Source organism: Carettochelys insculpta, chromosome 12, assembly GCF_033958435.1.
Source record: "Carettochelys insculpta isolate YL-2023 chromosome 12, ASM3395843v1, whole genome shotgun sequence".
Lineage (NCBI taxonomy): Eukaryota > Metazoa > Chordata > Testudines > Carettochelyidae > Carettochelys > Carettochelys insculpta.
The window spans coordinates 10,242,883-11,396,315 of record NC_134148.1 but is presented as its reverse complement, the minus strand read 5'-3'; the positions used below and the strand labels follow the sequence as shown (position 1 = coordinate 11,396,315).

General features: G+C 47.0%; 9 protein-coding genes, 2 long non-coding RNA genes and 1 pseudogene across 48 annotated transcripts in view; 7 read left to right on the top strand and 5 right to left on the bottom strand.

The window, feature by feature from the left end:
- VPS13C (vacuolar protein sorting 13 homolog C) overlaps nucleotides 1–8,059 on the bottom strand; it is a 262,583-nt gene extending 254,524 nt beyond the window's left edge. For all 3 annotated transcript variants that reach the window (XM_075007275.1, XM_075007277.1, XM_075007276.1), the window contains exons 1-4: nucleotides 7,894–8,059; nucleotides 2,950–2,993; nucleotides 2,215–2,257; nucleotides 1,270–1,365 (exon numbers count right to left, since the gene is read on the bottom strand). In XM_075007275.1, the coding sequence (XP_074863376.1) occupies nucleotides 1,270–1,365; nucleotides 2,215–2,257; nucleotides 2,950–2,993; nucleotides 7,894–7,993 (283 nt within the window). In that variant the 5' untranslated portion in view covers nucleotides 7,994–8,059. The remainder of the gene's footprint in view (nucleotides 1–1,269; nucleotides 1,366–2,214; nucleotides 2,258–2,949; nucleotides 2,994–7,893) is intronic.
- A 102-nt stretch (nucleotides 8,060–8,161) lies between these two features.
- Nucleotides 8,162–44,193, top strand: LOC142019729 (uncharacterized). 2 transcript variants are annotated; one of them, XR_012647170.1, is made up of 3 exons: nucleotides 8,162–8,419; nucleotides 42,237–42,304; nucleotides 43,354–44,193. It is a non-coding gene; the product is annotated as an uncharacterized LOC142019729 (long non-coding RNA). The 2 variants fall into 2 exon arrangements; XR_012647171.1 differs by having other exon boundaries at nucleotides 42,237–42,352.
- Nucleotides 25,377–27,357, bottom strand: LOC142019845 (insulin receptor substrate 2-B-like; annotated as a pseudogene).
- A 64,809-nt stretch (nucleotides 44,194–109,002) lies between the features above and the next one.
- LOC142019742 (C2 calcium-dependent domain-containing protein 4C-like) lies at nucleotides 109,003–110,722 on the bottom strand. The gene is made up of 2 exons (XM_075006977.1): nucleotides 110,639–110,722; nucleotides 109,003–110,342 (listed from the first exon to the last, which is right to left on the bottom strand). Exon 2 carries the CDS (start codon nucleotides 110,286–110,288, stop codon nucleotides 109,011–109,013), a length of 1,278 nt encoding a protein of 425 aa, XP_074863078.1. The 5' UTR covers nucleotides 110,289–110,342; nucleotides 110,639–110,722; the 3' UTR covers nucleotides 109,003–109,010.
- Nucleotides 110,723–207,283: 96,561 nt separating this feature from the next.
- Nucleotides 207,284–702,823, top strand: TLN2 (talin 2). Of its 6 annotated transcripts, XM_075006261.1 has the most exons (60): nucleotides 207,296–207,393; nucleotides 295,935–296,033; nucleotides 330,129–330,206; nucleotides 339,255–339,361; nucleotides 447,114–447,284; nucleotides 454,570–454,667; nucleotides 455,775–455,904; nucleotides 459,215–459,367; nucleotides 460,776–460,918; nucleotides 468,906–469,033; nucleotides 475,655–475,718; nucleotides 479,360–479,464; nucleotides 486,255–486,410; nucleotides 487,970–488,071; nucleotides 489,114–489,190; nucleotides 497,066–497,246; nucleotides 503,601–503,714; nucleotides 504,617–504,725; nucleotides 505,672–505,880; nucleotides 507,720–507,818; nucleotides 510,645–510,812; nucleotides 512,627–512,921; nucleotides 520,747–520,913; nucleotides 521,662–521,790; nucleotides 527,333–527,446; nucleotides 529,860–529,973; nucleotides 531,804–531,938; nucleotides 532,569–532,697; nucleotides 534,239–534,341; nucleotides 537,362–537,570; nucleotides 538,691–538,810; nucleotides 542,914–543,111; nucleotides 545,452–545,591; nucleotides 558,412–558,505; nucleotides 565,819–565,908; nucleotides 566,950–567,072; nucleotides 568,485–568,628; nucleotides 568,835–568,996; nucleotides 571,263–571,403; nucleotides 578,407–578,588; nucleotides 579,822–579,954; nucleotides 581,541–581,642; nucleotides 593,240–593,410; nucleotides 599,601–599,747; nucleotides 602,636–602,737; nucleotides 605,246–605,365; nucleotides 608,786–608,932; nucleotides 610,502–610,668; nucleotides 626,207–626,390; nucleotides 638,333–638,458; nucleotides 654,908–655,024; nucleotides 657,396–657,581; nucleotides 664,517–664,624; nucleotides 671,357–671,462; nucleotides 675,488–675,612; nucleotides 687,173–687,298; nucleotides 692,112–692,174; nucleotides 692,256–692,438; nucleotides 695,459–695,584; nucleotides 696,647–699,632. In XM_075006261.1, exons 5-60 carry the CDS (start codon nucleotides 447,149–447,151, stop codon nucleotides 696,773–696,775), a joined length of 7,629 nt encoding a protein of 2,542 aa, XP_074862362.1. In that variant the 5' UTR covers nucleotides 207,296–207,393; nucleotides 295,935–296,033; nucleotides 330,129–330,206; nucleotides 339,255–339,361; nucleotides 447,114–447,148; the 3' UTR covers nucleotides 696,776–699,632. The 6 variants fall into 6 exon arrangements, 5 of the variants coding, with proteins under 5 accessions (XP_074862364.1, XP_074862362.1, XP_074862363.1 ...); XR_012647070.1 differs by lacking the exons at nucleotides 330,129–330,206; nucleotides 339,255–339,361 and adding an exon at nucleotides 700,001–702,823 and having other exon boundaries at nucleotides 696,647–699,584; XM_075006262.1 differs by lacking the exon at nucleotides 339,255–339,361.
- Nucleotides 702,824–717,210: 14,387 nt separating this feature from the next.
- On the top strand, nucleotides 717,211–735,138 carry LOC142019435 (uncharacterized). Its single transcript, XR_012647077.1, has 3 exons — nucleotides 717,211–717,271; nucleotides 733,598–733,664; nucleotides 734,911–735,138. It is a non-coding gene; the product is annotated as an uncharacterized LOC142019435 (long non-coding RNA).
- Nucleotides 735,139–853,648: 118,510 nt separating this feature from the next.
- On the bottom strand, nucleotides 853,649–856,131 carry LOC142019792 (uncharacterized). Its single transcript, XM_075007066.1, has 2 exons — nucleotides 855,151–856,131; nucleotides 853,649–854,395 (listed from the first exon to the last, which is right to left on the bottom strand). Exons 1-2 carry the CDS (start codon nucleotides 855,626–855,628, stop codon nucleotides 853,824–853,826), a joined length of 1,050 nt encoding a protein of 349 aa, XP_074863167.1. The 5' UTR covers nucleotides 855,629–856,131; the 3' UTR covers nucleotides 853,649–853,823.
- Nucleotides 856,132–866,568: 10,437 nt separating this feature from the next.
- Nucleotides 866,569–890,361, top strand: TPM1 (tropomyosin 1). 27 transcript variants are annotated; one of them, XM_075006353.1, is made up of 10 exons: nucleotides 866,578–866,833; nucleotides 867,305–867,430; nucleotides 867,609–867,734; nucleotides 876,101–876,234; nucleotides 877,891–878,008; nucleotides 878,704–878,774; nucleotides 879,045–879,120; nucleotides 880,152–880,214; nucleotides 880,836–880,905; nucleotides 882,524–882,606. In XM_075006353.1, exons 1-10 carry the CDS (start codon nucleotides 866,720–866,722, stop codon nucleotides 882,604–882,606), a joined length of 981 nt encoding a protein of 326 aa, XP_074862454.1. In that variant the 5' UTR covers nucleotides 866,578–866,719. The 27 variants fall into 27 exon arrangements, with proteins under 27 accessions (XP_074862457.1, XP_074862445.1, XP_074862436.1 ...); XM_075006352.1 differs by lacking the exons at nucleotides 879,045–879,120; nucleotides 882,524–882,606 and adding exons at nucleotides 879,586–879,661; nucleotides 889,787–890,361 and having other exon boundaries at nucleotides 866,585–866,833; XM_075006354.1 differs by lacking the exon at nucleotides 879,045–879,120 and adding an exon at nucleotides 879,586–879,661 and having other exon boundaries at nucleotides 866,586–866,833.
- A 40,298-nt stretch (nucleotides 890,362–930,659) lies between these two features.
- On the top strand, nucleotides 930,660–942,080 carry LACTB (lactamase beta). The gene is made up of 6 exons (XM_075006844.1): nucleotides 930,660–930,943; nucleotides 931,475–931,541; nucleotides 932,356–932,546; nucleotides 932,902–933,259; nucleotides 935,784–935,949; nucleotides 941,055–942,080. Exons 1-6 carry the CDS (start codon nucleotides 930,668–930,670, stop codon nucleotides 941,584–941,586), a joined length of 1,590 nt encoding a protein of 529 aa, XP_074862945.1. The 5' UTR covers nucleotides 930,660–930,667; the 3' UTR covers nucleotides 941,587–942,080.
- Nucleotides 942,081–952,695: 10,615 nt separating this feature from the next.
- RPS27L (ribosomal protein S27 like) lies at nucleotides 952,696–962,845 on the bottom strand. The gene is made up of 4 exons (XM_075007280.1): nucleotides 962,702–962,845; nucleotides 961,081–961,189; nucleotides 956,075–956,185; nucleotides 952,696–953,808 (listed from the first exon to the last, which is right to left on the bottom strand). The coding sequence occupies exons 1-4, from the start codon at nucleotides 962,705–962,707 to the stop codon at nucleotides 953,780–953,782; spliced, it is 255 nt and encodes an 84-aa protein (XP_074863381.1). The 5' UTR covers nucleotides 962,708–962,845; the 3' UTR covers nucleotides 952,696–953,779.
- Nucleotides 962,846–977,773: 14,928 nt separating this feature from the next.
- Nucleotides 977,774–1,027,575, top strand: RAB8B (RAB8B, member RAS oncogene family). Its single transcript, XM_075007279.1, has 8 exons — nucleotides 977,774–978,131; nucleotides 1,012,097–1,012,157; nucleotides 1,014,133–1,014,193; nucleotides 1,016,303–1,016,380; nucleotides 1,017,814–1,017,903; nucleotides 1,018,856–1,018,921; nucleotides 1,021,961–1,022,011; nucleotides 1,023,528–1,027,575. The coding sequence occupies exons 1-8, from the start codon at nucleotides 977,921–977,923 to the stop codon at nucleotides 1,023,618–1,023,620; spliced, it is 711 nt and encodes a 236-aa protein (XP_074863380.1). The 5' UTR covers nucleotides 977,774–977,920; the 3' UTR covers nucleotides 1,023,621–1,027,575.
- Nucleotides 1,027,576–1,045,055: 17,480 nt separating this feature from the next.
- On the top strand, nucleotides 1,045,056–1,152,859 carry USP3 (ubiquitin specific peptidase 3). Of its 4 annotated transcripts, none has more exons than XM_075007022.1 (16): nucleotides 1,045,056–1,045,212; nucleotides 1,073,554–1,073,614; nucleotides 1,074,253–1,074,297; nucleotides 1,075,936–1,076,067; nucleotides 1,115,632–1,115,715; nucleotides 1,117,643–1,117,724; nucleotides 1,122,943–1,123,025; nucleotides 1,132,655–1,132,768; nucleotides 1,133,837–1,133,950; nucleotides 1,138,787–1,138,933; nucleotides 1,148,185–1,148,291; nucleotides 1,148,458–1,148,538; nucleotides 1,149,973–1,150,091; nucleotides 1,150,213–1,150,326; nucleotides 1,150,440–1,150,507; nucleotides 1,152,471–1,152,859. In XM_075007022.1, exons 1-16 carry the CDS (start codon nucleotides 1,045,122–1,045,124, stop codon nucleotides 1,152,634–1,152,636), a joined length of 1,608 nt encoding a protein of 535 aa, XP_074863123.1. In that variant the 5' UTR covers nucleotides 1,045,056–1,045,121; the 3' UTR covers nucleotides 1,152,637–1,152,859. The 4 variants fall into 4 exon arrangements, with proteins under 4 accessions (XP_074863123.1, XP_074863124.1, XP_074863126.1 ...); XM_075007024.1 differs by lacking the exon at nucleotides 1,045,056–1,045,212 and adding an exon at nucleotides 1,059,134–1,059,198; XM_075007023.1 differs by lacking the exon at nucleotides 1,074,253–1,074,297.
- Nucleotides 1,152,860–1,153,433: the final 574 nt, after the last annotated feature.

Here is a 1,153,433-nt window from a genome sequence, read left to right as displayed (position 1 = left end):
TGTGGCCAAGTTTCTAGTGGTCTCAAACTTTGTCTTCAGCCACCAGTCCTGGCTCTCAGTGTTTTATGCTGTTATTTAACTCTAATTTATCCCTAACTGTCTTCTAAAAATCTCAGTAAGCAGAGGAACTGTTGGTAATGTTGCTAGACAATATTGACCTCCCATGGTCTGGTAAATTCTCTTGTCTGGCACAGGTCAGGTCCCAAGGGTGCTGGATTAGAGAGGTTCAATATGTACCACTTTTCTACCTGACATGGAAAATTAAACCGATGGCAAGGCTCTCTCCTATCAAATAAGGACATCTTTACCCGAAGCACTAGAATGGGGTAGCTGCCCCTCTTTATTGTTTCTAGTGTAGATGTAACTTAAATCCACAGCCTGATTAACCAGCCAATCCTGGAATGGAAAAAAAAAACTATCATAGACAGGATCCCATTCTGCGGGGGGAAAAATATCACAGACAAGGTAAACAAAAAAGGATTAGTTTTTGGTTCAATTTTTGAACTTATGCATATAACAGTATCCAGGTGCCTACACAGCAAAGATATTACAGAATAATGGCCGCTCCTTGGGGCCGGGCAGCAGCATTTCAGCTGCCTCCTGATACTAACAGGGTCCTGTGGAATCGGCATTTCTCCTCATGGTGGCTCTGCAAAGAGCCAAACCACGGGAGGGGGTGGGGTAGGTAGGAACTGAGGAACCCCGCGCCAGCTGGGATTCAGGCAGCCTTGCAGCTTGGGCCCCAGCTGGCACAGGGTCATCAATTTTCCCTCCTCTCATTCCCCGCATGGTGACTCTACAAAGAGCCACAGTAAGGGAACAGTGACAAAATTTCATGGCACACCTGGATAGGTCTCACAACACACCATTGTATCATGGTCTACACTGGTCTACACAGCAAAACCTCTATTTTGAAATAATTTCAAAATAGCAGATGGCCTATTTCGAGTTCTGTAAACCTCATTCTGTGAGGAATAGCACCTAATCCAAAATAGATATTTCAGAATAGGGGCTGTATAGACAGACAATAGGGGACCTCCAGCCCCACCCAGGGTGCCCTGCTGGCCAGTAAGTGTGGGTGCTCTATTTTAAAATAGCTGTGCACTATTTCAATATGCAATTTGTGGGTAGATGTGCTATTTCAAAATAAGCTATTCCAGAAAAATCTCTTCTGAAATAACGCTGCTACATAGATATAGTTTCAGACAGGAGTAGTTCTCTCACACCGTGAATTATTCTATGCCATTACGATTTGATGGCATTACTTACTTGTTCCAGGAACAATGAGCAGATATAAGCCTTCTAGAGTTGCAACCACAGCCTCGCCATACAGGTTTTTCCAAGGAATCTTCAGAGTAAGCTTATCTAAACAGATCAAAGCACAATCATGTTCAGTTTCTTAACCTGCATAGCAAAAAAATAAGTAAGCCTAGAACTTATTTTAGTTTGCACTAAATTTCAAATACTGAAAAATGTTGCTGATACCATAAGTAAATCAGGCATCTAGCAGATGAGCACTTTTGGTTACCTCAATGGCACATGAACGTTTCTAGGTTTGACAACTTCTCAGAAGTAAAACCCTTCACTTTTCCAAAGCCTCAAACGCCTCAAGCTGTGTAAGCAGTGGCTGCTACTTCAAAAAATATATTAAGGGGATGGGTGGGATATTTACTCAAATGGGCAATACTGTAGCACCTAAAACAATCTTTAAAAACTATTCAGGTGATAAAAACGTATGAAAAAAATAAATTTAACATTAAAGACCTCTGTTCAGGTTCAGACATTTCCACATCAGAGGGTGGAAACGTTACCAAGGCATTTATTTCAACAGAGTTAATACAGTGGTGATCACTGCCAGGAACAATATAACACACGTGAAAATAAAAGATGTTCAAATTTGGCTTATGCACACCAATGCTCAGGCTTCAGTCAACATATCTACTGGTAAGACCCATACTGAAAGGATTTTTCATTAACGACATGCACAGGTGTATTAGAACAAGATCTTACTGCCATTCAGGTAACATTTTAACACTTGACATGGAATCCATATTAAGGCATCTACCCAGCAAGTCAGTCATGGAAATGAAGCACTGAAAGATCAGTTTAAGGAAACTTGAAAGCAAGGAAGTTCATCGTTAAGACTTACACTAAACTTTCTCTTCAGAATGAAAACAGGTTATACAAGCTTGTGCAGTAGAAGTATTTACTTACCTATTTGCCCAACCTTTACTCTAAAAGGCACATCCAGTTCACTCTGTAGGGAGAAAAGTAATAGCATACCCATTATATGTCAGAGCTATCATCTACTTTTGAAATCAACTCATCCTGCTGTAGAAATTACTGTATCCTAGCAATCTTGTACCTGATTCTCAAGTAATTATTTTGATTTGGCAAGAAAATATTGCATTATGCAAAAGCATTCCTTGCAGTTAGGCAGACTGTATTAACAGCAACATCAAAGGCTATGTCTAAGTTGATTCTAAGGGAGTTAAGTTGATTTTATAATGTACCTGTCTTCACTACCCATATCATTAGGTTGATTTTAAGGGGATCTAAGGGTAACTTTTCTACTCCAGCTGTCTCATGAGTAGTAACACCGAATTCAAATTTACAAGGCCAACTTAATGCTAGTGTAAACACAACATTGTATAATTTGATTTTATTGGCCTTCAGAAGTATCCCACAATGCCCCCATTGTGTCCATTCTGTCCATTGCTTTCACCTCCACTGCTCTCCAGGAGAGCAGGAAGCAGAATTCAGCTCTGGCTGTCCAGCTGCGCCCTCCCTGCACGCCACATGGCTGCTGGGCTCTCTGGCTGCCCCCTGCCCCGCTCTCTACCCCATGGGGCTGCCAGGTCAAAATGAAAGTTTGATACCATATGATTTGGTCACTGCAACCCATGAAATAGCAACCTAAAAAGCAAATGGTTATGTTTAGATGCTTACCAGTGCATTCTCTTTTATCTGCAAGTTATCTAGTGCCACATTACCTACAAAACAGAAGATTAAAATTACTAATACTCCTGTAAATAATTAGGGTTACAGCATTATTTACCAAATAGGAAGCGGCATTTTTTTCTGAGAAGTTAAAAACCAGGCATAACAGACTGCCGACAAAGGGGAGGTTTCACCAGCAAAATCATGTTTACAAAGCTTTTTTTCTGCCAGCAGCAGCATCTGCAGTAAGTGAATATGTAAATGAGTGGCCATTTGCATTTTCAAGACCACCAATTTGCATACTGCTGCCAGTGGTTTGGGTCAGTGTAACCATAGCCACAGTCTCATAAAAATTAATTAATGACTCTAGTCAAGTGTTTCTTAAATTATGTTTTGCAGAATACTGGTGTACCATGAAAAACTTGCTAGTGTGCTGCAAGCATCTAACATTTTTTGATACCATACACTGATGGTAGTCATAATCTGTTATTAAAACTACATGCAATGTTACTTCTTCATTGCTATGATACCTGATTAAATTACCTCTTTTTTTTTTGTTTGTTTGTTTGTTTCTGTTTAGGGATTTGGGTCTATTTTTTAGAACACTTTCATAGGTGTTCTGCATAAAAAATATTGTTTGGCATTTCGAGGTCTCAAAAAGTTTAAGAAACATTGCTCTAGTCTGTCCAGCCTAACCAATCTGGCTTCTTCAAATTTCTGGGTTTTCAGTTTCTGTTTAGCAGCCTACTAATGTCACATGTGCAAACAAAGACACAGGCAAGGAAGAATTATTCTCAACTTAGGTGGTGCTGGAGCTTGGCCAAGCAAAGCAGAGTAGTTAGTTAAAACACTGTTTTAAAGACAAAGACAATACGTAGGAAAAGATGGAGGCATCATTAAAAGGAACAGTGGAGTGGACTGGGAAGATATGATTCAGTACACAGAGAGCTTCCAATATTCCCCTCCACAGTTCTGCCACAGAATAACTGTCATGATTTCTGCGCATAACAGACACTCCTCCTATCTGGGAATATTTTGAAATTATACAATCCCTGGATAAAAAAGGAAAGGTAAGTAGCGTAAGGAGGCGATGCGGGGCCTAGTTTCAAGACACAAAAGAAACATCATAAGGAAAGCTAGAGTAAACCTATAGAGTTATGCAGGGGTTGAGTTCTCAAATACATAACTCAAATTTTTGTGCAGTCAAGGGGGAGAGACAGGAACCAGACTGCTGCTAGCTTTGGGCTGGGAGCCAAGAGCCAGGCTGCTCCCTTCTTCCCATCTCCCCACCAATTGTGGAACCCAGGAAACTGACCAGCCATGTGCAGCCCATGGCTGGTCAGTTTCCCTGTTCCCACCAGCGCAGGGCAGCTGGGAGCCAGGCTACCACTTGGTTGGGTTGTGGGGGGAAGCCAAAAAACTGACCAGCCATGAACTGGTCAGTTTCCAGGGTCCCACAAGTGGCAGAGAGACAGGAACCAAGGTGCAGTCTTGTTCCCAGCTCCCCACTGCTTACAAGACCCAGGAAACTGACCAGCACATGGCTGGTCGGTTTTCAAGGTTCCCCCAAGCAGCAGGAGCTGGGAACCACGAAGTATCTCATCCAAAGTACGTAACACTGGATTAAAGAGGAATGTAGACGATGTGCTCGGTATATCTAAATCAACTATCCATAGCCTGAAACTAAATTCAGAGAAATTGCCGAGACTGTCGAAATTTGGAAGGAACTTCAAGAAACATTTACTGAAGAAATACCCCACTAGGAAGTTCAACTGCCCACAAAATAAAGAAGTGAATGGATCAAACACTAAACTCACCTCATTTTCTTGCATATATTCTTAACCCCAGACATAAAAGTAGATGCCTAACTTTTGAAGATGACAGTGTTGCCAGAGGTAATAAATTTAACAGCTGGAGTGAACTCATTTAATCAGTATGCTTACTGATGAAGTTGCGAACAAAGTCATTCCCCTGAATTGGTGGGAATCGTTAACCAGGATACATTGAATCAGAGTTCCTTGAGATGCTAAACCAAAATTTCAAAGCAGAAGCTTCCTCTGAACGCACAGAGGTAATATTGTCATTGTTTGTTATTATGCATTCAAAGCTAAGAAATTGACATGGGGTTGAAAAAGCAAAAGATATTGTTTCACCTATGAATAAAAACAATAATATAAGTGGCGAAGATAAGAGAACTGCAGAAGTTTTAAGGACACTGAATTTAGTGTTTTGATGACTTGCCTCTTAGTTAATACAATTTGAAAATTAAAAAATTGAGGAAAACCATTGGTTGGCTCAGGAGGCTGCTGTAATTGCAAAAGGGAAGCATTTATGTAACACTTAATTTAATAGAAGTGCTATTGTGTTTGTATGTGAGATTTAGTTCTTGCTATTTCTAATGCACTGCTGCTGCATCTGCAACTTGACATAGATAATGACTCCCTCCCTCAGGACCTGACCAGTGCAGAATGAACCTCCTTCAGGACCTGACCAGCACACAACCAGAAAATTTGTTGGACCAGGCAAGGCCAGTGCCAACCCTCTAGTTCTCCCATCGCCATCTTCCCTAGACCAACAACACTTCTTGCCCAAATCCACCACTTTTTCTCCATTGAGTCCTCCCATCCCAGAGCACCCGTGTAATTGCCGACAATGCCAGACCAGAAAGTTCGCACTACAAAAGGTTCAACCTGTAATTCCTAAATTAAAGGAAAAAAAAAGTTATCCAAACAAACTACACAAAGTATACCCTCCTAGATGCTGTAAATGCTGTACTAAGTTGTAAGTTGACATGTTTTAGTAATCAGATTTGTACCACTATTTACGAAGTGAGTGACTAAGTATCAGTCAGAAACTTCATGTACCTCAATTATTTTCTCTTGGTGATTTAAACTGTGATTTGAATTGATGATTTTAATCACTTTGATTTAACTGACCTTGCTTTAAATCAATCCACCTTGATTTTAACACCACAGAACAATCCAATGTGAAGATGAAAGTCTCGCAAGTTACTCTGAATACCCTAATAACTTTTGAGAAACTGGCAGTTTAAGACATTCTGCAATCTTTTGGAGCTATATATTGTGCCTCACTTGTATGTATATTTTTCCTGCTTTAACCCCTCAATAACTCTCATTCCCTTTTTTTAACTAATAAACTTTCAGTTAATTTACAGTGAACCCTCAAAATACACAGCCTCAAGTTGCACATAACTCACTTTAACACAAGTTAAGCACAACTTGAAGCTGCTCTGCAGCTGTCAGCCTGCCTACCCCTATGGCAGCTCAGCAAGTGAAGAGCCCCTTGTCCCTGTCTTCCCCAGCCACACAGCTGAGGGAAGGCAGGGAGAAGTAGGCAGGTGCGCTGGTCAGTTTCCTTGCTCCAAGGAATGGAGGGGAGCTGGGAACCAGGCTGCCCCTGGTTCCCAGCTGCCCTGAGATGGTGGGAACTGGGATGAGCCATGAGCTAGTCAGTTTCCCAAGACCCACAAGCAGTGCAGAGCTGGCAACCAAGCTGCCACTTAGTTCCCATCTCCCCACTGCTTGCAGGATGCAGGAAACTGACCAGCACATGATTGGTCAGTTTCTCAAGTCCCACAACTGCAGGAAGACAGGAATCAGGCTGCCCCCTGATTCCCAGCTCCCCTACACGCTGGGAGCCAGGAAACTGACCTGCCCTGGTGGGCTGGTCATTTTCCCAGTGCCAGCAAGCCCAGGGGAGCTGGGAACCCAGGCTGCAGCCTGGTTCCTGTCTTCCCACCCCCCACCCCACTTACACGAAAATTTGAGTTAGGCGGGGCTTGCAGGAAAGGAATGCAACCCCTGCATAATTCAAGGATTTACTGTACTATCATATTGGCTATACTGCACTGAGAAAGATCTAGGATGCAAATCAGCCTGGGTAAGGGGCTGGTCTCTTGGTACTGGGGGTATGTGGAATATTTTATAATTTTTGTTGTGATGTGGACAATAACATGGACTGGAATATCTAAGGGAATGGTCTATAACGCCATTACACAACTACTGCAATGTTTTAGTTTGGTGAAATCTACTTGGGGAGCATGCTACCTATCTGGCTTGTCTGCCATGAAGTAAAGCACTCACTGTCATGAGCCAGGGCCACTCCAGACACTGTGGCAAGTTATTTCAGACATTATTATAGTTATGTTTTAAAATGTTGAAATCTTATACAACCAAATTCATATCAATCGTACTACTTCCCAAATACACCAGCAGCTACCCAGCAGCTTAGACCTCCCCCATGCACCGGCCCCATTGCAACACATGCATAATGCAACTCACTTTTTTCTGCCAGCACTAAATAGTTCTGCTAATGTTCCCCAAAGTAGGGGATTTAAAGAAGTACTGGTTTTGCCTGATGACCTGCAGCTTTAGAAATGATCTCTGTCCTTCTCAGCTGGCTTCCTGCTGCAGCCCAGCCCCTCAAAGCAAACAGCTCACTACTAAAACCACCACCTCGGCCAGGATTGGCTTTGGGGGTTTGGGCTTCTTAGGAGGCAGCCTGCGGGCTCGGACTGCTCCGTATCTCTCACTTACAGCCTCCATGTCCTCGAGCAGTGAACTCCTCCCTGCAACCCGTACCCAGCCCACACCCAGGAGGCGGGATAGTCCGAAACCAGGCACCTCAAACTCACCCGCCTCTATCGCCCCTCGCTCCACCGGCAAAACCGAGCCCAGGGGGCCAAGCTGCCCCCCAGGCGCTCGGGGCTGCCAGGGGGCGCCGGCTGCACCCACCCCCGCCCCGGTGACAGGCTGAGCCCCGACTCCGGCGCTGTCCACCGCCGGAGAAGGCAGCCCGGCCATAGGCCCAGCTCGTGCCGAGACAGCGCTGAGAGCGGCGGGGACCCGGACGGCGGCGGGACGCGTTCAACGGCCAGAGCCGAGGGGCAGCTAACGGCAGGTCATTCCCGCCGGGGGGGGCTCCCGCGCTTACCCCCCCAGATGCCCAGCTTGAGCTGGGACTTGTTGAGGTTTTCCACGTAGTCGCCGAGGAAGCGGTTGAGCAGGTCCGCCACCACCGACTCCAGCACCATGGCGGCGCGCGCGGAAGCCCCGCCGAGCTTAGCCGAGCTGAGCGGCACGCGACACAGCCACCTCCAGGCGCGCCCCCGACAGCGCCCCGCTGTCATGTGACTGGCGGCGGAGGGGGCGGGCCCTCGCCACGGCCCGCGCGCGACTGCGCCGTGGGATCGGCTGTCAGCCCCCGGCCGCCCTGTCACTCAGGAGCGGGAAGCCTCGCGCGAGCGCAGCCCGCAGCCCGTGCGCGCCTCTCCTGCCAGGTCCCCCGCACGGCACTGCCCCTACCCGCCCCCTCGCCCGGGCTGAGGGCACAGGCCCCGCACCCTGGCCAGCTCGAACGGGGCCCTTGTGCCCCGCGATCGTCCCAGCGCAGCCTCGGCAGAGCGCAGGGCCGGGAGTCCCCCGGCGGGGAAATGTGCCGCCCCTCGCTCCCCGGACAGGTAGGTGGGGGGGAGCGGGAAAGACCCCGGGCGGGCGGGGTTCAGAGCGCCGGGCCCCTCATCCTGAGCTCGGGGTGGGACAGCATCATCCCCCCTCCAGCGGGACAAGCCTGTGTAACCCCCGTGCCGGGGGTGTGGTTCGCTGGCCCCTGTAGTGACACCGGCACCACGTGCACAGACTTGGCACTAGTGCCTTGCACAGCGAAGGAAGGAGTCTGCTTCCCAGCCTTAGGTGAGCGCCGCTGTCCCCTCGCTCCCGTGGCAGAGGCTCCTGCGCAAAGTTGCAGAGGTCCCAGCCCACCTGTGCTCAGGCAACTGCCCTGTGGTTAGTTCCAGCAGTTCAGGCCTCCGTGTAGTGGCAGTGCTTGTTAAACCAAAGGCATGAGACTCACTAGACAAAGTCCCTTCTGCAAAGTTCAAGGATGGTCACCTTATTCACTGTCCCCTCTAATGCCTACTATGGGGCAGCCAGCCAGTTAGGGACTGAGAGCCATAGATCGAGTGCAAAGAGCCACGTATTATATATTTATTTGTATCTGTCTGTCTCTATAGAGAGCTATAGATCTATATAGATAGATGCAAATAAGTATATCATATATGCTTCAGTGCCTTCCTCCACTGCAAAGGCAGGAGCTGCCACCATGCACTTCTCCCACCAGGCGTTGGGGCATGTGCACAGAGTGGCAGACGGCACTCCTGACACAAGGCTCTTGAGCAGGAGCCACATTTAATTGCTCAAAGAGCTGCATGTGGCTTGAGAGCCGTGGGTTGGCCAGCCCTGGCCTACTAGTCTAGCAGAGTGGGGTGCACAGTTCAAGAACTTAAAGGAGAAAAGTATGAATGGGACAAAACGTATTTCAGCCCAGGTCTGCACTAGACCTTAAAGTTGATCATACATATGCAATTCCAGCGATGGCAATTGCGTAACTGGAATTGACGTATCTACAATTGACTGACCTGACTGTCCTCACTGAGGGGTTCAGCGAGAGAATCTCTCCTGTCAACCTCCCTCACTCCTCACAAGAATGAGGAGTACAGGGTCAACTGTCAAACTTTGAGAGTTTGATTTCACGCATCCCCATTAGGCATGTGAAATCAGACCCCAGAAGATTGACTGTGATTGGGTCCATCTCCCAACTCATGTAGCGGTACCCTCCGGCAGCATTTTGTTTATGGTTCCAGATCACACTTTGACATCACACCTGTGGCTCTGCATGGTTGATGCCTAGGGCAAAATTTTTAATCATGGGCCCAGATTAGGCACCAAACAAGCAGAATTCCTGAAACTGGACTAATGGTTGCCATATATATGGTCCATCTACAAGCACTGAAAATTTCTTATACCCTTATAGCAGGGGTGAGGATCCCCCAGACCATTGTCTGAATTCAGACCCTGGGGCTCAGGGGTCCCCTCCATAGAATCTGGCAGGCCTGATCAGGCAAGTGATGGTCCAGATCCAGACCTCAAGTTCTGCTGGACATCAGTGTCCATAGGCTGCGGGACAGGATGTGGCTCTGGGTTCCACTGCTGGTCACTGCTGTTCTCCAAGCCAAGGGCAGCCTGCCTAAGGCTACCTATCGCTGCTCTGACTGGCCAGAATTCTGGCCAATCAGAGCAACAGAGGGCAGTGCCTAGGAGCAGCGGGGAGGAGACACAGACCCATGTGCATCCAGGGAGAGCTGCAAAGGTAAGTGTGTGATGGGATTCAGGGGTCCCCCTGCACTGCACCCTGTCGCTGGCAGGAGTGACTCTCACTCAGCAGGTACAACAGGACGTTTATTAGGCAACAGATGCCCAGTTTCTCACAGAAGCGACAGTACAGCAGTCAGAGACAGTCCTTCCAACCCGTTCTGGGGAGAAGACCCCGAGGGGTGCCCCTCTGGGGTGTAGCTTTCCCCCTCCTCAGGCTGGCTGCCTTCCAGCTCTCTCTTCCCCTAGCCTCTAACTGCCGTTCCCCGATTCAAAAACCAGCTCAGCTCCTCCCTCCTCTTTGTTCAGGGCAGAGGTGTTACCTGCCAGTTATAGCCCCAGGGTCATCCTTAGCCACTGGGAGATGCTCTGCTTGCCTCTCACATCCAGCCTGACTCACACATGCACTCCCCACACTCCATCGCATCTCTCCCCCCTTCCAGACCGAACTGAGCGGGGTCACTTAGCCAGTGACCTAGGGAAGTTCGGGGCCCTCCCTGCCTGACAGGGCATCGGCTATGGTGTTGTTGTTCCCCTTCACATGGACCACCTCCATGTCGTAGTCCTGCAGGAGCAGACTCCACCGCAGGAGCTTGGCTTTGGCCCCTTTCATGTGATGCAGCCAGGTCAGGGGTGAGTGATCAGTGTACACGGTGAAACGCCGTCCAAACAGGTACGGCTGCAGCTTCCCCAGCGCCCACACCATGGCCAGACATTCCTTCTCTATGGCTGCGTAGTTCTGCTCCCGGGGCAGCAGCTTCTTACTCAGGTACACGATGGGGTGTTTCTCCCCTTTGTCATTCACCTGCATTAGCACAGCCCCCAGCCCCACGTCTGAGGCATTGGTGAACACCAGGAAGGGTTTGTTGAAGTCTGGATTTGCCAGCACTGGTGCCCTGACCAGCGCCTCCTTCAGCGCGCAGAGGGCCTCTTGGCACTGCTCGGTCCAGACCACCTTGTCAGGCTTTCCCTTTTTACACAGCTCCGTGAGTGGGGCTGCGATGGAGCTAAAGTGGGGCACAAACCTCCGGTAGTACCCCGCCATCCCAATGAAGGCCTGGACCTGCTTCTTAGTCTGGCGTGTTGGCCAATCTCTGACAGCCTCCACTTTAGCTGGCTCTGGCTTTAAGCAGCCGCTGCCCACCTTGTGGCCCAGGTAGGTCACCTCAGCCATTCCCACCTTGCACTTCCCTGCCTTGATAGTCAGCCCAGCCTTCTGGAGTCGGTCCAGCACCTGCTTGACCTGGGACACATGGTCCTCCCACATCTGGCTGAAGATGCAAATGTCGTCCATGTAAGCCAGGGCAAAGCTCTCCATCCCTTTCAGTAGCTGGTCCACCAGACGCTGGAAGGTAGCAGGTACCCCCTTGAGGCCAAAGGGCAGGACCAGAAACTCATAGAGCCCCACAGGGGTGATGAAAGCCGACTTGAGCCTGGCATCTTGGTCTAATGGCACTTGCCAGTACCCCTTGGTGAGGTCTATGGTGGTGAGGTAACGGGCTCCCCCCAGCTTGTCTAAAAGGTCATCAGGCCTGGGCATGGGGTAGGCGTCCAATACAGTGATGGCGTTAAGCTTGCGATAGTCCACACAAAACCAAACAGACCCATCTTTTTTAGGGACTAACACCACAGGACAGGCCCAGGGGCTGGAGGAGGGTTGGATCACCCCCAGAGCCAGCATGTCTTTAACCTCCCGCTCTATGTCCTGAGCCGTCCTCCCTGTGGCTCTGAATGGCACACACTTGATAGGGGCGTGGGTGCCTGTCTCTATTCGGTGGATAGCTAGGTCACTGCGTCCGTGTCTGCCCGAGAACAGCTGTTGGTGTGAATGCAGCACCTCCTTGATCTCCGTCTGCTGGGCAGAGGTCAGCTGGTCTGAGAGGGGAATAGACTCCAGCAAGGAGCCGGCTCCAGTCCCTGTGAGCAAATCCACCAAGGGATCATCCCCCTGCCCCTCCCAGTGTCTGCACACGGCCAGCACCAAGTTCTCTCTGTCCCAGTAAGGTTTCATCATGTTCACATGATAGACCCGGTGGCTGTGGGCCCGGTTTGACAGTTCCACCACATAATTCACGTCATTTAGCTGTTTGACAACCTTGAAGGGCCCATCCCAGGCCGCTTGCAGCTTGTTCTGCCGCACAGGTACAAGGACCATCACTTGGTCCCCGGTGGCGTAGGCTCGGGCCCTGACGTTACGGTCATACCAGACCTTTTGCTTCCTTTGGGCCATGGAGAGGTTCTCCCTGGCCAGGCCCATGAGCTCGGTGAGTTTTTCCCGGAAGGTCAGTACATACTGTACCACTGACTCCCCTTCAGGAGAGGCCGTCCCCTCCCACTCTTCTCTGAGCAAGTCCAAGGGTCCCCGTACCCTCCTTCCGTACAGCAGCTCAAACGGGGAGAACCCCATGGATTCCTGGGGCACCTCCCCTGTATGCAAACAGCAGGTGGGGTAAGTACTTGTCCCAGTCATGGGGGTATTGATTCATGAAGGTTCTCAGCATCTGCTTCAGAGTCCCATTGAACCTCTCCACCAGCCCATTGGTCTGCGGGTGGTAGGCTGTGGCCCAGGTGTGCCGGACGCCACACTTGTCCCACAAGCTTTGCAGCAGGGCCGACATGAAGTTGGACCCCTGATCTGTGAGGACCTCCTTGGGGAACCCCACTCTGCTGAAAATGGACAGCAGTGCATCCGCCACGGTGTCAGCATCGACAGAGGTCAAGGCCACTGCTTCTGGGTATCGCGTGGCAAAATCTACCACCACCAAAATATATTTCTTCCCCGAACGCGTTGCCTTGCTGAAGGGTCCCACTATGTCCATAGCCACTTTCTGGAAAGGCTCCTCTATGATGGGCAGTGGCCTCAGGGCAGCTTTCCCCTTGTCTTGGGTCTTCCCCACCCTCTGGCAGGGATCGCAGGACAGGCAATATAGACGGACAGCTGCAAAGATCCCTGGCCAAAAAAAGTTCTGTAACAACCTTCTCCTGGTGCGGTGGATCCCCTGGTGTCCTGCAAGTGGGATATCATGGGCTAGGTACAGCAACCTGCACCGGTACTTTTGGGGAACCACCAGTTGCCTCTGTACCTTCTGTGGCTCCGCTTTGCATCTGGGAGCCCATTCCCGGTACAGGAATCCCTTTTCCCACAGGAATCTCTCCCTGCAGCCCTCCCCCAGCTGTGGAGCTGGGCTGAGACTGGCCAGTTCCCTCAGCTTCTGCAAGGAGGGGTCTCTCTGCTGCTCTGCCTGGAACTCTTCGGCTGGGGCAGGGGCGGATGCTACTTCCCCATCCCTGCCTGGCTCCAGCACCCCTGGCCTGTGAGATCTGGTTTCTGGGGGCCCCCTTTCTCTCAGGGTTGGCCCCTGTGGCTCCGGTGACTTTGGCTGGGCCTATACCCCTGAATCTGGGGAACGCACCTCTCGTTTTCTTTGGCTATGTGTCAGGACCAGGGCACAAGGGCGTTCACCTGGCCAGTGCTCCAGGTCACCCCCCATCAGTACATCTGCCAGCAAATGGCTGTGCACGCCCACCTCCTTGGGGCCTTCCTTGTTCCCCCATTTCAGGTGCACCCTCGCCATGGGCACCTTGAAAGGGGTCCCATCAATTCCTGTTATCGTCAGGTGGGAATTGGGTATCATGCGGCCCGGTGCTACCACCCCGGGTCGGGCCAGCATTATGTCAGCGCCTGTGTCCCAGAACCCTGTGACTTTTTTCCCGTCTACCTCGAGGTGTTTGAGACACTTGCTCTGCAGAGGCAGTGCCGCCCCCACTCTGTAAACTGACCTCTGAGCATTTGGTCCACCTGAGGAGCTGGTCTGTGGGGCGGACTCGGCCCAATCCGAGTGCCCACTGTCAGCACCACCCGCCTTGGCCGCCAGCCCCTCTGGTGTCTGGGACTCCACCCAGTTGACTCCATGACCCCCCGGCCTGCTCAACCTGTCTGGGAGCTTGGGGCACTGGGCTGCTCTATGCCCCTTTCGCCCACAGCGATAACAGCCTGGGTCTTGTTGTGTCCCTCGGGCCGGCTGCTCTGTCCAGGCTCTGCTTGGCTCTCTGCGGGGTGGGTGGCTGGCCTCTCTTTCCTGGGCTCGCCCAAGAGGTGGTCCCCTCTGTCATACGGTCAGGAACTGGTCTCTCTGAGATTCTCGGTCTCTCCGGGACTCCCTCTCCCTCCGGGACTCCGTCTCTTTGTGGGGCTCACCTTCAAACCTGGCCCGGCTGTTTGTGAAGTCATCTACCAGTTTCCCTGCATTGTGTGAATCCCCTGGCCTCCGGTCCACGAGCCACACCCTCAGGTCAGGTGAGCACATCTCGTAGAATCGCTCCAGGACTGCCAGCTCGATCAGATCCTCTATGGACTGGACTCCCATCCCGAACACCCATTTCTGGTAGTATTGCCTCAGGCAAGAGGTTGTATCTACATAGGTTTCCTCTGGCCTCTTCTGTGCCTCCTGGAACAACTTCTTGTACATCTCCGGAGTCAGCCTGAACTTATGCAGCAGGGTCTGTTTGAACCGTTCATAGTCCCCCGGCTGCAGCCCCTCCAGCTGGCTGAGAACCGCTGCAGCCTTCTGGCCCAGCAAGGGGGTGAGGTGCCGGAGCCACTCAGCTGGGGGAACCTCGTGCAACTCACAGGCTCGCTCAAAGGCAGTAAGGAACTCGTCCATGTCCCCTGGGTCCTGACACTGGGCCAGCACGCGCGTCTCCAAGTGACTGGCCACCCCGAGCCGTCTGGCCCTCTTACCGCAGCTGGGGCCTCTTGGCGTCTTGCCTCTGCCATGGCCCGCTCATGCTCCCGCTCTCACTCTCTCTCCTCCCGCTCTCGCTCTCTCTCCTCCCGCTGTCTCTCTTGTAGCTGGCGCTCGTGCTCACGCTCTCTTTCCCGTTCCTGGCGCTCATGCTCACGCTCTCTTTCCCGTTCCTGGTGCTCATGTTCCCTCTGCCGTTCCTGGGCTTCCAGTTCCTTTAATCTCACCTCAAGCTCCAGCCGTTGCAGCTCTGCGGCGGGGGACTCTGCCCGCAATGGACTACCACTAGCTGAGCGTGACCTGGCGGGCACCGTGTCTGTCTGACGGCGTCGAGCCCCCGCTCCTGTCACGGAATCTGAAACGCTTCCCGAGGCTGACCGGCCACTTTCTGCCGGGACAGGCTTTGCCCCCCCGGATCGGTCATTCTCTTCCAGCTGGGCAATCAGCTGGGCCTTGGTCGCCTTCCCCATGGTCAGGCCCCTCTCTCTGCACAGCCCCGCTAGCTCTGCCTTCAGGAGTCAGGTATAATCCATCTCCCCGCTGTCTCCCGGGGTATGCACTCACCAGCAGCAGCTGCAGGAATTGCTCTGTTCCCCCTCCGGCTCTTGTGAGGCTCCTTCCTTCTCTTGCGCTCAGTCAGCCACTGCTGGCAGCTCATCCATGGGTGCAGTGTATCCCACTGCTGACACCAGTGTGATGGGGTTCAGGGGTCCCCCTGCACTGCACCCCGTCGCTGGCAGGAGTGGCTCTCACTCAGCAGGTACAACAGGAGGTTTATTAGGCAACAGATGCCCAGTTTCTCACAGAAGTGACAGTACAGCAGTCAGAGACAGTCCTTCCAACCCGTCCTGGGGAGAAGACCCCGAGGGGTGCCCCTCTGGGGTGTAGCTTTCCCCCTCCTCAGGCTGGCTGCCTTCTAGCTCTCCCTTTTCCTAGCCTCTAACTGCCGCCCCCCGATTCAAACCCAGCTCAGCTCCTCCCTCCTCTTTGTTCAGGGCAGAGGTGTTACCTGCCAGTTGTAGCCCCAGGGTCATCCTTAGCCACTGGGAGATGCTCTGCTTGCCTCTCACATCCAGCCTGACTCACATATGCACTCCCCCCACTCCATCACAAAGTGTATCCCCATAACCCAGACCCTCTGCCCCCAGACAGCTCCCTGCACCTCTTCCCATCCAGATCCCCACTCCCACCCCCTTCCTGCACCCTTCTTCCCAGACCCCGTACCCCAAGCCCTCCATTCCCTCCTGCCCAAACTCCCCTCCTGCTCAGACTCCCAACCTGCACCATGCTTTTGCCCCATCCCTCCTAGTCCCCTCATCCCCACCCTGACTTCTTCCTTCCAGATCCAACACCCCAAACCCTCCCATTCCCTTCCTCTCACCTAGACCCACACGCCCAGCCTGTTCCTGCACCTCCTCTGTCCCAGACTCACACCCCTCTCCTACACCCCACAACCACAGCCCAGTCCTGCATCCCACTCCCACCCACATTACCCACCCTTAGCCCACTCCTGCACCCTCCTTCCTCCCCAGACCCTCCCTGTTCCCAGCCTGCTCCTGCACCCTCCTTCTCTCCCACCCAGCAACCATAGCTCTGGCTCCCATACAGTTGAGGACCACATCAGTGAAGTGGGATTTTTTTTTTGGTCTTCTGATGTCTGTGGCCTCCAACTCATTTGTCTATATCGGGGTAAAGAAAGCTGGGGGGCGGGGGCAGGCCCCTTCAGGAGGGTGTGAAATTTCATAAGGAGGGTACAGCATGATCAGTTGCTGGGTCTCAGGCTCTTCCATCTTATTTAAAATGTTGAAATACGTTACTGCTAGTATGTCTGTGTATTCACATTTATATATACTGAGTAATAAAGTTTTTACATTCTACAATTGTCTTTTCTTACAAGTGTTGAAAGGGTTGTTTTTTACATGTGAACATAACCAAAATTTCCTTTGATTTGGATGACATTAGACAGGTTGTGGGGGCCCTAATTGCAGGGACAAAAAGTGGGGCCTGTTGTGAAAAGTTTGCTCACTCCTGCTCTACATGTCACTGGTCCTCAACCCAAAAAAAGATTCCCCGTCCCTGCCGTATACAGCAGCTTTTGTGGAAAATGAGAATTCATCTTCCATCAGGAATTCTACACACATTTCAACTGGGACACAGAACAGCAGATTGTTATGACTGCAGGTGGCGCAACTACTCCTTGTTCATATAGTCCTATATGGTCAGGCCTGAGCTGCACTTCAGGTACTCTAAACCAACCACTCTGTCATCCCTTAACTGTCATTTATATTACATTAACTCTCTTTGTGTCTTCAAACATACTAAAGGGAACCAGCCCTGCTCCAAGGCACCGACAGCTTTAAAAATAAGGAAAAAGATGAAGGATGGGAGAAAGATGCATTGTAACCAAGCTGAAAACTGGTCAGGTCCTATTACGGACATTTGATTTTTTTTAAAAATATACATATCTCAGTGATCCCTATATTTATCATTATTGGTCAGCTTAAGGTACATATGAACAATTTGGAAGTGAGGAAGAACCACAAATGAATGTGGGCCTTACAAAACCTCTTAGGGTCAGGGCTTTTTGTGGATAATTCGCTAGATTTAAAAAAAAAACTGAAAAAACATATTCCATCACATGGAGTTTTATTGACAGACACCATGTAATTCACCAACATGGCTCAAGAGTTAACTCTTGAGCTATAGAGTAGCTAACAGCTGTAGTAGGCCATCATTCTCTATGTTGGGATGGACAATAAGCAGCCCAGATGCAGTGCACCTGGGTTATCCCTTAGTAGGCTGCCAGGCAATTAATTTATCTGCCCAAATATGGATACGGCATCTCTCAGCTCCCCTTGGCTGCAATTTGCTGTTCTTGACCAATGGGAGCTGCAGAAAGCAGTAGCCTGGCCCACACCACTTACTGCCTGCCCGTGCTCTCCATGAACTAGCACTCCAGAACACAACTCCACTGAGTTCACAGATAGCAGAGCAATGTGAGACACTGGAATAGTGGGGTTCAGTTCCAGGCTCTGGAGAAGAACATGCTGTAGGTCAGGAGGCACAGATTCTTCTGCCTGTTCCCCATCTACGTGACCCCTTTTGCCCACTCCCTTTGAACTTGTCCCAGTTGTCCCCTCACACTATGAGCTTCTTAGGACTTATCCAACCCAGTTTTAATTTCCCCTAAATGCTTCTCCCCATTCTTCCTTTTACATGCATTTCATTATTACTCTGTTTGGCTACGTCTACACGTGAAGCCTACATCGAAGTAGCTTATTTCGATGTAGCAACATCGAAATAGGCTATTTCGATGAATAGCGTCTACACGTCCTCCAGGGCCGGCAACGTCGATGTTCAACGTCGACGTTGCGCAGCACCACATCGAAATAGGCACAGCGAGGGAACGTCTACACGCCAAAGTAGCACACATCGAAATAGGGATGCCAGGCACAGCTGCAGACAGGGTCACAGGGCGGACTAGCGCTTCCGGGGCAACAGCTAGCCGCTCCCTTAAAGGGCCCCTCCCAGACACACTCAGCCTGCACAGCACGCGGTCTGAGGAGCCATAGGCACACAGACCCCGGGCGCCACAGTCATGGACCCCCAGCAGCAGCAGCAGCAGCAGCAGCAGCCAGACGTCCACCCAGCCCTCCCGGCAGGAGCAGGGCTTGCCCTGATCCATGCCATGCAGAAGGCAGCTGAGCACCTCCTTGCTACACTGGAGGAGGAGCTGCACCCAGGGCAGCAGGGCTCAACCCCCAACCCTGCAGCACCCCGCCCCCACCCCCGCCTCACACACCGGTGGCTGTGGAGCTACCCCACCAGCACCGACTGGTGGGAGCGGCTGGTGCTTGAGGAGTGGGACGACGACCGCTGGCTCAGGAACTTCAGGATGAGCCGGCAGACATTTATGGAGCTGTGCCAGTGGCTCACCCCCGCACTCAGGCACCAGGACAGCGCCGTGCGGCGTGCCCTCCCTGTGGAGAAACGGGTCGGCATCGCTGTCTGGAAGCTGGCCACTCCAGACAGCTACCGATCCGTGGGACAGCAGTTTGGTGTTGGCAAGGCCACCGTCGGGGCTGTCCTCATGGAGGTAAGAGAACCCATGGGGGGAGGGCAGGGCAGGGGAGGGGGGCCCGGGCAGAGGAGGGGAGGGGAGGGGAGAGCAGAGGAGGGGAGGGGAAGGGAGGGGAGGGCAGGGCAGGGCCACGCACACCTTGCTCACCCCTCATTGGTGCTGTCCCATGTGCTTTCCCTGCAGGTTGTGCGTGCCATCAATGCCATGCTCCTGCACAGGCTCGTGAGGCTGGGGGACCCAGATGCCACCATCGCGGCCTTTGCCCCCCTGGGCTTCCCCAGTTGCTTCGGGGCTCTGGATGGGACTCACATCCCCATCTGCGCCCCGCATCACAGTGGAGGATGCTACATCAATCACAAGGGCTACCATTCTGTGGTCCTCCAGGCCTTGGTGGACAGCCGGGGCTGTTTCCAGGACATTTATGTGGGCTGGCCTGGCAGCACCCACGACACCCGGGTTTTCCGGAACTCGGGCCTGTGCCGCCGGCTGGAGGTGGGGACCTACATCCCCCAGCGGGAGATCCCTCTGGGGGACACCACCATGCCCCTCTGCGTCATCGCAGATGCGGCATACCCCCTCCGGCCCTGGCTCATGCACCCGTACACGGGCCATCTCTCCGCTAGCCAGGAGCGCTTCAACCAGCGCCTGAACCACGCGCGCCAGGTGGTGGAGCGCTCATTTGGCCGCCTGAAAGGACGCTGGAGATGTCTCCTAACCCGCCTGGATGCGGGCCCCAACAACATCCCCCTGATTGTGGGTGCCTGCTGAGCCCTGCACAATTTGGTGGAGAGCAAGGGGGAGGCCTTTTTCCAGGGCTGGGCTGTGGAGGCCAGCAGGGCCGACGTGCAGCCACCTGCTGCCCCCAGTCGGCAGGTGGACCCCAAAGGGACCCGGGTCTCGGAGGTCCTGCGGGCCCACTTCGATGATGAGGCCGCGGGGTGAACTCTGCCAGGCCCCCCACTGCCCACCCCTTCCTCCACCACACTCCCTGCCCCAACGCCCACACCATGGAGCACCCAACCACACCCCCCTCCCACTTTTCCTGGACAAATGACAGCACGCACCTGTGGCTGAACTTAAACTGCTTTTTCTTTTAGAACTTTTTTTTTTTAACTGTAAATAAAACAAGAACAAACTATATACAACATGTGGAACCAAACTAATATGTACAAATAAAACAATAGTAACAAAAAGGTTTGTTCACTAACAAAAAGAAAACCAGGGATGATAAAGGGGAGAACTATTTACATGGGGGGGACGGGGCAAATGGGGGGCACAAATTAATAAGTCCCAACTATATACAAGGGGGGGGGCCACATCCCGGGCCCCTCGCCCCTAAAGTCCAGCACTGGGCGTGGGCGGCCGGGAGCCCCGCCGCGGCCGCAGCCCTGTCTGGGGCTGGCTAGGGGTGGGGCGGACCAGAAGATATGCCCGGCGAGTCTCAGCTGGCTCCAGGGGTCCCTCGGCGCTCCGGCCCTCGGCAATGGGTGGCGGGGCAACGGCGGACGGGACGGCGACGTGCGGAGCAGCTGGTGGTGCGGCGGGTGGAGCAGGCAGGGCGGGCGCTGCGGCGGCCGGCGCAGCATGCGGGGCCAGGTAGTCCACCAGGCAGTTGAAAGTCTCCATGTAGGCCCCCCATGCCTCTTGGCGCCAGGCCAGCGCCCGCTCCTGCAGGTGCAGGTGGCATTGCTCCACCCGCAGGTGCTGCTCCGTGACTTCCAGCTGCCGACGGTGGATGGCCAGCAGCTGGGGGTCCGTCGCCGTCGGCTGGTGGTGGCGCGGGGTCCGCCGTCTAGCCCGCCGTGGGGCCGGTCGGTCCTCGGCCGAGGGGCTTGCCTGGAGCGATGGCCCCGGAGGGGTCTCCGGGACCACTGATGCCTCGCCGGCGCTCTCTTCCGGTCCTTCCGATGGTGCAGGTGCGGGACACAGGAGAGGAGGGGGGGAAGAAGAATGGAGATAGACGTTAGTGTGGGCCCCAAGCCGTGGCCTTTGTCCCCCCAGCCTTGTGCTGCAGGTTCCCCATCCCCGTCCCCGGGAGATGCTGCTGTGATGGATGGGGTTCAGGGGTCCCCCTGCACTGCACCCCGTCCCCTGGTGGGAGCAACTCTCACTTCACTCCGCAGGGTCTGACAGGAGAGGTTTCTTAGGCCACAGATGCCCAGTTTCTCCCAGGAGTGACAGCACCAGCTGTCAGCAGAGACAGTCCTTCCAACCCGTCCTGGGGAGAAGACCCCAAGGGGTGCCCCTCTGGGATGCAGATTTCCCCCTCCTCAGGCTGGCTGCCTTCCAGCTCTCCCTTGCCCTAGCCTCTACCTGTGGCCCCCGCCCTCCCCCCCCCCCCCGCATTTCAAAGCCAGCTCGGCTCCTTCCTCCTCTTTGTTCAGGGCAGAGGTGTCACATGCCAGCTGTAGCCCCACGATCATCCTTTGCCCCTGGGAGCTATTCGGCTCTTGTTGCTCATATCTAGCCTGAGTCTCCCTTTTACACTCCCCACACTCCATCACATGCTGCTGCTGCTGCTGTTGCTGCTGCTGCTGCTGTGGGGTGTCCCACCCCCTCCTCCCAGGGGCCCCTCGAGGTTCCACTCCCCCCTGCCCCAGGGATGGGGCATGGCACTGTCGTGCGGGGGGGGCAGGGGCTGATGCACTGCTGTGAGGGACATGGCCCTGCTGTTCTTGGGGCCATGGTCATGTGAGCATGTGGGGGGCCCTGGACACATATCTATTACCCCTGCCCCTCGAGCCCAGGGGTGTACACCAGAGGGGGTACATACCTGTTGGTCCACTCCCACGGTCCGGAGATCCCCGGGGGGCGGAGGCCCGGCTGCTGCTCCAGGATGGCAGGAGGAGGATCTGCAGCCCGGATTCTGCGGAGGAGGAGCCCCCCCCCCCCCCCCCTCTTCCTCCTCCTCCTCCTGCCGCGATGGCCCGGAGAGGGCCCCCGGGGTGCGGGGCTTACCTCCGGGTCAGACCTCGGCTGAAGGGCCTGCTGGGGCTCGTCGGCCGAAGTATCAAGGGTGGCCGGAGGGGAGGAGGTGTGCCGGGGGCCCAGGATGTCCCTGAGCTCCCTGTGAAAGGGGCAAGTGACGGGGGCGGCCCCAGATCGGCCGGCCGCATCCCAGGCCCGGGAGTAACCCTGCCGCAGCTCCTTCACCTTACTCCTGACGTGATCAGGAGTGCGGGCAGGGTGACCCCGGGCAGCCAGGCCGTCGGCCAGCCGAGCGAACGCATCCGCGTTCCGCCTCTTGCTCCCCATTACCTGGAGCACCTCCTCCTCGCTCCAGAGCCCCAGCAGGTCCCGCAGCTCGGCCTCCATCCAGGAGGGGCCCCGCTGCCACTTGCCGGCCTGGCTGCCCACCTGGCTGGGCTGGCTGCCCTGGCTCTCCTTGGGGGGGGTCTGCTGGGGGGGCTGCCGGGCGGTCATTGAGGGTCCTGTGGCTGCTGAGGGACGTGCAGGCTGGCAGCGTGTCTGGGCTGCTGCCTGCACGTTCCCTCAGCTTTCTGCACAGGAAGCGAGGTGGAGGGGACCTTTAAGGGGCCGCTCCACGCGGCCACCATTGAGCTGAGGGGCTGCAGAGAGCATCTCTCAACCCCTCAGCTGATGGCCGCCATGGAGGACCCCGCAATTTCGACGTTGCGGGACGCGCAACGACTACACGGTCCCTACTTCGACGTTGAACGTCGAAGTAGGGCGCTATTCCTATCCCCTCATGGGGTTAGCGACTTCGACGTCTCGCCGCCTAACATCGAAGTTAACTTCGAAATAGCGCCCGACGCATGTAGCCGTGATGGGCGCTATTTCGAAGTTAGTGCCGCTACTTCGAAGTAGCGTGCACGTGTAGACACAGCTTTTCTCTCCTTCCCAATCTTACTGTCTAGCCAGTCTCCATTGACCCTCTTCTGCACTCCACTTCTGTTCCTTCTCATACTAGTGCTCAGGAAACCCTATTCCATGCCATTCAGCTGCTTGCCTAATCTGAGTAGTTCGTCCCAACTCCACCTCTCTTTATTCAGGCAGTCCCTTTTTTTCCATCAACCCCACTATCAGCAAAAGACTGCCTCTTGTCCCCTCTTCTTCAGCTGAGGCAGCTTCCTCCGCCACACCATCTGGATGCCCATGGAGGAGAAGGAATACAAAGCATTGAAGAAACAGTCCAGCAGTTGTTGTTATCTTTGTGTAGCTTATAACCAGAAGCAGCAATTTTAAATAAAGTCCTAGTGAATGACTGCAACCCTGGGTTGGTGTGTGCTCAGTGCAGACTAACTGTTCTGAAAATTTTAGCTGGCAATCACTACCCAGACTGTTCAAACAGATCATTAGAAGGTCTACTCCATAGCTTAACCTGATCTTCATAGGAAGTACCAAACGTGAATCCATGAAACCAAGGCAGTCCCCAACCCAAACTTCAACTCTAGCTACATCTACGCTTCTGGGAAGATCAATGCTGCTGCGGTCAATCTTCCAGGGTTCAATTTAGTGCGCCTGGGAGGGATGCACTAAGTTGAACTTACAGAGCACCCACATCATCACCAGTACTCCCTGTTAGGAGTAAAAGAAATCAACAGGAGTGTTCACCCTCATTGACCTCCTGCATTGGAGACCGAGCAGAAGCCCAAATTAAGGTACATTGTCCCCAGTTGCATAATTAATGTAGCTGAAAATTCATATCTTAATTCGACCCTCCAGTTGAGTATAAACCTTTCTTTGTTCCAAATCCTAAAGAAGCTGGAGCTTCCAAAAAATAAATGTACCAAACATTTACAACCAATTCATTAACAGCTATATTCCTGAAAACTACTGAACTATATTGGGTTGTTTATTTTTACTGAAACTCAGAAACATTTCATTCTAAGGCAGACACACCAAAGTAGTATTTTGAGCCTGAACAATTTAGATATGGCAAAATTACAAGCAATTTTAAAACTGTCTTTGTGTTGGACAGACTTAAGTTTCAGCGCCTGCCCCAACTGTAGAATATACATAAAAGCAATATGAAAACATAAATGGAAGGGCAGCTACTGTCTACTTGTACGGATTAACTGTCTCAGAAGTTGGGTATCTCAGCAGGAGAAAGAGAAAGCAATACTCTCGTCAAGAAGTGAATACCCCTTGCTCTAATAAGTGGGGAGTTCTGTGGGCCCATGGTATCTGGGCACCAGAAATATTCCTGGCCAGGGGCTCCACCAAAGTTTCAGGGTTAGATTTCTCCCAGAGCCCCACCTGCTACCCACCTATACGCCTAATCCTGAAGCAGCAGAGGTGTCTTTCCCAGTTATATGTGGCCACAGACACCATCCTACACTTCCAGGCACGTGGCTCACATCCAGTGTTAGGGAAATAGAATCTATTCTGGATTTAAGGTTAAAGTGAGCTTTTCTTTATTAAGTCATTACGTTACCTCTCAAGTTTCCTAAAATATTATCTGTACTTCAAAAGTTTTAGCCACAGCGCTGCTACAGCAGGGAGGAAAACAGCCCCAAAAGGGAGAGACGGGTCAACTTCCTTGCAAATGAGAGGTGGATTGCTGCTGGCCCAGCAGATGAGGACCAGGTGGCTCCAGTCAGAGGGCTGTTGAAGCTCTATGATGGACCTTTTAAAAGCTGCCTGGGATAGAGGCTGGTTTTGAGAGTGGGGGATGGTATTGGTACCAGTTGTTTTTAAGCCGGAGGAGGGAGCAGCTGCACTGTGGCTCCAGAAAATAGCTGCTTGCCTGATGAAGGAACAAGGCTGCTGGACCCAAAGACTGGTGGGAGAAAGAGGGCCCCTTGCCCCAATACACTTATAGCTTGGGGTGGGGGTCAGAGAAATGTATAGTTTTTTAGGTCCTAGGCTATGTTTACACTAGCCTCCCCCTTTCAAAATGGGGATGCTAATGAGACACTTCGGGATATGCAGCGCCTCATTAGCATAATGGTGTCCACGGCATTTCAAAAGTGCAGCTTTGGATCGCATGCAGCTCATCCACACAAGGTCATAGAATCAATCATAGAATCATAGAACAATAGAGCTGGAAGAGACCTAAAAAGCCATCAAGTCCAGCCCCCTGCGCTAGGCAGGACCAAACCCATCAGATCAGATCAGCCAGGGCTTTGTCAAGGCAAGACTTAAACACCTCCAGGGATGGAGATTCCTCTACTTATCTGGGTAGATCATTCCAGTGCTTTACCACCCTCCTAGTGAAAAAGTTTTTCCTAATGTTCAACTTGAGACCATTGTTCTGCATTCTGCCATCCATGACCACTGTGAACAGCCTCTTTCCAGCCTCTTTGCAACCTCCCTTCAGTAAGTTGAAGGCTGTTATCAAGTCCCCCCCTCAGTGTTCTCTTCTGCAGACTAAACAGTCCCAGTTTCCTCAACCTTTCTTCGTAGGCCATATGCTCCAGCCCCCTAATTATTTTGGTCGCCCTCCGCTGGATCCTCTCCAGTGTATCCACATCCTTGCTACAATTGGGGGCCCAGAACTGGACACAGTGCTCCAGATGCAGCCTCACCAAAGCCAAAAAAAAATAACACCTGTTCATTACTCCCTTTTGAAGTAAATCCAGCTACTGGATTTTGTACAGGTGAAAAACTAGCCCAAGGAAACATCATCCTATATCCTCTGGCGTCTACCTGAGATGACGACCAAGAATTAGTATCTGTTTTGGGACAGACACATTTTTTGGAGTCATTGGCAAATAATCACTGTTGCTAGTGAGTGAAGATGCAACTCCTGGCATCATTGGCATGTATCCATCATCCCTGGCTTTACTTCTGCTTTGGTTACATACAGAATCAAAAGTAGCATCTCTACACTCAGGCTCATGGTTCTCTTTTAATTTTGGAGAGTCAGAACAAGTTAACTCTCTGTGCCTTCCTGCAGAATCTTCATCTAAAGAAGCAGTGGGGTTTGTGTAGTTTTCTGCTGCACTGTTACAGAAGTTGGTTTAGTCAGATAATAAGTTCTTTTTCTGAAGCACTTTTCTGCTTCCATATGATCATCCCTTGAGCTATCATCTGCTTGCTGTTTATTCATGGACATGTATACACTTAAGCAATTCTCTTCTCTGACAGGTGGTGTGTTTCCCAAGGAATCTGAAGTACTACTTCTGACACAAAAGTACCTGAAATCACCAGGGCTAGAGCCATATTCATCAGATGAAATAAAGCCCCCATCGCTTGGAAATCCACAGACAGGTGAACTAGAAGGCCTGGTTAATGTGTCTGAGGCAGATCCATGGCTGCTACTAGAAGAAACACTAATGGGGCTGGTGGTGGAGGGGAAATGAGACACAGGGAGGTAGGCAAACCTGGTATGATAAGAAGAGGTGAAAGCTGCTCTGACATACCTTCCACTCCCTTCTTGCCGCCCCAAGTTCATCCTTGCTGTGTTCGAATGGATCAGACTCCCCATCTCTGATCTGAAAGGGCTGGTCATTGTGCCTTCCCCTTCAGTAGATGTTCTGAAGCGATAAGAACTGCTACTCTTGGTGGTGGGCAGAGTCTTCCCAGTAACACACTCAGTTCTGGAACTTTGCAAACCAGTCTGGCTAGGAGGCAGGTTGCCCAGATGTCATCTAGTAGCGATAAAGGAGATAGGATTAGTACCACTGCCACCACCAGATGACTGGCTCTTACTGCGAGGTCTGAATTCTATAAAGACCTTGAGAGCTTTCATGATCTCTAGAAAAGTGTCATGTATATTCTGGGCAACTACTGAATCATCCACTTGCATCTACAGTTCACCAGGCCCAATCGAAGCAGATCTGCCCGCCTCAACAAAAAAGGACCCCACACACTTGGAAATCCCCTTATTCCTATTTGTTGATAGGAATAAGGGGATTTTGAAGCGTGGGGGGTCCTTTCAAAAAGGACCTTCTGTAGACAAGCTGTGTGTGATCAAAAGCAGCACTTTTGAAGGGCCGCAGACATCCTTATGCTAATGAGGCACTGCATATTCATTGTAGTGCCTCATTAGCATATCCTGAAGTATGTCATTAGCATCCCCCTTTCAGAAGGCGGGGGCTAGTGTAGACATAGCCTAAGCTACAGCAGTAGTTGAAGGTTAATTAAAACTAGTTGTTTGGGGATATTCTCCATTTGCCTCTCCTTCTACTACACATCAGTCAGTTTTTTTAAAAAAACATGTAGTTATTTGAGTGTGGGGGACTGATCAGGTTGTGTAAGATTCACAGCAGCATGAATCTGGGAACATGTGAGTGGAAATGAAATGCTTATCAGCTACTCCCACACATGCTTGATATAATGGCTTAGACTTTCAACAGAACTCCTAACTGCAAAGCCTCCTCACTCAGACCCATGAGTAGTTATGTGGTGCAAATCTTGCCATAGTTCCTTGTGTCCTTATTTGGATATAGGAACAGAACACAGTCATTTATAAAAAGATTTTTCAGATAGTGATTTCTTACGCTGAAGGTATCATTTTGTCCTGTTTGAGCAAAATACAAAATGTTTTTCCATTGTTACAGTTCTTTCATTGAGTACTGCAACAGAAAGTAGAAAGTAATATTCCTTGGAAAGCATGTTTTTGTGCTTAATAAACTGGATTATTTAAATTCATATTAATTTAATTGATACAAAAGATAAAAAGGCAGAGTGAGTTATACATGACAAGCAGCGAACGTTTATAAAGAATGAACAAAAACAAAAGAACAAATTAGTCTACAGTATATTTAATCTATTACTGAATCAAAATTAGGGCCCTACCTCATTTGCAATATTGCAGATATCACAATATTAGACTTCCACCATAATTTTGACCATGGGAACACTGGTCAACCCACCCAGCCCCAGCTGACTCACCTTGGGAACTCCGGCTTTCAGACCCAGGCTGCCAACAACAGAAAAATCACAGAAAAGTAATAGTGGACCATATTTTGCATGATTCTGGGATGCATTAATAGGTGTATTTTGAAAAAGACATGAGAACTCATTCTTCCGCTCTACTCTGCACTGGTTAGGCCCCAGTTGGAGTGTTGTGTCCCAGTTCTGGGTACTGCATTTCAAGAAAGATGTGGAGAAATTTTGAAAGGGTCCAGAAAAGAGCAACAAGAATGATCAAAGGTCTAGAGAACATGACATGAATAAAGGCTGAAAGAATTGGGCTTGTTTAGTTTGGAAAAAAGATTAAGGGGGGGGGGACATGATAGCGGTTTTCAGGTATCTAAAAGGGTGTCATAAGGAGGAGGGAGAAAACTTGTTCTTGACCTCTGAGGATAGAACAAGAAGCAATGGGCTTAAACTGCAGCAAGGGAGCTTTAGGTTGGACATTAGGAAAAAGTTCCTAGTTGTCAGGGTGGTCAAACAGTGGAATAAATTGCCTAGGGAGGTTGTGGACTCTCCATCTCTGAAGATATTTAAGAACAGGTTAGATAGATGTCTATCAGGGGTGGTCTAGACAGTACTTGGTCCTGCCATGAGGGCCGGGGGCTGGACACAATAACCTCTCAAGGTCCCTTCCAGTCCTAGCATTCTATGATTCTGTGATTTGTTAACTAATAAGGTGGGGGATTTTCACAAACAATAAGCTCCATTATTACATTTTTTATGATTTCCCATGGTTTGTCTGTAACTCAGTCACAATTCTTTTTACAATTGTCCCATGATTTGAGTTAAGTATTTATCATAATGTTGGGGTTTTCATATATCGAGAAGCTATGAAGCAGCTCTTAAAGACACTGCATCAGAAGTGTACAGTGGACAGACATTATACTGTCAGTAGTTTGCAGAGTTACTGTTCCTGTGTTGCACAGATAAAGATGAATATGAGGAGATGCATTGAGGAGCAAGACTTGATGTCTCACGTCATTTGAAGATGATACATGTGTATCATCCCCCACCAAGTGCAAAAAGTTCCATCCGTGCTGCCCTACCAGGAGATTGCCATTAGCCCAGATGTTTATATTGGGAAACAAGCTGCCACATGTAATTTATAGCACAGAGAAAGGGGAAAACATCTTGCCTCTTTCTGTCATCCTCATAAGTCCTGTACAGGACTAGTCAACATTTGGTCTTTTAGATTCACTAGTTAATTTATAAATACTTAATGACAATCATATGTTATCTTGACCTATATAAATTCCTTTTACATCCACAAGACTGAGGAGATACTAACCTCTACCATATGACAGGAGTAAATAAATAAATAAATGGTCTTACCCAGGGGTGCACAATGTGGGGGGTGGGCCCCCTCAGGAGAAATTTTGTAAAATGAGGGGCACAGCACAATCAGCTGCTGGATCTTAGGCTCATCCTGAGAGGGTAGAAATATGGTGCTGTTTTTACGTATGTGTTTTCACATTTATATACCAATTAATAAAGTTTGTACATTCTCCATATTTTCATACGTGTTGAAAGGGTTTTTTTTTTCAGATGAACATAACCAAAATTTCCATCCGTTTGAATTACATTAGACAAGTTGGAGCTAATTGTTGGGACAAAAAGTGGGGCCCGATGTAAAAAGTTTGTTCAGCCCATTATAACCTACCTGTTCTGTACCAGGCCTCCTCTTGTATGTTTGTGCAGCTTCCAGATGTGGACCAAATCAAAATGCACAAATAGCCATGGGAGCAGGTGACCTGTCAGGAGGTGACCCTACCACTTTCAGATTTTTTCTACAGGTCAGTAGAACTGTAGGGAAATTAGAAGGTAAAATACTGCTACATGAGATAGATAGATCCACAGGTGCTGAGATTGATAGTGCACTCCAGCACGTCAAGTTGTGCATGGCCCCTGGTCAGTTCCTTCAGCACTTGTACCAAGAAGTTATCTCCAACATTCTCCAAAAACTTCCTGGATTGTCTGTACGTTGCTGTATTGGTCTCCCAACAAATGCCTCGATGATTAAAGTCTCCCATGAGAACCAGGGCCTGTGATTTGGAAGCTTCTCTTAGCTTTCTGAAGAAGTCCTCATCTATCTCATCTCCCTGATCTGGCGGTCTGTAGCAGACACCAACTACAACATCACCTCTGTTACCTCCGCCTGTAAGCTTAACCCAAAGACACTCAACTGGTTTTTCTCCCTCCTTATATTGGAGCTCTGAACTATCGTACTGCTCCCCTACATAGAGCGCAACTCCTCCTCTGTGTCTCCTGTCTGTCCTTCCTAGGCAGTTTATACCCTTCCATTACTGTGCTCCAGTTATGTGAATTATCCCACCAAGTCTCCATTATTCCAACCACCTCATACTTCTTTGGCTGTGCCAGGGCCTCTAATTCTTCCTGTTTGTTCCCCAGCCTTTTTGCATTTTTGTATAAGCACCATAAAAAAGTGACTGATTGGCCCACTTTCTCCTCTTCTCCCAGGAAACCTAATTTATTGTTCCCTACTTTTTCCCCCACTTATGTCAGGGCTTGTGTCACGGTCCCCCATGAACCTAGTTTAAAGCCCTTCTCATTAGGTTTGCAAGCCTGCCTGCAAAGATGCTCTTTCCTCTCTTCATTAGGTGGATCCTATCTCTTCTCAGCAATCCTCGTTCACAAAAGAGAATCCCATGGTCAGAGAAATCAGATCTTCTCTGCGACACCACCTATGCAACCACACATTTACCTCTGTAATTCAGCTATCCCTACCTGGACCCCTTCCTTTGACAGGGAGGATGGACGAGAACACCACTTGTGCTCCATATTCTTTCATCTTTCTTCCTAGGATTACGTAATCCACTGTGATCTCATCAAGATCATTCTTGGTTGTATCATTAGTTCCTACATGGAGAAGTAGGAAGGGGTAATAATCTACAGGTTTGATGATTTTTTGGCCAAGACTCAGTAACATCCCAGATTCTAGCTCCTGGCAAGCAGCAAACTTGCCTGGATTCTAGGTCCGGACAGGAGATGGATGACTCTGTCCCAGTCCCCGGTCACCACCACCCATCTTCTTCTCTTAGGGATGGTGGTCATGGAACCGATATCCCTAAGACTGCTCATCCTATGCCCTAGAAACCATGGGGTCTCTTGCTGATCCATTCCCTCTGAGGTACCAGCCCCAGCTATCTCCACCGTATCACCTGTGTAGAGAGGCTGAAAGTGGTTACTTAACTCCTCTGGAGTTGGAGAGACCTGAATTGGTTTTCTCCTCCTGGAGGTAACATGTTTCCAGGTCTCCTCCTTGTTTAGAACAGCCTGCTGTTCCTGCAGTATTATATGGTGCCTTCTATCCAGAAAGTCTTTGCCTTCTCTAATGGACCTGCGGGTTGATATTTGGGCCTCAAATCCTCTAACCTTCTCTTCCAAAATGGTTACCAGCTTGCACTTGGTACATACAAAATTCTTCCTGTTGTCTGGGAGGAAGACAAACATGGCACATGCCATGCAGGTCACAACAGCAGACTTCTCAGTAGCTATATCACTGTGTATTTTCTCCCTTTTCAGAGAGTTCCCTTAGATGTTTCTAGTGCTGCCTTGATGGGCACTCGAGAAACAAACCTATAAGAAGGGGAAAACAGACATGGGGTTCCCCCTTAAGGTGAATTCCCAGGCAAACTCCCTGTTCGTTGCTCACAGGGTTCACTGTAGCTGCCTTCTTATAAAGCTGTGGCTGCTTAGGCCCAGCTCAAAGCCTTGCTTTCAATCTAATCAGCCCTTGAAGACGCACCTGCAACAAAGCACTCCCAATTCACCCCTTGCAAACTTGCCAAACTGCCAGACATGCTTTCCAACTACCCCTCTCTGCAAAACAAAACAAAACAAGACCTCAGACAACCCACCAGCTCACAACGCAGCCCCCCAAATGCCAGACTTACCTGAGCTCCTCTTGGAGGCTTTCCCAGGCAAACTCCCTGTTAGGTGCTCCTGTTCACTGTTCATAGTGCTGGTTGGTGCTGCCTTCTTATAAGGCTGTGTCTGCTTAGGCCCTGAAAGAAGACCAGCTGCAATTTGCACAGCTGGCTGGGGTTCTGAGTGGGAGGCTGAGGGGACTCATGGAACTGGGGCCCCAAAACCAGGGCTGAAGGAGTTGCAGTGAGGGGGTGTGGGACATACCCTCTTGCAAGGTTTGCTCCAGGAAGACAAGCAAAAGACATGGCAATGCATCTGCACATACTGGTGTATGTGCAGAGGGGTGTGGATAGTGGAGAGACCCATTCGGTGGCTGAGTGCTTGGGGAGTCACCCATCTCCCCATTGTGGTCCAGGAAATCTCTGACCCAAGTGGTTGCTACCAGGACTAGTACTTGGCGCAACAAGGGAGACTGCCACTTGCACATGGAAGAATGGATTGTGTAGCAGGGGCCCCTTGAGGAAGTCTGCCCCTCAGTGGCCACAATGGGCCTGATCACTGAGAAGAGATTCCCAGTCCGGAGGAGATCCTGGTAGAACTCCATCAGCTCTGCTAGGTCTTGCAGAAGGCCTCTCAGGTGGAGAACAAAGAGCTGCCAGTTGTACCAGAGCCCTCGGAGGTGGCTGAGGAAGGTGTGTACAAACATGCTCCTCGCCAGACTACCTGCATTATAAAGGAGTCTCTGCAGGGCCTGAAGGCGGAAGGTGTGGACATGGCTGGAGATGCAGACAATGCGCTGACCCCCCTCCTCCAGGGGAAGACTCAAGACACCTGCAGAGACCCAGTGCAGTCCTGGCCAGAAGAACTCCAGCACCATTTTCTGTAGCCTGGACAGGGACTCTGGGGCTGGCTTCAGGGTGTTGAGCTGGTGCCACAGCATGGAGAGGACCAGCTGGCTGAGCACCAGTGCCCTCCCCTGCAGAGAGAGGCTGTGGAAGAGCAGGACAGACTTGCTAAGGCACCAGAGGAAATATACTGGAAGGGATTATTTGGGGAAGTGGCCCAGGGAAGAAGATGTCAGACTGGAAGTAGGGGAAATCTTGTCTGTTGCTGCCGCTGTAGGGTTCCTGGGCCAGAACCTCAGAGTAAAGAAGGGGCCTGGGATTCCCCACATCACTGCAAAGGAGGGAACCAGGACTACAGAGGTGTTTGTACCCCTAATTGTGGACCAGCCTGTGAGGAGGAGGGCTCAGCAGGTTTTGGCCCTTGCTTTCCCAAGGGAAAGAGGCTGGATGGAGGGTCACAGCAAGCCTCTGAGGCAAACACTGTGCCACAAGTGCAGGACCCTCAAGGCATGGTCAGAGCTTTACCACACAGGCTTGAATTAAATTATCCTAATTTTTACCCTTATTGTTAGATGGTGAGTAGATTAGACCATTAACACAATTAGCCATTCCAGTAATTAACAAATTACAAGTCGCAGGGGGATAGCCATGTTAGTCTATATCTGCAAAAACGAGTCCTGTGGCACCTTAAAGACTAAGACTTATTAGAGCATAAGCATTTGACATAAATCAGACATGAAGAAAGGTATGCTCACAAACCACTCGGAAAACACTTTAACCTCCCTGGACACTCAGTAAAGTATTTAACAGTAGCCATCCTACCAGCAAAAGCTTCAAACCCAAACTACAAAGAGAAACAGCAGAGCTGCCCTCCATTTGCAAATGTAATGCAAATACATCTGAATGAATAAAGATTGAAAATGTTTATCTCACTACAAAGGCAATTTCCCTTCTGTTAATATTCATACCTCCCCATCAGCTACTGAAAGTAATCCCCAGCCACCCTGACTGAATTGTCTCATTAATACTTGTACTATACTTGATAAGTATCTCCCTTCTCTTGATACACTCGTACATATATCTCAGCCTCTGTATTTCCACTCCAGTGCACCTGGTGAGGTGGGTTTCATCCACAAGAGCTTATGCCCCAATAAATTTCTTAGTCTTTAATGTGCCCTAGGATGTCTCATTATTTTAAGTAATGAGAGTTAATCTTTCTGGCCCAGACCAGATTTAATCCAAGTATTTCTTCATTTTTCCCATGAGCACCATAATCCTAATCCTTCCTCAATGCTAATCCTTCCTCAAATTGAGATCGCGAGCATCTGTGGTGCACATCTGATTTAAACTTCTGACTTTTTCACATAATCTGGTGTTCCTCCTTTTCTGCTAGTGACTGCTGTGTAGCCTCAGCTGAGCTCTCCCTCAGTATCTACCATACTTAACAGTCTCTTTCTATAGCTTTAACGGAGTACTTGCCTTTTCTTCCCTTTCACAGGCTTTTTGCTCACTCAGAATAGTTCTGCACTAATTCACTTCCAAAGCAATCTGACCAACTAGAAAGAACAGAGTTGTCTATCCTGTCATCCTCTGATCAGTTCCAAAATGCAGTATCCTCAGCCACCTGCTGGAAACAATGGTCCTTTCAGGCTGTGTCTACACTACAAAAATAACTTCAAAGTTGCTTACTGTGCTAGTCTACACACACACACCCTACTGCAAAGTTAAACTTCCTGGGAATGGAGTAAGGACTTTGAAGTTGGACTTCCTTCTTCGAAGTTAACCTCAAAGTAAGGGAAAATGTGTGTAGACTCTTTGCTGGCTACTTTGATGTAATGCCTAACTTTGAAGTTAACTTCAAAGTTAGTTCCTAGTGTAGATGCACCCTCAGTGTTGTACAAGAGTATGCAGTGAAAGTGATTTTACTTAGGAGTTGTTATGAGTTACCCTTTTTTCTTCCTCTTGCCTTTTCTAGCTACAGATAACTAACAGATTCCCATCCTATAATTAAAAGGAAAATTGCCACTCTTGTATGTATTGATAGTTTTATGCTTATTCTCTCTACCATGATAGACCCGTGGGGAGAGTGAAACATCAAATCCATGCTCTGTCAAGGAGATCTGAGAGCAGACTTAGTTTTGTTCTGGAATTTCTTCATTCTCTTACATTCAGCCTTGGAGATATACAAAATTATAATAAAAAACGGTGGTTCTCAGCCTTATCATACCCTCCTGCTCACAGCTTTCTCCACTGAGCATTTCAAACCTTCCAGCTAGGCAGAGCATTAATATCTTATCCTTAAACCCCAAAAACGTGTGGATAAACAATGTGTGCTTCTGAGTTATGAAGACAATACAGTTATGTTCTGCCTAGCTAGAATGTTCAAAGTACATGGTAGTGAGAGATATGAGTGGGTGGAATTAGACATTGTGCCAGTGAGGCAGCAGGAAGTGGTTAGCCTAAGGCATGAGCCAAAGGAGTACTTTTCTTCCGCCCAGATTTGCTATCTTTGTTCATCAGTAGTTTGGGCTATGTTATGGCCCAAACTGATTACTGAATACAGTTTAAGTGTATGTGTTATGTAACTCTGCTTCTGTGACATACTAATTACATACCACAAAGTATTAGCTCTCAGACAGCAAACTGCTAGCACTTTTTGCAAATAAGCCAATGCACTCACAAAGAATGAAAACTGCTGAATTCCTTCCAAAAGTCAATCCCTAAATGCATATGGTATATGTGAATCCATACAGATGAACAGGGAAGTGTCTCATTAGCATCCCCCTTTCAAAAGGCGGGGGCTAGTGTAGACATAGCTAATGTGTAAAGTTGAAAGCCCTGCTGTCTTAAAGAATAAGTGGAATTCTAAGTTTGTTTGGACCCTGCCACATCCTGAAACACCACCTTAAAAAACCTATGCAGTGGTAATGTGTGTGTCAAGTAATTTTAATATACAGCCCTTCCAAGAGCAACAGTATCAATGTACCCTCAACTTGAAGTAAGTTTATAAAATGAAAAGAAGCTTCAATATCTTCTGTAAACAAAGCCTTTCAATACCTTGAATGTGTGTTTGGAAAAAGATACCTGTAAATATCTTAGTCGTTGCTACAATCCTGCACTATATTACAGGAATTTAATAGCCTTCATGTTAAAAAGAATCCCAAACAAAGCTAAGTTATGGATTTAAAGATCTCACCACTTTCATTTTGATCACTTTTTAAGTCAATATTTGGAATAAGCCTGCAACCAAACCAAGTAATGTGAATTTACCATCATGGAGTCTTACGTGGAAAATCCCTCACTCGCTTGTTGAACAAAAGTCCTGGTATTTTGAGGTTGTAATCTACAAAATCCCAGGAAATTCCTTCCTGATCTCAATGAGAAGGATCTCACAGTAGCAGCCTATTGGTTTTATTTATTTTTCCAACTCACAATCAGCCAAAATTGTTTCCATTCATGTAGTAATAGGTCTCCAACTTGTCCTTCAAAGTTTATCCAGTTTCAAAGTCTATCATATTTTAGTTTCCACAAGGGACAAATAACATTATCAATGAACAGCCATGGTTACACTATCCCCTGAATTTCGGAAGGGGCATGATAATGAGCCACTTCAGCAGGTGCTAATGAGGTGCTGTCATATATATGCAGTGCCTCATTAGCATAATAGCAGCCATGTGTGTTTCAAAAGTGCCACTTTCAAAATGCATACCACCTGTGTAGATAGGGGCCTTTCGAAAGGACCCTTTCCGCGACTTTGAAAGCCCCTTTTTCCCAAAAACCAAAGAAGAGGTTTTGGGAAGAAGGGGCTTTCAAAGTCCGGGGGGGGGGTCCTTTTGAAAGTCCCCTATCTACACAGGTGGCGTGCATTTTGAAAGTGGCACTTTCAAAACCTGCACAGCTGCTATTATGCTAATGAGATGCTGCATATTCATGGCAGTGTCTCATTAGCTTCTGTCGAAGTGTCTCATTACCATGCCCCTTCCGAAAGGCCAGGGCTAGTGTAGCCATGGCTAGTGGGAGGAAGATTAACTTGTGAATGTGAGCAACAGCTATCTCACAGTAACATATTAAAACACAAAAACTAGACCTCAAACATCACCTTTGCTGCAGCTGAGTCATTCAGTGCTGAACTGAAACACCTGTGTTCAAATAATGTACTTTCATGTCTACTGAGAGCCATCACTAGGAACGAGTACATCAGGTGAAAAACTCCCCATGACAACTTTCAGTCTCTAGGTCTGATCCTTCCCCACCTCTGTTACTTAGACATCTTCCTGCTACTGAAAGGATTGGGACCCCTACAACAAGGGTGGGGAATCCTTTTTGGGTCTGGGGCCACTGACCCATAGACAAATCAGTTGGGGGCCACAGGAGCAACAGGACAAAAAAAAAAGATACTTCATTGGTGTGGTTCTCTACTGGGGGGTAAGGGTGGGAGGGAGGGTGTAGGAACAGGATGGGAATTGGGGGGTGTGGGCAGGTGGGAGGGAGGGTTCAGGAACAGGATGGGAATTGGGGGGTGTGGGCAGGCGGGAGGGAGGGTTCAGGAACAGGATGGGAATTGGGGGAGCAGGAGGGAGGGTGCAGGAACAGGATGGGAATTGGGAGGGTGTGGGCAGGCAGGAGGGAGGGTTCAGGAACAGGATGGGAATTGGGGGGTGCAGGTGGGAGGGAGGGAGGATGCAGGCGGGAGGGAGGGGGGTTGCAGAAACAGGATGGGAATTGGGGGGTGCAGGCAGACGGGAGGGTGCAGGCGTGGGCTTGGGGTGGGTGATCTTAGCCAGAGTTGGGTGCAGGAGTGGGCTGGGGGTGGAGCTCTGAGTTCTCCCACCATTGCCAGTAAATGCAGGTGTGACGGGGTGGTGGAACCCAGATGCCGGTGCCGCCCTGCTAGTCCCCCAGTCCTCCTCAGTTGGGGGAAGAGGCAGGGTGGGGTGGAGCGATGGTGGGGAGAGGTAGGACTGGCAGAGGGGGTTGTGCTGGCCCTTCCACAGGATGGTTGAAGGGTCATATGGCTGGTGACCCACCAGCATTCCCCTTGACCAGTCACCTCTGGATGCATCTGATGAAATGAGATGCAGCTACCAAAAGCTTCTGCCTGAGTAACATTTTTAGTCTTTCAGGTGTCACTGGACTCATTGTTTTTGCTGAAACAGACAAACACGGCCAACTCTGAGACCTTTTATACTAAAAAGTCCTCCAATGAAATTGAGTAAAGGAGCCAATGGAACTGCACCCATTTCCCTTGTCGGAGAATTTGGCCCAGGAACTGCATCTGAGCATCAACCTCTGCTCACTTTACATTTAGTTAAGTCCATAGTAAACTGCCTGAGGCAATAGAGCTAGTCAGCTTTTATACCGGTTACATTTGTGCATTTCCATCATAACGCAGAAGGCTTTTCACACACACATGCTTGTAGCTTCTTCCCTTTGAATCGCTTTATGCCAAAGAAAAGCAAGTACAATAGTCTGGGGGCCCAAATGCAAAATTCTGCCTATATTGGTCACGTGCCCTTGGCAGAAAGCGTCTAACATTTTTATGGAGGCAAATTACACTTGGGAAGATGCAGGTTAAGGGGGCAGTAGCATTATGCAGTGTAATCTGGAGAATTCTGGATGCTTTTGTAAATCATATCCAGTTGCCTTCTTGAATTTCTTGAAGAAATCAGAAGTCTTTTAATACGTATAATTAAGTCACCTGATGGGTAGCTGTTCGTCTGTAGATTCACAAATAGCAAGCATCTGCGTAACACCTTCAAGACTAACACATTTATTAGCTCTCATGGGTGAGTGATTGCTTCTTACTTAGGACAGAGTCTGCTTGAGCATATATACCTCTTGTACACCACCCTCAGTCAATTGCTTTTACCCAGAGAGTCAAACACTGAACAGATGGGCATGTTTACTAATCATCTGAATTGTATGCAGAAGCACCACTTGCCACATTTCTGGGAACTAGCGTAGCCAGAGAAGGATAAAAGCTTAATACAATGAATAACCACATCAGCCAGCTCAGTCATAACTGACTTGGTCAGATGATCAGTGCAAAAACAGCCTTTCTTCACATAAACTTCACTCTTTGCTAATATCGGTAGTAATACACAAGGTCCAAGTTAAAATACAGAGATTAAATATAGCTCAAAATAAAATATATAGTTAAAATATAAAATATGGTTTAAACTTTTATTTTTTCCCTTTTTAACATAGGGAACATGTTATCTCAGTGGGGTAGCCAAGCTAGTCTGTAGCTTCACCAAAAATAAATAAATAAATAAATAAGCAGTCCTGTAGCACATTAAAGACTTACAATGTTATTCATTGGGTAATGCACTTTCTTACCCACAAAAGCGCATTACCTAATGAATAAAATTGTTCGTCTTTGCGATGCTACAGGACTGCCTTATTTTTAAATATTACCTCAGTGAATGGCTGCATTTAAGGGGGCCCTCAACCCTAGAGCACTCCAGGGGCTGCCTGCTGCACTTATATCTCTACCACAGGTTTCCCCTAGTGGGTTTTCAGTGAGCCCAGTGAAGCTTGTGTGTACTGAACTGCACCCTTTAAGAGGGCTAGATATTTAACCACAGGCAGAACATTACAGGCAGCCATCTACTGTGCAACATTCGACTTAAGACAAACAGCTCTTGCTTTTCTGAACTGACGGCAATTGGTTTGACTTTATGATACTCCGTCTCCCAGTGGGACGTATTGCAGTTCTGAGTTACAATATTTTGACTTATGATGCAGCATTCAGGAACCAATTGTGTTTTAAGTCTGAGTGCTGCCTGTAAACAAATAGATTTCCACCCCACCTCCTAGTAAGACAGGAAAGGATCTGAGTTAACATTAGTCTATCAATCCAACTTATGTCCCATTCCTTACTGGAGAGGCTCTCTTAACAGGCATCCCTTCCTTAAGAAATGCCTCTTGTCCTCATTTGGGAATGGCTTTCTCCACTTGAATCAAGGTCTCTAGAGAGTTCAAAGCATAACCCCTGTTCTCTAGAGTAGCTAGGGAGTAACTTCCTAGCCAATTAGCCTTCTTTCCCCCATGTGCCCTCCCTCAGCTTACATAACCTTTTATAAAGCCCTGGTGTTCCTTAACTAGTTAACTAGTGCCAAACTATTTTGTGAGGCATGTCAAAAATCAAAGCCTACCAACGGCTGCACAAATGAAAACTGATAGTTTTCAGGGCCGCCAAGGAAAATGTACTTCCATCAGAAAGTTGCAATTATTTATTATTATAGATTATGTTTTAGGTATATTTTATAAATTTTCAGATCTTGTTTGACTATAATACAATCATTTGAATTGAGACTGTAATACTTAAAGTGAATTTTATTGTTTTATAATTTTATTCATAGTTTGTAAAATTTGATGTGTAAAATTATTTGTTCATATATAATTTTAAATATAAATTTATTGATTTATAATTAATATAATACAGTCTGTGATTTTTATTTGGGAAAGTTCCCCTTGCTGGGTCCCTGAGGCCGGAGCTGACAGAGTGGCTCCACATTCCAGCCAGCTCCCACCCCAGGGCTGCAGAGGTTCCCCTAGCTGGGATCCCCAGGCTGTAGCTGCCAATGGAGGTATATGTAGTTGTGGACTGCAGAAAAATTCGATTGGGCTGCATGTTTGACATGCTTGAATTAGATCATCATTTATCCCCAGAGGAGACCGCAGAGATCCATTCTCTTTAATGCAGCATGTTACCGTACACTGAGACTTTCCAGGGGCTAACTATTCTGTTGCACTGCTATCTTTACTGCATTTCAGTGGCTGGCAAAATACTTACTTGTATGCTGTAGAATCACAGGATTAAGAAACAAATGTCTACCACACCCTTCATTTGAGATGGAAATACGCATTCCAGATCTAGAGACAAAAATAAGCAAGTGCAGTATTGTGTTAAATGTAATACACAAAGAAACAAAGGGAATGTTTCAAACATTTGACAAGATAAGCAAACTGTTTCTCTGCTTGTTTCATTTAAATTAAGATGGTTAAAGGCAGAGCTTTTCTTCTGCACAGGAAAGTTCCAAAGCTGTATTACATCACTGTTCAGTTGTAAACGTTTGAAAGAACAACTATAACGTTTTGTTCAGAGTTAGGAACATTTCAGAGTAACAGACATCTCAGGATGTTGTTTGTAGCTGAGGTTCTTAATGAAAAGAAGGCTAGTTTTTTTTATTAACAAATAGTAGTAGTGTTTATTTTGACTCTTGCATTTATATTTACAACTAGCAAATTTAACCAGCATGGCTCAGGTATTTAAATGAACTCGGGTTTCTTTTTTGACTCCCATTTGGAAAATAAAAGGAAAAAGTATGTGGTTTGTGCAAATGATTGTGGTTTTGGCAAGTGAATTTAAAAAGAAGATTGTATTAATGGGGGTCTGAGAGTGGCTCAGAGATGAGACAGATGGCTTGCTGTGTGCTGGTGCTGGGGGTAGTGGTTGTGGTGCTGATGTGAGGGCAGCGGTTTGGGCGGTGGGGGCTCAGGACACGCAAGTGTGGGTGCTGGAGCAAGCGCAGGGTGGCCAGGGCGCTGAGTTTGGTCTGAGTGAGGAGGGTCTGGCAGGGGTGTAGATGTCACACCAGGGGTTTGGTGTGCAGACGGCTGAGGAAAGGGGTAGACTGTGCTAGAGTGAGGGCAGGGGCTGGGGGCCTGAGGGTTCGGTGGAGGCAGGGGAGGCTTAGAAGAGGAGTGGGGTGTGGACAGACTGTGGCCAGAGGATGGGGGTGGGGTGAGGCTTAGTGGAAGCAGTGGGTTAGTGTAGTGAGGGTTGAGCGGTTGGGGTAGTGGGTGCAGATGTCACAGGAGGAGTGTTGGTGGGGGCACATTGCTGGGGTGGAAGGTAGTGGAGTGAGGGCGGTGGGGGACAAGGGCCGAGGATTCCGTGTGGGGGGTGCAGGCAGAGGTTGGGGGAGCGCAGAGAGGGTGCTTTTGGCAGAGGGTTGGGAGGGTCTCAGGGTCTTGCTGGAGACAGACACAGTAGCCATGTTGAGCTGGTCCATTGGGGGTCAGGTGTACTGCTTGGCCCTGGCATCTCCTGCGGGGGTCCAGGTCACAGTTCATGGCCCTGGCATCTCTGGGGTGGGCAGGGGGAGAGGGCTGAGCCAGACCAGCTTCTGCAGCCCCAGCCTCTGCAGAAGACTGAGCTCCTTGCTGAGTGGGGCGGGGGCATCTCCTGCCCCCACCTGAACCGAGTGAGGGCGTGCCAGGCTGGCGCCAAGGTGCTTTTTTCCTGACCCCGACAACAGTGGCTGAGGGGCCGGAGCCACAAGGATAGCGGTGCAGGGATCCAAGGCTGGGCCAGTGGCTATTTTTCCCAGCCCGGGCACAGCAGCAGCCGGGGCAGCTCTGGGGCTGCAGCTCTTTTCTGTGGCCTCAGCACAATGGCAGCTGGGGGGCTGGGGCTGTGCTTTATTGTGGTGGCCCTGACAGTGGCGGGGGCAAGGTCAGGGCCACAGCTCTGGCTCTCTTCCCTGGCCCCTGGGGGTTATGGGCCTGGGACCATGGCAGATCTCTCTGGCCCAAGTCTGAGCTTGAGGGGGCAGGGCCAGGGCTCCAGTGTCTCCAAGGGAGGCCTAATTGGGAGGTGTTGTGGAGGGCAGCACAGTTATCCCTTGTGCAGCACTGGGGCTGTGTGCTGGGAAGTGGGGTGTAGTGGGGCACTTACCTATCCCAGAAGGGCACAGAGCCCTGTCTCCATGTGGCCATTGTTTTCCTTCTGCAGCTGTCCTCGGTGGTCACTCCGCGCTATGGCTGTTCCCTGAGCTTGCCGTCCCCAGCAGCGAGTCTGAAGTACGTTGTCCCTCCCTCTCCATGTTCTGAGAAATCTTGGGATTTCAGGTATTTCCCACTTTCCAGGCACAACCAACCCCTGGCTGTTTTAAGCTACGGTAGGAAGAAGCTGCCTACCAAATTCTGTGGTTGTTGCTCTTATGGCTTAAGAAAGGTTCTTGAACAAATGTAGCACCAAAAGAAAGACACTTTCTTCCTCTCTCTAGTGCTTTTTTCGTGCCAGTACTTGCTGGTACTGAGCACTGGCACCTCAGCAACCCCAGCCACAGGACTGGCTGTGGATGGAGGGCAGGGAGCCGGCTGCTGAGTAACGACTCCTCTTTTTTTGTTGAAGAAGAAGAAGAAGAAGAAGAAGAAGAAAGCACTGCATATGCATGGAGAGAGATTTAGATAATTAAATGTGGCAGCAAGATATTCAGAGATGAAGATTTATGCAGCAACACAGTGTTCCTTTACAGCTTGGCTTTATTTAAAAGACAGAATAGGTGTCATGTATACAGCGTTAGCAAGACTTCATTGTAATACATTCAATCTGAACACTTACAAACAGTAACAGAGAGGAAGCCGTGGAGTCTATACACTATCAAAACAAAAAGCAGTCAAGTAGCACTTTAAAGACTAGCAAAATAGTTTATTAGGTGAGCTTTCGTGGGACAGACCCACTTCTTCAGACCATTTTTTTCAGCAATACATTTGTCCTATAGGCATTCTCTTACACAATGCTTGGCATTTGGACAATTGATCTGTAGTTTATACAGCCAGTCTTACAGGAGATACCACATCAGCTGACGGCCTTTTTGATTAGACTGGCTAAAAACCTGCTCTGCTGCTAGGAAAGAATAGAAACAGCTTCTGCCATCAGGAAGCATACCAAAGAAGTAATCCATGAACTGCATAAGTGAGTAGAAATGTGATGTAATTTATGTAAGAAAGGTAATTTGATTACGTGCTTCTTCACCGGAGACTGATCAGGGGTCCTCAGGAGGGGGGCTTTGAGGGGGGCCTGGGTGAGGGGGGCCCTCACAGGCACCCGTGTTCCCTCCGCACAGGGGATGCGTGCACTCAATGCCCTGCTGCTGAAGAGGGTCGTCTGAGTTGGGGACCTGGACGCGGTCATCGAGGGATTCGCCGCCATGGGATTCCCCAACTGCTTCGGAGCCCTTGATGGGACCCACATCCCCATCCATGTCCCAGATCACAGTGGTGGCCGCTATGTCAACAGGAAGGGCTACCACTCTGTGGTCCTGCAGGCCATGGTCGACAGCCATGGCCGCTTCCAAGACAGCTACGTGGGCTGGCCCGGCTCTACCCACGATGCCTGCGTTTTCCAGAATTCGGGCCTATGCTGCCGACTGCAAGCGGGGACCTACATCCCGCAGAGGGAGATCCCTCTGGGGGATACCACCACCATATCCCTCTGCCTTGTGGTGGATGCGGCATACCCCCTCCAGCCCTGGCTTATGCGGCCCTATACAGGCCACCTCTCCAACAGCCAGGAGCGCTACAACGCCCGCCTCAACCATGCCCGACAAGTGGTCGAGCGAGCCTTCGGGCGCCTGAAAGGCCACTGGCGTTGCCTCCTGGCACGCCTAGATCTCGGCCTCCCAAACATCCCCCAGGTTGTGGGGGCCTGCTGCACACTCCACAACCTGATGGAAAGCAAGGGGGAGGCCTTCGTGCAGGGCTGGGCACAGGAGGCTGCAACAGCCTATCCCCAGCCAGCCGCCGTCCCAAGCCGCCAGGCCCACCAGGATGGGGTCTGGGTTCAGGAGGCCCTAAGTGAGTACTTTCACCAGGGGGCCCAGTGAGCAACCCCCCCAGCCATCCCTGCACCCCGCCCCAGCACCCACACCTCACCTCACCAAAAGCACACGGGACACAGGTTTTGGGAAAAATAAAACTGTCATTATTTACAAGAAAAACAAAAATGTCACCTCTTTTTGGCAAATAAATAATAATATTAGCAAAAAGAACAGATTAATGAAAATAATAACTATGTAAAAGTGGGGACATCTCTACAAACTATAACGGGGGGTCAACTATAAATAACTATATGCAAGGGTGGGGACAACTATTTACAGGGGGGAGATGTGGGCAGGCCACCCATCGACCCATCATTGTGGGGCGGGGGTGGAAGGGCGCGACCCCCGTCGCATCCGGCTGGCCAGTCCCCCTCTCAGCTGGGGTCGATGGCGAGGCTGGCTGGGGGCTGGGAGCATGGGGAGGTATGGCCGAGGTGGGTCCATGGTCCCGGGTGACGCCTGCTCTGAGGAGCTGGTGGGTGGGGCAGCAGGTGGGATGACAGCGGGTGGGACGACAGCAGGCGGGACGACAGCAGGCGGGACGACAGTGGGCGGGGCGGTGGGGAGCACAGGACGGAGGACATCAGGGGGAGGCAGACGGGCCACCAGCTCCTCGAGGATATCAGCCACCCGGTTAAAGGTAGCCATGAATTCGCGCCAGGCCTCCCGGCGCCAGGCGACCTCCCGCTCCTTGAATTGGAGCCTCCACTCCATGAGGTCCGCCTGGCACCGGAGGGCAGCAGCCACCTCCGGGTCGTAGGTGGTGGTGCTGCGTCGGTGTTGTCCCCGGGAGTGGACCCGGACTGGGGCAGGCGGTGTCCCCGACAGCTGGTGCTCCGGTGGTCTGGGAGGGTTGTCGGGGACGACGGATGGTGCGGCTGCAGAAATAGGGGGAAAGGGGGAAGGGAGGCCGTGAGTACCCAGCCTTGACCCGTGGCCCACCCCCCATCCCCCCAAGGGCCTGTGTCCCCGCCCCATCCATCCCCCATTGGTGCGTGCAGTGATCCTGTGGGTGGCCCCCTCCAGTGGTCCTCCCCTCTCCCCTCCCACTGGGGGTCGGGCACGGCACTGTCCATGGGTGGAGGTGCTGCTGGGCACTGGTGGCTGTGGCACCGTCCCTGTGCTGTGGATTGCCCGGGCCATGTCAGGCTGGGATGTTGTGGGGATGTGGGGGGCCCCTGGTCAAGTGGTACCCCCGCCCCATGCTCAGGGGGTCTGTGCCCTGTGGGGTAGGTACCTGATGGTGCACTGCCAGGCTCCAGAGATGCCCATGAGGCAGACACCCGGCTGGAGCTGCGGGACAGCACATCCAGCACCAGCTCCCCCTCCTCACTGGACCACTCCGTGGCTGGGGTGGAGGGTCCCAGCTGTAGGCGTGGGGGGGCAGAGCTTGCCTCCGGTCCTGACCCTAGCTCCGAGGCTGGCTGGGGCTCGTCGGCCATGGTGTCAAGAGTGGCTCGGGGGAGGCGGTGCCCCGGGGGCCCAGGATAGCCCTGAGCTCCCAGTAATAGGGGCAAGCAGCGGGGGCAGCCCCAGACCGGCTGGCTGAGTCCCAGGCCCAGGCGTAACCCTGCCGCAACTCCTTCACCTTACTCCTGACATGGTCAGAAGTGTGGGCAGGTGACCCCGGGCAGCCAGGCCCTCGGCTAGCCAGGTGAACGCCTCCGCATTCTGCCGCTTGCTCCCCATGACATGCAGCACCTCCTCCTCCCCCCAGAGCCCCAGCAGGTCTCGGAGCTCAGTGTCTGTCCAGGAAGGACCCAGCTTCCTACCCTGCCGGCTGGAGGCCTGGGAGCCCTGGGATGGCCCGGAGGGGGAGCTCTGGGGGCGCTCGTGAGGCTGGCTGGCTGTCATGATGTCCCTCTGGCAGTGCAGGGACACCACGTGGCCGGGCTGCTGCATGCACGCTGCCAGCTTCCTGCTACGGGGTTTCTGGGTCCCTGCGGCTTTAAGAGCCGCTGAGTGCAGAGACCACAGAGCCCTGCAGGGGCTAGACAGAGCGTCTCAACCCCTCAGCTGATTGCCACCATGGAGGACTCCGCTAGTTTGAAGTAGCGGGACGCAAATCGCCTACACACACCCTACTTCGATGTTCAATGTCGAAGTAGGGCGCTATTCCCATCTTCTGATGGGAATAGCGATTTCGACGTCTCACCGCTTAACGTCGATCTCAACGTCGAAATAGCACCCGGCGCGTGTAGACGCAACGGGTGCTATTTCAACATTGTGCTGGCTACTTCGAAGTAGCCGGCTAGTGTAGACATAGCCTAAGGCTTTTAATTGGTTTAGAAAGTGGGTTAGACTGGGTTAAAGACCTATTGATTCAACACATGCAAATTGATTCTGCTGTCAAGGCTTCTACAGCAACTTTATGCAACTTAAACCTGATTCCCTCTCTGGTGGAGGATAGCTGTAGTACCAGGCTCACAAAGGGGACAGTCCTTCCCCTCGCTTGCCATGAGATCAACAACATCATCCCCAACAAACAACCAGAAGCTCTTGAGACTGTCTGAAAATGAAATTGCTGCACAGGAGCTAAACCCATGTTCAGCAGTTAAAAGTTTAACCTACCAGCATTTGTTCCCTGTGTTATTCATCTTGTTAGGTCCTAGCAATCTTATTTGCTTGGTTTATCTACAATTTTCCTTTACTTATCTGTGGGGCTGTGAAACCCCTGCCCTATTTATGGTACAGAAGAAAGGAAATAGCAATGACATTTAATGTCAGACAGCTGCAGACTTTTTGCCCAAACCAACATTAATGAACTATTATATCAGGTGGCAGTGCACTAGTCTCACCTTTGCATAGTCATGGGCAAATAGCAATAAGCTTTGATAGGAAGTCTGAAAAAAAAATCTTAGGGAATGTTAGGGAACCGGCAGATTTGCATCATTTAATCTCTGTAGCAAGGCTTAGGGTTTGGGAAATCATTGCTGTCCTAATTTGTTCAGTCTTCCCTCTGTGTTAATGATCAATGACCAACTGGATATATTAAGTTTGCTTTTGATTAATTCTTCAATGTGTTTGCAAATCCCAACACAACTAACCTGTACTTAAAATCCATTACATTACTTTTGATTTTAATAGTTTTAACTTGGTTACCTGGCACATTCATATAGGCTCAAATCCTGCTTCCATGGATATCAATGATATTTTTGGACTGTCAGATTTATGTTTTACTTATATATTTGGCTCACTACATATACAAAATGGTTGATGCCTTGTTTGGATCACTGCTTTCCCTACTCCCAACCTTCTCTTAAATGATTTACTAGCATTCCAAGAAAATAGCACTTTTATTTGCAGCACATTAGTATATAACCTTCATTTAGCAGCTGAACTCCCCCATCAGTTAGCACACTACAAAGTGCACTTTGCCAAGTTTGGTAATACGAATAGTAAATACATGGCATTAAATGTAGGGAAGAGCTCAAACTTTCCTTTTGATAATATCAGCTCAAAGCTTGCTAGCCTTTTTGTCAATGGATTCAAAATTATCTGTTGACGTGGTTTGTCCCTGGATCTTCCGTAAGTGCATTGTCTGAGGGTTTTTTTGTTTTTGTTTTGTTTTGCTACAAGTAAGGAAACACCGTTGGAAGTTTCAATTGCTTTTGTAGAAAGGGTTGACGCTTTTTTTTTTAGGCTGGCAGGTCTGGAACTCAGAAAACTTTCTTTGACAAACTTCTACTGGCTTACCTGCATGCACAGAAGGGTGTTTTGTCTTCAAAGGTGGATACAAATGCACCCACTTCAGACTCATTTGATAGTTTCTCCACAAAAACCCACAAAACTGACCATGGGAGTGCTTCTTATTGATTGCAGTGTCACCACTACTGCTGCTTCCAGCTCCTTGTTTTAAAATGAGATCCATTTTTAGATTGCAACCACACACACAGAGGGACAATTTCAATCTCATTAACATGCTTGTACACATAAGTCAATTTCACAAGACATTGCCCTTCCCTTTTCATAATGATCAGGAATACATCAGCCAATTGATTTCTCATCATGTAAATTCGCAGTCATGCTGAAAAACAATCAGACAACATGCAGAGCACCAAGATGGTTTCCCATGTTTACCATTTTCATACATTTTAGCAATAGCTGTGAGGTTTCAGTATAACAAACTACACATGAAATTATGCTGTATTTCAGTAGTGTTGAAATCAGGGTGGAGGCCCTCGTAAGGTGATAAGTTAAACACATAAGAGGACTGACTGCCCCCGAGCACTGATTTATAACTTGATCGAATCTGGGGAGGATTTCCATAGAGATGACTATGAGCACACCCCTGCCACAATAACAATCCAATGCCAAATTTCAGGTCCTGGATCCACAGCGTGGGAGTGTTCAATTTTTTAGAGGAAAGGTCATGCTCTTGTTTTTAATATGTCCAAACCAATACATTTCCTCCACCCTTGTCATCAGTAACAGGAGTATGTTTTCCAAAAGAAATTCACCCTGCAGCAGACATGGAATAAACCATAAAAATAAGCAGCTTTGTCGTGTTATTTTGAGCAGTCTAATTGCAGCTGTTTAGGGCATTCACATAGGCCACGTCTACACCACAGCTCCCTTTTGAAAGGACAGCTTTCGAAACAGAACGTCGAAAGCCGTTCTTTCGAAAGGGAGCGAATGCGCAGACAAACAGAGACCAAAGGTGTGATCTGCTCTTTCGAAAGTCCCGGAGTGCAAGTTCGAAAATGAGCATCCACGCTATGCAGGGCGCTCTTTCGAAAGTACAGGCGCAGGAAGTCCTGCGGGCAGGGTCGCATGGCGGATGAGCCCTTCCGGGACCACAGCCTGCCATCCCCTTAAAGGTCCCCCCATCCCATACATCAGCCTGCACACGTTGAGGGCCAGCCACCTGTCCCCAGACTTGCACACCAAGGAGATCAAAACAAAAAAGCAGTCAAGTAGCACTTTAAAGACTAACAAAATAATTTATTAGGTGACCTTTTGTGGGACAGACCCACTTCTTCAGACCAGAGCCAGGCCAGAACAGACTCAATATTTAAGGCACAGAGAACCAAAAATGGGGAGACCAGAGGAGGCACCCCAGGCCACCATGGAACCTGAGCAGCCCCCCCGTCCCCATCAAGGCTGTGGCCAGCGCACTGGCCATGGTCCTGGCTGCCACGCAGCAGTGGCTACAGGCAGCCAGCCTACTAGCCACCCTCCTGGAAGTCATCCTGAGGGCACGATGTCCCCAGCTAGTCCCCCGGAGCATCCACTGCCTGTGGAGCTTCCCCACAAGCAGCAACTGGTGGGACCGGCTGGTGCTGGAGGACTGGGGCGACGATCGGTGGCTACAGAACTTCCAGATGACCAAGGGGACATTCCTAGAGCTGTGCCACTGGCTCGCCCCAGCCCTCCAGCACCAGGATACCCGCATGAGGCCAGCGCTCCCACTCCAGAAAAGGGTGGCCATCACCCTCTGGAAACTGGCCTCTCCGGACAGTCACCAATCTGTCAGCCATCAGTTCAGGGTGTGCAGGGCCACCGTTGGGGCCGTCCTCAATTAGGTAAGCTGTGCGCATGTGGGGACCAGGGGAGGGGGGGCACGCTGGCATGGGGCACCATCGAGGACCACAGGGTAGCCCTCACTGGGGACAGGACAGTGACAGGGACGGGGCCCCAGAGAGGCCTGCCCTGCAAGGGACAGGGATGGTCAGGCACACTACACCCCACCCCATGCTCACGAGTGCATCCTCCTCCCACTCCCTGCCGATCTTCCAGGCCATCAACAGGGTCCTCCTTCAGCAGCTGGTCCATGTCAGGGACCTGGATGATGCCATCCGGGGCTTCAAGGAGTTGGGCTTCCCAAACTGGTTCGGGGCACTGGACAGCACGCACATCGCTATCTGAGCACCAGAGCTCAGTGGCAGGGCTTTCATAAACCGTAAGGGCTACTACTCTGTGGTCCTGCAGGCACTCGTCGACACCAATGGTCAGTTCCAGGACATCTGCGTGGGCTGGTCCAGCCATGCCCATGATGACAGGGTGTTCCGGAACTCAGGGCTGGGCCACCGCATGGCCGAAGGGACCTTCATCCCCCAGCAGGAGCTCCCCATTGGGGACACCACAATGCCCCCCTGCATCGTGGCGGAAGCAGCTTACCTACTGCAGGCCTGGCTCATGAGGCCATACATGGGATACACACAGCCCAGCCAGGCTGTTTTTAATGAGAGGCTGAACTGGGCATTTGGCTACTTGAAAGGGCACTTCAGATGCCGCCTCACGAGGCTGGAGGTGGGTCTCCCCAGTGTTCCAGCAGTGTTTGGGGCCTGCTGTGTCCTGCACAACCTCACGGAGGCAAAGCATGAGCCATTCGTGAATGAGTGGGCCATTGAGGCAGGGCACGGGTATGAGCAGCCCCCTGCCGCCCCATGCTGCCAGGCTCAGCGGGCTGGGGTACGGGTACAGGAGGCCCTGCACCAGGCCTTTGAGCGGGGACCACAGTAACCACCCCACCCCCATGAACATGCACCCCACCCCTATGCACATACACACCCCCACACATGCACAGGGGACCCAGATGGAACCACAAAAATAAACACTTACCTGCTACTACTGCTTTGCCACCTATGTACAGGGAGGGGTATCACAGAAAAGTGAGCTGGGGGGAACTATATACAGGGGTGTTGCAGCCCCAGGTGGTCACGCTCTGGACCCTGGGAGGGCCAAAGGTAAGGACAGAAGGCCCTATTCATTTACGGGGATTAAGGGTCAGGATCCCCCATCGCCCACATCCGCCCCTTCTGCCCCAGGTCCAGGTGGTCTGTTGCAGCTGTGCTGGGGCAGGTGGCACAGGGAGGTAGGGTAGCTGCTGGGTTGGGGCCCCTGTGGGCTCCCTGGGGTTGGCATGGGGGAGTGAGGGGCAGGAGGAATGGCCTAACCCTGGCCAGCCCTGGCCATCAACATATGGGCCAGTTGCCTCAGGGCAGCCGGGAACAGGTGGGTTGGGACAAGGGCAGAGAGGTTGGGCTCGTGGATGGGGGGAGGTTCGCTGCAGGGGGTGGGGTGGGAGGGAGACCGGGGGGGTAGGGGATGTTGGGGGTGGGGAGGCTGACCAGGGGCTAGGGAGGTTGTTGAGGTCAGGGGTGGGGAGGCTGACCAGGGGATCAGAGAGGTGGGGGGGGGCAGCTGGGTGACAAGGGGATGAGGGATGGTGGGGTGGGTGCGGGAGTGGCTTGCAATGGGGCGGCAGCTGGGTCTATGTGGCCCACCACGGCCCAGGTGAGGGAGTACATGTTCGCCACAACCCAGTCCCAGGCCTGCCGCTCCAGGGCAAGCCACTTCTGCAGCACGCCAGTAAGGTGCTGCAGAGCTGCGGTATGGGCAGTGTCCCCCGCCTCCTCGTTGCTGCGCTGGTGGCGCCGGCGGGTGGCCCGGCAGTGACCACGCACGGTCCCTGCTCGGGATGCGGGCCGCTCCCCCTCGCCCTCCATGGTGGGGCTGGTCCGGCCACTGGCTGCAGGAGCTGTGGAGACAGAAGGGGAGGGGGAATGGGCCATTAGTCCCAGGTGCAGGTCCCCGTGTTCTGCCCAGCCCCCTCCCCCCCCAGGTACATGTCCCTGGGTGCCCCACAGGGGTACCAGGAATGGGGCCCCCCATGCTGTTCCCCGCTCCCTCCAAGTCTGGGCAGCCCCTGGTGCTGTCCCATTTATGTGGTGCTGAGTGCCGTGCATCATCCCCCTGAGAGCCCGGGGAGCATAGCTGTCCAGGGTCCACATGCACCTGGACTGGTGTCCGTGTGGGATGCTTGCGGTCACCCTGGGTGGGACCTGACACTCTCTCCCTGGGCACTAGGGAGGCTGGTGTGCACGCCACCTACCTATGGGCCCCTCTGGGAAGGCAGGCAAGGCACAGTCGGACGGGGCCCAGCTGGACGGCCCAGCTGGGAGGTCAATGACGAGGGCCCCCTCGCTTGAGCCTTCGTCATCGCTGATGGGGTCGAGTTGCAGTGTTGTCCGTGGTCACCTGGTGCTGGCTGGCGGTCCTAGGTGCTCCTCACCCTCAGTCACCATCTCTGGCTCGGTGTCACCCACGGACGTGTCGAGGAAGATGGTCAGGGGGTCCGGCCTCTTTCAGCCCCAGGAGGCGGTGGAGCTCCTTATAATAGGGGCAGCTTGTGGGGGCTGCCTCCAACCACCTGGCTGCGTCCTGGGCCCTGCAATACCCCTTCCACAGTTCTTTGCCCTTTGACCAGACCTGGTCCGGTGTGTGGGTGGGGTGGTCACAGCCAAGCAGCCCCTTTGCCAGCCACTGGAAGGTGACCGCATTGCGGCGACGGACCCCTGTTTGTTGGAGGACCTCCTCATCCTCCCAGAGGGAGAGGAGGTCCTGGATCGCAGCCTCTGTCCAGGAGGGGGCTCGACACTCCGGGGCCTGGCCCGCCTCCTGGGACAAGTCCCTGCTGTCTTTGGAGGTCCCCTGGGGTGGGCGGGGGTCCGGGTGGCTGGCCATGGGTCCAGGTGGTGTGGGGGACTGGCTGGCCATTGCAGTGGCTGGCTAGCTGGAGAACAGTGTGGCCTCACTGCTGGCTGCACGCTCTCAGCTTCCTGCCTGAGGGTTTCTGGAAGCCTGTGTCCTCTTAAGTGCAGCCAGATGCTAGAACCATAGAGCTCCGTCTGTGCTGTGAGCGGCGCCACCGCCTGCCAGCTGATCACCACCATGGAGAGCTGTGTCTACACGTGCATGCTACTTCGAAGTAGCGGCACTAACTTCGAAATAGCGCCCGTCGTGGCTACACGCGTCGGGCGCCATTTCGAAGTTAACTTCGACGTTAGGCGGCGAGACGTCGAAGTCGCTAACCTCATGAGGGGATAAGAATAGCGCCCTACTTCGACGTTCAACGTCGAAGTAGGGACCGTGTAGACGATCCGCGTCCCACAACGTCGAAATTGTGGGGTCCTCCATGGCAGCCATCAGCTGGGGGGTCGAGAGACGCTGTCTCTCCAGCCCGTGCGGGGCTCTATGGTCACCGTGTGCAGCAGCCCTTAGCCCAGGGCTTCTGGCTGCTGCTGCTGCAGCGGAGGATTCATACTGCATGCACAGGGTCTGCAACTCGTTGTCGGCTCTGTGGATCTTGTGGTGTTTAGTGCAAGTGTGTCTGGAAGGGGCCCTTTAAGGGAGCAGCTGGCTGTTGAGTCCGCCGTGTGACCCTGTCTGCAGCTGTGCCTGGCACCCTTATTTCGATGTGTACTACTGTGGCGTGTAGACGTTCCCTCGCAGTGTCTATTTCGATGTGGTGCTGTGCAATGTCGATGTTGAACATCGACGTTGCCAGCCCTGGAGGACATGTAGACGTTATTCATCGAAATAGCCTATTTCGATGTCGCCACATCGAAATAGGCTACTTTGACGTAGGCTTCACGTGTAGACGTAGCCGAGGACTCCCTCTTTCGAATGAGCGGGCTGCGGAGCGTCTACACTTGCTCTCTTTTGAAATTATCTTTTGAAGGATGGTGATCTTCCCATCCTGGGAACGGAGGACCGACTTCAAAAGAACACGGGAGTTACTTTCGAAGGAGCACGGTGTGTGTATGTTCCTAAAGAGCTCGGTCTTCCAATCCTAATTTCGAATGTAGCTGCTAGTGTAGACACAGCCATAGAGAAAAGACACTTGTAAGCTTTACAAATATTTAATCCACTGTACATGCACCTTTTAGACTAATAGATATAGTGGAGCATAAGCTTTCGTGGGCTTTGCTCCTGTGAGTGGCGGGAGCTGGGAAATTGACTGGAGCTGCTGCACCTGGATCCCAGCTCCCCACCAGTTGTGGGAGCCGGGAAATTGATCAGTGCTGCTGCACCTGCCTCCCTGCTGCGCCTGGAGCCCAGCTCTGGCGGCCCAGGTGTAGCAGCGCTGGTCAGTTTCCCAGCTTCTCCAAGCTGCGGAGACCCAGGAACCAGGCAGTAGGGTGAGTGCTTCTGGTGGCAGGGGTGCAGCACAGCCCGGGAGGAGGGTGCAGAATGCAGGGCTGAGGGGACTGTGGGATAGGTTCCCACAATGCACTGCTTCAACAGACAATGTTTGACCATTCAGTGTGGTAGCATTAAGTCAACATTGTGTAGACTTTAGCTACGTCTACACGTGAAGCCTACATCAAAGTAGCTTATTTCGATGTAGCGACATCGAAATAGGCTATTTCGATGAATAACGTCTACACGTCCTCCAGGGCTGGCAACGTCGACGTTGCGCAGCACCACATCGAAATAGGCGCTGCGAGGGAACGTCTACACGCCAAAGTAGCACACATCGAAATAAGGGTGCCAGGAACAGCTGCAGACAGGGTCACAGGGCGGACTCAACAGCAAGCCGCTCCCTTAAAGGGCCCCTCCCTGACACAGTTGCACTAAACAACACAAGATCCACAGAGCTGACAACTGGTTGCACACCCTGTGCATGCAGCATGGATCCCCAGCTGCCGCAGCAGCAGCCAGAAGCCCTGGGCTAAGGGCTGCTGCACACGGTGACCATAGAGCCCCGCAGGGGCTGGAGAGAGAGCATCTCTCAACCCCTCAGCTGATGGCCACCATGGCGGACCCCGCTATTTTGATATTGCAGGACGCGGATTGTCTGCACGTGCCCTACTTCGACGTTCAACTTCGAAGTAGGGCGCTATTCCCATCCCCTCGGCCATGTCTACACGTGCACGCTACTTCGAAGTAGTGGCGCCAACTTTGAAATAGCGCCCGTTACGGCTACACGTGTTGGGCGCTATTTCGAAGTTGAAATCGACATTAGGTGGCGAGACGTCGAAGTCGCTAACCCCATGAGGGGATGGGAATAGCGCCCTACTTCGACGTTCAACGTCGAAGTAGGGAATGTGTAGTCGTTGCACGTCCTGCAACTTCGAAATAGCGGGGTCCTCCATGGCGGCCATCAGCTGAGGGGTTGAGAGACGCTCTCTCTCCAGCCCTTGCGGGGCTCTATGGTCACCGTGTGCAGCAGCCCGTAGCCCAGGGCTTCTGGCTGCTGCTGCTGCAGCTGGGGATTCATGCTGCATGCACAGGGTGTGCAACCAGTTGTTGGCTCTGTGGATCTTGTGTTGTTTAGTGCAACTGTGTCTGGGAGGGGCCCTTTAAGGGAGCGGCTTGCTGTTGAGTCCGCCCTGTGACCCTGTCTGCAGCTGTTCCTGGCACCCTTATTTCGATGTGTGCTACTTTGGCGTGTAGACGTTCCCTCGCTGCGCCTATTTCGATGTGGTGCTGCCCAACGTCGAAGTTGAACGTCGAAGTTGCCAGCCCTGGAGGACGTGTAGACGTTATTCATTGAAATAGACTATTTCGATGTCGCTCCATCTAAATAAGCTATTTCGATGTAGCGTGCACGTGTAGACATAGCCCTCATGGGGTTAGCAGCTTTGACATCTCGCCGCCTAACGTCGATGCTAACATCGAAATAGCGCCCAACACGTGTAGCTGTGATGGCCGCTATTTCGAAGTTAGTGCCGCTACTTCGAAGTAGCGTGCACGTGTAGATACGGCTTTTGTGAGGAAGCGAGGATACTCAAAACTGAATTTATAAAACCCAGCACTATAAAATTGAATTTATCTGGTAGTGTTGATGTAGCCTGAGTTATGAATGCCAAAGGCCAAAAGACTCTATATACACCGTATTATTCCAGAGCTAGTTTGCCAAGGGATTTCCCCAAAATGCTGTTTTGCAGGTGTCACTTCTATCAGTCACTAGGCAGAACATGTAATTAGATGTTTTGCAGCTCATGTATCAGGTTTCTCGCCTTGTTTATGTTTTGTATGTTGCCATTTGGGTGTTTGTACCATTGTCACTCAAATGGGAAGCTCTGATATAAACGCCCTCACATGATCTTTTAATTCTGATCCTGGATCACAAACAGAAGGAGCCTGCTTTTGCTTTTGTTTCTGATGCAGAACAACAGCTTCATATAATAATGGCTGGAAACCTTCCAAGAACTGTTCTGCTTCCTGCCACGTTGTACATAAGTCCTACCTAGCCATTCAATCAGCTTTGTGCCATAGAAAACTGATTCCCCACCCAAGCAGCTATAAATGGGAAGTGTCTTTTTGCTTTGTGAGTTTTCTCCCTACATTTTGACAAACTAGGTAGGGAGCAACCAAAAAGCTGCAATCACAAACATAAGATTCTTGGGAAGAATACTTAGATATTCTAGGGTCCCCTCTTCCACTTCCCCCCAATAAACACAGAAGGTCAAAGACAGACAGACAGGTTTTCACCAGCATGTGTGTTGTGGACTCCCGGATTGTTGAGAGACACCCTGTTTTAGAGGGTGATTTAAAAAATTGCCTTTTTCTGTTCATGTTGCCTATGAGCTATGAACACCTTCCAAGTGTAAATTGTATAAAAGTTAAAAAAAATTAAAACAACACTGGTAACTATTAGTCTCAGCAGCTGTATACCAAAATGATTTAAAGTTGCCTGGGAAATAAAAGTTAAATTGTTGGAATGGCAAGCAAAGGCTAAATTGGTTAGTTTCCAGGTCTTTGGTGTTTAAAACAAGTGAACTAGGCTAGCTGTAGGGTGAAGTATTCAGTGGCCACTTCCTAACCCTACAGAGGCACCAGCAAAGAGGAAGAGACAGCCATAGAGTGCACAGAATGTGCTACTTTTCTGTTACCAGGGCAGACCATGTTATCACCAGTTGCCCTCTCTGTGCCATGGAAACAAGCTCACACAAAGAGAGGGAGTGCAAGGGTCCACCCATTCACTGTGCTTATTTATAGAAATTAGCTCACATAAATTAGCACCTGTCCTCTCCTTTCACCAATAAGCCAGTACAAATGGGTGACGCCTAGTAAATCATAGTAAAAACACAAATTAATGCAATGCCAGATACCTTATCTAGCCTCTTCAGTTACACGGTGGTTTATCTCAGCTGACATTTCAATAAGGTCACAGTGGCAGTTTTGGATATGAAAATTCATAAGCTGAGGGTGCAAAATACCACCTTTGATGTCAGTAGAATATCCATCATTGTCTACTTCATTGAGGTTTAACAATTGTAGAAATTGTACTAAATAGGCAGCATGAGCCATCTGTTTAAACGTGTGCTTTGAAAGGAATTGCCACATATGATAAACATGTAATGACTCAGAGATGGGTTTATGTGAAATGAGAGCTCTGCAATTCCCTCCCACAAACACATTGAATTAGAGATTGCAGTCTGGTCTACGCTATAGAAGTAGATCAGTGTAACTCATTGTATTGACCTACGTGTGCCTACATTCAAATTTGTCTCTGGTCAAAGTACTTGCCCTGTTACAGTGACATAGCAAAACCACCTCTCCGTGTGGTATGGAGCTCAATGCAGTGTGAGTGAATACTTGGTGTGACCTGGGCTGACCATAATAACCAAATGCTCAGGTGGTGATTTCCGCACTGCTACAGGCACAGCATTAAAACCCTGCTGATGATACATGATGGGGAGCGTTCTATAACATTTTTACAGAATACTTTAGTTTTGTCCTTCAAAATCCTAAGAAATTACGTACAAAAGCTGTGCTAAAAGTCATGCACTCAACATTTAGGAAACACCAGACTTGCTGAAACCACCTTTATTTCACTCCTTCTGAAACGTATTTCCAGCTTCATATACTTCTTTCTCCCGCCCTCCTCAATCTCCAGGTGGAATGCACAAGTGCACCAAAATTAGGTTGCATGGCGAACAGTAAATCTGACATTTCCTACTTTTTTAGTGCTTGAGCATGTTCATTACCTTACTAAAAATTATTTCCTGTCTAATTTCTATATATTACCAAGTTAACCTAATAGTTACAACGTCTGGACACCTACTATTTATTCAGCACAAGGAACATAAATTCCTCTTAGGATGGCAATGTATCCAATGGTGCTTGCTTATAGCTCTGCTATTTGTTTACAACTCTCATGCACCAAGCAGATTTCTGTGCTGTTTGTCAGGCTCCACTAATCAGGATGACATAAACTGGTGCTTGTAAACAATCCAGGAATTGTGGAAAACACCATATGCTTCATTAAATCATGTTTACCAACTCAGGAAGTAAGTCACATTTCATCACCCTGCAGTTTAGGTTGGGGGTGATGAGCTCATCTCTTTATTAGAGCAGACCTACCACTCTCTTGGATTTGTGTGCAGTAGTTGTAGCATGGAAGGACTCCAGCTCATTTCCTAAACCTTATTAGTAAGCTGCTTTGTTCCAACATTGTACCACATTGCGAATGGAAACTAAAGACAAGGGGCCCCATGTTATTTTAACAACACAGCTACTCTGAAGGAGAATCGTGAGCTGTATCAGCGAAAGCTTCACATCTTGTGGGTGGGAGAGGGGTTAGTGCAAGTACTGTGAGTCTAATGGGTCGGTGCTGCTCTCAGAGGGGATCAGCATCTGGGATGCAGTTCCAACATAAAGAGGGTGGTGCCAACTGCACTTCAGAGTGTGCGTCTTCAGACGGATTCCCAGGATTGGCGCAGGAACTGGACTCTGCCTAGTTTCCAGGGTCTGAACATACCCCTCTTCCAGAACTCTACTCCAAAAGATGTGACACTTTGGTTTACAGTTTAACTCTCTCAGGGGCATACAGCAGGTTGTGAAAGCAGTCCACACACACACACCCCCTCGAACAGTTTAGCATCTTTATGTTTTTTTATATTTTACCATGCAAAGCACAACTCAGTAAAGATGACACTAAATAATAGAAGATCATGAACATAATGTCCCTCACTTCACAGTTCACCATTTTTAAGAGCCTAGGGGAACCATCTGCTCCAGGATGGCAGACAGGCAAGGTAGCCCTTCTCGTGAAGACAATTTTGTTCTAACTGGTCTCCATCCATCTTTATGGACTGGAGAAAATGGTCCTGGACCAGACCAGACCCTTTCAAATTGTTCTGCCCTTCTGTGTCACATGGCACCTTCCCAACTTCCTTACATGCGTACAAACCTCAGCCAGGTGGTTCTGAAGCCAAGAGGACCTCTCGTTAAACCAGTTCTTCCAGGCAGGGATTAGTTTTTTGTCTAGGCCAACTAGATTTCCAGAGATTGGACACTGAAGAGTCATTGTAACAGGATTCCAGTCACCTCTCTTAAGTGCCTCTTGAGCAAGTGCATATACCTCCTCTTTCTCTTTGTTTATAGAAGCTCTTTGTTTACGGTAGGTCTTCAGTAACTCAGCCCTCCCAGCAAGTCACCCACAAGCTGCGTACAAAATAAAGCAAACTCTTTCCAGGGTACAGGCCCAACAAGAGCTTCTCTCAGTGCCCTCTAAAATGTCTTTCAGTTTGTTCCTGGTCTGAAACAGAGCAGTGCCCCAGGGCTCCTTACCAGGAGGCAAAGTCTTCACCCTCTCAGGACCTTTCTAACTCCAGCTCTTCAGCTTGGTTACTGTAGTCCAATTCTTGCCTCTGGAAAACCTCCATATCCAGGCCTCTTCCCCACTAGCTAATGGGAGGTTGTGGGGACCTGGTTCCACCCTCTATGCCAGGTCCCAGTCCAGGGACCGAGTAGATAGCGACTGTCTCCTGTACCCTGCCATTTTGCTGGGGTCCTGCACCCTCATGACTCTGTTGTGTTTGCCCTGAGTTCTCCACACTGAGCTGTCTCCAGCACTGCTACTCTTCCAGTATTCATCCCTGAGTTCTACACAGCAAGTAAATTGCTGCTCTGTTCCACAGCTCCTTTTATATGGCTTTCTTGGCCCTTGATTGGCTGCTTCCCCTGCATCTACCCTAACCTGCCTGGGGGACTTTTCTGCTGCCTTTTTTGGGAGATAAGATGTGGGTTGTGAGAGGACCACAAGGCCTCCAGCAGGGGCCTCAGGGTCTAGTCCACCCCATCACAGTCACCTGCCCTCTATTGTTATTCTTTTACCATCAGCCTTTGGAATTTTCAACCCAACTTAGAGGCAAAAGGCAGGACATTCTGATCTGAGTTTGCAACTGGACTCAGACAGTTCATAACATCTCATGTGTTGGACAGATATATTCCCAATTCATCATGCCAAGTGATAGTTCAGTGGTTTCATGTGTTTTTAGACACTCTTAAGATACGCCTACACGTGAAGCCTACCTCGAAGTAGACTATTTCGATGTGGCGACATCGAAATAGGCTATTTCGATGAATAACGTCTACAAGTCCTCCAGGGCTGGCAACGTCGACATTCAACATCGACGTTGCGCAGCACCACATCGAAATAGGCGCTGTGAGGGAACGTCTACATGCCAAAGTAGCACACATCGAAATAAGGGTCCCAGGAACAGCTGCAGACAGGGTCACAGGGCGGACTCAACAGCAAGCCGCTCCCTTAAAGGCCCCTCCCAGACACAGTTGCACTAAACAACACAAGATCCACAGAGCCAACAACTGGTTGCAGACCCTGTGCATGCAGCATGGATCCCCAGCTGCAGCAGCAGCAGCCAGAAGCCCTGGGCTAAGGGCTGCTGCACACGGTGACCATAGAGCCCCGCAGGGGCTGGAGAGAGAGCGTCTCTCAACCCCTCAGCTGATGGCCGCCATGGAGGACCCCGCTATTTCGAAGTTGCAGGACGTGCAACGACTACACGTTCCCTACTTCGACGTTGAACGTCGAAGTAGGGCGCTATTCCCATCCCCTCATGGGGTTAGCGGCTTCGACGTCTCGCCGCCTAACGTCGATGTTAACATCGAAATAGCGCCCAACACGTGTAGCCATGACGGGCGCTATTTCAAAGTTAGTGCCGCTACTTCGATGTAGCATGCACGTGTAGACACGGCTTTAGTGTTAACACTGATGAGTCCTGGCTCTTCTGTTAAGAGATCACTTGTCACTATCAGGAAAGACTTTTTTCTAACAAGACACCAACTGACGTATAACCTTTTTTTCCAACCATTTTATCTCCCCTATTCCCTCTGAAATACCATCCTATCCCTAAGTAAAAATCTCCTGTTAATGGCCATCATTTTTGTTTTTATTTGTATAGTTTCACAGGCTACTACTTCTTGGCCTGGAGCCTAGAGCACTTATATTACTAAGACTTATGTTCTGAGACTTATGTTCTCTTCTGAGCCTTCAAGTTCTTCATCCCCGACAACTTTTCCTTTTCACTATTATTGCAGATGTCTCCTCTTTAGGCTGACTCTCTCCACCTCCATTAACTCACCTGGGAGTATTGACTTAAGTGAAAACGTATCTTACAATGGTGGTTCCTTGAGTCTAGTTGTGTGGCTGTTCTAGGTCTGTGTAACTCACTGGCTCAATTTTCAATGATGTGTTTCACAATTTTTCTTCTGTAGTCTCAGTGCAAGGCAACAGTCTCTTCCCTGTCTTTTTGTGGGCTACAGGGCAACACAGTTGTACAAAACAGCATGTTGTTTTAGACCCAGGTTTCTCAGACCCACCCACGTATACATATTTTTGATTTTCTTAATTTCCTTGTGAACAGCTAACATTTTGGCTGTGCAGTGCCTCATTAGCGTAACGGCAGCTGAGTATGCTTCAGAACTGCCAGTTTTGAAATGCACGCCACTTGTGTAGCCGGGGGGCCTTTCAAAACGGTCTCCTGATTCAAAAGCCCCTTCTTCCCAGCTGGTTTTGGGAATAAGGGGCTTTCAAAAATCAGAGGTCCATTTTGAAAGGACCCCTGACTACACAGGTGGCTACGTTTTGGAACCGGCTGTTTCGAAGCATGTGCAGCCACTATTATGCTAATTAGGCACTGCATATTCGTGGCAGCACCTTATTAGCATATTCTGAAGTGCCACATTACCATAGCCCCTCCAGAAGGAGGGGCTAGTGGGGCCACAGACTTTGGGATTTGCAGTGGAATAACTGAAGTGAGGACCTGAGTCTGGCCAAAAGTTAAAGAAAAGCAAACCTTTCCCTCTCTCGTACAGGGATTAATTACTGCCATTTCCAAAGAAACTGTGGCTATTTGAAAAGTTCTACCTCCAGATCCAGGAGGAACTCTTGACCAAAAGGAGACGTTTTACAAAAGCTGTTTTTCCAAACATTGCTTCAGATTATAGATGCATAAATAGAACCATCAGCACAAAGATTACCTTACCGTCCTAATGCAGAACAAATCAAGAAGGTAAACAAGTGGAAATGAAAACAAGGACATGCAGTACAATCATATGTTTTCACTGCTATTCCGGTCAGCTTAAAAAGAAAAAAGATTTCCTGTTATGCACACATCAGCATTTTATATCCTGTTCTGTTATGACACCCTTTCTGTCCAGTTTAGACAGGAATGGTTATTAAGCACAGAAGGAACATGAATTATTTCTGCCTTAATAGAGAAATATTTTTTGTCAGTTTTACTGTAGATTGTGGGAGCACGAGCACCTGGTGGCCGGGCCTCACTCGCAAGGCAGAATGACATAAGAACAACATAAGAACATAAGAACATAAGAATGGCCATACTGGGTCAGACCAAAGGTCCATCGAGCCCAGCATCCCATCTGCCGACGGTGGCCAATGCCAGGTGCCCCAGAGAAGGAGAACAGAAGACAATGATCAAGTGATTTATCTCCTGCCATCCATCTCCTGCCCTTGTTATGAAGGCTAGGGCACCTTACTTTATCCCTGGCTAATAGCCATTTATGGACCTAACCTGCAAAAATTTATCAAGCTCTTTTTTAAACCCTAATAGAGTCCTGGCCTTCACAGCCTCCTCGGGCAAGGAGTTCCACAGGTTGACTGTGCGCTGTGTGAAGAAAAATTTCCTTTTATTAGTTTTGAACCTACTACCCATCAATTTCATTTGGTGTCCCCTAGTTCTTGTATTATGGGAAAAGGTAAATAATTTTTCTATATTCACTTTCTCCACACCATTCATGATTTTATATACCTCTATCATATCGCCCCTCAATCGCCTTTTTTCCAAACTGAAAAGTCCCAGTCTCTCTAGCCTCTCCCCATATGGGACCCTTTCCAAGCCCCTAATCATCTTAGTCGCCCTTTTCTGAACCTTTTCTAATGCCAATATATCTTTTTTGAGGTGAGGAGACCACATCTGCACGCAGTACTCGAGATGTGGGCGTACCATAGTTTTATATAGGGGAAGTATGATCTCTTTTGTCTTATTATCGATCCCTTTTTTAATAATTCCTAACATCCTATTTGCCTTACTAACTGCTGCTGCACACTGCATGGATGTCTTCAGAGAACTATCCACTATAACTCCAAGATCCCTTTCCTGATCTGTCGTAGCTAAATTTGACCCCATCATGTAGTACGTGTAATTTGGGTTATTTTTTCCAACATGCATTACCTTACACTTACCCACATTAAATTACCCACATTAAATGACCATACACTCCATCTTGGAACGCTATCATACAACGGCGGGAAGGTCTGAAGTCAGGCCAGGAGAAAGAAATCAGAAAGTTGACAAGTAGTTGGAGAGTCCCCAAAGAGAACATCCTGACAAGCAGATAGTAAGCCCCCAAAGAGAACAGCTGGGGCTAGTAGCTGGAAGCCCCCCAAAGAGAACATCTTGGTTGTACAACATCAGAGGGTCCCAGGGGAGGTTCAGAAAAAGACCAAGGACAGAGGAAATCTTGTAACATGTTCTGACAGGCCGGGAGAATAGAAAGCCCAAATTAGGTAACAAACGCTTTAATTGGCCAGGTATCGAACCCCCAAGTAAGAAACAGTATGAAAGGTGATTTAACAGGAATAAGGGGGTGGGCTCCTGGACACAAGGCGGAGGCTAGCAACTTCCAGTCCAGACAGCAGACCCCGGCCTGATCACCCGGACATCACCACCACGAAAGGTCCCAACCAAGCCGTATCTCTGACTTGAAGGGCTGCTGTAACGTAGTTATTGGTGAGATGTGGGAGCATTGGATGTTATTGGTAAGTCACATGTAATTATATATAGTTATATGTAACCTAGTATTTAGCTTATGCCAAATAAATAACTATCTATCTATCTATATATATATATATATAACAAGTGTTAAGTAATTGTAGTTACGAATAAATGAATAAATCACTATTGGTAAATACCACTAGCTGGTCTAGCTGGGTCTGTATAGAGAATTATTGGGACTTAGAACAGCCACAGGGCATTGTGGTGTTCACAATCGGAGTGTTATTGTTCCTGGTACTCATAATACTGTGGAAACCTAGGTTTTAAAGTGAATACACTGAATCACATATTGCTGCTACACTATATCAGGCTGCTATAAAGGTGGGGTGGTTGGTCGTGGGCCACCCGACTCCCCCCGCTGTATCACACCCCACGTGCACCCACGGGACCCGGAGTAGGTCGGCACATCGTCATAGATTTTCTACAGATCTTTGAGCCCTCTAGGCTAAGGCAGCCAGGGCTATTACTGTTCATCTAAACCTGGTGAATGAAGCTAAATCACACATGGTGCACAACTTGTTAAACATTATGTCAAGAAATTATGTGAACAGCTTATTTTTAAGTTTCTTTTGTCTCTGAAATATTTGCTTGTTTTACCTTAAACTGGAGAGATTTGTGTATCCAAAGAAGCTATTAATTCTGCTCTGAAACTTCTACATTAAGCTGGGTTAAGTCGGTTCCTTTGCTAAAAAAAAAAAAAGAAGTGGTTATTTTACTTATAACCCATTTTTTTCAAAGTAAACAAATATAAACGTAAAACTGTGAATGATGACAAAAGACAAATGTTCCATTTCTTGGATGCGTTAGTACAATCTATTGTCTGACATATACCCGGTGAAGGTCATTTTACCACAAAGCAAGATTTTCCTACTCACACTGAGACTTGTATTTTTGTTAAATATTAGACCAAGTGTTCTACTATAATTTGTATAGTTATGTCACTTACTATTACTAGAAGTGTTGACCAATATTATATAGATCCTTCTACAACAGCAAAAAGCTGTTAACAGACAGCTGTGTGAATCCTAGGAGAGCGACTGCAAGCACATATAGAAAGTGCAGTTTAGAGAAAAATCACATTACATCATTTGTATGTAAAATTATTTTGTCTTCCTGCAAATTTTACTCCTGTGATATTGTTCCTCGCTCTCTCAGCACAAGTCTCAGTGACCAATGCAAAAAAGTAAAGGACAAAATAGACATCCCTGCCTACTTTGTCTGCATAATTCAAACAGAGGAAACTGAACTCCATGAACTCACACGGCTGCATTTTGACTGATGCAAAGAACAGTTAGCCAGTTAAGGAACTTGGGGAATGTGACAGGGACTATCAGGCCTTCTCTGTCCCTGCTGGAGGTGTCAGCACCCTGACACCATCTACTCAAGGACAGACCATTCAGTCCAGGCTATCGGCAGGACTCTTGTTTGTCAGATATCTAGAATGGTCAGAAGAAGACGCTCACCAATCAAAGGTCAACCAGTCTGGTGCCTCCTCCTCCTCAATGTCCAAGTCAGGACTTGACTACAAGCATTGCAAGTAAGCTCTCACTGGGGTGCTTTGTTTGCTTAAAGGGGAAAACAACCCAGTTCTCAGTTTAGTTATCCCTGGTTAGCTGCTTAAAGGCTGATATTGACAGATCAGCCTGCTCTGAGTTAGCAGCCACATCTTGTGTCCTAAGGCAGCACTATGCTTAGCCACGATGAGAGTGCTGTCACCCAACCTGTGGCACTGCCACTGGGCAGGACTCAAAATGGAAAGCTCCACACTCGTCTAGCAAAAACTTTCTCGGCACCGAACAGAACAAATGGACAAGACTTTTTAAATCTGGTATTAGGGATGACTTTTGTCTGTCCTTAATTAATCCAGTTTGATCCAGATTTGTTTAAATTGAGAATATCGACGCCAATCGGCTCGCTAATATTTGTGCTAAAATATATTTGTCAGAATTCAACAATCATACGGGCCTAGACCTTCCCCTATGGAGCTCTTCTTTTCCACTGTCCCATGGTATTAGTTATTTCAAGTTAGACCTTATGTTTCACAGCTTTCTAGAGTTGTTTTATACAGAAAGCTAATTTAATAGAAGCAACAGTATCTAGTCAATTTGGAACAACAATGACTAGTTTATATAATTATTTTCCAAAAACTTTCCTAACAAACAAATGTCCATATATGACATGTGACCTAGATAGACCTCAGAGGAATGGTATTTGATCAGAAAAAGAGGACCCATGGCCTTGGTCTGTAGCATAGTAAAAGATTTTTCCTCTGAGATACTATTTCAATTGTACCTGACACCTGGCAGTTAAAAAATATAGAGAGACTGAATGGGGATAAACGTTAGAAAAACATGACCAAGACTATGATAGTTGCACCTTATAGACATGTCAAGTCAGTTAAGAGCACTGGGATGCAATTTGTCATCAAGTATCACAAGTTATTGGTTATTACTGAATTATCCTTCGGTAATCCACCTGGAGCTTCCTACCTGACACAGTTGCCCACAAGGAAACAAAAATTAAACTCTTGTCTACTTGGCTACTGATAACATGACTGAAAAAAGGTACAGCTCAACTCTAGAGGAATGGAGCTAAAATATGGGAAGTGGCTTTTAATTGGTGGCTTAACTTTTCCTTATGTACCCGCAAAGCAGAAAGAGAACAGAAAGATACTTAGAAGTATGGCTACCATTTATTCAATATTAAAAGTACCATCCCCTGAAAAAAAATACACCTATCCATTTTTTTCAATTTTATCTTCAGTAGACATGGTTTTTCAAATATGTGTAATAAAATCACTGGAAACAACATGTGGGTAGCATAAAGATACTCATACGGTAACATGGTAATATCCTGTTAAATAGATCTAATTACTACATAATGTTTCTCTAAAGTTCACATTTGTAAGGATTGGAGTGGGTTGTCTTTCATATGTTAAGGACTGATAAACTGTTAAAATTTACTTCCTAAATAAAGATTTTAAAAAAAGAAAAAGAAAATGCAGCTTCAAGAACAGATGGTGAAGTCAGCTGCAGGTAGACTCAGACTGAATCTTTCTCTAGTGTGTGATGTGATTGTCAAAATGGTAGTTTCTCTTTCAGGTATTACCTGTTCTGCAGCATGAATTTAAAGAGTTAGACTTTGTCTCCGGTGACTGAAAGGCCATTACCAAGCATTTAGCTTGGCTGGGTTTCAAAATTGCATACCTTTTCTCCTAAGTTTTCAAAGCAGTGCATAGGGATTGGCCCCTGCAATTGCCATTGATGCCAGCAGAAAATTCAAACTAAACTAAATGATGGTAGAAAATGTAGGCTTATGTGTGGCATGGGTTGCCATGGCATAAAATGCCTAGAAGTGAGGTGCACATCCTTAAAAAGTGTAAAGTGTCTAAGAAGTCATGTAAGTCTGACTAAGCTGTTTCCTAAGTTGGCCAAACACCCCATTTACTTTAATCACCAGACTCTCCAAAATGAATTCCTTGCATGACCAAGACCCATGTCAAACAGATAGTATTTTTAATGATAATTTCAGGTTGTAGAAAAAAAATCCCAAAATACTTGGAAGCAGGTAAATAAGAACTTAGAGGGAAGGACCTGTGTTTCATTTTATACCTTCATATTGTCTTCAGCACAGTCAATAACTCATTCCAACACGATAAAGCTTTCACTTCCATCACAGACTGAAATCCAGAAACCATGCTTGCACAGTCACTCATGCGACACCTCATCAGTGACTTTATACTTATTTATCATTTGAATTAAAAGATAATCCCACCTCACTTACACATTCCATGAACTTGACAAATTACCTTAACACAGCTGAGGATACATTATTTACTGCAGTGTCATCTCAGTTTCCCATAGAGCAAAACGTGCAAGACAACATTGTCCAAGTAATCATTTAAAATAAACATGTCCTGATAATTAAATTCTCTCTCGCTCATACCCTTTCCTTTACAAGGTGATCAGCTCTTATTTTACATAGCACTGTGTGATATACACCTCTGAAAGCATTTTGTCTATGTTTGAAATTTGATCAAAACACTTTTCATCAACAAATGAAAGAGATTTTAGCTGTGATGAGGTTTTCTTGCAACCTTTGCTATGACCCTTTCCCTTCTGTTTCCATGATCCACAATCCATCCAATAACTAATTATAGAAACCTTTGTTCACCTTTCAAAGCCTTCTCCTAGGTAAGAATTACGCAGTATCCAAGAAAATAAAAACAGAAGTTAGAGTTAACTGGCACTTTATTTTATGGACCCATATTGCCTATCATCTTATTGATTTAAATATAAATAAGGACTAGTCTGGATACCAGGAATCTAAGCTTATTTTGCAGTGTTTAAATGCTTTGAATAAAATTTTCAACACACCTATTATTAGAGGGAAGAGACTCCTAGGGAGCTCTGTAGAGATTTGTCTCCACTGCCACGTGCTGCAGGACATGGAATGTACAAACACTAATTACTCTATAGCTACATCTACCCTAGAGCGCTAATTTGAAAGAGTGTCTTTCAAAAGAGAGTGATTGAAAGACACTCTTTCAACGCAACACGTAATGTCTACACATGGGCCGGGGCTGGCACCATCAACAAGTGACATCGAAGGCGCCCCATGGCACATTGAAAGGGGCCACCCAGGATGTTGAAGGAGAGCGTCTATACTTACCAGTGGCCTCTTTCGAAAGAAAGGGCCAGGAAAGGCTACAGACGGGGTCGCAGGGCGGACAAGCCCTTCCATGGCTGCAGCAAGCCACTCCTTTACAGGGCCCCTCCCAAACACACTTGGCCTGCACAGGACCAGGCCTGTGGACTTGCCATAAGCCCCGCAGACACAGTGCCCACAGGAATGGACACAGACCAGCAGCAGCTCAACACCCTGCCGGCTGCCAGTGACGGAGCAGGCACCCTGCTAGCCACAGCCCCAGTAGCTGCCCAGCAGCTCCTGGCAGGGGAGGCCCCCCCCGGGGCAGAAGGGGATGCCCCAGACCATCGAGCCCTCCTCTCCCCCCGCCCCCATGTGTGCTCCACTGGCTCTGCAGCCACTGCCACCCCACCAGCTCTGAGTGGTGGGAGCAACTGGTCATGAGGTAGTGGGACAGCAACTGGTGGTTCCAGAACTTCCGCAGGAGCCGGCAGACCTTCCTGGAGCTGTGCCAGTGGCTGAGCCTTGCCCTGAGACACCAGGATACCCGGCTGCAGTGCACCCTCACTGTGGAGAACAGGGTCGCCGTAGCTGTCTGGAAGCTGGCCACTCCAGACAGCTACTGCTCTGTGGGACACCAACTCAGTTTGGGCAAGGCCACAGTTGGGGCTGTCGTGATGGAAGTAAGGAGGCCCAGGCACAGACACTCTGGGAGTTGGGGGCCTGGGGAGGGGCAGGGGGGCGTGTACACCCCACACACGCACACAGATGCCTACGTCATCTCCTTGCAGGTGGTCCACGCACTAAATGCCATGCTTCTCCAGAAGGTTGTCCGCACTTGGGACCTGGATGCAGACATCATAGCATTTGGTGCACACGGGTTCCCAAATTGCTTCAGGGCCCTTGACAAGACCTACATACCTATCTACACCCCGGAGCACAGCAAAAGAGAATTCATAAACTGGAACAGCTACCATTCCATGGTCCTGCAGGACATGTATGTGGGCTGGCCTGGCTGTACCCACAATGCACAGGTCTTCCAGAGCTCACGCCAGTGCCACCACCTGGAGGCTGGGACCTACATCCCTCAGAGGGAGCCACCACTGGGGCACACCACTGTGCCCCTCTGCCTGGTGGCCAACACGGCATACCTGCTCCAGCCCTGGCTCATGCAGCCCTATATGGGCCACCTCAGCCCCCAGCCAGGAGTGCTTCAATGGCCAGCTCAGCCACGCCCACCAGGTGGTCGAGCACACCTTTGGCCACTTGAAGGGGCAGTGGTGCTGCCTCCTCGCCCACCTGGATGTCAGCGTCCTCAATGTCCCCCAGATGGTGGGCACCTGCTGCAGTCTACACAATATTGTAGTGAGCAAGGGGAGGCCTTCGTGCAGGGGTGGGTGGTCGAGACTGGCACGGTCTACCCCCAGCCAGCTGCTGCCCCTAGCCTCCAGGCTCACAATGGGCGGGGGATCCATGTCCAGGAGGCCCTGTACTGGTACTTTGACCAGCGGCCCCAGTTAGCACCCCCCCCTGTGGGCCTTCCACACACTCTCCCTCCCCCACCAAGCACACAGCACACAGTGGTTTGAGAAAAATAAAACTGTGTATTAAAACTACAAAAACTATGTGTAATACTTATTTTTTTCTGAAGAACAGTGGGGCTAACTATTTACCGGAGCAGGGGGAGGCTAACAATATATGGTGGGGGAGCTATATTGGCCAGGCAGTGGGCCATCACTCCGGGGCACGGGTGGAGGGCCATGACACCCACTGGCTCCTGGTCTCATGCACCCCCACGTCCAGAGTCCCTGGAGAGTCTGGGGGAGGGCAGGGATGTAAGGCCAAGGATCAGCCTCAAGCCAGCAGTCTGGGCCAGCAAGGACCTCTCCTGGGGGACTTGCAGGTGGGGCCACGGCAGGAGGGGCAGCAGAGGGGACAGCAGGCATGGTAGAGCCCCTGGTATGAGGCCACCATGTTCTTAAAGGTGGCCATGAAGTTCCCCCAGGCTGCCCAGCACCAGCCAGCCTCTCCATCCTCAAAACAGAGCTGGCTCTCAGCCAGCTCCACCTGGCGCTGGATGGAGGTGGCAAGGTGGGGGGTCCTCAGCCACCTGACTCAGACTCTGGCACGGCCGAGCCTATCCAGGTGCTGGAGGGGCTCTGGATAGTCACTATCGCTTGGCTCCAGGGGGGAGCTGTCTGGGACGATGGATGTGGTGAGACTCTCCCATCCCTTGGATGGTGCGGCTGCAGAAATGGGGGGAAGAGACAAAAAGGCCATGAGTACTGACCCTGCCCTGTGGCCCACACTCCCCATCCCTCTGTGGGTGCTGGTCCCCATCCCCCGTCCCCCATCTGTGGGTGTGGTGGCCCTGTTGGCGGCGCCTTTTGTGTGGTCTGTCCCCCCGACTCCTGCCCCAGGGACAGGACACGGCACTGGCTGCGGGAGCAGGTGCTGATGGCCACATGGGCACTGGTGGCCATGCACTGGTAGCACAGAGGGTATGGCTGGGCTCTGGCAGGCCAGGGTCTGCTGGGGGTGTGGGAAGCCTCTGTTCACGTATGGAGCCCTTGCCCCATGATCCGGGGTGTGTGCCTTGTTGGGTATGTACCTGAAGGTCCACCGCTGAGGTCAGAGGATGGCCATCTGGCCAATGCCCAGCTGGAGGTGCAGGAAGGGTGGTCCATCACCGGTTCCCCCTCCTCTCTGGACCACTCTGCTGCCTCGGTGCCCGTCTCCGTCTCCGTCCCCGGTGGTGCAGGATTGGCCGACAGTCCTGGCTCCTGCTCCTCAGCTGGCTGGGGCTCCTCAGCTGTTGTGTTGAGGACAGCTTGTGGGTAGTCGGTGTCCTGGGGCCCCAGGATGGCTCTCAGGTCCCGATAATAGGGGCAAGCAGTGGGGGCGGCCCCTGACCAGCTGGCCAAGTCCCAAGCCTGGGCATAACCCTGTGACAACTCCTTGACCTTACTCCTGATATGGTCAGGAGCGCGGGCAGGGTGACTCTGGGTGGTCAGGCCCTCCCCCAGCTGGGCACAGGCAGCCTTGTTCCAGCGCTTGATCCCCATGACGTGGAGAACCTCCTCCTTGTTCCAGAGCCCCAGCAGATCCTGGAGCTCGGCCTTGTGCCTGGTGGGGTCATACTTCTTCCCCACCTAGCCAGACCCTTGAGAGCCCTGGGGTCAGTCGGAGGGGGTCCCTGGGAATGCTGCCATGCCTGGCTGCTCTCTGTCTCCAGTGGGGGGGTTGCTGGGGGTCACTCTGAGGCATGATGGCTGCTGCCTGCACAATCTCAGCTTCCTGCCACGGGGTTTTCGGGTCTGTGTGGCTTTAAGAACTGCTGTGTGCACAGACCATAGAGCCCCGAAGGGGTTTGGCAGTACGTCGCCTCATCCCAGCTGATTGCCACCATGGTGGACCCCGCTCTTTCGAAGTAGCGGGATGTGGAGTGTCTACACACGTCCTTTATTGAAGTTATACATCCAAGTAGTGGCCTCTTCCTATTTTCTGGTTGGAATAGCGGGTTCAACCTCTAATGTTGATTTTGGCTTCGAAGTAGCGTGTGGCATGTGTAGAGGTGACAGGCTACTTCGAGATGGTGCCTGGCTAGTGTAGATGCAGCTTATATGTTTCAGAATCATCATAACTCACTGGCATTCCACGTCACATACTCTAAAATGGCATCATAGCATCCGTCCAGGAAGTAAAGTGTCTGCAAACACACCACTAGGCGTATTTCAATGCCCACCAGCCCCTTGAAATTATCAGGGACAAGAAGTCCTGTGGCACCTTATAGACTAGGATGCATCTGACAAAGTGGGTCTTTGCCCATGGAAGCTTATGCTCCAAAAGAGCTGTTGGTCTATAAGGTGCCACAGGACTTCTTGTTGTTCTTGAAGATACAGACTAACGTAGCTACCTCTCTGATACTTGAAATTGCCGTGTTACACTTCACTCTAATCATTCGCCAACATTAGTATTTTAGTACAAAACTCAACAGTGAGACCCTGCTGCTGATCTAAAAGAGAAAAGCAAACTGCCTCCTTTTTAAACTCCACACAGGGGCTCAGAGCTGCTGCACAGAGCACCCCCTCTGTTCACCAGTGCCAGCACAGAGCTGCCCCAGCAGACCTGCTGTGGCAGCGGCAGCTCCGTGTCAGGAGGCCATGTCTACACTTGGCCAAAATTTTGAAATGGCCATACTAAGAAGTGCTGAAACCTCATTAGCGTGCTGCCAGCCGCAGCACTTCGCAAGTGCTGCTTTTCACTCGCACAGCTCTTCTACACGGGGGTCCTTTTTGAAAGGACCCTGCAAACGTCAAAATTCTCTTATTCCTATCAGCTGAGCAGCTGGAGTCACAGGGTGACAAGTATCAGAGAGGTAGCCGTGTTAGTCTGTATCTTCAAGAACAACAAGAAGTATCTTGGAAAATCATGGGAGACGGAAGAGATTCCAGAAGACTGGAAAAGGGCAAATATAGTGCCCATTTATAAAAAGGGGAACAAGAATAACCCGGGAAACTACAGGCCAGTCAGCTTAACTTCTGTGCCAGGAAAGATAATGGAGCAGGTCATTAAAGAAATCATCTGCAAGCATTTGGAAGGTGGTAAGGTGATAGGGAACAGCCAGCACGGTTTTGTTAAAAACAGATCATGTCAAACCAATCTAATAGCTTTCTTTGATAGAATAACGAGCCTTGGGGATAAGGGAGAAGCAGAGGATGTGATATACTTAGACTTCAGTAAAGCATTTGACACGGTCTCACATAATATACTTATCAATAAACTATGCAAATACAACTTAGATGGGGCTACTATAAGGTGGGTGAACAACTGGCTGGATAACCGTACCCAGAGAGTAGTTATTAATGGCTTTCAATCCTGCTGGAAAAGTATAACTAGTGGGGTTCCACAGGGGTCTGTTTTAGGACCGGTTCTGTTCAATATCTTCATTAACGATTTAGACATTGACATACAAAGTACACTTATTAAGTTTGCAGATGATACCAAGCTGGGAGGGGTTGCAACTTCTTTGGAGGATAGGGTCATAATTCAAAAGGATCTGGATAAACTGGAGAAATGGGCTGAGGTAAACAGGATGAAGTTTAACAAGGACAAATGCAAAGTGCTCCACTTAGGAAGGAACAATCAGTGTCACACATACAGAATGGGAAAGGACTGCCTAGGAATGAGTACAGCAGAAAGGGATCTAGGGGTTATAGTGGACCACAAGTTAAATATGAGTCAACAGTGTGATGCTGTTGCAAAAAAAAAGCAAACATGATTCTAGGATGCATTAACAGGTGTGTTGTGAACAAAACACAAGAAGTCATTCTCCCGCTCTACTCTGCTCATGGGAATAAGGGGACTTCGAAGTAGGCAGGGTCCTTTCGAAAAGGAGCCGCGTCGGGACGAGCCGCGCGGCGGCAAGGAGCGTCAATTTCGAAGCGCTGCTGCCGCCCGCATGCTAATGAAGCACTGAATATGCATTTCTGCGCTTCATTAGTAAACTTCGAAATGGCCATTTGCATGGCCATTTCGAAGTTTGGGGCACGTGTAGACGTAGCCAAGTGGTCACATAAAAACAAAAAGCTAATCCAGAAACTAACCCATTTGCAGGACTAAAGAGATACACACTTATCACCAAGAAACTGAAGCTCCGGAACAAGGACGTCAGATTCAAGGCTAGGTTATGTCAGCCACAACTCTTTTTTGCAAAATATACTGCACTTGAATTTCAGCCCTCAATACACGTCATTTATGCTGCTCCATAATGTCAGGGGAATGCGAAGATGTCTTGACAAAGTTCCCTTAACTGAAGAAATACTTGACTTGGGGGACAGGGGTAAACTTAGTGTAGCAAATTGAACTCACAATTAAAATTGCATAATGAGAATCGTCAGGAAGAGGGTAGTGCCAAGCATCTGCAGTTAGGTGTTTAGTGATATCCCTAAAGACTTTTGTTTTGATTAGACACTGTCATTAAAAATACTGTCATTAACTGCAAAAAGATACTTCTGCTGCTCCCCTCAAAAAAGGTTGCACTGGATACTGCAACTTGAGCTTCAGCAGTCCCTTGGGAGGCAACATTTCTGTATGAAAGCTGTAAAGCAATTTAGTTTTTAAACCCAAGTAACTTTTAATATCAAATTTTGCACCTGCTTTCACCCTGCCCGATCTACTGGAAGTAAGGGCTCAAGACACCCTCGAGTTATTTTCAATTCTACTTCAACCGTTATTGAGGTTATTTTAAAAGAAGTAGTTTAAGGTATTCCTTAATCCACTGCAGGCAAGACTGCCCATTGACGCAAATAAGCATTCACTGCTGGCTACATCTACACTAGAAGCAGTTGTCTACAGAAGTTATTGTCAGAAGAGACGATCTGACAAAACTTCTGTTGACATATCACATCTACACATAAAAGCAGATCGATCTTTTGATCTGCTCTGTCAACACAAGGGCCCCCTAGAGCGTCTCCATGGCTTTTTTGTTGATAGTTTGTCAACAAAACACATTTTGTGAGTAGGTGCTCTGCGAGTTTTGTCAACAAAACTTTCCAGTGTAGACTTAGCCACTGAGTTTGTCAAATTACACCTTGAAGGAGAACAATTGTCACTGTCTGACATATTCCTGAATAATGTAACATTCGGTGTCCCACTTCATGCCTTCCATGGTTCAGCACCCTGGCTAGCCATCCTGTAAATCTAAGCTGGGAAAGCTCTTAACAAGAGCGACTCAGTTCTCCCTGTTTTCTGCTCACAGCTCTGCTGAACAGATTCTTTAAATGTGATCGTACAAATTTATGAGCTTGCTTTGTGAACATATTGCAGCCTATAGATTGTCCACAAACTGTCAGCATTGAGTTTTCCTTCTGGGACCATCCTCACAAACAGGGAGGAACTAGTAGGGAGAGTAGATGTGGGTGGCAACCTGGGTATCAGTGATCATGAGATGGTCAAATTCAGGATCCTGACCAAAGGAAAAAGGGAGAGCAGCATTGCCAAGCCAGCCATTCGCCTACTTCCCTTGCCAAAGGGCATTCGTGTAAGGGGAGTAACCTGGAGCAGGCAAACTTTTGCCAGTGTTCTGAGGATTTAGAATTACATATTGTGGCAAAGTCCCTTGTCAGCCCCTGTGAGTCCCTGTGCTTCCTGGCAGTTTCCTCTGTTGTGCCTCAGAGACTCACGGAGACCCCTTGCCTGCCCAGGCCTTTCCAGAGTCCGGAGTCTCCACTTGGCAAACCATCCTCATCATAGGCAAGTTCCAACTGGGGAGGACACGGCCAGTCCCCTTGCAGGCCCACACCTGTTCCAATGTAGTAACCCTCTGGGGAAGGGTGGGGGGAGTCCAGACCTGCCCTCTACCCTGGACTCGGGCCCAGGGTCCCTACAAGGTCAGGTGGCTGCTGGCAGGGCCTTCTTCCCTGCCCCAATGTAGCAACCTACCCTGGGCCACTTCACCCACCACTTCCCTGTGTTACCTCTTGCTCTTGCGTGCGCCTTCCAAAACCTTCCCCCTGCAACCAGCTAGGGGGAACCTTTTATAGGGAGGGCAGGGCCTCAGCTATCCAATGACTGCTGACTGTGGCTACTAGTTAATGAGGCCCCCAGCTGTCTGCCTTAATTGGGAAACAGGAAAGCATTCCCCTACCAGCCTGTATACCTGCCTTCTTGTAGGATTCTGTAGCCCCCAGGCAGCGGTCTGTCACAATATTCACTTTTGAAGGGCTGTGGGATGGTCATTAGTGCCTGGGAACGTGTACAGTACAGCCTGGTAGGAGATCAGATTGTACCAGAAACTTGTGCATATGCACAAATGATGATTTCCTGTAGCTCAGATCTTGGCTAAATTGATACAGATTTTCATGGGGCAGCAAAAGGCACCACTCTGACCTCAGGTCTATTGCTCTATTGAAATTCAACTTCCTGCTACAATCTTGTTCCCACTTCACGCATCCAAGAAAAGGTGGCTGCAATTTATCTCTGAAGTAAGTGGGGAAGTGAGACACTGTGAAGAAACACAAAAAGAAAGGTGAAGCAGAGGAGGACCCCTGACCTGTACTGTGAAAGTAGGGCAGTTGGGTGGTGATCTTAGGTGTCTGTAGATGCATGCAAGATGTTTGGGAAACAAGCAGGAAGATTTGGAAGTCCTGGCACAGTCAAGGAACTATGATGTGATTGGAATAATGGAGACTTGGTGGAATGTCTCACATGAATGAAACACTGTCATGGAAGGGTATCAACTATTCTGGAAGGACAGGCATGGGAGGAAAGGTAGTGGAATTGCACTGTATGTGTAAGAGAGCTGTATGATTGCTCAGCGCTCCATTGTGAAACAGGGGAAAAGCATGTTGCGAGTCTCTGGGATTAGAGGCAAGAGCAACAAGGTGATGTTGTGGTGGGGGTCTGCCTATAGACCACCAGATGAGGTTGACAAGGTAGATGAAGCTTTCTCAAGACAATTAACAGAAACTTCCAGATCACAGGCCTTGGTTCTCATAGGGATCTTCAATCATTCTGACATCTGCTGGCAGACCAATACAGCAGTCCACAGACAATCCAGAAAGTTTTTGAAGAATGTTGTGGACAACTTCCTGGTGCAAGAGCCAAAGGAACCAACCAGGGGCCAGAGGAGCTCAACCTGCTACTCACAAACAGGGAAGAATTAGTAGGGGAAGTAGATGTGGGTGGTGTCTTGGGCAGCAGTGATCATGAGATGGTCGAGTTCAGAATCCTGACCAAAGGAAGAAAGGACACTGGACTTCAATAAAGCAGACTTTGACTCCATCAGGGAATTGATGTTCAGTGTCCCCTGGAACACTAACATGAGGAGAAAGGAGTCCAGGAGAGCTGGAAGCATTTTAAAGAAACCTTTCTAAATGCACAGGAACAAGCCCTCTTGATGTGTAGTAAAATAAGCAACTATGGCAGGTGACCAGCCTGGCTCGACAGAGAAATCTTTGAGATTACATGCAAAAAGGAAGCTTACAAGAAGTGGAAACATGGACAGATGATGAGGGAAGAGGATAAATATATTCCTCAAGCATGCAGGGGTGTAATCAGTAAGCAACTGCAGTTGCAGCTAGCAAGGGATGTAAAAGGGAACAAGAAAAGTTTCTACAGGCATATTAGAAATAAGAATATGGTCAGGGAAGGTGTGGAGCCTTTGCTAAATGAGGGAGGTAATCTAGTGAAAGATGATGTCAAAAAAATGAAATACACAATGCTTTTTTTGTCTCTGTCTTCACAGACAAGGTCAGATCCCAGAGTGCTGCACAAGGCAGCAGCCTGTGGGAAGGAAGATGGCAGCCCTCAGTGTGGAAAGAACAGGTTAAGGCCCATTTAGAAAAGCCAAACTTACACAAATCCATGGGGCCAGACCTAATGCATCCAGGTTGCTGAGGGAGTTGGCTGATGTGATTACAGAGCCATTGGCCATTATCTCTGAAAATTCATGTTGACCAGGAAAAGTCCCAGATGCCTGGAAAAAAGCAGAAGGTAGTGCCCATCTTTAAAAAGGGAAGAAGGGGAACCCAGAGAACAACAGATCAGGCAACCTCACCTCAGTCTATTGAAAATTCATGGAAGGGATCCCCAAGGAATCCATTTTAAAGCACTTTGAGGAGAGGCATGTAACCAGGAGCAGTCAGCACGGATTCCCCAAGGGCAAGTCATGCCTGACCAGTCTGATCAGCTTCTGTGATGCAGTAACTGGCTCTGAGGGCTGTCCATGGATGGGCTATACTTTAGCAAAGCTTTTGATATAGTCTCTCACAATATTCTTGCCTGCAAGTGAAGGAAGTGTGGATTGGATAAATGGATGGATAGAAAGCTGCCTATATGGTTGGGCCCGACAGGTTCAGTGCTTTGATGTCTGATTGGCAGTAGGTTTCAAGTGGAGTGCCTCAATGATCAGTTCTGTGGCTGGTATTGTTCCCCATCTTTATTAATGAGGGAGCTGAGGGAATGGATTGCACCTCCTGCAAATATGAAGATGACACTAAGCTGGAGGGTTGGGCCAAAAGAAATCTGGTGAGCTTCAACAAGGACAAGAGCAGAGTCCTGCACTTAGAACAGAGGAATCCCAAGCACTGCACAGGCTGGGAACTGACTGGCTATGCAACAGTTCTATAGAAAAGGAACTGGAGATTAAAGTGGATGAGAGGCTGGATATAAGCCAACATTGTGCCCTTGTAGTCAAGTAGGTTAATGGCATTTTGGGGTATATTAGCAGTAGCATCGCCAACAGATCTAAGTGATTATTCCCCTTTATTCAGCACTGATGAAGCTGCATCTGGCAGTCTGTGTCCAGTCTGTGTCCAGTTCTGGGCCTCCCATTACAGAAAGGATGTGGACACACTGGAGAGACTCCAGCGAGGGCAATAAAAATGATTAGGAGGCTGGAGCATGTAACATGAGGTGAGGCTGAGGGATGTGGCTTATTTAGTCTACGGAAGAGAAGAGAGATAGGGGATTTGATAGCAGCCTTCAGCTACCTGAAGGGTACATCCAAAGACACTGGAGAAAGGTTGTTCTCAGAGGTGACAGATGGCAGATCAAGGAGCAACAGTATCAGGCTGGGTTGGGGTAGGTCTAGGTTGGTTATTAGGAAAACCTATTTCACTAGGAGAGTGCTGAAGCTCTGGAATGGGTTACGTAGGGAGGTGTATGGCAAGGTCAGGCCAGAGGGCCCTTTCAGAGTGGGAGAAAGGCAGGCCTGAGAATATTTTTTAGAAGACAGTTGTGTCAGATAGGCATTTTAATTAGTTTTGCATTATTTTCTCCTGTGCTCTGAGTACGATAGTTCTTTTCTAAAATACTCAGTATATCAATTCATCTCTGCACAAACCACTTTCAGTTCAACCACACCAAATTTTTACTAATAATTTCGCTGTATGAGAGTCAGTTCAGTGTATTACTTATGAATTTAGTTTAATAGCTGCATCATCTCTAGACCATTCCACACAGATGTACTTTTTCTGTAGTGTAATAATGACACATACTTGCAGTGGTATTCTTTCTATTCTTAATCAAAATAAGCAATCACATTGCAGCCCTACTGTGCATGCCATGTTTTTAATATTCAGTTTCAGTTGTTAAAAAATGAGAACACATTTACAGGGGAAGCCATTATTAAATAGTTTTCCCAGCTTAAACAAGACTAGGAGAATATAGACTGAGGTTTAGGTGAGGAAATGCATATTTTTATTAACTGCCTCATGTTTCCACTTACCTTTTCCCTCTCAAGTTTGTGCTACAGTAAACTCTTTCATGTCCGGCATCCTATCATCTGGAACTCTCAAATAACCAGCATTTAACCATAAGTAACTTTTAGTTACACTTTCCCTAAGTACAGTATGGTGAAGGTAAATACAAACAAATACAGGAAATACAGCATAAGTTTACAATGTACAATGTACTGTTGTTGGTAATGAAGTATTTTGCATACATTTGTGTTTGTTTCTTAATATCTAATTTTTTTTTCTTTAGTGATATGTATTGCTAGGTACACCTCTCTATTATTCGGAACATTTGAATATCTGGCAACCTCCCGGTACCAGGGCTGCTGGATATGAAAGAGTTTACTGTAATAGCAATATACCGTGTGCTTGAATACACAGTTAAATTTCTGCTTAACACTTATGACCTTGTTCACCTCAGACTGCAATTACATTTAAACACGATCAGCATCAGACTCCAACTATCTCTGTAGCAATCTGCAGAAAGCCAAGATCGTTATACCATAACTACATCAGACTTCCCTGAAGTATTGTGGACAAAGTGTTGTTTGAGCAAAACACACCCCACCGAGTCCTCTACTGTGTTTGGAAGGCAAAAATTGAGCACAAGGAAACAAGATAAGTAGATGAAAATTAATATTAATATTTTCCTTTACATACTACAGTTTAACCTGCTAATAGCATTCGGCTCAACTTCTGATATCAAGGGCAAAAAGCCACCTGAAGCAATGTGTTGAGTAGTAGTCAGTCTTAAAATAATATTTGTTCATAATATGAACATTGAGTGGAAATATAAATAACTTAATCAGATTTACCTCAGTACTGAACGCTCTTAATTCTCCATGATTAATTTTCTCCTTTCTTAGGTTTGACCTTCTTTGGACTACATTCCTTACAATTGTTTCTGTGAGAGGGTTTTTTTGGGACAAAAATATCTAGAACGTGTCTTAATGTTTCTGAGCACTGGCTTCATTTTATGGACAATTTTTCATGCAAGGAGGGCGATGTCTACACTAGAGCAATCTGTCAACAGAAGTTACTGTTAGAAGTTACTGTAGGAAGAGATCGTCCGAAAAAACTTCTGTCTACAGGTTGTGGCCAGGCAGCAAAGCAGATTGTTCTGCTGAGCCACTCTTTCGACAGAGAGCGGCCAGACTGCCCAGCTGCTCTCTCAACAGAATGGCCCCACAGAACAGGGTTGCATGGCCAGCAATCCGTTCCAGGAGCCCTGGTGAGGTGCACCCTTAAAGTCCCCCTTCTCCTCCCAACGCACATTTCCTGCCCATGCTGAGGCTTGCCTACCTCATCGAGGGACAGCACAGCTGCTACATCAGGGCTTCAATGCTTGCTGAGAGAGACACAGTGCTTTCCACATAGCCCTGGTGCCAGACCAGCCCCTGGGCTTGAACTGGCTTCACTCACAGATACTTCAGCTTCTGCTGCAGCTCATCATAGCGGTCCTCCTTCTCTGGGAGGGTGACCCTGGCACCACCTTTGAGGAGCGAGCTGTTGCTGCAGCACTGGCCTGCCTGCGCTCGCCCCACCCCCCCACGTGATCAGGTGGGTCTGGACACACAGCTCCAGTTCTGACTGGTGGGACTGGCTCATCGTGGGGCAGTGGGATGACCAGCTCTGGCTCCAGAACTACTGTATGCAGGCCACATTTTTGGAGCTCTGCGCCTGGCTCAACCCTGCCCTTTACAGTCAAGACACCCAGCTGTGGCCTGCAAACCCTGTGGAGAAGCGGGTCACCATTGCCCTGACAGCTACCACTCCATTGGGACCCAGTTCAGCATGGGAAAGTCCACGGCTGGGGCCATCCTCATGCAGGTAAAGCACTCTCAGGCCACAGACCCTTCACAGACAGAGGGAGTGTCCTGCCCAAGGGAGACTCTTGGGCAGCAGGGTTGGGGGGTGCGAGGGGTGGTGGGGAGAAGCCCTGTCCCCAGGGGACCATGCCATCCCACCCTCACACAGCCCTGCTGCTGGGGGGGCAGTGTCTCAGGAGAGGCACCTGGAGAGTTCGGGGGGAGAAGGATGGGAGGAGGCAGGAGAGGCCACCATGGCACAGGGTCTCTCTCTGTCTCCTTCAGTCCCTGATGAGTGTGTTTGGTCTCCTCCCTCTGCAGATCACAGAATCATAGGGCTGGAAGGGACCTCAGGAGGTCATCTAGTCCAGCCCCCTGCTTCAAGCAGGATCAACCCCTACTAAGTCATCCCAGCCAGGACCTTGTCCAGCCAGGACTTAAAAACCTCAAGGGATGGAGAATCCACCACCTCTCTAGGCAATGCATTCCAATGCTTCACCACCCACCCGGTGAAGTCGTTTTTCCTAATATCTAACCTACACCTCTCCCTCTTCAACTTCTGACCATTTACTCCTTGTTCTGCCATCTGATACCACTGAGAACAATTTCTCACCCTCCTTTTTAGAGCTCCCCTTCAGGAAGTTGAAGGCTGCTATTAAATCACCTCTAAGTCTTCTCTCCTGTAAACTTCTGTAGATCATGACAGCCATCAACACCACCCTTCTGGAGAGGGTTGTCTGTCTCACATAGACACGGTCATGGTTGGATTCTTCACCCTGAGGTTCCCCAGTTGCTTCAAGGCAATCGACATGATCCACATGCACATCCATGCCCCAGACCACAAAGCAGCCAGGTTCATCAACAGAAAGGGGTATTTCTCCATTGTGCTGCAGTACCTCGTTGACAACCATGGATAGCTCCTTAACATGTACTTCGCATGGCTAGGCCGGGCACACAACGCCTGTGTGTTCCACAACTCCAGGCGGTGCTGGAGGATGGAGGGTGGCACCTACATCCCCTGCAGGAGCCGGCGGTCAGGGACATGAACATGCCACTGTACGTGGTGGGGTACGTGGCATACCCCTCATGCCCTGGCTCATGAAGCCCTACACTAGGCAGCTGGAGCTGAGCCAGGAACTGTTTAATGCCTGGCTCAACTGGGCCTGGATACAAGCTCAGTGTGCCTTCAGCTGCCTGAAGGCACGATTCACATGCCTCCTCACCCAGCTGGACAGGGGGAAGCAGAACATCCCCAAAGTTGTGGCAGCATGTTGAGCGCTCCACAACCTTGTGGAGGGGAAGAGGGAGGCATTCGTCTCTGGGCTGGGGGCAGATACCAGCTGTGGGTATGAACAGCCAGGTGCATCTCTGGTACTCCAACTCCATAGGGATAGGCTCTGGATCTGGGAAGCCCTAAGGGAGACCTTCTCCCATGGCCCCCAATGACCACCCCCAGGTACCCCCAGCAAAGGCCTCAGGCCTGCAGCCCTATCCTGTCCTCAGCATAAGTCCTCCCTTCACTCCTGCTCCCCTCTCCAAACCCTTCCCAATAAAGAGGGACATGAGGATGGTGAACCAAGAACTTTTTTACTTAAACATAGAAACGTGTCAAATAAATGTTGTCATCAAAAACTGTGTACAGTGTGCAAAAAAAAAAACTATATACAGTCAGGGGAGGCTTGGGAGAGGGTTGGGGGCATCAGAATTGGAAGGGGGGCTTAGGACGGGGTGGAAGACCTGTCGGGGAGTGGGTCCCTGAGCGGCATCAGCCTGCGGATCCCCTCCTGCTGCAGGTTCAGGGTCCCCATTGGGGCTGGGCTGGGGCTGGGAGAATGGGGAGGTGTGGAGGAAGTGGGGCTAGAGGGGTGTCAGGATCAGTGGGGAGAGCAGGGCAGCCTGGGGAGCAGGGGGAGCAGCCATGACCATCACCCACCACAGCAGGTGCTGGGGGGTCAGGACAGCGGGAACAGAGGCAGGGGGAGCAGTGGCAGCAGTGGGAGTGGTGGGAAGGAAGTGGCGGGGGCAGCAGCTGTGGGTGGCTGGGCAAACAGGTCCCGCTGGACACCAGTGGCAGCGTCAAAGCAGGACTTCAGTTGGTCCCACATCTGCCACTTCTAGTCCCAGTGATGTCCCCTCCAGCAGTGGGCCCACCCTCTCTCTGGTGGGGTTCCGGCTTGCCCTGCTGCTGTCTAGGGCTGCTGCTTCCCACTGCTGGGGTGGGCCTGGCTGGCCCTGGCAGGTAGGTGGTGCTGGCTTGGCCCTTGCTCGGAGTGGGCCCAGCTGTAAAAGACAACAAGGAGGAGGGATGGTGAGTCATTCATGCAACACAGCCCCTGAGGTGCTGTCCCTGACTATAAGCAGCCAACACCACACTGGGCCATGGGATGAGGATGCCCTGGGAGCACTGGCTTGTATGGCCATACAGCATGGGGACTGCGCGGTGCCTCCGGGACCAGGCTGACTCTTGCATCCCCCTTCCTGCTCGATAGGTTAGCGGCCAGGGCGGGAGTGTCCAGCCACAAGAGAGGTCCACGCATGGGTGGCGGGTGAGACAGGTGCAGTCTGGCCCTCCCCGGGACCCCTACACACCTGTGGCTCACAGTGGTGTCTGCAGGAGCAGGTGCTGACTGTGACCTGTGGCTGTGCCTGTGGGTGTGTCACTGTGTGGCTGGTCTGCTTCCAGCCATGGCAGGGGGCTGGTGGGCCCCTGCCCCACTCCCAGGACCTGTGGCTCATCCAGCCTCCTGTGCCTAGGGGCTGCCTGCTGCGTCCCGGTGGGACACGCTGCCTTGCACATGGACCCACATGTTGGGACCAGAGCTCAAGGTCCCGCCCAAGCTGGCCTGGTGAGGCTCAATGCACACCCCATCTGTGCCTCCACACACATATACTTCCTGGGTGCTGTCGCACGGGGTACTTACCAGAGGGAAGCTCAAGGGGGTCCAGGGATGCCCTGAAGATGGTCTGGCTGGAGTGGCCTGAGTCCAGGGCGATGACCAGGGTGCTCTTGCTGGCCTGGCCTAATACGTGCACTGTCTTCAAGTTCACTTTACACAAAATACCTTTCTAGGTTATGCCCCATCATTTCTGAGGTGACACAGTACATAGCTCATATTCCCTAAGCCCTTCACAACACTATGGCTACCAATATTCAGGATAATATGAATGACACTAAAATAAACTAATAACCTTCCTGGCTGTCGTACATTAGCACCAAGATAACTCTCCTCCCTTATCACAAAGCAGTGCCTGGCTCCTGGTCCGCACCACAGCACTCCTTTCTGTGACCTCATGACAGCGAGCAGAAACAAAGAATTAAATCTGTGGATCTGCATTGTTTCCTGCTGTACAGTTTATATACAACACACTCATGTGTGTCCTACAGATTTTTCCATTCCCTGATCTCGTCTGTGTAATTTGCCTTTTATTTACACTATTTTATTTAATGACTCCCTTTGTGTTACATGTGAAACATCAGCTGACAGACAAATGCTACACTTCCCCTTAACACAACATGGGCATTGATCCAACTGGCAAGAAAATAGGTGTCCAGAGGGCACTCAGCCTTTGAGCTCATTCTCAGTACTTGTCTGATTTGACACATAGCCAGGGATAAGCCCTGAGTGGGTGCCCTTGGGACACTGTTTTCCCCCCAGCATGCCCTGGGCCTGTTTTGGTGAGACAGCTGATGTAAGTGATTGTCTGAGCCCTTCCCCTATACTAGCCTTCAAGAGGCTGGGAAGAAAAGGGCCATCATCTCTGGCCACTCATCTGAATGCACGATATCTGGATGTTGGGCTGAGCCAGGGCTAAGGGCTGGGGCTGTAACTCCTGTAGTGATGCATGGACCTGGGCGGCAGCAGGTGGGACCTGGCAAGTGTTGGTGGTTGCCTACAAAGCCACAGAGGAAGCAGCTCTTCAGTTAGCGGCAAGCACTTGATGATCTGTGGCACAAGACCTGCTGCTAGGGCAAGGGAGGGGGGCAGAACTTTTCCTCCCATGCATTCTAGGCTGGCTCAAGGTCATAGAAGTAGATGTTGGACACAAAGCACTTCTGGACCTAATTGTGTCTACCTTGTGGACCCATCCACATGCTCCTTTACCCCAAGCATCTCTCATTCCCTTCAGCTGGGCGGAGGCTTCTGCTGCCGAAGTGGGCATTTGTCCTCTGTGTGCATCTCTCGGAGAAGCAGCCCTGCCAGCCCCGCAGACAGTGTTGGGCCAAGGTGACGAGTAGGTACCATAGGAAGAGGCATCCATTATCCAAGAGTGACACAGAATCAGAATATTTAGCTAGCTGCTACAGTGGGCAGGTGGATAGGAACCCAAAGATGGTTTGACTACAGTGACAGCACAGATACCTAGTGATAACCGAGCCTGCTGCTGTAGCCCCAATCCCTGGATCAGGGTCTAGCAGAATGGTTCCCAAAAGATTGAGAATGATAGCCATGAAATGGATGGTGGTGTGGCAGGGAGACATCTGTATGTTGGGTTCTCTCATCCTGTTTGTCTCCATTTTTTTACAAATCACCAGACAGAAGTCTGCAGAGGAGATGGTTCATTGTTCTGGAAGAAATACAGAGTAAGGCTAAGAAGCTGGATACATCCCTAGGAGCCCACGATCTCTAATCACTGGCAACTGGAGCAATGGTTTTTCTCATAAGCATCTGGGAGTTGCCTTGAATGTTGTATCCCCATTCGTGCACAGCAGCCACACTGGAATGGGGACAGGATTTTGCTTCAACTGAGAATGACAGTTTAGGGCTGTTTAAAAACTGATGAAAACCAATTTGGGATTGGATCTATAGGTACAACACATCCTCGTACACCAGCTCTTCAAACTAGCACACAGAGACACTAGGAAAAGCTAATGTTCTTCTCTGCATGCAAGAAGGGCAGCTGTTCACTCAAATATAAACAAATGCATGCAAACTTTCAGGGGCAAAACCAGACCCAATGGCAGTTATTTCTAAGGCACTAGAGAAAACTGCCCTGTAGCTGAGCTAGAAGGGCTGACTACTTTGTTACTGATTCACCTTACACATCTGAAAGCACACATCAGTAGCATTTCTCATTCCCCAGCAGCATAAAAGCAGGTGTTTGTGGGTAGTAAGCTTACACTGCTCGCTTGTTGAGAGCAAACATCAACTTGGCCCAAGGGTTTTGGAGGCAGCACATGCCACAAATTTCCAGAGCTGCTGTTACTGCATTGCCAGTGAACGCTCTGGGCACGGCACCAAAAGGGACACAGGCTGATGCCATCTCTCCACTTCAAGAAGAGCTTGGTGAACCTGAACTCCCTGGTTTATTTCAGCGGACACTCTTCCTTGGACAGTGTTACATCCGTCATTGGGAGTATAAGAAAACACATACCAACCAAATGTAATATATCTGCATTTGGATTCATTCTCCTTTAGCTGGCTGAGTTCAGCCCACAAGGTTGGGAAAGGTCTTGATCAGGTCTGTGAGGTATTGGCATCAGCCTTTGATTGCTAGCATAATGTCACTTTGGGTTTTGAGTGGCACGGAATGAAATGAACAGCACCTGAAGCTTTTCTAGTTTTACAGTTTGCAAAAAGTGAAGATATTTCATTGAGTTTTTACCTCTCTCAACCAATTCTGTTCACAAGGATTAATTTCTTTCCAGGCCGTGAGTGGGGATGGGCGCATGTCCATGCCTTAAGAACCTGGTGGGAGTTTATAAAAGTGATGGATGTTTTGCCAGCTCTGGAGATGGCCTAAGGCCCCCCTACCATGTGATCCCTGGCAACAGAGTGAATACACAGGAGTGCTTTCGTCTTTGGACAAGCTCATGTAATTTTTTGAACTTGAACATAAGAACGGCCATACTGGGTCAGACCAAAGGTCCATCCAGTCCAGTATCCTGTTTGCCGACAGTAGCCAATGCCTGGTGCCCCAGAGGAGGTGAACCGAAGACAATGATCAAGCGATTTGTCTCCTGCCATCCATCTCCCTCCTTCGACAAAAGGCACCATACCTTACCCCTTGCTAACAGCCATCTATGGACCTGACGTCCAAATATTTATCGAGCTCTTTTTTAAACTCTGTTAGAGCCCTGGCCTTCACAGAGTCCTCTGGTGAGGAGTTCCACAGGTTGACTGTGCGCTGTGTGAAGAAAAACTTTCTTTTATTAGTTTTGAACCTGCTACCCATTAATTTAATTTGGTGTCCTCTAGTTCTTATATTATGGGAACAAGTAAATAACTTTTCTGTATTCACTTTCTCCACACCATTCATGATTTTATATACCTCTATCATATCACCCCTCAGTCTCTTCTTTTCTAGACTGAAAAGTCCCAGCCTCTCTAGCCTCTCCTCATATGGGACCCGTTCCAAACCCTTAATCATTTTAGTTCCCCTTTTCTGAACCTTTTCTAATGCCAATATATCTTTTTTGAGGTGAGGAGACCACATCTGCACACAGTACTCAAGATGTGGGTGTACCATAGTTTTATAAAGGGGAAGTAAGATATTCTTTGTCTTATTTTCTATCCCTTTTTTAATTATTCCTAACATCCTATTTGCTTTACTGACTGCCGCTGCACACTGAGTGGATGTTTTCAGAGAACTATCTACTATAATTCCAAGATCCCTATCCTGATCTGCTGTAGCTAAATTTGCCTCCATCATATTATATGTATAATTAGAGTTATTTTTCCCAATGTGCATTACCTTACATTTACTCACATTAAATTTCATTTGCCATTTTGCTGCCCAATCACTCAGTTTGCTGAGATCTTTCTGAAGTTCTTCACAGTCTGCTTTGGTTTTGACTATCCTGAACAGTTTGGTGTCATCTGCAAACTTTGCCACCTCACTGCTTACCCCTTTCTCTAGATCATTGACAAATAAGTTGAACAAGATTGGTCCCAGGACTGACCCCTGGGGAACGCCCCTAGTTACCCCCTTCCATTGTGAAAATTTACCATTTATTCCTACCCTTTGTTTCCTGTCTTTTAACCAGCTCCCAATCCATGAAAGGATCTTTCCTCCTATCCCATGACCACCTAATTTACACAAGAGCCTTTGGTGAGGGACCGTGTCAAAGGCTTTCTGGAAATCTAAGTACGCTATGTCTACTGGATCCCCCCTGTCTGCATGCCTGTCAAACCCTTCAAAGAACTCTAATAGATTAGTAAGACACGACTTCCCTTTACAGAAACCACGTTGACTTTTGCTCAACAAATCATGTACCTCTATGTGTCTGACAATTTTATTCTTTACTATTGTTTCTACTAATTTGCCTGGTACTGACATTAGATTTACCGGTCTATAATTGCTAGGGTCTCCTTTAGAGCCCTTTTTAAATATTGGTGTTATATTAGCTGTCTTCCAATCATTGGGTACTGAAGCTGATTTAAAGGATAGGTTCCAAACCACCTTTAATAGTTCCGCAATTTCACATTTGAGTTCTTTCAGAACCCTTGGGTGAATACCATCCAGTCCCGGAGACTTGTGACTGTTTAGCCTATCAATTAGTTCCAAAACCTCCTCTAATGATACTTCAGTCTGGGACAGTTCCTCAGATTTGTCACCCACAGAATCACAGAATCATAGGGCTGGAAGGGACTTCAGGAGATCATCTAGTCCAGCCCCCTGCTTCAAGCAGGATCAATCCCAACTAAGTCATCCCAGCCAGGACCTTGTCAAGCCAGGACTTAAAAACCTCAAGGGATGGGGAATCCACCACCTCTCTAGGCAACACATTCCAATGCCTCACCACCCACCTGGTGAAGAAGTTTTCCCAAATATCTAACCTACACCTCTCCCTCTTCAACTTCTGACCATTACTCCTTGTTCTGCCATCTGACACCACTGAGAACAGTTTCTCACCCTCCTCTTTAGAGCTCCCCTTCAGGAAGTTGAAGCTGCTATTAAATCACCCCTAAGTCTTCTCTTCTGTAAACTAAACAAGCCCAAATCCCTCAGCCCATCCTCATAGGTCTTGTGCTCTAGACCCTTAATCATTTTTGTTGCCCTTTGCTGAACCTGCTCTAGCAAATCCACATCTTTTTATACTGGGGGGCCCAAAACCGGACACAATATTCCAGATGTGGCCTCACCAGTGCCAAATAAAGAGGAATAACTACTTCTCTAGATCTGCTGAAATGCTCCTCCTAATGCACCCCAGTATGCCGTTAGCTTTCTTGGTTAGAAGGGTACAGTGTTTATTCATATCCAGCCTTTCATCCACCATAACCCCTAGGTCCCTTTCCATCGTACTGCTGCTGAGCCAGTTGGTTCCCAACCTGTAACAATATTTGGGATTCTTCCGCCCCAGGTGCAGGACTGTATACTTCTCCTTATTGAACCGCATCAGATTTCTTTTGGCCAAGCCCTCCAATTTATCCAGGTCCCTCTGGATTCTCTCTCTACCCTCCAAAGTATTTACCTCTCCCCCTAGTTTTGTGTCATCTGCAAACTTGCTGAGGGTGCAACCCAGTCCCTCATCCAGGTCATTAATAAAGATGTTGAATAACACCAGCCCCAGAACTGAGCCTTGCGGCACTCCGCTTGAAACAGACCGCCACCCAGATATTGAGCCATTGACCACTACGCGTTGGGCCCGACCATCAAGCCAGCTTTCAATCCATCTTATAGTGCAAGGATCCAATCCATATTTCCTTAACTTATGGACAAGAATGTTGTGCGAGACCATACCAAAAGCCTTGCTGAAGTCAAGGTATATCACATCCACTGACTTCCTCATGTCCACAGATCTTGTTACCTCTTCATAGAAGCTGATCAGATTGGTGAGGCAGGACCTGCCCCTGGTGAATCCATGTTGGCTACTTTTGATCACTTTCCCCTCTTCCAAGTGCTTCAAAATTGATTCCTTGAGGATTCCCTCCATTATTTTCCCAGGGATTGAGGTAAGGCTGATGGGTCTATAGTTCCCTCGATTGTCCTTCTTTCCTTTTTTAAAGATGGGCACTACGTTTGCCTTCTTCCAGTCATCCAGTATCTCCCCCGATCTCCAAGAGCCTTCAAGGATAATGGCTAAAGGCTCAGCAATGACCTCTGCCAATTCCCTCAGTACCCTGAGGTGCATTAAATCCAGACCCATGGACTTGTGCACATCTAGTTTTTCTAGATAGCTCCGAACTTGTTCCTTCCCCACAGATGGCTGCCCTCCACCTTCCCATACTGCATCATCTAGGACCATCATTGGGAAGTTGACCTTGTCTGTGAAGACTGAGGCAAAAAAAGCATTGAGTCCTTCAGCTTTTCCTGCATCATCTGTCACTAGGTTACCTCCCTCATCCAGTAACGGGCCCACACCTTCTCTGATAACCCGTTTATTGTTCACATGCCTGTAGAAACCCTTCTTGTTACTCTTCACATCCCTTGCCACCTGCACTTCCAATTGTGCTTTCACTTTCCTGATTACTGCCCGGCATTCTCCAGCTGTATGTTTATACTCCTCCTTAGTTAACTGTCCTTGTTTTCATTTCTTGTATTCATCCTTTTTGAATTTAAGCTGACTAAGGATTTCCCTGTTAAGCCAAGCTGGTTGCCTACCATGTCTGCATTTCTTACTACGTAGCGGGATTGTTTGTTCCTGTGCCTTCAGTAAGACTTCTTTAAAATACTTCCAGTTCTCTTCAACTCTTTTCCCCTTCATCTTCGTTTCCCAAGGGATCCTGCTCATCCGGTCTCTCAGGGAGTCAAAGTCTGCTCTTCTGAAATCAAGGGTCTGTATGTTACTGCTCACCCTTCTTCCTTTCGTCTGGATCCTGAAATCTACGATCTCATGGTCGCTGCAGCCCAGGTCCCCCCAACTTCTATTTCTTCTACTAGTTCTTCCTTGTTTGGCTATGTCTACACGAGCCCCAAACTTCGAAATGGCCACGCAAATGACCATTTCGAAGTTTACTAATGAAGCGCTGAAATGCATATTCAGTGCTTCATTAGCATGCGGGCGGCCGCGCCACATCGAAATTGACGTGCCTCGCCGCCGCGCGGCTTGTCCCGACAGGTCTCCTTTTCGAAAGGACCCCGCCTACTTCGAAGTCCCCTTATTCCCATCTGCTCATGGGAATAAGGGGACTTCAAAGTAGGCGGGGTCCTTTCGAAAAGGAGCCCCGTCGGGATGAGCCGCGTGGCAGCGAGGCACCTCAATTTCGAAGTGCGCGGTCGCCCGCATGCTAATGAAGCGCTGAATATGCATTTCAGCGCTTCATTAGTAAACTTCAAAATGGCCATTTGCGTGGCCATTTCGAAGTTTGGGGCTAGTGTAGACACGGCCTTTGTGAGCAACAGGTGAAGTTGCGCATGGCCCCTGGTCGGTTCCATCAGCACTTGTCCCAAGAAGTTATCCCCAGTAGTCTCCAAAACCTTCCTGGATTGTCTGTGTGCTGATGTATTGGTCTCCCAACAAATGTCTGGATGATTAAAGTCTCCCATGAGAACCAGGGCCTGTGATTTGGAAGCTTCACTAAGGCGCCTGAAGAAAGCCTCATCTATCTCCTCTCCCTGATATGGTGGTCTATAGCAAACACCAACTACAACATCTCCTCTGTTACTTCTGCCTCTAAGCTTAACCCAAAGACACTCAACTGGATTTTCTCCTTCCTCATACTGGAGCTCTGAGAAATCTTACTGCTCCCTCACATAGAGCGCAACTCCTCCTCCTTTTCTCACCTCTCTGTCCTTCCTAAACAATTTATAACCTTCCATGACCGTGCTCCAGTTATGTGAATCGTCCCACCAAGTCTCTGTTATTCCAAGCACCTCATACTTGTGTGACTGTGCCAAGGCCTCTAATTATTCCTGTTTGTTCCCCAGGCTTCTGACATTAGCATACAAGCATCTTAGAGAAGGGGCCGATTGGCTCACTTTCTCCTCTTCACCCAGGAAACCCACTTGATTGTTCCCTCCTCTTTCCCCACTTACTTCAGGGCTTGTGTCACCTTCCCCCGACAAACCTAGTTTAAAGCCCTCCTCACTAGGTTTGCAAGCCTGCCCGCAAAGATGCTCTTTCCTCTTTTAGTGAGGTGGATCCCGTCTCTTGTCAGCAATTCCTGCTCACGAACCAGAATCTCATGGTCAAAGAAACCAAATCCTTCCCTGCTACACCACCTACACAACTATGCATTTACCTCTGTGATTCGACGATCCCTCCGCGGACCCCTTCCTTCCACAGGGATGATAGACGAGAAGACCACCTGTGCTCCGTATTCCTTGTTCTTTCTCCTGAGGGTCACGTAGTCTGCCATGATCTCATCAAAGTTGTTCTTGGCTGTATCATTGGTTACTACATGAAGTAGGAGGAAGGGGTAATAGTCTACTGGTTGAAGAATTTTTGGCAGAGAATATGTAATATCCCAAATTCTAGCTCCAGGCAAGCAGCAAACTTGCTGGGATTCTAGGTCCGGGTGGCAGATGGACACTTCCGTCCCTCTTAGGAGGGAGTCCCCGACCACCACCACTCATCTTTTTCTCTTAGGGGTGGTGGTCATAGAACTCCCATCCCTAGGACTGTGCATCCCATGCCTTCTAAACTGTGGGGACTCTTTCAGATACCTCCCAGGGATTGTATCAGCTCCAATTATCTCTGCCATATCACCTGTGGAGAGAGGCTGAAAGCGGTTACTTAACTCCACTGGAGTTGGAGAGACTGGAACTGGTTTTCTCCTCCTGGAGGTAACATGCTTCCAGTTCTCCTCCTTGTTTTGGGTAGCCTGCTGTTCCTGCAGTATCATCTGTTGCCTTCTATCCAGAAAGTCTTCATCCTCTCTGATGGACCTTAGGGTTGATATTTATGCCTTGAGTCCTTTAACCTTCTCTTCTAAAAGGACATAAAAGACATCTCAGATTTGGGAATCTCTTTAACATCCTCAGCCGTGAAGACTGAAGCAAAGAAATCATTTAGTTTTTCGGCAATAGCATTATCTTCCTTGATTGCTCCTTTTATGTCTCTATCATCCAGGGGCCCCACTGCTTTTTTAGCAGGCTTCCTGCTTCTAATATACTTAAAAAACATTTTACCATTGTTTTTTGAATTTATGGCTAACTGTTCCTCAAAATCTTTTTTGGTTTTTCTTATTACATTTTTCATTTAATTTGGCAGTGTTTATGTTCCTTTCTATTTTGATCACTAGGATTTGACTTCCACTTTTTAAAGGATGCTTTTTTATCTCTCACTGCCTCTTCTACATGGTTGTTAAGCCATGGTGGCTCTTTTTTAGGTCTCTTACTGTGTTTTTTAATTTGGGGTATACATTTAAGTTGGGCCTCTAATATGGTATCTTTGAAAAGTTTCCCCGCAGCTTGCAGGGATTTTACTCTAGTTACTCTACCTTTTAATTTCTGCTTAACTAACCTCCTCATTTTTGTGTAATTCCCCTTTTTGAAATTAAATACCAGAGTGTTGGACTGTTGCGGTGTTCTTCCCAACACAGGAATATTAAATGTTATTAATATTGACACCAGACAAGTGACCTAACTCAATTCCGTCCATGAAGCTGCCAGAGCACGTCAGTGTTGCCTTTTGCAGCTGAAGATGTTCCTGTTCTGTGTCTATGTCCTCAGTCTCTTATGACTCGATGCAGTGCCTTTCACCAGCACTTTTTGCGATGCTTGCGATTGTTTACAATTCTTACCCTCTGGTCACCTGGCTACTCCTCTGCCCTTCCCAATAAGCTTTGAGAAGAGCTGGAAGCTGAGACTATCAAAGTCACTGCATAGTCAAATGCCAACAGGGGAACATTTACAAACCTAAAATACACACCAGACCAGCACCGTCTGGAAACCCAAGAGAAAAGTGGTGAACCGTGCATCTGTTTGCCACCAAGGTGACCAGCAATGAGGGGTTCTGTGTACAGACTGCACCAGGGAGAGAGGAACTACCCCAGCCCTCTCTGACCACAATAGCAGCAGGATCATTGGAGAGTCCCAGGAAGAGGTCACCAGCTGGGAGTTGGAAGACATGTGAACACAGTTGTGTGCCTGTGGGTATGTATGTGTATGCACACACAGGTCAGATATTCAAAATAAATTTGGAACTTTATGTTGCAAGCTCCACGGAACCTGTGACTGCCTTCTCCTGAGCTTGTGCTATGTAAGCCACGTATCCTCTGGGACTGGTGTGCTGTCCCATCTAGTGGCACTGAGACCACTTACAGAGAGAAGATGAATCTGCTCTACAGCATTATCCAATAGCCAACTGGTGCTTAGCATGTGCAATAGCAGCTTATGCACTCAGCTGCAGACATCTCAGGTTTGATTCCCCTTCTCGGGGTCCAAAGCTGCTTGCCCACTACAAACAATAAACTTGAAATACCCAGAATGCCAAGCACATCATAATGAGACAGCTATATGTTTTTATGCCACCATGTCATGGTCCCTGAGACAAGGCCTATCAAAGTCACTTGGCAGTAGAAAGTTCAGGGATCACCCTTCTCTCCCCCCACCCCTCAGTTTTGGCAAAGGCACTAGTAAATTGCAGGTTATTTGTAAGTTTTTTAAGGGTTCAGGTGAGGGTTTTCAGTAACTTAAAAAGCAGCTAGGAACAGAACTGCAGCAGTATATTGAGTTAAATGTATATGTTAGAAACTGAAGGTATGCTGATCTGTGGGTGCAACATTAAGCAAGGCAAAGGACAGCATTACATTGTTTTATACCCATGTGACAATCCAGATCTTGGGGGAGGAATTCAGGAACTGGCAGATGTAGTTATGGTAGAACAGCCAGGCCAGTGTCCACAACGCTATCACCTTATGCACCTGGTGAGGCTCTTTGTCCCACATTCTCTGTCCCAGATTATTCGTTAGGGACGCAGGCATGTACCTGGTACTGGCATTGATAATTCCTTCTGTTGATGACTAATCAATGTCATCTCCTGATTTTGACAATGACCCTTCATTTTTCAAATGCTTTTATGCTCAAATCATTATCACCAAAGTTACAGTTTCCTGTAACTTTCTCTCCATTCAAGAATACTTTTACATTTGAAAATATGATCTCTTTGGGCATTTCAACAATATACGCACACAAAGTCCATTTATTTGCTTAACATACATTCGCAGTTTAAGTCAGAAATGTCCACCTCGGAATGTTTCCTAAAAGCAGGATAAGAGTAAATTGTCTTGGTTATTTCATTTACATAAACAAGACAGTTTTTTTGGTTAATCATACTGTATCGTACTGTACGAGTTTCAACATATAGTAACTTTATTAGGAATGTTATTATCAAATTAAAATCTCCTTTACCTATGTAATTACAAGGTAAGATAGAATGATTAATTCAAGCCTCTTAATCACTAATACAACTCATGACTGGTTAAAACAGTCACTACTTGTTGCTAGAATGGAAAGTTTTCTGAATTGACATTACTAAAGAAATCAGAGATTTTCAACCTCTCTATATTTATTCTTTGTGAAAGGGATTAAAAACAACCAAGGAAATTCAAGGAGCAGGACTGAGCTCCATTCTAAACTGCATATTTTCATCTTTTGCTCTTCATGTTACAAGATCAGTACATTATGAGTGTACTATGAGGCCATTGTAATTGTACATTATATTAACATTTGCACCAACACACTGGTTTCAGTGCATTTTTCTCATCTGTCATGCTAAATGCACAACAAATGTTGCAGACCGTGAGCTGAAGTGTCAGTCCAATTCAAGTAAGACACGTGACAACAAAAATCCACGGCACTTAAAAAACCTAACAACCCTAGAGATCTAAGCTTGTGTAACATCAAGCACTTCAGACACCCATCATATTAATCGAAAAGGAACAGTGACTCTTACTTTCTTTCATTTTGCTACTTCAGTGTGCATCAGTCATGTACACTAATGAAAAAATCCCAAAACATTCTTAGCCAACATGCTCTCTTCTTGTGCGTGAATACTTTCTCCTTTTGCACTGAAGGTTATTACCATTTATAAGAAAAGCATCATTCAGAAGCTGAGAAATGAGCTGGAACATCTTGTTCACTACTTGTCTCTCTGGCACACATGCTGCTCAGCATGGCCAAGTTTCCATAGCTTCAAGTGGAAGAGTGAGATTTGAAGTGTTACAAAATTTATGCTCATGATAACAAAGGATTCGTATCACTAGCCACAACCATCTGTAGTAGAGGCATGTGTTATCCTCCACCAGGCTCGGCCATCCGGATTCGTTCCTCACCTGCCCGTCATCCATTCTTCATCTCTTGGCCTCTAGGTGGTAGTTGTCATAGTTCAGGACAACCGTACATGTATGGTCTCTTGGAACTGTGAGCAGCCCAAATATTTTTGTGATCTTAGATGTCAGCAACAATGTATCACTAAGGCTTTGTCTATGCTGGCAACTGAGAAACAAAGCTTTTGTCTTCTACAGGTAGTTCACCCCGCCCCCCTCCCACCGCATGGTCCAACATGGACACCCTTTCTAGACTCCTCAGCTGTCACCTTTCCTGTGCAGAGCTGTGCATCTCTTGCCCTCCTGGCCAGGGTTTTTCCAGGTTGTACAGGCCCATGCCTATACTGTGAATTTCCCTCAAAAGTGTGGCTGGATGCCTGACAAGCCGTGCTTTTGCTTTACCCTCAGAAACAGTAAGCATGATGACTACAGTTAGCAGGGTTGACTGTCACCACAGGCACTGGGGCAAGGTGAGAGGAGGGTCTGTCTGCACAGAAGGGGTTGGCCCGAGAGTAGAAGGAGCAAGGCCTAGAGCAGTCAGTCCTCATGCCCCCCGGAACACAGTGCTAGGTCTCCGCCCATTACAGCCACGCAGTGTGGAGCTGCCGTGGCAGTTCAAAGGGACCCGGAGCTCTGACCACCACTGTTGCTGAAGTAGCAGTAGCGGCAGCCGGAGCTCCAGGCCCCTTTGAAACACCAGGTCCCTATGTTCCCCTTCTCCCACCCATTGGCCAGCCCGACCCCAGTTACATAACCCCACACCAGTCTGCTGACGGGACACAGAGAAGTAAATGCCCCAGAGCCCATGGAATTAACGTAGTAGCAGTGGGGGTACCCAGAGCCCCAAGCCCTTTAACACACCACAGCCGTGTCTACACATGCACGTTACTTCGAAGTAGTGGCGCCAACTTCGAAATAGCGCCTGTCACAGCTACACGTGTTGCGCGCTATTTCGAAGTTAACATCGACGTTAGGCGGTGACACATCGAAGTCGCTAACCCCATGAGGGGATGGGAATAGCGCCCTACTTCGATGTTCAACGTCGAAGTAGGGAACATGTAGTTATTGCGCGTCCCGCAACATCGAAATTGTGGGGTCCTCCATGGCGGCCATCAGCTGAGGGGTTGAGAGACGCTCTTTCCAGCCCCTCCGGGGATCTATGGTCACCGTGTGCAGCAGTTCTTAGCCCAGGGCTTCTGGCTGCTGCTGCTGCAGCTGGGGATCCATGCTGCATGCACAGGGTCTGCAACCAGTTGTCGGATCTGTGGATCTTGTGCTGTTTAGTGCAAGTGTGTCTGGGAGGGGCCCTTTAAGGGAGCAGCTTGCTGTTGCCCAGGAAGTGCTAGCCCGCCCTGTGACCCTGTCTGCAGCTGTTCCTGGCACCTTATTTCGATGTGTGCTACTTTGGTGTGTAGACGTTCCCTCGCAGCGCCTATTTCGATGTGGTGCTGCGCAACATCGACGTTGAATGTCGACGTTGCCAGCCCTGGAGGACGTGTAGATGTTATTCATTGAAATAGCCTACTTCGATGTCGCTACATCGAAATAAGCTATTTCGATGTAGCGTGCACATGTAGACGTAGCCCACCAGAGCAGCACTGCAGGGCTCTATGCAGCTCCTAGGGCTGTCTGGGAGGCAGGGTCAGGCAGCACTGGGTGGAGTGTCATAGTCTGGCCAACACTGAAAGACGGATGTCCTCATTCCCACCCCTTCTGCCCTTGGTCCCACCCATCCTGGAAGCGTGGAGCTTCGTTCCCCCCACACCTTGTCTAAGGGCCCAGTGTGGCTGTCGGCTCCCGTGATCACGCATGTAGTAAAAATGATACAAGAGCCTACACCAATACTGGTAAGTGTGGGGGTTCTGTCCAGTGAAGAGACCTTCAAACCCTGCTCAGAAGTTTTCCTGTGCCTGCAAATCCATAATCTCCTTTTGCTCAGGACAAGCACCACTGAATCAGTGAACAACAAGAAGTCTTGTGGCGTCTTATAGACTAACAGATATTTTGGAGCATAAGCTTTCGTGGGCAAAGACCCGCTTATGCTCCAAAATATCTGTTAGTCTATAAGATGCCACAAGACTTCTTGTCGTTCTCAAAGCTGCAGACTAACATGGCTACCTCTCTGATACTGAATCAGTGAGTTACTCTCTTAAGCCAATTGGGTCCTTTCATCCTGGGAATAGGTAATCCACAGACAAAGACCCCCTGCCCTGGGCAGAACTTCCAGCAAGTATTTCCTAGGAAACCTACTTACACTAATAATTCATTCTTGTCTTAGCCCATCGTTTCAAAAAGCCTTTGAAACTCATAATCCCTCCCAAGGTTTGCATTAATTATGTCTTCTAGCCATATTACTTACTGTCTCACAATGAAACAAACATTTGTGTTTTAATACAATGAGCTCCAAGCACAATTGCACCTAATTCAGGAAGGTTTGACTTAACTCAGTAGGGTTTGTCCAGCACAGCATTGCCGTATCTGTCACACTGATATTCCAATAACTTACTCTTGTGCCCCAATTCCCCAATTTATAAGGACTCGTTAAGGTATGTGTTCAGTCTTTATGTAGGAAAGGCTTCTTACTCACTGGTTATTACAGCTGTACTTTAATTCCAACAATCATAAACATAGGGTTTATCCTGGGGTCTTTCTTTCTGCCCCACTTCCTCCACTAATTTAATACAATTCTATGGTGTCCTTGAAGCCTTCTTTCACCACCTCCGTCTAAAAGAATTCTTCCAACACACCTACGAACAACAGTCTGACTCTCTCAACCCCTGCTACCAACACCAAAAGAAGAAGAACTCTATTCGGATGCCCCCTGACGGTCTCAGTGAAAGCCTGGATTTCTAAGTACAATGCTTCTGCAACTGTGCTCAGACTGACATTATCCTCAAACAATACCAAATAAGACACAATCTCAACTATGCTGAACGCTATGCTGTCCAGAGTCTCAAAATAACCCAGACATTATAATCAAAACAGCTGACAAAGGGGGTGCTGTTGTCATCATGAGTAGGTCAGACTATGAACAGGCGGCAGCCAGATAACTCTCCAACACCACATTTTACAGACCTCTCTCCTCTGATCCAACTTTGGAATTTCAAAAGAAATTACAACTACTACTTAAGGAACTCCTTGCTGCTACTCAGGACCCTATACCATCTGAGTCCCAACCTGGATTATTCTGTTTACTTCCCAAAATCCACAAACCTGAAAACTCCGGATGCCCTATCACTTCGCGTATTGGCACCCTAACCACCTGACTATCCGGTTATGTGGACTCCCTCCTCAAACCCTATGCCTCAAACACTCCCAGCGATCTCTGAGATACCACTGACTTCCTGAGGAAATTACAAAACATTGGAAAACTTCCTGACAACACCATCCTTGCCACCATGGATGTAGAAGCTCTGTACACTAGTATGCCACATGAAGACCGATAACAAGCGATCAGGAATACCATCCCTGATGTCACCACAGCCAAGCTGGTAACCTCTATATCTTTGTTCTCACCCACAATTATTTCTGATTTGGGGACAATTTATACCTCCAGATTAGTGGAACTGCTATAGGCACCCGCATGGCCCCACAATATGCTAATATATTTATGGCTGACCTCGAATAATGATTCCTCAGCTCTCTTGCCTTATTGCCCCTCCTTTACTTACAATACATTGATGACATCTTTATGATTTGGATCCATGGTATAGAGACTCTAGAAGAATTCCACAGAGACTTTAACAATCTGCACCCCATCATCAACTTATGCCTCAACTACTCCACACGAGAGATACATTTCCTGGACACTACAGTACAAATCAAGGATGGCCTGATCAGTAGTATACCCTACCAGAAACCCACTGATCATTATACTTACCCACATGCTTCTAGCTTCCATCTTGCACACACAACTAGATCCATTGTTTACAGTCAAGCCCTTAGGTACAATCACATTTGCTCTGATCCTACTGACAGAGACCGAAAACTACAAGATCTCTACCAAATATTCATTAACCTGAATTACCCACCAGGAAAATAAAAAAACAAAACAACAGGGCCAGACAAATACCCAGAGACCAGCTACTCCAAGACAGGTCCAAAAGAGCCAAGAACAGAACACCACTGGTCATTACCTACAGCCCCCAACTCAAACCACTGCAACGCATTATTAAAGACCTACAACCTATCCTTAATCAGGATGCCACACTCCAGAAGGCCCTAGGTGACAGGCCTGTTCTCTCCTCCAGACAACCTCCCAACCTTATGAGGATCCTCACCAACATTCACAGTCTATGCAGCAGGAATAACAATCCTGGAACTTTTCCTTGCAACAGCTTCCTTGCCAACTTTGTCCACATATCTATTCTGGAGATACCATCACTGTATCTAACCAGGTTATTCACAGAATCATGGGCACATTCTCATGTTCCTCAACTAACATCATATATGCCATCATATGTCAACAATGCCTACATGCTTTGTATATTGGACAGACATCAAAATCCCTTTGACAAAGAATTAATGGGCATAAAACAGACATAGAAACACCCCTGATTCACAAACCTATCAGCCAGCACTTTCATGGAGTGGGCCATTCTGTTAAGTGGGCCTGAAAGTCTGTGTTTTAGTTGAAAGGAGTTTTCAGAGCTGCTTGGTAAGAGAGGATGCTAAACTCTCTTTTATATTCAAATTCGACACATTAAAACATGGTTTGAACTGGAATAACAACTTTCTAGCTCATTATAGGGGCTCTTTTACATACTTTGCCTTATCTAATTCTTGACTTCCCACCCCCCGCACTTCTGCCCCTCTGCTCTCTGATTTGCTTACCACGATAAGAATTTTTCTGATTTGTCAACCTTGATTACAATTTTTGGTTCTCTGTGCCTTAAATATTGAGTCTGTTCTGGTGTGGCTATGATCTGAAGAAGTGGGTCTGTCCCATGAAAGCTCATCACCTAATAAATTATTTTGTTAGTCTTTAAAGTGCTACTGGACTGCTTTTTAGTTTTCATAGTATACAGACTAGCATGGCTCTCTCTCTCTGTTACTATTAAACATAAATCAGGAACCACTTACTTTTATGTGGACCAAAATTTTTCATCTGATCAGTTTGGATATCCTTTAGGGCTACTGCTCTCCCTGTTTCCATGGCTTTGATGATGGCATCTGATTCCTCCATGAAGAAGGGCACTGTAAGATCTAACTTGTTGGATGCATCCAGAGCTATTTTCCAAAATAATGATGAGTTGGCAGTGGTCCCCTTAACCTTTCCACTGAGTAGCTCTTGGTGGCAAATGACGCCAAGGATGACAACGGAAGAATGGCCCCCCACAATAGCACCTGCACCTATTCAGCATCACCAAAAACAACCAGCCAAGCAATCCTGGCTTAGGGTAATTTAGGCTGACAATCTGTGTGTAGGCCAAGGTCCAGGGTGCTTCAGCAACGGCAGTGGGAACTGCAAGTGGCAGACCACCCACAGCTATGCATTGGGAGAACTTCCTGATTCACCCCCACCATACACACATACTCCATACCAGCAGGAACTCTTACCATGGACTGGGATGCTCTTGGACCACAATGCTGTTCTATGCAGGAAGCAGTGTGGGGTTATAAAAATACAATCAGATTTCTCATCAATAGCTTCAAATCTTCATTGCTCCAAAGACCCAGTCAATGTTTGCACTGAGAGGTACCACTTCCTCCTTATATCCCCTGGGCATGACTGCCTCTGTGCCTTGTTATGGCCAGTTTTGCCAGTGACCCAGTATGTGATGTAGGTAAGGGGCTTTGTGGACTCATACCTGGTCACTTCCTGTAATGCCAGACCTCTGCCTTGACTTTGCTACAGCTATTGCACCTTACTGTTGGTTCCCATCCTCTTCAGCTGGATATATGAACCAGAGAGATTTACACTGTGGGACCCCGTACCAATTCTAGCAGAGTAAAAGGATGATACTTTTGGTTACCAGGGATTTACTTCTGTGTCCAAGATTTCCCTGCGTTGTGCACAGACGAAACCCAGTTCTGCACAAGCTCCTACCAACCACACAACATCCCCATTGAGGTCATGGAAGGAATATAGGTGTTCTCTTCTGCTTCATGCACTCCAAGACAGTGCTACAGACAAGTTTAAGATACATCACCCCCTCAGCAATTTGAGTCCTACACTGATTCTAAGCCAGGCCTGTAATATGAGGGCCCTGTAGAAAGTATACAACAACCTGTGCCTCCTCCTGAGGGGCTGTGGTGCTAGGCTCAGAAATGCAGCCAGCACGTCCAGCGCAGCTACTGTCCCACACCCACAATCACATCTGTATTTTATAGCATCTTGCCAGTGCCCACTTGACCTTAAAAGGCTCTTAGCTTGAACAGCATATAGATTTCCTTTTCATAATCTCACTAACATGAGCAGAACATTTAGCTGGGCTTATTAGCCTTTATATAAATTTTTTCAGCACCAATTTCAAATCAAATGGTTATTAATATACTGAAAAGTTTGCACAGTTTAATCCTGCAGATGTGTCTTGTGTATAATGGCTTTGTTCATAATGCAGGATAGTAGGAAGTAAATAGTAGCTAATTGTGAAGCTTATTTCATGAGTGTAAGTCACTGTTATTTGTTGTAATCACATCCTGCTGCAATAAACCAACCAGAACATGTGACTCATGGCTCTAGCTATTATTTGGCTTTACACAGATGCCAGTCTTTGTTGTTTAGTCAGCTGTTATAGTTACAACAGTTTTGGCCTGATCACCAGGAAAGCTGAGCAATTATAAATCCTACTGCAATCTGTGGACACTGGGGGGAGACTCAGCATCATTGAAGATCAGGGTCTCAGCACATGCCTACTTCTACATGGTATACATTGTTCTTCTGTGTGGCTCAGTATAAAATTAGCATCAGAAAAGGCAAGTAGACAAGCATTTTTCTCTTTGCATCCTGTTTTCTGTGCCTCTAGCAAGGTTTTGCTAATTCAGATATTACTATCCCAGCTATGGCCAATGTTGTCTTTTACATAGGAATCTGCCTTTAACTACTTGTCCTTTTCCAAGTTGTTTAGGAAGGGTAGCAAAAGTTCAACCCTACAGCAAGTAACAGCAAGAACAAGACAAGAGTTTTCTAACTCTCAGCACTAGAACATTTACTTGTTCTACAAGAAACAGGAAAAGCCAAGAAAAGAGGGAATAAAAAATCAAGCTCTACCAAACGTGGACCATCCCATCACAATGTGCCTTTTAAGACTGAGTAATTAAAAGTCAAATGCCTTTGAATCATTTAATGAGAAAAAGTGATGCACTGAACTGAGTTTAAGATTGTCTTCAGCTCCATCAACATTACTGATGCAACCATTAGGTTCCACTAACCAATCTCAGCTATGTTAGATTTTCTTCACCTGTGAAAGTCAACTTTGCATCATCAGTGAAGTGCTTCCTACTCAGCATGGCCAGAGTATCCTTATCAAAATGTACATTACACTTGAAAATGTAATGCATTGATAGTCTCAGTGGTGCTTTCTGTCACACCCATTTTCATTGCTCCCTTAGGAAATTGAGCCAAAGTCTACAATGTGCCTTTCAACATTGAGGAAATCCATAGTAGAGCCAGGAGTAGAACAGCTGTGTTCCTGGCCTCTGGTTTCTCACTCTTACCACCCACATTCAGAGACTGTAACCTGAAAGAAATGCAGCAGGATCTCACGTCCTCCCTGAGGCTGAAAAGCTTTGTTCTAACATCACAGCCTGGCTGCAAAGGAGCTGGGTAAGCAGGCTGACAGGAACACAGGCAGGGTTTAAACATCAACAAAATCCAAGTCCCTGTGGACTGTTTAAGTTTCCACAAACTCCCATGAAAAAGTGTTTCATCAGAATTTTTTTTTCTGATCAGCTCCAGCAACCAGCACTGATCTACTGCAAAAAAAATTATGACAGCCCACTGTGTGTGCATTGGTACATGCAATGGAGCCAAAGTAGACTTTAAATAACAGACAGGAGGAATGTTTGCACCTGATTCCCATATGAAACCAATCATTGCGCCATATTCACAATTAGAAGCTATAAGCACACTGACCAACTGGTTGTGTCACCCCTCCTTCCTACCTCCAACCCCCCTTTGCCATCTCTATTTCTAGGCAGTCTATTCTAGCATGACAATTTGCACTCCTGTCTCTCCAGTGTTCCCGTTGCCACCTCACACGAGTCCTGGTGTCCACGTCCCACTCTGCTTTGTCTCCCACCCTCATTGTCTCTCCTTTGTTCATCCTCCTCCACTATTGCTTCTGCGTCCTTCTGTTGTTACTCTCCACTCAGTTCCAGCCTGCTTTAGTCCATTCCCTCTTTCTTTCTTCAACCCTCTCTGTCTTGCCCTGCTCACTGTTTCTGCTCAGACTAAAGTCCATCTTGGAAGAACATGCATAGCCCTCTCCCTAGAGCCCCTCTAGAAACTCAAGTTTATTTTGCCGAAAGGCCAGAGGCTCAGGCTGTTACCTCTGGATAGGTACCTAGTATACTACCACCAAATTTGTTTGTCCTACCCTCCCAGGAAGCTGTTGGTCTCCAGCTGAGCTGACAGCATCTGTTTGCCCTGGAACAGGTGCTCTCTTTTCCTAGTGGAAGTTTCGTATGTGCTTCTCCAATCAGTTTAGCTGTTTCTTTGTCTCACCGGAACCTCTGCTCACTTCTAGGGGCATCTCCTCCAGGCTGTTCTGGGATTAGTTCTTTCACCCAGACTTCTCTGCTTGCAGTTCCTCAGCCCCCTTGTCTCACTCTTGCTCTCTGGTCCCTCGCCTGCACTTCAGGGGCTGCAGCATCTAACTTTCTTGGCTTAGCCCTCTCGGCAAGTCGCAGGAGTCCTCCCCTGCCAGTGAAAGCTCGTGACATAATAAATTATTCTGTTAGTCTTTAAAATGCTACATGACTGCTTGTTTGATTTGATAGCTTACAGACTAACGTGGTGATCTCTCTGCTGCTATTCCGGTGTACTGTTACAGTCTTCCAGGCCATCCCAGTTCTTAACTGCTGAGCCCCTCCCTCTGTGGCTAGAGCAAATGAACTCAGACAGTCTTCAAGTTCACTACCAGCATGCCTCTCCTTCAGTGACTGGTAGACTCAGCCCCTGGCCCACACCCCTGCTCCCACACACTCACACTGGGTTTCAGTCCAATACCCTGTACCCAGAAGTACAACCACAAACCTTCCTGCTACTCCTTTGGACTGGGTGGGTGGGATAGGCAAGGGGGTAATTATTCTCCTGTGGCCTAGGCAAACCCCCTTCTTCTGGGTCTGCTAGAGAAACCCCTCCTTTGGAGTCCAAACCCCTTTCTCTCCCTGTCTAGAGAAAAGGGGCTGCAGCCTGCTTTCTATTACCAGCTCGCTGGCTTTATAGAAACTCCACCTGTCCTCTACCCCGGGAGCTTCCCCCGTTCAGACAGGGCTTTCCTCTCTGCCTGAACATCCCCACAGCTTGCAGGCAACTTGGCCCATCTGAGCTATGTTAACCTCTCCTCAGGGTGAGCACTGGAGTCTTAAGCCATCACCAGCAGTCACATGCAACCTTTACATTCCCATACATTCCTAACTCACAACTAATCCCCTAAATTAAATTATCAGAGAGGAAGCCATCTTAGTCTGTATCTTCAAAAACAACAAGAAGTCCTCTGGCATCTTACAGACTAACAGATATTTTGGAGCATAAGCTTTTGTGAGCAAAAATCCACTTTGTCAGATGCAACGTTTTGTTTTAAATTAAAGAAGTTTCACAGACGGAGCCTGAAGAGGGTGCTTGTGAGCTTTTCTTGAGGAAAATTCCTTTTGGTGAATAAGTTCAGTTACAGGTGGTGAGGAGAGATGACTACTCTGTAAGCAAAATTGATCAGTCAGGCAACAACTGCAACGTTTTATTTCTGTTTTCTCCTCACACATCCCTTCTAGTGTTTTTCTTTCTAGTTATGCAAAAGCTTCTTTGCCTCAGCGCCAGTCTGGTAAGCACTAATTTGTTTGTTTAACTCTCTGCTCAGGCACAAAGCAATCACAATTACGTTTAATCTGCTTCTGTGCATGAACTCAGCATTTTCTCCCATGACGGCTTTTTTCCCAACCATTGTCTTATCACCAGGGCCAAGTATTTTATAGCACAGTGATATCCAGGCCAACTGCAGATTTTTGGTTACACCAGTCCATTTTGGCTTTCATCAGTAGCCCAAGCAAGGGAGAAAGGTTCAGTTAAATCCATTTGCAAGACATTTTTGCAGTCTAACATGGTCTTTGGAAGAAAGACCAGGCCTTCTTGAGCCTCCCTCCTGCACAGGGCTGCAACTTGCAATCCCTTTTCAAAGGGGGGAATGTTGCTAAAGTCAAATTTGGGGAAGAGTTGCTTCTGTTAGAAGTTGGATACCTTTTAAAGAGATTTAGGCAATAATACACAGCACAAAAAGCACCTTGCATCTGCAACCCTCATTCTATTGCCTTCACAGCACATACAAAAATGGCCTGGTTTGTCAGTCCCTGCTTGAGAGTTGATTGTTTCCCACCCCTTGGTATTAAAAGGATGAAATCTTATCTACATCCCAGGCTGGACAGCTGACTGAGCCAAGGTCAGCTCACAAGGCAGCAGCAGATGTGGGGGTCTAATGCCTTGTTCCTGGATTCATGCCTATGCTCTGCTCACAAAGCTGCATTTTCAGATAAATCAATTGTACTAGCTGATCCCTGCCATCTGCTCTGAGCTCAGTTCATGAGCAGAGGGAGGCCTGTGTGGTAGCAACTGGCCAGGAGATGTATTTAGAGATTCTGGGCCTCCTGCTGTCAGTTTAAACTCCTGTGTGGGAGGCCTGTAGTAGGCCATTTCACAGCCGGGGAACTGAAATGGATGCACTGGCTTGCTCAAGGTCACCCAAATCTACAGCAGAACCAGGATGCAGCCCACATTGTGATCTCACCCACACTACTGACCCCAAGCTCATTCTTTTCATTCTTTCTTGCCCCTTTGTCACCACTAACAAAGGCTGCAGGAAGGGGTGGGCAGAAGGCAGATTGCAATAGTCACCTTTCTCCCTTCCAGTGCTCCTTGTAAGCAGTGTGTTCTGATGGCCCCCCAGGAGACTGATATGCTGCCCAGCTGATCGGCAGAGCACACACTGTGCATTTACGAGGGGTGCACACCTTCACACACATTGGTGCACAGAATTTATCCATACATGGAGGGAAAAGTTAGCAGGAACATTGCTGTCCAGCAGCATTAACTATCAGCCTCCAGGGTTAGCTCCTCACACAATCAATACCAAATCAATACTGCTGCTTGCAGCATCTCCTTTGGTGCTGTGCAGCCCCCCGGGAACAGCAGTTTCAAGCCTAGCTCTTGCAGGGAGTGCATTTGGAAGAGCAATATGCCATCCCAGAGTGAGCCACAAAGCCCCCTTCTCAGGGCCTTGGGTTGGACCTGGAGCCTTTCCCCAAAGAGCTTCTCCCTTCCCCTCTGCATACAGGCTGAAGGTGTGATACCCCTTAGCCCTGTCTACTCCAAAAGCAACTAAACTCATTACCCTGATAAAATGAGTAAGCAGGAATTCTCTAAGAGTATCTTGAGAAATTGCTAGCCTCGCTTTATCCTCCTGTATCCCTCCCATTCCTGAGTAAGGAGGGATCCAGACCCGTAACAGAGTGCAATTGTTTTCAAAAAACCATGCGTGGTGCCAAGGGCCCCTAGGACAAGCTAACTGGCAGTGTTTTCTCTCTGTAGATTAGAACAGTGTAAGTGTTATTAGCTTTCAAAAGCAGAGCTCCCTTTTCACTAACATTTACTGTAGCATTTGTCAGCCCCCATCAGGATCAGGAAACTGATGTGCCCGGCCTGTTCTGCCCAACCTCAATTTTATATTAAAACACCCACATGACACCCACCCACAAGCCTCATCTTCTTTAGAAAGGAAGCCTCAACACAAGGGTTCTTTCATCCCTGCCCCATGGACAATCCCCATAAGCCAGCAGGCAATTACCCTGGAGTATTTTTCCTGTTTTCAAGAACTACTACTGGACAAGATTAATTTTTTACCCTACAATTAGTCAACTGTGAATGAACCTTCTCAGCAGTAAAAGAGCAGGTAACAGACAAAAACCAACTGAAGTCTTTTGAAAAGGGCATTTGTTAAAATAAGATTTATTTAAAAAATACTTAAAAGATACAAAAAAAAATAAATATCTGCTTGCTAGCCTGGCATTTTAAATGGATAAAATATTTGCTAAACTCAGTTCACTTTCCCCTAACACATAGTCTCTTTTCAAGTTACACCCTTTATTGGTAGCTTTCATCCTCACTGAAAAGCTGTAAAGATCATCCTCTGTAATGCCATCGAAGAAGAAATCCTCATTAAAGATGGGGTTTCTGCTCCTTTTTATAACAGTGCTTCTCTGCTTCTGGATTTTCCCTGGCACAAGGGAGAAGGTGATGCAGCAGTTTATACTTTTAGGCTCCACAGAGGCATCATATAAACCCTCTGCACTAATGAGACGGAGTCTCAGCCGCCTGTTATCTGAACAATACTCAGCCGACAGTCTCAGCAACCCGCCTCTATCCAGGAGCGCGGTGCTCTCCCCAACAAGCCTCTCCCGTCCACAAGTCAGGTCCAGGGGGAAGATAGTGGAATGCGACAGGGTATAACTCCGGGGGCGGAAGGACTCAACCGGCCCCAGTGAAGACCTCCGGGTGGCACTGGGGCTGTTATCATTGGAGCTGCTCTCATCTGTGGATAAGGAGTTGTTCCTTGCCATGCTGGATTTGTTCCTTGCTCTCAGGGCCCTGCCAAGCAGACCCTCTTGGCTCCGAGCTTTGAGCAACAGGCAGGATTGGGGAGGAGACCGACTCAGAAGAGGGGAGCTGAAAGGAGATGAGTCAGTGGAAGAGGTAGTGTCACTGTCCCCAGTGCCTTGCCGGGGTTTAGGGGGCATGGTGGCAGGCCCCAAGCTAATGGTAATGGGGCTGGAAGCTGCCAGTCTACCAGCGTAGGTGTTGGCTCTGGATCTAGGCAGCATCAAGCCGGACAGAGAGCTGCTACAGGGGTCTGCGTGGAAGATGGACTCCTTCCTCCTGGTGTGGGGACTCTCCAGCAAGGTACAGAAGCCGTAGGAGGTCTGTGCTTTGGGGAAGTGGGGCAGGGACAGCGCAGCCTGTGACTGTGGGTCTGAGTTGGAGCAGTCCTCCTCCAGGGCTGGGATCTCCTCAGCACTTTCTATCTGGATGAGATGCGGCAAGAGAGGGCTGGGGCTGCAGTTGGCCAGGCCAGAAGGCAGCGGACTGTGCTCTGTCAGGCAAGGGTCATGCAAGGAGGAAATGGTCAGTCTGGGTGGGATGTAGAATTCTGGGATCCTGTCTGGGGTTAGCACATTGGGAAAAGCAGCAGCACCTCCCCGGGCTCTCTCTGACACAGGCTGACCAGGCTGCAGCCCCAGGAAGGAGGGGCTGTTTCCAGGAGACGTTTTCATCTTCTCCAGGAACCACATCCCTGCAGGTGATTAGAGCAAGGGGAGGGTCCCTGCCACAGAGCTCAGATTCACCTGCGAACAAAAAGCAGAAGCACATGAACATCTCCTAACCAGCAGCAGTAAAACCAGCCCCGCCGCGCCTCTCTACTCCGCTATGCCCCTAACACGCTCACAATGAGAGCCTGTAACAGCCACCCAGCTCCCCCAACGCCTCTGGAAAAGGAGGAGGCCAGGACGTTATTAGCGAGATTAAAACCGAGCCAGGAAGGTGGCCACTTAAGAATGAGCGTGTTTAACCCAGACTCAGACCCCCGCGCTGCAGAGGCAGCTGCCCCCGCGGCATTTCTAGGACGCAGGCTCAGCCCTACCTCGCGCAGCTAAGACGCGGCTTGTTTCAAAGGAGCCGCCAGGAGCGCACTGAGCGAGCACCAGCTCAGCACCGCCACTACCGCTGCGCGCTCCTATCGCTACCCGCCCCCCCGGGCGCTGCTTTTATAAGCCAGCCGGGCAGCCGCCCGCCCAATCACACAACGGCGAGGCGGGGAGAAGAGCCGCAACCGGCTCCGCCCTTGGTTGGTGTCCACGCGCCTCACCCGGGCCCAGCAAGGCGCGTGCTCCGCGGCTCACGAGTGCCACCCGCTGCGCTTGGGGCGGGTGGAGAACGCGGCCGCCCCAGTCCTAGGCTCGCTACAAATTCATTCTAATGCGCCGTGAGAGGGCGAGCGGGTGGGTGCGTGCGGCAGGGGGCGCATCCGCTCCCGCTTGCAGAGCCACGGCGTGGGAGCGCCCATGCAGCTGCGCGCAGAGTCTGGCTGAACCCCGCACCGCCCCCTACTGCGGCTGGACCGTGGGGGATGCCGGGGTCCCACTGCACGGCGCCCGGTGGGGATACCCGGCCCTGAAAGGGGGCAGGGGCTGGACCGATGACCGGGGAGAGACCCTATGACCTGCCCTTCTAGGCTCCTTTTACAGCAGTGTGATCCTCCACCAGTGCCTCCTAGCACTGGCTGCTGGCACCCTCCTGTCTCCATCAGAACCTCTAATCCATAGCCAAAAACTAGTGTCACCCCAATGCTCCACACCTCCCACTTCCATTGCCCTTTTTCTCCTTCCTCCACCAGCAGACTCCAGCCTTGGGGTTCCCTGGCCACAGTAGGCAGACGCAGGGGCCCACCACCACCCACCAGGGCTGGCAAATTACAGAGAAAATTCAGTTTCCACCATTTTTGAGCTTTAAAACTCAAGTGCTCTAAAAGCTGAATGTTACTTGGATTGCTTGGAAATCTGCCTCCTGTGAATGCAGAGTAGCACTAGTGTTCCAAATTTGAGGTCATTTGACCAATAGCCCTGTGGGCTGCTCCCCAAACCTGTTTCCTCCTGTTGAACAGAGAGTGGAGATATAGTTGAATCACACACAGGTTTCATTGAGATAGATGGTGTAAACTCATCCCACTGTCAGTTAACATAACTAAAGGTAAGTCAATCACAACCCTGTTCAACAAAAGGAGTTTTGCAACAAACTATAGGGTGCTACAATTTTTAAATCCTGGGTGCTGGCAATCTGATTCTCCATCCCTGTGGGGATTTTTTCTATCTGTGTGTGGAATATTGTTTTTCTGTGCACTGAGGCATGTGGGAATGTTCACCACCAACAGAAACAAAACCTGGCTGTGGATGCTCTGTTAATCGGGTGGGTGGCATTTGAATCACTTCTGAACAGCTGTAAAGCGCACAGCTTACAGGGAATGCTCCCTACTGCCAACTAGGTCTCAAGACAGGCTGGCTGGACTTGCCCTTCTATCCGTTGAGAAGGAAGTAGCATCAAATCTGGATTCCCATGATGTGATAGCAGAGGAAGTCCAGGAGGATGGATTTCAGAATGTAACTAGTATGAACCTGATCTTGATCAGTGAGTTTTTTTAATTATGTGAACTTAAATGATAAAAAAGAGCTGCAATACAATATTGTAATTATGCAGCTGGGCATTGTCAATATTTAATCTGCAGCCAGCAGGTGTCCTGGAAGTTCACTGTAACCGAATTTCATCTGTATAAAAAATAGTGTTAAAGGGGGACCCCCGATACAGGTGATTTGCCTCATGCCCCATACCCCTTTAGGGATGGTCCTGCCAGCGGTTATAGGGGTACAAGGCAATAACTGATCTTCAATATTGTTTTATCCTCTGACAGATCAAGTTCCTGTTCACTTGGACCTAGTTCTATAAAGTATTTCAGCTCAAAACTTTCCTTGAAATAAGAGGATCTGGGCCCTAATAGCTATAACAAAGCAGCACACGGTTAGAGAAACAAGTCAGATCAGTGCCCAAGGGGGAAAAAGTGTTTTCATTCTAATGAGAAGTTTGGCTCCATATGTCCCAAAACACACAAATACTGAGCAGGAGTCCCCTTCACTTGTGCTTGCATTTACATTAGTTTTCCTTTGTTTTCTTACAATGAGTAACCTAGGAATTATCATGAAGACAGTAAGAAGAAAAGAAGGCCTGAGACTTTCAGGTGTCTGTGATTGAAAGTGGGGAGAGCTCATGCAAGCATTCACAGAAAGAATTTGATTAAAGCGTATCCTTGACAACTCTTGGCTTGCAGACATTCAAATTGAAAGGAAAGAAAAGGGAGCTCTGCAAATTAGCTCATAAATCCAGAGGATAAAGTTTGATGCCTTTTTCTTGACACAAAGGAAAGATTGTCTTTTTTATAGTCAACAAAGGGAAAAAAATCTTGTGATTTAATGTTCACTCGTTTCTTCCTGGCCAAAATTAAAAATGGGTGGGAGGGGAAGTCCACAGACACTGCTTGGTGTTAATTAACTGTTGAGAAGTAATTTAAGACAAGTTATTTCAGAGTGGCCGTGTCACAAGAATGAGATTTTGCCAGCTTTTAGTTGTGATGCCCCTGTGGAAACAGACATCAGATAACAAAACTTGTCAAAAGGTTTTGGAAATTAGCTCTTTTCTTTAAGAAATCTCACCTGCTTGAAGCTGAGCTGCCATTTGAGAAAACTAAAGTCAAAGAGAGACCCTTAGGAAAAGGGTGGGTTTTCTACTTGTACAGAGTCACAACCAACACAAGTGGGGCAGATTTGCTCAAAGTCTGTAAACCACTTGGGGAATCCATAGTTGCTTAGGATACGGTGCTGGATTATGCACAAATGTTTGTTTTCTTTAGATAGCACAGGGGAAGGATTTAGTGAAGATTGTACAGCTGAGAGGTTAAATTACTGTCACAAACCAAGCACAGAGGAGGAAAAATGACCCAACAGCTGGTCTTCCATTACTATTAGAATAAAGCTATCTTTGATTTTGTTTTGTCACGTCTGGTGTTTTTCTTCAAGGGGTGGGGACTTTTATCTGTTGATTCTAGATGTTCTCCATGGTGGTTTTGTGTGTGGGACTGACAGCCCTTTGCCAGGGAATCTTTAGAAGTCATGGACAGATACACTTACAAAATGAATATTATCCCCTCAACAGAGAGAGACATTTTCACTGTAAGAGCAGCAGATTCAGTATTACGTGCTGGGGTTATAACTGGACATCCCCCACCCCCCTCAGTTATCTTCAGGGGACCCCAAATTATTGCCAGATAGGCCCAAATGTGTACAAATTTATCCAGTGTTAAGAAACAGCAATAAAGATCAAATACTGACCTCAATGCCAAAGATTACTTTTTTTAAACTTTTAAGATTTTTTCAGGGGTCTGCCTAGGCCCGGGACTGCTGGAAGGCTGTTCCTTTTTTTAAATTGCACTTAAGTATCTGCTCATCTGCCATGGAAATAAGCACTCAATGTACGATCAGTGATTTACCTCACTGTGTTCAAAACAGTTTCTATTTTCCTTGATTAATCATAGAGCAGAGTTAAAAGGCAGTGCCAGGGTGGCCTCCTGCAGCTACAAAATATTCCTATATTAAACTGTTTTTAAAGCAGGAGGATGCTTAATTTGTGACAGTGATCTGTCACGAGGGCTTTGTTTCTCTTATACCAAGTAACTGCTGGATGGTGCCTTTCATCTGATGGATGCTGATAAAATACAATGACTACAGGCAATGCGCCATTCTCTGCTAGCTGCTGTCCTAATGACTTAGGAAACAAAATGTAGAAGTTCTGTAGTGAAAACCAAAATCTGTGCTAGCTTGACTGCTCATGTCCTATTTTGGAGCTTGTTATTTTGAAAAACATAAAAATATATCACTGCTGTCTTGGTGTGCAGTGTACGCTCTCTTTTACACAAGCTTGCCATTAACCTCTAAACCACTAACCCCTTTTGCACAAGACCATGACTGCAGCACTATGAATTTCAGTGATTCAGTAGCTGATCATTAAGGCAATGGTTTTGATATGAGTATTTGTATTCAAAGTCACAGAAAGGATGTGGGCAATAAACTATAAATCAGAGACTTATAGAAGCCAGAGCCTCAGTGCCCTGAGGCTGAATCCAGACCTCCACCACCAGCTGGGCTGATGCCTGAGGCTGAATTATTGGACTCTTCAGGGAGCTGTGGAGGTCTTGTAAAATAATGGAGTCCATGACCACACTCTGCAGTTCATTTCACCTCTGCTTGGGGGTGGGATATCTCTGGTTCGATCATTGGCCTTGTAGACTCAAGGTTTATGAGTCTGGTCCTTGAGGGGCCCTTCCAGGGGCCTGGGACAAATCAAGTTTAAAATATATATATCTCTGTCAGGAGTGGTGATAGTTCCTGCTGTGAGTGCAGAGGAGTGGACTTGATGACCTCTCAAGGTCTCTTCCAGCTCTATGACGTGTATGATTGAGGTCCTATGTTAAAGAGACGGGTAGTTGAATGCTGACAGTGTTAATCTTTGGTGTCACTGTGAGGTCATCTAAGACTTAACAACTTATTTCAACTTCTGAAGGAAAGACCTGTGGGCACGGGGGGAACAGAAGGCCCAGGAAACTCCATCAGGTTGAACTTGCAATTTCTCCTAATGGCCCAACCCAAGGGCCAAACTATAAAAGGAACAAGAGGTGCAAACTTCCAAAGCTGGGAAATCCTAGAATCAAAGGTGCACTCTGCTCCCAGCCCCAAAGAGCTGTAAGCCTCCACAGGGAGGTTTTGTCCACCTATGGTGACATATAAGCCTCTCCTCTTGGTAGCTGGTTTAGCCACTGGCTGCCTTCCCCTGTATCAGTGCAGGGCGAACTGCTGTGAGGATATACAGTAGTGAGCGCAGAACACAGCTTGTTCCCCCTCCCACAAACCAGCAAGGGCTTGTGTGGCGGTGGGTGTCATTGCTTCTCACATCCACGCTCTAGTTGGCTCTTCCAGGTTTGCCTTACTGCAGGGAGAGTATCAGGCCCTACATGATGGTACTTTATGTTGGCTAATCTGGTCACCACTCTCTGGGAGTCCAAGTCATGATAGATGGCTCTTACTTAGAGGTAGCCTGTCCCCTTGTACCACTGTCTGCCAATGCTGGTGCTGCCCCCATTGCTAAAGCATTCTGTGACTAGCTGATGGAAGGTACAGGGCAGGCCTGAAGAGGGAGGAGGTGTGCTGGGGTGACAGAAGGAGTGGCCAGGATTATGTTGTGTCCCAGCCAGCCTTTGTTGCTGCAAGACTCATAGAATGTGTGGCACTGGTTGTGTATGAGTTAGAACAGCTCTCAGGCTGCTCTAATCTACTCTCAGTGCTGATTCATTGATGATCAGCCCCAGCACAGGGAAAGCAGGAGCCTCCCCTCTCTGTCCCGGTGCCACTCTGCACTGGCTGATGGATAAATTTGCCTGCAGGGTTACAATAGCTGAAGCTCTCCACAGACTGTTACTGTTCCCTCTGCACAGCGTGCTCTCTCTTCCCCACACGTGTGGCCTGACGACAAGGGGGAGTGGGAATTGCCTTGGGCCTGGCGATTCAAAGGAGCCCCGGGCCCTTGAAATCACTGCTGGAGTGCCAGCTTCGGGCTCTGGACAGCGCTGAGGGCTAGCTGCCCTCAGACCCTGTCCTTCCAACCAAGGCCCTACCCCTTCCAGGGTCACAGAACCAGGCCCCCTACACATGTCCTCCAGGGGCCTGGAGAAACTGTTAGCCCCCCTGCATGCACACACCTTCTCCACAGTCCCACTTTTCTTTGGGAAAACCTCCCTTCAGTGCTTGTGCTCCTGGTAATCAACCCCCATGCACATTCTGTAATGCATTGTCTAGGCACCATTCTTAGTCGCCTTTAAAACTGCCATTTTTACAATAGTTAATTCCAGTCTGTCAGTGTAGGTAAACAAAATGCAGTTTTAGGTTCTTACTCCACAAAACAGAGACAGCTGGGGCTCTGCCCTCTGTAAGCCCCACTGATGGCAAAGGCTTTGTGTATCTGTTTGCATGATCCAGTGCTTAACATGCAAATCCCATGCTTTCCTACACCAAGCAATCAGAATATTTAGATTTGACTTTTCATGCATGATACCAATGCTGTATTCATTGTGTTTTTGTCCTACAGCTGGGACTACATTTTGTCCTCCTTATGTCACATTGAAAGTACCTACCTGAATCTTATTTGCAGCTTCTTATGGAAATTTCTTTGTAGAGGAGGCCTAAAGTTATCAAAATCCATTGCCATAAATTGACAAAGGGCACCACCTACTGGCAGCTATTAGAAGATTGTCACAAAACGTGCAACAGTTCCATGTTGTTCTCCCTCTGTATTTTTTACAACTACTTTTAGAAAAAAATGACTTTCCTCCCAAATATTTAAGAATTTCAACTTATTTCAGTTAAATAGTAAACAAAATAATTTTAAAGCATACTGGTATTATTACCATGTGGATAGTAGAACATATAGGCATTGTCTTAATGTTTTAAAAAAGAAGTAAATATATTTTCCTAAAAACTATCCAGTTGATTTGTGTATTTTTTTGGGTCCAGTGGGACTTTTAGATATGAAAATTTTCCATTCTTATGTAACTGATTTTTTTAATCTTTTATGGTTTGACTTTTGCTATGTTTCCTGCAAAATGTACCTTGAACTCCTCTATCACAAAAGTTGTATGTCTTTACCTGTGCCAGTAAAGTTAAAGTGGTACCAACAGTGTAGAGCCTAACCTCAGGAATGGTATAGCCAGATATAGTCTGGAAACCCAGGATCTAGACAGAGTGGGGTTCTAGGGTGCTACCCCTAAGGCAGAGCAGAGCAGGCGATAATTCAGGAACCCCAGTCCTCAAGCAGAGCAGGGTTCCAGGGCTCTAGTCCTCTGGCAGGGGCAAGTATCCAACACAGTCTAGGGGGCTCAGGCAGACAGTCGACTCCCACAGGCCTGCTTGCTAAAGGTGGCGTGGCTGTCATTCCAGCAGTGGGGCAGCAGAAAGGTAGGGTGGATGCAGGCTCACCCAACTCCACTGCGTCTGACCTGCTGCTGGATAGGTCAGGAAGACTGCTCCAGCAGCTCAGTTGCAATGCCACTAAAATCTGACCCAGCAGCCTCTTCATGCAGCCAAATTTCAGAGAGTGACATTGCGACCTGGCATGGGGGGGTTTACAACGACACTGAAATTTGGCCCAGCTGCTCCTTCATCCAGATGGAGGGATTGGTGAACCCAACCATGTTGCATCCTGGTGCATGCGGAGTTGATTCCTGTATGGTGGAGTGCAGGGGAATCCACAAAAAATTCAGCTCCTGGAAGCCCCCATTCACACGCTGAGTAGGTATAGCGAAGATTTCCCACCAAGGGAGACCTGATTCCCTGCAGAAGGAAACGAGGATGCACCAGAGCAGAAGGAGTCCTGCTGGGGAGGAGTGGACCTGAATTTGCCCTCACCACAGTCTCCTGCAGGAGCACCCTGCTCACTACATCTTTTCTGCCCCCTCTGCCACTCTTTTCAGGTCCTCACAACACAGAAACCAACTGCCTTCCAGCGGGCCCCTCTGAGAAGCCGTTAAGGAGGCATCGGTAGGCTAGAGCAAAAGTCAGTGGGAAAATATTCGCTGGCTTCAGTGGCCTGGATTTTTTTGGGATAAGTCAACTACATCTTGTTCAAATGTTATCTTTATATCTTTAACAATTACATTTACATAGTCCAGGCAGCAACTCTGCAATTTTTATTTTAAACTTTCAAATAAATCTGAATATTTTTGTAAATGCTCTACAGATCTTAGAACCCTAGATTCTTGCTGCTTCAGATGGTGTTCTGTGACCTCTGCCAAAGGGTCTTGGATGTTACTCATGGAGAAGCCAGTCTGTACTTGAAGTCTGGCATTTGGAACAAAAGTTTTGTCTCAGGTATAGACATCTTCAAAATTTGGCTCTGACCCAAAGCAAAAAGATCACTTTTTCCTCAACAAGGAGCTTTTCCATACTGTCTGGGTCTACCAGCTCAGACGTTTCCAACAGGAACCTGTCAAAGGGGCTGATCCAAAGTCCATGAAAGCCAATGTAAAGCCTCAATGTAAAGCCTCCCCTTTTCTTCCCTACGCACTGGGTCAAGCCTGTAAAGTGCACAGCTAGTTTGGAAGTACGTGGCAAGCAGCTATGTGCTGCTAGCCATTTTTAAGAGGAACCCATTTGGGACAAGAACTGTTCTTTAATGAGTTTTTCTCACCTCCCAACCACCACAGCACCACCTTTAGATTATTAAGAGTATTAAGATCTTTTATGCTTCATTCTGCTCTCCCTATGAGCTGCAGCATTATGGCCAGATTCCAATTTATGCTACAGCCACGTTACATTTGTTTAGTTATGTAAAGGAGCTTTTAAGACGTGAAAACACATGCAAAGCGGAAGGCAGTGTAGCATGTCTGTGATATCTGTAAATATCAGGCTTTTATTATAGCTTCTATGTTTAGCTAAACATCAGCCATCATAAACATCTTTCCAAAAATAAACTTGGCTTTTTTTTTCTTTTTAAGCTTAAGTAGCAAGTGAGGAATCATCACCAAAGTCCCACTTCCAAAATACATCTGTGTTCACTTAAACAGCTGTCAGCTAATGAGAGAAATTCCTAATTAAGATAACTCTTGCTTTCCTGGGCATTTAGACCAGGGGTCAGCAACCCCCAGCACAGGTGCCAAGAGTGGCATGCGAGCCCATTTTCATGGGCACATGAGGTGGGAGCTCAGCCCCACCCTTTTCCCCCATGCAGCCGGGAGCTTGCTCAAAGCTATGCTGCCAAATGCTACCAATCACCACCTAAAGGGTAAAGCTCTGCATTTTTATTTATTTATTAATGAAGCTGTTGTAAGTAGGACTTGTAGGCTGTGTCTAGACTCGTTCCAAACTCTGAAGGGGGCACGGGAATGAGGGAGTTGGGCGATTACTAATGAAGTGCTGTGGTGCATATACATTAGTCAAAACCTTCCCCGTGGCAACTTCAAAGTGTGAAACTTCCAAGTGCTGGCTTGCGTGTAGCCGCAGGTCACCTGTGGGTGCTTTGAAGTGCCCCTGCTACATCGAAGTCCCTTTACTCCTCAAAATTTTGGTGATGTAGCATGGGCACTTTGAAGTACCCATGGCTGATCCACGGCTACACGCAAGCCGGCACTTGGAAGTTTCACACTTCGAAGTTGCCATGGGGGGAGATTTTGACTAATGAAGTGCTGCATATTCACCACAGCACTTCATTAGTAATCTCCCGATACCTGAATTAACAAGCCCCCTTCCAAGTTCAGGGCTAGTCTAGACAACAGCCTTAGTGACTTTTAAAAGTATCATTGGCACTCTGCCTGGGAAAGGCTGCTGCCCCCTGATTTAAGCTATATAATTGTCACCAATAGCACATGCAAGAAACCTTAATACTGACAAATGAAAAGCATAAATAGCCAAACCCCAAGTTCTACATATTTCAGTTGCTGACTTATATGATTCTAGGGCTATGTCTACACGTGCGTGCTACATCGAAATAGCTTATTTCGATGTAGCGACATCGAAATAAGCTATTTCAATGAATAGCATCTACACGTCCTCCAGGGCTTTCAACGTCGACGTTGGGCAGCACCACATCGAAATAGGCGCTGCGAGGGAACGTCTACACGCCAAAGTAGCACACATCGAAATAAGGGTGCCAGGAACAGCTGCAGACAGGGTCACAGGGCGGACTCAACAGCAAGCCGCTCCCTTAAAGGGCCCCTCCCAGACACACTTGCACTAAACAGCACAAGATCCACAGAGCCAACAACTAGCTGTAGACCCTGTGCATGGAGCATGGATTCCCAGCTGCAGCAGCAGCAGCCAGAAGCCCTGGGCTAAGGGCTGGTGCACATGGTACCATAGAGCCCTGCAGGGGCTGGAGAGAGAGCGTCTCTCAACCCCTCAGCTGATGGCCACCATGGAGGACCCCGCTATTTCGATGTTGCGGGACGCAGATCGTCTACACGTTCCCTACTTCGACGTTCAACGTCGAAGTAGGGCGCTATTCCCATCCCCTCATGGGGTTAGCGACTTCGACGTCTCGCTGCCTAACGTCGAAGTTAACTCGAAATAGCGCCCAACACGTGTAGCCATGACGGGCGCTATTTCGAAGTTGGTGCCGCTACTTCCAAGTAGAGTGCTCGTGCAGACGTGGCTTAGATGTTTGTCAGAAATGCTTTTTACATGGGAAACAAAGAATGGCCTCAGTGTTAAAGTCCCTGCTATGTGTCTGACCTTAAGAATGGGCTTATCTCGGAAATACAACCTATAATGATTGACACAGAGGCTGATAGAGAGACAGTCCTGTTAGTCTGCATTCTATCAAAACCAAAAAGCAGTCATGTAGCACTTTAAAGACTAACAAATCATTTGTTAGGTGATGAGCTTTCATGGGACAGACCCACTTCTTCAGATTACATCCTTACCAGAACAGACTCAATATATAAAGCACAGAGGTCCAAAAATTGTTATCAAGGTTGACAGATCAGAAGAATTGTTATCAAGGTTGGCAAATCAGAAGATCAGAGAGATGGAGGGGGGTCGGGTTTGGAGGGGAAGTTCAGAGTGAGGTCAAACATCAAATAGCATGTAAAAGAGTCCTTTTAATGGGTCAGGTAATTGCTGTCCCTGTTCAAACCACATGTTAATGTGTTGAATTTGAATATGAATGTTAAGTCAGAGCATTCTCTCTGCAGACAGTTGTAAAAGTCTTTTTTCTGTAGAATACAAACTCTCAGGTCTTTAACAGAATGGCCCATGCCAAAAAAGTGCTGGCTGATGGGTTTGTGTATTTGTAGAGCTTTGATGTCTGCTCTATGTCCATTAATTTTTAGTTGAACAGTGTTTGCAGTTTGTCCTGTGTACATGGTGTGTTGGCATTGTTGGCACATGATGGCATCTATGACATTAGTTGAGGGGCAGGAGAATGTGTCTGTGATTCTGTAAATAGCGTGGTTAGGTCCAGCGATGGTATCTCCAGAATAGGTATGTGGACAAAGTTGGCAACGGGGCTTGTTTCAAGGAAAAGTTCCAGGGTTAGTATTAATGTGGTATAGTCTGTGGTTGCTAGTGAGACTCTTCGTAAGGATGGGAGGTTGTCATTAGGAAAGAACAGGCCTGTCACTTAGGGCCTTCTGAAGTGTGGCATCCTGATTTAGGGTAGGTTGTAGGTCTTTAATGATGCATTGCAGTGCTTTGAGTTGGGGGCTGTAGGTAATGACCAGTGGTGTTCTGTTATTGGCTTTTTGGGCCTGTCTTGGAGTAGTTGGTTTCTGGGTATTTGTGTGGCTCTGTTGAGTCATTTTGTAACTTCTCCCGGTGGGTAATTTAGGTTTATGAATGTTTGGTAGAGATCTCAAAGTTTTTGGTCTCTGTCAGTAGGAACAGAGCAGATGTGATAGTATCTCAGGGCTTGACTGCAAGCGATAGATCATGTTGTGTGTGCAGGATGGATGCTAGAAGCATTTAGGTAAGTGTAGCAGTCAGTGGGTTTCCGGTAGAGAGTTGTAGTGATATGCCCATCAGTGATTTGTGCTGTAGTGTCCAGGAAACGTATCGCTTGTGTGGAGTGGTCAAGGCGTAAGATGATGGTAGGGTGCAGATTGTTAAAGTCTCTGTAGAATTCTTCTTGAGTCTCTTTACCGTGGGTCCAAATGATAAAAATGTCATCGATGTATCATAAGTAAAGGAGGGTAATAGGGGACAAGAGCTAAGGAATCGTTGTTCCAGGTCAGCCATAAATTTATTAGGATATTGTGGGGCCATGCGGGTGCCCGTAACAGTGCCACTAATCTGGAGGTATAAATTGTCCCCAAATCAGAAATAATTGTGGGTGAGAACAAAGTTACAAAAGTCAGACACCAGATTAGCTGTGGTAATGTCAGGGATGATATTCCTGATCACTTGAAGACCATCTTCATGTGGAATATTAGTGCAGAGAGCCTCTACATCCATGGTGGCAAGGATGGTGTTGTCAGGAAGTTTTCCAATGTTTTGTAATTTCCTCAGGAAGTCAGTGGTATCTCAAAGATAGCCTGGAGTGTTGGTGGCATAGGGTTTGAGGAGGGAGTCTACATAGCTGGACAGTCCAGTAATAAGGGTGTCCATACCCGAAAAGATAGGGTGTCCAGGGCTTCCAGGTTTGTGGATTTTGGAAAGTAAATAGAATAATCCAGGTCTGGGCTCAGATGGTGAGTTTGGGTAAATAAGGTCCCACGTAGAAGCAGGAAGTTCCATAAGTAGATGATGTAGTTTCTTTGGGAATTCCAAAGTGTGATCAGAGGAGAGAGGTCTGTAAAATGTGGTGTTGGAGAGTTGTCTGGCTGCCTCCTCTTCATAGTCTGATTTATTCATGATGACAACAGCACCCCCTTTGTCAGCTGCTTTGATTATAATGTCCTAGTTATTTCTGAGACTCTGGACAGCATAGCTGAGATTGCGTCTCATTTGGTGTTGTTTGAGTGTAATGTCAGTCTGCACATGTTTGCAGAAAAATTGAATGTAGAAATCCAGACTTTCACTATGGCCATCAGGGGGAGTCCACATAGAGTTCTTCTTCTTTTGGTGTTGGTAGGAGAGGTCGAGCAAGTCAGACTGATGTTCATAGTGTGTGTTGGAAGAATTCCTTTGGACAGAGATGGTGAAAGAAGGCTTCACGGTCACCACAGAATTGTACTAAGTTCATGGAGGAGGTGGGAGGAAGAAAGACCTCCGGCATAAGACTCTTTTGCTGGGCTGAATTTGTAGCTGGAAAGGTTAACCATATTGTTCATTGAGCTGTGGTGGTTGTAGATGTAGTATCCTGAGGTATGAAGTAATTTAGATAGTTTTTGTGCTTTCGTTTTTGTAAGGAGTGGAAGTATGTTTTATAGATTTTTGTTAAGTACAGGTAAAGTCTCATTCTGTGGGATCTTGTGTGGATGCCTGACACTGTTATCAGTCGCTAAAGAGGAAGCCAGAGGTTATCCCTGGTCACTCTGTCTGTTCTGAGACCAGCATGGTGAAGGCAAGGAACTGTGCGGCCTGATGCTAGGCCAGCTGGCGGGGAGAGAGACACCGGTCCTCACCCAGAAAGGCAAGGGCTGGGGAGCTGGGAGCTGAAAGAGCACTTGCTGAAACACAGAAAGGAAATACACATTGGGTTGCCCAACTGTGACTTGGCTAATGTTGCATTTGCGCCCTTATCAACTAGTCACACTTTTCCCCGAGTCTCTCCTATCTCCGTGGATTTTATTGAGGCAGGCCTGCCAACGGGGAAGGGGCGTGGGTGAGGGGCAAAGGGCGCAGTTGCCCTGGGGCCTGGCAATTCAAAGGCGCCTGGTGGTGGCTGGAACCCCAGGCCAATTAAATTGCTTCCAGAGCACTGTGCTGTGCATCCAGGCAGTCTTAGGGGCTCAGGGCTCAGGTACTCTGGACCTTAAGGGCTGGCTGCCCTCAGCCCCGCCCCTTCTGCCCTTGGCCCCTCCCCTTCCAGGAAGATGGAGCTGCCTCCTTACCCACACACATTGCACAGGGGCCTGCGTAGGCTGTCAGCTCCCCTGACTACATTGCACTACAAAGATCACCATGGACCTTAATAGAAAAACTTCTGCACATCTCATAGAGGTCATATCAAAATTCAAGTCTGTCAATAGCCTTGTCTGGAAGACTCATCACACTAGGGAGAAAAAGGAGCCCTGTGAAGAACACTTTAACAGCTGCCAGAATCGTGGAAGCACATCACCAAAGAGATCATAAACCATCTGCACCTCTCACAGATACAGAGTAACTTTGGTTTTTAATTCAGCTAATCATCTGAATAGCTAGCGGCTGTAATCAGAGCAGAAAAGCAGATCAGTACAGCTGGGCCCAATGCTATTGCAGTACCCGACTGCCAAGTTGTCATGCACTTTGCATCACTGTTGTCATTGCACTGAGGCGTTAGAAGTGTTTCAAACTGACATGATATTTCACAAACCACTTTCTCATCTGCAGACTCAGTCAGACAAGCCCATATCAGGTCATCCTCAGGTTAGTTTTTCAATCAATAGGACTAGAAATTCAGTATCTTTTAAATGAAAGTTTTACATCTCACAGATTGCATGTCAAATTCCTTTCTGGATTATAGCCCTGAAATATCCAGCATGTGTTTCCATGGGTCCTGCCCTTCCCCTAGATTATGTCTTTGTTATTGTGGCATGACAAAAATCTTCTTTGGGCAGGCTAGGGTAAAAATAAAATTAAAAGAAAATCTGCACATATTTCGTATGCATACTAGCCCAGGCCTTCAGAGTGTTTCCACATGGTAATTCGGCCTCACAGCCTTCGTAGCATCCCAGTGGGGAATGTAACATATGCTGGTTTTATGCTGCAACCATACTACAATTTTTGTGTTGACAATTGCCAAGTCAATTTATACACAGGTCAATTAATAGGTTGTTGCTGTCCATTGCTTTAAATTCTTTATGCTAAATTTCTTTCTGTTCACCAGATTCAGAACACAAACTATCTTAACTGCTCCTCCAGTGATGCAGCCTTTAAAATGTGTGAAGCAGGTTTTTCAGGGAAAACAAATAAGGCAGCAGTGCTTGTCTTGTGCAAACTGGACAAAGGAAAGGGGCTAGCTAATGGTGGTCTGACAACAACCAAAACTGCCTAAGAAATTGACTACTCCGCTTTGGCCAGTTTTGAGGGCCTTGCCTGGCTCCTACTGGGTAACCAAGGCAGTTGGTGGGCACAGCCCACCCTTAACTAAAAGCTCTCCCTTAAGGGGGGGATCCATTAAAATAACATGTGCCCAAGTAATTATGGGTGGAAAAATGAGAAAAGAACAGGAACAGGTGTGGAGGTCAAAAGGAGGGAACCAGAGGGGGAGACTGAGCAGAGAGGCCTTGCCTGGCTGGAAGGTAGACACAATGTGTATATCCACTGCGATAGACCACAGCCAGCAGACTACAGTAATCTGGGGAAGGGCAGGTATGCTGGCAGTAGGGTTTCTTCCTTTGTGGTTCCCAGTGACTGAGGCTCAGCAGGAATCATCCTGCAGCAGCAGGCTAATCCAAAACACTTGCTGCAAATTGAGCTCCTGCAGCCAGTTAGGGCCTGATGAGCCCTTTTAAAAGCTTCCCCTCAGGTGAGCAGGGGTACGGAGAAAGGGGAGGAACCAAGAGGAAGGAAATGAGCCTGAAGGAGAGCTTGTGGGAGGAAAGGTTTGCTGTAGCTACATGGAGAAGGTACTGTGGAAGTGGCCCAGGGAGAAAGCTGCTGCCAAGGGAGACAGCCCCTCCAGCAGCAGCTACAGAGGGTCCTTGGGTCAGAACCTGGACAGAATGGGTGGGGACCTGGTCCTTTCCCCCCCCCCCCCCCCCCCCCCCCGCCGTCACTGACTGCCCCACACACTCCAGGGAGTGGGCAGCTCCAAAGACAGGAGGAGTTTGGACATAAAAGAGGGGTATCCCCCACTATTGACTTTGCCAGTGAGAATGGCTCAATAAAGCGTGACCTGGGCCTCTGGGAATATAGGAGGCAGGGGACAAGACACACTGAGCCTCTAAGGCAGCTCTATAACTGTCACGAGGCACAGGACCCCAAGGGGAACTGCTTGGGACATTGTCACACATTGTTGATATGGGCACTGGAGTGCAGGTGCCGAAGAGGAAAGTTCATAGTATACACAATTCATGGCATGAAAGGTACCTACCTGGTCTGGCTGATACATCAGTTAAGGAATGCTATTGTTAGCCCTTTGATAAAAGGGCTTCCAAACCTCCAAGAGATGGGGAACAAGACAGATATTTTTTCAATGCTTCACAAACAACAGAAGAACCACCAGTATCAGCTGCAGTACATTGGCAACAGGTGTGAGTACTAACTTTCCCTAAATGGAGCTTTGAGCTTGCAAGCAATCAAAATACACAAAACAGATACTGGGACCTTAGAAAGCATGTTCCATATTTGCCAGATTTTGTCTTGGAAATGGAACAAAACTCCAATCAGTGCTAATATTTGAAAAAAAAAATCCCCAAAATATATTTCTAGCTAGATTTAGGGGACTAGTATATCACAAGGGTGAGGGGTGTCTATCGTATTAAACTCTGACTGCAGAAGGGCTGGAATATAAATTGGGGGGTGTTTGTATAAACATTCCATGACAGTGTGGAAATGTTGCATGCACATTTCACAGGCAAAGGCCAAACCCCTGGCAACTGCTTCATATGTTTCCCATGGACTTTCGTCACTGTTACAGCCATTGTACATCCACTGGAAAAAGAATCCAGTCAGAGCCATGTGGACCGAATGAAAGCGCTCTGGGTAATGAAACTAGACTCTGCTCCCTTTGAAGTGAATAACACAAAACTTCATTGACTTAAGAGGGAGAAATGTTGTGCCCCCCACCCCATTCCAGGAAACAGTAGCTTGAATCCCAGCACTATTGACTCTGTCCTTTATATAAGCTGGATGCCAGGAAGTTTTCTCTGTAGTCTAGGGGAAGGGCATTGCACTGCATTCTTTATAAGAGTAGGAATTTTCTTCCTCTGACTTTACAAATATGGCCACACTCAGGGTTACTGAAGTCTGGGTTGTGGGTTGTTAACCTTCATTCCCAAGATGGCAGGTCAGCTCTGAAAGGTTAATAACGAGAGCCTGCTTATTTGTTTACCCATACCTGTTTGTTATATTGATGCACTAAATAGTAAAACTAATATTACATTAAACAAGTACGATAATAATTAAAGTAGGGATCAACTTATAGGGAAGTCACTTGGCTTGTTAACTCTTTGGCAATGGAATGTAGGAGGCTGTGTGGGAAGCAGTCAATAGGAGAAAGCTGGTGAGGAGCAGCCAATCAGGGCCCAGTAAACTCAGATGAAAAGGGCTGCAGAGCTGGATGCTGACAGTCACTACCTGGGGTTCAAGGAGGGAGACTTGGATTCCTTGCAGGACAGAAGCTAGCACCATGGACAGAGCAGTTGCTGTCAAGATCCAGGGAAATGAGAGTGAGTTTTTGGCTTGCTGCTACACCGGATGTGCTGAGGCCTTGCAGTAAGCTTGAAGAAATGATGGAGTTGCGGGTAGTGTCCCAGAGGCACATTCTGAGACATTGGAGGGGATGCAGCATGTGCCTGCTATCTACAGGATTCCTGAGCCAGGTCCTTGCACCAGCAGGTGGTCCTGACCGCACCCACTTGCTGCTTGGGAAGTGCTTGGACGCTTGGAATACTGTACTATACTCCTAAATGAGGGGAACATAAATAGTAACCTAGCTGAAGGGCCATGCCATGAAGAGAACACTGCAGTCCCTGGAGTTGACATGGGTCAGAGAGCAGATGTAAGAGCAGGTGAGGCACCATTGTGGGAAGCTAGACCAACCTGTGGAGCTAACTGCCAAGGGGGCCAGGAGGAAGTACCAGCTTGGTGACTGGAGCTTCATTGGGGTTAATGATGTCCAACCCTTTTTGAAAGTATTTGTGTGAGTGTTTCACTTTTTGTTGCCCAGTTATGGGCCTAACTTTGGAGGTGAAGAGCAGTACTTGCTCCCATAACTTCACTTGGTGCTGTAGGTATAAAACACCAAGGAAAGGCAGACCCAGACTGTCTTGAGTTAGGGCCCCAAAGCCCAATGGGCATTTCTGAAAATTTAGGCCTTTATGATTTGTTCAAGATCACTTAGGAAGTTAAGGGGGAAAAAAAGGAATGTTGGCTCCTACTTCTGTTTTCTAACTACTACGATACACTCCATATCCAAGAAAAAGAAAAAAAACACCCACTACTGCAAAAGTGTTTTGAACAAAATGTGCCTGGAATATTACTGCTAATGTTCAAGCCTTGTTTTCTCTCCCCATGCTTCCTTCACAAACAGCAAAATTTCAGGCGGTGAGTCAGCTGAGAGATTCAAGTCCTGGGTAATGAAATTTAAAAGTAAATTATTTTAAAGTCTTAATAAGAAAGTAAATGATCCAACCTCTAATTAGGAAACTGGCATTTGCTGGGCTATACTACTGTGGGGATTACTACAGCAGTTCCCTTCCAGCAGAAGCTTCCAGTCATATTTGGTTGGCTCCCTCCCTGTGCCATGTCCTGGTATCTCTTCTGTGTCTTGCGTTTTTTCCTTCCCTCTCTGTATTTACTCCTTTCTGCTTCTATTGATTTGCATTGGAATGTCTGGCTCCTACTCTCCCAATTGTTTTCCTTACTGAAGCCTTCCTGCACTGGAGACTACTTGCTGCTCAGAGTGAAGGGCTTTCAGTGGAGGCTCTGTGGAGCCAAGCAAACATCGGACACCTCCCCAACAGTAGGGTGGTAAGGTGAGTTTCAAGAAGATGGCCACTGCGTCACCCAACAAGCATCCTATGCGGTGGGGAGTCACAGTGAATCCACTATCAAACTGGTTTTTCCTTTCCCCAGCCCCAGTGCTCCTCTTTCTGTCCTGCATCTCTGGGGCAATTTCCATTCTGCACAGGGCCATCCCAAGGGTTTATAGCACCCTAAGTGAACTATGATTTTTGTGCCCTGCCCCGCATTCAAAATACAAAGAATGAGGAGATGAGACTGCAATGTTACCTTTATTTTTTGGCATTCAAAATGAACAATGTAAAAATAAAATAAAAAAATTTATTTTTTCTACTTTTCATTTATCCTAACACAGTTATAATGTAGAGGGTAAACCACTCAATAGATGGCACTTTCAAGTTTAAAGTGTTTTGAATTGTACACAGTATTTCTGGTCAGTACTATAAATAGTTGCATTTCAAGTTGAAACTGTCTTCCTTCCAAAGGAACTGATTTTTGAAGACCTATTGACCAGAATTTCTATTATTATCTAAGAGTATTGCAAGTAGAACAGAAAGGAAGGTGTCTTTTAAGTGGTATTTGTTAACGTTGGTAGTTAGGTGTTCGAAAATCAGGGCTGTGTGATTACTCTAATGATTCTAATCTACAATAAATACACAATCTTAATCTTACAAGTACTTGTGATTCCCCTTTGACAATCATGTTTCAAAACCTCTTATCTAATTCTTCAGGTCCAACACAATAGAAATTCTTTGTGGCCAGGGCTCCGTAAGGTGGCACAACAGCTGTTGTGGGTCACTGATGGGCCTTCATTGAGTGGTGAGCAGCGCTGACTCAATTGTTTGACTGGGCTACCGAGAATGACTGAACTGCCACACCCTGTTCTCCCCACCCAGCCGTCCCCCTGGGCAGCAAACCCAGGCAGCGCTGTTTTGAAGCTGGGCCATGACGCATTTTGACTGCATTTACATACACAGCCTTACTCCACAATGTGAAACAAATAATATGACTCAACCTCTGTTAAGGCAATGACGCACTGTTCTATATGCACAATGTTTGATACTTCCATTTGTGAGAGAGAACTTTCATATATGTTTTCCATTAAAAAAAATTCACTTCCATCTAATTTGGTGCCATTTAAAGCCCGGTGCCCTGGGCAACTGCCAAGTTCACCTGCTTGCACCTCAGGGGCTTGGCCCTCCCGAACCAGAAGCACTGCTTTACAAGTGATGTCTGAAGGGTCTAGAACAGGAGTTTTACCAAACCGTTTAGTGGATCTCTAAGCTTTCCCTTCAGCAGAGGTATAAGGAGCACTTCAGCGTTGTGTGAAGTGACACGAGTCGCCCTCCGCCTCGGTGGGTCCTGGGCTTTCAGGCACATAGCTCACCTCAGAGGCTCATAGCAGCCCTCAATTTAGATATTTTCTTTATGGCACCAGTTTGCCATTTGTTAGGCCACCTTCATCACTGGCCTGCATGAGGAGAGGGGAGGAGGCCAAACTCCCAGTGCTCTGCAGACCCTTCAAGTGGTTCAGGGCAGGGCAAACTCCTGCACCAAATGTAGTGCTTCTCTGCGGGATAGGGAGTCAGTGACTGAGGGAATCCAGGCCCACCCTCTAATCCAGATTCCAGCCAAACGACTCTGTCAGAGCAGCAGCCTGCAATGATGCTAGTATCAGCTCTGTGACAGCTACAATTCCCTGGGCTCCTCTCCCAATGCCCTCCCCAGCACCCTCCTCTTCAGCCTGGTACCTGGTCATGTTTATGTCTCCCAGACCTTCCTCATAACTCTCTCCCCAGCTCCTCCCGTTCGGTGAGCTAACAGAAGAGCCGCGTCTACACTAGCACGCTACTTGGAAAGAACAGGCACCACGTCGAAGCAGTGCGTGGCGCGTCTACACACGCCGTGCGCTGCTTCGAAGATGAAATCAACGTTAGGCGCTGCAGACGTCAAAACCACTATCCCAAGCAGAAAACGGGAAAAGGGCGCTACTTCGACATCTACCTTCAAAAAAACGATGTGCGTAGACGCTCTGCCCCCTGCTACTTCCGAAGAGCAGGGTCTGCCATGGCAGCAATCAGCTGGGACGTGGAGACGTGCTGCACAGCCCCTGTGGGGCTCTATGGTCTCTGCACGCAGCAGCTCTTAAAGCCTCACAGACCTGGAAACCCCGTGGCAGAAAGCTAAGAGCGTGCAGGCAGCAACTGCTACATGTGCTGCCCTTGCACACCTCAGGGCGATGCCCATATGTCCACAAAAAGCAATGGCAACCAGCCAACACCTGGGCAGTCCCAGGGCTCCCCTCCTGGAGTGAACCTGAGCTCCAGGACCTGCTGGGGCTCCGGCACGTGGAGGAGGTGCTCCGGGTCATGGGGAGCAAGCGGCAGAACACAGCCACCCTGCCCGCATTCCTGACCAGGTCAGGATTAAGGTCAAGGAGCTGTGGCAGGGTTATGCCTGGGCTCGGGACTTGGCCAGCCAGTCAGGGGCCACCCTCCACCATTTTCCCTATTACCGGGAGCTCAGAGACATCCTGGACCCCCAGACACCTCCTCCCCACCACGCATCCTTGACACTGCGACCGAGGAGCCCCAGCCAGTTGAGGAACAGGAGCCAGTACCAGCGGCCAGTCCCTCACCACCTGGGCCAGAGCTGGAGCCAGGCACCAAGTTAGCATACTGGTCCAGCAAGGAGGGGACCTGGTCATCAACCTCCCCTCCCACACCTCCAGATGGGCATCGGCTGGATGGGCTTCCCCCGACCACTGTGGTGGATCCTCAGGTACATTCTCTACCCCCAGGTCATGGGGCAGGGGCATAATACATGACCAGAGACCCCCACACTCCTGGCAGACCTCAGGCCCAGCCAGACCGCAGCCCCAGCACAGCAGCACAAACGCCATCATCTGTCAGCACCCGCTCCTGCAGACAGTGCTGCACCCCACCCCCGGGGAGGATGGATGTGGGGGTAGACTACACAAAGGGGCCACCCACAGGGCCGTCGTACCCACGGATGGGGGACAGGGACCCAGCACCCACGGGGAGATGGGGGATGTGGGCCACAGGGCAGAGGTTGGTACTCACAGCATTTTCTCTCTTCTCCCCTGTTTCCGCAGCAGCACCATCCGAGGGCCAGGAGAGTCTCGTCCCATCTGTGATCCTGGACAGCCCCCCAGAGGCGAGGGACAGTGACCACCTGGAGACACCACCAGCACCTGGATGGGCCCTGTCCCAGCGGAGCCTGAGGCAGCCGACTGAGGACTTCCATATCGCTGCCTCCATCTGGCACCAGGTGAAACTGGCAGAGTGGCACCTCTGTTTCAAGGAGGGGGAGGATGCCTGTCGCTGGGCAGCTCAGGGGGAATTTATGGCCATCTTTAAAAATATGGTGGGCTCCTACTGGGACATCCCAGCCTGGCTGCTCCGCCTGCCACCCCCACTGCTGTCCCCTCTGCTGTCACTCCCACCATGGCCCCACCTGCCAGCCCCTGGCAGAGGAGCCCAATGGGCCAGGCCGCCAGCCCAAGGCCAATCCCTGGCTTTACCTCCTCTTACTCCCCGCCCCCACCCAGCCTCAGCAGGGACCCCAGACAAGGCAGGGGCAGGGACCCAGAGCTGGTGGGGATTGTGGCCCTCCACCCCCACCTTGGAGTGATGGCCCATGGCCCAGGCCACCTCGGTGCCCCTCCCTCTGTATATAGCTATCCCCATCTCCTATGTATAGTTATCCCCCCATACATAATTGTTCCCACTGTCCTGTAGAAAAAATAAGTATTAGCCATAGTTTGTGTAGTTTCTAATACATGGCTTTATTTTTTCCAAACCACTTTGTGCCCTGTGCTTAGTGGTGGGGGAGTGTGCTGGAGGTGGGGCTGTGTGCGAGAGGCCTGCCAGGGGTGGCTGGGGCCATGCTCCCTGGGGTCTCCTGATCAAAGTACCGGCACAGGGGCTCCTGGACGTGGATCCCATCCGGTGGGCCTGGAGGTTAGGGGCAGCAGCTGGGTCGGGGTAGCCCATGCTGGCCTCAACCATTGACACCTGCATGAAGGCCTCCCCCTTACTATCCACAATGTTATGTAGAATGCAGCAGGTGCCCACCACCTGGGGGACATTGAGGACGCCGACATCCAGGCAGGTGAGGAGGCAGCTCCACCTCTCCTTCAAGTGGCTGAAGGTGTGCGCAACTACCTGGTGGGCATGGCTGAGTTGGCCATTGAAGTGCTCCTGGCTGGGGGTGGGGTGGCCTGTATAGGGCCGCATGAGCCACGGCTGGAACAGCTATGCCATGTTGGCCACCAGGCAGAGTGGCAGAGTGTGTCCTCCAATGAGATCTTCCTCTGGGGAATGTAGGTCCCCAGCTCCAGCCGGTAGCTCAGGCCCAAGTTGCAGAAGACCCATGTGCCATGTATGTCCTTGAACCAGCCCTGGCTGTACACTATGGCCTGCAGCACCACAGAATGGTAGCCCTTCCAGTTAATGAATTGCCCTCCGCTCTGCTCTGGGGCGCAGATAGGTATGTGGGTCCCATTGAGGGCCCCGAAGCAGTTTGGGAAACCCAGTGCACCAAAACCCACGATGGCCACATCCAGGTCCCTGATGCGGATGACCCTCTGGAGGAAAATGGCGTTTGGTGTACGGACAGTGGGAAGGGAACATAGGCATCTGTGAGGATGTGTGGGGTGTGCCCGCTCCCCCCAGGGTCCCCATCCCCCAGTGGGTGCATGCCTGTGCCACCTTATTTCCATCATGATGGCCCCAACTGTGGCCTTGTCCCCACTGAATTGGCGTCCCATGGAGCGGTAGCTGTCTGGAGTGGCCAGCTTCCAGACAGCTATCACGACCCTCTTCTCCACGGGGAGGGTGCGCCGCATCCATGTGTCCTGGTGTCTCAGGGTGGGGGACAGCCACTGGCACAGCTCCAAGAAGGTCTGCTGCCACATCCAGAAATTCCAGAGCCACCGGTAGTCATCCCACTCCCCCATGAGCAGTTGCTCCCATCACTTGGAGCTGGTGTGGTGGCTCCAGAGCTGGCGGAGCACACGGCGTGGGGGGAGTTCCAGGAGGGCCCAATGGTCTGGGGTGTCCCCTTCTGCCCCTGGGAGGCCTCTGCTGCCAGGAGCTGCTGTGTGGCCACCGGTACTGCATCTAGCAGGGTGCCCACTCCATTGGTGGCAGCCAGCAGGGTGTCAAGCTGCTGCTGCTCCATCGCTGTTCCTGTGGGCACTGTGTCTGCAGGGCTTGTGGCAACTCCACAGGCCTCGTGCTGTGCAGGCCAAGGGTGCTGAAGGGGCCTTTTAAAGGAGCAGCTTACAGCAGCTCCGGAAGGGCTTGGCTGCCCTGAAACCCTGTCTGCAGCCTTTCCTGGCCTCTTCTTTTGAAAGGAGCCTCTGGTAAGTGTAGACGCTCTCTTTCCATGTCCGGGTTGGTCCCTTTCAACGTGCCACGTGGCCCTTTCGATGGTGCTCATCGATGGTCCCAACCCCAGCCCATGTGTAGATGCTACGCATCATAAGAGTGTCTTTCAATCTCATTCTTTTGAAGTAGCATTTTAGTGTAGATGTAGCTAAGGGGAGCCCTTTTTAACCAGTCTCAACTGGTTTGATTAGTCTGTCTCTCTTTGTTCTGGAAACTTCCTAATTGACACCTGCTGTCTTAATTGGCCTGATTGCCCTAATTAATTCTAGAAACTTCCTGTGGGCTGGGGATTAGCCCTTGTTTGTTCACCCTGAGAAGAGGGATCTATTTAATGTAGGTCTAAAATACTTCCTTTCTAACACTCTCCAGTAGCATTCTGGGCTGACCTTTTCACAGAGGAGATGAATTTCCCCTACAGCTGGGTTGTCTGGCAGCAAAAATCAATGAGGCTGCATTAATCAGAAATATGCTTTGTGAATTACATGAGTATGTCTATATTTACTGCTGGATTGGTGCTGTGGAGATAGATCTTCTGGGGTTTGATTTAGCATGTCTGATAGTGACATGCCCACACTCCTTCAGAAACCATCCCATTGGTGGATGGACATCTACAAATTCTGTAAGGGTATTTTCCTGACTGTAACAAAGGTTTCCTGCCTTGCACAACCAATAACTTCAATTTTGGTTGCATCTTCCTCTGCTCGCAGGGTGTGTGAGCTATAGTCCTATCTAGTCTGGTCTCATTGCGCTGTCTCCCTTCATTCAAGTAGCCAAATGCCTCTAATCTAGGAATTTTCTGCTTAGAGTCCTCTCCACCTGACTGGCATGTCTTGTGTAGGAAATCAGGCATAGAGAGCTGAAATTGCTGCCATCCATCCCCTGGCTCAGCATAGCTGCTATGCTCTTGCTTACAGCAATATGTGCCATCGTTAATGAAATTGAAAGCTATATCTTGTGCTTTCCTCTAGCTTGGGTGGAAAAAACAGGGCATCATAACTTTGTCTACAAAGACTTGTTCATTTCAGCTTCAGCATCTAGGGAGTGAAGCACACAGCACATGCACATTTTATGCAAAGATTGCGGTCTCATTGGCATCGATGAAAGCATTTCTCAGCCTGAGTCTGCAGCTTTGTTTAGAAGTGCATTTCATGCTAACTTGTGTGTTGCACTAGAAGGAAGCCTCACGCATAAAGGGTCTGCTGACATACATAGAGTAAATCAGATGTATGTACTCATTCAGACAACTTATCACCTATGCTCTATTTGCCTCTGGGGTCAGCAACCTTTCTGAGGTGGAGTGCCAAAATTTTTAACCTCTATGTTGGATCTGAGTGCTGGTGATACTTTTTAAAGTCACTAATAGTCCTACTTACAACAGCTTCATTAATAATGAGAGATGCAGAGCTTTACGGTTTAGGTGGTGGGTGGTTGACAGCATGAGCTGGTGTTCTGCTAACCCACGGGCAGCATGGCGTTGAGCAAGCTCCCAGTGGGGTCGGGGCTGAGCTCCAGCCTCAGGTGCCCATGAAAATCAGCTCATGTGCCAGTCTTCGCACCCATGCCAGGGATTGCTGCACCTGTCCCCTGCCCTCTATATGCCCATTAGTCTATGTGCAAATGTCTTCTCATGGTACACTGTACTATAAACAACATATTTGAGGGAACAAAGTAAACCCTGCAGCCTGAAAATAAGTTTTCACAAAGCCAAAGGCCAAAGGCTAGAGATCTTATTTTTCAGTAAGAGTTTTTAAAAGGAGATCTGAAGGAAACCATTTCACAATGAACAAGCCTAACCTAAACACGGAAGCACCCTGCTTGCACATGACAGCCTGGAAGTGAAAAGGGTTGAAACCTGCTTGGAGAACCCATTGGACCACTAGCTAAAGACAAAAGTAATTACAGGTTCCACCTCTCTGGTCTGGCGTGGTTGGGATTAACCAGTCCTGGGCAAGAAAGTTTGCTGGGCCAGGGAAGGTTCCCGGCCATGATCCCGCAAGCTGCCCCCCACCTGCCCCACTGGGGTGCTCCTTTCCCTCCTGCTGTTGCCCAGGGCCCAGCCTGTGGCTGCTGCCAGACTACAGCCCAAGCCCAGGGGCTGCTGGGGCAGCTGTCTCCAGCCCACACTGGGGATGCAGCTCCAGCCCAGTGCTGCTGCACCCAGCCATGCAGGGCTGTTGGAGGAAGCTGGACACAGCCCTGTGGGGCTGCAGGGGAAAGCCCGATCTGGCCACAGTGGCAGGGGCTGCCCTGCAGGGCTGCCGGCAGATGCACCCCCATTCCTATGAGCCTGCCCGCCAAGGGGATTGCTGGCAGACACAGGCTCCACTGCAACCCCCACCAGGGCTGCCAGAGGATGTGGGTGGCACCCTTCTGCTCAGCTCTCTGGCCCAGTGACACCCCCCATTCTGCCAGGTGAGGAATGTTGCCAGACCAGAGAGTGTCAGATTTAGGAGGTCCAATCTGTATTGCAGCAACTTGACTATTTGGAAGTCCTTTAAGGGTCTGTGCAGGGCCACCTATGGGGGCAGCACAGGCGGCATTTTCCACACAGCCCAGCAATTTAAAAGGGCCCAGGGCTCTGGGTCACTACAGCAGGGGGGGACAAAGCTCTGGGCCCTTTCAGTCACCTCCAGAGCTGGTGCTGTGCGGTCCAGGGGTGCTGAGGGCTTGCCAGGGAAATGGATTGCAGAACAGGTTGCACTGAGAGCTGGCTGCTGCTAGCCTCACCCCTTCCATCTGAGCCTTTCCCACTTCTGGGGGGCTAGAGCTGAGGCATCCCCTCACACATTGCCCAGGGCCTGGTGATTTATACCAATGTTTTTAATTCTGTCCAGTTTAAAAGGGTGTGACAGAAGATCTGGCTGGTTTCCAGCAAGCAGGGAATTGAATTACTTTATTTATTAATTTAACCTTAGACAGCTAGAATGAACTGGAATTAACCTAAACAAATATTACACATTCTTCTGTGCTCATTATGGCTCACTTTGCAATAACTCGCTACATACACACACACCTGTGTCTCTGACATATGATTTCCATAGCCAGGATTCCCTAGAAAAAAGTGGAGGAATGGGTCTCTTACCCCCTCCTCCTGATTGGTTTCCAGCAAGTAGGAAATTAATACATTTGCTAATTAGTTAATTTAGAACCATGTAACTGGTCACCCTTGGGAGAATACCCTCTTGATATTATATTTTCTTCTTCATTTAGAACACCATGCTGAAACTAACTAGTCTAATAACATCCACGGCCACATCAAGTGTGGCAACAATAGCTATCTTACTAAGAAGCTTTTTCCCACAAGACGTGCAATGATGGAATGAACATGTGCAGCACTAGAAAACTGACACTAGGGGATCCTTGATTCCCACAGAGAAAAGCTGGTTGGATTATTCATGGCAAAACTTCTAGCCAGCAAATTATGGCCTCTCCCATCTACTAAATTAACTGTGAATAATTGTTTGATCAGCTTTCCCAGAGAGAGAGAGAGAGAGCAGATCCCAAACAGCCTTAAACTAAAAATAGAGAGAAGGTTAGCTCTCTGAGAACATGTGCTTCAGCTGTGTTAGCATTTCTAGTTCCTGCTGCATAATGTTCTACTCGTACAGGGCGTATGGAGCATAAAAACCCACCTGCTCGTACAAATTCACAAGTCTCTTTAGAATGAAAGGAGCATCAAGCCAAGGATATGTGCCAAGGGACAGTTGACCTTGTTATAAAAAAAAATCTTAAGTCAGAGCTTCACATTTTAACTCTTCACTGGCATGTCTGCTTACACATAAAATCTAAATTTATTAACTATGTCACCAGGTAAAGAGAGGAAGAGATCACTGTAACTGGGGATGGAAGAATGTCAGTAAGTTCATAGGTTCATTTCTAATCATCATCACTGTCACCTGGAGGGCTTTTCTAATGCACACACCTCCAGAGGGTTCTGATGGTCCAGTGATCTGCCTTTTGCAGCTGGGAGTGCAGAGGTAGAATCCTAGGACTGGAAGGGACCACAGGAGGTCATCGAGTCTAGCCTCTTGCCCAAACCAGGATCAATCCTAATTAAATCGCCCCAGCCAGGACTTAAAAGCCTCTAGGGATGGAGATTCCACCAACTCTCTAGGTAACTCATTCCAATGCTTCACCACCCTCTTGGTGAAATGGTTTTTCCTAATATCCAACCTGTTCCTTCTCCTCTGTAACTTGAGACCATTGCTCCTTGTTCTGCTATCCCTCACTATTGAGAATAGCCTCTCTGCAGAGCCCCACCTCTAGAAGTTGAAGGCTGCTATCAAATTGCCCTCACTCTTCTGTGCTGCAGATTAAATAAGGCCAAATCCCCCAACCTCTCCTCATAGGTTATGTGATCCAGCCCCTAATAACTTTGTTGCCCAGCTGGACCCTCTCCAAAGCAGCCACATACTTCCTATATCGGCGGGTGGGCAGACGTGGACTTAATACTCCATATGTAGTTTCACCAGTACTAAATAGAATAATAACTTCTCTAGATCTGCTGGAAATGCTTCTCCTAATGTACTCCAATATGACATTAGCCTTCTTGACTACTTGGGCACACTGTTGACTCATATCCAGCCTCTCATCTACTGTAATCCCCAGATCTTTTTCTGCCGCACTGCTATTTAGCCAGTTGGTCCTCAGCCTGTAACAATGCTTGGGATTCTTCTGTCCCAAGTGCAGGACTCTGCACTGTCCTTATTGAACCTCATCAGGTTCCTTTTGGCTCAGTGCTTCAATTTATCTAGATTGCTCTGGACCCTATCCCTACCCTCCAATGTACGTACCTGTCCCACTAGCTTAGTGTCATCTGCAAATTTGCTGAGGGTACAATCCATCCCCTCATCCAGGTCATTAATAAAGATGTTGAACAATACCAGCCTTAGAAGAGATCCTTGGGACGCTCCACTTGAAACCAGCTACCAACCAGACATGGAGCCAGTGATCACTATGCATTGAGCCCAACTATCTAACCAGCTTTCTGTCCACCTTACAGTCCATGTATCTAATCCATGTATCTAATCCATGTATCTAATCCATGCCTCCTTAACTTGTGGGCAAGAATATTGTGGGACACTGTACCAAAAGCTTTTCTGAAGTCGAGGTATATCACATCCATTGACTTCCCCGTGTCCACAGAGACAGTTATCTCATCACAGAAGTTAAGCAGATTGGTCAGGCATGATTAACCATTGGTGAATCCATGTTGACTATTCCTGATCATCTTCCCCTCTTCCAAGTGCTTCAAGATAGATTCCTTGAGGATCCCTTCCATGATTTTTCCAGGGACTGAGGTAAGGCTGACCGATCCATAGTTCCCCGGATTGTTCTTTCCCTTTGCTTAAAGATGAGCACTATATTTGAGCTTTTCCACTCATCCAGGATCTTTCCTGATCTCCATTGCTATGTCTACACTAGCCCCTTCCTTTCAGAAGGGGCATGGCAATGAGCAAGTTTGGACGATGCTAATGAGGTGCTTCCATGATTATTCAGTGCCTCATTAGCATAATGGCAGCTGGTCGTGATTCAAAAGTGCCACTTTTGAATGGTGTACCACCCATCCAGAAGGAGGCCTTTTGTAAGGACCCCACGGACTTCAAAAGCCCCTTCTTCCTAAAACCAAAGAGGAAGAAGGGGCTTTCAAAGGTGCAGGGGGCCTTACAAAAGGCCCCCTGTCTACATGAGCAGCGCACCATTCGAAAGAGGCACTTTCAAATCACGAGTGGCTGCCATTATGTTAATGAAGCACTACATATTTATGGCAGCACCTCATTAGCATCCCTCCAACTCACTCCATTACCATGCCCCTTCTGAAAGGAGGGAGCTAGTTTAGACACTGCCCATGAGTTTTCACAGATAACAAAGTTTCCAAGCTATGCTAACCACTCCTCTCTCTTCCCTGGCCACATGCCCAACATGTTTCTGCCTTGCAGGCTAGGAAATGGGGTGCCAAAGACCTGTTCCTCCACTTTTATCTGAGGAATCCTGGCTGTGGAAGTTGCATATCAGGGGCACAGGTGTGTGCATATGCAGAGATTTATTATCAAGTGAGCCATAATGGGCACATAAGAATCTGTAACATTTGTAAGTTGGTAAGACTAATTAAGTTATTGTTGTGCATTTCAAAAGGCTTCTGTGTGACACAGTGTTAATAAATCCTTTCGCATCGGTGGGTGTTTGTCAGTAGCCAGCTCAGACAAGGTAAAGATGTGGAAAAGAGACTCAGTACTGCTCTGGGCTATTGATGTTGTTTTGCTTGTCAAATAAAAAATGTTACAAGCTGCAACAGACTCGCTTCACTTCAGAATTGGGTATTTGGGCCTGATTTTTTTTGCACTAGCACCCGTTTTATCGGGTATTGGCACCTTTACCACCAGACTATCCGGTTATATGGACTCCCTCCTCAAACCCTATGCCACCAACACTCCCAGCTATCTCCAAGATACCACTGACTTCCCGAGGAAATTACAAAACATCAGAAAAGTTCCTGACAACACCATCCTTGCCACCATGGATATAGAGGCTCTGTACACTAATATTCCACACGAAGACCGATTACAAGCGATCAGGAATATCATCCATGATGGCACCACAGCCAGTCTGGTGTCTGACCTCTGTAACTTTATTCTCACCCACAGTTATTTCTGATTTGAGGACAATTTATACCTCCAGATTAGTGGCACTGCTTTGGGCACCCGCATGGCCCCACAATATGCTAATATATTTATGGCTGACCTGGAATAACAATTCCTCAGCTCTCGTCCCCTATTACCCCTCCTTTACTTACGATACTTGGATGACATCTTTGTGAATTGAACCCATGGTATAGAGACTCTAGAGGAATTCCACAGAGACTTTAACAATCTGCACCCCACCATCAACTTATGCCTCAACTACCCCACACAAGACATACATTTCCTGGACACTACAGTACAAATCAAGGATGGCCTGATCAGTACCACAACCTACCGGAAACCCACTGATCACTATACTTACCTACACTCTTCTAGCTTCCATCCTGCACACACAACTAGATCCATTGTTTACAGTCAAGCCCTTAGGTACAATTGCATTTGCTCTGATCCTACTGACAGAGACTGAAAACTACAAGGTCTCTACCAAATATTCATAAACCTGAATTACCGACCAGGAGAAATAAAAAAACAAATCGACAGGGCCAGACGAATACCCAGAGACCAGCTACTCCAAGATAGGCCCAAAAAAGCCAAGAACAGAACACCACTGGTCATTACCTACAGCCCCTAACTCAAACCACTGCAACGCATTATTAAAGACCTACTACCAATCCTTCAGGATGCCACACTCCAGAAGGCCCTAAGCAACAGGCCTGTTCTCTCCCACAGACAACCTCCCAACCTTATGAGGATTCTCACCAACAACCACAGTCTATGCCGCAGGAATACCAGTCCTGGAACTTTTCCTTGCAACAACTTCCTTGCCAGCTTTGTCCACATATCTATTCTGGAGATACCATCACTGGATCTGACCAGGTTATTCACAGAATCACAGGCACATTCTCATGTTCCTCAGCTAACATCATATATGCAATCATGTGCCAACAATGCCCACATGCTTTGAATATTGGACAGACTTCAAACTCTCTTAGACAAAGAATTAATGGGCATAAAACAGACATAAAAACGCTCCTGATCCACAAACCTGTCAGCCAGCACTTTAACGGAGTGGGCCATTCCGTTAATGACCTGAAAGTCTGTGTTTTAATGAAAAGGAACTTTCACAGCCATTTGGAAAGAGAGGCTGCTGAACTCTCTTTTAAATTAAAATTTGACACATTAACACATGGTTTGAACGGGGATGGCAATTTTCTAGCTCATTATACGGCTCTTTTACATACTTTGTTTTATCTAATTATTGACTTTCCCTCATCCTTCTGTCCCTCTGCTCTCTGATTTGCTTACCTTGGCAATAATTTTTCTGATCTGTCAACCTTGATTGCTATTTTTGGTTCTCTGTGCCTTAAATATTGAGTCTGTTCTGGTATGGCTATGATATAAAGAAATGGGTCTGTCCCATGAAGCTTAATAAATTGTTTTGTTAGTCTTTAAAGTGCTACTGGACTGCTTTTTTGTTTTGATGGTATATAGACTAGCAGGGCTATCTCTCTGTTACAGTTTCATACCAGGATAACAACTGACATTAACTCTAATGTGAGAGGAGAGTCTGTCCTGGCTTTCAGAACGTAACAGCTGGGAGAGTTTCACCTAGACCTGCACAACATAAATAAAAAAGTAATTAATTGCCAAGCTATGCCTTTTATATTGGTAAATGCTTGTTTGGTGGGTTTTTTCATGTAAAGAGCACAGCACAACTATGGAAATGGCCTGAAAATCTTGATGGGGAGGAAATGTAATCAGGAAAGTTACATCTTGAAGTAGAATACATTTCAGAGTGATATCACTAATCAGCAGTGTGTAATTAAGGTAACAGATGTTGCTTTTAATAAGCTGGAACAGTTTATTTCAAAACATTTTTAAAGAAAGCAACCATTTGTGTCTTAGGAAAACGTTATGCTGCCACGAGTTTTTTGTAGTCATTCTGATCCCAGTTGACCTCTCCCATGGGAAAATCTGTAGGAGTGGTATAGGAGAAGAGATCTTTTCAGACTTTCTCCGGAGCACGGGTGGGAATTTACAGCTCGCTAGCTACTCCACATAACTCCCCTTGCGAATACTCTTACTGTGCACTAAAAGTGCCTTGGTGTGCTTCAGCTTTACGCATTGTAAAGTATCCTCAGCTAAGCCACCTAAATGCATATCGACCTTGGCATCAAAGGCAGGAGTGTGCTTATGAAACAGGCTGATGATACAAGGTTGAGAGGCATTGATAATACAAAGGAACGCTGAAATATTATAGGGGCATGAAGACTGGAGTTACAAAATGGTGATGAAGTTTAATAGTAGAAGGTGCAAGGTCATGAACTGTAGACCTACAATAAACTCTTTCGTATCTGGCAGCCCCGGGACTTGGAGGTTGCTGGATATTCTAGTATTCTGGATAATAAAGAAGTATACCACGCAATGCATAACACTAAAGAAAAACAAGATTAAATGTTAAGAAACAAACAAAAATGTATGCAGAGAACTTTATCTGACAGTAGTACTGTACACTGTAAACTTATATTGTATTTGCTAAAACAACAAGAAGTCCTGTGGCATCTTATAGACTAAGGGTGCATCTACACTTGCCCTCTATTTCGAAATTAATTTTGAAAGTGGGCCCAATTTCGAAAGAGGCTGCGGAATGTCTACACACCCAACAGCCTCTTTCGAAATTGTTTTGGCGAAAACGGGCCCAAATGTTGAAACCGCTTTTCCCATCCAGGATCGGGAAGAGCAGCCCCTTTAAAAATAAAATTTCAAAATAGTGCATGTGTAGATGTCCAGGCCCACAATTTTGAAATTGCGGGTCTGCCATGGCTGTGGCTCCAGGGAGCGGGGGAGCTGCACCAGCAAGCCCCGGTGGGGCTCTAAGGTCCTTGGGCCAGCCCCTTAAAGCCGCACGCCTCCGGAAACCCCATGCAGGAAGCTGAGAGCATGCACAGGGATAGAGAAGCATGAGCTCTGCCTGTCACGCTCCAGCAGCCAGAAGACAGACACACCACCCAGCCCATCAGCAGGATGACGAGCCCTCGGCACGCCGGGGCACCCCAGGAGGCCCCCTCTTCCCCGCCCGAGGGGTCACCCAGGGAGAGCCAGGGACAGAAAAGGAGGGGCCCCTCCTGGACAGAGGCCGAGGTAAAAGACCTCCTCGGCATCTGGGTGAAGGCGGAGGTGCTGCTGCACAGCACAGGATGGCCCCACAACGCAGATGCCTTCGAGCAGCTGTCCCTGGGGCCGCGGAAGCAGGGACACCCCCAGCGCACTGCCGCTCAGGTGTGATCGAAGGTGAAGGAGCTGAGGCAGGCCTATAGCTGGGACAAGGATGCCCGCAGCTGACTGGAGGTTGGGGCTGGCCCGAGGTGCCCACACTACCGGGCACTGCAACAGCTCCTCAGCTCGAAGGACGTCCCAGAGCCGTCGGTGGTGGTGGACACATGGGGGCCTGACACCGAGCGGGAGCTGGACCCGCAGGAGCAGTGGGGATCCTCCAGCCAGACCACACCTGTGGGGCTGGGGAGCAACTTGGAGGAGGGGGGCCCACTTGTGATCAAGGTCAGCTCCAGCACCTCCAGCCAGGCCCCCTCGAGGCCGGTGTCCCCAGACCTGTTCTCCAGAGTCCCAGGTAGGTGAGAGGTGCATCGGGTGGCCTGGGTGGGGGAGCCTATCCCACAGTCCCCTGCCCTGTCCCGGACCCAGGCACGGCACCATCCAGCACCCACACCTGTGGACAGCACCCTGGCCCTGCTAACTGGGGAGGGATGCAGGGGCCAGGCCACAGCCAGCAATCACCCCACAGACGAGGTCCCAGCAGGCACATGGGAGCCCCAAGGCGGGGTCAGCAGGGGAGGCACCACCCCAGAGGATGGCAGGGGGTGGCACAGGTGGAGCCCCCGGGCCCAAGCGACAGCACTGACGGGTGGCCTCTCTCCCTTTGTGTCTCCACAGCATCATCCTCAGAGGGCCGGACCACACCAGCGTCACCATTCAACGGAGCCGGCAAGCCCTCCTCCCCATTGCCCAGGCTGCCACCTGGCCAGCCCCAGAGGGTCCGACGGCAACACTCTATGACCCACAGGAGGTGGCGGAGGCCCACACTGCAGCCATTTGGGAGCAGACCACCATGGTCTGGGTGTGGCTGCAGATGGAGTGGGAGGACAGGGCCTGGTGGAAGGAGGTGTGGGCTGAGACGGGTGCAGCCCTCCGACAGCTGGCCCCCAGCCAGCCCCCCCACCACCCCCGCTGCCCCTGAACCCACTCCTGCTGCCCCTGCACACACTGCCCTCATCCCACCCACCCTCACCCCGTCTGCCCATCTTGCCCTGGGCCACTGCCTGATTGCCAGTGCAAGCCAGGAGGGGGATCTCCTCCCCAGCGCCCCCAGTCCCCCACCCTCCCACCTCACCCAGCCCACCCCATTCCTTAGCCCCGGGCCAATCCTACCTCCCCATCCTTCCAGCCCCCTCCCAGCCCCGACAGAGCCCCTGCACCCAGGGCGGCAGGGGCACCTGTACCCACCGGGGATCTTGCCCCCCTCACCCCAGTGGGGGACTAGCCTGCCTCTGCCTGTGTCTCCAGCCATGAGGGCATGCCCCTGCCCCATTGTATATAGTTCTTCTCCCCGTTCCGCCCATATTTAGCTCCCATAGGAAGACCCCACACCATTTTTCAACAGCAGCTTATTTACATGTATATAGTTGGTCCCCAGTTAATAAACCCTTTTCGTGCACCCCAGTGTCCCTGTGGGGGCGGGGGGCGGGACCGTGCTGCAGGGTGGGTGTGAGCCATGTGCCAAGTGGAGGTCAGCAAGGCTCCCACTCGAAAACCTTCCAGAGGGCTTCCTGGACCCTAACCCCTTCTCAATGTGCCTGGGGTCACAGGGCCATGGGCAGCTGCTCATAGCTGGGGCCACGGTCCACAGCCCACCTGGGCAGGTAGTACTTCTGCTTGCCCTCCACCATATTGTGCAGAGCACAACAGGCTGCAACCACCCCAGGGATGTTGGGCAGGCTGACGTCCAGCTGTGCGTTCAGGCATCGGAAACGCCCCTTGAGGCATCCAAAGGCCCGCTCTACAGTGTTGCAGGCGTGGTTCAGGCGGTTGTTAAAAATGTCCTGGCTGGTGGTGGTGTGCCCAGCGTAGGGGCGCATCAGCCACGGCTGCAATGGGTACGCCCCATCGACCACTACACGTGGTGGCACCGTTGTGTCCCCCATGGGGAGCTCCAGGGCAGGGATGTAGGTGCTCTCCTCCATGTGCCACCCCAGCCAGGAGTTGCATAGTACCCAGGCATCATGGACTCGACTGGACCAGCCCATGCAAATGTCACAAAACCGGCCCTGGGCAACAACGAGCACTTGGAGCACCACCGAGTGGTGCTCCTTGCAGTTTATATAGTGTCCCGTGCTGTGGTCTGGGGCACGGATAGCTGTGTGCTGCCATCAAGTGTGCCAAAGCAGTTCGGGAAATCGAGGGCTGCGAATCCCGCTATGGCGTTGTCCAGGTTGCTGAGGTGGATGACCCTCCACAGAATGAGGCGGTTGATGGCCTGGGCCACCTGTAGAGGGGGGCACTAACATGTGGCCTGAGCATTGGGGGGGGCCTCCCCAGCCTCTGCTCCTGCAGGCCCCCCCACCCAGAGGCCCCGCTGTCCCTTCCCCTGCAGGTCCCCAACCCAGGGGCCCCCCTGCCCCTTCCTGGGGTGGGTGTGGGGCCCTTGTCTGACTTACCTCCAGGAGGACAGCTCCCACGGTGGCCTTGCCCACCCCAAATTGGTGCCCCACTGGAAGGTGGCTGTCCAGGGTGTTGAGCTTACAGAGGGCAATCTCCACACACTTCTTGGCTGGGAGTGCGGGGCACATGTGGCTGTCCATGTGCTGCAGGGCAGGTGTGAGCCACTGACACAGCTCCAGGAATATCTGCTTCATCATCCTGAAGTTCGCAAGCCACCTTTCATCGTCCCACTGGCCCAGTACCAGCCTCTCCTACCAGTTCCCACTTCTGGGGTGGCTCCAGAGGTGCTGTGGGGGATGGAGAATGGGGAGCAGTGGTTGCCCCATTGCCAGGGCCTGCAGGACCCCTGTGAAGGGGGAAGTTGGGCTCCAGGGCATCCACCACGCCCAGGATGTCAATCACCACCTGGATTCTGGTGAGGGTGGCAGCGTTGGCCTCCGGCAGCTGCTGTTGCTCCAGTCTCCTCCCATTCTTGGTGCAGGGACCACACAGTGCTGTGTACTGCTCTGTGGTGCTCTGTGTGTGCAGGGTGGGGGTGTTTGGGAGGGGGCCTTTAAGGGGGCTGCTGGCTGTGTGACCCAGAAGGGCTTGTTGGCCATGTGACCCTGTGCGTGGTGCTTCCCGGATGCTTATTTCAAAAAAGACCGCGTTCCTGTGTGGACGCTCCCTTTCAAAAAATGGAGGGTGTTCTTTCGAAATAGCGGATCAGTACAGAGATCCGTTTTCTGTGTGTAGCTGTGCTATTTCGAAATCCCTTATTTTGATTTTGTTTTTCAATGTTCTCCCTTTAGAAATTTCTTTGTAGTGTAGACACACCCTAACAGAAGCGCCTGATGAAGTGCGTCTTTGCCCATGAAAGCTTATGCTCCAAAATATCTGTTAGTCTATAAGGTGCCACAGGACTTCTTGTTGTTTTTGAAGACACAGACTAACATGGCTACCGCTCTGATAATTGTATTTGCTGTATTTGGTTGGATGTACTTTCACTATATTGTACTTATGGAAAACGTAACTAAAATTTACTTGTGATTAAAATGCTGGTTATTGGAGAGTTCCGGATGATAGAATGCCAGGTAGGAAAGAGTTTACTGTACAAGAAATTTCTGCTGTCAGCTGAGTGTTCAATAGTTGGAAACTGTCAGAGGAGAGGGTCCAGCGGAGGGCAACAGAAATTATTAGGGGGCTGGATCACATGACCTAGGAGGACCAATGAGTGTTGGTCAATCTGTATAACTATAAGTCACCAATGTTATATGGCTGTGAAAAAGGCAAATGTGATCCTACGATGTAGCCAGTGATGCATTTCCAACAGTGACAGAAAAGTGTTAACAACACTGTAAAAGACTTTGGTAATTGTGGTCGGGCGTCTCTACTGGAACGGTGCTCAGACAGCGAAGCTGCTCCCTTTGATGTTAATCACTTTGGTTGCATGTGTGTGCTCTCTTTGGACAGCAGTGCAGACTCCATGGTTATCCAACACTGCAGACCTTGGAGAGCCCCCAAGAACCACAAATCAAGCGAGGTACGAGGCACTGGAGCCAGGTTTATTGTCGTTGATGTATGGTCTCCAACACCCGCATGAGTCTCCAATATGACACAACAGTTTTCATTGGTACATGAATACACCGCGACAATGGATGTGTGTGGGGTCCCAGGGAGGGCCAGGCTGCACCTGGCTCACCCACCAGCCAAGCAGGGACCTCTCTGGGGCCAGACACTCCCATTTCTTGGCTGCTAGCTCATCGAGTGGTGGGTGGGGGCCCGCAGCAGTCAGACCAGTCCTTGAGGCACCATGGAGTCTCCATGCAGCAGGGCCCGCTGTGCAGGCCACACATTCCTGTGGTCTCAGGACATCTCCATCCTATGGCCAAGGAGGTGTAGGTTGCTGCTTACAATGGGGACAGGACCTCAGGGGCTGTGTTGTGGGAATGGCTCACCCTCTGTCCTCCTTGTAGCTGGACCCACGCTGACCATGGGCCAAGCCACCCCCACCTTCCTGCCAGGGCTATCCAGCCCCACCCTGGCACTGGAGCAAGGCACCACTAAAGCAATGCCAGGGCAAGCTGGAACCCCCTACCAAAAGGGCGGGCCTGTGGCCAGAGGGGCCGTTGCTGTGCAGACATCCAAAGAGCCTCTGTTGACAGAGCAGCTCACTTTTTTGATCTGCTTTGCTGTCTGGCTGCAATCTGTCACCACGTTTTGTTGCTTGTGATGGCCACCAAGCCCCACCCCCACAATGAGGGCCCTGTTGGGTTTTTGGAGTGATGGTCCAATAATCCCATGTGTCAGGGCTTTAGCCAGTCACCTGAAGGGGATAGGAATGGATTGTGTCCCCCACCCATCAAGGGTATTGTGTTTTGTGTCTCTTTTGCCTATGTCTACACTAGCCCCAAACTGCGAAATGGCCATGCAAATGGCCATTTCGAAGTTTACTAATGAAGCGCTGAAATACATATTCAGCACCTCATTAGCATGCGGGCGGCTGCAGCACTTCAAAATTGACATGGCTCGCTGCCGCGCGGCTCGTCCAGATAGGGCTCCTATTCGAAAGGACCCCGCCTACTTCGAAGTCCCCTTATTCCTGTGGCGGGGGTTGGACACCTATTCCTATGGGGAATAAGGGGACTTCAAAGTAGGCAGGGTCCTTTCGAAAAGGAGCCCTGTCTGGACGAGCCGCGCGGCAGCGAGCCGTGTCAATTTCGAAGTGCTGTGGCCGCCCGCATGCTAATGAGGCGCTGAATATGTATTACTGCACTTCATTAGTAAACTTCGAAATGGCCATTTGCATGGCCATTTCGCGGTTTGGGGCTCGTGTAGACACAGCCTTTGTGAGGTATCAGAGATAGATATGGGACGTGGTGGGCATGGGTTCTGAGCTGGCCGTGTGCATTCTCTCTCCCAGGTGCATGCCTGCCTGGGTCTTGCTCACATGCCAAGGATCTAACTGATCACAGTCAGCAGGGTAGATAAAGCATTTTGTCCACGTAAGATTGGCAGAGATTTGGTGTTCATGGGGATCATCTTCTTCTGCAGTGTGTGGAATTGTTTCCCTTGCCAGGATTATGTGGGTCTATCCCATTTAATCATATAAATCTGGGTGGCAACTTGGGCAGCAGTGATCATGCAATTGTCACGGTCAGGTCCTGACCAAAGGAAGAAGGGAAAACAGCAAAATATGGACCTTGGATTTCAGAAAAGCAGATGTTGACTCCCTCAGGGAACTGATGGACAGGATCCCCTATGATGCTAACATGCGGGGAAAGGAGTCCAGAAGAGCTGGCTGTTTTGAGGAAGCCTTATTGAAGGTGCGGGAGCCATTCCAACATGCAGTAAGAACAACAAATATAGCCGCGTCTACACTAGCCGGTTGTTTCGAAGTAGCCGTGCCAACTTCAAAATAGCGCTCGCCGCGTCTACACGCACCGAGCGCTACTTCGAAGTTGAAATCGACATAAGGCGGTGAGACGTCGAAGTCGCTATCTTCATGAGGAGATGAGAATAGCGCCCTACTTCGACGTTCAACATCGAAGTAGGGCACGTGTAGACAATCCACGTCCCGCAACATCGAAATAGCGGGGTTTTCCATGGTGGCCATCAGCTGAGGGGTTGAGAGACGCTCTCTCCAGCCCCTGAGCTCTATGGTCGCCGCGTGCAGCAGCTCCTTAAAGCTCCTCGCCCCCTTATTTCCTGTGCAGGAAGCTGAGAGCTCGTGCAGGCAGCAGCGCTGCCACGTGCCCAGCCTGCACGTCCCTCCGCAGCCCCAAGCCAGCACCCTGCACCCCATGGCAGCCAGCCAGCCCCCCAAGCGCCCACAGGGCACCCTCCCCAAGGGGACCCAGGGCTCCCAGCCTGCAAGCCAGCAGGGGAAGAGGCAGTGGGGCCCCTCCAGGATGGAGGCCGAGATCCAGGACCTACTGGGGCTCTGGGGTGAGGAGGAGGTGCTCCAGGTAATGGGGAGCAAGAGGCAGAAAGCGGATGCGTTCACTCAGCTGGCTGAGGGCCTGGCTGCCCGGGGTCACCCTGTCTGCACTCCTGACCACGTCAGGAGTAAGGTAAAGGAGCTGTGGCAGGGTTACACCTGGGCCCGGGACATGGCCAGCCGATCTGGGGCCACCCCCGCCGCTTGCCCCTTTTACAGGGAGCTCAGGGAAATCCTGGGCCCCCGGTACACCTCCTCCCCCCCGGCCACCCTTGACACATCAGCCAATGTGCTCCAGGAGGCCCAGAGACAGAGTCCGCCCCAGAGGCCAGCCCTGCACCCCAGGGTTCCCCCCAGAAGCCCACCCCTGGGACACCGGAGGAGGAGGAGGGGGCCTTCAGCAACGGGGGGCTCAAGATCGCCCTCCCCTCCCACAGCTCCAGCAGGGCGTCCGCCCGATGGCTGTCCCCCGACCGTAGGAGCAGAGCATCAGGTATGTATCCCCCGGTGCACACCCCGAGGGTTAAGGGGCGGGGACAAGAGACATGACCAGGGCCCTCCACACACCCAGATGACCATGGCCCCAAGGACAGCAGTGGCATGTCCCTCAGAAGAGTCCATCAGCCCCTTCCCCCCCCAGCAGGACAGCGCCATGCCCCATCCCTGGGGATGGGGGGAGCAGAACCTAGGGTCCCTCGGCGGTGGGGGGCGGGGGTTGGACACCTATCATCATCAGCAGCAGCAGCAGCAGCATCTCCGGGGGATGGGGATGGGGAACCAGCAGCAGAGGGGTGGGAGGACAAGGGCCATGGGTCAGGGCCCAGACTAACAGCTGTCTTCACTCTTCTTCCCCCCTCTGTTCTGCAGCTGCACCATCAGAGGGCCCGGAGAGCACTGGCACGTTGTCTGTCATCCCGGAGAGCCCACCGGGGCCATCCCACAAGGCCAGCCCCTCGGCGGAGCACGGACCAGCCCCAGGACGAGCCCGACAGCAGCGGAGCCATCTGCGGGCGTCCACGGACCCCCAGCTGCTCGCCACCCTCCAGCGTCAGCTGCAGGTGTCCGAGCGGCGCCTGCAGGTGGAGGAGCGGCGGCTCCATCTCCAGGAGCGAGTGCTGGCCTGGCGCCAGGAGGCTTGGGGGGGGCCTTCATGCGCACGTTTGATACCATCGCGTGGCACATGGCCCCCCACCGCCACTCTGCCTGCCGCTCCGCCTGCCGTCCCTCCACCATCAGCCGCCCTGGGGCCTGCCACCGAGGGGGCACATGGGCCTCCAGACACCGCCTGGACCTATCTGCTGGTTCTCCCGGCCCCCACTCAGCCTCAACCGAGCCTCCGGCCGAGATGTGGGTCACGCCCCCCCCCAACATCAGGTGCAGGACAATAGGGGTGCGTGGCCGAGGACGTTGCCCCCCAACTCCCGCTCCTTTGGACTCATTCCCCCCATGTTTGTGTAAATAGTTTTTGTTCTACCCCTGTTTTGTACCTGCCCCCCCATGTATATAGTTCCCCCCTTCTTCTTCCGTTTTCATATTAATAATACAAGGTTGCAGGGTTTTGTTTAAAAAAAATTCAATTTTTTTATTGCATAGAAGTGTTGTGGGGGGGTGCTCTCGGGTTCTCTGTGGTGTGGGCGTGGGGGCAGGGAGTGTTGTGGAGGATGCAGGGGGGGTGCAGTGGGTGGCTCACGCGCAGCTGGCCCTGCCAGTGGTCACCCCGCAGCCTGGTCAAAATGGGCCCACAGGGCCTCCCGGACCCAGATCCCCTCAGGGTCGACCTGGCGACTGGGGGCAGCGGGTGGCTGGATGTCGGCCCTGCCAGCCTCCCAGCCCAGCCCTGGAAGAAGGCCTCTCCCTTGCTCTCCACCAGGCTGTTGAGTGCGCTGCATGCGCCCACAACCTGGGGAATGTTGGGGAGGCCTGCATCCAGGCGGGTGAGGAGACACCTCCAGCGCCCTTTGAGGTGGCCGAAAGTGCACTCGACCACCTGGCGCGCATGGTTCAACCGCGTGTTGAACCGCTCCTGGCTGGCTGTGACATGACCCGTGTAAGGATGCATGAGCCAGGGCCGGAGGCGGTACGCCGCGTCTGCGACGACGCAGAGGGGCATGGTGGTGTCCGCCACAGGGATCTCCCGCTGGGAGATGTAGGTCCCTGCCCCCAGCCAGTGGCACAGGCCCGAATTTCTGAATACCCGGACGTCGTGGGTGCTGCCAGGCCAGCCAACATAAATGTCCAAGAGGCGGCTCCGGCTGTCCACCAAGGCCTGGAGGACCACGGAATAGTATCCCTTCCTAGTGAGGAAGCGTCCTCCGCTATGTTCTGGGGAACGGATGGGGATATGGGTCCCATCCAGAGCCCCAAAGCAATTTGGGAAGCCCAGGGTGGCAAACCCCGCGATGGCAGCATCCGGGTCCCCAAGCTGCACGAACCTGTGGAGGAGCAGGGCATTGATTGCGCAGACGACCTGCAGGGAAAGGACATGAAAGAGCACCAGTGAGGGGTGTGCAGGGTGTGTCTGGCCCTCCCCCTCGGGCTCCCCCTCTCCCCCCCCCAGGGCTCCCCCCAGGCTCCCCCCAGGGCTCCCCTCCTCAGGCTTCCCCCCCCCCGGGCTCTCTCCCCCCTCCTCCTGGGTCCTCTTATCTCCATGAGGACATCCCTGACGGTGGCCTTGCCCATGCCGAACTGCTGCCCTACGGATCGGTAGCTGTCTGGAGTGGCCAGCTTCCAGACAGCGATGCCGACCCGTTTCTCCACGGTGAGGGCATGTCGCATGGGGGGCCCTGGTGCCGTAAGGCAGGGGTGAGCCACTGGCAGAGCTCCAGGAACATCTTCCGGCTCATTCAGAAGTTCCGGAGCCAGCAGTCATTGTCCCACTCGCCGAGCACCAGCCGCTTCCACCAGTCCGTGTTTGTGGGGTATGTCCACAGCCGGCAGCGTGTGTGGCGGGGGGGGCACTGGGAGGGCAGCAAGGTCTGGGGCTGCTTCCTCATCCCCCGAGGACAGCTCATCTTCCTGAAATAAAAGATGGTCAGCTGCCTCCTGCATGGCACTGAGCAGGGCAACCACTGCTCCTCCAGTGACGGGTGTGTGGGCCTTTGGCTGCTGCTGCTGCTGCTGGGGGTCCATGCCGCTTACACGGGGTGTGCGTGCCTGTGGCTCCTCAGACCGCATGCTGTGCAGGCTGAGTGTGTCTGGGAGGGGCCCTTTAAGGGAGCGGCTAGCTGTTGCCCCGGAAGTGCTAGTCCGCCCTGTGACCCTATCTGCAGCTGTTCCTGGCACCCTTATTTCGATTTGGGCCACTTTGGTGTGTCGATGCTCCCCTGCAGCGCCTACTTCAATGTAGTGCTGTCCAACATCAACGTTGAATGTCGACGGCACCAGCCCTGGAGGATGTGTAGACGCTATTCATCGAAATAGCTTATTTCGATTTCGCTACATCGAAATAAGCTAGTTTGATGTAGCATCCCAGTATAGACGTAGCTTATGACAGGCCACCAGCCTGACTTAAAAGGGAAATCACAGGAGAGTTTAAACATAAAAAGGAACCTCACAGGAAGTGGACACTTGGACAGCTAATGACAGAAGAGTAGCAATGTATTGCTTGAATGTGCCGGGGGCGTAATCAGGAAGGCCAAAGCACAACTGGAATTGCAGCTAGCAAGAGAAGTGAAAGGTAACAAGAAACGTGGCTGCAGGCATGTTAGCAATAAGAAGTGGGTAAGGAAGATGTGGGTCACTTACTGAATGGGACATGAAAAAGCTGGTGTACACAATGCCTTTTTTGCCTCTGTCATCACAGAAAAGGTCAGCTCCCTTAATGGGCAACACATTATGGAAAAGAGGCAGGCAGCCATCAGTGGAGAAAGAACAGATTAAGAACTGTTTAGAAAAGCTGAACATACATGGGGCTGAATTAATGCATTCAAGGGTGTTGAGGGATTTTGGAGTGATTACAGAACCATTGGCCATTATTTTTTGAACATGTGGCGATCATGGGAGGTCCCAGATAACTGGAGAAAAGCAAACTTAGTGATCGTCTTTTAAAAAGAGAAGAAGAGGAATACAGGGAATTACAGAACAGTCAGCTTCCCTTCAGTCCCTATAAAAATCATGGAGGGGATACACAAGGAATCCATTTCTGAGCATTTACAAGAGGGTAAAGTGATCAGGAATAGTCCACATGGATTCACCAAGAGCAAGTCGTGCATAACCAACCTGACTACCTTCAACAATAGTATAAATGTCTCTGTGGCTATGGGAAGGGCGGTGGACATGATATATCTTAACTTTAACAAAGCTTCTGATATGGTCTCTCACAGTATTCTTGCCTGCAAATTACAGAAGTACAGATTGCATGAATGGACTATTAGGTGGCTAGAAAGCTGGCTAGATTGTCAAGCTCAAGACACAGTGGTCAGTGGCTCAGTATCAAGCAGCGTGCCCAAGGGTTGGGGCTGGTTTTGTTCAACATCTTTATTAATGACCTGGATGAGGAGGCAGATTGCACTAATTTGGGGAGAGAGGTAGATAAACTGGAAGGTAAGGATAGGGTCTAGAGTGACCTCAACAAATTGGAGGATTGGGCCACAAGAAGCCTGATGAGGTTCAACAAGGACAAGTGCAGAGTCCTGCGCTTTGGCTGTGTCTACACTGTGCCCTAGTGCCAACAGTTTGATACAAATAAGCAGTCTTGAAAATGCAAGATGCTGGCTCATTTGCATGTTCACATGGCTAATGTGCATATTCATGAAGCCAACTTGTATATTTGCAGCAGAAATCAAGCTGTGTAGACATGGTTCTGCCAACAAAACCTCCCTTTGTCAGCAGCCCCTTATGCCTGATTTTTTTCCAGGCATAATGGGTGCAAAGGCGATGTGGATCATCTGTTCTCCTTGCAACTCCACTGATTCCAATGTGTTTGCAATGACTGTAACTAGAGGCAAATTTTAGCCCTGTCTGTGGCCTTGAACTTCAGATCTGGCCAAGCTTCACTTGATGCAGTATCCAGCCTGGGGCATCATAGGTTAGTGACTATATGCCAGGACTTTGGGTTCAGCCCCTCTCCCTCCTACTATTTCTTTTCCTCCCCAGCACTGCACAAGTCAGACCCACAACGGCACTCTTATTGCCCCTTGGTGGTCCCCATCTGCCATCATGCCCAACTGGCAGGTGTAATCCCATATGGAAGCAACACAAAGCCAGCAAGATAGAGGACTGCATAAAGCTGTTATCTGAGAATGAGGGGTGGAGATGAACACAAAGCAGTTATGATCCTTTTGTGCACTAGCTGGAGAAATCTCCTTCCACCAAGTAAATACTCCCCTTTGTACAGTGCAGCTCATGCTTTTTTTCAAGGAAAAGTATTTTGAAAGTCCTTATTGGGAAGAAACTTGCCATTCTAAATCATTTAAGCATTTGACCCGCAGGTGTACATTAAATATGCTCAAAATATTGTAACTTAGGTGATTAAAAGACTGGAAAGCAATCAAGCCGTAACTGCTTCTATCAGCAAGCAGCTGCCAAAAATGCCAAGTTATTTAATCAACTTTAAGAATGTTCACAATTTTTCAGTAAGTTTTTGACATATAGTTAAGGGCCTCTTCAACCAAGCTCTTGCTTTCCAAGAGACTGCATTTGATCAAGATCAAAAGCCGGAATTCAAGTTGGTTTTTTTTATTTTAATGTGACCAATTAAAGTTGGTAAAGTTCAACATTTCATGTGCCTTTCCTCTCTGTCTGTATGGTTCTGCTGAGCATGTGCTTTTATGCCAAGATGCTTTTAAAAGAGCAATGATTGGAGGGTACAGAGGAGGTTCTGTGAAAACTTCAGTGCTAACTGCAGCAAAACAGTGGCCTGGGTGCTTCAGGGCTTTTCACATATATGTAACTTGGCAGAAGTTCCATTGAGCTCAGCTGAACTACACATGTGACTAGGCATTGCAATCTGAGTCCAGGGTTAGTGGAACTCAAGCTAGGACTTACGTATCTCTCCTTATTTGTACTCCTGGTTGGGAATTGTTGAACCCTGCCTCCCAAGCTGGGGTTCCCGTCTCTGTGTTTCACTATGAGGACCAGCGTCCAATCCCACATATTTAGGCCTTATTAGCACCCAGTGTGGGCATAATTTGACTATCCAAACTTGACAATCTAGATAACTAAGAAAGTCAGCCTTGGGAGTGTCAGACATGTTGGGTGGACTCTCACAACACAAGTCCAATCAGGCTGCATCTACGCTGCAAAGCAAGAGGGCTTGAACCATTCTCCCTGGCTTGACTCAGATTCATGCCCTCCACCTCTCTGGGATCTTGGAACCCTCAGGCTAACACCTGGGTTTGTGCCATTTGTGTATAGACAGAGGGCAGGTTAGGTTTGAGCCTGAATTTGAATCCTGGGCTTGCCTTGCAGTGTAGACATACCCACAGTGTTTCAAATTCAGGGCTAAGTTGTATATCTGTCATGGAGAAAGACAATTCAATAATGAAACAGATTTCATCTGTCAAAGGCCTGATTCAAAATCCCACTTCATGCAATGTGAAGTTTCCTATTGAGTATGCTGGGATTTTGATCAGGCCTGACATCCTGGGATGGGACAAACTGAGGCAAGCTGTTTGTCATGGGAAACAAATGGAGAGCAAAAGGGTTGTCATAGAAACAAACAAACAAATCAACTAATTAACTAACTAATCCTTCGTTAAAAAAGAAAAGCCAGAGCACACAACACTGTATTATTCTTTCTTCCATGAGTAAAGAGGTTGCCACTAATGGTCTATAAGCATAAACTTTAGCAGAATGACAATAAAAAAACCCAAATATATGAATGTATATTCAATAGGCTTGCTCAGCAGTGAGCAGGAAGGGTGTGAGAATAGCCATGACTTCTCATTAAAAATTCTTAAAAGTTAGGGAAACAAACACTATGCTAAACATGTAGCCTTCCCATGAATACCACCGACAAAGATCTTCAACATTATGCTAAGTAAGAATAACAATGGGAAATGTACATTCTGACTTATACCACACACAACTACCCACGGGGAGCAGAGCAAATTGGCTCACATGACCATAATTTGTTCACTTTGGCACTTCTTAAAAGCTGTTATGAGGAGTTTTAAGTAATTGGACATAGCTATGAACAACATCACTTACCAGCTAGGAATTGCAGTGCATGTTTTCCTTAAGCTGGTGTCATGCTTGAATCTACTTTTCCCTCACAGCATGGAACACTGAAATGTGGAACACCTGGTACTGAATGCTGAGAATTTTCTCTGTGCCAAAGGGTAAAGCCAAAACAGGCTGCACTTTGCTTACTGCACGTTTCCCTTATGGCCACTCACAATCCAAAAGCGTGGTAGAACTAAACATTTCAGCTGGCTGAAGCTGCCCTCTGGCCTTGGACACATGTGGAGTTAAAGCAATATAACTTCCCTCAGTGAGGGACCGAACTGGCCAAGGAAGTATGCCTGTTCTTGTTCCCTTCACTTGCTTTTGAGGTGCTCATGCTATGGTAAATATTTTGGGGTTATGTGTTTTCATTTTCCCCCTCTGAATTAAAAAAGGTAATAGAATTCCTGGAGCTGGAAGGTGATACTCACAGTCCAATCACTGCAGAGAGTCAGTTGGAGATAATGTGCTGGTCAGGGATGATTGGTGACATTGGGGTACCATTTTCCCCAATATGGACCATCATGGCAGAGCATCCTTCTTCTTACTACCAGCTACTTTTCCCTTCAGAGATAGGTGGGTTTGGAAGAAGTCAATTGTTAAAAACAAACATCAGTATTTTTGAGAATTTTACTCTTTCTTTATTTACATTGAAATAAACATTCAGTTGCATGGACTTAAGACTAGAGGCAATAATTATTAAATGACCATAGATGCTGAGATTCAAGAAGTTAAAGCTGTATTGTAATGAGGTGTATGGCCTTCCCTTGCCCCAGAACCAGAGGTAACCTCCCAGAGGCCTTGGTGGGTGGAGCCAAAGAACCGTTCCCCATTCCTTCCCCCACGCCCCGATATAGACATCCTTGTCAGGAAGTGCCAGAGGTGAGACACGGAGCTCATTAAAAGGCAAGCCTCTAAGCCAAACAGATGGCTTTGGCGAGGCTCCTGAGAGCAGGAGCTGAATAGCTCATGCCAGATGGACCAACCAACTGGCCAGACTGGTTGGCCATCCAGCCGCCCCATCCTGACCCTGCATAACTATTGAAACACCAGCACATTCCAAAATATGCAACGTAAACAATTTAAATCAAATTCCAGGTCCTCAAGCACTTTTCTCCTTACTTTGTCTGTAAAGTTCTGTTATTGATGGACATAGTATTTGTTGATGTGTGTGTGGTATAATCACTGTATGCTGACATTCAGAGATAAAAATATCACCCTTCCAAGCCTGGAAACAGGGAAAAATGAATGGGTAGCTCAACAAGCTCCTTGCTTTCCATTCGCACCCTTACCCCAACCAACCAACAGAAACAAAGGAAGGTTCTTCTCTCTCCAGTCCTTATGACCCCTGACTGACTATATGTTCAGACACAAAGTCAGCCTGGGACCATACCCACCTCATGCAAGGACAGTGGAAACATACTGTGGTCAATCAGTTGAAACCCTGCTTGCAGGGTTATGGGATCTGTTCTGGCAAAGAGCTGAGGAGTTGTTTCCAGGCAACCTGATTAAACTCTTTTTCCTGCAGGCTGGAAAATGGGCAGGAGAGAGAGAGAATTTTGGTTTTGTTTGTTTTAATACTTGAGACATACTGCATGCTCTGGTAATAAGACCAGTAAGTACCTACATAGTCAAATTGAACAGAAAGGAACATATTTGGATGAGTGCACAACCCTGGAAGGCTGGGACAGATCAAAGGGCAAACCCCAACCCCAACAAGAGGTTCACTGGTACTGGCTAGACCAGGAAAGCAGAGATTTCAATTCTCGTATTTCTCATTTTACTCTTGAGGGAAGGAGAGGATTACCACTTCCATTTGCCATAGAGAGAAACCACATGTCAGGCTTCAAGGGCAGCTATTATTTTTCATTACTTGCATCATATGCACTTTTTTAGAACAGTGCAATCAAGATCAGGAGTCATTGACTTGTTTCTACTGCTTTTAATTGAAAAGAATTCATCAGTGCAGAAGGTTGCACCAATGGCATAAACACTAATAAGCTTAACTCTCCAACAGCTGAAACTTATGATGGTTCTAATAGCAGCTTATGCAGTAATAATATCATCACTTATCCATGTGACCTACTAAAAGTTAAACATAGTTAGTTGGAGATATATGACATGGCAATTTCTTGCAATGTCCTTGAAGAACTTTATTGGATTAAGTTGAATTAGAGGTTTTTAAGTCCCATCTTGATGAAGTCCTGGCTGGGATGATATAGTTGGGGTTGATCTTGCTTTAAGCAGGGTGCTGGACTCAATGATCTCCTAAGGTCTCTTTCAGCCCTAGGAATCGATGAATTACCTTGGAGACTATTGTAATAAATGGGAGGGATTTCTATTACTACGGGACAAGAGGATTGTATATAAATTCTTTAGGGGAAGATGTGATGTGAACCCTGGGAAGTGTTATGAATGCCAAAGGACTGTGCTGAACAATGTGCCAGACAAGAATGGGATTTTGGGACAAATAATGTCAAGTCGTTTGCTTGGGGAATCTGTTGGGGGAGGTGAATGCAAATTTTATACTTCCAGTTATGCAAAACTACCCAGCCTTGTTAAGCTACACCCTGAGGAGAGGTCAGCTCTCTGCTGATGATTTGTTCTTGGACTCTCAGGACACAAGGGCGAAGCTAAGTAAAAGAGAGACTAATCCTGTTCATGAGGGTGCTAGCTGTACACAAAGATGGTCATGAACTGGTTATCACAAAGGGGAAAAAAGATCCTGTCAGGTTTCAGGAACTGACTTCTGCAAGAGTCCTAAGCATGTGGGGTGGGGAGGTCATTTCTGGTAAGCTTCTTAGCATGTGTGTAGATTCATTTATTGTGTTTGATACAATTTCTCTTTAATGAAGAACCATGCGAATAAATATGCTTGCCTATAAAAACTGATTAACTCCTAACTTCTTCCAATTACATTGTTCACAGCTTTTGAAGAGAAAGCAGATCCCAGGAATTAGTCTTTTTTTGCTGTGTGACTTGCTGAGAATACCTGCATGGTCAGAGAATTGTATAGCCCGGAAATATCCTGGTCAGGTGATAAAAACAGCTGTCTGTCTAAAAAGGTGATGGCTGAGGAGGTGGGACCCTTAGCGTAGGTGCCTTTGCTAGTCTGTGCTGGGAAAATACAGGTACAGTGGCCCTGCATCTGTTTTAAGAAAGTATAAAAGCTAAATTCACTGTTTTCACTGTCAGCATCAACTTGCCACTTAACTAAAATGTCTCAAGCTCTTGGAGGATGAATCACAAATAATATAACAAAATAGTCTCAGACTTTTTTCTGAGATAATTGCCTCGTTTCTTTGTTGAGGGATCACCTATCAGATGCAGACTGAAACCACTAATGGCTGTCAGGTCTACCCTATTATGGTTTGAACTAGGGCTGTCAATTAATCACAGTTAATGCAACCTGTTAAAAAAATGAATCATGCCATTTTGATCACAGTGTTATAAAATATATCAAATGAAATGTATTCAATATTTTGGATGCTTTCTATCTTTTCAAATTGCTCTCAATTACAACTCACAATACAAAGTATACAGTTCTCACTTTGTATTTTTTATTAATTTTACAATGCAAATATTGGTAATAAAAATTAGTTGTATTTTTCAATTCACCTAATACAAGCAGAAGTGCAATCTCCTTATTGTGAAAGTGCAATTTACAAATGTAGATATTTTTGTTACATAACTGCATGCAGAACCTAAACAGTTTAAAACTTTAGGGCCTACAAGTCCATTCAGTCCTACTCCTTGTTCAGCCAGTCTCTAAGTCAAATACATTTATTTACATTTATGGGAGATGCTGCTGCTTGCTTCTTATTTATAAAGTCACCTGAAAGTGAGAATAGTGTTCACATGGCTCTTTGGTAGCCAGCATTACAAAGTATTTACTGCCAGATATGCTCATGTCCCTTCATGCTTCAGCCACCATTGCAGAGGACACATTTCAACATTGAAGACACTTGTTTAAAAAAATGTGTTAATTTAATTTTTGTCTGACATCACTGGGGAGAATAGAAAGGCTCCTGTTCTGTTTTACCCTCATTCTGTGATACATTTCATGTTACGGCAGTCGTGGATGATGACCCAGCGTATGTTCATTTTAAGAATATTTTCACTGCAGATTTGACAACACACAAAGAAGGTATCCTTGAGAGCTGTCTAAAGACAGTTACAGCACTAAACCCAGGGTTAACAAAATCTTTCCAAAATCTTAGAGTGGAGAATTGTGGAGCGTGCTTTCAGCAGTCTTAAAAGAGCAACACTCTGATGCAGAAACTGTAGAACCCAAACCTTCAGAAAAGAAAATCAGCCTCCTGCTGGGGGTATCTGTCTCAGATGGTAAAAGTGAACATGCATCAGTCTGTGATCACCATGGACACATGTCCTGTGGAATGGTGGTTGAAGTGTGAAGAGACAGATGTTTACTTAGTGCATCTGTTTCATAAATATCTGGCCATCCCAGCTACAATAGTGCCATGTGAACTCCTATTCTCACTTTCCAGTGATATTGTAAACCAGAAGAAGACACCATTATGTCCTGCAAACTGTAACCAAAATTGTCTGTCTGACCAATTGGCTGAACAAGAAGTAGGAATGAGTGGGCTTGTAGACTATGAAGTTTTACATTATTTTATTTTTGAATGCAGTTTTTGTACATAATTCTACTTTTGTAGGTTCAACTTCCCTGATAAAGAGATTGTGTTATAATACTTATGATGGATTTGCAAAATACAGTTCCTTTTGTTTTTTAATATTTTTAAATGTTTCTCAAATATTTTAACTACCAAGTGTGCACTGTGGATTTTGTATTCTGCATTGTAACCAAAATCAATGTATTTGAAAATCTAGAAAACATCCAAAAATATTTAAACAAATGGTATTCTACTATTGTTTTGCAGTGCAATTGTGATTAGTCTTTTTAATTGGTTGACAGTCCTAATTCAAACCCTCTGACTTGTCACAAACTTAACAATAGGCTGAGGTTCTTGTTTGCACTGGGAACATGATTCAAATCCTCATCTATTTTCCCAGGCAAGCCCTGGAATCAGTGGTCGGACTCCATGCTGCCGTACATGGGCTTTGAATTTACCCTCTAAAGAAGACTTATAGATCTATTTTCCATCTCCTGGATGTTTGATTAGCACATTAAAATAGCCAAAACTTAACTCCTTGGGCCAAATCCATTGAAATCAATGGAGGGATACAGTTATAAAACTGGTGCAACAAATAATTTAAAACATAAATTTTAATCCTCAAAATAAAGTTTAACTGGGATTTGAATGGTGTAGAAATCTTGCACTGACTATCGAAACAGAGGTGAATTCATTCCAGTATTAATATTGTGGGGTAGAAGGAAAAGGGATGAAATCAGGATAGGTTGTGCTGTCAGAAGGAACGCTACCTTATGAGTAAAAATATTTCTGAGAACTGTCTTTAAAGTTCTGCCTCGTAAAACTGTGAAAGAATGGTTTTATAAATCAATTTAAATGAACAGAGTCATATCCTCCAGACATATAAATGTTAGTTTGGGTCATTGAAATGATAAGACACAATTTAAAAAAAAAATTAACTGAGAACTGGTATCAATGAGTGTTTGGAAATAAGGTGAAAGACTGACTTGATTAGCAGAAGACATGCAAACAAATTGTCACAAACCCCCTTCCCCTCACCCACAGTATCATTTAAGCATAAATTGATGGCTTATTTCGTTAAAATGCATTACCATCAGACCCCTGAGGTTGTGAGCAAACTTTGAGGGTACGTCTCCTCTACAATAGAACACCTCTGGCTGGCCAATGTCAGCTGAGTGGGGGCTTTGGGCTGTGGTGCTACAAAATACCCCAGAGTCCCAGGCTCCAGTTTTGGCATCAACATCTACATTGCAAGTGGACAGCCTTGCAGCCTTAGTCCCAGTCAGCTGACCTGGGCCAGGAGCAGGTGTTTCATTGCAGTGTAGACAGACTTCAATAACTGGTTTTCCTCTTACTCATGTTAGTTTTGTCCATGTATAACTCCATTTACTTCTGGAATGACTTCTGATTTTCCCCAGTGCAAGTGAGGGGAAGAACGGGCCCTTAGCATATGTGACATTCTCATCCTGAGGAAAGTTCACAAGCATGTATCAAGTGTAGAGAAACTTCTATTCATTTTAGCCCTTTACTTGTCATTGGTGTGTTAGAATTTAAAGCTCCATGCAGGTGATGTGTTGTGAATGCTCCTTTCAGCCTCGCTGTCAAATGGGTTTTATCAGCCAGATCATCTCCTTGCTGGTCCCCAGATGTGACTTGTGTAAAATACCACAAACCTGAAATTTTACATATCTCGGCTATGATGCTTATTTGGAAAGTGAGTGATGCTGATGCAATCAAAGTGCACTGGAAAGGATCAGGGCAAAGTTAAAGGAGCGTGGGGCTCCAAGCCTTGAGAACACTTAGGAGCACTAAAATACAGGACAGTGTCTGATATTTGACTGGCCACTGCTTCATAAAGACTGAGGGAGCCTGAGACCCCTACTGTAAGCCCCTCGCCCTCTCTCCCACCCCCACCCCGCTCCTGAAGAATGGCCAAAGGTTCAGAGTTCCATCAAAACATCAGAAAAAACCTTCTGTAGTTTCCTCCTCCCCTCCACTCCAAATTGGCAAAGACCGAGACCAACAGCTGTTCCATAGCAAACAAGAAATAAAGAACATGCAGCAGGTGCTATCATGTGTGTAGCTTTCCAGCCCAACAATCTGATCTCCAGTTACAGAAGGGTGGAGAATGGGACTGTGAATCAGTCAGGGGAGTGGGAATGTGAAAGCAGCCGGGCTGGCCCAGAAATTAGCCATTTTAGCCTCCGTCGATATTACCGTAGAAAATTGACTGCACAGGGTCAGTCTTCTGGGGTGCTGTTTCACTTCTGGGGTGCTGTTTCACACATGTGCGAAATGGTGCTTCCTGGGGTCAGAGGTGATCCTGTAATTCATCGCAAGTCACAAGGATTAAGAAAGGTCAAGGGGAGGAACGCTCCCATCGACCTTCTGCTGTGAAGACAGGGATGAAAGTCAATGGCTGAAAAGTCAATTTCTGGTATGCAATGGGTGTACCTAAATTGTGTATCAGCCATCAACCTGCCACGTGAGTATAGACGCACCCTCAGAGAGGTGGCTGATTTTTCTTCTAACTTGTGTCATTAGGACAGACTGTTCTTTCCCTCTGTCCTCCTCTTCTCTCTTCTGAGCGATTCCACTGTCTCCAAAATGGACAGTAGGCTAGCTAGCTGCCATGTCTGATGCTGCAATGACTGTGTCAGACAGGGTCAGTTATACTGTGCCCTTACTGATCCGACCAATGAACAAGCTGCACTAGTGGCAAGTGGCTTTTTTAGGAACTGAGCCTCCTCTGAGGCCATGTCTGTACTAGGAAATAAAGTCAAATTTGTTAAAGTCAGCTTTTTACCACTATATTTTATACACTTGATGGTGAGTGTCCATGCTTGGTCAGAAAGTTGACATAGTGTGTCCCCACTACCTTCGCTAAGTTTGACAGCATCTATGGTGCATTGAGGGTACCTATCCCACAGTTCCTCCAGTCCCACTACTTGAGTGCTTTGCCCTCACTCCTTACCCCACCTTCTGAAAACAAACTGCCACAGGTATTTTCACGCCACTTCGCCACAGTCTGGCACATGCTGTTACAAGGACCTGAAGGAGCTTAAAGCTGTTGCACTGTGTGTTATGGTCACCTCAAGAAGTGTCGTGCAGTATCTTAAGAGCATAAGCAACCAGGAGAAGACCCTGATTTGGAGGACAATGAAGTGCTGGAGAGGAGGAATGCAGAGATGATGGCTGCATTGGATGCATTGTACACAGGACCCTAGGTGGAACACTCAGTGCAGCTCTGAGGGGTGGGAGGCATTGGGCACAGCGCTGTCCGGGCAGCACTGAGATCAGGGTGCGTGGGGTACAGCACTGTCTGGGCAGCGCTATGGCCTGTCTATTCACGCCGAGTTTACATGGCTACCTAGGTGCCTAAAGATGCAGATTGGTGCACAGCAAGACCCACAAACATCTAAGTAAGTTGAGCACCTAACCCTCCTGACTTAAGTATAGTAGTGAATCTCACTAAGTACCTGTGTGTATCTTTAGGCACCTAAATAAGTTTATAAAGCTGGCCCCTTATTCCTATACCACCTAATCTAGCTCCCACTAAAATCAATAACAAATTTTCCATTGGATCCATTGATATGTCAGTCTCAATGAGTTGCATAGTTCCCACAGAACTTTAACTCTATGTCCCTTCCCCCAGCTCCACAACAATGCTGCATTTCAAACCCACATAATATTTCTCTGTGCAATTGTTAATACTGCTACTGAGTTACCATCAGTTATTTCAAGATTTAAACAAAACGAGGTGCATAGTTTGGAAAACATAGGCGTGTATTACTACGTATTATGTACATTATGTATAGTATTACTATGCGTACTAATTTTATCTAAATCTGGTTATAGGTATGTATTTAATAACAAGCAAAGGAGCAGCATAGTTGAAAACCTGGGGAGGAGACTTTGTTGTCAAAGAAGGCTTGTTTAGAAAGTGTGATTTAAAGTTTAAAAATCACAGCAAAATTGGAAGACTGTATTTCCATATTGGGCCTTACTGTACATAATCAATGCAGAATTTTCTATCATACTATCAGTTTTATTCATTGAGCAATAGTTTATGATAGAAAGACCACACTGAGCAGTGCCAAGAACCACCAGGGGCCCGGGGGCAAGGTGAGGGGGGGCCTGGATTCATGCCCCCAGAAGCAGCAGGGCAAAGGCTGGAGGCGGCGGGACCTAGGGCAGGCAGCCCTTAGTGCAGCCCAGACTGTGGTGCTTCGCATTCCCCCCACCTCTAAGCCATGCAGAACAGCGTTGCTGTGGCACTTCAAAGGGGCCCAGAGCTCAAACCATGCTGCATCCAAAGTAGCGGTGGCAGCAGCCAGAATTGCAGATCTCTTTGAACCACTGGACCCCGGATCATCTGCCCCCTCAGCGCCCCCATCAGTGGGCCTTACCACATTAATGTGTGAGCACAGTGGGCAGCTTTTCCTGATTTTTAAGTGGTAAATTTCTCAATCTTTGCTTTGTATTTGCAGTAGTTTTTAAGTAAAATATATGTGGTTACCAAATTATTTTACATAAATAAACCAAATTGTATAAAATACAGACTTTTTTTTAAAAATTGTCTCTCTTTAATGTAAAAATTGTCTTTTTAATGTAAAATGCATCCTCTTACAGGGTTAAATGATGTCATCATGCCAATGTTAGGAAAGCAACTGAAAAGTTACACCAAGTCACCAAAGGAGAAAAGCTACGTCTTGAAAACAGGTGGCAACCTGGTGAGCTGGAAGAATGCAGGAAGGCAGTTGCAGATGTCAGCAGCTGCAGAGGAGAAGGCACTCGTATCAGCTGTGGTGAGACTGTGTAAAGGGGCCTAAGAAAGGCCAACTCTGGATGAGCTATAACGAAAAGCTATGAATAATCCCATTAATCAAGTATTGCTTTCATTTTTCCACAGTTTAGTCCAGACTGAGTTGCTACAACGCATCCAATTGTTTCTGAGCCAAATCCTGTTGCTGGGCTTTAAATGTTAGACTCTTCCCTTGGCCATAGAAGCATCATCTTTCTTTTAGGCTGCCAAATCAGCAACAGATCTGAATTTCTGCCCAGGAATCCAGACCGAAGATTCTTTCCAGTGTCTAAGTCTCAATAAACCGTAACACATCAATACTATTTGCAGTTTTAGATGCAATCACCTCTGAGACAAATATTGATGGATATTAGTTCTTCTTCACTATTTCATTTAATGCAAGCCATTAAATATCCCTTTATGAAAGCATTTTTTTGTGGCTAGCTGTAACTAATCCATGCAATTAAAGGTATAGTCACTTGAGCTATATTTGTCACTAGTAAACATACAATTTTACAAAGAGGAAAGCATTAACTAGATTTCTCCCTCAAGTTCCTTTATATCAGCTCCTTCAGATCCTTGTCCCATTTGTTATGTATGCCACCTGACTTCCTTCACACACTCAGCTCAAGCACTGTACACATCAGCAAAACTTTGCTTACATTCAGATCTACCATGAACAGCTCTTCCAAAGCTGACAAGTGAGGTTCAAATTTGGATTGGAGTGATTCTGGCATAATTAAAAAAATTAGGTTTGGCAAGACTCAGGTTTAAGGTTGTCTCTTGCCTAAGACCCCAATTCAGACAAGCCCTTTGGGCTAAGTTTTTAAGGGTATTTCAGTGGTAATGAGCCAGGCCATGGTGACTGATGGAGGCAAAGACAGAACCCATGCTGAAAGCTAACCAACAGTCAGAAGTCACAGCAAAAGTTAAATCAGAGCCTGAGGCAAAAGCCATGCCAACGTTTGACCCCCAGCTGAAAGTCTGAGCAAGGCTCAAAGCCAGAGTCAGTAATAGGAGTCAAGGCAGGGAATCAGGAGCCAAGAATAGGGTGTGTTGACAGGAACTCAGAGCAGGCACCAGGCAGAGGGTTCTCAGGGGTCTGGTCAGCAGCAGACCCAAGCTACAGCCACACAGTCAAGTTATTTCATGATAACAGCTGTTGTTTCAAAATAACATTGGTGTCATTGACACTGCACACACACTACTTCAAAATAAATTCGAAATAGTGGGGGCATTATTTCAAAAGTAGTGAACCTCATTGTAGCTGCAAACTCCGCCATGAAGCCTCTATGAGCTCCATGCTAGTCCCAAGCCTGGATGAAGGAGGCGGGTTGGTCAGATGTGTGTCGATGCACTGACTGTCAAACAACAATATGAATGAAATCTGATGCCAGTAAAACTAAATGATAAAAGATGCCAGCTCAGACGTCGCACAGATAAACAATGTCCGTGATACCAATCAAGCTATAGGGGTTGGCTGGATAAGATAAAATTGGAGATACACAACTCCTAGAACTGGAAGGGACCTCAGGAGGTCATCTAGTCCAGTCCCCTTACCCCTTGGCAGGACCAAGCACCATCCCTGCCATCTGTTTGCCCCAATCCCTGAATGGCCTCCTCAAGGATTGAACTCACAACCCTGGGTTTAGCAGGCCAATGCCTGGCTGCCAAAAGAAAATTACAACTAATACATCCAATGGAACATGAAACATCCAAAAACTGTGGGTAACTGGAAAATCAGAGCTGCTTCAGAAGAAGATGGAGAGATACCAATGCGATATACTTGGACTAGCAGACATGCGTCGGATGGCATCAGGAGAGATATGCAGTTGCAAAGTCATTTGGTCAGGAAACAAAACAAAGCATGAAGCAGGAGTTAGAATCTTTCTTAGCAAAACAGCTAGAAGAGCATTATTAGGATACAAACCGATGAGTGCAAGAATGATGGTAGTGAGATTCGAACCAAAACCGTTCAACATCTCTGTCATTCAGGTGTATGCCCCCATGTCAGAGAGTACAGAGGAAGAGAATGGGCTTTTCTATAAAGACTTGACAAAGACATTGGGGGAGATACCGAAGAAAGATGTGTTGATCGTTGGAGATTGGAATGCGAAGGTTGGAACAGATAATGAAAGTTGGGAGAGAGTCATGGGAAGGTTTGGATATGGAGAAAGAGATGAATGAGGTGAGAAACTACTAGAGTTTGCTACAGAGCATGAGATGGTGATCTGCAACATGAGAGTCCAACAAAAAGACTGTAGGAAGTGGACATGGTGATCGAATGACAGGAAGTCCAAGAACATGATAGATATGATTTTGGTAAGAAGAAGATGGTAACATCAGTACAGCAGTGCCGAACTTTCCAAGGAGCAGATATAGACTCATACCACAGGCTAGTGATCACAAACATCAAGATAAAATTCAAAAGAAAATGTAAGACACAGTTTAAGAAAAGAAGAGATGCGGCAAGGCTACGTGAGCAAGAAACAGGGAATGCATAAAGAGCAGCGCTCAGAGTGAAGATAAAGAATATTGCCACAGAGAAAGACCTTGATAAGAGAGTTGCAGGGATAGCCATCACTATAAAAGAGGCAACTGAGCAGACTGTTCCAGAAGAACAAAAGATCAATAAGAAGTGGATTACCCAGGAGACACTGAAGTTGGTTCAAGAGAAGAGAGCGTTGAAGATCAGAAGAGATGTTTCTGTGATGACAGAACAGCAATATAGGGTGAAATGCAATGAGGTAAGGAAAGCAGCCAGAAAGGATAAGAAGAAGTGGTTAGAGGGGCAATGTGAAGATATAGGGAGGTATTACGGTGAATGTAAGACCAGGGAGGTGTATAAGACAATTGGGAATAATAATAGGAAATGGCAACTGAAGCAGATGGAGATCAAAGATGAGAACGAAGAAGTGCTCATGAACAGGGAGAAGATTGTGCAACGATGGACAAGATATTGCATCGACCTATACAAAGCACAGGTGGACCTGAGTGTTTCAGAGAGAATGATTGAAGAACTGAAAGAGATATCTCCACCGAGCATCGAGATCAAGACCGATATTTCGAAGGAGGAAGTAGAAAAAGAAGTGAAACTACTGAAGAACAAGAGCCCTGGAAATGATAAGATCATGGGAGAGATGATCAAATAAGGTGGAGAAAGCATCATTCAGGAAATACACCAACTATTTAATATAGCATGGAAAGAAGGGAAGGCGCCTAACGAATGGACAAGAGCTGTGCTAGTGACACTACCCAAGAAAGGAAGTACATTGGAGTGCAAGAACTACAGAACGATTGCCCTAACGAGTCATCTAGGCAAGGTGCTGATGATGATAATGCCTGAGAGACTAAGACTGCAGATAGAAGAACATGTAGCAGATGAGCAAGCGGGAATCAGAAAAGATAGAAGTACCATACAGCAGATATTGGTGCTAAAACTGATAGTGGAAAAAGCTCAATGAAAGAAGAACACCTACACTTGCTTCGTCGATTTTCAAAAGGCATTTGACAGTATAGATCAGAAAGTGACGGGTGATGTTGGAGTCATATGGAGTGCATAGCAGACTGATAAAGCTGTTGAAGGATATCAATGATAATGCAGAGGCAGCAGTGAGAACATGCGGGGAGTTGGGAAGTTGGTTTAAAACAAGTAGAGGTACGAGATAAGGAGATCCAGTATCGCCAAGTATCTTCATCGCTCATCTGGAGAGAGCGATGGACAAGATCAAGGAAGAGGCAGAAGGGATATCTGTGCATGGGAAAAGAATTCACAACTTGAGATTCGCGGATGATATAGTTATCATTGAGGAATATGAGGAGAAGCTAGCAAAAATGGTGCAGGTGTTAAATGAAGAAGGGAAGCAGTATGGACTGATTATGAACATCAATAAAACAAAAACAATGGTATTTGGAGATAAGGAAATAGGAAGGAAGATCAATGTTGATGGTATTGAACTAGAAAATGTAGAGAAATCCACATATCTGGGGAGCAATGTAATGTATGATTCTAACTGGAGCTACGCATCTCCTAGAGCTGGAAGGGACCTAAGTAGGTCATCTTGTCCAGTCCCCTGCCCTTTTGGCAGGGCCAAGCACCACCCCGGGATCTATTTCCCCCAATCCCTAAATGGCCTCCACAAGGATTGAACTCACAACCCTAGATTTAGTGGATCAATGCTCAAACCACTGAGCTACCCCTCCCCTCATCAGGGAAAGATGGAAGGAAACAGTGAGAGAGGCATCAGACACCAATGGGCACTGAGCCCACAGTTATTGATGATGATGATTATAGCCACATCTACACTAGCCTGCTACTCTGAAGTAACAGACACAACTTCTAAGTAGCCCACATTGCATCTACACACGCCACTTGCGGCTTTGAAGTTGAAATCAATGGCAGGTGCAGAAATATCAAAAGTGATATCCCAATGAGAAAATGGGAATAGTGTGCTACTTCAGTGTCTTTGTGTGATGTGTGTAGACGCTCTGTGTCCCCCTACTTTGAAACAACAGGGTCTACCCTGGCAGCAATCAGCTGGGATGTGGATACCTGCTGTCCAGCCCCTGCAGGGCTCTATGGTCTGTGCACACAGTGGCTCTTGAAGCCCCCTGGACCTGGAAACCCCATTGCAGTAAGCTGAGAGCAAGCAGGCAGCAGCCATTGCACATTCTGTCCCTCCATGCCCCATTCAGATCCCCAGCAGCCGACAGCCAGGGATGGCGACCAACCAACCACCCGAGCACCCCCCAGAGCTCCCCCTCCAAGCCATTGCAGGGCTCTCAAGCCTCCACCCAGTGGGGCAGGAAGTGCAGCCCCTCCTGGACCAAGGCTGAGCTCCAGGACCTGCTTGGGCTCTGGAACGAGGAGGAGGTGCTCTGGGTCATGGGGAGCAAGCAGTGGAGTGCAGCCACCTTTCACTGGCTGGCCAAGGGCCTGACCACCTGGGGTCACCCTGCCTGCACTCCTGACCACATTCGCAGCAAGGTCAAGGAGCTGTGGCAGGATTATGACTGGGCCTGGGACTCAGCCAGCAGGTTGGGGGCCACCCCCACTGCTTGCCCCTATTACAGGGAGCTCAGGGCCATCCTGGACCCCCAGGACATCTCCTTTCCCCCGGCCATCCTTGACACTGCATCTGAGGAGCCCCAGCAGGTTGCGGAGCAGGAGCCAGTTCCGAAGGCCGGCCCTGCCTCACCAGGGCTGCAGCCAGAGCTGGGAACCAAGGCAGAGTGGTCCAGCGAGGAGGGGAAGCTGGTAGTGGTCCTCCCCTCCCACCCCTCCAGTCGGGCATCTGCCAGACAAGCATCCCCTGACCTCGGCAGTGGACCCTCAGGTACGTACCCCACAGGGCACACACCCCCAGGACATGGGTGGAGGCACCATACACGACCCGGGGCTCCCCACACCCCAGCAGACCCAGCCCCAGCCGGACCATGGCCCTGGCATGGCAGCATGGATGCCCATGCCTATCAGCACCTGCTTCTGCAGACAGCCCTGCATCCTGCCCACGGGGGTGGGGGAGGCAGATGGCACAAAGGGGCCTCCCACAGAGCCACCGCACCCACGGATGGGGGACGAGGACCCAGTGCCCACGGGGGAATGGGGAATGGACCACAGGGCAGGAGTCAGTACTCATGGCTTTCTCCTCTCTTCCCCCCGCCGTATCTGCAGCCACACCATCCGGGGGCCAGGAGAGTCTCGCTGCATCGGTCATCCCGGACAGCTCCCCGAAGGCAAGGGAGAGCGACCACACAGAAGCACCACCAGCACCAGGACGGGCCCACTCTTGCCGCAGCCAGAGGCAGCCAGCTGGAGAGCCACTCATGGCCACCGCCCTCCAGCTCCAGGTCAAGCTGGCAGAGCGGCGGGGGGATCGTGTCCCCTCTACTCCCACCCCGGAGTGATGGGCCAATGGCTGGACCATCCGAGTGCCCCCCTCCTGAAAATACTTGACCTCCCTTATGTACATAGTTTTCTGCACTGTCTGTTACAAGTGTGTTTTATTCTAAGGTGCACATGTTCACTATAGATATAGTGGCAGACTGCTGCCTGGGGGCTACAGAATCCTGCAAGAAGGCAGGTATACCAGCTGGTCCTATTGGGAGCAAAGGAGTGGGCGGGCACAAGCTGCCCATGACTAAAAGGCACCTCTCAAAATGAGGGGGGGGTCCACTAAAAAGACATGGCCCCAAATGAATTCAGGGAATAACTGACAAGAAAAACAGGCACAGCAATGGGGGTCAAGGGTTCAAAACAAGGGAGCCAGAGGGGGACACCAATCAGAGAACCCTGGACAGCGCCCACTGCTCCCCGAAGGCTTCGAGGGAGCCAGTGGACGCCGCCCAGAGGAACTCTGCCCAGACCCGGACGTCCCAACACGCGGTAGAATTCCACGGTCAGCCTGTCCATGCCTGGGGATTTGTTGGTGGGCATGAGACGGAGGGCTTCTGAGAACTCGGCTAGAGTGGGAGGTAGCTCCAGCCGGTCCTGGTCACCTGAGCTGACTGAAGGGAGTTGGTCCCAGAGCACTCTGCAGGCATCAGCGTCGGTCAGATCCGGGGAGAAAAGGGTGGCGTAGAAGGTGCAGGCCCTCTCGCGTATCTCCGCCGTATCTGTAAGAGGGGTGCCACCCTCCACAAGCAGGCAGAGGATATGTTTTTGGCCCCCCCTATTTTTCTCCAGGGTGCAGAAGAAGCGGGAGCCGCAATCCATCTCCCGAAGGAGCTGGATGTGCGACTTCACAAAGCACCGCCCCCCTCATGCCTGAAGGTCGTTGAGGGCCTGGAGCTTGTCCTGCTTCTCCCAGTATGTGCCACAGAGGAATGGGTCCCTGGGGCTGGCGGCCAGGTGCCTCTCCAGCTCAAGAACCTCCCACTCCAGCTGCCCTATCAACATATCCCGCCGCCGGCTGGCCCCCCGGTTATAGTCACGGCAGAAGAGCAGCGTGCGCACTTTTCCCAGATCCCACCACCGCCGCGCCGAGGGAAAGGCATGCCATTGTCCACGCCAGGCCACCCAGAACTCCTGGAAGGATGCTACGAAGCCCACGTCCTCCAGCAGGCTAATTTTGAAATGCCAATAGGCTGACCCCCACTTCCCTAGCGAGAGGGAAGTCTTCAAGTACACCAAATGGTGTGCCGAGAAAGGGGCCGGCTGCATGCTGGAGGAGTGGGCTTGCAAGAGATGTTGGCGGGCGATATAAATGCAGTCCAACTGGGAATATATGAACGTTTGGCCCACCACCCAGACATAGGTGAAGACGGTGTCCTCGTCCGGGTGGTGGCTGCGCCAGACAGCAAAGACGAATTACTTATCAAAGAATGTTAGGCTTGAGAATGTGGCTGGGGATGCAGAAGCAATGAAGAGGAAGTGCTCGGCTGGGGGTGGAGGATAGGCAGCATCAGCCGCAAGAATTCCATCACCACAGATAGTCTCCAAACGCAAATGAAGGAATGAACAACTCCGATGCTCTGAACATCTTCTAAAAAATAAAGTGTGGTACCTATTCCCACCTAGGCTACTCTGATCCACATGCCCTGCGTGTGTTCAGAGGAGCACCTAAGCTGCTTGGCAATGGTAAAGAAGGAATCATGACACCTGATGCAATTTTTGAGACATTATCCATTAATATGCTGTGTCTGTTTTACTTTACTCCCATAGGATTTTTATGAAAACAGGCCGATCTTAGCCTGTATTAATCCTGTGTTCTTCGCCAGTTCGAGGAGGATTGAACTAGGCTAGCTGACTTCAGACATCATTGTAGGAATTAGACAGGGTGGATCACAGGTCTATCCCAGTGGTTCCCAAACTTTTTGGCACCATGCCCAACTTTTGATTTTTGAGAGACCCTCACATGCCCCCTACCTCTTCTTTACCATGATCCAATCCCTGTTTTAACAAAAAATTCAACTCATAGTTTAAAATAAACACAAAAACGTGATATAAAAATGTTATTTAAAAATAAGCATAAATAGTTTTTCTTCACCCAAAAATTTAATAAAAATGTAATTTGAACATCAGAAACAGTAGAAACAAAATGAATTGAAAGTGAAGGATGACGCTACGTTTTCGTCACAAGCTGGGAAATCCTAGGTTTGAAACGGGAAAGTGCACAACACAAGTCGTTTTTGACATCCAGTCAATTTCTTTCTTTAGTTTTTAATGTGACTAAACTTATGTAACCCTTCTGTTAACGCCAGATGCCTGCCAGAAGGGCCAGGTTCAACTCTTGTGGGGTTTTCCTGTCAAGGATACAACCAACCGGCTCGAGCCCCCACCCAGTGGCCTGGGACAATTTCACCCCCGTGCTGGGTGCCTGTAAGGCGGTTCTCCCCCCACCTCGCAAGCACAGAGTCTGAGATAGAAATGGCTTGTTTAATGACCGTAACCTACCCCAAGGTTACAGCGACAGATGCAGTATATCTCAGCACAGAAGAGACAAAACCCCTTTTACCCAGATACCATCCCCATATGCAGTAGAACCCAGTCTCTTGCTGGGGCTCTTGGCCCTTTTCCACACACACACAGTTACAGGGTGTACCCTCTGCGGTGCAGTCCCAAACTCAAAGCCCACAGATACATCACCAGGGCAATACTAGCTGTCCACTTGTCTGTAGCCTCCCCTTGCTGTCACCAGCCGTCTGCCAGTCGCCATCATCCGCCGCCGCTCCTACCGGCCGCCCGCCATCGTCTGCCGCTGCTCCTACCAGCCGCCCGCCACCGCTCCTACCAGCCGCCCAGCAGACACTGCCGCTCCTACCAGCCACCCGCTGGTCCTGCTGTTGTCCGCTGGTCCTAACCCCACTGCTTGGGACTGCCCTAAGGCAGAACCCCATGATTTCAGCTCTGTGTGGCCTCAGCTGCCACTCTGTGATTTCAACTCTGGGTCTCTCTCATATGGGGTTTCGCAAACACCCTAGTATCCAGCTCTATCTTTCAACAGCTGGGGAGGATTAGTCACGCCAGGCTTATAGCTATATAGCCAAGGCATATGCAGGGCCAAAGCACTCAGCAAGCTGGCTCAACCAGTACCCCTCCTCTTCTCTCTCACAATGCTTTAAACCAGGGAGCCCTGTGTAATCAATGTCTTACACAGCTAAGGCGACTGCCCTGTCCCCCACAACAACCCAGAGCATTGGTGAGATCTCACAACTCCCGCATTAAGTGTCAGCTTAAATTGTGATTTTACAACTACATGTTTACAACAGACCAAATCTCATGGCTTACTTGCTACCCATTAGGCTTTGCCTGAAAAGGTATCACACATGCACACCTTTTGCATTCTCATGCATATGACCTCTGGGAGACTCATTCCTCCCAGCCTTCAGCAGCACTGCATTCCTTCTGCCACATTACCTACATCCTCCCCCCAGCTGAGAATTTGACGTCCCGGCAAAACACTGTTTCGATTATAACATCCACATGAATTCCCCTCTAATGGCCTGAGAAAGCTCACTATGGCTTCTACAAGTCTGTGTGCCAGATGTATTACATCCTCCCCAACTACTCCAGGTGCCTCATAAGTTAGTCTGTTTATGGGCTTTATGGCTCTATCTCACCTATTGAGGATGGGGATAACAGGGGCAGGGTCCTCCTCTGGCAGCAGGGGCAAGGGGCATCCACCTGGGGACTCCCCCTCCACCCGCGTTGGTCCTTGTGTCTCTCGCTCACAGACTGGGATATCCTGGACAAAAACGTCTCCATCAGCTAATGGGGGTGTATCTGCACATGCCTGGTTCTCCTCCAAACTGTCGGCAGTTGGGGCAGGTTCATCATCCCAGACTAGTCTTGTTGTGGAAGGAGGGTCCCCAGGCCGGGGCCTAAACACTTCTGCTCTGGGATTCAGTGCCAAAGGTGTTGCCCTTTCCCCAGGTTCCTGCAATAGACTCTGGGATCTGGTTCCCACTCTAGGGTGTTCCATGGGAATTTCATCCTCTTCAGAATCACTCTCGAAGGTGCTGTATAAGGGAAGATCATCTCCACTGCACCCACTGCCTGTGTTGGGTAATGGATGTGACCTTGCACCTGGTCGTATGTCATAGTCCATCTCTGCAGATGCACCAACCAACTCTCCCACAGGCAGTAGGAGATTCCTATGTACGGTCTTCATTGGCCCTGATCCGCTCTCAGGTTTAATCTTGTAAACAGGTAGGTCCTTAAGTCTTTCCACCACCAGGTAGGGTGTTGCCTTCCATCTATTGGCAATCTTGTGTTTACCAGCAACCCCTAGATTCTGCAGGAGAACTTGGTCCCCAGGTTGGAGCTCCTGAGGGCGCACTCTTGCATCATACCGGTGTTTGTTACGATCTGTGTTCCTGCGGGCAGCTGCCATAGCCAAACGGTAGGCATCCCGCAGCTTTTCCTTTAGTCGGGAAACATACTGCAAATGTGTCTCATAGCCTTCCCCATCCCCTGACACCCCGAAACATAAGTCTATTGGTAGTCTGGGCTCTCGTCCAAACATTAGCAAATACGGGGTGGTTTCCATAGCATCATTCTTTGTGGCATTGTAGGCATGCACCAAAAAAGCAACATGTTGACTCCAGGCCGCTTTCTGCTCCGGGCACAATGTCCCCAGCATATCCAATAAGGTTCGGTTAAACCGTTCTGGCTGAGGGTCCCCTTGCGGGTGGTAAGGGGTTGTCCTGGACTTCTTTATTCCTGCCACTCTTAGCACCTCCTTTAAGAGTTGACTTTCAAAGTCTCGCCCTTGGTCAGAGTGTATCCGAGTTGGGAGTCCAAACACTGAGAAGTACTTTTCCCACAATACCCGTGCCACAGTGGTGGCTCTCTGGTCCCGTGTGGGGTAGGCCTGAGCGTATCGGGTAAAGTGATCAGTTACCACTAAGATGTTTCCAATATTCTTCCTATCCAGTTCCAGAGACAAGAAGTCAATGCATACCAGTTCCAAGGGTTTGCTGGTCGTGATGCTCTTCAGATAGGCTGCTCTAGTGGGCAGAGTTTTGCGTTGAACGCATTGAGCACACGTCTCACATTTCCTGCGTACATCCTCAGCCATCCGGGGCCAATAGAACCTATTACGGAGAAGCTCAAGTGTTCTTTCCATACCCAAATGTCCGAAATCATCATGCAGAGCCCTCATGGCCAGAACCCTGTACTCGGTCGGTAGTACCAGTTGTGTTCGTCGATTTTGCAATGGATCTACGGTGACCCGGTGCAGCACGCCTTGTATCAGTCTCAGTTTGTTCCACTCCCTTAGTAGTATTTTACTTCCCAGAGTGGAGGGAACAATGGTTTGAGGGTCTTGCCCCTCTCTTTTTGCGAGTAGGGTGTCACGGATGTCGGCATCTTGCAACTGGGCTTTTTGCCAGTCCGCTGCATTGAGCCTAGGCAATGGCAATTGATCCAACGCAATATAGTTCACAGAGGCTGACGGCACATTCTCGGGTGGTAAACCTAGAGTTTCAGCAATGCAACTCTCAGGGGCCTGGGACTTGTGATAACTTCCATTGCAAATGGCTCTTACTCCATCTAGAGGAATCTCAGCAATCTCTGGTGGCTGTGGGCGTCGTGACAATGCATCGGCGTCAATGTTGCTTCGGCCTGATCGGTACTGTAGGCTGAACTCGTAGCTGGCCAAAGCAGACACCCATCTCTGCCCAGTGGCATCCAGCTTAGCACTTGTCAATACATATGTCAATGGATTGTTGTCTGTCCATACTTGGAACTTAGCACCATATAGGTAGTCACGAAACTTCTCAGTGATGGCCCACTTCAAGGCCAAGAACTCCAGCTTGTGGATCGGGTAACGGGTCTCACTGTCAGACAATCCTCGGCTAGCGAAGGCCACAGGCCTATGTTTGTCGTCCATGTCTTGGTATAACACTGCCCCTAACCCTTCCAAACTGGCATCCGTATGCAAGATAAAGGGTTTGTTTGGGTCAGCAAACACAAGGACTGGAGTATGAGTTAGGCAGTTAATGATCTCTCGGAAAGCTTTCTCACACCTCTCATCCCATTGTGATCCAAAAGGCTCTAGAGGGCCACGGCACTTCTGCCCTGGCAGTCTTGAGGGCCCCCCCTTACCCTTGGTCTTAGCCTTGCTCTTGTTGAGCAGGTATCCACGAGTGAGATCATTCAAAGGCTTGATAATGGACGCACAATGTTCCACAAATCTACGGTAATATCCACTAAATCCAAGAAAGGTTTTAAGCTCTTGGTAATTGTTGGGACGTGACCATGTGACCAGTGCCTCTATTTTGTCTGGATCAGTACTCACACCTTCCTGGGACACAATGTGACCCACATACTTCACCGATGTTCTACAAAACTGGCATTTGTCAATAGAAAGTTTCAACCCATAGGCCTCCAACCGGTCAAGGACCTTAAGAAGTCTTTCTTCATGCTCCTCCAATGTTCTTCAGAATACGATCAGGTCATCCAAGTAAACCAAGACTTGCAGTAGGTTCATGTCTCCTACAACTTTCTCCATAAGACGCTGGAATGTGGCTGGTGCCCCGGAAATCCCTTGCAGCATGCATTCGAACTGGTAGAACCCTAATGGGCAGATGAAGGCTGTCTTCTCTTTATCTTCTGCCCCCAAAGGAATCTGATAGTATCCACTTCGAAGGTCTAAAACTGAGAACCACTGGCTTCCTAGCAGGCAGTCTAAGGCATCTTGGATCCGAGGCATAGTGTACTGGTCAGTCACCGTATGGCTGTTTAGGGTGCTGTAATCAATACACATCCGGATTTTTCCATTCTTTTTACGGACCACAACAATGGGTGAAGCATATGGGCTGCGGGACTCTGTAATGATGCCATTCTCTGCCAGCTTTTGAAGATGCTGTCGCACATCTTCCATCTCAGAAAGGGCGATCTTCCTAGATCTCTCCCGGAAGGGTCGAGAATCATGCAGCCTGATGTTATGTTCAACCCCTTTTGCACATCCCACATCCCACTCGTGCAGTGAGAATACCTTTGTTCTCTTGCAAAGCTTTTCCCTTAACCACGTCTTCCATTCCTCAGACAGTGGTGAATCTCCAAAGTCGAATTTTTCTGGATCTATCGTTGGGGCCGGAGTACCACACTGGGGCTTTACCACTGCATCGGGCTCAAAAAGGTCTGCTATCTTTTGCCCTCGCTTTACAACAATATCACAACTCGTCTCATTAGCAATTAGTATAGTCACCTCTTCCTGGGCTTCAGCGGGTAAGGCTATAACTCCACTGGGAACCAGCACTCCTTCAGGAAGGCCTCCTTCAGCTGGTTGCTCTACCATAGCTAGAGTCCCTCCGCTGCTCTTTAGCCAGGTACTCCTAGTGAGCACCTCTTGCTCTGTCCTTGCAGGCACTACTATGGGAGTTGTGCCCACATACCTCAGGGTACCCATTGGTAGTTCAGGCAACTCCTGTTTAGAATCCTCAACATTTTTGTAGGCTTCAGCACAAAGTGCATGAATCATCAGGGTGCTCAGGTATTGGTCCCTGGCCTGTCGTCTGCAATATTCTGCCAGTATTTTAAAGAGACTGGAGTTGGTCCCTATGAGCACCGACACGTCAGAGATCCCCTTGGGGTCAGGGCATATTAAGGCAACTGTGTCCACCTCCTCTCTTACCCCCGCCACATCTTCTGGGAACTCTAGGTGCACGATGATATACCCCGCATAGGGGTATTCATTCAGGCTGAGTCCACACAGGCCAAGACCTGTCAATGGCTGGATAGGCAGGTGCCCAAGCCTTTGTTGATAGAATGACTGGAATATGATCGTCACTTGAGACCCTGTATCAAGGACGGCTGTACATTCCACCCCTTCTATTTTCACATTGACTTCTGCTCTAGGTCCTATTAGTCCTCGTGGGAAAGCCGTGGGTCTGTCTCTTCTAGGGGAGCCCTCGCTTCCCGAGGGTGTGGGCGGCTCCTTTCCCAGACCCTGTAGCCGTTTCCCGACTTTTCCCAGGTGGCCCTCAGCTTTTGGTACACCAGTGTTGGATTTTCCTTATTTCGACCTCGTGCTGCAGTGTGTCCTTCCTGACCACATTTGTAGCAGAAGAAGGATCCTATACTTGGCCGGCCTGCAGAAGTAGCTGTCCTGAGCCCAGTCTTATGGACTGCTGCTGCTAGCTGTTCACCACTCCCTGGTGCCCGGGCTGAACCTACAGCACCCCTCAGTTCGTCCACCTGCACCATCAGGTCTTGCACTCTTTGGGCAAGCTCCTCTCCACCGTTCACCATCAATGTTTTGGGGAGTTGCGAGGGGGCCGTGCTGCCATGTTTGGATGGTTGAGTGCCCCCGCTCTCACTGGTGGCCTGCCTTTCTTCCTCTTCTCGGATCTCTTTAATCAATCGCGAATAGCTGGGTGGGGCCGCCAGTCGTTCCCTTAACCAAAGGTAGAATAGGATTGGGTGCTGGTATTGCGTTCCCCTCACAATTTGGGACACTCGAGTTCGATCCATTTGCTCCGCTGTGATGGCTCCATGCAAGACAACTCTCTGCAGTAGTTTCTACAACCTCTGAACATAGGTTGATAACTTTTCGCCTCTCTGTTGTCTGGTGCTCAAGAATTTGCAATAAACTTCCTCCGAATCTTCAGTCCTCCCAAAGGCATGATTGAGAGCTTCTAAGCAGTCATTTGCACTAGCCTCCGGATTACCCAGCTTCAACGTGCGAATGACATCCAGCGCGGGACCCCGGAGACTCTCTATCAGTCGCCTTCTCTTCTCAGCTTCAGGTACTGCCCACTCTCGGAGCATTTCAGTGGTATGTTCTAACCAGGGTTCAAATGCTTCTTCCCCAGGTATTGGGACCGCACCACCCGAAAATAAGCATAACTTACGGTATGAACTAGATTCATGATGAGGTTGCAGGACCTTCTCCAATGCTTGTCCCAAAGCTTTGGCCCATACATCCATAGAAGGGCCAGGGGCCGATGGTTCAGCACTCAGTAGACTTGACACGTCAGCCATAGTCTTTCCTTCCTGTGCCAAAAAGGCTGTCATCTTCTCCTCAAATACAGCATGCGAAGTGGGGCCTGTTGCAAAGGCCTTGGCGATCACAACTTTCAAAGTGCCAGTGGGAATCTTTATCTCACTTGGGATCTGCAAAGAGTCCACAGCTACTGGCAATTCACATAGCACCACAAATGCTTTGTCGTCTACTTGAGGTCTACGCCCCCATATGCGACACCTCGTTAGAGAATCAATGGCTTTTGTTAGAAGGGCCTCAATCGGGCCATCTTCCATACCCTCAGGTATCCCTAAAACTAATAGACAATTTCTTGGGTCAACACCCAACTCCTCACACCACTCTTCTAGCATACGGCCAGCCATGGTATAAACTCTAACTTATCCCACAACAACAACTGCTTCTTACAATGTTATATATATATGTGTGTGCTTGCGAGGGGTACTACCCAGCAAAAGAGATCCCGGATGAGCCCCCACTTATGTAACCCTTCTGTTAACGCCAGATGCCTGCCAGAAGGGCCGGGTTCAACTCTTGTGGGGTTTTCCTATCAAGGATACAACCAACCGGCTCGAGCCCCCACTCAGTGGCCTGGGACAATTTCACCCCCGTGCTGGGTGCCTGTAAGGCGGTTTTCCCCCCACCTCGCAAGCACAGAGTCTGAGATAGAAATGGCTTGTTTAATGACCGTAACCTACCCCAAGGTTACAGCGACAGATGCAGTATATCTCAGCACAGAAGAGACAAAGCCCCTTTTACCCAGATACCATCCCCATATGCAGTAGAACCCAGTCTCTTGCTGGGGCTCTTGGCCCTTTTCCACACACACACAGTTACAGGGTGTACCTTCTGCGGTGCAGTCCCAAACTCAAAGCCCACAGATACATCACCAGGGCAATACTAGCTGTCCACTTGTCTGTAGCCTCCCCTTGCTGTCACCAGCCATCTGCCAGTTGCCATCATCCCCACCGCCACTCCTACTGGCCGCCCAGCAGACGCTGCCACTCCTACCAGCCACCCGCTGGTCCTAACCCCACTGCTTGGGACTGCCCTAAGGCAGAACCCCATGATTTTAGCTCTGTGTGGCCTCATCTGCCACTCTGTGATTTCAGCTCTGGGTATCTCTCATATGGGGTTTCGCAAACACCCTAGTATCCAGCTCTATCTTTCAACAGCTGGGGAGGACTAGTCACACCAGGCTTATAGCTACATGGCCAAGGCATAGACAGGGCCAAAGCACTCAGCCAGCTAGCTCAACCAGTACCCCTCCTCTTCTCTCTCACAATGCTTTAAACCAGGGAGCCCTGTGTAATCAATGTCTTACACAGCTAAGGCGACTGCCCTGTCCCCCACAACAACCCAGAGCATTGGTGAGATCTCACAACTCCCGCATTAAGTGTCAGCTTAAATTGTGATTTTACAACTACATGTTTACAATAGACCAAATCTCATGGCTTACTTGCTATCCATTAGGCTTTGCCTGAAAAGGTATCACACATGCACACCTTTTGCATTCTTATGCAGATGACCTCTGGGAGACTCATTCCTCCCAGCCTTCAGCAGCACTGCATTCCTTCTGCCACATTCCCTACATCTATAAAGCTTTTTTCACAGAGGTACATTGACAAAAATGGAAGAATAATACATAATGCATCTTCACCTTTCAAGTACATTGGGAAATCTTTTATTCAAAATTCCTCCAAGCTTGAGTTTTTGGAACTGTCTTTTGCACTTGAATCAGATTTTATTTCGAGTGCTTGTTCTTGCAATATTTCTGGCAGTGTATCGACATCAATGTTGAGTGGATTGCTTACTAATTTATGAATGGGATTGCCAGAAAAGTTGTCTGGAAAATAGTGGATAGCAGACTCAATGGAGCCGTGCTGCCCCTCCACTGAGCCACGCGCCAACCGCCAAAGCCTTAGTGCCCTTCCCAGTCCTGAGGCCCCTTACCTGATGCCGGACCTTGACTCCTGCTGGGCTGACATCAGCCCAGCCATAGGCTGCACAGGCTGGTTCCAGCCCCATGCTGGATGTGGCTCTGGCCCCATGGGTGCCAGCTCTGCCCCACACAGGCTGCCGGCATAGCCCCAGAGCTGCAGGCGCAGCCCAGGCCCTGCAGAGACCAGCTGCACCTCTGGCTGGGGTGCTGGACACTGTGCTGGCCCCATCCCATCTCAGAGGCCGACTATGGACTGATCAGGCTAATGGCACAGGTACAGGTGCCTGGTACAGTCCCACCTGGCCAGCTGCCTGGGCCCCATGCCCCCCCAAGCCCCTCCCCCCCCAAAGCCAGGCACCACCAGCCCACCGCTCTTACCCCATCCCCCTTCCCCTCCCTTTCCCCTGAGCCAGGATCCCCCAGCCCCACATCTACCCCCATCCTCCTGCTCCCTGCCCCCGCCCATCCACACTCCTTTGCAGAAGGCAGCTAGCTCCACGTGGCCCTTGGCCAGCTGCCTGCTTTTTATAGCAGTTGCACCAGGTTGCCTACATAAAATGGCAGGGGATGACAGCTGGAAGCAAAGGCCACCTCTTTCTTGGGCTGGTGGAATGACGGGGGGGGGGGGTTGCCTCGCACCCTCCCAGAATTTCTTCACACACCCCCAGGGAGGCACACCCGACAGTTTAGGAAACCATGGTTTAGTCTCTGAAAGTAGCCTGTGATACCCAACTGCTTGGCTTTATTTGCCATGTCAACCCCTCTTTCTGCTCTTCTGGAGTGAGGTTCTAATTCTTCCTTGAGCACTGGAGCTCCAACTGGGAGTAGCTCTGGCATTATATGCATAAAGGGAGGCTCTTTGGGCATGTTTCCCCATTAAAAGCCATACTTTTCCCTCTCTGAATGCAAGAAGGATCATGTTTGTGTAGCAGAAAATCGAATTAGGGCCAAAGTCTTCATACTGTTTGCTCTTTGTGCAGTCTTATCAAAGCATGGCTGTGTCTACATGTGCCCCAAACTTCGAAATGGCCATGCAAATGGCCATTTCGAAGTTTACTAATGAAGCGCTGAAATGCATATTCAGCGCTTCATTAGCATGCGGGCGGCAGCCGCGCTTCGAAATTGACGCTCCTTGCCGCCGCACAGTGCGTCCAGACGGGGCTCCTTTTCGAAAGCACGCCACCTACTTCGAAGTCCCCTTATTCCCGTGAGCTCATGGGAATAAGGGGACTTCGAAGTAGGCAGGGCCCTTTCGAAAAGGAGCCCCGTCTGGACGCGCCGCGCGGCGGCAATGCGTGTCAATTTCGAAGCGTCGCTGCCGCCCGCATGCTAATGAAGCGCTGAATATGCATTTCAGCGCTTCATTAGTAAACTTCGAAATGGCCATTTGCATGGCCATTTCGAAGTTTGGGGCACGTGTAGACGTAGCCCATCGCTGCTGGGTTTCTGCCCCCAGCACAGCCTCCTGACTGTGTGTCCATACTGCAGCACTACAAAGAACAATACACAGAGAAAATCTCACCTGTCACTCTTAATCTGTCACACCCGTTTTTTCACTATGATACAGACTGCTCATTCTGGTAGTAATAGAAGTTCCTAATTACGAAGGTAAAATTATTTTCAGTCCCACTTATCATAATGGGATTACATCTTGTCGGGGAGATAACAGAAATTATTCCAAAAGGGATTGTGGTCGCATCAACCCTTACCACTCAGCTTGCATAGGAGTTTCAGGCTCTGATTAGAAAAATGTCTTTTAAAGGACCTAAATCCTTTACTAGTCAACCAAAATTGCCTAAGGGGTCATCTTACCTTTCCTCCCTTCCCTCTCTTCATGTATATTATCAGCATTTCACTGTTTAAAACCAAACTTGGACCAGTGGTAATCATTCCCTGACCTCACCACTTTGCCTTCCCCAGCTCAGAAGTTTGCAGTCATGAGTGCTGAAAAACAGAGTTCCAGAGTATTGAGTGATTTGTGTCTATGTAGGAGCAGCCGATCTTATCAACTTCTCTTAGCACCATAGTTATATTACAGCCTAAATGTAGCCTTGTAGAGGAATTGTATTTTCCCTTATATGATAGTTGCTCCATCTGCAAAAAGTCATCAACCAGATTTAAATGATGGTGCAGAAATAAACCAGTAGCCAGGATGGGCAGAGATGGTGTCCCTAGCTTCTGTCTGCCAAATGTTTGGAAGAAAGAACAGGGAATGGATCACTTGCTGATTGCCAGTGCTCCCTCTGTTTTTTTCCCACCCATGTAAAAACTGCATGTTCCTATATGAAGTGTACTACCAGCAGAAAAAAAATAGTTTTAATGTATATATTTTAAATTACCTTATGGATAATTACTCCAGCCAGGACAGGCTAAGCATTTGACAATGGAGAACTCAAAGAATTAAATTTAAGTGCAAGAGACAAAAACACTAAAATAATGAACTTTGAAAGAATAAAAGTACAGGAAATACACGTGTGTTTCAGGAAGTACCAAATAGTAACAACATCAGTAACACAACGGTGTATGAATTTGGGAGGTGAGTGTGAAAGAATTTGTGTGTGTGATGGGCTACGTCTACACGTGAAGCCAACATCAAAATAGCTTATTTCGATGTAGCAACATCGAAATAGGCTATTTCGATGAATAACGTCTACACGTCCTCCAGGGCTGGCAACGTCGACGTTCAACTTCGACGTTGCGCGGCACCACATCGAAATAGGCGCTGCGAGGGTACGTCTACACGCCAAAGTAGCACACATCGAAATAAGGGTGCCAGGCACAGCTGCAGACAGGGTCACAGGGCGGACTCAACAGCAAGCTGCTCCCTTAAAGGGCCCCTCCCAGACACAGTTGCACTAAACAACACAAGATACACAGAGCCGACAACTGGTTGCAGACCCTGTGCCTGCAGCATGGATCCCCAGCTGCCGCAGCAGCAGCCAGAAGCCCTGGGCTAAGGGCTGCTGCCCACAGTGACCATAGAGCCCCGCAGGGGCTGGAGAGAGAGCATCTCTCAACCCCCCAGATGATGGCCGCCATGGAGGACCCAGCAATTTCGATGTTGCAGGACGCAGATCGTCTACACGGTCCCTACTTCGACGTTGAACGTCGAAGTAGGGCGCTATTCCGATCCCCTCATGAGGTTAGCGACTTCGATGTCTCTCTGCCTAACGTCGAAGTTAACTTCGAAATAGCGCCCGACGCGTGTAGCCGCGATGGGCGCTATTTCGAAGTTAGTGCCGCTACTTCGAAGTAGCGTGCACGTGTAGACACAGCTTTTATGACCCAGAATCAGAATGTGTGTGACACACTGAAATTGTGTGTGAGTGGATGAGTGATACAGTGTGTGTGATCCAGAGACAGAACATGTGTGTGTATATGTGTGACAGAGATGATGGGTAGGTGGGTGACACAGTGTGTGTGACACAGAGACAGTATGTATGTGACATCATGTGTGTTCCTCAGAGGCAAGCACTGCTGGATTCTGCTAGTTAAGTTTCCGAGAAACTTCACGCACCATCTCTTTAAGACACTGAAAGCTCTCCTGCTCAGTTCCTGAGTCCTGTTGTCTACACCTCCCTTGCTTTGTGGAGACAGGGTACATGGGCAGGGGGCAGGGAGGGAGGCAGAGGGAGACTGTGTGCGTGTGTAAGAGACAGACAGGCTATATGAGCTGACTGCTGGGGAAATCTCAGAAATCGTGCACTTTCCTGTCAAGTTACTGGACATATGATGACATTATAGTAACATAAATCTGGTAATATTTAATGCATTTTGTCATATTTGTGTTCACTTAAAACTATTTAAAAATTAAACTGAAGGCCAGAATTTCTCTTATTTTCAAATATTATTGCAATGAGAATGGAAAACAATGTATATGTTCAGAGATATTGGTTAACATTAGCAGTCAGGTGTTCAAAAATCAGGACTTTACTGTTATTTTAACAGAACTAATCTACAATAAACACACAATCTGATGAGTACTTGTGAGTCTCCTTTTACAAGCATATTAAAGCCTTTTACCAAACTTTTCAAGTCCAACACAATACAAATTCTTCATGGGTACAGTGGCTTTGGGATCACAGCTCATAAGATGGCAGAACAGGTCTTGCAGGTTGCTGACCAGGTTTCATTAACTGGTGAGCAGCACTGACTCAGCTGTACCACTGGCCAACACTGGGCTACTGAGAATGACTGAACTGCCAGAGCCCACACCCCCGCCAGCACCAAACCCAGTGGCACTGTTTTGAAGTTATACCGTGACACATTTTAACTGTATTTACTGACACAGCTGTGCACCACGATGTGAAATAAATAAGGTAACTCAACATCTGACAGGGCAACAGTGCCCTGTTTTACAAGTACAATATTTGATATTTTCATTTCTACGTGTGGTCGGACTGGTGCTGAGTTGGGGTACAGGAGCAGGGGAACACCCTAACATCACCGCTCCCCTACTCTCCCTCTCACCACTCTGCACAAATAGCAGGTGGAGCCCTGGAGCACCATGAAGGGAGGGGGACCTGTGTGTGCTCTGCTAATCAGCTGGGCAGCCTGTGGCTCCCTCCTGCATGGCTGCGCAAGCACACAGCTTACATGGAACACAGAAGATTAGCTGTTTTGGTCATTTCCTCTGGGGCGCTTGGCAGTGGCCACTATCAGAGGACAGGGCACTGGGCTAGCTAGGTCTCTGTTCTAACCCAGTATGTTCTTGTGTTCTTAATTTATATTCTAGGTGTAAAACCAATGAAATAAATAGGCACAAGTATCTCTGGAAGGCAGAAAATCAGGCCCATGTGAACCAATGCCTAATTGTAAGGGAAATGGTGATTTCAAAGGGTATAAGAACAGGATTTTAGGTCAGATTTGGGAACTAGATTCAGAAATATGTAAGGTCAGGATACCAAGGGTCACTTTGAGACACAATATACTTAATACAGGTTGAATCTCTCTTGTCCGGCACCCTGGGGTCCTGACCAGCGCTGGATGGGAGAATTTGCCAGACCACGGTAGGTCAATGTTGTCTAGCACATTACCAATACTCTCACTGCTCACTGGGTCTCAAAGACATTTAGAATTAAATTGCAGCTAAATAACAACACAAAATACTGAGAGCCAGGATTGGTGACTGTAAACAAACTTTATGGGACCATGGGAAATTTGGCCACACCCATTATAAGTGGTCACCTAGCTAACTAAAATCTTGCTGGATTATGGATGTTGCCAGACAAAAGACTTCCAGATTAGAGAAATTTGACCTGTAGTAGTCGTAGTAGTTAGAGCCACATGTTGATTTCACAATTGCTCATTCCAGCTCCCCTCATATGCAGCGTTAGCAACGCCCGAAACATTTTAATATCTTAAAAGCACAGTTTCTCAAGACATGACCTTGTCCCTCAGAGGGTGACTTCTTTTGTTTAAGCCTCTGATTATGAAAAATAAGGTTAATGAAAATATCTAAATTAAAGTCTTGGATTCATATAGTCATAATATCCAATATGGGTTGTGGTTTCCAGGTAATACCTTAAAAGTAATGTTAGGAGCTGATCTGCAAAGCATTTTAAAGTTTTTGAAACACGTGACAGGACTCACAGAACACAAATCCACATCACCTCCTGCAGGTAACTAAGTGGTGACTCACAACATGAACCATGAGTTATATGAATCTTTTGATTTAATATCTTATTGATTTTCAAAGACAGGATGTACACAAAAGCTACTGCATTAAACATTGCACTTTTGAACTAGGCATGCAGGCTTCTAAGTCTCTTAAGCAATTTGGAAAATTGTATCCAAGAAACAATATCAAGCCTCACATATGCATGATGAATTCCATACCATGCTATAGCAGCAGTTTTGACTTGACACTCCTTTAAGGATGCTGATAAAGTACGGGAGAAATATCATGCTTGTTAGCAAATAAAATTAGTGTTTTCCTTGCCCTTAGCTCTCCACGTTAGCACACAGGAGCTTTGTTATCCCTATAAAGAAAAATGTTTGCTTTTTTTAATTAAAACAAATCAATGTTATGGGAAAATCTTCTCTTTAAAAATGTAAGGCATTGTTAGCACATTGTTTTTAAACCAACAATTCTAATAATAAGCTCTACATTATGCATAATTGTGTTTCTTTCTGTGTGACAGTCTCCTTCAGTACTTGGCCACATCTGTTTTACTGTTCAGATTTATAGATTGTTATGGTTTATAACAGAACACTTGTTTTATGCTCTGAACAATGAAATACAGATTAGGGCATATGTAAATGAATCAAACAAATGCATTGTTTGAGTCTGTGTGGTACCAAAGGAATGAACTGCAGTTGACACAAGAATATTTCCTGCTGGAGGTCTGCCAAAGAAAAATTGGCTGCACTAGTAATGCTGATTACTGTGAGTCGCGTCTTATTTGAAAGTTTAATACAGCACCAACATCTGTAAACTGCACGATAAGCTGGATACGTTCTTTCAGAATAAACATTTATTTGCATGCTTTTTCAGTCAGCGGAAACAGGCAACCCTCTTTTATGCAGCCAGAATAATGTGCAATGGCTTCAGTGCCACTGAAACCCTAAGGTGCATATGTTAGCCCTCTGCAGAGGTAAATTTCACCCTCACTGTGACACTGGTATACACTCAACATAGACAGGTTTAAAATCAGCAGTACCACCATTTTAAAGGTATGTTCATTAACTGCCAGTATCTGAGGTCTCCTATGCACAGAGAGCTTTTTTGGATAACAGCATTATACCTCTGGGGAGCAGGGTAGGTCAGGGTGCTAGTGATGGTGGGATATGAAGACTTTTGTTGCTAGGTCACACCTTGAATCCTGTCCAGGCTGGCAGTTACCAAAGATTATCACTCCCTGCAACCTTGCGTCTATGCACAGAGAAGACTCTCTGCTTCCAAATTTCCCTTGTGGAAGGAGGCTGGGGTTTCACACTGGGCTCAGAGGTGGTACAGATGGTCCTAGACTCCAGGAATCTCCTGGGATATACAAGATATGGGATCAGCCCCATGACTTCTTCCATGGAGTGTGAGCCTGTCCGTTCATTGGAAAGATTGGGAAGGAATTCCCAGACGAGATCCTCACCAAGATTCCCTCCACCTGTCCATAACTGCCTTCCTATGGCCGGGCACTGGCCTCTGTGAAAGAAGTGGATGGTCTCAGCCCAGCACTGTAGCAGATTGCACATAACAATAATCAGAATTGTAAATAACAGGGGAGCCAAATAATCACTGGGCAGGGACCTGGGCTACCCTGCTTCCATGAAGGGTCAGTCCCTGCAGGGTTTGACAGCAACTGGTTCAGTGGAGGGTGGGAGTCACACATAGCCTCTGCCTGTGTTACATAACAGAAGACTTGAGTTTTTGGGGCTCTCAGGCTGCCACCTTCCGTACTACAATTCCTTGACCTGCTGGGTTATTAGCTGGTGGCTCTTGTATGGAGCTGTGAGCATGAGCATAAGGCTGATGTGGTTTGTGGATATCTTTGACTCCAGCTCCTTCTGTGGCAAGAGGGGGACCCTGACACAAGTCTCTCCCTGGTGCACTAGGCTGCAACCTCTTTTCTAGCTCTTTCTACAGCCTGGGTCCTGGCTGCACTCTTCCTTGTATCTGTTCCTTTATGCACTACTTGGCCACCACCTTCCTCGTGGCAATGGCCATGATGGCCATTAATTAGTCCAGGAGGAGGAAGCTCAATGTGGGTGGGGTTCTCTGCAGTTGTGGGGCCTACTTTTTGTCCCTGCTTATTTCACATACCTTGGCAGAGTTCCTCTGGGCAGAACCTACCAACTCCATCACAACAATGGGGACTGTCCAGGGATTTCTGCTCTGCTTCCCCACTTGTATCTGCCTTTTGAACTGATGACCTGCAATCCCCTTTCTTTGTTGTCATTTATTGCTCCTTGTGATTAGCTGTTTCCTGAAGCTGTGGCTTCTCCTCCCTTTGAGTGGGCAGACCTGCTCCCCAGCAGCTCTAGGATTTCAAATCAGCTGCACATTCCATTTTACGTAAATCAGCCAAACAACACATCACAGGGCTTTGGCTCTCACAATGTGCCCTATGGATAAGTTCCTTTTCCATACACTCCTCGGGAAGAAGCATCCCAATGTGCGGGCAGAGTTTGCGGAAGCAGAGTCTGGGTCAATGTGCAGCTCAGTGTCTGTAACGTCTCCTTCCAATGACAAAAAATGACAACTCCAATTTGAAATCCTAGGCTTACAAGAAAAATAACACAAAACAGGCTGCCCCCTTGAAAGGAGACATCACAGAGTCAGGAAGCAGCCTTGATATTTTGTGTGAGCAGGCAAGGAGGTACCAACTATGTATCCATGCAGCTGGGAGCAAGACTTCCAGCCCAGATGGAGAGACTCGCATGACTGCCGCTCAAGCTAGCGTGCTAAAGTTTACCATGTAGACATTATGGCTCAGGTGTTCAAAGTAAGACAGACAGATTTTTTTTTCCATATCTATTTGCCCTAGACCCCTAAATGGCCTCCTCAAGGACAGAGCTCATAACTGTGGTTTTAATAGGCCAATGCTCAAACCACCAAGCTATCCCTCCCACCAAGTAGGCTTGAAAGCCTAAGCCACAATGTCCATATTGCAGTTTTTAGCGAGCGAGCATGAAACACACTAGTACAAATCTGTCTACTCATGTTGGATAGTCTGAGCCCCATGCTGCAAACCATGTGCTCCCAGCACTAATACTTCCCCTCCTCGGCATCAAATTATTCTATTCTCTTTGGATTGTTCCCTTTCAGGGAGCCCCAGTATAGATACTGTCTCCATGGTCACCAAGCACCCATCACACTTAGTGACTTAACCTTAACTGATTTGCATCTGTTTCTCCATCTCTACAATAATATTATATGACCTCCATGGAGCGCTGTGAGAATTAAATTGTAAGCTACTGCAACCAATACACAATAATATTCAAAATCAGTAAATACATTTAAATCACTTTGAAGATAAAAGACACTCTTCAGAGGTATTAAGTTCTGTGAATGGAGGGATAATTTTCATCACTGCACAATGCTCCAGAAAAACAGAGGCATTTTGTTTTGGGGATTTTTATCGGAAAACACTCTCACCATCAGTATTCCCCATCAGCCAAGCTCTTGGACGGCCGCCCCAGAGAGATTCAGGTGCCACCCAGTTGACTGACAGAATGCCCACAGCCAGCTACGTGTGTTCCTATTGGTGGTATCTATCTGAACATGCTTTGTTTCACCTAACATTTATTCTGCACAAGGATGGAAAATATTGGGGGGAACACTGCTGTCCAGGATTATCTTCTTCTGATTCTTCTCTTATTGAAAAAGAGCATTTGTCTGGCATTGATAAAACCAATGGGCAAGAAGTGAAGAAAGTTACCCCCCATTGCTAGTGCGGGGCCAAGGAACTATCTGAGAGATACAAGCTATGGATGCTCAGTTTCGTGCCATAAACACAGCGACAGTGTAGAAGAAATTGTCAGTTATTTAAAGGCACAAAGGAGTCATAAGTAAGATACAGCATGGTTTCCCAAACTGGTGGGTGTGAAGAAATTCCGGGGGGTGGGGCGTGAGGTGACCCAGCCACCCCATCATTTCCCCCAACCAAAGAAAGAGCCGGCTTTTGCTTCTAGCTCTCAGTCCCTGTCATTTTACATGGGCAGCCCAGTACAGCTGCTATAAAAAGCAGGCAGCTGGCAAAGAGCCACATGGAGCTAGCTGCCTTCTGCAAAGGAGTGTGGATTCGCGGGGCAGGGAGGAGGAGGAGGAGGGTGCGATTAGAGGTGGACTAGGGGACCCTGGCTCAGGGGAAAGGGAGCGGGAGGGGGATAGGGTAAGAGCAGGGGGCTGGTGGTGCCTGGCTTTGGGGGAGGGGAAGGGCTCAGGCGGGCAGCTCACAGTGCTTGGGCAGCTGGCCCTAGCAACACAGGACTCAAATGGCTGGCCCTGGCTTGGGTGGTTAGGGGGTCTGTTGGGCAGATGGCTGGCTCCAGCAGTGTGGGGCTCGGGCAGCTGACCTGCAGCTCGGGTGGGTGGTTAGGGTGGCTGGTAAGCAGGTGCGTGGCCCGGGCAGCTGGTGGGCAGGCAGGTGGCTCTGGCAGTGCAGGGCACCAGCAGGTGGGCGGCTGGCACGGGCAGCTCTGCCGGCTAGCGCAGGGATCAGGCAACTGGCCAGGTGGGACTGCACCAGGCACCTGCAAGGTGGGGGTCTGTGCCATTAGCCTGGTCAGTCCGTAGTCAGCCTCTGAGATGGGATGGGGCCAGCACAGTGTCCAGCACCCCAGCCAGAGGTGCAGCTGGTCTCTGCAGGGCCTGGGCTGCGCCTGCAGCTCTGGGGCTATGCCGGCAGCCTGTGTGGGGCAGAGCTGGCACCCATGGGGCCAGGGCCACATCCAGCATGGGGCTGGAACCAGCCTTTGCAGCCTGTGGCTGGGCTGATGTCAGCCCAGCAGGAGTCAAGGTCCGGCATCAGGTAAGGGGCCTCAGGACTGGGAAGGGCACTAAGGCTTTGGCGGTTGGCGCGTGGCTCAGGGGAGGGGCAGCACGGCTCCATTGGGTCTGCTATCCACTATTTTCCAGACAACTTTTCTGGCAATCCCATTCATAAATTAGTAAGCAATCCACTCAACATTGATGTCGATACACTGCCAGAAATATTGCAAGAACAAGCACTCGAAATAAAATCTGATTCAAGTGCAAAAGACAGTTTCAAAAACTCAAGCTTGGAGGAATTTTGGATAAAAGATTTCCCAATGTACTTGAAAGGTGAAGAAGCATTATGTATTATTCTTCCATTTTTGTCAATGTACCTCTGTGAAAAAAGCTTTATAAGTTCAGTCACATTAAAAACTAAACAAAGAAATTGCTGGATGTCAAAAATGAGTTGTATTGTGCACTTTCCCGTTTCAAACCTAGGATTTCCCAACTTGTGACAAAAACATAGCGTCATCCTTCACTTTCAATTCATTTTGTTTCAGCTGTTTCTGATGTTCAATTACATTTTTATTAAACTTTGGGCCAAGAAAATCTATTTGTGCTTATTTTTAATTTTAAATAACACTTTTATATCATGTTTTTTGTTTATTTAAATTACGAATTGAATTTTTTGTTTAAAGGGGGATTGGATGAGGGTAAAGAAGAGGTGGGGGGCATGCGAGGGTTTCTCAAAAATCAAAAGAGGGGAATGATGCTGAAAAGTTTGGGAACCACTGGACTAAACCATCATGGACAGCAGACTGTACCAAACTATGTTAATGTTCCAAGGTACTCAGAACCCCTAATTAAATACAAAATTATGAACTAGAATAGCATTTTGCAATTACTCTGGATGGTGACTTTTTTAATGACGTTACTTCACCATTTGTTCATTGCCCAACAATTGCTAATTCAGAATCTGATAGCACATCTGGTTGTTTTAAACTATTTAGCAAATCATTTGCTTAACTGTACTTACAAAGAGAGCGGGTATGTATGCTAGCGGAAGGTAGTCTAGTGGCTGCAGCACAAGATGATGTGCTAGATACTCTGGGCTATACTCTTAGCTCTGCCACTGATTCCCTATTTACTCTCTGCAAGTCGCAAAACCTCTCTAAGTCTGACACATAAATGATCATGTTTTTACCACTAGGGCTCCTGGATTTGACTTTTCAAATTCTTACTGCATATAAAAACAATCTGTCACATTTTAGCCAAAACATGTTCCTCCACTAGCATTTAGTAAGTCCATTCACTTTGCTGGAGTCTTTGTTTCCTGGGCTTTCTTATCCAAAACCTTTGATGGATCTTAGTAACTGTCATTGCATTCCTGCTGTAATGTATAAGATGGTAGAAGATTATTATTTTCTCGGTTGTCAGTTTTCTAAAGCTGTCCAGTCATAATGGAATATCTATATGCACATATTTTCATGATCTCATTTGCATGCCTGGATTAGATTTATGCCACATTTTAATAGCCCCCTTCTGGCACACCAATTTTTCTTGATTTAAAGTGCATTTGCCCTGACAGATTAGAAAACTGTTTATAGCATGTACCTGATCCGACATCTGACACTGTAAGCAAAAATGCCAGGAAGGTTTAGCTGGAAGTGCTCTCCCTTGAAGAAGAAAAACCCCTTATATAGTTTAGCTGTCAAAATATCCAGCCCTCAAAAGCTTATGCTCAGATAAATTTGTTAGCCTTTAAGGTGCCACAGAACTCTTCATTGTTTTTACTGAAACAGGCTAACACAGTTACCTCTCTAAAAATGATGTGGGCATCTCCTAGGGTTTACTGAATAGATGGAGTGGATGCCATTTGCTGCAACTCTGTCTCCTGACATCCGCCTCTCAAGCTTGAAAAAGGGGAGTCCCCATCTTTACTAACCCACCTGGTAAGAAACTTGAAGTCTGCTCTCCCATTCCTGATGTTCATATGTCAGTGCCACTCGATTTCATGGAAGCATATGTGTTGTATTTCTTGATCTGACAAATTACATTTGCTTTTAAACCTCTGAAAGTCTGGTAATGAGGTAGATGCAGAGAGATGAGGTGAAACAGCTGAGATGGAGGGAAAGTAAAATCAGATGTCACACCGATAGCTTCGATTTTTAAACGTTGTCTGCATAGGAAAAAAAAAGCCCAGAAATATTTCCTTATTTCAAGGAGTCATAATTTCTCCCCCTCCTTCATAAATGAACAGTAAATGTGTTAGCACAGCTGCCACAGCTGGTAATTGTGGCTAGAGTCTGATTTGATGTGAGAGATTATTCTGTCATGCAGGTCATCAGACAAACCTCAAACAGCATTTATTACTCACTAAACCAGTTTAATGATACTTCAAGAGACAAATGACTAAACAGGAAAGAGATGAGAGGCCAAAGCTGGCTACACAAGGGAACTGAAGGGAATACTGGATAATTTCAGAACTGTGATGTAGGCACCTTTCTGGTTCACCTCAGTCATTCTGAGTTTCTTTCATCAGAAATACTTCCATCTGCAATTGTTAATAAAGTGAACTAATATAGACTCATCACTAGACAGAATGTTCCAGCTTTTGTAGACCTAAAACAAAGTTAGTCATTAAAATGGAAAAGAGCTCCAATTATCGTTATCTCTGTGGGATTAGGAGATTAATCTCAGGACAAGATAGAATCAGAACTGTGAAAAAGAAGAGTAGGACTTGCTTATTTCTGCAGGCTTTGAGACTTATCCAAAACCCAAAAGTATCTCAACTTTTCACAGACATCGTCTAGGAAATCTCATCCCCAACTGAAAGAATAGTAACAGAGAGACAGCTGTGCTGTCTATAAACTATCAAAACAAAAAAGCAGTCCAGTAGTACTTTAAGACTAACAACATAGTTTATTAGGTGATGAGCTTCTGTGGGACAGACCCACTTCTTCAGACCATAGCCATACCAGAACAGACTCAATATTTAAGGCACAGAGAACCAAAAAGGAGTAATCAAGGTTGACAAATCAGAAAAATATTATCAAGGTGAGCAAATCAGAGAGCAGAGGGGCAGAAGGGGGCAGGGGAGGCAAGAATTAGATAAAGCAAAGTATGCAAAAGAGCCCCTATAATGAGCTAGAAGAAAATTCCCATCGCAGTTCAAACTACACGTTAATGTGTCAAATTTGAATATAAAAGAGAGAACTCTTTTTGGACTTCTGTACTTTATATACTGAGTCTATTCTGGTAAGGCTATCATATGAAGAAGTGGGTCTGTCCCACGAAAGCTCATCATCTAATGAATTATTTTGTTAGTCTTTAAAGTGCTACATGACTGCTTTTCCATCTGAAGTGTTGAGGTTTTTGCCACATCATTTGTGTGTCCTTGAGGTGTGTGTAAAAGTTGGAAGGCAAGCTCTTTGAGGCTGTTTTCTCTTTACCTGTAAAGCCCCGAGCATGCATAAATAAACATACTGAAAAATAAATAATTCCTATTTCTGCAAGCCTCAGACTCACCATTATGCTATTAACAGCTGATGCTCTAGACCCAAATTATCAGCTTTCATGCCACTTTAGAGGTTATGTTCCACCTTGGAGGTGGCTGGGGAAAATTGATTTTATCAACTTTTCATAGTCCTGTTTTGGTAGCAGGCATTTTTGGGGCCTGACATAATTTGAAGTATTCCCAGTATCCTGAAATTATATTCAGCTGTTTAGGATCCCAACTGGCCTTTCTGGTAGTAGATAATAGATGAAAAGCAGTCAATCTGCAGCCACGTCTTGATTTATCCCTTTCTGTCTCCCACCGTATCTCCTGTCTTTGGAGCTGTGAAACGATGTAAACAATGCCTCAGAACTCCATAATTTTATTTAGGTGTAAGTAGCTTTGAACTTGTAACACAGCATCTGAAAGCACTTCTTTCTAGTCTATACTAACTCTGGTACCTTTTCACTGAAGTCAGCTGCCTTCAGGCCTTTATACTTTACACAGCCCCTCTAAGGCATGGTCTATACTGAAATTTTAAATCGAACTTAGCTGAGTTAGTTCGATTTTCTAAGCAATCAGTCCACACAACAGGGTCTGGTCTGCTGACTTTAATGGCTCCTAAAGGTGGTTTTGGTATTGCTGCTTTTCATGAGGAGTAATACCAAATTAGACCTGGCATGGTTGATGGTAGGGTAGTACAGATAGAGTGTTGTAAAATTCAAGGTTCTTGGCCTCCTCAATCAATGTGACCACTCTGGCCAGCACTTCCAGCTCTGCTGCTCTCCAGAGCTACGTCTACACGTGTATGCTACATCAAAATAGCTTATTTCGATGTAGCGACATTGAAATAAGCTATTTCGATGAATAACGTCTACAGGTCCTCCAGGGTTGGTGCCGTCGACGTCGAACGTCGACGTTGGGCAGCACCACATTGAAGTAGGTGCTGCAGCGGAGCGTCTACACGCCAAAGCGGCAGACATCGAAATAAGGGTGCCAGGCACAGCTGCAGACAGGGTCACAGGGTGGACTAGTACTTCCGGGGCAACAGCTAGCCGCTCCCTTAAAGGGCCCCTCCCAGACACACTCAGCCTGCACAGCACACGGTTTGCAGAGCCATAGGCACGCACACCTCGGCAAAGCAGTTATGGACCCCCAGCAGCAGCAGCAGTAGCAGCAGCAGCAGCCAGAGGTCCACCCAGCCGCCCCTGCAGGAGCAGTGCTCGTCCTGCTCAATGCCATGCAGGAGGCCGCTCATCACCTTTTAGTCACAGAAAAGGAGCTGCCCCAGGGGAGGAGGAAGCAACCCCAGACCCTGCTGTCCTCCACCCCGCCCCCCGCCGCACACGCCGTCGGCTGTGGAGCTGCCCCACGAGCACCGACTGCTGGGAGCGGCTGGTGCTCAGAGAGTGGAACGACGACCGCTGGCTCCAGAACTTTCGTATGAGCTGGCAGACATTCCTGGAGCTCTGCCAGTGGCTCACCCCCACACTGAGGCACCAGGACACCGCCATGCAGCATGCTCTCAGCGTGGAGAAACGAGTCGGCATCGCTGTCTGGAAGCTGGCCACTCCAGACAGCTACCGATCCGTGGGGCAGCAGTTTGGTGTTGGCAAGGCCACTGTCGGGGCTGTCCTCATGGAGGTAAGAGGACCCACGGGGAGGGGGAGGCAGCCCTGGGGGTGGAGGGGAGCGCTGGGAGGGGAGGGGAGGGGAGCCCTGGAAGGAGAGGGGAGCCCTGGGGGTGGAGGACTAGACACACCCTGCACACCCCGCACTGGTGCTCTCCCATGTCCTTCCCCTGCAGGTCGTCCGCGCCATCAACGCCCTGCTCCTCCACAGGCTCGTGCAGCTTGGGGACCCGGATGCTGCCATCGCGGGGTTTGCCGCCCTGGGCTTCCCAAATTGCTTCGGGGCTCTGGATGGGACCCATATCCCCATCCGAGCTCTGGAGCACTGCGGAGGATGCTTCCTGAACAGGAAGGGGTACCATTTGGTGGTCCTCCAGGCCTTGGTGGACAGCCGGGGCCGCTTCCTGGACATTTATGTTGGGTGGCCTGGCAGCACCCACGACGTCCTGGTGTTCAGGAATTCGGGCCTGTGCCGCCTGCTGGAGGCGGGGACCTACATCCCCCAGTGGGAGATCCCTGTGGGGGACACCACGATGCCCCTCTGCATCATTGCAGATGCGGTGTACCCCCTCCGGCCCTGGCTCATGCACCCTTACATGGGCCATCTCACAGCCAGCCAGGAGCGCTTCAACACGCGCCTGAACCATGCACGCCAGGTGGTTGAGCGCACATTTGGCCGCTTCAAAGGGCGCTGGAGGTGTCTCCTCACCTGCCTTTATGCGGGCCACACCAACATCCCCCAGATTGTGGGCGCGTGCAGTGCACTCCACAACCTGGTCGAGAGCAAGGGGGAGGAATTCTTTCAGGGCTGGGCTGTGGAGGCTGGCAGGGCTGACGTGCTGCCACCCGCTGCCCCCAGTCGCAAGGTGGACCCCGAGGGGACCCTGGTCCGGAAGGCCCTGCGGGCCCATTTCAACCAGGCTGCGGGGAGAATGCAGGCAGGCCCCCCACTGCACCCCCCCATCCTCCACAACACTCCCTGCCCCTACACGCACACCACGGAGCACCCAAAAGCACCCCCCCCGCTTTTCTTGCAGATAAAAATAGACCTGTTGTTCGTGAAACCACAAAACGGTGAATTCTCTTATTATATTATTACTACAAATATATTATATATTCTATGATAAACAAACAGTGGAACACAAGGAAGGGGATAACTATTTACATGGGGGGCAGGTATCATAAAATAACAGGGGTCTAATACAAACTATATACAACATAATGGGGATATGTACAAAGGGGGAGGGGGGGCCACGTCCTGGGCCCCGCACCCTCTAATGTCCAGCGCTGGGGGTTGGCGGATGTGACCCTCGCCTCGGCCTCAGCCCTGGCCGAGGCTGGCTGGGGGCTGGGCGAACCGGCAGATACGGCCGGCGGGTGTCAGCAGGCCCCAGGTCCCCCTCGGCGGAAGGCCCCTCGGTGGCGGACGGCGGTGGGATGGCGGGTGGAGCAGCGGGTGGAGCATGCAGGGCGGGCAGAGCAGCAGCTGCCACCACAAAGGGAATGTTGTTTTTGCTGAGGTCTAACAACATCAGTGGACTTCTGAACCTGGCCTTAAATGGCCAAATAGACATTCTGTTACCAATCTGCACTTGTTCAACCAGTACAAAAAAAAGCAGTCCTGTAACACTTTAGAGACTAACAACACAATTTATTAGGTGATGCGCTTTCATGGAACAGACACACTTCTTCCGATCTGGAAAATCCTGATGAATGATTAACTGATAACTGAGACAAAGAGAATCTAACAGAAAGATAGGAAAAAATGAAATAAAAGATGACAAATCAGCAAAATAGGACAGAAGGAATTGGGGGTTGGAGGGGAAGGGGAAGAAAATCAGTTTCTCCAAGTGTCTCTTGAGTGGGCTGCCTGGGATAGTTGAACTGCTCCTGTGTGTGGCTTTATGAGTCAAGGAAGCAAGAGGTAAGCTGGATCTCCCAGGATTACTATTGGCGTCTTCAAGGGTAATTTTCTCATCTGGAAAGAAAGCTCCATTCTGCAGCTTTCTGAACAGACCAGAGTTCCTAAAGATGCATTGCACCTTTCCCGACCACACCACCTTGATGTCAATGAAATGGACTCTGTGATCCACCAATGCCAGCAACACCATCTAGCAGTATCTCTTGGGCTACATCTACACGAGCCCCAAACTTCAAAATGGCCACACAAATGGCCATTTCAAAGTTTACTAATGAAGCGCTGAAATGCATATTCAGCGTTTCATTAGCATGCGGGCAGCCGCGGCGCTTCGAAATTGACGCGTCTCACCGCCGCGCGTCTCACCTCCGCGCGTCTCGTCCAGACGGGGCTCCTTTTTGAAAGGAGCTGATGGGAATAAGGGGACTTCAAAGTAGACGGGGTCCTTTCGAAAAGGAGCCCTGCATGGGCGAGATGCGCGGCAGTGAGCTGCGTCAATTTTGAAGTGCCACGGCCGCCCGCATGCTAATGAAACGTTGAATATGCATTTCAGCGCTTCATTAGTAAACTTCGAAATGGCCATTTGCATGGCCATTTTGAAGTTTGGGGCTCGTGTAGACACGGCCTTGCTGTTTATGTACTCTGTGGCAAGATCATCTGGTTCCAAGATAAGGACGTGTGTTCCATCTATTGCCCCACCACAGTTAGGGAACCCCATAACGACAAAACAGTCCCATATGTCCTGCACATTTCCCAGAATCTCAGTTTTTTGTAGCAGAAAGGTATTGATTGTCTTGGCTACATGTATCACTGCAACGCCACTGTAGATTTGCTCACTCTGAACGGATTGCCCACTAACTGGTAGTTGTCTGGCTTCGCAACCTTCCTCAGTACTTTTACCACTCACCTCTGAACTTTCAGAGCAGGTCCACATTCTGGCATTGCTGTGCTTCAGGGCAGGGAAAAGCAATTCGCAAATTTCCTTGGAAGTGGACTTACACGTGTGGAAGTTTTGTAGCCACTACTGGTCACCCATACTCACAGAACAATGAGATGCCACCAGTCTGAGCTGGTTTCATGACACCAGAACTGGTGTTCCACTGTGTACACAGCACTGAGTGCAGTCAGCATATCCATGTTCCGCACTGCCAGTGTTTCACATATGTGTGTGTCCATGTTGTAATATATAGGAGGTTTTTGGGAACTGCTAAGTGATCCAAACCTGGGCAAATTGTTTACACTTACAGCCCACACTGGGATTCCTTCATCTATGAGGAAAACCAAGCCACAAAAAGCACATTTGCTGCCTTCGTGGCTAGCAAGGGGTACACAAGCAAATCCCACGGACTCTCCAGCAGCTTTATGCCCAAACCAGTACCCCGCCTAACTCAGGTGGAGGGTTATGAAAACCTATTTCACCAAATCCACACTGATTCTTCCAGCTCCTAAAGGGTCCAGCCACTTTCCCAGGTCAATATATACTTACATCTTCTCCAAAATAGCAAACTGTGCCCATCCTTTAAAATCTAAAGGTTTATTAATAAAGCAAAAAAGGATAGGGTGAGAGAGCAAAATTGTTAAAGCGGGTAAATTACATATATCAAAGTGTTTGATGCAGTCTTGAGCTGATGGTAAAGGCTGCTATCCTGAAAGTTTCTGAAAATATATACTCTGAGGGATGGATCCCCAGTCCATACAGGTTTAGTTCATAGCAGAGACATTCTTGCAAACTGCTCCCAAGATGGAGGTTGGAACTGTGCTCTGAGGACTCAGGACAAGATGGCCACTGTCAGAGTCCTCTTTATAGATTTGCCACGTGGAGGGATAATTTCTGCTCCTAGGCACATACTCAGTCGTGAACCACCAATCAGGTTACCTGTTGGGGCTCTCTGCCACAGGCTGCATGGTTAGACAGCACGTTCCAACCACATTCTGGGAATGTGGATTAGGATTCACTCTGCTTTGCCTGGCTGTGAATTCTTCACATTAGATTGCCCCAACTCTCACTGTGTTCTTTCAGAACTAATTTCCCTCACTACAAATACAGACCCAATATCTATAACTTTACATACAAAAGTGGTACAGACATGCTAGCAACAGAAATAGATTCAGTGAATCACCACACCAGCTTTCATCAGATACCTCACTTGGCCCAAGATTTGGTGTAAACTTAATACGGTAGTTACAGAAATGGTTTTCATATTTAATTTAAAAATCCAGTAACATGACACTTCTCCTCCTCAAAGTCTTCATCACACTGACAGCTGCTCCCTCGGCTCTGCACTTTCCGCAGCATAATGCATGAAGTGCTCATAATATTTGTTACAACAATTTGAAGCTGGATCGGATCCATGCTAGCCTTGCAATGGTGTCTGCATGGATATGAAGCTAGGAAAGGATGTGTGGTGGGATGTACCAGCCCCACACTGGCACTGGAAGGGCTAGCCCCACATTATTGGCTAAGCCACGCCCCTCAGGTTCTGCTGGGCATGCTCCACTTGGAAGGCAGCTATAGGAGGCAGTAACTCAGTTGTTAGTAAAAATGGCTGGAGGGGGGACCCCCGGGGGGAGAAGGGAGAAAACATTGGACATCCAGGCCTGTGACAGGGTGCAAAAACACTGTTTTCCATTTCTTTCCAGTGGGAGGGGGAGGAGAGAAGTGCACTATGGGAGGCTGACAAACATACCCAGAACCACCTGTGGCACTGTTTTGTCCTGGTCGATGCTGGGAGCTTAACCCTGAATGCAAAGAGGTAGTAGGAACTATAGGACAGGTACCCACAGTGCATGCTGACAAAGTTGAAGCTGCCCACCTCAGTGGGGAGACACTCCATTCACATCAGGTGCCAATGGGGACTTGCACTCTCATCTTTATAAAACTGGGTGATAAAAAGTGACCTTAATAAATTTGACCTAATCTTCTAGTGTAGACATAAGCCTGGAGGTGACTCTCAGGGTAACACAGGTGAATCATTTTCTCTAGCTCTGCCTTTCCTGGAAGAACAGTGTACTTCCCTCCTTTCGGATGAACTGTATCTTCTCCTGGTCAATTACAGTAGTGGGGTCTTTCTGTTCTAATAGTGACAGCCCTGATCCCGCCAGCAAAAAAAAAACTATTTTCATATAATTAATATCTAGAGCATGAAATGTAAAACTCACCAAATACCTTTTCTGATTTGCTCTAAAGTAAAAGTGCCATGGTAAGCAAATATACATCCAAACAAAGTAGTCTAATGCAGTAAAGCAAATTAAGCAGACATTCTAGGGTGATCTGAAAGATGTTTTTGTCCCTGCTGGAAGTGGTCTGAGTAGCTCACAGTTGTTAATACTGAGGTGCCTTTAATCATGCAATTCACATAAGGTAATTACTACTGGGTATAGCAACTATGGGACCATCTTCAACAAGCTCACCAGCGAATGAACTGCTGTTGAAATCCTGAAGAGGTTTCAGGACTTGCTGTGTTACAGTCCAAATGTATGTTGACCCAGTGGTTTAAGGTCTCCTTGATTGCTGAAAATTATTGTTGACTGGGACAATGGCTGAATGATGGTACAACTGAGAAACACTGTCTCCAGTTTAAACAAACAGTACTGAGGAATGCCTGATCATTTAGGCCATTATAATTTTTGTATGGGCAAAATGATTTTGATGATGGATATGATTATTTTTACTAAAAGAATTAGTGGTCTAACGTATACAATGAATGTAGTTATACCAAGGGGTCCGACCAGTACATCTTGTTCCCCTCCCTGTGTAAGTCTAATTATGTTGATCAAATGTGCCTTTATATCGGTACAACTCTGTGCTAATGGGGCTATACCAGTAGAGTTAATGCAGTTCAAGCCCTTAGTTTCCATTATTTCAACAGCCATTCCTAGCTAATGCTACTTTTGAAATATTAATATGACCAAATATAAAAGGCTGCTTTGCCTTGAATGACTAGATATTTTTAGTCAGATTGAAATAATCCACTGCACAGAATTTGTTGGCCCAGAAGTTCCTGTCTAAGATGATAATGAGTAAAGAGGAGGTGGCACCTTCTCACAGTATAGGTGTGGGAGTGCCCGAGTTAGTTTTTTACAAGTTTGACGAACAAAATGTATATTTCGCCAATGTAGGGTGCAGGTCTATAAGGCTCTGTATTGGAAAGGATCTGATGTTGTGGGTCTCCCTGCAAAACTCAAGTGTAGATTCACTTGCTCTTCAGCTCTCTGGGTTGGTGACAAAATAAAATATAGTTACCTGTATGCTGGGGGAGGGAAGGAAACTTAAAGGGCCATATTAATTTAATTTAGGTCTGCAAAAATATTGCCTCAATTTTTTGAGAATTCCTTCAATCTCCACTTTGGGTATCCTACTGACTTGCTGCTGTAGCTTAAGTACAGGTTGAATCTCTCAAATTCGGAAGTCTCTCATCTGGCAACAGCCGTAATCCAGCATGCAGCCACATTTCTCGTGGCCCCGTAAAATCTGTTTCCAGCTACCGGTTCTGCTCTCAGTGTTTTGTGATGTTATTTAGCTGTAATTTACCCCTAAACGGCTTCTAAGAGACAAACAAGCAAAGGAAGCATTGGTAATGCTGCTAGACAATATTGACCTCCCATGGTCTGGCAAATTCTCCTGTCCGGCACTGGTCAGGTCCTGAGGGTGCCAGATTAGAGAGGTTCAACCTGTATGGAACACAGTCTCTGCCCTTTCACCTTACTTCCAAAAAGCGTGTAGTGTGAGAAAAGGGAGTTAAACTCAACTAAGAGTCTGCACTCAGCACCTGGGTTTCGCTAGTTTTGTGGTATGGATGAGTGTAAAAATGAGGGCAAGCACCCAGCCATTGTGGAGGGCACATTTCTTACTCAAATTGTCATGTGAGGATAGCTCAGTCGTTTCAGCGCTGGCCTTATAAACTCAGGGTTGTGAATTCAGTCCGTGAAGGGGCCTTTCAGGGGCGTGTGGTAGGTTAGAGATGGTGCTAAATCTTGCTGTGAGTGCAGGGGACTGGACTAGGTGACCGCTCAAGGTCAAAAAATTAGGGGGAGACATAACTAAATGGTTGGAGCAGTGGCCTTGTAAACCCAGAGTTGTGAGCTCAATCCTTGAGAGGGTCTGGGGAAAATAGTTTAAAAAAAATCTGTCAGGGATGATGGTTGTCCTGCTGTGAGTGCAGGGGACTGGACCTGATGACCTCTCAAGGGTCTCTTCCGGCTCTGTGAAATAGGTATGCCAGTGCATTTTCTCTAACAGTAAAGGAACCAACAAGACACACCAATTTCCCCACGTTATTCCCCCCAGGGAAGTCAGGCCCCGCTCTTACTTTTCTCCTGAAAACCATCTCAGGGGCACAGGGCCCCTTGCTGGGCTGCCAGCCACCTGCTCTGCTCGAGGACAGCCTGTCGGTGGCGGGAGAGGGTCGCACTGCAGCGGGCAGGAGAGACCCGCTCCCGACCACCAGCCAGGGCTCTGCCTTTGTGCAGCGGGGTCCCCCGCCCTGGTGAGACCGCTGAGCGCAGCGGCGCACGGGGGGGGCGCCGCCCCCAGCCCCTCACTCGCAGCTCACGTGGGCGGCAGGGAACATGCGGCCCAAATCCACTGTCCAGGCTCCGGGCGTGGGGGCGGGTGGGGATCCCCGCCGCGGTCGGGGAGGGGGCCGAGGAGGACGGGGCTGCACGCCGGGCTGGAGGAAGGCAGACCCGTCCCCGAGTGATGACGCGTTTCCTGCTCTCCCTGGGCAGGGGGCTGCGAGCCCGGAGCCAGCCGCAGCGCAGGAGGCTGAGGCGCAGCGCGGCGCGGGAAGGAGGCGAGCTGCGAGGGGTGAGGCGCGTTGCAATGCGCCAGTAACGCCTGTCCCGGTAGGAGCCCCCGGGGCGCCTGTCCCCTCTGTTTCGCTGCACAGTGCATGGCGCGTCTCGGCTTCTAGACTGGGCTCGGGAGCGCGGGCAGTGCAGCGAGCCGCGCGGAGCCCGGCCATGGCCAGGCAGGGCTGGAGCTGCAGGGGAGTGAGCCGCCACCTGTCGTGTGCACGGAGCTGCTGCACGGCACGCAGCGACGCCGGGAGAGGGCGAGTGTTCCTCAGCCCAGCCGGGGAATCCTGGCTCGGCTCCGGCCCCGAGCCGGTGGCCGGGGATGGGGTGTTGCAGAGGGCAGAGGAGCTGCTTGGCGTGTCCCCGCCCGCTGCCAGCGGCTGGAAATGGAGCGTGCTCATAACGCTTGTTGCTAGCGCGCTTCAATCCCTGCCCCGCTCCCGGGGGCGACCCGAGCGGCTGTAACTCAGAGCAGTGCGATGCCGGCGCCAGGCTCTGCCTCTGCCCGCTGGCATTTCCCCACCACACCCCCTGCCCTGGAGCAGCCGCCGCACGCGAGAGCAGCGGTGCGGAGCAGCCCGGCAGGGGACGGGGAGATGCGCATTTCCCTCTTGCAGGAGCCGGAGCCAGCTGGGCGCTGGGGAGCCCTCGGGGGCCTGGCTCTGCACCGGGAGGGTGTGGGAGACGGTGGAAAAGGAGCCATATTTCTGTGATCGGGAACGTCTTCGCCCAGCCCACGTTGCATGCAGCGAGCAGCAGCAAAGGGGGGGGGGGGTGTCACCGCCATTCCTCGCCCCCGGTACGTGGGTGCGGAAGAGCCAGCCTGGGGTGCAGGGCGGAGGCGGGAGCGGCCTGATGTGCGGAGCGGGAGATGCGCGCAGCGCGGTGCCCTGGCAGCGGGCGCCGACCTTTCAAGGACGAGCGTCTTTCCCCTTGGCTTCCCCCGCTGGCCGCGGGGCTGCCATGGAGGGTGGGGCGGGGACGCGGGCTCGCCCCGGGCGAGGGGTGGATCCGCTCGGGCGGGGGCAGCCGGGCAGGGCAGGGCGCGGCGCAGGGAGGCGGCCGGGGGATGGGCTGGCAGCGTGTGAAAAGGCTAATTGGCGGCTGGGGGCCTGGGGGCGGTTGTGCCCCGGGGACGAGCATCTGTGGGAGGGCGGGCTGCGGAGCGTGGTCTCCCAGCGCCAGGCGAGCGCAGCGCTTGTCCTCGAGTTGCGGCGCCGGCGGGGGGCCGGGCTTCCCTCGGGAGTGCGCGCGTGTGCTGGCTGCACCGTCGGGCCTTGCTGATGTTGTTGCAAGATGCTCCCAGTACATCCTAACCCCAAACTGCCAGTTGGCTCAAAGGGGTAGTTATAGCAACGGGTGACTGTTTTCAACCTCATCTCATTTTGCAGGGGTGGACTTTTTGGTTTGCTCTTCACTGAGGCTAGTTGGTAGGCCAGGCTCAGTCACTTGCTTATAGTCTTTTTCACTTAGGCTGTGTCTGTCCTCACCTGGCTGTTACTCAATTTTAGCTATGCCAGTTGCATACGTAAAATCGACTTTTTAGCCCTCGACTTTGGAGGCTGTCTTCAAGGCAAGAGGTTGATGGGAGTGCGCCTCCTGTTGATCTTCTTTAATCCACACAGCTCCGGAGGAATTCTGGGGTCAGTGTTGACCCCAGAACATGTGAGAGATGAGGTGCTGGAAGATTGAACCTGAGCACTCGATCTTCCAGGGTAAGTGCAGATGTAAGCTCAGTCTTTCCCATCAAATGAATGCTGCAATGTCTGGTTTTAAATAACAAGCGAATGGTCATTGATTTAAGAACAATCCAACAAATTAAACAATTGCTCGCTTCCTTTCCAAGTTGTGTAAAAATGTACTTTGTCAAACTTACTCTGGGTGCCAAGTTTCATCCATGTTACTTTCATGCCAGAGACTGTACTTGAAGTTGAAAGAATGCTTCTAACAAACATTAGTTCATGCGGTGTAGCATTTCTGCAGGAGCAGGGAAGGAAAACCTGCAGGGAAAGTGTGGTAGTGATAGAACTCTTTCTCAGACTGGGGGCAGAACCCCTCGGATTGTGATTGTTTATAGATGTGTTATGAAGAACCATTACATCTCCTATATGCGCATTACATCTCCTATATTTGGTCTTATTTGTATGGCATTTGACTGCATGCCGATATTGATGCAAACTGACAGCATTACTCATAATGTACAAATCTAGCACATGGAAAATTTCCATATGTTGATTCCATTTGAAATAACAAATAACTGCTGGTTTGTTAGCATAAATGAGTCTAACTTTTAGCTGCACCAAATTCAAGCTAAGTGTAGACTCAAGTTAGTTTGTTTAAAAAAATTAATAACAGAGAGGTAGCCATGTTAGTCTGAATTCTAACGAAACAAAACAGCAATTATGTAGCACTTTAAAGACTAACGCAATGATTTATTAGGTGATGAGCTTTCATGGGACAGACCCACTTCATCCGTTCTACTTATCTTCATTAGATGTGATGAAGTGGGTCAGTCCCATGAAAGCTCATCACCTAATAAATCATTTTGTTAGTCTTTAAAGTGCTACATGACTGCTTTTTAAAAAAGAAATTATATTAACTATATACAAATCTCTGAATAAATATCACTGCTCCTGTGATCTGTATTCTGTGAACTCAGTGCTATATTTTTGACTTTTTACTCACTGATTGGAGCAGAGCTTTAGGGTTGTGTTGGGTTCCCTTGTTTCTTATGCATCTGCAGTAGAATTGTGGATTTGTCAGGTTATAATATGTTTCAGTTCTGGCTCCAGATTGAATGCTGTTTGATTTCTATTCCCTCAGCTGAGTTTACAGGCGTGGCTGAGATAGACAAGCTCCATTTACAAGTTTTGTGTTTCACTTCTTGGTGACTTTACAGTATTAACTGTAGTGTGTAAGTTTGTATATTGCTGAATAGCTGACCTGCATGCTATTAATATAACATCATCTGTTACATGATATCATGTAACGGAATGTGGTACACTCTAACTTGAATCAATTTGAAATGTTGCCTAACACCACATTAGTGACTAAAGACTTTTTTCCAGCCGTGGTAAACTAGTGGGGATCGCAAGATAATGGAGGTGGGGGTAGAAATGAATTTACCTTCTGGAGTGATCCATGTAAGCTGCCAAGGATTAAGGAGTTCAACTTTGAGCTCATTTGTTATGCAGTTTGAGTTCTTTTATCACTTGCCAGCTAATCAAACTGCTGGATTCCACTTAAATTGGAAAATTCACCTGCAGTTAAAATACAGCTGTGATAGCACATTGCTCCGTTATATGCTGTACAAGTCTCAGGGTTTTTATAGCTTGAAAGATATCTCTAGCTGTGTTGAAATCATGTAATGTACCTTGAACAGCAGAAGCTTTATGGTGACTTAAAAATCTCCGCTTTTGAAAACTCTTTCCTCCCTTTTTAGACACCAGCTCTGTAGGGGTCCTAATACATTGAAGCACGGGTTTTTGTGGCTTTCAAAACTTCATTTATATAATGTCTGGTGTTTTATTCTGACAGCCAGGAATGGGCAGGTTCTAAAGCTGCCAGTGGTGATTTAGAACTAGTCATTAGAGCTAGCCAGCAGTGCAGGTATCCAACTTCATTCATTTCCATGGCTTTTTTGCGGCTGGTGCATTATTCCAACCTATATTGTCAGCATTATATGACTTAATGCAGCATCTAAGGCTTACCTATTAGTTATAGGTCGCTCTTAGAAGTTTCAATTAAACATCCAGGGTTTTTGGCATTTTGGATTTGCAAAACTGACTTAGGTATCTGGCTAGAAAGGGTTTTTGGCTTTCAGGTGCTGCTGCAGCTCTACTTAATTATAATTAGGAAATGTAGAGAGAAGAGAGCTTGTGTATAAAACATTATACCTAAGTTCAGAACATCAAAGGCTTGCCTCAGATTAATTGTCAGAGATTTGGGTTTTATATTTATTAGTGAGGCCTTCCTTACTATTTCCACACAATTGGATGCTGATAAAGTAGAACATAGCAAACGATTGATGAGTGGTTACAAAAGATATGGGAATTTAAATATCTGTAATGCTTCATGCATATTACGGTGTTTGAACTGGTTTTATTGTGGTGATTTGCTGCGGTAATACAAAGAGTTACATCTGGTAGGTGCAGGAAAGGGGACAATAGCAACAGATAGTTCCATTTACCCAGAATTACAAGTGTTTGTTATTGGCTTTTGAAGATTTATCTCTCTCTGCTTGTTTCTCCTGTCTGGCTTGTCAACATGGAAGAGGGAAGAAAAACTGGAGCCAAGACAGAGGAAAGAGGGAGGCAAACCCTGGGGAGTCTGTATCAGAGGGTAGCCGTGTTAGTCTGTATCTGCAAAAACAACGAAATGTCCTGTGGCACCTTAGACAAAGGCCCATTTCGTCTCCACTACATGCATCCGATGAAGTGGGTCTTTGCCCATGAAAGCTTATGCTCCAAAACATCTGCTAGTTTACAATGTGCCACAGGACTTCTCGTTTTTTCCTGGGGTGTCTTAGCCTATGTAAATCTTTAGGTTAAACTGTTAAGTGTACGTGTTGTATTTTAAATTCCTTTTCTCTCATGTTTTTCCCACTGCTGAGATGAGTTAAAATTATGCCGTAATCCCTCGATTTGTGCGGAGGTTGCGTTCTGGGCAACCTCTGCATAAATTGAATTCCGCGTTATTTGGGGCGGGTTTGGGGGAGCGGGCAGCTGGGGGAAGTGGAACTTCTCCCAGTTTGGGGGCACACAGCCGCTTACCCAGCAGTTTCTGAGAAACCATGCTGCAAGCAGCTGTGCCCCCACCGGGCTCCCCAGCTGACAGCTGCTTGCAGTGCTGGTTCTCCCACCCATGCGGCAAACCTCTGTCTGCGTGCTGAGCTCCTCAGCTGGGAGAACCGGCACTGCAAGCTGCTATCTGTCAGTTTGACTCACGACTACTGCCCCTGGCTGGAAACTGCTCCTGTCAGGGGTGGCAGCCATGAGTCAGGCTGCTGTCTCTGACAGGAGCGGGTTTTCCCATGACTCCTGACTGCTGTTCTTGAGAGGAGTGGCTCCCCCTCAGCTCCTGTCAGGGATGGCAGCCTGAGTGATGGCTGCCGCCCCGATGAGTGGCATAAACCCGAGACACATGCAATGTGATTGTGCTTATCTCAAGGGTTTACTGTATATTTAATTTTTTAAAAAAAGGGAATCTGGCCACTGAGCAAACCACTAGTGCAGCTCCTGAGGGGAAGACTTGCAGGTGACTGAACCTAGTCAGATCTGCTGGGTCAGCATGAGTCATTCATATGTTGTGGACCCAGACTAAACGTGGGGACTTGTGAGACTTCACCTGAGGACAGGTGAAGGAAGCAAGCCTGTCATATGAGAGGCTGCACTCAGACACCAGAAGAGAAGATTGGGTGCAGCTAGCTCTGAACAGTGATAGTGGTAACCCACAGTACTGGACACTGAATTGCGACTATTGAATTTTTGGATTTCAGAGTATTCAGTAAGGCTGTGCCAACACTGGGAATCTTGCTTCATGGTGGTGCCAGGAAACCATTTCCTTGGGTTTGGTGTTCACATGCTTGTCTTAGAATTTATCTCAGATTAATCTGAGTCTCAAGGGGAAGCTGGTAAATTCTTGTTGTTTTCCAGCCAGAGCCTATATTGGGTTTCTGTCTCCAGAGATCCACCCCCTCAGTTCTCAAAGTTTTACAGAGCATCCTAATAAACGTGGCTGAATTTGCTACTTGATGGTTAATGTACAATAGAGTCCTGTTTTAGAATACCTTTGCAATGTTGTGGTTCTATTTACTCACTTGTCTGTCCTTTTATTTGGCAACAGCCCTTTTTCTGCCAAGCTGAGGCCACTTTGACTGTTGGTAGTTTAATTTCAAGTACCAATCTCATACAGAAAGATAATGTGTTTGAATACTTGGGCACTGAGAAAGAAAGATTTGCTCTTTCTTTCAGAATGGTACCTTGTCACCTGGGGGGAAGAGGAGGAAGAAAGATGTTCATATGCTCCTAAATCATAGTGGAGAACAACTAGAGAAATGAATGATGACTGGTACTACCATGATCAATGCAAGCTAACTTATTTGTCTCAGTTGTGCGTTAGTTCCAACTGTCTGTGATTAGTTATCTGGACTGGAGTAATGGGATTAGCACCTGACATGGTAGAATTGTCTCTCACTGCAAACAGAGGCGTAACTGAGATGTGTAGTTGAAAATGGACTATATCACACCTTTATATAAAATGTGTTTTTCCCCTCTCCCTTGGCACTTAATTTGGCTTGATTATATTTCTTGTGCACATCTAACATAAAGGTTGTTAGAGAAGCCTGCTGTTTTTCAAACAGTGGGCTTTTCTGGACTCAAAGGCATTTCACTATTTTGGAATTTAACTATTTTGCGGTATTCATGAGTGTTGTGTCAGCATGGCTGTGTCTGCACTAGCCCAAAACTTCGAAATGGCCATGCAAATGGCCATTTCGAAGTTTACTAATGAAGCGCTGAAATACATATTCAGCGCCTCATTAGAATGCCAGCAGCCGCAGCACTTCGAAATTGACGCGACTTGCAGCCGCGCAGCTTGTCCAGATGGGGTTCCTTTTCGAAAGGACCCCGGCTACTTCGAAGTCCCCTTATTTCTATCCTTTCGAAAAGGAGCCCCATCTGGACGAGCTGCGGGGCTGTGAGCTGGGTCAATTTCGAAGTGCTGCAGCTGCCAGCATTCTAATGAGGCGCTGAATATGTATTTCAGCGCTTCATTAGTAAACTTCGAAATGGCCATTTGCGTGGCCATTTCGAAGTTTGGGACTAGTGTAGACACAGTCCATAAAATGAGTTTGAAAACTCCTTTGAAACTGAACCCTTTTTGCATCTATCTGTATGGATGAGAACTTCAACTAGTCTTAAGATTATTGGTAGCAGCACTGGCTACTTGCAGTTGTGTTCTAACTGCCACTGACTGACCTAATAAATAGGCAGCTGAGCTATAGGAATAGTTGGCCTGGCATGGTAGCAGTAGAAGTGGGAAATGAGTCTGTGTCAGAACTGGGGTGAGGAAAAAGAGCCATAGATCCAAGTGCAAGGAGAGTGCACTAGAAGAGTGCTTTTCTGTCAAACCAGGAAGCAGAAGAAATAACGGCAGTGTCAGTCACAGATGGGAAAGTGTGGCACTCATGTAATTGTTGGAATAAAAGACCTTCCAGTCAGCCAGGATTGTGTGAGATACACTTTGCAATCCAAGAGCTGCCTTGATTTTGTCCAGGGCCGAGAAGGATCTCCAATAAGGGAGACTCTAACTACCCAAGGAAAGGATCACATGAGGCAGCCTCTAGTGCCAAATAGGGGCAGTATTTCATATTCTGGTAAGGGGGTGGGGCTGACCTTTGCATGTTGCGATGGGGAAGGGGCAGAGTGAGGGTGTGGTAGGGGGGGCAAAGTGAGGACAGGCTTCAGCAATGTTACTTGAGCATGCTCAGTACTAGCCAAGTGGCAAATTCCAGGGTGGAGGAATCACCAGTCTTCCCTCCCCCCCATATGCATGTAACTTCTTTCCAGGAGCTATAAAGATGCTTGAAAACTAATATTTTGGCAGATAATTTAGCAATAAACTTACAGGAACACTGTATCTGTCTTGACTCTTATATGAAAGAAAGAAAATATTAGATCCATTCAGCTCTAATACTAACATACTCTGTTACCCTGTGTAAGTCACTTAAGGGACACACTGTTAGCCTTAAAAATGTGAATATGTAGTATTTTTTACTTCCTGTGCACAGAGAGAGAGTGTGTGTGTCAGGACCCTGCACCTGGAGTATTGTGTTCAATTCTGGGCTCCCTGTTACAGAAAGGATGCGGATGCACTGGAGAGAGTCTAGTGGAGGGTGACAGAAATGATTAGGGGCCTAGAACACAGATTTGTGAGGAGAGGCTGAGGGATTTGGGATTATACAGAAGCGAAGAGTGAGGGGGCATTTGATAGCAGCCTTCAGCTGCTTGAAGGGGGATTCCAAAGAGGATGGAGAGAGGCTGTTCTCAGTTGACAGGTGACAACAAGAAGCAATGGTCTCTCGCTGCAGCGGGGGAGGTCTAGGTTGCTATTTCACCAGCAGAGTGGTGAAGCTTTGGAATGGGTTACCTAGGGAGCTGGTAGAATCTCCTAGATTCCTAAAATCTCCATACGGTTTTAATGTCCTGGCTTGACAAAGCCCTGGTTGAGATGATTTAGTTGAAATTGGTCCTCCTTTCAGCAGGCATTTGGATCGTGACTTCCTGGGGCTTTTTCTAACTCTGTGGTTCTATGGCTAGGTATACAGTAGCTGTGGAAGAGTGAACTCTTTGTTTCAGTCTTCCAGGGCACCGTTTCGTGCATGCGGAAAATGGCACGTTCTGGGACCAGTGTTGAACCTGGAACTCCTTGACAGCTGCAAAGATTTAGGAATGTCATCAAAAGGAGCGCTCCCCTCGACATTCTCCGGTGAAGATGGGGACGAATGTCGACGGCTGCAAAATTGATTTTAGATATGCAGTTTGTGTGCCTGGAAATGTGTAACAGCCATCAACATTCCCGGTAAATGGAGATGTAGCCTATGACCCCTGGCCATTTGCAGGGGCCATAGCAGGAATGAACAGAAGTAAGCATCCAGTGATCATCCCGTCTCACCAGTTCCCAGCTTCTGGCAAACAGAGGATAGGAACACTATCCTTTCCCATCCTGGCTAGGAGCCATTAATGGACCTATCCATCCTGAGCTTATTCTTGTTGGAACCCTGTTGTAGTTGGGGCCTGTCTGCCCAAGCAAAAAGTTCTGCAGATTGACTACAAATAAATAATTTTTCTTTTGTCTGTGCTAATCTGTTGCCTATACATTTCATTGAGTGACCTTCTTGTATTATATTAGCAAAAGAGAAAATAACATTTGCTTAGTCAACTTTTCCACACCGTTCATGATTTTGCAGACCTCTACCATATCCTCCCACCTTTTAGTTTTTCCTTTTCTAAGCTGAAATGTGCCATTCTATTTAATTTCTCCTTATATGAAAGGTGTTCCTTACCCTTAATTAATGTTTCTCGCCCTTCCTTGTACCTTTTCCAATATAGCCTTCTTTAAATGGGGGGACCAGATCTGCATGCAGTATTAAAGATGCAGGCAAGCCATGACTTTATCTCGAGGCAATACAGTATTTTGTGTCTTATTATCTGTTCTTTTCCTAATGATTCCCAATATTCTGTTAGCATTTTAGAGTAAGCAGATGTTTTCAGGGAACGACCCATAATCATTCCAAGATCCTTCTTGAGCTGTAACAGCTAATTTAGACCCCATCATTTTGTATGTACAGTTGGGATTATATTTTTCCACATGCATTAGTCTGCATTTATTAAAACCCAATTCCATCTGCCATTATGTTGCCCAATCACCTAGTTTTGTGAGAACCCTTTGTAACTCTTTGCAGTCAGCTTTGGACTTAAAATATAACAGCGCTGGTCCTGATACCTACTCCTGGAATACACTATTTATTTCTACCCTTTGTCTCCTGTCTTTTAAGTAGCATTCATAGGAAAGTGAAAGAAAGGAGGTTGGGTATACAGAGATGGAAGACAAGACCATGTCCAAAAATAGCTGTAACAGTCACTTTTTTCCTTGTTTCAAACATATAGCACTTGGTTTAAATATAAAATTCAGGTGCCATCTGTTTGCCTTTGCTATCCAAAAAATTGTGCAGGCAAATGTGACTATTTCATGAAAGAGAACCTAGAGGGGGTTAAAATTGCAGACTTGTATATTAACATATAGTTTAGCACAGTATGAAATGACCTTATCTTCCTTTGTCATTGACTCCTGCATGTATTCCTTTAGCCAGACTTAAACAGGCAGGTCCATTACCATCTTCTGCAGTTGAAGGGAAGATAGACTAAGGAAGTAAGCATACCGATGCCGAAAGAACTACAAGTCATTGTCATCAAGCAAGTCTACTGAGGACTGGTTGCACTAGTTGGAGTGTCTACATTTAATGGTGTCACACTAGGTGCCATCCATTCCCAGATGTGGCGAAGTCCTTGGTGTGACCTCCCAGGAGGTCAGGTTGGGTCATACCAGGCATAGCTTCGCTTGTTGATGACAAGCTTCCTGCCTAGCCCCAGCCATGAGATACTGCTCCCGGGCCTGGGGTTTCTCACCAGTCCCAGCTGCAGCTTCCTGCCTGGCCTTGCAGATGAGCTACTGCACCCAAGCCGGGGACTTTCCATGGAGTTGCTGCCGCAGCTTTCCCATGCAGGTTTCTTGCCCGGCCAGCCCTGGTTACGGCTTCTGGCCCAGGATGAGGGTCTCTTGCTGCAGTTCCCTGATGGAGGCTGCTGGCTCCCCTCCTTCCTTGCCACCAGACCAGCAGTGGCTGTCCTGGGTACCTGCTACTGGTCTGACTGGCCCCTCCTCCTCCCAGCCCCAGGATTCTATGGTCCTGCAAAATCTGTGGTCTTACTGGATGAGAGTGCCAGATTTGGGAGTTTCAGCCTGTAGTGATACTGAAAGAACTTAGCGGCTGGATGATCAAGTCAACAACCTATGAATGGCTTTGTTTTTCCTGTAAGCCCAACTGCCGTTGGTCATACAAAGACAGGACCAGGCCATCTGATGCTGGAACCCATTTTAGATCTGGTACTTTTCCATGTGAGAAAAAACAGAACTGAACACAAAGAATTCCCACCTTGGGCAGAAGGAACATGGAGGGTGGGTGGGTGGGTGGAGGAATCAAACAACAGGGGAGTCACAAGATGCCAGGAGACCCTCACACTTACCACCGAAGTTGCTTGCTGGAGAGAGCTAAGACCGAACGGGGGAAGGATCAGGCCCAAGGTCAGAGGCTGCCTGTCTGAGAGGGATGATTACAGCTACCGTGACAGTAAAAATGTGCATGTAACAAGTTCCTTAATATAATAGGATTACTGGCCTGTTTTTTGTTTTGTTTTGTTTTAGTAACTTACTTTGTCTATTCTCACTTGCAATTGCTTAATTCTTATTTCTTATACTTTATTATCAAGCCCCGTGCAAATAATTATCTGGCAGGTGGTGGGAGCAACCAGTATGCACATCTCTCTTTCACTGGTGAAGATGGTGAACTTCAGGGCTTTCTCTGTCTAGAACTTCAATACAGGATAAGACAGATTTTTTTCTGGGGTTTTGGTCCTCTTTGCGGTGGTGTTCCTGGAGGCTGCCAGTGGCCTTACGGCTGAGCCCTCCCAGAGTTGAGGTGGTTCAGCAGCTAAGCTGGGGTGATGTTACTCCAACTCTGGGCCTTGGTTGGTGGGGAGACCAGAGCTTCTGGATTAGCAAGACAGGGTCATGGGGCACCCCAGAGGGCAGGTTGGCGGGCTCAGTGGCATGATCAACGCACGAGCTGACAATCCCAAAGGGATCACTGTGATCAAACTTGCCAACTTGTTCTAGGTAAATAAATTGATTATTAGAAATTCAACTCTTGGGCTGGTGAGTGAAATAGGGACACAGTAGCTGAAAATGTGATTGACCTATCTCAGGTCTTCTGTACAGTGGTACAGTAGTTTAATTGGAAGTAAACATGAAGGTTGGCTGTGAAATGGAAAATGGTGGAGTGGATCCCTGAAATATTGGAATATAAGGTTCTTGTTTGCTATAGCTGAGTTCAAGATTCTAGCTCTTAACATAAAATCACTAAAATCTAAAGAAATTTTAAGTGAGCTGTGGACTTGTCAGGTAACTAATGTTTAACTTAAATGTAAGCTCACCATAAGATTTTCAAATAAAGGTCAGAATCTCTCATCAAGGCTGTACATATGTCTGATTTCTTAAGACTTACCTAGAAGTCCTTAATCATTACGCCTTCAGGCAAAGTCACAACTATAATGATTTGTTTTGTAGTCCTAGTGTTTGCACCTTACCTGCCGCTCCTGTGTTTTGGGACATGGCATTTAATAACATAACACTTGTACATCCTGACAGAGTGCTGATTTTAGTGAGCTTGTCTGACAAAGTGTGGACCCAGGTCATGGATATTGCAGCTCTAAAGGTTTCTTAAATGATTTAAGATTGTAGACATTAAAAGTTCACAGAAGACACTCCCCCTCCCCCAGAAAGAAAAACAAACTGCCCACACAAGCCATTTATGCTGCCACTCTTTCAGGGGAAGGGGTTGGGGGAAATTTAAGCATGTGTTTTGTTGTTCAAGTGGCAATGTAGACAAAGCCTTGATTTGTAAGGCAGCCACAACAGTGCAGCCCTGGTTCTGACTGAGGCCTCAAGCTACCGTCTTACAACAGATACGTTTCTTGGACTGGTAAGTGTAGTACAGAACTTGCTACACAGGTGCCATGGGATACTTGTTTTGTTTTGCTACTGGCCTGGTGACAGTCAGCCATTCTTTCCTGTGCTGCTCAACTTTCTCTAGCTCCTGTTCATGAGCAGTAAACCTTGAGCCTGCTAGCAGGAGCATGGAGGACTGCAGACGTCCCATGGACTGGAAGCAGGGTGGGAAGTTGCTCAGAGCAATCAGGGCTGGGTAAAATACAGCCTACCAGACCATCAGATCTGGCCCACAGATGCAGTACAATGCTCAGAAAAGCAGCCATGGACCCCTGTTCATCTTTGAGCAGTTGGGAGTCCTGGAACCCCCCCACTTATGCATCTGATGAAGTGGGTTTTTGCCCATGAAAGCTTATGCTCCAAAATATCTCTTAGTCTGTAAGGTGCCACAAGACTACTTCTTGTACTCGAGGCTACAGACTAGCACGGCTATCTTTCTGATATTTGCCCTATTAGAGTATCTGCCAGATGCAAAAAGACCTATTCTTAAATCTGTGGTCAAGGAAGGCTATACCACTGTTAGGACAGCAGTTCAACTCGCCCTAGACGTAGCCGATACAGCAGCAAGAGACATGGCCACAGCAGTTGTCATGTGTTGTGCATCTTACTTGCAAGCCACGGTGATACCTAAAGAGTTGCAGGCAAAAGACCTGCCTTTTGATAAAAATAAACTATTTGCTGAGAACACAGATGCCATCCCCCATTCCAGTAAGGACTCCTGTACAATGCTGCATACGCTGGGGATGTAAACCCCTCTTTATCGGAGGCTATGCTATCACCCATACCTGAGGTGTTATGAATCTGGCTTCTACAAATCTCAACCCTTTCAGCTACCCAGGCCTTACAGTCAACCTTGTTCCCAGCAGAGGCCCCAAAGGTGCAGAAACCAAGGCGGATGCAGCCAAGCCTCTCAGTCAGCCAGACAGCAGGTTTGACTCATGGGTTGAGAGCAGCAGTCTTGCCACTGTCACCTCAGACTCCCAGAGTATTCCATCACAGGCTGAGGCCCTTTTCACACCAATGGGCATCCATCACCACCAACACATGGGTACTTGAAATTGTCTGTCTGCTCAGGCTATGCCATCCTATTCGTCTCCATTCCGCCTCCCACATCACCCATTCCGTCCCTCTTGAGGGACCCCTCTCACGAGAGCATGCTACGCAAGGAAGTGGATCATCTTCTTTCTGTGGGAGCCCTGGCACGAGTTCCCCACAACCTCAGAGGCAAAGGGTTTTATTCCTGCTACTTGTTCATGCAAAAGAAAAGTGGTAGCTGGAGGCCAACAATGGGCGTACGCCTGCTGAACTGGTGTGTGCGCAAGCAGCGCTTCAGGATGGTGACACTGGCCTCAGTCATTCCAGTTATAGATCTAAATGATTGGTTTGCTGCTCGTGACCTCCAAGATGCCTATTTTCACCTCACAATTCATCCCGTGCACAGAGGGCTCTGGAATTTACAGTGAGTAAGGGTAATTTTTAGTACAGGGTCCTTCCCTTCAGACTTTCCACGGCCCCCAAGGTGTTCTTCAAAACCCTGGCAATGGTAGCTGCTTACTTGCGTTGCTAAGCGGTCGTGATATTTCCCTACCTTAACCACTGCCTCATAAAGGGCCCTTCTCCCACAGAGACCATGTATATGGTGCGTGCCACACAGTTGGCTTTTCACTCTCTAGGCCTCCCTATCAGTGAGGAAAAAGTCAACCCTCCACCCTACGCAGAATCTAGAATCCATTGGGGCTTGACTCAGTGCCCGTATGACAAGAGCATATTTGCTTCTCCACGGGTTCCAGACCATCCAGGACCTTGTTGAGATCCTCACAAACAGCCCCACTGTACAAGTGGTTATATATCTGAGACTCATGGGACACATGGCAGCAATGTTGTTTGTGGTACAGCACACCAGACTCCATTTTCGCGAGCTACAACACTTGTTGGCTACAGTATACAACACCGCCCACCGAAGCCTTCACCGCATGGTGATCTCTCCGCATCATGTCCTCAAATGCCTATTTTGGTGGTAGAGCGAGGAGAACCTTCGTCTCGTTTCACCCCAAACAACCATCTCGGCTTATTACCATAGACGCCTCCCTTCTAGGGTGGGGAACCCATATAGGCACCTTTGCCATTCAAAGGCGATGGTCCCCACAAGAATGCCTACTGCACATCAGCCTTCTAGAGGTCAGAGCTGTTCACCAGGCCTGTCAGCACTTCTGACGATACATTCGGGGTGCAACAGTAAAAATATTAACAGACAATGTGGCGACAGTGTACTACATAAACTGACAAGGAGGGGCCCGCTCACATTTCCTCTGTGTGGAGGCAATCTGACTGTGGAAATGGTGCATTTGCAACAATGTCATAGTTGTGGTATCTTATTTACCTGGACTCAACAATGTCACTGTAGGCTCCCTGAGCAGACGCTTTCCACCAGACCACGAGTGGGAACTCCACAGTGGGGTAGTCTGCTCCCTGTTCCAATGCTGGGGCACTCCCCTCATCAATCTCTTTGCCACCTGTCACCACAGGAAATGTCACCTTTATTGCACCAGAGCTGAAGTGGGACAGGGATCATTAGGCGATGCATTGTTGAGGTCATGGAAGGGACCTCTCTTGTACACCTTTCCTCACAGGTATTCCAACAGGCCAGAACGGATGGGGCTGCGCTGATTCTGGTGGCCTCAGTGTGGGCACAGCAGTGCTAGTTCCTGCTGCTACAGAGGATGTCGCCTAACTCCTCCCCCTCCTACCTGACCTAGTGATGCAGGAACAAGGATCCCTATAGCATCTTCAGATATGGAGATTACGCCTCAGGACCTTGTTCCTAACTGGTTCAATGAGTCTGAGCTCCTCTGTTCCACACCAGTCAGGAATGTTTTAGAACACAACCGGAAGCAAACTACTAGAGCTAGTTATCTCTCTAAGTGGCACAGATTCGCTGTCTGGTGTTCACTACAGCAAGCGGATCCAGTGTTATCCCCTCTTAATGCCATTTTGGACTACATTCTGCACCTCAGAGACTTGGGGTTGGCACTAACCCCCTTAAGAGTCCATCTTGCAACAATTGCAGCATGTAGGGGTCACATTGAGGGGTTCTCGGTGTTTTCTCACTCAATTACTAAGAAATTCTTTAAAGGACTCTCAAATCTGTATCCCCCATGTAGACCAACTCCCTCTCCATTGAATCTTGATCTAGTTCTATGAGCATTGATGAGACTGCCATTTGAACCCCTGACAACTACTTACCATGCAGGTAGCCTTTCTTCTCGCCATTGCATGTGTCCGTAGAGTTGGTGAAATATCGGCTCTCATGGTGGGACCTCCATACACCATCTTCACTAAAGGATGGAGTAATATTTAGACACCATCCGGCATTCGTTCCCAAAGTCTTCTCTGGCTTTTACATCAGTGAACCTGTAATCTTACCTGCATTTTATCCTAAACAGCACTCGTCACCACGGGAAGCAGCTCTACGCACTTGAGATGTCCACAGAGCGCTTGCCTTTTATATAGACAGGACCAAAGCATTCCGTAAAACAGAACGCTTGTTAGTATCATTGGCTGAGTGCTCCAAAGGCGAGCGTCTTTCATCTCGATGGATAGCTCATGTCATTGCTGCCTGCATTGCTCCATGCTATTCTTCCAGCCAGATGCCTCTCCCTATGCCACCATTAACGCATTCCACAAGAGCAGTGGCAACTATGACATCCTTCCTCTTGACCTCCCTTAGAGATATTTGCAGAGTGGCTACCTGCTCATCCCACGATACCTTCAGGAAACACTACACTGTCCGAGACAGAAGGCCTGTGGATACTTTGATAGCCACAGTGGTCCTCTCTGCTCCATTTACACGGTGACTCACTTTGTTTTCCTATTCCTTCCTCCATTTATTGGGGAACTGCTACACCATCACCTACAGTGGAGCACCCACGGGATATCACTCGAAGAAAGCGAAGTTACTCACCTCGGTGCAGTAACTATTATTCTTCAAGATATGTGTCCCTTGGGTGCTCCACGACCCACCCTCCTTCGGAGTCTGCCTTGTTTGTTTGTTCTTTCTCACCGTTTCTGGAGTGGTTTTGAGGAACGGGCTCGAGCCAGTCTGCACACGTGATTCAAAGAGCATGAACAGAGAGACACCATGGTGGTGCATGCACAGACCGGCTAGATACAGCTATGAAGAGTCACTGATCTGCGGCGCTGGGATGAGCCCAGCACCTACAGTGGAGCACCCATTGGGCACACATCTTGAAGAACAATAGTGACTGCACTGAGGTGAGTAACTTTGCTTAACAAATCATGCCAGAACAATCTGATAGCTTTCTTTGGTAGGCTAACAAGTCTTGTGGGTAAGAGAGAAGAGGTGGATGTGGCATACCTAGACTTTAGGTAAGGTATTTGATATGGTCGTACATGATCTTATCAATAAACCAGCTAAATACACTTTAGATGGGGCTACTATAAGAAGGGTGCATAACTGTCTGGATAACTGTTCTCATAGAGTCATTATTAATGGTTTGCAGTCATGCTGGAAGGGCATAACAAGCGGGGCTCCACAGGGGTCTGTTTTGGGACCAGTTCTATTCAATATCTTCATCAACAATTTAGATATTGGCATGGAGAATACATTTATTAACTTTTCAGATGATACCAAGCTGGGAGGGGTTGCAACTGCTGTGGTGGATAGGGTCATAATTCAAAATGATCTGGAGAGGTAAATAGGATGAAGTTTAATAGGGACAAATGCAAAGTACTCCACTTAGGAAGGCATAATCAGCTTCATACATATAGAATGGGAAGCAACTGTCTAGGAAGGAGTGCTGTAGAAAGGGATGTGAGTGGACGACAAGGTAACTAGGAGTCAACAGTGTGACACTGTTGCAAAAACGTGAACATGATTCTGGGATCCAATAACAGGACTGTGGTGAGTAAGACATGAGGAGTCATTCTTCTGCTCTACACAGTGCTGATTAGGCATCAGTTAGAGTATTATGTCCAGTTCTGGGCACCACGTTTCAAGAAAGATGGAGAAATTGAAGAAGGTCCAGAGAAGAGCAACAAGTATGATTAAAGGTCTTGAGAACATGAGCTATGAGGGAAGACTGCAAGAACTAGTCTTGCTTACTTTAGAAAAGAGAAGACTGAGAGGGGACACGATAGCGGTTTTCAAGTACCTGCAAGAGGGTTACAAGGAGGAGGACGAAAAATTGTTCTCCTTGGCCTCTGAGGATGGGACAAGGATCAATGGTCTTAAACTGCAGCAAGGAAAGTTTAGGTTGGGCATTAGGAAAAGCTTTTCAACTGTCAGGGTGGTTAAACACTGGAATAAATTGCCTAGGGAGGTTGTGAAGATATTTTAGAGGAGGTTAGAATGACATCTCTCAGGGATGGTTTAGGTGATGCTTGTTCCTGCCATGAGGGCAAGGGACTAGACTCGATAACCTCTCAAGGTCCCTCCCAGTTCTGGTGTTCTGTGATTCAATGATAACTGCCCCCTGGCCCAGCTCACAGCCCAACCCCCTGTACCCCAATCCTCTGCCCCAGGTCACAACTGCCTCCTGCCCTAGGTCACAGCGCAAACCCCTGCACCCCAATCCCTTGCCCCATGTCTCAACTGCCTCCTTCACCCAAACTACCTCCCAGACTCCACACTCTCCTGCACGCCAGTCCCTTACCCCAAGCTCCCTTCTGCAGCCATTGTCCATCCCAGACCCTGAACCTCCTCCATGAATATTGTGAGAGAGTGGGAAACTTGACCACTTTCCAGATTCTTGGAGTGGCCCCCATCAAAAATTATGCCCACCCCAGAGTTAGAATGTATTTCCCCAGACTGAAGAGGATGACAGGTGACAACACCTCAGACAGTGGTGCCTTTTTTCTTTAACTATAGCAAAGTCTTTACAGCTTTGTAAAAGTGAAGATCTGTAAGATTACTAACTCAGAGCTTGAACGCGCATTTTCAAATTCCTGCTTTGCCTTACTTCCTGTGTGACCCTGGGTGCATCACTGACATGATATTTTTCTTAGTTCTGTATCATTGAAGTGGGAATAATAGTAATTCCCTCCCCCTCAGTGGTGTAGTAAGGGTAAATATATCAAAGATTGAGCTGCTCAAATACACAGTAATGGCCAGATAAGCAGCATAAATAGAAGTTGAATATTACTACAAATTCAGGAAAAAGTAAAGCTAATTAGAAAGTAGAATCATGGTGCAATTATTAATAGAATTGGCTTCCACCCACCCCTTTTTATTTTTAGCTTTGGTGTCAAATATCAATTAAGTGGACTCCAAACTTAAATTAAGGGTCCTTTCAACTGCAATCTTGCCACTGTTCTAGACCCTACCAGTGTTAGCAAACTTAGTGAGGTATCATTTGGAGATTTACCAAAAACATAATTTATTCAGTTTATGGAGTGATGCTGAGGTACCATAATTTCCTGCTGTGTTAGTGGAGCTTCTGTTGGTTTTCCCATAGCTGTTTTGAAGCCATCAGTAGTTAACAGTTGTTGGGTTGTTTTTTTTTTGGCAAATGTAAGTAATTGTCTCTAAATTCAAACTTGACCCAGCAGAACTCATTTCCTTAAGTATTGGAGAGGGAAGGTGGGTGAGGTAATTGTTTGTTGGACCAACACCTTTTGAGCTGCACACAGGTCTTCATGAGCTTGTCTCTCTCACTAACAGTAGTTGGTCCAATAGAAGATATTAACTCACCCACCATGCCTCTCTAGTGTCCTTGGTCTGACAGTGACTACCTCGCTGCATATTTTAAGGCCAAATCTGCGAACATTGAGATTATTTACTTTGTATGTTGTTGTGCTTCCAGTCAACTAGTGGAGTTCTGTATCCCATGTCTTTTGGCTGAATATTTTGGTCTACAGTGGTATAGACATGTCAGGTTTCCACTAGATAGTGACATAGCTCGTACAGCTTCAACTGGTGCTTGATGATAGGAGGGTAATATTTTCTTCCACATTACTAACACTTCCACAGCTTACTGGGTGTGTAGAAGACATGTAGGAGTAAATTACAGCAAATAAACAGCACAGAACACTCAGAGCCAGGGATGGTGGCTATAAACAAACTTTATGGGACCATGGGAAACTTGGCCACACACATCATGCCAGATTATGGATGTTACCTGATGAGAGTGTTTTGTATTAGAGAGATTCACCCTGTACAGTTGATGGCTGCCTAGGAATTAATAGCATGGGGACTATTCTTTGCTGTCATTGTTAACAATTAGTCCTTGCAGGTGCTTCGTGGCAAGTTTGTACTGGAGGTCCTCAATAAAGGAGGAGATTTCTGAGTGTTAGTGTTACTAAGGGATGTCAGATGAAAGCAGTCTCACAAGTGTTAAATGAGGGTAATACTTTAAAAATGCTGACATGGACAACTGATCTGGATAAAAAACTAAACAGGTTAACACAGGTTACGGTTAGTCATGGCTATCAAATAAATTAAGATGGCTGTTTGGAGCAGCACTTTGAAGGGGAAACAATGCGCACCTCCAGGAGTGTGTCTGTCTTTCACTTACACCATTGTATTGAAATCCAGTTATTGCTCGAAACTCCAGCCACAACTGCTGACGTTAAAGAATCTGCTTCCATTAACATGACCATACTGATTGAGTTAATGAGAAACTGGTTCTTTTCTAGATTAATCATGTTAAGAGATATCAGGCTGGCTGTAGGTGGCAAATAAGTTATATTTCATGAAACTAACTATAACTAGCTTTTTGCTCCGCAAAAGCAACAAGGAGTGCAGCGTCCCCTTAAAGACTAACAATCTTATTATGGCATAAGCTTTTGCGAGTTGGAGTTCATTTCATCAGATGCATGAAGTGAAAGGAAAAGAAACACACAGGGATACAGAGAGGAGTGTTACATCAGAGGTAATTCAGCCAAGGTGGGCGTGGATAAGAAGGTGAGAATACAGAAAGTGGAAAATTACCTATTGTAATGGAGCCATTGCCAGTTCCTATTCACACCCATTCTAATAGTGCCAAATTTGCATATGAATTCCAGCTCAGCAGTTTCATGTTGCCCTTAAATACTTATCTAGTTATTGAGTTAGTAGACTGTGACCATAGCTGCCTGCTGCACTGAATAGTAATTTAAGGTGCATAAACCTGATGATCGGATTAATTTGATATTGTATGTTGGGGAAAATTTGGTGTTAAATTCCTTACCATTGTCAGCTGTTCAGCTGGATGCTACATTGAGGCGATGCCGTCTTTCCTTTGCACCCTGGGGGTGGAAGTAAAAAATAATAAACCAATTAAAACAAATGCCTCTTTGAAGGTTAAGGAATCTACTTCTAATGTGGAAAGCAAGTACCTGATGTGTATCAGATGCTATTTCTGCTGTAGTGTTCAGAATGGGGATTTATGATATGTAAAGTGCAGTATTAGAGCTTATTGTATTGTGCACGAAATAGCATTGAGTGTCTGTGCCAAACTGTCAGCTTGTGGGTTTTTCAGGCCTCTGTTCTTGACTTATTTTATAGAAACTCTTGTTATAATCAGACTGTGTCAGGTTACGGGTGAGTGATTGAATGAATGTAGAGAGTTTTAATGTCTGGGAGAAATTAAAATAATTGTGTCACAGTGCCCATCAGGTGTTGTAAGCAGAAGTTTCTTGGCTATGTGAATTGCTTGGATTAGGAGAAATCTCTTTTGCTTCCTTTGCTCCCACTTCATATTTGTAATCGGAAGTACTCCAAGTGGAAATAAAATAAGGCTCTCTCCAAAATTAACTGCCGCTAGCAGCAGGTTTGACCTTTCTTGCAACTCTAACCAGGTTAGTCACAGAATCATGGGCACATTATCATGTTCCTCAATTAATATCATATATGCCACCATGTGCCAACAATGCCCAGATGCTTTGTATATTGGACAGACTTCAAAGTCTCTTAGACAAAGAGTTAATGGGCATGAAACAGACATAAAAACACTCCTGATCCACAAACCGGTCAGCCGACATTTTGATGGAGTGGACCATTCTGTTAATGACTTAAGAGTTTGTGTGTTACTGAAGAGGAATTTTCACACTACTTTGGAAAGAGAGGCTGCTGAACTCTTTTATATTCAAATTGGACACATTAACACGTGGTTTGAACTGGGATGCGAATTTTCTGGGTCATTATAGGGGCTCTTTTGCAATCTTGGCTTAATCTAATTCTTGACTCTCTCCCCCTCCCCATGCCCCTCTACTCTCTCTGGTTTGCTCACCTTGGTAATTTTTTTTCTGATTTGTCAACCTTGATTACTATTTTTGGTTCTCTATGCCTTAAATATTGAGTCTATTCTGGTATGGCTATGGTCTGAAGAAGTGGGTCTTTCTCATGAAAGCTCACCTAATAAATTATTTTGTTTGTCTTTAAAGTGCTACTTTACTGCTTTTTTGTCTTGCAAGTCTGTGTGAGCAGCGTGTGAATGTTGACATTTCTTCATTGACTTCTTAGTTAGGGGCCACAGAAGTAAATGGGGTAGGTGCTATCTTGGGAGCTATTGGTTGAGAGTTCTTGGCCCTGCCACAGTGTCTTAGTCACAGTTATTTAATGTTTTTTGCTCACTTTCATCACAGCCACTCAAGATTCATTTAAATGAAGGTGGAGACTTTGCAATGCTGCTTAGAGAACGGTTGGTGCCTCCCAAATGAAAGATGCCAACTAGAGCTATTTGGGTGCTCATGATTGAAGAAAAATATGGCAGACTTGCTAGAGATCTCAGCATGTTTTGAAGAATCAAGTTTTAAGCATATTGCTTTCAAAAACTGCATCCTTATTTTATTTGGTCTGGTCCTGCCTTAACTGTGAATCTAATTTTAAGTTAATTTTACCAAGAAAACTTACACCCACTGTAGCAAGGTGTAAAGAGAGCAGACTAAAATACCACAATAACTAGCATGCTTTAGGATCCATTAGCGGTTAAGCAAATATCTAACTATAGCTTGCAAGGTCTGTTTTCAGAGCTGTTAGATCTCCCAATTAAATAAACACAAATAATCTCAAATAAGCAGGGGCTGAATTCAAAGACCTTAAAGCAGAAGAGGAATCAGTTTATTAAAAAAGCAAATTAAAAAAAGTGCCCCTTGATTTTGACTGGTTACTAAGGTCAGATACATCTGTAATGGTGTGTAGAAGGAACTGGCTGGTTGTTACCATTTTCTGGAAATTGTTTGGAATCTTGCTACACAATTTATTAATTAATTTAACACCAGTACTCAGGGGAACTAAACCTCACAGATTTTGAAGGCTATCCATAAATCTAACTTTAAGATCTGTTTGGCTCTCTCTGAGAGTTGATAATAAATAGAAGTGCTGGTGAATAGCATGAGCAGGGGTGTGTCTGCATGGATATTGTTTATTGTGAGTTCAAGACAAGAGTCATTATTTCCATTAAACTGACCCAGGTATTTGACCCAAGTATTTCCCATTAATCATACTGCAAAGGAGGAATTTGAGCACAAGTTCACGCATAAATTCCTGCAGGCTGTTAATTTTGTCACTTGCTTTTTTTGGTGTATTATTGGCATCCTTTCTCCATTGCTACCAGGAAAACATATGCAGACTTGAAAGTTGAATGCCACATTCTCCTGCTGTTTGATATGGCTTTCTCTTAACATAGATGTAGCCAGGCTGTGGAATTCTCCACTTAAGAAAGTCTACATGTGAAAGTTGAGTATTTTTATGCACAAGATTGAGGTAGCTGTGGTAAGGTCTCCAACTGAATGCTTCAAACTATGAGATAGGTGGATTTTTTTTTTCCTGCCATACTGTAGCTACAGTTGGCTGGATGCATGATTAGGTTCTTATCATCCTCTGAAGCTGGGGACACAGATTAGCGTTGTAAAAAGCATGGCAGGGCTGGAGGGTGGATTTTAAAAAAGAAAAACAACCTCTTAGTTAAGAAACGAATTACTTGAGCTCCAGCATCAAGGCTGGATTTGAGCCCCTCTATTTGCAGGCATGTTGGGGATTGTGGTTTGAGCATGACGCTTTATTCAGTTTATACCCCCGCAAAGTAACAAACTGTATAAGTGAAAGTAAGACTTAAAGAAAACAGTACATCCAAATTGCTGCCTGATTTCGTCTACGTGACTGAGATTTACAGAGCAGTTTCTACATATTATTGTAAGTTGTGGAAGAGAATTTGCTCTGAATTTGCAAGTGCTTGGTCTCGATCAAAAAGCCAATATATTTAAATCTGTGCTCAAATGCAACTTTCCAAAGAGGAGTGCTCACTGGGAATGTGGAGGTGGCAATCCTAAAATATTATTCCTGAATCTCATACAGTAATAATTATAAGGCAAATGTAGTTAGGAAATGGCATTCTAATTTGAATAGAAATGTTAATTCTTGTACTCCACAAATATATCCAGCCATGGCAATCTGTACATGACTTCCTTGAACTGCCTTAAAAACACTCATCACACAGAATGCTGCTGTGGCACGTAGCACTCTTTGGTCTTCTGAGGTATTCCTGTTTGCATATAGGAAAACTTCCAGTGCTTTTGTACAAGTCATTGACTCCTGAAGTTTTACTGACAGAACATGTTTGTGCATCATGTCCATATGCTGTAGAAGTGACTGCCAAAAAGTTGGACCAGAGTAATAAGCTGGAGAGAATTTATGCTTGAAGTTTTGTTTTTGTATGTTTTATGGACACATGAGTAGTGTGATAAATGCAGGCTGGTGTCTGAAATGGGAATCTTGCTAGGCAGTTTGATCCTTTGTGAGTGAGCTGACACACATGTTCGGCCCCCAAAGGTTATGATCGTCTACCATTGGGACAGTTAAACCATAGTCCCAGTTTTGAGACTTCGGGGCATGTTATCCCAACACAACTGAATTTAGGAAAGATGAATATTTTTTGGCCTCTTTCCTTAGCCCCACTGACACTAATTATGGCTTCTTCTTTAGTAGATGATATAAATGACCCTGCTTAATATGGCTGTGTAGTTCCCTGTACTTCACCCCAAAGACTTCATATGAAAAAGATGTGTCATTTTGAAGCACCTGTACTCCAGCTTATTGAGAGGAAAGATGGTTCAGGGAAGGTTTTGCATCTGGCTTGCTTTCCATTGATAGCCGATTTAGGATTTTCTGTGTGCCAAACTTAATTACCACAAAAATCAGATTGTTGAGGATGCTTAAGGATGCAGTTCTAAAGCTTTGTCTACACTTAAAAGTTTTGGCAGCCAAACATATTGGAACCTAACAGTTGACATAATAAAAACCACAAAACAAAAAGCAGTCATGTAGCACTTTAAAGACTAACAAAATAATGTATTAGGTGATGAGCTTTTGTGGGGCACACCCACTTCTTCAGATCTTCAGCAGTGGCATCACCTAATAAATTACTTTGTTAATCTTTAAAATGCTGCATGACTGCTTTTTGGTTTTGTTTTGTGATTTTTATTATGTCAGCTTTTAGGTGTTAATATGTTTTGTTGCCAAAACTTTTACATGTAGACAAAGCTTTAGAACCACATCTAACCGTCTGATTTTTATGTGGTAATTAAGTTTGGCACACAGATCTGAAGAAGTGGGTCTGTCCCACGAAAGCTCATCACTGAATTCATTATTTTGTTAGTCTTTAAAGTGCTACATGACCGCTTTTTTGTTTTGTGAAGATACAGACTACCTCTCTGTGACTATAATAAATATCAGAATGATTGTTCACATGTGCTCCCTCTGTCATCAGATCACATCTACGCTATGACCATTGACAGAGCAGTACACTGTGGGTATGTATCCCACAGTGCACTGGACACTTTTTCTCCTAGGTGTTGTGGGAAGGCAGAGGGGATGCGCCACACGGCTCTTGATGATGATGTGAACCTAAAGCATACGTTCTGATTTTAGAAATATTAGCTGTGTTTTGAAACTAATCCTGCAGCTGCGAAGGCACGTATCCCTAAAGGGGTATTTTTCTTGTCTTTTCCTCAGCCTAAGTTAAAACATGTTAATTTGCTGTTGAGAAGTAATAGTACCACTTGTGCTGGGTGCTTACAGAAAGACTCGAAACTTTCCAGAAAAAACTCTGAGTGGAAGAATTATGTATATTGTGTTTTGTACTGCACGTTTTGGTAAACATGATGTTAGAGTATGTCTCCATTTTATTCTTCAGAAAGAACCAGGATAATGCATTGTGTCTGTAAAACACTCTGCTGATTATTATGGACGTGAATAATTCATGCACCATCCAGTAGTGCAACAAATTGATTTACAGTCTCTTGAGCACAGGAGGATCTGCAAACCAGCTCCCTAATGTTGTTAGCTACATTACTGGCTGCCATTCACCTTTTTTTTTTCTTCTAAAAAAGTAGCGTACCAGTAATACAGAACGAGAAGCGTTTAAAAGAGCAAATGCAGTATAAGAACATAAGAACATAAGAATGGCCATACTGGGTCAGACCAAAGGTCCATCAAGCCCAGCATCCCATCTGCCGACGGTGGCCAATGCCAGGTGCCCCAGAGAAGGAGAACAGAAGACAAGTGATTTATCTCCTGCCATCCATCTCCTGCCCTTGTTCTGAAGGCTAGGGCACCATACTTTATCCCTGGCTAATAGCCATTTATGGACCTGACCTGCAAAAATTTATCAAGCTCTTTTTTAAACCCTAATAGAGTCCTGGCCTTCACAGCCTCCTCGGGCAAGGAGTTCCACAGGTTGACTGTGCGCTATGTGAAGAAAAATTTCCTTTTATTAGTTTTGAACCTACTACCCATCAATTTCATTTGGTGTCCCCTAGTTCTTGTATTATGGGAAAAGGTAAATAATTTTTCTGTATTCACTTTCTCCACACCATTCATGATTTTATATACCTCTATCATATCGCCCCTCGATCGCCTTTTTTCCAAACTGAAAAGTCCCAGTCTCTCTAGCCTCTCCCCATATGGGACCCTTTCCAAGCCCCTAATCATCTTAGTCGCCCTTTTCTGAACCTTTTCTAATGCCAATATATCTTTTTTGAGGTGAGGAGACCACATCTGCACGCAGTACTCGAGATGTGGGCGTACCATAGTTTTATATAGGGGAAGTATGATATCTTTTGTCTTATTATCGATCCCTTTTTTAATAATTCCTAACATCCTATTTGCCTTACTAACTGCCGCTGCACACTGCGTGGATGTCTTCAGAGAACTATCCACTATAACTCCAAGATCCCTTTCCTGATCTGTCGTAGCTAAATTTGACCCCATCATGTAGTACGTGTAATTTGGGTTATTTTTTCCAACATGCATTACCTTACACTTACCCACATTAAATTTCATTTGCCATTTTGCTGCCCAATCACTCAGTTTGCTGAGATCTTTTTGTAGTTCTTCACAATCCCTTTTGCTTTTGACTGTCCTGAACAACTTGGTGTCATCTGCAAACTAAAACATTTGAACAATGAATCTCCAGTAAGTTTAGTTTCCTTGCGGTATGCCTGACCGGTAGTATTGTAGCGTTCTCCCCTCCCCCCCACCCCCCCAAGCTAAAGAGCTCCTGACTTAAACCTTCAATCTTAAATCAGTGAGATCTTTTAGGTTGAACATTGCCGGACAGCATGGGAGGTAGTGCGTGCGTGTGTGTAGAGTTCTGCTCAGCAATCGTATTTGTGAACTATCAGGTCAAAAAGCTCTGCAAGTTTTTTCAACTTGTGTGCACTGTTATTTTGCACTGGTCACTCAGCATGTTGAGGATCACCTGTGTGCTGAGAATTCATTCCACTTTAATTACAGGCATTTGAGGGCCTGTCTCCACTACAGATGGAATCAGTGCTGCAAGCACCTAGTTAAGACCCACTAAATTGACTGCCAGTGGTAAGGATGTTGACTGTGGTACTCCCAACAGAACAAGATGAATAAAGGAAGTCAGTGGGAGAACCTCTTCCTTTGACCCAGTGAAGTGTGGAATCGGGGGTAATCAGATTTAAGCTACGTTGATTTGAGTTATGCTACTAATTTAACTTAGATCAACTTGAATGCCTAATGTAGACCTGCTCTTGAGGCTGTTTTAGAATCATAGATGATTAGGGCTGGAAGAGACCTCATCTAGTCCAACACCCTGCTCAGAGCAAGACAAGCAGGGAAAACTCCAACTAAATCATTTCAGTCAGGAGTTTGTCAGTTCTGGCCTTAAAAACCTTGAAGGATGGAGATTCCAATACTTCCCTGGGTAACCCATTCCAGTGCTTCACACCCCTCGGAGAGAAATTTTTTTTTTCCAATGTCCAACTTAGATCCTGCGCCACTGCAACTTGAGGAACATTGCGTCTTGTCCTGTCATCTGCCATCACTGAGAATCCATCTACTTTGGAGCCTCCCTTCAGGTAATTGAAGGCTGCTATGAATCGCTCCCCCTGCCTCTCTACTTCTGAAGGCTAAATAAGCCCAGTTCCCTCAGCCTCTGATCATAAGTCACGTACCCCAGCCTGTGTAAGTTTAGTTTCCTTGCAGTATGCCTGACCAATAGTGTTGTAGCTTTTTTTTCCCCAAGCCAAAAGCTTCATATTTAAACATTCAATCCTAAATCACTGAAGCTACGTCTACACTGGGATGCTACATCGAAATAGCTTATTTTGACGTAGCAAAATTGAAATAAGCTACTTGGATGCATAGCTTCCACACATCCTCTGGGGCTGGTGCTGTTGATGTTCAGTGTTGATGTAGGAAAGCGCTACCTCGAAATGGGCCCCTCAGAGGCGTGTCTACACATATATATTTATTTCATCTGTGTAGCCATCTGTCTCTGTATAGATATATATTGTGTATCTATACAGATAGATAGATACATGTAAGTATCTAATATGTGGCTCTGCACTCTATCCACAGCTGTTTGGGCTCTTAGTTTCTCACTGGCTGGCCATCCCTGTCCTGAAGAATACATTTTTCTGGGCTACCGGAGATACTTACGTGGTCTTGAAAGTACAGTGGGAACCTCACCAATAGGAATTTCCCTAGTGCAGCAACTCGTCTGGTTCAGCATTGTCAGTGACTCAGTGGGTGCTCTAGGGCTGGAGCACCCACTGTGGAAAAACTGGCAGGCTGAGTTCAGCAGTGTTGTGGGACCAGAGAAGAGCAGAGTCGGATGGGATGGTGGAGCAGAGGCCTGATGGATGGGTGCTAATGACACCACAGAGCCCTGGGCACTGGCAGCAAGTGGCTGGTGGCTGGGAACAGAGGCCTGGTGTCCCAGGGACCTGCAGCAAAGTGGAGCCCTGGGGGTTGGCAGTGGAGACCCTGCACCTTTAGGGGTTGGCTGGTGCCCAGGGCCAGCATCCATGAGTGGAGAGGCTGGCATTGACCTCCACGGTCTGGCAAATGCCCTGGTGTGGACCAGTCAGGTCTCAAGGATTCCAGATCAGGGAGCTACAATGATTGCAGCATCAGCTGGATGTGGGGGTGGGGGATCTATGGTTACTGTAGCAGTTGAGGCTGGATTGCAGACTTCTTGTCTTCACTTTCAAGGCGCTCCACAATTTAGCCCTGTCTCACTGTCATGAGGTCAAGCTTTGCATTCCTGATGGTGATAACCTCTACTGGTTGGCTTCTCCCATAAGTAGCTTGCTAGTTGCTTCAGACAGTGTCCTTCACTCGTGGGAAGGACAACATCCAGTCAGAATTCATGCAGTCAGTGCCCTTATCCTCTGCCTTTGTACAGAACTCCTCTCTGGCATAATACCTACAGAAAAACGTTGCATAGGCAGGCAGGTGTGATTGCTTCTTTTGATTAACACTTGTTACTTTGCCTTTTTGGACTGTAACAACTTTGAGGCAGGGACTAAAGTATATGTGAACAGTTTCTAATATAGTGCAGCCCGAGACTGACAGAGGCCACGTCTACACTTGCACGCTACATCGAAATAGCTTATTTTGATATAGCGACATCGAAATAGTCTATTTCGATGAATAACGTCTACACGTCCTCCAGGGCTGGCAACGTCGACGTTCAACTTTGACGTTGGGCAGCACCACATCTAAATAGGCGCTGCAAGGGAACATCTACACGCCAAAGTAGCACACATCGAAATAAGGGTGCCAGGAACAGCTGCAGACAGGGTCACAGGGCGGACTCAACAGCAAGCCGCTCCCTTAAAGGGCCCCTCCCTGACACAGTTGCACTATACAACACAAGATCCACAGAGCCGACAACTGGTTGCAGACCCTGTGCCTGCAGCATGGATCCCCAGCTGCAGCAGCAGCAGCCAGAAGCCCTGGGCTAAGGGCTGCTGCCCACGGTGACCATAGAGCCCCGCAGGGGCTGGAGAGAGAGCGTCTCTCAACCCCTCAGCTGATGGCCGCCATGGCGGACCCCGCTCTTTCGATGTTGCGGGACACGGGTCGTCTACACGTCCCCTACTTCGACGTTGAACGTCGAAGTAGGGCGCTATTCCCATCCCCTCATGGGGTTAGTGGCTTCGACGTCTCGCCGCCTAACGTCGATTTCAACTTCGAAATAGCGCTCGCCACGTGTAGCCGTGACGGGCGCTATTTCGAAGTTGGTGCCGCTACTTTGAAGTAGCGTGCACGTGTAGACACGGCTAGAGGCTGCTATGATATATATACTCAAATGGTAAAAGGATAAGCATCTTAACTTCGTATCTTTCTGCACTGAATAATAAGCAGATAGTTACAATGACTATCAGGTGACTTCACATTCACTTGGTTAGGGGTTGTGTTCTAACTTAAAGTGAAGAGCCCATGAATTTGCAGTGAAATGCTAACTGTCCTGGTGTGATTTTCCTGGTCACTTTTCCAAGCAAGTATCTTTCAGGGGCTGTAGCTGGAGAGCTTCACTCCAGCCTCTGCTGTGTGGGTAAACAGTGAGAGAAGCTAGATATGTGAGGAGAAAATGTCAAGTCATGAATTGCAGTAGACTGAATGTTCCATATCCCAGGTTCTTGTACTTTACTGCAGATGTGTTAATCACTTGTGCCTCACAGAAACAGCTGTGTGACCAGTAGTGATACTCCTAGTGAAGGGCGAACATGAGCATGCAATGTTGATTCAAAGAGGAGGAGGTATGTGCCCACTTGGTGGTTGATGGAAGAACTGTGCACTACTATACTTGTTCTGCATGGGCCTGAACAGAGCTCTGAATAGCACATGCAAAGCATCATGTTTAGGAAATACATTTGTAGACACTAGTATAATCTATGAGACATAGTTCCATTAAATCCTTTGACTGATTTGCCATCCTGATATCTTCAGCTGGCCCACTCCTTTGGGAGGGATCTATTAATAAGGAGTGTTTCTATTGTCTGTGGTTGCCATACAGATAAGCACTTAACCAGGTCTGATGTATCTTTGAACGAGTATCTCTAGACCCAGATGTGATTGCAGTCAGCTCTGTGACTTCACCCGTCATTCACCAGTTGAACTGTACATCAGAGAGCTGAACCTGTGCTGGTGGAGAGCTGGTGAGTATTCACACTAGAAGAGTGGGGCAGGGATAGTATTGTCAGAAGCACAAACTAACCCTTGGTCTACTGTTAGGGCAACTGAACTGGTGCTAGCAGTGAAAGACTGGGCTTGTGGGGGAAGCCTAGTCCACAGTTTGGACCTTTGATCTCATCATAGTTTTGACCACAGCTATCTAGTGCCATCTCCTACGAAAGGGATTTTACCAGAGGTAGCTCTGTATATCCTGCCCTGCACACTCTATTGTTCAGCAAGTCCTACCTCATTGGAACAGCTGGCTGCTCATTCTTTAGACATGTGCTGTCTCCGGTAGTACTTTTCTTTCTGCCTCTGTTATGCGTTGACCTAATTCTTTCATATCATGACCAATGTTCACTCTTACTTTTTCCACCCATATACGGAATAAATTTTATGTGCACTGGGGCATGTGCAGATGTACATCACCAGTAGAAACAAATGGTGTCTGTGGGTGCTCTGCTAATCAGCTGGGCATCATTTGATTGTCTCCTGGAAGGCCATCCGAGCACTCAGCTTACAGGGCTTACTGTGCATAACTCCTATTGGTTTCCCTGACCTCCGTTGTGGCTGCTTTCTCCCACACTGCTCTCCACACCTTGTCTCCTTACCAGGTGGACTGCCCCCTTGAATCTTGAGTCTGTTTGCTGTCACCACTGACGTGGACTTGGAATCCTACAGCAGAATCTTTGCTTAAAGTAGCACCATAAATGCACCTGGTGTTCAAGTCACAGTACGTTAAGTTAGTCCAAAAGAGTCAGTTTCGTGTAAGTCTTTGGTTCCATGGATGTAGGGGATATGCAGAGGATTATACCAGCCATCCTGACGACAGCCTCTGAGTCTGAGAGTTCAGAGAGAGAAAGAGAGGAACCCTGGGGAAGGAGTCAGGTGGATTATTTGTAAAATTAACCGAATTCTTGCACAAGGGTTGACTAGATCATTTACTTGTCCAAAGTCTTAGTATCAATTCACAGCCTTTAAGTTTAGTGTAAAAAAATCCGTAGCTATTCTGCAAAGCTCAACCAGGAGGGAGATGTAGGGGCCCGGGAGCACAGCTTTATTGCCCTACCAGCATAGCGTGTCTTTCCCCTCCCTCTTACAATTAATTTGAACCCCCTCTCCCAGTTCCTTTTTACTTTGCAATCTCCTCCCCGAAACTCCCCTACAATTATAAGACACTTACTTTCAGAATTAAACAGCTGAAATCATGACATTCATTTTTAAATCCTGTGATTGAAATTTACCAAAATGGACTGTGACTTTGGTAAGCTCCTGCTAATGAGTAAGTGGACAGCAGCTTGGTCATCAACTCACTTGATACCCTTCCTGACCTGTTTTGGCTTTCCCACGTTTACACTAGCTTTTGCCTCCCCCTTAGAAGGGCTCCCAGCCAAAGCCCTCTCCCCAGTTCTCTGCCCCTACCCCAAGCCTCCTCCTGGACCCTGAACTGCTTTATCCTGGGCTCCACTTCAGAGCCTGTGCTTTCTGGTGGAGCCCACGTACCTCTTGCACTCCAACCATCTGCCTCTTCCCACATCGCAGCCCCTTGGTCCCACCACACAGGGTGTGTCTACACTACAGCTCTGTTTCGAAAGAATGTCTTTCAGAAGAGAACATCGAAAGATGCTCTTTCAAAATGGAGCATCCACACACACCAGTGGAGCCCAAAGGTTTGGTCCGTCCTGTCGAAACGCCCCCAGTGCAATTTCAAAAGAGAGCATCCACGCACACCAGAGCGCTCTTTCGAAAGAGCAGGGGCAGGAAGCGCCATGGGCAGGGTCATATAGTGGATGAGCCCTTCTAGGGCTGCCGCCTGCCGTCCCCTTAAAGGGCACCCACCCACAGGCCTGTCCCGAGGCAGAGAGAGACAGAGAAAGAGAGCACAGAGCAGGCATCCCAGGCCCCCATGGACCCAGAGCAGCAGTGCCTCACCATTGAGGCCATGGCCAGTGCACTGGCTGCGGTCCTGGCCGCTGTGCTCCAGTGGCTCTGGGTGGCCACTCTGCTAGCCTCCCTCCTTGAGGCCGTCCTCAGGGTGCAATGTCCCCTGCCACTGCCCCAGGTCACCCACTGCTTGTGGAGCTTCCCCACAAGCAGCGACTGGTGGGACCAGCTGGTGCTGGAGGACTGGGACGATGACCAGTGGCTATAGAACTTATAGATGACCAAGAGGACATTCCTGCCACTGTGCTACTGGCTCGCCCCAGTTCTCCAGCACCGGGACACCTGCATGAGGCCAGTGCTCCCCCTACAGAAAAGGGTGGCCATCACCCTTTGGAAGCTGGCCACCCTAGACAGGTACTGATCTGTTGGCCACCAGTTCGGGGTGGGCAATGCCACCATCGGGGCCATCCTCATTGAAGTAAGCCTTGGCCAGGGTCACATCCACACTACATGCAGGGGGCGCCCCAGCAAGGGGCTCTATTGGGGAGTGGTGGGGCATCCCTCACCGGGGACGGGTGGGGAGTGGTCGGGGGTGGGTGTGCAGGTTGCAGCCCAGGCCACACTCATGAGCGTGCTCCTTCACTGCCCCGCAGGTTGTCTGTGCCATCAACAAGGTGCTTCTGCGGCAGCTGATCCGCATCGGGGACCTGGGTGGACGCCATGCGGGGCTTCCAGGAGCTGGGCTTCCCCAACTGCTTTGGGGCCCTGGACAGGACCCACATCACCGTCAGGACCCTGGGGCACAGTTGCAGGGCCATTGTGAATCAGAAGGGCTACCACTCTGTGGTCCTGCAGGCACTCATTGATGCCAACAGCTGGTTCCAGGGCATCTGCATGGGCTGGTCTGGCCACGCCCACAATGCCAGGGTTTTTAGGAACGCCGGACTGGGACGCAGCATGGAGGAGGGGACCTTCTTCCCCCAGCAGGAACTGCCCGTCGGGGACACAACAATGCCTCTGTGTATTGTGGCGGATGCAGCCTGCCCCCTGCAGTCATTGCTCAGAGGCCATACAAGAGACACATGCAGCTGAGCCAGGACCATTTTAACCAGCAGCTGAACCGGGCCCACAGTACCATGGAGCGGGTGTTTGGCCGCCTCAAGGACCACTTCAGGTGCCTCCACACGAGGCTGGAGGTGGGCCTGACCAATGTCCCAGCAGTGGTCGGGGCCTGCTGCACCCTGCATAATGTCGTGGAGGCCAAGAACGAGCCCTACATGCAGGGGTGGGCTGCCCAGCCAGGGCACGGGTGCGAGCAGCTCCGTGCTGCCTGGCCCAGCAGGATGGAGTGTGGCTCCGGGAGGCCCTGTGCCAGGCCTTTGAGTGGGATGTATAGTGAGCCCTTCACCCTGCACACACCCCACCACACTGCACACTCCCCCCACCACCACACATGCACAGGGGACTTGGGGTAGAACACAAAAATAAATATTTAATATAAATAACAAAGTTGAGTCTTTTTTAGACAGCTATGTACAGGGGGGTGGAACGGGTCATGGGGGCAGGTGGTAACTATTTACAGGGGTGGAGCAGCCCCGGGCGGGCTCCCAGGAAGGGGGGCAGCATTAGTCCCCTTGGGGTTGACAGGCCTGTCTCCCCTCCTCCCCGTGCCCGGGGGCCCCGTCAGGGCTGGGGCCGGTGCCATGGGCAGGTAGGGGTGCACCTGGGCCGATGCTTCTGTGGGCTGTGCAGGGTTAGCGTGGAGAGCAGGAGCTGCGGCCTCCCTCTGGCTGGCCCTCGCCAGCAGCATGTGGGCCAGCTGGACGAGGTCAGCCAGGGACAGGGGGGTTGTGACCAGGGCAGTGAGGTCAGGCATTGGTGGGGTGGGAGGCGGTTCACTCCTGGTGGTGGAGTCGGAGGGCAGAACGGGGAGTGGTGGGAGGTTGGAAGTGGGGAGGCTGAGTGTGGGGCGGGTGGGTAATGGGCGGACGGGGGATGGTGGGGTGGGGGGGTGGCTGTGGGAGTGGGCAGTGATGGCGCGGCGGTTGGGGCTGGGCGGCCGGCCACGGCCTGGGTCAGGGTGTCGAGGTTGGCCGCTACCCGGTCCCAGGTCTGCCGCTCCATCTCCAGCCACTCCCACAGCACGCTGGAAAGGTCCTGCAGTGCTGCGGTGTGGGCAGCCTCCGCCATGTCCTCCTCCCCACCCAGGTGGCACCGGCGGACAGCCCAGCAGTGGGCCTGTGCAGGGACGGCGCAGGGTCCGGGTTGCTCTTCCTCGCCCTCGGTGGTGGTGCTGGTCCAGCCGCTGGCTACAGGAGCTGTGGAGACAAAATGGGAGAGTGGGGGGCCATAAGTCCCAAGGACTAAACCTTGTGCCTCCACCGCCTGGTGTCCTGTGATGCCCATGTCCTGAAGTTCCTTGTGTGGGTGCCAAGGGCACGAGCTGCCCCACGCTGCCCCCCGGCCCCTCCACAGCCAGTCGGTCTGTGGTGCTGAGCGTTGCTTGTTGGCCCCCGGTCCGGGCCTGGGGAACGCAGCTGTCTGGCGTCCACAGGCCCCAGGGTGGCAGGCATGTGGGGGGCCTGTGACAATCCTGGGGGAGACGGGATGCCTCCTCCCCAGTCCCGGGGTGGCTGGTGTGCAGGCCACCTACCTGTGGGTCCCTACAGGAAGTTGGGCTAGGTATGTGTGGATGGGGCCCAGCTGGGATGTCAATGACAAGGGCCCCCTTGCTTGAGCCCTCGTCATCGCTGGTGGTGTCCAGCCTCCGTGGGCGCCTGGTGCTGGGCGCAGGTCTGGGATGGTCCTCTCCTCCTGTTCCCGTCTTGGGCTCCTGCTCTGACACCAGGACCGTCGTATCCAGTAGCACAGCTGGGGGTCCTGCCTCGTTAGGCCCAAGGAGGCGGTCCAGGTCTTTATAGTAGGGGCAGCTGGTGGGCGCTGCCCCTGGGCCCTGCAGTATCCCTGACGCAGCTCCTTCACCTTAGACCTCACCTGGTCTGGGGTCCGGGTGGGGTGACCCTGGCCGGTGAGGCGCTGGAACGCCACCGCATTCCTGCGCCAGACCCCCATCTGCTGCAGGACCTCCTCATCTGCCCAGAAGGCAAGGAGGTCTTGCACCTCAGCATCGGTCCAGGAGGGGGCTTGGCACTTGGGGGGCTGGCTCCCCTCCTGGGAGGGCTCCCCAGTTTCTTTGAGGGGTCTGGCTGGAGCATTGTCGCAGGGAGCTGGCTGTGAAGCAGCGTGGGCTCCCTGCTGCCTGCACTCTCTCAACTTCCTACCTGGGGGTTTCTGGGAGCCTGCATCCTGAAACGCGGCCGGATGCTGGTGCCATAGAGCGCTGCTTGTGCTGGGAGTGGTGCCACCGCCTGCTAGCTGATGGCGGCCCTGGAGGACTGCCTCTTTCGAAAGAGCGGGCTGTAGAGCGTCTAAGCTTGCTCTCTTTTGAAATTATCTTTCAGAGGAGGGCGCTCTTCCCATCGCAGGGAAGGAGGACCAAGCACGAAAGAATGGGGGAGTTCTTTAGAGGTTAATTTCGAAAGAGTGCCATGTGTGTAGACGCTCCGTGGGATCTTTCAAATGTACTTGCTAGTGTAGACACACCCATGTTCATGTGCAGAAGGAGTCAGTATGTGATACATCATCTCCATATCAGTGCACATAACAAGTCATTGTACACCTGGACATAAAAATTAGAGCAAATGCTGCGTGGCACTCTGCCATGGACGTTTGTTTATCTCTCAGGAAGACCTGCTTGGCTCTGAGTTGGAGATGTGATCATATTTGAGTGCTTAATCTTTGCACCTCACAAAGTAACATGTTTCTTATCAAAACAAAAAGCAGTCAAGTAGCACTTCAAAGACTAACAAAATAATTTATTAGGTGATGAGCTTTCGTGGGACAGACCCACTTCTTCAGAGCATAGCCATACCAGAACAGACTCAATATTACTGTTTAACATGTTTCTTGTATTAGTTGCACATGCAATTTTCTGGCAGGCAGAGGAAGGTGAACATTCTACTTGAAAGTACTTGAACTGGCGCAGAGATATAAATGCACTGCAATCAGCCCGTGAACAACTGTTGAGCACTGGGGCAAGGTTAGGCAAACTAATCCCAACTGAGATGTGCCACTGGTATGAAGTTTGATGATATTCTTAGCACTTTGAGGTGCTATCTGTGGTCTGACAGTAGCTCACTTGAAAAGCTCCTTGTAAAAGCTCAGCTCACACTGAAAGAGAGTGTAATACATGATGATCTTGTGTTTGGCTTGAACAAGTATATGTGGGATTGGCTTACCCTGCTTAAAATTTGTAATGAGAACTTAGTTAACAAAGCCTCTATTTGTTTCAAATGAATGCCAGCTAAATAGAGTAGGCTGTAATCATTGGGTGCGTGGCCTTTGTTGGAACAAATGCTTAAAAGGAAAATGGAGTGAGGACAAAGACCCCTGTCATTCCAGTGCAGTGGAACTTGGAAAAATCCCTGCCTGGTTAAGTAGTGGGCTGGTCTGTGTCCCTGCTTGTGCTTTAACCTGTGCCATATAGCAGCAATGTGCATGCTGCAAATGTGTGCTGACTAAGAATTGCAAAGTGACTAACTCCTGCATTAGTGAAAATGCTGCTTGTGTGTTGTCAGAGAACTTGCAGAGGCAATTTGAAAGCTCCGTAAGCTTTGTTTTTTTTTGTTTGTTTGTTTTTTTTTTGAAGGAAACAGTTTATAACAAAACCTGACCCCGTCACAATGGCTAATATCAGACAGTTTTCAGTAAATGACAAACCCCTGCTTACATTAAACCTTCAGAGGTTGCTATGTAAAGGCAGTTTGTTTCTCCGAACATGGGCTTTATAAATTGCAGTTGAAACTCTCTCATCTGGTACCCTTGGGACCTGACTGGTGCTGGAAGAGAGAATTTGCTGGACAAAAGGAGGTCAATATTTTGTAGCACATTACCAATGCTTCCACTGCTTACTGGGCTCTTCAAAGAGGTAAATTAAAGCTAAGTAACATCGCAGAACACCGAGAGCCAGCACTCCTGGCTGCAAACAAACTTTGTGGGACTATGGGAAACTTGACCAGACCCATGATAAGTGGTCGTCTGGCTAACTAAAATCATGCTGGATTACCCAGTGTGCTGGATTAGAGAGTTCCAGATTAGAGAGGTTCAACCTGTACCACAAAGGAAAATATTTTCTCTGATCTGCTGTTTGTAGCCGAGGAATAAGCACCATTTCCCAGAACTGTTAACGGTCCTGTAGCATTAGGGTTCAGTCAGGAACGTTGATTTCCACTTTATTAATTAAGAAGCCACCTCTGATACCACTCATGCCTGGTTGCAGATACATGGGGCTTACTCAGGGGAAAGGGTGAAACCAAGGAGACTAATTTTTTTGAAGGTTAAGGGAATATTGGAGGCAACCCAAACATGGGGTGACCAACTGTCTCATATTTGGTGGTACAGTCCCATATTTAAGACACCGAAAAGGAGTCCCTACTTATTTTTTTAAAAGGGACGAATTGTGCCATATTTAGGCCGTCGGGGGGTGGGCAGGGGGGCTTGGGGGGGCGGGAGCATCCATGGCTGCGGCTTCCCTGGGGCTCTTGCCTGGGAGCACCCCCCCAACCCACACAGCTCCCTGTCCTGTATTTGGGACAGGGAGGTATGGTCACCGTACCCAAACACTATAACGTCTTACTCTTTTGGAAATGCCATCTCCCATCCCAGAACTCCCTGTCTGCACTATCCTTAACTTGAAATATGCATGTCAGAGTTTTAAACGATGAGGTTATGTCTGCACAGCAGCGTTAGTTCGAAATAAGCTATTCTGGAAGAGATTTTCTGGAATAGCTTATTTTGAAATTGCACCTGTACACACACAATATGTATCGGAATAGTGCATCCACACTGATTGGATGCTGAATTGCATTTAGGGTAGGGCTGGAGGCCACCTCGTTTGCAATAGCACCTATTCCCTGTCTCTGTACCCCCTCTTTTGAAATATCTGTTTCAGAATAGGCACTGTTCCTCACAGAATGAGGTTTACAGAACTCAAAGTAAGCCATCCGCTGTATTAAAATCATTTTGAAATAGCTGTTTTGCTGTGTAGACGATAGTGACTGTTGTTCTGAAATAACTTGGCTGTGTAGACACACCCTCCCTGTTCTGCTCTTGAATTCCCTGCTGACTCTCCCTCACTATTGTGGGATTGTATAGATTTTTGCATAGTTCACAATTGGTTCCTGTTGATATTTAGGCTTGTGAAGTTTTCTCATGTATGAGAGAATGAGGGGTGGCATGGGAGAGGCGGCCTTTTAGAGTGCAGTGGGAAAAAGCAGGAGTACTGTCCAACTTTGACCTAGTTGGTGGTATGTTTTGAACCGTGAGTGGAACTGACAGCAATCCACTTAAAGCCATGTGTTAATGTTCCTGGAGTTTTTGTAGTTGGTTATTTCCTGCTAGTAATAGCATAAAAAAATGACAAAATTAACAGTCCCGAGTCTTGTGGATACCTTCACCCTTAAACTTGAAAATCTTTATACCCCAGAACTAGCACTAGAGGAAATTCCTTTCTTCCATTTCTGAACATTTGCTTCACCTTCTAAATAACAAAACAAGTACATAACTCTGAGGGTTGAAACAATAGGTGCATTTGCTCGACTGGTGCATGTATGATGAAATGTAAAACATTCCTCTACTTTTTATGGTAAACAAGCTACTGTTTTGATGGCTGATGCCACATTGGTCAGTGTTGACCTAAACGAAGCCTTAGAATGGAATTAGTTTCTGATGGACAGGGATTTCTTTGATTGTGCTCACGTGATTCAGAGCTACTTGCTTTTCTTTGATGGCACTCAGCTGCATTGTGCAGGAAATGATTAAGCAGTGTGCTTGTGCAGTTTGATGACATGAATTTGATGCTATTGCCAGTTTTTCATCTTTTCTCAAGTGAGGTATTTTTGACACTACTTTAAAATCTGATTATGCATGTGGATTTTGGAGCATTCAAATACCTTCTCCTAAACCAGGAGCTTTGCTCCTTGAGCAGAACTTCCTGTGAACTTCCTGTGAGTCCTTGCTGCAGGATGCCAGAAAACAACTAGTGTGCACAAAACAGATTTTCGGAAAGCCGACAGACTTCCAATGCATTGGAGTTGCTGTGGGTCAATGGCCACCATGTCATTTTGACAAGATTAAAGCTGCATGAAAAATCTGTTGAGCAGCAGAGTTGCTGTCCTGCTGCAGATGCACAAATAATGTTGTAAATCAACCTTGTATGCTAAGAAATGTACTAACTCTCTGGGGAAGCAGAGGCAGGAGATGAGTGGAGATCCACCCTGAGTGGGTGGCAAGTGTTTGGGAAGACTTAGACTCATAGTAGGAAGCCCTGGTGTGAGTAAAAAACAAAACAGATGAAGCATTTAAGTTGTTGATCCATGTTTTAAAGGGGCGAGGAACTATATGTCAAAATCTGCTGTCCCAAACAATGTAACTGTGGACTATTAACCTGTCCTGGATCTCCAGGACTCTTGGGTGTATTTAGAATAACGAGAGTAAGTGTTGTAGAGGACTTAGAAACTTTGGAGCACGTAGAAAGTTAAAAAAAAAAAAACTGTTAAAAGGTAAGTTAGGTTGAGAGAGAGGGGAAAACCCCCTGCCCATTTCAAGTACATCAGCTTGGATGTCACAGAGACCTGAGGAAGAGTTCTCTGTAGTTTGAGTGTTGTCTCTTGCTCTCTGACAGATGATAGGGCACTAAAAGATACCACCTCACCCCCTTTTTTCCCCTCTGCTATCCTGGAACAGACATGGCTGCAACAATACTGCATAAGCCAGGGATCAGCAACCTTTCCGAGGCAGAGTGCCAAAATCTAACCTTTTGACCTGTATGTGCAATCCGATTGCCAGTGATACTTTTTAAAGTCACTAATAGCCCCACTCACAACAGCATAATTAATAAATAAAGTCAGATGCAGAGCTTTACTGTTCAGGCGGTGGTTGGTTGGTAGCATTAGCTGGTCTCTTGTTGACCCGCAGGTGGCACAGCTTTGAGCAAGCTCCCAACTGCATGGGGGAAGAGGAATAGAGCTGAGCTTGTGCCTCGTATCCTGATGGAAATCGGTTCATGTGCCCCTGGTTGCTAACCCCGGCATAAGCCTTAATAGGTGTCTTCTATTTAATGGACTTGCTAGTTAGCATAATGCATCTTTGTCACGAGTTGTAAATCAACTTTGTATGCTAAGAAGCTTGCTATCCCTTTAGGGAAGCAGAGGCAAGGCATGATTTAAGCCAAGCTGATATACTAGATTAAATTGTCCTCTAGACAGGCAAATAATTTAGGGATTTAACTATTGAGTGGAAGTAACTAGTACAGAAGACACCTGCACAGGGATTCCAATTTTTTTGAGAACTGGCACTGATGTGGACATTGACCCTGGTACCCCCGCAACCCCCAGAGGATGGTATGCCCTTGTGTTTTAGTGACGTGTCCCCAACACTGTGTGCCTTTCTGGGTGTGCTGACTGCTCCCTGAATCGGAGGATTGCTGTGTGTGCTCAATTTAACCCCTTCCGAGCAAGGCAAATTTCTGTAGCCAACAGCCACCGCCAGGGAAGGCCTTGGCTTTTCTCCTCCCTCCCGGTGGGACAGGAGGTGCAGAGCAGGTGTGTTTTGTGAAATCGGTCTACGTGCTAAAAGTTCCCCTCTTCTGTGGCCAATGTGCAGTGTGTCCAGTTGGACGAAACGCTGACCTGTTGCTCCAGAACGTGATGGGGGCTGAGTGCTACAGAGGCACAGGTGCCAGTGTGCTGCTATAGTGCTAATGCGCTGACGCTCCCTGGCCAACAGGAGAGGCCGGGGATGTTGGCGGTGGAGTTCCACCTGCCTGCAGGTCAGTAGCTGCATCGACAGACGTGTTCTTCTCACTCGTTAAGCCAACCTCCTTTTGTCATGTAGACCGGGCTTGGGGTTCCGTTCGGTACCACAGGGCTTGTAGTAGTGAGGATACTTTCTGGCATATGCACTGCACTGTTCAGCCGTTTGTGTCAATCAGGGCCATGCTGAGGAGGATGTGGGGCCTGGGCAACCTCCAACACCTGTGCTGCTGGCCCTGCCCCTCCCCAGCTTTGACCCCGCCCTGACCCTTCCCTGGCCAGGCTGGGGAGTGGAGGAGCAGGGTTCAACAGGCCAGGACCGTGCCGCGGAGCAGAGCAGAGCAGGCTGCCGCTTGATTTGCAGGGGGAATGTGTGGAAGGGGGAAGGGGTGAGGGGAGCTGACCACTTCTTGCTGCAGCAGCCTGTGCCCGGCCCCAGGTAGTCCTCCTCCGCACCCCCAGCTGTAGGGCAGCTGGGGTGGCTGTCACAGGGCCTAGGAGAGCCATCCCACCTCCTCCCATGGACAGGAGGGCTCTGATGTCAGTAGAAACTCGGCAGTTGACTGTCACACAGCTTCAGTGAGCTCTTTTGTGCGTCATCTTACTTCTGTCAGATCCATCATCGAGATGTTCCGGATCTGCCAGAAAGGCTGGAAAAACAAAGGAGGTTGAATGAGAACTGGTCTAAATTTTGTGATGGTCTCCTCTCTTCCTGTTAGTTTTCTCTGTTTACTTTTTCCACCCTTAGTCAGGTGCATGTTCTTTGTTTTTCCCCTCACCTTTGGAAGGAAGGAGCTTCCAGCTTTTACACCTGCAAGGCAAATCAGCCTTCTCTACTCTCCTTCTTTGGTTGCTTCCCTCCCACTGTTTCCAACAATTTTTCCCCATGCTTCTTGAGCATGTTCAATAAAGTTACATTCTGGGTGGAGGGCACTTGCTGTGACAGTACACTCATCCCTCCCTAAATGAGCACTTTACTTACAAGTACTCGCTTAAACGAGGGACACATTTACTTACCTCAGTTCACTCTACAAGTGAGCTCCCCCGCTAGTACGAGATTAATCCCCTCCTCACATCCCGAACCCGCGGCAGCCTGACCCCCCACTGGCCCCGCAGCCCCTACCCATGGCAGCCTGGCCTCCCCGCTCCTGCTGGCCCCGCAGCAGCTTGACCCCTGCCACTGGCCCCGAGGCCCCAACCTGCAGCAGCCTTAACCCCCATGCTGGCCCTGCAGATTGGCCCCATGGCAGTCTGACTCCCTCCCCCCCCGGCCCTGTGGCAGCTTGCCACCGCAGACCGGGCCTGCGGCAGCCTGACCCCCATGCTGGCCCCATGGCCCCAAGCCACGGCAGCCTTAAACCCCCCACTGGCCCAGCAGACTAGCCCCATGGCAGCCTGACCCCAACCTCCTCTCCCTGCCAGCCTGGTAGACCTAACCTGCTGCAGCCTGACCCCCGCCATCCCCTGCCAGACCACACACCCAGCTTTCAGCGACCTGAACCTCCCACCCACCCCACGGACCCAACCAGCTACCAGGTTTTAACCCTTCCTCCCACTCATGGCCCCAAACTGCCCACAGCTTTTAACCTTTTCTGATCCCCAAACCCCAGGTTCACTTACTTTTCAAAAGCAACACCATCTGCTGCAACTCCATCCCCAAGTTAGGAGCGCTCGGGACCAATCAGAGACTTTACCTGTATTTGAATGAGAATTTAGTGTCCCTATTGCAAGTTTTCGCCTACGAGCAGGAAGTTGGGAACCAATTGTGCTAGTATAGCAAAGGAAGAGTGTTCTAGTTTGAAGGCACATCATTAATGGAGACTGTGAGCTCCAAAACCTGGTTGTTTTGACCACGTTGAGTAGTTTCCCTGTTTGCAAAACTGAAAAGTGTACCCTGAAGTACCGTCACTGGTAGCTTGCAGAAATGCCAAGGGATTGTTTTAATTTCATTTTGGATGACTTATGCAGATGCACAAGTTAGTGCTGAGTTGTAAAACTTATCAGAACTTTCAGCCTCTGATCTGGGGCAGGGGTGCAAGTGAGGATTTCGTACCCATTAAATAGTCTTGTATCTTTGCCTTTCGGCAAGTCAACAGATGTTACACTCAGTATCACCAACTGATATCGCTGCGTATTTTTGCGGTTGGCAACATACTTCAGAATTTCAGCATGACTGGTAAATTATTAATGCAATTCAAGTTCCAAACAATTAGCACTTATTACTGAGACTAGAAATTGTTTGAAGTTTGTTACGTGGAGTTCATTCATGGGGATGGTTTTTGGCCTAATTTAATGTTCATGTAGAATGTTTTCCTAAGAGCTGGTTTGGTGTTCAGCAACCTGATTAGCTGTAATTGGTGTGCAGCATGCTTCAGTACATGGGGGCTTGCAAAGATTGATTTTTGTTTGGTTTAAATTACTTGGAAAAAGGCAGTGTACTAATTAACTTTTCTCAGTTTGGCTTCACTAAGCGTTGTTTTTGCATTTTGGCTTCCCGATCCTGGATATGAGTTCGTGGACTGGCTTGATTTTACATTATCCCTTTTTTATGTTACAGTGCAGACTTTTAGCTTAGCACCAAAAAGAAATCATGAGACATTGGTCATAGTAAGGATCACTTTGTATTTTGTCACACCTGGTCCATCTACAATAGAAGAGGAAAGGCTGTATTCAGATCCTCTTAAAGTAGCTCAAGTAATGGCAGAACAATGTGAGTGTCCCTTCTTGAAGTAACTGTTAATGGCCCCCCATCTGTTGACTTGTTGCTTGTCAAAAGCAGCTCACTTGTGTGCTGACATGTCACTTGGGGATGTAAAATGCAACATCGTCTATCTGAGATGTGCATCCACATGAGCTTGTGGTAGGGGCATAAGCTAGTGGTCTCCAATCTTAAATGCAAAAGAGCAATCGTGTGCTTTAAAGTGCAGTCCAGGATCTAACTCCTCCTGCAGCAGTTAGCATTGCCACGCCTCTTCCTCCTCCTGCAATCTTAGGTGGGCTCAATCTTGCTCTCACTTCACTGATGGCCCATGAAGAGCAGATCTCTCCCAGCTCCTTTTGGTATGGAGCAACCTGTGTCTGTAGCTCTAGGATCTCAGCCTGGTTACAGTCAGCAGAAGTAGCCTTTCCTTCTAGTTCATCCCAGTCCTTTACAGTAGAGATCTGCTGTGTGGCTGAGAGTGCTGCTGCCATGATTGTAGCTTCCATTGTGCCTGAGGATAGCCACTTCTTTGTTCGGCCACTATCTGTTCCTTTGTGGGGAGGGCTTTTTGGATGCTGAGCACCCCACATGAACCGCTGATATCCATCCAAGCCTCGCAGTATGCTCCTTCTGTGCTCACCAGCTTAGTATGTGTTCTTCTTCGAGTGTCCCCATGGGTGCTCCACGTTAGGTGTCGGGCTCGCCCCGGCGCCGCAGGTTGGATCTTCCAAGCAGTTTCTGCCGGACCGCGCATACGCTGGTGCGCGCCGCTCCCTTGCGCGCTCCTGGCCACGTGCGTGATCGGTCCCCGCCAGTTCCTCTTTAACCGCCATCGGCTGCAGACGGAATCCACTCAGGCTACGGCCAGAGTTAGCGTATTTAATGTTCTTAATTGTTTTAAAGTTTCTTCAGTCTTAGATTAAGTTAGTCGGTTGTTGTTTTCAACAAAAAAAACAAAAAACAAAACAAAGAAAAGGAAGGAATTCAAAGCTTCCAATCCTAGTAAAAAGCGGAGCACCGGAGGCCAGGAGCCTAGGGCCATTAGCCCTCCTGCCGCGGCAGGCTTTATCCAAGAGGGGAACAAGCACAGAGAAGGTGCTAAGTACCCTATTAACAACTCAAAGACTCACCACAATGTCCTCTTCAGGATTCAAAAAGTGTGAGTCGTGCCGCGAGGCGATGCCAGCGTCTGATGGGCACAGTCAGTGTATAAGGTGATTGGGGGAATCCCATGTCACTCAGAAATGTTCCTTCTGCGCCAAGTTAACAGCCAGAGCAAGGAAGGACAGGGAAATGCGACTGAAAATGCTGCTGTTCTACAAGGCCCTCCAGCCAGATGTGCCGGAGCGGCCGCAGCAGGAGGGACCCTCCGGGGCCCATAAAAGGAAAGCCGCGTCCCTAACCCCATCAGTGCAAAAACGGAGGAAAATCTCCCCAACCCGATCCCTGCCAGCAGCAACAGCAAGTGGGACGGGTGGAGCGCACAGCCCCTAGCCGCAGCTACAGCTGATCGGCGGCGGTGCGAAGACGCACGTGGCGGAGGTTCAGCCTCCGATGATCAAACAGCTGCCCCGCACCGCGGACAGGGCGGTGGCCAAGCAAGCGCCAGAACCGGCGGCACCGCAAACAGCGGCACCGACCCCCGGGGAACCTGCGGCGCAGAGCGCGCAGGCACGCAGCCTGCAGGCACCGGGGGAGACCGCCTGCGTGGCACCGCTAAGGAGCGTGCCGAGTGCGGTGCAGACTACGGGGCCGAGATCCCCGACGCGTCAGGGGGCGGAGCCACCCCCACAGGGGAGGGGAAAGGCAGCATAGAACACACGGCACCGCAGTCCCTCTCCAGACAGGGCTGCAGGGCTGCTTTCTCTGAGCCCTCCGCTCATGCTGCGGACTCCAACGAGAAGGCAGGGGTCACCCCTAGCCTATCCGGAGCCCCCATCTCCATTTCTACTGCCAGCCTCCCCATGGCTTGGACCACCTTCGCCCTTCTTGGGCTTCGAGCCACTTGAGTACTATCACAAATCGGTCTCTCCAGCGTCCCATGTCTCCAGAAGATCTCGCTCCCTGAAACGTAGGGGGTATGCACCAAGGGAGTGGTCCGGGTCACCATCCCAGGAGCAGTGCCCGTGTTGCCATGGTCGCCCCTATCATGCGGGGCATAGACACCATAGGCATACTACCAGGGACAGATCCCCACAGACGGATCCGTATCCCCGAGGGCAATCGCGAACGGGGACAGAGACTCAGATATCTCAGGGGGAGTTGGTTCTGGAACCCTGGGATTTTCCCTCGCAAGCTTCTAGCGAGCGGATGTACCACCGTCAACAGGACCCAGAGGGGTCCAGAGAGGCGTACCCTAGCGGTTCCTCGTTGTCCTCCCTGGATGAGGCTACGGCCCCGGGGGACGTCCATCCTCCGGATGATCTCAAACAGTTCCAAGAGCTGTTTAAAAGGGTGGCCTTCACGCAAGGCATTCAGACAGCAGAGGTGCAAGAGAAGCACCATAAGCTCCTTAAAAATCTGAGACCTCCGGCCTCCTCTAAAATAGCCATACTGCTTGACGAAGCAATCTTGGATTCCGCCACCACGATATGGCAGACCCCTGCGACTATTCCGCCTGTCCACAAGAGAGCGGACAAGAAATACTTCGTGCCGGCGAAGGGCATGGAGTTCCTATTCAGCCACCTGCAGCCAAATTCTCTGGTGGTAGAATCGCCTCAACAGAGATCAAAGACGTCTCAGCTCAAAACAGGGGGAACAGACAAAGATGCCAAGAAACTAGAGCTGTTAGGCAGAAAGGTCTACTCCTCCTCCACCCTACTGTTGAGAATGGTGAATTACGCAGCGCATCTAGCGAACCACAATTTCGACAACTACTCTAGGTTAACCTCCCTCATGGACTCGCTTCCAGAGGACAAGAAGCCGGTGCTCAAGGCCATCGTGCAAGAAGGCTACGCAGCCTCGAGGACGGGAGTTCAGATCGCCCTGGATGTTGCGGACACAGCAGCATGCTCAACAGCTACGGCAGTGGTAATGCGAAGGGAGTCCTGGCTCCAAACATCGGGGGGACCTTAGGGATCTACACCCCTCCATACAGAAAGAAAAAGTACTACCCTCAGCAAAGACGGTACCAGTATCAGCCACAGCGTCCCCAGTACCACAGGGGTTACGAGCAAGGGCGACATCAACAGCATCAACAATATAGAACTCCCAGGCGACGTTCCCAACAGAGCCGTGCGTCCTTGGGGCAGGGCCAAAGGCCACAAGTTTGACACACAGATCCAGGGCTGCGCCATCACTACCATCGCACAATGTCATCCGAAGCTGTTATTTTACCATCGCCTCCGACCATTCTACGACCAGTGTCAAAGGATCACCACAGACAAATGGGTGCTGGAGATCATAGCCACGGGGTACGCCATCCCCTTCCAGTCGCTCCCACCGCCACGACCTCCACCCAGGCCCCACCTGCAGGATGCCTCCCACGAAGCGAGACTCAAGCAGGAGGTAGACCATTTTATGGTCATAGGGGCAGTGGAAAGAGTGCCGGAGCAACTACAAGGGAAAGGGTTCTACTCCAGATACTTCCTCACGGAGAAAAAGACAGGAGGCTGGAGGCCCATCTTAGATCTTCGAGGCCTCAACCGGTACCTGCGCAAGCAACGCTTTCGGATGATCACGATCGCCTCCATCCTTATGGCACTGGACGATGGAGATTGGTTCGCAGCCCTCGACTTACAAGACGCGTATTTTCACATAACTATCAATCCGGCTCACCGGCGATTCCTCTGGTTCATGGTAGGCAGAGAACATTTTCAATACAAGGTCCAACTGTTCGGCCTCTCCTCGGCCCCCAGAGTCTTCACCAAGACCTTGGCAGTGGTGTCAGCCTACCTGCACAGACAGGGTGTATTTATATTCCCGTATCTGGACGACTGCCTACTCAAAGGGGCCTCGAAGGAGGAGGTACTACGCATGATACGCGTTACAGCAGGCACGTTCTCTTCGCTCGGCCTGGTTATCAATCTGGCAAAATCAAAGATAGACCCCACACAGGACATAGAGTTCATAGGGGCACGCATAAATTCTATTACAGCGAGAGTGTATCTACCAGAGACGTGCTTTCGGGCCATTGGCTCCCTCGTGCAAGTCATCACCTTCAGCCCTACGGTGCCTGTTCTGACGTGCTTACAGCTGCTGGGCCACATGGCAGCAGCGACGTTCGTAGTACAGAACGCCAGGTTACACATGCGCAGCATGCAGCACTGGCTGGCGAGCGTATACAAACCGGCAGCACACACCGTTCACAGGGTGGTGTCGCCCATGACAGAGGTGCGCAAATCCCTGCAATGGTGGGTAAACCCCAAGAACATGCTAACAGGAATACCATTCCACCAACCACAAGTATCGTTTTTAATTACTACAGATGCCTCCCACATAGGGTGGGGAGCACACATGGGCGAAGAGGTGACGCAAGGACTATGGTCCTCCACGGAACAGTCACTGCACATAAATATACTGGAGCTCAGAGCAGTGTTCAACGCCTGCAGACACTTTCGAGACCATATACAAGGCTAAGTAGTCGGGATCAGTATAGACAATACCTTCACCATGTTTTATATAAATCGGCAAGGAGGAGCTCGGTCCCATGCCTTATGTGCGGAAGCAGTCTGGTTGTGGAACTGGTGCATCGCCAACAATATAACCTTGAAAGCCTCGTACTTACCAGGCGCTCACAATGTGAAGGCAGACCAGCTGAGCAGGCGTTTTGCACTCACGCACGAGTGGCAGATCCATCCCGATCTGCTACGACCGATTTTTCACGCATGGGGCTTTCCCCAGATAGACCTGTTTGCCACTCAACACAAGAAGAAGTGCCCACAATACTGCTGCAGGGCAGGACTGGGACGGGGGTCTCTGGGGGACGCATTCGCAGTCTCCTGGAGGGGCCCCCTGCTTTACGCTTTTCCTCCCACAGTGCTGATCCACAAAGTCTTGCAGAAAGCCAGGAGAGAAGGAGCCCGAATGATCCTAATAGTCCCAACGTGGGATCGACAGCCATGGTTCCCCCTACTCCTGCGCATGTCGGACCATCCACCGATGCCCCTCCCGGTGGCGCCGGATCTGCTCACGCAAGCCCAGGGGTGCATAGTGCATCCGCACCCCCAAGGCCTGCAACTACAAGCGTGGTTAATCCATGGCTCAGCTCCCTAGAGAGCACATGTACGGAGGAAGTGCTACAAGTCCTAGAAAGTAGCAGGAGGACTTCCACCAGGAAGACCTACAAGCAGAAATGGACTCGCTACACAGCGTGGTGTTCTACCAAACAGCTAGCCCCCCTTTCGGTGCCTATACCTGTAATATTAGAGTATTTACTGGACCTCAAGAGAGGAGGACTCTCACTATCCTCGTTAAAGGTCCACCTTGCCGCCATTTCGGCGTTCAGACACGAAGAGGAAGGGCACACGGTGTTCGCCCATCCCATGGTTACCAGTTCCTCAAAGGGTTGGTAAACCTATACCCCACTCGGAAACTGCTTCCACCTTCGTGGAACTTGGACCTGGTGCTTGGTGCGCTAACGGGACCACCGTTCGAGCCTTTAGCCACGGTTTCCCTCCGTCTCCTTACGATAAAGACGACCTTCCTTCTCGCAATCACGTCAGCTCGCAGGGTGAGCGAGCTTGCGGCAGTTATGGCAACGCCACCCTGCACAGTATTTTCCAAGGAGGTGGTAACCATACGGCTGCATCCAGCCTTTGTTCCTAAAGTTTCTTCTGAGTTTCATATTAACGAACCTATTGTTTTACCCTCCGTTTTATCCAAAGCCTCATAACTCTAACAAAGAGGCGCGCCTACACCTCCTGGACGTGAGGAGGGCGCTAGCCTTCTATATAGACAGGACCAAGTCCTTTCGGAAAACGGATAGACTCCTAGGTGCTCTCGCTCCCAAATCAAAAGGAGAAGGTCTCTCTTCACAGAGAATCTCGAAGCACATCGTATCCTGCATAAAAATGTGCGACGAACTCAAAAAGACTTCTTTACTGGCCATGCCCAGGGCTCACTCCACTAGGGTGGTGGCGGCATCAACAGCCTTTTTCAAGGGCGTTGCGCTAAAAGACATTTGCAGAGCGGCGACCTGGTCATCCTATGACACCTTCGCCAAGCACTACGCCCTTCACAGGGTATTCCAAGAGGATACCCAGCTTTCGACAGCGGTCCTCTCGGGGACAAGCTGCACATGATCCGATTACCCACCTCCTATTTTGGGTTACTTCTGGGTAGTCACCTAACGTGGAGCACCCCCGGGGACACTCGAAGAAGAAAGAGAAATTACTCACCGTAGTAATGGTGGTTCTTTGAGATGTGTCCCCGTGGGTGCTCCACCACCCGCCCATCCTCCCCGCTTTGGATCTCTGTTTAGTGTTTTGCAGGAGCATCTGAGTCGGTTGGTCAAGGAACTGGTGGGGACCGGATCGCGCATGTGGCCAGGACTGCGCAAGGGAGCGGTGCGCACCGGCGGATGCACGGTCTGGCAGAAACTGCTTCGAAGATCCGACCTGCGGCGCCGGGGCGAGCCCGACACCTAATGTGGAGCACCCACGGGGACACATCTCGAAGAACCACCGTTACTTTGGTGAGTAACTTCTCTTTTCTTTACCTGCTTCAGTGCATTGGTCCTGCACAACTACAGAGGTGGGAGCTACTTCTCAGGTCTTAGCCTCTAACTCTACAGTGTCCAACTGTAGTGGCAACTGCTATAGAGAACTAGCTGTGTTATTCTGAAACTATATTTATTGTTCAAGTCAACTAGCACAAATGTGGCTAGTGGCTACTGTGTTGGACACCATAGCTCTAACTGTTTCTCAGCGTGGTAAGTTATCCTTCTGAGGTCTGCTAGGCTTCTTCCAGATGCAGCTTCTGTTGCTGGTGTTTCTTTAGCATTCGGCTGAAGGAGATGGTTTCTATTTCTAGTTCCTGTACCCCAATTTCTGTGTGTTTCCAGCGGTCTTTGTAGTAGGCAGAGCATTCCCTTTCTAGTACAAGCAGGTGTTTCAACTCCTTCCGTCTGTCTTTTAGGCTGGAGGCTTTTTCCTCCAGGTCTCACTTCAGCTCACCTCCTTCACAGGGTGTCTGCCCAATGTCTCTTGTTGTTCTGTGTTGACCTTCTCTAATCTTGAACTCTCTTGTCTGGTAAATCCATAATCTGGCATGACTTTTAGTTAGCTGGATGACCGCTTATGGGTGCGGCCAAGTTTTCTGTGGTCCAATAACAATTGTTTCCAGCCACCAGTCCTGGCTCTCCATTTTCTATGCCAGTGTTTACCTGTAATTTACCTGATAATGTTCTCTAAGAGCCCAGTTGGTAATGCCACTAGACAATATTGACCTCCCGTGGTGCAGCAAATTCTCTTGTATGACACTGGTCAGGTCCCAAAGGTGCTGGATTAGAGAGGTTCAGTCTGTAGGTGGATGCATTTTGTTTTCCATGGCTAACAGTTTACTTTTGTCTGGTGCCAGCTTTGCCTTCTCAGGATCTGCTGTCTCTTGCTTGGTTTATCTTGCCTTTTCAGCCAGTTCTTTCAGTACTTGCAAATGTGTGTTCTCTTTCCTGGATTTGTCTCACAAGCCCTCATTCTGTTATTTGCTCATGCTAGAGAGCACTTCTCTCAGGCTACAGGTTATAAGAGTACCTGGTGTCCCACCAATAGTCCTGGCCATCAGTTGTTCTCTGTGCTCCCAAGCCCTTTGAATCAGGTTTCTCTGTTTCTAGCACCTCACATCTTGGAACCCTTGCTGTTCCTCACAGCCTCTCACTGGGCTCTCCTCCACCAGAGTCATTTCAGGCCAGTGGTCCTGCAACACCTGAGGTACATGTGTTATCTGTTCTCTCAGGATGGAGGCAGGAGGTTGATTTTTGCCTTTTAATAAGAGGATTGTTTAAGCCCCATGACTGCTTTCTCACTTCTATTGCATGGGTCTCAGTCCTGCTTTCTTATCTAGCCCAGGTTTGCCAATAGCTTGGAGTCCTGGGACTATAATAGTACCCATACCACATTCCTGAATTAGTTCTTCTTGGGACAATACCATCTTATGTGGTACATTTCCCTGAAATGGAAACCAGTTGTCCCCTTCCAGGCAGCAAACTGAATCTGAACACTTCTCTGCATTCTCTGCAGCCAGCACCTTAGCTGTTCATGGCCAGGTGTCTTTGTCAGCCTGACTTTAACTGGTTTTAGTGATGTGGCCTTACAGCCATAACATGTATCAGAGTAAACCTGCCTGGCCTGCTCTGCTTGTCCACAGTACTTGTCCCCGTCATAAGGTCTTCCAACTCTTTCCTTTGTGGCACCTCGGTGGATGCTGTTGTGACTTCCAAGCTTGCTGCCAACCCGGAGAGGCCTGTTGCAGCTGGCGTAGCACACTCCTACCAGCTCTTCCATGGTCCTTTGTTTGCAGTGGCAGGTCCGTAACCCACTTTAGGTACAACTGTAACGGGTTTCACTCTCTCCCTTGGTCAGTTTCTCTCCTCTCTTCCCATAGTGGTGAGCTGGGGGAGATAGGACCTGGGCACACCCTCTACTCCAGATTCCAGCCCAGTGACCTTGTAGATAGCAGCTGTCTGCAACATCTCTTCAAATAACGGTGTTTAAAAATATCTAGGTGGGCACTGCGGCAAAAGTAGAGGGTTGGGATGATGGGAGCCTGAGTGCAGGTCTTCAGTCTGAGTCTCTTATTGGTCAGTAGTGTGGATGCTGTTGCTTTTAGTGCATTAAGCCATTAGAATATAGAACTGCCCTTACTGTATCAGACTGAAAGGTCCATTTAGCCCAGTATCCTGTCTTCATAGCCAGTGTTTTGTGCCTTAGAGGGAATGAACAGAACAGGTAATTATCAAGTGTCACCCATTTCTGACTTCTGGCAAACAGAGTTTAGGGATACCCGCCCCCCCCGGCAGTCCTGGCTGATAGCCATCGGTAGATCTATCCTCCAAGAATTGATCTTTTTTTTTGGAGTCTTTTATAGTTTTGGCCTTCACAACACCCTAGTGTTCGCTCCCAGCTGCAGAGTAGACATTCCTTTAGAGGCCTGGTCTTGTGGCTTCAAAGTGGAGACTTTCAGCAGCCTTTTTACTCCTGGAGTCCCAGGGAAAAGGTCCTTCATCTCTCATCTCAACTCCATGAAAGAGACCACAGATGGAGGGTGTAAGGGCCAGACCAGGCATGGAGTTAAAAAGAGGTAAAGAAGAGAAGACTTAAGCCATTTCAGCCCAAAAGGACATGTGGAGCATTTACTGCTTTGTTAGGGGAGACTTTGGAGCATGTTGACTGTTTGAGCGGCAGGCATGTCATCTTGCTGCTCCCTGAGAACTAGGTCTAGGACCAGAGAGGTTCAGTCCCCCAGATGTTGAATGGGAGTGTATGGTGGTGCTAAGCTTCATCAATCTATGGAAATGCGAATCCATCTGTTAATATTGCATGCTCTTCGGGATGAGGGCCCATTCTTAGTTTTGTAGAGGGCCTTGCATGGTGGGTTTCTAGGTGCTATAATAACACAAATAACAAATGACATTCTGTTCCCCTTCACATCTCCCAAAGGCTTGTTTGATGTAACTGCCACATCTCCGCAGGGAAAGGCGTGATGCTGCTGTGTCGGACTGATCACCGGAGACCTCCAGATGAATGACAATTCAGAAGGAAAAAGTAGATCAAAGATGAATAATTTGTTTGGAGAGAGAGTACTTGGTTTGAAGGAATGAATATTTAGTACCTCCAGTTTCCTGGCCTAGGATAATGTGCATATATTCGAGTAAACACTGAGGATTTCATTAACTTGTTGAGTGGCTTAAAGCTCCGAAAATGAGCCACTGAAATACTAGTACAGGTTGTACCTCCCTTGTCTGGCACCTTTGGGGTCTGAGTGGTACCAGATGAGGGGATTTGCCAGACAATGGGAGGTAAGGCTCCCCAGGCTGCCTGGTGGGGGAGGCACTCCTGCAGGGCCCCCACATGGGGCTGCCAGGGTCCCCCGCCCTGTCTGGGGTCCCGCCTGCCATGGGGCTGCCAGGGCTCTGTGCCCTAATTGGCTCCCTGCCGCAGGGTGTGGGGCTCCCCTGGGCTGGGTCCCTGTGGCTGCAGGGCTGCCAGTGGGGCTGCATACCCCAGCCAGTTCCTGGCCCTGGGGCTGCCAGGAAGGCTGCTCACTGAGGGGTCCTGGCATGTTCCTGACTGGGATCGGGCTCCCTGCAGGTGGGGCTACCTAAACTCAGCTGGGTTCCCTGTAGTGGGGCTCCCAGCCTGAGGGCTGCCCTGGATCTCCCCAGAGCAGGTTGCCAGCAGGGCTCTGCTCTGGCCCTGCACAGATGGAGCTCTCTGGTCCAGGTGCTCTCTGGTCCAACAACATCTGTGGTCCTGCCAGAGGAGGGATGTTGCTGGCCAAGAGAGTTTGAGCCTATAAAATTGTTATTGTTTGTTCAAGTTGTTGGCTGAGCTGTAGATTCTGGATCAGGTGGAACAGGGATGATCTAGTCCTTCAGAAGCAGTACATACATGCTTAACAATGGAAATGTAAAGATCTTGGTGGTTTCCGTGGTAGCAGGAAGAGATGACTGTGTAATGCTGAGGCAAAGCAAGGATGATAAAAGAAAACGAGCAATAAATGCCCTGATTTGTCATAAACCTCCCTATTATATGTTCCAGACCAAAGCATCTTAGTGTGACCCAGGGGCATGTCCTGTCCCATATATTCCATGATTGTCAACCTTTCTAACTCCATGGCTCCATTGGTGGACAGCCATACTGTCATCTTCTACAATGAGTTCTGGAACCTCACGAGGACGCCAGCTTGAGGCTGAATGTCTAATCAGTTATGTTTAGTCACTTGGCCTTTATCCCTGTGTAGACGTACCTCCTGTGTTTTTCATCTGTCATGAGTCATGACCAGCCCTTGATATATATGGAAAAAACAATCTGACATGCTCATTGCCAAATAATCTCTGCAACAGAAAACCTAGGCTGTTGCTCTAGTGCACTTGACTATGTTGTGCTCAAAGACATGCTGATTCCGATGAACAAAGCGGCCATGTGAAACACTTCAGGGAGTTTCTTGCAAGAGATTGCTGAATGATAGTGCCCTCACTAAGGGATCTTTAATGGTATCTTTAGAACTTAAACTTTAAATACAATTAATCTGAGTCAACAGGGACCTTTGGCTGATGTAACTCTTAATTTGGTCACCAAAAAGAAATGTAGTAGGAGACCGAAATATTCTCTCATCTGTTAATCTTAACAAATTCTGAAATGTGCCCAACTTAAGTTTTACTGTTCCATTTGAACAGGCTCTCTTAAGACAATTTCCATGTGTATATAATCACAATTTGGCTTGACGGTTTCAAGCAATAACTCATCCATGTTCTTTTCTTGGGCATTTTTTTCTCACTCTAACAATAAAACTTTATTTTTCAAAAGTTGTCTGGGGGAATTGATTGCTAGCTGCTATTTTTGGTTTTTAAATGTTTGGGAATAGGACATCCACACCCCCAAAACATAATTCAAAATCTCAGCCTAGAGGGAGGGCAAAGTGTAAACTGGATTTGATATTGGACTTCTTAGGAAAGTGCTAATTCTTCATCGAGTGTCCCCGTGGGTGCTCCACAATAGGTGTCGGGCTCGCCCGGCGCCGCAGATCGGAAATCTTCCAGCAGTTTCTCCTGGATCGCGCATGCGCTGACGCGCGCCGCTCCCTTACACATCCCCGGCCACGTGCGCGATCCGGTCCCCGCCAGTTCCTTCTTAACCGCCATCAGCTGCAGACGGAATCCGTTCAGGCTACGGCCAGAGTCAGATTAGACAGTGTTTCTACATGTAAATTGTTGTTTATTTTTTTTTCAAAAAAAGAGAGGACAAAGAGAATATCAAAAAAAAAAAAAAAAAAGAGAGAGAGAGAGAGGAGCAGAGAAGAGAGTGGACGTGAAGGCCAGTAGGCCGCCCGCTGCCCTGCAGGCCGGTGTCCGCGATTCGGGTAAACAGGCACGGATTAAGTGCTAAGTACCCTATTAACAGTAAAAGACTCACCGCGATGGCCTCTTCAGGTTTTAAAAAGTGAGTCCTGCCGTGAAGCTATGCCGGCCTCCGATGGGCATAGTGAATGCATCCACTGCCTGGGGGAATCACACATTACCCAGAAGTGTTCCCACTGTGCTAAGCTCATAGCCAGGGCCAGGAAAGACAGAGAAATGCATCTTAAAATGCTCTTGTTTGATAAGGCCCTCCAATCAGAAGGGCCCTCTGGGTTCCACAAGAGGAAGGCAGCTTCTCTCACCCCCTTGGTGTAAAAACAGAGGAAGTTCTCCCCAGCTCAATCCCTGCCGGCGGTTTCAGGGAGCTGGATGGGCGGAGCACACAGCCACCAGCCGCATACTCAGGCAAGTGGCAGCGCATGTGGCAGAGGCTGAGCCTCCGATTACAAAACAGCTGGCACACACGGTGCCTAGAGCGTCAGCCAGGCAAGCGCTGGAACCGGCGGCACCGCCACAGGTGGCACGGACCCCCGCGGCACCAACGGTGCAGGGTCAACAGGCACGGAGCCTGCAAGCACCGGAGGACGTTGTCCGCGCGGCACCGCAGCTGAGCGGGCCGAGCGCGGCGCCAACAGTGGGGCCGAGATCCCCAGCGCGGGAGGGGGCGGTGCCAGCCCCGCAGGGGAGGGGAAAGGCAAAAGCAAAAGCCTGGCACCGCAGCCCTTCTCCGGACAGGGCTGCGCTGCTGCTAACAACAAGCCCTCCCCCTGTGCTACACACGCTGCCCGGAAGGCCTGGGTCTCCACCGGACTATCCAGAACCACCTCCTCCGTTCCTCCAACCAATGTCAGCATGGCTTGGGCCACCTTCACCCTTTCTGGGATTGGATCCACTGGAGTACTATCACAAACCAGTGTCACCACTATCTGTGTCATCACAGAGGTCTCGCTCTCCCAGACATCGGGGGTACACACCCCGAGAGTGGTCCAGGTCTCTGTCCCTGGACCCGTGCCCGTGTCCGTGCTGCCATGGTCGTTCTTATCATGCTGGACACAGACACCCCAGGCCTACGCCAAGGGGCAGGTCTCCCCCGGCCATCCAATACCCCCGTAGACACTCCTGTTCGGGGATGGAAACACAGTTATCTCAAGGGGAGTTAATTTTAGAACCCCGAGATTTTCCTTCACAATTCTCCAGCGAGCAGGTGTACCATCAGCCGCAGGAACCTGAGAGTTCAAGGGAGGTTTACCGTAGTGGTTCCTCCTCATCCTCCCCAGATGAGGCCATGGCCCCCGGGGATGTCGCTCCCCCGGATGACCTTAAACAGTTTCAGGAGCTGTTTAAAAGGGTGGCTTTCACGCAAGGCATTCAAACGGCAGAGGTGCAGGAGAAACATCACAAACTCCTGAAAAATTTGAGACCCCCGGCTTCATCCAAAATTATTATCCCGCTGGATGAAGCCATTATGGAGTCAGCCACTACCATATGGCAGACTCTGGCCTCCGTTCCGCCTATGAAGAAGAGAGCAGATAAGAAGTACTTCGTCCCCGCAAAGGGCATGGAATTCCTCTTCAGTCACCGACAACCAAACTCATTGGTGGTTGCATTGTCCCAGCAGAGGTCAAAGACTTCTCAGTACAAATGGGGGGGATCGGACAAAGATTCCAAGAAGCTAGAGCTGTTTGGCAGGAAGGTATATTCCTCTTCCACCCTGCTATTGAGAATGGCAAATTATGCGGCACACTTAGCGAACCATAACTTTGATAATTACTCCAGGCTTACTTCTCTCATGGATTCACATCCAGAAGATAAGAAGCCAGTGTTAAAGGCAATTGTGCAAGAGGGCTACGCAGCTTCGAGGACGGGAGTCCAGATCGCCTTGGATGTGGCAGATACGGCGGCACACTCAACGGCTACAGCAGTGGTCATGCGTAGAGAATCCTGGCTCCAGATGTCGGGCATCCCGAGGGATCTACAGGCGAAGATCGTGGATCTTCCCTTTGACACGCAAAAGTTGTTTGCAGACTCAACCGACTCGGTCCTCCACTCCAGTAAGGACTCGAGAGCTACACTTAGAACCCTGGGTATTTATACCCCTCCATATAGGAAGAAAAAATATTACCCTTAGCAAAGACGCTACCCGTACCAACCACAGCGTGCGCAGTATCAACGGGGCTACGACCAAGGGCACATCAACAGCAGCAACAGTACAGAACTCCCAGGCGACGTTCCCAACAAAGCTGTACACCCTCGGGACAGGCCCAAAGGCAACAAGTTTGACAGGCATGTTGAGGGCTGCACTATCACTACCATCATGCAATGCCACTCTCATCTCATGTTCCATCATTGCCTCAGACCGTTTCACTCCCAATGGCAAAAGATCACTGCAGAGAAATGGGTGCTGGAGATCATAGCCACGGGTTACGCGATCCCCTTCCAGTCGCTCCCACCGATGAAGCTTCCCTCCAGGCCCCACCTCCGGGACGCTACCCACGAGGCGAGGCTCAAACAAGAGGTGGACCACCTTATGTTCATAGGGGCAGTGGAAAGAGTGCCGGAACAATTCCAGGGGAAAGGTTTTTATTCACACTACTTCCTCACAAAGAAGAAAACAGGAGGCTGGAGGCCCATCTTAGATCTTCGGGGCCTCAACTGCTACTTGCACAAGCAACGTTTTCGGATGATTACAGTCGCCTCCATACTCATGGCACTGGATGATGGAGATTGGTTTGCAGCCCTCGACTTACAAGATGCTTACTTTCGTATAACGATCTACCTGGCACACAGGCGCTTCCTCCGCTTCATGGTCAGCAAGGAACACTTCCAGTACAGGGTTCTTCTGTTCGGCCTCTCCTCGGCCCCCAGAGTCTTTCCCAAAACCTTGGCAGTGGTGTCAGCCTACCTGCACAGACAGGGGGTATTTATATTTCCATAGCTGGACGACTGCCTATTGAAAGGGGCCTCGAAGGCAGAGGTCCTACGCATGATACGTGTCACAGCGGACACGTTTTCTTCTCTGGGCCTAGTCATCAACCTCGCGAAGTCAAAAACCGACCCCACACAGGACATAGAGTTCATAGGGGCATGCATAAACTCTATCACAGCAAGGGTGTACCTACCCGACGCCCGCTTCCGCGCCATCAGTTCGCTGGTGCAAGTCATTACATACAGCCCCACGGTGCCGGTCTTAACGTGCTTACAGCTGCTGGGCCACATGGCGGCAGCAACATTTGTGGTACAGAATGTCGGATTGCACATGTGAAGCCTGCAGCATTGGCTGGCGAGCGTCTACAAACCGGCATCCCACACTGTTCACAGGGTGGTGTCGCCCACGACAGAGGTGCGCAGATCCCTGGAGTGGTGGGTAAACCCCAAGAACTTGCTAGCAGGGGTGCCCTTTCACCAACCACAAATTTCTATTTTTCTTACTACCGACGCCTCCCACATAGGATGGGGAGTGCACATCGGTGACAAGGTGACGCAAAGGCTATGGTCCCCTGCGGAACAGTCACTGCACATAAACATACTGGAGCTCAGAGCAGTGTTCAATGCCTGCAAGCATTTTTGAGACCACATTTATGGCAAAGTAGATGGGATCAATACCGACAATACCTCCACTATGTTTTACATAAATCGACAAGGAGGAGCCCGATCCTGTGCCCTATGTGCAGAAGCAGTCCGACTGTGGAACTGGTGCATCGCCAACAACATAATATTGAAAGCCTCGTACTTACCGGGTGCTCACAACGTGAAAGCAGATCAGCTGAGCAGGCGCTTCGCACTCTTGCACGAATGACAGATCCACTCTGATCTGCTGCGACCGATCTTTCACACATGGGGGTTTTCCCAGATCGATCTGTTTGCCACCCAGCACAACAAGAAGTGTCCCCAGTACTGCTCCAGGGCAGGAGTGGGGTGGGAGTCCCTGAGGGACGCATTTATGATTCCATGGAAGGGCCCCCTACTTTACGCGTTCCCCTCCACAGCGCTTATCCACAAGGTCTTGCAGAAAGCCAGAAGGGAGAGACCTCGCATGATACTCATAGTCCCAACGTGGGATCGGCAGCAATGGTTTCCCTTGCTTCTGTGCATGTCGGACCGCCCACCGCTCCCTCTACTGGTGCCGCTGGACCTACTCACGCAGGACCAGGGGTCCATAGTGCACCTGAACCCTCAGAGTCTGCGCCTGCAAGCATGGCTAATCCATGGCTCAGCTCCTTAGAAAGCACATGTACGGAGGGAGTACAGCAAGCCCTGGAAAGTAGCCGAAGGACCTCCACCAGGAAGACTTACAAGCAGAAATGGACTCGATTCACAGCCTGGTGTTCCGCCAAGCAGTTAGCTCCCCTTGACGTTCCTATACCTATAATACTTGAATACTTATTGGACCTCAAGAGGGGCGGGCTTTCCTTATCCTCTCTAAAAGTCCAGCTCGCCGCTATATCAGCCTTTCGGCATACAGAGGAGGGGCCCACGGTATTTGCCCATCCTATCGTTACCCGGTTCTTGAAGGGGTTGGTAAACCTGTACCCCCCTCGGAAACCGCTTCCACCATCGTGGAAGTTGGACTTGGTGCTCAGCACGCTCACGGGTCCACCTTTTGAACCCGTAGCCACAGTTCCACTACATCTCCTTACGATAAAAACAACCTTCCTTCTTGCAATTACGTCAGCTTGCATCAGTTATGGCAATGCCGCCCTGCACAGTATTCTCAAAAGAGGCGGTAACCTTACGGCTGCACCCAGCCTTTGTTCCAAAAGTTTCTTCAGAGTTCCATCTTAACGAACCAATAGTTTTACCCTCGTTTTACCCGAAGCCTCACAGCTCCAGTAAAGAGGCACGGCTGCACCTCCTGGACGTGAGGAGGGCGTTGGCCTTCTACATAGACAGAACTAAATCCTTCCGGAAAACGGACAGGCTTCTAGTGTCTCTCGCTCCCCGGTCAAAAGGGGAAGACCTCTTTTCACAGAAAATTTCAAAGCATATTGTGTCCTGTATAAAAATGTGCTACGAGCTTCGAAAGACTCCTTTGCTGGCCCCGCCTAGGGCTCACTCCACCAGGGCGGTGGCGGCGTCAACAGCCTTCTTCAGGGGCATCGCGTTGAAAGACATCTGTAGAGTGGCGACCTGGTCATCCTTTGACACCTTCACCAAGCATTATGCCCTACATCGGGTATTCCAAGAGGATACCCGTCTGTCGACAGCAGTCCTTTCGGGGACAAGCTGCACATAAACTGATTACCCACCTCCTTTCTTGGGTTACTGCTGGGTAGTCACCTATTGTGGAGCACCCACGGGGATCACTCGATGAAGAAAGAGAAGTTACTCACCGTAGTAACGATGGTTCTTTGAGATGTGTCCCCGTGGGTGCTCCACCACCCGCCCATCCTCCCCGCTTTGGATTTCTGTCTCGTGTTTTTCAGGAGCATCCGAGGCGGTTGGTCAAGGAACTGGCAGGGACCGGATCGCACACGTGGCCGGGGACGCGCAAGGGAGCGGCGCATTCCAGCGCATGCGCGATCCAGGAGAAACTGCTGGAAGATTTCCGATCTGCGGCGCCGGGCGAGCCCGACACCTATTGTGGAGCACCCACGGGGACACATCTTGAAGAATCATCGTTACTACGGTGAGTAAATTCTCTTTCTTTGACACAAAAAGATCAGTTGTCCACTTCCAAACTTTCCCCTATGCATTTTGGATCCAGTAGTAAGCTTTTTAGATCTATGTACAATTTCATAATCAAGGACCCTGGCGTAATCAACTTCCTTGTTTGGATAACAGTGAAGAAAATAGCCCAAGAAGCTGGTGAGTTGATGAATGCTGCTAATGGGCACCAGTTTACCATTAGAGCTGAATAGTAGTAATTGCTGTACAGATTATAAACAGTGAATCCTCTTGAGTGCATGATCTCAGTCATGTTTGGTAGTGGGACTCCACCTTCTAACCAATCCACCAGTAGGGAAAACAGACAGCTCACTTGCATTTGACAGGGTAACTGGCAAAGTGTTGACAAAACAGTGCAGTGATGTTTCCTCAGAATGCCACTTCTAAGGCAACGTTTCATTTTGTTTCCAGTTGTAGTTCAGTTAGTTGTGCTGTAGTGATCTCCCTGTGATGCTGATTAATGGAAGCGAAACACTGTTTCCGAAGTCTCCAAGTCTGAAAATGATGGTGGTGCAGCAAGCTTCAAAGTTGGTATTAGTCTTTGCAACTTTAGAAGTCTCCCCCCCACCCCCCGGTGAGCTCTTTAGGAGGTGGAAGGACCCTGTCTGCTTTTTGTTTGCATGGGGGCAGCACAAAGAGACCTTTTTTCTCTCATTCTATCCAAAGTAGATTCTTTTCTGGTAGAAGTGCTGAGCATGTGAACTTTCAGTAGAAAACAACATGAATTTATCTGTATTCGAGGTCAGATGCAGCAGTCATTTACACATGCAGTCATGTGATTTATGCAACACTAGTGGATAAAACAGTTGGGCAAAATCAGCCCAGGGGACTGGATATGGCCCACCCTGCTGATTAGCAGAGCGTGCATGCTTACAGCCGCAAACATGTTTTCACCTGCTCCTCCTCCCACCTTGTTCTGTCGGCAGCTGAGTTGCTCCTAGGAGTCTCCTGCTACCTGTGCAGCAGGGAAGGGGATGGAGGGCAGAGGGTAGTGCCTAAGTCAGGGTGCTTCCCTGCCTCTGTACCGCATCTCTGCAGAGCAGGGATTGGCAAGAGGGAGACACACAGCGGAGCTGCTCCAGTCTGAAGCATTCACTAAGCTTGGGGGACAAGTAGATACGTTGGTGGGTAGGGATAGCGTCCAGAGTGACCTAGATAAATTGGAGGATTGGGCCAAAAGAAACCTGATGAGGTTCAACAAGTACAAGTGCAGAGTCCTGCACTTGGGACGGAAGAATCCGAAGCACTGTTTACAGACTGGAGTCTGACTAAGTAGCAGTACAGCAGAAAAGGACCTGCGGATTACAGTGGGTGAGTGGCTGGATGAGAGTCAACAGTGTGTGCCCTTGTAGGCAAGAAGGCTAATGTCATATTGGGGTGCATTAGAAGGCACATTTCCAGTAGATCTGGAGAAGTGATTGTTTCCCTTTATTAGCACTAGTGAGGTCACATCTGGAGTATTTTGTCCAGTTCTGGGCCCCCCAGTATACATAGGATGTGGATGCAATGGAGGAGGGTCCCATGGAGGGCAGCTAAAAAGATTAAGGGGCTGGAGCACGAGGAGTGGCTGAGGAATTTGGGCTTATTAAGTTTGCGGAGGAGAAGAGTGAGGGGGTGATTTGATAGCAACCTTCAGCTTCCTGATGGGGGGGTTCTCAAGCAAATGGGGGAGAGGCTGGTCTCAGTAGTGGTGGATTTCAGAATGAGGAGCAATGATCTCAAGTTATATAACAGAAGGTGTAGGTTGGATATTAGGAAAAACTGTTTCACAAGGCAGGTGGTGAAGCACTGGAATGTGATACATAGAGAGGACCATCCCTAGAGGTTTCCAAGTCCCAGCTTGATAAAGTTCTGGCTGGGATGATTGAGTTAGGGTTGGTCGTGCTTTGGGCAGGGGGATGGACTCGATGACCTCCTGAGATCTCTTCCAGGATTCTCGGATTCTGTGGATGGTAAGTGACTCACTCTGGAGTGCAGCGCATGGGAGCGGGGTGACGACAGAGCAGAACATACTTCCCAAAAAGAGAGATGGTAGCTTCTCTCAAAAACTTACCCAGCAGCAACCAGCTCATATCCTCTGTGTCACTGTCACACACGCTGCATCACCCACTCAGTCTGTTCCACAAAGCCTGTCTCTTGCACAGTGTTTCTCTTACACAGTCACAGACTTTCTTTGCTCTCTCTGTAGCCCCCATCCCCAGTTCTTCCTAAGGCCCTGCCCTTCAGGGAAGCCCAGAGCCAGCCTATGACCAGTACCGAAGTTCATGGAATGGCCTCTGTGTGGACATTATTGCCCACTCCTGATCTAAAGGATGCTTCTTTCCATGCTTGAAATCACCCTGTCCTTCATGGCGCAGGTGGTGGCAAGTTTTTGTAGGTCTGAAAGTGTGTGTAACAAGCTCACTTTGCTGCTCTTCCCAGTGCATAGTCCCTTGTTAAATCCAACTTAAAATGTTCACCTGCCTTGATTCTCGAATGCTAGTTAGAAAGACAGGCTAAATATAGAACAGCTGCAGCAACACATTTGAGCGTGAATTAATTATGTGCATGAATGACTGTGTAGGCAGCTGTGACAAAGGGAGGACAAAGCTCGGAATGCGAGAGTGGGTGGGTTTTTCTTTTTTGGGGAGGGGGAGGGACACACACAGATGTGTGCAACTGCAATATTGGTGTATAGGTTCATGTCCACACCAGTAAAGCATTATGGCAGGAAAATCTGGCAGGCAGGAGATGGAAATACTACAGGTAACATTTATGTTTTTCTTTGCCTAGTTATTGCAATATTATTTTGTTACACATCTAACGTCACAGAAAACTGGATGATAGTGCAACCTGAAAATAATTATATAATGAATCCATCACTCTGGGCATCTCTTATAAGCATAATCGCAGCCCAAGCTCATGCTTACACTTTGCAGTAACACAACTCCAGAGATTTTTCTGATATTACCTGATACATTTGCAGATTATGGCTGTGACCCAAGACTCAGTGTTGTAGACTCAACTGAATAGGCATGATCCCATAAGTCAGTAACTCATGACATTAAACAGCGTACCTGGTAGTGTCTACAGTAAGCGTCCTTAGTTTTGTCCCAAATGTGCTGCTTTATTTAGTGTTTCCAAAAAGCAGTGGACTGAGATTTCAGTAGTTACCACCACAAGTTTTGTGGGATGGGCTACATTGGGTAAAGGGTCCAAGACTTCTATTTTGATTGTGGATACATGTCACTTGTCATGCCACTGTCATCTGGTTGCCAAGGAAGAAGGATAAAAGTGGCTGGTGCAGGAAGTGGAGGAGCTGGGGTAGTTGAATCATAACAAAAAATGTAAACCTAAGCTACTTGAACCAGGCGTTCTCTTATTGCATCAGGCAAAGAAAACATTTTAGTACAGTTAATTCCCGGAGCTGTCTGGAAGTGTGCACTATTTGGAAAAGAATTTTCATATTGAAATGAAAGGCAGTTCCTTACATTGCATTCCCTCTACATTGGGAATTTCCAGTTCATGTTGAAGGAGTCAGTGTTGCTTTATCTGTCTGGCCCTCAAGTAAAAAGAGAATCATTGTAAAAGCCTGTAAATAAAACCAGTGTTAAATCAACCTCTTGCTGCCATTGGCTAGTGTTAGTTGTTATATTACATAATAGATGGAGGTTTCTGATATGCCATAACAGAAGTAATCTGTCTTTGTGGAAGCTGTCTTCTCTTTCCAAGTGGCCAGGAAATGCTTTCAGTATTTGTTTGGAGGAAGCTTCTAACAGCTTTGAGTAGGCTCAGCTGTTGCCATAGCTGACTCTTACAGCAGAAGAGCAGCACTTTCTGTACTGATCAAAGCTGATTTTGGCTCATAAGAGCAATCCCATGACAAAATAAGCCATTAACTTTCTGCATATATGGATTCAAGAAGAAAGTCTGACTTTGCTTAATATTTTGTAAACTTGCTACGTGTGCTGATTTCTCTCATTGCTTAGTTTTATCAAAACGTGTCTTACTTAGCTGAAAGTGAGAGTAAGGAACGCTTCTGTGCCCTGATATCCCTTTCTCCCAGTGCTAATCCAAGGTTCTAGGCATTGGCCAACCTGTAACCAACTGTGCTAAACTCACCAAGGGCTTTAGCATTGTCCTATTGAACTTGTAACAGAGAGGTAGCCGTGTTAGTCTGGAGCTTCAAGAACAACAAGAAGTCCTGTGGCACCTTATAGACTGACAGATATTTTGGAGCATAAGCTTTCGTGGGCAAAGACCCACTTCATCAGATGCAACGGGGTGTGGTTTCAGAGAGGTATTTGAAGAATGGGGTCCCAGTAAAAGGGAGGGCCAGAGCTGACAAGGTCTATTCAGCAAGGTGGAAATGGCCCATTATCAATAGTAGGTATCTCTTGATATGATATGTATATGATACGTACATATATGATACGTACTGTTGATAATGGGCCATTTCCACCTTGCTGAATAGACCTTGTCAGCTCTGGCCCTCCCTTTTACTGGGACCCCATTCTTTAAATACCCCTCTGAAACCACCCTGATGAAGCGGGTGCCACAAGACTTCTTGCTATTGAACTTGGTAGGAGTTGCCCTCCTTAAATTAGAAGTGCCTTTCACCCTTAGGATGTGGACACTTGAATGGATCATAGAGTGTTTTTCAATGATGGTACACTTGAGCTGGAATTATATTCCAAAGAGAATCAAACTAATGTTACAGATAAATATTAGTTAGCGTTCTTGGCGTTTAACCTGTTATGTGTTCTAAAAATGAAATTCTGCTTTTCCTGGCACTCTTAATCTTTTGTGTCACTGCCCTGCAGTGAAGCCCTGAGCAGAGACAGTTCCCAGGCACAGCACAGCACAAATCGAGAACAGCTGGTTGCACATCAAATATGTTCCTGTTCAGATAGGAAATTCTGACTGGTCAGATTTCTGTGGCTGTGGTCCTTCATGTCAACCTAATAATAGTACTGGTGATTGAATCCTACCGGGAATCATCTGCAATTGTGACAGTCAGCCCCACTTACTATACTTTATTCAAAGATTCATTACTTGCCTAATTATACACTTGTACATATAAAATTCAGAGTGGGAGGGGCAGACCCCACACTAGTACCATTTCAATGAAGGCTTCAATTATCTGTAAGCTATAAATAAACTTATTCTTGAGGCACATTTTAGAATACTTCACCAATTGTAATTACATACTGGTCTCACCTCTAGAATTGTAATAGGAAACACTATGGTGATTTTTAATCATTTAAAAAAAACTTGGTTTCTGGCCTTAACTAATCTACAGAACTAACTATGTCCATCCACTAAACATGGGGTTTAACTTTTTAAAAATCTATCAAGGCTAGCACTATCCTTTGCTAACAAGGTGGTAACATATGTTTATCCCTTTCACTCAGGCGAGAGTGAATCTTTCATTTAATAAACAGTATCTGTTCTTGGGTATGTGAGGTCCTGGACTGTTTGACTTTTATCAGAAGGTGTTACACTCATCCCTTGTTAAACGAGTACTTTACTTACGAGTACTCGCTAAAACGAGGGACACGTACCTACCTTAGTTCACTAGACGAGTGAACTCCTCGTACTAACATGAGCCTTCCCCTTCCCCGTGGATTCAACCTGCTGTAATCTGACCCCCTTGCCAGCCTTGCAGCCCCAACCTGCCACAGCCTGACTCCCTCCCCCGCCAGCCCCACAGCCCCAGCCTGCTGCAGCCTGACTCTCCCCACCCCCCACCAGCCCTGTGGCCCTGAACTGCAGCAACCTGACCCCGCAGCCCCAAACCATGGCAGCCAGACCCCCCTGCCGGCCCCGCAGCCGGATCCCCTGCTGGCTCTGTGACCACGGCAGCCTGATGCCTCGTGGCCCCAAACGGCGGCAGCCTGACCCCTGCCCCCTGCTGGCCCTGTGGCCCCAAACCGCGGTAGCTTGACCCCCCTGCTGGCTCTGTGGTCCCAAACGGCGGCAGCCTGACCCCCCCACTGGCCCCGCACACTTAAACTGCTTCAGCCTTAACACCCCTGAAAGCTGGGTGATGTGAAAGGGTAGCCATTACAAGTTTCCCAGTTCCTTCCGTTGCTTACTGACATGAGGAAGTAAATTCTGGGTGGATCCCTGTATGGGCTCTGTGGCATAAGGCAATTTTCTTTATAACCTGGGTGATTTTGTCCGATTTGTTGACTATCAGTTGACTCAACCCTAGTGGGATAATCCTTCCAAGACCAAGGTTTTCCATTTGTGACTAGTGATGGAGGGTCTCAGTTTTTGGGTTCCCTGGAAGAGAATCTCTAAAGAGATCTGACTTGTGAAAGTGTTGGTCGCCTGCACGCAGAAAATCAGGCTCTTGTGAAGTGTCAGGTATCTAAAGGAGCTGGTATTCAGCTGGCTCCCTGCCCCCCCACGTCCAGCCAGTCCTATGGGTGGGTCCGCTGGGGTGCTGCTATTCAATACTGGCACAAAAAAAGCACTGGTCATTAGTCACTTGAGGACAGTCTTGATCTTCTATGTGAACAGTCTCTACTGTGGAAGATGTAATTTGGTTTCTAGAGTTTAGCCCTGGAAATATTCATCCTGCTTTGCAGTCCAGTTGGTCCATGACAGATGCTGACAGTAACTTCTGAAAGTGTTCAAGCACGTGGGCTGGTTGAAAAAGTGTGACTCAGCTTGCTTCACTGGCTTCACCACTTAAATAGCAAGTCAAGTGCATAAGTGCAAGTAACAACTTACACTCGGCCTAATTTCAATGTTCGGCTTGCCGAGATTCTATTAAATCCTGAAAACATCATACAACATCTGTCGGGGTGGTAAAATAGTTTTTATAGTGGAGATGGAGAGAACTTTTGAATCAACCTGTAAACCCTTTATATTTGGGGGAGGGATAGCTCAGTGGTTTGAGCATTGGACTGCTAAACCCAGGGTTGCGAGCTCAATCCTTGAGGAGGCCATTTAGGGATTGGGGCAAATACATGTCAGAGATGGTGCTTGGTCCCACCAAGTGGGCAGGGGACTGGACTGGATGATCTCCTGAGGTCCCTTCCAGTTCTGGGAGATGTGCATCTCCAAAAGTAATGGAACCCTCTGAAGCCAGGGAGTGTGTGAAAATCCCTTGCTCCAACACATGTGCTATCTGTTACTTGCTGGGGTAACCTTTCACCTGTGAAATACTTGTTTGAGAGCAACACTGTCTTGCAGTTCAGAGTTACACTTATTGTTACTAAACGTGCGTTCTTTCCCCTGGTTTGTGCTTAGCTCCTCTGTAATGTCAGCACTCGCTCCATAAAGTATTTCATGGTTATCTTGTTTCTTCTTTAGGTACTGCCCCGATGGGAGTTCCACTCTAGGAGTACATGTGTGCCTGTGCTGCTGACTGGAGAACTGTTAGGCCCACACATGTGTTCTCTACTTTGCTGAGCCCCAAGGCCAGGTGGCACATGCAGGCTAACCCCTCTCAGTTCCTTCTCAACCTCTACTGGCTGGAAACGGAGCCATGAGCTGTCTCTTAATGAATATTATCCCAACCTTACTTTTGTAATGGACAGTGTAGTTTTTAGTATAAGTTATTGTAGTGTCTCTTATTTTCTCAAAAAAAAAAAAAAGTGTTTTCTTCTTGCCCTTTTTTGTTGGGCATCATTCCTCCCACCAGAACGTACCCAATTCTCTGGGTTTCAAGAAGTGCCTCTTGTGGAACCATGTTATCCCTATTGCAGACATGCACTTGCAGTGCAATTGTTGCCTTGGGGAAGGACATGACCCTCAAAACTGTTCTCCCTGTTGGTGGTTTAGACCTCAGTCTCAGAAGAACAGAGAGCTGAGGCAGAAGATTACATTCATAGAAGTTGCTTTCAGACCCTCTCGACCTGAGCCAGGAGTTATTGGGCAGACATCGGTCCTCCCAATGTCTCTCAACATCTGAGGGCTACGGGGTGAAGAAATCAGCTGTTCGTCTCTCTCAGGTGATTCCTGGCACACTTGATCTCCTCAGTGCCTTTGGCATTGAGACAGACCAAGCCCAGCACCCACAGCTCAAGAAAATCTACCGTGGCAGGTACTGTAAATATGCCTGAAGACCCAATGGCAAGGGCTTAACAGCACCAAGGGAGGAGGCTATGAGCAAGCACTCAAAGGTGCTACTGGTTGAGTTGTCCCATCTGTACCATTGCCCATTTGGCAACTGACCATCTGGTGCAGGCAAGGTGTCTCCTCCCCAGCACTGTCAGTGGCCTCAGGCTAGTCAACACCACTGAAATTCTGGCAGTTGTGGAACCTTCATTTAACCGACATGTCAGAATCTCATCTCAGTACTGGGCCTCCTGACAAAGATTTGGTGTAGGAATTATTCCCTCACTCTCTAGTAGATGCGGATAGTGAACCAGAGGAGTACTAGTCCCAGGCTCTCACCATTGCCTAATAACAAGAGAGTCCCCAGGTGTTTCCTTTTGTGGCTCCACTGCTGTCATTCTGATATGGTCAACTGTTGGTGTCCCAACAGGCTCTATGCCACTGCCACCTCAGTGGCCGTGGTGTTGGGCTGCTTACCACGTTTTCATTTCAGATTGCCAGTTATCAAGCCCTCGTGGTGAAATGAGACTGTGCAACTAGTCAAATCTAAATGATTTAATGAACAGCTGCCTGAATTGCATCATGACCCATTTAAGGCCCTCATGCAGAAGAGTCAGCTGGTAATGAAGATGACATTACTATCTGCCCTTGATACAACTGATATTGCGTTGAGGTTCATCTCCACAGTGGCAGTAATGTGTCATGCCTCTTACCTCCATCTCTTGGCCTTCTTGAAAGACGTACAATCAATGGTCAAAGTCATTCTTTAAGGCCTCAGTGGAAAAACGAATGATGCATCTCTTCCTGATGTATCCGAAGGATTCTTGAGCCATTGTTTAGGCATGTCAGGCCAGAAAAAAAAATTAGTCTGCAGCTCCAGCATGAGTCATGCACCTCCCAATACTCGTGTGAACACTACTGTGAGCCACAGAGGAAGAAGACAGAATTTTCAAGATGTAAAGCTCCGAGCCTGCAGTCTCTGTCCCCCAGCCATCCACATACAAACACCAATTCTGCTGTAGTGCTTGAGGTGGCCGTAGACCACTCTCCTCAACTGCTGTTGCTACACCCGACCACCAGTTGGTCACTGGCTGGCAACATTCTGCAGCACCTGGAAATGCGTAATGTCAGACTGATGGGTCTTAGAGATCATTTGCAGTGGGTACTCTTACCTGTTCCACCTCTATGTCCCCTCCCCAATACCTTCCCTGTCCCTCTTTAGAGACTGGTTTCACAAGACTTTTCTATGTCGATAAGTAGATCATCTCTTCAGGATGTGCATTTTCATTTCTCGATCCTACCAACTCACAGGTGCTCCCCTTCCAGATATCATCAGCTCTGTGAGTATTTTCCAAAAGGGTCTCAGTGGTGGCTACCCACTCATGCTCCTAAGGGATTATGATTTACCTTTATCTGGGTGATTGCCTCCTCAGAACCTGGTCTTTTCGAGATGCTCACTGAGTCCCCCAGTCTGTAGTGGACATGTTTACAGATCTGGGTCTAAAAGTCAGTTCTCACTCCAGTATAATGCCTGTAGCTCACAGGCACCAACCTAGATCGCTATCCCGGCTACACTCACTGTCCAAAACAGTTCACAGCTATCAGCCAGACGCTACCTATACTCTTGGGTCATATGGCAGTGGGCACACAGGTAACACCACACACCAGATTTCACAGACGTGGTTCAGCTTGATTTACAGATGAAGTGGACAGACTAGACAAATCCCTGTCACCATCCAAAAGAGTCAGTCTACCTAGACTGATGGAGAGAGACAACCAACATTAGCAGAGAGATCTTGCTCTCAAAACTCCCCTGTCTTTTCCATCCATGTGGGTATATTTTACATGTATGTGCAGAATGATTTTGTATTCACTGAGGCACGTGAAAATATGCACCACCAACAGAAAAAAAAATCTAGCTGTGTGCACTCTGCTAATCAGCTGGCCAGCATTTGAATCTCCCCTGAGCGGCTGTACAAGGAAACACATTACAGGGAGCACTGAAGCCAAAATATGGTATTGCTTGCAGATATTATAGTATGGATGTATTACAGCTAATGACTACTGAGCAAAAAGTAAATGCTGTCATTTGTTAGCTAGCTAGAATAGTATGCTAATTGGGTTTTTGGACACAGTTACTTTTGTGAGACCAGTTAAGAACAATACTTTTAGTGTCTTGGAATGGAAAAGATAATGGGACATTGTTAATGTTACTTGCTATAGTAGGTGGGTCCCTTCTGTTGGCATATTGTAGATTGCCAGTGATAAAATTTATGGCCTTGTGTGTAAAGAGAGAGGCTACTTCTGCTGGCATGAGAAATTGAGATGGTGTGGCAGGAAGGAAGAATATACAGCACAAACTGCAAGTTTGCTTTACGCAGAAAACATTTGTGTCCAAGAATACAGATTACCTTAATCATGAATGCTGGAAAGGGTGCAGATAATGAGCAAGCTAACATCTGATATTGTAGGAATGGACGGGAACTTGAGCTCAAGCAGATCCTTTTAAGGCAGCTCATTGTGTATTGCCTTGGCTTAGAAGTACAGACATTTGTTCAGTGTCTTGATAAATCACGTTTATCATGCTGATGATGGGTTACTTTTATTTTGTTTTCTGTCTCAAGCCTTCAGTCTTTTTTGTGGTCTTAAATGTAAAAGTATGGTACAAGTGAGCACCTTGGGGTGGGGGGAAGTGGGGAGGAGGAGAAGGATCTACCCTGAGCTGTGGGACTTTTTCAGCTCCCCCCTTCCCTCCTATGAGAATGGGATCTTCCAGCTATACCTGCTTTCCTGCAGCAGCCATGACTGACTGCTCTTTCCCAAGAGGGGGCACTGGGAGTTCCTGCCAAGCAGGGATGAAATTTACAAGAGGGCTGATGCTTGTGTCATCATGAGATGATGACTCTAGTCCTGGGCAAAATTTCGAGACCCACAGTAAAACTGCAGATTGGCAACACTGAAATCCCCTCTACCTGGGCTGGATGTGGAGCCTAAACTTATAGAGGCTTAAAACTGAAGGTTAAACTATTAATGCCGTTCATTGTTCTAAAGCAGTGGAAAACAAATGACCATAACAAACATAAATCGCTATCTTAGTTGTGTAAACTGCTTCGATGTTGGATTAGCTGCACAGTATTAGGCCAAGTTATTTTACTGTGTCAGAGGGCAAGCATTCATAGCGGGAATGAGTGCACATCGCAAACAGCAGCCTGACTGCATAGATTACAGTGCTAAAAAAATGAACAAGAATGGCGGCTGCTATAGTTTCACAACAAATAAATGACTTCACTTCGGAGGGTGTGGTTTTTTTGGTTTTTTTTTTTTTGGTTTAAATTTTATAAAACAATCTCTGGAAGCGTAAAACAGAATATTGTACCACGGTTTTTTTTAAGCTACTGAGAGGAAAAGAAATCAACTACCAGTAAACAGAAGAAGGAAAACTATGGAGCAGTTCAAACTGGATTAGAAATTGGAATACTAGTTTGGTTTTGTTGCTTCAGTGAGGCATTTCAACTTAGTCTATTGACTTGTGGGAATCTTGTTTTGAAGACTATCTCTTTGTCCATTCTTTGTGTGAATTTACTGCCCTGTATCCTCACTACACTGTTTGTTGTAAAGTCTTTCTGCTAACCAGCATTGTTCTTTTTGGTTTCCTCTCTCCTGCCCCACCGTCTCCTCCAGTTTTAAGCTCATATTTGTACCAGCACCAAGTATCTCATTCAGTGGCAACTGGTGAGAGAACACTGGGGCGAGCCCACTGGACACCCCACCCCACACCTGCATCTCCTCTGCTCCAGAGCCCTCCCTGCCACTGCTCTGCTCTCACCTCTCTCTTCCTTTGGAAGCATGGCTCCATCTCCAGTGAGTGTGGGGGTGGTCCCTTCCCATCCATAGAGCAGTGCAGCCCAAGAGCAATGCAAGCTGCTTTCCAGCTGTGCTGCTCTGGGGGAGGGGCAGGACGACCTTCATACTCACCAGAAGCAGTGCAATGCTGAGCAGTGAGTGTGTGGGTGCTGGGGGTAGTGTGACCCCTTGTGTACCTCCACACATCTCCCCTGCCCACAGAGGTGTCCCTTTCTGTGCTTCCTTCAGTAACTATCTTCCTTTGACACAGCAAGCAATGCTAAGTTGTCTTAATGTCATGACTCCCAGAAATATCACACAATGCATTTCAGGTTCCATTTTCAGTGCTAGAACTGGTATTTAATAATTTGAGGCCATGAAATTTGATAATATGGGGATCACAGAAGTGTGGATGAATAATAGTTATGACTGGAACACAGGTAATGAAGCGTACATGCTGGCTACGTCTACACTAGCCCCAAACTTTGAAATGGCCACGCAAATGGCCATTTCAAAGTTTACTAATGAAGCGCTGAAATGCATATTCAGTGCTTCATTAGCATGCGGGCGGCTGCGGCACTTCGAAATTGGCACACCTTGTTGCCACGCGGCTCATCCCGACGGGGCTCCTTTTTGAAAGGACCCCGCCTACTTTGAAGTCCACTTATTCCCATGAGCTGATGGGAATAAGGGGACTTCGAAGTAGGCGGGGTCCTTTCGAAAAGGAGCCCCATTGGGATGAGACGCGCATCAGTGAGGCGCGTCAATTTCGAAGTGCCGCGGCCGCCCGCATGCTAATGAAGCACTGAATATGCATTTCAGCGCTTCATTAGTAAACTTCGAAATGGCCATTTGCGTGGCTATTTCGAAGTTTGGGGCTAGTGTAGACATGGCCTCTGTGTAGGAAAGACACAAGCCAAAATAAAGGTGGTGGAATAGTATTGTGTGTTGCCGATGAGGAAGAATGTAAAAAGTTAGAAGTGAAGGAATGAATAAAATAGAATCTGTTGAGGGCAGAATCATGTAAGGGAACAAAGCTAACAGGGTCCACTCTAGTAGTGCTTGAGGTCTGCTACTGACTCTCAGGGTTGAATTTGGATATGGATACACACCTCTTGAATATATTTAATTAAATAAACACTACAGGGAATTGTATTATTGTAGCAGATTTTAATATCCCGAATATAGTTGAAAGGACAAGTGGCACTAGTAGTATTCCTGGAGAAGACAGATGTTCGATTTTTTTCACCAAATACTCACCAAACAAAAGTTTCAGTTTTAATGTTGGTAAGTATAGAGGATTTCATAGACAAGATGGTTATAGAGGTACTAGTTATGAGTGATTGTAAACTAATTCATTTGAAACTAAATGAAAGCATACACAAAAATAAGTTGACAACTAGGATCCTTGATAGCAAAGACGAACTTAAAAAATAAGTATCAGAGAGGTCCACTTCGTGGACGCTACTGTGCAAATAAGTGATGGTCACCCTAAACTGAAAACCCACAGACTGCTATGCTTATCTCCATGCCTCCAGCTTCCATCCAGGGCACACTACATGATCCATTGTATACAGCCAGGTACTAAGGTACAACTGCATTTGCTCCAATCCATCAGACAGAGACAAACGTCTAGCTTTTACCAGGCTTTCCTGAAACTAGAGTACCCACCCAAGGAAGTGAAGAGACAGATTGATAGAGCCAGACATGTACCCAGAAGCCACCTGCTACAAGACAGGCCTCACAAGGAAAACAGGATAACACCACTGACCATCACATACAGCCCCCAGCTAAACCCTCTCCAATGCATCATCAGTGATCTGCAACCCATCCTGGACAATGACACTTCACTCCCACAGACCTTGGGAGGCAGGCCTGTCCTTGCCTATAGACAGCCTGCCACCCTTAAAAAAATTCTCACCAGCAACTATAAACCACAACACAGTAACTCTAAACCTGGAACCAATCCCTTGCAACAAACCTTGCTGCTCACATATCTACACCAGCAATATCATCACAGGACCTAACATCATAGGGGCTTTTTCACATGCACATCTACTAGTATAATATATGCCATCATGTGCCAGCAGTGCCCCACGCAATTTACATTGGCCAGACTGGACAGTCTCTCTGTAAAAGAATAAATGGACGCAAATAAAACATCAGGAATGGTAACATACAAAAAAGTGTAGGAGAACACTTCATTCTTTTTCGAGTGATTGCTCATGTGCATGCCAATTTGGGTGTGTGCTGGGTGCATGCCCAGTTACCAGCAGCTTTTTGCCCTAGCTGGTAGCCTTAGGGTCGGTGCAGCGCCCCCTGGAGTGGCACCCATATGGCTGCCCATATATGCACCCCCCCGCCCTGCTCCCTGCTCAGTTCCTTCTCGCTGCACTGTTGGTTGCTGGAGCGCCCTCATTGTTGAGCATTCGCTGGTAGTCTTTATTGTTTTAAATAGTTATCTTTCATAGGTAAATAGCTCTTCTTAGCACCTAGTGAGCTGAGGTGGGTCTTTAACCCTCCTCGGCGCCAGGGGATGCCTGGCTTCCCAGGGTTTGTCCTGTTCAAAATATGGCAAATGAATGCCCAAAAGTGACCCGCATGGGGCTTGCCTGAGTTACCTCGGTGAGGCTCACCTCTGGGAGCACTGCTCTGTTTGCAATGTCTTCAAGCCTAGGACTTTTAAAGATAGAGCTCAGTGGCTGAAGGTTCTACCAGTGGAATCAGCCTTGCGCCTGAACATTTCCCCAGTGGGAACTCAGAGCGTTGCGTCATTGGTGCAGAGCGCTCTGGCACCATTGGTGCCATCGGAAAGTTCCTGGCGCTGAGAGCAGGCCTCGGCACCACAAGAGTCAGTCCCCAGTGCCTCACAAGAAGAGAAGACGGGACCGGGGTCAATCCCAAGAGAGGAGGCGGCAAAAGCAAGCTTCGGGGGAGTCCGCCAGATCTCACCGTGACTGGGGTCATGAAGTGCAGGCGTCAACTCCAGCACGAGGCGGGAGCCCGTGCTCTCCCAGACTGCCCTCAATGCCGGAGGCCTTTAGCGCTGTGCAAGGCCTCCTGCAAATTACAATGCCGCTGCAGACGCTGCACCGGGAGCCTTCGTTGCCCCAGTTTCAGGCACCTGAACAGGCTCTAGGAAACCCAGCACAGTTCCTGATGCTGGTGAGACCCCCGCAAGCGGTTGCCTCCCTCAGAGCCGTGCAGACGGTGCAGAGTGCGCAAGAATCAGTGGGTGATACGGGACCTTTGGCACGGCCATGGTCATTGGTGTCAGAGTCCACGTCGGAGTCGGACTCGTTTTACTCCAGCTCAACTTGGAGTGGAAGTACGAGGTCATCTCGACACAGTGGGCATCGACACCGCTTCCGATGCCCCTCAGAGGGGGAGTGGCAAAGGCTCCCCCCGCAAGGTGCCACACAATGGCCCTTCTGGACTCCCTGGGTGATCCATGAGGACAGGGGTGGATATAGGACTCATGACTAGGGTGCCTGGTGCTCCTCAGGTGCCGAGATCAGCACTGACCACTGCTTTGGGAGCCTCACCGAGAGAGCAGGCAGAGTCGTCAGCACCAATGATGGCGCTGGCACCAGTGCAGTCAGTGACAACCCAAGCATGGGCACCAGCCCTCCAGGCACTGGGGACCAGTGGGTGCCAGCACTGACAGAACCAGTGCCATCCCAGGTGCAGAGTGGCCCTGTCTTCATGGCACTGTACCAGAGACCACTAGGGAGCCCTTCACCCCAGGCACTGAGCACAGCACCGCAGACCACAGTGCCAGGGACTCGAATGGAAATGCCAGAACCCCCTGCACCAGTGGGGTTGGAGAGCATGATGCCCTCGTCCTTGTCCTCCCCAGATGAGGTGGTGGTTGGATCCTCTGCACCCCCAGTACTGGAGGATGGAGGAGCGTACCAGCAGTTGTTGAGGAGGGTGGCCCAGAGTCCGGGGGTGCAGGCGGAAGAGGTCAGGCATGAAATAGACCCTGTTACAAACATTGTCTCAACGTCTGGACTGACTAGTGTGGCACTGCCCATTATAAAGACAATTGCCAACACAGCAAAGACAGTGTGGTAGACCCCAGCCTCAGCCTTGCCCACAGCTAGGAAAAATGAGCACTGGTACTTTGTCCCAGCTCAGGGAAATGAACATCTGTTCACCCATCCTCCCCCTGACTCCCTAGTCATGGATGCTGTGAACAACAGAGAGAGGCAGGGGGTCCAGGGGCCCTCCCCCAAAAACAAAGAGGCCAAAGAATTAGACCTGTACGGTAGGAAACTGTATTCTGCAGGTGGCCTCCAGGTGAGAATTGCTAACCAGCATCCAATACGGCCAGCTCCATGGACCATGTCACTGAACTGCTCCTGCCAGAGACTAAGTCGGAATTTGCGGCCCTGGTGGAGGAGTAGAGACTCACCTCTAGAGCAGCACTACAGGCCGCCCTAGATGCAGCTGATACAGCCGCCAGGATTGTGGCCTCGGGTATAGCCGTGAGAAAGGGGGCATGGCTTCAGGTCGTGGGACTCTCACGGGAGGTGCAGCAGTCATTCAGGACCTCCCCTTTGAGGGCCCCTCCCTATTTTTGGAAAAAATTGACAAGAGGCTTCATAGTATGAAGGACTCACGGACCTCCCTACGCTCACTGGGTCTATATACACCAGCAACCCAGGGACGACACTTTAACCTGAGGCCCCAGTTCAGACAGTTCCCACAACAACAACAGGATGGGAACAGGAGAAGGGGCCACCATAATAGGAGACGTCAGGGCCCCCAGACACAGGACCAGAGCCACCAGAAAACCCCACCAGGGTCTAAACACCAGTTTTGATGGGGCGGTTGGGAGTGACACGCCAGCCACTCCCACAGTTCCAGCTCAGTATTTATTTTCATCCCACCATTCCCTATTCTACCATGCATGGTGCAGCATAACATCAGACCAGTGGGTCCTGTGCACAGTGGAAAAGGGATATGCTATCCAATTTTCTTCCCACACCCCTTTGCTCTCTCTCTTCAGGAATCCCTCACAAGACGGTTCTCAGGCAGGAGGTAGGGGCCCTCCTACAAAAAGGGGCTATAGAGGAAGTTCCCCAGGAATTCCAGGGGCAGGGATTCTATTCACGTTATTTCCTAATCCCAAAAGTGAAAGGGGGCTACGGCCAATCTTGGACCTGCGAAACCTGAACAAATTTGTGAAAAAGATCAAGTTTCATATGATATCCCTGGGCATAATTATCCCAATGCTGGAATGAGGGGACTGGTTTGCCACTCTCGACTTACAAGACACGTATTTCCATATAACAATCTATCCACCTCACAGGGGGTTACTCCGGTTTGTGCTAGGGAAGGACCGTTACCAGTTCACAGTCCTTCCATTCGGCCTCTCCTCAGCCCCAAGAGTCTTTACCAAATGTATGTCAGTAGTGGCAGCCTTCTTATGCAGGGAGTGCACCTGTTCCCCTACCTAGATGACTGGCTGATCAGAGGTCGGTCAGAAAGACAGGTAGTGAGAAACGTACAGCTGATACAAGAAACGTTCGACGAATTAGGCCTCCTAGTGAACGAGGCAAAGTCCGTGCTAGCCCCAACTCAGGTCTTGGAGTTTGTGGATGCCCGACTAGATGAAGAGCAAGCCAGGACCTTTCTTCCCCAGAGCAGGGTCCAAGCCATGGCGTCTTGCATCCAAGGCCTGATCAGGTTCCCAACCATAACGGCCAGGGGATGCCTCATACAGTTGGGCCACATGGCTGCATGCACGTTCGTAGTCCGGCATGCCAGGTTATGAATGCGCCCCTTCCAGCTGTGGCTCGCCTCAGTATACAGACCTGTCAGGGACAATATAGTCAAGTTAGTGACAGTCCCCCCAAGAGCGTTAACAAAATTACACCGGTGGCTAGAAGCCAGGTCGGTCTGCCTGGGAGTGCCCTTCAGTCCCCCGCAACCCTCCCTCTCCCTGGTCAGACGCCTCGGACCTGAGCTGGGGGGCACACCTGGGGGACCAACAGACTCAGGCTGTGTGGAGCAAGACCGACGCTCAGCTCCGCATAAACGTGCAGGAGCTCAGAGGGGTTCGGCTGGCGTGTGAAGTGTTTCAGAGCGAACTGAAGGGGCAGTGTGTTACAGTCAGCACAGAAAACACCATGGCACTGTCCTATATAAACAAACGGGGGTGCACGCTCGTCGCCCCTGTGTCTTGAGCCCCTTGTGCTCTGGGACTTCTGCATCCAGTGCCAGTCTCTTGATGGCGTTTTACCTGCCTGGGGCTCACAATTCCCTAGCAGACCATCTCAGCAGGTCCTTCATGGACCACGAGCGGTCACTACACATGGAAGTATTGAGCTCAATTTTCCAGAGGTGGGGACGTCCCCAGGTAGACCTCTTTGCCACTCATCTCAATGTGAAGTGCAGGACGTTCTGCTGTTACCAGAACTGAAGTCTGGGCTCTTGGGCAGACGCCTTCAGCATTTGTTTGTCGGGTCCATTGCTGTACGCCTTCCCACCGATACCGCTCATCCACCGAACACTGTTGAAAATTCAGTTGGACCGAGCATCAGTTAGCCTGGTGGCCCCAGCCTGGGCTTGACAGCGCTGGTACTCGACCCTCTTGGAGATGTCCACTTGCACCCCGGAGGTGCTTCCGCTGTGCCCAGACCTGCTGACACAGGAGGAGGGGAAACTGCGGCACCCCAGTCTCCAGGCGCTGCATCTCACAGCGTGGAGGCTCCATGGCTGAGACTGGTCGAGCTGGCCTGCTCCGAACCTGTCAGGCAAGTATTGCTGAACAGCAGGAGACCCTCCACGAGGGTAACATATGTGGCCAAATGGAAAAGGTTTACTATATGGGCCACTCAAAAGGGGTTGACCCCGGGAGAGACCCCAATACCATGTATCCTAGACTATTTGCTGGCCCTAAGCCAGACAGGGCTGTTGCTGTCCTCCCTGAAAGTGCACTTGGCAGCCATTTCGGTGTTTCACCCAGGGGCCGGGAGATCATCAGTCTTCTGAGACCCAGTGGTAAAAAGGTTCATGAAGGGAATGGAAAGAGTCAAACCACAGGTTCGGGCCCCCCTGTCAACATAGTACCTTAAATTGCTTTTGTCTAAGCTTATGGCTCCCCCATTTGAACCTCTCGCCTCCTGTTCTATGTTGTTCCTAGAAGGTGGCATTCCTGGTGGCCATTACCTCAGCCAGAAGGGTGTCAGAGCTCAGGGCCCTGACAGTAGACCCACTTTATACGGTGTTCCACAAAGACAAGGTCAGGCTGAGACCCCACCCAGTGTTTCTGCCTAAGGTGGTCTCCCCCTTCCACATTAACCAAGACATCACTTTACCAATGTTTTATCCAAAGCCCCATGCCTCCCCTAGGGAGCAGAGCTTGCACACTTTGGATGTCCGGAAGGCACTGGCCTTCTATATGGACAGGACCAAACCCTTCTGGAAGTCGTAGCAGTTGTTTGTTGCAGCGGCAGACAGGATGAAGGGGCACCCAGTCTCCTGTCAGCAGATCTACTCCTGGATAGTGGCCTGTATCAGAGAGTGCTATGAGCTGGTGGGGATTCCCCCTCCCCCAATCAGGGCTCAGTCCACTAGGGCACAAGCGTCCTCTGCAGCGTTCTTGGCCAAGGTCCCTATCCAGGACATCTGCAGGGTGGCCACTTGGTCTTCCATTCACACATTGCAGTGCGTTGTACAGTTATGCAGCACGCAGGGGAAGACTCCTTTCGGGGCTCCGACCCTGCCTCCTAGACATTGGCTTGCATTCACCCAAATTGGAATGCACATGAGCAATCACTAAAAGAAGAAAAGACAGTTACCTGTTCCATAACTGGTGTTCTTCGAGATGTGTTGCTCTCCAAAACCCTCCCGCCTTCCCCTCTGTCAGAGTAGGTGGCAAGAAGGAACTGAGTGGGGGACGGTTCAGGCAGTGCATATTTGAGTGACCATATGAGCGCCACTCCAGGGGTGCCGCACCGACCCTAGGGCTACCAGCTAAGGCAAAAAGCTTCTGGCAACTGGGCATGCACCCGGCGCACACCCCAATTGGAATGGACACGAGCAACACATCTCGAAGAACATCAGTTATGGAACAGGTAACTGTCTTGTTTCCCTGGACACTCAGTAACGGATTTAAAAGTAGCAGTCCTACAACAAAAAAAAGTCACAAATAAAATGGAGAGAGAAATCTCCAAGCTGCAATTCATTTGCAAATTTGACTCCATCAACCAAGGATTACACAGAGACTGGGAGTGGTTGGCCCATTACAAAAGCAGTTTCTCTGCTCTTAATGTTCACACCTATGCATTACTATCTAACAATAGGCCACATCCCCCCCACCCGACGAACTGACTTGTTTTCTCCTCTCTTGATGTTCACTTCTGCATATTAACTACCAATAATAGGCCATTTTCACTCTGACTGAAGAGACCTTGTCAGCTCTGGGCCTCCCCTTTACTGAGACCCACTCCCCTTTAAATCCTTCTCTGACTGCCCCCCACTTATGCATCTGATGAAGTGGGTCTTTGCCCACGAAAGCTTAGGCTCCAAAATATCTGTTAGTTTATAAGGTGGCACAGGTCTCCTTGTTGTTTTTTAAAAAATAAGGCAATCGCTTCAGAAAGTGGACTGGACTCAAGGACTCAAGGATCTGAATGTGGTGGCTTGGAATTAGGTTCTGAAATTTTGACTTAAAGTATCTTAGAACACTGGAACTGAAAGGGGCCTCAAGAGGTCATTGAGTGCAGTTCCCTGCCCTCTTGGCAGGATCGAGTACCTTCTAGAACATCCCCACTAGGTGTCTGTCTCACCTGCTCTTAAATATCTCCAGCGATGGAGATTCCACAGTGTCCCTATGTAACTTATTCCAGTGTTTAACCATGCGGACAGTTAGGAAGCTTTTCTTAATGTCTAATCTAAACCTCTCTTGCTGCAGTTTAAACCCATTGCTCCTTGTCCTATCTCAGAGGCCAAGGAGAACAATTTTTCTCCCTCCTTCTTGTAACCCTCTTGTAGGTATTTGAAAACCCCTAACATGTCCCCTCAGAATCTTCTCTTTTCTAAATTATCAAGCCCAGTTCTTTCAGTTTTCCCTCATAGCTCATGTTCTCTAGACCTTAAATCATTCTTGTTGCTCTTCTCTGGATCTTCTCCAATTTCTCGACATCTTTCTAGGAGTGTGGTGCCCAGAACTGGACACAGTACTCCAATTGAGGCCTAATGATTGCTGAGTAGAGCAGAAGACTGACTTCTCATGTCTTGCTCACAGCACTCCTGTTAATACATCCCAGAGTCATGTTTGCTTTTTTGGCGACGGTTCCTCGGTACTCCTTCCTAGACAGTGGCTTCCCATTGAAGCTGATTGTTTCTTCCTAAGTGGAGTACTTTGCATTTGTCCTTACTAAACTTCATCTGTCTACCTCAGAGCATTTCTCAAGTTTGTCCAGATCATTCCAAATTGAGTCTATCCTTCAAAGCAGTTGTAACCCCTCGCAGCTTGATATCCATCTGCAAACTTAATAAGCATACTCTCTGTGCCAATATCTAAATCGTTTGATGAAGATATTGAACAGAACCAGTCTTAAAACAGATCCCTGCAGAACCGCACTTGTTATGCCCTTCCAGCGTGACTGTGAACCATTAATAAGTACTCTCTGAGAACAGTTATCCAGACAGTTATGCACCCAATTTACAGTGGCCCCATCTATGTTGTGTTTGCTTAGTTTATTGATAAGAAGATTGTGTGAGACCATGTCAAATGCCTTACTAAAGTCTAGGTATACCACATCCACCACCTTTCCCTTATCCACAAGACTTGTTATCCTGTTAAAAAGAGCTATCAGAGTGGTCTGGCATGATTTGTTCTTTAAAATCCATGCTGGCTGTTACCTATCACCTTATTTTCATCTAGGTGTTTGCAGATGAATTCCTTAATTATTTGCTTCAGTATCTTTCCTGGCACAGAAGTTAAACTGATGCGTGTGTAGTTTCCTGGGTTGGTTTTTTTTCTCCCCTTTTTAGAGATGGGCAATATGTTAGCCCTTTTCTAGCTTTCTGAAATCTCTGTTGACTTCCAGGACTTTTGAAAGATGATAGCTAAAGGCTCAGAAACCTCCTCTATCAGCTCTTAGAATATTCTAAGATGCATTTCATCAGGCCCTAGTGACTTGAAGACATCTAGTTTTTCTAAGTAGTTTTTATGTATTTTATCCTCTACCCCCTTCTCACTAGCATGCACTATGTTAGGCATTTCTGCATCCGCCTTCTTGGTGAAGACCAAACAAGAAGTCATGAAGCACCTCTGCCATTTCCAAGTTTCCTGATGTTGTTTCTCCCTCCTCACTGAGTAGGGGGCCTACCCTGTTCTTGGTCTTCCTCTTGCTTCTAATGTATTTGTAGAATTACTTCTTGTTACCCTTTATGTCTCTAGCTAATTTGAGCTTGTTCTGCTCCTGGGCCTTTCTAATCTTGCCCCGGCGTGCACACATTGTTTGCTTATATACATCTTTTGTAATTTCTCCTACTTGCCACTTTTTGTACAACTCCTTTTTAATTTTGAGATCATGCGAGCTCTCCTGGCTAAGCCAAGGTGGTCTTTTATCATACTTTTTAGCTTTCCTATGCAGCGGAATAGTTTGCTTTTGGGCCCTTAATAATGTTCCCTTGAAAAACTGCCAACTCTCCTGACTTGTTTTTTCTCTTAATCTTGCTTCCCTTGGGACCTTACCTACCAGCTCTCTGAGTTTGCCAGAATTTGCTTTCGTGAAATCTATTGTCTCTATTTTGCTGTTCTCCCTTTCAGTATTGCTTGGAATCATGAACTCTATGATATCATGGTCACTTTCTCCCAAGCTACCTTCCACTTTCAAATTCTCAACAAGTTCCTCCCTATTTGTGGAAGTCAAATCTAGAACTGCTTCCCCCCCAACTAGCTTTTTCCACTTTCTGAAAAAAAATTGTCATCCATGCAGTCCAAAATCTTTGTGGATATTACGTGCCTCACTGTGTTAGTTTCCCGACAGATGTCTGGATAGTTGAAGCCCCCATCACCACCAACTCCTGTTTTTTTGGATAATTTTGTTAATTGTTTAGAGAAAATCTCATCCACCTCTTCTGCCTGGCTAGGTGGTCTGTAGTAGACCCTATCACGACATCACCCTTGGCGTTTTTTTACCCCTTTCAACTTAACCCAGAGACTCTCAACATGTCTGTCTCCTGCATCCATCTCCACTTCAGTCCAGGTTTGCACATTTTTGATGTAAAAGACATCACATCCTCCCTGTTTACTGTGCCTATCCTTCCTGCATAAGTTGTGCCTTTCTATACCAATATTCCAATCATGTGTATTATCTCACCAAGTTTCTGTGATACCAGTTATATCATAGTTGTGTTCATTTATTCTGATATTAAGTTCTTCTTGCTTATTACCCATGGTCCTTGCATTTGTATATAGGCATCTAAGATATTGATTGGCTTTTGTACTTCCCTCCTCCCCCCAGTTCTGCCTAGTCCCTCTTTTTCCTCCGCTATTATAGCCCATGATTCTTCCCATTTCCAACCCAACTCCCAGGTCTTCAGGTTTTTTACTTACCTGTGGGCTTTGGTCACTTGTGCTCTATCGAAACTAGTTTAAAGCCCTCCTCACTGAGCTAGCCAGTGTTGATCCAAATACATCCTTCCCATTCCTTGAAAGGTAAATTCCATCCCCACTTAGCAGTCCTTCATGGAATAGCATCCCGTGACTGGAAGCCAAAGTGCTTCTCGTTGACACCATCCTCACAGTCAGGCATTCACCTCCAGGATGCTCCTGTCTCTGCCTGGGCCCCAGCCTGGACAGGAAGGATTGATGAGAACACCGCCTGCACTCTCAACTCTTTCACCTGTACTCCCAGAGCCCTGTAGTCATGCTTGACCTGCTCAAGGTTACACCTTGCAGTATCATTTGTGCCCACATGAATGAGTTGCATGGGGTAGTAATCAGTAGGCCGGATTATCCTCGTCAGTGCCTCTGTAACTTTTTAGATACACGCTCCTGGCAGGCAGCACAACTCCCAGGATGATATGTCAGGGCGACAGATGGGTGCCTCCGTCCCCCTCAGAGGAGAGTCTCCTACCACCACTATCCTGCTTTTCTTTCCTATAGTGGTGGCAGGAGACCTTCCACCCTTGGGGGTACAAGGCTTCTCTGATTCACCTGTAGCGGTTGATTCCTTATCTCCTGTATGACTCATATCCAGAACGGCACAACGGTTTCCTGGCACCGGAGTGGGAGGGTTGGAAGCAGGCGTAGAGAACTGCCTGCTGCTGGATGTGACCAGCGGCCCCCCCCCCCCCCCCCCCCCCCCCGAGACGTCAGCACTCCTTTGTGCTGGGACAGCTAACCTAACCTCAGCTGTCTCCACATGAATACTGTCCAGGAATTGCTCGTGGAGTCTAATACTCCTCAGCTACGTCATCTTGTAGCTCCACCGCCTGCTTTCTGAGAGCTTTTATCAGAAGACACTTTTCACATTTATTAAGATGTTCCACGTTGGATGGTGTCCCCAGCCTGGACTTCAGTAGGCGGGAATTTCCGGTGCAAAACCACAGCAGGGTCTGGGTAGAGACATCCCTGGTCAGGAGGTCTGACTACAGGCGCAGGTGGCAGAGACAGAAGCAGTGCTGGCACATGTGTTGTGGTTCTTTCTAACCATAGTGGAACCCCTCTGTCAAACTCTCTTTTAAAACTGACCTGTCTGCAGCCCCCTGCCCGCTTTGCTCCCCTGATTGCTCTGACTCTGGCTTTTAAAACCTGCAAACCTCAGTCAGGCCTCCCCCTCATTAGTCACACAGGGGAAGCCTGACCCTGAGGCTGATCAGAAAGACTCCAACCCTCACAGGCACACGATCCCAACTGCCACAGTAACTGAAACTGAAATCACTTGCACTCAGAAATCAAAATGCAAATAGTCAGGGAAACTCGATGTGGTAGTTTGGAATATAGTTTTTTCTGTAAAAGTTCTAGACAATCACCTGTATCAGATATCTAAATTTTAAGAAAGGGGAAATAATATGTAGGGAAGGCTTGCAGACCAAACTGGAAGAGCATGCATCTCAAACATGCTAGTAAGAGAAAGCTGAAAGTCTACAAGGAGTGGAGGATGTGAGGGATCAGCAAGGAGAGCTATCTCTTGGGGGTCAGGAAGTTCAGGGATGAAAAGAGAACTGCCAAAAGCCAAGCTGAGTGGGACCATGCAAAGGAGATTAAAATGCATAATAAAAGTCTCTGTAGCCACCTGAGAAAAGGAAAACAAGGTGGGACCTGTAAGCACTGAGAGAGGGGTGGAGATTAAAGATAGTCTAGGCATGGCCAAATACCTAAATGAATATTTTGCCTCAGTTTTTAATGAGTAATAAGGCACTTAGGAGCAGTGACAAATAGAATGAGAATATGAAAGTAGAAATTGCTACATCTGAGGTACAAGTCAAATGCAGACAAGTGTGCTAATAAAATTTGCAGATGGTACCAAGTTGGGTGGTGTTGCTGGAATATCATATACAAAGATTTGACCTTGAAAACTGGAGTAATACAAATGGGATGAAATTTGATAGTGCAAGGTCATGCATGGAGAGAATAACAACAAGAATTTTTGATAGATGCTGGGGATGTATCACATAGAAGCAACAGAGGAGAAAAAGGCCTTGGGGTCTTGGTCAGTCACAGGATATCTATTAGCTGCCAATGTGATGTGGTCATGTAAAAGGAAAATGAAATTTGAGGATGAGATCTTTCCAGTAGAGACAGGGAACTGTTAGTTCAATTGTACAAGACACTGGTGAAACCTCGTCTGGAATACTGTGCAATTCTGTTCTCTCATGTTTGCTTATACTCGATGGCCTCAAATTTCAGCTGAGCTGTATATGGGAATGAAACAATATTTAAACATAGGTTCTTTTTTTTGTCTTGCTCAAATACTGTAGTTTTTGAACTTCTTGCAGACTTTGCTAGTCAGAGTTCAGTCACTTAGAACTCTGCACTTCTAAGTGGCTGCAAAATGACCAACCGTACTGAATGCTTAGGGCATGTCTACACTTACTGAACGATTGACTTGTTCAGGGTCAATCTTCCAGGGTTCGATTTAGCATTCCTTGTGGGGACACACTAAATCGAACCATCAAGGCTCTACTGTTGTCCCTGGTACTCCTCATTCTCATGAGGAGTAAGGGATATCTACGGGAGACTTTCTCCTGTTGAACCCACACTGTGTGGACGATCAGAAAATTGATCTTTGATATGTTGACTCTCTAGCTACATTGTTGTCATAGATGGAATTGTGTATCTTAAATTGACTTTTTGCTAAGTATAGACCTGGCCTTAGATGACCACATAAGTACTGGTAGAAAATTGTAATGTTTTGGTAAACTGAAATAGTGATACTGCTACCATAATTATTGGTGATTGTTGATCAGTAGTAATCTTTCCCCGTTTACCTGCATGCGACTATACCCAGGAGCAATGAACTGTCAGTTTTAGCTTTGCAATTCTTAGAGATTCTTAGATTGCAGTGTTTTGCATTGCAGTAACATAGTAGTAACTTAATACTACAAAGTACACCGTGTTGGCTTGTTTCCAGCTTAACTCTGCCATAAGTCATTTATGGGATGGACACTTGTGTGTCAAATTTCATACTGTCTTTCTTTGTGTAACTTAGTGTTGCTTTTGTTCAGAAGAATGGTGTTAGGAAGTGCGGTTGTTTCTTTTACAGCTACTAAACTGTGTACTGAGAGGGAATTCTTACAGTGTTTTTATTTCAGCAGTGCCCTGCTGTGGGTTAACGTCCAGATCTTGTTTGCCGTTGGATTGGATTGCTGGTCTGTCCCACCCTGTTAAATTCCCAGATCAGTTTGAAGGAATTTGTAAGTACAATAATATGTCTTCTGAAGTGCATGCATAATTATCTTCAAATTTGGTTGTATTGGTCTTGAAAGCCAACGAACTTGCTAGTTAGATGTCATGATGTGCTTTTAGTAAGTGGTATAAGAGCAAGTGATACAACACAAGCCACAGGTTAAAGACTGAAGCTGCTTCTACACATGCCATCTCCCACCGGAGGTGGCATGGTAATGAGGCAGTTTGAAGCAGGCTAATGAGGCGCTAACGTGCATATTCAGGGCTCCGTTAACATAATGGCAGTCATGTGAATTTCAAAGTGCAGACTTCAAATTGCAGATTGACAGTGTAGATAGGGGTAGCTTTGAAATAAGTGCCCCACTTTGACATTCCTTTACTCTGATCTAGTTCTGTGGGAGTAAGGGAATGTTGAAGCAGGGCACGTATTTCAAAGCTGCCCTCATCTGCACTGTCAGTCTGCAATTCAAAGTCTGCACTTTGAAATTTGTGTGGCTGCCATTATGCTAATAGACCCTGAATATGCACATTAGCACCTCATTAGCCTGCTTCAAATTGCCTGGTTACCATGCCACCTCTGATGGGAGATGGCATGTGTAGTAACAGCCATCCAACGGTGGTGTACTTGAGCTTTAAGTATCAGAGGGGTAGCCAAGTTAGTCTAGATCTTTAGAAAAACAATAAGTCTTTTGGCACCTTATAGATTAACACGTATTTTGGAGCATAAGCCTTCATGGGCAAAGAGTGCTGATAACATAAGTTGCATTAACTCTTCAGATTGCATTTTATATCTTCATCACTTAAAGAAAGTGAACAGTTGAAAATAGCTCACTAAGGCAGTAGAAAACTCCACCATTTAGCATTTAAAAGCTATTTTTTTGTATTGTTGTCGTCTTTTGCTAAATGACCTTTCAGTCAGTTCATTTTTGACACAGAACTTCCTAACCCACAAAAATGTGTGGTAGAAGGAGAATACAGGTATGATGATACATAAATTAATTTTAGAATACCTTACGTGATGCAATTGAGTTTGATAATACAGAGTTTGTTACTTGATATCTGTATCACAGACTGGAAGTGTTCCTTAATAAATGTTTATGGTATTGGTGCTTTTAAAACAAAATAGGTAGCTTTGCTGTCAAAAAGTATAAAACAAAATGTTCTTTGTCAATGCTGAATGGTTTGAGTTTCTTAAGTGCTTTACATTTCTATTGCAGCTAATTGACTTTGCAGTGTTCAAAATTGCTTGAAAGATGGTGGCTTTTCTGGGTTTGTGTAGTATGTTTTCCCCTGACTTGATTCCTGGAAATTCCATGTGTGTGGACTAATTGCAACGTTGATTAGTACATCAGAACATGACAGCACTCTAATGTTGTTATGATTTTAAGTACAATCTCTTATTGCATCTGAAAAACTATTGCTGGGCAGATAGTGCAAGCATGTCTATTTGGGGACTGTGGATGGGTAGTGTAAAAGTCTGTGGGTTTTATAAACTGAGTCAGTCATAGCTTTATATTCCTAACATGCTGGGGTTGGGGCAGGTGTCTGCATGATAAAGTCATGGACTATCTTAGGCCAGATCTACACTAAGCCAAAAAGTTGATCGAAGATGTACAATTGCGCCTATGACAGTTGCATAGCTGGAACTGACATATCCTCGATGGATTTTTCTGGGCATCCGCACAGTGGGAGGTTAACAGGAGAAACTCTTCTGTCAGCCTTCCTTACTGCTTTCAAGAATGAGGAGTACCAGGGCTGACTGTAGAGCCCTAATGCTCCAATTTAGCACATCCCCACTAGGTGCACTAAATAGAACCTAGGTTGACCCTGAAAGGAGTCAGTGTTCTAGTAAGTGTAGACATAGCCTTAGCTGCTCATTCTGCTACTAACTGCACATCAGTTCCATGGACAAGTACAGCTTCACTCCCTGTGCTCTCTCAGTAAGTCCCCCACAATTAGCTCTTTCTAGGTGTCTGTATGTGGCCTCCGTTACCCATCTCCGCTCCACTTTCTTTCATGGAGACTGTTGAATGTGAGGACCTCAGTTTTAGAGAACCGCTGATGAGATAGTCCTGCTGCTCTAAAAGCATATCTAGTCTGCAGTATATTGATTGAAAAACAGGTTGAATTTTTCTCTGTTGCCTATTTGTGCTGAAAAATTGAATGTGACACCAGTAGTTCATAATAAGATCCCACATCACACTTCTTTTAAGGGAATCCCTTCTTGCTAATCTGTCTGCAGCTTGGGTGGTTTTTGTTCTGCCTTGGTAAACAATTTTATGTAACAGGCTGCGCTGCACCTGGGTTACTTAAATCAAATTACAATGCAGGCATTTGGCGAACAGTTGTTCTTCCTCGAGTGTCCCCGTGGGTGCTCCACGATAGGTGTCGGGCTTGCCCCGGCGCTGCAGCTCTGATCTTTCCAGCGGTTTCTGCCGGACCACGCATGCACCAGCGTGTGCCGCTCCCCTGCGCGTTCCCGGCCACGTGCACGATCCGGTCCCCACCAGTTCCTCCTTAACCGCCATCGGCTGCAGACGGAATCTGCTCAGGCTGCGGCCAGAGTCAGCGTATTTAGAGTTTTTCAGAGTTTTAGAGTTTTTCTTTCAGAGTTCTTAGTTAAATTGTTTGTTTCTTTATTGCAAAAAAAAATATATATATATATGAAGTAGAAAGTCTTAGTAACGAGAGGAAGAGCGGAGGCACCCCAGGGACATGAAGGCCAGTAGGCCTCCTGCTGCAGCAGGCTGGAGTCCGTGAGAGGGGAACAGGCACAGAGAAGGTGCTAAGTACCCTATTAACAGCTCAAAGACTCACCGCAATGTCCTCTTCAGGATTCAAGAAGTGTGAGTCATGCCGTGAAGCTATGCCAGCCTCTGATGGGCACAGTCAATGTATCAGATGCCTGGGGGAATCACACGTCACCCAGAAATGCTCCTTCTGTGCAAAGCTCACGGCCAGAGCCAGAAAGGTTAGAGAAATGCGGCTGAAAATGCTGCTGTTTGATAAGGCCCTCCAGCCAGACGTGCCGGAGAGGCCTCAACCGGAGGGACCCACAGGGCTCCATAAAAGGAAGGCGATGTCCCTCACCCCCTCAGTGCAGAAGCGGAGGAAGCTCTCTCCAGCCTGATCCCTGCCGGCGGTCACAGTGAGCGGGACGAGCGTAGCTCACAAACGAGCGGCAGCGCAGCAGCTCACGTGGCAGAGGCTGAGCCTCCGATTACTAAACAGCTGGCCTGCACATTCAGAGCGGCGGCCAGGCAAGCGCCGGAACCGGCGGCACTGCCGCAAGCAGCACAGACCCCCGCGGCACCAATGGTGCAGGGCCAACAGGCATGTAGCCTGCAGGCACTGGAGGAGACCACCCGCGCGGCACCGCAGATGAGCGTGCCGAGCGCGGTGCTGACAGCGGGGCCGAGATCCCTGGCACGGGGAGGGGTGGAGCCAACCCCGCAGGGGAGGGGAAAGGCAGCAGCGAAAACCCAGCACCGCAGCCCTTCTCTGGACAGGGCTGCAGGGCTGCTCTCAACAAGTCCTCCCCTTATGCTGCGTACACCAACCAGGGGACATGGGTCTCCCCCAGCCTACCCAGAGCCTCCTTCCACGTTCCTCCAACCAGCCTCACCATGGCTCAGGCCACCCTCGCCTTTTCTGGGATTTGACCCTCTGGAGTACTACCACAAACCAGTTTCACCATTGTCTCAATCATCCAGACAATCTCGCTCCCCCAGACATCGGGGGTATGCACCTCGAGAGTGGTCCAGGTCTCCATCCCAGGAACCATGCCCGTGCTGCCACGGTCGTCCTTATCACCCTGGGCATAGACACCAAAGGCATACACCCAGGGGCAGGTCCGCCTCGACCGCCCAGTACCCCCGTGGGCACTCACGGACGGGGATGGAAACACAGCTGTCTCAAGGGGAGCTGATTTTGGAACCCCGAGATTTTCCCTCTTAAGCCTCCAGTGAGAGGGTGTACCACTGGCAGCAGGACCCTGAGAGTTCAAGGGAGGTCTACCCTAGTGGTTCCTCCTTGTCCTCCCCCGACGAGGCTATGGCCCCTGGGGATGTTGCCCCCCCGGATGACCTCAAACAGTTCCAGGAGCTATTTAAAAGGGTGGCTTTCACACAAGGCATCCAAACAGCAGAGGTGCAGGAGAAGCACCACAAGCTCCTCAAAAACCTCAGGCCTCCGGCCTCGTCCAAAATCGCTATCCCGCTCGACGAAGCAATCATGGAGTCTGCTACTACCATATGGCAGACCCCGGCTTCTGCTCCACCTATAAACAAGAGGGCGGATAAGAAATACTTCGTCCTGGCGAAGGGCATGGAGTTTCTGTTTAGTCACCCACAACCAAATTCTCTGGTGGTAGACTCGTCTCAGCAGAGATCGAAGACTTCCCAGTGCAAAGCGGGGGGAACGAATAGAGATGCCAAGAAGCTAGAGCTATTTGGCAGAAAGGTATACTCCTCCTCCACCCTGCTGCTGAGAATGGCTAATTATGCAGCACATCTAGCGAACCACAATTTCGACAATTACTCCAGGCTTACTTCTCTCGTGGATTCGCTTCCAGAAGGTAAGAAGCTGGTGCTGAAGGCCATTGTGCAAGAGGGCTATGCAGCTTCAAGGACGGGAGTCCAGATCGCCCTGGATGTAGCGGACACGGCGGCACGCTCAACGGCTATGGCAGTGGTCATGCACAGGGAATCCTGGCTCCAGACATTGGGTATCCCGAGGGATCTGCAGGCAAAAATTGTCGATCTCCCTTTCGACACGCAAAAGTTGTTTGCAGAGTCAACTGATTCGGTCCTTCATTCCGGTAAAGACTCAAGAGCAACACTCAGAACACTGGGTATTTATACCCCTCCATACAGAAAGAAAAAGTATTACCCTCAACAACGGCGATACCCGTACCAACCTCAGTGTGCTCAGTATCAACGGGGCTACGACCTAGGGCGGCATCAACAGCAACAAGAGTATAGAACTCCCAGGCGACGCTCCCAACAAGGCCATGCATCCTCAGGGCAGGCCCAAAGACAACAAGTGTGACGGACAGGTCGAGGGCTGCACTATTACTACCATCGCGCAATGTCATCCACAATTAATGTTCCATCATCGCCTCCAACCGTTCCACTCACAATGGCAAAAGATCACCACAGACAAGTGGGTACTAGAGATCATAGCCACGGGTTATGTGATCTCCTTTCAGTCGCTCCCACCGCCAAGACCTCCGCCCAGGCCTCATCTCAGGGATGCCTCCCACGAGGCGAAACTCAAGCACAAGGTGGACCACCTGATGCTTATAGGGGCGGTCAAAAGAGTGCCGGAATGACTTCAGGGGAAAGGGTTTTATTCACGATACTTCGTCACAGAGAAGAAAACAGGAGGCTGGAGGCCCATCTTAGATCTTCGAGGCCTCAACTGGTACTTGCGCAAACAACGCTTTCGGATGATCACAGTCACCTCTATAGTCACGGCACTGGACGATGGAGATTGGTTTGCAGCCCTCGACTTACAAGATGCATACTTTCATATAACGATTCACCCGGCTCACAGACGTTTTCTCCGGTTTGTGGTTGGCAAAGAACATTTCCAATACAAGGTTCTGCTGTTCGGCCTCTCCTCGGCCCCCAGAGTCTTTACCAAGACCCTGGCAGTGGTGTCAGCCTAGCTGCACAGACAGGGGGTATTTATATTCCCGTATCTGGACGACTGCCTACTGAAAGGGGCTTCGAAGGCAGAGGTACTACGCATGATACACGTAACAGCAAACACGTTTTCTTCGCTGGGCCTGATCATCAACCTTGAGAAGTCAAAGATCGACCCCACACAGGACATAGAGTTCATAGGGGCACGCATAAATTCTATCACAGCAAGGGTTTAGCTACCCGATGCTCGCTTTCGCACCATCAGTTCCCTGGTACAAGTCATTACATACAGCCCCACAGTGCCGGTTTTAACGTGCCTGCAGCTGCTCGGCCACATGGCAGCGGCAACGTTCGTGGTACAGAACGCCGGATTGCATATGCGCAACCTACAACATTGGCTGGTGAGCGTTTACAAGGTGGCATCCCATACCGTCCGCAGGGTGGTGTCGCCCACGACAGAGGTGCGCAGATCCCTGCAATGGTGGGTAAACCCCAAGAACATGCTAACAGGCGTACCCTTTCACCAACCACAAATCTCTCTTTTTCTCACCACCGACGCCTCCCACATAGGGTGGGGAGCACATATTGGCGAAAAGGTGACGCAAGGACTGTGGTCCCCTACGGAACAGTCACTGCATATAAATATATTGGAGCTCAGAGCGGTGTTCAACGCCTGCAAACACTTTCAAGACCACATACAAGGCGAGGTAGTCGGGATCAATACAGACAATATCTCCACCATGTTTTATATAAATCGACAAGGCGGAGCTCGATCCCATGCCTTATGTGCGGAAGCAGTCCGGCTGTGGAACTGGTGCATCGCCAACAATATAACGTTGAAAGCCTCGTACTTACCAGGCGCTCACAACGTGAAGGCAGACCAGCTGAGCAGGCACTTCGCACTCACATGAGTGGCAGATCAGCTCCGATCTGCTACGACCGATTTTTTATGCATGGGGGTTTCCCCAGATAGACCTGTTGCCACTCAGCACAACAAGAAGTGCCCCCAATACTGCTCCAGGGTAGGACTGGGGTGGGGGTCCCTGGGGGACGCGTTCGCGATTTCGTGGAAGGTCCCACTGCTTTATGCGTTCCCCCCCACAGTTCTCATTCACAAGGTCCTGCGGAAAGCCAGGAGGCAGAGAGCCCGCATGATCCTAGTGGTCCCCACATGGGATCGACAGCAATGGTTCCCCTTGTTTCTCCGCATGTCGGATCGTCCACTGCTTCCCCTTCCGGTAGCGCCGGACCTGCTCATGCAGGCCCAGGGGTCCATAGTGCATCCACACCCCCGAGGCCTGCGCCTACAAGCATGGTGAATCCATGGCTCAGCTCCCTAGAAAGTACATGTACAGAGGGAGTACAACAAGTCCTGGAAAGTAGCTGAAGGACCTCCACCAGGAAGACCTACAAACAGAAATGGACTCGATTCACTGCATGGTGTTCCACCAAGCAGTTAGCTCCCCTTGAAGTGCCTATACCTGTCATACTAGAATACTTACTGGACCTCAGGAGAGGTGGGTTCTCCCTCTCATCGTTGAAGGTCCATCTCGCCGCGATATCAGCTTTTCGGCATGAAGAGGAAGGGCCCACGGTGTTTGCCCATCCTATTGTTACCATGTTCCTGAAGGGGCTGGTAAACCTGTACCCCCCTCGTAAACCGCTTCCACCATCGTGGAGCTTGGACCTGGTGCTCAGCGCGCTAACGGGACCACCCTTTGAACCCTTAGCCACGGTTTCCCTCCGTCTCCCTACGATAAAGACAACCTTCCTTCTTGCAATCACGTCAGCTCGCAGGGTGAGTGAGCTCGCAGCAGTTATGGCAAAGCCGCCCTGCATGGTATTCTCAAAGGAGGCGGTAACCTTATGGCTGCACCCAGCCTTTGTTCCAAAAGTTTCTTCAGAGTTCCATCTTAACGAACCTATAGTTTTACCCTCGTTTTACCCGAAGCCTCATAGCTCCAACAAGGAGGCATGCCTGCACCTCCTGGATGTGAGGAGGGCGTTGGCCTTCTACATAGACAGAACTAAGTCCTTCCGGAAAACGGACAGACTCTTAGTCTCTCTCGCTCCCAGATCAAAAGGAGAGGGTCTCTCTTCACAGAGAATCTCGAAGCACATTGTGTCCTGCATAAAGATGTGCTACGAACTTCGAAAGACTCCTTTACTGGCCCCACCTAGGGCTCATTCCACCCGGGTGGTGGCAGCATCAACAGCCTTTTTCAAGGGCATCGCGCTAAAAGACATTTGCAGAGCGGTGACCTGGTCATCCTATGACACCTTTGCCAAGCATTATGCCCTACACCGGGTATTCCAAGAGGATACCCACCTCTCAACAGCGGTCCTTTCGGGGGCAAGCTGCACATAACCCGATTACCCACCTCCTTTCTTGGGTTACTGCTGGGTAGTCACCTATCGTGGAGCACCCACGGGGACACTCGATGAAGAAAGAGAAGTTACTCACCGTAGTAACGATGGTTCTTCGAGATGTGTCCCCGTGGGTGCTCCACCACCCGCCCATCCTCCCCACTTCAGATCTCTGTTTGGTGTTTTTCAGGAGCATCTGAGGCGGTTGGTCAAGGAGCTGGCTGGGACTGGATCGCGCACGTGGCCGGGAGCGCGCAGGGGAGCGGCGTGCACTGGCGCATGTGCAGTCCGGCAGAAACTGCTGGAAAGATCCGATCTGCTGCGCCGGGGCGAGCCCGACACATATCGTGGAGCACCCACGGGGACACATCTCGAAGAACCATCATTACTACGGTGAGTAACTTCTCTTTCTGGGATGCATCTAAGATTTACCCTGCAATCTGTGTTGTGTTGCTGTTGATGATTTGGAGAGAATAGGCATGCTACAGCGGGAGGGAATTGTCTGGGAGAAATGAAAGCAGGCACAGAAAAATGGAGTGGCGGTGAAACCCGTGTTTCAAATACTCGAAAAAAAAAACGTAGAATTGTCTCTCGTAAGAGAAGTTAATCAGATGGTGGTTGTGATGTATGTGATACCTGGACCTTATCTGGTTGAGGTATTTTACAGGGAAATTAGTAAAGAATAGCTAGGTTGTGACTTTAAGGTGGAATAGCTGTTTTGTACAAGCTCTCTGGACACTCTTACTCTGCAGAAAGGCAGTGTTTGTGCTGTTCATTTGTGCCTAAATTGCATAAAGCCACTTGGACTGCAGAATAAGTGTGTTCACATTGACACACATGCAGAAGAACAATTCAGTAATTGCTGTTTCATTCTCACTATACTGGGATTTTTCTTCATGTTGGCAAGTCCTGATGCCTACTATTTAGGTTTTCAAAGACATGACATCTGTAGCATCTGGGCGCCATTGAAACTACTCAGCAGGCAAAGTTCATATTGAAATCCTAAATCCAACAAAGGCATACAAATGTCTCTTATTTAATCTTTTTTACCAGCACATCTATTGCTGTGGTAAAGGCAAATATTATGTCAAAGACATGATGTCGAAAGGATGGCTCGGGGGATCAGGACCTGGGATATCTGATTCTATTGCTGGCACTATTCATGTCACCTTGGGAAGGTCCTCAGTGTTTCAGTGCTGGTTTGCCTTACTTGAAAATGGGATTACTTTCCTACTTCACTGGATTTGGATTTTTTTATTCTTTAATGTCAGCTTCTCAGATAATGCATTCAGTGCCAGAAATGTCCATAAGTAATTTTTTTTACTGATTTGTCTAAGACTCTCTGTGGAGAGAAGAATTACCAGGAACTCCAGAAAATCAACATTGATTCACTTTTTAACTCTTCTGCAGCACCTATTGCCGTGGCTTTCCTATATCATTTCAGAATTTGGTGCTTGAAGACTGTGGTGATGTGAAGCACGAACTCTGAAAAACATGTCTGGGGAAAAATTTCCTTAAGACTATTTTCCTTGAGTCAGGATTCCGTGTTCTTTGCCACACTAGTATTTTATTTTCCCACCTATGACAGTTTATATTTATTGATGTCTGCCAGTGCCACAGAAAGAAATTAACACATTTCAGGCTGCCTTTTCCCCTCCTCAAGTATTTTCCAGTTTTGTGTTGAGAAGGAAGCAGGTTCTACTGTTGTCCTCTAATGGCACATGAAAACCAAATATTTGTTTGACTGCTTAATTTTTTTAGTTAAACAGTTCACTTTAATACCCTGAGTCTTGTGAATACAATACGTAGTTGTCATGTTAATCCTCTGTGTCTATTGAGGATGGGAAGACACCTGTTGTAACTAATAGGGTTTCCTCTGGGATCTGTAGAATCTGCAACTGTATGCCTGGTGACCATTATGTTGTCTCCAGTTGTTCTGCTTTTTTGTATGAATAGGAGGCAACTTACTTATCCTGAACCCTCAGATAAGTTTAAACCATAAGTGAAAGGCCTTATTCTTGAAACCCATGAGATGTAAAGGAACTGTGGAAATTTCCCAATGTGAAAAGACAGCCAGAGTGCTTCAGGAACATGAAAAATCAGACTGGTTTTGAACTTGCCCAACCTAGAAGTTGACTGTTTTCCTTTCTGGCATATACAAAGATTAAAAAAAACAAAAACAAAAAACAGATGACTGTAAGAGCTACATAAATAACATCTATTTGGATTTAAGAATTGCTCAACCTTTTCCTCAAGTTTGCTCTTAATATAATCAACAGGCATTGAAGAGGATAGTATAACAAGGTTAGTTTTCAAAAAAAAAAAAAAACCACCAACAAATTAACCAAACCCCACACCTATATGTAATGGATTGCCAAAGGAGACTTACCTGGAATATGTCAATGAAATTGGCCACAGACTAACATTTAATGTCCTGCTCCAGTAGAGCGGTCCTGTTACTTGGCTTTTTGACTTGCGGGGTCAGACTCTGGACCAACTTTGTGATTGTATCTAAGTTTTTTGTTGAAGCTTTGGATATATCGCTAATTCTTCTTTGAGTAGTGTCCCTGAGGGCTCTCCACTCTAGGTGTCAGTGTGTCCTCGTGCTGGCACTCGGAGTCTTCTATAGCTGGGGTTTCCCACACCACACATACTGAGTAGCGCTTCCTCATGGTATCTGGTGCATGCATGGCACGAGCCCCTCCTGTTCCTTCTCTGCCGTCATTTGCTGTAGACGGAACTTCTATCTCTCTGAAAGACAAAAAGAGTTGAGTTAGTTTGTTTAGCATTTTTTATACCCTTCTCCACAGCACAGCACAGCCATGGAGGCTCACCACCAAGAACGCACATGGCCCTCGCACTGCCCAGCTTACCACACTGTGTCCCCAGCGCTGTCCATGTCCCTGTGTTCACGTAGACATTTGGGATTTTCACATTGCTTGGAGGCGAAACTGCCCACCCCGGGAAGGGGGCGGTTCCAACCACAGGATTTTCTTTTCATCACAGCACACCAGCCCCATGCACTCCAACTGGGAAGACGTGGTAGGCTGTGGGTAAGCCATGATAGCCACTTACCCACAGCCTACCATGGCTTACCCACAGACACCCCCCACTGTAGTTTGCACACCACTAGCCATGCCCTCAGGAGCCAGCTCCTCAGTGGTCACCCTGGCAGGCACAGTCAATTGTTCCCATGCCCCACCAGCACTGTACACGGTATCCTGAGACTGCCCCCTGTTACTGCAGCCCACCACGTCGGTCACATATGCACCATCACAGCATTCTGGGTCTGAGGATTCCCTTTCAGAGGGTGAGGATAGATTCCCGTTGCACCACTCCTCGTCTTCACCTGATGACACAGTGCTTTGGGTGTCACCTCCTCCTGCGGATGACTCAAGGGCTTTTCAGGAGTTGTTTAGGCAGGTGGCTGAAGCCCAGGAAAAGGATCTGCACGAGGTGCTATTTAAATAATTTGGATTTCTCCACACCTTGAAAGCCTCCCTCTTTCTCCAGGATAGCGATGCCCATGGACGAGGCCATTATGGACCCTTCCAACATAATCTGGCAGATGCCAGAATCCATTCCTCTCACTAAGAGGAGGGCTGACAAATAGTACTTTGTGGCCTCTAAGGATGTGGAGTTTCTCTTTACTCATCTGCAGCTGAATTCCTTAGTGATGGACCCCCTCCACGATAAAATCAAATCCTTTCTTTCCACTTCCCAGGACAAAACAAGTAAAAAGTGGGACATCGTGGGGCACACAGTTTATTCTTCCAGCACATTACTCCTGTGGGCATTGAACTATGTGGCCATTCTGGCCGACTATGACCACCTGAACTACTCCAAGTAGCAGGAGTTGGTTCCTGCCTTATCTGAGCAGCAACGCCCAACTCTCATGAATGTGATTCATGAAGGGCAGTCCGGTCTGCATTGGACATGGTGGACATGGCAGGTAGGGTCATAGTCTCCGCTGTGGTCATGAAGTGCACATCGTGGCTTTAGCCTTTGGGGATCCCAAAGGACTTGCAGAAGGAAGTGGAGGACCTTTATGTTTAACAAACAGCATCTGGTCATGGCAGTGGACAGAAGTGATAGGCTCTCAGCTCTTGACCTTCAAGATGCCTATTTCCACATCACAGTCGACCCAGCGCAGAGGCGTTGCCTTCATTTGAGCTCTCCACTGCGTTCAGGGTATTCTCCAAGACTCTGGTAGTCATGGCCAGCCATCTGCATTGTCATGGAGTCATTGTCATAAGAAAAACTACTTCACCAGGAGGAGTGGTGAAGCATTGGAATGCATTGCCTAAAGAGGTGGTGGATTCTCCATCCCTCAAGATTTTTAAGTCCCAGCTTGACGAGGTCTTGGCTGGGATGACTTAGTGGGGTTGATCCTGCTTGAAGCAGGGGGCTGGACTAGATGACCTCCTGAGGTCCCTTCCAGCCCTAAGATTGTGTGATCATCTTCCTCTGTCTGGATGATTGTCTCATAAAAGGGCTGTCATTCCTGGAGGCCCTTCACATTTTGAGGGTCACCATGGACTTCCTGCTAAACTTCAGCTTCCACATAAACTATGAGAAATCCACACTTCAACCCACGCAGTCCCTAGAGTTCATCAGGGCTCACATAAACACTACCTCTGCCAGGTCCACTTGGGCTCCAGTGATTCTAGGCCCTGTGCCATCTCATCCTGGTGGTGGGACTGTCTCCCACAATCATGGTGTGTGTTTGTCTCAAGCTCCTGGATCACATGGCCACTACCATGTTACGTGGTCAAGCTGGCCAGAGTTCACATGCGTCGCATTCAGTCATGGCTGGCCATGTGCTATGCTCTGGCCAGGGACCCGTTGCCCAGACCCTTGGCCATACCGACATGCATTCTCATCTCCCTCCAGCGGTGGAGATGTTGGGACAGTGTTCTCACTGGGGTGCTGTTCCATCAGCCACCCCCATCTGTTACCTTTACTACAGATGCTGCTTTTATGGGATGGGGGCCCATTTGGATTCTTGTATGGTCCAGGGCAAATAGCCCTTCACAAAGCAAGTGCGCCACATAAACCTCTTGGAGCGCAAAGTGGTCCGCTACGCCTGCCAGCATTTCCAATGGCATCTTGCGTTCAGGTCGGTCAACATCCTCGCGGACAGCTCCACCTGCATGTATTATATCAACCATCATGGCTGGATTCGGTCCCTGTCCCTATGTGCAGAGGCCAGAAAGCTGTGGACTTGGTGCCTTCAGCAGCACATGACTCCAGCGGTCACAAACTCTCTGGGGTACTGACTAAGACAGCAGACACACTTACCCACTTGTTCAGCAATCACCATGAGTGGGAAATTGACATGGTGTCTCTCAGTCATGTGTTCCAGCTTTGGGGCCAACTCTGCAAAGACCTGTTTGTGAGCGGAGTCAACAAAAAGTGTCACCAGTATTGCTCCAGAGCGGATCCGGGGAGACACTCCCTTAGGGACGTCTTCTCCATGAAATGGGACGCACCCCTCCTCTTGCGTTTCCTTCCTTTCCCTTGATTCACAAGCTTCTGGTCAAGGTCAGACTGGATCAGGCTCACATCATCCTGATAACCCTGGTGTGGCTGAGACAAACCTGGTGTCCTTACCTGTACCGGCTGTCAGTAATGACTCTGTATCCCTTTCCTCCTTTCCACAACTTTTTGTCTCAGGACTTCAGCTGCACTCTCCATCCTGATCTACTCTAGCTGTGCTTCCATGTATGTCTCCTTCATGGTTTCAGAATGCTGAAATCTCATGGTCTGAAGGGTAAAGAAGATTCTTGTTATCAGCAGATGGGAGTCCACCCACAAATCCTATCTCTATAAATGGGTCCAGTTCTCTCAGTGTTTGGATGCAAATCACTCCATTGCCGCCTCACACCATGCCCCTTTCTGTCCTTCTTGACTACCTGCTGCACCTGCGTGAGTCAGGCCTCGCCTTCAGTACATCCAGGTGCATGCTGCGGCACTGGCGGTGTTCCACCAAGTGGAAGATGGGATTTCCTTCCTTGCCCATTCCATCACAAAGACAGATCTGCAAAACACTTTTCTGTATTCGAAATGAGATTGATCCAATTAAGTAAATCTGTCCCACAAAGGCTCATCACCGAATAAATCATTTTGCTAGTCTTTAAAGTACTACATTTCTGCTGTTTTGTTTGTTTTGTTGGAGTACAGACTAACACGCTTCCTCTCTGTTACTTTTCTGCAAATAAGTCCTCTGGTCCCTATCTGGGACCTTAACCATGTACTCAACTCTCTCATAAAACTTCCCTTGAACCCCTGGTGATATGATGCTGTCTCCATCTGTTATTGAAGGTCTTGTTTTTAGTTGCCATCATGTCAGCCAGGAGGGTTTGTGAGCTTGCCACTCTTATAGCCAGACCTCCTTATATTGTGTTTACCAAGGATATAGTCACTCTCTGCCCCCATCCTAAGTTTCTTCCTAAGGTTCCCTCTCCATTTCACATCCACGAACCTACCACTTACCTGCATTCTTCCCAAAGCTGCACTCCAACTGTGCGCATGTGGCATGGCACACTCTGGACGTTTGTCAGGCATTGGCTTCTACATCGATCTCACAAGTCCTTGGCACAAGTCTCCTAGGCTCTTCCTGTCCTTCGCAGAGCGCTACAAGGGTCTTCCTGTGTTGTCTCAATGGCTGTCCAAGTGGCTTTGTTATGCACTTCACTGAAGGGAGCTTCTGGGTGCTGTCACCGCCCATTCTACCAGGACTCTGTCTTCCTCTACCACCCTTTTTCAAGAATGTACCCCTTACAGACGTTTGCAAGGCAGCAACATGGTCTTCCAGCCTCACATTTGCACAGCACTATGCTTTCTCCTCTTCCATTGCTTCCTCTATTCAACTGGGACAAGCAGTTCTGTCAACTGTAATTGTTACTGGCCTCCAAACCCACCTCCCAAGTGCAAATACTACTTTTAGTTACCCAGAAAGGAGCACGCAGAGGGACACCACTTGAAGAAAAAGAGGAAGTTACTCACCTTGTGCAGTAACGATGTGTGCCCCCCGGGTGCTCCACTTCCCTCCCTCCTTCCCCTGCTCTGGAGCATCCTGCTCTGTTTGCTAGGGTAGAGAAGGAATGGAGGGGTCTGTGCTGCATGTGTGCCAGATAGCACAAATAGGTGCTGCAGTGCATGGGTCTCATGGAAAACCACAGCTAGAAAAGAATCTCCGAGCATGACAAAGTGATGTTGGTTTCTGTCTAAATGGAGATCTAGGATTTTGGGGTTGTCCATTTGTGTACATCTAAGAAGTAGTGGCCAAGGAAGAGAACCTAAAACTTCTGTCATAGCTGCATGGTTCTGAATAGAGTACCTACTGCTACTTGTCACTACTTTCTCTCTGCTGCTTTTTATTTTTTTTCATCTGGCACATGGTGTTATCAAAAACTTTCCCATATACAGGACTTGGTTTATGACTGAGATGTTAGGCTTTTTCTTAACCCTTTCCTTTGATAGTGTAAGGAAACAGGGATTGGAACTGAGTTTTGGCCTGGATAATTTGTTTTGTTTTTGGTCAAATGCTAAGTGAAGTGTAGGATTAACCAGGAATACTACAGGAGCTTGGATTTTAGGTGAAACAAACACTCATCCTGAGCTTGATCTTCCTCTGAGTCTGTTGTGTCACATATTAGAAAAGAAGTTTAACTGTAAGGATAGCTATGTTATAAGGATAGCTATGTATTGTAATTAGTTTACAAGGAGGGTTGCGGAATTTCTGTAACTGGAGGTTTTTAAGAACAGATTGAACAAACACCCTTCTGGGATGGTCTAGGTTGGGAGACGGACTAGATGGCTTCTCAAAATCCTTTCTAGGTGGACTTTTTTTATGTTTGTTCTGTTACAGTGCAAACACATAGGCTTCTTGAGCTCCTCAAAGATTACTGGAAGTGGTCTTGGCCATGTTTGGATATCATTGATCCAAATTACATAACCGTTGAAATTGAAGCCCAGTCAGGAGCTTGACTCCTTCTTGATCTGAAATACTCTTCATACCTTAATCAAGCAAATAGACCCCAAGCAATGAAGAAAAATGTGTATCAAAGTAGAGCAGGGGTCTGTCAAAATATCTTCCTTCCAGCTATGTCACTGGAAGAGGATGCAGGCACTTTAGGTGGTTGTCTTTTGCATGGAGAAAATTGGTGACAAAAAATAGTGCATATAACGGTTGTGCAAGTCTTTGAAGTGTCTCAGGTAGGCAGTTAAATCCTGACCTGCATCTAATCCTTACTTCTTGCCTGACTGTCTGGTACCTGCTTAGTTACATTAGATAGCTACTAAACTCTGGACTGCAAAGGGAAGCATAACTGAAACTTGATGGATTTCATCTTAATCAGGCTTCTGTCTTTTTGGCTAGCTTACCCAAATAATATCTCTTACTTCAGGGTCATGTAGCTCAAAACTGAGCTATAGTTCTTCTTTGAGGGCAGGCAAAGGCAGTCTGAAAGGCTGCTTAAAAATTTATGTATATAAATCGAAGACTGGTCTTTTGGAGTAAATATATCCATTATTGTAATGTACATGATCTCATCTGCTGCACATATTTCGAAAACCTGAACAGAGACAGCTATTGATGACAGTTTTTAGTTTATACATTATCTTCTACCCTGTGGCTCATTGTCCTTCCATTGCATTGCCAGGCCATGGCTGATATATATGTTCTAGGGTGACATAGCCTCCATTTTTTTCACCTTTATTTTTCAAAGGTGTCCTTCACTTGAGCAGAAAGACAAAAAAGTTTCTGTTCCAGCTGTGAAACATTAGAGAGCTCTTTCCAGGCTAAGTGCTGAAACGCTTGTTCAGATCTCACTTCAACAAAACTTGCATTGATGTGATTGGAGCTTGCTTGAACAAGGGGAGTGAAGGCACACATCAAGAATTGGCCTAATTCATTATTGCAACAAATTGATGCTCAGTTAAGTGATACTTTGTCATTTGAATGAGAAGAGAAGAGGTTGAAGCAACACAATCTTCTTGCTTTCTGAACAACTTCACCTCTTTTGGTAGTAGTCCATTAACTTAGCTGTTATGTCTTATGCCTATGCATCATTTTCATCTCAGTATGCTCAACTCATCCATCTCCTGTATACTGTCAAATCTCACTTCCTCTAACAGTCTGGCTTCTTGACACTCTGCTCAAAGATTTGAGGAACAATTTCCATGATATTTAGTTTGCCTCTTGCTCTTAGTGCTCCGTGCTTCCTGTTTTAAACCCAAATTACTTGTTTTCTTATATTCTTCATTCTGTATTCTTGCAAGCTTCTTTCCTGACATTGTGTTTTCTGATGGCAGTGTTGGGTCTGAGATTGTTCCTTGTTGGTGGCATTCATTGAACATGTTGATATTCTTACTGTGCATGTGTATCCACTGGGTACACCTCCAACTAGAATTGTCAGTACTGCTAACTTGGTATTACTTTGTGTACTTAAAGAAGGGAATGCTTCTCCCCTCCACACTAAAATAAACTCAGTTCAACACAGAGCTTGATTTTCAAAGCTCTGGGCCAGAAGTCTGTTCAGTATAGTGGGTTGTCTTCATGGAAGGCAGCTGTTGGAGTCAAATATAAAAAAATGGAGTTGTACGTATCTCAGAACTGGAACAGACATTGAGAGGTCATTGAGTCTAGTCCCCTGCCCTTGTGGCAGCACCAAGCCCCATCCATAACAGCTGTTTTTTCTAAATCTATTTGCTCCAGACCCTTAAATGGCCCCCTCAAGGGCTGAGCTTACATCCCTGGGTTTACAAGGCCAGTGCTCCAGCTGCTGAGCTATTCCTCCCCCCATAGACAGTAGCCATAGGCAGTAACTTAAGTAGTGTTGTGGCTATTGGCTGTTAAACTGCCCACAAGCAGTCAGGATGGTGCTCCCATGCTCTGGATTGCTGGAAACTGAACACTGTCTTCTCTCTGTCAGGCTGCTATGTATGAGCTCCACTATGGCTTCTCATACTTAATGTTCTTTTATGGCCACCTGAAGGACTGACAAGGAAAAGGACTTGGGGATTACAGTGGATTAGAGGCTGGATATGAGTCAAGAAGGCTAATGGCATATCGGGGTGCATTAGGAGGAGCATTTCCAGCAGATCTAGAGAAGTTATTATTCCCCTCTGTTCGGCACTAATGAGGCCACATCTGGAGTATTGCATCTAGTTCTGGGCTCCCAATATAGAAAGGATGTGGATGCATTGAAGCGGGTCCAGTGGAAGCCAACAAAAATGATTAGGGGGCTGCAGCACATAACCTATGAGGAGACACTGAGGGATTTGGACTTATTTAATTTGCAGAAGAAAAGACTGGTGGGCAATTTGATAGCAGCCTTCAACTTCCTGAAAGGGGAGCTCTAAAGAGGATGGAGAGAGGCTGTTTTCAGTAATGATGGATGGCAGAACAAGGAGCAATGGTCTCAAGTTACAGGGCAGGAGGTGTAGGCTGAATATTTGGGAAACATATTTCACTAGGAGGGTGGTGAAGCACTGGAATGTGGTACCTGGAGAGGTGGACTGTCCATCCCCAGAGTTTTTTAAGTCCCAGCTAGACAAAGTACTTGCTCAGATAATTTAGATAGGGTTGATCCTGAAGAGGGCTGGACTTGCTGACCTGAGATCCTTCCAGACCTAGGATTCCATGATTTTATGTTTCTATTTAGAAAGGCTTTAATTGATGGAGAGACCATCACTTATGGCATCCCTTGCTCACAGTCATGTATGACAAAGGTTTTCTAGAGTTGTCAGTAATTCTTTTGCTGCCCTGTGGAGGATGCATCGGGGGGCTAATTTTCAGAGAATTAGTTCACAGAATCACAGAATCGTAGGGCTGGAAGGGACCTCAGGAGGTCATCTAGTCCAGCCCCCTGCTTCAAGCGGGATCAACCCCTACTAAGTCATCCCATCCAGGACCTTGTCCAGCCGGGACTTAAAAAACTCAAGATATGGAGAAACCACCACCTCTCTAGGCAATGCATTCCAATGCTTCACCACCCACCTGGTGAAGAAGTTTTTCCCAATATCTAACCTACACCTTTCGATCCTCAACTTCTGACCATTACTCCTTGTTCTGCCGTCAGACACCACTGAGAACAATTTCTCACCCTCCTCTTTAGAGCTCCCCTTCAGGAAGTTGAAGGCTGCTATTAAATCACCTCTAAGTCTTCTCTCCTGTAAACTAAACAAGCCCAAATCCCTCAGCCTATCCTCATAGGTCTTGTGCTCTAGACCCTTAATCATTTTTGTTGCCCTTCGCTGAACCTGTTCTAGCAAATCCACATCCTTTTTATACTGGGGGCCCCAAAACTGGACACACTATTCCAGATGTGGTCTCACCAGTGCTGAATAAAGAGGAATAACTACTTCCCTAGATCTGCTTGAAATGCTCCTCCTAATGCTCCCCAGTATGCCGTTAGCTTTCTTGGCTACAAGGGCACACTGTTTACTCATATCCAACCTTTCATCCACCATAACCCCTAGGTCCCTTTCCATCGTACTGCTGCTGAGCCAGTCGGTCCCCAGCCTGTAACAATGTTTGGGACTCTTCTGCCCCAGGTGCAGGACTCTACACGTCTCCTTATTGAACCGCATCAGATTTCTTTTGGCCCAGTCCTCCAATTTATCCAGGTCCCTCTGGATTCTCTCTCTCCCCTCCAATGTATCTACCTCTCCCCCTAGTTTTGTGTCGTCCGCAAACTTGCTGAGGGTGCAACCCAGTCCCTCATCCAGGTCATTAATAAAGATGTTGAATAACACCGGCCCCAGAACCAAGCCTTGCGGCACTCTGCTTGAAACAGACGGCCACCCAGATATTGAGCCATTGACCACTACCTGTTGGGCCCGACCATCAAGCCAGCTTTCTATCCATCTTATAGTCCAAGGATCCAATCCATATTTCCTTAACTTATGGACAAGAATGTTGTGCGAGACCGTATCAAAAGCCTTGCTGAAGTCAAGGTATATCACATCCACTGACTCATGTCCACAGAGCTTGTTACGTCGTCATAGAAGCTGATCAGATTGGTGAGGCAGGACTTGCCCCTGGTGAATTCATGTTGGCTACTTTTGATCACTTTCCCCTCTTCCAAGTGCTTCAGAATGGATTCCGTGAGGATTCCCACCATTATTTTCCCAGGGTTTGAGGTAAGGCTGACGGGTCTATAGTTCCCTGGATTGTCCTTCTTTCCTTTTTTAAAGATGGGCACTATGTTTGCCTTCTTCCAGTCATCCGGTATCTCCCCCGATTTCCCGGAGTCTTCAAGGACAATGGCCAAAGGTTCAGCAATGACCTCTGCCAATTCCCTCAGTACCCTGGGGTGCATTAAATCCAGACCCATGGACTTGTGCACATCTAATTTTTCTAGATAGCTCAGAACTTGTTCCTTCCCCACAGATGGCTGCCCTCCACCTTCCCATACTGCATCATCTAGGCCCATCACTGCGAAGATGACTTTGTCTGTGAAGACTGAGGCAAAAAAAGCATTGAGTCCTTCAGCTTTTCCTGCATCATCTGTCACTAGGTTACCTCCCTCATCCAGTAATGGCCCAGCACCTTCTCTGATAACCTGTTTATTGTTCACATGCCTGTAGAAACCCTTCTTGTTACTCTTCACATCCCTTGCCACCTGCACTTCCAATTGTGCTTTCACTTGCCTGATTACTGCCCGGCATTCTCCAGCCATATGTTTATACTCCTCCTTAGTCAACTGTCCACATTTCTATTTCTTGTATGCATCCTTTTTGAATTTTAGCTGACTAAGGATTTCCCTGTTAAGCCAAGCTGGTTGCCTACCATGTTTGCATGTCTTACTACGCAGCGGGATTGTTTGTTCCTGTGCCTTCAGTAAGACTTCTTTAAAATACTTCCAGTTCTCCTCAACTCTTTTCCCCTTCATCTTCGTTTCCCAAGGGATCCTGTTCATCCGATCTCTCAGGGAGTCAAAGTCTGCTCTTCTGAAATCAAGGGTCTGTAAGTTACTGCTCACTCTTCTTCCTTTCGTCCAGATCCTGAAATCTGCGATCTCATGGTCGCTGCAGCCCAGGTTCCCCCCAACTTCTATTTCTTCTACTAGTTCTTCCCTCTTTGTGAGCAACAGGTCAAGTTGCTCACGGTCCCCAGTTGGTTCCTTCAGCACTTGTACCAAGAAGGTATCCCCAATAGTTTCCGAAAACTTCCTGGATTGTCTCTGTGGTGATGTACTGGTCTCCCAACAAATGTGTGGATGATTAATGTCTCCCATGAGAACCAGGGCCTGTGATTTGGAAGCTTCACTTAGCTGCCTGAAGAAAGCCTCATCTATCTCCTCTCCCTGATCTGGTGGCCTATAACAGACACCAACTACAATATCACCTCTGTTACTTCCGCCTCTAAGCTTAACCCAAAGACACTCAACTGGATTTTCTGCGTCCTCATACTGGAGCTCTGAGCAATCATACTGCTCCCTCACATAGAGTGCAACTCCTCCTCCTTTTCTCCCCTGTCTGTCCTTCCTCAACAATTTATAACTGTCCATGACCGTGCTCCAGTTATGCAAATCCTCCCACCAAGTCTCCGTTATTCCAACCACCTCATACTTGTGTGACTGTGCCAGGACCTCTAATTCTTCCTGTTGTTCCCCAGGCTTCTGGCATTAGTGTATAAGCATCTTAGAGAAGGGGCCGATTGGCCCACTTTTTCCTCTTCACCCAGGAAACACACTTGATTGTTCCCTCCTCCTTCCCCACTTACCTCCGGGCTTGTGTCACCTTCCCCCGAGAAACCTATTTTAAAGCCCTCCTCACTAGGTTTGCAAGCCTGCCCACAAAGATGCTCTTTCCTCTTTTAGTGAGGTGGATCCCATCTCTTCTCAGCAATCCCTGTTCACGAAACAGAATCCCGTGGTCAAAGAAACCAAATCCTTCCCTCCTACACCATCTACACAACCACGCATTTACCTCTGTGATTTGACGATCCCTCTGTGGACCCCTTCCTTCCATAAGGAGGATAGACGAGAAGACCACCTGTGCTCCGTATTCCTTGATCTTTCTCCCGAGGGTTACGTAGTCTGCTGTGATCTCATCAAAGTTGTTCTTGGCTGTATCATTGGTTCCTACATGAAGTAGGAGGAAGGGGTAATAGTCTACCGGTTGAAGAATTTTTGGCGGCGACTCTGTAATATCCCGAATTCTAGCTCCAGGCAAGCAGCAAACTTGCCGGGATTCTAGGTCCGGGCAGCAGATGAATGCCTCCGTCCCTCTGAGGAGGGAGTCCCTGACCACCACCACTTGTCTTTTTCTCTTATGGGTGGTGGTCATAGAACTCCCACCCCTAGGACTGCGCATCCCATGCCTTCTAAACTGTGGGAGCTCTTTCAGATACAATCCCTGGGAGGTATCAACCCCAATTCTCTCTGCTGTATCTCCTGTGGAGAGAGGCTCAAAGCGGTTACTTAACTCCACTGGAATTGGAGAGACTGGAACTGGTTTTCTCCTCCTGGAGGTAACATGCTTCCAGTTCTCCTCCTTGTTTTGGGTAGCCTGCTGTTCCTGCAGTATCATCTGTTGCCTTCTATCCAGAAAGTCTTCACCCTCTCTGATGGACCTGAGGGTTGATATTTGTGCCTCAAGTCCTTTAACCTTCTCTTCTAAAATGGCTACCAGCTTACACTTGGTACAGAGAAAATCCTCCTTTCTATTGTTCGGGAGAAAGACAAACATGGCACGTGACATGCAGGCCACAACAACAGACCTCTCAACAGCCATATCCCTCTCCATTTTTTCCTTTTTCAGACATCCCTTATTTGTTTCTAGTGCCGCCTTGAAGGGCACAAGAGAAACACCGTATAAGAAGGGTGAAAACAGGTATGGGGCTCCTCCCAAAGGTGAACTCCCATGCAAACTCCCTGTTAGCTGCTCCTGTTCGCTGCTCACAGGGTTTGCTGGGGCTGCCTTCTTATAGAGCTGCCAGCTGGTTAGGCCCGGCTCAGAGCCTTTGCCTCCAATCTAATCAGCCCTTGAAGGCCCACCTGGAAGGAAGCTCTCCCAATTCACACAAACTGCCAAACATGCTTTCCACCTGCCCCTCTCTGCAAAACAGATGCTCAGGCACACAGGCAGCTGTGCAAACTGCCCCTCACTGCAAAATGAAACAAATGCACAGACACCACAGGCAGAAATTCAACCCACCGGCTCACAGCGCAGCTCCCCAAATGCCACACTCACCTGAGCTCCTCTAGGATGCTTTCCCAGGCAAACTCCCTGTTAGCTGCTCCTGTTCTCATACAGCAGACCATGTCAGGTGTTTCAGGTGAGGCCCCCCAAATCATTACTCAGTTCTGATAGTGTTGCTAGTGCATTCTGTATTGACTTTCTGTCAATTAATGGTCCACGCCTTAAATGAAAATGGATTAGGTTCTCCTTCTTGAGATTGTGGCAAAATTTCATCTACCTCAGGGGTCTCCCAGACTGTGTGGTTTGACCCCCTGTGGTGCACAGAGGAACATTTAGGGATGGGTGACACGTCCCAGATCAGCCTCCCCATGGGAGGGCAAATGAGGAGCCCCACTTGGCCCTCAGCCCCAATACCAGCTGTAACCTCAGCCTGGGGTCCTGGGTTCCTGGCTATAGCTCCATTCCACCCCCAGCTCCAGTCATGGATCTAGATTCACTTCTGGCCACTGTGCCAGGATGGTGGTGTGTGTGCGAACAGGTTCCATTATATTAAGGGGGAAACACAACAGGAAAAGTTTGAGGACCACAGATCTAACTGGTCCAGTTCTGAAAAGGCTGTCCCCTCACAGAGCAGAGCATGGGATCCTGACCCTTTTGTGGATATAATCTTTTGATATTAATGAACATTTACATGTAGACCTTTTGCTATTAGAGGAGACCCTATGAGATACTGGAACACTCTCAAACCAGTGACCAAGTTATACAGTGAATATGGGTTAATTTAGTCCATGTGACCTTTACTTAAGCCCTCACATGTTCAATATAACAGCTTTCATTAACACATGCATAGGCTTTCAGACATAAATAGTAGTGCAACTTGAGAAGAACGATGTAGTACAGCTGATAAATCATTCCCTCTAGCACAGCAGATAAGTCAGCATTGAGAATCTAACTTTGCAAAGCAAATAAAAAGTCGTTGAGATGGGGTGTTATTTCTACAAATACACGAGGAAAACATGGTTTCTTTTCTGGCAGTGACACTTCTTTTATTAGCATTACTGACTGAGTCACTATTCAATTTACTGTGGTCAGATTACAAGTGAATAGTCTCTAGTACACAAAAGGATCAGGGTGGAATGATTTTTTTAAATCACCAAAAATTGATCAAATCAAGATATGAAAAAATGCCAAGACCAACTGTGCTTAGAATGCACTTAATTTTGGAGTAAACCCCATTGAACTCACTGACACGTCTGTTTTTTGAGAAAGAAGCAAAGAATGGGGTTCCCTTGGAAAAGTCGAGTTATGCTGAAGTAAAACTGGGAATAGACTTATGGCATCAGCATTATTTTCTGTGGCCTTGATGTTCCAAAATAAGAGGCATGTATCATGTAACATAAAACAAGAAAATGACACTCAGTAGCAACTGGCAATTCTAGATTTCTCTTACTGCAGCTTTCTGTATTTTTTACTTGAGGTATAGATTTTTAAATCTAGTTAACTAATTAAAGAAGCCATAAGGTTTAGCAAAGCTAAACTCTTTTGTACGAACCTCTAACGTAACAAACAGCTTGGGAATTGACTTGTGAAATCACATGTATTGGGAAAGGTATAGAGAGAATCTGGAAGAATGGTGCATTGCCAAGTTAATCATTTTAAGTTAATATTCAGTTGATCCACTCCACCATATCCACATCTTCATCCACACCATTTTCTCCTAATAAGCAGTGTTCCATATGTTTCATTCTTACAGCTAGCTCCTGTGTCATCATCTGGCACTGCTTACACTTGACATGTTTTCCTTTTTCACCCAGGAAAGGAATTTCTTCAAAACATTCCCGGAAGCTATGATAGTTTTTCTGGGGGAAAAGTGTAGGGGAATATTGGAAGCTGCTTGTATGCTGAACGTCTTCCTCCTTTCTTTCCAGTCCACTCCATTGTTGCTTTCTGTGCTTCCTCTGTCCTTCCCTATATATTGTCTATCTTTATTTAAGACAGTGTCTTAACTAACTGCTCCACTATTCTTGGCCCAGGTCCACCACCACATAAGTACAGAACAACACCAATTCTATCCATCCTGTCACTACTTTATTTTATTTTGCACGTTACTTTAATCTGCTGAAAAACAGCAATTGAAAGCCCAGAACTTTCAAGAAGCCAGAGCTGGTGGTTAGGTTGGAGAGATTAGAGCCGTGGTGTTCAACATGCTAGCAACTGTGGCTATGTGGATGGTTGTATGTGGCTAATTGGCCTTAGCAATAAAAACTCAAAAATAATTACATTCAACATTTTTTTAAATCAAAAAACAAAAATTTTCAGAGATTTAAAAAAAAAAAAATTCAGATCTTTCTGCACTCTGACACCACTTTCTGTTAATTTGACCCGTCTTTCTGGAAGGAGAGTTCATGAAATAGCTTAAATATGCTGCTTAGACCGAAAATCATCATGTGTCATAAGCTGCGATTTACAATTTTGAGTCTTATTCCTGTTTTTGAAAATTACATTTTCAGAATAATGTAGCTACTTTGATATAGCTTCAGAACTGGTTGGACACCATGGGATTAGAGCCATTAATTCATTTTTTTTTGAGACTGTAAGTTTATGTACTGCATGTTTGTGATGAGATTTAATTGCAATGCTTATTTTTTAAATGAGAAATGTAGTATTTGATGACGTTAAAAATCTGATTTTTTTTTTAAATCATCTATTTTTGTCCACCCTGAAAAGGACTAGCATTAGGTTGAAGGTGAAATGAGACAGTACAGAGGAAGTGGTGTATCTCAGCCTGGGGAAGGTTTCAAACAGTGTTTTCAAAAATGTGCCAAGCTGAACTGTGTTATCTCAGAGAGGTTTGAAATATTTTTAAAGTGATGCTTCCAGATGTATAGAATGGATTTGCCAGTCATATACATGCCTGTGAAGGTTGTCTGGAGCTGTAGTAGTGGAATAACAATAACATGGTCCATGTGACCTACTGTACAATTGCTGCAATAAATGTTAAATGCTAATTAAGCACTTGAGTTCCTGCTAACTGCTTTGTGCATAAGAATGTACCAAGTAAACTAAACAATGTTTTAAGAAAGTTGGCCTTGTTCTGATTGCATTTCATGAGGTTTTAAGGAAAACTGCCATAAAGAGGCTTTTTGAGTTGTAGAGTCGAAAGGTAGTTCTTCTTCGAGTGTCCCCGTGGGTGCTCCACATTAGGTGTCGGGCTCACCCGGCGCCGCAGATCGGATCTTCCAAGCAGTTTCTGCCGGACCACGCATGCGCCGGTGCGCGCCGCTCCCTTGCGCACTCCTGGCCACGTGCGCGATCCGGTCCCCGCCAGTTCCTCTTAACCGCTGTCGACTGCAGACGGAATCCGACTAGGCTACGGCCAAGTTAGCGTATTCAATGGTTTTAACTGTTTTTTCTTTAAAGTTTTCAAGTTCTTAGGCTACTGTTAAGTTAGCCAGTTGTTATTTTCAAAAAAAAAAAAAAAAGAAACAACAAGCGGGACGGCATTCAGTCCAGTTCTAGTAACAAGCAGAGCACCGGAGGCCAGGAGCCTAGGGCCATTAGCCCTCCTGCCGTGGCAGGCCATCGGAGAGGGGGAAAAACAGCACAGAGAAGGTGCTAAGTACCCATTAACAACTGAAAGACTCACCAACAATGTCCTCTTCAGGATTCAAGAAATGTGAGTCCTGCCGAGAGGCAATGCCAGCGTCTGATGGGCACAGTCTCTGCATAAGGTGCCTGGGGGAGTCCCATGTCACGCAGAAATGCTCCTTCTGTGCAAAATTAACAGCCAGAGCAAGGAAGGACAGGGAGATGCGGCTTAAAATGCTGCTATTCGACAAGGCCCTCCAGCCAGACGTGCCGGAGCGGCCGCAGCAGGAGGGACCCTCCGGGGCCCATAAAAGGAAAGCCGCCTCCCTCACCCCATCAGCGCAAAAATTGAGGAAAGCCTCCCCAGCCCGATCCCTGCCGGCAGCAACAGCGAGCGGGACGGGAGGAGCGCGCAGACCCCAGCCGCAGCAACAGCTGATCGGTGGTGGCACGGAGAGCCATGTGGAGGCGGCTCAGCCTCCGATAATCAAACAGGCACCCCACACTGCAGGCAGGGCGGCGGCTAAACAAGCGCCGGTACCGGCGGCACCGACCCCCGGGGAAACGGCGGTGCAGAGCGCGCAGGCACGCAGCCTGCAGGCACCAGAGGACACCGCCCATGCGGCACCGCCCATGAGCGTGCCGAGCACGGCGCGGACGGGGCCGAGATCCCCTACACGTCAGGGGGCGGAGTTACCTCCTCAAGGGAGGGGGAAGGCTGCACACAAAACGAGGCACCGCAGTCCCTCTCCAGACAGGGCTGCAGAGTTGCTTTCTCTCAGCCCTCCGCTTATGCTGCAGACTCCAACCAGAAGGCAGGGGTCCCCCCTAGCCTACCCGGAGCCCCCGTCTCCATTTTTACAACCAGCCTTGCCCCGGCTGGGACCACCTTCACCCTTCCTGGGGTTTGAGCCGCTGGAATACTATCACAAATCGCTCTCTCCAGTGTCCCAGATCTCTCGACGATCTCGCTCCCCCAGACGCAGAGGGTATGCACCAAGGGAGTGGTCTAGGTCACCTTCCCAAGAACAGTGCCCATGCTGCCATGGTCGCCCCTATCACGCGGGGCATAGACACCACCGGCAGTCTACCAGGGAAAGATCCCCACAGACGGTCCCGTATCCCCGAGGGCAATCGCGAACGGGGACAGAGACTCAAGTATCTCAGAGAACTGGTTATGGAACCCCGAGATTTTCCCTTGAAAGCTTCCAGCGAGCGGATGTACCATCACCAACAGGAACCGGAAGGGTCCAGAGAGGCGTACCCTAGTGGTTTCTCGCTCTCCTCCCTGGACGAGGCTACGGCCCCAGGGGACGTCCATCCTCCGGACGATCTCAAACAGTTTCAAGAGCTGTTTAAAAGGGTGGCCTTCACGCAAGGCATCCAGACAGCAGAGGTGCAAGAGAAACACCATAAGCTCCTCAAAAATCTGAGACCTCCGGCCTCCTCCAAAATAGCAATACTGCTTGATGAAGCAATCTTGGAGTCCGCCACTATGATATGGCAGACCCCTGCGACTATTCTGCCTGTCCACAAGAGAGCGGATAAGAAATACTTTGTGCCGGCGAAGGGCATGGAGTTCCTGTTCAGCCACCCACAACCAAATTCCTTGGTGGTGGAGTCGTCGCAACAAAGATCAAAGATATCTCAATTCAAGACAGGGGGAACAGACAAAGATGCCCAGAAGCTAGAGCTGTTCGGCAGAAAGGTCTACTCCTCCTCCACTCTACTGTTGCGAACGGCAAATTACGCAGCGCATTTAGCGAACCATAATTTTGACAACTACACTAGGTTAACCTCCCTCATGGACTCGCTTCCAGAGGACAAGAAACCGGTGCTCAAGGCCATCGTGCAAGAAGGCTACGCGGCCTCAAGGACGGGAGTTCAGATCGCCCTGGATGTTGCGGACACAGCAGCACGCTCCACAGCTACGGCAGTGGTGATGTGAAGGGAGTCCTGGCTCCAGACTTCGGGTATACCGAGGGATCTGTAGGCAAAGATAGTCGATCTTCCCTTCGACTCGCAGAAGCTGTTTGCTGAATCAACTGACTCGGTCCTTCATTCCAGTAAAGATTCAAGAGCCACACTTAGGACCCTGGGGATTTACACCCCTCCATACAGAAAGAAAAAGTACTACCCTCAACAAAGACGGTACCAGTACCAGCAACAGCGTGCCCAGTACCACAGGGGTTACGAGCAAGGGCGACATCAACAGCACCAGCAGTAAAGAACTCCCAGGCGACGTTCCCAACAGAGCTGTGCGTCCTCGGGACAGGGCCAAAGGCCACAAGTTTGACACACAGATCCAGGGCTGCGCCATCACTACCGTCGTACAAGGTCATCCGAAGCGACTATTTCACCATCGCGTCCGACCATTCTACGACCAGTGTCAAAGGATCACCACAGACAAATGGGTGCTGGAGATCATAGCCACGGGGTACGCCATCCCCTTCCAGTCGCTCCCACCGCCACGACCTCCACCCAGGCCCCACCTCCAGCAGGCCTCCCACGTAGCGAGGCTCAAGCAGGAGGTAGACCATCTCATGCTCATAGGGGCAGTGTAAAAAGTACCGGAGCAACTGCAAGGAAAAGGGTTCTACTCGAGGTACTTCCTCACGGAGAAAAAGACTGGAGGCTGGAGGCCCATCTTAGATCTTCGAGGCCTCAACCGTTACCTGCGCAAGCAGCGCTTTCGGATGATCACAATCGCCTCCATCCTTACGGCACCGGACGATGGAGATTGGTTTGCAGCCCTCGACTTACAAGACGCTTATTTTCACATAGCTATCCATCCGGCTCACCGGCGATTCCTCCGGTTCATGGTAGGCAAAGAACATTTTCAATACAAGGTCCTACCGTTTGGCCTCTCCTCGGCCCCCAGAGTCTTCACCAAGACCTTGGCAGTGGTGTCAGCCTACCTGCACAGACAGGGTGTATTTATATTCCCGTATGTGGACGACTGCCTACTCAAAGGGGCCTCGAAGGAGGAGGTACTACGCATGATACGCGTCACAGCAGGCACCTTCTCTTCGCTCGGCCTGGTTATCAATCTGACAAAATCAAAGATAGACCCCACACAGGACATAGAGTTCATAGGGGCACGCATAAATTCTATTACAGCGAGAGTGTATCTACCAGAGACTTGCTTTCGGGCCATCGGCTCCCTCGTGCAGGTCATCACCTTCAGCCCTACGGTGCCGGTCCTTACGTGCTTACAGCTGCTGGGCCACATGGCAGCGGCGATGTTCGTAGTACAGAACGCCAGGTTACACATGCGCAGCATGCAGCACTGGCTGGCGAGCGTATACAAACCGGCAGCACACACCGTTCACAGGGTGGTGTTGCCCACAGCAGAGGTGCACAAATCCCTGCAATGGTGGGTAAACCCCAAAAACTTGCTAACAAGGGTACCCTTCCACCAACCGCAAATATCGTTTTTTCTTACTACAGATGCCTCCCTCATAGGGTGGGGAGCACACGTGGGCGAAGAGGTGACTCAAGGGCTGTGGTCCTCCACGGAGCAGTCACTGCACATAAATATACTGGAGCTCAGAGCAGTGTTCAATGCCTGCAGACACTGTCGAGACCATATACAAGGCAAAGTTGTCGGGATCAGTACAGACAATACCTCCACCATGTTTTATATAAATCGGCAAGGAGGAGCTCGGTCCCGTGCCATATGTGCAGAAGCAGTCCGGTTATGGAACTGGTGCATCGCCAACAATATAATTTTGAAAGCCTCGTACTTACCAGGCGCTCACAATGTGAAGGCAGACCAGCTGAGCAGGCGTTTTGCACTCACGCACGAGTGGCAGATCCGTCCCGATCTGCTACGACCGATTTTTCACGCATGGGGTTTTCCCCAGATAGACCTGTTTGCCACTCAACACAACAAGAAGTGCCCACGATTCTGCTCCAGGGCAGGACTGGGACGGGGGGTCCCTGGGGGACGCATTCGCGATCTCCTGGAGGGGCCCCCTGCTCTACGCTTTTCCTCCCACAGTGCTGATCCACAAAGTCTTGCAGAAAGCCAGGATGGAAGGGGCCCAAATGATTCTGATAGTCCCAACATGGGATCGACAGCAATGGTTCCCCCTACTCCTGCACATGTCGGACCGTCCACCGATGCCCGTTCCGGTGGCGCCGGATCTGCTCACGCAAGCCCAGGGGTGCATAGTGCATCCGCACCCCCAAGGCCTGCAACTACAAGCATGGTTAATCCATGGCTCAGCTCCCTAGAGAGCACATGTACGGAGGAAGTGCAGCAAGTCCTAGAAAGTAGCAGGAGGACTTCCACCAGGAAGACCTACAAGCAGAAATGGACTCGCTTCACGGCATGGTGTTCTACCAAACAGCTAGCCCCCCTTTCGGTGCCTATACCTGTGATATTAGAATATTTACTGGACCTCAAGAGAGGAGGACTCTCACTATGCTCGTTAAAGGTGCACCTTGCCGCCATTTCGGCGTTCAGACACGAAGAGGAAGGGCACACGGTGTTCGCCCATCCCATGGTTACCAGGTTCCTCAAAGGGTTGGTAAACCTATACCCCCCTTGGAAACCGCTTCCACCTTCTTGGAACTTGGACCTGGTGCTTAATGTGCTAACGGGACCACCGTTCGAGCCTTTGGCCACGGTTTCCCTCCGCCTCCTTACAATAAAGACGACCTTTCTTCTCGCAATCACGTCAGCTCGCAGGGTGAGGGAGCTTGCGGCAGTTATGGCAACGCCACCCTGCACTGTTTTTTCCAAGGAGGCGGTAACCATACGGCTGCATCCAGCCTTTGTTCCTAAAGTTTCTTCTGAGTTTCACATTAACGAACGTATTGTTTTACCCTCGTTTTATCCAAAGCCTCATAACTTTAACAAAGAGGCGCGCCTACACCTCCTGGACATGAGGAGGGCGCTAGCCTTCTATATAGACAGGACCAAGTCCTTCCGGAAAACGGATAGACTCCTAGTCTCTCTCACTCCCAAATCGAAAGGAGAAGGTCTCTCTTCGCAGAGAATCTCAAAGCACATCGTATCCTGCATAAAAATGTGCTACGAACTCAAAAAGAACTCCTTTTACTGGCCACGCCCAGGGCTCATTCCACTAGGGCGGTGGCGGCATCAACAGCCTTTTTCAAGGGCGTTGCGCTAAAAGACATTTGCAGAGCGGCGACCTGGTCATCCTATGACACCTTCTCCAAACATTACGCCCTTCACAGGGTATTCCAAGAGGATACCCTTCTCTCGACAGCGGTCCTCTCGGGGACAAGCTGCACATAATCCGATTACCCACTTCCTATCTTGGGTTACTGCTGGGTAGTCACCTAATGTGGAGCACCCACGGGGACACTCGAAGAAGAAAGAAAGGTTACTCACCATAGTAACGGTGGTTCTTCGAGATGTGTCCCCGTGGGTGCTCCACTACCCGCCCATCCTCCCCGCTTCGGATCTCTGTTTAGTGTTTTGTAGGAGCATCCGAGGCAGTTGGTCAAGGAACTGGCGGGGACCGGATCGTGCACGTGGCCAGGAGCGCGCAAGGGAGCAGCGCGTACCGGCACATGCGCGGTGTGGCAGAATCTGCTTGGAAGATCCGATCTGCGGCGCCAGGCGAGCCCAACAGCTAATGTGGAGCACCTACGGGGACACATCTCGAAGAACCGCCGTTAGTACGGTGAGTAACCTTTCTATTTGCTCTTCTGTGTGAATGGTGTCAGAGTAAAGGTGAAATTCATTGTACTTTTCAATGTCCAGAATTGTATTTTTAGCAGTGTCTAATATCGGGTAGGTTTGTATTGTATTGAATAAACTGGTTGTTGTGGACATGCATACTGTACATTTCACTGAGATGCAGTGTCGTATATCTTCTATGTCAGTTGCAGAATTGCAAACTGGTGGATTTTGCATACAGACACAGAGGTAGTATGCCACTAACATAAATGTACATGCCAATAACCTTTTAGATGGCTGGACTAGCAATTTGCAGTTTATTGCATTTGTACGCTCAGTTGCATAAATGCCTCCTTGTCCACAGTGCTGACCTGAATTTCAGCCCTTATTTTACAAAATTGTCGCAAAGTTGATGTTGATTATTTTAGTTAGCGTTCAGTGTGAGGCTGCGTATGGAGGATTACATAAGATCTTTGAAGTAGTGCACAGATGGAAATTACTTATGCTTATGCAAGCTCTCTTCTGATTCCATGTAAGAAAGCTTATAGTAAAACCACTTTTAGTTGGTGTGAAGTGATGTCTGATGGCTGTCAATGATATAGACTGACTGAGTAATTATAGTTGAGTCGTTATGCAATTTGATTAGCCAGATCCTCTCTTTCCACCAATTTAGTTTATATGGGAATTTTGGCACCTATCAGGGAAATGGTCCATGATAAAGTGGGGGAAATAAAGAGCCTTTCTGCTGTCTTATATCAATGCTGTCTTGCTTCTTCAGGGTTTTGTTAACAAGTTACTGCTGGTGGCAATCCAAGCCAGGGTCTGGAAATACGTCACCTTTTGTGTCAATATCTCCACCTACTGTTGAACCAAAGGGCAGGAAGAGTTATGATCCATACAGTGTAATCTTTGCCAGCTGTCACATTGAGGCCTTTTCAGAACCTGGAGGCCGTGTCTACACTAGCCCCAAACTTCGAAATGGCCACCACACGGCTCATCCAGATGGGGCTCCTTTTTGAAAGGACCCCACCTACTTCGAAGTATAAGGGGACTTTGAAGTAGGCGGGGTCCTTTTGAAAAGGAGCCCCGTCTGGACAAGGCGCGCAGCGGCGAGCCGCGTCAATCTCGAAGTGCCGCAGCCGCCCGCATGCTAATGAGGCGCTGAATATGTATTTCTGTGCTTCATTAGTAAACTTCAAAATGACCATTTGCATGGCCATTTCAAAGTTTTGGGCTAGTGTAGACATAGCCCTTGTGTGGTGCCATCTTCCAGGAGTGGGTGTTACCATTTTTGTCTCAGTCTGGTCCATATATAAAAGATTTTCTCAGTGGTCTCCTTCTATTTAAACAGTTCCTGTGCAACTAACTTTATGTAGCTACGTACCAGAGGTTATTCCTCCTGCTCCCTGGTAGCCACTGAAGCTACACTTCTGTGATATTAATGCTACACATGAATAAAGCACAAGAGTGTGTAAGAGGTTGGGGGGAGGAGTTGGGGAACCTTCCACAAGATGGCAAGACTGAGCAATGTTTGCGTTTGTATGCCAGTTATTTTAACCATCACCCGCCCAAAGCAACCCTCAAATAAATCCCAGACACCTTTTGTGTATTCAAGTCTTGTCTAAATACTGAGGGATATCATGCTGCTTAAACTAGCACCTAAATAACAAGTGCCTTGTTTTTGCTAGGTTCTGAGTGTTGGAACCATTACTTAACCTGAGCCAGCAGCAGTATCACACCTGTTAAGTCATAGACAAGACAAAGCTGTAAGTAGACTAGTGCCGCTTTGTGGATGTTCTTCATCTGATTGGGGTGTCCATGCGAGGGGGCGGTTAAATCAATGGAGAATAAAGCCGAAGTAAAGATTGGGCCGTAAAGTTGCATTGGTAATGGCAGTGTATTTTGATCTGACTCGAATTCTCTCTGCTGTGCTTTCATTCAGTCAAACTCTGCTTACCTTTTAAAATCTGCCTGCCTTTGCTGTACTCCATGGTGTCTCCTCTTCTTCTTTCTCAGTAGGTTTTGGGTTGCTTTTGTGTGTAAGTTAGAGAGAGAAAAATCTGTGATGAAGGTGTTTTTCTATCCACAGCCAAGTTCCCAGCCAAACATCTGATAACTGGACTGTTTGTTCATTTGGATTCAATCTACTTCATGTCATAGTCACGGGCTTCTTAGCTGCCATGGTTACTTAGGCAGTGGAGATAGTCACGGGGTATGGTCTAACTCCCAATTTGTGTGTCAGTGAATGCAAAATAATTGGACTTGCTTCAAGGGTGACTGGATCAGATCTTAGTTATCCTGACTCAGACTCTTCTGCTCTTCTCGCTAGACAGCTTACCAAGTCGTAGGTTTCCTGTCTGGTCATTTGCTCCATCCCAGCCTTCTTGTAGGTTAAAGCCAGAAGATAGCACTGTAATGATTTATTTTGACTTCCCGCTTGACACAATAAATAAATTTTATTTTGCAATTTGTTCATTACATAGTTTGAATCATAAGATATGTAAAGCAATGGTACCTCACTTTGATTAAATCACAAACCTTGATCAAGTAGAAAGGATTTATTTAAATCCTTCTGTTCAAATACCAAGTTAAAAGCTAACAGAATAATGGTGCAGTATAGCAATATTAAAAATACTTCAATGTAAGTCACAGGCAATGTAATAAAGGTTGTATAAGAATGACATGACCTCAGGTATGTTATACATACCCTGAAACACTCCAAAAAAAGCTCTGACTTGGAGTTCTCGAGTAACCTCATAAAGTGGTTAAACACTGCCTTCATGCTCCATGACTATCAAATTACTGTGTTCCTAGAGCTGGAAGTGTACACAGAAAGCAAGTAGACAGCATGGAAGATGGAGGAATGATATGTATCCTTTGCAGAGCTGATGAAAAAAGGCTTGTCACCCACAGAAACCTTTGGTGTTTTCAGCCCCAAACTTCCTATTGGAAGTATTGAAACCATTTAGAAAAAGCTGCTGTGATACTTCATGTAAGACGGACTACCAAAGGGAGGCTGCCAGGCCACTCTCCAATACCACATTCTACAAGCCTCTGTCCCAGGATCCCACTGAGGAATACACAAAGAAACGACAGCATCTGCTCAAGACCGTCCCTATAAAACCATAGGAACAAATCTACACAGACACACCCCTTGAACCCAAACCAGTTTTATTCTAACTGCTATCTAAGATCCATAAGCCTGCGAATCCTGGACACCCCATCATTTCAGGCATTGGCACCCTCACCAAAAGATTGTCTGGATATGTGGACTCTCTACATAGACCCTGTGCTACCAGCACTCCCAACTTTCTTCGAGATACCACCGACTTCCTCAGGAAACTTAAATCCATTGGTGACCTCCCTGAAAACACCATCCTGCTCACCATGGATGTAGAGGCCCTTTACGCCAAGATCCCACATGAAGATGGACTCCAAACTGTTAGGAACATTATCCCTGATGAGGCCAAGGCACAAATGGTGGCGGAGCTTTGTGACTTTGTCCTCATCCACAACTATTTCAGATTTGAGGACAATTTATACCTTCAAATCAGTGGCACTGCTATGGGCACCCTTATGGCCCCACAGTATGCCAACATTTTTATGGCTGTCCTGGAATGATGCTTTCTCTGTTCTCGTCCACTAGCGCCCCTCCTCTACCTGCACTACCTTGATGACATCTTCATCATCTGGACCCATGGAAAGGATGCCCCTGAATTGTTCCACCGTGATTTCAACAGTTTCCACCCCACCATCAATCTTAGCCTGGACCAGTCCAAGCAAGAGATCCACTTCGTGGACATTACTATGTAGATAAGCGATGGTCACATAAACACCACCCTATACTGAAAACCCACAGACTGCTATGCTTATCTACACACCTCCAGCTTCCATCCAGGTCACACTGCATGATCCATTGTATACAGCCGGGCACTAAGGTACATCAGACAGAGACAAACATCTACAAGACCTTTACTGAGATTTCCTCAAACTACAATATCCACCTAAGGAAGTGAGGAAACAGATTGATAAGCCATATGAGTACCCAGAAGCCACCTGCTACAGGCCTTGCAAGGAAAACAAGAGAACACCACTCTCCATCACATACAGCCCCCAGCTAAAGCCTCTCCAATACGTCATCAGTGATCTGCAAATCCTGGACAATGACACTTCACTCTCACGGACCTTGGGAGGGAGGCCTGTCCTCGCCTACAGACAGCCTGCCAACCTTAAATTTTCACCAGCCACTATAGATCACAACACAGTAACTCTAAACCTGGAACCAATCCCGGCAACAAACCTCGCTGCCAACTCTGCTCACATATCTACACCAGTGACATCATCACAGGACTTAACATCAGCCATACTATTAGGGGCTTCTTTACCTGCACATCTACTAATTTAATATGTGCCATCATGCCAGCAATGCCCCATTGCAATTTATATTGGCCAAACTGGACAGTCTCTGTGTAACACAATAAATCAGACATCAGGAATGGTAATGTACAAAAACCTGTGGGAGGACACTTCAGTCTCCCTGGACACTCAATAACAGATTTAAAAGTAGCAGTCCTAAAACAAAGAAATTTCAAAAATCAGATGAAGAGAGAAGTCTCTGAGTTGCAATTTATTTGCAAATTTGATTCTATCAACTGAGGATTAAACACAGACTGGGACTGGCTGGCCCCTTACAAGAGCAGCTTCTCTGCCCTGAGTGTTAACATCTCCACATTAGCATCTGACAATGGGCCACATCCCCGCTGTCTGATCTGACTTGTTTTTTCCTCTTTTGATGCATACTACTGATAATTTCCACCTTGACTGAATAGACCGTGTGAGCTCTGGCCCTCCCTTTTACTGGGACTCCACTGTTTAAATACCCCTCTGACCCCCATGCCCCCAGTCATGCATCTGATGAAGCAGGTCTTTGGCCACGAAAACTTATGCTCCAAAATATCTGTTAGTCTATGAGGTGCCACAGGACTTCTTGTTGTTCTCGAAGCTGCAGACTAACACGGCTACCTCTCTGATTCATGTAAGTTGTAGTTTGCATACCTTAAGTTACCAGTCTTTTCTATAGCCCTGGCGGCTGAGCTGGATAATAAATGCCTATGAAACATTCCAATAGGCATTTCTGTAACCAAGGGTTATGTCTGCCTTGCAGGATAAACCCAGGTCCATGTAGCTCATGTTTGTAGACCTGGTCTCTCCAGACACAGGCTCAAGCATCTGCACCATGTTGCTATGCAAATCTTTTACCCTCTCCGAAGCATTCATATGTGCTCAATAGACATGAGCCACATATTCTGGCTTCTGAGGGTGTATTCCAGGTTCTTAACACTTTCACTAGGTGTTGGAGGTGTTGGGCCCAACGGGTAGTGATCAGTGGCTCAATATCTGGACGGTGGTCAGTTTCAAGCGGAGTGCCACAAGGCTTGGTTCTGGGGCTGGTGTTATTCAACATCTAAATTAATGACCTGGATGAGGGACTGGATTGCACCCTCAGTAAGTTTGCAGATGACACAAACCTAGGGAGAGAGGCAGATACATTGGAGGGTAGAGAGAGAATCCGGAGTGACCTGGATAAATTGGAGGACAGGGCCAAAAGAAACCTGATACGGTTCAATAAGGAGAAGTGTAGAGTCCTGCACCTCAGGCAGAAGAATTTCAAGCATTGTTATAGGCTGGAGACCAACTGGCTCAGCAGCCGTACGATGGAAAGGGACCTAGAGGTTATGGTGGATGAAAGGCTGGATATGAGTAAAGAGTATGCCCTTGTAGCCAAGAAGGCTAACAGCATACTAGGATGCATTAGGAGGAGCATTTCGAGCACATCTAGAAAAGTAGTTATTCCCTTCTATTCAGCACTGGTGAGGCCACATCTGGAATATTGTGTCCAGTTTTGGGCCCCCCAGTATAAAAAGGATGTGGATTTGCCTGAGCAGGTTCAGTGGAGGGCAACAAACATGATTAAGGAGCTGGAGCACAGGACCTATGAGGATAGGCTGAGGGATTTGGGCTTGTTTAGTTTACAGAAGAGAAGACTTAGAGGTGATTTAATAGCAGCCTTCAACTTCCCAAATGGGAGCTCTAAAGAGGAGGGTGAGAGACTGTTCTCAGTGGTGTCGGATCGCAGAACAAGGAATAATGGTCAGAAGTTGAAGAGGGAGAGGTGTAGGTTAGATATTAGGAAAAACTACTTCACCAGGAAGGTGGTGAAGCATTGGAATGTGTTGCCTCGAGAGGTGATAGATTCTCTTCCCTTGAGGTTTTTAAGTCCCGGCTGGACAAGGTCCTGGCTGGGATGACTTAGTGGGGGTTAATCCTGCTTGAAGCAGGGGGCTGAACTAGATGACCTCCTGAGGTTCCATCCAGCCCTATGATTCTGTGGAGTACTCTGGGGTTTAGTTCTTGTGTGCTGTGGGACAACTTGACCGTCCCTCCCATGGAACTTGGCCAAAAATGCCAAACAGCATAAATCTAGCATTGATAAATATCATATTGAAGACAACTCTCACAGGTGTACAGAACAGGTAGCCACAAGTTACAAGAAATACAAAGGTAAATAACAGGAAACAGATGCTCTGTTACATTAAATGATACTAAATAACATATTTGAATAGTTAACCAAATACAGTCACTAAATTTTAGAATTTTTTGTTTTAATAAAACTAATTCTGCTTGCAAACTTAAATTACTTGCTGAAGTCCATACTATTTCTAAGCAGTTACTTCAATGACAGGAATTCTGAACGAGCAGTCAAACTGCAGTATTTTGAGAACATCAGCAAGATTTTAGCTTGTGTGGGAAGCTTTTATTTGTGGAATTTGTACAAAGCCTTTTAAAGCTTGGTGTTCACTATAAGAGGATACATCTTGTTGTCCTACACAGTCTTGTGCTTGGCACAAGAAGTACTGGAAACGCTTTAATTCTTGAATTAGTTTCCAGAGAAGTCTGAATTCCATCTGCACATGTGGGCCAAATTCAAGCTCCATGAAAGTACATGCAACTCAAACCAAAGCTGGAATTGGCTCAGTTTATCTAGTTGGAATCATAGAATCCTGGGGTGGAAGTGACTTCAGGCAGTCACCGAATCCAGCCCCCTGCCCAGAGTAGGCTCAATCCCAACTAAATCATCCCAGCCAAGAGTTTGTCAAGCTGGCACTTAGAAACCTCTAGGGATGGAGATTCCACCATCTCTCTAGGTAACACATTCCAGTGCGTCACCACTCTCCTGGTGAAATAGTTTTTCCTAATGCCTAACCTACGCCTGCCCCTCTGGAACTTGAAACCATTGCTTTTTGTTCTGCCACCCATCACACTGAGAACAGCCTCTCTCCATCCTTTTTTGGACACCCCAACAGGAAGCTGAAGGCTGCTATCAAATCGCTCCTCACTCTTCTCATCTACAAACTAAATAAGTCCAAATCCCTCAGCCTCTCCTCCTAGGTCATGTGCTCTAGCCCCCTATCATTTTTGTTGCCCTCTGCTGGACCAGTTTCAGTGCATCCACATCCTTTCTGTACTGGGGGCCATGAATTGGACCCCAAATGTGACCTCACTAATGCTGAATAGAGGGGAAAAATAACTTCTCCAGATCTGTTGGAAATGTTCCTCCTGATGCACCCCGATATGCTGTTAGCTTTCTTAGTTACAAGGACACACTGTTGACTCATATCCATCTTCTCATCCACTGTAATCCCCAGGTCCTTTTCTGCTGCACTGCTACTTAACCAGTCAGTCACCAACTGTAACAATGCTTGGGATTCTTCTCTCATTGTTGAATCTCAGCAGATTAATTTTGCCCCACTCCTTCAGTTTATGTAGGTCACTTGGGATCCTATCCCTACCTTCCAACATATCTACCTGTCCCCCTAGGTTAGTGTCATTTGCAAATTTGCTGCGGGTGCAATCCATTCCCACATCCAGATCATTAATAAAGACATTGAACAATCCTGGCTCTAGAACTGATCCTTGGGGCACTCCATTTGAAACCAACCACCAAACAGATATTGAGCCATTGACCACTACCTGTTGGGCCTGAGCATCTATCCAGCTTTCTATCCATCTTCTAGGCCAAAGATCCAATCCATATTTCCCTAATATCACATCCATCGACTTGCCCATGTCCACAGAGCTTTTTACCTCATCATAGAAGCTAATCAGATTGGTCAGTCATGACTTGCCCTTGTTAAATCCATGTTGACTACTCTTGATCACTTTCCCCTATCCCAAGTGCTTCAAAATGGATTCCTTGAGGATCCCCTCCATGATTTTTCTGGGTACTGAACTAAGGCTGACCAGTCTATAGTTCCCTGGATTGTCCTCCTTCCCCCTTTTAAAGATGGGCACTATATTAGCCTTTTTCCAGTCATCCGGGATTTCTCCTCATCTCCAAGAGTTTTCTAAGATAATGGCCAAAGCCTCTGCAGTGACATTTGCCAACTCCCTCAGTACCCTTGGATGCATTAAATCTGGATCTATGGGTTTGTGTATGTCTAGCTTTTCTAAATAGCTCTTTACTTTTCTTTCCCCACCGAGGGCTGCCCACCTCCTTCCCAACTGCATTGCCTTGTGCAGTTGTCCGGGAGCGGACCATGTCCGTGAAGACAGAGGCAAACAAAGCATTGAGTACTTCAGCTTTTCCTACATCATTGGTCACTAAGTTACCTCCTTCATTCACTCACAGCCCCACACCCTTGGTAATCACCCTTATTTTTAACATGCCTGTAGAAATGCTTCTTGCTACCCTTCCCTTTCTTTGCTAGCTGCAGTTCCAGTTGTTGTTTCACCTTCCTGATTACTCCCCAGCATTCTCCAGCAATATATTTATACTCCTCCTTAGTCATCTGTCCAAGTTTCCACTTCTTATATGCATCCCTTTTCAGTTTAAGCTCATCAAGGATTTCCTTGGTAAGCCAAGCTGGTTGCCTACCATATTTGCTTTTCTTACTGCACATTGGGATGGTTTGTTCCTGTGCCTTTAATAAGGCTTTAAAATACTGCCAGTTCTCCTGAACTCCTTTCCCCTTCATATTAGCTTCCCAGGGGAACCTGCCCATCAGTTCTCTCAGGGGCTTGAAGTCTGCTATTCTGAAATCAAGGGTCTGTATTTTACGGCTCACCTTTCTTCCTTTCATCAGTATCCTGAAATCCATCTCATGATCACTACAGCCCAGGTTGTCATCCAGTTCTGTTTCTCCCACTAGTTCTTCCCTGTTTGTGAGCAGCAGGTCAAGCTGTGCATGGCCCCTGGTCTGTTCCTTCAGCACTTGTAGCAGGAAGTTATTGTCTGTGCACTGCTGTATTAGTCTCCTAACAAATGTCAGGCTCATTAAAGTCTCTCATGAGAACCAGGGTCTGTGATTTGGAAGCTTCTCTTAGCTGTCTTAAGAAATCCTCATCTGCCTGATCTGGCGGTCTGTAGCAGACACCAACCACAACATCGCCTCTCTTGCTTCTACCTCTAAGCTTAATCGAAAGACTCTCAACTGTCTTTTCTGCCTCCATATACATGGATTCACCAGGGGCAAATCCTGCCTCACCAATGTGATTAGCTTCTATGACGAGGTAACAAGCTCTGTGGACATGGGGAAGTCAGTGGATGTGATATACCTTGACTTCAGCAAGGCTTTTGATACGGTCTCGCACAACATTATTGTCCATAAGTTCAGGAAATATGGATTGGATCCTTGGACTATAAGATGGATAGAAAGCTGGCTTGATGGTCGGTCCCAACGGGTAGTGGTCAGTGGCTCAATATCTGGATGGTGGTCTGTTTCAAGCAGAATGCCACAAGGCTGTTCTGGGGCTGGTGTTATTCAACATCTTTATTAATGACCTGGATGAGGGACTGGATTGTACCCTCAGCAAGTTTGCGGATGACACAAACTAGGGGGAGAGGTAGATTCGTTGGAGTGTAGAGAGAGAATCCAGAGGGACCTGGATAGATGGGAGGACTGGGCCAAAAGAAATCTGATGCGGTTCCAGGAGAAGTGTAGAGTCCTGCACCTAGGGCAGGAGCATCCCAAGCATTGTTACAGGCTGGGGACTGACTGGCTAAGCAGCAGTACGATGGAAAGGGACCTAGAGGTTATGGTGGATGAAAGGTTGGATATGAGCAAACAGTGTGCCAGTGTAGCCAAGAAGGCTAACGGCATACTAGGATGCATTAGGAGGAGCATTTCGAGCAGATCTAGAAAAGTAGTTATTCCCTTCTATTTGGCACTGGTGAGGCCACATCTGGAATACTGTGTCCGGTTTTGGGCCCCCCAGTATAAAAAGGATGTGGATTTGCCTGAGCAGGTTCAGTGGAGAGCAACAAACATGATTAAGGAGCTGGAGCACAAGATCTATGAGGATAGGCTGAGGGATTTGGGCTTGTTTAGTTTACAGAAGAGAAGACTTAGAGGTGATTTAATAGTAGCCTTCAACTTCCTGAAGGGGAGCCCTAAAAAGGAGGGTGAGAAACTGTTCTCAGTGGTGTCAGATGACAGAACAAGGAGTAATGGTCAGAAGTTGAAGAGGGAGAGGTGTAGATTAGATATGAGGAAAAACTCCTTCACCAGGCGGGTGGTGAAGCATTGGAATGCGTTGCCTAGAGAGGTGGTGGTTTCTCCATCCCTTGAGGTTTTTAAGTCCCGGCTGGACAAGGTCCTGGCTGGGATGACTTTGTGCGGGGTTGATCCTGCTTGCAGCAGGGGGCTGGACTAGATGACCTCCAGAGGTCCCTTCCAGCCCTGTGATTCTGTGAGTTCTGAGCAATCACGCTGCTCCCCTCCATACGGCACAATTCCTCCTTTTTTTCCCCCCAGCCTGTCCTTCCTGAACTGTTTATACCCTTCCATGACCGTGTTCCAGTTATGCGAAACATCCCACCAAGTCTCCGTTACTCCAATCACCTCATACTACTTTGACTGTGGTAAGGCCTCTAATTCTTTTTTTCCCCCAGGCTTCTTGAATTTGTGTACAAACACCTTAGACAATTAGCTGATTGGCCTACATTCTCTTTTCAAAATGTGATCCATGTTTAAATCTGTTCTGACCTAGTTTATCAATTGTCTTGACACACTATTTTTGTCAGCAAATTAAAAGTATGCTTTGGATGAATTGATTGGAAGGTGGATAGAGAGCTGGCTAGGTCATTGGGCTTGATTTCTGGTTGTCAGTTTGTATCAAGTGAAGTGCCCCCAAGAGTCAGTCCTGGGGATGTTTTTTTTTTAAATATCTTCATTAATGATCTGTATGATGGGATGGGCTACACTCGGAGCAAGTTTGCAGATGCTAAGCTGCAGGGTGACGTAGATATTCTGCAGAGTAGGAGGAGGATCCAGAATGACCTAGACATATTGAAGGATTGTCCCAAAAGAAATATGATGAGGTTCAACAAGGACAAGTGCAAAGTCCTGTATTTAAAGTCCCATGCACTGCTACAGGCTGGGGACCGACTGGCTAAGTACCAGTTCACCAGAAAAGGTGCTGGAGATTACAGCGGATGAGAAACTGGATATGAGTTAACAGTGTGCCCTGGTAGCCATATCATATGAGTAGGAGTTAATGGAGATTAAGACCTTTCGTGAAACCTTTTTGTTTAGAGTTTAAGAGAAGTCTCTGAAAGCAACTAAAATATTCTCATTCACTCTAATACTACACAAGTCAGTGGTGTTTTACTCATTTCTTCTCAATCTTCCTACCTTCGTTTTGTGTGGCTTCTTTGATGCTCTTGTTACTCTCCCCACCCTTTTCTCATCCTCCAAAAATCCCACTTCTCACCTGCCAGCTGAATGAAGTTTTTATAACGGCCCAAACTAACATTATGCATCTCCTGTCTGTATAGAGCAAGAGCAAAGTGTTGTATACACTCGATACATGCTAGTTTTGCTTTGTAGACCAGAAAAAATTAGAAGTCATCACCACATAAAACATAAAGCCCTATCACAACAAAGAAAGTTGCGCCATATAATGTCAGCAACAGTTTGTTATTTAAAAGCCCTAAAGACTGTGGATCGGGATGTGAGTGACGGAGATGATAAAAGACAAACGGTATTAGCAAAAGGTGATGGAACTGGTTATGTTTAGTTTGGGGAAAAAAGGATATTAAAAGGGAACGTGATAGTGGTCTTAATTCTTAAAGTGCTGCCTGTAGAGGGGCATGTTTCACTGCCCTGGCACCTTGTGCTGGTCACTTGGGAATTAGCTCTTCAGCATGTGGAGAACCCTCTTCTGTCTGGTGGCTCATGGGCTCTTCTCCGAAATCTGTCTTGAGTTTATTCACATTGTAAAACATAATGCCATATAGAACACAACAATTACTTTTGTGCCTAATGTTACCTGTCTGTTCTCCATCAACCTATATTGGGATCCATGTCCCTCCCAGACCATGTTGTCCTTCCTGCAGGGTACTGCCCTGCCTCCATGCCCCCACTCTCTGGGGTTCTTCCCCCTCAGGGAACCTCAAATCCTTGTACCTGCCATGTTTCAGTGGCCCACTGCTAGTCATCATCTGTACCCTTATCTCAGGGACAGACTGCAGTCTGAAATGACCATTCATCATTGACAATGGGTTTTGGACCTGCTGCCTTCTGCAGCCAGAGTACCCTCAGGCCTTTTTTCAGACCCTGCTGTCTGGGAGCTTGGCTGTCCAGAGCTCTCCCAGCCCTACTCTGTGTTAGGAAACCCTTGTAGCTTCGCTAGCAGTTAGGTCACTCCTGCTCCACAGCTAGGGCAGCAAGAGTCTTCTCCTTTCCTACAGCCCTTGTTTACACAGTCCAGTGGGGCTCTAACTGGCAGCTAATTGCTGCCTCAGCCCTCTCCCGGGACTGGATTTTAATCCCTTCCCTGCAGGAATGGGGTAGTTTCCCCACTACACTGCTGTAAGAAAGGAGAAGAATTCTTGTCTCTTGCCCCAGAGGGCAGGACAAGAGGCAATACGGTCAACCTACAATGCTTTGATTAAATTTTAGAAAAAAACTTCCTAACTGTAAGAATGGTAGGGTAATGGAACCAACTGCCTAGGGAAGTTATGGAAGTCTCTTTACTAGACATTTTTAAAGAAGAGCCTGGATAGCCATTGATTTGGGGTGTTATAGAAATTACAACTCCTGCATCTCGACCTTTGTGGTCTCATCTAACTATAGTTCTAAGACTCTATGATGATAGAGATGCAAGGCTTGAAGGGATTTCAAGAGGTCATCTAGTCCATCTCCCCATGCTGAGAGAGGAGCCAGTACCCACCCTTCTATAACAGGTGCACTGTCTAACCTGTTCTTAAAAGCTTAAAATGACGGGGAACTCCAAAACCTTCCTTGAAAGCCTGTTCCAGAGCTTAACTATCCTTATAGTTGAAAGTTTCCTGCCCCTGCCCCCGCTCCCCCAGATATCTGACATAAATCTTCCTTGCTGCAGATTACATCAGTTACATCGTAAGTTACTGTCCTTGGACATGGAGAATCAGATCGATCACCATTCTCTTTAGAACAGCTCTTAACATACACTCATCCCTTGTTAAATGAGTACTTCACTTACGAGTACTTGCTTAAATGAGGGACACATTTTCTTACCTTAGTTCACTCTACGAGTGAACTCTCCCCGCTAATATGAGGCTAATCCCCTCCCCCCTGGTTCCAACCTGCCCTAGTCTGCCCCCCCTCGCCGGCCCCGCAGCCCCTACCCATGGCAGCCAGAACCCCTATCTCTGCTGGTCCCGTGGCAGCCTGAGCCCCCCACCAGCCCCGCAGCGCCTACCCACAGCAGCCTGATCCCCTCCCCAGCTGCCAGCCCTGCAGACCAGCCCTGTGGCAGTCTGACCCCTGTGCCAGCCCCATGGCCCCAACACACAGCAACCTTAATTCCCCACCCCACCCGCCTGCCAGCCCTGCAGACTGGCCCCGCAGCAGCCTGACCCCCGCCAACCTGGTAGACCTAACCCACTGCAGCCTGACCCCTGCCTCCCCTCCCCCCCCAACCCAGTAGACCCAACCCACTGCAGCCTGACCCCCACTCCAACCACACACCTAACCATCAGGAGCCTGACCCCCCCACCTACCCCAAGACCCATCCGGTCACCAGGTTTTACCCCTCCCTCCCACTCATGGCCCTAAACTGCCCCCAGCCTTTAAACTCCCTACCCCCCACAAAACCCAAGGTTCACTTACCTTCCAAAAGCAGTGCCGCCACCTGCCACTCCTTCTCTGAGCTCTAGGAACCAATCAGAGACATTTACATGTATTCTAATGAGAATTTAATGTCCCTCTTATGAGTTTTCGCCTGCAAGCACAAAGCTGGGAACCAATTGTGCTTGTCAAGTGAGAGATGAGTGTATTTGAAGACAGCTGTCAGAGCTCTTCTTCGAGACTCCCAGTTCTTTAACCTTTCTTCCTAGGTTGTATCTTCTAACCTGTTGATCATTTTTGGGCTCTTCTCTCTCGAGTTTACGCTTATTGTAAAACATAACACCCCAAACTGGACACAGTGCTGCAGCTGACATTTCACCAGTACCATGCTGAGCAGAACAACTACTCCTGTGTCTAATATGCAACATGCCTTTTAATATAATGCTGAATTTGTCTTTTTTGCTATTCCGTCACATTGCTGGCTTGCATTCAGTTGTGTGATCCCCTTGAACATCTAGAATTCTAAATTATGTTAAAATAGAGACCACAACAACAACATGGTACAGATGAGCTTGTTAAGAAGGCTGAGTTGTGCTGGCTCAGTTTAAGTTGAAACTTGTCCTAGTTTAAAGCTAACAGGACTTGTTCTTGGCTTTATGCCATAAGAATGGAGGTTGTTCTAATGTCAGTCAGAATGAAGAGGTAAAAAGTAAATAACTAGATTTTACTCTTAGTGCCAAAGACCTGGATTTCTGTATGAGGATCTGTTAGCCGATGGCCGGGGTGAGGTACCACGTGTGCCCTTATTTCATCCGAGTCTTTAACTGCTAGGACAGACAGTCCCTTCGCAGCGGGCAGCCAGGGGTGGCTGACAGATGCCCCAAGGTTTTACCACCCCAGTCTTTAACTGCTAGGACAAAGTCCCTTCGCAGCGGGCAGCCAGGGAGGCTGACGAGTGCCCCAAAGGTTGTGCTGAGAGCCTCCTTCACCCGAGTCTTTGACTACTAGGACAGAGAAGTCCCTTCGCAGAGGGCAGCCACGGAAGCTGATGGGTGCCCCAAGAGTCTGCCCTGTGGAGGCAGCACGACTCAGCGCTCAGCTCTCAGTACCCCTCACCAATGACCATGCTAAAGCAGCCAAAAACCATCTGGGTTCTTTTTATTTGTGTTCAGTTTGCACAGTAACAGGAAGAGTCAGGTTAAAACTTAAACAGTTACTATTTATTTGATAAGAAGAACTTAACTTTATGGTTACAAAGCTTATATGTTATGTTCTTAGATTACAAATAGCTAGCATATAACAGAAAAGTACTTTTAATTCATAGATCTATTATTAAATGTGCGCAAAAGCAAAACAAAGACACATAGGAGGTCTTATTCTCACCCCTGCGTTACCCAACGTGGCGTGGCCAGCAACTCTCACTCAATCCCTTGAGAAGATGCAGTATGAGGAGGGCGTCCCCTGGGACCTCAGGAGGCAAAGACCTTCCTGACCGGCAGGTAGAGGTAATTGGAGCTCAATTACAGGGGGCTGCCGGACCCTACTTTATACCCATTGGGTCATGTATACTCTTCCTTATCTTTAAAGATGCCAATTGTGTTAGATTGCCTCCTGACACTAGTTCTCACAGGGAGTTTCAAAGGCTTAATTCACACCTGCGAGGTGGAGATAATTCAGGCATTCTTTTCTTATGGGTGGGAGATTCCTCTCCTGGGATGACGTGTAGGTGTATCAACCACCGGTACTAGCCAAGGGCAGCCTGAGGCCCTGGTCGTCCGCGAGCCCGTTTGTCTTTTGTTGTCTGGTTTCGGTCTGTTCAGGGTCATGATGCTGTGCTCTGAGGCATCAAAGACTGTGCTTGAGATTAGTACATCTGTGCTCTCAGGCATTACCAGACTGGGCTTTCTTTGGCCCTTTGTGCTTTAAAGCACCAAAAGAGGCAAGATGGAGTAGAACAGGGGGATTCTGTCTGGCTACAGGATCCCTTTCTGTGAAAAGCATCAGGACTTAAAGCTGAAACTCAAGAGTGGCTTGGCACGTGGCAATAAACTGAAAATAAGTGATGCAAGGCAGGTGGTATGTCCTGTAGTTATGTGTAAAACAATTTTAAAAGTCTGTGTTACAGCTGAAATGGACTTCTTAGGAGTTCCTGTTGATGATTCTGTAGGATTTAGTTGGCACATGGGGATTAGGGTGAGAAAATACGTTATGAAAAAAACATAGTGGATATGTATGTGTAATAGCAATTGGGAAAACAAAATTCCCCTGCTTATGTCACTTCAGACCACTTCAGAGGCCTGACTGAGTAATCAAAAGGATAATTATTTTTATATGATCTGGAAAGCATTTTCTGTTGTATGATAATTATACTCACATCCAAGACGTTGTCATAGCTGTTATGTAGCCATTTATACTCTGGAGAGGATAAAATTTGACGTTTTTCCAAACTTCATTAGGTTCAAGGAGGAGTGTAATTATCCTTGCTGTTTCTGGGATTCTGTAAACCTTTGTCATAATTACCCAGTTAAATTGTTTCAGATCAGATGTAATTTCTCATTTAACAATATGCTTGAAAGAGTTTGTTTTAAAGATGTTACCCAGTTATTGCAGGATGGCAGTTCAGAACATTCAGTTATTACCTCAGGGCTGAACAGGATTAAATACCTTGGATGATGGGGCTGTTTTTTGCCTGGGTCAAATGCAGGCCTTTGACAGAACCCTTAATATCTCTGCCGTTGTTTGCTTTGGGTCAGTTGTGAGCACTCTGTCATGCAGTCCAATGTTTTAAGTCTGAGAAACTAAAGAAGGGGATATTTTTTCTCCCTACCAAATGTTAGGAGCAAGCCATTGCTCACAAGTGTGAAATGCTGCTAAATACTTGCTATTAGCGAAACTCAAAACATAAGGTACCTGGTGTCCACATTTGCTAGACCAGAAATAAATGCTGAGTCTTTTTATGTGATTAATATCTCAACGTAGTATCCAGTTTGTTTTCTTTTACAAAACAAATACAGTACATTTCTGGACAGAGGGAGACAGTATTTTCTGTGTCTGAGGAATCAAGCGTCCAGGAGGATTCTCTGACTGCTAGCACATCACACACTGCAATGAGTGTCACAGTTCTGTTTGCATGTCCTTGTAGCCTCTCTGAGTAGGGTTTCCCTTCCCCCATCCCCCCAAATATGCTGTCTCGCCCATGGTAGGGTTACCATATTTGTTATAGTGTATATAGGACATTAATACAACACAAGTTGGTACATGCTGATACAGATACACTCCTTCTCAGGGGTGTCCCCTTATTTTAAAAGGTCAAACATGGTAACCCTAACCCACACTTATCTCTGGGTGGAATCTCTCCATGCTTCCACTGTTAGAGCATACACAACCCATGAGTGTCCACCACATAGGCCGTGTCTACATGAGCCCCAAACTTCGAAATGGCCACGCGAATGGCCATTTCGAAGTTTACTAATGAAGCGCTGAAATGCATATTCAGCGCTTCATTAGCATGCGGGCAGCAGCGGCACTTTGAAATTGACACGCCTCGCCGCCGCGCGTGTCGTCCCGACGGGGCTCCTTTTCGAAAGGACCCCGCCTACTTTGAAGTCCCCTTATTCCCATCAGCTCATGGGAATAAGGGGACTTCGAAGTAGGCGGGGTCCTTTCGAAAAGGAGCCCCGTGGGGATGAGACGCATGGCGGCGAGGCGCGTCAATTTCGAAGTGCCGCAGCTGCCCGCATGCTAATGAAGCGCTGAATATGCATTTCAGCGCTTCATTAGTAAACTTCGAAATGGCCATTCACGTGGCCATTTCGAAGTTTGGGGCTCATGTAGACGTAGCCATAATGGCACATAGGTCTGTCTGTGTTTGGACACCTGCTTGATCCTCCCTTGGGAACCTCTGACCAGTGATATTCACCAATAGCTTTCTTAAAACCCAAATATTTCCAGTTAACATTTATAATGGAGCATTAGAGAAAATTGAGAACAGCCTATCAATATTTAGCCTCCTCAACAATGTACCCATATTTCATTTCCTCTAAGTTAATGGCAGAATGTATGTTAGATCCATAGGCTTTCCTCTTAGATTGCAAGAAAGGAACTGAGACAGCTCACATTTTCTTGAAAACCAAAAGTCACTGTAGTCTTATATGACATCTCCCCTATTCTTTTAGCTCACTTGCCGTGGCCTGTCTCATATGTGAGCCTGCCAAGTGGAACAAGTGACCTTGCAAAAGAGATCCATCACTATGTCGCTTGATGTTTTGTTTGTTTGTTTTAGGGACTATGTGTTATGATTCCTAGTGCCGCAGGATGGTTTCTCTTGACAACCGCTGCTGGATTCTCGGGTTATCAGAGGATGACAGATTGATTCTTTGAGTGATTGGACCTATGAGGTCCTAATGGACATAAATTACTGGCTGGTTGTCACTGTCTCCTTGTGGGTGGGTGGTTATCTCTTGAGGAACGGTGAGACATGTCAGTCTAGCACAGTCTTACTATTCAAGTGCATAAGTAGCATTTTGGATACAGATCAAAATATGGTACTAATAGAGATACCAGTTTTTATTGTCACAATGGATATTCAGATTTGTCCTTTTCTCTTCTATTGGTCTGTCTCCTTCCCTGAAGCAGGCACCCTGTATCACAACAGCGTGGCCTGCCTTTCTCCCTTCTCTCCTCGTCTTCCCCCACACAGCCAGCAGGAGAGTCCATGGAACAAGGTTGGGGGAGTGGCAGCTGAAAACATGCTGCTGGCTGTAAATATGCATGCTCTGTTAATCAGACAGGTGGGCAGGTTTCAGACCCTGGGGCTGATTTTATCCACCCCTGGTTTAAGGTGATACTAGCTGGTTAACTATTAACATCCCTAATTGTGTTCTGTGTCTCTTGTGGGACTGTATTAGATCAAGATAAGAAGCTAGTGATACAGAGTAGAATCTTTGGTGGCCTAACCTGGCTTTATTAAAAATAAGTGGTCTTCAATTTCTAGCCTTACATTATAGTTCAAGCATTATACACTATTGTATAAGCACCTCAAAGGGGGGAGGGTCATTATTTCCTGTAAAACGTATTAAAGGACCTTAGAAGTACCAATGTGCGTTTGTAGCACTGTGTTCTTAAAGATGCCCCTAGGTGGGATGCTAACTAGTTTGCTGTTACTGTCAACATTGGGAGTTATTGTGCTTGTTTCTGTATGTACACTGTTAGTTCCGCAAGCATTCCTCATTTACAAAATGTCAGTTTGAAGCCAGTACTCAGTTCATTGGCATTCTGTATTCCCTCCATCATGCTCAAATGCTTTGATGCATTCTGTAAAACAAGTGCAACTTCAGCGGCTCTGTGCATGATGAGAATCAAGACAGCTTCTTAAATGAGGTTTTTGATGTTTTGATAAACTTTAAATGGCCCTTTATTCCTTTTGATTAGGCTTGGTCTGCACTAGGTAGGTAAGTTGATTGCATATGTGCAGGTTTAGCTTCGGCAGTTGTATAACTAGTATCAACTTATCTGTATTCAACTTAGCTGGCTGGCCATCTTCACATTTCATCTTACTCCTGGGGTTAACAAGGAGCAGAGGGGTCAACCCCAGATAGTTCAATTTTGCGTATCTTTACTAGGTGTGCAAAAATGAACTCCAGAAGATCAACCCTGACCAGGTCTATCTTCCATGTAGTCTAGATATAACCTTAGTTTATCGTACTATAAGCAGTGCACTGTTCTATTACTTCCTGGAAATCCCAAACTTCCACAAAGTTGTTGTTAAAATAATCTTATTGTAATATCTGTATGTCAGCTGGCTCTTTTCTTCCCTCATAGGTTAGATCCTGTGGACAATGTATGTGTGAGGTAAAGGAGCTAATATCATAAGAATTTAGTTCCTTCTCTTTCTACTACACAAGACCAAGAGAAAATGTAATGCAGTTTGACTTGGAGCTGGTGAATTGTTTGCTATTAGAAATTAATTCAGGTATAGTTTCAGGAATATGAAATGCAGTTTTATGTACATAAGCAGCGAGTTACTTTCTGCGCACTAAAACATTTGGAGTTTGTTACATAACATAGGTAGGAGGCGTAGAGAATTGGCTTAATTTGTTGCTGCTGAATGCAGAGTTGCTATACAGTCTTCCCCTGCCTTACGAGGGTAATTCATTCCTGAAAAACCTCTCTTAGGGTGAATTCTCATAAGTCAAAAATGTAATTACCACTAATTCCAATCTGAAAAAATGTTACACATTCCTGAGCCCCAAAATTTACAACCATTTATGCTAAAACAACACCAAATCCCATTAAAATGAACACAATTACTTCAATAGTTAACATTAGTTATCATAACACAACCTAACAAGGCATTTTCCCTTCATTAATTACTCTACAATATGGCTGTTTACCTTCTTTCAGGGGGCTGTTCCAGGTGCAGAGACAGGGCTGCGAGGGGAACGGAAATTGAAGAGTGGCTGGGAGGACGCCACAAAGCTGGGAAGCTGCCCACAGCTGCAGAAGGGGGGCCAGCGCAAGGGGGCGGGCAGGGCAGAGTAGGGCACGGGGAGGCAGCCCGGCCTGAGTGCAGCTTAGGTTAAGCGGGGAGGGGGCAGTGCCAGGAGCTGGTCGTGCGGGGAGCTGGGCAGGCACAGGGGGCCCTCGGCTGGTAAGGGGCGATGCCTCACTCGTACAGGGCTCCGCGGCGGCGAGGCCCCACCAGCGGAGGCTGAGGTGGCAGTGGCAGGCAAGCCAGGCGCTAAATGGGATGGAACGCCACAAGCGGCGCCCAAGGCACAGCTGCACAGGGCAACGGCAGCCCCCTAGCCGCCTGGGGGGGCGAGTGTCAGCGGCGGGGCTGGGATGGGCTGTGCGCCCAGCATCCATGTCTCGCAGAGCGGCGTGATCTACTGCCGGGACTCAGATGAATCTACCTCCCTGCACCGCGCCGCCGCCCCCCTGCATGGCCTCTTCGTCAAGACCGACGCGGCGACTCCATCCACTCAGTGCTCGCCTACCAGAGCTGCCAGCCTCCACCCAGCCCCAGGCAGCTCCGAGGCGGAGACCCAGACCAGCCACAGCAGTGTCAAGGTAAGGGCGGGGGTGGGCCAAGATGCCTGAGGCAGTGGCTCCACAGATGGGCACTGTCTCCTCCTTTCCCAGCTCTGGAAGTGGGCGCCCGCTGTGGCTGGCTGGGGGCTCTGGGAAACCACCGCTGGGCGCTGCAGAGAGATGTTCCGAGCGGGCAGCCATTGCCTGGAGCCGCGGCCTTTCTCCTGCTGCAGGGCAGCCGTGTGCCGCTGAGGCATGCTAAATCCAGATCAGTCCTTGTAAATGCAAAGAAAAGCCTCATAAGCTGAAGTAGGGGTATTAAATGAAACTCCTTGTAAAGTCGAATTCTCATAACCCGAGCGGGTGTATCTCGGGGTATGACTGTACTGAAAACCATTGGGAATAATTTTTTTGTCCTTGCACTTTTCCTTTTATAAGAAATCCTATGTCTGCAAAGACAGTGTACCCTGTGACAAGTGGAAGAGAATCAGAGTTCTCTTCTGTAACTGAGAGCTGGGACCTCAGCCATCTTAGGAAGAAAAATCTAAAGGTCTTGGGGCAGAGCACACAAATAGAGGAGTAATACATTGAGTTAGTTAGGAGCTGCGGTGCAGTTAGCAGACTGATACGGTTGCTGAAGGATATCGACAGCAATGCAGAGGCAGCAGTGAGAACATGCAGAGACTTGGGAAGTTGGTTTAGAATGTGTAGAGGTATGAAACAAGGAGATCCGATATCACTGAGTATCTTCATCATGCACCTAGAGAGAGTAACAGACAAGATCAAGGAAGAAGGAGAAGGGATATGGGTGCACAGGATGAGCACTAACAACTTGAGGTCCACAGATGATATAATTATCATGGAGGACGATGAAGAGAAGTTAGCAAGAATGGTGCTAAATGAGGCAGGGAAGCAGTAAGGACTGATTATGGGCATCGAGAAAATGAAAACAATGGTATTTGGAGATAAGGAAATAGGAAGGAAGATCAGAATAGATGGGATCGAACTAGGGAACACAGAGAAGTTCATGTATCTGGGGAGCAACATGACATATGATTGAGGCTCTAAGAAGAAAATAGCGAAAGCAAGAGCAAGTTTGAAGGCAATGGATAAGATCTGAAAAAGGAAAGCAATTAGCTTAGGAATGAATCTGAGCGTCTTGGAAACGTGTATTCAGCAGCATGTTGTATGGATTTGCGACATGGGTGATACTAAAAGATTTGAAGAGAAGGACATTTGCATTCGAGAGGAGCTGTTCTAGAAAGATCCTGAGAATAGGATTGATGCAGAAGGTCACCAATGAGGGGATTATATAGGAGGATACACCCAAAAGAGAACCTATTGCAGAAGGTTATACTATGGAAATTACAGCTATTCAGACATATCTGCAGAATGAATGAGGAACGAAGAGTCAAGACCCTGGTATTCGGCATGATGGACAGTTCGAATAGGGGAGGCAGACCCCACAGAGAACGAGTTGGTGATACAGTAGATTAGTGCAGAGCTAGTCTATAGAAACTAAGCCACTCCACACTGTACAGGGAAAGATGGAAGGAAATAGTGAGGGAGGCATCAGACACCAACGGGTGCTGAGCCCATGATTGAAGATGATGATGATGTGCAGGAAGTGGTAAGAATAACAGTGAGACAAACCCATGGGCAACAGTGTTTGAAGGGATAACTCTTTCTAGCAACTCTTAGGCATATCTGTATTTTATAGGATTGTAGAACTGAAAGAGATTTCAAGATTCCATCTAGTCAAGTCCCCTGCACTCATGGAAGTACTAAGTATTATTATGGCCAACCCTGACAAGTGTTTGCATAACCCACACACCTATACGTGGTTAACTGTCTCATGTTGTGGTACCTAGACCACTTCACAGAGAAAGAATAAGTGTCCTCTACAGCGTTGGTTCAGGGCCAGCTGACCTTTAGCTCAGGCTGTAGAGGCTCCTGCACTAACTCCAGAGGTCCCAGGTTTGAGTCTGCCTGTGGGCAGATAAATTTGTCTAACCCAATGTTAAAAACCTCTAATGATTGAGGCTCCATTATCTCACTGGGACGTTTATTCCACTGCTTAGCACACTGACGGTTCAGAAGTTTTTCCTAATGTTAAACCTCAGAGGTTAAGGAGAACAGTTCTCCTTCTTCCTCATTACAACATTTTCCTTACTGGTTTAACTTGAATGTTTCCCGAATGGACGTACACACAAACCCTGCATGGGCAGTGATTACTAGGGAAAGCTTTGCAGTTTACAGTGAAATTTAGGGTGGACTATGGGTGTAGGAACCAAGTAATTTTGACCCTATGGTCCAGGTAGTGTCCTTATTATACATGTGTTTCTGCCATTTGTCGGTCAGTTGTGAAATGTAACTTGGCATATTTGAGAGATGTTTGACCTTGTTAAAGCTGCAAATGTGACTTGGTTCTGTGTGTGCTGCTGAGTTAATTTAAAATGAAGGCAGAGGCAAGTGGCCTCATTATTTTTCAGAGAGATATGTTTCGTCCTACCATATCTGATACCCTGTGAACATATTGCAGAAATTAAATTTTTATCTAAGTGGCTAATTCCATTCATGTCTGACAGTGTAAGTCAGCTACAGAAGAATTATCTTTCTATTCAGGTATTTCTTTCATAGGCTTTGTCCATACTTAAAAGTTTGAAGTGTGAGTAAACCATCTCCAGGAGGGAAGTAGTTAAAGACACCGGGAGAATGGCTGGGAGCTGTTTATACTGGCCTTTTATAGTGCTGTAATTTGCTGCACTCAGAGGGGTGTTCTTTCACACCTCTGAGCAACAAATTTACAGTGCAGTAAAGTGGCAGTGTAAACAAGCCCTTAGCGGCTTTGTTGGCTACATCTGGTCTACCATTAGCTGGGCCTTAATTTAATTGTCTGAGTGTGGGGTGAGAATGAGAAACACATGCCTGGTATGTGACCATCTAGTCTTCTGATGTTGCAATCTCAGCAATTGTCTGCCATAAGCAAGCAATTTCAGCTCAAGGCAACAATTCAGCCATGTTCGTGCTCTTTCCTGACAGATAGATTTGAAGGAATACATCCATGAAAAATTGGTTACTAAAGGTTTCCTGAACCACTGTGTCAGCATGCTCCGTGCTGATAACGAGCTTTCAGGGTATGTCTGTAAATCTCCCATGTGAAATGATGTCCTGGCAGCCCAACCACTTCGACTATCTGAATTTAGAACCTTAACTCACCCCTTGCCCCCTGTTGTTCTGTGCTGCCTTCACTGACTGCATCAAATAATATCTAGCAATGTTAGGGGGAATATAGCTTGTGAAACAGTTCTGAGACCACGGCCTCTTCAGAAAGTTGTCTGGTAACGACAGGTGGTATATGATACTGGGGTACTCTGGAAAGCTTCTGTTTGGTTAGAATGAGAACTGCATTGAATGGTTTATGTATTATATATGGTCGTAGCTCTTCCTGCATCTGTAAATGCTGCATCTAAAAACAAAAATTTGCAAAATCAGACACCTTCGGTAAAAAGCCATGGTGTGGTGTTGGTGTAATCCAAGTACAAGCACATTGCCCTGTGTTTTAGTTTAACTAACTAGAATAAAAATGAAACATAGACAAAAAGCAATTCTATTGAGTAGGCAGGAAAAAGGCATTGGAGATGCCTAATTTCTGTTCTCTATATGGAAAAAGTAGTCACTGTCTGCTGTAGCACAGTTCTGTCTAATTAAGGCTTCCATGTTACCCGCTGTACCTTATTTAAATAACAGCATAAGCAAAACTTGACCCTGTGCCTAATTGAATAACTGCCACACTAATTACATTTTTTCTCATGTGTCAGGGTTGCTGACCCTGAAAAAATGTGTTTCCAAACAATAGAGGGAGCAGAGGAAGTGGATCTAAGTAGTTACTAAATATGTGCAGTATTTCCTTTCACCAGGAAACAGATGACATAATAAATGGGTTTAAAAATACTTCAGTTGGAGGAACAAATCATATAAACTTTTGATGTGTTGTACTTCCTCATCCGTCTTCCCTGAGAAACACAACACTGAAATTTCAGTTGAGTTGAAGCTTCCTGCTTCCCTCCAAATGCAAATTCAGGTTATTTACAGTATTAAATGTATTCCATCTGAAGTTCTGCATAGTAGTAGTAGTAGTAGAAGTTCTGCATACCTGTGTGTAACTGATGATGTTTCAGGTGTAATATTTAGCCTTAGCTAGTAATGATGGGGGGAGAGGAAATGGGAAGGATAATACTTAACCATTTCTACTCTTTTGCAAACTCTGCCTTCCTAGAGATAGTATGGTGGTATTTGCTACTTGGTGGTTCAGTCCAGATTAAAAATGACTATCTTTGCTGCCTAATTTTGCCTTCATTTGAAGTCCTATAGCAACATCTAACGAGTCACTAACCCATGATTCTGTATGAAAGAGATGTATTTTTTCAGTTCATCACAGTTAACTTTTGCAGAATCAAAATCAAGTGTGTTAGGCCGTGCAAAGAAGTAATATAATTCTAAAGCAAGGCATATAGATATTTCCATAGAAGTGATCACAGTCAGTTCTACTCTTCTCATAATGGTGCTTCCTTTGCTTGTAAGTTGTATTTCTTACTTCGTTCTTTACCTCCTTTCTTCATTATCCTGGAATATAAGATCTTTGGCACAAGGATGGCTTTGCTTGTATCTGCATGGTGACATTCAACATTGAGTGGTATGGGGGAAAAAGCAAGTTCCCATAGTAAGTATAACAGGAAAAAATAATATTTACCTATATCTCAGTTTTTGATATGTGATGTAGTCAGATGGCATTTTGTAAATATTGTAATTTCTGTTGAGTTTTTCCTCCTGAGGGATGTAAATATCAGTTTTAAAAGCTGTCAATTTAAACAATCAAAATTATATCCTTTAACCATTAACCAAGACTCTTCTGGCTGTCACAGCTGGGTCCCTCTCTTGGAATGGCATGGCGTGGTCAGTGCTGGGGTTGTGCTGGGGCTCCAGGGTTCACAGGCCATATGTCCCACTGGCCAGCCACCAGGGTTAACAGTAGGGCTGTGTCTACACTAGCCCAAAACTTCTAAATGGCCATGCAAATGGCCATTTCGAAGTTTACTAATGAAGTGCTAAAATACATATTCAGCACCTCATTAGAATGCCGGCAGCCATGGCACTTCAAAATTGATGCAGCTTGTCCCAACGGGGCTCCTTTTTGAAAGGACCCCGGCAACTTTGAAATCCCCTTATTCTTAACAGCAGATAGAAATAAGGGGATTTCAAAGTTGCCAGGCTCCTTTCGAAAAGGAGCCCCATCTGGATGAGCCACGTGGCGGTGAGCCGTGGCAATTTCGAAGTGCCGCAGTTGCTGGCATTCTAATGAGGCTCTGAATATGTATTTCAACACTTCATTAGTAAACTTCGAAATGGCCATTTGCATGGCCATTTCGAAGTTTTGGGCTAGCGTAGACGTAGCCTTAAGGTCCAGTTAATAGCAAGCCCGATTCTTACCAGTTAACTCGCTAACTGTTTAACCTTCTACATAGTCAGTCTTCATCCCATAATCCATGGAACTTTTCCATAAATTATAATAGGCTGTAGAAAGCCAACTTTCATGCGTGTCATAATTTATAGCGAGCTCCATTGAAAAAGGAGCCATGTGACCTGTACCTCTTCATCTGAATTAGATTTAGAAGGAATGTTCAGAAGAATAGACTCTATTTTAATGGGCTGCTTGCAACACAACAGATTTGAATCTCCACTGATGTTTCCTTGAAATCCTCCTGCAGAGATTGAGATCAGTTGAAGGAGTTCAGCAGAGGGAAGGATGTGCCTTTTGAGTACATTCTTGTTAAAAGTCTAATGAAATGGATCCCAAAAAGAGCATGAACAGATTCAATTTAGAGTTGAGTAACTCTGATGAACACTGGAGTATCACCTGAGGTCTTTTGTTAGAAGAAATGAATCTGTTTAACTTTATGGCTCCTGTGAAAATTCCACCCTTACTTTTCTCTGTCTGTGTGTGCTGAAGGTTATGTGGCACCTGCTAGCTTGAGGATTAAGGTTACTAGTCAGGGAAAATAGACCTGTTGCTTCTGCACATCTCCTGGCAGTTTAGTGAACAAAGCTGTCATGCACTGGTTTTGTGACTTTGTTGGCTTATGTTGAATTTGTGTAACTGAAAGCTAGCTGAACTGAAATAACTTCTGGGTGTATATGACAAATGCCTTTGATATTGATGGTTGCTGAAGACTTACGAACTGTTGAATTGGTAGAACACCACAAATACTAATTCAGTGTTAGATGAATTTAATAAACTATTTAACAAATACTATTCCGCAAACACTACTTACTGTACCTCTTGGTTTTGTTCCTCTCACCCTCTTCCTGTCTTCCTCCTCCTGCTTCCTCCTTCTGTTTCCTTCTCCTCCTCCTCCCGCTTCTGCCTCAGACTGCAGCTTCTTGATTACACATGACTTCTAACTAGTCCCATCAAGTGTTTCCAGTCTACCGTGCACACCTGCAAAACCACGGATTTTACCACAGACACAAAAGCCAAAAATTTTAACCTGCTAGTTGCATGTTTATTCTTTCCTCTCCTTATCCTTCTGCCTGCTCTAACACATGAAGTTTGGCTTCTGTAATTGCTTTAACCTTCCTTTTTTAAATTATTTATTGAGTGCCTGGCTCTGGAACAGAATGAAACCATTTGTTGCCTGCTGGGTTTGCTTTTATCTGCTGAAACAGTGAACACTGACAAGAGTGGTCACCTTTCACTCTGCTTCAGCTTGTGGACGTTCTGAGCAGGCAGCAGTACTGGACCTTTCTTCACATGTAAAAAGGCACCGTAGCTAGATTCAGCAACAAAAGCCACAAACTGTTGCACATTTCACAGTAAGTTGAAATTATAAAAGTTCTGAACCCACCTGAAATAGCTTTGGTTTTGCACATGAGCCCCTTGCCTCTCTTTGCCTCTCATTAAGCTACACTGAAGTCATATTACGTTTGTTCTTCAGTTTAATCACTCAGACCAAGTCTGTACACAAGGAGGGTGGGTATGTCAGATGTATTAGCATAACATAGAACCTGTGAAAGAGACACTAATGCTTTGTCTACACTACCTCCCTACCTCAAAGGGAGGATGGTAAGTGGGGTGTTGGGAGATTATTAATGAAGTTCTGCCCTGCATATGCAGCACTTCATTAAGCTAATTCTCCCCTGCAGCAACTCCGAAGTTCCTTTATTTCTCAAAATGTGGCATGCTAAAAATGTGCTTATCATAAGTATCGTTTTCCCCAGTCATGACAGGACAGGAATGTTTGGCTATATGTTCTTGGCCTAAATGGTTGTAGTCAGCAAAGCCAGAGGTCATCTCTACAGTGGAAGACACACACTTGTGAAAGACCTTGCATTGTCATTCCTTCATGAAAGTAGTATATTTCAGTCCAAAATGTAAGTCTGAACTAACTTCAACCACTTGGTCAGAAGTCCCTTTGGAATTTTCACTTCTCTGGGGTCTGGGCTGGTGGAGAGCTGACTTCTGGGAACATTTCCATTTCCTGTGGTGTTTCAGCTAAGGTTGGCTTATTGTGGGTAATGTTCCAGTTGGTTTTAATGCTGTTCTGGTTCATTTTGGGGATAGTGCACAAATATTGGCTATTATCGGAGGGGTAGCCATGTTAGTCTGGATCTGTAACAGCAACGAAGAGTCCTGTGGCACCTTATAGACTAACAGAAAAGTTTTGAGCATGAGCTTTCGTGAGCACAGACTCACTTCATCAGATGCTGGTCTTGGAAATCTGCAGGGCCAGGTATAAATAAGCCAGAGCAAGGGTGGGGATAACAAGGTTAGCCCAGTCAGCAAGGGTGAGGCTTACTACCAGCAGTTGATCTGGAGGTGTGAACACCAAGGGAGGGGAAGCTGCTTCTGTATTTAGCCAGCCATTCTCAGTCTTTGTTTAAGCCAGAGCTGAGGGCATAGGAATTTGCAGATGAATCGTAGCTCAGAAATTTCTCTTTGGAGTCTGGTCCTGAAATTTCTTTGCTGTAGGATAGCTACTTTTAAGTCTGCTACTGTGTGGCCTGGGAGATTGAAGTGCTCTCCTACGGGTTTTTGTATATTGCCATTTCTGATATCTGATTTGTGTGCATTTATTCATTTACGTAGAGGCTGTCCAGTTTGTCCGATGTATATAGCAGAGGGGCATTGCTGGCACATGATGGCATAAATTATATTGGTAGATGTGCAGCTGAATGAACCCACGATGGTGTGGCTGATCTGGTTAGGTCCTGTAATGGTGTTGCTGGTGTAGACATGTGGGCAGAGCTGGCAACGAGGTTTGTTGGATGGATGGGTCCCTGAATTAGAGTGACTGTGGTCCGGTGTATAGTTGCTGGTTAGGATTTGCTTCAGGTTGGCAGGTTGTCTGTGGGGAAGGACTGGTCTGCCTCCCAAGGCCTGTGAAAGTGGGGGATCATTGTCCAGGATGGGTTGTAAATCCCTGATGATGCGCTGTAGAGGTTTTAGCTGAGGACTGTAGGTGATGGCTAGTGGTGTTCTGTTGGTTTTTCTCTTGGGCTTGTCCTGTAGTAAGAGGCTTCGTGGCACGCGTCTGGCTCTGTTGATCTGTTTTTTCACTTCCTCAGGTGGGTATTGCAGTTTCAAGAATGCTTGGTAGAGATCCTGTAGGTGTTTGTCTCTGTCGGAGGGGTTGGAGCAAATGCGGTTATATCTTAGTGCTTGGCTGTAGACAATGGATCGTGTGGTGTGTCTGGGATGGAAGCTGGAGGCATGAAGGTAGGCGTCGCGGTCAGTGGGTTTACAGTACAGGGTGGTATTGATATGGCCATCGTGTATTAGCACTGTGGTGTCCAGGAAGTGGATCTCCTGTGTGGACTGTTCCAGGCTGAGGTTGATGTTGGGGTGAACGTTGTTGAAGTCCCGGTGGAATTCCTCCAGTCTCCTTCCCATGGGTCCAGATGATGAAGATATCATCAATGTAGCGTAAGTAGAGACAGGGTGTTAGTGGACGAGAGCTAAGGAAGCGCTGTTCCAGGTCAGCCATGAAAATATTGGCATATTGAGGGGCCATGCGGGTACCCATAGCTGTGATGCTGATTTGAAGGTATATGTCGTCGCCAAATCTGAAATAGTTGTGTGTGAGGATAAAGTTACAGAGCTCAGCCATCAGACGTGCTGTAGCATCATCAGGGATATTGTTCCGGACAGCATTTATTCCATCTTTGTGTGGGCTGTTGGTATAGAGAGCCTCTACATCCATAGTGGCTAGGATAGTGTTTTCTGGTAGGTCATCAAAGTCTTGCAGTTTTCTCAGGAAGTCAGTGGTGTCTCAGAGATAGCTGGGAGTGCTGGTGGCATAGGGTCTGAGGACAGAGTCCACATAACCAGACAGTCGTTCAGTGAGAGTGCCAATGCCTGAGATGATGGGGCGTCCAGGATTTCCAGGTTTGTGGATCTTGGGTAGTAGGTCGAATAGCCCCTGATGGGGCTCTAGAGGTGTGTTGGTATAAATCTGTTCTTGTGCTTGTGTAGGGAGTGTCCTGAGCAGATGGTGTGGTTTCTTAGTGTATTCCTCAGTGGGATCTGAGGAAAGTAGCCTGTAAAATTTGGTATTGGAGAGTTGTCTGGAAGCCTCCTTCTGGTAGTCAGACCTGTTCATGATGACAGTAGCTCCTCCTTTATCTGCCTCTTTGATTATAATGTCAGGGTTGTTTCTGAGGCTGTGGATGGCATTGCGTTCCACACGACTGAGGTTGTGAGGCAAACGATGCTGTCTCTCCACAATTTCTGCCTGTGCACGTCGGCGAAAGCATTCTATGTATAGGTCCAGACTGTTATTTCTACCCTCAGGAGGAGTCCACATGGAGTTATTCTTCTTGTGCTGCTGGGAGGGTGTCTGTGTAACAGTGTGCTGGTCAGTGTTGTGTTGAAAGTATTCTTTGAGTCTGAGACGGCGAAAGTAGGCTTCCAGATCACCACAGAACTGTATTACGTTTGTGTGGGTGGTGGGGTAAAAAGATATAAAAAAAAATTGGCTATGTGATACGGAGGCAGAGAGTGGTGATGGAAGGATGAGCCTCCTTATGATCATGAAATGACTGGTGAATGTGATGAAACATTGGTTTGTACTTGTTATATTTTTACTGAATAGAATTGAATGAGGTGATGACTCAGAGTGCAAGTCTGCTGCGAGCACCTGTGTAGGCAGATAACATGCAGTTTAAATAGATTGGTAGAACTTGGATTCCAGCTGGGACCTGGTGTACACCGCACTGTTGGTGTAGCTATTCAACAAAACTTCGCAATGTAGACGGAATCTAGACTGAATGCCTAGAATGAGCTCTCCAGCGTGCATGTTAACACTCATCTCTTAGATAGCATATGACTCATTTGAACACACACAGCAAGGTTCTGCTGCTTTGGGAGTTCTTCAGTGCTCAAGGCATCAGTTCACCAGTGCAAACATGGACAGCGTTACTTGGCCAGTTAATCTTGGCCATCTCCTATTGGGACTGTCCTGTCTAACCCAGTACTGCTTCATAACCAATTGTCAGTTTTCATAGGTACATCCATTCTCTGTCGTCCTTTGTCTGTACAAACAGTCTTCATTCAGCCTTATGACAATGTAATCACTCCTTAATTTTGGCTTTTCCATTTCCGTGTTCTCTGGTCCAGCTCAACGTCCCTAAATAGATTTGTAGACCCAGCACCCAGTCAAATTAGTTGGATTTTTGTAGGCTTTTATGTTTGAAGGAGAGCTGTAAGACCAGTAACATTAAGAAGCTTCTGTGGGCACTAACTGGTGGGACAAGACTTTGTTTGGATTTTGCACTTTGCTCGGGAGTAGTTGTTACAGTGTGCCTTCTGCTGATCTTTAATGCAAACTCCTCTTTTTATTAATGCTGATAATAGGGACTTGTTTCTTGAATTGGTAAGTGGAACGGCAAAGATCTTCATTTATTACCTACTTGGTAAAACTGATTTGTAAGTATTTTCTCAGTATATTCTTCTTGTGTCTGGGAGAGGAGTGTCAGTTTTGCCCCTATACACTAAGTAGCTCTAGTGAAACTGTTCACTGGCAGTATCAGATTGTGAGCTGATGCCCAGGTGCCAGCTAAAGGTCTGGTGGGGCAAAGGCGGGGGTGATGCCACACCAGCAGCTACGCTAAGCAGCCAGGGCAGGCTGGGTTCTTTGGTTTGTGTTTAGTTCGGGTACAGCAGCAAGAGGAAAATTACGCTTAGAGAGGCTTTAACAGTTACTTTTTATTTATACAAAGATGGAAACAATTTAACTAAGACAAGTGATCAAAGTACCACAATTGTGAATTTTTGTTTATAACTTTACTAACAGTTAATAGGAAACCTCTGGCAGCGATTTTACAGCAGAAGCGGCTGCCGCGTGTAAAAGGGGGTTTTAAACTGACCGCTTAATTTATGAATGAAACCAAGATGGCCGCCGAGTGAGTGACAGGATAATGATTTTTCTCGTAGTTACTAACGTTTACAGAAGGTCATTGCTGACCGCAGCTCGCCAGTTAAGGTGAGGTGAGGTGAGGACCCCCTGGGGTTTGATAGGCAAGATAATGATTTTCCACAGTTCTAGGTAAAAGACAGTGGAGGATCGCGGTGTTCTAATAGATCAAAGGGGTAAACGGGTTTTAAAGATAAGGTAAGGGGCTTCCCGCGGTTTGAGTGACAGGCTAATGGTTTTTAGCAGTTTGTAGCCCAAAACAGTTAGTACCTGTGGTTTTTAAAGGGGAAACAACACAATTTAACTTAAGAAAAGTTTTAGACAAGCTAGCTAGCTTAAACTAGTACAACTAATGTGTACACAAGAAAGGCAAGTTGCAGGTGTGATTTTCACCCCTGCCTCTGAGACCAGGTGGAACCAGAGTCTTTCCCTCAATTCCTGTAGGAAAGAAGTGTAATACAGGGGTAATTCTTACCCCTGCCTCCTAGATCCAGTGAGACCCAGAATCTTTCTCTCAATCCCTCGGGAAGAAGTAGATACGAACCAGGCGTCCCCAGTCTCGGGAGTTAATTCCAGACCTGGCCAGCAGGTGTAGGTGATTGAAACTCAAAGGGAGGGGGTGGGCTGCCAACCCCTCTTTTACCCCTTTTGTCACGTGGGCTTCTTCCTGGTCTCAAGTGGCCAATCGGGAGGAATGTGTTTTGAACCCCAGGTTTCCCAGGGAAGGTGCAAGGCTCAATTTGCACCTGTAAATTGTGGACAATTGGGCACCTTTGGAGGTGATGGGCGGAGATTCCCCATTCTTCCTGGGGAAGTGATCAGGCGTGTCAATTACCGAGATCAGCCAGAAGGGCGGCCATTAGCTAGCCCATTTACTGTCTGTTTTTTGTGTATAGTAGAGAGGCTGGGCGAGACAGCGCACCTGCGTTCCCAGGACATCAGAGGCTACCTGTCTCCCTTGCTTGTTTCTCTCTCTGTCTCTCCCAGTGGGGGGACTGGGGGGAGAAGAAGAAAAGGCCAAATGGGGGGTTCATGTCTGGCTACACAGATGCAAGCTGTGGGTCAAATTTAGTGTCATCTGCAGATTCACAGAATCATAGGGCTGGAAGGGACCTCAGGAGGTCATCTAGTCCAGCCCCCTGCTTCAAGCAGGATCAAGCCCCACAAAGTCATCCCAGCCAGGACCTTGTCCAGGCAGGACTTAAAAACCTCAAGGGATGGAGAATCCACCACCTCTCTAGGTAACGCATTCCAATGCTTCTCCACCCGCCTGGTGACGTAGTTTTTCCTAATATCTAACCTACACCTCTCCCTCTTCAACTTCAGACCATTACTCCTTGTTCTGCCATCTGACACCACTGAGAACAGTTTCTCACCCTCCTTCAAAACGGATTCCTTAAGGATTCCCTCCATTATTTTCCCAGGGATTGAGGTAAGTCTGACGGGTCTATAGTTCCCTGGATTGTCCTTCTTTCCTTTTTTAAAGATGGGCACTACGTTTGCCTTCTTCCAGTCATCCGGTATCTCCCCTGATCTCCAAGAGTCTTCGAGGATAATGGCCAAAGGTTCAGCAATGACCTCTGCCAATTCCCTCAGTACCCTGGGGTGCATTAGATCCAGACCCATGGACTTGTGCACATCTGGTTTTTCTAGATAGCTCAGAACTTGTTCCTTCCCCACAAATGGCTGCCCTCCACCTTCCCATACTGCATCATCTCGGACCGTCATGGGGAAGTTGACTTTGTCTGTGAAGACTGAGGCAAAAAAAGCATTGAGTACTTCAGCTTTTCCTGCATCATCTGTCACTAGGTTACCTCCCTCATCCAGTAATGGCCCCACACCTTCTCTGATAACCCGTTTATTGTTCACATGCCTGTAGAAACCCTTCTTGTTACTCTTCACATCCCTTGCCAGCTGCAGTTCCAATTGTGCTTTCGCTTTCCTGATTACTGCCCAGCATTCTCTAGCTGTATGCTTATACTCCTCCTTAGTCAACTGTCCACGTTTCTATTTCTTGTATGCATCCTTTTTGAATTTAAGCTGACTAAGGATTTCCCTGTTAAGCCAAGCTGGTTGCCTACCATGTTTGCATTTCTTACTACGCAGCGGGATTGTTTGTTCCTGTGCCTTCAGTAAGACTTCTTTAAAATACTTCCAGCTCTCTTCAACTCTTTTCCCCTTCATCTTCGTTTCCCAAGGGATCCTGCTCATCCGGTCTCTCAGGGAGTCAAAGTCTGCTCTTCTGAAATCAAGGGTCTGTATGTTATTGCTCACTCTTCTTCCTTTTGTCCGGATCCTGAAATCTACGATCTCATGGTCACTGCAGCCCAGGTTCCCCCCCAACTTCTATTTCTTCTACTAGTTCTTCCCTGTTTGTAAGCAGCAGGTCAAGTTGCACACAGCTCCTGGTCGGTCCCTTCAGCACTTGTACCAAGAAATTATCCCCAACATTCTCCAGAAACTTCCTGGATTGTCTCTGTGGTGATGTATTGGTCTCCGAACAAATGTGTGGATGATTAAAGTCTCCCATGAGAACCAGGACCTGTGATTTGAAAGCTTCACTTAGCTGCCTGAAGAAAGCCTCATCTATCTCCTCTCCCTGATCTGGCGGTCTGTAACAGACACCAACTACAACATCACCTCTGTTAATTCCGCCTCTAAGCTTAACCCAAAGACACTCAACTGGATTTTCTGCGTCCTCATACTGGAGCTCTGAGCAATCATACTGCTCCCTCATATAGAGCACAACTCCTCCTTCTTTTCTCACCTGTCTGTCCTTCCTAAACAGTTTATAACCTTCCATGACCGTGCTCCAGTTATGGGAATCGTCCCACCAAGTCTCCGTTATTCCAACTACCTCATACTGCTTTGACTGTGCCAGGGCCTGTAATTCTTCCTGTTTGCTCCCCAGGCTTCTGGCATTAGTGTACAAGCATCTTAGAGAAGGGGCTGATTGGCCCACTTCCTCCTCTTCACCCAGGAAACCCACTTGATTGTTCCCTCCTCCTTCCCCACTTACCTCCGGGCTTGTGTCACCTTCCCCCAACAAACCTATTTTAAAGCCCTCCTCACTAGGTTTGCAAGCCTGCCCGCAAAGATGTTCTTTCCTCTTTTAGTGAGGTAGATCCCATCTCTTCTCTTCTCTGTAGATCAAGAGCTAGCTGAGAGGATGGAAAGTCAATAGAAATACATTATCATTTTTGCAGGGTCTTGAATTCCCAAAGTTTCTAGAATTTTCACAAGTCAAGCAAATTACCATATACAACCGCTGCATTGCTTACTACTGACATGTTGTACTCTGTGGTGTGAAATATACTGACTGTATCAGGGATATAGCCATTCTATGACTTTCTACAAAAGGCAATGAACAAAACACCTAAGAGCAGTGTAATGCAACTTCATCTCTTCTACTTCGTAGTGTCACGACAGTGCTGCCGACAGTCACTGAGAGTGATTGAGATCCCAGAGTAGATGTGCACATCTTTCAAGGGAAAGACCCAGACCCAATCTGAGCCTTTTCTTCAGCTTCCTGGGGGATATCTAGATATATAAAGAGGAGAGTTGTCAATGTCCTTCCTCAGAATGGAGCAGTAGCTGGGACTGGCATGGAGGAGGAAGTTGCAACTACGGCTGACTTCAAATATTGATCCTTTATAAGGCAGAAGCTAGGGCAAGATATGGACCACTGGCTGGATCCAGTCCCCCAAGCCTTTTAAATTCAGCCTGCAGCCCTCCCCCACAGCACAGAATAGCAGCACTCAAAGTCGCTGCTCCTTGTGGTTCTCTGCTCTGTGAGCGGAAGAGCTTCACGTTCTACCCCCCTCCATCAAAATCTCTCATCTCCTTTTGGGAGGTGGAGAATAGGGGATGAGAATTTGTGGGGGGGCGGGGCAGTGCAGCACAATGTCTCAGATCCCGTTGACTGATTTCTGGCCAATAGGAGCTGAGATTTTTTGGGGGGTGGGGCACTGCAGCACAGTGTCTCAGATCTCTTTGGTTGGTTTCTGGGCAAGAGGCGCTGCTGGGGGTTGGGACAGTGCATGAATCTTCTCTGCACAGTGCAGAGAGCCACATGGAACATCCAGCTTCTTTGAGCGATATGGTGCTGCTGGCAGGCAGGGAAGTCTGCTAGAGAGTGCTGCTGGCTGAGAACTACTTAGGTAAGCATCTCCTGGCCAGAGCCTGCCTCTGGCACTCCAGTTCCTCCTGCACCTCAACTCCCTCCCACATTCTTTCCCAAGGCCAGAATCCTTTCCTGCACCCATATCCTCTCACAGACTCTGTAATCCTCCCACTCTCTCCTGCACCTGAGTCCTGTACCTCCAGCTCCCTTCTGCACCACCCCAGACTCCCACCCCACCCACAAAAAGTCTGGTCCTTAACCACCTGCCAAAATCTTGGAGAGTTCCCTGCCGCATCAAAAATCATTGTCCACTCCTGGGCTAGGAGGAAGTGAGGCTGAATGAGCCACTTGTAGAGGGAGCACAAGAGTGCCTGAAAGAGTGGGAGCTTGCATTTGTGAGAGTGTGGGGCTGGAAAACAGATTCAGCCCTGCTTGTGGGAGACAGGCCATTGGGACCCAAGTTCTAACAGCCTCCATAGACGAAGGAATTCCTTGAAACCCATGTGCTCCCTTATCTTCCTGAGTAAAGAAAGGTGGCATATAAGGACATAAGACTGAGGCTTTCTATTGAGGGTGACAAGGGCCATCTAATCTGTATGGGGACAGGCTCTGAGTTATCCCCAAAACCACAGCCACATCAGGAAGTTCAGACAGGTACAAGAGGGCACTTTTTGTTGAGTCCTTCCACTGGAGATAATGCTCCAGGTCAGTTATCTTGAGCTACATTGAAGAGCGTAAGCAGAATTTTAGTTTTCGTTGGTTTTGTATCTTTTTCTGTTGAATAAAGCTATTCCAGACGCTGCTCTCTCCTGGGATGTGCGAGTGCTTTTCAGTATACAGCTGAATGCTGAACATGATCACATTTGTTCTTGGGGGGCACGAAGTGAAGCAATTACAATGACAGTGAAGTGTCTGAGCCTGAAAGATTAATGACCACAGGAAGACATAATGGAAGTAAAACACATCCTAATTGAAAAGGTTTGACATGGAAGTCATGTGGTTACAGTAACATAGTCATAAATGCAGCAGTTTCTCCTCTGATAAGTTGTTTTAAAATGTTGTTTGAGAAGAGTCACTCAGAGGAGGCAAATTCTCTGCCCCCTGCCCCTCTGCCCTTGCACACCACCCCACCCCAAAAAAACCCACCAACTTCTGTAGGAAGTTGGGAAGCCATGTTAATCATTAATTTAATCTTCACTTGTATATCCTTTTTGGAAGTGAAGATCTCAGAGTACAAGAAACTGCCACGTGTTAGATGTTTGTACAATATAAAATCTATACATCTTCATTTCTTCCTTTCTATACATCTATATAAAGCTTTTATATAAAGAGACATAAAGCTTTTACTAACTATCACCATTGGGGCAGCAGGTCCATAAATATAATTTGGCAAGACAAGGAAGACACAAAGACTTAATTTTCAGTTGAAAATGAATTTATAATTTAGCCTACTGATAATGCAGTAACTAGTATTTCAATTTACTAACTTGTTGTTTTATTAGAGCTTCTTATTAATTTAGCATCTAGTACAAGCTGAACCTCTGTAATTCAGCACCCTTGGGATCTGACTGGTTGCTGGACAAAAGAATTTGCTGGACCACAGGAGGTCAATATTTTCTAGCACATTACCAACACTTCCACTGCTTATTGGGCTCTTAAGAGACATTTAGGGGAAAATTGCTGCTAAATAACAGCACAGAACGCTTGAAGCCAGGACTGGGAGCTGCAAACAAACTTTATGGGATCATGGGAAACTTGGCCACACCCATGATAAGTGGTCATCCAGCTGTCTAAAATCGCACTGGATTATGGGTGTTGCTGGATGAGAGAGTTCCAGTTTAGAGAGTTCTACAGACTGAGCTTTCCAGTTTTTCCCTGTGTATTGTGCTTAATACACATTAAGAAAATTTTCTCTGCCGAGAGCATCTAGGCCCGACAGTGAGTTAAAGCCTCAGTAAAGCCTGTCTTCATGTCCCAGCGAACGTTATTTTGTGAAAGTCTTTGCAGCCTTCATCGTGCAAATGGTTGAGATTGTTTAAGATACAGTAATTTTTGCAGGCAAAGCTGCAGCTTGCTATCTATTTAAAACCTGTTTTGGCAGCCTCTGTTGCTGAGTGCTTCATGCTCCATGTGTGGTCTGCTAGGAGATAATTTTTATTTGTACTACCTAAGGGCCAATTGCATAAACATTTTGTATATAGCTTTGACAAATTACAGTAGATGTCATACTTTTTTGGAATACTTTGTTAAGCCATTGAATCAGGAGACTAAACCAGTTTGTTAATTTGTTTTCTCAAAGGAGTAGTTTCTTTGAATAACTGTGTGGAGATAGAGAACTGTACTGGTGGCTGATACATCAATTATGGGATTCCTGATTGAATACTTGAACATTAATGGAGCTTATAAACAACTTATAGAAACTCGCAAAGTGAATGAACTACAACATCCAGAGCTCATGAAACATTCAACTTCCTGCACTTTTCATGTTCACTGCTGTGTTTTGTAGCTTCAATACTGTGTTTTTCCATTTAAATTATGCTTTTTCTGAAATTTGAGCAGACTCTGTAGCATATGAGATCAAATTGTACATGTCTGTATATTATCCATAAATTGTACATGTCTGTATTAACATGTGAATGTTTGACATTAAAGATGTATTGTTGTGGAGTGTTAACATTGATTTTTCTGGATTTGAACAGTTCAGATATAGAACTCGAATGAGGAAGATCCATGGTTGTAAATTATTTATTTTACATGTCCTCTAGATAACCAATGGTGATGTGAGTCCCATTATGCCAGACAACGTGCAAATGTATAGTGTAGTAGAAATGGCCAATACCCTTAAATCTGTCCAGGTCGGGGAGAAATCCGAAATGCAGAAAGCTAAAGGACTTTGCACCTGGCCATGTGGCAGCTTAATGGCCTATGTTGTTTTTCAGTTTTGGATTAATGTGAAATGTTGAGGTGGAACAGTTACGTTTACTGCAGTACGTAAACAGAAGAACAAAATAGTTTTGTAACAGTACATCGTTTTTGGAAAGTTAGAAATGTTGATCACCATCGCATGTGCTGCGAAAGACAAAGGAATGCAGGAAAGGCTTAGAAGGAGCTGCAAGTGGAGTTGCATAGCACTGTTAGTTGCTGGATTAAAAGGACTGTTAAAATTGCTGGTTAAATTATAGCCGTATAACCTTGGTAGTTATCTGAAATAGATTTAGCCTTCAGAGCTAATCATAATGTTTTCAGAAATGAGACTTGTAAACATAAGCTTAATTTGTGGCAAACTGAACATACGCCCCCCTGCTTCCCAGACAACCAAAAAGGCCTTGACCTTAAGACAATTCAGCTGTGCTGTTGCTGGCCTATTTCACAGCGTGTTCTAAGCATTGTTGTCCTGGTTCTCTCTCGCCCATCCTTTCCTCAGGAGAGATGAGTTCCACTAAGTGACTTGAGTCAGACCGTTAGCTCTTCAGGCTACGAACTGTGGCTGTCAAGTGGTACCTACTGCAATGGCACCCAAATTGGTATTCGGGCCTGTCGCTGCCACTGTGTTATAGGAATAAAAATCTCCCTATTTATATATATATATATATATATATATATATATATATATATATATATATATATATATATATATTTTCCTGTGAGGTGACAGAATATCATCAGCACATCAGCCTGCTGCCCAGGGGGCAGAGGCAGGGAGAGGGGCTAGGGTGGGGATGGGGAGGCCCCAGGAAGGCTAGGGCGGCCCAGTCGCCCCCCGCCCCGAAAGGCAAGGGTGTGTTGTGTGTCTTCCAAATGCCCCCAGGAGGCTGAGGCTGTCTGCTTGGCTTCCCAGCCTTTCCAGGGCCTCCCCGCTCTCCTCCACAGCCTCTCTCCTTGCTGCCACCCCCTCCACTCTGCTCCCTCTCCCCGCCTCCAACCCTTGCCCTTCCCCACTTCCTGCCCCTCCCCCCGTGTTCTAACCATGTTTGTTAGATTTCCTTTAACTTACCATTTTAAAGGTCTAGACCATGTGCCAGATGTTTAAAGATAACTCTTCAACATTCAGAACTAGGAACAGATACTTCAATGCAACCAGATGACGTGGAATCAGGTTTGCCAATGCGTTAGTGAAGAGTGAGACAAGAGCTTGGGCAGAGTTTCTTGTGAGTCTGTGCCAATATGGTCTGGGTTCAAACCAAGCTGTTATTTAACCCACACAGAGTCAAGTGAACTGATCAGTGCTATGAGTTTTTATGTTTTTAGTACATCATGGCTTATGAGTTTGTTTCTTAACATCTTACTGGTCAATATATTTAATATGTTAAATACACAACTTGTTAGACCTCCAAATTATCAAACCATATAAACCACTGTCCACAAGGGAGGACTTCCTGAATCAAATATTTCTGTTGAAACTTCAACCAAAAGGCAACCTTTTTCCAAGTAGGACAGAAGGCTTTGCATGTGATTGGTTTGCTTGAAGCACTGTTGTACTTGGCCCCCAGATACCTCTGTAGTAGAGCCCAGCTTTCGAAGAACATGTTTGAAAAGCTGGTAGACCTCCACTTGGGCATGCCCAAAAGAAAATGGTACATTTCTTCCATACTAGTGAAAATGGACTGTGGCTCTGTAAGGGACAAACTGAGCAGGCATATTTTAAGTACAGGCAATTTGAGACTGCAGTTTGTACCTCCCTTGTCTGGCACTCTCAAGACACGAGTGGTTCCAAACGATGAAATTCGCCAGATGAAGGGAGGTTGAGCTTCCTGCTGGCCATCTCCCCTCCTGCTCCCTTTCTGACTGTGACAGGTTCCCTGTCCCCAGGCTGCCTGGAGGGGAAGCTCCACCCCTACAAGAGTCTGCTGGCCTCCCCCACCCTGGCCCGGGTCCTCACAACTGCAAGGCTGCTGACTGGGCTCCATGCCTGTGGGCGCCCGGGTGCTATGGCCGTACACCTCTGGGCGACGCAGGCCCCTACTGCTTGCCCTGGTCTAGCCGTCCCAGGGCTTTTTCCCCTTTAAGAGTAGGCGATCGGCCAGCCCGCAGCTGGAGGGCCCCTCCTTAAAGGCTGGGGCAGGGCTGCAGCCAGTCAAACACTCTGGGGTCGGCCTTTAGCTCCGGGCGGGACCGCAGTTGCAGCCTCTGTCCTGGGAAGCCCAGCCCTTAGTTCAGACCGGGGCAACAGCACAAGGTTTGGGGAACAAGCCCAGCCCTCAGTTCAGGGCGGGGCATCAGCACAAAGGTTGAGGAACAAGCTCAGCCCTCTGTTCAGGGCGGGGCAGCAGCACAAGGGTTGAGGAACAAGCCCAGCAAGGGCTTACCCCGTTGGGTAAGGGCGGGGCAACAGCACTAGGTTTGGAGGAACAAGCCTAGCTCTCAGTTCAGGGTGGGGCAGCAGCACAAGGGTTGAGGAACAAGCCCAGCAAGGGCTTACCCCGTTGGGTAAGGGCGGGGCAACAGCACTAGGTTTGGAGGAACAAGCCTAGCTCTCAGTTCAGGGCGGGGCAGCAGCACAAGGGTTGAGGAACAAGCTCAGCCCTCTGTTCAGGGCGGGGCAGCAGCACAAGGGTTGAGGAACAGGCCCAGCAAGGGCTTACCCCGTCAGGGAGGAGGTAGGGGGTCACAGGCCCTCCCACACCACTGCGACCCGGCCCGGGGCCCTGTGGGTCGCTTACACACAACCACGGTGGTGGGGATCCAGGCCGTAACACACCGCCATGGGTTCTGGTGCAGTGTTCCCCAGACCACTTCCTACCTCCACCTCCATCGGGGGAAGGTCCCAGTCCATCTGGTGAAGGGGTCCCGCGGGGTCGACCCCCTCCAAATTGTCTACCTTTGGGGGCTCCGGCCAGTTGGTCATCTCCAAATCGTTGGGGTAGTCTGGCGGCGGTAGCATGGTGGGTCTGAGGCGATCCTGGGCCTGGGGGCTGCAGGGGTCCACTGGAACCCTGGGGAAGGCAGTTCCTGGGGCCTCGTGGTTGCTAGCCCCTGCCTGTCTGGCTGGCCTGGGGTTTCCTCCGAGGAGGGGGTCCTCCACTGGTGTGAGGGTCCTGGCAGATCTGGGAAGTCTGGGTAGGTCCCCTGGGGCATCCGGATCTGTAGCTGTCCTGGCTGGTCTGGGCCACTGGGGGCTTGCTTCTCCCGGGTGGCAGTGGGCTCTCTGCCCCTGGCGTCTGGGAGCCCGCGAAAGCGCTACCTCCCTGCCTGGAGGCCCAGGCTTTAATGGGTCCCAAGCTCTGCCCTTGGCCCTTCTGGCTCTAGGCCCCGCCCTTTGAGGGGCGGGCCACTGGTGTTCTGGCTCCGGGCCCGCCCACCAGGGCCTCTGCGCAGCCTCCTCTGCCTCTGAGTCAGCGGGAGGCCACAGTGGCTCACTACAATGCCCCACCCAGGGTCCTTGCTCTGATGGGGTTCCCAACCAGGGCTGTGATCCTCACAGTGGGGCTTCTCAGCCGCCGCTGGGCTCACCATAGTAGGGCATTTTGACCTGGCTCCCTGCCCTGGTACTGCCTCTGAAGCTCCCCAAAGCAGGCTGCCAGTAGGGCTCTCTGCTCCTAGGAGGGTTCCACTCTGTCCCCACACAGCTGGAGCTCTCTGGTCCAGGTGCCCTCTGCTATACCAACAAGAGTGATACTGCCATGTGAAGGATGTTGCTGGACGAGAGTGTACCAAATGAGAGGGTTTCAACCTGCAGTTAAATCTGTGAGTAATTGTCTTCAAAAACAAACTGTGAATTAAAATATACAGGGAAAACATAAGAATATAAGAACGGGCCAGACTGGATCAGATCCATGGTCCATCTAGCTCAGGATGCTGTCTTTTGACAACAGTCAATGTCAGATTGCCCAGCAGGAGTGAACACTATTTCTGTCTTTCCTAAGTATTTGTAGTCTTAACCTCCATGAATCTATCTAGTTCTTTTTTGGACCCTGATAAAGTCCTGGTCTTCACAACATCCTCTGGCAAGGAGTTCTACAGGCTGACCGTGTTCTGTGTGAAGAAAAATTTTGTTTTAAGCCTGCTACCTATTAAATTAATTTTTGTGAACCCTAGTTCTTATGTTATGGTAACAAGTAAACAACTTTCCCTTATTTACTTTCTCTATGCCTGTCATGATTTCATAGATTTCTCTCATATCCGTCTTAAGACTTTTCTTTTCCAAGCTGTAAAGTTCCAGTCTTTTTAATTTCTGTTCATATGGCACCTGTTCCAAACCTCTAATCATTTTATTGCCCTTTTCTGAACCTTTTCTAATGCCCATTATCTTTTATGAAATGAGGCAACCACAACTGTACACGGTATTCAAGTTGTGGGTGGACCATGGATTTGTATGGAGGCAATAAGATATTCTGTCAAGACACCATTGTGAACAGGTTTGGATGTTGAATGGATCAGGTTACTCATTCTGGATGGGATGCCATGGTGTTGCGATTGTTTGACAAAACATTTCTATCAATACTGTCAAAGGGTTTTTCAAAGTCTATGAAGGTTATGTACGGTGGGGGAGTTCCACTCAAGTGACTGTTCTACGATCACTCTGAGAGTTCCTATTTGGTTGCTCTCAGGAGTGTGACAAGGTGCCTATTGTCACCTTTCATATTCTTGATCATAAGGGACAGGATAGGACAACTGATAGCCATGAGCAAAGTATTTGGTGGACACTGTTTAAACAACTAAAGGACATTGATGTTGCCCTCCTTTCACACCAACATGAAACCATGCAGGAAAGGGTCACAGCACTGGACAAACCTGTCTCAATGACTGGACTGAGCTTTAAGAAGGGAAAGACTAAGATGATGAGGATCAACCAGTCCAACAACACTTCCATCACACCTGGAAGATGTGAAGCAGTTCTCCTACTTGAGGAGTATTATGGGTAGAGATGGAGGAGCCGGTAAGAATATCAAAGTCAGGGTAGGGAAAGCAATGGCTGCATTCAAGACTCTCCGTCCCATGTGGAGTTGACAGGTAATAGCTCCAAAGACAAAACTGAAGATCTTCAACACAGATGTGAAGAGTGCGCTCTTGTATGGATGGGAGACCTGGTGTACTAAAAAGTCTTCAGATCATTAGCTACCGACATTCATAAACAGATGCCTGCGGTACATCCTTCACATCAAATGGCAAGACTTTGGAACAGAGCAGGACAAGAGCCATTTGACTTTCAAATCAAGAAAAGAAAGTGGGGATGGCTAGGCCACACTCTCAGAAAACCATCATCCAGCATAGTACGTCAAGCTCTCACTTGGCACCTGCAAGGAAAATGCAAAAGAGGAAGACCTCGGACAAAGTGGAGAAGATCTACTGAGACTGAAGGACAAAAAGTGGGGCACTCCTGGAGCCAGCTAAAAGTTTTGTTCCAAGACAGAGTGAAGTGGGGGAGACTTGTAGATGGCCTATTCTCCTCTTGGAGTACAAGGGTTTAAGTAAGTAAGTAATAAGCTATTCTTATGTTATTCTCCAGCCCTTTTTTAATGATTCCTAACATTCTGTTTGCTTATTTGACTGCTGTGGCATAGATGATTTCAGGGAGCTATCCACAATGACTCCAAGATCTCTCTAGAGTGGTTATGGCTAAATTTGACCCCATCATTTTGTATAAGTAGTTGGGATTATTTTTTCAATGAGCATTACTTTGCATGTATCAACATTAAAATTCATTTGCCATTTTGTTGCCCAGTCACTTAGTTTTGTAAGACTGTCTCTGCTTTGTCTCTGCATTACCTGTTACGAGTTTAGACTTCATTATTCTTCCCTCACCTGTTCTGTTCATGCCACAGCTCCACACATCAAGTCTCTGAGTACTTTCTACTGGCCTTGTCAGGGCTTTGGCAGAGTTTCACTTGACACTCCGATTGCGAAGCCAAACCCAAACCAACCTCTGGGTCTGGTTTTCAGGTTTCCTGCCTGGGTATTCCTGCCTGTTGAGAACCCTTGTGACTGTTGAATTTCGGAAATGTCGCACCTGCCTGGAGCCCAGCTTCCAGGGCTCCTACCTGGAGCCCAGGGGAAGCGGCAGCTGCTGGCACACTCTACCCCCAGAGCCCCAGGGAAGAGGTGGTTAACAAATGTTAAGACCTTACTGTAATCTCTTCTTCTCTATATGATAGTGAGTCTAAAGTAATAATGATTTAGTGTCAACAGTGCTTCATTAGACATGAGTCTGTGTCTGAGTGCAGTCTGATAGCTAAACATATTACTGTGGTCTGTTTTTCTGTTTCTGGAGATTCAAATTTAATTCTAAGAACTATCTTTAAAAATTGTGTTCATATTGATTATGGAATCTTACCAACTTTAGATCGGTGAAAATATCTTTAAATGTGACCCACAATGTTTCCAGTAATCTTAAAAGGTCGCTTGGCTTTCCCTCTTTTCTATTAGACATCCTAAGGAGGAGCTCTAGTTTTCTAAACTTAAAGTACACAAACACTCATAGAACATACTTGTGCAGAGTAAGCTGAAAAATAATGGAAAGAAGCTTATACCACCACCGTAACCATTTTTACTGCTTGGAATTTGTGGAGGCTGGCAAAATGGAAAAACAGCTCTAGTTTGTATTAACTTGAATTAAAATAATATTCTGCATAGGGCAACACACCCAGGATTTTACTAACTTTTGTTCACATGAAAATTCCCAGTACTGTTGTTCAGTATTTTTTTAACTCCTTTGTACAAATAAACCAGGTGAACATGTGTAACTAAAATTTTGCCTTGTTATGGTGTAATGGTAAGCTGCTACGTGGGTTAATTTAAGATTGTTCAGGGCAAATGTGAATGTGAACTGTTGGACATTATCATGGAAACAAGTTGAATGTGACAAACTGCCAAGAAGAGCTTGAATCAAGTGATGCCAGTTAGAGATTTAGAGTTAACTTTCACATCTTGAAATATCATCTTAGCTAAATAACAAACTGCTCTCTTCTCAGTGTGTAGATCAATGAGACAGTCTTCCTAATGGTTGAGAATAAATATTCTTGTGAAGGAATACTGACATTCACTATGTAGTCAATATAAATCATGTTCATTACACATTTCAGGGCAAACTACAAGCAGTAGGTATCCAGAAACACAGCCTGTCCAGATGTACTCTCTCTGCTAGAGGTAGAAGTGTGCATTCCTGCATCCAGTGCAACTAAAGGTTGAACACCTCTAGTCCATCACCTTCAGGATCTAACCAGCAGCAAACCAGAGACTTTGCCAAACCACAGGTGGTTAGTGTTGTCTAGCAGCATCACCAACACCTCCACTGTTTATTGGGCTCTTAGAAGAGAGTTGGGGTAAATTACAGCTAAATAAGAACACAGAACTCTGAGAGCCAGGACTGGTGGCAATAAACAAACTTCACGGGACCACAGGAAACTTGGCCTTGCCTAAGATAAGAGGACACATGACTAACTCAAGTAATATTGAACCAGATCATGCATGTTACAGGAGCAGAGTGTGCTGGACTAGAGAGGTTCCACCTGTACCTTTTATTCATAGTCAGGAGATGTTAGCGTGAAAGCTTTTCTTTACTTGAAGAAATAGCTCACTCAGTGGTAGCATAAAATGTAATAAACTCAAACTGAAGAAGCTCCTCAAAATTTCATCTTGCCTTTCAGTGCTAAACTGCAAAATTAGAAGGGACCTAAGAGTCTAAATCTGTTCCCTAAGTACGTCATACTGGCCAGTGAATTGATCCATCCAATAACAGGTGTTCCCCAGAAATCTACAGGCCCAGAAATAGAGTTCTGTTGTGCACAAAAAGTAGGTAAAGCTGTTCAGAATCCAAGGGTTTGACATAACGATGAATCCAAATTGACAATGCAGGGATTGACCGCTTTCAGTGCAGCAATGTCTGAGACTGGACTAGTTCATTAACGCTGATTCACGTGCCTCTTACTTGTGAAAGAGAAGCCATGCTCTGATAGCTTAGCTGTTTTGCTTTGAGTTGGACAGCTGCTGAGTTTGTGTACCATATTATGCATGCACAGCATGGGAACCATAATAGGGCTTCACCTTTTGGTTTACCAAAAGCTTAACGGAAAGTGTTTCAGTGCTGCTGTCCTTCCATTAATCCATGTTCTCTTAACAGCTTACCACTTAGAGCTTCTTAGCATCTTGGACACTTACTTTTTCATTTTAATACAAAATAAGCCTATAATGCTCATTGTAACGCTCTACAGAATAATGATATTAATGTACCAGTTTTTCTGACAACTTAAGTCTAGTAAATGCTCTTTCTAGTTGCTAAACACATGCCTCTTGGAGGATATTCTTTTCTTAATTGGTTTACGTGAACATTGTGGATGAAACACCTCTGGCAAGTGTTCAAATGTATAACTTTCCAAATGACTACATATTCTTAACAGACAAAACTCATAGAATAATAGAATCATAGGAAGAGACCTAAAAAAGCCATAGAGTCCAGCCCCCTGCTCTAAGCAGGACCAAACCCATCAGCTCAGCCTGGCCCACTACTTCCCTGGGTAGAACATTCCAATGCTTCACCACACTCCTGGTGAAAAAGTTTTTCCTAATGTTCAACCTGGACCTTCCCAACCGCAACTTGAGACCATTGTTCCATGTTCTGCCATCCATGACCACTGTGAACAGCCTCTCTCTAGCCTATTTGCGACCTCTCTTCAGTAAGTTGAAGGCTGTTATCGAGTCCCCCCCTCAGACTTCTCTTCTGCAGACTAAACAGTCCCAGTTTCCTCAACCTTTCTTCATAGGTCATATGCTCCAGCCCCCTAATTATTTTGGTTGCCCTCCGCTGGATCCTGTCCAGTGTATCCACATCCTTCCTATATTTGGGGGCCCAGAACTGGACACAGTACTCCAGACGTCGCCTCATCAAAGCTGATTAAAGAGGAACAATCACTTCTCTGGATCTACTGGCAACGCTCCTCTTGATGCAACCTAATATGCCCTTAGCTTTCTTGGCTACAATGGCACACTGTTGACTCATGTCCAGCTTCTCGTCCACTACAACTCCCAGATCCTTTTCTGCAGAACTACTACCGAGCCAGTCAGACCCCAGCCTGTAACAATGCTTGGGATTCTTCTGGCCCAAGTGCAGGACTCTGCACTTGTCCTTATTGAACCTCATCAGATTTCTTGCAGCCCAGTCTTCTAATTTGTCTAAGTCAGTCTGGACCCTGTCCCTACCCTCCAGCGTATCTACCTTTCCCACTAGCTTAGTGTCATCTGCAAACTTGCTGAGTGTGCAATCCAACCCCTCATCCAGGTCATTGATAAATATGTTGAACAGAACAGGACCCAGAACCGAACGTTGGGGCACTCCACTAGAAACTGACCGACATTGAGCTGTTGATCACTACCCGCTGGGCCCGACCTTCTAGCCAGCTTTCTATCCATCTTACCGTCCATTTATCCAATCCACATTCCTTTAACTTGCTGACAAGAAGACTGTGGAGGCCGTATCAAAAGCTTTGCTAAAGTCCAGATAAATCACATCCATTAATTTTCCCCTATCCACAGAGCTGGTTATCTCATCGTAGAAACTAATCAGATTGGTCAGGCATGACTTGCCCTTCATGAATCCACGCTGATTATTCCTGATCACTCTCCCCTCCTCCCAGTGCCTCAAAATGACTTCCTTGAGGAGCCCCTCCATGATTTTTCCAGGGACTGATGTAAGACTGACTGGCTGATAGTTTCCTGGATCATCTTTCTTCCCTTTTTTAAAGATGGGCACTACATTTGCCTTTTTCTAATCATTCGGGATCTCTCCTGATCTCCATGACTTTTCAGAGATAATGGCCAAGGACTCGTCAACAACATATGCCAACTCCCTCAGAACCCTCGGATGAATTAGGTCCAGGCCCATGGATTTATGTACGTTTAGCTTTTTTTGATAGCTCCTAACCCCACCAAAGGCTGTTCACCTTCATCCCACAATGCATCACTTATCGCATTAGTCTGGGAGCTGTCCTTGTGCGTGAAAACAGAGGCAAACAAAGCATTAAGTACTTCAGCTTTCCCTACATCATCTGTCACTGGGTTACCTCCCTCATCCAGTAGGGGCCCCACACCTTCTCTGATCGCCATATACCAGAATAGTGCATGGGTTGGCATGAGTTTTGAAGTATTCAGTACTTTTTTCTTTCCCCTCAGCAGTTTTTATCCAGGCAGAGGTAAGTGGCAGTGGTTAAAGCATTTACTTTTAAGAATGTAAAAATTGCTTGTCTTTATCTTGGAGACATGACAACTGACACTCAAATGCTAAACTCAGTTGCAAAAGAAATTTGCTCTCTTGATCCTCCTCTGTACATTTCAACACCTTCCTGCCACTAGAATAATGGAAAGAAATAAACTTGCCGTGTAACTCCCTCAGCACTTTCTAAAGCCACAAATTCACATGTGTATTTATGAAGCATACTGGATTTAAAACAACGGTACTCTTCCCAAACCTATTCAAATGCAGTTCTGTATAGGTCTAAGTGAACTACGAGTATGAAACCGCTTATTCAGTTAATCTATTCCTGATTCTCTTAGAATTGTCTGCAATCACTTTGATATTTAATAACCTGTTTTCTAGAAATCTTGCAGTAATTCATGAAGACGTTTTATCTTCTGAGTTTCACATAAGCATGCGACTGACCTTGCTCTGTATATTTGTGTAATTATTACTCATTGACCTTTACATGTTTGTCTGCTCCCAACTGGATATTTACCAAATCTGAAAACAATTTTGAAGTTGAATGCTTCAGGCAGCAGGAATGCTCTGAAAATACATTTTTATCAGTGAGTCTGTGATGCTGTTATCTTAGTGAACCACCCTACAAATGACTTTCCTAACCTAAATTTGTCCTCTGCCTTTTGAATCCTGAGAAAAATCCAAGTGTGTTAGCGTATACCAGATGTTGGTCTGGTGAGAGCTTAATTCCTATCTGGAGTTTAGACTACCATGCTGTTAGTCAAACAGTGTGGATTGTTTTGATCATGTTAAATTTTGTTTGTTGCAGACTAAGGAAAGGTGTGGGATATGTCAACCACGATTGATTGCATGGTATTGTTGCAGTTATAGTTGTATAGGGTGCCTGAGTCTGAAGGAGAAATCCATTCAAGTTAGTAAAGTTGTCTTTGACTATAGAAATTTAATTTTCCTTTGGCCCAACAGAGGTCAGGTACTGCCCATTAGGGCACATAGAGATGAACCTGTTTTCTGGCTTTCCCTGAGGGAACTGATTGAACAGGGTATGGGAGCAAGAGACAGTGTTATTTGTGGTAGATTGGGATGCTCTTTTTTGGATACTAACACACATGGTTTTTAAAGGATCTAAATAACTACATTGCTGAGGGCCAGCTTCCTTGTTCCAGTTACACACCATTGGGGGGGGGTGTTCGGGGCAGGGAGGAGAAACTCAGCAGTGAATGGTAATGAGAAGACAGACGCTCCTGTATTTAATTTATTGGCTACACCCACACAAAAGATCTGCATTAGTCAGAACCTTACAGAGAAAGAAGGGAGTTCTCTGTAGTATATGTCCTATAAATATGTTGCCCATCTGGGTAGCTGTTTGATCTTAGCTGCCTGAAAGACAGGAGTTTAAATCAAAGGAGTTTGAAAAGGAGGAAACTCACAGGAAATGGAAAATAGCAAAGATAAGGCTGTTTTGAAGTACCTGTGCGGGGGACAGGTCAACTGGGGAATACCCCTGTCTAGGTCCAGCAAGACTAGTATAACTTACTCTTCCCAAGGCTGGGACTGGGATCAGCGTGGATTGTACATCTCCTATATATTAGGAAGGGGAAGGAGGGTTTGAGTGTGTGGGCAGAGGCTGTGGAGCGTTTCAGTGAAAGCTGGCTGACTGAGGCAGGGCACCTGCTCCAGTAGGACAGGCAGCTTCCTCCCACCAGAGCACGGGACTGAGGAGAATTTACAGAAGCTGTCAAGAAGAATTTGAGGGGCAAGACAGACCCCCATGCACAGGTTATTCTCTGCATGCTTCGTAGTTTGAAGGATTGAATAACTGAAGCTGTGTTGTGAAGATTCTGTTTCTGTCTCTGCAGCTTACACTGTCACAGGCTTCTGAGGGGACCCTGGTGCAAATGTCAAAATCAGGGTGGTACTGTGTCAGTAACATGGCTGGACACCTAGACTGGGGTAGTACGTGGAACATGCAGTTAGCCAGAGTGAGGTGCAGGAAGACAGGCCTGTCACTTAACAAATGTGTGTGAAAGGGGCTGAAGAGGTCTGTTATGCCATTGGTCCTGTAACAGTGACAATACTTTGTGTGACGTGCAAGCCTATGGCTGTAAGTGCAGGGAGCTATCTTTTGAGTCATGTTGGAAATCCGACTTTGCTCACAGTTTTTGAGATTAATGACCAAGACAGCAATAGTTAATGCAATGCTTAGTGAAAACTCTCAAGGTATGTGTAGGGCTGTTCAGCTCTTGAGGTACATTGTGAATACCTCCATGTGTTTGTTTCCCTTAATATTGTTTTGGAAGTATTCCAGCATGGCACAAGCAGGTGTTTTAAAATGAAAAACTGAACCAGTTTATTCTCTGAAGACATTGCTGAAACTGAGTGGTCTGCATGGAGTCTAAGGCTGGATTACACATCTCTTAAGCATATTTGGAACACGTTATCAGTTAGCTGATTAGCCCCATACCATATTATGTCGTAGAGAGTTGATATACTTGATTAACCTTAACACAAGTCCAACTCATTGCATGAGATTATTCAAATTTTATGGTACTGTTGAGTTGCAAGGTATTTGGCTTGAGAAAGTGAGATCAGAGCATTGCGGCACAAGTGTCCTGCTCAGTGTTCGGGCGTTTTGCTTTCAGTACAGCAGAACTGCAGCTATTGAAAGGAAAGTTGCTCTGCCCTTCCACTCCCAGGAAAAGTATGTTCAACATTTTATTTGTATTCTTTTAAGCTGCTTCCAGTTTGTCCCGTTGGAAATTTTAGTAGTTTCCAAACAAGAATAGGTGGAGATTGTTTATGCATATGGTACTCTGCTGTGGAAACTGCATTGTTTCACTGCAGTTTAACATAAGTACTATTTCACTCCAGTAGCATCTGGCTTTGTTGTACCCTACATTGTATCCTTTTAGTGAAAATTCCATGTTTATACATTTGTTTTTAAAAACCTGTGTCCATGCTTAAATCTAGAGCCACACCACATGCTTTAAATGAAGAATGATTGATGATAAGGCTGTAGTTAACCCCTTGCGTTAGAGATGGCAAGTCCGACATAGTGAACAATGGTTAATATGTGTCCCTCTCTGGATTCTTTCTATCACAGTTTTTGGAGTGTGTGCACCATTCACATAGTGACACAGCAGTAGACAGATTTGATGGTTGATGCTTCCTCCTGCCTGGCTTCTCAGAAGGGCACTAAAGCATGACTACATTCCACTTCATATCAGTCCTTTGAATCAGTCGGGGGGCAGGATCCGCAAGGGGGAAGGAATTCAAATCAAAGGAAGACCATTCATTGTGATGCCTGGCTGACGGACCACTCAGGACAGCAACCACAGTTAAAGGAAAGCTGTTTGAAACTCTAGTCGATCTTCATTTTTCTTTTCTTTTCTTTTCTTTTTAATTAATTGAAGTCTACATAAAACACAACTCTACTTTTCTTCTGGACGAAACTAGAGCCAACTTCCAGTATCTCTAGATATTCTATCTGCTGTTTGGAGTTTAAGATGAGAGAGTCCTGATGGGAGTTAAAGAAAGCCAATCTCTGCTTTGTTCAGAAACTTGATTCTAGTAGTCAGGTAGTCCAAGAGCTGGGGAATATTTATGTTCTAAGATTCCCCCATAAAACTTTTTCTAGGATAAATTATGAAAAGGAAAAAAAGACATGACAGACAATGTCAGAGCAAATTCAGTACTTGACTAGTGATCTTAAGCTCAGGATATCTCATGAACTGACTAGGGAGAGCTGGTTAAGGATAGTGTATGTATCGAATCACACAAATTCCCTTGAAATATAGTTGAATGAGGGGTTCTAGTATCGTAGTTGATTCTATACTATGAAATACACACCACTTACTCCTGTCTCTGGAGTGCATTTGTGGAAATTTCAGACTCAGCCTATGGACACGTGCTGTCTTGGAGAATATTTTTCTCTTTTTCTAGTGGGATTCATGTCAGAGTGTTTTAAAAATACATTAATTTATTCCAGTCATTGCGTTATTTCATTCCCTTGGGACTGCATCTCTGGGAAGGCTTATGTGCTCCAGTGACCAGGACTCTGTGCCCATAGGAGTTTTAACTCCTGGTAGGGCCCTCCAGGTGAAAGAGTAGGTACCAGATAGAAAGCAGTCCACTGGCTCCCCAGGGTTGGGCTTGAGCGATATGAGGACAATCTATTGATTTCAGAAACTGTAAACTACTGAAACACAACCAGGTAGACATTCCACCAGAAGGGTTATAGAGTCTTGTTTGTGCCTAAGTTGTGTCTTAAGAGATGGGAAGAACTCACATTTGAAGCAAAGGTCTAAATCAAAGCTACAAAACTATGTCTAATTGCCGGTTGATATGGAGAAACCAGGTCAGTTGAACACACTTTGTGTTTGGCCTTATCTTGTGGCTGACAACATTGTTCTTAAGCAAGAAAACAGACATGAAGCCACTTGTTCCTGCCAGGGCAGGGTAGGCAGTAACTTCTGATGGGGGCCCACTCTTAAGAATTTGGTAAGTGGTCAAGGGCTGCACTCTTCTATGATATTAAAGGTGGAGGTACAGAGTCTGGGATGGACATTGGCTGCAGAAGGGAGCTTGGGGTAAGGGATTCTGGTGCCGGGGGTTGTGGGATCTGGAGTGGGATATGGGTGCAGGAGTGTATTCTGACATGCAGGAGAGGTGTAGGAGGGCATGCAGGGTCTGGAAGGGGGTTGTGACCTAAGGTGTGGGTTTGGGGGACCTTCAAGATATAAATAAATAGTGATTTCTAGTATATTTCGTTGTAGTTGTACAGAATTTCAGCTACATTATGGCTTAAATTGGTGTTTGTGGGCTAGCTTGGGAATCCAACTACCATTTATAATATTGTTTCTATGCATTCTGAGTTCCAAACAATTGACTTACAAACAAACATTTGAACAACCTGTTCTAAAGTGGGGACTTCCTGTAGTGCTTCCCTTTTCCATCCATCCCCCACAAAATCATTGTAATTGACATGTAGATTCAGGCATAAATGAGGTTAGACTCTCCTAATTTAGTAAGTGTTCTATTAAACAAGAGTAGGACAGTACACATTTTGATATGACTGCCTGATGTTCTGTGCTTGGTGGTGGTACAGCACCTTAGTGGAACACACACAGAGGATTTAAAACTTCATCGTAATGGCTTTTGGCAGTGAACTGTTGCACAAATGAAAACCTAATACACATCTGTTTTTATACCCTTAGGATTTAAGTCTGTCAAAGATACTGGCAAGGTTTGTGATGACTGTGAGATGTGAACAATTACATTCTCTGCAAAACGCCATAGAAGGACATGTCTTGCAGGTCGCTGATGGGGGCTAAAGGGTAAGGACAATTGTCCCTGGGCCCAATATTTCAGAGGGGCCTAGAGCTCAGGCTGCCACCACTGCTACTTTGGCAGCGGCAGTGGGTGGAGCTCTGAGCCCCCTATGAAACTCAGTGGCACCACTGCTCTGGCTGCCTGTGACTTTCGGGGAGTGGGGTTGGGGGGCAGCACTGTTGTATAGGTGGGGCTGAGGGCTGACTGCCCTCGGTCCTGTCCCTTCCACTCTTAGTCCTGCTCTTTCCAGGCCTGGAGCCAGGCCCCGCCCTCCCCATCTTTTCCTGGGGAGCCACAGCAGCTGTCAGTGTGCCTGTTTTCTTTTCTCACCCAGGGTATGTCCACACTTGGGAATAAAGTCGAATTTATTAAAGTTGACTTTCTGACAGTAGATTTTTAAAGTCCAAGTTGAGTGTCCAAAATTGCTCACAAAGTCCACTTCATGTGTCTTCATCAGATTGCCTCCGTGTGACTGTGGCAGCAATGCATTGTGGGCTTCTATCCCACAGTTCCTGCAGTTGCATTTTGGGATTCTGTGCCAGTGTCTTGTGGGAAAAAGTCAATGCAAGCGGTTCTGGGTTTCTGATGTCATCATCCCAGACTGCATGTCCCTCACTTCCTGCTGAAAAGAAGTGGACAAGGGAATTGTCACACCACTTTTATATTGACTGCCATTTGCCATTACAAAGGGTAACCTGGATCCAGAGACGCTGCAATGTTTGGTGCATTGTTTTGTGATGACTTCCCACGCTACGATGCAGTATATTCTGAACTTAATGCCCATGGAGAATGAGTGGTTTGATGCGAGGGACACTAACAGATGTCAAGATCTGGAGAGAAGGAATACGGAGTTGTTGGCAGCATTGGAGTCATTGTACACTCTAGAGAGCAGGTTCTGGACCCATGAAACCAGCTTGGACTGGTGGGACCGCATGGTGTTGTAGGCATGGGATGATCAGCGGTGGCTGCAAAATGTCTGCATGCATAAGGCCACTTCCATGGAACTTTGAAGTGCTGTCTCCTGCCCTGCAGTGCAGCGATACCAGTATGAGACCTGCTTTGGGAGTTGAGAAGCATGTGGCAATTGCTCTGTTGAAGTTGGCAATGTCAGTTGGCTACTGGTTAGTGGGAAATCAATTTGTGTGGGGAAATCTGCAGTGAGGTTTGTTGTCATCCAGGTGGCCAAGGCGATGACTAACCTTCCCTTGTGAAAAGACAGTTACTCTGGGGAATGTACAGGACATAGTGGATTGATTTGCTGCTGTGGGGTTCCCTAACTGCGATGGAGCCATAGATGGAATGCACATTCACATCCCAGCAACAGATCACGAGGCGTCAGAGTTCATTAACCGCAAGCCATACTGCTCTTCGGTGTTGCAGGCATTGATGGATTACAAAGGTCATTTCACCAACATCAATGTAGGGTGATCAGAAAGGATGCATGACGTGTGAATCTTTAGGAATTCTGGTCTGTTTAGAAGGCTTCAGGTGGTACTGTCTTTCCAGACCAGAAAATGAACATAGAGGATGTGGAAATGCCCATCATGATTATTTGATGCCTTGAAAACCAACTGTATGAAAGAGCGTACAGAGTCCTGAATCTCCTGCCATAAACTAGCTACCCCCCCAACACACCCATGTTGTTTCCTTGCCCTTTTTGAAACAACCTTAAACCATCTGACAACCCTCACCACCACACCCAACCCCAAAGCATGTACCCTAAGGCATGTTAACTAATAAACGAAACTTTCTTTTTCCAACCTACAATGTATAGGGAAAACAAAAGGATAATAAACTCGGTTGCTGGAATGTTAGCCTTCTGCTGCATGGTGATTCTCTGGGAGTAGAATGTGGGATCTCTGTGACCTTTCCCCTCTCATTCTGATGCCCCAATAAGGTGGGTGGGCAGAATATGTGGAGGAAGGAGTTATGAAGGGTAGAGGGGAGCTCATGTATTGGACAAGGGATGCAGAGCCCCAACGAGGGGAGGGGACTGATTGTGTGGAGAGAAGTCTGACGTGGGGGGGAACCTGGAGTGACTGGGAGTTACAGAGCCCTGACCAGAGGAGGGGAATGAATATAAAAACGGTGGCATGTAATGGGACATGTAGTGCACAGGTGGTGTAATGTTCATGGAGGCTGATTTTTGAAACATTGCTTCCATGATCTCTATCTGCCTGGTAATTATGAACAAAACTGAAGAATGCATTTTAGTCTGATTGTCCACCATGGTTCTCCTCCAGTCACTCAAGCTCCTCTTTCTTTTCCTGATGCTTTAAAATAATCTGCCATCAGTTCCTGACCACTCTTGTTCCTCCTCCATACTTGAGGTGACCTCAGGTCAGGGGAAGTGGGGCTGCTAGTCCTCTGACTCCTGTTTCCAAGGTCTTTTCCTGCTTGAAAAAGAACATGTGGAAATATTAAGGTGACATTTTTATCTTTACTTGGAACAATGAGCCTACTGACCAAATGCATATCTGTCTCTACGGAAGAGCATATTACCATGGCAAGGTCACTCTGTGGACTCTTAAGGCTGACGGATGCATGAATCCAAGCAGAGCGATGCAAGCTTTTCTGCAGCTGACATTTACCTTGAAAACACTAGTAAGCTGTCTTTGGTTGACGGGGAAAAAAATAACGTGGAAGTGCCTCTTCCGCCATTTGGCTGGAGCATGGCATGGAGTGGTGGGGGTTGTGCCATGTGGTTGGTGGATTGGACTCTGGCTCATGGGGCAAGAGAGGCTGCTGCATGGGCTTCTCAGAGTAGTGTCTTTATTTAACTCCTGGCACAGCCTGACTTAAAATCATCATTAAAAGTCCCTGCAGGCACACATGTGAAACAGAGCAGGGTCTGATCACCTGCTGGCCACAGGGGTGCTGCAGCATGTCCAACTCATGGCTAGTAGGTGTTCGGCAGAGGTGAGTTCCTGATATCTGCTCAACATGCTGATTGGAAAGGAAAGGAATTCAGAATTCCTAGACTGGTGACCCCTGCTTCCTTTCACCTACTTCCTGCTCACATGGAGTGCAGAGGAGGTGAGGCGATGGCCAGACAGGACACATTGAGGGGTATTGTGGGACATTTTCGGAGGCTAATAAAATCTATTTTAATAGCACTGCCATCTGCACTTGCACAGGTCGACACTGAAAAATCAATTTGTAGGAGTTACTCCCAGTGAATTCGGCAGTATGAAAGTCAACCTTAAGAGTCATTTAAAAATAACCTGTTGAGCACTGTGGTGAACACTGTTGGTTTATAAAATTGATCTAAGACCCTTAAATTAGATTTTATTTCCTAGTGTAGACCTGGCTACAGACGTGCATGCTGAAGTCCTGGAGTGTTCACTCTGGTCGCAAGCTAACGTCAGTGTCAGGAGAGCTGCATCATTGCATACCACTGACTCCCAGCTGTGCCAGATTATCACAGGGATTTCTCAAACAGGGAGTCAAGACCCCTCAGGGGGTTGTGAGATTACCCTGTAGGGGGGTTGTGAGCCATCAGCCTCCACCCCCAAGCCCCATTTCTCCAGTGCAGAGAGCTGCTGGTTGAGTATGTTTGCTCAGAGAGTCTAAGGAAAAGAGAAGCAGTTTGAGTTCTTTGCTCTGCTCCTGAATGTGAGCAAAGTGGAGCTCTGCTCATGCGTCTTACGCTCCCCTGGGCCTGACAGCCACTTCCTCCAGCATTCCAAGAGCAGCACACAAGCTGCTGGGGACCCTGCTGCTACTGCTGCTGCTGCCTGCTCTGAATTCCCCCACTCACAGTCAGTTATGGAGCCTCCTCTCCTCCTGGGCTCTTCAGGAGGCCAACTGAGGAGCCAACCGTTGCTTTTGTTTGTACGATGTCTCGTCAGGAACTAATACAACTGTTGAGTGGCTGCAGAGCCTTGTGTACGTAGCCCTTCTGCTTAAAAAAAAAAGAAAGAAAGAAAGAAAGAAAGAAAAGAAACAATTGTGGAGTTCTGATATCTTATTAAATTTCACAAAGCTCCAGGAGAGTGGGGAAATACTGTTCTCATCTTGCAGTGGGGAAAGCTGGAGCACAGATTGAGCAACATAGGTAAGACTACCCAGCAAACTGGTGACACATCCAGGAGTAAAGTTTTGGAGTGTATGAATTGCAGTCTGTGTTTTCTGGACCATCCTCTTTTTCACAGTATCATACGAACAGGAAAAATATCCATCATCTCAAGGGAAATAGTTTGGCAGAAATATCTTCAAGTATCCAAAACACATTCTAAGTGAGAGACTCTTTCCATGTAATCCCAGTAAACCTGCAGTCCTAATTTCCTTAAGCCTATTGCAGATAGCCACTTTGCCTTTGAGAAATGTGATGTGAAATTTCAGGGAAATGGCTTTGTGACCACAGATAGGGTAGGTCATGTCTGGACTCTGCAAGGGTATTGATCTTGGCATGTCAAAGACAGTCTGCAATGTGCTTAACTTTTCACTGCAGTGGATGTTTTTCTCTTTTTGTAGGATTAGCATAACAATACTCTGATGAGAAATTTTGCATGATCAGATATTGGAGTGATCAACCTACTGTTTAGCTAAAAATAAGAGTTGGTGTAAAAGCCAGACAGAAGGTGCTGTTACATGTTGTAGGTGAATCTGGGTTTATTCTTGTTGCTTCCAACAAAAGGAAAGGAAGGTTCAATCAGGTTCTCATCATAGACCTGTCAAGGATTCAGGGAAGATAATTTGCTGAGCAAGCTTTTGGCAGTTCAGTTCCCTCCTCTGGCTGCATTTCAGGAAATGAGGTCAAAAGGATGCACAAACAATGATTATACATTTTTAAACTCTGGTTAGCTCTATGACTTTGAGAAGAAGTGAAAAATAAATGATACCAATAGTGGCAAGAAATCGTGTTGAAAAATGAACATACAGAGTCCTTTCCATTGCTGAGTCAGATGACTGTTAAAATGTAACATTGGTGAAAGCAAAAACCAAACCCAAAAGCCTGCCGCAAAATGTGTTCAGTGTGTACTATACCTCAGTTTCCTAGAATGTAAATGTTCTATGGTAACTAATCCAAGTTCAGGTAAATCTGAGTTTTGGTAGCATATAGCTGCTGAAGATACAGACATAAACAAAAACCTCTCTTCTCCAGTGCTCTTTACTAATTTCATCATAATTAGCATGTGCACCAAATCAGAGAATCATAGAATCCTAGGGCTGGAAGGGAACTTAGGAGGTCTTCTAGTCCAGCCCTTTGCCTAAAGCAGGATCAACACTAACTAAATCACCCCAGCCAGGACTTTGTCAGGCCAGGACTTAAAAACCTGTACGGATGGAGTTTCTACCACCTGTCTAGGTGACGCATTCCAGTGCTGCACCACCCTCCTGGTGAAATAGTTTTTCTTAATGTCCAGCCTACACCTCTCCCTCTGCAACTTCAGACCATTGCTCCTTGTTCTGCCATCTGTCGCCACTGAGAACAGTCTCTCTCCATCCTTTTAGAGCTCCCCTTCAGGAAGTGGAAGGCTGCTATCAAATCACCCCTCAGTCTTCTCTTGTGCAAACTAAATAAGCCCAAGTCCCTCAGCCTCTCTTCATAGATCAAGTGCTCCAGCCCCCCTCCACTGAACCCACTCCAATGCATCCACATTCTTTCTCTACTTGGGGGCCCAGAACTGGGCACAATACTCCAAATGAGGCGTCACCAGTGCCGAATAGAGGGGAATAATAACTTCTCTAGATCTGCTTCTCATAATGCACCCCACTATACCATTGGCCTTCTTGGCTACAAGGGCACACTGTTGACTCATCCAGCTTCTGATCCACTGTAATCCCCAGGTCCTTTTCTGCTGCACTGCTGCGTAGCCAGTCGGGTCCCAGTCTGTAACAATGCTGGAAATTCTTCTGTCCCAAATGCAGAACTCTGCCTTGTCCTTTGGATTTCTTTTGTCCCAATCCTTCAATTTATGTAGGCCACTCTGGACTCTGTCTGTACTCTCCAATGTATCTACCTGTCCCCTGAGCTTAGTGCCATCCACAAATTTGCTGAGGGTGCAATCCATCCCCTCGTCCCAGTCATTAATAAAGATGTTGAACAATACGTCCTCGTGCATACATGAAAGGGGCAGTGAGCATTCCCATATGTCTGGTTAAAGCTTGAGTGGATGCTGGGTTTGTCAGACAAAGTTTGTCAAGAGCTTGTTACTGAACATTATGCCACTATGGTCTTCTCTGTCACATCAGGATGTTAAGAGTGTCACCGTTGTCTGCCTTTGCTTGAGTGTCACAGAAAGGTTTCCAAACTACTAGGTCAGAAACAGCATCTTGCACTGGACTAGGAAAATGTTTGGTGGATGTGGCTGTCAGATGTCATATACTATTTGAAAGAAGCACTGCTGAGTTCATTCTGCCCCCTTGTACTGTAGCTGATGTTGCAGTGGTCTCCAGATACAATCACTCTTCATGCTATTACTTGTCTATATAGATGTGGCAAAAAAACCAAAACAATGCACTTACAATATCTGAATCCACAGATTAAGCTGAAAACAATCATTGCTTCATACTCTAAGATGTTGGCAATCCAACATGGCCCCGAGACTGTTCTCCTTACTTACAAATAACTTAAAATGAAGGTATCAGTGAACACGAAATAAAATATTGGTGTAATGAGATGCAAGGGACCATAATAGTGTAACTGGACACGAGTATTTAAACTCCACTGACAGCTTTTAGAAATTTTAAAATTTGTACAAATGGTAATGTGTAACGTTCTCTCAAATAGCTGATCAGCTCTATAAAAAAATGGAGGACTAACATTGGAATACAGTTTTATGCAATTGTGAGCTAACACCTTTACTCTTGACTTGAACTTTTACAGTAACTTCCAATAACTTTTACAAATGTAACTGTAAAAAGCTCTTGAAAGCAGGGAATGTGTTCTAGCACAATGGTGCACTGTACTGACTGCAGCTTTTGGGTGCTATTGTGATAAGAATACATGTTCATCATAACTCGTATGCAGTTCCTTCATTCCCACAAAATTCTATGTACATAAGGGAAAACGGTAGGCATACAAAATTCTGTGCATTTAAAGATGACTTTATTTTACTCAGTGTTAACTAGAAAAATACGGAATTTAAGCAGTCTGTAAGGCAGTGGTGGCTGCTTTATAATAATTCTGTGTAGCTGACTATTTCAGTTACTTCTCCGTAGGCCTGATCTACACTTGAAAGTCATACCGGTCTATCTAGTTAGGAATGAGATTTTTTTACAGATACAATCCTTAATGCAATTGGGCTGCCATTACACTGTTGTAGTTTATTTCCCTTCCCACACGGGAGGAGTAGCATTGCTACAAATCACTTTCTTACCAACGTATAGTAACACAATCCTTGTAAAGTAATGCAGTTTACTGGTATGGCAAAAAGGTACAACTTTCTAGTGCGAATGAGGCCCTAACCTTCATTTTCTTTTTAAGAAAGAAATGGGGACTAGATTGAAGCTTCGATGGTCAAAAGGAGGAAATGAGCAGCAGAATTAACTTATATATATTTCAGGTGCTATAAATTGTCGGCTTGGGTTGAATACTACAGAAAAGGGTCAAGACGTATACATTTTAAATATACACATTGAATGTCTGCTGTAATACACTTTAAGCTTGCTTCTTCTCATCCTTTCATGTGGCTATGTGCTTGGAGAGATTGCCACAGCCAAGTGATACTTTATGGTGGTGTTCAAAGAAAAAGTTCTGCTTTTTTCATGGTTCTTCAAAGAAAAAATGGTTATTTATACTCATAACTGACTCGTTTTTAAGATCAATGACTTGTTTTTGTTATGTGCAGGTGAGAATGAAGCCTGTACACTAAGCTTGTTTTTGTTAAAATTAGAAGCAGAGGTTATTCAGTTCATTCAGTCTTTTAAAAAAGAAACCTGTAATTAGCATACATTTTAAGGCTTTGTCTTATTTGTTTGAAACCAGACTATTAATCCATTGTATTCAGGTAGTGAGCTGCCCTTGAGTTATGTCTTGTTGAACACCATCTTCTGAATGTCAGTCTGTATGCGTGATGTAGACATACAATCTAAAGAGAATGAAATGAAATGTATTATATCTGGGCACATCTATTCTTACTGGGATTACAAATTCCTGGCATGTGGAGAAAAAGGAAACTCATACTTGCCTGAGTTATTTCCTTTGCAATGTGCTGCAAGTAGGCACTTCAAGACTAGAAGTGAATGGGTTGTGAAGAAGAAAGTTACTTTTTTATTTCTTGATATTACAGATTATTAGAAGTGTTCCTTTTGGTTGAGAAAACACTTCCAACCAACCTTGGTTTTTTATTTAAATGAACTTAAATTTTGAGTTAAGGTTTCTCTTTACTGTTACTTTCTTGGAAATTTGAATTGCTAATGGTCGTACAACCTCAGTGGGACCTCAATGATGTAAAAGTTACTTCTAAAGAACCTTTTAAATTCTTCTTCTGCCCCTGTGCTTTAATCACCATTGTATTTCAGAAAAATGTGTGAACTGCTCAGAGTTCTGGGTATGCTTATAAAAGAGAAATCAAGCTGACGAGTAAGTGCAGTGCATGAGCACTGAGGGCTTCAAATAAACATTGAGTGAATAGAAGTCATTGAAATCTAATTAGTTAAGAGTGCAAGTTACTCACTATTTTTAAGTATCTCCAGGACGAGCATCCAAGTATAAAAATCCAGCACATGGATTCTCTAAGCAGTGAGATGAAGGATGAGATTTTTACTTGTCAGGGGACCAGATAAGTCAGAAGATGACTGGGTGGAATGCTGATTAGGAGATTTTGGAAGAAAAGAGACCAAAGGAACAGGGAAGAGCAGACAAACTTCATGTGGTGGAAAGGCTGTTAAAATGCAGAGTTTTGAGGCCTTCTGTACGTTACTGACTGTTTCACTTAGTCCTGCTTAGAACAATCTTGTTTGTTTTATTGTTTTCATGGCAGCTACATGTGTAAAATGACAGGTTTCTACTCTTCAGGGAAGCAAATGCCTGCAGGTGCACTTGTCACTTCCTTGGCTTGGTAATTCTCTGAAGTGATCGGGCAATTTGGCAGTTGAAGTGGGGCAGTTGGGCATGTGGATATCCTGCTTTGGATTCACCTTTTATGTGCTAATCACATATGCGTAGTGTTCTTATGTACTGAGGAATAAAACAAGAATTTTGGTCACTAAATAAAGAAAAAGAGCTACTACACGAGCGTACCATATCCTTCCTTGGCACCCTTCAGTTGTTTACTTTCTCACAGGTGATACTTAAACTCTAGATCAGGGATGGGGAACCTGTGGCCTTGAGCCTTGTGGGCTGGCTCAAGGCAAGCCACAGGCCGGATTCGAACCACAGGCTCTGTCTGGCAGTGGGGGAAGAAGTGGCTGTGCACCCAGCCGTTTTGTGTGCTCCCCACTGTGAGAAAGGCAGTGCAGGGGAGCTCTGTTCTTGTGCTTGCTTGCAGGCGCCATCCCTGTTGCTCCCACTGACAGTCAATGTAAGCGCGGTGTTGTGCAGACCCACTTGTGTCCCCGGTAGGTGTGCCAAGTAGACGCCTCAGTCCTTGCACCCTAGTTCCCAGCCCACTCTTGCACCCTACCTCCTGTTCAGACCCTGCACGACCAGCCCCAGCCTGCTCCTTCACCCCTCTCCCCACCAGCCCCCTCTCACAAACTGAATCCCTCATTTTTGGCCCCACCCCAAAGCCTGGGGCATGCACACAGCTTCCCCCCTCCCCTCCATGGGGCTGTGTGTGCCAACCTCATGGTAGACTGTAAAAAAGCAGGGCAACAGCCCCCAGTTCTCTGCATGATCTACAATTAGGGCTCAGCAACACATGAGTAACTACCAAAGCACTGTAACAGGCTTACTGTGGAATCAGGGGCATTCCCCTTGGGCATCCAGTCTATCCTGCCTCCCCAGCAAGATGGACTTAGTTATAGCTGGTTTCCTTTCAGCAAAAATCCCAATAACATTCAGCTTTCTAGCAACCCCAAAGGGCCAGTCACTTAGATCTGAGTACCATTTACCAGTGCTGAACCCTAGGAAATCCTATGATAAATTAGCTAAGGTGGGAGTCACTTGCAAGGTTAAAACAGGAAGCAAACAGGGGCACAAATGAGTTCCAGTCCTAGATTTGCAAAGGTGACCCTTGCTTATTTAATAAGCCTCTCTTATAGGGCGGAGCCTTGTTCCTGTTTAGGAATTTTTGCTCCATAGAGTCCAAACTGCAGAAAGAGACCCAGTTTCTCCTTGTCAGGAATTTGTCTCTCCTTCACCCCAGAATCCAAACTGATGGAATCATAAAATCCTAGGGCTGGAAGGGACCTTAGGAGGTCATCAAGTCCCACCCCCTGCCTGAAGCAGGATCAACCCTATCTAAATCATCCCAGCCATGACTATGACAAGCCAGGACTTAAAAAAAACACAATAGATGGAGGTTCCACCGCCTCTGTAGGTAACGCATTCTAGTGCTTCATCACCCTCCTGGTGAAATAATTTTTCCTAATATCCAACCTACTCCTCTTTCACAGTAACTTGAGACCATTGCTCCTTGTTCTGCCATCCGTCACCACTGAGAACAGCCTCTCTCCATTCTCTTTAGAGTTCCCCTTCAGGAAGTTGAATGCTGCTATTAAATTGCCCCTCACTCTTCTCTTCTGCAAACTAAATAATCCCAGATCCCTCAGCCTCTCCCTCATAGGTCACGTGCTCCAGCCCCCAATCATTTTCATTGCCCTCCGCTGAACCCGCTCCAGCACATTCCACATCCTTTCTCTGCTGGGGGGCCCAGAACTGAATGCAGTACTCCAGATGAGGCCTCACAAGTGTTGAATAGAGGGAAATAATAACTTCTCTAGACCCACTGGAAATGCTTCTCCTAATGCACTCCAATATGCCTTTAGCCTTCTTGGCTATAAGGGCACACTTGACTCATATCCACCATAATCCCCAAGTCCTTTTCTGCTGCATTGCTTAGCCAGTTGGCACCCAGCCTGTAACACTGCTTGAGATTCTTCCGTCCCAAGTGCAGAACTCTGCACTTATCCTTGTTGAACCTCATCAGATTTCTTTTGTCCCAATCCTCCAATTTATCTAAGTCACTCTGGACCTTTTCCCTACCTCCTACATATCTACCTCTCCCACTAGATTCGTGTAATCTGCTGATGGTGCAATCCAGTCCCTTACCCAGGTCGTTAATAAAGATGAACAATACCGGCCCTAGAACCAATCCTTGGGGCACCCCACTGGAAACTGACCACCAACCAGACATTGAGCCATTGATCACTACCCATGGGGCCGGACCATCTAGCCAGCTTTCTATCCATCTTACAGTCCATGTATCTAATCTGTGCTTCCTTAACTTATGGGCAAGAACATTGTGGAAGACTGTATCAAAAGTTTTGTTAAAGTCAATGTATATCACATCCACTGACCTTCCTATGTCCAGTTACCTCATCATAGAAGCTAATCAGATTGATCAGGCACAGCTTGCCCTTGGCGAATCCATGTTGACTATTTCTGATCACTTTCCCCTCTTCCGAGTTCTCCAAAATGCATTCCTTGAGAATGAGCAGGCCTCCCCTTCCTGCTACACAGTATCACTCCATTTTAATTAATGCCACGTTTCCCGTTTGGCAAGTTACACGATTACCAAAGTTTATACTGCAAGCACTCAATTTAACTTTATACCATGGGACACAGATATTATAAGTTGGATTAACACATGCAGTATCTGACAAGCTTTCCATGATGTCTGAACACATTCTGGTAACACGTCTATCTGTTAGAACTATGCATACCCAAAGAAGAGCCAAGCTGGTTTCCAAATCCAGGTTGAACCTCGCTAATCCAGCACCCTCAGGACCTGACTAGTGCCACGTGAGAGAATTTGCTGGGCCACAGGAGGTTAATAGTGTCTAGCAGCATGACCTGCACTTTCACTGCTGACTGGGCTCTTAGAAGACATTTAGGGGCAAAATACAGCAAAATAACAGCACAGAACCCTGAGAGCCAGGACTTGTGGCTGTAGACAAACTTTGTGGGACCAGGGAAAGCTTGGCCACAACCATAATAAGTGGACATGCATCTAATTAAAATGTTGCCAGATCACAGATGTTGCCAGATGAGAGAATCCCAGACTAGAGAGTTTTCACCTGTTTATATTTCTCAGTGTTCAGAGAAGCACTTGGCCTTGTGGTGAGCTGGCACCTGTTCTATCAGCATCAAAGGAGTGTCTTCCTTTAAGAAAAGTAAAACAAAGCATGTTCTGAAGGCCTCTGCAGCTGAGGATTCAAAATTACGCTGGGAAAACCAGAATGGGAAATTCTGAACTTGATAAATGTTAATATTGTGAATGCACTGAGCTCCTGGAGCTGTTTGTTTTGCTTTATATTTGATTCTATATATTCCTGACTCTTTTTTATTTACACTGTTTTTTGCTTTCTGTGATGCATGTTGCATAATAGACTAGGCTGACATGATTTGCAGAACAAGAATGCAAATTACTTGTTATATCAAGAATAGGGGTAGTGAAGTGCCAGTGCTTATTACCCAAAGCAGGAAAGGTACCCTGAAGTAGAACTACAGATGAAGCACTCAACCATTAAGACTCAGGTCTCTCATGAGTGTAGGAGAGGCTGTGTTGAAACGTGTGCATGTCTGTATGTTGTTTGTAATGAATATTTCAAATGGCTTCTGAAAAAAAAAGGTGGAAGTGATGAGTATGTGACTTAGATGAACATAAAGCTGATACTGACTGATCTAGAGCATGCTTATTGTCTGTGTTGAGGCCACTAAAAATATCCTTATTCTTAAATATTCTTGAGTAGTTGGGGACCATTTTCTGGTTCCATTATTCTGCTGATCCTCTAACTTACACGTATCAGATAACATGGATGAAAAATCAAGACCTCTTTTCATTTTAAACATTGGTTAAATCAACTCCTCAATGTAGATGTAGGAAATCTGACTATACAACTGGCTGAGCTGGGTTGGTAACTAGTGAGGCAATCGGAAGAGGTGCTATTGCAGGAGTATTCTTGGCTTAACCAAGAGTGACTCCCCCAGGAAATATTTACAGTTTGTTCTTGTTTGTGTGATTTATAAGTGAATCACTCAAAGTACAAGCAGATTTCTCTTCTCTGACAGTAATAGCTAGTGCTGCTGGCTGTATGTAAAGTTACTGGAGCATTTTTTACTTCCTGTTTCACTCTTCCAGTTTATCAAAAATGCCTCCAAGAGAACAGGGAAATGGTTGCAGGTGAAGCTGTGGCCCTCTATTCTGAGCTTGGTTTTCACTGTTCACACATTACATTCTATGAAGCAGGGGTTCTCAATTTTTCTCTTTCTGAGGCTCCCCCAAAATGTGATTAATATCTCTAGGCCCAGCGGGAGCCTAGATGCTCACTTTTATTTATTTTTAAATTAGATCTATGCAATAGTGAAGCATCTGGGTAAATAATATTACAGCAATAAGGCTTCAGTCATCTCACTCACAAGTCATCCATCTTAACTGTCAGCAGAGAACTGGAGTAAGTTTAATTTTTTTTATTGTTTTTTTCCCTGTGGGTGGAAGCAGAAAGCATAGATACCACATTAGGAAGGAAGCCAACTTACATCACTTACTGGAGTGATGCTGCATATTATATGAATAAAATGATGACTTCAGGAAGGAACTTGGTTCACTGCCTGTTCCCTGAATCAAGTTTAAGAGTAATGGTTGGTCAGGAGTATGAAATAAAATAAGTTTTCTGAATAGGGAATTATTTTTGCTTCCGATAAATGGATTCTGCTAAACCAAAAGACTAAATAGAATGAGAGAATGAACCTGGATGGGTCTGTGGGTGCAATGGGATAGCAGTATGTGTTAGTGATAGCTTACAAATCACCCTTGGTTCCTGCTAGGCTGTGTGGCTTCCCACTAAGCCCCTTGCAGGGGCTCAGGTTTGCAGCATGGAGAAATGCCTCTCCCAAAGCTCTGAACCTGCTGCAGCCCTTGGGAAGATATTGGTCCAATATGGCCCCAGCACAGAGCCAGCACTGCCAGGGGACTGGGGCCCCTCTTGCCGGTCCTAGCATGGAGCTGTGGCAGCAAGGGGAAGAGGCACCCCTCCCACCAGCCCCTAGCATGGAGCTGCGACAGGCAGGGGAGCAGAGCCTCTCTGCTGACTAGGAAAGCTCCATGCTGGGCCAGTGAGGAAGCAGCCAGAACAGCAGGTCTGGCTTCTAGGCAGGAGAGCTGTGGCTTTGTGTACCATGGAGCATCATGACTCTCCCCACAAGGAGCTGAGCCTGCTGGCTGCTTCCAGGGCAGAGTATGGTGCCTCAGGACAGGCAGCCTGCCTTAGCACTGCTGACAAGGAGCAAAAGCCTTTAAAATGCAGTCAAATCTTATGATTTGGGGGCACATCTGAGCCATTTCACCTGTCATTTCTGAGGTGTGTTTGATCACTTAGGGTGCATCTACACTTGCATTCCTCTTTAGAAAGAGATATGCAAATGAGGTAACTCAAAATGCAAATAATGTATGAATTTGCATATTTTGTGCCTCATTTGCACATTCTAATATCAAAAGAGCTTCTTTTGAAGAAGAAAGCCAGTGTAGACGGTGCTCTTTCGAAAGTAAATCCAGCTTCAAAAGAATCCTTCTTCCCTTTATTTAATGGGACCCTTTGGATGTGTCCACATGGGCACAAATCTTCGAAATGGCCATGCTAATAGCCTTTTTGAAGATTACTAATGAGGCACTGAATTGAATATTAGCATTAGGATGCTTCTGGCCAACTTTCGAATGCACATGGCTCAGTGTGGCTACACGGGGATTCAGCTGAACAGAATAAGGGGATTTCAAAAGGTGCGGGGTCCTTTCGGAAAGGACCCCCATGTAGCCGTGCTGAGCTGCATCCGTTTGAAAGTGGCGTGTTCGAAGCACCACAGCCAGAAGCATCCTAATGCTGATGAGGCGCTGAATATTCAATTCAGCACCTCATTAGTAATCTGTGAAATGGCTATTAGCGTGGCCATTTTGAAGATCTGTGCCCGTGTAGACACACCCTTCTTCTTCGAGTGTCCCTGTGGGTGCTCCACATTAGGTGTCGGGCTCGCCCGGCGCCGCAGATCAGATCTTCCAAGCAGTTTCTGCCGGACCGCGCATGCGCCGGTGCGCGCCGCTCCCTTTTGCGCTCCTGGCCACGTGCGCGATCCGGTCCCTGCCAGTTCCTCTTAACCGCCGTTGGCTGCAGACGGAATCCGACTAGGCTACGGCCAAGTTAGCGTATTCAATGGTTTTAACTGTTTTCTTTAAAGTTTTCAAGTTCTTAGTCTATTGTTAAGTTAGCCAGTTGTTATTTAAAAAAAAAAAAACAAAAACAAGAAACAACAAGCGGGACGGCATTCAGTCCAGTTCTAGTAACAAGCGGAGCACCGGAGGCCAGGAGCCTAGGGCCATTAGCCCTCCTGCCGCGGCAGGCTATCGGAGAGGGGGAAAAGAGCACAGAGAAGGTGCTAAGTACCCCATTAACAACTAAAAGACTCACCAACAATGTCCTCTTCAGGATTCAAGAAATGTGAGTCCTGCCGAGAGGCAATGCCAGCGTCTGATGGGCACAGTCACTGCATAAGGTGCCTTGGGGAGTCCCATGTCACGCAGAAATGCTCCTTCTGTGCAAAATTAACAGCCAGAGCAAGGAAGGACAGGAAGACGCGGCTTAAAATGCTGCTATTCGACAAGGCCCTCCAGCCAGACGTGCCGGAGCGGCCGCAGCAGGAGGGACCCTCCGGGGCCCATAAAAGGAAAGCCGCCTCCCTCACCCCATCAGCGCAAAAACGGAGGAAAGTCTCCCCAACCCGATCCCTGCCGGCAGCAACAGCGAGCGGGACGGGAGGAGCGCACAGCCCCCAGCCGCAGCAACAGCTGATCGGCGGCGGCATGGAGAGCCACGTAGAGGCGGCTCAGCCTCCGATAATCAAACAGCCACCCTGCACCGCAGGCAGGGCGGCGGCTAAACAAGTGCCGCTACCGGCGGCACCGCAGGCAGCGGCACCGACCCCCGGGGAACCGGCGGTGCAGAGCGCGCAGGCACGCAGCCCGCAGGCACCGGAGGACACCGCCCGTGCGGCACCGCCCATGAGCGTGCTGAGCGCAGTGCGGACGGGGCCGAGATCCCCTGCACATCAGGGGGCGGAGCCACCCCCTCAAGGGAGGGGGAAGGCTGCACACAAAACGAGGCACCGCAGCCCCTCTCCAGACAGGGCTGCAGAGTTGCTTTCTCTCAGCCCTCCGCTCATGCTGCAGACTCCAACGAGAAGGCAGGGGTCCCCCCTAGCGTACCCGGAGCCCCCGTCTCCATTTTTACAACCAGCCTCGCCCTGGCTGGGACCACCTTCACCCTTCTTGGGGTTTGAGCTGCTGGAGTACTATCACAAATCGCTCTCTCCAGTGTCCCAGGTCTCCCGACGATCTCGCTCCCCCAGACGCAGAGGGTATGCACCAAGGGAGTGGTCCAGGTCACCTTCCCAAGAACTGCCCATGCTGCCATGGTCGCCCCTATCACGTGAGGCATAGACACCACCGGCAGTCTACCAGGGAAAGATCCCCACAGACGGTCCCGTATCCCCGAGGGCAATCGCGAACGGGGACAGAGACTCAAGTATCTCAGGGGGAACTGGTTATGGAACCCCGAGATTTTCCCTTGCAAGTTTCCAGCGAGCGGATGTACCATCACCAACAGGAACCGGAAGGGTCCAGAGAGGCGTATCCTAGTGGTTCCTCGCTCTCCTCCCCGGATGAGGCTACGGCCCTGGGGGACGTCCATCCTCTGGATGATCTCAAACAGTTTCAAGAGCTGTTTAAAAGGGTGGCCTTCACGCAAGGCATCCAGACAGCAGAGGTGCAAGAGAAACACCATAAGCTCCTCAAAAATCTGAGACCTCCAGCCTCCTCCAAAATAGCAATACCGCTTGATGAAGCAATCTTGGAGTCCGCCACTATGATATGGCAGACCCCCGCGACTATTCCGCCTGTCCACAAGAGAGCGGATAAGAAATACTTCGTGCCGGCGAAGGGCATGGAGTTCCTGTTCAGCCACCCACAACCAAATTCCTTGGTGGTGGAGTCGTCGCAACAAAGATCAAAGACATCTCAATTCAAGACAGGGGGAACAGACAAAGGTGCCAAGAAGCTAGAGCTGTTCGGCAGAAAGGTCTACTCCTCCTCCACTCTACTGTTGCAAATGGCGAATTACGCAGTGCATCTAGTGAACCATAATTTTGACAACTACACTAGGTTAACCTCCCTCATGGACTCGCTTCCAGAGGACAAGAAACCGGTGCTCAAGGCCATCGTGCAAGAAGGCTACGCGGCCTCGAGGACGGGAGTTCAGATCGCCGTGGATGTTGCGAACACAGGAGCACGCTCCACAGCTACGGCAGTGGTGATGCGAAGGGAGTCCTGGCTCCAGACTTCGGGTATACCGAGGGATCTGCAGGCAAAGATCGTTGATCTTCCCTTCGACTCACAGAAGCTGTTTGCTGAATCAACTGACTCGGTCCTTCATTCCAGTAAAGATTCAAGAGCCACACGTAGGACCCTGGGGATTTATACCCCTCCATACAGAAAGAAAAAGTGCTACCCTCAACAAAGACGGTACCAGTACCAGCAACAGCGTGCCCAGTACCACAGGGGTTACGAGCAAGGGCGACATCAACAGCACCAGCAGTACAGAACTCCCAGGCGACTTTCCCAACAGAGCCGTGCATCCTCAGGACAGGGCCAAAGGCCACAAGTTTGACACACAGATCCAGGGCTGCGCCATCACTACCATTGCACAAGGTCATCCGAAGCGGTTATTCCACCATCGCCTCCGACCATTCTACGACCAGTGTCAAAGGATCACCACAGACAAATGGGTGCTGGAGATCATAGCCACGGGGTACACCATCCTCTTCCAGTCGCTCCCACTGCCACAACCTCCACCCAGGCCCCACCTCCAGGAGGCCTCCCACGTAGCGAGGCTCAAGCAGGAGGTAGACCATCTCATGCTCGTAGGGGCAGTGGAAAGAGTGCCGGAGCAACTGCAAGGGAAAGGGTTCTACTCGAGGTACTTCCTCATGGAGAAAAAGACAGGAGGCTGGAGGCCCATCTTAGATCTTCAAGGCCTCAACCGGTACCTGCGCAAGCCGGATGATAACAATCGCCTCCATCCTTATGGCACTAGACGATGGAGATTGGTTCGCAGCCCTCGACTTACAGGACGCATATTTTGACATAACTATCCATCCGGCTCACCGACGATTCCTCCGGTTCATGGTAGGCAAAGAACATTTTTAATACAAGGTCCTACCGTTTGGCCTCTCCTCGGCCCCCAGGGTCTTCACCAAGACCTTGGCAGTGGTGTCAGCCTACCTGCACAGACAGGGGGTATTTATATTCCCGTATCTGGACGACTGCCTTCTCAAAGGGGCCTCGAAGGAGGAGGTACTACGCATGGTACGCGTCACAGCAGGCACGTTCTCTTCGCTCGGCCTGGTTATCAGTCTGGCAAAATCAAAGATAAACCCCACACAGGACATAGAGTTCATAGGGGCACGCATAAATTCTATTACAGCGAGAGTGTGTCTACCAGAGACACGCTTTCGGGCCATCGGCTCCCTCGTGCAGGTCATCACCTTCAGCCCTACAGTGCCGGTTCTGACGTGCTTACAGCTGCTGGGCCATATGGCAGCAGCGACGTTCGTAGTACAGAACGCCAGGTTACACATGCGCAGCATGCAGCACTGGCTGGCGAGCGTATACAAACCGGCAGCACACACCGTTCACAGGGTGGTGTCGCCCACAACAGAGTTGCGCAAATCCCTGCAATGGTGGGTAAACCCGAAGAACTTGCTAACAGGCGTACCCTTCCACCAACCACAAATATCATTTTTTCTTACTACAGATGCCTCCCTCATAGGGTGGGGAGCACACATGGGCGAAGAGGTGACGCAAGGACTGTGGTCCTCCACGGAGCAGTCACTGCACATAAATATACTGGAGCTCAGAGCAGTGTTCAACGCCTGCAGACACTTTCGAGACCATATACAAGGCAAACTAGTCGGGATCAGTACAGACAATACCTCCACCATGTTTGATATAAATCGGCAAGGAGGAGCGCGGTCCCGTGCCTTATGTGCGGAAGCAGTCCGGTTGTGGAACTGGTGCATCGCCAACAATATAACCTTGAAAGCCTCGTACCTACCAGGCACTCACAATGTGAAGGCAGACCAGCTGAGCAGGCGTTTTGCACTCACGCACGAGTGGCAGATCCGTCCCGATCTGCTACGACCGATTTTTCACGCATGGGGTTTTCCCCAGATAGACCTGTTTGCTACTCAACACAACAAGAAGTGCCCACGATTCTGCTCCAGGGCAGGACTGGGACGGGGGTCCCTGGGGGACGCATTCGCGATCTCCTGGAGGGGCCCCCTGCTTTACGCTTTTCCTCCCACAGTGCTTATCCACAAAGTCTTGCAGAAAGCCAGGAGGGAAGGAGCCCGAATGATCCTGATAGTCCCAACGTGGGATCGACAGCAATGGTTCCCCCTACTCCTGCGCATGTCGGACCGGCCACCGATGCCCCTTCCGGTGGCGCCGGATCTGCTCACGCAAGCCCAGGGGTCCATAGTGCATCCGCACCCCCAAGGCCCGCGACTACAAGCGTGGTTAATCCATGGCTCAGCTCCCTAGAGAGCACACGTACGGAGGAAGTGCTACAAGTCCTAGAAAGTAGCAGGAGGACTTCCACCAGGAAGACCTACAAGCAGAAATGGACTCGCTTCACGGCATGGTGTTCTACCAAACAGCTAGCCCCCCTTTCGGTGCCTATACCTGTGATATTAGAGTATTTACTGGACCTCAAGAGAGGAGGACTCTCACTATCCTCGTTAAAGGTCCACCTTGCTGCCATTTCGGCGTTCAGACACGAAGAGGAAGGGCACACGGTGTTCGCCCATCCCATGGTTACCAGGTTCCTCAAAGGGTTGGTAAACCTATACCCCACTCGGAAACCGCTTCCACCTTCGTGGAACTTGGACCTGGTGCTTAATGCGCTAACGGGACCACCCTTCGAGCCTTTGGCCACGGTTTCCCTCCACCTCCTTACGATAAAGACGACCTTTCTTCTCGCAATCACGTCAGCTCGCAGGGTGAGCGAGCTTGCGGCAGTTATGGCAACGCCACCCTGCACTGTTTTTTCCAAGGAGGCGGTAACCATACGGCTGCATCCAGCCTTTGTTCCTAAAGTTTCTTCTGAGTTTCACATTAACGAACCTATTGTTTTACCCTGGTTTTATCCAAAGCCTCATAACTCTAACAAAGAGGCGCGCCTACACCTCCTGGACATGAGGAGGGCGCTAGCCTTCTATATAGACAGGACCAAGTCCTTCCGGAAAACGGATAGACTCCTAGTCTCTCTCGCTCCCAAATCAAAAGGAGAAGGTCTCTCTTCGCAGAGAATCTCAAAGCACATCATATCCTGCATAAAAATGTGCTACGAACTCAGAGACTCCTTTACTGGCCACTCCCAGGGCTCACTCCACTAGGTCGGTGGCGGCATCAACAGCCTTTTTCAAGGGCGTTGCGCTGAAAGACATTTGCAGAGCGGCGACCTGGTCATCCTATGACACCTTCGCCAAACATTACGCCCTTCACAGGGTATTCCAAGAGTATACCTGTTTCTCGACAGCGGTCCTCTCGGGGACAAGCTGCACATAATCCGATTACCCACCTCCTATCTTGGGTTACTGCTGGGTAGTCACCTAATGTGGAGCACCCACGGGGACACTCGAAGAAGAAAGAAAGGTTACTCACCGTAGTAACGGTGGTTCTTCGAGATGTGTCCCCGTGGGTGCTCCACTACCCGCCCATCCTCCCCACTTCGGATCTCTGTTTAGTGTTTTGCAGGAGCATCCGAGGTGGTTGGTCAAGGAAATGGCGGGGACCGGATCGCGCACGTGGCCGGGAGCGCGCAAGGGAGCGGCGCGCTCCGGCGCATGCGCGGTCCGGCAGAAACGGCTTGGAAGATCCGATCTCCGGCACCGGGCGAGCCCGACACCTAATGTGGAGCACCCACGGGGACACATCTCGAAGAACCACCGTTACTACGGTGAGTAAACTTTCTTTAGTGTCCTCTCACAATATTCACAGTATTCTGTGGCAACAGTTTTATTCAAGAATCTCTACCTGTGTTGTTAAGCATGATGACATTACACATAGTTTCACTGCATTTACTTCAAAAGCAAATACTGTGCCCCAGAATGAAGTCCTTTTCCAGCTGCCACTATTATACTCAGGTGGAGTTTTGCACCAGGAAGGAGATCAGAACTGGCACTTCTGTTTCACAGAATAATGATATTTCTCCCTTTATTTTTTGTTTTTACATCTCCCCACTCAATAGTGGCAAAAGTTAAATTTTATTATTGACTTGTAATGTCTTTGCACAACTAAGTTCTTTTCCCTCGTGACTAATGGGTTAAAGACTCTGTTGATGTATGGGTCTGACGTACTACTGTATATTGCAAGTGTTGAGCTTGTATTGTGGTCAGTTCAAAATGGATAGCTTCACCTTGCCTGTTTATTTGCTGTTTCCTGAAATTAAGCCCTCGGATTAAAGACAATTATAAAAATGTGCTGACCTGTACTATTGTTTTTAAACTCATCCTATTATTTGTTTTTACAGAAGACTGGAGGGCAAAACTGGGAAGTAGGAAGGTGTCTGTTAAACAGTTTCTTTTGGAAATGCTAAATCAGCTTTGGAAGAATCTCTTTGGTGAGAGACTAATGAATTGGTTCTCTTAAGTTAGTTGGGTCGGAAATATGCCCTGCTTCTCTTCAGGTTTAGACACAAGACACATCAGCCTGTTGGGGCAGTTTGACATGCCTGCTGTTCAGCAGAAATAAATCAGCAGACAAAAGAATATTTTCCAGATCATTTGAGAGGCAACTGTAAAATCTCATCTATATTCCTGACTTGTAACAGCAGCACAGCTAAACTTCCATGAGACTTCTGCATCCAAAAGTTGTACTTTTCTAACAAGTTACCAATTTTAAGATTTTTCAGATGCAACAAAATGCAGACAGATGGTTGTGAGAATATTTGGCATTATTAATTTGTTAATATGATACTGCCTATACATCCTCAAGGGAGATACTAAGGTCTGACCGTGCAAAGCACTTTACAAATACCCGCTGATTATCAGCTCTGTAGGTAGTAGAGCTGGCTAAACAAGAAGGTCAGACAGAGGATGGGAGGGGGGAAAGAGTCTGAGAGATGAAGTGTCTTATGGATGATCACCTATCAGATCTATGGCATGACCCATGTGTCTCAAGTCTCATTCTGGTACCCTATTCTGGATATCTGCTTGGGATGGATTTTTAGGTCTGTGGAGTCAACCTGACAGTTGTGTGCGCTAGGGATGTTAACCTTTAGCCTCACCCTAAACAGATGGGGCGTGCTGGTTATGGTTAGTCTTTGGGCAGTGGGTTGCATCAGTCCAGCAGGACGTCCTGTGGGTGCTGGATGCTCCAGTGCACCTGGAGCAGCCCTTATCTGCAGTGGGCACGGCACTCTTGCAGGGGCGTTTCAGCTCAGGTGTAGCAGCCCCCATCCACGGCGGCCTTTTGCGCATTGCAGGTAGGGGCACTCCAGCTGAGCCATAGCAGCCCTGCTTCGCTAATGTTTAACCGGTTAACTAATTAAGCTGGATTTTACATCCCTAGGGTGCACCTGCATGCTTGGACTGCTCCTGCAAGCTGCTGTCTCTACTAGCCACGGCCCCCTGCTGTGCAGCACAAGGGTCTGTGACTCCTCCACACATTCACTTTGCAGCACACACAGCACAGCATGGTGACAGTATCAGAGAGGTCATGAGCCTGCTTCCTTCTTGGGCCATCTAGTCTCTACTGATCTAGGGAGTAAGAGATTTGACCTGCGAATGACACCTCTCATATGGCGTCAGTGAGAAAGGGCCCAGTTAGCCTGCTGGTTTTTTTTATAAGCCTCAAATAATCCAGACTTGGTACAAATAACAAAGATTCTTTTAAAAATACTTTAAAATTTGTATGAATTGGTACACAAGCCAGTAGTATGAGGGTAAATCCCATGTGGTTCCATATGTGTAATACGCAGGGCTCGTCAGGTTGAGTTGTGTAGGTTGTATGATTCTACACTCTCTGTTGGACACAGTGTGCTCAGAGTATTAAGTCCACTGGTGCAGCCTCCAGCCTTGGTTAACATCTCACTGCTGATAGTTGCTGCGGCTGCAGTGAGTTGGGGTCTTGATATAAGGCCCTGAGAGTGACACATCACATCGCATGTGGGGAAACAGGATGATGAGAAATTTCTGCCAGCAGTGGATGCTTTCTCATTTGTAACAGCTAGTTTCCTTGTTCTTTCTGTGCTGGCTGCTATTTTAATTTCTAATCACATTTTTTGTGTTTTGGGTCAAGTACATATCCTGCATCATTAAGGTGCGATGTGAAATCATTTTGAAACCCTGAGGGCATCTAGTTGGCATTTTAATGAGAAAAATGAATGGGTAGCATATGGCGGTGAGTAGCTAGACTAAAGAGGGATAAAAAGTTATTAGAAAACATAATTTGAAGGAGGTTTATTTGGCCTTGAGCAATTGCCCGGCTGTTATGGGAAGGCAAATCTTTGGGAAACGATGATCATTTGTACAAGCAAATAAAGTAAAACGGCTTAAGAGAAAAATGCATTTTTTGTGTGATAGAATGTTTTTATAGGAAATTGTAAATGTCATTGCAGATTGTTGTGGACAACAGGGATGCAAAAGCCTTTAAAAAGTGGGTCTAATGATCTCATATTTATGTATAAGAATTCTAGTGTGAGTTTGTCGTGTAATGTCAAAATGAACACAGTACAATATTCATATGCCTAGGACTGGATTTAGTGCAATATTTAATAAGAAGTTATAAATATACTCTGAAAATCTAAACAGTTCATGGCACTCCTTTTACTAACTGCATTAGTAAAAGGCAGAGGGAGATTTTTGTTAATAACTCTGACTGTAATTCATCTTTGTTTAGTAAACATGGGTAAGCTTGAGATTTTGTCCCTGTTATTTTTGGTAGAAGTCATGGAAAGGTTATGGGCAATAGACAAAAAATTATGGAAGCTTGAGACCTGTTTGTGACTTTTCTAAAATAAGTCGGGGGGAAGGGGGCATGTCAGAGGCAATTGGAAGCAATGGACTAACTTCTGAAGGGACTGAAGCCCGAGCTAGAGGGTTGAGGGAGCTGACGGCCTGATTCCTGCCGCCAAATGAGCTGACAGCTCCAGCCCACACTGCCTCTGACTAGAGATCCAGAAAGAGCTGCAGCCACATTGGTGGCAAAGCCCCCTTGGGAACAGATGTGAAGACAGGTCACTTTGTCATAGTCATTGGCACTTGCTGATCCCCCTGCTGTCCTATCTTTGGTTCAGATGTGGAAGGTCACTCTCCTGGCTGAGCAGGCTGTCCTGAAGTGCTGGAGGCCCTGTCCTTGGCACAGTACCCAGCACCCAAACACCTCATAAACCAGACAAGACAGTTCCAAACCTAAGGAGCTCATCTTTTATAAAGGTAGGGAGCTATACCTATCTCACAGAGCTGGGAGGGGCCTTCAGAGATCATTGGGTTGAGCCCCTGCCCTACATAGCAGGACTTATCACCAATCTCTGGCAGATTTTTTTTTAAGTTCTATTTTTCCCATGTCCCCCTCAAGGGCTGATCTCATAACCTTGGATTTAGCAGGCTAATGCTCAAACCACTGAGCTATATCTTCCCTTGTAACTTTCTGGTAGTTGATCCTAAGATTCCTAATCCATTCCCTGCACTACTTAACAGTCCAGTAAATCCCCAACACTTCCACTTTCTTCACTGTTAGCTGGTATGCCTGGTCATTCCTGGAACGCTTGCTAAAGTTGAATTGTTGGATCGTTTCACACCAGAGATTGACTAAAACCAGCTGTGCTCCTCTGACCAACTCACAGAGAACTTGGCCAAGGATGACTTCATATTGATGGTCATTAAAAAGTCAGGAGAAGGTTCAGTCTACTTGCAGTTCAGTGATCAAGACAGAATGGAATGGTTAAGTGCCAAGCAGCTGCACTTGATCGGGGTAGGAGGTTACTGCCATTTCCTGGAAATCAGTTGGCCAGCTTGCGGTAGGTGGCAAGGCAAAGGATGCTATCCCATGAGAAATAGCATTGTTAGACTTGCAGGGCCCACAATAGACAGAGGTATTCTAGAGATGTATCGGGGCTTGTGCTTGTTTCTGAGCCTAGGTTTACATTACAGGACTTTCTGCCACTGTGTAGGTCACAGAATCATAGAAGATTGGGGTTGGAAGAGATCTCAGGTCGTCACCTAATTCAGCTTCCTTCTTCAAAGCAGGACCAACCCCAACTGAATCACCCCAGGTAGGTTTTGTCAAGGTTCATCTTACGAACATCTAAGGACAGAGATTCCACCACCACCTTCGGCAACTCATCCCAATGCTTCTTCACTCTCCGAGTGAAATGGTTTTCCTAACATCTAATTTAGACTTTTCCTGCTGCAACTTGAGATCACTGATTTTTGTTCCATCCTCAGCAATAGCTGAGAATAGTCTAGTTCCATCCACTCTGGAACTCCCCTTAAAGTAGTTGAAGGCTGCTATCAAAATCCCTCTTCACTCTTTCCTTCTACAAACTAAATAAGCCCAATTCCCATAGCTGCTTCTCATAACTCATGTGCTCCAGCCCCCTAATCATTTTTGTTGTCCTCTGCTGCACTCTTTCCAGTTGTCCTCATCTTTTCTGTAGTGGGGGGGCCTCAAAACTGGACTCAGCACTCCAGATGTGGCTTCACCAGTACTGAATAGAGGGGAATACTCCTGCTAATGCAGCCTAGTTTGCTGTTAGCTTTCTTGGTAACAAGAACACACTGTTGACTCATATCCAGCTTCTTGTCTTCTGTAAACTTCAAGTCCTTTTCTTCAGAGAACTGCCAATTAGCTGGTCGGTCCCCATCATGTAGCAATACATGGGATTCTTCTGTCTTAAGTGTAAGACCCTACCTTCCAACATATCTACACCTTGATTAGTATCATCAAGAAATTTGCTGAGGGTGCAATCCATCCCCTCATCCAGTTCATTAATAAAGATGTTGAACAATACCAGCCCTAGAACTGATCTTTGGGGCACGCTACTGGAGACGAACCGTCAACCAGACATGGAGTCATTGATCACTACTCATTGGGCCTGACAATCTAGCCAGCTTTCTGTCCACCTTACAGTCCATTTATCCAGTTCATACTACTACTTGCAGTGCTTTCTCATGTCCATTCCACATAGATGGTGCATGCAGCATGCATACGTCTTCAGAAATTGTTCCCATAGCAGTACCCATCAGCTCATCAGATTGGCCAGGCAAATTTTTGGGAAGAAGGGGCCTCCGGAAAGAGGACTTCCTTCCGGAAGCCCCCCCGGGGTTGCGCTTCTACACGGTGTTTTGGAGTCCGGAAGAACGGTCTTCTGGACTCCGAATCACATGACGTTATGCTAATGAGGCACGGGGAATTTGCATCCGTGCCTCATTAGCATCTTTCGCTCTGTGTATTAGCATGCACTTCCGAAGGAAGTGGCCTGTGTAGAAATGGCCACTGAGAGCTCAGGCACCTTCAAATGCTTTCCGGACCCAGTTGCTGATCCAGGAGATCTTCAGGGTGCCAATCTGGTCATCAGGTCCGTGCACACATTCCTTACTCATTATGCCGTTGGCCAAGAGGACAGGGGCAGTGCAGCAGTTGGCAGCACAATCGTCCGATCAGTGATTGCTTAACTCTGACCCTACATTTGGGGGAAGAGCTTGGGAGTCCCCAGATTATGGGGTTGCACAGACAACCTCATGAGGACTAAGGGAAAAAAATTCTGACATATGTGCACCTGGAGCATGCACCTGCCTGATTGGAATGGATGTGACCAACACATCTCAAAGAACAACAGTTTTATGTGAAGGTGAGTAACCATCTTTTCCAAATTCTAATTCGCACTGGTGCACTGGATGTTGTGCGAATATAAATAAACATAGACTTGCTCCTATGCTTCTAGTATGAAATGTGCCACTAGCTTCAGTTCCAAAAATACGTGTGCTGTATATTTGTGGTGAGAGGTCATAATTCCTATATTTCAGCTAGATTCAAATTGTTTGGTGATTTAAAGTGCACACTGAGATGCTAAACCAGAATCTTTGGAGAAGTATATCAGGCTCCTGTAGGTTCAGATACTATCTTTATTATCATCCTTTTCATTTTGTGTTTAATGGACTGAAACACTGAGATTTTGTGGGCAAGCCAGTAGTTTTATTGCAGTATCCCCATGACATAAAGTGAGTCATTTAATCACTCAGGTTAAATGGTACCTTTGTACAATCCTCACACTCCCTCACCAGCCTAAAAATTAAGCCAGTTTTCATCAAATTGTGATTAAAAATAGTTCCATTGTGGTGCTATTCAGTCAGTTTAGCGAGGAAGGTGTGAATAGTTCTAGAAATTGACTTTAAATGGTATAGAAGAATATAGACTTCATGAGACGTGCAGGCTGGTACTTCCACTTTGGAAAGACTCCATGAACTCAACTATAATGGTAATTGCTGAGTACTTTCAAGTTACTGACACAGATTTAGCTATCTGATGTGCATTAGAAATGAATGGGAGGTATTTGGCTAAATTGCATATACTGCTTAGAAAAGTTCAACTGTAAGACTGGAAGTGACATAATCTGGAGTTTAGTCCCCAAGACTATTTGCTTGATTTTTCTAAAACTTGCAAGGTATACAATAATCACAATTTAAATTTTTTGTAATTTCCCATGTGGGAGTTCAGTAAGGTCTCAGAGTATGCAAACCCAGACAACGGGCACCCGCTCGTACGCAGCTGACTCTTGATTCCTATAGTAAACCCTGGAAATGCGCAATTTCCAGTTCTGCTGAACTCACTCACCCCTGCCTCTGGCTCAACCCTTGTCCCCTGGCTCTGTACAGCCCTGGCTCATCTCCCCACCTCCTCCAGCTCTACTCACCACCCACACACAGCTCCTGCTCACCCCCACCCCCATCTCTGGCTCTAGCTCAGCACCCCTCAGGCACAACTCCGGCTCAACCTCCTCAGCCCCAGTTCAACCCCCTGCTGACTCAGCACCCATGCGGCTCCAGTTCACCCCCCACCCTCACCCCAGTTCAACCCCTCGTGCACAGCCCTGGCTCAAGCCCCACCCTCTCGCAACTGCAGTTCAAACCACCCATGTCCCGGCTCACCACCTGAGCAGGGTTCCGGCTCACCACCCCTGTGCGTAGCTCTGGCTCAGCTCCACCCCTCTCCCTCCTGCAGCCCTAACCCGCCCCAGGCTTAGCCCCTCCTCCACCTCCCACGGCCCCACTGCCAGGTTTCACCCTCCCCAACTGCCCCTACCACTACCCCAGGACTTAACCTTTCTGCTGCTTCCCTGGCTGCAGAACGTGTGTTCCAACCGGGGAAAAAGCCAGACCCCCACTTTACGTGAAATCCGTGTTATGCAAGGGTGTGTGGAACGGAACCCTCATGTAACTCGAGGGTCTACTGTATTGGTACAGGGAATCTCTCTAATAATATCTTTGTAATGCTGAGCATTGGGAAGGACTTTAAATGACCTTTCTAAAAACCTGAGCTGTATGTGTAAACATTTAGCAAAATTTGATGGATTTCTTCTCTAATCCCAAAGCAGGTTTACCCGGTAGATGATGCATGATTGGAACCCCATACTGCCATAATTTGGAACAGGTCATTTCAGATCAGCAGGCTGCTCTTTTTAAAAAGATTTGAGTGTTGTCTCACTGATCACCTGATTGGCAAGGTTGTCTTAATCAAGAAGTTGATTCTGATTATTTTTCATAACTTACTGCTTCACTGAGTGGCAGTTTTCATTGGGATGTCTACTGGAAAAACCAGAAACCTTTCCGACCCAATGTTCACCATGAACACTACAACGAATATTGGTTATACTGAAGTGGGTGGACATTGAATACTGTTGGGGCCAGGCCCTGTCAGTAATATGTCATAGCTGCATAACGTGGCTGAGGCACTGCACCTCAAGTATCACCTGTAGTTACAGAGAAACTCCAGTATGGACCAGAACTAGCAAGCACCTAGAGACTTCATTATTCATTGTTGCCACTAGGTGTTGTCTGCTGGGTTTTGCAACACAGGGAATACAGGTTTGGTTGGGCTGTTGTAATCCTTTAGCCCCCACCCTTTGTTCTGAGTTTCAGCTATTGGTTGTGTGGAAAAGAAAGAGGAATTCTGTTATGAACTCCCAAGAGATCCTTTCACAAAACTGGGGTGTTAAAAATATAATGGAAAACATCCAAAAATTGTTCTTGTCCTTCTGAATACTCCAGTTTTGCAGTGCAAGCTCTGGCTTCGTGACACTTACAGAAGCCTTTCTGTTTGGTTTATTATTCATGATGGGAAAATGTGCTCTTAAAACCTCAGTTTTAGTACATTTTACAAGGAACAGAGAGTTTGAGTTGTTTATGTACTTTAGTGAGCTGTGACAGAAGTCTCCTGAGGGTTCTGTGGGAAAAATGAATTCTTCATCGAGTGTCCCTGTGGGTGCTCCACAATAGGTGTCGGGCTCGCCTGGTGCCGCAGATAGGAAATCTTCCAGCAGTTTCTCCTGGATAGCGCATGTGCCGGCGCGCGCCGCTCCCCTGCGCGCCCCCGGCCACGTGCGCGATCCGGTCCCCGCCAGTTCCTTCTCAACCGCCATCGGCTGCAGACGGAATCCACTCAGGCTATGGCCAGAGTCAGATTAGATAGTGTTTCTACATGTAAATTGTTGTTTTTTTCTGGTAAAAAAAAAAAAAAAAAAAGAGGACAAAGAGAATATCAAAATATATATATATATAAAAATATATAATAAGAGAGAGAGGAGCAGAGAAGAAGAGTGGACGTAAGGCCAGTAGGCTGCCCGCTGCCCTGCAGGCCGGTGTCCGTAATTCGGGTAAACAGGCACAGATTAAGTGCTAAGTACCCTATTAATAGTAAAAGACTCACCGCGATGGCCTCTTCAGGTTTTAAAAAGTGTGAGTCTTGCCGTGAAGCTATGCTGGCCTCCGATGGGCACAGTGAATGTATCCGCTGCCTGGGGGAATCACACGTTACCCAGAAGTGTTCCCCCTGTGCTAAGCTCACAGCCAGGGCCAGGAAAGACAGAGAAATGCATCTTAAAGTGCTCTTGTTTGACAAGGCCCTCCAGCTGGACTTGCTGGAGAGGCCTCAACCAGAAGGGCCCTCCGGGTTCCACAAGAGGAAGGCAGCTTCTTTGACCCCCTCGGTGCAGAAATGGAGGAAGCTCTCCCCAGCTCGATCCCTGCCGGCGGTTTCAGCGAGCGGGACGGGCAGAGCACACAGCCCCCAGCCGCATACTCAGGCAAGCGGCAGCGCATGTGGCAGAGGCTAAGCCTCCGGTTACAAAACAGCCAGCACGCGCGGCACCTAGAGCGTCGTCCAGGCAAGCACCGGAACCGGCGGCACCAACACAGGCAGCACCGACCCCCACGGCACCAACGGTGTAGGGCCAACAGGCACGGAGCCTGCAGGCACCGGTGGATGTTACCTGCGCGGCACCGCAGCTGAGCAGGACGACCGTGGCGCCAACAGCGGGGACGAGATCCCCGGCGCGGGAGGGGGCGGTGCCAGCCCCGCAGGGGAAGGGAAAGGCAAGAACAAAAACTCGGCACCGCAGCCCTTCTCCGGACAGGGCTGCGCTGCTACTGACAACAAGCCCTCCCCCTGTGCTACACACGCCACCCAGAAGGCCTGGGTCTCCACCGGCCTATCCAGAACCTCCTTCTTTGTTCCTCCAACCAATGTCACCATGGCTTGGGCCACCTTCACCCTTCTGGGATTGGATCCCCTGGAGTACTACCACAAACCAGTTTCACCGCTATCTGTGTCATCGCGAAGGTCTCGCTCTCCCAGACATCGGGGGTACACACCCCGACAGTGGTCCAGGTCTCCATCCCCGGACCCTTGCCCATGCTGCCATGGTCGTTCTTATCATGCTGGACACAGACACCCCAGGCCTACGCCCAGGGGCAGGTCCCCCTCGGCCGTCCAATACCCCTGTGGACACTTTCGATCGGGGATGGAAAACAGTTATCTCAAGGGGAGTTAATTTTAGAACCCTGAGACTTTCCTTCGCAATCCTCCAGTGAGCAGGTGTATCATCGGCCACAGGAACCTGAGAGTTCGAGGGAGGTTTACCGTAGTGGTTCCTCCTCATCCTCCCCAGATGAGGCCATGGCCCCCGGGGATGTCGCTCCCCCGGATGACCTCAAACAGTTCCAGGAGCTGTTTAAAAGGGTGGCTTTCACGCAAGGCATTCAAACAGCAGAAGTGCAGGAGAAACATCACAAACTCCTGAAAAATTTGAGACCCCCGGCTTCATCCAAAATTGCTATTCCGCTGGACGAAGCCATTATGGAGTCAGCCACTACCATATGGCAGACTCCGGCCTCCGCTCCGCCTATGAACAAGAGAGCGGATAAGAAGTACTTCGTCCCGGCAAAGGGCATGGAGTTCTTCTTCAGTCACCCACAACCAAATTCTTTGGTGGTCGAGTCGTCCCAGCAGAGGTCAAAGACTTCTCAGTACAAATCGGGGGGATCAGACAAAGATGCCAAGAAGCTAGAGCTGTTTGGCAGGAAGGTATATTCCTCTTCCACCCTGCTACTGAGAATGGCAAATTATGCGGCACACCTAGCGAACCATAATTTTGATAATTACTCCAGGCTTACTTCTCTCATGGATTCCCTTCCGGAAGATAAGAAGCCAGTGTTAAAGGCAATTGTGCAAGAGGGCTACACAGCTTCGAGAATGGGAGTCCAGATCGCCCTGGATGTGGCAGATACGGCGGCAGTCTCAACGGCTACAGCAGTGGTCATGCATAGAGAATCTTGGCTCCAGACATCGGGTATCCCGAGGGACCTACAGGCGAAGATCGTGGATCTTCCCTTTGACACGCAAAAGTTGTTTGCAGCTTCAACCAACTCGGTCCTCCACTCTAGTAAGGACTCGAGAGCTACACTCAGAACCCTGGGTATTTATACTCCTCCATACAGGAAGAAAAAATATTATCCTCAGCAAAGACGCTACCCGTACCAACCACAGCGTGCTCAGTATCAACGGGGCTATGACCAAGGGCGACATCAACAACAGCAACAGTACAGAACTCCCAGACGACGTTCTCAACAAAGCCGTACACCCTCGGGACAGGCCCAAAGGCAACAGGTTTGACAGGCATGTCGAGGGCTGCACTATCACTACTATCGTGCAGTGCCACTCTTATCTCATGTTCCATCATCACCTCAGACCGTTTCACTCCCAATGGCAAAAGATCACTGCAGACAAATGGGTGCTGGAGATCATAGCCACGGGTTACGCGATCCCCTTCCAGTCGCTCCCACCGACGAAGCCTCCTTCCAGGCCTCACCTCCGGGACGCTACCCATGAGGCGAGGCTCAAGCAGGAGGTGGACCACCTTATGTTCATAGGGGCGGTGGAAAGAGTGCCGGAACAGTTCCAGGGGAAAGGTTTTTATTAACGCTACTTCCTCACAGAGAAGAAAACAGGAGGCTGGAGGCCCATCTTAGATCTTCGGGGCCTCAACCGCTACTTACACAAGCAATGTTTTCGGATGATTACAGTCGCCTCCATACTCACGGCACTGGACGATGGAGATTGGTTTGCAGCACTCGACTTACAAGATGCTTACTTTCGTATAACGATCCACCCAGCATACAGGTGCTTCATCCTCTTCATGGTCGGCAAGGAACACTTCCAGGCCAGGGTTCTTCCATTCAGCCTCTCCTCAGCTTCCAGAGTCTTTACCAAAACCCTGGCAGTGGTGTCACCCTACCTGCACAGACAGGGGGTGTTTATATTCCCATACCTGGACGACTGCCTACTGAAAGGGGCCTCGAAGGCAGAGCTCCTATGCATGATCCGCATCACAGCGGACACGTTTTCTTTACTGGGCCTAGTCATCAACCTCGCGAAGTCAAAGACCGACCCCACACAAAACATAGAGTTCATAGGGGCACGCATAAACTCTGTCACAGCAAGGGTGTACCTACCTGACGCCTGCTTCCGCGCCATCAGTTCGGTGGTGCAAGTCATCACATACAGCCCCACGGTGCCGGTCTTAACGTGCTTACATCTGCTGGGCCACATGGCGGCAGTGACGTTTGTGGTACAAAATGCCAGATTGCACATGCGAAGCCTGCAGCATTGGCTGGCGAGCATCTACAAACCAGCATCCCACACCGTCCACAGGGTGGTGTCGCCCACGACAGAGGTGTGCAGATCCCTGGCGTGGTGGGTAAACCCCAAGAACCTGCTAGCAGGGGTGCCTTTTCACCAACCACAAATTTCTATTTTTCTTACTACCGATGCCTCCCACGTAGAATGGGGAGCGCATATCGGCGATGAGGTGACGCAAGGACTATGGTCCCCTGCGGAACAGACACTGCACATAAACATATTGGAGCTCAGAGCAGTGTTCAATGCCTGCAAACATTTTCGAGACCATATATATGGCAAAGTAGTCGGAATCAATACAGACAGTACCTCCACTATGTTTTACATAAATCGACAAGGAGGAGCACGATCCCGTGCCCTATGTGTGGAAGCAGTCCGACTATGGAACTGGTGCATCGCCAACAACATAACGTTGAAAGCCTCGTACTTGCTAGGCGCTCACAACATGAAAGCAGATCAGCTGAGCAGGCACTTCTCACTCACGCACAAGTGGCAGATCCTCTCCGATCTGCTACGACCGATCTTTCATACATGGGGGTTTCCCCAGATCGATCTGTTTGCCACCCAGCACAACAAGAAGTGTCCCCAGTACTGCTCCAGGGCAGGAGTGGGGCGGGGGTCCCTGGGGGACACATTCATGATTTCAAGGAAGGGCCCCCTACTTTACGCATTCCCCCCCACAGCACTTATCCAGAAGGTCTTGCAGAAAGCCAGAAGGGAGAGAGTTCGCATGATCCTAGTAGTCCCAACGTGGGATCAGCAGCAATGGTTTCCCTTGCTTCTGCGCATGTCGGACCACCCACCGCTCCGTCTACCGGTGGCTCCGGACCTACTCACGCAGGCTCAGGGGTCCATAGTGCACCCGCACCCTCAGGGCCTGCGCCTACAAGCATGGCTAATCCATGGCTCAGCTCCTTAGAAAGCACATGTACGGAGGGAGTACAACAAGTCCTGGACAGTAGCCAAAGGACCTCCACCAGGAGGACTTACAAGCAGAAATGGACTCGATTCACAGCCTGGTGTTCCGCCAAGCAGTTAGCTCCTCTTGACGTTCCTATACCGGTAATACTAGAATACTTATTGGACCTCAAGAGGGGTAGGCTTTCCTTATCCTCGCTAAAAGTCCACCTCGCCGCTATATCAGCCTTTCGGCATACAGAGGAAGGGCCCACGGTATTCGCCCATCCTATAGTTACCAGGTTCTTGAAGGGGTTGGTAAACCTGTACCCCCCTCGGAAACCGCTTCCACCATCGTGGAATTTGGACTTGGTGCTCAGCACGCTAATGGGTCCACCTTTTGAACCATTAGCCACAGTTCCCCTACGTGTCCTTACGATAAAAACAACCTTCCTCCTTGCAATTACGTCAGCTCGCAGGGTCAGTGAGCTCGCAGCAGTTATGGCAACGCCGCCCTGTACAGTATTCTCAAAGGAGGCGGTAACTTTACGGCTGCACCCAGCCTTTGTTCCAAAAGTTTCTTCAGAGTTCCATCTTAATGAACCCATAGTTTTATCCTCGTTTTACCCGAAGCCTCACAGCTCCAGCAAAGAGGCACGCCTGCACCTCCTGGACGTGAGGAGGGCGTTGGCCTTCTACACAGACAGAACTAAGTCCTTCCGGAAAATGGACAGGCTTCTAGTGTCTCTTGCTCCCAGGTCAAAAGGGGAAGGCCTCTCTTCACAGAGGATTTCAAAGCACATTGTGTCCTGTTTAAAAATGTGCTACGAGCTTCAAAAGATTCCTTTGCTGGCCCCGCCTAGGGCTCACTCCACCAGGGCGGTGGCGGCGTCAACAGCCTTCTTCAAGGGCATCGCGTTGAAAGACATCTGTAGAGCAGTGACCTGGTCATCCTATGACACCTTCGCCAAGCATTATGCCCTACATCGGGTATTCCAAGAGGATACCCGTCTGTCGACAGCAGTCCTTTCGGGGGCAAGCTGCACATAAACCTATTACCCACCTCCTTTCTTGGGTTACTGCTGGGTAGTCACCTATTGTGGAGCACCCACGGGGACACTCGATGAAGAAAGAGAAGTTACTCACCGTAGTAACGATGGTTCTTCAAGATGTGTCCCCGTGGGTGCTCCACCACCCGCCCATCCTCCCCACTTCGGATCTCTGTCTAGTGTTTTTCAGGAGCATTCGAGGCGGTTGGTCAAGGTACTGGCGGGGATCGGATCGCGCACGTGGCCGGGGGGGCACAGGGGACTGGCGTGCGCTGGCGCATGTGCGATCCAGGAGAAACTGCTGGAAGATTTCCAATCTGCGGCGCCGGGCGAGCCCGACACCTATTGTGGAACACCCACGGGGACACATCTCGAAGAACCACCGTTACTACGGTGAGTAACTTCTCTTTTTTAGGCCTGGTGAGCTTTTAAGCATTATTTTGGCATGTCACTGTAGCATGTAGTAAATGACACTGCCAAGCAGCATAAAGACAGTTGCAGTAACTGCAACTAAAATGTAGGTGGAAATGTAAAAACACATTAATTAGACATGCCAGTTGCATTTACTTGGATTGCCTCAAAAGTTGCAGATACCTAGCTTGTAGCAACTTTGTGATTGCCTGGGTTTGTATCTATTCCCCATTGTCATTTGTCATTTTTGATTAGTCACCCACTAGTCCAAGGGTGAGCAAACTTTTTACATCAGCCCCCACGTTTCTTCACTGCAATTTGCACCCTGTCCACCCAAACCTGTCTAATGTAATTGAAACTGACAGGAGTTTTGGTTATATTCATATTAAAAAAAATAAAAAACTTTTGGCACATGTAAGAAAATAATTACATAGAATGTAAAAACTTTACTAATTGATATGTAATGTGAATACACAGACATAAAAGCAGCACATACTTCAACATTTTTAATGGTATGGATGAGCCTGACACCCAGCAGCTGATCCTGCTGCATCCCTCTTATGAAATGTCATGCTCCCCCGAGGGCGCCTGCCCTCAACTTTGCGCACCTTTGGATTTGTGACAGTCATCCACTGACCTTTCTGCATCTTGTGCAGCTGAATCTCTGCCAAATGAGAGAAGTTAGTAGTTAAGACTTAATTTCACAACAAGAAATTTAATTCTAGAATTATTGGACAGAGTTATTCCTCTTTGGGTCTATATTGAAGCCTCTGCCAGCTCCCTTCATCAGTCTTGAAATCCGTGGACGTTCTAAAGATGTAACTAAAAGGGTTAAGGAGCGGGATTTTAGTTGCATGGATGCTGAATTTTGAGTGCCTATTTTTTGGCTTTTGAGGCCATTGTCACCTTGGTTTCATTACTGAAAAGAGCAGTATGGAACTATTGCTGGTTTCAACTTCAAAAAATGAAGTAATAGACTGGATTCTATCTGGTATCCAGAACTTCAACACCATGGCCTGCTGCATAAAAAATTAGTCAAAGACCAGTTTACAAAGGCTTTTTTTAAAGGGAGAAAGAAAAGGACATGTTGCATGTCCTAAAGCATGTTCTAAAGCATTGTATTTTAAGTTCCAGGACTACGTAGTGTAAACCCAGGACATATCCGAGCCTTTAATTCAGAGTAGGAATTTTCAAGGGGGGAAGTTGACAGAGCATTAGCTGGGGACTTGGGAGACCTGAGTTCACGTTCTTGCTCCACTACAGGTTTCCTGTATAACTCTGTGAGCTTCTGTTCCCTATCAAATAGTTTATTTCTGATTGCTGGAGGGCTTGGGGAGAGAACAGATATGAGGCAGAATTGATTGGTCTGGGGCTGGAGGTGACATTTATATGTGATGTTCGTTTCATTTGTTTTGGAAATGATAGACCACTACCCTCACTTTTTAAAACTACTTGTAGCACTTCATTTATTCTATACTAGTTTGTGAACCAGACAGGATATCAGTCTGTTACTGAAAAGTCAGATCCAGCTGGGTCAAAGATGGCTATGCTTGTCTGTCTTGGTGTCCTAAGACAATTGCAAATATTATTATAGCAATGGACCATACAGTAGTGAATTATTGCAGTCCAATAAATGTAATTTTTTCAGTCTAGGAGTGCTGCCAGATTTTGATGGACAGCTCAGTAGGGTTACTAGATGAGGGATGTAAATATGAATCATAAAGTTTTGGTTAGGTCATTCAAAACATAATGTTTTCAAGACTACTACTACTGGAAGTGCCTCCTTGGATAAACTATTTCCAATGCAGTTAGGTGTGGTGTTTCTCTAAATGCTCCTGGTCATGACTCATATTTGAGGCCTAGTCAGTGCATTCTGCGGATGTGGAATAACTAAATGGCATTGTGGTGAGTCAGCATGATTGCAGTTTTCCTCTAAACTGTTTTTCAAGTGACCAACGCATGCTAGATTTTAATGGTGCAGGAACAGTACATGTCTGTCACTTCACCAAAATTATGTCCCAGCTAGTCTGAAAAAATAAGCTTAGGTGTATGGAGCATTTAAGGTGATAAGCATAGTTTGTACCCCACTTAAAATTCCATGTTTGGGAGCTCATAAGAATCCAAAAATAAAGTCTCGTATTTACAATAAATTCCATTAAAGGAGCGTGGCATATATGACCATCAGTTTAATGTTGACTAAACTGGTAGTCTTTTCTGCCTCACCTTGATCTCAGCATTTTATGTAGGTTTTCAGGTTTTTTTTAAATCCCTCTCTCCTTTGCCTTCTCCACGCCCCCACCCTGCCCCACTATGTATGTTTCCCAGCAAAGGAATTTTGTTTATACTGCAGGCTTTACATATAAAATATTCAAAAGGTGTTAAACAGCAGTTACGCTAGACATGAAGCAGTTCTCCAAGAAGGGCCGTACTCTTGGAGTTTAATGTATCTTCACAACACACACTCAAATCATATATCATTTGAAAGATTATTTTATGTGTATTTAGATGAAGTGTGATGTGGAACTGTGAAAAGGTGCTTAAAGCTGTAGGCAAGGAGAAACAATAACGGTAAAAGTGGGTGTCACTTTTTGCCCAGTTCCAGGAACACTGTAATATGACTATGATTGGAGTTTTTAATGTGTATGTTGATTTCAACGCTTTAATATGGTGTTTATTGGCCTAAGCTACCAAATGGCAGTATGTGATGGATTTTTGTGGGCTTTTCAGGAGAAAATTTTTTTGGATTTTTTGGTTTGTTTTTGGAAATAAGGAAGTTGTTTAGTATGTGTCATAAATGATGAATGTCAGCATTTTGCAATATATAAACATGAAATATATATACTTTTTCTCTGTCAAAATATCTCACAAGTGATTATAATACTTTTAATGTATCATTTCAGTTGACATTCACTGACTAGCTTAGTCTTTCTCATTGAAGCTTCTGCACTGGTAGCCTGTGGGTTGTATTGCATAGTAGGGTACAAATATACATTAATTCCAAATGTAATGGCTTCTCCATTTATAAGCTTTTGTACATATATTTTAGCATCTAATCTGCTTCTTAGAAAGTTTTAATTTGTAATTGCCTATGCCTGCTGTACTAGCCTGGGCAGTATTCTAGAAATTAGCTTTCTAATTCAGTGACAAGTCAGTATTAGCATTAGAGATGACAGCACTGCTTCATATTATGAATATGCAAAAGTTATGAGAGGGGGAAAAGTGCCCTAACAAAAAGTAGTGATGACAAAGTCTACAAACAAGTCCTCGCCTCTGCACTGAAAAGGAATGAGGACTATATTACAACTGTTCCCAGCTACCTTATCAACAATATAACAAACCTGTTTTACTCTGACTCATACCCAGAGGTGCTCATCAACAGATGGACTGGAGTGCAGGTAAAATCAGATGTATAAGAGTCTGTACTGGAAACAGCTGGTATTGGCAAAGAACAAATGGAGATACTTCTGAGAGATACACTTAATCCCATGGGATACATAGTTTCTTCAGGCCAGTCAACACATTTGCTGATGTGGCCAACAAAAGCAACTTAGTCTGGCAAAGGAGTGACAGTCACATCAACAATCAGTCTAGAAATTATTTTCCACATTGTCCTGCTCTGACCAAGATGCAGAGATGATGTTTCAGTGACAATTATCTTTCATTGGACCAGTGCTGATGTCCCTCTTCCATGTTGTTGGAACAATGAGAAGAACAGATGCTGCTGAGTCAAACTCAAGGAATCCACGGGCTAAGAGCCTGCAACAACAGAACAACCCAGTGTATATCAGATATGTAATGGCTGACATTCAGATGATGGTTAGAGAAAAATTCTTCACAATACATGAAATTGGCTGCTGAGTACTCGAGGCAGGTCCTGAAAGGATTTGACAAAGACAGTTATGTGATGGGAGTTTGACAGGTACAACAACCATAAAACTCTGTGAAAACTGCAGAAAGTGACAGACAGTTCTAAGTTTGGATGTAGGAAATATAAGTTGATTGCTAGATGCCCTGTATCTCTGTGGAAGAAGTTTCTAAACTCCATATCCTACAAGGGGCCCTTCAAAACTATATGAAAATGCACGTAACAATGTAGTATTACACCCAACACAAATTTTTCTTGTTACTGGAGGGTTTTCCAATGGTGAAGGTACTGAAGGCCACCACCAGTAAAGATGCTATCACAGGTCTGTCCCTCTCATGAATCGGTAAGTGGTCATTTTTCAAAATCAAGAGCGGTAAGAGCTGTACTGGGACCAGTGCTGTCCAAGACATTCATAAAGGAGCTGGGAAGAAGGGAGTAAACACAGAGGTGGCAAAATTTGCAGGTGATATAAAATTGCTCAAGATAGTTAAGCTCAAAGCAGATGGTGAAGAGTTACAAAGGTATCTCAGAAAATTGGGTGATGGGTAATATAATAGCAGATGGAATGGAATGTGGATACATGCACATTAGAAAACATCTCAACTTTGTATACAAAATTAGGAGATCTACATTTTCTTTTACTACTCAAGAAAGATCTTAGAGTCATGGTCAATAATCCTCTGAAAATATCCACTCAGTGTGTAGCAGCAGTTGAAAAATCTAACAGTGGCAATCACAAGGAAAGTGATAAATGGTAAAAGAGAAGATGATGTAATGTTAGTATGTAAGTCTACACTGTGCTCACATGTTATATTGTATACAGTACTGGTTGCCCCATCTCCAAAACTTGAATGTCTTACTCAATGGTTCCACCTTCTGTTCACTCCCACTGAAGTGTCTGGTATTGCCCACTGTAGGAAGATGGGAGACTGGGCTTAAATGGACCTTTGACTTAACCCAATCTGACTGTCCTTATGTTCTTAATATCATCACGCTTCAAAACAATTGGAATATGATCAGCTAGGGTCACTCAGTGCATTCCAAGTATTCTTAAATGTTTTTCTTTCCATTTGAAATGATACATACATACCCATTGTATTCTGAAGTACTACTTCCCTCTCCATGCTCAGAGGTTATCTTAGCCTTGAAATGTACTGAGGCTATATGTCTACACTAGAAGCTTCTGTCTACAGAAGTTACTGTTGGAAGAGATCCAACAAAACTTCTGTCAACAGATCCTGTCTGCACATAAAAGCTGATTAATCTTTTGGCCGGTTCTGTCGACAAAACGGCCCCCCCGAAGCTTTTAGACAGTTTTTGCATTGACAGTTTCTGTTGACAAAATGCATTTGTGCGTAGACACTCCGCGAGTTTTGTCCACAAAACCCCAGTTTTAGATGCAAAACTCTCTAGCATAGACACGCCCTGTCAGTACAATTATGTTATATGGCACAAGTGCTTAGATTACTTAAAGTACAAATTTCTGGCATTTGACTAAGATTTGCGTTTAACTTTTTTTGAAAATGTTAATCTTAATATGCACTGATAGCACCAACAGGTGTTCTTCATTACTTTTCTAGAGCATGTTTAATTGAGTAACAATAATACGTATGTGTGGTGTTCATATACATCAATGGTGAGATTGCACTAATGAATACCTTGTCTGGGCTTCCTATAGGTAAACCTAACTGAGGTAATTCATTTAAATAGTGATAGGAGGGAAAATTGAAAGTCGTTAGTATTGTAGTATTTGAACAAATAAAAAATTGATCTAATAAACCAGCGTTACCCCAGTTCAGTTAGTCCCTTACTGCCAGTAGAAAGACTACACCAGAGAGGAAACTGCAGTGTACTTATACAATGAACTAGAGTATTTTTGTTCAGCTTGTCTAGGAAGATCACAAATGGCAGATTAAAGCAAAGGGTTTTCTGGCTCAGAACTGAGGTCATCCAGGTCCATCTATGCTGCACAACACCTTGTAAAATATGACTGATTATTTTATGCAAATTAAACAACACAGCTTTAGCCTTTACAGGTCAAAATACTGAGACCGAGTCCCTGATGAGCAAGTAGAACTTAATGCAGGTTGAACCTCTCTAGTCTAGCACCCTTGGGACCTGACCAGTGCCAGACAAGAGAATTTGCTGAACCACAGGAGGACAATACTATCTAGCAACAGTATCAACACTTCCACTGCTTACTGAGCTCTTAGAAGGCATCTAGGGGTAAATGTATAGCTAGAACACTGAGAGCCAGGACTGGTGGCTCTAAACAAACTTTATGCGACTGCGGGTAAACTTGACCACAACCATGATAACTGTTCCTTATGTGGTGTGATGGAGACCCTGGTACATATCTAGCCTGAGTGCACCAGGCTACAGACCCTCTTCCGGCTCCTCTGAAAACTCCTGTTGAAGCATGGCTGCACTTCTCCCCCACGCCTACTTGATCTTGCACGCCCCAGCTATGGTCCCAAAATGGTCACCTCATCAGCCTCCTCTTGGCTATGGCCATGCTAGCCATTTATAAGACCAGGGAGAGGAGGTTGGCGGAGGGGGCAGATGGAAACTGTGCGGGCCTATTTTCTCTCCTCTATCCAGTCATGCATCAGGGCAGAGTTCCTCTGGGTGGCATCCACTAGCTCCTCCAAGGCCTGCTCAATGTCCCCTTCCGATGCCCTCATTTTATCCCTTTGACCTCCATGCCTGTCCTTGTTTTTCTTTTCAGTTGTCCCCCATAATTATTTGTGTTTCTGAGCTCAGTGAAACCCTCTCCCTCCCCATACAGGACTCTTATAGCTGTAAGCAAACTAGCCCAATTCTCAGCTCCCAGTAGGACCAAATTATAGTAGCCAGCTGCCTTGGGTCTGTCACAGTGAATAACAGTGTTTATAGCCTTTTCATGCAGATCTGTGCAGGGAATCTTGTTCTGACTACAAATAATTGGCTATGCAGCAACCCTGGCTGGTACAAGCACTAATAAGGTCTTGCAGAAATTCACACGTCATTGGGCCTTGAACTATTTCCTGTATTCTTTATCATCCACATTTCTCCATTCCTGTTTTCATCCAATATCTGGCTTATCTTTGTGCAAACATCCACATCTTTGTTTGCCAGGAAGCTCTTCTCACACACTGTTTAAAACTATATTCAAGTGGTGGGTGTTTGGCTAGTAAGTTTCTCCTTTTTGAAGATTAGATTCAGGCACAACTAATTCAGGTCTCCATGCATCTCTTTTTCTTTCTTTCTCTGGCATTACGGCATTGCTACCATCTTCCTTGCTACAGAAATTAATGACCCATGGTGAAGAGAATCCATGTAGAATTCGGCAGAGATTTGAACAACCTGTACCCCACCCCACCATCAATCTCAGCCTTGACCATTGCACATGAGAGATCCATTTCCTGGACACCACAGTACAAATCACTGACGGCCAAATCAATACCACTCTCTACCAGAAACCCACTGACCGCTAAACTTACTTACGTGACTCCAGCTTCCAGCCAGTGCACACCACACTGTTTATAGTCAAGCCCCTAGATACAGTTGCATCTGCCCCGATCCTACTGACAGAGACCAGTAACTTCAAGATCTCTACCAAGCATTCATAAAACTTAATTACCCACTGGGAGAAGCGGGGGAGGGGAAAGCAGGCTGACAGGACCAGACGAATACCCAGAAACCAGCTACTTCAAGATAGGCCCAAGAAGTTCAATAAGAGAGCACCACTTGTCATTCCCGATAACCCCCAGCTCAAACTATGCCTCAGCAATGGCCTACAACCTATCCTGGAACATGATACTATGCTCCAAGAGGCCCTGGGTGAGCGGCCTGTTCTCTCCTACAGACAACCTCCTAACCTCAAGAAAATTCTCACTAGCAAGCACAGGCCATACCACAGTAATACTAATTCTGGATCTTTCCCTGCAACAAACCACATTGCCAGCTTTGTCCACGTATTTATTCTGGAGACACAATCACTGGACCTAACCACGTTAATTCCAGGATGAGAGGCTCACACTCTTGTAACTCAGCCAATGTTATATGTGTACATCACATGCCAGCCATGCCGCTCTGCTATGTGTGTTGTACAGACTGGACAATCATTTTGCCAAAGAATGAATGGGCACAGAGCAGACATTAGGAATCTGACTACACATAAACCTGTCCATGAGCATTTCAATGGAGTGGTCCATTCTGTTAAAGACCTGAGAATATGCATCTTGCAACAAAGACTTTAACAGCAGATTACAAATGAAAGTATGACCTGCAATTTATCCTCATATTCAATACATTAGCACTTGGCCTTAAGAGCGGTATCAATTACCTTGCACATTGCAAAGCCAGCTTCCCCCTCTTTGATATTAGTAGTGATCTCTGTCAGGACGCTTAAGTGAGTAATTCTCTCCCCTCCTCCCCAACCTTTACCTTCCTCACCACGTCCTATGTATCTGATTTGTCAGTTTTCATTTCAGTTTTTGTGTTTGTATCTCTGTGTTATAAAACAATCATGCCATTTCCAGTACAGTGCTATCTCCAGGTCTGAAGAAGTGGGTCTGCCCCGTGAAAGCTCATCACCTAATGAATCATTTTGCTAGTCTTTAAAGTGCCACAGGACTGCTTCTTTGTTTTGTTAGGATACAAACTAACACAGCTACCTCTCTGATCTTCATTCAGTTACTCTTACAAGGCTCAGTCAGTTCTGTGAGTAGATATATGTGGTGGTTCTTTGAGTGGTCCCCATGGGTGCTCCACAATAGGTGTTGGGCTCGCCCGGCGCCGCAGATCGGAAATCTTCCAGCAGTTTCTCCTGGATCGCGCGTGTGCCGGCGCGCGCCGCCCCCCTGCGTGCTCCCGGCTGTGTGCGCGATCTGGTCCCCGCCAGTTCCTTCTCAACTGCCATCGGCTGCAGACGGAATCTACTCAGGCTAAGGCCAGAGTCAGATTAAATAGTGTTTTTTTTCTACGTGTCATTTGTTGTTTTTGTTTATCAAAAAAAAAAGAGAGAAAGCAAAGACAAAGAGAATATCAGCAAAAAAAAAAAAGAAAAAGAAAAAGAGAGGAGCGGAGAAGAGAAGAGCGGACTTGAAGGCCATTTAGGCCTCCCGCTGCCCCACAGGCCGGTGATCACTATTTGGGGTGGAAAGGCATGGATTAAGTGCTAAGTACCTATTAACAGTAAAGGACTCACCGCAATGGCCTCTTCAGGTTTTAAAAAGCGTGAGTCATGCCGTGAAGCTATGCCGGCCTCCGTGGGGTATAGCGAATGCATCCGATGCCTGGGGGAATCACAGGCTACCCAGAAGTGTTCTCACTGTGCTAAGCTCACAGCCAGGGCCAGGAAGGACAGAGTGATGAGGCGTAAAATGCTCTTGTTGATAAGGCTCTCCAGCCGGACTTGCCGGAGAAGCCTCACCCAGAAGGGCCCTCTGGGTTGCAAAAGACGAGGGCAGCTTTCTCTGACCACCTCGGTGCAGAAACAGAGGAAACTCTCCCTGGCTCGATCCTTGCCGGCGTTTGCAGCGAGCGGGACGAGCGGAGCACACAGCCCCCAGCCGCATACTCAGGCAAGCGGCAGCGCGGCAGCGCACGTGGCAGAGGCTGAGCCTCCGGTTATGCAACAGCCGGCACGCACGGCACCTAGGGCGTCAGCGAGGCAAGTGCCGGACCCGGTGGCACCGCCACAGGCGGCACCGGCCCGCGCGGCACCAGCGGTGCAGGGGCACCAGGCACGGACCCTGCAGGCACCGGAGGAGGATACCCGCGCAGCACCGCAGCTGACGGTGCCAAGCGCAGCGCTGACAGCGGGGCCTAGATCCCTGGCACGGAAGGGGGCGGTGCCGGCCCTGCAGGGGAGGGGCAAGGCAAAATCAAAAGCCCGGCACCACAGTCCATCTCTGGACAGGGCTGCGCTGCTGTTAGCACCAAGCCCTCCCCCTGTGATACACAAGCCGCACCGAAGGCCTGTGTCTCCACCGGCCCATCCGGAACCACCTTCTCCGTTCCTCCAACCAATGTCACCATGGCTTGGACCGCCTTCACCATTTCTGGGACTGGATCCCCTGGAGTACTATCACAAGCCAGTTTCACCTCTATCTGTGTCGTCGCGGAGGTCTCGCTCTCCTAGACATCAGGGGTACACACCCCGTGAGTGGTCTAGGTCTCCATCCCCGGACCCTTGTCCATGCTGCCATGGTCGTCCTTATCAGGCTGGACACAGACACCACAGGCCTACACCCAGGGGCAGGTCCCCCCCGACCGCTCAATACCCCCGTGGGCACGCCCGATCGGGGACGGAAACACAGTTGTTTCAAGGGGAGTTAATTTTAGAACGCCGAGACTTTCCTTCACAATCCTCCAGCGAGCAAGTGTATCATCGACCGCAGGAGCCTGAGAGTTCAAGGGAGGTTTACCCCGGATGACCTTAAACAGTTTCAGGAGCTGTTTAAACGGGTGGCTTTCATGCAAGACATTCAAACGGCAGAGGTGCAGGAGAAACATCACAAACTCCTGGAAAATTTGAGACCCCCGGTTTCATCCAAAATTGCTATTCCGCTGGACGAAGCCATTCTGGAATCAGCCATTACTATATGGCAGACTCCGGCCTCCGTTCCGCCTATGAACAAGAGAGTGGATAAGAAGTACTTCGTCCCGGGAAAGGGCATGGAGTTCCTCTTCAGTCACCCACAACCAAATTCTTTGGTGGTCGAGTCGTCCCAGCAGAGGTCAAAGGCTTCTCAGTACAAATCGGGGGGATTGGACAAAGATGCTAAGAAGCTAGAGCTGTTTGGCAGGAAGGTATACTCCTCTTCTACCCTGCTATTGAGAGTGGCAAATTATGGGCACACCTAGCAAACCATAATTCTGATAATTACTCCAGGCTTACTCCCCTCATGGATTCACTTCTGGAAGACAAAAAGCTGGTGTTAAAGGTGATTATTGAAGAGGGCTACGCAGCATCGCGGACGGGAGTCCAGATTGCCCTGGACGTGGCAGACGTGGTGGCACGTTCAACGGCTACAGCAGTGGTCATGAGTAGAGAATCCTGGCCCCAGACGTCGGGTATCCTGAGGGACCTACAGGTGAAGATCGTGGACCTTCCCTTTGATACATAAAAGCTGTTTGCAGACTCAACCACTCAGTCCCTCACTCCAGTAAGGACTCGAGTGCTACACTTAGCACCTTGGGCATTTATACTCCCCCATACAGGAGGGAAAAATTTTATCCTCAGCAAAGACGCTACGCTTACAACCACAGCATGCTCAATATCAACGGGGCTACGGCCAAGGGCATTATCAAAGCAGCAACAGTACAGAACTCCTCGGCGACGTTCTCAACCAAGCTGTACGCCCTCGGGTCAGGCCCAAAGGCAACAAGTTTGACGAGTATGTCAGGGGCTGCACTATCAATACCCTCGCTCAATGCCACTCTCATCTCATGTTCCATCATCGCCTCAAACTGTTCCATTCCCAATGGCAAAAGATCACCACAGACAAATGGGTACTGGAGATCAGAGCCACGAGTTACGCGATCCCCTTCCAGTCGCTTCCACCGACGAAGCTTCCCACCAGGCCTCACCTCAGGGACGCTGCCACGAGGCAAGGCTCAAGCAGAAGGTGACTCACCTTATGTTCATAGGGGAGGTGGAAAGAGTGCCAGAATAATTCCAGGGGAAGGTTTTATTTACGCTACTTCCTACCAGAGAAGAAAACAGGACACTGGAGGCCCATCTTAGATCTTCGGGGCCTCAACTGTTACTTGCGCAAGCAACGTTTTCGGATGATCACAGTTGCCTTGATACTCACGGCACTGGGCGATGGAGACTGGGTTGCAGCACTCGGCTTACAAGATGCTTACTTTCATATAACGATCCACCCGGCACACAGGCGCTTCCTCCGCTTCACAGTCAGCCAGGAGCGCTTCCAGCACAGGGTTCTTCCATTCGGCCTCTCCTCAGCCCCCAGAGTCTTTACCAAAACCCTGGCAGTGGTGTCAGCCTACCTGCACAGACAGGGGGTGTTTATTTTTCCCATATCTGGGCGACTGCCTGCTAAAAGGAGCCTCGAAGGCAGAGGTCTCACACGTGATACGTGTCACAGCGGACACGTTTTTCTTCGCTGGGCCTAGTCATCAACCTCGCAAAGTCAAAGTCTGAACCCACAGAACATATAGAGTTCATAGGGGCACGCATAAACTCTATCACAGCAAGGGTGTACCTACCCGATGCCCGCTTCCGCACCATCAGTTCGGTGGTGCAAGTCATCACATACAGCCCCATGGTGCCAGTCTTAACGTGCTTACAGCTGCTGGGCCACATGGCGGCAGCGATGTTTGTGGTACAGAATGCCAGGTTGCACATGTGAAGCCTGCAGCATTGGCTGGCGAGCATTTACAAACCGGCATCCCACACTGTCCACAGGGTGGTGTCACCCACAACAGAGGTGCACAGATCCCTGGTGTGGTGGGAAAACCCCGAGAATCTGCTAGTGGGGGTGCCTTTTCAGCAACCACAAATTTCTTTTTTTTCTTACTACCGACACCTCCCACATAAGATGGGGAGCGCACATTGGCGACAAGGTAACTCAAGGGCTATGGTCCCCTGCGGAACAGACACTGCACATAACCATGCTGGAGCTCAGAGCAGTGTTCAACGCCTGCAGACATTTTCGAGATTACCTACATGGCAAAGTAGTTGGGATTCAATACCGATAATACCTCCACTATGTTTTACATCAATCGACAAGGAGGAGCACGATCCCGTGCCTTATGTGCAGAAGCAGTCCAATTGTAGAATTGGTGCATCGCCAACAACATAATGTTGAAAGCCTCGTACTTGCAGGGCGCTCCCACTGTGAAAGCAGATCAGCTGAGCAGGCGCTTCGCAATCATGCACGAATGGCAGATCCGCTCCAATCTGCTACGGCGCATTTTTCGTACATGGGGGTTTCGCCAGATCGATCTGTTTGCCACAAGGTCTTGCGCAAAGCCAGAAGGGAGAGAGCTCACATGATACTCATAGTCCCGCTTGGGATCGGCAGCAATGGCTTCCATTGCTTTTGCACATGTCGGACCGCCCACCGCTCCCTCTACCGGTGGCGCTGGACTTACTCACGAAGGCTCAGGGGTCCTTAGTGCACCCACACCCTCAGGGTCTGCACCTACAAGCATGGCTAATCCATGGCTCAGCTCTTTAAAGAGCACGTGTACGGAGGGAGTACAACAAGTCCTGGAATGTAGCCGAAGGACCTCCACCAGGAGGACTTACAAGCAGAAATGGACTTGATTCACAGCCTGGTGTTCCGCCAAGCAGTTAGCTCCCCTTGACGTTGCTATACCTGTAATACTAGAATACTTATTGGACCTCAAGAGAGGCAGGCTTTCTCTATGCTCGCTAAAGGTCCACCTCACCGCTATATCAGCCTTTTGGCATACAGAGGAAGGGCCCACAGTATTCGCCCATCCTATCGTTACCAGGTTCTTGAAGGGGCTGGTAAACCTGTACCCCCCTCGGAAACCGCATCCACCATTCTGGAATTTGGAGTTGGTGCTCAGCACGTTATTGGGTCCACCTTTTGAACCATTAGCCACAGTTCTCATACATCTCCTTACGATAAAAAAAAACAAAAAAAACAACCTTCCTCCTTGCAACTACGTCAGCCCGCAGGGTGAGTGAGCTCGCGGCAGTGATGGCAACGCCACCCTGCACAGTATTCTCAAAGGAGGCGGTAACCTTAAGGCTGCACCCAGCCTTTGTTCCAAAAGTCTCTTTGGAGTCCAATCTTAACGAGCCAATAGTTTTACCCTCGTTTTACCCGAAGCCTCACAGCTCCAGCAAGGAGGCACGCCTTCATCTCCTGGATGTGAGGAGGGCGTTGGCCTTCTACATAGACAGAACTAAGTCCTTCCGGAAAATGGGCAGGCTCCTAGTCTCTCTCTCTCCCAGGTCAAAAGGAGAAGGTCTCTCTTCACAGAGAATCTCTAAGCACACTGTGTCCTGTATAAAAATGTGTTACGAGCTTCAAAATGCTCCTTTGCTGGCCCCACCCAGGGCTCACTCCACCAGGGCGGTGGCGGCGTCAGTAGCCTTCTTCAAGGGAATCGTGTTAAAAGACATCTGTACAGCAGCGACCTGGTCATCTAATGACACCTTCGCCGAGCATTATGCCCTGCCTTGGGTATTCCAAGAGGATACCCGTCTGTTGACAGCAGTCCTCTCGGGGGCAAGCTGCACATAAACCGATTACCCACCTCCTTACTTGGGTTACTGCTGGGTAGTCACCTATTGTGGAGCACCGATGGGGGCCACTCGATGAAGAAAGAGAAGTTACTCACCGTAGTAACGATGGTTCTTCAAGATGTGTCCCCGTGGGTGCTCCACCACCTGCCCATCCTCCCCACTTCGGATCTCTGTCTAGTGTTTTTCAGGAGCATCCGAGGTGGTTGGTCAGGGAACTGGCGGGGACCAGATCGCGCACGCGGCCGGGGGCGTGCGGGGGGGCGGCGCGCGCCGGCTCATGCGCATTCCAGGAGAAACTGCTGGAAGATTAACGATCTGTGGTGCCGGGCGAGCCCGACACCTATTGTGGAGCACCCATGGGGACACATCTCGAAGAACCATCATTACTACAGGTGAGTAACTTCTCTTTCTCTGGAATCTGAACATGATTTAGTCAAAGATAATCACTGCATTGTACAATGAAGCTGTGCTGTGGAGTTGCAACCACAATGCAACTGCTAAATAGCCTGATTCGTGGCATGTTCCACCTGCCATTATGCATCAGCTGTAAGGCTTTACTGTACTGGGGATGGCATGAATCACTTGAGGGGAGGATCGTCCCAAAGTCAAAGTTCCTCCCAATTGCTTGATCCTAATTATTTCCAAGTCCCTTTATTAGGTAGGTGCTAGTTATTGTTGAAGAAGAAAAGGGTTTGAAGTTCTGCAAATCAGTACTTGCTTATCACTGTCATAGTCCAAAGACTCTGGGACTGCTGACCATTGCAGTCATAGGGGAAGAAGTGCAGGAGCATATGAGGCATTGGTCAGCTGTGGAACTGTGTAGGATTGTAGAAGGTTCTGAAGCTTGTTCACCTCTACATGCGTTTTGGATTGAGACCAAGAAGGAAAGCAGTTTTAACCAGATCTTCCATAGGAATAGAGGACAGGCTTTCAATGACATCGTATTTCTTCCCTTTCCTCTGGGGATGCTTCTCAAGGCAAATTCTTGAATATGTTTGTTCAGTATTTGATTTATGGGTCTGTGGCTCGCCTTCTGTAGTTACTGTTACACTCTCTCTGTCTTGCTGTGTATCACAGAAGTAGATCAATAAGAAAGAGTTAAAAGCCTCTACATTTGAGGGAAAATGAAGTAACATGATCTCTGTTAATATTTATTTATCACAAGAAAACTTTTTGCATTTGACATTCAGATGAGTTCACTGAAATACTCACTTTAAAGTGGTGAAAAGAAATGGTCTGTGTAAATCTTTTTCACAAGGAAGTGCAGTACAATTTTCTGACAAAAAGAAACGTTCAAAGTGCTTCATGTCTTTCTTTGACTATACTTCTTATTCTAACCACCAGCCCATCATAATGTAGCGGTAACGGAGTTATGGCCGTTGGTAATGAAGAAAGAAGGCTGTCATGAGGGTGATTTTAAAAGTTGTTTTGTAATGTAAGCGGATGATTGTTTCTTCCCCTGACCCTTCCAAGGCTGGAAAAATCAACATGGGGGAGCTAATTAGGATTCAGATGTTGCCCTGTAGAAAACATTGTGTTGTGTTTTTGTGATCCATAGTTGTCTGTTGCTCCCAATTGGGGAAGAATATGTGTGTTGAACTAAAAAGCATCTGCATTTTCTACTTGTCTCAGTAGCTGTCTTCTATTCACCTAACCTCAGATTAAACAAATGCATCCCATGGGTGTAATGAGACTATTACGGGGAAATTGTAGGGTTGTTGTTTTTTTTTTTTAAATACTTGGTCCTTACCTCAGTGTAGAAAGTTATTTTGTGAAGAGGAAAATACCAGTTCCAAGAAATGACTTCTTCATGAACGTACGTGCAGTATACTATAAAATCATAACAATAAAAATATTCCAGAGTTTACACAGGAGAGAAATAGAGGGGTTAACTTATTCATAAAGGTGTTGAAAACAAATGGCTGAGACTTCTCTTGTGTAAATTGTGGTCCGTTTCCGTTCAATGGTGTTCTGAAATAAGTCTTTCACAAAAGTGAAGCTAATAAATGGGGATAGAACTACGTAAATGTTTAGTTATTGCATTCAAAAGCTATCTACACAATGTATTACTAGTATAAATACAGCTGTACCTCTCTCGTTACTAAGGTTAATTAAAAATGTTGAGGTGAAGACTTGAAAAAAAATTTTTTTAAAGCACTGTAGAGTGTTAGGCCTTGAAAAGTTCTCCTCCAGTTTTTCTTTGATTGTTTATTAAAATAAGACAATGGAATTTCATGCTTTATCTCAAGCCTTACTTTCTAGGAACCATAAGCAGATGTTTGATGTCCTATTACTACTTGAGGTTTTTCTTAGAGTTACAGACTGGAAGAGCTGTATTAGACTCAAAAACTTGTGTCCCATGTTCTCTTGACTATCTGGGATTAAACAAAATTTAGTCGTTGTCTCTCTAACCCTGGACATCTTGGCACACACTCCACATGCAGATCCCATGTTTTACACCCTTCTTGGCAACAGAAATCCCCCTGTTGCCAAGGCCCTGAAACTAGCACATGCCTCCCCAGAAGCTGCTCTTTGTTCTTTGAGTCCCACCAAAGCTGTGGACCATCTAGTTTACAGTTTCGTCCTTTGGCGACTACGAGAGTGTGAACAGGTACCACTCAGATTTTGCAGACAGTGTCGTAATACACGCACACTTCTGAAAGAAACTATAAGAGACTTAAAGATCCATGGGGGAAAAAGAAACTGCACACACAAACTCTCCTTCCAGTTTCTTAACCATGCTGAAAGCACTTGGGTTGGGGTAATTCTCTCAGCAGCTCAAGACACCTTTCTGCCTGTTCAAGTCTGACCTCCTTGTTCTGGTTGATGAGAGGAAGATACTAAGAGCAGACCTTGGCATTTTTACCTTTCCATTCCTTTCTTCCATGTAACCTTCGTAGTCAGACTTACAGCTCCCCTCAGGTGATCAGGGTCCAGTCAACTGTTGCTTGTGGGCTGCCCATCTTAAGTCCAGCCTGGAAAAAAACAGTGACTTGCAGCTTGGCTGCTGTCTTCAGTGTGTCCATTGCAATGCCAAGGCAAGTCATTCAGTGTTAATGAAGCTTGTTCCTTTGTATTGTTCCCCGCACTCAACAGTTCTAGAAACAAAAAGCAGTCCTGTAGCACCTCAAAGATTAACAATATTATTTACTGGGTGATGACCTTTCGTTGGATAGACCTTCTTCCTCAGTTCTGGAGAATACTTAAGGTGCTTAAGGAACTCATTGACTTCGGAATGTGGCTGTTCCTTTGGGACTGGAAGAACCTGTATGGATTTGGTGAGATTGATTTTTGTAACCTCTCATTTGTGTAAGGAGGGATACTGGTTGTGGCACAAGGGAAGGTGGAGTGTCTGAGGGAATTGCTTGTGTGACTTCTTGCTGGGCAGAGGGGCAACAGAGTGCTAATGAAGTGCTGCAATGAATATGCAGCGCCTCATTAGCATAGTGGTGGCTGTGGCTCTTCAAAAGTGCCCCTTTCAGTCGTGTGCAGCTCATCTACGTGGGGTCCTTTCAAAAAGGACCCCACAGATTTTGAAATCCCCTTATTCCTATAACCACATATTGTAGCACCTCATTAGCATATCCTGAAGTGTCTCATTAGCATCCCCCTTTCAAAAGGGGGATTCTAGGGTAGACACAGCCAATATGTCCTTATTTTTCTTCTTCCTGAATTCATTCTCACACTTAAAAAATTACAATAGATTATCTATGTAATTTCAATTCACTGACTGAAGAATAGCTATTTCAGCATGGTTAGAGGGAGACTGTAACTCTCACTGAAATAATCGTAGTGTGACTGAGTGGCACTAGCTGCATCTGGAATTCAGTGATTTGTATACAATACAAAAATAAAGGGTCATATTATTTTGGTCACCTGTAAGTTGAAAGCTGTAACATTTAGAGACGAGACGATAGCGTATGAGCGTCTCCAGTGTTTTATGTTTTTAATCTGTGTTTGAAAGTAATTTCTACTGTATATTTTTAACATAAAATGACATTTTAAAAAGAGCCTTAAACCAAGGAAATAAAATTACACTAAATCTGGTCAGGAACAGATGTTTGTCTCAGATTCTGAGCAAGGGATTCTACAATTTTCAACTCGACTGGTCCAGTGAAGGAGACTCTTGGGTATAGAGCATACGAATTCTCAGTCGGCGCACACCAGCTGTATGACGTAATGACTTGACAGAGTATAATACTTAAGTAGCACTCTTTCTATTCATGATTAAGAGAGTAAGTCTGCAGTGTGGTCGGAAAGTGTGAATTCAGGCTTGAGTAACACCCCTGTACTAGCTCTGATTGAATTACTTAGGCCAGGTCTACACTAAAGAGGAAAGTCGAATGATAATACTCAACTCCAGCTATGTTAATTACATAGCTGGAGTTGACATACCTTAATTTGAGGTTCCACTCCATCTCTACTGTGGGAGATCAACAGGAATGAATGCTTCCATTAGCTTCCATTATTTCTAAGCAGGAGCCCTTCTTTGAAAGAGCAGTCCACATGTCGATCCCTGGCCTGTTCTTTCATAAGAGCCATGGCTGTGTGGATGCTCTCTTCTGAAAAAAGTTCTTTCGGAAGAGATCTTCCAGAAGGGCTTCTTTGAAAAGATCTCTGTAGTGTTAGACATAGCCAAAGTGAACAATGAATGATATTGTGTTGAATTTCTATGTGCTGTTAATAAGAATAACTATGCATTCTCAATCATAAAACAGTGTGTTACCAGAGACTCCGCATCATGCAGCACCATGGGGTGTCTATGTGAAGATTACACAGAAGCGGTAGTGAGTTGTGCTTTCTCATAGAAGGTCCTTTTGAAAATTGGCATAAGCCTCAAACATGAACAGTTGTGAGATAGTGAAAAGCAAAGAGTATTTTTTTAATTAAATCCCTGAGCTAGAACTTCTATTGTATTGCTCAACCCAGCTGTTGGTTACCATCTGTGTTACAGACAAGGAAAGCATTTCTGGTATTTCCTTTTACCCATTGACTATGCTGAGTGATACTTCTTGTGAAATTTAGTGAAGCTAAGTGTTTGTTTTACTCTGCAACAGCAACATTAAAGCAGGTTAAATAACACTTTGGATAATAACTTTCTCTGTCAAGCCTACTGGACTCTAGTGACTAACATGAAAACGAAACTAAAAGTCCACTGCTACAGGCTTTCCATTTAAAGCGAATGTGGAAATTTCCCATTGTTTCATGAAATAAAGTTGTTACATATCACAGTAGTAAAAAGAATTGTGTAAAGGCTCTGCACTACATTTTGGCAAACAATTCAAACTTTATGGCTATGTCTACACTAGCACCCCCCTTTCGAAAGGGAGATTCTTAATGAGACACTTCAGAATATGCTAATGAGGCCCTGCAATGAATATACAGCACCTCATTAGCATAATGGCAGCTGCGGCACTTTGAAAGTGCCGATTTCGATTGTGTGCAGCTCAACGACATGGGGTCTTTTTCTAAAAGACCCTGCACACATAGAAATCCCCTTATTCCTGTAACCAAATAGGAAGAAGGGGATTTCAAAATGTGCGGGGTCCTTTCGTGATCGAGCCATGCGCGATCGGAAGCAGCACTTTCGAAGTGCCACGGCCACCATTATGCTAATGAGTCACTGCATATTCATTGCAGCGCCTCATAAGCATATCCCAACTTGTCGCATTAGCATCCCCGTTTCAAAAGAAGGGCTCTAGTGTAGATAAGCCTATGTGTTTCTTACATCTCCGTATAGTCTCTTTAGCTGTGTCGACACGTGAGCACCATTTCACAAAGGGGAAAATCGAAGTTCAACGGTCGAAATAGGAGCCATTGAAATAGAGCACCCGCCGCCATTTTTCAGATTGGCACTTCGATTCGCTCTTTCAAAGTGCCGTCAAGGTCTTTCAAAAGAGAGTGTCCACACATCTCCAAGCCCTCTTTCGAAAGAAGGGAGGCAGGAAGCGCCACGGACAGGGTCCCATGGCCGACAAGCCCTTCCGGGGCCACAGCCAGCCGCCTCCTTTAAAGGACCCCTCCCTCCACACGAACCGAGTGCTGCCCAGCCTTTCCCAGCGCGGCAGAGCCCACTCGTGCCCATCACGGAGGCCCAGTGACAGCTCCTGCAGGAGGACGCCCTGCTGGCACTGCTTTGCACCATAGCCGCAGCTGTACCTGACCTCTTCGGGTGGCTAGGCAGTCCCCCGGGGACCATGGGGCTCCCTCCCCCGGGGCACCTCCGGGCGCCCCCCTCCGGGTGCCCCGACTCCTCTGGACCCACTCCAGCAGCAGCGACTGGTGGGAGCGCGTGGTGCTGGGGGAGTGGGGTGAGGAAAGGTGGCTGCGGAACTCCCGCATGTCGAGGCAGAACTTCGACGAGATCTGCCACTGGCTCGCCCCCGCACTCTGGCTCCACGACACCTGTGTGCGGCCAGTCCTCAGCCTGGAGAAACGGGTCGTGATCACCATATGGAAGCTGGACAGCCAGGGCTCCTATCGCTGCGTGGGACAGCGGTTCAGAGTGGGCAAGGCCACCGTTGGGGCTGTGCTTATGGAGGTAAGGTGGGGCCGGGTGTGTGTGGGGGATGGGTCAAGGGGAACCCTCCACTGCCAGGAGCCGGATGGGGCAGGGGCCGGACGGGAGAGGGCAGGGGCTGCGTGGGCCAGGGGCCAGATGGGAGGGGGGCAGAATGGGCCCGAGATGGGGGGAGACGGCTGCCACATCTGCACTACAACATGTGTCCCCCATTCCCCTCTGTTGGTCATCAGGGCCATCAATGCGATGCTGCTCCAGAGGGTCGTCTGCCTGGGGGATGTGAACGACACCATCGCCGGCTTCCAGGACCTGGGCTTCCCGAACTGCATCGGTGCTTTGGATGGCGCACACATCCCCATCCGCGCCCCGCCACACAGTGCCGGCCAGTACATCAACCGGAAGGGCTACCATTCGGTGGTGCTCCAGGCCCTGGAGGACGTGAGGGGCCGGTTCACCGACCTTTACGTGGGCTGGGCCGACCGCACCCGTGATGCCCAGGTGTTCCAGAACTCTGGCGTCTGCATGGTGACAGATGTGCCGTACCCCCTGAGCCGTGGCTCATGAGGCCCTACACAGGACACCTCGAGCCCACCCAGGAGGCGTTCAATGAGTGCCTCAACCATGCCCGCAACGTGGTGGAGCGGGCCTTCAGGCGCCTTCAGGGGCGTTGGAGGTGGCTCCTCCCATGGCTGAAGGTTGGAGTCATCAATGTGCCCCAGGTGGTGGGCGCCTGTTGCGTCCTCCACAACATCGTGGAGGGAAAGGGGGACGCCTATGTCCCCGGGAGGGGTCCTCCGGCTGGCTCTGTCTGTGAGCAGCCAGGCGCTGCTCCCATCCACCAGGCCCACTGGGACAGCCACCGCATCCAGGAGGCCCTCAGGCAGGCCTTTCCTGATGGCCACCTCTGACCCGCACGCATGCCCACATCCCACACACATACATCACCCACCGTCCCCGCCACCCCCACCAGCACCACACCCACACATCCACCACCCACCGTCCCCCGAGGAGCACAGCAAAGAGTGGTGAATAATAAAGAAACGTTTAGATAACTGAGTGTTGGTAACTATGCACAGGGGGAGCGTAACTTGGAGGGGGGAACCTAACTTGTTGGAGGGGGGCGAGGTGCTCATTCTGGGGCAGGGGTGGTGGGCCGCGAGACCCGTCGGCCCCTGGAGCCCCTGCCCCCCAAAGTGCGGGGTCCCCAGCAGGGAGGAGAGGGTGCAGGTATCACTGGCAAATATTGCCGGCAAGTGGGCCTGTTGAGGGTGGAGGAGGTGGGCTCAGTGGGGGCAGAGAAGGTGGGCTCTGTAGTGGGGGCAGAGGGGGCAGGACCAACAGGGGGAGCTGCTGGGGGGGGCAGGAGGGTGAGCAGTCTATCCCAGGCCATCCTCCGCCACTCCATGTCAGCCCAGGCGAGCTGGAAGTGCTCCTCAACCACCTCGGCCTAGCGCTGGCTGGCTGGGTCCTCCTCTGGCCATGGCCCCGACGGCATGCTGCCTGGGGTGGTGTCCAGACACCTCCAATGGCTGCAGGCAGGCTCTTGGGGGCGAGGGACGGTGCGGGGCTCTCCTGGCCCATGGATGATGTTGCTGTGTGGATAGGAGAAGAGCATGTCAGTAGTGTGCCCCGGACGGAGGGGACCCGGCTATGGCCTAGCTGCCTGAGCCCACCCCATGGGGCCCCCGCCCCCCTCAAAGAGACACTGCCCCCCCCCAGGGAGCACCAGCCCACCCCCCACAGACCGCGCCTCCCAGCCTGGGTGTGCATCCAGGGGTCTCTCCTGCAGGTGGCCCTTCCTGGCCTGCGGTGTGCGGGCCCCAGGCGCTGTCTAGCACAGACCAGCCACCACCCCTGTGCGGCTTACAGCGCTGTCCACTGAGGGCAGGTGCTGGGAGTCGCTGGTGCGCCACCGTGGGGTGCCGCATCCCATGTGGGGGCTGGCCTGTGTGCAGCCTGGGACCACCGGTTCCATGTGTGGGCAACTAGCCATTGCATCGCCCCCACCCTGTGGAGTAGGTGTGCCCCTCCTCCACGTACCAGAGGATCCCTTGACGATGTCCGGGGATGTCCGGCCCTCGGTCGCCCAGCTGGAGGAGCGGGAGGGGATCACGATGGTCAGCTCCCCCTCCTTGCTCGACCAGTCCGTGGTCCCCCCACCCTCCTGGGTCCCTGATCCGGTGTGCTCCTGCTCTTCCTCTGGCTGCAGCTCCTCCCCAGAGGTGTTCAGGAACAGAGCTCCCTGTAGAAGGGGCACATCGCTGGAGCCGCCCCGGAGCGTCCGGCCTGGTCCCTGGCACGGGCATAGCTCTGGTGTAGCGCCTTAAATTTGGAGCATACTTGCTCCGCAGTATGCTCCAGGTGGCCCTGGTGTGGAGGCCCTGTGCCAGGCAGCCAAAGGCTTGACCCCCATGTGGCGCAGCTCCCGCTCCATCCAGGAGCCCTGGGGGGGGGGGGGGCTCGGAGGGGGCCGTGGGGCTTGCGGGGGGGCTGGCTGCTGGCCATGCGGCTGCTGGAGCACGTATGCAGGCTGCTCCTAGCACACCTTCAGCTTCCTGCCACGGGTTTCCTGCGTGCGTGCGGCTTTAAGGCAGCCGAACACAGGCGCCATAGAGCCCCCCTGCTGCTGGCTGGAGCAGCCCCACGCTCCAGTTGATCGGCGCCATGGCGGACCTGTACTTCGACAGAGCAGACTATGGAGCATCTACACGTGTACTCTGTTGATTTAGTATATCGAAAGGGCGCGATCTTCCTGATACGGGATCGGGGTTCGGATTTCGAAGTGTGCGTCCCGTTCTTTCGATTTTTTTTCAAAAGTCGGGTTTACACGTGTGGACGCTCCTCCCGCTCTTTCGAAAAAGGGCCACTTATTTCAAAGTTTTTTGCACGTGTAGACGCAGCTTTTGACTTTAAGTTCCGTCGACAGAAGTGCTGCGTAAGACACTTCTGCGGACAGAGGGCTTCCAGTTGCCGGGCAGCCCTGTTTGAGAGCTGCTATTCCGCTTTCTGTCACCAGAGGGCAGTGTAGTCTGGAAGTTCTCTGTTGACAGAGCAAGTTGTGTGTAGCAGCAATTTGTCGACAGAGGTTCCGTCTAGATTTCTCTGTTGACAGCTTTTAGTGTAGACATAACCGATGAGTCTATGCGAATCTTTGGGGAGAAATTTTTCAGAATAGTACAAACCAAAAGGTACCCCTCATTCCTAATTTGTAGGAATTTGCTTTCAGCCTTGATTTGTAGTCGTTTTCCATTATAAATTGTACATATTATTGTTGTATTAGTAATAGAGAGAAAGCCGTGCTAGTCTGTATACTATCAAAACAAGAAACCAGAAAAATAGCACTTTAAAGACTAACAAAATAGTTTATTAGGTGAGCTTTCGTGGGACAGACCCACTTCTTCAGACCATAGCCAGACCAGAACAGACTCAATATTTAAGGCACAGAGAGCCAAAATTAGTAATCAAAGTTGACAAATCAGAAAAAAAAATTATCAAAGTGAGCAAATCAGAGAGCGGAGGGGTGAGGGGGGAAGGTCAAGAATTAATTAAGAATGAATTCTTGACCCCCCTCCTCCGCCCCTCTGCTCTCTGATTTGCTCACCTTGATTTTTTTTTTTCTGATTTGTCAACCTTGATTACTTTTTTGGTTCTCTGTGCCTTAATTATTGAGTCTGTTCTGATACGGCTATGGTCTGAAGAAGTGGGCCTGTCTCACGAAAACTCACCATCTAATAAATCATTTTGTTAGTCTTTAAAGCGCTATTTGACTGCTTTTTTGTTTTGCTAGTGTGGAAAGGTTATTTTTTAAAAAAAAAATCCAACAGTTTAGTTCCTTTATTTACCTGGACCCTTACTTTAGGACTGAGCCTTTATTTTTCTGGAACTAGATGCAAGGACACAGATATATGAACTAAGTGACTTACAACAATGAGCCTTAATAGTGGGACCCAATTGTGTTAGCTTTCATGATGTGATATCTGTAGGGTAAGAAATTTGCTGAAGATGCACACTCATTTGAACTTTCAGTGTTTCTGTACCAGCAAACCATTTTGTGAGTCATCGTTCTTTTTAAGTGGATAATTCAGGTGCCTTAATGAAAATTGGAGAGGTAGATTTGTTTGAATACACTATAATGTCCCTGTGCACATTGTAATTCTTGTTTTTAACTCTAGATTTAGAAAAAAAGATTGTCAATTCATATGCATCTTTCAATGTAGAACAGGGAACATGAAGGGTTTGTCTGCACATGAATTCTAGATGGCTATTAGATGAGGTTGTTACATAAATTCATACTTGTGTTTTTGGAGCGACAGCTTCCCTTTGTCGTTGCAACAGAGTACCTGCCTGCTCTTCATTAATGGAAAACATTAGATGCTAGGAAAAATCATTATTTTTAATAGACAAGTCATTAATCAATTCAGGTCATAAAATGGCAGACATTAGAAACCTGCTAGTCTCAGATTTGATGTGAAGGGAAGAGGGAGGAAAGAAGCATTTCCTATTGTCATTTTAAGTCACTTATTCTTTTTAATAGGAAAAGAAGAAAATAGAAAGTGAGAGCTCAGAGGGTGTCGTTATAATGGCCCCGTTACAGCACATTGTGCACAAGTAGAGCAGAAATAGAAGTAACTGTGATTCATCCTGCCACATGTGTGAGTGACAGTTGTGTTTCATGCAGTGTTGTAGTCACATCTGTCCAAATATCTTTTATTGCAAGCTTCTTGGAGTTCTTCCCTGGATCTTGGAAAGGTACTCAGAGTCCCAGCTAAATTCAGATTGAACAGGTAGCTTAACATAAGTAGTTACTGCTTATTGTAACGGAGACTGTTCAAAGTGGAATGGCCTACTAACCACTCCTTTAATCATGGGCCAAAAAAAAAGGGCCTTAGTGGATTGCAGATTGTTGTAATAAACTGTATATTCCATGTCTGTATTAATCTCAAGATATTTAGTGTTCAGGATGGGCTCCCCATTGCGTGTAGGTAGTGGTTGCTTGATAATATCCTGTGTAGGTTCCAGAGTAGAGTGCTGGGTGACAACCAGGATTGTGCAGTCTGAGTGGCTGGAGGTGAGGAACTTGGGTGTTCCCAGTATATGGGCTGAAGTAAATTTTACCTGCTTACCTAACTACCGGCTCTTTCAGGTGGCATGACATCATCATCCAGAGGATTTGACTAGGTCAGGTAAGGCTAGTAAACTCTCCTGGGAGTTTGGAAGGGCCCCTTTAGCTGGAAGTGTGACTCTGACATCCTGGAGAGTGTCAGATTTACACACAATTTGGGCCTACGTTGCAAATGAAAAAGTTTCTTTTTATGTGCCACTTGTCAAGCAGATGTTCCAAAGTGACACTTGGAGCAAATGTACTTAGAAATTCATCCGTGTCTGTTACCATGAAACTGAGTTTAAAGCTGTAGGCCCTGTCGCTAAAGTACTTCAGGAGATGTGTTATGAAATACTGAATTTCAAGGGATTGACTGTTAGATGGAAATCACAAACAAAAGCAAGGAAACAAAAAAGTGGATTTAATGCATTGTCAGTTGTAGTTTAAATGTACAGTTTCACAGTGGAATGAAGGCTGTGTCTACACTTGCTTTCCTCTTTTGAAAGAGATATGCAAATGAGGGAAATTGAACATGCAAATGTGGTACAGATTTACATATCTGGTGCCTTATTTGCATATTTTCTTTCGAAAGAGGAACAGAAGTGTAGACGCTGCTCTTTTGAAAGTAAACCCCCTCTTCGAAAGAACCCTTCTTCCCCTTTTTATGGGAAGTAGGGTTTTTTCGAAGAGAGGGTTTACTTTCGAAAGAGCAGCGTCTACACTGCTTTTCTTCTTTTGAAAGAATATGCAAATGAGGCACCAGATATGTAAATCTGCACCTCATTTGTATTTTCAATGTCCCTTATTTGCATGCCTCTTTCGAAAGAAGGATGCAAGTGTAAACACAGCCAAGATGTTTCAACCCTTCAGGGTAACAGGAACTGAGCCAGACAGTCCTTTTGTAAGGTTTGGCCCATCTAAATGCTGGCAAATGGAGTTAGTTGACAAAACTAGGGATTTATGGTGTTAGCCCCATGACCAGCCACAGTAGGAAGCCCTGTTACTGACTTAATCAGTGGCTGAAGGAGTACATGTTACAGTTCTCCAGAGAATCCAGGCAGTCCTCTGGGAAAGGGGACCTGCAGAAGCTGTCTTGGCCTAAAGATTGTAGAGTTCTAGGTGGAGGACTATACAGACATGGGAGCCAGTTACAAATGGAGCCCAGGGAAAATGGCTGTAAGGTTTTGCATGTTCACCTTTATAAACCAGACCTAGAAGGCAAGCGGTACTGTGAAAACTTCATACGTGCAATTTGAAAATAGAGGAATTCAGAATGTACATAAGGTGAAAAATGCTAACAGTGAGAATAACCAACCACTTGAAGAATTAAGCAAGGGGTTGTGGTGGATTCTCCAACCCTGAAAATATTAAAATCAAGAGGGATGCTTTTATAGAAGACACTTCTTGTAGTTCAACCCCAGCCATTGGACTTGAGGCATGAATTAATTACAGGAAGCCCTGTGGCCAGTGTTGTACAGAAAATTAAATTAGATGACTACAGTGGTCTCTTCTGGCCTTAAAATCTAGTGTGAAGGAGTGTGTGTGTGTGAAAATAATAAAGAATCTTACTTTGGATTCCTAGGTGACTTTGTGAGGTGGAAATGTTTGTTCTGATTTAAGTCTACATTGTTCCTTAAAGTAGGACTTGTAATACAAATTTATACAATTGAAATGTTCAGAACTAATAAAACAATTCAGTAAAAATCATGAAAGCAATCTTCAGTCAGTAGTGAAGGATGCGCTATTGAATGGATGCCTAAGGAAGAGGTATTGTCAGCTGATGCAGTATTTGACATGCCTCAGACAACACATTAGATCGGTAAAACTAGGTACATACTTGTCTTAAAGTAACTTTAAAACATGTCAATCAAATATCTCTTCTGAATAGCTCCTAGCTGTGAGAGTACCCAGAGAATTGATATGAGTTTTTCATTTGTAGACCGTTCATTTCAATATTCTTTGTAATTAAATGATGTAAGTCTGAATACATTAATTACAAAATGCATAGGGCTTATTCTAGAACTTCTTTTCCAGATATTTTAGAGGGCTCCTGCAAGTGATCTGGAACCATGGTGGCCCTGTCCTTGAAGATCTGCGTCCGCCAGTGCAACGTGGTGAAGACAATGCAATTTGAACCATCAACTGCGGTGTATGACGCATGTAGAGTTATTCGTGAGCGAGTGCCTGAGGCTCAAACAGGGCAAGGTTGGTCTGTAAATCTGTGTCCCTCAAATGCAATGTTTGTGTAAAGAAAAAAAAAAGTTGCACTTCTGTAATTTGTTCTGTTTTGAAGCATTTTCCATTCTCTGTGCACCTTCCTGATCACACTTAATGTTATTTTTTGGACAGCAGTCATTTTAAATATCCCATTTTTTTCAGGGTCTAATATGCACTAAAACTGCAGCTATAAATCTGTAACTGGTTACAACTAGAGTGGGTCAAGTGTCTCATTTACTTTTTTTTAATGACAAATGGCTTTGAACAAGCAATTTCTTGTGAAACTTTCAGATTTTTATAAAAATGAACCTTTTGTTTTGGCTTCCGACAAGCAGAAGACACTGCATTTCCTGACAAGCTCTCTCACTTGCAGAGTGTACCCCAGAGGTAGCTTTCCCTGTCATGTTTTCACAGCCACATTTTGCAGGTTGATAATAGGGCAATCTGGGGAAATATGGGCAGCTACTACCCAGTACTGCACATGCACTGTCAGTGCCTGTAGCAGGAAATAGGAATGCAGTATGCTCATAGCTGAGGAGGATACTGGGCCAAACAGACCACATAAGCATGGGTAAAGAGGGCTTTGTGCACAGCAAATAAAAGCACTGAAATGGTTAAAAAAAGACAAATATCTGCCAGCCTACACCTGTAACAGGCTGCTAATGTTGGCTCCCAATGTTATTAAGCTTAAACATGCCACATGCAGATACCAGTTGTGTTGAGTGCCACAACCTGGTTACAAATGCTGTTGATAACTGTGGTGTGGTCAGGAATGGACCCTGCCCAGCTATGTTTTTGGGTGTTGTATCTGTAGTGCTGTTGTAGCTGTTGTAATGACCTGCAGACCAAAGGGAGACCTGTATGACATTTAGCTTAACATAATCAAGACTTTGATAATTTGGTATAAAATGGCAGTAATTATGTAGGTTGTAATTAACTAATCATTTGACTTTGAGTCACAAGGTGAATATTAAATAAAACTAACAATAGGGCTATGTGTTGGGAAAAGGTGAAGCAAGGTAGCTCGGACATAAACTGTTGTAATTTTAGGGAAAGTTTAAGAATGGCACTGTGAAGTGATTTAAAAATTAATCATGGTTAATTACATTATCACCACTTGTTTTAAATATTTTTGATGTTTTCTGCATTTTCAAATACACTGCTTTCAGTTACAACACAGAATAGAAAGTGTTCAATGATGACTTTATTCTTATAAATATTTGCACAGTAAGGAACAAAAATTGTATTCTGCAATTAATTTTGTACACGTACTGCAGTGCAGTCTTTTTATCATGAAAGTTAAGTGTACAAATGTAGAATTATGTACAAAAACATGCATTCAAACATAAAACAATGTAAAACATTAGTGCTTACAAATCTACTCAATCATACTTCTTCAGTCAATTACTCAAACAAGTTTGTCTGCAATTTTCAGGAGATAATGGTGCCTGCTTCTTATCTGTGGTGTCACCTGAAAGTGAAAACAGGCATTCACATGACACTGAAACTGGCATTGCAAGATGTGCTAAAGATTCATATACCCCTCATGCTTCAGCCACCATTCCAGGGGGCACGCATCCATGCTGATAATGAGTTCTGTGTTATGATGATCCCAAAACATTGCAAAATAACGAACATTCATCTCCATCATCTGAGTCAGATGCTACCAGCAGATATTTGATTTTCTTTTTAGTTGTTTGTGTTCTATAGTTTCCACATCCAAGTGTTGTTCTTTTAAGACTTGTGAAACCATGCTCCGCGCTCTTGCTTCTCAGATTTTAGATTGCATTTCAGATTCTTCAACCTGGATCGAGTGCTGTAACTTTCTTTATAAGTGTCACATTGGTAGTTTCTTGGTTTTTGTGAAATCTACTGTGAAAACTTTCTTAAGATGAACATGTGCTATATTATCATCCAAACCTGCTATCTCGGCAGTCAAGAACTATGTGGCAGAATATGGGTAAAAGAGAGCAGGAGACATACAGTTCTCTCTCAAGGAGTTCAGGGGTAAATTTAAAGAAGGCATTTTTTTTAAAAAAGCATCAGCAGCATATCCTACAGAAAGGTGGCTGAAACATGAAGGGACAATGTTTAGCATATCTGGCAATAAATATCTTGCAGTGCTAGCTATAAAGGTGTCATGTGAACACCTCACTTCCTCATGACATTGTAAATAGGAAACAGGCAGCAGTATTTCCTGTCAATTTTGTAAACAAACGTGTTTGTTTTAGCAATTGGCAGATCAAGAAGTAGGACTGAGTAAACTTGTTGGGTCTAAAATATTGTATTTGTAAATGATGCTTTGATGGCTACACATGTTAATGCTTATTTTTGTAATAAAAAAGAATATAAAGTGAGAACTGTACACTTATATTCTTTGTTGTAATTGAAATCAATATTGAAAATTTAGAAAAATGCCCACAAATATTTCATAAATTTCAGTTGCTAGTCTATTATTTGATAGTACTGTTTGTCGTGATTAATTTTTTGAGTTAATTTCTTGAGTTAACTGAGATTTATCAACAGCCCTATTTAAAAAGATAATAAATTTGATCAAAGCTTACATTAAATTTACCACAGAGGTACCATGACGACAAATTGATGTAAATGCTAATGAGTTTCATATTAACTTGTTGAAGATAGGGACCTCACAAGAGTATAGAGGTGTAAAAGTATAAGGGAAGAAGGCTGAACCCATCTTTAATGTATATGAGCTAAGATCTTATCTGAAGGAGAGGGGATACGTTGGGTACCCATATGGACCAGTTCTGGGATTCCTTGCTATGCAGATAATGTGAGTATGCAAGTGCTGGCACTTTTGTATTGCTACTTTCCCTTTCGCTATAGTACTAATTGCTAATACAGGTTATAATGTAAGTAGTCAGAGGATAGTTTTTCATTTGCTCTTCAAGGTGTTCATTCTGTTGACAGTTTTTCTCCTGTGCCTGATTCAGAGGTAGAATCCTTTCAGGCTGCTGTATAGTACATTCATCCATCCTTATGAATCAGGCTACACAACATATTTTTGGAACCAATTCAGGTTTTTCACAACGCTCTGGCTTTGTGATGTTTATACTGTGCCTCAAGAATGTAAGCTCTCACAACCAGGAATGGGGTTCTAGCTTGTAACTCGGCCGCTAGTGTGATGAAATACAAATGATTAAAAAAAGCCAAAAAAACCCCGAACCCTTTGATGGCATATAGCTAATTTACTTCACAGCTTTTATTTTCTGTTTTAAATTTTGAAGCAGTTGTTACCAAAAGGCTGTTGTTTCTCTAGGGGTAGCCAAATTATCATAATTTAATTATCAGTTTTCAGTACAGAAGTATTTCTCTCTTGCAGAAGAGTGTGTGAGCATGTCAGGGCCTTAGTTTGTGGACATAAGAAAAGGCATTTTATTGGTCTAATCTTGCTAGATACTGAATGTACTTAACTTACTTTGAATTTAATAGATTTAGGGCTGCATATCTTTTTAAGGTCAGGTGCAAGAGGAAGAGAACTCATCTAATTACAATTTTTTCTTGTGTAAAGAGTTTTTTAAAATATTCAACTTCATTAAAATAAGAACGTGAATATCACTGCTAAGTAGAAATACAATTACTGAGCTAATGTATCATATCTCTTTTTCCAGTTAAGCTAGATGACAAGTTTCTCATTGTTCATTTTAAAATCCAGATCTTAGGACAGCTGTACACCTTTAGTGTGCCTGAGCTGAGTGAGCTACTACGCTGCCCACTATACTAGCCTCTAGCATGCAAGTCACCACCAGACAAATTCCAGAATACTATGCCCAGCTACTCTGGAATTACATATTGGGCAACACATGCATATCACTAGTTCTTGCATTACACCCCAGAAATGTACTACCCTGTATGGCTCAGTTATTGAGCAACAAGTGCATAAAGTCCATCATATCAACCAAGAAAAAGATAATGCCATAGCCTTTGTTACCTGAGCAGACTCCCCAAGCCCTTCAGCCAAACACTCACTGGATTAGCTAAAACATGAAAATTAGTTTATTAACTTCAGAAAGAGAGATTTTAAGTGATTATAAGTGGTGCAGACCTAGAAGATCAGAATTGAGTACAAAAATAAAAAGTAAAAACCCTAAGCTGTTTGCTAGACTTCACCAGGACTAAACTGGAAGGAAATGGGTTTTCTGACCCCTCGGAGTGTTGGAGGCACTCCACAGTTCTTAGCACACAAGCTGGGATCACTCCCCAGCCTGGGACTAATTCTACCCGGATCCAAGTACTTCAAGCAATCTTGATTCAGTAGAGAAGCTGATCTTTCTTAATTGGAAAAGCCCTTGCTGTTTAATGGGGTCAGGCAACCCCATTGTGAGAGCCATGCAGATCTGTGGGTGTCTGCTTTATATCTGTTGTGGCAAGGTCAGTCCCACTCCTGGGCTCTGGCCTCTTGCCGGAAGGGGGCACCTCAATGCCTGGGGTGAGGGGAGTCTAAACACTCCCTGTGGGAACTCTTCACCTCTCCCTGTGGTCTCTGGCAAAGCTGGTACTTTCCCTGTCTCCTAATGCTCTTTCTTGTTCTCACCTCCTCATCCCCCCTCTAGGTTCCTCTTATGCTCTCCTCCCCTTCTCCCAGCAAGGAAGGCCTTTTAAACAGTCCTGTGGCAGCCTCGAGTGAGCTCAGCTGGCCCTAAGTGATAGCAGATCCTCCTCAACTGTTCCCCTAGATCAGTCTCTCCTCACTGCCCCGCAATATCCCTCTGTTTATTAGCCAGGTGTTGCCTCTCTCGCCTTTTGGCCTTACTTCTTACACTGCAGATATACTCAGCCACCTGATTTTTGTGCATTGGAGCAGATGTACGTTTTGTGCCTAGAGCTCTGCATGCAGGTATCCCTGGATCATTTTGCAGACTGCAGATTTGATGTGGATACAGATTTTTGCATCTTCAGAGGGCCGGTGTGCTCCACCCTCAGTCATGCGTATGAATTGCAAATTCTTGCTTGAACCCCCTGTGTATGTGCAGCATGAAGTGTTGCCCCATGTGAAGGCCCTACATTCTGGCTGGGGTCCCGGCTATGGCCTGGCTCTCCGGTGGGGAGCACTGCGCTCTGGTGGTGGCCCCGTGCTCTGACAGGGGCCCAGATGTGGTGGGGACCCCTTGCTCTTTCCCCGTAGCTCAGCAGGGCCTCCCTGGCAGGGGCTCTGACCCCACTTCCATTCTCTGGTGGGGACCTTGGCCCTGCCCCACGCTGCATAAGGGAGAAAGGTCAGAGCTAAGCTCCTGCCATGTACCACTCTGAACTGGCTTGCATGCCAAGAGTGCATGCACCCCCCGGGTTGCCAAACCGTGATGTAGACCGTTGTGACAAATGAGTCTGGAATATTACATAAGCACTCCAAGTGACTGACTAGTTGACTTGTCACTGTCAAACCAGCCCCAGAATGCAACAAGTACAATATGCTGATTTTTTTTTCCTGCAAGATAAATACATACTGTGCAAAGGTCATTGCTTGTTCACGATTGAATAGAGAGGAATGACGTTTGGAGCTCTGTTAGGTGCACAATTTCTGGAGTGGTTTGATGTAATTGACTGTGTGCTGAACTTGTTTCCTAATCATCTCTCTGTGTGTGGGTTTCCTTTCCAGTGTTTAGTTTTCTAATGAATTCATGGAAAAAATTTCCTGGTGTGTTTTTACTTCCAGGGCTTGGGGAAATATTTCTGCATAAAATTCAGTATTTTTAGTTTAGATTCCTCTTGTGAGAAATTGTTTATTTGCATTATATAAGAATTGTAGTTATATTAAAATTGTGTATTTGTGACTCTTGAGTTACGCAGCAGCTACTAAAAACACAGGTGCAAGCAGAATGTTTTTTGAAAGCTGTCTCAGAGCAGTTTATATAAAATATCGCAATGTTTAGGTGTTTAACCGCTTTGCTGAACAGGAAGAGAAACCTCTTTAGGATTTCTTGGGAAAAGCTGTAGTCTTTACTTTTTTTACATTTCAAATGGCTTGTAATCGGTAAGGATCTGACTGTACAATATTGCTGGCAGCCTGAGTCCTGCCACTGACTTGAGTGGATGTGGGGGTCATGTCGTGGAAGTTCAAAAAACTACTTCCTTTAATTAAAGAGATTCTGAAGTGTTTAGTCCCCATATACCCACAGCCACTGCTGTTAGGGGTACAAAACGAAGAAAAACTTCACATAGTTGAAGTTGTCAGGAAAGTGGTGATAAGTGAATTACAGCCTTTGCATGGATTCATAGATTATTCCCTGGAACACTTTTTCTTCAAGTAAACTGCATATTTTAAAGCTGAAATCTCAGGTAACATGGTATGAGCTGACCAAGTATGAGCTCTGTTAGTTTTAAATCTGAATTCTTCTGCATTTTTGATGATTCACTGTGCTTGAATAAGGTGTTCTTATAGTTATAATGGTGTATTACAAATTCAGGATGAGGTTTGCTTGATGAACTATGTCCTTCCATCTAGAGCAGTGCTCTACAACCGGTATGCCACAAAGCTGTGCTTAATGTGCTGTCAAATTTTGAGAAAAAAATATTTAAAATTAATTGACTAAATCAGGGGTGGTCAACCTACAGATCTCGAGCTGCGAGCAGCTCTTTGAGCCATTAAATGCGGCTCCTCCTCAGAGCCGCACACTAGGAGTGCTGTCACCTGCTTTGTGCATGCACCCTAGCATAAGGTAGGGGGAGGGATAGCTCAGTGGTTTGAGCATTGCCCTCATAAACCCACAGTTGTGAGCTCAGTCCTTGAGAAGGCCATTTAGGGATCTGGGGCAAAAAAACCTGTCAGGGATGGTGACTGGTTCTGTCAAGAGGGCACAAGACTGGAGTCAATGACATCACAAGGTACCTTCCAGGTTTGTGAGATAAGTGCATGTTGATGGCAGCAGCTCTGGTGAATCTCCAGCATCAAGTTTGAGTGGGATATGGGGGATGCCTGGTTCTGGGGGAGGGCTTTCAGTTGGGAGTACCTGGCAGTAGGGGAGGGGGATGTGCATATATTGGGTGTGCCACAAAAGTACAAGCAAATGCTGAAGTGTGCCACTAGGTGATAAAGGCTGGTGAGCACTAGTCTTGGGTAAAGCCTATCTCTAAAATCCTGCCTTCTTCAGTCAAACCTCAATTCTTTTTAACTAGAGTAGCTGTACTTCTATTGAATTCCCATTACAACCAGAAGGTAAACTGACAAAGGCTTAAATTTGAGTTCTGGTCATCATATTGTTGTTCCTGGTTTGTTTTCCCGTGGTAATAGTGCCTTTCCTGTTTTGTTCCTCAGCCTCTGACTATGGACTGTTCTTGTCAGATGAAGATCCGCGGAAAGGTATTTGGTTGGAAGCTGGAAGGACACTGGATTATTACATGCTGAGAAGTGGGGTATGAAAAATTCTCTCATCTTTTCACCAGCAAATTTTGAGACAGTCATGTTGTACAAAAAGCATTTTGAGGCAAGGACAGGACACTTTACCCTGTGAGCATCCTGGCAACTGCTGTGGCACAGAGTACCCAGCTAAAAGAATGAAGAATACTCACTAATGTGCTGAGTGTCAAATATTGGTCATTTTAGCATCCAAGCAGGTACACTGGTACGGTACCAAGGTGTGGTTTACCCGTCTCATTTCAAAGAAGGGATTATATTTCTCTGTTGTTTGAGAGTGACAGTCAGAACCAAATTAATATTTTTAATAGGATTTGAACGCTGAGGGTTGAGATTCTGTGCTGGGCCTTTGAGAGTTTGAGAACTGGATGAGAGAGGGCTAAGGTGGCTTTAAGAGACCCCCATCTAACTTGGACAGAACTTGGGGTCTAAGTAATAGCTGGTCGGAACTTCTGTGGTTCCCCAGCCTTGCCTCTGACCCCTCCTTTCCTAATCCTAGTTCCTCACCAACATGACTTCTATGCCAGGGCTTTTGAAGAGTCCTCAGCACCATTATGGCTGGTCTTCCATGTTAACAGAGGAAGCCACCTGAGAGCAGCTAAGGCTTTTAGAGCCCCATCATGCCGTGAAGACTGCAGCATCTAATCAAGCGGGTCTTTGCCCACGAAAGCTTATGCTCCAAAATATCTGTTAGTCTATAAGGTGCCACAAGACTTCTTGTTGTTCTCAAAGCTACAGACTAACACGGCTGCTTCTGTGATACTTGCAGCATAATTGTTCATTGTGTTACTGTGCCCTAGGCAATTTTCAGAGGTGAGTTAGCTAATCAGGTGATTGAAGGCCTGTGGAATAAGGCTGAGTGGAGACACTAACACAGCTTTTAAACTGAAGCAATGGTTGGCCATCTCTACTAGAGCCAACCTCCACCTGTCCCCGGTGCGGGCAGCAAACTTTAAAAGTTATTTAAATAGTTCTTCAAAATTATATATTTGTGTTTTGTCCAATTAAAACCTACATCTGCTCCAGATTTCAGCTATTTCAATGGATTACTAGTTTGGAATGATTCTGAAGATGTGTAGTAAGGCTCTGTGTGGTTTATTTCCTAGGATGTTTTGGAGTACAAAAAGAAACAGAGACCTCAGAAAATACGGATGCTGGATGGGGCAGTGAAAACAGTAATGGTAGATGATTCTAAAACTGTTGGTGAATTGCTGGTTACCATTTGCAGCAGGATAGGTGAGATTTCTTGGTGTGAATCTCTGAGAATATTACCTTTTTCTCCCTATGTTTTGTATCTGGGGTTTTAGGAGTCTGTGTGTCATGTACTATAGTTATCAACATCAGCTTTGTTGTGCCTTTCTGAAAATAGGCAGTGTACAGTATAAGTTAAGCTTAATTAAAATACTTGCAATGGCTTTTTCCCAATTCTGAAAAGTAGAACTTTACTTCTCCTTGCCTTCGTCTGTGAGCCAAGAGAGAGTCACACCTTAAAAATTTTTACTACCAGATGGCACTCACCAGTCAGAGGTACATATGTTATCTGACACTTAGGCCATGTCTGCACTTAGTAAAAATGTCGAAATGGCCATGCTAATGGCCAAATCAAAGAATACTAATGAGGAACAAGGGGATTTTGATGTTGGTGGGGTCCTTTCAAAAAGGACCCCCATGTAGATGAGCCGTGTGGGAGCAAACTATGGCACTTTTGAAGTGCTGTGGCTGGCGGCATGCTAATGAGGTGCTGAATATGCATTTCAGTGCCTCATTAGCATTCTTCGATGTGGCCATTAGTATGGCCATTTTGAAGTTTTTAATACGTGTAGATGTAGCCTTAATGTTCTAAATATTGCAGTATTTATTTCTTCCACACACAGTTTACTTCAGTGATATGGTGAAGTAACACCAGCTTCATGCCTTATTCTTCCATCTGGCTGAGAAGCTAAGACTCCTGTTTCATACCAGGAGCGGGGAGCCCCCAGCCTGGCTCAGGATTCCGGCTTGCCTGGAATCCAGACTCTGAGGCTTGGGGCTCCCCATCCCAGAATCTGGCCTGCGGCAGGGTGGGGGATGGGGAGCCCCAAGTCTTGCGGGCCAGGTAAGAGAAGCTGGTTCTGAATCTGGCTCACAGGTTTGGGTGGGAGTTTGGGGATCGGGGGGAGGGATGCAAGAAGCAGCTCCAGGCTCTGCATGCTACCGCTGCCACTCCCCCTTCCCCAGCATGAGGAACAGCAAGAGCTGCTGGCAGAGAGGCTTCCCACTGCTCTGATAGGCCAGAATTCCTGCCAATCAGAGCATCAGGGAGAGTTTCTCTCCATCCTCTTTAGAGCTCCCCTTCAGAAAGTTGAAGGCTGCTATTAAATCAACCCTCAGTCTTCTCTTCTGCAAACTCAGTAGGCTCTGATCCCTCAGCCTCTCCTCATAGGTCATGTGCTCCAGTCCCTTAATCATTTTTGTTGCCCTCCGCTGAACCTGCTCCAGCACATCCACATCCTTTCTATACTGGGGGGCCCAAAACTGGATGCAGTACTTCAGATGTGGCCTCACCAGTGCAGAATAGAGGGGAACAACAATTTCTTTAGATCTGCTTGAAATGCTCCTCCTAATGCACCCCAATATGCTGTTGGCCTTCTTGGCTTCAAGGGCACACTCTTTACTCGTACCCGGCCTTTCATCCACAATAATCCCTAGGTCCCTTTCTGCTGTACTGCTGCTTAGCCAGTCTGTCCCCAGCCTATAACAATGCTTGGGATTCTTTTGTTCCAAGTGCAGGATTCTACACTTCTCCTTGTTGAACCGCATCAGACTTTTTTAGGCCCAATCCTCCAACTTATCCAGGTCACTCTGGATCCTATCTCTACCCTCCAATGTGTCTACCTCTCCCCCTAGCTTGGTGTCATCTGTCAACTTGCTGAGGATGCAGTCCAGTCCCTCATCCAGGTCATTAATAATGATGTTGAACAACACCTGCCCCAGAACCTACCGCCAACCAGATATTGAGCCATTGACCAGTACCTGTTTGGCCCAACCATCAAGCCAGCTTTCTATCCATCTTACATTCCATGGATCCAATCCATACTTCCTTAACTTATGGGCAAGAATGTTGTGAGAGACTGTATCAAAAGCTTTGCTGGAGTCAAGGTATATCACACCCACTGACTTCCCCATGTCCACAGAGCCTGTTACCTCATCATAGAAGCTAATCAGATCGGTCAGGCATGACTTGCCCCTGGAGAATCCATGTTGACTACTTTTGATCACTTTCCCGTCTTCCAAGTGCTCCAAAATGGATTCCTTGGGGATCCCTTCCATTATTTTCCCAGGTACTGAGGTAAGACTGACTGGTCTATAGTCCCTTGGTTTGTTTTTCTTTCCATTTTTAAAGATGGGCACTACATTGACCTTTTTCCAGTCATCCGGACTCTCTCCTGATCTCCAAGAGTCTTCAAAGATAATGGCTAAAGGCTTGGCAATGACGTCTCCCATTTCCCTCAGTACCCTTGGGTGCATGAAACCCAGACCCATATATTTGTGTACATCCAGTTTTTCTAAGTAGCCCCTAACTCGTTCCTTCCCCCGTGAGGGCTGCCCTCCACCTTTCCATATTGTATTGTCTAGCACCATAGTGTGGGAGCTGTCCTTGTCCATGAAGACTGAGGCAAAAAAAACCATTGAGTACTTCAGCTTTTCTTACATCATCTTTCACTAAGTAACATCCAGTAACTGTCCAACACCTTTCCTGATAACCCTCTTATTGTTAACATGTCTGTGGAAACCCTTCTTGTTACCCTTCGCATCCCTTGCCAGCTGCTGTCCTGATTGCTGCCTGACATTTTCTAGCCATATATTTATACTCCTCCTGTTATAGTCATCTGTACATGTTTCCACTTCTTATACGCATCCTTTTTGAGTTTAAGCTGACCGAGAATTTCCCTGTTGAGCCAAGCTGGTTGCCTACCATATTTGTGTTTCTTATTATGCAGCGGGCTGGTTGTTCCTGTGCCTTCAGCAAGACTCCTTTAAAATACTGCCAGTTCTCCTGAACCCTTTGCCCCTTCATCTTCGTTTCCCAGGGGATCCTGCCTATCACTTCTCTCAGGGAGTTGAAGTCTGCCCTTTTGAAATCAAGGGTCTGTTTTGGAACTTTATTCTGCTCAAAATCCACTAGCGCTTGACCTTGCTACCTTTCTCAGGAGATTTAAAATTTGTAAGAAAGCAACTTCCTTGAGAATGGTGCAAGGTAAATACTGCGTGCACGCACACATGCTAGGTACAGTTTTTTAAGGATAATTTTCTGAGCCTGAGAGAGGGATGTTAAGCCTTCGGTGTCACTTTTTGTTGGAAAGGTCGACTAGGAACCATACTTGATGCAGTCATGTAAGGATACATTTTAGCACTTGATCTGGAATATGTTTAGATTTTAAATTCAAATATATTGTGTTTTAATCAATGTTTAGCTTAAACCCTTCCTGCTGGTGGCCTAGTATATGTAACATTTGCATGTTTTGGCTGCCAGAGTTGTATGCTTACCCTCTGTTCTCACTTATAGGAATAACTAATTATGAAGAATATTCCCTAATCCAAGAGAGCATTGAAGAGAAAAAGGAGGAGGGCTCAGGTACACTTAAGAAAGACAGAACATTATTACGAGATGAAAGAAAAATGGAGAAGTTGAAGGCCAAGCTTCATACAGATGATGATTGTGAGTACTGTCCCACAAGAAGGGTTGTTTAACCAATCAGGTGTGTTCCTGGAGAGTCATCTGATGTGGGGACCAAGAAGAATGCAGAAATTCATGATTGGGTTGGGACATTTCTTATCAAATAATCTGCTGCACTTACCTTCCATTCTGAAATCCAGAAAAGTGTTACACAACATGCTGGGGTGTATGTGGTTGTGGTATCATGTTGCTGCAGTGTATTTTTAAATCCACTTGAAAAGCTTTTAGCCACAAGAGAGCAGTTGTCATATATGTTGAAAACTAGTTCTGGATCCAGTCTTATTGATCTCCATGTCATTGGTGGAAGGATGTCAGTCGCACAGTGATCTCGCTACATTCTACAGAGGAGGGTTATTTGTTCAACTATTGATTTTTTTCTCATTCTTCTCATTCATTGCCTTTGTTCCGACAGTCAATATAACCTGTTTTGCATTTGTCTTTATGTAAAATATAAAGGGTACATTCCAAGAAACCAAAGCACTGCTTGCCTTGTTACATGTGTTTGAAGAGTCATCAGCACAGAGTGGTCAAAATCCAGCAAAACAACTCAGTTTTTAAGTGGCAAGCTACCTCATTCCATCTTGCATAACCTTACCTTAAGTTTCTTGTGATTGGCATGAATTTTTATCCCTGTTATTATCACAGGCCAGTGTTTTAAAACAACATGAAATTAGGAATAGGAAACTAAAGAGAGAAAATGTACTTTTATTCCCATTGTTGATTCAGTTTCACCCCACTGCTTGGAAGATATGTAAAACTAACATGTAAGTTACAACTGTATTTGCATTTATGCTTTTAATAATTTTCATAGTTTGTGCTACAACAAATTCTTACTAAATTCTAACTGAAATTCACCGTATTTGTTTCCTAATATTTTGGACTTCAGTATCAATTCCAACCTTCATAACATTGGCTGTGAAGTGGAGCAGATTCCTGCATATGATGGCCTCTTATTTCATAATGTACCTGCTTATCTTGCAAGTACATGTCCAAAAGCTCACCATATCCTGTCACTTCAGCACTGTGGACATATCCTCGAGCTAACTTGCAGTTCTGTAACATTCATCACTGTGGTTTCAAGTGCAAATATTGTCTCAGACAAGCAAGAAAAAACCCACTAAACAAAAAGTCAGAAGTCAGAACATTTAAACGTTCATTTTTTAAAAAATCTTGCCTTCTGGTTTTTGAATCTGTAGATAATCTATTTTCAAGCTTCTTGCTGGAACAATGTGAGCTAGAAACTCTGAAATAAAAGCAGTGATTCTCATGTTAGCATTAGTCCGTGTGTTGGGATTTTAAGAAAAACACTAAATACCTCATCTCTCTCTCACGCAAATGCCATTAAGGTTGGCAACACTTAGTAAGGTGTTTTATTATGTTTCTGTTCCAGTAAACTGGCTAGATCACAGTCGAACATTCAGAGAACAAGGAGTTGATGAAAATGAAACACTACTATTGAGGCGGAAATTCTTTTATTCAGACCAGAATGTAGATTCAAGAGATCCAGTTCAGCTGAACTTGCTTTATGTTCAGGTATAGTACGTTCAGCAGAGAAACCTCTTCTGTCTGACTGAGGTGTTCTATGTTGTATTGTTACAGTTAGTGCTACTGTGTTCAGCTGCCATGTGCTCTTATTTCGTTTCCATCCCAGTCCTGTACTTGAACTGGAACTTAGGGAAGTTCTACAACTCCTTCATATATATCATTTCTGGAGGTGGGAGCAGGTCCTGAAATCTGGTTTGCAGGATCAAATTTTGCTCTGAAAGATCTGTCGCAGCCCTGTACACAACCATGTGAATAGGTGGGTTGCAGCATTTGAAGATTCTGGGTTTGTCTGTGTAACTGGGGGAAGACTGCCTCAGGCAAGAAATTAGTGATGGATAATCTGGAAAAGATGCTCTTTGACTTTTCTAGAGGGGTTGAGGTGTATACAGCTGGAAAAACTATTTACTGCTAAAGTGAGCAAACTGGATGTATACACCCGTTGTGTAAGGATGGCATTTGGAGTTACTTTATGTCTTGGTGTGCATTTTTATGATAAAACCATGCTTCCCACTTTGTAGAGCCTTGTTTATAATGATCACATGACTATATTGAGATGGGCAATGCAATTACTTGAGCCATGTCTACACTAGAGTTTTGTCAACAAAAGTGGCGTTTTGTCAACAAAAGCCCAGGGAGTGTCCACATTACCAAGGTGTTCTGTTGACAGTCAATTGACAGAATGTGACACTTTTGTTGACAGCATTCTGACATTCCCCCATAAGGCAGAACACCTCTCTCCCCAGGTTTCTGTCAGCAGCAAGCCAGTCTGGATGTTCCAGGGGGCCTTCTGTTGACAGAAAAGGCCTCCAGGGTGCCATGCAGCTGCCCCAGGGACACCCTATCCACAGCAATCAGTACTCTATGGTCCCTGCCTCAGGCCATTCTTAAAGCTGCGAGGAGCCCCAGAAACCCCGTGGCAGGAAGCTGAGAGTGTGGAAGCACTAGAGCACACAGGCTGCTTGTCCCCACGCCCTCACAGCTACTCCTTCCTTCTGATTCCTGAAAGATGGCAGAGAGCCAGCCAACTTGGAATCCCCGCTCCCCCCCACCAGGGAGCTGTCTAGGGAGCAGCTGGAGGGCTTTCAGGAGCAACTCTGGGGCATGAAACATCGGGCTCCCTCCTGGACCAGGCGTGAGGTCCTGGGCTTATTGAGCATGTCGGCCAAGGAAGAGACCCTCCTCCACCCCTTAGCAAAGAGATGGAATGCCCCCACATACACCCGGCTGGTCACCACCCTACCAGCATGAGGCCACCCCACTCCCACCATGGAGCAGGTGCAGGCGAAGGCTAAAGAACTTTGCCAGGGAAACACCTGGGTATGCGATGCCAGGCAGAGATGTGGGGCTGGACCTGCCACCTGCCCCTACTACAGGGAGCTGCATGAGCTCTTGGGCAGGGATGACACTTCCCCACTGACCTCCCCCATCAACACAGTGGAGAAGGGGCCCCCCTCCTCCTGCACAGCTGGAGCCCGAGGAGGAGAACCAGCTGCACCCTGGGAGCCAACACCCTGCCAGAACTCCAGGTGGACACAGAGTCCGAGGCCAGCAGCAGCACCCTAGTCATTGCCCTGGACTCAGGTCCCTCCAGCCAGGCCACCACTCGGGCACCCCCCAGAGCTGTTTAAGGGTCACTTTGGTAAGTATCCTGTATGTCACATCCTCCTGGGCATGGGAAGCGGGTGCAGACGGGACGTGCTGTGAGCATCGCCAGGCCGGCTTGGATGGAACCTTACACTGTGGTCCTGGCATGTGGAACCATGTGCAAGGCAGTGTGTCCCACCTGGACCCAGCAGGCAGCCCCTGGGCATGGGCGTCAGCCTGCCGCCAGCCTCATGGGAGCCTGGACAAGCCCCAGGCCCCGGAGGAGAGTGGGTTCTGCCAGCCCCTGCCATGGCTGGAGATGGGCTAGCCACATAGGCACCAGCCTGACCCCAGACACACAGAGGAGTGTGGCATGCCCACAGGCAAGAGTCAGCATCTGCTCCTGTGCACAGCACTGTGAGCCTTGTGTGTGGGGTTCGCTGGGTAGGGCCAGGCTGCTCCCAGCTCACCTGCCACCCATGCGGCAACCTCTCTGTGGCTAGACATCCCCCCTTGGCCACTAGTCCTTCGACTGGGGAGGGGGTCACAACAATCAGCCTGGTCCCTGAGGTGACAGGTTTTTTGCAAGCATCCTAAATGTGCTCCTTAAACATGTAACAAAAATCACCCCATAGGAATGAATTATGTGGCATGGGGGTAAACTGATAGGTCAGTCCTCCAGAATCTGGTTCAGGTGCGTGATTATTGAAAGTTTGCAATCAAATGGTTGTTTGGGCTGAGAGAGAAGAGTTCTTCAAGGTATGTTTCCAATCTGTACTCCACTTAGGGACAGGCATGCCCTTCATGCCCCTGAAGTTGAAGAATTTTGAAAGCTCTCCTTCAGGTTTTTTGTTATCTAAATATTGAATGCTGTCTTAGTGCTTTCTGTAAGTAGTTTTTTCAACAGTTAGTGGTGGTAATAGCTGTTATAGCTTTTAGTACAAGCTCCTGCTATCTCCATACTCTAGTAGAGGTTTCAGATGACTCCATGAACTCCAGGTTTCAAGACTTGTGTGTCCTGCCTCCATTCAGGAACAACCACATGCGATGCTTGTGCTGTTTTGGTAAGATGCATGTCATGGCTAGGTGTAATATCTGCTGCTCTTTCCCTAGCTGTACCCATGAAGCGTGGGGATTTTGGCTTAGAAAACATCTCACAGAGAAGAACATGAGGTTGCAGTTGGACCCAGGCCAGGGGCACCCATTGTACATCGGCCAAAATCTATATGGAATAAACCTCCCACCTGGGGTTTCATCAGGAAGGCAGAGAACACTCATACAAACATAAGAGTAGGTCTCCTCTTAAGTTGTCTATGAAGTTGTTCATCTTGAGAAGTTGAGCAGACCTACTCTGTTAACCTCTAGAGACTTAGACATGGGAAATCCAAGGGGTCTAACACCCATAGGCTATGTCTACACGTGCCCCAAACTTCGAAATGGCCACGCAAATGGCCATTTCGAAGTTTACTAATGAAGCGCAGAAATGCATATTCAGTGCTTCATTAGCATGCGGGCGGCAGCGGCACTTCGAAATTGACGCGCCTCGCCGCCGCGCGTCTCATCCAGACGGAGCTCCTTTTCGAAAGGACCCCGGCTACTTCGAAGTCCCCTTATTCCCATGAGCAGACACAGCCATAAAGGAAGGGCTTTGTTGGTATCAGAACCTGTTCCACTGACACCCATGCCATCAGCTCTATCTAAGTCTCTGGGTCAGTTGGTTCTGGTGTGATCAGAGCTGCTTTCATTGGTAGTAGCAACACAGTCTCCATCTTCTGACCAGTTCAGTAAAAGTGGTGTGGATCCTTCAGGCTCCAAAGTCAGAGACTTGCACTGCACCTGAGAATGGCTTCATTTCCCGTGTCATCAGGAACTTCGCTAATGAGGGAGCTAGGGACTCTACCAGGTTACCTGAGACCACTGGTTTTCAGCCTGTGGTCCATGAAGGCAAACTATGTTGAAGGTATCTGGGAAAAGGACTGGATTTTACAGTTACTGTTCTTGTGCCTTTTGCAACCATTACATTTACACACACCACCAGAAAGCAAAATGCAGGTGGCCATCATCCATGACTGTTCTTACAAGTGCAATCAGTATTTTCCATGTTAATTAGGCAAGTAAGTTTCCTTTCTTCCTCAAGTGATTGCTCAAGTCCATTCCATAGTAGGTGAGTGTGCTCGCCACATGTACCGGTCGGAAGCTTTTCCTCTGGCAGCATCTGTAGGAGAATGGCTCTGGAGTGGCACCACCATCGCACAATGTAAGGGACACTTGCAACACCTTCTCACCTCCAGTTGTGGTATCTTAGAACTGCTGGCTTTGACTTGTAGTTAGCTCTCCTCTGCTTAGAAGCTCTTTAGGTAGGTTTTGCAGTTGATAACTTACTTGCTGTCCCAGATAGGATGTTTGCCTGGGGATGGAGCATGCCTCAAATCCAAGGCACGCTCTGCCTGTGAGTGACTCTCACAAGAGTTGGCTAAGGTGTCTCGGTGAGGAACACATTAGTGACGTGCAGAATTTGCAGATCATTCAAGCCCTCTGTTAAGAAAGAAAAGGGGCATTTGCTTGTGGGCACTTCTAATGGAGTTGGCACTGTACCCAGCAGGGGAGCAAACGGCAGCCTGGACCTCGGGTACTGTGTCTCCAATGCAGAAGGTTCCCTTAGTGCCTTCCTCCATTTACCTCCATTCAACACTGCTCAGTACAGAAGTTGCTTCAGCCAATGGCCACTCCTCTCTGCTCCAAAAGGACAAGGAGGGACAGGGCTGGGGAGCCTACAGCTGTATTGAGCAGCTCATTGCCTCTGCCAGGAAGGTGAACTTTGACTCAAACAGAGTGACCCAGCCCACAGAGTCAGCAGTGGGCAGCAGTGATGGCCTCCAGGAGCCCTGCAGTTGGCACAGGACATTTTGGGCATGCCCATGCCCCCGGCACTGATGCCTTAGTCTTAAGGCAAGCCCACATTGGTCCCCCTCAGGGCATTTCCCCTAAGGCACCATCTGTCTCAGAGAGTGTTGGAATGCCAGTGCTCCTGTGTGAAGCTGGCATGTCTCGGGGGCTAGGAGACAGGCACTGCAGACTCCCCTTCGGTCTCCTGATAAGGGACGCACCAAGGTTCAGGGCCACCCTCAGTGATGCAGCATCACAGAACTACTGAGGCATATGCCTCCCAGCATGGAACCGTCAAGAGAAGTCAGAATTCCTGAGGGCTTGGCTCCATTCCTGGAGCTGCTCCGTGGAGCACTGGTCATCTTCTTACCAGCACCTGCCCCGGCTGGCAGTCTTCACAGTCTCGAGGCTCCTTGGACCACTGGTGTTGCTCTAGTTCTCAGTCCCATTTCCAATCACTGCACCAAAGTATGATGGGAGGTGTAGACTGATACAGAACCACCTTTCCCAATCCAGTACCAGCTGCCTGCCATAGTGGTTCTTAACAGTAAGGGAGACGTATGTTAGCCTGGAGCGTACCAGTCTGAGAGAAGCAGATGTGAGCCTTCTTGTTCCTGGTCACTGGGCAGTGCACTCCTGCCATCAGAGGTTGGCACAAAGCAAAGGTCCCTGTCACCTCAACAGGTACAGACCCTGTCGATGCCGCCCCAGCCCTTAGCACTGCAAAAGACAATACGGCTGCAATGACACTGGCCAATGCCCTGATTCCCAGAAGACACTGGGGAATTTACAGAGGAGCCCCAGATTCCCAAGTCAGTTTCAGGGGCTTCAGGGAAACGGTCAGCCTCTGTATCTCAACCACCTAGATCAACATAAGCCAATGGGGAGAAAATCCCCACACCCAAGAGCCCCTAACAGATCCCTCGAAGGTATCCCATGGGCAGGGATTGGTAACCCAACACCAGCCTCCTCTTCATCCTCACCAGATGAGGCCATCACATGCTCCCTCTCCAAGTACCAGAGGAGCTTCTTAGGCAGGCAGCCTCAAACCTGGGGCTGTAGGCGGAGCAGTTGGAGGAGCCAGCAGACTCCCTCTTTGATGCACAAGAAGGCTCAGAGAAAATAGTCTGTGCCAGCAAAGGGGCACAAATAATTCTGTTTTTACCTGGTCCCCAAATCCCTTGTAGTAGGGTCCATTGACCACAAGGAGAGGCAAGGGTAACTGTGAGCAATGCCATAAAATTCACTTGAAATGGCTGGATTTATTTGGTTGTGAGGTTTATTCTTTAGCTTGCCTTCATCTCCAGGCCCTCCTTGGCCATTAGGAACTTAACGTGTGGCTTGCTTCCTGAATCCTCAAGGATGGAGTTCAGAGCGCTCCTCAAGGAAGGGATGACAGCAACCAGAGCAGCCCACTAGGCAGCTGCAGATGCAACTTATGCTATGGCATGCATAATGACATCAACCATGTGTGTTTCAGTTGCTGCAGCACTTACCGTTTGTTGGGTGTGCCCTGTTTTCAGAGAGAGACACAAAATTACACAAGCTTAACTTTAAGGACCCTAGGGCTGTATGTGCCTGGCCCACAAATGGTTCTGTCCCCAACCCTCTTCAAGCTGGCGCTTGAGCCAGCCTGCACCCTTGAGGGGCCAAAAAGTCCTTTTGAAGGTGCTCTTGAGGGTAACATACTATACTTTCCCATGGATCCTGTCCTCCGCACTCCCATTTGGCAGCCATTTCTCCCTCTTTCTCCCAACTGGACCACCATAACATTGAGTACTGTGTCCTGACTACGGTATCCCAGCGTTATTACCTCACATTCCCCGCCCAGCCCTCTTTGCCTCCAGGCAGAACAAGAAATGCCAGCACTTCTGCTCCTGATGGGGCCTGGGCAGGAGCTCCCTCTTGGATGACTTCCATCTGTCATGGTCAGAGGGCCTGCTGTATGCATTCCCTTCAATCCTTCTCATCAGCAAGGTCCTCATTCAGATCGAATAGGACAAGACCCCTGCCATCCTGATTGGCTTAGCCTGGCCTAACCAGCATTAATTTTGGATGTTGCTGGACCTGGCAGTTTATGTCCCCTTGCCCTTCATCCATCCTTCCAGACCATAGAACCAGGATCAGCGCCTTCATCCCAAACATGCATCTCTGTATCTCACAGCATGGATGCATGAGGCTGAACTTACCTGTTCGGAGGAAGTCCAGCAAATCCTGCTTAGAAGTAGGAAGCCTTCCAGGAGGCTGAACTATGAAATGAAGTGAACAAGATTCTCCCGCTGGGCAGTGGACTGGGGTATCTCTCTGGAACACGGTCAGGTGCAGTCAGTTCTCAACTACCTGCTACAACTCCAATGCCAAGAACTGATGCACTTCTCCACAAAGGGGCATCCTGTGGCCATCTTGGCTTAGCATGAACTGGTCCATGGGCAGACAGTGTTTCAGCACAGCATGACAATGCAGTTTCTCTGGAATCTGGAATGCCTGTCCATGGGTCTTAACTTCCTCCTCTCCCAACTCATGGGGCCTCCATTCAACCTACATAGAGCCTGCTACCTCTCCCCTTTGTCTTAAAGGTGGCATTTCTGGTCACAGTGAAATCAGCAAGATGGTGTTCAGAAATCTGAGTTTTAACTTTGGAATCCCGGTATGCTGTTTTCTTCAAAGACAAGGTCTGTCTACAGTCCCACCTGGCCATCCCCCGAAGATGGTCTCCTCCTTCCACATGAACCAGGACATCATCTTATCTGTGTTCTACCCAAAACTGCAGAAGACAGAGGATGAGGGTGGCTGCATGTGATAGATGTTAGGAGAGGATGTTAGGTCTTTACCTGGAATGCACTAAGCCATTCCACTGCTGTGGTTGAGAGGTGATTCATGGTCCACTACACCCTCATGCAGATGGCTAGAGATGACATCAAGTTTGGCAGAGCCATGCCGCAGTCTGCGAGACCACGAACTCCTGCCCACTTCTGTGGGTACTACTTGCAGTCACACAGTGAGGTGTGAATATGAGCAATCACTTAAAGAAAGGACAATTATCCTTTTTTCTTCAAAATGTGTTGCTCATGTCCATTCCAGGACCCACCCTCCTTCCCTACTGTCAGAGTTTCTGGCAAGGAGGAGTTGAGAGAGGGGCAGGGAGTGTGCAGCTCCCCTTATACTGTGCCATGGTAATGCCTTTCTAGGGGTTGCCAGATTCCCTCCCCTACAGCTACTGCTAGAGGAAAACAACTTCTAACACCGGTGCACGTGGCAAGCACACATGCCTAATGTGGAATGGATGTAAGCAACACGTTCTGAAGGTGAGTGTGCCTGAGTGAGACTGCAGATTTACACCAGAGGAGGAATGTTGTTTGTTGTGTTAGTTGTAAACAAATAATAAATGCATTTTGATGGGAAAACTTGCTGCTTAATCCTTGGCTTGTGTTCTGGCTATTCAGGAATTTCAGAGCGACTGTGACAGCTTCTGATGGGCTTGACGTGCCTGTGCTTACCTTTACAGGCTCGAGATGACATTCTAAATGGCTCCCATCCGGTCTCCTTCGAGAAAGCTTGTGAGTTTGGAGGCTTTCAAGCACAAATCCAGTTTGGACCACATGTAGAGCACAAACACAAACCCGGATTTTTAGAGTAAGCCACTTTTGCTGTTTTATAGTATTGAGTGTCATTTTATCCATGCAATGATGCATAGATCAGTGGATCTTTTTCTGTTCTCTTAGACTGGTCCTTGCGGATCAGTCAGTGCTGTGGTGGTTTGGGGCCCCAGGGATGCCCAGTAAGGTGCTGATAGATTACTGAGTCAGCCTTTTCAACCAGCGTGGGCCCCATCTATCTTGCAGAGCCAGACACTAAAGTCTCCTTCAGCAAATCTTACTACCCCCAGCTGCAGAAGTATATGCATAGAGCACCTGACTCTGCAGCATCCATGAGTCAGTTAACAGTGTGGAGCATCTCCAGAAGGACCAAGCCCATTCACAGTTAATTATCCTAGCTGATGGACCGTCCACTCTGGCTTTTCCATTGTAGTGCCTGAAAGGTCAGCAGTGGGAAAGCAACAATTATGAAATACAAATACACAGGTAGCTTCAGGTACAAAAATATTACCTACATACAAATGGGGTAATCAGATTCCATAAATCATAACCTTTCCAATGAAACCTTACATGAGGCATCTAGCATAAAGTGTATCTGTTATGTCATAAGCATATTTTCACGCAGCACGTGGCATGCCATGTCTTACGTCATTGCCGTAGTGAATTTTATACAGTTGAACCGCTCTAGTCCAGCACGCTCTTACCCAGCAACAGCTGTAATCTGACATGTTTTCGTTTGCTGGATGACCACTTACCGTGGGTGTAGCCATATTTCCTGTGGTCTCATAACATTTGTTTCCAGCCACCAGGCCTGGCGGTCAGTTTTCTGTGCTGTTATTTAGCTGGAATTTATCCTTAATGTCTTCCAAGAGCTCAGAAAGCAGTGGACGCATTGGTAGTGCTGCTAGATAATATTGACCTCCTGTGGTCTGGCAAATTCCGTCATTCAGCACCGGTCAGGTGCAGAGGGTGCCAGGCTAGAGAAATTTAACCTGTACACAATTCAAGATTTTCAAAGGAATCTGTTTAAAAAGGTGATGTGCTTTGGAGCTTGTTATGCTTCAGCTGTGATGGTCTCTGGAACTCTGAATTACTATAATAGTTCCCTAAAGCAGCTGTTACATTATGCTCAGTTATAAAGACAAATCACAGAAGCAAGCAAACATTTTTCAGTTCCAATTATTTGGAATAAGCAAACTTCATTTGTACCATCTATTTAGTCTCACTAATAACTGGTCAGTGACTCTTTGCTTAGAGACCTACTGATATCTCAGAAAACATGACATATAATACACTAAGGGCTTGTCTACACTACCACCTTCCTTCGAAGGAAGGATGGTAATTAGGGTGTTAGGGGTTTACTAATGAAGTGCTGCTGTGCATAGGCAGTACTTCATTAAGCAAATTTCCCCCTGCGGCAACTTCAAAACTTCAAAGTACCAGCACACGTCTAGCTGTGGTGTACCTGGCATAAGTGAAAGTTATGAGACTTGGATCTACTGCTTATCATAGTTGCTCCTTTTTAAAAAGCATCATTCCCCTTGCCCCCACCTCCCTTTTTAATAAGTTAGTTTTCCTCTCAGAGTGAGGTTTCCCACCTTAGAGTTCATTTTGCCTCTGTCCAACCACTGTGCAATGTCAACAGAGTTCAACTGGTGGTAACACTTCCAGGTTTAGTCTTCCCGGTCCTGCGTCAGCAGAGGAGACTGGAAATGATGACTACTCAAGGTCTCTTCCAGCCCCAAGTTTCTAGGATTGTGTGATTTTGCCTTTGGCAAATAATAGATAAATAACTGAATTCATATCTTAGGTGAGAGAGGAGAGCTTTCCTCTAGCAGAGTACAACTCAGCTTAAAAAATAGACTATTGTCTCTATAAAAATGATTTGATTTTAATTGGCCATAATTCAGTCAGAAAAGTGAAGCATTTTGTATGACACTGATACAACACATATATATTCATAGTGCAGGTGCATGCCATTCTTTTTGTAAAATTCAATTCATGTTCTTAAGTCAACTTTTCCAAGTATTCTTATATTTTCCTTTTAAATCAATTATATATTTTAGAGAGTTTGTTTGATCAACAACTCCTCTTAAACAGTAAGCGCTAGGACCACCAAATCCAGTGTATAGCTTCCTCTTACCATATCGTAAAACGAGGTAAGGGTTTGGTTGTGTCAGGGAAATGGGTTGTGCCCAGGATGAGATTGCTTCTCATAAAAATCAAACAGAGAAGAGACAGAATAACCAAATTGGGTAATGGCCTCAAAATTGACATAACTGAGAGAAAGCTGAAAGACTGAAACAAGATGAGACAGAAAAATAGAATGACTTTGGGATAGGAGTGCATCTCATTAAACCTTACAGAAAAGAGATAAAAAGGAGAAATTTGGAGTCGTGCAGTGTTTTGGCACAGCAAAATGAATGCTTAACATGTTCAAACTAGAAGACAATGCTATTGAAAACAAATTAAGTGTAGCCCTTTTTTTGTTGAAACATCATGAATAATAAGCATTTAGGGATGTTGGAAAAATACACTTGGTGGAATTCCCATTGAAAAAATGACTAAAAAAATTAAACGGACATATTTTAGGACATATTTTTAAAGAAATCTGAAATAAAAATTAACTTCATAGAAATAACACTGTTTTAGAAAAGTTGAATCATTTAAATAAAGCATGTCGATTTTCATTTTATTTAAAAAAAAATCTTACCTGAGTTAAGGACCAGAGCAAAGCCAGATAATCTGCTGTATATTTTAGAGAGCTGGTGTGTGTCTGTCTGTCAGTAAGTCTGTTTGTTCAAAAATTCTTCCTAAACAATAGGAGCTAGGACCACCAAGTTTGGTATGCAGCTTCCTCCTACCATAACTTAAGCCAAGGAAAGGGTTTGGTTGTGCCAGGACAATGGGATGCATGTGGAATACAACTGTTTCTCAACAAACAGAAAGGTGTAGGGCTCTGATAGCAGGGACAGTTATATTCCAGAGTGACCACAGGGGGGCAGAAAGCATGGTCCCCACTGCCCCAGACAGCTCCAGAAAGCCACTGGCCAGCCGCGGGGAGCCTCCACATACCTTCCAACCCCCTGCCCTGCCTCCTGCACTCCCACACCCTGCCTGGACTCTTCCACCCCTGCCCTGATGTTTGCACTCCTCACCCCCAAAGCCTCCACAAGGACTCAAGCAACACTGGGTAAATTGTCTAGTACAGTGTTTCCCAGCCTTTTCACTAGTGTAGATCCTCGGTCACTCCCAACTATTTGCGTCCCCCTCCATCAAAGCCAGTTCTGTTGTCTATGATCATTTTTGTTTTTTCACAGCCATCCTGCAATACCCTTGCTGACCCTCAGGGGTCTGTGGGCCACAGGTTTGGCACCACTGATCTAGTATGTTGATGTGTTGATTTAATGAAAGTGTGAAGGAGTTTGTCATGTAAGTGGAACATTACAACTCAGTTGAAACAGGGTTGAATAGTGTTCCATTAACTAACCGCTGTGACCTCATCACACTTCCAACTCTCATGAGAGATACCGCGTGCTTATATAAAAATAATTCAAAGCTAATAGGGTTGATTTGTTTTTGAAAATTTCCCATAACAGATTGATTTCATTTAACGTATCTATGGTATGTTTACAGGGAGAGGACCTTCCTTTTATCGTTTTTTGTCATTGACAAATGGCTTTTGGCAAAAAAGATGATTGCCTGCATCTTGTTAACACTTAGACACTTGTTGCTGGAATTTCCTCATAGCACATGCCCAAAAAAAAAATCCATTAGTATTAACTATGAGTGCTCATGGTTGATCAAATCTTAGAGAGCTGGATGAAGAAATATTTAAGCTTCATATGGCATCTGTGCAGGCAGGCTCTGTTTTTAAATCTGAGATATAGCTATTAAAAAGATTTTTAAAGAAGCTCTTTTTCGTTGGTATGAAGGTAAGAGGAGAGTATTAAGTAGCTAAACTGCCCACCTAGATTTTTGATCTTCGTGCAAAACTAGTAACCAATCACATAGCTCCCTTATTCCAAGCTATTTTGTAACAAGCAATGGCTCCCCCTTTGTGGTGTCTTTTCTTACTGAACATTAGGAAAACATTCCTGATATCAGACAGTGGCCGCGTGTATTTAATATCTTAAGAAAGCAAAAGAGCAGATGTGTATTGGATAAAATTACTTTAACACTATTCCATTCTGTTGGACTGAATTAATAGTTCAATAGATGAGCAAATGAAGAGGTTTCAGTGTATGATGGGTATGATATATAGGTGGTTGTGTTAGGAACTGCTAAGTAAGATTCAATTATAGTGCCACAACATAGAGGAACCATATGTATCCTCTTCAGAAATCAGATAACAGTAATTTTAAACAGTGGCTATGGCTATACTGCAGTATAAACTCAGCATTAATAGAACTCAAGTCCATAGACCCTGAGTTTGTTAATTTAAAACTTGAGCATCTATGCTCATTTGTAACTTCACGTTAAAAATTGTTGACCCCTGGGTCCCAGCTTGCAGCTCCAGTGTCTACACTGTATTATGCTGTTTGAATCCCACCAATATGCCAGTTTTCATAAAATAAGTCAGTTCTAGTGCTTGATTTGTGGTGCATTGTAGGCAAATGGGACTCTACCAAAATTGACTATCCAGAGGACAGAGAAAGTCAGCCCAGAGCATTGTGGGGTACATTTGACAGACTCCCAGAGGATGAGTAGAATAGGGCTGTGTCATGAATGAATACCTGTAAAGTGTTAAACCCAGAGAGAATTGGTTTTCTGTCAGTAAGCAGCCAGGTGAGCCAATGGGAAAAGAGAGGGATCTTTGGAATTGAAACAGTCACCTGCTGAGGAAATCTTTCTTTCGTATGGCCAGAGCAGAAAGACAGAGATGTGTACTCCTGAGCAGCCTTAATGATTCCTGTAAATATTCAGGCCACAACACAAGTGGGGCATACAGATATCTAAGTAACAAGAAAATGTTCAGTTAGAAGTGATCAGGTATTTTTTATTCTGGGTTTGGTGCAGGACTTCTCAGGCTGGTTGATGTACCCTCCCTGTACACCATTACTTCTAATCTGAATCCCAGGATAGTGATTTTTTGTGTGCTTTAAATTTTCTTAGTTGTTTTGTAACACCTAGCAACCGAGTATGCTTTATCACTTTCTTGGTATACTTTATCTTTTGTTAATAATTTTTTAAAGGCAATGATGTGATTCCCATGTCCTGAAGTAGTGTCTGTGTATATCCAGGCCTAAGACTGAAAGGTCAGCTATCAGACTGCAGATTAATTTCTTCCTCTTTATTTCCAAGCTCTCTCCTAAGGGAGGGTTAAGATTTTGGGATTACCCCACAGGGAGACATCCCAAGTGTGTCCTCCTGGGTTTGAAAGAGGACTTTTCTTCCTTGGGTGGTGGCAGCTGCCTCCCAGGAGCAGGGAATCTGTGACTTTGGAAAGCTCTTAAGCAGAAACCTATAGAGGCAAGGTATTTTTCAGGTCTCTTGCAGGCTCCCACCTTGTGCACTCAGAGTGGGGATCAGCCATGACAGGCTGTGTCTGCATGGCAGAGCAATGTGGCTAGAACTCTGGGTCCCAGCTTGACTCAGGCTCAGACCTTTTATCTCCTTTGAGTCCTGGTGTTCTGGATCTGAGCCCTAGTTGGCACAATTTGTGTGTAGATGGAAGGTGGGCTTAGGCTGCAGTGTTGACATAGCAAGTATTTAAAAAGTCCTTCATTCCATTCAGGAATCTGTACAGTGCACTATAAATGCAAAGATCTGCAAGACTATCATCCCAAAGACTAACTTCAGTAATTGATGGCAAATAATAGTAATTGCCTGGTGCTTAGGGGATGACTTGCCACTTCACTTTCTTGTGAGTAACTGAGCCTTGGCATGCGAATGGAAGGAAGAGTGTGTAAAGAGGAAGAAAATACCTCTGAAGAATCCTGTTCAGTGGCTGCTCTTCCACTGCCATCTGCCCAAGTGGGCTAAGGTTTTTGTGAATTGGGAGCCTTTTAAAGCTATTTATTGTGCCAAATTCCACTTTGGGGTCTGAACACAGTTAGTTCCCTTCATATTTTGAGACCTGTAAGTGCCACAGAAATTCAAACTGGCTACTTGTTATTATTTCATTTGCGGACACTGCTGATAGTAATTATCCACTTAACTGTGCTTGTGGATAAACTAATATTACTCCAATTCTTCAGGAAAAATGGGTAAAAATAGGTAGCAGCATATGCAATCAATAAACTGTAGTGCTACTAGAAAGCAGAGGCAGTGCCTGAACTGCTGATGTGTAGTTGACTTGTGCTTTGATTTCTTTCCCTGGTGTAAAATAAATCAGTGTTTAACAGCTGTATAAGAACTCGGCTGAGCAATACTTCAAAGTGTTAAAATATATCAGAAGGTTTAGTGAAGGAAAGAATCTACTTATTTACTTCATTGTCCAGAAAAGTATGAAGTATCATCACATAAGGATGTATCTGAAATGGCTGTTTTTAATGCTAATTTATCTCCTTAATCTCACCTCTGCTATTTAATCAGGCACAGTTTTCTTTCGTCATATGGTATTTTATAGCTATTTTAGGAGCCAGGAGGGCTTATTGTTGGCAAAGGGATATGGGAAGCAAAGCCATTGTTTAACTCTAGTATTACTTTTTTCCAGTCTGAAAGAATTTCTGCCTAAAGAATATATCAAACAAAGAGGAGCTGAAAAGAAAATATTTCAGGTAATTATGAAACTGGAAAGCTTAATTGTTTCTTTTCTTTTGTACATATGGTAAGAGTTTACGTTCCCAGCTCTGTAGTCTGTGCATGTCCCCTGCTTACATAATGAATACTCACTACCTTAAGTATAAAGATGCTGACAACCATTCTTTTCCTCGGTTGGCAGATTTATTATCCTTTGTTGATGAAGGTCATTCACTTTTCATTGCATGTTTAAAAGTTTCTTAGACCTTTTTCCAAATTACATTGAACCATGAAGATGTGTATTGGCACTGAAATAGAAACACACTTAGGGAGGTCAGTTTAATTTTATACATACAGCTTTTCATGTCTTCCTAGCTCAAGTGTGAGCTTCAAGCATTGTGTATGACAGAGCTCTGCTGGGAAATGCTTGAATTCAGCAAGGTGGCTGGAAAGGACCAAACTGTAAAATTCTGAAATGATCAAATACCCAACGTGCTGATACTGCTGGAAATGTTCTATAAGATCTTGTACTGATGTGTCAGTGATGATTAATATATAACCTGGTGACAAGTATATGAGCAATTTTATCTAGGTTGGGAAATTTTGAAGGTAGCAGATGAAATACAGTTACTCACATCCTGAAGGAAAATGGCAGTGACGTAAGTTCTCAGTGTGGGACCTCATTTTAATTGTGCACTGCTCGAATTTTTGGAGAGTTATCATCTTTATCCCTTGCACTCCCAGTCAAGAAATTCTTTAATTCATGATTTTTTTATAGGTGGAACTACTAGTGCCACCTACAGTTAGGGTTGCCTGACTCTTTTCCAAGTTAATATGAGCCACAGACTCACTTTTTTTTGTAATATAGCAGCAAAAATGGTTCATTCATTTCTGAGGATGAGATTTAGGGAGATAGTGTTTTGTCCAAGTTTGAAAGGATTGCTACAACAGAATGTTGAGACACTCTAGCACAGGGTGGGAAATAAAGGCCACTCCATGAATTTGGGTAAGTGGTCACAGGCTGCATTTTTCTATTATGGAAGTGTTGTGGGGCTGGGATAGAGTTGATGTGCAGGAGGGAGTCCAGGCAGGGCACTGAGGTACAGGGCATTGGAGGGAGTTTGGGTGTAGGAGGAGGTTTTGACCAGGGGCAGGGATGTCGGAGGGGTGCAGGAAGGGGTGCCTGATGCAGGCTGTGGCTGAGAGACATTTACCAGCATAGGTGTCTCCCTGCTGGCAGTGAGTTGGGGCGTTTAGGCAGGCAGGCTGTCTGCATGCCATTGTGGCCTACGCAACTCAAAGCTGCCAGTTGCTGCTGGCGAGCCTACCTCTGCATGCCCGTTAGGGGTAGGTGCAGTGGGTCTTTGCGCTGGTAAGCACTGCCCTCCCTGCTCCCACTGGCTGGTTTCTGGGACCTCCTTGCCCCCCCGCCCCGGAGCCACTTCCAGAGGGATTTGTCAGTCACTTTTGGGAGCTGCCCAAGGTAAGTGTAGCCTTGCACCTCTCATCACCACCTGTGCTCTATTCCAGAGTCCACACTCCACAATCAAACTCCCTCCCAGAGCCTGCACCCCAGACTCCCTCCTGCACCCAAACAAGAACCCAAACCTAAACTCCTTCCTACAGCTGGAACCACTTCCTGCACCCCAACCCTCTGCCCCAGCCAAGAGCCCACACCACCACACCCTTTCCTGCACCCAAACTTCATCTCAGAGCCATACCCCTTCCTGCACCCAAATGCCCTCCAAGAGCTCACACCCAACCGCTGTCATGGCTTGGTGAAAGTGAGTGAGGGAGAGGGAGCAATGGAGGTAGGAATGGGTAGGAGTGAGCTGGGCAGAGCCTCAGAGAAGGGGAGGTTCAGGTGTGTGGCCTCGGGGAGAGGGCTGGTCTGGGTTCCCATGACATTTTTAAATGAAAATGGAGTTCTTCAGGCTACTGGAGTTCACAGCCTGCTAATCAGACCATCCAGTGGCTTGGCAGGACTGTCTGTAGTTGCTCCTCCCAGCTACCCTGAGCCCTTGTGGTGCCAGTCACCAGATCAGAGAACAGGAAGACAAATTCCCTATGTATGTGACTCTTCTGCCAACTGGCACCCAGTCAGAATAGAGGAGGAGGAAGAAGAGGAGACACAGTCACAGAAATGCAGGAGAAACCAGAAGATGCAGGCAGGCATGAAGGGAATATATTAAGAAAGGGCAGCAGCTGGAAGCAAGGGGTGGATTGTATGACAGTTTGGGGAGATACCAAGAGACTAGGACTGATTGACCAAAAGGACTGGAACAAGAAGTGAAAGTAATAGTTGGTAGTAATAGATCCAGTAAGCCTTCCTTCACGATCAGCTAGCTTGGTTAAAAAAAGAACTCAATACCCAGATGAACGTGTTATTGGAATGAACTAATTTGACTTCTGTATGGAACTCTGTATTGGAACTCCTTGAACATATCAACAATGTGCTGTATAAAGAGGAACCAGCAAACATTATTTTGGACTTTGAAAATACCATTGGGAAGGTCTCTAATAGGAAGCTATTTGGGAAATTAAATAGTCATGAGTTAAGCGGTAAAGGACTCTTACAAGCAAGAAACTGTCCAAGAAAGAAAACCGAAATCAATGCTTAATTTTCAACAAGCTGAAGGCTGAAGAGCCTTTAGATGAAGGGGTATCCATGGTAATTAAAACTTAGCTTTGTCAAATCCAATACAATCTATTTTGGAGCCAAAATTGAAGTATCAGGAATTGATAAGCTTCAGAGAGGTAGCCATGTTAGTCTATTTCAGCAAAAACAACAAGGAGTCATGTGGCACCTTAAAGACTCACAAGTTTTTATTAGTATTTGAATATTTCTAAATACATGGTGACCACTAGGAGCCAGATGTCTGTGCCATTGTAGGCAGGTTAAAAAAAATCCCTTTCCAAAGTGCAAAGGCTAATTATAAAAAGTTAAAATATGGAAAAAGAGGATGGATAATAACATTATTTATTTATAAATCAGGGTATGGCCTCACATAGAAAGTTATTTGCATCTCTGATGGCGGAGTTTGAAAAGGATACAGCAGAGAGGGTTTCAGAAGCCAGTGTCAAAATGATTAGAGACGTGGAAAAACCCTGAGGAGAAAGAAGAATGATTGGGTTTTGTTTACCTTAGAAAGGAGTGGGGAAAAGATGAATGGGTAGTATAGTGAAGGTAGATCATTGAAAATGACAGATGTCAAGCTTAAAACTAATACAAGGAAGTGCTGTGGGTCCACAGCTATTATATGGCATTGGATTCCACAGGCTTCCATGGGCTAAGTGTGGCAAGATTTTTAAAAGATCAGTCATTTGTGTGGATGCTGAGTCTAGCCAGAGTGGCTTTGTTTGTAAATTCTGAAAATAAAAATTTGAAGAGAAATTAAACATCCATGATTTGAGGAATAATCATAACAGCTGATGATTAGATAGAAATTTCCCCTCTGGGCCACTTGTTCCATAATTCTTTGTGTCAGAAAATTTTAATGTGTAACCTTGCTAACATTTCTGCCCAGCAATATTTTGATTGAATTAGTTTCATGACTAAAAAGCAGCTGCAATCACTTAAAAGCTGGCTCGCATCACTTCCGGTTCCGTCCATAATTTCCAGGGGGCATTATTTCTGTTCAGTCCAGTTTATACAAAGTAAAATGAGCTCTTGTTCTAGGAACATAAAAATTGTGGAGAGATGACTGAAATTGAAGCTAAAGTGAAGTATGTGAAGCTAGCGCGCTCCCTCAGGACATACGGAGTGTCTTTTTTTCTTGTTAAGGTAAGTTTGGGTTATGCTGGCAACGGATGTGCTTGATATTCTGCACTACCCCAGAGCACTATCTTAAAGCAACGTTTGAGTTCCAGGGCTTTAATTTCCAAGGCTTAAGGCTGGAGGACCGCCCTTCCACTAAAAACATAGGTCACTGAATAGTATTATGGTAATACACCAATCAGATCAGGTGGAGCTAGATTCAGTTGGCAGTGTCAAATGCAGTCACGCTCAGCCTTTGGTTTTTTAATTGACCTTCCACAATATTTTCCCATTAAACACTTAGGCTACGTCTACACGTGAACGCTACATCGAAATAGCTTATTTCGATGTAGTGACATCGAAATAGATGAGTAACATCTACACGTCCTCCAGGGCTGGCAACGTCGATGTTCAACTTCGACGTTGCGCAGCACCACATTGAAATAGGCTCTGCGAGGGAACGTCTACACGCCAAAGTAGCACACATCGAAATAAGGGTGCCAGGCACAACTGCAGACAGAGTCACAGGGCGGACTCAACAGCAAGCCGCTCCCTTAAAGGGCCCCTCCCAGACACAGTTGCACTAAACAACACAAGATACACAGAGCCGACAACTGGTTGCAGACCCTGTGCCTGCAGCATGGATCCCCAGCTGCCGCAGCAGCAGCCAGAAGCCCTGGGCTAAGGGCTGCTGCCCACGGTGACCATAGAGCCCCGCAGGGGCTGGAGAGAGAGCGTCTCTCAACCCCTCAGCTGATGGCCACCATGGCAGACACCGCTATTTCGAAGTTGCGGGACGCGCAATGACTACACGGTCCCTACTTCGACGTTGAACGTCGAAGTAGGGCGCTATTCCCATTCCCTCATGGGGTTAGCGACTTCGACGTCTCGCCGCCTAACGTCGAAGTTAACTTCAAAATAGCGCCCGAAGCGTGTAGCCGTGACGGGCGCTATTTCGAAGTTAGTGCCGCTACTTCGAAGTAGCGTGCACGTGTAGACACGGCTTTAGGCTGCTTCTACACTCACCCCTTCCTGCCGGAGGTGACACAGTAATGAGGCAATTCGAAGCAGGCTAATGAGGTGCTAACATGCATATTCAGCATCTCATTAGCATAATGGTGGCTGTGCGAATTTCAAAGTACAGACTTCGAATTGCAGATTGACAGTGTAGATGCAGGAAACTTCAAAATAAACACCTCACTTCGACATTCCCTTACACCCACCTAGTTTGTAAGAGAAGGTCAAAGTGGGGTGCTTATTTCAAAGCTGCCCCCGTGTACTCTGTCAATCTGCAATTAGAAGTCTGCACTTTGAAATTCACGTGGCATCCATTATGCGAATGAGACACTGGATATGCATGTTAGTGCCTCATTAGCCTGCTTCGAATTGCTTCATTACCATGCCACCTCCGATAGGTGAGGGCAAGTGTAGAAACAGTCTTAGTAAAACACCACAAGTTTGCTTTCCCTAGCTTGGGGGCGAGAGAGGTTTGCGAAAATGACTGCATTGAAATCTCTCTATTAGTATATTGAAATCTGTGCATTTTGCAAGAACCACATTCTCAGTTGTGCAGGTATTTTTCTGTTATACTTCACACAGCTTGCATTTTCTGCGTTTAAAAACTACAGTAATTTTATAATTGGGAGATGACTAAATCATGACTTGGCAGATACAGAATTTTTTTGATGATGCTAAACAAGACTGAATCGTTGCTTGATCCATGTTCTCTCAATGAGGTCGTCCAGGTAAGAGAGAACTGCAGTCTAAAGTATCCACCTTTGGTTCCCAAAATTAGGATCTTAAATCCATCAAGTGACATGTGTTTTTGAAGTGCTGAGCACCCACAAACTCCACTGAAGTTTATGAAACATTGAAGTGCTCTTCAGAAAGTGCAAGGGATATCATCTTTCTAAAAGCTTGACATCATTAACTGGCTTTTGCTTTTTTCAGTAGAAGCAACACTGTCCTCTTAGGTACCTTTTTATGGAGACCTAGAAAAGCAGAATCTCAGCTCTGTTGAGGCCATTGTTTTCAGACATCATAGGACAGTATTAATTTTATCCACTGGAGAAAATACATAGTGTGCATTTGGCATCTTCCCAGAGATGTCTGTTACATGTTTATTTGATTTTGCTCTTTGTATGTATTTATTCCATTTTCCTAAATTTGATTTCCTTTCTTGAAAGGCCTAAATACCTCATTATTCTTCAGTGCATTGAATTCTTTTCCAAGTGAGTTAAGTGGCTTCCAGTATAGTGATTTATGAATGAAGAACTAAATGATTCATCCGGACCCAAAGTAATGAAACTTAATTTGTGCATAAATTACACAAGCAAAAATGCTGGAATTATGTAGAAAGCACAATAAGCAAGAGATGGTATCACAAACGTTTCATTATCTTATCTATGAAGTTCTATATTAGAAGCAATCACAAAAATATTCTGTGCAATTTTCAGTAACTAAAATATGAAAACTGTACACGCATGCACTAGCAATCAAGCTGAGAACTCAGAGCCATCTTTCAGCAATGACTGAGTGGATTGTTGGGCTGAAGATAGAAATACTTAACCTTGCATTTTCCTGAGTGCATTAGTTTGACACCATGATTTTTGTTATAGCGTAAAGCAAATACAATAAACCCTCGATTTTACAGCCCCTGATGTAACGGACTTCAACAACAGCGACCATCCCCCCATTGTTCCAGAACTTGGTTGGGGTCCATAAATTCCTAAATCCTACCTGGCTCCACCAAAAACAGCGGGGAGGAGACTTACCAGTGCCGCAGAGTGCACCTTCATGGGAGGAGTATTCAGCAGCTCCTGCAGGCCACAAGGTGGCATCTCCATCGGCATTCAGTGAGGCAGCTGCAGCCACGCATGATGGTGGGGTCCCAGATGCGTGGTGGGATCTGAGCCAGGATGGGGTCCAGGGATTCCTCCAGCAGTGTCTTTGGAAAGTGACAGGGGTTTTTTGTTTTTGTTTTTTTTATTTTTTGGGGTTTTGGGGGAGGGTGGTTTTGTTGTGGGGGTGACTGGGGCTGGGAGAGCCAGGGGGGCAGTAAACCCTTGCATTTCATGGACTTGCAGAAATAATAGACATCCCTTCCCCTCGTTAGTCTGTTAAATGTAGGGTTCACTGTAATAACTGAATCATGCTACACATATGACATAGAACTTCAGTCTGAAGGAAATGTGTGAGAGGAAGGTGGAATAATTTGAAATCCAGATCTGATGTGTAATAAAGGACCTAGTGGGTAAGTAGGAGTTGGTTCTCTGCAGCCACACCATAAAATAAATTCTGAGGGAAGAACAACATTATGACTCATTTGCATTTTTGTTGCACTGTAAATTGGTGTCTGGTCCTTGCTCAATGTACTGGAAGTGCTAGAGAGACAACGTGCTCAGCCCTTGAGAGTCAGCACCTGTCACCCTAGAGAACACCCCCTTAGACTGATGATTATGTGGCCAAAGTTGTTTAAATGGTTCGTAAAACAAGTGTTTAAAACTATGATGTGTAATAAAAGTGGACGATTTTATCTCTGTTAATCCTCAGAATCCTGTCTCTGTTTTGCTCCCTTCATAAAAGGAGAGCTGTTGCCAATGTAATTTTTAAATTGGAAAACTAGTGTACAAATATGTAAGCTAGTTTACAAAAATATTGCCACCAGGGTAGTAGAAAATAACTTTTAAAGAACTTGGACTGCAAAATACCATTTTTACCTGAAGGAAAGTTTCTTCACCACCACAAGCAGTTACATATGCTGAATTGTACTGTGAAGTCAACTGCCATTTAATGTCTTCAGTCTGTTTCAGGTTAGGGATGAAGACAGGTTCTCAAGAGCTAAGTAAAGCTCTGAACATGATTGGTATTTTGCTGTGACATCTGTTGGTTGACATCTCTTTCCAGGTTATGCCAAGCGTGGTATCTGCATCCAGGAAGCAAAGTAGGATTGATGTGGACCATGTTTTGCCTCTCTCTTCACAGACAAGTTTGGCTTCCAGAGTGTTGCATTAGGCAGTGCAGTACGGGAAGGAGGTGGGCAGCCTTCAGTTGAGAAAGAACAGGCTAAGAATTATTTTAAAAAGCTGGACATAGACAAATTCATGGTGCCGGATCTTATGCATCCGAGGTTGCTTAGGGAGTTGGCTGATATGATTGCAAAACCATTGGCCATTATCTTTGAAAATGTGGGGCAGTCAGGGGAGGTCCCAGGTGACTGGAAGAAAAGCAAATGTACCGTCCATCTTTAAAAAAGGGAAGAAGGAAAACTGGGGGACTACAGATTTGTCAGCCTCAGCTCAGTCCCCAGAAAAATCATGGAGGGGATCCTCAAGGAATCCATTATGAAGCACTTGGAAGAGAGGAAAGTGATCAGGAATACTCCACATGGATTCACCAAGGGCAAGTCATGCTTCACCAACCTGACTTCCTTCTGTGATGCACTGGATAAATGAACTGTAAGACGGATAGAAGGCTGGCTACATCGTCAGGTTCAAAGGATATAGATCAACAGTTCTATGTCTGGTTGGCCACCAGTATCAATTGAAGTACCCCAGGGATCAGTTCAGGGCTCGTTTTATTCAACATCTTTATGAATGACCTGGATGATGGAATGGATTGTACCCTTATGAAATTTGCGGATCACACTAAACTAGGGGGAGAGGTTGAAATGCTGCGCAGTAGGGCTAGGGTACAGGGAGGCCTGGACAAATTAGAGGGTTGGGCAAAAAGAAATATGATGGATTCAACAAGGACAAGTGCAGAGTCATGCACTTAGGAGAGAGGAATCCCAAGGAACACTACAGGCTGGGAACTGACTGGCTAAATGGCAATTCTACAGAAAAGGACCTGGGGATTACAGTAGCTGGGAAGCTGGATGTGAGTCAACACTGTGCCCTTGTAGCCAATAGCTAATAGCATCCTGGGGTACATTAGTAGGAGCATTGCCAGCAGATCTAGAGAAGTGATTATTCCCCTTTATTCGGCATTGGTGAGGCCACATCTGGAGTGTTGCTTCCAGTTTGGGGCCCCCATTACAGAACGGATGTGGACACACTGGCAACAGTGCAGCGGAGAGTGACAAAAATGATTCGGGAACTGGAGCACATGATTTATGATGCGAGGCTGAGAGGTTTGGGCTTATATAGTTTGCTGAAGAGAAGAGCGAGCAGGGGTGGGGGGATATTTGATAGAAGCCTTCAACTACCTGAGGTGGGGGGGGGGGGCATTGGGCTCCAAGATAATGGAGAGACTCTGTTCTCAATGGTGACACATAAGAGAGCGAGGAGCAGTGGTCTCAAGTTGCAGTGTGGGAGGTCTAGGTTGGACATTACCAAAAACTCTTTCACTAGGAGGGTGATGAAGCACTGAAATGGGTCACCGAGGTAGGTGGCAGAAGCTCCTTCCCTAGAGGTCTCTAAGTTCCGGCCTGACAAAGCCCTAGTTGGGATGATTTAATTGGGAGTGGTTATGCTTCTAACCCTATGATTTTATGAAGGAAGAAGTTTTAATGAAAAATTAAGCAATAGCTGTAGGGCATGAAGCTCCATTGTTCTGTGACTTGAACAGTAACTTCAGTAAGTACACATGGCCATAGGTTGCTACCAGACCACATTGGCAGTGATAGTCACATCACACTCATGTAATTTCCCTTTCAGCTTGTATAAGAAAATAAGTCTGTAAAATGTAAAACTTTGTGTGAATGCACAAGCTGTGGGGCATTGGAGAATGAAGCCAAAGTCTAAAACATCATTTCTCAAACTTGGGTCTGCAAGGGATCTCCCAGGGCTCTATGGGCCCCACTTAACCAGCTCCTCTCTCTCAGAGGTAAGGCAGGCTTCCTACTTGCCTTAGTTCTATGCATCTGCTGAAAGCAGCCACTCAGGTGCATATGGGCGGTCAGGAGGGCACCTCGTGTTGTCCCTGCCCAAGTGCTTGCTCCATAGCTCCCATTGGTCAGAAGCTGCACCCAGTGGGATCTGTTGAACCTTATGGGCCTAGGGGCATCTCAGACCCCTCTCACCCCCACTTCCCTATCCCAACCCAGAGTCTCCTCCTGCACCCAAACCCTCTGGAGTCATGTCATTCACCCTCCCAACCACCTCCCCAAGCCTCCAGCTCCCTTCTGCACCTTAATCCCCTCATCCCTGGCCCCATCCCAGTACACACACACAGAGCCAGAACCTTACCCCTGCACCTCAACCCCCTGACCCAGCCTGCTGAAAGTGAGTAAAGGTGCAGGAGAGCAAGCAGCAGAGGCGGGGATGGAATGAGCAGGGAGTGGGGCCTTGGAGAAGGGGCAGGGGTTCCCCCAAAATTTTAAATCAGAATGGAGGTTCTTGGGTTGCTAATGGTTGGGGCTGGTCTAAAAGTCACTGGTGGTGTGTATCCTACCACTTAATTCTGGTGTGTGTTCAGAGTTGTCTCTAAGAAGATAACTGGTCTGAGTACCTCTTAGAATTTAATTAGCCATGTTTTAGGTAAGATGAAAAAAAGCAGTGAACTCTTGAGGCTCAGAATAAAACAAAGATTTTAGAAAGGAATGAAAATTCACTTCAAGCAGTGTGTCAGTATTAAATTAATCAGAGCTCTTGTCATGTCCAGAAAAAATGAATTTGGGCATGTGATTTTTTCTATGCAGTGTATCTAGTTCTTCCTTTTTCCAAGCATATCCAGTTACGGTCATTTCCATTCTTCTTCCTCCTCTTCCCTCTGACACGTGCCAGTTGTAAATGAAAAATATCACTTGATACTTCTCGAGTAACGAGCTGTCCTGTGGCACTTGAGAGGCTAACAAGCCTTGTTCCTTCTGTTACAGGAAAAAATGAAGGGCAAAAACAAGCTAGTTCCTCGTTTGCTGGGTATCACCAAAGACTCAGTGATGCGTGTGGATGAGAAGACCAAGGAGGTATTGCAGGAATGGCCACTGACAACTGTGAAGCGCTGGGCTGCCTCTCCAAAAAGCTTCACTCTGGTACTCTTTCTGTATGTTGTTACAGAGCAGGAGGGTTCTGTCTGTCCTGGGGAAAGGAGCATGGACTTATGCACTACATGGGTGGGCCCTATAGGTTTTATTTTTGTTTAGTCCTGAAGAAACAAATGGGTCAGCGCTCTTAAGCCAGCACACTGTCTCATACACAGCATAGTCCTCCCTGATTATCCAGTCAAGGTGTGAGCAAAATTTCTACAGTGGGCCCCACTTTGCATCCCTGCGTTAGCAGGGTCCCCCCAATCTGTCTAGTGTGACCCACACCTATGGACATTTTGGTTATGTTCATAAGAAAATTTCCCTTTCAGCTTGTATAAGAAAATAAGTCTGTAAAATGTAAAACTTTGTGTGAATGCATGCACATAGGAACAGTAACGTGTTTCAACATTTTTGGTGAGATGGATGAGCCTTAGAGCCAACAGCCTATCGTGCTGTGCCCCTCTTCGGAAATTTCACACCCTCCTCCCCCCCCATGCCCTAGGGGGCCTGTCCCCCACTGTGCTCACCCCGATGTGGAGCCATCTATCTGCCTGACATCTGCTAGTTTTGATTGTGACCAATCAGAGTGTTCAGAGTGCAGTATAAAAGTGACAGGCTGTGACAATAAATAAGGCTAAAGAAAATGCTTTACAGCAAGAAACTTAAAGAGCTCAATTTGTTTAACATGTTTAAAAACAACGATTGTGACTGATAATAGCGTGTAAGTACCATCATGGAGAGAAGCAGGACCACCAATTCCAAGAGGGGCAGGGGGTGCAGAGAGGGCAGCTTCCAAGCAATTCAGAAGGGCCCAGGGCTGCTAGCTTGCCACTGCTATTACTAAGGCAGCAGCAGCAGCCAGAGACCTGAGCCCTTTCAAGCCCTGTCAGAGCTCCACATGGCGTACTTCAGAGCCCCAAGCACCCCCAGCCATGTCCCTTCTACTTGAGGCCCCGCCCCTTCCAGGAGCATGGAGCACCCTACCCCCATGGAGAGAATGTGGGAGAGGCTCTTCAGTCTAGCAGAGGAGCTCTCAACCTTTTTCTTTTGGAGGTCTCCCCCCCCACAGCCTGCCTGTGTCACAGCAATTGGTTTTCTACATACAACAGCCAGGGCTGGTGTTAGGGGGTAGCGAGCAGGGCGTTTGCCTCGCACCCCATGCTCCAGCAGGCTGTACGAAGCTACTTTGCTCAGACTTTGGCTTCCTCCCCAGGCGATAGGGCTCTGGCCCCAAAAGTCATCCCCATGTGATAGCTCTGTATCAGTTAATGGTCCATTTTGGCCTTAATAAATGTAGGAACTCTGGCTAATAGAGCGTTTTTCTTTTGTGGAATCTTAGAATGCTCAGTCTGCCATTAGCGCCATTAGCTATAAAAAGACATGAAAGATAAATTGGGTTTTGGCTTTGGTGTAGACCCTGATCCTTACATGGGAAATATGAGCTTTCTAGATTAAAAGTAAAAGAAATTTTAAAAAATCATTTCCCTCTTTTAATTCAGATGTTACTGATTTATTTAGATTCATTCTCAAGGGTAAACTGCGTGTTGTACCTTTCTTCCACTCAGGATTTTGGTGAATATCAAGAAAGTTATTACTCAGTCCAAACCACTGAAGGAGAACAGATCTCTCAGCTAATTGCAGGTTACATTGATATCATCTTGAAGAAGGTAAAACTTTAGGATGTCAACAAAAGTGCAGTCAAACTAGGTTTTTTTTTCAGCAGCCCTTTTTGCAGCCCAAAAATATAAATACATATAAAAAATGAAAAAAGAATAAATTTTCATTGTTTATTATTTATCCACAATAATAATACTATATAGCAATAATTTGTATATTTTCTAAGGACCAGTATTTTTTTTCCAAGGACTGGTGCTGGGCTGTGGACCACTCTTTGTGAAATGCTGGCTTGGAAGACTCAGCTCAGCATGCTTGGGCTTTTAAGTGAATACTCTTCTGGAAAGCAGATACATTCAGTGGGCTATTATTAAGACCATAATGTCCCAATACTTTCTCTTTATCTGTATAGAATAAACCATCAAGTGAGTGAGTGAGGAGTTACTTAGGAAGCAAACATTCAGCTGCCACTAAAGACTAGATAATAATTTTTCTGAGTCTGTTGAATAAACTGCACCAAAAATCAAAATTGTTCCTTTCAAAATTTAAGAGTAAATGGTCATATTGTTTGAAGACTTAAATAGAGAACTGAATCAGACTAGTTAGAAACATTTTGTAGGGATTTTATGGCAGGATATATTGCTTTCCACATCCACTATTCAAAATATGCATTAAATCACAAGTGAAAACTATCTGTAATAGTTAACAGTTAGCATTTGACAAGAAATGCCACATGATTACAAGTTGTGTTGTAAACACTTTGTGTGGGAAACCTGTGGCATGTTAAATACTACCCTGTCCCTGCTGTTGACAGTTTTTACTTGGAGTAGACCGCACTACAGCATAATTCATTATAAATCTCTGTTCACGCTGGAGAAGTGACAGATGGCTGCACAGTTCAGAAGCCATGATGTGGCACTATATCCTATGCACTGCTCACATTGGAGAGTACCAAAAATCACAGAGTAGCACTAGAAAGCATGCAGAGGACATGGCACAATTTGTGTCACATAATGACAAAATAAAGGTAGATGAGTTCACAAAATAAAATGAAATAAAAGTGCCCCAATCATTCATTTTCTTTTTCTTTTTCAGAAACAAAGTAAGGATAGGTTTGGGCTTGAAGGGGATGAGGAGTCAACAATGTTGGAAGAATCTGTGTCACCTAAGAAGTGAGTTTGTGCGATGGGAAAAATAGCACTTTCCATAAAAGTGAAACATTTAGTAAGCAGTGGGTAGTTTTCTTTGATCTGAAATGTAGTTTAATATATTTCAATCTGTTGGAGAATTACTTAACTGTGGGGTCATTTAACAGAGAACAGCTCTGTCTCCACACGCTTTTGCAGTCAGGCTTTGCTGTGAAATCTGTTGCTTTGCCTAAGGCTCTTGTGTGGTATAAAGTATACACAGTTGTGATCAGTTGAGCCACAAGTTATGGAACTGAGACTAACTCAGTAGCAACCTGAATGCGGAGTTGTAAAAATTGAAATAGTGGAAGCTTATGTCTTCTGTTTGTAGCTAAATTGAAGGTTTTAACTGACTGGGGGGAAGGTTCCTGTGTGGAGTGTTATTTTGTAACTGTCACTAGCAGAGTTTTGTTTAATATCGGAAGAAAATCCGTCAATAATCTTTTAGATGCTGCTACAGACAAGGGAGAGTTTGCCTGGCAGTGCAGCACAAATTGAGGGGAGCTGGCATTTTACCAGTGGGAGGGTAGATTGTACAGTGTTACTAAAAGGAGTCAAGTGTGGGAACCTGGAGCTGGCAGTGCACTTGAAAAGGAATATTCATTGACCGTTTACAGTGGTGCTACGTCTGTACTAGCATTGAAAATCAAAATTATTGGCATCGTCCACACACATAATGCGGTCTTTTGAAATTAAATTGCAAAGAACACAACCCGAATTTCAGTGTCAGTTCTCTGTTCCTGTAATGGGAAGAATGCCCTTTTTCTAAATCTTAGAATCATAGAATCATAGAAGAGTAGGACTGGAAGGGACCTCAAGAGGCCATCAAGTCCAGCCCCCTGCCCTCATGGCAGGACTAAGCACTTTCTAGACCATCCCTGAAAGCCATCTATCTAACCTCTTCTTAAATATCTCCAGTGATGGAGATTCTACCACCTCCCTTGGCAATTCGTTCCAGTGTTTGATCACTCTGACAGTTAGGAACTTTTTCCTAATGTCCAACCTGAACCTCCCCTACTGCAATTTAAGTCCATTGCCTCTTGTTCTATCCCCAGAGGCAAGGAAGAACAAGTTCCCTCCCTCTGCCTTACGACACCCTTTTAGATACCTGAAAACTGCTATCGTGTCCCCCCTCAATCTTCTCTTTTCCAAACTAAACAAGCCCAGTTCTTTCAGCCTTTCTTCATAGGCATGTTCTCTAGACCTTTGATCATTCTCGTTGCTCTCCTCTGGACCCTCTCCAATTTGTCCACATCCTTCCTGAACTGCAGTGCCCAGAACTGGACACAATACTCCCTCTGAGGCCTAACCAGCACAGAGTAGAGCTGGAGAATGACTTCTCGTGTCTTGTTCACAACACACCTGTTAGTGCATCCTAAAATCATGTTTGCTTTTTTTGCAACAGCATCACACTGTTGACTCATATTTAGCTTGTGATCTACTATAACCCCTAGATCCCTTTCTGCTGTACTCATTCCTAGGCAGTCCTTTCCCATTCTGTATGTGTGACACTGATTGTTCCTTCCTAAGTGGAGCACTTTGCATTTGTCCTTATTAAACTTCATCCTGTTTACCTCGGCCCATTTCTCCAGTTTATCCAGATCCTTTTGAATTATGACCCTATCCTCCAAAGAAGTTGCAACCTGTCCCAACTTGGTATCATCTGCAAACTTAATAAGTGTACTTTCTATGTCAATATCTAAATCGTTAATGAAGATATTGAACAGAACCGGTCCTAAAACAGACCCCTGCGGAACCCCACTAGTTATACTTTTCCAGCAGGATTGAGAACCATTAATAACTACTCTCTGGGTACGGTTATTCTGCCAGTTGTTCACCCACCTTATAGTAGCCCCATCTAAGTTGTATTTGCGTAGTTTATTGATAAGTATATTATGAGAGACCGTGTCAGATGCTTTACTGAAGTCTAAGTATATCACATCCACCGCTTCTCCCTTATCCACAAGGCTCGTTATTCTATCAAAGAAAGCTATTAGATTGGTTTGACATGATCTGTTTTTCACAAAACCATGCTGGCTGTTCCCTATCACCTTACCACCTTCCAAATGCTTGCAGATGATTTCTTTAATGACCTGCTCCATTATCTTTCCTGGCACAGAAGTTAAGCTGACTGGCCTGTAGTTTCCCGGGTTATTCTTGTTCCCCTTTTTATAAATGGGTACTATATTTGCCCTTTTCCAGTCCAATACTTTTTTGAAAGAGAATGTGTGTGGACATTCCATGTTCTGTTCTTTCGAAAGAGGAGTCTTCCATGGTAGCGGCCGTGGAGGATTGCAGAGACAACCTGCCCTGCTGCTGCGGCGCTCCATGGTGTTTGCTTCTGGCTGTGCACCACACTCGCAGGAATCCCTTTGCAGAAGGCTGAGAAGTTGCTTGCAGCAGCTTAAGCATGAGCTATGGCCGCACACCCGACACACACTGTACATTTAAAAAAACACAAAAAAACCCACAAAGGCCAGCAGCCAGCCTTCATATATACCCCAGGGCCCCCCCACCCCCCGACCCATCTGAAGGCTCCCAGAACTCTGGCCAGCCCCTGAAGAACATGGCACCCTCATGGATGGAGGCTGAGCTACGGAACCTGCTCGGGCTCTGGATGGGAGCAGGAGATACTAAAAAAATGGGGGGCAAGCATTGGATGCGGTTGCATTTGCCCACCTGTCTAAACAACTGGCCACCAAAGACCACCCTGCTCGCACCCCTGACCAGGTGCGAAGCAAAGGTGAAGAACTACGGCAGGGGTATGCCAAGGCCAGGGATGCTGCCAGCCAATTGGGTGCAGGTCATGTCACCTGTCCCCATTATAGGGAGCTACACTGCCTCCTGGGGCCCAGGGAAAGCTCCCCATCAGAAGCCCTCCTAGATATGGCATCCGAAGAGCCGCATCCTTGCGAAGAGGAGGAGTCTGGAGCACACAGCCACCCAATGGACACTGGGCCACTAACAGCCACCAAGATCTCCAGTGACAAGGGGGACCTTGTTATAGACATCCCATCATGCTCTTCCAGCTGGGCAACAGCCAGCCATGCATCAGTGGACCTGCAGAGGGTCCCTCTCGTAAGTACCTGATAGGGCACCCACCCAAGTGCTTTGGGCAGTGGCACCCCAGCTGCCAGCAGGTCACCCCCACCCACGCACCATCATATTCCCCATTCCCCCTTCCCAGTTTAGTTGACCCCACCCCACACCCAATGTTCCCTCTTCCATCCCTCTGGTTAAGGTCCCTGTTACCCATCCGTCATTGCTACACCTGTGCTGGACACAACAGGTCCCCTTGGACAGCACCACAAGCTGCACATGTGGGGAGTTGGGTGTGGTGCTGAACCATGAAAGTTTGGCTGGGAGCCCCTGCGGAACATTTCATGCACCTTTGTTGCTGGGGAGCGTGGCTGGTGTCCGCAGGAGTGGGGGTTCCTACAGCCGCCAACCATGGACTGACTGTCTTCCTATCCATCCTTGCAGATGTGCTGGAGGAGGGCAGGGAGACCCCCACCACCGTGGTGCTCCATGGTCAGGAAGAGGAGGTGGGGGGAACCGTCACCACCTCTTGCTCCCAGAAGAGAATCTTGTGGCCAGAGGGCAAGACGATGGGCAGATGCCACAGAGGCACCCCGCCAGCTGGTGGACATTACCCAGCAGTGCCTCCAACTGTACCATGGCCAGTACACCTGGCAGAGGGAGGCATGGGCAGAGCTGGTGAGGCACCTCAGAGATGTCACTGAGGTCCTGAGGGAGCATACTGGGCTCCTCAGACAAATCCTGCCCTCATCACCTGCCACACCTGCCCCCACCTAGGGACCCCACACTGCTCATCCACCTGAGCAGGCACCCTCTTCTCCCTCCCATCCTTCTGTGACCCTCTTGCACAGCCTGATGCCACCAGACCCCCTCCCCAGCCCTACCATCCTGTGCATCCCATCCCTTCAGAGCTCCACTGTGGACACTGTACCAGAGGTTGGAGGGTTACATGGGGTCAACATGGCTGATGGCCATCCATCCCCACCCCGGAGTAGCATGCCCCTCCCCCCCAGGGTAAGGTCTGCATTACGCACCCATCATATTCCCCATTCACCCTTCCCAGTTTCGTTGACCCCACTCCACACCCAATGTTCCCTCTTCTGTCCCCCCGGTTAAGATCTCTGTTACCCACCCATCATATTCCCCCATTCCTTGCTCCCAGTTAAGTTACCCCGAACCCCCCACAAAATGTTCCCTCTTTCACCCTCCTGGTCAAGGTCCCAAATTCCCCACTCCCCATCCCAGTTGATGTTTCCCCCTCAACACTACCATTGAAGTTGCTCCCCTACCCCTTGCCCCAAGTTTCAGTTCCCCACTTGCCAGTATGGCTTTATTTCCCTCCTCCTCCACCTTTCCACCAACCCCACCTACTCAGGTCAACCTTGTGTATAGCTATTCCCCTGTTGTTTTTAAAAAAAAACAGTTTGTACATGTGTAAATCAAACATTTTTTATTGAGACATGAACCATTATTTTTCAAACAACACATTGTCCCTTATTGTTGTTGGGGGGGCAGTGTGGGGGTGGATGTGGGTGTGTGGTGCAGTCATTGTGGGAGGATGGAGAGTGTTGCATGCGTGGGGAGGCCTGAGTGTGTTGGCCGTAGGCAAGGGTCACTGAGGATCACGGGCATAGATCTCCCGAAGAGCAGCGCAATTGCGGACACCCTCAGGTTGAGCCTTTTGTCTTGGGGCAGGGACTGACTGTTCGAGGCTGGGAGCACACTCTGCCCCCCTCCCAGGGAGGGGGCACCTCACCCTTGCCCTCCACAATGTTGTGAAGGACACAACAGGCACTTGCCACCTGGGGGACATTCTTTTGCCCCACCTCCAGGCACATTAGGAGGCACCACCATCAGCCCTTCAGGTACTCAAAGGCGCGCTCCACCACATTTCAGGCCCGGTTGAGGCGAGTGTTAAATGCTTCCTGGGAGGGGTTGGTGTGGCTGTTGTGGAGCCACATCAGCCACAGCAGCGGAGGGTAGGTAGTATCCACCACCATACAGAGGGGCATGCTCACATCCCTGACCATGATATCCCTACGTGGGACAAATGTCCCAGCCTCCATGAGGCTGCAGAACCCAGAACTACAGAACACACAGGCGTCATGTGTCTGTCCTGCCCAGCCCACATAAATGTCCATGAAAAGTCCCTTGCTGTCCACCAATGCCTGGAGCGCTACCAGGTGGTAGCCTTTTCTATTGATGTACGTTCCTGCATTGTTTTCCGGGGTGCAGATGAGGATGTGTGTTCCAGCCAAGGCATCAAAACAGTTTGGAAAGCCAAACACTGCAAATCCCACAATGGCTGCATGCATATCTCCCACTCTGATGACCCTGCAAAACAGCATCACATTGATGGCGTGCACAACCTCCGTGGGAGGAAAGGGGCACGGTGTGATGAGGGCTCAGGAGGCATTCACTGTCCCCCTCCTACATGTCCCTGGCCCGCTGCCCCCTTCTGCCAAGCTTCACCTTTTCCTGGGTTACGACTCCACACTTCCAGTGGTGACTGCATGAGCAGAGCATGACTAACCTCCACGACGACAGCCCTGATGGTGGCCTTGCCCACTCCAGACTGGTGACCCCTGGACTGGTATCTGTCCAGGGTAACCAGCTTCCAGATGGTGATTACTACCCATTGCTCAAGTGGGAGGGCGGGCCTTATGTGGGTGTCCTTGTGAGCCACACCAGGGGCGAGCCAGTGGCAGAGCTCCTGGAAAGTCTGCTTGTTTATTCGAAAATTCTGCAGCCAGCGAGTATCATCCCAGTCCCCCAGCACCAGCCGCTCCCACCAGTAGCTGCTGCTTTGGTGGCTGCACAGTCACCAGGGCGCTCAGGGGGAATGCCAGCGTCATTCTGGGTTGAGCAGCTCCAGGCCCACAGCATTGGGGGTTGACCACAGAAGGAGTTGGAGGGTAGCAGTGACCAGCATGGACAGATGGCCAAGCAAGTCATGCAGGATGTCCAGCTCCAACATAAGGAACTGCTGCTGAGGATCCATCAGGGACAGGCTGCCAAGCACTGTGAGGTCCATGCAGAGGTTCTGCTGGGCTTGTTAAACTTGTGAGCCAGGGCAACTGCAGGGCATGGGAACTTGGGAGGGACCCTTTAAGGGAGCAGTTGGCTGCCAGCCCTGGAACGGCTTGTGAGCCGTGCGACCCGGTCTGTGCTGGTTCCCACACAGCTCTTTTGAAAGAGCACATGCGCATGTGTGGACGTTCCCTTTCAAAACAGCTGACCCGTCTTTCAAAAAAAATTGTTGTATATGAACAATTCCTTTCCAAAGACTGCCTTTCAAGAGGGATCGAATGGAAAAAATTGATTTTTAGATTCCTGAAGGAGACGTCTAGTGTAGGTGTAGCTTTGGACAAAAGAAAGTGTTTCAGTGCAGTGTGAACTCTAAGGAGACCTAATTCAAGCCTCTTCTCAGAACTCGGACTAAAAGGAGGCTAATGTCTCTATAGTGTGTGATGGTCTGACTGTGATTTATGTGACACAAACAGGTTATAGGAAATGGTTAGGACTTTTATGTGGCCTTCCATACATTTTTAGCTTTCGTTCAGCAAGCATGTTTTCATAGGCTTCCTTTTCATGCTTCCTGTTCCAACTGGCTGCCAGAAGGTATCCTGTTAGTGTAAATACTGTTTTGAGAAGCTTGAAACTTATAATAAAAGGATATATGTGGACAATGTTCATCTGTAATTGAAATTGCAATAATTTTTTCTGTATATATTGCTGCTGTTTAAATAAAAAATTAAGCCATTGCCTCCAACTGTTGGCACTTCAATTATATTTGATATGCATTCTATATCTTGCAAAATGATCGTGTCCATAACTAATGGTAACTTATTGTGGTCTTGCCTTATCCCATTATTTTGATACCTTGTCAAATTACTCTGAAGGGCGAAATGAAAGCGTATGGTTTGAAAGAAGAGCGTAGAATTTTTATCTCAGTTCTAAGGAGTACTCAGAAATATTCTCTCTAAACATTCCACTGCATTCTAGCTGATAGTCTACTGAGGCATAGTTGAAACAAAACTCTGAGATCCTACTTACAGTGGCACTGCCCCCTAGTCTTCCCTATTGATTTTTGTGAGACAAGGTGAGTTCATAACAATGAATACAGCAAGGTCACACATCCCATTCTTCCTTCACCACATGCTGCTCGCATAGTACCCTCTTGCTCATATTCTTCCATGAGTCACTGTCCAGGTCATTTTGTTCAGCAAATGTCTGCGGATTTTAAATCTGTATCACCTCCTTGCTCCTCTCCTGTATTATACCTTCAGATCCCTCTCTGAGTTTTGTTGTCTCCAGCTGTTATTTCTAAACATTGAACTCACCTACCGTGAGTTTCATCAGGCATAAATAGTTTCCACTGGATACCTTTCAAAGGTGATGTGCAGCAACATCTTCTGCATCCAGTCCTCTTCCTTCTCACTCTCTGCCTCTGCTCGCTTCTAGTGCTGCCTCAGTGGCCACCTTTGTCTTCTCTTCCGAGCCTCTATTCCTAGGGTGGGGAAAAAGAAAGTGGGGACACCCCCGTAAATCCTTCCCGTACAATCTGTTGTTAGCTGCCAGCTGGTCACTACTCCGACTAGCTTTTTAACCTAAGACAAAGCTCTGTTCCCTGGTTGGGGATATCAGCAAACACTGAATAAAGCCACAGACTTGAAACTAATCACTCCAGTAGTGATTCTACACTCAGTTTGGAACGGAACCCAAAATCACCACTCTTCTCTCAGCCCAAACTCCCACCATTCTGCCATTACCTCCCAGCTCTTTGCTGCCGTGTTCTAATAATGTTCATTCCTCTTTCAGATCTACCATCTTGCAGCAGCAGTTCAACCGCACAGGGAAGGTAGAACATGGCTCGGTGGCATTGCCTGCTGTGATGCGTTCAGGCTCTAGTGGCCCAGAGACTTTCAATATTGGCAGTATGCCTTCCCCCCAGCAACAAGTCATGACTGGACAAATGCACAGAGGCCACATGCCTCCCCTGGTGAGCATTGTGTTTATTTTATAATGTCTTTGGGAACCGTACATGTAGCCTGCGTTGTGACTGGTATAAATATGCTTGCATACTCTGGTATTAGGTAAGGGCTGAGGGCTGACTGTACTGTTTGGCAGACTCTCCTGTTCAACACAGAGAGTCTTTGAAACACGGAGTATCAGTCGTACTCCACTTGTTTTACTCACCCTCTTTGCCTTGAAACTTTTCTTTGAGTGCACGTTGGGCCTGTGTGATAATGGACTTCCCTAACCTGGCAACACCCCTGGTCTGGCATTGTTGGCAACCCCATGAGTGCTCCAGAGCTGGAGCTCTCTCAGGGAAAAAGCAGTGCTTTGTGACCAGGAGTGTTACCAGACCAGGGAAGAATGGGAATCCAGTGGCCAGAGCAGGGGACCTCTGGAGGTCAGAGGAGCAGATATGGGTCAGCATTGACCTCCCCTGGTCTGGCCGATTCTCTGCTTGTCCCAAGGGTGTTGGGACTAGCGAGTTTCAACTTATAGTTAGAAAACTGTTTGACATGGGCAGAGAAAAAGGGTAGGAAAGCTAAGTATTGCTAACAGGGCAAGCAGTATTTAATGAAAATAACATATTGCTTTATATTATTCTTAAAAAATCAGTTCTCTGGGCCTCACTATCTACTTTGGATAGTCTGATGAAGTCTGTTGCAAGCTCTGAGTAAATACTTTTTTAGTGTGCTGATACTGGACTTGAGTATTAAGTTCACTTTATTAAACAGTCATTTTAATATCATTTGAATTTATCTGTGCGTCTGTAGCTGTAAATGTTCTTCTTTGAGTGCTTGCTTATATGCATTCAAGTTAGATGTGTTCCGTGTGCATGACTGTTGGAAAGTTTCACCCGAGCTGCTACCCATCAGGTCAGCTGTGGAGCCCCTGAGTATTTTGTTAGTCTTTAAAGGCTACATGACTGCTTTTTTGTTTAGTTAGTGGTAGGCGGTCAGCAGGTGGGGAAGAGTCTCTCTTCTCTTCCTGTGTCCTCTCCCAAAATTTGGGGCTTGAAGAAGTCCTAATTCTGCTTGAAGTCCATGCCGACAAGTGACCCCCATGACTCCTATCTTCTTTGTTTGGGGAAAGCTCATCAGGGGAGGACTCATAAGGGGCTTGACTTTTGGCTCTGTCAGCTCCTCAAGGAGCTGGCACTTCAGTTTCCTCAGCAAACCTCCACACCGCGCTCTTTGTTACACAGCACACCACCTTCCACTCTGGGCCCGGCAACAAAGAGCAACTCGTCCCAGCACTGGCATTCCCCGAAGCCTCCAGCGTGGCACCACTCCCACTCTTTGGCACATGCCTCCAAGATGCCCACATCGCTGACGTTGGCTCTGTCAAACTCGATGTCTTTGGAGGAGGTGGCATTCAGTGCCTGTAGAGCCCATGACTCTGATGCCTCGACATTGTGCACGCTGAGCCCAGTTCTCCTTGATTCACCCAGAGGAGGAGCAGTGCTGGTTGGCCCGTCGGTGGTGCCTGATACATACTGGGCTGAATGGGGACTTACGGAAATGATTCAGTCCCCAGGACAAACCGAGGCCTCTGCCCTTTGGTGTATCTTCAGGGGCAAGCCTGCACTTATTGGGGTGCCTGTGCTGGTGGAGTCCTGACACCATCCTGAGTCCCAGCTTCGCTGTCTGTGGCACCGTCCATCTGACTCATGGCCCCGGTCGCACAGCAGCAGCAGTCTCCGTCCCGCTCCACTCACAGCCACTCCTATTTGAGGGTCTCTTTGTCCAGCATCTCTGATTCTGGTGCTTCAACACACTCTGACCGCTGCAGTGATACTTGCCAGAGTGTTTCCCAGGCTCTGTGTCCATCTCACTGCTATTCCAGTTTGAGCTCTTCCACCTGCTGTCTGGGTGCCAGGGAGCAACTGCCTCAGCCTCGTTCAGTGGCAGGCATGGGCACACCTCGTCACCATTCCCACTCTCTGAGCAGAACCTGCGCTTCACACTGGTTCAGCTCGACGCGCTGATTTCCCTGCAGGTTCAGTTCCCAGCGCCCATATTCCGTGGTGCACCAGACCTCATCTTGACTTTGATTATGCTCAGTGCATCAGTCCCGCTCTCAGCAGTGATCCGCACTGGCACGCTGGTCCCTGTGCCAGCACGGGTCCAGTCTCGATGTTGCTTCCCATCTTGGCACCCGTCTCACTCTTCATACTGGTCTCATTCTCCTCGTTGGTTTTGTTTGCCTCGTCTGTCCCACCCAGCACTATCGGTGCTGCTCGCCTCTCCTGACTGTGGCCCTCATGCTCAGCCTCACCTGTCTCCCTTCACAAAGAGGCAGTCCTATCAGATTTCTCCACCCCAATGGACCTCTTCCAGATCCTCTCTGGACAAGGCAGTGGAATCTACGTTCATTTCAGGTCCTCCACATATGCACTTTTGGGGCTCCGGGACCTCCTCTCATCAGGCAGCTGCCAGCCTCAACCTTTCGGTGGAAGAGGTCAATAAGTTGGATGAGCCCCACAGTAGACATCCTCACCTCAGAGGATCGTTCATATGTGGCCCTTCTGTTGAACAAGAATATTTTGTCCTCTGCCACCACCATCTGGCAAACTCCAGCTTCCATCTCTCCCACTGAACAGAGGGTGGAGTGCAAATATTTTGTGCTAGTCAAGAGGTTTGAGTACTTGTACACTCCCTTCCCCCAGCCCCCCACCTCCTTACTCTTTGGTGGTGAATGCAGTTAATGAAAAGGAGTGTCAAGGTCAGCAGGCTCCAGCCCTGAAATCCAAGGATGCTCTAAGCACCTGAATCTATTCAGGAAAAGGGTGTACACCACGGGATGGACCTGTTGCGCAGGGTAGCTAACCAGCTAATCATGAGCTGTTACAACTATGATTCTTGGGCCTTGCTCCTTAAATGTAAGCACTTGCTGCCTAAGGACTTTCAGGAAGGTTGATATGCCATCCTGCAAGAAGGTAAAATGGTGTCCTGTACCTCAGGGGATGCCATGGCCAAGGCTATTGTTTCAGGCATTGCCAGGCATTGTGTGGCCTTGTTACAGCCATCTGATCTCCCGCTGAAGGTTCAACAAACTATCCAAGACCTCCCTTTCAACAGAGCAGGGCTGTTTGCAGAACAAACCAGCTCTCACCTGCATAGCCTCAAGGACTCCAGGAATGCCATGAAGTCCTTGAGTATGCACACTCCGGCTGCAGTGAGCGAAACTTGTTTAAGCCACAACCCCAACTGAGGCATCTTCAACCTCATGGGTGCTCAGATTTCTATCACTGCGAGCCCTGCTACCCCCGCCATAATTCCTCCCGTCCGTAGTCTGGAGCCAACCAGAGGCATTCCAAGCCCTCCTCTAGAACTAAGGTCTCATTTTGTTGGTGTGCTCAAGGTTGGAGTACAGGTACCACCAGATCCTTCCGTTACTCAACAAGCTCTGCCCATTTCTTCTGGCCTGGTCGGCCATTATATCAGACTGATGGGTTCTCAGGATGGTTGCACTGGGCTACACCATTCGTTTATGTTCTCCTCCTCCTTCCCACCCTCCTGCTCATCCCTCTCAGGGACCCGTCTCAGGAGCAGCTCCTCCAGGAAGTACAATTGTGCTTTGCCCTGAGGGTGGTAGAAGAGGTCCCTCTTCAGTACAAGGTATGAGGGTTCTATTCCCATTATTTCCTTGGTCCACAGGCAAAGTGGTGCCTGTGGCCTACCCAGAACCTCAGGGAACTCAACAAGTTTATTGTTTCCTAGAAGTTTTGTAGGGTTTCCCTAGGCACCATTATTCCCTCCTTGGATCTGGAGGACTGGTATGCTGCTCTTGACTTAAAGGACGCAAATTTCCATATTGCCATCCAGCTTTCATATCAACACTACCTCCATTTTACTCTGGGCCACCAGCACCTTCAGTTTACAGCCCTTCCCGTTGGGCTCTCCCCGACCCGCAGAGTGTTCACCAAATTTATGGCACTGGTGGCGGCCGTTCGTTGCTGCCATGGCATTCAGTTTTACCCATACCTGGACGACTGGCTCCTCTGGGGCCGTTGGTTCCACCAGGTGGAGGCCCAAGTGGCTTTCACCAGAGAAACTCTGGGCAAGCTGGGCCTCTTGCTCAATCTGACAAAGTCCTTGTTGATTCCAACTCAGCGTGTATAGTCCGTGGGGCAGCTCTCAATGTCACCAAGGTGAGGGCATTTCTTCTTGATCATAACTTCCAGGCACTCATGCAGCTTCCATGCTCTCTGTCCGAGTTTCTAGTGACCCTGGTCAGGATGTGCCTCTGCCTGCTGGGCCATATGACAGCATGCACATATGTGGCCCCTTTGCCAGGCTGTGCCTTCACCCTCTGCATGCAAGGTTGGCATCGGTATATCACCCCAGCCTCTCTGCTGGTGGCTACATCCCCACATTGTGCTGGTAACAGATGCATCCCCTTTGAAATGAGGGGCCCATCTGGGTAAACTCACCACTCAGGCAATGTGGTTAGCAGAGTTCTCTCTCCATGTCAACATGCATGAGCTTTGGGCCATTTGCCTCACTTGTCTAGCCTTCCTACCTCATATCCCTGGCCCCCGTGTAGCGGTCCTGACAGACAAGACCACAGCCATGTATCAACTGTCAGGGGGATATGAGCTCTTCCCCACTCTGTTTGGAGGCTCTGTGCCAATGGGAACTGTGCATAACCCACTCTGTCCACCTGGAGGCATCTTATCTCCCCGGGGGCCCTGAACCACTGACATATTGGCCATGTCTACACGAGCCAAAAACTTCAAAATGGCCATGCAAATGGCCATTTCGAAGTTTACTAATGAAGCGCTGAAAAACTTAGCATGTGGGCGGCCACAGCACTTCGAAATTGACGCAGCTCTCCGCCACACGGCTCGTCCAGACGGGACTCCTTTTCGAAAGGACCCCGGCTACTTCCAAGTCCCCTTATTCCCATCTGCTCATAGGAATAAGGGAACTTAGAAGTAGGCAGGGTCCTTTTGAAAAGGAGCCCCGTCTGGACGAGCCGCGTGGCGGCGAGCTGCGTCAATTTCGAAGTGCCGCAGCCGCCCGCGTGCTAATGAGGCACTGAATATGTATTTCAGTGCTTCATTAGTAAACTTCGAAATGGCCATTTGCATGGCCATTTCGAAGTTTGTGGCTAGTGTAGACGTAGCCATTGAGTGTGAAAGTCCAGGTTTTTATAATGCTCGTGACTGAGTATAACAAATTATTTTAAAGAGCTTTGGGGACTGAGTCAGCAAAATGTCTGAATATGTTGCCGTGTTTGATTGTAGAAATCTGAAATCATGATACTCTCCTGTTTCACAAGTCCTGGAGGAACTATGAAGATAAATTCAGACTCAAACTAAAACAGTAGCAGTGGAAATCAATGAGGATGCCTCCATGATTAAACAAAAAACTATCCTCTCTGTTTGAAAGTAGAGAAGTCCCTGAGTTGCTTTGTTGAAATGCAGCTTGGCAGCTGAATACTTTTTGTAGTAGTGTTTTGTGTAATGTGGTAAGATGCACTGTTGACAGGTCAGTATTGTTAGTGAAAACTTTTTCTTTCAGGTGTGAAGTTTCTAGGATTTTGTAGCTTGCGTGACACTAGTACAGTTTGACAGTCACTCGTGTTCTCAATTAATAACAAAGAGTTACTGTACTGTACCTCCTTTGTAAAGAAACTCGTCCGGCTTTTGTCTTCTGTGCTGGAGTGCATCAAGTTTCCCAAAGCTGTATAAGTTTGAAATAGGGCAGTCAGGCACCTGAGGAGGCTGCCTGGATTTGGTTGTCACTAACTTTCTTATCTTCCAGGTCTGAGCCCAAAGACATGCATCTGGGAGCCTTGTGCTTCTAGAAGGGTCCATTAATGCTGTGAGTTTCTCAGCTGTTGTGAGTTAGCCATGAAGGACTCATGAAATTGTATGTATTAAGTGAAGAAAGGACTCAAAACAGTGAGGAGATAGGGAGCTAGTTGGTAAATGCTGATTTGGGCCTGGCAATTGGACCTGTTGACATTGACAATGCCATTGGGAATTGGTTGCTTGTTGAGTCATTCAGGCCCTTTTTCCCCCAAGGGCAGAATAAATTCTAGTGACTGTAATCTTTACTGATCTACTGGCAGCACTAGTGTCATACCTAGAAGCCAATCTGCCCATGCTGGCTTTCCCGCAAGCTTGTACCATTCATACTTTCATGAGCAGCCTTTCTGTGTGAACCAAGAGGAGCCTGTAGCTAGAAACAGAACTAAAATAAAATTCACCTTTTACACAAGTCTAATAATTAAAGCTCATTTACTTGGTATATAGAAGAAAACATTTCAGATCCACCTAAACCATCACTTGCAGCTTGGCAGACACTAATTTTCCTTGTCTGCTTCACAGACCTCAGCACAACAGGCCTTGATGGGGACTATTAATACTAGCATGCATGCTGTTCATCAGGCACAGTCTGACCTCAATGAAGTTGATAACCTACCACCTCTAGGACAAGATATGGTGAGTTGATTTCGTGTGATTCTTTTATTGACTCAACTAAATGGTTGAGTTATTTATTTTAGAACTTCATAATTGTCCCTGGATATAGATAGATATCTCAACAGCTTTATAAATATGATGAAAATCCTTGTTTACTTTAAAGTATCAGTGTAAGAATAGCTTGTTCTATTTGACTCATATTAACCTTCTGAGGCTATACACTGTGCACCTAACAGTTTTTTCATGTATACCCTAGTAATCACATTTACTTCAATGGATCTACATGTGTGTGACTGGGGGAAAACTTGAGTCGGTAAATCAGGGGGAAACTGCCACTTGGATTGTTGTAAGGGAAAAATAGGAGGAGTGGCCATAAGGGAAAACCAAGATGCTGAAGACGGCACAGCATGAGCAGAGATAGAGTTCACCTGCAGTCCTCTAGGGTCATGAGCTATCAGATACATCTTCAGGTTCTTCACCTAGTTTTGGCTCTAAAAACGTGTCTCTTGACATATCAGCAAACCAGACACACCTGTCTCTTTAATTAATCTTACGTAGCTTCTTAGCTTGAATTGTTAATGAACCATGGAACATGTCAGCACTGGAACAGCTGCTTGGATCCAGTGTAGGCGTGGAGTGGAAGCAATAAGATTGATGATCCACCATTAAAAGCCAGATGACGTTCAGTGGTACTCCGTTGTGCACAATTTTGACGCTATATTTAAGGTACTCACCCAGAAATCAGAGCTGGTAACCTGTGTTCCAGCATTTCCTCAAAGGAGAAACCCTTTTTTCAAGTTTAGCTGTTCCCATCTGTTAATCAAGGGCCTGTAAAGAACTTTACCTGCATTATCGTATTTGAGTCTGTTTCACTGGCAGCATGGCACTCCAGTCCTTAATATTGAATTATTGTTCCTTTTCAGGCATCTAAAGTATGGGTTCAGAACAAAGTTGATGAATCAAAACATGAAATTCACTCTCAGGTTGATGCTATCACTGCAGGAACTGCCTCTGTTGTTAACCTCACAGCAGGTAAATTACAGCAATGAGACTTTGTCAGGCTACCGTTGTTCGTATGTCAACCTCTTGTCAATAACATGGTGGCTGCACGGAAGATGTTCAGAAGTATATTTTATTCCAAATACACAAATGGCCTTTAGGAATGAAGCAGAACTTATTATCTTTACCAATGTTGGCACTGAATCTCATGCATCCATGATGAAGATAACACCTAATATTTTACTCACCTTAGGTAATAGAGTAAAGTTTTATAAAGCTGTTTGGAACTATCATTTATTGGCCACTCATAGAACTCTTAATTTTATGGACAAATGACTTGCTCTGGCCTCTCTAATCATGTGCCCTACACAGTTTTTTCAGGGAATTGGGCTCTGAACTGCAGGCTAGGTATAAGATGTGTAAAAACAACTAGTGCCCAATACTGCATTTTCTTTGGGTCCTTCTAGTAGTGAATGATGTGGGAGAGGTAATTGAAACTATGGTCACATTGCTTACCTATAGGGTAGTGAAGAGAAAAAAGTCCCTTTACAACATGCCTTAGCAGAGCTGGAAAAGTAGACAACAAGTTACTTGAATAAAAGTGTTCCTGCTTTCTCTTCTGGTTACTTGAGCACATTAAAGATGTGGCATGGCTGTGTGTGCACATGCCCACGTGTGTACTTTTTACTCAAGTCATTTTCCAGAGGGACACCAGAGCCTTATAGTGAAGTACACACCCCTCCACCCACCCAGCAGCGGTACTTTTACTCAAGTAACTGTTTGGGTACTTTTTCCACCTCTGTGTCTCACCTACGGACAAAAAAACATGATAGTAGGGGGTTACATTTCCAAGTGACGCCTGAATTATCTAGCCAAGTCTGCTTCATCCCACTTCAAATTGACTCCTAATTGTCTCACCAGAAATCAGCCTGTGCCGTGCTACTTGCTTCTGCTTTTTTGATTTCCTTCACTCATACAGGCGACCCAGTTGACACTGATTACACGGCTGTGGGATGTGCAATTACCACTATCTCTTCTAACCTGACGGAGATGTCCAGGGGTGTGAAACTGCTTGCTGCCCTAATGGACGATGAGGTTGGAAGCGGGGAGGACCTCCTGAAAGCTGCTCGGACTCTGGCAGGTGCTGTCTCAGACCTGCTGAAAGCTGTGCAGCCCACCTCGGGAGAGGTGAGAATATGAGAACCAGCAGTGAGCTTCCATAGGCTATCTTGAGATGAAATGTGTTACCCTTGAGTCAGGTGTTGGGACATTCAGCATTTATCTTATTGACCAGAATGGCACTTTAGAGGCAATGTGTCTTCCCCATCCTCTCCTTTCCCTGTTGACAGTAGAGTCCCCAAGAGACTCTCCAAGCAGTTCTACGGACTCCTTTTTCCAAGTCCTCCACATACCTCTGACTTCAGGCTTTAAGTGGTCCTCCTGGTTCACATTCATCCATGTGTTTCCTCTATCAAATACCACTTGCTCTGTATTGTGTGTACATTTCTGTATCCATTCATGCCCTTACACTGAAAGTGGCCCAGGGTCAGTGTGTGGTGCTGTATGCATTATCTGTGGTCAAGTGACACACACATTTATCATGCTGTTTATAAAAAGGTTTTTTTTAACAACTTATTTGCATAGCCTTCAGTTGGGCTACTGGCTAGTAGTGAAAAATCAAAGTGCTGGCTTTCATTGTGCATTGCATGACAGTGACAACTGGCAACAGCCCCATGAAGATGCTGGCCAGTCCTGAAGGTCATGTGTGAGTGGTTGGGGGGGTAATTCTGCAATGTGAACTCCAGGGTCAGAGATGAGGAAACGGATTCAGTCCTAAAAGTCTTGGCCTGTGTCGTCTTCATTTGACTGCTGTCACTTCCTATTCCTTCCTCATTTGTGGGTGGGTTTTTCTTTGCGGGGGGGAGGGGAGGACGTGGTTTTGATATTTTACCTTTTTAAACTGAGGCAATCTGAATATACACCAGGATCCAGTCCCAGTGTTTTCCTCTATAGCTATATACAAAAATTTCCTCCCAGATAACAGAATTACATCATCACACAACTGCGTCTGCCACCAGGAAAGGCTTTTGGGAAGTTGCTGTGGGTGGCTCCAGTAGGGTGGTGAGAGAGGCAGGGAAGAGCTGGCCCATCTCTGGCCATGGGTGAGGGGAGGAGCTAGGAGCAGCTGCTGCCTCCAGACCATTGCTGGGAGGGAGGGTGCCTTTTGGAGTGGAGCTCCGGATGCCTCTACTGACTCCCCACACCCCTGGGTTGGGCAGCAGGAAACGGATCCACTGTTAGTCAAGGCAGCTGTAGCTTGCTCTGAGCAGAACCTTTTCTTCCCAGGCAGGGAGACAGATGGCCTGCGCAAAACTAAGCTCCAGCTGCCTCTATTCCGGGGAGCCACATCCTGCTGTCCAGCCCAGAGGTGGAGGGAATCAGCAGCATCAGCCAGAGCTCAGCTCTCATAAACATTTTCCCTCCCTGCCATGGGCTGGCAGTGTGGCTCCCCAACTCCCTGGGAAGAGTGGAGCGGTTGATGTAACAAGCAGGGGGGAGCAACCTCCCTAGTTATTCAAAATATTTTAAAAGGTGCTACACTTCTTTCACTCATCTCAAATGCCACAAAAACTCACAAGTTATGAAAGTCAGTGAGGGTGGTATTTTGGTATCTGCTGCCAATTTGCCATGGATCTTTGCAGTTTTAATGCAACCCCCCGAAATCTGTGACCACTTCCGAGCAGATTGCAATAAAAGCTATCTAACACATACCTTCAGCTGCTCTGTCGTGTATTAAAGCTGGTCAGATTTCTTCTCACAGTCCATGAAATATTAATACATGTGTCATTAGGATGCTGCAGGTTAAATTAAGTAGGGATAAGGAAAAGTAAGAATATTCCAAGAGTGTCGTGAGTAGAAATTTCTGTGGCGTTACCCTGTAAACAGTAATGTGGCTAACAAAGGTGTCTTCAGAGAATTACCAAGTGAAAGAGAAATGCATTTGCTTTTCATTGACTTGTTTTGTAGCCTCGCCAAACAGTTTTAACTGCAGCTGGAAGCATCGGCCAAGCCAGTGGGGAGCTCCTGAGACAGATAGGAGAGAATGAAACTGATGAAAGATTTCAGGTAAGGTAGATTACTAATTAGCAAAGCATGTTTCCTATGTGGATTAATATCTCGGTCATCTGTTAGTAGTTTAGAACCACAGTTAAATGATTGATAAGGAATATGCTTTGAATGTTTTTCTTGGTGTCAAGAACAGGTTTGCCTTACTACAAAAGGTAAGTAATTTTCAGCAGCAGATGTTGCTGTCTGAGACATATCGCAACAGAACTTAACAGCCAGTTTGATCACTTATTCGAACTGTAAAGCTGTCTGTGTTTCAGTAAAGCATTAATAGTCCAGTAGCCATCACAGCTCTGTGCATCTCTACTTGTTTTATGGAAGAGTGTAGACTGGGGGCAGGGAACATTCTTGGGTTTCGGGGGGCCACTGACCCACAGAAAAACCATTCAGGAGCTACACAAGTGAGAAGCGTAATGGGGGGGGGACGCCCACCTCTCTGGTGTGGCACAAAAGACACTCCACTCACACATCAGCCCCAGAGCCAAGGGGGACCACAGCTATTACACTTTATGGGCACCTGCCTAGGCTCTTGGGTGGAGCCAAAAATGTGGAGTTTAGCATTGGAGGGGGCTGCCAGGAAGCAGGCTTAGGGAGTAGGGTGTGGACAGGAGGAGACTGAACCAGTGGGCTGGATTTGGGGGGTGTGGGCGGGAGGGAGGGTGCAGGAGTGGGCTGGAGATGGGGGGTGTGGGGTGCAGGAGTGGGTTGGGGAGGGGGGGTGTGGGGTGCAGGGGTGGGCTGGAGATGGTGAGTGGAAGGGGATGCAAGAGGGCACTGATGTTTGAGGCAGAAAGGACGTGCAGGAGCGGTGTGGAGATTGGGGGTCTGGAAGGGTGCTGGTGTGCAGGAGCAGGCGGGGGTGGGGGATCTGGGTAGGAGTGGGGTGTAAGAAGTAACTGGGGCTGGGGTTTTGGGTGAGATGCGGGGTGGGAGTGGGGATCTAGGTGGCAGGTACAGAAGCAGTCTGGGGGTGTGAGTCTGGGCAACGGGAGGGCTGCTTACCTGTTATAGCTCCCCTGCCAGTCTCAGGTACTGCTCCCCTCTGTTCCGGTGGGCCTCAGTTCAGGCCAGTCAGAGCAGCGGGGAAAAGCCCCTCCATACAGTGTTTCTCGACACTGCTGTCCCCCCAGCCAAGGGAGGGAGAGGTGGCGTGCGATGCTGCTTCCTGCCCTGCCAGCAGAGCCCGAGAGCTAGATCTGGCCCTGGCTGCCTGACTCACGCCCATGAGGCTCAGGGCTCTCTCTACACATGCTATCCCCAGTGGGACAGATGCTGGGGCGGGGACAATGAGCCTCGAGGGCCAGATCCAGGCAGGCTGCGGGCCAGATCTGGACTGCAGGCCGGGAGGTCCCCACCCTTTGCGTAGATGTTTCAGTCAGTATCTGGGGGCGTTTGCCTGTTCTTGCAGACCATGTATAAGAGGGATTTTTTTTTACCATAACTTGCCAAATTTGTGAGATTTAAATGATTCTATGCTGCTCCACAGCAGAAATCCAGTACACAAAATACATACCATCTCCTCTTCTGTGCCGTTCAGACCATTTTAGTGCTACTTCCTTATGCAGTACTGGAAGACGTAACTGGTGTTGCTCAGGTCCTTCAGGGCAGGGGGCGGGCCGATGGTGTGGTGGGCGCACGTGTCTGGGTAGGGGCTTGGCGAAGTGGGAGGCTCAAGGCAGGAGGCTGGGGATGTGCAGGAGTCAGGGTTGAGGAGGATGGGGAGCTTAGGAGAGGATGAAGAGGCTCTGCATAGGAGGTGAGGTGGTTGCTGGCTATTGCGCATGACCCAGCCAGGGACGGAGGTCATGAGCCCTGCCCTCTGGCTTGTCTCTGGGGCCAGCCAGGGAGGGGAATGGAACATACCCTGTCCTCCAGGTTCTTCCCAGGGGCCATCCAGTTAGGGGGAGCCATTCACCCTGGCCCACACATGACATCCTCTGGCAATCCCCAGGGTAAGGGGAGTGGGGGCTGTCCTGCTGGCATTCTCCAGGCCTCGTGCAGGGGCTTGAGCAAGGGTCAGCAACCTTTCCGAGGTAGAGTGCCAGAATTTGACCTTTTGACAATTATGTACGGTCCAAGTGCTGGTGATACTTTTTAAAGTCACTAATAGTCCTACTTACAACAGGTTCATTAATAAATTAAGATGCAGAACTTTACCGTTTAGGTGGTGGTTGGTAGCATTATCTGGTCTTTTGTTAATCTGCAGGCAGCATGGCTTTGAGCAAGCTCCTGGCTGCATGGGGGAGGAATGGTGGGACTGAGCTCCTGCCTAGTGTACTGATGAAAATCTCCTCTTGTGCCGCTCTTGGCACCTGTGCCGGAGGTTGCTGACTGAGTGGAGGCTGGCCAGGGTGGCAGGGGCCACCAGATAAGTGTCCAACAACAACCAGAAGCCCACTCTCAGCTAGTCACTCCATTCCCAGTGCAGCCTCACCCCCCGCGGTCATTTAATAGAATGAGTGTACCCACTACGAGACCCCTTCCTTGCCAGTTTATTAAAAAGAATCAAATTGCCAGCACTTCACATTGTCGTGGCACAACTGAACCCTCGCTTTCCGTCAAGTTATGATAAGCGGAAGCTGCACACCAGATTTGTTGATCCCAGGAGCAGTACTTGAACAAACAGACTCCTGGGACCGAGTGTAACAGAGACCATTTCTGGATAATGCATAGCAGTGTTCCACTGCGAATCTACCATCACTTCCCCTTTGTAGATGCGCTGAGGTTTCTGAGAATCAGAAGATGATAGTTTAATTTCAATAATTGAAATAACTGACATTGAGTATTTCCAACTGCTCGGGTCACAGTTTGTCCTTTGTTTTCCAGGATGTACTGATGAGTCTTGCCAAAGCTGTTGCAAATGCTGCTGCCATGTTGGTGCTGAAGGCTAAGAATGTGGCTCAAGTGGCGGAGGACACCGTTCTGCAGAACAGGGTTATTGCTGCTGCGACACAGTGTGCGCTGTCCACCTCTCAGCTTGTGGCGTGTGCCAAGGTAAGGCTAATGAGGTTCATGAGACAGACAGTAAGTTGTTTCAGTGTGCTCACTCAGTTGTTGCTTAGAGCCCTCCCGGGGTGTGTTGCTGATCTGGTCTAATCAGTTATCTTTGTATATCCTGGACTTAGATCTCCTGCTAAAGGAGAAAATTATGCAAAGATATTTAAGGTCCTGTCTCCAAAATACCTTATGGAAAGTGCATTGTTTCTCCATTGTCCTCTCTGCCAGGTGTCAATCGCTGCTGATGTGAGCATGATTGTGACTATTTAAAGAAGCATGTCCTTCCTTCTTTCATTTACTTACCCTTCAGCCCCTGACTAGATGATTTCCTTAGTGTATTCTTATTAAACAACACTAATTAGAGTATTTGTGGTTTAGTTTCTTGTTAGACTACACTGAAATCAAGGACAGCCTTTAGAATATGAAGTGCCACCATACTATCCTAGCAGAAGGTCCATAGGTAATTGATATGTCCTGATGTATAGCTAATATTGATAAAATGCTGAAAATAGTACTCTTAGAAACACAACTTGCGGAGGAGTTATGTGACATGTTTAACAAAACCTGTAACCAGCACACGTTGAATTATTTTCATCATCAAATAGAAACAAAATAGAAATATGCAGTTCTGTTAGCCCTGGGGAAATGTTACTGTTTTCTTTCTAAAACTTAATAGCTTTAGCATGTGAAAATAGGGACTATTTGTGATCTGGAGGTTCAGCTTCCTGGGATTAATTGCTGTTGAAAAATGATCAACACAGGGGATTATAATAAAATTATTAGCCAATTTGTGGTATTCAGTTTTCAGTATTTTTTACTTCATTGCTCTGTCTGCCAGGCTTTGTATGATGAGTATGTGAGATCATTAACTGGACGTGATGTTCTGACTGCTTTTAAATTTCCACAGGCTGGCACATGGCAGTCACTGACAGTTTTTTTTTGTGGAAAAAACACCCATCCAACATCTTTCCTTTGCCTGTAGCTTAGTTGACATATCTGAATGATACAGATTGATACACATCCATGAGTTGCTCAGCTTGTGAGTTTGTACTGTCAGATGCACAATTTTCTTATCTGTTTTTCCAGGAGTTATTTTTGGCTTTGGCAAAGTATGGGCTGTTTGTGGAAAGCTTTACCAACACCAACTTTAATTAAACTTCAGAAAAGGTTCCTTTTCTTATGATACGCGTTTTTTCAAATGAAGTTCTAAGATAACAGAGTAGTTTGAAATGACTTCAGCTATCTAGCCAGATACTTCAGATACTATTTAGCCTACACTTCAGATCCAACTTCATGTACTTCTCCATTTGTTCAGTAATCCAAAAAATGTTTTAACTTCAGACGGCAAGGGCATTTTTAACCCTTAGCTAGCCTCCAGTGGTTATCATTTACCAGCTGTTACCATGCTGTGGTATGATGTCCATTACTAATCTTTTTTCTTACAGGAGTAGGTAATTATAGTGCCTTACACTGTGATGTTGTAACTGTTAGTAGGTGAATAACTTAAATTTGGGTGACATTCACTATGTGTCCAGATTCCTGAATACTGAATGTTAATATGCTACAGTTGGGTTTTACTGATCATAAACAGAAATCTTGTCGGTGAAAAGGGTTAAACTTGATTCAATATTGTAAGCTCATTGGGACCCAGATGCATAGAAGCTTGAGTGCTCTTTCCCTTTGAGAGATAAGGACAACAAAGCAGCTGTTTTCTGAATACTGAGGAGATGACCGCATCACCTGTTAGCCCTGGGCTGGGAGCTTCTGGCCTATTAAATCTTTCCTAAACACCATATTCTCTCTCAATGCAGGTTGTGAGTCCCACCATCAGCTCTCCCGTATGCCAGGAACAGCTGATTGAGGCTGGGAAATTGGTGGATCGTTCGGTAGAGAACTGTGTCAGAGCCTGTCAGGCTGCCACAGATGACTCAGAGCTGCTGAAGCAGGTCAGCGCAGCAGCTAGTATAGTCAGCCAGACCCTGAACGACCTCCTGCAGCATGTCCGTCAGTTTGCCAGCCGGGGAGAGCCCATCGGACGCTATGACCAGGCAACAGATACAATTATGTGTGTCACTGAAAGTATCTTCAGTTCAATGGGGGATGCTGGTGAGCTGCTTTAGCTTCGTAGTTTCTTTAATACTACTTTCCTCTCGCTCAAAGTCCTGCCAGCATATACCCATTTTAGGTAATGGAATTCAGAAATCCTTAACCTCTGTGATGCCCATAGGCTTATGTTCTCATGAGCCGTCATTCTAACCACAGCATTAAAGCTCCCATACCTTTGTGTTGGGAGGGTCTTCTCAGTTATATCATGGATGCATATGGAGCTCTGCTAACACAGCACGTATTGTCCTTGGAAAATCGAAAGAAGCAGTATATATGATGGGCCAGGGTAATGTCTTGCTCACTGTGTTGCACTGCTTCACATTGTGAGTGTATCTCTAAATGGGAGGAGGACCCATTACTATGCTTAGTGACTTTACTCTTTATCAGTAATTAGCTTCCTAAAGTTTTATTTACCTGACTACACTTAGCAAGAATTTTGTTTCTGTTACATGCTTGGCTTTTACACTGTAGCTTTTGAACCTTTAAGATGTTTGTTTAAAGGACATGGCCCTTGGAACCAAAGCAACTAAAGGGCTAATCTTTGATGAGCTTGATCTGCAACTCATTTTTAGAAAAGTGAAATAGAATAATTTGAACTCAGCTAGTTTAACTGTTGAGTATTATGAATTGTTAGGCTATGATTAGAAGGGCACCATGTACTTGAAATCTCGTCAGTTAAACTGTTTGAAGTAGTTTCAGTTATTTAAAAAAGTGCTCTGGCATTCCCATCCAATGTGTGTGGGTTCATAGTGACATTATCCTTTTTTACATATTTCACTCTTTGTACTATAGATCCACCAAAACACAGGAAATGGGTTCTAACAGGTTAACCTGGGAATGAGTCATACTCAGATGTTTTACTTCTGCAGAGTGGAAGTTCCCCATTATAGTCGTCTTTGGTATTATGAGTAAATATAGAAGATGAAAATTTTCAGGTGGTTGAGCTTTAAATTGACTCTTCTCAATTTTGCTGTTTGATGTAGGACATAAGGATGACAGGAGATAGGTTTGGCAAATTCTTTGAGGTAATTTTAACACAAAGATGATGCTTTTGGAGAGAAATTGTTGCAGAGTAAGATCTTGCCAAGCAAGTATATAGCAAATTAAAAATATTGTTAATTAAACTATCCCTCACCGTCAAAATAGAAACTGGAATACAGTATTCTAAACCTTTTATGCAATGACTTCAAGAGAGCACGACACAACGTTACAGTCTAACTACTGTGCTTTCCTGCATGTGTATCTGTTGTGTGAACTGTCTGTGCGCCATAGAGAAATCACTGATTACAAGGATTACAGATACCATGGATAAGGTTACCCTGGATAATGTTTATGTACAATTCACAGTCATACAAGCATGTGGTGTTTGTCATATTCCAGGGCACAGTCCATATCAGTGAGTGGCTATGTCATCGCCTGCCCTGCAACCTTGAGTGCATCAGGCTGCTTTACTGTTATTGCTCCAAGCCTGGGCTGTTAACAAACTGTACATGGGTCATTCTGATTGTCTGTGGATAATCTCAGCCCTGGTTCAACATTTCTGATCCCAACAGCCTGTCAGCAGCACTGCAATCACAACCTGGTTTCCACCAGACTTCGTTACTAGTTGTAGGGTGACCTCATACACTCCTGGTTCTGAGTTTTCCACAGTATTTATATTCTGCACTGTCCAGGCCTCTCCTTGGCACTTCAGATATCATAGGTTTGTTGCCCTGGAAAGGGTCAACACGGAGCAGTTTGCTACTTGTGCCGAGTTACCCAAGAAGTTCAGTTTCAACACAACAGTGGACTGATTTAAAAAATCTAAAGTAAGTTTGTTTTACTATTGAGAGATTTTAAGTGGTAATAAGTATAAGGGATTAAAGTCATAAATGGGTACAAAAGAAATAAATATAAACCACGTTTTAGTAACTAAAACTTAATAAGTTAGACTTGGTTAGAGAAAATCCTTACAACAGTTCCCAGCAACATTACTGACCAAATTCTTGCATGAGAATATCTTTGATAATCAAAGGACTGGTTCCTTTGTCATTTTAGGTAAAAAAAAAAAAAAGAAAAAGAAAAAGACAGAGACACTGAGAGAAAGAAAGATAACCCAGGGTGTATGTGTCCCCCACCCTCACTTTTATGGTCCAGTCACCTTTGAAACTCATTTTTTGTGAAGAGAAAAGCATTCTTATGCTGAAAAAAGTTTTTCATTGTTTGCTAAAATGCAGACTGATCTCTTCCTGCCCCTCCCTTTCATTGCCAAAGAGCAACCAGTGATGACCTCTGGCTAGAGGCATAGGCATGTCCTTGATTTACGGTTTCTTGCTGTCTCAGTGACCCAGTTTGTGCACGCACATTCTCTGCTCTCTTCTGTTTATATTATATATTATATATGTGTGCATGGTGGGTGGGGTAAATGCACGTTTCTGTAAGTATCTGCAGTGCTTAGGATAGAGCTGTTTAACAATTTCTGCATAGCTAGGGCTATGTGGATTTGAATATATGCTAATTACTTTGTATATAATAATAATATACAGACATTTCCCCATGGCCATTTCTACACAGGCAAGATCTTCCGGAAGAACGGTGCCTTCTTCCGGAAGATCTGAGGAGCATCTACGCATGCAAGGCGCTCTTTCGGATTTCTTCCGGAAGAAGGTGCCCTCTCTTCCAGATTCTGTACTCCACTTCAGAATCAGGAAGAGGGCCTTCTTCCAGAAGAATCTTCCGGAAGAAGACATGTGTAGACGTTCCCGGACTGCTTCTTCCAAAAGAAGCAGTCCTCCATGCCAGCAGCCTGCTGGAGAGCAGGGCCGCTCTAGACACCCCCAGTGGGCCTCTATGGTCTCCAGGTCCTTGCAGCGTTTAAAGCTGCAAGGACCCAGATACCCCATGGCAGGAAGCTGACAGCGTGAGACAGGCAGCACGTGTAGGGCTGCCTGCCACAGTCCCCCGAGGCCCCTCAGTGCCCAGTGAGTCCCAAACCGCAGGGATGGCCATCAGGCCAGCACCCCACACTGCCCAGGGGAGTCCCAGGAAACTGGACAAGGGCAGCCAAGACCCCGACCGGGCTCCAAAACGGAGGGCCCCCTCCTGTATTTAGCCAGAGCTCCAGGACCTCCTGGGGCTCTGGCACGATGAGGAGGTCCTCTGGGTCACCAGAAGGCACCACAGGAATGCCCCAGTGTTTGCCCACCTTGCCCAGGGCCTGTCTGCCCATGGCCACCCCTCCCAGACACCGGAGCAAGTCAGGTGCAAGGTGAAGGAGCTGCAGCAGGGGTACATGCAGACCCGGGATAGTGCTCACAGATCCAGCTGTGCCCCTGCCAGCTGTCCCTTCTACCAGGAGTTCTGGGACCTCCTGGCTTTGGATGACGCCTCTCCACCCCACACCACCATGGAGACAACCACACCCGAGCCCCCGTCAGACCAGAGGAGGAGGACGAGGGACATATACAAGGCCACCTCGGGTAACTGCACACAGTGGAAAAGCACAGTGTGGGGAGCGGGGACACCTGGGCCCAGGCCCTAAAGCCCATCCCCCTTCAGGGCCCAAGGCGCACCCATGCCTGCGGGCAGCACCCAGCTCCCTCTCCCATGGAGTGCCCCCCGAGCATGCTGAGCCCCCTGGAAAGCAGAGCTGCATCCGGAACCCACCATGGCCAAGACCACCCCAGCCCGCAAACCCGTTGCCAGGGTGGACCACCATGGATAGCACCCCGGCCCCGGCATCATGCCCCAGTGGCTGCCGCCATGAGTGCACGCAAGCCCGCGTGGTGGCCTCCCTTGGCACCTGCCCATCCCATGGGTCCGTGGACGGAGTAACTAGCCAGGGAGACTGTGGCCATGCCACTCAGGTCCCAGATGTGGCACTGACTCCCTCCTCTACCCCCACCCTCTCTCTCTTAACAGTGGTACCATCTGAGGGCCGGGGCAGCCGCACGAGGAGCCCAGGGCCTGCCAGCTCCATCCAGGCTGGAGGACCCAGCAGCCCACCAACTGGGCCTGCACTGGCCCCTGCTGCGTGGCGGCCACAGGTGCACCAGACCCGACACAGCCACTGTGAGGAGGAGGTCGCAGCCTACACAGCGGCCCTCCGCCACCAGGACACCCTCGCGGAAAGGCGGCTGGCCCTCGACGAGGCCGAGCTACAGTGGAAGCAGGACACGTGGGGGGAGGTGGTGGGGATGCTCCACACTGTGTGTGAGGCCCCAGCAGGCCAGCCCCCAGACCCCCCACAGCTGCTTCCCCCACAATCCCCCCCCCGAGGCCCAGCCTGAAGCCCCCTCCCAAGGACCCCCTGCTGTCCCCTCCACAGTCCCCCGTGATGCCTCTGCTACTGCTCCCCCGCTGGCTCCCCTGCTGCTGCCGTTCCCCCAGGCTATGACCCTGAGGCCATGGCTTCCCTAGTGTCCGGGGGCCTGCCCAATGCTGCACTGAGGGACCTCACAGCATGGCTTGTGGCCATGGTGGGCCCCATAGAGGGTCACCCAAGCCATGACCCGCCCCACCTCTGGCCCCTCCACTGAGGCCATGCAAGGTGCTGACCGGCCCTACCTGCTGGTACTTCCAGCCCGATCAGTACCCCCAGAGGAGACTGCACACCTGGGGTGGGAGGGGCACCCGTGGGCGCCAGGGCTCACGGCCTTCCTCCCCATCCCTTAATTAGGGCCCGACACCATTCCTGCCCCAGTCCCCCTCCAAGTTTAAGTGTCCCTGCCCCCTTACCCCCATGTGTATAGTTCACTCCCTATCAGGTTTTGGTCGTTATTTTTATTATTGACCATTTACTATTTACATTGCTCATGGTTGTTAAAGTTTGAGGGTTAAATACATGTTAGCATTCTGCACCCCACATGTCCCTGATTACTGTGGGGGAGGGTGGGGGTGTGTGTGCATGGAGGTGTGTGTGCAGGGGGCCTGCGGGGAGGGGTGGGGGGTTTAGTAGTCCCCTCAGCTGAATGGCTCCTGAAGCACCTTCCAGATCCAGAGCCCGTCACGGTCAAGCCGCCTGTCAGGGGCCACAGCAGGCTGCTGGTAGCGGGTGGCCAGCTCTGCCATCCAGGCCTGGGGCAGGGTCCCCTCACGTGCCTCGATGAGGTTGTGGAGCATGCAGCAGGTGGCCACGACCTGCAGGACATTCTCCACCCCCACATCAAGTCATGTGAGGAGACACCTGAACCACACCTTTAGACAGCCGAAAGCACACTCGACGGGATACCGGGCCCTTGTGAGCCAGGCATTAAACAGCTCCTGGGAGGGTGTGAGGTGTCCCATGTATGGGCGCATCAACCAGGGCTGGAGTGGGTAGGCCGGGTCACCCACGAGGCAGAGAGGCATCATGACGTCCCCAATGGTGCGCTCCTGCTGGGGCACGAATGTCCCAGCCTCCTTCCTGCAGAACAGGGCGGAATTCTGCAGGATCCGCGTGTCATGTTCCCACTGGTGTGGGCAAGCCTGCTCTCCTGCCGCTTCTGGGGGTCCATGCCTGCTGGTCGGCAGGCACTGGACAGAGACCTGTGTCTGGCTTGCTGTGCACAGACCTGGCTGGCCTCGGCAGTGTTTGCAGGGAGGGGCTGTTTGTGTGGGGCCCTTTAAGGGGCCGCGTGGGCAGCGGCCCTGGAAGGGCTCCCTGGCTGTGTGACCCCATCCACGTTGTTCCTGTCCTGTTCTTCCGGAAGAGTGCCAGTGCATGTGTAGATGCACTCTTCCGGAAGAAGGGGTGGCTCTTTTGGGGTCCTGTTTGATGTGTAGATGCACTCTTCCGGAAGAGGATCTTCTTCCAGAAAAAGTGCCATGTGTAGAAATAGCCCATGATATTAGTGGCCCATGAGATAATTCACAAGGTATATTTTAGCCAGAGATTATTACAGTAGTGTGCAGAGTATGAATACAGGATTGTACTGTCAGAGTGTTGTGCTGGGTTTCTAGTTTTGGACATTCAGATTCAAACAGCTTGTAGTTGTAGTCTGTGAATACTTCAATACTGGCCGGGCAGGTTCCCTGGTCCTAAACGTGTGATTTGATAACTGTGATGATACTTCAGAGATTTAAAAATGGATGAAGTTTCATCAGACAAAAATTCAGTCCGTTCATAAATGACTAGAGCCCATGGTAAGAGGAACCATTGTGATTATCTGGTCTGATTTCCTGAATATAGAAGTTCCCCATCATTGTTCCTAGAGCTGTATCTTTTAGGAAAATATCCAACCTTTACGTATGATGGAGACTCTACCACCAGCCTTGAGAAACTGTTCCATTTGTTAAGCCATCCCACCGTTAAATATTTATACTTTATTTCTATTCTGAATTTGTCTGTCTTCAACTTGCAAATTTTGGATTGTGTTTTATCTTTCTGCTTTGGGTTGAAGACACATTACTAAATATTTTGTTCCCTGTGTAGATACTTAGAGATTATAATGAAGTTACCCTTTAGCCTTCTCTTCACTAAGCTAAATTGATTGGGTTCGTTGAGCCTGTCACTTTAATGTGAGCCTTCTCCCATCTAACAACATCCTTTTTGAATTTTGAGCACTGAAGCTAGACCTGGTACTCCAGCAGCAGTTGCTCTGTTGCCAAATATAAAGGTAAAAATAATCTCTCTGATACGACCCAAGATTCCTCTGTTTATGCATCCCAGAATCAGTTTACCTATTTTGGCCACAATGTTGCACTCACGTGAGCTGATTATCCATCACAAACCACAACCACAAGTCAGTGGTTCCCAGGATAGAGCCCCCTATCTTGTCAGAATAGCCTTAGTTTCTGAATGTGCACATTGCCATATAACCATATTAAAATGCACATTGTTCATGTTTAGTTTACCAAGGAATCCAGATCATTCTAAATCTGTGTACTGTCCTTGTCATTATTGACCACTTGTTCTTTTATTCCTAGTTCTTTGGGACTTTTTTAAGTACAAAAATTATACTTCAAAAGGTAGCTGTGAAAGTTGTTACCTTTATTCCTATATTGTTCTTTACTGGAGGAGTGTGCTAAGAAAGCACCTCTTCATAAACACTGCTGTTAATTTCCTACTTTGAATTTTTGTGTGTGTTAAATCTACTTTGGAACATACACCGTTGAGACTTCTTAAACTCAACACTAGACCTTTGCACTAAGCACCTGCAGCCATCTTGGTTAACCTCTGGGAAGAGAGCCAAACAGTTAATCCAGAAGCTGTAAAGAATCCACTTTGCTTATGAGTTGGGTGTATTATCAGTTGTATTTTGTTCTAAAAACCATCTACATCCACTTCATAATCAGTTGACCTCTGTGCTGTTATGTTAACATCACTTTTAAGTTCTGCCTATTTGCAATTTAAAACCCTAATACTTTAACTAATGAAATGGTGCTGAGTCACTTTTACCAGAAGTGTTAAATGGTTCTGTACACTTCAGTGGAATAGGCGTTTTGAAATGCATTTGAGGAAGAAGCAGGAAGGAGTGAATCTGTGGTTTCTCACTTCAAGAAAACAGAGGATTGTTGTGAAAGAATGAAATACTCACCCTACTGCAGTTAATGGCAAAATTTTCTGTTGACTTCCTAAGGGCCAAGACCTCATATATTAGAGTATAATCAGTGTTAAACATTGTGCTATGCATGTTCCATCCGCCTATGTTTCTTGTTGGTCACATGATATCAGTTTCCCATTATCGGTGTATTGTCAACCTGCAAAACTTTGTGTTAAAAGCTTTTGAACAATGACTTATCTACATGTATTTTTAATTTAGAAGAGGATTTAAGAAAATCTAATTTTATATAGATAAGTGATTTTTGACATTGACATTTTAGGTAAGGTTTGAATTTCTTCACCTTTAACTTGTTAATATTGTAGGTGAAATGGTGCGGCAGGCCAGGGTACTTGCTCAAGCTACCTCAGATCTTGTCAATGCTATGAGGTCAGATGCTGAGGCAGAAATTGACATGGACAACTCGAAAAAGCTTCTAGCTGCAGCTAAACTTTTGGCAGATTCTACAGCCCGCATGGTTGAAGCGGCAAAGGTACCTACCAGGAAATGGTGGCAGGAAGAAAGGGAACTGAATATTAACTTCAATTTCTCATAAGTTTGCACAAACATGAGACATTATATACACTGAATTGTAAATATAAATTGCTATAAAACAGAAACTGTTGGTTAGCCTATGAATGTTTGGTAGTATCTGACAACTTCCTTTGAGAACTTTCACTAAAACCGTGATAGAAATATGCATTTTAGTTGATTCATTCTTTTGGATTCCAAAACCCTTTCCATATTCTTTTGATGATTTTATCGACCTGATAGATGTGCATTTCCTTGAGTTACTAATACTTTTTCATGCCTTAAAAGGGGAAAATCTTAACAAGTCAAATTTGAGCCCTAATTCAAAATTCTGATTATCAGATTATAACTACCAAAAGTCTTGTTATATTGTGAATTAAAAAGTGTTAATGTTCCTACTATATATCAAGTTTTAGCATGTAGTCGCCAAGTTGAAATAAATATTGCACTGAAGAACAATATTTTACATAGACACTGTATGGGGAATACCATGTGTTCTAATATGCTGGACTGTGTACTGAAAGTCTGGGTGTCTTCTTCACAAATTTCTATCTGAAATCATGATGATAGTTGAAACTTGGTTCTCTAATTCGTCGTAGAGGGACGTTAATCCATAGAAGACACAGGCTGACCAGTATCCTTGTGTAATTTAATAGGTAGATATGGACATTTTTTTGAAGATTTGTATTTTACTCGGAATTCTTGTGCAGGGGGCTGCCGCAAACCCTGACAATGAAGACCAACAGCAGAGACTGAGAGAAGCAGCAGAGGGACTGCGCGTTGCCACAAACGCAGCTGCTCAGAATGCTATCAAGAAGAAAATTGTCAACAGATTAGAGGTTTGAAACCAAACTCTCTTGGTTCTATTATTTTACACTTCTGTAACATTCATGCCTGTATCAGTAGGTGCGTTCTAACAATTATAAATGCAGACTTCAGACAAAAGATACCAAGTTCACCACAAGAAATAGACCTATGCACAGCTCAGATTTGTCATTTGAAAGTTGATTTCCAGACTGACTGGTGTGAATTAAGTAGATTGCATATTAAATATTTCATTAGCTTTTGATAATTTAGTTGTCAATAAGAAGCAGGCTGGAGGGATCTTTATCATAATGAGACTGCTATATTCATTTAGACATTTCATTCAGAGTGACTTTGGTGGTGTGTGCTTCAGAATGACTATGGTAGAATGCTCCCTGTTTCATTTCCTTTTAAATATTCTTCTGTACGCCTGTAATTTATGTTTTTTACCAAATACTATTTCAGAATTTTAGCCAATGTCTGCAATAGCACTTCATTTAAACTGCTCCCAAAACATGTAACTGCACCGCTGCTGAAGCCTAAAACCACCCAAAGGAGCAGAAATGAGATTGGAAGCAATACATAACAGCCCATAATTCAGCAGCACAAAAAAGGCAATTTGTTGTCCAGTGGAAATGAAATTCAGCCTATATTAGTCTTCTAGATTTTCATAATCAAAAATTAAATATACAAAAGATCCGGAAAAAACCTCTGATGTACTGGTTCTCAACTGTAATTTTACAGTGGTCTGAAAACAATTTTAGTAAATTAGCATGAGAACAACGAGAAGATTCACATGGATAATCTTCATCTGGATGTGTACTATGTTAAAACTACCGTGCCTGTGTAAAGCGAGAGAAACTTGCGAGAGAGACCAGAAACAGGATTTCTGAGTACTTCAGATCTGGTTCTTCCTCGCTCTTTTCAGACCGAAATGGACTCATCACTTCAAGTCTTCCAGTTACAATCATTTAGGCTGCATCTACACGACAGCAATCTATCAACAGAAATTACTCTCCAAAGATATCTTCCAGCAAAACCTCTGCCAACAGATTGCACCCAGACACGAAACCTGTGGCCTGAGTCCTGCCTGCGGGCATGCCCACATGCCAGGAGCTGCGCTCCTTGGTGTGTTGGGGGGTCAAGCCAACGTCGTTGTGGCTGGCCTGCTTCCAGCTGTGGCATGAGCTGGCAGGCCACCCCTCTCTGAGTCATAGAATCCTCGGGCTGGAAGGGACCTCTGGAGGTCGTTGAGTCTAGCCCCCTGCCTAAAGCTAGATCTTCCATAACTAAATCATCTCAGACATGTCTTTGTCAAGCCAGGACTTGAAAACCTCTAGGGATGGAGATTCCACCAACTCTCTAGGTAACACATTCCAATGCTTCACCACTCTCCTGGTGAAATAGATTTTCCTAATATCCAACCTACACCTCTCCACTGCAACTTGAGACCATTGCTCCTTGTTCTGCCATCTGTCACTACTGAGAGCAAGTATCAGAGAGGTGGCCATGTTAGTCTGTAGCTTTGAGAACAACAAGAAGTCTTGTGGCACCTTATAGACTAACAGATATTTTGGAGCATAAGCTTTCGTGGGCAAAGACGCACTTCATCAGATGCATGAGCGGGGGGCGGGGTGCTTTCAGTGGGGTATTTAAAGAGTGGGGTCCCAGTAAGAGGGAGGGCCAGAGCTGACAAGGTCTATTCAGCAAGGTGGAAATGGCCCAGTATCAACACCACTTATCAAAAGAGGAAAAAACAAGTCAGATCAGGCAGGGGGATGTGAGCCTTTGTCAGAGTCTAATGAGGAGATATTAGCACCCAGAGCAGAGAAGCTGTCTTTGTAAGCTGCAAGCCACTTCCAGTCTCTGTGTAATCCGTGGTTAATGGAGTCAAATTTGCAAATAAATTGCAGCTCCAAGATTTCTCTCTCCATTTGATTTTTGAAATTTTTTTGTTTCAGAACTGACACCCTTAAATCTGCCACTGAGTGTCCAGGGAGATTGAAGTGTTCCCCCACAAGCTTCTGTACATTACCGTTCCGGGTAACTGAGAACAGACTTTCTCCATCCTCTTTAGAGCCCCCCTTCACAAAGTGGAAGGCTGCTTTCAAATTGCCCCTCACTCTTCTCTTCTGCAAACTAAATAAACCTAGATCCCTCAGCCTCTCCTCATAGATCGTGTGCTCCAGCCCCTTAATTATTTTCATTGTCCTCTACTGGACCTGCTCCAATGCATCCATATCCTTTCTTTACTGGGGGGCCAGAACTGGACACAATACTCCAAATGTGGCCTCACCAGTGCTGAACAAAAGGGAATAATAACTTCTCTGGGTCTGTTGGAAGTGCTCCTCCTAATGCACCCCAATATACCATTAGCTTCCTGGCTACAAGGGCACAGTGTTGACTCATAGCCAGCCTCTCATCCACTGTGTAATCCCCAGGTCCTTTTCTGCTGTACTACCAATTAACCAGTTGGTCCTCAGCCTGTAACAACATTTGGGATTCTTCTGTCCCAAGTGCAGGACTCTGCATTTGTCCTTGTTGAACATTGTCAGATTACTTTTGGCCCAATTCTCCAATTTATCTAGGTCACTTCGGACCCTATCCCTGCTCTCTGATGTGTCTTCGGCCATCTTAGTGTCATCTGCAAATTTGCTGAGGATGCAGTCCGTCTCCTTATCCAGGTTATTAATAAAGATGTTGGACACTACTGGCCCCAGAACTGATCTATGGGGCACTCCACTTGAAACCAACTGCCAACCAGACATTGAGCCATTGATCTCTATCCATTGGGCCCAACCATCTGGGCAGCTTTCTGTCCACCTAAGAGACCATTTATCCAATCCATACTTCCTTAACTTGTGGGCAAGAATAATGGCGAAAACTGTATCAAAAGCTTTGTTAAAGTCAAGGTATATAGCATCCATTGACTTCGCAGTGTCCACAGAGCCAGTTACCTCCTCACAGAAGTTAATCAGGTTGGTCAGGTACAACTTGCCCTTGGTGAATCTGTGTTGACTACTCTTGATCACTTTCCCCTCTTCCAAATGCTTCAAAATGGATTCCTTAAGGATCCCCTCCATGATTTATCTGGGAAATGAGGTAAGGCTGACTGGTCTATAGTTCCCTGGGTTGTCTTTCTTTCCTTTTTTAAAGGTGGGACCTATATTTGCCTTTTTCCAGTCATCCGGGACCTCTCCCAATCTCTGTGAGTTTTTAAAGATAATGGGCAAATGACATCTGCCCATTTCCTCATTAAATGCGGACCCATGGATCTGTGTATGTCTAGCTTTTCCAAATATCACTTAATCTGTTCTTTCACCACTGAGGGCTGCCCACCTCCTGCCCATACTGCATTGCCTGAGAGCTGATCTTGTCCATGAAGACAGAGGCAAAAAAAGCATTGAGTGCTTAAGCTTTTCCCACATCTTCTGGGCCCAGGGCTCATCTGGCTTCCTATGAAGCTGGCTGCAGGCTGGCGCCCATGCCTGGAGCATGGCTGCTGGGTCTGGGTGGAACACGCTGCCTTGTACATGGTTCCACGTGGCAGGCCCGCAGAGCAAAGTCCTGTCTGAGCTGGCCTGGTGAGGCTTGCCACACGTCCCATCTACATCTGCCCCACATACCCTGCTACTTACCGCAGGGTCCTACGAACAGGTCCAGGGATGCCCTGGAGGTGGCTTGGCTGGAGAGGTCCAAGTCCAGGGCAATGGCCAGGGTGCTGCCACTGGTCTTGGACCCTGTGTCCAGCTCCATTGGGGTCAATATTGGGTCGTGGGATTCTCGAGGTCCTCCTTGTGAGCCTCCAGCTGCGTGAGGGGTGTGGTGTGTCTCCTCAGCCATGTCCACAATGGCAATCGGGGGAAGGTGTTGTTGCACCCCAGGAGCCAGTGCAGCTCTGTGTGGTGTGGACAGGTGGCCAGTCCTGCCCCTGACTTGTGCCCTATGTCGCAGACCCAAGTCTGCTTCATGGTGCGGGTGGGGTGGCCCCATATGCCACCAGGGCGGTGGCCAGTCGGGCATACACAGGGGCATTCCTCCTCTTGACCAAGGGGTCCAGGAGGGTGTGTTTCTCCCCTCACATGGCAGGGGGCCCTATACCTCAGTCCAGGTCCATGAGGAGCCCAGTGTTTTGTGCCCCGGCGGGCTACTGAGACATCTCCAGCTGCTCACTAGAGGGCCCCTGGGGGTCATGTGCTGGCTAACTCACTGCCATGTCTCTCGAATCAGCTGGACTGAGTAGTTCTGAGATGTGGAGCAGACAGTATACTGCTGGGCTGCTTCCCTGCTCTCAACTTCCTGCCACTGGGTTTCCAGGGCTCCCTGCCACTTTAAGAATGACCAAAGGCAGGGATTACAGAGCTGTGATTGCTGTGGACAGGGCGTCCCCCACAAGGCAGCTGGTTAGTGTCATGGAGGACTTTTCTATCAACAGAAGGCCCTCCGGGATGTCCACACTGGCTTTCTGTCAAAAGAGGTATTCTGCCTCCTGGGGGGATGGCAGAACACTGTCTAGGGAAGTGCCGCATTCTGTCAATTTACTGTCCACAGAACACCTTTGTAATGTGGATGCTCTGAGTTTTGTTGACAAAACACTCATTTTGTTTACAAAACTCTATATGTAAACATAGCCTTAGCGCCTTATCTTTTGGCCTTGAGTAGTCCCTACTGTAAGGAATGCTTTTTAAGACACATCCATGATTCTGCTCTCTGAACTTAAATGCAGCAGTGGGGACTGTTGTTTACTCACGTCTCTTTTTATTGGTCCTTTATTTCCATAAAGATAAACCCCTCCGAGTGGTTTCACTCCATAGACACAATCTCTTGCTTGATGGTGAAATTCATTTTTGCGAAATGGCAATAGCATTTAGCGGAGTTTGAGCAGTCAGGATGTCAGTAGAACACATCACTTTAGCATACATCTAAACTTGACAGCTAGTTTGTAAACTTGTCTGCATTGTTTTTAAACTTGTTGACATGTTCTTCTTTGGAATATAAGGCCAGATTATATTACTAGCTTCCTGGATACGTATTGCATGTTGCAGTTCCATGATAGTTTCATTAAAACCCCATGCAGACGTCTTTCTGCACCTAACAAACAAACTCTTACTACTTTAATCTGTGTTTTAATTGGAGTGGATGAGGGAAGAGGCTCCTTTGCAAGAATGCCTGAATCCACACAAACAACTCTCTTTTATTCTGGATGTTTTAGATTACTACAGGTCTTCACATCACATTCAGCAGCCTGTCATTAAGCCATAGGCTATTTCAACGATAGCTCTTCAGTATGTCTAATACATTTTGTGGTGAAAGATTAACAGTCTGGAAAAGGAGGCTCTTGGAACATTTATAGTACAGGTGTTTTTCCCTTTGTTACAAATTGAAAGATTCATAATAATGATCATTTCATTTTTATCTGGAGTGGGAAGTGACAGAGTTCTTTAAGTAAGTGACAGCTAATGACTTAGTAGGTTCCAGTCACTAAATGCAATAATACCTATTATGTCTGTTGTATTCTCTCAGTTACTCAACTGTATACCAGTTAAACTCTTTAACTATTTTCCCTCACCTCTAAAGATTGCAGCTAAACAGGCCGCAGCAGCTGCCACTCAGACAATCGCAGCCTCTCAGAACGCAGCCGTTTCCAACAAGAACACAGTAGCTCATCAGCAACTTGTCCAGAGCTGCAAGGTAATATTTCCCAATAGAGGAAGCAGTCACTTGGCAGGTGGTCCGTGGTATGTGCCCCTTTTAATGGAAACTAAAAATAAGCTCCCTTGATTTAATCATTTTGTGCCTGTGGATAGAAATTCTGAAGTTGCTTCTGTCAGCCTGACTCCAGAGCATTTGATTCTTGTTCCACTGTTGTACCAAATATAACACTGCATATACGGCTTGTATTGTTTCCAGCGTTGTCTGTTAAAGTCAAGGCAAGGCAGACGTTTTTTGGAACGTGAGCAAGCAGCAGTGTGCCTGGTCCAATACAGATGCTTTTTATAAATATTTAGGAAGTATCAGTTGCAGATTATGAGCAGATGTAAACAGTGTTGAAAGTATCTTCAGACTTCTTTTGGGGGGATATGCTGCAGGTAAAGCAGCAGCCACTTACATGCAAATCTGTGCAGAGCACATCGGTCACAGAGACGTTAGATTTGGTTATAAACTAAATTACAGTACAAGCTCCATTATCTGGCAGCCAACCTGCTCTGCTGGCCCCAGTCAGGAAGCTGGCCCTGTGGCAGCGGGCCTACAGCATACTAGTTAACTGAGCGTGCCGGTTATCCAGGTGCCGGATAACCAAGCTTCAACTGTACTTAGGAGTTGCCTTGCAATTAGTGCACTTTGTGGGGACCACCTGATGGTGAATCGCCTTCATAGCTTTTCCAGAGCTATCTGAAAGCTATTGCCATACTATAAAGCAAGGCTAGTGGCTTGTGGTGTAATGAGATTAAATCCTTACATTGTATATCAAGACAACATGGATAGCAGCTTGATTCTGTTAGCCAGGTTAACTGGATCAACCTACTGGCAGTCTGCCCTTAAATTCCCTTTCCTAACCAAATTATAACAAGACCATAGTGTTAGCTTCTGGGACGCCAGATTCACTGAGAAGTGCGCTGCTGAAAGCACAGAGCTCTGATATGCCAAGAGTAAGCACATGAAGGTGCTGTCACATATTCCTAATTGTAAGCCAGAGCACAGAGTAACTCATTTGACAAGAGATTGTTCTTTTGCGTTTTAGCTGCAGCTGGCAGACTAATTAGTGCTTGTGACTAATATTGCTTCAAGGCCTCTGGAGAAATAAGAAATCAAATGGCTTGCAAAAGAGCATGTTCTTCTACTGAGAGAAACTATGCAGAAGTCAGGAGCACAGCCACTATAACAGATATAAGTTTTCATGTCAAAGAACCCAGAAGAATACATTAACATTTATTATTTGGCTATTAAATATATTATCTTCCAAATTAGATTTTGAAAAATTGGTAGATAAAAACAACAGCTTAAACATGTCTCAAAGAGCAGGGCATATGAAGGAGTTGTCTGGTAGGCAGCTGATGCTGTTTTCAATAGAAATGCAAAAGGCTATTTGTCCTATGTGTTTGGCTGCTGTTTATTCAAGTTTAGCTTTGACATCAGTTTGTTAAACAGGTTGAACCTCTCTAGTCTGGCACCCTTGCGACCTAACTGTTGCCAAACAAGAGAATTTGCCAAACCATAGGAGATCAGTACTATCTATCTAGCAGCATTACCAAGACTTCTATTGCTTACTGGGCTCTCAGAAGACCTTTAGAGGTAAATTAGATCTAAATAACAGAACACAGCACTGAGAGCCAGGATTGGTGGCTGTAAACAAACGTTATGGGACCATGAGAAACTTGGACGCACCCATGATAAGTGATCATCCAGCTAACTATAATCAGTCTGGATTGCAGATATTGCTGGATGAGGAGTGCTGGACTAGATAGGTTCAACCTGTACAGCAGATGAAGTACTCTTCTGAAGTTTTCACCTTAAGTAGAGTACTTAACTTTTAGAAAAACATTTCTGGAGACTGTATTGGAGATAGATCATGTGAACATGAGTTGATATTTGACTAGAAGTGAGATTACATTTTTAACACTATACATTTTCATGGTATTATAATAACACCATAAACATCTGTTATAGGAAGTCAGATAAAAGCAAGCTGAGTACCAAATGTGAAAGTTGCAGTTTTCCTGAAGCAAGACAGATGCTTGAAACATCTACACGTTGAAGCAATTTGAAGTGTAAAACAGTAATTTTAAAATCCAAAACGGAAAATTCCTGAGTCAGTGAAAATATCTCATCATTTTTTAATTACAGAAAAGTCTTATTAACATTGCTTTATATACTTATAGAACTCTATAGGCATACTCAAGATCTCCAGATACTGTAGAAGCTCTCTTAAAGAGTTAATCTCAGATTTCCTAAGGTCTATGGAACACTAAATATTTTCTACGGATTCATATTTTATCATCTCTATGAAATGCTATAGGTCTCTTCCCTAGGATGGGAGGCTTCGTTTAGTACTGAACGAGGTTTTAAATTTAACAATTAAAACTTTCTCCTTTATTGCTGACAGAATGTTGCTGACCACATTCCTCAGCTGGTGCAGGGTGTGAGGGGAAGCCAGGCTCAGGCGGAAGACCTCAGTGCTCAGCTTGCTCTGATAAATTCGAGCCAGAACTTTCTTCAGGTAAACTAACTCAAAAAAATGCAGGATATTTTTTTTTCCCCCTCAAGGATTCCCTGTGGGCCTTGAATTGTCTTTGCTTTGTGTGCGAATTGCATGTTACGTTGGAGGGACTAATTGAGAGCTCTGTGTTTAGTCACTGATTACGCACCTTTAGTAAGGAAAACGTAGTTTATTACTGAGCAGTAATTGATGCTAAAAGTGCCCTGCCTTTGAGCCACAGGTAGCTCAGGGTACTGTCTAGTTAACTATCTCTGAAAATGGGATACACTGTGCACTGAGTCTGGCTACGACAAAGGAGGCTGAATGGTTTTTTATACATTCTGCTGGAGCTGGAAGAACCACCACTGTACAATTCTTTAGTTTAGGTACAGTTTGTCTCTCACAGAACTACCTCGAGCTGTGATCTGACTTGCATAAAAGCAAAAATCACAGGCGTCTCTCTCTCTCTTTTGAGAGACACACATTTTATTTTCCCTTCCCAAGATATTCCAAAGCACAAAGGAAAAGACACAACAAACCCCAAAATCACATGGCAAATGCTCCCAGCATTCAGCTCCATTCAGCTTCTGGCTCCACTCAGCCTCAGAATCTCTGATTGTCCCCAGACTTTAATCAACCTCACCTGACCTACCAGGATTCAATTAGGGCAGTTATCCCCTTTTTGCGCTGCCTAATGTGTCACCAAGATACTCCATACAGCACTGGAGCATCCTGTCAGAATGACTCACCCATATGGTCCCACTGAAGTAACTAACTAAGACCTTATCTTTTAAGTGCTTGGGGTCATGTAGAAATGATTTAGTGTTGCCAGGTAAGCAAGATATGTTATCCCCAGATCCTGTCCTGGTTTATGATTTTGGCTGATATTTTTTCCATTCACTAATATTTAGAAAAAATTAAATATTCAGAAATGTTGAAAGAAGTGACAAATGAATCCTGTATTCTTGTCTGGGTGAATACATGCACAAAATGGTAAACTGTTGTGTTTAAATATTTAAATTCCCTGTTAATTATTTATTTGTATTACAGTAGCCACTTAGTGTCTCCAGTCAAGCACTGGTACCCATTGAGTTAGGCCAAGGATGGACAACCAGAAGTACTGGTTGGATCGCATGAGTGGCCCTCCTTCACCTCAGTGGTCCGCAACAGCCTGCAGCCCACTGGAATTCCAATTGCAGCCAATCTCCTCCTCCCCTGCACTCCCAGCGCTTTCAGTGCATGCAGATTATCTGAGTCGCGCTCTCTTCCTGCGGCTCACTCTCCCTCCCTACCAATCATGATTTGTGGAGTTCCAGCTCTAGGGGGAGGAGGAAGAGTGGGGACAAAGTACAAATCAGGTGATTTATGATGCTCCGAAAGTGCTAGGAGGAAGAGGGAAGGCTTAGGAAGTGTGAAGTTCTTGTATTCTGGTGCATGATGGGTGCTAGAGGGAAAGGAGGCAGCCAGGAATCTATAGACAGCAGGTGGAGTTCCAGTGGGCCACGTGGAGGCCACAGGTTGCCACCACTGAGTGAGGAACTGTATAAATGAATAGAGCAAAGATAGTGTCTGCTGCAAAGATCGCACTGCTCAAGAGTATGACAAGGCATGTGTGAGTGCACAAATGGGGTTTGCGTAGGGATAGAACTGGGGTAAAACTGGATGCCTTTGCAATAGTCTTGGTAGTCAGGTGGCTGCAAGCCTAAACAGTGGCATTGCCATTGTTTGCCAAAACTTAGTGACCTAATTGTTCTGGCAGTTCTACACATGGTTGGATGTTTGAAGTATTTATACCAGGTTGTACGTGTGAGCTGATGAATCACAATGCCTTCTTCTCTACTCTTTAAATAGCCTGGAAGTAAGATGGTGGCGTCAGCAAAAGCTGCGGTACCTACTGTGAGTGATCAAGCTGCAGCAATGCAGCTAAGCCAGTGTGCCAAGAACCTTGCAACAAGCTTAGCTGAGCTAAGAACTGCCTCCCAAAAGGTGGGTACATATCCTTTTTGAGCAGTTAGACGTTAATTGTGGCTTGCAGTACCTGATTTTGCAAAAACCTGTGCACTGTAGGAAATCACCTTTAAAAGTCTGGGTTCATTGCTGTTGTTTTAGCTCTATTGATTGTGAGTTAATCACATAAAATTAAGTTGAGTGATGCTGAGTGTTGAGTACCCTTTGTGGCTCTGTACAATGAATTCCTCTGTTGGCAAGCTGAGTATGTTGTTCAGAAGTTTTATATCCAAAATATCAGAGGGATAGCTGTGTTAGTCTGTATCCACAAAAATGAGAAGTCCTGTGACACCTTAGTGACTAACAGATATTTTAGAGCAAAAGCTTTCATGGGCAAAGACCCGCTTTGTCAGATGCAATGTAGAACAAAGTGGATCTTTGCCCACGGAAGCTTATGCTCCAAAATACCTATTAGCCTATAAGGTGCCACAGCACTTCTCATTCTATCCAAGATGTGCAACAGGCCGAGATGACCTTTGCTGTCTGCATAATTGTTTTAAGGAATAGATAATTATCCAAGATATGATCACAGATGAATTTTCTCATTTTTGGTAGTAGTACAGTTGCTTAACAATACTAGCAGTTTCTGTTTGTCTGTTTTCTGGGTAGGCTCATGAAGCTTGTGGACCTATGGAAATTGACTCTGCTTTGAACACAGTCCAAACACTCAGAAATGAACTGCAAGATGCAAAGATGGCCGCTCTAGATGGACAGTTAAAACCACTCCCAGGCGAAACCGTAAGTGGTAGGCAGAAGAGGCTGAGAATGGTCATCATTTAGGAATTCCGTCCCATAACTTCAGGGAGCTGTTGTTAAAATTCAGAGTATTGGGGTCTCCTTGGTAAGAGGAGTCACATGGTTTGGCTGGTGCTCATTCTAGTAGCATTTTACACAGATACTCCCAAAATCCATGCCCAACACCAATATAGGTGCTGGAACTAGGCATGCTGAAGAGCTGGCATCTGCGTGGGATTGAAGTTTTCTTCATCATATACAGGGTTTACAGTTGGTTAAATGGTTCTCAGCACTTCCTCTGTACAAATTGTTCCACCACCCCTGATGTCAGGAAACATCTTTATGGCAAAGAAGTCATCCTCAGTCCAAAATAAGTTTTGGAGGCAGGTCCTTCTTCCCTGAAGAACGAAGTTAAAAATCTTCTAAGGTTTCTGTAATAAAGATTTTTAAGGTCATTTTTTCCTTTGTTTAACCAGTACATCGTAATGAAAAATACACGAGAGCTTATTGCATGACATTTTTTTAAAAAGAACCCTTTGTGTCTTAAGCTGCGTCTACACGTGCACGCTACTTCGAAGTAGCGGCACCAACTTCGAAATAGCGCCCGTCGCGTCTACACGTGTCGGGCGCTATTTCGAAGTTAACTTCGATGTTAGGCGGCGAGACGTCGAAGTCGCTAACCTCATGAGGAGATAGGAATAGCGCCCTACTTCGACGTTCAACGTCGAAGTAGGGACCGTGTAGACGATCCGCGTCCCTCAACGTCGAAATTGCTGGGTCCTCCATGGCGGCCATCAGCTGGGGGGTTGAGAGATGCTCTCTCTCCAGCCCCTGCGGGGCTCTATGGTCACCGTGGGCAGCAGCCCTTAGCCCAGGGCTTCTGGCTGCTTCTGCGGCAGCTGGGGATCTATGCTGCAGGCACAGGGTCTGCAACCAGTTGTCGGCTCTGTGGATCTTGTGTCGTTTAGTGCAACTGTGTCTGGGAGGGGCCCTTTAAGGGAGCGGCTTGCTGTTGAGTCCGCCCTGTGACCCTGTCTGCAGCTGTGCCTGGCATCCCTATTTCGATGTGTGCTACTTTGACGTGTAGACGTTCCCTCGCAGCGCCTATTTCGATGTTGGGCTGAGGAACGTCGAAGTTGAACATTGACGTTGCCGGCCCTGGAGGACGTGTAGACGTTATTCATCGAAATAGACTATTTCGATGTTGGCTGCACGTGTAGATGTAGCCTTAGAGAGCAAAATATGTTTTTAAAAAACAGATGTCATTGTATCTATTGCTAATTAACAGAACTGAATTTTAAAGCCTTAATTTCCTTCTCATTATGCATGCTATTTGCTACCTTCATTTCATTCAATGAATAGGAGGAAAATACATTAGACGGGGTATGAAATTCACTAATGCAGGGCTGCAAAGTGTGGGTTTCAGTCGCTGAGAAGGATGTTAGTTTGGCGGCAGGGAGAGAGTAGGAAATCTTTCTATGGTTTTTGGAAAGAAAATTTATTTTAATTCAGTTTAAACAAAGATTATTATACTGTTTTCACAGCTGGAAAAATGTGCACAGGACCTCGGAAGTACCTCCAAAGCTGTTGGTTCCTCAATGGCACAGCTGTTGACTTGTGCTGCTCAAGGCAATGAACACTACACAGGTATTGTAATCAACAATCACTAATGAAAATGAGACATCATGTAAAAGGAGGTTTCTGTGTGCAGAGTCTGCTATCTGTGTATATTCACCATAGGTTGGGGCTTCTGTTAATTAAAAAAATAGTTATCTATATATAAAAATAATAAAAATATTTAAAAAATGTGGTTTAGAGGCTAGTCTTGGGAGAACCCAGTTAAGCTGAAAAAGCTGCTGCGTGCGTATGGCTGGAAGTACAGTATATTCTGTGGTCTGTTAAAACAGTGTATCTTTTGGTGTATAATATCAGGGGTCAGCAGCATTTCTGAGGCAAGGTGCTGATATTTGATCTTTTGACCTCTGTGTATGATCTAAGTGCCGGTGATGGTTTTTAAAGTCACTATTAGTCCTGCTTAAAACAGCTTCATTACTGAATAAATTAAGATGTAGAGCTGTACCATTTAGGTGGTGGTTGGTGGCTGGTCTTTTATTAATCCACAGGCATCCTGGCTTTGAGCAAGCTTCCGGCTGCATGGGGGAGGTGGGGCAGGGCTGAGCTCCCGCTTCACTTGCTGATAAAAATCAGCTCACATGCCACTCTGGTACCCATGCCTGGGGTTGCTGACCCCTGCTGCGTATTATGTAGTTAGCATCTCTTACTCATGCATCAGATGTGCATAGTATGGGCTAAAGCCAGTGGAGAACTGATGCACAGTATTTCCATACGTGGCTTTCTGCAGTTATTCCAGCTCATGTTTTCTGTGCGTCATTTTAGGGACTGAATAAGTCTGTTTCTGAAAAGAATACGTTTCAGTTTTGGAAAACAGTGGAGATATTCAAATGGATGTGAAGTATTAATCCTAAAAATTCTCTAAGTAGGTATTGAGAGTGCTGCAGGGGAGCATTTTTAAATATTACTGATAAGAAGCGTTATGGCAATTAATGTTTCATTTGATATAATTGGATTAAGTAAATTTCAGTTGCTTTTATTTGAACCAGATGTAATTGGAGTAAGATGACAAAAATTTCTATTACATATTATTCTATTATATAGTCCTACAGTAGTCAGTGTTGGATATCCAGTATAAATTCAGAAGTTTTGATATTTGAAGATGGAATCTAGTAGCTCTTTTAAAAATCAAGCAATAAGATAGCTGGTAGGTTACAAAATTCTATCAAGTAATGCATTCCTCTTCAGTATCTGTCTCCATATCTGTATACAGACATTAGTAGTGTGAGGATCCTTTTGTGCTTTAACAAATGCCGAAGTTATTTGGTGATGGCATGTGGGTGTTTTGCTGTTTCCTGCATAGCACTTAAGTACTATTAATTTTATACTCCATTGATGGCAGAGTCACGGCAGTTCATATTTGTCCTTAAGTTCATTTGCATGTTTCCCTTGTTTTGTTTGACTGAAACACTGCTCTCAACTGAAGACTGAACAATCAGCCTTTTTTTATATATATAAACTATTGCTCCGTGATATGGCAAGATGATCAATCTCTTTTCTTTATCATTCCATGTGGTTGTTACGTTAAACATTTCAGGTCCCGTGATGTTTAAAGGGCAGGTTAGGTGATAGCTCAAGAAGCTAAATACTGAGACATTATTAAAGCTCATTCTCACTTTCAGTGGGTCTGAGAGGCTCAGGCTCCAGACCCCATAGACCTATGTTCTGTAACAGTGCCTGACATGAGGAATTCAAAGGTTAAATCAACACATAATTATACAAAGGGAAATGATGCTGTGAAAAGGTGAAGTAACTCACACAAGGTCATAGCACGGGTGGGTGGGTAATCTGAGAATAAACTCGAGGGTTCCTGACTTCCAATCCAGTGCTCCTTGAACATAGTGAAGGAAAAATTATATCAGAACTTGAAGCTTTTAGTGTAAACAAGAGGATGTTTTAATGGGGCAAATTAAGGCTGTTTTTCTGAGTAATAAGTATGTAATTAGAGCAGGGGAAAAACTGTATTGCAGGTCGCTTCAGAGAAGGGATAGAAGCTAGAAACATCAGTAAACTCTACCACTTTATAGAATTAACCCTGCAGTTCTAGTACTGGGAATGTTAATGTTCATAAGCTTTTAATTGGCAGACATGTTAATTTATATTCATTAAGTTGTGACACTACATCCCAGTTGTATAACTGTCTAAATATTTATAGACTGGAAAGCAAGTGATGTAATAAAACAGACTTGTGCAGTCAATGGGAACTTTCTTTTTTTTTTTTTTGTAGAAGAGTAGTAGTTAACCTGTGTGCTGTAACTGAAAAAGACCACCGACATAAATAGAGCACGTTGCAGTGCCCCTCACTGTTGTGTAGACAATGATTTTACCTCTGTTACTCTGAGGGCAAATACAGACCATTTATCAACTCAGAGTACTGGATAGCATTTCCATAGGGGCTGAATTAAACACAAGATGCCTACATTCTCCACCCCTTCCAGGGTCTCAAGTCTTGGCAATATGGCTGTGAGAGTCTTGCTCAGAAAGGCTACACAAACCACTTTTCATTCATCTGCTGTATGACAGTCTACGTGATGAAACTAAGTTATGCTACTGCACTGCTATCGGTTATGAGGTTTCTGTGCTTGCACTGCAGCTCGTGCCCCCTCTAGCTTTGGTCAGAAGCCCCAAGTCCCATTTTCCACAGTGACTTGGAATCTTAGGACCCTCAGTCTCCTTGAAAGTCAATAGGATTTAGATTCCTAAATCATTTAGTCTTTTTAAAACTCATTACCACTGGTAGCTCAGACTTACACTTTTTCCTGACTAAATTGGAAGCAACTTGAAACTGTTCCTTTTTTTCTTCTTCACCTTCTATAAAAAAGCTCTGCCTAGAAATGGGCTCTTGTGGGTATGATATTGATTTTATGTCTTTGGTCTGGGCATTTCTCAAATGTGTTCACATCTGAAACACTAATTTTAAAATGTTTGCAGTGTTCTGTAGCAAGAGGGGTCGTTACCTTGAAATTCTGCTGTCATAAAACACTACCAATTGTACCTTAAAGGATCCTAACAGAGTATCTGAAATCTGAATTCAGGGGTTGCTGCCAGGGAGACAGCTCATGCCCTGAAGACTTTGGCTCAGGCTGCACGAGGTGTTTCAGCATCCACTACTGACCCAATGGCAGCACATGCAATGTTAGATTCTGCAAGGGAAGTCATGGAAGGCTCTGCTATTCTTATTCAGGAAGCAAAACAGGCTCTGGTTGCACCTGGGGATGCAGAAAGTCAGCAGAGATTAGCTCAGGTAAGTTGCAACATGGCCTAATGCATTTGCTGAACAAAAAATGCAGAGTGACTTCAGAATGTTGAGCTCAGGGCACTAATAATGCAGCCAGTGCTGGCATGTGATATCCTAGAAGCCTTTGGGAGATTTGCTGATAATGTAATTCTGTTTACAAACACTTTTTTTAAGAGATGCAATGATGTGCCTGCTGTACCTTACAGCATGTGAATAAGGACTTGAACCCATGTCTTACTTGGGCAGCATACTCTCTGAAAGGGATTAAACTTGAGGTTAATGAAAGAAGGGTCCTGACTTAGTGTTGGAGACGTATTGTGTAATACCTTTGTTTTTCTAAACAAGTGATGATTCTGTGTCACTGGATGTCCTCATGGTGGTGTTAGAATGACAGGCTTTTCCCTTTGGTTGAGGTCGTTTGAATCTGTTTTGCTTTTTAAAACACAATTACAGAAGCATGTTTTAAGTGCTAGTGCCTTCAGGCCCAGGCTACAAAGAAGATATTGGGACTCTGGAAAATAGCTGAAACTAAGTCCTTCCTCCCGTCTGAAAAATATTACACAGGAGGGAGGGGAAAGGGAAGATAGAGAGTGATCCTTCTCCATTCTCACCCCACTGCAGCACCTCGCCTCCTGCCCTCTGGCGCTGGCACCAGGCAGTGTTATGACCTGCTTCACAACATCCCTCAGTTTTAGCCCAGCAGCCCCTTCATTGTGGTGGTGGAGGGCAGCCAGGTCAAATTTCAGAGACTGTTTTGGAACTCGGCCCTCACAAGGGGCCTCAGTGTCTCCCAGGCCAAACCTGAGTGGCGCTGCAACCCCCACACCAGGCCACACCGTCAGCTGGTTTGGGACAGTCTCAAACAGGCCCATTTGTTCCTCTTTCTGCAGGCCGCCTGTCTTGCAGTTTGTGTGTAAAAGAATCTTTAAAGTTTATAGATAGAGAAACTGAGGAAGAGAGATTAAGTGACTAGCCTCAGAGTAGGAATCATTGTTAAATGAGGATTAGGATTTAGCCATTCCAAATCGCACTGCCATTTAGCTGGATTTTATTACTGAACAGGATTTTAAGCCTCTTTGGGATTTCTTGTTGGCTTTGTTTGTTTTACCTGTATGTCTATTTCCAGGTGGCCAAAGCAGTGTCTCACTCATTAAATAACTGCGTTAATTGTCTGCCGGGACAAAAGGATGTTGATGTAGCCTTGAAGAGCATTGGAGAATCCAGCAAGAAACTGCTTATTGATTCGGTGAGAAATCTTTGATGTTAAATGGTATTTCAGAAGTAAAAGTCATATCTGGCATCTGCACATTTTAAATTCTTTACATTCTTGAATTGCCAATATAATAGATACAAATCTCACAGGGGTATCTGTATTCACCTGTAACTTCAAAAACAGCAAACAGCCCTGTTGTACCTTAGAGACTGACAAATTTATTGGGTCATGAGCTTTTGTGGTAAAAAGTGTGTTTTTTCCCATGAAGGCTCATGAAATAATAAATGTGTTAGTCTCTAAGGTGCCACGTGTTGCCCTCAAGGAACTGCAATGGGAATATTAGTTTGGGAAGGCTCGGCAATCCGACTTAAAGATTAAAGGTTCACACCTTTCCATTGGTCAACTTTTAGCCCAGGGTGAGGTTCGCTCTGGGCTCAAGATGGTTTTTGGGGTCCCCAGGAATTACACAGGCAACACCATTTAGCAGCACTTAAGATTTGTTTATTTTTATTGGCAAGATGGTATTAAAACAGTGAACAACAGATGTAATGGATACAAACTGAGTGATGTTAAGTCCAGCCAATATCTGATTACTTAACTATGCTAACAGAGCTTGCTCAACTAACTGCACTTACAATTTATACTTATGCTATGAGAGAAAATTACAATACTCACTACCTCCTCAGAGTTGTCCCGCTCTATCCCAGAGTCAGTGAGGGAGATGTCATACTAGTAAGTAGAGTATAGCGTTAAGACCTTATGGATTTAAAAAGACTGGTATCAAGAATAGATACAGAGATAAGAAAATGGTGCTCCATCTAGTGTTAAGTGTTAAGCATACCCTTGGAATTAGGCACCCACTTTTGCCACACACAGCAAGGTGTAGTATATACTATTATGCCTCTTTGTGCTTAAATGCTGATGCTAAATTAAGCTTGCAGCTCTTCACAATTTTCTGAAATTCCCAAAAGTGATTGGTGACATTAAATTGGGGTTTCCCCTCTGACTGTCCCCCTGTGTGTCAGTCCTTAGGGGTAAATTCCAGAGAAGATCAAGAAAGCACCTTTGTCTGACCTTTAATTGAATCTGTTGGCCAATAGGGCAAGGGCCTGATGTGGCTATCACACCTTTCTGACCATAGATATGTGGAAAAGTTTAAACAGCAATTAAAGTGGAAAATTGACACAAACAGCTAAAAATTCAGCAGTGCATTCTAATTTAATTTAACCTTAGCTTTTGCTATAAATGGAGGAAAAGAAAAACTCCCCTGCAAAAATCCCCCTTGCAGATTTTTCCTGCACACTGAAGTGGACAGAAATATAGGCCCCCCTTCACCTAAATTAACTAAACTCTAATGGTTGTTCAAGCTATATAGGATTAATAGGTCTAAGTGTAAGACTTAATTAAACTAATATGCTCCTGTAAGATGGCAAAAGCTGCATACTGGACGATTTATTGTTTCTAGATTGCGAGTAAGTCTTATTTAGTAGCCATTTTTATCGGTTGGTTTTGGGTAAGTCTCCATGGTTCTGACTTGTAAAGATAGTTAATCCTGCCTAGATCACTATTTGCTTCTTCGTTAGGAGTCTCAGCAGAGAAACTAATGTTTAAAAGGCTATGGACACTTGGATCCTGTTGGGTCGGTGGAAAGACCATGATTCCTACTGTCTCAGAATATTCTCTTCTGATGCTCTGTGTCAAAATGTCACTATTTTTCTGTTATATAACTTCTAAAAATCTGTGGTGAACAGATTCCATTCCATTTTCCCTCTCTGAGTGTCACTAATAGGTGGCAAAAGTTGTAACTTGCATGAGGCATATAGCTGTTGTGTAAATTGGGCAAGTTTATTCTTTTACTACTAGCTCCATAGGTGAATTGAGTACAATCAGTCACGTACTTCCATGAAGTCAGTTTTGGCCTCAGACACAATTAGGAGCCATTTAATACTCACACAGTTACTAATATGCACTGCTGTAGGCATTTTGGTCCCAGGATATTAGGAAGTTGATGTGAGGGGAGATAATATATTTTGGTAAACAGGCTCAGGACACTATCCCTGCTATCCCAGCTGAAAGCCATTGATGGACCTATCCTCCATGAATATATGTAGTTCTTTTTTGAACCCTGTTAGAATCTTAGCCTTCACAACATACTCTGGCAAGGAATTCAACAGGCTGACTGTGTGTTGTGTGACAAAATACTTCTTTTTGTTTGTTTTAAACATGCTGGCTCTTGATTTTATTTGGTGACCCCTAGTTCTTGTGTTAGCAGGATTTAATAACACTTTATTTACTGCATACGTCAGTCATGATTTTATAGACCTCTGACATCTTCCCCTTAAGATGTCTCTTTTCAAAGCTGAAAAGTCCCAGTGTTATTTGTTTCTCCTGATACAGAAGCAGTTCCATGCCCCTGATCATTTTGTTGCCCTTTTTGAACCTTTCCCAGTTCCAGTACATCTTTTTTTAGGTGGAGTAACCACATCTACATGCAGTATTGCAGATGTGGGTGAGCCACGGATTTATATATAGAGGTAATATGATATTTTCTGTTTTATTATCTATCCCTTAATGATTTCCAACATCCCATTTGTTTGGTTTTTGAGTGCTGCTGCACATTTGAGTAGATGCTTTGGGAGAACTATCTAAACTGACTCCAAGATCTCTTTCTTCAGTGATAACTAATTTAGACCCCATCATTTCATATGTATAGTTGGGATTATGTTCTCCACTGTGCATTATTTTGCATTTATCAAAACTGAATTTCAGCTGCTATTTTGTTGAAAGCTTTTTGCAGACTGCTTGGACTTAACTATCTTGAGTAGTTCTGTATCATCTGCAAATTTTGCCTCCTCACTGTTCACCGCTTTTTCCAAATAATGTATGTGTTGAATTGGATTGGTCCCAGTACAGAGTCCTGGGGGAAACCATACCTCTCTCCATTCTGAAAACTGGCTATTTATTCCTCCTCATTGTTTCCTGCTTTTAAACAGTCACCAATCCATGAGAGGATCTTCCCTCTTATCCCATGACAGCTTAATTTGCTTCAGAGCCTTTGGTGAGGGACCTTGTCAAAGGCTTTCTGGAAATTTAAGTACACTATATTCACTGGGTCCCCCTTGTTCACATGCTCCATCTCAGAATTCTAAGGCAATTGATGAGGCATAAAGTATGTTGACTCTTGCCCAGCAAATTGCATTAATCTGTGTGACTGACAGTTTTGTTCTTTACTACAGTATCAGCCAGTTTGCGCACAACCAAAGTCAGGGTTAGCAATCTGTAATTGCCAGGATCACCTCTGAATCCCTTTTTAAAAATTGGCATCACATTAGCTATCTTCCAGTTATTTGGTATGGGTGCTGATTTAAATGATATGTTACAAACTAATAGTTGTAATAGTTCTGCATTTTCACATTTGAGTTCCTTCAGAACTCTTGAGTAAATGCCATCTGGTCCTGGTGACTTGTTAATGTTTAGTTATCAATTCATTCCAAAACTTCTTCCAGCGATCCCTCAGTCTGGGACAATTCCTAAAATGTGTCACTTAAAACAAATCAGAGTATTTCTAGGTGGCCTCTGGGATGGGGATCGGTGGCTTGTCTTTAACCCAGCAATATCTAAAGCAGAAATGGATTTGATCCCCAAAATTCAGAAATGGTTTTATATATCAAACAATCACAGTGTTTTAGAGGCTGGTGAGATCTGGGAGTAATACTTACTGAAGCTCTGTTCCCTGCTGTGACTGAGCCTGAAGATAGCTGCTATTGTGCCCAGCTAAAGGACTGTCCACTTTGAGCTCAGCCGGTAGAGTCCTGCACTTTGGGCCAAAATGTTTTGAGTTTCCTACCTGCAGTCAGCCCATCCAGGATGTTGTTGCGGAGGATTATACTTCAGGCCTATCTGTGAACTAAAAGTCATTTGCATTCATAAATGAAGTCCAAACAATACAGGTACTGGACTGTTCCTATGATCACAGTGGTGCCTGTAGGCCATGGAATCAGTGCAGATTATTTTCAGGTCCAAAGATCTTGCCTTCATTCCCTTAATGTTTTGGATTGTGCTGAACTGTGTAATTAAGGGTTAATTTAATGCCTGGTCTCTGTGGTCGCTAAGATGTAACTCTTCTTCTCTTGAAGCTGCCTCCAAGTTCTAAATCTTTCCAAGAAGCCCAAAGTGAACTGAACCAAGCTGCAGCTGATCTGAACCAGTCAGCAGGGGAAGTGGTTCATGCAACTCGAGGACAAAGTGGAGAGTTGGCAGTAGCCTCTGGAAAGTTCAGTGATGACTTTGATGAGTTCCTTGATGCTGGTATTGAAATGGCTGGTCAAGCACAGGTGAGTTTTGATGACCGTATTTAGTGGCTGTATGATTGCAATGGGTGTGCAGAGATGTTAAACCTGCGCAGAGGTGCTGAATTTAATGGAAGAGTCAGACCTGCCTTTCAGAAGTGGCGAGCACAGGGTGGGGTTTACATCTTGTGCAAAATATATGGGTGTATTTTTTCCTGGATGTGTGTTTGAAGGTACAATTGAATACTCATCCATGAAGTGATAGTTGATTTGTGAGCCGTATTGCTGAAGGTAGAGTAATCCATTGGTCAGAAGCTTCCTGTTCTGGTGCAACTACCAGGCAGTGTAATTGGAGTTCAAAGTTAGTTAAACTTAAGCCATGCTAGAACTTAAGTACCCGATACCCCGAAGAATCAGAGTAAGAAGGGGACACAGCACATTTGAACTCAGCACTTCCTATTCAGTATGACACCAGAGCGTACACTTCACATGCCAACCATGGACCTGCTGAAGACTAGAGTCAGCCTGTAGAAAAGGCTGTATCGTAGCATTGTGTAGTTTTGCAAAGTGGACGCTCGGGAACTGGGTGGGTGTAGAAACAGAGGAATTTGTTCGACACAATTTGTCTTCAGAGTGATCCATTATGAGTCAGCTTGTTCTGCAGCTAACTGGTTGAATTGAAAGCTCAAGGGCTACAAATTAGCACTCCTCAGTATCACTAAATGTATTAAAACAACACTTTGGATTTTGTTGAACAGATCCTAATGTTCCTTAAACCTTATGCCTTTTAGGTAGAGCTGAGGTAATGTAGCAAAAAGCAATCCTGTATATGCTTGCAAACAGTCCATCAGTTGGTGCTGTGCTGGTCAGCTCCTAATCACTTACAACACTAGAGTGGGTGGCCTTTCGTCACAAGGCTGTTCACTGAAGTTAAAAAGGGTAAAGTTTCATGCAAATGCCTGTTCACAAGACATTTTCTGTCAGCAATGATTTTGTGGCACTTTTGAAACATTTGTCTCGATCACAAAACAAATGAAAACAATCAGTTATGCATGGATAATGTGTGAACAAAAACACTGTTTTTTGTCTCTAAATGGTCACACAATCAAAGCAGACACAGTATCATATGGCTTGGGTCATCTGTCATGTGGGGCAAATATAGTAAATACGTAAAGGAATTTGTGTATATAGATTCAAGCCCTCTTCATGTCAAATAAGTAAAATACAATCTGCTTGCAAATGTTTCTACAACAGAAGGGATCATTTTATTGCATAAATTGTTGATGAGAAATCAACCTGTGGCTGCTTGTCACATACTATAATCATGCCATACTATTTTCTACCTTCATATAAATAAAATTATTTCTTAGTCATTCGCTGAAACTAAGGTTATATAATGACAAATTCAAATGATTTATCACATAAAGCTATGTGGTGAAACTAGTACTACTTCCTATAGAGTAGCACCACGAATAAATGTTTGTGAAGATCTCTTTGGAGAATTTCTGTTTGCTTAAGTCATTAATCCCATAAAGATGTAAAAGTGCTTGGAAGTGACTCAGAAGGTTCTAGAGGATAGTTGATATCCTTGAGCAAACAGTGGAGGGGAGGTTGTGCCAGGCAGAAACATATAAGAGACTTGACAACAAAAGCATTGTTCAGAAAGTGGTTAAATTTCCCCCCACTTCTCAGTGAATGCTCTTACTGTTAGAAATTAAGCGCCTAGTATATTGGTTTCTTTTTCTGCTGTGTGAAAGGAACTAGAGGCACCTATCTGGGCAAGCAGAGGTGATGCTCAATGGCCCTATTTGGAATGTCATCACATGCATGTCACTAGTTTTAGCTGGATAACCAATTGAAATCCAGAATGGAGTGCTTGAAGTTTTAGCTGTCTCTCTAGGGCTATTTATACGCTAGCCCCAAACTTCGAAATGGCCATGTAAATGGCCATTTCGAAGTTTACTAATGAAATGCTGAAATACATATTCAGCGCCTCATTAGCATGCGGGCAGCTGCGGCACTTCGAAATTGACACGGCTCGCCGCCACGCAGCTCGCCCTGACGGGGCTCCTTTTCGAAAGGACCCCGCCTACTTCGAAGTCCCCTTATTCCTATGAGTAGATGGGAATAAGGGGACTTCGAAGTAGGAGGGGTCCTTTCGAAAAGGAGCCCCGTCAGGACGAGCTGCGTGGCGGCGAGCCACGTCAATTTCAAAGTGCCGCGGCCGCCCGCATGCTAATGAAGTGCTGAATATGTATTTCAGCTCTTCATTAGTAAACTTCGAAATGGCCATTTGCATGTCCATTTCGAAGTTTGGGGCTAGTGTAGACACTGCCTAGCTGGTACAAACAGAGTACCTAATGTTACACTTCTGTGGTTTTCCAGACTAAAGAGGACCAGATTCAAGTAATAGGGAACCTCAAGAACATCTCTATGGCCTCCAGCAAGCTGCTGTTGGCTGCCAAGTCTCTCTCAGTGGATCCTGGAGCTCCTAATGCCAAGAACCTCCTAGCTGCAGCTGCAAGGTATAAGCATCTCACCTGCTTTAATTTTCCTACGGCTGTGTTTCTTAGCTGTTTTCCTTTGTAATATGTATTATTTCTTAGCTTATTCTTTTGGTACTACTGCTCAGCCCTATAGGAAGTTCCATGCCGCAGCTTATTAAGTGAAACTGAAATCAGAAGAAGCTTGCTTGCACTGGCTTCGTGTACTGGCTTGGCTCTGTTGAAGTGAGGGCCTCATTGACTTACAACAGATGGACATCTGGTTAGGTTTTTATAAGAAAACTATTTCTTATATATGTTCTTTGTACATCCTGTCTACCTCCTTCCCAGATCTCACATGTGCATATGCTGGGTGGTTGCTATATGCCTACTACCACCAAGGTTTTTAAACACAACTCTTATTAAGTAATGTACTTGAATATGCTGTGGTTATAAACAGCTCAGTGGTGCGAAGATGGGGTGAGTTAGGTTTGTTTGTTTGTTTGTTTGTGTGTTAGGCACTCCGTTTTTATGTATGGTGTTTCCACCTCATTTGTGCGTTTTCACCTCACTTTCTAAATGTCAGCTCCCAACTTCTCCATCCAAGGAGAAGAAATGCATAGACATTTTGTATGCTTGCTGTCAGAGCTGTCCAAATATCTGCCCAGCAGTCTGATGAAATTCCACTGCCAGGTGCTCTCACCATGTTATCTTCTTTTCCCAGTCACTTTTATCAAATAAAGTCAACACAGTACAATTAGATCATTATGCAGGAGTTTGTTTCCCCAAAGTTTAGCTTCTGTTTGTTAGAGGTTAGAAATGGATGTCAGGAGAGGGATCACCTTCATGATTACATGTTCTGTTCACTCTCTCTGGGGCATCAGGCATCGGCCTCTATCAGAAGACAGGATACTGGGCTAGATGGACCTTTGGTCTGACCCAGTGTGGCTGTTCTTATGTGAAAGTTAGGTTGCACAGGAACCCTGTAAAATTCATTACATAAGTGAAGAATGTAATAGACTCTGCATTGTCTATTCAGAAGGAAATCTGTGCCCTCTCCTGACCCTTCATATTTTCATTATTGAACACAAGTAATAGCTGTACAACTGGCTGTCTTGAGTCATTTGAAAAATTTACAGACCTGGATAGATTGTTTGTTTATATTTTGGATTGCTGAATGTGGAGGTAGAGAAATTAAACTTCAGTAAACTCTCAAGTTACACAAGGGTTGCGTTCCTGCAACCCCTGTGTAACTCAAATTTTCGCAAAAGTGGAGGGGAGCCGGGAGGCTGACCAGCCCATTGAGGCTGGTCAGTTTCCTGGCTCCCAGGATGGCAGGGAGCTGGGAATCAGGGAATCATGGGTTAGTCAATTTCCCAGATCCCACAAGCAAGAGCTGGGAACCAGGCAGCATCCTGACTCCCCTCCCCTCCCCTTGCACAGCCCGGAAACTGACCAAGGAAGTAGCCTTGGTCAGTTTCCTGGCACCAGCCAGTGGAAGGGAACCAGGAACCAGAGGCAGCCTGGCTCCCAGCTCCCCTCCACTCTTTGGGTCCAGGAAACTGGCCAGGGCTACTGCCCTGGTTGCTTTCCTGGCTCTGCAAGCAAAGGGGAGCTTGGGGCCAGGCTGCCATCTGGTTCCCAGCTCCCTGCCGCTCCGGGGACCAGGAAACCGCTCATGTCAGGGGCAGCAGTCATGTTAACCCAAGACCTAGAATCACAGGACTGGAAGGGACCTCAGGACCTGGTTGCATGTATCTCAAGGATTTACTGTAGTCTTCAAAGGGGGAATATTAAGGGATTAATAAGAAACTGACATTTTGAAATCTACACGTATTAAATAAAAGTGATTTCTAAGGTGAAGTTTGGGCTCCTTTGTGAGAATAATGTTCCACTCCCACCAGTAAAGAATGTATGGGGAAGCAAATGTAAAAGGGCCCCTAGACAACTAGAGATCTTACCCAAGAGCTATTTTTGTGAGTCGTCAAATGAAAATTGCTCAGCCTCAGGGTTAATGTGATGTATTAGCTGGTGCTCTCATCACAGTGTGCAAGTTTTATAGGCTGCCACTTCTGCCTTGCAGCCTGTGTGTAAGAAGAAGGGGATGAGTATGATCAGAAAATAATGGGACCTCATCTGGTATGCTAACATTCCTAATTTATGCTGCTCTTTGCTCACCAGGGTGATGCTACTCATGGTGCAATGCCACTCATTAGTTCTCAGCTTGTGATCTTTATGCTGTTGATAGCCTAGGTAAACCTGGCTTTTAAGGTGGCCTGGGATCACCTCCTTGGATCAGAATTGTTATGTTGCTTTAAAACCATTAGTTTTCCTATCATTATCCATTTAACCAATTGCTACAGTTTCCACAGGGCTGTTATACCATATTGGCTAAGGCTATGGTATTGTACATATCTTGCTGAGTATGACATTGTCCACAGTATTATACTGAGTTATTGCTACTTCTCCCTGAGTACTGAATATAAGAAATCCTCATTAAAGAAAAATGTGTCCACATATGTCACTTGTGGGCTACGTCTACACGTGAAGCCAACATCGAAATAGCTTATTTCGATGTAGCAACATCGAAATAGGCTATTTCGATGAATAACTTCTACACGTCCTCCAGGGCTGGCAACGTCGATGTTCAACTTCGATGTTGCACGGCACCACATCGAAATAGGCGCTGCGAGGGTACGTCTACACGCCAAAGTAGCACACATCGAAATAAGGGTTCCAGGCACAGCTGCAGACAGGGTCACAGGGCGGACTCAACAGCAAGCCACTCCCTTAAAGGGCCCCTCCCAGACACAGTTGCACTAAACAACACAAGATCCACAGAGCCGACAACTGGTTGCAGACCTTGTGCCTGCAGCATGGATCCCCAGCTGCTGCAGCAGCAGCCAGAAGCCCTGGGCTAAGGGCTGCTGCCCACGGTGACCATAGAGCCCCGCAGGGGCTGGAGAGAGAGCATCTCTCAACCCCCCAGCTGATGGCCGCCATGGAGGACCCGGCAATTTCGACGTTGCGGGATGCGGATCGTCTACACGGTCCCTACTTCGACGTTGAACGTCGAAGTAGGGCGCTATTGCGATCCCCTCATGAGGTTAGCGACTTCGACGTCTCGCCACCTAACGTCGAAGTTAACTTCGAAATAGCGTCCGATGCGTGTAGCCGCGACGGGCGCTATTTCGAAGTTAGTGCCGCTACTTCGAAGTAGCGTGCACGTGTAGACACAGCTGTGTTGTAATACATCATCAAATGGCAGCCCTTTTATTTTTTCACATAGCGTTTAGAATTACCAGTATTGTAGGACTCTTTATAGCTGTTCTGCAAAACAAAGGGATGCCCCTCTGAGTGGAGTGGAGTATGTTGTGAAATCTGTAAAAGGGCTGATCACACCTTCCCGAGTTTTTATAAATAAGCCTCAAAAACAAAACTGGAAAAATGTAAATTACACATGAGACTTGTCCTTGGGATAGCTCTAAAACATACAGTTCTCTATCTTACGGTTATACTATCATCTCTCTGGCTGGTATTCATAAAGCCATTAATCTATTGTCTCCACTACAGTATTGTACACACTGGCTGCGTCTACACGTGCACGCTACTTCGAAGTAGCGGCAGTAACTTCGAAATAGCACCCGTCACGTCTACACGTGTTGGGCGCTATTTCGAAGTTGAAATCGACGTTAGGCGGCGAGACGTCGAAGTCGCTAACCCCATGAGCGGATGGGAATAGCGCCCTACTTCGACGTTCAACATCGAAGTAGGGACGTGTAGACGATCCGCGTCCCGCAACATCGAAATAGCGGGGTCCTCCATGGCGGCCATCAGCTGGGGGGTTGAGAGATACTCTCTCTCCAGCCCTTGCGGGGCTCTGTGGTCACCGTGGGCAGCAGCCCTTAGCCCAGGGCTTCTGGCTGCTGCTGCTGCAGCTGGGGGTCCGTGCTGCATATACAGGGTCTGCAACTAGTTGTTGGCTCTGTGTATCTTGCACTGTTTAATGAAAGTGTGTCTGGGAGGGGCCCTTTAAGGGAGCGGCTTGCTGTTGAGTCCGCCCCGTGACCCTGTCTGCAGCTGTGCCTGGCTCCCTTATTTCGATGTGTGCTACTTTGCGGTGTAGACGTTCCCTCGCTGTGCCTATTTCGATGTTGGGCTGAGCAACGTCGAAGTTGAACATCGACGTTGCCAGCCCTGGAGGACGTGTAGACGTTATTCATCGAAATAGCCTATTTCGATGTCGCAACATCGAAATAAGCTATTTCGAAGTTGGGTGCACGTGTAGACGTAGCCACTGTGACAGACCCAGGCTGGTGAAGTATAGTAGACTAGTATGGGGCACGTACACTGGCCTCTGGTTAGGCAAGTTTCCTCTCACAATCCAGAGTAAGGCTACACCAATCTGATGTGGTCTCCTGACTTCAATTAATCGACAGTTGGGGTTTGTAGGCTAATGTGGACACCTGACTCCAATTAAGGCCCTACCCATACTGTTTAAATAGCCATTCTCAGAGAGAGAAGCCAGAGGAGAGGAAGCATTGCTGAAGGGCTGGGTAGTAAAACACCAACTAGCCACTGGGAAAGGATCACTGAGGTAAGGGTGAAGGAGGTATGGGTGAGGTGGGAGAGAGAGAGAAGCCAAAAGGCAGTGGCTCAGAGAAGTGTAGCAGCTACTGTAGTGAAGAGAAAGCTGCCAAAAGCTGCTGCCAGCAGGGCCCTGGTGTAGAGGATGGGTTTGGGGTCCTCCAACCCTCCATGATCAACTACAGTGAAATAGAGAGGCTCCTGTTAAGACAGGGGGCTAAACTATTCTTAGGAAGCCTTAAGGGGCAACCGAGACTGGAAGTTCTCCCACCAACCCCTTCCTAGCCTCTCATGGAACTGCCTCGGTAAGCTGTGACCCTTGCCTCTAGACAGAAAAGGGCTGGGTTGAGGATCACTTTGAGCTTCTGAGGCAAACATCATCCTCCAGGATGCACAGGACCCACTGAAGCAAGGTCAGAGCTTAGTCACTATATGTTTTAGAGAGTTTGTCTATTTGATCAAGAACTCCACCTAAACTGTAAGAGCAAGGGCCACCAAATTCAATATGTAGCTTCCTCTTATAAGTTAGAGCCAGGAAAACGGGATGTCCGGGGATGGGGTTGCTTCTCATAAACAGAACAAAAAGAGACGGAATCACCAAATCATATACAGTCCTCATAATTGACATAACTGAGCAAATGTTGAAAAAGACTGAACCAAGATGAGCCAGAAAAATAGGATTAACCTGGAATAGGATTGCTTCCCAATAAACCTTACAGAAAAAAGATAAAATGGAGAAATGTGCTCTGTTTTGGTACAGTTAAATCAGTGCTTAAGGTTTCCAAAGTAGAAGAAAATGTTATTGGAAACAAAATAGCCCTTTTTAGTTAAAGCATAGCAAATGATAAGAGTTTATAGGGTTAAAGAAAAAATACACTTGATGAAATTCCTATTTTAAACAAAACAGAAATTTTAATAATTCCTTTTATAAAAAATCTAAAATAAACACTTACTTCATAAAAGAACACTATTTTTGGAAAATGAAATGTGTCTGAGTGCAGGAAGAAAACAATAGAGATGTGTATACTCATGTCTCAAAAACAAAAATGGTGTTAAAATAATATTTTAGTTGAAGAAAATCTTGGAACAAAACATGGCATTTGCTGCAATCATATTTTCCATTCTAGTGTGTCTTAGACCCTCCTGCACTTCCCCACCCTCCCAGCACCTTTGTATCTGCAGACTCTTTTCACCTGAACTTTCATATTCCTCAGAAGATGAAAGCTGAGTGCACGTGGCAGTGCTTGCCAATAGGATGTTGAATAGGTTGGTATGATTTAAAATACTTCTGATTGCAGATGGGAAGTCTGCATGATCAGGTGATGTTAGTGGCATTCTTTACGTTAAATAAGAAAGATTTTAAATTTTTTTCACAACACACATTTTCACTAGGATCTATAAAGCTTTGAGTTTGTTCAATAAACAACAAAATACAGCTTCCCCTAAAGTACGCTCTGTCTAAATCAAGGCTTGTGCAATATTTAAAATTGTTGACAAAATTTAGTTCCATCCACATGTGGTTATGCAAAGTGGTAATCATGCCAGAGGCTTCCCTAGGGGGTTCCTGAGGATCTGTTTTTGGAGGGGAAGGAGGCTGGGTGATGGTGACGGTTGCTTTAATAATTTTTTTGTACCCTGAAGCTGAAGCGCAATAGCCAGGCTTACTAGGAGGTAAGTTTTAGGTGCTGTTGTTTTCTGATGTTTCCAAAAATAACGGTTCTTCTTCGAGTGTCCCCGTGGGTGCTCCACCATAGGTGACGGCTTGGCCGGCGCCGCAGATCGGATCTTCCAAGCAGTTTCTGCCGGACCGCGCATGCGCCGGTACGCGCCGCTCCCTGGCGCGCTCCTGGCCATGTGCGCGATCCGGTCCCCGCCAGTTCCTCTCAACCGCCGTCGGCTGCAGACGGAATCCGACTAGGCTAAAGCCACATAGCGTATTCAACGACTTTATTTGTTTTTCTCTTTAAAGTTTTTCAGTTCTTAGGATACCATAAGTAACCGGTTGTTATTTTGCAAAAAAAAAAAAAAAACAACAAACAACAAACAAGCTAAGGAGGGACAGCTCAAGCCAGTCCCAGTAACCAGCGCCGGAGGCCGGGAGCTAGGGCCATCAGCCCTCCTGCGGAGGCAGGCCATCGGACGGGGAAACAGCACAAAGAAGTGCTAAGTACCCACAAGCAAACTCAAAGACTCACCAACAATGTCCGCCTCAGGCTTTAAAAAATGTGAGTCCTGCCGAGAGGCGATGCCAGTGTCCGATGGGCACAGTCTATGCATAAGGTGCCTGGGGGAGTCCCATGTGGCACAAAAATGCGCCTTCTGTGCAAAGTTAACGACCAGAGCACGGAGAGACAGGGAGATGAGAATTAAACTGCTGCTTCTTGACAAGGCCCTCCAGCCAGACGTGCCGGAGCGGCCGCAGCAGGAGGGACCCTCCGGGGCCCTTAGAAGGAAAGCTGCCTCCCTCACTCCATCTGCGCAAAAACGGAGGAAAGTTTCTCCAACCCGATCCCTGCCGGCAGTAACAGTGAGCGGGACGGGAGGAGCGAGCAGCCCCCAGCCGCAGCAACAGCTGATCGGCGGCGGCACGGAGAGCCACGTGGAAGCGGCTCAGCCTCCGATCATCAGCCAGCCGCCCCGCACCGCAGGCAGGGCGGCGGCTAAGCAAGCGCCGGTACCAGCGGCACCGCAGACAGCGGCACCGATCCCCGGGGAACCGGCGGTGCAGGGCGCGCAGGCACGTAGCCTGCAGGCGCACAAGGACTCCGCACGTGTGGCACCGCCCTCGAGCGTGCCTAGCACGGTGCCGACGGGACCGGGATCCCCCGCCCATCAGGGGGCGGAGTTACCTCCTCAAGGGAGGGGGAAGGCTGCACACAAGAGGAGGCATTGCAGCCCCTCTCCAGACAGGGCTGTGGAGCTCTTCTCTCACAGCCCTCCGCTCATGTTGCAGACTCCAACCAGAAGGCAGGGGCCCCCCCTAGCCTACCCGGAGCCCCCTTCTCCTTTCCTGCAATCAGCCTCCCCATGGCTGGCACCCCCCTCGCCCTTCCTGGGATTTGAATCGCTGGACTATTATGCAAAATCGCTCTCTCCAGTGTCTCGACAATCCCCCTCTCCCAGACACACAGGGTACGTGCAAAGGGAATGGTCAAGGTCACCTTCCCAGGAACAGTGCCTATACTACCATGGTCGTCCCTTCCACGCGGGGCATGGACACCATCGGCAATCTACCAGGGGGAGATCCCCACATATTACCTCGTACCCCCGAGGGCAATCGCGATCGGGGACGGAGACTCAAGCATCCCAGGGGGGGCTGGCCGTGGACCCACGAGATTTTCCCTCGCAAACCTCCAGCGAGAGGGCGCACCATCACCATCAAGAACCGGAAGGGTCCAAAGAAATGTACCCCAGCGGTTCCTCGTTTTCCTCCCCGGATGAGGCCACGGCTTTAGGGGACGTCCATCCCAAGGACGATCTCAAACAGTTTCAGGAGCTGTTTAAGAGGGTAGCTTTCACGCAAGGCATCCAGACAGCACAAGTGCAAGAGAAACATCATAAGCTCCTTAAAAATTTGAGCTCCCCGGCCTCCTCCAGAGTAGCAATCCCGCTTGATGAAGCGATCTTGGAGTCCGCCACTACCATATGGCAGACCCCGGCAACTATTCCGCCTGTCCAAAAGAGAGCGGATAAGAAATACTTCGTGCCGGCGAAGGGCATGGAGTTCTTGTTTAGCCACCCCCAGCCAAACTCCTTGGTGGTGGAGTCCTCGCAGCAAAGATTAAAAACATCTCAATTTAAAACAGGGGGAATGGACAGAGATGCCAAGAAGCTAGAGCTGTTCGGCAGAAAGGTCTACTCCTCCTCCACTTTAACCTTGCGAATGGCAAATTATGCAGCGCACTTGGCGAACCATAATTTCGACAACTATGCCAGATTAACTTCCCTCATGGACTTGCTTCCAGAGGACAAAAAGCCGGTCCTCAAGGCCATAGTGCAAGAGGGCTACGCGGCTGCGAGGATGGAAGTTCAGATTGCTTTGGACGTTGCGGACACGGCAGCACGTTCCACAGCAACTGCAGTGGTGATGCGACGGGAGTCCTGGCTCCAGACCTCGGGCATACCGAGAGATCTGCAGGCGAAGATAATCGACCTTCCCTTCGACTTGCAGAAGCTGTTTGCTGAATCAACTGACTCGGTCCTTCATTCCAGTAAAGACTCAAGAGCCACACTCAGGACCCTGGGGATTTACACCCCTCCATACTCAAAGAAAAGGTACTACCCACAGCAAAGGCGGTACCAATACCAGCAACAGCGCCCCCAGTATCACAGGGGTTACGAGCAAGGGCGGCATCAGCAGCACCAGCAGTACAAAACCCCCAGGCGACGCTCACAACAGGGCCGTACGTCCTCGGGGCGGGGCCAAAGGCCACAAGTTTGACATACAAATCCAGGGCTGCGCCATCACCACCATTGCACAAGATCATCCGAAACGACTTTTTCACCATCGCCTCCGACCATTCTACGACCAGTGGCAAAGGATCACCACAGACAAATGGGTGCTGGAGATCATAGCCACGGGGTACGCCATCCCCTTCCAGTCGCTCCCGCCGCCGCGACCCCCGCCCAAGCCCCACCCCCAGGAGGCCTCCCATGTAGCCAGGCTCAGGCAGGAGGTGGCCCACCTAGAGTTCATAGGGGCGGTGGAAAAGGTGCCGGAGCAACTGCAAGGGAAAGGGTTCTACTCTCGGTATTTCCTGACGGAGAAAAAAACAGGAGGCTGGAGGCCCATCTTAGACCTTCGTGGCCTCAACAGGTATCTGCGCAAGCAACGTTTTCGGATGATCACTATTGCCTCCATCCTTACAGCACTGGACGATGGAGACTGGTTCGCAGCCCTCGATCTACAAGACGCGTACTTCCACATAACCATTCATCCGGCTCACCGACGTTTTCTCCGGTTCATGGTGGGCAACGAACACTTCCAATACAAGGTCCTGCCGTTTGGCCTTTCCTCGGCCCCCAGAGTCTTCACCAAGACCTTGGCAGTGGTGTCAGCCTACCTGCACAGACAGGGGGTGTTTATTTTCCCGTATCTGGACGACTGCCTGCTCAAAGGGACCTCGAAAAGGGAGGTTCTCCGCATGATACGCGTCACAGCAAACACGTTCTCCGCACTTGGCCTGGTTATCAATATGGCAAAATCAAAGATAGACCCCTCACAGGACATAGAGTTCATAGGGGCTCGCATAAACTCGGTCTCGGCGAGAGTATACCTTCCAGAGGCTCGCTTTCGAGCCATCGGTTCCCTCGTGCAGGTCATCACCTTCAGCCCTACGGTGCCGGTCTTGACGTGCTTGCAGCTGCTGGGCCACATGGCAGCGGCTACGTTTGTGGTACAGAACGCCAGGTTGCACATGCGCGGCATGCAACATTGGCTGGCAAGTGTATACAAGCCGGCAGTACACACCGTTCACAGGGTGGTGTCGCCCCCACCTGGGGTGCGCGAATCCCTGCAATGGTGGGTAAACCCCGGGAACTTGCTAACAGGGGTACCCTTCCATCAGCCGCAAATATCGGTTTTCCTCACTACGGATGCCTCCCTCATAGGGTGGGGAGTGCACATGGGCGAAGAGGTGGCTCAAGGACTGTGGTCACCCACGGAACAGTCTCTGCATATCAATGTTTTAGAGCTCAGAGCAGTGTTCAACGCCTGCAAACACTTTCGAGACCGTATACAAGGCAAAGTCGTCGGGATCAGTACAGACAATACCTCCACCATGTTTTACATAAACAGGCAAGGAGGAGCTCGATCCCGTACCTTATGCGCGGAAGCAATCCGCCTATGGAACTGGTGCATCGCCCACGATATAATCCTGAGAGCCTCCTACTTGCCGGGCACGCACAACGTGAAGGCAGACCAGTTGAGCAGACGTTTTGCGCTCACCCACGAGTGGCAGATCCGTCCCGATCTACTACGGCCTATTTTCCACGCATGGGGGTTTCCCCAAATAGATCTGTTTGCCACTCAGCACAACAAACAGTGCCCACGATTCTCCTCCAGAGCAGGGCTGGGCCGGGGGTCCCTGGGGGACGCGTTCGCGATCCCGTGGGGAGGCCCCCTGCTTTACGCGTTTCCCCCCGCAGTGCTGATCCACAAGGTTCTGCAAAAAGCCAGGAGAGACAAGGCTCGGATGATCCTGATAGTCCCAACATGGGATCGCCAACCATGGTTCCCCCTACTCCTGCGCCTGTCGGACCGCCCACCGATGCCTCTTCCGGTGGCGCCGGACCTGCTCACGCAAGCCCAGGGGTCCATAGTGCATCCGCACCCCCAAAGCCTGCGACTGCAAGCGTGGCTAATCCATGGCTCAGCTCCCTAGAGAGCACATGCACAGTGGAAGTACAGCAAGTCCTAGAAAGTAGCAGGAGGACTTCCACTAGGAAAACCTACAAGCAAAAATGGACTCGCTTCATGGCTTGGTGTTCTACCAAGCAGCTGGCCCCCCTTTCGGTGCCTATACCTACAATTCTAGAGTATTTACTGGACCTCAAGAGAGCAGGACTCTCGCTATCCTCGTTAAAGGTCCACCTGGCCGCCATCTCGGCGTTCAGACATGAGGAGGGAGGGCACACGGTGTTCGCCCACCCTATGGTTACCAGGTTCCTCAAAGGGTTGGTAAACCTATACCCCCCTCGGAAACCGATTCCACCTTCGTGGAGCTTGGACCTGGTGCTTACCACACTCATGGGACCACCGTTCGAGCCCTTGGCCACGGTTCCCCTTCGCCTCCTTACAGTAAAGACGACCTTTCTTCTTGCAATTACGTCAGCCCGTCGGGTGAGCGAGCTTGCGGCAGTCATGGCAACGCCACCCTGCACTGTCTTTTCCAAGGAGGCGGTAACCATACGGCTGCATCCAGCCTTTGTTCCCAAAGTTTCTTCCGAGTTTCACATCAATGAACCTATTGTTCTACCCTCGTTCTATCCAAAGCCTCATAACTCCAGCGAAGAGGCGCGCCTACACCTCCTGGATGTGAGGAGGGCGCTAGCCTTCTACGTAGACAGGACCAAGTCCTTCCGAAAATCGGATAGACTCCTGGTCTCCCTCGCTCCCAAATCTAAAGGAGAAGGTCTCTCATCGCAGAGAATCTCAAAGCACATTGTATCCTGCATAAAAATGTGCTACGAACTCAGAAAGACTCCTTTGTCGGCCACTCCCAGGGCTCATTCCACCAGGGCGGTGGCAGCATCAACAGCCTTTTTCAAGGGCGTTGCATTGAAAGACATTTGCAGAGCGGCGACCTGGTCATCCTACGACACGTTCGCCAAACATTACGCCCTTCACAGGGTATTCCAAGAGGATACCCGTCTCTCTGCAGCGGTCCTCTCGGGGACCAGCTGCACATAATCCGATTACCCACCACCTATCTGGGTTACTGCTGGGTAGTCACCTATGGTGGAGCACCCACGGGGACACTCGAAGAAGAAAGAGAAGTTACTCACCGTAGTAACGGTGGTTCTTCGAGATGTGTCCCCGTGGGTGCTCCACTTCCCGCCCATCCTCCCCGCTTCGGATCTCTGTTAGTGTTTTGCAGGGGCAACCGAGGCGGTTGGTCGAGGAACTGGCGGGGACCGGATCGCGCACATGGCCAGGAGCGCGCCAGGGAGCGGCGCGTACCGGCGCATGCGCGGTCCGGCAGAAACTGCTTGGAAGATCCGATCTGCGGCGCCGGCCAAGCCGTCACCTATGGTGGAGCACCCACGGGGACACATCTCGAAGAACCACCGTTACTACGGTGAGTAACTTCTCTTTATGTGGCCAGGTATAATTTTGAAATCACACAATAACATGGGATCCAAAATAAAATAATCTGTCAAATAATTTACAATACATCAAATTCTCTTTGTGTACCAAAATTGTGCAAACATCCTAGAAACTTGCTACCATGGCAGGAAGATCCTCCTTTAGCTTGTACATGAAGTTACAAATGGTTTGGATAGCAGGGCTGGTTATCTTTGAAGTGAGGATTCCTGCTGATTAGTTGTTTCACTTGGAACCTCTTTCACCATGTGTTTCGCAGGAGGGGTTAGTATTGAGTTCTCCCCACCAAATGTTCACTCCCGGTGCAAGCACCATCAGTCCAAGATGTTTGGGAGGAAGTTCGAAATGCTTTTGCTAGTGTAGAGGTAAATAAAATAAAATCAGGAATAAAGAAAGTTGGTCAGTTATCAACATGTCTTTTTTGTTTTTGTTTTGTTTCCCCCTCCTCAGAGCTGTGACAGAGAGTATTAATCAGCTCATCACTCTGTGCACCCAGCAGGCACCTGGGCAAAAGGAATGTGACAATGCACTCAGAGAATTGGAGGTATTCTCAATCTTGTGATTTCATGGGGTGAACCTGCCTGTGGCAAACTGACGGTCAGGCTTTACATTTTTTTTCACTGTCTGGGCAGCTGCTGTGTCATTGTCTTTCCACTTAGTATCTGTGGCAGGCTTTTTTTCCCCCTTTAGTTGTATATGAGGTACACAAAGGGCTTTGTAGTGGAGACAAACTTCAAGCAACTTCTGCTGATTTGGCTAAAGGTGTGTTATATTTTACCCTATGTGATAGAGCTGCTGTATATGGGACTGTAAAGATGCTATTCTCCACTAAATTAATTATTTGAAGCGTGAGCACACAAGAGTAACTTTTAGAGGACACAGAGAGGAAGGTTTACACTATGAAATATCTTACACCATTAAGATGGCTGCACATGCGCTGAAGGGAACCATGACATCTTTCTGCTGTGGCACTGTGTAATTGGAAATCCAGGCACCGTTAAATCAGAGGATCTGAAAGTCACAGCTTTCTAAGGAAAGTTGTTGTAGAACAGTGGTTCCCAAATTTTTCAGCATCACGCCCCCCTTTTGATTTTTGAGAAACCCTCATGCCCCCCCACCTCTTCTTTATCAGCCTCCAACCCCCCTTTAACAAAAAATTCAAGTCATAATTTGAAAGAAAGCACAAAAGCTTGATATAAAAATGTTATTAAAAATAAGCACAAATAATTTTTCTTGGCACCTTGTGGTTGCCTGGTGCAGCCCCAGCTGGCCAGCTGCCTGAGCCCCAGGCCAGCCTCCAGAGCTGACCACAACAGCTGCCTGTTTGCCTGAGACCTGCACTGCCAGAGCCGCACACCTGAGCCCCACGCCACTGGGGCCAGCTGTCCACCTGTCCACCATACGCCCGAGCCCTGCGCTGCTGGGACCAGTCGCCTGCCCACCAGCCACCCACCCCAGCTGCGGGCCATCCACCCGAACCACCTGCTCAAGCCCCACAGTGCCTCGGCCATCCACCCCGCCACCATCCTGAGCCAGCCAAACCCCAGTGTGGCTTGTGTTCTTTAGGTGGCAGTGTGCAAGTGGTGGGGGCAGTGTGCGGGTGGCTCACCAGGGATGGCCAGGGCAGGGCTCACTCTGCCCCCTGATCAAAGAAGACCCCCAGGGCCTCCCTGACCCATATCTCCTCATCATGGGCCTGGCGACTGGGGGCAGCAGCTGGGGATAGACCGTGTCAACCTCGGGTGCCCACCCCTGCACAAAGGCCTCCCCCTTGCTGTCCACCAGGTTGTGGAGCATGCAGCATGTGCCCACAACCTGAGGGAGGTTAGGGAGGCCCATGTCCAGGCAGGCTAGGAGGCAGCGCCAGTGGCCTTTGAGGCGGCTAAATGCCCTCTCTACCACCTGTCGGGTGTGGTTCAGGTGACTATTGAACCTCTCCTGGCTGGCATTGAGGTGGCTGGTGTAGGGGTGCATAAACCAGGGCTGCAGTGGGTAGGTCTCATCAACCACGAGGCAGGGACACCATAGTGTCTCCCTCTGGGGGATGTAGATCCCCACCTACAGCCGCCGGCACAGGCCTGAATTGCGAAAGACACAGGCGTCATGGGTGCAGCTAGGCCAGCCCACACAGATGTGCTGAAAGTGTCCCCAGTTGTCCACCATGGCCTGCAGGACCACCGAATGGTAGCCCTTCCTGTTTCTATATCATCCCCCGCTCTGGTCCAGGGCATGGATGGGAATGTGGGTCCCATCCAGGGCCCCAAAGTAGTTGGGGAACCCCATGGCTGCAAACCCCTGTGATGGCTGCATCCAGCTCCCCAATCCTCACGAGCTGGTGCAGGAACAGCGCATTGAGCGCCTGGACCCCCTGGAGGCAGGGAGCAGCCACCTGTGAGGGTGTGCTGTGTGAGCCCCCCCGGCACCCCACCTTCCCTTGGGGGTGGGGTTCTGCGATAAGATGTGGTTTAGGCAGGGTCTTAGATTTCTTATATTAGGTTGTGTTGGAGTGTTGTCAGTTGGCCTTAATGTAGTCATCACAGTCCAATAAAAGATACTACTTCGTTCTCCTGGGATTGCTAATTAATATCCTAGGACAGATAATGCTGCTACTTTACTACAGTGGCCCTACACAGACACACAGTGCTTTAATAGTGATCCAGAGCAAAATACAAAAGGAGCATGGGAGGTGGTAAATGTGTTCTCCTGGTGCTTTCAGTCGTCCCTCAGCATGATATTGACCCATCTTGTGTAGAGCTGATGTGATTAGCAGTGTGATGTGGCCTTTTGGGTGTGTTTGTAATGCTGAATAGCACCTTACCACTTGGTGGGATGATTCGTGTAACTGGAGCACGGTCATGGAAGGGTATAAACTGTTTAGGAAGGACAGGCAGGGGAGAGAAGGAGGAGTTGTGCTATATGTGAGGGAGCAGTAAGATTGCTCAGAGCTCCAGTATAAAGAGGGAGAAAAGCCAGTTGAGTGTCTTTGGGTTAAGCTTAGAGGTGGAAGTAACAGAGGTGATGTTGTAGTTGGTGTCTGCTATAGACCACTAGATCAGGTAGATGAGGATTTGTTCAGACAACTAAGAGAAGCTTTCAGATCACAGGCCCTGGTTCTCCTGGGAGACTTTAATCATCCAGATATTTGTTGGGAGACCAAAACAGCAGCACACAGAAAATCCTGCAACTTTTTGGAGAATGTTGGGAAATGAAGATTAAGGGGAAGAGAGTTAAAGAAGTCTTTCTGAAGGCACAGGAACAAACCATGCCTCTGTATAGTAAGAAATGCAGATATGGTAGGCAACCAGCTTGGCTTAACAAGGAAATCCTTAGTTAGCTTAAACTCAGAAAGAATGGGTATAAGGAGTGGAAAAGTGGACAGTTGACAAAGAGGAGTATAAATATATGGTTGGAGAATGCCAGGCAGTAATCAGGAAGGTGAAAGCACAATTGGAACTGCAGCTTTCGAGGGTTGTGATGGGTAACAAGATGGGTTTCTACAGGCATGTTAACAATAAGAGGGTTATCAGGGAAAGTGTGGGGCCGTTACTGGATGAGAGAGGTAACCTAATAACAGATGATGTAAGAAAAGCTGAAGTACTCAATGCTTTTTTGCCTCAGTCTTCACGGACAAGGACAGCTCCCACACTGCGGTGTTAGACGATGCAGTTTGAAGACTCTTGGGAGATTGGGAGAAATCCTAGATGATTGGGGATAGACAACTGTAGTGTCCATCTTTTAAAAAAAAAAGGAAAGCAGGACAATCCAGGGAACTATAGATCAGTCAGCCTTACCTCAGTACCTGGGAAAATAATGGAAGGGATCCTCAAGGAATCCATTCTGGAGCACTTGGAAGAGGGAAGAGTGATCAAAAGTAGTCAACATGGATTCACCAAGGGCAAGTTGTGCCTGACCAGTCCGAATGGCTTCTATGAAGAGGTAACAGGCTCTGTGGACATGGGGAAGTCTGTGGATGTGATATACCTTAACTTGAGCAAAGCTTTTGATACAGTTTCTCACAGCATTCTTACCTATAAGTTAAGGAAGTATGGATTGGAGACGTGGAGTGTAAGATGGATAGAAAGCTGGCTTGATGGCTGGGCCCATTGGGTCGTGGTCAATGGCTCAATATTTGGATGGCAGCTGGTTTCAAGTGGAGTGTGCCAAGGCTCAGTTCTGGGGCCGGGGTTGTTCAACATCTTTATTAATGATCTGGATGAGGGACTGGATTGTGCCCTCAGCAAGGTTGCAGATGACACCAAGCTAGTGAGAGGGGTAGATAGGATCCAGAATGACCTGGATAAATTGGAGGATTTGGCCAAAAGAAATCTGATGTAGTTCAACAAAGAGAAGTGTAGAGTCCTGCACTTGGGACAAAAGAATCCCAGACATTGTTATAGGCTGGGGACTGACTGGCTAAGCAGCAGTACAGCAGAAAGGGACCTAGGGATTATAGTGGATGAAAGGCTGGATAGGAGTAAACAGTGTGCCCTTGGAACCAAGAATGCTAACAGCTTATTAGGGTGCATTAGGAAGAGCATTTCAAGCAGATCTAGAGAAGTTTTTGGTCCCCTCTATTTGGCACTGGTGAGGCCACATCTGAAGTATTGGATACGTCTACACATGCCCCAAACTTCGAAATGGCCACACAAATGGCCATTTCGAAGTTTACTAATGAAGCGCTGAAATGCATATTCAGTGCTTCATTAGCATACAGGCGGCCGCGGCACTTCGAAATTGACGCGCCTCACCGCCGCGTGTCTCGTCCTGACGGGGCTCCTTTTCGAAAGGACCCCGCCTACTTCAAAGTCCCCTTATTCCCATGGGATATAGAGGCTTCATTCCCATGGCTTCATTAGAGGCCGCCCGCATGCTAATGAAGTGCTGAATATGCATTTCAGCGCTTCATTAGTAAACTTCGAAATGGCCATTTGCGTGGCCATTTCGAAGTTTGGGGCTCATGTAGACACGGCCATTGTGTCCAGTTTTGGGCCCCCCAGTGTAGAAGGGATGTCAATGTGCTGGAGCAAGTTCAGCGGAGGGCAACAAAAATGATTAAGGGGCTGGAGCACATGACCTCTGAGGAGAGACTGAGGGATTTGGGCTTGTTTAGTTTGCAGAAGAGAAGATTGAGGGGTCATTTAGTAGCAGCCTGCAGCTTCCTGAAGGGGAGCTGTAAAAGGGATGAAGAGAAATTGTTCTCAGCGGTGACAGATGTCAGAACAAGGGGTAATGGTCTGAAGTTACAGAAGGAGAGGAGAAGGTTGGATATTAGAAAAAACTACTTCACCCGGAGGGTGGTGAAGCATTGGAATGCGTTGCCAAGAGAAGTGGTAGAATCTCCACCCTTATGGGTTTTAAAGTCCTGGCTTGACAAAGTCCTGGCTGAGATGACTTAGTTGGGGTTGATCCTGCTGTAAGCAGGGGGCTGGACTCGATGGCCTCCTGGGGTGCCTTCCAGCCCTCTGATTCTATGAATGCAAATATGGCAAATTGGAAATGCAAATGAAGCACCAATTTACATATCTCATGCTTCCTTTGCATAATCACATTTTCAAAAAGGTTCAGGAAAAAGGATGCTTTCGAAAATGGTGTTTTATTTCAAAAGAACCCCATCTACACTTCTGTTTTTCTTTTGAAAGGCTCTTTTGAAAATTTGATTGTGCAAAGAAAGCATGAAATATGTGAATGGATGCTCCATTTGCATTTCTGATTTACCTCATTTGCATTCCCTTTTCGAAAGTGGACTGTAGTGTAGACGCAGCCTGAGTGAACAAATGAGGTCTCAGAAATGCTGTCACTCTGGTTGATGTGACCTGCAAATTCTGATTAGAAACCCAGTGCACAAATAGCAAATGTTAACAAATCTTTGGATGAATGCTTGATCTGGCTACCCTTACCCTTTCCCATTACTGTTAGTTGCTCATTTCTGTGAGATGTGATCATATCAATATAAAAGTCAAACTAGAAATGAGATGGACTGTGCCTGGTTTCTTCCATGGAAAATGGAACCAAATTGAGAAGATCAGGTAACTTGGACCTGTAAAGAGCTGGAGCCTGCTGGGAGAGAATCATTAAGTAAAGAAAGTACTGAGGCCTGTGAGCCTGGCAGGACAGCTATAAGGAAGGGGAAGCTCTGTGGATTCAGAAACTAGTAGCAATTGAAATGATTGATTTTGTCATGAGGAAGGCTGGGTAGGAGATTGATGGTGCTTTGAACTTTGTTAATAAACCAGACTCTTGAGAAGGAGTGTGAATTTAGATTATCTTGGCTAGATGGGGAGCTGAGGCACCAGCTAGGTCTGAAGCCGGAACTGGGTAAACCTACAAGAAGCTTATAGAGGTGCCTGCCCACCAGGGGGAAAGTCAGAATCATGAGTTGTTGCCCATTTCACTTTTCTTATGGTTAAACTCTAAATGCCTTTCCCCATTCTTTGTCTGTTCCCTCACCTCATTCACCAGTTTCTCCTACTAGCTGCCTCTGGCTGGGCTCCCTAAAATAATGGGAAAAATGTAGCTTTTGTAGTGTTTCATTGGTGACTTAGGCTAGTGTCCACATACTCTGCGGCCTGCCCTGTGGATCAGGCAAAGTGAAGATGCACAGATTTTATGCTTCTCCGGGAGCCTAGTGACCTTATTTAACTCGCCCTAGACAGCTGGATGTGGCAAGTCACTCCCAGCACTTCAGCATAAAAACTGTTTGGCAGGGGAGGGGACGGTTAGCATCAGCAGTTTTGCCTTTTACCTGTCAATCTACTGTTTACTTGCTCTTCCTGTCATTATTCAGGTAGTTGTCCCACTGCCTCTGGAGCAGTACAACCATGGAGAGAACATGGTTTGCACTGCTACTCAGTAAATTGCACTGTGGGGGTAGAGCAGGGTGTTGAAGTACTGTAGGGAATAGAGAAAGAGGGGCAGGACGCAACAGCTGGACTGCTGGCAAAAGAAATTTCTTGTGAACGTTGTCCTTTTCATAGAGACAGATAACTGGCAGTAAGTGCTAAAAGGAGATGATCTTGATCATAACTTTTAGTTTGTTACAAAACAACAAACTAAGCATGGCTCAACATCAAAAAATTGTTTTAGAGTTAAAAGTTCAGCCCTGATAAAAATCTAACATTTAAATTCTTACCCAGATTTACTTTGATTAAAAAGAAAAAAACAAACTGAAAATCTTTCAGTGGTAGCCCCTTACTCACTTCCTGTGTGTTCTGATTTCGCTCCTGTTGGAAAGACTATAAGAACAGTTCATTGGGCTGTTATTCAGTTTCCATTTTACGCTGTAAACATGAAAATCATCTTTTATAAAAACAGATTTCAATCAAAAGAAGAGATATGGATTCCTCCTTACAATATATGAAGTAGTTTCCTCCTTGGATAACTTTGAAGGTCCATGTTCACCCTAAGCAAAGGGTAACTCTTACATAATTGTACTTGCATCATGAGTATTTTCAAATAGCATTTGGCAGAGGTAATGGTGCTGGGTGGTTCTGTTGGCAGGGGAAAAATGACAAGCAGATGGTGCACTTACATTTAGACTTGTGACTGCGTGTGTGGCCATGTAATAGGTAACAAGAGATGGCAGCTTCTTGAATCAATTTTTTGTAATCCTAGGAAGGATCTGAATTGCAGAGAGGGTTTGTCAGTTGGTGATACTGTGACACAGAGAAAAGTTTACAATAAGTCATCTACTAAAATGTCTATGTACTGCAGTGTCTGGAAATCATGTTCTTTGCCTTGTGATAAAGGAACTGATAGGTAGATATGTCCAGTGGTTAAATTGTTGTAGTGGTTCATTTGTCTGGCTCAGATCCATGCTACAGCTACTGTAGTAATTGAAGCTTCTCTCCTTTCTTTCAGACAGTTAAGGGAATGCTGGATAACCCCAATGAACCTGTGAGCGACCTCTCATACTTTGATTGTATTGAGGGTGTTATGGAAAACTCCAAGGTAATTCTGTTGCACTACTTCCATTTGTGCGTGTGTTAGACAAATCGACAGAGGTTTCTGCATGCTAATAAAAGACATTGGAAAGAGACTGTCTGCTTCTGGGGAAAAAAATCTTATGTTTTAACCTTATTAAATTCTATTTAAAACTCCATTTGAGACTCTTGTGAGCAATCATTATTCTGTTCTTTGGATTTTTTGTTCATCTGAAGATCTATTGTGCTGAGAGCATTTAGTGTCATGTGGTTGTCTTGTGATATTGTCTGAGACCTAACTAGCCTTACAATCCAAATGCTTCAGCATACCAGCATGTATTGTGAAATCTGGATTATTTGTAGCCATTTAGAGTCCTGTGTGTACATTACAAAAAATCATAATGAGGTGAACCACCTTTTTTAGCTCATTTACATGCATACATCCCCAAGAAAGAGAAAACAGGCTTGTGTTAATTGACTGGCTTTGCCTGTTAGAATAAACCATTGTTTAAACTGTGGTTTGAACTGAAATTAATTTTTACCATGTCTACTATATAGGGATCAAAAATTCTGTAAGTGTTAGAAAATACAACACTGCATTACTGCAAAACTATTTTACTGTGCAAATCTTATCATACTCTGAAATCTTCCACTGAAAATTTTAGAGTATCTTCATTTTGACCTTTTCAGCATGTGATTCATTGGAATCGTCCCAAAGTCTTCACACACTGTAAGAAAAGGACAATGCCTAATGCACTGGAACATGGAATTAGTTTGCTTTGCTGATGTATGAAAGAAATTGCAAGCTACAAACAAACCCAGTAAAACAGGCTTCAGGGAGGCAAATGCTAAGATTTAACAGGCATTCCCAAGAGTGGGACATTTCCTGTACCCCAAGCTGCAAGTACCTTTTCAACAACATTTTGGCTAGTGTTCAGGGGCAGATAAGGAGGTTGTTCTGAGTTGTTGCCTTTGTTTCTTTTTGCAGTCCAGGAAACTTGAAAAACAATGCCGGGTAGAATAAAGTAGTATATTGTGGTAGTAATGTACCCTGTTTTCAATTGTGAAGGTGCTTGGAGAATCAATGGCAGGCATTTCCCAGAATGCAAAGACAGGGGATCTTCTGGTCTTTGGAGAATGTGTTGGAGTTGCTTCCAAAGCTCTTTGTGGTCTCACAGAGGCTGCAGCTCAGGTAACCACTTGTTCATGAAGCCTGTAAAAAATATCAATCTGTATCTTGTGAGAGAGAATTTTGGACTTTTATTCTTGTTGGCCAAAGAATCAAAGTATTTTGCAATTTTAAAAGGTTTTCATCTTGGAATAGTGGGGCAGACATTAACTAATCAGGCATCACCCACACTTCTGAGATGAGGGGAGCGATAGTATGTCTGTTTTGTATGGAGGGATAATGAGACAGGCAGGTTAAATGAGTTTCCCAAGCTTATAAAGGAAATGAGCATCAGAAATGAATTTGTGTTTGTACCTTCCAGTTCTATGCATAGTCCCCAAGATCTCACCCCTCAGAACTGACTGAGGGAGGGAAGCACAGGCAAACTCGCGTTACTTTGAAGCTAGGTAATTTCAGCTTTGTGCCTTAAGTTAAACACACACACACCAAAAAAAGCATTCTAGGGTCAATTCTAATAATCAGCCAATGTCTTCAAACTATACAGACTCTCATTCACCTGTAGCAAAGGAAAAGAGATTCCAGTAAATGTAAGTTTTTTTAGACCTATTACAGCTGTCTGGATATTTTCTCAGTATCTAAGAGTCTTGAACTGTTGCAACATTCAGAGGTGGTGTTAATAGTGTTGGATCCGTCTGCCAAAGTTGCGTACTTGGAGCCAACCTGCTTCCCAAGTTATTCAGCTGCTCCCCCTTGCAACCCAAAGCTATATTGCCTCCTCAGTGGAGGAGTCAAGTGTGAGGGACCATGATCCCAAGCAGCTGCAAACTGCTCTGCCTATCTCCCCTTCCCAAAGAAAACCCCCAATTAATTGGTGACTCTGAGCTTTCTGTCCCCCACACTTAGCCCTGGTTGCCTTGTCAGGCACAGCCTGTGACTGTTTTGCTCTCTGTAAGGGAAATCTGAAAGAAACCTTCAAGTGCAGCTTTGCACATGTAAATAAATCCTGATCTCTGTGGTGAGAAAGGGACAATCATTGTTTAAATAAAAGCTGAGCTTAGCACTAACCAGTATGTGTTTTTTACCGTGGCCAGCTGGACTCCTCAAAATCTGTCTGCTCTGGGTGGGTGGGTAAAAGTTACCTTGAACAGTCAGCATCAGTTCTGACCTTGCTGCCCAAGAAGTAAATCAGCTCTGCTTGGATGCTTGTTAGATAATGGAACGTCTTCACCCTTTGGATTTTGCTGAACAGTTTTGTTTAGGCTAATGAGATTTCACAAATTATACTACAGAGACACTGGCTTTTACATCCTCTCACGAGCTTATTGCTAGGGATGTATTAATAGCAGCATTGCTGTATGACTCCTAACTGCAGCCTGGCCACTCTGATCAATAAATATTTGGCTGGCTCATTAAAAATCTGGAATAGGGTTAGCACAGTCTTTGAATTTGCTTTTTATTTCTTGTTCCCTTTCTAGGCTGCTTACTTGGTTGGCATCTCAGATCCTAACAGTCAGGCTGGTCACCAGGGGCTTGTCGATCCCATCCAATTTGCCAGGGCCAATCAGGCAATCCAGATGGCATGTCAGAATCTGGTGGATCCAGCAAGTAGCCCATCACAGGTGACTTTCCAGAACATTGTAATGAGACCCTTTCTGGGTATTATTGGAACCCTCTATTTGCTTTGTATTGACAGTTAGTGAAGGAACATACTCAGTTTTGGGACGTAGAAAGGGTGTGAACCACGGTTTCTTCACAATTAGAGTGCTGTTATTACTTTGTTCCTTTGCCTGGTTCTACACGTCTTCTGTGCCATCTGTCATTTCAGGTTTTATCGGCTGCCACAATAGTGGCCAAGCATACTTCTGCTTTGTGTAACGCTTGTCGGATCGCTTCATCGAAGACAGCAAACCCCGTTGCCAAGAGACATTTTGTGCAATCTGCTAAGGAGGTAGCAAACAGCACCGCCAACCTGGTGAAAACTATCAAGGTGCATGTTCTCTTTCATTGTGCTTTTATTTCTCTCCTGCTCTTCTGAAACAGAAGATCTTTTTAACAGTATCTTCTCTCTCTTAGCTGCATATTTTTTTTAAATATTGTCATTCATTAGGAATCATTGTCGTGGACCAGAACTCCTTTATGCAAGGCGCTGCATAGACACACCTTGTGTAAAATGGAAAGCTGTAACATTTTCATTGCGCTGGAAAAGTTCAAGTGGTACAAGCCTCCTTAGTGTGGGTACAGTTCTAAAAAGTGTGTATTAATAATCAAGAATTGCTCAGAAGTTGATACCATACGGCTGTTCTGCTATACTGCTGCTACACACACACCAACTACATTAAAACGATTGCAGTTGCAAAGTCAAGCACTCCAGATGCACCATGTGCAACCTTAGTTTGACCCATTGTGTACATACATTGTGATACAGGCTTTAATTGCGTGATCACATACCATTTTTCCCACAGGACTCCTGCCTCACTGAGTACATAGAATGGATGGTGCCCACTTAATGAGCAGCTGTTGAGTATTGTTTTATCCTCCCCATTCAGTGTGGCCCATTCCTTATTTACCTTACTCAAACGTTGCTTTGAAGACAGAATTATTAATGTGTTCAGGATCTTTTCTGCAGTGCTCATCACTCTAATATCTGAGTATGCCACACTCAGACAGCATTCATTTACCTTCACAAAAATCAGTGAATGAAGCAGGGGTCCTACAGACAACAACTTCCTTTGGTACCCAACACTAGTAGATCTTCAGAGCACGTCCATCCTGTTTACAGGCAGGAAATTAGAAAAAGTTGAATGTGGTTGTGGGACTGTATAAGCGCATGGGAAAGGAATTAAGGTTGCACATGCAACATTAATTCTTGCATCTCTTAACTTTCAGCTGCTTGACTTCATAACTTTAACAAAATGCTCCTTTAACATAGTTTTGTACGTATAATTCTCAGGTTTTGGGGTGTTTTTAATGAAAGAAGAGGTTGGGCCTGCTATGAGGGTGGAAAGTTTCATACTAAACAGTTGAAGTTTGGCAAAGTTATAAGCAACTAAAATCAGGGTCTTAAAGTGGGAAGTATTGGGCAACCTTAATAAGGAGAGATTAAATTAATAGATTTAAAGCTGGAAAGGACCATTACGATCATTTCATCTGACTTCCTGTACTGCGTAGGCCGTAGAAGTTCCCAAAATAATTCCAAGATCATATCAGTTATGCTTATTACAAGCTGTGTGTACACTTAAACTTATATATATGTATCAGTAATACTTTATATCCTGACTGGCATAGTTACACTGGTACAATTTTCAAGGATATTCCAGGCCTAAATGTTCTTGGTGTATGAAGGCAGGTGTCTGGACTCGATGACCTCTCAGGATCCCTTCCAGTCCTAGCGTTCTGTGATTCTGTATGACACAGGAAACCTCTGCAACTCTAGCTATTAGTTGCCTGGATTCCAGGGTTTGGGGTTGTGAAAACCTCTTAGGGGTGCCACATGGCTCAGAAATAACAAATGAGAGAGATGAGTTTGTTTCAGAGTTGAAATATACAAGCTAAAAATAATGCTTAACTTTTGTCAACAATCTGTTTTCTAAATACCTCCCCAAGTTTTGATAGGAAGCAGTTTCTCTTCTCGTGAGAACGAATGAAGCCTGTGAGAAACTTGGGAATTGTGAATTTGAATTTCTCAGTGAGCCATTAGTGCTGCCAAAATTCTTGTAAAACAACTGTATTCAGAGGGCTAGATGCTATTATGATTTTACACTGAAGCTGCTTTCATACTGAGCTATTTCCTGCGAGATTATGAAAGCGATGAGTTCACTTACATGAAAATGAGTAACAGCTATGAAGATGAATATCTGGTTTAGAGGTTTTATTCTACAAGATCAACTTGTTAGCAACTTCCACCTCTGTGGACTTGAGACATTATAGCATGATTTATTGGAAGTCATCAGAGTGCAATTATTTTAAGCTTTTTTGTCCCTGTTGCTCACAGCAACACAGCTGCTTTGGGCTTCAGGTCAATAATCATACGAATAAGTGAAGAAACCTACTATGTTAAATGTTATTTCTTTTTTCTAAAGTGTTAAATGTAACTTTAGCCTTGTGTGTGGAGGAGCTTTCAAATCTATTTGTGAATCTCAAATGTTGTAAATGTTTTGAAACTTACAGTGAGTAACTGAAGAGTGTGTGGCCCATATGAGCCTTTACAGAGGGGTTCTTGCATGCCAGAGACTAATTACCTTATTCTTTGCCAGGCCCTGGATGGTGATTTCTCTGAAGATAACCGCAACAAGTGTAGAATTGCAACTGCACCTTTGATTGAAGCTGTGGAAAATCTGACAGCATTTGCTTCCAATCCAGAGTTTGTCAGCATACCGGCCCAGATCAGCATGGAGGTAGGAAAAGAGTTGTATTGGCATCATGGAGTAAGCATAAGATGTGTTCTTCTGCCTCAAGATAGCTTTATTATCAAAGGTAAAATGTAGAGTTAAACTTTTGTAACCAAAACAACCTTTGAAGAATTTCATCCTTGGGTTCCAAGTGGTCATGAAGAACTTATTTCAGAATCAGGTCCTGTGATCCCAAATCAGGAACAAAATTTGCATAGGTTCAAAGTAATAAGTAATTTCACTTTCCGTCAAAGGAGTTCTGTTTTTCTTACTTGCCCAATCCTGTATTCAAGATTATGTCTTTTGCCTTGAGAATAGGCTCCAGCACAAATGCATGAAACACAGTTTTTCATACATTCCCTGTACAGCTGATACCCAGCAACAAGAGTGCTCTTTCCTGTTTTGAATCTCTTCCCTAGCCTAAGGGCTGATCTAATCTGCCAGGCCACATTCCTTGAGTTCCTTCCTATGGACCTCTTGGAGGCCATACACTCTTTCAGTTAACCACTGACCTAGACAGGTGATTCTGCAATGGTGCCCTTTTATTTCTTTTTTCTAGCTCATAACTTTGTATTCATAACTTGCACGTTCTGTCAGGTAGTTCTCGCCATCTGGTGATGTCATATATCTGCTGTGTTTCAAAGGCCTCATTAAACTTTGAAGTAGGGCAGTACTCCATTCCTGGGAATGGAGTGAGGACTTTGAAGGAAGAGAAAATGTGTGTAGACTCTCTGCTGGCTACTTCAAAGTAGTGCCTAACTTCGAAGTTAGTTCCTAGTGTAGACACAGCCAAGATGAGTTGTCAAGTTACAAGGGTGACTTACAAATGTTCTGCCTCTTCTTTGAGTGGTCCCCGTGGGTGCTCCACAATAGGTGTCGGGCTCGCCCGGCGCCACAGATCGGAAATCTTCCAGCAGTTTCTCCTGGATCGCGCATTCGCCGGCGTGCGCCTGCCGCCCTGCACGCCCCCAGCCGTGTGCGCAATCCGGTCCCCGCCAGTTCCTTCTCAACCGCCATTGGCTGCAGATGGAATCCACTCAGGCTAAGGCCAGAGTCAGATTACTTAGTGGTTTTTTTCCACGTGTAATTTGTTGTTTCGGTTATTAAACAAAAAAAAAAAAAGAGGGAGAAAGCAAAGACAAAGAGAATATCAGCAAAAAAAAAAAAAAAAAAAAAGAGAGAGAGAAAAGAGAGGAGCGGAGAAGAGAAGAACGGACGTGAAGGCCATTTAGGCCGCCCGCTGCCCCGCAGGCCGGTGATCACTATTTGGGGTGGAAAGGCACTGATTAAGTGCTAAGTACCCTATTAACAATAAAGGACTCACCGCAATGGCCTCTTCAGGTTTTAAAAAGTGTGAGTCATGCCGCGAAGCTATGCCGGCCTCCGTGGGGCATAGCAAAGGCATCCGACACGTGGGGGAATTACAGCTTACCCAGATGCGTTCTCACTGTGCTAAGCTCACAGCCAGGGCCAGGAAGGACAGAGCAATGAGGCGTAAAATGCTCTTGTTGATAAGGCTCTCCAGCTGGACTTGCTGGAGAAGCCTCACCCAGAAGGGCCCTCTGGGTTGCATAAGAGGAGGGCAGCTTTTCTCTCTGACCCCCTCAGCACAGAAACAGAGGAAACTCTCCCTGGCTCGATCCTTGCCGTGCGTTTGCAGCGAGCAGGACAAGCGGAGCACACAGCCCCCAGCCGCATACTCAGGCAAGCGGCAGCGCACGTGGCACAGGCTGAGCCTCCGATTATTCAACAGCCGGCACGCGCGGCGCCTAGAGCGTGAGCCAGGCAAGTGCCGGAACCGGCGGCACCGCCACAGGCGGCACAGACCCCTGCGGCACCAGCGGTGCAGGGCTGCCAGCCACGGAGCCTGCAGGCACCAGAGGGGGATACCCACGCGGCACCGCAGCTGACGGTGCCGAGCGCGGCACTGACAGCGGGGCCGAGATCTCCGGCACGGAAGGGGGTGGTGCCGGCCCCGCAGTGGAGGGGCAAGGCAACACCAAAAACCCAGCACCGCAGTCCATCTCTGGACAGGGCTGCGCTGCTGTTAGCACCAAGCCCTTCCCGTGTGATACACACGCCGCACCGAAGGCCTGTGTCTCCACTGGCCCATCCAGAAAAAAGAAACAAAAAAAAAAAAACCAACCTCCTTCTCCGTTCCTCCAACCAATGTCACCATGGCTTGGGCCACCGTCACCATTTCTGGGATTGGATCCCCTGGCGTACTATCACAAGCCAGTTTCACCTCTATCTGTGTCGTTGCGGAGGTCTCGCTCTCCCAGACATCGGGGGTACACACCCTGCGAGTGGTCTAGGTCTCCATCCCCAGACCCTTGCCCGTGCTGCCATGGTCGTCCTTATCAGGCTGGACACAGACAAACCACAGGCCTACACCCAGGGGCAGGTCCCCCCCCAAGCCGCTCAGTACCCCCGTGGGCACTCCCGATCGGGGACAGAAACACAGTTGTCTAAAGGGGAGTTAATTTTAGAACCCCGAGACTTTCCTTCACGATCCTCCGGCGAGCAAGTGTATCATCGACCGCAGGAACCCGAGGGTTTGAGGGAGGTTTACCTTAGTGGTTCCTCCTCATCCTCCCCAGATGAGGCCATGGCCCCCGGGCACATCTCTCCCCCGGATGACTTTAAACAGTTTCAGGAGCCATTTAGAAGGGTGGCTTTCACGCAAGACATTCAAACGGCAGAGGTGCAGGAGAATCATCACAAACTCCTGAAAAATTTGAGACCCCCGGCTTCATCCAAAACTGCTATTCCGCTGGATGAAGCCATTCTGGAGTCAGCCACTGCTATATGGCAGACTCCGGCCTCTGTTCCGCCTACGAACAAGAGAGCGGATAAGAAATACTTCGTCCCCGCAAAGGGCATGGAGTTCCTCTTCAGTCACCCACAACCAAATTCTTTGGTGGTCGAGTCGTCCCAGCAGAGGTCAAAGGCTTCTCAGTACAAATCGGGGGATCGGACAAAGATGCTAAGAAGCTAGAGCAGTTTGGCAGGAAGGTATATTCCTCTCCTATCCTGCTATTGAGAATGGCAAATTATGGGCACACCTAGCAAACCATAATTTTGATAATTACTCCGGGCTTACTCCCCTCATGGATTCACTTCCGGAAGATGAAAAGCCGGTGTTCAAGGCAATGGTTCAAGAGGGCTACGCAGCATCACGGACGGGAGTCCAGATTGCCCTGGACGTGGCGGACACGGCGGCACGTTCAACGGCTACAGTAGTGGTCATGCGTAGAGAATCCTGGCCCCAGACGTTGGGTATCTCGAGGGACCTACAGGCGAAGATCGTGGACCTTCCCTTTGATACACAAAAGCTGTTTGCGGACTCAACCGACTCGGTCCCTCACCCCAGTAAGGACTCGAGAGCTACACTTAGAACCTTGGGCATTTATACTCCCCCATACAGGAGGGAAAACTTTTACCCTCAGCAAAGACGCTACGCTTACAACCACAGCGTGCTCAATATCAGTGGGGCTACGGCCAAGGGCGCTATCAATAGCGGCAACAGTACAGAACTCCTAGGCGACGTTCTCAACAAAGCCGTACGCCCTTGGGTCAGGCCCAAAGGCAACAAGTTTGATGGGTGGGTCGGGGGCTGCACTATCAATACCCTCGCTCATCTCATGTTCCATCATCGCCTCAGACCGTTCCACTCCCAGTGGCAAAAGATCACCACAGACATATGGGTGCTGGAGATCATAGCCATGGGTTACACGATCCCCTCCTAGTCGCTTCCACCGACGAAGCCTCCCACCAGGCCTCACCTCAGGGATGCTGTCACGAGGCAAGGCTCAAGCAGAAGGTGACTCACCTTATGTTCATAAGGACGGTGGAAAGAGTGCCGGAATAATTCCAGGGGAAGGTTTTATTCACACTACTTCCTACCAGAGAAGAAAACAGAACACTGGAGGCCATCTTAGATCTTCGGGGCCTCAACAGTTACTTGCGTAAGCAACGTTTTCAGATTATCACAGTTGCCTTGATACTCACAGCACTGGACAATGAAGACTGGGTTGCAGCACTCGATTTACGAGATGCTTACTTTCATATAACAATCCAGCCGGCATACAGATGCTTCCTCCGCTTCACGGTTGGCCAGGAGTGCTTCCAGCACAGGGTTCTTCCGTTTGGCCTCTCCTCGGCCCCCAGAGTCTTTACCAAAACCCTGGCAGTGGTATCAGCCTACCTGCACAGACAAGGGGTGTTTATTTTTCCCATATCTGGGCGACTGCCTGCTAAAAGGGACCTCGAAGGCAGAGGTCTCACGCATGATACGTGTCACAGCGGACACGTTTCTTTGCTGGGCCTAGTCATCAACCTCGCAAAGTCAAAGTCCGAACCCACACAACATATAGAGTTCATAGGGGCATGCATAAACTCTATCACAGCAAGGGTGTACCTACCCGACGCCCGCTTCTGTGCAATCAGTTCGCTGGTGCAAGTCATTACATACAGCCCCACGGTGCCAGTCTTAACGTGCCTACAGCTGCTGGGCCATACGGCAGCAGCAACGTTTGTGGTACAGAATGCCAGGTTGCACATGTCAAGCCTGTAGCATTGGCTGGTGAGCATTTACAAACCGGCATCCCACACTGTCCACAGGGTGGTGTCGCCCACAACAGAGGTGCGCAGATCCCTGGCGTGGTGGGAAAACCCCAAGAATCTGCTAGTAGGGGTGCCTTTTCACCAACCACAAATTCCTATTTTTTTTTCTTACTACCGACACCTCCCACGTAAGATGGGGAGCGCACATCGGCGACAAGGTAACGCAAGGGCTATGGTCCCCTGCGGAACAGACACTGCACATAACCAGGCCGGAGCTCAGAGCAGTGTTCAACACCTGCAAACATTTTCAAGATTACCTACGTGGCAAAGTAGTCGGGATTCAGTACCGACAATACCTCCACTATGTTTTACATCAATCGACAAGGAGGAGCACGATCCCGTGCCCTATGTGCGGAAGCAGTCCAATTGTAGAATTGGTGCATCGCCAACAACATAACGTTGAAAGCCTCGTACTTGCCGGGCGCTCACACCGTGAAAGCAGATCAGCTGAGCAGGTGCTTTACAATCATACACGAATGGCAGATCCGCTCCGATCTGCTACGGCACATTTTTCGTACATGGGGGTTTCGCCAGATCGATCTGTTTGCCACAAGGTCTTGCACAAAGCCAGAAGGGAGAGAGCTCGCATGATACTCATAGTCCCGCTTGGGATCGGCAGCAATGGCTTCCCTTGCTTTTGCACATGTCGGACCACCCACCACTCCCTCTACCAGTGGCACCGGACTTACTCACGCAGGCTCAGGGGTCCTTAGTGCACCCGCACCCTCAGGGTCTGTACCTACAAGCATGGCTAATCCATGGCTCAGCTCTTTAAAGAACACGTGTATGGAGGGGGTACAACAAGTCCTGGAATGTAGCCGAAGGACCTCCACCAGGAGGACTGACAAGCAGAAATGGACTTGATTCACAGCCTGGTGTTCCGCCAAGCAGTTAGCTCCCCTTGACGTTCCTATACCTGTAATACTAGAATACTTATTGGACCTCAAGAGAGGCGGGTTTTCTCTATCCTCGCTAAAGGTCCACCTCGCCGCTATATCAGCCTTTCGGCATACAGAGGAAGGGCCCACGGTATTCGCCTATCCTATTGTTACCAGGTTCTAGAAGGGGCTGGTAAACCTGTACCCCCCTCGGAAACCGCTTCCACCATCATGGAATTTGGACTTGGTGCTCAGCACGCTATCGGGTCCACCTTTTGAACCATTAGCCACAGTTCCCATACGTCTCCTTATGATAAAAAAATAAATAAATAAACAACCTCCCTCCTTGCTACTACGTCAGCCCGCAGGGTGAGTGAGCTCGCGGCAGTGATGGCAATGCCGCACTGCACAGTATTCTCAAAGGAGGCGGTAACCTTTAGGCTGCACCCAGCCTTTGTTACAAAAGTCTCTTCGGAATCCAATCTTAACGAGCCAATAGTTTTACCCTCGTTTTACCCGAAGCCTCACAGCTCCGGCACGGAGGCACGCCTGCATCTCCTGGATGTGAGGAGGGCGTTGGCCTTCTACATAGACAGAACTAAGTCCTTCCGGAAAACGGACAGGCTCCTAGGTTCTCTCTCTCCCAGTCAAAAGGAGAAGGTCTCTCTTCACAGAGAATCTCTAAGCACATTGTGTCCTGTATAAAAATGTGTTATGAGCTTCAAACTGCTCCTTTGCTGGCCCCGCCCAGGGCTCACTCCACCAGGGCGGTGGCGGCATCAACAGCCTTCTTCAAGGGCATTGCGTTAAAAGACATCTGTAGAGTGGCGACCTGGTCTTCCTACGACACCTTCGCCGAGCATTATGCCCTACATCGGGTATTCGGAGAGGATACCCGTCTGTCGACAGCAGTCCTCTCAGGGGCAAGCTGCACATCAACCGATTACCCACCTCCTTACTTGGGTTACTGCTGGGTAGTCACCTATTGTGGAGCACCCACGGGGACCACTCGAAGAAGAAAGAGAAGTTACTCACCTGTAGTAACGATGGTTCTTCGACATGTGTCCCCGTGGGTGCTCCGCCACCTGCCCATCCTCCCCGCTTCGGATCTCTGTCTAGTGTTTTTCAGGAGCATCCGAGGCAGTTGGTCAAGGAACTGGCGGGGACCGGATCATGCGCATGGCTGGGGGCGCGCAGGGGGGCAGCGCACGCCAGTGCATGCGCGATCCAGGAGAAACTGCTGGAAGATTTCTGATCTGCGGCGCCGGGCGAGCCCGACACCTATTGTGGAGCACCCACGGGGACACATCTCGAAGAACCATCATTACTACAGGTGAGTAACTTCTCTTTTTCCTGCCAGTGCGAGAGAAATGAATTGCTCAGTGTTACATTCTGTCCTCCCTCAATACATGTTTTTGTTAGCATAGAAGTGAGTCTAAGCATTCAGCACTCATTTTGAAGAAGTCTAATTCTGTGCATGTGTCTTGCTGTTCTTTTGATCACAGGGATCACGAGCACAGGAGCCAATTCTGATTTCTGCCAAGACGATGCTGGAAAGCTCAGCTTTACTGATCAAAACTGCTCGTTCACTAGCCATTAATCCCAAAGACCCACCTACCTGGTCTGTTCTCGCCGGACATTCGCATACCGTTTCAGATTCAATTAAGAGTCTGATCACATCCATTAGGTGTGTTATCTGTTAACTTTTTTGGTCTTGCACTCTCATGACAATGCCACAGCATCTTATCTGGTAATGTGGAATGATGTGGCAGTACTGCATGGCCCATGCTGCCATTGTTATGTCACTGAGGAAAGCCATGCAAAGGGACTTGCACACCATCGGCTTGCGATACAGCAAATGTTTCCTCTCCTGAACAGTAAGTCATGGCAAACTGAAGGAACTGCAGGAGCTGTTGTAAAAGTTATTTTTCTCTACCGCATGCCATTGTTTTATTCATTTATAGAAGCTTGAAAGTGAAGTTTAATTCCTTAGCACCTTGTGTCTTTGTCTGTTTGACAAGGTCTCTCTGTTTATACTTTGTACCTGGGTGTCACTGATGACCGCGTAGCTCTGGAAAGTGGAGGTTTTGCCAAATACATCCTTTTATTGATGCAAATAGAACAGAAAATGGTGTAGGTCCAACGTGAATTGGAATGTGTGTAAAACATACTGAGCAATATTCAGAATGTGGAAAACATTTCTTGCGTGCTGACAGTTGTAAGGCTGGTTAAATTATACCCACCAGTTCTCTCTTTGGGCAGGAGTCTTGGGCTTCTCCTCTTTTCATTGGAATGTGTCTCCTTTTCTAGGTGGCCCGGGTAGCCCCAGACTCCCAGCCCCTGGGGTTCTCTGGTCCAGCAGCATCTGGCAGGACCAATGATGTCGCCAGATTCAGAGAGGTTCACATGTACCATATCTGGCATTCTGGTTCAGCAAAAGCATATGCTTTGCTATATCAGGACCAAAACAACTTCAAGGACTGTTCTCTGCTACTGTTTTGTGTTTGTTTTTGTTTTCTGGTGGCGGGGCACCCAGGCCTTAATTTTAGAAGAATCACAAAATTTTTTGTATGCAAATTTAAACACACAAGAAAAGAGGAATTATGTTATGCATCCTTACTCTCATAGGAACAGGGTACTGAGTACACTGTACATTGGTGTCTGTGTATTTGCATTCAGACTCCCTGCTGCTCCCAGCCTGGACCAGGCCCTCTGCTGCCAGGCTGCCACTCCATCTCCGCTCCTGGCCACTGGCACAGCTTTGCCTCAGGCCCTACTCCTAGCTGCCTGCCCCTCTGCCACTGGACTCCCAGCTTCTGGGGCTCTCTGGTCCAGCAACATCTGGCAGGACCAATGATGTTGCCAGATTCAGAGAGGTTCAAGTGTACCATATCTTTTTTTGTTTGTTTGTGTGTTTCAGGGACAAAGCCCCGGGCCAGAGGGAATGTGATTCCTCCATTGATGGAATCAATAGATGTATTAGAGACATTGAACAGGCTTCCCTTGCAGCAGTCAGTCAGAACCTAGCCACAAGGGATGACATCTCAGTTGAGGTAAGGCAGACTGCACCATAAGTGAGTGAAATTGTGCTCTCCTTTTTCATCTCAAAAGGAAAACATTGGACCCAGGGATTGTGTGGAGGCAACCCAGACTACCCTCAGAGGAGAAATCTTCCCATTACAAGGTTTTTATAGCAAATCTATAGATCAGTCCAGAAATCAATCTGAGTTGTTTTAATGGTGGTCTTCCTGGGACTGCATGGTAGAGAAGACATTGAGGCAAAATAAAATTTGAGATGACATTAATATTTGCATATTGGGGAATGAAGCTCACTTAAATTCTGTATATTATTGTAAGCTGGGCGGGAGTAGGGATGGGGGAGCAAGGGAACCAGAAATGCAGATGAAATGAGTGATTAATTAAGGGTGGATGACTAGGAGCTCCTCAAACTAGCTTGAGGGACAGTGTTTTAGTGCATGTGCCTTTTTTCCGTAATACAAAGGTATCATATATTGATGGGTTGCTAAAATTCAGTAAATTGAAAAGTAGACAGCACAGTCCCAAGCTAAACATTCTACACTGCAAGTGTTCGATATACTTGTGAGAGAAAAGCTAACTACTACTCGTAGTATGAAGTGAACCCTTTGAATGATAAACTTCATATTTTAAGTAAAGTTCTTCATTAATACGAAAGGATGTCATTCTTCTACCCACAAAAACTTTACGTTTGCTTCCAGTTGTCTTGAAATTGGTATGAAATTCTTCTCTCTGAAATTTGTGCATGCAAGTAAGTGATTGTTTACTTTCAAGCTAGGCAACAATGCTAAAAGTATGATCGTTCTGAACTGAAAGTTCATAAAATTACCACAAACTTTTTTTAACTTAATTCCTCTTTCCTCTTGTTAAAAATATGCACCCTCATTTGCACCTTGATAATAGAGTCAGAAGTTTAAATAAGCACTACTTAAGCTATCAAAGCCTTATTTAAAGCAATATGTAAATAAAGCAAGTCATAAGGATGCTATTTCATCTCTTGTTTTTGCAGCATAAGCTAAATCCTGGTTAACTGCCTTTGAACTAAATGGAAATAGTTCTAATGTAGGTCTTTGCTACTGTATTTTGAAAACCAGCCCTACTTGGAGATGACATATTTTTCCATTCCCTTTCATATCAATGTATGGCATCCACAATTAAAGCTTTCCTCTTTGTGCAGCACTGTTGCTGTGACAGAGCTGATTCGTGTTTAGATCAGCAGTCCTGGTGATTTTTCTGAGCCGTCTCATGTCATTAAATCAGAGGCAACAATAGCATCACTTGTTATGTTACCACTGCAGCTTGAAGTGAATGCAGGAACAGGCACTGTAAGCCAGAGCTGGAAGGAGCTTTTTTCTCTCCTTGCCTCATGATTATGTGCAGCAAACAGCCTCTGTCAGGCACCCTTCAAGAGGAGGGAGTATAAACGTGCAGAAATGGACAAGCCTATCAATAAAACTTACTAGTTTGCATCTGTTCTTTGCATCATTGAATGTGGTTTGACAGAGTTCTTTGCAGTTCAGCTGGCATAAAGGTATCTTGTAAAATGGCATGGCTTAGGGAATGAATAGCTATGAAAAGAACTGACAAGGTCTCTTTTTGATAGGCTTTGCAGGAGCAGTTAACATCAGTTGTTCAGGAAATTGGGCACCTTATTGATCCCATAGCGACAGCAGCTCGAGGAGAGGCAGCTCAGCTGGGACACAAGGTATGTACTTAGTCCTGTTTTTATTGTAATTTCTGAAGTTCAGAATGTTTAGACTGTATGGACTTGTGTGTGTCAGTAATGAGACAGTGGTAGGTATTAGTTTTGCAACTTCATTCACATTATATTTAAAAAAAGACAAATAATGGGATTGAGGAAACATCTTGGATTCCTGAAGGCAAAAAATTTATATCAGAGGCAAAAATTTCTTGAGCTTGTTTGTCTAATTGTTATATAGTATTTTGTGCAAAAATACTCACTGTCCTCTGGATGCTTTGATATAGGACAATAATAGCTTCAGTTTCTGGCTACTCAAGGTTTAATCTGAGGTCTGAGCTTTGGAGTTGATTCTGAATTTTTGGGGCTTTCTTTAAAAAGTTGTAAGTGCTACTGTAACTATTTCATAAAGAAAAAACCTTTGAATTCTTTCCAATTTACATTTTAATGATGCTTTATTTTTCTTCAACCATCTGCTTCTTCATATCTCTAACGTTGTGGGCATTGAGTGCTTTTCCTGTTCTACAGGTGTGTTAGGACTTATTAAAATATCTGATTGTTGTGCTGAAGAACTCTGGTGCTGGAGGGTGGTGAGGAGCTGGGGGTCAGCAGTCACTCGTGGCTGGCTCCGGCGGTGGCGGGCTCGTCCCGGGGCCGGTCCCTGCTCTGCCACTGGGCTCCCCCATGCGATGGCCCCAGTGGGCTGTCCAGCACAACAGACGCAGCACCCGTGCTGTCGAGGCCTTCAGGTGGTGTGGCTGCGGAATAGAGGGGGGAAGAGCGGAGAAAGCCATTAGTCTGGGCCCTGACCCGTGGCCCACGTGCCCCCACCTCTCCGCTGCTGGTCCCCCGTCCCCTGTCCCCCAGAGATGATGATGATGGGTGTGGTATCCCCACTGGGGGTGACCCCCCTTCTGGGGTTCTGCTTCCCCTTATCCCCAGGGATGGGGCATGGTGCTGTCCCGGGGGGCAGGTGCTGACGGGCTCTGAGGGATGTGTCACTGCTGTCCTCGGGGCTGCAATCTGGCTGGGCCATGGGGGGCCGTGGTTAGCTGGGTGTGTGGAGGGCACTGGTCGTGTCCCTTGCAACCGCCCCTTAACCCGGGGATGTGCACTTGGGGTACCTACCTGATGGTCCACTCCCACAGCTGCGGGAGACCCATCGGGCGGAAGGCCTGCTGGAGCTGCGGGAGGGGAGGCCGATGAGGAGCCCCCCATCACTGGAGCCCTCCTCCTCCTCCTCTGCTGTCCCAGGGGTGGGCTCCTCTTAGGGCGCCAGGGTGCAGGGCTGGCCTCCGGGCCAGACTCCAGCTCCAGAGCCTGCTGGGGCTCGTCGGCCGAAGTGTCAAGGGTGGCCGGGGGGAGGTGGTGTGCCAGGGGCCCAGGATCTCCCTGAGCTCCCTGTAAAAGGGACAAGTGGCAGGGGTGGCCCCAGGCCAGCTGCCTGTGTCCCGGGCCCAGGCGTAACCCTGCTGCAGCTCCTTGACCTTACTCCTGACATGGTCAGGAGTGTGGACAGGGTGACCCGGGGCAGCCAGGCCCTCGGCCAGCCGGGCAAATGCATGTGCGTTCCACTGCTTTCTCCCCGTTACCTGGAGCACCTCGTCCTCACCCCAAAGCCCCAGCAGGTCCCGGATCTCAGCATCCGACCAGGAGGGTCCCCGCTGCCTCTTCCCCCCGTCTGGATGGCTGGGAGCCCTGGGTCCCCTTGGGGGCGGTGCCCTGTGGGTGCTTGGGGGGCTGACTGCCTGCCGTAGGCGCTGGGTCATGGATCGGGTCATCTGGAGGGCCTGCTGGCAGCAGCACAGACTTCAGCAGCACAGACTTCAGCCACGAGTGACTGCTGACCTCTAACTCCTCTCAGCTTCCTGCCACAGGAAATAAAGCGGCGGGGAGCTTTAAGGGCCTGCTGCATGTGGCAACCATAGAGCTCAGGGGCTCGACAGAGCGTCTCTCAACCCCTCAGCTGATGGCCACCATGGAGACCCCGCTATGTCGACATTGCGGGACGCAGATCGTCTACGCTTGCCCTACTTTGACATTGGCCATCGAAGTAGGGCGCTATTCCCATCTTCTGATGGGGTTAGCAATTTCAACGTCTCGCCGCCTTACGTCGATTTCAATTTTAAAATAGCACTCGGCACATGTAGACGCACCAGGTGCAATTTCGAAGTTGGCCCGGCTATTTTATAATAAGCGGCTAGTGTAGACGCGGCTCTTAAGTGTAAAAGAAGCATGGCTCAGGCCAGCAGTCCCAGTGAAGATTTGTCTTCAAAACTGAACCATTAGCACAATTGGAGTATGAGCATCTCCATTTTCCTATTACAATACAAAATACACAAAACATTTATCCTTCTTGGGACATAAAAAAGCCCCACCATTACCATGTAATAAAGTTATATGTACTGGATTTTATCTACTTCTCAGAAATTATTTATTATCATATACTAAAATATATGAAATACTTTTGTGAACAATACGTTATCTTTTTGTGTCAATAAACTTAACATGTGAAAGACAGGAGCAAAGAATTATTTCTTTTATTATTTTCTACGTTAGTTGTTTTTTTAAACTTAAGTTATATCAACTTGGTTTCTGTTTAGTTTTGGATAATCATTAACTAAAGGTTTAATTCCTGTGCATTTGATAGTGCTTTGGTTTCTGACAACTTTTGATTTTGTGCTGTCTTTGGTTCTACGCATCTCAAACAGCTAATCACTGATGCTCAGATATCAGTGACTCAGGAGTGAAATTAGCAGTCAACAGTATCCAAAAGAGCCACAGTAGAGAGAATATTGTTTCATTTGCTAAAGTTTATATACAGTTTTTATATAGATACATAAAACAATCTGATCAGGAAGCACTTAAGTTTTTAGATGCTGATTCATGGAATGCTCACAGCAAAGTGACTGACTGACCAAGTATTATTTTATCAACTACAATTGGTTAATAAGACAGTAAAAGCTTCCTGATTGGTTGTTAATTACAGCATTTTGATATCATGTGCTCCAGAGACCCATGAAAGACACATTAGAGAGCCTCAGTCTGAGTATCGCTACTCTAAATGGAAAACATGAGTGATTATTAAATAGCCCTCTCCATCTTTTTGCCTTGTATGGTGATTCTTTATAGATCAAATAAGCCAACTGTTGTGTATGTGGGAATGTCCACTATCTTAAATTAATTTAGCAATATGGTTTCTGCCGCCTCGTTTGGCAGATATTGCCACCATGCAGTAGACTGGACATTAGGAAGTCTCTGGATGTTCAGCCTAACTTTCCTCAATTGCATCCTGGTTCTTGTTTATGTTTTTGTAAACAAAAATAAGGAAGAGGAAATGGTTGGAGGTTTTCAGGCTTCAAATATTTGTTGACCATTGTCTATTTAGTCAATGTTTTGCTGAATTACATATAAACATCTTTTTAGTTATATTGTTTTATGTACTACTGATTTTTTCTTCCTATGCCTGTCATTGCAGAAACGTATTTGTTTTTATAGCTATTCTGAGAATCGCTTTCACTTTAACCTCTTTCCATTTCTCCTCTACCCAGAACTGTGTGATATAGTCTAGATGCAGTTTCAGCAATGCACAATAGGTTACTATGTGTGTGTTTTATGATGTGTTATCTCAAATTAAGCAGTGTAATATGGTACTGGATTCTCCATCCTGGGCAATTTTTAAATCAAGATTGGGTATTTTGCTAAAGGATATATTCTCAACTGGAATTAATTTGTAGAAGTCCTCTAGGACTACACTAACAAGATCTTTTGGACCAGCTGGGGCTCTTCTGAAAGATCCCATGGAGTGTCTACACACAAAATGCGTCCTTTAGAAAGGAATTTGAAAGAATGCGGCATTTCTTTTGGAGGCCCTCTTCCTTTCGTAGATGAGGGAGAGCACCTTTTCCCAAAAGATTCTTTCCAAAAAAGCAAGTGTAGATGCTCCAGAGGCCCTTCTTTCAAAAGAGTAGTCCTCCTGGTGCTAGATTTTTCAGCCCCTGGCCTGTTCTTTCTAAAGAGCACAAGCTGCGTGGGTGCTCTCTTTTGAAAGAGTAGGTCACTTTCTTGGTCTGCTTTTTTGTGTGTGGACGTGATCTTTCGAAAGAAAATTTTTCAGGAGATATCTTCCAGAAGAACTTACTTTGAAGGATCACTGTAATATAGATGTGGCCTCTGTTATGGAGGAGGTCAAACTTCAAATGATCACAGTGACGCCTTCTGGCCTCAGAACATTTGAACCTTATAGGAGGTTTAAAGCCTGCTCCTTCTTGATTACATCTAGAGAGGAACCAAGATGCTTATTTTTATAGGGATGCTTAAAGGTTTGAATTGGTTATTCCTTTCACATAACAAGCTTCTCAGTGTGACCATCGTATAAATTAAAAGCACATTTTTATATATTTAATGCACTTATAAATACTGGAGACAAAGTAGGGCTTGGGGGTGGATCTGAATGCCTTTGACCACCCCACATAATAACCTCGTGACACGCACACACCCCATTTGAGAACTCCTAGATGATGATGTAGATTTTACATAATCAAATCTCATTTGCTGTGGTGATATGTGTCAGACAATAGTTGAAAGTCTTCAGCAGCACAACGCTGAATTAGTTGAGTAACATGGGGAAATGATGAAACTATACAAGGTTCTGAAGAACCTCTCAGTATGGGAAAAAAGTCAAATCATAGTTAGATGGCTCAATGTAAATCACCTGTGGAACTGGATCTTGAGATACTGCAATGAAATATATGCAAAGTATCGATTCCATTTAACCTTTATTGGACAGCTTCTGTCTTTTTGTTAGTTGAAAAACTGTTTCATCTTGAAAGTAAAAGAGTGTGATCAGCCAATTTGCTCCCTTATGGACCTGCTTATTCAAGGTAGAATAACAGACTATATCCTGAAGTAACATTAGGCCTTCAGGAAAGTATATCATCTTAAAAGATGTTTCGAAGTCCTAAGATTTAAGTGAAGCTTTCAGATAAATTTGTTTCTTTTTCGAGTGGTCCCCGTGGGTGCTCCACCGTAGGTGTCAGCCTCGCCCCGGCGCTGCAGATCAGAAACTTCTAGCAGTGTCCGTCAGGTCGCGCATGCGCCGATGCGCACCGCTCCCCCACGCGCTCTCAGCCACGTGCACGATGCAGTCTCCGCCAGTTCCTTCTCAACCGCCAGCGGCTGCAGACGGAATTTGCTCTGGCTCCAACGCCTGAGACAAAAAAAAAAAAAAAGAGAGAGAAACTGTGGTTATTGTTGTTGATAGTTGTTAGTAGTTAGTTGTGTTCTCACTGTTCAAACCGTTGTGCTAAAAAAAAAAAAAAAAAGAGAGAAAAGAAGAAGGGAGGAACGAAGGGGAGAAGAGTGGACGCAGGCGGCTGCCTTTGGAGGTCCGCTACCCCTGGAGGCCGTGAACGTTATTTGGTTAAAGACTTCATTAGCCAGTAAGTACTCTATTAACATTTAAAGACTTACAAGCCGTGGCAGAGATGTCTTTGCAGGGCTTTAAGAGGTGTGCGTCATGCCACAAGACCATGCCTGCCTCAGACGGGCATAGCGAGTGCATTCATTGTCTTGGAGAGGCTCACGTTACTCAGAAGTGCTCTCATTGCGCTAGGCTTGCAGCCAGGGCCAGGAAAGACAGGGAAATGAGGCTAAAAATGATCCTGTTTGATAAGACCCTCCAGCCTGGACCATCGGAGAAGCCCCAGAAAGAGGGGCCCTCGGGAGTTCACAAGAGGAAGGCAGCCTCCCTAACCTCCTCGGTGCAAAATTAAAAGAAGCTCTCGCCAGCTCGATCCTTGCCAGTAACACCAGCGAGCAGGATGAGCGAAACACAGGGCCCTGACCCCCTGGCTGCTCATAGCAGGGATACAGCAGCGCATAGGAGCACGCATGGGCCTCCGAGTAATCAGCAGTCGGCACCGAGGGCGCTGCAGGCGCCAACACGGCAAGCGCTGGAGCTGGCGGCGCAGACTCTCTCGGCACCGCCCCTTGCGGCACCGACGGCGCTGGAGGAGGGGCACCCGGAACGGGGCCAAAAGGTGCCGGAGGAAGCTATGCGCGCGGCACCGCATGCAGCGGCACCAAGCGTGGCACCGACAGCGGTGCCAAGGTCCCCGGCACTGGAGGGAGCGGCGCCTGCTCCGCAGGGGCAGGGGAAGGCAAAGACAAAAACCCAGCACCGCAGCCCGGCTCCGGACGTCATTGCACTGCCGTTATCGCCCAGACCCTCCCCCCCAAGATACACACGCCGCGCCGGGCAGCCACTCCAGCAGCCTGTTTCAGACCTCCCTCCTTGTTCCTTCAGGCACCATCACCATGGCTCAGACAACCTTCACCATTTTCCAGTGTGGGCCCCTACGAATACTGTCACAGATCATCTCCGCCGTTTTCAATGTCGTCACGGAGATCACGCTCTTCCAGACACCATATGTACATATCCCAATCGTGGTCCAGATCTCCATCTCCGGGCCCTTGCCCGTGTTGCCATGGCCGCCCTTATCATACTGAACACCAACACTGGGGGTCCAGATCCAGGGACAGATCCCCACCCACACCCCGCCGACACCCCCTCATACAGTCCCGCTCCGTGGGAGGAACACAGCTTCCGCAGACAGACACTGGTCCAGAGTCCCGGGACCTTCCTTCACAACCCACAAAAGAGTGGGTATACCAACAAACTCAAGGGTAAGAAGAATTAGAGGACGTATACCGCAGCAGCACCTCTTCGTCCTCTCCGGATGAGGCGGGTGTCCCTGGGGACATCTCTCCCTTGGACGACCTTAACAATTCCAGGAGCTGTTCAAGAGAGTAGCATTCACACAGGACATTTGAATAGCGGCGGTGCAGGAGAAACATGATAAACTCCTGAAAAATCTGAGACTCCCGGCTTCATCCAAAATAGCCATTCCGCTAGACGAAGCCATTATGGAATCAGCCACCAATATATGGCAGATCCCAGCCTCCATCCCACCTGTGAATAAAAGGGCGGATAAGAAATACTTTGTTCCAGCCAAAGGAATGGAATTCCTGTTTAGTCACCCACAACCAAATTCTTTGGTGGTCAAATCATCACAACATAAGTCTAAGACACCCCAATATAAATCAAGAGGGTTGGACAAGGACGCGAGGAAATTAGATCTGTTTGGCAAAAAGGTCTACTCCTCCTCTACCTTATTACTAAGAATGGCGAAGTATGCGGCACACCTGTCAAACCACAATTTTGACAATTACTCCAGACTGACCCCTCTTATGGACTTCCTCCCAGAGGATGAGAAACCAGTGCTAAAGGCGATTGTTCAAGAGGGCTATACAGCCTCGCAAACAGGAGTTCAAATCGTCCTGGACATGGCGGACACAGCGGCACGCTCAGCGGCCACAGCAGTTGTAATGCACAGGGAATCCTGGCTCCTGATGTCCGGCATTCCCAGAGATCTACAAACAAAAATCGTGCACCTTCCATTTGATAAGCAAAAACTATTTGCAGAATCAACCGATTAGGTCCTACACTCCAGCAAGGACTCAAGGGCCACACTTAGGACCTTGGGTATATATACTGCCCCACACAGGAGGAAAAAGTTCTACCCCCCGCAAAGGCGTTACGCCTATCCATCGCAGCGTGCACAATATCAACGAAGCTACGACCATGGGCGCCACCAACAGCAGCAGCAGTACAAGGCCGCCAGACGACGTCCCCAGCAAAGTCGTGCAACCTCGGGGCAAGCCCCAAGACAGCAAGTTTGACGGGTATGTCAAGGACTGCAATATCAAGACCATCTCCCAATGCCACTCAACACATGTTCCGTCATCGCCTCAAACCATTTTATTCCCAATGGCAAAACATCACGACAGACAAATGGGTACTGGAAATCATAGCCACGGGTTACATGATCCCCTTCCAATCACTCCCGCCACCGAAACCTCCCACCCAGTCCTCTCTCACGAACCTTTCCCACGAGACCAGGCTGAAACAGGAGGTAAATCATCTCATGTTCATAGGGGCGGTAGAGAGAGTACCGGAACAATTCCAAGGGAAAGGGTTCTACTCGCGATACTTCCTAACAGAGAAGAAAACAGGAGGCTGGAGGCCAATTTTGGACTTACGGGCCCTCAACCGGTATTTGCGCAAACAGCGCTTCAGGATGACTACAATTGCCTCCATAGTTACGGCACTGGACAATGGAGATTGGTTTGCAGCCCTCAACTTACAGGACGCCTATTTTCATATAACGATCCACCCAGCACACAGACGTTTCCGTCGCTTCAGGGTAGGCGAAGAGCATTTTCAATACAGAGTTCTTCCGTTCGGTCTCTCTTCAGCTCCCAGAGTTTTTACCACAGGCAGGGTGTGTTCATTTTTCCATATCTGGACGACTGCCTACTGAAAGGGGTCTCGAAAGCAGAGGTCCTACACATGATACATGTCACTGCGAGCACATTCACCTCGTTGGGCCTGGTTATCAGCCTCACAAAGTCAAAGACCGAGCCCACGCAAGATATAGAATTCATAGGGGCACGCATAGACTCTATTACAGCAAGAGTATACCTACCCGATGCCCGTTTCCGCACCATCCAATCCCTGGTACAAGTTATGACGTACAGCCCCATGTTGCCAATCCTAACATGTCTGCAACTGTTGGGGCACATGGTGGCAGCCACGTTCGTGGTACAGAATGCCAGGCTACACATGCGAAGCCTGCAGCACTGGTTGGCAAGCGTTTACAGACCACTAGTCCATACCACCCACAGGGTAGTATCGCCCACGACAGAGGTGCGAAAATCGCTGGCATGGTGGGCAGATCCCAAGAACATGCTAGTAGGGGTGCCCTTCCACCAGCCACAAATCGCGATTTTTCTTACAACAGATGCCTCCCACATAGGATGGGAAGCACACATTGGCAGCAAAGTAACCCAAGGGCTATGGTCTCCCGTGGAACAGACACTGCACATAAACGTACTAGAGCTCAGAGCGGTGTTCAACGTGTGCAGATGCTTTCAGAAGTACCTGCATGGCAAAGTCGTCAGGATCAATACTGACAACACCTCCACCATGTTTTACATCAATCGACAAGGAGGGGCCCGATCCCGAGCGCTATGTGCAGAAGCAGTCCGGTTGTGGAACTGGTGCATTGCCAACAAGATAACGATAAAAGCCTCATACTTACCCGGTGTCCACAATGTGAAGGCGGACCAGCTAAGCAGGCGCTTTGTGTTCACGCACGAGTGGCAGATCTGCTCCGACCTGTTCCGACACATATTCCACAAATGGGGGTTTCCCCAAGTCGATTTGTTTGCCACCCAACACAACAAGAAATGCCCTCAGTAGTGCTCCAGAGCAGGCATAGGACGGGGGTCCTTGGGAGACGCCTTCATGATCTCATGGAAGGGCCCTCTACTCTATGCGTTCCCTCCCGTGACACTCATCCACAAGGTTCTAGAGAAAGCCAGAAGGGAGAGAGCACGCATGATACTCATAGTCCCAACCTGGGACTGACAACAATGGTTTCCCCTGCTTCTGCACATGTCATGCCACCCACCACTCCCCCTGCCGATAGTGCCGGACCTACTTACGCAGGCTCAAGGGTCCATAGTGCACCCATATCCTCAGGGGCTCCGCCTACAGGCCTGGCTAATCCGTGGCTAAGCACCTTAGAGAGCACATGTTCAGAGGGAGTGAAACAAGTCTTGGAGTGCAGTAGAAGGACCTCCACCAGAAAGACTTATGAGCAGAAGTGGGCGCGATTTACCTTCTGGTGCTCTTCCAAGCAGCTAGCTCCTCTGGACGTCCCTATAACTGTAATTCTAGACTACCTGCTGGAACTGAAACGAGACGGACTCTCCTTATCCTCGCTAAAGGTCCATCTCACAGATATATCAGCATTTTGACACAAAGAGGAAGGGCCTACCGTATTCGCCCATCCTGTTGTCACGAGGTTCCTTAAAGGGGCTGGTAAATTTGTACCCCCCACAGAAACCGCTACCACCGTCAAGGAGTTTGGACTTGGTACTCCACATGCTGTCGGGACTGCCCTTCGAACCCTTGGCTGTAGTACCCCTCCGACTGCTTACCATGAAAACGACCTTCCTCCTTGCAATTATGTCAGCCCGCAGGGTGAGCGAACTCACAGCAGTAATGGCAACGCCGCCCTGCACAGTATTCTCAAAGGAAGCAGTGACCTTACAATTACATCCAGCCTTCGTTCCAAAAGTTTCCTCGGAGTTCCACATTAACGAACCAATAGTATTACCCTCATTTTATGCGAAGTCTCACAGCTCCAGCAAGGAGGCGCGGCTGCACCTGCTAGACGTGAGGAGGGCGTTGGCCTTTTACATAGACAGAACTAAGTCCTTCCGGAAAACGGACAGACTCCTGGTGTCTATCGCACCCAGGTCGAAAGGGGAAGGCCTATCTTCCCAGAGGATTTCGAATCACATTGTATCCTGCATAAGACTGTGTTACGAGCTCCATAAGACCGCTCTGCTAGCTCCGCCCAAGGCTCACTCCACCAGAGCGATGGCAGCATTGACGGCCTTCTTCAAAGGAATCCCGTTGAAAGACATTTGCAGAGCGGCAACTTGGTCCTCTTACGACACCTTCGCCAAGCATTATGCCATGCACGGGGTGTTCGAGGAGGATACACGTCTGTTAACAGCAGTCCTCTCAAGGGCAAGCTGCACATGACTCAATTACCCACCTCCTTACTTGGGGTCACTGCTGGGTAGTCACCTACGGTGGAGCACCCACGGGGACCACTCGAAGAAGAAAGAGAAGTTACTCACTTGTGTAGTAACGATGGTTCTTCGAGATGTGTCCCCATGGTTGCTTCACTACCCACCCGTCCTCCCCACTTTGGATCTCTGTCCATTGTTTTTCAGGAGCATCCGGGGTGGTTGGTCAAGGAACTGGCGGGGATCGGATCGTACACGTAGGCGAGAGCGCGCGGGGGAGCGGCACGCATCGGTGCATGCGCGACCCGACGGACACTGCTAGAAGTTTCCGATCTGCGGCGCTGGGGCGAGCCCGACAGCTACGGTGGAGCACCCACGGGGGCACATCTCGAAGAACCATTGTTACTACACAAGTGAGTAACTTCTCTTTGTTCCTTCATAGAGCCAGTAACTGTCTGAAAAGCTCAAAAGACAGACTAACTGAGATCAGATAAATCTCTTCTAACATTCCAGGTGCAATGCTAGTCTAATCTGTTTTCTGTTGTCTGCAACAAGTGAGAAATTGCAGCATTTAATTACAGCTCCTTCCCTGTATGGTGAAGGAGACGGTCTTCATTTATGCCCTTAAGTACTGTCTGACTTCCATGTCCATTTTGAAAACAGTTGGATCTGCTGTCAGAGTCTCACATGCAAAGTTGAGAATGTTTGAGAGATGAGCATTGCTGCATTGCAGCATTCACATCTAAAGAAGAGATGGAATAGCTTATGACATTAGATTGAACTATATTTCATGCAATTCTGAAGCATTGTAAAGGTGTGCTATTCAAATTATGCTCAAAGAACAGCTTAAGATTGCCTTGATTTTACTTAGAGAAGTGTGTTCTCTCCTCTCAGAAACTGGATCACAAACTTTTTCATCATCTTTTTTGTCTTAGGTTACACAACTGGCGAGTTACTTTGAACCCCTGATTTTAGCTGCAGTTGGTGTGGCATCCAAAATGCTAGATCATCAGCAACAGATGACTGTCCTGGACCAGACAAAGACGCTAGCCGAATCTGCCCTCCAGATGCTGTATGCAGCCAAAGAAGGAGGAGGAAACCCGAAGGTATAGTACATGTGTATAATGAAGTGGGAAAGGGCATTAGAATAGTTCTCTGTAAAGAATCGTGTAGTGTTACTGTGGAATCTAGAAATTATCAATGGGCAATAGGTGTGTATGTTAATTATCAGCTCTTTTATTTCCGCATAGATACGCCCATCTGCAAATTTGTTGTTTCTGAAGAATTTGAGTGTGTTCTTTTCCTTTCCATTATGAAAAATAGCAGCAGGCTAAGATTACTGGGGGCAAACTATATTCTGACTTTTGTGTGAAGTATTGTGAATAACATTGTAAGTGTACACTAAGTATTCATCTTTGATGTGTACTAGCCTTGATTTAACTTTCATTAGTTTATTTCATTATAGTCATAATTATCACTGTACAAGACAGGCAAACAGAATTTTGTTGTGGGTTTCCAAGTACTTGACAGTTTTTCAAGGCTTTTGTAATACAATAGTATATTAAGATCTCCAGAAAAGTTTAGAGCTAATAAATATTTCACACATTAGACGTTAGCTGAACTGATCAAAAACCTAAAGGGTTTGGGGGGGGGGTTTTGTTTTTGTTTTTTTTTTTTTGCCTCATGAATATTTTTGGTGGAAGAAAGGAAACCAAATGATTATAAATGGCTCTCCAAGTATCTGGAAAAAACTATAAGTACTTTAAGAATCAGGGAATGAAGACTATGTAGTAATAGAACCCATTATAAAGTCCACTTCTTTTAGAGGTGATCAGAATATAACAATGCTAGCTCAACATATGAACTGCAAAAGGCCTCCAGTTTTCCAGTGCTGGATAACTAACAGTACAGCTTGTCACTACTGAGTTACAACAGATGACACAAAGAGGATGGACATCGCTGTGTTCTCTCTCTGTCTCATGCACGCACTCTCATTTGCTTGAAATATAATTTTTAAATAAGATCCCTGAACAAATCAGTCCGTGCATGGTGTGTGAAGGTGCTGCTGTAGTTAATAAGGAGAAAAAGGGATGGCTTGCCAATACAAGCACCAGGTTTGGAACATTTAAGTGTGTCTTCCTATCCAACAGGCTCAGTTCAGCCCATCCTGTCAAATAGTCAATAAAATACTCTTTTCTGTAGTTTGCACTTGGAGGGGAGGGGTAGCATGGGGTATCTGTATGCTTGAAACCTTAATGAAATACCTGAATACTAATTGCAAGAGCCTGTCCTTGCACAGTTTAATCCTAACACTTTTGTCCTGGCTACACTCACTCCATGTCCATGAAATCTGACTTGTTCATAGTCCTTCGAAGAAAGTGCAATGCCCTATGGCTATGTCTAGACTGCAGGCATCTGTTTACAGAAGTTTTCTCTACAGAGCACTCATCCAGACTGCAAACACAGTGATAAACTGCTTGGGGAAATGGGAATACGGTCCTGAAGCATTTTAAAGACAAACAAAATAATTTATTAGGTGATGAGCTTTTGTGGGGCAGACCCATGAAAGCTCATCACCTAATACATTATTTCATGGGTCTGTCCCACAAAAACGCATCACCTAATAATTTTTTTTATGTCTTTAAAGTGCTACATGACTGCTGCTTTGTTTTGTTAGAATACAGACTAACACAGCTACCTCTCTGTTACTATTTTAATTCTTTGTGTAAAAGATTAATATGTTTCTACCTGGATTTTCAGCTTTCAGTGATTATATGGTTCAATTCAATAGCAAATGGGCTTATTGATATAGAACCTGATAGTATGAGATGAGGGTTTTTGATTACTGAACTCTGACTTAATTACCTATGTCAAGAAAAATGGCTATAGAAGAATCTTTCAAGAGTCTTAATTCCTACCTAGCGTTTTACTGATTGCACATGTATGGGAAACTTTCCAAATCCAGTCTGTGCAAAATGTTCTTCCTTTCTGCTTATACTTCAGTGTAGCTTCCAGTCACGTGACTTAAACAGGCTATACTGAAATACAAGATTTCCTTCTGCCTTCGTGGCAGTGCAGTTTTCAATGTCCTAGTTTCTGTTTAAAATGATCCCTGCTGGGCCTTCTCCGTCGTTTTCATCAAGTACATAATCAGGAAAGGTAAAAGAAGCTTTAACCATGTAGCTGCCATTTACGACAATGCCTTTCTGAACTGTATTAAAACTGGAATGATCTTTAGCTTCATTTCCACTACATCTGCAAAACAGCAATCACAGACCAGCAGCTACACGGGCTGAACATCAACATCGCTGCTCTCCGGGAAACCAGGCTGGCAGATGCTGGGTCAGTGAGAGAAACCAACTACACTTTCGTCTGGAAGTGCTTGAGTTAAGAGGAACACCGCCTCTACGGGGTGGATGTGCTGTTTGGAACAATCTGCTGAAATCTGTCAGTATGCCCACAGCTGAATCAGAATGTGTTATATCCTTGAAGCTCTGCACCAAGTCAGGATATGACAACATCACCAGTGCTTATGCACCCACATTGGCGTCATGCACCAAAGGCAAGGACCACTTTTATTATACTCTTCAGAAGGTTATCAACTCTTTTCCAACTGATGAACAACTATACATCCTTGGTGACTTCAGTGCAAGAGTTGGATGCCGCCATCAGTCCTAGCCCGTCTGCCTCAGTCATCACGGTATTGGGAAAATGAATGAAAATGGTCAAAGGCTTCTTGAATTCAGCTCTCAGAATCAACTCTGCATCACTTAAACTTTCTTTAACTTGAAAGAGTGTCACAAGGTTTCATGGTGCCACCCCAGACCCATTCACTGGCATCAACTTCACCTGTACTGGTACTCAGGAAACATCTCAACACTGTCAAATTTACATGCATGTACCACAGCGCAGATTGTGACATTGATCGCTCCTTGATCATCAGCAGAGTGAAAATCATCCCAAAGAAACTCCACATGACAAAGAAATGCAGAAAGCCAAAGATCAATACCCTCGATAGCAGAGATGCACTGAAATGCTCTGTCTTTTCAGATGATGTCACTTGCAAAATGGAACACAAACCTGACCAACAAACTGCTGATGAAACATGGTCCATCCTGAGAGAGCAGTATATGAATGTGCCAAATCTGCCTTTGGAACATGTAAATCTTCTAATGAAGACTGGATCGATGAAAATGCTGACATTCTTAGGCCTCCTCTTGAAGGAAAACACAAGGCACATCTGTATAACATAAATAACCCATCTCAAAGCACAAAAAATCAACTTCGAGATGCAAGATCTGTTCTTCAGAGGGAATCCAGACACTGTGCGAACAAGTATTGGGCCGATCTATGTTCTTATATTCAAAAGGCGTCTGATTTGGGCGACCTGAAAACTACATATGATGGGTTGAAGAAAGCACTTGAACCAAACATACCAAAGTCACCCGACTGAAACATTTAAATGGACAGGTGATCACAGACAAGAAGCTGCACATGTCCAGATGGGCGGAACACTACTCAAGTCTTTATTTCCATGAGCGTACAATACAACCTGAACTTGACAACCTCATCCTAACTCTTCCAGAAATGTCTTAGCTAGATGCAGACCCTACGGAGGAGGAACTTTCTCAAGCTCTTGATGCTCTTTCCAATGGAAAAGTGCCAGGAAACGACAGAATCCCAGCTGAAGTCCTAAAAGCAAACAACGCTGTGCTCTTCCCTTTCCTCTACAATTTACTCCTGCAATGCTGGAGAGCAGGAGATATCCCACGTGAGATGAAAGATGCAAACATCATCACTCTGTGAAAGTAAAGACGACAAGGGTGACTGCAACAACTACAGGGGCATCTTTTAACTGAGCATCACAGGAAAAACATTTGCCTGTGTCATTCACAAATGCCTGCAAAAGCTCGCAGATCAAGTCTATCCAGAAACGCAGTGTGGCGTCGGGGCTGGCAGGTCAACAATGGACATGATTTTCTCTCTTCAACAACTACAGGGAAAATGCAGAAAACAAGGAAAGCCGTTATTCAGAGCATTCATGTTTGACACAGTTAGTAGGTCAGGACTATACAGAGTATTAACCAAGATTGGCTGCCCGCCGATCCTACTCAAGCTCATAACATCCTTTCACGAACGTACGAAAGCAGTGGAACCATCAGTGAAGTCCATGAACAGCGGAGTGTGTTCTTCCCTAACCTGCTTCAACATGTTCTTCTGAGTTCTACTAAATTGTGCATTTCAAAACTCACACAGTGATGTATTTCTCCACACAAGATTAGATGGCTCTGTCTACCACCTGGAAAGACTTGGGCCAAAACTAAGGTCAAGAAAGTCCTCATTAGAGAACTCCTCTTCGCAGATGATGCAGCTCTCGTCTCTCATAATGAAGACACACTACAATCATTGATGGATTCTCTGTCCAGAGCCTGCAAGTTGTTTTCCCTTGACATAAGCATGAAGAAAACTGCTGTAGTCACTCAAGGTACACCGCAGTGACCCAGTGTCATTCTGGGTAACAGCCCATTAGATGTGGTTCAACAATTCTGTTACCTTGGATCTACTGTCACAACAAACCTATCCACGGACAAAGAACCGAATCTCAGATTCAAGAAGGCAGCTAGTGTTTTTGGCAGACTTACAAAATGAGCATGAAACAATCCTAAACTGACAGTGAAAACAAATATACTAATATACCAGGCATGTGTATTGAGTATCCTGCTATATAGATCTGAGATATGGACCACTGTGGAGTTACAAACATCTGATTATGAACATTCACATACACAAACAAAAGTTCACTTGCAGCCTCAGACAGGGGCATTCTTCAGATTTACAGATTACAATTTTAGGATTACAGAACCACTTGAATGGCTCTTTGAGAGGTTCAGTGTTCTGCTAATAGCTCTGGCAGGCTTTTTCACTTAAGTTCACAAGATCATTCTGGAGAAAGCAGAGCCACAGAACAGGGATAAGTATCAGACTAACCCATGTTAGTCTATATCCACAAAAACAGTGAGAAATCCTGTGGCACCTTATAGGCTAACAGATTTTTTTGGAGGAAAAAAAACAACAAAGCAGCAGAAATGGAGCACTTTAAAGACCAACAAAATGATTTATTCGGTGATGAGCTTTCATGGGACAGACCCACTTCATCAAATCAATCAAATCTGAAGACGTGGGTCTGTCCCACGAAAGCTCATCACCGAATAAATCATTTTGTTAGTTTTTAAAGTGCTGTATTTCTGCTGCTTTGTTTTGTTGGAGTACAGATCAATTCAGTTACCTCTCTGTTACTAGATTTTTTTGGAGCATAAGCTTATGCTGTTAGTCTATAAGGTGCCTCAGAACAGGGATAGGAAGAGTTGAGTGGACATTAAGACCCAGTGGTATCTCAGATTTTCAGCTGCCCTCCATGGCTGCACACAGGTAAGGACAGCCCTGGCCTCAGGGGAGAAGGCAAGAGCCACAGGTCATGGGAAGCAGTTCAGTTGCTGGCTGGAGGACTCCAGGGGAGCAGGGGGTGGTTGTGCAGCCAGCAACTGCAGAGCAACAGCACTGCAAAGGGAAAACTATTTCTTTGCTCCAGCCGCCAACTCCACAGCTGCTGTCTGCTCCCCTAAAGTCCTCCGGCCCACACTCACACGGCTCACTGCCTCCCGGTGAGTGGGGGTCAGGTGCAGCCTTCACGGAGGGCTGGTGGGGGATGGGGCTGGCCGCAGGTGCTGGCACAGAGCCCCTGGGGATGAGAGGCAGGTGGTGTCCAGGGGTTGCCCAGAAATCCCCTTCAGAATATCCACTTACCTCCTCAACCTCTAAACCTGCCTTTGCTCAAACACCAGCCTTTAATGTTAAATAAGAAACTATTGTTAGTATCTGTCATTACAGATGTACAGTGTTTCAGCTACATTATGGATTAAATAGTCTTTTGTGAACTAGCCTAGGAACCAAACTACCGTTTATAACATTGTTTCTGTGGGGAAATGCATGCTGAGTTCCAGCCACCAGAGTTACAAACAAACCTTTGGAATGCATTCTGTTTGCAAGCTGGGGACTTCCTATACTCTGAATTTAGGGTCTGTTGAGTGGGTGAGGCACACTCTTGTTTAAAGAGGCTGTCTCATCATATGAGTGTATGTATAATAAATCAGTCACTTTCTTGTTTATCTTGAAATGACATTTTCAGATGCATGGTTAAAACCACCACTAGGTGCTGCCAAAATAAGCATTATTTGCAGACCAAATGACTCCTCCAGCACAGATGAGTTCTCTCTTCCCCTTCTCTCTCATGTCCAGGCATCTCACACTCATGATGCAATCACCGAGGCTGCTCAGCTGATGAAGGAGGCAGTGGATGATATAATGGTTACCTTGAATGAAGCTGCCAGCGAAGTGGGCATGGTTGGAGGGATGGTAGACTCAATAGCTGAGGCCATGAGCAAGGTGAGCACTGGGTACTAGGAACCCCAAACACCATGGAAGAAGGTAGTGGTTATTCCAGATGATACTGGCACCAAGAGTTTAACCCTTAATATGTCTTCCATGATACAAGTTGCACCACTGAAAACTGGCACTCTCTTGTCTGGCAGGACCACAGATGCCCCTGGACCAGACAACCCGGGCACCTAAGGGCAGCAGCCTTGGCAGCCCAGCTGGGAGCAGTGCAGAGGCTGGATCAGAGTCCCCAGCAGCAGGCTGAGGCCACAGTTCCCTGACAACCTTGCAGTGGCTGGGGCTCAGGTTCCCTGGCTGCGCACTGGTGGCCAAGGGCCAGGGCTGGGAACAGAATTCCCTGGCTGCCCCATGGCAGCGCAGGACCGTGGCCTTGGCCTGGATTCACCAGCTGCCCCACAGTAGTGCAGAGCCAGGACTGGGGTTCCCTGGCTTCCTGTGGCAGCGCAGGGCTGGAACCTGGATTCTGCAGCAGCGCAGGGCTGGGAATGGGGTTCCCCAGCTTCCCAACAGCAGTGCAGGGCTGGGACCTGGGTTCTGTGGCAGCACTGGGCTGGGACCCAGGGCACCCTAGCTTTCCTGCAGCAGCGCAGGTACTGCGGCTTCCCCGTGGCAGCACGGGGCCTGGAGTGGTGTCCCCCATCTCCCCTGCAGCAATGCAGGGCTGGGAGCAGGGTTCCCCAGCTTCACCGCAGCAGCATGGAGTGGGTTTGCCAGGACCAGGGTTTCCCAAATTTCTCTGGTAGCACAGGACTGGGGTCTGCCAGCAGCCCCACGGCAGCCCCCAGGAGCACGGGGTGCCTAGCAGCAGAAGCCATTGTCTGGCAGCCCTGCACAGACCCTGGGCAAGCAGCCCCCAACAGGTGGGGTGTGCATCAGGCAGCGCGGGGACTGGTCCAACAAATTCTCTTGTTCTGGACCTGTCAGGATGCCCATGCCAGACCAGGGAGGTGCAACCTGTACAAATGAAGTACTTCAGAGAGCTGTATGGTAAATGTTCCTTAACTGCGCGGAGCTGGCTCAGGTCAGCTCTTTGTGCTGATGAAACCTGTAACATTGAGATTGCCCTTAAAGGCCTGAAGAATTAAAATGTTTATAAACTCTTTCGCTCCCAGCATCAGTCAGAGGTGAGTTGGGAATGATTTTTAAACACGGCGCTTCCTTTTCCTTGGTTACTTTAACAAACATCTGAAAGCAGCAATTCAGACCTGAGGTGTATTGATTAAATACATTAAAGAGCAAAAATATGAAAACAAGCTTTTATACTCAAGCTGTGGTTGAGTGATTATACAAAACAAACTTGATCAGACCCTATCAAAGCCTCTCTTCTTTTGGAGTCAAAATATAGTGTCTCTTTCTTTGATGAAAAGGGAAAGGTTAATTTTACTCTCAGTCCTGGTCTGAAGGGCTTTCCCTTATTCTGTTCTTAGCAAGCAGACAGACACAAGGTGAAGGTGTAAGAGGATAGAGAAGACGGGTGAAACAGGGTTTGGTTGCTTTTTGTGGAACACTGAACCGCTGATTAATTACAAGTTGATGTTTAGCCAGCAAGTTAACCATGACATCTGCTGTTTAGATCCTGCTTAGTAAGAACTGGTCAGAGCTGTCATTTGGTTGCATCCTTTCTCTTTAGACGAGACAGGATGATTCTGAGTAACTTATGATTAATTAAATTAATAATTAATTTAAAATAATTGGCAATATGATTAACTTCAGGTTTTGAGGCAAAGCCAGGAGCGTGAGACAGGGTAGGATGGAGTGTTCCCACTAATCTTTTCCATCCATATGCCAATTTTTTCCAGCCACATGTGAAATAAATTTTTGTATGTGCAGAGGCATATGCAAATGTGCACCACCAGCAAAAACAAAACCTGGCTGTAGGCACTCTGCTAATCAGCGAGGCAGTGTGTGAATCTCTCCTGAGCAGCCGTGTAAGAGAGAAACCAAGCAGTGTGGTAGAAAAGGACCCAAGGGAAGGGAATACAGTACAAGTTTCAAGGTGGCTTTGGTTACATATCCATATGTAGAGGATTTTGCCAATTTTAACACTAAATAATAGGAAGTTGAAAGCTGCTTTGTGTCAACCAAGGATGTGGGGCTTTCTAGGAAGTGAATCAGAAGGATGGGTTAGCCAGTGTCTTCCCTTAAAGTGAGTGCTTCGAAACTATAGTCCTTCTTTTCTTGTGTAGGGAACTACCCTTTGTGGTCAAAATGCATGCTGGCATCTTACGAATACTGGACATTTTCTGTCATTGTGTTTTCTAAAACAAGTTAATCTGGTTTTATTCTGGGGGCTGGGGAGAGATGAGATTAATTTAAAGAACATAGTGGTGGAAGCTGTGTCTGAAGAGTAGTCTTGACCTAAGATAATCAGCAAGTGTCTCTGAGAAAAAACATAACTAGCTAGCTGGGAGTGTGCTAATGTCAGAAGGAAAAGGGCAAGTTTAACACATTAAGCAAGTGTGTTTTTACTAAACAGAAAAGCGTATTCTTACTTATTCTGGGTTTCATGTTTAAGTTTTGCTTAGAGTTATGGCTGAGTGGCATACAGGAATTTCATATGGGCTGTTCAGATGAAAGATCTGTCTTGTGAGCCTTGTACATTCATTTGTAGATCTAATGAGCAGTAGATCAGGGAAATGGGAAAAAATGGAGTAAACTCATGAAAGAAAGTCAGGACTTACTGAATATGTGTGCCCTAAACTGCATGTTCCGTGCAAATTACATGAAACTAGTGTGTAAGTTACGAAGGTTTGTTGTATATTTTAATTCATTTTGTACTTAACTGTGTTGTACAATTGTGGAATTAGACTGAAGAGTTTAGTAATATGTGCCCTGCACACCTTTCACTGCTTTAATGCTTTCCCCTCTTCCCCCAGCTGGATGAGGGCACACCTCCAGAGCCAAAGGGATCATTTGTTGATTATCAAACTACGGTAGTGAAATATTCCAAAGCTATTGCTGTAACAGCACAAGAAATGGTAAGAAAAACTAGTAAATGTTCTATAAAATAACTGGCTGACAACTGCCAAGTATGTGTGAGAAATTCAAAATGCACTGTACAGTTTTAATCTGAACTAGTTCCAGTTGGTGCCTCTTCTTTCTGACAGTGACCTCCAGCTGATCTGTTTTGTGGGTAGGCAAACTAAGGGTGCTGACACAGTTTTCTGGTCTTCTTCATTGGAATGGCTAGTCAGTTTATTGGATCTTTCTTGGCCTAAGCCAAAGGACATGGCTTTAAAAAGAACAGGAGGGTCTCAACCTTCTCGAGGGTTTGGTGTTGCAAACCCTTGCAAATGTTGAATTTTGCGAATATGGGGAAGCGGCAGCCACCAGTGCTTCTTGCCTGGAGCCCCAGGGAAGCGGTAGCCACCAGCACTTCCTGTCCCAGGTCGCCGGGAAGCGGCAGCTGCCAGTGCTCCTGCTGGGGCCCTGGGGAAGCAGCAGCTGCCAGTGCTCCCTGCCCTGGAGCCCCAGGAAGAGGCAGCTACCAGCACGCCTGGCCCCAGAGCCCTGGGCTCACGAATAATTGAATTTGCAAACCTGAAGTTCGCGACTGTGGCAACCTAACTGTATATGCAGCTCTCTGTAGTTTGCTGCCCAAAAGATCAAGGCATTAAAACAGGAGGGACTACCTTAGGAGGCCTGTGCTAGCGCTTGACAGTAACCAAAAGATATACAACTGTGATGGAGGGTGATGGGAATGGGGTGGAAGTAAGGCATTCATGAACAGATGAAATGGAGCTCAGGATTGTTACCCTGATTACTGGGGAGAGAAAGAGCAGCTGTGGTACAGAGCTCCATCCATCAACTCATTAATGATCTGGAGGCACCTTTCTGTATTATGGGTCTAATTCATTCAGACAGTTGTAGACGTTGATATGATGTATACCTCCCATAAAGTCTGTTATCTGAGCCTATGTTGACGGAATAATTTGACTGACTCAGAACATTTTGTATTTGAGAACTTCTGTCCAAGAGTGTCTGAATTAAGACTAGCCAATTCATTTCATTAATTTGATTGTGAAGCAATCTGTTAACGCTCCACAGCTGGTTTGTCTGCCAGTTGTACCACTGAAAAGTTGGGTAGGTATATTTCCCCTCTTGTAATGGGAGAAGCCGTCAAATTTGGCAGTCTGTGCTAACAGTGGTTCTTTGGCATGAGATATGTATATTAATGAAATGGTGATGTCAAGTACTTCTCAGGAGACTTACTTTTTATGGTAAACAAATGAAGATATGTGTTGAAACACCTTTACTCAACTCTTCACATCATTGGAATATTGAGATATTATACATTTCTAACTGAGCTACATTAGCCCTTTGGAGTGTGATATTTATTTATTCTTTAACTTTATCCCTTAATTGAGCTCAGACATTGCAATATAGTTGTTACATTCATGAAATGAGCAACAGTCAAATTCTTGTTTGCTGACCCAGAATTCCTTGTGATGTGATTGAGCTGGACATAAGATGACAGAGCTAATCAGGTTCTTTTGGCTAATCAGGACTTTCTTGGTTCTAATGTTTCATGACAATGGTTTAATATTATAAACTGTATTGATCCATTAGCAATGAATACTGTCTTTTTAAAAATAAAGATAATATTATTGCATTCGCCCCCTCGCCCAAAAAAACCACACAATGTTTTTGTGCAAAAAAATTTTTTTTGCAAAAAAAAAAACCCCAAAAGGCAATCACTGCAGATAGTGACTTGTCATTTCAACAGACGGTAGTTAGCTCTTTTTCGTACACTGGAAATTTGTTGAAGGCCAGTTTATGCTTTTATCTGAAGGTGGGAATTCATTCCTTTCATTAGTGTATACTGATGTGTATATAATATAGCATTAGTATACGTGGAACAATGTCGCCTTCAAGAATTGGCCGATACACCAAGGAAAGTTTCACTTTTTATACTCCCAAATCAGAAAATGTTCATTTTGCACATTTCCATCCATTTCTTCCTTGCTCCATAAGAGGTTTGCACATTCTGTTACTGTTTGGATCCACCTAAGCTCTTCCCCCTCCCCATCAGGGCCACCAACCGGCAGTGGAGTTCTGGAAGAGAATGGGTTGCCCAACCCATCAGTACCCAATGGGGGAGCTGCTCTTGGGTTGTATGCAGCACTCTTTCCCCTCCCTAATAATCTGTAAATTCACCTACTGTGTAAACACCTATTCTCTAAATACCTACAGTACTGAGTACTCCTGCAATAGCTTACTATACTGAGGAGTGAATTTTCATTTCTAACTGCTCCTCAGTTACTCTGTGTTCTGTGGGTGCCTAGTTACTGTCATTCTAATAAAGCATGTTTGCTTGAATTTTGGCTCATAGAATTCTAGCTGGAAACTGAATTGCTAAGGCAGCAGCAGGTACCCTACCACTACCTGGGCTGCAAATACATACTTGTGTGCTCCTAAGCAGTGTGGTGTATTAACAAGATGTTTTTATGCCTGCCACTGTTTTATTGCTTGTTTTCTTTTTTCAGATGACTAAATCGGTTACTAACCCGGAGGAGTTGGGAGGACTTGCATCACAAATGACCAATGACTATGGGCATTTGGCTCTCCAGGGCCGAATGGCAGCAGCTACAGCTGAACCAGAGGAGGTCTGCAGTTTTTAGACCTCTAAGCTCTGAATGCATAGTGGTGTCAATTTTAAGCATTCTCTTGCAGTTTCATAAAGGGGACAAAATTGGGTAAGGTCACCAAAGAAAGTAGAAGACAGTAGTTGCCCCATTGCTATAATACGGCTAGTTATCCTTAAGTCTGATTCTTCTTTTATGCAAACAGAAAGTAGGTTTACAACTATCTGATAATAATGGGATTTTCTCTGAAATGTTTCTGAGATCATTTAAAACGAATGCAGAAAATAAGCTCCCAGACAAAGTCTGTTTATTCTACTCCAGTCTTCTCAACCATCTATTTGTGCAACATTTGGGAAGACACAGTTTGTGTCCTATTGGCACTGGAAACACTGGGTAGTAAGACAGATGGGGTGGAAATTTCAGAAGGATTCCATATGGGCCTAACATAGTATTATGGGCCCCAGTCTGTGCTTTGGATCAGTACCCAAAGGCACAGTTTCAGATCTTGTGATCTCTGCTCAAAACCTCTCTCTCCTCCACCATATTTCAAGTTTAGGCCTGTCTATCTTAGAGCACTACTGGTACCCTGTTAAAAGGGTTGATTCAAGCATACAGCACATACTACTAGATAAAAGTTTAATGCTATACTTTTTTCTTAAGGGAAGAGTAAACTAATGGAAAATGTTTACAGTCTGTCATGTTGGCATAAAATCCAGAACATTGCCGTCTTCATTTTCATCACAGTTGCATCATAAGTCAATCACTACTTGCCTTACTGTCTCTGTATCTTAGGTAGGCAAGCTGATCCAGCTGTTTTGCGCTGCTTTCCCCACTGTGACATGTGACCACCTATGGCAAACAACTATAGTTAGATATTTATTTACAGTATAGACACAGCCTTGCACAACACAATGTCGGAATATATGCATATGGCTGTAATATGCATTGTGTTCCAATATTGCTCATGCAAAGTGTGTATGAATAAGAGCTGCAGAATACAGCAAAATATTTTCCATTAATATTTTAAGTTTTAATCAAGTTCATTTCTACTGTTCTTTTCACTTTTTACTTCACTTTCTGTGAAAAATCTGGGGCGCTAGTTTTCTGTTATGAATGTTCCAAATTAGCAAATATTAGAAAGTAAGATTTTGATTTCTAACAGTGCCAGTGTTCATATCACAAGCCATATTATAGGAGTTACTAACTGAGTCAGAGGACAGAAACATCCAATTAAGCATTAACAACAGCTCAAGTTTGATTATCAAATATTTGAAACAAACTGCTTACAGCGCACCACAGACTAGAACTATTCTCCAGACTAACTTGGAAAGCATCCACCTGCTTGCACACACCCTGGAAAAAGAAAATTGGAGACGTTTCTTTAGTTATTCATATCAGATCATTTTCCCTGGTACCGTGAGTGACATGGACATACTTTTTGTCCTCACCTCAAACTTATATACCTTACTGTATAGAGGGGAAATGGAAGAGAGAAGAGGAGGAAAGAAATGGTCATGGTCTTCTTTCTCCATCAGGTGTTTGCAGCTCAGGCCCTGATTAAAAATCTTGAAATGGTTGGAAATGGTTGAAAATGACTGCTCTTTTCCCTATTGGTTGCTAGGCTGTTGGGCTATAGTTAAACTAGCCAGTTTTGTCAACCAAACTGGTGGAAAGTCCATACCCAAAATGCGTTTTGTCAACAAACCTCAGCACTTTTGCCGGCTGTGTTGTGCCTCTCAGCCACAAGGCATAACACTGCTGTCAAGGGATTCTATCAACAAAAAAGCTGTGGGGACAGTTGGGGTGGCGGGGAGGGCCTTTTCTCAACAGACGGGGCGTCCAGAATAATGGGCAGTTCTGTCTGCTGTGCTTCCAGGTGCCTATTTTACTGAGAGAGCAGCCAGGCAGTCCGGCTGCTCTGTCGACAGAGCAGAGCGCTCTTCCAGTTGGCTTTTGTGTGTGGTTGCAGTCTGTTGACAGAAGTTTTGTTGGTAAATCTCTTCTGACAGTGACTTCTGCTGACAGATTGCTGTAGTGTAACCATAACGTTGATGTCTTAGCTCCACTGGTCACTTACAGTGTCTGATTATCCAGACAAATGATGGTAAGACAGCTTTTGACTTACTTATTACACCTCCCTGCTGACAGTTCACTAGAGGTTTGTTTGTTTGTTTTTAAATATTCTTCGTGCTAAATAGCTAAATCAAAAGCAATGGCTTATATTATTCCTGGTTATAGTTAGACATAATGAGCATTCATTTGTGAAAGTAGTGCACATTAACTTCAGCTTTATGTAGAAATAATTTTATTATTAGAAACTAATAGCTTCAATTCCCACTTGCGTATTAACCAAAACACGCACAAAACAATACCTAAATGTACATAGCAGCACTAAAACTAGTGTTGGTTCTTGCTTCTGAGATCATACCACCAAACTTCATTTCAAGATTAATAGTAAATCTGAAACAGTGATGTATTTAGAGGTGTGTGTGTGTGTGTGTACGTTTGGCTATTTTATAGGGATGTGCCAGCTAGGGACTTGTGCTAGATTCATCTATGAATAAAATTGAGATATTCACAACTAAGGTTGCATATTCCTAAATCTAAAAATTGCCTACACTGCCGCTTTACTTCTCTGTAACTCTCTCGCGAGGGGTGTGCTGTGTTAAAGCAGTGCTGTGGCAGTGCTGTAAACTCAGCAGTGTAGACAAAGCCCCTACCACGCTTGTCATTTGCCACATGTGGCGAACTGGACACCACAGTGTTGCAAAATGTGGCTCCTGAGAGCCACACACGGTGCACGCTCCGCACACTCTGTGCACACACCCCACCACTTGGTGGGACAAGCGTGTGGAGGCAGCGCTGGGGGCTCCTCCTGCAGCTCTGGCCCAGAGCCATGGGGCTCCTGCAGGTGAGTCACCAGCAGTTGCGTGGGGAGGGGCTTATTTATTTTGAGTGGTGAAGAGGGGCAGCTGTGGCCATCCTTTAATTTTTGTTGGACACGACTACCCTAGTTTGATCCAAGTGGATGAAGAACCTGTACAATTTGAGGTCAGCTCACCCTGAGAACAAGCAGATTGTTTCTGCTTTATGTGAAACACTGCAACACAAAGACATACGTATTTTTGTGAAATTTGACTTTGTTAAATGCTCCGTACTAATCACATAAGTTGTGTCCAGATTGTGATCCCCTAACTCACTTCAACTAGTATTCCCCTTCATGAATAGTCCCACTGAAGCCCAGGGGACTACCTGTGGATAAGGATGCTACTTAGCATGAATAAGGGATGCCAGACTCTGGACCTTATTTCTGATCTTTTGCAGCAATTGTATTGGTGGGCAAGTATTTGCAACAAAAATTGTTCAAGTTTTACAATGGTTCAATGCATAAAAGGCCTCAACTCTCTAAGCACCGTCTTTGTCTCCTGTCTCCCTATATAGATAGGGTTCCAGATCAAGACTCGGGTACAAGATCTTGGTCATGGATGTATCTTTCTAGTACAGAAAGCAGGAGCTCTGCAGATTTGCCCAACAGACAGCTACACCAAGAGAGAGTTGATAGAATGTGCCCGTGCCGTCACTGAAAAGGTAATATGCCCCTTGTTGTCTCATGGCCTCGGAAGGGGTCATTGTGCTCATCTCATCCGACCTCTTCCATACCGCAAGTCGTAGAACTTCCCCAAATAATTCCTAGAACAGCGTTTTTAGGAGAACATCCAGTTTTAGCAGCTGTCAATAATTGTGATGTCTCTTTGACTGTTGGTCAAATTGTTCCAGTGATTAATTACACCCTTGGCTAATGTGTGCCTGATTACTAGTCTGAGTTTATCTAGCTTTGGTGTCCAGCCGTTGGGTTGTGTTATACTTTTCTTTGATAGATGTCGGGGGAGGTTTCTCAGATTCCATCATTTTGAGGCACATACACTGTGAAGCGTGCATAGCTTGCCGTGGGTGGCTCTTTTAAATAAAGACTTGTAAACTTGTGTCCTGTGCGTTGAAGAGCCAGTGACACATCCTATGAGATGGAGTTTGCCCTACAGTCCTTGGCCTAGGTCCATACCCTTCCCTACCATTCCCTTGGTATTAGTGTGTGTAGCTTCATCTGGCTGTTTCTTTCCTTCCCAGCAGTAGCTTCATTTCAGTGGTCATGAGGTGTATATTCCACATAAGCGATGTGGGGTTAAAAGGAGCTATTTCAGCACTTACATATGTGCTCCTGGGACCCCCAGCTCCTGTTGTCTGCCATGTTACCAGACCAGAATAACTAACTGAAGATACAAGCTACAGTTCTGTAAATACACACTGTAGTTGGATATGAAAAGGTATTTTGATGTCGTTCTGTCCTGCGAGATGGTGGTTATAGTACTGCTATTAAATGAATACTCCCAAGGGAAGATGGATTAACTACTACACCTCTTAGCTCCTTGGTGTAGTCTCACAACCTGGATGTATGCACTGTGCCAGCATTTTGGGTTGGGATCTTTGTTCTGAATCAAGGATTGGGGGATCATTATGTCACTGAAGCGTTAGAGTGGGAAGAGCATGTAGAGTGCACCAGCAGTGATTTGTCTTTTAAACAGGATACATAGCAAAGTTGAGTTGCCAAAAGCTTCAGTCATCCTTGTGATCATGTTTCTGGACAGCACTGCAGATTGCTGGAAAGTAATTGTGACACTGAAATAAATGCAGCAAGCTCCTTTATTGAGTGTGCAGAGGACTGCAGGAAAATTGGATTTTTTACTTATTGTAGCTAGAGGAAGCTTTTCTTTTCATTTAGATATTAAGGAAAATGAGTGCTTACACTATTGATTACAGAATGTTATTAGTTAGATGCAGAGCAGATGTAGTTAAGGCCTTCATGATCTCCTCATTAATGTAGTGTGTGGCCTGCCTGATCAGCAGACAGCATTTCCTACTGTGAAAGACAAATGCCAGTAGCAGGCTTCCTTCAATGGAAAAAAACTAATCAAACCTGCTAATGTGCAGATAGAGCAGGCAGGGGAATGGGAAGGGAGAGATTTATCATAGATTGTGAAATCAGCTCACAAATGAACTGCACTTTTTGATGCTACGTCACAGGAGTTACTTTAACTCAAAAATTAGTACATTATGCTTTGTTTTCATGTGGCCCTCTTTTTTTTGTTTTGCTGTTTCTAGGTTTCCTTAGTTCTGTCTGCCCTTCAAGCAGGAAACAAAGGTACTCAGGCTTGTATCACTGCAGCTAGTGCTGTGTCAGGAATAATTGCAGATCTGGACACGACTATCATGTTTGCTACAGCTGGAACCCTTAATGCTGAGAACAATGAATCATTTGCAGATCACAGGTCAGTGATATTGAAAGAAAGCGCGTGGAGGGGGTTGGCTGCAACAAGGGGGTGATAGATGAATGTCCTGCTTAGGGCAAATGGCAGGGAGTAGAGATGCAGTTTTCTTGCCTTTTCAAATCTCCTAATAATGATGCTAGATGAACATTCAAATATGAGAGAAATAGGACAAGGTTGGAATCAATGATTCCAAAGCTAGATAGAGTTGCCTCTGTTGTAAAAGCAAATTCAATTTTTCCCATTTATGTGGGAGACAAAATTTTAAATAAATGTTTGATAATTTGTCAACTATTTCAAAGGAAAACCTTAAAGATCACTTTTATGCACATTTTTTAAATAATATATTTCTATATTTCATTCTTACTGGATACAGTGCGTTGTGATCCAGGCATGAAAAATTAACTGTCCATAAATTCAAAGAGATTTTTTTCCAATATTTATGGAAATCTTATTTTTGATCATATGACTTTTGGTTTATGAGTTACCAAAGTTAGGCTTCATTTGTTTCATCAAATAATAAGTTTGTTAAACATGTTGTGTCAAGTGTGAAAACAAGTTCTTCTTCGAGTGGTCCCTGTGGGTGCTCCACAATAGGTGTTGGGCTCGCCCGGCGCCGCAGATCAGAAATCTTCCAGCAGTTTCTCCTGGATCGCGCATGCGCCGGCGCGCGCCACTCCCCCGCGCACCCCCGGCCACGTGTGTGATCCGGTCCCCGCCAATTCCCTCTCAACCGCCATAGGCTGCAGACGGAATCCGCTCAGGCTAAGGCCAGAGTCAGATTAGATAGTGTTTTCTGCGTGTAATTTGTTGTTTTTGGTTACTAAAAAAAGAAAAAAAGAGAGGAGCGGAGAAGAGAAGAGCGGATGTGAAGGCCATTTAGGCCGCCTGCTGCCCCGCAGGCCGGTGATCACTATTTGGGGAGGAAAGGCACGGATTAAGTGCTAAGTACCCTATTAACAATAAAGGACTCACCGCAATGGCCTCTTCAGGTTTTAAAAAGTGTGAGTCCTGCCGCGAAGCTATGCCGGCCTCCGTGGGGCATAGCAAATGCATCCGCTGCCTGGGGGAATCACACGTTACCCAGAAGTGTTCTCACTGTGCTAAGCTCACAGCCAGGGCCAGGAAGGACAGAGAGATGAGGCTTAAAATGCTCTTGTTGTTAAGGCTCTCCAGCCTGACGTGCCGGAGAAGTCTCACCCAGAAGAGCCCTCTGGGTTGCATAAGAGGAAGGCAGCTTCTCTGACCCCCTCGGTGCAGAAACGGAGGAGACTCTCCCCGGCTCGATCCTTGCCGGCGGGTTCAGCGAGCAGGACGAGCGGCGCATACAGCCCCCAGCCGCATACTCAGGCAAGCGGCAGCGCACGTGGCAGAGGCTGAGCCTCCAGTTATACAACAGCCGGCACACGCGGCGCCCAGAGCGTCAGCGAGGCAAGCGCCGGATCTGGCGGCACCGCCGCAGGCGGCACCAGCCCCCACAGCACCAACGGTGCAGAGGCACCAGGCACGGAGCCTGCAGGTGCTGGAGGAAGCTACCCGCACAGCACTGCAGCTGATTGTGCTGAGCAAGGCGCCGACAGCAGAGCCGAGATCCCCAGCACGGGAGGGGGCGGTGCCAGCCCCGCAGGGGAGGGGCAAGGCGAAATCAAGAACCCGGCACCGCAGCCCATCTCCGGACAGGGCTGCGCTGCTGTTAGCACCAAGCCCTCCCCCTGTGATACACATGCCGCACCGAAGGCCTGTGTCTCCACCAGCTTATCCAGAACCTCCTTCTCCATTCCTCCAACCAATGTCACCATGGCTTGGGCCACCTTCACCATTTCTGGGAGAGGATCCCCTGGAGTACTATCATGATCGGGGATGGAAACACAGCTGTCTCAAGGGGAGTTAGTTTTAGAACCCCGAGACTTTCCTTCACAATCCTCCGGCAAGCAAGTGTATCATCGACCGCAGGAGCCTGAGGGTTCGAGGGAGGTTTACCCCAGTGGTTCCTCGTCATCCTCCCCAGATGAGGCCATGGCCCCCGGGGATGTCTCCCCCCCCGGATGACCTTAAACAATTTCAGGAGCTGTTTAAAAGGGTGGCTTTCATGCAAGACATTCAAACGGCAGAGGTGCAGGAGAATCATCACAAACTCCTGAAAAATTTGAGACCCCCGGTTTCATCCAAAATTGCTATTCCGCTGGATGAAGCCATTATGGAGTCAGCCACTACCATATGGCAGACTCCGGCCTCTATCCCGCCTACGAACAAGAGAGCGGATAAGAAGTACTTCGTCCCGGCAAAGAGCATGGAGTTCCTCTTTAGTCACCCACAACCAAATTCTTTGGTGGTCCAATCGTCCCAGCAGAGGTCGAAGGCTTCTCAGTACAAATCGGGGGGATCGGACAAAGATGCTAAGAAGCTAGAGCTGTTTGGCAGGAAGGTATATTCCTCTTCTACCCTGCTATTGAGAATGGCAAATTATGCGGCACACCTAGCAAACCATAATTTTGATAATTACTCCAGACTTACTCCCCTCATGGATTCACTTCCGGAAGACAAAAAGCTGGTGTTAAAGGCGATTGTTCAAGAGGGCTACGCAGCATCGCGGACGGGAGCCCAGATTGCCCTGGACATGGCAGACACGGCGGCACATTCAACGGCTACAGCAGTGGTCATGCGTAGAGAATCCTGGCTCCAGACGTCTGGTATCCCTAGGGCTACAGGCAAAGATCGTGGATCTTCCCTTTGATACACAAAGCTGTTTGCAGACTCAACCGACTCGGTCCTCCACTCCAGTAAGGACTCGAGAGCTACACTTAAAACCTTGGGCATTTATACTCCCGCATACAGAAAAAAAAAAATTTTATCCTCAGCAAAGACTCTACGCTCACCAACCACACCGTGCTCGATATCAACGGGGCTACGACCAAGGGCGCCAGGGTGCTGGAGATCATAGCCATGGGTTACATGATCTCCTTCCAGTCGCTCCCACCGACAAAGCCTCCCGCCAGGCCTCACCTCAGGGACGCTGCCCACAAGGCAAGGCTCAAGCAGGAGGTGGACAACCTGCTACTTCCTAACAGAGAAGAAAACAGGAGGCTGGAGGCCCATCTTAGATTTTCGGGGCCTCAACCGTTACTTGCGCAAGCAACGTTTTCGGATGATCACAGTTGCCTCGATACTCACGGCACTGGACAATGGAGACTGGTTTGCAGCCCTCGACTTACAAGATGCTTACTTTCATATAACAATCCACCCAGCACACAGACGCTTCCTCCGCTTCACGGTCAGCCAGGAGCACTTCCAGTACAGGGTTCTTCCATTCGGCCTCTCCTCAGCCCCCAGAGTCTTTACCAAAACCCTGGCAGTGGTGTCAGCCTACCTGCACAGACAGGGGGTGTTTATTTTCCCATATCTGGATGACTGCCTGCTGAAAGGGGCCTCGAAGGCAGAGGTCTTATGCATGTTATGCGTCACAGCGGACACGTTTTCTTCGCTGGGCCTAGTTATCAACCTCGCAAAGTCAAAGACCGAACCCATACGAGATATAGAGTTCGTAGGGGCACGCATAAACTCTATCACAGCAAGGGTGTACCTACCCGACGCCCACTTCCGCACCATCAGTTCGCTGGTGCAAGTCATCACATACAGCCCCATGGTGCCGGTCTTAACATGCTTACAGCTGCTGGGCCACATGGCGGCAGCAACGTTTGTGATACAGAATGCCAGGTTACACATGCAAAGCCTGCAGCATTGGCTGGCAAGCATTTACAAACCGGCATCCCACACTGTCCACAGGGTGGTGTCGCCCACGACAGAGGTGCGCAGATCCCTGGTGTGGTGGGAAAGCCCCAAGAATCTGCTAGTGGGGGTGCCCTTTCACCAACCACGAATTTCTATTTTTCTTACTACCAACGCCTCCCATGTAGGATGGGGAGCACACATCGGCGACAAGGTGATGCAACGGCTATGGTCCCCTGCAGAACAGACACTGCACATAAACATACTGGAGCTCAGAGCAGTGTTCAACGCCTGCAAACATTTTCGAGATTACCAACGTGGCAAAGTAGTCCGGATCAATACCGCCAATACCTCCACTATGTTTTACATCAATCAACAAGGAGGAGCACGATCCCGTGCCCTATATGCGGAAGCAGTCCGATTGTGGAACTGGTGCATCGCCAACAACATAACGTTGAAAGCCTTGTATTTGCCGGGCACTCACAACGTGAAAGCAGATCAGCTGAGCAGGCGCTTCGCACTCACGCACGAATGGCAGATCCACTCCGATCTGCTGTGGCGCATTTTTTGTACTTGGGGGTTTCCCCAGATCGATCTGTTTGCCACCCAGCACAACAAGAGGTGTCCCCCGTACTGCTCCAGGGCAGGAGTGGGGCGGGGGTTCCTGGGGGACGCATTCATGATTTCATGGAGGGGCCCCCTACTTTACGCGTTTCCCCCCACAGCGCTTATCCACAAGGTTCTGCAGAAAGTCAGAAGGGAGAGAGCTCGCATGATACTCATAGTTCCAACTTGGGATCGGCAGCAATAGTATCCCTTGCTTCTGCGCATGTCGGACCGCCCACCGCTTCCTCTACCATTGGCACCGGACTTACTCACGCAGGCTCAGGGGTCCATAGTGCACCCGCACCCTCAGAGTTTGCGTCTACAAGCATGGCTAATCCATGGCTCAGCTCCTTAGAGAGCACATGTACGGAGGGAGTACAACAAGTCCTGGAACGTAGCCGAAGGACCTCCACCAGGAGGACTTACAAGCAGAAATGGACTCGATTTACAGCCTGGTGTTCCACCAAGCAGTTAGCTCCCCTTGACATTCCTATACCTGTAATACTAGAATACTTATTGGACCTCAAAAGAGGCGGGCTTTCTCTATCCTCGCTAAAGGTCCACCTTGCCGCTATATCAGCCTTTTGGCATACAGATGAAGGGCGCACTGTATTCACCCATCCTATCGTTACAAGGTTCTTGAAGGGGCTGGTAAACCTGTACCCTCCTTGAAAACCGCTTCCACCATCGTGGAATTTGGACTTGGTGCTCAGAACGCTATCGGGTCCACCTTTCGAACCATTAGCCACAGTTCCCCTACGTCTCTTTATGATGAAAACAACCTTCCTCCTTGCAATTACGTCAGCCCGCAGGGTGAGTGAGCTCACAGCAGTGATGCCAACGCCGCCCTGCACAGTATTCTCAAAGGAGGCGGTAACCTTAAGGCTGCACCCAGCCTTTGTTCCAAAAGTTTCTTCGCAGTTCCATCTTAACGAACCAATAGTTTTACCCTCGTTTTACCCGAAGCCTCACAGCTGCAGCAAGGAGGCACGCCTGCATCTCCTGGATGTGAGGAGGGCATTGCCTTCAACATAGACAGAACTAAGTCCTTCCAGAAAACGGACAGGCTTCTAGTCTCTCTCGCTCCCAGGTCAAAGGAGAAGGTCTCTCTTCACAGAGAATCTCAAAGCACATTGTGTCCTGTATAAAAATGTGCTACGAGCTTCGAAAGACTCCTTTGCTGGCCCCACCCAGGGCTCACTCCACCAGGGCGGTGGCAGCATCAACAGCCTTCTTCAAGGGCATCGCGTTAAAAGACTTCTGTAGAGCGGCGACCTGGTCGTCCTACAACACCTTCACCAAGCATTATGCCCTACATCAGGTATTCGAAGAGGATACCCATCTGTCGACAGCAGTTGTCTCGGGGGCAAGCTGCACATAAACCAATTACCCACCTCCTTACTTGGGTTACTGCTGGGTAGTCACCTATTGTGGAGCACCCACGGGGACCACTCGAAGAAGAAAGAGAAGTTACTCACCTGTAGTAAAGATGGTTCTTCGAGATGTGTCCCCGTGGGTGCTCCGCCACCCGCCCATCCTCCCCACTTCAGATCTCTGTCTAGTGTTTTTCAGGAGGATTCGAGGCGGTTGGTCAAGGAACTAGCGGGGACCGGATCGCGCACGTGGCCAGGGGTGTGTGTGGGAGCCGCGCGCGCCAGCGCATGCGCGATCCAGGAGAAACTGCTGGAAGATTTCCGGTCTGCAGCACCGGGCAAGCCCGACATGTATTGTGGAGCACCCACAGGGACACATCTCGAAGAACCATCGTTACTACAGGTGAGTAACTTCTCTTTCTGCTTCAAAAAGTTGAAAGACAAAACAGGGTGAGCAGTAATGATTAGCGGTAACTTCTTTTCATGTTCCTTATTTTGTTACAAACCTAGCATTTCTTTCAAGGGGCATCTTAGAAGTTAGGTATCTCCTTTCAGACTATTTGCCCACTCCTAATATTGAAGATTATTAATGGGAGAGATGCTGGAGTGTTAGTCCTGCTCTCCTTGCTGAGATGAGGACATAGGTTTCCTTCTGATAGCATATGAAAAGGAATGAAAGATTTGCAGCATCTGGGTCATTATTCCTCTTGTATTAAAATATGGTGGGCAACCAGCTTGGCTTAACAGGGAAATCCTTGGTCAGCTTAAACTCAAAAAGAATGCGTATAAGAAGTGAAAACTTGGACAGTTGACTAAGGAGGAGTATAAATATACAGCTGGAAAATGTCAGGCAGTAATCAGGACAGCAAAGGCACAATTGGAACTACAGCTGGCAAGGGATGCAAAGGGTAACAAGAAGGGATTCTACAGGCATGTTAACAATAAGATGGTTATCAGAGAAGGTGTGGGGCTGTTATTAGATGAGAGAGGTAACCTAGTGACAGATGATGTAAGAAAAGCTGAAGTACTCAATGTTTTTTTTTGCCTCAGTCTTCATGGACAAGGACAGCTCCGTCAGTATGTTGCTAGACAATGCAGTGTGGGAAGATGGAGGGCAGCCTTCGGTGGGAAAGGAGCGAGTTAAGAGCTACTTAGAAAACCTAGATGTACACAAATCCATGGGTCTGGATTTAATCCACCCAAGGGTACTGAGGGAATTGACAGACGTCATTGCTGAGCCTTTGGCCATTATCTTTGAAGACTCTTGGAGATCGGGAGAGATCCTGGATGATTGGAAAGTGGCAAATGTAGTGTCCATCTTTGAAAAAGGAAAGAAGGACAATCCAAGAAGCTATAGACCGGTCAGCCTTACTTCAGTACCTGGGAAAATAATGGAAGGGATCCTCAAGGAATCCTTTTTGGAGCACTTGGAAGACGGGAAAGTGATCAGAAGTAGTTAACATGGATTTACGAAGGTCAAGTCATGCCTGACCAATCTGATTAGCTTCTACGATGAGGTAACTCACTCTGTGGACATGGGGAAGTCAGTGGATGTGATATACCTCGACTTCAGCAAAGCTTTTGATACAGTCTCTCACAACATTCTTACCCATAAGTTAAGGAAATATGGATTGGATACATGGACTATAAGACAGATAGAAAGTTGGCTTGACAGTCAGTCCCAAAGGGTAGTGGTCAATGGCTCAATATCTGGATGGCAATCGGTTTCAAGTGAAGTGCCCCAAGGCTCGGTTGTGGGGCGGTGTTGTACAACATTTTTATTAATGATCTGGGTGAGGGACTGGATTGCACCCTCAGCAAGTTTACAGATGACCCTAAGCTAAGAAGAAAGGTAGATATGTTGGTGGGTAGAGATAGGATCCAGAGTGGCCTGCAAAAATTGGAGGATTGGGCCAAAAGAAGTCTGATGCAGTTCAACAAGAAGGGTGGAGTCCTATACTTGGGATGGAAGAATCCCAAGAATTGTTGTAGGCTGGGGACCAACTAGCTCAGCAGCAATATAGCAGAAAGGGAGCTAACGATTATAGTGGACGAAGGGCTGGATATAAGCAAACAGTGTACCTTTGTAGCCAAGAAGGCCAATGGCATATTTTGGTGCATTCGGAGGAGCATTTTGAGCAGATCTAGAGAGGTGGTTGTTCCCCTCTATTCTGCACTGGTGAGGCCACATCTAGAGTATATGTCCCGTTTTGGGCCCCCCAGTACAGAAAGGGTGTGGGTGGGATGGAACAGGTTCAGCGGAGGGCAACGAAAATTATTAAGGGGCTGGAGCACATGACCTATGAGGAGAGGCTGGAGGATTTGGGCTTACTTAGTTTGCAGAAGAGAAGACTGACTTAATAGCAGCCTTCAACTTCCTGACGGGATGCTCTACAAGGGATGGAGAAAAATTGTTCTCAGCGGTGACAGACAGCAGAACAAGAGGTAGTGGTCTGAAGTTACAAAAGGAGAAGAGTAGGTTGGATATTAGGAAAAGCTACTTCACCAAGAGGGTGGTGAAGCACTGGAATGCGTTGCCTAGGGAGGTGGTGGAATCTCCATCCCATGAGGTTTTTAAGTCCCGGCTTGAAGTAGTCATGGCTGGGATGACTTAGTTGGGTTGATCCTGCTTGGAGCCGGGGGATGGAGTCAATGACCTCTTGAGGTCCCTTCCAGCTCTGTTATTCTATGATTCTATGGTTAATAACATGATTTTAATGGTCAAGGCTGTAAGCTGTTCCTTACCAGAACAATTGGCCGACAATGCCAGTCTTGAACTCAGTACTGTACCAAAGGCTTTGGGAATATGAAAATATTAATGCTGCCTGGATTATTGCAGCTCTACGCAGCAAGAATTAGTCTTGTTTGTGTAGTCAAATAATAAGTTCATTAGATACTTTGTGACAAGTGTGTCAAAACGAGTCCTTCTTCAAAAAGTGGAAAGACAAAAAAGGGTGATTAGTGATGATTAGCAGTAACTGCTTTTCATGTTCCTTATTTAGTTACAAAACGAGCATTTCTTTTAAGGGGTATCTTAGAAGTTAGATATCTCCTTTCAGTCTGTGTGCTAAGAGAAGTCTTTATGCAGGAGCTTAAATGGAATATGCAAACCTTTTGTGTGTATTTGGGATGGTGTCAGTCTGTACCATTTGCTGAACAGTTTTCTCCTCCTTAGGATACGTCTTACACTTATTTTTGCTGTTAAAAATAGCAATCTGGTTTAGGAATGAGGCAGGTAAGCAAAAAGCATACACAGGGTCCAGGAAGTTAAAAACTCGGTGGCTATGTCTACAGTAGAAGCATCTGTCAACAGAAGTTACTGTCGACAGGGCAATCTCAACAGAACTTCTTTCAACAGATTGCATCTGCACACAACTTGCTCTATCGACAGAGAACTGCCAGACTGCACTGCCTTCTGCTGCCAGAAAGTGGAATGGCAGCTCTGCAAAGAGGGCTGCCCCCCAACTGGAAGCCCTCTCTGTCGACAGAAGTGTCTTACACTGCACTTTTGCCGACAGTACTCTGTCCAGAGATTGTTATGCCTCAGATTTTTCAGGGATAATACTGTCAAGGAATATGCATGGTGTCAAGTATCGGAGGGGTAGCCATGTTAGTCTGGATCTGTAACAGCAACGAAGGGTCCTGTGGCACCTTACAGACTAACAGAAAAGTTTTGAGCATGAGCTTTCATGAGCACAGACTTGTGCTCACGAAAGCTCATGCTCAAAACTTTTCTGTTAGTCTGTAAGGTGCCACAGGACCCTTCGTTGCTGTTAAGGAATATGCAGAGTTCTGTCGAGACATTGTCGACAGAATGCTTTAAAGCTGTGTCTATACATGAGCGCCCTTTTGAAAGGGCGAAAATCGAAGTTCAGCATTCGAAAAAGCGGCCATCAAAGGAGAGCACCCGCCGCCATTTTTCAGATCAGCACTTTGATCTGCTCTTTTGAAGTGCCGTCAAAGTCTTTCGAAAGAGATCGTCCACATGGCTCCAAGTCCTCTTTCGAAAGAAAGGAGGCAGGAAACACCACGGATGGGGACCCATGGCTGACAAGCCCTACTGGGGCCACAGCCAGCCACCTCCGTTAAAGGTCTGCCCTCTCCTCCGCACGAGCTGAGTGCTGCCCAGCCTTTCCCAGCCCAGTAGAGCCCACTCGTGCCCACCATGGAGGGCCAGCGACAGCTTCTGCAGGAGGACGCCCTCATGATGGATGCCCTGCTGGCAGTGCTGTGCACCATCACCACAGCTGCACCAGAGCTCAGCAAGTGGCTGGGCTCCCCCCCCCGTGGCACCACCAGGCACCCCCCCGGATGCCCTGATGCCTCTGGACCCACCCCAGCAGCACCGACTGGTGGGAGCGCGTGGTGCTAGGGGCGTGGGGTGAGGAAAGGTGGCTGCGGAACTTCCGCATGTCGAGGCAGACCTTCAATGAAATCTGCCACTGGCTCGCCCCCGCACTCCAGCACCACGACACCTGCATGCAGCCAGCCCTCACCCTGGAGAAATGGGTCGTGATCACCATACCAAAGCTGGCCACCCCGAACTCCTATTGCTGCGTGGGACAGCAGTTCGGAGTGGGCAAGGCCACCGTCGTGGCTGTACTTATGGAGGTAAGGTGGGGACGGGTGGGTGGGGGGCTGAGGCAAGGGGAACCCTCCGCTGCAAGGGGCCAGATGGGAGTGGGGGGTGCTGGACGGGGCAGGGGCTGGACGGGAGGTGGGCAGAATGGGCCCAAGGTGGGGGGTGATGGCCGCCACACCCACACTAGAGCATGTGTCCCCCTTCCCCCTCTGCAGGTCGTGAGGGCCATCAACGCGATGCTGCTAGAGAGGGTTGTCCACCTGGGGGATGTGGACAACACCATCACCAGCTTCCAGGACCTGGGCTTTCCGAACTGCATCAGCGCCTTGGATGGCACACACATCCCCATCCACGCCCCACCACACAGCGCCAGCAGGTACATCAACAGGAAGGGCTACCATTCAGTGGTGCTCCAGGCCCTGGAGGACGTGAGGGGCCAGTTCACCGACTTCTACATGGGCTGGGCTGGCCGCACCCACGATCCCCAGGTCTTCCAGAACTCCAGCCTCTGCCAGCGCGTGGGGGCCAGCACCATTGTGCCCCAGCAGGAGATCCCTGTGGCAGAGGATGTCACCATGCTGCTCTGCATGGTGGCAGATGCATCATACCCCTGCAGCCGTAGCTCCTGAGGCCCTACACGGGACACCTCAATCGCACCTGGGAAGCATTCAGTGAGCGCCTCAACCACGCCCGCAGTGTGGTGGAGTGGGTCTTCGGGTGCCTAAAGGGGCGGTGGAGGTGCCTCCTCATGTGGCTGGAGGTCGGGGTCCTCAACATGCCCCAGGTGCTGGGTGCCTGTTGCATCCTCCACAACATCGTGGAGGGAAAGAAGGAGGCCTGTGTCCCCGGGGGAGGGGGCCCTCTGGCTGGCACTGTCTATGAGCAGCCGGGCGCCACCCCCATCCACCAGGCCTACTGGGATGGCCACTGCATCCGGGCGGCCCTCAGGCAGGCCTTTGCCAACGGCCATCTCTGACCTGCATGCATGCCCACATCCCACACATATCCACCATCCACCTGAGGAGCACAGCACAGCGTGGTGAACAATAAAGAAATGTTTATATAAGTGGTTGTGGTGGTAACTATGTACAGAGGGAACCTAACTTGGAGGGGGGCGGGGGTAACCTAACTTGGAGGGGGGCGAGGCACTCATTCCGGGGCAGGGGTGGTGGGCCGCAAGCCCCGTCGGCCCCAGGAGCCCCTGCCCCCCCAGGTGTGGGGTTCCTGACGGGGAGGGGAGGGTGTGGGTAGCACCGGCAAATATTGCTGGCGAGTGGCCTGGTGGGGGCGGAGAGGCTGGACTCAGTAGGGGCAGAGGGCCGGGCTTAGTGTGGGTGGAGGGGTCGGGCTCAGTAGGGGCAGAGGGGCCGGGCTTAGTGTGCGCGGAGGGGGCAGAACCAGCAGGGGGAGCCACCAGGGGGCCAGGAGGCAGGCCACAGTGGCTGTATGGTCCTGGATGGTGTGGCCAATGCCCTCCAGGCTGGTTAGCAACCTATCCCAGGCTGCCTTCTGCCACTCCATGTCAGCCCGGGCAAGCTGAAGGTGTTCCTCGGCCACCTTGGCCTGGTGCTGGCTGGTTGGGTCCTCCTCGGCCCAGCAGGGGGCCCTCCGGCCATAGCCCCGATGGCGCGCTGCCTGAGGTAGCGTCCGGACACCTCCAATGGCTGCAGGTGGGCTCTCGGGGACGAGGGACGGCGTGGGGCTCTGCCGGCCCATGGATGGTGTGGCTGTGTGGAGAGGAGGAGAGCATGTCAGTAGTGCGCCCCGGACGAAGGGGACCTGGCTGTGGCCTACCCGCCTGAGCCCACCCGATGGGGCCCTTGCCCCCCCCAAGGGACACTGACCCCCCAGAGAGCACCGACCTGCCCCCACCATGGACTGGTCCTCCCAGCCTGGGTGTGCATCCAGGGGTCTCTCCTGCAGGTGGTCCTTCCCAGCCTGTGGTGTGCAGGCCCCAGGCACCATCTGGCACCAACCAGCAACCACCCCCGTGTGGCTTACAGCGCTGTCCACTGACGGCGGGTGCTGGGCGTCGCTGATGCGCCACCGCGGGGTGCTGCATCCCATGTGGGGGCTGGCCTGTGTGCAGCCCAAGACCACCAGTTCCATGTGTGGGCGACTAGCCATTGCGTCGCCCCCACCCTGTGGAGTAGGTGTGCCCTTCCTCCACGTACCAGAGGATCCCTCGGCGATGTCCAGCCCTCGGTTGCCCAGCTGGAGGAGTGGGAGGGGATCACGATGGTCAGCTCCCCCTCCTTGTTCAACCAGTCCATGGTCCCCTTGACCTCCTGGGTCCTCAGTCCGGGCTGCTCCTCCTCCTCAGGCTGCAGCTCCTCACCAGAGGTGTCCAGGAACGCTGGGGGTGGGGAGCTTTCCTGGGGCCCCAGGATGCTCCGGAGCTCCTGGTAATAGGGGCATGTTGCTGGAGCTGCCCCGGAGCATCCGGCCTGGTCCCTGGCCTGGGCATAGCCCTGGCACAGCTCCTTAACTTTGGAGCATACCTTAACTTTGGAGCATTCTGCCGCTTGACCCCCATGTGGTGCAGGACCTCCTCATACTGCCAGAGGCCAAGGAGGTCCCGCAGCTCCCATTCTGTCCAGGAGGGGGGCCCGTCTTCCCCCCGCCCCCAGGAGCCCTGGGGCGGCATGGGGGCGTGGGGCTTGCGGGGGGGGCTGGCTGCTGACCATGATGGTGCTGGAGCACATGCACAGGCTGCTCCTAGCACGCGCTCAGCTTCCTGCCACGGGTTTCCTGTATGCATGTGACTTTAAGGGAGCCGAACACAGGGAACATAGAGACCCCCTGCTGCTGGCTGGAGCGACCCCGCGCTCCAGCTGACTGGCGCCATGGCGGACCCGTATTTCAAAAGAGCAGACTGTGGAGCGTCTACACGTGTACTCTGTTGATTTAGGATATTGAAAGGGAGCGATCTTCCTGATACGGGATCGGGGTTCAGATTTCGAAGTGTGCACCCCGTTCTTTTGATTTTCTTTCGAAAGACGGGTTTACACATGTGGACGCTCCTCCTGCTCTTTTGAAAAAGGGCCACTTATTTCGATTTTTTGTGCACGTGTCGACGCAGCTTAAGTGTGTAGGTGCTCCCTGACTTATGTCGAGAGAGTGCCCCTTCTGTTGACAAAACTATGTAGTGTAGACCCAGACAGTATGTTTTGTATATTTTATTGTAAACATAACTCAGGTTTTCTGAAAACTTTATTTGCAATAAAAATGGCTATCTGCTGTATCTTCGAATGCAAAAGATATTACCTGCTTTTTGCATTGTGTCTGTTTTATAATCTTTAATTGCTGTGGGAAGTGCAGCAATTCTTTGTTTTCCAGTAAATGTGGACAATCCTATTGATTTTCTTCTACCTAAATAAGTATTTGGTTTAAGAGTGTATGCATGAAACAGCTGTTGAGTAAGAGCAGATTTTTCCAAATTCTAAATATATGCATTTAATACTGTGCACTTCTAACATAATGGAAGATTGCCTGATTTCTATAAAAAGAAACATGCTTTCGCATTTGTAGGCTGTCATGAGTTACCTTACCTGAGGCCTTGTTTAAACTAGCATTTAAGGTGAGATGTTAACATGGGTTTGCCTTGAATATATGTTAAACTGGTCAAATTAAATCCTAGAAGAGATCCTGTATTTTAACTCAACCAGTTGTACATTATAGTGTGGCTTGGCTAGGCCAGATTTTGAGTGTGGGTTACCATGCATTCACTGACATCTAACTTGTACATCCTAGTTTAAAAATGTTACAAACCCTTCCCTCCAATATATCTAGCAATCCTGAGAATGCCAGTTGCTGAGTTTTATGCAGGTTTGCTCTTTTTGTGTTCAGTGAAGCATGAGGGCCATGGGTCTAGCGGCTCGTAACCCTTCATTTTTGTTTTTGAACTATTTTTTCTTAAAGTTGGTCGCACAAGATAGAACACTGGGGCTACGTCTACACGTGCACCCAACTTCGAAATAGCTTATTTCGATGTTGCGACATCGAAATAGGCTATTTCGATGAATAACGTCTACACGTCCTCCAGGGCTGGCAACGTCGATGTTCAACTTCGACGTTGCTCAGCCCAACATCGAAATAGGCACAGCGAGGGAACGTCTACACGCCAAAGTAGCACACATCGAAATAAGGGAGCCAGGCACAGCTGCAGACAGGGTCACGGGGCGGACTCAACAGCAAGTCGCTCCCTTAAAGGGCCCCTCCCAGACACACTTTCATTAAACAGTGCAAGATACACAGAGCCAACAACTAGTTGCAGACCCTGTATATGCAGCACGGACCCCCAGCTGCAGCAGCAGCAGCCAGAAGCCCTGGGCTAAGGGCTGCTGCCCACGGTGACCACAGAGCCCCGCAAGGGCTGGAGAGAGAGTATCTCTCAACCCCCCAGCTGATGGCCGCCATGGAGGACCCCGCTATTTCGATGTTGCGGGACGCGGATCGTCTACACGTCCCTACTTCGATGTTGAACGTCGAAGTAGGGCGCTATTCCCATCCCCTCATGGGGTTAGCGACTTCAACGTCTCGCCGCCTAACGTCGATTTCAACTTCGAAATAGCGCCCGACGCGTGTAGACGTGACGGGCGCTATTTCGAAGTTAGTGCCGCTACTTCGAAGTAGCGTGCACGTGTAGACGCAGCTTGGGTGATCTGTTCTTTGCCCAGAATATTGACTGACTGGGGAATGGTGTTCTGAAAGAGTTTAGATTTGTCTGCCTAAAGACTTTGTATGTGAAGAACTAAAAAAAAAAAAAAAAAACATGACTTAGTCATGTTTTCTGCAGCTTTTCCCTTTTTCATCCTCCTCCACAAATCATTATGTTCTTTTCTGTAGATGTAGAAGATGCCTGTGAAGGTGGAGGTTTGACAATGGATAGCTGACTCAAAGTGTGGCTTGGCTTAATCTCCTCACATTAGGATGCAGTCCTCCCTGCATCCCTATCCCCAGATCCCATTTCCTTTCAAGAGGAAGTCATTTCATTGAGTCATCTTGAGTCTGGTGTGTTGACAACCTGAAATGTAATGCATCTGTTCTAAGTGGGAACGGCCACCTGACTTTGGCATTGTAGCTGGGATTATCACTAGTAGCCACTCCTACGCTGACCTACATAAAGCCTTTTGTCTATGAAGCACTTTCCCTGTTAGTCAGGACAATGTTGAATAGCTGGCTGGTTTTCTCTCCCCGCCCCCTCCAACCCCGTTCTCTCTCATTCCCTTCTTCTGCTTCCCTTTCTCCCCAGGGAAAATATCCTGAAAACAGCAAAAGCTTTAGTTGAAGATACAAAATTGCTCGTGTCTGGAGCTGCATCAAGTCAGGATAAACTAGCCCAAGCAGCTCAGTCATCAGCTGCCACCATCACACAACTAGCAGAGGTGGTAAAACTGGGAGCAGCAAGCTTGGGATCAGATGACCCTGAAACACAGGTATGAGGGGCTGTGGGTGCCAAAAATAGACCTGTGTTGGTAGTGTTAAAGGATATGGAGAATATTACAGGAGTCAGAACTCCAGTGTAATTATTTTTTAAAGTTTCTCTCAGTGGATCTTAGGTTTCCAAATCAGAGAAGCACTTATCAAAATTTTACTCATAAATAGCAGAAACCTTACACTGCCTCTCTTGAATGATTTTCAGTTGAATCGGACACCTCCCCTCTTGGAAAAATAATTCAGCAAAAGTGGATAAGAGCTGGTATAAGGCATCTAGTCCTGCCCCCACCACTGCTGGAATTTTTTGCAAGACTGTTCTCCATGGCCTTATTTTTAAACAGGTCACCCCAGGGGCTTCACTTGGGAGACTAACCCATTGCTAGAAAGCTTTTCAATGAGTGTAAGACCAAGCTAAATACTGCTGTTGTTGTTTGGTGCAAACAGTGCCCTACGATTTCCAGAAAATGTTTGAAGTACAGTAAACCCTCAATTTAACAGACTAATGGGGGGAAGGAGTGTCTGGTAATTCTGAAAGTCTGTTAAATGTGAATGGTTATACTGTATGACGAAGCACTGACCTTCCCAGCCCATCACTCACTCCTGTCCTCTGCTCCCCCTCTTCCCTGTCCCCTCCTGCCCCATTCTTCCCCTCACACCTTACCAGGAGAGGAGCCGCATGCCAGCCTGGGTCCTTCCACCTCCCACAGCTCTCGGCTTGCTCAGCACTGCAGCTCCTCCAGCCCCCTGCCCCAAACTGCCTGCGTGAAGGTAGAACAGAACTGCTGCTGCCAGCAGACGTTGCAGGCGGCCACGGCCAGGCGCCGACATGCTCCGCACACACGGGCCTGGAGGAGGAGAGCTCTCATGCCCCAGTACAGCCCCTTCTCCCCTCCCCTGTGACTCCTCCAGCCCTGGTGGCCCCAGCCCCTGGCCCCACTCCTCCAGCAGTGGCAGCAGCTCTGGCGGCCCTGGTGAGTCACCAGCATTTCTTGGGGGGGGACGGACAGTCAGACAGTCCATTATATCCGAAGTCCAGTAAATCTGTGTCCGTTAAATCAAGGATTTCCTGTATTTTACTTTAAGCCATTTAATTCTTCAGAGTAGACTCAATAAATATTTAAGTGCTGTTTGAATCCTGATGAAATGTGAGCTGCTGTATGCGTGGAAGGTGTATCTGTGTTAATAAGTTAATTTGAGAATGTCTGACGGCTTGTTTAAGGCACTAGGAAAAATCTGATTAAGTGGGTCTTTGCCCACGAAAGCTTATGCTCCAAAATACCTGTGAGTCTATGTCATGGTTTCCCAAATGGGGGGGAGGGGCCTTGAAGAAGTTCTGAGGGGGGGCGGGGTGAGGAGACCCAGTTCCCCCCCTTCACCCTGGCCACTCAAAGAAAGAGCTGGCCTTTGCTTCCAGCTCTCAGCCCCTGCCATTTTACATGGGTGACCTGGTGCAGCTGCTGTAAAAAGCAGGCTGCTGGCAAAGACCCATATGGAGCTAGCTGCCTCCTGCAAAGGAGTGTGGGTTGGGGGGGTGGGGAGGGAGGAGGAAGAGGATGGGCTTAGTTAGGGGTCTGGGGGAGCCTGGCTTGGAGGAGGGGAGGGAGATGGGGTAAGAGTGGGGAGCTGGTCGTCCCTGGCTTTGGGGGAGGGGAAGGGAGGGGTTTGAGTGGGCAGCTTGTGAGGCTCACGCAGCTGGCCCCAGCCGCACAAGGCTCAGGTGGCTGACCCGTTGTTCGGGTGGGCAGCTTGGGCAGCTGGCAGCACAGGAATCAGGTGGGTGGGTGGCTGGTGTGGGTAGCTCTGGCAGCTGGCACAGGGCTGAGGCAGCTGGCCAGCTGGGGCTGCACCAAGTATCTGCTGTGCCATTAGCTTGGCTGGTCCATAGTTGGCCTCCAGGCTGGGATGGGGCCAGCACAAAGTCCAACACCCCAGCAAGGGCTGCAGCTGGTCTCTGCAGGGCCCAGGCCATGCCTGCAGTTCTGGGGCCATGCTGGCAGTCCATTTGGGGTGGACTTGGTGCCCGTGGGGCCCAGGTCATGTCCAGCGTGGGGCTGAAACTAGCCATCACAGCCCGTGGCTAGGCTGGTGTCAGCCCAGCAGGAGTCAAGTCCAGCAGGAGGTAAAGGGGCTCTGGGGCTGGGAAGAGGACACTAAGGCTTCGGCGTTTGCCACACAGCTCAGGGCAGGGCGGCACAGGTCTACTGAGTCTGCTATCCGCCATTTTCCAGACAACTTTTCTGGCAACCCCATTCATAACTTAGTAAGCAATCCATTCAGTGTTGATGTTGATACACTGCCAGAAGCATTGCAAGAACAAGCACTCGAAATAAAATCTGATTCAAGTGCAAAAGAATTTTGAAAACTCAATCTTGGAGGAATTTTGGATAAAATATTTCCCAACATACTTGAAAGTTGGGGAAGAAGTGCTACGTATTATTTCTGTCAATATACCCCTGTGAAAAAAGCTTTTCAAGTTTAGTCGCATTAAAAATGAAATGAAGAAATAGACTGGATGTCGAAAATGATTTGCGTTGCGCACTTTCATCTTTCAAACCCAGGATTCCCAAATAGTGATGAAAATGCAGCAACATCCTTCATGTTAAATTCATTTTGTTTCTGCTGTTTCTGATGTTCAGTTACATTTTTATTAAGTTTTTGGGCCAGGAAAAACTATTTGTGCTTATTTTTAATTTTAAATAGCATTTTTATATCAAGTTTTTGTGTTTGTTTTAAATTATGAATTGAATTTTTAGTTAAAGAGGGGTTCGATGATGGTAAAGAAGAGGTGGGGGGGCGTGAAGGTCTCCAAAAAATCAAAAGGGGGGGCATGGTGCTGAAAAGTTTGGGAACCACTGGTCTATGTGCCACAGCACTTCTTGTTGTTTTTGATGATACACACTAACCTGGCTACCCCTCTGATACTGGAAAAAATGTGTCTCTCTCTCCCCTCTTGAATCTCACAAAATCTTTGTTCCAGTGTCAACTTCCAGAGCTTTCCTCTGGGGCTCAGGTGGGGAGGGGGAATGTCTGAAACTGAAGATGTTTGCTTCAGGAGCAACTTTTGGTAATGTAATATTTGGAGCCAGCAGCACTGGGGAATTTTAAGTAATTTATTATACCTTCTGGCTTTGTCCCCACTAATTGCTAGTGCCAAGTGATTTCTGTTTATTTGTACCACTAGTATATGTGGTGTTATAAGCGAAGGTGAGGGAGGGGTGAAGGAAGGAAGGTCAAATTATAGTTCCATTATAGTGTGTGTCCTATGTACAGACATTTCAATAGTGTCAGCACAAGGTACAGAAAGTAACTTTTCCATATAAGTTTGGAGCTCATTTAACTCAGGTTGTTGAAGCCACAGAAGCCTGAAAAGTGTCCATGCGTATCTCTCTCTCTCTCTTTCTCTTTGCGAGTGGGTGGGATGTGGCCATAGCTGTGTAAAATAGCCAGACTGGTGCAACTCTCACTTCTCTATATACTCTCAAAACAAAAAGCAGTCAGGTAGCACTTTAAAGAGTAGCAAAATAATTTATTAGGTGAGCATTTGTGGGACAGACCCACTTCTCTGTTACTATTCTCTATCTGCATTAGCTCTTTGGGTCTTTTCCTTTCCTCATTGCTAATCAAAGAGGCTCTGAATTACCCAAGCTTGAGTAAGCATTCATGAAGAAGAAAAGATTCTAATTTAGCCATAGATTTTAATGAACTGCAAAAGAGGCTGAACTGAGAATGTGCTAAAGTTTTTATTTCTATTACTGAGAAGTAGTAGATTCATGTATCTTTTCTTCTTTGAGCTATCTATTTTCCATACATATTATCACTTTGAAAGAGGGCTGATATCATTAAAGCAAAGGAAAAGGTTGAAGTATCTGACCATTTAGCAGATGAGAATGGAATGTGGAAGGGGATTTTGGAGAACTATTTTGGTGTTACCTGGGAATAATTAATGTGATCACATAGAAGGCAATAATATACTCGCTCCCCACTCCCTACCCCGTACTTGGTCTGAGAGCCAATTTACTTGGATTTTACTACTACTGACTCAAACCTCAGGCAAGCCGTTCATCATTTATTTCCTTGGGGGCTCATAGAAAACTAGGCTATATTAACTCGCTTCCCTTTAAATGGAGTATCTCTAGGGCACACCAAGCATGTCTGATATGCTGACATTTGTCAGAACGGTAGCTGAGGTTGCAGTAAATGGAGTCTTTCACCAAAGGAGGATCAAGTTGTAAGTTTGTACTCAATTGAATTGCTCTCATTCTATTCTAATGCTGAACAGAGCACTGAGGTGAATAATCTCCTGTCTGCGAAAGGGAGAAATCCTACCTGAGAGAAATATTTAATTACAGAAGACAGTGGCAGAAGTGGGTTCTGAACATTATATAAAATCATCATCATCATCGACAATCATGGGCTCAGCGCCTGTTGATGTCCAATACCTCTTTCACTATTTTCTTCCCCTGTCCAGTGAATACATACAGTTGCACACGTTCTTTGAGTGCTTGCTCTTGTCCATTCCATTTCAGAAGTGTGTTTGCTGTAACAGGCTGGTCTCACAGAATCATAGGGCTGGAAGGGACCTCAGGAGGTCATCTAGTCCAGCCCCCTGCTTCAAGCAGGATCAAGCCCCACTAGGTCATCCCAGCCAGGACCTTGTCAAGCCAGGACTTAAAAAATTCAAGGGATGGAGAATCCACCACCTCTCTAGGCAATGCATTCCAATGTTTCACCACCCTCCTGGTGAAGTAGTTTTTCCTAATATCTAACGTACACCTCTCCCTCTTCAACTTCAGACCATTACTCCTTCTTCTGTCATCTGACACCACAGAGAACAGTTTCTCACCCTCCTCTTTAGAGCTCCCCTACAGAAAGTTGAAGGGTGCTATTAAATCACCCCTAAGTCTTCTCTTCTGTAAACTAAACAAGCCCAAATCCCTCAGCCTATCCTTGTAGGTCTTGTGCTCCATCCCCCTTAATCATTTTTGTTGCCCTCCGCTGAACCTGCTCCAGCAGATCCATATTCTTTTTATACTGGGGGGCCCAAAACTGGACACAAGATGTGGCCTCACCAGTGCCGAATAGAGGGGAGTAACTACTCCTCTAGATCTGCTTGAAATGTTCCCCCTAATACACCCTAGTATGCCATTAGCCTTCTTGGCTACAAGGGCACACTGTTTACTCATATCCAGCCTTTCATCCACCATAACCCCTAGGTCCCTTTCCATCGTACTGCTGCTGAGCCAGTCAGTCTCCACCCTATAACAATGCTTGAAATTCTTCCACCCCAGGTGCAGGACTCTACACTTCTCCTTGTTGAACCTCATCAGATTTCTTTTGGCCCAGTCCTCCAATTTATCCAGGTCCCTCTGGATTTTCTTTCTACCTTCCAACGTATCTACCTCTCCCCCTAGTTTTGTGTCATCCGCAAATTTCCTGAGGATTCAGTCCAGTCCCTCATCCAGGTCATTAATAAAGGTGTTGAATAACACCAGCCCCAGAACCAAGCCTTGGGGCACTTCACTGGAAACGGGCCACCATCCAGATATTGAGCCATTGACCACTACCCTTTGGGACCGACCATCAAGCCAGCTTTCTATCCATCTTATAGTCCAGGGATTCAAACCACATTTCCGTAACTTATGGACAAGAATGTTGTGGGAGACCATATCAAAAGCTTTGCTAAACTCAAGGTATGTCACATCCACTGACTTCCTCATGTCCACAGAGCTTGTTACCTTGGTATAGAAGCTAATCAGATTGGTCAGACAGGACTTGCCCCTGGTGAATCCATGTTGGCTACTTTTGATCACTTTCCCCTCTTTCAAGTGCCCCAAAATGGATTCCTTGAGGATTTCCTCCATTTTTTTCCCAGGGATTGAGGTAAGGCTGACGGCTCAATAGTTCCCTGGATTGTCCTCCTTTCCTTTTTTAAAGATGGGCACTACATTTGCCTTTTTCCAGTCATCCAGTATCTCCCCCGATCTCCAAGAGCCTTCAAAGATAATGGCCAAAGGTTCAGCATTGCCCTCTGCCAATTCCCTCAATACCTTCAGGTGCATTAAATCCACACCCATGTATTTGTGCATATCTAATTTTTCTAGATAGCTCAGAACTTGTTCCTTCCCCACAGATGGCTGCCCTCCACCTTCCCATACTGCATTGTCTAGGACCATCCTGTGGAAGTAGACTTTGTCCGTGAAGACTGAGGCAAAAAAAACATTGAGTACTTCAGCTTTTCCTACATCATCTGTCACTAGGTTACCTCCCTCATCCAGTAATGGCCCCACACCTTCTCTGATAGCACATTTATTGTTAACATGCCTGTAGAAAACCTTCTTGTTACTCTTCACATCCCTTGCCAGCTGCAGTTCCAGTTGTGCTTTCGCTTTCCTGATTACTGACCAACATTCTCCAGCTGTATATTTATACTCCTTCGTCAACTGTCCACGTTTCCATTTCTTGTATGCATCCTTTTTGAGTTTAAGCTGACTAAGGATTTCCCCATTAAGCCAAGCTGGTTGCCTACCATGTCTGCATTTCTTACTATGCAGCGGGATGGCTTGTTCCTGTGCCTTCAGTAAGACTTGTTTAAAATACTGCCAGTTCTCTTGAAGTCTTTTCCCCTTCATCTTCATTTCCCAGGGGATCCTGCTCATCCGGGCCACGTCTACACGTGCATGCTACTTCGATGTAGCGGCACCAACTTCGAAATAGCGCCCGTCACAGCTACACGTGTTGGGCGCTATTTCGAAGTTGAAATCGACGTTAGGTGGCGAGACGTCAAAGTCGCTAACCGCATGAGGGGATGGGAATAGCGCCCTACTTCGAAGTTGAACGTCGAAGTAGGGCACGTGTAGACGATCTGCGTCCTGCAACATCGAAATAGCGGGGTCCGCCATGGCGACCATCAGCTGAGGGGTTGAGAGACGCTCTCTCTCCAGCCACTGCGGGGCTCTATGGTCATTGTGTGCAGCAGCCCTTAGCCTAGGGCTTCTGGCTGCTGCTGCGGCAGCTGGAGATCCATGCTGCATGCACAGGGTCTGCAACCAGTTGTCGGCTCTGTGGATCTTGTGTTGTTTAGTGCAACTGTGTCTGGGAGGGGCCCTTTAAGGGAGCGGCTTGCTGTTGAGTCCGCCCTGTGACCCTGTCTGCAGCTGTTCCTGGCACCCTTATTTCAATGTGTGCTACTTTGGCGTGTAGACGTTCCCTCTCAGCGCCTATTTCGATGTGGTGCTGCCCAACGTCGAAGTTGAACGTCGACGTTGCCAGCCCTGGAGGATGTGTAGACGTTATTCATCGAAATAGCTTATTTCGATGTCGCTACATCGAAATAAGCTATTTCGATGTAGCGTGCACGTGTAGACGTAGCCCCGGTCTCTCAGGGAATTGAAGTCTACTGTTCTGAAATCAAGGGTCTGTCTGTTACTGCTCACCTTTCTTCCTTTTGTACATATCTTGAAATCTACCATCTCCTGGTCGCTGTAGCCCAGGTTTCCTCCCACTTCTATTTCTCCTACTAGTTCTTCCCTGTTTGTGGGCAGTAGGTCAAGTTGTGCATGGCCCCTGGTTGGTTCCTTTAGCACTTGTACCAATAAGTTATCCCCAGCATTCTCCAAAAACTTCCTGGATTGTCTGTGTGCTGATGTATTGGTCTCCCAACAAATGTCCGGATGGTTAAAGTCTCCCATGAGAACCAGGGCCTGTGATCTGGAAGCTTCACTTAGCTGCCTGAAGAAAGCCTCATCTGTCTCATCTCCCTGATCTGGCGGTCTATAGCAGACACCAACTACAACATCACCTCTGTTACTTCTGCCTCTAAGCTTAACCCAAAGACACTTAACTGGATTTTCTCCTTCCTCATACTGGAGCTCTGAGCAATCTTACTGCTCCCTCACATAGAGCACAATTCTTCCTCCTTTTCTCCCCATCTGTCCTTCCTAAACAGTTTATAACCTTCCATGACCATGCTCCAGTTATGCAAATCATCCCACCAAGTCTCTGTTATTCCAACCACCTCATACTGCTTTGACTGTGCCAGGGCCTGTAATTCTTCCTGTCTTCCCCAGGCTTCTGGCATTAGTGTACAAGCATCTTAGAGAAGTGGCTGATTGGCCCACTTCCTCCTCTTCACCCTCTTCACTTGATGGTTCCCTCCTCCTTCCCCACTTACCTCAGGGCTTGTGTCACCTTCCCCCGATGAACCTATTTTAAAGCCCTCCTCACTAGGTTTGCAAGCCTGCCCGCAAAGATGCTCCTTCCTCTCTTTGTGAGGTGGATCCCGTCTCTTCCCAGCAATCCCTGTTCACGAAAGAGAATCCCATGGTCAAAGAAACCAAATCCTTCCGTGCTGCACCACCTATGCAACCACGCATTTACCTCTGTGATTCGACGATCCCTACGCGGACCCCTTCCTTCCACAGGGAGGATAGACGAGAACACCACTTGGGATTGTTACCTGATGGGCTGACTAGACCACTGAACTCTCCTTTCCACCCGCTGGGGCACCCCAACACCCTATCCTATTGAGCCAGAAGCTCTGGTCTCCCCGTACAAAGGTGCGCAGAGTTGGGGTTACAGGGACGTGATACAGCACCCTGGTGTGCAACCCAAATGGGATCAAAATCCCGGATACATCTGTCTGGCTATGCATAATGTTTATATAGAGCAAGCTTCTAAGATATTCACCCCCTTTGTCAATGAAGGAGAGAGATGCATGGCTGTTGTCCGCTCCCCACCCCCGCTGGCTACAGTTATTTACACTGTACCTGATAATAAACAAAAGTAATTTTATTAAGTATAAAATGTTGGATTTAAGTGGTTTGCAAGTGATGACAGACAGCTCAAAGTCAGTCCTTGGAATCCTTGCTCATGTCCATTCCACAGTAGGTGTGCGTGCTTACCAAATGTACCGGTGCTGAAAGTTTTTCCTCTAGCAGCTGCCCATCTAGCAGTACCCCTAGGAGAGCACCTCTCGCAACCCCTGGAGTGGTGTCTCCCTAGCATGGTATAAGGGGCTCTGCATGTTTCCCCCACCCCCAGTTCCTTTTTGCCTCTCGTGATAGTGCAGCAGAACAGTTTGCTCCAGCCTTCTCTCTGTTGTTAGTCTTTCTTTATAATTAGTTTACATGTGGTAATAGCTAAGAGCAGAACACCTCATTCTGCTCCATCCCTCCCCCTCCAAACAGCAGAACTCTCAGGGCTCCATGACTCAGCGTTCCAGAGGTAAATCTGTGCTTGGCACAGTGGGCTTCCCTCCTCGTCAGCACCCAACTCCGGCCAGGGAAAGAACCAGGCACCTCTCCCCAGCCTGCGATCTTTGGGAGATAACCAGGGAAAGGCCAGCCTTGCTAACTGCCCTCAGACTGTAGGGCTGGGCTCCAAGGCAAAGGGGCTCACAGCACAGCTCACCCATGTGGGAATACAGAGCCTCAGAGGCGCGTGCTGCACACACCAAACGAGAGCATCCGCACTGAGGATCCATAAGCCAATGGCACCACTGGGATGCCACCCATACAAACAAGGATGCCCTTCTTCCCAGTTGTTGATCAGATACGGGAGCAGCTCACACGCCTCCTCATGCTCCAGGTCCCAGCCCCATCATCACGTAAGAAGCGCTAAGTGGCTAGCTACAAGCCACCACACGTCCGCTGCCCACAGCTTATCCAGGAATAGCCAGGCTCAAAGGGAATCCAAGTCCTCGAAGTTGGACTCACAGTCTTGGGCTCAGTATCAATCCCAACTACCCTCTAAAATCTCCCAGTCACTGAGTGGCAGGTGCATGGACTCCAACCCCTCTTCAATCCAGAGCTCTCTGCCAGTGCCAGACCAACCCCCTCCAGTGGGACCTGTGGCACCACAGCCAGTGCAGTGGCACCAAAGTCTGTGGTTAGCTCCAGGATACCATTGGCCTGCCCAGAGCCTCACGCACCCAATCTCAAGTGACCTAGTCAGCAGCTGAGATTTTAGACAAGCACATAGTCCCCACCTCTCAACTCAGTGTGGATCGTCACTGGCAGTGTCTCCTTCAACCCCACATGAAGAGGTGGCACCAGTGTTCACAGTGCTGAGTGGGGCACTAAAACCAGGGCCGCCTTCTTCCTCCTCATTCCTGGATGAGATAGCCATGGTCCCTCTCCCTCCTGTACTCCAACCTTGAGATTTTTCATGGTTGATACCACAGAAGCACGCTTGCGCAGAGGGGGTCCAGCAGCTGCTTCTGGAACACAGGAAGTCATCCACCAGGCTAACTAACCTGGCTAAGCAGACACAGTTTTCTCACTGAGTGTCAGAGTGCAGCATTTCTTCTTCACGTTGTTGCGTTCATCACTGCACTCACTGGGGTGACCATCTGTCCTGTATTGGACAGGACAGTCACGTATTTGGGATGTCACCAGCAGCCTTGGGGACTTTTAAAGGGACTCATTGTCCTGTATTTGCCCCCACCCGCGGCCTCAGGGAAACAGGGAGCATGGGCAGCTGCCACTTTCCCAGGGCTGCTGGGGATCACCAGTAGCTGCCTCTTTCCTGGGGATCACCGGTGGCTGCCACTTTCCCGGGCTCCCAGGGAGTGCCAATGGCTGCCTTCTTCCCAGATCCCCAGGGCTTTGAGGGACCACCCCTGCCCCCCATAAGTCTTGGTCATGTATTTGAGACAGGGAGATGTGGATGCCCTAGCACTCTTCCATCAGCACGCACCTTGTGCCATCTCCAGGGTTAGACAGTGTTTTCCCATGACATGACAGTCAAATTGCTGAGAGGTCTTAAGATGCTTTACCCAGAGGTATAGGACCTTGTCCTGCAGTGGGACCTTAACCTGATCCTCTTCAGGCTCACAGGCCTACCCTTCAAGCTTCTAGGGGCCTGCTCCCTGTCCTACTTGTCCTAGAGGTCCACTTTCCTGGTGGGAGTGAGGTCTGCAAGATGAATCTCAGAGATTAAGGCCTAGTCCTTGGAACCACCATATGTAGTTTTTACGAGGACAAAGTCCAGCAGCAGCCCCACTTGGCCTTCCTGCGGAAGATGATATCTTCCTACCCTATGAACCAGGACGTGCTCCTACCAGCGTTCTGGTCCAAGGCACACAAGATTGCTGATGAGAGCTGTCTGCATGCCCTGGACATCTGGCAGACTTTGGTTTTTTACTTGGAGCATACCAAGCCATTACATAAATTGACCTAGGTCTTCCTTGTTACAGCAGATAGGATGAAGGGCCTCCCAGTTTTTTACGGAGGATTCCCAACTGGATCACATCTTGCTTAAAGATTTGCTACAAGCTGGCCAAAGTCCCACCTTCGCCAATCAGCAGCGCCCATTCAAGTACATCAGAGGGGTTTTCAGTGGCCTTCCTGGTGCACATCCCGATCCCGGATATCTTGGAGTCTGACGTGGTCCTCTCTCCACACTTCCGTGTCTCATTATGCCCTCACTCAGCAGGCCAAAGATGAAGGTGGATTCAGCAGAGCTGTGCTAGTCTTCATGGCTGTGAACATCTACCTACCTGTGAGGGTACTCTTTGGAGTCACCTACTGTAGAATGGACATGAGCAAGCACTTAGAGAAGAAAAGACAGATAGCTGTATCTGTAACCATGACCCAAGCTATTTACCCACTGTCATAATTTCCATCAAGGAGGTGCTCTCCCCTATGGATATTGCTAATGGAAAAACTTCCAGTGCCATTGCATGTGGAAAGCACATGCATCTAACATGGAATGGACATGAGCAATACATCTCAAAGAACACCAGATATGGAAACAGGTAGCTCTCTTTTTATCATTTTGCAGGAAAATACATGTTGTTTTTTTTAGCACTTGTGCATACAGTGGCTTTTTCTCTAACACTGTGTACTAACATTTGCCATGTACTTAGCAAACTCCTTCAATGTACAGCCTGCCCTGAGATGTGATTATACTAATCTTGCATCCAAATTTTTCATCCTTCTAGGTTGTACTGATCAATGCTATCAAGGATGTTGCTAAAGCCCTTTCTGATCTCATTGGTGCTACAAAAGGAGCTGCTAGCAAACCAGCCGATGATCCATCCATGTACCAGCTCAAAGGTGCAGCCAAGGTATGTACAGTATCTCTCCTTTTAAGAGAAATCTTGAAGAGGTTACCTCAGCTTCTGTTAGGGAAGTTGAAAATGGTCCCTTGCTTATTGCTTCCTGTTTGCCTTGATGTTTATTTAAATAACTATCTAGCATCACTTTGTTCTATGGATCCTAAAGACAGATGCCAATGAATTCTAGCATCTGAAGAAGTGAGTTAACTCACGAAAGCTCATGCTCAAAACTTTTCTGTTAGTCTATAAGGTGCCACAGGACCCTTCGTTGCTGCTAATGAATTCTAGTTCGCTTCAGTCTATTACCACTCACCCTTTGTTTCAGCTGTATCTCACCAACTTAACTAGGTGGTTTGTGTCTGGTGGAAAGCTGGATAGTAACATTCACGTCAGTGACCATAAACATAATAAGAAATCTTGTGGCACCTTATAGACTAACAGATATTTTGGAGCATAAGCTTTCATGGGCAAAGACCCACTTCATCAGATGCATGAGTTGGGGGGTGGTTTCAGAGGGGTATTTAAAGAATGGGGTCCCAGTAAAAGGGAGGGCCAGAGCTGACAAGGTCTGTTCAGCAAGGTGGAAATGGCCCATTATCAACAGTAGGTATCAAAAGGTACAACTGTATTTGGTCTGATCCATCGGATAGAGACAAACATCTACAAGACCTTTCCAAGCTGTTCTCAAAACTACAATACCCACCTAAGGAAGTGAGGGCGAGGAAAAGTGAGGAAACAGATGGACAGAGCCAGACGGGTACCCAGAAGCCACCTGCTACAAGACAGGCCTCACAAGGAAAACAAGAGAACACCACTGACCATCACATACAGCCCCCACCTAAGGCCTCTCCAACACATCATCAGTGATCTGCAAACCATCCTGGACAATGACACTTCACTCTTACAGACCTTGGGAGGCAGGCTTGTCCTCACCTATAGACAGCCTGCCAACCTTAAACAAATCCTCACCAGCCACTACAAATCACAAACCAATGGCTCCAGGCCTGGAACCAGCCCCTGCAATGGTCCTTGCTGCCAACTCTGCTCACATATCAACACCAGTGACATCATCACAGGACCTAACATCAACCATACCATCAGGGGCTCCTCTACCTGCACAGCTACTAATATAATATATGCCATCATGTGCCAGCAATGCCCCACTGCAATTTACATTGGCCAAACTGGACAGTCTCTCCGTAAAAGAATAAATGGACATAAATCAGACATCAGGAATGGTAATGTGCAGAAGCCCTTGGGGGAACACTTCAATCTCCCTGGACCCTCAGTAGCAGATTTAAGGATGGCAGTCCTGAAACAAAGAAATTTCAGAAATCAAATGGAGAGAGAAATCTCTGAGCTGCAATATATTTTCAAATTTGACTCTGTTAACCAAAGATTAAACAGAGACTGGGAGTGGCTCGCAGCTTACAAAAGCAGCTTCTCTGCCCTGGGTGTTAAGATCTCCCCATTAGACTCTCAGTAGGCATCCTTCAGTCTGCACAGACTATGGATCGCGCCCTTTAAAGTTTCAATTTAAGACTTCATTTGCAGCGTCTATTGTGACTATAAAGACCCACACGAGAGTGACAGTCCTTGCTGTATCTCTTGCAGATGTAGTGGGTGTCTGGCAAGTCCTTATTGTGCTTTCTGTGCGCTTGTTTCTCCTCTGCTAGCTGTCTGATCTTCAACTCGCCCTTCTGAAGGCCCTTGTGTAACCCCTGCCTCCATCTGCCGCGGTCATCTGCTAGTTCTTCCCAGTTGTCCAGCTCAATGTCTACCTCTCTGAGGTCTCTCTTGCAGACATCTTTGTAACGCAACTGGGGGCGTCCGGGGGGTCTTTTGCCAGAGGCTAGCTCACCATACATGATGTCTTTTGGAATCCTTCCATCATTCATCCTTTGGACGTGGCCAAGCCAGCGGAGTCGACGCTGCCTGAGAAGGGTGTGCATGGTTGGGATTCCAGCTTGCTCGAGGACGGCGGTGTTGGTAACTCTGTCCTTCCATGATATTCCAAGGATGCGCCTGAGGCAGCGCAAGTGGAAGTAGTTCAGCCTCTTTTCCTGGCAGGCATACAGGGTCCAAGTCTCGCTGCCATAAAGGAGGGTGCTGAGGATGCAGGCTCTGTAGACTTGCATTTTGGTGTGAGTGTACAGCTTGTTGTTATTCCACACTTTCTTGCTGAGTCTGGACAGAGTTGTGGCCGCTTTTCCGATCCTCCTATTTAGCTCAGTGTCCAACGACAGGGTATCAGTGATGGTGGACCCGAGGTACATGAACTTGTGGACGACCTCTAATGTATAGTTGTCAATGCTGATTGATGGGGATTCAGCAACATCTTGACCGAGTACATTTGTCTTCTTTAGGCTGATGGTAAGCACAAAGTCCTTGCACGCTTTGGAGAACCGATCCAGCAGTTTTTGAAGCTGGTCTTCTGTGTGAGACACTACAGCAGCAGCATCTGCGAACAGTATGTCTCTGATGAGGACTTCTCACACCTTAGTCTTAGCTCTCAGCCTTGCAAGGTTAAACAGTTTCCCATCAGATCTTGTGTGCAGCAAGATGCCCTCTGTTGAAGATCCAAAGGCATGCTTCAGGAGGAGTGCGAAGAAGATCCCGAACAATGTCGGAGCAAGCACGCATCCTTGTTTGACGCCGCTCCTGATTCTGAAAGCATCCGATAATGCACCGTCATATTGGATGGTTCCTCTCATGTTTTCGTGGAACGACTGGATCATCTTGAGTAACCGTGGAGGACAGCCTATCTTGTGGAGCAGTTTGGACAGACCATCCCTGCTGACCAAGTCAAAAGCCTTGGTCAAGTCAATGAAGGCTATGTAGAGTGGCTTTCTCTGCTCCCTGCACTTCTCCTGCAGCTGCCTTAGAGAGAAGACCATGTCAACGGTAGACCTCTCTGCACGGAATCCGCACTGCGATTCGGGGTACACCCTCTCAGCAATCTTCTGGAGTCTGCCAAGGATGACGCGAGCGAACAGTTTACCAGTGACACTTAGGAGGGAGATTCCACGGTAGTTGTTGCAGTCGCTTCTGTCTCCTTTGTTCTTATACAACATTACAATGTTAGCGTCACACATATCCTGTGGAACCTCACCCTCTTTCCAGCACAGGCGCAGCAGCTCATGCAGGGGTTCAAGGAGTGTGTCCGCGGCACATTTGATTACCTCTGGTGGTATACCATCCTGACCAGGGGCCTTTCCTGCTGCAATGCTGTCGATGGCTGCCTTCAGTTCATCCACAGTCAGTTCTTGATCCAGTTCGTCCATTACTGGTAGGAGCTCGGCAGCATCGAGGGCTGCGTCAACCACAACATTCTCGCGTGAGTACAGCTCGGAGTAGTGCTCGACCCAGCGCTCCATCTGTTTGGCTTTGTCAGCGATGACTTCACCAGATTTGGATTTCAGAGGTGCCATCTTGTTCTGGGTGGGTCCTAATGCCTTCTTCATACCCTCGTACATTCCTCTGAGATTACCAAAGTCGGCACAGGTCTGGATGCTGCTGCATAACTGGAGCCAATGACAATGGCTCATATCACCCTGTCTGATCTGACTTGTTTTTTCCTCTTTTGATACCTACTATTGATAATGGGCCATTTCCACCTTGCTGAATAGACCTTGTCAGCTCTGATCCTCCCTTTTACTGGGACCCCATTCTTTAAATACCCCTCTGAAACCACCCCCACCCCGACTCATGCATCTGATGAAACGGGTCTTTGCCCATGAAAGCTTATGCTCCAAAATATCTGTTAGTCTATAAGGTGCCACAGGACTTTTTATTGTTCTCGAGGCTACAGACTAACACGGCTACCTCCCTGATACATAAACATAATGTGAGTTTTCTAAATCATTGTACAACAGCTAGTTAATGGCTTGTACTTGGTCTTGACAGGCAGCTCTGACCCTCTGCAGACATGTCCACCAGGAGGGAGAATGGACTAATGTATTCAGATTGCAAGACTAAAAGTTTACCTTATGCAAATGTGTACTTAAATCCTATAACAAAAGTAGCAAATGAGTATTTGGAAGTCCATAGTACAAGTGTTGAGCTGTTGAGGTGCTGACTTGGAACTTTCAGCTTTTAGAAAATGGTCTCGAGATCTCATGCAGGCTTTCTGTAAGATATAGTATACTGTCCGATTGCATTTTTCACAGGCCATGCTTCTAAGCAGAGGTGTCTGTTGGTCAGAGAACAGGATTTGGACAGCTTGTGCCACTGTTTTATTAGGTTACTTCTTTGTGCATCAGTTTTCCCTGTGGCAGGACCAGGGTGAAGGAAGCCCAAACAAGCAGAAGGGCCTCATATTGGAGTTACTGCGGGGGAGGTGGGCAGGCATAGCCTGCCCACGGCTAAAAGGCCCCTCTCACAGTGAGGGGGGGCCCACTAAAAACACCCAGTCACCAAATGGATACGGGGGACAACAAAGGAAAAAACAGGGACGGGAGTGAGGGTCAAAGATTTAAAATGAGGGAGTCGGAAGGGGATACCGAGCAGAGGACCCCGGACAGCGCCCACTGCTCCTCGAAGGTGTCCAGGGAGTTGGTGGACGCCGCACAGAGGAACTCTGCTCAGATTCGTGAGCGAAGGGAGGAACGGAAGTAGGCCCCACAGTCGCAGGTCGCCCCCTCTGCCAGCCTCCTCTCCCTGGTTTTGTAGATGGCCATTTTGGCCATGGCCAGGAGGAGGCAGACGAGGAGGTCCTGCGACTTTGTAGGGCCGCGGATAGGGTGTGACAAGATGAGGAGGTGCGAGGAAAAGTGCAGCCAGAACCTCAAGAGGAGGTTCTGGAGGAGCTGGAAGAGGGGCTGCAGCCTGGCACACTCAACATAGATGTGCGCCAGGTTCTCCCTCATGCCACAGAAGGTGCAGGTCTCTGGGATGAGGGTGAACCGCGCCAGGTACACGCCCGTGCTCACCGCTCCATGGAGGATTTTCCAGCTGATGTCCCCGGCGGGCCGCGGGACCAAGGTGGAGTAGAGGCTGGCCCACCGGGGCTCCCCACCCTCCAATGGCGGCAAGAGGTCCCGCCACTTGTGGTCGGGGCGGGACACGAGGGTGGGGAAGTGGAGCGTGTGAAGCACGAGCGCGTACAGAAGATGTCCAGGCGCGGTTCGGAAGGGGACCGGCTGCAAGGTATGCAGCCGGCTGAGGTGGTGGAGGGGAGGGGGGCAGGCAGGATTGCAAAGCCGGGGGCCCACGGAGAGGTCTGGAGGGCTAGGAGTGAGAGGGGGGCGGGGTGCACCCTCTCACAGGACCCGGCCGAGGTAGACGTGAGCAGTGGGCGGCAGGGCGGCCTTCACCTCCTCGAGTACGCGACGGGGGGTGGGAGCGTAGGTTGGAGAGCCCCATGCACTGGGCGAGCGCCGGGGCCTCCATCCAGTCCCCCCGGTCATAGTCCAGGAGGTCTCCAACCCTGGTAATTCCACCTAGGACCAACCTCCGGTGCACCTCGGGAGACTCCGCCGCCTGCACACGAAGGTGGGGGTTGTGTAGCAGGGGCTCCGCGAGGAGGTCTTCCCCCGCGGTGGCCCCTAAGGACCTGGAGGCTGCGAGCAGCCGCCAAGTGCAGAGGAGGTCCTGGTAGGAGGCCAGCAGCTCCGAGAGGCCTCGCGGACGGTCTCTCCAGGATAAATAAAAGAGCTGCCAGTCGTATCGGAGCCCTCGGTCACGGTGGAGGAAAGCGTGCGCCAACGTACTCCATGCCGGACTATCTGCACTGTTGGTGTTGGTGTTCAGGAGTCCCTGCAGGGCCCGGAGGCGGAAGACATGGACCTGAGTGCGTATGCAAGTCAGGCCCTGTCCCCCCTCCTCCGGGGGAAGGTGGAGTACCCCTGCAGGGACCCAGTGCAGTCCTGGCCAGAAAAACTCCAGGATTAATCTCTGGAGCTGGTCCAGGAATTTCGGGGGTGGGACAAGGGTGCTGAGGCGGTACCAGAGCATGGACAGGACTAGTTGGTTCAGCACCAGTGCTCTCCCCCGTAGGGAGAGACACTGGAGCAGCCCCGCCCACCTCCGCAACCGCTCAGCAACCCTGCCCTCCAAACCCTGCCAGTTTTCCGGTGGAGATGGATGCGTGGCGGATAGAAAGACGCCCAGATAGGACAGCGGACCCGCGCTTCACCGGATGGCCTGAAGCGCGGGCGGGAGGCAGCTCATCTGCCATCCAGTCCCGACCACCAGGCCAGAGCTCTTGACCCAGTTGACCCAGGCGGAGGAGGCTGCCGAGTAGATGGCTTGGCAAGCCTCCAGACGCGCCAGGTCTCCTGGGTCCTGAGCCACAAGGAGCACGTCGGCGGCGTACGCCGACAGGACCAGCCGCAGCCCTGCCTCTGGAAGCACCAACCCCGTTAACCTTCGATGAAGGAGACAGAGGAAGGGCTCGATGACCAGGGCGTAGAGCTGTCCTGAGAGCAGGCAGCCTTGTCGTACTCCCCGTCCGAAGCTGACCAGAGTGGTCAGGGTCCAGTTGAGCTTGACCATGCACTCCGAGGCAGCGTACAGCACCCGGAGAAACCCAACAAAGCGGGGTCTGAAGCCGAAGGCCTGCAGGGTGCCCAGGAGATACCCGTGGTCCGCCCTGTCGAACGCCTTCTCCTGGTCCAAGGACAGGAGGGCGAATGACAGGCCATCTCTACACCCAAGCTCTAGGAGATCCCGGACCAAGGACAGATTATGGAGGATGGTGCAGCCTGGGACGGTGTAGGTCTGGTCGGGGTGGACCACGTCCTGCAGCACAGACCCCAAGCGACGGGAGATGGCTTTAGCAATGATCTTGTAGTCCGTGCTGAGGAGCGAGATGGGACGCCAGTTCCTGAGGTCGCGGGGTCCCCCTTCTTGGGCAGCAGGGTGAGGATGGCACGCCTGCACGACAGGGGGAGGACCCCGCTTTGCAAGGCCTCGGCCCAGACACTGAGCAGGTCTGGGCCAAGGACGTCCCAAAACACACGATAAAACTCCACGGTCAGCCCATCCATGCCCGGGGATTTATTGGTGGGCATGAGGCAGAGGGCTTCCGAGAGCTCGGCCAGAGTGAGAGGAAGCTCTAGCCAGTCCTGGTCACCCGTGCTGACCGACGGGAGTTGGTCCCAGAGCGCCCTGCAGGCGTCAGCGTCGGTCGGATCCGGGGAGAAAAGGGTGGCGTAGAAGGCACGAGCCCTCTCGCGCATCTCCACCGGATCCGTAAGAGGGGTGCCATCCTCTGCAAGAAGGCAGAGGATGTGTTTTTTGGCACCCCTCTTTTTCTCCAGGGCATAGAAGAAGCGGGAGCCGCGGTCCATCTCGCAGAGGAGCTGGATTCGCGACCTCACCAAGGCCCCCTGTGCCTGGAGGGCGTCAAGGGCCCTGAGCTCGTCCCTCTTCTCCTGGTACGTGCCACAGAGGGATGGATCTCCGGGGCTGGTGGCTAAATGCCTCTCCAGCTCAAGGACCTCCCATTCCAGCTGCCCTATCAGCGCATCCCGCCGCCGGCTGGCCCCCCGAGTATAGTCGCGCGTGCACCTTTCCCAGATCCCACCACCGCCGCACCGAGGGAAAGGCACGCCGTTGCTCGCACCAGGCCAGCCAGAACTCCCGGAAGGATGCCACGAAGCCCACGTCCTCCAGCAGGCTATTGTTGAAATGCCAGTAGGCCGACCCCCGCTTCCCCGGCGAGAGGGAAGCCATCACGGCCACCAGGTGGTGGTCCGAGAAGGGGGCCGGCCACACGCTGGAGGCGTGGGCCTGGGAGAGATGGTGCCGCGAGATGTAAATGCGGTCCAACCGGGAGTGTATGGATTTATGGCCCACCACTCAGACGTAGGTGAAAACAGCATCCTCGTCCGGGTGGTGGCTGCGCCAGACGTCCACCAGGGAGCTATGGATGAGAAGCTCCCTGAGGATGTCCGCAGCGGCCTGGCTCTGCTCAGTCCCCATGCGGTCCCGCTCCTCGAGGGTGCAGTTGAAATCCCCGCCGAGGACCAGGCACTCACGAGGATCGATGGTGTTGAGGAAGGCTGCCGCCTGCTGGCAGAAGGGCGTTCTCTCCGGGCCGAGTGTCGGGGCATAGACATTGACGAGGTGGAGAGGAAGCCCCTCCACCCGCACCCAGAGATACAGCAGGCGGCCGGGCACAACCTCGACGCTCCCCAGCACCTCGGGCTGCAGGTCTGGGGAGAACAGGGTCGCTACCCCGGCCCGGTGGGCCGAGAGGTGACTAAAGTGGACCCCATCTCCCCACTCCAGCCGCCACTTGGCTTCGGCAGCTGGGGTAGTGTAGGTCTCCTGTAGGAAGGTGACCGAGTACCCCCCCTCCCGAAGGAAGGAGAGCACTTGGCACCTACGGAGACCCGACCCGCAGCCCCTGGCATTTAGAGTGGCAAAGATGATCGGCGCCATTTGGAGGGCTGGGGAAGATCCTCGCCAGAGGGAGTACCGACGGTTCCCGTGGGGCCACGCAGCAAACCGTGACCAACCCCAAAGGTGACGAGGGCGTCACGGAAGCCGTGGGCCCGTTGGTAAGCCGTGGCGTCCCTCCTCCCGGTCCCCTTGCCCTCCTTCAGAAGGGCCCTCACGGACTCCAAGATGGTGTGGAAGTCCCCCCAGCACTGGAGGGCGAGAGCAACCTTGTTCTTGGAGCCACGAACGTCCTCCAAGAACTGGCGCATCTCTCCCACCAGCACATGGGGTGCCGAGGCCTCGGGGTCTCCAGTACCCGTCAGCCTTGTGTTGTTTTGGGCCCCACGGCCAGAGAAAAGATTGGGGTGGGGACTGGGGTCTGGTTTTGGGGGGGAGGAGGGCGGCAGAGGGAGAGCAGCCCCGGAAGTGCTGGGAGAGGGTGATATAAGGGGGGCCTCCTGAGGGATTACGGTCTCGGGGGCAGGCATGAGTGGGCAGGGATCAAAGGGAGGGGTAGGAGGGGGGGGGCGGGGGCAGGGGGGATGAGACTCATCAGGGGAAGGGAAGGTTCATGAGGGGGAGGGAGAGGGGGCGGGGGGGAGGGGGAGGAGGAAAAGGAGGGAGTGGAAGGAGAGAAGGGTCTGGAGTGGGGTAGGATTGCAAGTTCTGGGGCGGGGCGTTGGCTGAGAGAAGGTACGGGGATGGTGGCAGGTGGTGGGGCTAAGATGGGAGCAGGGGCGGGGATATGGACAGAAGGGGTCTCGGGAGGAGGGGCTTCCTCGGATGGTGGGGCGGGGGAGGGGGGTAGGGGCGAGGTGCCGACATGCTCAGCAGGAGGTGCCAACTGGTCGAGGGGGTGGGTGTCGGGGTCTTTAGTTTTGGGGCCGAAGGCGGGGGACATGGGAAACTCTGCTTCCCCCAGGGCGCCTGGGGCTGGCCGACTCCCGCGGGGAGGTCATCCCTAATTAAGGGGGGGGTTGCCTCCTGGGACGTCCCAAGGCAGAGGGAGGTGGTTGTTAGGGGGTCGCTGGTAGATGGGAGGGGGGAGGGGGTGGTGGTGAGTGGACGGACGGCCCACAGGCCTCCAGTAGTAGGCTGTCCACGTCCAGGGCCACTGGGGTGAGGCCTAGGGCCTCGACCTCCTGCGAGAGGAGGCCGAGGCCGAGGCCCACCTCCTCCGGACGCTCCGCAGCAGCGGTCTGGGTGGCAGCCGGAGGGGTGTCGGGGGAGGGCACGGGCGCAGAAAAGGCCTTCTCAGCCTCCTCAGGCTCTGACTCCGGGGCAGAGGGGATGTTACCTTTCTTATCCGTCGCCGCGGCAGCCTCCGTCGCCCCCGGCAGATGATCGGTAGCCGGGGGTTCGGCAGGTGGGTCGGGGCTGGCAGCTCTTTTTAGTGCTTTGCGTGGCACCTCCACCCCGTCCTCCGACAGGGTGGGGTGCCGGGTGCGCGCACTCTTTTTCTTTTGTTTCCCCCCCACCAGCACCCAGCCCTCCGACGAGGCGGGCTGGGCAGTAAAGGAGGAGGGGCCAGGGGACAGAGCCGACGAGGAGGAAGGGAGGGAAGAGGGGGGCGGGGCGGCGAGGGGGAGGGACAACCTGCCCCGGGGTGGGCCCTCTTCTGGTCCTGCCACCGACCCTGCCTCCCTCTCCTCCGCAGCCCAGCTCTTGTGCCTGCTCAGGTGCCAGCGCCTGCTTCTTCTTGCCCGGCACCATGCGGCCGGGCATCCTCCGACACCCGAGCGGCGATGGATCCGTCCGGGACGAGAGGAGGAGGGTCGGTCCCAGGGTCTGTCATGGTTGGGGCTCCGCCGATCTCGTGGCTGACGCCCCCTGGGTCGGAGGAGGTCCCGGGCTCCCCTTCGTGCCAGGCCAGGGGGCAATCCCTCTGGACGTGCCCTGCCGCCCGGCACATAAAGCACCGGGCCTCCCCCAGGGTACAGAAGACCCGGTACTGGGCCCCTTGATAGGGCACCAGTATAGTCTCCTCCTGGGCCACCCGGGCCTGCCGGCAGAAGAAGAGCACGTGCCGTAGGGCGGGGTCTTTACAGCCTAGGGGGAGGGGACTCAGGACCGTCAAAGGCCGGCCCAGGGCGGTGAGGAAGGGCAGAAGGGCAGAGTTGGGAAGGAAGGGTGGAACAGATGAAAAAACCACCCGCACGCCCAAGTCTTCCAGCGGCTCCAGGGGTACGTGCACGCCCCCAACCGCCAGGCCCCTCTCCACCACCTCCTGGGCGGCGGCCTCCGAACCCAGGAAGAAAAAGATCTTCCCGAACATCCGGGAGGCCCCCACCACGGCCGCGGGGCCCACCACCCGTGCCAACGCCCGCACGTAGGTCTCCACGTGGGGCGAGGCAGCCACCAGGAGGCAGCGGACTCCGTGCCTCCTGGTGAGCGCGGGGAAGGGGCCGCAACCGTCAGGGATGGTAGTCCCGGTGGAGACGGAAGGAGCAGGGTGCGGGGCGGCCGCCGCCGCCTGGGCATACAACCTGGGGGCCGAGAGGTCGGGGCCCCCAGGAGTGGTGGAGGGAGCATGGGGGAGGGAAGAAGGGGAGGCTGCAGTGGGTGTTTGGGCAGCCTGGGGGAGAGTCCCCGCCACGGGAGGTTTGGCCTTCCGGGCGGGGCTCTTGCCCTTTCTTTTCCCCTGGCCCTTCCTGCCCTTTTGTGGGGGAGGGTTTGGGGCTGGGTCGCCAGGGGGCACCGCGGCGGAGGCGGTAGGAGCCCCGGAGCCTGCGCCCGCACCCTCAGCTGACGTGGCGACAGAGTTCTGGGCAGCCCTGGACGAGTGGGCTGCCGTTTCAGGGATGGGAGGGGTGACAGTGGAGGGGAGAGGGAGGGAAGGGTCACCAGATGACCCTCCAGTGGGCGTGGGTGTCATACTGGTGGGTCTAAGAGGGAGGAAGTTTGTTGGGGGTGGGGGCCTTTAAGAAAGAGCGGGGGAAGGGGAGGAGAGTGGAAGGGAAGGAAGGGGTGAGGCGTGGCTGCCCCTCCCCCACTGGCCAGGCTGAGGACCCAGTCAGATGGGGGAAGGGCAGGGCAAGGGGACTGAGGTCAGTGAAGGGGGAACACGAAAAAGGCCACAACTCCCAGCACAAGATGGTAAGATGTCTCCTGTTTCTGCACTGGGATGTGGAGCGAATCAAAGTTTGTGCGTGGTGGTGGGGGGGGCGCTCAGGCACTTAAGTAAAACAAAAATGGGGGGGTGTGGGCACGTGGGGGGAAGGAGGGGTGGCACAGCCAACTTAGGGGGAGCAGGGGAGGGTAATGTGGGGGGTGTGCCCACGTGCGCCTGAGGGGTGGGCCCACAGCAGCCGCTGCAGAGCCTCGAGAAGCCGGGGGAGAAGGAAGGGGCAGCTGGTTAGAGGGGGCCCAGGTGGGGGAGGCCCCAGCGGCAGCTGGGTGTGGGGAGGGCAGTAAGGGAGGGGGCGGCTGCGGGGGTGGGGCAGGGGCCACACCTCAACACCCCACCCCTGGCTATGCAGCCGCCCCTCTGGAGCCGCAGTGGAGAGGGCCCCTGCCCAAACTTACTCCTCCCCAAGCCACTCCACAGAAGGCTGTGGAGGGAGCCCAACCACCGCTTTGAGAGAGCCCCCTACCTTCTCTGGGTGGTGAGGATGCAGCAGCTGCTGGATGAAGGGGTGGGCCCAAATGGGGGGCCAGCAGTTTCCCCCCCAGAAGATGGAAAAGAGGGGGGGAACCCCCCTGCTGAAGGGCAGGGGGCAAGAGTCCCCCACCTTCCACCCACTCAGCGGCTCCTAGGAGAACTAGCTGGAGGGGTGGAGGAAGAAGGAAAGAGCCTACCTGCCCGAGGCAGGAGGGAAGCTGACCCCAGAAGGCGTGTGGGGGGGAAGAAAGCCCTGCGGGGGCTTCAGGCAGCCAGGGGTTGGCCAGCTCCCGGCAGCTCGCCTTCCAACCATGGGGCAGGGAGGTCCCATGGTGGCAGCGGCGGCAGCAGCAGCAGCCCTGCAGGAGCACCCACAGCCAAGCAGAAGGGCCCACAGGGCAATCAGAGGCAGCTGGGTGGGAGATGGCTCAGCCTAATTAAAGCCAGCTGGCCCCAATGACTGGGCCAATGGGAGGCCTTTAAAACCCTTCACAGTGGGAAGGGAAGGGGGCGAGAGTGAGAGGTGAGCAGAGAGATGCAGGGAGACAGGATCAGTGAGAGAGAACAGGTTTGAGAGGAGCAGAGGAGAGCAGCAGGAACACCAGAGGTCACAGCAGGAGAGTGGGAGCTTCTACAAGATCAAGAGAGAAGGCTTAGGACTGCTACGGCCTGGAGAAGATTCCAGGGGAATCATCTGGGGAAGTGGCCCGGGGAGGAGAGCTGCTGTGCCAAGGGCTAAGGGAGTCTGCTCCTCCCACTGGCAGCTGCACAGGGTTCCTGGCCTGGAACCCAGCATGAGTGGGCGGAGGCTGGGTTCCCCCCAGACCACCCCTCATCCCAGCGAGGGCAACAGGGCCCTGAAGTGGTCCTAATGGACTGAACAGAGGACAGAGACCCAGGAATAGGACTGACTTGATCACATCCCATATATAAGATGTTTTGAAACTTGCTTCACAGGGTCTGGGGGAGGCTGAAATGTGGGTAATGTTGGTTTTGCTTGCAGATGATAGGGAGTCAAAGGGACTTTTGTGCACTTGGTTGGCAAGGAGCTTTTGTCCTTTCCTATCAAATGTGGCCCAGCAGTGATTGATGCTTCAGATTGGATTACTGTGAGACGGTGAGGGGACACTTATCAAAGACCACACACAATTCAGCTACAGCAGAACGGTGTCTGCTTCTGGTTCACTTTCTTCTCAGAGCTTGGTGTAATTTGCATTCGGATCATCTGAGAGCTGACCGTCCTCATTGTGTTCCATCCAAAAATCTAAGAAGAGTTTAGGTGCTGTCATGAGAGTATTTCATGGAGGGAAGACGTGCCCTTAACTTTGGAACCTTGGGTGCTTACTCTGTGTGTTGAAACCAGTGTTTAACCATCAGGGCATAAGGCAAGCCTTGCTACAGTGTTGATTCAGCCTTTTGCTGGATTTCCTGGAAACCGGTTCACTTATTTTCAGTTGAGCAATTCAGTATAGCTGTTAAGAACAGATTTATTGCCTTAGGAGACCTAAGTGATGTCGAAAAACAATGGGAAGCACTGAGGGATTCAGTTAAGGCCGCCGCAGTAGAGAGCATACCAGTGAAGAAAAGAGATGCAAAGAAGAAATGGATGATGGAGGAAATTTTGCAGTTAATGGACAAAAGGAGACTAAATAAGAGGAAAACAAACGAATATGAAAAATTGAATAAGGAAATAGTGTTAAAATGTAATATTGCAAAGGAGAATTGGCTAAATGAGCAGTGTAAGATCATGGAATAGCAGCACAGAAGCAGTACAGAAGAGATGCATAAGTGCATCCAGGAGGTAACAGGAAAAAGATTATGCTCATCATCTGGCTGCTTGAAATCAAAAGACGGCAAGATATTAACAGAGAAATTGGATATTCTAGATAGATGGTCAGAATACATAGGAGAAGTATATGATGATGTAAGGCCTGAAAAGTTCATCCTGGGTAAGATTGCAGATGGTCTACAGATACTTCAGGAAGACGTAAGGAAAGCTTTAAAGAGCATGAAAAGAGGCAAGGCACCTGGACCAGACAGTACTATGAGCGAAATGATCGAGTCATTACAAAGCTTTGGTATTGATGCAGTTACACAACTTTTAAATGAAATATACAATACAGGTCGTATCCCAGTGGACTTATCAAAGTCAGTTTTCATTGCTTTACCTAAGAAACTAGGGGCCACTGAATGTGAGCAACATAGGACACAATAAGTCTCATGAGCCACATTACCAAACTACTCTTGAAAATCCTCAGGAATAGGGCACAAAATAGGATAAAATCAGTTATCTCTGAAGAACAGTGTGGCTTTGCAGAAGATAAAGGTACTACCAATGCTATTTACATTTTATTGTCATCAATAGAAGGAGCATTGGAAGTATAAAAGGACATATATTTATGCTTTATAGACTTTGAGAAAGCATTCAATAGGGTGAAGCACAATGAAGTGAAAAAATCTTAGAGGAACTGGACATAGATGGAAGGGATTTAAGAATAATTGGGAATATATACTGGGATCAAACAGCAGCTGTAAGAATGGGTGGTGAACTAAGTGGCCATACCAAAATAAAAACGGGGGTTAGACAGGGTTGTGTTTTTTGCCAGATCTTTTTAATTTGCACAGTGAAAGGATTATGTGAAAAATAGAGGTCGTCCTGAGTTAAACATTGGTGGATACAACTTAAATAATCTTCGATATTCTGACGATAGAGTTTTAACTGCAGAAAATGAAAGGGATCTTCAACAATTGGTTAACATAGTTAATAGGGAAAGAGAGCTGAAGGGACTTAAGTTAAACCTTGCAAAAACGGAATCAATGGTAATAACTAAAAGCAAAATTATGTCAAGGTGTGACATAAGTGCAAACAGGATAGTCATACATCAGGTGACTAAATTTAAATACGTGGGGTGTTATATCACATCAGATGGTAGGTGTACAATGGAAGTTAAATGCAGAATTGCACAAGCAAAGTCTGCATTCCAGAGAATGAGGCATATCCTCACTAACAAGTCATTATCATTAGAGGTTAGGAAACAAGTTTTGCGATGTTACATTGAGCCAATATTATTATATGGGTCTGAAGGGTGGACAATCAGCAAGCAAGTTGAGAAGTCCATTGAAGCCACAGAAATGTGGTTTTTAAGGAGGATGTTGCATATTCCATGAACAGCTTAGAGGACAAATGAGTCCATTTTGATTGAAGCACAGTGTAGGAGATCATTGCTAGTGAGAAAGAGGACAAGACAAGCAAAGTTATGAAGAAACTAGGACTTGAAGATCTAGTAACAACGGGGAAATTAGATGGTAAACAGGGTAGGGGTAGACAGCGAGAGAAATTATGGGATAGTATTACTTCCTGGTTATGGTGCGGAAGCACTGTAAAAATGCTAGAAAGCGCTCAGAATAGATGGGTGGAGGGCTAAGATAGCCTAGGCCAGTTGGCATGGCACTTAAGAAAGGAAGGATGACAGTTTTGTCTTCAGCTGTGGTTTTACAAACTGTGCGAAGAGAACCTAATAGTGGCCTTTCCCAGCTTAGTAAACAACGTGCCTGGTCTCTGAAAACTTTTGAGCTTGATAGCTGTGGAAGTGTGCAGTAACAGAGGCAAAGGAGAGGGTACTAGTTTCTTTATGTTAGAAGCTGGCCACTTTTCATCTTTCTATAAACAGTGCATATCAGATGTGGAGAAAACACTCTACAAGCTTGAGATTGATGAGGTATGTTGTTATGTGAAGGCACACCATTGGCAGTGCTCAGAAACACAGATGCTTGGACTCCTAGAGAAGTTTTCCACCCAGATGGCCAGTTTGGATCTATGGGGGGTTGACTCTGACAGGTGAACCCATCGTTCCTGAGAGGTAGCAGGATCAAAGGGAGGGTTGGGAGGGTTCGGAGCTGAACTAGGACCCAGAAGGGAAGCACTGCCAGGCCCTTGTGAGTTCACGCTTGGCTTATTGGCATACAAAGTAGAAAGGTACTGAATACTACTGTCATGTTTGTTTTCTTCAGTTAAGTGAAGTTTAGTGGTTTCTCCAGCCCAGGAATCAGAAGCATAGTCAATCAGTTTAGAAGAGATCTTGATATCTCTAGGCAAAGCATCCAGGTTCACCTGATATTCACAGGCAAGTGTCCTGAGAGGAAGCTTAGAGAGGTAAGAAGGCTGTACCAGCAACCCAGAGACACTGGTGTTGAAACAGATATGTGCCTAGGCATGGGAGAGTTGTAACACCGTGCGCTCAGGTTTAGGAAAGCACAACTACTCTGTGTATCTGGCTTTGTCAGTCACACTTCAGAAATAAAAGTCTGTCTCTCAGCTCTTTCACTCAGGCTGTATATAAAGCTTGCTGCTCCCTATGGGGACTAATAATGGCCTCATAGCTTGAAGTTCCTTTAACTGTGTGGCAAGGGGCTCCCGCATGTGGGAGAAAGGAAGGCTGTATTTTCATTGCTCCCTCTTTCCATTTTAGGTGATGGTAACCAATGTCACATCGCTTCTCAAGACTGTTAAGGCAGTCGAAGATGAAGCTACTCGAGGCACAAGAGCTCTTGAGGCCACAATTGAGTACATCAAACAGGAACTCACGGTAAATAATGGAATAATTGCACATGGCGGCTTTCTAAAGGACACTCTTAAAATTAATCAAGCTTCACTGGAAGTGCCTCCAGGGATGTTCTGGCTGCTCTGTTATGATTTAGAGCAGTATGGTCCCTACCCACAGCTCTAAACAAATGATGGCATATGTCACTTCAACCCATCCACTTCCACATGTCACTCGTCGCCCCTTAGGCCATATTTCTCAGGTGTGAGCTGCTACTGTCAGTCAGTATGCTCAGAGCAACTGGTTCTCCATGCTGTATCAAATGTTCTCCTTCCTTTGACCTTAGTTTGTCCATGTGTTTGCCCTCACAGTTTGAAAATTGTCTCCATTTTTCCTTTCTGTTTTATAAAGCTACGTGATCAGGATAAATAAACTGATCACTGGTACTTCATCCAAGCAAAAATTACATGAAGCGCTGAATAAGATCTTAAACTAAGGCTTATTTCCTCCCAGTTCACAGTACAGGTTTCTGATCCCCCAGCTGCTGCTTTCAGGTGCTGCTTTGGTAAACCACTGGTCAGTGATGTAAATTAATGCCTGTGTGTGTTTGTGGAGGCTAAAATAGCCTACCTTGCTTAGCTAAATAACAAGAGACTATCCTGGAGAACACTTCGTTATGTCATTGTGAATTTTTGTGTCAGGAGAGTATTGGGCGCTCTTAGTTTTCTTGAACATTGCTGTGTGGCAGTCCCCATGCCACCCTGATTAGCCTCCTCTTCCCAGTTTCCCACTCCACTGAACCCCACCAAGCCAGCCCCTGGACCCCCTGCTGAGCCCTAAACACTTTTACCTCAACTCCCCTGTAGAGGCCCATTGTGACTGCACCCCAATCAGCCCTTTTTCATCCAGATCTCACTCACATTTGGACCCCACACACACCAAGGCACCTGCACCTAGATTGTCCCACACAGAATCCCATCACCCCACACCTGCATCTCCCTACACTAATCTGCTCCATACTTGGATACTGCTGGGCTGAACCTGCCTGCCTGCATCTCAAATGCTGGGCATTGAGGGGCAGAGACCTAAGCTGTTTGTGGGTCAGTCCTGCTCCTTGCACTGCATCAGGTGCAATTTTACCACCAAGCTCATGTCCAGGAGAGGAGGGGTACAAGGTGATCTACCTGGTGTGTAGTCAGTTGCCTGTGCTCCCCATTCACATTTATGTATTGACAAATAGGATTTGCAGAATTTTAACTTTTTTTTGATGCAGAATGTCCTCAGGAGGAACCCAGTTCAGTACCCTGGTGTGTTCAGTAAGGATTGGGGCAGGGGTGTCCAACCCGTGGCCTGCAGGCCAGAATCCAGCCCACGGAGCTGGCGGCAGCACCATTTTTAAAAGGCGGCCATGCAGCTCTCGGGGTTCTTGTTGCTGGGCGGAGCTGTCGGGGCTCCAGTGGCACGGTTCCATCAAGTCACCTGTGGGGGGGGGGATGTAGGGTGCCTGGCTTTTGAGGGGTAAGCTAAGTCGGGGGGCAGCTTGGGGCTGCAGGGGTTGCGTTAAGTCTAGGGGCAGTAAAGCCTGGGGGCAGAGGCGGCAGTTTGGGGCAGCGAGGAGTTAAGCCTGAGGATTGGGGGGCAGGTATGGGGCTATTTTGTGTTCAGCCCCCAAAATATTGTAAAAAATTACCATGTGGCCCCCGATGCAAAAAAGGCTGAACACTCCTGTGTTACGCTTGGCAAGTGAGTAGCAAATAAAGTTGAGGAAAGGGGGCAAGTAACAGCCAGAATAAGCTCTAGCTGATGTCTGTGAGCTGTGAAATTTTAATAGAGTTAACTCGTAGGCAAATGTCTTCCTCTTGACCCGAGTTCCCCGAATTGTAGAGTTAGGTTTGTAACAGGTATTAAGTATTGAAAAAAGATGGTGCTGCGTTTTTCCATCCCTCCCCTTTTCCACTCTTTACAGAAAGGATTTTGAGCACATTAATATGTCCAGTTCAGTCCTCCTCTGTGGTGCTTCTGACTGAGGGGACACATTAGAGCATGACATATGGGAGGAGGATCTCTGCATGTCAGGTGTACTGTAGCTGTCCAACTGGCAGGATGGAGAAATATATAGATAAGACTAGCAGATATCTCTATGCAGTAACTGTCTGTTTCAGGGTATGCTATAATGCAGATTGTTTAAATGGCAAGTGTTGAATGTCATCCATTTCAAGCGAATGGGTCAACCCCTTGTGCATGCTTCCCTCTGCTTGTATAGATGTGCAAGTCCTGTCAGTATTCCAATTAAATTTCTGATTTGCTGCCTTTTGAAGACTGCACTCCATTGCTGTGTCTGTTTCAATCTCCACATTCTTATGGTTTGCCTAATTCTTAAAAGGCAACTTTAACTCCCTTCTGCTTTAATTTCCAGGTGTTTCAGTCAACAGAGGTTCCAGAAAAGACATCATCACCTGAAGAATCAATCCGGATGACGAAAGGAATCACCATGGCAACTGCCAAAGCTGTTGCAGCTGGGAACTCATGCAGACAGGAGGATGTGATTGCTACAGCAAATCTGAGCCGCAAAGCAGTAGCTGATATGTTAACAGCTTGTAAGGTAAAGAATAATTACGTCTCCTAATTTTTTGGTGTCTGAATCCTTAAAATTAGTTTGTGATTGTCTTCATCTGAGATGTTAATGATTGTGAGAATTATGAAGTATGACTAACATCCTGTGCCAGAAAGATGGGGTTTCTGTGCCATGCAAAAGAAATATGAATTAATATACACTGGGTTCTTTTTGGAGGGAAAGGAAAGTTGTTGATGTTGACAGACAACCTGGTTGAGTTTTTGTTTCTTTTTTAAACTGCAACACAGATGCAATACAAACAGTGGAACATAAAAATAACGTACTGAGGAATCGTCAATATGCCTCTGCTTTCTAAACAAGGGTATTCATCTGCTGAATTCTTACTGTGCTTTTAAAAATGTGCCTTTTGTCTTGTAGTAAACGTGATGCTCCTGTGATCTGAACTTTTGAAATGTTGTGTTTGAGACAGATGGCTTTCAAGAAATAGGTCTGTAAGATACAGGTAGTAATGCACTCAGAGGCCAAGCAGTGAGGATATTGAAAAGGGACCAAGCATCAAGGAGAGAATCACCTTTGCAAAGCAATCTAAAGAACTAAAACAGCCAAAGACACTTTTACCCATCTGAGCAACAGATTGAAAAGCAGTCCATCTGAGAGCTTGTTTGGGGCTTGTGCTTGTCAGGTTTATGTGGTAATAGCGGTCAGTTGTTGCCACTTGAGTAGGAAGTACTGATCCTTGAAGTCAAAATTGTTATCATTTGTCGAGGATATTATTAACCTGTTGCCAAGTCAGCTAAGTGCCATCTTGAAAGTGGTAGAGTAGGAATAACAGCTGCAAGGCAGCCTGCAGCTAAAAGAAGGAATAGTATGGTTCAGAACAGTCCGGGTACAAGTTTGCCCATTACTTAACCCAATAGATTTGCTTTTGGCCTCCCTATGTCTTTGTAGCTGGAAAGGATTACTAGGTAAGGAGAAAACACCCCCAAGAAGTGGAAAGTCAAGACTAATCATAGGCATTATTTAAAGCATGTGACCTCAAATTTTTCAAAACAGCTGTCAGTCTTAAGTGTGATGAGGTCAGTGAAGTAATATGTTAGTTGGATATTCAAGTTCCAGTCTACCTTAACTGGTCCATTAAAATATGCTAATCACTTCCAGCTTGTACATAGCTGTGATGCTGGGAGTGCCTTTTCCAAACGTGAAGAACTTTGTGGGGCTTAAGATTTTATCTTTCTTGGCTACAACCAAACTCCACAGTCTTAAGTTTGTTAAATAACTTAATTATGTGCACCATGTCCTGTTATCCTGCTCTGTATTGGTGACTTGTAGATAGCAATTTAAAATGTCTAGTGAAGCCCTCCTATTTCTGGTACTTATGCTAATGTATTTATTCCACTCATATTAAACTTCCTTTTGTAATAGATAGTATCAAGGAAATATTAGATCTCTTGTGGAAAATCTTCTTACCTCTATTTGAAAATGTTGGCCTTGGACTTAATGGCTGTCCCTTGTGGTAGTGAGTTCCACTTGTTAATTGTATGGTATGAAAAAAATCTTGTTAATTGTATGGTATGAAAAAAATCTGACAAATCTGAATGTCCCCTTCTCTCATACTTTGAGATGATGACTGGAGAGCCCCTGAGTTGCTTTTCTGTACTGTTTAGGCAGCATGACATGAGCAAAACTTGATATTTTTGTGCAGGCCATGCCAATGGAGAAAGAGGGGGCAGTTGCACAGGGGACAGGAGATACACAAGGGCCTCAGCCATTGCTACCTCACTTGTCCACCCAGAGAAGCCCAGATGCCCCTGCCAGGCCAGAGTAGTCCTGGGCTGGCCTCAGGTCATCAGGCCTGGACAAACCCCAAGCAGCACCCCCAAGTGCCCTTTCTACCTGACGAGATGAACTCTGGGCCCATCACATTAGTGCCTCCTCTCCGTGCCCCAGGCCCAGCCTGCTTTGTGGAAAAGCTTCTTTTCCAAGACACTTTTGATATGGCCACTGCAAGTTCCAGTGTGTCTGAGTAATAGATGCTGCTGGGTGGGGTCTGGGGAAGCAAGGGGAGACACAGGTGTAGCTGAAGTGTGGCTGCTTTGGGAAGGTGCAGGATGGGGCTGCAACTCGCCCTGGGGTTATCCAGCCAGGTTGGTGGGGTAGGGATCCTCCAGGCAGGTGGGGACTGGGACTGCAACCATCCAGGTGGTCCTCTGGGTAAGAATCGAGCACTCAGGTTCTTTCCAGGTGGTGAGTCTTCGGCTCCAGCTGAGGGGTGGGCATGGAATTAATTGTTTTATCCTGGGGTCCAGAATTGCTGTCAACGGACCTGTTTTTGTGATATTTGGCAAAATAGGGTTTCTCATAAAATGTGCAGCAATTCAGTCTTCTGACTAGGCCTAATATCAAATAATCAGCAAATAATTATAAACATTATGGGTTGCATGATCTACAACCTGGAATGAAGCCCACCAAAATGCCTGGGTGTGGATAAAGTACAGCGTGAATTGTTATGTGTAGTACACTTCGTGCTTCTCTAATGTCAAGAGTATAAGCGTATATTTAATTTCACCACATCTTCCCTGAAACAGAGGGGTTTAGCTCCAGGATATTTAAGTCTGCAGCTGGAGTTCCAGTGGCCTGCAATGTACAGGAGGCCAGTCTAGTTGATTATAATGGTCCGTCATGGCCTTGAAGTCTGTGAGGCAGCATTTGTCAATAGTTGCCATTTGGAAAAAAAATTATGGTGGTTATGACAGAATCTCAGGAGCTTGTCAGATGGTCCCATTACACTGATGGTGACAATCTAATTGTAAGTGCTAGAGGTTAGATCAGGTCTTAAGGTAAAAACAGCTTTTGTCTTTATGCATATATATAAGTAATAACTATGCACGAACGAATGGGAAATATTGATTTTTTTTATTTTCTTATTAGTGAGTATTGTAGCAAATTTAGCAGGTGTATGAGATCTCTCCAGAGCAAAGACACAATCCTCAGTTATATAGTTGCAGTTAAAGATGATACATCTTGTATCTACGTGAGGGGTAGGTCAGTGATTTACAATGTTAGGATTGTACACAGACTGCTAACCCAGAACGCTAGATGCACTTAAAGAGAGAATGGGGAATTACAGCAAAGAAGAACTGGGAAGCAACCTGAGTGTGATGAAGACAGGTACAATGGAAGTCAAAAACAGGAGAAAAAAGAGATGAAAGAGCAAAGATGGTCTCTTAGACTGGCAAGCAAAATGCTGGCTTGTATCTTAGGTTCAGTTCTCAGATGCTCAGCAAAATTCCTGTAACCCTTTGGGAAAGTCCATATCTCTGTGCTATGGTTCGCCACCTGCACAAGGATGATGATGTCCCTTTCTCCCACCTGTCTTCATCTTCACCTTCTACTTCATCTAGATTCTGTGAGGAAGAGGATGGGTGGGTGTGAGGGAGCTGCCTTGTGAACTATGGTCTCAACATCTCTAGGGAAACCGCTAGGCACTTTTATGATATAAAAATAATGATGAAACACAATGCTTCTTGCGAGTATATGTTGCGAGTTACTGCATGGAGAACTGTCAATAGGAGTTGACAAGAGCAATAGAGGAAAGCTAAATCATGTAACCTGTGGGGGAAAACACTGAGAGGGAATATGATATTTTTGAAGTTTCGTCCCTTGTTGTTTGTCATGACTTTAACATTCCCCAAATGTCTGAATCACACTTGGCTAAGCAGAGTTGAGAATGCAAAAGAATATCAAACCATAGGTAGAGGGTTTGAGAAAACCCTTTAAATGCTAACCTTAGCCACTTCCTCTAATACAACCACAAGGAAATCTTCTTTTCCATACTATTCTACAAGTTGAGCTGTGTCTCTTGATATAATAAAGTATGTCACATAGGAAGTAAATAGGAAAAAAAACATTTCACAGACTAGGTTATGAATTCTCCAACAGACTTTGAGGAAATTCAATTTAATGTATATTGCAATAAAATGTTCTGATATAAATGAATGAATATACTTTTTTGTTAGTTTGCTGATGCATGGAGAACCTGTGCAGTATGTATTCTTGATATAAGAAATAGGGTCTGATGCTATTCCTAAGAGGAAAAATAGTTTTTCATGGACCTCAGTGGAAGGTGGAATAGGCCTGACAGATGTTTTGATCTGTTCAATGTTTCTTCCAAAAATATTCTATTGTCTCAGTAAATTGTGTATTCTAAGGTTAAGAGAAACACTGTGGCTTATCTCTTGTGGAAGTTTGCAGGGGTTCTTGGTTTCTGAGTGTTTTTGTAGCATCTGACACTACAACATTGAAGTATGTACAAAGTAAATTAAATGTGTGGGATAAGGTCACTGTTGGATTTCAGGTAATGTCTACTCCCACCTGTGGATAAAGCATACATTTTTTCTGGGCCTTCAGTTGTTTATTAATTCTCTCTAGTAGCATATTTAAGATTGTGTGACTATTCTGACAAAACACCCGAATTCCAAAAAGTTACCATTTTATTTACATAGTGGGGAGCCAGCAGCATGTAATGTTTAGTCATGGTTGGTGTTCAGCAGCTCTTGATCTAGCCAGGAGAGGGAGCCCATTAACTAACTCACGCCATTAACCAGCTGAGTCTAATGTGACATCATCAGTTATGATGATGATGTGGAAACAAAAAATTGATCAAAATATACAAATAGCCAAATACATTTTAGTCCTAACTGCAAATACTGGATTTTTAAAAATGTTAGGAGCGTATTATCAACAGTGGGCAGGTGACTTGAGTAAATCTGCCCAAAAATAAGCATTTTAAGATATATTCTTAAAAATTAATACCAGGGTTAAACATGCTCCCAGTTGTATTTTCCAAATACCAGTTTAGCAGGAGTGAATCTATGATGCAGATCTACTTAAGATTTTTTTTTATTTTGCCCTCTAAAAGATCCTGCCAGGAGAGGATGCTCCTTCACTGCTTGTAATACGTATTTAAGCACATGAAATGTAATACTACACATGACAGGCAGCAATGCCAACAGCCACCACAAGCCTGGTGGGAGGGGGTCGCCCAGCTTCCTGCCTCCGAAAGGGGTGGGGCCAAGGACCAAAGTGGCAGGACTAAGGACCCATCCACTGTGTGCAGATGGCAGTACAGCACTCCACAGCATTTCAAAGGGGCCCAGAGCTCTGGCCGCTGCCACTGCTACTGCAATGGTGGCTGGAGCTCCAGACCCCTTTGAAATGCCAGTCGAAGAGGGAGTTCCCCCTTTTGTGCCCTCCCTGCCCCACCGGCAGACCTGATGACAGGTAAGTTATTCCGTTTAACCTCTATATCAAGCACATGTCATTAATCAGCCTTTTGATGCAGTATGTTTTAAAGGCAGGCATGTTTCTTTGCAGCCTTTCATTTTCCCATATACAGAATAGTATTGGCCTTCATTGCACTTACAGATTGACTTGCCCAAGGTCACCCAGCAGGCCAGTAGCAGAGCTGAGAATAAAACCTGGATCTCTTAAGTCCAAATACGGTGCTCTATCCACTAGGCTGTGCTGTCTCTGATGTGGAGCTGTATATTGTGTGATTACTTTTGGGAACTGTTAGAGACCACTCACATGTTAGTTGAAATGTTCAAGGCTTTGTGGGGAAGAGTGTTTTGAGGCAAGGTTGTGGTTTTAAGTCTGTAACACTGGATATATGTGTAGATGGAAAAACTGTTGGTCCAGACTTTTTTGTTTTGCTCTCCTCTTCCTGTGTCAGTAGGAGTACAGATGTGCCTTCTTCCTTCCTATTGCTTGTATGACACTACTGCACATTCCACCCAGTTACCATCTGAGTCCATTCCCAGAGTTTGTTATGATTATACAGGTTGAACCTCTCAAATTCAGAACACTCGCTCGGCAACATCCATAATCCGGCATGATTTTAGTTAGCCGGAAAACCACTTATCATGGGTGTGGCCAAATTTCCTGTCATCTCATAAAATTTGTTTACAGCTACCCATTCTGACTCTGGCTGTGTCTACACTAGCCAAAAACTTCGAAATGGCCATGAAATGGCCATTCTGAAGTTTACTAATGAAGCCCTAAAATACATATTCAGCACCTCCTTAGCATGCGGGCAGCTGCAGCACTTCGAAATTGATGCAGTTCGTCCAGACGGCGCTCCTTTTCGAAAGGATCCTGGTAACTTCGAAGTCCCCTTATTCCTATCTGCTGTTAGGAATAAGGGGATTTTGAAGTAGGCGGGGTCCTTTTAAAAAGGAGCACTATCTGGACGAGCTGCGCAGCGGCGAGATGCATCAATTTCAAAGGGCCACGGCCGCCCACATGCTGATGAGGTGCTGAATATGTATTTCAGCGCTTCTTTAGTAAACTTCGAAATGGCAATTGCATGGCAATTTCGAAGTTTTTGGCTAGTGTAGACGTAGCCTCTGTGTTCTATGCTGTTATTTAGCTGTAATTTATCCCCTAAATGTCCTCTAAGAGCCCAGTAAGCAGTGGAAGTGTTGGTAATGTGCTAGCAACATTGACCTCTGATGTTCCAGCAAATTCTCTCAGTCAGCACTGGTCAGATCCAGAGGGTGCCGGACGAGAGGTTCAGCCTGTATGTAAAAAGCCTACCTGCTTCATTTCTCCTTTGGGCCTTTGCTGAAGCTGCTGTTTAGTTTGAGCTGATAGCAGAACATGATTGTAGTGCTGAGCAATAAAGAATGTTAAGAAAGAACATTGTGTCCCCAGAGTGAAGCATGTGATAACGTAAAGAAACCTCTTCATAAATCCTTTTGGGGCTCTGTTGCTTTGGCAGGCCAGTTAAGCTATGCCTTTGTAACAGTGGTGACTTGCTGGCTTCAAATTTATTTACCATTGATGGGACATTGGAGTTTTTTTGATCTTTTTATGTCTTTATAAAGTCTCCCTCCATAGCACTACTCTTCTCCCCTACCTTTGCTTTGCAGTTTTTCAGCATTCATATTGTTTTGTCTCCTTAGCAAGCTTCCTATCACCCAGATGTGAGTGAGGATATGAGATCGAGAGCGCTGCGATATGGAACAGAATGTACCCTGGGATACTTGGAACTCCTAGAACATGTCCTCCTGGTAAGACGGCGCCTAGAGGCACGTATTGAAGCTTTGCCACAAACAGATCATCTCACGAAGCCCTTTTCATAATGATTGCCCAAGTTAGCTCTTTATTAGCTTGCTGCGAGTTCCTGAATACATATTTAAAATAGCTCAGTGCTTTCTTAAAAATAAAAAAAAAAAAAGAGTGAATGGAAGCTGAAAGTGTTTGCTTAGAGTTCTCTTCTGAGGCTTACTTTATCATGAGGCAGTGAAGGCATCACACCATGTGAAAGTGGGCCCCTTTACAATCATACACTGTTGTTTCCTACTCTCTCTTTACCTTATGTAGTAAACACACACTGATCACCCAAACCACCCATGTTGTAGAAATTACTAGAGGAGCACAACAGGAAAATACTTGCATGACCCTATCTTGAGATAAGCAATGCAAATGGCTATGTGAAGCCAACCTCAAGGCCCACCTAATATAAATGTAGAAAACGCTCACCAGCTCTGTTAGTATTTTTCACTTAGTCTCATGACTATCTCACTGCATTCTGAAGCCATTAATTCTGAACCATGTATGCTTTTCACTAATCTGAACACTTATCTAGTAATATTGTTACACTGCTTCCACATGGCATTCCACACCTAAAGAAGCATGGGATGTGTAAGGAAAAAAATTAATGAAATATCCAACTTTCTCAAGTTGACTTGCCTCTGGAGTAGTCATGTCCGCTGCTTCCGAGAAGCTACTTTTCATTGGCTGCTATGTGACAAAGGCCTCCTGGTTAGAAATGCATTTCCAGGCAGAGATTGTCATGTATCTAGTTAAATTAACATTTGTGTGTAGGAATACAGGTAAAGTAAAGAAAAATAAAGACATGATTATATTAATACTTGTCACTAACAAGGAAGGTAGTATAAGAAAAATTAAACTTGTTAGATTTTATTATTGGAATTTGCCCAGCAGGGAATAATTTACATTTAGAAGTCTAGTGTGTTTTTAGTAAAGTTGTACTTGGGCAATAATGGCACGTTTTAGCCACACTTTTGAATATTGCAGTATTTGAGTCAACATTATACGTCCTAACAGAGCAAAAACTAATTAGATTTTGCTTGATCCATTTCATTCACCTTTTGCCTTTCCCATCTCCCTTCTATTATGTTTTCTCAGCAGAAGACCTTTTGTTACCCTCTAGCAGGTTCACTTACATAGGGGAAGCAGGCCTGCATGTAAAGAGGAAACTTATGCAAAAATGCCAGCTTGCTAAAACCAGATCTAGGCTAGGGTTAGGTTACAAACCCTTGCACACAATCAAAATTAGCATACAGCTTGTGGAGAACAGAAGATGGATAAAAATGTTACCATTTAACTGCATCCAGGAAGCTGGACAGAAATGGCAGCTTAAATTTGGAGTATATTCTTTGTTAAAAAGTTTGTTGCACCTCAGAACTGCAAACAGAATTGCACTGTATGTTGCTTATTAGCAAGTACGGGAGGCCCACTGTCAGAAAAGCACTTTATCAGTCATTTTCTGGTGGCCAACTGGAGTCTACCCAAGTACATTAACTTCTCCGCTGGGGACTTTCCTCAAAATTCTAACTGGTTGAAGGTGTAGTATAGAACAAGCTTAGGCAGCCTGCACAGCATTTTTTAATTGAACCATTTTCTTGATATAGGATGATAATTAGCAAGTTCAGGCAATGCCGTTGAGAGGGTGATGGCAAGTCAGCTAGAATCCATACATTCCTTAATCTCTTTGTCTGGTGTAATGTGCTGAGCTGGTGCATTAGTTTATGCTCTCATAGCAACCAGATAGATTAGCATCAGACATTTGGGCTCATTCAGCCTGTTGACAGCGTTGATATGAGTGCTAAGCATGTCTTGTTGAGCCTGATGGCTATGGACAAGATTGCTCAAGTGGATCTGTTGATGTTCAGAGAGACCAGAGAGTGTGAAGTTTGGCCATCAGAGCCCTTCAAAATACCATCCTCAAAGGTTTAGGGTTCAGTAAGTGCAGTAACCAGGAATCCACATGCCAAAATCTCACTGTGCTGAGACTTTGAAGTGTAAAGTGCATGTTATTTATTTGAGTGCTCACATGCAATCAATATGGCTGTGACATTCTCGTGACTTATCAGAATTAAAACATCTCAATATGGTATTCAAAAGAGCTGTTAGGTTTATGTTATCGTACCCCATTTCCTGATGAACACATTTTATTAGTCAGTGCCCAGAGAGACACTCTCAGGAAGATGGTAACAGATGGAACTAGCCAACTCCTGACAGCCTCTTCAGGTCACAGTTGAGGAACATTGGCAGATGAGTGTGTGAGAAACTTTCACTCTAGGACCATGTTGTGTCTGTGTTTTAGGTAAGTAGAGGACATCAGCCTTCAGCACCTGTCATGAGTTCAAAAGACACTTGCAGAAAGGTAGATGGAAAACTTCAGAGTTTATGCACTTCCACCCACTCATTTAATTGCCACTTGATTGCCATTGTCAAGGGTAGTACTGATGTCACAAACTGTTTCATAAGCAGAAAACATGGTGTTTTGCTGCAGTCATGATCACACTGTATGTATTTTTGGAAATTTCAGCTGTGTGGGAAGGTTAGCTCTGAGAGTCACAATAGCAGTGTCTGCTGTGTTGAAAGAATCTCAGACAAGGCCCTGGGTATGCTCCCCATTGCAGAAGGTATTCATTTTGTTAGTATGGCAGCAGGTTGCTTGACTTTTGAAGATTCAGGTATTTATATTTATTATGTAAACAGGCCTGTTCAGCCTTAGATTCAGTGAAACCCAGGGATTCATGTGACAGCTAAAAACCTACCATTTGGATTTCACTAGAGTCTTCTGACACAATAATGAGTGAGGAAATGTGCCTTCAGGTTCTACTCGTGCCTTTTGGGCCTTTTACTATAGAGCTAGAGTGCTAGAGGAGTAGTGAGATTGGAAGGAAAGCAGAATTCTTCTACAATTTTTGAAAAGTATATTTTTAAAATTTCTAATATCTTGTGGAATTGAGAGACAAGGTAGAATTGCTCTGTCACGCTTCACTAGTGCTTGTGAATGACATTCCTTTTTAAAATGGCACCAACAACATAGGGGCTGTGGCCACACTTGGCCAAAACTTAGAAATGGCCATGCCAATGGCCAAATCAAAGAATATTAATGAGGTGCTGAACTGAATATTCAGCGCCTCATTATCATTAGCATGCTGCTGGCCGCGGCACTTTGAAAGTGCCGCTTTCGAACGCACATGGCTCGGTGCAGCTACATGGAGGTCCTTTTCGAAAGGACCCTGCACATTTTGAAATCCCTGTGTTCCTGAGAGGAGCAAGTGTGAAGAAGAATGCAAGTTCTTTGGGACAAAACACAGGCTTTCTTTATGATCTGAAGTGCCTAGTACACTTCCGGGTATTGTAATTGAATTAATTTTTGCGGGAAATGAGTAGCAGTCTCCAGACAGTAAGGATTATGCCAGTGACTCGCATGGGACTTGCTTGCACTACTTGGGAAAGCCCGTATCAGTGACAGCTGCAAGATATCAAAAGGACCAAAAAGGTGCAGGACATTCAGCTCCAGGATCTCCTTATAAAGATGGCCCTGGTCTGGCATCAGTGCACTGAGCGCCAAGGTCTCGGTGTGCAATGCCCTCGCAGCACTGTCCACCAGACGGCAAAGGGCTATTCACCCCCATCCCAAAAACAGCAAGATAAAGTGGCAGATACACATAGATCCATGCTGAACAGCTGTCAGCCCCCATCAGGCTCACACAGCCTGGCTGAGGGAGAGCAGAGCACCCAGTCCACTCTATCTCCTTCCTGGGACATGAACAGGATCCTGAGTCAAATTCGTGTGCCCGCCACGCAAGAGATGCTGACTCTGCTGGTACTGGCCATCCAGGCCTCCGTGTCTCCATGTGCTTGGGACAAGCCCACACTTGGTGCAGCTGAGTCCCCACCACGGCAACACTGGACTCCGTCGAAGGAAGAGTGGAGGCACCATTCACTGGCATGCGTCTGCCAGGCGTCAGCCTGGGACAAATGATCTCCTTCTAACCCCTCTTCGTTTGTCAGACTGGGAAGCTAGATGCAGCGACTCACAGCATGGCTCTCCAGCACAAAAGTGCAGACCTTTGGTGGCGGGAACCCCATACCTAAAACAGGGACACTGGTGTCGGAGATCAAGCCTCTCCTTAGTGTCAGTTCATTATAGGAATTGATCGTGCTCTGTCTCACAGTCCAAGTTGCAATCACAGTTCCACTGGCCGCAGCTACTCTAGGAGTGGCCGGTCCTAGTGCGAATCCAGGTCCTCGACATCAGACCTGCAGTCTGGAGCCCGGTATCAATTCCAACATGCCTCCACAGGCTCCCAGCCCTGCTTCCATCGCGGGCTCCCAGAGGGTGCCAGACCAACCCGTCCCAGTGGGGCTTCCCACACTGGTGTTTCCACAGTGGCACCAGAGGCCATGGTCAGGTCTCACCCACTTCTTAAAATTGCCCAGTCAGTGGTCGGGATTTCAGAGAAACATACGATTCCCATCTTTGAGCCCTGCACAGAGCCTTGTATGGAAAGGACTCCTTCAGCCGTGCAGGAAGGGGAGGCCCAGGCTGTGAAACCTTCAGCACCAGGGGAGGCTCAAGTGGGTTCCGTGCCATCATCACCAGATGAGGCTGTCTCAGCTGTTCCTCCCACTTTTCCTCAGGAAGACGACAAGGCCTCTCAGGAGCTACTGAAGAAGATTGTTTCCAACCATAACTAGGGAGACCATCCATCCCGTTTTCACCAGGACAGCCCCATATTTCAGGCACCAGGAAGGCATTCTGACTTATTTTAACAAAAAGGTTAATTGCCCCATATTCACACCCTCTGCAGAGCTGCCCTTTCCCCTGGTCAGCACAAGATGCAGCTGCTGGCTGGAAAGCATGTGGAGAGCACTCACTCAATAGCCATGTGTACAAGCTGGAGAGGGAGCCTTCAGGGGCTGAGACACAGCAGTTATGTTGGGCTCTAGGGAGGAGTGTGTGTTGCCTTTTTAAGGTTGTAATGGGTCCTGGTTCTCCCAGGCAACTGCCACTCTAGCCAAGGGAGACCACTCCCCGTGAAGGCAGAGTTGCTGCCCCTCCCCAGCTCCCCACAGCTTAAGGAGAAGACGGGAGCCTCACCTGCAGGGCTACAGCCCTGCTCCCAGCACTTCGAGTCATGGGGCAGCTGGGGAGGTTCTCCATGGGGCGGCGGCCCCATTCCCAGTGCCCTGAGGCGTGGGGCAGCTGGAGAGATCCCCCACAGGTTGACATCCCCATTCCCAATGCCCCAAGGCATGGGGCAGTCGGGAATGTCCCCCATAGGGTGGCAGCCCCATTCCCAGTACCCCGAAGCATGGGGCATCCAAAAGCTGCAGTGTGTTCCCCCTCCCCCACCCCCACCCACCCTGCAGCCAGGCAGCACCTTTCTCCCCTCTACGGGGCAGTCGCTGCTGGAGCCAAGAAGCATCCCTACAATATTCTTGGAGCCCAACAGCATGGGGCAGATGGTGAACCCCTCCCCCTTCCACAAGGCAACAGTCCCTACAACTGGAGAGCTCCCCCTTGGGGCAGCAGTCCTGCTCTGGCACCCAGTGGCATGGGGCAGCCAAAGAGCTGCACTTGCTTGGCAGCTGCAGCCGGGGAGCTGCCCCCTCTTGCACCCACCCCCCCATGCTTCCGTCCTGGGCTCCCAGATGGTGCGAGTATTTAGCAGAAGGAAATGTGATCACCCCAACCCTTAACTTGTCCATGGAGGAACTCAAGGAACCCTCCGACTCTCTTCATCATGCTTTGTGCCACATGACAGGGTGGCAAAGATCACTAAAGAATTTTGGCAAACACTGTCCTCCCAGCCCCTGTCTTCAAGAGGGCAGAAGGTAAATATTTGCCGTTCTTTAAGGGCCACACATACCTCTGTTCCCCCGAGCAACATTGGGTCAGGATCCTACCAAGTTTAGCAGTGCTCCCCAGGCATCCAGTCTGGCCATCTCTCCATCTAAGGCTCCGTTCCAATCAATCTTGGATATTCTGCTCCATTTGGAGGACCAGGTCCAGTCCCCCTAATTCTCATATTGCTAGTGCTAGAATAAATTAAATAGTGGATTCTCTTCTTAACCAGGTATTCTTTTTGCCAGCCACTAAAGCAAAGATTAGTGTTGGATTCCTAAACCATGCTTTTCTGTTTTTGCTTTCTACTTCCCTGTTCTGCTCCAGGGAATCTATTTATGAGATTATCAAAAATATTAGAAGGGTCCACAGGGAGCAGAGGTGGGGATTGAATCTCAATAACAAGGATAATTGGAAGAATGAGTGACAATGGCAGTAGTGTAAAATGTGAAAATTTGTGCCTTCAGTTTACATTTGTCCCCAAAATGAAAATGCTGCAAGAAGCTCCTGGTTGCATTTTCACCGGGTTAAATGTTCTACATTAATAGATTGGCACAAGAAGTCTAGTGTCAAATATTGAGTACTTCCAGAAACAGCCCAGTGGAATACTTCCACACAATAGGCAGCCTCGCTTTGCTAGCATGAGCGAGATATGTTACACAGGCTAGCAACGAGTCTGTGTGGGGTCCTTGTTTTAGTTTTGCTTCTGAGTTGTGGGCATTTCTGTATTCTTTGGTAAATTCAGATTGTTTTTCCCTCAACTAATTCGTATGCCATTTGGAACTTACAGTGTGTTTATTCAGTGAAACCTTACCCCTAAGTTCTAATTCATTTTACCTTGTTATAGGTTCTTCAGAAGCCAACCCCAGAACTGAAGCATCCTTTGGCTGCCTTCTCAAAGAGGGTTGCTGCTGCTGTGACAGAGCTTATCCAGGCAACAGAAGCAATGAAAGGTTAGTCTGACCGCCCACATAGTTAATATGCATAGTGGTTCACATTTCAGAAATGATAAGGAGAAGTAGATATTTACTTGGATGTTATTTTTATTGTTTGTTTTTGATATTTAAAAATGTTGTGATTCCCTTGCTCACCTCTACTTACCTTGGTACAACTTAATTGCACAGAAATGTTATAGCAGTGGATTTTATATGCGTCACTAACCCCCTTCTCTACATCAAGAGAACCTGCACAATAGTTTATAAGTACAATTTTCATCCTGCTCCCACCTCAGGGAATGGCTGATAACCTCCACCCAGCACTGAATGAATTTATCTCCACACTGAGCTTGAGCAATTAGGAAGAGCTTGGATCCAACCTTCAGGAAATAACCCAAAGCCACCTCAATGACCGCTCAGCTACCATAGTGAGCAACAAGATTCAGTACTGGGTGCCTCAAGATCTGTTTTTCCAGAGCAATATGATACGTAAACAGTGAGCCTCTATCTCTCTAACCAAGCCCAGGCTGCTAGGATTAACAAAGATGTAGAATGCTCAGAAAGTTCTGTATTCATAACAGCACCAGTACATCTCTACGGCTATGTCTGCACTAGCCCCACACTTCGAAATGGCCATGCAAATGGCCATTTCGAAGTTTACTAATGAAGCGCTGAAAAACATATTCAGCGCCTCATTAGCATGTGGGCAGCCACAGCACTTCAAAGTTGACGCGGCTCGCCGCTGCGCGGCTCATCCCAATGGGGCTACTTTTCAAAAGGACCCCGCCTACTTCAAAGTCCCCTTATTCCCATCTGCTCATAGAAATAAGGGGATTTCGAAGTAGGCGGGGTCCTTTCGAAAAGGAGCCCCGTTGGGACGAGCCGCGTCAATTTCGAAGTCCCCTTATTTCTATGAGCAGATGGGAATAAGGGGACTTTGAAGTAGGCGGGGTCCTTTCGAAAAGGAGCCCTGTTGGGATGAGCTGCGCGGCGGTGAGCCGCGTCAATTTCAAAGTGCCGTGGCCACCCACGTGCTAATGAGGCGCTGAATATGTATTTCAGTGCTTCATTAGTAAACTTCGAAATGGCCATTTACATGGCCATTTCGAAGTTTGGGGCTAGTGTAGACATGGCCTACAGGTGAAATCTTAGCCTCTGTGTGATGGATAGTCTGCCCCTTAAGGTTAGTAGTGTGTAGTGATCAGCTGCTGTAATGGTCAGCTGTAGCGTTGTATTGTGGCTGCTCTTCAAGTTGTTTTAAAGACCATTATAGGGTTTGTTGTTTGGTTAGTTGGTCGGTCAGTCACTTAGTGTCCACAAAGCCTAGGCATACAAAGGCTCCTTGCTCCTTGCCAGCTCTGCTCAGTGGGGATGAACAGAAAGAAGGGGCCCGGAATAAATGCTTCTTCTAGCTGGGCGCACACTAGCAGGAGAAAGCTGGACAACTGAACCTCTGAGCCTGAGGATTAATTCAGGGAAAAGGGTCAGTGGAGGGAGAACCCTGGCAAAGGCCCTGTGGCTGGCTGAGGTGCACCTTGCTCCCAGAGAACAGGAGGGGCCCTGGCTGAAGAGGTGTGGTAACAGCTGCCTGAATTACCAACTCTCGGGGAGGGCTGGGCTCCTGCCTCAGAGTGAACAGTGACTGGTGTGTACACTGCTGTAAAAGGAGAGTAGGGAACTGCTGGCTGAAGGACTGAGGTGGCACCTTGGTCCAGGGATGCTGTTCCAGGACTGGTTTTCCACAAGAGGAATAGGGAACTGACGAGCAGCCCAGGAGTGGGCGAAGGACCTTTTGTTTACTGTACCTTGGGACTGGTGTGGAAAGTGTTGTTTGTTTTGAGACCTCAAGTATCCCGAAAGGGGGTTGAATTTTGAAGTGACTTGACTATGAGGCTGGGCCACAGAACATTAGGGTGACCATATCTCCCATGTTCAGAGCAGCAAAAGGCATCCCTACTTATTTTTTAAAAGGGACTAATTGTCCCGTATTTGAGCCCAACTCCCACCTCCTGGTGCGAGTAACTTCCGTGACCCTCAGGGAGGCGGGGGAGTGTGGGTGACTGATGCATCCCTGTTGCTGCCCCAGGGCTCAGGGAATGCCAGTGGCTGACTCTTTCCTGGGGATCCCAGGGTGGGGACAGCGGCTGCCGCCACTTCCCTGTGCTCTCGGGGAGGGCTGGTGGTTGCCGCCTCCTTCCCAGCTTCCCAGCCTCCCGTATTTGAGACAGGGAGGTATGGTCACCCTACAGAACATTCACACAGAGGTGATTGAAAGGAGGAGGCAACCAAGGGGGGTGGCCCACAGCCACACACGTAGGCTGATTAAGTGGTTTTGTGTGGGGGCTCAGTATGAGGCAGGGCCCTGACACTGCCCTATAGCTACTGCTCCAAAAATGTCATAATTTTGTTCTGTCAGGCTTCTTCCATGACACTCTAGCCTTCTCTGTCCCAGACTGTGAGCTATGGGAGGGTTAAGCCAACGAGTGAGTTCAGGAGCCCTAATAGCAATGAACAAAACATAATGAAAATCCTGCAAAATTATCAGTAGAATGGCAACTGGATGAAGCCTGAAATGTGTACTAGTCCCAAGGGCAGACCTCAAAAATAAATTCATTACCCTTCTGGGATGGTTGTGTCCCAACTTCAAATCAAAGGAGACACTAGTCAGGTCATTACGAAGGCGCATCCAATCTCAGTGCAGATGCAAACACCTCAGTTCAGAGTCCTCTCCCATCCAAAGTGTGGAACTTCTGCATCCCACAACAGTAATGTAGCTGTCATTGCAGTGGTGAATCAAAGAAAGAAAAGGAAATTAAAGGTTGGGTGATTCTTTGACCATTCCACCAGGAGGGAAGGAATTGCAGAGATGAACGTGAAACGTTGTGGTAGGATTGAGTTTTTTAAGGGCATAAGCATGTTGCTTAGAAAAAGGTTCTTGCATTGTATGCATAAATCATGGGTGAGCGATGTCCTTCTAGATATTTATTATGCTTTGATTTTATAATTAAAACACATACTACAGTAGAGAAAATGAACGAACAAGGTGAATTTATCAAGAATTGTAAATCTGCAGGGATGCTTGTCGAGGTAGTGACAGAAATGTCACTCTGCCATTAATAATATTAACTAAGCACAGGTTATTTTGTGGGTGTTAGTTCAATCAGCACACTGACATGATCAGCAAATACATACATAAATAATAATACAGGAAATGTAACATTTCAGGGCGATTTATTTTTACATTGGGAAAAGGATCTCTGGTATATCTACATTGTTTGTTTGCTTATCCTGTATTCGCTTTGGCTTATAGTTGTCCTGTTTTCGTTGTGTTGAAATATCAGCCTCACCAGAGGGTTAAAACAATCTTTTCAATGTGAATTTTGTGTACTACTCCAGGTAAGTTGCAGACCTTTGAAGTGAACTGTCTCAAGCATTTGTTTTGTGAAGTCTGCAAAAGTGTAAGATCTTTCCTCCCCAATGAATACTCAGCTTCATATGTGTAGAAGAACCTGCTTATTGGCCTTATTGGCTCTGGTGTAATACCAACACTGTTCAGTCTTGTGTTTCTCATGGATGGGTACCACCTCTCTCTCCCTAATTACTGTCAGTGGGGATTACAGTGAGAATGTCACAGTTTTCAGACAAAGCATCTCTCTGCCTTGGTCAGGGAAAATACAGTAGACCCTTTCTACATAACAACCATAATTAAACATAGTTGGCTGCTGCCATAGTTCAACACCCAGCATGAACTGGCCTTTGAAGGAGCAATTTAGGGTTTCTTTTATAACTCAAGTTCTTAGTTAAGCCTTCTCATAATAAAACTTACGGCTAGGTGCTCTTTCCATTCTGACTTGTGGTTTTTTTGTTTGTTTTTTTTTTGCAGTTAATGGTTTTAATTATAGTGTTTGATGCCATTAATGGTATTAAAATGAGATCCCCATATTAGACACACTGCGTATGTTGCACACAGTTTTGCAGTGTGGCAGGTCAAATGGCACTCACAGTACTATTGAAGTTACTGTCCTCCCCTCTGTTAATTTCAGGCACAGAGTGGGCGGATCCAGAGGACCCGACAGTCATTGCTGAAACAGAGCTGTTGGGGGCTGCAGCTTCTATTGAGGCTGCAGCAAAGAAATTAGAGCAGTTGAAACCACGAGCCAAACCAAAGGTGAGTGTCCATCTTCCGTGTTATTTATTAATTTAATATAACAGAAATGCAAATAACTGGTATCTTGGGCTGTTGGTGGCTATAGATCAGGGTAACAGTGGAAATTATTAATCATTCCCTTGCCCTCAGCTGGTGTCAGCAGAGCAACACTTTTCAGACAAGCTAGATGTAAGTTAATACAAACAAAAGATATTTGGTGGCTCTTTCAAGTGGTGGGCGAACAAGCAATAGTTTTGGATATGGAAGGGAGAAGATGGGATTCTTAAGAAAAGCCTTTTCAGGTTACGGGAAAGGTACTGTTCAGCCATTCACTCTTCTGTATCCAAAATAATCTTTTCTGGTGTGAAAGATTATTCTTGTTCTTCTGTTTAAATAGTTTCTGAGGCTGCTCATTCACTCTTCAATATGTGTGTCATATTGACAGGAGGTTGTGACCAAAAGATTTTACAAGGTTAGGGTTTGACTTACAGCAAATGGGTATCTCCATATAAAGGGATATATAAGTGAAGAGCTCATATTTTGGTATATTTCAGATATGTCCATGAGAACATTTTTAAGTAAAATGGAATTAACTATTAGCATGTGTGTCAGAGGAATTATATGGCAATTACTATAACCTGAAGTAGATTTTATACCTGCACAGTTCAGAGGTTGGGGACATGACACAGAATCACTCTGCAGTGTAGAATACCTGACAGGTTTTGGAATGAATCTCCATGAGACCCAAAATGGGGTCTCTCTTAATAAAAATAATGCATACTGTTAACTTCAGAAAGTAGTGTTGTTTCCTTTTCTTGCTGGTTTCAGTGTTACCAGACTTTGCTAGAAACAGATTAGAAGTCTTTCCAAGAAAGCAGGTTCTAATGGTCATTCAGTGTCAGACCGTTGTTTTCAGAGAAGTGTATTATTTTCTGTCATGCAGGAGTACCAGATTAAATAAGACTGCTTTTTAACAACCTCGCAAGGTGAGCTGTGATGATGCCCACTGCTTGGGAAATTTTCTTTCAGTTCTGAGAATGAAGTCCACGAAAGAACAATGTTTTTCTTTGTTCTGTGTTTTTGTAATGAGTACATTCTTTTTTTTTTTGTGAAGAAAGAAGGTCACTCATAATGAGATTCTCTAGAGCAGAGCACAGAAGAGTCCTCTATCACCTTTTCTACACCACACTACATAATAGCGTATCTGAGTTGCCTAGTAACCTTGAAGCCATTCTCCTGCTAACATCAAACCACTCCAGTGGCCATTGTCATTTAAAAATGAGTACAAATCCTACACCTGCTCCTCATTTAACATGTTAATTTGAGTACCCAGTCTGCCTGTGCTCTATTGAACACTTTCTGAGTCATTTTATGGAAAATACTTTCCTATGTCTTCATTGATATTTCATTTTGTAATCAAACTTTTCTTCCGTTACCTGTAATTAGTTTCCTTCCCTCTCTCTTTCACACACATTTACTGTAATACAAGTGAAATGTTCTGGAATGACCCCACTGGATATTTCAAACCCTTGATTTATCCACAAAGCAGAGAACAGCATCCGTGTGTTTCAACACAGATCTTGAGGTACAACTACCTAGTGGTAACTTGCTCTTAGATCAGTCTGTCTTAAACTTCTGTATCCAAAAAGGCATCTCTGTCTCTCAGAACTAAACTAGTAATTAGTCCGCATGTTGTACACAGTCCACCAAATACAGAAACACAAAGACTGCTACTTTGGATCACACCAGTGGTCCATTTAGTCCAGTATCCTGCCTCTGATGGTGGCCTTTATCCTCAGAACAATGTTGCAGGAGAACCTGCAATAGGCCCTAAGCTGCTGTGAAAGTTTCTTCCTTGCCCCTCTTAATTAGAAGTTGATTTACACCCTGAAGTTGGAGGATCTGGATCCCTTCCAAAATTATTATGCTTAGAGGGAAGGGTCAGGTGGAGTTTGCTTGTTATTTTAATCCTTACTATTTTAGCTTTGTGTTCTACTTATTAATATAATAGAACTGAAACAATAGAACTAACACTTTTTCTCACCGTGTAATTGAGCTGCACTGCTTCTATTGCATCACTGTATAACTTTATTTTTTATTCCATGTCCCTAATATTTTTGTTGTGCCCACACATTTCAGCACTGACCCCCCCAGTTGCTGTTTTAATAAGAAAGATAGAGTGGGGCAGCAAATTTTCACTTCAGGAAAATCATTCCTATCCCTAAGTACATTCTTTGTTAAGGAATAGCTCTTCAAACTCCTGTCCATGTTTTATTGCATAACGTATGTTCCTTCTGAATTAAATCACAACAGCCTGGCTACATAACAGGTACAATTTCTTATCTTTCAAAAGTTTGAAAGCTCTCACTACTAGTCCAGAGTCTAGATGATGTTTTAGTACTTGTCTTACGTCTGTGCTTGGGTATCTTAAAGTATTCCGAGGGAAAAAACTCCTTATCTGTTCCTCCTCCAGGTGTAATACAAACTGTGTTGGATTTAAATTGTGGTGTTCAAGGGAAAAATGATCTGCTAAACTGTGGGAACTTTTCTGTTAATTAAATAAGAAGTTATAGCAGGTGATACGTACTTTACAACTCAGTTCCGGACTTAGTGATTTTGTTATCTTTCTTGGTAGACTGACAAAAACACTTGTGCTGTTATTCAGTGTTTTGTGATAGAATGTTTTATTCTACACCCTTTTGTAGTTGGCCCACTAATTTATGTCTATTTTTTTTCTTCTGGGGCCTCATATTGCCTTTTCTAACATAACAAGGGCCCTTGATCTGTCAAGATAGCACCTGATACAAAATTTACAAAATACTCAAAACTTAAAGTAAAAAAAAAAAAAAAAAAGCCAGAAGAAAATGGGCACTCTGTATTTAATTCATGGAATTAAAAATTATGTGTTTCGTTAACTCTGACAATGGATATAAATAGTTATAGGAAAACAATATTGTGGCTTAGGTATGTCACCAGAGACCACTGAGGTGTGTGCATTATTTTTCAGTTGGTGCACTCTTCGTGCCTCCGTGCAGGTTTATGCCTTCAAACACAAGTGAAGGGGTTGTGTCCTTAGCAGTTGGTAACAAGTCCCTGCTGTTAGCCTTCAGCAGTTTTCCCCCAAGCTGAATCAAACCTGGATGCCTTTTCTGCAGGGCTCTGTTTGATATGTTTGATATATTAGGTTGTTATTTAATCCAACTATATATCAAACATATTCCTATAGTGTCCTGCCCTGTCTCCGGGGGTTTATAAAGTAGTATAAGGCAATATGAAGGAATACTTTAAATCACAAAGCAGATTTAGAAGACTTCCTGCAGTCTCTCCTTCTAATGTGATTTTTAAAAACCATGTACAGTGAAGTGTTCTTATTTGGGTTGCTCTTGAGAGATGGATAAATTGCATAGGATCATTTCTAACAGGTAGCAGCCATCCAAGTACTGAGTCTCATAGGTGTAACTTACCCTAGTTGCTGTCTCTTTGTTAAATGGAAGCTGAGAGGCACTTCAAGAGAAACATGGTTTGTCTTTCTTGACTGTTGGCAACAAGTTTGTGGTGTTTCAACTCATTCTGCTTCTGATCCTGAATCTATTCATGCTGCCCATTACATGTGAAGGAGCTGCAGGAAACTGGTTAAAAGTAAGGAAATGTGAAAACATCTGTATCTAGCTCTTTAAATAAATCACAGCACGCAAACGTGTGGAATTACAAGCAAGCCCGTCTTTGTCGATGTTTTGTGACATAACATTTTATCCTGCACCACTCTGTAGTTGACCCAGTACTGTGTGTGTATTTTCTGTGATTGCATTTTGCAGACTGTTTCTCCCTCCACCTACCTTCACCTCAAACCCATGTCAGCAAAACATACAATGACAGGATTAGCCTAAATTTGTAGAAATGTTGATTTTTGTGGGTTTTTAATCATTATGTCTAGTCTCATAAACTTGGTTTCAAGAGTGACTAAAATTGCCATCTCAAGGGATTAAAGATACAAAGAGTGGAATTTTGTGTCACATAACGTGTCGGGAAGTCTGGTTTTATGTTCATGCATTCTGAGAACTGCATAATTTGAGAGCAATATTGAAAGGAGTATTCAACTGACAGAAAAATTTGGCAGATAGTTGGCAATCAAATTTTTCCTGTTTTCAATCCAGCTGTGGTGCTTGGCTATCGAGTCCCATGCTAGGTCATAACCCTGCCCCTGCATAGCACTACCCATCCAGAGCTTTGTCTTTGGTATAAGGTGGAATTCCCCTTCGTCCTTTTTTCACTACAGGTTGCACCTCCCTGGTTTGGCATGATCAGGACCTGACCGGTCCCAAAAGAGAGAGATTGCCAGACATGGGGAGGTTTCCTGCCATGGCCCCAAGCACCTGCTTTGGCTTCCCCCAACCCCGCCTCCTTGCCCTCCTGCTGTGTGCCTCTGGCCCCAGTCCCTTCACTGCTGCCGCAGGGCTCCAGCCCCCTAGTGGAGCTGCAGCAGGGGTTCTCACCATCCCCTTACCTGGGGCTCCAGCCCTAGACTGGACTCCCCCAGCTGCATTGGGACTCTGTCCCTCGGTGTCAGGGGTTCTGACACTGGATTCCTTGGGGGCTCCAGCCCTGGCCCCTTGCTGCTGTGGGCAGCCACAGGGCTTTGGCCCTGGCTTCACACCTCCTTGCAGCTGGCCCTTCCTCTCCAGCTCTCTCACCCTGGGGCATCTGTGGTGCTGCCAGATGACAGATGTTGCTGGATGAAAGAGTGCCGGGTTTTGGAGGTGCAACCTGTAGTCATTTTACTTGGTGTTTATATGCACACACTGAGCACATCGTGCTGTGCTGAATGAATCCTATGCAGATATTTTTCTTCCTCTTCTGAGGCTGGTTCTCTGCATCTCTGGAAACTTGTGGAGTATTTTGAGAAGGTGTTTCATGTTGCAAAAGTATTTCAAATTCAGTGCTCACTAAAAAGTTGTATAGCCCTGATATGGATATCCATGCAGCAGAGCCATGCCAATGAACATTTTATTAGGCTGTGTTAATAAATAAAATCCATCTTAAAATAATTTATGTACTGTTAGCTGGTTCAGAAAAAGAATTAGTTACTTTCCCTATATCAGCACAGCCATTGAAATAATAGTGCATGTACTACTACTGATATAAAGAAGTGGAATGGCTTTTGGCTCATTGATGTTGCCACTGTTTTGGAAACAGGCTCCATAATTCCAGTCCAAGTCAGTGTTTTTCTTAAAAATGAGTGAATGAAAACTGTACTGTAGGGGGAGCAATGTAATTATCTTCCTCTGTTTGGTACTTGAATTTGCATTTCATTTGTAATCTAGATGGAATTGATGTGTCTCCTTTCTCTGCAGTGGACACTGGCCCTTTTCCCTGCACCACCAAATATTTGGGTGAAATTGGCATTGTGCTGTCCCTAGAGGCCCAGACCTAGAAATAGCAGCATTGCAGTGCATTGGTAGATGCAATTTACCCATCTCCTGTTCCCATGAAGCTTGCATTTTTTCATGCTGTTAGATGATACCTTCACGGGAGAAAAAATTCACCTCACATGTTTTTAAAATAGGGTACTGAAAGAGCTAAAATATAGTCCCTCTGGTTGCAAATTGTGCCCTTGTGTTAGTGGTCAAAGTAAGAGATTAATAACATTTGAGGCCTATTGGAGAAATCACAAGCCACTTGTTATTGTTTAGATACTATAGTTGTGGTGATGTTGCATTGCAAACATAGCCAAAAATCAATCTGCTAAGAAGATTTGTTTCATTAACATGTTAATTCCTTTTCATAACCCCTTTGTGCATATGTACAAAAGATCTGTTCCTAATTAGCAGAGGAAAATATTCTGCTCTTAGTAAGCAGCTCTTGTTCTTTTATCTCATCCCTTATGGTGCCATCCAACATTATCATTACACAGCAGAAGGTGATGCTGTATAGTTTTCATGTAGGATGCTGTATTTCTTCTGCAGTACTTTGACATTCATGGATGTTGCGTTTTCATCTATAGGATTTTGTGACTTTATTTTATGCACATGGTAGAAGTAAATGAACTGTTGAAGAATCAAGCATCCTGTGGCCTGTTTTTTAAGCTGTGTGATGTGAATTAATGCCCATGGAGGTAACAGGCATATGCAGCTGACTTTTGATTAGGTATAGAACAGGCAGGGGATGTGCAAGATTCTCAAGCTGCTTCTTGTTGGATGTGTCCTCCACCTTGAGCCCCCTGTGACTCCTAATGCCCCTGGTATTGTAAGTCCCTGTCTGATGGTTTTGTAGTATCCCACAGAGAATTAGAATGAAAGCACTTCAAAAAAGCGATTTTTATTTGTGATTTTCCCGAACATACCAAGTCAGCTCTTTAAAGGGGAGGGAGGCACAAAAAACTCTAGACCCTTGAGTTACAAAAGGGCAACTTGAATAAAATCTCAGGGCTGGTCTGAAACATGCTTTTTCTTTCTGTAAAGGAAAATTGAGAGAAGTGCAGGAATGACCATATTTTCAAAATGACTTCTCTCTCATTTAGACCCCTCAGTGAAGTGCTCAGTTTTTCAAATGGATACGGCACCCAGAAGCTGGGAGCTGCTATTCCCATTTGAAAATCTGTCCCCATTTTTGGATGCTGAACACTTCTGAAAATTTGAACAAACTATCCATATCATGGCTTGCAGCACTGTGCAGACTTAGAGTAGGATTTGGCACATGTTAATTAGAATGGTCTAAACTGTTTACATGTTTAGGCATTGCAGTTTAGGAGTATCTGGGGTTTGTTTGTTGAACTTTTCATATTCACACTTATTGTCTTACTTTCACCAAAGGAAAGGTCTCCAGATTAATCTTGAAAGCACTGTATATCTAATAGCCCCTATCCAAAACCAAGTTACCTGAAGGTCACCAAACATTAGACTGTTCTGAATGGTGGATAAGTTTAGTATTCCATCTATGATACCACTGACCTACGTGGTATTTGGAAGACAGGATCCCTGCAGTAAAGGTTTCAAAATTTCAATTTAATACAACCTAAGAAAGGTTCAATCACAAGAGTGGAGTTAGTACCACCAGAAATTAGATTCACTGCAGAAGATAGTAACCTCTTGATGCAAGGGAAAGGATGTGGATGCTATTTGTTGGTTTTGTTTATTTTTTACTTTTACTATGACCGTGAACAAACCACATATTAAATGGCATCCAGAACAGAATGATCAATGGAAGCATTAGGGCACAATAAGTAAGATGCATCGCCTTGCAATACTCCTTGAGAAAGATAGGTATTTTCAGATATGTTTTCCCTACAACCTACACAAGTACTGCTTTCTCATATCCCAGACGCTCCCAAATGAGGCTAAAAAGCATTTTGAGATAAAATACAGAGGGCTTGTCTACACTACCTCCCTTCTGCGAAGGGAGCATGGTGAGTAGGGTGTTGGGAGATTATTAATGAAGTGCTGCACTGCATATGCAGCACTTCATTAAGCTAATTCTCCCCTGCGGCAAACTTCGAAGTGCCGGCTCACGTGTAGCCGAGGCTCACCCGTCGGTACTTCGAAATGCCTGGACAACTTCACAGTCCCTTTACGCCTCAAAATTTTGCTACATGCGAGCTAGGACTTCGAAGTTTAACACTTAGAAGTTGCCGCAGGGGAGAATTAGCTTAATGAAGTGCTGCATATTCAGCGCAGCACTTCATTAATAATCTCCCGCCACCTTACTCACCATGCTCCCTTTGAAGTAGGGAGGTAGTATAGAGACAGCCATAATGTTCAAATTCTTGTAATATTTTGATAACTTATTAGGAGAAGTAACAAAAAATGCACGTTTATTACTTCTCCTTTACACACACTAATGCAACTTGACTATTCAAATAAGAAAGCAAATTAACATCTGATGAAACAGAATTTTTCACATAAGCTTGGTCTGTTATGTATTATTGGAACAGAGGCCATGATAATTAAAGGCATTTGCTGCTTGCACGGGTTTTGAGTACAGGAAAGTACATCTCCCATCAAAAGGTTAACATCTTCCACAGTGGATCTTATTTCTAATGGTGCCTTCTCCACTCTTGTAACTCAATTTTTCTCATGTTGTATTTAATAGAGATTTTGAAATCTTTCTTGTAGGGACCTGTTTTCTAAGGCCTGGCCTACCCTAAGTTCGGTCAAACTTAGCTGAATTGGGTCAACTTTCTAAGCAATCAGTCCATGCTACAGGGTCCAATCTGCTGACTTTCTGGGCTCCTAAGTTCAACGTTTGTACTCCTGCTTTTCACAAGAAGTAACACCAAAATAGACCTTGCAGCAACAGTTTCTTTAATGATCCTTCCTCCCACTCTTTCTCCCCCCACTGCTGTTAAACTGACACAGCTCTGCAGGAGAAAATGAACATGGGAAGGTATCTTCCTAGAGCACATGCAAGCCACCTGCATGGACAGGGCACAGTTAAGTGCATGGAGGAGAACTATGCTGGAGGAGAGGAGGGAGGATCAGAAAGGAAGGAGGGTGGATCAGGGGGTAGGAGAGCATTTACAGCATGAAGTCCCTACCCAGAAGGAGATGGTGAAGCTGATGAGGCAGAAAACAGAGCTCTGAGGTGCCTGGTCAAGGAGCACAGAGCTCCCTGCAGCCCATGATGCACAATATGCCCTCCTCACCATATTCCCTACCCTCCCCCCATTGGCACCCCAGAATGCTGGGTGGGGAGGTCAAGGGCAGCCTTGCATTCCTCTCCCAGGAACTCTTCTGAGAGCAGAAGGCTGACATTCCTCCACCTGTGATGGTAAAATGTCTCTTGCCCTTGCTCACCCACCCCCCAAACTCCTTTACTGTCCCCTGAATAAAAACAATTAAACTTGCAAAAACAGCCTCTTTATTGCTTGTGTTGCATGGGATGGGGTGCGTTACAGTGTTTTCAGGCTAGTACACATCATATAGAAGGGCACCTTTTTAAGAGCAACAGATACGATATGAAAGTCATGTTGCTATCTGGTCATTCATAAATCTGTTTTTCAAAGCCACACAGATTAGCAGTGCCCCTCACTGTGCTGTCTTTATTGCTTATAGTTAGAGGCCAGGTGACCATGCCAGCCTGGCATGAAATTTTCCCCTTATTCTCTCGTAAGTTATGGAGCACTCAGCAGGCTGCCATCACAAGGGGAATGTTGATTTTACTGAAGTCTAACTGAATCAGGAGGCTCCTGAACCTGGCTTTTAAAAAGCCTAATACACATTCTGTTACCATTCTAAAATTGTTCAGCCTGTAGTTGATCTGCTCCTTACTTCAGTCCAGGCTGCCTGTGTATGGCGTCGTGAGCCAAGGGAGCAAGGGTTAAGCTGGATCACTAAGGGCACCTGTCTAGGAAGAAAGTTCTATTCTGCAGCTTTCTGAACAGACCAGAGTTCCTAAAGCTGCAACATCATGGAGAAGTACCCCCTGTGGTTTATGTATTCTGTGGCAAGATGGTCTGGTGCCAAGATAGGGATGTGCATTCTGTTTATTGCTCCACCACTATTAGGGAACTCCATTGCGGCATAACCATCCACTATGTCCTGCACATTTCCTAGAGTCACCAACTTGCAGAAGAAGGTAATTGATTGCCTTGCCTACCTGGATCGCAGCAGCTCCCACTGCAGATTTGCACACTCAAAATTGATTGCCCACTGATTGGCAGCTGTCCAGCATTGAAAGCTTCCACAGAGCTATTACCGTATGCTTGTGAATTGTCAGAGCCGGTCTCGTTTTGGTATCACAGCACATCAGGGAAAAGCAGTTCACAAAAGAAGTGTCCTTACGCATGTGAAAGTTTTGTAGCCACTGTTCATTGTCCCATACTTGCATAATAATGCAGTCCCACCAGTCTGAGCTTGTTTTCCGTCACCAGAACCAGTGCTCCACTGTGTACAAAGCATCAAGTTCAGTCATCATCTCCCTGTTCCTCCTCTCCGGTGTCTCACATTTGTGTATGTCCGTGTCCTCCTTAAGATTCTTCATTGCTCTGAAGGCTGCTTAGGCTCTGCACGTAATACGGCACAATATGTGAGGTGCTCACAATAGTTGCCACAACAGTTTGAAGCTGGACGGGTTCCATGCTAGCCTGGCAATGGCATCTGCAAGGATATGAAAAAAGGGCACAAGAACTCTTTTTGCTGTTGATTTCCAAGGTGAGGGGAAGGAGAGAAGTGCACTATGGGAGGCAGACCACACACACCCATTTTTGTCTCATTAGACACTGGGAGCTTAACCCACATGCAAGGGGACAGTGGGAACTGTGGGACGGGTACCCACAGTGCATTGCTGACAAAGTCAAAGCTGTTTCCTTTTATTCATGTTAAGCCCAGGTTTAAGAAACTGACATTTTGAGAACAATAGTTTCTGTCATCTGATGGGATATATTATGAGGAGAGGTTAATCTTTCTGTTTGCTACATGCTTGTTACAATCTTGGTTCAGATGTTTGAATGGTTGCAGGCACACTATCAGCAGTCCATAACTCTGAGAGGACTGAATTGCACTGCTTTGCATTACATGCTGTGGGTGAAGTGAAGCAGCTTACAAAAAGCAGTTAAATTAGTGGGTTTACTTTAATAACTGTGGTGTGCTTTTTATTACAGATTAGCAAAGAAGCACAATGATAGCATTAGAGTTGTAGTCTCTAAAAAGCTTTGATGCATTCCTTGTATTATATTTACGAAGGGTATGTGTTCACTTACTGGAAGATAGAGTTGTTCAGGGTTGATGTTCCAGGATTTGATTTAGGGTGCCTAGTGTAACACACCAAATCAAATGATCAGGGCTCTACAGTTTGCCCTGGTACAGCCCATTGTCGTGAGGAGTAAGGGATGATTTCTCCCATTGATCTCCCGCTGTGTGGACAGGCAAAAAAAAAAATCAATCTATGGTACATCGATTCCAGCTATGCAGTTGTCATAGTTGGAATTGCGTATCTTAAATTGTCTTTTCAGCCAAGTATAGACCTGGCCAAAGTAACCCTGTGCTTTAACAGCAACTGATAATTACAAACAAATCACTTCTTAATACTACTAAAATAGTATTGTGTGTAGGGTTATAATAATAAAAGAAAGAACACACTGAGAGGGAGTGTATTCCAACTCAGGTTGTGTTAACATTAATACAACGTGAGTTGGTAGATACTAATACAGGTACACTTCCTCTGAGGGGTGTCCTCTTTTTGAAAGGTCAAATATGGTAACCCTAATGTGCAGAAAAGCAAGAATTCCAGTTCAGGCAACTGCTTTATCTGTAGTTTTAAAAAGAGTTTTTAATGTTTCTAGTTCACACCAAAAATGTAGTGGCATGCACTGAAATAGTTTGTGTGATATGTGTGATATTTAAATAAAATCCATCATTGACTATTGCACAAGGTTTATCACAAGGGCAACGTAACTTTCAAATGAATATCTGCATTTGTATGTAGTAGTTAATGATGATATCTTTTAACTGAGGCCCCAGGTAAGTGCTTTTTAAAATTGTTGATTTTTGTTGATTCTTCATCTCTGTGGCAAGAAATGTTTCCTGGGAACTAAAGAGAACCCTTTCTCTTCTGAACTGTTTGTGACAGTGTTCTGTTTTGGTTATAGCAAGCCGATGAGACTCTGGATTTTGAAGAACAGATCCTGGAAGCAGCTAAGTCCATTGCAGCTGCTACCAGTGCCCTAGTCAAGTCAGCCTCAGCAGCCCAGCGGGAGCTGGTAGCACAGGGAAAGGTGGGTGAACAGGACATTGAACACAGCAGAAGTATTTTAAATTGTAGAGCGTGTAACATCTTAACTTTACGATGGATGAAGGGCTTCTAGGTGGACTAATAACATGTGAATCTGTTGGATTGCAAGCCCTTGCCCAGCTGGGCTGAAAAATCTGTTCAAACATGATTAAATATTTTGCTTTCTGCTGTGTCAGCTGTTTGTAATGAGGAAAAGTATTTCACTCCCTGAAAAAACAAGATGCAGGCATATGAGGTATGATCCCATAGTACATTTTTGGGATTTAAAGAGAAGCAGAGTAGTAAACAGTAACATTCTGGTCCAAATTAGTAGAGGGTGTCATTAATGGCGCCTTCAGTGTGTTGAATGATTCTGTCAGGGCCCCTGTATGAATACAAATTAAGCATATGCAAATGGATACAGATATTGCTAGGGCAATTAAAGTGCTTACAAAGTGTCCTATGTCCATTTGCATTCGTAGCCTTGACTGCTTTTTATTTCATTTCACTTCCACTTCTTCTCTTTATCTAATTAACTTAATTTGAATAGAACTTAAATCTCAACAGCATCCATCTTTTTTGCTTGTGAGAACAGTTCATCATAGGAACTACTGTTGTTTTTTATTTGTGGCTTCTAATTATATTTAAACACAGCTGAGCAGATTGTGCCATTGAGCCCTGGGACAAAAGAGCTATTCTGTCTTATTCAAGAGGGCTTCCTAGTGAATTTGTGTTTGGGTCCACTGGGATCACAATTGTTCTGGAACAGTAACATTGTAATTGTCTGAGAAGATCTCCCATAGAACTTACTTAAAATGTATAAAACACATACTAAATAGATTGTTACTGACCCTGCTTTGCAACTGCTTTGGAGGATAGGGTCATAATTCAAAATGATCTGGATAAATTGGAGAAATGGTCTGAGGTAAACAGGATGAAGTTTAATAAGGACAAATGCAAAGTGCTCCACTTGGGAAGGAACAATCAGTTTCACACACGCAGAATGGGGAGAGACTGCCTAGGAATGACTACAGCAGAAAGGGATCTAGGGATTATAGTGGACCACAAGCTAAATATGAGTCAACAGTGTGATGGTGTTGCAAAAAAAGCAAACATGATTCTGGGATGCATTAATAGGTGTGTTGTGAACAAGACACGAGAAGTCATTCTTCTGCTCTACTCTGCGCTGGTTAGGCCTCAGCTGGAGTATTGTGTCCAGTTCTGGGCACCGCAGTTCAAAAAAGATGTGGAGAAACTAGAGAGGGTCCAGAAAAGAGCGACAAGAATGATTAAAGGTCTAGAGAATGTGACCTATGAAAAAATGTTGAAAGAATTGGGCTTGTTTAGTTTGGAAAAGAGAAGATTGAGGGGAGACATGATAGCGGTTTTCAGGTATCTAAAAGGGAGTCATAAGGAGGAAGGAGAAAACTTGTTTCTTTTTGGCCTCTGAGGATAGAACAAGAGGCAATGGACTTAAACTGCCCCAAGGGAGGTTTAGGTTGGACATTAGGAAAAAGTTCCTAACTGTCAGGGCGGTCAAACAGTGGAATAAATTGCCAAGGGAGGTTGTGGAGTGTCCATCGCTGGAGATATTTAAGAACAGGTTAGATAGATATCTATCAGGGATGGTCTAGACAGTACTTGGTCCTGCCGTGAGGGCAGGGGGCTGGACTTGATGACCTCTCAAGGTCCCTTCCTGTCCCAGTGTTCTATGATTCTATGACAACTGTCAGCAAGAATAGTCAATCAAATGAGAATGTAGATTCCTGACTTACTCCTCTATTTAGACAATTATATTGTTTGCATTTGTGTGATAGAGAACTTGTTCATATTTAGTTACTTTGTCATATAAGCAGCATCCTTTGCTATTCTCACCACCCCCAGCCCTGAAGAGAGCAAGAAATATATCCTGGTATAAGCCTGAAATGTCTCTGTGGATTCAGGCTTCCTGTTGGAGGGAACAGTTACCTTTCTCCTCATACTGTTTTGAGAGGGAAGCAGGCAGCACTTGTGCCTTGTTCCCACAAAGCTGAGAGAAAATGCTAAGAACATATTAATTCCTCCACCCCAGGAAACAGCGGTTTTCCATTCTGATGTGGGCACATTTGTGAAATGCAGTGCCGTATTAGAATACCTGCTCTTGTTGCTTAGAGGGAAGATTTCTCAGCTCTGTCTTTCTCATGCTAACACACTGGTTCTTTAAGACCAGTTTTCCCAGCCAGTGCATTTTATCAGCACACATGCTTGGTGGCATGAGCACCACCTTGTCCAGCTCAACTGATCCAGCAAATAGTGTGGTGCCACAAAAGGGCACAGCCTTGCTCTGAATACCTAACTACTTTCAAAAAGTCCAAACTTTGCTGCTCAAACTCAACTGGAGTTATTCAGAGTTGTGTAAAACACATCCTTTCATTAGGCGGAGAACTGTTCACTAGTAAACGAGCTATAATGAAGATTCCGCTGAGGTGGTGAGTTCACAACAAATAACCTAATGATCAATCTTCAGTTAATTGGTACCAGAGGTGTTTTCCAATTCCTGTCTACAGCAGACACCAACTAGGCAGATTTGTCGCGTGGTGACCTTTGAAATGAACAGACAGAATGCTCTCCAAATCTCCCCAGTCTGCAAATACAGGATGCAATCTGCTGTAATTCCTTTGAGCCAATAACACATACTTTCCTGCCTTTTATACCTGTTGTTACTGCCCACCCAACAGCTCAAGAGCAAGCAGCAAAAAGCTCGTGTGGTAACAGCTAACACGCCATTCCCTTCATTGTCTGTGTGAGAGATGAAAGGAAGGTACTAAGGAGTTCTTACTCCTTCACTCAACTACATGAACCAGACACAATATTGTCCTGTATAACTTCAAAGCAGCAGTCAGTTAAAGCTACAAAAAAAGTTTTGTGAGATAAGTCCAAGAAATGTTTCAACAAACAGGTTTGTTAAACTTTCTTCTTTCCAGTTTGTTCTGCATTCTCTTAGGTAATTCATGTAGTAGAAACAGTTTGACATTAGGTAGCTGTTTCAGGTTCTGCAATAAAGTTGAAGTTTTATGAAATCAGATCTGATCTGCTTGGCTGTGTCTAAACTAGCCCCCGCCTTTCAAAAGGTGGATGCCAATGAGACACTGTGGGATATGCTAATGAGGCACTACCGTGAATATGCAGCACCTCATTAGCATAATCGCCACAGCAGTTCGTAAGTGCCTCTTTCAAATAGCACGCCACCTGTGTAGATGGAGGCCTTTCGAAAGGACCCCCAGTCTTCAAAAGCCCATTATTCCTATTTGGTTTTAGAAATAAGGGGCTTTCGAAGATGGGGGTTCCTTTTCAAAGACCCTTGTGTATGCAGGTGGTGCATGATTTGAAAGATGCACTTTTGAATCGCCACGGCTGTCCTTATTCTAATGAGTTGCTGCATATTCATGGTAGCACGTCATTAGCATATCCCAAAGTGTCTAATTGGCACCCCCCTTTCGAAAGGCAGGGGCTAGTGTAGACATAGGCCTTCAGTTTTCCTCATTCCCTAGACACCAGTGTCCAGATCTCTGCTGAGCTTCAGATGCTCTTACTAGGTATGGTGCTGCAAGAGAGCTCTGAAACCTAAAAAACCCAGAAGCCTCACATATTTTATTGTAAAACTGAACTTTTCTCTTACAGCAATGTTATAAATGTCTGGCTATTACACTGAAAACTCCCAGTCGGGATGTTCCAAATGTAAATTTGCGAATTTTGATGTTAACTCCCACCCCTGAAATCATGCAGTTGCATGAGAATTTTGGCCTTCACTTTTTAAAGAAATTCAGTAATTTTGCAATCTTCAGGGTTGAAGGGAAAATCTGGAAATTGTGAGCCTTAAAATCACAAAAAACAGAACACAACTTGAAAGACATGAATTTTTTTCTTTAATCTCAAGATTTTGGGGTACCCTGGCACTGGCTCATGGTTTCTGAACAAACGGGTCTGGAAATGCTGGGAAATCAGAAGACTGAGTGCTTATGAACACACAGTGGAAGACATTTGCTACCTAGAATTTGTCATCAAACATCAGGCAGGAGTGTGGGAACTCAAAGGAACTTTGTTTTTCTACTCAGTGGCAGCTTCAGTATATTGCAGGAATAAATCTTTTCAACTGACTAGTAATTCCCAGTCTCTTCTGGCATGTCTTGATCAGGCAAATCCTGAGCTGTTCTAGTCTTAGCTCTTTATTGGTGTCTCTGAACTTACAGCAAGATGGGAGCACCTCAAGTAACATTATAGGTTAGAATGTTCCTGAATGAACAGGAGACAGACAGCGGCTGCAGATCAACAGCCATAAAACGCACGTTGTTATTGTGGGCAGGGAGCTCCTCGAGTACTGGTCAGAAAACCGTGGCTAGTACAGAGATAAATGCCAGCGTTTGGGAACCACTGACTCATATTAGCACAGAAATTAAGTAGAAATTTTCTTGTGGTTTGTTTGTTTTTTTGTTTGTTTTTGTTTTTGTTTAGTGTGCACTAGTGTTCCCTTTAATCTTTTCCATCCAAGTGCAGAGTTTTTCCATCCATGTGTGAAATAAATTTTGATGTGCACTGAGACATGTAAATGTGCACTGGTGCCTAGCTGTGGGCAATCTGCTCTCAGCTGGGCAGCAGTTGAATCACTCCTGAATGGCCACACAAGAACTCAGCTTACAGGGAACGCTGGTGTTCACGTAGGTAAATAGGGGAAGGGGTGTGCATATAAGGTTTCCTTTTCAGATGGGTTTGGTCTTTGAACGTAAATCAAGGCAAAGCAGTTTTGTATTTCCCTGTAAGTGTCTGAACTATTCTTCCAGGTTGGAGCTATTCCTGCTAATGCAGCCGATGATGGACAGTGGTCTCAGGGACTTATTTCCGCTGTGAGTAACTTCCAGTTTTACTTTTTCTTGAAAGTCTCCAAGAAAGTAGAACTTTCTGTGACTTTATTTGTTGACTCCTAGGCCCGAATGGTGGCAGCTGCAACCAGCAACCTGTGTGAGGCTGCCAATGCCTCAGTACAAGGTCATGCTAGTGAGGAGAAACTCATCTCATCTGCCAAACAAGTTGCGGCTTCTACAGCGCAGCTACTTGTGGCTTGCAAAGTGAAGGCTGATCAAGACTCTGAAGCTATGAGAAGACTACAGGTAACAGAGTTCACAATATAAAAGTCCAGAGCTTGGTAAACCATCGCCGTTGCACCTGTTCAGCAAATCCAGAATTTGGCCAATAACATCAGGAAATTGTCCTGAAAAAGTCATGGGTTTTATCCTCTCCAGTAGTGAATAGGTTGTGTTGACCAAGGCTGCCATATTGCATGTAGCCAGAAAACCGACAGGAGGCAGCATGGGGGCAAGTCAGAGGGGACTGGGACTCCTGGCTGCTGCCACTTTGCTACTGTAGCAGTGGCTGGAGCCCCAGGCCCTTTCAATCCCTGCTGAAGCACTGCACCATGTGCTCCACGCAGCTCTTGAGGGCTCAGAGGAGGCAGCACTGAGGACTGGCTGCCCCAGGCTCTGCTCAAGGCCCCACTTACCTTGCCAGCGGTCCGTGGAAGCTGCCACAAAGCACAATATCTTCTGGAAAGTTTTGACAACACTTGGAGGGGCAGAAACATTTCATACAGGATGACTGGGAGTAAGGCATCAACTTCCCAACACGCAGCTAAGCAGTCAATGTGCCAAGCACACCTGAGCCCTCAAGTTGAGGGACACCAGAGTAAGAGCTGCACCGACAGCGAAGAAGCAAGTGGTGATTGTACTATGAAAGCTTGAAATGCCAGATGGCAGCTAGTCAGCAGGAAATCATTTTGCAGTTTGAAAATTCTCGGGGGAGGGAAAGGGACATTTATCATGCAAGTGTTCAGGATCATTAATTGTCATTAATAAGGCCATGTGGCTCTAACAGACAGCAACAGAGTAGAGAACATTCTACAATAAGAAATGGGTTATATGACTGCAAACATTGGTGGAGAAAGAACGGATTCTGGCTTGCTTTGCTGTTTGTAAAAGCTGATTTAGTTTTCCCCTTCGAACAGGGCTTGTTTGAAAGTTGGCTTGGACAACACTTCACTCTGGGATATTAAGCTTGTTGTCTCAGGGTTTTACAACTGACGTGCTCAGTTTAGAAATGACTGCATCTGTTACTGCGATGTCAGTTTCAGGATATAAGAGAGAAAAGGTGGCTGAGGCCACTTCTTTTATTGGGCCAGCTTATTTTGGTGAGAGAGACAAGCTTACACAGAGCCCTTCAGGTCTCAGAAATGCATTCAGAATCATGGTTAAATTCAAAATAGAGCAGATTGTTTAGCATAGGTAGCTAACACATTTCAAGAGACCTTTCGATAGGTAGGGAATTTAATGCAGCTTTTACTGACTTCTAGCCCTGCAGTCTCAGCCAGTATTTGAACAACTGGTTCTAAGTTTTCTTGGGATAAAAATCAATAAATGTACTTCAGTTAGTAAAATCAGCAAGTGAGGACTGAATGCAGATATCTGAGCAATGGAGTCTATTATCTATTTGGTCGTTTATCAAAATAGAACGATGATTTAAATCATGGTCAAAGCTTGAAGCAAATTTAGGGCTCTATGGTGGTTTAAATAGAAAACAATGGCTTTGTAATATTATCCCTACCAGGAGGTGGGTAAAATTAGGGTAGTTTTGGCAGTTGATGAGGGACTCGGATGGGTTTGTCATAGTCATGGGCAAGTAACTGGAAGATTGTTCTGTTTCTGACATTCGTATCTGAGTGCCAAGATGAGGCTGCAGGAACTGTAGATGCAGACTAATGCCTAATAGGATGTAAATCTAATATTCTGTTCTGCCCACCCATTCAGGAAGATCAAGTGTATCGGGTTACCCTAAGCAAATTTTATGGAATGCACATAGAGTAAAGTTAAATATGAAGTTCAAGGAGGCAGGCACAAGAGCCCTGGAAAGGTGATTCCTTTATGTGTTCAGGCATAGGTTTGGAATAGTTTCTTCTCGAAGCAGTGGAGCGGATTTGAAAATGGGAACATCACTTGCCACTTGGCCCATGAAAGCATGTGCCCAAACAAATCTGTTAATGTGCCACAGGGCTCCTCATTCTTTTCACAGATACAGACTAACATGACTGTTTCTTGGATACACGTCCAACAGTTCTTGCATTTCTTTGTATCTCCTGGGCCAGCAAAATGGAACCCTTGCTGAGACAGTCTGATCCGCGACATCCTGAGCTAGCATTAGTGTGCATTAATTATTGGTATTGTTAATTATAGCTTTATGCCAGTTGACATGAACAAAAAAAAATGTTTGTCGGGTATTTAGCGTATAGGCCTAACCCATAACCATGTACGGTGGCTCTAATAATATGACAAAATCAAAGTCACCAGGGTTCAAAACCCACTCCTCACAGGTGGCTTCAATGCCATTTAATGATAGGTACTCCAGATGCAGCTCATGTTTTGGAGAGGGAAATATTCTTGGTCAGTGATCTGTATGTTGCTCCTTCACTAAACTGACTCAGAAAGGTAGGGAAGCCCACCAATAAATGTTCCCACGGTGCACTCAGTGCAAGCCTCCAAGGAAGCTGAAAGGAAGTCTGTAGCTAAACCTCCCATCTTGTGGTCAGTCCCTGTCTGTGAGCTCCTTCAATAGCTGAGATTCCACAATCCAGAGCTCCCTTGCTACTGTGACCAAGAGACCCCAGTCATCTGCCTCCATCCTGCCACTGATGATCTCAAGAGTGAGTTAGGAAGCAGGAAGGAGCATCACTCCAGAGACAAGATGAGTCATCAGACATCACCTTCAGCACCTAGTCAAGTCATTAGTTGGCGTACGTCTGACATGAGGGGTTTGGAGTGTGGTCTGAGAGGAACATAACACCAGCTGTTGTAGCAAATGGAGGCATTCAGTGGTATACAACATTTGCACAAAACCAACTCTAATTCATAAGCTGTACACAGAGCCCCAAACTGGGTCAGAGGCCTACAGAAATATCCAAGTTTATGTTCACCTTATAGCGCTGATGGGCAACACAAAAGTACACTGGCTGTTTGGTGAGGAAAAGTAGGATCCTATCTCTGGAGTTCAGTGGAGCTCTGTCTTCTGTCTTCAGGGACCCACGTTATGTATATAGGGCACCTTAATGCTTTCTGCTTCTAACTTCCTTTTATCTCCTGTCCAGGCTGCAGGGAACGCTGTCAAACGTGCATCAGACAATCTTGTCAGGGCAGCCCAGAAAGCAGCATTTAGGAAAGCAGACGAGGACGACGTGGTGGTCAAAACCAAGTTTGTGGGTGGCATTGCTCAGGTTGGTGTGAACATCCAGAGCCACAGCAGGAAAAAAGTTGTTTCAGACTATTGCCTTGTGTAACACAGGACTGGCTTCATGTAGTACTGCATGAAACATCATTGTAAATAGCTTGCCTCAGTATGTTTCCATTATGGAAAAATGAACAACTTGTGCGTACGGCGTGTAGGCAATATTCTGTGTTTGTCCTACACAATGCAGTCGACAGTTGTGATAGTAATTTGCCACCGTATCGTAGCTTTATGTGCGCCTTCCAACTGTTGAAATATTTCTTGATGCTTAAACTGACAATTCTTTCCAGATGTTGCTAGACATGCTTTAAATTATCTTGAAATCTCGGTGATGTGACAGTTTTATGCCGGTTATCTTGTAATGAGGCAGTGGTGGGGAGAATTGCTTATGCCTCATTAGTATAGCTTTAACAACTAGATAGGGCTGAATATAATTTGAACTACTTCAATCAAATTCTAGAATTGCCACTCACTGAAAAATAATGGAAATCTGATTCTACCGTGTGTGCCACTAAAAATGCAGGAACTTGCCATTCCTGTGTTTTTTACAGCCCAGTAACATCTCCTGTGTGCTCCTTGCTGCAGGAGACTCCTACAAGTACCTGGGGCAATAAATGTTCAGTTTTACTGTCGATCAGTGTATTGCATTAAGAAAGGTTTGCAGGATAGGTTTGTTGTGTCCCCTTTCTTACTGTGCATCCAACAGACACCAGAAGATGAGATTTTAACACAGGAAAAGGTCAGATTGTTAATAAACTAGAAACCGCTCTGGTTGATTTCTCTAACACAAAAGACCAGCCATAGCTGGTCAGAATAAATGTCTATCTAGCCTTGTATCTTGTGCTCCTGCAGTGGCAAATGCCAGGGGATTCTTCACACACTTAAATGTTTTGCTGGACTGGGGACAGTGTGTTGAGTGCTTTGCAGAAACACACCTTAAAATAACTGTGGATTGGTCACAAGCATCATTGTGAAAAGGATGAAGATCCCCTGCTGCGTCCCTGACCCCCATTTCGTTCTCTGCTATCACAATCCTTGCTCTTTTTTCTAGATCATTGCAGCCCAGGAGGAAATGCTGAAGAAGGAAAGAGAGCTGGAAGAGGCAAGGAAAAAACTGGCCCAGATCCGCCAGCAGCAGTATAAATTCCTCCCCACAGAACTGAGAGAAGACGAAGGTTAAACTGTTGAGCTGTTTTATGTTTTTTAAGTAAATGAGCCGAAGGGGGACTGCATGGAGAGAACTAACTGACAGCATCCTTATATGCCTGCCGCTTACCTAAACTAAGTGCGTGTAATAGCTTTAGGTGAGCAGAGGGCAATAAATGTTTGTTCTTTCTCATCTGTTCAGCCCAGGTGCGTGCTCATCAAATGTTCAGCCCACCATTCCTGTTCCTCCCTTCCCTGGCACGCTGTTTCTCAGGGGAGAATGCCTCACTTTTTACAGAAGGTTACACAATCAGTATTATGGCATTACCTTAAGCTTCATCTATTTATTGTTCCTTGACCTGTTGTAAGACTTTGTTAGTATTAATGGGAAAATCATTTATCATAGCAATCTACTTTTATGGAGCCAGTGGATATTTTTCCTCCAACAAGAAAACTGAGAGAGGTAAATATGTGTTTGAGAGGAAAAAGGCATCTGAGTGTGGGTTCTAAGAGATTTTGTCCTCTTTCAGTGTTATAAAGCTGGTTCACCCAAGGATGGGAAGGATCTTCTTTGTACCTGTTTGCACTAGTTTTATTAGTTGCTGCAGAGTATCCACCAGCTTCCGCTTGTACACTATTTAGTTTAACCATTCCGTGTCCTGCAAAACACAGACATATCCATTCTTTTCATAGGACAAATAAACCAAGAAATGGAAATCTTGTCACGGTCTTAGTACCAGATTCATGAGGGGAAAATGTTTTCAATTATATACCTCTCCGTGTGCAACTACTTTTAAAATAGGAAAAATCCACTTCAAATTGGATTGAATGGCTCCTTTCAAAGTAGGTTACCTGGCTCAAACTGTGGGATTTCTGCTAGAATGTACAGTAGGTGAAGGAGAGACATTTTTAGTACGATGAAAAACTACCGGACCTCTTGCTGTTCTCTTCAGTATTTTATTACTAATTGTTCTTTTTAAAAATCTAGATGGGCTGTTTTTTGGTTGTTTTTTGTATGTTTGTTCTTTGAAGAAACTAATAGCTGTTTTAGAAAAGGCCCTTTTCCAAAATATGAGAGAACATGTGAACATCTGAAATACGGACATTGGGAGTTAAGAGCTTTTTAATTTGCATTGATCGAAATGCCCTCTTTAGGGAATTGCATTTCTGAGCAGGAGTAACAGAAATTGTACTTTTGTCTTGAGTTGCCAAAGGTACTGTGATTTTCTCAACCTCTGATGTGGCATAAACCCATAGTGTGGGTTTAAAATGGTGCAGGAACTGGAATTAACAAAAGCTACCTGTTTGACCAGCTACAGAAATGCAATATTTTTTAACCATGATTCCCCAGCACACACCCATCCCTAGGCAAACATTCTGAGCAAGTAATATAAAGCCCTTTGGGGTCAAAGAATGTTGCTGCTCCGTCCTTCTGGAAGCCAGGCTGCCATTTTAGATGCCTATCACTACTTCCAACTGAGCCAATTTTGGTAGAAGCATATCCACATACCTGTCCTTGTTGCAGCAGCAGTATTTCTTATCATACGGGCTCAGAAGTAATCATGTTGTTAAGTTACCAACTTAGATATTGCTAACTTCTCATTTAAGTTACTTGCATGTATTATACCAATCACAAATTTTGTCACACTAGTATAAATATATCGCACAGAAAATGAATATTAAAATGTACAAAGTATCTCTTTGCTAATGCTGAAGTATTTCAGACTCAGTAGAATTGTGGGGTCTCAGTAAATGATGAGACAGCAATTGGCAACCCCTGAGTAGAATCCTTTTGATAGGATAAAATATGGATTTGTCTAAGTGTGTCCAAAATGAGCCTCTGCCCTAACATTGATGATGAGGTAAACTGAAACTGCAACCTATGTGTAAGCCTCCCTGCATGCAGCTGCCAGAGGAGAGCCCAGTCTGTGCTTTACAGCGCCCACCCCACTCCCAGCCATAGCCGTATTAGTTTGATTGTCACCATTACTTTGTGCAGTAACTGGTGGCACAAAACATCTATATTAAAAATTCTTTAGAAAAGCAAAACAAATCTGTCATTTAAGATTTTTAAGTAACGTGGAAGGCTACAGTGTTCTTTACTTTTTTTAGGGTCTACAGGCACGTAGTCTTATTCCAGCTTTTTCCTTCTATTGCTTTTTTCAGTATAGGTAGGTCTACACAGCAAAGTGTTATTTTGACATAACTTTGCTAGTGTCTACACAATGCAACCACTATTCCAAAATATTTTCGAAATAGCAGTTGGCTTATTTTGAAATAGGTAAACCTTATTCAAGGAGAAATAGCACCTCTTTTGACCTGTTTTGAAATAGGGGCTGTTAGGCAGGGAATAGAGCCTATTTCGGAATAAGCCATACTGCTTCCAATGAAATAGTCTCTATTGCGTGTAGATGCTCTACAGTAAATCCCTTGATTTACACAGTGGTTGTGTCCTGAGCAGCCTCCATGTAAATAAAATTTTGCATAAATCGAGGGTTGGATGGGGAGATCCCTGGAATTCCCCGGCTGGGGGAGTGCACAGCCACACAATCCCTGCCTTCTCCCTCCTGGGGGGCACACAGCTTCTTGCAGTGTGGTTTCTCCCAACTATGTGCCCGCCAGGCTCTCCCAACTGGGGGAGCCAGGAGCTGGGGTCTGAGTAGTGGTTTCAACTTGCACTTAAGGTGCATTAATGTGAATTAAGTGCAAATCGAAATCACGCTTCTTGAGGGTTTACTGTATTTCAAAATACCTAAGGACTATTTCAAAATACATTTTGTGTGTAGTAGCATTGTTTTGAAATAAGGTCTTTCTGAATAGCTATTCCAGAACATCTTAGCTACGTCTACACTAGCCCCAAACTTCGAAATGGCCATTCAGTGGCCATTTTGAAGTTTACTAATGAAGCGCTGAAATGCATATTCGGCGCTTCATTAGCATGAGGGCGGCCGCGGCGCTTCGAAATTGACGCAGCTCGCCGCCGCGCGGCTCATCCCGACGGGGCTCCTTTTCGAAAGGACCCTGCCTACTTCGAAGTCCCCTTATTCCCATGAGCAGATGGGAATAAGGGGACTTCGAAGTAGGCGGGGTCCTTTCAAAAAGGAGCCCCGTCGGGATGAGCCGCGCGGCGGCGAGCTGCGTCAATTTCGAAGCGCCGCGGCCGCCCTCATGCTAATGAAGCGCCGAATATGCATTTCAGCACTTCATTAGTAAACTTCAAAATGGCCATTTGCGTGGCCATTTTGAGGTTTGGGGCTAGTGTAGACACGGCCCTTGTTTCTGAATGAGTCTGCTGTATAGACACACCCTTAATCAGGCTGCCAGTTTGTATCTTTTTCTTTTGCTTACCTGGATAGTATAAGCATTCCTGTAATCCTTTCTTTTTAAGATGGGGGAGTAGGGGTGTCTGTGTCTTGCCAATTTGGTCTTTTATTCACTTCCTGGAATTTAAAATGCTATAAGGTGACCGTTTTCATTAATATTGTACGAATGCTTCATTGTGATCACTGTAGTGCAATAACACTGCATTTTAGTTGTGCAGTGAGAGTATCTTCCTGTTTTAGGAAAAGTAAAACCAATCCCACCACATCCACAGTGAAATTAAATTGTTTACAAATATTGTACTGCTGGGATTTTTTCAAGCTAATAAGATATATTTCTGTTCAAATCATCCTCTTGTCTAGAGGGAGATTAATTTCAGCACTTTACCTGAGGGATTTTATCTTGGTTTTCGTGCTCTTGGTTGAGACACTGTTTTGGTCAGACTTCTGTCGCCTTTGCCTTTGATCGACAGATGAGCTGCAATTCAACTTGGGATTTACACAACAGGTTACTGGACGGTAAGTTAAGGTGTGAATCTATAGCACAATAACTTGCTGAACAGTAACATTGTTTTTGAATACTACTACATTGCATTCTGGGACTTCTAAACATTATTGCACAGCAAGCTAGTGCACTGTAGATTTACACCCTGTTTGCAGTTCAGTAACTTTCTAGATAAATAGACTGGAATATCCAGCAAACAAGCTGAAGTGTTTTTCAGCTTGATTTTTTTTTTTTTTTTTAATTTTGAGAGGTTATTAGATTCCAGTCTCATTTGAAGTGTATTTAATTTTCTTATCATTCTTGGCACTCATAATAACCCTCAAATTAATGTTAGAACATCTGTCGTGTTTGTAATAACGTAGTGCAGTTATTTGGCAAAGATGCAACAGACAATCTCAGATAAGGATGACGAATGAGTAGCTATTAGACATTATTTTCTCCCTTAACTATTCTGGCTTTTAAGTTTTGATATAGCAAACAATTTATGTAGTATTTTACTCATCTTCATGATATGAAACTCACTTCTAGGGTGGCTTTACACAAAGATCCAAATGCTAAAATGGAGTCGGAAAGAACGCTTTTTGTAAAGTTTTTGTAAACTTTTCTTTTTCCAAAGTCAGCAACAGCAAAGTGACAGGTGGGCTGGGGAGGCTAAACCAAAAGGTGAAGATGGAGCTGTTGCTTCCTTTTGTCCAATTGCCTTTAATCTCCTGCATCTTCAGACTAGTCTCTGTAGTGGGATCTATCAAAAATGTAACATAAATGGTCTTTTAAATTTCCTTACCAACTAAATGGCCTCACGTTACTTAAAAAACAAAGCCCAGGCCACAAAACATGCTGATGACAAGGCCACCAAGAAGTACATCTTGTGTTTTGTGACCTAGCTAATCCATTCTTCTTTTGATCATTTTTCCTGGAGTTTTTTTGTGCCTGGTGTCTGTAAAAACTCCTGCCCCGTGTTACTACAGTGCACAGTTGAAAAAGGAGAAAAGGTAATCTTTGTGTACTGTTGGTTTCCCTGAATTTGTATTGAAATTTGGATGATTCCAGGGGACTCAGCTCCTCATCCATAGTCAGTATTAATCCTTGAATTTGCTTTTCTGTATTTGCAGTAATATAAAGAGAAATACACTGCTTGAGAGTGTGAATGAATAAGTTTCTGTGTGTGTGTGTGTGCACGCACACGTATTAGTCCCTGTTACCGGCAATGTCACTTGCTACACAATTTTGGTAATGCAACACTCCCACAGAACTTAGGCAGCATCTACAGAGTCAGTACTTTTTTAACTAACACATGTGACCGGCCTGCTACCGTTTTTTGTAAGATAAGCATTTACACTGGACTTAGCATATTAACTAATGGTGCATTGAAATCTGAAAGGACGGGCTAATGTTGTTGACACCAATATTCTATAGGAAGCAAAATCTCAAAAGAGATAAAAGTAGTGGACTGCTGAACTTCACCACACGTAGGAGAGATGTGAAAAGGTAGAGTGGTGGCTAAAGTAGAGATTTTTCTCTTCCGTTCATCCTTAATAACACTAACCACTGCAAGGATACAGTTGATAATAAACAGGGTAAAAGCAACATAGATAAGCTTTACTTTTATTTTTCGGAACTAGAGAAAATTGAAGTGTTCCTTGTCCTTGAACTACAACAAAATCATTCTAAACTGGGCATTGACCAACAGGAGAACATACTCTATCCACACGGAGCAGAGAGCTGGCAAGCTTTCCCATGCACCTTCTAAAAGCCTAACACCTCCGTGGCTTCCTTCTATTATAACTTGCCTTGTGAGGCAACCAAGTACCTGTTAGTGTAAAACAGACAAGGATGTAAACCTGCCACATTTTTCATCTCCTTTATTTCATCAGCCTGTAACAATGTGTTTCTCATGAAAGATACTTTGCATAGCAAGAATTCCTGTCCATCAAGAGTAATATATTGAGTTGTAAGTAATTAGAGCTGCCTTTGTTGCTTTAAGAAAACAAACCACTATGTCTTTTTTCTTACTGAAATTTGCTAACTTTATTAATATGGCTACAGCTGAAGAACCTTCTGAGTGACTCAGTTTTATAGTGGCGTGCTTGCAAGTTGGTGGGCGTGAACTCCTGTCTGGAGCTCAACTTTCTCCTAGAGCTGTAACCACACAGAAAAGCATGAAGGGGGTTTGCCATGCTGTTCCACTGTATGTATGCTGCTTATCTGGCCACAGAAAGTATTTTTTGTATTCACCAAAAATAAACTTTTAAAGGAATGAGCAGCTTTCTTTTGCGTGTGTTTGTTTGTCGGACTTCAGCCACTTCATGCTCCTTCCCACAGATTGGCATGGAAGGGTTCATATTGAACCCAAGCTATGTGGCAACCTTATGATTTGGGAAAGATTGGAGTATGAGGCGGGAGGGGAATAGCTCATTTAAAGCTATGCTGGATCCAGTGAGGTAACATCAGATGGGCGCCAGTGAGCCTTTAGCACCCTTTGAAAGGAAGCAAGTGTTATCAGTGTACATCTGTGGTATACAACAGGATGATATGACAGTGGTTTCCAGAGCATGAAGAAGGTTTGCAGGCTAAGATGGGAGCAAAATAAAATTCCTTATTGTTAATCTTGATGCAAGAACAACACTGTGTTCTAAGGTTTCTCAGGTCCGGGAGCTTCAACAAGCCCTGTCACCACACTTGCATGGTCCCAGTGCTAATAGATAATCTCCCTTTCTTCCTTGTTTGTTTGCTGAGCAAGGGTGGCGGTGGAGGTGAGGGGAGGTTTAGGAAATGCATCTTTTAGTGGTTGGCCAGATCAGTCTTACACAAAGGGGTGGGAAGTGCTGGCCATGATGAAGGCAAACTCACTTTTTTACACGTTGATTCAGAAGTATGTTTGTGTTAGTTGTCTCTTCCTGCTATCCCCATTAAAATAGCTTTGATTTAAGTGAAAAAGAGCGCATTTCCAAATGCCAGCTCTGCAAACTCAGCCTGGGGTCAGGAGCCAAGAGGCTCATTTGTTAAAGATTCCAAAGGCTACACTCTGTTCATCATGCTTCAACTACTGTATTGAATTAATTATGTTTTGTTACCTTTGTTTGTGTGCTTTTCCCTTCTCTTACTTCTGCACGGCTATGGGGGAGGGACAGGAGCAGCACCAGCCTCTTTTTGGCAGTGGTGCCGAGGAGGGTAAGATAGAAAATTGTTGGGGCCGGGGAGGTACACTACACTAGACGTCATGTGGGCACACTTTCTTTTTTTCAAACAGTGCATATGTAAAGGCTTACTTCTCCCCTGCTGCTAGCCGCAATACGGCTTTGAGAGCTTGGCACCCAAAAAGCAGCAGCTGCTGACTGGGCACCCAGCTCTGAAGGCTGCACCACTGCCAGCAGCAGCACAGAACTGTAGAAGTGAAGGAGCAGTGCCAGCCTGTGCCAGCATTTTTTCTGTGCTGCTGCTGGTGGGTGTGGTGGCAGTGCTGTCTTCAGAGCTGAGCACCCAGCTAGCCCCCACCACTCCCCAGCTGTCCAGCTCTGAAGGCAACAGCACAGCCAGCAGCAGTAGAGAAATAGGGGTGGTAATACCACTCCATGCCACCTTAATGTCTGCATAACATCTGACCTTCGTTCCAGGAGGGATAGCTATGAGAGGACTAAAGCAAATATTGATACGGCAATATCCTCCTTCACCAGTACCATCCCTGGAGAGGGAGCTGGATTCTGTTCATCTTGGGCATCCACAGCTGAATTTTTCACTAAATCTTAAAACTTCTACAAGTCCTTTGGTTATTTCCTGTCAAAATGCTGGGTTATTTTAAAGTTTGGCACTGTTGCCTTAGTGATTGCTAAGCACCCTAGTCATCCATATGGTCATCCCAATAAAAAAAATTATTTTAGACCTTCACCCACACCACATGTTGCTTCTGAGTCAGAATCCCTTTATTTAAAATGCACCAGTCAGTCAACATGAAGCCCAGCACCTGGAACAAATGATGAATCTTTCATTTTCACTCCCCACAGTACCATGTGTTATCTTAACTTCAGCAGTGTAATATGATTCACTGTTTCAAAGCACATGCAAAACCACTAATATTGTTTTCGTGCAGTGAGAAAACTCTTTAGTATTGTCGGGTGTTTTCTTTATTTAATTCTTGATCCCCAGCCCAGGTGCTGGCTTTGATGATGTTGGCTGAAAGTTGCATTTCCAGCTCAGATGAAACATCTCATGGTCCTCAAGCATTAATGTAAAACTTTTGTTTTGAAATGAGTGCCAGGATACACTTCATTATGTAGGAATAAAGATTATCAGGATCCTGAGGTCCTTGTGCCCATTGTTGGCATTCAGTAAGGTGTCATTGAGTAAAATATTAATCAGTTAAAGATGTATTCCATCATTAAATTTCATTTCATTCAATCTTTTGCTTGTAATTGCACTGGAGACATATGCTGCATTTTATTGGTCTAAATATTTATTGATTTAAATTGAAATATTAATGATCCAATTTAAGCCATGGAGTGAGTGCCCAGGTTCCTGGGTGATGGATGTATGATTGCATGCCATAATACCTTTATATTTGCTCATCTTGTATTTTTGTTTTCCAGTCCAACAGGAAATATGTTAAACTCACTTGCAATCCAGTGTGAGCTAACACCATTACTATCACTACTTATGGAATATAAGATGTTTTAGGCTCCCAGTCAGCAAAGAAATTCAGCACAGGCATAAGTCCTAATAACTTCTGTAGGACTAAACCACATGCTTAGGACATATTTAAGTGATTTGCCAAATGGGCTAATTGGAGAGGAACCAAGTGCTGGAATTTTGTGTTCCCCTACCAACACCGTCCATCTTGTGTTAAATGGGTATGTTGGGTCCTCCAGGAATGCCAAGGCAGACCTGCTTGTTCTTTTTATCATGTTTGTCAGAGTTACCTTTTCTACTGAGCAAATATCTGCAAGATCACCTTAGTGTACTTGAGTATTAAAAATGTTACAGCGCTCCTATATAGCATGTTTCAGGCATTGATCTCAAAACTCTTATAATGGAAATAGACATCTTGTTGTCCCCATTTTACAGGTGAAAAGATCAGAAAAAGAGAAAGTGACCAAAATCACCAAGCCAATGTTGCTGGAGTTCGACCTTTACCTTTGTTGCTACACTTTGGAAATGAAATAGACTGGCAGTGGTAACAGAGTATCTGGTAGCTACCTAATTATCTATAAGGCTGTTTAGTTCACTCACTGATCTGCTTTGGTCAGTGTTACTTAAGTTTTCTTTCCTCCTAGTCAGTTACACAGAAATCAAATGCATTTTTTCCCTATAACTAATACAGCAAAAGGACTTAAACAGTGATTGTGATCAATGCCAAGAGCAACTCTAACCTTCACTGCAAACTCTTTAAACAAACATCACATCTTCCAGAATTAGTTTCAATCAGCAAGAATCTGTCCCTCCTGCTCACATTCTTGGTTTTGCCTCATTTTGGGAGAGGTCCTGCGAAGTCACTGGATCTTTCAGCTTTCACAATAGACACCAACTCTGCATTTCTCTTAGTCTTCAACTCTGCTGCCAGGGAAATGGCTGCTTTACCCTTTTGGACAAAGCTCTTGTTTTGACCAGCCTCCCACTTTGCCATGGTGGTGTTCAAAACTTAACTGCAAGAACTCTGAGCCCTGAGCCCTTTGGCACAATCGTTTTAACCACAATACCACTTTCAAAGCTTACCCGCAAATGCCTTTAATCTTCAGTAGCTATGTAGGATTCAGACATTTACTGCCAGCCTAGCAATTCTTGCTGTCTGCCTGCTCCAATTCATTTTTTCCTTGCAGCTGTATAAGAATAAGCATTTTGTCTGGTTTTAATATCCCTCTTTGAAGTGTTCAAAAAGTAACAACATTGCCATGATACTAAATTTTGGAAACGAAGCAGTGGCAGTTTCTCTGTGGCTAATCCAAAGGTTGGTTTTGGCCTTTTTTACATTCTCTGTATAGGTTATGAGCTATATGAAACAGGTGATGTTTAGTTGTCTCATCCCAACTCTTACCTGTCAGTGAAATGTCTATTTGTAAGCCAAACCCTTTGACCCTTATTGTGGAAACATATCTAAATAACAACAAAGGACTGCAGACTTGCTACTGTGTGAGTTCAAGAAATCCAGTCAAAGAATTCGGGGACAGGATCAGCCCTATGCTCTGCTCACGTTACTCAGGCTGGCTTCCCAGTGGGAGCAGAATATCCCCCCCCCTTGGTGTAAAGTGAGAAAAAGTAACTTTTGCTTTCACCGAATAGTCACATGTACGTCATCTTAAACCCTTTCTTCATTACTCAGTATATTTAGAGCAGCTTGAAATGGTCATGCAAAACAGGTTTCAAGCACATAGCTGAGAACAGCCTTTGCTCTTAAACACAGCACAGATATTTGCCCAAGACGTCATTGAGTCTGTGTGTCTTCTTCACATCCCCACGGATGCTCCACTCTGCGTGTCACTGCGTCCTCATCCCGGCACTCTGATTCTTCCATAGCCGTGGTTTCCCACACCACACATGCACAGAAGTGCCTCCTCGTGCTCTCTGGTGTTCATGCGGTGTGGACTCCTCAATTCCTTCTCTACCATCCTCAGCTGCAGGTGGAGCATCATTAGTCTCTGCAAGACAGTTCGAAAATTTGTTAGTTCTAGTTGCCTTTAGCTGTTCCCTAGTCCAAGTTGTTTACCCTTGTTCTACTTTACATAAAAAAAAAAAAAAAAAGTTTATTAGGTAGTAGAGTTAGTGTTAGAGTGCTGCGTTACTGCTGTGCCGGTCTCTCAGGGATTCAAGCAGTGCACCACATATAAGGACACCATGCCCCCTTCAAATGGCCATGCATCCTGTACAAAGTATCTTGGCAAAGGCCACCAGACACAATCATGCATCCATCCATTGTTCCAGTTTGATGGCCAGAGCCATAGGGATCGGGCTAACAGGCTCAAGATCTTCTTATATGTGGAGCCACTGGCTCCAGACAAGCCAGCGGCTCAGGTTGTGGCTAAGGGCAAGGACTCCAAGCATCCCCCAGCTTCTAAATGGCCTCCCACTAGTGTACCAGGTCCCTCTCCCACCCATTCCTGGCCTCCGGTGCTGTCTGTTTGGACTACACCAGAAGAGAAAATCATTCTGGGCTCCCCAGCACCACACCTGCCAGCACCAACCAAGTGGGCACATTCCATGCCGAAACATAAGCACTGGGTGTTGACATCATTGGCACCGGCAAGCCCACCACCAGTTAAGGCACAACAGACTACTCCAGCATCTGCACCCTCGGCATTCACGCCCACTTGGAAGCAGCACTGCACATGTTCCCCTCAATCAAGGACTGCCTACAAGACCAGTGCTGATACCCCTCCCCACTCTCAGGCACCAGGGGATTTGACGTGGCATTGCCACTAGCATGGTGCTTCTACCATACCTTCTGCAGTACTGCTACCATTATCGAGAGACCCAGTGGTGGCACCGTCTCATCAGTCTTGATCATTGTCAAGTTTGCCACCTTCACCGTGCCTCTCCTGCCACTTGGCTTCGTCCCGTGCCTCCAACATTAAGCTCCCAACACCAGGTGCCTAATCCGATGTTGCCAGCATGTTCTCCTCCAAACATTCCAGGCCTGTACATCCTTGGCAGCCTGTTCCACCTGTACCCATGTAGCCAGACAAAGTCCCCCCCTTACAAGCCAGCTTGCTCGCTGCCCCCCCCCCCCCCCACTGAGGAGCACACAGGGCACGGAAACGGCTGCTGACAGCACAGTCTTTGATGCCCTCATTGAGGCCCAGATGAGCTAGCTTATCGTGACCCTGAGGAGCAGAAAGTACAGCTAAAAGGCTAACAGGCCAAACTGTCAACATGAGACGGCGGGGACCCTCAAGAAATCACCCCAGCTGGCATTGATGGATATGATGACCACACAACCATCCCAGAAGGGGAAGTGCCCCACCCACACAAAAGAATGTCCTGTACTCCTAAATTGCTTATCTCCTGTCTTACAAGTGCAAATTAAGTAAGAAATGCCCTTGTAACAAACTGGCGTCGCAAAGACAGACCGGTATGATCTGGCACCATAGATAAGAAAGAGAATACGTAACCCAAAAGGGGTATAAAAGATGGGCCCAGCAGAACTCTAACTTTGAGTGCATTCCACCAACTACCTGCTGGTCGGGTCAGGTGATTGCCTCCCGAGGTCCACAACTGGGGACGCCCAACCTCGTATTCGTCTTTCCGCAGAATTGAGTGACCGATCCAGCTTGGCTACGCTGGTATCGAGAGACGCAGAGAGGGTAAGATACACCCATGCTAGGTCTCCGACTTTTTGTGCACAGCTAAAGAATTAGAGCTCTGTAACTAGATGTCGTTGTGTCAAGATATCATTGTGTTAGATGGTAACAGATATCTTTGTATTGGATTGTAACGTAACTTGTTAACACCTGTACTTTGCTAGCATATAAGAAGTAAACAATAGCCTTTTGTAACAGCATGCTTATAACTGTAGCTTAAATAAACTTGTAACTAGTTAAGCTCTGAGCCTGACTGCTGTTAACCCTTTTGTCACTGCAACACAGCCGGCACAACAAAAGAACTTTAACCGTTTAGTTACTACAGCCTGGCCGTGGGTGAGAGTGCTAGGAGCTGCCTGCTCTAACAGTAAAAAAAAAACTGGGTTGCTTAGGACCCAGGGGAGTACCTCACCGCACATTACCTGGCCACCGGCTAACAACCCACTACTGTAAAATACCATCCACCACCTCCTCCACAGTTTGCCCAGCACTGTTCCCAACTGGAGCAGCAGTAGACCTATTGGAATGAAGCATCACAGCATCCAGGTACCCAGGCAGCACCATCAAATGTATTGGCATTGTGCCCGCCCTCACCATGGCCATCCATGGCACTGTTCCCACTGTCAGTGAATCCTGGCACTAAGGAATCACTATCTGAGGGGCAAGGAGCCTTTCCTCTGCACCCATCTTCTTCCTCACTGGATGGCTTGGTGCTCTTTTTGTTATCTCCTTCAACAGATGGTGCTCAATCATTCCAGGACCTTTTTGGCTGAATGGCACAGGCACTGGATACCCATGAAATTCCAGGGAAACAATACCAGCTCCTATGCACAGTACAGCCTCCATCATCCTCCAGGGTGGTGTTGCCCACAGATGATGCTATCCTGGACCCAGCAGCAGTCCTGTGGCAAACCTTGGTGTCTATCACCACCACCAATAAGCAGGCCAATAAGAAATACTTTGTAGCATCTAAAGACACTGAATTTCTGTTCACCCATCCACCCCCCCCAGCTCACTGGTGGTGGATGCAGGCCACACAAGACCTGTTCTTTCCACTCAACACCACGAGACAAAAAAAGTAAAAAAAATGGGATATCATGGGCCAGAAGGTGTATTCCTCTGGCACCCTTCTCCTCCATGCTGCTAACTACACAGCCATGGTGGCAGATTATCATTTTCAAAATTATTCCAAGCTTCAGGAGCTGGTTCCTGCGTAACCTGAACCATCAGCGCCATATGCTCTCCAGCATTATTAAAGAGGGTCACACCATTGCCAGCACAGCCATGTAGTCAGCCATGGACATAGCTGACACAGCAGCATGTGTCACCTCATCAGCAGTTGTTATGTGCCGGACTTCGTGGCTCATCCCCTCAGGAGCACCCAAGGAGCTAGAGCTGAAAGTTGAAGATCTGCCATTAGACCATGAGCATCTTTTCATGGAGAAGACAAATGACATCCTCCACTTAATGAAAGACTCCAGGATGACATTACACACCCTTGGCATGTATACACTCCCACTCAAGCAGCCTCAATATTCCCCATACCAGCGCCTTCAGGACCAGTTCCAGCAGTCCCACCCACAAGCTGCTGCTACCCACCCTACCATGGCCATGCTGCCTTGGATCCTCAAACAACCTCTCACAGAGCTGTGTACATGAGCAGGGTGAGCTCACACCCTTGGCTCATAGATTAAACATAGCCTAAGAGTACATATGCTCTGCACACAAAGGTGTGATTATACGAGGAATTGGCATTGCCCTGTTAGCTTCAATCTAGTAAGATAGACCTGGCAGCATGGGTTTCAGCCAGAGCCATTTGCTCACAAGAGCTGCAAGCAGCATGTGATTGACGGGTCATGGAAGTTCTCTAATGCTGAATTGTCCACAGGTTTCTACATCCTGTAGGTTCTTCCAGCAGCAATGGCCAGGGAATCCTTCTAGTGATCTAGGAGCTGCTCTTCCTGCTGCAGAGTGCTCACTCAAACACCTCTGCTGATGGGAAGTGTTTACAGAGAGGGGTGAATTAGAGAATTGAAAGGAGTCATCCTGGTTTTGAAATTTTATTCTCCATAAACTAAGATAGTAATGTCCGGGTTTTAGCGGTAACGATGAATCTTGGCTCAACACCATGTACTTCCTGCATGTTCATCATCTTTGCACATAAATATTCTTGATCCAGTAACAGAGAGTAAGCCGTGCTAGTCTATACACTATCAAAACAAAAAGCAGTCAAGTAGCACTTTAAAGACTAGCAAAATAGTTTATTAGGTGAGCTTTCGTGGGACAGACCCACTTCTTCAGACCATAGCCAGAGTCTGTTCTGGTCTGGCTATGGTCTGAAGAAGTGGGTCTGTCCCACGAAAGCTCGCCTAATAAACTATTTTGCTAGTCTTTAAAGTGCTATTTGACTGCTTTTTGTTTTGATTCTTGATCCAGTGACTACTTGGTAAATTCTTCGGTGACTTGCTTCCCAGTGATATAGACCAATTCCTGGGCTAATGCTCAGCACACTCTGGGAAAAGAAGCCATAGCCTGAGAACTTATCAAGAGTTTCAGATGCTCTGTGGTTTAAATGAGTAAGCAGCTGACCCCTCCGTAGATGTCAAGGCAGCAACTGTGTGGAGAGAGACTTGTGGAAGAGAAGTCGCTTGCTATAATGCCCTTGGGCAATAGTGAACATGATCTCTGGATCCCACCTCCAGCCCCTCTTGCTGTGCTCCAGCACCAGGGCTGTGGAGCTGGTTAGGGTGGGAGTGAAGACCTTGAGAGCTCCTCCAGCCATGGGATGCCACTGGGGAGGAACTCTGTAAGCTCCTTCCTGGGAGATGCTCTCTCCCTGTTCCTGCCCTGGAGCCAGAGGATCACTTTCTGTTACTGGGGGGTGACCCTTGGTCTGGAGGCGTTGTTCCCTGCCTCTCGCAATATAATGAACCCCTGGTTATATCATGCAAATAACTTGGGTTCCCAAGGGTTCATCACAGCAAGGGTGTAATGTAGTCACTAGATGGACACTTGGTTGTAGCTGAACATCTCTTAGCTGACAGGATTGTGCTAAGATGCAAAGCAGCTGTGGGCTCTCATTCATGCCTCTGCCCCTTGGAACATTTCAGGCAAACTGTAACTGGGTCACCCAGGGAATTGCTTTAAAGTGTGGCCTGTGCTTCTGTAATGCGTGTGTGAACAAGAGACCCATACTAACTCTTTGCAAGCCATCCACACCATCACAATACGATCCCTGTGCAGTAACTTTCAATGGGCAAAAAGTAGTACTGGAACTACTTTCCCACTGACTGCAGTACTGTACAGAGACCTGGCACCAGACAGAATGAATTTACGTGATTCTGAAAATGTTTATGAAATCACTTCTGGTTAAAATGCCCATTGTTCTGATGGACTGCAGATGAGAACAACAGACAAGGGGGCACACAGGTTTAAAAAATGTGATTTAATGAAAAATCAGATCATTTAGATGTCTTTAATATGCAGTATCTCTAACTCCTAAATACATCATGGAACATGAGGAGAATTTAACAAATGTTGGGAAACAAAAGTATAAAAACAAGATGAAATTTATGAACCTGACTGTGTGTGTAAAAAAAAAAAAAAAAAAAAAAAAAAAAATTGTTGTCACGTGTGCTGAGTAAAAAGTATCTCTGTGCTTGCCCCCTACAAATTTCAAGAAAGAATGGAAGCCTGTACTGAGGGCTTGTTTATGGGGAGAAGCTTTCGCAAAATATACTAAAGTGTGAATTTAAAGTACATCAGGTATTGTTTACTGCCTTCCCATGTGAACACACTGCTCCTTTATGTGACTGAATATGGTTCAGCATAATCCACTTCAGAAGAGCCAGGCAGTGAAACTGAGTATTGAGTTAAAACAAAAAAGCAGTAAAGTAGCTCTTTAAAGACTAACAAAATAATTTATTAGATGGTGAGTTTTTGTGGGACAGACCCACTTCTTCAGACCATAGCCAGACCAGAACAGACTCAATATTGAAGGCACAGAGAACCAAAAATATATCAGATTTGACAAATCAGATTTATCAACCTTGATTACTATTTTTGGTTCTCTATGCCTTCAATATTGAGTCTGTTCTGGTCTGGCTATGGTCTGAAGAAGTGGGTCTGTCCCATGAAAGCTCACCTAATAAATTATTTTGTTAGTCTTTAAAGTGCTACTTTACTGCTTTTTTTATAGTATATAGACTAGCACGGCTTTCTCTCTGTTACTTAGTATTGAGTTGTCATACTTCAGGCATGTCTACCCTGGAAGAAAAGACCTGTGGCATAGCCATGATAGGTGCATGTCAGCTATTTTGGGATCTGGGATTTTGCCCTCTCCAGGGTATAGGAACCAGGCTCCCACCCACAGCCAAACATCTGCACTGCAGTTTAAAAGCCCCTTAGCTCAAGCATCTCAAGTTCAAGTCAGCTGATGTGGGACAGCCAAGAGTATGTGATTGCTGTGAAAGCTATACATTCTGAGCACCCTTCCAGGCCAGAACAAGCGCTCTGTGTAGCCCAAAATCATAGAACAGCAGAACTGGAAGAGACCTAAAAAGGCCATCGAGTCCAGCCCCCTGCTCTAAGCAGGACCATACCCATCAGATCAGCCCCACCAAAGCTTTGTCGAGGGGAGACTTAAACACCTGCAGGGATGGAGACTCCACTACTTCCCTGGGTAGACCATTCCAATGCTCCACCACCCTCCTAGTGAAAAAGTTTTTCCTAATGTTCAAAAGCTCATCTCTCAAAGCCATTATCTCACCCACTGTGTCTCTCTGAAAGCTGAGTACAAACAAAAGCAAAGCTGATCAATATGCTTTTCATGGCAAGATGAAGCACAGGATTAAGTAGCGTTAATGGTAAGAACTAAACAAAATTGTAATCATTCTGACAGCTTTAATAATCCAAAGGGTTGGCTGTAGCACAACCAAGGGAATTTCTCTTTCATGTTTTAATTTAATATGTCCTTTTAACTAGTTGTTCACAGAATAATGTAATTTAATTAGGTAATCACCAGCAAACAAGAATTGTGTTAGAGGTGGCACCATCTAGTGGTTAAAGCAAAAAACTAGGAATCAGGACTCACCTGTAGTCTTCCTGTCAGTATCTCCGAGGATGAATTAGCTTACTGGTAGCGCCTAGGAGACAGCCTGCTTACGGGGCAAAGCATCTTGAGATAATGCTCAGAGATACCCTACCCCCATTGGTTTACTTAAAGATAACTGTAGTGCAGTGAATTAATGATAAGCCTCCACCAAAACCCTACCCTCACCAGTGCCTTTGAGGCTTGAACCTATTTCTAGTGCTGTTTCTGTGAAAATGTTGCCATTTGCATAGCCCAGTAGTGTAATAGCATCTGCTGTTAGTGTTATTTTACGACTATTCATGGCATTTCTGCTTTGGCAGTATCCTTAGACTAGCTTGTTGTGCTGGCAAAAAAAAGTGCTTTTGACAGTGTGGCTCACTTCGTTTAGGAAACTGGTATAAGCTCTGTCAGCAAAAGCACTCATCCACAGGTAAAATCTGTGTCTTTTGAAGGAGAATTTGCAGCTATCACTATCCCAGCCAACTTTTCTAGTCCCTGTTTCCTAGTGCTGTACTTAGCTATAAGTTTGGAGACCCCATTCTTTATGTATAACATGCTAAGCTCCTGGAGGATTAGAAGACCAGGAGGCACCACACCAGGAAATTGTTCAGAGGAAACAGGTAAACCTAAATTTTTCCTTTAACCATACTGGGGAGCTTCAGAAATCAGCTCACGCTCTCAGTCCAGCTTACCCTCTAGAAATAGGGGAAAATAGGGACTGTGTAATTTATAGGAAAAAAAACATACCACTGCCCAGGCCAGAGAGGGAGGGAGATGCCAGTGGTTTTGGGTTTTGTGGTTCTTGTTGTTGCAGAACATTAGACAATGCTGTGTGGGATCAGCCTAAAGATCTACACAGTCCCATGTCCTTTCTCTGGCAGCAGCAATGGATGTTTGGAGAGGAAAGTGCAATAAACTCTGTTATGGACATATGAAGAAAGAGTTCCTTGCAGGCACAGAATTTTCCATATTCTTATCAGTTAGTGGGTGGCTTGTGCACTGACACATGAGGGTTTCTACCCTTGTGATTGGTTCACATCCTAAGGAATGTCACTTGGAATGTTTTCCTTATCCCCACACATAAGTAAACTTCTTCCTCTTGCTAAGCTGTGGGACTCTGTCATTTGCCAGTGACTTCCAACCACACGCTGTAAAGCATTTTCTTTGATCAATTAATGTTCGTCTGCCCTGCAGCAGCCTTAGGGCATGTTTCCTTTGACCTGAGTGATGGGAACAAGCATGTGATTTTTCTCCCTCCCCCATTCCTAGTTGGTGTATTTTTTCATGTCTTCCCTTGCCTACCTCCTCTCCCTACAGTCTGCGTTGTCAGTCTCCCTTTCTGCAGAAGTTTCCCCAGTCTCATTATCATTCTTGTTGCCTTTCTCTGAACTGTCTCTTTCTGCTATACCTCAGGACTTGGCCAAAGTTGATTGAAGTTCATTCCCACTTTACTTTCTGCATGTCTGTGTACGTACAGTGTGTGTGCAAAGAGCAGCTTTTCAGAGACATCCATCTGTCTTGCCTGGTGCTCCTTGGCAAGTGCTGCCGTTATAAAGCAGCAACTGCAGCCTTTCTTGTGCTTGGTCTGTGCGCACACAGGATCCTGCATATTCCATCTGGTTTTGTTTACCCTTCTTTGTCTTGGACTTTCCTGCTTCAGCACTTCTGAACCCCTCTATGGTTGTGGTCTCTGTTGCTGCAGTGATGCATGTAGAACAGGTTAACAGGAGGGTCACAGATTTGAACTAGGCACTATGAACCAAGCTTTACACATTTCTTTCTATCCAATAGGTATTTTATTCTTTTATCAGATATGACCTTTCCTGATTTCTTTTCACCATCATCACCATGCTGAAGGCAGGTAGATATGCCTGAGGCCTGAGCCGGTAAATTTTCATGCAATTTTTTTTGTGGGTTAGAAAAATGAAATCCATTTTTTATATTTTTTCCTCACCAGTGCATAAGTTAGCCATGTAGGTGGAGTTCACAATCAATAATCTCCTCTACCACAATCTTTTTTTAAATAGAACTCCTTCTGTAAGATGGCCATAGGTACAGATGAGGGACCTTTGATGGTGCTTTCTGACATAGGTCTTTCTACAGCCATCTGATCATCAGTCTGACAACTTTCAAAACATTCTGAGCACACAGCCTACTAATTTTGTACTGAAAGTCGGAGTGATGAACACAGTGCTTCTGTAATCCACATAGGGAGAACAGTGCTGAAAATTTGCAGTTACTCTGCCAGCATGTATCATTCAAGACACTCTGGTTCCCTAAACAGTACCATATTAGGTCATTTCTCTTCGTAGTCTGGTTGCAGGGGAGGTATTTGCATCATGGTGACATTCCAGAGCTGCTAAATTTACATTAGGGAGCTCTGTTTTCAGTCTTCAAAGATGTCAAGCAGCTTTAGAGAGATGGGAATTGTTTTGAAAAGGAAACAGAAAACGGCCTTCAGAAGAATATAGATGCGCCTCAGTGAAATTCACACCCATCCATGTAATAAGTGTGTTCCCTAGCTTAATACTTGTTTCTTTCACATTTTCTGGCAACTAATAGAACTCTTTTTAAAGCCTGCTGCAAACAGCAAGGGTGCTTTTTCATTTCTGAATGCTCAGTCTGGATTGCCTTGTAATTTCTGTAATGAAAGTTGTGTTTTAGCATTGGCATTCATTCTCTCATTAACAGTGGTGTCCACCAGCCCTTCAGCAGCAGAGGGGCCAGAGGGTGAAATCTTGTGCCTTAGGAAAGGAGAGTTCCTGCAAGGGGAACAATTTGCGAGACTGAACAGAAAATATTCTTGTATGCATTAGTGGTGTGTCCATTCTGGTCCCAGCAGGATCTTAGAGAGACAAGGATGGGTGAGACAATATCTTTAATTGAACCAAGTGCTGTCAGTGAAAGAAACATGAAGTTCTGGTGTCCTTCCAGCACCTGAAGAAGAGCTCAGTGTAGTTCAGAATTGGTCCAATAAAAGATATTGCCTCACCCATCTTGTCTCTCTGAAGGCATTTAGTAACACTGTGTATCATTCTGAATGGCTACTAGAAAGTGCCTTGGGCAGGTCCAGGTACTACCCAGTGTCTGAGGAAAGCAAAGCTGTAGAAAACCTAGAAGTGTGAGTCCTAGCGCTCAGTAATGGTGGAGGCAGGTCACAGGTTTGGTTTGGTTTTTTCAAACTCTTTCCCATTTCTGGAATATGGAATTATGATATATGAAAAGTTTTGATCAGTTTTGACAGTCAGAAAACTGTAAAGCCAGCTGCGAACAGGGAGTTAGACAGGGAGTTCTCCAGGTAGAGGAGAAGCAAATACAAGACTCTTAAGTAAGAGGCTGTCTGGGTGTGTGTTGTGTTTGGGGCTTTCTGGCTCTGGCTGTGGTGTTTTTCTGCTCTGTGGTGTGTGTGTGTGTTTTTTTTTCCCCTCCTACCCACCCCCCTCCCACGGAGGGTGGACTGGGACTGGCAGTTGGAAACTGTTGGCTTCTAAATAAGCTTGATATCTAGAAGCCTCTGCTGATTGGCTGAGCCTCAGTAAGGGGAACTTGGAGGCAGTTCAGGCCTTTATAAAGCAGTGTCCAGGCAGGTGAGCTTGTGAAGAGGGAGTTAGAGAAGGCGTTCTCCAGGTAAAGGAGAAGCAAATACAGGACTCTTAAGGAAGAGGCTGTCTGGGTGTGTGTGGTATTGGAGGCTTTCTGGCTGTGGTGTTTTTCTGCTCTGTGGTTTTTTTTTTGTTTGTTTGTTTTTTCCTCCTGTCCCCCCTTCCCTCCCACGGAGGGTGGACTGAGATTGGCAGTTGGAAACTGTTGGCTTCTAAATAAGCTTGATATCTAGAAGCCTCTGCTGATTGGCTGAGCCTCAGTAAGGGAAGGGACTTTGAGGCAGTACAGGGCTTTATAAAGCAGTGTCCAGGCAGGTGAGCTTGTGATCAGGGAGTTAGAGAGGGAGTTCTCCTGGTAAAGGAGAAGCAAATACAGGACTCTTAAGTAAGAGGCTGTCTGGGTGTGTGTTGTGTTTGGGGCTTTCTGGCTGTGGCTGTGGTGTTTTTCTGCTCTGTGGTGTGTGGTGTTTTTTTTCCTCCTGCCCCCACTCCCACGGAGGGTGGACTGGGACTGGCAGTTGGAAATTGTTGGCTTCTAAATAAGCTTGATATCTAGAAGCCTCTGCTGACTGGCTGAGCCTCAGTAAGGGGAGGGACTTTGAGGCAGTTCAGGCCTTTATAAAGCAGTGTCCAAGCGAACAGCTGAGCTTGCAAACAGGGGACTGCTAACAGGGAGTTTAGAGAGGGAGTTTGGAAGGGAGTAGAAGGGGACAGGGACCCTTGCCTATCTTTTAAATCCCTGTTCTAGGGCAGCAGGCATGGATAGTGACAGGTCTGCTGCTGTTACCTGCTCGGGATGCGCCATGTTTTTCTTCCTCCCCGAGGAAAGAAGGGATTTCGTCTGCACTAAGTGCAAGCTGCTCTCCATTTTAGAGGAAAAAATTAGAGGACTGGAGGCTCAAGTGTTGACCCTAAGCTCAGTCAGGGAGAATGAAGATTTCCTTGACAGAAGGGAGTGTTTAATCTTGCAAGCACGGCGGGCGGAAGAACTGGGGAGGGTGGTAAGGGATGAAGCAGAGAATTGGCAGCACGTAACTTCTACAACAAATTGAAGGCTGGTACATGAGTCCCCCATCGATGTAGATATATGTAATCACTTTCAGGCTCTCTCCACTGGTTCTGTGGTGGTGAATGCTTTGGAAGGAGTCTCACAGGGAAAAAAATCACAAGGGAACTGCTTCTACTGCAGGACATGGGATGTGTAGTCCTAGGCGTGGGAGTTCAATGACCACCACACCCATAAGAAAAAGATGGGTGGTGGTGGTAGGGGACTCCCTCCTAAGAGGGACTGAACCATCCATCTGCTGACCGGACTTGGAATCTTGTGAGGTGTGCTGTTTACCAGGAGCTCGAATTCAGGATGTGACTGAGAGTCTTACAAAACTGCTCAAGCCTTCGGAATACTACCCCTCCCTTCTTCTGCATGTGGGAACTAACAATACGGCCAAGAATGACCTTGAGCGGGATACTGCAGATTATGTGGCGCTGGGAAGAAGGGTCTAAGCATTTGGAGCGCAAATGGTGTTCTTGTCCATCCTTCCAGTTGAAGGGAAAGGGCTAGATAGGGACTGTCAAACTGAGGAAGTAAATGCATGGTTATGCAGGTGGTGTCGGAGAGAGGGCTTTGGATTCTTCGATCATGGGACGCTGCTCTGGACACAAGGATTATTGGGAAAAGGTGGTGTCCACCTAACCAAGAGAGGAAGGAGCATTTTCGCAAGTAGGCTTGCAAACTTAGTGGGGAGAACTTTAAACTAGGTTCGCTGGGGGACAGTGACCAAAACCCTGTGGGTAGAAAGGAGCTTGGAGGCTGGGAAGAAATGCTAAGAGGAACGTACAACAAAAGTGGACCCCTGGTTCAAGTAGTGAGGGCTGGGAGATCGACAGGTTATCTCAGGTGTTTGTTCACCAATGCCAGAAGCCTGGGTAAAAAGCAGGAGGAATTAGAAGCCCTGGCCCAGTCCAAGAACTATGACTTGATTGGGATAACAGAGGCTTGGTGGGATGACTTGCATGACTGGAGCACTGTCATGAAAGGGTATAAACTGTTCAGGAAGAACAGGCAAGGGAGAAGAGGAGGAGGAGTTGCACTGTACGTAAGACAGCACTATGATTGCTTGGAACTCCAGTACATAGAGGGAGAAAAGCCTGTTGAGAGTCTATGGGTCAAGCTTAGTGGTGTAGGCAGCACTGGAGATGTGGTGGTTGGTGTCTGCTACAGGCCGCCAAATCAGGATGATGAGGTAGATGAGGCTTTTTTTGGACAACTTAGAGAAGCTTCCGGATCGTGGGCTCTCGTTATCATGGGGGACTTCAATTACCTTGACATCTGTTGGGAGACCAATACGGCGGTACAAAAGCAGTCCAGGAAATTTCTGGAGAATGTTGGGGATCACTTCTTGGTACAAGTGCTGAAGGACCCAACCAGAGGTCATGTGCGCCTCGACCTGCTGCTTACAAACAGGGAGGAACTAATAGGGAAGGTAGAGGTGGGTGACAATCTGGAAAGCGGTGATCATGAGATGGTAGACTTCAGGATCCTGACCAAAGGAAGGAAAGAGAGCAGCAAATTACACACCTTGGACTTCAGAAAAGCAGACTGACTCCTTCAGGAACCTGACGGGCAGAATCCCCTGGGATGCTACCATGAAGGGAAAAGGAGTCCGTGAAAACTGGCAGTATTTTAAGGAAGCCCTATTGAAGGTGCAGAAAGAAACAGTCCCGATGCGCAGCAAGAGATGTAAATATGGTAGGAGACCAGACTGGCTTACTGGGGAAATTCTTGGAAAACTTAGGCACAAAAAGGGAGCTTACAAAAAGTAGAAACTTGGACAGATGTCTAGGGAGGTGTAACACGTCCCGTGACGCCCAGCCCCTTGGTCTAGGGCGGGCGGCAACAGTTCACAAGAGTTGTATAGTTCTGGGCCCAGCCCTCAGTCCAGGGCAGGGCAGCAGTCCCACGTAATAATACAGTTCTGGGCCCGGCCCTCAGTCCAGGGCGGGGCAGCAGTTCACAAGAGTTAAGCACCGGCCCAGCCCTCAGTTTGGGGCGGGGCAGCAACACAAGGGTTTACAGACAGGCTCAGCGGGGGCTGGCCCTGTCAAGGAGGGGGTAGGGGGTCGCAGGCCCTCCCACTCCACTGCGACCCGGCCCGGGGCCCTGGGGGTCGCTCACATGCAACCCCGGCAGTGGGGATCCAGACCGCAACACACTGCCATTAGTTTGTGGGCGACGTTCCCCGGGCCACTTCCTACCTCACCCTCTTTTGGCGGCAGGTCCCAGTCCATCTGGTCGAGGGGTCCTCCTAGGTCGGTCTCCTCTGGGTCATCCACCTTTGGGGGCTCCGGCCAATCGTCCATAACAACGTCGTTAGGGTAGTCAGGCGGCGGCAATACAGGAGACGCAAGGCGGTCCTGGGTCTGAGTGCTGTAAGGATCCGCCGGGACTCTGGGGCAGCCCGCTCCCGGGGCCTCTTCCAAGGCGGGGGGGTCTCCGCCAGCGGGAAGGTCCTGGTAGGTCCGGGAAGTCCGGGTAGTCTCCTTGGGGCATACGGACCCGGGATTGCGTGGAGCCTCTGGGGGCCTGCTCCTCCGGCCTGGCTGGGCAGCCGCAGGCCCTCTCCCTTTGGCCCCGAGGAGCTCGTGCAGGCACGTCCTCCCTGCCCGAAGGCCCAGCCCCAAATGGTTCCTGAGTCCCGCCTTTGGCTCTTCTAGCCCTTGGCCCCGCCCTCTGAGGGGCCTCCGGTCTCCTGACTCCAGCCCCGCCCACCAGGGCCTCTGCATAGCCTCCCCTGCCTCCGGGTCTGCAGGAGGCCATACTGACTCACTACAGGAGGGATATAAAGGTATAGCTCGAGAATGTAGGGCACTTATCAGGAAGGCGAAAGCACAACTGGAATTGCGACTCGCGAGGAATGTGAAGGATAAGAAAAATTTCTACAGGCATATTAGCAAGAAGAAGGTGATCAGAGAGGGCGTGGGGCCCCTACTGGATGAGGGAGGTAACCCAGTGACAGATGATACAGGGAAAGCTGAAGTACTTAATGCTTTCTTTGCCTCTGTCTTCACGGACAAGGACAGCTCCCAGACTAATGTGATAAGTGATGCATTGTGGGATGAAGGTGGACAGCCTTTGGTGGGGAAAAAACAGATTAGGAGCTATCTAAAAAAGCTAAACATACATAAATCGATGGGCCTGGACCTAATTCATCCTAGGGTTCTGAGGGAGTTGGCGTATGTTGTTGATGAGCCATTGGCCCTTACCTTTGAAAAGTTGTGGAGATTGGGAGAGATCCTGGATGACTGGAAAAAGGCAAATGTAGTGCCCATCTTTCAAAAAGGGAAGAACGATGATCCAGGGAACTCTAGGCTGGTCAGTCTTACATCAGTCCCTGGAAAAATCATGGAAAGACTCCTCAAGGAAGTCATTTTGAGGCACTTGGGGGAGAAGAAAGTGATCAGGAATAGTCTGCATGGATTCATGAAGGGCAAGTCATGTCTGACCAATCTGATTAGTTTCTACAATGAGCTAACTGGCTCTGTGGATAGCAGAAAATCAATGGATGTGATTTATCTTGACTTTTAGCGAAGCTTTTGATACAATCTCCTACAATATTCTTGTTGGCAAGTTAAAGGAATGTGGATTGGATAAATGGACGGTAAGATGGATAGAAAGCTGGCTAGAAGGTCGGACCCAGCGGGTGGTGATCAATAGCTTGATGTTGGGATGGCGGTCGGTTTCTAGTGGTTTCTAGCTGCAACTTCAGCTCAGACACACAAATAGTAATATATCTATGTGTGTACATCTTAAGCCCAGGACATGACTTACTGTTACTTCATCATCTGGTGGTGAGCTCGGTGGGAGATGCAGAAAAGCTTAGAGTCCTGGCTCCTAACTGATCCCTTTGTTATTTTCATGAGTTCCTGTAAAAGAGATGCTTAGTTTGCACATAAATAGAGTGCCCCAAGGTTTGGTTCTGGGTCCTGATCTGTTCAACATATTTGTCAATGACCTGGATGAGGGGTTGGATTGTACACTCAGCAAGTTTGCGGATGACACTAAGCTAGGGGGAGAAGTAGATACGCTGGAAGGTAGGGATAGGGTCCAGAGTGACTTAGACAAATTGGAAGACTGGGCTGCAAGAAATCTGATGAGGTTCAATAAGGACAAGTGCAGAGTCCTGCACTTGGGCTGGAAGAATCCCAAACATTGTTACAGGCTGGGATCTGACTGGCTCGGTAGTAGTTTTGCAGAAAAGGATCTGGGAGTTGTAGTGGACGAGAAGCTGGACATGAGTCAACAGTGTGCCACTGTAGGCAAGAAGGCTAATGGCATATTAGGTTGCATCAAGAGGAGCGTTCGCAGTAGATCCAGAGAAGCTATTGTTCCTCTTTATTCAGCTTTGGTGAGGCCACATCTGGAGTACTGTGTCCAGTTCTGGGCCCCCAATTATAGGAAGGATGTGGATACACTGGAGAGGGTCCAGCGGATGGTGACCAAAATGATTAGGGGGCTAGAGCATATGACTTATGAAGAAAGGTTGAGGGAATTGGGACTGTTTAGTCTGCAGAGGAGAAGACTGAGGGGGGACTTAATAACAGCCTTCAACTTACTGAAGGGAGGTTGCAAAGATGCTGGAGAAAGGCTGTTCACAGTGATCACGGATGGCAAAACACAGAACAATGGTCTCAAGTTGCGGTTGGGAAGGTCCAAGTTGAACATTTGGAAAAACTTTTTCACTAGGAGGGTGGTGAAGCATTGGAATGGTCTACCCAGGTAAGTAGTGGAGTCTCCATCCCTGAAGGTGTTTAAGTCTTGGCTCAACAAAGCCCTGGCTGGGCTCATCTGATGTGTTTGGTCCTTCCTAGGGCAGGGGGCTGGACTTTTTTAGGTGTCTTCCAGCTCTATTGGTCTCTGATTCTATGATTTTGTCTGACTTCAAACTGTTTTTTCAACTACTGTTGCAATTTGAAAAAGTTTGACAAGCTCCACTGGGTAGGAATGAAAAGGAAAATGAAATCAGACTGTCCAACTACTGCAACTTCAGCTCAGACACACAAATGGTAATATATCTATGTGTGTACATCTTAAGCCCAGGACACAACTTGCTGTTACTTCATCATCTGGTGGTGAGCTCAGTGGGAGATGCAGAAAAGCTTAGAGTCCTGGCTCCTAACTGATCCCCTTGTTATTTTCATGAGTTCCTGTAAAAGAGATGCTTAGTTTGCACATAAATAAATGTTTGCTTTGCTAATAGAAGCCAGATGTTCCGTAACTGTTTCTTTGCTACTTATATGATGGCAGCTCCCAAGGATCCTTATTAGGATTGCAGATAATATTCCTTCCCTGTATTACTGGCATGAAAGTGTTCACAGGAATTTTGGTCAAGACTGTCCATGACTTGCTCTCTCATCAGAGAAGGGGGAAGGACTATAAGGCCCTACATGAGGGTCTGTCAGAGAAACTCCTACTCAATGCTCCTATGAGGATGAGCTTTATGGGGTACATGTCCTAAATCCACTGGAATTTCTTCACAATTCCACAGTTTCTGAGCTCCCTCCCATCCAGCAATGCATCTGTGAGACCTGGTGTCACTGGTTGCCTCCTAAGGCAGAAATGCCAGGCTGGGTCAGATCTAAGGCCCATTCCTGCCCCTCACAGTGGCCAATTCCAGTTGCTTCAGGGGGAGGAAGAAGAGACACTTCTGCGTTTTCTCCATGGACTGACTGGAAACAGCTGGTCAACATAGGAGGTTAATGAGTCTCCTTGCCCTTTCTGCTCTGCAGGGAGTAGGTGTTTCCTGCCCCTCAGAAGACACAGACCAAACTAGGGAAGTACTAATCACAGAGCACTGCCATGGCTAGCCAGTGGTGGCAAGTGGTCAGAGGGATTTCTTTGGAGATTCTGGGCCCCAGAAGACAGAGAAGTACCAGACTGTTGGAGCTCCCTCTGTAAGATGAAGATGGTTTCTCCATGTCCTAGCGAGGGTGTGGCAGTAGAAATAAAAGGTGTCTGAGGATAAGTCGTGTCCCAGATGGAGTCTGGCTGGTACATTGTAAACGCTTATGATTGGACTCGGCAGCACCCAGTTTGTGTCAGTTCCTGCAACCAAACTCTGCTGGGACCATTCAACTCTGTTAATGAATCACCAAGGCACACCCACAACTTGATCTGAATTTGGCACAACAGTGACCACGGGAATGCATTAATACTTCTACTGAGTTTCAACTTTCCCTACCACTTTAAAGAGTTCCATGGATTGCCTATTTTTAATCTGTTCATTAGGAAATGCACTGACATTCAGTGAGAAATCTGATGGGCATTTGCCAAGATGCTTTGTGCTGCAATTTTTAAGGTATCTGGCTGTTTCAACCTTGATGCATATCTGACTGGGAACAAAAAGAGTGATAGAAATTCCCAGTTATGGGTTTGCACCAGCACATAAATCCCAGATACCAGCCATGCATCTTCCAAGCCAACGACATTGGCACAATTACCCAGCCTGGCCCAGCAATGAGCAGCCTGGGATAATAGTCTACTCAGAAAATGTACATCAGCCATATTTCTCTGTAGCTGCGTCTACACGTGCACGCTACTTCGAAGTAGCGGCAGTAACTTCGAAATCGACGTTAGGCGGCGAGACGTCGAAGTCGCTAACCCCATGAGGGGATGGGAATAGTGCCCTACTTCGGCGTTCAACATCGAAGTAGGGACGTGTAGACGATCCGCGTCCCGCAACATCGAAATAGCGGGGTCCTCCATGGCGGCCATCAGCTGGGGGGTTGAGAGATACTCTCTCTCCAGCCCTTGCGGGGCTCTGTGGTCACCGTGGGCAGCAGCCCTTAGCCCAGGGCTTCCGGCTGCTGCTGCTGCAGCTGGGGGTCCGTGCTGCATATACAGGGTCTGCAACTAGTTGTTGGCTCTGTGTATCTTGCACTGTTTAATGAAAGTGTGTCTGGGAGGGGCCCTTTAAGGGAGCAACTTGCTGTTGAGTCCGCCCCGTGACCCTGTCTGCAGCTGTGCCTGGCTCCCTTATTTCGATGTGTGCTACTTTGGCGTGTAGACGTTCCCTCGCTGTGCCTATTTCGATGTTGGGCTGAGCAACGTCGAAGTTGAACATCGACGTTGCCAGCCCTGGAGGACATGTAGACGTTACTCATCGAAATAGCCTATTTCGATGTCGCAACATCGAAATAAGCTATTTCGAAGTTGGGTGCACGTGTAGACGTAGCCTACATGGCCACTGGGTGGGGGGATTCACACTCACATGGAGGATCTCTGCAGCAGACAATGTGTTTGACAAAGGAGAGCTGGATGTTACTGATAGCTGAAGGGGCAGAACTGGCTCTTCACTGTGTCTGAGAGGAAAGGAGGATGTAGGCCACAAAAATTACACTAGCAGGGGCCCACCCACCGGAAAACACTTACTCCCACCACCTCTCCTTTCCGCCTTGCAAATGCAATGCTTAGCTAGCAGCTACTGACAAGAGGGAGAGGCAAAAGCAACAGGCAGCTAACAATAGACAGCAGAAAAGTAGTATCAGCTCCACCCTAGTGATTCAGCAGGTGATGCTGCTCAAGCCATCAAAACAATTTCTAGTAGTGGCCATGATGCATAGACCCTCTCCAAATAGAAGGCATGTTCCGAAAAGCTCATTATGGGAGGAAATGATGCCCTTAGAGGATGTGGAAGGTCTGGTAGTGTTGGAGGTGCTCTCTCTCTGTGGATGGTGCATAATACCAAGAATCTGCCCACTTGTAGTAACTGAAGCTGTCATGGTGCACTCTTTTGCAAGGATGGGTGTTGACCTCAGGATACACCTTCACTACAGGGTAGATCACCAGTCAAGCCTCCCAAGTTTATTGTTTTATTATTGAGGATTGTGTAATGTGTGCTCTGTTAAGAATGTTCGCCCCAATTGGTTTCAAGGCCCTCTATGGTTGGCGGTGAAAGTTGGCATTCTTTAGGTCTTCCCACCTGGAGAGACTGGCTGTTCTGCCTAACTGCCTATCACTCGAAATTAACTCAGTACAGCAATAAATCCTCCTGTGCAATTCTTGTCATTATTTCTTATTGTGTGTGCACCTGTGTGCACACATTTGGCACTGTGCCAGAGAATATTTAGCATCACAAAAGGAAGAAAAAGGAACACCAAGCCCACTTTCCAGTACTGATTTCTGGGAACACTACACATTTTTCTTGCTTTCTCTCAGAGGCCTGTGCTGGCCCAGTGGACTTCACCCTCTTGAATGGTGATAGAATCAAGGTCTTTCTAGAATGCTGTTAGCCTTCTTGGCTACAAAGGCATACTGTTGGCTCACATCTAGCTTCTCAGCCACTGTAATCCTCACATCCTTTTCTGCTGAATTGCTGCTTAGACAATCAGTCCCCAGCTTGTAACTTTGCTTGAGGTTTTTTCCATCCCAAATGCAGGACTCTGCACTTGGCCTTATTGAACACCTCATCAGGTTTCTTTTGGCCCAATTCTCCAATTTGTCTAGTTCTCCCTACCATCCAGCCTTTCAACCTCTCCCCGTTGTACATTGTCATCTATAAATTTGCTGAGGGTGCAAACCATCCCCTCATCTGGGTCATTAATGAAGTTGAACAAAACCAGCCCCAGAACCAACCCTTGAAGCACTCTGCTTAAAACTGATGACCAAGCAAACATTGAGCTGTTGATAACTATCTGTTGAGCCCAATGATATAGCCAGCTTTCTGTTCACCTTAAAGTCTACTTTTTACATCCATACTTCTTTAACTTGCTGGCAAGGATACTGTGGGAGGCCATATCAAAAGCATAGTATTGGAATGACCAAATACCATTCAGGAGCACCATTATTTGTACATACAGAAACAGACACAAAATCTGAAGTTGTTATCTGTTATATTCCAGATGAGGTTACTGAGCTCTTCCTTCCAAAGTCCATCCTAGCTGTTGTAGTAGGAAGACACACTAGCAAGATAATGATAAAAATAACAAGGTATTGAAACTTAATCTCTTGCTAAAATCTCCCAGAGCCCTTAGGTGAGTTGGGCTGAAGATTAAAAAATTAATTGGACAGGGATAAGTGGGGTAAGCTGAGGCAGTTGCTGTTGTTAGAAGTATGATCACCATCCAGAGATCAGCCACATGCTTTGTCTGGCATTTGCTGGTGTCAAATACTTCCTGGTTGTTACTGTGGAGGCCAGCAACCTGACCTGCATAGTGTAAATATAGTTGGTAATTGTTTGTTTGCCTGCATGCATGCCCTTTGAATACAACACACTCGTGGGCACACACACCACTCCCTCCCTTGAGGTTTAGATAACACAGGACCAGCATCTCCCAAACCACTCCTGCTTCTCTCCAGCTCTGGAAAAGCTGTTCTGGATCATTGTGCTGAACATAAAATACCGAGCCTGTACAGACACTTGGTCGGGATTTTTCCTGTTTTGTGGGGAATAAAACTTTCCAAATCAGACCAATGGTCTTTGCATTAATGAGATCCTGCAGCTCTGCTGAAGAGGAGTGGATTCGAATGGAGTCATGCCAATTTAAATCAGTTGAGGATCTGGCCCACTGTACCAATCCTTTATGCTTGTGTCTTATAAGCAACTGGTTTGGAAACATAGAGGGGAATTGTAAATGGGGAAATAAAAATTGTTTGAGATCCTAGTTAATTGCAAGGTTCACATTAAACACTTCAGTGCTACAGGCCAGATTCTGGATATGCTCAGACAGTTCCAGTTTGCCTCAGGTGGGGATGCATGTGTCTCCACATGGGTGGAATGTGGCCCTGCAGAGGCACTGGATAGCACCACATCTGACATGCTGTCCCTCCCTTGCTTACTTCATCTGAAATGCTCCTCGCCCGTGAAGCGACTGCCTCTGAAAGGGCTTTGGAGAGAGGCTCTTTGCCCAGCACCCACTATGCCTGGAACAGTCCTTACTACACTCTTTTTAAATGTTACTATTGCTTTGTGGTCCCCGTCTGGCTGTGTCATGTCCTGTACCTAGACTGTAACTGTTTGGGGCAGGGAGTCCTTTCCTGTACAGTGCTTAGCATAACAGGGTCCGGTCTCTGACTGGCATACCAAGGGGCTACCTCAAGATCAGTAGTTGTCTGGGATGTCTGTTTTTTGTTCACGGTCTCTGGCAATGGAGCATGGGAGTAGGTAACAGAGGAATGAACTTTCCAATAACTTGCTAACATGGAACTGGGTTTGGTTGCTGTGCACACACTTGGGCACAGCCTGACCTGCTGAAGGTGGAGCTTGGCTCCAGCCTGGCTGTGCATTGCCCTTTGATTCATTGAGAGTTCAGATGAGCGTGCTGGTTTGGACTGGTCATTATTCACAGGCTTGTATGAACATGCGCTGAAGTTAGTCACTGAAAGCCCATCCATCAGTAATGACCGGTTTGAGCCAATACTGGGTTACTGATTTGGGAGCTTACATGTATTTGTTGTGATATTTCACAGCACACCTTTCACAGGACAGTGTCCAAGCTTACAGGAATCAAAATGTGGCCTGCATCTTTTATTATTATGTTTTGATCGTGCCTCAATGTTCTAGAATATTTTCATGTTTTATAATTTGCTTAACTTTTATTGATAAGAAATACCCAGAGAAGAATTATGTTTAGTACTTCCACACCTAGAACACAGTTCTTGCCACTGGCTTTGCAATAGAAGTTTTCCAGAGATCATTTTCAACATAATTTTGCAGACACCCGCGCTACTGGGTAGGTTGTGTGTGGTGCAGTGATAAGGCATAAGGCAGTGGTTCTCAGCCAATGGTATGCATGGGCCTGAGGGGACACTGAGGGCTTCCGGTGGTAGGTCAAGATGCATAGAGATTTTCCTAATTTTATAACAGGCTATGTAAAAAGAAGTAGCCAAGTCAGTACACACTAACATTTCACACAATGACTTTATTATTCTCTATAGCCTATACACTGAAATGTAAGTAAAATATTTATATTCCAGTTGATTTATATTATAATGATATGGTAAAATGAGTAAGTAATTTTTCAGTAAGTGTGCTGTGGCTGGCACTTTTGTGTTTTTATGTGCAGTTGGGTAAGGAAGTAGGGTTTAAATTAGGTGAAAGTTGGGGTACACAAGACAAATCAGCCACCTAAAAAGGTGTAGAGTAGTCTGAAAAGTTATACATTAGTTTCAGTGACCTAACCAAAAGCATTCAACTCAATCATAGCACCCTATGGACCATCCTCTCAAAGATCCGCTGCCCCAACAAATTCATTAGCATGTTGAGGATGCTTCATGGCAACATGACTGCCACAGTACTGAGCAACAATAGATCACAAAGTGACCCCTTTCAGGTCAAAACTGGACTCAAACAAGGCTGCATCATTGCCCCATCACTGTTCTGTATCTTCATCACTATGACCCTTCACCTCATTAATGGCAAGTTTCCAGATGGCAAAAAAGTTATCTATAGAATAAATGGCAAGCTTTTTAACCTCAGGAGACTGAAGGCTAAAAGCAAGACCTCCATGACTTCAATCACAGAGCTCCAGTATGTGGATGACAACATGGCTGCTACTTTTGCTCCTGTAGCCCTTCAGACCATCTGAAGAGCCTTCCCCAAAGCATATGAGAATCTCGGCCTCACATTCAACGTCAAAAAAAAAAAAAACTGAGGCGCTCCCCCAACTCTCACCCATGGGACAATCTCATGTACCTTCTGTTGAAGTCAACAGAAAACTCCAGGAAAATGTGGAGCATTTCCCACACCTTGGAAGTCATCTTTATTAAAGTCAACATTGATGTGGAAATCCAGCATTGTCTGAGCTCTGCAAGCTCTGCTTTCACCCACCTGAGACAAAGGGTCTTTGAGAACTGGGGCATGTATGCCAAGACAAAGTTCCTTCTATACCGTACATTGTTTATTCCAATCCTACTGTACACATGTGAAATGTGGACAACATACAAACATGAGCCTTGTGGATAAGGGAGAAGCGGTGGATGTGGTATACCTAGACTTCAGTAAAGCATTTGACACAGTCTCACATAATATACTTATCAATAAACTACGCAAATACAACTTAAATGGGGCTACTATAAGGTGGGTGAACAACTGGCTGGATAACCGTACCCAGAGAGTAGTTATTAATGGTTTTCAATCCTGCTGGAAAAGTATAACTAGTGGGGTTCCGCAGGGGTCTGTTTTAGGACCGGTTCTGTTCAATATCTTCATTAACAATTTAGATATTGACATAGAAAGGACACATATTAAGTTTGCAGATGATACCAAGTTGGGACAGGTTGCAACTTCTTTGGAGGATAGGGTCATAATTCAAAAGGATCTGGATAAACTGGAGAAATGGGCTGAGGTAAACAGGATGAAGTTTAATAAGGACAAATGCAAAGTGCTCCACTTAGGAAGGAACAATCAGTGTCACACATACAGAATGGGAAAGGACTGCCTAGGAATGAGTACAGCAGAAAGGGATCTAGGGGTTATAGTAGATCACAAGCAGTGTGATGCTGTTGCAAAAAAAGCAAACATGATTCTAGGATGCATTAACAGGTGTGTTGTGAACAAGACACGAAAAGTCATTCTCCCGCTCTACTCTGTGCTGGTTAGGCCTCAGCTGGAGTATTGTGCCCAGTTCTGGGCACCGCAGTTCAGGAAGGATGTGGAGAAATTGGAGAGGGTCCAGAGGAGAGCAACGAGAATGATCAAAGGTCTAGAGAACATGACCTATGAAGAAAGGCTGAAAGAATTGGGCTTATTTAGTTTAGAAAAGAGAAGATTGAGGGGGGACATGATAGCAGCTTTCAGGTAGCTAAAAGGGTGTCATAAGGCAGAGGGAGGGAACTTGTTCTTCCTTGCCTCTGAGGATAGAACAAGAGGCAATGGACTTAAACTGCAGCAGGGGAGGTTCAGGTTGGACATTAGGAAAAAGTTCCTAACTGTCAGGGTGATCAAACACTGGAACAAATTGCCAAGGGAGGTGGTAGAATCTCCATCACTGGAGATATTTAAGAAGAGGTTAGATGGTCTAGAAAGTGCTTGGTCCTGCCATGAGGGCAGGGGGCTGGACTCGATGGCCTCTCAAGGTCCCTTCCAGTCCTACTCTTCTATGATTCTATGATCATTCAAAGGCACTTGAACAATATAATCAACGCTGTCTCAGGCAAATCCCAAAAATCTCTTGGAAGGATAGACACACGAACACTAGTGTCCTAGAAGAGTCAACTATGACCAGCATTAAAGCCATTATCATTCACCAACAACTTCATTGGACTGGTCATGTGCTTGGATGTCAGATCAGCGCCTCCCAAAACAGATTCTATTTCTTGGAGTTGAAGGAAGGACAGAGGAGTGTTGGGGGCCAGCAGAAGCAATATAAGGACATGCTGAAGGCACACATGAAGAAGTGCAGCATCAGTGTCAACATTTGGGAGAACTTTGCCCAGGTCTATCCCCAGTGCAGAGCAGTAATCTGTGAGTCGGTGGCACAATCTGAGAGGTACCACCACAGTGCAAGTGAGGACAGGTGGAGAAGAAGAAAAGAGTAGCAAACTGCCCTGTGTTCCTCCAACGGCTACCAACACCTGCCCCTTCTGTGATAATACCTGCAGTTCCAGAATCAGGCTGATCAGCCGTGAATGGACTCACAAATAGGAGGGTGACATGTTACCGAGTGACCACCAAGCAGTCTGCAAAGGTTGAAGTCACTGGCATAGAGTATAGGGTGTTTGCCAGGTGAGCTGCTGAGTCAAACCCAGTGCAACCTTGCAGTAACCCCAGACTAGTCACTTCTGTTGAATCACTACTTCCAAGGTGCACTGAGAAGTATTCAAAGAAATGAACCAACTCACTGACAATCAGATACAGGTTCCTTTTGCCACTAGCCAAACCTCACTCGTCTGGCACAGTAGTGCTATGGCCACCCCAAAGACAGCCTGGGCAACTGGAAAAGTATTTGGAAGTCAAGTCACTTGCATCTTCTGAGAAAGCTGTCACTACTCTGAAAAAATCAGGCAGATTGAGATGCTGGCAATCTTTGTATTGCATGGGACCAAGTGGGCCTAGTTAATCTAAAACTGAAGCTGTAATTTCACATCTGTAGCACAGTGACAGTAGGAGGCAGGACAAGGGGAGGATGGGGACTGGTTGGTTCTATAGGTTAAAATCCATACATAGGAAAAGTTTGTTCCAAGCTTTTAAGAGGCTATTACAGCTAATGAAAAGGGGGAAGGTGTTTTCTCAATCTAAATGCAATTGATAAGTCCATTATCTCAGCTCTTTAGACATATGTGTTCCTGGGAAATATGATTTTTTTTTACTCAAAAGCTGGGATCTCTCTATCTGGAATCAAGTCTTCTCTGTCCAGCTTGTTTGAGTAAAGATTCACTCCAGCCAATACTCATCCCTGAGTGTTGTACTTGCTGCTGTGAGCAGTCCTGCTAAGATTTATGACTCCTAGGGGTCACCATGATGCCTGATAGGATTGTTGGCAGGAGTGAGCCTTTAACAGTGTGGGGCAAGTACCTAGCCCATGTATATGATACAGCATTTGTGTACTCTTCCTTGTGGGGCCACGGGTTCCCTATCTCAACAGGCCTAATCGAGATCCAAATATTCACAAAGCTCAGGTAGCTTTTGGAGTCAAGATTTGTAGTTTCTGTATTTATAGACCAGTATTCCCCCAAAAAATCCTTCTGGAAGCATTCATGTCTGGTGTTCTGCTTCAGCCACAAGTCTGCAAATAACATTTTCCTATAGGCCATCTGACGGGGTGGAAGAGGTTCTGCATTCAGTGTCACCATGTTCTTTCACAGTGGATCCCTCTATGGTAATGGAGAAAACTCTCCTAGTATAGCCTGTAAAGCACTGATGAAATTTAACTCAGATGGTGATTCCAAAGGCTCGCAAATGCTGACTATGTCATAAAGTTCTGGCAATGCCAGATGATATGACTCTGGCATCTATAAAAGGCAAGCTCTAGTTTTTGTTTATTCCTTTGTAAATTTGTGCAGTGTCTCACAGTATTTTAACCTCACCTTATATTTTATTTTCCTTGCTAATTTACAGATCAGTGAAAACCCAAGGCTTACTGAGGAGTATTGCTAAGTCAGATGCTCTTCATAAAAAAGGTCTGGTAAGGAAATAGTTTTGCTCAGCTATAAAGACACAGATCAGTACAGCACACTCAAGGCGTGGTTATTGCAAACCTCAGAAAGTACCATCAAGCAAGAAGTCACGGCCCAAGTGACTTCAAAACACCTTTGCAGGCAATAAACCTTCAATGGTTTTGGTGCCCAAAGGAGTAGCCAGACTATATGACCCCAAAGGACATTATAGCTGGAGCTGTGTTAGCATTGGCATACAAACCGCCAAGTGTGTTTCTCTACAACAGAAAATGGCACAGAAACTTCGTACATGTTGGACCTGCACAGTCTGGACTTCTATCATCCAGTGACATCTGTGCTTTGGCGTCCCCATGCACGCTCGTGGGCTGGAGCCCTCAACAGGAAATGCTACACCCACCACTCCTCTCAGCATACAACTCCCCTGCTTTTCCAGAGCACCAAAAATAGCTCATTTGCAGTGCTCCAGCTGAAGGAGGGAGGGAGAGGAACAGAGACAGTGGAACTCCTGAGGTAAAAGGCAAGGAGGCTGAGGAGCCCGACAACTGGAGACCAAGCGCATAGCCCCACAGCCAGTGCTGGGAGCCAGGAGCATAGACCTATGGCCGCAAGGCTCAACATGCTCCTGCCTGCCTGCCTGCCTGCACTCCCGGTCCCCAGCTGGGGGGGCTCAGCTTGTACCCAGCCTCTTCCCCCCAGCACCTGCTCCAGTCCCTCTTCAGTCAGTGCTGTCTGAACCCTCTGCTGCTCTGGAGCTGACCCACGGCTAATGGCAACAGATGGACAAGCCTTAACCTCCCCCAGTTCAGCAAATTCCCTGGCTCAGGACTAGTCAGGTCCTGAGGCTACCGGACCAGGGAGGTACAAACTGCACTCATCACTGATGCTACGTTTTAGCCTGTCAATATATTTTGCATGTATCACATTTTCAGTGAGTTGGGTCAGATCCCCAGCTGGTGTAAATCCATGTACTTCCTTTGAAGACAAACAAGCTGCACCAATTGACACCTGTGGGGCATGTGACATTCTTACAGCAGCGTCATTATTGTGAGCAAGGGGAAATGAAGCCAACTACACACACTACAGTCACATTCTTTTTCTGGAAGCCCTATTGTTAGATTACACAGATAAAACACTAATTTTGGCGAAGGTATCGGAGAGACTTTGCCTGGAAGAAATTGTCTCACGTATGACTTTTTGGCATGCCGGTCAGGCTGATGCATCTCCACCAATGGCTTTCACTTTTTTGATTCTCAGGTCCAACCCAGTGATGGCACTGTTGTGGGGAGCAAGGAAGGAGGTACGCAGAAAGCTCACTGCATCGAAATCACCAAGTCCATCATACAAGCAGCCAAATCCGCCACCTCAGAAGCTCCCTGGAGGGTCACTCTGGCTGCTGCCTCTACCTCTTCCAGGAGGGTTTTGAATTCCTTCCTGGAATCCTTTGGGAGCACCTCCCTGAACTTGGCCATGGGTCACCACATGGCGAAATTGTAGCAGCCAAGGACGGGTTGGTGGCTAGCCACCCTCAACTGTAGACCGGTAGAGGAATAAACTTTTTAGCCAAATGAGTTCAGCCTCTTGAAGTTTTTGTCCTTAGGCACTGCCCCTAGTTGTTCCTGTCTTCCTTTCTGGTCAACAGCCTCCACCATGAAAGAGGTCAGAGGGGTGGGCACAGGAGGATCTTGAACTCCTACCTGCCTCTGTGGATACTGCTTGGAGTCACTTCCTGAAGAATGGACATGAGCAAGCGCGCAGAGAAGAAAAGACAGTTACCTTTCATAACTGGTGTTCTTCAAAATGTGTTGCTCATCTTCATTCCAACCCTCACCTTCCTTCCCCACTATGACTTTTCGGCAAGAAGGAGCCGAGGGTGGAGGGTGTGTGCAGAGCCCCTTTTACCACGCCATGGTGGTGCCACTCCAGAGGTCACTAGAGCTCTCCCTTACAGATACTACAGAGGGAGAAGCTGCCAGCACTAGTACATGGGGTGAGCACACACACCTACTGTGGAATGAACATAAGCAACACACCTCTAAGTATGAAACAGTTATGAAAAAGTAACTCTCTTTTTGGAGACAGCAGCTTTAGGGGTGCTGACAGTCTTTGCATTTAGTTGGTATTTCAAGGAGGCCTCAGTGAGATCTGCATAGCATCTGCTCCAATACTTAGTTGATGGACATTCCCATATTGGGATGCAGTAGCATGCCTCAAGCCCCTCAGTTCCTACACTACTATTTCTACTACTTAAACCTTGTACTCCATTTGGCACATAGGTCATCTACAAGTCTCTTCCACTTCACTCTGTCTTGGAACAAAATTTCTAGCTGGCTCCAGGAGAACCCCAGTTGTTGTCCTTCCATCTCAGTAGACCTTCTCCACATTGTCCGAGGTCTTCCTCTTTTGCGTTTTCCTTGCAGGTGCCATGTGAGAGCTTGACGAACTATGCTGGATGATGGTTTTTCTGAGAGTGTGGCCTAGCCATCCCCACTTCTTTCTCTTGATTTCCATGTCAAGTGGTTCTTGTCCTGCTCTGTTCCAAAGCTCCTCATTTGTGACAAAGTCTTGCCATTTGATGTGAAGGATGTACCTCGGGCATCTGTTTATGAATGTCTGTAGCTTGTGAATTGAAGATTTTTTAGTGTGCCAGGTCTAGCATCCATACAAGAGCACACTCTTCTCATCTGTATTGAAGATCCGCAGTTTCATCTTCACAGATATTACTTGTGAATGCCATATAGGATGGAGAGCCTTGAATGCAGCTGTTGCTTTACCTATCCTGGCCTTGATATCCTTATCTGTTCCTCCATCTATGCCCATAATACTCCCCAAGTAGGTAAACTGCTCCACATCACCAATAAAAAAAAAAGTTACGAAAATATCTGCAAAGAAACCTACAACTACACAAGTTAGTTCCTACACCCTGCAGACAAACTGTTTTAGCCTCTGTTGTTGTGAAGCAACGTCAACAAATGTTGAAGGAAAAGCCATCTAGATACCATCTAGTTAGAGGCCAATCTTGAGCATCTCTAATGCCCCCCTTGGATTTGCTATTTTAAACCACCAATGCTTCTTCAGGCTAATCTCTGTGGGTGGCTTAGACTTTGCATCTTATCACTAAACCCTTTTTCTTTAAACTAGACTAGGGACTCTTTTCTTTCTCTAGCCAATTTCAGTCAGACCTGGAGCTTGTCCCCTTTTTTTCACTCATCTATATGTCATAATCCTTGTGTATCTCTGAAATAATACATCAGGGTTCAGAAGTGTTGCTGTTCCATTGATGCCTTGCGTCTCTTAAGCTGTGTCTACATGTGCACGCTACTTCGAAGTAATGGCACTAACTTCGAAATAGCGCCCGTCATGGCTACACGTGTTGGGCGCTATTTCAATGTTAACATCAACGTTAGGTGGCGAGACGTCGAAGCCGCTAACCCCATGAGGGGATGGGAATAGCGCCCTACTTCGAAGTTGAACGTCGAAGTAGGGACCGTGTAGTCGTTGCGCGTCCCGCAACATCGAAATAGCGGGGTCCGCCATGGCGGCCATCAGCTGAGGGGTTGAGAGACGCTCTCTCTCCAGCCCCTGCGGGGCTCTATGGTCACCGTGGGCAGCAGCCCTTAGCCCAGGGCTTCTGGCTGCTGCTGCTGCAGCTGTGGATCCATGCTGCATGCACAGGGTCTGCAACCAGTTGTCGGCTCTGTGGATCTTGTGTTGTTTAGTGCAACTGTGTCTGGGAGGGGCCCTTTAAGGGAGCGGCTTGCTGTTGAGTCCGCCCTGTGATCCTGTCTGCAGCTGTGCCTGGCACCCTTATTTCGATGTGTGCTACTTTGGCGTGTAGACGTTCCCTCACAGCGCCTATTTCGATGTGGTGCTGCACAACGTCGATGTTGAACATCGACATTGCCAGCCCTGGAGGACGTGTAGACGTTATTCATCGAAATAGCCTATTTCGATGTCGCCACATCGAAATAGGCTACTTCGATGTAAGCTGCACGTGTAGACGTAGCCTTAAAGTGCAATATCCATCACAGAAACACAGTACCCACAGGAGAGAAATTCAAAGAGCACTTGCAGCTAGAAATGTGTACTCAAACTCTTTGCTTTGCTCTCTACCTGTAAGGGTCTTGAAAGCCTATCTACCTTGTTTTGAAAGCCTATACAATGTTGGAATAAGCTCAGTGACCAAACAGAAGTGAACATACTACTTCTCTGAGCATTGTGTGCCTATTAAATGGATTAATGACTTCTGTGGAAAGTCATGCCAAGGTTAAACTCTGTTAAATGAGTATCTGGTAAAGTAAATGAACCTTCAACAAGAACAACCTTATTCTAAATGAAGGAATATATTTCAAATTTACTTGGGATTTGTAGCACCAGAAATAGACGAATTCCCCTGCCTACCTCCCACCCCCTGCCACACCTGCCAGCCCCCTGTAGTGTCTGGTTACATTGAGAATGCTTTGTATCCTTTAAGAAGGAAGCTAACATGAAAAGAAAGCATGGGCACATTTTAATTTACAATTTTTTTTAGTATCAAGAGACTTCAGAATGTGAGCTCAGAGTTTTTCCTCAACAGAGCCCATAATGGTGCTGCATTGGATATAACCTTTTCAGGAAACATTCGTAACTAGCTACAACGCTTTTAAAAAGTTGTTAGGAGCCACTAATATTTTATATTTGCTTCGTTTGGGCTAAAAAGAAAATGTAACTTCTTGTTCAAATTTCAATTAGATTTGAATTCAAGATGCCAAAACAAGACTAGAGCTTCATTTCCTTCTTAGCCCCACACTCTTCCCAACCACACTCCAGTGTTTTTCCTCCATGGTTTGATCCACCTGGGTGCAGGGTGATATGTCAAATGCTCCCACAATGAGGAAGGTGGTGCAAGACAACCATTTTCCTGTTCTCTACTATGGTAAATGAGAACCACAATCAAATGAGACATCCTGAGCACAGCAGTGAAATTTATAGTGCTGTCACTTCTCTTTCAAAGCTGCTTGCAACATCCTATCACCACTCCTGAAAGCTAGCCGGGGGATGTATGGATCTTGGCTGTTTCATTCAGAATACATTCCATGAAAAGTTACTGTTGTCATATTGGTGCCTGTTTGCTCCCTTTTGACTGTGTGACCTGTCTTTTGTAGCAGCCCTTTCATATCTGCTCAAATAAGCCCTGTGTTATGTGTGCAGCTGACAGCAGCTTCAGTGTAGGCATGAAGGTTTTAAATTCACAGGGGTAAGAATGCATGATGGAATGAAGCACAGCTGCTTGCAGTCTCTCTTCCTGCATCATAGCAATTGTTTCTCAGTTGGCAAGGTCCCAAGGGATGCGCTGGCTTCTGCACATGCTGATGCTGATTATAGCAAACATGCATCATTCAGAAGACTGGAGCAGCATGAAGTTTGGACAACCTTGTCCTGATCCTAAAGTCATTCCCCCGTGTAAATTACAAGTAACTCCACTGAAGGCTGTATTGTGAACCTGGTGTGAAGCGGCTCATGACAGCAGAATTGAGTCCCCCCCGCCACCAACACTCCCTGCCTATTGTTAAGGTATTTGTATCTGACATTCTATCTGGGCAGTGAAACAAAAAGGAGGGCAAAACTCCACTTGCAGTAAACAGCCTGGTGGAGACTGGTTTTCTCTGCCACAGGTACAAGCAACTATCTAGCAGGTGCTCTGGTGTGTGCATTTCTTCCAAGGGCTGGCACAGACACTGTCAGATCAACCTAGCTACTGCGTTAGTGATCATGGAGTGTGGAATGGCATGTCCGCCTTTGGAGGCGGAGAGGAACAATGCAAATGAAGGCCAAAAGCTTGTGTCTGGGACTCCATATAGCTAGCTAGACACCTAGGTTACATCTACACCAGTGATCTTTCAAAAGAAGTTCTTCCGGAAGATCTCTTTTGAAAGATCGTGTCCACGCACAAAAAAAGCAGATAGAAAAAAATCGACCCACTTTTTCAACAGAGCATGTCCACACAGCCCCTGCTCTTTGGAAAGAACAGGTCAGGGATGGAAAAATCGAGTGCCATGAGGACTGCTCTTTCAAAAAAAGGACCCCTGGAGCACCTACACACTTTTTTCCAAAGTTTTTTCCACAAGTTCATTGTAACCACAGTCAAATTCTTGCAGTCATGGGATGTAGGGTCCTAGCAGAAAATGTGTGGCAAAGATCTTTACCCTGTTCTGTCTCTTATAATGCAACTTCCATATAGTGAGTAATGTCAGGGGTCTTCGCAAATGGTTCTGAAAATCAAGGGTGATTGTCTGCATGTTTGTGCTCCCTCTCACTAGATATTGGCCCTCAGGTATAGCTGAAAGAAGCTGCATTTTGTTGTGTAGTACCTACTGTCGCCCTTCTTGAAATATGTGTGTCTGCATTTTCTACATGGTTCTTCCTACACATGCTGGAATTTGACCCCCAGAGGTTTTTGGCTGTATTTCAGTAACTCTTCTGAGACCGTAGATGCCACTTTTGTGGCTCCTTATCAGTGACTAGCAAACTTATTAGATAGCAGTGCTGTATTGTAATGGTGCAAACAGCTACCTCGTGCAAAATGGTTGCTTTGTCGTCCCAGCAGAAATATTTGCACTAAAGCTGAGAAAATTAGAGCACAACCCTTTTCGTACTATAAAGGAGTGGTGGCAGAAAGGGGGTAACTCCTTTTGGTTCCCTTCCAAATGCCCTCAGATGGCAGATCATGTTGACATAATTGTGTGAGAAACTATGATGGTTGGGGTAGGAAGTAGGATGAACAGTCTCTCTTATTACACTTCCCCATCTAGAGCCTGGGGGGGAAAATTGCCTGGGGATGGCCAAAATCCTGTGCTAAGAGATATGCAGCCTAAAATGACATGGGCCAGTAAAATATGGGGGAGGGGGCCTCACATTTATTTATGTGCTCTGAGATGCTCCTACGGTCCTGAAACTGCCCTGTGAGAAGACTGCTATTGCTGGTTGCCTCTCTGATCCTCTGAGCCACCTTGTCTCCCCCCTTTTGCGCTATTTCCACAACATTACTACCTCTGTCTGTGACTACCTCTTAGCTGTCCCACTCCTGGGTCTTCTTTTAGTAATGTCTCAATGGGAGCTCCAGTCTGGGTGTTCGTTCCTCCTCGTGCTGGCGCTCGGCGATTCTTCTATGGTTTTGGTTTCCCATGTCATGCATGTGCAGTTGCGCCTTTTCATGCTATCTGGCATGCACATGGTGTGGGCCCCTCAGTTCCTTCTCTACCATCCTTGGCTCTCTGAAAGACAAAGAAGAGTTTAGTTAGTTAGTTTAGCATTTCTTCTACTTTTACCCAAGTTATTTCTCCTGTTAAATGTTCAAATTTAAAAACAAAAACGTTTAGTTAGCGTTAGAATCCATTCCTGTGTCATTGTCATGCCAGGATCCCCAGGCTTCAAACAATGTGTTACATGCAGAAAAGCCATGCTGGCCTTCGATGGCCATGCCTCCTGCATCAAGTGTCTGAGGGTGAGGGCCACTAAACCCAGTCCTGCACCCCTTGTTCCAGCCTCATGGTGAGAGCCCGGAGGGACAAAGCCAACAGGCTCAAGACTTATCTCTATGAAAAATCCAGCCAACCACTGGCCCCGGAGCAGCCCTCCACTGAAAGACCGGCATGTGAGGCCAAGCGTACGGACTCTGTGCATCCCTCTACCTCAGTTGGCATCCCATCTGCAAAGGCGGTCTCCTCTCTGGTACATTCCTGGCATCCAGCACCATCCTCACAGGCTGTGCCAGTTGAAAAGACTGCTGTGATGTCCCTGTCACTGTCAAAGCTGGCACCGCAAATGGCCACACTCAGAGCTGAGTTGCAAACATTTGGTGCCTCCAACGCTGTCAGCACTGCCAGCTTCGGTGGCCTCTACTCCTAGGCTTAAGAGCGCCTCAAGAACTAAGACCCCACCGTTGGTGGCAAACCCAGAGCACAAGTGGCCCCTCTCCAAGTTTTCACTCCACTCTCATGAGGCACCAGACCTGGCACTGCACAAGTCCAGGGCCAAGGTACGGCCATACTCTCACGCAGCACCAGCAAAGGCACAAAAGTGGCACTGAGACACTGCTGCACTGAAGCTCCCAGCACTGGAGCATGGCACAGTATCTAAGCTGTGCCAGGAAGCTATGGCACCAGTCACACCCAGCTCACCCCACCATGTCCCCAGCACCACATCCATCTAGGTGCTTGGGGTTCTTGCATGGCTTGGGCCAAACCGCCAACCCCGGGAGGGGACAGCCCTGACTGAAGGATCATCCATGGAGTCTGGGGACCACCCTATCTTGCCACTGCCTACCATGTTGGCAATGTATCCACCATCACAGCACTCTGGGGCTGAGGCTTCCCCTTTGGAGGGTGAGGGCAAGTCCCCACTGCACCCTTCTCAACTTCACCAGTGCTCTCCGTTTCACCTCCCCCTACAGATGACTCATGGGCTTTCCAGGAGCTATTTCAGCAAGTGGCCCAGGCCCAGGGAAAGGACCTGCAGGAGGTGCTGGTCAAACAGTACAAACTTCTCCATACCCTGCAGCCTCCCTCCTCGTCCAGAGTTGCAATACTCATGTATGAAGCCATAATGGACCCTACAAATGTCATCTGGCAGATCCCGACAACCATTCCTCCCACTAACAAGCGAGCCTACAAACAATACTTTGTGGCCTGTAAGGATGTAGAGTTTCTGTTTACCCAGCCACACCCAAATTCATTACTGGTGGATGCCATCCGCAACAAAACTAAATCCTTTCATTCCACTGTGCAGGATAAGAGTAAGAAATGGGACATCAAGGGCTGCAAAGTTTATTCCTCCAGCACGTTGCTCCTGTGGATGGCAAACTACACGGCCATGCTGGCTGACTATAACCACCTGACCTACTCCAAGCTGCAGGAGATGGTTCCATCCTTACCTGAGCACCAACACCCAGCCATCATGAATGTAATGTACAAAGGGCACATCATCACCCGCACAGCACTGCAGTCCACAATGGATGGGGTGGCTGTGACCTTAGCCACTGTGTCTGCCACAAGGACCTGCAGCAGAAAATGGAGGACCTTCCCTGAGACAAGCATCATTTGGTCATTGAGAAGATGGACAAGGTCCTTCATTCGGTGAAGGATTCTCGCACTGTGCTGTGTACACTGGGGATGTACACCTCACAGTCAAATGGGCCTGGTACTCTCCCTATCAAACAGTTCCAGCAGCATGCTTTGACCCTCACCAACACCACAGATCCCAGTGGTGAAGAACCCACTGGCAATCACACCAACAGCCTGCAGCATCCCACCCTCAACAACCTAAGCAGCAGTTTTGAGGGGGGTGTTGGGAGCCCGAGAGGTATTTCTGCTCCAGCCATTGCACAGTATGAGTGCCATGCATTCCATTACAACCTCTGCCCTTTCATCCACTGCTTAGCAGCCATTACTTTGGACAAGTGGGTCTTGGAGCACATGGCTTGGAGTACTCTATTCCAATTACCACTACGCCCCCCCAACAAACCCCCTACTCTGTCCCTCTTTAGGGACCCCTCTTATGAGCAACTCCTCGAGCAAGAGGTACAGTACCTCCTCCATCTAGGCACCATCAAGCCAGACCCTGTGAAGTGTTGGGGCAGGGGGTTTTACTCCATGTACTTCCTAACCCAGAAGAAAAACAGGGAGGGGGAGATGCCCATTCTCAACCTCAGGAGGCTCAACAAATACATTCTATAGCGACGGCTCAAGATGGTGACTCTCACAACCATTATTCCAGCATTGTACAGAAACGATTGGCTCTCAACTCTCGCTCTACTTCCACATCACAATCCACACAGTGCACTGGTGTGTCCTTTAATTTATGCTGGGGTCCCACAATTACCAGTACTGGGTCCTCTTGTTTGGGTTCACCACCACACCGAGGGTGTTCTCCAAGTCACTGGTAGTCATGGCTGCCCACTTGTTATTGCCATAGGGTCATCATCTTCCCCTACCTGGACAATTGTCTCATAAAAAGGCTGTCATTCCCAGAGGCACTTCACATAGTGTGGGTCACCATGGACCTCCTGCTAAGCTTCAGTTTCCACATAAATTATGAGAAGTCAACCCACATAGTCCTTAGAGTTCATCAGGGCTCACATAAACCCTACCCCTGACAGGGCCATTCTCCTACTTCAAAGATTCCAGGCCCTGTGTGGTCTCATCCTGGTGGTGTAACTGTCTCCCACTGTCATGGTGCGCATTTGCCTCAAGTTTCTGGGACACGTGACCCCTACCATATACATGGTCAAGCTGGCCAGACTTCACATGTGGTGCCACCAGTCCTGGCTGGCCATGTGCTATGCCCTGGCCAGGGACCCACTGTCCAAATCCATGGCCATACCACCACGCACTCTTGCCTTCCTTCAGTGATGGATATGTCCAGACAACTTTCTCACTGGGGTGCCATTCCATCAACTGCCCCCTTCTGTTACCCTTACTACAGATCCCTCCCTTAGGGGATAGGGGCCCATTTGCATTCTCATATGGTCCAGGGCAAATGGTTCTTCACCAAGCAAGCGCTCCACATAAACTTCCTGGAACTCAGGGCAGTCCACTACGCCTGCCAGCATTTCCAGTGGCACCTCACGTGCAGGTTACTTAACATCCTCACAGACAACACCACCTTCATGTATTTTATCAACCATCAGGGTGGGGTTTGGTCTCCATCCCTACGCACAGAGTTCATAAAATTTGGTGGACTTGGTGCCTTCAGCACCACATTACTCCGCTGGCCACGTCTCTCCCCATGGTACCCAACATGACTGCAGACACCCTCAGCCACTTGTTTAGCTATTACCACAAGTGGGAAATTAACACAGTGGCCCTCAAGCATGTGTTCCAGCTTTGTGGCCAGCTGTGCATAGATCTGTCTGCAACCTGAGTCAACAGGAAGTGTCACCAGTATTGCTCCAGAGCATGTCTGGGGAGACACTCCCTCAGGGACACCTTCTGCATCAAAAGGGACACGCCCCTTCTCTACGCATTTCATCCCCCTCCCTTGATTCACAAGCTTCTGGTCAAGGTCAGAGTGGATTGGGCTCAACTCATCCTGCTAGCTTCGGCATAGCCAAGACAAGCTTGGTATCCTTACCTGTACTGGCTATCAGTGATGACTCTATATCCTTTTCCTCCTGGCTGCAACCATCTGGCTCAGGTCTTCGGCCACACCCTTCACCCCAATCCAGTCTGGCTGCACCTCCACACATAGCTCCTTCATGGTTCTAGAACACTGAAATCACATGCTCTGAAGGGGTAAAGCAGGTTCTCATTAACAGCAGACGGAATTCCACGTACAAATTCTCTCTCTACAAGTGGATGCAGTTCTCTCACTGGTTGAGCACTAATCACTCTATGCTGCCTCAAACCACGTCCCTTCCTGTCCTCCTTGACTACCTGCTGCACCTTCATGAATCAGGCCTTGCTCTCGCTATTGTCCAGGTGCATGTCGCGGTACTGGCATCATTCCACCAAGTGGAGGATGGGATTTCCTTCTTGTCCATCCCACCACCAAACATTTTCTAACAGGTCTGCAAAACACCTTTCTGTCAATACGGCCTCTGATCCTTATCTGGGACCTCAACCATGTACTCCCCTGCCTCATGAAACCACCCTTTGAACCCCTGGTGTCATGTTCGTGGTTCCATCTGTTGATGAAGATCTTGTTTTCAGTTGCCGTCATGTTGGCCAGGAGGGTTGGGGAGCTTGCCACTCTTATGGCTGAATCTCCTTATACTGTGTTTACCAAGGATAGAGTCACTGTCCGCCCTCATCCTAAGTTTCTTCCTAAGGTTCCCACTCCATTTCACACCCACGAACCTACCACTTACCTGCATTCTTCCCAAAGCTGCACTCCGACCCTGTGCATGCGGCATGGCACACTCTGGATGTTTGTTGGGCATTGGCCTTTTACATCGATCACACAAGGTCTTGGCACAAGTCTCCTAGGCTCTTCCTGTCCTTCAGTGACTATCCAAATGGATCTCCACCTGCATTCACACTTATGCACTTCACAGAAGGGAGCTTCTGGGTGCTGTCATCACCCATTTTTCCCAGGCTGTCCCCTCCACTATGGCCTGTCGTAAGAACATACCCCTCATGGGCATATACAAGGTCTTCCAGCAACACATTTGCACAGCACCATGCTCTCTCCTCTTCCATTGTTTCCTCCATTCAAGTGAGACAAGCAGTTTTGTCAACTGACATTGTTATTGGGCTCCAAACCCACCTTGAAAGTGTGATTACTTTGCTTTATAGTCACCCAGAGTGGAGCACTCACAGGGGCTCTACTCACAGAAGAAGAGGAAGTTCCTCACCTTGCGCAGTTACGTTGGCTCTTTGAGATGCGTCCCCTCCCCGGGTGCTCCACTTCCCTCCCTCCTTCCCCTGCTTTGGAGCGTCCTGCCCTATTTGCTGGGGTAGAGAAGCACAAGAAGGTGCTCCTGCACGTGTGCAGTGTGGGAAACCAGAGCTATGGAAGAAGCTGCAAGCACCAGCGTGATACCGCACTGATGCCTAGAGTGGAGCACCCACGGGGGGACACACCTCAAAGAACCATCGTTACTGTACAAAGTGAGTAACTTCCTCTTCCCCACCCCAGCCTCTAGTCTCCTCTGCTTCTTAGTGGCCTGTCCACTTTCATCTTCCATTGCCTTCTAATCTGCCTGGCCATACACCCATCCCACTGGTCCATATCCAAGGGTGACCGGGGAGCGAAGTGGACAGGGAGCTGCAGACAGGGGAGTTTAAGAGGGAGTTTGGGAGGGAGTTTGACAGAGGGAGGCCTACGATGGTTAGGAAGACCCGCAACACCTGTGCCAGCACTACTCCTGTCTCTTCCACCTGTGCCTGTAGCCAGACAGACTGCTTGACCATGGATGCCTCTACCCAGATCCTGGTGTGGCTTTGCAGGGACTGTAGCTTGCAATTCCCACTCACTGACATCCAGGCTGGGGGGACCATCCAGTGTGAAAGGTGCCTGCTGGTGGAATCTCTCAGGCAGCAGGTGGGAGAGCTACAGGAGGGGGTAGCCAGGTTGAGGAGTATCTGACTCCACGAGCAGTTCCTGGATAGTAGTCGTGTGGAGACAGCTGAGGTAACTGTCCCAGTACACAGAACAGCTGATAAACCACTGGTGGAGGAGGAGATAGACCAGGGTGGACACTGGCAGCTTGTTACTTCTGGCAGTAGGCAGTGTTCCACCCCTGCTCAGAACCCTGCCACCGTGGTACTAGGAAACCATTACGCTGTACTTGATACAGGAGACAAAGAATCGCCTCGTACAGCAGAGGAGAAGCCTCGTACCCCCAAGGCTGGGAAGTCTGCTGCCACCACTGCGAGGAGGAAATGTAGAGTAGTGGAGGTCGGGGACTCTCTTCTGAGGGGGAGGGTGGCACCCATCTGTCACCCTGACGTTTCATCTCGGGAGGTGTGCTGCCTGCTGGGGGCCCATATCTGAGACGTTACGGAGGCATTGTCGAGGATTATCTGGCCCTCTGACTACTATCCCATGCTTCTCATCCATGTGGGCACTAATGATACTGCGAGGTGTGGCGCCGAGCAGGTCAAGAGTGATTTCAGGGCTCTGGGGGCACAGGTGAGGGAGTTTGGGGTGCAGGTGGTATTCTCTTCAATCCTGCCTGTCAGTGGTAGGGGCCCAGGCAGAGACAGGTGCATCCTAGAGGTGAATGCCTGTCGCCAGGAAGGCTTTGGCTTCCTCGACCATGGGATGCTATTCCAGGAAGGACTGCTAGGCAGAGATGGCGTTCACCTTTCGAGGAGGGGAAAGACCATATTTGGACACAGACTGGCTAACCTAGTGAGGAGGGCTTTAAACTAGGTTCAATGGGGGCAGGGCAGCAAAGCCCACAGGTAAGTGGAGAACATGGAAACCTGGGAGATGGGTCAGAAATGGGAGGCAGCACGGGCAACAATGTCAGAGTAAAAAGAGGGTCAGGGCAAAACAGGGAGGGAAGATCAAATCAATATCTTAGATGCCTATATACAAATGCAAGAAGTATGGGTAATAAGCAGGAAGAACTGGAAGTGCTAATAAATAAATACAACTATGACATTGTTGGCATCACGGAAACTTGGTGGGATAATACACATGATTGGAATGTTGGTATTGAAGGGTACAGCCTGCCCAGGAAAGATAGACAGGGAAGAAAGCGGGGGAGGTGTTGCCTTATATATTAAAAATGTACATATTTGGACTGAGGTGGAAATGGACGTAAGAGATGGACATGTTGAGAGTCTCTGGTTTAGACTAAGAGGGGTAAAAACCAAGGGTGATGTCCTGCTAGGAGTCTACTACAGGCTGCCTACCTGAAGAGGTGGATGAGGCTTTTTTTAAACAACTAACAAAGTCATGCAGGGCCCCGGATTTGGTGGTGATGGGGGACTTCAACTTTCCAGATATATGCTGGGAAACTAATACAGCGGGGCACAGACTATCCCAGGAAACTACACGCCAGTCATCTTAACTTCTGTGCCAGATAATAGATAATAGATAATAGAGCAGATAATTAAAGAAATCATCTGCAAGCACTTGGAAGGTGGTAAGGTGATAGGGAACAGCCAGCATGCATTTGTAAAGAATAAATCATGTCAAACTAATCTGATAGCTTTCTTTGATAGGCTAACGAGCCTTGTGGATAAGGGAGAAGCAGTAAATATGGTATACCTAGACTTTAGTAAAGCATTTGATACAGTCTTACATGATATTCTTATCAAAAAACTAGGCAAATACAATTTAGCTGAGACTCCCATAAGGTGGGTGAATAACTGGCTGGATAACCATACTCAGAGAGTAGTTCTTAATGGTTCTCAATCCTGCTGGAAAAGTATAACAAGTGGGGTTCCGCATGGGTCTGTGTTAGCACCGGTTCTGTTCAATATCTTCATCAACGATTTAGATATTGGCATAGAATATCTATTAAGTTTGCAGATGATACCAAGTTGGGAGGGGTTGCAACTGCTTTGGGGAGGATAGGGTCATAATTCAAAAGGATCTGGATAAACTGGACAAATGGTCTGAGGTAAACAGGATGAAGTTTAATAAGGACAAACGCAAAGTGCTCCACTTGGGAAGGAACAATCAGTTTCACACACACAGAATGTGGAGAGACTGTCTCGGAATGACTACAGCAGAAAGGGATCTAGGACTTATAGTGGACCACAAGCTAAATATGAGTCAAGAGTGTGTTGCTGTTGCAAAAAAAGCAAACATGATTCTGGGATGCATTAACAGGTATGTTGTGAACAAGACACGAGAAGTCATTCTTCCACTCTACTCTGCGCTGGTTAGGCCTCAGCTGGAGTATTGTGTCCAGTATCGTGTACTGCAGTTCAAGAAAGATGTGGAGAAATTAGAGAGGGTCCAGGAAAGAGCGACAAGAATGATTAAAGGTCTAGAGAATGTGACCTATGAAGAAAGGCTGAAAGAATTGGGCTTGTTTGGTTTGGAAAAGAGAAGATTGAGGGGCAACATGATAGCAGTTTTCAGGTATCTAAAAGGGTGTCATAAGGAGGAGGGAGAAACTTCTTTTTGGCCTCTGAGGAGAGAACAAGAGGCAATGGACTTAAACTGCAGCAAGGGAGGTTTAGGATGGACATTAGGAAAAAGTTCCTACCTGTCAGGATGCTCAAACAGTAGAATAAATTGCCAAGGGAGGCTGTGGAATTTCCATCGCTGGAGATATTTAAGAACAGGTTAGATAGATGTCTATCAGGGATGGTTTAGCCAGTACTTGGTACTGCCATTGGGGCAGGGGGCTGGACTCGATGGCCTCTCGAGGGCCCTTCCAGTCCTAATATTCTAAGCTTCTATGATATCCCACAGCACGCACTTCTGGCTTCACCTGGCCCTTTTCATGGCCCCATAGCATTCCAAGAGGGGCTCCATTCTAGTCCCTCCCTAGCATACCACCTGGTTCTTAAGCCTGCCTCCCCAGGACACACATTCTCCACTTGACATTCCTCAGCTCATGTAGTCAAGTCCATTCTGGAGGCCCAGCACTCCTCACTTTTTCCAAGCTATTTCTGCAGACTCCTGCTTCCCTTTTGCTGGCTTTTGTTATACCTCTCCACTCCACCTCCCTTTCAGCTAGTCTCTCCTCAGACACCAATGACCTCCCTCACTCCAAACTGAAAAGAGATGGAATTTAGTCAAGAGTGGAGTGATCATGGGGTTCAAACCAGCCACTGCCTAACCTGGTGTTAAAGCAATGGGGATGGTCTCCATTCCAGTCTTCCTATGCAGATGTCGCCAAGCAAAATTCCTGTTAGACTGGCAATAGCTAAGGGAGCAGTATGGGGCAATATTGTTCTAGGTCAGGCATGGGCAATAATTTTTGAATGTCGGGGAGCACTCCACATGTTTGAGGCTAAGTGGTTGAGGGCTGCACTTTGCTATGGAGGGGCTGTGGAGTCTGGGATGGAGGTTGGGTGCAGAACAGAGCTTGAAGGAAGAGACTGGAGTGCAGGCGATGGTGTGGGGTCCAAGAGGGAGTTTGGGTGAAGGAAGGGGCTGTGGCCTAAGGGAGGAGATTGGGGTGCAGGATACAGGAAGGGGCCTGGGTGCAGAAGAGGGTTTGGGCTTGGGAGACAGTTGTAGGAGGTGGTGCAAGGTCTGGGAGGGAGTTCTGACCTGGGAAGGGGTGCAGAGGGTTTGGGTGGTGACCTCGGGCAGGGAGTCAGGGTGCAGGAGGGCATGGGGTGCCAGCTTCAGGAGGTGCTTACATGAGCAGCTTCCAGCCAGCAACCCAGCTCCCTGGCTGTCCCAGTCTCAGACCGCTCAAAGAATCTAGCTGTTCCATGTGCTTCTCTGCACCACACCAACACCATCGGCCAATCAGAGCTGAGAGACTGTGCTGGGGGCAGGGGTAGTGCAAAGCCTCCCCACACCCTGCCCTGTCACATGGCGCATGGAACAGCTGGACACACTTTGATTAGTCTGTGGCTGCTCCGTGCTGCTGTGGCAGCTGTGGGCTGGATTCAAAGACTTGGCAGGCTAGATCTTGTCCACCCCGTTCTAGGTGTTGTACAAACACAGAGAAAGTCTCTGCCTCAGTGTTCCCTGTAAGAGGACCACTTGGGTGGCCACCCAGGAGAGATTCAGGTGAGAGCCAGGAACAGAAGCTAGACCTGCTGATTCCCAGTCCAGTGCCTTATCTGCTACGCCTGACTTAATTCTGACATTATTCTCAGTGCAGAATTTCATTCATTGTAATTATTTCCAGGCTTCTTTCTTAAATGTTTCTTAATCAGGACAGCTGTCCCAACAGCAATCATGCAATTAAACTGAAATAGTTAAGACATTCACCAGGAAATTTGTGTAAGCTTAAAGTCAAAGCTGCACCGTACACTGAGAACTTTGCTTGCTCATTTTCTTCGTGAGGAACAGAATAATATAAAACTGTCAGCTTTATTAAGTCTTATTTTGTAGGTTTAAACAATTCTTTGAAAGGACATTACATAAAACTAAGAGATGGTTTATTGACTTCAGCAACTTCTCAAGACAGAAGACTCAATGTCATATTTGCTCGTACGCTAAGCTTGCAATAGATGCCATTGAAAATAACTGAGATACTGAGACTCTGCATAACTAGGTTTATAGTGGAAATTGCATCTGACCCTTCTAAATAGCTTCAGGAGTAGGTCACATTGGCCGTGTCTACACGTGCACGCTACTTCGAAGTAGCGGCACTAACTTCGAAATAGCGCCCGTCACGGCTACACGCGCTGGGCGCTATTTCGAAGTTAACTTCGACGTTAGGTGGCGAGACGTCGAAGTCGCTAACCCCATGAGGGGATAGGAATAGTGCCCTACTTCGACGTTCAACGTCGAAGTAGGGACCATGTAGTCGTTGCACGTCCTGCAACTTCGAAATAGCGGGGTCTGCCATGGCGGCCATCAGCTGAGGGGTTGAGAGACGCTCTCTCTCCAGCCCCTGCAGGGCTCTATGGTCACCGTGGGCAGCAGCCCTTAGCCCAGGGCTTCTGGCTGCTGCTGCGGCAGCTGGGGATCCATGCTGCAGGCACAGGGTCTGCAACCAGTTGTAGGCTCTGTGTATCTTGTGTTGTTTAGTGCAACTGTGTCTGGGAGGGGCCCTTTAAGGGAGCGGCTTGCTGTTGAGTCCGCCCTGTGACCCTGTCTGCAGCTGTGCCTGGCACCCTTATTTCGATGTGTGCTACTTTGGCATGTAGACGTTCCCTCGCAGCGCCTATTTCGATGTGGTGCCACGCAACGTCGAAGTTGAACATCGACGTTGCCAGCCCTGGAGGACGTGTAGACGTTGCTACATCGAAATAAGCTATTTCGATGTTGGCTTCACGTGTAGACGTAGCCATTCAGTCCAAAGCTGTGTCTATACTCTGCTTCCCTGCGTGATGAAACCCTACACAGCGGCCCCGGACCCCAGCAAGGAAAACTTTAATCACAGACTAAACAGGTGCAGAATGGTGGTGGAATGCACCTTTGGATGTTTGAAAGTGAGGTTCAGTTGTTTATCGACTCATTTGGATGTTTCTGAAGCTAATATCCCCACCATTATTACAGCATGCTCTAGTTTGCACAACATATGCAAATCAAGGTGGGAGACTTTCCCACCTATCTGTAATTCTAAGGTGGAGGCAATAGGCTGGGTTTACCTGCAGCCATCTACACGCCATCCGCCAGTACCCACACACAGACTGCAGCAGTAAGGCCCGCTTTAAAAAACCAGCTTTATGACTGAGCTGTAACGCACATGGCACCTAGGTATGTCTCTGCCACAATGCGAATAAATCAACAGTGCCATAATGAATGAATGTTCTTTTTTGGTTGGCGGGGGTTAAGTGGCAGCAACGAGAATGCGCTGTGCCTTCAGTGCCCGCCCCCCCGCCCAGTTCCCTCAGCCACACTTCTGTTGCAGACAAGGGAGTTTCACTGGGCAGCTGTGCCACCAGTGGCAATCACTCTCTACCCCTCCCCACCTGGTTCCCTCAGCTGTGTGGCTGCTGCGGACAAAGGAGTTTCACTGCCCACCTGTGCCTTCAGTGGCAATCACTCTCCCCCCACCCGCCCATGTTGATTTGTGTTCCCCACCTTGCGGGACAAGAAATCACACCGAGCTCAAAGGCATGATTTCATTTTGAGGGGGTAGGAGAGGTTTAAGTGCCCAGGAAAAGAAGCCTTCTCAAGGGTGCTTGAATAGCCTTTTGCAGTGGCCCTTGGGGCTGGAGCAGCAAGGTAGCCTTGGCCTCCCTCCCCACATGTGGGGACCCCAATGACGGCAGGGTGGGCAACCTCTCTTCAGGGGACTTCCTGGGGGGAACCACAACAATGGGGGGTGGGTGCCCCTCCACTCAGGGGACTCCAGTCAGCAGATTTCAGCTGATGCCCTGCTGGGTTGTGAGTCCCTCTGCAACTGAAGCAGGCAGCACAGGACCTTTGTCGGCTGAGTAATGGCCATTATGAGCTCGAGCCCCCACCCAGTGGCCTTGGACAATCTCACCCCACTTGCTGGGTGCCTGCAAGGCAGTTCTCCCCCTCTCGCAAGCACAGAGTCTAAGATGGAAACAGTTTATTTAATAACTATAACCTAACCCAAGTTTACACAGTGACATATGCACTATATCTAAACAAAGGAGAGAGAAACCCGTTTAACAAGGTACCATCCCAATACTTTACAGAACCAAGTCTCTTGCTGAGGGCTCTCTGCCTTTACCCCACACAGTTACAGGGTGTACTTCTCACGGTGCAGTCCAAGACCCAGAGCCCACATATACATCGCCAGGGTAGTGCAGCTGTCCACTTGTCTGCAGCAGCCTGCTGACTGCCACCTGCTGGCCGCTCCTCATACCAGCCACCCACCAGTTGTGCCTTCCACCCATCCGCTGTGGGTTTGGCCTGAAGCAAAACCCTGTAATTTCAGCTCTTACCAGCCTCAGCTGCCACTCTGTGATTTCAGACCTTAGCACCGTTGGCTGCCACCTTGTGATTTCAGCTCTTAATATCTACCAAAGTGAAGTCTCATAAAAAACACTAGTATCTAGCTTGACTTTTTTAACAGGTGGGGAAAGCTAGTAAAATTAGGTTTATAGCTAAATAGCATAGGCCGGGCCAAGGCACTCAGCTAGTTAGTTCAACTAGCACCTCTCCCCTGCTGCTTTACAATGCTTTAAACCAGGGGAGCTCTGTGTAATCCATGTCTTACACAGTTATGATGACCTGCTCTGTCCTCCACAACAACTTGGAGCATTTTAACATTTTTAAACCCAATCATTTTGACATAGTCAAATGAACCATTTCAGCTGACAAATGTCGCTTCTGGTCAGCATTTTGTCCCAATATTTCCCTTCCAACCTCACTGTTTTGGTTTGAAATATCCTCTGACAAGGACATTCCAAAAGCTACAGTCCACCTGATCGAAAGGTTTTCATTTCTGGATTTTTGGCAACTGGGGAAAAATCAGTTTCACCTGGAAACTAACCGATTTTATCTATTGACTCAGATTGTTCAGTCCAGCCACCAAATGGTGAGGCACTGAGCCACAGTGGGGAAATCACAGAGGAGAGAGCCGGAGGGAAAGGCAGGTGGGAGGAGGGCAGGGGAGCCCTCTCTCCTCCCCCAAGAAATCCAGGAGGTTGGGAGGTCATCCAGAGGGGCCCGGGATGTGGCCCCACAGGCAAAGGGGGAGGGGGCCAAAGGAAGAAGTCCCAGAGAAGTGACCCAGAGACCGGGGAGGCCACAGGTGGGCAAGGCCCCGCGCAGCCTTTGCCACCTCCTGAGCCACTGATCTTCCAGCCTTCTGCTGGGACAGCCCAGGAGGCCAAGATTTCACAATTGTTATATTTTATGTTAGCATAAATTGTGATTTTACAACGTGTTTACAATAGACAAAATTTCATTGCTTCCTATCAGGCTTTGTTTGCAAGGTATCACATATGCACACCTTTGCATTCTCATGCAAATGATCTCTGGGAGACACAATCCTCCCAGCCTTCAGCAGCATTGTGTTCCAGCTGCCACATTCCTTACATGTAGATGTAGCCTTTCAAGAGCACTCAGAGAGGCAAAGCTACAAGAGTGCTATTTAATTCCTCTTTGTAACTTACACAGCCGCTGTGGAGTCAATGCCCTGGACTTTTGCCCAGCCCTGAAAATTAAATTTCAAGTCTTACAAGGAGAGCTCTGGAAAATACTTTCATCATTGGCAGTCTCCTTTCTCACTCACCCATATTAGACCAAAGGAACCCAAGCAAGCAGCATTACTTAACCATTCGAAAGACTCCAGAGCGTAAGAACTATTGGATCCGTGCCGCTCAGGCATCAGGCCTGTACGCCGGCATTTCTGGGCGGTGGGAGAAGAGGTGCCTTTTTTTTTTTTTTTTGTAACTACGAACCACCCCTGCTGCACACACTGTGCTCTGCATCTCGCCCTGCCCCTCGCGCTCAGACTGAACTCCCTCGCAAGGCCCTACATCCTCACCACCTAACCATCCCACCACACCCCTGCTCAGACCGAACTCCCCTCACAAGGCCCCAGTATCCCCCACCAACCTGAATGCAGGAACAGAGCCTCCTGCTCAGCCCAAACCCCCTCCCCCACACTTGGCCCAAGGAGCTCCCCCCCAGCACCCACCCAGTTTGCCCCAAAGATCCAGCTCCCCATTCGGCCCACAGCCTCCCTCTTCCCCTGCACTCACCACATGGCGCTCTGCCTTGGCCTCCCCGCCTGCTGAGCCCCACTTCTCCCCAGGTACTGGGACGCTTGCAGCTGCCAGGCAGGTCAGGAGGCAGCAGTGCTGAGCCATGCTGTGAGTGCAGGGGAGTGAGGGAGTCTGCAGGGGACAGTCCCCTGGGGATGCTGCTGCCGACCCACCCCCCTGCCCCGGTAATCCCCAGCTGGACTGGTCAGGGAGGGGACCAGGGGTCAGGCTGGGGGTGAAGTGGGGAAAAGGTGGGACAGCCTCTTGGAAGGGGTAGGGTGTTCACATCCCTTGAGCCCCTCCCCCAGAACACAGGCCTGGTCATAGTTTAAAAGTAAAAGGCAGTTCCCTAGAATCTAGTTTTAATCACAAGGAAAGTTTCTGTGAACAAATCCAGGACTTTGTGTATGCAAAGTTGCAGCTGAGCTTCCTTTGGATGCCTGAATTTAGGCCTCCCTCTCAAATCCACTACCCTTGTATCCTCTTCAAATAGGGCACATTGGAGGTGGGGGCGGAAGGAGAATTTTTCACTAAACATACAGAGAACTGAACAAGTCACCCCTGATTTCTCCCCCATCACCAGGTAGACTGGTTCAGCTAAATTAGTTTCCTAACCCTAAATATCTATTTGTAGCCTAGAAAAGCAAAAGATGGCACAGGGTCAAGAACTTGGGTTTCCTGGAATCCCATGCTTGGGTTCTAGAGTACAGTACCTACTTATGGTTGAACTGGAAATCTCAGCTTTCAAGCCTCCAGATCTCTTCCTTATAATCTGAGCCCTGTCTCCAGAACCTGACTGCTGGGCACACAGTGTTCACTGAAAACAAGAAAATAACTTCATTGCAAAGCCTGGGGACAGAGATCCTCTCTGATTCTGCTGTGGTGGCTCTGCTATTCTGTACACAAGAAGGGTGGAGTCCCCCTCCCATCATCTCCACCAGGCCTATTGGCCAGGCACTGCCCTCCTCCTCATACCGCAGGACAGGTGGCTTGGAAGAGCAGGGCTTCCCATTAACCACCCAAGGGAGATGATGCGAGGTGGGGAATGTAAGGAAGCACAAGCACTCACCTGGGGACCGCTGAGCCTAGCAGCTCACTGCTGTGCCTTCATACACCAGCCTCTTTCTCCTCTTTCCCATCACAGAGCTGTTCTGCCCACGCCCTCCGCCCAGGCTGTGATTGTTTGGGGGGACATTTGTGCACTGCGCAGAGGCACAGAAGGACAAGGGTGGGGCAGAACCCTAGCACGCCTCTTGCTGCCTCCTCAGCAAGCCACCTGTCTGAGAGGAATTTCATTGCTGCACCTTGCAGAAGGTTCAACTGTCAGGGCTGGATTTCCCTCAGCCATCTCCTCCTTTGGCTTTACACTGCTTCAGCTCCCCACAGCCTTCTCTGCTCTCTGCAACAACCCTTATCTAGTCGCTCTAGGCCTTTCAGAGGACTCACACAAGCCTGAGGTGCAGGGAGGGGATGGGCACACCAATAACATTTCTAAATCTGTTTGGGCCTGTGGGATTCCTGGCCAGGCTTGTAAAACTCACCCCACCCCAGTCTTATGCAGTTACCCATTCAGAGTCCTACTTGAGTACTTCCCATAAGGTTGGTAGGAAATGCGCTCTGCTCCGAGGGCTTGGCATGGTACAATGTAACTGAAGAAACTGCATAACCGTCCTGTACCCTGCTGCAGTACATTTGCAACAAATCCACAGGGAACAAAGGATTTAAATCAAACGTGTTTTCTACATAGCAGGAGTGATCGACACTAAGAAAAGGTTGTGAATTTTGGGGCACCGCTTCCCTCCCTGTATTGCAACCCAAACCACTGGGAAATTACTGTTTCAAACTGAAAAGGTGATGAACTTCGCATGTCAGGGCAAGTTTAAGCCTTGTGGGAAGAAATGGGGCAGCATGAGGCAGACGGCGTGCCGAGAGCCCTTCCCCTAGGCTTGTCTGGCAGTTCTGGCCAACATTCCATCGTCTGTAGCACTAAAGGGCTTTGCTGTAGCAGGGGACAGTTTCTCTGTGTGTGCGTGTGCGTCAGCATGCATGCATATTCACGCACAGCAGCTTCACAATGGAGCACTTGTTCCTTGTTTGGGGCTGCTAGGCATTGCCGCAGTTTATGCAGTAAAGCAAGCATGTGTGGATGGCAAGAGCGCTTATTTTGGAACGCAGGAAGTGATGCAACTCCCATTGCTTTTGAGGCAGAGTTTGAGGTTTGGGGGCAGGGTTGCAGTTCTTTGTTCATTTATGTCTGTAATCAGATGTGTCTGACTTTGCTCTTTCCCTGCTGTGTGACCTATGGCGCAGTCCCTGATGCCTATGTTTCCCTGGTACCCCACAAGCCCAATCACTTCATATCAGGACTTGGGGCTTGTCTAAACTTACTGCTGGGTTGGTGCATCAAAGATTGATCTTCCAGGGTTCCATTTCTCAGGTCTAGCAAGGACCTGCTAAATCAAATGCTGAGGGAATCCTTGGGGATCATGGCGTAAGGGAAGGCAACAGGAGAGTTTATCCCATCAGCCTCCTGCTGTGGGTATAGTGGAGAAATTCGACAAGGTATGTAAAGTCCAACTACGCTATTCTCATAAGCTGGAGTTGTGCATCTTAGATTGACTTTCTCCCCTAGTGTAGACCTGCCCTCAGGTTAATACTAGCGTTTTCCCTAATCAGAAAAAAAAGAAGCTGGAGCGAGGTGATACTAACTTGCTTTGTCCCACCAGAGGGGGCTGTTCTGTGCAGAAGTCCATGTATGTGCTTTGTAGGTGAGACAGAAATTTACATTAGAGACAAAACCCAGCAGGATGCTGATAAGCAGGTGTAAGACTGCTAAGCCTCGTGCCTCCTCTTCCCCAATCCCAACCCCAGTCTAGCTGAGGCTAGCACCTTCCTTCCACTCAGCTGTTGTTGTTGCTTTCCAGTAGCTAAGTATTGTGAGAAGTTGGGATGTCAGGCCTGGAGATAAAGCTCTTCTACTTATCTCGAACACAGAGATCATTTAGCAAAAGAGAGAGAAGTGCAAACTTCCCCCCACCAGCTACCCAGCCATGCAGCTCACCCTGCTGTGGAGCCAGTTCCTTTCTAATGGAGCAGATATTCAGTCTCCTGACTCCTTCAGACCTGATGTTTTGTTGTCCGGTGGCTAGGGTGGGCTGTTCAGTAGGAACCAGAGTGAAACCTGCCTGCTCCTTTCACATAGCCTCAGATGATCAATGCTACCCTGAGGGGTTCGGGACCAGTTACCTAAAGGAGAAATTACTGTTACTAAAGGAGAAATATGAGACAGTCCAGTAGGAAGGCCTGACACCTGCACCACCCCCCACCAACACACCTGAACCTCACATAAGCTGGTGGTGAGTAACTTATTGCTCCAGCTTTCCTGAGTGCAGTATGGCAAAGGGCCTCCAGGCACTGCACAAATTTGAGGTTGTTATAAAATTGCCCAATAAACGAGTGTAATAATTGGCTTCTGATGTAACTCATCAGGAGCAGCATGTGGAGAAACCATTAGTCCCACTGCACGTGGCTCTGAGACGCCACGTGGAATGCAGCAGCTGTGACTCCACCAGGCTGAAAGCTGACGCCCACCCAGTACTCTCATATTTAAATACAGCAGAGGGTGCCAGGCCTGTTATCTAGAAGAAGTGTGCAGCCCTCATTACTGAGCATGCTGGAAGTCCGCTGGTGAGAGACTGCAGGGAGGTGGGAAAGGAAGCAGCGTCTGACTGAAGCTCCTCCCTTCTCAGGTTTCACAGCTGTTCTCTGCTGCTCTGCTAACAATGCCAAGATGACGACATGGGATGGGCTTTTATGAAACCATCTTACCCCACATGCCATTCCCAGTGCTGCTAAGCTGTGCCCTAAGCTTTCCTGTGAGGGCCCTTCCCCATCCCCTGCAGGCTTCCTTGTGATTGGCGTCATTTCTGCATTAATTGCACCCCCACACAGCTCTGCTTTGATGGAGCATGGCTGGCACATTGCCTTGTGATAGATACCCTGGCCTCCCAATGTGCAGCAGCATCCCAGGAGCTGTTGTGGAGATGTATGACCTCTGTATGGCTGCCCCAGATCTTCTCTGCTCTCTAGGCAATATGAAACAGCCTTGGTTTCACTTCAGGCAAGGCTGTCTTCTGCTGAAGAAGCAGGATAGGATTTGTCCTGTATGCAGAGGTTTTTGCATGCTGTTCCTTCTTTGCTTTCCTCCATGCAAATATAGTATGCATAATATCATGCATATTGCACATTAGATTATGTGGTAACAGGCAACAGTGTCTACCCTGTTGACATGTGTTGATCTTGATGAGGAAGAGTTAAGTGTATGATTGAGCAGTGTCCTGGGCCTCTCAGGCTCACCAGTCCAATACTGTAAAGAGCCACTCCACATACCCAAACTTTCTCTGTACCCCCACTTCAAATGCCCCACTTACAACTCCGTCCAGTCAGTGCAGGCCCTGACACATCACCCTGTTGAATTCCCTCACTGAACCTGAGGCAATGCCACCTTTTTGCTGGTCTGGCTTTCCACTTGCCCCTGCCAGCGGCCCCACCAGCTACCTGCAAGTCACTCCTTCCAGCCACTCATTGCTTTGCCTACCAGCCGCCCACTCCTGCTTCTAACGGCCCTCTGCCAGTCACTCCTGCCAACCACCTCCTGCTTCTTCTACTGGCCAGCCACCGGTCGCTCCTGCTGGCCACCCACTGCTTCTCCTACCTGCCAGCCGCTTCTCTAACCAACCACCTGTCTGCCGTCTTGTGGGTTTTTCTGTAGGCAAAACCCTGTGATTCCAGCTCTCCGAAGCTTCAGCTACCAGAGATTTCAACTCATAGTGGCATTCAGTTCTGGACCTAGCCACAGCATCTCAATATCCACCCAGGTGTAGTCTCACAGAATAAGATATGTAAGATATGGATTGCACAGGGGTCCCTCCATCTAAGCATTGGGAGGTGAAGAAGTGGGGAGGGATAGTAGTTGAACCAGCTGGCTGGAAGGCTTTTGGCTATACAGCTGTAAGACTGGTTTGACCAGTTCTCTGCTCACACTGTTCAAATACATTTGAACTTCTTCACCTCCCAATGCATCACTTACACAGTGGTGATGGCTGCCCTGTACCCTCACAACTTCAAGCATTGGTGAGACTCCACAATTCTTACACTGGGTGATAGCATAAATTGTGGCTTTATCATATGTTGTTTACAATAGACAACCATCTTGTTGCTTTACCTGCTCCCATCAGCCTTTGTTTAAAAGGCACTACATAAGCACACCTTTGCATTTTCATGCAAATGACCTCTGAAGGACACATTCTCCACACTCTTCAGCAGCATTGAGCTCCTGCCGGCACATTCTTTACATGTATTTTTCTGACTCACTGAGGCAAGACAGATTATTAGATGTACAGATGGGATATGGTAGGGGCAATACAGCAGCAGATGATCTAGGGTGTGGGCTGAGTAGCGCTAAAGGCAGAGACCTACGAGCAAAGGAACATAGGAAAACTTCAGCACTAACCTTTGTTCTCTTGTTACTGTCTTCCTTTGTTATGAAAGCCAAATTCCTGGAAGAGGAGTGAATATGGATTTTGCGCTGTGTGCAGACTAATGTTTATGGAGCAGGTGGGGAAAGTGTTTGCTCACACCTTACGAACTGTGCAGTTATGGATACCCTCTTTACCATCTGCAATAAAGAGGCAGCAAGACTAAACTGGGACCTGTCCTCATCTAATGTTTCTCTCCAATAAGGAAATCATGTAATTAAAATATGGCACAACTCAACTAATGCCACTCATCTGATAAAACAAAGCTGAGTGTGTGAGAGAAAGAAACCAGTCTCAGCTGGGACTTCGTGCCAAGCCAGTAAGTGGGTCTGATTTGGATTCTGCTTGCTCTTGGCAGACTAATCAGGTGGGAGTCCCCATTCTGACTATCTAAATGTCACAGCTGAACTATGTTAAATCATCATAGTATTTATTTCACTGTAATTTTAGCCCAAGTGATACCCTCAGTTTGATTCTTCAAGGTACATTTCTTGCAACAGACCAGCACTGAAATGTGCTGCATCTCAATCAAGTGCAGATCCAGATACCTCCCTTATCCCGTCATCAGAACACCTTGGAATTCCAGTCAGCACTGGAAATGTTCACAGCTGCCTTACTTCTCCCATGGCCCAAACAAAAACTGGAAATCTCAGTGCCTTCCCAGCATGGAGGGTTCCAGGGCTGTCTCCTCTCCAGTTATAATGTGGGAATTTATAATGTAAGGGACATTGGGAAGTTTCAAAATATTGGAGAAAAACGCATCCATGTTGGTTATGTTCCCTAGAAGCCTAATCCAAATCTGATTGAAATCAGTGAAAACACTGCTACTGACTTCAAAGAGCAGTGGACCAGTCCCTATAAGCATACAGCATAGCATTAATAGAGGGAGTAATTTCATTCTGTGACCAAACTTCAAGCTGGATAATTATATTCTCCCACAAAACCTCCCCATGTGCTAGATGCAGCATTTACTCTTTACTCATCTATTTCCTCCAAAACCTGTGCAGTCTTATGGAACCCCTGCTAGTATATCAGTTTGCTTCCACAGTGCTTTGGGACCCTTCCAGATGATGGATATGCTGCAGATAAATGAGCCTGTTGTACAGCAAACAAGTGATCATTATGCATACAGAGTATGGTGCTAGATCTGTCTCCTAACATTATTTTTTCTTTGTCAGTGCCTGTAACTTGAGCTATGCTTAGACGTTTCCAGTTTTGCACTGTCTTGTGCAGCATCTTCTTGCTTAGTGAGTCTCAGCTTATCTCTGAAATGTAACGGAGAGGAAGAGCTATTTCTGAGTCAGCATTCAGTGCCCTTCTAAACTAGGTCACAGCACCTCAGCTAGACTTTATTTTGGGAGGGCCTTAAAATCAAATCCTGTCAATCTGCTTTAGCTGGAAGGGTTCACCAGTATGTATAGCCAGAGGCACCCAAGTAAATATGAACTATAGTCCTAAAACCCTTTAACAAACATGGACCAGAACCAAAATCCTGGATCTCAAATGTTGGGAAACAGCTTACATCTACACTTACTGTGGAAGATTGACACTGGAACTCCTCACGAGCCACAAGAATTAACACAGCCACCAAAGTGGCAACTGGTGTACCTAAAATTGCATACCAGCTATCAACCTTCTGTGTGAGGATAGCTGAAGCCTCAGAGCTGAAATAGGCTACGTCTACACAGTGCCATAACCTCAAAATAAGATACACAATTTGCCCAGTGCAAATTGCGTATCTTATTTCAAGTTTATCTCAAAATAGGTTTAGTCTGGCATTTAGCAGTGTCTGAACAGTGCCAAATGTCAAAATCATAGAATCACAACGCTGGAAGGGACCTCAAGAGGTCATCAAGTCCAGCCCCCTGCCCCAACCAGGATCAACCCCAACTAAGGCATCCCAGTCAGGACCTTGTCAAGCTGGGACTTAAAAAACCGCTAGGAATGGAGATTCCACCACCACCCTAGGCAACGCATTCCAGTACTTCACCACCCTCCTGGTGAAGTAGTTTTTCCTAATATCCAACCTACTCCTCTCCTTCTGTAACTTCAGACCACTGGTCCTTGTTCTGCTATCTAACACCACTGAGAACAGTTTCTCACCATCCCTTTTAGAGCTCCCCTTCAGGAAGTTGAAGGCTTCAACTAAATCACCCCCAGTCTTCTGTAAACTAAGCAAGCCCAAATCCCTCACCCTCTCCTCGTAGGTCATGTGCTCCAGCCCCTTAATCATTTTGTTGCCCTCTGCCGAGCCTGCTCCAGCACATCCACATCCTTTTTAACTGGGGTGCCCAAAACTGCATTCAATACTCCAGATGTGGCCTCACCAGTGCCAAGTAGAGGGGAACAACCACCTCTCTAGAAATACTCCTCCGAATGCACCCCAATATGCCATTGGCCTTCTTGGCTACAAGGGCACACTCTTTACTCATACCCAGCCCTTCATCCACTATAATCGCTATGTCCCTTTCCCCTGTACTGCAGCTTAGGCAGTCAGTCCCCAACCTATAATAATGCTTGGGATTCTTCTGTCCCAGCTACAGGACTCTACACTTCTCCTTGTTGAACCGCATCAGATTTCTTTTGGTCCAATCCTCCAATTTATCCAGGTCACTCTGGATCCTATCTCTACCCTAAAATGACCTCTCCCACTAGCTTGATGTCATCCACAAACTTGCTGAGGGTGCAATCCAGTCTCTCATCCAGGTCATTCATAAAGATGTTGAACAACATCGGCCCCAGAACCAAGCCTTGGGGCACTCCAGTTAAAACTGACTGCCATCCAAATAATGCACTATGTCGAAGCATCCCTTTCTTCTGCTGCAACCAGGCATACAGAGATGGCAAAATAATGCATCTCTTATTTTGAACGACATGGAGTAACTATTTTGGGATACTGAGGTATTCTGAAATAGCACTGTCGTGTAGACATAGCCATGGGAATCATCTCATTTGGCTCCACCATTGGCTTAAGCAGCCTCTCTAGATCAAATATCTTCACGGTAGTAAATTTTTTCCAGTGTAAAAGCAGTTTCAACACCTTCTCATCCCCCGAAGCAACTGAAGGCTTTGAGGAAGGCCACAGCTGAGACAACTATATGTCCAGACTTTGTAAATGTTTTGGTAAGATGACCTCACTTTCCCAATAGGTTTGGCAAACTGTATATGCTAGCCTGCAGTTGCTGCAAGATGCTGGAATCCAGGGAACCACTTTTGTGCTTATTATTCCAAGCTGAAAAGGAGATGTTCGATTTTTAAGAGTGAAGAAGGGGAGGGACTCAAGGTCTTCAGGTGGATGGCTTTGTAATGAGGTATAAGCCTTCCTCCCTGACTCGCTGTGCTTTAAGACATTCTGTGCCTGTTGATTGCCCAAATGCCTCACTTGGTGGACATGGGCAGGGCAATGTACCCCTTGGTCTGGGAGTTAAACACTTTGACTGAGCTAACATTCCAAGGAGCTAGATGTGTGCATAACTTGCCATATTTTTTCCTTTTTGAAAAAGGCATACAAGTGTTTGATGCACCTCACCCTAGCTGTTGTTGTACATTTCACACCACTGCTCTTTAGTCATTTGCAGTCAGGTGTCGAGCAATTTTTAGGTTCATGTATGATGAGAGAGGAAGAATCAGATGTCAACTAAGTTCCTATTCTCTCTAATGTGAGCATGTGCCAAACCGCGAAGTGTTTGTCAATGCCACGGCACATATGGTGCAATGCCTTGGGGACAGTGGATATATTCTGTCACTAAACAGACACAACCAGATCATGAAATAGGGCGCACACAGTGTTGTGTTCATCGTCACTGTTGGGCTGGGAGTATTTTTCAGAGGAAGAGTAGTGTGGTAGCAGCATTTTTCTAGAGGTAGATGTATTTTCTTTAGTTGAAAGTTCCTGGTGTGTACTACAATTATGTGAAGGGGCATCCCGGAGGCATTTTAAGTTGTCAGAAGGTCCCCCAGAGCATCCAGACTGGTGTTTTGTCAACAGATCTCTGTCGACAGCAGCATTCTTCCCCGTGACGAGTGAGGTACGGCTATTGACAGAATGCACTTGGCAATCTGGATACGCCATGGGTTTTGTCGACAGAATGGCCATTTTGTTGACAAAACCCTATAGTCTAGACATAGCCAAATAAGGATAGGGTTGTCTTTTCTCTGTCCATACCAGAGCAAGGTCAGTTAGACCAAGTACAGCTCAAAACACAAAGGAAACAGTTGGAGAAACCAGAAGACCAATTACGCTACTTAAAAAAATTACAAGATGCTGTTAAAATATAATGAGCACAATATGCTCCACATCAAAGAGACCTGTAAAACACAAAAAAGCTACAAGCTAAACCCAAACCATGTCAGCACTGCTTAGCAGAGTTCATTGAGGACAAATGGAAAACCCCAAATTGTGCCAAACTCCAAATGCTGGCATGGTTACAGATAATAAGGTCTGTATGTTCAGAGCCAGAGAGAATGTAAAATGAATCTCAACTGTCAAGTGATTGAGTGAAATCCCGTAAAATAGAATATGGCTATGTTCCACGGGACCTAAATACCACACTGAGTTTAACCACTTCCAAACTGGACTAAACTAAAAGAAGAGAAAAAAAATCTTATTCTGGAATTAGCATGTCTACCCGGGCATTTTGTAAACAAGCCCTAGCTCCCATATTTCTAGAAAGCTCCCCATTGCGAGATCATCTGCTGTGAAGGACCATTTCTTCCCAGACCCTGAGAGTGTTACAAGAGTCATTTGTAGCAAAAGTGACAGGAATAAGTTGACATGGGACACTAGATATTTTTCTATAAACTATTCCAGATTCATGCTATGAATTCTCATGGGAACCCTAAAATTAGGACTAGAACAGCTGCAAACCCTAATTGCACTGTAGTTAATCAGTGATTCCCTGCCAGAGCACTTTCCTTAAGGCGTGCCACTATGAAATGACTAGTTTCTGCCAGCAGGTAGCCCAGAGCCTATAGCCATGAGCATAACCTTTGACCCTCTATGACATAGCTTCATTCCCAGGCCTGTCACCAAGTGTCTAACAGATGTAACTGGGAATATGTAATTGTTCATTGGATGACAAGAGTCTGGCAAATGAAACCTGATGATGATGATGATGATGAAGCGACAAGAAGCACATTATACTAGATCAGTGGGCCTTAAATTGTGGGGCTCAGACCCCTTAGGGACCATAGAGGAAAGCTCCAGGAGCACCGCAGGGCCAGGTCAGCTGCCATGGTGGCAGGGGGAGACAGAGCGTTACCCAGCCTCATTCTGTCCAGCCCCAGCTACCCCCAGCTGAGGCCTGAGCATTGACTCCTGATGCCTCCCACAGCTTGGCTGCAGCCACAGTCACAACTCTGGTGCCTCCCTTGTCTCCTGGGCCCCTGCTCACAGTCACTGTGGTGCCAACTGACTACACGGGGGCAGGGGGTCACACCAAACATTTGGGGACCACTGTTCTAGAGACTGTCTAAACAGCACAAAAAAGACAGCTCCTGGCCCCAAGACGGGAGGCAAGAACCAACAGCTAAAACCAGAGAGGCGGAGGGGGGGACGCACAAGGATACAATGAGGCAATTGAGTTTGTCCTGCCCAGGGACATACACCATTAGCCAGTGGGCTACGGCTGAGAAGGAAAGCCCCATGACACAGGATGCGCAACAGGAAATTGTGCAATTTACAATGGAATTACAGGTCTCTGGAAGGGAATTGCTTCTGCTGCTTCTGAGGCCCACATGCTGGTGCAATGCTGGCTGGGCTAACATAATTTGGTATGGAGGTGGCCATATACTTAAACCATTGCACATACTTTGTAGGATAATCTAATCTGAATTATGGAATCTAGCCCACAAACTATCCATCTGCATAGCACGACTCCTCCAAGGTAGCGCTAGCCAATCTCTCCCGAGTCTCTTTCCCTTCTTTTCAGTTTGTTAGGCTGCTCATTGCCAGATCAGCAGCTTTGAAAGAATCTGCTCGCTGCTCTTGCAGCTGCTGAACTCACAGCTGACTACTGACACTTTGGCTGGGCTGAGTTGAGCACATCACCGTAGTATTGTCGCTACCAAACATCTTTCCACTGTGATGTGTTCTGCCTTGCCCAAAGCATGGCTTTTGGCTGCGTTCATCTGCTTTTCAATGCAGGACAAAGTGAGAGGGTGCTTGCACCATTCTGCCAAACCTGAGATGATTTGTGGCATGCTCGGACAAAAGTACCAGTGTCCATAACTATTATAGCCCTTTCATGTTTTGCTCTCAGCAGAAAAATGGTCTCTTATGAATCTACGATCGCCTCACTAGCCTTCCAGGTAGCTTGGCCTTTTAAAAAATAACTACCCTGATGCTTTGCTGAAAAGATCCATTCATTTCCTTTCAGTCCCCTTTTAGGGCTTGAATCTTTCATTGGGAATCAGGGGGAAGTGGGTAAAACAACCCAATGTAATCTGGTTGAATAAACTGTAATTTGGGGTAGAGTAGCGCACACAGTGGTACGCCCAAAGCTTGCAGGTTACTGTTTAAATTATTAGCATAGCTGGGATTTTTTTCAGAGCTGTTTCACAGGACAAACTAATTCTTTCATTCCAGTTTTAATTAAATATTGCTTCCCACTCTCTGCCGACTTCCGCAGATGACTTTGAATTCTTACGAATGCCTTGTTTAATATGTTAAGTAGCGAAAGTGTTGTCAAGTAGTTATAACAAAGCATTTGGAATCATTTTTTCCTCAGCTCTGGAAGTGACCTTCTGAGCTACTGTCAGCAATTTACTTAAATGCCTCAAGAGTACCAGTCTAGAATGTGGATAGTTGTGTAGCTCATACCTGACTTAATGAGTCAACATTTCTATAGTGCCTTTTGCTCTTCATGGGCGAAATGCCAAGTTATGTGGTTATGATTCACACAGATGGAATCAATCCTTGCTACTTTGTCACAGAACACCTCTGATATTTCATATAGTCTGTGAGGGGTTTGATCACAAAGATTCCTTTGTGACTGTCACAATGTGATGGAATACCACTGACCCAATCTTCTTCCCTCATGGGCTCCCTTCGCCTCCTCAAGCACTGGACTAGAGATGGATTTACAGCCCTATGCAGAGTAATACAGACACTGAGATCAGATCAGATCAGATCAGCTCTGGGAAGGCTCAGTCACAGGGACCAGATGCACAGCCCCAATGCAATCAGAACCCCAGATAAATCTCTCACTCTGTATGAAGTTTCATATGGAGCAAGCTCACAGGGTGTGTCTACACTTGCATTCCTCTTTTGAAAGAGGTATGTAAATGAGGTAAATTGAAAATGTAAACGGGGTATAAATTTGTGTATTCTGCACCTCATTTGCATATTCTAATTTCGAAAGAGCTTCTTGCAAAAGAAGAAAGCCAGTATAGCTGCTGCTCTTTCGAAAGTAAACCCCATCTTCGAAAGAATCCTTCTTCCCTTTATTTAATGGGAAGAAGGATTCTTTCGAAGATGGGGTTTACTTTCGAAAGAGCAGCGTCTACTTTGGCTTTCTTCTTTCGAAATAAGCTCTTTCGAAATTTGAATATGCAAATGAGTTTGGGGTATACAAATGTATGCCTCATTTGCATTTTCAATTTGCGTACCTCTTTCGAAAGAGGAATGCAAGTGTAGACACACTCACATTGTCCTCTCCAACAGATCTGCACTGCTACTTCCCATCCCCACTAACAGGTACTTATACTGGGCTTATTAATTATTAATTAGTAAGCCTTTGTTTGCCCCACCCATGGAAAAATACAAAATTCAAGATGGATCCCAGCATCGGTTGACATGGCCACATGTCTTCACAGCACTGCAGAGTCCATGAGTCAGTAGCAGTGTCGCACAACCAAAGGAAGACCATTCTGTCCCAGTTACAATGTCTCTTGCTTATGGGCTATTAGCTCTATGTCTGGCTGCTTTGCTGTTGTTCTCGATGGGCTGGTGATAAACTTTTCCCAAAATGACCACACTGATAATCAATCTAGAGTCAGTCGTCCTAATTTCAAATACAGAAATAGTCCAGGTATACAAACAGCATACCAACAGACAGCAGATTACACCTTTCCAAATGATATCTCACACAGAGTACTTTGCATAAATCATTTTCATTTTTGCATATTCATAAGCATATTTGCGTAAAGAATATACAATACAACATCACAGGCTCTTCCTGACCTCAGAAATCTTTGTGCTCTACCCTTCACTATGGAAAATGTTTATAAATTTTCTTTCAGCGATTTCCTAACTTTTCTGTGAATTATTTCTTTTCAAAGCTTCGTCTTGATCCCAAGAAATTCTTTCTAAAAACCAAAAAGCCTACATGAAGTGCCTGAATGATGTCAGAACATTCGTTTACTTCCGCCTCTGCAAGGGAAATGTTGCCAGATATATCAACAGTGACGATAACATCCCACATCTTTTGTGTCTCTTTATAGCATATTCGATTTCCCTGGGGGCTGTTCTCGCCAAGCAGTGAGCTAAGGTATGCTAAATTTCTACACTGCCCTATGTCCCATCCAGGACTAAGGCCAGATGTTGGTTATTTTTATGTTCCTGTTAATCATGCCAATTTTGGTTCCTTAATCTTTTAAAGCTTGACTGTATTTAGAGGATTTAAATCTATACAACTTCTGACCCATTCCACTTGGAGAGCTTCCCTATACCTGGTCCACAATAGATGTGTGTTCTTACCCCATGCACTGGTGCTGGAACATTTTCCCCAACAGTACCTGTAGGGGAATGCCTCGTGATCTCTATAGTGGTGCCTCTCTGTGGTATAGGAGACGCTACATGCTCCCCACACCCTCAGTTCCTTCTTGCCGCTAGTGATGGTGCATCAGAACAGCTCTGCTCCATCCTTGCCAGTTGCTTCTCCCCATGTTTACTACCAGACAGAGCCACTGCTGTCCTTTGTTCTGCTCCAGACTGGGCCTGGGCATGGCCTCCCTGTCGGAGGCCTTCCTCTTGTCCTGGGTGGAGGATCTCTTTATGCATGCATTCCCTACATTCCTGCACATCAGCCAGGTCCTACGGAAAATCAAGGACAGGACCACTGTTGTCATTATAGCACCACTGTGGTCCCACCAGCATTGGTTCTGACCCCGTGGCCACCTGGACCTCCTGTTCCAGGACAACGGCCTTCTCCTTCATCCCAACGTCACATCCTTGCATGACTGAATGCAGAAGAGCTGGCATGCTCAAAGAGCTTTTGACCTACTCCTCAAAAACGGGAAACTCTCAACCTAGCAAAGCTACGCAGTTAAATGGGTGAGGTTTGCACACTGAGCAGCAGATCCCGTTATCTCCCCAATGAAGACCCCAAGCCAACTGATCGTGGATTACCCGCTCCATTTGAAGGAACAGAGGTTGGTGTACTCCTCTCTCAAGGTGTACTTGGCAGCAATTTCTGCCTTCTGACCCCCAGTGCAGGGTCACACAGTATTCCCCCATGACAAGCAGGTTCCTCAAGGGGCTGGAACATCTTTTCCCCAGGTCAGACCCCCAATTCTGCCATGGGATTTGAACCTAGGCCTATGTAAGCTCACAGGCTGGTTGGTTGAATGGCTGGCACTATGCTCCTGGTCATATCTGTCAATGAGTTTCTGAACTTCAAGCCTTTGACCTCAGAGCTGCCACATACAGTCTTCCATAAGGTTCAACTCCATCCATATCTGTCTTTTCTACCACAGGTGGTGTCAGCCTTCCATTTCAACCAGGCCATTTTTCCTGCCAGCTCTTCTTCCTAAACCCCAGTCCTCTAATGAGGAGAGGTGCCTGCAATTGTTAGACATGTGACAGGCCTAGCAGGAACGAGACCATTCTGAAAATCCATCCAGCTTCATTTCCATGGCAGAGTGCATGAGAGGTCAGCCAGTCTCCACCAAAGAACTTCACTTTGTGTATCTGTGCATACGATGAGCTAGCTGGTGTTCCCCAACCAGTGATTGTGTGGTGCACTTACCTAGGGCACAGATTTCAGTGGTGACATTCCTGTCTTTCATTTTCTGCTATATTTAAGTCTTGTTTTCTGGGTCTTTTATTTGATAATTGGACATTATCTTACAACAAGCTGGGCCAGATGCTTAATGTTTTCTCTTCCAGCTTTTTATATAAACAGGGTCCAATTTTCTGCAAAAATCATGATCATAGTCTTCAGCCAATCGGAAATTAACCTATGGTTTTCATTCACCAATTCTGGGAAATGGAACAAAACTAGGCTTTTTTATCTGAGCCACTCCGTTGAATGTCTGTGATAAAACAGGCCCTGGATCTGAAACAAGGCTGGGTTAGAATTCTCCATAGCCACACAGACATGTAGTTCCCTCAGCCCATCTCAGCTGGTTATGGCTTACAAAGGGATTGTCCATAGTTTCCCTTTTGTGTTCTGTATGTTAGTGAGGCACTCATAAGTGACAGTACAGTAAATCAGCTCCCAGTGCTGTAAGTTCTGAGGTGTCCACTCTGGCAAGGCACTTAATGCACACTAACTCCCCAGCTGCGGCACTCCAGGGGCTTATCTATACTGCCCCTTACTGCGCTGTAACTTCCTCACCCAGGGATGTGAAAAAACACACACTTAGCCTAACTGCAGCAAGCTACAGCACTGGAAAATGGCAGTGTAAACAGGCTCCAAGCACTATTAGCCACTCCCCTTGGGGAGGTAGTTTACCCACAGTGCTGGAAGCGCTCTCGCCCAGTGCCCATCACGCTGCTGCATTAATCTGCTTCTGCAGAATCACTTAAAACTTTCAACTGTAGCCAAGGCCTAGTTAAACCACATTTATGAGAGGCTTTGTGGTTACACCACTGCAGTGTAAGTGTGGACTCTTGACTTGTTTTCTGTGTTGTAATTGGCCTCTGGAAATATCCCATAATCCCTTAAGTGGCCACTTTGCTCATTGCTTTGAGCTCAGCTGGATGCCCTGCAGTCATGGGCCTTTCCCCTTCCTAAGCTCCATTTCTGACAGCCTGCACACAGGGCTGACCTGCTCCATGACAGGATGCTCAGGTGGAATGCCTGGGCTGTGGAACACAGTGGCAGGTGTGCAGCGAGCCAGGGAGGAATGGGGAGGAGGCTGAGGTTGGGGTTTTCTCCTCCACCTGCCTCTGTATGGGCTGTTACCTGCTGCTGACTGAACTTCCAGGAAAGCATGCTGGTATCCCCCAAAACACACAGTCTCCCCCCAGACACACACCCCTGTCACCAGGAATGATGGGTGGGGGAGTGCACAGGTGGTCACTTACCCCTCCTCCCCATGCTTCCCCCTCCATCAGTGCTTCCCATGAGTGCAGGGAGTGGTCCCACCCCTCCCGCAGAGCATCACGGCCTTAGAGTAGCATGCACGTCCTTTCTGGCTGTGCTGCTCGGGGGGAGGGACAGCACCGTCCCACGCACTCACTGGAAGTAGCGCAGTCCTTCCAGGGGTGCGGAGCTGGGGCAGGGGGGAGTGGGGCATGGGTGGAGCAGGTGTGGGGAGGGGGCAGGGCATCAGCATGTGGCCGGTGCCCCACGGAGCTCTGTGAGCACCCTGCACATCTGCCACTGTGGACATACCCCCCAGCTACTTGCTTTTGCTAATTTAAAGAACCAGGTCAAGTGCTGCCTGGGACCTGCTGGACATTCCCACGCAGTGGGATACACATTATTCCTGCCTGGTAAATACCTTTACTTTTTCCATTCTTCACCACCAGCAGGCAGAGCTCGCGGCTTGTATCTCAGGGTGACAGTGTTTCAGTTATGTGATGAACACTAGCAGGGGCTAATTGACTTGCTCATGATCATTGCATGGCATCTAATCTGGATCTGAGCCTAGGGCTTTGCAGATGACAGCCTATATGCCTTACATATGATCTCTTACACCATGCTGTGACCAGATCTAACAAAGGTGTTCTGGCTTGTAAAGGGTTACCAATGCCCACCTGTCGCATCTAGGCAGGGTCAGGAAAGGAAAGCGATTGCCAAAGAGGGCTAGCAAAGGAAAGGTGCATGGTCCTTCCTGGCTGTCACTCACTAGCTTCAGCTGATTTAGTCTGGTTTGAATTTTGTATTTGCAAGCAGCCCTGATGAAGGAAACAGGAAGTGCTTATAGTTGGGACTGTCCTTTTTCCTTCCCCAGTGAGTGAGGCTGCATATTGGCTGGTACATAGTCACAACTCCACTGCAATGGTGGGCTGTGGTATTTTTGTTATTGTTAATTATTGGCTATGGAAGACAAGGACATTTTCTTGGGGTTTCCTCCCTGAGTTTGCAGCTGAAAATACATTCTTTTTGCAAACTGAGTGCAGTTAACTGTGAGTCCTTGAAAGACTCACAATTAGAACTTATTTGCTTCATGGCCAAGCTCAAAAAATGAATCAAAAATCATTTTGGGTGGAGTCGAACAGAAAAGTTGAAAAAAAACTAGGTTTTGGTCAAACAAAATAGGTTGTTCAACCTGAACCAAAAAGTTTCATTTGGTTTTCAAGCGTTTAATCTTTTTTTTTTAATAAAAAGAGTAAAATCTGGAAACAAGGTGTTTCCAGTTGAAAACTTCAAACCTTTCATTTTCAGAATGTCCATGTGAAATGTTTTTGTTTTTTTCAGAGGAGGGAAGTTTGACTGAAACATTTAATCAAATTCACTGAACTCAGAAAATGTTTGTCACCCTGAGGCTGCACTTTTCACTGGAAGGGGGGAACTTTATTTGAAAAATGTTGGCCAGCTCTACTCCCAGCCACATTTTCACAGTCACTTCAGAGTAGAATCATTTATGCAGGTTTTATAACTAGATCTGCGGCCAAATAAACCTCACTTGCTATCATTTCAGTCACTGAAGAGTCACATGGTTCTGCTCTGTCTCCCCATTGTGAAGGGAGTTTGTGGGATGGCTCAAAGATTTAGGATGTCAGGTGAGCAAAGAGATATTGGTTAAGATCTCCCTTTTGGCCAGCCTTCTGTAGGACAGTGATATGTCTCTGCATTGTACCAAAACATCACTCCTGACCCCTTGGTCCCTTACAGCAGAGATCATCAGACAGAACAATGTGCAACGTACTTAACAGCACAAAGAGCATTAAGACATGGCCCTCTGCAATAGGTAGAGAGGAAACAAGGCTGGGAAAGGAAAACAAGAAACCAGCAGGAGATGTTGAAGTAGGAGAGTACATTCTATAAAGTAGTCTATATTTTATAGGGTTTGCTGGCACTTGCTAGTGGGGTCACGCGAAATATTACTGCAACTGTCCATTTTACATTTCTGGATGTACCTTTAAAACTCCGAATGTGTTTGGAAATATTTAAAGTGGCCTCACCAAATTCTCCAGATGCCACCCACCTTTGCCGATGGCTCCTTCCTTCAGAAGCTCGGTGCCCATGCTGCCATCATTTCCACAGGTCCGAATTCAGGTCTCACTGGCCTGCTCAGGGCTACAAAGACCATATAAAGTTTTAGAATCTCTTTGGGAACGCCTTATTGTTTGGATGTTTGCTGTGACAAACACAAATCAGGATCAGCTCAGTGGGGATGTATTTCCCTTGACATCCTTCCTACAGACATCCATGGTGTTGTAAAATCTGAATTATAAAGTCACTTGCCAGCCAGCTCCAGCTGGTGGTTCAGCTGATAGTAGTTTCATGAGATCCTGATTTCCTCCAGTCCAAGTTCTGGGGTAGAAATTGACATGTTAAGACTAGCCCTAAGACTATCTTTTGTACCCATAGGTAGTTTTCGTGCAATAGATTTATTGTCATACCATCAGAACAATGAACAATGCAGGAGATAGTTAATGTGATTTTGTCCTGGTAGTAATCAGTACATTTTTGTTATATTTTTGCTTAACATTTTACTTTTTAAAAACTGGTAGATAAGCGTTTTCTAATGTACTAGGCATGCAGTGCAATCTGACATATTATCTCTACTATTTTAATCTTTTCTTTTAATAAGTGACTTTTTAGGGCACACATTTCTGAGCTGCAACAATGGAATATGCATGACTAGTTTATTTTATTTTCTGATGCTGAGAGTTATAAAATCAGAAAAGAGAAAAACAGGAATGATACAACATCCTAAGATTCTTCTAGTCAAGTGTGTCTATGCTGAGACCTTGAATTTAGATTTGCTTGAAGGACACAGGAAGCATAATAAATATTGTTTATCTTCTGTTCCTAGCAACTTTATCCACTGGTAGGTCTGTCTACACCCTGCCTGAAGAAATAGCTGTATTGTGGGACATTTGGGATGTTAATAATGTATCGCATAGATTTATTTTGCAGATGGTTAATCAATTAACTTTTGTGATGCGTCATGGCTCCTTCCCCACTCTAGCAAGATAAATGCAGAAGTGGGGGCCAGCAAAAGTACCTCCAAAACCTCATCTACCAGGTTTTGGTATAAACTCCCCTCACAAAATCCTAAAAACCCTTAGATTTTGGGGATAAAATTCGCTGTCACCACCCAAGTAATAATAAGGAAACCAGGGAGAGACTACTTGGGAAATCTCAGCCCCAAAAGTAAAAAACCAGGACACAAACATTAACCAATAGCAGGTTAATAAAAAGAGAAAGAGAGAACTTTTACTATTACAACTATATTCGTGTCGCAAGCCTCACGACTAGCTGGAAGAGTCACAAAGTAAAACACATGGAGAGTCTCCACCATGGGCCTAGAACTTAGTTACAAGGAAAGTAAAAGAACATTTCTAAAAAGTGCAGACATCAGACCCCACGTCCCAAATCATAAAACAATAAAGCCTAACGGATTTATCTAAACTTCACCCTACTTACAGAAGATTGGAAGGTCTGTTCTTGGAGGGAGATATTCTGTGTCTCTCTCCCTCATGGCTAGACAGAAGAAGCAAGACCAGAGGACAGAAAAAGGGAGGAGCCAAAAAATTCAATTCTTACCTACATTCCTATAGGCCAACCCCACCTGGCTAAGGAGGTTAACCCTTTTACTCCCAGGATGCTGGCTAACCCTCATGATCATGACATGATGATACTATGCACCTCAAATTAGAACATTAGTTTGTATTCTAAGTAATTTATCACTGCATGCAGCATATTAGTATTATTGTTGATTTTTAGATAAAATGTTTGCTTGCAAATGCTCTTGAAATATTTAGTACAAGGAAATAGGGGTTATACAGGATGCTATAAAAGTTTCAACAAACAAACAAGAGGCTCTCAGAACATTTCAACAAGCTGGGCCAAATTCAGCCCTGGATTAAATACAATGGAATTGGAGCAGGGATGACTTTGGCCCACTGGGCTTTCCTTAGGTATTGTGAGAAAGATCCCTGAAGAATCTTAAGACAAGAAAATTTATTCTGTGCCATGAGGCCAATGTACAACTTCAGATGGTCATTTTCTCAAAACTAATATTTAAACGTTGGCTTATGTTTTCTCCATCCCACTCTCCCTCCCCAACAAAGACAATCCCATAATGAAACAGACCTGCTGTGAAGGGGTGAACTAAGTCCTGCTGGAACCCTTGAACTCTTGCCACTCTGCACCCCACAAAAGAACAGTAGAAAGGTCCTCTGAGCTGCCTAGAGTGGCTGCTTGGGAAGCAGCCAGTCAGAGTCCAGCAAGCTAGTATAAGGAGATCTGCCGGGCCAGAATATATTCAGTTCTTTGTTGGAGCTGGAGGAGAGCAGTTGGTGCTCTGGGCTGGCTGCTGGGACTTCACCAGCACAAAGCCCTGAGGTAAGGATGAAGAAAAAGCTGGGACCATGGGCAAGTATCCCAGGGAACTGTAGCAGCAATGCAGTTATTTAAAGAGATGTTGCAGACATCTGCTATTTATGGGCTCCCTGGGCTGGGATACAGAGGTGGGCTGGGATCACACCCTCATTAGCCACATGGATTGGGGGCGGGAGAAGTGGCCTAGATGGTGAGGTTCCCCAGAGCATGGAACTGAACTGCAGTTACCCAGCTAAAGGGCTGTGGCCAGAAAGGGGGAAAGACATCGCCTCCAGGGAAGGAACCCTGGGGCCCACTCTATTACAAAGCAGGGGCAAAATGAGACAGACATTATCCAGGGCACTAAGAAAGGCTCCTGTTGGCCTTGTACCCCAGAAGGTGTTTGTCTTGCTATTACAAATAAAGATTGTGCTTGAGTTGGCCAGAGGGCTGAGTTGCTGATGAGCCACTACAAAGAGACAGGGTGCAGGCACGAGCACTCAGCCATGGGGTGCTCACAAGAGGTGGGTGCTCCACATTATACATATTCTTCCAGGAATTGCGTTGTCTGGAGCAGGCAGGTGGTGAGAGGAGAAGGCACTTTTGCCTGAAGAAAGTGAGACTCTGGTGGACTGGACGGGAGTCTACAAAACCCTACCAGAAGGAGACCGTTTTTCAGTGTTCAAGACATGAGCATAGTAATGTCTGAAGACTGGAGGGACAAATTAAAGTATCTCAAGAAAAGCTGGGAGACTTGAGGACATGGCTGGTTGAAATGGTATAGGTGCCTTCTGGAGGAGGAAACTCACCACTTCTCCAGCGAGTACCCAGCTGGAATAGCTGGGCCTCTGTCCCACCCTCTCTGGAGCCTGGGGAGTGAAGGGCATAGGTGTGTGGGGAGGGGCTGCAGGCCTTGTGCAGGGGTCCCACTGATATCAGCCCTTTGCTCAGGGCTCTGGCTGCCTCCAGCCCTGCACCCAGAGATCAGCTCCTGGTCAGCTCTGCACTTGGACTCCATGTGTGGGGTCTCAGCCACCACTGACCCCGCATTGGGAGCTTTGCTCCCAGCAATGCACACAGGGTCCCAGCCTTGGCCAAGTTAACTCTGTCCATATTTCTCATCCACTTACCCAGAGCCACAGGTTTGCTTCTGGCCCCAGCTCTGGAAGATGGAGGGGGACAGACAGGATGAAGGGGCTGAGGACTACTGGCTTTCAGCAGCCTCACTGTAAAAATGGTCCTGTGCCACTGGTGGACAGATAGGAAGGGGATGTCGCTAGAGCCTATTGTGCTCTGCTCTTCCCAGCTGATGGTGGTTTTGTAGGAGTTACTGCAAACTGAAACAGTTTAAATTCTACAGGGGTTGGTTCCAACTGGCACCAGGACCAGGGAAAGTCATTGGCTGTCTGATGCCATCACCAGCCCCTTCCTCATCCATATGCCAGGCTGAGACTGGCCACAGCAGAAAACGCAGGTCTGACAGAATAGCAATAGCTACACTACATGGAAGTTCCATTTTTTGAGATGCTGAAGTTGAAACAGTTAAACTGTGTGTCCCTCACAACGTGTGAGCATCATGCTTACCTCCATCTACCTTTTCACACTGACCTCACCTTATGCTTCTCCAAGGCCTTTCTTCCAGGTCCAGCCTTTGGAAGGGCTGGGAAGGGCCCGCACTGAGAGCAGCACACCAAAGCAGGTACCATGAGCAAGCTTTGGATTCCCACCTGCTCATCAGCCTCCTTTCTGCTGGTTGTTGTCAGCTAGGTAGAAGGAGAGCCATTGGTTGTGCATGTTAGTCTATTCAAAGTCACATGTCAGGATATTGCTCTTCAGGTCTGCCTGTAAAGCCCTATAAGAATTTAGGTGCAGTCTTAGTGGGTGTGTCTACACTTGCATTCCTCTTTTGAAAGAGGTATGCAAATGAGGTGTAAATTTGCGTATTCTGCACTTCATTTGCGTATTCTAATTTTGAAAGCGCTTCTTTCGAAAAAAGAAAGCCAGTGTAGCCACTGCTCTTTCGAAAGTAAACCCTTTATTTAATGGGAAGAAGGATTCTTTTGAAAATGGGGTTTACTTTCAAAAGAGCAGCATCTATACTGGCTTTCTTCTTTCGAAAGAAGCTCCTCTGAAATTGGAATATGCAAATGAGGTGTGGAATATGCAAATTTATGCTTCATTTGCATTTTCAGTTTACCTCATTTGCATGCCTCTTTCGAAAGAGGAATGCAAGTCTAGACACACCAGATGCGTCTACACGTAAGCGCCCTTTCAAAAGGGCAAAAAATCGAAGCTCGGCTTTTGGAGAAGCGGCCATCGAAAGAGAGCACCGGCTGCCATTTTTCAGGTCGGCGTTCCGATCCGCTCTTTCAAAGTGCCATCCTGGTCTTTCGAACGAGAGCGGCCACACGGCTCCAAGCCCTCTTTCGAAAGGAGGGAGACAGGAAACGCCACGGACGGGGTCCCATGGCCGACAAGCCCCTCCGAGGCCACAGCCAGCCGCCTCCGTTAAAGGGCCCCTCCCTCCGCCCTCCCCTCCGCACGAGCCGAGCGCTGACCAGCCTGTTCCTGCCCGGCAGAGCCCACTCGTGCCCATGGAGGCCCAGCAACAGCTCCTGCAGGCGGACGCCCTCATTATGGACGTCCTGCTGGCAGTGCGGTGCTCCCTCGCCACAGCTGCACCCGAGCTCATCAGGTGGCTGCAAGGTCCCACGGGGGCCATGGAGCTCCACCCCCCCCCAGGGCACTGCCGGGTGCCCCCCCAGGTGCCCCGATGCCTCTGGACCCACCCCAGCAGCAGCGACTGGTGGGAGCGCGTGGTGCTGGGGGAGTGGGGTGAGGAAAGGTGGCTGCGGAACTCCCGCATGTCGAGGCAGAACTTCGACGAGATCTGCCACTGGCTCGCCCCCGCACTCCGGCTCCACGACACCTGCATGCGGCCAGCCCTCACCCTGGAGAAATGGGTCGTGATCACCATACCGAAGCTGGCCACCCCGGACTCCTACTGCTCCATGGGACAGCAGTCCGGGGTGGGCAAGGCCACCGTCGGGGCTGTACTTATGGAGGTAAGCGGGGGCTGGGGCAAGGGGAACCCTCCTCTGCAAGGGGCTGAACGGGCCAAGGGCTGGACGGGAGTGGGGCAGAATGGGCCCGAGGCGGGGGGGCCATGGCCGCCACACCCACACTAGAGCACGTCCCCCTTCCCCCTCTGCAGGTCGATGCTGCTCCAGAGGGTCGTCCGTCTGGGGGATGTGGACAACACCATTGCCAGCTTCCAGGACCTGGGCTTCCCAAACTGCATCAGCACTTTGGATGGCACCCACATATCCCCATCCGCACCCTGTCACACAGCGCCGGCCAGTACATCAACTGGAAGGGCTACCATTCGGTGGTGCTGCAGGCCCTCGTGGACGCGAGGGGCCAGTTCACTGACCTCTATGTGGGCTGGGCCGGCCACACCCACGATGCCCGGGTCTTCCAGAACTCCAGCCTCTGCGGCACCTTCATCCCCCAGAGGGAGATCCCCATGGCAGAGGACGTAACCATGCCGCTCTGCATGGTGGCAGATGTGGCGTACCCCCTGCAGCCATGGCTCATGCGGCCCTACACAGGACACCTCGACCCCACCCAGGAGGCGTTCAATGAGCACCTCAACCATGCCCGCAACGTGGTGGAGTGGGCCTTTGGGCATCTAAAGGGGCGCTGGAGGTGTCTCTTCACCCGGCTGGAGGTCGGGGTCCCCAACGTGCCCCAGGTGGTGGGCACCTGTTGTGTCCTCCACAACATTGTGGAGGGAAAGGGGGACGCCTATGTCCCCGGGGGGGTCCTCCAGCTGGCGCTGTCTATGAGCAGCTGGGCGCCGCCCCCATCCACCAGGCCCACCAGGACGGCCACCGCACCCAGGAGGTCCTCAGGCAGGCCTTTGCTGATGGCCACCTCTGACCTGCACGCACGCCCACATCCCATACATATCCATCACCCACCATTCCTGCCACCCCCACCACACCTGCACATCCACCACCCACCAGCCATCGAGGAGCACAGGACGGAGTGGTGAATAATAAAGAAACATTTATATAACTTGGGTGTTTGGAATAATATGTACAGGGGGAACCTAACTTGGAGGGAGGAACCTAAATCGGAGGGGGGCCGGGGCGACCCTAACTTGGAGGGGGGACTGGGGGGAACCTAACTCTGATGGGGGTAGAGGGAACCAACTTGGAGGGGGGCAAGGTGCTCATTGCGGGGCAGGGGTGGTGGGCCGTGAACCCCATCGGCCCCTGGAGCCCCTGCCCCCCCTCGGGTGTGGGGTGCCCGGCTGTGGGGGGAGGGTGTCGGTACCACTGGCAAATATTGCCAGCAGGTGGGCCTGGTGGGGGCAGCGGGGGGCAGGCTTGGGGGAGGCAGAGGGGGCAGCGGGAGCAGGCTCAGTGGGGGTGGCGGGGGCAGGGGCAGCAGTAGGAGTCTCCGGGTGGGCCAGGAGGCGGGCCATAGTGGCTGTGTGCCCCTGCACAGCCTGGCCAATGCCCTGGAGCGTGTCCAGCATCCTGTCCCAGGCCACCCTCTGCCACTCCATATCTGCCCGGGCGAGCTGGAGGTGCTCCTCAGCCACCTCGGCCTGACGCTGGCTGGCCTGGTCTTCCTCAGCCTGGCGTAGGGCCCTCCGGCCACGGCCCCGACAGTGCCCTGCCTGGGGTGTTATGCGGACAGCTGCAGCTGGTGGGCTCTCCGGCACGAGGGATGGCGCGGGGCTCTCCCAGCCCCCAGATGGTGTGGCTGTGTGGAGAAGAGGAGAGCATGTCAGTAGTGTACCCCAGACGGAGGGGACCCGGCTGTGGCCTACCCGCCCGAGCCCACCCCATGGGGCTCCCACCCGCACAAGGGACACTGCCCCCCGCCCCAGGAGACTCCCCCCGGGACAGGGCCTCCCAGCCTGGGTGTGATTCCAGGGGTCTCTCCCGCAGGTGGCCCTTCCCAGCCTGCGGTATGTGGGCCCTGGGCACTGTCCGACACCGACCAGCCACCACCCCTGCACGGCTTATGGTGCTGTCCACTGAGGGCAGGTGCTGGGCATCGCTGATGCACCACCGCGGGGTGCCGCATCCCATGTGGGGGCTGGCCTGTGTACGGCCTGGGACCACTGGTCCCATGTGCGGGCGCCTAGCCCTTGCGTTGCCCCCCAACCTTGGAGTAGGTGTTCGCCCCTCCCTGTACATACCAGAGGGTCCTTCGGCGATGTCCAGGGATGGCCAGCCCTCGGTCGCCCAGCTGGAGGAGCAGGAGGGGATGAGGATGGTCAGCTCCCCCTCCTCGCTTGACCAGTTGGTGGTTCCCTCGCCCTCCTGGGTCCCCGGTCTGGGCTGCTCCTACATCTCCTCCACCTGCAGCTCCTCCCCGGAGGAGTCCAGGAAGACCACAGGTGGGGGGGGAACTCTCCTGGGGCCCCAGGATGCTCCAGAGCTCCCAGTAGAAGGGGCAGGTCGCTGGACCTGCCCTGGAGTGTCTGTCCTGGTCCCTGGCCCGGGCATATCCCTGGTGCAGCACCTTCACCTTGGAGCGTACCTGGTCTGGGGTACACTCCAGGTGGCCCCTGGTGCGGAGGCCTGTTGCCAGGCGGCCGAAGGCTGCAGCATTCCACCGCTTGACCCCCATGTGGCGGAGGACCTCCTCGTCCTGCCAGAGGCCGAGGAGGTCCCGGAGCTCCCGCTCCATCCAGGAGGGGCTTGTTTTTTTTTCTCCCCCGGGAGCCCTGGGAGGCTGGAGAGGGCTCGGAGGGGGGGCCGTGGGGCTCGCGGGGTGTCTGGTTGCTGGCCATGGCTGGAGCGTGTGGCTGGAGGTCGTGCGCATGCTGCCTCTAGCACACTCTCAGCTTCCTGCCACGGGTTTTCTGTGTGCATGAGGCTTAAAGGCAGACAAACGTAGGCACCATACAGTCCCGCTGCTGCCGGCTGGAGTGGCCCCACACTCCAGCTGATCGGCACCATGACAGACCTGTATTTCAAAAGAGTGGGCTGTGGAGCGTCTACACGTGTACGCTTTCGATTTATCATTTCGAAAGGGAGAGCCGTTCCTGATACGGGATTGGCGTTCGGATTTTGATTTCCAAGCCCTGGACTTTCGATTTTCTTTTGAAAGATGGGTTTATGCGTGTAGACGCTCCTCCTGCTCTTTCGTAAAAGGGCCTCTTTTTTCGAAGATTTTTGCACGTGTAGACGCACCAGTACGTTTGCTAATTTTACAGGGGTATAAAAACAAAGAACCAGAATCACAGTCCATCTGTAGATGATAGTCTGAGGCCTTGTTCATAAGCTAAGCCTTTTCAAGCAGCCTTTTCAAGCTAAGCCTTAATCAAGCAGCACCTGGGAAATGTATGGTCAGCCAGGTCTTGACACCTTACACACCAGTCCCATTGAAATGAGGCAGTTTGGGGCTATTAGAAAGATGATCCAATCTATCACCTCCAGATAAAGGGTGGAGTCTAGAAGATAAAGAAAACTTTGGTTGATCACGTTCTGTCGAGCAAAAACTCAGTTGTCAATAGCTGGTTGTCAAAGTCTCATTTCTTGATTTCTCTCTCACGTTTATCTGAATTGCCTCTGTCTGGTTCTTTGTTTCTATCTGCTGTACAGTTTTGCTTCATGTATACCACTTATGGTGGTGAGATAACTGTGTAACCCTTCTGCCGGAAGGAGTCGGCAGCAACCAGGGCCGGGTTCAATAGCTAGGGGTTCCTTTTCATCCATCCCACACAGAACTGGCTCAAGCCCCCACCCAGTAGCCTGGGAAATTCACGCGCACACCCTGGGTGTCTTGGAGAGGCAAAGCTTCCCCACTCGCAAGCACAGGCTGAGTGTAGAAATGAGGCGATGCCACCTTTACACTGGTCTGGTGTTCCACTTGCTCCCTGCCAGCTGCCCCATCGGCCATCTTCCAGTCATGCCTGCTGTCCACTTGCTGCTCTTCCTACCAGCCCGCTGCTGGTTGCACTGTCCATCCCTCCACTGCTGTCTTGTAGGTTTTGCTATAAGCAAAACCCTGTGATTCCAGCTCCCAGCCTAGCTACAGCGTCTGAGAGTCCACCAAGACAGCTGATCTGTGAGAATCTATAGACTTATCCTGAGATCCGTCTGTAAACAGTGGGTGGGAACTAGTCAGAGAAGTCTTACAGCTGCACAACCAAAAGGTTTCTAGCCAGCCCATTCAGTCACTGTGCTGCCCCTCTTTTTTCTCACAGTGCTTTGGGGGGGGGGGAGCCGTCTGTAATCCATATCTCACACAGTAGCAATGACTGCCCTGTACCCCCACAAAACTTCAAGCATTATTGAGACTCCACAATTCTTACACTGGGTGATAGCATAAATTGTGACTTTACAACAACATGTTGTATACAATAGACAAAACATCCTTGCTTTGTCTGCTCCCAGCAGGCTTTGTTTACAAGGTATTACATAAGCACACCTTTGTATTTTCATGCAAATGATCTCTGCAGAACACATTCCCCAACTCTTTCAGCAGTATTGAACTCCTGCTGCCACATTCCTTACAATTGGTTAGACCTCCACGGAGCGGTGAGCACGGGCGTGTACCTGGCTAGGTTCACCCCCATCCCGGACACCTGTACCTTTTGCGGCACGAGGGAGAACCTGGCGCACATCTACATCGAGTGCGCCAGGCTGCAGCCCCTCTTCCGGCTCCTCCAGAACCTCCTCTTGAGGTTCTGGCTGCACTTCTCCCCACACCTTCTCATCCTCTCACACCCTATCCGTGGCCCCACAAAGTCGCGGGACCTCCTCGTCAGCCTCCTCCTGGCCACGGCCAAAATGGCCATTTACAAAACCAGGGAGAGGAGGCTGGCAGGGGGTGTGACCTGCGACTGTGGGGCCTACTTCTGTTCCTCCCTCCGCTCACGAATCCGAGCAGAGTTCCTCTGGGCGGCGTCCACCAACTCCCTGGATGCCTTTGAGGAACAGTGGGCGCTGTCCGGGGTCCTCTGCTCGGTGTCCCCCTCTGGCTCCCTCATTTTAAACCTTTGACCCTCACTCCCGCTCCTGGTTTTTCTTTCGTTGTCCCCCATATTTACTTGGAACCGGGCTGTTTTTAATGGGTCCCCTCTCATCGTGAGAGGGGCCTTGTAGCTGTGGGCAGGCTATGCCTGCCCACTCCCCCAGCATCCAATAGGTACAATTGGTTAGATAATCCTGTTACAGTGTGTTAGGATTGCTTAGTTAAATTTCAGTAAAAGGGCTGGTTTAGGTATACCAGAAAATATTACTATATACATTGGGGGCAAACAGGAAGTAAGTAGGAAAAAAGCCAAGGGAACCAGGGAAAAGAAAAGGAAACTAGATCCCGCTTGCTGGAAGCTAACCTCAGTAACACTGAATTGTTTGCATCTCCAGACTTTGAGTGCTGCTGATCTCTGCTCAAGTTAGAGGGACCAGGGAATTGGGAATATGAATGGATAAAGCCTCTAACATCAGACACCATCACCTCATCCTTCCATCCCTTCTCCACACCTGTTTGTGTCTCTTACATTTGTTGCCCTTTTGTTAAGCACTGCAGGAAGAAAGCAAAAATTAAACCTGTGGAGCTTGGACTTTTTTCTTCTGGGCTAAGTGCATGGGGAGAATCTGAGCAAGGGGAGTATTGTTTTGTGTTTTATTGCTCTTGAAAAGCTACTCACAGGTGGGGACTGTCTGGGGTAGTCATAAGCCTCCTGAGTTATCAAGGCACGACTGACATTCTCCTTTCTATTGGCTCACTGAGATTTAAAGAGACAGTGATGTCAGAGCTCTGGGAATCCAAACAAAATTGTTGATCTTACCCCACTATAAGAAGCAGCTTCTCCTTACAAGACATTGTCCTGTCTTTCTTACCGAAAGGATTCCTATGCAACTCCGTCAGATGAGGGGTTCACATTTCACTTGGGCTAATTAGGCTGCCTCCTTCTATTCCCATTGGCTGTCATAAATTAATATCACCATGCATGGATCTATCCATTCTGGAAATAGCTGTTGCTACAAGGACAGCTATTTATATCTGCTTAGTGGCTGTTTAAAAAAGGCAGATGTACTCACAAGCAACTTTCCAACTTTTCATAGTTCTTGCAGCAGCTAAGTCAAAGAAAGGTGAATTGCAAAGTCTGTGTAGTCAATACTTGCAGCGTTCTGAAACATTTCCCACTTCAGCTATTTCCTCTGTGGAAAACGATTCAGAAACGGAAAATGTTGGTGGGTTTCTGTGCCCTACAATGCTACCTGGGTTTCTGCCAGTTTGTGTACATGATTCTTTATAGTAACAGAGAGGGAGCCGTGCTAGTCTATGTACTATGAAAACAAAAAGCAGTCAAGTAGCACTTTAAAGACTAACAAAGTAATGTATTAGGTGAGCTTTCATGGGATGCCAAAGCTCACTTAATAAATTATTTTGTTAGTCTTTAATGTGCTTCTTGACTGCTTTTTGTTATGATTCTTTATGTATGGAAACTTAACTGTAAGAGGAAATGGGAGGGTGGTTTGACAAAAAACACCTTGTCAGTGGTCAGTCACTAATAGCTTCCCATCCAAGCATGTGCTCAGCAAAATATTTAATTCTAGCCAAATAGCTTCCTTTACCCAAAAGTGAACTGGCCATAGGCTGGGTCTACACGTGCCCCCTTCCTTTCGAAAGGGGCATGTTAATGAGCAGGTTTGAAATATGCTAATGAGGCACTGCAATGAATATGCAGTGCCTCATTAGCATAATGGCAGCTGCAGTGATTTGAAAGTGCGGCTTTTCGAATCGTGCACCACCCGTGGAAAAGGGACCTTCTGAAAGGACCCCCCCCGCAGTTTTCGAAAGCCCTTCCTATCTGTGATCGGAAGACGGGCTTTTGAAAACTGGTGGGGGGTCCTTTTGGAAGGTCCCGTTTCCACGGGCGGTGCGTGATTCGAAAAGCCGCACTTTCTGGAGGGTACGGGTCTGGAGGGTACGGGTCCTGGGGTGGGACATTGATTGGAGGAGGGAGTAGCGGTAAAGGTGAACGGGGGGGCCAAGGTGGGAGCGGGTGCGGGGATGGGAGCGGAGGGGTTCTCGGGAGGGGGAACTTCCACAGGTGGTAGGAGAGGAGGCGGGGTTAAGGGCAAGGTGTCCGCACACTCGGCAACGGGTGCCGGCAGGGCGAGGGGAGTGGTGTTGGGGTCTTCGGGTCCAAAAGGGGAAGGGGGGTATAAGGAGAACACTAATTCCTCATTAGGACGTCCAGGGGCTGGCCGACCTCCACCAGGAGGTCGTCTCTGGCTGGCGGGGGGGTGCACCCTGCAACGTCCCGGAGCAGAGGGGGGTGGCAGTTAGGGGGGTGCTGGTGGGCAGGGAGAAGGACGGCGAGGGGAGTGGGGAGTGGACAGACAGTCCGCAGGCCTCCAATAGAAGATCATCCATGTCCAAGGCTGCCAGGGTGAGACCCAGAGCCTCGACCTCCTATGAGAGGAGGGCGAGGCCGAGGCTTACCTCCTCCGGAAAACTCCACAGTGGCAAGCTGGGCAGCAGCCAGAGGGGTGTCGGAGGAGGGCGAGGGGACAACGGAGGCCATCTCTACTTTTTGGGGTTCCGGCTCCGGGGCGGAAGGGGTGGTAGCCCTCATGGCCACTGCGGCAGCCTCAGTCACCCCTGGCAGGCGGTCAGTGGCTGGGGGTTTGGCGGATGGGCTGGGGCTAGCAGCCCTTTTGGGTGCTTTGTGGGGCAAATCCACCCTGTCCTCCAACGGGGTAGAGTGCCAGGCACGCGCACTCCTTTTCTTCCCTTTCCCCCCCCCACCAGCAACCAGTGCTCCAAGGATGGGGGCTGGGCAGCAGAGGAAGAAGGGCCAGGGGACTGAGGCAACGAGTAGGGGGAGGGAAAGGGGGCCGGGGCATCAGGGGAAGGGGACGGGCATCAGGGGAAGGGGACGGCCTGCCCTAGGGTGGGCCCCACCGCTGACCCTGCCTCCCTCTCCTCCACAGGCCCGGCTCTAGTGCCCGCTCGGGCGCTGGCGCCCGCTTCTTCATGCCCAGCACCATGCAGTCGGGCGCCCTCTGATGCCCGAGCGGTGATGGCTCCATCCGGGGCGAGAGGAGGCGGGGCGGTCCCAGGGCCTGTCATGGTCAGGTTGCCGCCGGTCTCGTGGCTGGTGCCCCCTGGGTCGGAGGAGGTCCCAGGCTCCTCGTCATGCCGGACTGGGGGCAATCCCTCTGGACGTGCCCCGCTGCCCAGCACACAAAGCACCAGGCCTCCCCCAGGGTGTAGAAGACCCAGTACTGGGCCCCTTGATAGGGCACCAGTATAGTCCCCTCCTGGGCCACCCCGCCCTGTGCTGCCACCGGCGGCAGTTGGATCTGCATCTGCCAGTGGAAGGAAAGCACGTGCCATAGGACGGGGTCCTTGCAGCCTAGGGGGAGGGGGCTCAGGACCGACAGGGGCTGGCCCAAGGCAGTGAGGAAGGGCAGAAGGGTGGAACTGGGGAGGAAGAGCGGGACAGAGGAAAACACCACCCATATGCCCAGGTCTTTAAGCGGCTCCAGGGGCACGTGCACACCCACAACCGCCAGGCCCCTCTCCACCGCCTCCTGGGCAGCGGCCTCCAACGCCAGGAAGACGACAGTCTTCCCAAACATCCAGGAAGCCGCCACCACGACCGTGGGCCCCACCACCCGTGCCAACACCCGCACTTAGGTTTCCACGTGGGGCGAGGCAGCCACCAGGAGGCAGCAGACTCCGTGCCTCCTGGTGAGCGCGGGGAAGGGGCCGCGACCGTCGGGGGTGGTAGTCCTGGTAGAGGCGGAAGGAGCAGGGTGCGAGGCGGCAGCCGCCACCTGGGTGTACGACCTGGGGGCCGACGAATCAGAGCCCCCAGGCATGGTGGTGGGAACGGGGGGGCAGGGAGAAGGGGGAGCTGCGCTGGATGTTGCAGCAGCTGGGGTAAGAGCCCCTGCCATGGGAGGGTTGACCTTCCAGGCAGGGCTCTTGCCTTTCTTTTTCCCCTGGCCCTTCCTACCCTTTCGGGGGGTTGGGTTCGGTGCGGGGTCGCCAGAGGACACCACGGCGGGGATGGCACCCTCGGCCAATGTGATGGCAAGGACCCCAGTGGCCATGGACAAGCAGGCTGCCATTTTGGAAGTGGGAGGGGGACCAGTGGCAGAGAGGGGAAGGGGGGCATCACCGAGTGACCCCCCCAGTGGGCACAGAGGCCATGATGAGGGGATATAGGAGGGAGGAAATTATGGAAGGTGGAGGGCCTTTAAGAAGGAGCGGGGGGAAGAGGGAGGAGGAAAGAATAGTTGTCCCGCCCCCCTGGCTGAGGACCTGGCCAGGTGGGGGAAGGGCAGAGAAGGGAGGTGAGCTCAGGGAAAGTGGGGAGCAAAGGTGGCCACTACTCCCAGCACAAGATGGAAAGAACAGCTCCTGCTTCTGCGCCGGGATGTGAGGGGATATCAAAGTGAGTGCGTGTGGGGGTGTGAGTGAGAAGGGGGGGGGCTCAAGTGCCTAGTAGAAAAAAAAAAGACGGGGGGGCGCGTGGGTACGTGGAAGGGTGGGGGGCAAACCAACCAGAGGGGAGAGGAGGGGAGAAGTTGTGTCCACGGGCTCTGGGGGGGAGGGGGCACCACAGCACCTGCTGCAGAACCTCAAGTAGGGGGAGGGGGGCCCAGATTGGGGGGGTGGCAGCTGGAGGAGGAGGACAGTGGCTGCAGGGGTGGGGCAGGGACTACGCCCTAACAACCCACCCCCGGCTGTGCAGCCACCCCTCTGGAGCCCTGGTGGAGAAGGGCCCCACCCAAACTCACCCCTGCCCTAAGCCACTCCATAGGAGGCTGTGGAGAGAGCCCAACTGCCACTTTAAAAACCCCTTACCTCCTCCAGAGTGGTGAGGATGCAGCAGCTGTTAGGCGGAAGGAAGTGGGCCCAAATAGGGGGCCAGCAGTCTCCACCCCAAAGGGTGGGGGGGGCCTCCTGTCAGGGGGAAGGGGGGCAAGAGTCCCTCACACTCCACCCACCCAGCAGCTCTAGGGGAAACTAGCTGGAAGGGGTGGAGTTGGGGGAGAAGGAGCAGCCTGCTGGAGGCGGGAGGGAAGCTGACCCAAGAAGGGGGTCGAAGGGAAAGCCCTGCGGGGACTTGACAAAGCAGCCAAGGGCTGCCCACCGCCCAACACTGCACCTCCCGACTATGGGGTCCCCAGCTATGGGCTCCCATGGCAGCCCTGCAGGAGCCCCAACATGAGGGGAGACGGGAGTGAAAACAGAGCGGAGATGGAGCGAGCAATCAAAGTGCGAGCAGCTGAGGAGTAGGCGGCTCTAAATCTATTAGGGCCAGCTGATCCCACTCAGGGCTCCCTCTACAAGCCCTTCTCCACACAGGGCACGGGGACAGTGCTTAAGGAGAGTTCGGAGTGTGAGTGAGGAGAGGGAAGGAGACTTGGCAGAACACCAGAAACCAGTCAACTGAACAGAGGACTTGGGGCCCGGGAGCAAGACCAACACTGCCACATGTGCTAGAAGTCTGTAGCTGGGGTCATGCTTTATGTACAGCACACAGCAGGAACTGGTTTTGGTGACCATAGCTTTACACGTTACTTATCTCAGCTGTATGTCAGTGTGAGCAGTTTGCACCTGGGCCCAGCCCCACCCAAGAGTCTATGGCTTGAGTTTGGGGCATGGCCCCAAGGATCTAGTCCCCTCTTTTCATGGGAGTGGGGTTCCTGGGAGGGCTCCCCACTCCCCTCAAGACCTGGGGAAGGGTCCTGGGCTGTACCCTCCAGCAGCTAATCAGGTGACAGCTCTGGCCTGGGGCCTCCTGCCTCAGAGCCAGCTCCTTCCTCTTAGCTGGTCAGCACCAAACTGAGCTGGCTTCCCTCCCTTTATACCCCTGCAGGCCTGAACCGGGGTGGGGCTGATTGGGCTAACAGGCCTTGTTTAACCCCTGCTTTACCTGGCCTCCCTCTCACACTCCTGAGCCGTGTCTACACGTGCACGCTACTTCGAAGTAGCGGCACTAACTTCGAAATAGCGCCCGTCACGGCTACATGTGTTGGGCGCTATTTCGATGTTAACATCGACGTTAGGCGGCGAGACGTCGAAGCCGCTAACCCCATGAGGGAATGGGAATAGTGCCCGATTTCGAAGTTGAACGTCGAAGTAGGGCATGTGTAGACGATCCACATCCCGCAACATCGAAATAGTGGGGTCCGCCATGGCGGCCATCAGCTGAGGGGTTGAGAGACGCTCTCTCCAGCCCCTGCGGGGCTCTATGGTCACCGTGTGCAGCAGCCCTTAGCCCAGGGCTTCTGGCTGCTGCTGCAGCAGCTGGGGATCCATGCTGCATGCACAGGGTCTGCAACCAGTTGTCGGCTCTGTGGATCTTGTGTTGTTCAGTACAACTGTGTCTGGGAGGGGCCCTTTAAGGGAGCGGCTTGCTGTTAAGTCCGCCCTGTGACCCCGTCTGCAGCTGTGCCTGGCACCCTTATTTCGATGTGTGCTACTTTGGCGTGTAGACGTTCCCTCGCAGCGCCAATTTCGATGTGGTGCTGCGCAACGTCGATGTTGAACGTCGACGTTGCCAGCCCTGGAGGACATGTAGATGTTATTCATCGAAATAGCCTATTTCAATGTCGCTACATCGAAATAAGCTACTTCGATGTAGGCTTCACATGTAGACGTAGCTCTACAGTCAGAAACTGTAGAGCTTGATGAATCATTGTATCCTGCTCAAGTGCATGGAACCCGCCCTAAGTCACTGAACAGTGGTTCACATACCAATGCAAAGACAGGGAAATACAACACAAACCCAGGTAAGAGGCATTGAGCTCTCACATTTCCCAGGTGCTTCAGGATGGTGGAAGTTCTGTTTTGTGAAGGATTTTGAAATCTGGCTTTGTTCTAAATGGAAATGAGAACCAAAAATTTCAACATTCTCCGCAAAGGAAAATTACCCCCAGAATTACTTGTGTGTCCGTCATAACATTTCACTTCTATTTTGATCTTCTCAATTTTGGACTATATGAATGGATGAGAAACACTTTTGTTTAAAAAAAAATCCAAACAATGTCACTTCAAAACAAAATGGAAACATGTTGGTCTAAAAATGCTATAAAGTGACTTTTCAGCATCATTGAAAATCTTGTTCCTGATGTTCTTCCAAAATCTAATTCTGGTGAAACCGGCCCACTGTTGTAAAAGACCTCAGTTTTCAACAGAACAGCACATTCTGGTGGAATATAGCTCTGTCAAGGTGTCTCCATCCTGCTCTAGCACTCAGCATCTCCACAAACCAAGCACTTGCTGAATCGTGTGAGTGCAGCCAATCCATGTTTTGACTTAGCTACGTAAGCTGATGTAGGGCCATGGGGTCAGGAGCAAGATTGAAGGCATTACCTCTGCTCCTACCAGAGTTGGAGCCCAGATGGCAATAGGAGCTCATATGGGCTACGTCTACACGTGCAGCCAACATCGAAATAGCTTATTTCGATGTTGCAACATCGAAATAGTCTATTTCAATGAATAACGTCTACACGTCCTCCAGGGCCAGCAACGTCGATGTTCAACTTCGACGTTGCTCAGCCCAACATCGAAATAGGCGCAGCGAGGGAACGTCTACACGTCAAAGCAGCACACATCGAAATAGGGATGCCAGGCACAGCTGCAGACAGGGTCACAGGGCGGACTCAACAGCCAGCCGCTCCCTTAAAGGGCCCCTCCCAGACACAGTTGCACTAAACAACACAAGATACACAGAGCTGAGAACTGGTTGCAGACCCTGTGCCTGCAGCATAGATCCCCAGCTGCCGCAGAAGCAGCCAGAAGCCCTGGGCTAAGGGCTGCTGCCCACGGTGACCATAGAGCCCCGCAGGGGCTGGAGAGAGAGCATCTCTCAACCCCCCAGCTGATGGCCGCCATGGAGGACCCAGCAATTTCGATGTTGCGGGACGCGGATCGTCTACACGGTCCCTACTTCGACGTTGAACGTCGAAGTAGGGCGCTATTCCTATCTCCTCATGAGGTTAGCGACTTCGACGTCTCGCCGCCTAACGTCAAAGTTAACTTCGAAATAGCGCCCGACGCGTGTAGACGCGACGGGCGCTATTTCGAAGTTGGTGCCGCTACTTCGAAGTAGCGTGCACGTGTAGACGCAGCTATGGTGTGACCGTATGTGCTGCCCAGCTCCATGAGATGAAGGGATAGTGTGGAAGGAGCAGAGATCTGCAGAGCAGTCTCCTTTGTAACCCTCACTGACCTAACATCACATGAACTTCTGTTTGCTTGTTTAGCTCTAGGAACTCATATCATGCTGTGTGGGTTGGACCAGAGAAGGACTGACCTGCTTTGGAAAGCAAAGAAACAGTTGGCTGTTGGTTACTCTGTGGCTCTTGGGACAATGGTGCAATTCTGAGCTGTTGCATGTTCCCTGGATCATGGGAAATGGGCCTCTTCCCAGTGTGGTGGGATGATGATGGAGTTGTTAGTTATGGAAATGATCAGAATAGTAGCTGGCTGCAACAGGTAAAGAAGTGGGTCTGTCCCACGAAAGCTCATCACCTAATAAATTATTTTGTTAGTCTTTAAAGTGCTACGGGACTGCTTTTTGTTTTGATAATATATAGACTAGCATGGCTATCTCTGTTACGCTCAAAAGTAGTTCAGCTTTGGTCTTGTGGTGTGTGCAGAAGGCCTGCTAACCAAGTTCTGAATAGTGTTTGATCTGCCTGACTGTCACTGGAAGTATACGCTAACTGTAGAGAAAGGACTGTGGGCTCAGATGTGGATTAGAGTTGAGACAGAAGGTCAAGAATGGGGTAGAGGAAGGGTCAGATTTGATGATGCCAAAATCTGAGGAGCTCTGATTGGCTTCAACCCAAATTAGGAAATAAACTGCTCTTGTGCAATTTCTGCCATTTTGTCTCAACCCTGTGAGAGGCTGTTCCTGTGAGCCTTCTTGTTTCAAAAAGTGCTTTCCAATCTGGAGCCAAACCCACAGAGGATCCAAGAGTTTGGAAGTGAACCTTGCCCTAAAAAAAACGTGGAAGAGGTGTGATGTCTGAGTTCTGATTTCACCCCCTTGTGAGAGGCGGAAATTTGTGTTCCCTGTGCAATATCTGATATTTCAATAGTGCATTCTCTGTTTAAACCTCCCACAAACATAGGTTCTATACCTGAGGATGAATGCATGAAAATATTTGTTTGGATGACTGCTTTCACATTTACAGTAGGTGGGACATGACAATCCGGTCTGCCCTCGCTTCTGGAATAGTTTATGGAAACTGCCAGCATCTGTCATGCAGAGGGTCGTGCTGAGAATAACATACCCCAGTAAACCTAACCCACAAATGCTCCCTTATCATTTAGAATGAAAACTGATCCTTTAGAATCAAGTTAGTGCTACTAAAGTTGTCAAAGTCTCCTTGAAGCAGCGACATTGTGTGTGACTTGAATGCACCTGTTATAAAAACAAGTGATGCCTTTATGGGAAGCTCCAGCTGAACCTGTTCAAAATTATTCTGCTGTGTTTCTCAGCTCTGCGTCCTGAAGGTAGACAAGGGGCTGGAGTGTGGGGATCTTGGCTCTGCCCTTCACACTCCTTTCTCTGAGGAACTGGGACATAAAGGTTATGCAGTCCCTGCTCTTCTCCTTGTATCCACCACTGCAATCTGGATTGCCTCAGTAGAAATGCACAAGTCAGTCCCTGTTTAACCCACTGGTGTGTGTACGTAATACATCGTCTCTGTTGGTTGGATATGAGTTGTTATAGCCCCCACCTGGGGACCACTGGCTGCTCAGTCCTTGGTGCATGTGGCCAGTTGGTTGCTGTTGTTAGACAGGGGTGAGCAAACTTTTTAGGTCACTCCCCCCACTTTTTGGCCCTGCATTTAGCCGCACCCTCCAACCTGTGGGAGGGCCACAGGAAGGGATGCAGGGTGAGGAGTGCTTGGGAAAGTGGTGCTGGGAGGCTCCATGGGGTGCCCAGAAGGAAGGAAGGAAGGATGCTCGGGGGAGTACCTTCCAAATGCAGGAACTTGCTGGCTGCCCCACCACTTGACTCAGGGCCTCTGCACATGCTGATTGGCCCATTTGCGGGGGGCGGGGGCATTCCCTTGGCAACACAGCGGCCACGTGGGAGAAATCAGAGGGCTGGGGAGGCAGCAGAAATTGCAGGGGAGGGGGATCCAATCATGCTGCACCTCCTTGCAAAATGTTACACCTCCCACTTTGCACACCCCTTTTCTAGGCACTCAGAGCATCCCTGAAAGGGGCTTAGAACCCCTTCGGTAGCTTGCAAAGTGACTGTATCAGACCCTGTATAGATTAGATCAGGGTGAGCAAAGTTGGGGGTGGCCAAAGGGGAGCACAGCATGATTGGCTGCTGGGGCTCAGGCTCATCCAGCTCATTAAAATGTTGAAATATGTTATTGTTTGTATGTATTGTATTCACATTTATATATTGACTGACAAAGTTTTTACATCCTATATACAGTAACCTCTTCCATATCCGGCAGCCCCTGGACCAGGAGGTTGCTGGACATTCAAGTATTCTGGATAATCAAGGTACACCTAGCAATGCATAACACTAAGGGAAAACATGATATTAAGAAACAAACAAAAATGTACTCAGTGCTTTATTTACCAAACACAGTTGTATTGTGCACTACAAATGTATACTGTATCTGCTGTATTTATTTGTATGTACTTTCACTATACTGTACTCATGGGAAAATGTAACTAAAATTTACTTGGGGTTAAAATACCAGTTATTGGAGTGTTCCAGGTAGTGGCGTGCCAGACAGGGAAGAATTTACTGTGCTTTCTTACGCATGCCAAAGGGGTGTTTTTCATATGAACATAACTGAAATGTCCATTGGTTTGGATGACATTAGACAGGTGCCTGCTAACTGCAGGGGCGAAAAGTGGGGCCTGACGTAAAAAGTTTGCTCACCCCTGGGTTAGATGGTCAATTCCTTGTGCAGCTGCATGAGCCTTAATTATGATTCCATTCTGATATTAAAATTCTTCCTTGATTCAGGTTATATGTAACCCTATTTCATTAATTGGATGCTGTGTGTTAATTACTTTAAACAGCAGGACCAGTTCCAGCTGCGGCTGTTTTTATTATTTTTTATAATTACTGTAGGGCCCTGTCCTGGAAGGTACTGCGCATCTGGAGCCTTCCTGGAGTTCAGTGAACCTTGTAAGCAGCACTCAGCCCCTGAGTACTTTGAGGTGCTATTTGGTATGAGGAAGGCTGGTGGAATCTTCCCACTTAGAGTAGAATCTATTCCCCTAGTCGGAGCACCTGAGTCCCTACAGCTCATCTGTTCTGAGTCCCTCTGATATCAAATACCCTCTTGGAGAGGTGCTGTCTCTAATTCTCCTGGGAAGGTTGTGTTTAATGGTGACTCAGGTATTTATTCTTCTTCCAGCAGCCCACAGAGGGCTGGTCAGACTTGGGAGTGCCACAGGCCTATGCAAGCAGACATACAGCCTCTACCCTGCAGAGCTTACGGTCTGCAAGGAGAAAAACCACGGGGCCTTACCACCCGCAGCCTCCCCAGCCGAATGACGGTGAGACTACACACAGTCCAACTTTTTATTAATAATGGCCAGATGGACCACGTCATCCTGTGATGTGCACTGAGGCCATAATTATTTCAAGTAGCAAAAATTAAAAGTGACTCAGGTGCTCAAATGAAGGTTGAAAGTTTATTGCTTCAAAGGCTGCAGTTAGGAAAATAGCAGACAGTGGCTGACTGGAGCAGCGGTTAACACTGATCCACCCCACAGTGAATCGTGAGGTTGGAGAGTGTAATAATACACATAGTGACTTGGGGGCTGTTGCTTGGTAAACTGACTTTGCACACGGCATCTGGGGAATGTAGAGGCCTAACAGATCTATTAGGTAAAAACTGCACCTTGGGATGTGGGCTGGTGCTTATGAAGGTGAGAAACTAATGATAGTCAGACATAAAGCACAGATGGGGAGCTGCAGGCTTCACTTACCTCTTTCCAGAGCCATATCAAGGCTCTTCTCTCCCAACCAGAACATTGTGCGCTGGCCTATGACTAAAGCTCAAACCACCATGTTAATGTTCAGACGTGAGCGGAGGTAAAAGATTAATGCGCAAACACACTGTCCCAGCTACTGGAAAATATCACGGCCTCCTCGCTTCCCCCACCCCATGTTTTTAACAGACATGCTTTTTTTCTCTCTTACAGGGATTTATGCAGGGTAAGTATATGCAGTGCTACTTTTGTACCAGCAGCTCTGCAGCCCCAGCAGTGGGATAGCTGGATCCCCCACTCCAGCCAAAGTGCCTGCTCTTTTTTTTAAACAAAAAAAAAGAAAAAAAAAGCACTGAGGATATGCCACCTGAGGTATCATGGCTCTTACTATTTAAAAAAAAAATTGACCAAGAACTGAAAATAATAATGGTACACCTATTGATAAAAAGTAGATCTCCCCTTGTATTTCACTAGGAAAGTTAATGAACAAATGGCTCTTCTCACTAACTCATCTTTAAAGAGAGATATAAAAACACTAACTCAAAACCCTATGGTTGCAGCATCTTTCCATTAGCCCTTAGAATTGGGCCTGGCTTAATATCTATCATGCCTACAAAGCCAAAATTGGAGAATTTAAAGTGATGAAAACTTCCCAGACAATGCAGGAAATGAGTGAGGCCCAACTCCCATGGTGCACACGTAGCAGAGGACCTCCTCGTGCAAATGTGTGATCTATCTGCCTTTGGGGATGCTGGTTTATGCCTCTAGATTCCATTTCCTAATTGGTGGAAACAATAACAAGGCCCACTTATTTTTTAACAGAAAGGACTGCCCTGCTACGAATCTCTTGGTCGGTGAATTGTTGCAATCGATCCGATACAAAAAGCATAGCTGAAAATCGATTATTTTCCCAGACTGTATCTTGCAGCGGTGCCAGCTCCTGCCACTTCATCTTGGGTACTTGTGATATTTCCTGGTTTTCCTGAAGCCCCACTCTCTGCAGTACTGTATACAGCTAACACACACTTGTTTTCTAACAAAACATGAATGTTTCTCACACTCACAGGTGTGGAGAAAAGATTGAAAGTATGACCCAAGCATACCCGAAGGTTCAAAAACCAGAAGAAAAATCCAAACCCTCAAAATTTATTGTTTTATGAAATCAGTTTTTAGGCCACTCTCATTTTGGATGACCTGACTGAAGATTTTTGGCTGCCTGGGTTGTTGATACTGCCTTTTCCTGTTGCTTTATGTGTGTGAGTATGTGAGTTATACTCTCTCTTCACTTCTAGTGGAGACCGTAGGCCTCACAGAATCAGTTCAAATTGGGAAGACAAAGAGAAATAGGCCTATGTTCTTTTTTTTCCAAAAATAAGCTCGTCTGCTGCTTTCTCTGCAGTTACTGGCTCATGATAACCAACAGCCCGTGGGGTTTTCTCTCTGAAGCTTCTCAGCAGCTGACCAGACACTCTGGGGTTTGGTTAGGGAAGTTGTTATTTATTACTTTCACTGAAAAGGTTTAACAGGGACTAGGGACCCCATTGTGTTTGGGGATGGACAAATGTAGTGAAAGACAGGTCCTGCAACAAAAAGAGACCCTTGTAAATCAGGCAAATGGGCACACACACAGAGGAAGCAACTTGCCCAAGGCTACAAACAGGCCCTGGGAAGAAGGTTCACAGAGAATCCATATCTTCAGAGTCCCAGTCCAATGTCCTGTACAACAGACCAGGTATTCTACATTATTGTTCTTCATTGTTCAGAGGTGCTTGTGAAAACACTGACAAACCCAAACTAACTTTATCATAAGTACATATTTGTGCAAAAATATGCTCTAGAGAGTATGTTGATATTCTTTGATTGCTGGGTGACAAATTTTTCAGACCTATCAGCTTTCTTGTGCAGGTACTTGCTGGTACTAAGTAACAGCACTTTGGCAGCCCTAGCCATGGGATTGGCTGAAGTTGGGGGGAAGCTGACAAGTGTATTAGCAGAAAATAAAATCAAATTATCAAATCAAATTATGTGCACAGAAAAGGAGTTACATTGAATTTTTTTTTGCAGTACTTAATTCTACCATAGTCACAGTGAGGTAGCTGTGTGAGTCTGTATGTTCACAAGACCAAAAAGCAGTCATGTAACACTTTAAAGACTAACAAATAAGGTGCTGCGCTTTCATGAAGAAGTGTGTCTGCCCCATGTTAATTCTACCATGTTAAGCAAGTAACATAAAATCACTGGGATTAAAACCTCCAAAATGAAACTGAGTGATTTAGGAGCCTAAATCCTTCTGTCTTTATTGGGGTTTATGAGCTAGTCACTTGGTCCTTTTGAAAATTGTACCTTACCTTTGACCATTCCATTACAGAAATAACTCATTGCATGTTAAATTGGTGCTTCAGGTGATTAGTAAATGAAGTAATATGTTGTTGCTTTCCAGGGCCTTTCTAAGAATTCAGGATATTCCTGGCAGGGTGCAAGCTAATGATCAAGCGTGCGGGTGGAGAGAATGAGAGCCCCAACTCACCCCTGACTGGCAGGGGCTGAAGAACCTTTGTGCTTCCAATAAAAGTGAATTAAGAAGAAATTGATGGGCAAGAGAAATTAATTCCTCACAAATTCTGTGAGCACACCTATGTATAAGGCAGATGCATGTATTTGAATTGTGGCATTTTGGCTGTGTCTACACGTGCCGCAAACTTCGAAATGGCCACGCAAATGGCCATTTCGAAGTTTACTAATGAAGCGCTGAAATGCATATTCAGCGCTTCATTAGCATGCAGGCGTCAGCGGCGCTTCGAAATTGACGCGGCTCACCACCGCGCGTCTCGTCCAGATGGGGCTCCTTTTCGAAAGGACCCCGCCTGCTTCGAAGTCCCCTTATTCCCATCAGCTGATGGGAATAAGGGGACTTCGAAGTAGGCGGGGTCCTTTCGAATTTGAATTCTTGAAGTGATGCCAATTAAACTCCTGGGATTCACTAAATAAATACACATAGCAGCACAATGGGTGTTCAGTCTCGAGAATGCAAATATTCCATCAGCTGATGGGAATAAGGGGACTTCGAACCTGTACACTTTTAGTTCTCTGCAGCCTGCACTCTGCACTTCAGTTGGATTACTGTGGCATTCTTCTTGATTTTAAGAGCCACATTCTTTTCCATTGGGTAATGTACTTAGTGATAATGAAAGCAAGTACCTCACTGCATTGGTATGAACCAGGTGTAATGTAAACAGGAACTGTGTGCACTTCCTCAAGCTGCCAAGGCCAATTATTTCTGACTAATCCCAGACCTCCTTTAATCATAGACTGACAATCACGGGGAAAGTATTTCTCTAAAAGCTGTTTCTGCATCTGTGGCCCTGGTATTTGAAGGCTTTCCAGCAAATATAAAACCAAATTGCAAAAGGCACCAGTTATTCCAATGGGTGGCCATTAAAATTACTGCCTCTCAACTTACACAGAAACTGTGCTCCTTGATGGTAAATAGTTAATCAAGTGCTTAGTCTGGCAAATGAGAAAGCAGCTTCTGCATGGCAGGTGCCCTTCTGCCAGTCCTGGAGTAGTTGGGTGAGTCAGAGGAGCACTGTTGGGAACTAACATAGTACCAGCCAATTAGTTTGTGACCAAAGGAGGATGGGAACTCAGCACCCTAAAGGCGGAAAGCCAGCCTAAGCTGACCATATACCATCTGCCTGTGAGCATTTTCCAAACATGTTGGGGGGTAGATACAGGAAGCTGCTTGTGTGACTCAGGGACACCCCCCGAAGCCAAGAGAGATGCTGGAACTTCGGCTTCCACCTCCTTTCCTTCTGACCACAGCAACAACCCATCCTGTTACTAGTGCTGGGGTTTGCAGTCTGTAATAAAGGATGACAGTATGTGTTGTAAAGGGAGGATTACTTGTATTCGCAGGGGGACTTACTTATATTTGCATTCTCAAGACTGAACACCCATTGTGCTGCTATGTGTATTTATTTAGTGAATCCCAGGCATTTAATTGGCATCACTTCAAGAATTCAAAGCTTTAAGGCACAACCAGACATTCCATAGCACTAAAACAGAATCATTGATCCTAGAACTCCTAAGGGATCAAAGTTGAGTTCTAAATTTATCTCTCAGGGTGCCTGTTGAAATAAACACCTGTAGTAGGGGGAACAAATGCCAGAGCAAATTCAGCCTTTTACTTAAATGGTACTATCAAATAGCGGTATCCTTGTGCTATGTCACCTCAAACAGCAATGCATTTCTAATGGACCCATCTGTGCAGGGTTCAGCAATGTTGTTTAGCTAAATCAGCCCCTGTTCTCGTTTACTAGGCTGCGGTTCCACTTTGTTGACCGCTACTGGTATTTCCTGGAGACAGAGCAATTTTGTACCCCAGAGCAAACCTTCCACGTGATCCATATTAGGTGGCCCCATTAGATACCAAATTTCCACCTGTCATCCAGGAGAGAAAAAGCCCAGTGTGCATGTGAAGACAGAGTCTGGTTCCCCCTCACCCCCCTTTAATGTTTCTTATAAAAATAGGATTTACCTACTGCGTGCAATCCATTCTTTGGAATTCTCCTCTTTGTTTATTTCTTATGTAGTTCATGTTGTAACTTCTGGCTCTCACTGTTTGGGTGATGAAAGAGAGGTGTATGTGTTAGAGACAAGAGGTGAAAGCCTACCAAAGCCACTAGCAACCTATACCTCATGCTGTTTAAAAGCCAGGAGTCTCATTTTACTGCCAGCTACAGTATTTCTCTTCTAATTGCTCTCTGCACATAGGGCTTGAATCTGTTCCTAGGGTCTCACCCTGCTCTCACTCTAAGGCCTTGTCTGCACTAAGATATTAGGTCAAATTTAGGTGACAGATCAATTTTCTAAGCAATCAGTCCACACTACAGGGTCTGTTCCACTGACCTTAAGGGCTCAGAAGGTTGCATTTGTACTCTTGTAATCACAAGGAGTAAGGCCAAAATTGACCTGGCATGGTCAACTTTAGTTTAGTGTTATGAAATTCTGTATTCTTGGCCTCCTGTGGGTGACCCACAGTGCCCCAGTGTGACCACTCTGGCCACCACTTTCAGCTCTACTGATTTCCAGATGTGCAGGAAATGGCCCCAGAAAATTGAATTTCATTTCCCGTTTGGACAGCACAGCAAATGGAGCAGGCAGGCTGTCTGGCCGTGAATTCCTAGGGTTGCAGACAAGCTTCAACACGGTGCATGCAGGAGTCCAGGATCTTTTTGCTGTGTAGGGGGGATGAAGCTGTGCTCATAGAGCTACAAAGCAGCAAAAGAAATGCAGCCATCTATGACAGGATCTCAGAAAGCATGGTGGTAAAAGGCTGCAGCGGGAATGCTCAGCGGTGCCACATAAGAATAAAGGAGCTCAGGCATGTATACCAGAAGCCAAAGGAAGCAAATGAATGTTTTGGGTCATTGCTGCATGAAGCAGTTACATAGGATTCTAGGTGAGGGTGCAACCACTGTCCCCAAACAGTCTGATACCTCCCAAGAGGTTCCCCAGGCATCCTCTGGGAACAGCAGGAAGGAGCTGATGGATGAGAAAGAGGAAGACAACAGCAATGGTCAGCAGAGAAACAGAGCAGCTGATCTCACTGACAGCCAGGACCTTTTAATTTAATTTGGATCTCATCCCCCTCCTACCAGGATGTTTCGCAGCCAGACGCTAATGACAGGAAGGGCACCTCTGACTGAGTTCTCATTTTTAATCGTGCTACAAGTGGGTTAAGGCAATTGGATGTGGTCTGTGGTGGGTGCTGCCCAGGGGCCCCCAGCACAACTTGCTAAAGTGTCTGGTGATGGAGCAGCAATCCTCCCTGTGCGTCTCCATACAGCTCTCAGGCAGGTACTCTTTAATCCTTCTCCCGGTGTGTTGGGGGAGGCCTGCCTTAGTCTGCCTCCACGATAGGACAGCTTTCCACACCAAGCCGTCAGTCAGCAACCTGGCTTCATTGCGTTGCAGAGCACAGATATGAGAAAAGGGTGCAGACACACTTTTTGGCATTGTTTTCCAAAGGGAGTGAGAGGAGAGAAGTGCCCTATGGGAGGCTGATGCCACCCATCAAGAACCACCCATGGCACTTTTTTGTCCCATTAGACATTGTGAGTTTCACTCAGAAAGCAAGGGAGCAGAAGGAACTGTGGGATAGGTACCCACAGTGCATTGCTGACAAGGTCAAAGCTGCCCGCTGTAATGGGGATGCACTCCATCAACTGCATATGCCAGTGTGGACACGCACCGCCAACTTTACAAAATTGACCTTAACAAATTTGATCTAATTTCCTACTGTAGACATACCCTGAGGCTGTGTCTACACGGGCACAAATCTTCAAACTAGCTGTATTTTGAAGGTTACTAATGAGGCGCTGAATTGAATATTCAGCGCCTCATTAGCATTAGGATGCTTCTGGCCATGGTGCTTCAAAAGCCCCGCTTTCAAAAGCATGCTATTCGGTGTGGCTACATGGGGGTCCTTTTCGAAAGGACCCACCCCTTTCGAAATCGCTTTATTCTGATCAGTGATTGGGATAAGGAGATTTCGAAAGGTGGGGGGTCCTTTTGAAAAGGACCCCCATGTAGCTGCGCCGAGCCGCACGCTTTTGAAAGCAGGGCTTTCGAAGCGCTGTGGCCAGAAGTGTTCTAATGCTAATGAGGTGCTAAATATTCAATTCAGCACCTCATTAGTAATCTTCGAAATGTCCACACCCTTATTGTTCCAGTCTGTTGGATCCTTACCCAGAACATGAGTGGCATCAACAAGTGACTCCACATCTGGTAATCAGAACATATAGCAGGGTGTTCAGGCTGCCTACAGCTTGGTATTAAATCTCCTATTTAAATAACACTAGCCCATATTGCTATGGTATGTAATATCACCAAAGGTGCGTCTACACTAGCCAGCTACTTTGAAGTCGCCGGCACAACATCGAAATAGCATGCGTTGCGTCTACACGTGCTGTGTGCTATTTCGACGTTGAAATCGACGTTAGGCGGTGAGACGTCAAAATCACTATTCCCATCCAAAGATGGGAATAGCGCCCTACTTCGACATTCAGCGTCAAAGTAGGGCATGTATAGACGATCCACGTCCCGCTACTTCAAAATAGTGGGGTCCTCCATGGCGGCCATCAGTTGAGGGGTTGAGAGACGCTCTGTCCAGCCCCTGCAGGGCTCTATGGTCACTGCATGTGGTAGCCCTTAGCCCAGGGCTTCTGGCTGCTCCTGCTGCAGCTGGGGGGTCCATGCTGCGTGCACAGGGTCTGCAACCAGTTGTCGGCTCTGAGGATCTCGTGCTGTGCAGGGCAAGTGTGTCTGGGAGGGGCCCTTTAAGGGAGCAGCTTGGGGCTCTGCTGGCCCCTTATTTCGACGGGGAGTACTTGTGTGTGTGGGCGCTCCACATTTCCTTCCGGGGCGGCTCCTTTTGAAGTTCCCTGTTGCTACTTTGACATGGAACGTCAACAGGACCAGCCCTGGAGGATGTGTAGACGATATGCGTCGAAGTAGCCTATTTCGATGTCCTTACTTCAAAATAGGCTATTTCGATGTAGTGTGCTAGTGTAGATGTAGCCCAAGGGTGTGTCTACACTTGCATTCATCTTTCAAAAGAGGTATGCAAATGAGGTAAACTGAAAATGCAAATGAGGGATATTTTGCATATTCCGCATCTCATTTGCATATTCTAATTTCAAAAGAGCTTCTTTCGAAAGAAGAAAGCCAGTGTAGACACTGCTCTTTCAAAAGTAAACCCCATTTTTGAAAGAATCCTTCTTCCCATTAAATAAAGGGAAGAAGGATTCTTTCAAAGATGGGTTTACTTTCGAAAGAGCAGCGTCTACACTCGCTTTCTTCTTTCAAAAGAAGCTCTTTCGAAATTAGAATATGCAAATGAGATGCGGAATATGCAAATTTATGCCTCGTTTGCATTTTCAGTTTACCTTATTTGCATGCCTCTTTTGAAAGAAGAATGCAAGTGTAGACACACCCCAAATGTTTGTGGCAATGGGGTTGAGCTCTTCTGAGGAGAAGGAATGTGGTTAGACGCTGCTCAGAAATGTGCAGGGAGCCTGTTTTTTCACTCCCCTCCCCTGCCCTGATACACAGTTTGAGAAGAGACTAGTATTTTGTGGTTAAAAGAAGATCCATCATGACTGTGCCCAAATGAAGAGAAAATACCAGTGCTTTTTTCCCTAGAAAAAGAGGTGGTGGAACTCAAGCCCCCAACCAGCCCCCCACACCCCAAGGCCCAACACCCCACCCAGCAGCTTAACCCCCCCCGCAATGGGCCTAAACCTCCACTGGAGGTTTAACCACCCCCCCATGGACCCCGAGTGCCCCCACCCCCGGCAGGGCCTGAGCCACCCCCTGACTGGGCCCAAGCCACCCCCCAGAGGTTTAACCGCCCCCTGGCAGGGCCTGAGCCACCCCATGTGGCCTCAACCTGCCCCCTGGCAGCTTCATGCCTCCTCCCCCCCCCGCCACAACCTCAAACCACCCTCACCCAAACACTGATTCACCTTATCCAGGAGGAGCTCCACATGCTGGTGCTTCTTTGCTGGCCACCTACTCTTTAGAGCAGCTGCATTGCTCCCCCCAGCCCTCCAGCTCACCTGGGTAAAATGGCAGGAGCAGCTCCCAGCACCCTGCCATGCTGAAGGAAGGACTTGGTTTCATGCCTGGCAGTTAAACCAATTAACTTGAGTCCTTCCTTCAGCATGGCAGGGTGCTGTGAGCCAGAAGCAAGCGGTGGCAGCAGCAGCAGCAGCTGCATATGGCTCCTTAAAGAGCCACTTGTGGCTCAGTGCTGCCCAGCAGCATTTTAAAAATGAGGGCACCAGCAAAAAAGGCGGTGAAACATTGTTGCAAAAGGAAAAAAAGCCCTGGAAACAACAAAGCAAGAAATAGACTGGGTGCCTTATGCATTCCATGCCTTGCCAAGGAATCATTGTTTTCTTCCCCAAGTCTGTACACGTGCAAAGACATGGACATACCATTGTAGCCTAGTTGGGCTGTTTATTGCTATTCTATATAATTTAACTGTATGTTCAACGAGTGACTTGCTTCCATATCAGTAGATATGTAAAGTAAAAGGTGGTGGGGCTTAGGTGGTGACCTTTTCTTGTTTCTCTTCTGTTTGGTTTTGTTTGCAAATATTCAAAATCTCTCAAACTTTTTTGTAATAATTTTTGTTAGATTTTTAACTGCAACCTGGAGAGCAAACACCAACTAGAATATTGTACACATCATTTCATACAATGGTCCAGTACAAACCCTCTGAGAAGCATGCAGTAAAGAGCGGAGCGGGGGAGAAAGAAATGGAAAGGGTACCGCAGTGATAGAAAAAGATGAGAAACCATTCATACCATCCCTTATGGGCAATAGGTTATTGAATTTTATCATCACTGACAGTCTGTCAGTGACTTAAAACTTGTGAGAGTGCTGAAGCAATCTGGTGACTGATTCAGAGCTATCTGTACTGCCTACATGAAGGTGGGGGCAAGCAAAGAAAGTGCCATTTTACTATGGCCAGGTGTAAATGTACATGCCTAGGAGCAAATAATGTAGACTGTACATACAGAATGGGGCACTCTGTGCTGGGAAGAAGTGATGCTGAAAAAGATTCTGGAGTTGTGGTGGCTAATCAGCTGAACAGGAGTGCCCACTGTGAGGCTGTGGCCAAAATAGCTGATGACATCCTGGGACTCACAGAGGGCAGCATGTACAATAGAAGCAGGGACCTTTTATTTTACCTCTATATTTGGCACGGTTGTGACTGCTGCTGGAATAGTCTGTCCAGTTCTGGGGCCTTCAATTCAAGAAGGGTGTTGGTAGATTGGAGAGGGTTCAGAGAAGAGGCAGGAAAATGATTGAAGGATTAGAAGACAGGCTTTGTAGTGATAGGCTCAAGAAGCTCAGTCTTTTTAGCTGAGGGGGAAAGTTTGATGGTGACTTGATTACACGTATCTGCTTGGAAAGCAAATATTTAATTATGGGCACTTTAAGCTAGTGAAGAAAAGTGTGACATGCTTCAATGACTGTCACAAATTCCAGCTGGAAGTGAGGTGTTTTCTTTTATTTACGGTGAGGGCAATGAATCATTGGAACAATTTACCAAGGTCACGGTGGCTTCTCCATCAGTGACAATTTTAAAATCAAGATTGGGTCATTTTCTAAAAGATATCCTCTACAAATTTTTGGCAGGAAATTCTATGGCTTAGGTTAAGCAGGAGAATCCAACTAGATGGTTACAACACTCCCTTCTGGCTTGGGAATCTATTAATCTTTATAAGGAAGAAACCAAAGTCTTTATCCTCAATTTGGGTGGGTCCTCATAGGATCAGAACCTTGTAGAACATTGTCAAATTTACTCCAAAATTCACAGAATATGACCGTGTAATAACCTACCTATCACCTTGTCTATTCTACAGAATGTTTTATTAATTTTTATAGAAAAGTTATGATTTTCTGCTAAATTCTACTAGACTTTCCGTAAGAATAAGACTACACAATGCAAAAGAATAATGGTCTAGAAACCAGGAGACCTGGGTCACATTTTTTTCCCATTAAAAATGTTGCTGCTATTGTTGCATTTAAACTTTGGGGCTATGTCTACACTAGAGCAATCTGTCAACAGGTCACTCCTGACAAAACTTCTGTTGACAGATTGTGCTCACACATGAAAACAGACTGAAAAAGTGATCCTCTCTGTTACCAGAGTGGCCAGCCTCCCAACAGCTTTCTTGACAGAACTGGCCCTGAAACCTGGGAAGACAGGGTCGCATGGACAGCAAGCCCTTCAAGGAGACCTGGCCAGGTGCACCCTTAAAGGGACTCCCCCTACCCATGTACGCTGCCCATGCTGAGGCTTGCCGACCTCCTTGAGGGACAGTGAAGCTACTGCAGGGCTCACATGCTTGCTGTGAGAGAGATCCTTCTTTCCAGTCAGTCATGGTGCCAGAACAGCCACTGGGTTTGCCCTGGACCCCCTCTCTGCTGCTTGAGCTGTTGCTCGTATTGCTGACAGCCATCTTTCACCGCCTCTCAGGGGGTGCGCCAGACACCGGGCCTGAAAAGCAGGACACCGGTCCCTCAGTGCCACACCTGCACTCTCCTGCTCGGATGAACAGGTGGATCTGGAGGTACACCACCTGTTCTGACTGGTGGGACCAGCTGGTCATGGTCCAGTGGGATGACCAGCAGTGGCTCCAGAATTTCTGCATGAGGAAGGGCACATTCCTGGAGCTCTGCTCCTGGCTTGCCCACACCCTCTGCAGACAGGACACCTGGATGAAGCCTACCATCCCCTTGGAGAAGTGGGTTGCCATCACCTTGTGAAAGCTCGCCACCCTGGGCAGCTACTACTCAGTGGGCAACCAGTTCGGCATGGAGAAGTCCACCGTCAGGGCCAAGCTCCCCATCTCTGTGGAATAGGCTAGCAGGCAAGGAGCATCCAGCCACAGAGGCGTCACTGCATGGTTGGCAGGTTAGCTGTGTGCACACTCGTATGCAGCCTGTAGTGCTGTCCACGGGGGCAGGTGCTGACTGTCACCTGCAGTCATGCCCACATGCTGGGGTCCCACACCTCAGTGGTGTGTCTGGGGTCAGGCCATTGCCCATGTGGCTAGCCTGCTCTCAGCCACGGCAGGGGCAGGCAGCTCCCCCGCACACACACTCTGGGATGTGTGAGCTGAGGAGTACTCACCAGGCAGTCCCCCAAAGAGGTCCAGAGACACTGTGGACATTGCCATGCTAGAGGGACATGAGTCTAGAGCTATTACTAGGGTCTCACGGCTGGACTCAGGGTTCGACTTCTCCTGCACCTGTGGCTCTGCTGGGGGTTCTGCCATCTCCAGGTGGGTGTCCATGCTCTGCTGGCTGGGGGAACCATCCTTGCCCCCAGGACCAGGTGGAGCTCATCATAGAAAGGGCAGTTGGCCAGCTTTGTCCCAGGCCCACATGTAGCCCTGGTGGAACTCCATTACTTTGGCCTGCACCTGCTCCAGCGTGTAGGTGGGGTGTCCACACTCCGCCAGGGCTGCAGTGAGGTGGGTGTGCCCTGCCCTCCCTGGACTTGATGACCTCTTGAGGTCCCTCCAGTTCTAGTGTTCTATGATTCTATGTCCTTAGTCTTTCTTGAGAAACTTAGCTGATGGTGAAGTGGAAGAAAGACTTGGCAGATTTCAGTTGTCTCTTGGTACAGGGGCATGCAGCATTTAACTTTTAGCAGCCTCTGCTCCAGAAAGCACATACGTGGATAGGACCAATAATGTATGACACCGATACCACTCTTTACAGGGCTGTAAATGTGAGAGCACTGGACTACAAGGCCAAAACAACTGTAAACTATGTGGAGTTTGTTTATGGAAATTTGAATCAATTTTGCTCAAAAAACCTCAGACTCCCAGAAATGCTGGGCTCACTGAAGCACTACAATGCTCAGCACGGCAAACAATTGGTTTCTAATTCTGGGGCCCCAACCTGGCATATGATAACTGAACTGCAGGATGTGTGGGTGATTCCAATCCTTCCTGTGACCAGATGTAAAAGGATCCAAGATTACAAATGTGTTCACTTTCAGACCTGCACTACTTTATGTGATACCAGCTAAGGCTTAGCCTTGCTGTTTGGGCATTCAGAAAAAAGAAGAGTCAACCCTTTTCTGCCTCAAAGAGCAGTATCACTAGTGCTTCAGTACAGACACTCATTATATTGATGGTGGGAGGGACTTTCCCACCAGTATAGGAGTAAGAGGCAGTAGTTAGGTCAAAGGAAGAAGAATTCTGTTGGCCTTGCACTGCCTGCACAGGCACTTTGGTCAACTTAACTACAACACTTGGGAATAGACTTTTTTCACACCCCTCAGCAATGTAGTTATGCTGACCCATGACTCCCTGGGCCCCTCATTCCAGCACTGTGGGCTGAGGGTGGAATAAACTATAGTGGTTATAACATTGGTATAAGCTGTGTCCACACTAGTAGCATAGTAGTAACTATTCTTTCATATACCGTGAAGTGTTTCTGGTGTATACATAGCCTTATACTATCAACATTGCTCAAGTGTTTACAAAGTAGGGATGGGACCTTAGAAATGGCAGTTTAATGGGCTCTCTCCCTCCCCACAACAAAGGTAGGATTCTGCTTGGAATTCACAGCACAAAACGCCCAATCCAGACAGTATGGTTGGAAAGTGCCATGGGTTTAATCAACCATTTTCCAATGAGGTTTTGTGAAAAGTTTAATCTTTGATGAAAAAACAATGGGAAGATTTTTTGGAGCATAAGCTTTTGTGGACAAAGACCCACTTTGTCAGATGCATAGAATCATAGATGAGTAGGACTGGAAGGGACCTCGAGAGGCCATCGAGTCCAGCCCCCTGCCCTCATGGCAGGACCAAGCACTTTCTAGACCATCCCTGAAAGCCATCTATCTAACCTCTTCTTAAATATCTCCAGCGATGGAGATTCTACCACCTCCCTTGGTAATTCGTTCCAGTGTTTGATCACCCTGACCGTTAGGAACTTTTTCCTAATGTCCAACCTGAACCTCCCCTGCTGCAATTTCAGTCCATTGCCTCTTGTTCTATCCTCAGAGGCAAGGAAGAACAAGTTCCCTCCCTCTGCCTTATGACACCCTTTTAGATACCTGAAAACTGCTATCATGTCCCCCCTCAATCTTCTCTTTTCCAGACTAAACAAGCCAAATTCTTTCAGCCTTTCTTCATAAGTCATGTTCTCTAGACCTTTGATCATTCTCGTTGCTCTCCTCTGGACCCTCTCCAATTTCTCCACATCCTTCCTGAACTGCGGTCCCCAGAACTGGACATCTTTGATGACAAATCTTAGAGCAGTACAGATTAAGCCAAGATCTTGGGATCTAGCCTGGGTACCAGATGCCTGATTCTCCCCTCACTTGTGCAAGTGCAGCTGCTGTTTCCTTCCACCAGACTTGCATTAGTGTCAGAGAACTGGGATCCATGAGGGAGAATAATTAAGGGAGGAAAATGCAAGTAAGCCTAGTATGTCCTGGATAGCTCTGTGTTTTGCAGACCATAACCCACCACTCTTTATAACATACATATTAGTTCTGTCCTTTTTCTTCTGTGGACAAGTCCTTCCCCACCACTGCCTAGTAGAGAGAAGAGGGCAAAGAATATCAAGAAACAGATTTCATGTATGTATGATTTCAAGTCCAGATTTTAGTTGTGGTATCAGGCTGTGCTGGTGTCCATATGATATCCTGAGGCAAGCAACCAAACTGGGCGGTTAAGCCTGTTTCATCACTGATTACAGGGTTCAGAATACTAGAGACAGCCCTGCCAAAGGCCAAAACCCAGCACATATTTCACAAGGGAGTAGACTTTCGAAAGCTGCGGTCCAGTTCTTAGGAAGAGAAGAATTTCGTCCTCAGAACAGACCTAAGCTCCCGCTAATCCGCTTTTTTTTTTGTCTCCAACAGTAGCCATTACTGCACGTTGCAGAGAAAGGCAAAACATTCAAACCATTTTTTAAACTAACATAAATGCACCCAATTATTTTCCTGGGCAGGGATGGGATTTATTCTCTGTAAATGTTCCACAGTCCCTGAAAAGACAGCATAAGAGCAGCCACACTGAGCAGAAGTCTCTTCAACCAGCTGTGTATACTTTAAATGAAAGACCTCACAGAACCTATGACTCCCCACAGCAAACTGCTGGCCCTACTTACCAGCCGTGCCTGTTTGTTCTTGAACCCATTTCAGTTTGGCAGCTCCCACTGAAATTACCGCAGATTTGTTACCATCGCAGACTCCCACTGAAACTTTTTGTATGTCAAAAATTTATGCATTTTATTTAAAAATAAACCATGAAAACTCCAGAATACTTGAACAACTGGGACAAATGGAGCCAGGCGAACATTTTGTGTTATATGGGGCTCTTTCCAGGTGCTTTGCTAAAGTCCTTTAGCACCTAGTTATGAATGTTTAAGTAGGAATTCTTGTGGCATTAGTGGCAGTAAAAGTTGTCTCTGATGTAGCTGCCTTACCTTCAAGAGAGCTGCTCCAGGGATTAATATGATCCTTTGTTTCCCCACAATTTGGGGACAGACGTTTCTGTTTTGCTCTTTTGCTTTATTTGTATTGCTGCTGAGAATAAAAAGAGGAAGGAGTCATTTTTTCCCTCCTTTCTGCCCCGTATTGCCAAGGCTTGTCCTCTGTCAAATTTACCTTGTCCCAGATCATAAGTACTTTCTACTGAAGTGCAAGATGGGGGTTGCAAATTACCAAAATAACAATGTTTTTAATGTAGTTTTCCAAGTCTTCAGACCCCTTAACTGTAGCTCTCCAGCTAGCTGCTGGAAAGGGAGTGACTGTGTGATAATGGGTTATGTGATATATAGCATCCTGACACCAGTATTTTTGTAGCTCATAATGGATTTGTTGAAAGTAAACAAATTTCACTTTTCAGTTTGGCCTTTTCACTTTATCATAATGGAGAGCTTGATGTACCTCTCTGCCGCGATAGCTCAAAAGGGAAACACAAATTAGCATGAGCTATCACATTGCAAAAAATTAGTGTTCTGGCTCAGATTACTTCAGCAAGAAAGCAGAATCTTTGGAAGAAGTCAAGCCAGCCTCTGCTTGTCACCCAAATGGGATATATGCTTGTTGAACAGCATCTGTCCATGCCAGTCTACAACACACTCTGCTATTAATCCTTGGGATTTGACCTCCACACATTAAACAAATGCCATTTGTGATGGCAAATGTATTTAGGCATATTTTTCTGTCAGGAGCATTGTGGGGATATCGTGCAATCTGCTGGGGTTTGTGATAATCAAGTCTGATAACAACTGGGCATATCTATTCCAGGACTGCAGAGGACTCCTGGAAGTGTGTCCTGTAAAAGGAAATGCTTTGTTCTCACTTGGGTTTGCTGACATCTCCCAAAACGTTGTTAATTTCTTTTTGGAAACGTCTACAGAAGAAGCTTGACAGGCTCACTAACCATTTGATTTTAATAACTGTTTCAACTGATTTACAGGGCTGCTGGGCCTCACTCCAATTGTTCCTTCATACTGCCATTAGGAGTACAAAAGGATTCCTGACACAATGTGCCCTTGGCTAATCCGGTATCTCGTCTGCTGCATTCTAACCGGCTCCGTTCCATGCTGCACATGAGAGCCACCAGGAAAGGCAAGTCCCTCTGGTGTGAAAGTGATTAGTCAGCCTGGCTTGGTTCTTTTCAGCCCAAACACACATGGTTTCTAACATATTCTACTAAAGTAGGATTCCATCCAGCAGTTTATTTTTTCAGAAGAAAGCCCTTAGAAAATGCCATGCTGTGTGATGCGCCGGAGACTAGAACAAAACAGAAGAACTCTTAAGTCTAGGTCAGGGGTCAGCAGCCCCCAGCATGTGTGCCAAGAGTGGCACATGAACTAATTTTCATTGGCACGCAAGGCGAGAGCTCAGCCCTGGTCCTCCTCCCCCATGCAGCCGGGAACTTGCTCAGAGCCATGCCACCTCTGGATTAACAGAAGACCAGCTAACCACCACCTAAACGATAACGCTCTGCATCTTAATTTATTTGTTAATGAAGCTGTTGTAAGTAGGACTATTAGTGACTTTAAAAAGTATCACCGGCACTTGGACCGTACAGAGAGGTCACAAGGTCAAATTTCAGCACTCTGCCTCAGAAAGGTTCTGACCCCTGGGCTAGGTTAAGACCCTGTTTGAGCTCTTCCCTCAGCTAGTATCTTTAAACCCCCTGGAGCTGAAGCCTCCTGTCAAGAAGTCTGAGACTCCCTCAAGCCATGATCCCCAAACACAGCTACCGTGCACTACCCTTTTGCCAAGCCACTACATTGACTTGAAGTGTGCTGCCAGGGAGGCACCCGTCCTGCAGTACTTCAAACATAGCATCACTGGAGCTAAATGATTGTTTAGGAGCATCCCAGCATGCAAGGAGGACCTGCGTGTGTGAGTGTGTGAGGCGGCGTTAGTCAGAAGACAGGGACGATAAGGGTAGACACAGAGGAGTTGCTGTGAAGGAGCTAGACTTTGGGTTCAGTCCCCAGTCACGAGGTCTCTCTCAGGGTGACCAACGTCAGAGTCACCTGTTGCTGACTCCAGTGGCCACTGCTGCTTTGGAAGACAAGGTACCTTGACCCCAGATAACTGCTGTGGGGCAGAAGTGCTGCTCCAAATGCCACTTTGAAATGCACCAGATCGGTTTCCTGGCTGGCTAGTTTTTGTTATGAATAAACAGAAAATACTGTGCAGTCTGGCAGACAGGGGTGAGAGTAACTTGAATTTCTTACAGGCGCGGTCATATTGCAGCCTCTGGGTGGAGGTCGGGGTGGGGGAGAGCCTGAGGGCAGGAGGATGGGTGATACACAGCACCTGGAACAAATTTAAGTGTGGTGGGCTCAGGGCAGGAGGTTACGGTATCCTGGGATGCTCAGAGCAGGGGGCTGGAATTTGGGGGTGCAGGAGTCAGGACAGAGCTTAGAGTATTTGGACTGGGAGCATGGGGGAGGAATTTGCAGGAATTTGGGCTGGGAGCATGGGGGAGTTCAGGAGTCAGCCCAGGTGGCTGAGAACGTATGAAGGTGCGGGAATCAAGATTGGAGGGTGTGGGGGTTCAGGAGTCAGGGCATGGGGCAGAGTGGGGTAGAATGGGGAGGAGGGATTCAGCCACATATAGCAGGATGCTGCTGTTCTTCTTCCCCTTCCCCTGAAGACCACGGAGTGAGGGAAATGTGCACAGCTTACACGAAGTACTCCCTGCCCCTCCCCATGGCAGCAGGAGCGTGAGGAATGCACACAAGTAGAGCACTTTCCCTTCACTCCCTGATCATCAGGGCAAGGGGAAGAAGATCAGCAGCATCCTGGTATGTGCAGCTGCACTGGGAGTGGGGGGGTTCTGGGCTGGGGCGGGCCTGCATCCATGTGATGCGTGCCCCCCAGCCAGCCCCTTTCATTTGCCTGGCTGCCTGATTTTTAGCACACAGCTTGCAAGAAGCTTGGGGAACCTAGCTGGGGGCAGCCCCACCTCCTCCTGCTGCCAAGCGCCCGCCTGTTGACTCCTTGCTGGAGCGGCACACCCGCTTCCTTTCACCTCTGCTCACAGCACAGCAGTGAAGGGGATTTGTCCCACAGAGCTGTTCTTTCTGTTCTCAGCGTTCCAAAGGCTCCCTTGTGATCTCTGGTAGGCAGGCCTGGAGTTCTGCCTGTCTTATAAAATCACAGGAAGTGACCTAACATTCTGCATCACACCTCAGACCTCAGCTCCCTTTAAGCGCTCCTCTATGAGTTATTCCAGCACTTGATTTTTGCTGAGGGGGGTGGAAAATGCTCTAGTTTTGCTCTTTCTTCATATGCTGCTGACCAGCTTAAAATCCTCTAGCCCAGTGATTCCCAAACTTTTCGACATCACACCCCACTTTTGATTTTTGAGAAACCCTCACATCTCCCCACCTCTTCTTTACCATCATCCACCCGCTTTTTAACAAAAAATTCAATTTGTAATTTAAACACAAAAAGTTGATATAAAAATGTCATTTAAAATTAAAAATAAGCACAAATAGTTTTTCTTGGCCCCTTGAGGATGCCTGCTGCAGCCTCAGTTGGCCTGAGCCCCGTGCCAGCTGCCAGAGCTGCCCGTGCCAGCTGCCCACCCGCCTCAGACCTGCACTGCCAGAGCTGACCGCCCAAGCCCCACACCACTGGAGCCAGCCACCCGCCCAAGTCCCACACGGCCCGGGCCAGCCACCCACGCCCATCCACCTGCCAGCCTGAGCCGTCTGAACCTCACGCTGCTGGGGCCAACCGTCCACCCGCCAGCCCGAGCCCCGCACTGCTAGGACCAACCACCTGCCCAAGCCACCTGAGCCCTGTGATGCTGGGGCCAGATGCCCAAGCCCCGTGAACCCTGCAAGCGGGCTGGCCGCCTGAGCCCCACAAGCCCCCGCAAGCTGCCCAGCTGAGCCCCTCCCCTCTCCTCCCACAAAGCCAGGCACCACCAGCTCCTCACTCTTACCCCTTCCCCATCTCCCTTACTTAAGCCAAGAACTCCCAGTCCCCATCTAACCCCATCCTCCTCCCCCGCAACCCACATGCACCTTTGCATGTGGGTCTTCACCAGCTGCCTGCATTCTATAGTGGCTGTGCCAGGTCACCCACATAAAATGGCAGGGGCTGAGAGCCAGAAGCAAAGGGTGGGGGGGCTGGGTTGCCTCATGCCCCCTTGAATTTCTTCACCTCCCCCAGTTTGGGAAACCATGCTCTAGACCCACAGGCTATGTCTACATTAGATCAATGTGGCGACATAAGTTTCTGTTGGAAGATATCTTCCAACAGAACTCCTGTTGATGATAATGGCTAGACTGCCAAGTGGATCCGCTCTGTCAACAGAGAGCAGCTGAGCAGTCTCTCAACAGAACGGCCAACTGGAAGCACAGCAGACAGGGCTGCCCGGTGTCCTGGAAGCTCTATCAGTAGACAGAAAGCCTCCTGGAATGTCCAGACAGGGTTTCTGTTGATAAAAATCTGGCAACAGAGGCATTCTGTTTCATGGGGAAATGGCAGAACGCTGTCGACAGAAGTGCCGTGTTCTGTCCACCTACTGTTGACAGAATGCCTTGGGAATGTGGACCCTCCACGATTTTGTCAACAAAATGCCAGTTTTGTTGCCAAAAATCTCTAATGTAGACATAGCCACAGAGCTGCTTTTCCTTTGCTCTTACTGGAAAAAGGTGAATGGAAAGAGACCTGTTTGTAAACCTCCAGTTTTACCAGGGACAGGGAGGCCCTACCAGGACGTCTGCTGTTTGGTGTCACTACTATGCACTATTACGCACGCAAATTTTGGGATTGTTTCAGTTAGCTCTGGCTTTGGAGAAAGAGCAAAATGCACAGGGAGGGAACAATTTGCCCTAGTGCAGTGCTGTGCAGTCCCTTGTTCAGTGGTGCTACAGCTGAGAGGTTCAGAGATGTCCCAGTTTGAGAAGCCTCATCTGCCTGGACTCATGTGGAAACTTGCAGCTGTTCCCTTCCCCAAAGGAAGAGCAGTCACAGGCCTGCCACTTGTCCTCCTGCCAGCTGCTGAACTCACAAGCATAAATTGCACCTCCTCCATCTGTGTGGAGTTTTCACCCATCATTGTACATGTTTAATACATCCTGTAGCTCCTCGTTCAGTCCTAAAGTTCCTGTCCCTTGAATGGATGTCCCATGACCCTTAAAAATGCAGTTATGCACCTTGTACTAAGAAAGTTCTGTATTCAGCTTAACTACTAACAGAACAGAGCTAGAGGAGGCATTAGAAGACAGGTTCCATAATTTTTAAATTTGTGCACATACACAATAGCCTTTGTAGCAACATATCTTAATGACAATCACAGAATCGTAGACGCGTAGAACTGGAATGGACATCAGTTGGGCACCTAGTCTCGTTCCCTGCACTCAAGGCAGGAGCACATAATAACTCAACCACTTCTGACAAGTGCTGGTCTAAGCTGTTCTTACAAACCTCCAGTGACAAGGATTCCATGACCTCCCAAGCCAATTTGTGCCCATGTTAAACTATTCTCACAAGAAGTTCTTCCTATTGGTCAACCTAAACCTCCCGTGCCACAATGCAATTCTATGGCTTTTTGTCCTGTCCTCAGAGGTTAAGGGAAACTATTTTTCTCCCTCCTCCTGGTCTCTTTGATTTACTTGAAAACTGTTTTCATGTCCCCTTTAGTCATCTCTTTTCCAGACTAAACAGACCCAATTTTTTTCAATCTTCCCACATACATCATGTTTTCTAAACCTTTGGTAATTTTTAGTGCACTCCTCTGGACTCCATGCAGTTTGTCCACATCTTTCCTGAACAGTGGTACCCAGAACTGGACATGATACTGCAGTGTGAGTCCTAATTAGTGTGGAGTAGAGTGGAGGAATTACATCTCGTAATACAGATATAGGTGTATTGTGCTGGTGTGTGTATACAAATACCACTGCTGAGTGCAGTTGGCATTGCCACTTCACAAAATGTTGTCCATGAAGTCCTAGCTGTTCACAGAACTGTCAAGGTGTCACAATGTGGAATTAACACACAGACTCCTGTCCAGATGTTCTACTGCAGTATTATAGTATCCTCACACATTGGTGACACGGCATTATAGAACCGTGTCACAACAGAGTGATAGGTCTGGCACCAATTATTGCCCAAACTTGACCATCATTATTAGTCATACACACATCTCATAGAGCTGGAAGGGCCCTTGGAAGGTCATCAAGTCCAGTCCCCTCCCCTCTTGGCAGGAACAAGCATCATCCCTTCTTTAATCCATTTGCCCCGATCCCTAAATAGCCTCCTCAAGGGCTGAGCCCACAACCCTGGTTTAACAAGCTAATGCTCAAACCACTGAGCTACCCCTCCTAATGTTTATTATGATGATGCCTCTGGACCACAAAGAACAGGATCCCTCTGTGATTGTCCAAGTATAGTTTTTATTTCATGCCACACCATTCTGGGGGCAGGAAGGGACCATCCTCACACTCACCAGAAGTGAAGTGGCATTTCTGGAGGAATAGGTGGTCTGGGTGGAGCAGCAGTATGAATGGGGGCAGGGTCGAGGTGGAGCAAGGGTGGAAAGGGGTTGGGAGAGGCTTGGGATGGAGGGAGACTGGAGGGGGACACACAGCAAGTGCCCCTCCGTTGGAGTTCTCTCACCAGTCGCCACTAGATGTGTGACCAAAAAAGTTTAAGATGTGCAGGACATGGGGCATAGCAGCATGAAGTGTCTGAAAAGCACATTGCTGGTGGGGTGCTGTGGGATAAGTAGCATGTCCCTTGTTTAGTGCTTTGTGTTGTAATGAGAAGCTTGGTGTAAGGCTAAAGGCCTAGAACAACAGTCAATGCTTTGTTAACATACTGCAAAGCTAAAGGCCTCAAGCCTGAACAGCAGCAGGTAAAAGCAAAAACTGTGCTCAGTAGATTCTGCCCACAGGAATGCAGCAAGAGACAGAGCTGATAAGTCACAGGACCTAAAAGCTCCCAGAGCCAGGCACTTAGTGATATACAGAAACACATCCTGCTTAGTACCGTGCACTCCCCATACCCTCCCCACAGATAACAGCTTAGCAGCAGGTACATTACCACCCAAGTTCAGGAACAGGTCGTAATAATAGTATGATGGATAGTGTTGTTTTGATGGTATCACCATTATCCCCCAAGTTAACAGGTAGTTCTAGTTACACTAAGGGGTGTCAATGTATTACAATGAGTGGGTTGTACCTGGATACGTAACTTGTTTATACCGTTGTATAAAAACAAAAAAGCAGTCCAGTAGCACTTTAAAGACTAACAAAATAATTTATTAGGTGATGAGCTTTTGTGGGACAGACCCACTTCTTCGGATCATAGCCATACCCGAATAGACTCAATATTTAAGGCACAGAGAACCAAAAATAGTAATCAAGGTTAACAAATCAGAAAAGTATTAGCAAGGTGAGCAAATATATAAGTGCATAAAAGTGTGTGTAACAGGTGTATCCTCCCTGGTGGTAGGTGATATACAAGAGCAGAATACAGGTGCCTAACATGACTTTAGGAGCTTGACTTGTACCTTGGTTTGAAAATTGTGCTTTAGTAAATTGTGTAAATTTTGTAACGGTGTATAAAAGTGTGTGTAACAGGGCTCTGTCACGCAACCTAGGGGATGACAGAGCCCCCTTGCCGTCAACTGAGTCATGTCCATGGTCACAGCGTATGCACGTACCAATGTAAACTGTTGAGTCATATTGGAGACTCATGAGGTGTTAGAGACCATGCATTGATGACAATAAACCTGGCTCCAGTGCCTTCGTACCTGGCTTGATTTGTGGTTTTTGGGGGCTCTCCGAGTCTGCAGTGCTGGCTAACCATGGAGTCTGCACTGCCAAAGAGAGCACACGCACGCGGCCAAAGTGATTAACATCAAAGGGAGCAGATTGGATGTCTGAGCACCATTCCGGTAGAGATGCTCGACTACACTTTGCTGATCACTTCATTTTGCCTATGCTCTGCTGGCAAGAGGTGGAAATGTATGCAAAAAGTGGCTTAAAGAATTCTATAGAACACCAGGTTGCTGCCTCTGCCAGAGCCTGGATAAAGGGGAGATTCCTTGGTGGCCTAAAGCTCAGCTCCCTGCAGACAATGGCTATGTCTACACGTGCCCCAAACTTCGAAATGGCCATGCAAATGGGCATTTCGAAGTTTACTAATGAAGCGCTGAAATGCACATTCAGCACTTCATTAGCATGAGGGCAGCTGCGGCGCTTCGAAATTGACACGCCTCGCCGCCACGCGTCTCATCCAGACGGGGCTCCTTTTCGAAAGGACCCCACCTACTTCGAAGTCCCCTTATTCTCATCAGCTCATGGGAATAAGGGGACTTCGAAGTAGGCAGGGTCCTTTCGAAAAGGAGCCCCATCTGGACGAGACACGCAGTGGCGAGGCGCGTCAATTTCGAAGCGCCGCGGCTACCCACATGCTAATGAAGCGCTGAATATGCATTTCAGCGCTTCATTAGTAAACTTCGAAATGGCCATTTGCATGGCCATTTCGAAGTTTGGGGCACGTGTAGACACGGCCAATATCACACAAGCCCACACCCCTCTGTAGGGTGGACCCAGCGGTCAGCCTGACTGTACTGCACAGCAGAGACTCCAGAGAACTGCAAGGAGGAAGCCAGCCAGACAAAAGGAGAAAGGAAGAAGCTTTACATCCCAGATGTGACACATTCATCTTCTGGACTGACCACCAGGCCAGCATGCTCATGGCAGTATCTGCATGTGGATAGCTTTGCAGCTTATCAAAAATAATAAGGTACTTGGGAAACGTGCTGGGACATGGCCAATCTGCAAGCAGTTCAACTGCCCCCAGTTAGAGCCATTTGAGATTTGCTCTAAGAACTAGGGATCAGATCAAGCCACAGAGTTTTGGTCTATGTCCATATTCTGAATACCTCTTATTCTGGCAGTGTTTTATCTGGGGTTGCTAGTCAGGCTGCTATTAAGACAGGAGATGTTACCATGCATCAGACCTGGGTTCAGTGGACAAATGCCTACAAATGTTCACGGTGCATTAGAGCTTCCTGTTCCCTTTCAACAGGCCCATTCTCATCTGAGCCACCATTTTTTTAATCTAAATTGCCTGGGCTTAATTCCCTTATATTAGATTAAAAAATTGCTTGATTTTCAATGGCTCTGAACCCCCCCAGGACCCTGTGTGGGATTTCTCACCCCTTACTATGATTTATTTGTGGTGTTGTTGTGGCCAGGTGCAGGAGCCCAGGAATTCAAGAAGACCCCCCCCGGTGCTAGGTGCTGTACAAGAGCAGAATACAGGTGCCTAACATGACTTTAGGAGCTTGACTTATACTTTGGTTTGAAAATTTTGCTTTGATAAATTGTGTAAATTAAGCTCTTTTTCGTGTCTAACAGCAAATTATATGCATCTGAAGAAGCAGATCTTTGCCCACGAAAGCTTATGCTCCAAAAAATTCTGTTAGTCTACAAGGTGCCACAGAACTCTTGTTTTTCAGATACAGATTAACACAGCACCTCTCTGATACCTGTCAGCAAATAACAGATCTCCTGATGAAAAAAATCAACGGTCTCTGTTTAGCTGTGGGAAACCTATCCAGAGGGGCTTCATTGTTGCGGTATCTGGTATATGATATATCCTTTAGAGAGGAAAGCAAGGGCACAGAGGAAGTTGATGGACACATCTAATGCTTGACTGGGCATTACTGGAACAAGCTGAGGACACCCGAGTGTGTGTTTTGATCCTGTCTTCCCTTTGGTCAGCGCTGAGTGAAGAGGATTAAGGGACTGTGTGAGAGAGTTTCACTGCCAGACATAGCCATGAAAAGAATGTCTGTCATTCATATTGCCTGGTGTGGAAAACTTACAAGCTATCTGCATCAAGTGCCTTGATTTCTATTTAGTCACAGAGTCAGAAGGTGCTTCAGACAACATGCATCTTTCCCACCTAGTTGTGGCTTCTCTCTGAGAGCTGCTGCATTACAGCACTGATTATAGATATGTAAGTGACAGAGATGTGGGTATTTTTCTGGGATCTTCCATCACATTTTAGGTAGTATGAATTGTACTTGTTAAGTGTATCATGCTTGAGATCCTTTCTCTGCCTTCTTCCTCTCCAAGGGAAAAGATACACAAGGCTTTCAGGACAATAGTAGTTTGAGAAAAGGGAGCATTTCAAGGAGTAACATGCAATATTCCCTCTAGGGTTCAACTTCAGATACACATGTTCAATACCCATTTCCAGCAATTCTGAGAGGGCTAGATCATGACTCAGATTACTTGAACCTCCAGGTGTTCCTAATCCAGGAACTTCTGTAGTATGGAGGAAGAAGTGACTCTGTAGCCTGCAGCTCTCCCTTCCTCCCAGGTGGGGGAATAGCAGTGCACAGTGCTACTTCCAACATGGCTTTTCCCCATCACTCCCGTCACGGTGGTGGGTGGTGCCTGGGTGCAGCAGAGGACAGGCAACCAAGTGTGACCCAGGAACAGGGTATCAGGTAAATTTGCCATCCAAATTCCACCCCACTCCCGCCTCCACAAAATCTTTAATCCAGTATATTGTGTTTCCTGGGGTTGCTGGATTAAAGAAGTTCATGTGTATTAATGGAGGTGGAATAAATGGGCCAAAGATATGACCATAACTCAGTCACTGCCTAGCATTAAGCAGTGTTAGGCAAGGTCTAAGGTTTGGAATATGAAGACCACAACTTGCTTAGTACCATGGCAAACACACTATTAAAAATAAGTTTTAATAATCGAAAATAAAAATATGAAGGAAAACCAGTTAAAGCATTTGAAATATAAAATGTTAAGTGAGGCTTCCATTATAATAACCTCCCTATTTCACATTCGCTGGAAAGAGTTTTTAGGAGGAATGCCTCCTGCACACCTGCAGCTGAAAGTCTCTCAGGTGTTATAGAAGATGGTAATATTGTCCTTCGGAGGAAAAGGGAAGTAGTTAATTGAGATGGGCTGGAACTGTTGTTGCTACTGCTGTTAAAGTCCAATCCTGGTTCACCCCAGATGGCACCTGGGATTCAGGTGGAGCTGGTCGACGTGGCAATATCATCTGGATTACCATCTGGTCAGGATGTCTCTCAAGGGCTACGTCTACACGTGAAGCCTACATCGAAGTAGCCTATTTCGATGTGGCGACATCAAAATAGGCTATTTCGATGAATAACGTCTACACGTCCTCCAGGGCTGGCAACGTCGATGTTCAACATCGACGTTGCGCAGCACCACATCGAAATAGGCGCTGCGAGGGAACGTCTACACGCCAAAGTAGCACACATCGAAATAAGGGTGCCAGGCACAGCTGCAGACAGGGTCACAGGGCGGACTCAACAGCAAGCCGCTCCCTTAAAGGGCCCCTCCCAGAAACAGTTGCACTAAACAACACAAGATCCACAGAGCCGACAACTGGTTGCAGACCCTGTGCATGCAGCATGGATCCCCAGCTGCAGCAGCAGCAGCCAGAAGCCCTGGGCTAAGGGCTCAACCCCTCAGCTGATGGCCGCCATGGCGGACCCCGCTATTTCGATGTTGCGGGACGCGCAACGACTACACGGTCCCTACTTCGACGTTGAACGTTGAAGTAGGGCGCTATTCCCATCCCCTCATGGGGTTAGCGGCTTCGACGTCTCACCGCCTAACATCGATGTTAACATCGAAATAGCGCCCAACACGTGTAGCCGTGACGGGCGCTATTTCGAAGTTAGTGCCGCTACTTCGACGTAGCGTGCACGTGTAGACACGGCTAAGATGTGGATGATGAAGACCTGGAGACAGTGCAGGTGGCAGCCATGATGGTGAAAATTTCTCCAGTAAACTATTTTTCTACCCAAGCCTCTTTTTTTTTAAGGATTCACAAAGGGAGTAGGGATCAAAATAGTCCATCTCCTCATAGTTTTGGTCACCAAATAGGCCTAGTTTGTGACACACCAATTTTGGTTTACTCAGGCCTATTCTACACTGGAACTTTAGGTCAAACTTAGGTGGCTTAGGTCAATTTTCTAAGCAATCAGTCCATGCTACAGAGTCCATTCTATCAACTTTAAGGGCCCTAGAGTCAAGTTTGGTATTCCTGCTTTTTACAAGGAGTAATGCCAAATCTGACCTTGCATGGCCAACTTTAGGGTAGCGAAGATGGAGTGCTGTGAAATTCAACATTCTTGGCATCCTGGATGTGTCCCACAGTGCCCCACTATGACCAGTCTGACCACCACTTTCAGCTCTGCCGCTCGCTAGGTGTTCAGGCAATGGCCCTGAAAAATGTGAATTTTATTCCCTGCTTAGCCACAGTGGTGAAAGGAGCAGGCAGTACACCTCAACTGTGTATCTGGCCATGAATTCCCAGGGTTGCAGATGAGTTCCACCATAGAACACACAGGGGATCCACGACTTTATTGATGTGGATGTGGTGGGGGTGGGGGAGATGAAGCTGTGCTGGCAGAACTATGAAGCAGCAAAAGAAATGCAGATGTCTATAACAAGATCTCCCAAGGCATATTGGAAAATGGATACACCAGGGATGCCCAGCAGCACCATGTGAAAAAAAAGGTGATGAGGCAGGTGTACCAGAAGACAGAGGAAGCAGGCAGACATTCTTGTGTATCGCTGCAAACATGCCACTTCTATGATCATCTGCTTGGGACTCGGGGGAGCGAGGACGCAACCACTGTCCCCAAATTATCTGTGGACACCACCCAAGAGATTGTTCAGGCAGCATCTGGCAACAGCAGTGAAGACAGAGTGGATGAGAAAGAGAAGGAGGAGGAGAACAATTGTGAGCAGGTGAGCACAGCAGCCAGCCTCTTGTATGAAGGGACTTTTATCCCTGAGGATCCAAAAGTGCTTTCAGACTGCAAGCAAAATCTTTTTGATCAATTGTGTGTTACACTGCAAATCTCCTCTGTGTTTTTCTTCTCTTTTCTATCTTCGTGACAATTACCTGCCCCAGGAGCCAGTCACATCACAGACAATGCAGATTGTCAGAATGGGGGCTGTCTTCACTTACAGTGTGATTATCTGCAGGCCTCCATGTTAAACACTGACCATACCAAACTTGTTTTCATGCTGAAAGTTTGTTACATTCGGTGGTTATGATAGTGCTTGGTTACAACAGTTATTCACTTGAGATTTATATAAGAGAGACAGATGGGTAGCCAAGAGTGAAAGTTTGTCCTACGTTAGCCTGGAAAATAGGGATGAAATGAATGTTCCTTTTAGCCCTTTAGCACATTGTGCCATCACAATTCTACTCTCGTAGTGCCACATGGTGTCAATTACTAAAAGTTACTAGTTTGGCAACAAATCCCAGCAGATGCCTGAAGAATCTAATTGCATTACTCCATGACTTGGTAGTACCCTGACTTCAGTTTAAAGGAAACATTTGTAAGTTTGAAAGACAAATTTAATTGCATCATCCGAGCTCCTGGATGGTGGTAATCACACCTTTCCTTCCACCATCAGTCATTGTAGAAAAGTGGTTTGTTGCAGTAGAAACTCATCAAGAGATAATCTAATTATGGGTAATCTCATTTGCAAGACATTATTTCTCAGTGGATAATCTTATAAAAGTCTCCTAAGGATTTGTCACGTCCAATCTCTTCTATGACTGGATTCTAATTCTGTTACTGTCTTTCCTACACAATCCTGCTGATTGAATACTGACAGAGAGATAGCCACGTTAGTCAGTAGTCTATCAAAACAAAAAAGCAGTCGTAGCGCTTTAAAGACTAACAAAATAATTTATTAAGTGATGAGTTTTCATGGGACAGACCTATGATCTGAAGAAGTGCTCCATGACTGCATTTTTGTTTGGTAGAAGCCTCCTGATTGTATCAGTCTGTTGTTTGGACATCTCGAGTTGTTTTCTGTTTATGCAGCCTTCCCAGACAAGAAAATAACGTGAAGACTTATTTATTTAAAGACTTAATTATGGGTTTCTTCTGATTCTTTTCAGAATCACCTAAGTGTGTGAAAGAAACAGAAGTTCTACAGAGTTACATAAAAGTTACTATTTTAAGTTAAGCCCATGGATCTACGTTGGCGTTTTATACTGCTGCCTACCACTTATGTTGTAGTACCAGAACGTTCTCCCTGTAATGTAGCTTAGCCTTAACAGAGTACATCAGATTTCATGGAGTCTCTCTGACCTGTTTTCACAGTACAGTTCTTATTTCAGTACGGTTCTTAACTCAGTACGGTTCTTAATTCACATATTTGCTATTGAACATCATTTTTCAATGAGGAAAGTAAATCGCTAGCACCTGTAGAGACTATTACTTGAAGCTGGTGAGTCTGTACTGATCTTTTGTTTGCTTGTGTGTTTGTTTCAATGTTTACGGAAAATGTTCTGGATACAGATTGACCATTTTCTGCTCTGTCTCTTTGTTTTTTCTCCCCACCTAGCTTGAAATGGGAAGTGGGAGCCAGTCAATACATGATAGAATGATGGGCTCAGTTTGCCTTCTGTAGTTGAATGACAAACTCATTGAGCCCTTGTATAAAAACCACATTGCAGCATCTCAAAAAGATGTACGTCAAGCAGGAATACGCCTCCAGAATACAGTCTTCCCCCTGCTTACAAGGGTAATTCATTCCTGAAAACCCCTCTTAGGGTGAATTCTCATAAGTCAAAAATGTAATTACCATTAATTTCAATGGGAAAAAATTGTATGCATTCCTGAGCCCCAAAATGTACATCCATTTATGCTAAAACTACACCAAATCCCATTAAATCCAGTGAAAGGGGGCGGGCAGGGCAGAGCAGGGCACGGGGAGGCAGCCTGGCGTGAACGCAGCTTAGGTTAAGTGGGGAGGGGGTGTTGCCAGGGGCTGGCCATGTGGGGAGCTAGGCAGGCACAGGGGGCCCCCAGCTGGTGAGGGGCAATGCCTCTCTCATGTGGGGCTGCGCAGCGGAGAGGCACTGCCGGTGGCAGCTGAGGCAGCAGCAGCGGGAGAGCCAGGCGCTAAGTGGGAGGGAGTGCCACAGACAGCAAGTGGCGCCCAAGGCACAGCTGTGCATGGCGGGCGGCGGCAACCCCCTAGCCGCCCGGGGGGTGAGCGGCAGCAGCGGGCCGGGTGGGCTGCACCCCCAGCATCCACGTCTCGCAGAGCGATGTGATCTACTGCTGGGACTCGGACGAGTCTACCTCCCTGCACCAGACTGCCGCCCTCTCGCAGGGCGCCACCACCCCACCACACAGCCTCTTCGTCAAGACCAACGCAGCCGACTCCATCCCCTCGGTGCTCGCCTACCAGAGCCGCCAGCCTCCAAATCGGTCCTTGTAAATGCGAAGAAATGCCTCATAAGCCGAAGTAGGGTATTAAATGAAACTCCTCGTAAAGTCAAATTCTCGTAACTTGAACGGGCGTCTCTCGGGGTATGACTGTACAAGATTGTGTCTTCCACTAAGCTGCCATTTTATAATTTCTAACACACAAGTAGCACAGCACTGCAGTCCTTATTGCCGTACAGTGTCATGTGGACACTCCCTTTGCAGATATGAAAGAGTTTACTGTAGTGGGGCTGTTGAAGGTGCTAAACACATGTGGCTTATCCCTATCTGTTATTTCGAAATGGCTTATCTCTATCCATTATTTCAAAATAAGCCATTTCGAAATAAGTGGCATGGAAGTGACTACACATGAAATGCAGATCGCAACGTCGATCTCATTTCGAAATGGAGCGGCTACCCTGCCACAGCTTCATTTCGAAATAACAGGGCAGGAAATGGTGAGGGCAGGGTCAAATGGCTGACAAGCCCTTCCTGGAGAATGGGCGAGCCAACCCCTTAAAGGGCTGCTCCTGAACACATCCCCCATGCACGTGCTGAGGACCCTGGCTGCTTGCAGCACACAACCTCCAGCACAGCACTCAGCAGAGCCTTGGTTAGCCACCACACCGCTGCCTGCCATGTACCTGCAGCACTTCACTGACGGGGACACCTTGGACATTGTGGCCAGCCTGATGGCCATCCTGACAGCATGCCATACGAGGCTACGTGCTGCCCAACACGTGGGCAACTTCCTGCAGGCTCCCGCCACAGTGCATCCAGAGCACCCCCTGTTCCAGCTCCATTGTCACCACTAGCAGTACCTCACCAGTGGGGAATGGTGGGATGACATCGTCCTAGGAGAATGGGAGGATGACCAGTGGGTCCGCAACTTCCGGATGACTCAGGCCACCTTCATGGAGCTGTGCCATTGGCTGGCACCAGCACTTCATCACCAGGACACCCGCATGCAGCCTGCGCTCCCCCTGGAGAAATGAGTGGCCATCGCTCTGTGGAAGCTGGCAACCCTGGACAGCAACCACTCGGTTGGCCACTAATGCGGGGTGGGGAAGGCCACCGTTGGGGTCGTCCTCCTTGAGGTAAGGCACCCGGGGTCACACACCCACAGCGGGTTCCTGGGGAGGGAGGTCTCTGGGAGGGGGGTCCCACGGAGGGGGGCCCCTGGGAGCGGGGCCCCCATATTCTACCACACACTCACAGGCGCCTGTGCCCTCTACCCTACAGGTTGTCACCACCATCAACAGGATCCTCCTGCGCCGCCTGATCTGCCTTGGGGACGTGGACGCTGCCATGGCCGGCTTCCAACAGATGGAATTCCCCAACTGCATCAGTGCATTGGACAGCACCCACATTGCCATCCAGGCCCCACCACACAGCTGGGGACGGCACATCAACTGCAAGGGCTACCACCCCGTCATCCTCCAGGCCCTCATGGATGCCCAAAGATGTTTCACCGACGTCTGTGTGGGCTGGCCGTGCAGGGCCCACGATGCCCGAGTCCTGTGGAACTCGTGGCTCGGCTGCAGGATGGCAGAGGGCACCTACATCCCCCCACAGGAGCTGCCGGTGGGGGACATGACCATGTCCCTGTGCATCGTCGCGGAGGCTGCCTACCCACTCCAGCCCTGGCTAATGCGTCCCTACATGGGACACACCAATGAGAGCCAGGACCTCTTCAGTGCCCACCTCAACCACGCCAGGAACACCGTGGAGCGGGCATTTGGCCATCTGAAGGTACGTTTCAGGTGCCTCCTGATGCGCCTCATTAAATAAATTCAAGTGCTATGTTTGGAGCAGAAAGAACGTGTGACTATTTACAGGGCAGGGGAACTATTTACATGAAGGACGGGGGTGAACTATACACATGGGGAGGTGGGGGCCTCAATCCTCCGTCAGAGTGGCTGGTCAGGAGCCATGATGGCCCCTGGAGCTGCAACCGCCCCGGGTCCAGGGACCACAGCAGGGCTGGGATGGAGCAGGTGGAACAGGGAGGTAGGGCTGGACTGGGGTATCTAGGGGCTCGGACTCGTGGGGAAGACGGAGGGGAGCCACAGGTGGGCAGGGCTCGCCTGGCCACAGCCGGCGCACCAGCTCCTGCCGCTCGGCCGGGGTCATGTTGGCTGGGAGCAGAGCTGCAAGGACGGGGGGAGCAGAAGGGGTGTGGGGGGGGCTGGGGAACAGGGAAGAGCTCAGGAAGCGGGGTGGGGAAGAGGGAGAGCTGGGGGTGGAGGGGAGGGTGGGGAATAGGGGGAGACTGGGGCAGAGGGAGGTGGCGGGGAGGAGGAGGGTACTTGGGAGGAAGCAGGGACTGGAGCAGAGGAGCTGCTGTGGGAAAGGCCATCCATGGGGCAGGCAGTGGGGCCAGGCGGTTGGCGATGGCCTGGGTCAGAGTGTCGAGATACCTGGCCACCTGGTCCCAGGCCGCCCGTTCCATGGAGAGCCATTCCAGCAGCAAGTGGTTCTGCTCCCACCATGCAGCCGTGTGGGCTGCTGCCAGATCATCTGCCCAGCTGTGGCGGTGGCTCCTTCCACCACAGCGCCCGGTCCGGGGAGGTGTCACCCCTTCACCCTCCTCTGCTGCTGTGGGCTCCTGGGCACGTCCAGGGCACTGGGGTGGCTGGCAGATGCTGAGGCTGTGAAGACATAAGGTGAGAAGGTTGTGCCCCGCCAGTCATGAGCCCGCATACCATGGGCCAGTGGCCTTGTCCCCACCGCCATCCCACCCTGCTTGTGGTGAGGGACTCTGGGGAGGCCTGTCTTCTGTGAGGTCCATCAACGTGGGGCCGTTAGAGTGGCTGTCCCAGCCCTCCCAGGCTTCTGACCCTCATGGCAGCCCATGGCCCCAGGCGGGCCCCACCCAGCAGCGATGATGGCTATCCCTGGGTCCCTGGCCTGTGGCCATGTGCCCAGGCCTGTACTGGCTGCGTCAGGGACCGCCCCCCCCCACATGACCAGTGCACCCCACACCTGGTCCTACCTGAGGGTTCCTTGGGAGGCCAGGGCGGAGGTAGCCCAGCGAGGGCCCTTGGAGGGCTCGGCCATGTACAGTGGTCCCTCACTCCCGCTGTCACTGTCCTCAGTGCCAGCAGGTACTTTGGGGCCTGCAGTGGGGGGGGGTACATCAAAGCCGTGTCTACATGTGCACGCTACTTCGAAGTAGTGGCACTAACTTCGAAATAGCGCCCGTCACGGCTACACGTGTTGGGCGCTATTTCGATGTTAACATCGACGTTAGGCGGCGAGACGTCGAAGCCGCTAACCCCATGAGGGGATGGGAATAGCGCCCTACTTCGATGTTCAACGTCGAAGTAGGGCACGTGTAGACGATCCGCGTCCCGCAACATCGAAATAGCGGGGTCCACCATGGTGGCCATCAACTGAGGGGTTGAGAGACGCTCTCTCCAGCCCCTGCGGGGCTCTATGGTCACCGTGGGCAGCAGCCCTTAGCCCAGGGCTTCTGGCTGCTGCTGCTGCAGCTGGGGATCCATGCTGCAGGCACAGGGTCTGCAACCAGTTGTCGGCTCTGTGGATCTTGTGTTGTTTAGTGCAACTGTGTCTAGGAGGCGCCCTTTAAGGGAGCGGCTTGCTGTTGAGTCTGCCCTGTGACCCTGTCTGCAGCTGTGCCTGGCACCCTTATTTCGATGTGTGCTACTTTGGCGTGTAGACGTTCCCTCGCAGTGCCTATTTCGATGTGGTGCTGCCCAATGTCGATGTTGAACAACGACGTTGCCAGCCCTGGAGGACGTGTAGACGTTACTCATCGAAATAGCCTATTTCATTGTCGCTACATCGAAATAAGCTACTTCGATGTAGGCTTCATGTGTAGACGTAGCTCAAGGGTCCTGGCTGGAGCTCCTCACCCTGCTCCTCCGGCTCTGCCGTGTCCAGGGTCTCCCCGAATGGTGCAGCCTCCCTGGGTTCCAGCAGCTGGTGGAGCTCCCTGAAGTCGGGGCAGGTGGCCAGCACTGCCCCTGATTGCCTGGCTGAGTCCCTTGCTCGGGCATAGCCCTGCCACAGCTCCTTCACTTTGGAGCAGATCTGGTCAGGGGTCCAGAGGAGGTGGCCCCTTGCAGCAAGGTCGCTGGCGAGGCAGGCAAAGGCATCTGCATTTCTCTTCTGCCCCTCCATCTTGAGCAGGATGTCCTTCTCCCCCAGACAGCCAGCAGGTCCTGGACTTCAGCTTCCAGCCAGAGGGCCCCGCCTCCTCTTTGGGGGCTGCCCAGAGCCCTGGGAGCCCTGCCGCCCAGACCTCTTGGCTCCACAAGGATCCTGGGGGTCTTGGCTGCGGGCCATCAGTCCGGCCACACTGGGGTGTTGCTTTCTGGGGGTGCTAGGGAGTGTCGTCTGGCCACCTCGTGCTCCTATGGCTGCCAGCACACTCACAGCTTCCTGCACAGGGTTTCTGTGTCCCTGCAGCTTTAAGGCACCCGCAGCTGACAGCCATAGAGCTCTGGCTGCTGGTGGGAGGGGTCGGCTCTGTGAAGGACTTTTCATTTCAAAATGGCAGCCAGGGAGTGGCTACACATGTTGAATTTCGAAATTAACATCGAAATGAGGCGTTATTCCCAACACGGGAGTGGAATAACCGTTTGGAAAGGAACGCCTTTTAATTTCGACATTAATTTCGAAATCAGCAATTGCTCTGTAGCTGCTCTCCTGCTCATTTCGAAATTGCCCCTCATTTCAAAAATTATTTCAAAAAGAGCTGCAAGTGTGGCCACAGCCATGTGTTTGGGTTGGCTATGGTCAGCGTGTGATCACTTGCTAGTTACTACAGCTTTAGCTTTCACCCGCATGGCCTCCCCCGATTCCTGTCCCTTATGACTGTGTGTACAGACATATTTGGTGTAGGATCAGGCTATGCCACTTTGCCACTCTACACTCATACCCCGAGATACACCCATTCGGGCTGAGAATTCAGGTTTACAAGGAGTTTGATTTAAAACCCCCACCTCGTCTTATGAGGCATTCCTCGCATTTACAAGGACCAATTGCAATTTTGTGCGCCTCAGCAGGACGCAGACACCCTGCAGCGGGAGAAAGGCTGCGGCTCCAGGCAACGGCTGCCCGCAGCTGCATCCCACCCAGCGGCAGCGCCCAACTGAGGTTTCCCAGAGCCCCCGGCCCAGCCTTTACCTGTGGCTGGTCTGGGTCTCTGCCTTGGCTCTGCAGCAGCGGCGCGCCCCAGCCCAGCCGGCAGCCACGGGGTCCCAGGTGCTCCCGCAAGACGTGGCTGCTGGGCAAGCAGCTCATCCTGGACCCGTCCCTGCCGCTTGCTCCCTGGGTGGCTAGGGGGCTGCCACTGCCCGCCCTGCGCAGCTGTGCCTTGGGTGCTGCTTGCCACCTGTGGCGTTCCTTTGCATTTACCGCCTCGGCCGCTGCTGGCGGGGCCTCTCCGCCGTGCAGCCCCACACAAGCGAGGCATTGCCCCTTGCCAACTGGGGGCCTCCTGTGCCTGCCTAGCTGCCCACGTGGCCAGCCCTTGACACTGACCCCTCCCCACTTAACCTAAGCTGCGCTCAGGCTGGGCTGCCTCCCTATGCCCTGCTCTGCCCTGCCCGCCCCCTTGCACCGGCCCTGCTTCTGCAGCTGTGGGCAGCTACCTGGCTTTGCGCCCCCCTCCCAGGCGCTCTTTGATTTCCATTCCCCTGTCTTTGCAGGTAAACAGACATATTGTAGAGTCATTAATGAAGGGAAATGCCTTCTCAGGTTGTGTTATGATAACTAATGTTAACTATTGAAGTAATTGTGTTCATTTTAATGGGATTTGGTGTTGTTTTAGCGTAAATGGGTGTAAATTTTGGGGCTCAGGAATGCATAACATTTTTTTTCCATTGAAATTAATGGTAATTACATTTCCTACTTACAAGAATTCGCCCTGAGAGGAGTTTTTCAGAAACGAATTACCCTCATAAGGCGGGGGAAGACTGTACTTCTTCTCTGTGTAGAGCAGCATTTCCAAATTTTATTTGTCCACAGAACCCTTTTAAACTCGAAAGAATTTTGCAGAACCCCATCCTCAGGCTTAACCCCTCTCAGCCCCAAACCCACCCCCCCATCCCCAGGATTAATCCACCTTAGCCCCAAACTGGTCCCCAGAACTAATCCATCTGTGGTGCTGGCTGGAGACCCTACCCCGGGTGGCTACTTACACCCAGCAGAAGGAAGGCTGGCATGGAGATATTCTGCTAGTGGGGGGTGAGCTGAGCCACGCCCACCAGAGGGGTGTGGCCGCTCAGGTAGCAAGGCAAGTGAGGGGCTCTCTGTATCTCCCTGTCCTGCTGCCGCTAAAATAATGGAACTAAATTCAGTTGGTTTAATGACTGGATCCCTCCCACCACCCTCCTGGCCATTAAATCAATTAAATTTAGTTCTCCTCTTTCAGTAGAGGAAAGAGGAATTTTCTGCAGAGGAATTTTCTTGCTGAACCCTTATTTTCACTGCATGGAATGCCATTCAGGAAACAGTGGGGTAGAGTTTCTCTGTGCTAGGAAGGCCACTGAGGGCAAGAACGGGATCAGAGACTTTTCAACAGTAGGATAATAAGGCCAGCATAATTTAGTGTCTTGCTTGCCTAGTGTCCATTGATTGAGGAGGCAGTTCCCTTTCACAGCACTTCAGGAGGAGTTGCTAGAATTATTTTGGTGATTTTTTTAATGTGCTTCTGGCACAAAAACTGTTGATCATTTTCAAGTGTTCATGCAGCAGGGGAGGGATGCCAGCCTGAGATTCGAGCAGAAAGGGGAAGGAACAATTCACAAAGTTCAAGGCTCACACACCAAATACAGCATCTTGCTACTGGAAGAAATTTCTTTCCTTTCTATTTAAAAAAAAAATTAATTAAGTCATTCCTTTAAAAAATTCCAAAAATTTAAGTCACTGTGGGGGTGGAGGAGGCAGAATGAAGAGTGGAAACTCCAGTTTCTAATGTCTGTTTTTAAAGTATCAGATGAATTTTGAGACAATCTATGAACATTCAGCAACTTGTGGTCGATTTCCCCCCACCCAGAAACCCAGTGGTTTCAGCAGACATTCCATAAACACAGGAAGCTTAGACTGTGTCTGTAACAGATAGGGAGCCTGCAATGGAAAATAACCGCAATATGAAGGCAAATGCTAACACAGGAATTGCCATACCAGCTGAGAGCAATGATTTGTCTAGTCTAGGAATCTAATTCAGACAGCTAGTTCCAGAAGTTTCATTGGAAGGCTGTATGAAAATCTGTAGAGTGCAATATTAGAGTAACCTGCCCACAGGTTAGGTTTCTTCCTAGCAGCTGATTTATGTCCTGAGGCATGAACATTTATGTCCTGCCTCTAAAAAATGTATCCTAGCTAATGTTGCAATGCATGTTCTCATTAGTTGGATAAATATTTAACCCTTATGAGAATCCCACTAGTTCCTTGGCCTGAACAATACCTGGGTGGCTAACAATTTCACAGGTTACTTGTGTAAAAGCATTTCTTCTGATCACTTGTAAATTTGCTATCTTGCACTTTCACTGTGACGCCTCAATTTTCTTGTCATAGGAGAGAGGGCATCAGAAAAGCCTGATTTACCTTCTCTAAGCTGTTCATTGTACACCTGAATTGCATCCTCTCTTATTGCCTCCTTGCCAACATAAACAGTTCTAATCTTCTCACACTTTCTCCAGTCACATGACTATGTTTACAAGCCTCTAACCATTTCCATCCCCCATCTCTGAATCTCCTGTACGTCTATACTTATGGGCAGACCAACGCTCAGGTATTTCTATGTGAGCTGTAATCACAGTCTCTGAGTGAAGCACAGACACACCCTTGGCCTCTGCAGGTCAGGGTGCCAGGCATTTTCTCCCACAGACGCTCCTCACCACATGGTTGGAGACATGGCCAATAGTAAAGATGGGATGTTCGACAGAACTTCAGTGTGTCTTGTTTCTATTTTAAAAGGTGGCTTTAAAGCCACAAAGAACTTGAGCAGGAAACAGAACAGGCAGACGGATAGCCTGATGCCCTTGTGCCTCAGAACATACGCAGTGCCAGCACATTTTACTTACAGATGGGTTACAAGTGCCTGGGTGTTATGAATTCCTCCAGGTAGAAATATTGACAGAGAAAACTAGGTTACTAATGACATTTGTTCAGCCTTGCCTGTGAGCAGACAAATGGGCAACTCCTACACTAGTGTGTAGTCCATGTTAGTGTAGCCTCAAACCAGTATTTCTGTGTTGCTCAGGACTTCAGGGAGCACTTAAAGTGCCAGAGCTACTACGGCCACTGATGTCACAGCAGTGAGACATTGACACCCTGGATAGGTTAAAGGAGGAATGAGAAATGGGTCCTATCCAGCCCGCCTCACAGAAGACAATTTTTGAATGATATATTAGAGTTAAATGTTGTTCTACAAGTGTTAGAATTTGAGCACTGATCTTGCCTAAATTCCTTTCAAGGAAGGGAAGAGATATTATTTAAGAGAATATATCTGCTGTCAATATTTTTGTCAAGGGCTATAGAGAACTGAAGGAGAAATGTAAGGTGTATTCATTTCCTCTTGTGGGCAGGTGTGTGCCCAGCACAAAGCATGTGTGAAACCCATGAATTAAACTCTTTTCAATGCTCCGCATACACAGTATGTGCCATCCAAGTAGTCCTTATGAGCATAACCACTGGCTGCCTAGGCATATTTTTACTAACAGAATTATTAGCTCCATAAAAATTGTTTGAGATTAAGGTTTTTGTTGTTGTTGGTTTTTATCCTTAATGTCATGCTACATTTTTTTTTCAGTTTAAAACCAGTTTTAGGGAACTGGGTATATTTAGCTCATTGAACTGTTTATGCTTGGGGGCATTGGCTACAGAGCTCCCCATAGGATTATAGCACCAATAACTTAGGTTACTTAATAACACTTCAGCTTCTAAAGGCTTTTTAAACACCTGAGTTCCTTTCATCAGTCCAATAATTTGCTGACATTTAGTATATTTCTCCTTTTTAGGAAAACAATACCACTGGAGTTTAGACGGTTCTCCTTCTAGTTTTCATTAACCAGAACACTGTTGTCCATGTTTGTTTGTAATAGTGCACATTCTACATGCTTGAAACTTTCCACACACGCAGGATGGATGATGTCTGCTCTGAGTTGTTTGCAACAGAGAGTCAGCTCAGTAAACAGAGGTCAGGGAAGGGCAACAAGGACAGGCAAATTCTCTGTGCATCCAGCTGTTTCACTGAAAGCAGCATAGCAGTTGTTAAAAGGGACTGAATGTTACATCTGTAAGCAGGGAATGGTCCTGCTGTTGACAGGAACTTTCCTGGCTTCTCCACCAGTGAAATGGGCCAACAAAAGCTCTTGAGTCCCTGCTCGGACTTCCTTTACCCAGAGGCCTCCTTGACCTCCAGGGCTCCCCTTCCACTCTCCTGTGTGGCAGAGCCTGTGGATCCCCAACTAAATTGGGCCCAGGATTCCTGGGGCTCAACCTCTCACCTTATTGTGGTCACACAGGCCAGGGGCTAGGGAGTCCCTACCCAGGTGCACTATTCACACTGGACAGTTCCCTGACCTGCTGATGATTACATACAGTTCAAAGCAAATACAATTTATTACATGTCATTTAATTTTAAAAAGATAAAAATAGAAAAAGTGAATGGCAAACATGTCACCCCACCCTGTGGAACGTAGACCTCACAAGCAGTGTCTTTGGAATATCAGGGCAGGTCACAATCTGTTCCTCATTGGTCTCAGGCCTCCTTCTCAGGCCCTGGCTATGCTGCAAGTCAGACACTTGCTGTGGATGGCAGGACATTTCTCCCAAGTGTTAACCCCCCACTTCCAACCAGATAGGCCTGCAAGTCCTCTTGGCTGGAGGAGTCTCCTTGCCTTGGCCCTCTACCCAGGGTCCCCCTCACTCTCTCCTGCTGCTCACCACACCTAACTCCAGCTTGGTCCAATCCCAGTGTCACCCTCTGCTGCTCTGCCTCCAGCTGCTAGGTGGCTTCTCTGGCTCCAACTCTCCTCCAGCATGGATCTGTTTTCTGTGCCATGTCTGTGGCTCTGACTCTCCTCCCAGCATGGATCTGTTTTTGGTGCTGTGTCTCACGACCTGTGGCTGCAACCCTCTTCCCAGCATGGATCTGCTTCTGGGCTCTCTCTGGCTGGCATGGCTTGGCTCCCCATCTGTAAGCCGATGCCCAGGTGCCAGCTAAAGGTCTGGTGGGGCAAAGGGGGTGATGCCACACCAGCAGCTACGCTAAGCAGCCAGGGCAGGCTGGGTTCTTTGGTTTGTGTTTAGTTCGGGTACAGCAGCAAGAGGAAAATTACGCTTAGAGAGGCTTTAACAGTTACTTTTTATTTATACACAGATAGAAACAATTTAACTAAGACAAATTATTAAAGTACAAGTTAGTACTCGCAGTTTTTAAAGGGGAAACAACACAATTTAATTTAAGAAAAGTTTTAGACAAGCTAGCTAGCTTAAATTAATACAATTAATGTGTACACAAGAAAGGCAAGTTGCAGGTGTGATTTTCACCACTGCCTTTTAGACCTGGTGGAACCAGAGTCTTTCCCTCAATTCCTATAGGAAAGAAGTGTAATACAGGTGTAATTCTTACCCCTGCCTCCTAGATCCGGTGTGACCCAGAATCTTTCTCTCAATCCCTCGGGAAGAAGTAGATACGAACCAGGCATCCCCAGTCTCGGGAGTTAATTCCAGACCTGGCCAGCAGGTGTAGGTGATTGAAACTCAAAGCGGGGGGGTGGTCTGCCAAGCCCCTTTATACCCCTTTTGTCACGTGGGCTTCTTCCTGGTCTCAAGTGGCCAATCGGGAGGAATGTGTTTTGAACCCCAGGTTTCCCAGGGAAGGTGCAAGGCTCAATTTGCACCTGTGAATTGTGGACAATTGGGCACCTTTGGGGGTGATGGGCGGGGTTCCCGTTCTTCCTGGGGAAGTGATCAGGCGTGTCAATTACCGAGATCAGCCAGGAGGGCGGCCATTAGCTAGCCCATTCACTGTCTGGTTTTTGTGTATAGTAGAGAGGCTGGGCGAGACAGCGCACCTGCGTTCCCAGGACATCAAAGGCTACCTGTCTCCCCTACTTATTTCTCTCTCTGTCTCTCCCAGTGGGGGGAAGAGGAAGAAAAGGCCAAGGGGGGGGGGTTCATGTCTGGCTACACCATCTCAGCTCTGGCCTCTGCTCTCTTCTTAGCTCGGCTCTACACTGTCTGACCCAAGCAAATCCAGTTCACATGGAGGATAGCATCACACCCCTCTGACCCCAGCCTCCTGACACCCTCTTTAGCCTTCCCACCCTTTGAATCAATCTGACCCTGGAGCATTGGCCTCTTCTCATTCCTGAACACTGTCAGTCTCAAGGTCTTGATTTCTCATTGACCCTTCCCCTCTTTTTGGTACTGGAAGCTACCCCGAGGAAAAAACCACAGCATTTTAGTAAAGGGCCAACAGTCCCCTTCCACATTGGTTCAGGATATTGAAGAGGGTTGCTTAAATTCCCTTCCAAATGTTCTCACTAGAATATTTTTATTTACACTTACTCATTGTCTTAAAATGACAGAGGCTACTAAATTTTTGGGTCTAAACTAACTTGATGGTGTCCCTTTACATCCAGAACACCTCTTGCCACTTAATGATCAACAATGAACTTTGTGAAAATCTTATATGGTGTAGGTTCAGTATAGAAAATTATTTGAAACAAGTTATGAGTTTTCAATATAGCAGCTACACTGTAGCAACAATTGGGAAAAGAGCTTAGAACATCTGTAAGAGTTCTTTTCACTTTGTTCAATTTATTTTTTCCCCAAACAGACTTACAGCATTAGTTTGCATCAGCATTTTCTGTTGCTGTTCTTGACACTTCACCTAATATTCCCCAAAGGAAAAGTCTGCTGTCTTCTTAGAAAAAAGGAATCAAGCAGCTGAAAAACTATGCTTCACATCATACCAACAGCCGGACTATCTAACAACAAACTTTGACAATGTAAGCAAAGGACAGCAAAACACATAAAGAACTGCATCTAGATGTTATTGAGAGATAGTAAAATGGATTTCACTTAAGAACGTGCGTTATTTTGACCCACACATCCCCCTAAGACAACTAGACTACCCTCAAAATAATGTATACTTTTCAAACAGCTAGAGGACATTGATTTTGCTGACTATGTTGTCCTCCTTTCACATCAGCATGAAAGCATGGAAGAAAAAGATGCAACATTAGACAAAACTGCCTCAATGAATGGACTGAGCATTAACCAGGGAAAAACCAAGACAACGAGGATCAACCAGTCCAACAACACCACAATCACACTGGGAGAAGATGACCTGGGAGATGTGGATCAGTTCACCTACTTAGGGAGTATTATGGGCAGAGATGGAGGAACAGATAAGGATATTGGTGCCGGCATACGGAAAGCAGCAGCTGCATTCAAGACTCTTCATCCCCGATGGAGTTCACACAGTATCTGTGAAGACAAAACTGCAGATCTTCAGTACAAGTGTGAAGAGTGTTCTCTTGTATGGGTGCAAGATCTGGCATACTAAAAAGTCATCAAATCACCAGCTGCAGACATTCATAAATTGATGCCTGAGGTATATTCTATGCACAAAATGGCAAGACTTTGTCACAAATGAGGAGCTTTGGAACAAAGCAGGACAAGAACCTCTTGATGTTGAAATCAAGAGGAGAAAGTGGGGATGGCCGGCCACACTCTCAGAAAACTGTCATCCAACAAAGTCCATCAAGCTCTCAAATGGAACCTGTGAGGAAAACATAAGAGAGAGGAAGACCTCGGGCAACATGGCGAAGATCTACTGAGACTGAAGGACAACATCTGCGGTACTCCTGAAGTCAGATAGAAATTGTGTCCCCAGACAGGGTAAAGTGGAGGAGACTTGCCGATGACCCATGCTCCGCCCAGAGTACAAGGGTTTAAGTCAAGTAAGTCAAAATAATATGCCTTCCTGCAAACCATCTCTTATTGGTTTGGTTATTTATTTAATCCCTTATGAGAAGTCACATTTTCCAGATCAAGTTTCATTCCCATGCTTAGCTCTTCTATAATTTTCAGGACTTTTCTTCCGTCTCTGTCCCACACTAGGGCCGCATCTACACTAAACCCCTCCTTTCAGAAGGGACATGGTAATAAGGGATTTTGGCAGATGCTAATGAGGCACTGCCATGAATATGCAGCGCCTCATTAGCATAATACCAGCCACGTGTGATTCAAAAGTGCCACTTTCCAAATCCCTCACCCTATCCTCATAGGTCTTGTGCTCCAGACCCTTAATCATTTTTGTTGCCCTCTGCTGAACCTGCTCAAGCAAATCCACATCCTTTTTATACTGGGGGGGGCCCAAAACTGGACACAATATTCAAGATGTGGCCTCACCAGTGCCAAATAGAGGGGAATAACTACTTCTCTAGATCTGCTTGAATGCTCTTCCTAATGCACCCTCGTATGCCGTTAGCCTTCTTGGCTACAAGGGCCCACTGTGCACTCATATCCAGCCTTTTATCTACCATAACCCCTTGGTCCCTTTCCATCGTACTGCTGCTGAGCCAATCGGTCCCTAGCCTGTAACAATGTTTGGGATTCTTCCACCCCAGGTGGAGGACTCTACACTTCTCCTTGTTGACCCACATCAGATTTCTTTTGGCCTAGTCCTCCAACTTATCCAGGTCACTGTGGATTTTCTGTCTACACTCCAACATATCTACCTCTCCCCCTAGTTTTGTGTCATCCGCAAACTTGCTGAGGGTGCAATCCAGTCCCTCATCCACGTCATTAATAAAGATATTGAATAACACTGGCCCCAGAACCGAGCCTTGCGGCACTCCACTTGAAACCGATCACCATCCAGATATTGAGCCACTGACCACTACCCATTGGGCCCGACTGTCAAGCTATCTTATAGTCCAAGGATCCAATCTATACTTCCTTAACTTATGGGCAAGAATGTTGTGGGAGACTGTATCAAAAGCTTTACTGAAGTCAAGGTGTATTACATCCACTGACTTCCCCTTGTCCACAGAGCCAGTTACCTCATCATAGAAGCTAATCAGATTGGTCAGGCAGGACTTGCCCTTGGTGAATCCATGTTGACTACTTTTGATTGAATAGTTAATGCTTGTATCCAAAATAATGTCTTCCTATGTCTTTGTATGGTGCCTGACACACTGAAGCCCAAGCTGGGCTGGGACATCTGAGTACTGCCGTAACACAAAGAGTAATTCCTGCAAGCAAGCTGCCACTTCCATTCAGTTGTTCATGCTATTTTTTCTTCCACTTTCTGCACTGCCTCTGCTGCACTAGAAATTGCTATGGTTATATAAATTCACTGCTGCTGGTTTTGCCACAGGATCTCAAAACATTTTTGATCAAGTTTTCCCTCAGCTGCCATAAAGAGGTAAACAGCTTTCTGCCATGAGCTATTTCTACACCCTCCTCTACTGAGTTGAAATACTAAAGAGTGAGTGTCAGAAATTCCATCAGATTTGTTGGTAGCAGCTTTTATCATTATATCTCAATCATTTATTACTATGTCATAATATAAAACAGTTCAGTGATTTCATAAATGGCTATGTTTGTTGTTCTGCCAAAAAATTGCAAACCTGAACTTTAGCAGAGCTTGTAATTATCCAGATGTGCTGGTGGACATTATAATCATAAGTCGGTGCACAAGCAAAAGAACTGCTTAATAGAAATGGAATAGCTTGTCTGCACTCTGATCTGCTAACCAGGCCTAACTGGTGGACACTTTTACCAACCTTTTCCCATCCTCACACGCATGAGGGCTGAGTCTGATCAGAAATCTCACTGCTGTAGATTAAGAGCAGCTTCAGGTAAGTTAATAGATGCTAGTTTCATACCAAAGTGAGATGACATTCAGCCCTCACTCCAGAACAGAGCTGCTTGTTTTTTGATCTCTGTCTCAATTACTGCACAATCCCTTTCAGCTTGGCATTTGTGTAGACAGGATTTTCGTTACACTTTTACCTCCAGAACACATTATGAAAGTGTTACCTTCAGTTTTACTTGCAACTTTGGCCTTCTTCTCTTCCATGTTGTCACAGTAACCTGCTCAGTACTTTCAAGAGCAAACACAACTGACTCAAAATGGATGGAAGAGAGGAAACATTTACACTGACTGTTCCTCCAGGCTTTTCAATAGGCTTCCTGCAAAAATGATCCAAATGTATCTTTTTAAGTGAAAGCAGGCAGATGGATCTGGTTAATTACATGCCGGTTATTGCTGGAGGTATCCACATGTGAACCTGACTTAATGTGGTGCTACCCTGAAAAGTGATGTTGTAAAGATGGCATTTAGGGGTCCCATATCCAATGAGCCTCATTGACTTTCATATTAAATATACTCAGCTACCAAGCAACAAGATTTGTTTTTCCTTCCTGACACTTCTGTATTTATTGGGTTTAGATGCAAGGAGTGAAGAAGGGGAATGGCCTTGTGTCGGGGGCAGATTTAGCCTCCCATTCAGTGATTGCACTATACAAAACTGCTGATGGGGCACTGGCCACCCACAGCAACATCTTTTACCCCAGCACCACAACCCTAATCCAAGCCTGCAGAGGGGTGACTTTGAAGGATGGGGCCAGTCCTGCAATCACCCACACAGTGATGCCTCCTTTCTTGCAGGGCTGGGCCCAGCTCTCTGGTCCAGGCCTTGAGACCTGGCATACAGGATCACAGTGCCATTATGGAATGGCTCTGACACTCTTCATCATGATGAAGAGGTAGCTGGACCAGTCCTGAACAGTGTTGCAACCCTGGGCACCAGGTTGCAGTAGCTGGAGCAGAGAACTGACCTGCCCACCACCCTGGGGGCCTTCCCTTGCACTGGTCTGGAAGAAGTGTTTGCACCTCCGCTTTCACGACTTCTCTCGTTGCAGCTGAATTCATGAACTCCTGTAAAAATCTCCTCCGTCACTTCTGCATGATTACAGTCTGTGATGTTGAAGAGTAAGGCGGGGGATGACCAGAATACATGGCATCAGGCTTTTCCATACTTATTCCTTTCAAGAAACTGGGACAGAGGCAGCTATAAAGTCTCTTGAAAAGCCATAACTCTGCAAAGGATTTAGGGGTCAGACTAGACCAAAGAGCTCCTATTGAAATGGTGTTGTAAAATGGACTAATGTGATAATTGGAGATATAAAAAGAGGAGTAACGGGGCGGTTTGTATACAGCATTGATGAGACTAATTCTCGCATGCCACTTCCAGTTCAGCTGCCTACATTTTTACGGAGGATAAGGAATAAATTGAAGAGCGTGCTGGAGTAAATACCTTGCAGCAAGAGACATAAAGAGCTTAGTCTAGTTTAGCTTATCAAAAAGATTACATGGTGATTTGATTACAATATATAATTAAATTCACAGGAAGAAAATACTAGATAGGAGAATATTTTTTTATGTAGCGTAGAAACAACAAGCAGTACTGTGGCACCGTAAAGACTAACAAATGTATTAGGTGTGGTAAACCCGGTGGTAGACCCTTACCTGGAAGCTTCCGGAGCCTTCTAGAAGGACAGTATACTGGGTCCTATTGGGGGATCCATGGAGTGGGCAGGCACAGCCCGCCCACGACTAAAAGGCCCCTCTTAGAGGGAGAGGGGACCCATTAAAAAAGGTCATGGCCCCAATAAAATGCAGGGGACAACTAAAGAAAAAACAGGGACAGGAGTGGAGGTCAAAGGTTTAGAAGGAGGGAATCAGAAGGGGACACCGAGCAGAGAACCCCGGACAGCGCCCACTGTCCCTCGAAGGTGTCAAGAGAGCCAGTGGACGCCGCCCAAAGGAACTCTGCCCGGATTCATGAGAGGAGCGGAAATAGGCCCCACAGTTGCAGGCCTCCCCCCAGCCAGCCTCCTCTCCCGAGTGTTATAAATGGCTACCTTGGCCATAGCCAGGAGGAGGCTGACGAGGAGGTCCCGCGACTTGGTGGGGCCACGGATAGGGTGTGCAAGGATAAGAAGGTGTGGGGAGAAGTGCAGCCAGAACCTCAGCAAGAGGTTCTGGAGGAGCCGGAAGAGGGGCTGTAACCTGGCGCACTCAATGTAAATGTGCGCCAGGGTCACCCTCGTGCCGCAAAAGAAGCAAGTGTCCGTGAGGGGGGTGAACCGTGCCAGGTACACGCCTGTGCTCACCGCCCCATGAAGAATCCTCCAGCCGATGTCCCCAGCGAGCCGCGGGACCAGGGTAGAATAAAGGCTGGCCCACTGGGGCTCCCCACCCTCCGAAGATGGTAGAAGGTCCTGCCACTTGTGGTCTGGACGGGACATGAGGATGGGGAAGTGGAGCGTGTGAAGCACGAGCGTGTACAGACGATGTCGGGGCGCGGTTCGGAAGGGGACTGGCTGCAAGGCGTGCAGCTGGCTGGGATGATGCAGGGGAGGGGGGCGGGAAGGCTCACGGAGCCAGGGGCTCACAGAGAAGTCCGGAGGGCCAGGAGTAAGAGGGGGACAGGGTGCACCCTCTCGCAGGACCCAGTGTAGGTAGACGTGAGCAGCGGGTGGCAAGGCAGCCTTCGCCTCCTTGAGTACATGCTGGGGAGAGCGAAGGGTGGAGAGCCCCATGCGCTGGGCGAGCGCCGGGGCCTCCATCCAGTCTCCCCGGTCGTAGTCCAGGAGGTCTCCGACCCTGGTGATTCCACCGAGGACCAGCCTCCGGCACACCGCAGGGGACTCCGCTGCCTGCACACGGAGGTAGGGGTTGTGTAGCAGGGGCTCCGCAAGGTCTTCCCCCACGGTGGCCCCTAAGGACATGGAGACTGCAAGCAGCTGCCAGGTGCGGAGGAGGTCCTGGTGGAAGGCCGGCAGCTCTGAGAGGTCTCGCGGATGGCCTCTCAAAGGCAGATAAAGGAGCTGCCGGTCGTATCGGAGCCCTTGGAAGCGATGGAGGAAAGCGTGCGCCAGCGTGCTCCATGCCGGACTATCTGCACTATTGCTGTTGAGGAGTCCCTGCAGGACCCGGAGGCGGAAGACATGGACCTGAGTGCGGAGGCAGGTCAGGCCCTGTCTTCCCTCCTCCGGGGGGAGATGGAGAACCCCTGCAGGGACCCAGTGCAGTCCTGGCCAGAAGAACTCCAGAATTACCTTCTGGAGGGCGGCCAGGAAACCCGGGGGTGGGACAAGGGTGCTAAGTCAGTGCCAGAGCATGGACAGGACTAATTGATTAAGCACCCATGCCCTCCCCCATAGGGAGAGGCACTGGAGCAGCCCTGCCCACCTCCGCAACCGCTCAGCCACCCTGCCCTCTAAACCCTGCCAGTTTTCTGGCGGAGAGGGATGCATGGCAGATAGGAAGACGCCCAGATAGGACAGCGGACCCGTGCTCCACCGAATGGCGTGAAGCACGGGTGGGAGGCGGCCCGCCTGCCACCCAGCCCCAACCACCAGGCCAGAGCTCTTGACCCAGTTGACCCGGGTAGAGGAGACCTCCGAGTAGATAGCTTGGCAGGCCTCCAACCGCACCAGGTCTCCCAGGTCCTGGACCACGAGGAGTACGTCATTGGTGCACGCCGACAGGACCAGCCGCAGCTCTGGCTCACAGAGCACCAACCCCATCAACCTTCGACGAAGGAGACAGAGGAAGGGCTCGATGGCCAGAGCATAGAGCTGGCCTGACAGTGGGCAGCGCTGACGCACCCCTCGCCCGAAGCTGACCGGAGCGCTCAGGGTCCAGTTGAGCTTGACCAGACACTCTGAGGCAGCGTACAGCACCTGGAGAAACCCGACGAAATGGGGTCCGAAGCTGAAGGCCCACAGAGTGCCCAGTAGATACCCGTGGTCCACCCTGTCGCACGCCTTCTCCTGGTCCAAGGACAGGAGGGTGAACAATAGACCATTCCTACACCCGAGCTCCAAGAGATCCCGGACCAGATAGAGGTTATCAAAGATGGTACAGCCCGGGACGGTGTAGGTCTGCTCGGGGTGGACCACGTCCTGCAGCACGGACCCCAAGCGATGGGAGATGGCTTTGGCGATTATCTTGTAGTCCGTGCTGAGGAGCGAGATGGGACGCCAGTTCTGAACGTTGCGGGGGTCCCCTTTTTTGGGCAGCAGGGTGAGGACAGCCCGCCTGCACAACAGGGGGAGGACCCCGCTCTACAAGAACTCGGCCCAGACGCTGAGCAGGTCTGGGCCGAGGATGTCCCAAAACACGTGGTAGAACTCCACGGTCAGCCCGTCCATGCCCAGGGATTTGTTGGTGGGCATGAGACGGAGGGCTTCCGAGAGCTCGGCCAGAATGAGAGGAAGCTCCAGCCGGTCCCGGTCGCCCGTGCTGACCAAAGGGAGTTGGTCCCAAAGCACTCTGCAGGTGTCGGTGTCGGTCGGATCCGGGGAGAAGAGGGTGGCGTAAAAGGCGCAAGCCCTCTCGCACATCTCCACCAGCTCCATAAGAGGGGTGCCATCCTCCGCAAGGAGGCAGAGGATATGTTTCTTGGCACCCCTCTTTTTCTCCAGGGCGTAGAAGAAGCGGGAGCCGCGGTCCATCTCCCGAAGGAGCTGGATCCGCGACCTCACAAAGGCCCCCTGCACCCGAAGGGCGTCGAGGGCCCTGAGCTCGTCCCGCTTCTCCTGGTACATGCCACAGAGGGGTGGATCCCCGGTGCTGGTGGCCAGGTGCCTCTCCAGCTCAAGAACCTTCTGCTCCAGCTGTCCTATCAATGCATCCTGCCGCCGGCTGGCCCCCCGGGTATAGTCACGGCAGAAGAGCCGCGTGTGCACATTTCCCAGATCCCACCACCGCCGTGCTGAGGGAAAGGCGCACCGTTGCCCGCGCCAGGCCAGCCAGAACTCCCAGAAGGATGCCACGAAGCCCACATCCCCCAGCAGGCTATTATTAAAATGCCAGTAGGCTGACCCCTGCTTCCCCAGTGAAAGGGAAGCCTTCACGGCCACCAGGTGGTGGTCCAAGAAGGGGGCCGGCCACACGCTGGAGGAGTGGGCTCGGGAAAGGTGTTGCCGAGTAATATAGACACAGTCCAAATGGGAGTGTACAGATTTGTGGCCCACCACTCAGACGTAGGTAAAGACGGTATCCTCGTCCGGGTGGTGGCTGCGCCAGACGTCCACCAGGGAGCAATGGTTGATGAGCTCCCTGAGGACGTCCACAGCGGCCTGGCACTGCTCAGTCCCCCTACGGTCCCATTCCTCGAGGGTGCAATTGAAATCCCCGCCGAGGACCAGGCACTCGCGAGGATCAATGGAGTCGAGGAAGGCCGCCGCCTGCTGGAAGAAGGATGTTCTCTCTGGGTCGGATATCGGGGCATAGACGTTGAGGAGATGGAGGTGCAGCCCCTCTATCCATACCCGGAGATACAGCAGGTGGCCTGGCACGACCTCAATGCTCCCCAGCAACTCGGGCTGCAGGTCTGGGGAGAACAGGGTCGCTATCCCGGCCCGATGGGCTGAGAGGTGACTAAGATGGACCCCGTCTCCCCACTCCAGCCGCCAACTGGCTTTGGCGGCCGGAGTAGTGTGGGTCTCCTGCAAGAAGGTGACCAAGTACCCTGCCTCCCGGAGGAAGGAGAGCACTCGGCACCTGCGGAGACCTGACCCGCAGCCCCTGGCATTTAATGAAGCAAAGATGATCGACGCCATTTGGAGGGCTGGGGAGGATCCTCACTGGAGGGAGCACTGACGGCCCCCGTGGGGCCATGCAGCAAGCCGTGACCGACGTCGAAGGTAATTAAGGCGTCACGGAAGCCGCAGGCCCATTGGTAGGCCGTGGCGTCCCTCCTTCCAGTCCCCTTGCCCTCTTTTAAAAGGGCCCTCACGGACTCTAGGATGGCGTGGAAGTCGCCCCAGCGCTGGAGGACAAGAGCGACCTTGTTCTTGGACCCACGGACGTCGTCCAAGAACTGGTGTATCTCGCCCGCCAGTGCATGGGGTGCTGGGGTTTTGGGGTGCCGAAGACCCGTCAGCCCCGCGACCGGAAAAAAAGGTCGAAGCGGGGAGTGGGGTCTAAGTTTGGGAGGGATGGGGGCGGCAGAGGGAGAGCAGCCCGGGAGGTGCTGGGAGTGGGAGGTACGGCAAAGGCCTCCTGGGCGATCACAGCCTTGGGGGCAGACGTGGGTGGACAAGTGTTGAGAGGAGGGATGTAGGGGGCGGGGAGGATGAGGTTTGGAGGGGAAGGGTCTGAAGGGGGTGGAGGGGGAGCAGGGGGAGGAGGAAGGGGAGGGAGTGGTGGAAGAGGGGGAAGGGGAGGGCCTGGAGCGGGGAGGGTTACAGGTTTTTGGATGGGGCACTGATTGGAGAGGGGAGCAGGGGTGGGAGTAGTGACGGGGGCCAGGGTGGGAGTAGGGCCTGGGATGGGAGCAGAGGGGATCTCGGGAGGGGGAACTTCCACGGGCGGTGGAAGGGGAGTTGGAGTTAGGGGCAAGGGGCCCACGCACTCGGTGGCAGGCACCGACGGGGTGGTGGGAATGGTGGTAGGGTCTTCGGGTCCAAGAGGGGAGGGAGGGCATAATGGGAACATCAGTTCTCCTGGGGCATCCGGGGGCTGGCCAACCTCCACCGGGAGGTCGTCCCCGATTGAGAGGGGGGCCGCAGCACGCGATGTCCCAGAGCAGGGAAGCGGGGCAGTTAAAGGGGTGCTAGTGGACAGGGAGAGGGGGAGCGAGGGGGGTGGGGAGTAAAGGGATGGCCTGCAGGCCTCCAACAGAAGGCCGTCCGTGTCAAGGGCCACTGGGGTGAGACCCAGGGCCTCGACCTCCTGTGAGAGGAGGGCGAGGCTGAGGCTTACCTCCTCTGGACACTCCACAGGGGCAAGCTGGGCAGCAGCCGGAGGGGTGTCGGAGGAGGGCGAGGGGACGACGGAGGCAGTCTCTGTTTTTTGAGGCTCTGGCTCCAGGGCAGAAGGGGTGGTGTCCTTTATGGTCGCCGCGGCGACTCCGGCCACCCCCAGAGGATGGGTGGGCTGGGGCTGGCGGCTCTTTTTGGTGCTTTGCGGGGCACGCCCGCCCCGTCCTCCGACGGGGTGGGGTGCCGGGCGCATGCACTTTCTTTCTTCCTTTTTCCTCCTACCAGCACCCAGTCCTCCGAGGAGGGGGGCTGGGTGGCAGAGGAGGAAGGGCCAGGGGACTGAGGCAGCAAGGAGGGAGGGAGGAAAGGAGGGGCCGGGACAGCAGGGGAGGGGACGGCCTGCCCTGGGGTGGGCCCTGCCCAGGTCCTGCCGCTGGCCCTGCCTCCCTCTCCTCCGCGGGCCCGGCTCTTGTGCCCGCTTGGGTGCTGGCACCCGCTTCTTCCTGCCCGGCACCATGCAGCCGGGCGCCCTTCGATGCCTGAGAGGCGATGGATCTGTCCGGGACGAGAGGAGGAGGGGGAGTCCCAGGGCCTGTCGCGGTCGGGGTGCCGCCTGTCTCGTGGCTGGCGCCCCCCGGGTCAGAGGAGGTCCCGGGCTCCTCTTCGCACCGGGCCAGGGGGCAATCCCTCCGGACATGCTCCGCCGCCTGGCACACAAAACATCGGGCCTCCTCCAGGGTGTAAAAGACCCGGTACTGGGCCCTTTGATAGGGCACCAGTATGGCCCCCTCCTGGGCTACCCCGCCCTGTGCTGCCGCCAGCAACAGTTGTACCTGAGCCTGCCGGCGGAATGAAAGCACATGCTGAAGGGTGGGGTCCTTGCAGCCTAGGGGGAGGGGGCTCAGGACTGACAGAGGCCAGCCCAGGGTGGCAAGGAAGGGCAGAAGGGCGGAGTTGGGGAGGAAGGGAGGGACAGAGGAGAACACCACCCGCACGCCCAGGTCTTCCAGCGGCTCCAGGGGCACGTGCAAGCCCCCTACCGCCAAGCCCCTCTCCACTGCCTCCTGGGCAGCAGCCTCCGAAGCCAGGAAGAAGAAGATCTTCCCGAACATCCGAGAGGCCGCCACCATGGCCGCGGGCCCCACCACCCGTGCCAATGCCCGCACGTAGGTTTCCACGTGGGGTGAGGAAGCCACCAGGAGGCAGCAGACTCCATGCCTCCTGGTGAGCGCGGGGAAGGGGCCACGACCGTCGGGGGTGGTAGTCCTAGCAGAGGCGGAAGGAGCAGGGTGCGAGGCGGCAGCCACCGCCTGGGCATATGACCTAGGGGCCGAAGAATCGGAGCCCCCAGGCATGGTGGTGGGAACGGGGGGGCAGGGAGAAGGGGGAGCTGCGCCAGATGTTGCAGCAGCTGGGGTAAGAGCCCCCGCCACGGGCAGTTTGGCCTTCCGGGCAGGGCTCTTGCCTTTCTTTTTCCCCTGGCCCTTCCTACCCTTTCAGGGGGTTGGGTTCGGGGCGGGGTCACCGGAGGACACCACGGCGGGGGTGGCAGGAGCCCCGGAGCCTGCGCCCGCACCCTCGGCCGACGAGATGGCAAGGACCCCAGCGGCCCTGGACGAGGAGGCCGCCATTTCAGAGGTGGAAGGGGTGCCAGTGGAGGGAAGAGGGAGGGGGGCATCGCCAGATGGCCCCCCGGTGGTTGTAGAGGCCATGGAGAGGGGTGCAAGGGCAAGGGAATTTATCGGGGTGGGGCACTTTAAGAAAGAGTGGGGGAGGGGAGGAGGAGAGGAGAAGGGAGGGAGGAAGTGGCTACCCCTCCCCCACCAGCCAAGCTGAGGAGCTGGTCAGGTGGGGGTGGGGCAGGAGGAGAGAGGGAGGAAAGGGAGGTGCAAGGGGGCCACAACTCCCAGCACAGGGTGGTAAGCGGCTCCTGCAACTGCACTGGGATGTGCGTGGGGGGGGATTCAATATTTGTAAGTGTGGGGAGGTGAGTGAGTGGAAGGGGAGGGGCTCAGGCACCTAACAGAAGAAGGGGGGAGCGTGGGCACAAGGGGGGGCAAGGTGGAAGGGTGGCAAAGCCAACCAAAGGAGAGGGGGTTAGGGGGAAGAGTGTGCCCACGGGTGCCTGAGGGTGGGCCCACAGCAGCCACTGCAGAGCCCCACAGGAGAAGGAAGGGGCAGATGATTAGGGTGGGGCCCAGATGGAGAGGGCCCTGGCGGCAGCTGGGTGTGGAGGGGGAGGGGTGGTGAAGGAGGCAGTGGCTGCAGGGGTGGGGCAGGGACCACACCCTAAGACCCCACCCCCAACAATGCAGCCACCCCTTAGAGCCCCGGTGGGAAACTCACCCCTCCCCCAAGCCACTCCAGAGCAAGCTGTGGAGGGAAGCCCAGCTGCCGCCCAAGAAAGCCCCTTACCTCCTCCGGAGCAGTGAGGATGCAGCGGCCAGTGGATAGAAAGGTGGGCCCAAGTAGAGGACCAGCAGAGTCCCCCCCAGAAGATGGAAGGAGGGGGGGTACCCCCCTCCCCACCAAGAGGCAGGGCAGCAGGAGTCCCCCCTCACACCACCCACCCAGCAGGTCCAGAAGAAACTAGCTGGGAGGGGTGGGGTGGGGGGAGAAGAAAGCAGCCTGCCTAAGGCAGGGAAGAGAAGCTGGCCCAGAAAGGGGGCCAAAAGACAGCCCCAGGGGGGCCTGAAGAAGCCAAAGGCTGCCCACCCCCCAGCACCTCACCTCCCAACCGCAGGGCTCCCCAGATGGGATCCCCGCAGCAGCCCTGCAGCCTAGAGGACAGAGTGTTTCTGTTCCCTGTCTAGGCCCAGACCTTCATTGGTCAGATAGGCCCTGTGCTCCCTATAAAAGGCTCCCCATCTGGTAGCAGGGGGGAAGGTTTTGGGAAGTGCACCAGAGGAGCAGGAGCACAGCGAAAAGGTACCACGGGGAAGTGTGGGCGAAGTGGCCCAGCGTGAGGCTACTACTTTGGAGCAGGGGTAAAGGTCCTGCCGGTTGCCTCTTGTTCTCATAGGCTACGTCTACACGTGAACGCTACATTGAAATAGGCTATTTCGATGAATAACGTCTACACGTCCTCCAGGGCTGGCAATGTCGACGTTCAACATCGACGTTGCACAGCACCACATCGAAATAGGCGCTGCGAGGTAACATCTACACGCCAAAGTAGCACACATCGAAATAAGGGTGCCAGGCACAGCTGCAGACAGGGTCACAGGGAGGACTAGCGCTTCCGGGGCAACAGCTAGCCGCTCCCTTAAAGGGCCCCCCCCAGACACACTCAGCCTGCACAGCACACGGTCTGCAGAGCCACAAGCATGCACACCTCGGGCGACACAGTCATGGACCCCCAGCAGCAGCAGCAGCAGCAGCCGCCAGAGGTCCACACAGCTGCCCCTGCAGGAGCAGTGCTCGCCCTGCTCCATGCCATGCAGGAGGCAGCTGAGCACCTCCTTGCCACAGAGGAGGACCTGCCTGCAGGGGAGGAGGACGCAACCCCTAACCCTGCAGCACCCTGCCCCCCGCCCCCCACTGCACACGCCGCCGGCTGTGGAGCTACCCCACGAGCACCGACTGGTGGGAGCGGCTGGTGCTCAGAGAGTGGGACGACGACCGCTGGCTCCAGAACTTTCGCATGAGCCGGCAGACATTTCTGGAGCTATGCCAGTGGCTCACCCCCGCACTGAGGCACCAGGACACCGCCATGCAGCGTGCCTTCAGTGTGGAAAAACGGGTCGGCATCACTGTCTGGAAGCTGGCCACTCCAGACAGCTACCGATCTGTGGGCCAGCAGTTTGGCGTTGGCAAGGCCACTGTCAGGGCTGTCCTCATGGAGGTAAGAGGACCCACAGGGGGAGGGGGAGGCAGCCCTGGCGGGGGGAGGGGGGCCCTGGCAGTGGGGGGGGAGGGGAGGGGGGCCCTGGCAGGGGAGGGCCACACACACCCTGCACACCCCTCATTGGTGCTCTCCCATGTGCTTCCCCTGCAGGTCGTCCGCGCCATCAACGCCCTGCTCCTCCACAGGCTCGTGAGGCTTGGGGACCCGGATGCCCCCATCGCGAGCTTTGCCACTCTGGGCTTCCCCAATTGCTTTGGGGCTCTGGATGGGACTCACATCCCCATCCACGCCCCGGAACACAGTGGAGGACGCTACTTAAACACGAAGGGCTACCACTCAGTGGTCCTCCAGGCCTTGGTGGACAGCCAGGGCTGTTTCCTGGACATATATGTGGGCTGGCCTGGCAGCACCCACGACACCCGGGTATTCTGGAACTCAGGTCTGTGCCGCTGGCTGGAGGCGGGGACCTACATCCCCCAGCGGGAGATCCCTGTGGGGGACACCACCATGCCCCTCTGCGTCATCACAGATGCGGCATACCCCCTCCGGCCCTGGCTCATGCACACGTACACGGGCCATCTGTCTGCCAGCCAGGAGCGCTTCAACCAGCACCTGAACCACGCGCGCCAGGTGGTGGAGCGCACATTTGGGCGCCTCAAAGGGCGCTGGAGGTGTCTCCTCACCCGCCTTGATGCGGGCCCCACCAACATCCCCCAGATTGTGGGTGCGTGCAGCACCCTACACAACCTCGTGGAGAGCAAGGGGGAGGCCTTCTTTCAGGGCTGGGCTGTGGAGGCCGGCAGGGCCGATGTGCAGCCACCCGCTGCCCCCAGTCACCAGGTGGACCCCGAAGGAACCCGGGTCCGGGAGGCCCTGTGGGCCCAGTTCAATGAGGCCGCGGGGTGAATGCTGGCAGGCCCCCCACTGTCCCCCCCCATCCTCCACAACAGTCCCTGCCCCTACGCCCACACCACAGAGCACCCAAGAGCACCCCCCCCACACTTTTCTTGTAAATAAAAGCAGACAGTTGTTCGTCAAATCAAATATCTGTAGAACTCTTATTATTATTATCAACAAGACTAACTATTTACAGGCAAAATCTAACTTATATATATATGTATTATAAATAGGGATAAGATGAAAGGGGAAGACAAGGAAGGGGAGAACTATGTACATGGGGGGGCAAGGATCAGCATAGTAACAGTGGTCAAATATACAAACTATTTACAAAATAACCTAAAACTTGGGGGAATATATACAAAGGGGGAGGGGGGGCCACATCCCCTAATGTCCAGCGCTGGGGGTGGGCAGCTGGGATCCCCACCTCGGCCTCAGCCCTGGCTGGGGCTGGCTGGGGGCTGGGCGGACTGGGAGATATGGCCGGCAGGTGTCAGCTGGCCCCAGGTCCCCCTCAGCGGAAGGGCCCTCGGTGGTGGGTGGCAGTGTGACGGCGGACGGCGCAGCGGCTGGAGCAGCGGGTGGAGCAGCAGGTGGAGCAGGCAGGGCGGGCGCAGCGGCGGACAGCACGGCATGGGGGGCCAGGTAGTCGGGAATACGGTTGAAGGTCCGCATGAAGGCCCCCCATGCCTCCTGGCGCCAGGCCAGCACCTGCTCCTGCAGCTGAAGGCGGCACTCCTCCACCGGCAGCCGCTGCTCGGCGACCTCCAGCTGCCGATGGTGGAGGGCCAGCAGTTGGGGGTCCGTCGCCGTCGGGTGGTGGTGCTGGGTCCGCCGTCTTCCCCGCCGTGGGGCCGGTCGGTCCTCCACCGAGGGGCTGGCCTGGAGTGATGGCCCCGGGGGGCTGTCCAGGACCACTGACGCCTCGCCAGCGCTCTCCGGTCCTTCCGATGATGCAGCTGCGGAACACAGGAGGGAAGGAAGAAGAGTGGAGACAGCCGTTAGTGTGGGCCCCGAGCCGTGGCCCTTGTCCCCCCACCCCTCTGCTGCAGGTTCCCCATCCCTGTCCCCGGGAGATGCTGCTGTGATGGGGTTCAGGGTCCCCCTGCACTGCACCCCATCCGCTGGCAGGAGTGACTCTCACTCAGCAGATACAACAGTAGGTTTATTAGGCAACAGATGCCCAGTTTCTCACAGAAGTGACAGTACAGCAGTCAGAGACGGTGCTTCCAACCCGTCCTGGGGAGAAGACCCCGAGGGGGTGTAGCTTTCCCCCTCCTCAGGCTGGCTGCCTTCTAGCTCTCCCTTCCCCTAGCCTCTAACTGCTGCCCACGATTCAAACCCAGCTCGGCTCCTCCCTCCTCTTTGTTCAGGGCAGAGGTGTAACCTGCCAGTTGTAGCCCCAGGATCATCCTTAGCCACTGGGAGCTATTCTGCTTGTTTCTCATATGTAGCCTGAGTCTCACATTTGCACTCCCCCCACTCCATCACATGCTGCTGCTGCTGCTGCTGGGTGTCCCACCCCCTCCCCCTGGGGGACCCTAGAGGTTCCGCTTCCCCCAGCCCCGGGGATGGGGCAGGGGCTGATGCACTCTTCTGAGGGACATGCCACTGCTGTCCTTGGGGCCATGGTCATCTGGGCATGTGAGGGCCCTGGTCATATCTATTACCTCCACCCCTCAACCCCGGGGGTGTGCACTGGGGGAGTACGTACCTGACGGTCCACTCCCCCAGTCAGGGGACACCTGGGGGGCGGACGCCCGGCTGGAGGTCCTGGATGGCAGGATCATCTGGAGGCCGGTGTCGCTGGAGGAGGACTCCCCCTCCTCCTCCTCCTCCTCCTCCGGTGCCCCGGGGGTGGGCTCCTGGGGGGGCCCCCGGGGTGCGGAGCTTGCCTCCGGGGCGGACTCCGCCTCCAGGGCCTGCTGGGGCTCCTTGGCCGAGGTATCAAGAGTGGCCGGAGAGAAGGAGGTGTGCCGGGGGCCCGGGATGTCCCTGAGCTCCCTGTAAAAGGGCAAGTGACGGGGGGCAGCCCCAGATTGGCTGGCCGCATCCCAGGCCTGGGCGTAACCCTGCCGCAGCTCCTTCACTTTACTCCAGACATGATCCGGAGTGCGGGCAGGGTGACCCCGGGCAGCCAGGCCCTCGGCCAGCCGAGCGAACGCATCCGCGTTCCGCCTCTTGCTTCCCATTACCTGGAACGCCTCCTCCTCACTCCAGAGCCCCAGCAGGTCCCGAAGCTCAGCCTCCGTCCAGGAGGGGCCCCGCTGCCGCTTCCCCGCCTGGCTGCTGGGCTGGGAGCCCTGGCTCCCCTTGGGGGGGTCCCCTGGGGGCGCTTGGGGGGCTGGTGGGCGGCCATTGCAGCGGTGGGGTGTGTGTGGGGCTGCTGAGGGACGTGCAGGCTGGCCGCGTGTCTGGGCTGCCGCCTGCACGTTCTCTCAGCTTCCTGCACAGGAAGGCAGGGGGCAGGGAGCTTTAAGGGGCCGCTCCATGCGGCCACCATCGAGCTCAGGGGCTGGGCAGAGCGTCTCTCAACCCCTCAGCTGATGGCCGCCATGGAGGACCCCACTATTTCGATGTTGCGGGACACGCAATGACTACACATTCCCTACTTCGACATTGAACGTCGAAGTAGGGCGCTATTCCCATCCCCTCATGGGGTTAGCGACTTCGACGTCTCGCCGCTTTACGTCAATGTTAACTTCGAAATAGCGCCCAACACGTGTAGCCGTGACGGGCGCTATTTCGAAGTTGGCGCCACTACTTCGAAGTAGGCGGCACATGTAGACGCGGCTATAGGGACCCTGGGCCGGAGTGCAGGGTAGAGGGTGGGTCTGGACTCCCCCAACCCTTCTCCCGAGGGATCACTTTACTGGAGCAGGCGCGGGCCTGCAAGGGGACTGGTATTATTCTCCCTGTACTGGTCCTGCCTATGATGAGGATGGCTCGCTAAGCGGAGACCCCTGCCTTTGGAAGGGCCTGGGCAAAAGGGGGGCCTCTGTGAGTCTCTGAGGCAGCACAGATGCACCAGGAAGCACAGGGACCCACAGAGGCTGACAAGGGACTTTGTCACATAGGTCATGGGCTTTTGTAGGTAAAACCCACTTCATCAGTTGAGTTGGAGAGGGAATTACAGAATAAGGATACATATATAATTTCTGAAGAGTTCTGCAGGGATTTCAACAGTTTCCACCCCACTGCCAACCTCATCTTAGGCCAGTCCACACAAGAGAGTCACTTCCTGGACACTACAGTACAAATAAATGATGGTCATATAAACCTCACACTATACTGGAAACCTACTGACCATTGTTCTTGCTGGCACGCCTCTGGTTTCCATCCAGGACACATCACAGGATCCATTATCTGTGGCCAAGCCCTAAGATACAACCACATCTGCTCCAATCCCACAGAGACAAACACCTACAAAATGTTCCCTGTGGGGGAACACTTCAATCTCCCTGGACACTCAGTGGCAGATTTAAGGGTAACAGTCCTGAAACAAAAAAAATTTTAAAAATCAAATGGAGCGAGAAATCTCTGAGCTGCAATTTATTTGCAAATTTGACTCCATTAACCATGGATTAAACAGAGACTGGGAGTGGCTCACAGCTTACAAAGGCAGTTTCTCTGCTGTGGCTGTTAATATCTCCCCATTAGACTCTGACAAAGGCTCACATCCCCCTGTCTGATCTGACTTGTTTTTTCCTCTTTTGATAACTACTGTTGATACTGGGCCATTTCCACCTTGCTGAATAGACCTTGTCAGCTCTGGCCTTCCCTCTTACTGGGACCCCACTCTTTAAATACCCCTCTGAAACCACCCCTCCACTCATGTATCTGATGAAGCGGGTCTTTGCCCACAAAAGCTTATGCTCCAAAATATCTGTTAGTCTATAAGGTGCTACAAGACTTCTTGTTGTTTTCGAACCTACAAAATCTTCATCAAACATTCTTAAAACTTAAATACCCACCTGCGGCAGTAAGGAAACAGATTGACAGAACCAGGCAAGTACCCAGAAGTCACCTACTTCAGGACAGACCCAACAAGGAAAATAACAGACCATCACTGTTTGTCACCTGCAGCCTCCAACATAAACCCCTCCAGCGCATCATTGACACTCTACAACCTATCTTCCAAAACAAGCCCTCACTTTCACAGACCTTGGGAGACAGGCCAGTCCTCACCTACAGACAGCTTTCCTCCTCACCTCCCAACATGAAACAAATATTTACCAGCAGCCACACAGCCCACAGGTACTCGTACCCAGGAGCCTGGCAACAAACCCACTTGCCAACTCTGTCCACATATCTATACAAGCAACACCAACACTGCACCTAACCATATCAGTCACACCATCAGGGGCTCATACACCTGCACATCCACTAATGTCATATATGGCATCAAGTGCCAGCAATGCCCCTCTGTAATATATATTGGCCAAACCAGGCAGTCATTATTCCAAAGAATAAGTGGATACAAATCAGTCATCACGAATAGTAATACACATAAACCTATAGGGGAATATTTTAACCTCTCTGGACAGTCATGTATGTATGTAGGTAGTCCATCATGCCCCATGATGACATCTTGAGCTTGCACAGGCTCATCGGTTGTGGACTCGCATGTGGCTGAGGAGTCCAAGTGTTGAACAGCATGGGCGTTCACAGTGGGGGCAAAGGAATTGTCCTGGCTCTGTTGGTGCGGCTGCTGCTGTTGCTTTCGTCCTCTCACAAGCATCAATGAGGCGTACACATCGCTGCTCTTCAAAGTTGTCATATGCATGTCGTACGAGAGCACGCCACCCTGTTTGGTCTTTTGCATGCTGCTCTAGCTGATCTGGTTTTAAACCACCATGAGCAATGTTGGCCTTCACACAGTCTTTATACCTCTTGCAAAGCCTGCCTTGATTCCTTTTGCCCTGGGGGAGTTCACCATAGAGGAGTTGCTTAGGGATTCTTGATTCTTCCATTCATATGACGTGCCTTGTCCAGCGAAGCTGGGCTTTCAGAATCATGGCTTCAGTGCTCATGGTTCCTACTCTGTCCAGGACTTCCAGGTTCATAACTCTGTCCTGCCATCGAATGTGCAGTATTGACCTCAGCCTGCGTGTGTGGAAGCGCTCCAGCAGTTTTATATGTTTTCTGTACAAGGTCCAGGTTTCACAGCCATACAGGACACTGGTCAGGACTACAGCCTTGTACACTTTCAGTTTAGTGGACTGTCAGATATTGTGCTGATTCAACAATCGTGCTTTCAGATGTCCTAGTGCCCAGCTGGCCTAGCAGATACTGGCATTGATTTCTTTGTCAAGGGAGCCATCATTGGTTATCACACTGCCAAGGTACTTAAACTTCTCTACTGTTTTTAACTCTGTTCCTTCAATAAAGTTTGAAGCGGGGAGCACAGCAGATCCTGGAGCAGGTTGAAACAGTACCTCGGTCTTTCCTAGACTGATGGTCAAACCAAAGAGGCGAGTGGCATCAGCAAACTTGTTGACAATAAGCTGGAGATCAGATTCCTTGTGTGCCATAAGTGCACAGTCATCAGCTAAAAGGGCTTCAAGGATGAGCCTCTCAAACGTCGTGGTTTTAGCATTCAGATGACAAAGGTTGAAAAGTGACCCATCAAGTCTGTATTTTATGTAGACTCCATGGTCCAGGTCCCTAACGGCGTGGCTGAGGATGCACATGAAAAAGAGGTTGAATAACACTGGGGCCAGCACGCACCCGTGCTTCACACCACGGATATCTCAAATGGATCTGAGGACTTGCCATTTGAAAGAACAAAGCCAGTCGTCATCATGGAACAGGTATATGAGGTGAACAAATCTTCTCAGGCAGCCAAGTTTTGACAAGATAATCCACAGGGCTTCTCTGTTGGCAGTGTCAAATGCCTTGGTCAGGTCTATAAAGACAGTGTACAGATCCAAGTTCTGCTCTGTGAACTTTTCCTGGACCTGACAAACAGTAAAGATCATGTCAATGGTGCTGCAGCCTGGGCGAAAATCACACTGTGCCTCTGGGAGGTTCTCCTCTGAGATGCTGGTGATCAGACGGTTGAGGATGACTCGAGCCAAGATCTTCCCAACAGTACAGAGAAGGGAGATGCCCCAGTAATTTCCACAGTCAGCTTTGTTGCCCTTGTTCTTGACGAGAGAGATGATCGTGGCATCCTTAAAGTCTTTGGGCATGTCGTCTTCTTCCCAGATGCTGGACAGTCAATAATGCATTTAAAAGTAGCCAGTCTTCTACAGAAGAATTTTGTCACACAATTACAGAGGGAGACATCTATATATAGAGTTCATTTACAAGTTTCAACACTATCAACTTTGACCTGAATAAAGATCTCAACTGGTAAATGCACTACAAAGGCAATTTCCCTACCTTTGTTATTAGCATTTTCACCTTGCATGCTATGAGTGAGATACATCCAGCCTGACTTAAGGAACTTTGTTAACATTGGGCCTACTATTGTCAGGTACTTTCTTTTGCTGATATGTATACTCTGGATTCTGTAATTTCCAGTCCAACTCATCTGATAACGTGGGTTTTACCCCCAAAAGCTCATGAACTAATATGTTTGCTACTTTCTAAGGTGCCAGAGGACTGCTCGTTGTTTTTAAAGTTACAGACTAGCAAATGACTGCTCTGAGACTAACAGAGAAAGGATAACAAGGACTAACAGCTGGAGATTGAAGCCAGACAGATTCATATGAAAAACAAGGCACACATTTTTTAAAAGCAAAGATGATTAACCATTGAAATAAACTACTAAGGTAAGTGATGGATTTTCCAGCTCTTGATTATTATTTGTATTAATATTATTTTATTATTTATTATTATTATTGTTTGTATTACCACAGAGCCTAGGATTCAAAATAATGGACAAGGATCCCCTTGTGCTGTACCTGTCCAAAGTGTCATCAATCAAGATTACTGGATGCTTTAGCCAAATACAAGTAACTCAGCTCAACAAAGGGGTAACTGGGTGAAGTGTAATGGCCTGTGATATGCAGAAGCTGAGACTGGATGATCTATTAGTCCCTTCTGGTCTTAAATTCTCAGAATCTATGAAGGGCAGAATGTGGGAAAATGCTCCTGTTTTGGTTGTTGTCTTCTTTTTCTTTTTTGTTTTCTTTCTTCAGGGAATGAAAATCGCATTTCATATTTACCTGCTCCCTCAACCTAACGGCTTATTGATTTAAAAGAAAGAAAGGAGGACTTGTAATATTACATTTTAGTAGCATGAATAATAGTAGAGTGACCAAGACTAAGCAAGTCTTACAAGAAAAGACCTCCTTGGAGATATTTAAAGATGTTAGCTCATGGTTTTTAGCCAACAGTATCTGGTGTGGCATCTGAGCAGATCCTTGAGTTATGGATCTGGGCAGGTGCAGAAAACTGCACTATAAATACTTCTGCCTTTAAGGAAATTAGTAGACTGTAGGAAACTGCCTTCTTGGAATATACAGAAGTTGAGACAGGAACTGTGCATTTGCTAAAGCAAAAATTGTAAAATCATTTTGAAAAATGCAAGTTGTATGTTACCCACTTGACTAGTCCCCAATTTTAAATTAAAGCCTGCTCTGATCATTTTAGAAACATGACCAAAACATTCAAAGAGAGGAAACTGAATGCATTTTAGTTCATGCAGCTGCAAGATTTGCAGACATTTTTGCATGTGTGTGTTATCCAGTGGGTTGAGCAGAGAACTGGGAGTCACTAACTTGGGCTTGCATCATTGAAATCAGTGCAGGGTTTTGCCATTTATTTCAGTGAGGTCAAGACTGATGTATGGGAACTCTGGGCAGGTAATTTAACCTCTCAGCTGCTTCAGTTTTATTTTCTTATTTTATGCTCTATAGACTGTCTGCACCTATCTCATCATAATATTGCATGTTTTAATTACTTTATGGTAAAAGTTCTGTCTTAAATCTTTAAATGGGAAGATCAATTCACGTTGTTGGCAGCAAAGCCTGTATAATTAATCAGTAATCATGATTTTTAGTGTTCTATTTGTTTTATAGGTAAATATGGATTTTTTTCTGACCTCAAAATTCATGTTATTCTCTCTATTCCAAACTCATTTTTATGAATTCCCTAATTACAAATATGATTCAGATCTCCATGAGACAGTTTAATTAAGTGAAAAGTTTTAATGTTGCTGAACACACAGACCTATGAGCTCACTATGTCTGACCTATCTGAGTGCTTAACCACCTTTAAGAGATCTGTTTGCCACGAACTGGCAAGACCAGTCCTCATTAGTTGCTAGATGTCATGTCTTAACAGCTCAGACAACAGCATCCAGGGAGACAAGAATAACAAAACTATCAAGTGTATATGTGAAATCTGACAAAGTTCAAAATTCAAAAACTGTGTCTGAAATGCATCCATGATGGCGAGAAGTTTTCGCTTAAGTTGGCACCATATCTGGTGTATTCCTAAAAAAACAGCTTTATCACGAAAGGGTGTGTTTTCAAGGCAATATGCATAATGAATAATACAACACTTATTCCTATACATGTCTCAGAATCTTCAGTGAAAATTTCTTTGAGGTAGCCTGAGCTCTGGACAAAGGGATATAGCCCTCTGAAGTTACATTCCATTGCTGCATGTGTTTAAGGAAAGGCATGTTCTAAGAGGTAACACCAATTTAAAATTACAATGCCAGATCAGAGACCCCTTGTTGCAAGCAGAAGTATTGTTTAGACATAAGTCTTCTGTATCCTTCTTTGTACCATCTACCTTTTTAAAAGCCTAATTTATTTAACAAAACGCTATATAACTTCAAAATGTATTTTCTGTTACCAACATCAGTTACCTTTGTCATCTTACCCAAGGCAAATAAAATGGTTAATAGTCTCAGGGGGTAGCCATGTTAGTCAGTAGCTTCACAAACAACAAGCAGTCCTGTGGCACCTCATAGACTAGCAGATATTTTGAAGCAGAAGCTTTCGTAGGCAAAGATCCGCTTCATCAGATGCATGAGTCATGCCACAGGAATTCTTGTTGCTCTCAAGGATACAGACTAACATGGCTACCTCTCTTATACTAAGCAGTCCTGTGGCACCTTAGAGACAAACTTTGTTTTTTTTTTCATCTGAAGAAGTGAGTTTTAGCCACAAAAGTTCATGACCTAATAAATAAAATGGTCATTTAAAAAGCCTGCTTTTCTGGTTGTGAATTGAGATGGATTATATCATTACATGGATTGAACTCAAATGGACTACAGGGCCAAAGTGACACACCATTCTGACTAAAAGTCATGAAAGGATAATGACAACATATAAGTAATGATCATTATCTTGGAAAATCAGTGTTTGTGCTTCATCTTTTTTGATAATTCATAATTAGCTTAAGAACACACTTTTCTCAAATACCAGTTTTTATAGAAGAGAGAGAGAGAGCAATCATGCATATCTCTCAAATGTTTTCTAGTCAGATGGAGGAGAAATAGCTAAGCAACTTGAAACATTCAGTAAAAGGGGAGATGAGCGTGTTTGTACATGTTTGTGCTTCTCTTCTTCTCTATCCGAAATTCTATTTAAACTATCTTTGAAATTTAGACCCATGGGAGATGCTGGAGTTGTGATAAAAACAAAACCCACTGATGAGATATTTTAGCATGAGAAGAACCTCAAGATTTTTTTTCCTGGGGAAGCAGCAACTTCCTCTAGTTATCTTCCTGAGATCCAAGGATTGCCCACTTTGTCACTTCCCCACCCCCACAAATATAGACATTACTCTTCAATTTGCTCATCCCACATCTAAGGCTCCCAGGTCAGGGCCAACATTCTTTCAGCTACTAAAGGAACCTAGGCAACTATTGTCAGAGCTTATCAGCTCTGATATTCAGGACTTTTTTTTTAATTTTGCAAGACATCCATTCTACCCAAAGATGAATAGTATTCCTAGTCCCAGAGCATTTTACATTAAAATCATTTTTTGTTTTGGAATCAGTGTCTGCAGGAACCATTGCTCCATTTCAATATAAAATCAAAAATGTAAGTAGTTGGTTTTTTTTTTTTAATCCATACTAACTGAAGTAAGAGCTCAATCGTGCTCCTGAAGCTAATGGAAGTTAAAGTGGCCACAAATAAATGACTGACTAAGCAGACAAATTAATTTACAAAGGATTTCCGAAAACACTATCTCTGTTCATATCTAGGTATGTTCAAAATAGCATTTCCCCCAATTTTCGTCTTCTCATCCAGATGAAATTAACCAGCGATACCCAATCTCATCTGAAATCCATTTTAAAGGAAGACAGAGTGAAGAATTCCATCTTCTAGAGATTTCCCTTTTTTATATTTTACTCCTGTCCTCTAGGACAATCAGATACAATCTCAGTGAGCATTATAATTAAACTTTACTTGCTTAGGATAACAATACTGAAAGCATGCCTTAGCTGGTGAAATTGTGCATTCTGTAGCAGAGCAGGGAGTTCTAAATACCTTTGACTTAACACCATTTGATATGTGAACTCATATTCTGCCAGTGACCATTGCTGTTGTAATGAACTGAAACCAACCCACAAATCCAAATTCTGGTGGTTTGTCTTTTGGCTTGTTCTGCCCTTCTCCCTCTTTGATTCTCTGATCACTGAAATTCAAAGAAGTAGGTACTTCTCTCCCTTGGCTCCTTTGACAATCACAACTCTAATTGCCCCAAAAGCTAGGAGGACCAGATAGCAAGTGCGAAAAATCAGGATGTTCTTTTGCGGGAGATTAATATAGTTGCCTATTAGTAACAGAGAGGGAGCTGTGTTAGTCTGTATTCTGAGAAGACAAAACAGCAGTCATGTACCACTTTAAAGACTAAATTATTTTGTTAGTCTTTAGAGTGCTACATTACTGCTGGTTTATAGTTCCCTGTAGTTGCGGGACATCTGATCACCCTTGTGGCAGGTAATCATGCTGGAAGCCATTGGAGCTTGACCTATGTTATGGCTAACACTGATTCGGTATTGCAGACAAAAGTCATATGAGGTTGTTTCTTTGCTGCCTTTGTGCAATCCAATCTGCAAGTCATGCAATTCTCCAGGCAGCAGTTTACTTTCTGAAAAGGTGAGAAGGCGTATCTATATTGTCTGTCAGGATCCGAGAGATCCTGGTGTACCCTGATGGTTGTGTGAATGAGACAGAGCACCTGATTTCGCTATAGAAAAAACACAATAGGAAAAAATCTCCAATTAATCATATGTCATTTTCTGAAACATTTTCAGGATTGCTGGAGTCTCTCTTTTTAACTTAGGCTATCTAAACATATCCTATATATACACATTTCAAGTTTTGTGTAAAGCTTTTATCTTTATATGAGCAGAGCCCAGGAGTAGCAGCCATCTGTCATTTAACATTCATCTACTTGACTTAGTTCTGTATGACACAAACTATGCAATGCTTTACGTAATTGTCTGTGTTAAACAAGATGTGCTCAACTCACCGCACCTGACCACTACCCTCAACATCTTCTGTAGTTTAACTGCACAATAAATTGCTAGAAAGTTAACATTTGCACCATTTTTATGTGTAACTGCAGTTCCTCACCCACCCCTCTCCTCCTGGTTAAGCATGTGGTGAAATACTAGAAAGGAATATGATAGACCTCAGAAGTGCTTACAAATTGTTTGGTCAGCCTTATCAACTCAGATATTTGCAGCAGGCCTAGTCCCTATCTCCTGTACTACAGGTTGTGAGCTAATGGAGGAGAGAGGACACACTGTGAGCAAACTCCTCCTTGTCACAGCTATTTTGAAGACACTCTCAGAGAAGTCCTTACTGCTGCAACATTCTTTTTTCTAGGTGTTTGGTTGCAGTGATGCTTGCTCACTGAGAAAACAAATATGAAAACTGTAAAGAAATCCATCTGTTAGAGGAGGGCTGGGAAGTAGATGTGCCTGTTTATTACAAACCAATCCTGATATATAATGATAATTTTTTCTTCTGATTTGTCAACTTTGATTACTATTTTTGGTTCTCTGTGCCTTTAAATATTGAGTCTGTTCTGGTATGGCTATGGTCTGAAGAAGTGGGTCTGTCCCACAAAAGCTCATCACCTAATAAATTATTTCATTAGTCTTTAAAGTGCTACTGGACTGCTTTTTTGTTTTGATAGTATATAGACTAACACGGCTCCTTCTCTGTTGTTATATACAATAGTGTATGCTTTACTTAAATTACTATTGATATTACAGTGGTACCTAGAGGTTCTAGTCAGGATCACGCTGTACAAACATAGCATAAGAGCTCACAACCTGCTGACGTTCCACTTGGAATGTATTTTTTTTATCTAATCAGGGAAGTTGATGATTTTACAATTTGTCCCCACGTTGGGGGTCAGGAAAGGAAATATTCTACATGAATCTATTTTTGCAATGCAGAAAGTTAACTTTTTAACAGTCCCTGTTGCCTTCTGTCCTGGATGTGTATTACCAAATCTGACCATCCCCACAGAAATGTAATCACACTCCAGATTCCAGAAAATGATCAGCTCTGGATGTGGTTGCAAAAATATGACTTCCTGCTTGGAAGGGCAAAAGTGAAGAGTTTTGCCAGCTCTGTACCTCCCTGGTGAATGTCCTTGATCCTGGAGGCTGGTAGGGCTTCCTTAGAGCTGTGTGTGATTGGATTTGTGAGCCAGACACATACCCACACCCACCTCCCGGCGTCCTCCAGACTTCGCCACACCCTAGGATTGACCTGAGCCACTTCGTGCCTGTACGCTGTCGCCTGAGTTAGAAACCTGGTGCTACAGGAGGAGAGTTCCGGGGCTCCCCGTGCTGTGGCGGCTGCGATCGTCGGATGCTGCGGCTGGGACGGGACCAGAGGCCCAACGTGCTAGTGCTCTGCAGAATGAGCTCCGACTCGCAGCACCACGCGTGGAAAGCGGCGCGCGCTGGGAGCCAGGCGCAGGGGCGCCCGTCCGATCCCATATATAGTCATTGCGGCTGTCAAAGGGCAGGCGGCAGCGAATGGGAGAGCAGCGCCCGCGGGTGGGAAAGCGGGGAGTGAGCGCGAGCGGGCGGGGGGCAGGGAGAGGCCGGCGGGCGAGGGAGGGAGGGAGGCGGGGGGGAGAAAAGCCCTCTCCAAAAAAAGTATTGGATGGCTGGCTGGAGGAATGCAGCAGCCCCCGGCAGCGTACATATCTGCGCGGCGCTGCCCGCCCGGCTCGCACTGCAGCCCGGCCTCGGCCCCGCACAGACCCGCCTGCAGCAGCCCGCCCGCGCTGTCCGGTCCGTGTGAGTGTGTGTGGGGAGCCGCTCCGCCGCCGCCGCCGCCATGGACGCCATCAAGAAGAAGATGCAGATGCTGAAGCTGGACAAGGAGAACGCCCTGGACCGAGCCGAGCAAGCCGAGGCGGACAAGAAGGCCGCGGAGGACAGGAGCAAGCAGGTCCGCGATCCGCCTCACGCCCCGCGAGGGTTCCCCCCCCACTCACGCGCGTGGGCTGGAGCGGCGCTTCCCCCGCCCGGGGCGCGCGAGACCCCGGGGTAGTTTTTAACAACTACCTCTCCCCGCCGCCCAGATCCGGGCAGCGGGACGGGGCCAGACTGACTGCAAGCGCCCCCTGTGCTCCTGGGGGAGGAGTGGGCAGCCGCGGTACAGCGCAGAGCTGGGAGCCGGCCGGACGCTCAGCGCCCCGCTCTGCCTTGCTGGGGTGCGGCTTAGGCCGCTGAGAGGCCAAGTGCCTGAGTGCAGAGGGGCTCCCTGGGCGGCTTCCAGATGTGCTCCGCCGCTGGCCTAGGTTGCAGCTGGATGTCTTGTCTTTGTATTGCATTGCCCCGGAGGCTGGGGAAGGGACGCGGGGAAGTCCCCGGGGGAAGGAACGGGTCTGTGCATTGTCTTCCCTCTGTGTGCGCCTAGTTGGAGGAGGACATTGTGCAATTTGAAAAGGAATTGCGTGTGGCGGAGGATACCAGGGACCAAGTGCTGGAGGAGCTGCACAAAGCTGAGGAAAGCCTCTTCTCAGCAGAAGAGAAGGCCACCAAGGTAGCGTGCCTCCGTCGAGAGCGAAAGGGGATCTAACTCTCTCTCTCCTTCTCTCTCTGTCCGTCTGTCCTCTTCTGTCCCTCTGCACCCGCACTTCTCCTTTGCACGATCACATTGCCTGCTGCACCCTTCCTGCACCCTGCCCTGCCTCCCCCGCCACTTTCCACCCATCTCACAGCTGGAGGATGAGTTGGTGGCTCTGCAAAAGAAGCTGAAGAGCACTGAGGATGAGCTGGACAAATACTCTGAGTCCCTGAAAGATGCTCAGGAAAAACTGGAACTGGCCGAGAAAAAGGCTGCAGATGTAAGTTACCCGCCTACAGACATACAGAACACCCTTTCTACCCACCCTCTACTCCCTCCTCCCTCTGCACGGGAGACACGCCTGTGCCTCTGGCCAACTGGGCCCCAGGGACTCTGCTGTGGGGGCCAGACGTTTCCTGGACAGGGGTGAAATCACGCTGCCTTCCTGCATGAGGTGCATGAACCATCCAAGGCGCTGACATGGATTTCTCTGCTCACTCAGCACATGTGCATTTCATGTGCAGCCATTTCTGTAAACAGCTTGTAAGGGCTGGGGTGTTGATTTAGATAAAGGGGGCAGGAGAGAGAAAAATTACCCTTTCTCCCGTGTCTGGAAAGTATTTACAGCCATTTGAAGATGTTTTCATTAGTGACTTAGTTGCATCTATTGTTCTTTAGGTGAAGAACAGTAAGGACTGCTGTTCCAGAGCAGGGTTTTTTAACCGCAGAACAACCTACAGGGGTACAAAACTCTGAAATATTACAGCATAGGTTACCATAACTCAGTGGTTCTTGAGCTGAAGGCCATCTCCTAGATTTAAATGTCTTGAGACACTTGAGGTTCATAATTCACCTGTCAAAGGATAAGACAGCCTTGTGCTGAAAATCAGCCCGGAAGATGATACTTGCTAGGTCTGCAGTCAGTAGGTTAGAGATCCTCAGAGCAAGCTGGGAGTTATATATAACTCAGTGCTTTATATGGCATAGTGTAAGAACTTGCACCCTCCCAAACCTCATCCTACCCACCTGTTTACCCCTTGACAAGTATTAAATACTTCCATGCATGTAGTCCACACAAATTTAGCATTTTTACAGTTTTATGTCTAGCTCTCTAGGGCCATCATTGTAGGATTCAATTCTCACCTCTGGGTTATAGGATTAGGTGATGCACACTTCTTCCAAAACGATATTTTTCTCCCTTAATTCAGCTTTAGAATGATTTTTTTTTAAAAATAATAAAATAAGGGAAGAGTTTTAGAGATGCTGATGAAGCAAACTATTTTAGGTGCAGGGAAATTACTCCGATGAAATGTAAACAAGAAAGATCTAACTGAAAAGACAATACATTTCTGTTTACTTTTTAAAAAATGTTTCAATCCCAAACATAGTCTGTACAAATTGATTTCTAGTTTAAGATGGAGCTCATGGTCTTTAAAAAGTGTGTGAGAGAGAGAAAGAGCAGGGGAGATTCTGTGTAATATGGATCAGATGTCTCTCTCTGTGTAGGGTAAATGGATGAGAGGCAGATCTCCAGCAGGACGTTTATTTAACTTGTTCAAAGGAGCCGCATACAGATCCAGGGGCGATATTCCTTTTAAGGAAAAGTATGCAAACTATGTGGAAGTAGCTTGCAAACTATGTGGAAGTAGCTTGCCGAAAGATGAAGGCAGGAGAGGGGAAGGAAACTTTACTAGATTCCCTTAATGAAAAGAAAGGCAGCTCCTCTGCAGTCCTGATGCCGTTTTCCTGGAGTGGGAGGAAAACCCCGCTTTAGAAGTAGCGCGGAAAAGGAGCAATAGCCGCTGAACCAGAGGGTAGCTACGCTGGGGGCGGGCGGGAGCGTGACTTGTTTTCTGTTGAAGACAACAGGCAGAGGTGTAAAAGCTGCTCTCAGAGCTGCCTTTCCTTCCCTAAGCGGAGTCTCGTGTGCGATGGAGGGAAGCAGATCTGTAGTGTCATTGGGGCACAAATCCTGTATCCAGTGTCCCTCCTTTGGGGATCTGTCCCGCGGAGCGGAGGGGAGGGAAGCGCTCCGCGGGTAGGGTCGCTTAGGGAGTTAGGAAATCAAATGATTCGCCAATGAAAAATTTAGCCACTCTTTAAACCGCTCCCAGAGCGCTGCCAGCCCACCTCACCTGGGGGTCGCCGGGCTCGAGAGATTACAGCCCAGCCCCCGCCGGCTTCAGCCTCGTGGCATCACCACGTGGCATGTGCCAGCGCCGCTTCCCCAGCGGTTAATCGGCCCTAGGCAGTGGGGCGGGGCGGGGCGGGGCACGGAGGGGAGAAGAGGCTCCCCTGCCCGCTCCCGGCGCCCCACCCGCCTGCGTTGGCGAGAGCCCGTGGCCCAGGGGCGATGGCTCGGAGTGCAGCCGGTAGGTGGCGCTGCCTGACGTGACTCGCGCCCCCTCGCAAACTCCTGCATGAATGGGCGCAGCCGCGTGGTCCTGGTCACGCCGGGAAACCTCCCTGCCTACTACCATTGACAGGATCCGTCCCAGCCTGGGTCCCTGCGTCCTCCTCCGCACAGCCCTCCCCGGTCCCGGCGTCCTTTCCGCGCTGTCCCAGCCTCGCCCAGTCCTGCCTAGGTCCCCTGCCTCTTCCTCCTCTCCACCATTGCGCAACCCAGCCTGGGTCCGTGTGTCCTCGACATCCCCACTGCGGAGCCCCGCGGGGGCCTTCCCTGGCCTCCCTTACGCAGCCCTGCCTGGGTGGTCCGCCTCCACTGCAACGTCCGCCTTGGGTCCTCCTCCCCATTGCACATCCCCACCTGCCCCCCCTTCCCCATTCCTCAGCCCCGCCTCGGTCCTCCCCGCTCCCCTCCATTGCACAGCCCCGCCTCAGTTCCCCCGTTGCATAGTCCCGCATGGGTCCCCCCACCCCCCATTGCACTGCCCCGCTTGAGGTTCCCTCGGCTCGCTCCCGCCCCTTTTGCGCTCTGGGCTCCATGTCCCGCCCCCAGCCAGCCCGCGGGCAGCCCTGAACGCTGTGCGGAGCACGCCGGGCGGCTCAGGGAGGGCGGGGGAACTTCCGGGGCCGGGTGCAGCCGAACCGCAGGGCAGGGACAGGCGCTGGGCTGGGGCCATGGCGGGGCTGAGCTCGCTGGAGGCGGTGCGGAGGAAAATCCGGAGCCTGCAGCAGCAGGCGGACAGCGCCGAGGAGCGGGCGGGCAGCCTGCAGCGAGCCCTGGACCAGGAACGGGCTCTGCGGGAGCAGGTACCGCGTCCACCGCTGTGAACCAGCCGGCCCCTTCCGCGTCTCCTGTGGCGCTGCGCGCAGCATCCGCGGTGCCCTGCTGTTGGACACGCCGGGGGATCCTTGCCTGCCCCTTCCAGGGCTGGGGGAAGGGGGAGTTGAGCGCAGGAGAGGCTTCCGTTCCTCCCCACCTGTGGCCTCTGCAGGGGCTGGGCTGGGCTGGGCTGGCCTGGGGGCGTGCCTGGTTAGAAAGCAAAGAGTTGTATGTGAATGGGCAGCAGAGCGAGCGTGAGCTGTGGAGCAAGCTCAGAGGTGGTGGAAGAGACTGTTACCGGGGGAGGCCCGAGGGCCGGGGCTGGGCCAGACCAGGGCACAAGGCACCTCCCTTTCCTTTCCAAACTGTTCTGACACCTGCAAGGATTTGCTGTGTTTTGCTCAGTGGCCTGATGAATGTTCATCATCCCAGTTCCATTGTACAAGGCGGTGCTAGTGTTTGTGATCCCCTCCCCCCTCCCCCAGTTCCTGGGAGGATAAGCTGTTTTCCAGAGTTGTGATTGCTCAAGCGCAGCAGCCTGTATCTGATTGGAATGGTTGCACATTTTAGAAGGTGTTATTGTTGCATTTCTTTCCTCACACAGCCTGGACCAAAGAGCTGGCTGGTGTGTTTTCCCAACAAAATGGTTACTTTAAATACCATTTTAGTGGGAGCTGGTTTTACCCAAAGAGTGTAATATCAGGTTTAAGACAAACACCTCAGAGATGATATTAGCAAGTATGGTTTGGATTTCAGATAAGTGTTATATAACTGTAGTTATTAGCATTAAGTGTTAAGTTTTTAAAAAATCCAAAAGATTCTTAAAATACTTTAGGTAGACAGGGTTGTTTGGCATAAATGTTCATGCTAAGGAACACCAAACCAAGTGCCCAGAGGTGGGTGTTTAGGCATATGAATAAATGGCCTGATTTTCTGAAGTACTGGGTGCCTGCAGCTCCTGCTGAGGTAAGTGCTCAGCTCTTCCAAAAGTCAGGTTACTTTTACTTATATGACTGTGAACAGAAGGCCTGACTTCAGGGAGCCATTTCTGATCAGTTGTCCACAATGTCTCTAAAAGCTTTACAAATCTGCGTATCTAAGGTGTTTATATGGCCCACATTACTCTAGTGCAGGAGTCAGCAACCTTTCTGAGACAGAGTTGCAAAATTTGACCTTTTGACATCAACATATGGTTGAAGTGCTGGTGATACGTTTTAAAGTCTCTAATAGTCCTACTTACAGCAGCTTAATTAATAAATTAAGATGCAGATCGTTAGTGACTAGGTGGTGGTTGGTAGCTGGTCTTTTGTTAATCCAGCAGTGGCATGGCTTTGAGGAAACGCCTATCTGCATGAGGGGGAGGGGTGGGGCTGAGCTCCTGTCTCACCTGCTGTTGAAAATCAGCTTGTGTGCCGGTGGGTTGTTGACCACCAGCTCTAGTATCTGAGAGTTTCACAGGCTTTAATATACTTCTCTTCACAGCAACCCTGTGACGCAGATAAGGGGTATTAGCCCCATTCTGTAGCTGGGGCACAGGGAGACTAATGACTTCCACAAAGTCATCCAGGAAGTCTATAGAAGAGCAGGGAAGTCAGCCTAGCTCTGCTGAGGTCCAGGGCTAATGCCTTAGCTATCCATCCTTCCTCTCTCTAAAGTGAACACTCTTATTTTCAGGCCATGTGGGTGAATGCCTTATGTGTAAAAAGTAGGACCCAAGATACCCCTTAACAATGTGTGGCTGCATTATTAGAAATATGTTTTGCTTATGTTTCATATAGAATAAATTACAAAGAAGGAAGGAAAAATCACTTAGTATGTGTGTAGGAATGTAGTTTTGTCTAGTGGTTACTGCAAGAAGCTGAATGTTTTGTTCTTTATTTTGTCACTGACCTTTACCAATGCTTTTAGTGTCTCTGTCCTTAAAGTTACCCACGTGTAAAAAGCATAAACTAAAAATTTTCCTCACAGAGGAGTTTTGTATGTTCACTATTTATAGAAAAATGACATAAAAGAACAAAAATATCAGCATTCCTTTTTTCATTATGATAGAATAACTGGTTGTATTGTCTCTAGTGGCCTTTCCCTGTAATCTGGAATTTTGTGTTTGCCTCATGTAGGCATTAAGTGCACAAGCTGTGCTATTTGATATCTATCAGCGAGTGGAATGCTTCTTGATGGGTTGCAGATGGCCTTCTGAGAGACAACAGTGATGGCTCATTCAAAATCTGTAAGGGTACTTTACATTTTCACGGGTCATGTCACATACCAGTTTCAATTAGAGGCGAATCCTATCATAGTTCTGCTAATTTAATAGTTCCCATTTTTAAACATCCTTAACCATGGATTCTACTCATAAGCACGTGAGAGCAATAATAAGATCCCTTGAGTAAAGGACCCTGATTTCCCCATTGGAGGTGATAGCTTGGTTACTGTAGAATCTTTTACGTATATAATCAGTTTCGCTACTAAATAATTAGGGCTTCCTCTTACACTATTGAAAACAGGCAGTTTTCACTTCACTGACTTCACTGGATGCAGGATTGGACTGGACTATAAGTGATCTTAGCTATTTAATCAGCATTGGCATTAGAAAAAATTAAAGATTTTCTGTCTTTCCAGGAATATTTTATTGGTGGATGTTCTCCAGAATTTATTTAGTTCCTTTGAAATGTGACAAACACTGAGTTGACTAAATGGAGAACACAGCAATGATGGGCACATCTAAACATGTGTGTCTGCTACATGAAATAACCATCCATGCAGAAGTTACACTCTGACTCCGTTTTGCTTCCCAGAGAATAAACTGCAGCAAGCAGTCTACATGACCCTTCCAATTGCATATTGCCTGACTGGTAAGGCATGTGACCAGACAGATATTTTTTCTTTTGTGCAAAGTACAGATATACAAACATTAAAAAAGCTAAAGCTCTAGCCAAGTGATACCATAACTTACAGCTGCTGAACGGTAAGCCAGTTTATTTTCTTAAGATATAAAAAGTGAATGATCCTCTGTTCTACCTGCATCCCCCATTTTATACCTTGCTAGTGATCATACTTGATGATACTTCTTCCATTCCACACCAGTCTATTATACAATTAGCTGGAAGACAAAATCTCCACACTGAACAGTAATTAACACACAATAGTAAATTATTCATGTAATCTCTCACTGTAAAAGTATGCAGTATATAGTGAATGCTCTGGCACCAGTGCAAAAGGCTCTGTTTATCTCTTAGCCATGGGAGTGCCCCTCCATGTCATCAGTATTTTTTTTCCTTTCTTTACCATATAAGGACAGAAGTCCTGCTCAGCAGCAGAATAACATGGGCCTTATAAGGCTAGCTGGTAAACCCTTGTTTAGTTACTGCTTGTAGAACAGGAAGTAAGAACTTGAACTTTAATCATCCTGTATTTCCTAAGTATGTTGTGTGCTCTTATCAGTTGAAGAACGATGTTAACATAATTATTTACTTGCAATAATGCCACTTTTCCAGTGTTTTTAGACAGACATTTGCAAGCCCTTACCCCTATAAAAAGTTGTAATTTTGGATTTAAAAATATCCAAGTGTTATTTCAGAGAACCCTCTGGCAGTAAGAGCTCTGAGTGCTGCAGTTTCTGGCTAGGAAAATAATAAAATTAGGAGGGAAGGGGAAAGGAGGAGTACTGACACTTAGGTATTTTGTAATTGTTGGCCCTGGTCCTGCAGTCCTATTGCCAATAGTCTTATTGACTTCAAATAGATTAGAGAGTTGTGTCCTTTTTGTGCGTGCATAGTTTCATTCATTCTAGTGGTGCTTGCACATCAAGACAGCTGCTGTCCCTGTATGTAAGCTAGCCTCGTTTACACCTCAGGTGGTGTGGCCTGGGCATGCCTAGGTGCTACTGTAAGATCAGTGATGGTTCTAGTATGGCTATAAATGATGGATCCTAAAAATCTTTAATTGCAAAAAGGTACTAATTTATACCTTTGCTAAGAAGGATAGGTGTATTTTCAATCAGATGTGATGTTAGGCACCATAATCACACTTTCTTGTTAGAGCAACACTGTTAAATATTGAAATAGTTTTCAGTACATTAAAACTCATTTGTTTTCCTGGAAGTAATTTTCCTTTTAAAATAGTGACCCTTTATTCTAAACACTACTTGCCCTTCATATCCTTTGGAAAGAAACAGAGGGGCTTAATAGGGGAGTTGTTTACAAAATGCCATCACAGTACTTACTCTATGACTGGAACAAATGTAGCTTGGCAAATGTCAAAAGTGAAAGCTTGTAAAGATAAGAGGTGCATAGACTTGGTATAAATGTTACACAGAAGATTAAGCAAATATCTAATGCAAGCAAAGCAAAGTTAATGGTAATAGGGAGATAGTATTATTAAAATATGTATCCAAATGAATTGATGAGGCCAGGATTCTTGTGTTAAAAGACACATAGGCTAGAGTCTTGGTTTTTAGCGCTGTATCTCTTCCTGTGACCAAAACTCATTAATATCCAATACTCCTTGGTAGTTTTTGTTAATGTTCTGTTCACTCTTTCATTGCTGGATATCTGCAGATGCCCTCACCTAGGTGTTGTAATTTTGGATGTTTCCTCTGTGGTTTGTCAGGGAGATGCTGTTTTCTACCATTTATAAGCTCAAGGAATGTTCATACAACTTCTGTTGTTAAAATAAGAGCAAATTCCCACATACAGAGTGAAGGTCTTGGACTGTAGACTGTAGTCCTAGGATACATTGTTCTGGGTAAAATAGGCAATTGTGTAATGTTTAAGTAACAATTCTCATCTCTGTAATCTGAGGATGTGTGCAAGCTGAATACAGAGTGACCAGAAATAAATATTACTCACAGAAGGTGTGTCTACACTAGGAACTAACTTTACTACTACTACTACTAATTCAAAGTAGCCAGAAGAGAGTCTACACACATTTTTCCCTTACTTTGAAGTTAACTTTGAAGTAGGAAGCCCAACTTCGAAGTCCCTACTGCATTCCTGGGAATGGAGTAGTGCCCTACTTTGAAGTAGGGTATGTGTAGACACTCATCTTGAAGTTGTACTTAGAAGTAAGCAACTTCAAAGTTATTTTTGTAGTGTAGACACAGCCAGAATGTTCTTTAGTACATTTCAGTTTCTTAGAGCATGTTAGAAGCATTTAGGTACTTCATATCAGGTAGAAGATCAATCTGTTGTCCTCTGTTGTGAGATCGCTACACAGTTAATTTAATGAAGGTGTAAGAAAGAACGCAAGTGAATGTGTTCATCTTTAAAGAGGTGTAAAAACATATTTCCCCTTAAGCAGTTGCGCGAGTGTTTTGTATTACTATGTTCTCCCATCTGTTCTAAAACCATCTATATTATCTTTTACAAAAGAGGCCTCATAGATTGTATTCTGGATTCATTTTCTTCACTGCTTCTCCTTAGGCTGAGAGCGAAGTAGCTTCTCTGAACAGACGTATCCAGCTGGTTGAGGAAGAGTTGGATCGTGCTCAGGAGCGTTTGGCAACTGCTCTGCAGAAGCTGGAGGAGGCTGAGAAGGCAGCAGATGAGAGCGAAAGGTGGGTGTAGCCTCATTCAGGTTCTCATTTGAGCAGAAAGCTCTCTTTTTGACAAACCAAGTATAGGCCAGATGTGGGGAAGATAAAAATAAATTAACCATCATGTGAGTGCATATGAACTGCTTTGCCTTCACATGCACTGGTTTCACTCATTTGTAATTTGTTTGGAGGGACATCTTGAGCGAGCAGGCCTTAGTCTTGGTATAATGTCAGATTTTGAGACAACACTTTGCGGCATTCCAGGACCATTAGGGTTATTGCTTTGGGGATGTGCTGTGCAGTCTATTAGACCCAGGTTAATCCAACCCCAAACAAGTATCTTGGGCCTGGAGTTCTGTTGTAGTGTTGCACACTCAGTTTCCTGATGGGCAACTACAGCTGGTCTCTCTCCTGACTACCCATCCAGAAAATGGCAAGCATTTTGTGAGACTACTCCTCTGCCTGTTCATGTGGTTTGCGCATTAATGCAGTTTTGTGCTTTCATAGCCAAGGAAGGGGCAAGAAGCAGTTGGTTCAGCTAGGAATTTGAAGTAGGATTTTCAAAAACACTTAGGTGAGTTAGTCCTCAGGCTCTGAATTACTTCTGAAAATCTCATCTGTAGACTGATGTGGCCATATTTAATACCCAGAATAGTGCCTTCCATCTGGAACAAGCACTAACCTTTTTCAGTCTAATTCTACACCAGTGGTAGGCAGTCTAGCTAGTGAGTGGGCCTCCATCTCAGTGCACCACAAGATTGTTGTAACCAGCACTCTCTTCCAGGATAGGATAGTTTTGCTATCTGCGCTTACGTACCTAGAATTTGTAAGGTGAGCCAACTGAACCACGGCAGTTCTTTGAATTCAGAGGGGAGTGCACATTTCTCACAATCAGTCTGTGAAATCAGCACACACCTGACTTCACATGCCCTTGCTTTACTTGGGTATCACTCTAGTGAAAAAAAAAAAGGATGTGGACAGAAGCCAGAGAAATCTGGCAATCCTAAGTGTGTACAACAGTATGGTTGGTGGGCCACATGACCATGGTGGACCACAGATTGCCCACCACTGTTCTGCACCATTCCTTCTAACGCATCCACACGCTGCACAAGAGTTGGGCGGGCGGGGATTTTGCTCGAGCACACTGAGGCAAATCCTGGCTCCTGGGGGAAGAAATGCTGAATGTTTTCCTGTATGGATCAGAGAGGGCTTTCAGTTCAAAGGTCCAAATACAGCAAATCATAGTGACCTCTCTTTATCTGTCTTAGAAAAATACCCCACAGGATTTGAACATGCAGTGCCAAAGAGCTGAAGCTTAAACTACACATTGTCTTGTTACTTTTGCAATTCCCTCTTGTCTTTCCACTTTGGGGAAGGTAAAACACTTTCACTGAATAGAAAAAAAAATGTGGTCAGGTGGCTGATTGCAAACTTTCATGCAATGCTCCGTTATGCAAGCAGCATAACGAACCGCTTTTGTCTAAGTCAGACACCATCAGTTTCTTCTCCACCTCCTACATGAAGCAGGCAGGAAGCCAGGACTAGACCTCATAGTTTGTAAAATAAAGTGACCTGTGACATGCTGCATCCATCTCAATCTGTTGTCCTAGAAAGATGCTCTCAAAATGGTGGAGGGATTGGAGGTAAACTAGGAACCTAATATTTCTTTCCTTTCAGAGGAATGAAAGTCATTGAGAACAGAGCCCAAAAGGATGAAGAGAAAATGGAAATCCAAGAGATCCAGCTTAAAGAGGCCAAGCACATTGCTGAGGAGGCTGACCGCAAGTATGAAGAGGTCAGTTTCTGAGCACAGCTCAAAGAGCAGAGGCCTTACAGGGTTGAACTACAGCTTCTCTCTTTTGTTTGGCTGCACAATTCCAAAAGCTGATAAGTGTCTCTGTCAATTAGAGAGCGATACTGTTCCCAGGAAGGATTGATGTGAGAAATAGGCTCCTGAGTGCCTCAAGAGGCAAGACTGGTTTGTCTGCTGGAGATCAGATCCATACTCAGATTTCACTGCACAGCATGAGGGGAGATCTGTACTCGTTTCATAGCAGAGAGTAGCCCACTGCACAGAACTGTATTTGATAAAATGGCAGACAAAAATGGCCAACCATAGCACAGACATGTTGGCATGTCCATCAGTCCAGGATGTGATATCATGAGATTGCATACCAAGATGCTGGTATGCCAGCTGTGATTGCTCCAAAATGGCTGTGAGAAGGATCACTGCTGTTTTTCTGAGAGGCTATAAAAAGAAGAAAATATTTTTCAGCTGTCGTGTTGGTTAATGGGAGTTGGAGACATGAAAAACCTGGTCAGGCAACAGTCAGGCCCATGTATGTGGCAAGGGTGTAGTGCAGCTAGGAACCCATTGGATTTCCTTGAATGAGTAATTCTGAGAGAAGTGTATTATCCCTGCATGTAGACTATCCCAGGCCCTGGTTTCATGAGCCTATGGTATGATTTTTTGCTTTTGTTTTGCTCTAGGTGGCTCGTAAGCTGGTGATCATTGAGAGTGATCTGGAGCGTGCTGAAGAACGTGCCGAGCTCTCAGAAGGGTAAGTGCTGGGACTTCCCAGACAAGTGTGTGAGATGCTGCAAGATAGTGGCCATACTTGCATGAGATGTTGGCAGTTACACTTCTTTGTGTTCAACTCAAAGCTATGTTTTGCTCATTTATTGTAACGATTGAGAAAATGTTAAACGCCCAAACAAACCTGTATGTTGGGGTGAATATGTGCGCGCGTGTGGTTTTTTGGTCACTGCATGCCCTACCTGCACACTGATTTTGTGAATGGCTTTTGTGCATTTCATCTGTTCACTAACAGCCAAGTCCGACAGCTGGAAGAACAATTAAGAATAATGGATCAAACCTTGAAAGCATTAATGGCTGCAGAGGATAAGGTACTTGTACTAATATACAGTTTTGAGGTTTAACTGCAACACAAGTCTCTGAGCTTTCATAGCCCATTAGTTCACTCAGTAATGAAGAATGAACCTTGACTGCACTCTTTACTCTCTTTGCATCTTGCTTTGGTGTCTGTCTTTGGTCCTTTTTATTTTATTTAACCTTACAACTGATCTTATGGCAGCCAAAAAGAAGCTGAACTATCTTCTATTTAAAGAATGTGTCAGCATTGCCAAGTAAACTCAGTGCTGTAGGTAACTTGTTTGTAATGGGGTTTGTGTTTAAAAGAAAATTCTAGCATTGTATTGAATTGCTATCAGTCTGATGGATTCAGCTGCTTTTTAGGCCATTCTTTTGCTCTGTAATTCAATTTTCATTTTTCTCAATCTTCCCCCTCTTTTCTATTTCTTTTGCTTGACCTCCCACCTGCCCCCTTTCCTGCCTGTGTTCCAAAAAAATAGCAAATGTGCTGAGCTTGAAGAGGAGTTGAAAACTGTGACCAACAACCTGAAGTCGCTGGAGGCTCAGGCTGAGAAGGTAGGCTAGAGCCTTATAACCCCAGTGGCCTGAATGTTTATTCACTGTCCTGAACTGTTTGCACCATATTTCAGTAAGGCTTTTGGTATGAATTTGTTACTTGACTATTGTCTAGCTATAGTCAGAAGTCTGACATTAATTCAAGTGCATAATCAATTCTATTTAAATATACATACATATTAACTATCCATGAGTGCTACTTAAAACTTTACAACTAAAATGCCAAAGCAATTTGTGTGCCAAGGTATTTAATTTTAATATAAGAGGACAAGCTGGAAGAAAATAAAATAACACATGCTACCCAGAATTACCCCTCTGCAACTTGGGCGAAATTTGGCCCTTTTAAAGCAAGACAGTTATATCTTGTAAGTAAAGTAATCCAAAGATAGGACTACTATATGGTTATCATTGCAATGTAGGATTGCTATACATGATGTATTTTCATATAAAGAACGTTTAGTCTGATATTGGATGTTCTTTCTAATTACAGTACTCACAGAAGGAAGACAAATATGAAGAAGAGATTAAGATCCTGACTGACAAACTGAAGGAGGTAAAATTAGAACAGTCCTTTGTTAATGGGTCTTACAGTACTGCTCTGATTAATGGGAAATTAACTTGTCAGTGTGGAAAATAACATAATGTTAAATGCCAGCATCAAAGCTAGAGTCTTAGAAATACAATAGCCTTTTCATATCCAGCAGCCCCGGGACTGGGAGGTTGCTGTATATTCACATATTCTGGATAATAGAGAGGTATACCTAGCAATGTATAACACTAAAGAAAAACAAGGTTAGATATGAACAAACAAACAAAAATGTATACAGAGTACTTTATTTACCTACAACAGTGGTATTGTACACTGTAAATGTATACTGTATTTGTTATGTTTATTTGCATTTACTTTCACCATACTGAACTTAGTGAAAACATAACTAAAATATGCTTGTGGTTAAAATAACTTACGGTTATTTGAGAGTTCCAGATGATAGAATGCTGGTTATGAAAGAGCTACTGTATTGGAGTATGCTTGTGATTTTACAACTATTTTCTATTACCCTGTGATTGTACAGAATTTTTTCTCATACTCATTATTGCGTTTGTTTGTAAATACCATGAAGGTTATCTGCTGTCATTTGTATAATTTTTGACCTTGCATGTGTATTAACTCCAGGCTGAGACCCGTGCTGAATTTGCCGAGAGGTCAGTAACCAAGCTGGAGAAGAGCATTGATGACCTAGAAGGTATGACTGCTTTATTTTTCACACTTCCACAGAACGCAAAGGTGATAATCACGCATAGGATTCAGCTAGTGCCTGATCCTACAAATCTTTATTCCACATGATTAGTCCCATGCAAACAAGGATCGGCATGACTGAATTGTAAATTAATGACGTGTTTTCCAATCCAAATTTATTACTGACTTAGTTTATCTTTTTAACTGGATGGTGTTCTGCTCTTGCCTATTTCTTGTTCTTTGATATTCTAAGACTTTATTGGTTTTTTTTTTGTTTTGTTTTGCTTTAAACTTTTCTAGTTGGATACTCAGATAAGGAAGATGATCAGATGACAAATGTTGTTGTTATTATTGTGCTGGTTTAATTACTTAAAAATATCAGCAACCAGTAGTATGTTAGTTGTTGTTATAATTAGGAATTTCAAGTTAATTTATGGCTGAGATAAGTGTAGGTCCGAGAAACTATTTCATTGCATAAAACAGCTGCTATTTTCTACACAAGGTAATGGATTGTTTGCATATACAGGAGCACATCCTATTTTACTCCCCAGATTTGTTAGGGCTCTAATAAATCTACAGAATTTCAGTAAACTGTGCTTTCATCTCGAGAACAGAACTCAGTAGCGCTTTGGAATTAGGCTTAAACTTTTATAGTTTAACCTTTAACATTGTGTTAACTTTAAATTTAGTTTTGTGAGAAGCCTAATTTGTATGATATAGGAAGTTGACTTGTGTGAGGGTTCTTTATGGTCATGGAAGAAATAAACCTTGGGAAATGCCTGAGGGTATGACATTGTCCAAAACATCTTAGCTGTGTCTACACTAGCCAAAAACTTTGAAATGGCCATTTCGAAGTTTACTAATGAAGCGGTGAAATACATATTCAGCGCCTCATTAGCATGCGGGTGGCCGCAGCACTTCGAAATTGGTGCAGCTTGTCCAGACGGGGCTCCTTTTCGAAAGGACCCGGGCTACTTCGAAGTCCCCTTATTCCTATGAGCAGATGGGAATAAGGGGACTTCGAAGTAGCTGGGGTCCTTTCGAAAACGAGCCCTGTTTGGACGAGCTGCGTGGTGGCGAGCCGCGTCAATTTCGAAGTGCCACGGCTGCCCGCATGCTAATGAGTTGCTGAATATGTATTTCAGCGCTTCATTAGTAAACTTCAAAATGGCCATTTGCATGGCAGTTTTGAAGTTTTTTGGCTAGTGTAGACACAGCCCTTGTGAAGGTTCTCCCTAAGTATTTTCAAACCTCTTCCTTCTGCTGCTGTTTTATATCTTATTATATTTGCATAACTTGTATAACACAGTTAAATGTAGCTTAGGGAAATAGGGATTATTTTTTCTTTTCGCACTTTATTTCCTTTGGCTTCATATATATCTCAGCCTAGCTTGCTGATGATACAGTAATTTTAATTGAGTTTTCCTATAAAGCCGTTCACCATTTGTATTCCTTCTTAATTTATATATTGTTTGTTTTCTCTGCCTGCCATGCCACTTTCTTCTGTGCACTGTTCCCCCTTTATGATGCTCTTCCTGGATGGTGTCCCATCCCACAATGGTCACCTCCCATCACCTGCTCCTTCTCCATTTCCTTGCACCTCTGCCTCCCCTGGTGAATGTTAGACGAGCTGTATTCTCAGAAACTGAAGTACAAAGCAATCAGCGAGGAGCTGGACCATGCTCTCAATGATATGACTTCCATGTAAATGTCTTCTCAGCCTGTGCCTGCACCTGCTTCTCTAGCCTCATGATTGTTCAGTTTTAGTCTTGCAAAATTGTACTTGCTCATTCTTTATGTGGTAGGGAATACACTGAACGGGTGTGATTAGGTGTTAAAACATTGTTAGTACAGGTTGAACCTCTCTAGTCCATCACTCAGTGGTCTGGCATGACTTAAATTAGCCAGATGTCTGCTTATCATGGGTGGGATCAAGTTTCCCAAAGTCCCATAAAGTTTATTTTTACAGCCACCAGTCCAGACTCCCAGTGTTCTGTGCTGTTGTTTAGCTCTAATTTATACCTAAATGTCTTCTAAGAGCTCAGTGAGCAGTGCAAGTGTTTGTAATGCTACTAGACAATATTGACCTCCTGTGGTCTAGCAAATTCTCTGGCTCGGTGCCAGACTACAGAGGTTCAACTTGTATTTTCTTCATCATGCTAATGGATGGGCAAATATTGTGCCTGGCTTGGTAAATTTCCTGACAATTTTGCAAGGCTAGCATCTCAGCTCACTTTTACCCTTTTGTTCTGTGTCCCTGAACACGTGCTTTCCCTTGCAGTTTTCTGGCTCATTTCCCTTTGGTTTTCCTTTTACTTTCCCCTTTTGAGTTCACTTCTGTTCAAAAATTTCTACAATTCACATTGTTCTGAAGTTGCCAGAAGATAATATACCACACAGAGTATTTCCTACAGAGAATGTTTCTCATGTTCTTGTAGTGATTGCATCTCTGACCATTTTTTAAAATAGAATTGGCAGCTGTTGGGATGTGGGTTGTAGCTGTGAAAAGTGTTTGAAAAATAAACTTTCACACATTTGTGGGTGATGAAAGAGTAGTTTGAGAGAAAAGGCAGCAGAAGCATGGAGTATTGCATGAGTAAAAGGACAAAAGTCCAGTGTTTTCTATACCAATAGCTTGTTTGGTGGTATTGTGTTGTATGAATTAGACTGAATTTGCGTGCTTTGAAAAATTGAACAGAAGTCAACTACACTGAAACTTTCCATTCTTTTTCCCCTGCCTATATCAATAACTGTCATGTGCATGAAGTTTTTATAGCTGAGATCAGAAAACCTAGGCACAGGTGGCTCTGTGTAAAACAATTCTACACTTCGGTTTCAGAAGTCAACACATTTTTAGTCAGCTTTAACCTTTGGTGAGAGCAGGGGTGGGAAAACTTCTGAGGGTCGGAGGCCACTGACCAACTGACTAAATCCGTCAGGGGCTGCACCCAAGTGAGAAGCATGCACAAAAACTTGCTCATTGATGTGGCCCTTAACTTGGGGCTCCAGGTTTCCCCTCACACTTCAGCCTTGGAGGGGAGGGGGGCACTGAGGCGTATTTCCCACAAGATAGGAGTAACTCTTCTGGACAGCCTGGGACTAGTAAATTTGGGGGTGGGGGAGGGCCTGTGCTCTGGAGTGGGGTCAAAAATGAGGGGTTTGTTGTGTGGAAGGGGGCTGCCAGGGAATGGGTTGGGGTGTGCAGTCTGGGGCAGGAGGTGGGGTGCAGGAGGATGCTGGGGATGTGGGGGTTGTGCAAGAGGTAGGGCACAGAAGCGGGCTGCCAATGTGGTTTTGGGTGGGAGGTAGGGTGCAGGAGTGGGATGGGGCGTGGGCTGGAATTAGGTAAGGTACAGAGGTGGGCTGTGGGTGCAGAATCCATGTGGGTCTGGGTTGCAGGAATGGACTGGGGTGTGGAGCTTCAAGATCTGAGAGGGACAGGGGAAGGGTCCAGAAAGGGGCAGGGAAGTGGGACACAGGTGGGGAACACACTGCTCTTGCTTCTCTGCACTGTTGTTCCCCAGGGAACACAAAGCCACTTCTTCCCCTACCGGGCAGACCCAACCATGCAGGAGCTTTAGCACTGGCTCCCTGCTCTTCTCTCTCGCAGGGAGGGGATGATGGGGAGGGGAGAGCCCAGTGCCTCATGGGCAAGATCAAGGGAAGCTGGGGGCCAGATCCAGACTGCAGACCATAGTCTTAAGGTGTTTTTGTGTGTACTGCTTCATTTTTAATAAAATCCCTACATATGTGAACAACAGCAATTTTTTTCTAACTCCCAAGTGTTGGAATTCTCTGGTGGTGGTCTAATGTGATCTCCTTTTCGTACTTGGATTGAGTCCAGAAATACAATTTCACCCACTGATTTATCACACTAATAGCCATAACAGACTGCAGTTAGCTTCATCCCTATTTACAACGTGCTGTGTGTTGCATGCAACATTGTCTTATTGTAGCATATCTGAAATTTGGGATATTTCTAGTTTGAAAGTAGGCTTAAAATCTGAGACATGCCACAGATTCTAATCAAGAATTGACTCTCAACTATAAATATGTTTCTCCATAAATATTTAAATGAAGGCATTGCTAGAGAGTCCCAAAAAGAGCTGTGATGTGATACTTTGCCAGTAATCATTTTGGCATGGTTGCTTGCCCTGTGCTGTTACTGCTGCTTTCAGAGTTCTTTTTATTATGCCACTTTTATTTCCCACCTTTTATCTTCATGCAGATAAATTTCTTTGCTTCACCTCTCCAAAGATACCTTCATCAAGCCGGATAAACCATCTGTACAAGCTCTTGGATGTTTCATGGGTTCACTGTCCTGTCTACCACATTAGTCTTCCTTTTTAGCATCTTGCCTCAGGACATTGCTCTCTTCGTGCCTTCTGTTGTACAGAAACTTCACTTCTTCCAGTGTAAAATAAACATCCCACTATCTAAGCGGTGTTACTCTTTCTAATCCTTTGCCTTTTTTATTTATTTAAATTTAAAAAAATCTGCTTTTTTGCGCTTAGGATTTACTTGTTGGTTTATTTTCTTTCTTTTTATGCTGTCCTTTTCACCCACTCCCACCCCCGCAAGTCATGCTAGAGTATCAACAAGGCAAAGTTGCAACATGAAAAATACCAGTCTGTAATACGATAGTGCTGTTCGTGGCTGTCTTGAGTTGGTCACTTTTGTAACACAATACTCATTTTCTCTCACATTAAAATTCAGATGATATGACTTTTTCTTAGACCTAGTGGTTTTTTTAGAATTTTGTTATTGAGCCAACAGCTGCAAGGACACGGCTCCCACTGGGGTCATTTGGTCGTGGGAATACAGCCCAGGATAGTTTGGCCCTTAAACACTTGACAGTTGTGTTTTTCTGGAGAGTCCAAAATGTCCTACCAACTTGAAGTCTTGATGTGGAAGACTTCCTGCGTTACGTAAATTTGTTGATTTAACTTTTAGTAAAATAACTTTTAAAGAGATAGGATGTTTCACCTGATGCTGTCTATCTGTTTTTCCCCAGAATAAGATAACCAAATGTCTTTATCTGTGTTCATAACAACTTAGGCTATACAATTTTAAAAACTGATTTGTCTATCACAATAGGTGCTATTAGTTTACTTTTTACATTTCACTGGGGAGATGAAACTACAGTTGCTTCACTTTTATTTTTAGTGTCAGACTACTAGTGCAAAGCTACAAGTTTGAGTTGCAGAAATTTCAGCAGTTTTTAAATCTGAATAAAAAATACTTGTAATTGGAATTCATAGTTAAATCATTTTCATGTATAATTAAAATGCTTCCATTGAGCTCAGATTTTATAAAATTTTGTCTGACAAAATCTAACTGATGGGTTCAGATTGACCTGACAGTCTTCCTATTAAATACAAAATGCTAAATGTTAAAGTTTCTTGCTCTCGTAGTGTAATGTACGAATAAGCGTTACTGCTGCTTCAGGAGGACTTACATTCATTGTAACTATTTTCACTTAATTTCCTTCACAGTGGGGGGAAAAAGCCCTTTTTTCTTTAATAGATTTACATTAAAGTGAATATCAATTTAAACTGAATTGACTACTAAGTATTCCTTTCGTTTGATTTTGTTGCTAAAGTTCTAATGCTCAAAGTGTTAATAAGCTTTGGTCAGTGAACTTGAGTTTGAATCTGAAGGTGGTCCATTTTAAAATTGTAAAGGACTAACTTGTTGACTTGGTGGCTATGTTTCGTTCCCATTTAAAACATACCATCAGGCAATTTCATATGGAGCCTTTTTCATTTAGATTTTTTAAACCTGTCATTAGTTGTAATTCTCCATTAGGCTTGCAATGCCTTCCTTCATCCTTCCCTGCTGTTTCTTCACTGTAATAATGCCTCACTCCTCATCTTATTTTTTAATAGAATTGGAAATAATCTCTTCCCCCTTTTCTGTAATAACTTCGGCTCACAACATCTTATATCAGTATACCGGTTTGTACACCCACATTATTGCTTGCTAGAAAGAGCTTTGGACCAGCTGTAGAGAGAATCAATTGTTTTGTTTTGTTTTTTAAACTTAAGTAAAGTCTAACCAGATAGTCATCCAGATTACAAACCTGTCTATTTTTAAATTTGACTATGGCCTTGTGCAGTTGATTTTAGGACTAGTCCTAATTTGGGCACACAGGTTGGAAATCCTAACTTCAATGATTTATATAAATTTAGTTTTGACTGCAGGCAAACATTCAGATTTTCATTCAAACAGTAACACAGTATTGTTTGTATAACCACTAAATACATTTTGGCATTCAAAATGGAAGCTTAGCTGCACCTAGGTTTGTATGCAGTTTCCAAGTGTGTATTAACATAAAACACTGAAGTGGGAAGAGAGAAGGTGAGAGAGAGAAATTAAGGCAGTCTGGTAGTGATGTTCTGGTTTGTCCTCTGCTCTAACTCTCCTGGTTAGTGGTGCCTCGGTTCTCAGGAGGAGCAACTGGTGACTGCCTCTCATTACACAAATGTGCCCTGCTAACTAATTCATTACATGGCCCTACCATGTTTGTGAGGAGCTGGACATCTGTCTTTCAGAAGAGAAGCATCAGGAAGGGCAACAGACCCAACACAGTTGGTTCTTCGCCATTGAGTAAGCTGTAGACTAAGGGTGTTTAGAAGCCTGTGTAGTAGACCTGTCTCAGAAGTCACTGCCGGTCTGTCAAGAAAAATACATAAAAACTGAAAGGGAAACAGAATACAACTTCATAGAATGGCCCTTTCTAGATTTAATTTTAAATACTGTAGTTGTGGGTGTTTTGTCCAGTCTTGAAAATGAACTCTCTTGACAATCCTTTAGTAGTTTGCCATACTCTAGTAACCTATTCCCCTGTGGATTTGCATGCTATCGTTTCATCTGTCATTTGCAAGATGTTTTTGTGAAGGCTGACAAAAGGGCACTGGAGCTTTTTTTGTTTTGTTTTAATCTCCATCTAAAGGCTTCATAATCTGTTTCAATAGTTGAAAAGTAGACATTCTCTTCCTAACGTACCATTTCTGCTATCAAATTGCACAGTAAAGGGAGCATGTGCTGAAACATTTAGGGCTTGTTCAAATTCCTGTTGAACTCAATGGTAAAACTCCACTGGGAGTCTCAGCTGAAAAGCTTCAGTGATTTCCATGCGACTTGTACAAAGCCAAGAAACAGTATGCTGTCAACTAATGCATTTCTGCTGCAGGGAAGGCAGATTAGATTGTTGCTTTTAGTCGGCTAATATTGGCTATGACTTTGCCACCTTTTCTGCTTTTGCAAGGACTCACAACATTCATAGAACACACATTCTGCATATGTTAGTCATGTATGTGAAGTCGAGCTGGGATATTTATATTACATTTCATGTGACTTCACTGGGAATACCATAGCAGGTGTCCCATTTGTCTTCCTGTTTTTCTGTCTCACAATCCAATCCCCACAAAAGGGGTCCTAGAGAAGTCTGGATTGTAAACTGTTGTTTCTTGAGCTTTGGAGTAGGTATTTAGTCATCAGAGAACTAGAATGTAAAGGGCTTCCTAAGGTAAATAATTTCTCTCAATGTGTAACTAGTTACTGAACGTTTGTGGTGTGACTACTTTCTTTATTAACTCTTGCTCTCCTGCTTCTGTCTAATCTTTGTTCATTCTGCCTCTCTTTTTCTTCTAACCTGCTTGCTGACTGTACAGACCAACTCTACCAACAACTTGAGCAAAACAGTCGCCTAACTAACGAACTAAAGATGGCATTGAATGAGGATTAAACTTTAGTGTGAATAAACTTAGTTGTGGCTAAACACACTCTGAAGTTCCTCAAGAATGAATGAGTCAAGGTAGAAATATGCAAGAAACCTGTAAATTGATTTCCAATATATTGTAACGGTTGTAAATGAATGTATGAAATTCTCAGTTCTCCCTTTGGGGGAAAAAGTACAAGTGGAAGAATTAGTTTCTTTCCACTTTAGTGCCAGTTATATTAGTTAGCTAATGATATTGTTAAAACCAACTCCCCTACCCTTTGTAGAAGGAGCATAATCCTTTTTAGCTGATGTCACAAATCTGGAATTTTATTGGTAATAAAAAAGAAAAATGAAAATATTAGTCAAGAAGGGAAATACTCATGAAGGAAAAAATTCAGATTTCACAACTAAAATAAAATCCATTCCCAGCTGCATCTGGAAATGTAATGCATTGTTTTGAGTTACAGTAAAATTGGCTTGTATATGAATAAAAGCAGCCCTGAAATAGGAGTCTCATTTGGAAATGTCTGGTCAGTTTAGAGGTATGCTTGCATCAGAATAATGTTGGTTTTAATGGTTTCTGGAAGCATATAGCTCCAGAACATTGTGCCACATACTGTATCAAGTGAGAGTGTTAGATGACTGTTCTATTAAAAAAAGTGTGCATGGAACATAAAACTACTAACTGCCAATAAAATGCTGTTGTTTTATTTAAGAACTGATATAACTTGTTGATTTCAGTTTTTTGGTTCTTTTGTTCTCATTCTCTGCAAGTTCTGAATTATAACATGACTTCAAAAGTTTGGAACGTCCCTGAATATAGATTAACAAATTCTGTCATGTACTGTTACCCTGTTAATTTAAAAAAAAAGTTTGAGCCATCCCATTCCAACAGTACATGGCTTATGGAATTTAGAAAAATCTGGTTTTTGGCATAAATAGCTGCAGAACCATTCAAAACTTGCATCACTTGCAGTTCATTTTGTTAGTACGGAACGTTCCCTAGTTGTATTGTGCTGGGAACACTAGTATTTATGAGTATGCACATCTTACTAGTAAAAAATCTCTCCATTATAAGTGGTGATTGCATCCCTTTATGTATAGAAAATTGATGTGTCCTAAGTGTGCTTATTCACATTTTGATTTTCTAATCCCATAACAGAGAAAGTGGCACATGCCAAAGAAGAAAACCTTAGTATGCATCAGATGCTGGATCAAACTTTACTGGAGTTAAACAACATGTGAAAACTTCCTTAGCTGCAACCACATATATATTTTTTGTTTTTACGCCTGCTTGCCATGATACCCCTAAAACATGTTTTTATTTTAGTTTCACCACAGTCACAGAAACATCAATGAAATACCAGGCGGGGGTCAGGGAAACACCAAAATGGGCAAGCCATATGCAGGTTGAGCTATTCTATTATGGTTTGAGTGTGCCATTTCCCAGTATAATGTTGCCTACACTTTGTAGAGAGTTCAGCAACACCAGTATGGCCAGGAATCCTTGCTGTATCAGAAAGAATCCCACCTCAAGTGCCACCTCTGTTTAACAAAACAGTTAATGCTGAAGAGACAAATCAGGTGTGGACTGGTGCTACTTGGAACAAAATGTACAGCTGTGATCTTCTGTCGGAAATGGTACAATTTCAGAAGTTTGTCTGGCATTGTAATTTATTTGAGTTTTATTGAGCTGTGCTAATTCAATAAAACGAAGGATTTGTAAGCCACATACAATATCTAAGACTCTTTTGGTTTTTAACTTGTGTACTTGCAGCTCATTACAAATGTGTAGGTCAGCATTTCAACTTGAGCATCCGTTCCATTGAATTTTTCATGTTGAAATGAAAGTGTCATCAAATTCATGAGAAAACATACATTTGGGAGGTTGTTTTAAAATCTATTTTATTTGTTTGGGAGTTGGGGGAATATATAAATTGGTATTTGCCTCACTTTGTTTTACACACACATTGAGCAGTTCTAAAAGCCTACCTGTATGTAAACATTGTATAATGATATGGAATAAAACGCACACATTTTAGGACATTTTTTAAAATGTTGCTGTCCTGTGATTTATATTTTTAATATTTTCAGCTCTTCTGTCTATGTGAAGCATGCATATGCATGGATGTGGCTCATTGGCATAAATTAATATTGACATGCTGGCTTTCCACTTCTCTAAAAGTAAAGTGAAAACAATGTAAACAGGAATAATATATTACATTTTGTTTGCACTATTTTCAGAGGGTCAAATAAGTTAAACACTTGTGCTATAATAATATGCTCTTAATTTTTAATTGTTGTATGTGTATATTCTTAGAACCAAACCTCCCACTTCAAACACATTCAAGTCTTGTCTTCACTGTGGAGTTAGATCAAATCATAACAATTGCACATAACATGAGTCAGTTCAAACCCTTAATTTGTGTATGGTGGTGCTTTAAACTTGAGTTGTCTGACTTCTTGGGAATGGGACTGGGTTGGTGACTACTGTATCTCATTCCCATTTTTTTCTACAAACATGCTCAGGTTGCTAGGAGCGGGGGTAGGCCAAATTTAGTTATAAAACTAGTACTGCAAGAGCCACAATGCATGTGAATACGAGACAGCCCTTAATAAATAACATCAAACCATACTTTGTCACCCCTATTTTAAGAACGGAGCACACACAATGATCTGTACCGGTGAGAGAGTTTTTACCCCCATCTCCAGGCTTTATCTGCCTCAGCCTCCAAATACACCCCCTGTCCCCAAGCTTTTCTCCACCATCCCACAAACCTGCCCCCCCCCCACCCCAAGGCTTAACCCCTCTCAGCCCCAAACCCACATCCCATCTTTAGGCTTTACCTGCCTCAGCCCCCAGATCCACCCCCCACAATCCCTAGGCTTAACCTGCTTCAGCCAACACGTTTCTCCAGCTACACGCACTGCTGCTGCTCCTCCGTGGCTGCTACCTCTCCCCTCCCTTCACCGCTCCTCGCCTCCACCTCCTCAGCAGGGCTGCACAGCTCCAGCAGAGGCAGACTTGGTCACCCCCCCCCCCCCCCCCCCCAGTTCTCCTGCTCACTTCCCCCACTTGCGACACAGGCAGCTTCCTGCCCTGCTTCACTGAAATAATGAAACTAAATGTAACTGGTTTAGCGGCTGGATCCCTCCCCGCCTCCCTGCTGGCCATTAAGCCAATTAAATTTAGTTCCATTATTTCAGCTGCAGCAGGGCAGGGAGCTGCAAGAGGAATCAGTGCTGAGCCAGCACCCTGAGCTGCAAGTGACTCCTTGAAGAGTCGCATATGGCTCCAGAGCTGCAGGTTGCCAACCCTGGTCTAGACTGTCCAAAGCTTTTTATTACTGGATCCTGGGCAATTGATGGAAACCAAGAAACTTTATAATGTCTTGTGCTTTATAAGAAATAGTGGAAGGATAAGGAAAGGACTGTTTTCAGAAAACTGTGAGGGCGTAGGGTAGCTGCTGCTACACTGTGGCTGCTTCTCTTTTGCCCTGACCTCTCCCATCCCTGAAGGAAGGAGATGGAAATAATATAGCAGGGAATATTCTTAGTGTCACTAGCCTAAGAGCTGCTGTAATTGTGCTGTGATACAGCTTTCTGCCAAGCCTCACATGTAAGGATGGGCTGGAATAGGGGTTGGCAACCTGCTTCTCCGGAGCCACATGTGGCTCTTTAAGGAGCCACGTGCGGCTCCGAGCACTGCCGCTGCTGACTCTACTTGTGGATCCCGAGGCAGCTGCCGTTTAAACAATGCCTGCAGTTAAAATGTAATTTAGTATTTTTGTATAAGTGGCAGCAGCCTCGGGAGCCAAAAGTAGAGTCAGCGGCAGGAGGGAGCCCCAGAAGGGGAAGCTGGCTGTGGAGGAGCAAAGCAGGAACCCAGCTCCCCCAGCAGCACACTGCCCACCAACCACCACCAGGAGCTGCGGGTGGGTGCCTCCCCACCTCCCATGCCAGGGAGACAGGAAGAACATAGTGGGCTCATCCCCAGCCATGGCCAGCACCATTTCCTCCACTCCCATACTGGGAGGGTTGGGCATGCCTTGTCTTCTGGCTGCTGCCCTGCTCCTGCCCACCTGCCTGCTGCAGTCCACTCTGGGTGCTGCACTCAGCGGCAGCAGCCAAAGGAGGAAGAGCATCAGCCATTCTTCTTCTAGCTGTTTGCTCCCTCACTTCCCTGCTGCTGCTACTGCCAGCTCAGAAGTGCCCACACACAGCAGCTGGTATTAGCCCTGCTGCTGCCTAGACTGCACCATCTGCCTAAGCTGCAAGGGGGGTGGGGTGGGCACCGGCTCCAGACTGCCTCCTCGTACCTCAGCAGCCAGGGGAGTTGGGCAGAGCATCTGACACAGATAAATCCTGAGGGGGTGGGGGGGTGGTTTGGGGCTGAAAGGTTTAAGCCTGAGGATGGGGGGCAGGTTTGCAGGAAGTGGGGTAAAGTTGGGGATTGGGAGGCAGATTTGGGTGTTGAGGTGGGGGGTAACTTATCTTTCCAAATTATACAAACGTGTGTGCTGTTCTTAAAATAGGGGAGACAAAGTACAGTTTGACTATTAAAGACTGTCCTGTATTCACATGCATTGTGGTTACTGATTTTGTAACCTAGTTTGTAAAAATGTCTTTTCTTGCTATTTTGGTTGCAGACCCCAGGCTAGAACATTGCCAGAACGCTTTCCCACTGCACATACTATCTCCTTCCCATGAGCCATCTGTGGCTCTGGGAAACAAGCAGAAGTTCTAGGTCTGATATAACTTGGATGGGGCTGTCCCCTGGAAGACGCGAAAATGCTAGAGATGCAACAGTTGGTTACTAATAATCCCCCATCCTTAATGCAAGCCTGCCACACCAGATAATGAGGCTGAAAGTCCAGTCCTGCGCTTGTTTGCTCTGAAGTAAATGTTATAATAGGTAGTAATGGTTTGTAGGACTGGGCCCTAGGCCATGTAATGAGTCATTGGGTGTTCTAGTAAGTGAATGAAGGCCTTCCTTGTCCTCAGCCCTGAGTGGAATGCAGTAGAGCATATTGCCTTTCCAAATGGCTATTTTTATAGTCCTATAGGCTTTACCAGTGTATGTAGTTCGAAACTGCTATGCACTTGAGTAAGGACAAACCTTTTATGTATGCACATTAAAATCTCTTGACTTCAAAAAAGCAGTGAATAGCGCTCCCAGTCTGTAAGTGTAACATTCCCTTTTTGTGTGATTGTTCTCAATGTCTTGTAATGAAATGATCTTTATCAGTAAAATGGCAAGGGTCTGCAAGCAGAGAGATGAATTCAGCTGAAAGTCACATTTTTTTTCTCTAATATTCACACAGTAAAATCTGTTTGGATCAGATTAATAATGTGTTTTGTACCCTGAGCCACTAGCCATTGTGGGCTCACTCCTGTAGTTCTCCAGCAGGCAAGACACTCTGATGTTTGAGAGTGATTGTATGCAGCATCAGTTCCACTTTTAGACCCAAATCTAATGGCTAACAAGCATGGGTTTCTCTCCCTGCTGCTGGTGCCTGGTACTAACTACAGAAATGCTCAGGAAATTGAGTTCATAGGAAATTGATTGTTATATCACTAAATCCCACGTCATTTTAAGTTTCCTGCAATGTACGTTCTCATGTAACCGTCCAAGTAATTTCTTCTTTGACTGCCAGAACGCATTTGGCAGATTGAAATCTACCTTTGTGTTATTTGTCCAGCATTTTAGACATGATGTAGTGCTTGGCAAACTTTATGCCTAGTAGGTACTCTTCATAGTGGCCTGTGAGCTGTCCTTTTGTCAGTAAAATATTGTCTGCCCCCATCAGTGGAACAGAGCCCTATAGAGAATTAGCTAAGTGAGGAATTTAAAAGGCCAATTTTTACTCTCATTTCAACTGGTGGAAAGCTGGATTAAGCTCGTAACTTCAGGGGAATTACTCTCAATTCCTAGAGGTGTAAGTGAGAGCAGAAATTGGTCCAAAATAATTAGCAAATGAAGAAATATAAAAAAGGAAAAATACCAGCCAGTGCATTGTGAAATGAAATATCGATCCACTGACATTTCCTTCTTCATATTTTGTGCTATTCCCAGGACCTACTCCATTGAAAACCTCTCTCATTGTCTCTCAGCCAGAGTCCTGCCAATTTGTAAGATATTCCTGGGTATTGCATGAACATAGCATACCCCTATAATAAATGGAGCTTAATACACAATGGCTACGTCTACACGTGAAGCCTACATCGAAGTAGCTTATTTCGATGTTGCGACATCGAAATAGGCTATTTCGATGAATAAAGTCTACACGTCCTCCAGGGCCGGCAACGTCGATGTTCAACTTCGACGTTGCTCAGCCCAACATCGAAATAGGCGCAGTGAGGGAACATCTACACGTCAAAGTAGCACACATCGAAATAGGGATGCCAGGCACAGCTGCAGACAGGGTCAACGGGCGGACTAGCGCTTCCGGGGCAACAGCTAGCCGCTCCCTTAAAGGGCCCCTCCCACATACACTCAGCCTGCACAGCACGCGGTCTGAGGAGCCATAGGCACACAGACCCCGGGCGCCGCAGTCATGGACCCCCAGCAGCAGCAGCAGCTAGAGGTCCACCCAGCCCTCCCGGCAGGAGCAGGGCTTGCCCTGGCCCATGCCATGTGGGAGGCAGCTGACTACCTTCTTGCCCCAGGGGAGGAGATGCCCCCAGGGCAGCAGGGCTCAACCCCTACCCCTGCAGCACCCCGCGCCTCACACGCCGGCGGCTGTGGAGCTACCCCACCAGCACCGACTGGTGGGAGCGGCTGGTGCTTGGGGAGTGGGACGATGACCACTGGCTCCGGAACTTCAGGATGACCCGCCAGACATTCCTGGAGCTCTGCCAGTGGCTCACCCCCGCACTTAGGCACCGGGACACTGCCATGCGGCGTGCCCTCACAGTGGAGAAACGGGTCGGTATCGCTGTCTGGAAGCTGGCCACTCCGGACAGCTACCGATCCGTGGGCCAGCAGTTTGGTGTCAGAAAGGCCACCGTCGGGGCTGTCTTCATGGAGGTAAGAGAACCCACAGGGGGAGGCCAGGGCAGGGCACGGGGGCCAGAGCAGGGCAGGGGGGCCAGGGCAGAGCAGGGGGGCCAGGGCAGGGCAGGGCAGGGGGGCCAGAGCAGGGGGGCCAGAGCAGGGCAGGGGGGCCAGGGCAGAGCAGGGCAGGGCAGGGCAGGGGGGCCAGGGCAGGGCAGGGCAGGGCCACGCACACCCTGCTCACCCCTCATTGGGGCTGTCCCATGTGCTTTCTCTGCAGGTCGTGCGTGCCATCAACGCCATGCTCCTGCACAGGCTCGTGAGGCTGGGGGACCCACATGCCACTGTCGCCGCCTTTGCCACCCTGGGCTTCCCCAACTGCTTCGGGGCTCTGGATGGGACACTCATCCCCATCCGCGCCCCGCACCACAGTGGAGGACGATACCTCAATCGGAAGGGCTACCATTCAGTCATCCTGCAGGCCTTGGTGGACAGCCGGGGACGTTTCCAGGACATTTACGTGGGCTGGCCTGGCAGCACCCACGACGCCCGGGTTTTTCGGAACTCGGGCCTGTGCCGCCGGCTGGAGGCGGGGACCTACATCCCCCAGCGGGAGATCCCTCTGGGGGACACCACCATGCCCTTCTGCGTCATCGCAGATGCGGCATACCCCCTCCGGCCGTGGCTCATGCACCCCTACACGGGCCATCTCTCCGCTAGCCAGGAGCGCTTCAACGAGCGCCTGAACCGTGCGCGCCAGGTGGTGGAGCGCTCATTTGGCCGCCTGAAGGGACGCTGGAGATGTCTCCTGACCCGCCTGGATGCGGGCCCCAACAACATCCCCCAGATTGTGGGTGCCTGCTGCGCCCTGCACAACCTCGTGGAGAGCAAGGGGGAGACCTTTCTGCAGGGCTGGGCCGCAGAGGCCGGCAGGGCACACGTGCAGCCACCTACTGCCCCCAGTCGGCAGGTGGACCCAGAGGGGACCCGGGTCCGGGAGGCCCTGCGGGCCCACTTCGACCAACAGGCCGCGGGGTGAACTCTGCCCAGGCCCCCTACTGCCCACCCCTTCCTCCCCCACACTCCTGCCCCACCGCCCACACCATGGAGCACCCCCCGCCCCACTTGTCCTGGAGAAATGACAGCACGAACTTGTGGGTGAACGTAAACGTTTTTTTTGTCTTAACGAAACTTTTTTTTTGTATGTAAATAAATAAATATGTGAAACACAAACCAAAAAGGAGGGACAAACGTTCAACCCAAGCAAGATGGGCACAAATAAAACAATACAACCACAAAGCAAAGAAGTGTGCGCCATCAACAAAAAAGAAAAGCAGGGAGGAGAACGGGGAGAACTATTTACATGGGGGGGATGGGGCAAACAGGGGCACCAAAAACAAACAGTCCAACTATGTACAACAAGGGGGGGGCCACGTCCCGGGCCCCTCGCCCCTAGAGCCCAGCACTGGGCGTGCCCAGCCGGGAGCCCCGCCGTGCCTGCAGTCTGGTCCGCGGCTGGGTGGGAGCGGGCTGCACCGGAAGGTATCGGCACCGGCGAGTCTCGGGTGGCTCCAGGGGTCCCTCGGTGCTGTGGCCCTCGCGGGTGGGTGGTGGGGCGACGGCGGACGGCCCGGCGACGGCTGGAGCAGCTGGTGATGGGGCTGCAGGAGCGGGCAGGGCGGGCAGTGGCTCGGCCGGCGCAGCATGGGGGGCCAGGTAATCAACCAGCCGGTTAAATGTCTGCATATAGGCCCCCCATGCCTCCTGGCGCCAGGCCAGCGCCCGCTCCTGCAGCTGGAGGTGCTGCTCCGAGACCTCCAGCTGCTGGCGGAGGATGGCCAGCAGCTGGGGGTCCGTCGCCGCCGCCGGTAGTAGGCGCGGGGTCTGCCGTCTTGCCCTCCGCGGGGCCGGTCGTTCCTCGGCCGAGGGGCTGCCCTGGAGCGATGGTCCCGGAGGGCTCTCCAGGACAACTGAGGCCTTGCCGGCGCTCTCTTCCAGTCCTTTGGATGGTGCAGGTGCAGGTGCAGGACACAGGAGAGGAGTGGGGGAAGAAGAATGGAGACAGGCGTTAGTGTGGGCCCCAAGCCATGGCCTTTGTCCCCCCCGCCCTGTGCTGCAGGTTCCCCATCCCCGTCCCCGGGACATGCTGCTGTGATGGATGGGGTTCAGGGGTCCCCCTGCCCTGCACCCCGTCCCCTGGTGGGAGCGACTCTCACTTCACCCCGCAGGGTCTGAGAGCAGGAGAGCTTTCTTAGGCCACAGATGTCCAGTTTCTGGCAGGAGTGACAGCACCAGCTGTCGGAAGAGACAGTCCTTCCAACCCGTCGTGGGGAGAAGACCCCAAGGGGGGCCCCTCTGGGATGCAGCTTTCCCCCTCCTCTGGCTGGCTGCCTACCAGCTCTCCCTTCCCCTAGCCTGTACCTGTGGCCCCCGCCCTCGCCCCCCAATTCCAAGCCAGCTTGGCTCCTCCCTCCTGTTTGTTCAGGGCACAGGTGTCACCTGCCAGCTGTAGCGCCAGGATCCTCCTTTGGCCCTGGGAGCTCCTCGGCTCTTGTGGCTCATATGTAGCCTGAGTCTCCCTTTGGCACTCCCCTCACTCCATCACATGCTGCTGCTGCTGCAGGGTGTCCCACCCCCTCCTCCCGGGGGCCCCTCGAGGTTCCGCTCCCCCCTGGCCCGGGGATGGGGCATGGCACTGTCCTGCAGGGTGGGGGGGGCAGGGTCTGATGGCTGCAGTGCTGTGAGGGCCATGGCCCTGGTGTCCTTGGGGCCATGGCCATGTGAGCGTGTGGGGGGCCCTGGACACATCTCTGTTACTCAAGCCCCGGGGTGTCCACCAGAGAGGGGTACCTACCTGTGGGTCCGCTCCCACGGTCCGGAGATCCCCGGGGGTCGGAGGCCCTGCTGCTGCTCCGGGATGGCAGGAGGAGGATCTGCAGGCTGGATTCTGCGGAGGAGGAGCCCCCCTCCTCCTCCTCCTCCTCCTCCTCCTGCCGCGATGTCCCGGGGATGGCCTCCGGGTCGGACTCCGGCTGCAGGGCCTGCTGGGGCTCGTCAGCCGAGGTGTCAAGGGTGGCCGGAGGGGAGGAGGTGTGCCGGGAGCCCAGGATGTCCCTGAGCTCCCTGTAAAAGGGGCAAGTGACGGGGGCGGCCCCAGATCGGCTGGCCGCATCCCGGGCCCGGGCATAACCCTGCCGCAGCTCCTTCACCTTACTCCGGACATGATCCGGAGTGCGGGCAGGGTGACCCCGGGCAGCCAGGCCGTCGGCCAGCCAAGCGAACGCATCCGCGTTCCGCCTCTTGCTCCCCATTACCTGGAGCACCTCCTCCTCGCTCCAGAGCCCCAGCAGGTCCCGCAGCTCGGCCTCCGTCCAGGAGGGGCCCCGCTGCCGCTTCCCAGACTGGCAGGTCTTCTAGCTGCCCTGGCTCCCCTGGGGGGGGGTCCCCTGGGGGCGCTGGGGGGGCTGCCGGCTAGCCATCGCCACTCTCAGGAGCTGAGGGTGCTGCAAGCTGCCCGCGTGTGCAGGCTGCAGCCTACACGTTGCCTCAGCTTCCTGCAGAGGCAGGGCGGGGGAGGGGACCTTTAAGGGGCCGCTTCACGCGGCCACCAGTGAGCTGAGGGGCTGGAGAGAGCGTCTCTCAACCCCCCAGCTGATGGCTGCCATGGAGGACCCGCCAATTTCGACGTTGCGGGACGCGGATCGTCTACACTGTCCCTACTTCGACGTTCAATGTCGAAGTAGGGCGCTATTCCTATCCCCTCATGGGGTTAGTGACTTCGACGTCTCGCCGCCTAACGTCGAAGTTAACTTCGAAATAGCGCCCGATGCGTGTAGCCGCGACGGGCGCTATTTCGAAGTTAGTGCCGCTACTTTGAAGTAGCGTGCACGTGTAGACACAGCTAATATGATTTATTGCGGGGGGTGGGAAGCAATGATGAGTTCACAAAAAAAACCTTTCCTAGCACAGAGAATGCAAATGCTATTTCTGTTAATAGTAAAAATGTTGACCTTGTCTGCATTTCCCACAGCCTCATAATCTGCAAATTCCAGTGGACTTAAGTGGAAGATTTACCTGTATGAGAACTTCCTTACTGGGTCCCATTTTGTGAATTTTTCACTCACGAGTAATCAAATACGGGAATTCCTACTGTAACAATATTTATTGATCTCTTCTTCCTACTTTGCTGGTTTTTTTAAACAGTAGTTTCTTCCTGAACATTTTTAGTCCACTGTTTAAAAATGTCACATCTATGATTGACAAATACAGTAGTCCCTCGGGTTATGTGAGAGTTCTGTACCCATGCACCCTCACATAACTCAAATTTCATGTAAGTTGGGGGATGGCTTTTTTTTTGCTGGCAGAGCACACGTTTTGCAGCTGTGAAAGCAGCAGGAGCACCTAGAGCTCCTTTTGAAAGGTAAGTGTGGGGGGGTGGGCAGCTGGGGAGGTTTGGGGCTGGGGGTTAAGCCTGGGGTGGGTTAGGGCTGCAGGGGAGGTGGGGGGTGGAGTTGGGGAGGTGGGGGGTGGAGTTGAGCCAGGGCTGGGGGGGAGGGGTGAGCGGGGGGTGGGGGGAAATGAGGCAGAGCTGTGCATAGGGGGACTGAACCAAGGTGGGGGTGGTGAGCTGGGCTGCAGGGGGATTGCACTGGGGCCAAGGGGTTGAGCTGGAGCCATGGAGGGGATTGAAGCAGGGCTGTGTGGGGCCAGGGTGTTGAGCCAGGGCCAGAGGGAGCAGTATGTTGAGTTGCACTTAAGCGCAACTCGCAATTGCACGTTTCGAGGGTTTACTGTATAAGATAAGATGCAAATTTCATACAGTGGCTTGAAAAGCCATGAAAATAATTTTCATTTGTGTGCAGCATTTCACAAGTGTGAGATACACATCAGGCAACAAACAACTAAATATGGCCCTTATTCACCTGCTTTGAAACTGCATTCACAGATCACTGAAGATCAGCACCTGTAACAGTGTTCTCGGTTTCCATACTAAAATGCTACTAACAATAATTTTAATTACACGCTTCTAATCAGCAAAGTCTTGGCCATTTTTCACTTGCAAAGTATTCTGCTCGCTAAGGGCCTGACGAAAAGTCCACAGAAATCATTAGTCTTGCAACTTCAGTGGTTTTTTGGATCAGGCACTGAGGCTTAAAAAAATAAAAATAAAACAGTGCCAAGTGAGAGCTCTGATAAAGTCTGTAGTGTTTCTGACAAGAAGTTTGTGGGAGAATGACCATAATGGGGCACTCAATCTTGAACAGCCCCTTCGAATATGTGCTAACTTCTTATCCTAAACATTCGGTTCCAGTTTGTATTTAGCTGCAATGCTTGACACACCTTTGCCAGCCCTGAGGAAGAGCTCTACATGGCTCAAAAACTGGTCTCGTTTACCAACAGGAGTTGACCAGTAAGATGTTGCCCTCTCTCTAACATCCTGGGACCCATGCTGTGAGAGCTACACTGCCTACAAACTTAACTATTGCTATGTCCATCCAAGCACTTATGTCATTCAGGGTGTGAATAAGCTGTGCCCCCTCCAAGTGACATAATTTATACTGACCTAATTGCTTGTGTGGACAGTGCTATATCAGCCAACCCTGCTCATTGTCATCAGGATTAACATAAGAACATAAGAATGGCCATACTGGGTCAGACCAAAGGTCCATCCAGCCCAGCATCCCATCTGCCGACGGTGGCCAATGCCAGGTGCCCCAGAGAAGGAAAACAGAAGACAATGATCAAGTGATTTATCTCCTGCCATCCATCTCCTGCCCTTGTTCTGAAGGCTAGGGCACCATACTTTATCCCTGGCTAATAGCCATTTATGGACCTAACCTGCAAAAATTTATCAAGCTCTTTTTTAAACCCTAATAGAGTCCTGGCCTTCACAGCCTCCTTGGGCAAGGAGTTCCACAGGTTGACTGTGCGCTGTGTGAAGAAAAATTTCCTTTTATTAGTTTTGAACCTACTACCCATCAATTTCATTTGGTGTCCCCTAGTTCTTGTATTATGGGAAAAGGTAAATAATTTTTCTATATTCACTTTCTCCACACCATTCATGATTTTATATACCTCTATCATATCGGCCCTCAATCGCCTCTTTTCCAAACTGAAAAGTCCCAGTCTCTCTAGCCTCTCCCCATATGGGACCCGTTCCAAGCCCCTAATCATCTTAGTCGCCCTTTTCTGAACCTTTTCTAATGCCAATATATCTTTTTTGAGGTGAGGAGACCACATCTGCACGCAGTACTCAAGATGTGGGCGTACCATAGTTTTATATAGGGGAAGTATGATATCTTTTGTCTTATTATCGATCCCTTTTTTAATAATTCCTAACATCCTATTTGCCTTACTAACTGCCGCTGCACACTGCGTGGATGTCTTCAGAGAACTATCCACTATAACTCCAAGATCCCTTTCCTGATCTGTCGTAGCTAAATTTGACCCCATCATGTAGTACGTGTAATTTGGGTTATTTTTTCCAACATGCATTACCTTACACTTACCCACATTAAATTTCATTTGCCATTTTGCTGCCCAATCACTCAGTTTGCTGAGATCTTTTTGTAGTTCTTCACAATCCCTTTTGGTTTTGACTGTCCTGAACAACTTGGTGTCATCTGCAAACTTTGCCACCTCACTGCTTACCACATTTTCTAGATCATTGATGAACAAGTTGAACAGGATCGGTCCCAGGACTGACCCCTGGGGAACACCACTAGTTACCCTCCTCCATTGTGAAAATTTACCATTTATTCCCACCCTTTGTTTTCTGTCTTTTAACCAATTCCCGATCCATGAAAGGATCTTTCCTCCTATCCCATGACCACCTAATTTACATAAAAGCCTTTGGTGTGCGACCGTGTCAAAGGCTTTCTGGAAATCTAGGTATATTATGTCCACTGGGTGCCCCTTGTCCGCATGTTTATTAACCCCTTCAAAGAATTCTAATAGATTAGTCAGACACGACTTCCCTCTGCAGAAACCATGCTGACTTTTGCCCAACAATTCGTGCTCTTCTACGTGCCTGGCAATTTTATTCTTTACTCTAGTGTTTCTACTAATTTGCCTGGTACTGATGTTAAACTTATCGGTCTATAATTGCCAGGGTCTCCTCTAGAGCCCTTTTTAAATATTGGTGTTATATTGGCCATCTTCCAGTCATTTGGTACCAAAGTGGATTTAAAGGATAGGTTACAAACCACTGTTAATAACTCCGCAATTTCACATTTGAGTTCTTTCAGAACTCATTTCATTAATGAAATCAGTGGGAGAGCTTGTCAGCTTAGATGGTTACACTGACCGTCTGTAATGTAGCCACTGCCTCAGTCAGTCTAACATTTTATATATATATGTAATTGGAGCTACACATCTAGAACTGGAAGGGACCTTGGGCAGTCATGTAGTTCAGTCCCCTGCCCTCTTGGCAGGACCAAGCACCATCCCTGACATCTATTTACCCTAATTGGCTTCCTCAAAGATTGAGCTCACAACCCTGGGTTTGGCAGGCCAATGCTCAAACTACTGAGCTATCCCTTGCTATCAGCTTATCAGAATTTATGTTAATGAGCACATATGTTTCCATTTGCAAAACAACACAGTATTTATTCCTTTTTGCAGAGCAACTTGTTGATGTGTTTAAAATTAGCATTAAAATGTTCTAGCTTCTTTTGAGAGAAAAAGTCCTATGAGAGGGTTACAGGAAACCTCCACAGGTTTTCCATCCCTCACACTAGTGCTGCCTTCCTTGTTTACCTGCTAAAAATAAACTAGGAAGAGTATTATGCGTGTTCTAGCCTGTAGACAAGGATGATTTGATTTGTGCAGATATTTTTGCTATCCAGAAAAAAATCAAAACCCGAAGAGAAATGACTGACAGAGGAAGCAGCTAAGTAAGGCAAACCATAGGGCACAGCTATTTCTATACTCTCAAGGGTATAGAAATAAATGAGTATACAAATAAACTGGCTTCACTAATAAAACAAAAAAACAGTCATGTAGCACTTTAAAGACTAACAAAATAATTTATTAGGTGATGAGATTTTGTGGGACAGACTCACTTCTTCAGATCTATAGCTCTACCAGAACAATACATAAAGCACAGAGGTCTAAAAATTGTTATCAAGGTTGACAAACCAGAAAAAATTGTTGCCATTGTTGGCAAATCAGATGGAAGAGCAAGGGGGTGGAGGGGGAAGTGTTAGGTCAAACATGAAAGTATGTAAAGCATGGTTTCCCAAACTGGGGGGCATGAAGAAATTCCAGGGGGGCATGAGGCAACCCAGCCCCCCCATAATTCTGCCCACCCAAAGAAAGAGCTGGCCTTTGCTTCTGGTTCTCAGCTCCTGACATTTCACGTGGGCAACCCAGCGCAACTGCTGTAAGAACCAGGTAGCCAACAAAGACCCAAGTGGAGCTAGAAGACCCAAGTGGAGCTAGCTGCTTCCTGCAAAGGTGATTGAATGTGGTTGGAGCGGGAGGAGGATGATGGGGTTAGATTGACGGCTGGGGATGGGGCAAGAGCAGGGGCTAGTGGTGCCTGGCTTTGTGAGACAGGAGGAGCTCAGGAGGGAGGGCTTGGGCAGCTAGCCCAGGCAGAACAGGGTGGCTTAGGCTGGCGGGCAAGCAGCTGGCCCCAGCAGCGTGGGGCTTGGATGGCTGGCACATGGCTGGGAGTGGATGACTGGTGGGCAGGCAGCTGGTCCCGGCAGTGCGGGGCTTAGGCAGGGGGCAGGCAGTCAGCTTGTGAGCAGCTCTGGCAGTGCAGATGTCAGGTAGGTGGGTGGCTTGCTGAGGCAGCTCTGGTGGCTGGTATGGGACTCAGGCACCCAGCCAGCTGGGGCTGCACCAGGCACCACAAGGAACCAAGAAAAACTATTTGTGCTTATTTTTAATTTTAAATAACATTTTTATATCAAGTTTTGTGTTTATTTTAAATTACAAACTGAATTTTTTGTTACAAGGGGGTTGGATGATTATAAGGCCCTGGCCTATGGCAGCGCCCCCTCTGGGCGGCGCAGGCCAACACAGCTCGCCCTCCGGGTCTAGCTGGCCCAGGGTTTTGTCCCCTTTAAGGGCCAGCTGGCAGTTGGTCAGCAGCTGGAGAGACCTGCCTGCAGTCCAGGGCGGGGCAGCCGTCAGCCAAACAGTTAGAGGCCCGCCCTTTGCTCGGGGCAGGGCAGCAGTCACACAAGCTGTTTTGGGAAGCCCAGCCTTCAGTCAAGGGCCGGGCAGCAGCCAAACAGTGGCTTACAGGGCCCGGCCCTCAGCTTGGGGCGGGGCAGCGGTTTCGCATGGAGTTTGGATGCCCAGCCCTTGCTTCAGGGTGGGGCTGCAGGTAAGTGCATATTTGGGGAGCCCAGCCCTCAGTTTGGGGCAGGGCAGCGGTTCCACAGACAGTTGGGAGCTCGGCCCTTGGCTCACGGCGGAGCTACAGTTAAATTGAACAATTTGGGGGGCCAGCCCTCAGTTCAGGGCAGGGCAGTAGTCACGTTGCCTTCCCCTAACCGGGGGTTGGCTTTCGAGAGGTGAGGGGTGACCCCTCCAGGGAGGGGGTGGGAGGTTGCAGGCCCTCCCACTCCACTGCGACCCAGCCCAGGGCCCTACGGATTGCTCACACCTGAGCCTGGCAGTGGGGATCCAGACTGCAACACACTGCCATTGGCTCGGGCGAGCGTTCCCCGGGCCACTTCCTACCTCTACCTCCATCGGTGTGGGGTCCCAGTTGGCCTGGTTGGCTGGTCCCGGCTGGTAGGTCTCATCTGAGTAGTCTGCCTTCGGGGGCTCCAGCCAGTCGGACATCTCGATGTCGTTGGGGTAGTCCGGCGGTGGCAGAACTGGGGCTTCAGGCAGTCGGAGGCCTCTGCACTGTGGGTGTCCAGCCAAACTCCGGATTGTGTGCTTCCGGGGCCCCCGGGTAGCTAGCCCCAGGCAGTCTCTCTGGTCCTGGCCAGGCCTTGGGGGAGGGGGCCCTCCACTGGCATAAGGACCCTGGTAGGTCCAGGTAGTACCTCTGTGACATCCTTATCTGTGGCTGCCCAGGCTTGTCTGGGTGCTTGCTCTGGCCGACAAGCTGGGTGGCAGTGGGTTCTCCGCCCCTGGCACCCAGGAGCCTGGTCAGTGGCCTCCTCCCAGCATGACGGCCCAGCATATCATGAGCCTCGAGCCCCGCCTCTGGCCCTTCTGGCTCTAGGTGCTGCCCTCTGAGGGGCGAGGTACCGCTGTTCCGGCTCAGAGCCCACCCCCCAGGGCCTCTGAGCAGCTTCCTCCGCATCTGAGTCTGGGGGAGGCCACAGCACCTCACTACAATGATGGTAAAAAAGAGGTGGGGGACGTAAGGGTTAATCAGAAATCAAAAGGGGGCATCATGCTGAAAAGTTTGGGAACCACTGAGGTAAAAGAAACTTTATATTGGGTCAGGTAATTGCTGTCCCTGTCCAAACCATGTGTTAATGTGTCGAATTTGAATGTGAATGTTAGTTCCGAACATTGTTTCTGTAGACAGTTGTTAAAAGTCTCTTTTCTGCAGAACACAAACTCTCGGGTCTTTAACAGAACAGCCCACTCCATTAAAGTGCTGGCTGACAGGTTTGTGTTATTTGGAGATTTTTGATGTCTGATCTATGTCCATGCATTCTTTGGCAAAGAGTGTTTGCAGTCTGTCCTATATACAAAGTGTGTGGGCATTGTTGGCACATGATGGCATACGACGTTAGTTGAAGAACAGGAGAATGTGCCAATGATTCTGTAATTAATGTGGTTAGGTCCAGTGATGTTATCTCCAGAATAGATATGTGGACAAAGTTGGCAACAGAGCTTGTTGCAAGGAAAAGTTCCAGTGTTAGTATTATTGTGGTATAGCCTGTGGTTACAAGTGAGAATCTTTAACAGAGACTTTAGCAATCTGCACCCCACCATCAACTTCAGCCTTGCCCACTCCACACAAAAGAGACACATCCTAGACACTACAGTACAAATCACTGATGGTCAGATGAATACCACTCTCTACTGGAAATCCACTGACCGCTACACTTACCTACATGTTTCTGTCTTCCATCCTGCACACACCACATGATCCATCATTTACAGTCAAGCCCTTAGGTACAATCACATCTGCTCTGATCCTACTGACAGAGACTGAAAACTACAAGATCTCTACCAAACATTCATAAACTTTAATTACCCACCTGGGGCTGTGTCTATACTTACATTCCTCTTTTGAAAGAAGTATGCAGATGAGGGAAATTGAAAATGCAAACGAGATGCATATTTGCATATTCTTTCAAATGAAGAAAAGCAGTGTAGACATGGCTTTTTCAAAAGTAAAACCCCATCTTCGAAAGAACTCTTCTTCCTGGAAAAAAAAGAAGGAAGAAACGTTCTTTCAAAGATGGGGATTACTTTTGAAAGAATATGCAAATTAGGTGCCAGATATGTAAATCTGTGCCTAATTTGCATTTCCAATGTCCCTCATTTGTATGCCTATTTCAAAAGAGGAAAGCTAGTGTAGTGTAGTGTAGTGTAGCCCAGGAGCAGCAACAAAACAACCAGAGAGGGCCAGACGAACACACAGAAACCAACTACTCTAAGATAGGCCCAAAAAAAACAACAGAACATCACTTGTTATTACCTACAGCCCCCAACTCAAACCACGCAACACACCGTTAAAGACCTACAATCTATCCTCAGTCATGATGCCATGCTCCAGAAGGCCCTAGGTGAGGGGCCTGTTCTCTCCTATAGACAACCTCCTAACCTTATGAGGATTCTCACTAGCAAGCCCAGGCTATACCACAGTTAATACCAACCCTGGAACTTTTCCTTGCAACGAGCCCCATTGCCAGCTTTGTCCACATATCTATTCTGAAGATACCATCACCATTCATTATTTACAGAGTCATTGGCACATCTTCCAGTTCCTCAACTAATGTCATATATGCCCATCCATCATGCGCCAACAATGCCCACACACTTTGTGTATAGGGCAGGCGGCAAACACTTTTTGCCAAAGAATGACTGGCCATAGAGCAGACATCAAAGACCTCCAAATACCCAACCCTGTCAGCCAGCACTTTAATGGAGTGGGCCGTTCTGTTAGAGACCTGAGAGTTTGTGTTCTACTGAAAAGAGGCTTCAACAACTGGAATGTTCGGCACTAACATTCGCATTCAAATTCGACACGTTAACACGTGGTTTGAACAGGGACAGCAACTACCTGACCCATTATAAGGACTCTTTTACATGCTTTGATGTTTGACCTCACACTTACTCTCCCCACGCCCCCCACCGACTCTTTTATCTGATTTGTCAGTCTTGATAACAATTTTTGGACCTCTGTGCTTTGTATATTGAGTCTGTTCTGGTAGGGCTGTAAATCTGAAGAAGTGGGTCTGTCCCATGAAATCCCATCACCTAATAAATTATTTGTTAGTCTTCAAAGTGCTGCAGGACTGCTTTTTGGTTTTGATAGAATACAGAGTAACACAGCTGTCTCTCTGTTGGCTTTATTAATGGTGGTGGTGATAGGTACATAAAATGGACAGAAAGTTACTGCTGACTGTTGGAGCTAGTTTGTTTGTCTTTGAAGGGCCTCAAAATTCAAAAGCTTTTTGTGGGGTATGAGGGGGAGAGTTAAGTGAGCCAAAGTGCTGTAAATAAATCTTCAGTGTTCCCAAGTCAAAAAGGACCTTGCACTGTGGGGATGAGATCAAACCATGTCCCAGAATGGAGTTCGAGTCTGAATTCTAGCACACATCAGCAATAATTGCCATAACACATGGGCAGAAGCACTTGCTGTGTTACGATACAAACCTCAGACAGAGCACTCTGCTGAGCAGGGACTGTCCTGAAGCATGTAGGAAGCACCCATCTCATAGGTTGGTGACTACTGTAAATTAATAATAAGTCTGAGGGTTGTTTTGATTGCCTGTGTGTGACCACCCCTCCCACCCCCCACATAACCCAGGACATTTCTGTCAATTAAAATAAAAGGTCAAAGCCTCCACCATTCCCTCCTTGCTTTTCCTCAGCTGTCAGCAACCTGGTAGCAAACTAAAGAGGGAGTGTATTTTGTATGTACATTTGACCCGAGAGTAGGGCATTTCTTGGGGATTAAGAGCCAGCCGCAAGGGAGTGTGAGTGCAAGGTGCAGTCCAAGGGGTCCCAGCTGGTCATTAATCCCCAGGAAATGCTCTGAGCACAAGTAGTTATTGCTGTAAGGTGAAAACGAGCAGCACACAGGCATATGGTCTTTCCAGGTGATGCAGTTTTGGTGCATATGAAAGCTCTTGTCTAATAACCACTGAAATTGTTGAATCCTCTCCCAATCTCTTCTGGCACCTGTGTCATCAGTAACATTGCTGTGTTCCAACTGCAGAATTGTTACTTGTGATGATGGAAAGACCCTGCCAGCTTGACAGACCCATGCCAAGGTGAACACTCTAGTGGCAGTTAAGATTTCCTTTTTGGTGAATTGAGGAATCATTAGTCCATTTTCAAAGAATAGCAATGTTTTTAACTCTTCAGTCTTGACCCTGTGACCATTGTAGAGTAGTGAGAGCTCTAGGTCAAATAACAGACATTTTGGATAATTATTTCCAACTCAAGCAATTGAAAGTTTAGCACTGGTGATTGTAGGGATAAACCGTCACCTATTTCAGTGCTGACCGCAGATGTCAATCATCTCAAACAGCTGTGTTCCCCTTGGTCATGTTGTCTTTCAAAGCTTCTTCAGTATTTTCTGATTATGCAGCATGTGCTGGCACAAACAAAATTCCTCATCTGCTTGTCCTTATAAGGAGCCAGCCTGTATTCTGGTAGCCTCTAACTTCTCCCTTTATGCAGTTTTAACACCACAGTACAGCCATTAAGTGAAGTTACTCCTGATTTACACCAGCGAGAGAGAGGAAAACTAGATCCCTGAGCAATCAGTTCACTCAGACCGACAAACAGAGCAGTTTCTTTTCCAAATGTATCTATCTTGGGAGCAGTAACGCTTCAGGACAGAAGTGGTTCCTGCGGACTGCCACACAGACTAGATCACGGTTACGTGGGACTCAAACTAAATGTCTCTGTCCAGCCTCTGGAGGCATTTCTGATTTTTCACAAGACAGCTGCTTCCCAGTGCTGGTGCTTCAGAGTGCTTGATAAGTCACTTGTGTCTGATGGTCATAAACAACATGGTTGCTCATTCAGGTCTCAAGGCTCAAGCACAGTACTTTAAAGGGAAGTAAAAATGACAAGGACCTAATCCACTGATTATTGAAATCAGTGGAAGTCTTTCAGCTGACTTCATGGGGGTCCCACCTTAGATGGATTCCTGATACCATAAGGAACTCTGGCTTGGCACACTTCAAAGTGAGATTGTTTAACTGCAAGGTTTTGGTTGAGGCCCAGGTCTAAGAGTGCAACAGCTAAGACAAAATATTACATGAAGAGGATAGTGTGTTGAGAGTGAACACTGAAAGTGAAACCAAAAGTACAGGAACCCAAATATACTCAGATCATTTTGACCAAATATATTCAGAACATTTTGCTGGGGGAAGAGTTGATCCATTGCTATGTCTGTCTGTATCTTTTTTGAGAACTAATAATAATAATGCAAAGAGATGCTGGAGCCTGGAAAGCAACCTGAGATTTTGGAAAACTGGGTCACTTCCCAAGTTTCTGCTCCATACAGTAGGAGTGATTTGACATTGGAGTTGCATAACCTGATCTTAGTCTGAGTTCTGATCTGATTCCAGATGTTTTTCACTAGAAGAGAGGCTGTTCTGGCTTTCCTAACCCACACACTCATGTCAGCATCGGTGCCCCATCCTTTATTGATTATGCTGTCCAAGTATGTGGAGACCTCAACTTCTTCCAGCACCCTGACACCAAGTATGACTGGCTCTGTGCTATTGATGTTGATTTTCAAGATCTTAGTTTTTCACTTATGAATGTTCAAGCCAACTGTAGCTGAGATGTCGGCAAGGTGTGACATCTTCTCTTGCATCTGTCAGTGGCTGTGGGACAGAAGTACCAGATCGTTGGCTAAGTCCAGGTCATCCAGCTGGGTCCACAGTGTCCATCGGATCCCATTCCTTTTCCCTGCTGTTGTCATCTTTGTGACCCAGTCTATCACCAGGAGAAAGAGGAACAGTGACAACAAGCAGCCCTGTCAGACTCTGGTCTTCACTTCAAAGCTCCTTGTGAAGTGTCCCCCAGAGTAAATTTTGCAGGTCATCCCTTCATAAGAGGACTTAATGAAGCTGACTAACTTGGTTGGTATGCCATAATGCCAGAGCAGCTGCCAGAGGGTTTCCCTATGTATGCTGTCAAAGGCTTTCTCGTAGTCAATGAAGTTGATGTAAAGTGGTGAATTCCATTCTATAGATTGCTCCAATATGATTCATACTGGTGTGATCTGGTCAATGCATGACCTGTTCTGTCTAAAGCTGACTTGCTGATCTCTCAGCTCTCAAAATCCAGACGTTTATCTATAACTGCCTCCGTAAAATCCTTTGGATCCACTGGCCATACACCATCAAAAACCAAGATCTGTGGCAACTAACTCACCAACTTCCTGTCAAAGAAGAAATCAGCAAGAGAAGATGGTGATGGATTAGATGTATCCTTAGAAAAACAAACACCAACATCACAAGACAAGCCTTAAGTTGGAATCCACAAAGAAAAAGGAAAAGAGGGTACACAAGAAACACCTGGCGTAGAGACCTGAAGGCAGACACTAAAAAGACGGGATACACCTAGTCAGAACTGGAAAAGATCACCCAAGACAGGGGATGCTGGCAAGTGGTTGTCAATGTCTTGTGCTCCAAGATGTAGGAGTGAAGTAGGCTTACTACTTCTGCTTAGACAGCAATGAAGGGTCCTGGGGCACCATATAGACTAACAGAAAAGTTTTGAGCATGAGCTTTCGTGAGCACAGACTCACTTCATCAGATGCTGATGAGTCTGTGCTCATGAAAGCTCATGCTCAAAACTTTTCTGTTAGTCTATATAGTGCCCCAGGACCCTTCATTGCTGTTACAGATCCAGACTAACACGGCTACCCCTCTGCTACTTGACACTATTTCTGCTTAGGTACTCTCAACTGGGAAGTGATCATTTTATATCTTGACTGTAGAAGAATAATACATTTGTTAAATATTTCTCAGGTAAGCTTACGTGCAACAATTTCCATACACACCCAGCAGAGAGTTTGGAAATATATGTTTGACACCACTAGGTGTCATCTGTATTAGAGCTGTTGTGCCTTGTATTTCATTTTCATCCATCTGCATGTCTGCTGAGGATGTGGTACTCCAGCATGTCACTTTGGGGCAGCTCGATGCAGTTGGAAGGCACGTTCAGCTGCTGGATAAGTGATCCTGTGTCAGGGAGCCAGAGTAGTTGTCACCATGTTTCCAGCTTACAGTAATTAAACAGGTGGTTTTCAGGGGGAGGGGCTATTTAATCACGATGCTGCTAGAAGCCAGTCTATTTCCTACAGCTTCTCCGGAGGAGACTCCTGGAATCAGGGCTTTTCAGGGGCATTCCAAACTTGCTTACTTTATAAATTGCATCTTTGGGGTTTAAACTTAAGAATGACTTAAGAAACTTCCTGCCTAGTTGCTTATGGAATTAATTAACCAAGCAGGGAGGGAGATAAACAGAGATATAGAATTGTATCTCTCACTTCAAAACTTTTAAGGTTAAGACTGAAGTGCTTTGGTTCCAAGGCTAGACTAGGAAACACTGTATAGGGGATGGTTGCAGTTTATGCTGCATACCTTTGTGTGCATGCATTTGGGTATATGCTACTCCACTTCCCACAGTGATCAATGCAGCTCTTTTCATGGAAACTAAAATAGAGGAGGTAAAAATGAGGAGAAAAGTTGGAGACTAGCAATCAGATCAGAACAGGTATTTAACTGGTTTTAATTCTCATTATAAATCCACTTCTAAGGACCAAATTCTGTACACATTCTAGAGCCCAAATTCCTGCTGACTGCAAAAGGGGTGATTTTCTGAGGAGAAAATCAAGAGATAAACCTGACTTTAAAAAAAAATTACAGCATGAAGAGATGACTTTTCCAGAAACATTTTCCACCACCTATTTGTAATTTGTTTAAAAATCCCTTTTTTTAAATTCCAGGAGAATAAAAATGAGCATATTACAAAGTATGTAAAATCCCCCACTTAAGAAAGTGGAGTTTCTAAATAATTTTCTTCCTCCCCCCTGTTTAATTTGCCTGCAGTCAGACCATGGTCTCCAGGATTATTTTCACAGGCATCTGGAGTAGTAATAAGGACTTTCCAATGCCTGTTCATTGTTCCCAGGAAGTGTGTCAGTCTGATACAGCAATGTAATACCAATGTGCTACTCTAAAATGCCCTCATTGTCTATATTATTTCAGGTCAACAGTCTTCAGCCACTAACATCCCATGCACATACTGGAAAAGGAAGTAAATTAAAATTTAATCATATCACTTTTATGATATTCATAAAAAACAATAAATGGCTATGGATGTACAGAACCCAGGGACTGCAGAGACGAAGCCATTTGCCAGGCCCATTCAGTTGCTACAGTACTTTGTAGCTGTGCTACATAATTGTGAGCACCAGCTACTCCATCCTTAGGGATCTACAGGTCTAAAGCATTCCTATAACACCAGTGAGTTGTCAAAATTATTGTTAGTATCTACAGAATTGTTAGTTAAAAATGACTTTGCTAATATTTTTCAATGCTACTATTTTCCTAGTTTAGGTGTGGACAATGGACATTTTCCAATTTACTTCAATGGGAGTACATCTAAGCCCATGGTATCTTATTCCCAGACAAATGGTACAAGACAGACTTTTCCCCTCAAAGTAAAAGCTCTAACTATAGATAGCCACTTAAATAAGCGTTGGTGAGAAACAGATGGTTAGTCTCTTTAGCATGTTGTTTAAAGGCTGTCGTGCATTTGATATAGAGAAGAGTAGAGGAATGTGCCACCAAACATATCTATAAACTGTTTAAATATATTACAATAGGACTGCTTTTTAGAGGAACATGAACACAGATCTTTTGTTTAAAAAAAAGACATTTGGTCATGCATATTAGAGCTGGTCAAATATTTATAAAGCAAATGAACCCTGATTCGTAAATGTTTTTATTAATCAAAGTGTCAAGTTCAAATTCTTTGGGCACATTATCATTCAGACAACTTCTGTGAATTGCTGAAAATGTTTGCAAATCCTGAAAGCATGTCAGAAATGTTTACACACCTGTACATTCATGCTAAAAGGGCACAGTGCCTTATTCTCCTCTTCTAAAGGAATCATCTATCCAACCACGAAACAGAAACAAGACCGTGTGACTCAAGATTTGTCTACACACAGAGTTGTTTCTAATTAACAACATGTGTGGACACTGTTATTCTGGAAAACATATGTCCTCATGTGGACTTAATCAGGAACAATAAGTGGAAATCCGAACACATTCATCAAGAGTCAACTGTTGGAAAGCAACACACAGATTGAGAATTATTTGGGGAAATTATTTGGCAAATTATTCTTATGCAAATGTCCAAAGAAAATCAGGAGCCATTTGCAAATGAAACACAAATGTGTGAGAGGAGATGAAATATATACTGCATATAATTCACCACAGATGGTTTACATCCTCATAACAAACGATACAAGACAGATTTTTCCTCTCAGTAAAAACTATAACAATATAGCCACTTAAATACCTTTGGTGAAGGAATGTCTGGCTTTCAGCCAGGTAGAAGCATCCTAATGTAGAATGTTGTTGTCCCTCATTGGTGGGAACAGGAGTACTGTGCTGTAATATCACCTAATTCAAATATAGAGTCTGTTCTGGTATGGCTCTGGTCTGAAGAAGTGGGTCTGTCCCACAAAAGCTCATCACCTAATAAATTATTTTGCTAGTCTTTAAAGTGCCACTGGACTGCTTTTTTGTTTTGCTATTCAGCTTAGGTTGGAGATTGAAAAGCTGAAAATTCTAGTTGTTGTCCATAGCAAAAAATAATAATGTGTTTGGTCCATCTGTTTTAGTCAGTTTAGCCCAAGCATGGCAAACATGCAGCCCAATCGAAATTTGTGCAGTCTACGACTACATGTCGATAAAGTATATAAGCGCTGGTGTGCGGCAGGGTAGCCCGGCTGCCCTACCGCTGCCAAACTGCACGGGAAGCCACGAGTGATTGGCTGTGGGCTGCAGCAGCTCCTCTTCCCCTTGCTCCCACTGATGCAGGCAGCAGTGGGCTGAGGAGCCAGCTGAGAGCTGCTGCTGGTTATGAGGAGCTGCAGGTGGCCAGCCCTGGTGTCGTGTACCCCGGGAACGGCAGCAGCCCCAGCTGGGCGCCTAGCCCTGGGCAGCAGGAACAAAAGGGGCCCTGCCTCTCTTCAGCCCCAGCACTTACAAGGTCTTGGCACAGCTCATCACCACCATCGGTATCCTGGGCTTTCGCTACAACCTGCTGGTGCTCCACACCCGCTTCTGGAGCCTGCACACCTCACCCACCTCTTCCTGCTCAACATCAGCCTCCACTGCCACTGGGCCTGGGGCATGACCGCATGCCTCTGGGACAGCTTCAGCAACAGCCTCATGGGTAAGGCAGGGAGCCCCTCTGCCCCCTTCCCCAGGACATCCCCCACTACCGCTCCCTCCCCCCATTCTGCACTTTCCCCCACTATTGCCACCCATTCCCCCATCAGAGGTGGATTAGCCCGTTGCAGGGCCCTGAGCCAGAGCATGTGCACCCCCCTCCTTTTTATGCCTCCCTGGGAGACGGGGGCTCAGGGCATAGGGGCATGCTGCACTTTCCAGCAGGAGTGCTGAGCAGGTTGGGCACAGGGCTGCCTATTTTATGGGGGTTCCAAATTAAGTGGGACCCCTGTTCATAGCAGTTTGGCTCAGTGGATAAACCATCACTGCCCCCATCACCACCCACCTCACCATAAACTCACTCAATTTCACACCAGCCCTTTTCACTTTCTCTTTCCCCAGCCCCATCCGTCCTCTCCCAGCCCCGCTACCTACTTACTATACAATCATCTTTTCTCTCATCGCACTTCCTAACTCAAACCTGCAGCTGCACTTTATCATCAGCCTTCCACCAACTACTTATCCCAACTCCATCCCCTTGCCCTGATTCTACACCACTGTCTATCTTATCTTCCCCTGCTCTTTCCAGGTCCTCCATCTGAACAACTGTGTCTCCAGACCATCAGTGTATTTTCCCCATATCCCTACTCCTCTATTCCATTTTACCTGTCCAACATATTCCACCAGTTTCATTCTCTTATTGAGACTTGTTTCTCCACCATTTCTTCGTTCCCTTTTTCCTCCATCAACTTAAATTTATTTTTAAATTAAAAAATTATTATATATGAGCAAACAACACTTTTACACATAAAAATTTTATGAACTATTTAAATTATTTTTAAAATTCAAATTATTAAATTCTCAGTTTAAATTATAATTTTATATTCAAACAAGACCTGAAAAATATGAAATATACCTAAAACATAATCTGTAATAAAAATAATTACGACTAAGTACATTTTCTTTGGTGGCCCTGAAAGCTATCAGTTTTTATTTGGGTGGCCCTCAGTAGGCTTGGAGTTTGACATGCCTGGTTTAGCCAGTGTGAACCAGTTATTATAGGAGACCACTGTCCTGGAGCTTTCTTATTCTGTTAACAGTTGATTGTACTAATAAGGTTTCTTACTGCCACCTACTGTATGAATATTCCAAGTCAAAGGGAATTTAAAATTCCATCTTGTGCTTCTCAAAAAAAAAAAAAGGTGTTTCAGAAGAAAAGATGAAGAGAAGTTAAAATTGATTTCTAGTTATATTTAACATCCTCTTCTTTACTTCCCTTCATCTTTTCTTCATAAAGACTTTTTGTCTTGTCTTGTCTTGTCTTGAAATGTCCCTCTCAGAGTTGGAATGCAGAAGCATTAGATTTGGTCAAGTAAATCACTAACCACATGCTGGCTGAATCTTCGATGAATATGTCTGCCTTTTCCCAGAAAATAACCATGTACTGATCTGCTGAAAATGTCTTACTCTCTCCTATATCCTGTTTTTTTCATGACATGATAAAAATTGCACTCTCCATACCCTCTTTATTTTCCTTCTGAAATATTCTCTGTCACACATAGTAAATTAGATTTCTAGTAATAATTTTCTCTTTGCACATATTCATAGGGACCTTCCTATTCGGTTTAACTTGCTGATATATAGAGGGAAAATAAAAGTCAAAGAAATAATTTTAATTTATTTCTTTTTTAAAAAGTTTTAGAACATTTTTATCTTATCATGTCAATGAAAAATAGAATACCTTTCATTTCACATTAAAATTATCTTTTCTTTGGATTTAAAAATTAGTCTCACATAAGTGACTCGTAAACTCTTTAAACTTGAACCCTCCCCCCCCCCTTGAGGAGAATTGAACCAATTGTTCTCCAAATACACACTCATTGTCTGGTATTAAAATCAAAATGAGCAGATACACAGAGTAGAGATATGTGGAACTTCTTAATATGATATCGCATCTTTCTTGGGCCTGGTCTATGCTACAAGCCATTTTGTGTCAACTTAGCTGTGCATGTGTTCACACTTATTTTTGTCTCCCGTAGATGAAAGCATCTCATTATGATAAACCTCTAATTCCACTTCCCTAAACAGTATTGCATCATGGTTTAGATACTAAGGTCAAATGCATTGAGTGCAGACATGATGCTATGACCTATGTTAACCCTAATAGTTCTCCACCAGGTGTCTCACAATGTCCAGTGGTGTCTGCTTTAGCCACAGTTGTGAACTTCACTGTGCAGAGGGCAGGGAGAACAGAAGCTATTACACCCCCTTAAAAATTGTTGGAAGCTTTAGAATATTTTTTTCCTGTTTGCCCAGTAATTCTCCTTTGTTGTGTGCTACTGCCCAGCTGACCATGTCAGCTTAGGGTGGCCAGGCATTCCAGTGTTAGGAGCTTTGTCATACATAGGCAACTACTTCGCTCCCCAAAAAAGTGTCCTGATTTTTCACTATTGCTATCTGGTTACCCTAAGTGAACTATGTGCTCCAGGCTTACTCCTGTCTGGAGTAGATAGGAGATATTGGTTCTTCTGGGCCTGTGAAGGAGAGGAGACTGTGTGAGCACAGCTATGCCGATATCATAGACATGTGACATATATGGGCAAGTTGCACAGGGGATGCAGGCAAAGGAGTACAAGAAGAATCAGCAGCAGACCAAGCTTCTTTGCTGCCATCTCCACAGGCAAGGGGAGGAGGCCTGCCAGCTCAGTACCACGCTGTCTTATGGCTACAGCAGGAGCAGAACAACCAGTTGTGGTACAACTTGTTGTTGAACGTGTTGGGAGATGGGTGATGCATCCCCCTCCCCCTGTCTGCTGAAAGGTCCTGCCATACTGCAAGCCTGGACCCAGTTGAGACTCTGTCCCAGTCCAATCAGTCCTTCGGGGAGGGATAAATCAGTGATTTGAGCATTGGCCTGCTAAACCCATGGTTGAAAGTTAAATCCTTGAGGGTTTTAGGAATCAGGGGCAAATAGACTATAAAAAAAATCTGTGAGGGATGATGATAGGTGCTGCCATGAGAGCAGGGGACTGGAATGGATGACCTCTGAAGGTCCCTTCCATTCTATGAGGTAGGTATGTAATATAGTGGGGGGTGTATGTGGCTCACAGAGGGTGTGGGGCTCCAGGTGACACCTCTGAACTGCAGATACAGGGGTAAATGGAGCCTAGGGGTTTGAATTGGAACTGGGAGTTGGCAAGCAGTTAGTGTGGGCTGAGAGAGACAGACAGACAAAGGAGGGGGCAAGGCCCCAGCTTTGGGGACCTCTCAGGGCCTCCTCTCCCCAACATGAATTGGAATGACTGTCTCTGCCTGCTGTATTGACTCCTCTGTACAACGCTGTGCCCTGTTGGCTAATGAACCCACTGTTCTCCTGCTGAATGAGCGTCACTTCTGCCTGTGGATGGGGTACAGAGCCTGGGGACGCCCAAACCCCATGACAGCTGATGGCATATCCCAGAGTTGGATCTGACTGAAGCTGATGCCCAGAAGGAATTGGTTGTGGCTGAAGGGAGCAGGGCCTCTGTAAAGCCAGATGGAGGTCAACTGTTGTTTGAGGGAACTCCTGAGGAAGGGGCTCCCCTGGAAGTTTCCCTGAGTAGTCTGCGATAACTGCAGGGAATGGGAGCAAGGTAAATGAGAGTGCTCAGAAAAATTGCTTGTCTGTAGAAGGTAGTAGTTTATCTGAGGAGAAGTTTGTCTCAGTTCCTGATGGCCAGGACCTGCCTGAGTGTGAAACCACTGGCTGTGCTCTAGAAGGGTCTGGAGCAGCTGTTCTCTGGAAGGGTCCAGAGCAAACAATGTAAAGGTTTCTCAGGAATTGGAAGTTGGTCCAGGTAAAATGAAAGCTATAAGGGAATGTGAGCAGTCCTGTGATAACCAAATGACTGGGTGTGACCAGCAATTCCCCATCTCCAGAGGCTGGAAACACTTGTATTCTTGTAATGGACTCCACTTCTGATTCCATGAGGAGGAACAAGTTGGAGGTGGAAGAAGACAGGAGCTGTGGGCCTGGTGGGCCAGTTAGGGGTAAGCAGGGATTCCTTCATGTGGATTCTGCATCTGGGACTCAAAGCAACGTTCAGAAAGCAGTTTGGTATGCAAATTTCCAGACTGGCTGAGGTTTAGTGAAGAGTCTTCCTGAGGATCAGCAATGTCCTAGCTCTTGTTAAAAGGGAGGGCACACCCAAAGACATCAGATTTCCACCCCACAGGGCAAGGGGGAAGGTTAGAACTTGATGCTACAAAGAACGACTTCAGCCATTTAGCCCCAAAATGCCAGATCCTCAAGGATGTTACGCAAAGGTTGTGGTCTACCAAACAGCAATGTAAATATACAATTGCAATGGGTTTGTTCTTGTTACCCATGCTGACTGCTGTAACCAGTGGGTGCTGGAGCAGCTGTATGGGCTCTGCCTGTCCAAATTGAGAATGTGGCTGATGGACAGGAGGCTGAATCGGGGAGACCAACCAACCCAAGGGAACCAACGGGTCTTGCCTGCTGCATCACATGAAAGAGACCAATGCCAAGCTCCTGATGTGGAGCCTCCTCCTACAGGATTATAACACCAAAGGGAGCACCGAGGGTATAGCCAATGCCCTATGAGGTGGGGAGGGCTCTGAACTTCCCCAGGTCACTGGCTGAGTGATCCACTCAGTTCGGTTTGGAAGTGGGGAGAGATGTGATATAGTGGTCAATACATGTGTGTATGTGGCTCACAGTGGGTGTGGGGCTCCTGCTGAGGGTAACCTAAGTGATTAGGTGACACCTCTGGACTGCATACAAAGGGGGAGGTGGAGACTGAGGGATTTGAATTGGAACTGGGAATAGGAAAGCAGTTAATCTGGGCTGAGAGGGAGAGAGAGAGACAGACAAAGGAGGGGGCAAACCCCAGTGTGGGGGGCCCCTTGGGGTTTCCTCTCCCCAACATGAATTGGAACGACCATCTCTGCCTGCTGTATTAACTCCTCCGTACAACGATTTGCCCTGTTGGCTAATGAACCTGCTGTTCTCCTCCTGAGTGAGAGTCACTCCTGCCTGTGGATGGGATACAGAGCTTGGGGACCCCTGAACCCCATGATAAGGTATATCTCCATATATTAATTATATGGCAGATGAGCCTGGGCAAGCCTGCTGCAGACAAAGGAACCTCAAGTAAATGTATGATCCATTTCTAGTTTCAATGTGTTGATGGTGCTTTATGGAGTTGGTGGACCAGCATGGTAGGATACAGCAGTCAGCTTTTCATTACTTTGCTCAGACTAGCTGAGGTACCAGTACAACAGAAGCAGAGGTATAATCTGTTTTCATGACCCTGTTGAGCTGCACAGGAGTGGGACATGCAGAACATTTTACTTAGATCCATAGAGATGTCTTTTCAGTCCTCCTGAGACATCATGATGAAACACATGTGAAGGTGCTCTGCAATTCTTTCCAAAAGATTTCTTCAGAAAGCACCCACTCTTGGTTACTGAACAGGGCACCAGAACTCATGGGATGAGTGGCAAACAAAGCATAGTAATTATAAAGGTACTGCAAACATTGCAAAATGAATAGCTTCATTAAACAATGTTATAATAAATGTACACCAAACACCACGCAGTCCCTAACAAACCACTGATGAGCTGTGTTCCTCAAACTGGCCCTGAAGGGTAAATTAGGCCAGGCAGGCCTAATTAACAAATTGAGCAGCAAGTAGGGGAGAGACATAAACTAAAAAGAGGCTACTAATTAGAAGCAGCTGGTCAGGAACAGGAGGAGTTTGTAAAAGCCCAGGAGCCACATTCAGCAAAGGTAGGCTGCCGGGAATGAGTCCACAGTTACTTTCTGGGGTGGGAGGGAGAGTGGGTTGGCAATCCCCAAAGATAATGCCAGGAGTTAGTCTTTTCTGTAGGAAGAAGCTATAAGAAACTGCAGTAAGGGCTAGGAGTGTGCAGGTTTTGACTACAAGTTATAAAGTCCCTTGGTGGGAACCTGGTGTAGGAGAGGGGCCTTGCTTCCCCTACCAGCTCCTGGGCAATGGTCTTAGATATTGGAGACATGAGCTGGGACAGCTGGTCTGGAAGAACTGTGATTTCCTCAGAGTCAAGCTACAAACTGGAGTCAGAGAGGCTGCAGACTGAGAGATGACAGAGAGACCACTGAGAGGATGCAACACCTGCTGGAGCTCAGCCCCAGGAAAGTCAGGAGGAGATGCCATGAGTGGTGAGGGGACTCTGTCACAAGTTCCCCAGATGTAAGGTCCAGGTGGAGTTCAGTTTCCCACACTGTATTCTTGTGGCTGAAGTTAAAAGTGGTCTTTCAATGTTCCCCTGCGTAATCTAGCTCCATGCTGAGCTCTTCTAATAACCTGTTCAAACTTGGAAGTTGGACATTCTCCTCTACTCTCTTGGCAAGCTTTGCTTCACAGATATCATGCAGAACACAAGGGGCTGCTATAATGTGAAAGTGAAGGGTAGAGACCACTGTGATCCAATGTTATGCATGAACAGTACCAGTATCCATAGGTGATGCATGGGGGTCAACAGGGTGCTTCCTGCATTCCCCACACTTATCATGCATCATGCCACTTCTAATAAGTTCTGAGGCAGTCCTGCCCCTCACCCACAGAGCTGCAGCCCAAAAAGTGCAACTCCTAGGCTGAGTACCACTCCAGGGGAGGGGAGGGACTGCCCCAGCACCCACTGGGAGGATGAGGTGTGGAGGCAGAGCTAGGCTGGAGAGAGGGCAGAGCCTGGACAGAACAGGGATAGCAGAGGTTGGGGATAGGCAGAGCAGAGGCACGTGGCTGGTGTACTCCCTAGACTCCCCACATCAGTTGCCTCTGCCAGTGTTTCTTTATCTCTATTCAGCTCTACCTACTGAGCTGATAGTTGCATCTTTATTTGGTGCTGTTGAGGTGGCCAATCTATGGCTTTTTGAACCCCAGCAAGCAAGAGGTAGTTCTTCAGGATTTCTGTTGGTAATCTACCAGCTGAGAAAGAATGTTCCTGCTTATACCTTTGGGAAAAGACCTGTCTTCTTCGAAATGTGTCAGGTACCTTCCCTGACCAGCCAACATGGATGTCCATGAATGTCCTCAATGATCCACCAATATTTGCATAACCACAAAAGTAGCTCACTCTTTTTGTTGAGGTCAGGTGTGGTCAGGTGAGCTGGTGCCATAAGATATCACTGCAGTTCAGGACCCTCATTGCTGTAAATCCAGTAAGTCCTGTACATTGCCAAGTGTCCACTGTTCTGTGTTGCAGAAAATAATGCCCTTACACAATTAGAAAACTATGTTCCCACACTGTGGATTTGCCAATTCCAAAAGTATTTCCCACTGACGTGTGGCAATCTGACACAGCATGTTTCCCCAGGGTAATCACCCATCACTTCTCCACTATTAGTGCAGCTCTTGTTCAGGAGTCTCCCCAGTCAGCAGGAGGGATGAGCTCAGCACACCGATCCAAGAATGTGACTTCCCCATCCATAAGTCTGACAACCAGTGCTCATAGTCCCAAGCCTGCATTACAATGCAATCCCACTGATCAGCATTTGTTTCTAAAGCCCGGAACTGGTGCTTCACCATCTGCAGCTACATTATGAACATGGCCAACAACCTTCAATTGGTTTCTGCTCTGTTGCACAGCAGTCTGTCCTCCACAAATCATCATGTTCCCTACTGCTGTGCTTGCAGCACTGCAAAAATCCAAGGTATTGCCATCAACACATACAAAGAAAGAACTGCAACTATGCAAACAATCTGAGGGTAAATTCTATATGGTCTTCTTTTCTGTGCCATCCACTGGCATACATGGGGTTGAATGGGATATAAATCAGGGAAAAATTAGGTATGTGATTTGCTGGCCTAACATTGTCCCATGGGAGAAATATGAATATCTCCTGATGATATTCATAACAAAACATTACACTCCGCGCACAGTTCTGTGGGAGAAAGCATGAGAGAATGGCCCAGATGTGCCTGATATTAGTCATGTTGCTTAGTGCACTACTGGACAGCTATGCTGTGGGTGGTACAAGACGCCATGGAGACTAACAGAATGACATCAGTGCCAAAACAAAAAAAATCCCTCAGGATCCATTAAGATTGTATCAAAAATGGAAGAATGTCACTAGCAATCATGGAAATGTACTGGAGACTTCCTTTCTTTGTACCACAGCTGGAAAAAAAAGACTGAAGTAACTTCTGCTGAAACTTGGCTCCTTGTGATCCTTTTTAGACCCCACAGCCTGTGAATTTGAAAGTACTGGCCAGACAATGAAGGAATTAGCACATCACCATATTTTGAGAGAGGGGCAACTGCTGAGGTGCAGCATCACATCATCAATAACCGTTGGCTCAGCGCCCGTTGGCGTCTGATGCCTCTCTCACTATTTCCTTCCATCTTTCCCTATCCAGTGCAGAGTGGCTTAGTTTCTGTAGACTAGCTCCACACCAATCTATTACATCATCTATCCATTATCTGTGGGTGAGGTGCAGTAGTGCACCACAAAGTAACAATTATGGCTTAGGTGTGTCCTCCATTTCCCAACTCACTTCCTCACAATGGCTACGTCTACACGTGAAGCCAACATCGAAATAGCTTATTTCGACGTAGCAACATCGAAATAGGCTATTTCGATGAATAACGTCTACACGTCCTCCAGGGCTGGCAACGTCGATGTTCAACTTCAATGTTGCGCAGCACCACATCGAAATAGGCGCTGCGAGGGAACGTCTACACGCCAAAGTAGCACACATCGAAATAAGGGTGCCAGGCACAGCTGCAGACAAGATCACAGGGCGGACTCAACAGCAAGCCGCTCCCTTAAAGGGCCCCTTCCAGACACAGTTGCACTAAACAACACAAGATACACAGAGCCGACAACTGGTTGCAGACCCCGTGCCTGCAGCATGGATCCCCAGCTGCCGCAGCAGCAGCCAGAAGCCCTGGGCTAAGGGCTGCTGCCCACGGTGACCATAGAGCCCCGCAGGGGCTGGAGAGAGAGCATCTCTCAACCCCCCAGCTGATGGCCGCCATGGAGGACCCGGCAATTTCAACGTTGCGGGACGCGGATCGTCTACACGGTCCCTACTTCGATGTTGAACGTCGAAGTAGGGTGCTATTCCGATCCCCTCATGAGGTTAGCGACTTCGACGTCTCGCCGCCTAACGTCGAAGTTAACTTCGAAATAGCGCCCGATGCGTGTAGCCGCGACGGGCGCTATTTCGAAGTTAGTGCCGCTACTTCGAAGTAGCGTGCACGTGTAGACACAGCTAATATTATGGCTGGGCCAATGAATACAATTATTTTCAAATACCAAAGCAGGCTAAGTGGGAGGCTGCATGAGCCCTTTGTTTCAGCCTCATCTTGTTGAATCTTTTTTGTTTTTCTTCCTGTAAGCAGGGGCTGACATTTAGCTTGTGTTAAAATGTTAGCACATGATTTGCTTTGCTGCTTGGCCTGCAAATGTGGAAGGAATGTGTAAAAACAAGTTTTATGACACTTCCTAACTAAGGTCATCTCTCTTCACCCAGCTTGACAAACCATGAATGTAATACAGCATGCAGGGGTGGAGAATGGATGGGAAGGGGAGTAAGTTGTTGTAAGGTGTAGCTCTATTGGCTTTAAACCAGTGCTTTTTTTTTTTGTTGAGGAGCTGGTTCTGAGCTGGCTCCCTGCCCCCAACTCCCTGGCAGGGTTCCTGCGACTGCAGCTGCCAGTGGGGCTCTATGCACCAGCCAGCTCCCAGCAGCAGGGGAGGCAGGGTACCCGCTGCCACCTGGCCAAGGTTCCTGTGGCTGGGGCTGCTGAGGTGTCAGTACTCAGTAACGGCACAAAAAAAGCACTGGTTTAAACCATCTTGTCTCCCCTAGGCTAGAAGGATCCCCAGTATGGCCTTTCTAGCTTCTTTCCACCCCTTCGAGTAGCACAAAGCCAGATCATAGCTGGGATTCTGGCCCTGTAGTTGAAGTTTCATGCAAAGTCAATAGGAGCTAATACACTATTGGACAAAATTAACAAGTCCCGTGGCACCTTATAGAAGTGGGTTTTTGCCCACGAAAGCTTATGCTCCAAAATATCTGTTAGTCTATAAGGTGCCACGGGACTTCTTGTGGTTTTTGAAGATACAGACTAGCTCGGCTACCCCTCTGAGATTGAACAAAATTACTCTTGTAAAATTTGAAACTGAGCAAGTGTCCATTCCTGCCTAGTGTTCAGTGCTTTCATCTCCGATGGAAGTTAGTGGGCACAGAGGGTGCTCAGCATATTACAGGATTGAAGCCTACAATTCTGAAGCACACAACACAAATAATTCAATGAAAAGAGCAGTTGGAAGAGGGGTCCCCTGATTACCATAGAACAGGGGGCATGGGTTTTGATGTGGAGCCCTCCCATGAAGTGAGTTAGAAATCTATGGCAAAATCTAGTATGGGAGGAAGGATATTTAAAAGGATGATGCTGAAGAGTCACTCTGCTGACCAGGTTAATTTAAGAATGCAGTGAACCCTCTCACTGCAGTCCATTTCCTTTTGTCCATAATATGATGAAATTAAATGCTACACTACCAGAAAATGAAGGCCAGCCCTTGTGCACGCTCGACATGACTTTGCAGTCTGATAAATGACCAAGTTTTATTGAGAAAATAGTAAGAGAAATCAAATCTGTACACTGAAATGTGTCTCATCTGGTCTGCATTTGACTTGACACATGAAAGCTATTTGGTCTGGCTTACTGCCAAATCCCGTAGTTGGAAAGAGCATCAGATGTGGGAAGGATGTCAAAATTCCTTAGGCTGGATTCCTAAAATTTGCTCCCTGTTTATTGTGTGAGTTCTAAAAGCTCAACCCCCTTCCCTGTAGACCCAGACACCCATGTGGCTCCTTTTTGTTGCAGCTTTTAAGCAGTCACGTTCTTGGTCAACAGGCATAAGATTAATGGAGTAGACATTGTTAACACTCAACAGCTATTGTGCTGGATTACTTAAACTTGCATATCTTGTGTAAAGTCACTATTTACATCCACTGAAATTCAACAGAAAAGGAAATGCAAAGCCCTGGACAATCCATTTAATATGGCACTGTCGGTGTTATCCATAATCAAATATCATTGCAACAACTTGGAGTGAAGTTTCCAGTATTCCTCTCTGTGCCGTGTCTATTTCTGGGGGGCGGGGGGTTCCCAATCTTCACTGCACCCTTTAGCCAACAAAATTATTACATGACCCCAGAAGGTGGACTGAAGCCTGAGCCTCCCCAGTCCCTGCAACCTTGAGGGGAGCCACAAAGTCTAAGCTGCACTGTTTTTGACAGGTGGGGTCAATGCCTCCAGGCTTCGGCCCCAGGCAGGGAGCCTATAAACAGAGCCCTGCCACCCAGCACTGAAGCCCTTGGGCTTCAGCTCCGTCTCTGGATGCTGAGGTGTGGGCTTTGGCTTCGGCTTCAGCCCCAGGTCCCAGCAAGTCTAAGCCAGTCCTGGCCACCTGATTAAAATGGAGTTGTAACCCACTTTGGGGTCCCACCCCCTATTTGAGAATTGCTGGTCTATTCTATGGATCTGGAGAAGTTCCGTTTCCAGTTCACCACCATGAAAATAACTGAATTAAAAAGTATCAGAGGAGTAGCTGAGTTGGTCTGTATCTTTAAAAACAACAAGACGTCCTGTGGCACCTTATTGACTAACAGATATTGTGGAGCATAAGCTTTCATGGGCAAAGACCCGCTTCATCAGATGCGTGAGTGGGGGGGTTCCAGAGGATGGTTTAAAGAGGGAGTCTCAGTCAAGGGGAGGGCCAGCGTTGACAAGGTCTGTTCAGTCACAGAGAATGTGGCCCATTATCTGCAGATAATGTGGAGTTGTGAACATCAAGAGAGGAGAAATCAAGTCAGTTCAGTCAGGGAGGATGTGGGCATAGCCGATATGTCCATTGGTTTGGCTTACATCAAGATCCTCCCTGACTGAACTGACTTGATTTCTCCTCTCTTGATGTTCACAACTCCACATTAATTGCTGAAAATGGGCCACATTCTCCATGACTGAACAGACCTTGTCAATTCTCGCCCTCCTCTTGACTGAGACTCCCTCTTTAAATCATCTTCTGGAACCCCCCAACTCATGCATCTGACAAAGCAGGTCTTTGCCCACGCAAACTTCTGCTCCGAAATATCTGTTAGTCTATAAGGTGCAATAAGACTTCTGGTTGAATTAAAAAGGTTAACAAGATGAGCCACTGTGATGATTTCTGAACTTTACTGAGTTTTTCAACTTTCTTTTTTCAACTCTACTGCTAGGTCTTCCAGAAAGAACATAATGAGAGAAAGCTTGACATGCTGAGTTGAAAAGCAGTGACTTATGTATGTCTTTGACCCTTGTTTCCAGGCTAGCTGCCAGATTCTGCCTCTTGTTAATTTGGCCACTTAACTAGTTACTGTTTTTCCCTATTAGGCATTATATGGAAGTTGATGGAAAAAAAACAGGTATGGATCCAAAGGGAGAAAAACTCAGGGAGGAGTCTCCAGTTGTCATTCCACTCCCATCTTATTCCTACAGAAAGGGAATAGTTCATCTTATTTCCTCTCAGGTGAGATAGATGAAGATTCAGCCCCACCATATTTGCAGATCTGCCAAGACTGGTTAAACGTTAGGACCATTTGTGTAGCAGCCCTGGGCCTTTGCACTGGTTTTGCAGCCTCTCTGGCTCCATGCCAGCACAGCACCAATGGAACTGCATTGCCAGGCACTCCACTCTTTTAATATCTCCTTTAAAATTCAGTGCTTGCCCAGGAGGGTGATGTATCAGCTCAACCTCTCCCTTTGTGTAAGATTGCTGGTTTTGTTGTTCCAAAGAGGGTCTGGCTGACTCCACTGCTTTGCATGGGGTGAAGAGGGAGACCCAAACAAACAGTTCATTTACTTAGTACAGTGATTGCAATAATTTTGAAGGTAATGCTACCTTACCCATGTGTATGCCCCCAGAGCTGGGGCCAGGAGCAGGGTCACAACTTGGGAGTGTGGGGGGAGGGAACATGGATGAGGGAAAGGGAGCAGAGGTTGAGGGTGGGTCTGGGGACAGGAGTGGGGATGGAGATGAAGCAGAGTGCAGGGGCCAATGCTGGGGGCAGGAGTGAGAGAGGAGCAGCAGCCAGGTGGTAGTGGGGCAGGGATGAGAGCAAGGGGCCACAACTGGGAGGAGAGAATGTGGATAGGCGGCATGAACAAAGTGGAGGGAAGGCCCCCTCGGGCTGTGTGAAAATTTCTTAAGGGAGGTGCAGCACAATCAGCTGCTTAGTCTCAGGTTCATCCATCTCATTAAAAATGTTAAAATGTGGTACTGTTTTTCTGTGTGGTATTCACATCTATAGACTGATTAATAAAGCTTTTACATTCTACATACTTATTTTCATACACATGCCAAAAATCTTTTTTTATCTGAACATAAACAATATTTCCATTGGTTTGGCTTACATTAGACAGTGGGCCCTGCTAACTGCGGGACAAAAAGCGGGGCCTGATGTAAAAAGGTCACTCACCCCTGTGGATAAGAGTAAGGGGGCAGCGCAGAGTCCAGGGACTAAGGTTGGGGACAGGGGTGAGAGAGGAGCAGAAGCTAGGCTGACGGCCAGGTGTTGTTGCAGCTCCTCTCCTGGCCCCTGCCCCCAGCCTTGACCCTCCAGGCTGGGATTGGTGCCACCAGTGGCCAAGGTGAGGTGGAAGCAGAGCTGGGAGCTGGGAATGTGGCTGTATGTGGGACCAGTGCAGAGCTGGGGGTGATAAGGAGGGACTGCTCCCTCTGTACTCTCTGTGGGGGCTGGGCCAGGCCCCACTGCAGCTTGAAACCCTGCCTGCAAAGATTCCTCCAAGTCTGGGACCCTCAGCCTAAGCAGATCCTATGAGGACGATGATGTTTCCCCCCACCCTAAATTCTTTGACTGAGCCACTATAGTAAACCCTTGTGATACATGCAACCAAGTTGTGCGTGTCTCAGGTTAACGTGACTGCCACCCCTGAAAGGAGCAGGAGGCAGCTTCCCTCCACTTGTAGAGCCAGGAAACTGAGAAGTGCAGCAGGCCTGGTTAGTTTCCTGGCTCCAAGGAGTGAAGGGGAGCTGGGAGCCAGACTGTCCTGGTGAGCTGGTTAGTTTCCTGGCTCCTGCAAACCCAGGGCAGCCAGGAACCAGGCTGCAGCCTGGCTCCCATCTCCCCTCAACTTGCATGAAAATTCGAGTTACGTGGGGTTGCAGAAACGCACCACTCGAGGGTTTACTGTACAGGGACAGCAACTTTCCCTTTTGATTAGTTCACTGAAGAGGGCACTATCAGAGAGCACAGGCTCAAATGTTCTGTTCTGTACAAACTCCAAGAAACAATTCACCCCGAGAATGCCAACAGCTGTGGTTTTAGCATTTCTCTTCCCCTACTTACATCCCAAAGAGTGCAGCAGTGTACAAGAGAAGAACAACTTGCCCCGGTGTGTGTAATGTGTGAAAATGGGAACCAACCTGTTCTTTGTCCCTGTGGAGTGGAAGTCAAAAAGTAAACCTATACTACCAGCAAGGAGGGGCAGGAATAACTTAGTGGTTAGAGCACTGTCCTTTTTAAACCCAGGGCTGTGAGCTCAATCATTGAGGGGGCTTATTGTAGGTCTGGGGCAGGTTACATTTAAAAAAAAACTGTCAGGGATGGTGATAGGTCCTGCTGTGAGGGCAGGGAACTGGACTTAATGACTACTGGAGATCTCTTTCAGCTCTATGAGATTTAGTAAGAGAGAGAGCTGTGTTAGTCTGTCTGTCCCATGAAAGCTCACCACCTAATAAATTATTATTTCATTAGTCTTTGAAGTGCTACGTGACTGCTTTTATCTATGAGCGATGTATAATTCCAGGATAAGTTAATGAGCAACTATTAGCTAGGATGGGCAAGTTTCAGAGCGGTAGCCATGTCTGTCTGTATCTCCAAAAACAGTAAGTCCTATGGCCCCTTGTAGACTAACAGATATTTTGGAGCATAAGCTGTTGTGGGCAATGAGGCTTTTGTGGGCAATGACCCGACGTGGCTCATTGCCCACAACAGCTTATGCTCCAAAATATCTGTTGTCTGTAACAGGCAGGGATGGTGCCTCAGCCTGTCTGTCTGGGCAGGGAAGGGGTCACTCTGTGCTGCTCACTCCCGCTGGGGCACCTGGCCTGGGCGGGCTTTGGTGGGACCGGGGGCCGTTGGGGTGGGGGTGCGCGTCTCGCACCGCCGAACACATCCCCGTTTCGCGATCGGATTCTATCAGCAACTCGCTCTGCGGGGCAAAGCGAAATCAGGCGGCCCGGAGAAGCAGAGCGCGGCCGTCCTAGCGCGCCTGCGCCTCGTCCCCGCGGCCTCTGCTCTCTACCGCCCCAGAGCCACCGCCAGGGGTCACGGGCCGCTCGATGCGCTCGGGGCTCGGCTGCTCCTGGCTGGCGGCGGTTGGAGCCATGCACTGCTGGGCGCGGGCCCTCCTCCGCGTCTCGGGTCCAGGCCGGGCTCGGGGGCCGTCGTGGTTGTGGCGCCAGGGGAGCGGCCCGCCCCCGCCCCCGCCCCGGGGAGCCGGCGCCTGGGCCTGGGGGCTCGGGCTGGGCTTGGCGCTGGGCACGAAGGTGGCGGCGGGCTGCGAGCAGGAGGTGGCGGGAGAGGTGAAGCCGCCACCGCCCGTCCCCGGGCGCTTTTCCCGGGCCATCGAGAGCAGCCGGGACCTGCTGCAGAGGATTAAGGTGTGGGGGGGGGTCGGGGTCTTGCAGGTCGCACCGGGACCTGCTCCTCTCCGTCCGCTGCCGCCTGGCCCTGTGCGCAGGCCGCCCGCCAGCCCCTCCCCGGGAGGCAGGAGGGGCCCCTGGCCCGCTACTCGGCGCTGCACTGGAAGAAATGTGGGGAAGCCTGTGGGGGCTGCGGGGCTGCATTTAAATCAGAGCATCCCGGACTCACTAAAATGATTTGCGCTGAGTGTCGTGTGAGAGCGTTCACGCCGTCGCTTGAGAAATGCTGTGTCCCCCTCCGCAGCGTCTTCCTTGTTTTAAAATCGTCCTTAAGCTCACTGGACTCGCATAGTTGTCAAGCAGCCTGACGGATACTTGCAGCTATTCAAAGGGGATTGTACGAATTATGCCCCACTGGTATTTAAACAAAATAATGTCAGTAGTTATGTACCTAATGGGAACACAGTTTATGCCTTTGGGGGGGTTTTAGGATTATGTTTGAATTCTGAGAGCAGAGGCCTGTAATAAATGGAGTTTTTTTTGTCACAGGATGAAGTGGGAGCCCCAGGCATAGTAGTTGGAGTTTCTGTAGATGGAAAGGAAGTATGGTCAGAAGGTTGGTATACCTCAGTGGTTCCCAAACCTTTTGGCATCATGTCCCCTCCTTTTGATTTTTGAGAAACCCTCACACCCCCACCACTTTTTTTTTTTTTTTTACTGCGGGCTGGCCACCTGTGAGCCGCCTGCCTGAGCCCCTCCCCCAAAGCCAGGCAGTGCCAGCCCCTTATCCACCTCCATCTTCCTCTGCCCACACAACCCACACTCACTCACCTTTGCAGGAGGCAGATAGCTACATGTGGGCGTTTGCCGGCTGCCTGCTTTTTATAGCATCTGCACCGGGTGGCCCATGTGAAATGGCAGGGGCTGAGAGCCAGAAGCAAGGACTGACTTTTTCTTCGGGTGTGAGGAATGGGGGGTGGGGTTGGGTTGCCTCGTGCGCCCCCCCCCCCAAAATTTTTTCACATCCCCCCACAGGGGCAAGCCCCCTAGTTTGGGAAACCACGGTATACATGAATGTATCTCAGTTGTTCTCCATGTTCTTCAAAATTAACATTTCATTTGGGTTTAAAATCTTAAGTAATTGTTTTTTCAATTTGTGTCGATTTACTTTATAATCAAAAAGCTTTAGTGAAAAATTTTGTGAAGTTTTATGTTACACGAGTCAGTTGATTCAAAGGGGTAATATAGGATGGTATTTTCAAAAACGCTTTTTAGTGACCTAGCTCTATGAAAATAGCATCTTTCATGCCTTTATTTTACTTAGATGCAAAGTGTTCTGGTGAATTTAAATTTGTGAACATTTTAAAATCTTATATAATTCTCTCACTGTATGTAAACCCACTAACAGTGACTTTTCTATTTTCCTAAAGGTCTGGGTTATGCTGATGTAGAGAACCGTGTAATCTGTAAACCAGAGACAGTCATGCGAATTGCAAGTATTAGCAAATGTCTTACCATGGTGGCTGTTGCTAAACTGTGTGAAGAAGGAAAACTGGATATAGATGCTCCAGTGCAAAAATACGTTCCTGAGTTTCCAGAAAAAGAATATGAAGGTGGAAAGGTAATAGGATGGTTCATTCTGTAATGTGTTGGTTGTTTGAGTTTCACATCTGTTCCACACCTTACTTACCAACTAAATGCTACGGATATAGACACCTTTATGTATCTAGTACACTACAATTAAGTTAAAGGAATGGGGCAGGAAGCAATACATGCTGCTGGAGGAAGGAGTGTTGGAAACTTTAGAACTCTCAAACTAATATTTAAATATTTCTAACTGACTTTATGATAAAAATGGCTAGGAATTCTTATTTGTTCTTGACATTTTAACTATATAAAATGCAGAAATAAAAGTTTACTTTGCATAGTATTTTTAATTAAGCAGGCATGCATCTAATATTCTCCTTTTAAACTAGGTCACCATTACTGCAAGATTGCTAGCTTCACATTTAAGTGGAATTCGTCACTATGAAAAAGATATTACTAAGGTAAAGGAACAGAAAGAAAAGGCTAATAAAGCTCTTAAACTAACGCAAGATGTAAAAAAAATTAACCAGGAAAAGAAGCTGAAAGAAAAAGAAGATAAAGACGCTGAAAAAAATGACTTTGCTAAAACTAAGTCAGAACAGGATGATGAAGTTAAAGGCCAAAACTTAAAGCCTATCAAAAAAACAAAAGAATTTGAACATGAAGAATATTATTTGAAAGAAAAATTTGAAAGTGTGATTGATTCATTAAAAATATTTAAAAATGATCCTTTATTTTTTAAACCAGGTGAGTATCTATTGTTCTTGATTAAAAATGGATATTTTGCTTTGTTTTGAGTATACTTCAGATTGTCTAATACATTTTGTGGAATTGAGTTTTCATTGTGATTAAACCAAAAGAGTGATTTTCCTGTTGTCCAATGAGAACTTCACAAAGGAATGTTCAAGCCATGTTGTAACTACCTGGTCACTTTAAATATCCCCTGCAAAGGATTTTTTAAAAAATCAGAAACCTTAATATGGTTACATTGGTATACTGCTCTGGTATGAATGCAGTTGTATCACAGTAAAGGTGTTTGTCTCATTGTAGTTTTTTTTCATTTGTTTCAGGAGTAAACGATACTCCTTATATGCATACATTGTACTAAGGTAACTGCATCCACACTCGGAGTTGCACAGACTTAACTGTCAGTTTGTGAATTTATATAAACATGTAGAAAAACTGTGTATACAAGCCCTAAAATGGGCCATAAAGAGTTCTGGAGAGTGGGTTGCAATAGATTCAAGTACATTCTTTCAAAATAGTTCCAGATAATGCAGCATATGTTTCAAAATATGCCTATTGAATTACAAATGTAAGGTATAAGGTACATGGTAAATTTTGTTAGCTGTGTCACTGTAACACACATGGCGTTTTATTGAATTTCATCATGGAGACCTTGTAAAATCAGTCAAATTAATCTTTTCTTGTAGGTCTTTTTTTTTTTTTCTTAACCAAATTTTCTTTGGGTCTCTTGCCACTTCTTTCTGCAACAGCATGAATTTTTTGGATAGGTAAGCAATCAAATAAACTGTTTAATCAATGGATCGAGAATTGGTTAGAAAACAAGGATTACCTTGCAAATTCCTACTAGATTTTGTGGTAATTTATTGTATTTATTCCATTATATGGAAATGGGGATTGAGTAGTTAAGGTAGTAAAATCTGAAGACAAAGTTAGGATAGGTAGTTGAGAACAGAGAGGAACTTCAGATTCTTAAACAAACCAGGTGAACGGGCAACACTGAATTTCATTTGACTTAATATTGATAAATGCATGGCAGTGTGCATTGGAATGAGGAAATTAAATTACTCATATACAAATTAGAGAGCTCTGGATTAACTCTTTATCAATTCAAGAAAGGGATTTGTCATCATTACAGATTGCAGTCAGTGATGTGGTCTTACCTCAAATTCTGAGTGCCTTGGTCGTCACCTACTTCTCAAACTGTGTATTGTAGACCTGAGGTCTCTTCCAATGCTATAATTTCATGAACTAGAGGGTTTCAGAGAAGAAAACTAACAATGATTGAGTTTGGAAAAACTTTAATATAAAACAAGATTTAAAAGATTTAGATTGTTTAGTAAGGAGGAACATAAGTATATACAGTAACACACAAATAGGGAAGGAATATCAGGAGCTTCTGTACATTTCATAACACAAGAAAAAGGGAACAATGAATTTAAATTTAAATAGTGGGAAAGTCTAAACCAATGGAAGGAAGTACTTCTTCCACACAGTAACTAAATTGTAACAGAGAGTAAGCTGTACTAGTCTATACACTATCAAAACAAAAAGCAGTCAAGTAGCACTTTAAAGACTAGCAAAATGGTTTATTAGGTGAGCTTTCGTGGGATAGACCCACTTCTTCAGACCATGAAGAAGTGGGTCTGTCCCATGAAAGCTCACCTAATAAACCATTTTGCTAGTCTTTAAAGTGCTACTTGACTGCTTTTTGTTTTAACTAAATTGTGTAATTCATTGCTGCGGTCCTTAAGGCCAAGAACTTTTCCAATTTCTTTTTTTAAATGTTTGGGTTTTGTATGGATAAAAAAGTTACTAATCTTGTGGAAAGGTTATTAAACCTCATGCTTTCAGGCTCAACCAATCTCTAACGGATCGAGAGACCTAATGTGAGGGTCAGATTGCCCTACATCTGCCTACTCTGGGGCTCTTATATATAACTGTGAGGCATGTGGTGCTGGAAACAGCATAGTGGAGTAACTAGACCTGTGTCTGATCCACTATAGAAATTCTGACGGTTATAGGCTGTCTTTATTTTTTTTTTAAATGTAGCATTGAATAAGTATCACTTACTTGATTGACTGTTCAGTGCTGCACGTGACTTTTAGTTGTATTTACCTTCTTTTCACATTTGAAGTTTTATCCATCACTATTACGTGCTTAATCTTATTAATTACTTTGTGTTCTGATGAATGCGAAAAAGACCAAAATGAGTCCAGGTCTTCCTAAATAAGATGAGTAGACTTTGGTTGCTATCTGTCTGTGTAGAGATAACATGGAAAAGAAAATAATTATTTTTAATACTTTGTATCTGATTACACTATGAAGATACTAATACTGGTGTACTGTGATGGCATAAGATGTACTGGGAATAAATGTGTTCTGACAAAGTTACATATAGATCCGCATGTAAAAACTATTTGTTGACTAGGAAACTTGATAGGAAAAGATCGGAGAAGGAAATATTAAAATATTCAGTAAAGCAGAAAATAATCTTTCTTTCTCTCCTTCCCTCCCCCCCGACAAGGAAGTCAGTTTTTGTATTCAACTCATGGCTTTACTCTTCTGAGTGCAGTGGTGGAGAGAGCTTCAGGATGTAAATTTACAGATTATATGTTAAAAATGTTTCATGACTTGGATATGCAAGCAACTGTCTTGGATGACAATGAACCGATGATATACAATCGAGCAAGGTAAATGAGAATGAAATTGTACACTACTTCCCTGTGCTGGCTACTTATCACTCGAGTTCTTCACTGTGCTGGTAAGGGTTAATTGATTTGTGTTTGTTTTAAAAACTAATTTAAAGGTTAAATGATTTGTAAAATAGTTAGTTGTTTGTTGCGTGCCTAGAACACTGGTATTCCTGTATTGATTACATGAGTTCAAATTTATTTCCAAGACCTAATGTTTAAGGATTGATCACACATTTCCTATTGTGAAAACATACTTTATGAAGGGAGAAGTTTGTTTAGTTCAGTTGCAAATAAAAGCATGAGAAAGTGATAGGAAAATAAGGATATAAAAATCCCCAAAACTGCTACAACTATTTCTATAATAAGAGTAGAAACATTAAAATCTTCTTATAGTAGAGATATTTGCATTAATTTGATAGTTCATTTTAATTGCTCTCCAAAAATGTACATGGTCAGATTTCTTGAATTTTTTCCCCATTTATTTGTAATCTTTAATCTGGCTAAATCCCTTAAACCCACGTATCATAAAGAATAATTTCACGTTCTTTATCAGACTTCAATTATCTGCACTGAAAAACACTAGTTATAATGAAAATAACTTGAAAATTTCTTCTATACTCAAAATCCATTATAGTCCACAAAATACTTTTGGACTTAAAAGTATAGTGTCAGAATTTCCAAATTCTTTTATTCTACTGTTGCTTAAACTGCCGAAACATTAGGGTAAAATATGTAGATACCACAACGTGCTTCTAAAAATTACCTCCAGATTGTTTCATGGTAGAGTGATAATATGATCTTCCTATCATGTTCCCCAATTAGTTATAAATTAGACTCTTTAAATGCCAATGACAGTACTGGAACCCTTACAAATATCTGTGACTAAAAGAACCATTTAATAGTTTGCCATTTGGGCAGCTTTTAAAAACTTTGAGTAATTTGTGTATACATTTGTTTAATGGGTTAGAATCGTTCTTGCTGTTTCCCTCACCAGTCATATTTTACTGAGTTACATAGCCACAAAAATCTCCTCCAAGCACTGAATTCTAAGTTTGTTTTTTCAGCTGTTAAGTTTTGGCATGGGACCAGGATTCTAACTAACTCACAGAAGCAGATTGTAGACAAGTCTCATGGGGATCTGAGTTTCACATGCAGCTTTAAGTTTCCTGTGTTGGAAAAAAATGTTTGTATTCTTAATGAAGAACAGTTATCTACATTAAGTGTTTTTGTGAATTCTAAAGCAGTGGAAATAAGTACTCAGTGAAAATGTTCACCATACATGGAAGTTTGTTACATCCTTAATTCAAAAGTGCATAAATGGACTAATGTGTTGGTGTTGATGCTTTGGACACTGTGTTTTTTGTTTTTGTTTTTTGTAAATGTAGTCTGTGCCAAAGTCAGTCCCATTCCTGGGCCTCTGGCCTCTATTCAGCCCACTGGACCCATTTTAGGGCCCAGTTGCCCTTGCTGGGGTGAGGGGTGGTCTGGGGGGAACCTGGCCCCTGCCCACTCATGCTGGGTTCCGGCCCAGGGACCCTTTGTGACTGCTAGTGGGAGGGGCTGATTTCCTTAGCCCTTGGTGCAGTAGCTCTTCTCCCTGGGCCAGTTCCCCCAGTACCTTCTCCAGGCTGCAGCTGTAACAAGTCCCCCTCTCAATCTGCTGCATCTCCTCACTCTCCCTCTGTGGTTTCTGGTGTTCCTTTTCCTTTCTTCTGCTGCTCTCCAACCTGCTTCCTCTCACTACCCTGGCCTCCTCACCTCTCACAGTTGCTCCCCACCCTGTCCACTGTGAAGGGCTTTTAAAGACCTCCTATTAGGCTTGCTTGGAGTGACCTGGCCCTAGTTAGCCTGAGTCATCTCCTACCCAGCTGCCTGTGATTGCCCTGCTGGTGCTCTGCAGGCCCTTCTGCTTGTTTGGGCTCCCTCTGAGGGGGCCCTCTGTCCTGGCGCTGCCATAAGTCGTAATGCTGGAACTCCATCTGAGCACTTTGTGGGTAGTGGTTTGGTTAGCAATTAGCAAGATGAGGCCCTTATTAGGTAAGCAAGATCATTGCATATGTTGTTCAGACATCCAGAAATTATTCTGGAATACTGTCTGGAAACAGTGAAGTCCCATTACCTTGACAGGTTGTGACACTAGGAGAAAAATAATAAAATGAAAGAAGGAGAAACTTGGCCTTGCATAGTTAACATTCTGACAGTCACAAATACACCCGTATGCTTACTTGCTAGTGTGTCTGAATATTGTTGACACCATAGCACAGTTTTCTTGAGTTATTACTAATTATTTGGGTCAAAGTACAGTCAAGATCCAGATTCCAGAGAAAAAGATAATAGCAATGATAAGTAGATAAAAAGATTTCAAAAGTAGTTGGCAGTCTGCCTGTTGATTTACCCATCTTTAAGCCTTTATGATCCAATACCAAGTTGAGCACTCACTAGTAGACCTTCCCACGATCAGCCACAAAGCATCTCTTCACTGGTTGTCCGGTGCTATGATGGCCCTCTTCCATTCCTCCCTTTATAATTTTTTCTTAAGGTTATTTCCATCTCTGCTTAACTAACGTGCATAAAATTTCATGTTCATTTCCAGTGTCAAGACATGCTTCTCTCCAGTAATACTTCTAACATTGTCATTTGTTTTTTTCATATCCAGGAGACAGACGAGTCTTTCCCAGCACAGTATTTTCAAAGTTTTTATTTTCTTTCTGTCACCAATATTAATTTTCCACGATGTACAACCATTAATCATTGTGGAAGAAATCAGGTTTTTTCACTAGTTACACCTTTGTACATTTCAGGGTGCCGCAATTTTTTTTTGTTATTTTCTTATGGGAGGCCATAGCTGAGCAAGTGGTTTCTAGTTGTCTTCTGACTTCTTTGGAATAGCCTCATAGGTTTGATATATATGATCTGAGTTATTAAAATAATCTACTACCTCAACAGCTTTCTGTTAATTAAGATGTCTGCATGCATCATGTCAGTGTACGTATGTAACCCACACACCTAGATGTGGTTCACTGTCCCATGTGGTGGAACCTAGACCACTTACACAGAGGAAGAATGTGTTCTCTATAGCCTAAGTTGAGAGCTAGGTGGCTTTTATCTTACACTGTAGAGGTGCCTGCACTAGGCTGCAGAGGTCCCAGGTTCAAGTGTGGCTGTGTGCAGTTACAAAGTGGGGGCTTGTCTCAGTTATACACACCTTGGTTTTTGTTGTATGTAAGAATAATTTATATTCCCCACTAACACATTTTGCAGACTCCAAAATTTGTTGCACTACAATGGTGATTATAGCAGAGTATCAAATAATCAGCATATCTGAAGTTAGTTGAGAGTTGTCTTTTGTAGTGTTAATTTTATGGTTGAGGCTAACAGCTGATGATCTGACCCACAACCTGCAGTAAGTTTTCATGCTATCATTACATGAGAGCACTTTGTCTAGATTTAAATGTTTCAAGTGATCTCCATGTGTACAAACGTGTGGGATGTTGGGTGAAGATAGTTTTTGTGATCAGATGATCAGAACAGGTTCCAAACAGGAATATATGTACCCTGTCAGTACTCGGAGATCTTCCAGGGGATACATTAACTAATCTAAATGTGTACCTGGTTTTACAACACGCTACATAAAAACACTAACAGATAACTAAATAACAAATAACTAATATTTTGTAGACAATTATTTGTTTGGTACCTCTCTGTACTACTCAGTGAAATGTAAGTAAAATATATGCCAGTTGATTTATTTTATAATTATGGCAAAAGTGAGAAAGCAAGCAATTTTTCAGTAATGGTGTTCTGTGACACTTCTGTATTTCTGTCAGTTTGTAAGTTGTTAGGTGAGGTGAAACTTACAGGTATGCAACACAAATCAGGCTTGTGAAAGATTGAGAGCCATCGGATTAAAGCGGCAGAATTGACCTACATGCCTTCCTTTTTCGCTTTATGAACCCAGACCGTTGTTTCCCAGTATTTTCAGGAGCCTGCAGCTCCTTTGCTCACATTCAGGACCCCAGCTACAAGGGAGATATGTTTACTAGATGTTTTAGTGAGTGCTGAATTCTTCTTTGGAATTAATCACATCAACTCATCTTGTACGGGTGTAAGCCTATTTGATAGAAAGACTGACCAGTTTATCTTGGGGAAAAAATGCTAATGATTCTTTCACTGAGTGGATTATATCCAAACATCCAGTTGGCTGTTTCTTGGATGAGATTAATGAAACCCCCTTTTCTCAGATTCAGAGCAGTCCACTGCAAATCCATCCACCATCATGAAATGACCATTGCTCTTCCAACAGAGCTGTGAGATTCCACCTTTCTGTCTTACATCGGTGTTAGTTTTTGGTCACAGTGGAGATGTTCCTTTGGTACATTCATAAGCTGTATTCCTATTCTGATGATTCATTTATGAAGTGAATCCTTTTCTTGGTGCAAACATCAGACATTGTGTTTTCAAAAACTTCATGCAGCACCATCATTACTCCAGCTTGTACTCTTAGTAGCAGGAACCTACCCACTAGTAGTATTTATTGTGCCTTCTGGCTTGCAGGGAAGCCTCACCTGTCCAGCATCACACATGGATCACTTTGGGTTTGTTCTGCAGTGATGCTTCTTGTTGGAGAAAGTACAAAAGGTTTCTTGTTGGCTTTCCTTTGCTTTGTGGCTGCTGTTGGTTAAACCAATTAAGACAGTTACATTAGACTCTGGAATAGTCTCCCAAGGGAACTGGTGGTAGCCCTCTCACATGAAACACATAAAGCTAGACAAAATGCAAGTGAACATAGTGTGAGAAGCAGTTTGGAACTGGCCAGGGACATGAGCTAACAACACACACAAGTACATTTTGAAATAGCACTTTGTATCCTGAAATCTCCAGCTGATTTTAAACTCTGATTAACTGTAAACTGCACAGCATCAGAAATCCAGAGTGGTGAACTGGTACTTAGTATCTGGAAATTATAACTCCTCGTTGTTGCAGTTGGATTAAATTGCACAGTGCCTTGTCACAGTTTTGTTTTTCTTATAACCTAGTAAATAAAAAGATTGTGTCCATTAAATTTGTTAGTGACAAATAAAACTTTCTTGTTTTGATTCTAGATGTTATATTTGCAACAAAAAAGGACGGCTAGTAAATGCACCGTATGTGGACAACTCCTACAAGTGGGCTGGTGGTGGCTTTCTTTCTTCAGCAGGTGACCTCCTGAAATTTGGGAATGCCTTGCTGTACAGTTATCAAGTTGGACAGTTTAAAAACTGTGCCAACAAACTTCTTCCTGGCTTCCTCAAACCAGATGCTATCACAATGATGTGGACCCCTGTGCCAAACACTGAGGTATCATGGGACAAGGATGGTAAATATGCAATGGGTTGGGTTGTTGTGGAGAAGCAACAAGAATATGGTTTTTGCAGACAGCAGCGACACTATGTCTCTCATACTGGTGGAGCAGTGGGTGCAAGCAGTGTCCTGCTTATTCTTCCTGAAGAGCTGGACTCTGATGTTATAAACAGTGGCTTAGTGACACCACCCAGAGGAATAGTGGTTAACATTATTTGCAATATGCAGTCAGTTTCCCTCAACAGCACTGCCTTAAAGATTGCAGAGGAATTTGATAAAGACAAATTGGCATGATACTTTAAAATACAGCAGCATAGGTCTGACTACTTGTTCTGTAGTACTGAAATAAGACCAGAGTTTTTAAAAAAATATTGAGTACATGTGAGCTCCAGGATTTCTAGGAATACACATTTCTGAGAGAATGTATCATTGTAAAGGAATATGACCTATATGACTTGTGTTAGTGGTACTACATGTTGTGCATGAGAAGTTTTCACACAGGAAAGCGGCTATATAGTTGCTAAATTATGGAAAAAGGGAGGAAAAGGGTATTCTCGGAGAATGTTATTTTGCACATCAGCCACATAAATCACCAATGTAATAGCAATATTTTTTCATATGAAGCCAAGGCATTGCCCACCCAAGATTGGCAAGTATTACTGTGGGCCTTTATCAGAAAGAGGGTGATGTTTACTCTTGTCTGCTAGACATTTTTGTATTAGTAAATAAATAGTTTCCTTAAATGTAGTAAAATAAAGGAAAACTTATAAAGACTCAAATCATCAGAACATGCAAGACTGATTTTGTTTATTGCTGTGTTATATTTTGTTTATATTCATGCTGGTCACAGTTGTGTTCACCAGTATTTTTGAACAGTCATTTTAAAAACAGAGACTTCATTTTTGGGGAAAAAAAGAAAAACACTAAATACAACGTATTGAACTTCTGTCCAAAAGCAAAACCCACTAAATTGAAACTGAAGCTGCTCTCAGACTGAGGTGGACTATATGCTAGATTTAAATAGAAAGATGTTTTAGCGGAGATGTAACTCTCCAGTTTTTGTTCCAAATTAGGTAAGTATGAAACTTTGCGTGGTGAGTTAAGTGGGTGTATCAGAGGGATGCTTTTCTATTCTGACTGGACACAAAGCTAATGAGTGAAGCCAGCCTGCTAGCCCAGTGGCATTCCTTGATGCTTTCCTATTGGATCAGAAGTAAAATATTCTAGATAATGAGCAAAGTCAAAAGTATTCCTGATGTCATTATCAAAATTCCCATTGACTTCAAGAGGAGCAAGATCACAACCCAAGTGGCTATCACTTCCTAATTCAGAATCTGTGTTGCACAGACAACTCTGTTGAATGGTAATCCCCTCCAGATGAGCAAGAAGTGATGCTGAGAGCTTTCCATGACAAGTCTCAGCCTTTTGTCATAGAGATGCAAGGAGTATTGAGTCAGGGATCAGCATGTAAGGGAGCTCCGTTATGGCTCTGAAGGTTCTCTTCTGTCCTTCTTTCCAGATGGACATCAAAAAAATGTAGCTAAATAGGTCCTGCTTAGTCATCCTTCACTTAAAAATAATCTCTCTTCTGTTGGAGTCCTTAATCTAACTTTTTCTTGAACGTATTCAGTATAGGCAATTTTTCCCTCTTTTTGGCTGGCTATCATGTTGACCAATTGAAACTTTTCTAGTTTTTTATGTTAACTTTTTTAAAAATTGGTTAGTTCCTGGCAGAAGAGAGTCTAAAATTCCCATAAAACCTTGTAACCTTGGATGTACTTTGTGTATCCTTACCACCTTTTTCTGTTGTTTATTACATGATCTTTGTTTTGTAATCCAATCTTCTTTTTACTGTAGATGTATCAATTATTAGTTGTTTCCCCTACAAATTTAACATACCTAGTTTAAATTGAGTTTGTTTTTTTATCAGAGTGCAAGAACTGCTCAAATAATTTAATTTCATGTGCGTCTTTTTGTTAAATTTGTCACCAGGAAAACAATTTTTGATATTGACTTTGTGAGCACGACTATGTTTTCCTTGTTCAGTGATGAGGCTATGGTGTGCTCTCTGTTGTAAAATCCCTGATTTTTTTTTTTTAAAGAACTATGAAATGTTTTATCATATAATAAACTTAGGGCTGGGTCTACACTTGCCCCTAACTTCAAAGGGGACATAGTAATCAGAGTGATGGGAGATTACTAATGAAGTGCTGCAGTGAATATGCAGCACTTCATTAGGCTAATTCTCCCCCGCAACCTTTCAAAGTGTCAAACTTCAAAGTGCCAGCATGCACGTAGCTGTGGGAAATTCAAAGTGCTGTGCTATTTTGAAGTGCCAAAATTTTGGGGAGTAAAGGCACTTCGAAGTAGCGCTGGCACTTTAAAGTGCCTGCAGCTACACACATGCCGGCACTTCGAAGTTTGACACTTCGGAGTTGCTGTGGGGGAGAATTAGCCTAACGAAGTGCTGCATGTTCACCGCAGCACTTTATTAGTAATCTCCCATCACCCTGATTACCATAACCCCTTTGAAGTTGGGGACAAGTGTAGACAAGCCCTTCATGAAGTTTGAGCAAACAGAAAAGTGGTACAATATGTATGAGTGTATATATGGGTAACAGAGTTCAGAAATCATCCGTGGTCCTTTTGTTCTAATGTAATATTTGAGATGGCAATGTGTTCACAGGCTCAAAAACAAACTGCAGAAGATAATCATGATGAAAGCTTTGATAAAATATTAGCACATCTTATGCCTTCTCATTTTATGAGTTCTGATTACAGCGTAACAATCAATTTGGATTTTAAAGTGTACAGAGTGGAAGATTAAAATGTACTACATTAATTCATAGTTCAAGTTTGTGGGTTATTTAACATTTACAGCATGGTCTTAATTAATTTATTCTGGCAAGCATTTTGCTTAATGTTAATGGATTTTAATTAAGCTGTATTTGTAATCAGCCCAAGAATACTGTTTTAGTTTTAATAGTGATTTAAAGGAATTTTACGTACTTTTTTTTCTTACTTTATATTACCTACACAGAGTTTCAGGGGGTGTACTCCACTCCCCAAAATAAACACTATTAGGAGGCTACTTCCCTGCATTTAGCTAACTGCTCAAAATTCTGCTGCTGTTGATATTGCAGATTGTCAAGCCTTGTCCTTGCATATTCACTGGTGATGGTCTGACTACTTCATGAGTTTGCAATGGGAAAGAATGTTGGCTACGTACATCTCTTTCCCCACATTAAATCTGGCTTTGCGTCTTGCCCCTTCAGCTACAGAGGCAGAATTGCTAAGCTGTGCTGTGGCCCCAACATCAGTGTTAGACTGATTTTAATGAATCCCTAACACTGATGCCGCAATTCTGCTAAATACCAGATATTAATAGCAACACAGCTTCGTAATTCTGCTTCTTTACCTGAAGTAGCAAGTTACCATAGGCAGTGGTGGAGAATATATTACTTTGCTTGTCCCTAATGCTGCTACTACTCTTAGCATGAATTTCACAAAGTTTTGACTTCTGCCCTATTGAGAAATATCATGTCAGTATTTCTCCCATTTGAGATACAACAAAACAAGAGTATCTGGTATTTAGCAGAATTGTCAGCGGTTTATGCAGTTTCCTAATTAAATGTAAATACCTTCTAGTGCTTTCATTATAGTTAGCTATTTTATGCCTTAAACAATAAACTCATTTTATTAAACTATTTTTGTATTGTGAGTTTGCTTGTTGGCTGACCAAAACTGCAATTTATATAAATATTAGATCCAATCAGTGTTTAAAAAACCTTTTTTTAATTTCCAAATGTTTGGGGTAAAACATGCTCATGGAAGCTGAGACTGGGGTTTCTTCTAAAGTAGCCAGGAGTTAATTTGACTTTTCCTTGTTGTCACAAAATCAATGCATGGAATTTTTAACCTAAATCCTTAACATGGCTGGAAAAATATGTCCAGTAAAACCAGTGAAGATAAAGGTTGTAAACTTGAAACATTTTTTCATCATCTTGAATAGCTAATGATTTGATAAATATTAAGCGACAGCAGAAATCAGCATCAGCATCAACTTAGTACGTATTAATCAGTATCAGTGTCAGCTTAGTTCTTGCAGGATTCATGCACATGACAGAGTACATGCTATGAAATGCAAAAACTCTAAAAAGTAAAACTTTTGCTCTAACATGCTGTTGCTTTTTTGAGGGGGAGAGTCATTCAGATATTCTGAAAATAGTGATCTTTGTTTAATGGTTCTTACTATTAAGGTTTTTTTGGTTAACTTTATACACATTTACTATCTGATCTAGTGCAATAAACGCAAGCAGGTTGCTATGACCACAACAGAGCATATGGTACTAGTGGACAGGAAACACCACAATGTAGATAATTTGAAATGGATATGAAAGCAAGATTCATGGCAAGAAATAAATGTTGAAAACTATACATATACAACTAGAGCGTGACTTCAAAGTAGCATCTTTTGAAATAGAGGCTTCAAAAGATGTTGCACATGGTGCCATCAACATGCAACGTCAAAATAGTGATGTGGCATGTTGAAAGGGGCTGTTCTGGACATGGAAAGAGAGCATCCACACGTATAAGGGTCCAGGAGAGGCTGCACATGGGATTGCAGGGTGGACAGGCCCTTCTAAGGCTGCAGCAAGCTGCTCCTTTAAAGGGCTGTTCCCAAACACACTTGGCCTTCACAGCACGAGGCCTGCGGAGTTGCCACAAGCCCCACAAACACAATGCGCACAGGAATGGACACAGCAGCAGCTTGACATCCTGCTGGCTGCTATCAGTGGAGCGGGCACCCTGCTAGCCGCAGCACACATGGGCCCCCCAGCAGCTGTTGGCAGGGGACCCCTCCTGAGGGCCAGAAGGGGACGCTCCAGACCATTAGGCCCTTCTACCCCCCCCGCCCCAAGTGCCCTGCTGGCTCTAGAGCCACCCCACCAGCTCCAAGCGGTGGAAGCGACTTGTCATGGGGGAGTGGGATGACGACTGGTGGCTCTAGAATTTCCAGATGAGCCAGCAGACCTTCCTGGAGATCTGCCAGTGGCTGACCCCCGACCCTGAGACACCAGGACACCTGGATGCAGCACATCCTCTGTCAAGAAGAGGGTCATTCCAGCTAGCTACTGTTGTGGGACACCAATTCCATATGGGCAAGGCCACAGTTGGGGCCATCATCATGGAGGAAAGGAGGCCTGGCCACATGCCCCTCGGGCAGGGGGCATGAGGGGGGGTGGCTGGGCACACCCTGCACACCCTCACAGGTGCCTATGTCCCCTCACGGCAGGTGGTCCACGCTCTGACTGCCCTGCTATTGCAGAGGGTCGTCAGCACCAGGGACCTGGAGGTGGCCATCATGGACTTTGCCTCACTGGGGTTCCCAAATTGTTTTGTGGCCCTCAACAGGACCCATATCCCCATCCATGTCCTGGAGCACAGTGGGGGACAATTCATAAACCAGAAGAGCTACCATTCCATGGTCCTGCAGGCCACGGTGGACAGCTGAGACCAGTTCCAGGACACATGTGGACTGGCTCTGGTGCACCCATGACACACGGGTCTTCTGCAACTTGGGCAACTGCCTGGTGGCTGATACCACCTACCTGCTCCAGCCCTGGTTCATGCGGCTGTATATAGGGCCCCTAACTGCCAACCAGGAGCTGTTCAATCGTTGAGCACACATTTGGCTGCTTGAAGGGGCAGTGGCACTGCCTTCTCGCTCACCTGGATGTAGGAATACTCAACATCCCCCAGTTTGTGGGCACCTGCTGCATGCTCCACATCATCATAGAGAATAAAGGGGAGGCCTTCAGGCAGGGCTGGGTGGTCAAGGCCAGCACAGGCTACCCCCAGCCAGCCGCCGCCCCAACCAACAGGCCCACCAGGTTGGGATCTGTGTCCGGGAGGCCCTGCGGCAGTACTTATAAGCAGGGGCCCCAGTGAGCAGTGCCCTGGCCACCCCTGGTGGGCCTCCCGCATGCTACCCCCCCCCCGCCACACTCTATCCCCCTCCCCCCCAATGAGCACACAGAGGTTTGGGAAACTGAACCTATATATATATTGGAAAAAAGTGCACCTTTGAATAAAACATGTTTAACAAACACCATTGAAGAAAACTATTTACATGGGGCGGGGGGGTGGCACTTGGATGTCCTGGCCATTGGCCTATCACGCTAGGGTGAGAGTAGAGGGCTGTGACCCCGACTCCCATGCCCCGCCTCATCAGGAGTCCCCAGCAAGGCTGGGTGGGAGCAGGGAATATGGGCAAGTAAGGCTGGGGCTCAGCCTCAGGCCCATATGCAGGCCCAAAGGGCCCCTCACTTGGTGGGGGGGGGGCTGTCAGGTGGGGGCTATGCCAGGAGGGGCAGTGGGAGGGTGCAGCTGGGCCACCAGCTCCCAGTGTGAGGCTGCCTGGTCATCAAAGGTGCACATGAATGTCCCCCCAGGTCTCCTGGCACCAGGCAGCCCCCTGCCCCTTGAAGCAGAGGCGCTGCTTCACAAATTCAACCTGGTGTCTGAAGGAAGTGGCCACGAGCAGGTCCCCAGCCATTTGCCCATCCCAGCGCAGGTGATTCCTCCTTGTGGCCGCCGTCTGCTGCCTCTGGTGTGCTGGCCGGGCCCACGCATGGCACCAGGCTCTCCTGGCTCTTGGATGGTGCAGCTGCGGAAACCGAGGCAGCGAGAGGAAAAAGGCCATGCGGACCAAGCCCTGCCCTGTGGCCCATGCACCCAGTCTTCCCCCCGCCCCCGGGGCACTGGGTTCCCCGTTCCCTGTCTCCCAGCCATGGGCGTGGTGGCCCTGTGGGCAGCCCCCCATTGTACAGTTCACCCTCCGCCCTCCCCACCAGGTGCAGGACGTGGTGCTATCTGGGGGAGTGGGTGCTGATGGGCAATGGTGCTAGCTGGGCGGAGGGGAGTGGGTGCTGATGGGCAATGGTAGCAGTGCCACTGTCCCAGGACCTTGGCCTGCCTGGGCCTAAGTAGGCTGAGGTCTGATGGGGGACATGTCCGTCCGCCCCCCCCGCCCCATGTATGGTGCACTTGCCCAGGGAGTATGTGCCCTATGGGGTACATACTTGAGCGTCCACTGCTGCAGTCAGGGAAGCCCATTGGGCAGCTGCCCGGCTGGCAGTGTGGGAGGGGAGGTCCAGCACCAGCTCCCCCTCCCTGCTGGACCACTCTGCCTTGGTGCCCAGCTCTGGCTCCAGCTGCAGTCCTGATGTGGCAGGGCTGGCCTCCAGCCCTGGCTCCTGCTCTGCAACCTGCTGGGGCTCCTCAGCCATATTGTCAAGGACAGCTGGGGGAAGGTGATGTCCCAGAGGCCCAGGATGGCCCTGAGCTCCCGGTAATAAGGGCAAGCACTGGGGCGGCCCACGACTGGGTGGCTGAGTCTCGGGCATAACCCTGCCGCACTTCCTTGACCTTGCTGCAGATGTGGTCAGGAGTGCAGGCAGGGTCACCCTGGCTGGTCAGGATCTCGGGCAGCTGGGTGAATGCAGGAGTGTTCCACCGCTTGCGCCCTATTACATGGAGCACCTCCTGCTTGCCCCAGAGCCGCATCACATCATGGAGCTCAGCCTCAGTCCAGGAGGGGCTGTGCTTCCTGCCCCCTTGGGTGGAGGCTTGGGAGCTCTGGGAGTGCTCCAGTTGCTGGCTGGTCACCATCCTTTGCTATTGGCTGCTGGGGGTCTGGCTGGGGCATGCAGAGACAGCACATGGGATAGCTGCTGCCTGCTTGCTCTCAGCTTTCTGCAACAGGGTTTCCAGGTCTGTGGGGCTTTAAGAGCCACTTTGCGTGCAGACCACAGAGCCTCCACAGGGGCTGGAGAGCAGGTATCCACGTCGCAGCTGATTGCTGCCATGGCAGAACCCTGCTATTTTGAAGTAGCAGGACGCAGAGCATCTATACACGTCATTTTTCAACATTAGATGTTGAAGTAGCGCACTATTCCCATTTTCTCATTGGGATAGTGCTTTTGACGTCTCTGTGCTTGCCATGAATTTCAGCTTCGAAGTAGCAAGTGGCATGTGTAGACATGATGCACACCACTTCTAAGTTGTGGCTGCTAAGCTGAAATAGCAAGCTAGTGTAGACGTGGCTTTAGAAATCAAAGCTACCACCAGTTGAACCTCTCTAGTCCAGGGCCTTCAGGATCTGACCAGTGCTGAATTAAAGGACCTGATTAATCACAGAAAGTCAATATTATCTAGCAACATTACCAATACCTCAATTGCTTACTGGGCTCTTAGGGGCATTTAGGGGCAAATTACAGCTAAATGACAGCACAGAACAAGGAGAACCAGGACTGGTGGCTGTAAACAAACTTTATGGGACCATTGGAGACTTGGCCACACCCATGATAATTTGGAATCTGTCTCACTAAAATCATGCCAGACCACGAATGTTGCTGGACCCAGAAAGCCTCAACCCATAGTGAGAACATTTTGCCAGTGTGCACATAGTGGTTGCAGATTTTCTGTATCCAAAACAAACATCATTTCAGATATACCAAGCAGTCTTGTGGCCTAATAAATCACCTAATAAATTTGTTAGTCTCTAAGGTCACAAAAGAATGCTTATTATTTGTGAAGCTATAGACTCAGATAGCCACTCCTAAAATTCTCAGATACTTTACCTCACTGGTGAGGTAATCGTTTTTTTTTTTGGCTACATATATTAAAAAAATGCAATCTCTTCTGCTTCTTGATTGTAAATCTGAATACCTGATTGGTGTAATTTCCATGTATAGATGCTGTACAGGAGTTAACTTCTCACTGAATTCTGCCAACAGTCTGGATTAGACAACATGCAATGAAATGGGTTAATAAGCTACTCTGGTTTGGCAATACTCTTAAGTTATTCTATGTTTTTCTTAAAATCTGTTGCTGCTACTGCAATGTAAGGGGTTAAGGCAGGCTGGAGCATCACCAGCCAATAAATAAAGGGCTCCTGGGGGGAGCCAGTCAGAGGGCAGCTTGCTGAAGCAGCCTTGCATATAAGGAGTTGCTCCAGCAGAGCTGGGTCAGTTAGGTCCTGGACCAGGAAGGTGCAGTGAGAAGACACCTTAGATAGGGTAGTGCTGGGCAGGATAAGCGGAGTCCGGGGAAGGTTCCAGTCCGACTCTTACCAGACTGCAAGCCCTGAGGTAGGGGGCTAGATAAGAGATTGGTGCAAGGGGCGAGGAGAACAAGACTAGGCTGCTGCCAGAGGGTCCCTAAGTACTCAGAGTAGTGGGTGGGCCAGAGTCCCTCCCCTCCCTCTTGCACCACACCTAGCCACACCAACTGTGGCCAGTGCAAACTGTGGCTTGCCTGAGGTAGGGGTTAATAGGGGCTGCAGCTGGCCATGTTGGTGGGTGCCCTGAAAAAGGGCTGCTGAGACTCGCTGGAAGGGGGCAAGGGACAGTAGTGTGAAGTGCAGGAAGGCAGGCTCCCGAAGCAGACCCAGCAATCCTGAGAGCGACACAGATCCAACGCAGAGCACAAGGTAGAGTGTGGAATGGTGACACAACTCACTGGCCAGAGGGAGGTGCCATGCTGGAAAACAAGCTAATTCTCTGAGCAGTCGGCAGAAGGAGCTATGGCAATGAGTTCACCCTGGAACAGTTGTGAAAGGGATATCAAAGACACTAGTGTCCATTTATACTCCTATCTAGCAAGACTTGATATGCTGGTGTAATGGTATTTATTGCTCATTTTACAGCCTTTGCAAACAACTTCTGTTTGGTCTATGCTGGACCTTACAGTCGACTGCAGTTGCATAGCTAGAATCGATGTATCTGCAGTCGACTGTGAGGCCCAGTATAACATTTCTCCTGTTGACCTCCCCTACTCCTCCCGAGGAGGAGTACAGGGGGTCAAATACCAACCCCAAGAGACTGAGTTTGCAGCCTTTACTTGTTGGCGTATCTGACAGTCTGTGGACAGTGTTTAGCCAACTCAGGACAATTTGAGATGCATTAAATGTGACTTGAGTTACTTTGCTCTGAAGTTTTCCTGTGTTTGTCTTGAAATCTCAATATGATTTGAAAGCTAGCTGATCCCCTCATAACTATTGTATATTCTATCCACTGACACAGGCCACTTTTTACCTCTTAAGAAACAAACACTTTTTTTTTTTTTAAATGAAGACTGATTGTAACACGTCCAGAGACGCCCAGCCCCTTGGCCTAGGGCGGGCAGCAGCAAAAAGGGGTTAGAACACCAGCCCGTACTCAGTTCTGGTGGTCAGCGGCTCACTGCTACAACACCATACAGGCCCCAGCCCTCAACCTAGGGCGGGGCCGCAGTTTACAAGAGTAGTATAGTTCTGGGCCCAGCCCTCAGTCCAGGGCAGGGCAGCAGTTCACAGGTAATAGTACCGTTCTAGGCCCGGCCCTCAGTTCAGGGTAGGGCAGCAGTCCCCAAGTACTAGCACAGTTCTGGGCCCAGCCCTCAGTTTGGGGCGGGGCAGTAACACAAGGTACAACCACAGGCCCAGCCCTGTTTGGGGCGGGGCAGCAACACAAGGTGTAACCATAGGCCCAGCCCTCAGTTTGGGGCGGGGCAGCAACACAAGGGGTTTAAGCGCAGGCCCAGCACAGGCTGGCCCTGTCAGGGAGGGGGGTAGGGGGTCGCAGCCCCTCCCACTCCACTGCAACCCGGCCCAGGGCCCTGGGGGTCACTCACACGCCACCCCGGCAGTGGGGATCCAGACCGCAACACACTGCCATGGGTTCGTGAGCGTCGTTCCCCGGGCCACTTCCTACCTCACCCTCTGCTGGCGGAAGGTCCCAGTCCATCTGGTCGAGGGGTCCCCCTAGGTCGGTCTCCTCCGGGTCATCCACCCTCGGGGGCTCCGGCCAGTTGTCCATAACAATGTCGTTAGGGTAGTCAGGCGGCGGCAATACAGGAGACGCGAGGCGATCCTGGGTCTGCGTGCTGTAAGGATCCGCCGGGACTCTGGGGCAGCCCGCTCCTGGGGCCTCTTCCAAGGCGGGGGGTCTCCGCCGGCGTGAAGGTCCTGGTAGCTCTGGGAAGTCCGGGTAGTCTCCTTGGGGCATATGGACCCAGGGTTGCTTGGAGCCTCTGGGGGCCTGCTCCTCCGGCCTGGCCGGGCGACCGCAGGCCCTCTCCCTTTGGTGCCAAGGAGCTCGTGCAGGCACGTCCTCCCTGACCGGAGGCCCAGGCCCGAATGGGTCCTGAGTCCCGCCTTTGACTCTTCTAGCCCTTGGCCCCGCCCTCTGAGGGGCGGGCCTCTGGTCTCCTGACTCCGGCCCCACCCACCAGGGCCTCTGCATAGCCTCCCCGGCCTCCAGGTCTGCAGGAGGCCATACTGACTCACTACACTGACCCTAAGAATTCTTTCTTCGGCTTTTTTAAGTGCATAAAATACCTCTCAAACTGACACAAATATGTCATCAAGCATTATTTTTTATTGATTTGAAAGTGACAATATGCTCTTACCATAAAAGAATACAGTTTTAATTGGGAGACAAAATTTCCAATGCCCACCAAACAATGAGAAGACATTTAAATTATGCAATGTTCACATACATAGCAAGACATTACTGTAAAAATTATTCTTGATACAGATTTAAGAATGCACTGTCTACATGGCCTACCAGGTAAAGAAATAACTGAAGTTATCAAGTCTATTAGTACTCCATTGCAACTTTAAAAGAGAAGTAGTCCTTTAAAATAATAGCCAACCACTTTTTTTTTTTTCTTACTCAGGCAAGCTGGTTAATTGTTATACATAATACCTTCTCAGAACTGAAAATGCTAAAGCATAGTCTTGTAACAGGATAAAACCTATTTAACATCAATTTATGAGATTTAACAAGCATCATACCAAAATACTTCATTTTCTAGACAAATCCTGCCATTGAATGGAACTAATTTGCTTAACTGAGTTTTATTCTTTCCCATGCGACTTGATGCCCATTCATAGCTCTCTAATACATATCTGTTCATATGCCATATCCCCTATGTATAGATAATGTTTTCTAGTTTTCCCATGGAAAACTGTTTGCTTTGTATATCCAGCTATAAGTGTCAGTCTCATACATCACAAAAGTGGCAAAAACTCAAAAGTCTTAATGCTTAAAAACAGGAAATGTATTCTTACAGCAGTCTTCATTTGAAATGCACAGGCATTTGCCTTTCATTTCACAGCTGATACGGCAGTGGTGATGAGTCAGTTTATAATTTTATAATTAATGAAACAAAATGTGCAACAAGTCTTACGTTCTGATTCTTGTGTAGAATGGCATCATCCACTCAAAGTACAGTAATAAAATTCTATAAAAATACAGCTCAATTACCCATAGACTCTCAGGAAAAAGCTGTGATTAAGACATCTCATTGAACACCCCCCAAATAACTGTTGGAGTTTCTTACAAAAATCAAACCATTGACTTGCTGGATTAACCTACATTTTTGAACAGATAAGGCTTCCAGGAACATATAATGTGAGTCATGATAGCAAAGGGAGCATTCAGTGTTGCTTTCTTCTAAATGAGCAACCTGTAAACGAATCAGAGAAAAGGCTATCAAACTGGGATAGGAGACAATGCTGAGAACATCCTATTGGTCTGGCCATTTCTCTAGCTAAGTTTACATAACTAATGGGTTTAATTTACTTCTCTTCTAGCCATCAAGTGAAAGTGAGCATTTCAACTCAAGCCTAAACTGATTATTATGACAGCTACATTTTTACATTTCAACTTACAGTCAGAGGGGTTTTATGACTAGGTCATTAAAGGCTTAACTTGGCATCTTTTTAAAGGCAGATTTCCGCCATCTTCCAATGACAAACACTTTTTAATTGCAGTGATTCATGGGTATGGTTGGCTGTTCTGTAGCTTGGGCAGCCAGCATACTTATTCTAGGCACTCTTTGGTTTTGTATACTCTGTGAATGTACATATATGCAGAACTACTGTTTAATGCCTATACAGGTATAGATGTGGACCTTTTTACCAATGAAAAGTATAGCCTAGAAATCAAATTGGAATAGTATCTTTTCAGAAAAAATGTAACACCTCATTTTTTATTTAAACCATTTTTATAGCTAAAACATTTTGCTGCACTTAAAGGCTACGTCTACACGTGCACGCTACATCGAAATAGCTTATTTCGATGTAGCGACATCGAAATAGTCTATTTCGATGAACAACGTCTACACGTCCTCCAGGGCTGGCAACGTCGACGTTCAACTTCGACGTTGGGCAGCACCACATCGAAATAGGCGCTGCAAGGGAACGTCTACACGCCAAAGTAGCACACATCGAAATAAGGGTGCCAGGAACAGCTACAGACAAGGTCACAGGGAGGACTCAGCAGCAAGCTGCTCCCTTAAAGGGCCCCTCCCAGACACAGTTGCACTAAACAACACAAGATCCACAGGGCCGACAACTGGTTGCAGACCCTGTGCATGCAACATGGATCCCCAGCTGCAGCAGCAGCAGCCAGAAGCCCTGGGCTAAGGGGTGACCATAGAGCCCCGCAGGGGCTGGAGAGACAGTGTCTCTCAACCGCTCAGCTAATGGCCGCCATGGCAGACCCCGCTATTTCGATGTTGCGGAACGTGGATCCTCTACACGTGCCCTACTTCGACGTTCAACTTCGAAGTAGGGCGCTATTCCCATCCCCTCATGGGGTTAGCGACTTCAACGTCTCGCTGCCTAACGTCGATTTCAACTTTGAAATAGCGCCCAACACGTGTAGCCGTGATAGGCGCTATTTTGAAGTTGGCGCCGCTACTTCGAAGTAGCGTGCACGTGTAGACGCGGCCAAACAGTAAGAAATTAAACACTGGTTCTACACCACACAGAACAGCCATTATGTACTCAACTATTGTTTGACAAAAACAAATTTTAATCACAGAATGTTAACCAAAGAATCTCTTCTTTGGGCGGGGGGCGCAGCAAGCAGAGACTCTTAATTGGGCAGCAATACTACACAGCATAACACAAGGATTTAAATCACATAACTTTCAGGCTCAGAAGTAAATGACCCATATTATAAGCACTGCCATATGCTTTCCATTACTGTTAATCTAAAAGGAATTATAAATCAAAGTATATGGAATGATTAAAGCCTGTTTGGGATGTTGGATGAACACTGGTTTAGTTACAAAGCCCTTACATAATACACAAAAACATGCACTGCATCTACAGCTGAATAGTGACAGAGGGACAGCGACCTCCCCTCTCCTGTTGCCCATCTGCTCTTCCGATTTGTCAACCTTGAAAACAATTTTTGGACCTCTGTGCTGTATATGTTGAGTCTGTTCTGGTCTGGCTGTGATCTGAAGAAGTGGGTCTGTCCCACAAAAGCTCATCACCTAATAAATTATGTTGTTAGTCTGTGAAGTGCTACATGACTGCTTTTTTGTTTCCATCCACAGTTGCAATCCAGTTCTCAACCTACCAGAAATCAATACCCCTCAAACACATGCTCACTTCTGAAGGATCTGAAGAATGTTCATTTTCAGTCTTGGTTTTTATGCCACAGAGAAAATTAAACAATTAGCACTTTGCAAGTATATTATAATCGTAAAATCCTAGGGCTGAAAGACAACTCAGGAGGTCATCAAGTCCAGACCCCTGCTCAAAGCAGGATCAACCCTAACTAAATCATCCCACCCATGACTTTGTCAAGCCAGGACTTAAAAACATCTAGGGATGGAGATTCTACCACCTCTCTGTGTAATTATTATCTCAGTAGATATTAATGTGCAGCCTTCAAAAGGAATAAGACTGGTCAGATTATTAAAAATATTCCTTTACCTTCTGTAAGCCTGGCCTTTCCTCCAGTAGGCTGGCACAAGACAGTTGAACAGCCAACACACAGAACTACTGTCTGAGCATGGCTGAACACTGTGGTGATCTTGTAGCATCCTAAAAGGGAATATTGGTATCCTTCATTAAAATGACCCAGGTCAAATATTTAGAGACACAGCAAACTTTACAACATTCCTCTCCCCCCCACTCCCCCCAAAAAAAAAACTTGCAAGATTCCAGACACTTAAAATTGCCCAGTATTAGCAGTTAAGCATTGCCGACAATAATAATAGTTACTCTAGGATGACAACTCTTTTGCTGAATCAAGCCTCTAAAGCTTTGTCTTCTTTATTTACTTAATCTCTCACTAATATATGACTCCACCTAAGCAGGATTAGATATGACCAATTAAAATGCCAAGAACTAGTTTACATTAATACTCCCACCATTAGTGCTTTTGGAAGAACGGAAGATTAATAAAAGTACAGCTAAGAGCATTTCCCATAGTGTGTCATCCGAACAGATTTAGCTGTTCATTGCAAAATTGGTTTTATTTGAGGAATAAAATCATGGACATCCTGCAGCTTAAAGCAGCAGGCTAGTAAATTTAATATCTTAAATCTTTTCAGCTACAGGTTGAATCTCTCTAATCCAGAACTCTCTCATCCAGCACACTTCGTAATCCAGCATGATTTCAGTTAGCCAGATAACCACTTATCACACGTGTGGCCAAGTTTCCTGTGGACCCATAAAGTTTGTTCCATCCACCAGTCCTGTCTCAGTGTTCTGTGCTGATATGTAGCTGTAATTTTCCTCTAAATGTCTTCTAGGAGCCCAGTAAGTAGTGAAAGTATTGGTAATATACTAAAATATATTGACTTCCTGTCATCTGGCAAATTCTCTCGTCCAGCACTGGTCAGGTCCTGAGGGTGCTAGATGAGAGAGGTTTTTTATTTGGTTTGTTTTTTTAAAGAAAAACTACAGGTTGCACCTCCCTAGTCCAGCACCTGAGTGGTCCCTAACAAGGGAATTTGCCAGACCAGGACATGTCAGGCCTCCAGGATAATTCATAGAATCCTAGGGCTGGAAGGGATCACAGGAGGTCATCAAGGTGATCACCTGGGGAGGCTGCCCCTCCTGGCTACCACTAGCTCCCAGGCTGCCTGGGGAGAGGGGGCTCCTCTCCTGGTGGAGATCTGTGCTGCCAGAAGGATCCAGGCCCCACCCTGGCTCCCCACTGCTGCAGGGCTACTGGCAGGCATCCCTGGCCCAGCTGGACTCTTCACCATGGGGCTGCCAGCAGGGATTCCTGCCTTGGCAGGGATGCTCCAGTAGGGCTCCCAGTGGGACTCCTCGGTCCCTGCATGGCTCCCCACTCCTGTGAAGCTGCTGCTGGGGCTTCCTGACCCCAGCTGGTTTCTTCCTTCTCCCTCCCTCCAGGCCTCCCCCTAGCCACAGGGCTGGTGGGGCTCCCTGTCACTAGGGAGCATCCTGCCAGCCAGACTGGCTCAGGGCAGCTGCGACTCTCTGGTCCAACATCATCAGCAGTCATGCTGGACCATGGATAGTGCCGGATGAGAGAGTTTCAACCCATACAATAAATTAAACACACCTCAAATTGGAAAAATGATAAATTACTTCTACATTATAACAGTATTACCTATTCTAAATACCTGGTTTACTCCTATAATGACAAGAAGTCCTGTGGCACGTTATAGACCAACAGGGATTTTGGAGCATAAGCTTTTGCAGGCAAAGACCCATTGTGTCATATGCATGAGTCTTTGCATCTTTGCCCACGAAAGCTTATGCTCCAAAATATCTGTTAGTCTGTAACGTGCTACCAGATTTCTTGTTGTTTTTGAAGATACAGATTAACTCGGCTACCTCTCTGATACTTGTCCCATAATGATGAGTTTTATTTACAGTGTAATTGAACATTAGTGGCAGGAATGGAGCTATTTTACTGTACGTTGTCAAATCGAAATAAGAGCATGTTAGCATATTATATAGACAGAAAAAAATCAGAGGAAACACTGGATGTTACTTGCTCTGTAACTCTGATACAAGTTAGCAAGCTGGCCTTGCCTCTGGCAGGCTGACACAAGAGTTCACAAGGCATTCGGTACTTTTTCCAGTCCTCAGTGGCACTTACATTCTGTTGTCCCTGGGAAGGTAAGAGATTTGTCCTGACTTTGAAATGGTTAAATGCAAACAATGGCCTCAAGAATCTTGTGAAGGAACCCACAGAATAACTAGCTGGAAGCTAGGGTCACTTTATGACTTCTATCATGCTGCTAGCATTCCAAACTTCAGGGATAAAAATGAGATTGCTCCCTGGAGTCTTTCACCCAGTCTATGCTGTTTCCTTCAGCTCAAAATACATGTAAAAATCTTCACAAACCAGGATCACAGTAGCAGCAGTCCAAGGATGCTCACCACTCTCTTGGAGGACTGGTTTCTCGAAATCCAGAAGGCAGTTCAACAAATGCTGGAATGCTTCATCGCCCTTGGACTTGTGTACAAGCAGGGTTAAACTTCATTTTGCACCTAGGACTTAGACTCCAATGTATCATACAAAAGCTGCTGAAGGACAGTGTGTTTATCTCCAGAGAGAATGGTGAAAAATGAAACGACTTGCTGGCTCCAGGCCCAGAAAGCCTTCACTATGATCTTCCTGTTATCCTGCCCTGAAGCTCTTGCCCTGCATTTGCAGCCAAAATTGATTTGTGGTGCTGTTCCTTATCTTCAGGAGAAGAATTTTTTGTCATCTTCCCAGACAATCTGCCCACTGCCAGCTCTGAGCTTAACAGTGCTGCCCCAACTGCTGCATTGCTAGACAAGAGCGGATTCTAAATCACGTTCCACTTAACCACTGTGGAGTGCCAACCTTTAATGACTCCACACAATTCCAGAGGAAGCATCAGCCGATTTTGCAGATAACCTCTCTGGTACATCCAAAAACTGAAGCTCACAAGTAAGACTGATTAAACATACTTCATCTCACCCAGAATTTAGCCCATTTATGTATGAAATTATGGAGGCACTCGTGGTGAAGTATGAACCTATATATATGCTTTTCTCTCCTACGTACTTCCCTGCTGCTGGAAGCTGCACACACCCTCCCTGTGGACCTTCCAGTAGGACTGGCTATACTTTTTCTAAAGAGAACATCCACCCTTAAACTAATGAGGCAGCTAATGCCTAACCCAGCTCTTGATACAGCTAACCTTACCAACCCATATCCATCCTGGGACAGCTCTCTCTGGCAACACCTCAAGTTTGCTGTACTCTTTCGGAGCACGGGAAAAAGTTAAAATAATCTCCCTAGCCTAAAACAGTGAGCAAACACTAATGTTCATACAATATAGTTTCTTGGCAACCCCTGGTATTCTGGCTGAGGTTGCTGCCCTCCCTTTTCAGACTGAATTTTAAACACAATGGATTGGGTATTCCAGCAGATCTTTTGCATGCCTAACATCAGTTAAGTGATCAAATGTGCATCCACCATTAAAAATCAGTCTCTCTCACATTTGCACAAATGACACTGCCCAGTATTTGTTAAAGTGTTCCCTACTTGAGGGCTATGGGACCTTTATCTGTAGAGTTTGAAAGAAACACACTAGGACCTGCAGTCCTTGATAATTGTCACTGTAACTCACCTAACAAAAATGAATTTAGTAGTTCGAAATTAGCTTAATCAATTCAGAAATCTATTGCAAATTCTTTAAATGGATCTCAATAAACTGGCCACAGGGTTTTGAACAAGTTTAATTTCTGCAGGAAAGTGGATTATTTTCAACTTTGTATGTACTACATACTCCCTCCCGTTTCACTGTCTATTTTATCATTAGCAGCTTGGACATTTAACAAACTAGGACACTTTGCTTTCTGGAATTCCACCAGGAACATTAAAAGCATCAGCAGATATCATGTTGCTTGTAAGCTACAAACAGTTTCCATTGTAACGCTTTGGGCTGCTCTACACAAGGTTTGTACTATTTCTCTGTTTCAGTTAGTGATGCAATTTTATACTGATCTCTATTATTTATGCTGCAGTAGCACTGTACTATAGACAACGCAATCCCTAGCTGAAAAGTTATACGGAGATTAAAAAGTATTAGTATAGCACATTTGTAAATGTATTGGTTATACAGCTGTAATTAAGAACACACTAGAATCTCTGCTGACTGGCTGCATATGTTTCTCAACAGATGTAGTTATAGCAATATATATGTAAAAAAGCCCTAACTAAAATACAGTAAAAGCCATGTTATCTGGTATTTGGATAACTGGCACCCTCAACTAATCAGCATCTGCTTGCCTGCCACACAGGGCCAGCCACCCTGCTCGACTATCTGGAAAATTTGATTATCCAGCAACCCCTGTTCCTCAGGGATGCTAGGTAATCAAGCTTCTAGTGTACCTTCATTTGAGGTGAACATCAAGTCTGTTTCTTAATGGTAACAGACAGAAGAGAAAAGGCTGCCTTTTAGCTTCTTTGGCAAGAGCAAGGGAGGGTGAGTGTGCGTTCCTACCAGTTGTGCACATATAATGAACGACTGTTTTGAGTGGGAAACTGGAGGAATTATATCTTCCCAAGAAGATGACATCCTGACAACTGATAGAGGAGAAGTGCAAGGATTTTTATTCACAGTTCACAACGCATTTGTGTGACTTCTTTAAAAAACAAACAAAAAACCCATCCATTTCACTCAAACACTTAATATACATTTGGAAGAAAAATCTTAACAGCCTGAAGGATTAGAAAGCTTCCAAGTTAATCCTCTGGCAAAAACAAAGTGAAACCCTGATATTTCTAATATAAAAAAGCAAATAAGTGTTCTAAAAAAATATCAAACCCTCTTTATTGGAGCACCTGTTTTCCCTTTTATGACATATTCAAACCACAATTAGGAATGATTATATTTCATTAATAATGAAAGGTCTGTCTTCACTGAACGCAAGTTCATTATCATTTTGCATAACACAAGTATAAAGTAAATATTTACCTGGACACTTCACATCCATAAAGTAAGAATTTGGACTTTGCACCAGGCGTTTCTTTTTGTGCTTTCTCTTCTCCTCCTCTAGAGATGGATGGGCTAAGTCTCTATCCAGCTAGATTTAATAGCAGAAAAGGGCAAGTCAGCATGTTAGATAGCAACCTTCTGCCTCCACTCTAATTTCAGGAACCAAGATGGACTGTAGAACTGGAAATCCCTCTCTGAAACAAACTATCCAGAAATCATTGACAGGTTTTTTTATTCTTTTACTCAATCTCATTTTTTATTCAAGACTGATGAAGTTATTCATGTAGGTAATTCAATATTGTGAGAAGTGTATCCCAATACATGTTATAATACACGTTCTATTACATTACAATAAAAAGCATCTCCAAAGGTAGTGTTGGTATAGTTGCTGACTAACAAACACATGCCTCCATATGATGGTTTAGTGTTAATGCATTGGAATTTGCACATTAATATGCATATTCTAAATAGGACCAAAACAATATAATGTCTACAGAAAATATCCCATCCAACACTACCCTGGCTGCTTGGAATTTTTCCTAATGGCCAACTTCAACTTCCTTCAGTGCAATTTAAGCCCATTGCTTCTTGTCCTATCATCAGAGCTTGAGGAAAATATATCTTTCTCCCATGTCCTCCCCACCCCACCAATCGTTTAGGTACTTGAAATTTGTTATGTCCCCTCTCAGGCTTCTCTTTTCCAGACTAAAAAAAATCAACTATTTCAATCTTCCCACAGGTTCTGGGACCTTTAATCATTTTTGTTTCTCTTCTCTGGAGCCACTCCAATTTGTACACATCTTTCCTTAAATGTGGTGCCCAGAACTAGACACAATACTCCATTTGAAGACTAATCAATACAGAGTATAGTGGAAGAATTACTTCTCTAATGCAGCCCCAAATGATGTTTGTTTCCTTGCAACAGTATCACAAATATTCAGCTTGCAATCCACTATGATCCCTAGATCTCTTTGGGCAGTACTCATTCTCAGTTAGTCATTTCCCATTTTGTATGTGTGAAACGGATTCTCTCTTCCTAAGTGAAGTACTTTGCATTTCTGCTTACTGACTTACGCTCTCCTTATTTCAGACCATTTCCTCAGTTGGTCTAGATTATTATTGAACTATAATCTTATCTGCCAAAGCATTTACAATCCCTCTCTGAAGCCAGGTTCCTGGCGCTCACCACACCGAGCACAGGCGGACGAGGGCAAGTCCTGCAGTCATGCGAAGAGCACTTACAGCCCCCAGCACAGGGCAGAAGGGGGGCGCGGTCAGGCCCCAAAAGTCCTGCAGCCGCACCCTTGGGGCTCACACGGGGACACGGGCAGGACCCCAGCCGGACCCCTGTGGCGCAAGACTGATATATTCTGAGTCTCCAACGCGAGCAGCCCGTGATCGGACACCCCGGCACGTGCGAACCACGAAAGGCGCGAGGCCCCTGAGGTTACAGCGCGCAAGCGGGCGCCCAGCCAACGCCGGTCTCCTTCCCACCAAAACGCCATGGGGTCCGTTACTCCCTCCCGCAGGGCCGCTAGCGGCACGTGGCTGACCCAGCGCGGAGACGAGGTCCCGAGCCCCATGGGGGCCAACAACTCACAGGCATGTTGTTCCTCCAGCCGGAAGTGCCCTCGGCCTGACGCAGCTGCGAGCGAGCGGGGAGACCCGTCCGGCACGGCCGCCAATCAGGGATCAAAGCTCGACTTCCGCTTCCGGGAGACGGCGAGGCGGACGCGTGGCGGTGCTGTCTCTAGGGTGCCCCTGGTGCTCTCACGCCTCCTTGTGGCTTCAGCGCGTCTCTGCAGCCGAGAGTTCTGGGTACCCTGCGGCCCGCCCCTCCCCGGGTCTCAAGCCGGCAGTGGCGCCTGTTAGCCAGCCTGGATGCCGGGGACCAGGAACCCTGCTTGCAGCTGCCCTCGCAGTCAGAGACGGGCCCAGTCCCGGCCCCGGGACTGACACACAGTCCCGATCTCCGCTGTGCAGCCTTCCTGAGAAGGCCCCGAGCTCTGGCACCGCCGGCCCGGCTCCAGCGCCGGCTGCCCCTGCAGAGGCCGCAGAGCCCCGCACCCACCGCTGAGAGTGGCTCTTCAGGAAGTGCCCGGGCCGAGCTCCAGCCGATCCAGCCGCCCAGAAGCCAGGGCTGCCCGCCCCCAGGTGTGGAATACCGAGCGAGTCTCAGCATTGAGTGAACGGGACGATTTTGCTGCAGTAGCATAACATATGCTGCAGAGTACGGAATTGAAAGAAGTGTCCTTTCCTCCTCACCTTTACGGACGCCTGGGGAAACCTGAAACAAAAACGTAACAGGCTGAAACGTTGGGCTGTGCTTACACTACAAAAATAACTTCGAATTTGCTTACTTCAAAGTTGAGCGTCTACACACACCCTACTTCGAAGTAGGGTACTACTCTATTCCTGGAAATGGAGTAAGGACTTTGGAGTTGGGCTCCCAACTTCGAAGTTAACAGCAAAGTGAGGGAATATGCTGTAGTCTCTCTGCTGGCTACTTGGAAGTAATGCCTAACTTTGAAGTTAACTTTGAAGTTAGTTCCCAGTGTAGACACGCTTGGAGACAATATGAATTTACTTCCCATAGAAAGAAATTTCTATCTACTCTTTTGCACAGCTTCTTGCAGGATTGCAACTTTGTATTTAAAAATACAGGACCATTTTCTTAGCAACCCTGCCCTGTCCCTTCTCCTGATAATATCATTATTTTTCTTAATAAGCATTACTGTACTCGCCTACTTTCACCAGGGCTAAATCAACACTTGCATTCCTCATTGGAAGAGGAATACAAATGAGGGAAATCAAAAATGCAAATGCACTGATTTACATACCTCATGCTTCATTTACATAATCTCTTTTCAGAAAAGTTTCTTTTGAAAGCAAAGCAGCAGTATAGCTGGGGCTCTTTGGAAATAAAACCCCATCTTCAGAAGAACCCTTCTTCCTATTCTGTTTCTTGTGCTGTTTTTTTTCAGCAAACCCCAATCTTGTACAGAGATGGAAAAAATAAGGCCTGTCTCTTACAATAGCGGACTGTTTGGCAACCCTAAATTGCATATATCGCATGGCAATGAAAATCAGGAAGAAAACTCTTTTCTTTTGAAACCACAGAGAATTTTAGATGGCCGGAATGTAATTGCTCAAAATGGAATTTCAGGATGCCACAGATGTATTCTGAACAGCAGCACAAGGGAAACTTTGTAGAACAAGAATGGTTAAGACCTATTTTATTTGTCGCATGTCATCTCTAGAAACAAAGTTTCCCAAAATCCTTGTCTTTGTTGGTTGAAAACGTAAATCAGGAGTGGTCAGTGCTGTGTCCCCACTTGGGGTTGACATGACCCACTTTATCTCATGGTAAAATAAAAGTGCTGTGTCTTCATTTTGTTATTACCTTTGGTAGGTCACACAAGCCAGTTACCATGAAGTAAAAAAAATCCCTTTTTTTGGGCAGTGAAGGTGAGGTTGAAGAGTATGCTGGGCACTGATTAAAATCTGACTTGGAGAGAAGGGTGTTACCCACTGGGTGGCATGCACCACTTGGGCTATGTCTACACTTGCCCCCTTGAACTGCAATGAATATACAGCAGTTCATTAAGCAAATTCTCCCCTGCAGCAACTTTGAAGTGTCAGACTTCGAAGCTGCCGCAGGGGAGAATTTGCCTAATGAAGTGCTGCAATGAACATGCAGCACTTCATTAATAATCTCCCATCACCGACCCCTTTAAAGGGGGCAATTTGGACAAAGTCTTGGAAGAATACTTGAGCGTTTCTTGTTCTGTCATCTACTTTATAGTAAAAACAATAAAATCAGATCCATAAGGAACAAGAAATTAATTGACATAAGGAAAAAAGAATAACTATCAACGCCTATGTCTACACTAGCACCCCCCTTTCAAAAGGGGGATGTTAATGAGACACTTTGGCATACACTAATGAGGCACTGCAATGAATATGCAGCACCTCATTAGCATAATGGCAGCCATGGCACTCCAGAAGTGCCGCTTTGTATTGCATGTCGCTCATCTACACAGGGTCCTTTTTGGAAGGAACCCGCAGATGTCAAAATCCCCTTATTCCTATAACCAAATATGATACCCTATATGATATCCTATAACCAAATATTCCTATCAGCTGACAGGAATAAGGGGGTTTCAACATTTTCATAGTCCTTTCGAAAAGGACTCCCACGTAGATGAGCCACATGCGAGTGAAAAGCGGCACTTGTGAAGTGCCACGGCTTGCAGCATGCTAATGAGGTGCTGAATATTCATTTCAGCACCTCATTAGCATGACCATTTTGAAGTTTTCCCCAAGTGTAGATGTAGCTGTAATGCCCCCAAGTGTGTCTTCCTGGGGTTTAAAGAGGGCTTTTCTCACTTGAGTGGGGGTACTTACCTTCCAGGGTCAGGGAATGTGTGACCTTGGGAAGCCTTTAAGCAGAAGCCTATAGAGGCAAGGTATTTTTCAGGTCTCCTGCAGGCTCCCACCTTGTGCACTCAGAGTGTCAGAGGGGGAATCAGCCTTGACAACTGTTCCTCCCCACTACCATTGGCTTTTCTTGCCCTGCCAGCCAGGGCTTCTCTCACACCTTCTGGTCCTGTCCACTGGCTCCTCGCGACCTCTTTATCGCCCTGCCCACTTACTCCTTTTGGACCAGCAGGCTGGCTGAGGGCTCCTCTCCACTCTCAGGTGGCCAGGCAAGGAGAGGAGCTCTCACCTACTGCTGCTGCTCTGGGCTGGTGACTGTCCACCTTTGGGCTACCTGGAGTGAGGCCCACCTTTCCCTGCTACTCTGTGGAAGTGGCAGGGTGGGGAAGTTGGAGGTTCTCCCATCTCTGCCCAAAAGCCTCCTCCACTGTGAGAACCAGCATTCCTTCTAATTTTGTCCATTAATGGGTGAAATAAATTTAGTTTTGTGCACCAAGGCGTGCGTGGATGTGCACCACCAATAGAAACACTCCCAGTGGCTGTGGGTGATCTGCTAGTCAGCTGGGCAGCACCTGAATCTCTTGTGTGTGGCCACCCAAGCATTCAGCTTAGAGGGAACACAAGTGAGAACCAGCACCAGGAAGGTAGGGCTGGGTGGGGCTCTGGGATATGGGGCTGTTCTCTGCTCCTGAGCTTCTGCTCTCCTGCCCCCTGGGTAGGGGTACAGCTGCTCTGCACGAGGTTATCCAGGCCTGGAGCGGGTACAGAGTGTGGGGGAGTGGGTATGTACAGGGGATGCTGCCATGTGAGGTGGGGGGAAGACACTGGCAGCGGGGAAAGTTTGTGTATTTTGGGGTGCTAGGCAATGCAGTAGTAGGGTTGTGGGGAAGGATTCAGGATGGGCAGGGGAGATCTATGTTTTGGGGAACTGGGCAATGGGATGGTCTCTGTGGGGTACAGGGCAGTTATAAAACTGAGGTTGATGGTGGTGCTGGGCAGGGTTGATGTTGTTCAGGGCACTGTGCATTTATGGAGAGTGGGTGGTGCGTATAGCAAATCCAGGGGGTACTGGGTGGAGAGGCCATGTGGTGTGGCCTGGACCCACCCCCCAAGGGGCAGAGGTATGCTGGCAGTACAGGGCTGGACAGGCCAGTGTGCACGTGGCAGCTGCCAATTTGTATAGGGTGCCCTCACACTGGATGGAGCAGGGCCATTCTGCCATGCTGTACTCCATGGCCCCACTCCTGCACCTTGCTCTGAGAACCAACACTCCTGTGCCACATTTCATTGTCCCCAGAGGAGTCCACACGTGTGGAGCAAGGCCCACAAAAAGTCAATCTGGCCCTTAAAGGAGCAGTAATATTTATAAAAAAGGTGATTGAAAACTTTGTCGTCTAACACCTGAAGCCAAACTTCTCCGATCACCAGATAGGGAGAAGGGCTTTCGAAAATTGCGGGGGGTCCTTTCCCATCTCCATGGGCGGCACGCGATTCTAAAAGCCGCACTTTCAAATCACCATGGCCACCGTTATGCTAATGAGGCATCGCATATTCATTGCAGCACCTCATTAGCGTATTTCAAACCTGCTCATTAACATGCCCCTTTCGAAAGGAAGGGGCACGTGTAGAGCCAGCCCAAAAGTCTGGTGGCACAGTTTCCCTGGCCATGTGTCACTCCCAAGTACCATATCTCTGAGGACCGTAGGCCGTGGGGATTAGAGGGGGGAAAGGGGAGTCCTGTGGGGTGTCTGCATGCTGGACCCTGCCCTGAGAACTGATTCCATAGCTCCCATTGGCTGAGAACCACAGCCTATGAGAGCAGAAGGGGTGGCATATGCGGGGAGATGCAGCACACAGCCACCTGACTCCCCACTCCTAGGAGCTGCAGGGATGTGCCAGCTACTTTTGTGAACCACAGGGAGTCAGAGAAGGCAGGGAGCCTGCCTTATCCCTGCTGCAGTGCTGATCAGAAGACACTTGAAGTACCACCTGGCCAAAGTCCATACCCTTCACACTCTTCCCTCATGCTGGGCCCCTCCCCAACCCTGACTCTGCTCCCAAAGCCAGCACCCTAACCCTGAGACCCCTGGGGCTTGAACCCCCTCCCACACTCCACAGCCCTGAGCTCCCTCCTGCACCCGAGCTCCCTCCCAGAGTCTGCCCACCCCTTACAACTCAATCCCCATCCTAGACTCTGCCCAGAGCCCCTCCTACATTTCCAAAACTCTCAGCCCCAGCCCAATCCTTTGCCCCATAGTAGAAAAAGTGAGAGCAGGTGGAGAAGCATGAACAAAGGAGAGAAGGGGGATGGAGTAAGCAGGACCAGGGCCCCAGAAAAGGGCTGGGGGAGTGACATGGCTTCAGGGCAAGGATGGTTGGGTTTATGTCCTTAGAGAGTTGGCAACCTTAGCTGTGAGCCTCCTGTGTTGCTGGCAAGAATGTCAGTTTCACTGCGGGTAGACTCTGAGCTGTGCAGTTGAGCCAGGGCTAGAGTCACAGCTCAGGCTATCTCCCTGGGGCTGGGCGAGGCTCCAGCTCAGTGTAGCTGTCAATACCACACAACTGCCCTGCTTCAATTAGTGTAATCTCTCCTGGTGAGAACATGCACCACGCTCAGGAGAGTAGTGTGGATGCCAGCAGCTGTTTTAATTACTGCTGTAGGTGTAAGTTAACCTAAATGAAGTCTTCCTAATTTTGTAGTTTAGACAAGCCTCTGGAAAGTGGTAATGATGGATCATTAAAATGACTTCATAATAATTTAATTTCTAGTGGCTTGTTTAGAAGAGTTACAGGTGTAACTAAATTGATGTTACAGGCAGATTTCCCCACTCTAAATTAAATTAACTCTTACGTTGACTTAAATGACATGTTTGAGCAGGAAAGCATATTGGCCTGTTGGAATATACTTTGTACAAGTTGAAGCAGTTTAACAAAAATCTGTTTTTAGACTGATTGATTTTAAGTGGACTCTGTGGACTCTCATAAGTGGATTTAACTTGTCTTATTATGATTTAGTTTACATTGACAAGGAAGTTTAAACATTTTTAAAACTATTTGAGTGTTCAGGCAAAGGCAGCCTGGATTCAACTAAACTGATTTAATAACATACCAAAGTTAGCACTGGTTTAACTAAATTGGTTTAGCAACGCACACACAGGCAATTTGTAGCATAGACAAGATTCATAGCATTTTTTTTTAATTTAATGCTATAGCAAAGATTGGGTTTGAAAGAGTGGAATTATTTTAGGCCTCCATCATGGTAACTGTTAAGGTCTAACAGCCTGGACAATGTCCTTCCAAACACAGTCAAAGAGCTCTGTGAAGTAGACAGATTGTTTAGTTTATAAAAACTGCTATAATACAGAGGCAGAAAAATGCAAATATCAATGAGTGTTCGTGTCTTGTGTTTAAAGTAGTTAAGTTGGTGGTCAAAAAAACACCTGTCTTCCAACTTGCAAGTTTCGTGAATTGGCATGTTTCCCATCCAGAACTGAGTACACTATTGCAAAGTATCACAGTAATTAAAGAATGAAGTGATTTGCATTGCTTGTCTATAAAACTACACTTGAGTAGCAGATGGTGAACATAAACATTTTATTCCAGAGACATATGAAATCATATCTATTCCATAGAAACCTCACTGACACTCTTCATTTCTGAACTAAACCCATGTTGTTATTTTTAAAAAGGCTCTAATTAGGATACGTAGCCACTCAAACCTCAGAAAATAGAATAAATGGAAAATGTTTCAGTGGTTAGATTTTCCTTAGTAGTTTCACCTAATCTTATGGTTCATGCTAGTCTGAAATCATTAATGTATTCCACTTTATCACTTCAGTGCCAGATTAGGTTGTCATCATTGCCATAGGGCATTCCATGGGCTTTATGAAAATAAGCTTATGAATGACATAATTGGAATATCCTTTTTGCGAACTATCTCATGACATATCACAGGAAAGCTTGTAATCTACTGAATATGATTATCCCATTTAAATGCGTGAATCATTCCTGTATATGATGTTAGAAATAAGTGTAAGTCTATGTTACTAATAGAGTCATGCTAAGTGAGGGCCATTAGCAATACCCAAGGAACTTAATGGCCCCACACTCAGAACAATGATCTGTGAAAACTTGTTTCTCTTGGAAGCCTGTCAGTGGGGGCTAAGGCAAGTGGCTGTGTCACCTGATGCTGGGACCCATCTTGGATGCTGTATTTTTCCACTGAGAGTAAGTAAAAAGTTTAATCTGAACATAAAGGATTCTTACCATATGCAAAAACTTATTGAAGACTGGGGACTGAGGTAATCAAGATCATCACTTCTCCCTGGCTATCCCAAGCAAGATGAATGCTGGAAACATTTAAGACTGAACAGGGAAGGGGAGGACTGAGTCCAGACTGGCAGGTTTTCCATTCTGTAAGAGAAGCTTTGTGGGTGAGACATTCCATGTAACCAATTCCCTAGCTTGCATATTCTATTTTGTTTATTCACCTAAATTGCGCTGTGTGCTACTCAGTGCTGTCCCTGGAGGGGAGAGCATTGGACACATGCCCCCTTCCACCTCAGGCCTCACCTATTGCCACCCCTGCTGTGTCTCTTCCCCAACCCCATTTCCACAAGCCACAGGGCCAGGACCATCCCGAAGGGGGGGGGCAGGGCCTGGGAAACCCTCCACCATACTTCCCCAAGTCCCCCATGCCATGGCCCCTGCCCCTCCACTGATCCACCCCCATCCTGCCCCCTTCCCCAACCAACCAGGCTGGGGACTACCTGGACAGAGCAGGGCAGAGACAAGGAGTTGCCTTCTTTTGGCCCACACACTCACGAAATGGGCAGCGCAACTGGCAGCCTGCTCTCCTCCGCTGAACCCTCCTGGCCCACTGAGACCTGCTCCTTCACAGGCAGCAGAGGCCACTTCCTATGGCTGTGAAGATGTGGTCAGGTGCAGTACAGAGCAGGCTGCTGCTCATGCCACCCTTGTGGTGAGTATGCAGGGGGAGTCATGGAAGGCAACCCCCTGCTGCTGCTGCTGCTGCCACCCGCTGATGCACCTTGCTGCAGGCAATCCTCCCCCTTCCCTTCCATGGAATGGCTGGGATGGCCCCTATGGGGCCCTCAAAAGTGCTGGGCCTGGGGCAGCCACCACAGTTCTTCCTATGGACAGGATGGCTCTGCATGGGCCCTGGAGCTGGCAACAAGTGTCGGGCACCCACCCCATACTCATTGCAGTAGCAGAAACTGGTGCAACCAAGCCCCAGCTTGCTCTGTTTTTGTGGCTCCCAGCCGCATCTCTTTACCTAAGCTTCCCTTGTATGAAATATTATATCTAGTATGACAGGTTTATCTGGGGTTCAAGCACCTGTAAGCTGATCTCAGTGTCTGCATTAAACTTCAGAGGACGGGGATTGTATCTCTATGTCACTGCTGGGAGAGGCCATAAGGCCTGACTTAGCAGGGCAGAACTGAGGGGTGTCTGGAGGGCAGGAAGTTGAGCTCAGTAGTATTTCAGTACATCAGGTGACAATCACAATGGGGTCCCAACAAGTGAACCCATCACAGTCATTTGTAATCTTGTGATAAATAGCTTAACAGCCCACACACAGAGCCTCACTACTGATGTAGAAAGAAAAAAATAAGCTACAATAACCTAGACTTTAAGGTTGAACTATGTGGAGCATTACAAGTGTGAAAAAAATGTTTTGCTCCATTTTGTCTTTGCTCTGCAGATGAGACCCTGATCTTTTCTGAGGTGTTCATCAACTGAACAAAGATTTCTGTTCAACTTGCTGACATGGTACACAGTAAACCACAGTTAGTTCCAAGTTCTTGTTGAAACAGACTTACATTTGCAGATTTGTCATTTGATTTGTGTTCATAGTTTGTAACTAGTACATTTTGCTCCCATGTCAGGAATCTCACCTGAGTGAGACCTTTACTTTAGAAGAAAGGTTTGGGATCATGGCTTATTGTACTTATTCCTTCCAGACCTCTCATCAAAGTATTTCACTGTTTGTCCAAAATCAGCAATCCATATTCCCATAGGTTGTGTAGAATGTTCTAAGACCTCTACATTGTTTCCCCACCAAATTATAGTTTAATTTCCAAGATTATGTTTGATAATGCACCTGATGTATGTTTACTATGTATGACTGAGCTCCACACATCTCAAGTACTTTATGTAGTTCAAAATTAGCTGCTTCACACTGCTTGTTGTAATGTACGTATGTGAGAAAGGACCTTTAGTAACTCTGGACCAAGTCCAAGCCCCAGAATCCAGAATGCAGTTAGGACACTTGTCAAACAGATTGGCCTTAGACTACCTGTTATGGAAGGTTAGCCCCATTCTCCCCCGCCACATTTCTCAACATCCCCCACCCACACCAAAAGGCTTGAGAATCTGTACATGATGAGGAGTCAGTTGCATATAAGCTCCACAACCCCCACTAGTATTGTTGAAGGCCCACTCAGAGGTTAGTGTAGTTTAGCAGAATGGCCTTCAAGAAGGGTACTAGGCATTGCTCCTTTGTCAGCAGGGCCCCACAGGAGTCATAATTACATGAAAGTGAGAGAGAGCTCATAGGGAATTGGAAGGGAAACCTGGGGTCTTTAAGGCCAGATTCTTCTCCAGGAGAAGAGGGGAAATGGGTAATTCTTAACTAAATAATCTGGTGCAAACTGCACCAAAACCATTTCCTGTAGACTTTCCCATGGGAGCGCACAATCTGTCTCAGTGATTTACAACTGTACAGCTCCCTATTTCTGTTCATAGGGCTCACTTTGTTACAACTTTTAAAACTAAATGAAAGCAGTATCTACTTCTTATTGGTGTCAGTTGTTTTAATAGTTTTGTTTATTTTTATATAACTCTGTAACATCCTGTGAAAGACACAGTAGAAATGCATAATGATGGTGACTCACACCAGAACATTACAGGTACCAAATGAAAGGAGGAAATACAGATATGTTAACAATACTTAGAAGACTTTGGAGGAAAAAAATCTGTTAGTTACAATCTTCTTATCTCACATCCACAGATATATCACCATTTAAAACTTGCTAAATTAAACATTTGGTGCCAAAATTCAATCAGCTTTCACCAGATCTTTTGCATTTGCAAAATTCTATGGGTATTTAGCTGAAATTCAGGTTGAACCTCTCCAGTTTGGCACCCTTGGGACTTGACCAATGCCGGACCCTGGGAGGTCATATTGTGTAGCAGTAGTACCAACACTTCCTTTGCTTAATGGTCTCTTAGAAGACATTTAGGGGTAAATTAGAGCTAAATAACAACACAGAACACTGACAGCCACGACTGATGGCTGGGAACAAACTTTATAGGACCATGGAAAACTAGGCCATAACCATAAGTGGTCATCTGACTAACTAAAATCATATCACAGATGTTGCCAAACAAGAGAGTACCAGACCAGAGAGATTCAACCTGCATTATGGCCTCATTTATTTGTGGGTGTAATTTCTATCATTTGAACATCTAAATACCTGATTATGCTCAGAAATTTAATGTAAATATTTAGATTTGCAAGTGTTAGTAAGCATGGATGCAAAATTCATCCCAGGACCTCACAGGACGAAAACATATGACCCCAAGTGGCAGCCAATTATCCAAGTGTCATTAAACCTTGAGTTCACATGGCTCCATGGTTTGTACATGGAGAAGTGTAATCAGAGCACTTACATAATGAGAACAAAGATCAGTATGTTCATGTGATGGGGTTCAGGGGTCCCCCTGCACTGCACCCCGTCCGCTGGCAGGAGTGGCTCTCACTCAGCAGGTACAACAGGAGGTTTATTAGGCAACAGATGCCCAGTTTCTCACAGAAGCGACAGTACAGCAGCCAGAGACAGTCCTTCCAACCCGTCCTGGGGAGAAGACCCCGAGGGGTGCCCCTCTGGGGTGTAGCTTTCCCCCTCCCCTGGCTGGCTCCTTCCAGTTCTCTCTTTCCCTGGCCTCTAACTGCCGCCCCCGATTCAAAAACCAGCTCAGCTCCTCCCTCCTCTTTGTTCAGGGCAGAGGTGTTACCTGCCAGTTGTAGCCCCAGGGTCATCCTTAGCCACTGGGAGCTGCTGCTTGCCTCAGACATCCAGCCTGACTCACACATGCACTCCCCCCCCTCCATCACAGTTCATAAGTCATCGTGCATACCAACAGTACATAATCCCATGTTCTTGGTGGACATTTTAGACACTGAAGTGGCATCTCTATGGGATGCCAGAGCTGAGAAATGAAACTTCTACTCTGCATTCCTGTAAGTGATGACAGGTCATAGTTTCTGATTTTTTTCTAAACTTTAATATTTATGAAAGGTAATGCATACCCAAAACACAGATTATGTGTCTAGAACTTTGGTATCACTTTAAAAACAATTCTGTGGAGGACTGATATGTATAGATAATAACAAATATTTTAAAAGAACTTTTAAAAGCTTATATACAGGTAGTTGGTAGAACATAAGAACATAAGAATGGCCATACTGGGTCAGACCAAAGGTCCATCCAGCCCAGCATCCCACCTGCTGATGGTGGCCAATGCCAGGTGCCCCAGAGAAGGAGAACAGAAGACAATGATCAAGTGATTTATCTCCTGCCATCCATCTCCTGCCCTTGTTCTGAAGGCTAGGGCACCATACTTTATCCCTGGCTAATAGCCATTTATGGACCTAACCTGCAAAAATTTATCAAGCTCTTTTTTAAACCCTAATAGAGTCCTGGCCTTCACAGCCTCCTCAGGCAAGGAGTTCCACAGGTTGACTGTGCGCTGTGTGAAGAAAAATTTCCTTTTATTAGTTTTGAACCTACTACCCATCAATTTCATTTGGTGTCCCCTAGTTCTTGTATTATGGGAAAAGGTAAATAATTTTTCTATATTCACTTTCTCCACACCATTCATGATTTTATATACCTCTATCATATCAGCCCTCAATCGCCTCTTTTCCAAACTGAAAAGTCCCAGTCTCTCTAGCCTCTCCCCATATGGGACCCGTTCCAAGCCCCTAATCATCTTAGTCGCCCTTTTCTGAACCTTTTCTAATGCCAATATATCTTTTTTGAGGTGATGAGACCACATCTGCACGCAGTACTCAAGATGTGGGCGTACCATAGTTTTATATAGGGGAAGTATGATATCTTTTGTCTTATTATCGATCCCTTTTTTAATAATTCCTAACATCCTATTTGCCTTACTAACTGCCGCTGCACACTGCGTGGATGTCTTCAGAGAACTATCCACTATAACTCCAAGATCCCTTTCCTGATCTGTCGTAGCTAAATTTGACCCCATCATGTAGTACGTGTAATTTGGGTTATTTTTTCCAACATGCATTACCTTACACTCACCCACATTAAATTTCATTTGCCATTTTGCTGCCCAATCACTCAGTTTGCTGAGATCTTTTTGTAGTTCTTCACAATCCCTTTTGGTTTTGACTGTCCTGAACAACTTGGTGTCATCTGCAAACTTTGCCACCTCACTGCTTACCTCATTTTCTAGATCATTGATGAACAAGTTGAACAGGATCGGTCCCAGGACTGACCCCTGGGGAACACCACTAGTTACCCTCCTCCATTGTGAAAATTTACCATTTATTCCCACCCTTTGTTTTCTGTCTTTTAACCAATTCCCGATCCATATCCATAGCTATTTAACAGAGTGTTGTGCAGTGTGGATATTTACAAGCAACCAGTGTAATGTCTGTGTATTTAGGAGCTGTAGGCACATAGCAGATTTTCAGGTGTTCAGATACCGAAGTGATTAATGTGTTACAAAAATAAAATTAGTAACAGAGGTAGCTGTGTTAATCTGTATTCTAACAAAGCCAACCAGCAGTCATATAGCACTTTAAAGACAAACAAATATGTAGTTTATTAGGTGACGAGTTTTTGTTGGACAGACCCACTTCTTCAGATCAATAGCATTTCCAGTACAGAGTGACAATTATATAGCACAGAGGTCCAATTTGATACATTAATACTTGGTCTCAGTATAGACAGCACTTACCTCATGTATTACAGGGACTGTTTCCCTTCCTTTGGTATTCATAACGATCTCAGGCAAGACACTTACTACCTCTCCCCCTCATCCCTCTCTTCAGTTCCATGTATCTGATTTGTCAGTTTTTATTTCATTTTTTGGACCTCTGTGCTATATAACTCTCAGTCTGTACAGGAAATGCTATTGATTTGAAGAAGTGGGTCTGTCCCATGAAAGCTCATCACCTAATAAGCTATTTTTTAGTCTGTAAAGTGCCACATGACTGCTGGTTTGTTTTTTTTTAAATAAAGTTAGATAAGTGATTCAGAATTGTTAGGCGAGTCTGTGTGGATGTAATTCTTCTTGTCCCACCCAAATATGCTTTATAAAAAAGGCAGCCATGGGTTCTATAAATAAGTTTAGTCATCTAACTCTATTCATCCAAACCACAAAGTCTGTAGCTGGCTCACTTCCTTCACTTGATACAAAGAAAGCCTTACGTATGAGCAAACAGAGACATCTGTTTGCCGTGCTCTGAAAGTCACAGCCACCTCAAAGATGTTTTGTGTCCAAGTGAAATATATTCCTGATCCCCATCCTAAATGATCACTCATGTCAGGAAAATCTCAGTTATACATCTTAGTAGGGAGATTAAGGCTTCAATGGTCATGGAGACAACTTTTTTGATTTTTAGGTGGTTCCCCAGAACATGCTCAGCAGATTGTTTGTGGCCCTATGCTACATGTATTCCAAGACGTCTCAGAGGGGAAGCTGTGTTAGTCTGTAGTGCTACCAAAAACAAGTAGTCCTATAACACCTTGAAGACTAACAAATTTATTTATTAGGTAACAAGCTTGTCGGTAAGACCCACTCATTCAGATTTCCAGAAAACAGGAACAGCTTGTTTTCACAGGTCCCAAACCACTGTGGCTAATGCCACAACAGATACGTTAAACATTGGAGGGGTTGGAACAGTCACTCAAGGAAAGGGCAAATGCTAGCACAGCAGAGTAGAGACCTCCATGGTCACCATTCCCCCATGTGCCCTGATGGTGGAGGAGGCAAAGAGACTTCGTACTTAGAGCTGACCCTCAGTGCAGGGGTGCACAAATTGTGGGTAGGGGGCACAACATTTCAAAACGGGGTCACAGCACAACTGGCTCCCTCCATGCAGGGGCCCTCTGCTGCCTCCCTATAGCTTCTGTGTACAGCTGTGCTGTGTTCTGCTTGTGTGCTCTGCTACCTGCCTGTCTGCTGTTGGCAGAGGACTGGCTTCATTTCGAGTCCTCCCCGCCAACCCCCTGTCTTCCTTGCCTCCCTGCAACCTCTCTTGGCTCAGCTGTTCGTCTCCCTGCCCCCCTTGCAGTCTCTGCCATCGTTTCTGGTCCCCCGACCCAACTTGCATTTTGCAGAGGCACCTGAATGGGGGTAACAGACGTGTGCTTTTACCAGCACAGCCCCTTGTTTCCATTGCCCCAGAGAGTCCAGGGTTTTGGTTTTTTTTAAAGCACAATTATGTTGATATTTTGTTTAGTTCCTTCATTTAACATTAAAAAAGCCTGCCTGGGAATGCAGTTAAGGGGAGGGGGAGCTCTTTAAACAGCAGGGAGCTGTTGGTTTTCTTCCTCCTAAGTGGGATGAACTACCTGGGACTGCAGGAGTTGGGAGGGCTCCTTAAACAGGGTGATTTTTTTTGTGTTTGTTTTAATAGCTGCCTGCGAGGGCTGGGGAAAGGGGCTCTCCAAACGTGCTTTGCTTCCATCTGTATGGTGAGTATTCTCTCTCCCATTGGGTGCATCATCCTTGCACCACTGCAGCTTATGTTGCTACCTCACAGACTGAGAGGGGCACGTGCCGAAAGGGATTTTTACTTCCTGTATGACCAAAACAGAAATTTCCGTCGGTTCGGATTACCTGGGGGAGGGAGGTGCTAACTGTGGGAAGTGCTGATGTAAACGCTTTGCTCCCCCCGGCCTTAGCGGGTCCTCCAGCACCAGGTAACGCTGATTATAACTCGTTCCATTTACGAGTGACCGGAGTTTGATCGAGTGAATATTTACAACCTATTAATCAGCACATTGCACAGGGCAAGAACTGAACACAGAAGTCGTAGGCGGCGCAAAGCCGGGTTAGAGCAGTAACAAGTGCCGAACGCGATACTCACTTCACCGGACCCCGCCCACTCGCCTCCTCGGGCTCCTCGTAACGTGGGGAGTTTTCCCCGGACGCAGCCGAGCAGCCGCCGACGCCCAGCCCCACCCTCCCCAAAGAAGTCACGACTCAGGGCCAGGCCCAGCGCCGAAGACTACAAATCCCATCAACGCTGTGCGCACATCCGGCGCGTGGCGATGAGCTCGGGGCGTTGCCGGGCGGTGATTGGATAGCGGGTTTGATGCGTCCGTGTTGTGGGCGGGGTGCGGCAGCGGTGTTTTCCCCTCCCCGCGCTCCCGGTAAAACCCAGCGCCTCGGCCGAGCGAAGATGGCGAAGACTTACGACTATCTCTTCAAGCTGCTGCTGATCGGCGACTCGGGCGTGGGCAAGACCTGCCTGCTGTTCCGCTTCAGTGAGGACGCGTTCAACACCACCTTCATCTCCACTATCGGTGAGGGGCCGGGCCGGAAACGGGCGCGGGCTGCCCTGAGCGCTTCCCCGCAGGGGCCAGGAGTCCCCTGGCTCCCCTCCCCCATCGCCTCCTAAGGGGGTCGGGCTGGGCAGCGAAGAGAGCTGGCCCAGGGTTCCCCCCATACCCAGCCGGGGCGGAGGTTCGGCGCCTCAGCCCCCGCTGTCTTCTCCCTCTGGGTGAACCGCTTCGAAGGGCGGCGCGGGGGCCGGGTCTGGCGACCGTCCCTTGTTAGTTTGCGGTGGCTGGTAGCGGCGAGCCGTGGGGGAGGGGGCGTGGTCTGGGGCTTCTGTGCTGGAGCGGGCTGGCCTGGAGCTGTCTAGCAGGGAGCGCGGGGCCAGGCCGGTGCTTGGCGAGCCGGGTCTTAGCCTGCGGGCGAGGAGCTGCCAGACCGGGCACTGCCTCTGGGCCCCTCCCCGCGGCGGGAGGTCAGCGGCAGTGACTTCTCCCCAGGCCAGTTTTCGTGGCGCAGGCTGCTCAGCGCCTTCTCGGCCGCCTCCTGGGGATGTGGCTAGCGCCTGTTCTGGGGGAGTGCGTTGCCGCGAGCCGCTTCGCCCAGCTGCTGCTTGGAGATCGCTGCGCGCGTTTCCCCCGGGGGCAGCTGCTTGACAAGTCACGAGGGAGGTGCCCTTCGCCGAGCCCTGTAGGCGGCAGTGACTGCAAAGTCTGCTCCAAACGTGGAACCTGGCGTCTTCCGGGGTAACCGGTGCAAATACGATCAAGTGGTGTTTGTAGTTCTGGAGCCTGCGAGCCAAGACTCCAGTCTTCGAGGTTCTGCACAAAGACCACTTACTCCAAGAAGTTATTCTGGGGACAAGTGCTGGGCTGACTGAATGGGATGCTGGCAGTGGAGACAGGAAACAATAGTGGATAAATACTAAACTATTGTGAGTCAGTCTTGCAGGAAAACAAATAGTTTCCAAATGCATCAGTAGCATTTTTTGCTTCTTTTAAAGTAATTCTTCTAACCCTGAGGTACTGCTTCAATCAAATCATCCAGTTTTGAATGTAAAATGTTTTCGTTTGACTTGAGAAATGGCCAACTGTTGATAGTTTCAATTGTACAAGCTCTGTTGGTTTGCTTTCCCTGTAATGGATATCTTACAAATGCTCTTTCTTGGATCATTGTTTTAATGAAGTGAAAACAAAATCTAGAACTTGACTACTGGATTTGGAGGGAAGCTTTTTCTTGGCTGTTCAGGACCCATACTCAAGAGTGTTTCCTTGTTAACTGCTAAATTCTCTGTAATGTGCATGTGCAGATTATCAGGAAATAGAAGACTCAAACTGCTTACGTTGGATATAGCTCAGGTTGTGTGGGGTTTTTTATTGTTTTTTAAAACCTGCTTGATTACTTATTTACTCACTGTTATGAGCAGTCAGCTGTGGACCTAGTTGACTTTTTTTTAATTGGTCATGGCTAATATTAATAATGTGTTAAACTTTAGTTCCATAAAAATGGAGTGCATATGAATGTATATATTGTTTCTGCAGTTTGGATTGTCTTGTGATTAAAAGTGAGTGTTTATGTAATTAAGGAATCTTTTTTTCAAGGCAGTCTTTTTTCCTTAAGTTATTAATAGTTTTGTCTACTTGTGTTATCTTCATTAGATTGCTTGTTTTTAAAGTGAGCAAAGACAATTTTTACAAGACCTTTATTTATATATAAGTGTTTTACCGGGATATTAGTCTTAAATTTAACTTAATTCATGTAAGTAGTCTGATACTCTTGCCTTGCTTTCGTTATGCAAGTATGTATATAATTGAAGACTAAATGTGTGTGCACGTTCCTAGTGCTTGTCCTGATGAAATTCATGCTCATCTGAGCAAATAAAACTACCCTCCCATCCCATCCCCAGAAACATAAGTTAAGGTGATCCAGAATGGAGAAACAAGTTTTGTGCTCCTTGTGCTTTGTGAGTAAAGATGGCCTGAGATGTTGTCTACTCTATAATGTTTTGTTATCCTGGGAATTTGATGGATTGCTGGTATCTCAAGATGCTGGCTACAGAGGAAGTGAAGTCTGACTAAGACAGGAAATGTCTAGTTTTATATAGTCAAGTCAATATATTGTGTTACGGCTACATCAACGTTTGGTATAAGAGAGATTTCTGTTTAAAGATTTAAAATTCTGCCCTTTCAGTTGAACACTAGAGCAGAGAGCCCAGAGAATTCTCCAGGGAAGATGAGACTTGACACTGTCTTTTTTTTATTTTTTTTAAAGCTTAAAGTTTGTGTTGGTAAAACAAATAAGTTAAGTGTGGGGGTGTTTTTTTGTAATCTTTTTAGAAGGATGGGAAGACATGCTTTCTTTTTTTTTTTTTCTGCAGACATCTTCAGAATGTAATCTTAATAGATCTGCTCACTAATAAGAGCTTGATTAGTGGCTTTTCTAAAGTTTTTCTTTCATTGTGCATTCAGTTGAATAAGAAGTTTTGGTCATAGAGATGATACCAACAAGTGGCATGCCCACTTCCATAAAACCAATGCAAAGGCTAGGCACTTAGAGTATATTTGTGTGTTCTATGGTTATAGAAAGAACTGTGTAAAGTAAATTGAGCTGTGTTCCAATTCTGTGTCTCATCCCCTCCTGGTTATGACACTTCAGGCCTTCTCTTAGTTCTTTAAAGCTTAAGTGCGATTGAATTGGTTTGCTTTAGATTTATAAAGATACACTGTATATGTTACACAACTTCTCTTTCTTGCTTACATCAGCTTAATGTTACTTCCTCCCTTGGCCCCCATTTTCTTTGTTTTCAGTTTTAAAAGGATGCCAACTTCTAAATCCCATCAATTTGTTACTGGCAATTTTAAGATGTTCTCTTGACCCCCTGCTGCGTTGAGTTGTTGATACGGTCTACAGTCATGTTTTCCTATTTTTGTAATCGTGTTTCCTTCCCTGTTGGTTTATGGAAGACCTCAAAGACGGGAAACTGACTGTAGAATGCTGACAAGGGCCCAAACAAAGACTGGACAAAATGGGGCATTCTCTACTCTGTTGTAGGTCAGTGTTCTAAAATTTGTGTTGGATGCATATGTGTTTGCTTGCTTGGGTTGTGTGTGTTTTTTTTTTTTTTTTTTTTTTCTTTTTAAAACAACTTCCAGACCTCTATTTTAAGAGGGTACCATCTCTTTAAAGTTTGCTGTGTAATTTAACTTTATCACTTTTTTGCAACACTAAATAAAACACACAAGTAGTGTTGTCCAGCCAGAATGAATCCAGGCTGCTGTGTAAAACTGAATTATTTCTCCGCAGTTAAAATGCAGCTATTGAAAAGGTGAGCTAACACAGTGCTGTATTGAAATGCCGTAAACTTAGGTAAAATCTAGCTACAGGAATTGAAGTTTCCATGGGATGCGAGTGCTTGTTTCCAGACTCTAGATGTATTTGACCCATAAACTGTCAGAATGCTGACTTCACATGACCTCTACAAGGTACTATCATTTGGGGATAGAATCTCCAATAATTTGGAGTATCCATCTCAGCCTAATTGGTGGCACCATTGGGAGAGATGGGCTATGTCTATTGCAGTGGTTCTTAACCTGCAAGTCACTTATGGCCCAGTCACCACAGAGCTGCACTCCATGTGATGTCATCAGGTTTATACAGATAGTATTGTATGTGGCTCACAATAATAAATGGGATGAGAACTGCTAGGATGTGAGCTCTGTCACAAAGAGACATACTAGGACTAATTCTCAGAATGTAGTGCAATAGCCTATATTGGTAGAAGGGGCTAGCTGGCCCCAGTGCATGACTACAAGCTGGAAATATCTCTCACACACACGTTTCCTTAGACCAGTGGTTCCCAACCTTTTCCAGACAGACCCATTTTGACAATTTGGGAAGACATGGTGACCCAAGGCACTTGAAAAATGGAGGGGAAAGCAGAGCCATAACTAGTTAATTTTGTGCCTGAGGCAAAAATATAAAATTGTGCCCACTCGTATTTATATATTCATAAGTTATTTCATAGAAAAGGGAAATATTAATAAAATAACACTAATTTACTATAGTTAGTCTGAGTTGTGTTGGTGGAGAGACACTCCTCCCCCAAATTGCTCCCCCTGGCTTAAAACCCACACTCAGGGGCTGGAGGGGGCTTGAGGAGTCACACTCAGGGGCTACAGGAATCTCACTCAAGGGCTACAGGGGGTGGGAAGAGTCACACTTGGAGCTAGGAGTGACTTGGGTTGCAGGGGTCTAGGAGTCATACTTAGGCTAGGAGTCACTCGGGCTGAAGGGGGCTAAGGGTGTCTTACTTGGGCTAGTGAAGTCACACTCGGGGACTGCAGGGGCCTAGGGGAGTAACTCAGAGCCTGGAGGGGGCTAGGGAAGTCACGATCAGAGGCTAGAAGTCACTCAGGTTGCAGGGGACTAGGGGAGTCGCACTCAGAAGCTAGGAGTCACTCGGGCTGAAGGAGGCTAAGGGTGTGTCACTCAGGGGCTAGGGGAGTCACACTCCAGGGCCTATGAGTCACTCACAGGCAGGAGATAGCTAAGGGAGGCACGGGGAGCCCTATGGCTGGAAGTTGGATGGGGAGCAGATCCCTGGCTGGCAGTGCCAGCTGTGGGTATGCTGCTGGGGTCTGCAGGGACCCTGTCTCCTGCAGAGTCTGGAAGCCAGGATGTTGAGCAGCTCTGTCGGTTCTCTCTCCCCCTTGGCCCCACCTTACCTGACCTGGGCACCTTACCTGATGACTGTTAATCCAATTAAGAAGCTGAGAACTACTTCAGGAGGGTGAATGGCTGCTTAATAGCCACCTGTGGAGCTGCCCAGCCTAGCCAGTGATGCTTTTGAAATGTAATTGTGACCCATAAGCTGGGAAACGCTGCCTTAGACTATGTCTATGGTAGACTGAGAGAGTCAACTGCAGATACGCAGTTCTAGCTACACCCACTGGTGTAGCTAAAGTCAACATATGTTAACCTTGCTGTCTATACAGGGAAAAATCAATGTGATCGTTTCTCCCATCAACCTCCTCTAATTCTTGCATTTTGTGAGGAGTACAGGAGTCAGCTGTGACCCTGAGAGACACTCTACTAGATGTGTGAAATTGAACCCCAGAAGGTCGACCCTGAGCAGGTTGATCTTCCAGGGCAATGTAAACCTTCCCTGACTCTCTGTTCAAGGCTGGGGCTGGCTCATAATCTGATGTGATCTCTCAATATCTGTTCGTGTCTTTTTACTGTATGAATTAGCCCTGTGCTAAGCCCCACATGGGTGGAAGAGGGATTGGTGAGGTGTGTGTTTATGGATTTTTGGGGTCGACTGCATTCTTAATTTTTAAATGCTGCTTTTCAGTCCCCATCCCACTTGTGGCTATGGACTTCTGCCCTTTGTGTCATAGCAGCTTAGTCCTCCTTTGTGCTGTTGCAAGACACTTCTCTGGTTGTGTCTAGTATTTCCTTGTTGCAACCCCCCATTGTCACTTAGCAATTTCAGTCACCACACCGCTGGAAATTATTCTGACTTCATTTTTTTTAAGTAGCTGGGAAGGGAGGAGAAATATGGTCCATTTCATTTCTACCAATTTATAGAGTGAAATCACTGCCAGCATTGTGTGATCTTTCAAGGCTAATGGTGTTCTGCTGATGTTTGCAAATCTTGGCTGCATAGTTTCCCTTGCCCACTCTCAAGAAAATATACCATTATTAGCTGTGTCTACACTTGGCCAAAATTTCAAAAGGGCCATGCTAATGGCCAAATCAGAGAATACCAACGAGGTGCTGAAATAAATGTTCAGCGCCTCATTAGCATGCTGCCGGCCACAGCACTTCAAAAGTGCTACATTTCACTCACACATGGCTTGTCTACACAGGTCCCCTTTCGAAAGGACCTCACAAAGTCAGCTGGTAGGAATAAGGGGATTTCGACATTTGCAGGATCCTTTCAAAAAGAGCCATGTAGACGAGCCACACGCAATTGAAACGGCTCTTTTGAAGTGCTGTGGCTGGCAGCATGCTAATGAGGCGCTGAACATTCATTTCAGTGCCTCATTAGTATTCTCTGATTTGGCCATTAATGAGGCCCTTTTGAAATCTGGCGAAGTGTAGATGCAGACGTTCTGAATACAGGTGGTTGCTTGTATCTTGCAATGGGCCCCCCTGATTTCTGCCCCCTTTTTTCCTTCCCCGCCCCCCCCGACTACAATTGTGTTCATGCTTAACTGCTCATTTGTCTTGCTACTGCTTAGAAAGGTCACTTCTCCTTTGTTACTGATTCTTAGTAGGACTCTACTCATGTTCTTACATTTTAAAACTTTTTCCAGAGGAGAAGCTCACCACTAACAGTGACTCATCGCTACTGCTTCCTTGAGTGGAAACTCTGTGTGAAAGCAAGAACTAAAAGGGAAGTAAACTTGACCCCAGGAACTCAATAAAAAGCTACTTACTGTCCAGTGAAACTGATCAAATAATTTGTCCAAAATATAGAATACTAGAAGATTTACCTGACATTGCTTGGTTTAACTCAGTTTTTTTTACTGTACAATTAAAATATACTTGTTTCATTTAAATGGTTGCTCTGGGCTGGGGCTGAGGATGAGTGGTTCAGTATGCGGGCTGCCCTGCGGGGGGGGGAAGGTTTACCTCATCAGGTTGGGGCAAGGTGAGACTTATCTCTTCATGGATGCTACAGCTCTAGAAGGCACAACTGTGGGTGGGGTGTGTGTCCCCTGCCTGGGGTGGGTCCAGGTTCATCTGCCCCCTGCACTCCTCAGCTAGAGTGAGGAATGCAGCAAACTGCACTTTTGCCTTCAGGGAGCAAGGGGAACAGCCAACAATGTTTTGGTGCAAGTTGGGGTTGGGGCATTCTCCGATAGTGGTTAGGACCAGCTCCTTTCACCTGCCTGGTGATAGTTTCTTTTCACTACAGCTTTATGAGAAGCAGTCCCATCCCCTTTTTCTGGCACAACCAAATGCTTATAACACAATATTGACATATTTAAAATTAAATAAGTACAAATAGTTTATGTTGGCCCAAAAATTTAATTTAATTTAACATCAGAAACAGCAGAAACAAATGAATTTAATGTGAAAGATGATGCTGCATTTTCTTAAGCGGGAAAATCCTAGGACACTGGCTATGGCCCATCTAGGCTAATAGCACAGGCCCCTCCTTGTGGGTGCCTGGCACAGCCCAAATTGGCCAGCTGCCCGAGCCCTGCGCTGCTGGAGATGCCTGCCCAAGTCCTACACTGCTAAGGCTAGCTGACTTTCCACCAGCCACTGTCCGAGCCGCCTGCCTGAGCCCTGCGCTGGGGGGGGGGGCAGTCACCCAAGCCCCCCATGTTCCTGGGGGCCAGCCACCTAAGCTCTCTGCTGCCCAAACTGCCCTCCTGAGCTGTGGGCCAACCACCCCTGCCTGACCTCTTCTCTTCTGCCAAAGCCAGGCACTGCTAGCCCCCCATCTAACCCCATCCTCCTCTCCACACCCACCCCATCCCAAGCCACACTTGCTCACCTTTGTAGGAGGCAGCTAGTGTCACATGGGCCTTTGCCAGCTGCCTGCTTTTTATAGTGGCTGCGCTGGGCTGCCCTCCTGAAATGGCAGGGGTTGTGAGCCAGAGTCAAGGAGCAGCTCTTTCTTGGGGTTGGGAGAATAATGGGTGGGGCTGGTTTCCTCGCACTCCCCCCACTGGGTGGCATGCCCCCCAGCTTGGGAAACCATAGTTTACACACATGCCCACTTACCTTGAGAAAACGTCAGATTCAGAATGGCTCTCAGTACCAGTCAGTGTGGTCAGATTTCTTTCTAGCAACAACCACCTTCTAGTCTTTCTTAGGGTTTGTCTATGCTGTTTTTGTTTTGGTATTTTGTTTGTGTTTGTTTGTTGTTTTTTTTTTTTTAAAGAAAAGAGCCAAGTAGGATAATTTGAGAAGATAACTTACTGCATCTTAGCAAAGAACTTTTACTGACTCTCTCCCCGCACCCACCCCTTCCAAGGTTGAAAAACAAACCATGTGAACAAAGCACGGCTATTACGGGCTTATGTGAAGGCTCCTTTTTGTAATGCTGTGGCTGTATGAATGCAACTTTTTCAATTTTACTTATTTAGACCTTGAAGTTGAAAAAAGCATGGTTTGAAAAAAACATGCAGTTTAGACACAGCTGTAATGACAAACAAGGGTGCTCACAAGCTGACTTGATCAACTAGTCAGAATTCTGGGGCACCAGTAATCACTCTAATTAGCGCATTTAAAACTAAACACACTTGCCCTTAATTCTAATTTCATGCATAAGAATGATACATGCATCAAAATAGGATCTACAAATACATAACTAGGATATACATCAAAATAGGTTCCATAAGTTGTCCATAACTTAATTTTCATAAAGGATGTGGGAAGAACTGTCACATGGGGAGAATGTTCAGGTGTGGGTGTTAAAAACTTGTAGCTTCTTTTTAAAATGGGAGCCTTTTAAATGAAGGAGCCAGTGGAACTATCTGGAGGGGGTGACATAGTGGTGCTTCTTTGTATTATTGGCCTGTCTGTACAGAAATCCTGAAGAGTGGGACTTGAAGCCTGGTGAAGGCTTGCTTGAGAAATGGACAATATTGCAGGAATAGTGATACGCCAATGTATAGCAAGAGGAGGATTTGAGAAGATGTTGCAGAGAGAGGATTTGATGGTGTTAAGGAGACTTCAGTTGGCAAAGAGAAGTAGGTTTTTCCTGGGTATGTTGTAAGTGAATAAACATTGAGGTGGGTAGAGTATTCTCACTTCTGCTTTGACTGTTCCATAGTGTACACTAATCAATAGAGGGGACATCTTAGGTTTCAACCCCTTTATTATTAAAGTGACCTTTATGTATCCTTTCTATGCTCTACAATAAGAGCAAATCAGTATTGAGTGAGATGGCCTGGGTTGTATTAAATGATGTGGGTGCTTTGTCTTTGTGTGTTACCCTGAAATAACATGGCACATGACACGTCCCCACTTTTAACTGGCAGATGGAGGTGTCTTTGTTTGTCTGCAAGCTTCTAAATTCTGTGTGGCAGGAATCTTAAACATCTTCATGTCTTTCTTAGCCAAGAGGATGATCAATTGCACTCTTACAAATGTGGGATATAAAACAAGGAAAGCCCTTTGAAGTGAAAAATAAAATGTTTATGCTCTCAGTGTAACATACTTCATAACATCAGCTAAGCCTATAAATTATTCTTTGCTGCCCTGAACTACTGCTTCAGTGATCTAGTTTTTAAAAAGAAAAAAAAAAAAAAGCCAAACAATTCAGCCAGATAAACACAGGATTGTTAAAATGAAACTTCAGTTCCCATGGAAACAGCCTCTAAATATTCCCCTGCAGTGTTTGCAAACACTGTGCTTGGTAGGTAAGCATGAGATCAGAAGAGAATTGGACTAGATAAAAATGTTTCATTTTTTTCCCCCTCATTTGGGACGATGAAAACCACATGTGATGAAGAATAGTAGATTTGTAAGAGTCAGAAATCATGCAAGTAACACAGGCAAAGAAAATGGCTCTTCAAAATGACTTAGCTTTACTTTTTAAATGTGAGTCACTTTACTGCTGGGGGAGGAAGCAGAACGAGAAAGGAGTAGCCTGGGCTTCCAAGCAGTTTGGTTACCATAAGGGGTTTCAAACCAATTCTTCTTGTCAAAACAAAAACAACCCAGTAAGGCTGCTGACTCAACAATCATCCTGAGTTCAGCTGGTTTAGATGGGGGAGTCTCAAATTAACTTGTGGTTTGGGGTCCAGTATACACCATTATGATTCTGGGGGTTAGTTCTTGTTATGCTCATTAATGGATGTGACTGAATCTGATTCATAAGATGTGAATTCTCTAAAGCAAAAAGTTACTTTCAGCAGAACAAAACTTCAAGGCCAGAATCCTATGTTTCACACAGAAGACTCAGCGGACTGCATGCTATCCTGATTATGCAATAGACTTTTCTCACAGTGGAATCTTCGTACATTTTAATGAGGTGGGCACTTGCATGCATGATTCTATTTGAACAATACAGTAACTGTTTGAAACAAGCTGGTTGACTTTGCCTGTTGAGTTTGGGGGGGCTACTTCTCTAAATGGTTAAGTTGGCAGTTCATCTTTAAAAAGATATTGAGCTAAAAAGAATACAGCCAAAACACGTGAACACTTTTTAGTACTAATCCTTAAGTTATTACATGAGAGAAATTTCACACTGAGTTGGCTTTACCAGTTGCTTACTCTGTTTTACTCAGGGAAAACAGACTAACTGCCACTCTTCCTTTTGTGTGGCAGATGCTGGGGAAGTTGTTCAGAGTCTAGAAATCCTTTTCCCTCTTTTTCATATAATATTTAAACTTCTGTACATGTTCTAAAATACCCGTAGTCTAAAACATGTTTTTAAAAGTGCTGATAAATGGGAACAGTAAACTTTGATTCCTGTTGAACAGTATAATAACTAAATGAATGTTCTTTGGGTGTCAGGCTCGCCCCAGCACCACAGCTCAGAGGTTTTCAAGCCAAGGATCATCGGATCACACACGCGCAGGAGTGCGCTGGGCCTTTTGCACACTTTCGGTCACGTGCAATCTGGTCCATGCCAGTGCCTCTCAACTGCCAGCAGCTGCCGACAGGCCAGGCTTGTGCTCTAATTCATGTCTGAAAAGATAAACCAACTTGTTTATATTACTTTTCAACGTTTTTAGAACTTTTCACTGTATGTAGTTAAAAAGAAGGGAGAGGTGATGGAGGAGGAGGGAGACGGAAAGGAAAGCTAGGAGAGTTTGCACAATAGTTCAATTTGCTTAAGAGTTATCTAGAGACTTCTTATCACCTGTTATGGTTAAGCACTGTTGTATATTTTTATTTATTTATTTTATACACATGTCCCCGGTGGAGTATAAGAAATGTGAGTCAGACCGCGAGGCCAAGCTGGCCTCTGATGGCCACAGCAAATGTATCCGCTGCCTGGGCAAGGCCCATGTACATGAAAAATGCCTCCACTGCTCTAAGCTTTTACCACAAGGGCCAGAAAGTACAGAGATGAGGCTAAAGTTGATTCTCTTTGATAAGACTCTTCAGCCTACAACATCCAAACTGACACCTTCTGAGGGCTCATCATTGCCTCAGAAGCAGAAAGCAGCTTCCTTCACTTCCTCAGGACATAAAAAAGAGGGCATCTCCAACTCAATCCTTGCCAGTGGTGTCTATGAGCAGGACAATCGAGACTCAAAGCTGTGGCCCCTCTGCATCTAAAGGGGACAAACGTCCCAAGGAGCAGAAGGCAGCAACTACAACAGACACACAGACGCACCTGGGAACTGAGGAGCCCACATGTCTCTAAACAGCCAGTGCCAGAGGCTATGGCACCGAGGTAGCCATTCCTGGCACCGAGAGCAACACTGGATCCGGAGGCACCTGGGCATAGACCCACAGCATTGAAGATCTCCATGCTCACGGAAACAAAAACTTTGGAACTGGGGCCCTCACTGACGGACTCCGCACCAAGGCGTTTGCCACCAGACATGGTTCAATCAACTTAAGGACCAAGGAAAGCACACTTCACAACACCCACTGTAGTCCTTCTCCAGACTTGGTTGTCATGTCACTCTTATCTCCCAGCTCTCCCCTAGAACCCTTTATACTAGAGTGGCCTTTGATGCCTCCCTTACCTTTTCTTAGACCTCCATCTCCCTTTGTAACACCTTGGCTCAGGTATCCCTTGCCTACTTCTCAACAATCACACCAACTGTGAGAATATTCCCACCAGGTATTTCTACCTCCTTCCCTATCATCAAGATGGTCTTACTTCCCTTACTCATTCCATCATCACCTATAGGCGACACTCGCAATCCCGATCCTTCTTGCCAGAATCATGTCTTTACTATTATCCACATCCATACCATCAATAAGGATACCATTGGGGTCACTACTCTTCCAGATCCAGAGACAGATCTCCTCCAGACTCACATCATTCATATAGACAATCTCCATCTCCCCCCTCCAAAGAGACATTGGTTCTCCTCAAGAGAACATTTCGGAAGCAGCTATCGATGCTTCCTTGTTTGTTCTGAAGGGACAATCACACAAAGTGATCAAGGAACTTATGGAGGCCTACCGAACTGACGTTTCGTCATCACCACCGGATGAGGCAGTTGATCTGGGCGGATATCCCTTCCTGATGACCTTAGACAATTCCAGGAGCTCTTTGAGGGTTGCTCGTTTACAGGACATTCAAGTTGCAGAAGTGCAGGAAAAGCAGCACAGGCTTCTCAAGAACCTAAGGCTCCCAACGGCATCCAGGTTAGCCATTCCGTTGGATGATGCTGTTGCAGAAGTTGCTACCAATATTTGGCAAACTCCTGCTTCCATTTCACCAACCAACAAAAGAGTGGACAAAAAGTATTTTATCCCCTTGAGGGGGATGGAATTTCTGTTCAGTCACCTTCAACCAAAACTCTCTTGTGGTAGAACCTTCCCAACAGAAGTGTCCAGTGTCCCACAGAGAAGCTAAGAGACTTGACGTATTTGGGTGAAAGGTGTACTCCTCTTCCACCCTGGTATTACATGTGGTTAAGTGTGCTGCACACCCTTCTAACCATAACTTTAACTATACAAAACTGACATCCCTAATAGTCTATCTCTTTGATAAGAAACCCATTCTGAAATCAATAGTACAGGAGGGGTATGCAGCTTCCCACACAGGAGTTCAACTAGCACTTGATGTTGCAGATGCAGACTCGCCATCAACCGTTACTGCGGTGGCAGTGAGGCAAGTATCTTGGCTACAAATGTCCGGTGTTCCCAAAGAACTACAAACAAAGGTGGAAGACCTCCCTTTGATAAGTCAAAATTATTTGCCAAACTCACAGATACGGTTCTGCACTCTAAAGACTCGAACCACATTTGAGATCACTGGGTATGTATACCGCCCCCTCCCACGCGAATACAGGAGGAAGAGGTACTACCCATATCAACATGTTACAATTACCAGCCTCAGTGGCCCCGATATCACCAATGTGGCTATGATATAAGGCGTCAACAGCAAAGATCACCGAGGTGTCGAGCCCAACAAGGCCTCAAATGACTAGGCAGCAGGTATGACTACCACATCAAGGACCGCAACACCATACTCATCGTCCAGCGCCAACAACTATCTCACCATCTATTTCACCACTGCCTCAGACCATTTTATCAGCAAGAGGAGAACATTACCATAGTCAAATAGGTGCTGGAGACCATCTCTTCAGGGTACATCATCCCATTCTGCACCCTACTACCAACCACGTCCCCTACCCAGTCCCTTTTCTGGGACCACTTTCACAAGACTTTATTAAAATGCAAGGTTGATCACCTCCTATCCATAGGGGCTGTGGAGAGAGTTCTGGATGAATTCAAGGGAAAGGGGTCCTACTCACTTTACTTCCTCACAAAGAAGATGACAGGGTGGGGGCTTGGAAACCCATATTGGACTTACAGGCTCTCAGCCCTTATCTTCACAAACAGCATTTCAAGATAGTTACAGGTCTGGACGATGGGGACTGGCTCACAACCCTCGACCTACAAGACGCATACTTCCATATAACCATTCATGCAGCCTACAGGTGTTTTCTTCATTTCACATTGGGCGTAGAACACTTTCAGTACAGAGTTCTGCCCTTTGACCTGTCAGTGCCCAGAGACTTTTACAAAGAGCCTCTCAGAGGTATCAGTATACATACACTACCAAGATGTCTTCATTTCCTCATACTTAGATGATTGCCTCTCAAAAAGGCAACTCACGTGCAGATGCACTTTGCATGATAGGCATTACTATAAAGACGTTTCAGTCCTTGGGCCTCATCATCAATTTCCAGAAATCTACTGCTGAGCCCATGCAGGACATAGAGTTCATAGGGGCTCGACTCAGTTCCACCATGTCAAGGGCATATTTACCTGCTCCTTGTTTTCACACCATCCAATTACTGATACAGATTCTGCTACACAGCCCTACAGTACAGGTAATAACTTGCCTCTAGCTTCTGGGCCACGTGGCTGCCACCATATCAGTGGTGCAAAATGCCTTCAGCATTGGCTTGCGACATTATATATGCCAACGAAGCACAACATTCACAAAAAGGTGTCTCCAGCTGCAGAGGTATTAAAATACGTGCAGTGGTGGACAGTTCCCAAAAATGTACTATCCGGGGGTGGGGGGTGTATCCCCTTTCATCTGCCACAGACTGCAATTTTTACAACAACATGCTTCCAGCATTGGTTGGGGAGCACATAAGGGAGAGAAATCCAGTGCAAGGACAGTGGTCACAACGAGATGGCTCTGCGCACAAACACAATGAACACTGCTCTTAGTTCCAACTCATTTGAGCACTTCCTACGGTATATACAGCACACAGTAGTGGGCATCAATATTGACAACATTACCACCATGTACTAGATCAATCGGCAAGGTGGAGCCAGGTCTCTCTGTGCGCAGAGGCGGTTCGTCTATGGAACTGGTGTACTGCAAATGGCGTAGTCCTGAGGGCCTCATACTTACCAGGCATCAGCAATGTTGTGACAGACCTGCTGAGCAGGCAGTTTGCACCCAATATACTTTGCTGCATCTTCAGTAGATGGGGTTTTCTCAAATAAACCTATTTGCAACGTGCAACGACAGAAAATGCCCTCGTTTAGCTCTAGGCTGGGTATTGGTACAGGCTCCCTCAGAGTCCGTCTTCTCATAGGCCATGTCTACACTGGCACAAAACTTCAAAATGGCCAATCAAAGATTACTAATGAGGTACTGAAATGCATATCAGCTCATCAGAATAAGGGGATTTTGAAGTTGGTGGGGTCCTTTCAAAAAGGACCCCCATCTGGATGAGCCACCCAGGAGCAAAAAGCAGCAATTACGAAGAGCTGTGGCTGGCGGCGTGCTAATGAGGTGCTGAATATGCATTTCAGCGCTTAATTAGTGACCTTCAATTTGGCCATTTGCATTTCCATTTCCAAGTTTTGTGCTGGTGTAGACAACGCCATACTGTGGAAGGGACCTTTGCTCTATGCATTTTTTCCCCTCCAGTACTTATTTACAAGGTTCTGGAGAAGGCGGGTGCGGGGGGGAAAGGGGCCAACTTGATACTTGTAGCCCCATGTGGGACTATCGACATTAGTTCCCCCAGTTACAACGCACATCATGTTGCCCTCCACACCCCTTCCCTATTGTTCCGGACCGCCTCATGCAGAATCGAGGGGCTCCAACCCACCCTCAACCATGAACATCGTGCCTCAAGGCATGGTTGATTCTTGGTTTAGCACCTCAGACCTTTACGCTCAGTGGGTCAAGGAGGTTTTGAAATGTAGCAGATGAACTTCCACACGGTGAACTTTTGATGCTTATCCAAGCAGCTACACCTTCTAGAGGTACCCACGCCTACCATTTTAGATTATCTACTGAACCTTAAGCAAGTGGGACTTGCTCTACCTTCAGGCCATACAGGCTTTCAGACAAGCTGTGGAAGAGTCAATGGTTTTTGCTCATCCTATCATGACACAGTTCATAAAAGGCCTCACGAACTTACACCCTTTTTGAAAGCCAATTTCGCCCTCATGGAGCTTGGACTTGGTGTTGGATATGCTGTCTAGCTCACCTCTTGAGTCCCTAGTCACTGTTTCACTTCATCTGCTTACCTTGAAGACAGCATTCCTTTTGGTCATCTCATCAGTCTGTAGGGTTAGCAAGTTGGCTGCAGCAATGGCAACTCCACCCTATACAACCCTTCTCCAAGGATGTGGTGATATTATGTCTGCATCCTGCATTCCTGCCCAAGGTCTCGTCGGAGCTTCATGTAAACAAACTGATAATATTGCTATCTTTCTGTCCTAAGCTGCATGCCTCAAATAAGGAAATACGGCTTCGTGCACTTGATGTGAGAAGGGCAGTAGCCTTTTATATAGACAGAACAAAACCTTTCCACAAAATGGACAGATTACTTATGTCTCTTGCACAGAGATCAAAAGGTGAAGGATTATCGTTGCAAAGGATCTCTAACATCATCACATCTTGTATTAAGATTACTCATTATGTAAAACCACCTTATTAGATCTGCCAGACCTCACTCTACCAGGACGATGGTAGCTTCAACAGTCTTTTTTCAGAGGAGTCTCCTTGGAAGACACTTGCAGAGCAGCAACATGGTCGTTCTATGGCACGTTCACCAAACATTGTGAGCCGTCAGCGCACAGAAGATGCATGCTTTTCAGGAGCTGTCCTTGCAGGGGCAAGTTACACAACTCTGGTACCCACCTCCATGCTTTGGGGTCACTGCTGTATAGTAACCTGATGTGGAGCACCCATGGGGACCACTCGAAGAAGAGAAGTTACTCACTTGCATGGTAACAATGGTTCTTCAAGATGTGGCCCACTACCCACCTGTTTCTCTCCACATCAGAGTTCTGCTTTTATTTTTCAGATGCTCTTGGGGGTGGCTTTTCGAGGAACTGGCATAGACTGGATTGTGCATGTGACTGAAAACATGCGAAGGGCTTGGCGCGCTGCTACGCAGGCGCGATCCGATGATCTGTGGCTTGAAAAATCTCCAAGCTGCCATGCGGGGGCGAGCCCAACACCTGATGTGGAGCACCCATGGAGACACATCTCCAAAAAAACTATTGTTAACCCACAAGTGAGTAACTTTTTTCTCTTTCCCACTGCCTTTGTTTAAAATTCGGACTCTCCTTGCTTTCAGGGTCTCAAGTTATTTAGTGGAAAGGTCACTCTAAGGTATGGTGTTTGAACTCTTCCTGCAAAAAAAGACCTTTTTTCGGTGAGGCTTCACTGGCTGAGCTCATGGCTTGGAAACTGAATTTGGTTCTGGGTGAGCCTCTCCTGTTCCTCATAGAACACCCTTGGTACATGCACTCTTAGGGCCAGCCTGTGGAGGGCCGCATAAGTTTCAAGGATTATAAAATAGTGCCCCTCCCACCGACCCCCTAGTGTGTTGAGGGGCACAGCTCCTGGGTAAAATCTGCTCAGGGGCTAGGTTGCTCCATGCCAGGGTGCCAGCTTGCCCTTCCCACAGACAGAGCCCCTTGGCTGCTGACCATAGTAAGTCTTTCCCCACCCAGCAGCCTGGTTGGAGAGTGAGTGAGGCCAGGTGAGCAGAATGATCCTGCACTGACTTACTGCCACACTCCCCTCCTTCCTGGCCCAGCTTGGCTCCCCCACCCACCACTGTCTGCCTGCTGCCAGCTGACTTTGCAGAGACAAGTGCTGCTCACACCTGGCTTGGGACGAGGCAGGAATCTGGCATGCACTCAAGGCAGGCCTACTCCCCCTCTTGTATCCTGCAATCCCTGCATCCTTCCACAGCTAACTTTTGACACTATCAATCAAGGATTGAACAAAGACTGGGAATGAGCAGTTTCTTCTCTCTTGGTGTTGACATCTTCACATAAGCTGCTGGAAGTGGGCCACATTATCCCTGACTGAATTGACTTCATTAACTATGGCCTTCCTCTTGATTGGTACTCACTCCCTTTTCATAAGCCTGTATATTTATACCTGCTTTTGGAATTTCCACTACATGCATTTGATGAAGTGGATCTGTGGCCATGAAAGCTTAAGCTCCAATGAATGTCAGTCTATAAGGTGCCACAGGACTTCTCGTTTTTGCTAGCCTTTGTATTCCCTTCCTGCTTCCATGTGCAGAAACTGACCCAGATGCACACAGCAACTGGTATTGCTGCTTATTCCTCTGTAGGGGTGATGCATGAAGGTGCACAGGGGAGGGAGGGTTACATGTGCCCCCTGGCACTTGCTGTCAGAGGTGCTCCATGTCAGTGCAGGAACAGGTCCTCCCACCTCAGTCTGTACCAGTTGGGGGGAGTGTGTTTCTGCTGGGGAGCAGGGGCATGTGGCTGGTGCCCACTCTGTAATCTCTGCACCAGTAGCTGCTGCTATTCTGTCTCACACCCCTAGCTAGCTGTGAGGGCAGAGGGAGGAGCAACATCAGTGCTACCTGCACCCAGGCCACTTTCTCTGCTTGGATTGAGTAGGGAGAGGGCATGAGAGCAGCAACACCTGATCAAGTGGGGAAAATGATCTGGATGCAGGGAACCTTGGTGTGTGAGTTTTTTGGAGGGAGCGTGTGTGTCCAAAGCTGGTCAACAAACACCCGCCAGCTGCTGCTCCCCCCCACCCCCCCAAAAGGAACTATCACACTCTCTCATCCTTCACATTTCTGAGAGGCACTACCAAGGCTCAGATTAACAACTTGTAGTGAATTAGGGCAAATGTAAAAATTGTTTGCATGCTTTTATTTTTAAAATGTTTTAAACTTTTAGTGTCTTCATTCATACTAGTCTTGCCAGTCCTTCCCCTCTGCCCTCCCCCACAGTCCCCTGGCAGAGAGGCACAGAGACTAGGATCAAGACTTGCTGTGCTTCCAAAAGACCAGGCCAATATTCCAGTCTAGATACAACCCACATCCCTCCCCCAGACCAAACTGAACCTGACCATATGCCTCCCCAGACAAGGGCACAGGTGATAAGTGGTCTCTAAGCTGAGTAATTGGGTGGAGGCCCAGAAGAGATCGAAAGGTTGTCCAGTTGATTATCAGAGTGCCCACTGCTGGCAGCTTGTTTCTGCAGTATGTGTACATCTGCATATGCCTCAGTGCACATAAAATTTATTCCACAAATTAGAGGGAACATTGGTGGTGATTGTGAGGGATGGGACAGGGAGAACTAGAGGGAGGGTTACAGTCCCTCCCATGGGGCTGCTGAGGAGACTTATCTGGAGCAAGGGGCACCCACTGGTCAGCGTCCATCTATAATGTGCCAGTACCAACTCCTGCCCTGAATGACCTTGGATCCTCTAGGCTCTGAAGCCTGTTCGTTTGAATACAGGCAGGGTCTGTGCTGGGTATGGGGAGCTGCATTGCGGTACCCTCCATTAGCATTGCCTTAGGCCCAGTAGCAGCTCAGACCAGAAGGGAGATGTGCAGTGAGGGAGCCTAGCTGTCAACTCTGCTGATCAGTCGGAAACCCTGTGTTTCCCATTGCGCTCTTCTCCTCCACCTGCCCTCCAAATTCTGCACACTCACCAAGTGGCGTGAACCTCCTGGGGGAGAGTAGGTGGGGCTGGAGCAGCCACAGAGGCTGAGCAGGCTGCTCTCTGCTCTGGCTTGGCTGAGAGGAGTGGAAGATGGAGGGGAGCAGCGAGGGCAGCCCAACCCTGCATCTTCCCAAGAGGCAGCCCAAGGTGTACACAGTATGTGCCTGCATGGTGTCACCTGAAAAGTCGGTGCCCCCAAGTTCTCAGGTGCCTCACACAGTTGCATATCTTGCGTATGCCTAGGAAAGTGGGCCACTGCCAGAAGGATCGCAGAGAAACTGAACCGTGATTTAGTGACCTACTGTATACCAGGGTCTCAAAGCTAGCATTCAGGTGACTAGCATGTAAAAGACTAGCAAAAGTATTCGTCGTCTTTTCGGTGAAAATTCTATTTCTTCTCTAGTTCTAGACTTAACACAGAGTGTGTCACTTCCCTTCACTGGAGGTAGATTCTTTTCTTCTTCTACCCGTAACATGGGGTGGGGAACCTATGGTCTGGATCTGGACACTGAGGCTTGTGGCTCCTCTCCTCAGCATCTGGCCTATAGCAGGGAGGGGATGGAGACCACCCCCCGCCGCTGAGCCTCGTGGGTTAGTTCAGGCAAGCCAGGCCCCAAGGGAGGGAAGAAGGAAGCATCTCTTCCTCTGGCTCCGGGGCCAGCGTATAAGGGGAAAGTCTCTTTTTTTTTCTGTGTGGTTTTTTTTTCTCCTTCAACTGGGGACCACATCAGTCGGGGGGGGTGTGTTTTTTTTTTTAATTACTTCTCACTTGTGTGGTCTTTGACTGATTTGTGTGAGTCAGCAGCCCCCAACCCAAAAAAAGGTTTCCCCACCCGTGCCACAATCAGATAGCAGCTATCTCCTTGACTACAGAGAAGCTTTCTTTACTCCTTCGTGAGCATTTGTCTGATCTGGTTTAACAGGTCTGTAACGCTTAGGAAAAGATTTCCTATTCTACATACATGTAGAATTATAGAATACTAGAATTGGAAGGTACCTCGAGATCTCAAGTCCAGTTCCCTGCCCTCGTGGCTGGATCAAAGGCTATATCATCCCTGTTAGATACTTATCTAACCTGTCCTTAAGCATCTCCAGTGATGGAGGTTCTACAACCACCCTCGGCAATTTATTCCAGTAATTAACCACCCTGATAGGTAGGAAATATACTTGCATTCTTTGTCATCTAATCTAAATTGGCCTTAGTTATAGCTATTTTATATTACTTACTCCACCTTTGACCTTTCTCCATGAAGCTGAGGGTTTTATAATATCTTGTAATATTAGATGAACGTGGCTGAATGGGTGACAGGCTGTACTCATGCAGGGTGGAGCTGCAGGGAGTATTCCACTGAGAGGTTCAAGATGTTAAACTATGACTGTGATCAGGGCTCTTGAAATAAGTTTTATCAGTCCTCTTTTGGTCTAGCTAGATGGTAGCCGCTGTGTTTTACCATCTGCAAAAGCAGAGATTTGTCGTGACTTTCTCACTGCCTAAGCTAGAAGTAAGATGAAAGGGAGGGCGTGCCTAGAGTTTTTGTCTGACTAATGGTGGTTGTTTTTAAAGAGCATTTTGCAGAGTTTTCTCCAGAGCCTGGAAGTAAGAACTTGGCGCTCCCAAAACAAAATGGGGAGGGGGAGAGGAAGAAACCAAAACCCATGGGTCCCTAACTTGCAAAAGGCTGAATTTGTGTCTCAAATGACTTGCAAATGCTTGGGAGCAAACCCAAAAGTTAAAGCTCACAGTGAGTGGACTTCGCTCTTTTGCATTCTGCACTGTATGCCCTTGAGATGTTGCAAGTGCACTCCACCCTCCCTGTTATGTTCTGACCAGGCCTCCACACAGTAATTTTCTCACATGCTACATTACTCAAAACCCTGTTAGGAGAACCTAACACAAACACAATATTTTTGTGACATGCTGTCTTTTTGTGGACCTGGTATATCTTATAATAATAAGCCAGATGATAGAAATGAAAGCTTTGGGAACCCTTAGGCTGGTGGTTTTTAGGAATTTATCAAAACTGATAGTTATACATATCTGCTTCAGAGAATATAAATTGGATCAGCCATGAACTCTTTGCCTATAAATTTCTCAAGAAAATGAAAGTGATATCCTCAAATTCTAGAAATGGTGTGAGGAATGCATGTAGAAAATATCCAGAGAGCAACACAACTGGCTGCGTGGTAGTTGTAAACTGATTGCAGGGTATTTTCAGTGCTTTCTCTAATCGCCCGTATGTGCATATAATCACATGCAGGTACATCTGTACATGATTAATATTCATGCATTGAGCAAGGTATGTAAATTAGAATCTGCCTAGGGTTTAGCACTGCTTACTTGTAACTCTTCAAAAATACAGTTAAAAGCAACTGCCACTGGCAACAGTTAATTCTGAGATTCATGCTTACGTATTATCTTAGTGGTGTGCTGCAGGCTTGTAGTCTTGCAGAATTCAAACCTCCGACGTAAGAATCAGCAAAAACATGAACTGTATCATTTAACGTTTTTTAGATTTTCCCCCCCCCCCCCCCCAAGTCAAACGATCAGTAGTATTACTGATAACTAGCACTGATTTTATGTGCATCTCTAACAATTTCTTGCTGTCACTAAAGGGTAAACCCTGTAGCTGGCATAGATCCTCCAAATATTTCTACATCAGGATTTCTACAGTAACATTGTCTCCCATCTATTGGGAACTTAAACGTTCGGGATGTGGAGAGAGAATATAATTGACTCCCTACAAACGGCTGATTTAGAAGCTATTTTATTGTCTCACTGCCACATTAGTAGGGCTCTGTAGTTTAGATCCTTAGCCCTTTTAGTTGCTCCTTGGAAGTCTAGATTGGTAGATTTATGATGCTCATAATGCTGAGGTATTGGATGACCTTATTAAAATAAAACCAATATAGATTAGGCTGGGTAGCTTTTTGTGTCTTCTTTTGAGTCTTAAAGCTTATTTCATTTTACCTTGGCAGCATTATACTATAGGTGGTGTGAACTCTTGAATTCTTCATCTGTAACTTTATTCCATACAAATGCTTGATATAGAAACCTTCAAAGTACTGTCAAAACAAAAGCAGTCAAGTAGCACTTCAAAGACTAACAAAATAACTTATTAGGTGAGCTTTCGTGGGACAGACCCACTTCTTCAGACCATAGCCAGACCAGACTCAATATTTAAGGCACAGAGAACTAAAAACAGTAATCAAGGTGGACAAATCAGAAAAAAAAAATCGAGGTGAGCACTTCAGTGTACTGTGTCTTGCGTATGCATGTAGCTTTTTCCTCATACTGTACTCTGCTTCTGAGCAGGGGCCATAAACCAAGCTAATGAGCTTGCTCTCCTGAAAAGCTCAACTTTTTTCCACCCTAAATTTAATTCTTTGCTTTAAGAGTCAAAGGAATACAAGACAGCTGTGCTACTGCATATGCATGTTTTTCCTCAACAATGTGCTGGTTTAAAACTGTAAATACTTTAAATTTAATTTAAAGTGAACTTCCATTGCCGATGAAAGCACGATTTTAGTATAGTCCAAATTCTGTCTGAAGCCTTTGTTTATACCCTATATAAATAGGGTGGGACTGTTGGGCAAGGATCTCAGTAGTAAGGGAGTCTTGTATGATTTGAGATGTACAACTCCTTAAACATCACTCAAGGCTTGATATTCTTCCAGTCAAAACAGCAGTGGAATTCTCCTAGTTAGTTGTTCTGATTTCCTGTTTCAGTAGGTCTTACAAACTTAATAGTGTAAGTGAATATTAATAGCCTTTATTTACTGTTAATGCAGTCCCTCTATCTTTCTGTTCCACTGGGTAGCCAAGAAATTGCTTGTCCTGTTTTATCCTCCTCCTGCCTTCTCAGCCCTGTCCTAAACATGTGTGAGGGTACAGTATAAAGAGCAGACACACCCTAGGCATTAAACAATCTTAACTCGGGAGGCTCCTGTGTGGACTTGGATCTAACCACATCCCTTAAAGGGGGAAAGGAGGCTTTCTATTTTGAGACTACCTTCCCCTCTTGTAATTTCCAAACTTACTGCATTATTCTCTGGTAATGAATGCTAGAGCATTTGCAGCCCTTCATAATGTGGAAACACCCTCTGGGTTCTTCTGGTCTGTAGTATCCTTTCATTCTCATTTTTAGAAAAATGATTGATAAAAACTTATGAGAATCCAAACAGCATTGTCAGACTAGTGAAGAAGCCAGGTTGGCCTTTATGTGTACATACTATAAACGGAGGTCTAATGCATTTCACTTGGAGAAACAGTGGAAAAAATCCCTAACCAACTTCTAATGTTGTTGTCTGGGGTGTAGAAAATTTAACACTAAATCTGTACAGACTTAAACTGCAAAAGGATGTTCTTAATGGCATTTCTAACTAGGAGGTTCAGCCTTAACATTCCATGATATACTTGTTACATAATTGCAATATATTGCTTTACGCTAGCTACTTCAGTGGAAATACTGTTGCTACTGCTAGAGCTCACAAGAGCCCGCCATCAAAGCTGTACCCAGACACACCTTAGCAGTTCATGGCAAACAATAACTGGACTTGATAGACTTCTTTTCCACAACAGTGGCTGTGTGGTGTTGCAGTTGAAGTGCTCATCCAAAACCACATAAAATGGCATATTCTCACATGTTGTACTTCTAGATATGCTATTGGTTGTCATTATGAAGGTTTTTATTTCTCATTAAAAGGGTGGTTTTTCTAGTCCCTCTGTGAGCTAGTAAATACCTACTGCTCTGTGAGTAACTGTTAAATTCAGCCCTTTAAGCCTTGCTGTACACTAGGGTTCTGAGCAAACCCCATTTGGTAATTAAGCCTTGAGTATTTAATCAGTGAATCAAAAACTGGTTCTTTGGTACAGATTGCCAGCTATACAGACACTTTTTGTTTTGTTGTATCAGTTTGCCAACAGGCAAGTCTTGGCTCTTTACATCTCTAGCACGTTAGGTGTCTGTTTACTGGGCATGTATCCCAGTGGGAGAATGGGAGGTATTGTGACTGTTTACACTGTGTAGAGTGTAGGTCAGCACACACTGTGACAGATGGGTAAAGTTCCCATGCCTTATTGATGGTTTAATTGCCTGACGATACTGATTTGCTATTCAAACTGCACAAAATAATCAATGTGATGCGAAGTGTGGATATTCTGCAGGTTTTGTTCTGAAATAGGAAACTGAAGTTTAATAATCTTGAGTAAAAAGTAGGCAGAAAACTGAGTTTAATGATGAACTATGTGAAATATTAGCATGAACTACTTTGATCCCCACAAATATAAAATCCAATATATTGCTCCCCTGTGACTTTGTTGGAGAGTGCGGGTGAACTTGGGAGGAGGGAGCCCGGGGGGGGGTGTTGGCTCTTCTAGATCCTCTTGCACCTGAAGCAGGCTCTAATTTAAGGAAAATTTGCTAGTTGGACCAATAAACATGGGTATTGGAGCTGCAGCTTAAACTTGTTCCTTGTATGAAATAAGGTTGTACCAGTGTAACTACATCTTCGTTAGGGCTGTTATTGCTATAACTATGTCATAAAATCACATCCCAGATGACAGGTTGAACCTTTCTAGTCCGGCACCATTGGAACCTGACCTGTGCTGAATGAGAGAATTTGCTGAGCCATGGGAGGTCAATATTGTCTAGAAGCATTACCAACGCTTTTCTGGCTTAGTGGGTTCTTAGAAGACACTTTAGAAGTAAATTACAGTTTAAAAACAGCACAGAACACTGGAAGCCAGGACTTGTGGCTGTAAACAAACTTTATGGATTGTGGGGGAACTTGGTCATGCCCATAAGTGGTCATCTAGCTAACTTAAAATCACACAGAGGGTGCAAAATTAGAAAAATTCAACCTACACTAGTAAAATGACAATGTAGACCTGTTCTAGTGTATTTGGAGTGTCAGTCAGCAGGTTCAAGTGAAACAATAGTTCCGACTGTCATTTTAAAGGGTCACATTCTCCCAATAATGGGATTTGACAAGCACTTCAGAGCTATTTTTCACTTCATAGTAATGAGAAGATAATACAAAGGCCTCCAATATGCCTTTCTAAACTGCATTCCTCTCTCAATGACAGTACTTCAAGTGTAATCCAGGCAAACGTTCCATTTTGGCGCACATTCACTTGTTACCTTGAGACATCTAGGCCAGGTTCTTCCTGGGAGTCTCTAGCATTGGTGAGAAGTTGTAGTATGCTGATTGTCGATTTTACTGGCTTTGATGCAATCAGTGGTCCTGGGAAATATTTAGCTGGTTTCAGGTACCCTTGAGTCAGTGTTCTCTGTGAGCTGTGCAGTTGTGGGGCCACTGAAGAGATTCAAATGCCTCCCTTAGCACAGCACCTACCACCAGATTTTTGTTGGTGCACATGGATGTAAAAGGGAAGATTGCCTGGTATAACTGTTCTCTTCCCACCCCAGGCATCTTGCTTAGGTTTTAATCATTTTAGACTTGTATCTTCAGCCTCCTAATATTGCTTGCCAGAGGTTGTGACCACCCCCAGCTGAATTATGTTCCAGAACCTGAGGAAAACCTGTGGATCTTCTGGATCCTACAAGAGAGCGAGACCTTCTACAGGACTCAGAATCCATGTGTGCAGTCAGCAAGTGTCTTATAGTTAGGGCAGTGGTTCCCAAACTTTTTGGTATCATACCCCACTCTCAATTTGAGAAACCCCCACACATGCCCCATCTCTTGTCATCCAACCCCCCTTTAACAAAAAATTAAATTTCTAATTTAAAATAACACTTTATCAAGTTTTTGTTTGTTTAAAAATAAGTACAAATAATTTTTCTTGGCCCTTTGCAGGTGCCTGGTACAGCCACAGCTGGCCAGCTGCCTGAGACCTGTGCTAGCTGCTGGAGCTGCCTGCGCCAGCCACTTGCCCACCTGAGACTGCAGTGGGCCACCTGGGCTCCATGCTGGCAGGACCAGCTGCCTCCCGCCATCAGCCTGAGCCACCCAAGCCCCTCACTGCTGGGACCAGCCACCCACCCACCAGTCTAAGCCGCCAAAGCCCCATGCTGCCAGAGCCAGCTTCCCACCCAAGCCCCATGCTGCTGGGGCCAGCCACCTGCCAACCAGCTGCCCACCTCAGCCATGGGCCAGATGCCCGAGCTGCTCGCCCAAGCCCCACACTGCTGGGGCCAGATGCCTGAGCCCCACGTTGTGGGGGCCAGCCACCCACCCACTGGAGCACCATGAGTCCCACAAACTGGCAGCCTAAGCCCCGTGAGCTGCCTGCCTAAGCCTCTCCCCTCCTACAAAGCCAGGAACCACCTGCCCCCACCTCTCTTATCCCATCCCCCTCACCTGAGCCATGCACCCCCCAGCCCCCATCTAACCCCATCCTCCTCCGCAACCCACACTCGCCCACCTTTTCAGGAGGCAGCTAGCTTCACATGGGTCTTCAACGGCTGCCTGCTTTTTATCACGGCTGTACTGAGTCACCCATGTAAAATGGCAGGGCCTGGGAGCTGGAAGCAAAGGTCAGCTCTTTCTTCAGGTGGGGGAAATGATGTGGGGCCTGGGTCATCTCACACCCACCACTGGAATTTCTTCTTCTCCCCTGGGGGTGGGGGGGTGCCCTCCAGTTTGGGAAACCATGAGTTAGGGTGACCAGTTGTTAAAGGGACAGTCCCATATTTAAGCTCTTTTACATTTGGCCTGACTCTTTCATAGATGGTGAAACTGTGTCCTGTATCTTCTCTTGTACAACCCCCTGCCCCCCCCCCGACACACCCCATCAGTAGTGGCGAGTCCTGCTGCTGGCTGGCTGGCAGGATCCCTGCTTGCCAGCTGCCCTCCCATCAGTGGTGAGTGGAAGGCCCAGTGTTAGAAAAAAGGGGTGGGTGTTCAACCCTGGCAGTGGGATGGAGAAGCAGCACATGGGGCTGTCTGCTCCCCCAACTAGTCTGTCAGCACAGTCTTGCTGTGTGCAGGCTCTTGGCTGGCACTGATTGGGTGCTGTAATGACTATGCAAGTGTGAGGAGAAGGTGGCTGGTTACATGTCACTTCTGCTGCTCACTCATTGGCCCTAAACAAACTTCTTTCTGTCCTCTTTGCTTTGTCACTGTGCACACATGCAACCTTGCTTTTCCATGTCTCTTCCCTCCTGCAGTGGGGTGGCACATCCCTCTCCCAGCACCATGTGGAGAAGTAGCCCCTTTTGGAGCATTCCTCTCACCAGCAGGCTGTCCAGCAAGCTCCTTCCTTCCCACGTTGCCTCTGGCTGGGCTAGCAATCCAGAAGACTCAAGATTCTCAGGCTGTGGGATTGTCCAGGAGAAGCAGGCCTCCCCCTGCCCCCAACATGCACCAGGGCAACCTCCACTATGCTCTGAAGTGATGGAGGGAAGTGGTTTGTTTTTACTTTTTCCCAGTCTGTTCATGCCCCAAATCTGCAGACTGCATGAGGACTTTCTTTACTCACTCCTGCCTTGGGTCTTGTGCCCAGGGTACATGGGGCTGTTCAGTCAGCTTCCTCAGGTCCTGATTCACAATACTTCCTTAGGGCTTAATCCCTTCCTGTCCATGCTGTAGCCAGACAAAGTAGCTGGGTTGCATCAGTGGCCAGCAGTAGTTTGGAGGCATTCATTGCCCTTAAGCATTGGGTAGGAAGGGACAAACTGCTTCTAGCTGCAGGAGGAGAAGGGAAAGGAGTTCTGTGAAGACACTGGCCAGGTCATCTTTCTCCCTTGTCACTGGAAGCAGCTCCTGTCCTGTTCCTCTCGTAATGCCAAAAGACTGCTGCTGACCACATTCTGGTGCAAACTCTGGTAGAAACTGGAGAGGTGCTTGTGATCCTGCATGTCTCTCTGCTCCTCCCCCATGGTACCTTTCGGAAGATGTTAGCAGTACCAGGGGACTCAGCCCATCCTAGGGGCCCGGCCAGTCATGGAGGACAGAGATGGCCGTGCAAGGATTGTAGTGTCAGGCAGGCAGGCATGTGCGTGCATATGTGTTCTCTCCCTCTGTAAAACCTAAAAGCCTTAAAGGTGAGAAGGGTAAATAAAAATAATTTAATAGGCAGTATTCCCTTTTAACAGATGTTCAGTCAACTTGAAAATTTGATGTTCGTACTGCATTAGTTCTGATTGCCATTGAATGGGTAACTTCACTTGGTGTCCTGTATTCAGCATAGGAAAAAATAGTCACCATACCCATAATCATTGTCCTACCGGTCTGTCTAGCTCAATTCCATCCACATCATTGTGTTTGAAAGTTCTAGAGTGGAAATATATCTGTGAATATTAAGAGAAGATGTGCTCTCAAAGTCAATCATACTCCCAAATCTTGTAGAATTCCCTCAAAGAAAAGAAAAGGACATGTATGTTGCCTGAAGCCTCTAGATGAGCTTGGGCTAAGTAGCCCAACATTTCTACTCTTTTAATCCCCTTCTTGGGGTAAATGTGAGGTCTTGGAGTCTCGTATCAATCCTTATTTTTCTCTGCTTTATGTGGTTGTATTTTATGTGCTGGATTTTCTTCTAGTTAAGTTTTTGGCTGTCACATATGCTATTGCTGCAATAAATACCCTATTCTGTTTGGAATATCTGAATTACCTAGCTCTGCTGTTCATCTGTCAGTCTCGAAGCAGTTTCCAAATATTAGCCCTGTTTGACAGAAGGAAAAACACAGGTTGGCTCACATCTATACTATGAAATCATCAAATTTTAATAAAGTCAAGTTTGTGACATTGAGACTTATAAAATGGAAGTTGGGTATCCTCACCTACCCACAAAGTTGACTTAGTGCGTTTCCACTAAATCACCAAAGTTTGACTCTTACAGCAGTGCATTGTGGGAACCTATCTCACAGTTCCCTCAACCCTGTTGCATTCTGGGTTTTTTTGCTGGTGCTCTGGGGGGAGAGGAAGAATGCCCTACAAGTGGTTGTGGGTGTGCAGTGTCATCTTTCCACACTACATAGTCCTCATTCACCTCCTGTTTGAAAGCAGGCGGTCACTTTTCAGAAGGAAAAGTGGGGAATCTGAGGGGAAAGAAAACCATGACTCTGAACTATGTCAACAGGTTGCTCAACTAGTTTTCCCCTGGTGTAAACACCAAACACTGGAAGAGTCTGGATCCATGTGAATAGGGAATGACTTAATATTGTTCCTACAGCAGGAAAATAGGGAATCCCAAGGGAAAGAGCCAAACAGGTGATGGGCTTAAGTAGCTGAAGCACTCTTTGAAAATGTTCTCTGGGAGCACACAGCTGGCTGCCTTGTCAACAGGTACCTCTGGTTTTTCCCAGTAAAAATGCAGCAAACAGGCCACCACTGAGACTGTTGCTCCACCCAGGCAACACCCTTATTTGGAAAAGGAGAGTACTGGAGTGGTGTGCCCGAGGCAAGGGGGGACCAGCCTCCAGCCACACCTAAGCTGGATTGAGCCAAAGCTCTTGTTAACATAGTGCAGTCACCTGGTGTCTTATTAGCTAGCCTGCAAAAATATTTCCCACTGAGGGGAGCCTTCCCCCTGCGAGTGGTGCTTGTCAGGGGCCAGCCAGTCCTCCAAAAACTTTGCTTCAGGGGGAACCAGCCTCCCTGGCACTTGATGAGCCCCCAAAAAGGTGACATGCAGAAGCCTTCACCCCATGCAGGCCAGGACATGCTGCTGTCTGGAAGCATGGTCTGTACTGCACAGCTGACACATGGTATGGTGGGGTGGGGGCTAGCCTGCCAGCCCCCTGGTGCCTGTGGGGTGGGGGAGGGGAAAGGTTAGCCACATGTGGCAGTGGGGGCCAGACCCCTGACTGCATCATGTCTCTGAGAGGTGCCCCAAGCAAATGTGAAGTGTGGAAAAGAAGTTGCTCAGCCTCTCCTGCTACATCCTGTGCAGGGAAGGAAGCCTTCACCCTGCTGTCTGATGTGCCGCAGTCTGGTCCCAACAGCCAAGCTGCCATGTGGTGTGGTATGGTGGAAGGGGCTAGCCTGCCAGCTGAACTGAGAGCCTAGCTCTCCTGATGGCACCATGTTGGGGCTCTCTTTCATGGCTAGGTGCAATCACCATGCTGATTGTTTGTTTTTATTTAAAAAAAAAAATTCCTACTTCCTGCACATCTGGAGAGTAGGGTAGGTGAAGCGGATAGAATGGACACCTGTGGGGCATGTTAGGATGCCTGTGGGACACCTCTGGAAGCTAATAAAATCTAATGTAATGCTGTTTCCACACCAGCATTAATCCAGCCTTTTAAATTCAAGCTTGGCATTATGCCACATGGGATGGTCAGTGCAAGAATGTTGACCTTAGTGTTTCTTAAAATCGACTTAATGGTAGTCTCAGTGAAGACAGTCACATTGTAAAATTGAGCTAAGTGCCTTAAAATCGACTTTATGCTGGAGTGTAGACAGAGCTGTTGGGAGGCAAAGATTGCCCAAGAGCACCCAGAAGTCCAGTGGCATGTGTAATATCCCAAATGTGGTGTGTGGCCTCCCCCGGCACCCACCCGCTCCCTTTAGGTTGTGAAGCACTGCATGCTGTTATTTCAGAGATGGGCATATAAAGCTGTCATCTTTTAGCTGGGAACTTGCTTTGTCTATCTGTTTTATAGTTGTAAAACAGTATAGGGAATCCTCCAAAGAGGTGTTTATTTCCAATAGATTGAAACCTCTGCATCTTGAGAGAGAGACAGAGAGAGAGAGAGAGAGAGACAGACGTTGTTGGTTTTGCCTTTATATTATGCCATAATCGGACTTCAGTAACAGAAGTGCTACACATGCTTAGCCATGCAGCATATACAACAGGAAGCGGTATCACATGTTGCTAGATCTGAACTAAAAGGGTGCAGCTCACCACTTCCTGTTACTGTAGTGAAGAACAAAGGAAATGTCAGTGTCTAGTTTACTTAAGCCTCTTGGTAATTACTGGATTTTGTTTTAGTACTTCATTGTAACTCTGAGATGCTTGATTTTTCTCACTACCTGTTCTTTGTTTTACTGCAAGTGAGAAGTTTTTAGAATATAAAAACAAACATGTAGTCATGTAGCACCTTTAAAGGCTAACAATTATTTCTCTCGGTAAGATACATTTAAAATGGGGCAGGTTTTTGGTTTTTTGTGCTGTTTGTTACTTCTGATTCTATAGAGCTGTTTTGTGCCACCAAGTGCCAACTATTAGAGTAGGTCCTATTATGGTTGTGCAGATATTTTTATAATAAATGAGAACCATAAGAGAATAGCCAGCATTCAGCAGAGTGGATCAGGACACATAGGGTGTGATATGAGTTTGCAGCATATGCCCATTCAGGAAACCTGCTCTTTATGAGGCTTTATTTGAAACTTCTTAAACTGCAGCCCTTGGGGATATGGTCTTTGGTTTCTTGTGAATTGAAGATTTTAAACAACAATAGTTTTAGACCTTTTTTGGAATGATAATTATTGTAACAGGTATTTAAACTTCAGTCAGACGAATAAGGAGCTTCTAAAACCCACTGAGTTATAGTTCTCTTCTAGGAAAAAATGTGAGAGAGAAGTGGATATTGCATGGTCTTCACTTTTTGTGGAGGTGGTGGGGGACAACATTAAGCTTAAATTCCAGCATCTGTATTGGGCTTTACAATGGCAGCCAAGTGTTTTCAGAAAGTTCCTAAATATAGAAACTTTTTGGTTTTTATTTTAAATTTTTCCTCTCCTGTTGGATTTAAACACCCACTTCCCCAATAAACAAGAAACTCTGATTCTACAAACTAACAGGGTGTTGGATTAAAAAGTGCTATTGACTGTTAAGTAACAGTCTCTTCCCCACCCCCCCCACTCCCCCAGTTTCAGTTACACTAACCCTGGACATGAACGTTAGTAACAAGAGTGCCCTGCTAAACTGACATAAAAGTGAAGCATCTGAACACATCTACTTTTCCCAATGACTTTGAAACTTGTTAATGATCCATGAATAATAAAAGAAATTGGAGTTGACTATGGCTACCGTAATTATATTAAGTTACAAAGTTATCAATAAAAGTTCAAAATATTAATGTTTGTAGCAACAATATACAGTTTTACAAACTAGTGCTGCTTTAAATTTGCTCTCCTTTTTATTGAACAGCTGAAATTTGGTGGACTCTTCATTAAATCAAAATGTCCTTACCTCCAAGAGTGTAAGACATAGTTCAAGTGATTGATGTATTTCTGTATTGATGTCATCTTCAGATTCAGTTGCAATATATAAAGCCTTTAACTTCCTGTTTTCTAGCTGTATGTAAGTCCTTGATGCTAGAAACATTTTTTTTCACTAACTTAGTTGTCTAATCGTTGCCAAATGTATCTTGGAAGACCCATGTGGCTCAAACTATAATTAAATATTGAGTAATTTTTTAAGAAAAAAAATTGGTCCATGATTTTTAAAACTGCTAAAGTCCTGAGATTTATCAAACTTACAATGGTTCTGGCTTACAACTAATGGGTGCTTAAAAAAGCTTTATTTTCAAAGTTTATCTAATAACCAAGATACCCAAATAACTAGTATATGTGGAAGTCAGTCTTAACTCCTACATATATATTTTTTTTCATGGTCACAGTTTCAGATTCTAAGAGGTGCTCTTGAAAATTCTACTCATAAGTTATATAGAAGTTACTATTGATTTTTCCGCCCCCCCACCATCCTCCCATAGTATATACTACTTATTTTCGCAACTACAGAGCTAATGTGTCATTTCCTTACTACATATGTGAGGTTATGACTTAAGTCAAAAAATAACACTTGGGAAAAAATTTTGAATGCTTTTATATGTAATATAAAAAATTTAATCCATGATCTGCCATAGGCTTCATTTATTGATCAGCCATCATTTGATCTGCAGATGCACTAAGGCTGTGTCTACACTATAAAAATAACTTTGAATTTGCTTACTGCAAAGTTGAGTGTCTACACACGCTACTTCAGAGTTAAACTTCGAAGTAGGGCACTACTCCATTCCTGGCAATGGAGTAAGGACTTTGAAGTTGGGCTCCCTACTTCAAAGTAAGGGGAAATGTGTGTAGACTCTCTGCTGACTACTTCATAGTGACTAACTATGAAGTTAACTTCGTTAGCTCCTAGTGTAGACACACCCTAAGGAAAGTGTGTATTCTTTTGGCTATGACGTACCTTCCCCCTCTATTGCAGCTTCTGGTTAGGAAGACTGAGCTTATTTCATTCTGAAGCCACTACTAAAGTGGGAAGGCCAGTTTGAGAAAAGGTAAGGTCTTCCCCCAAAGATGTTGAGTAGCCAGTACTCCCAAGGGTTTTGGCTAAACGTGAGAGTAGTCAGATTGGTTGGGGCGCTCTCTAATTAGGCATGCAAATGAAGGGATACTTGTAAAAGCTTTAATTCTAGTCTGGCACCCTCGAGACCTCCAGAGAACCAGAGAATTTGCCAAACAAAAGGTGGTCAGTGTTGTAGTGAGTGGGTCCCTTAACTTATTTCACCAAGCTGAATAAACAGAACAATACTGCTTAATAATGCTTAAACAGGCTTTTTGTGTAGTAGCATTACCAGCACTTCCACTGCTGACTGGTCTCTTAAAAGACATTTAAGGGTAAATTAGAGCTAAATAACACAGAGCACTGAGAGCCAGGGCTGGTGGCTGTAAACAGACTTTACTGGACCACATGAAATTTGGCTACACACATGGTATATGGGCATCTGGCTAACTAAAATCATGCTGGACCAGAAAGTGCCTGACTAATGAGCTTCAACCAGTAAAGCTGAGCGGGAGGATCTTGAGGTGAGTTCAACTGAATTAAACTAGCATACCTCTAACTTCGGCATCTTTGCTGTACAAATAGCACAAAGTAGCTTGAATAGGAAAGCAGCAACTTCAGAATCTTTAGTGCTTCCTGAACATGACCCGTACTTTATTTTAGGACAATTAATAGAAAACTAAATATTTCCCTTTTCTCTCTCCCAGGAATTGATTTTAAAATCCGAACAATAGAACTAGATGGAAAGAAAATTAAACTACAAATATGGTAAGTCTCACAAAGAAATGAAAACAAAGTTTTCAGTCTAGCTAAATTTCTCATGAGCAGCACAGTGATAGTGATGGAGAAACCGTAAAACTTGTCAAGCTTTAAGCGCAAACTATTTGGCATCTTGTTCTTGGAGTAAACTTTTTCATAGTATTTTAGGTGTGTGTGAACACCTTGAATCTGCTACCTTCAGTTATGACTGACAGCTCCTGGTAAAATGGGAAGTTGTTACTCTTGGAGTAGTAAAGTCTTTTAAATGAAGAGGCAAGAGAGATCCTAACTGCTCAGTCATAAACTAAGCATTGAGAGCTACTAGCTTTTTTTAGATCTGATTTGTGTTGGATAGGTATTTGATGTATGGAATCAAACAACATAGTGAGAAATGGGGCTTGTCAAAACTTCTTGGCTCATGAGGGAAGGACTGACATTCATTAGTGTTGGTTGTCTTCCATCACCGGTAACAGTCTGCATGCACCCATCTGACTTCTACCAGATGATCCCTGCTAAATGCTACAACATTTTAAGGGGAAAAACCTACTTAGGCGCTTACTTGGTATATATGTTGTAAGGTGGAGCAAGCCCTTTTTGATACTCAATTTAACCCAGTAATACTCAGACGGAGGATCATGAGCTGCAAGTGCCACTTTTGTGTCACTTTTGCCGTTTTGCAGAACATAATAAAACCCAATTTTTGACCAATCAGGATGCTCTTAGTATGTAACCAACCAATTTAATTATTAACATTTCTGTGAGAATGCATATAAAATACATACAGCAAACTCTTTCATATCTGGCAGCTCTGGGACGGGCAGGTTTCCAGATATTCAGATATTCTGAATAATAGAGAGGTACACCTAGGAAGGCATAACACTAAAGAAAAAACAAGATGATATGAAAAACAAACAAATGTATGCCGAGTACTTTATTTACGTGCAACAGTAGTATTTTACACTATAAACTTATACTGTATTTGCTGTATTTACGTTCACTCTTCTGTACTTACGGAAAACTTAGAATTTAACTTTTGGTTAAAATCTTGTTTATGTAAGAGTTCTAGTTGATAGAATGCAGAATATGAAAGTTTCCTATAGTACTAAAGGAAATGAAACAGTGAATTCGTGTTAGTCTTTTGGATAATGTTGATGGCTAATTTGGCTCTGGAAATGATGAAGTCTGAATATTGCTAGTTGAAAATTTACATGTGAGCTGAAGTCATCATGACTGTGTAAAACTTCTTGTATCTTTTGGTGTCCAGCTGTTACCCATGTCCATACATTGCTGAGAAATCTGCTAGCAGACTTCCATTTTGGATTCAGCTGCCTCTGGATGCAGTTGACATTTATATACTTCCTGGTTTCACCGGTCAAATCTTGTCCTGGTCTCATACGACCAGATTCCTTAAAGCAGCATCCTAGGTACTTTACTTGCTGCTGTTGTATGGTGGTTGGTCCTAATACTTAACTATGTGTGAAATTGTCCTGTTCTGTAATGAGTTTTTTATTGACTTCTTGGGGCATGTTCTCCTTTGTTCGTCTTAATAGAGGGCTAAAATGTAGAGAAATTGTCTCAGAAGATTTGCTTGCACTTTTTAATGTGTTCAGGGCTGTGCGTTACTGAGTCTGGCTGATGCTGTGTCAGTTTCTTTACTGAAAATGTGACTTCTCCTTTTGTTATTTCCCCTCAGTCTTAAGATGGAAGCTTGTTTGTACCTTTTTGAGTGCAAAGGAGAAGGATATACCTATTTAGAGTCCTGCAAATCTGCAGATATTTGTTTAATACCTGCAGGTATTCACATGTGGATATCCACAGCTCATTTTTACAGACACAGATACAGAATTTGTATCTGCACAGGACTCTAATTTCTGCAAAAGGGTACATAATATGTAGGAGTATCAACATATTGATTCTTGTTGTGTTTATGAACTATGCAAGTAGTAAAAACGACAAACAAGTGTCTGTTTTCACCAAATTCTAGGGATACAGCAGGTCAGGAGAGATTCCGCACAATCACAACAGCGTATTACAGAGGAGCCATGGTGAGTGAGTGTTCAGCCTATTTTGCCATGACTAAATTCATAATTAGTTTTTCTTTATTTTTAAAGGGTTCAGGCTTGTCTCCCTTGATAGAAAGTTGTAGCTCAAATGGAGCATTAACCTTCAGGACCATTGTGGTGTTAGCAAATCTTGTTCTTCAGATTTATACTTTATCCCTCTATCTTGTATATATTCACAATCATTGTGGACATTAACAGCTTAATTCAACAAGTTTTGTTTGAGAACCTTGTTTTAACACAACCACAATACTGTCCTTCAGACACTAACCACATAGATGATATATCTGTTAATGTTGAAAGTGAATTTGAATTGGTTTTCCTGCTATGTGCCCTTTCCCTATTGCGAATGCAGCAGCTAGATTGACATAATCAGCTATAAATTTTGTTTCTAGTACAGCTGCTACTGATTCTAGTTAGTCAACTATTTGACTTTTATGTAACTTGTTACATAATGTGTGACACAGCTAGTCACAACACAAGACTCTGACATCATATGCCAGTTCAGGCAGTTGTAGTTTGGTTTTAAACCCATCCCTTGTTTTAATGAGTACTTTCCCTATCAGTACTCACTAAAACGAGGGACACACATACCCATGTTCACTAAATGAGTGAACTTCCACCACTAATATGAGCAAGCCATGGGGTCCCTGGCTGGGGGGGGCAGGGAAACCTGCACCCCCTCAGCAGCCCCAAACTGCCCCCAGCCTTAGAACCCTCCTGCAGCCCTAAACTGCCCCCAGCCTTAGATTCTGCCCACCCCACTGCAGCCCTAAACAGCCCCAGCCTTAGACACTCCTCCTTCCACAGCCTCTTCACTGGGGCTGCTAGGCTGGGTGGCTCCCGCAGCCCTCCTGCTCCCAGCAGGTAACGGTGTTAAAACCAGTTAGCCTAAGTGTTAAGCTTTCAGCATCCAGGCATAAGGTAATTGCTATCTCTAATGATAGATATTTGCCTGAGGCAGCAGTGTTAAACTGCAAATGGCTTCTCTAACAGCCGCATGCAGATCCAAACTGCCCAGCTGGCGACTCTTAACAAATCTAATGGTGACCCATGTTTGGGTTCCAACCCATAGGCTGGGAATCCCTGGTCTACATACGTACACTACATCCTATTTCTGATGCCAAATTTAGTGTCGCTCTTACACGTTTTTTTGCCTATGAACAGAAATTTGGGAACCAGTTGTGCTCGTATAGCAAGGGATCAGTGTACTTACTTCCCTGCTGCCATATTATAGGAAGATGCACATACATAGTCACAGCTATGGAAGAGCAGAAATTGCTTTGATACCATTCAGCACCAGATGTGCTGTGAAACTCTTATGTCAAGCAGAGCAACTCGCCCCAAGCAAGCTGAATCTTACAAAAGCTGTTCCTGGGTCCTTTGGATGGTGGGAAGGGAGTTATAATGATGCAGAATGAATACTGAATTATATGTTGTGAACATGTCTTACTTTATGGTAATCATAACATTTTTTCTTTATAAAACAGATGGTTAGCTGACTTTTTGGTTATAGAATTTTACAAATTCTTAGACTGTAGCTCTAGCTTAATTCAGAGCATAATTATCCTGTTTTTAAAAACAATAGGTTACAATTAATGAATATTTATTGGGTCAAGAACATTAAACTTATTCACAGTGAGATCACATAAAGCTTTCAGAAAGGGTTGTTATAAATATATATGTGGCTTATAGGTTGCACCTCTCAAATCTGGTACTCTCTCATCTGGCAACATCCATGGCCCAGCAGGACGGATGTTGCCAGACGAGAGAGTTCGAGGCTGGGGCCTGTGCAGGAGCCCTGCCTGACCCTGCCATAGCAGGGCTGGGAGTGAACGCCGCCACCCCCCACCGCCACTCCCCAGTAGGCAGGGGTGGAAGCCCCATAGCAGCCCAGAAAGCCCAGGCTGAGGCCGGAGTCCCAGGGGAGGTAGACCGGAAGGCTGGGGCTGCAGCAGCCCCAGGAGTGCAGGGCTGTCTGAGTGGAGAAGCCCTGGACCTCCCCTAGTCTGGCAAATTCTCTTGTTTGGGATTGTATACATCAAATGTAAACTAATACTAAGATTAGGTCCTCTTTTTTGTTTTCCCCCATAGGGAATTATGCTGGTTTATGACATCACAAATGAGAAGTCTTTTGACAACATTAAAAACTGGATAAGGAACATAGAAGAGGTAGGTGGCTGGGGAGATAACCTGGACTTGTTCAGTAGTCTCCTAACTTCTCCAAAGCAATGACTAACATTCTAGCAAGTCCCCCCCCACCTTTTTGGCTTAGGGGTTTATATGTGCAACAAAACTTAAAATGGGTGTAAATCAGAGAAGTCATCCTTGAGCAAATTGTGGTTTTCCGTGGTAAACCAGAAAGGTAGAGACTTCCATTCAAAAGTGATCATACAAAACAAATATTTCAAAACTGCTTGCTCCCACTTAGTGTCCTTAGCTTAAGCTTTGTTTTATAGTTTGGCTAAGATGAGAATGAGAACTATTTTCAGTATCTCTTGATGAAGTTGAGAAATGCCTAATGCTACCCTGGTAGTATTCAGTATAGATTTATTTACCTGCTTATGATCGCTTAGTACCCTACTATCCTAACTTTGCCTTTGATCTTATGTTAAACTGTAGTTTAATTTTCTCTCACTTTGTAAGTTGTTTTAATTGCAAATACATTGACCATACAGTAGAACCCTGAGATACACTTACACAAGTTATGCATATCTCTGGTTAACCTGACTGAGTGGTGGGGAGCTGGTCAGTTTTTCCTGGTTCCTGTTGGGGTGGGTAGCCAGGAGTCAGGTGCCTGCTCCCAGCGAATCACAGGAGTGGCTGCTACCACTGACAGGAGCTGGGAAACTGACCAGTACAGCAGCACTGGACAATTTTGTGTGTCCTGTGAGTAGCAGGGAGCTGGAGCCTGGCTTCCAGCTCTGTGCCGCTCACAGGAGACAGGAAACTGTTCAGTGCTGCTGTGCTGGTCAGTTTCTCGGCTCCCTCAGTAACACAAAATTTGACTTGCATGGAGTTGCGCAGGAATGCAACCTCTGCATAATAAGTCAGGGATCTACTGTACTTGAATCTGAAGGTAGTGCTAGAGGAATTGGGAATGGGAAGCCGTGAACATTACAAAGCAAAATGAGACTTAATTTGGTGGTGAAAAGTTTTATTCTGCTTGGTCTCCAAAAAAAAAAAACAAAACAACCCAACACCTGCCACAATTCTCTGGCTACATATTGCTATTGAATCTCACAAAGAAGGGGCTATCCCAAGAAGACTTCTGATACCATGGCATCAGACTGGTCAGAGCCATCTGCTCTAGATCATTGTGTTACCATTCTTGGCTAGTTAAGCAAGACCATCTTGCAAGCCAATAATCAGTTTTGTTACAGTGACTTCATTTTGAGATTAAGGAAGGAAAGCATCTACATGCTGATGCCCTAGACATTCAAAATTAAGAAAAATATTTTAAGCCTTTCAAAAATGTATTCTTTTCTCTTGTATTAGGCTTTATTTAAAGAGAATTCTTATTGTGTAATGTGTAGGTCTGTTTGTGATGGGGGAAGTTATCTTTAACTTTATGCTGTTTTTGTAAGAGCTTATTTTCCCTTCAGCATGCATCTTCAGATGTGGAAAGAATGATCCTGGGTAACAAATGTGATATGAACGAAAAGAGGCAAGTCTCAAAAGAAAAAGGGGAGAAGGTAAATTTTTGCTCTTACTGAATTGTTTAGTAAAGGCCTAATATTTTGCTCTGATCTGTTAATCTTTAAGATGCTTGTTACTCTGCTTTTACCAACACCAAACAAAATAATTGGTTTTGAAATCATTTATGTCCTAGTTTAGAACCTTCTATGTATCATAGGATGTCAGTCTGCTTCTTTTTAATATATATGGAATTTAATTAAGCTTGAATACTCTTGTCACAGGTGAGCTGTTCTAAATGTTTGCCTTCTCTAGAATATAATTCCTCAACAGATAATTAAACATGTAAATGACATTTCTGTTTTGAGTTGAGCATTCCCTGTATCACTTTTCAATGGTGAGTTACGAATAGGGGATGCTTTCTAAGGAGCCTTAAGTAAGGCTGCACACATGAAATTATGGTATATACAATCTAAGTATTATGATACTGGCTAGAGGATCACTGGTAGGATTATCAATACCTGCATATGAATTCTTCGGACTACTATTAGAACTTTGTTAAACTTTTAATATCTATAGAGAGTCCTACAAAACTTGAGTGATTCTTTTTCCAAATAACTTAAAGCTATAAAATAAGATTTATACCAGGATCTGCCCTCTGGTAGTATTCTATGCTGGGGTACAATTCAGTGCAGCTGCCTCAGTTTACATCAGCAGATGGGCAAGTCCCCCATACCCACATCACCTTAAACTGTGCTCTCAGATTCTGTAGGAACCATTGAGACTTCTGTAGCAATTGTGGGTTTAGCCCTTTGTTAAATGTTATGCAGCTGTTCAGTAAAAGATTAGTGTTAACATGTTTTTCCAAGGGAAAGAGAGTAAATTTGTGTTAATGGTAGAAGTTTTGGTCACTCCCTTAATGAGCCACTGCTCTACTATTAGCTGGCATAAAATGTTTTGTTAATAAGACTCAGTTAATAAATACCAAACTTTTTAAAATCTGTCTTCCAGTTAGCAATAGATTATGGAATCAAGTTTCTGGAGACAAGTGCAAAATCGAGCATAAATGTGGAAGAGGTAAGATTTTAATCACTTTTGCTTGTCATCTTCAAACTAAATACTTAGAGAGTAGTAACAGAGAGGGAGCTGTGCTAGTCTATATACTATCAAAACAAAAAGCAGTCAAGTAGCACTTTAAAGACTAGCAAAATGATTTATTAGGTGATGAGCTTTTGTGGGACAGACCCACTTCTTCAGACCATAGCCATACCAAAATAGGCTCAATATTTAAGGCACAGAGAGCCAAAGACCGTAATTAAGGAGGACAAATCAGGGGAAAAAAAAAAAAAAAAAGACCAAGGTGAGCAAATCAGAGAGTGGAGGGGTGGGGGGCTTAATCTAATTCTTGACACCCCCCCCCCCACCCCTCCACTCTCTGATTTGCTCACCTTGATCTTTTTTTTTTCAGATTTGTCCTCCTTAATTACAGTCTTTGGCTCTCTGTGCCTTAAATATTGAGCCTATTTTGGTATGGCTATGGTCTGAAGAAGTGGGTCTGTCCCACAAAAGCTCATTACCTAATAAATTATTTTGCTAGTCTTTAAAGTGCTACTTGACTGCTTTTTGTGTTTTTACATAGAGGTCACACTGCAAGCAGCACTGTTAGCTTTTTTAACTTGATGCATAATGTGGTTTTGACCATTCTGCTCCTATATCATCCCGTCCTTCCAGTTTTGCTTGATTTGAATAATGTGCTACAGAATCCAAATCTAGTCCTGGGGAATTCTACAGTCGTTGCATTTGGAGCTACAGTAAAACTGCAGAATTCCTGTAGGACTGAAAACACCAGATATCTTAATGTAATATTAACACACTCACAGACAGGTTTTAACAGTGATTTTTGTTAATGTTGCAGTGAGAATAGTTACACACTTTCTAGACACCTTTTGGTTACTAGTTACTTAAATTGTACATGCTTTGGAACAGACTTTTTGGGCTTGTCTGCATTAGCTCCCTACTTCAAAGGGAGCATGGTAAGTAAGGTGTCAGGAGGTTATTAATGAGGTGCTGCACTGCATATGCAGCACATCATTAAACTAATTCTCCCCTGCGGCAACTTCCAAGTGCCGGTTTGCATGTAGCCGCAGCTAACCCACCGGTACTTCGAAGTTGCCCAGGCACTTGGAAGTACCGGCAAGTTAGCCATGGCTACATGAGAGCTGGCACTTCAAAGTTTAACACTTCGAAGTTGCTGCAGCGGAGAATTAGCTTAATGAAGTGCTGTATATGCAGTGCAACAGCTCATCAATCATCTCCCGACACCCTACTTTGAAGTAGGGAGCTAGTGTAGGCACAGCCTTTGTATTTTACATTGCCTAGTGCAGAAGGGTCCTGTACTCTTAGTACTACTACAGTACACTTATATCTTCTTTCATAGATTTCAGATTACTACTGAATACATGCTTCTCTTGGCAAGCAATGGCAACAACTAAATATACCTTGGCTAGCAGACCAGACAAGTTGAAAAAGTAGCTAAGAGTAAGCCAGATGATTGTATGGCTTCATTTACTGTAATTTCCTACTATAAATTGATTGCTATCCTGTGGGACAGCAATGTATTTTGCTACAAATAAAGTTTTTACTCACTGAGTAGACCACACCACCACTGATTCGTCAGGCCTTCGCTGGAAGAGGCTAAGGAAATGAAGCTTGTGTCTGTCAGTGCTGAAGTGCCAGAAAAGGCTACGCAGCTTATTTTGTGTGGGTATATAAAAACACTATTTGTTTAAAATGGCCTAAAAGCAAAAGATAGTATGGACTCCCAGAGCAGTTACTTGGATGCTTTAAGGAGGGTTATGCTATCACTCTGTTCAAGATTGGTACGTTTAAGTAATCTGTTAATGAGAGCATTCTTTTTTAGTGTTCTTTTTAAAAGTAGCATTGTTTGAAGGCTAAAGAACAGCACAAGAGGGGACAACTGGTAAATGCTCTCTTCTGGAGGCCCCTGCATATAGAAAGCTTTCTAAAGGAGATATATATTTGGTAGCTTCAGTAAGCATTCAGTTTACAATCATGTGTAACTTAAAATTGTGGAAATGAGCATGAAAATAGCTCAGACCATTAATATAATTGTAACTAGAGAAATCTGTGCAGCATAGTAAACATAGTTGATGGCTAAAATGGGTTTGTTTTCTCTGTTCTATATGTGGGATTGTGCTTAACTTATTTAAGGTTATCACAGTGCCAGTGTGTTTGTTTCTGTTGTAAGGGACTGCAGAATCGTAAAAATCAAAAACAACATTTAGTGGATAATGAATGGATTCTAGATGGAATCTGATCCCTTATTTCAGTTGTTCACCAACTGCAAGGTTTTTTGTTTGTTTTTGTTTTGTTTTTTTTCCCCTCCTGCTTAATTGCCAAGAGCATCAGAGTCCTGGGCTTGGAAGGAACTTCATGAGGTCATAGATTCTAGCCCTCTGCCTAAAGCAGGAGCAACCCTAACTAAATCATCCCACATGGGACTTTGTCAAGCCAGGACTTAAAACTTTAGGGATGGTGATTCTACCACCTCTCTAGGTAATGCAACATGGCACAAACAAGCCAAGGCAGATTGAGCTGCGGGGAGCTGGTGGTGGGTTGCCTGGGAACTCAGGTACAAGGCAATGACAGGGACAAAAACAAATGGAACTTTGAATTTTCTGTTTAAAGATAATTCCTGAAATTTTTCTCTTTGAATGGTGCTCTTCAGACCCTGGATTCCAACTACAGCACGCAGCTTGATGCAATGTGACACCTGCTGCATGTTTGAATTAGGGCAGTTTCCTGAGGCTTTTTTTTTTTTTTTTTTTTTAAAAAAAAAAAAAAAAAAAAAAAGAAAGTTTAACTTACAGCAGTGATCTTCCTGAGCAGAAAGGCTGTTCGATGGCCGCAGAAGGTAGGATGAAGGATGCTGACCTAAACACCTGATTATGAAATGACTAATGCCATGTGAGAAAGTATTCATTGTACATTTAGTGCCCTGCATATTTTGTAGGCCAATATTAAATTTATATAATTGTTACTAAATATTAGATCATTCAGTCTAGTTTCTCTCTAATATTCCCTTCTTGGTTTCAGGCATTCTTCACACTTGCACGGGATATAATGACAAAGCTCAACAGAAAAATGGTTTGTACCTTTTACCTTGCAATACACTAACTTCTCTACATGATGCAGGCTATTACAAGAGGTCTGAGAACATGTCAATTTTATACTTCCAGTAAAGCCCACTGTTTTTACAGTAGTCTTCATGACTGGCAAAAGAAGTTTATGCATTGAACTGTGATTAGAAGTGAAGGTGTGCAATGCTGCTGTTCCTATTCAGAGAAATGACAAAGTTAAGGTTCCATTCTGCCCTCTTGTGTCCATTCATTGTACCAGTTTTCAGTGTAGGATCACACATTTCTCCAAATCACTTTTTGCTATTAAGATGAGGGGTCTAGGTGAAATGTACTGCATGTGTACAAAATCCATTTGTATCTTGTCAAAGGACTAATTCTCAAACCAAAACAAATTTTCCACAGAACCTTCAAAGGTGCTTTTTGCTTCAGTGCCAGATATTTCACACCAAATCTCAGCTTTTATCCCCCCCTGAGCTTTTCTACTGTGGAGGTATTCTTACAAATCAAACACTTCCTAAATGTGGAAAATGCTATTTCCGTCTCACACCCAACAGTGCCTCGGCCTCTGTTTGCTCACTTTAAAAAAATAAACACCTTCAGGCAGGTATGGTGCTTGTAAAACTTTGCAAAAAGTTTTTTTTTAAACTAAGCTGTATGCATTTGACAATGAGGTATTTAAAATGGAAAATATTTAACAATGTTTCAGCTATGAGTTGCTTCAATGATCTGTGAATGAGAGGCTTGAGAACCAACCCTATTTTTATGTGATCAATAAGAAGTGGCCCTCTCTGTAGAAGGGCATGATACCTATAACAATAATCGGTTGTCACTGCTGATTTCTAAAACCAAATATTTGGACAGGCTTTGTGTGAAATGCTTGATTTTCAGTTTTCAGTATTTTGTCATTTATCGGTGGGCAAGAATTTAACTCTGCAAATCTTATTAATGTTGTACAAACTACTTTTGCTAGCTTTGTTACTCAGATATCTTCCTTTGTTAAACAAACCTCCAAAAGAACAAAAAAAAAAATTGTAGCGTGAAACTCTGGATCCCAGAGCAGTCCACATCTTGTGCACAGGTCATATATGGGATCTCTTTAATCTCCTGTTAAATAACCATCTCCTGCCAAGAAGTGTACACAATATTTGTTGGAGTTTAGAAACATAAATTTAATAGCACTAAATGAAGACTATTAGATATTTAAGTCTTAAAACTGTGTTACAGGCTTCACATTATAAAGGTGGTCCTTGCCCCGCTGAACTATGCTAGCACTTCAATTGGCTATTCTTTGAGGCTGGGATTTTCCCTATGGATCCATTAAAATGGGATAATGTTGAATTTATAAACTTTGAGCTCCCTAAAAATAAACCATTGATTTCCCAATAAAACTGTCCCTCTTCTTTTAGAATACAGTTGATACTAATGTTTCACTTGCAAGGTTGAAGACAGAAGAAGGGGAAATGCGAATGTGGCTTTCCTCCATTCATCATGTAATTGGTGTATATTCCTCTCTCCTTCCCCAGAATGACAACAGTTCACCAGGGGCTGGTGGGCCAGTGAAAATAACTGAAAATCGATCAAAGAAGAGCAGCTTCTTTCGATGCACGCTACTTTGATGAACTCCTAATGATAGACTGCAGCACATTAGAAGAACCTTTTCTGCTTCTTTGAAAGCACAGGGTCAAAAAGCCTCTGAAATTATACCACCAAGCTGCTGCTGAGAGCTTCAATGAACGTTGACTGCGTTAAACAAAATCCCAAGTGGATTTGACTCACAAGCCCATCAACTTGTCAGGCTACTTCTTCTCAAATGTGGAAGCAATGAAGTGGAGACACAAGTGCAGGAGTTAATTTTCTTCATTACTTTCTGTTTCAATGTCTGTTGCAAAAGCTGCTACATTTCTTTTAACTTTGCACATGCATATTAGTCTTTTATCTCCTGTTACTGCATCATCAACACTTTTTTTTATATTTGCACAGTTTATTGTCCTGCAAGTAAATTCTTTGAGATTTATTTTAAAAATCTAGAAGGAATAGATTAAATCACATCTCTCCAGTGATCGGTTTGCTTCACATAGGTAATTACATCTGCCATATGTATATGTTTCAGGTGATAGAGGTTAAAACAAACTGGCATGTAAGAACTTGTATATTTTTATTCAGTTTTTCCCACAAGTGCACAAATCCATTTATATAGAAGCTACTGCTTCTTCTATTCTGAATGTAGGATGTTTCTTTCCTGTTTTTGTGGGGGGGTGGGGGAGGGTTGTGTTTTTAACTAAACTAAAAATAAATCTTTAAAGCAGAGTTGGCTTCTAAATAGACATGGTTCTGGTCTGATTTCAATAAACCTTTCAGCATGAACCTTAGTGGTCGTTCATTTTGCACCTAGTTTTCTCCTGTTAGCCCAGCTCCTCTGCTCCTTTGTTTTTGTTCTTGTTCTGATAACGCAAGTTGAAAATTTTCAACATAGTACAGGTGAGCATCCTAGCTATCATTTTAAGTGACATCTGTTGGCTGAATCGAAAGAGGGTATTCTAAACTCTGGATTCTGTTCTCCAGTGTATGAAAAGTAAAACAGCTCTGAAAGGGTAGCTTAGTGATGCCAAAGGTGTTCTCTTCACCTCTGTAAACCTTTGCCCTTCATGGCAAAGGCATGCCCAAATTAACTTCCTGTGTAGTCACTGTAGTTAAGCCCCATCAGTAAAGAAAATGACACACCACAGTTTATAATGTAACATTGGGCAGGTGATACTGAATGTGGAAGGCCTTCTGTCTGCACAGGCAATTATAGACATGAATCATCAGAAACTGCTACAGTGATTTTAGACTGCTAGAAGCCAAGGTGAAACTTGATTGCCTCTTACTTCTCTGAACACCTGCACTTTAGCAGATGTATTTTATCACTTGCTTGTTTTTCAAAGATCTCTCTCCATAAATAATTAAAACTGGAGCTTTAGTTTGTTGTGGCAAACTTGGACCATTGTTAGCTTTAATTACAAACTAAACAGCATCCAGCATTTTGGAGCAGATGGACTGTCTTGTTGACACTTAACTTTTCTGACTGTCTGCTTTTTTTCACCACTGTCACTTAACTTTGTGGTAAACACAATCCACTGTTTTAATAGATAAATCTTTTTTCAGCTTGGAATATCAGATACTGTATTTGTCATTTTGGGGTCTGTGTTGAATATTTGTAAACTAATTCAGTGGTGAATACAGAAAGGACTTTGATTTGTATCATGAACAGACTTAATCTGGTTTCTTCAACGTTTATGGCTCTGCACATTCTCCCCACACTGCTACTTAATTACCAGTAAAGTGATCCTTATAATTTGGGATTCCCACTCTCCAATTTGTACAGAATCAGAAAGCACAGAAAATTTTTGAGGTAGCAAGAATGTATAAAACAAAAGCAACCAGAGCTGTTCTGGCCTACACTCAAAGTTTTTCTGGGAGAGGCTAATGCAAATAGGTTTTCTGTATGGTAATAAAGTGCTTTCTGTACTGCAGCTGTTATGACTCCAGTTATGAATGTTGTTAATTTTCAATAACTTACCTCTGACTGACTTGGTGTCATAACACTTATATTTTTATCTCAGGGGTTATCTGCAAACCAAAACTGACATGTTCCGTGATTGGCAATTCTTACAGAATGCTCTGCTTTTGTTGTATTTTCTGTCTTATTTCTGTTTTGGTTCTGTGTATAAACAAGATTAATAATCTCCATGAACTTCCTTTTTGAAAGAGCCTGTCAGTGAGAGTCTAAAGTGCTTCTTGACGCAGCAGCAAATTGGGGTATCTTCTCTGTTGTATTAAAAGAGAGAAATTATTGCTATTTTCTTACACTTAGCTATGCTAAACTGTACATAATTTTTGAGGTAAGACCATAGGAAATTCACTTTATGCATGATAAAATGTAGTAAGTATTTCACTTAATGTTCATATAATGCTCATCTTTTCTATTTGTAGAAGGATTTAGTGACAGGTAATTTTTGTCTGTACCCTGCTGAAACTGAAGAATTCCAGTTTCATGTGAAAACATTATGGTCTTATGGATAAGGTAAAATGGATTTGATTTTGTTTTTTGCAACAGTATTAAGTGGTTGAGGGGCCACATTTTGTCAGTGTATTGGTAATGGTCAGCATAGACCACTTTACTCATACAGTCTGTCAGACATAGAAAAATGTGCTGTACTATAGCCTGTAAATCAGCTGATAATATTTCACTGGGAACTTTTTCTAGATATATTTTGCTTTAGACAAGCATACAAATAACTTACGTCTGAGCATCAGTTGTTGAGTGCTGCACATTTTTTAATACCTGTATGATTATGGTAATTTTACTCAAGACTTAACTTAAATCTTAATTACTGAAGAACTCTTTAATGATACCTCAGCTAACTAATGCTCTAATATCCATTAAAAACAAAAATTATTCAAATGTGCAGCCTGCCTGGCTATAAAGACCTCCATTAGTCTTTAAGGCAAGAGTGGCAAGTATTTCATTGGGTTTTGTTAGGAATATGTCCTACTAGCTGAGTTCTCTGGGTATTTTCACCCCCCGCTCCTATCGCACTTTGTGCAGTTGGTTCTATTTTTTTCTAAGGGCTGAGGAAATAGAATCTGAAAACATATGGTCTCAGTGCTGCTTTGCTGTAGTTTTTCAGTTTTGTGATTGAGCAAATCTTGCACATAAAATGCTTAGTTCTTGCTGAGTAGACGCTGAATGCTTTGATTTAGGTTTAGTCATTAAACTGCAAGAGATTTAATATTAAAATTTCAAACCACATACTAAAACGTGATGAAACTTTCCTGTATTGAATGTGGGGGTTTCTACAATAGTAGTCAAGGTTTTTCCTAAAGTGCAGTTTTATAAATGGGTGGTTTACTGCCACAAGTGCATTTTCTCCTTTTAGTGAAATACACGTCTATTTTCAAAAGCCAAAAGTGGAGTAGGGATGTAATTTTTGAAATATATATTTTAGGTATACCAAATAACGCAAATGTGTTGCTCATTTATGTAAATGCATTGGTAATTTGATTACATCAAGTGAAATTTACGAGGTTAAAGTTTATGGACAAGCTGTTCAGACATTGGTTCCTTCCCTCTACTGCTCCCAGGCTACATTGCTTTTATTAATATACCTTGTATTTCAACATGCCATGTAAAGGCAGGGCTTGCCACCTTTTTCTTTGTTTCCAGTGAATTTAAACATGTTAGTGCATTCCTATGGCCTTATGAACATATATTTTGCAAATGACTTTTACTTGGAATTACAATTATTTTAATGCAATATACAGTTACTAAATTCAAACTAAAAAGCATGGCCCTAAAGAAAATGCTTAATTTTCAGATAGAATTGTTCTACCATGTTTGTGTTTAAACACATTTTATCTCTGCTCCAAAGGTATAATGTGAAACTCCTGCAGATAAAGTGGACTTGTCATGTTAACTTGTAAACCTAATCATTAATTGTGTACTGATACGGTGTTTAAAAAATGGTTTTATTATTCCATGTGAACTTTTTTACAATGTGCATCTCAAATAAAATTAAATCCTGAAAAGTATTCAGCTTCTTCTATAAAATAACACCAGGTAATCATAGAACAGAGTTGAAATGCAAATCACATAATCCATGATTACATTGAAGAGGGTCCAATTTAACTCATGCCTGAGGTTTTGTTGAAGTTCAGTATACTTCCTGGATAGCTTTCTTGCTTCTGAAATTCACTGATTGTTTTGGGAGTAGCTTGCATCAGAACTAGGGAAGTTTTAAGCTGGCTAGTAGGAGTGAACACCTTAGCTGTGTGTAAAGTAGTGGGAACACTGTCCCAGAGCAAGACTATTAGACCTAAGTAAATGAAAAATGTGGTGTCATCCTGCATTACCAAACCAGAGAGAGAGAAGTCAGGTAGGGAAGAAGTAGGAAGTATTGGGCCATCTAGGCATTCTCTGATGTGTAATTTAAATAAGAGTATACAAGGGGAAGAAAGTTGTTTCATTCTCCAATAGAATTTGGCACTCTGAAGCTTGTGTCTCTGAGGCTATGTCTACACTAGCCCCAAACTTCAAAATGGCCATGCAAATGGCCATTTCGAAGTTTACTAATGAAGCGCTGAAATACATGTTCAGCGCCTGATTAGCATGCAGGCAGCCACGGCACTTCGAAATTGACGCGGCTCCTTTTCGAAAGGACCCCACCTACTTCGGAGTCCCCTTATTCCCATCTGCTCATAGGAATAAGGGGACTTCGAAGTAGGCGGGGTCCTTCCAAAAAGGAGCGCTGTCAGGATGAGCGGCGCAGTGGCAAGCCACGTCCGAAATTGATTTGCATGGCCATTTCGAAGTTTGGGGCTAGTGTAGGCATGGCCTAAGTCACCCACTAAGTACTGTGACCACCCAGGTACTTCAAATGCTGAACAAGTATTGAGATGTCTGACAAAAGTAAATCCTAACTATTCTGTTAGTAGCAGTCCTGAACTTGGCAGTTAATACTGTTACCTTTACCACACTTATCTAAGCAACACAGTTGTAATTTTAAACAGGCAATAGCTGGGAAGGGTTGAATCCATTGCATCAAAGTGGGCAAATGAGAAGACAACAACATCTAATCTTAACACTTCTGTACTATCAGTGTGATGCAGTTTGGTCACAGACGACCCCTTGGGATTGTTTCATAGTGTGCTGACTATGCCACCAACACCCTTCTCCTTGCTCTCTGGGGCTCCCCACCACCCTATCTTGCTAGACCAGATCCTCTGGTCTCCCTCAGATGAAGCACAGCGCAATGCAGATGCTGAGCCACTTCAGCTCTGGGAGAATGCAGCTCTAGGACACAGCACCCAGAAAACCAACCCCCAGAAGAGATCAAACCCCAAATAAATGTCTCCGCACAAAACTCTTGCTCATGGGGCTCATCAGTCCCCTTATTAATGGAATAATCGAATACTAGAACTGGAAGATCCCCTGCCCTCACTGCAGGGCCCTGCACCATCTAGATCAAGGATTGATGATCCCCAGCATGTGTTCCAAGAGCTTCTCATGTGTGCCAGTTTCTCATTGGCACCTGCGCTGCCCCTGCTGGAAGGGGAGATGCTGCCTCTGGACTTAAAGGGACAGGGTGCAGCAGTATGCAGGGCCATGTGCTCTGTGCATGCTGGGGGTAGTTACTGGAAATAAATGTATGTCTGGTAGCAGCAGCAGTGGGATGCCTGGGACTCCTGCTCCTTGGAGGTCTCTTCTCCCCCCCCCACCCCACAACCATCATTAAAGACCTGCTGGGCTTGCTGCACAAGAGCCAGAGCTTGGGGGCCAGTCCAGGCCACCATGTGGCGCCATCTGGAGGAGGAGGCTCTGTGCAAAAGTGAGGAGGCTGTGGGGACAGCTCCCTGGTGCACTGCTCTTTCCCTTCCTCTGACAGCCACTGGGAGCAGAGGTTACACTGTGCTCCAGTGCTGGGTGGCCTGAGTGCTTTGAGTGCTGCTGCTGTAAGCTTTTGCTGGGGCTCTGCTCCACACCACCAGGAGACATTCCCTCCTTGAGATGCTCCTGGGGGTGAATCTTGTATCTCTGTGCAAACAGATTCCCACCCAAACCTTGCGCACTTCTCATTGCGCTCAGGATAGCATCAGAAAAGCAACTTTGCTCTGGCATCTCCACTGTCAAAGCCCATTTCCACTCCACAGTGATCCTATTTTTGAGCAAAAGCCTATGGAATTTCACTTTTTAAAAACAGATCTAATCAAACTGCAAAAAACTGACACAATAGCTCTGAAGTGTCAGAATGTCCAGACAGAAATATTGTCATTGCTAAGTCTTAAAATACAAATAGCATTCCTTCTGCTTCAGGCAGCTCAGAGTACCACCATCCCAAGTTATTTTTCTTTTCTACCAGACTCTTGAAGTCCTCACTGTGTTGAGACCAAGTGACTTGATGTTAGTCATCTTTTCATTATTCTGCTGGTTTAGTTGTCATATGCTGGACCCAAGATCTGTTTATTTCAATAGTCAAAAGCAAAGTGGTAAGTATTTGAACAGCAATACAACACTGAAGTTCAGAGCATTTTATTGAGCATTTTACATTTTAATGCTCATTTTACTGAGTATTTTGCATGTTATCTCATTTATAGGTGGGGGCATGTGGAAGTGGTCTGGAGGCTAAGGTATTTACATGGGTCCTCCTGTGTGCTAATGAAAGACTCCTGTTCAAAATAAACAGTAAAGCTCTGCATGTTGTTAATGAAACAGTTGTAATTGGGACTATGTGACTTTAAAAAGTATCACTGGCACTTGGACAGAACATAGAGGTCAAAAGGTCAAATTTCAACACTCCACCTCAAGCTTGCTGACCCCTGGTCTAGACCATCCCTGACTGATGTCTGCCTAACCTATTCTTAAATATCTCCAGTGATGGAGATGCCACAACCACCCTAGGCAGTTTATTCCAGTGATTAGCCACTTTGACAGTTAAGATTATCCTAAATGTTCAACCTAAACTTCCTACAGTTTAAGTCCATTGCATCTTGTCCTGTTCTCAGACCACAGAAAACAATCCTTTTCCCTCTTTTTGTAACACTTCTAGGAACCAAAAAAAACTACTAGTTTCTAAACTAAACAAGCCCAATTCATTGTCTTCCCTCATAGCACGTGTTCTCTAGACCTTTAATCATTCTTGTTGCTCTTTCCTGGACCTTCTCCAATTTCTCCATCTTTCTTGAAATGAGGTGCCCAGAACTGGACACAATACTCCAGTTGAGGCCTAATCAGCAAAGAGTAGAGCAGAGGAATGACTTCTCGTGTCTTGCTCACAACATGCAGAATCATGTTTGCACTCTTTTTTTTGCAACTGCATCATGCTGTTGACTCTTAATTTTAGTCCACTATGACATCTAGATCCCTTTCCCTTTCTCCTTCCTAGACAGTTGCTTCCAATTCTGTATGTGTGAAACTGATTTGTTCTGAAGTAGAGTACTTTGCATTTGTCCTTATTAAACTTCATCCTGTTTACCTCAGACCATTTCTCCACTCCCTCCTCCCAGATTTTTTTAAATTGGTGCTATCCTCCAAAGCAGTTGCAACCCCTCCCAGCTTGGTATCATCTGCAAACTTAAGCATACTTGTTTATACCAATAGCTCAATCATTGGTGGGGAAAAATACCAAACAGAACCGGTCACAAAAATAGACCCCTGCAAAACCCCACTTATCACCTTCCAGCATGATTGTGAACTGTTGGTGTACTCTCTGGTTATCCAGCCAGTAATAGTTGCCCCATTCAAGTTGTATTTGCCTAGCTTATTGATGATAAAATCATGCAAGACTGTATCCAATGCCTTACTAAAGTCTAGGTATACCACATCTACCGCTTCTCCCTTTTCCACAAGACTTGTCCTACAAAAGAAAGCTATCAGATTGGTTTGACAATGATTTGTTCTTGACAAATCCATGCTGGCTAGATATATCACCTTATTTTCTTACGGATGTTTGCAGATTAATTCTTTAATTACTTTGATCTATTACCTTTCTTGTCACAGAAGTTAAACTGAGTGACTGGTCTGTAGTTTCCTGAGTTGTTCGTTTTCCCCTTTTTATAGGTAGGCACTGTATTTGCCCTGTCCCAGTCTTCTGGAATCTCTCCCAACTTCTATGACTTGTTTTTCAACAATGATCGCTAAAGGCTCAGATACCTTCTCTGTCAGCTACTGGAGTATTCTACAATGCATTTCATTGGGCCCTAGTGACTTGCAGATAAGTAACTTTTTTTTCCCAAGTAATTTTTAACTTTATTTTGTCTTCTGAACCTACCCCCTTCCCACTATCATTCACTGTTAGGCATTCCTTTATCAGACTTCTTGGTGAAGATTGAAACAAAGTACTAATTCAGCACCTCTGCCATTTCCAAGTTTCCTGAGGACATCAGGTTTATCGTCCACCTCAATCATAACCTTCCTAACTGGGTTAACTATAGTAGCAACCACTGTGCCCCTACCCTTCACAATGGCCATACTGGAAACCTTGGGAGACTCTGACAGCAAGACTCCTATGCCTCCAGCATGGCATGTCTGCAAACAAGATGACTTTCTTCCTCAGAGTTTCAAAGGCTTCTGAATCCCCTGACCGGGCAATTGAGAAAGTAGACACTGAGGTGGAAGAAGAAGTCACTGTTCAACCCCACCTTCATCAGGAATAGTTCAGTGGTTAGAGCATTGGCTTTGTATACCTAGGGTTGTGAGATCAATCTTTGAGGGGGCCTTCCAAGGGTTTGGGGGCAGATTAGATTTGAATAGAGATGGTGATAAGTCCTGCTGTGGATGCAGGGGACTAGACTCAATGACCTCTCAAGGTCCCTTTTGAGTTCTAAAAGGGGTGTGTATACAAGTTGGTGATGTCCACTTCATCAATGGCTGGTGACTCTAACCTGTTCCAGGACCTGGCTCAGAGGATGACAGAAGTCCTGCAAATACTGTAGCAAGAGATGAGTGATGGACATTTGCTATTCTACTTCCTCCAGAGTGGCCTTTCCTGTAAAGAAGGCATTCCTGGACCCTGCTAAAGTTATATGGCAGACTCCTGCATCTGTCCTGCCAACCCGCAAGCAGGAATACAATAAGTACTAATAAGTACTATGTGCTAGTAAGACACAATTTCTCTTTTCCCGGCCACCTAACAATTGCATTACTGTGCATCAGTGTTCTCTGTAAGCTGAGTGCTTGGACAACCACGCAGGAAAGATTCAGGTGCCATGCAGCTGATTACCAGAGCACCTACAGCTGGCAGCATGTTTCTCTATGGTGGTGCACATCTGCCAATGACTTGATGCACAGAATATTTATTCTGCCCATGGATGGAAAAAATTAGAGGGAACACTGCCATGGACTGTGCTAGCACCACTTCAAATTCAACCTGTTATGACAGTCACGGAAAACATTTGGCCCTGTCTTGGCAGGAAGGCATTTTTCTTAAATGTAGCCAACCAAACCTTATTGGCAAATCATGACTACATGCAACTTTGTTCTTTTTATTGAACGTATTCCTGACTATCACAAGGACCAGTTCAAGGCCATTGTCAACAGGGGCCAACTCGTGGCGAAAACATCCCTCCAGTGCATGCTAGGTTATGATGGAAGACCTTCCTTTTTGAAGAGAGAGTTACTTTTAGAGAAGACTTGGCTCATCTTTCACATATCGAAGAATTGTAGGGTCTCTTGATACCTTGGGTGGGGGTCTCTGCTTTCACCTACAAAAGAAGGTATAGCCCTCTGAGTACTTGTTGGAGAGGTCTTACAAGCCATAGAGGAAGAAGCTTAGGTACGTCACTCCACAGAGAAAAAACTTAGGATGGATTGGCCATGGGCACTAGCTAGCCTTATGGAAAGGACTAAAGCACACTTACAGTGGCGCACCATAGGCGTACAAATTTAGAAGAAACATTACTATACAAGGTGAGTAATTTCTTATGTGAAAACTTGCTACCTTTTGTAATCAGAAAAATTTTTGTAAAGCCTCCCCTCGGGTGGGTGAAGGAACATGGAACTGTTCCCACTAAGTTACTGCTGGATACTAAATGCAGAGTTACATTTCAACCTTTAATTATGATATGGTACATATCAATTTCTTGTAAAAATTGGGCATATCCTCAGTGGAGGACAAATCAGTGTTTAAATTCTTAGAGAAGACTGTGCACATACAGAAACTCTTCTGAGTATGATAAATGTAGAATTACCATAACTTGCTTATTTGAAAACCTAAAGTGAATCGCAGTGGCATTAAAACATATCTGTCTTTTCTTGCTGGCTCCTTATGACATGAGTTCCATAGCTTTGCTTAGTGTATGGCTTTACTTGGGGATGTTATCAGCTACTTGGGTTACTTAATGTTTTTTTCTTACTTTTTTTTAAATCCTGCTGTCTAGTAATGTAATTAGCTAACTTTGTGCCTGAGGCAAGAATATAAAATTGCTGTCCCTCATATATTCATAAAGTTTTTTAGTAGAAAAAAGGAAAATACATTAATACAATGTTTGTTATAGTTATGAGATTTGCATGAACAATCAATACACATACATATAAGTATAATAGGTATTTTACAGTTCTACTTTGCATGCTTTTCATGAGGCAAACTCAACAATAATTGCCTTGGAGTTAATATTATTTGCTACTCCCTGCTGTATGATATGATGGTCATATTTCATGATCTCTCTTGATCTGTGGATGCTGGAAGGTAGCTCTTAATTAATTTTAGTTTACTAAAACTACTTTCACAATAAGCCACAGTCACAGGAAGGCAGAGAAGTATTTTGCAGGGAGGTTTCCAAATTTGGGTAAGACTTGGCTATATTATATTAATGAATTAACTGTAGAAGGTTCAGGCTATTTGCAATGAAACGTTTGGCAACAGTGGTAATGTTCGATTGTTTAAAACTCAATCTCTAACAAAATTTCCAAGGCATTCCAATCGTTGTCATATTTAAAACTGAAATCTGCTGCTGATTTTTTTGAGGATTACCAATATTGATTTTAAGAAAAGAAACGCCCAAAAGAAAATGGAAATCTGAAGATCTAATTTAGAGTTTCATATCTTCAGTTTAACTCAGACATTATGCTGTCAGATAGGGCTTTTATTAATATTTTGAAAGACTCTTCAGCTGATAAATTACCACTTGTGATTCGTAAAGCTGTTTTTTAACTTTCCACTTCCTCCATTCTGTAAATGCTGCTGATATTTCTATATTTTCAACCACTTTTCTACCATCAGTAAAAAAAAAAAATCTTCCATGTAGCTCTTGTTACTTTGGACTGGGACAGAGCAACCATGGGAAAAATTAGCCTCTTTTTCGATAAGGGTTCCTCTTGAAAAAGCCAAACAGTCGAGCTATTTCTTTGGAGAATTTGAGGCATTGGAATTCTGAGTGGACATGAGAAAAAAATGGAAAAAAAAAAATTGGATGTGGAAGATACTGGAAACAGGAGACTTTTATCCCTTCCCTACAGCAGAGATTATGGGAGAGTTCCCATAAACTCCAGAATCCCTCCACTTTCCACCCCGATGAACTTTTAACATGTCATTTTTTTCCTCTTTTCTTTACTCTCTGTTTTTTCCAAAAAATCAACATGTAAATAAAGGGAAAGACCAATCTTCCATTCTCACGTTTGTATTTTATAAAATCCTGCGTTTCCCTTTACGATTACTCCAAGGAAGGGTTTACAGGGTTATTTAATTTTTAAAAAAATCTTGGTTCTTTATTGGTGCTCATACAGATGAAATAATGCGAGTATCATCCCCACCCCCGCCCCCCCTCGGAAAATGACATAACAAAGGATTAACTGATTTAAACAAACACAAACCAAAAAGGTGAGGACAATACGACAAAATTTCTTGTAAATTTTGATATGTGGACTGTTAGTCACTGTGCATTTTTAATGGATGAATCTAAAATAGCAAATTGTCTCGGATAGGCGAGTTAGGCTGTAGCTTCACAAACGAGCAGTCTCATAGCACCTTAAAAGCTAACAATGTTGTTTGTTAGGTGACGAGCTTTCCCGGGTAACATCAACTTCATCATCCATAAAAGCTCATCGCTTAATAAATAAAAGCATTAGTGTTTAAAGTGCTACTGGACTGCTCGTTTTTCCAAAGAGCAAGACAACAGCCAAGCTATTAATGAAAGGCTTTGATCAGAAGAAAGGGATAGAGTGCCCTGCATTTGGGAAGAAAGGAGATTTTAAAAGAAATTCACCATTCAATAACTATATTAAATACCAAAGGCTGTAGACAACATGGATGGTCGTTAATACCTCGCACTTACCAAGTAAACACCTAATACTTTTCCTTTGGTACAATTTCACCAACCAGAGGCAATTTTTTACGTTTCAGGGGCCTAACACAAAATAGTCCCCCACCATCCCCTATCTACTACATGTGCTGCTGCTGCTGCTGCTGCTGCTGCTGCTTCACTGGGTCACCGCCAACGCCGCCTTCTCCAGTCCTCCCACTCCGTTCCCCACCTGCAATGCAGGTAGTTCCCTGCTCTGACCATCTGAAATAATGGGATTTAATTTAATTGGTTTAATGGCCAGATCCCTCCTGACATCTGTTAACCAATTAAATTGACTTCTACTCTTTCAGTGCAGCAGGGAAGGGAGGCAGAGGAGGAGTCAGGCTGCAGCATCTGGAGCTGCCAATGGCTCCTTAAAGAGCCACATGCAGCTTGGAGCTGCCCAACTGGATTTAAAAAATGGTACTGCTGCCAGCTCTACCGTCTGGATTCTGGGCGATCCATTCTGAAATGGGGGAAGTCACCGAAGTGAGAAATAGGGTGTTAAACAACCATGAACCGCCATGGCACCACAGCAAATGGTGGCAGGCGTTAGAGGGGACGGGCACAGGAGCAGGCAGGGGAAGAGACTTGGGTCTGTTTCAAGACAGGATGTCTGAGGCACTTTGTCAGTGAGGCTTCATGCAGACCTGGGGGCTGGTCCCTTCCTCTGCACCTAGTAACAGTGATCCTCCAATGAATTCTGTCCCCCTCCCCGAATCCCCAGGGTGGTGGTGGGTTGTTTTTTTTTCTGTCAGGATCAGTGAGTAACACTGGCCAAGTCCAAACTCGAGTGAAGCTCCTGCACCATTCACCAGGGTGGAAACCCAAGTCAGGTCAGCTGGTTTTAGTGAGGTATAAAGGCAGTGGGGGTAGGGGGTCTACCCATCAGTTGAAAGATCTTTGTGTGCATGTGTGGGTGTAGGGGAGAGAGAAGAAGTGAGGTAGCTGTGTTCAGGGCACCTCCTCAGCTGTATGCCCAAGGCAAGTGCCCCACTCTCCTCACCCTTGTTGCGGCTGTGTTTCTGCCCATAGAGGAAAGAGCTAATTTTGTGAATTTTACTCTTGAATCTTCTGTATTGTATCTCTTTTGTAATTTTGCGTGGAGTTATCACCTTCCAAATGAGTGTAAAGAAGTCCTGTGAGTATTCAATAATGGCTGGCATCACTCATTTTTAAACTCTTTTCTTGTACTCTTGCTTTCATCTGGCTAGTTGGTGGCTTATGTGAAACGAATTTAGTCTTATCCATCTGCAGAGGAGTAGAGTGTGCATCTTACAAAGGACCATAACTAGGATTCCCAAAGTTCAAATAAGCTGGAGCCTTTAACAATTCCCTGACTCTACCAAACTTGATTAATCATAGGGTTGGAAGGGAGCTCAGGAAGCTATCTAGTCCAGCCCCCTGCTTCAAGCAGGATCTATCCCCATTCAGTCGTCCCAGCCAGGACTTTGTCAAGCTGGGACTTAAAAACGTCTAAGGATGGAGAAAGCACCACCTCTCTGGTGAGGCAGTCTGAGTCCTGATGGTTGTGGGTTAAATCCCTTGTGGCAACAACCTAGGTCAGTTGGCATTACCAAACATGCCACAATCTGCCTTACCATGACTGGAAGTTGAGAGTCAAGCAGGTCCCTTTAAGATTTCTGTTGTACCTGCTGCATAGATGCTTGAAAGCCAAAATATGCCCCTGCAACATAACACACACCTATTGTTTACCACAGAGATGCTTTCATTAAGTAAAAACTTACCTCATCTATGGCAAATGTATCTCCCTAACGTCTGGCTTTCAGTTAGGTTTTGTTCGTGTGCTCGAGTGACTTGATTGATCACTCTTTCTCCTTCAAGCTGTTAGGCTGGCACAGATGTGAGGGAGAAAATGAAGGGGAGAACTGCACAGACAGTTCACCCTTAAATGCGTGAAGAAGAACCAGGCTGGTTGTGAGAAGGGTGGATTGGGAGGACAAGAGAGCCCTCAGACCATGAAGTCCAGACCCAGTAGGAGATGTTGCAGTTAATGAGGGAGCAAACAGAGTTTGGAGGTGCCGGGTACAGGACCACAGAGCCCATGAGGCACTACATGCCCTCCTTACCATGGTCCATACTCTCCCCCTTCCCATCAGCATCCAAGAACATATGTGGAGGCAGAGGGAGTACTCAGAGCAGCCTTTCATTCCACTCCCAGGGACACACTCAGAGCAGAAGGCTGATTTTCCCACCACTTGTGATGGTAGAACCCCTCTTGCTTAACCCCCACCCCCCAAAGCCCTTGCCATAAACTCCTTTTTCTGTTTGTTTGCACACTCTTTGAGGTGTGGACCATCATTTATTGTAAGTTTGAGCTGCTCCTTGCATTGTGGCAGCCAATCTGGCTGACAGCTCCAGGTGATAAGTGTTAAATAATAAAATAAAAAGCAAAAATGGGACTCTAATTGCAATTGGCCCCCTGTATGCTTCTGTACTTAAATAATAATGCTGATGCATTGTAACAGATAATTCCATTGTTCATAATGTGGTCATTAAATGGCATTTGTAGAATGTCATTGGGAAGTTAGTGTAGTGAGGTGTCCCTGTCTTGCCCAGGTTCACCACCTCTCCCTCTGGCTGGAGCATTCATGTTGCATCCACATCTGTTCTGGGGTGGGTGGTCGGTCTCTGCCCTTTCCCTAGCCATGGCCGATGCTGTCAGCCTCACGAGGGAAGGGCAGCCTAGCTAGTCGTCCCTCCCTGGTTATCTTTTGCAAATACTCCCCAGTCGTCTTACGTCTTGTCTCCCTCCCAACTGCTTCCCCATGTTGTCCCTCTCCACATTCTCATCTCTGACACACAGCTTTTAAAAGCCCTCCCACCATGCTGGCTATGAGATCAGATGGCCCTCATTATTTAACTGCAGTTTTCCTCTGTTTTCATCTGCATACAGAAGGAGCTGTTTTCCTTCCTCCCCTAACTCAGGCTGCCTCCGGAGGGGCCTTTCCTCTTCCTAACAGGGTCTGCTGGTCTGACTGTTCTGCTAGGTACATCCATCGTGGTCTTGGAACTCTGAAAATTGGATGCCACATCCCGTTAAAAGCTAACTGAGTACTGTATTCTGAACTATAACAATTTTTTCCAATGTTTTACACCCCATAGCTCCTTTCTCAATAAGCTATGAACTATATAAGTAGTATCTAAATATTTTATGGTAACACACTAGAGGGAGGTGTGTGTATTTAAAGCAGATATTGTCACTTCAGAGTTTTTGAAATGGATCAAATACCGTTTGTTTTTTATTCCCGTAATGCTTATTCATGTCTTACAAGCAACCTAAACTAAGCAACTTCGGCTCTTCCTTTGCACGTTTCCATTTAAAATAGAACATTCAAGAGGTGACATTTAAAAACAAATATTTTTTTCCTTTTAAACATTAATATGAAAACTCCTAAAAATATATACACACACACCAGGGCTTTGAAAACTAACAAATATATGAACTATAAATACACGACAAACTCTTCTGTGGTTCTTTCAAAATATTTAGCATTAAACTGTGTTGACACCTGTATCAACTTGCTGATAGTCCATGCAGTAATGCGGGCCAAGTCGATGGACTAGTTGAGGAAGATGTTTTTCAGGTCGCTGCCTTTGGGCCTTTAAGGGAGGCTTTAGTTGTCTCTGGTTCGTGTTCAAAACACAGTGAACTCTGCCTTTTTCCATGCTAACTTATTCCATTTGAATTGCCTTCCTTCAAAGGAACTGTAAGAATGGTGTGCTTGTAAAAGGAAAATCTGATGTTTCTAATACTTTAGAAATCAGAACTGTCACTTTATCCAGTTATCCAACTGCCTAGTTGGCATGTATGATTCTAGGAAGTTTTCAAGCCACCACCTTATTGTTTACCGGCAGAGGAATAACAGCGTTCAGTGCATTCACCAAATAGTTGTGTTAATAAAGTGAAATGTCAGTGTGGTGTGTCCGCTACCTCCTATATTGCTGTGATCTTTCAAGGCATTCGAACGTTTTCATCTCAAGTGGCACATAGCTGTTTGACTGTCCATCACATTACTATGTGTGTTTTGTGTCATCTGGTGGGGAAAATAATGGGAAAAAATGTGTATGGCTTATGTATTATTGCATTTGCTTTTACTTGGTAAATCACAGGGAATCCAAAAGCTCTCATAGTACGTATACTTCACTGAGTTGGGAACGAACACTGATTCCAGAAGTCTTACTTGATTTTTTTTTTTTTTTTCTTTAACGGTTACAATTTTATATAATACTTTTTTAAAGTCTTAAATTTGGAGACCATTTTATAATGGCCTCTTTTTTAAATGGGTCTTGCCACATGGATTATACCTGAAGTTGACATTGTCTAAATATATAGTTAAACTTATGCTGTGTGTGTTTTCTTGGGGGTCGGGGGGGTGGAAATCCAAAAGGAAACCAAAATAGTAGAAAGCAAAATGGTTATTTGCATTTAAATGCTCCTCTTCAGTTTGGCCATGCAAATCTTGCAGCATTTACCACTCTATAATTATGGCACAAGTTAGAGGAAATGCAGAAATAAACAGCGATGGTTATAAAAAGTGTTTGAGTTTTAAAAAATAGTAATTGGGCCATTGAGTGGTGTAGCGCTGCCCGGTTAGGACATTCACTTGAAAACACGGAGACATCCCCCCCCCTTTCATTATTTATATGCAATGGAATAGCTTCAAGAGGAGAGTGTAGCAGCCATCTGCCCCCGAATACACCCATACCCCCATGGTTAGGCCATTCTTCTAAGAGGTGAGAGACAGGCACAAGGAGAAATTCAATTTGTTGCCCATGTGCCCCATTGCGTTAAGCGTGGGGACCTCTTCTTCACCCTCCCCTTCTTGGGTAGGAATTGGTGTGCTCTGAGCACGCCAGTTAAATGTAGCAGACCAGGGTGTGATGATTCCCAGGGCTGTTCCTAGGCGCATGTGTGTGCAGTTGCATAGCGCACCAAATTTTCACTTCTGCCGCATGCCACCACCCTCCCCTCTTCATCTTCTTTTCTTACCTTGGATGGTGGGGAGGGGGAAAGGTCCTCAGGCAGCCTCAGTTTCATGACCTCTGTTCTGTTCCAACCCTTCCCCTGGATGTTTGTACTACTTGGTGCGGGAGAGCAGGGCTTGGTGGCTAGTCAGACCATTGTTGACGGTTGCATGATGTGCACAGCTAGCACCCCCGCCCCGCCTGCACCCATGGCACAGCTTCTACCTCCTTCCTACAATCTCATGCCCCTGCCAGGCCTGGGGCAGTGCTGGTGGAAGAGGCTGAATGCCCTGGTCTCCATGCCCAGCCCAGTCTCGTGGCTTGTCAATTGCAGAGGCCAGGGAAAATGGGTTGGAGTCCATACCATACTGGATAGGAGGCACAACAAGTATCTGTTTACCCCACCGTCAGTAGCTTCACATTGCTCCTCTACTCAAGATGACCAAAGGAAGAGCGTTGAGTTTAAATGGAGGTAAGTTCAAAGTAGTGAGAGGACTTCAGTTTTAAGCTAGACTGACATCTAGCTTCTAATATTGGCAGAAGGCTACTCTCAAAACTGAGCTCCATGTGATGAGAAATTCAGAAATCACTAGAGTACTAGATTCAAAGTAGGCTTGAACAATAGCTATGAATGTAGGAAAAACCATCAGTTTAATACTAAGCTAAGTTGAACCATAGTGTGAGGACTACTGTCAAAACAGCTAAGAGAGCAGTAACAGGACGTGGACATGGTGATCGAATGACGGGAAGTCCAAGAACATGATAGATACAATTTTGATGATAAGAATATGGATAACATCAGTACAGCAGTGCCGAACTTTCCAAGGAGCAGTCTGGTGATCGCGCACACAAAGATAAAACTCAAAAGAAAATGTAAGATACAGTTTAAGAAAAGAGCTGTGGTGAGGCTATGTGAGGAAGAAACAGGGAATGCATACGGAACAGCGCTTGAAGAGAAGCTTAAGAATATCTCCATTATCGCAACAATATTAAGAATAGAGAGAGACCTAGATAAGAGAGTCATAGGGATAGCCATCACTAGAGAAGAGGCAATTGAGCACACTCTTTCAAAAGAAGAAAAGATCAATAAGCAGTGGATTAGCCAGAAGACACTGAAGTTGGTTCAAGAGAAAAGAGCGTTGATCAGAAAAGATGTTAGTACAGCAATATCGGATGTAATGCAATGAGGTAAGGAAAGCGGCCAGAAAGGATAAGGAGAAATGGTTAGAGGACCAATGTGAAGATATTGAGAGGTATTACAATGAATGTAAGCCTGGGGAGGTGTAAAAGACAAATAGGAATATTAATAGGAAATGGCAACTGAAGCAGATGGCGATCAAAACTGAGAACGAAAAAGTGCTTATGAACAGGGAGAAGATTGTGCAGTGATGGATGAGATATTGCACTCATCTATACGAAGCACAGTTGGAACAGTGTGTCTCAGAGAATGAAGATTGAAAGAGCTATCTCCCCCAAGCATGGAGAGCGAGACCAATATTTCGAAGGAGGAAGGAGAAAAAGCAGTGAAAGACTAAACAAGAAGAGCCCAGGAAATAAGATCACGGGAGAGATGATCAAATATGACAGATTAAGAGAGAGTAATTAAATACACCATCTATGTAATATAGAATGGAAAGAAGGGAAGGCACCTAAGTAATGGACAAGAGCTGTGCTAGTGACAATACCCAAGAAAGGAAGTACATTGGAGTACAAGAACTACAGAACGATTGCCCTAACGAGTCATCTAGGTAAGGTGCTGCTGCTGCTGCTGATACTGAAGGAGAGATTAAGATCGCAGACAGAAGAACATATAGCAGATGAGCAAGCAGGGCTCAGAAAAGAGAGAAGTACCATACAGCAGATATTGGCAGTAAGACCAATAGCGGAAAAAGCTCGACGAAAGAACAAAAACGTATATGCTTTGTCTATTTTCAAAAGGCATTTGACAGAGTAGATCAGAAAGTGACTTGTGAGGTATTGTAGTCATATGGAGTGGATAGAAGACTAATACGGTTGTTGAACGATATCAGTGATAATGTGGAGGCAGTGGTGAGAACATGTGGGGAGTTGGGATGTTGGTTTAAAACAAGTACAGGTACAAGACAAGGAGATCCAAAATCTTCATCGCACATCTGGAGAGAGCGATAGCCAAGTAGCTTCATCGCACATGTGGAGAGAGCGATGGACAAGATCAAGGAAGAGGTAGAAGGGATATCTGTGCATGGGAAAAGAACTAACAACTTGAGGTTTGCGGATGATACAGTTATCATTGAGGAAGATGAGGTATTTGGAGATAAGGAAATAGGAAAGATGATCAGTGTGGGTGGTATTGAACTAGAAAATTTAGAGAAGTTCACATACCTGGGAGCAAAATAATGTACAATCTAGACTGTAAGAAGGAAATAGTGACTAGAATAGCAACAGCAAGAGGGAGTTTGAAGGCAATGGGTAAGATCTGGAAAAGCAAAGCAATTAGCTTAAAACGAAGCTAAGCATCTAGAAAATGTGTGTATGCAGCAGCATGTTGTACGGATGTGAGACATGGGTGATAACGAAAAATTCGAAAAGAAGACTATTGGTGTTCGAAAGGAGTTGTTGTAGAAAGATTCTGAGAATAAGATGGATGCAGAAGGTCAGCAATGAGGAATTATATAGGAAGATACAGCCAAAAGAGCACCTACTGCAGAAGGTTATAAAACGGAAGCTACAACTATGTGGACATATTTGCAGAATGAATGATGAACGAAAAATCAAGACACTAGCACTCGGCACTATAGATGGTTCAAATAGAGGCAGACCGCTCCCCCCGCCCCAGAGAACGGATAGATGATGTAGGAGATTGGTGAAGAGCCAGTCTACAGAAACTCAGCCACTCTGCCCTGGACAGGGAAAGATGGAAGGAAATAGTGACAGAGGCATCGGACACCAATGGGCGCTGAGCCCAAGGTGGTGATGATGATGATGATAAGGCTAGGTAAAAAGGAGACCTGAAAACTGTCTTACATTCAAAATTAGCCAGAAAACTATCATCAGCTATAGACTGATCGATCATTTCAAACATGGGCAGGAGTCTAGACCACAAACTAAGCTACATTCAAAGCTACGTTCAAAATTACGAAGGGTGTAATTACCAATGCAAGAGTCTCTCCTCATCACGACCAACAAGAGAGCACTGAGCTTAAACAGAGGCACGTTCAAAGTAGTGAGAGACATGCAGTTTTTGTTCTAAGGGTACAGGTGAGTGCTGCTCGTTGGGTGAACAAAAAGGGGCTATGACAGAGAACAAAAACTTGGCAAAAACTGCACGAGCCCCTCTCCCACTCCATTAGCAAAGTCAGCCGGGCCCTGCTGGTCATAGAGGTGGGACAAAGCCTTGGGCAGTCCCAGCAAGACACCCAGGGAACAGCTTAACACCTCGCACGGAGCTGCCCGCTGGGGGAGGGGAGCTGGGGCTGGCACCGACGCTCAGGCACCCCGAATGCCAGGCTCAGCCCCTCACCTAGGAACAAGGGGCCCGTCCTAGCGGTGCAGGCGGTTGGAAGCAGCCAGCTGCGGGGGCCACGTGCTCTCTGCGGGGGGCACTTTTCACACCCAGCCAAAGTGGGAGTCTGCTGGGGGAGGGGCGTGCGCACACTTGTGCACGGGTGCGGCGCAGCCGGATCCGGGGACCGGCTGACTGGAGGCCCTTCTCTGAGGGCGAGGCGACTGCGGACCAGCCGCTCACAGCACGTTCTTCCCGCCGCAGGCCCAGTCCTGGACGGCTGGGCCGCTCCCTCCGCACTCGGGCGGCCGCTGCAGCCGCGCTCTGCCGAGGGCCGCCCTAACCTGTGCCGGAGCCGCCGCCGCAGTGCCCGGCCATGAGCGCTGCCCGCACGTTCCTGGCACACGTCCCCCACCCGGCCCAGCGCCGGCCTCAGCACTCCGCGGGTGCCGTTTATGTTGTGGGCGGCAGAGGCGCTGGGGGCAGCGGGTCTCGTCCCCGCCCCTTGTTATGGCTCCGAGCCCCACACAGGGCTGGAGATGCCGGGCGCTGCGCTACGGCCCAACCGCCGCAAAGCCCGGCGCGGGCGACTCCGGGCGCGAGGCGCTGCGGCCTCCCTGGAACATGGGGGAGGCGGGCTCTGCAGTCTGTCTGGCCGGGCGGCGCGCAAAGCCCGGCGCCGTGCGCCGCGGACGGGAGGGTGGCACGCAAAGCCCGGCGGGCGGCTCGCGGCGGCGCGGACGGGACGGGACGGGACGGCGGGCGGTTCACGACGCTGGCTGTAAGATGGCTGTTGTGAGCGCGGCGCGTTCGCTGTGAGGGGCCGCCCGCCATGGAGTGCCCGCACCTCGGCACTAGCGTCTGCATCGCGCCCGCCTCGGCCCGCTTCCCGCAGGGCTCGCCCTCCTCCTGGTGCTGCAGCGGTGAGTGTCGCCCGCGGGCCCTGCACGGCAGGCCCCGGGCCCCAGTGGCGCCAGCCGGCCCGGCCCGGCCCGGCTCGGGAGGGAGGGAGGGAGCCTGGGAGCCGCTCCACGGTGGGTCGGGCTGGCTTCGGACCCCTTTGTTCTCGCTCGCTGGGTGAGTGGCTGGGCAGCTGGAAGCCCGGCTCTGGCCCGGCCTGCGGAGCCCTCTCGCTTTCTCCCCGGCGGAGAAGCGAGGCGGCTCCCCAGCGCCTCGCCTGTCAGCCGGGCCCGGCACCAGCTCCCCTCCCCCTGCGGGCCGCTCTGTGCTGCTCCCGGGGTCTGTGTCCGGCTGCCCAGGGCTTTGTCTAGGCAGGGCCCGGCTGGCTTAGGTAAGGGGCCGGGAGCCCGCGTCTCCTGCCAAGGAATGGAGAGTCTGTTCGGAGCCCCTTTTGTTCGCTCCAGGAGCGGCACCGGCCCCTCCTCTGCTCCCTTGGGAGCAGAGCCCAGGGGCTGGGGAGAAAGAGGCTCGATGCTCTCGCAGTGTAAAATTAGCTGCTTAGCTTCAGGACCTTTATGTCCGTTTTGAAAGCACTTGTCTTTGTCTAGGGTTCTGCAGGATGTGGTTTGGATGAGAGTACTGGGGGAGGAGTAAAAGACACCACTGTGTTATACAGATTGAAGGAGCTAGTAGTTTGAACGGTGGTTATTACAATAAAGTGATATGTGATGCCTGTGTCTAAGTCTACACAGTGTAAATGAACTTTCTAGATGACTCATGCACGAGCAATGAAGGAGTTAACAATGTGCCTTTTACACTGACTTAATAAGACCCCAACATATCAGAGACGTTTGTTATTTTTTTGGTACCATCTGTGTCGAGAGATAGTTTGGTGAAAGCTTTCCTCTAGAAGTTTTCTTCTGTCCAAGCTGCTCTACATTCAGCCTGGTCCTGGCATCAGGGTTGTTGCTATTTTTTCTAAGCTAGTGGTAGCTGCTATTTTAGCTTATGTTCTTCTGTGTATTCATTGTAAATACGTTTAGTCTACTGTATTTATAATGAAAACAAACTGAAAAAAATCCTAGCTTATTTATAGGTGTGTTTATAATAATGACATCCACCTCACCTTTCTGTGTTTGTAAGAAGAGGGGTGTAGGGGAAGCTTCATTTGAGGGTGCATCTACACTTACTGTAGAAGATCAACTATTCTGGGTTGATCTTCTGGGATGCTGTTTCGTGCATGTGCAAAACAGTATGTTCCAGGGTCAACGTCCTGTTGCATGGATTGTTTAGCATGGGAACATTCTGCAGCTTGCCTGAGTACTTCTGTGATTGACATTTCCTGGAGCCAAGGTGTGGTAGTTCTGCTTCTTTCTTTGCTAAAACCATAACTCGTGTCTGTACTGCAACAAAGCAAAACAGCAGACATATAGCACTTTAAAGACTAACTTTACTCTGTGAAGCTTTAGCTTTTACACAAGAGTTTGTTTTTTTTCAGTGGAATAATTCAGAGTAATGGTTATAGGGTAGGAGTTGGCAAGATATAGCCCACTGTTTGGATCTGGCCTGGTGTGGTCCAGCAGGACCCTCAGGCAGACTCCCTGGCTGCCATGGACCCACGCGCTGCTCATAGTGACTGGCTGCTGGGGCTAGTGTTTGTATCTGCATGGTGCACCCCTTTGAAGCGAGAGAGTATGGAGTCTTTGCATGCTTGCATGCACCTGCCACCACTGTCCTTGCAGCTCCCATTGGCTCTTGCTGCAACAGGGTGGATCAATTTAAATCACCAAAAAAACAAAAAAAAGTTTGATTGTGTCTCGCAAGTTTTTTCCAGCAACATCGAACACAGCAAAAGACCTTTCCTTGTGATGTTTCGTTCTTGCAACTGAGCCCTTCATCATCTTCCGGCACTGCTTGTACTTGTCATGTTTTCCTCTTTTACCCAGGGAACACATTTTTCAAAATATTCCCTTTTTTATGCCCAGAAGCCACGATGGTTTTTCTGTGGCAAAAATGCAGAGGAGTATAGGAAGCGTTTCTTATATATTGACTTTCTGTCTTAAGACTATGTCTTAACTAATTCCTCCCATGTTTGGCCAAGGTCTATCACCACATAAGCACAGAACAAAAACAGTAACAGCTTGTGTCTTCTTTTGTGTGTTACTTTTTAGTCTGCTGGGAAACAGAAATTGAAAACCCAGAACTTTCAAGAAGCAAGAGCTAGTAGTTAGACTGGACAGAATAGAGCCATTAGTTCATTTTTCAAGACATGTGCATGTAGCATTTTTGTGATGAGTTTTAATTGTAACTGTTTTTAAGTGAGAAATTTCAGATTTCTTTTGTTTTCTCTCTTTAAAAAATTATCCATTTTTAAAAATCCACCCTGGGCTGCAAGAACGGTGCTGGGGATAAGGTGCATAGACAAACGCCCCCCACCTCAGAGTGCATGTGCTGTGCAGAGGCATATATGCTGGCTCCAGCAGCTGGCTGCTTTGAGCCGTGTGTGAGCCACAGCAGCCAGGGAGCCTGCCTACCTTTTAACCAACTAAAGGGGTGGCAGTGGCTGGGGATGCTGCTCCAGTCCAGCCCTTCCCCATGTATCCCTCCCTCATTTAAGAATCCCCTCCTATACCCAAATTCCCTGCAAGACCCTGGAGCCCAATCTGCTGCTCAGAACTCCCTCTTGTACCCAAAATCCTTCCCAGATCCTGCATCACCTCCACTTATATCATAGAAAAGTGCAGCTGCTGACTATTTCCCAAATTCTTGGAGTGACCTCCTTATTAAAAATTATTGGCCACTTCTGTTACAGGGAGAGAGTGTACCAAGAAAAACCTGTTAGTTTCTCTGCATTTCTTTACCTGGAAATTCATCCCTTATGGTAGGCTCTTTCATCTAACGGAACTGACATATGGCACTATGTATGAAGATATTTCCTTCAAAGAACACTAGCAAGATATTCAAGAACACCAAGAAGTCCTGTGGCACCTTATAGACTAACAGATATTTTGGAGCGTAAGCTTTTGTGGGCAAAGACCCACTTCATCAGATGCATGAGTGGGGGTGTTGTTCTTGAAGACAGAGTCTAACACGGCTACCTCTCTGATACTAGCAAGATGATATCACCAAAGCTGAAAATATACTAAGCTGCTTAACTTAATGTTTAACTAAAAAAAAATCCCATCTTTTTAGAAAACATGAAATTGTTAATGTTATGGAAAATCTCTGGTCATACAGAAAGGTGAAGTTCATTGATGGACATGCTGTTTTTCAAGAAAAGAAATGCAGCCATTGGAATATGGTTTCCATTGTAAAACAAGTGCATGTCCACCAAGCTAGCACTTATGAGGAGACTACCCTGGATGTTACAGAAACCAGTAGGTGGGAGGAACTTAAACTCTGAGAAACTGACCCATGGTGCTCTGAGTGCACTCCCTCTAGTTCCACACTTTTTAATAAAACCTAGAAGCAATAACAAAATCCCATATATATTATTTGGAAAGGTCAATCAGAAGTACAGTATCAGTTGCTAACAAGTGGATGAAGAAACATAGTTAGTAAACTAAATTTTAAACATTCAGTACAAATATAAGCCCATTATCAATTACAGGAGAGACAGATTGCTTGTAACTCTTTTTAATTGAGTTCTTCAGTCCCTCCTCAGGATTATTGTATGAAGCTACTCTTTTCCATATTTAGTACCTTGAGTGACCTTTCCTAGGCAGGCTGCCAATCTTGATAAGCTGTTATTTGTCATTGTTACATGATCTCAGCAGTGGTGCATAACATACTCTTTCTTGTGGGCTATCCTTTCCATGACAATAGCACCTTAAATGACACACACAGAAGGTGACTTGTGCTGGGAGATAGTGGATCCTAATTTTCTCAAAGCTCTAATGTAGGAGTGGGGACCCACAGCCTGAATCCTGTCCATGGCTTGCCCAGGTCCGGAGGCTCAGAGCTTCCTCCCCTCCCCAGCATCCAGCTTGTGGTAGGATTGAGGTGCAGAGCCCCTAGCTTTGCAGGCTGGATCATTTAAGCTGGGGCCAGATCCAGACTGCGGGCTGGGATGGGGGGAAATTGTGGCCAATCAGAGCAGCAGAGGGTGGTGCCTACGAGTGGGGTTAGGGGGTGCAGAACCATGTTCATCAGAGGGTGCTTCCCAGGTAAGCTGTACCCCATGTTGCCTAGACCTTGCAATTGTCTACTGCTCTTGTACCTCCTCCCATCCAGACTCCCCACTTTCACCCCCTTCTGCACCCTGTGTCCCAACCCTCTGCCTTCCAGACCCTGCACCCCCACCTGAACCCTCCCTTCCAGACCCTGCACCTCCAGACCACCTACACCCTTCTTTCCACTCAGAATCTGCACACTCAGCCTGATCCTGCACCCGTTGCCCAGGCCCAGCACCCCAAACCTGCTCCTGTACCCCTTATCCAGAACCCCTCTCACAATTCTCAGCCTACTCCTGCACCCTCCATCCTGCCCAGACCCCGCACCTCAAGCCAACTTCCTGGCAGGCCCCTCCCACAATGAACCTTTCATTCTCCTTGCACACCAGACCCAGAGCTTAGAGGATCCCACAAAATGTATTAGCCCTGGCTCCCCTTGGCTCTGGGGCTGGTGTATAAGGGGGATGAGTGGTGTGTCTCCTTTTTTGTTATTTTTTAGTCTGGGCATACATCAATGAGGATCAGAGAGGTAGCCGTGTTAGTCTGTATCTTCAAAAACAACAAGAAGTCCTGTGGCACCTTATAGACTAACAGATATTTTGGAGCATAAGCTTTCATGGGCAAAGACCCGCTTCATCAGAGGCATAAGTTGGGGGTGGAGGGTTCCAGAGGAGGATTTAAAGAGGCGGTCTGTTCGGGCAGGGTGGAAGTGGCCCATTATCGGCAGTTAGTGCGGAGTAGTGAACATCAAGAGAGGAGAAAACAAGCCAGTTCAGTTGGGGGGATGTAGCCCATTGTCATCAGAGAAACTGCTTTTTTAATGGGCCAACCACTCCCAGTCTCTGTTCAGTCCTTGGTTAATGGAGTCAAATTTGCAAATGAATTGCAGCTCGGAAATTTTTCTTTCAATTTTATTTTTGAAATTTTTTTGTTGTTGTAGGACTGCTACTTTTAAATCTGTTGCTGGGTGCCCAGGGAGATAGAAGTGTTCTACAGGTTTTTGTATGTTACCATTCCTGATGTCTGATTTACGTCCATTTATTCTTTTACATAGAGACTGTCCAGTTTGGCCAATGAAGGTTTTTTATGGCTTCTTACTTGGGCCCCTCCCCACTGATGTATCTATGGGTCAGTGCCCCCTACCCCGACCTGAAAAAGGTCCACCCCCAACTCTAATTACTTTTATATGAAGGTGTGCCCATGAGAAAATTTCTGTCATGCAGCATTGTTCTCAGCTATTTCACAGAATCATAGAATCCATAGATCCCTGGAAGGGATCTCAGGAGTTCATAGCATCCAGCCCCTGCCTGAAGCAGGATCAACCCTAACTAAATCATTCCAACCAGGACTTTGTCAAGCTGGGTCTTAGGTAGGTCTGAAATAGAAGTTTTTGGTCATTCAAGAAACAGACACAAAATCTTCAGCTAGTTGTTATCTCTTTTGTGCTTTGCCACCTAAAGAAAATCCCTGTGAAAGGAGTTAATTTCTTATTTGGTTGTTCTTTTAAATGGTAATATACCATTCAGAAAAGCTTTATGTATAATTTCATACCTTCTCGAGATTTACTGGGATTGGATAAGGCTGGATAAATGGGGGATTTCTTTACTTGGTTTGTATAGTCCTAAATGGGAGGAAAATATTTAGCCAGTTAGTAGTTTTTTCCTCCTTTATCCTGAATATCCATGGTTTAACTGAATTCTGATATGACCCAAAAGTATCTTCAAAGTATCTGTCCCATTCTAAGTCAGTTGACCTACCTCAGAAAAGGAGAACAATGATACTGATGTATAGGGAATACTGTGGATGCCATATGATCTACAGATACCAAAACATTCTGGAATACCTTTGAGAGTGGTTCCTTAATATAAAAAGTGACTTAGGATAGTAACAAAGAGGAAGCCGTGCTAGTCTATACACTATCACAACAAAAAGCAGTCAAGTAGCACTTTAAAGACTAGCAAAATGGTTTATTAGGTGAGCTTTCGTGGGACAGACCCACTTCTTCAGACCATAGCCAGGCCAGAACAGACTCAATATTTAAGGCACAGAGAACCAAAAACAGGAAGCAAGGAGGACAAATCAGAGAGTGGAGGGGTGGGGGGGTAGGTCAAGAATTAGATTGAGCCAAGTATGCAGACAAGCCCCTATAGTGACTCAGAAAGTACCCATCACGATTTAAACCATGTTAAGCCACAGTCTATACCCCAGGAACACCAGTCCTGGAACCCTTCTCTGCAACAAAGCCCGCTGCCAGCTTTGTCCACATATCTTCTCTGGAAATACCATCACTGGACCTAACCAGGTTACTCACAGAATCACGGGCACTTTCTCATGCTCCTCTACTAACATCATATATGCCATCATGTGCCAACAATGCCCAGATGCTTTGTATATTGGAGAAACTTCTAACTCCCTTAGACAACGGGTCAGTGGGCACAAAACAGACATCAAAACACTCCAGATCCACAAACCAGTTAGTCAACATTTTAATGGAATGGGGCATTCTGTCAATGACCTCAAGGTATGTGTGTTACTGAAAAGGAATTATCACACGGTTTTGGAAAGAGAAACATCTGAGCTGGCTTTTATATTCAAATTCGGCACATTAACACATGGTTTAAATCGTGATGGGAACTTTCTCAGTCACTATCGGGGCTTGTCTGCATACTTGGCTCAATCTAATTCTTGACCTACCCCCCCACCCCTCCACTCTCTGATTTGCTCACCTTGATTATCTTTTTCTGATTTGTCCTCCTTGCTTCCTGTTTTTGGTTCTCTGTGCCTTAAATATTGAGTCTGTCCTGGTCTGGCTATGGTCTGAAGAAGTGGGTCTGTCCCACGAAAGCTCACCTAAAAACCATTTTGCTAGTCTTTAAAGTGCTACTTGACTGCTTTTTGTTTTGACTTAGGGTAGCACTTCTTGGAACTGAGGGCCCTCTAAACGTCAGATTGACTGATACACACAGATTGAGTACTTTTTTATTTCCTAAAACAGTCTCTTGATAGCAATGACAGCTTCATTGTATAATGTGGAGGCATCTCAAAGCATTTTAAGGAGAAGTGCAGTATAATAATACAATCTGTACTGTACAGTTGAAATGTGACAAATGCATTATCAGAGACAGAGCAGAAGGTGTGCACCAGGCTGAAGAGGTATGTTGGTCTAAAACAGCTCCCTTTGAAGCTAATAGTTAAGATTCCTTTGGAGATCTCTTGATGATGGTGAACTGTGGCAGTAATAAAAGGCAGTATTCATGAACAGTCATCTTACCTGAAGTCTTCTGCTCCAAATCAAATATGGGCCTGTGCCTATTTCTTAACAAAACCTTGAATTTTAATCAGCAAAAATAATATGGCAGTACAGTTCAGACACCAGAGAGTGAAGTTTTCACCCTTTAAAATGCAGCAATCCATTCCTCCAAATTACTCTTTGAAGTCTGATAGTGTGCTCTCTGCAGGATGAGACACAAAAGGCAGCATGTTACAGTACTTCCTTTGTGAAATTTGCAGTGTAAATAAATGGGCAACACACAATGCATTGTGAAAGACCCACCAGTCTGTTAAATATTTTTAAATTGCTTAGAGCAAAGGGTCACTTGGCTTTGAGAAAGAACAAGAAAGGAAGAGATGAGAGAAATCATTAGGCATGGCAGAAATTGTGCAGAAACATACTGAAAATCCTTTCTAATCAGTCCTAGTACATGAAGTATTGTTTGCAGATTTCTGCTACTTCCAATTAAAACTAAATATTTCCATGCATTTTATTTTTTGCAATTTCTGTTGGGCTTGGAACTTTGACAACCGTCCGAGCCAAAACCAGTTAAATTTATGACATGCCAGTCTCAGCACTCTGGTGCAAATCCTATAGTTACGAAAAGCATTGTCTACAGCTCAGATGTGGTATTTTCCCATCAACTTTTCATAGACTCATGCAGCTGTAATTAGCCATATCTTGCCTATCACAGCACATTTCCAATTAGACCTGTGGAAGCCTGGAGGGTCTTGACAACTTTTTTTGGCACAGAGAAGACAAATTAATACAGTGTGTAGTATGAAATGGCAACATTTTTCTCTAGAAAAACTCGTGACAGGAAGGAATGTCTCTCCTTAAGTACTCGGTACTTGTAAGGGGAAATTGTTGCACTTCCAAGTATGCTTAAAACCTTCAATACTTTAGATTACTATTGGTTGAAAACTTGCTTTTTAAGATAATAAAGATGATTAGCTTTATTAAGTATTGAAGGATTTCTTTGGCTGTAGAATGTTATTTCCTGCAAACGTTAAATATATTTGCTTGGAGCTTGTTACCTGTGCTTGTTAGCTTATACTGGAGTAGAAGCTGTAGGTCACATTTGCTCAGAGCCATACAGGCTACGTCTACACGAGAAGCCTCTGTAAACAGAAGTTACTGTCAGAAGGGATTTCCCAGCCAAACGTCTATCGACAGATCACATCTATACATAAAAGCAGATTGAAAGAGCAAGCCGCTCTGTCAACAGAGAGAAGCCATACTGCCCAGCCCTCTCTGGACAGAATGGTTGACTGGAAGCTCAGCCAGCAGGGCTGCCTGAGGGACTGGAAGCCCTGTCTGTTGATAAAAGGGCTGCTTTTATCATATCCGGAGCGTGTGCACAGCTGTTTTCTCAACAGAACACTGTTGAGAGAGGCGTTTTACCTGATTGGACAGAGGTATAACTCTGCCAGTGGATGTGCTGGGTTATATCAACAATCTGTCAAAAAAGCATATTTTTCATGTAGATGCACCTCAGGTTTTTCCTACAAAAGCCCAGTTTTTCTGGGAAAAGTCTCTTGTGTAGACGTTGCCATATTTTGCTGTTCACAGATGCCAGTTGGATTTTAAAAAGTAGAGAGAATGAATGAGCTTGAGTAAACAACTTTGGCTTACTGAAATATGATTGGAGTGGAATTCATATTTCAGCATTTGGGATTTTTTTTCTACTCAGTTTAAATAACTTCACAAAATGGCATTGATAACCTTGCTGTCTTGCAAAATGTCACTAAAGCTTTTATTTGTATATCAGAGCCCTAATGCTATCAATGCTTGTGGGGCAATTTTTTGGAGTAGGTGTTTATTGGACCTGACTTACTGCTGGTTATGTTTTTCCTTACATAAAACATTTACACTGCTCTCTATTCATTTGGGAGGGTAGCAGCATCCTGCCACACTGTGTTTTTTGGCATTTCAATCTTATACTGTAGTAAGCAGTGCCAAGGTAAATAAATTGTAAAAGTACATATGTACAGTCTTTAACCTTCTCAGCACAGCCCACCTTTCTTGTCTATCCCCGTCAGTACTACAGGTTGAACCTCTTTAATCCAGCACTCTGGGTACCTGACTGGTGCTAGACAAGAGAATTTGCTGAACCACGGGAGGTCAGTGTTGTCTAGCAGCATTACCAACTTCTACTGCTTACTAAGCTCTTAGAAGACATTTATGGGCAAATTAGAACTACATAGCAGTACCAAACACTGAGAGCTAGTACTCATGGCTGTAAACAAAGCGTACAGGACCACGGGAAACTTGGCCACACCTGTGATAAATTGTCATCCAGCTAACTAAAATCATGCCAGATTGCAGATGTTGCTGTACGAAAGAGTTGGGGTTAGAGAGGTTCAACCTGTGCTCTATTTCATAGCTCACAATAGGACACTCCTACCTCCTGATGAAAACTCTCTCTCTCCCCCTCTCTCACACACAGGCTCACATGCGGCCTTTTTTGTGGTATGGGATACCTGCCAGCTTTGGGGTGGTGAGGGATACCTGGCAGCTATGGGGCTTGGAGCCAGACAACGCATGGAGCCCTGCTGGCAGATCCTCTCCCAGAGACCGACTCAGTTGGGAAAACCCCAGCCAGGATTCCTGGGGCTAGGAACTGGCCAGTGCACAGAGCCCTACTGGCAGCTCCAGCTCCAGCCCCAGGGACCTGGCTGGGGCCGGGGGAACCCCAGCATCCTGGGACTGGGAGCTGGCTGGGGTGCAGAGCCCCACCGGCAGCTCCAGCCCAGGGACCTGTCAGGGTAATCCCAGCAACCATGGGGCTGGGAACCGGCAGGGGCATGGACCCCCATTGGCAGCTCCAGTCCTGGGGGCCCAGCCTTTTGCACTGAGACTGGAACTCTTATATTTAATGTGGCAACTCCTCTTAATGTAATCAGGTTGATTTTGATTCCCTTTCTAATTTACAAAAGAGGACCTTATGTTTTCAAATAATTAGATTGCATCTTGTTGTGTTACATTAATCTCAAATAAAATGAGAAGTCCTGTGGCACCTTATAGACTAACAGATTTATTGGAGCATAATATTTTTGTGGGCAAAGGCCCACTTTGTCAGACTGCTCGTTTTTGCGGATATGGACTAACATGGCTACCCCTCTGATGGTTACTAATTTAAAATTGTATTTACTCGGTGTATTTTTGAAATTAGTTCTCTGTCAAGTTTGTTTGCACCCCATCAGTCTGCTCAACAAAATCATATTGCACCACAAAGTATGAAACAGATTTTTACCTACGTTACTGGAAGAGATGGCCTTTAAAGAGATGCTATTGTTTGGACACTAGATGTGCTTCTATGTCAGGGAGCTTTCTGGGACAAGAACATGGTAGTGAGGAATACATGTATATGGATTTCCAGAAATGCTCTGGCTTATTTATACCTGGCCCTGCAGATTTCCAAGACCATCATCTGATTAAGTGAGTCTGTGCTCACGAAAGCTCATGCTCAAAACTTTTCTGTTAGTCTATAAGGTGCCACAGGACCCTTCGTTGCTGTTACAGATCCAGACTAACACGGCTACCCCTTCGATACAGAAATATGATTGTTAAATTTGTCTTAAATTTTTGTTGCCACCCATTTGGCTTTAGTCAAATACCAGTAGGTAGCCTATGTAAGGCTTTGTCTACAGTATACAATCAAAATTGCTTGAGTGTTCACACTGCAACATGACTTTTGTCAGGAAAGCTTCCATTTTTATAGACAAAAATCTTACGGCTCCACAAGAGACTTTTGTTTTTTCTCCTCCCTTTGTTGTCAACAAATATGCACTGTAGACACTTTGGGGTGTTTTGCTTTTGTTTCTGGTCTCCGGGAGGTGGCCCACAATTCCTAATAAGTCGAACTGATCAACAGTTTGAACTCTGTTGCCCTGCAGCCAGGTGACCAGCTACCCTTCCCTCCCCCATTGCTAGCTCTGCAAATTTAAATCAGGTGTCCTGCTTAATAGCTTTTTTGTATGGGTTTATTGGAGAGAACAACAACTGTCTGGTTTCAGCCACACGGTGGATGAAGCATTTAATGCAATGGATGAGGTACACCAGACAGGGGCAACCTTACAAAACCACATGCTCTGTGCCTGTGCAGCCTGCTCTTTTTATAAGGAGCTGGGCACTATCCTTGGTGGTGACTCTACATCCAGTGCCAAGAAGCCCTGTGGATATTTCAGAGGGCATGGAGGCAGTACACAGGATTTAACCCAGAGGCTGAAAAGTAGATGTAGGCAAGGACCAGAGGTTTCCCTCCAAGGTTGTTGAGAATGTTCTCCACTGCTGACAAACACAGCCAGTCTGAGCAACTGTTTTTTGGGGGCCAGGAAACGGGATGGAGACAAAGGGCTGTGGCTTGTGGAGTGAAGAGCTGAGGCCATGGAAAAATGGAAGGGTGGCTGTGTTTCTGTGAGCTGCACTTTTCCTTGTTGATGTTCACTGTGATCTTAATGGAATCCCACAGCGAAAGGCTATTAAAACTTCTGGAGCTGCACGTGAAAATTTTCTGCTATGGATTCCATGGCAGTGCAGCTTTGTCATCTCCCACATTGCAGGACCCTGTCCTGTACCGTTCATCAATCATGTGCTCTGGAACCAAAGCGAACATAGATGAACTGCATATGGGATCAGGGTGAATACCACAAATCTGGAGAAGTTGTACCCTGATTTCCTTGCTTACCCTGTGCAGGGAAACATCTGCCAGGGTGATACCCACCTGTGGAGAAGTGTGTCATGATTAGAGCTATGTTCCTGCAAAGGGAATTTTCTAGTCCTGACTGGAATTTCTTTTGTCTGTTTGCACAACTGCCAGCCATGCCTGCTCCTTTGGTCACCATAATTACAATTGGAAAGGGGGCTGTAGAACCACAAGGAAAGTCAGGCCTTCACCCAGCAGGTTGGAGAACGCATGATCAGGGTTATGAAGGAGCAGACAGAGATTCTCTAATTTTTTGTCAAGCAGCAGAGTGAGCCAGCATGATTAATCTCCCCCTCACCCCCCAAGGTAGATTCAAAATTCTGTGTTCAGCAACCGCCTTCTGCCCATAACCTCACATTCCTTTTTACTTTCTGGGAGTCTTGATTTTCCCATACACTCCACTATGCTCTCCCAACTTTACTTATGATACCCAGACCTATACACATTTGTGAGGTGTAACCTTTTGCTAGCACCTTCCTTACCAGTTGTCGGGGTGCTTTGTTGCATTGTTTTCTAATGAATAAAGAGTAATTTTTATAATTGTACAGTGCCTTTATTTACTGTTCAGCTGTCTCACAGACCAGTCAGTGCAATTCCAGGTGCAAGCTTTAAATGCATGTTGCTGGCTATGTGTCAAATTGTGTGTGTGGGTGCAGCCTGGAAGCATCCCTAACAGAGGTTTATTTCAGTGCCCCTCATTGGGAATACTGTCCTCTGTGAGGTCTAGCCAGCCCTAGAGACACCCCCATCTTGCCTTTAATCTTCCAAATATGTGTTCAGTCACCATGTGGCACCAGCACAGCCTGTTAAAATGCTCCTTACTGCTGTCCAGGTGCCCTGTGTATGGTTTAATGAGTTAGGGCTGCAAGGTGTAAGCTACATCTCTGAGGATCACAATGGACATTTCCACGTCCTCCACCATAACCTTGTGGTCTAGAAAGTGCTTGCCAGAATCTTTCTGTACAGGCCACTGTCATTCACCTTTCCAAACCACTCTGTGATGTCTGTGAAATATCCTTGGTGTCCACAACCACCTGCAGCACTATCAAGAAATATCCCTTCCTGTTGATGTTCTCGGTGGCAAGGTGGGGCTGGCACTAAGAATGGAATTTGTGTGCCATCTATTGCCACCCCCTCCTCCTGCAACACACAGACGGTTGGTAAATCCCATGTCCAGAAAGCCAGCCGCTATGTCATGCACATTTCCCACAGTCAGTCCTCTGTGTCAGAATGTGATTTATTGCCCTGCACACTTGCAGCAATACAGCACCAGCAGTAAACTTTCACACTACAAACTGATTTATAACCTACTTTTAGTGGTCGGAAGTTGACAACTTCCACACAGCTATCGCCACACAATTATCGACCAGGAGGGCAGCTCTCAATTTTGTGTTCTTGCACTGTGGGTTGCGTGTCAGCTGAGCACACAGTTTCAGGAAAGTTCCTTTAGGTTTCCTATAGTTCTGTAGCTACTGGTCCTTCTCCCACACCCACATGATGATGAAATTCCACCAATCGGTGCTGGGTGCTGGCTGGTTCCCCTAGTCTAAAAGTGCTGACCTACCCTGCATGGGAGCTCTGGGACTGCCCAGTACAAAGACAGGTTGCTACACGCTATATCACGGCAACTGTCAGGCTCCTCTGAGTCTTCTTCCTCCATCAGTAATTTCAAGATGATCTCTGCAGCCGTGTCTGAGATTCTCATGAGCATGAAAAGAGCATATGACAGAAGTACAGAATCTGTTTTTTCTTGCTGCAGGTTCCAGAGTGCATAGCAAAGAATGGCAGGGGACGCCAGAAGCCACTGAACAAAGCATTGCCTGGTGGAATGTTTGGCTTGATCCCAAGATGCGCCATGGTCTGTTCTGCAGTCCCACAATACCTTATGACAGATGGTGTTGCCAGGCACTGTGGCATACATACCCACTATACATTGCTCCCACTGTCGATGAGTGAGCTCACAATGTGAACATGCTCTGTCAACAGAGGGGGCAAGTGTGAACGCATATTGGCAACTTTGCTGTTGTTCATTTCTGAATGTCAACATTGGTTTCTATGACAAATGTGGGTAGGGTAGACCTAAATAAGGTGGTTCCACAGAAGGTGACTAATCTTTCTAAAATATTAAAAATTGGTACTGATTTATCTTTCCTGAAAAGCATCTAAGTACTCTCAGGTCCTGCACCTACATTAGATCTGCACAGACTGACACTTGTGCCTGGGCTGAGACATAGTTACATCACTGGGATTCTGTGCAGGTTTATGTGTTTGCTTGGGAAGATCAGATGTCAGAATCTCAGCCTTAGATGGCTAATGACAAACCTGGATACTTAGGCTTTGTCTGCACTAGAACTTTTCAGTTGGGGCAAAATTCCCTATAAGTTGTGTAGCAGCGTGGCCACCCATCTGCTTAATGAGTCCCATCCAGGGGCTCAGAGCTGGGTTACGGAAAGCTGCCTGGCTGGGGGAGGAGCACTTCTCACTCAGTAAAGCAGCAGGCCCCTGTTGGGGACAAAGCAGAGGCAGGACATGAGGAGCAGGATAGACAGGAGGAGTGTGTGGCTGGGGGCATTGGGGGCCGTTGTCAGTGGGAAGGGGAGTTTGGGATGTCTCATCTCCCATATGAGCTGTGGCAGTAGAGAGAGGAGAAAAAGAGACAACTTAGATTATTGCAGCTGCCTGATGTGAGAAACTCAGCTCCCTCCTCCTGCCCTGGTTTGGGTTGTGGAGCAGACTGCATAAGTTAGGTGGAGGAAATACTGCGTTGGTTGTGTGCTGGCATTAGTGTAGTGGGGATAGGGAGGGTGTTTTTTTTTTTTAAGGGGTGTGTATGTGTGTCATGACTCCCTTCTGGACTCTCACTCTTAGCACAGCATCCTACGGTTTCTGGTGCAGGGTTAAAACCCAGGACACCCTCCTGGTCTGTGGGTAGAGGCAGAGGAGGAAGCAGGCTGCATGGGGGGAGGGAAGCTGCCCCTGCCATGCGGTACAGGAGCAGGAGGAGGCAGCGGCTTGAAGATGCCTAGCTGCCTTTTAAAAATGGCACTGTTGCTGGCTCACTGGGCCAGATAAAAAGACTTCACCGGCCGGATTCTGGCCCGCAAGCCACGTGTTGAACAACCCAGTCTAGCCCATGCCATTTGCATGATTAAAGTTCAAAAAAGTTTATATAGGTGTTAACAGCTTAAGGTAAGAGGGAGGGAAGGATTCTTTTAATAGAATATTTTGGAGTGTGGTAGATATCTGGTGTATATTTTTATGCTTTTACTTAATGGTCATGTCCTTTAATTTAGATGGCTGTGGTCAGTGCACCCTATTCTGATGTGTTTACTAGCTTGGTTTTTTTGAAAGGATGATAATACATGAACTCCAAAGGCAGTGTTGATTTCATTTTTATTTGATTTTTTTTTAAATAAACAACTTAAGCATTTCTCCTTGGCCGTTTCTACACAGGCCACTTTGTTTGAAAGTGGCATGGTAATACATGGCCCGAAATATGCTAATGAGGCACAGATGCAAATTCCCCATGCCTCATTAGCATACGGTCACTTGATTTGGAGCCCGGAAGAACGTTCTTCCAGACTCCAAAATGTCATTTAGAGGTACGGCCCCGGGGGGTCTTCCGGAAGGAAGTTCTTCTGGAGGCCCCTTCTTCCCAAAAATTTTCAGGAAGAAGGGGCCTCCAGAAGAAGGATGTTCTTCTGGAAGCTCCTCCAGGGCTGCGCTTCTACACAGCGTTTTGGAGTCTGGAAGAACGGTCTTCCGGGCTCCAAATCACGTGACCGTATGCTAATGAGGCATGGGGAATTTGCATCCATGCCTCATTAGCATATTTTGGGCCATGTATTTACCCCTGTGTAGAAACGGCCCTTGTGAATAATCCCTTGTTTAATATTTTTCATCCATATCTATAAACTGTTCAAATATATATTATTTCTAGATTTTTTTTGTCAGTATTGATGGTGCACACCTGCACATGACCTCAATATTGGTGTCACACACAAGAAATTTCAACCCATGCAAGAATGGAAAGTGTTAGAGGGAGCCCTGTAAGAGGTTTGAAAAAACACCCCCTGACCAATGCAAGTTGCATTAACAAAAGTGCCAGTTTGGACAGTGTTGTGTTGGCAGGAGAGTGTCTCCTGCTGCTTGTTGGGGTGGGCTCAGAGGGGCTGAACAGGAGACTAACAATGATACAGATGTCCTGCTATAAAGTCTGTAGTGTAGGCATGGATCTTGTCTACAATATCACTTTATTGTACTGTAATTTTCTCACTCTGTGTGTGGGGGTGGGGGGGAACTGCCACACACTTCCAGTGCAGCAAGTTAACAGTACTGTAAAGTACCATTATAAACAGTCTCCAAGCTCAGTTAGTTACTCCATGTGTGGAGGTGGTTAGAACTTTCTCCCAGTGCTGTGTTAAAGCAGCGACCACACTCCTGCATTAAAGCACTGCGGCAATAGTGCATTAAACTTGTAAGTATAGATAAAGTCTCACTTTTCTGCTTTCAGTTGGTAGTCAGGTGGATTCTTGAAACTCTTCTTATATCTTGTTCACTCAGAATTTTTTGGTTGCTTCCTTTGTGTCTGGGCAAAGAGAATGAGTGGGTGGCCCGCAATACATAGGTTGTTAGAATCTCCTCTGAATACATTGTGACCTCACAGAGTACTGGGGATTCAGAGGATTGTCCTTTCCGAGATACGTAGGATCTTGAGAATGGCAATGTGGTCTGTTTTGTTTTTCCTTAGCCTGTCTCTGAAATTAGTCTGATTTGTGTTTTGTTTTTGTCTTAGTGTAAAGTCTTTGTTAGGTGTGTGTGACTGTATTCTCTAATATTTGTCTTCATGCCAAGTCTTCAATTTCTAAAAAAAATTACATGTATTTGTATGTATGTATTTTTTCAAAAATTAAGATTACACTCATCCCTTATTAAATGAGTACTTTATTTACAAGTACTCGCTTAAAGGAGGGACACATTTACTGACCTTTTGTTCACTGGACAAGTGAACTCCCCCTGCGAATACGAGATTTAGCCCATCCCCGTGGCTCCAGCCCGCCGCAACCTAAACCCCCCGCCCCACAGACCCAAACTGCCAAAACCTAACCCCCTTGCTGGCCCCTGCACACCCAAATTGAGGCAACTTAAATCCCCTGCTGACCCCTGCGCACATGAACCATGGCAATTTAAACCCCCTGCCGACCCCCGCGCACCCAAACTGCTGAATCCTAACACCTCCCCCCGCCACTGATACCCGAACCACGGCAACTTGAACCCCCTGCCGGCCCCCACACGCCTGAACCGTGGCAACTTAAACCCCCCTGCTGGCCCTCACATGCCTGAACTGCTGCAACTTAAATCCCCCGCAGGCTGCTGCGCACCCAAACCGTTGCAACTTAAATCCCTCGCTGCCACCACGCGGCTGAACTGCTGCAGCCTAACTCCACTGGCCTCACAGACCCAATCTGCAGCAGCTTGAACCCTGCCTGCACACCTTGCCCAAGCCAACCGGCCATCTTTTAAGTCTCCCTCCCACTCATGTCTCCAAACTGCCCCCCAGCCTTTAACCCCCGCCCCCACGACGCCAGGCTCATTTACCTTTCAAAAGCAGCACCGTCTGCTGCCACTCTGAACGCTTGGAACCAATCAGAGACTGTTACACATATCTTAATAGGAATTTAGTGTCCCTCTTACGAGTTTTTGCCTGCGAGCAAAAGTTAGGAACCAATTGCACTCATACAGCGAGGGATGAGTGTACATTTAAATGTTTACACTTTTATGAATTAAACTTTCTGTGACTATTCAAAGTGTGACAGAAGCTGGGATTAAATAACAGATTTAGAAGTAAAATCATGTGTGATATAATTTGCTAGATTAATGCTCGGAAAATGTTTCTGATGGAACGTGTAGCATTGTAAATTTAAGCTAGGGATGATAATGTTTTGTTGGTGTGGGAGTTCAAAAAGTAGCCTTACTGAAATTTTTTGATTTTAAAATAGCCTGCCAAGTCTTACCATACTGTGTAGAGATTGTTTAAAAAGGTGACATCTCTAAACCAAAATCTAAACTTACTGCTGCTATTACTAAAGAAGAATCCTCGTGCAATGTTAGTGATGCTTGTGACCTTTCCCCCCCTCCTCCATAATTGCTGACCAAAACCAACAAACAAAAACAAAATTGACTGCCTATCCTACTTTTTTGCAGTGTCTAATTTTTGTTTGGCCTGGTTCTATATTCTTTGTTAAACTACTTCCTCAGGAGCTAGCACCTCTGTTTAGTGTAAGTTAGAGATACAGGCTGATTACAGGTTTTTTTCCTACCTGAGTGTCAGCTTGTCTGTATCTGTTTAAAGAACACAAACGAATATGGATTTTGCTGCATCTTTCCATTACCAGGTTTCTTTAGTGACCATATGATTATGTAGGCATCAGCTCTCCAGCCAGCACAGTGGAGTGTAACTGAAGGCCTGTACACAAGAGGTGTGAGAGGGGTGTGTTTGCACCCACCATTGGGGTGCCCCTCCCCTTCCATGCTTCCACACCTCCCACCACTCACCAAGTGGCACTCTGCCGCTGCCTCCTGATCAGCTGTGCCCCACTTGGCTGTGGGCAGTTGGAGACCTCCCATATGTCTGCAGAAAAGTAGAGTTCAGTGTGCCAGGAGGCAGTGTCAGAGTACCGTGTGGTGAGTGTGGGAGGGTAAAGTGGAGTGGAGGCAGTCCCCTGTGGCTGCTGCTGTTGCTTATCCCCGTCCCTGGTAATCCCTTCGCCACCCTAGGCTCACTGGGGAGAGTGTGGGTGGCAGGGCCGGCTGGAAAGCTGGGGGTGGGCAGAGAAGGGAGTGGGCAGAGAAGGGCAGGGCCAGCTGGAGTGGGAGCAGTGGGTTGGAGCCAACTGAAGAGTGTGGGGTGGGCAGAAAAGAGTAGGACTAGCTAGAGAGTGGAGTGGTGGGCAGAGAAGGGCCTGTTATGGTGGGAAGTGGTCCATAGTTACAAAAAAAAAAAAAAAAGCACCCCTCTCGCTCCGAAATTCCTACGTATGGGCCTGAATTTAGGAATTGAGAATTGTGAACTGCAGAAAATAATCTGTTGCTCTCTGATGAGCATGCTTCAAAGCTGGCAATTTAATTACCTTGTTTTAGGATAATGAGTGTTTATTTTCTGTCATGTTGTTGAATTCTTTTTCAGCAGTTGTTGAGCAGTTCTGTCCTCAGTTTGATGTTTCCAAATCAATTGACTTATGCCAGCCGGAAAAGTTCTTGTATGAGATCAAGCATGGCTTTTACTTGCAGTGACAAGTAGCAAATATTAGGTACTGCATACTACAAATATACTGTTGTGAGTTAATGTCTGTATAAATGTTATATGTACATGAGTGTAGTGAGAATAGGAAAACAGAATGTGGCCTGAGCTCTATTGCCAACTTCATCATTGGTTTGCTTAAAGCAGATGGCAGAGACTGACTTTTTTGGACAGGTTTATTTTGATGGCAGGAGGGTGGCTGTAAATCTGAGAACCCCATATGCAGTCTAATTCTAAGGGAGCTCTCCCAGTCAAAGACTTGACACAAAGAACAGTTTCTTCTTGTGCATCTGTTTGTCATGTGAGAGCTTGTGCCATTAAAAGGACAGTTAATTCATGTTTGTACAGCTATTGCTAGTCTCTGAGAAACTAGTTCAGTGGGAAGAATACTCCTTGGCTGGTTGAAACATTAACTTTCCTTTCTTCTCCTTTCCCCAGCTAATGTGTGTTAACTAAACACTTATATAGTCTGTTCAAAAATCTCTTCCCATCAGTTAGGTTTCACTTTAACCATGATCCTGCAGAGGGAGCACAGGGAAGGCTCAACTCATGCCCATGCAGAGCCCCATTGGGGCATTGATAATATGGCGTACTTCAGATCAGCGGTTCCCAACCTTTTTGAGACAGTGACCCATTTTGACAATTCAATAACGCTCGGTGACCCAAGGCAATTCAAAACCGGGTGGGGGAGGTTCTTCTCTGGGAAAAATACTTCTATAAATCTTGATTTGCCCTGCCCCAACCCCCAGGTGTAAACCCCTTGAAGCCCCAAAATGCCCCCCCATCCCCAAGCTTAACCTCTGGCAGCCCCAGAACGCCCCCACACCTACCTCACACAAGTGCCACTACTGTTCCTTGCTACTCCTTAGACAGGCCACTTCCGCCTCCTCCATGTGGTCCCCTGTGCCCTCCTATTCTCTTCCCCTACTTGCAGCGTGGGTGTTTCCCTGCCCTGCTGCATTGAAATGGGACTCAGTTTAATTGATTTAATGGCCAGATCCCTCCTGATGACCATTAAATGATTTAAATTGAGTTCCCTTTCAGTGTTGCAGGGCCAGGGACTGGATGCCGGGGGAGTGAGTGGCGGCAGCAGTTGCAAATGGCTCCTTGAAGAGCCACATGCAGTTCAGAGCTGCCCAGCTGGTGACCCATAGAAAATCTAATGATAACCCATATTTGGGTCCTGACCCATATTTTGGGAATCCCTGCTTTAGGTGCACATGGAAGGTTCCATAAAGGCATGGGGACCCCTCTGTAATCATGCTTATGCAGGACTAACACCTTAAATAGTGTCTGTGATATCGTTCTGCAATGATGGGCAGCCTAGGCTAGTGAGTGGGCAGCATGAGTCGCCCCCATCTCAGTGGGCTGCAAGATTGTCATACCCAAGATGGTCTCCCACGATAAGGTTGTTTCTCTAACTGTGCTTGTGTACCTAGAATTTGTGAGGTGTGCCTACTGAATCATAGCAGCGCTTTGATTGGAAGCAGAGGGAACTCACACCTCTCACAGCCAATACTGTGTGTAATCAGTATGCACCTCACTTCATATGCCCTTGTTTTATGTGCGAGTCACTTCAGTAATACTGGTAGAGGGGGGGAAAAAAAACTGTGCAGGTGGAAACGGACAGAATCTGGCAACCCTGCACATTGCAAAATGTCTTGTGGCACACAAATAAACACCGATGGGTAGCCTGCAGGCTCCAGGTTGCCTACCATCTTGCCAGTTAATTGGTTGTCCAGAGGGTCTAACAGTAACAACAGGAAGATGAGTCTGAATTTCTGAAACAAGTAATAAGCAGGGAAAATAAAAGGAAAACACCAAACCGAATCTCTTTCTTGATGGGTCAGAAATAAGTAAATCACTCTTGCTTCCTTTTTTCTTTTTCATCTGATTTAGTTTATACCAGGGATTACCAAGTTATCTTAAATTGTAACGTTCTCCCAATTCTCTTCCTCTTTGAGTTTTACGTAAATATTGATGCTGGATTACTTTTGCAGATTAGGAACTCTCTATAAGCAACATATGATTGTACTTTAGTTTAGGCCTGCTTTCTCCAGCTGGGTCTGGGCAGGCAGACCTATGAACATTCACATTGTGTTTATAACTGAAATATATTGCGACATCAATCTGTTGCATGAGACCTAGAAAATAACTTTTGCCCCTACATTTTTAAAGCTGCTCATAATGTTTAGCTTGCCAAGTCCCAATCAAGTTGTTTAGGGTGGGGTTTGTGACTGATTTCTTCCCATCATTGAAAATTTCCTCATAACACTTTCCCGTTTCTCTTCTTCATACAAAACAGCTTTCAGTACAGTTGCTCAACCGGCATCCAGATAGCATCTAGATTGTTAAATTCAGCACAGATACTCATTTTAAGATATATATTTAGTAAAAAAACAAGTAATTCGGGTGTTTTAATTAGGGGTGCTTTGGGGACACTTCTGTGTATATTGATGCTTGCATCCAGGCTGTGCATTGGACATTATCGTGAGTGTAAATATTGGTACTCATTTCAGCAGGTATACTTGTAGGGACTCTGTTCATCTGAGAGAGTTCCATTTTTGTAGGTGCACACTCCTTTCTAAAGTGCCAGTTGGGGAGAACTATGACAGCATATGAGTTAATGAAATATTAATTGGGATTAATATAATCCAGAACAAGTAGCAGTATTTATATATAAAGCTCCCAGGGTGCTGTAAGTACTTTGGAAGGTAATCATGAACCCAGTTAAGAACAGTAATGAATGAAGACTAAAATGAGAGAAATTGGGAGAGAAAGATAACGTGCCATTAACAGATGCCCTAAAATCCATCTAGGGAGAGGAGAGCTGAAAGGCACTGAAGCTGGAAGGAAAGAGATGAGATGGGTTATAGCAGTGGGGGACAACCTGTAGCCCAGCCCATTTGGGCTCCACCTGCGTCTGCCCATGTCTCTTGCGTACTGGGGCGCTAGGCCCTCACGCTTTCTACACTTCCCTTTTTTCCCATCTCTTTTGGAGCACTGTGAATCTCCTGATTCTTGCTCTGTCCCTGCGCCTTCCTCTCCTTCTCAGGGTCCAAAAGTGCTCTGAAGGAGGTGGAAAAACGTGTGTGGGGCTTCCTTGTGTGAGAGATGTGGGAAGGAGGACCACATGGGGGCTGAGGGGCCACAGGTGGGCCCCCATAGCCTGTAGCTTTCTGAGGCCCATAGAGGTCAAGGAAGACCATTCACGTGGCTCACCCACTATTCCTGATTTCTTCTCCCTGAGTTAGAGGATAATAAATGTTGCATGGTTTAGCCATCGTAGCAAAAGTGCAATCACCTTTGACTTCAGGAGCAGAAGTGCGATGTTTTCAACAGTGTATGTGAGCAGAGGTGTCCGCTGGTACAAGGTTCAAGAAGCAGGACTCCAGGGTCACCAGTGCCTGCTCCATTAAGGACTTTAATGACCAGTAGTTCATATGGTCTATCTGTCACTGTACAGACAGGCAGATTAAAGAAGGAAAAAGGTTAACAGCCCTGGATTTCAATCACAGCTCTACCTGCTACTTGTAGTGTAACCTTGCCCAAGTCACTTGACCTGTTTCTGAGAAAAGTATAGTGTACTATGTTCTAACCTCCTTAGATAGAAGGCTGTGCATAAGTGCGAAGTTCTGTTTGACAGCAAATTTCCATCAAAATGAAATTGATTGAAAACTTAAAATTTGTATGTTACAACCTTAGTTTTGTTTTGTTTTCCCCCCAGTATAATCATTTCCCAGCCTTTTGGTTTGCAGCCTTCTCTTCTTGCTCTTTACCTCCTCAAGTCTGTGTAGAATTGATAGTAAGGGAGTATCTTGGCCTGGTTTCATAGGCTTGATTAGTCTTTCCTATGACACGTCATACATCACACAGTACAGCTATTTTGCATTTTCCCCTGTGAGCTGCTACCCTTTATCCTTTCAAGGGCTACTGTTAGAGTGTGACCAGCTTGTCTTGCCGTGTTTCCAGTCTCATGTGCCAGAGCACACAAGCTTCTCAGAAGGATGAAGTAAGGACATTTTTCTTAGCAAAACAGAGCAGTGACTCACTATTAAACAGTATGATGTAAAAAATAGGGGAAGTGAAAGCAAGTAAATCTCATTGTGTTTCCATATATTTGTAACATTATTTTCGCCATGCAACTTTTCCTGAAAGTGCAGTACAGTGCCTTTTTTTTTCTTTCGCTTATATAGAAATAAGTCAGACTGCAAACAGGCTGCTGTTTTGCCAAGTAAATAGTATATTTCCACTAATGGCAAGTGTCCATATGGGGAGTTACATTAGCATAACCATTGCAGTATAATTATACATCTGTAGTAATGCTGGTAAATTTACCTGTATGAATAAGTCCTAAGCTGTTACGTAAAGTATGCAGGCACAGATATTGGAAACAGCTCAACAATCTTAATCTTGATACCTATTCAAACAGATTGTAGACTCACAAATCACTGACTGAATTTCCTATACATCTTGGAGTGGTGCTCTTGTTATGCCAGTGTTTTTGTGGCTTTTTCTTTATCTTTATCCCATTGTTAAGGAGTTGTTTTCTCACATGAAGGTTATGAAGTAAAGTCTGTGGTAGTCATGGCCTAAAGTTATTTCTGTTTGTGGTGATTTGCAAGGCAACCAGTTAGAATTCATCACATACCCTTAATAAACGCCAAATGCTCCCATGGGTGCTCCATCACACAGAGATTTTTCAACTTGACACTTCATAAGGGCTGTTTCCTGTTTGTCTCTGGCTCTTTCTGCTCCTTTTTTCTTTGGGTATATGTGTCTGAGTTAATGCAGTGGATTCTTTTTTAAAAAACAAACAAACAAAAAAAACACAGACCTATTCTTAGCATAGGCACAGTGTGCCTAAAGTTTTACGTGTCCAGGATTCATCACTGAGTTTGGTCTGCTTGTTGAATCATCACCGTCTTCACCCTGGGCTGGGTACTGATGAGGAGTGTGCCACAAAGATTAATCTGCCCCCCGGCCCCCAAACTATTAATTTGGGGCTTTGTATGCAGCACATACATTGAAGTTTTCTATAGTGAAGGCCTCTGTAAAAGAATAGGGTCTTTTGTGTATGGTGTTCTTTCTTCATTTGAATATACTGGAGAACTGTGTGAATTAATATATTGTGATTCTGTGCCCCAATTTTTTATGGATGTATGAATATTCATATTCAAAAATAAATCAAATATACTTTGTGCAAAATGCAGCATGCAACCTCTTGTAATTTGCTGAATGTGTTCATTCTATTTATGTGCATGTATCATTCTTGTATATGAATAGTAACAGAGAGATAGCCATGCTAGTTTATATAGTATGAAATCAAAAAAGCAGTCCAGTAGCACTTTAAAGACTAACAAAATAATTTATTAGCTTATGCTCCAAAATATCTGTTAGTCTGTAAGGTGCCACAGGACTTCTTGTTGTTTTTGTTTTTCCTGTGAACTCAAACTGTGGTTGCTTCTGCAAAAATAGATGATCATGTCACCAGGTACTGGAATTCATCTTGAATTTTGTACTCTTCTATGGGAGGCTGGAGGAGGACAGCGAGGGAGAGGGGAGCATAAGGAATGGAATAAAGGGTTCCCACCACCGGGAAATTCTGTCTGAGGGTCAGCAAACAATGGTTGTCTTCAGCTGGCTTCACAACCCTCTCCCTTCCACAAGTGGGTAGATTCAGAGAGTTGGAAACAAAGAATGCTAATGAGCAGAGAAGCTGTTAGGCCAGAGTCAGAGAAAAGATCAGCTCTATCTTGAAGAATTTTACCTGAAATAAGGAGTAGGATGAGGAATTATGTTTTGTAACAATTTATCTTAGAACATTAGGCTTAGCTGATGAGTTTATTTTAGCCTAGTAACTTACTTTAATCTATTTTCACTTGCAGTCACTTAAATCCTACTTTTTTTATACTTTTTGTTTGTTATATATTACCTGCGGGAGAACATAGCTCTTTCATGAACAGAGTCAACTTTATGAGCTTTCTCTGTGTAAAACTTTCATACAGAGTAAGATGGATTTATTTGGGCTGTTGGTCCTGTTTGGAGCTGTATCTCTGAGTGCTGTCAGGTGCCTGTAAGTGCGCCCTGCCACAACTGAGCTGCCATCAATTTGTGTTACTCTGCTGTGCCCTTGCTGGGGGAGACCAGAGCTTCTGGCTCAGCAGGACAGGGAGATGGGTAGCCCCCGAAGACGAGTTGGGTCAGTGTTATGATCAGCACACCAAGTGACAGTCTCAAGGGGTCTCTGTGATCCAACCCATCACACAGCTTACGAGATCCACAAGTTCTCGTACAAGAAAAAACACAAGGCTCAGGGACCCTTAGTGAGCATGCACCCGTGAGCCTGCATGGAACAGAATGACTAAGGTTTGATGAGAGTTATTCGTTGAGGTGGCGCGCAGAAACTGGAAGAAACCTAGGCAATCTAAACCCTGTTTCTGAATGTTCTTAAGTCTATACTGGATTTCAGTGTGGAATTCACTGGAATGAGTCTGTGGCTAGGGTGTTAGCTTGTTGCTTCCTGAGAAAGGGCCCATTGCCCACTTTTTTTCCCCCAAAGTCCTTGATTGCTTTGGGTGCTATATAAATAAGTAACTAAGTATGCAGGTTTCAGTTATTATGAAAACAAAAAAGCAGTCCAGTAGCACTTTAAAGACTAACAAAATAATTTATTAGGTGATGAGCTTTCATGGGTCTGTCCCATGAAAGCTTATCACCTAATAAATTATTTTGTTAGTCTTTAAAGTGCTACTGGACTGCTTTTTTTGCTTTCACAGTATAAAGACTAGCATGGCTTTCTCTGTGTTATGTTTCACTTATTGTGATTACACTTTAGCAGACAGCATTTTCCTTCCCTGTTGTGCCATTGAATGTATAGTTTCAACACTTCCAAACAAGCTGATGATACCGTACAATAGCAAATGACTCACCATTGGAGGCAGCCTCATGGTAGACATTTTCCCCTCTTTTAGATATTAACATCATCTTTTTCAAACACAGCAGAACCATACAGTTGGTAACTGCTGTAGTGGGCACTTTAGTTTAAGCTCACAGAGCTACTACAGTTCCTGTGCTTGTCTAATAAAAATGATTAAGGGAGGTGAATACAGTAAGGTCTCAACATTCGTGATGGTTCTGTATTCAGAACCCTTCCAAATGTTGATTTTTGTGAATGGGGGGATGGGGCAGAGCTCAGAGCCCAGGAAGCAGCGGCGTGGGCACTCCCCACCCTGTGGAACCCGGGGAAGCCATGGTTATGATGAATCAGAAAATGAAACATTCTCAAGAAGTAAAACTGTCCAGTCCACTTTTATCTTCAAATGTGACTGAGGACAAAGAATGAAGCACATTGTTAACAGTGAAAAGGCAGTTACTTGCAGTTCTACATCTAGGACAGAATCTGAAATAGTACTGTAAAATATATCTGATTTGGCCCATTGTCCCTTTTAAAGGCTGGTAAAATTTTGGGACTAAACTTTTCTCCCTTGCAACGTAACCTTGTGTCCTCATGCACATTCTTTGCTTGGAGTTCATGGGGGGAGTTTTGTACTCTGGGTGTCAGTGGAGACCATTTGAAACTGTTGATGCCTGTTTCTTAAAACAGCCTGGAAAAATACATGTGGCTGTAAATAATGAATCCTCTCTAAGGGACTGGTAAAATCTTTCACCCTGTGAAGACACTAGTACTCAGGGTCTCCAAGAGATCACTGTGGCGGAGTCTTATTGTAGGTTCCTTTAAACATTCAGACATTGGGCTGATTGTTATCTTTGGCTAACTTACCCACCTGTTGTCTAAATCTGAGGCACTTCCCCCGATCCTCCTCCTGTTTTCATTGCTCTTTTAAGGAGTGACAGACTTAAAGGGGCAATTAATATTACAGCTGGCTGGGGAGAGAGAAAAATGTGTACCCAGTTTACAGTGGTTGTGTGTGCAGTCCTAGCAAAGGGCACTCGCTAGGATCTGACCCAGGTTGTATAGGTAAAGGTCTTAACATAAGTATGAAGGCACTTTAAGAACTGCAGCCTTTTTAATCATCACACTGAGCTTTCTTTCCCTTCTGTGCTCTAGATTGTGCCGTAAAACAGAATCCTTTTCTATGTCCGCCATTTAGATTCAGCCCATGACTGACACGTTAAAATGTTCTGGTTAAGACCTACAGCAGCACATGCACACAGAAATGGGCATTCAAAATGTCATGTTTTATGCCATGGTCTCCTGATGGAAACGGCAGGCCCTCTTGTATAACTCCTCTGAAGTAAAACAAAGCAGCAGAGATGTAGCACTTTAATGACTAACAAAATGATTTATTCAGTGATGAGGTTTCACAGGACAGACCCAGATCAACGAAAGCTCATCACCGAATAAATCATTTAGTTAGTCTTTGAAGTGCTACATTTCTGCTGCTTTGTTTTGTTGGAGCACAGACTAACAAGGGCTACCTCTCTGTTACTCCTCTGAAGTAGTCTCTCTCAAATAGATTTTATGAAATAATGGTTAAAGTACAGTAACTAGATAGGTGTGGCTTTTTTCAGTTCTGAGAACTGCAGTGATAAAAGGCAAAAGAAATGCTTTAAAGTGTTCACCACTGGTTTTGGAATTGTAATTTGTGATGTTTTTGTCTTGTATTTGGAAATCAAATAGTGATCTCATGAAAGCAAAAATGTGATTGCTTACACTATGAACAGTAGATAAATGTGCCTGAAATTAAAAATGAAGGAAGTCGAATGTACCTTGTTATCTGCTCCCTCTCCTGCAGTCCGTACTATAGCTTAATGTACGTGATTATTTTGATGTTTTATATAGCCATAAAGTCAAAGTGGAGCCAGGGAAGAGCTAGTTCCATTTCACAAGATGGATTCTACAACTGTAATAACACAGCCAGTTCACCTGACTTTCTTTTTGTTTAATAGTGTGCCGATCCAATAAAAGTCCCTGGGTTTGTCTGACTTGTTCAAGTGTCCATTGTGGAAGGTAGGTACAGGATGTACTAATTTGGAAATTACTTAAGCTCCACTTTTTACAATCTTTTCATCATCTTCCCTTTCTACTTCTTGTTCTGTTTAAAACAATTCCTCTCCAAAGCTCCTCTGAATGTCTGTTTCATTGTTCCTCTATACCAGAATATAGTGTCAAAGGAGCTATTGCAGTTAAATGATTTATACATGCATGCTGAATACCTCTCTCTACTTTTCATACATATTCAATGTATATTTTTTTTGCAGTAGTTGTTAAGAAGGTGTGTCTGTGAAATTGTTTAAAGCAGAAGACAGTGGGAGTGGAACTGCATTTTTTCATGTAATGGTCTTGTGTAATATTTGAAATACTTTATGAAAGGAGTTTAATGCGTTGACTGATCAGTACGTTCATCCAAAATAAAGCTGCTTCTGCTGTAGAAGATTTAAAAACAATAAGTAATTCTTGGTTTTCTCTAAATAAAACCCTTGCTCGCAGCTTGTTCTGTGATAAAGCAAGTGCTGTATCCAGTTTAAATTTAAAATATCTTAAATGTGGGTCAGGGTACCTTGGAATAAAAGTTTCATTTAGGTATATTAAAACCATGTGTTAAAGATGTACTTTGATCTGATTTTGATGTATGTTTAATTACACAGAAATATGTGCAAACAACAATGTCGTGGTGGAGATGATAAGACCAGGTATAAATATACTGGTAAATGTGCTTTGAGATATGTGTGCCTAAGGTTAGTCTAGATGGGTGTAGCATTCAAATAAAGACTATAAAATTAGGTCTACCACATGCACTGCCTGGTTTTTATCCTTGAAAACTATTAAGCTTAACTTTTTCTTTAGCTAGATCCCAGTAAATTCTATTTTCAGTTTTGTTTAACTGCCTGTTCTTGTAGAGGTAAGCATATGCCAGCTCCTTTAATTGTTTTTCATGCCAAAAGCTTCAGCACAAAAATACGATTTTTCTTGTATTTTAGAAATTAATAGCTTGGAGGGAGGGAGATAGGAAACAGCACCATACTGTGAATGATCAAAGGATGAAATCCATAGCTTGTTCTATTTATTTTTAATGTTGTATTTATTTATTTATTTATTTATTAATATGATGCTTGTTCTATTTATTTTTACAGTTGTAAAAAATAAATTTTTTATATGCAATTAGTAGACTTTGAATTAAATTTTTACTCAGTTTGTGTTAGAGCTTAAAATCGCTGTCAGTCCAGGAATTAAGTGTATGAGAGAGCACCATCGTTGGGTTGTGGAAATCTCTAGGATGTAGGGAAGCAGCATGATCTTTTGTTCAGGTAACATGTCAAATATAAAAAACATTTATTTTACTTGACGTGCTGCATTGTTCCTTCATCTAGATTTGAGAAGGAGAGAAGAATTACAATACAATAAAAACATCTCTTGTTTTTCCAAATTGAGAAATTTCTTTTACTGTGATAGGAGCTTAGATTTGTGAATTTGCGAGTGAAAATGTTGATCTGGTATGCTTTTTATATATACGTAAGGCTCTGCAGACTTCTAAACTGCTCTTTGTTACTTGACCTCAGTCACAGTTAATGATGTAAAATCCTGTTTAGTTAGTTAACTGTTTAAATGGACTGGAGGGGTGGAAGGAGGGAGAGAGCTGCTCTAGCTCAGCTAGGAAACTGAGCACAAGGGCTGCTTTGGCTGAGTTGGAGCATCCTTGTGCACAGCACTCCTGGGCTGAGCGTGCTGTGGACAAGGGCTGCTCTGGCTAGGCTGGAGCACCCTCCGCCCCATCAGGCCTCGTGGGGTAGAACAGCCCCCTGTCCGCAGGAGGTGAGGGGCTGTTCAAAGCCCCATTGTTTAACTATAACCATTAAGCCTCATCCGTTTAGGGCAGCGGTTCCTGACCTTTTCCGGACAGGGACCCATTTTGACAATTCAGGAAAACTTGGTGACCCAAGGCAATTCAAAAACGACAGAGGGGAGAGCAGCTGTAAGTAGCTAATTTTGCGTCTGAGGCAAGAATATAAAATTGTGCCCCCTTATGTTTTTATATTCATAACCCTACCTTCAGAAGTGGGTCTTTCCCCATGACAGCTTACGCTCCAAAATATCTGTTAGTCTATAAGGTGCCTCAGGATTTATTGTTCTCAAAGGTACAGACTAAGACAGCTACCTCTCTGATACTTGTCACCATTTTTTCATAGAGATGACTTGCATGTTTAACACGTTAACAGCTGCATTTGGGTTTACTTTTTTAAGACTGCTAGTGGTATATGTTTGCCCTAGGCTTTCAATAAATTATTGTTTAACAGTTTGATAATCTTTTTGTGGTCTCTTTTTTCTTAAAGATATGTGAATGGCCATGCAAAGAAACATTATGAAGATGCACAAATTCCTTTATCCAATCATAAGAAAACAGAAAAGCAGGAGAAAGTTCAGCATACTGTGTGTATGGATTGCAGTAGTTACAGTACATATTGGTAAGTAAATGTTTGAACCATGTTTGCTTATGGTATTGTTATATGCTCAGATGAATGCAGCTTTTAGTAACCCATTTGGGAACAGGTAAAACAGTCTATTTTTAAACTCATTATATATCTATTCCCATCCTTGTCTGTTTCAGAATAGAAGCAGTGTGTGAAAGCTCTCTGCTTTGAGATGTATTTTGTATCTGTGATGAAAGTTAGATTCCTACATTACAAATGACAAGAGGTTTTTCAAATGTGTATTATGTGGATTTCTTTAATTGCAGCAATTTTTATCTTTTCATATGTAGGGGTATCTGCAAGCATATCTTTTGAATGCAAATAAGAGTACCAGTCTATTCCAGATCCTCATTTCATAGAGGTAGCCAATGTTGTACAGAATAAACATTTACACATGGTTTGGTTGTGAGTATGGTCAGAGAAGTGAGTGATTAAATAAATATGGTGAATTCTTGCCCTAGAGATCTGCTTCCTTGGAGTGCATCTATGTCATCTCCTCTGGTGGAAGTACTAGTTTGTTCTGTTGGAAGCCTTGCATAGCCAATATGGCTATGGGAGACAAAGCTAGAAACAACTTGGATGCAGAATCTGTCAAGGGGCATAACACAGCCTCAGCTATCAATAGCCCCCTAAACTGAGCAAACTGGGATATAGATGCCATTGAGAGCAGATGATAAACAGGGAAGTCTGTAGTACCAGTTTCTTTTCAGATTATATACATTTGGTTTCAGAGATCAGTGTCTGGGAGTGGTGGTATAGAATTGATACTCACCATCTTTCTCCCTCTTCCACTCTAAACAGAATGGTTGACAGCATCTTTTGGGGTTTTTTTTTCCCTGTCAGATTCAGCATTGTTGCAACATGTTTGAGTGCTCAAGGATGAGGCAGAATAGGATTTATACAGCTGTGTAGTTCTGAATATGATGTTCTCATAACTCTGCAGCTACAAGTTGAACCTCTCTAATCTGGCACCTGATTGATGCTGAAAGAATTTGCCAGACCATGGGAGATCAATACTGTGTAGGAGCATTACCAACACTTCTGCCGCTTACTGGGCTCTCAAAAGGCAGTTGGGGTAAATTACAGCTAAATGACAGAACAGAACACTGAGAGCCAGGACTGGTGGCTGTAAACAAATGTTATGGGACCACAGGAAACTTGGCCATACCCATAAGTGATTGTTTAGCTAACTAAAATCATGCCAGATTATGGATGAACTAGAGAGGTTCAACCAGTAGTGCTCTAATCCTCTGATTATGATGCAGTTTTTAGACAAGTGACTTAACATCTTTGTGTACTGTGGCAGTAAGAGAAAGTACCTGGTCTGCTGCCTCAGGTGTTCTGCCATAAGAAGAAACAGTTCCATATTAAATATGCTCTGCAGAACCTGAGTTAAGTGGTTTGAGCCTAGAGAAAGTGTTGATTGCATGTCAGAAAATTAAGAGCTAAAGCTTATGTAAGACATACGCAATATCAAATGCTTTATATGAGTTGTTAGGCAAAGGAGAATGCAGTTTTAAACATTCTTAGGTAGAGTTCACTTTCATTTATATTTTAGTTCTCTGCCAAATGAGGAGATATACGGTCCACTTAATAACTTGTTGAAATACTCTATTGTATATGCACAAAGTTGCTGTGGAAGGGTTAACTCTAAATTTCCTGACTACACTGTTAACACCTCAGTCTTTAATGTTGTGATCAAGTTCTTGGAATTGCATATGCTATACTCTGCTCATCATCAAAATAAGAACGTGGAAAGGAATTTGATTTGGGTAATATTTAGACTGTTGACTGTGTCGTCTGTTAATTGCCCAGCAGCGTTCATCATCAATAACCATGGGCTCAGCACCCGTTGGTGTCTGAGGCCTCTCTCACTATTTCCTTCCATCTTTCCCTATCCAGTGCAGAGTGGCTGAGTTTCTGTAGACTAGCTTTGCACCAATCTATTACATCATCTATCCATTCTCTGGGGGGTTGTCTTCTCCTATTCGAACCATCCATTATGCTGAATACTAGGGTCTTGATTTTTCGTTCGTTGTTTATTCTGCAAATATGTCCAAATAGTTGTAGCTTCCGTTTTATAACCTTCTGCAGTGGGTTCTCTTTCGGCTGTATCTTCATATATAATTCCTCTTTGCTGACCCTCTGCATCCATCCTATTCTCAGAATCTTTCTATAACAACTCCTTTCGAACGCCAATATTCTTCTCTTCGAATCTTTTGTTGCCACCCACGTCTCACATCCGTACACCGTGCTGCTGAATACACGTTTTCAAGACACCCAGCTTCATTCTTAGCGAATTGCTTTGCTTTTCCAGATCTTATCCATTGCCTTCAAACTCGCTCTTGCTTTTGCTGTTCTAGTCGCTATTTCCTTCTTACAGTCTAGATCACACGTTATGTTGCTCCCCAGATATGTGAACTTCTCTACATTTTCTATTCAATACCATCAACACCGATCTTCCTTCCAATTTTCTTATCTCCAAATACCATTGTTTTTGCTCTATCGATGTTCATAATCAGTCCGTACCGCTTCCCTTCTTCATGTAACACCTGCACTGTTTTTGCTAGCTTCTCCTGATCTTCCTCAATGATAACTATATCATCTGCGAACCTCAAGTTGTTAATTCTTTTCCCGTGCACAGATATCCCTTCTACCTCTTCCTTGATCTTGTCCATCACTCTCTCCGGATGCGCGATGAAGATACTTGGCGATATTGGATCTCCTTGTCTCGTACCTCTAGTTGTTTTCAATCAACTTCCCAACTCCCCACATGTTCTCACCTCTGTCTCCGCATTATCATTGATATCTTTCAACAACCGTATCAGTCTGCTATCCACTCCGTATGACTCCAACACCACCCAAGTCACTTTCTGATCTATACTGTCAAATGCTTTTGAAAATCGATGAAGCAAGTGTATGTATTTTTGTTCTTTTGTCGAGCTTTCTCCGCTATCAGTCTTAGTGCCAATATCTGCTGTATGATACTTCTATCTTTTCTGAACCCTGCTTGCTTGTCTGCTATATATTCTTCTATCTGCAATCTTAATCTCTCAGTCAGTATCATCATCAGCACCTTACCTAGATAACTCGTTAGGGCAATCATTCTGTAGTTCTTGCACTCCAATGTACTTCCTTTCCTGGATGTTGTCACTAGCACAGATCTTGTCCATTCCTTAGGTGCCTTCCTTTCTTTCCATGCTGTATTACATAGTTGGTGTATTTCTTGAATCATGCGTTCTCTGCCGTATTTAATCATCTCTCCCGTGGTCTTATCATTTCTAGGGCTCTTGTTGTTCTTTAGTTGTTTCACTGCTTTTTCTACTTCCTCCTTCGAAATATTGGTCTTGCTCTCGATGCTCGGTGGAGATATCTTTCAGTTCTTCAATCAGTCTTTCTGAGACACTCGGTTCCAACTGTGCTTTGTATAGATGAGTGCAGTATCTCATCCATTGCGGCACAATCTTCTCCCTGTTCATGAGCACTTCTTCATTCTCATCTTTGATAGCAATCTGCTTCAGTTGCCATTTCCTATTATTATTCCCAATTGTCTTATACACCTCCCTGGTCTTACATTCGCCATAATACCTCTCGATATCTTCACATTGCTCCTCTAAACATTTCTCCTTATTCTTTCTGGCTGCTTTCCTTACCTCATTGCATTTCATCCTATATTACTCTTCTGCCATCTCAGAAACATCTCTTCTGATCTTCAATGCTCTTTTCTCTTGAACCAACTTCAATGTCTTCTGGATAATCCACTTCTTATTGATCTTTTCTTCTTCTGGAAGAGTCTGCTCAATTGCTTCTTCTATAGTTATGGTTATCCCTGTGACTCTCTTATCTAGGTCTTTCTCTGTGGCGATTATTCTTAATCTTCTCTTCGAGCGCTGTTCTGTATGCATTCCCTCACATAGCCTTGCCACATCTCTTCTTTTCTTAAACTGTGTCTTACATTTTCTTTTGAGTTTTATGTTGAGGTTTGCGATCACTAGACTGTGGTCTGAGTCTATATCCGCTCCTTGGAAAGTTCGCCACTGATGTTATCCATCTTCTTCTTATCACAGTCATATCTATCACGTTCATGGACTTCCCGTCATTCGATTGCCGTGTCCACTTCCTACAGTCCTTTTGTTGGAATCTCATGTTGCAAATCACCATCTGATGCTCTGTAGCAAACTCCAAAAGTTTCTCCCCTTGTTCGTTTCTTTCTCCATATCCAAACCTTCCCATGACTCTCTCCCAACCTTCATTATCATCTGTTCCAACCTTCACATTCCAATCTCCTCCGATGGTCAACACATTTTCTTTGGTATCTCCTCCACCATCTTTGTCAAGTCTTTATAGAATAGCTCAATCTCTTCCTCCGTACTGTCCGACGTGGGTGCATAAACTTGAATGACAGAGATGTTGATCGGTTTTGCTTCGAATCACGTGACCATCATTCTTTCAGTCACCGGTTTGTAGCCTAATAATTCTCTTCTAGCTGTTTTGCTAAGAAGGAATCCATCTCCTGCTTCATGCTTTGTTTCGTTTCCTGACCAAATGACTTTGCAACCACATATCTCTCCTGATCCTGTCCAGCGCATCTCTGCCGGTCCAAGTATATCACATCAGTATCTCTCCATCTTCTTCCGAAGCAGCTCTAATTTTCCAGTTGCCCAGAGTGTTCAGACGTTCCATGTTCCAATGGATAGCATATGTGTTAGGTGTAATTTTCTTTTGGTAGCCAATTTATCGACCCAACCCCAATAGCTCGATTGGTATCATGGACCTTGTGTATCTGGGTGACATCCGAGCCAGCATCTTTTAACATTTAGTTGTGCTGGCATCAGATTTCATTCTTGGTGTTGTTTTGAGGGTCAGTGCATCGACACACATCAGACCAACCTGCTCCTTCATCCAGGCTTGGGACTGGCATGGAGCTCTCAGTGGCTTCATGGCAGAGTTCCAGCAGGGTTGAACACACGTTTCAGGTACTGTTTTAAAGAACTATTTATTGTCCTGTGTTATCTGTCAAAATATGCTAAGACTTTATAAATTGTATATGAAGTTTCAAAGAAATCTGAGTAAATCTATATGTATATTTAATTTTCCCCAAACAAAAAGCAGAAGGACTTAAGTTCAGAGCTGAGAGAGTAAATTCTGATTTTATAATGTGCTGTCCAAACACAACTATGGAAATATCTCAGCCTTCCTTGTGAGAAAGGTACCTGAGGTTGTGCTTTATGGAGTCTGTTACTAAAATGAAATATATTTACAAGCTTCTTATGAGCTTACACTTACAAAGCTCACCAAATTGACACAAGAAAAAGTAAAAAGAGAAAGAAAGCAGCATACAAATCTGCTTCTGTTGTAAACAGAGTGAAATAATGAATTGTATTGTGGATTAATTGGAATTAAACTAAATGTTTTACTCGGTGGAATTAATGTTGCATTATAATTGAATAGGAAATAAACAATGCAAAGTTATGTAAAGCTGGCCATGTTACAGAAGCAGAATTCTGCTTTCATCAAAACACCTTGGTGTTTCTCCTTTAGCATTCAGAAAAGGATAGCAGCATTTGGTCAGATGCATATGTCTTCTATGGACACTATCAAAAGTGAATACATACTCATTCAGTGTGGTCGGCATATTATTTTGTAAATCTCCTGGGACTTGTCGTGGGGAACCTGTACCCAGTACGTACAGTCACAGTGCATCAGTTCAAGTTCTATACAGTCTTTACTAAAAATACTGGCAATAGATTCCTTTTCATATTTTGTTGTGCTCATGGAAGAAAAAGTATCTGGACCAGACTGAACCTGACACTTTTCAAATTTGCCTATGCTCCTGTAACCGGGGAGGGTGGTAAGAGATGAAGCGGAGAACTGGCAGCAAGTAACTTCTACAAGAAAAAGAAGGCCAGTACACGAGTCCCCCATTGATTGATATAGAGATAAGTAATGGCTTTCAGGCACTCTCCACTGGTTCTGCAGTGGTGAATGCTTTGGAAGGAGCCTCACAGGAAGAAAATCGCAAGAGAACTGCTTCTACTGCAGGACAGAGGATGTGTAGTCCTAGGGGTGGGGGTTCAATAACCACCACCCCCAGAAGAAAAAGGCGGGTGGTGGTGGTTGGGGACTCCCTCCTAAGAGGGACTGAACTATCCATCTGCCGACCAGACCTTCAATCTTGTGAGGTGTGCTGTTCACCAGGAGCTCGAATTCAGAATGTGACTAAGAGCCTTACAAAACTGCTCAAGACTTCGGAATACTACCCCTTCCTACTTCTGCATGTGGGAGCTAATGATATGGCCAAGAATGACCTTGAGCGTGTTACTGCGGATTATGTGGCACTGGGAAGAAGGGTCAAAGAATTTGGAGCGCAAGTGGTGTTCTCGTCCATCCTTCCAGTTGAAGGGAAAGGGCTAGATAGGGACAGTCGAATTGAGGAAGTAAATGCATGGTTATGCAGGTGGTGTCGGAGAGAGGGCTTTGGATTCTTCAATCATGGGACGCTGTTCCAGGCACAAGGATTATTGGGAAGAGATGTGGTCCACCTAACCAAGAGAGGAAGGAGCATTTTCACAAGTAGGATTGCAAACATAGTGAGGAGAACTTTAAACTAGGTTCACTGGGGGAAGGTGACCAAAACCGTGTGGATAGAAAAGAACTTGGAGGCTGGGAAGAAATGCAAAGAGGAATGTACAACCAAAGTGGACCATTGGTTCAAGTAGTGAGGGTGGGGAGATTGACTGTTTATCTAAGGTGTTTGTACACCAATGCCAGAAGCCTGGGTAACAAGCAGGAGGAATTAGAAGCCCTGGCTCAGTCCAAGAACTATGACTTGTTTGGAATAACAGAGACTTGGTGGGATGACTTGCATGACTGGAGTGCTGCCATGAAAGGGTATAAACTGTTCCGGAAGAACAGACAAGGGAGAAACGGAGGAGGGGTTGCACTGTATGTAAGAGAGCACTATGACTGCGTGGAACTCCAATATGTAGAGGGAGAAAAGCCTGTTGAGAATCTGTGTGTCAAGCTTAGTAGTGTAGGCAGCACTGGAGATGTGGTGATTGGTGTCTACTACAGGCCGCCAAATCAGGCTGATGAGGTAGATGAGGCTTTTTTTAGACAACTGAAAGACGTTTCCGGATCGCAGGCTCTCGTTATTGTGGGGGACTTCAATTACCCTGACATCTGTTTGGAGACCAATACGGCGGTACACAAGCAATCCAGGAAATTTCTGGAGAATGTTGGGGATCACTTCTTGGTACAAGTGTTGAGGGACCCGACCAGAGGTCGTGCACAGCTCGACCTGCTGCTTACAAAAGGGGAGGAACTAATAGGGAAGGTAGAGGTGGGGGACAACCTGGGAAGCGGTGATCATGAGATGGTAGACTTCAGGATTCTGACCAAAGGAAGGAAAGAGAGCAGCAGATTACACACCTTGGACTTCAGAAAAGCAGACTTTGACTCCTTCAGGAGCCTGATGAGCAGAATCCCCTGGGATGCTACCATGAAGGGAAAAGGAGTCCGTGAAAACTGGCAGTATTTGAAGGAAGCCCTACTGAAGGCGCAGAAGGAAACCGTCCCGATGCGCAGCAAGAGAAGTAAATATGGGAGGAGACCAGACTGGCTTACTGGGGAAATCCTTGGAAAACTTAGGTACAAAAAGGGAGCTTACAAAAAGTGGAAACTGGGACAGATGTCTAGGGAGGGGCATAAACGTATAGCTCGAGAATATAGGGCAGTTATCAGGAAGGCAAAAGCGCAATTGGAATTGCGACTCACGAGGAATGTGAAGGATAACAAGAAAAGTTTCTACAGGCATGTTACCAAGAAGAAGGTGGTCAGAGAGGGCATGGGGCCCCTGCTGGATGAGAGAGGTAACTCACTGACAGATGATGTAGGGAAAGCTGAAGTACTTAATGCTTTCTTTGCCTCTGTCTTCATGGACAAAGACAGCTCCCGGACTAATGCAATAAGTGATGCATTGTAGGATGAAGGTGGACAGCCTTTGGTGGGGAAAGAACAGGTTAGCAGGTATCTAAAAAAGCTAAATGTACATAAATTGATGGGCCTGGACCTAATTCATTCGAGGGTTCTGAGGGAGCTGGCGTATGTTTTTGACGAGCCCTTGGTCGTTATCTTTGAAAAGTCGTGGAGATCGAGAGAGATCCTAAATTATTTTCAGTCTTTTTAAAGTGCTACTGGACAGCTTTTTTGTTTTCTGAGTAAAACTGTTTCCCAAAGACAAACTGACACCTCTTGCCAGGTGTCATCAGCGTTGATTAGCCATCATCTATCAAGTGGCCATTCTTTGGCAAGGAAAGGTCTTTCATCCTGAGACTCTGTCTGTCTTGTCCTTAGAATGTGTATAAACTTTATACAGTAAATTCTTTCATATCCATAATTCTATTATCCAGAACTCTCAAATAACCAGCATTTTAACCATAAGTAAATTTGTTTTCCATAAGTATAGTATAGTGAAAGTAAATACAAATAAATACAGCAAATGCAGTATAAGTTTACAGTGTACAATGCTACTGTTGTTGGTAAAGTACTCTGGATACATTTTTGTTGAATATCTAATCTTGTTTTTTTTTTTTTAATGTTATGCATTGCTAGGTATACCTCTCTAGTATCCAGAATATTTGAATATCTGGCAACCTCCCAGTCCCAGGGCTCCCAGATGTGAAAGAGTTTACTGTATAGGGGTAACCCACAGGCAAAGGGGAAACTATAAAACTGAGATACAAAAGCACACCGAGGTGGTTCTCCCTGTCCATCTTTCTCTCTCTTTTATCTAAAGACAAAAGAAACAACCTTTAGGCTTGGAAGCAGATATTGACTTGGAGCTTTATTCAGAAATGTTGCTGGAAACATCGGGTAAGAGATTTCATTTTGTACCAAGCATAGTTTAAGATTTAGTATTAAGGGACATTACTTTTGTAACCATTTCTGACTTTAATGGTTCCTACTTGCACTGAGCTAAAAGTTCTGTACAGTTAAGTAAACATGTTTTAGCCTTGAATTGGAGCTAATCCTGTGTTTTGTTTAAAATGAATTGTATTGGGTATTGATCCCCTTAAAAAGGGGCAATGGACCTAAAATATTTGAGCTTCCCAGGAGAGGCCTTCACAGTGCAGAATACACATTCTGGGGGGAAAATTTTGGACTGGGAGAGGGTATTGGGGTCACCTAGCAACTGGTAACCAAGGCTGGTGGAAACCAGACTGTGACGAAAGGGTGTCTGGCGTACATGGACTCTTGGGGGTGACCTGCATGCTGTTTGTGAGGGCTAAGTAGACACTCGAGGTTACAGGGTGAAGGTGATACAGCCCCTTGCTGCTGTGGACTGACAGTGGTACTGAAATGCATAGCTAAGGTATTGTGAATTGTATTTGTAGTTTTCACATGACCTTGATGTAAATCAAAACTAGGTCAAGTAGCTTTCTATAGTTAGTCTTGGAATCATGACCACTTACACACTGGTAGAATTGTGATATCTGCAGAAATTGCAGTGCCATAACTGAAGTTACCTTTGCAGCCTGAGTGCCAAGGAACTTTATAAAAATCCCACATTTTGCTGAATACAGAAAAATATTTCGAAGAAACACTAAACATTAAATAGTTAGATGTGGAGGATTTTGTTTTCCATCAGATTGATCACCCCTCGCCCACACAACAATCGCTCTCTATGCACTGAAATATAAAATGGGTTCTTCTTCGAGTGTCCCCGTGGGTGCTCCACATTAGGTGTTGGGCTCGCCCGGCGCCGCAGATCGGATCTTCCAAGCAGTTTCTGCCGGACCGCGCATGCGCCGGTGTGCGCCGCTCCCTTGCGCGCTCCGGTCCCCGCGCGTGATCCGGTCCCCGCCAGTTCCTCTTAACCGCCGTCGCCTGCAGACGGAATCCGACTAGGCTACGGCCAAGTTAGCGTATTCAATGGTTTTAACCATTTTTCTTTAAAGTTTTCAAGTTCTAGTCTATTGTTGAGTTAGCCAAAAAAAAACAAACAAAAAAAAAAAAAAAACCAAGAAACAACAAGCGGGACGGCATTCAGTCCAGTCCTAGTAACAAGTGGAGCACCAGAGGCCAGGAGCCTAGGGCCATTAGCCCTCCTGCCGCGGCAGGCTATCGGAGAGGGGGAATACAGCGCAGAGAAGGTGCTAAGTACCCCATTAACAACTAAAAGACTCACCAACAATGTCCTCTTCAGGATTCAAGAAATGTGAGTCTTGCCGAGAGGCAATGCCAGCGTCTGATGGGCACAGTCACTGCATAAGGTGCCTTGGGGAGTCCCATGTCACGCAGAAATGCTCCTTCTGTGCAAAATTAACAGCCAGAGCAAGGAAGGACAGGGAGATGCGGCTTAAAATGCTGCTCTTCGACAAGGCCCTCCAGCCAGACGTGCCGGAGCGGCCGCAGCAGGAGGGACCCTCCGGGGCCCATAAAAGGAAAGCTGCCTCCCTCACCCCATCAGCGCAAAAACGGAGGAAAGTCTCCCCAGCCCGATCCCTGCCGGCAGCAACAGCGAGCGGGACGGGAGGAGCGCACAGCCCCCAGCCGCAGCAACAGCTGATCAGCGGCGGCACGGAGAGCCACGTGGAGGCGGCTCAGCCTCCGATAATCAAACAGCCGCCCCGCACCGCAGGCAGGGCAGCGGCTAAACAAGCGCTGGTACCGGCGGCACCGCAGGCAGCGGCACCGACCCCCGGGGAACCGGCGATGCAGAGCGCGCAGGCATGCAGCCTGCAGGCACCAGAGGACACCGCCCGTGCGGCACCGCCCATAAGCGTGCCGAGCATGGCGCGGACGGGGCCCGAGATCCCCTGCACATCAGGGGGTGGAGCCACCCCCTCAAAGGAGGGGGAAGGGGCTGCACACAAAACAAGGCACCGCAGCCCCTCTCCAGACAGGGCTGCTGAGTTGCTTTCTCTCAGCCCTCCGCTCATGCTGCAGACTCCAACTAGAAGGCAGGGGTCCCTCCTAGCCTACCCAGAGCCCCCGTCTCCATTTTTACAACCAGCCTCGCACTGGCTGGGACCGCCTTCACCCTTCTTGGGGTTTGAGCCGCTGGAGTACTATCACAAATCGCTCTCTCCAGTGTCCCAGGTCTCGCAAACAGGGACAGAGACTCAAGTATCTCAGGGGGAACTGGTTATGGAACCCTGAGAATTTCCCTTGCAAGCTTCCAGCGAGCGGATGTACCATCACTAACAGGAACCGGAAGGGTCCAGAGAGGCGTACCCTAGTGGTTCCTCACTCTCCTCCCCGGACGAGGCTACAGCCCCGGGGGACGTCCATCCTCCGGACAATCTCAAACAGTTTCAAGAGCTGTTTAAGAGGGTGGCTTTCACGCAAGGCATCCAGACAGCAGAGGTGCAAGAGAAACACCATAAGCTCCTCAAAAATCTAAGACCTCCGGCCTCCTCCAAAATAGCAATACCGCTTGACGAAGCAATCTTGGAGTCCGCCACTATGATATGGCAGACTCCCGCGACTATTCCGCCCGTCCACAAGAGAGCGGATAAGAAATACTTCGTGCCGGCGAAGGGCATGGAGTTCCTGTTCAGCCACCCACAACCAAATTCCTTGGTGGTGGAGTCGTCGCAACAAAGATCAAAGACATCTCAATTCAAGACAGGGGGAACAGACAAAGATGCCAAGAAGCTAGAGCTGTTCGGCAGAAAGGTCTACTCCTCCTCCACTCTGCTGTTGCGAATGGCAAATTACGCAGCACATCTAGCGAACCATAATTTCGACAACTACACTAGGTTAACCTCCCTCATGGACTCGCTTCCAGAGGACAAGAAACCGGTGCTCAAGGCCATCGTGCAAGAAGGCTACGCAGCCTCGAGGATGGGAGTTCAGATCGCCCTGGATGTTGCGGACACAGCAGCACGCTCCACAGCTACGGCAGGGGTGATGCGAAGGGAGTCCTGGCTCCAGACTTCGGGTATACCGAGGGATCTGCAGGCAAAGATCGTCGATCTTCCCTTTGACTCGCAGAAGCTGTTTGCAGAATCAACTGACTCGGTCCTTCATTCCAGTAAAGATTCAAGAGCCACACTTAGGACCCTGGGGATTTACACCCCTCCATACAGAAGGAAAAAGTACTACCCTCAACAAAGACGGTACCAGTACCAGCAACAGCGTCCCCAGTACCACAGGGGTTACGAGCAAGGATGACATCAACAGCACCAGCAGTACAGAACTCCCAGACGACGTTCCCAACAGAGCCGTGCGTCCTCAGGGCAGGGCCAAAGGCCACAAGTTTGACACACAGATCCAGGGCTGCGCCATCACTACCATTGCACAAGGTCATCCGAAGCGGTTATTCCACCATCGCCTCCGACCATTCTACGACCAGTGGCAAAGGATCACCACAGACAAATGGGTGCTGGAGATCATAGCCACGGGGTACGCCATCCCCTTCCAGTCGCTCCCACCACCACGACCTCCACCCAGGCCCCACCTCCAGGAGGCCTCCCACATAGCGATGCTCAAGCAGGAGGTAGACCATCTCATGCTCATAGGGGCAGTGGAAAGAGTGCCCGAGCAACTGCAAGGGAAAGGGTTCTGCTCGAGGTACTTCCTCACAGAGAAAAAGACAGGAGGCTGGAGGCCCATCTTAGATCTTCGAGGCCTCAACCGGTACCTGCGCAAGCAACGCTTTCGGATGATCACAATTGCCTCCATCCTTACGGCACTGGACGATGGAGATTGGTTCGCAGCCCTCGACTTACAAGACGCGTATTTTCACATAACTATCCATCCGGCTCACCGGCGATTCCTCCGGTTCATGGTAGGCAAAGAACATTTTCAATGCAAGGTCCTACCGTTTGGCCTCTCCTCGGCCCCCAGAGTCTTCACCAAGACCTTGGCAGTGGTGTCAGCCTACCTGCACAGACAGGGGGTATTTATATTCCCGTATCTGGACGACTGCCTACTCAAAGGGGCCTCGAAGGAGGAGGTACTACGCATGATACGCGTCACAGCAGGCATGTTCTCTTCGCTCGGCCTGGTTATCAATCTGGCAAAATCAAAGATAGACCCCACACAGGACATAGAGTTCATAGGGGCACGCATAAATTCTATTATGGCGAGAGTGTATCTACCAGAGACACGCTTTCGGGCCATCAGCTCCCTCGTGCAAGTCATCACCTTCAGCCCTACGGTGCCAGTTCTGACGTGCTTACAGCTGCTGGGCCACATGGCAGCAGCGACATTCGTAGTACAGAACGCCAGGTTACACATGCGCAGCATGCAGCACTGGCTGGCGAGCGTATACAAACCGGCAGCACACACCGTTCACAGGGTGGTGTCGCCCACAACAGAGGTGCGCAAATCCCTGCAATGATGGGTGAACCCCAAGAACTTGCTAACAGGGGTACCCTTCCACCAACCACAAATATCGGTTTTTCTTACTACAGATGCCTCCCTCATAGGGTGGGGAGCACACATGGGCGAAGAGGTGACTCAAGGGCTGTGGTCCTCCACGGAGCAGTCACTGCACATAAATATACTGGAGCTCAGAGCAGTGTTCAACGCCTGCAGACGCTTTCGAAACCATATACAAGGCAAAGTAGTCGGGATCAGTACAGACAATAGCTCCACCATGTTTTATATAAATCGGCAAGGAGGAGCTCGGCCCCGTGCCTTATGTGCGGAAGCAGTGTGGTTGTGGAACTGGTGCATAGCCAACAATATAACCTTGAAAGCCTCGTACTTACCAGGCGCTCACAATGTGAAGGCAGACCAGCTGAGCAGGCGTTTCGCGCTCACGCACGAGTGGCAGATCCGTCCCGATCTGCTACAACCGATTTTTCACGCATGGGGTTTTCCCCAGATTGACCTGTTTGCTACTCAACACAACAAGAAGTGCCCACGATTCTGCTTCAGGGCAGGACTGGGACGGGGGTCCCTGGGGGACGCATTCGCGATCTCCTGAAGGGGCCCCCTGCTTTATGCTTTTCCTCCCACAGTGCTGATCCACAAAGTCTTATAGAAAGCCAGGAGGGAAGGAGCCCAAATGATCCCGATAGTCCCAATGTGGGATCGACAGCAATGGTTCCCCCTACTCCTGTGCATGTCGGACCGTCCACCAATGCCCCTTCCGGTGGCGCCGGATTTGCTCACGCAAGCCCAGGGGTGCATAGTGCGTCCGCACCCCCAAGGCCTGCGACTACAAGCATGGTAAATCCATGACTCAGCTCCCTAGAGAGCACATGCATGGAGGAAGTGCAACAAGTCCTAGAAAGTAGCAGGAGGACTTCCACCAGGAAGACCTACAAGCAGAAATGGACTCGCTTCACGGCATGGTGTTCTACCAAACAGCTAGCCCCCCTTTCGGTGCCTATACCTGTAATATTAGAGTATTTACTGGACCTCAAGAGAGGAGGACTCTCACTATCCTCATTAAAGGTTCACCTTGCCGCCATTTCGGCGTTCAGACATGAAGAGGAAGGGCACACGGTGTTCGCCCATCCCATGGTTACCAGGTTCCTCAAAGGGTTGGTAAACCTATACCCCCCTCGGAAACCGTTTCCACCTTCGTGGAACTTGGACCTGGTGCTTAATGCACTAACGGGACCACCGTTCGAGCCTTTGGCCACGGTTTCCCTCCGCCTCCTTACCATAAAGACAATCTTTCTTTTTGCAATCATGTCAGTTCGCAGGGTGGGCTAGCTTGCGGCAGTTATGGCAACACCACACTGCACTGTTTTTTCCAAGGAGGCGGTAACCATACAGCTGCATCCAGCCTTTGTTCCTAAAGTTTCTTCTGAGTTTCATATTAACGAGCCTATTGTTTTACCCTCGTTTTATCCAAAGCCTCATAACTCTAACACAGAGGCGCGCCTACATCTCCTGGATGTGAGGAGGGCGCTAGCCTTCTATATAGACAGGACCAAGTCCTTCCGGAAAACGGATAGACTCCTAGTCTCTCTCGCTCCCAAATCGAAAGGAGAAGGTCTCTCTTCGCAGAGAATCTCGAAGCACATTGTATCCTGCATAAAAATGTGCTACGAACTCAAAAAGACTCCTTTACTGGCCACGCCCAGGGCTGATTCCACTGGGGCGGTGGCGGCATCAACAGCCTTTTTCAAGGGCGTCGTGCTAAAAGACATTTGCAGAGCGGCGACCTGGTCATCCTATGACACCTTCGCCAAACATTACACCCTTCACAGGGTATTCCAAGAGGATACCCAGCTCTCGACAGCGGTCCTCTCGGGGACAAGCTGCACATAATCCGATTACCCATCTCCTATCTTTGGTTACTGCTGGGTAGTCACCTAATGTGGAGCACCCATGGGGCCACTCGAAGAAGAAAGAAAGGTTACGCACCGTAGTAACGGTGGTTCTTCGAGATGTGTCCCCGTGGGTGCTCCACTACCCGCCCATCCTCCCCGCTTCGGATCTCTGTTTAGTGATTTGCAGGAGCATCCCAGGTGGTTGGTCAAGGAACTGGCGGGGACCGGATCGCGCCTGTGGCCGGGAGCGCGCAAGGGAGCGGTGCGCACCGGCGCATGCACGGTCCGGCAGAAACTGCTTGGAAGATCCGATCTGCGGCGCCGGGCAAGCCCGACACCTAATGTGGAGCACCCACGGGGACACATCTCGAAGAACCACCGTTACTACGGTGAGTAACCTTTCTATATAAATCTCTGATTTCAAGAATGTGCTCTGGCTACAGTTTAGGACACCACAAAGCAGTGACTTCCTGCTATAATGTTCAGTCCTCTTTTTGGTAAGAGGAGGTGGTCAAAAGAGGGATTTTTGAAGCTAGTAGGTGTCCCTGCCTTCTTTCACCATAAGCATAAAGAGGGGTCTTTGTAAAACATACCCCTCAATGACATTTTAAGATATTTGCAAATTGTTTGTTCCTCTCCTTGCTTACCAACATGTACATTGAGGGCTTTGTACTTTGATCCTCTGATCATTTTTGGAACAGTAGAGTTCAGCCCTCTGTATTGGGGATGAAAGCATGAGTTTGAGGAAAAATATAGACTCTTGAATTTCAGTTCTTAGCGAGTAAGTGGGGTTTCAGTTTCTTTAACAGGCTACTGTGTGCATACAAGTTAGCAGAGGCTTTGCTTCTCAGGCTAGCCCTTGCTGTGCTCTCGTGCTTTTTTTCCTGTGCTCTAGCAGTAAAATAATACTTGTAAGAAGCTTGCTTCCTGAAATATAAGGTTCCCTGAAGGAGTGTTCTTGTAAATCTGTTTGCTGCATTCTAGCATGCATACAGATGACTAGCACAGGAGGAGACCAAGTCTTATTTATATATTTGCGTAATATGCTTCTCAAGTGTGCTGTCACAAAAGCAATTGGTAGGTCAAATTTCTGACTTCAGTCTTGTTCTCTCTTAAAGAGATGTGATTGTGTTGATTAAGGCGTAAATGTATATTTTGTAAAAATGAAGCTTTTTTCCATTTAAATATTGGAAAACAACAAGAATCTTTTTATGCAAAGCTTTACTTAAAAATATGATTTGCATGTTACTCTGATTACACTAATGCATGAAAAAGAGTAAGTGAAAGTGGTCATTGTCCACCATGAGTGAAATTTAAATATTGAGCATTAGTTACGAAAAATAAGTTAAGATTTCTTTTTATTCTTCAATGTAGGAATTTAAAATGGTAATATGATTAGGGAAATTTGATTCTATTAATGTTAAACATAACTATGTGGCTCTGTAAACTGCATTATAGATTTACAAAACACCTTAAGGATCTGTGTTGTCCAGCATTACATTTAACAATTTTCCAGAGCAAGTACATTGGGCAGGCTATTTTTGGCGGGTAAAGGAGCCAGGAGGGACAAGGCCTTGGACTTAGGCTTGGTCTACGCTAGGAGATTAGGTTGAATTTAGGGGACTTGGGTTAAATTTCTAAGGAATCAGTCCACAATACAGGGTCCTGTCCATCAACTTAAAGGGCTCTTAAGGTTGACTTTTGTACTTCTGCTTTTCATAAGGAGTAACCCCAAATTGGACCTTGCATGGTTGACCTTAGGGTAATGCAGACGAGAGTGTTGTGAAATTTGACGTTCTTGGCCTCCTGGATGTGTCCCATAGTGTCCCAATGTGACCAGTCTAGCCACCACTTTCAGTTCCACTGCTTTCCAGGTGTGCAGGAAACAGTCAAGGAAAATTTGAATTTCATTTCCTATTTGGCTATCATGGCAAGTGGAACAGGCAGTACACCTCAGTAGCACATCTGGCCAGGAATTCCCAGTTTCACTGACAAGCTCCAGCATCTAGCATGCAGGAGATCCAGTACCTCATTTCTTTGTGGAGGTGTGAATCTGGGCTGGGAAAACTATGAAACAGCAAAAGAAATGCAGACGTATGCCGAGATCTCGCATGGCCTGGCAGAGAGAGGCTACACCAGGGATTCCCAGCAGTGCCATGTGAAAATAAAGGCGCTCAGGCAGGTGTATGGTAAAGCAAATGAAGCAAATGGACTTTGAGTCATTGCTACAAACATGCAGCATCTCTGAGCTTGGGATTCTAAGGAGTGACCCAGCCACTGTCCCCACAGTCTTCATTGGTCTCATGGCTGGTTAGGCTCTGCACATACTGCAGCACAATGCAGCTGGCTGGGATCCATGCTAGCCTGCTGATGGGATCTGCCTGGATATGAAAAAAGGGTCCAAAAACACTTGCCATTGCTTCCCACAAGGAGGGAGAGAAGTGCACTATGGGGTGCTGAGTGCACACCCGCCCAATCACCTGTGGCACATTTTTGGCCCATCAGACATTGGGACAGAAACCCACAATGCAATGGGGAAACAGGAACTATGGGGTCAGTACCTACAGTGCAATGCTGACAAAGTCAGAGCTGGCAACGCTAATGGACATGCACGCCATCAACTTGATATGCCAGTGTGGACATGCACCCTTGACTTTATAAAATCGGATGGTAGAAAATCGACCTTAACAAATTCGGCTAATTTCATAGCGTATATAAGAGGGGAAAACCCCATGTTAAAACATAAGGCAGTAGTCTTTCTAAGCCACTCCATGGACGATACGCTTTATCTCATACAGCTTTTGTTAAAAGGATACTGAAAGGCTGTGTCTACATGAGAGGCTTTTTCTGGCAAAACTGGGCTTTTGTTGGGAAAAATCATGGAGCATGAACCCTATGGAGCAAAATGCACTTAATTGACAGTTTGTTGACGAAACCGGGGCACATCTGCTGGCATTACACCTCTCCCTGTTCAGGTATAACACCACTCTCAACAGCATTCTGTTGACAAAACAGACGTGTAGATGCTCCAGGACCCTTTTGTCAACAGACATAGCTTCCAGTTCATCTGGCAACCCTGTTTGTGGAGCTTCCGGTCAGCAGTTCTGTCAAGATAGGGCTGGGCAGTCTGGCTGCTCTCTGCCAACAGAGCAGATTGCTCTTTCAATCTGCTTTTATGTGTAGACGCAACCTATCAACAGAAGTTTTGCCAGGAAATCCCTTCTGACAGTAACTGCTGTTGACAGAGGCTTCGCATGTAGACGTAGCCAAAATGTGCAATATGCCATATGGTACAGAATTCAATCTATTATCCTAATGATCACAAATTAAAATAACATTATTTTAAAATGCAAACTAGAAAACTGTAGATTGGATTTTAAACATAAATTTTAATTTTGGTAATGCTTGCATTATGCTGTTCCAATGCTCTTGGTACTCTTTAAAACACACAACACCCCACAGCACAAAAACTGATTTAACTCCAGAAACAAAATTAAATTTATAAGTTTAGTCAGTTTTATATTCCACTCTTTCTGTAGTACAGTAGTGCTCGAGTTCATGATGGCTTAAAGAACTTATATTTACTTCCAAAGTATCATGAAAACATTTGTATTGAGAACAAGTTTTTTAAGTCGTCTTTAAAAAAATACATTTTGTGCCATCCCCATTCTGTGCCCCTTCCCCACAGCAGGCAGCTGTCCCTACTGTGCCTCTTCTGCCAGGCTGTGGGCAGCCAGCCCTGTGGCAATGGTGGCATCCAGGCATGCTAGTTAACTGTGTGTGCCCATTATCAGAGTGCTTGTACTGTACTTTTACTTTAAAATGACATAAAGATCTGATGAAAGGTAAACCAATCTTAACAGGTCCCTTCCTTTTAATAATAGGGTGTCACTGGTAATGCAGATGGAGAAAATCTGCTTGTCGGTTTTCCTTATATGGACAATGGCCACTGTATGGCTGTACATTTCATACTTGGAAGTGATAATTGGGCCAGTTCAGTATTTGGAAATATTATTTGTTTGAAGAAATGTAAGTGAATTTCTTTTCTGCCTTTGCAGAAGTCATGTGCAAGCTGTTCTTGTGGATAATGCTTTCTTCAGAAAGGTTCATTCCCTTCCTTTTCCAATTCCCAGTGTTCTTAAGCTATAACTGGGCAAATTATTTGTATTTGAATTAAGGCTACTAATATTGCTGTCTCTGTGAAGTATATCAAAGTTTCAAGCAGTGAAAACATTGTAATTTGTTGAAATGCCCCGTGTAGACATCACAAACTGACAAAGTACTGATTCATACAATCAGGGGAGTAACCAGAGCTGATGATTCTTCTTCAAGTGGTGTCACCATGAGTGCTCCACTGTAGGTTCTGGGCTTGTCCCGGCGCCACAGATCAGAGATTCTTCTAGCTGTATCCATGCAGTCTGCACATGCGTTGCCACTGCATCTCTTCGTTTGTGCTCTTTTGATCACATGCACAGATCAGCTCAAACCAGTTCCTGCTCAGCTGCCCCAGGTTGCAGGTGGAGCTAACTGCCTCATCACATTGAAGTCGGGAGACTTAGAAAACTTCTGTTTTTCTCCATAGTTCTTGTTGTTCTTTCATCAGTTCTTCATTGGTTTTTCTTCCTAAAAATCTGTTATCGTAGAACTTTTCTCTAATATCTATAGGTGCCATATAGTTAAGGTTTCTTTGCAGTTATATTTTAAAAGTTACAGTTTAACATTTGACTTATATGTAACCGACCATGCTTAGTTCACTGTGCTTTAAGAAATGCGAATGGTGTCGCAAAGCCATGCCTAACTTGGTGGTCAGTCCAAGTGCATTTGTTACCTGGGAGAGGGTCATAGCCCTCAGAAATGCGAGCATTGCTCCCAACTAATGGCCAGGGCATGGTGCGATTGTGAGATGTGACTCAAGATAATATTGTTCGATAAGGTCCTTCAACCCTCTCCTGATGAGACCGCAAACACACTGGAGCAGCCTGAACTTAAACTCAGGGGTTCTTCAATGGCCATTCCCTCTAAGAAATCCAAGGTTTCACTGACTAGGTTGTTGCTTGCCCTATCACAGAGCATGCTTGCTCTTGCAGTAAAATCCGGCAGCCCCAGTGTTGCCTCTGAGTTCTAAGGCAACTGGGAACAGCAAACCATCCAAACCCATGCCCATGGACCAAAACCTTGTGGTCGGAGGGCCCCGGAACCGAGGGTGCAGATAACTCTTCCCATGTGCCTGGTGCCTAACACACGCTTACTGTTGGTGTTCTCGGCACTGATTGCTGTCTCAGCTGAGACCCCAGTGTAGGCCATGTTACTGTTACTGGGCCTGCCAACAACCACTGTACTGCTAGTACTGGTCTCACCACGCTGATCCCCAGGCGTGGCAGTGCGTAGACTGTCAGTGCTGGAAATCCCTCTTGACACAGCACCAAGGAGGGCACTGACCAAATCACGGCACCATAGTGTTAACTCTGCCACCATTGCCAACCTTCTCTCCAGTCCCCTCATCTCTGGGCATGTTGGCACAGAGGTCACCTCCCCTGTTGCCTTGCAAGTGGCAAAGTCGTAGCCCTCGATATTATCAGCTATGCTGGCTCCCACCCGCCTTCCTGAACCTGATGTGTGAACATGGGGCATGCTGCAGATATAAGTCGCCCTCCCTGTTGCCATCATCCAGTGTGTCAGCATTCTCTGCTCATCTTAGAGATTTGTCATGGGAATGGCGTGGGTGATTGTATGACTTACTGCTCTTGCTATCAAGGCCACCAATATTACTCCTCCTGTAGATAATCTTCTAGGAGGGAGTCTCCTGGCGGGTCACGGTCACAGGCCCCCCTCTACTGTGGGTTACACGTCTTCCTGAATCTCACCCACTCCAATCCTGTACCTGCCACCACAATCCCCATCACCCCAACGTTTGGAATCGGGGCATGCTTGCTTCGAACGCAGAGGACCCAGAGCCCCGACCCTCCTCATCCCCTGATGAAACCATTATCCCAAGGGATGTGTTCCCTCCGGGTGGTTTAAAGACTTTTAATGACCTTTTTAAGAGAGCGGCTATCAGCCAGGACATTCCTCTGGACGAAATGCAGGAAAAGAGACGTAAACACTTTTAAAGCACCCACCACCTGCTCATTCATCCATCCCTATGGAGAAGGACATTATGGAGGCGGCTGATGACATCTGGCAGACCCCTGCCTCAGTTCCCCCCAGGAGCGCCTCTTACACTTCAACTTGCTAGAGCTCAGAGCTGTCCTTCAGGCCTGCCAACATTTCCCACAGCACATCCAGTGTTACACAGTCAAAATACTGACAGACAATGTGGCGACTATGTACAACATCAATTGCCAGGGAGGAGCCCAGTCGTGATCCCTTTGTGCAGAGTCCTGGACTAAGCAATGTAGCTGCAGATTCCTTCAGCAGACACTTTGCACCGGATCATGAGCAGGAAATCCTGTTGTTGGGGCATCCCTCGTGTCGATCTCTTCACCACCTATTACAACAAGAAGTGTTGTCCGTATTGTTCCGGAGCGGGAGCGGGGCGCGGATTGCTGGATGACGTGTTCTTCCTACCATGGAAAGGCCCTATGGCTTCCCCCTCATGGTGCTCATCCCCAAGGTACTGCACGAAGTCAGGACAGACAGCACCACCGTGATTCTAGTGTCCCCTGTGTGGGCTCAACAACATTGGTTCCCTCTCCTACAGCGAATGTCGCCTTACCCCCAGTACCCCGTCCCTCCTGCCAGACCTTCTTACTCAGAACCAAGGAACCCTGCAGCACCCGCAGGTACAAACATTACATCTCAGGGCCTGATTCCTAATTGGTTCCATGGGTCTGAACTCATGTACTCTGCATAAGTTAGAGACATCTTAATGTGCAATAGATGACAAACTACCAGAGCTACTTACCTGTCCAAGTGGTGCTGATTTGCGGTCTGGTGCTATGGGTATCACATAGACCTGCTGTTAGCTCCCCTCCACACCATCCTAGACTACGTGGTACACCTAAGAGACTTGGGATTAGCATTAATCTCCCTGCAAGTACATCTGGTGGCCATTACAGCGTTGAGGGGTTTTGGGTATTTGCCCACCCAATTACTAAAAGATTCCTCAAGGGACTCACGAATATGTATCCCCCACATAAACCAACTTCTCCTTAGAGTCTGAATCTAGTCCTCCGGGCATTAATGAAGCTGCCCTTCAAACCACTGGCTACCACGTCCCTCAAGTTCCTTACCATGACGGTAGAGTTCCTCCCTGCGATCATATCTGCATGTAGAGTGAGCAAGTTGTCAGCGCTCATGGTGGGACCTCCATACACTAACTTCACTAAGGACGGGGTACCCCTCAGATATCACCCAGATTTCATTCGAAAATTTTGTTTGGACTTTCACATTAATGAATTTGCCTTCTATCTCAAGCCACATGCATTGCCACAGGACATGGCGATGCATACTTTGGACGTGCACAGTGCGCTTGACTTTTACATAGATTGAACCAAACCTTGGCAAAAAATGGATCAACTGCTAGTCTCCCTAGCAGAATGCTCTAAGGGTGAATGTCTCTTATCCCAGCGCATAGTGTGTATCATCAGGGCATACACTGTCCAGTGTTACACTTCCTGAGGGGTGCCACTCCCAACTCATCCCCAAGCCCACTCCGCAAGAGCAGTGCCAGCTTCTACAGCCTTCCTGCAGGGAGTTACCTTCAGAGACCTCTGCAGAGCGGCTAGTTGATAATCCCATGACACGTTCATGAGGCATTAAGCTATCCAGACTCAGTGGGCCATGGATATCTCGCTGGCCTCAGCGGTCCTCTCCACATCAATTGCACAGTGAGTCCTTCACCCCCCTGCTTGTCAAGTCACCTACAGTGGAGTACCACTGGGTACATCACTCAAAGAAGAAAGTGAAGTTACTCACCTTGGTGCAGTAACTATCGTTCTTTGACATGTGTGTCCCCTGGGTGCTCCACTATCCATCCTCCTCCCTCCTTTGGAGTCTGCCTTTCAGATTCCAGAGTGGTTTTGAGGGATGAGCTTGAGCCAGTCTGCACATATTATCAAAATAGTTTGAATAGAAAGACACAGCGGCAGCGCATGCTCAGACTGGCTGGGTACAGCTAGAAGAGTCTCCGATCTGTGGCACTGAGACAAGCCCAGTACCTACAGTGGAGCATCCATGGGGACACGCATCTCAAAGAACGATAGTTCTTCTTCGAGTGTCCCCATGGGTGCTCCACGTTAGGTGTCGGGCTCGCCCCGGCGCCGCAGGTCGGATCTTCTAAGCAGTTTCTGCCGGACTGCGCATGCGCCGGTGCGCGCCGCTCCCCTGCGCGCTCCCGGCCACGCACGTGATCCAGTCCCTGCCAGTTCCTCTTTAACCACCATCGGCTGCAGACGGAATCCGCTCAGGCTACAGCCAGAGTTAGCGTATTTAATGTTTTTAATTGTTTTAAAGTTTCTTCTGTCTTAGATTTAGTTAGTCGGCTGTTGTTTTCAAAAAAAAAAAAAAAAAAAAAAAAACAAAGAAAGGAAAGGAATTCAAAGCTTCCAATCCTAGTAACAAGCGGAGCACCGGAGGCCAGGAGCCTAGGGCCATTAGCCCTCCTGCTGTGGCAGGCTTTATCTGAGAGGGGAACAAGCACAGAGAAGGTGCTAAGTTCCCTATTAACAACTCAAAGACTCACCACAATGTCCCCTTCAGGATTCAAGAAGTGTGAGTCGTGCCGCGAGGCCATGCCAGCGTCTGATGGGCACAGTCAGTGCACAAGGTGCTTGGGGGAATCCCATGTCACTCAGAAATGTTCCTTCTGCGCCAAGTTAACAGCCAGAGCAAGGAAGGACAGGGAAATGCGGCTGAAAATGTTGCTGTTCGACAAGGCCCTCCAGCCAGATGTGCCGGAGCGGCTGCAGCAGGAGGGACCCTCTAGGCCCCATAAAAGGAAAGCCGCGTCCCTAACCCCATCAGCGCAAAAACGGAGGAAAATCTCCCCAACCCGGTCCCTGCCGGCAGCAACAGCGAGTGGGACGGGTGGAGCGCACAGCCCCCAGCTGCAGCTACAGCTGATCGGCGGTGGTGCGGAGACGCCCATGGCGGAGGTTCAGCCTCCGATGATCAAACAGCCGCCCCGCACCGCGGGCAGGGCGGCAGCCAAGCAAGCGTCGGAACCGGCGGCGCCGCAAACAGCGGCACCGACCCCCGGGGAACCTGCGGCGCAGAGCGCCCAGGCACGCGGCCTGCAGGCACCGGGGGAGACCGCCCGCGTGGCACCGCTGAGGAGCATGCTGAGCGTGGTGCAGACTACGGGGCCGAGATCCCCGACGCGTTGGGGGCGGAGCCACCCCCACAGGGGAGGGGAAAGGCAGCACAGAAAACATGGCACCGCAGTCCCTCTCCATACAGGGCTGCAGAGCTGCTTTCTCTGAGTCCTCCGCTTGTGCTGCGGACTCCAACGAGAAGGCAGGGGTCACCCCAGCCTATCCGGAGCCCCCATCTCCATTTCTACTGCCAGCCTCCCCATGGCTTGGACCACCTTCGCCCTTCTTGGGCTTCGAGCCACTTGAGTACTATCACAAACTGGTCTCTCCAGCGTCCCAGGTCTCCAGAAGATCTCGCTTCCCCGGACGTAGGGGGTATGCACCAAGGGAGTGGTCCAGGTCACCATCCCAGGAGCAGTGCCCGTGTTGCCATGGTCGCCCCTATCATGCGGGGCATAGACACCATAGGCATACTACCAGGGACAGATCCCCACAGACGGTTCCGTATCCCCAAGGGCAATCGCGAACGGGGACAGAGACTTAGATATCTCAGGGGGAGCTGGTTCTGGAACCCCGGGATTTTCCCTTGCAAGCTTCTAGCGAGCGGATGTACCACGGTCAACAGGACCCGGAGGGGTCCAGAGAAGCGTACCCTCGCGGTTCCTCGTTGTCCTCCCCGGATGAGGCTATGGCCCCGGGGGACGTCCATCCTCGGGACAATCTCAAACAGTTCCAAGAGCTGTTTAAAAGGGTGGCCTTCACGCAAGGCATCCAGACAGCAGAGGTGCAAGAGAAGCACCATAAGCTCCTTAAAAATCTGAGACCTCCGGCCTCCTCTAAAATAGCCATACCGCTTGACAAAGCAATCTTGGAGTCCGCCACCGCGGTATGGCAGACCCCTGCGACTATTCCGCCTGTCCACAAGAGAGCGGACAAGAAATACTTCGTGCCAGCGAAGGGCATGGAGTTCCTATTCAGCCACCCGCAACCAAATTCTCTGGTGGTAGAATCATCTCAACAGAGATCAAAAACGTCTTAGTTCAAAACAGGGGGAACGGACAAAGATGCCAAGAAACTAGAGCTGTTCGGCAGAAAGGTCTACTCCTCCTCCACCCTACTGTTGAGAATGGTGAATTATGCAGCGCATCTAGCAAACCACAATTTCGACAACTACTCTAGCTTAACCTCCCTCATGGACTCGCTTCCAGAGGACAAGAAGCCGGTGTTCAAGGCTATCGTGCAAGAAGGCTACGCGGCCTGGAGGACGGGAGTTCAGATCTCCCTAGTGGTAGCGGATACGGCAGCACGCTCAACAGGTACGGCAGTGGTCATGAGCAGGGAGTCCTGGCTCCAGACATCGGGTATCCCGAGGGATATGCAGGCAAAGATCGTTGATCTCCCCTTTGACACGCAGAAGCTGTTTGCAGTATCAACCACAGCGTCCCCAGTACCGAAAGGGCGACATCAACAGCACCAACAGTACAGAACTCCCAGGCGACGTTCCCAACAGAGCCGTGCGTCCTTGGGGCAGGGCCAAAGGCCACAAGTTTGACACACAGATCCAGGGCTGCACTATCGCTACCATCGCGCAATGTCATCCGAAGCTACTGTTCCACCATCGCCTCCGACCATTCTACGACCAGTGGCAAAAGATCACCACAGACAAATGCGTACTGGAGATCATGGCCACGGGTTACACGATTCCCTTCCAGTCGCTCCCACCGCCACGACCTCCACCCAGACCCCACCTAAAGGACGCCTCCCATGAAGCGAGACTCAAGCAGGAGGTAGGCCATCTTATGCTTATAGGGGCAGTGGAAAGAGTGCCGGAGCAACTCTGAGGGAAAGGATTCTACTCAAGATACTTCCTTACAGAGAAAAAGACAGGAGGCTGGAGGCCCATCCTAGATCTTCGAGGCCTCAACCGGTACTTGCGCAAGCAACGCTTTCGGATGATCACAGTTGCTTCTATACTTACATCACTGGACGATGGAGATTGGTTCGCAGCCCTCGACTTACAAGACGCGTATTTCCACATAACTATTCACCCGGCTCACAGGCGTTTTCTCTGGGTTATGGTAGGCAAAGAACATTTTCAGTACAAGGTTCTGCCGTTAGGCCTCTCCTCGGCCCCCAGAGTCTTCACCAAGACCTTGGCTGTGGTGTCAGCCTGCCTGCACAGACAGGGGGTGTTTATATTCCCGTATCTGGGGGGAAAAAAAAAATGACTGCCTACTGAAAGGGGCCTTGAAGGAGGAGGTACTTCGCATGATACGCGTCACAGCAGACACGTTCTTCTTCGAGTGTCCCCGTGGGTGCTCCACAATAGGTGACGGGCTCGCCCGGCGCCGCAGATCGGATCTTCCAAGCAGTTTTTGCCGGACCGCGCATGCGCTGGCGCGCGCCGCTCCCTTGCACACTCCTGGCCGTGTGTGCGATCCGGTCCCCGCCAGTTCCTCTTAACCGCCGTCGGCTGCAGACGGAATCCGACTAGGCTAAGGCCAAATAGCGTATTCAACGACTTTATCTGTTTTTCTTTAAAAGTTTTTCAGATACTTAGGCTACTACGAGTTACCGGTTGTTATTTTGCAAAAAAAAACAACAACAAACAAACTACGAGCGGGACAGCTTCAGTCCAGTCCCAATAACAAGCGCCGGAGGCCAGGACCTACGGCTATCAGCCCTTCTGCTGAGGCAGGCCATCGGACGGGCAAAACAGCACAAAGGAGGTGCTAAGTACCCGCTTAAAAACTCAGACTCACCAACAATGTCCTCTTCAGGCTTTAAAAAATGTGAGTCCTGCCGAGAGGCGATGCCAGTGTCCGATGGGCACAGTCTATGCATAAGGTGCCTGGGGGAGTCCCATGTGGCACAGAAATGTGCCTTCTGTGCTAAATTAACAACCAGAGCACGGAGAGACAGGGAGATGCAGATTAAAATGCTGCTTCTTGATAAGGCCCTCCAGCCAGACGTGCCGGAGCGGCCGCAGCAGGAGGGACCCTCCGGGGCCCTTAAAAGTAAAGCTGCCTCCCTCACTCCATCAGCGCAGAAACGGAGGAAAGTCTCTCCAGCCCGATCCCTGCCGGCAGCAACAGTGAGCGGGACGGGAGGAGCATGCAGCCCCCAGCCGCAGCAACAGCTGATCGGCGGCGGCACGGGGAGCCACATGGAAACGGCTCAGCCTCCGATACTCAGCCAGCCGCCCCGCACCGCAGGCAGGGCGGCGGCTAAACAAGCGCCGGTACCGGCGGCACCGCAGGCAGCGGCACCGACCCCGACGGAACCGGCGGTGCAGAGCGCGCAGGCACGTAGCCTGCAGGCGCAGAAGGACACCGCACGTGCGGCACCGCCTTCGAGCGTGCCTAGCACGGTGCCGACGGGGCCGGGATCCCCCGCGCGTCAGGGGGCGGAGTCACCTCCTCCAGGGAGGGGGAAGGCTGCACACAAGTGGAAGCATTGCAGTCCCTCTCCGGACAGGGCTGTGGAGCTGCTTTCTCACAGCCCTCCGCTCATGTTGCAGACTCCAACCAGAAGGCAGGGGTCCCCCCTAGCCTACCCGGAGCCCCCTTCTCCATTTTTACAACCAGCCTCGCCATGGCTGGCACCACCTTCACCCTTCCTGGGGTTTGAACCACTGGACTATTATGCGAAATCGCTCTCTCCAGTGTCTCGACGATCTCCCTCCCCCAGACGCAGAGGGTACGCACCAAGGGAGTGGTCTAGGTCACCTTCCCAAGAACAGTGCCTATACTGCCATGGTCGCCCCTACCACGCGGGGCATACACACCATCGGCAATCTACTAGGGAAAGATCCCCACAAACTATCTCGTACCCCCGAGGGCATTTGCGACCGGGGACAGAGACTCAAGCATCTCAGGGGGGACTGGTCATGGAACCCCGAGATTTTCCCTCGCAAACCTCCAGCAAGAGGGTGTACCATCACCAGCAGGAACCGGAAGGGTCCAGAGAGACGTACCCCAGCGGTTCCTCGCTCTCCTCCCCAGACGAGGCTACGGCCCTGGGGGACGTCCATCCTACGGACGATCTCAAACAGTTTCAGGAGCTGTTTAAGAGGGTGGCCTTCACGCAAGGCATCCAGACATCAGAGGTGCAAGAGAAACACCATAAGCTCCTCAAAAATTTGAGACCTCTGGCCTCCTCCAGAGTAGCAATACCGCTTGATGAAGCGATCTTAGAGTCCGCCACTACGATATGGCAGACCCCTGCAACTATTCCGCCTGTCCAAAAGAGAGCGGATAAGAAATACTTCGTGCCGGCGAAGGGCATGGAGTTCCTGTTTAGCCACCCACAGCCAAACTCCCTGGTGGTGGAGTCCTCGCAACAAAGATCAAAAACATCTCAATTTAAAACAGGGGGAACGGACAAAGATGCCAAGAAGCTAGAGCTGTTCGACAGAAAGGTCTACTCCTCCTCCACTTTAACGTTGCGAATGGCAAATTACGCAGCGCACTTAGCAAACCATAATTTTGACAACTATTCCAGGTTAACTTCCCTCATGGACTCGCTTCCAGAGGACAAAAAGCCGGTCCTCAAGGCCATAGTGCAAGAAGGCTACGCGGCTCCGAGGATGGGAGTTCAGATTGCTTTGGACGTTGCGGACACGGCAGCACGTTCCACAGCAACCGCAGTGGTGATGCGAAGGGAGTCCTGGCTCCAGACTTCGGGTATACCGAGGGATCTGCAGGCAAAGATAGTTGACCTTCCCTTCGACTCGCAGAAGCTGTTTGCTGAATCAACTGACTCGGTCCTTCATTCCAGTAAAGATTCAAGAGCCACACTCAGGACCCTGGGGATTTACACCCCTCCATACACAAAGAAAAGGTACTACCCTCAGCAAAGGCGGTACCAGTACCAGCAACAGCGCCCCCCGTATCACAGGGGTTACGAGCAAGGGCGACATCAACAGCACCAGCAGTACAGAACTCCCAGGCGACGCTCACAACAGAGCCGTGCGTCCTCGGGGCGGGGCCAAAGGCCACAAGTTTGACATACAGATCCAGGGCTGCGCCATCACTACCATCGCACAAGGTCATCCGAAGCGGCTGGTCCACCATCGCCTCCGACCATTCTACGACCAGTGGCAAAGGATCACCACAGACAAATGGGTGCTGTAGATCATAGCCACGGGGTATGCCATCCCCTTCCAGTCGCTCCCACCGTCACGACCTCCACCCAAGCCCCACCTCCAGGAGGCCTCCCAGGTAGCGAGGCTCAGGCAGGAGGTGGACCATCTCATGCTCATAGGGGCAGTGGAAAGAGTGCCGGAGCAACTGCATGGGAAAGGGTTCTACTCCAGGTATTTCCTCACGGAGAAAAAGACAGGAGGCTGGAGGCCCATCTTAGACCTTCGCGGCCTCAACAGGTACCTGCGCAAGCAACGTTTTCGGATGACCACGATCGCCTCCATCCTTACAGCTCTGGACGATGGAGACTGGTTCGCAGCCCTCGATTTACAAGACGCGGACTTCCACATAACCATCCATCCGGCTCACCGGCGATTCCTCCGGTTCATGGTAGGCAACGAACACTTCCAATACAAGGTCCTACCGTTTGGCCTCTCCTCGGCCCCCAGAGTCTTCACCAAGACCTTGGCAGTGGTGTCAGCCTACCTGCACAGACGGGGTATTTATTTTCCCGTATCTGGATGACTGCCAGCTCAAAGGGGCCTCGAAAGGGGAGGTTCTGCGCATGATACGCGTCACAGCAAACACATTCTCCTCACTTGGCCTGGTGATCAATCTGGCAAAATCAAAGATAGACCCCACACAGGACATAGAGTTCATAGGGGCTCGCATAAACTCGGTTACAGCGAGAGTATACCTACCAGAGGCTCGCTTTCGAGCCATCGGTTCCCTCGTGCAAGTCATCACCTTTAGCCCTACGGTGCCGGTCCTGCCGTGCTTGCAGCTGCTGGGCCACATGGCAGCGGCGACGTTTGTAGTGCAGAACGCCAGGTTACACATGCGCAGCATGCAGCACTGGCTGGCGAGTGTATACAAACCGGCAGTACACACCGTTCACAGGGTGGTGTCGCCCACAGCCGGGGTGCGCAGATCCCTGCAATGGTGGGTAAACCCCAGGAACTTGCTAACAGGGGTGCCCTTCCACCAGCCGCAAATATCGGTTTTTCTCACTACAGATGCCTCCCTCATAGGGTGGGGAGCGCACATGGGCGAAGAGGTGACTCAAGGACTGTGGTCACCCACGGAACAGTCACTACAGATCAATGTACTGGAGCTCAGAGCAGTGTTCAACGCCTGCAAACACTTTCGAGACCACATACAAGGCAAAGTCGTCGGGATCAGTACAGACAATACCTCCACCATGTTTTACATAAACAGGCAAGGAGGAGCTCGATCCCGTGCCTTATGCGCGGAAGCAATCCGCTTATGGAACTGGTGCATCACCCACGATACAATCTTGAAAGCCTCATACTTGCCGGGTGCGCACAACGTGAAGGCAGACCAGCTGAGCAGGCGTTTTGCGCTCACACACGAGTGGCAGATCCGTCCCGATCTGCTACGGCCGATTTTCCACGCATGGGGTTTTCCCCAAATCGATCTGTTTGCCACTCAGCACAACAAGCAGTGCCCACGATTCTGCCCCAGGGCAGGACTGGGATGGGGGTCCCTGGGGGATGCTTTCGCGATCCCGTGGGGGGCCCCCTGCTTTATGCGTTTCCTCCCACAGTGCTGATCCACAAAGTTTTGCAAAAAGCCAGGAGGGAAAGGGCCCGGATGATCCTGATAGTCCCAACGTGGGATCGCCAACAATGGTTCCCCCTACTCCTGCGCATGTCGGACCGTCCACCGATGCCTCTTCCGGTGGCGCCGGATCTGCTCACGCAAGCCCAGGGGTCCATAGTGCATCCGCACCCCCACAGCCTGCGACTGCAAGCGTGGTTAATCCATGGCTCAGCTCCCTAGAGAGCACATGCACAGTGGCAGTACAACAAGTCCTAGAAAGTAGCAGGAGGACTTCCACTAGGAAGACCTACAAACAAAGATGGACTCGCTTCACGGCTTGGTGTTCTACCAAGCAGCTGGCCCCCCTTTCGGTGCCTATACCTACAATTCTAGAGTACTTACTGGACCTGAAGAGAGGAGGACTCTCGCTATCCTCGTTAAAGGTCCACCTTGCCGCCATCTCGGCGTTCAGACATGAGGAGGAAGGGCACACGGTGTTCGCCCACCCTATGGTTACCAGGTTCCTCAAAGGGTTGGTAAACCTCTACCCCCCTCGGAAACCGATTCCACCTTCGTGGAACTTGGACCTGGTGCTTACCACACTGATGGGGTTCGAGCCCTTGGCCACGGTTCCCCTCCGCCTCCTTACAATAAAGACGACCTTTCTTCTTGCAATTACGTCAGCTCGTAGGGTGAGCGAGCTCGCGGCAGTCATGGCAACGCCACCCTGCACTGTTTTTTCCAAGGAGGCAGTAACCATACGGCTGCATCCAGCCTTTGTTCCCGAAGTTTCTTCCGAGTTTCACATCAACGAACCTATTGTTCTACCCTCGTTTTATCCAAAACCTCATAACTCCAACGAGGAGGCGCGCCTACACCTCCTGGACGTGAGGAGGGCGCTAGCCTTCTACGTAGACAGGACCAAGTCCTTCCGGAAAACGGATAGACTCCTAGTCTCTCTCGCTCCCAAATCGAAAGGAGAGGGTCTCTCCTCGCAGAGAATCTCAAAGCACATTGTATCCTGCATAAAAATGTGCTACGAGCTCAAAAAGACTCCTTTATCAGCCACTCCCAGGGCTCATTCCACCAGGGCGGTGGCAGCATCAACAGCCTTTTTCAAGGGCGTTGCGTTAAAAGACATTTGCAGAGCGGCGACCTGGTCATCCTACGACACCTTCGCCAAACATTACCCCCTTCACAGGGTATTCCAAGAGGATACCCGTCTCTCTGCAGCGGTCCTCTCGGGGGCAAGATGCACATAATCCGATTACCCACCTCCTATCTTGGGTTACTGCTGGGTAGTCACCTATTGTGGAGCACCCACGGGGACACTCGAAGAAGAAAGAGAGGTTACTCACCGTAGTAACGGTGGTTCTTCGAGATGTGTCTCCGTGGGTGCTCCACTACCCGCCCATCCTCCCCGCTTCGGATCTCTGTTAGTGTTTTGCAGGGGCACCCGAGGCGGTTGGTCGAGGAACTGGCGGGGACCGGATCGTGCACATGGCCAGGAGCGCGCAAGGGAGTGGCGCGCGCCGGCGCATGCACGGTCCGGCAGAAACTGCTTGGAAGATCCGATCTGCGGCGCCGGGCGAGCCCATCACCTATTGTGGAGCACCCACGGGGACACATCTCGAAGAACCACCGTTACTACGGTGAGTAATCTCTCTTTCTCTTCGCTGGGCCTGGTCATCAATCTGGCAAAATCAAAGATAGACCCCGCACAGGACATAAAGTTCATAGGGGCACGTATAAATTCCATCACAGCAAGGGTTTATCTACCAGATGCCCACTTTCGCCCCATTGGTTCCCTCGTGCAAGTCATCACCTTCAGCCCTACGGTGCCGGTTCTGACGTGCTTACAGCTGCTGGGCCACATGGCAGCAGCGTTTGTGGTACAGAATGCCCGATTGCATAGGCGCAGCATGCAGCACTGGCTGGCGAGCGTCTACAAACCGGCAGCACACACTGTCCACAGGGTGGTGTCACCCACGACAGAGGTGTGCAGATCCCTGCAATGGTGGGTGAACCCCAAGAATATGCTAACAGGGGTGCCCTTTCACCAACCACAAATATCTGTTTTTCTCACTATCGACGCCTCCCAAATAGGGTGGGGAGCACACATGGGCGAAAAGGTGACGCAAAGACTGTGGTCCTCCAGGGAACAGTCACTGCACATAAATATACTGGAGCTCAGAGCAGTGTTCAACGCCTGCAAACACTTTTGAGACCATATACGAGGCAAGTAGTTGGGATCAGTACAGACAACACCTCCACCATATTTTATATAAATCGGCAAGGAGGAGCTCGGCCCCGTGCCTTATGTGCAGAAGCAGTCCGATTGTGGAACTGGTGCATCGCCAACAATATAACCTTGAAAGCCTCGTATTTACCAAGTGCTCACAATGTGAAGGCAGACCAGCTGAGCAGGCGCTTCACACTCACACACGAGTGGCAGATCCGTTCCGATCTGCTACGACCGATTTTTCACGCATGGGGTTTTTCCCAGGTAGACCTGTTTTGCCACTCAACACAACAAGAAGTGCCCACAATACTGCTCCAGGGTAGGACTGGGACAGGGGTCCCTGGGGGACGCATTCGCGATCTCGTGGAGGGGCCCCCTGCTCTACGCCTTTACTCCCACAGTGCTTATCCACAGAGTCTTGCAGAAAGCCAGGAGAGAGAGAGCCCGAATGATCCTGATAGTCCCAACGTGGGATCGACAGCAATGGTTCCCCTTACTCCTGCGCATGTTGGACTGTCCACCGATGCCCCTCCCGGTGGCACCGGATCTGCTCACGCAGCCCAGGGGTCCATAGTGCATCCACACCCCCGAGGCCTGCGACTACAAGCTTGGTTAATCCATGGCTCAGCTCCCTAGAGAGCACGCGTACGGAGGGAGTGCAACAAGTCCTAGAAAGTAGGAGGAGGACTTCCACCAGGAAGCCCTATAAGCAAAAATGGACTCAATTCACTGCATGGTGTTCTACCAAGCAATTAGCCCCCCTTGCTGCGCATATACCTGTAATACTAGAGTATTTAGTGGACCTCAAGAGAGGTGGACTCTCCCTATGCTCGTTGAAGGGTCCACCTTGCCGCTATATCGGCTTTCAGACATGAAGAGGAAGGGCACACGGTGTTTGCCCATCCCATGGTTACCAGGTTCCTCAAAGGGCTGGTAAACCTATACCCCCCTCGGAAACAGCTTCCACCTTCGTGGAGCTTGGACCTGGTGCTTAATGCGCTAACGGTTTGAACCCTTAGCCACGGTTTGAACCCTTAGCCACGGTTTCCCTCTGTCTCCTTACGATAAAGACGACCTTCCTTCTTGCATTCACGTCAGCTCGGAGGGTGAGCGAGCTTCCAGCAGTCATGGCAACGCCACCCTGCAGAGTAATTTCCAAGGAGGCGGTAACCTTACGGCTGCATCCAGCCTTTGTTCCCAAAGTTTCTTCAGAGTTTCATATTAACGAACCTATAGTTTTACCCTCGTTATCGAAAGCCTCATAACTCCAACAAAGAGGTGCGCCTACACCTCCTGGACGTGAGGAGGGCGCTGGCTTTCTATATAGACAGGACTAAGTCCTTCCGGAAAACGGATAGACTCCTAGTCTCTCTCGCTCCCAAATCAAAAGGAGAAGGTCTCTCTTCGCAGAGAATCTCGAAGCACATCGTATCCTGCATAAAAATGTGCTATGAACTCAAAAAGACTCCTTTACTGGCCACGCCCAGGGCTCACCCCACTAGGGCGGTGGCGGCATCAACAGCCTTTTTCAAGGGCTTTGCGCTAATAGATATTTGCAGAGCGGCGACCTGGTCATTCTATGACACCTTCGCCAAGCACTACGCCCTTCACAGGGTGTTCCAAGAGGATACCCAGCTCTCGACAGCGGTCCTCTCGGGGACAAGCTGCACATGATCCGATTACCCACTTCCTATTTTGGGTTACTGCTGGGTAGTCAGCTAATGTGGAGCACCCACGGGGACACTCGAAGAAGAAAGAGAAGTTACTCACCATAGTAACAGTGGTTCTTCGAGATGTGTCCGCGTGGGTGCTCCACCACCCGCCCATCCTCCCCGCTTCGGATCCCTGTTTAGTGTTTTGCAGGAGCATCCCAGGTGGTTGGTCAAGGAACTGGCGGGGACCGGATCGCGTGTGTGGCCGGGAGCGTGCAAGGGAGCGGTGCGCACCGGCGCATGCACGGTCCAGCAGAAACTGCTTGGAAGATCCGACCTGTGGCGCCGGGGCGAGCCCGACACTTATTGTGGAGCACCCATGGGGACACATCTCGAAGAACCACCGTTACTACGGTGAGTAACTTCTCTTTACTGCACCAAGGTGAGTAACTTTGCTTTATGTAGTCATGTTAAAAAAAAAAAAAAAGCTTAGCAACTCCTGTAGTTGAAAGTTAACAGTTATCAATAGTTCAAAGTTTTACTTTTCCCACACTTCTGTGTGACGTGTGCTTGTTGGGTTGTGTGTGTGCAGGTGCTGGGGGCAGTGTGCAGGAGGCCTGCTAGGGATGGTCAGGGAGGTACTCAACGGGCCTCCTGATCAAAATATGCCCACAGGGCCTCTTGGACCCTGGACCCTCTCCTAGTGGGCCTGGTGACTGAGTGCGGTGGCTGGCTGGGGGTAGCTTGTGCCAGCTTTGACCACCCACCCCTGGACAAAGGCCTTCCCCTTGCTCTCCACGATGTTGTGGAGCATGCAACATGCTCCCACAACCTGGGGGATGTTCTGCAGGCTGATGTCTAGGTGGGTGAGGAGGCAGCACCACTGGCCCTTCAAGCAGCCAAAGGTCCTCTCCACCACCTGGCGGGTGTGGTTCAGGTGGCCATTAAACTGCCCCTGGCTGGCATTGCGGTGGCTGGTGTATGAGCCAGGACTGGAGCAGGTAGGCCTCATCTGTCACAAGGCAGAGAGGCAAGGTGGAATCCCCCAGCGGGATCTCCCTCTGGGGGATGTAGGTCCCTGCCTCCAGCCGGTGGCACAGACCTGAGTTCTGAGATACGTGGGTGTCATGGGTGCAGCCGGGCCAGCCCACATACACATCCTGGAAGCGGCCCCAGCTATCCGCCATGGCCTGCAGGGCCACCGAGAGGTAGTCCCTCCAGTTTATATATTGTCCCCTGCTGTGGTCTGGAGCGCTGATAGGGATGTGGGTCCGGTCCAGGTCCCTGAAGCAGTTCAGGAACCCCATGGCGGCAAAGCCCTCAACGGCTGCGTCCAGGTCCCTGATGTGGGTGACCCTCTGGAGGAGCAGGGCATTTAGTGCATGGACCACCTGTGAGTGTGTGCAGGGTGCCCCTAGCCCCTCCCCAGCCTTCCTTTCAGGCATCTCCCTCCCCTGGCCCCCACTGCTCAGTGTGTGTGTGCCCATGTCTTATCTCCATGATGATGGCCCCTACTGTGGCCTTGCCCAAACCAAACTGGTGGCCCACAGAGTGGTAGCTGTCTGGAATGGCCAGCTTCCAGACAGCTATGGCGACCCTCTTCTTGACGGTGAGGGTGCACCGCATCTGGGTGTCCTGGTGCCTCAGTGTGAGGGGTGAGCCACTGGCAGAGCACGAGGAAGGTGTGCCAGCGCATGTGGAAGTTCCGCAGCCACATATCATCGTCCTACTCCCACCACTCTGAGCTGGTGCGGTAGCTCTAAAGTCAGCAGAGCACCCAGCGGGGGCCGGACAGGGAAGCCCCATGGTCTGGGGCATCCCCATCTGCCCCCATGGCAGGGCTCCCAAGCCAGAAGCTGCAGGATGGCCTCCTGTGCAGCTCCTAGCAGGGTGCTTGCTCCCCAGGCGACAGCCTGGAGGGCTTCCTGCTGCTGCTGCTGCTGCTGCTGCTGGGGGTCCATCGCTGCTTGCAGTGAGTGTGCAGGTCTGGTGTCAGCTCTGTAGGATGGTGCTTTGCAGGCTGTGTGTGTCTGGGAGGGGCCCTGTAAAGGAGTGGTTTGTGTTGACCTGGAAGGCTTGTCTGCCCTGCGACCCCATTCTCAGGGTTTCCTTTTCCCTTATTTTGAAAGGGGCCATGTGTGTATAGAGGCTCTGATTTTCCATCCAGGGCGGCTCCTTTCAACGTTCCCCATCACTACTTCAATGTTGAACATCAGTGGCACCAGCTCTGGAGGATGTGTAGACAATATGCATCTAAGTAGCTTATTTCAATGTCTTCACACTCATCCGTCACTGTACAAGCAGAATTGGTTCCCAAATTTCTGCTTGTAGGCGAAAACTCATAAGACTGACACTGCATTCCCATTATAATACATATAAAAGTTTCCAATTCATTCTAAGGCCTTGTAACTTGACATAAACCAGTTGAGTTTAGGTACTTTTCTGATGTATTTAAATAATTTGGCAACAGAAATAGAATGTAGTTTATGTATGTTGAGCCGGGATTTCCAACCTATGGGTCGTTTGGGTCCCATTAGATTGCTAAAGCTGGCAGTTCCCAGCTTCATGCAGCTGTTAAAGAAGCCATTTGCAGTTTCTTAATACTTCTGCCTCAGGCAGATATCTATCAATAGCAATAACTGCTGGAGATACAGCTATTTCTGTCACTAGGGATAGCAGTTTCCTTACGCCTAGGTGCTAAAACCTTAACAATGGAGTTAATTGCTGGGAGCAGGAGGGCTGGGAGAGCCACCCAGCCTAGCATCCCCAGTGAAGAGGTTGTGGGAGGAGGAGGAGTGTCTAAGGCTGGGGCTGTTGAGGGATGTGGGGGAGGGGTCCTAAGAGTAGGGGAGGTTTGGGGCTGCAGGGGCGTGTAAAGCTGGGGGCAGTTTGGGGCTGCTGGGGGTGTGTAAGCCTTGGTGCAGTTTGTGGCTGTTGGGAGGGGTCTAAGGCTGGAGGAAATTTGGGGCTTCTGGGTGGGTTTAAGGCTGGAGGCAGTTTGGGACCATAGGGGACAGTTAAAAGCTGGACACAGGTGAGGTCTATGGGGAGGGCGGGGGTTCTAATAGAGTGCACTTAGGAATTCCCCAGGGGTTGTTCCTGCAACCCCTGCATAACTCGAATCTTCCTGCAAGGGGAGAGGAGCCAGGAACCACCAGGGCTGGTCAGTTTCCTGGCTCTCAGAGTGGCAGGAGCTCAGAACCAGGGGCAGGCTGGTTCCAGTCTCCCCATGGCTTGCGGGACATGGAAACTGATCAGCTCATGGCTGGTAAGTTTTGTTTCCCGCCATTGCAGGGGAGGGAACCAGGCTAAGAACCTTCTCCCTCTCTTGCCCCAGCTGAAGGGCTGTCAGACAGCTGCATGTCTGAGGGAAGGGAAGGAGAGGGCTCCAGCTGTGGGTCTCCCCACCCCCAGCCAGGGACCCCACAGCTGGAGCTGAGCCAGCCGCAGGTCTGTGGGTGTCCCCGGCCAGGGACGCCGCTCATGTAAGCGGGGGAAGTTCACTCATATAAGGTGCGTCTACACTAGCTGGCTACTTCGAAGTAGCTGGCACAACATTGAAATAGCACATGTTGCGTCTACATGCACCGTGCACTATTTTGATGTTGACATCAACTTTAGGTGGCGAGACATCAAAATAGCTCTTCCTATCCAAAGATGGGAATAGTGCCCTACTTCAACATTGAACGTCGAAGTAGGGTGTGTGTAGATGATCCACGTCGCCTTACATCAAAATAGGGTCCTCCATGGTGGCCATCAGCTGAGGGGTTGAGAGACGCTCTGTCCAGCCCCTGTGGGGTTCTGTGGTTGCCGTGTGCAGCAGCCCTTATCCCAGGGCTTCTGGCTCTGCAGACCTTGTGCTGTGCAGGCCGTGTGTGTCTGGGAGGGGCCCTTTAAGGGAGCAGCTTGCTGTTGCCCCAGAAGGGCTAGTCCAGCCTGTGATCCCGTCCGTAGGCTTTGCTGGCCCCTTATTTCGACAAGGAGCACTAGTGCGTGTGGATGCTCTGCATTTCCTTCCGGGGCGGCTCCTTTCGATGTTCCCCCTCGCTACTTTGATGTTGAACGTCAATGGCACCAGCCCTGGAGGATGTACAGACGATACGTGTCGAAGTAGCCTATTTCGATGTTCTTACTTCAAAATAGGCTACTTCAGCGTAGTGTGCTAGTGTAGACATAGCCATAGTGAATAAAGGTATGTATTTATGTTCCTCGTATTAGCAAGTACTCATAAGTACTCATTAAATGAGGGATGAGTGTACTTCAAAATAAGTTACTTTGATGTAGCGTTCTAGGGTAAACGTAGCCCTTGTTTCAGATCCCTACATCTCATACACTAAATACCTATTGCCTGCAGGACTTGCTGCTCTAGTCACGTGAGCCCATGTGCTGTATCTAGGCTTTGCAGTGCTGTGCTTCGCTGAGACCCGTTACAAATGTTGATTGATTTTGTTTTTCTTGTAGTTATCGCTGTGATGATTTTGTAGTCAATGATACCAAGCTGGGCCTGGTACAGAAAGTCAGAGAGCACCTACAGAACTTAGAAAAGTAAGTAATATGCTTAACTCTCCACTCCCTGCTATGTGCTGACTTGGATATTTGTTCATGTGAATGTTTGTTTTTTCTTTCTGTATGTTGTCCTTATGCAAGCCTGTTTGTCACGTAACAAAGATACCAGTGTTAAGGGTTGGGATGACTTCTACGTTTTAAACTCATGGAAATGCTCTTAACAGGCAGCTTTTTCCCATGTGATGACTGTTGCATTCAAACATGTCCTTGTCAAGAAAGTGTGGGGAAACATCGTGCCAAGAAGGAGACATGGGTTTCCAAAATTCGAGTTGGTTGCTGGAACAGAGCATGTAAAGTGGAAATATCTTGATAAATGTTAACTGCATGGTCTGGGTTCTGAACCTCTAAAGGTCTTGAGCTTAGTTATAGATGAGCAGTGCTTAATTATGACTTTTCTAATCTCTTATACTGAGAAATATTATAATCTTCATAATACAGATGCTGGAACTCTTCAGGAGGGCAAAATATTAGGGATTTCATAGTTTGCTGGGACACTTTGCAGGATAACTTGTCTGAGTCTAGACACACTCAGATCCTTACAAATATTGTTTGGCTGCCACAGAGTTCAGACACCTACACCACTAAGAAATGGTTGTGCTGTGGGAAAATCTTCTGTTACTGCTATGCTAAGTGTATCATTTTGACATCAGAATCCCTCCTGTTTGGCATTGTCCTAATCTGACACCCTCCCCACTTCCAGTTGCTGTCTCATTGAATGAATCTAGAAAACCTAGCACTCATTCTTTTTCATTCCATTTTGTCCGGGTTGACGTAAAGCGTATAACACGTGGGTGAGGTATGTATTTAATATTCAGGGAAGCATTGAAGGAAAATCTTCAACTTAAGTTTTTCGGAGGTGAAGCTTCTTGCTGTCAAGGCCAATGCATGGCTAGCTGCTATGTCCTAGAATGAAAGTCCATTGGAGTGACTTCATTGTCAAAAGGATTTTAAACTGCAGCTTGAAACAACAAAGGAAATACTGAAGAACGTTGCCAGAGTGTGCTTCTTGTCTTCAGCTTTTTAAATATTTTGCCTCTTGGCTGGTGCCAGAGTACTCTTAAAGGAACACTGTTATCCTAAAATGCACATTTCTGTCAAGGAACTTGCTTTTTGGGAGTCTCAGGTCACCCTGCCCTTACAATCACTGATATATTTTGCACATAGCTGTGGGGGACCTAGACACACTAGATCACACTGTAGTGGTGTATTGTCTAATTTCTTTTGAATAACTAAGACAATTTGCTTATTGCTTGGGCACTTTTTCTTCTAATATCTTGCTTTTATAGCCTTTAATATATACTTACTGTAAGTGACTAACATTCATTAGCAACATAGGAAGCCCTGGGTGCATTACACCTGGCTCGCAATATTTTTTTAATAATGGACTTTTTCAATATAATATTTTTGTGCTTGTCTAAAAGAAACTACAAAGCTTTGTGGTGATGGTCAAATTGTTTTCTGCTTTAAATTGGTTGGTTGGGTCTGTAGACTGATTATTTTAAAGTGTCTTTCTAGTGCTCTGAAGAGATACTATTGACTGCAAGAAGTGCCACTGGAGAAATTCTATACGAGATGTCCCTTTTGATTAAAAAAAATTAAGTTTATTTCAGATCAGAAGTTGCATGCTAATTAGAACATGCTTCAGGATACCCACTGAAGCATAACCTAATTACATTAATTTGGATACTAGACACTAATAAAACAAACGTTCATTTTGAGCCTGTGCTCAAATATTAAGCATTTATTATACCTCTGTAAAAGCAAGGGGAGGCTTTCTGCCAGTAAATGTTAGTGATGTATTCCAGATATACCTGTTAGATATTAAGGTGAATGAGACTCATCTTGTCCATTTCATATTGTATTTTATAGTAACTAACATTTTAACTAATTTATGCCTTTACTATAGTTCAGCTTTTACAGCAGACAGACATAGGAAAAGAAAACTATTGGAAAATTCATCTCTGAACAGCAAGCTATTAAAAGTAAATGTAAGTACAACACTTTGTTTAACGGAGTGTCATCAGCTTATTGAGGCTCAATACAGGCCTAATGTTGACCTAGTTCTAAAGTGGCTACAGTCTGGCTTCCAGTTGTAAATGCCATGTATTTATTGTATGTCTCTGCTGTCCTCATATGGAGAGGTGACTCCTCATTTCTTTTTCAGAAATTGCTGGTGTCTTGTAATCACAGTAAACTGTTGCTTAGCCGCATCAGTTAACTAGAAATCAGATGAAAAGCAGAGGTGGGAAAGAGACAACTTGGCATACAAGTACAACATTCAAACAGTCAGTTTCAGAAAAAAGGATGCATACTGTTCCTCCACGTCCGATAAAATTCAGATTTAATATTGCAAAGTAATGCATATGTGGGGAGAAAAGTCCCAGCTATACATGCAAAATATTGGTTCTAAATCAGCTGGGTAGCCTCTTAAGAAAGGTATCTTGGTGTCATTGTCAATAGTTCGATGAAAACATCTGTTCAAAGTTTAGCATCAGTGAACAAACAAACAAAACCTCTTACCAGTATCTTAGGAACCAAAGAAAGGGGTCAAACAATAGAAAATGCCATCATGCTGATTTGTAAATTAATAGTATGCTCACAACTTGAATGCTGTGGAGCAATTTTGGTTGTCCCATCTCAAATAAGATAAATTAGGGTGATCTGGACACAAGTCAATGCTCTGAATGTACCTAAACCATGACTGCTGGACAGTGGATAACTCATTCAATAAATTGTCCTGTTCTGTTCATTCCCTTTGAAGCTGCTGTTGGAAGACAAGATACTGAGCTAGAGGGGCCATTGATCTGACTCAATATGGCCATTCTCTTAATGGATGTTTGAGTAAAATTTTCAAAGGGGTTTAATTCCTGTTTTTAAAAGTGACTACAGGTGCTTTTGAAAATATTACCCTTTGTCTCTGTTTCCATCTTGCCTTCTGCTCCCACTTGTTTGTGGATGTTTGGTGGAGGGCATACCACTCTTACTTCTGTTTTAAAGCACTCCGGGGGAGTGTCCTCTGTCCTTGGTGGGGCTGCATGTATAACAAATTTAAAGGGCAAGAATGCAATAAAACGTGGCCCTCAGGAGCTGTAGTTGTAGTGCTCAGCCACCAGTGCTACAGTACTGATGCATAGACTTGCTTCTCCATAAAGATATCTTACCAGCAGAGGCAGGAATTCTCCAGAGGCGTTCATGTTCTGAGTTTCAGACATCTGACAGCTGCTGTCTTGGAAAGTCTGTAGCTTCAGTTACCTTCAAAATGGGCAGCTCTGGTTAGTGGCTCTCTTTAACTGATAAGAAAATTTATCAGGAAACATGAGGAGGGAAGTGTGCACGATACAGCTTTTTTGGCTTTAGAACCACACAAATTCACAGTGTCTGGAAAATCAGAAGTAAAACTACAGCTGATATACAGCAATTCAATCTTCTGAATTAGAAAATATTATCTGAATGGAGCTTATATCCATTTTAAAATCTGCTTTCTTTCCTGTCAAAACAAAAAAGCAGTCAAGTAGCACTTCAAAGACTAACAAAATAATTTATTAGGTGATGAGCTTTTGTGGGACAGACCCACTTCTTCATACCAGAACAGACTCAATATTTAAGGCACAGAGAACCACAAACAGTAATCAAGGAGGACAAATCAGAAAAAAATGATCAAAGTGAGCAAGTCAGAAAGTAGAGAGGTAGAGGGGTGGTGGAGGAGGAGGTCAAGAATTAAATGAGGCCAAGTATGCAAACGAGCCCCTATAGTGACTCAGAAAATTCCCATCCTGGTTTAACCACAAGCCGGTTAGTCAGCATTTTAATGGAGTGGGCCATTCTGTTAACGACTTAAGAGTTTGCGCGTTAGTGAAGAAAAATTTTCGCACCATTCTTGAAAGGGAGACAGCCGAGCTGTCTTTTATATTCAAATTCGGCACATTAACACGTGGTTTGAACCAGGATGGGAATTTTCTGAGTCATTATAGGGGCTCGTTGGCATACTTGGCTTAATCTAATTCTTGACTTTCCTCCCTCCACTCTCTGATTTGCTCACCTTGATAATTTTTTTTCTGATTTGTCCTCCTTGATTACTGTTTTTGGTTCTCTGTGCCTTAAATATTGAGTCTGTTCTGGTATGGCTATGGTCTGAAGAAGTGGGTCTGTCCCACAAAAGCTCACCTAATAAATTATTTTGTTAGTCTTTAAAGTGCTACTTGTCTGCTTTTTTGTTTTGATAGTATATAGACTAGCACATCTCCCTCTCTGTTGCTTTTTTCCTGTTTTATTAAAAAATTAATGTTGCCCATTGCCTATGCTGGCATGTTGGATCAGTGTCTAGAAAAAGTGGGGCAGAGGGTATTTGCTGTTTACCCAGGGATGGAATGGGGAAGAGCACCTAGAAGGCATTGCAGGAGTTGGGTTTTTTCATATTGAAAACAGGGCTTTTTAAAAAGCATATTGCAATTTTTCAACTTCTGGAATGCTAATTAATGCTGAGTTTTCTGTCTAAATATTATAAATATTCTCATGCTGTTCACTTTTCATCTTTACCTACAACTTCAGCTTTTCAGAGGTGGAGCCATGTTAGCCAATAGCTTCACAAAAAACAAGCAGTCCTGTAGCACCTTTAAAGACCAACACATTTATTTATTAGGTAATGAGCTTCTGGGGGGAAGACACACTTCTGAAAGTCTGGGAGACTTTAAAATGCTGCAGGACTGCTTGATTGTTGTGACTTAAGCTTTTGTATATTGTTTGTGGTAGTGTTAATATCGCTAACGATATCAAAATACCAGCCAGTGCTCAAATTACAGAACCTTTCTACCATTGTCCCTACTTGGAAGTATTCTGCTCTTGGGCTGTGTCTACACTAGCCCAAAACTTCAAAATGTCTATGCAAATGGCCATTTCAAAGTTTACTGATGAAGCGCTGAAATACATATTCAGCGCCTCATTAGAATGCCAGGAGCCGTGGCACTTCGAAATTGACGCAGCTTGCAGCCGTGCGGCTTGTCCAGGCGGGGTTCCTTTTCGAAAGGACCCCCATCAACTTCGAAATCCTCTTATTCCGATCAGATAGGAATCCTCTTATCGCTATCAATTTTGAAGTGCTGTGGCCGCCCGCTTTCTTATGAGGCGCTGAATATGTATTTCAGTGCTTCATTAGTAAACTTCGAAATGGCTATTTGCATAACCATTTAGAAGTTTTGGGCTAATGTAGACACAGCCTTGTTGTCAGTTCTGGAGACTGAAGGTTGAAAGTTCATCATGCTGTTGTTATGTAATATATTGATTTTGACTAAAACACAAGTGAAAAGTATTTAGGAATAAAAGATGGCTAGAAACCCCCACCTTTATGTGGCAAAACTCAATTAGCCTGTGTGGTGCATTCCTCTAAATTGTCAAAAGCTGATAGGCCAACAAAGGGACATGCCTGCTCCTTCAGCTCACAGTCTTTTCAATTTCAGTAGCTTCCCCCAAAATGCTGTTTGCTTTCCTTTGGGATGCTGAATCCTGTTTAATTGGTTAACCAGTTAAACATTAGGTCTACTAATTAAACAGGTGTATGTGTGGGGAGTGGGGGGCCTACTGTGGACCGGGCTTCTGTGGCTGGGTTGGAGTGCCCCTGCTCGTGGAATGCCAGGAACCAGGGCTGCTCTGGCCTGGCTGGAGTATCCCTGCCTGTGGCAGACTTCAGTACAGCTGGAGCAGCCCCTGTCCACAGCGTCCTCGCCCAAGAGCACTCCAGTTGGGCTGGAGCAGTCCCAGTCTGGGGTGGGGCAGGGAGTCTAGCCTGGCTGGGCTGGAGCAGCCTCCCCTGCTGCCCTTACCCCCTGGGGCTGGTGTGGACAGGACCACTGTGGCCTGGCTAGAGTTTCTCCCACCCATGGTGGCCCTGCGGGCCTGGAGCAGTTCCATGCCCGTGGTGGTAGTTTTCCTCCCAAACACAAAAGCCCAGTGCTGGGATCTCATGAGGGGTTCTAGAAGAGCAAACCCATTCCACATGGTGGCATGGGGAGTCAAGGTGACTGGCAAGGAATTAGTTATGAAGTGATTTTCAATAGTCCCTTAGGGCGGGGTAGTGAACTTTTTTTTTGGGTTGTGGGAGAAGGAAAAATTAAAGCCAGAGCTATTGATAGGGAGGGTGCCTGGAGCAGGCTGGGGGTGTTGATCTGGGTCAGAGTGGGGTGCAGGGGTTGGCTGAGGATGTGTGTGGGTGGGGTCTGGTTGGGACAGTGGTTGGGAGTCTGTGCAGGCCCTCAGGGTGGGGGTGTTGGGCCTAGATGAATGGAAGGGTGCAGGAGGAAGAGGTGAGGGGTCTGGGAGGGAGGCGGGGTAGGAGCAGGGTGTTGGTGGGAAGTCTGGATGGTAAGGGGGTGCTGGGGAGGGGTCTGGGTGGAATGGGGTGGAAGGTTTGGGGTGGGGGATATAGGAGGGGGAGCAGTTAGGGTGGAGGTAGAAGTATGGGGGGGTGAGAGTGAGGGTCTGGATGGGAGGGGGCGCAGGGTCTGGGTGATGGGTACAGCTTACCTGCTCACCCCTAGATGCATATGGCTATGCACCCCCTCCCTCTGCTGGCAATAATGGCCTCTGTTGCTCAGAGCTGAAGGAGGAAACCTTCAGCAGGCTGCTGAAGCCACTGCTGCTCCCCTACTGCTGCTTCCTGCAAACAACTCTCCCATTCCCCTATCCCCACTGGCAGAATTTGTGGTCTGAATCTGGACCTGTGAGGCTTGGGGCTCCAAGCCATACAACCCACTATGGGCCGAATGCTATGGATGGGAACCCTGAGCCTCAGGGTCTGGATCCAGAAAAACTGTGGTCTGGTTCCTGACTGCAGGCCAGGGATTCCCCACCCCTTCCTTAGAGAGATTGGCATGCTGCTTCCATTAAACAGCTTTGGGAATTGGGTACCTAGCTCAGATGCTGAAAATCCAGAGCAGCCTGAAGTGGGTTGTTATAAAGAGCGAGTAAAACATTTTCTTAAAGCAGGGAAAATCCCAAATGTCCTGTGAAGGCTTATTTAGATGGTGAAAATGGAAATTTTTCCATCATATTTCAGCTGGGTAGATAGTTAATTACCTTTTAGAACCTTTGAATTGGTCATGTTGTAGGCTTGGCTCCCAGCCATCCTTAGTTCTGCTTCCATGTGCACTGCTGTTTGGGGGTGGAGGAGTAGCACTCTCTTTTTTTAAGTTACCATTTTCTTCTGGTTCCCAGGGAAGCACCACTGCCCTTTGTGCTACAGGCCTGCGCAATCTGGGGAATACGTGTTTCATGAATGCGATCCTTCAGTCTCTCAGGTATTAGTCATGTTTTATATGCAGTCATCTCAACAAATTCTTGCCCTGGCCTTGAGGATGATTTGGTGATCCCTGTTCTGCAGTGCAAGACGAGAGGCCAGCAGCTTCTCTTTCTCACTCATGTCCCATAGGACTGTTGGATGGAGGGTGCTGTCCTGTGATTGATTCAGGAGTAGCAATTTATGTTCAGACGAAGCCTCTATTTCCACAGCTTGAAGCATATGGGCTAAGTTCCCTGTAAGCTGCACAGCTGAGTGGCCATGCAGCTGCCTATTTAGTATTGTGCAGGCAGTAAATTAAGCCACACAAGCCTTGGTCCTGTGGCAACCGGGGGAGGGCTGCCCCATTCCTGGTCTGAAATGAGCCCACTCTCCAACTGTCCAGGCCACTGGGCTCCAGCCTAGACCCTGCCACATGCAGTCCAGCCCCAATCTGGCTCCTACCATGGATGATATGGGGACTGAGAGGATGGTAAGGTGCAGGATTGGGCAGGGGGTGGGCAGTCTGAGGGTGCATAAGGGTAGTGGGGGTGGGCATTTACCCGGCACAGCTTCTAGCGGGCACACCTGGCTCCAGGTCCCCCTTGCCCCTCTCAGGCACTGTCCCCCGGTGCTCTTATTGACTGCAATTTCAGCCAATCAGAGCAACAGGGGAAAGGCCTCCAAGCAGCGCTTCTAGATGCTGCCATTCCCCCAGCTGGGATGAGGGGGTGTGACACCAGTGGTAGCACATGGGGCTGCTTCTTCCCCTGCAGCCAGGCAGAGCCCATGGGCTGAATCTGGCCCCATTTTGCCTGGCTACAGCTCGCAAGGCTCAGGGCTCCACACCCTCCACTCCACAGCAGTCTGGATACTGGCAAAGGGAGGGAAAGCCTTGAGTGTCGTGGTCCAGACTGTAGGTTCGTTGGTTCCCCACCCTTATTCTAGATGATTTATTAGGTGATGAGCTTTCGTGGGGCAGACCCACTTCTTCAGACCATAGACATACCAGAACAGACTCAATATTTAAGGCACAGAGAACCAAAAATAGTAATCAAGGTTGACAAATCAGAAAAATATAATCAAGGTGAGCAAATCAGACAGTAGAGGGGCAGAAGCGGGGTGGAGGGGAGAGAGTCAAGTCAAGAATTAGATAAAGCCAAGTATGCATACGAGCCCCTATAATGACCTAGAAAATTCCCATCCCAGTTCAAACTGTGTGTTAATGTGTCAAAATTGAATATAAAATAGAGTTCAGCAGCCTCTCTTTCCAAACTGTTGTGGAAATTCCTCTTCAGTAAGACGCAAACTTTCAGGTCATTAACAGAATGGCCCGCTCCATTAAAGTGTTGACTGACAGGTGTGTGAATCAGGAGTGTTTTTATGTCTGTTTTATGCCCATTAATTCTTTGTCTAAGACAGTCTGAAGTCTGTCCAATATACAAAGCATCTGGGCACATGATGGCATATATGATGTTAGTTTAGGAACATAAGAATGTGCACCCTTACCACCGGACTATCCAGTTACGTGGACTCCCTAGTCAAACCCTATGCCACCAACACTCCCAGCTATCTCCGAGATACCACTGACTTCCTGAGGAAATTACAAAACATCGGGAAAAGTTCCTGACAACACTGTCTTTGCCACCATGGACGTAGAGGCTCCGTACACTAATATTACGCACAAAGACAGATCGCAAGCGATCAGGAATACCATCCCTGTTGTCACCACAGCCAATCTGGTGTCTGACCTCTGTAACTTTGTTCTCACCCACAGTTATTTCCGATTTGGGGACAATTTATACCTCCAGATTAATGGAACCACTATGAGCACCCACATGGCCCCACAATATGCTAATATATTTATGGCTGGCCTGGAACAACGATTCCTCAGCTCTCGTCCCCTATTACTCCTCGTCTACTTATGATACATTGATGACATCTTTATGATTTGGACCCATGATATAGAGACTCTAGAAGAATTCCACAGAGACTTTAACATTCTGCACCCCACCATCAACTAATGCCTTGACTACTCCATGTGAGAGAGACATTTCGTGGACACTACAGTACAAATCAAGGATGGCCTGATTGGTACCACACTCTACCAGAAATCTGCGGATTGCTATACTTACCTACATGCTTCTAGCTTCCATCCTGCACACACAACTAGATCCATTGTTTGCAGTCAAGCCCTTAGGTACAGACGCATTTGCTCTGATCCTACTGACACAGAGACCAAAAACTACAAGATCTTTACCAAATATTCATAAACTTGAATTACCCATCAGGAGAAATAAAAAAACAAATTCACAGGGCCAGATGAATACCTAGAGACCAGCTACTCTAAGATCGGCCCAAAAAAGCCAAGAACAGAACACCACTGGTCATCACCTACAGCCCCCAACCCAAACCTCTGCAATGCATTATTAAAGACCTACAACCTGTCCTTAATCAGGATGCCACACTCCAGAAGGCCCTAGGTGACAGGCCTGTTCTCTACTACAGACAACATCCCAACCTTATCAGGATTCTCGCCAAAAACCACAGTCTATACTGCAGGAACACCAGTCCTGGAACTTTTCCTTGCAACAAGGCCCGTTCTTCTTCGAGTGTCCCCGTGGGTGCTCCACATTAGGTGTCGGGCTCGCCCGGCGCCGCAGATAGGATCTTCCAAGCAGTTTCTGCCGGACCGCGCATGCGCCGGTGCGCGCCACTCCCCCGCGCATTCCCGGCCATGTGCGCGATCCGGTCCCCGCCAGTTCCTCTTAACCGCCGTCGGCTGCAGACGGAATCCAACTAGGCTAAGGCCAAGTAGTGTATTCAACGACTTTATCTGTTTTTTCTTAAAGTTTTTTTCAGGCACTTAGGCTACTATAAGCTAGCCGGTTGTTATTTTGTAAAAAACAAAAAAACAAAAAAACAACAACGAACAAGCTAGGAGAGGGACAGCTCAGCCAGTCCCAGTAACAAGCGCCGGAGGCCAGGAGCTAGGGCTATCAGCCCTCCTGCTAAGGCAGGCCATCGGACGGGGAAAACGGCACAAAGAAGGTGCTAAGTACCCACTTAAAAACTCAAAGACTCATCAACAATGTCCTCTTCAGGCTTTTAAAAAAAAAAAAAAAAAAAAATGCTGCTTCTTGATAAGGCCCTCCAGCCAGAAGCGCCGGAGCAGCCGCAGCAGGAGGGACCCTCCGGGGCCCTTAAAAGGAAAGCTGCCTCCCTCACTCCATCAGCGCAGAAACGGAGGAAAGTATCTCCAGCCCGATCCCTGCCGGCAGCAACAGCGAGCGGGACGGGAGGAGCAAGCAGCCCCCAGCCGCAGCAACAGCTGATCGGCGGCGGCACGGGGAGCCACGTGGAAACGGCTCAGCCTCCGATACTCAGCCAGCCGCCCCGCACCGCAGGCAGGGCGGCGGCTAAGCAAACGCCGGTACCGGCGGCACCGCAGGCAGCGGCACCGACCCCTGGGGAACCGGCGGTGCAGAGCGCGCAGGCACGCAGCCTGCTGGCACCGGAGAACACCGCACATGCGGCATCGCCCTCGAGCGTGCCGAGCTCGGTGCGGACGGGGCCGGAATCCCCTGTATGCTCCCCAGCCCGATCCCTGCCGGCAGCAACAGCGAGCAGGACGGGAGGAGCGAGCAGCCCCCAGCCGCAGCAACAGCTGATCGGCGGTGGCACGGAGAGCCACGTGGAAGCGGCTCACCCTTCGATAATCAGCCAGCCGCCCCGCCCCGCAGGCAGGGCGGCGGCTAAACAAGCGCTGGTACCGGCGGCACCGCGGGCAGCGGCACCGACCCCCGGGGAACCGGCGGTGCAGAGCGCGCAGGCACGTAGCCTGCCGGCACTGGAGGACACCGCACGTGCGGCACCGCCCTTGAGCGTGCCGAGCTCGGTGCGGACGCCGGAATGCCCTGTATGCCCCCCAGCCCGATCCCTGCCGGCAGCAACAACGAGCGGGACGGGAGGAGCGAGCAGCCCCCAGCCGCAGCAACAGCTGATCGGCGGCGGCACGGAGAGCCACGTGCAAGCGGCTCACCCTTCGATAATCAGCCAGCCGCCCCGCACCGCAGGCAGGGCGGCGGCTAAACAAGCGCCGGTACCACCGACCCCCGGAAAACCGGCGGTGCAGAGCGCGCAGGCACGCAGCCTGCCGGCACCGAAGGACACCGCACGTGCGGCACCGACTTCGAGTGTGCCGAGCTCGGTGCGGACGGGGCCGGGATCCCCTGTATGTCAGGGGCGGAGTTACCTCCTCAAGGGAGGGGGAAGACTGCACACAAGAGGAGGCATTGCAGCCCCTCTCCGCACAGGGCTGTGTAGTTGCTTTCTCACAGCCCTCTGCTATGTTGCAGACTCCAACTAGAAGGCAGGGGTCCCCTCTGCAACCAGCCTCACCCTGGCTGGGACCACCTCCACCCTTCCTGGGATTTGAACCGCTGGACTATTAGGCAAAGTCGCTCTCTCCGGGGTCTCGACGGTCTCCCTCCCCCAGACGCAAAGGGTATGCACCAAGGGAGTGGTCTAGGTCACCTTCCCAAGACCAGTGCTTATACTGCCGTGGTCGCCCCTACCACGCAGGGCATAGACACCATCGGCAATCTACTAGGGAAAGATCCCTACGAACGATCTCGTACCCCCGAGGGCAATTGCGACCGGGGACAGAGACTTAAGCATCTCAGGGGGGACTGGTTATGGAACCCCGAGATTTTTCCTCGCACACCTCTAGTGAGAGGGTGTACCATCATCAGCAGGAACCGGAAGGGTCCAGAGAGACGTACCCCAGCGGTTCCTCGCTTTCCTCCCCGGATGAGGCTACGGCCCCGGGGGGGCGTCCATCCTCCGGACGATCTCAAACAGTTCCAAGAGCTCTTTTACGAGGGTGGCCTTCACGCAAGGCTTCCAGACAGCAAAGGTGCAAGAGCAACACCATAAGCTCCTCAAAAATCTGAGACCTCCGGCCTCCTCCAAAATAGCAATACCGCTGATGACGCAATCTTGGAGTCTGCCACTATGATATGGCAGACTCCTGCGACTATTCCGCCTGTCCACAAAAGAGCGAAAAAAAAAAAAAAAACTTCGTGCCCACGGAGGGCATGGAGTTCCTGTTCAGCCACCCACAACCAAATTCTTTGGTGGTGGAGTCGTCGCAACGTGGGGGAATAGACAAACATGCCAAAAAGCTAGAGCTGTTGGGCAGAAAGGTCTACTCCTCCTCCACGCTACTGTTGCCAATGGCAAATTACGCAGCGCATCTAGCGAACCATAATTTCGACAACCACATTAGGTTGACCTCCCTCATGGACTCGCTTCCAGAGGGCATGAAACCAGTGCTCAAGGCCATCATCCGACCATTTTATAACCAGTGGCAAAGGATCACCACAGACAAATGGGTGCTGGAGATCATAGCCACGGGGTACGCCATCCCCTCCCAGTTGCTCCCACCGCCATGACCTCCACCCGGGGCCCCACCTCCAGGAGACCTCCCATGTAGCGAGGCTCAAGCAGGAGGTAGACCATCTCATGCTCGTAGGGGCAGTGGAAAGAGTGCCGGAGCGACTGCAAGGGAGAGGGTTCTACTCGAGGTACTTCCTCACGGGGAGGTCCATCTTAGATTTTTGAGGCCTCCCCGGTACCTGCGCAAGCAACGTTTTCGGATGATCACAAACGCCTCCATCCTTACGGCACTAGACGATGGAGATTGGTTCGCAGCCCTCGACTTACAAGGTCCTACCGTTTGGGCTCTCCTCAGCCCCCAGAGTCTTCACCAAGACCTTGGCAGTGGTGTCAGCCTACCTGCACAGACAGGGGGTATTTATATTCCAGTATCTGAATGACTGCCTACTCAAAGGGGCCTCAAAGGAGGAGGTACTACGCATAATATGTGTCACAGCAGGCACGTTCTCTTCGCTCGGCCTGCTTATCAATCTGACAAAATCAAAGACAGACCCCACACAGGACATAGAGTTCGTAGGGGCATTCATAAATTCTATTACAGCGAGGGCGTATCTACCAGAGACTCCCTTTCGGGCCATCGGCTCCCTCGCGCAAGGCTTCACCTTCAGCCCTATGGTGCCGGTTCTGACGTGCTTACAGCCGCTGGGCCACATGGCAGCAGCGACGTTTCGTAGAACAGAACGCCAGGTTACACATGCGCAGCATGCAGCATTGGCTGGCGAGCGTATACAAACCGGCAGCACACACTGTTCACAGGATGGCGTCGCCCACAACGGAGGTGCGCAAATCCCTGCAATGGTGGGTAAACCCCGAGAACCTGCTAACAAGGGTACCCTTCCACCAACCACACGTATTGGTTTTTCTTACTACAGATGCCCCCCTCATAGGGTGGGGAGCACACATGGGCGAAGAGGTGACGCAAGGGCTGTGGTCCTCTATGGAGCAGTCACTGCACACAAATATACTGGAGCTCAAAGCAGTGTTCAACGCCTGCAGACACTTTCGAGACCAACTGAAAGGCAAGGTAGTCGGGATCAGTACAGACGATACCTCCACCATGTTTTATATAAATCGGCAAGGAGGAGCTCGGTCCCATGCCTTATGTGTAGAAGCAGTCCGGTTGTGGAACTGCTGCATCGCCAACAATGTAACCTTGAAAGCCTCGTACTTACCAGGCGCTCGCAATGTGAAGGCAGACCAGCTGAGCAGGCGTTTCGCACTCACGCACGAGTGGCAGATCCGTCCCGATCTGCTGCAACCGATTTTTCCACGCATGGGGTTTTTCCCCAGATAGACCCTGTTTGCTACTCAGCACAACAAGAAGTGCCCACGATTCTGCTCCAGGGCAGGACTGGGACGGGGGTCCCTGAGGGATGCCTTCGCGATCTCATGGAGGGGCCCCCTGCTTTACGCTTTCCCTCCCACAGTGCTCATCCACAAAGTGTTGCAGAAAGCCAGGAGGGAAGGAACCTGAATGATCCCGATAGTCCCAACGTGGGATCGACAGCAATGGTTCCCCCTATTCCTGCGCATGTCGGACCGGCCACCGATGTCCCCTCCGGTGGCGCGGGATCTGCTCACGCAAGCCCAGGGGTCCATAGTGCATCCGCACCCCGAACGCCTGCGACTACAAACGTGGTTAATCCATGGCTCAGCTCCCTAGAGAGCACATGTACGGAGGAAGTGCAGCAAGTCCTAGAAAGTAGCAGGAGGACTTCCACCAGGAAGACTTTCAAGCAGAAATGGACTCGCTTTACGGCATGGTGTTCTACCAAACAGCTAGCCCCCTTTCGGTGCCTATGGCTGTGATATTAGAGTATTTACTGGACCTCAAGATAGGAGGACTCTCGCTATCCTCGTTTCAGGTCCACCTGGCTGCCATTTTGGTGTTCAGACACGAAGAGGAAGGGCACACGGTGTTCGCCCATCCCATGGTTACCAGGTTCTTCAAAGGGCTGGTAAGCCTATACCCCCCTCAGAAACCGCTTCCACCTCTGTGGAACTCGGACCTGGTGCTTAATGCGAAAAGGGGACCACCGTTTGAGCCTTTGGCCACGGTTTCCCTCCGCCTCCTTATGATGAAGACGACCTTTCTTCTCGCAATCATGTCAGCTTGCAGGGTGAGCGAGCTTGAGGCAGTTATGGCAACGCCGCCCTGCGCTGTTTTTCCAAGGAGGCGGTAACCATACGGCTGCATCCAGCCTTTGTTCCTAAAGTTTCTTTCTGAGTTTCATACTAACGAACCTATTGTTTACCCTTGTTTATCCAAAGCCTCATAACTCTAACAAAGAGGCGCGCCTACATCTCCTGGACGTGAGCAGGCGCAAGCTTTCTATATGGACAGGACCAAGTCCTTCCGGAGAACGGATAGGCTCCTAGTCTCTATTGCTCCCAAATCAAAAGGAGAATGTCTCTCTTCGCAGAGAATCTCTAAGCACATCGTATCTTGCATAAAAATGTGCTACAAACTCAAAAAGACTCCTTTACTGGCCACGCCCAGGGCTCATTCCACTAGGGCGGTGGCAGCATCAACAGCCTTTTTTCAAGGGCGTTGCGCTAAAAGACATTTGCAGAGTGGCGACCTGGTCATCCTGTGACACCTTCGCCAAACATTACGCCCTTCACAGGGTATTCCAAGAGGATACCCGTCTCTCGGCAGCGGTCCTCTCGGGGACAAGCTGCACATAATCCGATTACCCACCTCCTATCTTGGGTTACTGCTGGGTAGTCACCTAATGTGGAGCACCCACGGGGACACTCGAAGAAGAAAGAAAGGTTACTCACCGTAGTAACGGTGGTTCTTCGAGATGTGTCCCCGTGGGTGCTCCACTACCCGCTCATCCTCCCCGCTCCGGATCTCTGTTTAGTGTTTTGCAGGAGCATCCGAGGCGGTTGGTCAAGGAACTGGCGGGGACCGGATCGCGCACATGGCCGGGAGCGCGCAAGGGAGCGGCGCGCACCAGCGCATGCGCGGTCCGGCAGAAACTGCTTGGAAGATCCGATCTGCGGCGCCGGGCGAGCCCGACACCTAATGTGGAGCACCCACGGGGACACATCTCGAAGAACCACCGTTACTACGGTGAGTAACCTTTCTTTGCCAACTTTGTCCACATATCTATTCTGGAGATACCATCACTGAACCTAACCAGGTTATTCACAGAATCTCAGGCACATTCTTATGTTCCTCAGCTAACATCATGTATGCCATCATGTTCCAACCATGCCCAGATGCTTTGTATATTGGACAGACTTCAGACTCTCTTAGACAAAGAATTAATGGGTATAAAAACACTCCTGATTCACAAACCTGTCAGCCATCACTTTACTGGAGTGGGCCATTCTGTTAATGACCTGAAAGTTTGTGTCTTACTGAAAAGGAATTTTCACAACAGTTTGGAAAGGGAGGCTGCTAAACTCTCCTTTTTATTCAAATTTGACACACTAACACGTGGTTTGAACTGGGATGGGAATTTTCTAGGTCATTGTAGGGGCTTGTATGCATACTTGGCTTTATCTAATTCTTGACGCCCCCCCACCCTGAGGCTTCTGCCCCTGGACTCTCTGATTTGCTCATCTTGATAGTATTTTTTCTGGTTTGTTAACCTTGATTACTATTTTTGGTTCTCTGTGCCTTAAATATTAGTCTGTTCTGGTCTGGCTATGGTCTGGAGAAGTGGGCCTGTCCCACGAAAGCTCATCACCTAATAATTATTTTGTTAGTCTTTAAAGTGCTACTGGACTGCTTTTTTGTTTTGATAGTATATAGACTAGCACAGGTATAATTGTATTATTATTCTAGATGGTACATACTGTATTCAAGTCAACTGTTAATATTAATGCCACTTATAGATATGGATTTATTTACAGTGAGAATAATGTGAGAATTCAGCATACACTAATAGTGGAACCTTGGTGTTTCCTAATCAAAGGAGAGAAAATATATGATTATTGCTGGTATCTGGGCTGGTGCCTGCTGTTTAATTGGGCCCAATATATATGTGCTGAGTAGCTAGCTAATAATAATACTAGATGTAACCTGACTAGTTCTCTTGATGAGAAACTTGACCTGCTCAGTGTTACTTATAAGAACTAGTTGAAGAAAACAGGTGAGCGCTTCTAAAGAATATTGTGCACATGTCTTTCCTATTATCGATCCTATGTGTTTCTCACTCTCATTTCTTTTTCCTACAGCAACATTCAGCAGTTCTGCTGTTATTTCAAAGAGTTGCCTGCCGTGGAGTTGCGGAATGGTAAAACAGCTGGCAGGCGAACTTACCATACCAGGAGCCAAGGGGATAATAATGTGTAAGTTAACAACACATTTGTTGCTAGCACTGTCTTTCAAGAAGCAGTACTAGAAACCGAAAGAGAGTGTGCTGGGTACTTTTTGCATGTATTGTACAAGTGCAAATGTTTTCGTAATTTCCATTGGGTTCTTGTAGATGTCACAGCAAAGAGGAACACTGGCACCTGCCAAACAGTACAGGAGCAAAGTTCGATATATATTTAATAATTGAGTGGATTAGGTGTCACTTAATGCTTCTTAATCTTAGTGTAAAAGTTCTTTTGAACGTTCTTAGAAATTAACCGAGAAGCATGGGTTTTAAGAATTTAGCTGAAGGACCTTTAAACAATAATAAACCCTGTATTGAGTATTAAGGGAGAAGCGGAAAAATGTCTGTTGGAGTACCAGAGAAGATATCTTTAGGCTTTGTTTATTAAGTATCTTCTTCTGAAGTAGGTAAACTGCCCTAATGCTGAATTGGGGTAGAGTGGAACAGAAGTTTAAAAATAATATAAAAGAACAAAGTGATAAAATTAAGTAAGTGAAAATCGGAGTATGTACGTATATGTATGCTAATATACACTTAGGGGAGACATTTATTAGATTATGACAATCATCAAGAGAAGTACTGGAAGCCCTGTCACTCTAATAATTTAAGACTGAACTAGATGAAGCAGTAAATTAGTTTAGGCAACAATCTTGCGTTTTGAAGGAGAATTTCAAGGTGAATAAGTGGACTGAATCTTCACCGGCATGCAAATAATTATGCACAAAAGATTTAAAGGTACAAAAGGTACAATTTTAGAGGTGCTCAGATATTACAGTGATAAAAGCTTAGATAAAAAGTCCCATTTCCACCCTGTGATTTCAAGATGATGCTAGTCTGTTTTCTCTACCCCTTCAATTTTGTGATTTGGATTTACATTGTAAAATTTATGGGGAGTTGGAATATGTCTTTGTGTAAGAAATGATTTACAGAATACACATCAAAGGAGACTCTTTGGTACTCATACTGAAGTCCTGAATATCAGCACAAAATAGATTAGGGGATGACTCCACACTAATTCATTTTTACTTTCTCTCCACAGTTCATTGGTTGAAGAGTTTAGAAAGACACTTTGTGCTTTGTGGCAAGGGAGCCAAACTGCATTTAGCCCAGAATCTTTGTTTTACGTCGTCTGGAAAATCATGCCAAATTTTAGGTACGTTCTATAAGACAAAGGATTGTGTTCTTGAATATAACCTTGTGTTATCTGTGCCCTTGTCTGGCTCCTGGAAAATACTCCTTGCAGCCGCCTCCTTTTCCCGCAAGTGTAATTTGCAAATGTGACTTCAGTCTGATCTTGAAGACTTTCATTCATCAGGATAACTGTTTGTTCCCATTAAGTACACAACATGCAAAAGAATCGGAGAAGACAAATTCTTTATCTACAGGAACTAGAAATCTATAATTTTGATGAGATGTGGCTTGTTTTTAGGGTCAGAAGAACCAACATAAGTCTACAGTTCATCATCAAGAATAAAGAATTTACAGAACCCAAATTTTGGCTATGATAGGAATGATACTTTAAAAAAAAATTAGCTGCCATAGGCCTTAAGTAAAACACACTGGGCAAAACTTCCTTGATTCTCAAAACATTCTAGCAACTTCCAATATAATTTGAAGCACGGTTTGTAAGAGTCTATGGGCATTAAGCAGTGTCAAAAAAAAAAAAAAAAAAAAAAAGTTACCCAAGTAAATCAAAATATCATTCCTCTCCAAGGTGTGTCTGTCCTGGCCCCTGAACCTCTTTCAAAGGAGCACTGAAACCTGTTAGGATTTGTGAAGGTAAGTTGCTCCATGTTCTCAAGTAGTAAAGATGTTCTGTTATCTGTTACATCTCCATCAGTGCTGAAAAGATGCTGTAAACACTCCTTTAGCTGAATAATCTAGATAATAAAAGGGCATCTGTAAAATTTATCGCAATGTCTAATATGTGTTTTACTGGCTTCGGAGAATCAAGGAAGTTTAATACCAGTAGCTTGAAAAAATCGCCAAAATGTTCTAGGCATAAGAACACCATCTCTAATGTATTTGACAAGTTCCACCATTATTAATAATAAGCCAGCAGTACAGGTCTTGTGTGACTGAACAGGGATATCTGTTGTTGAGCAAATTTTCAGCACTGTGGGTTCTGTCATGGCTTTTAACGTAAAGTGCTGCCATTTTCTGGGAACTTGGCATTTTTAGGGGGGAGGGGAAATTTGTGACCCATTGGTAACACCAGCTGTGTAGGAACAGTTCTTTAGTGAAAGGTGCTAGTAGCTCACTCAGTCTTCCTTCAGCCATATCTGCCCTTCTGTTCAGTGGAGCAAAATAATACAATAAACCACATGGAAAGGAAAGTTAGCCACTTAGTGTGTTCTTCCCTGCAGTTGGGGTGGGAAGAGGTAGTCTTGGGTGTAGGTGGAAAATAGATGTGATAAATTACATCATGCTGCCTAAGTTACTGGTGCTCCATGTAAAATCCCTGGTCTTCCACTGCAGTGTTCACCAGCTCAGAGGGATTATACTTGGAAGGGATGGAGTTGGAGCCAGTGGCATGACAGCAACAAGTCAGCTATGCTGCTTGTTCTTGCACAGTGTACAGCAACGGGAAGGTCTTGTAGCTGAGATTTGATTTTGGTTAGTTTTTCCCATGAATTGCAGCCTTTGATGTGGTTGATGCTGGTGGCAGGGAACTGTATATCTGCTCACCCTTGTCGCTATGGGTCCAGTCTCCCTAATGAAAACATGTAGCAACAGAAATTGCTGATATTGCAGTGTAGATCCCTCCAAATCTATGTAGGAATAGGAGCTACAGCTCATGGCTAGGAATTTATATTGTACAGTTTGGTGGGATGCAAGTGTGCCTCTGCATGCTGTTTCTTTGCCATGAAAGCTTGGTCTCTGAGCAGCCTATGGGGCAGGCCTGCTGCACACCAAGAGAGCTCCATAGCCCATTGGTGGGGGAATTGAAGTATGCTTATTATGCTTCCTGAATCATGAAGTGGTGTTGCCCTCCTCCCCCACTGGTATGTGACTGTTTCTTTTGTACCATATTTTGTTGCCCAAGGGAAAGAGAACATGAACAGGCTAGACTGAATTGTTAAGGGGCATTGGGATCTGCTGTTTTGCAAAACATGAGCTTTCTGTGAGCAGCTATGTTCCCCATTAGAGAAACTTAGGTAATTTTATTTTAGATTGTTCAGTTAATATTGCGAATATATTTGCACTTGGGTGAATTGAACACAGACCTCACGAAGTGCTGTATTATACAAATGAACAACAAGAAGACATTTACAAATTACATTTCATCACATTTCAGATCAAATACATCCCATTTCATTTAAAATATTCTTGCTGATAATGCCATTCCCATAAATTTTCTTTCTTCTGTTATAACTGTAAGCTATTTAAAATCAAGTATTTCCTGCATTAACTCAGTAACTTCTAATTTTTTTCTGCATTTAAACCCCAGTCTTTTACATTTGTTTCACATAGCTCAGAAAGAATTCTGCTTCATTCATTCCTTCTACGGTAATATACAAATTGTACTGCACATTAAACCTCTTACATTTAGTATCTATACAAAGTTAACTTGCAGATATCTCATCCTTTTCCAGATAATCTTTTTATTTTTGAATTCCGTCTCTAGTGACCTGATGAAGATAAATGACAATCAGGAAAATTATACATCTTGATTGCATATTTGTTGCACAGTAATTACTGTACTGTAACAAAAATTTCCCTGACCAATTGAATAAAGCACTTCATTGTTCCACCAATGACATAGAAGGAATTGGAGGGGAAGCCAAGCTGATATTCTTAGGAGTTTGTAGACTGGCTTCAGCTGGATGCAGCGCAGCAATAATCTACTCTAAAGGTTCTGAGTCATGACTGCCTTTGTTTTCATGGTTACTAGCAGATGATTCCTATGTTTGATTCACAGCTCTGCTTTTCAACGCTGCAATGGCAAAGCAAGGTAGTTTCCCTTAATAATGGTCCTTGTAACTGCTCCTTTAGAGGAAAAAGTGCTTGTTATGCTTACTTGGGGACAAAGCAGGGAGGCTTATTTAAGGCTTTAGAGTTTACTCATCTTGGCTGAGATTTGTAGGACGCTTGGTGTGGAGTGAGTACATTCTGCATTAAGCATATCACCTCTCCTATGAGCATGTGCCAACTTCCGCATTCAGTGCTCACTTGGCTTAAACCACTGGCTCTCCAACTCTAAGATGTGTTCACTTTGTGATAGTTTTGCATAGATGCTTCCCGTTCTGTTCGTGACAGTAAACACCACCACCCATCCCCCTCAGTCACATATTATCCTGTTGGTAACTGCATCAGTTGCTTGTATGGAAGAGTAGAACTATATGTAATGGGTTTTAGCTTATTAGAGAAATTGTAAGGGCCATCAGTGCAGCGTGCAAAGCTCTCTGTGCACCATAGTTTTGGACCTTCTGTACTAATCCTCTGAGGGTTGTAGTGATGAGTCATACTTGTTATGTGAAATGATGTATCCCCTCACTTCATTTGGGGCTGCTTGGAGTCTCATGGTGTTTTCATAAAGATTCTGCCTGACTTTCCTTGAATAGTTACATCTTTCAGCTTATTGCTTTATTTGTAAAAACCTGCTTACCTGAGAGCTGTTGGCTTCCCACAGCCTAATTAGCAGTGAAGTACTGATTGCTTCTTGTTTGAACAACATCTTTTGGCTCTTTCTTTCAGTGTACTTCTGAGATTCGAAGGAGGTTCCACCTTCAATAGGCTCAGATCAGAGTCCAAATGTAGTGAGAATTGTTATGCATCAGATTAATTTCTTCACTCAAATGTTGCAAGAATACCCAGAGTGGAGGTTAACAACAAGAAGTCTTGTGGCACCTTGTAGACTAACAGATATTTTGGAGCATAAGCTTTCGTGGGCAAAGACCCTCTTCATCAGATGCATGAGTGGGGGGGTGGTTTCAGAGGGGTATTCTGATGAAGCGGGTCTTTGCCCACGAAAGCTTATGCTCCAAAATATCTGTTAGTCTATAAGGTGCCACAAGACTACTACTTGTTCTCAAAACTACAGACTAACACAGCTACCTCTCTGATACAGAGTGGAGGTTGAAATCCTTCCATACAATTAACGTTGTTCCATAGCCTAGTCTAGCCTAGCCTAGGAGTAGGGGATTAAATCCCTGTTGTTTCAAAGAACTCCTACCTTTACTGCAGCAGCTTGGGGAGAAAACGCAGCCTGGGAATGACCACTTTGGAGAAGTGATGGGTTTGGTGTGTGAAGAAAATCTGCTTAGAACTGTGGTCCAAAAACTACTGGTTATCTTATATGCCAAAAAAGTGTGTAAGACCATGTTTTTCCAGTCCAGGATTTTAGTATGGTGTACATCGTTAATGATGGTCAGAGCAAACTGATGCAGCTGTTCAAACTGCAAACTTGCTTAATGTAAACCATCAGCATCCTCCATAACCATATAGGTTCACTGTTGGTCAGCTGCTGCAGTGGCCCAGTTCAAGTGTGACACTGTCTCACCTGCAATATGGAGTAGTCATGAAGATCCTTACTGCACAGTAGTGAGAGTCACTGCCCATTCCTTCTCAGAACTGTTCAAGAGGCAGACTGACCTGGTACTTGTCACACAAACCCAAGTGCACGGTCAGCTATTGCTCAGTGTCCAGCACTGCTTTGTATTGTTAAAAAGTTGCTTTTAAATCTAAAATCCTTGAAAAATGTTTGGTTAAGAGGAATGAGAAGTTTAGAATTCTGACAGTGACATCCATGTGTGTAACACAAGCTGTGCCTTTGAGATCATATTGCAGTCTGATCTGAGCTAATTGCTTAGTGTCTCCAGAGCTATTCACTCCATGCTTTCAGACTACAGCCACAGTATTGGAAATTGCATGAACAAGTGTATCCTGTAAGGTACTAAGTGACAGGCTGTTCCTTTGGTGTGTATTTTGGAACTACTTTGGGCCAATATGCAGTCTCTTTAAATTTACTGAACTTTTTTATATTAAGGGGATACCAGCAGCAAGATGCCCATGAATTCATGCGTTACCTGTTGGATCATCTACATTTGGAACTCCAAGGTGGCTTTAATGGTGTTTCCCGCTCAGTAATTTTGCAAGAAAATTCAGGTCTCTCTGCAAGCAGCAAATGTTGCATGTAAGATATCGTTTTAATTCCTTCAACAACTTATAATCACGAAGGGACTTCACGCATGTATCAAAGTTCCCTCCAACATCATTTCTTCTATTTAAAGCAATATCTAAAGAAGTGAACTAAAGTAGCATCACATTGAGCTGCCTCTTAGTCAAAGCACTCAACTTTTATTGTGTGTCTTAAATTGATTATTTTCATAGTAGTTATTAGATTTGGTCAAAATAAATACTTTATCTCACGGCTGTAAATGTGATGATTTGATTCAATATCTTGCAAAATAAAACCAATTCCATTTTTTTCAGTACATAACTGTCTTTTTTTGAATTCAAGTTAAACAAAGTTATCCAGAGTAATCAATGGCCCGTTAATTATAAATGGGCAATAGGTGTTTTACATGAGTGAAACAGGTAGTGGCAGTACATTCAAGCTTTGACATAACGGGATTATTTTCCAGCAGTACAACAGTCTGTATTTGCATCTCAGCTAGAAGAGACCCTTGAAGCAACTATTGCTTTAATTTGTCTTTGACAATGTTACAGCATTTTCTTCAGTATTCCTATAACTCTGTTTTGAAACTGAAGCACTTTTGGGTGTCTTTTGGTCTGGAAATGCTGACACTTCCTGAGTTATTTTTTCCATGTATGTTCTGCTAAACTGAAAACAGCACTGAAACCAAAACATTTATTTTGCTTTAGGCAGGAATGCTAACATTCAGTTCAGCATGGATTTTGGTCACTGGGCAGACTTCTTATGTTAAGATTAGCTGAGAGTTAAGTCAGTCCTGATCTGTGCATCAAAAGAGATTACATGTTAAACAGACCTGAGCAGGGCAGGTGAGTAGTGCATAGGTGTGACCACAGTGTGTGCTTAGTGTTCCTTGATCCATTTTTAATTAATTCTAAATATAACTGCTTTGCTTGGAATCACTAGTCTTATAGGGCAAGGAGTATATCTTTAGTATAAAATAACCTTAATAATTAAGATTCTTTGTTCATGCAAAATACATGCACCACAAATCATGTCTGTCTAACAGTCCTCTTAGAGTGGAGTACAGGATGTTGTTATGTTGGATTTTAGAGTATCTAACCCAAAATCTTTCAGTCCTCCACTGATCTGAGTCTGGAAAATCAGTGGGCCTTGAAAGGTAGCTTTGCCTGAAAAATGATCTGTCCTCGCTGAGACCAGTGTACAGATAGTTTTGTAAATTTGCCTCCACTGCAATAATGGAAGATTTTACCCAGCATTGCTCAGGTCTTAAATTTTTGATTTTTGGAAAATAAAGTGAAAATGTACATGCATCGAAATCATTGCTCAGGGGTGAGGCTGAGGATGAGGGATTCATTGTGCATGCTACCTCTGGGAGAGAGGACTACCCCAGCCCTCTTTCACCTCAGCAACTTAGTGCCAGGTGAGAAGCCTCTCCATGGTCGCTGCAGCTCCACTGGGCACAGGTGGGGGAGGGGTGCATGTCTCCCAGCTGGGGCACGTCCAGGTTTGTCTTCCTCCTGCACTCCCCAGCCAAAGTGAGGAATGCAGCAAATTGCACTTTCCCCTTGTTCTCTGGCAAAGGGGAACAGGCAGAAATGTTCCTGTATGAATCAGACAGCAGAGCTTCAGTCCTGTCCTCTGCCTTTCCTAAAGGCTGGTTAGGGGCTAGAGAGGTAGGAGGCTCAGAATTGAAACAGTCCTCTACTGGGGACAGGTGCCCCCAGCCAGCCCATTTCACCTGTCTGGTGATTCTCTCTTTTCTGTATGGTTGTATAAGAAGCAATCCCATTATTGCAGGCACATCCCATTTTTGTGGCACTACCCAACCCTTACATTTCTTCAAGTTGTGGTAAGAGGAAGCTGTATAGTTAATTTGGTGGCCCTAGCTCTTACCTTTTAGGAGGAGCTCTTAAATAAAGAGACAGATGAACATATAGATAAATGCTCTCAAATACATAGTAGAATAGACAGTATATTGAACAGGCCTGAAGGAGACAGCTTGTAATTTCACTGTGCAGGTTTTCTGTAGCTTGGCAAATGGTTGGAAACCTGATGATATAAACTATCAAATTGTTCTGATTCTTTGTATTATTAATTACTTTGAAATATTTTAACAAAAAAGCTCTCCAATAGCACTTTAAAGACTAACAGAATAATTTATTAGGCGATGAGCTTTTGTGGGACAGACCCACTTCTTCATATCATAGCCATGCCAGAACTGACTCAATATTGAGTCTTTTCTGTATGGCTATGATCTGAAGAAGTGGGTCTGTCTGACAAAAGCTCATCACCTAATAAATTATTCTGTTAGTCTTTAAAGTGCTACTGGACTGCTTTTTTGTTTTGATAGTATATAGACTACCACAGCTTTCACTGTTACTGTTTGAAATATTTATTTTCATTAAACATTAAGAACACGGCAAAATGTGATAGTGTTAGGAATTTACATTTATTTTTTTTAAAAGTCAGCACTCCCAGTTGTTACTAATTACTATTGTCCTTTCACTTTAATGTCTTCCAGGCATAAGATCAGGAGACAGCAGTTAGCTTGAGGTTTTGTGTCAGATAAGCATAAATTGATTGGATGAGTTTTTTCCTTGCCTCAGCAGAAAAATTGTTTCTTTCTTTGTATAGTACTACATTATGGAAACACATTTCATTGTGCATACAGGAATGCTGCTTTGCTCTGGTTGAATTAGCAGTCTAGCTAGGAATCTCCTTCTAAATGGGAGCATTTAAAGCACAAAAAATACTATAAGTGCAATATCAATGTACATAGGAACAATGGCACAGTTGCGATGTAAATATCTCTTTGGAAGTGACTAAATGGGAGTTCTTCTTCGAGTGTCCCCGTGGGTGCTCCACATTAGGTGTCGGGCTCGCCCGGCGCCGCAGATCGGATCTTCCAAGCAGTTTCTGCTGGACCGCGCATGCGCCGGTGCGCGCCGCTCCCCCGCGCACTCCCGGCCATGTGCGCGATCCGGTCCCCGCCAGTTCCTCTTAACCGCCGTCGGCTGCAGACGAAATCCAACTAGGCTAAGGCCAAGTAGTGTATTCAACGACTTTATCTGTTTTTTCTTAAAGTTTTTTTCAGGCACTTAGGCTACTATAAGCTAGCCGGTTGTTATTTTGTAAAAAAAAAAAAAAAAAAAAAAAACAACAACGAACAAGCTAGGAGAGGGACAGCTCAGCCAGTCCCAGTAACAAGCGCCGGAGGCCAGGAGCTAGGGCTATCAGCCCTCCTGCTAAGGCAGGCCATCGGACGGGGAAAACGGCACAAAGAAGGTGCTAAGTACCCACTTAAAAACTCAAAGACTCATCAACAATGTCCTCTTCAGGCTTTAAAAAAAAAAAAAAAAATGCTGCTTCTTGATAAGGCCCTCCAGCCAGAAGCGCCGGAGCAGCCGCAGCAGGAGGGACCCTCCGGGGCCCTTAAAAGGAAAGCTGCCTCCCTCATTCCATCAGCGCAGAAACGGAGGAAAGTATCTCCAGCCCAATCCCTGCCGGCAGCAACAGCGAGCGGGACGGGAGGAGCAAGCAGCCCCCAGCCGCAGCAACAGCTGATCGGCGGCGGCACGGAGAGCCACGTGGAAACGGCTCAGCCTCCGATACTCAGCCAGCCACCCCGCACCGCAGGCAGGGCGGCGGCTAAGCAAACGCCGGTACCGGCGGCACCGCAGGCAGCGACACTGACCCCCGGGGAACCGGCGGTGCAGAGCGCGCAGGCACGTAGCCTGCCGGCACCGGAGGACACCGCACATGCGGCATCGCCCTCAAGCGTGCCGAGCTCGGTGCGGACGGGGCCGGAATCCCCTGTATGCTCCCCAGCCCGATCCCTGCCGGCAGCAACGGCGAGCGGGACGGGAGGAGCGAGCAGCCCCCAGCCGCAGCAACAGCTGATCGGCGGCGGCACGGAGAGCCACGTGGAAGCGGCTCAGCCTCCGATACTCAGCCAGCCACCCCGCACCGCAGGCAGGGCGGCGGCTAAACAAGCGCCGGTACCGGCGGCACCGCGAGCAGCGGCACTGACGCCCGAGGAACCGGCGGTGCAGAGCGCGCAGGCATGTAGCCTGCCGGCACTGGAGGACACCGCACATGCGGCACCGCCCTTGAGCGTGCCGAGCTCGGTGCGGACGCCGGAATGCCCTGTATGCTCCCCAGCCCGATCCCTGCCGGCAGCAACAGCGAGCGGGACGGGAGGAGCGAGCAGCCCCCAGCCGCAGCAACAGCTGATCGGCGGCGGCACGGAGAGCCACGTGCAAGCGGCTCACCCTTCGATAATCAGCCAGCTGCCCTGCACCGCAGGCAGGGCGGCGGCTAAACAAGCGCCGGTACCACCGACCCCCGGAAAACCGGCGGTGCAGAGCGCGCAGGCACGCAGCCTGCCGGCACCGAAGGACACCGCACGTGCGGCACCGACTTCGAGTGTGCCGAGCTCGGTGCGGACGGGGCCGGGATCCCCTGTATGTCAGGGGCGGAGTTACCTCCTCAAGGGAGGGGGAAGACTGCACACAAGAGGAGGCATTGCAGCCCCTCTCCGCACAGGGCTGTGGAGTTGCTTTCTCACAGCCCTCCGCTATGTTGCAGACTCCAACTAGAAGGCAGGGGTCCCCCCCCCTTGGCCTACCCGGAGCCCCCTTCTCCATTTCTGCAACCAGCCTCACCCTGGCTGGGACCACCTCCACCCTTCCTGGGATTTGAACCGCTGGACTATTAGGCAAAGTCGCTCTCTCCGGGGTCTCGACGGTCTCCCTCCCCCAGACGCAAAGGGTATGCACCAAGGGAGTGGTCTAGGTCACCTTCCCAAGACCAGTGCTTATACTGCCATGGTTGCCCCTACCACGCAGGGCATAGACACCATCGGCAATCTACTAGGGAAAGATCCCTACGAACGATCTCGTACCCCCGAGGGCAATTGCGACCGGGGACAGAGACTTAAGCATCTCAGGGGGGACTGGTTATGGAACCCCGAGATTTTCCTCGCACACCTCTAGTGAGAGGGTGTACCATCATCAGCAGGAACCGGAAGGGTCCAGAGAGACGTACCCCAGCGGTTCCTCGCTTTCCTCCCCGGATGAGGCTACGGCCCCGGGGGGCATCCATCCTCCGGACGATCTCAAACAGTTCCAAGAGCTGTTTTACGAGGGTGGCCTTCACGCAAGGCTTCCAGACAGCAAAGGTGCAAGAGCAACACCATAAGCTCCTCAAAAATCTGAGACTTACGGCCTCCTCCAAAATAGCAATACCGCTGATGACGCAATCTTGGAGTCTGCCACTATGATATGGCAGACTCCTGCGACTATTCCGCCTGTCCACAAGAGAGCGGGGAAAAAAAAAAAATACTTCGTGCCCACGAAGGGCATGGAGTTCCTGTTCAGCCACCCACAACCAAATTCTTTGGTGGTGGAGTCGTCGCAACGTGGGGGAATAGACAAACATGCCAAAAAGCTAGAGCTGTTGGACAGAAAGTTCTACTCCTCCTCCATGCTACTGTTGCCAATGGCAAATTACGCAGCGCATCTAGCGAACCATAATTTCGACAACCACATTAGGTTGACCTCCCTCATGGACTCGCTTCCAGAGGGCACGAAACCAGTGCTCAAGGCCATCATCCGACCATTTTATAACCAGTGGCAAAGGATCACCACAGACAAATGGGTGCTGGAGATCATAGCCACGGGGTACGCCATCCCCTCCCAGTTGCTCCCACCGCCATGACCTCCACCCGGGGCCCCACCTCCAGGAGACCTCCCATGTAGCGAGGCTCAAGCAGGAGGTAGACCATCTCATGCTCGTAGGGGCAGTGGAAAGAGTGCCGGAGCAACTGCAAGGGAGAGGGTTCTACTCGAGGTACTTCCTCACGGGGAGGCCCATCTTAGATTTTCGAGGCCTCACCGGTACCTGCGCAAGCAACGTTTTCGGATGATCACAAACGCCTCCATCCTTACGGCACTAGACGATGGAGATTGGTTCGCAGCCCTCGACTTACAAGGTCCTACCGTTTGGGCTCTCCTCAGCCCCCAGAGTCTTCACCAAGACCTTGGCAGTGGTGTCAGCCTACCTGCACAGACAGGGGGTATTTATATTCCAGTATCTGAATGACTGCCTACTCAAAGGGGCCTCGAAGGAGGAGGTACTACGCATAATATGTGTCACAGCAGGCACGTTCTCTTCGCTCGGCCTGCTTATCAATCTGACAAAATCAAAGACAGACCCCACACAGGACATAGAGTTCGTAGGGGCACGCATAAATTCTATTACAGCGAGGGCGTATCTACCAGAGACTCGCTTTCGGGCCATCGGCTCCCTCGCGGAAGGCTTCACGTTCAGCCCTATGGTGCCGGTTCTGACGTGCTTACAGCCGCTGGGCCACATGGCAGCAGCGACGTTTCGTAGAACAGAACGCCAGGTTACACATGCGCAGCATGCAGCATTGGCTGGCGAGCGTATACAAACCGGCAGCACACACTGTTCACAGGATGGCGTCGCCCACAACGGAGGTGCGCAAATCCCTGCAATGGTGGGTAAACCCCGAGAACCTGCTAACAAGGGTACCCTTCCACCAACCACACGTATTGGTTTTTCTTACTACAGATGCCCCCCTCATAGGGTGGGGAGCACACATGGGCGGAGAGGTGACGCAAGGGCTGTGGTCCTCTATGGAGCAGTCACTGCACACAAATATACTGGAGCTCAAAGCAGTGTTCAACGCCTGCAGACACTTTCGAGACCAACTGAAAGGCAAGGTAGTCGGGATCAGTACAGACGATACCTCCACCATGTTTTATATAAATCGGCAAGGAGGAGCTTGGTCCCGTGCCTTATGTGTAGAAGCAGTCCGGTTGTGGAACTGCTGCATCGCCAACAATGTAACCTTGAAAGCCTCGTACTTACCAGGCGCTCGCAATGTGAAGGTAGACCAGCTGAGCAGGCGTTTCGCACTCACGCACGAGTGGCAGATCCGTCCCGATCTGCTGCAACCGATTTTTCCACGCATGGGGTTTTTCCCCAGATAGACCCTGTTTGCTACTCAGCACAACAAGAAGTGCCCACGATTCTGCTCCAGGGCAGGACTGGGACGGGGGTCCCTGAGGGATGCCTTCGCGATCTCATGGAGGGGCCCCCTGCTTTACGCTTTCCCTCCCACAGTGCTCATCCACAAAGTGTTGCAGAAAGCCAGGAGGGAAGGAACCTGAATGATCCCGATAGTCCCAACGTGGGATCTACAGCAATGGTTCCCCCTATTCCTGCGCATGTCAGACCGGCCACCGATGTCCCCTCCGGTGGCGCGGGATCTGCTCACGCAAGCCCGGGGGTCCATAGTGCATCCACACCCCCAAAGCCTGCGACTACAAACGTGGTTAATCCATGGCTCAGCTCCCTAGAGAGCACATGTACGGAGGAAGTGCAGCAAGTCCTAGAAAGTAGCAGGAGGACTTCCACCAGGAAGACCTTCAAGCAGAAATGGACTCGCTTTACGGCATGGTGTTCTACCAAACAGCTAGCCCCCTTTCGGTGCCTATGGCTGTGATATTAGAGTATTTACTGGACCTCAAGAGAGGAGGACTCTCGCTATCCTCGTTTCAGGTCCACCTGGCCGCCATTTTGGCATTCAGACACGAAGAGGAAGGGCACACGGTGTTCGCCCATCCCATGGTTACCAGGTTCTTCAAAGGGCTGGTAAGCCTATACCCCCCTCAGAAACCGCTTCCACCTCTGTGGAACTTGGACCTGGTGCTTAATGAGAAAAGGGGACCACCGTTTGAGCCTTTGGCCACGGTTTCCCTCCGCCTCCTTATGATGAAGACGACCTTTCTTCTCGCAATCACGTCAGCTCGCAGGGTGAGCGAGCTTGAGGCAGTTATGGCAACGCCGCCCTGCGCTGTTTTTCCAAGGAGGCGGTAACCATACGGCTGCATCCAGCCTTTGTTCCTAAAGTTTCTTTCTGAGTTTCATACTAACAAACCTATTGTTTACCCTTGTTTATCCAAAGCCTCATAACTCTAACAAAGAGGCGCGCCTACACCTCCTGGACGTGAGCAGGCGCTAGCTTTCTATATGGACAGGACCAAGTCCTTCCGGAGAACGGATAGGCTCCTAGTCTCTATCGCTCCCAAATCAAAAGGAGAATGTCTCTCTTCGCAGAGAATCTCTAAGCACATCGTATCTTGCATAAAAATGTGCTACAAACTCAAAAAGACTCCTTTACTGGCCACGCCCAGGGCTCATTCCACTAGGGCGGTGGCAGCATCAACAGCCTTTTTTTTTCAAGGGCGTTGCACTAAAAGACATTTGCAGAGTGGCGACCTGGTCATCCTGTGACACCTTCGCCAAACATTACGCCCTTCACAGGGTATTCCAAGAGGATACCCGTCTCTCGGCAGCGGTCCTCTCGGGGACAAGCTGCACATAATCCGATTACCCACCTCCTATCTTGGGTTACTGCTGGGTAGTCACCTAATGTGGAGCACCCACGGGGACACTCGAAGAAGAAGGAAAGGTTACTCACCGTAGTAACGGTGGTTCTTTGAGATGTGTCCCCGTGGGTGCTCCACTACCCGCCCATCCTCCCCGCTCCGGATCTCTGTTTAGTGTTTTGCAGGAGCATCCGAGGCGGTTGGTCAAGGAACTGGCGGGGACCGGATCGCGCACATGGCCGGGAGCGCGCGGGGGAGCGGCGCGCACCGGCGCATGCGCGGTCCGGCAGAAACTGCTTGGAAGATCCGATCTGCGGCGCCGGGCGAGCCCGACACCTAATGTGGAGCACCCACGGGGACACATCTCGAAGAACCACCGTTACTACGGTGAGTAACCTTTCCGAATCTTTCTTTAAAAGTAGGGAGAAGGTTCAAAGAAGAAAATACACCCTAGTTGACTTAGCTTGAGAAATATTTATTAAAACAATTGTTACATAGAAAACTACTATTAAAGATAACATCCTTACAAAAATGCTAAGATCATATGTGCTCTGTAGAGAGCCAACTGTATATAAATGTAGCCTTTAAAAAGATTTGGGATGCTCATCAAAGTTATGAGTACCTATGTAAGGTATAGATTCCAATTTCTTCTAGGGTTCCAGTATCTTTGCTATTTTAATGTTTGCTCCATGGAGTGTAATGATGAGTTAAATGACTATGTAAATGACCCCAGTTCTCTTTTGTGAAGCCGGAGCAAATTCCCTGAGCAATAGAGAAATTTCACATGATAAAGTGCACTGTCAAACAGCAATTCTGATAAGTTTCTTTCCTTCATGGTGGTTTGTTTAGAAATGGAGCCTCTACCGTTGTCACAGCTATATTTGGAGGCATTCTTCAAAATGAAGTAAACTGCTTAATATGTGGGACTGAATCTAGAAAGTTTGATCCATTCCTAGGTAAGTTATCTTTCCCTTGTACTGGATTGTCACGTTAAAGCTGTCAGTCTTCATGTGTCTAAATGATTACATGTGATGGGGCTGAGATTTTACAAGATATGACATCAGTAAGAACTAAGCTTTTATTTTGATCTAAGAAATTCATTGCATTATTTTTCTTTCCTAGACCTTTCACTAGATATTCCAAGTCAGTTCAGAAATAAACGAACTAAGAGCCAAGAAAATGGACCAATATGCACACTACGAGGTAAGAGTTCATGGTGAGTGAAACCTTGGTTCCACTGAAATCAATAGGAGTTTTTTCAGTGGACTTCAGTGGAGCCAGGATTTAACCCCAAATGTTACCATCTGCCATTGAGATCTTTTGCTGGAACATGATAGTGCCTTTAAAGAGAGGGAGAGATTTTATTTCTTGAGTTAGACCTCAAAGATAAATTGGTTCCAGGCAGTTGTGAAAATAGTTAAGATGGAACTTTCATTGAAGCAGAGATATAAGCTTCACCCCAGTAGTGTACTTCAGCAATGCTCTGTAAAAATCAGAGGGTACTACAGCCTCCATGTCCTTGGGCTTTATGAAGAGAGTTTCTGCAAAGGGTAACTGCCCACTAAAAAATAGCCAGAAACCACAAACTCATCATGTGGCTTTTGTTCAGGTTCTGTGCTTGAGAAGGCAGTATTGTCACCATTCTTCTCACGTTCAGTAGGACGGACGTTGCTTGTTCTGCCCATTCAAAATTATGTACAAATACCAAGGAAACATTAATCCTCTCCTTTCTGTATCCATTCCATCCCCAAAGACCCAGGTGTCTGTCCTAATTTATTAATTGTGATGGGAAGGTGTGATGTAGTGAGGGAAATGTGTGTGTATGTGTGTGGCTAACAGAGGGTGTGGGGTGCCTCCTGAGGGTAGACTAGGTGACCAAGTGACACCTCTAGACTGCAGACAAAGTGGGAGGTGGAGCCTGAGGGGTTTGAATTGGAACTGGGAGTTGGAAAGCAGTTAGTCTGGGCTGGGGGGGAGAGAAACAGAGACAAAGGAGGGGGAAAGGCCCCGGCTCCAGGGGGCCCCTCGCGGCCTCCTCTCCCCAGCATGGATTGGATTGACTGTCCCTGCCTGCTGCACTGACTCTTCCGTAAGACGCTGTGTCCTGTTGGCTAATAAACCCGCTGTTTTCCTGCTGAGAGAGAGTCACTCCTGCCTGTGGACAGGGTGCAGGGCCTGGGGACCCCTGAACTCCATCACAGAAGGCTATTCAGTTTCTGCTGACAATCTAACAGCAGTTTTGGCTGTAGGTTAGAAGGCAGCTTGTTTGATATCCAAATTCCTTTAATCTTGATTTATCATTAAATCCATGTTCTCAAAGCCAAAGAATGTAGCATGATGCAACATTTGCTAACATAACATGTTGCCTCAGGTGCATTAACCTCTACAGAGCTAATCAAAATTGCAGTTGGTCTTATCCTCAGTCAGAAGTGAAGTTTGAAATTTTTTTTAATCCTTTAGTTGATGACCTTATAAGACATGCTGCTCTTCATTGCTATTTTCTGTTGCTCCAAAAGCTAACTTGGACATGTTTACAATAAATACTTTACACTCTTTACTAAAAACTTTATTGGATAAGTTGGTTATTAAAACCTCTGAAGAGCTTTATCTAGTGCTTCACAATTCTCTTCCTTTTAGATTGTCTTCGCAGTTTTACAGACTTGGAAGAACTTGATGAGACAGAGCTCTATATGTGCCACAAATGTAAAAAAAGGCAGAAATCCACCAAAAAATTCTGGATTCAGAAACTACCAAAGGTTAGTGCAAATGTCACAGATCCCTCTGTAATGAAACTTAAAGAAAATAACTTGACCAATAAACATTTGTGACCATAATCAAAGACTTAATAAAATCTGCTTTGTGTATTTAATGATATAGGTGCTATGCTTACACTTGAAACGATTTCACTGGACAGAATATCTGAGAAATAAGGTTGATACATATGTAGAATTTCCTCTCCGGGGCCTCGACATGAAATGCTACTTGTTAGAGGTACAGAGACTCTTACTGATGTATACAGTGGAAATGTATTTTGTTTTATTGTTCTATGGCACATAGAAGGTGCTAGCTGACTTTTTAAGAGCTGTTTTCTCTTTGAACTGCAGCCAGAGAACAGCGGCCCTGAAAGCTGTCTGTATGATCTTGCAGCTGTTGTCGTACATCATGGTTCAGGGTAAGTATGCTGAAAGAGCCTAATCCTTGGGTGAAGTACAGGTTTTATTGAAGGCAGGGACTAAACTCTTGTTGACATCATCCCAAATATGGATTTGATTCTGTTAGCAGCTGTGCTAACATGGAAGCAGAAAGCAGCTTTAATATTCCAATTGGGTCTTTTATTAGAAATGTTAATTGTTCAATGTATCAAAAATCCACTGTGAATCTCTACTCTTGTCCCCTGCATAAGAGTTGGAAATCTGATACTTATTGAAACTGAGGATAATTCCTTGCTACTTTCAGTTTGGAAGGAAAAGTTATTCTTGACCATATTTAAACAGAGAGAGGTCCTGTGACCTTAACTGACTTTTCACTGAGTCACACCTAAACTTTAGTATTTCCTCTTTGTTCATCTTGAAAGCAGGTTTATATGAAGGGCAAGTGCTCATGTAGAACAATGTAGATTTTAAATTGGCAGACTGACAGCAGTAGTCCTGTCCCGCAGGAGTGAAGCTTCAAACTGAGAGCCCATTGGGCTGTGGACTTGCAGTGGTTGTATTTTGAACTGGATATTTTTGCATCTCGATGGATCCTTTGAGAGCTAGGAATGACCATTCTCTTCCTCCAAGAGCTTGTGTAATCAAGTCGCAAGATGGAGGGACAGTGGGACAGTTTTTTAGAATAAACTATGTTGTTTCCTAGTAGTGGACATTGTTGCTGTTTTCATGAGAGTTCTCAGTTAAACTGAGTGTGTTTTCAGCAAAAAATGCATTTAAATAACTTCCCTCTAGCAGGCTGCCTTTGTTTCTTTCTGCTGAGGGTGAGTGATCTGAATATAAAGTAATACTAAATTAAACAGTGTGACTGTCAAATGGAGTCTTCATTAACCCTACCACAGAATATCCCTGATGGCTGCTTCCAAGCTCAGAGAAAACAAAACATAGTTGTAATGGACATCAGTGTAAAAATGGCTGGATTGGACTTAGATGAACTATGAGGCTATACACCTGTTAGTCATGCAAGAGTGAGATGGCCTTGTCTTGAAGCAGCATGGGTTGGTTGCTTCGTGGTTCCTAAATTATTTGTACAAGGATCCAAGACATGGAACCTGTATAAAACACCTTCAGTTAGTTTCAGCTGTGTTCATGGTGTTGACACTTTTCCTGGTGTATGTGATTTGAAATCAGATAACTCGTACAAGGTTCAGCTAGAACCAGTGGGAAGGAATTCTGAAAATAAATGACAGAACATGATAAAACTCAAATTTTATAACTGTATGGCAGCTGATAATTATATTTATTTTAAATGCTACTGGACCTGATTTTAGTCTTTAAGAGGCAAAACTTGCATTGAAGTTCATTAGGAGTTTTGCTTGCAAAAGGACTGGAGGATTGGGCACAAGGGAGTTGGATTTGCTTAAAACTAAGATACCTTTTATGAAGTCCCAAAAGGAGCAGTTTTCTGCACCTGATTAGTACAGAATCTTGACACTGTTAAAATGCTATTGCATGGAATATCTTTCTTACCCTTTAAACACTTTGGCTACGTCTACACTAGCAGCATCTGTCTGCAGAAGTTACAGTCGGAAGAAATGTTGCCACAAAATTCTGTCGACAGATCTCATCTATACATAAAAGCAGATCGAGCTTTTGATTCCCTCTGTCAACAAAAGGGTCGCCCAGAGCATCTACACAGCTTTTTGTTGACAGTTTCTATCAACAAAACGCATTTTGTGTGTAGGCATTCTGAGAGTTTTGTCTACAAAACCTCAGATTTGTCTACAGAACTCTCTACTGTAGATGTAGCCTTTGAGTTTAAGCTAACAATTAAAGAAGCTGTTGAGTTGTCCACCTCCAGCTTGTTTGAAGACTTCTGATAGAATATAGTCAATTACCACTTGTTCTGTTGTCGTCTTGTACAGTGGAGTATGAGATGGTAAATTTCCTTTTGTTGATCCCACTTTGTGTGTCTCATTATTTCAGCGTTGGCTCTGGACATTACACAGCGTATGCAGCTCATGAAGGCCGCTGGTTCCATTTCAATGATAGTACTGTAACTCTGACTGATGAGGAGACCGTGGTAAAGGCAAAGGCTTACATTCTCTTCTATGTGGACCGGCAGGCCAAATTGGGATCTGATAAACTTTAATACCTCCTTTTAATCATCACTTATCAAGTCCAGCGGACAAAACATTTCCAATTCTCCATAAATACTTGATCCAAGACTATTAATTTCATTGTGCACTTTTCAACTTCCTCGTGTGAGTTTTAGTTTATTGTGTCAATGGTAGCATTTGACTTGTTGAACTTGGACACAAACTAACTTGTGGGTTGTTTTTGTTTTTTTTTTGTTTTTGTTTTTTTTTAGTTTTACCAGAAAACCTCAGCAAATACTTTGATTTGCTACTTTAGTTGTGATAACACAATTTTTATATAGTTTTCGTGAACTACTTAGTTATTTGACTTTAATATATATATGTTTTCTTTTTTCACTTTCTAAAGGCACATTTACATCAGAGAAGCTTTGTATGCTCTTTTATAAACTAGAGAAATGCGCTCCTGATTATGAAGAGCAATAGAATTTTATGCTGCTCTCACAGCTGTTACGTAGCTAAGATTGAATCACTTAAATCAATGAATTGCTTGCACATACTGTTTGCCCCAGTGCAAAAAACTTAACAGTGACCTCTGAACAATCACTCTTTGCCTGCAGAAGGGAGGGAATGTGGCATCCTTATGTAGACTGGGTAATTGCTGCTATCCGTGTGTATCAAGGCTGCTGTCTTTCAGGACTCTTTGTAAATAAATAGTTGATTCAGTTGTATTGTTCTGCAAATTAAAGTATTTCTTGTTTGTACTTCTCCTAAAAAGAGACATTTACATTATTGCTTTAATCATTTACATCTTTACACATGTTGTTGGATTTTAATTTACCTTTTTTAACTG

Excerpts from the sequence above, each read along its gene's own strand:
- TLN2 (XM_075006263.1), top strand. The coding sequence starts at position 447,149 with ATGGTGGCCCTGTCCTTGAAGATCTGCGTCCGCCAGTGCAACGTGGTG. Across the intron at positions 610,669-626,206 it reads GAATCATTTGCAGATCACAG|GGAAAATATCCTGAAAACAG; the intron begins GTCAGTGATATT and ends CTTTCTCCCCAG. Across the intron at positions 657,582-664,516 it reads ATATGTTAACAGCTTGTAAG|CAAGCTTCCTATCACCCAGA; the intron begins GTAAAGAATAAT and ends TTGTCTCCTTAG.
- LOC142019792 (XM_075007066.1), bottom strand. The coding sequence starts at position 855,628 with ATGGGAAGCAAGAGGCGGAACGCGGATGCGTTCGCTCGGCTGGCCGAG. Across the intron at positions 854,396-855,150 it reads CTGGGGGAGTGGACCGTCAG|CTGCATCATCGGAAGGACCG; the intron begins GTACGTACTCCC and ends TGTGTTCCGCAG.
- TPM1 (XM_075006352.1), top strand. The coding sequence starts at position 866,720 with ATGGACGCCATCAAGAAGAAGATGCAGATGCTGAAGCTGGACAAGGAG. Across the intron at positions 866,834-867,304 it reads CGGAGGACAGGAGCAAGCAG|TTGGAGGAGGACATTGTGCA; the intron begins GTCCGCGATCCG and ends GTGTGCGCCTAG. Across the intron at positions 867,431-867,608 it reads CAGAAGAGAAGGCCACCAAG|CTGGAGGATGAGTTGGTGGC; the intron begins GTAGCGTGCCTC and ends CCCATCTCACAG.
- RPS27L (XM_075007280.1), bottom strand. Across the intron at positions 956,186-961,080 it reads TATGGATGTGAAGTGTCCAG|GATGCTACAAGATCACCACA; the intron begins GTAAATATTTAC and ends ATTCCCTTTTAG. Across the intron at positions 953,809-956,074 it reads AAAGGCCAGGCTTACAGAAG|GTTGCTCATTTAGAAGAAAG; the intron begins GTAAAGGAATAT and ends ATTCGTTTACAG.
- USP3 (XM_075007022.1), top strand. The coding sequence starts at position 1,045,122 with ATGGAGTGCCCGCACCTCGGCACTAGCGTCTGCATCGCGCCCGCCTCG. Across the intron at positions 1,074,298-1,075,935 it reads GGTGGAGATGATAAGACCAG|ATATGTGAATGGCCATGCAA; the intron begins GTATAAATATAC and ends TTTTTCTTAAAG. Across the intron at positions 1,150,508-1,152,470 it reads GTCGTACATCATGGTTCAGG|CGTTGGCTCTGGACATTACA; the intron begins GTAAGTATGCTG and ends TCATTATTTCAG.
- LACTB (XM_075006844.1), top strand. The coding sequence starts at position 930,668 with ATGCACTGCTGGGCGCGGGCCCTCCTCCGCGTCTCGGGTCCAGGCCGG. Across the intron at positions 932,547-932,901 it reads AAGAATATGAAGGTGGAAAG|GTCACCATTACTGCAAGATT; the intron begins GTAATAGGATGG and ends CTTTTAAACTAG. Across the intron at positions 935,950-941,054 it reads ATGATATACAATCGAGCAAG|ATGTTATATTTGCAACAAAA; the intron begins GTAAATGAGAAT and ends TTTTGATTCTAG.
- LOC142019742 (XM_075006977.1), bottom strand. The coding sequence starts at position 110,288 with ATGTGGTTCCTGGAGAAGATGAAAACGTCTCCTGGAAACAGCCCCTCC.
- RAB8B (XM_075007279.1), top strand. The coding sequence starts at position 977,921 with ATGCGTCCGTGTTGTGGGCGGGGTGCGGCAGCGGTGTTTTCCCCTCCC. Across the intron at positions 1,016,381-1,017,813 it reads GGATAAGGAACATAGAAGAG|CATGCATCTTCAGATGTGGA; the intron begins GTAGGTGGCTGG and ends TTTTCCCTTCAG. Across the intron at positions 1,022,012-1,023,527 it reads CAAAGCTCAACAGAAAAATG|AATGACAACAGTTCACCAGG; the intron begins GTTTGTACCTTT and ends CTCCTTCCCCAG.